This window comes from Acinonyx jubatus, chromosome B2 (genome assembly GCF_027475565.1).
Source record: "Acinonyx jubatus isolate Ajub_Pintada_27869175 chromosome B2, VMU_Ajub_asm_v1.0, whole genome shotgun sequence".
NCBI classification, from domain to species: domain Eukaryota; kingdom Metazoa; phylum Chordata; class Mammalia; order Carnivora; family Felidae; genus Acinonyx; species Acinonyx jubatus.
Window position 1 is genome coordinate 11,883,013 of NC_069385.1, and position 1,119,488 is coordinate 13,002,500.

Genomic DNA, 1,119,488 nt, shown 5'->3' on the forward strand with positions numbered 1-1,119,488 from the left:
GCTTTAATCAGAAAGAGACTATTTTAGTAATATAATTTATAGAACCCTTCTCTCTCCTTGGATGTACACGCTTCCTCTTTCTGTTTACAGACACTCCCCCAAGTTGCAGACATACAATTTATTGATACCTCTTCCCAGATGAATGCTTCCTACCTATCCCCTCCTCTCCCCACACCTGCTCCTTTCCTCCTCTCACTCTTGCTCACTTACTACCAGCTGGACAGGAGCTTGGCTGTGGAGGGGTTGTAGCGCCACCTGAAGGCGGGCACACCAAACTATCTTAACCATTGTCTTCTCAACCTCTGCTTCTTTTCCCCTCCAAAGATTCTTTTTATGCACATATTTTAGCACTTTTTCTAAGCTTTTTCTTAGTCGAAGTTGTGGTCCTTCCCACCCCCAGCTCGGAACCTGGGGAAATTTTAACCACCACAAGAAACAAGACAGGTGTATTCATGGAGCACTTCCTTTTCTTGGAGAGGCTCTGAGTGATTTATATTGACTTTGTATTATTAAATGCTAGATCTTATTGTAGTTTAAATACATTTACTCACTTAAATGAAATTAACTAAGCAAGCAATTCATATAATTCATGTAATCCTCCTCCCAAATTTTACATATGGCTTGATCGTCCATTTGAATTTATTATAAACTTTTGGGGGAAACCACAGGTAAGTATGATAATGTACGAAGGAAAACTAAATCATAATATTATTCTCTCCCCCCCGCGGCCACACACAGAAATGCCTACTGTAGTGACATCATCTGAAATATAAGTGTCTTCTGCCTTACAAATAAATAGGTTAATAGACTCCTTCTTCACATGAGTGAGTCAGCTTTGCTAGTTTGTCCTTTTTTATTCCTCAGATCCAGCACCACAGGATTCAAATCTCTGTGGACAAGTGTTTGTAAATGAATCACAAATGCAGCATATATGTGGAGTCAGCACGCTGAGCAGGCTGGAGCTCAGGTTCTACTCCGGCAATTATGTACAACAAAGGAACTCGTCCTGCCTAAACCAAATACGGCACAGGTACCACACAGCCATGGTCAGCTTTTCCCCATTCACATCAAAACACTAGGCTTGGCCAGCACACTGTATGTTGGCTTGAAAAACTGCTATAAAAGCTCTATGCAAGTAAAATGATACCACATCTTACCAACGCTCCCACGCGGTGCCATTATTTTCTTTTGAAAATATGTGTATACATTTTATCTATAAAATGCTATCCTAAGGGTTACAATTCTGTAAATCTTCCCTTAGGCAAAAGTCTAATCTTTCATGAAATGGCTTTTCCCTAAGCTAAAAAGGAGAGAGGGTCCAAAAATTACTTTCAAAGAGGGACAAAAGTCTCAAGGTGTTTGCATCAATTAACAGGTTTGTTTGAAACTGGATCAACCCTGTAGGCCACCGACCATTATTTACATTTTGTCAGGTTTGGGCGTAGGGCTAGTATATGGCAAAAGGGGGAAAGTCAGGAATACTCCTTGGAATAGAGGAATCTTGTTTAACTACTGAATATTGTGGTAGACCAGAACTATACTTGGCACAAAGTATTTTCAAGGTATTTTCCATACCTGTTTTCTGTAGGGGTAGGAAGGAAGGGAAGTCTCACCTCAAGACATGTCCCCACGATTCTGCTGGCAACAATGGACCTTGAGCTGGAGGAAGAAGTGAAGGAATCTGAGTAGACTGGGGTGCAGGTTCTCCTTTTGGGAAAAAAGACAGCCCTTAGGAGGAGCTTCTTATGGCGATTGCTCTGCTCTAATGCTCTATTTGGAAAAGCCACTGGTAATTTGATGAATATTCAGTTTCGTTCTGGAGACTTTACCCTTCTTGAAATGTGAGAGCTCAGGTTTTCATCTAGTTCTGATAGATTAGATTTCTCCTTTTTTTCCAATTTTTTTTTCTCTAAAATCTATTTCTTGGGAATAACACAGTTGAACTGTGTAGGTTTTCATTGGTGGTCTCCAGCCTTGATGTTCTTGCTGACTCTTTACAAAACATGGCCTTTTCTAAAGATGATTCTACAACATCATATCTCTTTTAACATGGTTAAGCTTTTAAGGAACAATGTATTTCCTTCCAATTAGTCTAAGTTGTATAGCAAGCTTTTTTTTTCTGCTTTCTCTATATAATTGGTTTTCACAGAGTAAAACTTTCTGCTCCCAAAAAGAAAGAGATCGATGCAATTTCTGTTAATTGCTACTTACGCTATCATTTCCCAAGAAAATGCACAGATATGAGGACTAGGACTCTTGATTTCAGACACCCAACCTTGTGTAGTTTGTCTAGGAGATGCCAAGCACAACACCAGGACAGGCCACAGCCCTTCATGGCCCTAGAGTCAACCACAGAGCTGCCTTGGACACCATCGCCTGACTGTTGTGCCACAAATCCCCCCAAAACACCCCCACCAGTCTCCCAAGAAACCAACCTGGATGTCTGCATAGTCTTCCTTTGTGAAGTGTCTTTCCGAGTGTTTTCCCCAACTTTTTTTAACTTTCAATTTTTTCCATCATTTCAAGTGTATGGGAAAAGTTACAAGAATCGTACATGAAACTCCCATATATAACCTTTACCCAGATTCAACCACCCTGTACGCATTGCCCCATTTTCCTTGCCCTTTCTCCCTCCCTTTTTCGCTCTCACTCCCTCTCCATTTGAGATTGGAAATATCAGGATCCCTCCCACCCAGTACTTTAACCTTGGCTTTTTAAAGAAAAGAGATTCTCTTATGTAACATATGTGTAATTGTCAAAATCAAGACATTTAATTCAATACCGATACATTTTCTAACGTGCAGTGCAAATGAATATTTAAATTTATCAATCATCCCAGCAGTGCCTTTTATGGATCCACATAGGTGTGTGTGTGTGTGTGTGTGTGTGTGTGTGTGTGTGTGTGTGTAACATGTTATATAACAAATTTCCAGTCCAGGATCTGAGAAGGGTGCATTGTATTTAGTTACCATGTGTCTAAAGCTTCCTTAATATGAATGGTTCTTCAGCCTCTGTCTTGATGTGAATATTTTGGAGACTACCATCCAGGTATGGTATAGAAAATAACTGAGTTCAGGATTGTCTCATATTTCCTCATTATTAGATTTTGAATATGGCTTTTTTGTTTGTTTGTTATTTTTGTTTGGGGGGGTTGCTTTTTTTTCTTTTTGGTCGGGAATACCTCTGAAGCGTTGTGCCCTTCAGGAGACATGTAACGTCAGTTGGTCCTGCCATTGGTGACAGTGATTTGGATTATTTGGTTAAGTGGTAACAGATAAATCTCTACCCAGTTTCCTTTGGTAAATAACAAATAACTTGTGGGGAAATACCTCAAGACCATGCAAATATCCTCTTCCTCACAGAACCGTCACTTAATCGTTCTAGCAAGAATTAATGTTTCTCTAAATCTATCCTTCCTTTGCTATTTATAAGTTGGCATTCTACCATAAGGCAGACGTTTCCTTTGCCCTATTTGTTTTCGTTTGTGCGTTTATTATTTGCATCAGAATGGACTTGTAAATTGTTTTATTCAGTAGATTATAATCCATTATTGTCATTATTTAATTTATATTCTTATTTTGTTATAGACTGTCCATTCCTTGAGACTCTCCTTAACATTGTAACACAAAAAAAGTTACAGAAACTTCACTTGCTTTCAAACCTGCTGCATCCCTGCAAGGAACCTTTCATCCAAAGAGCCCTGGTACCTTTTAGAAGAAAAGGGTATTTGGAACCAAGACCTCAGCATTAGGTATGCTCATGGCCGTGGGTGACCCATTGTTTCCAGGTTCTCTCATTAGAAAGATTTAGGAATTTGTGAAATTTAGGAAATTTACACACACACACACACACACACACACACACCTACCTATATTTATCTCTTTAAGATCATGGGTTCACACTGATAACTCCAACCCCAAATCAACACAATGGATATGCTCTATATTTTCATATTTACAACTCTGTACCTCAACACTGACAAGCTCATTATTTTAAATATATCCACTCATTTGTTCAAGTCTAGAAAATACACAAAGCAGTTGAAATTGCTAACCCATAATACAAGTGATACAAAAAAGGAAACCTATTAATAATAATAATTCATTTTTAATGTTCTTAAAAAGGTAATATAAAGACAGAGACACAGTGAAATCCCCTACATGCATGTACCTGTGTCAAGAACACAGAAAATATTCATATCCTTATAAAACTAGCTCATGCCCCTTCCCAACCAACCTTTCCACTTGCCTTTTTTCCCCTATGCATTGGTGTCGCTGGTTTGAATTCATATAAATGGCATCCCATAGTCCGTATTTCTTCTGTGTGTGCCTTCTTTGGCTCAGCATGATATTTTCGAGAATCATCTATGTTACCGTATATGTCAATAGTTTGTTCCTTTTTGTTAATAATTACCAGCCCTTTCTATGAATAAAGTAGAAATTCTTCAACCATCCTTCTGTTGCTAGGCTTTGGAGTTTCCACTATGATGAAGAAAAGATCTAAGAACATTCATGTACCAGAATTTTTATGGACAGGTTTTTTTTATTTCTTTTGAGAAAATGTCTACGAGTAGAATTGCTGTGTCATGGTGGACATGTATTTCTCTCTTTTCAGGAAACTATCAAAATATTTTCCAAAATAATTGTACCATTGTACTCTTCTATCGCCAGGGTAGCAAAATTCCAACTCGACATCCTTGCCAACACGTAGTATTTTAATGTTGGCCATTCTAACGAGTTTCTAGTGGTCAGATATCTGGTTGTGGTTTTAATTAGCATTTCTCTTGAAAACTAATAATTTTTATCATGATCTCATATGATTACTGATCATGTCTTAATAGGATTTGTATATCTTTCTCCTTGAAGTGCTTGTTTAAATCTTTTGCCCAACTTTAGTGCTTTGGTCTTTTTTATATTGAGATATTAAAGCTTTTTTTTAAAATTTTCTGTATATGGGTGCTTTTAAAAGATATATGCTTTGCAAATGAAGTTACCATAAAATGTTTAGCTGTGGTCTTGTCTTCATTTTTCTTATAGTGTTTTATGACGAGCAGTTTTTCATTGTGATGAAACCTCATTTATCATTGTTGCTTTTATGGATTTTTTTTCCTGTTCTTCCTATGAATTTATTGTCTGTTCCTGGTTTGCAAACAAATTCTGTAATGTTTTACTTTAGAAACTCCTACATTCTTTTCTTTTAATTTTTTTAAAGTTTACTCATCCTTTGAGAGAGAGACAGAGCATGAGTGGGGGAGTGGAAGAGAGAGACAGAGACACATAATCCGAAGCAGGTTCCCTGATCTGAGCTGTCAGCACAAAGCCCAGTGCGGGACTTGAACCCATGAACTGCAAGTTCATGACCTGAGATGAAGTCAGACGCTTAACTGACTGAGGCACCCAGGTGCCCCTAGAAGCTCTCACATTCTTGAATTTCACCTAGGTAATAATCAAAGCTCATTTATTTGCACATTGTTATCTAGTTTGTCTAGCACCATTTGTTGAAAAGACCATCTTTTCTCTGTTAAATTATCTTTGCACCTTGATCAAAAATTAATTGTTCCTCATGTGCAAAATGTCAATATTCCTCTCTGTCCACTTTTGGACCCTAGTCTGGCCAAGTAATCACTTTGTCTATCCATAAACTACAGTCACACTATCTAGATTACTATAAATTTATAGCAAGTCTTGAGATAAAGTAGTTTAAAGTGTACGACCTTCCTATTCTTTGTCAACACAACTTGACTAGAATCTCAAGCAGGCTCCACACTGTCAGTGCAGAGCCCCATGTGGGGCTTGAACTCAAGAACCACAAGATCATGACCTGAGCTGAAATCAAGAGTCGAACACTTAACCGGCTGAGCCACCCAGGCAACCCTGGCCTGGAATTTTCTATGTGGAAAGGTTTTTAATTATGAATTCAACATTTTAGCAAATATATTTCTATTCAAATTTTCTTTCTGCTCTTTCCTTTTGTCTTTCTGATCAGTCCTGCTATGGGCTTATCATTTTATTTATTTATTTATTTATTTATTTATTTATTTATTTATAAATTTTGTAAATATCTATTTATTATTCAGAGACAGAGACAGAGCGCGAGTGTGGGAGGGGCAAAGATAGAAGGAGACACAGAATCTGAAGCAGGCTCCAGGCTCTGAGCCATCAGCACAGAGCGCAAGATCATGACCTGAGCTGAAGTCAGACTCTTAACCGACTGAGCCACCCAGAATCCCCAATGGGCTTATCGTTTTAAAAAGTCTTTTCCAAGAACCAACTTTTTTGTTGATGTTCTCCATTGTTTGTTTCCTATTTCACTAATTTTTGCTCTTATCTTAATCATATCCTTCCTGTGCTTACTTTGATTTTAATGTGTTCTTTTTCTAGTTTATGAAGTTGATCACTTAGATCACTGACTTTAACATTTTATTCTTTTGGAACATAAACCTTTAAAGCTACCAAGGTCTGCCTAATCATCCCTTTATCTGTATCCCACAAATTGTAACATGCTGTGTTTTAATCATACTTCTGTCCCAAATATTTTCCAAATTCTGTGTGATTTGTTCTTAATCCCATGAATTTCTTTTTAATGTGATTTTGAATTTCCAATTATTTGTGATTTTCCTGGTTTTTTTTTTTTTATTAATTTCTAAGTTAATTGTGGTCTGATCAGATAACACACTTAGTAACATTGCAATCCTGTGAAATTGAGAAATTTTATGGATTATGGTTTGGTATAGCTTGGTGATTTTGTGTTTGGAAAGAATGTGCATCCTGCAGTTTTTTGGGTATAGTTTTTTTCTAAATACGTTAACTATGTTAACTAGTTATAATGCTATTCATGTCTTTTACATCCTTTCAAAATTTTGTTCATGTCTTCTATTATTAACTGAGAGAGGTATATTAAATTATGTAGCTATGATTGTAGATTTGTCTACTCCTACTTTCTTAACTCATTCTTTACTTCATATGTTTTGAAGCTCTGTTGTTGAGTGCATATACATTTTTTAAAATTTTTTTAACGTTTATTCATTTTTGAGAAACAGAGCATGAGCGGAGAAAGGGCAGAGAGAGAGGGAGACACAGAATCCTAAGCAGGCTCCAGGCTCTGAGCTGTCAGCACAGAGCCCAACACAGGGCTTGAATTCATGAACAGCAAGATCATGACCTGAACTGAAGTTGGACGCTCAAGCGACTGAGCCACCCAGGCGCCCCTGAGTGCATATACATTTTAAGATTATTATGTCTCCATGATGAATTGACCCTTGTATCATGACAAAATATTCCTCCTTATTTCTGACATTTATAGGACATTTTTCTATTTTATTATCCCTGCTATGTATGAAATATTTCTATATTTTTGTCATTTAATTTGTCTGATACTAATAAAGTGAGTCCAATATTTTTATGATTTGCGTTATTTTTCAATCCATTTCCTTTCACTTATTTTGATATTAAAGTGTCCCTTTTAAACAATATGCGTTTAGGTTTTGCTTATTTTTATCCAGTATTATTATTCGTGCCTTTATATTGGGGTGTTTACTACATTTACATTTAATATAATCATTGATGCGTTGAAGTATTCCATATTGTTGTTTTTCACTTTTCCCATCTATTCTTGGTTTTTTGGTTTCTCTTTTCTTGCTTTCTTCGCATGATCCCTATATTTTTATTATTACATGTAATCTCCTCTTTGAGCTTCTTAGCTCTACCTTTAGTATAATTTTACATCTACGGTCTTTTACTATAGCTTAATTCTTTATATTTATCTTTCTCTGTGTGATTTCTGTCTCTTTACTAGACTCGGACCAATATTCCTGTTTTCAGATTTATTGATCTTTGTTTGCTGGTGTTCAGTTTGTTGTTCAACCCATCTAGCACAATATTCATTCCATATATCGTATTTCGCAATGCTAAAATTTCCATTTTTATCATCTTTATTTCTTGGTTGGGATTCCTTATTTGTCTACTCGTTCTCTCTCTCTCTCTCTCTCTTTTTGCTTCTTTATATGTGTGTAAAAATTTTAACTTATATGCTAAATACTATTGGTGCCACATGTTTAAATTTCTGTATTCCATTGTCTTTCTTTAAGGAATGTTGTCTTTTCTTCTGGCATGCTTTATTCTGTTGACATTTGTTTTGAACCTTTGATATATTATATCTAGGGCTATCACTGGCCTACTCATCAGGGAGAGCCTTTTTGAGATCTCAACTTCCACTCTGGCTACTTGAAAGCTTGTACCTTCCAGCACTTACTGACAAATGCTATATCTTTTTTTTTCTTTTCAGTTTATAGCCTCCAAGTAGCTATTCTCTACCAAATCTTACCATTCCATACATCGTCAGCTTGGTATTTGGACAACGATTCAAGAGGTCCCATGCAGTTTTCTGGAGTTCTTCTCTATACAACTTCCTTCTCTGTGAGAACCTGCCCCCCCCACAGCTACCTCATCTGCCTTGATACAAATCTCTGTTCTACCCAAAGAGACTATTGCTCTCCATCTGGGCTCAATTCCCAGTGCTAGATTTGCAAAGAGCTGTTAGACAGAAAGCTGAAGTTAATCTTGAGCAACCTTAAGTGTTTCCATTCTTTCGAAACTCACAACGTTGCTTTGCTTAAAAATAATTGTTTTAGATATGTTGACCAGTTTTACAGATTTTTTTAATGGTAGGTAAATAAGTCCTATGCTCATTTTTCTAGTATAGCTGGAACTTGAAATTATTTTCTTTTAAAATGAGTTGGTGTGTGTGTTTTAGATTTTATACTGTCAGATAAAATTTTCACATTATAAAATTTGGGAAAACAAACAGAAAAGCATAAAAAAGAAAATCAACGATCTCTTTAGTGTATGTGTATGTATATATGTTGCATATACTTGTGCAGTATATTAATCTGTTAATATTTTAGTTATACTAATCAATTAATATCAATACACTTCACACTTATGTATAAATAAAATTGGATTCATATAATATCTACTCTTTTTACAACCTTATTTTCCACCGCAACTGTATTATGAACACTTTTCCATGTCATTAAATATTTTTTCACAACGAACAGCATAACATGATTTTAGACTGCTCTGTCCTTCCTAAGATGCAAACACCACCAACGGAATTATAAATGATTCAGTATCTGATAAAACTGAAGTTTTCCTTTCAAAATTACAAGTCATCATTTCAAGTGAATTAATCTATAATCTGCACATACCCCATTTTATTTATTTTCTCTTCTCATCATCCTATAAGCCATGCATTCTAATTGCTTTTAGAAAATTAAGCTAAAAAGCATTGTAATTGGGTAATTTCTGATGCCAGATTGGTAAAGCTGCAGAGGTTTATGGCACACAGTTCAACACATCAAACAGCCTGGTTTGGGTTCATTGCCTAAGTTACCATGGTATCTTCCAAAAATCATAAAAACCTGCAATATAATTGAAGCTTTAAAGGGAGGAAGCTGTCCTCAATTCAGAAGTAATAAAAGGTCAATCTGTTTCATTGCTGCCTGCTTTCAAAATTTTAGAATAGACTGAAAAGTGTTTTCTTTCTCCCTTTCTTTCTCCTCCTCCTCTCTCTTGCACGCACATACACACAGGCTTAGGTGCTAAAATCTCAGCAAATAGGTTTTTACCTAAGTGCACATTTTTCAGTGCTTATAGGAAAGTGTAAATGAAAGAGTTCTGATGCCTCACTGTGCAGAAGCCACCTCTAAACTAATTTCACAGGCAAGACCACAGCTGCTGTTCACCCAAGTTTGAATTGGCTCAATATATCCTGTCTGTTTGGGTGGATGCTATTGACTTGCCTCATTTGTCTGTGCTAACAGGATCTCTTTGGAGAAAGAAACGGAGGGAAGGAGTGAGACGGAGGAAAGGAAGCAAAAGGGAAAGATAATCATTCAAAATTGTGACCAGATCCAGCTGGCAATTCCCCATTGTCTCTGCTGCAATGAGACTTTTTGGCAGCATGGATCTGTATGGGTCTCCTACATTGTAAGGTGCGGAATACCTTAAACAGGACATTCGGCTTTGGTCATGTGGACGCGCCCAGTGCCCCAAACGCTCCATCCCTCTTATCTAGCTAAAAGAATTTCACTCTTATTTGGGAGATTTTCACTCATCCAATTTTAATTCATGGTATTTGGTTCCTCACCACATTCTTTCATATAAGGACTGCATATTTCATCATCTAATTTTACTTTGCAGAAAGAAAATATCAACCCAAATGACTGGAAACATGATGCATCATCCAAGTTTAAGGAAGTCTCCTCTGACTTAGGCGAAAAGAGCCACAGTTTTGCAGTGAAGATTAAACTTGTCAGAGATTACTGTCGGTTCAATCATAAATCAGGTGATGACACTCACAAGGTTGTCAGATCAATAACAGCATGCTAATTCCCATTTTAAACGATGACTTAATCCCAACATTTTACAACATTTTCTATAGGCTCTGATCAAACAAAGCATTATGGATCACTTTTTTTCCCAAACTTTACATACATATTTTGGGTGAAATACTTTTACACATGCCATACCCCTGTATGTTCCCAAAAAGAAATCGAATAATCATCAGACGTGTGACGCTCAGATGTTAGCTACAATAACCTGCTGGTAGGATATAAATGAGATTGATTAAATTCATTCTTACCTAATTTGGGAAAGTCTGTGCATTTCCTAAGGACTCTGACAATTCCCAGAATAGTTAGGATTTTAACGATCACCTCTGTTTGGGTGATTTAGTTGTGTGTGACCACTTTTCCACTCCACACATACGGTGTCACACCCATTTGGAAGTCATCTGTCAATTCATTGCAGTCCTCTCCTGGTTCTCTCCTCGGGGCTCACCTTTCGACATCTTCTCCAGCTACACTCACTGTTTTGTTTTCTGATCTCATCCAGTACATGCCCTTAAATATCCATATGCTGATGTATTAGTGTGCTATGGCTGCCTTAACAAATTACCACAAGCTAAGTAGCTTAAAACATTAGACATTTATGCTCTCACAGTCCCTGAAGCCAGAAGTTCAAAATCAGTATCACTGAGCTGAAATCAAGAAGGTGGCCAAGCTCAGCTCCCTCTGGAGGCAATAGGGGACAACCCAACCCTTGCCTCTTCCAGCTCTGGGGACCAGTGACATTCCTTAGCTTGTGGGTACATCACTCCAGTCTCTGCCTATATGGTGACACCGCCTTCCCTCTTCCGCGTGTGGGAAATCTCCCTCTGCCTCTCTTACAAGAAAATGTGTGATGGCCTTTAGAGGCCACCTAGAAAATCCAAGATAATCCCCCCCCATCTCGAGATTCATAAGAACATCAACAGAGACCCTTTTTTCTTAAGAGGTAATACTCACTGGTTCCAGAGATTAGCACCTGCCATCTTTGGGGGCATTTTTTGCTTACTATGGCTGACAATTCAAAAGCAAGAGTCTATAACCCCGTGTCTTAACACTCAAATTAGAATAAAACTGGAGCCTACCAGGTCCCTCCTGACACCTCTCTGACCTCATCCACCAGCCTCCTGCCAGTGATCTGGGCACTCTGGCTTCTGTGTTCTATTCTCAGGGCTGGGAACTTGCTGGCTCACCTCATTCAGGTCTCTGCTCAAATGTCGCCTCCACTGAGAAGCTGTCTCTACCCCCCTTATCTCCTACCCCATCTCCCTCCCTGTCTCTTTCCCATTCATCCTCTTCTTTTCCCACCCCACATCCTTCTTCATGCAACATCCCTCTCATCTCGAGGGATCTTTATAACACACAAAATACTCAAAAGGGTATGTAGCTTGACCAGGACATTGGAATATGGTTACTAGGCTAATCAACAATCCGATTATCATACAACATTTCATTTAAGTGCACTTATAACACTGAAATACGTATTCATATAATACTTTCATATAAGTGCACTTATAACACTGAAATACGTATTCTAAAAACAAGCCATAGGATCCTCAGAAATCACCTATGTTTTTTTTCCTGGCCTCTCTTAAAAATATCTCTGTGTGGAGAAACACCTGGGTGGCTCAGTTGGTTGAGACTCCGACTCTTGATTACAGCTCAGGTCATGATCCCAGGGTCGTAGGATCGAGTCCTGTGTTGGGCTCCATGCTGAACATGGGATTCTTGGGATTCTCTCTCTCTCTCTCTCTCTCTCTCTTTCTCTGTCTCTCTCTCTCTTTCTATTTGCCCCTTCCCCCATTCACCCCCTAGACACATCTGAAGTTGGCAGAAATAACTGTGTGCCATTAGGTACCTAGCTCACCCTTCGCTGAAGAAAGAGTTCAGCGAAGGGTGAGCTAGGTATCTAGCTAGATTGCCTCCCTGTAATCTTCACCTTATGCGTTTTTTAATAAGATCTTTTAAGTCAGTAGCGATGGGAGTGGTTGTGCATTGGTCACTGATCCTAGTTCCCACAGCACATAAGGCTTGGGAGGCCTTCCCACATAATGGTGCCCTTTCTCTGTGCTTCTTGAACATCCTGAACTCAGGTTTTTGAAGCCTATGATAGATGGCCCTACAACAGCAACTTGCCTCAATCAATCCGGTAGATCGATTACCTGTGTGATGAGAGGGCCTGTGTCTGTTCTCAGACGATTCGAGACCCTGGCAAGTGCCGGTGGCCTATCAGATGCTCAATCAACATATGCAGCCGGAAGGAGGCAAGTGACTCAGCTAGCTGGCTACTCTGAGTGGCCAGGGGATGATCAAAATTGCCCCGCTTTTTTAATATTCTTGTTTTATTGCAGCCCAGATTTGCAGGCACCCGTTGGGTCCCAGTCACAAAGCTTGCCCTGTTTTCTTTCACCAGTTTGCAGTAATGATTCTTAGCTCAGGCTGAGGCAGATACTAAAGAAAGAGAAAAATAAGAGCTGTGATTCTTCGAGTCGCTTAAAAATGATTAAAATCCGATAAAAAGCAGGTTTTGAGGTTTGTAAGCCGTCATAGTGCCTGAGAAGGAAAGATGATTCCGTTGCTTTAAGTAGGTTAACTTCCTCTTGCTGTAAGAGAGAACTAAATAAAAGGTCAGATGAGTTATTTTTATTTATTCTCAAGGTGATTTCATAGTCCTTATCTACCTATCACCCAAAATAGACCCCGGCCATCTCCCTTCAGAGCAAGGCCGAGGAGATCAATGTCACCTGGAGAGGGTGTCCACTGACAGAGCCCTGCACAAAGCAATGAGAAAAGTCAAAGCTCCCGTTGACATGGGGAGTTACCAAGATCTTTTGTCTCTAGGTCAGTGCTGTTTTGGATAATCACATAGCTATCCTTATATGACTCCAAGCAGGGCAAATCTGGGTTTTAAAGAAATGATTGTTGCTTTGACTTTTTAGAGCTATTCATTTCTAACACCCAGAGCAAGACCCTGTAGTTACAAACTTAAGTGAATCAGACAATTGGATAAATATACACACAAAGAACCAGTCCCACCGGGAAACTAAAACGGCTACGTTTTCTAACACTGTAATCTGTAACTTGCATAGCTACAAAAGGAGCAATGGATCCTAAATTATATATATATATATATATTATATATATATATTTTTTTTAAATCACAGTGCATAAAGTCATCTCTTTCACTCAGAAGCCAGTGAGTGGCTGATGTTATTTGTTCCTACGAAAGGAATGGTTTCTGAAATGATTGCTTGGTGACCCGGTGCCCCTCACACTGATTTGCGCGTTACAAGCTCTTTGGTTAAGGGCTTTTGGCCTGTCTGGCTGGTCATATTCACCGTTCCTGCCGCGTGATCAGCGTGAGTTTTGTGTGGAAACCAAGCCACCCTCTGGCTGATTGCTGGGCGCCAGCACCAGAACTGGGAGTTCTGTCGCCTCCCAGTTAATGGCAGCTGTGTCATACTTCCCCAGATTGCCTCCATGTGACCTTGAGGGACTCTGTTCTCTGCTCTGAGCCCAGCCCCAGTGCTCCTGTGGGTGGACTCCCAGAAGAGACCTGGGTTAGCCAGATGCATGCTTTCTCATTTGCTGATTGTTGGGCCCTGTATGCACATTGTGTTCTTTCTTCTCCGCACAGTTTTGGATTGGCAAGTACAGGGAGCTCCTAGTTTCGAAAGAAGCTGTTTCGGGGGTGCCTGAGTGGCTCAGTCAGTTAAGCATCTGACTTTGGCTCAGGTCGTGATCTCCTGGTCGCGGAGTTCGAGCCCCACGTCGGGCTCTGTGCTGAGCTCAGAGCCTGGAGCCTCCTTCAGATTCCGTGTCTCTCTCTCTCTCTGCCCCTCCCCTGCTCACACACTCTCTTGCTTTCTCTCTCAAAAATAAATAAACATTAAAAAAGTTTTAAAAATAATAAAATATAATAAATTTTAAAATAATAAAAAATGAAAAGAACCTATTTCCAAACTAATTAGCAAATCCACTAGAACTTATATGAGTTTTATACATACACACACATGTGTGTATATGTGTATATATATACATATGTGTACTGTATGTGTATATATATACACACACATATATATATATATACACACACATATGTATATACATATGTATATGTATAATTTTTTTTTAGAAAGTGAAAAATGTTGGTTAAGTCCTCTGGTCAGCCTATAGGCCAGGTGGTAGAAACAAAATAAAACATCTGTAATGAAAAAAAACATACTGACCTTGATGAAAACCTTGTATTGCCAGCTACATGTGGTAAATTTTGCGGTCTACACTCTCTAACCCCACGAATGGCAGTCAGATGAGAGGTAGGAGAGCCTGGGCAAAACCTTCAAACCAAGGCCCACGGCCCTGTGATACCTCCAGAAGAAAGTCCAGTAATATTGAGAGAATTCACTATTTCACTGTATCGGTAACTGTGGCAGCAAAGTATAGAAAGAATTGGAGGTCTGAGAAGCCCATCCCCTACCTGGTGACCGGTCAGAAAGCAGGCAGGTGTATTTTGTTCTAGCAAGGTTGTTCACTCCCTAAAGCCTATCGTTAGCATGATGTTTTTCCAACTTTCCTGGGTTATGGGAATTAGTGAAGCCCGTCTTCCTCTGAGATTGACTGAATGGTAATCTCCTATTTATGAGAACTACCAATCAGGGTACAGGTGTTGCTAAAATGCTGACACATAAGGTGAAGATTTGTCTCCTACCTGCTTCCCGCCTCTGCTTTGGGAAAACCACAGAGCAGCACAGCAGACCCTAGCAGGGAGGTGGGGAGGCAAGCAGAGATGGGGCTGGGACAAACTCTATTCCTCCTCCCCAGGGACAGGTGGAAAGTGTCAGAGAGAAGGGACCACTTATCCAGTTCCTTACACAATTAGTAGGTTTAAAATTCAATGCAAGTTACATGGCAATTCACTTTTCTGTGTGTCCCCTCGTTAGGTGGGGGCAGCGATCATCTCTCTGTGTTAATCATCTCGTAAGGAATTCCCAGTTTTTTAATGTTTTATGAGGATTGTCTATTTCTTTTTTTACATTGTCATTTACAGGGCCTTTTACTCTGAATGGCATCATGGCAGTGTTTCCACTAAATTAATTATTAGCACAACCTGACCACAGTCAGCAAACGTTTGTTGAGCACCTACTATACCGGAGCTCTGGACTGAATACAGGTAGGATGCAACAGTGAATAAGAATACAGGTATTAAAGATTTTGTGATTCATTTAGAAGAGACAGTAGAGACCTCTGGAGTTAAGAAGGAAGGTACAGAGAAACATGTGATAAGAGCAAATGAATGGCCTAGGAGTTCAAAGATGGGAAACACTGCTGGGCTGTGGCAGTCAGGGCCACCTATATAATCTTCTGGCCCCTTGTTCCAAGACAGTGACAGTGGCGCACTTAATCAAGGACAGGGCCCTTCTAAGAGAGGAGCTCTGTGTGTCTGCATGGGTCACACACCCATGGAGCTGGCTGCAGGTGACAAAAATCTCGGAGAATTCGAAGACTTTGAACTGGCTTTTGAAAGAAGGATTGGACTAACAGAGAGAGTGAGAGGAAAAGGCTCGGGCAGTACTGCTTGGGAAACTGGAGGGACAGCACAGCATAGGCCCCGGCTGTCCACTGGAATCAGGACCGTCAGTCCTGTGAACAAGGCTGGCCTCAGCCATGATGAGTCGTGATGAGACCAGCTGTGATGACAATTCCACTTTACTTCTTTGACCGTCCTCCCCGAAACCTAAAATCCCAGTCTAATCATGAGAAAAAAAAAAAATCAGACGAATCCAAATTCAGAGACATTGTACAAAACACCTGCCCAGGACTTCTCAAAACTCTCCAGATCACCCCAAAGGGAGGAGAGTCTGAGAAATTGGTTTCCTGTTGAGAATGCACCGTTGGATCTTGTCTTTGTAATCCACTCTAACAATCTCTTTTAGTTATCGTATTTAAGCCATTAAAAAAAATTGAAAATAAACAAAGGGACTACTGATACAGTTGGATTAATATTTATCATACTTGTGGGGTGTCTGGGTGGCTCAGTCGGTTGAGCGTCCAACTTCAGCTCAGGTCACGATCTCACAGTTCGTGAGTTTGAGCCCCGCGTCAGGCTCGCTGCTGTTAGCGCAGACCCTGCTTTGGATCCTCCGTCTCCCTCTCTCTGCCCCTCCCCTGCTCACACACTCTGTCTCTCAAAAATAAATAAAACATTTCACAACATATCTATCATGCTTGTAACTTTTCACTCGTTTGTTCTTTCTTTCTTTTTTCCCTCTCTTCTGCCTTCTCTAGTTTTCAATGAGCATTTTACACGATTCCATTTTTACATCCTCCTAAACTTATTCATTGTACTTTTAAACGTTTTCTTTAGTGAAGTTGTTTCTGCATCTACAAAATAGGGCACTTCCTAGGTTACAGGATTCTTATGAGAATTAGAAATAATGGAGTAAGTCATAGACTGGATTCTTGTTCGTTCCCTTACAGCCGGTGCTTACTCAGCATCGGGAGTGTTCAAGCAGTAAATCTGTATTGGTTCATTTCATCTACAGAAAGCCTGTGGAGACACATGAGAATTCTATATAAATGAAGAAACTGAGGCATAGAGAAATTAGGTAACCTGCCTCAGGTCACAGAGCTGGTAAACGGTGGCATTGGTGGTTGAATCCGGGAAAAGTGGCCCTAGAACCTACACACATCTACATTCTGAAAGGGGGTTCCATTAAAACACAGTGAGGGGGTTAATTAGATTGACAAGTGGTTTGTATTGGGGTGAAGTTAAAGAAATCTAGCATATATTCACATTAGATTAAATTCAAGAAGAATACAGGATAGGGATCTTTTTAGAAATGATGTCCGTTTAAAATTTTTTAAAATCCAGCTGTTTAAAAATCTGTGTATATGGGACTTTTCGCCTGCTGCAACAAAGTGACCTTCAACTGAAAAGCTTATTTTATACGTGTGTCTTCTCTAGTAAGGCCAAGTTGGGATTCAGCCTTCTATGAAACTCTTGTTATATAATCTTATGTGTTTGTTAGAATAAATTATAAATACCGAATTTGTTTAAAATATTCTGAATTTGATAAACTTCTTTCATATAACTCTACCTATTTGACCTGTATGCATAGTTTGAGTACATTCATTAAGGAAAGACATTTTAATTCAATCAGCCGTTTTCCCCAATATGGTAGCAATAAGTCATTTTTAATGACTTTTTTAAATGCTTGACCCATGAGGCTATGCTGCAAAGGGGAAATGTAACTTACATAAGGCTAATGCATAATTCTAGTTTCTAGCTAAATACTTAGAAAGCCAACTACACAAACCCAATTAGTTATACCTCTAATTTCAGTTTTGGCCCATGGCAGCACACTGCTTGCTGCTTCGATAACAGAGTCATAGTTATCTATTCTTTACTTTTACCACATCTATATCGAGGTAACTCTTCATTATCAAAGCGTTCTCTAACGGAATTCAAAGCTCAAGACTGATTTCGAAAACTATCTTAAAGGCAAAACCATGATTTTATTAAATACTCTGGAATGACAACTCTCTGGCTATGCAGCAAATTAGGAAAACTAAAATCCTCTTGCATTTATGTTTTATTTACTCTTTCGCTGCAAATCGTGTTAAAGCAGATGCCTTATCTGATGGCAAGATTTCTATGCGTTTGGATTTCAAGTATGTAAAGACTAAAATAGGTTTCAAAAGCACTCTGAATAATGATTTAAAATCAAAATGCTTTTGTGCTTAATGGAATAATATTCTACTAATAGAGTCTTTTGTTGCTTACTGTTTAGGGAATTCCAAAAGACTTTCCTATATCCAAAACGCTACTGAAGCTCCTTCAATGAGACCTGGGATACAATCTGTTCAGATACCTTCATTATACGAAAGCGTTGTCGCTGTAAAATGTATGGCTCCATCACAACCTAATACAACACAGTGATTTGCAATACGGTGATTACCACTGTGATTTGATTCATTAATTCTCAGTCACAGTTGTTAATCAGCTCATTAAGCAAGTATTGTACAGAAGGCTTCAACCAGGGGAACCTCTTAAAAACCACTAAATATCTTCTTTTGCAGGGGGAGGAAAAAAGAAACAGGTGTAATGCCCCCAGAAGCAGCCTATAAACATGGCAGTTTTTCATCTATGGCAAAGTTTTAAATAATTATAATTTTATACAACTATAAATACTGAGCACTCTGTGCCTTTTCCAAACACGTGTTCATGGTCAGAAAACTCCTCTTCTGTGGCCTTACTTGATTTTGCAACTAGTTTGTTACTAAGAACAGGAAGGAATTCTAGCCATTTCACACTTCACCAGCAGGTTCTTTCATTCTCTTGCTTCCGTAGCAAATAATTCAATCATGCATTTTAGGTATCAGGGGTTAAATTTGAATATAATCTTAGTATTGCTTTAGTTGATTTCCAGCAACTTGTTTTACCTTGAAATACGCAATCTGTAAACGCATGTGAATAACAAAAATTCATAACGTTGCCCAGTCTGCAGAGGCATTTCGAGTGCATGACTTCATTTGATCTGTACAGAACCTGGAAGAATGTTGTCATTAGCCTACAATTAGCCATGAGAAACCTGATGCTCACGTGACTCGCCCCAGTTGAAAAGTTTGTATGTTCACTTTTTATAATCACAAACCCTATGCTTTTGTTTTGTTTTGTTTTGTTTTGTTTTACTGAACCACTAATTTTCTCAGTAACTAACCAGAAGTTGGTTGCCTTCCTAATGGAAATACATCTCATCCATACCCAGAAGAAGGAGGTTTTAAACACAAAGGTGAAAGAGATCTGGTTCGTGTTTCGAGGGATGTGGTATGAAATCAAACTTCAAGAAAAGCTTCAGTGCAGCGTTATTTACTTTTGTAGGCACCGTCCTGTCCCTGCCTTCCCCAAACACTGTAAATCATCTGTCTACGGTCAAGCAAACTGAATGGCTGAGCAGGCTCACTGAATTAGAGCCAATCAAACATGTGCCTGACATTATTCCAGGAGAGCTCCAAAGCCAACATCCTCCACCATTCTAGGTGCAATGGCTCATGAAGCATGACAAGCACTTGAAGTGTTTCCCTTCTGAAATGAGGGCGCAGTTTCTTCTAATTGCTTACCGATGCGTAGGGTCCACGGGTGCTTCATGACGCATTGGGCCACTTCATCTCTTAAGTGGTCTAAGGACGGTCACCGGAGATAAGCTGATGATTTGCATGAAAAAACAGGACATTGATGAATTCCAAGTAAACCTACCTACTTACATAAACCAATCCAAGGAGGCAGTTACTAATTCAATTTAATTTAATTTCGGGGTCTTGGGTATTGATCGAATTGATCAGTATTAATTCAGAATTGTCAGTGGCTGGACCTTTTGTGGATTAGTTCTGCTCTTTGTCAGCCTGCTAATTTCAGTGAATAGTGCCTCAGACATTGCAAATGAGCAAATTAAAGTGTGAATTGGCGATGACATTAATGTGTCATGTTACTTCAATATCTGCTCTGAACAAAGAATATCACATTTACAAACATATTTATACTCCTTTTTTTTTCTAAGAACTTCAGCCTGCTTATACAAGGTACAACATTTTGTGTTAATAAATGGAAATAGGGAAAACACCGTTGGAAAAATCAGCCTCCCAATGTGAATGAGGACTGTTTCAACAACCTTATGAAATCGTACCATGGCCAGCCCTTTCCCCAAATATAACCCTAATGGAACCATAAGGCCCCGACATCTCACCGAGCTCGATTAGTATGCCGTCAAACTTCTAACGGAAGAAAAAAAGCCACTGTTAAAATTTACTAAGTGGTCCCTGAGCCTCTCCTTTCATACTCTTGTATTCCATTGGCTATGCTGTGATGCTTTTAGTGAAAGTTCCATGCTGTCCTCTATCTTAAAGGTATTGTTGCTCTCTTTGACTCTTGATCAAACCGAAAGCTCACATTGCATAGAGTATACTTTGGGAAACCCTGTCTTAGAGGAATAGCCCATCAAGACCCCACTTCTTCTTTTCTTATTGGTCCAGAGAGGCCATTGGCCACCTCATTGCCAATTCTGGCATGCGGATTTCATAGAGCCACTGAGCACATGAAGTACATAGACCTGTGAAAACAGTCAAATTCAGATCAGAAACCTACACATTATTCTCTGCGACCTGGTGAACGGGAAGCAAAGATTAAAGCATGATTTTTCCACTCTGGGGAATCGAAATCGAGGTGGCTCATGAACGTAGAAGTCCGTTGTCCTTCTATGGAAATTCAGCAGGTTTCCCTCATGAATTAGGAAAAGGAAAGGATAAAAAGGGCATGGAGTGGGAAGAATTTTATTTATTTTAGTTTGAATCTCTGTCTCTTGAAGGCAAATCTTATAGCTTCAGTGAAATTAATGGCAAAGATGCTTTGCCTTCTGAGCCTTCTCCTGGCACATTCCAGAAGAGATCTCTTCATCATAAGGAGGCATATTCCAGCTGTTGTCTGTCATATTCAAAAAAAGATGTCATAATTTGACCTATCCAGCTAGTATTATATATTTATATAGTATAATTATATATGTATAACATCTGTTTGAATAATACCATTGAAACTTGCAGGCCTGTTTCATCTGAGCTGATGTTTTTTTTATTATTGTGAACTTTTATAAATTTTCTAGACCAATTGGTCTGCAAAAGACCAGTCTAAGATTCAATGGACAAATGGCACACTGTTGCTGGAGATACTGGCTTTGAACTTTGGAAAGAAACAGCCCAGAAATCTAAGCTTTATGCAGAGAGATTTAGAACAACTCACTCTAAAAATGAGACTAAAAATTCACTCTAAAAATAAGATCAATTATTGGGGCACCTGGGTGGCTCAGTCGGTTAAGCGTCTGACTTCAGCTCAGGTCATGATCTCGCAGTTCATGAGTTCGCGTCCCGCGTCGGGCTCTGTGCTGACAGCTCAGAGCCTGGAGCTGCTTTAGATTCTGTGTGTGTGTGTGTGTGTGTATGTCTCTCTCTGCCCCTCCCTGTTCATACTCTGCCCCTTTCTCTCAAAAACAAATAATAAAAAATTAAAAAAATAAGATCACTTATTGAGATGGAAATTTGGTAGCTTCTACCAAAGGAGAGTTCTCAGAAAGATCATCAGGGTGGAGTGAGTAGAATAAGTAACCAATAAAAATACTGTTAAAATAGGGTTTAATCTAGTTTAATCTAGAATATGGAGGAACCTCAGAATCAGAAACTTCTCTTGTATAACCCATTTTCGAATGGACTCTTTGAGGCTTCAGTGAAACACAGCTCATGGAGGATCATGTAACAATAAATCCCTCAATTTTAGACAAATAAGTAAGTATTGTTTAAACTTATCTAGATTATTTGATCACCTGCTGGGATGGTTATATACTGTGAGGACTTTATCATCTAAAATCAAACCTAAATGAAACTTCCAACTAATCACAATTCCTTGTGCTTCTACTTTTAGGGGGAAAGATAGGTCAATCATAAGAAAACAAGCTGAGATCAAAGTTGTAGTTAAAGACAACGTTCAGATTTCACATTACATTTTTCTAAATCATCAAAAAGGATTTCATTTTATACCAAATTATATGCACTCTCAGTCAACAGAGTATCTTAACATATTTTAAAACATTTCCCACAAGAAAAGAAATACAATGTTATAATAGTGAGGACCCTTTTGGATGTAAGTCGCAGAAAACCCAACCCAGATTGGCTCATGTAATTAAATTCTGCACGGATCAAGAACAGTTGGATTCAGCCCATCAGGACCTACCCTCTGTCTTTGGCTCAGTTCTTAACCATATGGCTTCATCCTCAGACTTTGGGTTGGGACATGAATGGCTGCCAGCGGACCCATGACCAACTCCACCCAGGCCCAAATCCAGAGGAAGGAGTTGGTACTTCTTTTTCAGCAGTCACAAGAGCCCCAGGTTACATCTGATTGGTATTGAATCTCTGTGTCTAGGAGATTATGACCTTCTGATTGGCCAGATCTTGGGCAGCAAAACATGAAATGTCCACTAAAACTGTTAAGTATTCACTGGGCCTGATGATAAAAGAGCTCATGGGCTTGGTTCCTAGGGGTATGTTTATCCCTATGACTTCATATAATATCCCACACGTAGAAGAAAAATGTCTCCTTAACTGTTGAGAATTTAATTTGTTCATAAGTTAATAATTACAGAAATGATAATTCTATTAGGAAAAAAGTGTTTGATCTTCAATTGGTACCAGAATACCCAAACAGAAATGAATGAAAGATGGTGATTTCATGGAATCAGAACACTGTCTCTTGAAGTGTTTTACCTGGAACACTAGGTCCTTGAAATGCTCCGTGAGGAAATGAGGTTGGGAAAGGATGATTCCACATCATTCTTATGTAGATTCCCAAGAATTGTTGCCATATTAAGAACCTCAAGAATCCTGCAGCAATGAAGACTGCTTTCCTTGGCATTCATGTTTCTCAGATTTACATGTCAAAGGATTTGTCTGTCTTAGAATTCATCTTGGGAGGAAGCGGGCTGGATTTTTACAAAGTAGAACCCGAGGGACACCTGGATGGCTCAGTCAGTTAAGCAGCTGACTTCAACTCAGGTCATGATCTCAAGGTCATGATCTCACGGGTCATGGCTCCAGCCCCGCATCAGGCTCTGTGCTGACAGCTCGGAGCCTGGAGCCTGTTTAGGATTCTATTGACTCCTCTCTCTCCCCTCCCCCACTCATGCTCTGTCTCTCTCTCCTCTCTCTCGCTCTCAAAAATAAAAATAAACATTAAAAAATTAAAACAACAATAACAACAACAATAAAACAAAGTAGAACCAGAGATAGGACTGTTGGAGGGTTGGTTTAGGTGCAACACAGGCTGCCATTAAGAAAAATTTTCAAACACTATAAATGTTCAGAAGTAGAAAATTATTTAAATTAATTGTTAAAGTATAGAACATACTAAAACCATAAAAATTATAAACATCTATATTTGCTGGCATGAAATCAGTGGCATATGATATATTTAAAAGAGGCTGTAAAATAAATGCGTATTGTCTCATTGCATTTTCTTCATAAAAAATGGGGAAGTAGATACTTGTATGCAAAAAAAATCTCTAAAGTTGTACCACTAAAAGATAACAAATGGGGGGTTTGTTTATGGTTGACTTAATTTTTTTTTCTTTGAGCCTCTGCATTCTCAGAATGTGTGTGTGTATTTGTGTGTGTGTGTGTGTGTGTGTGTGTGTGTGTGTGTTTGTGTGTATTTCTATGTTCTGGTCATGAGCATGTATTGCTTTTTTTTTTAATATTTTAAGTTATTTTCATTTGTCCAGAAACTTACACCACACACTATTAAGTATTATTATACTACTTTTCAATCCTTTCCCCTTTCTAATGTGAACATTAGCTGATGCACTTTTAACATCATGTAAAATCTCAAACTCATAAGCCTTTATTCTTCTGTCAAAAAATAAAACTACTTCTAGGTGCTACAGAAGTCAAAAAGAAAGGCTGGTAGGCAGAGAACTTCAAAAAATCCTCAGCCGATTCCTATTTCAGCTGCCTCAGTACCAGATTTCAATAGAACACATGAATCAGGACAACTTGACATTAACATCAGTCCAATAGAGATGTCAAAAGGATAGGGTGCAATTAGGAGCAGAAAAATAACAAAGTGATGGAATATCATCAAATCACAGCAGAGAGTGTAATAGGGCTTGACGCCAGCCACCTAATGAAGCTGATTGAACTATTCAATGCTTTTATTTCGGGAATGAAGGGGTGGGGGTGGGGGGATGGACCTTCTTGGGCAGTGGAAAGATAGAATGCCCTCAAAGGAGTTCTCTTCAAACTGCTGAGTGGAACAATACCAATGCATTCTGCTGTCAGCCAGGGCTTGTGCTGTGCACCCCCAGGCCAAGCATGGGGGGGGGCAGGCCGGAAGGTTGGATGTTTACATCCAGATCTGGGAGATAATAGTCAGTTCTTCATTATCTATCACAGTGGAAGGCCCCAGAGACAATAGAAATGTCTCTCCCCTTGTCTCAAATTCTTTTTTCTCTGTTCCTGATGTTCTGTCTGGATAAAGACAGAATTCCCAGGTTGAAAGATAAAGGCAGATACTGGCATGGAAATTGTCTTGCATTCTTTCCAAAGGAGAAAAAAAAAAATAATGAGAAAGCCTTGGTACGGGGTAGATCAACAAAAGTGTATTGGGATCAGTTCTCACCCAGAAGTCTGAGAGTTGTTGGGTGGGCAAGTGATGAAAGCATGCTTTTTCTTTGATATTTTATTACGGAAATTTTCAAACCTATGGTCAAGTTGAGAGAATAATACAATGAGAGTTCACATACCCATCACTTAGAATCAGCAATTGTTTAATTGTTTAATGTTATCACATGTGATTTATTTAGATAGGTATCCAGTGTCTCTATGTTTTTCTGAACCACTTGAAAATGGGTTACAGGCATCATGATATCCCACCTCTAAATTCTTCAGTATGCATCTCAAGAGGAAAACAAAAGCACCTTCTTATCTAAACAATGGCCATTATCATACTTGATGAAATTAACAAACAAGAGAACATTAACATCAGATCATCTTCCCTATACAAATTTCATCGCTTGTGTTATTTTAAAAATATCTTTCACAAGCTGGCCTTTGGAATCAACATCCAATCAAAGTTCTCACACTACATTTAGTGATATCTCTTTAGTCTATTTGGACTCTAAAAAGAAAAGCCTCTGCATTTTTTTAACTTGATGAAATTAACTTTCTTATGCATCCAGACCAGTTGTCTTATTGTTTCTCCCTAATGTTTTAACTTGTTTCTCTCCATTGTGTTTCCTATTAGCTGGCCAAAGGTTTGATTAGATTCAGATTAAATATGTTGTACAGAATACTTCAGACATGAAGCTATGTATACTTCATATCATATCAGAAAACATATAAACCGAACCTTACTGTTGGTGACACTAGTTTGATCACTGCAGTGAGGCATTAAGATCATTTCATTTAAAGTATATTTTTCACTTCATAAATAGCAAGTTATCTGTGGGCCTATAGATAGAGCCTATGCATCTATTATACTCCAATGGAATATTATTCATTGATGACTGGTGCCTGAATCAATTATTTATTAGGAGTTGCAAAGGATGATTTCCTAATTGTATGGTTATTTCTACATTTATTGGATGATGAAATCAAAGAATGTAATAAAATCCAGGATCTCTACAGTGTAGCATGAACAGTGTCCAAACCAGGGTTCCAAATTCATTGATATAGAAAGAAACAGAACATGTAACCCATGCTTAGGAGAAAAGGAAGTCACAGAGGTCAACCCTGAGACCCTGGAATTAACAGATAAGCGCTGTAAAGCAGTTAATACAATTATGCTCAAGAACATATAGAAAAATATACTCATGATAGACAGAAAATATCAGGAGAGAAATAGAAACTATTTTTAAAACCTATGAAAGAGAACCAAAACAAAAAGAGAGAGAGAGAACAAATTTGGAGGAATAACAATTCCCAATTTCAGAACTCGCTACAATCATATGAATAGACATCTAGATAAATGGAACAAAATTGCGAGTCCAGAATTAAATCCCTATTTTTATGGTCAATTGATTTTCAACAAACAAGCCAAGGCAATTGAATGAGTTAAAAACAGTCTTTTCAACAAATCCTGCTGAGACAACTGGATATCTATATGCAAAACAAAAAACAAAAAACAAAACAAAACAAAAAAAAAACCCTACCTCAAAGAATACCCACAAGTTAATTCAATATGTATAATAGACCTAAATATAAGAGCTCAAACTCTTAGAAGAAAAATAGGAGTAAATATTCACAACCTAGAGTTAGGCAAAATTTCTTAGCTATGACACCAAAATGTCAAGCTATAAGAGAAAAAAAAAATTAAGTTAGTCATAATCAAAATGGAAACTTTTGCACTTAAAAAGGTACTACTAAGAAAGAAAAGATAAGCTGCTGTTGGAGAAGGGAGAATATTTGCAAATTATATATCTGATAACAGACTTGTCTCCAGATGATATTAAGAACTTTTGCACCTCAGTGATAAAACGATAAATAAACCAATTTTAAAAATGTGCAAAAGATTGAATAGGTATTTTACCCAAAAAAGACACATGAATGGCCCGTAAGCACATGAAAAGATGCTCAGTATCGCTGGTTATTAGGGAAATGTGAATTGAAACTACAGTGAACCACCATTCTACATCCACAAGAATGGTTATAACACTAATACTTTTAAAATGCTAACAAGTGTTTGGGAGGATATTGAGTAACTGTAACCTTCAAATATTGTGAATGGGAACATAAAATGGTATAATCGCTTTGGAAAATCATTCAACAGTTTCTTAAAATGTTAAAGATAAATCTACCATAGAGTTCAGCAACTCTGCTCCTCAGTACCCACTCAAGAGAAATAAAGACACATGCACTCAAAAAGCGGTGCTCATGAATGACCATAGCATCATTATTCATACTAGCCCCAAAGTGAAAACAACCCAAATGTCCATCAACTTGACAATGGGTAAGTAAAAGGTGGTATATTCATAGGATTCGATTTTATTTAGTAATCAAAGGAAATGAAGTATTGATACACACACACATGAATGAGTCTCAAAAACATTATACTAAGCCAAAGAATCCAGACACAAAGGACCACAGAGTCTATGATTCCATTTAAAAGAAATGTCCAGAATATGAAAATAAATAAAGACAGTTAGTATTACCTGGGAATGGCAGTGGGAACAGGGAGTGACTGCCAATGAGCACCAGGTTTCTTTTTGAGATGATGAAAATATTCTAAAAGTAGCTTATGGTGTGGCTTCTGGGTGGCTCAGTCAGTTAAGCATCTGACTTCGGCTCAGGTCATGAACTCACAGTTCATGGGTTCAAGCCCCGCGTCAGGCTCTGCACTGACAGCTCAGAGCCTGGAGCCTCCTTCGGATTCTTTGTCTCCCTCTCTCTCTGTTCTTCCCCCGCTTGCCCTCTGTCTCTCTCTGTGTCTCTCTCTTCTCTCAAAAAAAAAAAAAAAGATTTAGAATATTAAAAAATAAAATTAGTTTATGGTGACATGCACAATTTCACAAACCTACTAAAAATCGTTACCTTGTATAGTTAAAATGAATGAATGTTATTGTATATAAACTGCGCCTCAGTAAAGTTATTTGAGAAAGGACTAAATGTAAGCTCTAGAACTGAAAATACAATAAAAAAGTGATTAATGGTATGACAAAGAAGCAGCGAGCTTGGAGGCAGACCAATAGGAGCCAGACAATAGACCTGAACAATAAGAAAAGAAAAAGAAAAAAGAGCCTCCGTAGCCTGTGCAATAATATCAACAAGTATACTTGCAGTTCCAGAACTGGAAGAGAGAAAAATGGGGTAAATATTTGGGGAAAAAAAAGACATAATTTTCTAAGTATGACAAGAGACACAAATTTAGATTCGAGAAGCTGAGCGAATCCCAAGCAGATAAGACGCATAAATACCAACAAAGCCATATCACACCCTAGATACATCCTGGTCAAAGTGCTGAAAACCAAATATAAACAGAAAACCTCGAAAACAACCAGACATGAAAGATATTTTATATGTCGGTAAACACTAGGCATGGCCAGTCTTCTCATTAGAACAAAGACCAGACACAGTGAAATGATTTCTTCAAGGTGCTGAGAGAGTGGAAGAGAAACCACAAATCCTAAAATTCTACGCACGGCAAAAACGTCCTTCATTAATAAAGCAATGATAAGGATATTTGTGTGTAAATAGGCCTAAGAGAATTCATCACCAGGAGACCTGCACTAAAAATAATTGTAAAAGGCGGTTGTTCAGGGTAAAGTGAAATGCAGGAAAGATGCATTTTCAGGAAAAATAAAAAGCAATACAAGTGATAAACATTTGAGTAAATATTAAAGACTATTTGTCCTCTAAATACCGTGAAAACACATGAGTTAGTTTAAAAACCATTAAGTTTAACTGTGGCATTTATAATATACATTTACATAATGAATTTGATAAACAGCAAAAAGATGGTGATGGGGATAAGTGAGCTATACAGTTCCAAGGCTCTCACATTTGGCATAAAATAGTGCAATATTGACTCTATAAAACTGTGAAAAGTTAGAAATAGTTATTGTAATCTCTACTGTAATCACTAAAAATAATGCAAGGATGTATAGCTGTTTAAAAAGCTAATAGAAACTTTAAAGTTATAAAAAAACAAAGATCATTTAACCCCAAAGATAGCAAGACAGGAAAAAAGCAAAAACAAAAAGTACATGGGAAATCAAAAACATAGTAAAATGGGGTGCCTGAGTGGCTCAGTTGGTTAAGCGTCCAACTTCAGCTCAAGTCATGATCTCACAGTTCATGGGTTTGAGCCCCATGTCAGGCTCTGTGTTGACAGCTCGGAGCCCGAAGTCTGCATTGGATTCTGTCTCTCTCTCTCTCTCTCTCTCTCTCTCTCTCTCCCCATCCCTCACTCATGCTCTGTCTCTCTGTGTCTCTCAAAAATGAATGAACATTTTAAAAGAAAATTAAAAATAGGGGTGCCTGGGTGGCTCAGTCGGTTGAGCATCTGACTCCAGCTCAGGTCACGATCTCTCAGTGGGTGGGTTCGAGCCCCATTTCAGGCTCTGTGCTGACAGCTCAGAGCCTGGAGCCTGCTTCTGATCCTGTGTCTCCCTCTCTCTCTGTCCCTCCCCTGCTCCTGCTCTGTCTCTCTGTCTCTCTCTCAAAAATAAATAAACATTAAAAAAATTTTTTTAAATAAAAGATTTTTAAAAATAGTAAAATGGTAGCTATAAATCCAAATGTATCAGCCATTATATTAAATGTTAATTGAGGGGCTCCTGGGTGGCTCAGTTGGTTAAGCCTCTGACTCTTGATATCGGCTCAGGTCCTGATCTTGCAGTCTTGGTGCTGAGCATGGAACCTGCTTGAGATTCTCTCTCTCTCCTTCTCTCCCTCGGCCCCTTCCCGGCCCCTGCGTGTGCTCTCTCAAAACAAATAAACAAGTAAACATTTTTTAATGCTAATTGACTAAGCAATCCATTTAAGCAATCCAAAGGTTGACAGAATGGAAAAGCAGTCCTCCACTATCTGCTGTCTAGAACAGACATACTAAATGTAAAGACACAGATAGGCTTAGTAAAAGGGCGGAAACATACACTCTGTAAACAAAGTGGGAGGAGCGTATTAAAATAAAATAAATCAGACTTTAAAACAAAGAGTATTGTGGAAAGTAAAGGAGATATTTTAAAGTGATAAAAGGGCCAATTTTTCAGGAAGATGTAACAATTGTAAGTGTATGTGTCTAATAACAAAAATAAAATGAAAGTGAATTAAAGTGACAGAATTTAAGGGAGAAATAGATGCATCAACAATCATGGATGAAGACCCATCTTCTTAAGCAATTGACAACTGAGCAAAAAATATCAGGAAAGACATAGATGATCTGAAAGTCACTGTCAGTCATGATGACTTAATTGACTTTTTTCCCGAAACTTTTAATTTTATTTGGAAATAAAAAATTTATATATTTAAGGTATACAGCATGATTTCATGTACATATACATAGTGAAATGATTACTACATTCAAACTCATTAACATATCTCCTCACATATCATTATTATTTTTGTCTGTACATGTGATGAGGGCACCGGAAATCGACTTAGCAAATTTCCAGTATTTGATGCAGTAATATATTAACTGTAGCCATCATGCTATGCGTTGGTCCTCTAGACCTGTATAATTGCAACTTTGTGCCCTTTGGCTAACATCTCCCCTCACTTCCGTCTGACAACCACCACTATATTCGCTGCTTCTACGTATTCAACATTGTAAAATTCCACAAAGAACAATACATCCAACCACTTCATACTAAACTTTATAAATGAGTATGCACTTTCACCAAGACAGACCCCATGCTAGGCTATGAAGCTCTGTTACATTTTAAAATCTCTAACCATAAGAGAATTGTGTCAGAAATCAATAACAATGAAACATCTTCAAAGAGATCACATATTTGGAAACTAACACATTTGAAATAACCAACTGTACCCATCAAAACTTGCCTTGAGAGTCTTTAAACCGGCTTACCAATGATCTTAATCTCGTCTTCTACTTACTTGCCAACTAGTTCAACTCAAATGTCACCCTCTGCTGAAGATTTGTCTGACATACCTCCAGCTTTTGGGCCTTATTCTAAAAAAAAAAAAAAAAAAAAATGTGAATTCCTTCATCTGGTATTCTCTCAAATAACTTTATCTCCTTTATGGTACATATCACTCTGTGTCTTATTTACTTATGTATTTTTCCATCCCAGTGGAGGGTGCATTTCTGTATTTTTTTTTTCACGTTTCAGTGCATAGTAGGCCCTTGATAAATGTTTGTTTAAAAGAAAGGTAAGAAGGAACAAAGAAGGAAGGAAGAAGGGAAGATGGGAAAAAAGGGAGGGAGGGAGGAAAGAAAGAAAGAAACATGTTTTATTTCAAATAATTCAGGGCTTTTTAACTATAATCATATAATTCTAAGCCCCAGAAACGAATTTTTTTTTATATTTTTCCTTCCTAATTTAGAAAGTGATTTGAGATATATTTTTAAAAAAATTTAATGTTTATTTATTTTTGAGAGAAACAGAGACAGAATGATAATGGGTTATGAGCAGAGGGAGAGGGAGACACAGAATCCGAAGCAGGCCCCAGGCTCCGAGCTGTCAGCACAGAGCCCGACGCGGGGCTCGAACTCAGGAGCTGTGAGATCATGACCTGGGCGGAAGTTGGACACCCAACTGACTGAGCCACCCAGGCACCCCTGGGATATATTTTTTAATAGTGAAAAACATTCTCCTTGATATGAAAAGGGTAGGACCTAAAGAAAATATAACAGAACCAGCTTTTTAAAATATGTTTTTGCACATGTACCTTATGCATATAGCACCTATATGGTTTCACAGCCAACATTGCAACAAAGTAATTTTCAGGGCATCTGAGTATCGGCTACCCATACCGATTTCCATCATTAGAGGATTAGCCGGAGCATATAACAATTTATTTCTCCAAATCTGGATATAACTTCTTGGAACGCAAAACAAAACAAAACGATTGCAGTCTATCAAGAGTCTGGTGGAGCCCAGGGAAACCTAGAACAAGAGAACTGACTTCACGTTAAATATAATCTCATTGACTTAAATGTTGAGAGGAGCTGGTTTTGCTGAGATTTGATCCTTACAGAGTCTGAACTGGGAGGGCTACGTTCTTCTGAGACATTTGTCCATTACTAATTCTCTGAGTTCTAAAGGCCAGTCTCTGTGTATATGCAGTTATTGCCACAATTCTTTGAAAACAACTTTGTGGGCTTCGTCTAGGAGGAATTACACTTAAATCTCTAATCAAGGTGACAGTGTTATTGATTATTTAATAATTAGATTTTATTTATTTCCATCCTTGAGAGGGCACTTGTAGACTTGGTTGAAAACAGTCGTTTGTGCCCTGAAATCTACTGAAACTTGGTTATCAGTTTTGTTGACAGAAAACCTTTACCCATGTGCGCGCGCGCGCGCGCGCGCCCACACACACACACACACACACACACACACACACACACACACCATTTCTTTCAACAAATGTTTGTGGAGAATACTGAGCCAGGCACAGGTGTTCTAACTCTGAACTCAGACCCTGACTTAGGAAGTGGTAAAAGGGAACAGGGGTAAATAAACATAATGACAACACAATGTGCTAAGGGCTATGATACAGGAACTTCCGAGTATTAACACAGCGAAGAAAAGGTTTCTGAGGAAAATAGCATCTAAATTGCAACCTCTATACAGCAGGAATAATCCATCCAACAGCAATAATTCTCTTGTAAATTCTCTCTTATCCAACCTCCAACATCCCCTGCACCTCTGTCTTTTGGCCAATGACTGTATTTCATAGTCACAGAGAAAAGAGAAATAAATAGCTGTCACCTCTCATCCCCAATTCCATCCATCGACCTGCATCAGCAGCCACAGAGCCCCCCTAAACATGTGCGCTGGAATCTAATCCCTCACACCTTCTCGAGGACCTTCCTCCCTTCCTCTCCTGCAACATCAGCCAAATCACCTATAGCAGGTCAGGTCGTTCTCCGGAACCATCAGTTGTGTCTTAATAGCCATCTTTTAACACACTATCCACCTTGTACCACATCTCCCTTTACACCGTTAGGCACCATCACCCTGTTTTTCTTTTCCTTTCCTAGCAAAGTTCCCCCAAAGGATTAAGTGTCTCACGGCCTCCTCTTCCTTACCTCCCATTCTGCTCTGCATCCATTTTAATTGGCCCTTCGTCTCCACCACAGAAAGGAAGCAGCTCTTAGCAACATCACAGGTAACTGGCATCTCCCCGGAATCACCCCTGCCGGAATTCCCGGAATTCCCGGAATTCTGACCAATTACCACTTCTTTAGGCTTTCCTGACACTCTGTTCCTCCACTTTCCTCCTCCTCCCCAGACACTCCATTTAACTCTCCTTTGTTGGCTCCTTTTCCTGTACCATCTCCCTAAATGTGGGAGTATCCGTGGTGCATCTTTTGCCTCTTGTATGTACAAACCTGCGTTCTGGCTTTGAGTGGTCTCATCAAGTCCTGTGCCTTTAAATGCCATCTATATGATCGTGACGACCGTGTCATAGCCAGACAGCCCCACTGCGTGCTAGACATGTGTATCCAATCTCCTGTTTCTTTTAAACACATTTTATTTACTTATTTATTCTGAGTGAAAGAGAGGGAGAGAGAGAGAGAGAAACAGAGAGGGGAATCCAAGCGGGATCCACACGCTCAGCGCAGAGCCTGATGTGGGGCTCCAACTCACGAAGCCTGAGATCATTACCAGACCCCAAATCAAGAGTCAGGCGCTTAACCGACTGAGCCACCCAGGTGCCCCAACCTCCCGTTTCTTGTGTCCACTTGGGTAGTCGCTGACCCTTGCAACTTGTGAGCAGGTGCCTCCACTGTTATTACTGCCGCACTGGGATGAACATCATTGCACGTGTGTCCTCCGGGCCCTTGTGAGAGCTTCTCTGGGATGTCAGTTCAAGAGCCCGATGGCTGGGTCATGCATTTTGGGTAAATATCATTTAAGTAGCGCCCCTCGTTCTCCTGAATGCCTACGTGGGCACCAGCACCCCATGACAGTGTTTTGTTTTTCATCCCAGTGGTGCCTAGCCACCTAGGCCATACCTCACCTTAATCAAGTCAGAATTTCTGGAGGTGGAACCAAGGTGCAGGTAGTATTTAAAGCTCTCTACGGGGTTCCAACACGCATATAAGTTTGAGAACCACTGCTCTAGTGATACGCCCTCCCCAACACTCAGCTCCTCCCAGCTAATTTTGCCAATATAAGAGGTGTTAAGCGCGGCATCCCTGTAATTTTAATCTGCATGTAATTTGTAGGTACTGTTGTTATTTTCTACATAATCGACCAGTTTTCCCAATAAGAATTATCTTCTAAACAATTTGACCTTTCTCCATTGACTTATGGTCCTATAGATTACCAAGTTCTTTGACACTGGAATCTAGTAAAATCCATTTACTTCACAACTGAACACATAATTCAAAAAAAAAAAAATTAGACCAGTTGTGTCTGTCATAATTGTTAAAATATTGAGCACACATAGCATCTACTTTTTGTGCATATATTGTGTATACACACACACACACATACACACACACATAGTTTTCTGGTGGACATTGTAGCATTATGGTAGACCTTTGATTTTAGAAATGGTAGAGTCCAATATTTGAAAGGTCAGGTTTTGATGTCAGACGGACCTGAATTTGAACTCTGGCTTTGCATTTACCTATTCCGTGACCTTGGGCAAGTGGCTCCGTCTCTGTCTGAACCTCGGCCCCTTGCTGGTAGTATGAAGACACTTTGACCACATACACTTGTTGTGAGGAGTGAATAAGAAAAGGGAGCTAAATCTGGAAACACAGCGCCAGACACATTACCGACGCTCCGCAAAGGTGATGGGTTTTGTCATTGCTATTCTTTGTGATGTCGCACCCACTTGCCACGTTAAGCGTTGCATGACTCTGGAGTTTGGAGTGTTGTTCCTTCAGTTGTTGGAACAGCTTGAACCTCTCCTTTTGAGTGAAAATTAAGGTACGCATATTTTGCAGGTATGTCTGCAACTCATTTTGGCTGACAGCTTGACATTCCATTCAAGTAACAATAAAAGCAGAGTCTCACATTCTTTTTTTTTAATGTTTATTTATTTTGAGAGGGAGAGAGAAAGAGAGAGAGTGCGAGCAGGGGAGGGGCAGGGAGAGAAGGGGGGGAGGAGAGCATTCCAAGCAGGCTCCTTGCTGTCAGCACTGAGCTGGATGCAGGGCTCAGTCTCAGGAACCCTGAGATCATGACCTGAGCCAAAATCAAGAATCAGAGGCTTAAGGAACTGAGCCCCCCAGGTGTCCCAGCATAGTCCTACCTTCTTACAACAGAGTGATAACTTGCACTATGCATGCCTCTGATCTACAAACAGGTTACTTTTGGAAAACAAGAGTGCCAATGCTTGGACCTCATTAGAACATTTGCGCATTATATGGACCTGTTCAACAAACGTCACCAGGTAGCTGGAAGTTCTTGATGGTTGTGAGACACCATCCAAGGCAGTGGTTTTCCAAACCTAGACAACCAACGTGTAGAGTCAACTGCTCCTGTGTGGTCCGGGTCTTCTCATTACCTAAGAAGCCAGAAATCCAATTTTTAAATAGTTTTTCAGAGTTAAATAGTTACATAAACCAAATGAAACTTCTACTGGTCAGTTTAGGCGCATAGACCATTAGTTTTCAACCTCTGCTTTGCTCCCTAGATTTACCCCAACACCACCTGCTTACCAGGAATAATTGCAACCGAGTTGTGTAATTTTAGTTCCTATCACATCTTATCACATCTTAATGTTATGTGCTGGGCTGGGCTCCATGTTTCTCAGTGTTCTAGTCATTTTTTAAATTATTGTACCTCCCACATTGTATTATAGTGTCTATCTTATGAGTTGTCTTCCACTAATCAGAGACTTCTTTAAAGGCGAGGACTGCATCTAAATCTCAACACCTCGTGTGGTGCTTGACACGTTAGGCACTTAAAAAATTCTTGCAGAATGAATGATTGATTAAATCCATAAACGCCCGTGGCGTCCTTTCAGGAACTACTTGAGAAACGTCCCTTTGCAAAACACGTCAACCCCTTCCGCGGAACAGTCATCAAAGAAACTAACAATTGTGTTTCTTCAATATATATTAAGTTCACACAGAAGGTCACATGAAGAAGTCACATAAAAATTCTCATAGGTTTGACTTGCAGAAACAAAATTCTCCTCTTCAGGTGACGTTCAATGCTTTCCCTTTTCTCCAACGCCAATCGCAAAATCTTTTTTTCCTTGGCTGCCAGTAAGCTCAGAGGTATATTTAACACAAGATTGTAATAATTAACTCATTGCCGAAATTAGATCTTTCCTTCTCCTTCTTTTTTCTCCAACATTTTCCGTTTTATTTTAATTGTCCTGTGCTATGCTTGTTAGTTGTGTCACTCAAGTAAAATATTTTATGAAACAGGCAACATAGAAATCATTAGAAAACAATTATGGAGTAAAATATACAGCAATTTGCTTTAGGACAAATACACTCCAGAGGCTTCATCCATTTGGCAATTAGCATCCAGCAGGTTTTAGCACCCATTTGCCACCTGTTCAATAGTCTTAACTTTGTACTCTGGAACACTGCGTGGCATTAGTGTTGCAACGAAGGGCTTGGTTTCTGTTATAACAGTGAGCTGGGTGCTTGGGAATGGGGGGCAGATGAGAAGAGTAGAGTGTGAGGACCCTGCCTTCATGGAGGTTGTCCTCTCATTGAGGAAAATAGGACGTCAACGCATAACAATGAAGAAGGAATCATGGTTGGTATGTTAATTTCTGAGGGCTGCTATAGCACAGCACCACGGACTGGGTGACTTAAAACCATAGAAATGGATTCTCTCTCTTTTCTGGAGGCCAGAAGTCCAAAATGAAGATGCCCATAGAGCCATGCTCTCTCTGAACGTTCTAGGGAAGAATCTATCCGATGCCTTAGCTTCTGGTGTCTCCAGTAATCCTTGCTGTTCTGTGGTGTATGGCCTCACTACTCCAATCTCTGCCTCCAACGGTCATGTGGAGATTTCCCTGTGTCTCTGAGTGCGTCTGCCTATCTCTGTGCCCCTTGTCCTCTTGTTATAAGGACACCGGTCATAAGACGAAGGGCCCTCCTTACTCCAGAGTGACCTCATCTTAACATATATGTATATATAATGATGTCCACAAAGACTCTACTCCAAATAAGGCCACATTCATGGGTGCTGGGGGTGAGAACGTCGACACATCTTTTTTTTTTTTTGAGAGACAGAATTCAACCACATGGTTGCCAAAGAATAGGTGCCAAAAAGTATAGAACAGACAACCGGAAAGAAGAGGAGGGCCAGGCCTTGGTGGAGAGCCCGTCCAACTGGTTTGCACATCAGCGAAGCTGGAGGGCACACCCTACCACTGACAGCTCTGGAAGCTTTGTGTTGTCCGTGTGTCTTTCGTTCACTAAGGCCCTTCCTTCATTGTCCTGCTCACTCACCCGGACTCGTCCTTCGTTACAAACCGGCCCTCCCAGATATCATTCTCATTTCAGCCGTTGGCATTCTTGGTATGCTCCGCATGTTGGGTTTTTATCAGTTTTGTGTGATGAGAAATTCCTAAGTCACTTTCTACAAGATGGCCTTCCTTTACTGTGCTCTTATCTCTTATTGCTATCACGAGCTTGTGTGACAGACTGTGCCAGCCTTAAGTTCACAGGGTTCTCTGAAATAAAGAGAAAATATACACACCTGATTTTCTTGTTGTTGCTGCTAACAGTACATGTGCAAATATAACAGAGACCATCAAATTATACTCCCGGCTCTCAGCTTCCCTGCTCTTTACATGGATTTGAAACAAGACTTGGTCTATCTCCTTTTCCTAATGGAATTTTTTAAAAGTCGTCTTTGCTAGATTTTCTTTAGAGATAAAATGGTCCCTTTCTTTCTATAAGGTCTTATCATAATCATCTCCATTCTCTTGGCTGGTCAGGTAGAAGAACTTTAAAATGTGCTTCATTTCTTCCCATGCCACGTCTGATGAACAACCTAGATTTGGAAATCCTCTCACTTTCCTCCCTCAAATGAAAATAACAAAGCTACAGCGTGATTAAGTGATCGCTACAGCGGGCATTTTCGCTCATTTTACTCACAAGAACCTCGCAGAGTATTTTGCTGGACATAATCACAGCTATCGTCAATTACCATTTTATTGGGTGTTAGTTGCGTGGTGTTTTGCTAGGCAATAATTGAACAAATTATGACGAGTGGCATTTTTTTCATAAAATACCAGTAACGCAGAGTCACAGGTTTATGACCTGAAGTATATTTTGAGACTCACAAAGCAGGAAGGATACTTACCTCAGTAAATGGAAGCCTGTAGTTAGAATGCGCAGGACTCAGTAATTCCGGTTCCTACATTTAAGTCTTCCGTTCCACCTTGAATTGTTAATACATGTGGCCAGGTCCTTGTCCCCTCACCCGTGAATGGTCTTCACAACCGCCTGCAGACCTTCTTTATTCCCGTCAACACTACTCCCCGAGTAGTATTGAAGCAACACCACGTTGTGTGTTTGCAATGATCGATAGTTCACCAGGGTTCGACCTCCCTTATTCACACGGCTCAATGCTGAGGCGTAAGGTGGCTCATCCTGTGGAACGCTGGTCATGAGAACCAAACACCGAGTTCTACCCGGATTTGGGGGATTTAAGCCTAGGACCCGTCCCACTGCTCTGCTTTGATCTCTCCTCGGCTGCCATCCTATTTCGACCCAACTCAGATATCTTCCCAAGGTGCCTACGAGTTCTCATGTCACATCAGATCCTTGGCATTACAGGCCTTCATCATATTTCCTCTCAAAACATTTACATCTGCCACCATGCTTCAGCACTGGAAAGCCCCACCCCTTCACTACTGCCCCCAAACGCTACCCAGATAAGCGCTCTTGTTCCTCACGCTTCCCAATTCCCATCTTGCCATTCTTCCAGGCCTTTCCAAGCCTTAGTCTTCTGCGATACTGTCCATGACAACTGTGGGCCAGACTGACATCTCCTCTCAGAATTTGTGTTCCCTTAGCATTTATGTTTTATGCCAGACTAGTGAGCACTGCTATCTATTTCCTTAGCATTTAAATGTTGGCTATGCCTGTTCATTTTATTCTGCAAACCAGATTATAATACCTTTGCAGTAAGGATCTTATCATAGATTTCTCTTTTGCACATTTAAATACATACTTTGATGACTGATAATTGGTATTTCTTAATATCCTAAACTTCTGGCTCCAAATTGTAAGTGTATACCATATAAGAGCAAAACATTGAACTGCAAACCCATATTCTGGTAATGATTCTAAATTAATATTAACATGCTGCTCTCCAAAATTCTGATTAAGGTAACATTTTGAAAAATATTAAATGTTAGAATGTTTTTGACTCTGTGTTCTAAATGACACTTAAGAAAAAGAAAAATCATAGTACCTTTTAGGATACTTTTTTGACAATTTTACATAGCAGAGAGTTGTTGTCTTCGCCTTTTCTGCCTTATCTGACTGCACATTTCTATAATCAGTAATCTTTACAAGACTATATTTACACTTGGTCCGGAAAACTGTAGGTTCCACACATTTTCTGTGCTCTTCATACCTTGTTTATTGGGCTCTCCCATTTGGGATTGCACCATTCTATTGAGGCAAGAAACTGAGACCTCTATTTGGTTGATGCATTTGAGGAGTCATGAGGAAAATGCTTTTAAGTAGAGTGACCTTAACTAGATGGAAGTTCTTTGGGCACCAAAGGGAAAAAAAAAAAGTTAATTCCTACCCAAAGCTTCATTAAACGGATGCTTTGTAAGAAAGGCTAATAAAAGTATGGTGACCCCATTAGGTTCGGGGGAACTCTATGCCTCAGACAGAACTGTTGGTCCTGCATTATCAGTAAAGCATCTTAGATGCCCAGTTAAATGGGACTCTTTTCTCGGGATCTCACTGATGCTTTAGGGATTTGAGGACATTAGCCAATGGCTGACTAGCTTGATGGGATTTATGCACCAGTGCAGCCACAAAATCAAGTTTCATCCCCTGAATGTGCGGAAGGTCCCTAATAAATTAAAGTTTCCTCCTTCCCCTGCTCCTACAGTCTTGAGGATTTCAGTCTTCAGATAATAACATTTAGAAAACCACACTGTGATGATTCACTTGCAAAGAGACAAAGCCATGGCGGCGTATTGTAATGCGTCTCAGAAAGCTTCCTTTAAAATTCACTTGATCGCTTTTCTTTACTTCCTAGTTGAAGTCTGGTTTGTATAGTGGCACACGTTGATCAATTACTTTGGTGAACGCCCATCCAGCTGTCACAATTTCCTTTTGGAAAGTTCCTTTTGACTTTTCCCGGTTCATTTCACCACCGGACGCTCTACCGGCGTGCCTCCTAGGTACATAAGCACAAGGGGGTTGTGACTTTCAGAAGCATCCCTGGAGGCTGAGATCATTCCTATGTCCCCCTGCAACAACACATGGATGTCGGAATGGTGCAGTGAGCCTATTTACCAAGAAAACCTCCCAACCATGCACTATAAGTTTATTTGCATTTTTGCGATACACATCCCACAGGCTGACTCCCACGTCCATGTAGATCTACCTGACCTCCTTATACTAACAGCTAGATAGATGAGTTTGAGGAAAATACTGCATCTTACTTATATTACCTTGAAGGAAGCTCAACATGTGATGCTTCCATTTCGGAATTATATTTCCAACACCTGTATGACACAGGAACCAATTTTTAATGTCAACGAACCATGCCATGTAAGATTCTAATTTTTAACTTACGCTGGAAGTGTACTCATTTCGTACGTGGTATCATCAAGATGGCCTTTCGTTAAAAAAGCCCAAATACTTACGTGCCTAAGGATTACAAAGTTTAAACATCGAGGTGCACATACACTTAGATATAAAATATCACATATAATGAAGGGCTAATGTGGGCATGATACCGGACTCAACAAAGGGCTTATACAAAGACAAGGCAAGAGGAGCCTTTTTAGAAGACATCTTTATTATGGTTAAAAAGAAAAGGGAGGAGGGAGCTAACCCCATCCCGAGATTCCTGCCGTGTGCAGGAAATCAAAAGAAATAAAATGAACACCATTGAACCACAGCTCCACAAACACTCGTCAGGGTAGGTATCTTCAAATATTTGAAAGACTGTCATGTGAAACAGGAGTTAATTAGATTTACTCTGTTAACTCCACAGGACAGCACAAAGAACAATAAAAAGAAGTTCGAGGGGAGGCTAATTTTGTGCCTCAATACTGGGAACCCTTGAACATTTAGAAGTCTCTATAAATCGGTTGGGCCAGACCACTTTGCCAAGGAGGAAATTCCCCATGTCTAGAAGCATTAAAACAGAGTCAAGATGACCTCTATCCAGAATAATAAAGATGGAATCCTTGTTCTAGTGCAAAGACTTGTTTTGTGTGGCCGCCTAAATTCATTCTGATATCAATATTAAGTGATTTCCTTTACTTGCTTGATGAGAAGGTATAATCTCTTCCAAATCGGCTTGTTTATTTTTCAAATTCTCTGATGGTTAAAAAAGAATTTTATTCTTTTTTCCTGCTGTCTTGTGTATTCCCTCAAATAGGAAAAAAAAAAAGAATTTCAGAAGAGCTCTTCAGTATTTTCTGTAATATGATTACCTCAGGCAGTGTTACAAGTGTAATTAAAATTCTGTTTGCATTCCTTGAAATATAGATAAGCATCTCAGAGCGTGAGCATTCTGAAACATCAGAATCGGGTAGTTATCCAATCGAGGATGGTAACAATCTGAGTTATTCTGGATCCTCGATTTTGAGACTAAGACTAATTCCCGTAATCATTGTTATACTTTAGGCTATAAGGTTACGCATGTTCTAGAACAAGTTTGTGGGCTGGCAGACAAAAAAAAAACAAAAAACAAAAAACAAGCTGAGGAGACCGTGGTAAGGATTTAGCTATTTACTCTGTGTAGATGCTTGTTCTAACAAAGCGATCTGGATTTTATTTTCAAATAAACATTACAAATGTGTGTTCCAAAGCCAGGCAGAGACCCACTTCCATATCAATTGACTAAAACAGAGCTGAGAGCTGTAAAAAAAAAAAAAAAAAAAAAAAAAAATAGAAGCCAATCGCTGACTTCCAAGAGTCAGTAAGAATAATAACTCACATTATCAGAAAGGGCAGTACAAAATTACTCGTGCAAAGAACAAGTAAAGACTTCTTGCTTTTTCCTCTTTGGCTTTCTTGCTACCAATTTAAGATCAAGATCTTAGAAGGAATTACATTCCATCTTAGGTAGAACTGACAGAAACACATTTTCAATTACCAGCAGGTGACAATAGAACAACAATGTCAGTGGTTTTTTAAACAAGGTTATTTCTTGCTTTACAAAGGTGACTATTTATAAATGACGGAACAAGATCTCTAACAAATAATATTACTCTTTTCAAAAAATATAAATGCTATATCTCTGGATCCTGGTCCGTTTAATTGACACTTTTCTGGTTTCGTAGGGGTCCAAAGAGAAAAAAGAAATAGCACTGTAACAGAATTATTTGACCTAAGAAATATTAAGTGCTAAATATAACCCAAGGATGCCTATTATAATAAACATGGTTATTACTCATTTCCATTTAAGGAAAGCAGAACTCATGATTCCATCTTATTGTTGCTATTGTCTTTCAATGAGCATACCTCTTAGGACACATTTAAACACATGCTATAGATGAATGAATCAATCAACACAAGGATGAATGAAACGAACACAAGTCAATGATGTCGGTCCTATGAGTCAGTCTTACCAGCAAACTCTATAGTTTTATTTCTGTGTCATTTACCTGTGTCACCCCAATAATACCAGAGCTAAATTTTAGTGACTCAAAGAAAAAAGGTCACTCTTTCTCAAGTTATCCCACATATTGAACTTGCACTCACATTAGAATTAACTCTTGTTTTCTTTGTAGACTTGGATTTTCGGTCACGTTATTTTTAAGTTAAAAGCAGCTTCACCAGAAAGGGATTTCAAAGAGCTTCACGTTATCCATCTAAAAGATACAAAAATCACTTTCTGCTCTTGAACTTTGCTTGGAATATTTTTCCTAACAGCTCCCAATTGTTTGGAGCATTTTAAGACATGAGTTAATGTTCACATAGTTAACTTACATTATCTCCCATCTCAGTTGAAGGTTTTAACGATGCCAAATTACCTCACCACCTTTTCCCTCCCGTGATTCCATTAACCTTAGGATTTCAAAGCAATCTAATTTTGGATAAATTGCTTTCCTGTGTTTTGGCTGCTAGCTTTTGACAAACGTGTTTTAAGTTTCACTCAAAGGCTAATTTTTTCTTATTTTAACCACAGAATGCTTTACAAATTATGCTAGCAAGATGTCTTTTATTTCTCAAGTTTTAGTTACTCAGAAATTATAATTTTCTAAAGCTAAAAAAAGCTTGAAAACTTGATACTGAGCTAAATATCGTCGAGACTAGATGAAATTGTTAAGAATTTATTATTAGGAAAACTTGTTTTGAGCTCTTTTCTAGCTGTTAATACTCTGTAAATACTGGCACCCTCAAAACCATCTTGTTCATTAGTGAGAATGGCCAAAATTTAGAAGCATTTGTATTTTTTGCTGTGGGAATACAAAGTTAGCTGACTCTCACTCCAGAAGTTCATACACACACACACACGGGTAAGAAAGGAGAATGGTTGGATTCCCTTCCCTTCCCTTTGCTTTCCTTCCCTTCCCTTCCTTTCCCTTCCCTTCCTTTCCTTTCCTTTCCTCTCTTCACTCTCTCTCTTCTTCTACCTTTCTAAATAGCCATTTAAGGTTCTCACAGAAGAAACTATCAATTAAGAAACTTCTATGACAAGCCACGACATTGTATTAGACATTGTGATGGAATAAAAGCAACGAAGCATAGGACATTTGCTTACCATAACCATCCAATGAAGGAAATAGACGTGTCCTCTCCCAACTAAAATAATGTCATGGATCAAATGTGAAGCGTAGTCATAATAACATCATAACAGCTAACTAACCTTGAGCACTTTCTGTTGGACTGACACTGGACAAAGAACCTCACAGAAGCTATCTCATTTGGTCCTCACCACAATGAAAGGGCTACTGCTATTCCCATCTTACAGATGAGAAAACAGAGTCTGAGAGGTCAGATTGTTTGCCCACATACAGTAAATGCTCAGCTATGATTCAAATCTAAGTCTGACTCCAAAGCTCATGTTTCTGTATGTTTTGTAAATGCTGCATTTCAGAATATTCTAACTTTTTTTAACATTTGTTTATTTTTGAGAGACAGAGAGAGACAAAGCATGAGCACAGCAGGGGCCGAGAGAGGGAGACAGAATCTGAAGCAGGCTCCAGGCTCCAAGCTGTCAGCACACAGCCCGACGCGGTTCCTCGAACCCACAAACCGTGAGATCATGACCTGAGCTGAAGTAGGGCGCTTAACCGACTGAGCCACCCAGATGCCCTCAGAATATTCTAAATGCAGGGTTTCAAAGATGGGAGAGATCATTTTCAGGGACAAACTCACAGAGAAACTGGTATTTGTGTTGAGAAATGAAGGGCAAGCTGAATGATGTCAAGCGTGGATCCTGGGGGATCTACGTCAGACAGTGGAAACAGAGAGACGAAAGCATGCGGTTAGGAGCATAAAGATGTTTGGGGACAAAAGCCTCGTCCGGTCTGGCTAGAGTGTGGTAGATTGGAAAAGCTGAATGGGACAAAATGAAAGACACTGGGCAGTTTTTAATACGTAATTTGTGTTCATTTATTAGGAGTTTGTGAAGTTAGAGGTAAGACATGAGAAATAATTTAAAAAAAACTTAGCCCTACATAACTGGAGTTTAGAGAAATCTCAAATTATCATCTGAGGCCAATTATGTTTTTCATGTTCTTTGTTTTTCTCCTCAAGTGAACAGCCATGACTGTAAGGAGAGCTCTCCAAAGTAATTTGTATTTCTTTGGTAAGAGAATATAAAAATTTTAAATGCTCCAACAAGTCAATTAATTCTTCATTGTGTGCTCTTTTAATATTAAAAAAAATTTTAATTATTAAAATTAAAAATAATTAATATTAAAAATATATTTAACATACCCCAAAATATTATACCAGAATGAAGGATGGATTGTTTCTTCATACAATGTCATTATTTATAATTCTCTGGAAAGAATTTGTCCATTTTCACTTAATATCATGCTTTGTTATCTACTTCAAAAGGCCCACATAAATATTAGGGCTATTATAAATAAAAAGAGCATTTTATTCATGGCAAGGCTAAGGCCAATTCTTATTGACTGCATGGACCTCTTGAATATCCAAATCCATTTGGAACTATCTCATTGTTTTGTTTTTGCCTTCACAAAGATAGATTTTTTTTTTTTAAGTGTCAAAGTTGTTATCCTCAGTCCGAACATTGGAAATATCAAGATGGTTTTGTATACATTATTTTCTCTTTGGGTTATTGGTGATTATTTTAAAACGCTTAATTAAACCTTTACCAATTCTGGGAATACATTTGCTCCTAAAATGAAAAAGCCCAATTTGTTTTTTGGACACTCTGCTCCTCTTTTCTCATTTTGAAATACTTAAAAATTATTTTTTTTTGCAAGGACAGAACTTGTTTCCCTACCGCTGAGTCAGGGACAGATTTTAGATCTAAGTCTTTTGATCAGAAAGGAAGAGTTACAGAAGCTCAATCGTGTGTGAAAGCGTCTAACGGAATTCAAATATCGATGGAACTTGCTAGTGCCTGAAGGGCAAAATTTGTATAATTTGCATGGCAAGTGCAGGGTTAATAAACGAAAAGGGAAGAAAACAGAGAAGCAGCTTTCAGAGAAGCATGAAGAGTTTTGCTGAGCCTCTCTGAAATGGGAGTCGATCAAGCAATTAATATAGTTAAAAACACAAAAGCATGCTTGGATCTTAATCTACCTAAGAAAAGCGATCCAACCCAAATACGTAAAATTGATAGACTAAGACGACTTTCCAGTGAGGTGGAAAAGTCTCATAAAAACTCAGAAATGGAATACAAGGAACAAGGTCATTTGGCTCATCCTGTCTGTCAGCACTGAATTATTTCATAGCGATTAAACTCAGTTCAGTTGACCAGGGAGGGAGTTCATTTATACTAATGAATCCACATTGAAACTCTGACTTGAGCAATAAACTCTGTTGTTGTTGTTGCTGTTTTTCCTTCCTATCCCAGTCCCGACTCCCAACCACACCCAAGTAAACATTTTTTATTATAGGAGTGACAGCCTCAATATTAAAGATTGGAAAGACCACTTGGCTTGAAGGATTCTAAAGACTGTTTTCCTTTTTTTATGAGCTACAGTTACTGAAAATAGAACGTGGTGTTGTGTTGTGATTCCAATGAGATAACGCCAGTCTTACTTTTGTCCCTCGTCCTGGGCTGTGCTAGACTGTAAGCTTTGGGAGTCTAGGGACAAGGTCTGCATTAGCTTACCCTTGTATCACCACTGTCCAGCACATTGCTTCTATGGAGTCAGCGCTCAATTAATATTTATTGAAAAGAATTAAAAAAATTGAATGCAGAAGGTGCATCTCTTCTTGCCAAATTGGGTGGGCATGCTATGTAAAGCCAGGGAATAACTGTCTTCCCCGGGGATCACGTTTCCTGAAAAGTTTGAGAGGAAAGTTAAGTAATTTCACGAGGTTAATTAAAGTAGATCTAAATATTAAAACTAATTCGGATTATTTATGGAAAGAATGCAAAATTCCCACGAACTCCTAAGATGAAAACTTGAGACTTCAAAGCAATTTCACCAGGGGTGCTGCTTCCGGCACCGCCCCCAGATCTGTCCCCCCGACCAGGAGAGGACTCCAGGGGGATATATGTGAATCACAGAGTAGAGCAGTAAAGAAGATCCAAGGAAGATGGGTTTATGATCATCGGGACATCATCGGAGAATTCGACAGACATTTCAGAGAGCAGACATTCTTGCTTATATGGGGCCCTGGCACGGCTCACACCTGTACATGGGAGTTTTAAAAGGCCCCAAATTCGGTGATTTGGGAGATTGGATAGCGGGAAGAGACTCCTTTTCCTTCTCCCCTGCTGGGTTCTCCAGTTGGGTCCTGTAAAACCAGACTCACAAAGGACAGATGAATACGAGACAAACAAAAGTTTACTAACACATGTGGCACATGTCACATGGGAGAAACTTCATAGCGACTAACTCACAGGCATGGCTAGAACTTACGATGATACAGTGCTTTAGCAAAGAACAATAAATCTGTAGAGAAGTCACAAGACAAAAGAAAAGGGTCTTAGACTTCCCACGGTGGCACACTGTGGAAAGGTAAATAGATGGGGGAAACTAACCGAGCAAGGTTTGCTACGTACGTCCATTTTGGTGCCAACTGCCTTCCCCCGCCACCCCCGCAAGGCCATTAAAACTACCCCGGGAGGGGAGATTTACATTTTTCAGAAATTTCTCATTTTTCAGAAATTTCTGCTGTTAGATCAGAGAGTCCGGGGAAGGTGTCTTTCTGTATCTATTGATTCTCATTTGCCTCCGGCTCTAGATAATCCTTCTGCCAAAGTGGCATGTTTGGGGATAGCATATTCTGGTCCCCTATAAGAGAGAAGTGACAATGTGGAGAAATCCTAACACTGGGAGCCCAGGGGGAGCAATGTTATGAGAGGTTCAGCTGGGGTTCGAGGCCTCCGATTGTACCTGTTACAAACGAACCCGATGTGGCTGCTTGGGGGACATCAAGGACAAGGCTACACATTCTCACTATGCCGCTATGGGGCGACGGGCCCGTGAGCCTGGCTGGGGAGTGCCCCCCTTTCACAGGCTTTGTCATCTGAGTGCTGGAGTCTTGTGCGTGCCCGAGCACGTGTGTGTTCACAAAAGCAGCGCCACAATCCTGTTAGATGAGGGCCAGCTGAGATAGGAGTGACGCAGTGCGGGTGTGACCCTTCCCTGCTTGGTTACAGGGACAGGCCCGGGGCTGTGCCTCACTTTAGAGGAACCACATGCCCAAGGACCAAGAAATCCAGTTGGTTCCTGACAGCTGGATGTTCATGATGTCTGGGCTCGCCCTGGACAGAGCCAGTTGAACAAGAACGAAGTCACATTTAGGCAGCCATGGAGGGGCCACCAGGACTGAGCGGAAGGCCAGCTGGGAGCCTGCAAGAGACTGTGTAGTATTGTGACTGTGGCAGGATGTAGAGAAGACAGAACCTAGCAACTAGCAATGAGGGGCTTAGAACGGGTCTGAAGTCACTGTCGGATGAGCCCCCCCCACCCCACCCCCCCGCTGCCAGCTGCTCCTGGAGAGGGCAGAGCACTGGCTGGGATGCGTGGGCTCCGCTCCACAAACCGGCAGCACAGCTGGCTTCACAGGACACGCTTCACTGTGGCACAGAGTCGTCACTTAGAAGAGCCCACGTGGTTTAACGCTCTGCTGTCACGGCTCAAGAATTCTTAATAATTTTGCCTTTGGACTGGTGTTTGGTAAGTGAGGTTCAGTGGGACAAACAGCCTAAACGTGAGCAGGGGAGAGGGGGTGCAGGAAGCATGTCTGCTGTTGACAGAGAGCATTCCCAGGATCCCAGGAGCCCAGCAGTCAAGTGGACCCACGATGGGTGAAGCTGAGTGAGACTCCGGATGAGTGCAAAGTCAGCCTGCTGTGTCCGTGACTATGAACAGAGCGGTGCTGCCCGTCGTGAGAACTACTCCTTTCATTTGAAAGCAGCTTGTTTCAATGCCAAAAGAAGGTGATCGTGGTCTCTAAAAAACATGAATGACCAAAGATCTGCACTATATTCTTTCTTACCCGGCTGATTTCGTTTTGTGCAGAATTTCTACTTTCCTGGTGAGAACAAAATACATATGCATGTACGATTTTTGTAATTTTGGTGATTCCACATACTAGTTAAATGCTCTAATGTTTGCATTTAAAACTGGCAACGCACAGCATAAAGATAGAAAGTACACAGTAATTTAAGATTCTAATTTTTCATCACTTAGAAAGACGTTAAATAACAAATAAAAACAACACAATAAGTTGTGTGAAAGATGACGGAAGAAAGGAAAAAGCTGTATATTTTAGTACCCTTAATGGGAATTTTTCTTGTTTTTTTGAATAAGAGACCCCACATTTTCATTTTGCACGGAGTTTTGTAAGATCTGTAGCTGGCCTTGTCTGGAAGAGATAGTAAGAAGAAACCACCTACATATTCCACTCTGGTCTGACAAATGTGATTATATAAAGGTTCTCAAAACAATGAATTCATTAATATGCTTTCTTCTCAACCAAGAAGCACCAGCTTCTGAGAGGAAATATTCATGGCAGATGTGGGAAGAGAGGAGCTAAAGTTCAAGGTCAGCTCATCAAGTTCCCTTTAATGTTCTTGGGCCTTTCCCACAAGATAGATTATATAGTTTCTCTTAAACTCACATATGTTGCTCCAAATACTTTTAGATACTGACATTGTATTTTACTGTTTTAAGTCTATTTATTGATTTTGAGAGAGAGAGAGAGAGAGAGAGAGAGAGAATGTGGGAGGGGCAAAGAGAAGGGAAGAGAGAGAAAATCTCAAGCAGGCTCCATATAGTCAGGGCAGAGCCCTCTACGGAGCTGCAATTCATGAACCATGACACCACGGCCTGAGCCAAAACCAAGAGTCAGAGGCCTAACCATTTGAGCTACCCCAGCAGCCCAAAATATTGGTTTTTTAATTTGAAAATGTTAAGCATTTCAGCGGGGAAGTGCAAAACTCTTAGCTTCTCCTAACTGCATCCATGCTATTCATGGGTAGCTGTCAAAATGCATCACTGGGAAGCCTGGGGCCATGGCAGAGAAGATAAGCACGAGAGCCTCCTGGAGCATTTAGCAGGTAGTCTGGTTCAGGCTTCTCTGTTCAGGAAGCATCTTCAATCTTCTCATCCCTTTCTTGTCCTATGCTGACTCCGAGCAGCACTCTGTACCTTTTGTCAATTTCACCACTTAATTTTTTTCAGTTCCTGGGTTTCTGTATACAGGAACGTTTTTAATGCTCTTAGTCTCTTGTTCTGACATTTCCCCATATATTCACGGTCTTCTGACACCACCTTCAGTGTTTCAGTATCTCTAAGCACAGTTGCCCAAAATTGAGTGAATGCCTCCAAACCAAAGACCAGATTCTGTTTAATTCCTGTTGTAATGGGACATTGATTAGTGAGGACACCATCATCTTGGTAAAATACCTTGTGGGTTTTCTCCCCCAGCTTTTGTTTCCAGTCCACACTGGAACTGATGGACTTACTTTATAGCTATCAGACTTCCATTCTCCTAATGGTTGCAAAGATCAACAGAGACAGATGAGATCTTAAAGCTGTCTTCTTTACTCTTCCTATAGTTGACATTTAAGAAAAATCGTGACGATATCATGCCTCTGTGGTCTCAAGTAGGAGTCAGCAAGCTTTCTGTAAAGGACTGTAAATATTTGGGGCTTCGGTTAGGAATTTTTTTTTTTAATCTCAATTTTAGAGTTTACCTGTGGAATTATTTTTATAAAGAGGTTAAAGAAAAATAATTTATATGAGAAGCCATACTTATTCTTTTTAGTAAAATATATTTCCATTGCTTCCATCTTAGTTGATTAAAAAACATAGAGAAGAATCTGTCCAAGATTTTAATAACACGACAACTGTCTTAGACACATTATATTTCTTCCCTTGTAACATCTTTAAAGTTTTGTGAATGTCTTCAATGTGTTGTGTGTTGAGAAAAATACTATGTTAATATGGAAAAGCACTTTGCTTTTGCCCTGCTTAAAGACCTCAGTCAATATGTTGGGACCTCTACCCTACCTTTAGTTTCTTGAGAATCAGATGGTTGACATCACCAAATGATCAACATCTTGTTGGGATTATCTGTCATCATTTATCATGATGCTTTCAATCCTTAAGATTTTGCCCATATCCGAAACCTTTTGTCCAATGTCACGTACCATGCTGGGCAGTTAAATATTTCTGCAGATTTATGTATATTCTTTATTTCCTTATTGCAAACCTACCCTTCTCTGATGTTTATAAACTTAGACAAATAAACAGTGGAATAATGGCTCCTCATTCCCTGTCTATGTATTAGTTTTCCAAAAATATTTACAATGGGAAATTGATAAGCTTTCTAAATATGTGAATTTATAAGATTGTGGTGACAGCAGATGATGTATCATAATTTTATGTTCTTTTCTTTGAAAGTTGTTGTTTAATATTTGCAAACAGAGGTGACTCTTCTTCAGTACTTACCTGTGGAATTCATTAATTATTTTTTAACATAACCATTGTCTACATATTATTTTTTTTGGCACTTAGAAACTGAAAATAGATCTATTATATGGAATAATACATATTTTTTTAAGATTTGTAGTATTCTACTTTTTGATTAATTTTCCTGTACATTTGAATTGTTATAGGTAATCCATTTCCATTCATATTTTTTGGCTTGTATTGATCTTAGGTATTCTTTGCTTCTTTTACTGTGTATATAAATGTAATAGAGAAAACCCAATAAAAATGATCAACTATTTTGAGAAGCTAAATTTCACTGGCCATTCATTAGGGTAGTTTCAGTTTTTCCCAGCATATAGTTTTTCCAAATCAATATTTAAAAAGCTGTCAATGGGCAGATTAAATTAAATTATTTTCTTTATAATTAATGTTATTGAGCTATGAGGATAGTATATGATCTTTTGGGGGGGAAATGTAATTTTGTGTTTATTCAATTGCTCTATCAGCCAAAGATGTGTTTTTGCTAACTACTAAAGTATTTTCCCTTTTTCAAATTGTTGAAATAGGTTTTATAGATATTAAAAGAGTAAATCCTTCTCTGGTAATTATCATTTTGTAGCCCTTAAAAAGTTATAACAATGTTATTTTATACACTTCCTCAGTAAGTGGCTTAGTTCATTCATTCATTTTTTTGAAATCTTATTAAATACTCATTGTACCTAATTCCAATAGGCAGTAAATAGTGACTAAGCATATAGACTCTGGAATCAAGGTCAAATCCTCTGTCCCTACTCTCTAGGTAGGTGTCCTAGGTAGGTGAGGATAAATTATTCTAGGTGATCATCGTCATCAGTTTGTAGGATTTTGGTGAATGTTGGATGGGAAAATACCTGTAAAATGTGCAGTGCACTCACAGAGCAAGCTTCAGAGCACTAGCCATTATCAGCATCGCTAGATGCCGGATGCAATGCACATTAATTTCTTTTTCATTTCCTCTGAGTAGTATTTCCAGAAATCAGCATTTCTTTCTAAGTTCAACAGCAAAGCTATTACTTAGAGGCCTTAAAATTGCCACTGTTTGGGGAAAAAAATCAATTAGGCAACACGAGTCCATTTCCTATATGACTAGATTGTAGCCAATATTCTGGCTGCATTAAGTGGCATTTGACGTAAGGTCATCTATCCTGCAGCCCCATCCTGGGTTGATGCATTGCTGGCATATTGTCTGGAGGTTTTCCTCAGCTATCTATATCAGTCTGCAACTTTGAAGTCTTGTCCTTTGGAAACAACAACAGAAGCATCTACAAAGCCAAGGCTCTTGGTTTTTGGGGGCAGCCACTTCTACTGTTCACACCCAGCGGATTCAAATATTCAAGCCAATGACTTGAGAACATAGTTCTGCCCCTCGTGAGGATTCAGCCAAAACACCCCAAGCCTGAGAAAACACTTAGAGCATCATTGTGCGCTAATACAACATTTTCGTTGCTATAAAAACGTATTGGTCAAATGAAGCACAGAGACACTTTGTGCAATTATTGTTACATAGATAAGGTTGACTTTTTTCCCAAGCACTAATCATGCCTCATACAAATATAAATCATAAATAATAAATATACATTGTTTATCAATAATGGTTATTATAAATAACCATTTATAAAGGGTTGGTTAAATAATGGTTATAAATATATAAATATGGGTAATAAACAATGGTTAATCCTTTGAAGGAAAAAAGCCTATTTGGAGCTTGGTCAGATGCTATATACGAAAATAAATTTCAGGTTAGTGAGTTAAATGTAAAAAAAAAGAGAAAAAATATATCTTTAAACAATTTTAAGGAATGGACATGCTAGAGAAAGATTATTTTTGATAGATTTTTTTATCTTTGTATAGAGAAAGGCTTTCTAACTCAGAAACAATGGAAAAGATCCAAAGGGAAAATATGACCAAATATGACTACAGTATGCTTTTTAAAAACTTTAATTTGAAAAATTAAAAAAAAAAAATTTTAAGGTGGAGGGGGCGCGCCTGGGTGGCTCAGTCGGTTGAGCGTCTGACTTCTGCTCAGGTGATGATCTCATGGCTCATGAGTTCAACCCCCGCATCAGCCTGTGTGCTGACAGCTCAGAGCCTGGAGCCTGCTTCGGATTCTGTGTGTCCCTCTCTCTCTGACTTCCCCATCTCGCGTTCTGTCTCTCTCTCTCAAAAATAAATGAATGTTAAAAAAAAGGAAAAATTTAAAAATTAGCAGAAAAAAGTATTTGCCTAAAGATGACAGAGAAGGCTTACCATCCTTAATTTATAAAGTATCTTTACAAACCAATATTAAATTACATTATTCTAAATTGTAAATGGATTGTTCTACACCAAAGTTAAAGAATGTTATTATTAGCCAAATTATGGAAAGAGACCAAATGTCCATCAACTGATGAGTGGATAAAGAAGATATGGTTTATATATACAATGGAATACTACTCAATGATGAAAAAGAATGAACTCTTGCCATTTGCAACAACATGGATGGAACTAGAAGGTATTATGCTAAGTGAAATAAGTCAGTTAGAAAAAGATAGATATCATAGTTTTCACTCATATGTGGAATTTGAGAAACTTAACAGAAGACCATGGGGGAAGGGAAGGAAAAATAAGTTGCAGACAGTGAAGGAGGTACACCATAAGAGACTCTCAAATACAGAGAACAAACTGAGTGTTGATGGGGGTGTGGGATGGGGGAGCAGGGAAAATGGGAGATGGGAATTGAGGGGGCACTTGGGATGAACACTGGGTGTTGTATGTAAGTGATGAACCACGGGAATCTACTCCCAAAGCCAAGAAACTATATGTCAGATAACTTGACAATAAACTATTTAAATAAATAAATAAATAAATAAATAAATAAATAAATAAATAATAAATAAATAATAAATTTAAATTAAAAATAATAAAAATTTTAAAAAATAAAATAAAAAATAAAATCCCCCCCCAGAAAAAAAGAATGTTATTTATTTTCAAAATCAGGCTGTTAAAACTCTTTAGAGAACCATCAAACCAAATAAATATGTATAATAAGACATCTTTTAAAAATATGGGATAATATTGGGGCACCTGGCTGGCTTAGTAGGTAGAGTGCGGGACTCTTGATCTTGGGGTCGTGAGTTCGAGCCCTACGTTGGGTGTGGACCCTACTTTAAAAGTCAGGGGGGATAATATTACCACCTGCTTCAATCCAATCACAGGATTTGAAGAAATTATGCATGGAAACGTATAGCACCGAACTAGTAAGAAGGGGATTAAAAGAAAAGTTTTCTGTTTTGTATGACTCTAGAGTATGTATAATTTCAGATTTCTAAACTTCAAGGTCGTCCAGACTAAACCAATTGTCTTCTAACTATAAGCAGCCGATACAGTTTGGGAAAAAAAAAAAAAGTATAAATAAATGTATGAATACATTCTACCTGAGGATTTCACTCAGATCCTCACTAATTGAAACACAAATGATTAAATACCCCAGGAAGCAAGCTGTAGTATTATTACTCAGTCAGTGCACGAAAAGGAAAACAAGGCAAGCCCACCTCCCATCCTCCCATCTGCATAGCCATGATAGAGGCTTCTTGGTTGTCTCAGGCAAGAAGCAGCTGAAAAAGGAATCCCCAAGCTTGACTGAAAGCCTCTCAGGATATCTCCAGTGATCTAAGAGGACATGAGATTTTCAGACAGTTTTTGGAAAATTTTTATTTTGATCCCATTTGTTTTAAGTCGAAACGTGTTTGTCAGTACTGTTAGGGTCTAAGAAGGCAAAAGTCGACAAAGTACGGGAAGCACCACTGGAAGGAGGAATGGAATCGTCGGCTGGCTACTAAAGTGAACCACACTGGTTCTAACACAAATTTTCTTACCTAATGTATTCATTATATTTCTCCGCATTTCCATTTTAATTATACTGAAGAAAAGGCAGCAACCCTTTTGCCACGTGCCGTAATTTATCCTTGCTCTAGCAAGATAAGTAATACTACTCCAACTACATCATAAACAAAATATTTATTAGGAAAGCCTCATTAGCATGCATTTCATTCTGATAATAAGGTTTAGGAATTTAAATTAATATCAGTGTTATTCGAGAACATGGCTATTAACATTTAATAATATTTAGCATTTATATAGTCTTTTGTGTTTCCAAAGTACTTGAGTCATTAATTAATTAAATCTCAAGTTATCATTGTGAGCAGGTTCAGCTCATGGTTTCTTCAGTTATATAATTGTATTCATAAGTATTTTAACTTTTTCCAAGTAGGAGTTCTGACCAACAGTTGTTTTCTCGAAAGTTCTTTCATGCAGAGTGAGATTGCCAGTGTAACCAGGCAGGAATCTCTCCATTGCCATCTGCCAATGATATTCTACTTGTTAATTGGCAGGACCAGAGATGGACCACTGGCGGGAGGGCATGGCTCTCTTTAATCTCTTTACATCTTCTCTACATGTCTTGATTCCTATGGTGCTGCTATAGCTCCCAGCCCCCCACCCTGGCATCATCATACACTGACATGACCCAGTCAAGGGCTTAAAGTGTACTTAAGCATGACCCCATACTTACTAATAATTATCCATCTAAGACGATGTCACAAACATGGCCTTAGGTTCAAAAGGAAATAATCCGAACTAGGAAACATACGCTCCTGAGGAATGGGGGACACCGACTCTACAGTATTCAGTGGCTCCCTGTTACCTATCCGCAGTAAAAATGCCCATTCCTCAGATCTGATATTTAAACCTTCTACAATGTCGTGTTTGAAGCTTCCCACCCTCCACTTCACACATCCCTTCCCAACCACAGAACAGAGTGGCATTTTAGTTGACCTCATCACCATGAGCATGTGAAGGTCCATCTGGACCGGTGTTAACAAAGCAGACTGTAAGGGGTGACCTGGCTGCTCTCAGAAAATTGTGCCCAGAGGGACTTCTTGCTCAGCCTTGGTTCCCTGCTGGAAGCAGAATGGCAATCAAGCTGCTCGGTGTCTAAACCCACACGGGCCATCAGGCTGCCATGTCGTTGGATTCCTGACCCACCTGCTCCCCCTTTTGATCCTTGACTGTGGCTCTGGGTTCTTTATGCAGGGGAATATTCCAGCTTTGCCAAGAGTCTCAAGCCTGGTTCTTTGCTTTGTGTCATGAGTAGGGCAGAAGCCAGTCCCTGGGGGTCCATCCATGAGGGGCGAAAGCAGAGAGCTCCATCACCTTCCTCCAAAGGATAATTTTATCAAGGCTGAGCTGAGAAAAACTCTGGAAGCATTCACACGCGGGTGGAAGAAAGCATACATTTAAAATCAGCAGGGAAAAAGGAAATTATTATCATCCATCAGAGTAGCAAAGAAGACAGGAAAAGAGTCTTAATGCAGTCACCCTGTGGGTCTTAGCCCTGCTTTCTCTTGCTATCTACTGGATTCATAGCTCGGTTTTTTAAATACAACCTGATTCATTGGAGCAGTCAGGATAATGGTCTACATCCTCAGTGGTCCAGAGGTTACCAGGTTGGAATAGCTTTTTATTACAGATCAAAACAAATGTAACAAAATTTGTTCAAGTAATAAAATGTACTCAGCATCAGATGGCCACATAAATCCCAAACATGCTACAAAATTATCCTTGGGGAGTTCATTTTTTAGGTTATAGAGATGGCTCATTTTCCATGGGTCTTCAGTACCCTGCTACTAACTTAAGACTACCCTTGACATCTTCAGTAAATATTTGAGAGAGAGAGAGAGAGAGAAAGAGAGAAGCCAAAACTCACTTTAACCTTAAAATTCTATGTGTGAATGCTGAACGGATACCCTGACACACAGAAGGTGGCCAAATATTCATTTCCAATCTGAACCCTCAGTGTACAAGATTTAATGGCTCCCCATTACCTACATGCAGCATAAATACAAACATCCTCTGTTCTGATGTTTAAATTTTCAACAGTGTGATATTTGACTTCCCAACCCCTAGCTTCACACATTCCCTCCCAACGCTGGCATGTGTTTTAGGCAGGAGTAGTATATTTGACTATCGCATGAATACATTGGCTGACATCCCAATCTCTCAGCTTCACTTTGAGCTGTTTCTATTGCCCAAAATATTTATACATTTTTTTTCAGTTGCTCCCACTACATTGTGAGACCGTTGAGGAGATGAACTAGGTGTTATTCATTTCTTTACTCTTTATGGAGCTTTTTCAACATGGACGACATTCACAAAATGCTTTTTAAAAAAGAATCAGATTGAAAAGAAAATAAGCCAGGTTTTTGGTTTTGTTTGTTTTTCATACTTGCTACTGAGAAATGGCATTGAACTCCACCATATTTTATCTAAAGAGAGATTTATGGCATGAAGATTTTCTTCAGGGTTTTTGTTGTTGTTGTTGTTGTTGTTGTTGTTTTTATATGTGACCCAACAAATATACAGTGTCTTCTGGTCAGAAACAGGATGGATTCTAGTCACAGATTCGCCAAAATTTGGGAAAACTAGCTAGAAAAACAATGTTTTTAATAAAGAACTTGCCTATGTTTAAGAAACTTCCTGAATATGGGGCACCTGGGGTGGCTCAGTTGGTGAAGCGTCTGACTTCGACTCAGGTCATGATCTCACGGTTCATGGGTTTGAGCCCTGCGTGGGGCTCTGTGCTGACAGCTCGGAGTCTGGAGCCTGCTTCAGACTCTGTGTCTCCCTTTCTCTCTGCCACTCCCCTGCTCATGCTTTCTCCCTCTCTCAAAAAGAAGTAAACATTTAAAAAAGTTAAGAAAGAAAAAAGAAACTTCCTGAATAAGAAGCTCTCATAGGTATATGTATATATGTATATATAGAACTATATATATAGAAAAGTGTATATATATATATATATATATATAGTGTGTGTGTGTGTGTGTGTGTGTGTGTGCTTATAGATAAAAGGACCAACCATGTGTGAATAGGAACTTGCACCTTCCAAAATTTCAAACATTAGATTGCAAAACCCTCCACCTATGAGCCAAATGATTACTGTTTCAAGGATTTCACATGTGAGACTCATGTGGTTATTACATCCAACTCAGTCAAAATGTTACATAGTATATATATATACATATATATATGCTATATACACTATATATATAGTATTCAAATATATATCCAAATAAATAAGTATTAATTAAATATATTATATAATATGGGGCACCTGGGTGGCTCGAGTCAGTTAGACGTCTGACTACAGCTCAGGTCATGATCTCATGGTTCACGAGTTCGAGCCCCACATCAGGTTCCGGGCCATGGAACCTTCTTCAGATTCTGTGTCTCCCTGTCTCTCTCTCTGCCCCTCCCCTGCTCTCTCTCTCTCTCTCTCTCTCTCAGAAAATGAATAAAACACTAAAAAAGATTTTTAAGAATAAATAAATAACTATATTATATACTAAAATTGTAAAACATATTACTATATTAATAAATAACACATATAATATATGATCAAATATATTTTATTGGAATTGAAGGTAAATGTTTAGGTTTTTTGGGGGGGGTAAAGTTTATGGGATTTTTTTTCATAAGACTCCGTTAAATTGCACACTTCAAAATTGTATTGCAGGTCTCTGCCTCGTGTAGGACACTGGGCTGGACGCTGAGGTCCCCAGCACAAAACCCGTCTGCGGTGGATTTGAGGCGCTCCCAGTCTCCCAGGAGGCCCAGAAGTGCCAACCACCACCACCATGGTGCGCCCCCTAACGGTGAGCGAGGAGCAATGCATCCTGCTTCAAGAGCTTTAAAGACAGACCGGCAGGGCCAGGCAGGCAGAGAACAGCAGAGCTCCGGGTCGGGGTAAAGGCACAAGAAAGAGAAGTTTACGGCGTTTGGGAGGCTGATGGGTGCTTGTGCCGGGGGAGAGGGCAAACGGAGTGGCAGGGGCGGTCAATTCGAAGCCGGACAAGGTCGCAGTAGAGCGAGCCCTGGGGGGCCTGGAGCAAACTTCGGAGCCTGTGCCTTGGCTAGAGAGGCGGGCAGCCGCACAGCGGCGACAAATGGGTCGCTGCCAGCTCAAGGGCCGCCAGGGGCTTGCCAGAGCTTGGGATAAAAAAAAAAAAAAAAAAAAGCACAGAAATCTGGACTTTGTATGAAATCTACCAATTTTTAATTTTTGAAAACTGATTTAAAAATGTGAATGCTATGTAATAAACAATACATTTGTGGATGAGCAGGTGGCCGGTGTAAGAATCCTATCACACAGGTGAGGAGGCCGAGAAGGTGGCCTGGGGACGGGCTGTCAGAGCAAAAACACGAAGCCACAAATGTGTTTTGCTTTTGGAGGTGATGCTGATTTTCATGCCCTTGATGGTGCTGATGGCTTTACCACCTACATATCCGTCAAAACACACTACCATGCACATTAAATGTTTATTGTTTGCCAAATGCACCTGGAGAAAGTTTTTTTTTTTTTAAGTTACAAAGAGTAAATATGCTTCCCAACATCAAAAAACAAAACAAACAATAAAATTAAAATCATTAAAATAAATGTGTTTCCTACAAAGGCTTTCCAGCATCCCTGGCCTCACGTACCGGGTTCAAGGTTGCTCAGGGCAAGAACACCAGGTGACGAAGCCTTTCTCCAGCAGGAACCACCCCCCCCCCCCCCCCCCACCGGGACTAATTCCGAGAGCAAGTTGAAATGCAAGGAACCGAGGAAATAAAAGACAAGACATGGGCCCTGCCCCTGCCCCTCCGTCTCTGCATGTCGTTAGTCTCTTGTTTCTGAGAAATGAAGAACGAGGAGAATCCACAGGCTAGAGCGAGAAAGACAAAACGCAGGTAGGAGGAATGTGGACGGTTCGCGCAAGAACCTAGTCCAGTCAGATCTGCCTTCTTTCCGCACCCCGGGCTGTTTCTCTGGAACCTTTTTTGGCAACAGGTTCTTCCACATACCTCCTGACACCCTCCTTTTGGACCCAGCGTAAAAAGTGTAAGCCTTGGGGGCCGTAAAGAACCGAGCATCGCTCTCTAGAGCCAAGCAGATTGTTGTTAATCAGCTCACTCTCCAGGCGTCACAAATTCAGCAGCGCTTTGCCCACTTAAGACAGGAAGAGGGTGCAGGGCTAATTTGTGCCAGTGAAAGTTTTCTGATGAGCCTATTTTCTTCTGTTTCATAAGCTTAATTAATTAATTAATTAATTAGCATAGTATCTTTCATGTGATTATATATACTACCTATACGCTCTCTTGATAAATACACCCAAGTAAAAGACAGAAAGCTTACCGCTGATGTCTCCTGTGAGAGGTCTCTTCAGGGACTTATATTACCTCCTCTTTCAAGTGAAGTTCAATTAAATAAGAAATTTTGCATTATCCTATAGACAGTGGGGTCCTTTTTTGTTTCCTTCTATTTTTCTTCTTGAGGGGAAAGGCAACGATAGAAAATAAAAAGTAAGGTTCAGAATTACATTAAAACCTTGTAACTTGTGAGCTGTTATGTTAGTGATGAAATTGTACCTGGTATAAATTCTCAGCACAGTGGATGGAGTTCTGCTCGATGACTCACATTGACATTATTAAGAGCTGTGCCGTTGAATCCCACAGATCACATGACAAATTATCTACACTGGATGTGAAAGCATGGGAAAAGACAGTTAACTGGGGGCGGGGCGGGGGGGGACTAGAGGGTCCAGTGATCGGTGGTGGAACATACCAAAGCTAACCTGCTCAGAAAGTTACCATGGAGTGAGTCCTGGTCGGACAAATTGCACTTATAGATGTAGAACAGATGGGCTGAGAGCACAGGCTGTCAACTCTGGATCTTACACTCCCTCATTTTTTGATCTTGGAAAAGTTTGACCCTGGATCTTACACTCCCTCATTTTTTGATCTTGGAAAAGTTGTTGGTTTCTCTAAGTCACATCCCATGACATAAAGTGAGAACAGCATTTAGTATTTCATAAACACATAGTAAAAGGTAGCTGATGTTATTATAGATTCATAGGAAAGATCTTAAATATCTCGTGCTACCAACTGATTTTACAGAAGAATTTATTGAGACTAGAGATGTAATGCTACTTGCCTAAACTCACGCAGCTAGTTAGACAGCTAGTTAGGGAGCTAGGAATGGAATAGGAAACCATGAACTTTATCCCCTTTGGTTTGTATCTTATTTTATAGTTAGTAACCGTGTGTTCTTTTTCATTACAGCTTTATTGAAGTATAATTGTCATACAACACACTGTAATTATTTAAAGCATACAATTTTATGAACTTTGGAATGTATCCATACCCATGAAACAATCACCATAATCAAAATCGTGAACTTATCCTTTACTCTCCTTCTTCTCGTGTTCCTTCCTTCTCTCGTGTAGTCCATTTCTATCTTCCTTAACTACCTATGGACAACTGATCCATATTCTGTCATCAGAGATTTTTATTTTCTAGAGTTTTACATAAATGGAATCAAACAGTGCATATATAGATAGTACGCAGCCTTTCTTGTCTTGTTTCTTTAAGTCAGAAAAATTATTCGAGATTCATCCATTACATTTATCGAGATTTCATTCAATTTTGTCCCCGAGCAGTATTCCATACCACAGTCTGGTCTTCCATTAACCTGTGGATACACATTTCTGTTGTTCCTGGGTTTTGCCTATTATAAATAAATCTGCTGTGAACATTTGTGTACAAGTCTTTGTGGGACATATGTTGTCATTTCTCTTGGGTGTATATGAGGAGTAGTTTAGCTCTGTCTTATGGTAGGAGGATGTTTAACTGTGTAAGAAACTACCAGACGGTTTTCCTCAGTGCTTGTGCATTCTATATTTCTACCAGGAGCACACGAGACCTCTAGTCTTCACATCTCCGCAGACTTGTGTCATAGCCATTGTATCTATTTTCTACCGCAGTGTAGCAAATTTCCACAAACGTAGCTGCTTAGAATAACACACATTTATTAGCTCACCGTCCTGTAGGTCAGAAGTTCAGGCCCAGTGTGGTGGGATTCTCAGACTCTCACAAGGCTAAATTCAAGACGTCATCCAGCCTGCATTCTGATCTGGAGTTCAAGTCTTCTAAGCTGACATGGTGTGGCCGACTTCAGTTCCAGGAGGTAGGAGCGAGGTCCCCATTTCCTTGCTGGCTGTCAGCCATGAGCTTGCTCCTAACTCCTACGAGCTGCCTACATTCCTTGACATGTGGCTACATTCCATCTTCAAAGCCACCACTGGTGCATGGGATGCCCCTCCAGCATCTGATCTCTCCATACTGACCTCTAGATCCAGACTTAAAGGGCTCATGTGCTTAGGTCAGGCCAAGCCAGATCATCTACCTGTCATGAGGTCCACTGACTTGGGAACTTAATTACATCCACAGAAGTCCTTTTGCCAAAAGTATGATATTTCATCATGTTCATGGATCCCACGCACACACAAGGGAGGAGATTTTAAGAGAGCATTATACACAAGGGTAAGGGGGACTATTGGGGGTCGTCTTAGAATTCTCCCTGCCATCATATTTTTGTTCCTGATGTAGCAATATTTCATGGTGATTTTAATTTGCATTCCTGTAATGACTGATGGGATTAACCATCTTTTCATCTTTTCACTTATAATCTCCTATAGTGAAGTATCTGTTCAAAACTTTACCCAGTTTTTGGTGTTATTTGTCTTAAGTAAAGCTTTTCAATTTTGATAAAGCTAATTTATTCATGTTTTTCCTTCTATAGTTTGTGGGGTTTTTGTGGCATATTTGGGACATCTTTGCCAAAACCAAGGTCATTAAATGTCTGGGTTTTTCTTATACAAGTTTTATAGTTTTAGGCCTAACATTTAGGTCTATGATCAGTTTTCAGTTAATTCTTTGTGTGGTGGTGTAAGGAAAGGGACAGTGTTCGTAATTTGCAAATGGATACCTAATTGTTCTAGCACCACTGATTGAAGAGATAATCCTTTCTCTATTGAGTTGCCTTGGCACTGGTTTTGAAAATTAATTGTCTGTGTACGTATGGGTCTGCATCTGACTATTTTGTGTTCCACTGATCTGTGTGAATATCTTTATACCAATACAACATTGTTTTGATTCCCAGTGGCTTTATAATAAATCTTCAAGTCAGGTAGCCTTAGTTCTTTACTTTGCCCTTTTTTAAACAACTGTTTTGGCTGTTCTAAAAGCTTTGCGTTTGCATGTAAATTTTAGAGTCAGCATGGGAATTTCTGAGGAAAGCCTACTTGGATCTTGATTTAAATTGTGTTGAATCTGTGGATCATTTTGGGTGAAACTGATATCCTAAGACTGACCAATGAATACGCACTATCTATTTATTTTGGTCTTTTATTTTTCACCATGAAATCTTGAGGTTTTGCGTGTTCACGTCTTGCAAATCTTTTGTCAATTTATCCCTAAGTATTTTCTATTTTTGATGGTATTTTTTCTCTAGTGGCAATTTCTGTTTGATTGTGGTTAGGAAATAGAAATTCACCTTATTTCTTACTTTCCAATATGAACACCTTTTATTTCTTTTTCTTGCCTGATTACACTGAACCAACAGTACACTACAGAATAAAAATAGTAAGAACACACATCAGCTAATTCCCAATCTTGTGGGGAAAGCATCCAGGCTTTCACCATTAAGTATAATGTAGCTGTAGATTTTTCTGAGATTCCCTTTACCAAATCAAGGAAATTTCCGTCTCTTTCTTGTTTGCTGAGAGGTTTTTCCTCCTCTTCTTCTTCTTCTTCTTGTTATTATTATTATTATTATTAATCAGTGTTGGATTTTGTCAAATTTTTTATAGCTTTTTTATAGCCATTGTGATCATGTGATTTTTCTTCTTTCAGCTCCTGATATGATGAATTGTATTGTGTTAGCCTGTTAATATGATGAATCACAGATTAAATCAACCTTATATTTCTCCTATAACTTCTACTTGGTCATGATATATTATCTGTTTATATATTGTTGCCATTTATTCATTAAAATCTTATTAAGAAAATACATGTTTATGTTCATATGGGATATAGAGGTCACTGATTTAAATTGTTTCATTTCTAATACAAGCATTTAATGAAGTTCCTTTAAGCACTGAATAACTGCATTTTCCATATTTTTTGTGTTATAGTTCAATTTGCACTCCATTCAAAATACATTCTGATTTCTTTGACTCATGGGTTATTCAGGAGTGCGTTGTTTGTTTTCATATTTGAAGAATTTCCAGAATTTCCAATTTAATTCCACTTTGATCAGAAGATATATTTTTTATAATTCCAATACTTTTCATTCGGGGGGAGTTTTTATGACTCAGAATATGGTGTATCTTGGTAATCATCCTGTGTGCACTTAATAATGCGTATTCTGCCATTGGTGATTATAGAGTTTTGTAAATATCAATTAGGTCAAGTTCTTTGCTAACATTGTTAAAGGTTTCTATATCTTTGGTTTTTCTGTCCACTTGGCTGGTGAAATATTGAGAAAAAGATGTTGAAATCTTTGGCTATAATTGCAGAGTCACCTGTTTCTTTCAATCCTATCAGTTTTGCCTCAGATATTTGGAAGCTATATTAACTAGGTGCATAAACAGGTCCTCTTAAAGAATCAACCCCCTTACCCCCATGAAATGATCTGCTGTATCCTTGGTCGTATTCTTTACTCTCACATTTATTTTGCTTGATATTATTATAGCCACTTCGGTTAATGCTAGTATGGTATATCAATTTTTATCCATTCACTTTTAACCTATTTAATTATAATTAAAATGGGTGTTTTGCAGACATACTTTTTAAAATCCAATCTGATGATCTCTACCTTTTAACTGAGGTGTTTAAAGCTTATATCTTGAATGTGAATATAAATTTGTGTGAGTATTAATCCGCCATCCTGCTATAGTTTCCATTTATCCTATCTATTCTTTGTTCTATTTTTCTCTGCCTTCTTCCAAATGAATTAAGTATTTTTAACAATACCATTTTATCACTGTTAGTAGCTGTTAATTCCATCTAATGCATTTTTCATCTTAGACATTGTTTTTTCAACTCTGAAAGTTCAATTTGGATCTCTATTTATCTTTATATTTCCCCTTCACATGGTTTCCTCCATCTTTCTGAACGTATGGAGTATATTTACAGTTTTAAAAAAAAACCTCTTTGTCTATTAATCCTATCATGTTTTCCACTCCTGCGTCTTTTCAGATGATCGAGTTTTATCCTCATTATAGATTTTTTTTCCTGATTCTTTGCTTATCTCATAATTTCTGAATAGACATTGTGAATTTATTCTGTTGGATACTGAATTCTTTTAAATTTTGTAGAGCTCTGTCTTAGGATGTAGTTCAGGTATGTAGAAACAGACGGGTCCTTCTGAATCTTGCTTTTAAGCTTTGATAGGCAAGATGAGAGCAGTCTTCAAACTAGCGTTCAGCACTAAAACCAGTACCCGTACATTGTGAGGTTTTTCCACTCTGGCTGTTGAGAGCAAGAGCAATTTCCATCTTGGTGTGACTCCTCTCCTTTCTGGTGACTCTTTTCCTGACTTCTAGCAGCTTCCTCACAGCCAGTGCTAACTCCTGCTGAGCTGAAGGTGCCGGCAGATCCCCCCAGCTCTCTGTGCTCTTCTCTCTGGCAGTCTGCCACGATAATTCTAGCCACCTTGTACTCCTCAAATTGTCAACTTGGTCTCCTCAACTCAGAAGATACTGCCGTACTCAGCTCGGGGCCCCCCTTCTCTAGGCCGCAGCCTAGAAACTCACTCTAGGCGGTCAGCTGAGACTTTGCCAAGCGCACCTCACTTGTCTTCCTTGGCTCAACGATGAGCGTCCCGCACTGCCTGCTGTCCAAGGCCTGAAAACCACAGTTGCATATATTTTTCGGGTACTTAAAGTAAATAAGGAGGGGAGGGGTGGGGTTGCCTGGGTGGCTCGGTCAGTTGAGCATCTGACTTCGACTCAGGTCATGACCTCGCAGTTTGTGGGTTTGAGCCCTGCATCAGGCTCTGTGCTGATGGCTCAGAGCCTGGAGCCTGCTTCGGATTCTGTGTCCCCCTCTCTCTGCCCCTCCCCAGCCTCTCCCTCTCTCTCACAAATGAACATTAAATGTATATATATTTGTATATATTACTATATATATATATATAGTAAATAAGGAGGGGAAATCTGGCCCCTCTTCCCCCATCATGGCTGGAAGCAGAAGTTTAAATGTCCCTAACAAGTAATAAAAATGGAAATGAAAACAATAACGCAGAAAACATAAATAATAAAAGGACCTGAAAACTTCGAACCTGGAAATAATCACCCCTAACAATCTCCCTTAGTTTCGTTATAGACACACACAACAAATAAAAGTTCTGTAATTGTCTTGCTTGTCTCCCAAGGCAATAAAAATACGCTCTTATCATCAGTTTTAATGATCACATAGCATTCCGGTGAACAAATGCATTAGGATCTATTAAACACATCCCTGATTGTTGGACAGTTAGGTTTTTCCGACTTACGGACATTTTTAAAAGTGTGCTGCTAAACCCCAGTAACTCAAAACCTGTAGCCCACGGCTTGCTTTTTGCCCAGACCCTGAGCCGGCTTTAAAACTCTAGACATTTTTAGGCTACCATGTTTGTTCTGTGGCTTCACCTCATACATATTTTGCTAGAATCCTTAATAAGGACAAAGGTAAGAAACGCAATTGATTTTGACAGATGATGTGCTGACCAGAGACTGATAAAACAGGAGATTTTTTTTTTCTTCAGCTCAGCATGCACTCCCTTTAGAGAAATTCAGGTTTGTAAAGCTTCATTTGGATGAAAATATACAGGAGGATACCTAGGCTGCCAGTTCCTTGGTTAAGAAACTAAACATGCACAGTACCTCGGTGAGTTAATTCGAGTTGGGGCTAGAGGCAATCTGACATGAATACGGAACTTTTTAATCATGGGCTGTGGCTAGAATAGGCACTGGCGGGAGATTCACACTGCAATTGAGTGGCACTTGGTCTAGCCTGCTGAAATAACTTGATGGTCTAATCCATGTCCCAACAGACAGATATCCCTGAGTTTGGCCTTAATGGTTGTGTTTTATAGAGTCTCAGCAGAGAGCCCTGGATTATGGGATAATGAAAAATGAATAATACAGGTAGAAGTGCCATTGAGTTAGAGTTGAGATATGTTAGTAGACAGTGAGGTGAATTTGTAATAGACTAAGGTAACCTATATTAATATGTTTTACATTTGCAAAGCTTAAAAAGACAAATAGCTTGGTATATCTCCTGCAGCACAAAAAGAAAAGGAGCCTAAGGTTTACACACCAATCAGGAAAAGGAATTTTCTATTTATTGTACTAAAAGATTATACCCTGATGTCTGGACAGTATGAATTGTGAAGAGCTGTTCCATTTTGCAATTGGGATTATATTTCACAAGTCTTAGGAAGATAAACACGTTGAAGTCTATTTTTTCTCAGTCTCAGATTTTTTAGTTCTGAGAAATTATTAATCAGTTTTCCTTTGGATATTTAAAACTTTAATAATAAATAAGGAAGGAAAGGCAAGCTCTTGACAAAGAAAGATAAAATTTTAATGGAGACAACTGTGATTGGTAGAGAAGTGTCAGGCTACTAAAGGATTGTGTTGAGGAAAGTTCTGGAGAAAGGAGAGGCTGTTGAAAGACTCTGAAACGTTTGAGAGAAGGAAACTGGCACAAATTCACACACAAAGGAAGCTGGCCATTTTGGGGGTGAGTACTTAAGAGTGGGCCTTGAAACCTGTCAAGTTCAAAATTTGGACCAGAGGAAGTAAAAATCATTCCAAAATAAAATTAGGAACAAAAGTTCATGTCCCATTTAGAGATATTAGAATTTTTTTTTTTTTTTGGAAAACATTTATCCTTCCATTTTTATGGTTTAGAGTCAAGATCTTTAATAGTAGTGCAGGGTGAGATGTTCATTTACTCTTTCATTTGTCCTGTCGAACTTTTTGAGCACAATTACAAATCTGAAAGTGTACTAACCTGGGGATAGAGTGAGGAGGTATAGCAGAGAAAATACATTTTAAAAAACCACACAGAGCTGGGCACTGAGAAGGGCACTTGTTGGGATGAGCACGGGGCATTGTATGGAAGCGATGAATCACGGGGATCTACCCCCCGAAGCCAAGAGCACACTGTATACAATGTATGTTAGCCAACTGGACAACAAATTATATATAAAAAATAAAACAATAAAAAAAAGAAATCATTGCCTAATCCCCCCCCAAATAAAAATAAAAAGAAATCAAAAGGCACACATAAGCTGTTAATAATTACAAATGGGTTTAAGTTTAAAAAATAGTGAAGATGCCATATCGTAACGCGCTATTTGTTTTCATTGTTTCTCTCGACTATTCCCAAAGAACATAGGACCACCATCAATTTCTCAGACCAAATAGCTCGTTTCCTGCCTGGAATGTTCCTGAATGAGCCGACCCCAAAGGACTATTTGCTTCTCCGTGGACTAAAATTGCAAGACCAAGTTGCATTCAGAGCCGCTGACAAACTAGGCCACGTTTCAGACCTTGAAAATACATTCTGAAGTATTATTAATCCTAATTAATTAATGTTTTCTTCCAAAAGCAAGAGGCCTTACTAAGTTTTAAGTCTCAAATGGTACAGTTAACCAGTTTTCTGATTATCTACCCTTCACTCTCCATACTGACTGATGTTTGGACTATAACCTTGATGTTCATGGTGTGGCCAGGGATTTCCAGCTATTCACTGTGCCTCCATGTTTCTAAGAATTTCTAAGAATTCTATGAGCATAGCTGGTGGTACACTTTCAGGAGTCTAAAATACTTTAAACAAGACTATGAATGGAGCATTTTGCAGGAGAGATGTTTACTTTTAAAATAGAGGTAAGAAGGGAGAAAAAAAGATACGGATTGTGTCCTGGCAAGTAATTCAATAAACAGAATAAACTTTATAAAAATCAAGAACTATGCTATATGTATCTACCCATACGCCACAATGCCTTCCTTCGAAGAGTGCATAGTGCAAGATCTAAATAAATCCTACTTTGCAAAACGACATGTGCCATAATATAAGTCAGGTCCTGTAAAAGCCCAGAATAGAGAAATCACAGGGAAATTGTATTTGAATTGAGGCTTTAAAAAAAAAAAGTGAGTGAGAACTCACCAGCTGAAGAAGACTAGGGCATTCGAATAATAGAGAACAAAAAGTAAAATATGTGGAAATGTGATAGGCGGGCATATTTCGGAAAGCCACGAAAGGAAATTTAGGCATATTTAGGAAAGCGGCCATAGAAAGGTCCTCCCCTGCTCTCACATACATTCAACCTCTCTCTGGTTTTTGTAAAAAATACAGCTGGTGGGATAGTACTTTTTTATGTGCTTATTCGATATTTAGTGAAAGAGACATGTTAAAGATCTCCCAGTGGGGGATTTTGAGTGAGAATTTGTCTATTTCTTCTTTAATTCCGTTAACTTTTTGCCTTATATATTTTGTGGCTTTATTATACTAGCATTGTATATACATCCAGAACATAGGATTGTTATATCTTCTTGGTGAATTCAATTTGTTGTTATTATTCTCCCTTTATCTCTACTAATGACCTTTTCCTTTAAGTCTGTTTTAACATTAATATTGTTGTATTGGCTCTGTTTTGGTCAGTGTTTGCACAGAGTATCTCTCTCTATCTTTTTACTTTCAATGTTTCTGCACTTATATTTAATGTGATTGTTGTTATTATTTACTTAAATCCCCCATCTCACTATTTGCTTTATATTTGTATCAATTGTATACTTGTTTCCTCTTTCTTTTTATTGGGGGGGGGCTGATTTTATTTTAACAATTCCTTTTTTTTTTTTCTTAATTTGTTTTTGAGAGAGACAGACAGAGCACAAGCGGGGAAGGGGCAGAGAGAGAGAGAGGGAGACGTAGATCTGAAGCAGGCTCCAGGCTCTGAGCTGTCTGCACAGAGCCCAATATGGGTCTCAAACTCACAAACCTGAGATCCTGACCTGAACGGAAGTCGGATGTTTAACCAAATGAGCCACCCAGGGGCCCCATTGGGGGGTGGATTTTTAAAAAAATTATTCTGTTTTCCCCCCTATTTGTTTAGTCATTATCTATTCCTTTTTTATTATTTAGGGAGGTAAGCTAGAGATAAAAACATCCTTGAGATATAAAGTTCTAATGTCACTTTGTATTTATGCTACCTTTCCAGACAAAGTGTTCATGGTCTTCCTTTCTAATTTACACATTATTGTTGTTCTGGACATTAATTATGACTGTTATTCAGCCACATATTTACCTTTTTATTTCTTCCCTTATCGTAGAGTTTCTTTTTTTAAAAAAAAGTCTTTTTTAACGTTTATTTATTTTTGAGAAAGCGAGAGAGAGACAGAGCATGAGTGGGGGAGGGGCAGAGAGAGGGGGAGACAGAATCCGAAACAGGCTCCAGGCTCCGAGCTGTCAGTCCCAGAGCCCTATGCTCACGAAACGCAAGATCACGACCTGAGCCAGAGGCTTAACTGGCTGAGGCACCCAGGCGCCCCATAGAGTTTCTATCCGTAATCATTTACCTTCTGCCTAAAAATCACCTGTTGGTAAATACCTCTGTTTTTGCTTACCTAAAACTGCTTACACTTAACTTTCATTCTTCGAGGATATTTTGACTGGTGGTAGCATTTTAGGTCCTTTCCGAAAATATTGTTCTATAGTCTTTTGGCTTTCATTATTTCTGTTGAGAAGTCAGATCTCACTTGCATAATTTTTCCTTTCAAAATAATATGACTTTTCCATCTGCTTTTTAAGAAATTTTTTTGCCCTTAATTGTACTGTGTCTAGAGGTGGTATTTTTTGTATATACCCTACTTGAGATCTGTAAGAATTCTTGACCATATGGCTTGATAACTTATGTTAATTTTGGAAAATTCTCAAATGTTGGTTTTAATCCATTGTCTCTTTTTTTTTCTGGGATCCAGGAAATTTCTACTAGGCTTTCTCATTTATATCTTAGATGTTTATTTATATCTTAGATGTCATTTATATCTTAGATGTTTCTTGCCTCTTCTCTGTGCTTTTGATCCTTCTGTCTCTCCATGTTTCATTCTGGATATTTTGTTTTAACCATCCGCTGATTTACCCATTCTCTCTTCAGCTGTGTCTAAAGCACTTTTAAACCCATTCACTGAGGGGCGATTGGGTGGCTCAGTCTATTAAGCGGTTCTCAAGTCAGAATTCAAGGTTCGTGGGTTTGAGCCCCGCATTGGGCTCTGTGCTGACAGCTCAGAGTCTGGAGCCTGCTTCGGATGCTGTGTCTCCGTCTCTCTCAGCCCCTCCCCCGCTCATGCTGTCTCTCTCTCTCTCTCTCAAAAATAAATAAACATTAAAAAATGTTTTTGAAAGGACTTTACACCCATTCATTGAGATCTTAACTGTGATTATTGTATTTTTCAGTTTTGAAATTTCTATTTTTAATTTCCTGTTCTCTGCCATAATTCTCAATCCTAATTCTCCTTCTTATCTGTTATCTCCTTGAAAATATTGAGGATAGTTATTTACAAGTCTATTTCTGATAACTCCATTATCTGATTTTCATTTAATCTCTGTTCCTTGTCTGTTTCTCTTGGACTTTGTTCATGATGTGTCCTTGATTGTATGCTTATTTTGACTGAATGCTTGAGATGTTATTTAAAAACTGATAGAAATAACATGATGCTTAGGATGATGCTGCATTCCTTCAGAGAAAATTTAGGTCTGTTTCTGGCAAGCGACTTAGCAATTCCAGAACCCTTCATCCAATAAGGGAGTCAGCACCCAGAAGGGCAGTTTACCTGAATGTCTCTTACTCCTGTGAAGCTGTCCTTTTAATTCCCTCCCAAAGACCGAGTAGTTACCAGATATTCTGGGCTTTGATGGTACCTGGACTCTCTTTTGTGTGACCCAAGTTGTGAGACTCGAGCAAAATTCTCCTCCAGTCTCTCATCCTCTCGTTCTCCCAGAATCAGTGGACATCCTTAGGGGAAAAGCTGGGATCGCCTTTCTGGGTTTCCACCTTCTATCAGATCTTGGTCTCATAATGCTTCCTGCTTTGTTAGCTCTTTAGGCAGATTATTTTGGTCTGACTTTTCTAATTCTCCGAAAGAGGTTGATCCAAATTCCCTAACCTCTATTACCGAAAACTGAACGTCCCTCCCCCAGCTTTTGCACTGTAGTCTCTCTAACCTTGAAATGCTAACGGTGAAAAACACTCCCTTGTCTTATGCCTTCTTTTAACCTACTTGATTGCTTACCTTCTCTTCACGGCCAGATTCCTCAAAGGGGTGGCTAGAGCTCTCTGTCCATATCTTTGTTTCCTAAGTACTCTTGAATCCTCTGGACTTTTCCATCCATCGTAGGTCAGAAACTGCTACGTGGCAGCTGGCAGTGACACCCACTTGCTAAATCCAACAGACACCTGTTATCTCCTATCTCAAGCTCTTTCACATGAAAATTCTTGAAACAGCCCAACTAGGAGATCAGTATAGTTCTCGTTTATTTAGTTATTTATTTTGCGTTCGAACTTTCATTCATTTATCCATTTATGTATTTAACAAACATTGACTGAGTTCCTTCTGTGTCTCATTTAGCATGCCCAAGTGCCAGGAGTGAAAGAAGACTAAAACAAGATGCCTGTTCCTGATAGAGGAGGTAAAACGCAAAAACGCAGCCCATGGACGACAACACAATGTAATACATTATGTTTTAATACTCTCCTACGAGTACATTTAATGTGCCGAGGGAAGACACATGAGTGAACAACTAATTATACTAGGGAAAGCATCTGTGAAGACTCCAGAGAAGAGACAGTGATTATCTTTAATGTTAAAAAACAATCTTTCCAGAAAGACATATGTGGCAAAGTGGGTTGGGGCAGAGGAATGGAATAAACAAGGTTAAAACAAACAAACAAACAAACAAACAAACAAAAACACAAAAACAAACGTGTGGAATGCAAGGCATGGTTGGAAAGGAGACAATAGTTTGGTATTAGCGAATTCAAGGTATCTGCTTTCTTACTGAAGTTGAACGTCCTTCTACATGTTTTAAGCATTCTTTGTATTCATTTTATTGTGAATTATCTATTTATGTTCCTACTCATTTTTAGGGGAGCTACTTGTATATTAAGGATTTAATTCTTTGTTTTTGGTATGAAATGCAGTATGTTTCCGAGCTTACTATTTGTCTGTTGACTTTGTTAATATGCAGATTTTCATTATTTTCATGTAGTAATATTTGTTAATATTTTGGAATTTTGTCATATATGGAAAGGCAATTATAGGGTCGCCTGGGTGGCTCGGTCGGTTAAGCATCTGACTTTGGCTCAGGTCATGATCTCTCAGTTCATGGGTTCGAGCCCCACGTCAGGCTCTGTGCTGGTAGCTTGGAGCCTGGAGCCTGCTTCAGCTTCTGTCTCCCTCTCTCTGCCCCTCCCCTGCTTGTGCTCTGTCTCTGTCTCTCAAAAATAAATAAAATGTTAAAAAATTTGAAAAAAAAGAAAAGGAAAAGCAGTTATGGAATTTCTGAGAGTGATTTGTGCTAAGGCAGGCTCAGAGGAGCCACAAGCATTTTTGGTAGTCTTTTAAAGGTTGAAATATTCTGAATTCCCTCCTAGTCCTCTTATGAACCCCCAAGACTTCTGTCATTCTCATCTACAATCAGACATATGGACGAGCTTCCATCAGGATGGTGTTCCAACTTGATCCTCTCCTGGAATACAAGAGCTCTGTTAGAAAGGTCTCAGAATTCAGGTTCCACATACAGCAGGTCCAAACATGTAAACTGATATCCTGTCAGCAAACAGCTTGTCGTTCAAGTGCCATCTGACCTTACCTCAAAGGCAGCCAACTTTCTGCTTGTTATATGACCTTTGGAGCTAAGATAACTGAGTAACTGCATGCTACAAAACACCAGCAACCAAGAGACATGAAATCTATTTGTCCACAGAAGGCGGAGGTGCAGTCTAGGGAGAAGACAATGGGAACAGAATTTAGAAGATTTTATTTCATGTCCCTATGCTGTCATTTGTTACTTGTATGAGTTTATGAAGCTCTTGTACTTTCTGAGCCTATAAAAAAATTGTATAATATGAGAATAATCGTTTGACTCCCAAATGGGTGGTTGTAGGTATTTAAAAAACCAAAACCGAAACCAAAAAAATCTCTTTCCCCTTCCCCACTTCTATGAATAATCATTTGACTCCAAAATGGGTGGTTGTAGGTATTTAAAAAACAAAAACAAAACCCCCCAAAGTTCTCTCCCCTTCCCTACTTCCAACACCCTGTTCACTTCTTTTATAGTTGGCAGACATTTTATGCTCTATATTTTCCCAGGGCGCATCGGTGTATAGTCTCTTGTAAAGAAAAGACGCCATGTTGAAAAAAGAATTGAAAAGATAGTAATGATGGAGATGTACGATTATGGTATACAATGGATGGGAAGGGTTAGGTTGAATGCCTCTAGTGAATCATAATGTATGAAATTTGAGAGATACGAGGAAACAAAGAGACACTGAAATTTTTTAGAATATAATTGAATCTGGGAAGTAGCAAAGTCATATGGGACTTGCTTAACTTAACAAAGTTCAGGATAAAGAAAATAATAATTCTTTGAGTGAAGGAATGGGGCATTGGGCGGAAGAAGAAAGAATCAATCATGAATAAATAAAGAATTAGTCAATCATTATTCTTGAATAATGGAAGAAGAGAAATTACCGATAGGCCCAATCTAAGTGCTGGTTACTCCATAGCAAAACCTTCAGATATTGCTATAACACAGGGAAGCTGGACATTAAGAGCCTTGCTTGTAAAAATTAGGTATTTAGAGGGACAATTTCCTGGACACTAGAGAATTGCTAAGACATGAAATAGTGTATATTGAGATCATGAAACAAGTTATTAAACCAAACAGGAAAATCTTTAATAAAATAAATTTGATAGGAAGTATAGTCCTAAGATGGAAACATTTATTATAACTACTTTTTATTTACTAAATTTTCATATTATAAATATCAACTAATATTCTAAAATGAAAATCATCAATAGTCAAGTAACAATAAGGAAAAAATTATTGTAATGTGAATTTAAATGTTTTAGTGTGCCCTTACTTCTTTTATGGTTCATACATTTATTATTATTTTTTAATGTTTATTTATTTTTGAGAGACAGAGTGTGAGTTGGGGAGGAGCAGAGAGAGAGGGAGACACAGAATCCGAGGCAGGGAGGTAGGCTCCAGGCTCCGAGCTGTCAGCACAGAGCCCGATGCGGGGCTTGAACTCACAAACCGTGAGATCGTGACCTGAGCCAAAGTCAGACATCCAACCGACTGAGCCACCCAGGTGCCCCTTATACATTTATTTTTTAATGAAAAGAATTTTAAAGGAAAAAGTTCTGTAGTAAACAATAGCAAGATGTCTTCGCAATGTTATAAAACCCTTTATTTGTGTAAAAGTGGAATGTTTTTAATGGATATGCTTAAATTTTTTTAGTCTCTGTAGCTACTCCTTCAAAAATATGTTCCTAGAAGTCATTATATTCCTTTGAGCTGTGCTTTGAAATTCATTATGTGCAAATGCTTTCAATCACTGTGATCGGGGTGGGGGGGAGATAGTGGTGGTAATTGTTTGGTGTGCCATATACATTTGCTTTAAATAGTTCAGTATTAATAGATACACTCGGATACCAATGTGATAACATAGATCAAGTGGAAATAGAAAAAAAATGTCATAATGACTTACGTATTACTTTCAACAGGAAAAAAATCTTAAAATATTTGGTTTAGCAGAAAATATACTTAATTCAGGCACTCATTTCATTAAGAAAATATACTTAATTCAGGCACTGTGTCTGGAGATCAGACACAGCAGCTGCATGGACCGATCTTCTTTGCCAACTGGGAGTTTACACCTGATGTAACACCCCACTCGCTGAACACAGTCATGAGCATCCCTCAAATCCCCAAGTCCCCACAGGCGACTTCCCTCCTGGGAGGCCTGAGGAAAGTTTTATTGCTTTCTGGATTATGTCAGATATCATTATCACCGGATATTTCAAAACCTTCTCTTTCCAAGTTAGACCCAGGTAATACCAACTGTCTTCCACAATCACGTGTATTCTGAGTATGCTTTCTTTTTTGGTAAGCGAGGTATCGTCCGTTCTATCTTCCTTTATCCATATATAAAAAGTGAATGGTCATAGTTCCAGTGTGATATAAGACAGTTCTCACTCTAACATTGTAAAACATTACCCCCAAATGAAAATAGATTCATCAACTGTCCAGATTTCTTAAAACAATGACTAAACAGTTACCCTTGAGTAACCCAGTCCTTTTTGAAATACAAAAACCTGTTGTACTTCTCCTGTTAATAGTAATTTACAGTGGGCTCTGAATTTTGATTGCTGCTATAGTCTAGTGTGATAAATAAAAATCTGATTCATGATCCAACATTATGCATAAATAAAAGGTATTCAATTCGGTAATGTGAATCTAATCCAAATTGATTGTGTTCCACACCAGCATGCCGACCACTAAATTATCATTTATCTTTGTCTCTTAATAAACACTTGCAGATTCTGTCGTGCTTTTAAGCCTTTTGAGATTACTGTGTCAACCTCAGTCACCTTCAAATGATGATACTCAGTAAATAATAATATTAATTCATAATGCTAATATTGCATCTCTGCTTTTACTATTCCAGGGAAGCTCTGTCATTCTGTCATGTTGGGTAACAATGCATAAGGCAGAAAGTAACGTAGCCAAATATTCAGGATCCATGAATCCTGTGAATATGTTGCAAGCCTTCTAAAGCAAACCTGAAGGGAGGGCACACCATAAAATAAAATAAAAGGCTGCCAATGTAGCACAATTATTTAACAGTGAATCACCCCAGTAAGTCATAGAAAGACCACAAAAATTACACGAGTTACTAAAAATAGTTTTGGTATAAGCCAGTCACCATATCAGAGTGGCACAAGTAATTCATCAGACATAAAAATGAGAATATGTAACACACTACTCATTTGAAGTAAAAAAAAAATCTAAAAAATTATAAGAATGTTTGTACATGAAGTGGGCTTATAATTGATCACCAAATGTTCCATATTGACTAGATTTTGTTAGCTAATTAATCAGATTAAATTTAAAAACTGAAGCTCAAAGAGAGCCCGGGTGAAAGCAATTTGATGAAATTTTTGAGACTGAAGCATGTTAGTAGAAGTGAAATTTGGGGTGCCTGGGTGGCTCAGTCGGTTGAGTGTCCGGCTTCCGCTCAGGTCATGATCTCGCAGTTTGTGAGTTCCAGCCCCGCCTCGGGCTCTGTGCTGACAGCTCAGAGCCTGGAGCCTGCTTTGGATTCTGTGTTTTCCTCTCTCTCTGCCCCTCCTCTGCTCGCACTCTGTCTCTCTTTCAAAAATAAATAAACATTTAAAAATTTTTTAAAAAAGAAGTGAAATTGAATGATGATGATGTGCTATAAAGCAGAAAGAATAACAATGGAAGAGAAGGAGTGAACGCACAAGGAAGTATGATCTGAAGGTGTTACATCTACTCAGCAGAAAACAGTGCTAGTGTTGTAGTTACTGACCTGAGAGAAATTAACCATGGAGGTAGGTGCCCGTGTTCTTTGATCATCGGTTGTGTCTCTAGCACTGCGCTGCTTCCCAAAGCGGACACACACAAAAGCAGAAGACCTAACCCCGGTGGAGGATCCAGTCAGAGGATCAAGAATGCTAATGAACAGAAAAGAGCAAAAGAAACTTGGCAGTGAACAAGCATTGAATTGTGTGCTGCAAACTACAAATGCTGTAGAGTAGAGAGTAGAGAGTAAAATCGGGTGCATCATAATTCAAAGAGGACTCAGAAATGGAATCCCTGCCTTAGGTAAGGACTAGATTCAGAGAGGTACAGGAGACGGAGATGGGTTAGGCAAGTGACACTTTGTCTCATGGTAACCCTTGTAAAAGATTGAATATTGTTTTTAGGTCATCGAAAACATTCTTGGATCTCTAGGAAAGCAACAGAACTAGGATAAATGGAATCTGCTTTATGAAACATGGTCTGAAGAATAAGAACAATGAGATTAAAATACAAAAATCAGTTACATTTCTAACACTGATAATGAACCATCCAAAAATAATAATTATAAGTACACAATCTCATTTGCAATAGCATCAAAAAAAATAAAATACTAAGAGTAAATTTAGCCACAAAGGTCATAGATCTGTACACTGAAAACTGGAAAACATTGGTGAAAGAATTTCAAGACACGAATGAATGAAGAAGTGTTTCATGTTCAGAGACTGGAAGAGTTAATATTGGACGATTTAAATCATCCATATTACCCAAAGTGATCTACACATTTAATGTAATCCTAATCAAAAGTCCAGTGGTATTTTTCACAGAAATAGAGCAAACAACCCTAAAATTCATTTGGAACCACAGAAGACCCTACATAGCCAAAGCAGTCTTGACAGGAAGAGCAAAGCTGGAGGCATCACATTTCCTGATTTCAAAATATACTGCAAAGCTGTAGTAACCAAAACAGCATGGTACTAGCATAAAAACAGACACATAGACCAATGGACCTGAAATAAACCCATGCATTTATGTTCAAACGATCTTTGAGAAATGTGTCAAAAACACATAACAAGGAAAGGGCATTCTTTTCAATAAATGATATTGGGGAAACCTATTTTCCAGATGCAGAAAAGGAAATTGGATCCGACTTCATTCCACATGCAAAAATCAACTCAAAATGGATGAAAGAGTTTGATAAAAGATATGAAAACACAAAGCTATTGGAAGAAAGCATAGCTTTTTGACACTGGTTTGAGCAATAAACTTTTGGATAGGACTCCAAAAGCACAGGCAATGAAAACAAAACTAGGCAAATGGGACTATGTCAAACTGGAAGGCTTCTGCACAGCAACAGAAACCATGAGCAGAGTGAAGAGAAGTGCAGAATGGGAGGAAATACCTTCCAACCATACATCTGATAAAGGGTCAAGGTAAAACATATTTAAGGGACTCACACAGCTCAATAGCAAGAAAACAAATAACCTGATTTAAAAACGGGCAAAGGATTTGAATAGACATTCCCCCGAAAGACGTACAAACGGCCAAAAATACATGAAAAGATGTTTAACCCCATTAATCATTAGGGAAATGCAAATCCGAACCACAATGAAATATCACCTCATGCCTGTTAGAATGTCTATTATGAAAAAAGAAAGCAGCCTGAGTGGCTCGGTCGGTTGAGCAGCCGACTCTTGGTTTCATGAGCTCACAGTTGGCGAGATCGAGCCCTGCATCAGGCTCCACGCTGTCAATGCAGAATAAAGCCTGCTTGGGATTCTCCCTCCCTCTCTCTGCCCCTCCCCCACTTGCAAGGGTGTGCAGGCACTATCTATAATGCTATCTATAGATAGCACGTGCTATCTCTTTCTCTCAAAACAAATAAATAACCTTTAAAAAATCCTTAAAAAATGATACCAAGTGTTGGTGAGGTTGTGGAGAAAAGGGAATGCTTGTACACTGTTGATGAGAACACAAACTGGGACAGCCATTACAGAAAAGAGCATGGAGGTTCTTTCAAAATTAAAAGTGGAATGATCCAGCAATCCCACTTCTGGGTATATACACCATGGAAATGAAATCAGTTTCTCAAAGAGATTATCTACACTCCTATGTTCATTGCAGCATTGTTCACAGTAGCCCAGATGTGGAAAAACCCAAGTGTCTATTAATAGGCCAATGGATAAAGAAGATGTGGTACAAATGAATATACACTGGAATACCACTCAACCATGACAACGAGGAAATCTCCATGTGTGACAATATGGATGACCCTGAAGGACATTGTGTTAAGTGAAATAAGCCAGACAGAGAAAGACAAATACTGTATGATTTCACTTAATGTGTAGAATCTAAAAAAAAGTTGAACTCATAAAAGTAAAGAATAGAATGGTGGTCAACAAGGGCTGAGGGGATAGGATGAGGACACGTTGGTCAAAGGGTACAAAGTCACAGTTATGTAGGATGAATAAGTCTAGAGATCTCATGCCCAGGCATGATGACTATCGTTAATTATACTGTATTGAATACTAGAAATATGCTGGGAACAGTAGCATAATGGTAACTATGTGATGAGATATGTTAGTTTGACTGTAGTAGTCATTTCACTGTGGAAGTGTATCAAATCATCATGTTGCATAAATAAGTGCCATTTTTATCTAAAATAAATAAATAAGAACAATAAAATTAAAAAGAAGCATCAATGTAAACAGAAAAATGGACCTACGTGAAAAAGTGTTTGAGACTCAGAAAAATAAATTTATGTTTTGGGAGGGCCTTATTCAATAACAAATTCCCCCTTTTCTTATTCCAAAAAGGAGAAAGAAAAAAGTAGTATCTTGAGTATTTATGTGTCATTAGAAAAATGGAGACAGGGCTGTTTTTTCTTTTTATAAACCATACAAGAGACAGAATATTCTGGTGACGAGGGAACTGGCTAAGGGACAAATGATAGAAAACTCATTTGGTCACATCTCAAGTCTTGTTGAACTAAGTTTATAATTCACACAGATTATAACTGGTCCTTTAGCTAGAGTAAGGATACAACTTACCATCCAAACCAAGGCACTTTGGAGCATGGAAGGAGGTACTTAATAATTAGAGTGGGAAAGCAGGCATAAACTGGGCTGTCCCCAGCAAAGTGGAATATAAGGTTGCCCTCTCCATGCTCAACACCAGAGGCGAGGCCCTTGGAAGGGAGGAGGGGGAAAGCGGTACTGGCACAGGTCAGCCAGCTTCTGGGGCTGAGCTGGGCAGCCCAGGTATGGCCTCCACATGTTTCAGCTAGCTTGGGTCACTGTTTAGGCAAACCTTTGGTATAGGGACCAAAACCATCACAAAAATAAAAGATGGAAAGGAGGGATAAATGTGTTAACACTGCAGTAAGTGAGATTAACCCTGAAATCAGGCTTGACATTCGAACAGTGGAAACATCAAAAACAGTCTCCAGTCCCATCAGTGGAAGGGGGTATCTCTGTCTCTATCTGTATCTCTGCTTCTCCATCTCTCTTTTTCCCTGTCTCTATAGATAGATATAGATCTGAGAAATTCTGAACTGGAGTCCAAACCCCAATGCAGGTATATAGGGGAAAGGTGCCCAACCCCAAGGTAGCCATTGGGAAGGCAGAAAGACAAGTTGCCTCAGGGATGAGAGGTCTGGGACCACACACGCACAGAGGATCTTGGCTCAGGGCTTGGAGGCTGCGAATGTCAGAGAAGGGAATGGGAGGCAATTCCTGACGTCATTAACTGAAAGCAAAGATCTAATGTTCTGACAATTCTACTCCTTATAACGGTGATCTGGAACAGTGGCTCATGTTAGAATCATTTGGCAAGCTTTAAAGAAAAATAGGGATAACTGCCCCCACCAAGCCTACTCAAATCAGAAATTCTGAGCAGGAAATCTGGGCACAGCTATTTATTAAAACATCCCAGATGGTCCTCTATTGAAGCTAGAGCGAAAAGATGGCAAAATTAAGGAGAGAAATCACTCTGACAGATTCTGCTCAAGAAAGAAAAGGTAGCTAACGATGAGCGAGGGACATGAGGCCTGTTGGCAAATGGACCAGTCACTCTGCAGTTCATGAGCCAAGAAGAAGAAAGCTGGGTCTTGTCAAACACCTACCCTGGCCTTCTGAAAGTGAGATCCCAAAGAAAGGAGGCTGTGATACCACGAAGACAAAATGGAAGATGACATAAGAGGTCTGGAAACCTCTGTCAAACCCACCAAACAAAGACCACCAGGAACACATCTATAGTCAAACAAAGTTGGGTTTATATAACAACACTATAGGGAACACGGGTGGTGGGGGGCAGTTTCCCGATAAAATCTGGGATTGTGTTAGGTGATTTTAGGGTTTAAGGAAGCAGGAATTTGCTCTGGAAAGTGTACTGTCAGGAAGTGAGATAAATTCTATGATTGGATATTTTAATAATTTTTACCTAGGAGGGAGGAAGAAGAGATGAAGGCTAATGCTCCAGTTGATGAAGAAGTGGTAGACGCCATGTTAGCTAGAAGAGGAGGACACTGGTCTTTTTGTGATTTTCTCAGTGTGCTCAGCCATCTGTGCTCAGCCATGGTTGCAGTGGGTCTTGTTTTGGGCTTGGTCCATTGGGTTCTCTGAGCCCACTCATCTGATTGTGGTGTTAGTGAAACTGTGTAAGTAATGAACATGGCTTAGCAGCTCCAGGTCAGCTACCAGCTGATAGATGTCAGGGATGCTTCTTTCTTGCTCACCTCTTAAAAAGTGGGATTCTGATGGGATGGTCAAGGAGAACATTGAGAGGCACTCAAGTCACGAGGGCATATTTACAATGATTTCTCTGAAAAGCTCAAAGATTAGAGGTCCTCAGGACCTTTTGGTCTAATCTGTGTGTATGATAAGTGAGGGCACTGAGTCTTTGAGGGATGTGGTGACTAGGGTCAGTCCACTGATGCTCTTAGGCCTGGTCATTTCTGATGTAGTCAGTGCTCATTCTATAGTCCACCATTCAAGTCCATAATAGCTGCAGGAAGCCTTGCCCCAAAATGAGCTGAGCTTTTTATAAGGTAAAAAGCATTACAAAGACGTCTTTTAGAGCTGTTTCTAGCAACCAAGCCAATGACTGTCTTCACTGCCGAGGTAGACATTATAATGTTAACAGAGAGAAGGCAGATTGAGTCAGCCCATAATTTGCTTCTTTCATGCCAATATTTTTTTATTCATTCAACATTGGTTGGCTTTCTATTTCATCAAGATTTTTCTTCATCTAAAAAAAGGTAAAATAAATATGCCCACCAGGGGTCGAGCTCCAGATTAAGAGGCCAGAAAGCATAAGGTAAGGAGGATCTGACTGGCATCTGTCACGTGTGGGCAACCTATAGTTGATTCTGCTGGACTGGATGGCCTAATGGTGCTCCCCTGGATCTCACCACTCTATTTTTACCACTCCCAGACTGGAAATGTTCAGTCTGGGAGGAGGAGGTCTTTTCCAGAGAGGGGAAGATCATCTTCAGTCAAGAATATGGGAAGTTAAGGCTACACACCTGACAAATTAAACTGTAAGCTGCCTGCTACTGAAAGAAGTACCAGCTACAATCATGCAACCCTTGAGGGGAACCTTCTGAGGGTTCCTTCTGTGAGAAATGTTCTGAGGGGAAACTTCCAAGGAAACTTATCAAGGGGATAAGTTATCCTTATGAAAGGAGCCTTCACCAGGTAACCTCCTGTGAAGAACCTTCTGTAGGAAACCTTCTGGGAAATCTTTGAGGAGAACCTTCTGGGGAAATCTTTGAGGGGAACCTTTTGGGGAAATCTCTTAAGGTGAGCCTTCTAAGGGAAACTTCTGAGGGAATCCTCTAGGGAAATCTTTTGAGGGAAAACTTCTGTAGGGAAACATCTGAGGGAAACATTTTGGGGAAATTTTTGAGGGGAAACTTCTGAGGTAAACCTTCTGAGGGAACGTCTGATGGGAACCTTTTGTGAAGAACATTCTTTGGGAAACTTTTCAAGGGGAATCTTCTGGGGGAAATCTTTCAGAATCACAGAGAGTGAGATATGGACAGAAGACTGGTGATGAAAGTGAATGATGGACATTTGTAAGGTTTTGTTGCTCAGTAACCAGTCTCCTTTTCTGATGACATCATCCTGAACTTGTGTGTGTGTGTGTGTGTGTGTGTGTGTGTGTGCGCGCGCGCATGTAGGGGGGAAGAAACCATCCCTTCCTACTTTTAATCCATGTGGTTCAGATGAAGCTGCCTTGACTTCTTGCCTCTAGGAGTAGACACTTGACTTAAGCCTAGCCAAGGAGGCCATTCCATCCCACTGGCCAGAGCAATTGTCTCAGAGGTAGACAAGTGGATCTCAGGCATGCCAACAAAACTCAATTCTGGCACATACTTTTGAGTTGTTAGCATAAAACTCCTTTTTTTTTTTTTTTGCACTGGTCTTGAAGCTGGCAGAATATTGACCTGGAAGTGCTGGAGATCACCATGTAGAGTCATCCAGTCTGGGTTTGAAGCCCATGGAGTCCAAGTGTAGCTGAAAGATGGAAGGAATAAATACCAAGTACTTATATACCATATGTCTAGATCCAACCATGTGTGAAACAAATCCCTAAACCAAAAGAATTACCTTTTTGTTTCTGTTTGCATAAGCCAGCTTGAACTACATTTCCAGCTGAAATAAAGCAGCAAAATAAAAAGAACTAAGTAGAAAAGAAGAGATAAAAGTGGAAATTATCAAGGTCGCCCTTGTCATCTACACTCCATAGAAATCTAGCACTCTGTATTTAGGCCAGGGGTGTTAGACAGTTTTTTTTTTTAATTTACTTATGGAGAAAGAAGGAAATATGGAAAGTTAACATTTTCCAAATGTCTACTGAACAGGGATTTTGAAAAACTCATGACAACATGGTTGTGCAAAGATAAAAAGTTTATCTCGTTTGTAATTGCTCCTTTTATGAGCCATCATCTGATGGCTACTGATAAGTAGGGAAACATTTAACTAAGTGCCCAACTCTTCTTGAACTTAGTCCATTAGGTTAATAATATAAGCTGTCCCTTTTTAAGGAAACGGTCTATCATTTGAAAGAGTCCTTACCCTTGTCTCCCTGAGTCCACTCTGACTGTGGAAGGTGTAGAGGGCTTACACACATGCATGGCAGCAGAATAGTGTCGATCCCTCAGGGGAAGTGACTTCTGTCTTCTCTGCATTGATAGTGAAAGTTGAAATATGAAGCCGAGGTGACTTTTGGTTTAGCCACTCTTGGCATGATCTCTCGGTGGCCCCCCTGCTGGCTCAGGACCATCTAGGCTTCCCTGTCACTATTGGAGCATCTGGTGTTGGCTTGTGCCATCTATTCACTCCCAGCTTGAATAGTCTATTCCGGAGCCCTAAGTGACAGTCACTATGTATGCCTCTTTTGTGGCAACCCGCATTGGATGGATTCCCAGGTCGACTTTTCACATGACTTCTGGGTCATGCCTGTGCCCATTCAGAAACAAGGACAGAGTGAGGACACTAAATACAAGGACCTTCACTTGTCTGAGCCCCTAAAAATGCATTGCTAGAAGACAGTCTGCAACTTACTTCCTGCCAGCATCCCAAATGAGTAGAGGAAGAGATTCCTTGCTTATTTTATTTAAACCATCTCCCCTCTAGGCAAAAGCTCCAAGAATGGAAATCAAAAAACATGTACCTGACTGTTGTACTGTTTTTACTTCTTCCCATAAACCCTAGGGCTGGAAAGAAGGCAGGTTTTGTGTTTGTTTAAATGTTGCATATGTCATATTTTCCTTCCAGTTTCAGGTAGTCCCTGATGGCGGACAGGGTCTCTCTTCCTGTACTACAGGAGAATGCTGTGTGCTGAGCTTTCCAAAAGGCTAAGGAAGGAGAAAAAAGAATGTGGGAGAACAAATCGTTTTCTCAAGGCAATAACCTGCCTAGGAAAATGGCTGCCTTCCTGCACAATCTTATTTGGATTGGCTTTTCCCTCTGCCTTTCAGCTGTCACAAATCCCTCTGTCACTTTAGCCAGGTGGAGGCCGAGGTGAGCTAAGGCAAAGGTCTCACACCTGGTACGGTACAAAGGAAAGCACATTCTATGTTGAAAACAATGTATCCATTACATGACAGCGTTCCGTTATTAAGGTGTTTTCACATATGTTATCTTAATTAATTCTGTCTATGCTTGAAGTTTTTGAAAATAATGAACAAAAGCCCTATAGGGCCGATAGGGTTTCTCTTCTGTGAATGAGAAAAAGAGTTTCTGAAAAGATAAGAAATTTGTGCAAAGTCACATTGTAAGCAGCACAGCCAAATTCAAATTTGAGTTTATTTGAACCAAAGTCACATTAATAAAGATTGGGTCTGGGGCACCTGGGTGGCTCAGTCAGTCAAGCATCTGACTTCGGCTCAAGTCATAATCTCACAATTTGTGGGCTCGAGCCCCACATCAGGCTCAGTGCTGACAGCTCAGAGCCTGGAGCCTGTTTCAGATTCTGTGTCTCCCTCTCTCTCTGCCCCTCCCCTGCTCACGCTGTGTCTCTCTCTCAAAAACAAATAAACATTAATGGGGCGCCTGGGTGGCTCAGTCGGTTAAGTGTCCAACTTCGGCTGAGGCCATGATCTCGCAGTCCGTGGGTTCAAGCCCCGCGTCGGGCTCTGTGCTGACAGCTCAGAGCCTGGAACCTGTTTCAGATTCTGTGTCTCCCTCTTTCTCTGCCCCTCCTCTGCTCACGCTCTGTCTGTCTCTCTCTCAAAAACAAATAAACATTAAAAAATTAAAAATAAATAAATAACAAATAAAGATGGTATGTGACTCAAGGCCAGAAAAAAGGGACTGATACATTTAATGACAGAATCAAATTTACAGTTTCCAATAGGAGTACATGTCCAAGATTTGAATCAAGATAAAATGTAACAGACAGAACCGTATAGTGAGAATTTAGATTTAAAAGTAATGGGTGCGCGAATACAATAAAGGAGACCTGAGTTCATAGTGATTCATGTGAAATGGGGTGGACAGTAGTGGTGTTTGTAAGCTACACACTTTATATGGAACATCAGTCTGATATGAGTGCCAAAAAGAAGAAGAAGAAGAAGAAGAAGAAGAAGAAGAAGAAGAAGAAGGAGAAGAAGAAGAAAAGAAAAGACAAGACAAGAGAAAAGAGAAAAGAAAAGGGAAGAAGAGAGGCATTGAAAAAATAAAGAGGCCATGAGAGTGTCTTCCGAATTTTGAAGGCCTGTCCTCAAAGAGGTATTAGAATAAGATCCACAATTGAATATTTCCAGAAGGCAAATGCCACTCAGTAGAAAGAGAAACTTCACGTCAAATATGAAATGGTACTTGAAAAGCAGTGAGATTCTCACACAGAAATAGGCCAGGCAGAGGCTAAAGAAATGCCAGCGTGTGTAAAACACTGAGAAATCACCACAACAAATGCAACCAATCTAGTAGAGAAATGGCACATGGACTGGAGACTCCATTTTACTTCTCCGGATCTGTTCTCCACCTCTCCCCCCCACTGCCCTGGGCCTGTGTGACCACAGCAACACGCTCTCTGCCCCCCTGTTGCTTACTGGGGTGGGGCTGAGGTTGGGTTCTAAGGATGGAAGCACTTGCAGGACCTGAGAGGAGGAAGGAGAAGGAGGGAAGAGAGTTTATCTCCCCCTCCCCCCAACACACACACCTCTTCCCCTCTGGGGCTGCCTCAGGCCTGCCACATCCTCCACACAAGGTCACATTCCTACCCTGAGCGATGCCTCCCTTTGCACCATTAGGCCTGAACGTACAACTAGTAACTCTGTCGCTTGCCGTGGGGCCCTGCCCACACATTTATAATCGCCCTTTTATCAAAATCTCCTCAAATTGCCCAAGATGGGTGCCATCTGTTTCCTTCTGGAACCCTGACTGATTCAGTCAATGACTCAAAGTGGTTCCTCATATTAGAGGAGATCTGCAAGGTCAATAAACACGTGAAAAGATGCTCAACAGCATTATGAATCATGGAAATGACATAGGAGACAGAGGGACTTCATTTTACACCCCTTGGATTGGCAAAAACCAAATAGTAAAAACATTTGGCAAGAATGTAGACAAGCAGGAACTTTCCTAAACTAATGGTGACAGTAGAAGTTGATCCAGCCACTTCAGAAACCAATTTGACATTTTCTAGGAAAGTTGAAAATGTGCATAACTTGTGATCCCACTAGGTACTTGGCGATGTAGACAAGAATGTACATTCTTACAATGTTTATAATGATAATGTTAAAAGAAACCCTTCAGGAAACAACCCAAATGTCCATTAACAAAAGATTGATACATCATGGACTCTGCACAAGATGAAGAACTATCCAGCATTGGAAAAAATAATCAACTAAAGCTACACACGTCAAAATGAAACTGTTGCTCAAAACATACTATTGAACAAGGAAAGCAATTTTCAGAACACCTTCAGCATGATTCATTCGTATGAAGTACAAAGGCATGTAAAAGAAAATGGCAGCTTGTTTAAAGAATACACACATATGTGGCAAACCTACAAAGACACACAAAGGAACGATAGGCAAAAAAAGTAAGATATTATTTACTTCTGGTCATTGGGGGATGATGGAGATGTGTACATGGAGATTGGTAAAGACCATCGCTTAAGCTGGGAGGTGTTTGAGTTATTGTCTTACTCTCTATGCTTCACATACATTTTTAATATTCATCTATATGTATTCACATTTTAACCAAAACGTTGAAGAGAAAGTCAAACAAAAGAGCCCATAATAAAACATTTATGCAAAATAGTTATTAACAGATTATAAGAAAACGGTGACAATGTATTAGTTTTATATGACTGCGTAACAAATTATCACAGCTTAGTGGCTTAAAGCAAGACAAATGTGTTTTCTCACAGTTTCTATGGGTTAGGAGTCCAGGCACATCTTAGCTGGTCCTTTCCCATGAGTCTGTGATCAAAAAGAGGACCCCCGTCACTTCCCTGTTTGAATTGGGTTGTATCTATTAATATCTGCCATTGCTTATTTTCTTCACTGTACCTATCACCGTTTGCCACTATTTATTTGTTAACTTGTTAATTATCTGTGCCTCCTCAACCCACAGACTGAGGATCCCAGAAGGACAGGGCTGTGGCACAGAGCTCTGCTTACCAGCCTCCCTGTCAGTTAGTGAGGGACGCATGGGTAGTTCTGGCCAGTGGAACGTGAGCAAAGGTGGCTTGTGACATTTCTGGATCAAACAGTTGAGAGCCAGGGACCTCCTTTGTCCCTATCTCCTCTGCCTCCATGACTGAGCATGGATCGTTCAGTTTGCATTGTTACAAGTAGAAGGAGGGCCTCTAACCTCACCAGACTTCCACGATCAATAAAGAAACTTGAGTTGTGTGATTGAAAGTTCAGTTTTATTCCACAGTATATCCCATCTTACCCTGGTATTTTTCTTCTTTTCTTCATCATGTGTTTTCGATATTTGGAAGAGTGTCTACGACATTGCAAATCCTCATGAATACTTGTTTAAAGAAAGGAAGGATGAAAAGAATAAAAGGAGGGAGAGCGGGAAGGGAGGTAGGAAGGAAGAAACAAATTATCGTTGAGCAAATTTCACAATCAAGGAGATGCACGCGTTTATATGGTGGCTTCCCATCCTCCGTGTTTGCCTTGATGAACCCCCATGCACACTCCTCCCACAGGCCTAACTACCACTTACTAGCCACGTGACCTTGGGTAGCCACTCATCTTTCTGACTTTCCTAAGCTGTGAAATAGGCAGAAGAACATTAGCCTTCCCTATTTTTGCAAAGTTGTTGTGCCAATAAATGTGTCAGTGCTCTCCAAATGCCTTATAAACTATAAGGTAATATAAGTATGAAGCATTATTGCAGCTCAGTTTTCTTGGGCTTTGCCTTGGGCTGAATCAAGCAGAAAATCTCATGATAACATTGTGACTGAAGACATAAAGGAATAAGAAAAGGTGGAGTGTCACCAGTGGTCACAATGGGTACATTTCTGTAGTGAAATACGTATTTGGCCTAATCGCAATGCATTGGGACTACATCTCACATGCTTATCAATAGTAAAATTATAGGTTACCGTTATTTATGCATGGCTATGATGCGGAAGGAAGCACAGCCTATCTAATAAGAGCTTATATTTTTCTTCACGTCCCTGTGTTGTCATCCCCAAGAAGGTGGGGCGGAGCTGGGAACCACTCAGATGTAAGAGCAGTGGCCTGTGAAAATGGGTTGGCACAGTGCCCAGTCATAGCATCTGATTTCTCTTCATATTATTGGTAATTATTATTACTCTTAAAACAAGTCAATCAATGCACACTCTTGTATATTTACTCTATGTCCAATATTGGCATAGTAACCGAAGGGTTGAAATCTTCCTGAATTCTAAATGACTCATCCTAAGTTTTGATGTAATAAATAAGAGGATAAGTAACCAAAAAGTTTTTTTATATATTAGGTTCACATTTTTAAAAATCTTGCTTCCTGTGTATTTATTCAGCACTCATTGACGAACCAATTAGACAAATCACAGAAATCATGAGTTCGCACACTCTCTTCCTTGCTCCTGAAATAGACTGACTGACTTGAATGGTGTCTTTTGGCCGTGAGGTACATATTCTTCACAAGAAAAGCAAGGCCTTCTTTTCTTATCATTTTCACGCACAAACATATTTTGCATTTCTGAGTCAGTTGACTTTTTTTTTTAAGTAGGCTGTGTGCCCAGTGCAGAGCCCAATGTGAGGCTTGAGCTCACCACCCTGAGATCAAGACCTGCGCTGATATCAAGAGTCAGACGCTTAACGGACTGAGCCACCCAGGCACCCAGAGTCAGCTGACATTTTATAACTATGTCAGTTGGGTTCTTGACCAAGAACAGGAGGACTAGATTTTCTCTTCCAACAAAGTCCTCTTATTTTATCTACCTTAATTATCAAATGTATTCATCATTTTAATGTGAAGTGCTATCCCGTGGTGTATGTGTGTGTGTGTGTGTGTGTGTGTGTTTCCGCTTCTCACATCTGATTTTTAGGATCTGAAATTTTAAGTCATTTTGACTCTGGAACTAAGGATGATGGCCTCAGGTGGTTTCGACATCTAAGGATCCACGATCAACTCTTCTGATTTCTGAGTGGAACCAATAAGAGCAGTAAATTTGAAAAAAAAAAAAAAAGGAATGGACTTCATACTCAAATTACCATATTTAATTTATTTGACGATAAAGCAGAGTCTAAATTTATGGTCCAAACTCAACTTGAGAATTAAGCCACATGAGGAATAAGAACACTGTTGCTAATGATGTGAAAAAACTTCCTTTGCCACTTACTGGTCTAAACCAATACCTAGGCCTGATCTCACAAGTGCTTAGGTAACCTTGAGTTCATGGCTTTTGCTTGCCTGGGGGATGTCTACGTTACTTTAGCATCTCCAATAGCCACAAATAGCTCTTTATCTTTCCTGAATCAAAAGTCACATACTATTTCATAGCTGCCCACCAAGGTCCAGGGTCTTCCTGAAATGGCTTTAGCTTCAGCTCATTTGCAAACTATAGGTAGATGAAAGGTCAGAGTTGAGCTCATTAAGCCTTTCCAAGTTCGGATGAATTCCTCCCAGTTTTCTGGGGTTCCCTTTAATAACTCAGCTCTTATGTGTCCCACAGGAAGTGCCTTCCAGAATCCTATTAGAGCATTTTTACAACATCAAAAAGTTTTTATATACAAGTATAATTTCTATCAAGGGAGAAAAAGCCATCAAGTTTCTTGAAAATTTTATTGAGAGTTCTAGTTATTATAGCAATAATTTTTACACACAATAACCTTTATTAACAGATTTTTGGTTATATTTACAGAGCTATGTTAGTAGTAATAAAAATATATTTTAAAATTTAGATTACAGTTAATGAATCCATTTTTCTGAGCTGAGATAATTTGTCTAGGCAAGTAGATATTTAGTTGTGTCCTATAATTCATCACTTTTTCATCAGCCTCATTATCCCAGAATGAATGCTTACATGGAGGCTCTTCCTGGGCCTACTGGGATGGAGTTGGGGAAGAGAAATGAGCCCTGTGTGTTAAACAAAGTCATACCATCCCCCATCACTTTCAGGAATCTCTTTCAGACCTGAACTGGTGAGTACTGAATAAATGCAGAGGAAACAAAATTTCATGTATATATGAACCTGATCCATAACACACTTCTGAGGAGTCAATGAAAAGCATGTTATGAAAAGCATAGATGCATCCAGTTTCTATAATAACAAAGCTAAATCTACACAACACTAAATGAAGGGCCTCACTGGTGACTTTCTGAACAACCTGGGCAGTCTATATGATCAAATTCGAGTCTCAGGACCCCAGACTGAAATGAGATTTGGCTGTCTACACATCCTAAACTAACCAAATCATTTGCTACACCCTACTTGACTGAGTGCTTTGTAAATGCAACATCCAAGAACAATGATAAAGGGCAAAACATAACGTAGCAGCAAGTACTTAATCTCTGACCCTAACTTCTATCATCTTAAAATTGGGTTAATGCCTACCTTGTAAGATTATTAAACAATATTTTTGTATCATTTTGGTTTGCAGGAAGCACTCATTGGATACTTGCAAAATAAATGACCCCACAGTGCTAGCTCAAAGTACACTGTTGAAGTTCCCAATGGAAACCTGAGTATTTTGGCTCAGCGAAGCCAATGCATTAACTCATTGACACAAACTAGTTTGTTCAAATTAGGTAACGCATTAGATTGGCTAGGCAAGCGCTGACTAGCATGTTCTATCTAAGAAATTTTGAGGTTGCTGAGAAGAGAAATTCGCGATGCGTAGACCTTCAACTGGGATAAATACAGAGAAGGAATATGGAGAAAGAGAAGTTTAAAAAGAACGGAAGGACTGAGCCCAAAACTTCTTCCAGATAACCTAGTCTATTGTGTGAGCCACACAAAACATCCCCTTGATAAGTGTCTTTGTTACAAACATTGTAATCCAAGGGGAAGCACAATTGTCCTGCACACAACTGTAAACCTTGTGGGTTGTATTCTATCATATAGGAAAACTGCCCACACAGTATGTTTCATTCCTTCCAGAGAGTTCATATCTAGGCTATCTTCTTTAAATTGTCTTAAAAATTATTTCAAAATATATTTTATTGTTGGATATACTAGAAACCTCTGGGTTTTTTAGGTACTACACTTACTCCTCAGGATTTAGAACAAGAAAGAAATGACTGCTTATATTTCAGTTCTGCACTTCTCGCCTAGACTAACAAGGAGATGATGGCTGGAAAGTAAGCCTGTGCTAGTCAATTATTTACTAGGAAGCATTTACATCACATCTCAGCTAAAACTTTATGCCGTCCACATAAATCTCTCTAATATTTTGTGATATGTACGATAAAAGATTAGGCCAATTATTTGACACTTATGAAGCTGTTGCTCTTCCCTATTTCCTCAGTTCTTTGGGATGAGATGGGGCAGCTTCTTTACCTCAAGGTTAAGCTTATTGGTAGAACTTAGATAAAAATTGGTGGTGGCGTGCCAAATTACCCACCGTAAGGAGTCATCGTATCGGAGATCTTTCCATTTGCACCATTCAACTTGACTGTCTTTCATCTTATGACACGTTTTGTAAGTTTCATATTTGTATTTGTTTTGTAGTTAAGGAAGAAAAGAAGCTTTAGTAATCTCTACCGTCTGAGACTGCAAGCATCTCCCTAGCCTGCCTTTGATTGTGAGCACAACATGCCCACTTGAGCAGTGAAAACCACACTGAGTACTGGGGAGAGCGTCACCTGCAGTGACTATCAGGAAGTGGCATTTAACCAGAAACAGCCTTTAACCAAACCTTTGCTTTCGCACAGCATCTGGAGATAAGAACGCACGGAGGATAACAGAGCTAATGAGTGTCAACGTCGACAGCAATGAAATAAACTAAAAACCTCATTCTCCCAACAGTGTGGTCTTAGCACAATTGGGCTATATTTTATCCTCCAGAATTTAAAGTTTTGTTTTAAATTCTGCACATCACAGCCATACTAAATATCCCCTTAGACAAGACGCAGTGCTGCTGAGTAAGCCCCCTGCAAATCAGCAATGCTTTTTCATAAGACCAACATCCATAATTTATATCTGCATACAATTAGCCTGTTTACATTTATACATTTTCTGCTTCCTTTTATGTGAAATATTCCACAGGATACTTGGTAATGCATTCAGAATAACCTTTTTAAAATAAAGACTCCAGGACCAAACAGTTTATAAAATCCAATACCTAATAAATACTTTATATGAATAAAAAAGTGGTTTCTTAATCAGAAACAGTATATTTATATTTAAGCTAGGCTTTCTTGCCTCCCAGGCCAATGGCCTGGCACCATATGGATCTTTATTTTTTAATGTACTGAGGGAAAAAAAAATACTACGGCACTTCTTGATGGTTTCATTTACACACAAATATCACATCCTTTCTCTTATCCATCATCAGATCGCGATCAGGATGAGTTTTACAACTTTGGCCAAGTCAATCCCTTACATTAACACGATGAAGAGAGGAAAAGATATCAGTCAGTTATCCCAAAATTTAGTATTCATGGTCCCCAGTTCTGAATTCTTTCAGTATATTTAGCCTGAAAAGTGGATTTCACTATTGGAAAATGTATGCAGCAGAGAGGAAATTTCATAAATTTGTGTACATTTGGCAGCTTATGTGCAGTGGTCTCGATGGCTAGAGATTTGGCCATGTTCATGTCCAGTGGGTGAACTAATAAGCAAGACATTCCAGCAGTAACTTCAATGGTATCTTCCCTTCTTCCCTTTTCATTGGGAACTAGAACAGCATGGACCCGAGAGGAAAGGAGCCACCTGAAGCACAGGCCAGGGTTTGTAGCAGCTCCCATGCCTTTTGGGGGGTAGAGTGAGACCCTACCAGAGTTTTAAAAGCTTTCCTAAGAGTTGAGCTTGCCAGTGGTGAATCTTACCTGAGCCCTGTGATCAGCAAAGGTCAAAGGAATCCCTCTACCCTCTTCTGTTCTGGAAAACAGCTTACTGCAAAGAAGCACCCTTCCCCATATGACTTAGATAAGACTCACAGATGCCTGCTACCTTGTTTTTCTATAAGGAGGCTAGACAGATATTCAGAATTCCCTTTCTTTCCCTCTTAAGTGATTAGCTGAACTGTCCATGGTTCTAATCATTGTAAACAAAATACTAATTGGCCAAATTTTGGATAAATGTCTCTCCTCCCAAGTGCCTGAACTTTAGTCCGACTTCAGCCTGATCCAGCAGCACACCCCTTCCAAGAAAATGCTGGCCTCAGAGTAAAACAATCTCGAATCAGTCTATCCTGTCATGCCATCCCATCACTCAGGCCACTTGCCCACACACTCAGTTCTTTCTAGCTGTGTCTATTCTTCTCTATAAAAGAAAACCTTTTTGCCCAACTCATGAGACACTTGCAGACATTGGGGCACATTAGCTTGTGGCATTCACCCTGTTACAATAGCCCCCTCTCCCTATTGCAAAGTCACTTTCCTTTTCTTTCAACAATCCTTTTTTAAAAAAATAATAATTCATTTTTGAAAAGGGAAGTGTGAGTGCGGGGACAGAGGATCTGAAGTGGGACTTTGTGCTGACAATAGTGAGCCCTATGCAGGGCTCAAACTCACGAACTGGGAGAAAAGGACCTGAGCTGAAGTTGGATGCTCAACTGACTGAGCCACCCAGGTGCCCCACAAGAATCCTTTTCAATAAAAGTCTCTCCTTACCAAGTTCATATTTGTGGGAGTGTTTTGTCTGTCTGTCTGTCTGTTTGGTTGGTTGTTTGACAAGCTCCTACCTACAAGAATACTAAACTGGGTAGGAATCTGAAGAGAAATACTGTTTTTGTGAAAGGGATATCCTTGGGTGTCAAATGGATGCATTTACACATATTTAGAGCTTCTTTACAAATAGATGGGAACTCTCAGAACCAAGCGTTGGTGTTAACTTCTTGATGGATTGACTTTGTCAGTCCTTGCCTTTCTCAAACCTCAGCTATAGTGGCTGGTGCCCTTTACCTACAGGTCAGGACTTGCTGGTCCCTGAGCCACCTAGAATTGAGCAGGAGACAGACTGATACTCTCAACTCCTCCGCATGAAATACAAAATTAGTCTTGCCAGATGGAATTAGGCTCAGCATTATAGGGCTGGTGTAGGGCCGACCTTGAATTTCTTCTTGATGCCTGTGTGTCTCCTCCTCCAATTCATAGTCTGGCCCTAGACTTTGTCATATTGATCCAGGTCAAAATACAGGTTCAAAGATTGATGTCTTGTTACTAGGTCAGCCTTCGTCTTGCAGCAGCCTAGCTAGGCTCTGGCCCTGAAGTCACATAACCATCACCTGAGCAATTTTGAGCATCTTGTGCTGCCAGCAGTATAGCATTGGTGTCTGTTCCTGTCCACATCAAGCCTGAGCTCCGTAAGTGCCTTTGGACAATCCATTGACTTCTGATGGCCAGCTCCAGAACCAGGCAAGTTTTTCCCCAGACCCCTGTGCTTCTTAGTTCTGACTTTTTCAGTCACCCTTAAATCATGCTGCAGCATGATTTAAGAACTTCCAGACAAATCGTACAGACTGCACATTGCTTACCAACACCATCCTATGACATCAGACCTGTTCAGCTGCTAGAAGCTTGCCATTCTATGTCCAAATTAAAAAAATGAAGGGGCGCCTGGGTGGCTCAGTCGGTTGAGCGTCTGACATCGGCTCAGGTCATGATCTCGCGGTTTGTGAGTTCAAGCCCCGCGTCAGGCTCTGTGCTCACAGCTCAGAGCCTGGAGCCTGCCTCAGATTCTGTGTCTCCCCCTTTCTCTCCTCCTCCCCTGCTCATGTCCTGTCTCTCAATAATAAATAAACATTAAACATTTTAAAAATATATATTTTAAAAATTTTTAAAAATGAGGTTTTATAGAGATATTGCACAAAAGCCTTTGTTGACCATGGCTATTGACAAAACTAAGGAGAGAAAAGGGGGCTCTCTACTAACAGAATACTAAGAGTATGTAAGTGAGTTTTGAGAACTTGCCATCATGAAAATATACATACGTGCAACATAGAAATCAAAGAAGTCATTGGAAGTCTAACTGGAAATATCTCCTAGTATCTTCATTAATTAACTCATTTACTTATTCATCCAAATAATTACTCTTCAGGGCTTCGCAGAGGCCAGGCACTGTGCTAATACTTGGAATCCAACGAGACTTGGATCAAACAGAGGAGACCAGGTACTTGCCCTTGTAGAGTTTGAACAGAAAACATTTAAAGTGGGTTTTAAACATGAATCAACACATAGAAATTTGATATTCACAGAGATCCTAAGGTGAGTTGTACCTGTCCGTGCAAGGAATAATACTTAACACCATAATGGGATGAAGGGTGTAATTAGTAGGCAGACTTCCATCTGGTAACAGCTCTTGAGGGCTTTTCTTCGTCACTAAACCCACGCATCTATGCATTTTCTTCTTTTAACCTGAAATCCGGAACTCTCTTCTTTGTAACTTGAGGAAAGGGGAATTGATGGCAACACTCACTATTAGGAAAACGAATGAGTGGGCATGCCTGAAACGTCAGTGAAGACACACAGTGTTGGTTTCAGAGGAAAATACATGTCAGTAGGAAGGTACTTTAAATTCTTTGACACGTATTCGAGAGGGTTCCGTCTGGATGTTGGAAACCTCATTTTGAGAATGTCAATGAGGTATAAAATTCTGCATAAATAAATATAGTTACCATCGATGACATTTTCCACTGGGAAGAATAAGTTACAAGGAGAGGGTTTCACTTCTTTTTCAGAATGAAAACTGTGTACATCAAGGAATCAAAAAGGGTCTGTTGGGCTCCCCGGAAGACAAGGCTACCGTCATCCTTGTTTGTTTGTTGTTTGTTTGTTTACACATACTCTGACTCTTCTAGGGAGCATTTAAGGCAGCTGCTTCTCATTTCATCGCCTTCCACATACACATACTTTATTTGTTTTACAATCCGTAATTAAAATTATTATCTTCCAGACTATAGCGTATGATTGTGCAGCCATTTTTAGTTCTGTTTTTTGAATTCATCAAAACTTAGACTAAGTATGTGTGTATGTGATTCTTTATTCATAGGCACAGCAACTGTACACGGGGAAGCCACTCTGCGAGAGCAGAACTGAAAATCTGCAGAGATTCGAGGAGCCCAAAACAGAAAAGAAATGCATATTTGAAGAGAAAACTAGAAGCAAAATTTACTTGAAACTCCAAAATACCGCCCCAAACCTAAAATGATCCAAATGTACCAGATGTGATGTGAGCATCGATATTGACGCGTCCTGATATTGTCAGGATGCCCCTGCGGCAAAGAGGTCATTGGATGTTGGAGTGAAAGGGTATCTAGACCATCCTCCGCGACACTGCAAATAAAGGTTGGCGCACTATTTTAGGAGGTACACAGATTCATCAGATATTCCCGTGGATCAGAGATTAAGAGAAGACGACCTTGTGTGCCTTCTGAACAGACAAGTAAGATGAAAACTGATTTGATGGATATCACCCATCCGTTTTAAAATAGCTCTGAAAATGGCCCTACTTTTCCCCTGGAAAGAAATACAATTCCACATCCCTCACTGGGAGAAGAAGCATTTCATAGTAGCTATGACTCGGAAACCGTATATTCCCAGATACAGGTCAGTAGGTAGGTAGATAACCTCTTTATATATATATATATATATATATATATATATATATATATATATATGTGTGTGTGTGTGTGTGTGTGTGTGTGTGTGTGTGTATATGTGTGTGTGTATATATATATATATATATATATATATATATATATATATTCTGATCATCACCTTCACAGCAACCTACTTACAGGGTAGAATTATTTTGCTCATAATCTGTTTTCAGTTTAAAGTCTTTTGCTCTACAAGAATATAAACTCGTCATGAACAGGGAATTTTTCTCGTATTTACTACCATGTTTAGAAGACAGTCTGGCATAGGGGACACATTTTAATGAACACTTCTGGAATGAACAAGAGGATGGCATTGATTGTTTCCGAGTAAACGAGTGAGATGATATCTTGTTTGGCGTTTAGCTGTCTTCCCGCTTTCTCTGTGCTTTTTATTTTCCAGCAAGGTGTATTATTTCTTTTGAAAATAAGAAGAAAGGGACGTGAGGGTGATCCGGCCGTGACATCTATCACCCCATTGATTGCCAGTGTTGACTCAGCTGATCTGGCAGGCTAGGCAGGTGTCCCCTCCCGCCTCACGCGGTCCATGCGCGAAGCTGCACACGCCTGCTCGGATTAGGAGGACGACCTTCCCCGTTACAGGAGGACCTTTCTTGCATCACGGGTATTCAAGTGGCTGCTGTCCCCTGCTAGAATCTCCAAACAAGCTTTCAAGGCCCGTTTGTAGAAGAGCATAGAGAAGTCCGGCCTCCAAGACTCCACACACGTGCAAATGAGGTGCTACATGTGGCGGGCTGACTTTCTTTCTTTCTTTCCTTCAATAAATAAATAAATAAATAAATAAGAAAAAAATATGTATATATATTTTTAAAGTTTATTTATTTTTGAGACAGAGAGAGACAGAGCATGAACAGGGGAGGGTCAGAGAGAGAGGGAGACACAGAATCCGAAACAGGCTCCAGGCTCTGAGCTGTCGGCGCGGAGCCCCACGCGGGGCTCGAACTCACGGACCGCGAGATCACGACCTGAGCCGAAGTCGGATGTTTAACCCACTGAGCCTCCCAGGCGCCCCAAGAAAAAATATATTTTTGATAAAAGTTCAGATCACTTGGAATTCTAGATGTGTGGCACCTTGAAAGGAATAGTCCGCTCTCAACACCCCCCTTCCCTGGGGCCAGGAAAAACAAAAAAACAAAAAACAAAAAACTAACACACGCACATAACAAAAACTCCCTCCCCGTGGATAAACTTGAAAAGTTACTTGCTTTTTTTTTTTTTTTGGTGTCCTTTTTCTTTCACGGGTCTTTAATGGATTCCTAGTGGAAGAATCACAGAAGTGGAAGGACTGGTGAATAAGCAGCAAATTTGGTCCTTGTAGTTTTATTTATGGTTTTTTTTTTTTTTTTAATTCTAGAGAGGGAGAGAAAGAGCCAGTGGGGGAGGGGCAGAGAGAAAGCATGAGAGAGAGAGGGAGAGAGACAGTATCTCAGGGAGGCTCCACACTCAGCTTGGAGCCCATCACAAGACTCAATACCGTGACCATGAGATCATGACTTGCGCCCAAATCAAGAGTTGGAGTCTCAAGCAACTGAGCCACCCAAGCACACCTTACTTTTCCTTTAATTTTTTTAAATGTTTATTTATTTTCGAGAGAGGAGGAAAGACAGAGACGGAGCATGAGTGGGGGAGGGACAGAGAGAGAAGGAGACACAGAATCTGATGCAGGATTCAGACTCTGAGCTGTCAGCACAGAGCCCCGGTGCGGGGCTCAAACTCACAGACCGCAAGATCATGACCCAAGCTGCAGTCGGCCACCCAACCCACTGAGCCACCCAGGCACCTCCACCTTATTTTTATAACACAAATCTATTCACAGCGCTATTAGAGAACATATTTTTTAAAATATTGTAAGTTTGGGGGGAAAGCTCATGAGAATATGAGTAAAAATGTTAATAGTAGTTAAATGCAGATGACTTCTCCCTTCTTCCCCTCTCCCACTACTTGCCAGGATTTTCTTCCAGGTTTTCTATAGTTTAAAAATAGGACTTTTTAAATAGGAAAAACTATAAAAATCAAATTTTAAACATCAATTAAAAGTTACAGTTATAAAATAAGATTTTAACTTGAAAATTTTAGAAAACATCTTAAAAACACACAGAAATAATGGGAAGTAGTGAAAATGCCATAATCCTGATTCAACAGGAAATGTGAAATAAAGAGTTCAATGGGTCAACAAAAAAGAAAGGTGAAGTAGAAGGTGTTGACCACAAATGTTAACGGGAGGCTAACAAATGCATTCACATCTCATGGGAGAGGATTGCAAGGTGTTCAAAAAGCCCTGAAAAGGAATTTCTGGAGGTCTTGATGGTGGCTTTCTGCCTGCTGTGAAATACACTTTACATTTATTTTGGGGACCTCAGTGGTTAAAATGCTTGCTTCTAGAGCTTGGGAAATTGTGAGAAATTTATTCTTCCCCAATATTATGGAAGAGTAAGACCTCCAACATGATACGCCATCAAAATCAAAGTGATTCGAATAGAGGGGTAGATTCTTCATAGAGTCTATGCTTCAAACCAGCCTGATCAGAAACTGCACCTGAGAAATCAAATACAGTATTGTGAATACCACTGTGTCAATTATATATATTTTAGATCTTGTGGAGTAAATCCGAGATACTTAACTTCAGGGCTGTAGAAAGAGTGAAGCCGTTGACATTAACTAACCTAATGATATACAAATATTATGACCCTACCTTTGCTTGATGTTGGCTCGTTCCCTTTCTAGGATGCCATGAGAGTTTGGGGAAGATGTGTTCTATTAACTGTTAGCATGCCGTGATGCCTACGCTGGACCCTTGCTTTTGCCCTTAGAAGATGGAATGCATGATACCTGGAAGTCAGATGGCAGCAATCTGCACCCACACACCTACGACTCAGGCAGAAGAGCAGCACTTTCCCCAGGAAGCAGAGTTTCTAGAACAAACGGCTCCCAGAACTAGTGCTCCAACAGCCATCCTGACCAAGCAAAAGAGCGTTTCATCCTCTTTTGATGTTTCCTTTCTAAGCAGGAAAAGCCACCAGCCTAATGTTTCTGACCAGTCCACGCTTGCCTCCTCCCCATCTCCAAGAAAGGAGCAAGAAGCAAGGAGAATGTAGGGCAAACTTCTCACGAAAACCAAGGGAACAGGAAGGAGCAGGTCTCCCAAACACCTAGCAAAAACATTTCACTCCATATTGTCATGCGGTGGTATGCATTTTGCCCAAGGGGGAAAAAAAGATTCACTTAGTACACATAAAAGATCATTTATTATTGAAACAAATTCTGGGATGACCAGAGCCAGTGTTTTTTCCAACCTAGTGTGTATTATATTTTATGCATAATCACAGCTGAATTGCTTCCTCTGCCCAAATCCATGTGTCTAATTCTTTTTTATTACCACCATATCTAACTCTTTGCTCTATTATGGACTCCATGTTAATGGCTGAATTCCGAAGGCAAATAGCACTTTGTGAATATGTTAAGACTACAGGAACCTGCTGTTGCCTATTCAGTAAATCAAAAACTCTCTGCCTAAGCAAACCTCGGCTTCTCAGCATCACATTGTTTTTGTCACGCAGAGACTAAGCCCAAATGGCCAGAGCCATTTCGAGTAAGTAGATATTGAAAGCGTTGATATTGAAATAGTTGACATTTTAAGATATTTAATAATGAAACAGTAGATACTTTTGATATTTAGCATAAAAATAGTAGATATTACAAGATGTTGAACATTACGGCCATAATCTTATCCCTCTTTATACGCTCTCCAATTTAGCCTATTGACCTGAAAATTGTATGCGCTCCTTATGTATTTATTAAATTCACTTATAGCAATGTTAAGAAAATTTGATGTGACATGTTTTATGAAAGTATTAGGTCAATATTGTAATACTGGACTGTAGTACAATCTACTCTTTTAAAATCACATTTGCTGATATTTCATCTTAATAATAAAAAAGTAATACCTGCTCAATTTGTCAGAATAGGAAACCTGCATTAAAGGGTTATTTTCCAAAAAGGCAAGATCGTAGCTTTCACACAGATATAAAGTGAATACTTGTCAGATAGTTCATGTAATCTATTAATTAAATGGGAGAACCAGGGAAGATGTTACAACCAGTTCAAAGGAGAAGTTAAAGAAGCACAAATTTATATGAAATAAAGGAATGTTGCAATGAATTTACAAATGGGCACCAAACTGGTTTTGCCAACAGAATTAAAGAATGACAATTCAAGATCCACTGGACAGAAGCATTAATGTGCATGTCTGAAGACAATACATTTGGGGGGTGCCTGACTGGCTCAGTCAGTTAAGCATCTGACTCCTGATTATAGCTCAGGTCATGGTCCCAGGGTCATGGAATCAAGCCCTGCCTCAGGCTCTGTGCTGAGTGTGGACCCTGGTTAAGATTCTCTCTCTCTCTCTCTCTCTCTCTCTCTCTCTCTCTCTCTCTCTTTCTCTCTCTCTCAGCCTCTTCTTGAACCACGGGCACGTGTGCACATGCCCATGTGCTTTCTCTCTCAAACAAAAAGAACAAAAAGTTATCTAAAAAAACAACAACACATTTTTTGCATTGCTCTCCGTTACCTACAATTTGCAGAGCCCTAAAATAACTCAAAGGCAACGAAAGGCTAAAATCAGATATCATGGAAAATAGTGCTCTAGACCATGCAGAGTTGTCCACTGGAGATACCTCGTAATCTTTTTTGTTTATTTCATTTCCTCAGAATAAAGATTAGAAAGAAAGAAGACAAGGGAGAGAGGAAAGAAGGGATGAAGAAAGAGAGAAAAGAAGGAAAGAAAGAGAAAGAACCCTTCTGACATCTGCTACCCACATTACACTACTGATAACATTTCAGCACATTTTGCTTCCCAGAAATAGATCTTAATAGAGTTGGACAGCATAACACTGTGTACTGTTCTGTGGACTCCTTTTTTCATTTAAAAAAGATACATAAGAAGAGTGAACACTTTCTCATCTCCGACCCTCTGGCACAATACGATGTTTACGTAACAGGGATGTTCCGCGGTTTGCTTAACTAACCTGCTGTTGTTGGGTATTTTTTGTAAGTTTTCCTATTGCAGCTAACCACACAAGAAAAAATCTCTGGCCAAATGTCTCTGCACACATCCCTGATACTTTTCTTGGGAATTCCTAGAAGTGGAGTTTCTGGGTCAGAAGCTAGGTGCCTTTTGATATATTTTGACAGATGTTGCTAAATCGCTCTACAGACGTGGTGTCCCAATTCACAAATCCTGCCAGCTGTGTGCAGTTATGCCCGTTTCGCCATAGCCTAGTCGACACAGAGCATTATCGTTCTTTCTAAGCTTTGCCAATTCAGTGGGCTACAGCTCGTGTTTCTTCGTTGTTTTAAATCTGCGTTTTGAAAACCGTTGAGGTTAAAGTTTTGTATTGGCTCAAATACACATTGCGTGAAACTTGGTGGGGATATGGGTGAAAGAAATACAAGATAAAATGATTTCTCCCCTCTCCTTGTCTTTAGTTCGGAAGAGCTGGGGACTGTTGACAACCAGAGGAACAGATATTCTCATTTTGAAAAGAAAGGACCAGACTTAAAAGCGGAACACAGAAATTTGTCTTCAAGAAACTTTTAAGACAAAATATCAAGCATACTCAGAGTGTATCCAGGAAAATAATTTCCGAATCGTGGAGCTGAAAAAAGTAGCATCAGCATTTAATTGGGGGGAGAGGTGCATTTGGTTAATAATGGAGCTTTAACACTTCTTATTGAATTCTGATTTAGTGAGATAAAAAGCATCTGTGAACTGAATTATACATAAAGGGAACAGTTTGTAGATTATTCTTGCCTGTGTCTACTTGTGTATGCTGTATAATTTAGGCCTTAATATATTTGGAGTCCTTTTTCTTTTATTGTTCAGAAGCTGAATGAATACCTTCCTCCCAAGTAACATTTGTTCGATTTTATTTATATGTGAAAACTGAAATACGGGAGGTTAGGTTCCAGTTTTGTGTCCGTAAGAAATAACACGTGAATATTTTTTCAGATCTGTTTCTAATACTCCACACAGTTCCAGCAAGATGAAGGAGAGTGATATAAAAGTATATTATTTTATCATCAGAGTCAAAATCTCTAAAATGGATCCAAAGGGAACATAGGCATGGACTGAAGGAAACTGACTTTATTTCCATGACTTCGCCTGCCTCTTGTGTTTTCCTTCCACTTGGCTGAGTCAAGGTCAGGATTAGGGTCAAGGCCACAGTCTCATCCGGTCCCTGGGTAACCAGTGAAAGGTGAAGTCATCGTGGAGGGGACGAGCAGGGAAGATACCATGTCATCCCAAGACTCAAACTGCCACCAGGAATTCCTTCCACTGATTCCTAAATTGGTGACCTTGGGCAACTCATTTAACGTATCAGAGCCACCATTTCCTTCTCTGTAACATGGAGTTCATAACTACCATTTAAAGATGGCTGCGATCAGGGACATACAAGTCTTTAGCAAATCGATACACTAATGAAAGTTAATCGTTATGAGACATCTGTCTGGCCCCTGTACATCAGTCAGAAGTGGAGCACGTCCTCATTTAGTTTGTTGGAAACACAGAAATTTCCCTGTTCAAATGAAGGAGAATGCAGACGTAAATGTATTCTCAACTTGAGAGGAAGAAGTGTTTCTATTTAAGAATTGATCTAAATACAGGTTCTTAAACCGATGTCAAAAGAAGATTTTATGTTTGTTTCAAAGGGCAGTACTAAAGTCTTGTGCTAGAAATGAATTCCTGAGGAAAAGAAAAGAAATATGTCAATAGGCTCTTATTTGGAGGGGGCTGAAATCCCTCACACTACACTATTATCATTAATTTTATGTTAATAGGGTTTGTTAACTTAAGTTTCTACTATTACATGCGCTTTGTGGGTTTTTGAGTTGAGGGATTAGCTCTGGCCTATGGCCCCTAATTGGATATTGTCTAATTATTAATATTCATTTTTCCAGAGAGATTTGCTTCACAGAATTAAAAAAGTTGATGAGTCGACAGTAACTACCATTCCCCTCTGATTTATAAGCATGAAAGAATATGTAATTCAAACATGACCCTCATAAACAACCCCAGTATCATTATTATAAAACAAAGCTCAAGGCTCTGGTTCCAATTCTTACTTTTTAGAATATTGAGTAAAATAGGAATTACTGACTCAGTAAATCTCATGAATTCTTTTGGCAAATATATGGCTTACATTGGATTCAGCTGTCTATCAATAGATCCATGTTAAAATTCTTCTATATTAAAATTTGAGTGGGAAGAGAAGTAGCTGTTTTTCTTCTCTTAATGGAGGAGGCAATTCTATTGAAGAAAAATTATCCCTTCATACCCAAAATTATAAATGGGCTATCTTCAGTGAAGAAGAAATACTCCCTTAAAAAAAAAGGCCAGCTAGCTCTATAGAAATGCATAGCCTTTTGTCAGAACTGATTAAAAAAAAAAAAAAAGAAGATTGAAGAAAAAAATTGGTAGTTTGGGAAAAAACCTTCAGAGTAGACAGGAGAGGAGAAATGAGATAAGGAAAATCAACCAGGAGAAAACCAAAATAGTCAGGATGAATTATGGACAAATATTAGTGAGAATTTTATCCATGGAAAGGCAAATGTACACGTCTCTATACATCTATATTTCTCATTGTCCGTGATCAAGTATAGTAAAAAAAAAAAAATAGAAAAGAAGATGTCTCTCTTGATAGAAATACTGTGCCTGGTTTTTATTTTCACATGGTTTAAGTCAAGGTCTGTGAATTTCTGAGATCAGTCACTTAAGAGAAGAAGATCGTTTCATAAATTCTAGCTGATAAAATGAAAAGAAGACAGGTCTTTACAACTTTTTTGCAGTTGGTTTTAAAATGATTTTTAAATGACTTTTTGAAAAGCTGGAAAAATCTAATCATGAGGGGAAAGTCCATTTATATGCTCTTCATGGAGAAACTATTGATGAGGCTTTCCATTAACATACATGTTTTAAAAAAATCACCTTTCCCCATGAGTTGTTTTAATCTCTATGAGCCTTCGTTTCTCTCTGGGAAGACTCACAGTTGTCACGTCCAGAGATATTTGCAGGAGTTCCTCAAATGCGTGCCAAGAGCTCCCTGTGATCTGTGAGAGACCAGGAACAAGTGACAAGGAGACCGGGTCTGGGATTACGACTTTCCTATAACAGAGGGACTGAAATTCTCCCAAATATCTCAGAGAGTTATTAACAGTCTCTTCACAATATGTCCATCAACCGTATGCTAACACATTTCCACACTTAACATAAAGAGACTGGAATCTATGTGCCTCAGGGGACCCCATACGCGTATGTGAATCTGTAACTCAGACTTTCTTAACTTCTTGATTTGAATCTGGACCCTTTTGGAAACTGAAAAATGGAAGCCTAAGAAATTAAAAATCACCCTAGTAAAGACTTTCATCCTCGAAATTCTAAATTTGAATTTATACAGTTGGAGCTGAATCTTCTTTGCCATGAGAGGAAACGCGCCCCTCTGCGCACCTCATGGATGCTTGGGGAGGTAGGCTCAACCAGAGTCAAATTTGTGGGCCTGGGGCTTAGTTCCTGTGTGCTCCCAGCCCCAGCTCTGTCACAGGTTATGAGACAGAGAGAACGAGAGAGAGAGAGAGAGAGAGAGAGGTGAATTTCCTTCCTACCTGATGGGAACACCTATAAATGGATTTATATCAACCCAAAGTTTGGATTTACCGAAAACAATTTTCTATTTCATGACTCCATTTGGCCTGACAGTAGATAAGAACCAGCTCTTGCTAAAAGAGTTAGCCTATTAGGTTATGAATAATGAATCTTAAGTCACTGGAACTGGAACTTCTTGTTCTTAGGTGTGTGAAGACCAATATAGACTAACTGTGGCAAATGAGATTCCCTTCATCTCTCGGTGATAAGCCAGTTTTTCTCACTTAGGCTGACCCCACTGATGTCATGGAATGACCTGATATGATCATCATGTACTCTACGAATATCACTTCAAAAATAATGAACGAAGCATTAACATGACAGACAGCAGTGTCTTCTTTTTAATATTAAACTTTTTTTAAAAAGCATATGAATCTAATAATAGAAGAAAATACGATGTGCGTATTGTCTCCGGTGGCTTGTTTTGAAACTGTGCAGCAATCTGAAATTGTAAACACAAATGTCAACTAAAAAAATATTTCTGTTTTGCTTTCTAAAATTTCAGATAACACATCCCTAATTTAATTTTTTTGAAAACCAAATGCCCATTACGCCTGTAACTAATGCTTTTGATTAATAAGGCACTGTCACGCCTACAAGCTAAATTTTTCTGTAAATGTCTTGAGATCGTCAAAAAGCCAAATATCAGAAAAGATTATTTGACTTTTCAGAGAATTATCGCAAAAGACTTTGCCCAGATTCAGAGATATTAGATTAGCAGAGTCCATTTATCCCCATTGATTTCATTGGTGTATGTTTACTTCTCACTCATCTACTCAAAAGGCTGGTCCGTGGAGTTAACATTTTGAATCCATGGCTATCTTCCATAGCCTCTTCCTTATCACGAATGCCTCTCCTGTAGCAGTGGATCTTTCCAGCTGCTTTTAAACAGCATCCTTTGACCCAAGCAGGCTGCCAACACGTTCCCATGGTGTAGTGAGAAAGATCCTGCACTTCTGCCTGTCACCTATTTAGTGCAAAGCTGAGGAGCCAAGTGATTCAGAGCAAAACTCTGGAAGCCGTGTGCAATCTCCTCGATGGCACAATAGGGTAATAAGAGAACCCATCTCCAAGTATTGTTTTGAGGAGTAAGTAAGTTAACGTAATCAAAGCTGTAGAACAGTATTTTCTGTCTGGCAAACAGAAAATACTTTGTTAAGTATTCACGGTTATCATTGTTTTCTGGTGGCAAAGGACCTATATTCCAGATTGTATTTGCTTAGAAAGTTCACATAATGCTTAACAGTAAGAACTCAGCGGGGGCGCCTGGGTGGGTTAAGCTTCTGACTTCCCCTCAAGTCATGATCTCCGGGTTTGAGAGTTCAAGCCCCATGTGGGGCTCTGTGCTGACCGCTCAGAGCCTGGAGCCTGCTTTGGATTCTGTGTCTCCCTCTCTATCTGTTCCTCCCCCGCTCTCACTCCGTGTGTGTGTGTGTGTGTGTGTGTGTCTCAAAAATGAATAAAGATTTTAAAAAATGTAAAGAAAAAAAACAATAAGAACCCCACAGCTCTGCTGATCCAAATTCTACTTCCTCCCTTGTGAGCTGTGTGACCTTGGGGAGGTTACTTGAACTCTCTGAGGAAGTGCCTCCGTTTCCCCTTGTGTCAAACGACACCAACGACAGTATTTCAGAGTTGCTGTGAAGATTAAATAAATTATTACATTTAAACGGTGCCCAAGGCATGTAAGAAAAGCTGAGTAAGTGTTGCCTGTGACATCAGAAAAATTAACATTAGTACTACCCTCATTTTTAATTTTTAGCAATTTTTCATCTCTCACTCGAACCCTTATTTTCTTGGGCAGCCTTCACTGACCGGCTCAGCTCTTCTTAGCTTCTAGCTCCCCTCACAATGGTTCTAATTTGATATCTCTGTCTGTAACACTTTGATAAACATGTTTCTCAGGAAGCTTCATGAAGGTAGGGTGTGGGGCCTAGTCTTGGCTCACCATTTTTTCCCGAACTGTGAGCCTCTGGCAGACGGTCAGTCGTCAATACATCTCAGTGAATGAACGCTATAAAAGTCTCCACTTCCAGCCATCAATCTTGGTCACTCAGACCCGGAGCTTGTAACAGAAACGGAGTGTTGCCAACCAGGGCATGGGGGTTATGGTGTCGGAATTTGCCCTGGGCTTGAAGGGCGCACGGCCTTCGTTTTCCTCGCGTGGCTTGTCCTTGTACACGACAGGCCCCGAACTAGCCACACCTCACGGTCTTCTGTGCCCACCGAGGTGAGACTGTCCTCTCTTTCAAAATCCACACCACGGCCACATGCGGTCTGGCTTCATTTCCACTCCTGACTCTAATCCCAGAACCCCCTGCGGCCACATCACTTCCCCGCGTGCCACAGGTCACCCCAGGGGCCACCTTACCCTTTCTGTCTACGCAGCTGTGTGAGCTCTTACATCGCCAGTGTGCCGCCCTATTTTGAGGATCTCACTGCAGCCAGCAGGGGAAGATCAGCAGATTAGAAAATCCAGCTTAATTGAAATTGTGAACCTTGTCAAATTCAAATAACAGAGCAAGGCAGAAATGCTAGCCTCTTTCCACCCAGCAAAATAAGCCGAGGTTAAGTAATTAAGCTAAAAGGTTTTTATTTATTTATTTATTTTTTTATAAAACCACAATAGAGAGGAAGGGAAAGAAAATATTTATTGAAATATTGCTCAGCAGAGGAGCGCGGAGAACAGGCACCTCATTTTCATGAGCATCCAATGTGCAGTAGGCATAAAATCATACAGTTAAATTACAGAATACCAACACTTTAAATCATGCATACATACATACAAACAAGATGTTTAAAAAATAAATGTAACCTTATTTCAAATCGTCAGTGCTTCCCTCCAGAATAAATTTAACAATTTAGTCCTTAAAACCTTGGTAGAGTTTCTATAAAAGTATAAGCAATTTTAGTCTCAATTTCAGATACTAAATATATAAGCTATATTTAACACGCCTACAAAGCTCTTCATCAACTTACGACGGGGTTGTATCCCTATAAACCCATCCCAAGTGGACAACATCCTAAGTGGAAAATGCATTGAATACACACACCTCGCCTCCCAAACATCACGGCTTAACCAGATCCACCTTAAACGTGTTCAGAACACTGACATTAGCCTGCATTTGGGCAAAATCATCTCACACAGAGCCCATTGTGCAATAAAGCATTGACTATCTCATGTAACTTATTGAATACTGTACTGAAAGTGACAAACCGACGCAGAATGGCTGTCAGTCACTTACCCCCGTGGTCGCCGGCTGACAGGGAGCTGCCTCTGCCCAGCGTCACAAGAAAGGATCGTATACCACATCATAAAGCCAGCCCGGGACAAGATCTAAATTCCAAATTCCAAGTACAGTTTCTACTGAATGCATATCACTTACACACCATCATAAAGTCAAAAGATCATAAGTGGAACCATCGTAAGTCGGGACCAACTGTATTTTAAACGTTACACCACTTCTTACTCTCACAAATCAAATAAATGTGACGTTACAACTCAAAACAAGCTATTTTAAGCCTATTGGCTATGCTCGTGTTGCTTGGCCAGATTTAACATCTCTGCTATCACTATTTTATAAAACTGAGTTTCATTTTATTTTCCAGTATTTAAAGTTTATTTATTTATTATGAGAGACAGAGAGAACGTAAGTGGGGAAGGAGCAGAAAGGGAGGGAGAGAGAGAAGCCCAGGCAGGCCCTGTGCTGCCGGTGCAGAGACTTTCACCGGGCTTGAACTCACCAACCGTGAGAGCGTGACCGGACCTGAAATCAGGAGTCGGATGCTCAACTGACTGAGCCCCCAGGCACCCCTATTTTATAAAACTAAGCTTAAAACAATATCCAGTCAATTTGAAATATCAGCAATAACCTGGCCAATCGAGCACACAAACTTGCTTTTGCTTGACAATTCCAAGGTATTGTTATAGAAGGTCCTTTTTTGCCCCCACAAATGTTTCCTCTTGCTTCTTTCTAAGACATGATTTCCCGTTATCCATCACTCTAAGCAATGGATGATAATCCAGTTTAACATATCAGGAGAAGGTAGCTGCGATGAGAACTGTTTGATGAATAACAGTTAAAGATAAAGTTCAAACCCATTACAATTCTTCCTCTTAACAATAATTAATTGAAATAGTTCACACAGACCCGGACATAGAAGAGGAAGTGAATGTTGGATATGTATTAAAAACATAGACTATTGACTCAGGAGACCGTAATGGCCCTTTCATTATCTTCAGGAGTTATTGTATGAAAACACTTTTGCAAAGTTTTTTAAATGAGTAGTATTGACCTGATAGACCACAATAGTTCCAAAGAGGGCATTAGTATCCATCTTCAAGCAAGTATTTATATTGTTTAAAACCATTATTGGCATTTGTGCAAAAATCTCTTTCAACTCCAGCACAGAGACTGCCTGAGAAAGTGGTCGAGTAATATCCATTTAGAAAAAAAAAAAAAAAAAAAAAGTCAAACTCACTCTTGCTTATCTTTTCAAAGCAATGAAACTATATACTCTAATAGATTTATTTCTCATTAAATTATATTGGATGCTTTGTTTCCTTTGATTTAAATCTTTTCTAATGTAATCAAATGCCAAAAATAATGTAGAGTAGGCTTTTTTGGTAAGAAAATTAAATTGCTCTGCACATTAACTTGTTGAGTGGTTAGATTTGGTCTTTGTGGTAGCAGATTACATCTGCCATCAATTACTTAGAGCTAGAGGAGATTGAAAGTTATTTTTAATATCAGCTCTGGCCATTGCTATGCGGGCGAAACCATACCTGCCTCATGGTTTTCCAGTTACACGTCCACTCTCCTGAAGGAACAGCGCGACTCAGAAATCCACTGCTGGGTTCCTACTGTGTCGTGTAAATGGAGACTGTGTGTCCTCCTGGTATTTGACAAGTATGGAATGCTGGTGGCCTGAAAAATAAAGTGCTGATAGCGACATGATATCCCTGTCACTCAAACATAGTCTGATCTAAGGATCTATTATGTGCTCACTAGACCCTCAGATTCAGGTTTATGTCTTTATTAGCTTGGATTCTTTGACTGCAAGCATTAGAAACGAACTCCGGGGAATGAGCGGGAAACGAGAAGGGGAAAAGAGAAGTCAGTGGAAGAATAAGAAGGTACTTACAGAGAGGCCAAAACAGAAGGCAGAAAGAGCAGGTTTCCAACAACCAGGAATCAGGAGACACCAGAAGGTTTCAGAGACAGGACATACTCAAAGACTGTCCCCCCTTTCCTCTCTGCCACCAACACTGGAACGAAGGGACCAGTTCTTACCAATTTTGAGTCAGGACGTTCCTCTTCTCAAAGCTTATCACTCCAGGAGAGAATGTCCAACTGGCTATCTGTAGGTTCTATGTCAACATGTTGCATACTCTAGGATGGTGAAAAGGAAGATCCCCCGTGGAGCCCTTAGGCTTCTATAGTGGTACAGAGACTCTGATTTACCATCCAGCCAAGGTTCCAAACAGAGGAGGGATGTCAATGTCCCAGGAGGAGATCAGGGGGCTCTTAAAAAGGGGGAATGGATATGAGTCAGCGAGAAATGTCCACATATGAAAGATACTCATAGTAGCTAGTAGCTAGAAATGTCCACACACAATAGACAGTATCTATTATCCACATATAGTAGATACTCAATAAATATTTTCTGAATGAATGAACTGGGGAAAGAATGAACGGATGAACAGTTGTAGAGGAGACATAACAACCCTTATTTCCTTCTATTGCGGTCAAACACAAATCAGATAATGACAATCACAGTCACAACGGTAAGCACAGAGGCAATTCCAATACCTTTTCGGCAAAGCAAATTTATGTGAACCCTGTCTTCTAAGTTTCTTTCGTTATGAAATCAGAGAAAATTGTCAGCTTATAATATTGATCCCTGGATGTGTTAAAAATGAAACAGACTTATAATAGTAATATGTTTAAAAGAAGGCCTATAACTTTTGTTGAAAATGTTAATATCACTCGCAATATTAGGAACTATGTTTTCCCATCACATTCACATAAAGGGAGCTAATCTTTTTTCTTTCTTTTTTTAATAATGATAGTAAAATGAAACCTGGCATTTATTGGTCTTGCTGTTATTAAATTTTTTCTTATGAAAAAGCACAGCTTTAAAAATCTTTACATTTTCTCATTGCCAAAAGGTCTTAAGTCCTTTCCTCATCTTGATGGTGATACCCGAGTTTAAGAGTATAGATGATCCAGTGCCTACATTTTATAAGGCACTGACAATGCTCAAATCACTGCCCAACAAGTAAGGTGTGGTGGAAATATTTAGAATGTACAGTATCAGGCAGAAAATTTGCATCTTAATAAGTGAGGTACTTATGGCCAATTAATGTTTTTAAGTTTATTTATTGTTGAGAAAGAGAGAGAGCAGGGGAGGGACAGAGAGACGAAGAGAGAGAGAATCCCAAGTGCAGAACCCAACATGGGGCTTGAACCCATGGAACTGTGAGATCATGACCTGAGCTGAAATCAAGAGTCGGACACTTAACCGACTGAGCCACCCAGGCGCTGTGCCAGTTTATTTTAATAGAATTTCTGCTGTTCTAGGCTCCTGTCAGTGTTTCCCTTGTTGACTTTTATGGGATGGGAATTGGTCAAGCGAATGCTGTGACAAGACAGGTAAAAGCAACAGTCAAACTCTCTGGACTCAAGGAGTCTGTGCATAAGACCATCCTCATTGATTTCCTCCTGTTCAGTCATTCATTTGGTAGTACCTTGTTGGCACAGATGTGAGGACTGTAAAACTTCACTGCTGGGTACTCAACGAGGTGCTACTAATTCTCTTCAATGCTAGAACCTAAATTAACGTGACTTGCTGGTGGGAGCAGCATGTCATTTTTTTTGGCATTTTCTTTATATACCGAGTTAAATCAGCAGTTGAGCGACAGTGTTAGGTGTTGTGGGGGCTAAGGGAGTGGACAGGGTAAGATCCTTCATGTGAAAGAGATTAAAGCTCATTTATGGGACAAGCTGGGAAGCACAGAGTTATCTAGATTATCTCATTCTGTACATCTTTTGATTCTATCTGTATGCAAACGAGTATGTGGGAAATAATAGAGGCGAAATACGGGATCCGCCAAGCAAAGGTCTTCATCGTTTGGCAAGTATAGGGAGAACTCCATTTGCGATAAATGGTCATCGTGTTTACTCTACACCCATACCTACAGAGGTCTCGATGGTGAACTTGAAAACAATAGTTTAAAATCCTCTGGTAGAGGACCTGATTTCTATTTTCTTCTAAATCAACAAGCTTTTCAAAACTAGAAAAAAAATGTCATTTTGGAGAAATTTTACTGAGCTTTCTGAGCTATATGCAAAAACAAAAACAAAACAAAATCTGACACATCTCCCTGGGTTTTAAAAGGTAATAGCAGCTTTTTGCTCAGCCAAACTGTTATAAGTCCTTATTGCTAGAAGTCTCTTTCATGCTGAATAAGTACATGCATTTTCACAGATTTTCAGGTTGCTTTCAATAAAAGTGTTTGAGAATTGAAAAATAGAGCTTCTTAGTTGTAGTTCGGAATTAATTGTTCACACTAGGCCTGGGTTAATTTGCATACATTTCTTTTTATTGGGGGCCAGGGTAGTTATTGTTCATTTCCAAAAAATAGTATTTCCTCATCACGTAAAATACGAAAACAGGTTCAATCAGAAACTTCGGTCTTTAGAATAATCACAATCTTCATTGATTCATTTCCCCCAAACCAAGAAAAACAGCTCAGTGTTTTCTGTCAATGCAGCAAAGTGTGGATTTTGATAGGATATAGAGGAAACAGTTCTGTTTCAAGACGATCTCATTAAAAGCCACCTGCTGCCTTAATAATGATGGCGTAATTAAACTGCTATCCCCAAATTTGGTGTTGCTGAGACATTATGGACAGAAAGAGAAAGCTGATTGAAACCTATCTAATTTGGGACTATGGTAGCAATTTGTAGAAAGGGTGTCCTGAATGAGTTTGATGAACGCAATAGGAAAATACCAAAGGTGCATTTCATCTGGAAAAGAAATGAATGTGGTTGTCCAGCCCATGGACCCCCGCCCTGGCCCCTGACATCACCCACCAAACAGAGCTCTATTGGCCCTGCTTCAGCCTCCCTTTGGATGAGGAAGTTTACCTTACTTTCTTTTTTTAATGAAATCTCCTAATAAATTTCTAGAAAGGATTTTTCTTAGAAGAACTGAATTGGCTGTGTCCCAAGATAATCATTTCAATAACAAAGCTGTGGAGTCGTGGAACGGGAATAAATTAGGAATTAAATAGGGGAATCGTAGGAGAACTTGTCCCAGATGAACAATTGCGTGAAAACTTCAATGGAGCCGACATTTCCTCTGTGTGAAAGTGACAGACCTGATAAATGACGCAAAAACAATAATCAACAGATTGACAAATCAACTAATGAGATATTTATTAAGCGCAAGGCACTGTTTTAAGTGCTGTGAGTGTGCAGAGATTACTTTTTCCAACTCTGAAAGTCCTCCTGCCTTCCCAGGTGACACCCTCAGGCCTATGCAGGATTCAACGCCTGTCACCGGGACCTCTCTGACTTCCTTGGCCCAGCTAACTCCATCCCCTGTGCCAGCCAGCCACGCAGCCCTCTCATTTATTGCTCACTTTGCTTCTTCTGTTTCTGTCCATCAACATGATGAAGTAGCTCCCACAAACACAAAAACCGACCAACCGACCAAGCCCTCAGTGGGCCTCCAGGGCTCTCCCTCCCCCTCTCCTCCTCACCGTCCCTTCCCCCTCCTTCTCCTTCTTCATCCCTTCGTTTCGTCAAGGAGAACATGGCTTCTATTCTTACTTCACTGGACCACTGTGACAAATTCCCTTACTGCCCTTTATTTTTTAATGTTTATTTATTTGTTTTTGAGAGAGAGAGAGTGGGGAGGGGGCAGAGAGTAAAAGAGAGAGAGAATCCCAAGCAGGCTCCACACTGCCAGTGCAGAGCCCGACTCAGGGCTCCATGAGATCATGTGAGATCAGGTGAGATCATGACCTGAGCAGAAATCGAGAGTCAGATGCTTAATCAACTGAACCACCCAGGTGCCTCCCACTACTGTCCTTCGAATTGGCCACTAACATAGCCTTTGTGTTATGAACCCTGATAACACATGTTAACTATTCCTTTTGCCTCTGAGACATCCCTCTGCCCGCTCATCTTTGGCATTTCCTCTTCCCAGCATTGTCTTTCATCTTGTCTTCTCCCTACTCACACACCCTCATCACATGACTTTGATTTTTGCCTGTATAAGATGATGACCCCTCAGTACCTACCCCGGACATGCTACCTCCCAGAGCTTCTGATGCCTGCATCACTTCTTGGACCCCAATATTTGGCTGTCCTGCCAGATCCAGTCTCGTGGTTCAACCCACACTCTTTCCCCTCTCTTGTCATCATCCCCTAATAACCTTGTCTCCCCCGAAACCAAAACTATGGCATCATCTTAATCTCACCGTTCTCTCTACCTCACATTCAACTCTAAAGTTAATTAACTAATCTCCAACTGTAACTAATGTACCTTTTAAATATATCTCAAATTATAATCCCCTTCTCCCTCCACCCCCCCCCCCCCCGCACATTTTAGTTATCGGTTTAAATGTTGAAGTTGTACAAACTCAGAGTTGGGCTTTATTTCGTGCGATACTCTCTTCCTGGAGAATCTTACCCCAGTCTACAACTGTAAATTTATACATGACTTGGAGATAGCCAAATTTATTTCCTCATCCCCCTCCTCTCTTTAATATTTCAAGGTCGACTTTCTGAACTGACCACCTGACTCTACATGTGGAAGTTTTACGAGCATTTCCAGTACAACTTGTTCAAGCTCAGTTTAACACAGCTATGGCTAAGACTGCCAGTCGTTCTACAGTGCCCCACATCTCCTTCTGCTCGCCCACAATAATAACCCCCTAGAACCATAGCTGGCTAGTTGACCAGCAGAATTAACACCACATTTCTCACCCGTTCCCACAGTCATGCATAGTCATGTGCCTAACTCGGGTCCAATGGGACCATGTTAGTCAGGGTTCGTCATGAAACAGGTGTGTGTGTGTGTGTGTGTGTGTGTGTGTGGATAGATAGATGATAAATCAGTAAGAAGATAGATGATAGATAGATAGATAGATAGATGAAAGAGAGATTGATTTTAAGGAATTAGTTGACGTGATTGTAGAGACCGATAACTAAAATCTGACAGGTTCAAAACCCTAGGAAGAAATGAAAAGTAGTCTGTAGGCAGAATTTCCTCATCCTCGGGGGACATTAGTCTTTTTAAAATTAAGGCCTTCAATTGATTGGATGGGGTCCATCCACATCATGGAATGTGATCTGCTTTGCTGAAAGTCTACTGACTTACATGTTCATCTAATCTAAAAAAATACCTTCCTAGAAACATGTAGATGAGTGTTTGGCTAAACATCTGTGTATTATGCCCTAGTGAAGTCGACATAAAATTAACTATCACAGGGATATAAGCAGAAGTTGTATGTACAACTTCTAGCAAGTGTACTAAAAGGGAAGGATGCTCTTTTCTTTCCCTCACTTTTTCCTTCCTGCTGACCAGAGGCTGGATGTTTATATCACAGTCCCAGCATCCAAGTAGTCCGTGAGGTGACCCTGGGAACAAAAGCCACACATATGATATAACAAGATAGAAAAAACTGTGGATTCCTTACCCTGTGGAGGGCCACACCAGCCCACATCAGCCTGCAAATGATTTGAATGTGAGGGATAAACAAACTTATTTCTTGCTAAACTACACTAGCGGGGGGTTTTCTGTTATTCCCAGCCAAAACCAATCCTAGTTTGTAACTTCTCTGACCTACTTCTCCTCTGGTGTTTTTCTTTGGACGGATAAAAACATCAACATCTACCCAGGCTGTAGGAGCAAGAAAATATGGACATCCGTGGAACCAGTCTGTTCCTCATCATCCCCCTCACATCCAGCCAGCCGCCGAATTCCACCGCTGCTGTCACCCCATTCGAAGCCACCATTGACTCATTACATTGATAAAATAACTTTCTTCTCACTCTCCCAACAATTCCTCTGCCTCCCTCTCCATTCTGCATGTGTAACCAGGGTTCTCTTTTCAAAACGTAAACGGGACTGTGTCACGTTCTTGCTCGAAAGTCCTCAATGGCTTCTTGAGAATTCTAAATCCTTCCAAATCCTTGACCAACAGAGCTCTGTGTGACCTCCCTCCACCCAGCTGTCTAATTTCATCCCACAATTTTGCTCATTTACTAAATTCCAGTAAAGCACAGCCCAGAGGTCCCCTCCTCCCCACCTTCTTCCACTTGGTGCATGCTGTGGCCTCTGAGTCACCTCCCTTCCTCTTCCTCTGGACAATGCCAGTGAATTCTTCAAGACTCGATTCAAGTTGTCCTCTCCAGACACTCCATCCATTTTGGAAAAAGGGACCCTACATTGTGCTCCCACAGAAGTCCACATGTAATCCTGTCATTATGATATTGTATTAATAATGACAGCTAATATTCGTCAAGGGTTTATTATGTGTTAGGCACTATTCTAAGTACTTTACATATGTTTACTCATTTAAGGAAATATCATTCTCAGTTTCAAGAAAAGGAAATGGAGGCCTGAAGAGTTTAAGTTACTCGCCCAGAGCCACATAGGCAGCCCGACCCCAGAGCCCATCCTGTTAATGGTCAAGCTGCACAAAACACATCGCTGCATGCATATTGGCTCTCTATGATTACGTGGCTCTACTCTTCACGCTCTCCCTCTGTATTACTATAAACTCCTTTTGAGCAGACATCACGTCTAATATATCTTTCTATTTCTAACACCTATGGAACAGTGCTAGGTCATAGTATGTGTTTAATAAACATTTCTCGAACTAAATGGAAAACCAAGTCTCTAGGCTCAAGCAAAGAGCAAGATATGCATTTATGAAAGATGAAAAAGTTATTACGTGTTTAATTCTCAGTACAGCTTTTCCTTTTCTCCTTTATGACAGTCTCATGCATATGTTAACAAAATATGGTCCAAACCTCATCCCAGTGAGGCAGATGCCAAATGACTAGCCTTTGGTATTCCTGGAAGCTGCATTTTGTTTGATAATCTACAGTCATTTTTCAGGTAACTGATGTTGAGTGGGAATGTTTTGGGGCAGAGGTGGTCTTGGCCATTTCAATCACTGTCAGAAGGGAAATTCAGGGCAACTAACAGATATATATCCCTTGTCTTCTGCTGCTGCTGTGAAAATTGATCTTTGAAATGCTTTGACTCCAGGTGAAAGTAGCTGTATGTCATAAAAGCAGCCCAGCAAAGATCTTTGCGCCCAGTGTAAGTGACAATTTTCGATGGTCCGGTAGAAAGAAAACGTATCCTTATTTTATGATCTTTAGCCATTGGACTAGAAAGCAAGCTGGAGAGAGTTGTATTTACACTATGATCACTCACTCATCTGGATTACTTCTTTATCTCACACGTATGTATATGATTTCATGAAGCATCAATTCATGCATTTTCTCCCCTTTAGGACTTTAAGAAGCTCCATCGGAATAGGGATGATGCTCAGGGAAGACCCTGGCACGCTGTAGGTACTTAGACCACACCTGAACAGAGATGGATGAGTCAGGTTACTCAGGACCAGCCTGAAGAGCTGGCTGAGGGGTTCCATTTTTTGTTTTAGATAATGAACAGTTTTCTCAATGACTGGGATTATATTGGTGGAAAACATTGAAATTAGCAGTATTGATAGCAAGTCTGAAGCTTAGGGTAAACTTCACGTGTCTACATTCTAGAGATCATTCTAAACTGAATCTGCAAATACATAAAGTGGAATTTGGTGAGCACCTATCCCAGGTAAGGCTTTGTGCCAAGCTTCAGGTACGAACAAAGAATAATACTTTGTCCTCGTGAGTCAAGAAAGGCAACCAAATTTAGGAGGGATACCAAAAAATCCCCTATAATCATGATAAGTAAGTGTTTAATGCAATATTTTTAAAAAAAGAAATTAATGTTAAAATCAATTATTAACAAAATATCAACATTTTAAATAAAGAGAAGATCAGTTACAGGTTTGTATCAAGCCATAGTGGGGCCTGCAGCAAAAATAAAAATCAGTAGTGGATATTTTGGTTTTTTTTTTCTTTAATTTTTTAATGTTTCTTTATTTTTGAAAGACAGAGAGACAGAGAAAGAGAGACAGAGTGCGAACAGGGGAGGGGCAGAAAGAGAGAGGGAGACTCAGAATCTGAAGCAGGCTCCAGGCTCTGAGCTGCCAGCACAGAGCCCAACACGAGGCTCGAACTCATGAGCCGGGAGATCATGACGAGAGCCAAAGTCAGATGATTAACCAACTGAGCCACCCAGGCTCCCCCTTGTGTTTATTTTAAAGTGTTGATGTCTTTGGGCACCTGGGTGGCTCAGTCACTTGTTTCCGACTCTTGATTTCAGCTCAGGTCATGATCTCACAGTCATGAGATTTAGCCCTGCCTCAAACTCCCTCACTGGACATGGAACCTGCTTAAGATTCCCTCTCTCTCTCTCTCTCTCTCTCTCTCAAAAATAAAATAAAATAAAATAAAATAAAATAAAATAAAATAATAAAATAAAAGTTAATGTTTCGTTCATGATGGATTTTTTGCATTATTTTTTAAAAAATATTGCATTAACATATATATTTTTTTTTATTACAGAGGGATTTTGATGCCTTGTAGATGTTGTGCCCGAGGACATTGCCTCCCTTGCCTCACCCCAGGCCTGGACCAGCCCATGAGACTTTCAGAGCGAAGTTTGGGAATGCAACAAATGCAGACAGTGAATGAAATAAAATTAAATATTCTTCTGGGGAGACACTACAGGTGCTGAGTGCCTGGCCCATCAGGACTCAAGGAGCCGATAACTCTGGGGACTGTTAGAGGGTGAGTAGGGGTTAGTCCAGTGTATACATGGGATGCCAGTGTGGCAGATGGGCGAGAATGAGCAAAGCATGAGAAGTTGAGTGAAACCTTGTGGTGTGCCCAAGGAAACACAGGGACAGTGGTATGGACAGAAAGGAGCTTGTGCAACAGGGCAGCAAGGATGGAGGGGGCTGGAAGGAAGGGCAAGGCCAGCTCCCAGATGCCTAGCTTACCACACTGAGGTGCTCAGACCATCCTTGCTCCTCGTCTCATGCTGCCTCCGTGCTCTCACTGCCTCTTAGTGTCTTAGGGTCCCACATGCTGGACCACAAAGCCATAACCCAACAGGTTCTGCGGTCGACATTCAGAGACAACCAGTTCACCTGACAGAATTTCATCCTAAGGGATCCAATGTTCAGGCTGGCTACACTAGTGAGGATATTTTCTCTGTAGATTTCTAAAAACAGTGCTTTAACTCAGAACTGTGATTCCAGAAGTGGTAAATTTTCTTAATGTAGCAAACCTGAGGACAGATGGGGACTCAGCGTATTGACCATAAGAGACTGCCGAGACAGCATATGCAAAGGGCCTGTGGCTGCATCCAGTACTCTAGAGACAAGGACACCTCAGGATCAATTCTTTTAAATTGCCATGTGTTGAATGAAGAGTATATTGTCAGCATGATGCCAAGTTTAAGAGGAGAATAGAAAGGACATATAAAGTATGGGATCTCCTCTTCATTTTGTGATATGTTAGACACAGTAAAGGGATGAGACAGTTTAAGTGACAATGTTACTGATATGGATAACGAGGACTATAGTATTTTAGGACAGTTAGAAAATAATGTCAGTGATGATACACAATTTATGTTTCTAAAATTCAGAGCTGATCATCCAAAGCCTTTCTTAAGTAGTCCCCGACCCTCCCTTACTAAACCTCATTTCTTAAAATACCCTATAATGCAGGCTTGCCTCAACCCCTCAGGTTTCTACACACTCTCCAGTCCCCACCTGAATCATCCCTGATCCCCACTGGATCACCCATGACTTGGTTCCTGCTTTTCCTTCTGCCCGGAGAGCCCTTCTCCATACTCCTCCAGGGGGATTTCACTCAGCTTCCACACCCATGGTCACGAGCCCTTCTCTGGGAAGCTTTTCGATCACCTCTCCTTCAATGTAGCCAAACTGTGCTTGAGAATATTATTTTAGTATGATTTTTTTTTCTCTCAGGAACATAGCACTCAATGCATGCTATTACCATTTGTTATCTGTATGACTCCGGATTTCTTGCACTTTTCATTCACTGAATGCCTAGGACAGCAGTGGACTTAATAAAAAGTTGTTTGGCTAAAGTAATCTTTGGAGTTTAACAAAGGAAACTAAAAATGATCAACGTGACACTCATTCAAAAGGGTGAGAAGGGGTTAAATGAGTTGGAATGCTTTCATCCAGAGGAGAGAAGGCTAACCAATTTACTAATAACTGTTTCCAGAATGTTGAATGGAAAATCATGATCGGTTTGAAATTTCTCACAAAAACAGCAAATTCTTCATAAATAATGTCACTCAAAGGCCCGAGATGGTTTCATGGAAAATATGTTGATAGATATCTTAAAAGTTTATTTTCAACCATCCACCAAAATCATAAGAAAGCTCACAGTGGAAAAAGAAATTGTTAGAAATGTTATGGTCTGAACATCAGTCAGGAAACAAAGAAAACAAAGCCAAAGAAAGAGTTAACAGAATTTAGAAACCACCCTTTCGGTCTTGTCTTTACTTCCTTCTCCCAAACGTCACGAGCCAAGGGCAAAACGCAAGTCTCTACTTGAAATTTTCAGTCATTTGTCACTGTTTCAAATATTAGATTCTTTAAAACACCGATGTATTTTTTTTTTGGCCATGAAAATGGATGTGTAAGTGCAGAAAGACCATGCATATGATTAGCATAATAATGGGAAACACGCACAAAGCTTTGGCCCCTCTTGACCTCTCTGACCTTCAGCACTTCAGCTGGAGTTAGAAATGGCTCTGGGTTTTTCGACTTAGTATGCAAAGGTGGGCGGAGGTGGCATCATTTCTTAAAATCATCGCCCTCAGAGAGTGACAAGGTGTAAATTTCCAAAATGTTTGAAATTTCCATCCACTCGTTCTGATGTGTTGCAATGCGGAGAGAGCCAAGCTCTAGTTAAGGATTTATCTCAGGCTCCGAAGCCCCAGGCCAATGAAAGCCGAACGCGCTGTGAAGGTGAACCGCACAGTCTCCAAAGCTAAAGAGCCATCCACATCAATTTGCAGCCAGCTAAGTGGCTTCAGCGGTGGGAGAGCTATTTACACTCCCTTCCCGGCCAAGAATTATGGTTCTGTAACCAGGAAGAAAGCGAGGGGAATTGAAGGGGCTGCTCAGAAATATAATGGTCATTTATGGCTAAAGTATCTCCATAACAGTGGGCCCCTAGCTTTCATCTGCAGCATACTTGAGGAATTTGCAATGAAACACGTACACACACAAAACACAGTCCCCCCCGCCCCAGAGACTTTCTGTGACATGCCCATCCGTATTGTGAAAAAACAAAACTCAACTGAGTACATTTTAAAGATCTTATTGGCTGTATTCAACGACTCATGAGTTGGGCAGCATCCCATCCAGCAGATAGAAAGGAGCTCCCAGGAGCTGTACAAAGTGGGAGCCTTTTGTAGGCAGGAGGGGAGGGGGCAGGAACTAGCAAAGTGCAGATCGTTTCAGGCAAGGTCACCTTTCTTCGGCACAGGTAGGGATCTATCAGGCAGATTACCTCACTGGTGTTGACCGGGAAATTCCAGACTGACTGAGATTCCATGTGTGAGAGAGGCTGACCCTGCAAGTATCTTCGGCATTAAGGCTCGGTTTGGTGACGTGGGCTTAGCACAAGTGACTCCATTTTGGGACTGTTGTCTCATTTTTAATAATGCTAAGGCGTGAGATGGCGCCTGCCTTGCTTATCCAATGGGGCCAAGCCAAGAGAACCTCCTGAATTTTTTCCTCGCCCCACAGATGCTGATCGAGAGGTCCCAACCCACCAATGCTGACTGAACTCCTTATCATCTAATAAGCAAAACAAATGAAGAAGGAGACGATCAGGAGAGACATAATTAGACAACATTTATCATGCAATTCGTAAAAGTACTGTATTTTGTAGCAATGTAAATTACAATATTGCATTATCAAGATAATAATTTGTTTTGTGACAAGAAATCACATCATTATGTGTTGCATCTGTATTATTTTTTAAATTGGGCTTTTTAATTACACAGATAAATTATGTATGTGAGAATCCCACTTTGGAAATTTTATACAAAGATGTCATCTAAGATCCCATTAAATGTTGGAATCTATTCCTCTCACGTGTAAATGCTCCTTAGTTATAAGAGTTAACTCTTTCCTAGGCAACCAGAAAGCCCCTTGTGCAGTCCCACGGACCCGAATCCATTTCATCCAGGGACAACCCGATCCTGCAGTTCTGGCCCAGGCAGCCATTCAAACTGGGAAAGGGCTCGGTATTAAGGCCATCCCCTGGCTTCATTTTGCACACCATGGACAAAAGCTGCCTTTTGCTCCCAGTTAAGATTGCCTAAAGGCTGACAGATGTCACAGAGCTCAAAAAAACAAAACAAACAAAAACAACAACAACCAAATGCAATATGAAGTAAAGGTTACCTTGTATAAATGGTCCTTGTAGCCTCATGCAATATTTGGGAACCTATCACACCCAGGTTTAAGTCCTGGCAAGGTAAATCACCTCCCTGGGTCTCAGTTTCTTCACCTGCAATGGAAAGACAATAGTCATCCAGGTAAAGAGTAGGGATTACATGAAACAATGTATGTGAAGGACCAGTGCAGGGCCTGGTCCATAATTAGTGCTTGTGACATGGAAACAGCTATTCACATCATTCTCTTTCCAAAGCAATGATTTGAGACTAAGTTCAATCAGAAGCTATTCCTCGGGTTTCTTTGATTTCCAAGTGGCCCCGATCAGCATCATATCATTGCTTGATGCTATTTATCAACAAAGAAGGAAATGGATATGGCCCCCTTTTCTTAAGTCAAGCAAACGAAACAGGTAATTTGGGAAATGTGTAAGCCTGGTGGCCAGGAAGTCATCCAGAGCCATTCTAGTTGCAGGCAAAGGTGATGCCAACTCGGTCCCCATCTACCACCTAGCATCTATCTGCCTCTACAGCTGGGGTGTCAGTGCCCTGCCATCAGCAAGGAATGGAACAAAGAAAAGATATCTCTGGGAAAATGACTCAAGAGGAGAGACTATGCCTGAAAAGAGAGGTCCAATTTCTCACGTGGTTCCTGGCCAACCCTACCCTTGAAGTCGAACTTTTCACAATGTATGGCCCACTCTACGGAATCCTGGAGAACTAGGAAAATCATTTTCTCTCCATCATGTCTTCTTTTAGTAATCGTAATCTCCCCCAAATTAGTAAAGTTAGGTACAATTGCATTGCCAGGAACGGGGAGGAAAAGGAAAATAGCACTGAGGAAACAACAATAAGCAAAGAAAGTACACATTTGCAGAAACCAAGAGTTGCTTTGGGCCCATGTATGTGTGTATCAGAGAGGAACATAGGTCACAAGAACTGACATTCAAACAAAAGTGTAATTACATGAAGAAGTGGCTAGAAGGTGAGGGGCAGAAGGTACAAAAATCCCCAGGTTTGATTCTGAAACAAGAACTGGCACCGGAAGTAGTGATTTTGAATGAAGAGTGAGCAGAGAGTGACGATCTTGGTTTTGCTTCTCATGCTGGAAGTTCATTACTATGGAAGACGGTAGATGGTGCCATCTTTAACGAGCAGGATTGTTCTGAGTCGCGAGCCAGAGTTAAAATGGAGCTCATGCACCTGGAGAAAAGGCTTGAAGTGGAGGGTCAGATTTCGCTACAGAATTACAAAGAGGAAAGAAAAATCCGCTGAGTGAAGTGAGAAAATAGAGCTGATCGTGTTATGCCTGAGGAGACTCCCCCGTTCCAGAAGAATCGTTAAGCTAAGAAGTAACTTTGCAATTAAGCTAATTTGCTGTGAGAGGCTCCAGGAGAAGACATCAAACAAAATCTGTGTCAGTAAAAATTATCAGAGAAAGACTGGAGTCAATAGTCCTGCTACAGTTTTGTCAACTTCTGTGGTCTGACATGTTTCTGACGTCTCTCCCTCCCCACCTCTGCTGAAGTGCTCCAGCTCATGGCTCACTGCCACCTCTTTTTGCGCTCCCCGTGCTTGAAGAATGGTTTTTGTATTTGCAAACGGTTGAGAAAAACTCAAAACGAGAATGCTGCTCTGTGACTCATGAAAATTATATGACATTGCAAATGTCAGTGTCCATGAATTTGTTTTATTGGAACCCAGCCACACCCATTTACCACCGTGATTGCTTTTGCATCACAACAACAGAATCAAGTAATGGTGACAGAGACCATGTGGCCCACAAAGCCTAGAGTACTTCCTATCTGGCCCTTTACAGAAACTTGGGCAACCCCCGACCTAGAAAAAAGCACAGGATTCAGAATCAGGAGCATCAGATCACATTCCCAGCTCCACGCCTACCCTCTGTTGTCAGATCTTGGGCCAACCAAATTCTCTGTGCCTCGGTGTCTTTGTGTGCACACGAGTGTGATAATACATACCCACTTTGCAGGCTTGCTGTGTCTCTCACACATAAGACCTGCAGCCCAGGCGCTGGTCCACAGTGGTCCTCACCAAGGCATTCAGCACTTTTTCCTTTCACCCTTTTTCTCCAGGTGATTTTCTTCTTCACGCTCATAAAACTACATATCCCTTGAACTTCGATCGTGGTGCTACCCTCTGGGATTGCTCCTTACAGGTCCCCGCCATTTCTCTCCATTGTACCTCTCTAAAACGTAGACGTAGAAATCATCTGCCCCAGAGAAGAGGTACATCTTCATTTTAGTACACTTTTCTTAGTTCCGGTTGGAATTTTCCCCACTGCTTCCAGGATGTGTCCGCCTGGATGTCTGCTATAGACTGAACGTATCCTCAACCCCACTCTTATGTTAAGGATTAATGCCCAATGTAGTGGTATTCGCGGGTAGGGCCCTTGGGAAATGTGGAGCCTTCGTGAACTGGATTAGTGCCCTGATAAACAAGACCCCAGAGAGCTTTCTGGCTCCTTCTGCCATATGAGTACACAGCGAGAAGATGGCTACCTATGAAAAAGGAAGCGGGCCCCCACCAGACACCAAATCACCAAATCTGCTGATGTCTTGATCTTGGACTTCCAGCCTCCGGAACTGTGAGAGATCAATGTGCTTTTCATAAGGCACCCAGTCCAGGATATCTTGTTGTAGCAGCCCAGAATGGACTAAGGCAATGTCCTGTGGCCATCCCAACTTCACCTTCTACCAAAGCAAATAAACATATTCTCCAAAACTAAATAAACATAAAAAGTCAACATTTTGTCCTACCGAGGCATTGCTTTTTTGTCACAAAATTCTTACAGTCATTTGGATTCTAGAATCTGGAAGATACATGTCTCTCCTCTTTCCTTTGTTCTATTGCATGTCTGCCCTTGTCCTTCCAGCTCTGCTTCTCTGAATTCACCAATAGACTCATGACATGCTGGTCCCTGCAGTCCATGACCCCAACCTTAGATGCATGTGGCAAAAGCAGGGCTGACACCACATCACTCTCCTACTTGAAACACCTTGAAACATTCTAGAGCTCTCTATTGTGTCTCAGATTAAGTACAAATCCCTTAGCCAGGTGCCAAAGGTCACCAATTTCACCCGGATCTACTTTTTCAAACACACCTCCTACTCTCCTTCATAACCATACTCCAGCCAAACTTGACCATTCACTTTTCCAGGACGTGCCGTTCCCTTCTGCCACTGCCTTTTCCCCACATAAGCTATCCCATCCACGTAGAATGCCCTTTATTCCAAAGTGGCTCAAACTTACCTGTCCTTTAAAATTCTGATCAAACATCACCACTTCACTGAAATTTCCCTGATGAGTTGGAGTCACAAGTAACCTTTCCCTCCTCTGACTTTCCCATGGTTATTGATCTTCTCTTCTCTTATGACATTTATTATCTTTTTTCTTGGATTATAATCTTGTGTCTGCACGTTTTATGTACAGAAAGGGGCAATCTTTACTATAAGTCAGAGTGGCTTCAATCTCATTCCTGATACTCCCTGGCTGTGTGACCCCAGGCAAGTTATTTAACATCCTCAGCTGATTTCCTTACCCATGAAATGGGGATAGTTGAGCCTCGCACATAGACAGTAGGGGGATTAAACGAGACCATGTATACAAGGCACTTGCCACAGAATCTGCCATATGGCTGTTTTTATATTTTACCTTTTTCATTGTTTTTGTATTCGGCCCCACTTAAAATGTAATATGTCTCTACCTCACTGAGTGAAGAATCAAGGAGTCGAGGGCAGGCCTGTGTTTTATATTCATGGTGGAATCTTCCCTGAAAATGCCCTTAAAGTAGATACTCAAAAAGCATTTGTGCTAATCAACTGAAATAATACTGAGGCTACAATCAAATACAAAATAGTGTTTGTACAAACTCTGCAGCATAGGTTAAAAAATAAAATTGAATAGCTGTAGACTGCAACATTGAAAATCACTCAGGAGTCTTGCGTGCATAAAGGTAAGGATATTAATTCTTTCTGATTTCATGAGCTCGCTAATTAACAAAGGAAGTTACTAGACAGTAAATTAACGAAATACAATATGACCTTGGCAAAAAATTGACTATTAAATTGATCAAAATAATCCTTCCTTGGTCAGACTTAGGCAAGAGCCACAAGTAGATTGTTGAGTTTCAAATGATCACATGGCACTTGAAAGATCTGTAAATGTCTTGGATCCAATGGGGAGTTTTGACAGACACAGTCGGGCACAAAGTGCCTCATTCCTCAGCCGGAAGGGTTTTCTCACACAATGCTGGGGTCACGTCTCGTGTGTTTCCTTTGGTTTAGTCTCCTACCTGCCAGAGAATGTGAGATTGATTGTATAACTTGACCCAGACTTATTAAGAAGCGTTGATTTTTAATTAAAAAGACAGAGAATTATTTATTTACTTAGGGTGGCATAAAAGCCTCACATCCAACACTAGCCTAAGGGGCTGTCTAAAGACTCATGCATTGGTCAGTCAAAGAGCAAAAACTGGAATCCCGAGTTCTAAGTATACATTCATCTGTGCGATTGTACCTTTCTTGTAGTTGACCTTGTAAGTGAAACCTTCACACATCCAAGTTAGAATGTTCTGATATTTGGGTTTACAGTGACTCTCCCATGGTTCAGGTTTTTAACTACTTGCCAGCTAGTATCCTGCCAACAGTTCACTGTTGATCAGGAAAGACTAAGGTGCCTGAAGGGAATGGCATTATTATCTGTGGAAAAATCCAATATGGACGTAAACTTCCAAAGCAATCTACGGTTGCTTAAACTGTTAAGCCTCAAATGATCTTTTAATGTCTAAGGGGTAAAAGTAAATGTCTTTCAGCTTAGAAAAGGAGAGGTAAGGGTACTGTATTTTGGAACTAGCAAGAGCTGAGTCAGGCCACCTGGATGGTAGGTCCAACTCAGATGGATGAAACGGATGACGGCAGGTAAATTCCTCAGTCCTGTGGAGACACCTTAGATCATGTGAGAGAAAAGGTCATTATTTTCAGGGATATTCAAAAGCTAAAGTGCACCTGATCAAGGAAAAGAGAAAACACAATAACTGGTTTTTTAAAACTAGTTTCAGGTATAGAATTCAGTGATTCAACACTTACATACAACACCCAACGCTTATCACAAGTATACTCCTTAATCCCCATCACCTATTTAACCCGTACCCCCACCAACCTCGCCTCTGGTAACCATCAGTTTGTTCTCTATCCTTGTTTTGCCTCTCTTTCCCTCCCCTGTGGTTGTTTGTTTTGTCTCTTAAATTTTACATAAAGTGAAGTCATATGGGATCTTTCTCTGACTGACTTGTTTCACTTAGCATAATACTCTCTAGCTCCATCCATGTCATTGCAAATGTCAAGATTTCACTCTTTTTTATGGCTGAGTAATATTCCATTGTATATCTATACCACATTTATCAGTCGATGGACACTGGGCTTTTTCCATAACTTGGCTATTATTGATACTGCTGCTATAAACATCAAGGTGCATGTATACTTTTGAATTAGTATTTGTGTATCCTTTAGGTAAATACCTAATAGTGAAATTCCTGGATTCTAGTATAACAACAGCATTGTCCACGGATCAAAGCAAACAACCCTAAAATTTGTGTGGAGCCACAAAAGACCCAGAATAGCCAAGTCAATTTTGAAGAAGAAAAGCAAAGCTGGAGGCATCACAATTCTGGACTTCACACTATATCACAAAGCTGTAGTGATCAAGACAGTGTGGTACAGGCACAAAAACAGACACAAAGATCAATAGGACAGAATCGAAAACCCAGAAATGAATCCACAACTACATGGTTCATTAATCTTTGACAAAGCAGGAAGGAATATCCAATGGGAGAAAGAGAGTCTCTTCAGCAAATAGTGTTGGGAAAGTGGACAGCAATAGGCAAAATAATGAGGACGGACCACTTTCTCACACCATACACAAAAATAAATTCAAAATGGATGAAAGACCTAAATGTGAGACAGGAAACCCTTAAACATCAGCTACACCAACTTCATACTAGGTATGCCTCCTGAGGGAAGGAAAACAAAAGCAAAAATAAACTATTGAGACCTCATCAAAATAAAAAGCTTCCATACAGTGAAGGAAACAATCAACAAAACTAAAATGCAACCTACAGAATGGGAGAAGATATTTTCTTTTTTTTTTTTTAACGTTTATTTATTTTTGAGACAGAGAGAGACAGAGCATGAACGGGGGAGGGGCAGAGAGAGAGGGAGACACAGAATCGGAAACAGGCTCCAGGCTCTGAGCCATCAGCCCAGAGCCCGACGCAGGGCTCGAACTCACAGACTGGGAGATCGTGACCTGAGCTGAAGTTGGACGCTTAACCGACTGCGCCACCCAGGCGCCCCGGGAGAAGATATTTTCAAATGACATAGCTGATAAGGGAGTGGTGTCCAAAATCTATAAAGAACTAATAAAATTCAACACCCCAAAAAAACAAATAATCCAGCTTAAAAAAACTGGCAGAAAACATGAATAGACATGTTTCCAAAGAAGACATCCAGATGGCCAACAGACACGTGAAAAGATGCTCAAATTTGCTCATCATCGGGGAAATACGAGTCAAAACTACAATGAGATATCACCGCATACATGTCAGAATAACTGATTTTTTAAATTAAGCTTTTATTTTAATTCCAGTATAGTTCACGTACAGTGTGGTATTAGTTTCAAGTGTACAATACAGTAAGTCAATAATTCCACATATCACCTGGTGCTCATCACGACAGGTGTGCTCCTAAACCCCAACATCTATTTCCCCATCCCCCCACCCACCTCCCCTCTGGTAACCATCAGTTTGTTCCCTATAGTTAAGAGTCTGTTTCTTGAATTCTTTCTCTCTCTTTCTCTCTCTCCTTTGTTCATTTGTTTTGTTTCTTAAATACGAATAACTGATTTCTAGGGCGCCTTGGTGGCTCAGTTTGTTAAATGTCCAACTCTGGATTTTTGGCCCAGGTTCATGGGATAGAGCCCTGTGCCAGGCTCCTTGGGATTCTCTTGTTCCCTCTTTCTCTGCCCCTCCCACATGCAGGTTCACACTTTCTCTCTCCCTCTCTCTCTCTTTCTCTCTTTCTGTCTCTCAAAATAAATAAACTTTAAAAAAATGACTGATTTTTTTGCATCTTTGAGGAGGTTTCAGTCATTCCCTATACGCAGGACCATGCCAACTTTAGAGGAGATAAAGGCCTAAGAAATGTGCTATAATAATAGCAAGTGAGGTTATTAAACACTCACTAAGCCTGGCTCCGTGCTAAGCGTTTTGCATATAATGATCATTTAATCCTCAGCTTACAATGTAGCCCCATTTTACAGATGAAGAAACAGGGGTTCAGAAGAGCTATTTCCCCAACGTCACAGAGCTTCCTACATGGCAAAGCATAGATTTAAATCTAGATAAAATGACCATAATGTTACCTTGTTTTCCATGAATATGCCACATTTATTAAACACTAGGTTTGTATTTAATTATGAAATACAAAGGAACTCAGACAAAGCTGTCCATGTCCTAAGATTTTACTGGGTGAAAGGTGACTAATGAGAACACTGTTTCTAGCTGAAGCTCTTTCCTGAGTAATAGAAACCCCAGTGTGGGGAATTGTTTTGTTTTAATGTTTATTTATTTATTTTGAGAAAGAGAGCGAGTGAGCAGGGGGGAGACAGAGAGAGAAGATGACCGAGAATCTCAAGTAGGCTCCACACTGTGTGTGCAGGGCCCCATACAAGGCACAAACTCACGAACAGGGAGATCATGACCTGATCCAAGGTCAAGAGTCAGATGCTTAACTGACTGAGCCACCCAGACGCCCTCCCCACTCCAGTGTAGGGGATTGTTACAAATTTGGGGACAACACATATTTTGGAGATTCAGCTGGGTTTTGTATAACTGGAAATAGGATCATTTATTCAGCTGTATCAAAATATAAAATAACAGCACTCTTAAAATCACATTCAGCCCAAAGGGAAAAAGAGAAAGCAAGTTAGTGAGCAGTCTAAATTGAATTTAAGCTCGGTATTGTGCTGCTTACCACACTCTGAAAGTCATCACGCACAGGACTTTCATCTTAAGCATGCATCCTTGTGTCTAAAAATACTTGCTGATGATTCTTAGAACTGTTAGAGATGCCTCTTGAAAAAAGACTGAGGATGCTTATTAAGAATTCACGCGTCTTAATCAATGCTTACTCCATCAATAAATGAGACTCCTGTTCATCAGAAATGGCCTTATGAGGATATAGGTTCTATCCTTTTTCCTGTTAGAGGCTCTGAACATATGAACACTTGCTTCTTCAGTGTTTAAAAAGCAGACAAGCAAACGTTTTACATGAGGCTCAAGCGATGTCTCTTTCCACATTCTATGCAGATAACAATACCTTCATAATTAACGTACTATTATTACTATTTAATTGTCTGTTTCATCGTTTAATGAATAGCATCTAGTTAATTATGGTGATGGGGAGAGACAAAGGACAGTTTTCTAATGGCGGATGCAAAGCGCTAGTTTCTACAGTGTGGGCTGCAAATTGCTTTATTTATACTTCTGAACGTCAGAACCTAGATTCACACATCCTTGTCAAATTATGAATCTCTTTCAACATGGTTAGAAAATGTGTTTAACAATTTTTTTTTAATTTTGCATATTTAAATAATATCACATTTGTGTCTTGATGGATAAGGTGGCTGTTCTGGAGTCATTCGTCAGACAGTTCTGAGAGTCAAAGGACCGCTGAATCTTTTTTTAACCACTTTCCAACAAGGGAAGTTTCCAGGTACATGAGGTCGAGGACTCACAAATACACTGAAAGGCCAAGGCAGGCAGGTCTAGCACTGATACAACGCACTCTGCCTGGCTACCTGTACTGAGGCTTAAACCTCAGTGCTGCTTTCCAGCCCCTAAATAGGACGTGAGATTCTCCGTCACCTTGGCCACGGGCATCATAGTTAAACTCATGGGGTTTCACATCTGCAGGTCCCGTATCGAACGACACCTCACATTTGTACGACCCCTTGCAATTTTCAAAAGCATATTTGCACCTCTCAGTTTATTTGAATGTTACAGCACAGGAAGCATGCAGCAGAAATATTACATACATATTACAAATGAGGAAATACAGCCATAGAGGTTGAGGGGCCTGTCTTGATCTTGTGGCCAATGTATGGTACCGATGAATTACATAAAGGAGTTATCAACAGGATATTAACAATTGACATTAATGTTTGCGCAAAGCAACAAAACAAGGAACAAAGAGGTCCCTGATCTTAGGGAATGCTTCCTTCATGAGCCTAATCATCATAGTGCAAAGAGGTGTTGAGAGAGACACCGTGTAGTGATAACATAAAACTTTACTGAAATTCGCAAACATCTCAATGCAAAATTGCTCTCTGATGGAGACTCAGCCCAAAATAAATACACTCAAACTACATTTGTTTGTTTTTTCATTTTTTTAATGTTTATTCATTTTTGAGAGAGACAGACCGTGAGTGGGGGGAGGGGCAGAGAGAGAGGGAGACACAGAATCCGAAGCAGGCTCCAGGCCCCGAGCTGTCAGCACAGAGCCCGACACAGGTCTTGAACCCATGAACCGTGAGATCATGACCTGAACTGAAGTCGGAGGCTCAACTGAGTTGCCCAGGTGCCCCGCTTACTACATTACTACATTTGTTATGTAACTTAGCGTTTGTTTTCAGGGATGCAAGGCTACTTCTGGCTAGGAGATGAGAAGACTAGTGACATTTCTAAAAGCTACTTAGAGACAGAGCATTAACTCTATTATTCAGGGGGGATAGAAATCCTATAGGATAAAATTATGTTTCTCAATGTTCGTTTCCCCCAACAATACACTAGCATGTCATACATATCCCCAAGCCTCCCACCCTCTCTCTCTCTCTCTCAAGACTGCACCACCGCTAACCCTTAACTTTTACTGTTCCCACACCCAGACTGAAACTAATACCAAGCCATACTCCCCACGTGTCACACAATCTCCTGCATGAGCAAATGCCAGTTGGCAACAAATTCAGCCCTCTAACAGGTGCTTATTAAGCTGGATTTTCTTTAATGAGAGAACCTTGCACACTGTCACTGTCACTGATGCGGATTTCTTCACTTGGCATCAATCTCAAAAAGAAAATACGTGAAAGTTTTGGTCCCTTATATTGATCTCCACAGGTTTTTCATCTGACAATTTCTTTGGACTGATACATACTTGTACTTAATATTGATTTTAATATGTTTTTTTGCTGCTAAAAAGTTTGGTATTGTGTTTTTATGTGCAGTGGTATTGAACTAGAGGTTTCGTATTGATTGCGTTCCATTCCTGCCAAATATTGTCTGCAGAAAGTATGTTTCTATCAATGTTTGTTCCCTCTGCACTGACCCCATCCTGTTAAACAGTAAGAATTCAGAGATGGTTTTTCAGAAATCCCTAAGACGGAAACTGGGTTGCACGGCTTTCTTTAGAGATCTGAGAATTAAAATGTGATTTTGATGACTTATTGGCCAACCATGACACTACATGAAAACCAATTTTAGTGGCATTATTACCAATTTTCTTACACTGTGCAATTTATTGCATTCTGCAAACAACTTAGGCAAATAAAATGAGTTAACAGCACAGTAAAGATACATTAGGCTATGGAAATGTCGGGCGTTATTTAATATTTCTGTTCAATGACACTATTATGTGTCTACAATATATAGTTCCTAAAAATTTATATTTCTAGTTATGCCATACCTGTAACACAGTCATATCACCCATTTTCAAATGCATTCATATCTGTTGCCCAAAGCATAAGAATATTGACTCTATCAACTCGAGATTTAGAAGTAGAGGTGAAAGTTATCTGCCTCCAATTATTGTTAACTGTTCAACTTTATTTTCTTTCCATGACTATCTGGAAGCTTTAGTAACAAGCTTGGGGATAAGTGGTCTTCAATACACAGCAGTCTATATGGATACTCCGGGAATCACCAAAACAAGTAAACTCAGACAACAGGCAGATATTCAGGTGTCGAGCAAGCAATCAGAGGAGATCCAAACTCCTAGCAAAAAAGGGAAAGCAAAGAAGACAGGTGACATTGGGGAGAATCGGCAACAGGTCCCTGCACAGATAAGACGCAAGCTAGAAAAAATTAGGGCTTCCAAGCCATCTGTGGGTTAAGTCAGGGACACAGGCATGAGAAAAAAGGAAAGAAAGAAATACTTAAGTTGCTAAAATTCAGAGACAAAGCAATACATACAAAGGACGGGGTACAAAGGTGTTCTTTACGCCAGTGGATTACGGATGAGAGCTCTGTATATGTTCACACTTAGGGCCAGGATTAATCCTTGGATGTGGCAAAGTATAATGCATGTAGTTGGGAGTGAAATGATACCAGCAGTAGAAAATCAAGTTATTAGCATTACAGGTTGGTACCTGGCTTTATGAAGGCTCTTCCTCTTTTCCTTTAACGATTTTCTACTAGAAGAGAAGCATTAGTTCACGTGTGTGATCCCAAGGAACAAAGTCAAGAGTGATGAAAGCCAGACATTTGAAATAGAAGACATTTAAGCTGCTTTTAGTTTAAAAAAATTTTTTTTTCAACGTTTATTTATTTTTGGGACAGAGAGAGACAGAGCATGAACGGGGGAGGGGCAGAGAAAGAGGGAGACACAGAATCGGAAACAGGCTCCAGGCTCTGAGCCATCAGCCCAGAGCCTGATGCGGGGCTCGAACTCACGGACCGCGAGATCGTGACCTGGCTGAAGTCGGACGCTTAACTGACTGCGCCACCCAGGCGCCCCTAGTTTAAATTTCATAAATATTTGTTACTGAAATACTTGCTGCCCCAAAAGAGTGTTGTTTTCAAAAGGATGAAGTTGAAGATACAGTAGATGAGGGTCAGAAGAGTAGGATTTGGAATCAGGAAAGAGGCAGAGGCAGCCTACGGAAAGATAGACCAAGTGAGTAGGCCAAACGTAATAAGAGCTATGTGACGTAAGGTAAGTGTAGATGTGTGTTCACAGCATGATCCAAGATTGGGCAGAGATGGACCACCAATCAAACAACAAATTTTCCCTAAATGCTTACTTTATCTAGCATATTGTAAAGATGATAAAGCATATAGAACTATAAAGACATGGTCCCTCACTATAGAACCTTAGAGTTTGATTATAAAGAAAGGAGATTCCCCACAAGTGTATGCATAGAGAAAAGTAGCCCTAAATATCTTGTTAGATGTTTTTCTACAAAATCCTAACGTTATCTTCTCTTAGGGTGCCGATTAATGTTGGGAGTGGAAAGAACGCATTAAAGAAGATAAAGATGGGGAATTTCTGGATGGCATCACAACCACTGCATAAAAAATATTTGAAATCTCAATGCTTTTTGCGAATTATTTGGGGCAGGCCTAGCTAGGGTTTTGATAAAGCTCCAAAAGTCTCCTCCTCCAATCTTCTTTACTGCCAATTTGGTTTCCTGACCTCTAGAATGTGTTGACCAACCTGAACTGGTTAAAGAGATGAAAAAGATCTAGAGTCTAAAGGTAGTTTAGGATGGCCAAGGGCTGCTGCTGCCCAGGGACCTTACACAAACAAATAACAAAGCTTCTAGGGAGGATCGCTCTCTCCAGCCAACCCTCAACTAATTCCCATGAATAATGTTCTAATGAAAACAGTTTATTATTAAAAAACCACAACACACATGAAAAACAAAGGTACTTAACCAAGAGTTAGGAGAAACAACCCAAGAGCAGAATTAAACCTGAGGAGACATCAAATATTAGAATTATGAGACATAAAACATAAAATGCAAAAATCGTATGTTTTAAGAAATATAATACAGAATTTAAAACAGGACAAGAGACTATAAACTTAACCTATGAGATGTGAAAAATAACCAAAAATTTTTTTAAACTGAAAAAAAGAAATACAAGTGAAAATAATATAATAAAGCAGAAATATTATAATACAAATGAAAATACAACATAAAAGTAAGGGACCATAATGAAATGTATAATCTATGTTATATGAATATAAAAATTGAAATTAAAAATCCACTCATTGTTAAACTATGCTAGACCCTGCTGAAGAGATCATTAGTGAACGTCAAGATAGATCTGAAGGAATTAACCAAGATATTGAGGCACAGACAACCAAGATGGAAATGCACACATAGCAAAATCGTGGGGGGCATCTGTCTATCAAAATGACACGGACAAGAATTTCTTACCAGTTTTATTTATGATAGACAAACCCTGGAAAAAAAAACAAATACCCATTAACATTAGAAATGGTGAAGTATGCGATACTCATACAGGTAAAAAATGCTAAGTCTGTGATATATACAATAAGGATTAATATCACCACATTGTTTGGGACCAAAGAAACCAGACACAAAAGAGAATGCATTGCATTATTCCATAAGAAAGTAAAGAAAGCAAAACGAATCCCCAACAGTAGAGGTCAGTATAACGGGTTATCTAAGGGTGGGGTGTTACTGCCTGGGGTGAGAGAGGAGAGGCCTTCTGAGTGCCTGAAATGTTTCATACCTTGATCTGGGTGTAATCACAGGTGTATAAACGTAGAAGTTCTTCTAAATGCATGCCTAAGATCAGTGCATTTTATTCACTATTTATATACCTAAAACACTCAAAAACGTTATGTTTAGAAAAGACAAAGGCAAATGAGCTAAGTATATTACATCAGAGGACAGAAAAAAAGCAGAGGGAGAAAAGAAAAGTAGACAAAAGAATATTAAAAATAAATCAAAGCAAAAATTACAGGAAAATACAATAGAGGAGAGAGAATCAAAGGTTTTTTTAAAAGATGTTTCTTGTAGAAGATGGATAAAATCAACAGAGTCCTGGCAAGTTTGAACAAGAAAAAGAAGGATGGGATAAATCAATGTTAGGAATGAAAAATAGAGGGGCACCTGGGTGGCTCAGTCAGCTCAGGTCATGATCTCACAGTTTGTGGGTTCGAGCCCCGCGTCGGGCTCTGTGCTGGAAATTCAGAGCCTGGAGCCCGCTTTGGATTCCGTGTCTTCCCCTCTCTCTGCCCCTGCCCTGCTTGCGTGTGTTCTCTCCCTCTCTTTCCCTCTCTCTCTCTCTCTCTCTCAAAAATGAATAAATAAATAAACATTTTTTAAAAAAGGAATGAAGAATGAGATATAACCAGAAATAGGTCAGGTATTTAAAAGATAATAATAATAATAGTGCTAATTAGTAACATGTATTGAATATCTGATGAACGTCAGGCTTGCTCTAAGTGCTTTATATATTTATCACTTCATCTAATCTTTGTGGCAACTCCTTGAGGTAGGGATTTTATTACACCCATCTTCTAGTATATATAGATTTATGCCAGTACTTTTTAAAACAGAGACAAAATTAGTATAATTTTAGAAAACCATAAGTAGCAAAACTGTCTCTAGAAAGTTAAATAACCAATGAGTTGAGTAATTAGTTAAAATTCATTTATCATACAACTAAGAAACAAGTCATTCCAATTTTAAGTGAACTCTTCCATATAATAGACAAAAATAGAAAACTCCCCCAATATGTTTTATTTTTTTTTCAACGTTTATTTATTTTTGGGACAGAGAGAGACAGAGCATGAACGGGGGAGGGGCAGAGAGAGAGGGAGACACAGAATCGGAAACAGGCTCCAGGCTCTGAGCCATCAGCCCAGAGCCCGACGCGGGGCTCGAACTCCCGGACCGTGAGATCGTGACCTGGCTGAAGTCGGACGCTTAACCAACTGCGCCACCCAGGCGCCCCTCCCCCAATATGTTTTAAATTAGTAAATCCAGAACCAAACATACAGTGTGAGAAAGAAAACCTAAAGTCTAAATTCGTTCATAAATATAGGTACAAAGATTCTAAACAAAACCCAGGTAAGCTAAATCTACTAACGTATGAAAAGATAATTCAGCATACCCAAACTGACTTTATATCAGGAATGCGGGTTGGATTACCATGAGCAAATCCATTGATTAATGTAACACATCACATTAACAGGTAGAAGGTGAAAAAAAAATAATCAAATAAATGCAGGAAATGCATATTACTTATGGGACTAATATTTCTAAAACCAAAGATAGATATTATCCTCACTTTATCAACAACTAAATCAATAATAATTAAAATAGCCAATTTTATTAACCACTTATTTTGTGCTACTTAATTTGCAACTATTATTTGTTTCCTCATGACAATCCTAAAAGCTATGCACTATTATGATGGGTATTTTACAGCCCCATTTAATTTTGTACTCGACTTTCACAAGCTTGAGTTTGAAACAATATTGTTCTTGTACCTTCCCACCCTGGCAACAACGGAGAATAATTTGAATCGATTAAAGTAGTTTGCTTCAGTTTTACGTTATAGAGTCACCAACAGTAAGGTTTTCTTCACTGGTGATAGATCCCATTTAAAACTGTTTCTAATTATGAAGAAAGTGAACATATATGTTTGTCATGTATGTGTGTGTCTTACACTTAAAAGATGGAGGTCTTTTGCTATTTTGGTTATACTTTAAGTATTTCTGCACAGCAGGCTGCTGATTTCTTTTTACAAAACAAAAAAGGAGACCCTTGAGTTATGCACAAATGCATGTATGAATTTCATCTCCCTGCACTTGTATCCTCCTATTATAATCTTTCAGTCCATAAAGTGAATGCTTTCAAATGCAGAATATAAAAGTATGTCACATAGATTATTACTTCAACAATGATATATTAATATGAATTACAAGGGATAAGTAATAAAACTAACATCCATAAAGCTTAGAGGATATAAGATCTTGAGGAATTTACCTAGGTTTGAAATTTAAGACTTTATTTTGAAGCAAAACCATAAGGACATTTCGTATCCATAAAAAGTAATACGAACCAAGAAACAATGACGATGCTGTATTTTTAGAAGCACAACTTAAATAGGTATTTCTGTGTTTGATAATGTCCCCATGTCATAGAGACACCTTGACATTTTAAAAAATTCTTTCAAGTGTTCTAGGGCTCACTTTTTTTTTTTTATAAAAGCTAAACTGAAACCTTTCTGAAATAGTTTCCTTTGTGTGTGCACGTGTGTGCGTGTGTGTGTGCATGCACATATATTTTCCAAAGTGGTGACTAATCTTAATGCATCTACTGTACTTTCTGTGCCTAGTGAATGCTTTTATGCTTTCCTTGCTCTTGGGATGTTACCAAGCTTTCAAAATCTCACTCAGGTGATGTGAAGAATTAAAAAAAAAAAAGTTATATATATCCTTTCATGTCTGTCCTCGTAATGTGCAACACAGAACATCACTTAGGATTTAAGGCCCCATAAAATAGAAAGCTTGCTTAACCCCTTGACTGCTCGGCGCATGCGACCTGCACCGCCCTGTGAGATTGGAATTTTATGGAAGTTGAAAGCTGAGGTGTTTGAAGGCCCCGTAGCATATATTCATTCCGTTACGGTCACCCGGCCGAAAGCACAGATTTTCTTCACTCTATTTTCTGTCTTTGAAACTGTTCGTGGAAATTCCAATTTTGAAAGTCAGAATGCCTGTGAAGAGATAAAACAAGTCAGTAAATTAGTAACAAGAAATACAAAGCATATATTTTGTTTCACGGAACAAAAATAAAAGGGGATATATTTCCAAAGAAGTCAGAAATGTCAGAAACGGCATCATAGATCTTCCTGAAACTGTCATGAGCAGAGTATAACATTTAGAACTTTAAAAAGAACGGAAATCAGTATTATTGCATGCACAGTATTGTATAAGTCTAGCAAGGCATCCTTTGCTAGGAAAGGACCCAGATAGGGATACACCAGGAATGTCAGCACTTTGGGACCATGTGGGATGTTCTAAGACGGAAGGGGCTTACAACATTGGCTGACTGTTTAGGGGGAATCCTACGGGAGCACAAAGCTGGGCATATGACCAAATCCTAAAGCTGGGACTTCCAGAACTGCCCCTCGAAATGCTTTGGCCTCCTCTCCGAACTAAAATTTGATTATACAAGGGTCTTCACATGAATTTGTCTTATTATTATTTAATATAGTATTTCAATTTAGAAAGTCGTGACTCGACTCTACACAAACCGTAGTGCTAAGTGGTCTTGGTTTTCTGTTGTTTGTTTGTTTGTTTGTTGTGATAAATAAGAAACAGTCATTACCCCAAAGGAATCGGGACATTCTGATCAGAGGGATATGAAAATTACTGAAGCAGTTATCAGGCAAGCAAAACTCAAACATAAAATGTAGTTATAGTTGCATTTGGATTATGCCCATTTATAGTTTCTGAAACACTCTGACATATATCATTTTATTTGTGCCTCACAACAACCCTGCCCAGTAGATTCCACATCTGGGAAAACTGAAGCTCAGAGAGGTTGAGAGATCTTTCCAAGGTCACACTGTTTGTAAGCCAAAGAGCTGGGAGTAAATACCATTAATCTTTTTTCTTTTTTTTTTTTTAATGTTTATTTATTTTTCAGAGAGAGGGAGAGAACAAGGGAGGGGAAGAGAGAGAGAGAGAGAGAGAGAGAGAGAGAATCTCAAGCAATCAGCATAGAATCTGACACGGGGCTCAACCCCACGAACCGTGAGATCATGACCTGAGCTGAAGTTGGATGTTTGACCGACTGAGCCACCCAGGTGCCCCCTAAATACCCTTCTTATTTCAAGTCCAGTTTCCATCCCATCCACTGAGTAGTCAACATGTACTCATTATATATTTGACACTCTACTCTCCCTGCAGCAAAGCCATGGAATGGTCAAGAGAGAAAGGGGGAGAGAGTGAGAGAAGGCAGGGAGAAAACAGTGAGGAGGGCGGGGGGATAGGTGAGTAAAGACATGAGCGTAGGACAGGAAATGAGTTTCTCCCCATTATGCCCCATCCACCAAAGTCCCTAGGGCCCTCCAGTTCTGTCAGATTTCTTACTCTATTTAATTTCATGTTCATTTCTTCCTTGAAAAATGCTTCCCCGTTCCCCAGGATTTCAAAATTTCTAGGTGAAGCATTCTTTGTCTGAAGCTATTGTTTGTCTTAGACTAGCTGGAGGGGTGGGGGGTGGATGAGTTGTCCATCTTATCACTATCTTTTTAAACACAAACAAATTCTTTTTATCCTCCAGAGCTTATGCACTACCCCGGAATCAAGTTGCTAAGGGGAAACATATACATTCCTCTAGGCATTTAAGAATCCATGTCCTTATTTTGAAATTATAAAGCCTCATAGTCTAAATTTCAGTGTTTTTAAAGGAAATAATCAAGGGTTAAAAGGTTTTCATAGTCACAGTTTGTTTATAAGATCAGAAGTTTTGATCACATAAAGTAATTGAGGGTGATGCAAATTGAGTAATTTACTTTTATAAGCCTTTTATTTAATAAATCCATGACTAAAATTAGAAACTGCACAATACAAAATTAATTCTTGCAACTTTTTAAGATACTAATAAATAAACCACTGAAACTTTAATTCTTTAACAATTTAATGAAGGGAATACACATGCCCCAATTTTTATTAAGTAGGCAACAACGTGCTGTGAAAATTGGAATCCATATTATAGAAAGTGAATTAAATTCTGAGTCATGGATTCTCTTTCTGGAAAGTTTTTTATTTTAGGATGCCATGTAGCCCATGTAGGACGCCATTTCCAAGGGATGCCTTTGGGTTAGGTGTGTGTTGCCATGACCTGAGGTTTGAAAGTCGTCTTTACGAATGACGTGTCACTGCCTGGAAAGCGTTTTCAGCTTATCTTGTAGAACAGAAGAGAAGGGAAATTTCCTCAGATCCTGGATCACCTTTTAATAAGAAGTAGCTAACTTCTGATTGGAATCAATATCTCCACCAGAGAGCTCAAGAAGAGTTTAATTAGCCTTCGCGGTTTCGCTTCATGACTTAAAAGAACAGATCTTTTGAAAGTCACACGTGTCTCTCAGTTTGCACCTGGATCAGCATTTACTGACTTCTAGATCAGCACTCATCAACGCCACTTCCTATGCCATGCTGCAGTCAGTGCTCCTGAGAAGCCAATACTATTGGGAGAGCAGTGCAGGACTCTGGAGGACAGGCACATTCCCACAGAAGGTAGAGCATATACAACCAGAAGCCTCTTTCAATGGTGTGCTCCCATAGATTGTCTTGCTTTGGCTACGGCTTACTATCTTTGGCAAATAGTCAACGCACATGCTCTTAAACGTGATAGCCGAGGTAAAACATATGGAGGCAAAGCCTTCTTCATTTGTCCTTTGCAAACAGAGCAGTAGAATTTCCCTCCCCAGATTTTGCTTTTGCTTTTGCTCAGCCAATATGGATAGCAAGTCATTGTTGGAACATCATGGACATTGTTCCACTAGATTGAAAATTGACCTGAAAATGTACTTGAGATAATAATTTGCTGTCCCTCGTATGCAACACATGGAAAGGTTCACAACTAAAATTGCGTTTTTCAGTTTTTTTCAGGAAATGTATCTGGACCTATCACAAATTCTCGACCAAGTGTGAACAATGGCGTTGCCAGACCAAGAATGGATGTGTTCCTAAATGAGCAAATACATTTCTCAGAGCAAACTTGTCAACCAATAATAAGGGGGGGGGGGGAGGATAAGAAGCTCCCTGATGTGATTCTATAAATTGACCTGAAAATAAAACCATACAAATCAGAGGCACTTTATAAGAGAAAGTTAAGTTCTAATTACTATTATTTTTAATTTGCATAGTGAATTAAAAGAAATCTACCATTCTTTTTTTTTTTTAATTTTTTTTTAACGTTTATTTACTTTTGAGACAGAGAGAGACAGAGCATGAATGGGGGAGGGTCAGAGAGAGAGAGGGAGACACAGAATCCGAAACAGGCTCCAGGCTCTGAGCTATCAGCACAGAGCCGGACGCGGGGCTCAAACTCACAGACCGCGAGATCATGACCTGAACCCAAGTCGGACACTTAACGGACTGAGCCACCCAGGCGCCCCCCCCCTTTTTAATTTTTTTTTTTAACATTTTATTTATTTTTGAGACAGAGAGAGACAGAGCATGATTGGGGGAGGGTCAGAGAGAGAGGGAGACACAGAATCTGAAACAGGCTCCAGGCTCTGAGCTGTCAGCACAGAGCCCGACGTGGGGCTCGAACTCACGGACCGTTGAGATCATGACCTGAGCCGAAGTCGGATGCCTAGCCGACTGAGCCACCCAGGCTCCCCAGAAGTCTACCATTCTTAAGATTCTGCCAATGGAACCAATATCCTAAAGGTTCTGACCACACACCCAAAACAGACAAACACAAAAGAAAACGGTAAAAGTATCTGAGTGTTCATCCAGCAGATTTATTAAGAATAAAAATAACAATCTGAATACATGACTGCACTTTTCATCTTGCCATATGTTTGACACCCTGTACTCGAACCCTTTGTTTCTGGCTTTATTTCATGTGCTTCATGCTCCTTTTCAAGGCACACAAGTTTATTTTCTGGATCAAGGACTGGCAGAAGAGAATATACATGTACTTTCGCCTTTTAATGTTTGACTGATGATTAACGTTCTTGCGCTGAGACAATGTTACAAACCAGAGAAGTTTAAGCGCACCGGGTACAAATGCAGTTCTGCTGAGGTTGTGGCAGAGCAATACGGAACAAAGATCACCAGATCAGCCACACGCTGCATTCTAAGTGATTGTATTATGCTGTTCCAGAATATGTTATTGTGCTCTTAGGCTGTTAATAGTCGGCTACCGTTTCAGTGACAAAAAACAGCATGAAGGAAAAAAGAAAGCAGCTAATTAAAATGTCAATACCACTCTCTTTATGAATTTGTTACATATAATATAGTGGAGTACAGCCCACATATCAGACTCCACGTCCCAGGTATTTTGTCAATAGCTTTTGGAAAGCACAAGAAAGAATGCGGCATTGCAATGGTGATTCATTTCTGACTTGATTTACCCAATATTTTCATTGGCTTGATGAGATTCCCAAATCAAAACTGTCCAGAGAGAGTAATGGTATGCCTATTGCCCTACAGCCTTCAAATTGGGATTGTTGGATATCAAAAGGTATTGGCAAGTCCCTGCTGTTCTATATGGCTCGTATTCCCACTCTGCTCCTTCGAGGTGTCTAATTACCAGCTACACTTGTATCTCATTGCCTTTAGCTCCTCAATCAAGGATTTGTGCTGAAGGAACCCTGCTGTTGGTGCTAGAGTTAAAAAAAAAATCATGAAACTCGTATTCATGTAATCAGCCTATAAACACGAGCCCTTCATCACCAAGGGAGAAAGGATGATCATCCACGCACACTGCCAAGACTATCCTTATGTGGCTTCCTCTTATTATGTCTGATCTTGGCAGTTCTCTCATCAGGACAGACATACGGCAGAGAGGAGAGGAAAGAAAAAAATGGAAGTTCTTCAGGGTCAGGTGCATTTTCTACCAAGTCTGCAAAGACAGGCCGATATCCCTGCTGTCAAGGACATTTTCAGTCTGTAAAAATATAAACTAGACCCAAAAAGAGTGACCCTATAGACTTAAAGCCCTAAAGAAATTTTAATACAAGCAGAATTATATCAGTTGAATATTTAATTGGTTATTTGGGCCACTGCATTTTTAAAATAAGGGGGAGAGATTCATTCATTCAACAATTGTCAGTAGGGTCCAATATGCCTGGCAATTTCTTAGACACTGGAGGGCAAAGAGCAAGCAGGGCATGATCTGTGCATCCAGAAGTTTACAGAAGAGATAAATGAGAAACAATCCATTGAGAAACACATGGGAAGAGTACAGCTGCTCTGGGATACATATCTAGAGAGACACAAATCAAGAGAATCCTAGTAGGACTGACATCTAACCTGTGTCCTGAAATGGTGAGTAAAACTTAGAAAGACAGGAGAAGAAGAACTTCTGGAATGGTGGAGTAAGGAACTCTGAAAATCCAGCCCTCCATTAAATCAACAGGAACACTCGTAAAAGTGGCCAAAACTCACTTTTTCACAACTTTGGAAATCAACCAAAAACTTGCAACAACCTGAAGAACACTATACAGGTAAAGCAGCTGGCTCTTGGTGAGAGTAACAGGTGTTGTGGTGTTTTAACTGGGCATGCCCACACCCCTGTCCCCCAGCTCTGGGGCAGCCTTGAAAAACAACAGCCTCACAACCACTATGGCTGTGGTAACCTAGCAGCCACGGGGTAGGACAGAGTGGGTTCACAGCTTGGAGGCACTTTGCATAAACGTTTGTAGAAAATAATCTTCAGCAACTGTTTAACATCACAGCTGTCCGAGCCAGTGGGTCCAGTTGGAGCTAACAAGAAGCTGACCAAAACATTTAAGAGAAAAAGCCAGGCACCCAAAAAACAAAGAATCTGGTGAAGACATGGGCAAAAGACACGGGCGGACACTTCTCCAAAGAAGACACCCAGATGGCCAACCGACACATGAAGAAATGCTCCACATCATTCATCAGCAGGCAAATACAAGTCAAAACCACAATGAGATACCACCTTACACCTGTCAGAATGGCTAACGTTAATAACTCAGGCAACAACAGATGTTGGCGAGGATGCAGAGAAAGAAGATCTCTTTTGTGTTGTTGGTGGCAATGCAAGCTGGTGCAGCCACTCTGGAAAACTCAAAAAAACTAAAAATAGGACTACCCTACGATCCAGCAATTGCACTACTAGGCATTTATCCAAGGGATACAGGTGTGCTGTTTCAAAGGGGCACATGCAGCCCCATGTTTATAACAGCACTATCAACAATAGCCAAAGTACGGAAAGAGCCCAAATGTCCATCGATGGATGAATGGATAAAGAAGATGTGGTAGATAGATGATAGATAGATAGATAGATATAGAACGGAGTATTACTCAGCAATCAAAAAGAATGAAATCTTGCCATGCGCACCTACGTGGATGGAACTGGAGGGTATTATGCTAAGCGAAATTAGTCAGAGAAAGACAAAAATCAGATGACTTCACTCATATGAGGACTTTAAGAGACAAAACAGATGAGCATAAGGGAAGGAAGCAAAAATAATATAAAAACAGGGAGGGGCACAACACATGAAAGACTCTTTTTTTTTTTTTTTATTTTTATTTTTTTATTTATTTTTTAATTAAAAAAAATTTTTTTTCAACGTTTATTTATTTTTGGGACAGAGAGAGACACAGCATGAATGGGGGAGGGGCAGAGAGAGAGGGAGACACAGAATCGGAAACAGGCTCCAGGCTCTGAGCCATCAGCCCAGAGCCCGACGCGGGGCTCGAACCCACGGACCACGAGATCGTGACCTGGCTGAAGTCGGACGCTTAACCGACTGCGCCACCCAGGCGCCCCAAGACTCTTAAATACAGAGAATAAACAGAGTGCTGCTGGGGGGGTGTTGGGAGGGGAGATGGGCTAAATGCGTAAGGGGCATTAAGGAATCTACTCCTGAAATCATTGTTGCACTACAAGCTAACTAACTCGGATGTAAATTAAAAAAATAAATAAATAAATTGGTTAGAAAAATAATGGCAACAAGTTGACACACACGCACAGAGAAAAAAAAAGAAAGAAAAGAAAAAAACAAGAACAAAATGGTCACAGGGGGCTTTTCAAACCACTAACATATTCCGAAAAATCTAGAAAACCAGGCATATATGCACCACTGTACATGGAGCCGGGAAATACCTCAGGATGTCCTGATGTCTCATCTCTAACTGACCATCCGGTCCTGCGAAAGCTAAGGGGAAGGTGTCAGCTACCTACAGGAGCATCGAAGGTGTGCCCCAACAAGCACGGAGATGCCCTCTGCCGAGCCAGGAGATTTGCAGGTTCTGTTCATTAGCTGACCACCAGGCTAAGAAAGCAGAGACAGCAGTGGCTGCCAATAACCAAGAATTCAGATTATAAAGAATTAGTCCAGGGAAGTCACTGAACAAGCAAACTAAACCAACTAAGCAAGCAAACAAAAGACCCCATGGAACGAAGGACAGAGAGAAAGCAGATTTTCAGACTTGCCAGATTACGTTATTTAAAATATCCTATTTTCAACAGAAAAATTACGAGTTGTGCAAAGACACAGGAACTTATGACACATAAACTGGGGGTAGAGGGAGGAAGTCAATAAAAAATGCTCCCGAGGAAGTCCAGATTTGGGGCTTAGTAAACAAAGACTTTAAATCAGCTGTTCAAAGTATGATTAAAGAACAAAAGTAATCCATGTGAAAAAACAATTGAAGGAAAGCATAAAAATTCTGTCTCACCAAATAGAGGATATCATTAAACAGATAGAAAGTATGAAAATAACCAAATTAAACTTCTGGAGTTGAAGATTATAGTAACTGAAAAAGTTCATTAAAGATGTTCACAGATTTGAAGTGGCAAAAGAAAAAAGTAGCCAACTTGACTACATTTCAATTGAAATTATACAGCTGGAAGAACATAAAGGAAAAAGAATGAAGAAAAATGAAAAGAGCCTCAGAAAGTTGTGAGACAATATCAAATACGCCAACCCATTTATAATGGGAATCCCATAAGGAGAGGTAAAAGAAAAGACTATTTGAGGCTCACCTGGGTGGCTCAGTCAGTTAAGCGTCTGACTTCGGCTCAGGTTATGATCTCACAGTTCATGAGTTCGAGCCCTGCGTGGGGCTCTGTGCTGACAGCTCAGAGCCTGGAGCCTGCTTCAGATTCTGTGTCTCCCTCTCTCTCTCTGCCTCCTTCCCCGCTCATACTCTGTCTCTCTCTCTCTTAAAAATAAATAAACATTAAAAAATATTTAATAAAAAATTTTAAAAAAGAAAAGAATATTTGAAGAAAGAACAACCAATAACTCCCCACATTTGGGAAACATTAGTCTGGCCATTTAAAAATCTCAATATATTTTAAGTAGGAAAAACTCAAAGGCATCCATACTCTATATCTCATAGTCAAGTTGTCACAAGACAAGAATCTTGAAAGCAGCAAGTAAACAAAAATCCTTTACATACAAAAGACTTCTCATCAGAATAATGGTGGCCAGAAGGCAGTGGGGATGAAAAATCCAAAGTGCTGACTGTTAACCATTTCAAAAAATGAAGGAGAAATTTACAACTTCCCGAGCAAACAAAAACTAAGAGAACGCATCACTGGCTGACCTGCACCACGGGAAATACTAAACAGAATGCTTCAAGCTAAAATGAATGAACCAACAAAAAACAAAACACTAGAATCTACACAAAGAAATGGAAATCACCAAAAGGTAACTACATAGATGATTATAAAGACAGTAAACATGTCTTTTTGTTTGTAACTCTTTTCATCTACCTAATTCAAAAGACAATTAATTGGATAAAGCAATAATCTATACAGTGTGTTAATGGGTACACAATGTACAAAGATGTAATTTGTATGAAAATAACACAAAGAAGTGGGGAAGGAACAGAAATATATGGCAACAAACTTTCCGTATGCTATGGAAACGGAGCTTCTGTGTATCCAAATTAAATTGTTTTAAAATAAGAGGTTAATTTTGACCTCTTGAATAACAACTTAGAAAACCACTCCAGACAATATAGCGAAAGACAGTATAGTGTGAAAACATGACATTAAAATGATACACGGGAAAATATCTGATTAACACAAAGAAAGTAAGAATAAATGCCTGTCTGTATATTTTCCCATCACACTGGAATGACATTAGAAATAAATACCAAAGTGAATTTTGGGAAATACACAAATAGATGGGAGGTAACCAACACGGCTATCTCTGAGGAGATCACTGAAAACCCAGAAGGTTGATGACTCGAGAGCAGAGGACTGTCCCCAAGCTTTGAAACCTCATGGAGTTTGCCCAGCTGCATTTCTAAATTGCTGGAGACTGGTGACTTCCCTTTTCCTTCCGTTCTCTTCTTTATTGAACCACAATGTCTATAATTATTATCCCTTATCCCATGCCTGTCCCAGCATTGTATTTTCGAAGCAGACAAATTTTATTCTTGGGTTCCACGGGTCCATAGATGGAGAGGAATTGTGTGCAGAGCGGATTTCACCCACGTCTCAGCTACACTGAACTTAGAGGATTTAGATTTAGACATTTTTAAACGGATGACACTTAGATGAGATTTTGGACTTGGGTTGATTATTTTATAATGGGTTGAGATTTTCAGGAACTCTGGGGTGGCATAAACGTATTTTGCATTTGGTATAGATGTGAATCTTTGGAGTAGTGTGAATGGGGAGACTGTTGGGCAAAATGATGACCCCAGAGAGTTTTCCATGACCTAATCCCCACAACCTGTGAAAAGGCACTTTGCAAATGTGATTCAGGATGCAGTATATGCTATATTTGCATTTCTTACTAAGCTGAGTTTCTGTATATTCAGTGGGGATAGTGTACGTATGCCACCTTATAGGACTTGGAGAGTAGTTTTGCTAATAATTGCAAATAAATTGAGGTCCCTAGTTGTTACGTATTGACTCATTTTTTAAAACAAATTTCTACAATTTATTTGAGGCTGAATTCTTTTTTTTTTTATCTTTTTTTAATGTTTATTTATTTTTGAGACAGAGAGAGACAGAGCATGAACGGAGGAGGGACAGAGAGAGAGGGAGACACAGAATTGGAAGCAGGCTCCAGGCTCTGAGCCATCAGCCCAGAGCCCAACGCGGGGCTCGAACTCACGGACCGTGAGCTTGTGACCTGAGCTGAAGTCGGACGCTTAGCCGACTGAGCCACCCAGGCGCCCCATTTGAGGCTGAATTCTTGATCAGAAGCACAGCTAACAATAAACTGTTAGGTCTGAGGAAAGCTGGAGGATTACCCTTTTGGCGAACAAAGTATTCTACACAGAGTCAATCGTCAGAGGACTGTGGCTGAAAATTACAGTCATTTTTTAGTACTGCTGCCTGTGACTTTAAGAAATGGAAAGGTTTCTATCATATCTTTTTTAAAGTAGATAAACAGATGTCTGTTGTTAGAAGGGTTATTCCTTGGTCCCCAGCAAGATAGAACTCTGGGTTGTGTAAATGAAATGAGCACTGCTTAAGTATAAAGTCAAGAGAAGAGCTCTAGCAATCATGAATGGGATGTATGTCTTCAAAATTTCCCTTTCTCAAGCCATACTATCAAGAACTCTAAAGGGTCTGGGATTTTATCCTATTTCCAAGCTAAAAAGTCTCGTGAATGCTAGCAAGAAGACAAAAATCTCCTGGGTCACAAGCAAATGACTGTATTTTTCACAGCAAATGGTAGTAGCCAGCGGGTCAGCCTTTGTATCAGTTCCTACCGCCTAATTCCCAGAAGGTGATGTGAAAAAGTCAGGTGGATGCCTGCACACACCATGGGCTGTGTTACAGGAGAACCCGGGATTGCATGACGGAAAAACCCAAATATTTTCTTTCCATTTTTTAAATGTTTATTTTCGAGACACACAGAGAGAGAGAGAGCACAAGCGCTGGAGGGGCAGAGAGAGAGGGAGACACAGAATCCGAAGCAGCCTCCAGGCTCCGAGCTGTCAACACAGCCGGACATGGGGCTCGAAGTCACGAAACGAGAGATCATGACCTGAGCGGAAGTCGGATGCTTAACCGACTGAGCCACCCAAGCACAACCGCCCTCCCAAGTATTTTCTGATGGACACTAAGCATGCTTGCACTTGATTGCGAGAGAAATACTCTATCTTCCAAGGCTGTAAACAGATCTGCCTGGCTCTCGACAGAGACACTGGCTGTATCTTCTGAGACTGTTCACTGCACAAACATCTTTGAAAAGGCCGCCGAGAACAGAAGTAGCCACTGCCTCCTCACACGCCGCTCTCATGGCATGCCGGCCACGAGACACCCACGGAGAATGATTTCCCAACACTGAGTAAGCGGAATTTTGTCTCTGAATTTACATTTATTGTTTTCACCTATCAAGTATAGAAGTTTCCTGTAAAGTCTATCATTGTGTGGTTTATACTTACTTATAAAATAGTTGTAGCTCTGGTAAGTTCTGGCCTTCTCTGAGCCCCGCTTCAAACAGACCGTCATCGGCCTGGGTATCATTGGGGCGGCAATGTGGGTGGTCGCTGTGGCCAAAGGTGGCTCCTTCAGGGTCTACTTTAAATGTTCCCTCATATGGACATAAGGGTTAACTCTCAATTAAAATACTGTTTTATTCCCTCAGTTAGAACTTCAAGAGACTGCCATCTTCTCTGTGTCTCTGAGGTGGTCATACCGCATTATGAAGTTTTTACAAACGTATCTGTGTATGTCCGTCCTCCTTTGATGAAGACATCTTCCCCAGACGTGGGTAGTCAGGAAATGATGAGGTTCCCAGTGGATTAGCTTCCTGTGGCCTGCTGTAGCAAATTCCCACAGAACCGGCGACTTAAAACAACAAAAACGTATTCTCTCACTGTTCTCATTGTTGGGAGGAAGAAGTCCCAGCTCGTTTTCTCTGGACTGAAAACACGGTGTTGGCAGAGTCTTGTTCTCTCGGGCATCTCTAGGGGGAATCCCTTCTTGCCTCACCCAGCTTCTTGTGGCCACTGGCCTTCCTTAGGTGATCACCACATCGTCATGCTGGGTCTTTCATCACTGAAGCTTAATAGAACCCCACCTAATACATCAGTTTAAAAGAACCCTCAATTTCTTATTCTATACATACTTAGTGGTTCTCAAGTTTGAATCGAGCAATTGCATAATCACATATACCTCGATAGCAGAGTTGTCAATCAAAGACACGCGATTATGTCCGGGAATGGATTCCAACAATTAATGAATCAATTAATTGGAAAAGAAAAGATGTATAATTATTTTTACACATAGTAACTTTTGACATGATATAAAATTAAAAAACATTTTTTTTCAATGTTTATTTATTTTTGAGAGACAAAGAGAGACAGAGTGTGAGCAGGAAAGGGGCAAGGAGAGAGGGAGACGCAGAATCCAAAGGAGACACAGAATCGAAAGCAGGCTGCAGGCTCTGAGCTGTCAGCACAGACCCCGATGTGGGGCTCAACCCCATGAACCATGAGATCATGACCTGAGCCGAAGTTGGACTCTTAACCGACTGGGCCACTCAGGCGTCCCAGCATGATACAAGATTTTAATGACCATGCCCCAACCTGAAATCCTAGTGGACAAAGAACTTCAGGAAATACATCAGCAAGATATTTTAATGGCTAAACTACACGTCAACATCAGTAGGAATAGTTGTGCAGTGGTTCTCGGAATTTTTTGACCATGAAAATCACTGAGGCAACAGAGTTTGTTAAAATACAGATTCCTGGGGCACCTGGGTGGCTCAGTCGGTTAAGCAGGTGACTTAGACTCAGGACATGATCTCCCGGTTCGTGAGTTCCAGTCCTGCATCAGGCTGTCGGCTGTCAGCACAGAGCCCACTTCAGATCCTTTGTCCTCCTCTCTCTTTGCCCCTCCCCTGCTGTCTCTCTCAAAAGGAAATAAACATTAAAAAAAAAAAGTTTTAAAATACAGATCCCTAGGCCTCCCAGTAGATATTTGAATCCAGCAGGTAGGGTCAATACCTATGAAGCTGTATTTTAAAGGGCCTCCCTTGGTAATTCCGAAGCAGTGGGTCTGACCATGGTTTGAAAATCGGCAATGAAGGGAGCGTGGATCCTAAGTGAGACTTCCCATTCGCTGGAGATGATCCATTCCGGAGCAAGTGCTCAGGCTGTCACAAGACCGGGATTGCCTGAGTTGGGATAATTTACAAAGCAAGCTCTTTCTACAGTGCTACGAGACCCTCGCTACAACTTGACTGCATTTCACATATAGTGGGAGCACAAGAAAAGCAAGAAGACCTCATTCTTGTATTCATCAGTCCTTCAGTATCACTTCATATTGTCGGTAGTTTGGACCCTTGAAGCTATTAAGCAAGGTTAGATTCCCAGAGAAATTGAACAAAGCTACTCTCCGATGGTAGGGCTGGTTAGGTCAGAGCTTTATATAGCTCTGCTTAAGGACACAAGAGCCCCGGTAGCTAGTGAGAAAACTCTGACTACTTTGAGAAAGTTCCAGCTTCACCGGCTATGAACATCATTAAAAGCCGCTCAAGCTTCTGATCGGGATTAACTACAATAAAACCGTGAGGTGCCTGGGGGATGGGGGGGTCAGCATTTCCCTCTCTGGGTTTACTCCAGCCCTATCCTGTGCTCGCATGGAGCTGGGAGTAGGCGATACCGTTTGTGGGGGGAGGGGTTGAGCTGTCCTTCAGATGACCTTAGGGTCACACTGCTTTGCCACTCTACCTCTGGGCCACACCAGTAAACAGAGCTCTCTCTTGTTGAAAATCCTTCAGTTATCTTTCCACTGAAATTGAAGTCTAAACTCTGTCGGCAAGGCAGGAAAAATGCCATGGGATCTGGTCCCTATTAACCTTACTAATCAAGCTTTTCTCCCACCATTACCCCTCCTAGCCCCCATCTAGAGCTCACAGATGCAATCTTCCTAACACGATACTAAAGTCTTTGGGAGCTTGGCCAACATCAACTTACCTTACAAACCAAGTCTCCCTTATCTCTCTGCGGGCTGAGCACACTGTGCACTAAACATCTTCAGGAAGTGTCAGTCACTTCCTATGCAATGTGAACGGTGCTCCCTGAAGGTGGGCAGGGTGGCCCCTGGCCGCTCTTGCACCCTGACGTAGGAATCTCTCCTCAGGGGTCTCCAGCTCATTGTTCGTTACTTTCTCCCTCCACTCATCACACTGTATTGTCGTCTTCACCTTACCGGTCCATCTTCCCTCTCAACTGTGAGCCCCTAGAGTTCAAGTACTGCATGCATGATGGTACCAGAGAGTAAGTATTCATAGACATTTGATGGATGGGTGGACGAATGGACGGGAAGACGCGTGCATGAAGCAATCAATCAATCACCAGGCTTTTACACAAGGACTTCTTGTCTGCTGAGCACTGAGCCCTCAGGACCCCTGAAATTAGTCAAAATGTAGTACAAGGGAGCAATGATAAACCTGAAGGCTTATATCATCATGTACTATCAAGGCCCTGTAAACTGAGCTGTCTTCATCGGCAAGAAGAGTGGGGAAGCTGTCACCGGCCTCCATTCCTGCCAATAATTGGCAGAGTTGAGTTTCCAGCGATTGGCAAGGTCGAGAAGTGGATAAAGAAGCCTACTGTGTCCTTCAAGAGTCTGGCAGAAAGAGCGTGACAACCTCAAGTTCAAGAAAGAGCTAGTCTGGTGGTTAAGTCTTGTCTTCGTGGTGGCATTGATACCTAGGTCTGTCAGGCATATCACACTCGGCTCTGTCACAGGTGCCTTGAAGCTGCTCAGTGGGAATCCCTAAGCAGGGTCTAAACCCTTTGTCTTTGGACTCACAGCGTCTGGGACCTAGATGGCTGTCAAGATGGCTCAGCAATCCTGAGCTGCTACTTGGCTAGTACCTAGCACATTATCAGTGCTTTGCTAAAGGCAGGATGAAAGCTTCCCCTACGAGAATGCCCTGAAGGAAGCGCCCTAGAAAGAGGCCCACTTTCCAAATAAAGGCTTGCAAATTGCCCTGCACAATTCCACCTTCTATGCCTTCTTTGGAAAGGTAGTAAGGTAGAGACAGCCTCTTCTTCGCCTCCGAGAACCTGTTACTGAAAAATGCTGTAAGAGAATTTAGTTCCAAAAAAATTACGCCATCTTTCCGACCCTCTCTTTCTTCTACTTGACTTTCAAACATGAGCTGGAATGTGCTCTGAAGTATACTATGTGAGAATCTACGGCTTGAAAACAGCATAGAAATGCATAGTTCAAAGAAAAAGGAGCTAATTAATAAGCTGCCTTCTTTTCACTTTCTCTGCCTTTTCTTCCCACTGAGCAGCTCTAAATACTTGATGTGGAGTTGGGTTTTTAGTTTTATTTTTTTTAAATTACAGCCTATGCATCATGCAGACCTCTCCCTGAGATATATTGGCCTGGCACATAAACAGCTTGTGTGCTCCAAGGGCAGTATATATTTTATTCTGGATGGAGCCCATGATAAGAAACTGAATTTAGAAAGCATTTTGTAGGAAACGAAAGTCAGCTACTGAATAAAATACAAAGAAAGGGCTTTAAAATGTGTTCTTATTCATTAGAATTTAATGCCTCAAAAGTTATTTTATGTCTAAAGTGAGAAAGACAAGAGTAAAAGAATAGGCTGCATGAAACGAAATCCCCTAAAGACATTTATATTTTTCTTCCAGAATAAAGTAAATTCTAAGAGATAAATAATTTCACATGAAGTAAGTGCACTGCATGTTCAAAGAATAAACACAACGTGTTCCGTTCTGGCTCCTTCCAACCCACAGCAGTGTGTGTTTAGCCTCCTCTTAGACATATAGCCCCGCAAAGTTTTATGTTGGGAAGGAAAATTGAACTTTAACTGATTGGAATTGCTGCTTTATTATACACTTTACCCTGTGGTCCCCTAACAAAGAATACATAGCTACATAAATGTCTAAGTAAATGTTACCTGCCCAGACTTGAGCTCCAGAGATCAGTTTTCCACTTTGCCCAGCATCCTGGGTCCAGGGTGAATTAATACATGAAGGTTAAGAGGAGGTGAATCAATAGAGTATAATCCATTATGAAAATATCTGCATGCTTCTTGTTTGTAAGGAAAAGGTGAGGAAGAGAAGGGGATACTCTCAACCAGGAAGTCTAGCACCTTGTTACTAAAACTAAGTCCGTGGAAGAACGACATAGGGCAGCACCTGAGAGATCGTTAGAAATGCGGGACCTCAGGTCCTACCTCTGATTCGGAGCAACTGATTCAAAATTCGGATTTAACAAGAGCCCCGGAGGAAGCTTGGACACATTAGAATCTGAGAAGCACTGATCTAGGATTCCGTGTCTTCCCTGCAGGAGCTCAGAGACTCATTGGGATGGCAAGGGGCAGGATATGTAAGGATCAAGGTAGAGCCTGATGCAAAACTGTATGTACACAACCTTGAATGGGTGGTAGAGACTACACGTTTTTGAGATTCAGAGGAAAGAGCGATCACAGTCAAGGACAAGGTGTCGCCAACGCCTACAGAGGTGAGCCTTCCTGTGGAAGCTTAAAACGGGGAACATTTGGCAGGCCAGAGGTAAATAGGAGAGAACATTCCCAGAGAAAAGAGAGCTGCCTTTATGTGCAGTGTGCAACAGTAGCAAAGGCACAGAAGGGAGCAGTGAGCCCTGTCTGGGGAGCTGTGAGTTTGATATAAAGAAGGCATGCCCTCATCCGTTACCATTTCAGGGTGCCTATAATGCTTTGTTTTTAATTTTCTTTTTTTTTTAAATGTTTATTCAGTTTTTGAGAGACAGAGAGAGACAGAGCGTGAGTGGGGGAGGGGCAGAGAGACAGAGGGAGACACAGAATCCGAAGCAATTTCCAGACTGTGGGCTGTCAGCACAAAGCCCAACATGGGGCTCGAACTCACAAACCACAAGATCATGACCTGAGCCGAGGTCAGACGCTTAACCGACTGGGCCACCCGGGCGCCCCTATAATGTTTTTAATGTCTGAGCCTCCACCGAGCTTTTCCTCAATACACGTAGACTCTTGTAAAGGACTAATGAGTTAGAGACTGAATAGCACTCCCCCAAAACTCATGTTGATGCTCTAAACCCCAGGGTGACCATATGGAGCCACGGGGCCCTGAAAGAGGTAATTAAGGCTAAATGGGGACAGAAGGGTGGGGACCTACTCCAATACGACTGGTCTGTTTACAAGTAGAGGGAGAGACAACAGGGACGTGTGTGCACAGAGAAGACACCATGTGAGCACACAGTGAGGAAGCAGCCATCTGCAAACCAAGCAGAGAGGACTCAAGAAACCACCCAGCCGTGCCAACACCTTGACCTGGAACGTCCAGCCTCTGGAATCATGAGATGATACATTTCTGTTCTTTAAGCAGGTAGTATTCGGTTATGGTAGGCGTACCCAACTAATACAGTGAACTAAAGGTTGGAAGGCAAGGTTGCTGCATAAATAAAGTTTGAACTCGAGCCTTTAGTTCACAACTAATATTTTGAGAGAATAACCTAAGCAGGATGGACTGAGATTAGATTGGAAATAGGCAATGGGAAAACAAAAAAAAAAAAAACTACCATCTAGTATTTAGGCATCACTAAACCAGAAAGGTAGGAAAGGAATAAAGGCAGTGATGCAGAAAAAGAAAGCTTAGAATTACTCGATTTTAGAGAAAAATGGGATGTTACCTTAGATACCACTTAGGTCAACCTCTTCATTTCACTGGTGGAGAAACTGTGGTCCAGGAAGATAAATAGCAAGACAGACGCCAGGGGCTTGTGACTTGTGAAGCTACGCAGGGCCCCGTTCTTAAAAGTCCCCCCACATTTGGTTTAATGCTCTGCTGTTGCCACCTTAAAATTCTTTCTTTCTTTATTATTTTTGAGAGAGCGAGAGAGAGCAGAGCGTGAGCAGGGGAAACACAGTATCTGAAGCAGGCTCCAGGCTCCAAGCCATCAGCACAGAGCCCGATGCAGGGCTCGAACTCATGAACTGCGAGACCATGACCTGAGCTGAAGGCAGAGGCCTAACTGACGGAGCCACCCCAGACGCCCCAGCCACCTTTAAAATTCTTAAGAACTTTGGAACAAGGGGCCCTGCATTTTCATTCTGCACTGGATCCCAGCAATTACCTCGCTGTTTCTGATTACTGGTCTGGTCGCAGTCATAGGCAAAGTCTTCGTTATTAGAACTCTACCCAGAGAGGCAGACATCTAGTCCATTTTTTGTGTCTTCTCCTGTGGCTTCAGAGGCTGCTTGACCAAAGGGAAGAAGTGGCAGGGAGGAACCAGAAATAACTACCACATTAAGCCTGAGAGGCTGAGGGAATTATCAGCAACAATATCACAAATACGTTCACCCGGAGAGACTCATTTGGAAGGAAGGGTCATAAATTCTGTGGAGGGTTTGGGGGGTTGTCTTGTTTGATTTTATTTTGCTCTGCCTTGGGTTTTGTTTGCTTGTTTGTTTTGGTTTGTTTGCTTTCTGTTTGTTTTTATTTTTATTTTGCTTTTTGGACTGAAAACAGGCCCTCCAGGTAATATAACTCAACATAAAGAAGCAAATTCAGGACGAAGGTCAGGGGATATTATAAAAGTATATATAATAATTTATAATTCATACCCAGAATGGTTGGTGAATTCCTTAAAAAAACGAAAACCTGGAAATGTGGGAAATCGTTAAGGTAAAGAATTTAAAAGAAGAGGGAGAAAAGGCCAAGGTGCTAGAATTAAGAAATTCATAGTGTAAGTGGCCACCTATAGGGCTCCGACTAGGAAGAGGAAAAAGAAAATACACAGACTAAGAGGAAAATCGATGTAAAGCAACGTGGAATTCAAAGGTGAAGAATAAGAAGGAGTAGTCAGTAGTTGCCAATGGCAAAGAAAAAAAGGAATGAGAAAAATATCAGAATTAGGCAATTAGGCAGTTGGCAATTGGAGGTTGTTGGTAAACTTGGCTGCATATTCAATATTATCAGAAAATTTTTAAAAAGGGAAACCTGGATGGCTCAGTCGGTTAAGCAATGGACTCTTGACTTCGGCTCAGGTCATGATCTCAAAGTTCATGACACTGAGCCCCACCACAGGCTCTGTGCTGTGTGGGGCCTTCTTGGGGTTCTCTCTCTCTCTCTCTCTCTCTCTCTCTCTCTCTCTTTCCTTTTCTCTCTCTCTCTCTCCACCCCTCACCCTCGCCCTCTCTAAATAAATAAATACATAAACAGTAACAAAAGAAAGCTTTGAAAAACAGAAAGTTTAGACTAAATTGTATTGACTTGTATTTGCTTAAAGTCGGAATCTGATGGTTCAGAAAAAGCTAAGACAGCTTATTTGGATTGGAATAATCAGAAGAGTCAAGTGAATTTTTTTTCTAGATGGGGGCCAGTGTATATGGGAAGGAAGAGAAGAAATGGGCAGTGACAAAAGAGAGTAAAACCACTGGGGAGGAAATGCGCTTGCCAGGGCATGAGAGCGCAGAAGAGAGGGAACGCCGGTCCCAGAGTCACAGCACGGAAAGTAGAAATATTTGTTCTTTCCCTGTGAAAAAAATAGAGAAAGGAGCAAAGGGCAGATGTATAAAAGGAGTCATTTTGAAGGACAACGGAGAAGTTTATGGCTCAAAGTCTTCATCTGAGCAAAACAGAAATGAAAGGCACTGGCTGAAGTGTTTGGTTGTAATCTACAATCGAATAGTTTTCTACAAATATCGAGGGCTGGATGGGCAGTCTATCAGAGACAAGTTATGAAAATGGAATTCTTAATCACCCCGCATAAACCCCTTTCCTAGAAACAATGTTATGCTGCATACTTGCCAGGGGAGCGTAAACAAACTGCTTATTCAGCAGTATGAAATATAGCATCTTCTGAATATTTCATGGCAAGGCTTCAGGTATAAAATTTCAGGAGTTGAAATCTGTAGAGTAATAAGACACTGAAAAAAAAAAAAGAAAAGAAAAGAAAATTATCAGCAAAAAATATTGTAGAGAGAGGCCAAAACTACTGAACTGACCAAATTATGGAAAGAGAAGAGAATCGTTTATTATGAGCCCTTGGAGTCAGAGGCTCCCAGGGTTGACGCACGTGTGCACACGGGGTCTCTCTCTCTCTCTCTCTCTCTCTCACACACACACCCCTTGACATTTCTACTTCTACATAATGTATCTAATACAGTGTATTTGTTTTAAGGAACACAGATAATCTAGTGTAATTTAAGTCAAGCACTTACCATTCTCATTGGATACTATGAGTTAAATATATCCTATTAGAGATGGACTTTAGGTAAAGAAGTTAGAAGTGTTTTCTTAAGAATTTCTGGTTCGTTTATTTACCATCTACAGTACTCTTTGATGTGGAAAAAAAAAAAAATCATCTGCCTGACAACTTTCTCTAACCTCAACCTAAAATAGCTAAAATTTCATGATGTCACGGTATCTCAGAGCATCAAACCCAGAGGAAAACCTGTCATCAGAATCTGAGAGGAATGTCCAATGGCAGCAAGGTCAACGGGGCTGGATTAGGAAAATCATTCAGTGACCTACCTTCACCACAAGAAAGGAAGCAGACCACAAAGGAAGAACAAAATACAGTCTGTCCCCTGTGCTGTGCTGTTGATGATTCAAATCCCCATGGCTGGGTTTGTGTGTTAGTCACGTGCTGTCCTCTAGGGGGAGCTGTAAGTTGTCTCAGTTCTCACCCACACCCCCCCACCGGGTTCTGGCTCTACAACTGCCCACTTCACCTCCAAGAAAGGTAGGTGTGCTGGTGTCACTAGGATTTCAGACAAACAAGGTGGGAGGCCCCGGGGCTTTTTAACGGAAGCAATGTAGAGTTTGAACCTGCTTGCCTAAGCAGATCTTTGAGTTCTTTCTCTTCTTGCTAAATCGGTTCACACATTTTCTCTCCTCTCTCCCAAGCTTCTAATATATTAAGGATCTTCTGGAAAGTTCCTGGGTGGAAGTTCAAGGGAGAGAGGGCAAGGAGCAGGGTGTTTAATTTGGTTTCTACTTGTAGTGCTTTACCACAAGGCAAGATATACACCTCAGCGATACGCTTAATATTTCTAAGAAAGCTGTGAAATTCACTCCTCACTTCCCACACAGCCTTTCCGTGAATCCTCTAAATTCCTATTAGGTTTAATTATTTAAATGTAATATACTATAGATTTGATCATTAATTTTGAAAGCACATAAACTGAAGCTCTTAAACGAATAATAATACATGTTCATGAGATTATAAAAAAACATATATAAGCGAATTTTTAGGACATACGTTTTCTCATTTGAAAAGAATATCACATGAAACTCTATACCTTAACTGTCTTGTTCTTTCTTTTTCTGATATTAAACCTGACAAAGATATTATTTGGCGCTAGTCAAAGAGATTGGGTAGAAAGAGAATGTCACTGCCTCTACAGCCGCAAACTCAGGAAATTGTGGGAAGTAATGGTATGGTTGAGCAAAACAGTACAATGCATTTCTAATGCTGTATCAAATTCTTTATCTTCCTCTCTCCTTCTTTCCAATTAAAAAAAAAAAGAAGAAGAGGGAAGAAGTTGCTCAACTTAAGATAGAGGTCTGTAGAAAATATGATCTTCTACAATATAGGCAGATGGAACATGAATAAAGATATTTTATTTCGTTTAAACATGGAAGTTCATTAGTATATATTTGACTGTGTTCTCAATCAACGCTATCACAAATGAGGCTCAGGAATGTCATTCCAACTGCATAATTAAAAAAAAATATTCTGGTATTGTGGCTAGACATCTTCCACAGATTAACCCCACTCCTAAGGATCTAGCAAGGCTGGAGGTGGTCTCGGGGGAATACAGGGAAGTTTAAAGACCATGGACATGAATTCCAGGCAGAGCTGGGTTTGAGGTTCAGTTGTGCCACTTACAAGCTGTGTGATGTTGGAGAAGTGAAATATCTTCCCCAATCTTCTCATGCATCTGATCCTTCTGATATGTTGAATGAAGGTAATATCAGTGTTTTTCTCATCGTATGAGTGTGAAAATTAAATAGAACAATGAATGCGCAGCCAGTACCTGGCACAGAGTGGGTTCTTGGTTAGTGTGGACCATGACCTGTTGACCCCTCTTTAGAAGCATTCATGATACAGACTCATTCAGAAATCTCAGGGCAGACAGTAGCCATACTTACCAGGACGTCCATGGCACTGAATATTTGTGCAGTTTTCACGAAACTATTATTATTCCTGGCCAAATACTCCATCATGATCCACAAGTATCAATAAAAAGGGCACCCCTAAATCAACTGTATAAGGCCGCCTCATAGGCTTTGGTACTTTTACTGAGACCTCCTTCCCACCCAAACGTAAACATCTATATCCTTCGGCTACTCCCAGTAAGCTGGTAAGTGGGGGTGATGGAGAGGAGTTAATGATGAGTTACTGTTTCTTGAGATACATAGACCCCAAAATATATGGATTGGCTAAGTGGCAGGGGAATATGGAACCAGAAAGAGCCCTGTGAGAAGAATATGCAGGATGGTGGCTTTCACATGGATTTATTCAGCTCAGGAGAGTCTAGAGAAATGCTGAGCTGTGGAAGGACACAACTGAGGCACGGGAACAAAACACCGTCAAGAGAGAAAAGATCATGATGAAAAGGAGGATGAACGGAGACATTTCAGCGAAACTAATGTGGGGGAACCACACAGTCAACGCCCAAACTCAATGTCATAAGATGCAGAGCTGTGTTATTACAAGGGGGTCAAGATGCACAATCCAAATCGATTCTGCTCTTGGGTACTATTCAGTACTCCCTGAAGAGGGCTATCCACTCCGCTTAGACATCGACAGGGACAATTCTGGATCCTGTAGCTGGCTGATTGCCAAGACGGTGGCAGCAATTCCAGGAACCTCCTGGGCGGGTGATCTGTCCAATCCAGCAAAATGAAGCTGAGATAATCCTGAAAACAGAGAACCATCTCTCTTCCTCCGTGCTGCCCAGGCAGCCTCAAATTTTTCTGTTCGGCTTGCTTTCCTGTCATCCCAAGAAGGTAAGAACTTCTATTCCTGCCTGAAAATTTGGCTATACGGAGGGAAAGTCAGCTGTTAGACAAAAATTAGCATTTCATGGAGCAAATTGCTGTGGGGTCTATAGCGTTTATATTCAAATTAGAAATAGTAAATAGGAAGAACAATCTACAGAAAACTGAATTCATGACATCGAATACGTTCTAAAACTCCCAGATTTGAAATGGAGGAAAAGAACAAAGAGATAGGACCAAGGAGAGAAAAATTATCAGACAAAATGGCATAGGTTCAAAAGTAAGTTCGACCTATAGTTGTTCCTGAGGAATACAAAACAGAACTGAAGAGAAAGTCAAAGATATATCTCACATAATTATTTTATTAACCCAATAAACAATTAGCATACGGATTGAAAGCATTTGCCATACTTAAGACAGAACCAAAGAATCCCAGTCTAGAAGGCAGACTGGAAAAACTTTTTTGTTAAAAGGATGAGGTGGAAACATATCCTACTGATATTCAGCCAACAAGTGAAATTTAGAAAGGCTATATGTTATGCATGGATTATCTAAAATTAGGCATTTTTCAACCATTTCTACATTACTATATATTTTTTTAAGTTTACTTATTCTTAGAGAGAAAGAGAGAGCCTGCGAGCAAGAGTGAGTGCGGTGCAGAGAGAGAGAGGGAGAGAGAGAGAGTCCCAAGCAGGCTCTACACTGTCAGCACACAGCCCGATTCAGGGCTTGAACTCATGAACTGCAAGATCATGACCTGAACCGAAATCAAGAGTCAGATGCTTAACCAACTGAGCCACCCAGGCGCCCCTACAATACTATATTTTAGAAAAAAAATGGAAGAATTCTAGAATTTTGAAAGAAAAATGTGAAAATTCAAGAATGTTGTGCCCAGTCAAGGTTTTTTTGTTTTGTGTGTGTGTTCATATGTGAAAGCAATAGAAATTCATTTCAGATATGCATGGCTCATAAAACATGCCATTCATTTATCCCTCTAAAAAAATACTTAAAAATGTTTTCCATCTGACCAATATTCAATGTACAACAGAGGGAAAGTTGTGCTATATAAAGACTGTTGGAAAGAAGTTGGTAACCAGTTAAATATAGGTTGATGTCTAGGAAATTGTAGCAAATTAGGTTATAAAATTGAATTCACACGACAATAATTATACTTGAGGATAAATGACTTAGTAAAAATATACATTTGTAAAGCTGGGTTTATATATGAAGTAAAAAATGCAAAAATTTGAGAGATGGAATCTATAGGAGCTTCTGAACGTGTGCAAAATTCCTATGCAGGAAAGGGACTCCAAAGACATCCATTTATTCCCGAATTTTGTAGAGAAAAATATTAGGAAGTAAATAAAGTAAGAAGGTAATTCCCAGTAGAATTAAAAACTGAAAAGGGTAAAAGCATAAAAATAAAAGGCCATACATCAAAATATAGAAAACAAAGCTAACATTAGGAGGCATAAAAAACAGAAAGCGGAACACAAAATGACAGATGACTTAAAATACGAGTGTTGATATGATAAATGATTTAAGCTCCCCATTAAGTAGCAAAGACTTCGATTAGGCTATAAAACAGAATCCAACAATATTTTCTATATGAGGGAAACTCTAAAAGTAGGAAAACACATCAGATTAAAACTACGATTGTGTAAATATTTGTAAGAGAAATGCAAATATGAGATAAGAGGGCTCGACATTTTTGTTTTCATACTAAATGAAATTCAAAGTTTAAAAAATGACAGGTGTGTAAAAGATAATCTCATATTGACAAATATGAAATATATAATGAAGATATGATACTAAATATATAGGTACCGTATACCATTTAATCAAGCTATTTGTTTTTTGGGTTTTTTTTAAGATTTTATTTTTAGGTAATCTCTACACCCAGTGCCGGAACTCACAACCCTGAGATCAAGAGTCACGTGCATTACTGACTGAGCCAGTCAGGCTCTCCTCATCAAGCTATTTGAATCAAATTTTTAGAAATATAGATTATACAAATATAATTTAAGTTCACTGATTATATAATAAAATATTAAATTATTTTTAATACTCACAAATATAAATTACATAATGCACCACAGAGGAGCAGAGAGAAACTACATAAAGTTCTGAAACAATACAATGAATTCAAAGATTACCTTTCCTCTTGAAAAATATCTTTATATACTATAGACACATATAGATAGATTAGATAGACAAAATAGATGATAGATTTTTAAAAGCCACCAATCTGGGGATATCCACAGTTCACAGCTTATTTTCTAGTTAGAACATAGTATAGTTAGCCACATTTAATAAATAAAGTTATTTTATTTTATTTATTTATTTATTTAGAAAGAGCGCGTACACAAGCTAGGGAGAGAGGGAGAGGGAAAGGGAAACAGAGAATCTTAAGCAGCCCGCACCACACTCAGTGTGGAGCCTGACACAAATCTTGGTTCCACAGCCCCGGGACCACTACCTGGGCCAAAATCAAGAATCAAATGCTCAACTGACTAAGCCATCCAGGTGCCCCTAAATGAAATGATTTTTTTTAAAAAAAAGAGATCATAAGGGCTCCCGAGTGGCTCAGTTGGTTAAGTGTCCAACTTCAGCTCAGGTCATGATCGCGCAGTTCGTGTGTTCGAGCCCCATGTCGGGCTCTGTGCTGACAGTTCAGAGCCTGGAGCCTGCTTCAGATTCTGTGTCTCCCTCTCTCTCTCTGCCCCTCCCTCACTTGTGTTCTCTCTCTGTCTCTCTCTCTCTCTGTCTCTGTCTCTGTCTCTGTCTCAAAGATGAAAGATGAATAAACATTAAAAAATTTTTTTAAAGGGATCATAAAAAAAGAGTGATCATCTTCAAATGACTTTAGATCAAACTAACACAAATATATACTTCTCAGAATCTTAACATGGTAAAAAATACTATTTTAACCAACAGCCAACATTATATGTAATGGTGGGAAGTCTAGACACATTCCCACTAAAATGAGAAGAAAGACAAAGACGTATTCTAGCATTATGCTTATGTCTCATGTCTGTAGACAACGCAATTGCACATAGCATAGAAATAAGAGATATCCCACCAGAAAAAGTACATAAATCTAGAATATAAAGCGTATATCAATTATTTATTTTATACATGTAAATATATATATTTGGCTTAGAAAATATGCAAGAATCAAATGAAAACATATAACCAACATAAAATGAAAGCCGGGCAGCAGAGAACAAAATAAATATGCTTAAAAAATCAATAATTGTCCTATATGTTAGCATGTTAACACGTTAGAAAATGTAATGTTGAAATAGAGCCCATTTGTTACAGTAAATAAACAGTAAGCATATACTGCAATGAGGTGTGTCCACATTACTGATAGACATAAGAAAATGTACAAATAAATGGGGAAATGATCCGTATCCTTTTATTGGATTGCTGAATGTTTTAAATCCATTCAAATATACTCGTAGAAATTATGCACTTCTAATTAACATCTTCATGGCATATTGCGGGACGGTCTGTAGTCCCAATGTTCCCCTAAAAAATTTGAATGTCAGGAAGAACTGAAGAAAGAAAGAAAAACAGGGAATAATAAGGTGGAGTGTGCCTCAACATGTATTAAAAAGTATATAATATAAAGACGTGATAATCAAAACAGGATAAGAATAGACAGAGTAATGTATTGATGCTTGAACAAACAACTGGAAATGATAATACAACCCAGAAAGACCATATCAATAAATTATTCTGGAACAACTGATTAACTGAAAATCACAGTACATGAACTCAGCCAAAATAAACCTCAGAATGTTTATTTGTACTAAAAACCTAGAAGACATTATAGGAACGCAGCTATCTGATCTTGCTCAAAAGAAAAGAGGATAGATAACACAGAAAAATCAGTAGATTTTGCTATGGACAATTTAAAACTTTTGTATCTCAAAACATAACTCCAAGAGTCTGTTTCCGGAAGGAACTCTTTTGGCTTGTCTGCTTTGGAGTTTTGCATAAATGGAATGACGCACGCATCATACGCTCCCCCATGCGAGGCCTCTTGCGTTCAGCGTTCTATCTGTGACATCATCCGTGGTGCCGTGGCCGGTTGCAGTCACTAAAGCTTATTGCTGTGTCATATCCCCTGGTGACTGGAAGGAGGTACAGGGGGAGCATCCGGAGAGCTGATAATGAACTGTCTGTCTACCCAGTGCTGACAGAGATGTGTTCGGTTTGTAGAATTATAACCTGCTGCACACTTACAACTTGCTCCCTTTCTTGTGTATATAGTATTCTTCAATAAAAAGATACAAAAAGGAATCTTTAAAGATGACTCTTTGAAACAAGTTGAGCTGTGATAAAGTAAACAACTGGAAGTCAGAAATGAATAAGAAAAATTCCCTCAGAACCCAGAGATGCCCTAAGGAATCTGCCAATTCCTGGTGGCCTAGAGCCGGGGTTTTAAAAGGTCGCATTAGCAAGGGGGAAAAGAATAAGCCTGGGGCCAGAGTACGGAGTGAGGTCTGGATCAGAAACTATATAAATCCAGCACCCTGAAAAGTGATCTACCTTCAGTGGATGAAGTAGGAAAAAAACCAGTCCTGCAAGTAAGCTTGCCGATTTCACCCTTAGCTCAGGATAAAGGCAAAGAGAGGGACACTGTCTCCTAAGAATTCCGAACTATGAGCTGTGTTTAAGACTAGAATTCACACAACTTGGGGCCAGAAAAATCCAAATCAAAAAACTGATTTTAGAGTACTCTCAAAGCACTGGACGGAGCAAATGTAAATAAATCATTTCTAGTGCAACACTTGTTAGAATTTAGTGTTCAGAAAATTCTACAGGTAAGGTCCCAAAGACCATAATCTCACCACAAGAAGGTGAATAAATGACAAAACAAGTCACCATGATTAAAAATCTGCAGAAAAGCATCCTACAGGAGCCACACAGATAAAAGATACTGGAATTATCAGAAACATAACACAAGTAGATTAACATGTCTAAACAAATAAAAAAGAGACTTGACAGACAGTTAAGGAAGAAGGGGCTTGATCAAACTTGACCAGGAAGATATTATAAAGAAACAAATAGAACATTCGGTCATAAAATTATTACTGAAATCAGAAAACCAACGAATGAAGTAAATAGCACATTAGACTCAGCTGATGAAAGAATTGATGAGCTGGAAGAGGGAGAAATATCTAGAATGCGCCACAGAGTCAAAGTGTCAGAAAACATAAAAGAAAGAGCTTAGGGACTATGGAGAGATTAAGGAAGTCAAAAACCTTTGTTCTTTCCCAGAGGGAAAAATAATAAAAATTCAAAATTCAACAATGCATGTGGTCAAGAATATTCTGGCATGGGTCAAAGACGTCTGTGAAATTCAGAAATAAAATGAGTAACAGAAAAGCCACCCCTAGAAATATTTTCATGAAAACCACAGAACTCCAAACACAAAGGGGAAAATATTAAACCATTACTCACGCCAAGACAATTCAAATTACAATTACCTTGAGATACTATTTCTTACCATCAGGTTAGCAAAACTCAAATGTTTGAAGAAGCATTCTGTTGGGGAAGCTGTGGAGAGACAGACCTTCTCATATGTTGCTGGTAAGATGCAAAATAATGTAAACCCTCTGGAGGGAATTTGGCCATACCAGAGAAAATTATAAATGCACGTTCTTTCATCTAGCCATGCAACGGTAAGAGACAGTCCTCAAAGATATACTTGCAAAATATTAAAAGGTTTTACACAAAGCTATTCATTAAAAAAATTAATTTACAGGGGTGCTGGGTGACTCAGTTGTGTGCATGTCCAACTCCTGATTTTGGCTCAGGCCATGAGCCCAGGATTGTGAGATCAAGCCCTTGGTAGGTCTCCGTGCTGAGTGTGGAGCCTGCTTGAGATTCTCTCTCTTCCTTTTTCTCCCTCTGTCTCTTTCCCTTGCTTGCATGCTCTCTCTCTCTAAAAATAACTTAAAAAATTAATAGACAACAAAGAATTCAAATACCCATCCATAGGAGACTAGTTAAATAAATTATGATACACACACACAGTGGGATGTTGTATAGCTGCTTAAAAGAAAAAGGAACATCTCCATGTGCTCCTATAGAATGGTCTCCAGGTTTTGTTAAGAAAAAAGAGCAAGGTGTGGAAAAGTGAGTATAGTATGTTATCATTTAGCTAAGCATATGAGGAATTTTTAAAAATAGAAAGATAAACTGAAAGGTGTATATGCGGACCGAAGAAGGACATAGATTTCTCCAAATATTCCTTGTTTTGGAGATTGCACTTGGACCCATGTATATGTCTTAAACAATTATAAAATCATAATTACATTTAAAAGTAATTCCAAAAAATTGAAAATGTGATGTGTAGATAGCATGATCACCTACGAAAAAGTCCCCAAATAGCCTAGATAATGGAATTAACAAGAAACTTTGGTAAAGAGATTTATAGTGGCAACAAAATAAAATAAGCCACCTAGGAATAAACCTGACCAAGCGATGCATAAAATAAGGAACTTAAACAAAAATGAGTGGAGATTAAATAAATACATTGTTCGCTGATAGAAAGAGTCACAGTCCATTTTTCCTGAATTGACTTAAAAGCTCAGCAATTCAAATAAAATTCCTAGAGGTTCGGGTGTTTTGCTTTTTGTTTTTTGGGTTTTTTTTTTAATCTGACAGGATGTTTTATAAATCATCTTTACTTTCAAAGGTAAAAAAGGCAAGAAAATGCAAGATGTCCTACCAAATAGCGAGACTGGTTAACCATGTGGAATTGGAGGAAGTGTGGACAAATCGACAGAAGAATCAGAACACAGTGCCCAGAAGTAGATGTTAAATATATACATATAGAAATCCAAAATATGCTGGACAATATGGCAGAAATTTCAATCGTCAGAGAGGCTACTCAGTCAATTGTGTTGGTGTAAACGTTCATCACGTGGAAATTTTTTAAATGGATCCCTTCTTCAAACCACACCCAAAAATAAGTTCTAGGTGGGCTAAAGACTTAACTGTGAAGACCAAAAGTATAATATTTTCAGAAGATGATATAGGAAGAAAATAGTGACACTCCTGGAACAAAGAAGATTTTTAAGCCAAACACAACCGGCATGAACCATAACTGTACCAAGCAAAGACAGAGAGATTCAGCTATATTAAAATTAAGATTTTCTGTTCAGAAAGGCACGTAAAGACAAAAAAGACACATAGAAAAAGTAAAAAGCCTTAAACGGAAGAAGATATTTACAAAACATTAAAAAAATAGTTATTATTCAGAGTCTATAAAAATCTTATATGAATCAATGAGAAAATACATACACTAGAAAGATATTCAAAGGACATGATTACAGAAGAGGAAACATGAATATCCAACGTATACAGACTGAAATCCCAATAAAATACCATTTCAAAGCCATTACCTGGGCAAATATTAAATAGGTGAACGATAACGATGTAGATGTAGCAAAAATATAGAACAACTTAAATTCTTATACATTGCTGGAAGGGATCTAAATTGGTACAATTCACTTGAAAAGCACTTTGGTGTTATTGAATAAAGCTGTACATGAACATATATACGAAAGCCCCAGCAAACCCATGTTTTGTTACATCTCTAGAAAAATGCTTGGTGTATACACCAGATGAAAAACGCAGGGATGGCATGTGTTGACAGCACTGTTTATAAGAACATAACAATGTAAATATTCCAAATGTGCATCAATGAAATTATAAAAAGCAGTGGAAATAAATGAACCTCAGCCTCATGTATCAGCATGGATGAATCTTAAAAAAAAAAAAAGATCATGTAAACTAAATTAATAATGAGCCATAGTACATACAGTATTATCTCATGCGTATAAATCACAAATGCAAGCAAAATTAAATAACATGATGCTTAGCATGTAAATATTTTTAAGTTATAAAAAAGCAAGGAAACAATTTATATAAATTTCAAGTTAATAGCTACCTGTGGGGTCAGGAGGAGGGGAAAGTGATAAGGAACCATAAACAGGGCCTTAAAGTACTGGTCACTTTTGATTTTTTAAGATTGAGTTTGGGAATCATGGGTGTTCATTGCATTATTTTTCGTTAAGCTGCATATATATATATATATATACACACACACACACACACACACACACACACATACATATCTATATATGTATGTACTGTTTTAAAGTATAATATACATAACAAAACCATTTGTAATGTATATAACAAATTGTCAATATCTTCATCATCTTGAACCATGCAAGTCATTAAGAAAAATTCTAAATTACCATTAGAAAAAGGTGAAAATAATTAATCTATACTACTCTTCTAAAATGCAAATTAAAACAAATAACCAGGTAGCATTTTTCATCTGTGAAATTGAAGTTTTCTTTGGTTTTGTTAATGACACTGCCTATGGTTGTTAAGGGGATTGTGTAATACTTTCTCTCACTATTCATGAGAAAACAAATTGGTACAAACTTTCCAAAAATAATATATTTCTATGGTTATATTCACTTACTTCTAGATTATATTCATATATTCAAGAGTGTTTATTATTATTCATACGGCATTATTTATGACATTTCTAAGAGTAAAATATTGGAAACCACGTAAAACTCCAGAATATATAAGGAAGATTAAATAAATTATGATACAGCAATATGTTGGAATAACAAATAACACATAAAAGTCATGACTTTGCAGAATAAAGAGGAAATTCTAATGATACATTAAATTAGAAAAGTCAGATACCAATGAGCTTTACAATATACAGTTAAAAAACTAATTCCCCAAGAGTTAAATGTGTTTGTTTATATTTAATATATATAGGAAAACTTGCGAAAGGAAATAGCTGTCATAAAATATTAACGGTAGTTCTCTCTGAGTGGTTGGATCTTGAACAATTTTATTATCATTCATTTAAAATGTCTGTAATTTCTTTTTCTACAAGAGCAGGTATTACTTTTATAATCGGAAAAAGTTACTTTACTGAGTTTAAAGGTTGATGAGTGATTCCGACGTGCAAAGGGCTTTGAAATATGTGGTGAGGGACACGAATGTGTTTCCGACTGTCTCAGGCAGCCCACAGGCTGAGTTTAAGGATGAGGCTGGCTGAGAACTCACACAGGTCCAGGCTAAATACACCTCCTGCCACAAGAGAGTCATGGGTGGACAAATTGGGAAGAAAGAAAGCTCACATCTGGCCGAGGAGGCTGAAGAAAGGGTTAGGGAGACCCGCTTTGTAGACATTTAGGCATGTACCATTTACAGCTGGAAAAACACGCTGCGGTGTGTATGAGCATGCCTGCCTGTGTGCATGCGTGTGTGTTTCTATTCCAACAAGGAATGAGGTTTCTTGGAAAAAGTAAATAAGTATACCGAAGACTGCCCCTTCCAGTATCCCGGGGCCTCCCTTCATCCATCTAGAGTACTTAATTTCAAATGAATCCTTCAATCGGAATTCTGTATTTTTTTCAAATGGGTAGCCAAATGAACCATTTTTTCTTGACAATCCTAAGCGTCCAACTCCTACAGAAAGAGACATTGCTATTTAAAGTTTAAAATATTATATGCCGTATCTTTGCAGATTAACTGTAAAAATCACATGTTAATTAAACGTACTAGTCAGTCCTGGTGGCTCTGAGGAATCTAACATATTTTTACAATCTGTATTATAGGGGAAAACCAACTCCGACGTGACAAATACCTTTAGGTGAAACATAGAATCAGCCGCTTGTAACTGAGGAAGGAGAAGCCATGCTTATTTTTATGAATACAGTGGAATAATAAATTAATGGAAGACCGCTCCATGGTTAGGTCAGTGACAACATGCGTCAGTATATTGCTTATCTGCTATTAGGTTGGTCCACAGGCAACCGTATACATTTTTCGACCTGCTGTGTTAAACACAGCGCACTAGATGGGACAGGAGTTGGGGGTTAGATGTTTCAGGTCTAGGGGTGCAGAATGTCAGTTCCTCAGAGGAGGACTTCTGAGCAAGAGATTCATTAAGGAAATGCTCCCGGAAAAACAACAACAGTGACAGGGTAGAGGATATAGGGCACAGAGTAAAAAGGGACATCCCAGGCAGTCTCTGCACAGGATGAATGCTGCTGATCCCTCAGAGGAGCTCTGGAATGTGAAGATTTATTTATCCCGACATGAGGGGAGGGTGCCGTCAGTCTCCCTCCAAAGGCTTTAACTCCCTGGTAGTTCTGACCTTCCCTTTCAGGGCAGAGCTGTTACAGCAGCCCCAGACTATTGGGAGAAAAAGAGCATTCATTCACAAGGAGCCGTTAGAAGCCAAAGGCCACTGGTGAAGGGATCTAGGTGGAGGCCCACGAAGGTCCACTCCAGAAAGCACTTTCTCCAGAAAGGGGAGAGGAGAGGGAAAGACCCAGAGGCACCCTCTTCCTCAGAAGGATTCCAGTGAGTGGTGGCAGCCAGTGAAAGGGAAGGCAGCAGGTAAGCCTGGAAGGATCCCCAGCATGGGCAGAAGACCAAGATTCTGCTTCTGGCCCCTTAGTTCCTGTTAGGTTGGTTGCAAAGCAAGGAGCAGAAGGATGCCTCCCAGAGAATTTGGAACAGTTTCCAGGCAAGTTAGCAAAATAAATCGATGGCATGCTAGCTTTTCTTTGTCCCTTTGTTTTCAGTAAAATCTTGCTCTTCGTGATTTTGGATCTAAAATCGTCTAGGGGCACCTGGGTGGCTCAGTCAGTTTAAGCATCCGACTTCAGCTGGGTTCATAATCTCACAGTTCATGGGTTTGAGGCCCACATCAGGCTCTGTGCTGACAGCTCAGAGCCTGAAGCCTACTCTGGTCTCTCTCTCTCTTCCCCTCCCCTGCTTGTGTTCTCTCTCTCTCTCTCTCAAAAAAGTAAACATTTAAAAAAAATTTTAATAAAATAAAATCATCTAAATATGCTAAATGTATAACTATTAAACTCATGTAAAAATATTTGTATGTACATTTAAATATGAGATAGGATGACACTTCTCAAATTAAGATAACTTACGTTTAGTGTAACCAGGTATATTTGAAAATCAATGTTTAAGTATATTGTATATATAATGCATACACTATTAAAATTCATGAGGTGTTTATGGTCCCAAGTGCTAGGTATTACAAAAATGTAAAGAATATTGTACACAAACATTTTCAATTATAAAGTTTTGCAGTTATGAAAATAACTGATACTTGCAGATCTGAATGATGAACACATGAATAGCACCATGCAAAAGACCTTTCTCATTTAATCCTCAATACAGTCCTGAAGGTAGTTATTAACATAAGGAAACTGAAGTGCAGGACACTCAAATAAAGTGCCTAAGGTTGGATAGCTAACATGGGCCTACATCAGAACGTAAATCAAAATCGCCAGACCCTCCAACCTGGGCTTCCTAGCTCATGTCATACTGTGCCATTTTTAGAAATTACTTTTAAATATGTATTCATCTCCTAGCAGCTTTATTAATAGTTCATAGCCTAAACCATGGAAGGCAAAGATCAGAGCAAGCTCTCGGAAGCTATAACTCTCATGTCCTATACTACGTTAAGAGTGAGTACTTCCTTCTACACCATCCTTCATCCTTGACCATCTGCCTCAACATTCTTCACTAGACCAGTCATCCACATCAGACACAGGCCTACTCCGCTGTAGTCATCAACTGCTGGGATATGCCTCACATCATCGCGTGATAAGACTGTCAATTATTTGCTCATTGCCCATTTGTCTAGAATTTACAAGAACTGAAGTGGAGGTCTCATGACTTCTGCTACGCACTATGGCTCTAACTCTGCTGAAGATTCGCATGCTGACTCTAGATAAAAGACAAATGTGTCGTTCTCCACCTTCAAATTTGAGGGCAGGGGAGAGGATGAAGAAGCAAATTCAGACAATTATTGGTTACTAACCACCTCTTCTCTGTCAATAAATATTTACTAGCAGTTTTGCCTCTGTTAGCTCATTTCATTCATCAAAATAATCCAGTGGATTAAGTCCGTTACCTTCATTGTACAGATAAGGAAGTTTGCAACAAAGATGTGAACCTAACACTGCCCAGTGCCAATGTTAATCGTCTTCCCTCTAGAGTGTAGCTTCGACTTTAAGTTTAGAGTTGGAATGGTTTTCATTTGTCTATTTCCTCCATTTCCTCTCTTCTTTGGTAAATATTAAGCGTCATTGGTAAATGATGCCAGCACCAAAGTCAGAATAATTTAAGAACAATATTGAATTCTGAAGACTTAAAAAAAAATCAGGAAAAATAGGTATGTATGATCATCTCAAAGAAATAGAATGAATCACCAAACTTGTAAAAACTTAATTTAACAAAATTACATATATTAACATATTAAAAAATGTATCAGTCAAAGGGGAGGTATCTGCATTGCAAGTCTAGAAAAGAAATGCTTTTTAGGATTCAGGTATCCTGAATCCTATCCAGGAAGGGGAGTGCTTGACCGAAACAAACATCTAGCCTCATCCCAGCACCACCGGCAATAATATTCCTGTTGTGGAAAAGAATGTTAACCTGCTTTAACCTTGTGCTATTAAACATTTGAATTGTCTAATCCCTTGGCTTGATTTGTGGTTCGCTAAGCAAAATTTAATTATACTTTGGCTTCTTAGGTAGATGTATCTACACAAAAAAGAATGTGCTGGACATGCCAATGCCAGGATTTTAATTTCCATGATAGGTATATTTCAAGTCCACAAACTTTGGCATTCCCATTTAACTATCAGTCCTATAAGATTTATTACTGTGGGTCTTATTTTGAAAGGCAGACCCCTCTCAAGGGGTTGAGAAGATCAGGTTTCTAAACCTTACGGGATGAAGATGAGGCCAGAGCCTGAGATTCAATTCACCAAGATTGTCCCTTGAAATAGTCTTCTGGTAAACTAGAGGCTTACAATGATGGTTAATTTTATCTGTCAACTTAGCTAGGCTATGATGCCCAGATGTTTGGTCAAATACCAGTCGACACATGGCTAGAAAGGTATTTCTTAGAGGCGGTTAACATTTAAGTCAGTAGACTTTGAGTAAAGCAGATTATCTTTGATGAGATAGTGAGTGGGTGGGCTTCATCTGACCGGTTGAAGTCTTTAAGAGCAAAGACCAAGGTTTTCTGAAGAAGGAAGAATTTGGCTTCGAGACTGCAATATCAACTCTTACCCAACATTCCAGCCTGCAAGCTCCCGTACATATTTCAGACTTACCAGCTCCTATCATTGCATAAGCCAATTCCTTAAACTGATACTCTCTAATACATATCTGTATGTATACATTATATATAATACAAAATGTTATAAATATTATATATACATACATAATATGTATATATATGTATATAATACACATATTATATATTATATATATTGGATATCACTATATAAGATGCAGATATAGATATAAAAATTGGTTCTGTTTCTCTGGAGAAACCCAACTGTCACCCTCAATCTCCCAATGTGGCCCTCTACCATTTCCACTGAAAATGTCTACACAAGTTTATTTTTCTCTCAGCTGTTCCACTGAATCATAGAATTTAAGACAAGCACACACTTTCAGCCCCAGCAGACAGTGGCTTTCTTGGGTTAAGCGTGAGTATCATCCACGTCTCTGGACTCTCCATCTGGTGCCCTTGTAATGATTTTCTTGTTAATCAGTTATTTCCAGCCATATATTTTTGTTGTTCTTCAAACCATTAATTCTTAGGCCTAAATAAACAATGGTTTTAATATTAACTTCCCGTTTGGGGTTTTGCTGTCCCCAGCCTTCTGTCTGTAGATTTGAATGTGAAATCTAATGTCAACCTTAGGCACATACGCCCTGCTGGGGTGTTTTTACTCAGTAGTGCACCTTGCCTTTAAAAAAATGCAGGTGGCATTTTAAATTTTTTCTTAGCTGCCTTTAGGATGTTTCAGGAAGGAATCTGCTGCCAAACCCCCAGGTATGATCTTCAATAACTCTCCATTCAGGGTGGCATCTTTATAAAAGTCCATTAATTTTTACGTTTTCAGGGAGTGGGGTTGCTAGCTAATCTGTTAATTGGACTGGATAAAAAGAAAAAAAATGTAAAAGCCTTTAAAAGTAGTACTTTGTGAAGTATTCTGGTAGGGTCAGGATTTTCTCCAAGGTCTGTTGACATATCAATAGTTAGTTGCACCTTTTTCATTTGGCTATGATCTTTTCCAGCTGTCTATATTAAACCAAATCAAATGACGTTTCACCTTCCTACATGTTTACTGCTATGATTATGAGGTTGCTACATCTGTGTGGAGTCCGCCTGTGCAGACCCTTCAACCTAACTTGTGATTCCAAACTGGATTTTGAAATAATTTAATTGATGATCTTTCTTTGAAAGAGAGTAGAAGAGAGAAACAGAAGCAGGATCTCGCACTTCCTTCCCAACCCCATGTCTTAATCCCAAATGTTTATTTCAGAAAACAAAAACATCCGACAAGCCGCGTCCGTAACCTGGGCATCACTTGGCTTTGTTTACTTTCAGTGGCTCTGAGCAAGTGACATTGAACTTCTCCCCCTACTGGCATCAGATATTCATATCAGCAAAAGTAGCTGTAGCTTGGGATCTGATAGTATTTATAAGGAAATTCAGCACTGTTAATTTATTCATTCATTCACTCATCAGGCTTTTGGTGATGATACCAGGCACTCTAATGATCTCTCCAGTGATGTCAATGGCATTCTGTCTGCAAGATATAAAGAACTGAAGTTAAAATGTAGACCACCCTGTCAGTCATTGGCAAACATTTTCATGTGGATGAAGATGAAATTTCTAAAGAAGCAAAGGAAATTTGGAATAAGCTTGTTGTCAAGCATTCATTAATAAAGACTGCATTATGTTTTCTCTTTGCTATAGAAAAATAAAGTCTCCTGGTTGTGGTCAGTGATGTCTGACCCAAATTCAATTCTCAATGGACAATAGACATTTCATTGAAAACTACCACCCTGTGTTAAGTGGACATTTATGAGTTATTAATCATGCGTTCAATTGCTTTGGTATAACATTTACCACGTATTGCCACATAGAAAGTATAACATAACTGTATTGTGCTCCCCCCTCCGCAAAGATTTTTACAATCAAAATTTCATTCTGACATATAGCAGAGGCCCCATTCATATCAGAGGGGATAAAAGGTTGATAACATGCAGTCCCAGAAGCTATCTCTGAGATAGTCTCTGACATAAGACGGTACTTAAAACCACACAATTCCCTTGTCACTTTCCTAGATTTAGCTGGGGCTGCTCCTATAGTTCACTTGTGTTTACAGGAGAATTAACCTGAATTCACAATTTCCTGGATGTCTCCCACACTGGAGCAAACTTGAGAGTTTTAGAGGTCAAGGCTTACCAATACAATCGGGGCTCATTAGAGCTGTATGAAAAATGTTGGCTTGCACAAGAATCCTCACTCAGGTGTAATTCTAATCTGTATGTTTAACAGCTGGTGAATCCAGACTGTGTGAGCCTCTTTTTCCCAATACAGGGAAAATCAGCTTCTTGCCATGCAAATGTAGGGTGTTGGTAGTATTACAGGGGGATAGAGACAGGATCCTTCACCAAGAAAACCCGAAGAGTTTCACACGACAAAAACATTCCTGGAGATGTTGCCGTAAGTGATTCCTCTGCTCCCTGTAAGGTATAAACAGCTGGGGGACAACCTCATCCCGTTGGGTAATCCCAGCCAAATTTTAGGAAGATGTGCTGGTCAAGAAGGGTAGAGTAAGAAATCTTATTCTATACATTAATAAGCCAAATTAAAACAGAACATTATTTGGAAAATAAAAACAAATACTACGTCTCTTCAAAAAAAAAAAGAATCTCTGGGCCAGCACTTAGTAAAATAACACCACATCTCAAAGTCAAATGGTGTTGTTGAAATTACTTAATATATATTGACCCGGCCACAGTGTCTTCAATGCTGTGTAGATAAAAGAGTGGCATCCTTACCAATCTTCTATTAAAAACTCAATTTCTGTATTCATTGCTACAAGAAGTCCCACACCCCTCCACTTTGTTTCTGGGCATTAGAAAGGGAATAAAATACCAATATATACGCCATTTCAAGTCATATATATGTCATTTTCAATTCTCATTTTGTTTGGAACAAATGGATGAATACCAATGGGACATCTTTTTCTCTTCTATCTCTTGTACATTATAGGATGCCTAAGAGCCTTATTCTGAGTATAAATTGATAGAATTTTCCCCTATATCTTCCAAAGTCTTTTAATTCCGTCTCTAAGAAGATCATATTCTCATAGATGAGAAAGGAATACGCCATCATTTACATTATTTATCTGGAAATAACTTAACTGTGGAATTTCTGATGAGATCATCACAATATATTTGCTTATGACTGCACAGGGTTATATAAAAAAATAATGATACGATGTAATCTTTCAATCGAATACCATTACAAAAACCCCCTCCAAAGACTCTTGGAGATAACCCCTTTCCAGATTTGTAGGATATTCTTTTGTGATAAGGGAGTTAATGAAAAAGGTAGAGAATTTTAGCTCACTAATATTTATCTCAGCGGTACAAATCTTAATGACTCGTAGTCCCAGCAAACCTTTAAGTGTAAGTCCTCAAAACAATGATTCAAATGAGGCCAGGTGCCGAGTTTTCACACTGCTTGCACATAAATTGCTGTCACTGGGACAATAAGAAAGGTCCCTGGGGCAGGACAATCTTACTATGCCCTTGGAGATCTCTAGAATGTTAACAAGATCACTATTGTCCTCTTTCAATGAATGTTCTGGTCTTTTGTGTGTAGGGGCCAGAAAATCCCATGACATTTTGTGAAGGTTGCCGAATGTGTGTGTGTGTGTGTGTGTGTGTGTGTGTGTTCGTTCACTGCTGACTTTATTTAGACAGGTGACTACGGTTATCTGCAGTCGCTATTGACATATATCAAAATTTAGGAGAAGGATATCATGAAGAATGAATTTCACTGTATGTAAATTTAAAGTAAATTAAATTTAGAAACTGAGAGAATCGATCTAACATTTGAATATACATAGTCATCCCCTTTCAAAGCATCTTCTGAAGTCTGTTCCTTGTTGCCTTTCTATACCACCTTCTCTCAATCAGTGTCTGTTTATTGAACTGTTACTGGGTGATGACACTGCTTCTGCCATTCTCTTCCTTTGCCTCCTTGCTCTGCATAACTGCTTATTCATTATGTTTTTGCTTAAGATATCTTCCTCAGCCCATTGCTTGCTTTAGACTTTGATGCTTACCTTCTCAATCATTGGGTCTTGTTCGCATTACAGAGTTCCTGAAACGCTTCTTTAGAGGAAAAAAGAAATCTATATCACAAACATTACGGTGGCATTAGCTAAAGGAAGGGAAATTGAAATTATGTAGACCTTTCATTACAGAGGAGGAAACTGAATTTCTCTGAAATTTTGCTTTTTGTCTAACATTTGTGGTTGAATTTTTGCAAGATCAGCAATGAGTTCGTCCCAATTCTCTATCTCATTCTGCCTGTTGCCTGATGTGGAACAACAAGAATGCAGCATAAAAGTATTGATATCTAAAGCTTTTATAAACACTGGAACTTCCTCTACTGATTATGGTCTTTGAGCCTCAAGGGGCATTAGGAATCTATTTCATGCATTACCTACATTAGGCATGATGTGGGTTTACATACTGTAGGAAAGACGGATTTGGGGCCCTCAGGGAACTGGCAATCTAAAGGGAATACTAGGTAACCTGGCAAATATTTCCCTTAATATTCATAAAGTAGGTTTCTAAAGGACTCTCTAACAGAATATTAAAACCTTGATATGAGCATTTTTCAGAAGAAAGGCTGATATGAATGTGTATGGGAAAAGGTGTGTGTGTGTGTGTGTGTGTGAATGAGTTTAAATTGTTGGTTATCAAAGTTTCCTTCATTTCATAGTCAATTGTGCTGGAGTTACTTGCACACACTTTCAGTGTCATAATTTTGTAGGTATGCTCTAGTGGAATAATTTTGCATCACAAAGAATATCAATAAACCCTGAGTTGACAATGCAAAACATAGGGATTTTACTTTAAATTGGAAGAAAGAGTCATGAAAGCAAATTTGTAAAATTCCTTTAAACTACAGCAGCTCAGGTGGTTTATGCATCTGAGAGACAATGAAATGTGTTATGTCAAGAATGTCGAAATTCTGTCCTCTCTTCCCAAAACCCTACCACCAAACTGCCTTACTTTCTGTAGGAGTTTAGTATTTTAGTATGGAACTTGGATTTTGATTTGACATCTAAGCCCCTATGTATGGTACACATAAAAGTTGATCTCTAAGGACCTTAGAAAATGGGAGCCATTGCAATTGCATGATAAATGTCAGCGTTACTCCACCTGCGATGGGTTGGTCACTATGTTCCTCATTTGAGCCATTGCTAGTGCTCTAAACACTCAAGCCAGCAAGGTTTTCAGATGAAGTGACAAATACCTCCTCCCCTTCTGAACATGTGTGACTTCTACCCGGTCTCTAATTAGGTGCTGGTAGTCTGGAGTCAAATATATGTTGGCCAGCATATCTTATCTTCCCTCCCCTGATTTAGACACTGCAACAGCTCAGTAGCCACTTTACTTGAGAAGGTTTTGTAACTGAACTATTATGAGTTCACTGCTTGGTGAATTATAGATAGAAGCTACACCAGGTGGAGATGTCACGCCAAGGAAACTTCATTTGCAGCAAATAAGGAGATTCCAGGGCATATCAAAGCAGTGATTTCTGGAGTAAGGGTGAACTGGTTCCTTTTATTTAGGGTAAGGATGAATATTTAGAAAGGGGAGCCTTGTCATTGTATGTAGGGAGAGGCTGGCATAAAGTCACTCATGCACCTTAAGGAAACAAGCTTATACATACATTGTCTGTTATGTAAATGAGGCTTCCGCTCCTCCTTGAGCAGAGATTTTAGCATTACAATGAGGTAAAGATAACTGTCAGTCACTCCGTGGTCCATCTGCAAGGATGTGAGTTGAGGGTTGAGCTCAAACTGGTCTGGGTGGTTGGTCTGGGCCAGCTGGAGCTCTGCATCTGGAAGGTCATTATCTCTTGAAGGGTAGTTTTGGTTTCCATCACGGGGTGTCATGCCTGGGAAAACATAAGCTAGAAAGAAATGTTTAAGAAAATGTTGGACAAAGGCCAGTGGGCACAATGCAGGTGGGCTTTAAAGGTCAGATCTTGAGATCTACCTGGTGACAGCTTGATCTACTCACTCTGCATTTCCTCCCACACTGGCATGCTTTTCTCTTCTCTTTCCCTCAGTTGATAGTTAAATATGGGAATTTACTAACAGATATGTCCAGGAACAACAACAGTAATAAAATATTTACAAATAAATAAAACAAAAGATGAACAAGACTTTCATGGTGAAAGTTGTGAAAGTCACAATAGAAAACGTAAGTAAAAAGATGTGGGAAGAATCAATAATGTAAAATTTTTCCAGATTAATCTATACATTAGATGAATGCCAATCAAAACTCTAAAAATGTCTTTCATGAAAATTGATACACTGATCCTAAAATTTATATGAAAGAATAAAAAGCAAAGAACATCCAGGACAATTTTCAAGAACAAAAAGAGAACATGTTCTATACTCTGTATCAAGACCTACCATAAAGCCATAGTCATTGGAACAGGAGAAATTAGTGCAAGGATAAACAAATATTCCATTGGTACAGAAAATACCGGGCAGTAACCAATCTATATATAAATGAGATGTTTATGGCATTATAAAGCAATGGAGAAAGTACCAATTATCCAATAATTGTCAGAGACAATTGATTGTTCATACAGAAAAGGACAAAATTTAATCTCTACCTCACACCATACACAGAAATTTATTTCGGAAGAATTAAGATCTAAGAATGCATTGTGTTTTTAGTAAGTACGTACTTTATTAACAAATGCTTCTCCTAGAAAGCAAAGCTATCAAACATTTACCATAACTTTATGGTATTACGGTAGGAAATGATTTCTTTTTTTTTTTTTAATTTTTTTTTTAACGTTTATTTATTTTTGAGACAGAGAGACAGAGCATGAACAGGGGAGGGCCAGAGAGAGAGGGAGACACAGAATCCGAAGCGGGCTCCAGGCTCTGAGCTGTCAGCACAGAGCCCGACGCAGGGCTTGAACTCACGGACCGTGAGATCATGACCTGAGCCGAAGTCGGACGCCCAACCGACTCAGCCACCCAGGCGCCCCAGGAAATGATTTCTTAAGGAAGACATAAAAGTATATCTAATGAAGACCGATGTGTTAAATAGGACTTCACTGAAATTAAAATCTTGAATTTGTAAATGATAACCAGTGAAAAGGAAAGTCTTTTAGGAGAAAAAGTATTTGTAACCAGTATTACTTGTGCACCATTTGAATATAGAAGGTAAAAGAACATGGTATCCATTTTCCCAATTCTAGCCTCATTGGAACAAAAAGGAAGTTGAATCGGATGATCTCTATTAATCTAACTTATTTGCTAACTGACTGTAGGAGTAAGTCACGACAACCTTCATGAAGCCGAAAAAATATTTGATAAAACTTAACACTTGCTTATGACATATAAGAATTAAACCCACACTTGGAAATGAAGTCTAAAGAAGGGGAAAAAACTGTAAGTATTGTTAAAATGATAGAAAAGACTCCGGCAGGAGTAGAAATTTGTGCTCTAACCAGCAATAAATGAGATATCTGCTCCTTATAGACTCAGTAGTAGAATTTATTATCAGACTTCGATATTTAAATTGCTCTAAAAGGGGAAAAAACCCTTTAGTGTAGTTTGATTCATATTTCCTTATTAAGGTTAAGATTGACATCTTGTCATATGTTGACAAACCTTCTTTGTAAACTGCTCCTATATATATGTTTTTCTATTGATTCGTGAGAGCTTTCTATGTATGACCTTTGTTATATAAGTTGAAAATAGATTTTCCCTGTTAGTCATTTGTCTTTTGACTTTACTTATATTCTTTCTTTAGCTATAAAAGCTATATGTCTTTTCTTTATATGGAAGTTTATCAATCTTTTCTGTTATAGCTTCTGAATTTTGAGTTATGGTTGGGATTTTCTCACCCCATTTTCAAGAAACTATTCCATGTTTTCTTCTGGAATTTTCATAATTTATTTTTCATATTTAGTTATTGAATTGATTTTAAAATTATCCTGATGAAAAGTCTGAAGCATGGATTCAATTTCATGTTTCCCCCCAGATGATCACTCAGTGGTCACAAGTCTTTATGTTGAAAAATCTGTGCACCCACTGGTCTGTGATGTCATTCTGTGTGACTTCCTACATTCTCTATGTATTTGGTGTCTATGTCTAGATGTGTATTCTTCTTTCTGTTGTATATTTTTTAATTACAGAGGCATTGTAATGCATTTTTTATGCTTTTGGACAGCTACTCAGGTCTAGAATCAAATGTTCCTATGGAAAAATCTGAAACCAGAGTGATACTTTCCCGTATAATCTGATTGCATAGATGTTTCTTTTCTCTTCCTTATGGATCAACAACTTTAGCTGTATCTCAGTATTGACAATTCTGGTGTTCTTTTCTTTGGCATGGGTATGTCTGGCAGGTAGGTAGTGGATAGATAGATGATAGATAGATAGATAGATAGATAGAATATATAACTTTTTTGAAAATCTGTTTGAATTATATTTTTAAATATTTGCTTCACTCTATCATTCTTTCTTTTCTTTTTCAGACTCCAATTATATATATGTTGCACCTCCTTTGCTTTATATTATATTTAGAATTTTTTCCCCAATCTTTTTTTAAATTTCTATTTTATTTTGGAGGCTTTAGCTACGTAGGTATCTCTCTGTACTTACCTACAATGTGTGCTTTCTTTAGGCTTCCTTACTATTTCCTGTCTGTATCTCCAGGGATTATTTTTATCCTACTGTTTTGTTTTTTTTTCCCTGAAGTTCTGCCAGATCACGTTTCAATTCTTTCTATTTTTTCACCATCTTTTCTTTCAGTTATTGTGTTTCTTCTTGGTGGTGTTTTTTTTTTTCAGTCCTTTTGTAAGGTTTTTGTTTTTGTTTTTGTTTTTGTTTCTTAGATAGTAAAATCTCACTATTTTAATCTGGCCCATGGCGATACTTTCTAGTGAGTGTTCCTTGGTGATAAGTTGCGTTGGCCTTTTCCACCTGCTTCCCTACAGTGCCTGTGGATCAGTGCTGTGACTACTCCTTTTTAGAAACCTTGGCCCAGCTTTATGCCAGTATGTTCTTAGACCTGCCATCTTGTTATATGGTGAACTTCCTTCCCCCGTGCACCTTCTGCTCCATCTCTGTGTGACTCTTTCCAGGTTGTGCTGCTTTTGTTCAATGCAAATGATATTGGCTTAGGGTGTTAGAGCCAGGCTTCTTCTCACTTACAGGAAATACATTTTTTGTGACTGGTGCTTTTCGGTCTTTTGAGGTCTGCCACCATTATAGGATCTCACATTTTACTTCTTCCAATGTGATTTTAGAAGCACTTCAACTTCCGGTGATTTCTGTCCTAATTTTGGTTACTTTTGGCAATCCTTGTGCATTTCAATATATTTTAGAATAATATAAAATAATAAGATACAACATAATACTATTCTACCTCTTAGCTTTAGTGGAGGTGAAATTTACAGAAGCGTGTATTATAATAATAATAATAATAATTATTATTATTATTATTATTTCTTGGCTTTTGTATAATACCCACGACAGAAATTGGCATGTCAAGCTCTCCTACCCACACAGGAGTTTAATCAGGACTCTGGTGTGAAACTACATGGTTTGAAGCCAAGTTCTGCCATTTATTAGCTATGTGATCTTCAGCAAGTTACTAATTCTCTCTTTGCATTAGTATCTTCCTTTGTAAAGTGGTGACAATTGTACTCTGAGCCTCATTAAGGCAGCATATACTTGCCTACACCATGACTTTGGCCTTAGCCATTTGATTTGCTTTGGTAAGTAAGAACTTGGGGAGCTGACAGAAGCAGAGACTTAGAATATGATGATACATACCAACTTCCTCTGTTTGGCCTCTGCTGCTTCTATGGAAACACCCACCAGGTAGTCAATATTCTTTCCAACTGAGCTGCAAGGCAAAGCATACCCAAACCAGACTGAGAGCATGACGTTTCCCTAGCTGACTTGCAGACCAACAGTCTGCGGCAGAGTCCCCCAGCCAACTGAGGGGAAGGAAGGAAAACATGAACTTCTCCTATTTTAGCTTCCTAGGCACAAAAATCACATGTGGCATATCAGGACTTGACGTATATATAATTTAGCATACCCCTCCCATTGTTAAATTTTATGTGTTTTATGATAAAATGTAAAGATCTATAATCCATTAAAAGAATGTTCATGTTTCAAGAGTCAGATTCATGATGGATTTGGAATAATCTAGCAACTATTGTCAGTTAGGTCTGATTTGTATTTAGCGATAAGATTCATCCACTTTCATAATTCTTTCGGAAACTGAAAAATGCATTATAATGAAAAAGTCAAAGGAAATCCTCTAAGATAAAATGTGAAAGCGGAGGATAAAATCACCCCCCCCAAATTATCTTTGCATTCTTCTTTCATCTTATAATTACCACACACACACGCACACATACAAAGGGAGGTGGATAATATTTGTAACGCAATTGATAATATGAAGCAATGAATATCTTACTTAGAACTGCCTGCTGACCACTGTTTGCCCGACTGCTTCTGCAACTCAGTCTTTGGGAGATTAGGAAAGGATACAGAGAAAACATTTGTATCCTACAGCGACTTAGTAGATCTAGTCAAGTGAATAAAAATGTCATATAAAAGTATAGATTTCGTTCAATAAACTGTCAAATTTTATGAGTTGCACTGTTTTAAAAATGGTTGCTTTTTTTTCCTTAAGGAAATAATAAAGTAGATTTTGAATCCGAATTTTTGGAGTTGTAACAACACTGATCTTCAGTGTCCTGTACTCCTGTGTCTGTAAAAGATAGACAAAGTTTCACACATACACAGCGCAGCAAAGCCCCTTGAGACCCACACGGGCGTCGTTAATTATCTGTGTCATCAGCTTGGAATAAAAGAGAACAACAACCTGTCTGACAAAGAATTAAAATAGGAAAGCAGGCTCCTATTTTAGAAAGATCCCTGCAGTATGAATATAGACTACCTATGCTGCATCTTATTTTGAAAGAGCAGTGATCAGTCATAATTCTTAGTCTTTACAAAGCAGAGTCGCCTTGTAGCATTTTTATTTCATGTAGTGAAAAGCTTAGAAGTGCCAGCTGAGTTAAGATCAGATCCTGCCTTCACACAGCAACACAAGACTCCATTGGCATCCGATAGAAGTCTCACGTTTGGAACAATGGTGGATTCAAGACAATGTGGAGAGCAGAATGCACTTCCTATAAAAAGCACGCAACCTCTTACTCTGCCAGTATTCAGGGCTACACTAAAGGTTATGTTTGCTGCTGCTCTCTGTTGTCCTTAACCACTGACATTTTAAAAAGTCTAAATGCACTGTGCCTTGGGACTCCTTTGTGAAGGGGGCTTTATACGTGTAAATGGCTGTTGGTACAACCTCTATTTGACTTCTCACTATCACCTCCAGTTCCAAGTGGAACAAGTTCTGCTGCCTTTGCAGAGTCCTTAGCAGCCCTCGCATTTCCTTGGGGAGTCTATATTCCAGCTGGCAAAACCATCATTGTAATTTGTCAAAGTAAGGATTGTGCCACAAAAGCACGTGTTCTAAAGAAACAGGGAGCATTGTCTGCCTGCCCTCTGTAGCATAAGCACATTCAACAGCCTCCAATAAATGAATGATCAGCTGGACACAGATAATGATTTGGGGGTAAATATGAGCTTAGGCTGTTGTATAGCAGGAGGATCCATTAGAACTGAAAATGGATGGGGCTTTTGCTAATGCAAGAGACGCCTTCCATGAAGTATCATTCATGCAGACGCGAGAGAACTGTCTTAACTCCGGATGGGAATAGGCACTGATAAAGCAAGGGTCAAGGAACTTGATCTGCATCACTAATTTGAACCTTTTCTTTGTAATAGCCACCATAAAAGAGCAACCAAAGAACAGTAACCCAACATGCTGAAGTAAACTCTGCTCTGTGCTTTCCCATGCACTTGATACAATCCAGAAAGATGATCTGTTTCCAAAGAGATAGGATGTGATCTCTTTTTGGGGTTGAATATTTTCGATGAATACCCCAGGAGACAATAGCTGAGGAAGTTCCAGATAACAGCCCTCTGCCACTAACGTCACAGTGCTGTCAACTCTGGTGACAGATGAATCCAGATGTTAGTCCTGGCTCTGTTACTTATAGGCTCTCTGGGCCTTGGGCAAGCTCTGTATCCTTTCAAAGTCTACATTCTCTCATCTGTAAAATGCTCTCTGCCTCATATGACTGTAACGTACATCGATATTTAGCACTTAAACATTTAGCACTTAGTATGCTTCCGATAAATGTCAGCGATTATTACATGTATTGACATCCCTGGAAAGAATTGGAGGTTATTTGTAATGAAACACAAATATACAATAAAAAGAAAAGAATAAATATCTTATAAGGCAGAGGAAGAAAGAATTATACCGGCAAAATCGTAAAAAGTTGGTATCTGCCAGCAAGGGCAAAGCAAAGTGGGTTAAGTTATTCGGTCCCCTGTCCCTCTCTAAGGCAAGATGCGTGTCTCAGCCACTCTTGACCATTGTCTCTCCTACTCCAGCACAGCAATTGCAACCTCATGGTGCCTCGCTGTTAACACCTCTCGATATCAAAAGACCCATTGATCACCCAGGATCAAAATGGCAACACCAAAATGTAATTTTGCTTTTTCTTAGAAAGTTTGAAAGTTGTAAAGTTGTAAAGTTGTATTTACCCCATACACTTTGGGGTAAATAAAAAGATGTCAATCCTTTTCTTTACATGCATAGCCTGACGAAGAAAAGCAGGAACGCTTTCAGAAAAATTTCAACGTAATTTTCATAGCAGGCCTGACATTCTAACTCTAGAGCATTCTTAGCAACTTCCCTAGCTGTGGAATCTACAGCTCTGTTTCTGGCTTGTTCTTGCCTTCTAGCCACCAAATCGGGACCTACAAGTTCTGAGTTTAAGATTGTGTAACTATCCCCCGAGACAACAAGTAGGTTTACTCTCTCTGTGTAGGAAGGACTTTTCTCTGTATGTGCTGAATAGGTGTGAGGGGTTGATAGATGCCTAATGGATTCCAGGAGTTAACCTTACTGCCAGAATCCTGCTAAGTGACGACTTTCTATATTGCACGTAACACCATCCACAGTGAACAGAAATTCCGGTCCCTGAAAAGTTATTTATACAGTTCCATACAAAGATGATACATTAAATTCAGAGGATAGCAGATCAAAAGATTTCATCATAAGAAAATCATGTCGGAGCATGTTCAGGAAGCATAACACAGACCACAACAAATTATTAAGTTCTAAGTCTAGAAACAATATATTTATTTCCTCTCTCTCTCTCTCTCTCTCTTTCATTGGTCTGTTCAGGCTGCATGATAAAATATCATACAATGGGTGGTTTGAACAACAGAAATTTATTTTCTCCCAGTTCTAGAAGCTGAATAGTCTAAGATTAAGGTACCAGCCTATTTGGTTACCGGTGACAACCTTCTTCCTGGCTTGCAGAGGGCCGCCTTCTTGCTGTGTCCTCACATGGAGAAGGGTGGGGACAGGGAAATAGGTGACAGAGAAAAAGAAAGAGACAAAGAGAAAGAGAAAGAGAGAGACATCTCAGTCTGGTGTCTCTTCTTGTAAGTATACTAATACCATTGGATCAGGGCCCTGCCCTTATGACCACATTTAATCAGCTCCTTGTAGACACTATCTCCAAACACAGTCACATGGGAGATTAGGGCTTCAGTATATGAATTTGTTGGAGGGAAGACAGGATTCGGTCCATAGTACTCCCCTGACACGAAACAGAAAACTAACCAATAGTCATTGGGTCTGACCTCCTTAAACTCCCTTACTGAAAGGCATTTCTATGGAATCAAACTTAAAACATCTTCAGCAAACAAGATCATGAGCATTCCAAGCAGAAAAAAACTCCTGACTTTTCTGTTTGAAGGGACAGCACATTCACGGGGTGAATGTTGCTCTTCCCAAAGTTGGTGCAAAATAGTTCTGCCCTACACTAAATGGAAATAAAGACCTCCCCCCCCCCCCCCCCCAATGACGGCAGTTGAAAGCAGTAACAAAGCAGATTTACTCTGGCAAAATAAAAGCTCCACAGCACCAACCACATTTTTATAATAGAACATTTAACTCACCACATTAGAAGAATCCCAAGAGAGGGGCTAATTTCTAAGAAAAATAAAAAAAATTTTTTTAAATGAAACATTTCCCCTCCTCACAATTCCCCCTTTGCCAGCTTAATGGTTTAATAAATGCATATTTATAGAAATCATTGAACCCCCTTCAAAAATTGTGGACAGTACATTTCTTCCTCATTGGGATTTTCCCTCAAGTGTTCTGTATTCATTTTCAGCGTTGCTCTTTTTTATACAAATGCCAGGGGAGGACTTTTACACGGAGACTCTGCCTAAAATTTGCCATCTTGAAAGTTAAAACTGCCACCCTTGGTGATTAATCGAATTTGCTCTAAATGGGATTAATTCGGGTGTATGTATGAAAAAAATTGTGAGGGTGCACATCCCTCTTCCTGTCTGTCCCCAGGTCTTTTTTTTTTCTCCCCCCTTGCTGATTTGAAAATGAAGCTGAACTCTAATTTTGTGTGGCAGAGACTGGATCCCTCCTTTGATAAACATCTAAAATGCTAATGAATGTGGGCTGCAGTTCTAAAGGAGCCAGCAAACGAATTTGACAAGGATCTGGAGGGTAAAAAAACGAACTTTCTGACTTAAAAGAACTCTTTTTTGTTCACATTTGGTATTGTTTCCTGGAGAAGAAATTTTGCTCCGCAGAAAAACAGAAAAAAAATTCTGCTACATCAAAATGCGGAAGCATGAAAAACTGATGAGCTTTCAGATTGTCCTCTTTTGCATGCAAATCATATCAGAAGTTCTCATTAGCATAAATGCATGAGCAACTCTAAATGCTTTTAATTTCCAATCTCAGCCAGCAGAGGAGTAATTTGTCACTGTCAGGGTGAAAATCTAAAAAGAAAAAAAAAAGAGAGAGAGAAGGACTCCATGCTAAATTGGAATCATATAAATTTTTGATTTGCTAATTGAAGCTACAGTTCAATCAGCTGCCTTGAAGGTGTAAATAATTCAATGTACAGTCAGAAATAAAAGCATAATGTGCTTCTACTGAAGGTATATTAGTATTCAGTGAGGTAGGACATACCTGACCATGTCTTTTTCACAGATACCCCCTTTAGTCAAATTATAAGTCGTCTGAAAGCAACTGCGCTCGTACAAACCAATAAAAACACCTCTCATATAGCCCAAGCATTGCAAGGAAAAGACATTAGGACCAAGGAAACGGAACTCAGCAATCTTTTAACTGTGAGTATCCCAGCAGGTTACAGACAAGGCTTCATGGACCACTCTCCATCCCTAGTTCCCTAATGCCATCATAAAGAGAAAAGAGAGAAAGTTCCCAATGAAAATCTTATCCTTTTTCCTGCTAACTTTCCATCTTTCCTTTTCTTTAATCAACTGCTTTAAATGTCACATCCAAAATGTATTTACTGCAAAAATATCTCATTAGTGCTGGCAAGCTAGGGATATTTGAAAAGCTACTCTCTGAGTCTTATGTTTATCTTGTAGTTCTGTAATATTAATAGCCTTACCTTGAAATGTTTTCATTTGATCATCCAAAAGTTAGTTGATAAATATTTTAGGAAATACAGCTTAATTTAAAGTCAAATGGAATAAATATGACTAAAGTTCCAACTTATTGGAACTGTATTTTATCTAGTAATCTGTATTTTATTTAGTCATAATCTTAACACGGGAAGATCAAGGAAATATGCTATAACCATGCTCAGGCAGATTCATTACAAAAAGTGAACCTGATGCTAAAATAAAAATGCCAGAGCCCTGTGAGAATTGCAAGTAGAAATTAACTTCAGACTAATCACCCTGATGAGAAATTACAGAGGGTGCATGTGGCGACATTCAAGTAAATTAATTCCAACTATTTTTCAGTTTTAGGATACAGATATCAGCCTTAATTAATGTACACCCTCAAAGATCTATAACAAATACCACAGCTATTGGCAAACTGACCTGTATATCCTGACAAGTATACCTGGAGAGAAAAAGATACAAAACTAAGTGAAGTCAGCAATTAACATATAGCATTAAAAAAAGAGACAAAAGACAATCTTCGCCTGACCCCATTTATCACCGGACCTCATGGTAGACTCTGCCCCCAATCCTGTCTCTAAAAGCTTGTTTTTCCACAATCTTTCCAAACCACCATTCTAGGCTTGTTGGGGAGTTCCGGAGAGAGCAACTCAATATGGCATAATGCAAATATCAGAAGTCTTACGTAATATGTGCTATGGGCTGTTTAGTGTTTTTATGTATCCCTCTCCTGATTCCTTGTGGTTGCTTCTAGAGAGACAGAATAAGGGGAACAGAAGCATTTGGTCTTTAGCTTTTGAATTTTAAGATTCAAGAAGCTGAGTGTCAATGTCTTTAGCTCGTTACATTATAAAACTTATGTCAGAATCAATAAACTTAAATGAATACATCATCAATTAAAGTCAGAGTTTTTCTGTCCCCAGACCAGATAAAATGACCAGAGCTTAGAAAGGAAGAGATGACCATAAGGAAAGCAAAACGAGAGACAAAACCTGAAGATGTAAATGGACAACGGCTGGACCAGAGATAAAAGTAAACCTTGATCTGCAACCTGCAGCTTCCTGCTCAGGAGATGAACCCCTTATCTACAATAAACTCCCCAAGAAGCAAGCCTGATCCAAGCCAGATTTCCAGAGAGCCATATTGCTATCCTTGGGAACAATCCAGGAAGCTAAACAAAAATGTCTATAATGTTGGCCCCAAATGTCTAGGACTTCATAAATATCTGACAGCTTCTCTCATTTTTTGTAAATGTTTATTTATTTTTGAGAGAGAGAGAGAGAGAGAAAAGATAGAGTAAGAGTGGGGGAGGGGCAGAGAGAGAGGGAGACACAGAATCTGAAGCAGGCTCCAGGCTCTGAGCTGTCAGCACAAAGCCCCATTCGGGGCTCAAATTCACTAAGTGGGAGATCATGACCTGAGCTGAAGGCAGATGTTTAACCAATTGAGCCACCCAGGCGCCCCAAGCTTCTCTCATTTTTGTCCCCACTTCCAGCTTATGACCAACCAGAGAAAGGCAAATATGTACCCCTAACGTACCTAATGGGTGCCGACTTCTAGTTAGCCACGTACAGCTTCCCATGCCAACAGCCTCCATTAGAGCCTACCCAAAGCCTTCCACCCCTTCTACCTGCCTTGGAGTCTTGCCAAACGTAAGTGGTGGTGGCTGACTTTCCTGGATGCAAGCTCTGAATAAATAGCCTTTGTTGGTCTCATTTGCCTGGTCCCCATTTATCTCCACACAAAGGAGCCAGGGTGCCCAAGGGGTGCGGCCGAATTTCTAGGTCAGTTCATGGGATCCCAGACCGTGGAAGACCTCTGCCTTTTCTCTTCCTGTGGGTTCCCGGAAGTAGGAAGCTGTATAGACAGTCTGCCCAGGATGGAGTGGGAGGAGAACGGAATAACTTCAACAACAGGCGTTTATTCGGCACATTCTACATGCCAGTGAAGGAGCCTCTAAAGAGCTGGGCAATTTCTATGGGGCGCCTGGGTGGTTCAGTCGGTTGGATGTCTGAATTTGGCTCAGGTCATGATCTCGCGGTCCGTGAGTTCGAGCCCCGCATCGGGCTCTGTGCTGACAGCTCAGAGCCTGAACCCTGTTTCGGATTCTGTGTCTCCCTCTCTCTCTGACCCTCCCCCATTCATGCTCTGTCTCTCTCTGTCTCAAAAATAAATAAACGTTAAAAAAATTAAAAAAAAAAAAAAAGAGCTGGGCAATTTCTATCCTGGCCCTCAGGGGAGCTCACCCAGCAGCTCCTGAAATGCCCAGCCAACAGGGCTCATCCAAAAAACAAGCAACCCTTCCGTCCAGGAACTGGCTGAACTCACAGCTGACCTCTGTTTGCTCTGTAAAAATCCTGCCCCCCTTCCCAAGGCAGAGCATTCCTTCAGCGTCTCCTTTTGACGTAGCATTTGGAATAAAGGCTCAACCCTTCACAGTACTCTACTTGATTTGCTTCCGCACTGGCCTAAGTGCTTTACATGTTTTATTTAATCTCATTTTCATAACAACTCTCCAGGTAGGTGCCATCGCTATTCCCATTTTATCAAGGGGGGAAACTCTGGCATGAGAAATTTACTTGGCAATTTCCAGGACGCATGGTATGCAGAGAAGTATGTTGAATATGTAAATATGATGCAGGGTGTTCTTAACCTCGTGACTGTTGACATTTTGGCTGGATAACTCTTTGTGTTGACAGAGGGCCAAAAACAAGAAAGGCTCCGTATTTCCTTTCTACACCCTTTTAAAAAGTTTAGTTTGGTTTCACTTTTTTAAAACAAGCATTTTTTGGTTTTGTCCTTTGAAGAGCATCAGGGAGGAAAATTTCAAGAGAAAAGAAAGATCACCTTCGTTTTCTCACCAGCCACCTCACATTACTGGTTTATATTGAGCTCATGATTAATTAAACTCTACAAGCCTTCTTTTACATAAATCGTTTTGTCTCCTTCAACCTGTACTCGTAACATCGATTTCTTTTTTCCCCAACAAAATTCAGAGCTTTACATTTAATCTGTGATAAATTTCACATTCTTTCTTTTGGTCTTTCGTTACAAAGTGGCAATTGTTTAATTTTGATTCTTCCATCCAACTTACAAGCTATGTCTCCTACGTATTTATCATCTGTAACTTTGGTCACTGCGTTTCAATGCCAAAGTAATGCTGCTGGGGACAGAACCAGGAGGCCTGCTTAACTTCATGAAAAACCTCCTGCCTGGAAGTGGTTATGCATTCATAAACATTATTCTAAATTGTTCCACCAGCCCACTATCTCTGCACCTAAACATAACATTCCTGGAACCACTTTCATTCACCATGGTTTCTCAAAGACTGCCCAGAGTGGGAATATGGCCACACAGACAGACCCCCTTCAGGAGCCCTTGAGGTTTTGGCCCTTGAGCATGCATTTTCCTACTTCCCCAACCCTACTCTTCGTTTTTCCACCTGTTAAAACCTCCTCATTTTTCAGGACTCTGAGAAGTCTGTATCCTAAGCCCCCCACACCCTGGCTTCTTCGCAGCAAGTTATGTTCCCACTAACACGGTACATGGAATACTAGATGTACAAAGTTGTCCATTGAATTTCATTTATTTCCACTAAAGGATGAAGGCCTTGAATGCAAGAACTGAGAATAACCATTTCTCCCTTGTTTGGCCTAGGGTGTGGCCAGTGTTAGGTTTACAGTTAATATTTAATGAATGAGGGGCGCCTGGGTGGCTCAGTCTGTTAAGCATCTGACTTTTGGTTTTGGCTCAGGTCATGATCTCATGGTTCATGAGTTCGAGCCCCATGTCAGGGTCCGTGCTGATAGCATGGAAACTGCTTGGGATTCTCTCTCCCCGTCTCTCTCTGCCCTTTCCCTGCTCATTAACTCTCTCTCTCTCTCTCTCTCCCCTCCCCCCCAAAAATAAATAAACTCTAAAAAAACACATTAAAAAATATTTGATGAATGAACATGTAGATAAAACCATTTTAAAGCAGGTGCTTTATGGCTTCTTCAATTTCTTATACTTTGATTTCTTTCAAAATATTTGCTCTAAAATATCTTTCCCTTTGGAACACAATTTTCCTTGCCGGAGAAGCCTTAGCAGAATTGAAACTGAAGAGCCGTGCTTCCTTCTGTCATCTGTTAGCATCGTACCATCTGCTCCAAGCAGAGGGCCTCTCTGTTTCTTTCTTGCTCCAAACATAGCTTTAAAGGGTCTTTTTGTTGTCTTTGGCATTTTTTGCAAACCTCAGCTTATTCTGGGCATCACCCTCAAGAAATCGTTTTTCTAAGTCTGCACCATTCATTATTCAGGTTCAATGCCTTTCCATCTTGTGGGTGTCCTTTTTCCAACATAGCTCATCAGATGGCTCCTGGACAGTCATGGTCACATGAAAAGTCATGTAGACAATCCCTTGTCCTTTTTCAACAGGATCCTTTGTGATTGTGTTGTTACGATTTCATTTATAGAAAAGCAGAGTTTTCTTTTCTCTTATATGATCTTTGGCCATAAAGTAATATCCATATTTCTAACCAATATTTAAAATTGATTTCCAACAACCTGTGACCAATGTTGTTCTTGGCTATCACCAATTTTTTCTCCCAATGTTTATACCATTTCTAACTTGGTTTTTTCCTTTTTGTCCAATTTTAGAATTGTCTGTAAAGCCAAGAAGACATAAGTCATGATCCTACTTTGACTACATAAAAGGTATCTACCTGAGCATTTTTTTTTACTGAGTGCCTCAGTTTCTTCATCTGTAAAAGAGATAAAAATTGTACCTACTTAAGTGTCGATTTCTCTCATACAACTAGCTTCTCTTACATAACAGGTGTTTATAACGGGAGTTCTCAACTAGGGCAGTTTTGTTCCACAAGGGACATTTCGCTCCGTCTGGAGACATTTTTGATTTTCACAACTGGGGGGAGTTGCTACTGACATCTAGTGGATAGAGGCCAGGAATGCGGCGAAACATCCCATAACAGAATCATCAGGCCAAAATGTCAATGGTGCCAAGGTTGAGAACCTCTGGAGATGAAACCCTATGAAAACAAGAGTCGTGTTGACCATAATCGCTATTGTATCCCTGGCACCTAGCACAGTGTCTGGCACGTTGTGGGTGTGCAGTAAATGTGAAATGAATATCAGTGCTAGACAAAGGTCTGCAGCTGTCTGATTTCACATCTCGGGAGGGCAGTTACAAATGGCTTTTAAAAAGCAATAATGAGTCATACATTCATCAACCACCATTCGGTATCCTGTGCATAGAAAGGTCTGCCCAAAACCTGAAAGAAGAGAAGCAACTAGGTAACTTCAAACATACTTACCCAGGGTGTGCTGTTGCAATAGCTCTTGCACTGGTTGGGGAGTGGGAGGGTAGGGTGGAAGAGGCTCTGATTTGCAGTGTCATCCACGTTCTCTAGTGTAAACACTCCCATCATGGATGTTTTCAAGTTACCAATGTGATAGCACTGAACTGGTAGTTGGGGAAAGTTGCCCACAATGAGCTCATGTGAGCAATTTCAAGTCAGTTCCGGTATCCACTGTATTTATCCTGAGCTTTCCCTCTGTCCTCTTGTGAGTATTGTACCCACCTTTACACTGTGATTCGCATCCTACCTTCAGGGGCCTTCGCCACACCCTTGGGTCCTCTGTAAGTCTGAGATTAATGGAACCAAAATAACTATGGCTGACCCACAGGTTTTTGTGGGCACAAGAATTCCATGATGTTTTCCACCTTGAGTTAAAAGAAAGCTACGCATTTGCTCTGGGCCCTTTGACATTCTGATGGCAAAATTCCAAATGTCTTTCCACCAACAAAAACATCTTTAAACCATTCTTTAAAGCTATGTTAAACCCGCAAATGTCAACCATTAAAAGTACAAGTATACTCATGTACTAAATAATAAGTAAGTCCCTTAAAAGGACCAACATGGTTTATAAAGCTCCTCCACTTTCTCTCTGTGGTGACGAGTTCAAGCCCACACCATGAATTCGATTTAGGGGGTCAGTGGATGGAAATTCAGGGGAAATATGAAGTCTGTGCCTTGATGAATCACACAGATAAACATCTCCTTGTCTCCTTGTCTGTGTGTAGAGACACGCACTATGCCTCATCAAATAAAACCTTGATTATTCAACAGCAGGAGAACTTAAACAATTTTTTGTTAAAGTAAAGATTATTTTACTCAAATGTCCCTAAATTTCTAAAAGCTTTTAAGTTGTAGAGCTAAAAAAATTTTCAGGAACTATCAAGTTTATCTCCTAGATTTTATAAATGTATATGTACTTTTCACTAGTGCTTCTCGGAAAATAGAATTTAATCAACACAACATGGACATCGTGGCTTTGGCCATTTAAATTTAGTGAAATTAACAACAGATCCTTCTCTTCATCGCTTGGGGTAAGGAGTGACCGTAGAGAGATTTTCATGAGATTTGGAAGTCAGAAGACAAGCACAGCCATTATTCTGAAGGGTGCTGGTCTGCATTTTACCCACATTGTCACTGGCCTTCTGCCTCACCTCAATGGCAAAATCCTGCGGTCATGCCACAGGTCCCTGGACTTTTGCTCTATTGCCTCCTTTAGGTTATCTGGTCTGGGGCCAGATATGTGTGCTGCTTTGGGACAAAGAGGGCTCTTTGTCATCAAGGTTGGATGTGATAAGGAGCACAGGTTCTGGTTTGTCCCCATGGGTTCCAAAGTTTCCTTGAAGGTTTCGACTTGCCCTCTCTCACTCCCACTTTATGTCTAGATTTGCTTCCTGCCTACTGTCCCTGCGAATCTACAGCCAACTCAGGTTCTCCACAATAGCATCTTCCATATTCTTTTCCAACATTCCCTATTCTACGTAACGCATAATGGTCTGTCTTCCTGATTGAGAACTAACCTATGCAATAGATTTACATGATTATTAGTTCATAGGTATTCTCTCCCTCTAACACATAGCAGTAGGTATCCTACCCATATCCCTTCACCTTACGCCAACGATAACTTGCACACTGCTCTTGTGTACTATGGTTCCATGCATCTGTTTACCAGAATGGTTTCTTTGGCCACAGGAGTATGCTTGGATCACAAATGGGGGAAGGCAGAAGCGTTTGGAAGTTAACACCACAGGAGTAACTCTCAAACAAATAGAGTTGGAATTTGATAGATAGTTCCCCAGCTTCCTCGCCTGCCACAGGATAATTCTGAGGTGTGTTCCTCAGTTTTTATAAAAGTCCCATTGGACTTACACTCCAACTTCCCCCTGTGGTAATGTGCTCATTGTCCATTCCTGCCTCCCTTCACTCCAACACAGCACTGTTGGGATCACCTTCCAAACTATCCACTCGACTCCCACATCTTTCCTTCGAGGTCTGCTTTTGTTGAAACCCAAACTAATACAACATCTAAGTGTCTTTATATTCTGCTTTAAAAGGGGGAACATTCCCTTGTGAAGTGAAAAAGTGAAACAGCCATCTTACAGTATCGCACAGTCATCATTTTATTACAGCTCCTTGTAGAGAATGTAAGGCACAGTTCCCAACATTTTCCAAAGAAGAGCTAGTTCGTTTTTGTCCCAGGGCTCATAGATTACATATTTCCCTCTTATGCAAACCATGAATGTATTGACCATGAAGGTATTGACACCACACCTTCTTCCAGGTGTGGAATGATCAAGTTACAACCATTGGCTGTATGTCAGGGCTTGACAAGGTGGTGAAAATCACTTGGACAACGAGGAAGTGGATGTCCAGATCCCACTTTCCCCACAACACAATGTTTTTATAAATACATTTACAGGCTTTTCCTACCTTTTTTTCCTAAAAAAAAAAAAAAAAATCCACTAAGTACCATGGAAATTTGTTGAATTTCCAAGTAGCTGAGGTATTGCTCCACATATATAACAGAATTCAGAATTATTTTAGCTAGTTCTTCCAAATATAAAATATTACCAGGAAAACTATCACCATGTAGAAGTCAGTGATACAGACTAGGTTTGAAAGGAATACTTAACAAAGATAGATGTTGAAATGATTTTCTTATGTACTCCTATTTTCTTCCTGGTTTCTCTTTTTGAGCCAGTGACAATCCTAACAATTTTGTTAAACCAATAAAGGAAAGAAGCCAAGTGGTAGCTGATGATCCAGAAAATACATGGGATGGGGCTGCTGGCCCAGCACCAACGAATCATCTGTTTCAGTGGGTACATAACATCCTGGCCCAAAAAAAGAAAAGACTTTACAGCCAACATTCAACTATAGATAAAAGATGGAAGTCACCATTTAATCACCTGCCACATTTCCCAGATAATTTCTATGGAAGTAGAAGGCAGGTGTTTTTGCAATCACATCCCAGCAGAGTCAAAAACAAATTTGGATTGGAAAGTAGAAACTGGCACGAACTATCAATATGCTTCTCGCTCCGTTAAAAAAAAAAAAAAAGAGATTGCAAAAGTTTGTTTGTTTGTTTGTTTGTTTGTTTCCCAAGAGAGATTCTAACACTACATAAGCAAAGTCCCCTGTGGGTGAATTATCTGGCAGAAAAGTTCAGAAAAGATAAGTTTTCATTATTGAAGCAATATATGTCACATTAGTCATCCACAAAAATTGAGCAAACATGGGTTTAAATTAACGGCCAAGAGTCACTCAAATATACTTAGATGAAATGAACTGATACTTGTTTCTTTAGATAACTAAAACAGATGTTTCACACTCCTCTGACTTCTTCTGAACAACGCATGTGACAATTATATCCTTTCCTTCTATGAAATCCACCTATACTTTCTAAGCACAACAGGAATAGTATAAATGTTATAATGAGTCTGCGCTTAAGTGTATCACTGGGAAATCATTTGAGTGGAGAAAAAGAGAACGGTGTATAATAAGAGAAGTTCAGTTTTATTGTATTAGATTGTGTCGTATTAGGACTATTCAGATTCTCTGTTTTGCAAAAGATTTAGAATCTTAATTCGCCAGCCTGTTATAATCATGCACATCGAAATTATTTTACTTAATTTACAGAGCGAAATTTGTTTTGCAAAACAAAAAAGAGAACGTCCAATACAACTGGAATGCCCTGTACATAGAAGAATTATTTGAGGGATGTCCCTTGTAATTGCACCAGTTTTAATTTATAGTATCCATTTATTATTTCCACTGTTTTGCTTTCTGAGAAAAGTTTTATGCTCTGCAGAATTTCAGTGCAGTGAGGCAGGTCTGATATTATTTTCTGTTGCTACTATGTTACAGCCAATCTTTTGTATTTATGTTAAACTATTGTTTCAGATGAATCTTAGTTTTCTTCAATACTGTGGCTCACTCTTGCAGAAGTATATGCAATTTTTTTTATTTTGTGAGCAATAGAAGGGAAAATGATGCATTATGCTACTCTTGCAAAAAAAAAAATCATTAGCTCTTGCCAAAAGCGAAGCAGTTGATCTCTTGCCATGCTACTGTGTATGATTACTAATTTTCTATCAAGCACTGTCCTATGACAAACAAAATGATCCTTCGATGATGCCAAAAGGCAGACAATGCTTTGATAACTCAGCAAGACTACCTCTAACTGCTTCCCAAAAGGGTCTTTTCAAGGAAACCACATCTATGGCTTTCTCAGAAATGCCAAGGATATAAGCATACCTCAGGCAGATTTCATTGTAACATTAATTAAATGATCCTCTCAATCACTAATTAATTATAGAATCATAGAATGATAGGGTTGAAAGGGACCTTGAGAGATCAACGGAGTCAGCATACCCATCCTCTATAGGGACCGTGTGTAAACTATTCCAGACCCAGGGAAACTATCATTTTTTTTCAAATCTTAGCAAGGAGATGGTAGACACAATCTCCTTTCACCATCTAGTCCAAGGATGAATGCACATGTCATGAGAAAATCCTTCTAATAGACACTTTAGTTGCCTGAGCACACACCTGGAGCCCATCCCCTAGGCCAGTCAGTATTTTTTTGCTTCCCTGGGGACTCCAGGCTAATTATGCCCCCTGCTTGTCACTTATGAGGAGCACTTTCTTTTTCTAACTTTCCAGCTGTCACTGGTTAGTCTAAATTCTCTTCAAGTTTTCCAGGGTGTTCTTCATTTCTGGAACTTGTGTTTGGAAAATGTGAAGATCTGATCACCGCAGGATGGAAGAATAAAACCCTCTCTAGGCCCCACTCTGCAGCCAGAGAAATTCATTTGAATGGCCCATTCTGCTTACCAGGAACAGTGGAGGAGAGTAGCTTTACATGCCAGCTCTATTTCAAAAGAAGAGAAGAGAGAAACAATGGGGCAGGAAACAAGTTTTAACTTAGCCAAACAACTCCCAAGGTGCGTGAATGTTCTAAATTGATATATTTAAGAAACTTTAAAAAATCCCCCCAAAAAGAAACTTCAAAGAAAATTATGCCTGTCTACATCATAGAAGGTTTGAACAACCGTATCAACCACATTCACCTAATTGACACTTACAGAACACTATTTCTAGATTGAAATACTAAAGCTGAGGTTTTCAGCACAGAAAGGAATTAAATTAGAAATCAATAATAATAAAATACCCAGGAAAATCTCCAGATATTCAGAAAACAAAAATCATACTCCATTTGCTTAAATTTTCTTTAAGTAATCTCTACACCCAGCATGGGGCTTGAACTCACACCCCCCCCCCCCACCCCCGACATCAAGAATCGCAGGCTCTACTGACTGGGCCAGCCAGGTGCCCTGCGGAAATCATGCTCCTAAATAATTCACGGATTAATAAGGAAATCACGAAATCCAAACATACGTTGAACTGAATAACAAAGATACAGCAGACCAAAATATGGGGGATAGAACAAAGATGGGGATAGTAATATTGAGAAGGAAATATATCGCTGTAAATGTTCATATTTGAAAAGCAAAAAGACCCAAATCAATGACCTAAGATTCTAACAAAGCAGTTTAGAAAAAAATAACGGGAACAAAAGACAAAATATGTAGGGGCGCCCGGATGGCTCAATCGGTTAAGCGTCCTACTCTAGACGTTAGCTCAGGTCATGAGCTCGGGGTTGGCGAATGTGAGCCCTGCTGTGTCACATCATCAGCATCAGTGACATCTCAGAGCCTGCTTGGGATCCTCTGTCTCCCTCTCTCTCTGCCCCTCCCCGCTTGCAATTGTTTTCTCTCTCTCTCTCAAAAAAATAAAAATAAAAAACATTTTTTAAGCAGACAAAATAAGTAGAAAGGATAAAATAATGAAGATGATATTAAAGGCAGCACAACAGAAAATGGGCAAAGGAAGGGAAACAAAACTAATTTCTGAAAAAAATTAACAAAATTAACAAACTCAGATTGATCAAGAGAAAGAAAACAAATCGCTAATATCAGGAATAAAAAAATGAGTTATCAATTCAGATCTTGCAGATATTGAAAAGAATTTTTCATTTTTTTTAAGTATATTTATTCATTTCAAGACGGACAGAAAAGCAAGTAGGGGAGGGGCAGAGAGAGAAGGAGAGGGAGAGAATCCCAAGCAGGTTCTGCACTGTCAGCACAGAGCCGGATGAGGGGCTTGAACCTATGAAACACAAGACCAGGACCTGAGCTGAAACCAAGAGTCAGACACTTAACTGACCGAGCCACCCAGGTGCCCTTAAAAAGAATTATTTAAATGTCAATAAATTTGACAACTTAGATGAAATGGACAATGGCTTGGAAAATACAAGTATGTATAAAATGACATTTATAATATGACATTTATAAAAATCACAAAAAACAAAACAGAAAACCTGAATATCCCGATATCAATTAAAGTAACTGAATTCATTATAAAAATTTCAACGACGAAAAAAATAGACAAAAATAATTTTACTGGTGAATCCTATCAAACATTGAGGAAGAAAAATAAGACCCATCTTATATGTTTTCAAAACACAAAAGGAAGAAACACTGACAAACTCATTTTCTGGGGCTATTAACCTAAAATATTACGGGCCAGTATCTCTCATGAACATAGACACAAAAATCCCCTGCAAAATATAAGCAAATAGAAACCAATAATATATCAAAAATATAATACATTATTACAAGTAGGTTTATCCAGGAATTCAAGGCTGGTTGAATATTTTTTAAAATGTAACCTACTCTACTAAATAACAAAGGGGAAAATTCATATTATCAGTCCAGTAGATGCAGGAAAAACAACCAACAGAATTCAACACAGTTAAAATTTTTAGCAAACTGGGAATAGAAAGGTACACTGTCAATCTGATTAAAAAAAAAAATAGACACAGCTAATATCATACTTAATGGCAAAAATATTGAACATTTCCCCTAAAATCACTAATAAAGCACAGACAATCATTTTTACCACTTCTATTAAATATCATAATTGAGGTTTAAGTCATTGCAGTTAGGCAAAAAACAAATATAAGTCATACCAATCAGAAAGGAAGAAGTAAATCTGTTCCTATTTTCAAAAATCCCAAGGGATCTACAAAACACTTACAAACCTAAGTGGAAAGATATAACATGTTCATGGATTAGAAAACTCAATATCACTAAGCTATCTGTGATAGCTAAAATCATCTATGAATTTAATACAATATCAATCAACCCTGTATTTTTCTAGAAATTGTCAAGCTAATTTTAAAATGCATGTGGAAATAAAAGAACATAGAATAGCCTAGGAAATTATTTAAAGGAAGAACACAATTGGAGGACTTACTCAATATGATAAAAAAAGCTTTCTTATAAAGCTGCAATAATCAAGACAGTTTGGAATTAGCAAACAGATAAATGTAGACATAATAAAATACAACTAAGGGCATAAGTACATCCACGTATATACTGTCAATTAATTTGTGGTAAAACCAAGGCAATTCAATGAAGCAAGGAGTCTTTTTATTAAATGTTGTCGGAACAGCTGGATAATCCATTTTTTTAAAAATGAGCATTGAACTTTACTTTCCACAATGCATAAAAACCCACTGAAAATGGATCATAGACTCAAATGTAAAACCTAATAATATGAAACTTCTACAAAAACCATGGAAGAAGGTCTTTGTGACCTTGGAATATGTGAAGATTTGTTGGGTCACAAATTCCACAATCCATAAAAATTTTTGAAAATTTTGACCTCATCAAAATGAAAAATCTTTAGATCTTCAAATGACTGATACTATCAAGCAAACAAAAGGGCAAGCCACAGTTTTGGAGAAAATACTTAGAAAATGCACCTGAGACAAAAGACTTCTGTTTAGAACACTGCATAAAAAATGCTCGCGTTCAATAGTAAATCAAACAGTTTAACCCAGTTTGGGGAAAAAAAAAAAAAGCAAAAGATTTGAAGACACTTTCTCAAAAGACAATAGAAGAGGGGCCAAGAAAAACATGAAAAGATATTTAAAATCATCGGTCACATGGGGAAATTTGAATTAAAATCAAAACGTGATATTGCCAAAATCTGGGAAGCCTGAAGACACAAAGCAAAGGCGGGCCTGGGGAGCCACTGGAACTGGCATAATTTAAATATGTGAAGTTCATTGCAGGTAAATTATCCTTTGATTAAATTGGGAAACACCTGTAAGCTAGCCGGTCCTGGACAAGTAATGATCCGGTGTAACCAAGATTAACAAAAATATATATTAAAGAGCCTGAGGAACACAACCAAAACAAATCATTGTAAACAGGAGGTATTCTGACGTTGCTCAGCTACACAGACAAAATAAAGCCGCGGGGCTGAAACGCTCACATCAGTGGTTTTACTGTTTGGGCTCAGTGTTCATACAGAAGGTCCATGCTGTTTATATTTCGGATGGGAACACTACAAACTGTGACTCGTTCTGCTGTCGGGATCCTCAGTGTGACAGTAGTGGAACCACAGGGCTCGACATCATTCTCTGGCAGGAAACAGATCTGCGACAAAAACGACACTTCTATTTATTGTACAGATGTTAACTTCATTAAACTGGAAACATTCTCCTCCCTCTATGCATTGTGTGAGCAATACTTCAGCCCTAATAAATGACCTATCTGACACGCAATCAGACAATTAAGTGGATTAAAAACCTGTAATAAAATAAAAATTATAGTGGTGGATGCCGGTTCCCTTTGGGTGGTTTTGTTTTTTTTTTTTTTTTTTTAGGAATTTTTAATTTTTTCTTTTTGCCTCACTGATACAGAATTGTTTATATAAACAAAATACACGCATACAAAAATATTTTAACCCGTATTAATGAAGACAAAGGGCCTCCTGAGAAAACAGTGGCCAAGGATCAAGCAACTTAAAATTTGTTTTAATTTGTATTCTCTGGAAAAGACAGAAAAAAGATTTTCTCATTTCCATATCAGTGAAGATTCAGTATTCACTGGTCAGACAAACAAATTACTTTATATTGATATGCTAATTAGGTCTTTAGTGCATATTACTCACACCTAGTGTGATATATAAATCTTATGAATGAAGAGGACAGAAAAAGCTTAAAGGTTGAGAATAAACATAACAAAACTATTGTGACCGTGAGCTTGACGTAGTAGAATGCATCTTGGGCATCTCAAGCTATCAGCTGGCTGCTTTCCTACCTCTAATGTCATCTACCAATAATCACCATGGACCTCCCAGAATAGGCTCTGAGATGCTTTCAGCTGACTTTGTGATTTGAGTAGACAGCGTGTTATAGGGATGGTGAGAACGGCATAAAAGCAACAGACTTGCTACACCGTGACAGCAGGTGCAATTTGCGAGCCTAAGCTGGTGGCACAGGTATGTAGAAAACAAAATATGAAAAAGCCTACACCCTCCAAACTGGAGAATCTTCGCACAGATATAAGACTAACACCAAAGTTCACAGAAGAAAAAACACTTGGTCCTATTAACTGAGCCAAACCCCCAGCCCTAAACAGCCTGAGAAGATCAATCTTAAAATCCAGCTTTAGCATTGAAATGATTCAGAGCCAAGAATAAGGCAACTTAGAGAAAATGCATTCTTCCAAAGTGCTGGATATCTGGAATTCCTTTAGCTGGAGCATTGTTTTTATTCCGCAGTTAGAATTTCAATGCGTGGTTCAGAGACTCCTAATTATCTCCTGATATCTGGCTTTCCTTGTCTTCTACTATAATAGAGTCCCTGGTTTTAAGTGGGGAGCCTCCCTTATAGTTAGGCGTGTCCATTGGACTAACTTCTGGGATAGATGTGAAATGCGTGTAACTTACAGGAAGCTCCCAGAAGACAGAAGTATATTCTTCTCTTCCCCTGTCTTCTGTCCCTCTGGCCGGAATGCACATGTGGACGGCTGGACATGAAACAGCTGTGTTACACAGAACATGCCCTTGGGAATGGCCACGCACAGCAGCAGAACGAGAAAAAAGGAAACTGGGTGCCTGAGGCTTTCATGGAGCAAAGCCACTGAAGCACCCCCACATGCCTATGTCTAGTCTTTACAGCAAAAGACACATTGGGGTGTCTGGGTGGCTCAGTCGGTCAAGCAGCTCTTGATTTTGGCTCAGGTCATGATCTCATAGTTATGATGTTGGGCTCTGCACTGGGTGTGGTCTGCTTAAGATTCTCTCTCTCTCTCTCTCTGTCTCTCGATAAACTCCTATCTTGTTTAAGATTGTTCAAATCTTCCTTTATTTGGGGGATTGCTCTTATTTGCAGCGAAATCTAATCCTAAATCTGAAAAAAACAAAAACAAAAAACCCACAAGCACAAAGTACTCGAATGAGTTAAGAGACCGTCAGGAATAAGTGTCAGAAAATAACACTTGATACTTTTACTCTTTGGGCTGGAAGAGGGCAGGAGAAAGAAGGACTCTAATAAAAATTGGGAATGACAAGAAGAGAAAAGGAAGAATAGAAAAGGAAAGGTAAAAATTCTCAAGACAAGTTTCTGGGCTCTTAAGTTACGTTCAGACAAGGAGTAGCTATGAACCAGTGTCTGGTTATGCCCCTTCCGTCTCTCCTAAGGGTGCTTTAAACATCTCTCTCATGAGGTTGTATGCATTGAATTTACACCAATGACAACCACAGGTAAAAATGACCGTGGGCTATCGTAAATTCTCATAAATACATTTGTATATGTTATAGAAGTGACATCAGAATTAAATGTATAGATTCTGTAGTCATTCTGGCTTGGTTTGAATCACGGCTCTATCATGCACATCTGTGTGATTTGGGGCAAGGTACTTACCCTCTCTGATCCTTGGTCGCCTCATTGTAAGTGAGGTTAATAACAGTACCAGCTATTAACTAAAAAAGACAAACTTACCTATAAAGCCCTCTAGAAATGTCTAGTATAAAGTGTTTAAAAATGTCTCAACATCATTTGCTGATAATAATATTGAATTACCAGTACATTTCTCAGCTTCCAGGGAACAATTAAGCTCCTAGAATACAATTTTTCCCTCAATCAAATGTAACTCTCCTCCTTTCCACCCTACCTCCATCCCAGCCACAGCCACGTGGATACAAAGGACCCAGCAAAAGACTCAAGGCCCTCTGGATTGGGGAAGCCATAAGATGGGAACGATCTGAATAAAGAAGCAATCTGGGTGTCTGGAAAACCATGGGGAAGGCTATCTACCAAAGTCACTGCACTCTGTGTGAGCAAGAAACTTTTCATTGTGTTTATGCACTGAGATTTGGAGGCTTGTTTCTTATATCATATGACTTTACCTGCTTTAACTCATTGCATTAGTTTTCTGGGGCTGCTATAACAAAGCATCTGAGTGGCTTTACAATTTTCTTACAGTGCTGGGGGCTGGAAGTCCAAGGTCAAGGCACTAGCAGGGCCTTGTTCCCTCTGAAGGCTCTAGGGAAGGATCTGTTCAGACACATCTCCCAGCTTCTGGTAGTTCTTGGCTTGTGGCAGGATCATTTCAATCTTCACCTAACTCCTAGCCCCACAGCGCCATATGAAGACTGTTTGTCTGTATCCAAAGTTTCCCCTTTTATAACGACACCGATCATATCGGGGTAGAGGCCACTCTCATGACCTCATTTTGACTTGATTACCTCTGTCAACACCCTATCTCCAAATGCGGTCATGTTCTGAGATAGTAGGGGTTAGGACGCCAACCTTTCTTTTCTGGGGGACACAATTTCACCCATAAAACTAATACAAATAGCTGATTTCCTAATTCTACAAATCAGCAAAAAAGAGATACCAGAAATGAAACCTATCATATTCTTCCCTGGTTATTGTTATACTAGAGAAAATCTTAAACTGGTTGCCCACCTACCAAAGTCACTATTTGGCAGTGATTTACTCTGCACATTGATATATAGCCATAGCTTTCTCTTCAGTCTACAGATATATATAATGCTATAAGCCTCTCGGTGGTGTGGACCAGCCATTTACTGGTCATTCCAGTCTCAAAGAATTATAATAAGGCTCTAAGAAATACTTCAGGAAGAAGTTTTATAGCAATAATTAGTATGTCTTTCATATCTGTTATAGAAAAATGTTATACAGCTAGCAATTTCTATATAAAAATAGTATCAAATGTGCACAATCCTAATGAAATTATTTCCTGTCACAAGAATAAAAGTAAAGAAAAGAATGGATAAAATATGACTCAATATAAGCGCTCAAACTCAAGGAGGCCACAATGTTAAGTGGTATTGGGTAACTCTTATACCCATGTCAGGTGTCATATCCAATATACATTGTAAGGAAATGGGGAAAAAGGAGTTTCTGGAGAATAAGCACATATATTCGTTTACTCATTCTCTCTTGCTTTCACCAATAACTTTAGAGCCAACTTTCTTCTCCAGGAGATTATCTTTCCTGCAATCTGTTCAGAGTCTCATGATAGTTTATGGCTCAAATGTCCATATTTGAAATATTTAACACTCCCCAGAAAGCTTTATTTTGTCTTTATCTTAACCTATAATGAAAATCAAAATAGCCCAAATAACTGCTTTACCTACCCGCAAACCAAAGAAGAGGCTGACAGCCAACTTATTCCTGTAATTCACTTTAGGAAAGACCAAGTGAAGAAAATTCAGGCCTTAGGCAGGCGATTGCATGGACCCATCACATTTTAAGTCTAATAACTTTTTCAGAAGCACAATAAAAGAGGAGCGAACCATTTTTATTTGAATAAACTCTACTTCCACAAAACATGGTATTACCAAACTACATCAAAGGCTATTCACAAAATACCCCAAGGATGGTTCTAACTTGAGGTTGTGAGAAAGACTTGAATCAGTGGTTCAGAAAGAAAGGCAAAAAGAATTTTATTTACAATGGAAAACATGTTGAAAGAAGAAAAGGGGAAAGAAAGCAATCACCACCACCACCCCCCCCCCTTGTTTCTGGAAAAGAGGTTAGAGAACCCAGGGCGCCACACGGATTAGAATTTGCTGAATTTACATGTTGAGATAAAAGGCACAACACTTTCTAAAATCCTCTGCTTTTCCACAGATTTCTTGAGTGTAAAATAACTTGTAATATGTTAAGGCAACAACTAGTGTCTCTCTTGATCAAAGATCTGGTTTGGTTACCATAATAGTCACTTTGAAGTGGGTTAGAAGACTGGAGAGGACAGTGGGATGGAGGGATGTCACTTGCATAGAGTGTGCAAGTGTGCACACTCTACATAGAGGGCTGTGTGCATAGGCATAGAGTGGGCCAAATGGAATGAGAGGAAATCTGAAAAATGCTACCAGCTGTGGGGAATCTCCCCTTCTGAGCACAGTGACTCGTGATGTCACCTAGTGTGCCTTACATTTTAGGTCCCAGAATTTAGGAGAGAAGAAATTAGCGTGAGAATGAACACTGGAGGGTCCTAATATAAATAACAAGAGGTTCAAGAAAATATCAGCTGAAACTATTTCAAGGTCATCACTTCCGGGCAAGAGCGGAAAACATTTTAGAAGCTGAACCAATGCGGAGAGAAAAATGAGAATTGTTCATGTTTTTTGCGTGCATTTCTTATACACAAATAAGGTTTTGAAAAAGCAGTTTTAGTACATAAACCTGCTTTTATTTATGAGAGGTGTCTTTAGCTTCTCTCCGTATACTGCCTCCTCCCCTGGTACACATAGCCGTCTTCATCTTCTCTATCCTAAAAATATCTTCCCTCTTCAACGAGATTCCCTTGGTTCATCACACGGGCTTTTGCTTTGTCCATCGCCATTTCCAAATGAGACGGCCACACTTGCTTGATCCACGCCTAATTCTTCCTTCATCCTTTGCGATCAAACCTTTGCTAAGACTCTAATCTTGGCAGCCTCAAAGATAACCGCCCTTCCCATCAGCCGTCTCTCAGGACACCCTCGCCTCGACTTTAGAGCATTTTACACAGTCACTCTACTCCTCTTACCTTCTTCCCCTTGCCTTTGGTTTCAGAAATTCCTGGTTCTCTCAGTAGGTCTCCGATTATACTTTCTCACCCACTCCTACTGACACATCTTTATTTGATTCTTTCAACACAGACATTTCTTTCTGCCTTTTATACTTACCTTCTTGCAGTCCCTTCCAGATGACGACAAGCTTTCCCAGATCTGTACCTCTGCCTTCTAGAATTCAAATTCCTCATTATCAGCTGCTGGCTGCACGCCTGTCTCCATGTAAATATTCTACCAACCCTCAAAGTTATGAAAGCATCCATACCTCAGTGAACACAGGCTTTGCCAATACTTCTGTTTAATCTTGTAGTTCCATGGTTGATTTCTTTTCCCCAACCAGTAGAGAGGCCAGCTTTTGTTCGCCGGTAGTTTCCTAGACAGACACCACCTTTACACGCTCAGCTACTTTCGACAATTTGCTTTGTTCATTCATTTATTCAGCAGATAACAGTGTTTATCATGCACAGGTGTTCCCAGCATTGAGTTACAATGTTAAAAATACCAGGTATGGTCTTTTCCATGATCTCTTTGTGATTGTTTGATTAAACGTCTGGAAAGAGTTTAAAAACAAATGAAAGTTTATAACTGTGATGCATACAATAGAGGTTATGCTATGTGATGCCATTAAAATAATCAGGATATTCATCTCATCCAGAAAGTCAAGGAAGGTACCCCTGAGAGAGGATGACTTTTAGGAAAAGCAGATCACCAGGTAGAGGCTGAAGGAAGGTGGAATCCAGGTAGGCTGGCTGGCTTCTCACATTCCCAGAGACCTTAACCATGACTCAGGGAATAATTGGTCCTTTGACAGTAACATTTAAGGTAAAAAGATTAGAACCTTCCTTCATTTTTAATTGCAAGTCTCTGAAAGCTTAAAACCGGTAGGCTATTTTGACGATCAGTGTTATGTGTCAACTTGGCTGGGCCGTGCCCCACTCAGATATTTGGTCAAACATGATTCTGGGTATTTCTAGAATGGTATTTGGGATGAGACTAACATTGAAATCAGTGGGCTCAGTAAAACAGATTGCCTTCCCTGACATGGGTGCGCCTCACTTAAATAAAGGGCTGAATATAACAAAAAAGGCTGACCCTCCCCAAGTCAGAGAATTCTTCATGTCAGCCATCAAACTTTTAGGTTCGAACTGAAACATGAGCTCTTACTGAGTCTCGAGCCAGCTGGGCCTTTGGACTGGAGCCTACATCATTGTCCTCCTGGCCTGCCAACTTGCCGGCTCACCCTGCAGATCGTGGAACTTTCTCGCCTCCGTAATCATGGAAGCCAATTCCATATATATACAGATAGTCCTGGTTGTATGAAGAGCCCTGACTCCTACAGCCACAAAGGTTTCTAATGAAATTTTCCAATGCAATTTCTCATTCTGTTTCTATGTTAACCCACTGTGTATAGAAGGCGAAAAGTCAATTACTGTACCAGTTCACACTGAGTGCACTTTCAGGAAACCTTATGTTTTTGTTTGGGAAAACATCTTGATGAATCTCCAGAGGTAGATAGGGAGACCCTATAGGAAAAGAGCTAGGCAACAAGCCATTGTAGGGAAACTACTTCACATGAAAAGAGGTTATTTTTGCTTCTGGGAAGGAATGGGAGGGCAGAAGTAGAGAAAGGAAGAGGAAGAGACAAGAATCAATGCGGAGGGAAGGGAGGCTGTGTGCACTGCAAGAAAAGAAGAGACTAAGAAGAAAACTCTGGTATGGGAACTGGAGAGATTTTAAGAATCAGATGCCCAGGGTTCAGTACTAAGTACTCAGGAATTCATGGCTAACTCCAGGGTGTTCTCTTCTCTTCCCAACAGAGCCCCATTTTGTTCTCATATCCAGTAGCCCTGCATTCCATGGGCCACTCCGAGGCTCATGCAGGAAATGTTGATCAGTCTAAGCCAGTCATTATAATTATGTTTCTTGTTCCTGACTAATTTAGGCATCGACAGGTGCCAAAGCCATGGCCCCTGAAAACGTAGTGCTCTTAAAAAAAAAAAAAGCTGGGGCGCCTGGGTGGCCCAGTTGGTTAAGCTCTAACTTGGGCTCAGGTCATGATCTCATGGCTTGGGGTTCGAGCCCTACACCGGGCTCTGTACTGACAGCTTGGAGCCCGGAGCCTGCTTCGGATTCTGTGTCTCCGTCTCTCTCTGCCCCTCCCCTGCTCACTCTCTGTCTCTCCCTCTCTCTAAAAAGTAAATCAACATAGAAAGAAAGAAAGAAAGAAAGAAAGAAAGAAAGAAAGAAAGAGAAAAAGAAAAAAAAGAAGCTGAATGCAGGACTTTCCCCTTCTTGCCTCAATATAGTCTGGACTTTGACAGCCGTAAACTTGAAAAATTCACCCATCCTAGAAATACTCTACCAAGGACTTTGTTACGTGAGAGAAGAATTTCTTTGTTTTTCACTTTCATTCAGGTTTCCCGTTATTTGCAGCCAAAGACAACATAACTGAATCAGGTACCTGAAGAAAGATATGTGTAAGAACTGGTGAAAATACACTTGCTTAATATATTCTACACTGAAAATTTTATGATTCCTAAAACAATTTTTTTCAAGCAATTTTCTCATGTTATCTATCAGGACATAATTTGTTAATCTATTTAAGTATCCATGAAATAACAAAAGTGTAAGATACTTATCACTACGTATAAGTAAAAAACGTATACTACGTTTTTTAATGTCCCTAAAAAAGTAAGTAACAAATGGTATAAAAAGCATTTTACATTGGCAACCTTATAATATTCTGTGTATTGCTAGCTAAGAAAACCTGTATAAGGACATGAAGTTTGTCTTAACCTATTTTACTTCTAAAATTGAGTAAGAATTCCCAAAATTCCCAAAGTACTCTGATTCCATCATTCTGTACCTCTAAATACTACTTCTCATTTTATTAGGAGCCGAGTATTATTCACATTCTATTATTAGTAATATATATTTTCAAGTTTTATTGAGTCTTATAAAGTTATAATTAGAAAAATAATAACATCACTGGGTTTTAGTTCCAGAGCTAAATAATCTGTTTATACTATTTCATGTCAACCTCATACCTTCCAATTTTTCAGATAAGACCCCAAGGTTGAGATTTAGAGTATCCACTTCCATATTCTAATAGTATAACCTACGTCTATCTGTGTAAAGAGTTAGGCGTTATTAAAATAGCTAATACATTAAAGTTTTAAAAACCTCAAAATACCAATGTAACTAGAATTTTCTCCCAAATTGTCTCGGAAGGGACTGGAGGCTGGGCACATTATTTTCATTTATTTTGGAAAAATAATAATTTAAAAGATACACATACAACCTGGTCTTTGTAAACCTCTGTTACTAACATTGATATGTTTGTAAAATAAACATAGAACAAAGGTGTTTTAAAGCATATTTAATAACACAATTCAGTTAGAAAAATACTACTGAACTAAGAGGTAAGTTTATTGTGTTAATAGTATTAAATAGCTCTATCATCTCTACATCAGAAAATTCCGTGATGTTCAAATTTGGTTTTGTTCTGAAGAACTTCACTAGGTATTTGGTTCACCATTCATTCAGAAGTTTTTCAACATTTTCTTTGAAATTTCTGGAGACTTAACCATAAGTCTCAAACAACAAGAGTACACTTACACAGAATAAAAAAAAGAAAAAGAAAAAGAAAAAACTCTCAGCCATGGTATGAATTCTTAAGAAGACATATTACTGAGCTGTTTCAATGAATGCCACACCTATTGTCTTCCATTGAGATTTTCCTCCATCAAATTAATGATAACAAACTTGAACTCTGTTGGAACACATTTATTGCAAAGTCTGGGGCTCTTACATAGATGGGTCCTGAACCATTTGTGTTGATGAAGTATGAACATTTCATATGCAAGAATTGTTTTTCTGCAGTAGCAAAACCCGTTCTATTCATCTAATTAAAAACAGTTTTTGGGGCGCCTGGGTGGCGCAGTCGGTTAAGCGTGCGACTTCAGCCAGGTCACGATCTCGCGGTCCGTGAGTTCAAGCCCCGCGTCAGGCTCTGGGCTGATGGCTCAGAGCCTGGAGCCTGTTTCCGATTCTGTGTCTCCCTCTCTCTCTGCCCCTCCCCCGTTCATGCTCTGTCTCTCTCTGTCCCAAAAATAAATAAACGTTGAAAAAAAATAAATAAAAACAGTTTTTTATGGTAAATGCATAAAATTCAAAGTTAAAATTAAGGAGTCCCCAATTCTTAGTTTCAAGATTTTTAATAAAAGGAGCAATACAATCTTAACAGAAATAGAAAAATGTGACATAAGTATAGACCTATCCAAAAAAAAAGCAATGAAATGGTTTGATAGAAGTTGCATTCAGTATGTGCATGCTGGTTATTAGAGATCACTATTTTCTTGCTAGGTTCTCATATTTAATCTCTTTACTTACTTTTAATGTAAAGTCTTGCCTATATATAACTGCCAACCAAAAAATTACAAGAAACTATAACCAAATTAACAAAAATAAACTTGAAAATAGAGAGAACATAGAGATAAAAACTGACTGATGATGTCAACGCAAATGATCAGATAACTAGAAAAGTAAACCCCACATTTTGGAATAATGTCTGGGATCACATACTTTTATCTCTTCTTCCTCACAGAAACTCAATAAAATGGCAGCAAAGGGCATAAAAAAGGTATAAAACTACAAGAACCAAGCGAACAAGAAAAGGCAGAACAGTAAATAAAACAACCATTGGAAGATGTAAAGCAGGTGACTCAGTAAAATCTAGGAATCTATAACCTAGAAGCTTACAGAATAAAATATCAATGGGAAATGGACCAGGATATCTGGTATAATATTATTATATTAATAATAAAAATATTAGGGTGTAGAAGAACCAGGAATTGTAAAAGGTAAAGATGATGCCTGTTTATGAAAACAAGGGCATTCATGAAAAGTGTATATGTGGAATAGTTAGACCCCCAAGTGTCCCCTTATCCTAAAAACCAAGTATGGCCCCTGCTCTCCACATGCACATAGGAACAGAGGAAACTAAAATTGAATCTGATGTAGAAATAAATATGAGGGAACCAGATGCCTGTATACCAGGCACAGTAAAAAGAAACAAACAAAGAAAAGGAAACAAACAAAAAAACAGCAATGAGGAGTGGACAGCAAAATAGGAGGACTAAGTAAAATTCTAAACATGAGGTAGTATAAATGTAATCCTTGTCTCCCATACTGCTCCAGGAAATAATAAGAAAGAGCACTTGGAAATGAAAATATATCGAAAATCAGTTTGATAATAAGAGAAAAAAGTAAAGCTTTGAAAATCTACCATAAAGACATGTGTAGACAATAGGATAGAATAGCTAACTACTGGAGGATTAGACCAAAGAGTAAGAAATTTGGTTGGTAGAAATTCTAAAAGTAAACAGTAGAGTAAATGCAAGGGAAGAAATTGTTAAAGGAAAAAATACCAGAAAGTTTCACAGGACCACACAATTAAAAGAAACAACTGCCCAATATCAAGAAAACTAAGAGGCCCACACTAAAGACACTTAATAAGATTTTATAACATTGAAGGGAAAAGCAAATATCCTAAAATTTTCCAGAGAGTGAAACAAAGACCCAGTGAATCAAGAATTTTAAATATGCACAAAAATGTTTATAACATCTTTACTCAGAAAAGTGGAGAAACTAGAAATAGTCTAAATGCCCATTTTGTCCATGGGCATTATTAATTCTGGCAAATAAAAAAATCGAGTGAATGCTACATGCAACATAGATGGATCTTAGAGGCATAATGTTGAGCATAGTATGCCAAATACAGAAAACTGTATACTATATGATTTCATTCATATGATATACAAACAGGCAAAGTCAAAATAGCAGTTGAGTTTAGGGGTCAAGAATGATTTACTAATAAAAACACAGGGAACTTTCTGGGGCTGAGGCTAGAAATGTTCTGTGTATACTTGATCTTTGTAGGTGGCTCCTGCTATATGTAAAAACCCATCAAGTTCTACATTTAAGTGTACTGGATATAGAATATACCTCAATAAGCTTTGCTTTTAAAATAACAAAAAAAAAAAATAAGAATTCCCTTGAACTTCTTGACAGCATCACTGAAAACAAGAAGATGAACTAATGTATTCAAAATCCTGAGGGAAAGCAAGTTGCAAGTTAGAATTCTATACCCATCAAAACTATCAATATAAAATAGGGAAAGCCTCAAAGAGTACTTCCTATGTATCCTCACTTAGAAAAATTCAGGAGGATGTGCATCACAAAAATAAAGTAATGAACCAAAGAAGAGAAAGACTCAGGATCCAAGAAACAGGATCAATGTAGGAGAGTGTTAAAGGATTTCTCAAAATGAAAGAAAAATAAAGTGATAAGATGATACCTATGTTGCAGGTCCAGGCTATGCTACAGTCCTGGTTGGAGCAGAAGGATAAGAGAAGTAGCCAGAGAAAGGAAATTGAAGAAGTAATTTTTTTGATGTGTTGATCATGGAGCATTGGAGAATAATGGGCAGTAGGTAAACAGAAAACTAAGCAAAAAAATAAAATCATGTCAATGAGGCAATCCACATAATCTCCTTCCCTCCTGAGAAGAACCTAAGAAGAAAAAGAGGAAAATATCATACTATACAACTGGATTAGGAGTGAAAAACATTGAAATAGTCATAATATAAATATTGAACAGTGTTTAAAAAGAAGATATAACTACATTGGCAAGGTAAGCAATGTAATAAGTATGAGAGTTAAATCCTCATCTACCCATTGGTAGTAACTAAATTAATGAGTAAAGATGGCAGTTTAGTTATACTATTTTGAAATATTAACATAAAAGACATAAAAATTGAAAGAAGTTGCCTTAGGGAACATGCTTTAAAATTGTGTAAAAAAAAACCTATTGCTTTTGGTTATTGGTATTGTTCGATGTTTAAAACATGTTAATATTATAATCAGGACATAAAAATACAAGATGGAAAGTTTAAAACCAATTTTTTTGAAAGAGAGAGTTTTGGTAGAACGTTTTATGAGTGAGTCATATATAACTTACTTGGGACAAAACTTTCTTTATTTTTTTTTAATTTGAAGTCTTTCAAACACAGTTAGCTTTCTAATTCACCCTGATAACAAAACTTCGAAAGGAAAATTTCACTTATTAATAGATACACATGTGAAATAAAAATATTAACAAATCAAATCTAGAACCGTATAGTAATAATGTACTAGAACTAGAAAGGATTTATTCCAAGATGATTCAACACCAGTATTTAATGCTGTTTATTGCATTTTAAAACTGTAAAAGAAAAGCTAGTATAATTAGTATGCGAAGACAATGTGTCAGATTAAATTTAGTCATTTTTGTTTTCTCAATAAAAAACAAGTAAACTAAATGTTGAGGAATATTTTCTAAACACAAGAAAATATATTTCCCAGGAGCGCTTGGGTGGCTTAGTTGGTTAAGCAACTGACACTTCATCTCAACTCACGTCATGACCTCATGGTTTCGTGAGTTGGAGCCCTGTGGGATTCTCTCCCTCTCTCTGCCCGCCTCTCTCAAAATAAATAAATATACATTAAAACATTTTTTTCCAGAAACTAATAGCAAATGTATTAAAATAAGTACATTACTGTGAAATGAGAAATGAGAACAGGGATACCCATTAACCGACATTATTATTTAACATTGACGTCCTGGTGCTAGCTAATTCAGTAAGATGAAGAAACAAAATCCCTGTAAACATAGCTAGAGGACAGAAATCATCCTTATTTGCAGGTATGATTGTATCTAGAAAATCTACACGACTCAACGTCTATTAATATTGATGATACAGTTAATAAGGGGGCAGCGGGAGACAGGTCTTCACAGGTCTCGTGTTTCTGCCTGTCTTGCAAACTGAGGCACTGACAGCTTTCGTTCTAGGCTATCTTTTCAAGGATGGGTGACTAGCAAACAGCTTTGGAAGACAGAGATGGTATCTCTCTCCGAAACAGAAAGCAGGTTGGCTTACTGTCCAGTAAAATCAAAATAACATCTTTCTCCAGAGCAAAGGTCAGGCAGGTTTGTTTGCTGCTCATTATAAAAGCTCAAGCTTGCTCAGCTGTGATGCAAACCCACTGTGTGCAGCATCCCTCCTGGCCACTCCAGGTCTTCCCTGCACGAGGGGAGGAAGGTTGAACAGCTGCGAATAGGAAGTTCATACTCTTTGCTGTGCTGTGAATAATAAGTCCTTCACCTCTGATCCAGGAGCTAAAGCTGGAGAGACAATTAGTGTCCTCAGCGGTGGAGATATCTGAAAGAAACAGAGACCACCCATGTCCAGGAGACGAGTCATTAAAACCTCCGGCAAGGTATTTCTTTCTCCCTCCTTTTGAAGGTGTTTCAGTGAGCCTCAAATAGACTGCCTTGTCTGCCCAGCAGTGTGTGAAAACAGATAAAGCAAAGGTCTGGCAGGGACACTCCAACTAAAAAAGGAGCAAGTAGCAAGAATCACCAAACAATTTATAAAAAACCAGCTCCATTACAAGAAAATGAAAACGTACGGCCAAGAAAACATTTCGTAAGGCAAACAGAACAAGCCTTTAGAACGGATATACCGAAGAGCCTCATATTTGCGAGACTATTTCTTAAAGCTCAAGTAAATTGAATGAAAGTTAAAATTCAATTGCGAAGAGATAAAGTTCATTTGGGCTAAGTAGTTAAATGATCAGTTGAAAAGAAAAGTACTGAGCTGGAAGACTGGGACAACAGATTGTTTCAGAATGTCAAATGAAAGGATTAAGAGATTAAAATTATACAGTGAGATGGTTTGTGCATTTGAGCCCCGTGTCAGGCTCTGTACTGACAACACAGAGCCTGGAGCCTGCTTCACATTCTGTGTCTCCCTCTCTCTCTGCCCCTCCCCCACCCATGCTCTGTCTCTCTCTGTCTCTCAAAAAATAAATTTTTTAATAAAATAAATAACAAAAAAATAAAATTATAAAGTGAGAGGCAAGAGACATGGAAAATGGCCCAGAAGGCTTAAATACATAACTTATAGGATTTCTGAAAGGCAAGGATAGAAAGAAAGGAGAGTAAATATTCTAAGAAATGGTGAAGAAAATTCCCAGTATTGAAGTAAAAAATAAATCCTCAGATCAAAACAATTCATCTGATCTTGAGTAGAATTTAAGCACACACACACACACGCATGCACATTCCCCTAGACACATCACCATCGAATTTCAGGTTATTACAAATGAAGAGAAAATCAAAATGTTTTAAGAAAAACAAAAAGTTTTTTAAATCAGACTGACAATGTCGTCTCATCAGCAATGTAGGAAAATAGTAAAACATCTTCAGACTCTGAGGGAAAAATAACTTAGGAACTAGAAATCTACGTCAGACGAGGTATTAATCGTATGTGAAGATAGAATTAAATATAAAAAGTTATGACATAGCACAAAACAAAAATTGTTCAATAAAGCCCAAATCTGGATGAAAGATATGGTTTTTAGCATAGGTTTCTTCTTTGATCTCCCCAAACCACCATGAAAACAGAGCAAAACCAAAGATGCCCAAGGCTAGGTGGCAAGTTACCCCACAGAGCCCCCAAATTCAAGTGATAAAGATAAAACACTAAAAGCCACAAGACCACAAATTTGTGTTAAAGGAAGCAGTGGGGAGGTAACTGGCCTTCTCGCAGGCCTCCAAAGCTGAGAGACACTCCCTGTAAAGTTCCACGTGGCAACCTGAGAACAGCTGTGGAAACTAGGTAATCGGTAGGTCCAGGTCACAGGTACAAGCAAGGGACCATTCTGCAACAGGTCTAATGATGTCAGGACCATTTGGACCTTAAAACTAGCAAATCAGAGCTCCATTCCAAGACAAAGCCTTCTGTTGAAGAGAAATGGCTGGGAGCGATATCCAAATTGAACAGCACAAAGATAATAGAAACAAAAGAAAGTGAAAGTCCACATAAAGGTTGGGGAGGCAAGCAGTGAAAGCAGATCCCAGAAAGTGTGAGCTTTTTTTTCCCCCATCACCATTTTTAGAAGACAACAGATTTTCAGAGCTGCAAAACTAAAACAAACAAAAACCAGACAAATGAAAAAATGAACCCTACCCTGACTTACTTCTCCATTTCCCTTCTATAAAGAAAAGAATACTTATGTTATGTAATAAGCAAGGAACAGAAAAGAATCAGTCACATGCCAAAGGAAGTTACTATAAGCAAAAAAAAAAAAAAAAAAAAAAAAGGAAAGCACACAGGGTAACATCTTTATAAGCAATATAAACATGTCAGAAAGGCAAGCCCTACAGATAAAACCATAACCTCATATTTTAACACAACCTACATCATAAACTATGAAAGAATATTACAGATCCAAGTTCCGAAAATCTCAGCAATAAGACATTTTAGAACAATAGGGTTTCAAAGAGGTGACATAATTCATGAAAGAATTTTTTTTAATTTCAAGTTAGTATATCCAAAGTGAAGAATAAACTAGAAAGAACATAAGAGCTAGTGAACATAGCAGATAATGTCTTAAGAGAAAATAGATGGAAAGAAAGAAATTCTATGATGAAAGAAACAAATAGGAGTTAAAAGAAATGAATAGATTTGGACTATGGGTAAAGAAAAACTAGCACACATATAATAAGAATCCCCAGAGACTAAAACTCACACTAAAATGAATTCAAGAAAAGTTTCCTGAATACAATATGACTCGAAATGATACATTAAAGAGCCACCATATGTCTTTGAAGACTGGACTAGAATGGCCAATATCAAGATATGTTCCAATGAAACTATTATATTAAACAAACAAAAACAAAAACAAAACCCAAAAAACAAAAGCAGCCTTCGGGGCATCTTGGCAAAAAGCCGCATCAGTTACATGAAAAGATGTCAGACTTTTGATGACATCTATCTGTAGAACTAAGGCTAAATAATGTTTATGAAGAATATAGTTTAGTGCAGACTGGCTCTACTTCTTTTAATATAGCTATTATTTATTTCTGATTTTAAAAACAGGTACTTGAAAGTATCATTACAAATTTATGAAAGATTTATTTTTTTTTAATTTTCTAGCTTTTTTTCACTGAAAAGGCCTGGAAATAATCACCAACTCAGTAGCAAAGAACATCCCTAACACCAAAACAGATCTCTATAATTATTTCTCGATAAAAACTAAACAAAAACAAAACCCAGGGTTCTCTGGACAAAAGGCTGATTCCAGGTCGGGGGCAGGAAATGTACAAGATAAGTGATTCTCGTCATACTGGAAAGAAGAAAGTTATCAAAGGCCACAAGGGTCACGTCAAGAGGATTTAGACTTCAACCTGCATGAGCTCGCTCCGGCTAAAGAGAGGACAATTAGAGCATCGATAATGACAATAACTACAATCCACTGAAACACAGATAGGTTTAAATCTATAGACTTACAATGATATTTTTAGACACATTGTTCATATTCACAAACTCATTACTTGGAAAACTGCCAAATAAAGAAAACACATCAAATGTATATCTTGCTTTTCCTATGTGACCTAACCTAAGGACAGTTACATGGGATCACCACTCATTATCAGCGGCTGGTAACATCACATAAAGACAAGAGCCAGTGCTCATGGGAGAACACGCTGATCTGAAGTAGGCTTGCCAAAACTGAAAAAGGAAGAAACCAAAAAGGGGAGGAGGGGGAGAAAACCAGCTTCCGTCTGTTCAAGCTCCTAGATCTCGCTACTATTTACAAGACATAAAAGGGACAGAGAAATGGTAAATGCGAAAGTAATCAGCAAAATCCAAAATGTGAGAAACCGTATAGGACAAATCATGGTAGGCTGTGTAATGGACAAATTGCAGAGGAAGGGAGGGAAGGAAAGAATCTGTAGATTAAATAGGATTTAAGAAACATGTCAAGCAATTGCAGTGATGGATTTATTTGGATTCTAATTCAAACTGAGTGTATGTGTGTGTGCATGTGTGTGTGAAGTGATCTAAAATATATGAACGCTGTTAATATTTGCTAGCAATGAATTCTTCTTACCACCATTTAGATAGTGATAGTATGGCGGCTATTTATTTTTTAATGTAACTACTGTTTAGAAATATAAACTAAAATATTTACATTAAATATTTATATTTGAAATGATAGGATGTCTAGAATTTGCTTAAAATAACCTGGGGAGTATGGCAAGGGGACCTGGGTAGGCATACGAATTAAACAAGACAGTCCATTTGATAATTGTTGAAGCTGAATAATGGATACATTGGATTTATTAACTGTTCACTCTACATTTATATATGTTTGAAATTTTTTCCCAATTAAAAAAATTATATAAAACTGCTTTTGGAAAAACTAGTAAGCACAATGAAGATCTTTTTTTTTTTTCAAAAGCACAAAGAAAACAATTTAAGAGTGAAAAACAGAAATAGATAAGGAATACTTTGAAAACTATAAAGACAAATGTATATTAATAAATTTGTAAACAATTTAACCAGTTCTTCAAAAATGGCTCAAGAATTAAATCTTGGGTAGACCATTTCTATTGAAAAAATTAAAGCCATAGATAAATACATAACCCCTAGAGCTATTAGGCATGGATATGGTAGAATTCTAACAAATTTTCAAGAATCAGAAATTCCCCGTCTCATACAACCTCTCTTAAAGCGAAGACACATACAATTTCCCAAATCAATAGCTTTCTTACCATAAATGTGCTGCATCATAAAACATTAAAACTCCAATTAAATCAAAGACAAGACTAAAGTGCCCAGCCATTGCTACTGTTTAGCTGTATATTGAAGTTTTTGCAAGTAAAAAAACCCTAAGGCATAACTGAAAAAAAAAAAAAAAAGAACAAATGTCACGATTTGACAATGATATGAAAATCCTATCAAGTCAACTTGTTAAACAATTAGAATAAAAACATTCAGAAATATAGGGGCGCCTGCGTGGCTCAGTTGGTTAGGCGACTGACTTTGGCTCAGGTCATGATCTCGCAGTTTGTGAGTTCAAGCCCCGCCTCGACTCTGTGCTGACAGCTAGGAGCCTGGAGCCTGCTTCAGATTCTGTGTCTCCCCCTCTCTCTACCCCTCCCCTGCTCATGCTCTGTGTCTCTCTGTCTCTCAATAATAAGTAAACGTTAAAAAAAAATTTAAAAAGCATGCAGAAATATAGGCAACTGAAAATCCACATGGCAAAATACACATCTCCTTCTCACAAAGGGGTAAAATTGGAGAGGTGGGGAGGTGGGGTGGAGGGGGGGAGGTGGGGGGAGGGGGGAGGTGGGGGGGAGGGGGGAGGAGGGGGGAGGTGGGGGGAGGGGGGAGGTGGGGGGGAGGGGGGAGGTGGGGGGAGGGGGAGGGGAGGGGAGGGGAGGGGGGTGGAATAGCTACTTTCGACACTTCCTATTGATTGAATATTGTTCACTGAGTATGTGTTTTTTACTACTACAAAAAAAACCTGAATTTTTAATTTAAAAAGAAGGGACTCAGTGATGTCAAAAATGAAAACTAAGAAGTCCAGAGCAGAAGAAGCAAAAAAAAAAAAAAAGAAGTATGTGACCTTGATTGTAAGATCAGCGATATATATTTATGGTATATGCTTTCACGCAGTTTTGAAAATCAGAGCTAAATAATTGATACTGCGTCAGCTGTGCCCATATACGTTTGATAATGAGCTTTCCCCTTTGTTCTCCATATATAATAATTTTCAAACTTCCGCCAAAGTGTCCAGACACCAGGCGTCCCCGAGAGACTAAGAGTAAGATTTTTTCTAAGATTTTGCCACAATAAAAAATATCTTGGAATCTTATGTTTCATCTTAAAATTCACTCACATTTTGTACTGTGAAAATTATATCTATTTTAGTATAAACTTAATTACCTAAACTACTTAAAATTTCCCCAAAGAAAATGGGGGTGAAAGGAATACTGAGAAGACTTGTCACACTAAATTTGTAGAGCTGAACCTCATTTATAAAACAACATATCGTGTTTCCTTCCACTCTCCCATTTCTAATCTCCTCTCTCTAAATGTTTTTTAAATTGGTGTTAAATAAATGTTTGTTGGGTTTAATTTAGCGCAATTTCTTTTCCTTGCTTTTAGTGCTCCCAACAGCCTGATTATCCTAGCCTGTAAGAAACTGGGAAGGTATATTTAGTCTGATTTTTCACGTCTTTTGGGGTTACTCCCCCGCTAGAAAAGGCCTCGTTGATAGCTAGTTAAATGGTAAGCCAAGGCTAGAATCTGGATCTTCTAACTTCCAACCTAGTGCTCTTTATACTGAATTGCCTCCAAAATCATTTTATTTTTTTTTTAATTTTTTTTTTCAACGTTTATTTTATTTTTGGGACAGAGAGAGACAGAGCATGAACGGGGGAGGGGCAGAGAGAGAGGGAGACACAGAATCAGAAACAGGCTCCAGGCTCTGAGCCATCAGCCCAGAGCCTGACGCGGGGCTCGAACTCACAGACCACGAGATCGTGACCTGGCTGAAGTCGGACGCTTAACCTACTGCGCCACCCAGGCGCCCCAACCTCCAAAATCATTTTAAAAGGGTCAAAGCATGACATGGAAGAAAAGAGTAATTTCTTTGACCACCTCTGGATAATTTGAGCAAAGAGAATTATCAGAGGGGTCCTAAGACTTCACAGAATGGACAGGAAGGCCGAGGATCCAAGCTGGAAAATCAGAAAGTGAAGGAAGCCCCTGGGTGTTGGAGGTGAGAACTCCAGCTGCATCTCAGGGCACCAACAGAGTGACGGGTCTTGGCCTGCATCACCAGGTGTGCCAGCTACCTTTGGTCAGCACACCCCACAGAGGGAGGCAACACAGCTAGCCTAGAGGTGAGACATGTCTATGTGCCTAGCAATGGCCAATGCACCTGACTCAGGGTCCCAACCAGCAGAATCCCACAGGGAAGAGGGCAATTTCCCACAAGGAAATAAAAGTGCTGATAACAAGATAGAGAACAAAAAATGCCGTGAAGAAAAAAAAAATTTCACCCTACTCACCCCATCTACCTCACAGAATCACTGTGATAAGAGAATTAGGTAACGTATGTAAAAATGCTTTGTAAACTATGACAACCTCCACAGGCATTATGATTGTTACTTCTTCCTCAAGGTAACATTTCAACAACTCTATTTAATATCTTGTCTCTCAAGGTGAAATTTTCAGGCAGGCTAATGAAAGAAATGTTTTTCCATGAAGAGACAAATTCCATGGGACCTTTCTCAGATCGTACTACGTAAATATTTTACCTAACGGTCGTATTACTACTGAGGTAGTCTCTCAAGCCACCACCTAAAGTGTCGTTGCCCAAACAGTGGAGTACAGGTGAGACTTCTATCATGATAAGGTTTTATCATGAACTAAGGTTTAGTTCAGAAGTCTTTCTAAATAGCATTGAAAGTCTACTTGCATTAGAAAACCAAATTTTCTCTATAACAAAGTGTATTAAGGCAAAGCTTGGATTAGTCATCCACAGAGCACCATAAGTTCCAGGACGGTGCCTGGAAGGGTCCAGCCTGAAATGAGTTCAAGTTTCCCCTACAGAAAGGAAAGAATAAAACAACCCTTGTTTGTCTGTGACATGTGTATTGGCATTCTATTGTCGCTATAACAAGTTATCACAAATTGAGCAGCTGAAAACAACACCCATTTATTATCTCATAGTTCTGTACTCAGACATTCAGTTTGCTGTCTACTCCTGATTTCATAAGATCAAATCAAGGTGTCAGCTGGCCGGGCTCTTATTAGGATACTCTGGAAAGAATCCGCTTCCACACTGATCCAGACGGTAGGCAGAATCCAGTTTCTTGGGCTGTAGGACTGAAGTTCCCAGGCTATCAGCAGGGAGTCACTCTTAACTTCTAGAGGTCTCTGTAGCACATTTCCCTGTACTTCTCAGAAGCAGAAACAGCAAGCAGAATCCTCCTCATGCTTCGAATCCTCCTGGTTTTCTTTTCTGCTTTGTCTCTCCAGCTTTATCTCCCTTCTGCCTTCCTTTTCCACTTTTAAAGTTTCATATGATTACATTGGGTCCATCTGAAGAATCCAGGATCCTCTATCTTAAGGTCATCAAGTTAATGACCTTAATTCCACCTGCAGAGGGCCTTCATAACATCACCTGTTTAATGTTTGACTGAGTAGCCAGAGAAAGGAATCTTGGGGGAACATCTTCAGAATTCTACACAATGTGTCTTCAGGAGTGACCAGAAAATTTTCAAAAATTAGAACGATAAAAGCCAATAAATTTCTACAAAGCATCATGAGTAACTCAGGGTGATTATTTTATGAATCATAATCAGAAGTGGCAAAAAATGGTTTATAATTTTCAAAGATCGTCATGAGACCAGTGTCACAAATTAAAGTCCTCAGCTGTATCAAAAATTGGTGTGACCAGTGATGAAAAGTTCCAAATATTTCTTTATATTTCTAATACATAAGATACTCCTTAAAGATGTGGAATGGAAATGTTCAAACATAACTCTACCTATTTCTCAGATACTACCTTCTATCTAAATTTGCTTTTCATCAGGTTTTATGAAATGTAGTTTCTAAGAGTTTTAGTATATTCAAAATCTTTGTAACATGAGTTCAATTACATCTGCATTCGAGGCCGAAACAATAATTGGCACATAGGACAGAATCCAGACTCCTCACTTTTCCCATGTGGAATCCCCAATACAGTTGCAAACACACAGATTAATCACTAAATCAGCAAATATTTACTGTAGACCCATGGAGAAGCACTCTCATTTCTAAGCGCTTAGGATCACACAGTGTATAGAAATAGAGAAATTGTTTCTGCCCTAAAGGATTTTAGAAGGCAGGAAAATATATGATCGATAGGAATAGTGTGTTCAAATAAATAACATAATTTTAAAATCGGTTAAGAAGAGCATTGGGGTGTCAGGGAATATTGCTGTAGGTTGCAAAAGAAAGATGTTTAATAGGAGAAAGTTTCTTTGAGTAGGTAAGTCCATAAATGATTCTGAAACAGATGAATTCTAGCACTGCTAATCTGAGGCTGTCTTTGGTACATTGGGGACTTGCTAAGAAGAGAAGGAGAACCAGGGAGATGTAGACAGTCATACCTGATTTACAACACTATGAGAGCTGGTCTGGAGAAGAAGCCTTGATGGAAAACTTTTGAGGCTCTTATTAGAAGACTGTAGTTGATTCAGAAGACAGTAGGACTCTCTGACAGAGTTGGGAAAAACAGGGAGATGTAATCAAGGCAGCAGGCTTGAAATAGGGATTTATCGTACAGTGCAAAATAGCTCCAAAATCTGGACTCTGAAAGCAAGCAAGGACGGAAATAGAATAATCCAGTAATAGTTTATCAGCGGTCAAGGGATTTGCTATGGTGACAGTGGCAAATGATTTGATGGTTTTGAGTGGAAACAGTGAAAGCAAATGGGCTTAAAAAGGTGGAGATGGAATTTGAATGCAATGCTAGCAAAGATGTCTTGATTGCCATGTGGTTCCAGGGGTGTTTATTCTGTAAGATGTTCAACAACTTTTAGTAACTCTGAGATGAGTTCCATTTGTTTATTGAACAAGTCGGACATATAAAGGGCTTTAGCATTGCATTCCTCTTATGTACGATCCGTATTTTCATGTTTAAAAAAAACCCTCTTTCCATGTATAATTCACACCTTTCATATCTAACCCACAGAGAATCAGACAGGTCTTCTCAAAGTAAGGGACTGAGACTAAAGCATGGACAAAATTATTGCTTCTTAGAGGAAGGGCATAATCAGATCTGTGTTTTAGAATAATCCTCCAGGCTGAAGAGTGGACAGAAATGAGGAAACCAGGATTGACAGCTGGCCGACCTACTAAGTAGAATTAAGAAAAATGTTGGTGACTTCAATGACCGTGGCAGCGTGAGAATGGGGAGAGGGGCTTGAACTGAGATATGTTCAGGGGAGAGAGTACAATAAATAGAACTTGATGACTGGCGGGAAATTCAGGACTACTGAGGAAGCAGGAGCAATCAAGAATAAGCCTCGGTCTTCTCGATTTTATGATGAAAGTCTGTTTTGTTGGAGGAGAAGTTTGGGGGAGAAAAGAGTTTGAGAAATTTGAATTTGAGATGCCTCTAAGACATGCAGGTGATACTGTCTTAATTGGATATATGGCGGCCAGTTGGCAGGAACTCCAGAGAGAGGCCCAGAGTCTTGAGTATAGAGTCCATGACTGATGCCAACAGAATGGATGCAGTCACACAGGAGGCCATGATGGGCAAGAAGATATGGGAACTCAAAGGGCTAGTACTTAAATATGCCTGCTGTGTTCTGGACAAGAAGAGCAACAGGATGGATAATGGTTCTCTCAGAACAAGACTCACTGGCTTCCTCAGATGACTTTCCCAGGGTTTCCCAGTAAGTGGGATTAGTAAATGCATTCATTCAACACCTGCTTTCGTTCCAGACACCATACAAGGCCCTAAGGGATATGCTCAGGACCCCTAAAAAGAAGAGGAACCTCCAGAGTGTTGCCCTCGAGTTCCATTTTTGAAGCTGGAGGTTAATCACACAGTCAATCCTAAATCAAAAGCTCTGTTTGGGACAGATATCCTTCCAGATCATTCCGAATAATAAAGCACCTCTACTGTAGACAAAAATTTGTAATGTACTTCAAGGTATGTTTTGCAGCTAATTTATGAGGAGATGGTATTTTTAAAAATTAACTGTTCTGTAGTGGATTCTTTGCAGCTGATGGGATCTACTGGCAAAATCTTGTCCTACAAATGTCTGGGCCACTTTGGCTCTTTTATGTCCGATAGCACTGAGTTTTGGAGTTTCAGTCAAATATTGAACCAGGAATTATTTTTTAGAACATTTGAGCATAGGCACCCCTAGAGTCTGCCTAGAAGCAATTGGCTTATCACTATTATTGAGGGAAAATATGAGTTAATCTCTTCATAATTAAATGTCAATTTTATGACCCACATATTTAATATGACTAGCATTATGGATATTGTTTCCCTCATAGTAACATCTCAAATATGTACACTGTCTTTATAGAACATGTACACATATAAAAGTTTTTTTAATCCTCATAGTGACATATTAATTTATACCTCTACTTTGCAGATGAGAAAATTGAGACTCTCGAACGCTGGTTGCCAAGGCCACACAGCTAGTGTAAGGCACAGTGGGAGCCTGACTTTTGATATTTAGATCTCAAATCAATTATTTTTCCAACCAAATAAATATTTTAGGTAACCAACATATGGCATTCAATAATTTCACTTTCCACAGTAACCATAGTATTTTAATTTGGGGTATAGATCTTTCCCTCGCCTTTTATGTGTTCCTAATCCTTCTTCCTGGCCTTCTTATTAATCTTTTATGTGGTTTAATTATGTTTGCTTTTAACCACTTTTTGGAAAAGGTGGGGTATCATAAATAAATTAATAAATAGACACACAAATAGATTTTAAATCTGAGGCTTGCCGATTCCCCTGACAATAACGCAATTTAAATCATATTGAGGTGACAAACAAAGAAAGCAAAAAAAATGTAGATGGGAACCATCTTTTCATGTATTTTCAATAAGACGCTCGTTAATTTCCGCTAATGAGGACAATTCCCCGATCAAAATTAATCTTAATCAAGAAAACAGTCCCTACCGCTCCTGCTTATAACCCCAAGCCCTGAGGATCCATTCAATTCCTCTCGCTATTCAGAAGCACTTAGTGCAACTATTTGGAGGGTCTAGTGAATCTGTAATTTCAAAAGAGAAGAAGAGAAAGTATGAAAGCAGAGTCAAGATCACAGTACCAACATCCATCCTCCACCCACCCGTGAAACAGATTATTTATCTACTTGTCCAGAATCCTCTTCCTACCTATGCCGTATGCCTTGTTCTATGTCTTTTCCTGTTTCACTTACTTTCACTTTCTAAAATGCTGCCACTTACAGATGATTAGTGTTAGTTAATACCTCTTTATTATAAATGTAAATGTTTCTGGGATTTATTCATTCAATGAATATTGATTGAAATCTACTACATGCCAGGTGCTATGCTAATAACTGGCAATATAGTCCCCTCCCACCCCCCCAAAAAAACCACCCAGACACATTTGGGGATGATGGTATGTGAGCAGCCATTCACAATTAGTAAAAATTATTGAAACTGATTTGCTTTCACTTTGCTGGCATTCACATGAAATTATTTTCCCCAAAGAAAAAGACTCCTGTAGGTGTGGATGAAGAGGAAAATCGGTGGTTTGGGAACGTGATTTTCTACCCTGATGAGAAGTGGGTAGTTATCAATTTCCTGCTTCTTCGCTCCAAATCACCCTGCACTACCCTGCACTGTGGTCATGGGATAGACTCTATAAACATTACTCCTTCAGAGCGAGCATGATGTTAAGCTTTGTGAGTAGATGCCACTGGAGGGATATTGAAGACCAGGATCCCTGTTAATTCTGTGCACTGTGTTTACTATTATTATTGTTGTTGTTCTCACAGCGTTGTGGGTATGTGTGAGCCAGACGGTGCTGGCTCTGCCCCAGAGCTCACGGTCGCTCGGTGGCCTCACAACCTTGGCCTCGCTCCAATTACCTCAGCTCATGATCTTGCGGTTCCCGAGTTCGAGCCCCGTGTCGGGCTCTGTGCTGACAGCTCAGAGCCCGGAGCCTGCTGTGGATTCTGTGTCTCCCTCTTTTCTGTCCCTCCTCGGCTTGTACTCTCTCTCTTTCTCTCTCTCAAAAGTAGATAAGCATGTAAAAATTCTTTTTTTAATTTTAAGTTTCTCTCTACACCTTTGTCGTTACCTTCCTATTGTAACTTCATAATATTTTGTATTGAATTTTCACTCTTTAAATTACTGTTGTTGGTTTCTGTCTCCTGGCTGGACCCAGACTGATACAAAGGGCTTTTGAGACAAGACCCTAGGAGAATGGCCAGTGGTAAAAGAAGAAAATAAAAATGCCAGCAAAAACCTTCACCAATGGCAACACTTTGCATCGAGCTAAGTAAGCTCAACCCCAGGAAATGAGAAGGGACCTCAATGACTGTCTTCCTTCTCCCCACCTACACTGCATTCTCCCAACTGGTCCCTGGACTGCAGGATCCCAAACTAGAGATCAGCTTTGGAAACTAACCTTATTTTTGTCTCACATTAACGATGCAAAACCTGTTTTTAGTTCCATACAATCAACGTATAAATAAATTCTTAGGAAGGGAAAAGACATTAAAGCGTGTATATTCCCTGGGGTGCCTGGGTGGCTCAGTCAGTTGAGCGTTCGACTCTTGATTTCGGCTCAAATCATGATCCCAGGGTAGTGGGATCGAGCCCTGAATCAGGCTCCATGATGGGCAAGGATCCGGCTTAAGATTCTCTCTCCCTTTCTCCCTGCCCCTTCCCCTGCTCTGACCATCCCCCCACCCCGTCTAAAAAAAAAAAAAAAAAAAAGTGGGCATTTCTGTTACCATGATCACATTTTGAAAATCAAATATACATATTAAATCCCTAAAAATCAAAGCAAAAGAAAATCGATAAGACAGTATCGGCCGGTAGAAAGAACATGAGTTTTTGCAGCAGGCCAAAAGTTTTGAACCCTAATTCCACTGTTTACCAGCATTTCCAGAAATTCCCACATTGACGCCCTGGGAATCTCAGTTCCCTCAACTGTAAAATGGGAAGAATAACATCCCCCTTATGAGTTTGCCATGGCAATGATATATTATCATGTATGTAAAGTGCATCACACACAGCAGGTGCTCCTCAATAAGCATTATTTGCCTTATCCCTTTATCTTTCTTTTGTTGATGAAATTTGTTGTGTTCAGTCTGAGAGAGGACATCTCTTTCCCCCAGGAAATACTGAAACACAGCAGCTGCTTGAGACAGTATTTCCACCTTTGCGAGTCTGCCCTGTGAGATTCCCTCTCAAGGAGCAGCAAGTTAAAAAGAGAGAAGCTTCTTTGATATGGCCTCTTCACTCCCAGCCTGAGCCAGCTGAGATTGTGGATCCTGGTTCCCTAAGCATCTAAAAAGCTTGTATCAAGGAGGGCCCTCTTCCCACACAGGGTTTTAGGCCTGACATTATTTCAATGTTCCAATCGCAGCATTCTACATGTGCAATTGTTCTGAGTTTAATGAAATGCTCGTTGCATATGGGATTATGTAATTTATGTAAGTGATAAAGAAGTTCTGGGCTTTCCGACAGGAAATCTGTCTAAAGCAGAGCTCATTCTTCTTTGAGGGTGGAAAGGAAGGCTGGGAGGAGTTATAGTGAAATGGCGATAAAAAATACGTCAGAAAAGTTAGTCAAGTAATGCTCTGAGACCTGGCTCACAGCCCAATTAGGATGGAACAAAGATATATATACAATCTAGTTAAGCTAAAGAATCTTTAATTAAGCTAGTGGAAAGCCAAGGGTTTTAAAGTTCAAAGGATATGTAGACTTCTGTCAAATTCCTTTCAGAGAAGGGGACAAAAGAACCTTCTGGAGCTCCTAGAGAGTGACAGACTTAAATAAAGTTCTGAAGGAAAACTTCATACAACGGAAGCAAGAAAAGAAAAAAAGAAAGAGAAAGAAAAAAAGAAAAAAAATAGGATTCTGTATAATATTCTTCTGTGTTTGCACATTGACTTATTTTTTGTGCTGAAGGAAGCCGCATTGAGTATTTCTTCTTGAAAAGTGCACACAGATATCACTTCATAGTAGTGCTGTTTAGGTTTGAGAAGCTATGAATCATTACATTTCTGAATGGCAATAGTCGATTATTTGATTGGAACTCTTTCAGGAGCCCTGCATCCCTTAGGACTCCCAAGTGCCGAGACCATTCTGATGCTGCTGAAGCTCCTCCTGGTGCCAATTCACAGACTCAAATCTGATTTAGCAGGGCCTCATGCCGCGCTTAGGAGTTTTTACTCTTTTATCGCACATAAATAATAACAATCATGTGATAAACACCTCTTGCATCTAGTTGGTCACCAAGTTCTAGAACTGCTGCCCTCTCTCCATCCCTGGGTCCAAGCCTTCTGACTCCCCAGCCACTGACACATTTCAGATTCTCATCTTCCAGCTCCCCAGCTATTTCAAAAGGCTGCTATAGAACTTCCTTGCCTCCAGTCCCCTTAATCTATTTACGTCATCCTGAGCTTGTATTCCACCAATGGCCATCCCTCGCCTAAAGGATTAAGCCAAGACTCTCCAACATGTGTCTGAAGCCCTTCCCGCATGGCTCTGTCAGTCTTTCCATTATCACCTCCTCCTGGTTTTATCTCCTCAAACTCACTGGCTTGTGCTTCCTGGCTATACCCAGGCTCCTCACTGCCTAGGATAACCACATAAGCTGGCTTCAAGGCAAGCAAGCAATTAGCACTGTGTCAAATTGATATTAATCTGGAGAAAAGATTGAAAGTTTTGTGGAGTAAGAGCTCATCCTAATAACCGTCTAGCCGTTACGCAGACATTCTCCTAGGAAGCCACTTAGTGACCATCTGTTGTTACATGAGCATCACCCTTGGGAGTCCCTCTCCTCCACTCCAATCAGCTTTCATAGCGTTTCTTACAACCACAATCAGTGTTCTCCCTGGGAGGAGCTCTAATAAATACAATCTCACCATCTTTTAATTGTCAAGTGATGTTTTAGCACCCCATATAGAGTGGCACCCTCGAAAGCTACCCATCTGATCAACCCCCTTATGTGCAATGACAAATCTCCACCCATCCTTCAAGATTCAATTAACACATCACCTCTGTGAAGATTTCCCTACCTAACCCCCAACTCCTGCAGAATTAATTAAACAGACACTTTAAATGCATCTACGATCACCAACGTCTTACGATTTCTGTCTGAAGTGCTTTTCAAATACTATCTCACTTTTTCCTTACAACAACCACTCTACAAGCTATGTGCTATATTTTGTGCCTCATTTATAGGGTAAATGGTAGGCAAATGGTACCATTATAGGTAAATGGTTGAGCTGAGATTCAAAGCCCAGCAGACTGGCTCTGGAGTCCTTGTTCTTAGCCTGTGTGCTTAGCTGTATGCTTACTTATTTTTCTACTCCACTGGCAATGCCTCTTGTGATGATCTCTACTATAGCGGGAATCTAATCATACATTAAGTATTTGTTTACATGCTGGTTTTTCCTCTAGAATTTGAGGTCCCGAAAAGTATGGGCTCTTACCCATATGCCTATCGCTAAGAACTCGTTTAGACTTAGTAAATGTTAGGCACTCTCTAAATATTTGTTAAATCACTAATTAATCAATCAGTTGTCGTAAGTAAAGCCTGTGTTTGGATCTCTGTTAAGAATCCCAGAAAAGATACCCTACATATTCTAAAAGACTTGCAGTTCACGTGGGGTAATTGAGATGAACAGAGAAGTATTTGGTCACTTATATCTTCAAAATCAATGCAAATGGCTAAATTATACTTGCTAATGATAAATTCAATTACCAAGTTGCATGTGTAATAATAGGACATTTTCAAAAGCAACTTTTATAATGTAGCCTAAAAGCATATTAGTAAAAAATATTTTTGGTGTCATCAATATGATGAAAAAAATTAAGATGATTTTCTGATAATCGCTTCTAAGAGAATTACTGTAATGCAAGGATAATTAAGGCCAACCAGGGAGATAAAAACCTTCAGATTCAAGACGTGAAGAAATGTCAGAGGGTGTGAAACAATTGTTCTAATTTTTTCTCATTTGTAAATTCATTTTATGCCTCCAAGTGCAATATAAATTATTTACCAAAATTAGCTGTAATCACTTACGGGGACAAGTGCAAGCAGGTTCACACATAAACCTGTATAGTTGCTTTATTTGCATGTAAACTGTGCTAATGTCTAATTAGAAAGGTAACTATAGAAGTAAACAATGCTTAATGTTGTGAAAAATCTCTACTCGCCCCTTCCTCTGATTTAAGGAAAAGATAACGAGAAAATAGCCAGCGGCGCAAGGTTAAAAACATATTCTTATTTGAAAACATCTTCAGAAACTGTATTTCAAGATAGAATCACATATGACTTTTATCCAGTTTCTAATTCTCTGCATCAATTATCATTCAGGTTTATGAAATGTGCTAGAAACCTTATTTTAGCCTTGAACACACACTCTGAAAAGTATGGCCACAGGCAAAACACTGTATCTTATGAGTTTGAGATCTTCTCTTTTCCTCCACCTGAGCTGCCGGTCCCGTGTCTCCCCTTTGACATTAGGCACGGTCTCAGACCTTACGCGATGCTCTTGGACAAGGACAAGGACAACTTGTGAGCCATCCGATAAGGTACCATGAAAACTGCCTGAAATTAACCAGCTGAGCACTCCACTCAGTTATTTGCTCATTTATCTTTCCTGATCTATCTGCTTCCGAAGGAGCCTTCCCCCTTTTTCCAAGCCAGGACAGGTAGGAACGGTACCCAGTCTGGAATACATATCCATATGCATCCCTTATTTAATTGTTAGTGCATCTTTTATGTGAACATAAATGCAAGAGACTTGGAATCGTGGAGCATTGTCCATATGGCGTTGGAGGCAGATCTATGATGAGACGATGCTTTCTGAAATCAAACTGGTATCTGATTGCATTACTCCATGGCCACATCTACAAATGCCCCTGGGAAACAAGCTCCAGGTACTGTGGTCAAACCTTGGAAATCTCCTATTGTAATAAAAGCAACTCCTTTGCCTGTCTCTCAGGGCAGTGCCCTCCAAGAAGGGAGTCAGAAGAGATGGCATTGGAGAGACTGTTAGCACACCCAATGCACTTCTGCAGATGAGAAATTGAAGGTGTCTGATGTATTCTTGGCAAAGCCTAATTTCTAATCTCAGATGCAAATAGAGAAACCTAACCCTTATCCCACATTATATATGCTTCCCATGCACCAGAACTTGATAAAGCTTGTGTTCAACGAGACAATTAAAATAACTGTTGTTATTTTTCGTGTTTGCCCTTGGATGTCCATTTTCCGAGGTCATCATGTCCGTGTGTGTATGCACATACACACACACACACACACACACACACACACACGTACCTAGAACATATATAAATGCATACTTAATTTTGATGATCCTTTTGGTTGTTAAGCCCTTCCTGGTGACTATCATTCTCAGGATAACCTCAAGTTCAGCAAGCCACAGCCATACAAGGATAGTAGACCCTGCATGCAGCCAGTGTTAAAACCTAAGTCAATTTATAAGCACCGCCATGCCTGTGTCTTAACGTTGCCTGTAGCTGTAAGCTAGACTGCATTTCAATCAGTTCGAGTTCAGCTGTCTGTTTTATTACACCCAGGCCAGTAACACTTTGGGGATTTTTAGTCCCTTCAATGACAAATGTATATTCAACCACTGCTGTGAGCAGCAGCCCTCAATGCAGGTCACCAAAGGACAACAAACTGAGTAGGTATGTCAGAGAAATGTTCAGAAAAATATCTCCATAGGCATCTGCAATTGCCTTACCTTCAATCTTTTCAATCTTCCAGAAGCATGTAAAGTTGTTTTATTTCTAAGCCTTATACCCCAAAAAAAAAAATCCTGCCTCTTTTAAAAAGGAGTATCTAGATTGCCGAAGACATTTCTAGTAAAACTTTATACAAATTTAACTCATTCAGATGACAGACAGAGACAAGATTTTTATGCTACCTAATGCGGTGGTTGGTTGGGTGTGATGTTTTTCAATACAAATCAAGGAAGTCTATTCACAGATGCCACTCCGAGATTCTCCTTTCACAAAGCTGAAATAAGTGTCCTTAAATGGTACAATGCATCAGCGATGCTTAGTGAGACACTGAGAGAAATTCACCTCCATTGTGTTGTCACTTAGCCAACACAATTGAGAGAAAAACACCTTCCAGGGAGAGAAGTGTCAGATGTGCTGATTCAGAAAAGCCATTGACATGGCCCTCATACATTTTTACCTCGATGCCTGTGCCCATTGTGAAGGCCAGAACTGCACGGGTACACCCGAGTTATCTTTGTGAAGTTCTTTTATTATATAAAGGAGCCGGAAATTTTCACCAAGTCTCATCAATCAACTGAAACTTTCTTTCTGCTGACCCTAGATCCGGCTCCATCTGTTATAAAATTCCAATTAATTTGTGCACGATGCAAATTTTATTTAACTGGAAGAAACTCTGTGAAATTTTAATTGTTGGGCTTTGCTTGTGGTCTTCGCACCACAAAATCCCACCTCCAATTACATCTTTTGAGAGAGTTTAGCACAGCGATGACTTTTGACTTACTTACCTCGGTCCTTCTGCGGGTAACACCAGGAGCTAATCACTTGACAGCTGACGTCAGGACATCGGAGAATAAATGTTTTTTTTATGTCGGAAGGCTTTTTTTTTTTTTTTTTTTTGACTAGTCTGTGACAGGCATACTTTTTCCTGTTCTATGTTATCTCTGGGACCTAAGAAATAAAGCAGGGTATTTTCCACATAAGGTTTACCTTTAGGACCACTTGGCAAAAGCCACGTAACCAGATTTGTCTTAATCAAATCCAGATAAGGATCAGCCTCCGCAGAGTACAATCCAAGATGGTTTGACTTTCAGATATAAAATCCACGATGGACAGTAAGATCATAGCCAAATCGATACTCTTTAATATCACATTTGTTCCCAGCAATAAACATTAAAAGGAGGCATTGAGTGTTAATTTGTCGGAGCCCAAAATGAGTGTGTACATATCTGGAAGTGTTATAAATATGTATACTCTATGCATTATCTGGTATTTCTCTTGCTTGTTGCTTTTGCCCGAGCTTGGCAACACTTCAAACAATTAGGGAAAGAAAAAAAAATCTCTTTAGGGAATATCCTTCAATACTATTTTGTTTGAGGCACATGCAATTCACGTGACATGGCTTCCCTTCTTTTTAAAAAAAAAACTTTTTTAACGTTTATTTATCTTTGAGACAGAGAGAGACAGAGCATGAACGGGGGAGGGTCAGAGAGAGGGAGACACAGAATCTGAAGCAGGCTCCAGGCTCTGAGCTGTCAGCACAGATCCTGACGCGGGGCTCGAACTCACGGACCATGAGATCGTGAGTCATTCGCTCAACCGACTGAGCCACCCAGGTGCCCTTGGCTTCCCTTCTTCAAACCTCTGCAGGACACAGTGCTCAAAGCTGCAGAGATAGATCTCTATGTTTGTGTATCGCCCTATCATTTAAAATATCCTTCTGTCTTGTGAATTGTTCATTGTTTTTTTTAAAGAACGCTGTGCACCTACTGCCTTAAATGCATGGTTGAAACCCCTGGAAACTCTTTACCATCATTCCATTTTGTGGTGGGAACCCCCCCAAAACATGTGCATCCTCATAAATAACGCATGCAGTGCCTAAATTAGACTTTTTATGTCATCACCCCTTATTCTTGTCCTGTCCCCCCAAAACTACCACCTTATTCCTGAGAAAATTCCTCTCTCTCTCAGCTCTCTCTCGTCACGGAAAAAATTATCTAATAAATTCATTTGTTCCATATGTTAGTTATTACTCTGTCACAACCGTCAAGGACGTTTGCCCGGTTCATGCAGTTTTTCGAGAAATGTCACTATAGCGTCCATTCTGCCAGGGATCTTGCTGCTCATCGAAAACACAGCCCTGAGCAAGATTCACGAAGTTGGTCTTCTACCGAAGCTATTCCTACACACATCTCGTCATTCCAAATACTCTCTGGTTTTGCTTTTCGTCTTCTCTTTCTTTTCTCTTGATCTTCCTTGCCAAGGTTTTTTCTATGTTGTTAGTCTTTTAAAAGGAACAGTTTTTAGTTCCATCAATGCTATCTATTTGCCTTTTTTCCCTTTTATTAATTGCAAATGTCATACTTTTTTTTTCCTTCTGCTTTCTCTGCACGTGCCCTGCTGTTCCTTTATCGGACTTTTTGGGTTTCCTGCTTGGCCCTTTAATATTCAGTCTTTCTAAGAGTCCTATTTGGAACTTGTACATTTCCTTCTGAGAGCTGATTGACTTGTATTCCACAAGTTTTGATATGTGGCATTTCCATTAATTTTTTAGTGTTTTTTTGGGAGGGGTGTTGTTTGTTTGTTTATTTTAGTTATTTAGAAGGGCACGTTTTACTATCTAGCCTTTTTGAGTTCCAACTTGATCAGAGAATATGGCCCACATGATACTGATTCTTTAGTATTGGATGATGCTGTCATGTGGTCCGATGAGTGATGGTTTTACACGTTTCATGTATGTTTGGGGGTATATTCTGTAACCGTAAGATGCCTAAGGTTCTACACACATCCGTTACATGTAGCTTGTCCATTCGTTCTGTTTCAAGTTCTATGGCCTTATTAAGTTTTTGCCTCACGCATTAAAACACCTCTGATGCATTCATTCCAGTATGATTATGGATATGTCCCTCTGGAACTTCTGACAATTTTACATCATAAAATTGGAGGCTGTGTGGCCAGCTACGTACAATTGCAGGATCGTTATATATTTTGTACAAGAATTTCCCTCTTACCGTTCTGGAACACTCATCATTATTCCTGATAAAGTTTTTGCCTTAAAGTCTGTATTGTTCTGATATTAACCTAGTCACTCTACCTTTATTCTTCTTAGTGTTTCCCTGCATGTATTTTCTAATTTCCTTTCACTCTCATTCTTTGTAGTGACATCTTAAATATGCTGCTTGTAAGCAGCATATCTGTGACTTTTTGAGAGAATCTCTATGTTCTAACTGGCACGTTTTGTCTGTGTACACTTACTGAAGACTGCTGATACAGTAAGGGATACGGGTGGCTAAGGAACATAGATTTTATAGAACAATGTAGAAGTAGCAGAATGAAGGGGGGGAATAGGAGGACAACGGGGGGAAAGGTGAAGAGGTAAAATAAGTTTGCTGACTGCCTCCTATGGTCCACTCAGAGGACCTAGAAGGATGGTTGCCCCAGCAGTAATGAGTTTCCTTTAATATAAGGATTCTCATCTTGAATATAATTCATGACTAAGAGAAACAAGGACCCTTGAGGAAATGGCTGAGCGCAAGCCAGAGTAAAGAAGGTACAATGTGAGCCTAGAATATCTTGTTCTTCCAAAAAGCAAAAGCATTTTCAAGATTAATGGGGTCTGTCAGAAGGACACAGGAGCCAACTTGAAGGGGCTGTTCAGTGGCCAGAATTATGTCAATTGGAGCATCAAAAAGAATAATGACTGTGGTTGATTGAAGCACTTAGCATCTATGAAAATCCATGTATCTAAAATAACTCTAAAAAAAGAGAAAAGAAAAAAAACCATTTGTTACCCATTGAGATCCCTCTTCAAGCAGCTCCTTGTTTTCAAAAGTGTTAAATAAAGGGAAGAAGTTAAGCATTACTCTGCCTTTCAAGCAAGAACTTTAGGATAACCAAATAGTCTCAGGTGAGGAAGCGAAAAACACTCTTTGGTAGAAGAATGCCAGATAATATATTTAGAAGAAATGATGGAATTAGGAATTCATCCCTTTACAACTTTAATTTATTCAAAACAAGATTATCGATTGTTGTTAACATTAAGTCAATGTTTGGCGGGAAATAGAACGTTTGTTTTTTTGTTTTGTTTTGTTTTTTGATACCAAAGGAACATGAGACAGTCACAAAGAAAAACATCAGATTCTATAAGGGAAAAGTAAAAAACAACTCTAAAGGACTTTTTGTAACAAGTAAGCAGAATGAGTATCAAGAGATATTAAGGAATCATTACCATGTGAGATAATGTTATTTGGATATATAGAGAAATGTTACCACTTTTTAAGAAGTATAAAAAATAATAAAATGATGACTGTATAAATGAAATGCAAGATATCCATCATGTCTTAAATTTCTGTCATATCAGTCTGTTTTGCTACAAGAGTAACTTACAGTTCTTTAGGGAAAAAAAATGATTACTTTATGCAAATATATACACACACATCTGTTTCTTTTCTATTATTAGTTCTTAATGTTTTAATATTCACAATAAAATGTATTAAATAAATAAACATAACAAAGTCTAAAGTTAGTTTATCTACACTCTCACTCTAGCAGAAGATTTACACTAATCGTAGCCCTTGGATCTTACATGCTACTGTTGCTCTGTATTTTTAGTTAAACTCTGTTTATACCCTACTAAATCAATTACCATCATCATCATCATTGGTTTCCCACATGTTTACATTTTGCGGGTTTATCACCGCTTCTTGTATCCCACACAAGAGGGAGCATGCAATTCTTTCCATACTTCGTCCTTTGGTAATTCTTTCAATTTTGTTCCATGAGTGGTAGATTTTCCCGATCTTTTTTTGTCCAAAAATGTCTTTATCTAACCCTCATTCCTAAATCATAATTGAGCTGGGTATAGAACTATAGTTGAAGATTATTTCTCAAACCTCTTTGAAATCTTAGTACTTTGTTTTCTGCTTGCTTTTGTTGTGATTGGAAAGTGTGCAGACAACTTAGTTGCTGTTAATTTGGAAGTATTCTCTTTTGGTGTTATTGTTTTTCTAGATCTGAAACTTCCTTTATTCTGCCATGGATTCATTGTGCTCCTTGAATCTAAAAAAGTCTGGTAACTCTTTCATGTGGTACCGTTGAGTATTACCTTTCCCCTAGTCTCACTAGTCTGTTTTTCTGCATCTGCTATTTCATGCGTTGAAATTTGTCATTCTGATCTCCATATCTCTTAACTGCTCCTCATATTTCCATCTTTTTATCTCTTTGCACTGAACATTGCACCGTTCCTTCAAATATATCTTTTACTTCGCTAAGTCTATGTCCAGCTATTTAACCTGTCTACTAGACTTTTTACTTAAAGTAAAAAGATTGTGTTTTTAATTTCGTGAAAATGTATTAGTTCCCTTTTCTAAAAGGACTATCCTTTATACCCACCAAATATATTTGCTTTATATTTCATATTATATGTTACAACCTTATTATCTCAAGTTTTTGATGTTTAACATTCTTGTTTACTTTATACGCTGGTTTTCTCCCATCGGGGACTGTTGGATCTTGAGTTTTGAAATACTGGATTGTGCGCTCATTATTTGGCAGATGGGGCCTCCGTCAGTAAAACTTCTTATGGTCTGGGTTATAAAAGTATTTCTAGTGATTTTTTTTTTTCTTCCTGCGAGGAGCCTCAGGGCTATCACTAGCCCAGAACCATTTCATGTTAATTTCTCAATTTAAGAATTCCCAGGTAATTCTGAAGATGTAAGTTCAGTCCCCAAATTAAGGTAGGACTATGTCTGTATTTATCAATTCTCAGAATCCAGGCTGAGACACACAATCGTCATTGTCATCTTTCCCAACTGGTGTGCAGAAACTCCCCAAGATGCCCGTTCAGTGCACATGTAGCCCTTTGAGGGTCTTGGCTTACACGCTTACCACAGTGGTTTTCATTTCACTGTTCCTTTTTGTCTCCCATACCATATGGTCCCATTGCAGTTCAGCTCTACATTTCACATAATTTGTATATTTCATCCCATATTCCTAGTTGTTAGTTGCAAGCAAGCTTTCGGATCGCCTGGTTTACCGTATTGCCACAAACGGAAGCACCGATTCTTTTTTTCTTTTAAACCTTACGTGATATCACTGTTCCTCATCACCTTTCACCACTTTTACTCAAATTCCAGCAGAAGAAAAAATGAATTTATTCATACTAACATTTGAGTCTTCTTTCATGAATGTCTCTCAGGATAAGTTATGTTCCTCTGAAATTCCTGTGTGCAAACCTTCAAAATCTCCTACTGTTATTTCATTGACCTACATTTGGCCAATAAATTTATTCCTGAAGAAAGCAATTAGGCAAGGGGAGCACTGTCTTTCATTTGATATGTTCCTGGCTTTCATATGTTCATCTTTATTATTGTCAACTTTAATCTCTTTGATATTGCTGTCTTTTCTATTCCTTGGGAATTGTACTTGATTCGTCTCCTGTTTGTCAGAGAGCTTCTCCTGTACCTATATGCTCTCTTATTCTTACCTATCCCACTGAAAGTTAGACCTTCTGGTTTCTTTTTGAGTCAATGATCCAGGAAGCTCTTTTCCTCTCCTGATCCCTCTCATGTACCTAAATGACCTTGTCTCTTCCTAATCTGTTCGTAATGGACTTACTGCCTCAGACTCAATATTTTTGACTTTTTACAGGACCCATTGCACTTTTTGTTCATCACCATATGTTTAAAATCCTGCTATTTCTTTCTACAGAATAGTAGCAACCATTCTAGGGTACCAATAAATTGTCTTTTGGAGACATAGTCTTTGGATGCTTAAGGTCCCGAGGTCCCCACTCTCTTCTCTCTTCAATCTCTGCCTCATGTGTGTACCAATGTGTATGATTACAACTTTCTAGATTAAATTTCCAGAATTCTGAATTCAAGATTTCCCATTAATTACAACTTCTTCCTTTCCTTCTTTTTCCCTTCCCTTCAAATTCAGGCTTATAGAATACCTTAACACGATGGTTATTTTGATGTTGCCAAATAAAAAAAACTTTTTTATTGGAAGATGCCACCAATATCAATCATTAGCACCATTCCAGAGCTAAATGGAAAGGAATAACTATGATCATCTCTTCTTCCCTATACCCTATCATAATTGCATATCCCCGTCCTCCTTATCCCTGCCATATGTATAAAATTATTTTTATTATCTTTATTTTATCAGATAAGCATTGTCTAGAATAAAAGCAATCTCCATATCCTTAGTTGTATCAAGGGAGCATTTCTGAGAGCCTTAATAAAAGGAGATTCAGAAGACAAATCAATTAATAAGTATAAATTATAATTAATATTTGTCCAGCACCATGCTACCTAGGGTAGAATTCCTACCCTAAAGGATCCTACAATTCTTATAATGAAAGGAATATGGCATGAGAGACAGGACAATGAATTACTGCAGGTGTGTGTGTGCACATGCGTGCGTGTGTGTGTGTATTTAAACAAATAGTACCATGAATGGCAATCAGAAACATTTTCAGAAATTTAAAATAAGGTGCATAAGACGAACACCATATGATTTCACCCATATGTGGAATTTAAGAAATGAAACAGATTAACATGGGGGGAAAAGAGAGATGCAAACCATAAAACAGACTTTTAACTATAGACAGCAAACTGAGGGTTACTGGAGGGGAGGTGGGGGGGGAAGGGCTAGACAGGCGATGGGTATTAAGGAGGGCACTTGCTGTGATGAGCGCTGGGTGTCATATGTAAGTGATGAATTGCTAAATTCTATGCCTGCAACTAATATCACACTATATGTTAACTAACTGGAACTTAAATTAAAACTTGAAACTAAAAAAAAAAAAAATGTATAAAAATACATTTTATTTTGATTCAAGAATCCTGAAAACTTTCTAAATACCTTCTTGTATCTCCTTTGCCAGGACACTTCAGAGAGGTAACAAAGGACATTGGGTAAATGTTGTAATGGTTTGTTGTTGTGGAAATGAAGCAGAACAGGGGCCAATGTTCATTCTGTGCAATCTCATTGTTACTGAATTCAGGTAGCTGCCCACTCTATATCAGTCATTCGAGGTTAAAAGATGATTTACTTTTTCTAAAATTGATTTTTGACAGGTGAGTATTCTGTGAGGCCCTGTGACTCCAATTCATCCTCCCACATTCAAAAGATGTATTTGAAAGGCTATTGTGAACATGGCCTCAACCTCACAGCTTGTTAATGAGCGCGCAGTCTGAGCCTGAACATGTCCCGTCATCCAGAATCCACAAGATGGCAGTAGCGGTCACTTTTTGTTTTCCTCTCTAAGAAGTTAATTTTATGACTCACTTATCTGGGGTTTTTTTTTAAGAAAAGAAAAAGATATCTCTTCTTCTGAGATATTCTTTAATATGATTAATAACAATCAATTTGATATCTCTGAAAATGCTTCAAATAATGGAAAAGTGCCTGCTTACATCTTATTCTTTGGGTCAGTGTTTATAAAGTTGATCGCCTCATTCCTCAAATTTCTCTATCTCAAACTTCTACTTTCAGATGCTGATACTGTGCAGTGAAGTACAGCAGTCACTAGTAGCCATGTGTGCAATTGAAATTTAAGTTAATTAAAGTTAACTAAAATTTAAAATCCAGCTCTTCAATTGCACCTGCCGTATTCTACGGGTTCAATAGTCGCATGAGGCTAGTGGCGGCCATATTGCGCAAGGCAGATAGAAAGCATTGCCGTCGCCACAGAAAGTTCTACTCGATTGCTCTGCCTGAGGGATAATGGCTCAAAGATATGAATGTACTTCCAGAAATTGATATATACAAATTGTATCCCTTGTCAGTGCCTTTCTCTGTGAGGCTGACATTCTGAAATGGAAATAAAGGGGAATCGAAAATTGGGATTAAAATGCAGACTTTCACACTCATTTGTGTACGATGTGAACTGGGAATATTACTGCATCCTCTAAAATAGTCCTCTAAAAGTAGAGTGTATAATTTTGGACATCTTCAGAGCAGCCATTAGCATCCTCTTTTCTTTTCTTTTCTTTTCTTTCTTTTCTTTTCTTTTTTTTAACTCTACTTACATCATTGAAGCCCAGTGTGGTCATGGCTTTCAGAAATACAAAAACAAAAGTAGTTGAACTGGAAAGGAACCTGGAGATCATCTGGTCCAGCCTCCTTGTGTGATTTAACAGGACACAGGACCAAAGAATGAGACAAGCTGTATAACGGGCAGTCCCCTAGTGCAGGAAACCTGAAACAAATTTGATTCTGGGTGATCTTGGTTGAACTTTTCTTTACCTAACTTGCATTACAAGGAAAACGAAGGATTGGGAAAGGTCATATCCAAGTTTGCTTTCAGTTCTAAATTTCCCTTTTGTAACACATTTAGTATTAAGAATTAAAGGGGTTTCAAAGTCACAGGATAAAGACAGAACATCTACCTTGAGTATTAATTTTATTCAAAGAATTGAGGAGAAAGGGTTTAATAGTTTGGCTGGCAAGTGATTTAAAAATTATCTTTTTATCTTTAAAAAATGCAGATACTATGGGAGAGATAAAACATGAAGCTACAAAAGAATGTGATGCCTGGAGTGGGCTATTTGAGATACACTCCCAAATCCCTGAAGGATTCTCATTCATTCTTTCTGCCTTTAAGGACAGTTTTTATGTATTTGAGAGAAGCTTCCATAGGCAACTGCACATGAGTGAAAGCCTTCCAATGTGACAAGTTTGGAGACCTGATCATGAGTTGATAAGGTCTGTTAAGTCCAGAAATGTCATTGGTGAAATCTGTGCTAGGGTTAAAGTTAGTTCACAATAAAATACAAATTAAAAGTGTAATGCTTAATAGTGGCGATGATGGTAATTATATCAGAAAACTGAACTAAGAAATATAATGAAGTTTTATAAAAGTGTATAATCTGAGATCCCTAAAGGACGAAGTAAAAAGTAAATAGAATGAGTGGTACCCTTCTCATTTTATAATAAATGAAGGAAATATTATATAAGCAAAGAAGGCAAACCGATCCAAATTTAGAAAAATCAGAGGGATAGAATGCAAGGTTTTGTTTGTTTGTTTGTTTTAATCAGGAACATTAGGCTTATATAACAAACATTGCATTCAATAGCAATTTAACGAATGATGGAAAAGTACTCTTCATAAAGTCATTTCTTAGGTTGACCTTGGATCAAGATGAAAAACATGTTGCTGTTCCGGAAATTTGTCAAACCGCTTTTACAGAAGGCTGAACACCAATATTTTCTAGTTGTGTAGCATTTAAGTGACCTAACTTGATACAAGGTAGATCTTAGAGAATATGGACAAATGAATGTCTTCAGCGATCACTTCTTTTCTCAGTAGTACATGCTTTATTTTCTTATCTTGCAAAGCAAAAGAACGCCAATTCCATACGAAAGCTATATTATACTAAAAGAAGGGAGTTCAGACATATCCTTAAATATCAGTTGTTTAAAGCAGAAGCGACATAAAAGAAGCATCTACAGAGATGATGTGTATCCCTCAAAAGAAACAACCAACAAATATTATTTATCCACGAGACTGTTGTAAACTAAGAGTGGAAATACCTTGTTAATTCTTGTCTTAGATATTCAATTGGTAATGGCGATTACATACCAATCAGTGGATGACTTTTCTCTGGATATTTTTTATTGCAGTAAAAGAAAACATAACAGTAAACTTCCCATCTTAACCATTTTAAGTGTTGAGTTCAGAAATGTGAAGTATATTCTCATTGTGCAACAAATTTCTAGAGCTTTTTCATCTCGCAAAACTAAAATGTTATACGCAACAAACACTAATTCTCCTCCCTCCCTTCAACCCTTGACAGCCACCTTTCTACTTTCTGTTTCTATGACCTCGACTACTTTAGATATTTCATATGAGTGGAATCACTTGTCCTTCTGTGACTGGCTTGCTTCACTTAGCATAATGTCCTCAAGCTTCACCCATGTTGTAGTTTATGACAGGATTTCCTGCTTCTTTGAGATTGAATAATATTCCACCATATGTATATACCACATTTTCTTTATCCATTCACCCATCGATGGACATTTGAGCTGCTTCAACCTCTTGGCTATTGTGAGTAATGCCGTAATAAACGTGAGTCTGCAAATGCCTCTTTCAAATCCTGCTTTGAGTTACTTTGAATATATACTCAGAAGTAAGAGTGCTAGGTCATATGGTAATTTTTAATTTACCTAGTTTAAAATTTTTGAGGATCCTCCCTTCTGTTTTCCGCAATGGCTCCACCATTTTACGTTCCCACCAACAGTGCACAAGGGCTTAAAATTCTTCACCTCTTCATCCACACTGGACATTTTCTTTTGATAATAGCCATCCTAATAGACAATGATCACTTACATGTTGCCTCATTGAATTCAACTGTGACAGCCAGGCTTTTAACAGGAATCTTTATAGCAAGCAATTCAAGATGGAGGGTTGCTTGGATGACCTGAGTCACAGAATTGTAAGGGTTGCAACATCCTTACATCTTTATATTTAATTAATGAGAAATGTAATAATAGCAAGGGGTCCAATAGCAGTGCCCACAGTATGCAGCTGTAGTCTTCGCTGATGCAGTATAGTTCTATCAAAAGAAGACAGTTTTGTTTCCCAATCTTGCTCCTGCCGATATCAAATTGTGAATCATGGGAAAATACTTAACCGCTCCGAGCTCATTTTCCACATTTGTGAATCAGGAATAACAATATCTACTGCACTGCACATTATTGGCATGAGGATTAAATGAAAGGATGTACATAAAGTGTCTGGCACATAATAGGCTATCAACAAATGTTAGCTTCTTTTCCCTTAATCCCCAAATTTATTTCTCATGCAACTTAATATATGGAGAGATCAAGACCTGAATTTTTAACAGAAGTCTGATGGGAAGTTCCAGGAGACCTTCAGAAACTACCCTAATTTTTAGGATTTTCTACAGTAATTTGCACCAAACGTTCAAACTGAATTACCCTACGTGAAGAGAAGTCTACTACTCAAAATAAATTCAAGTAATGGTTTTTCCTAAACCATAAGCTAAATCATGTCACACCTCCACTCAAACCCTCCCATGGCTTCCTACTAAAAGCTGTTAAGCCATAGATGGCAGTTATTTCTGGCCATTCTGATCACTGCTGTAGACCCAGTACATAGAATAATGCCAAACAGATAGCAGGTCCTGAATAACTATTTACTGAATAAATACATAAATGAGCTGAGGACTAAATGAAGTTGTCAAATTGAAGGAATTTCCATATGGTCCCCCCGAGTTCTGTCCAAATGTCCTATTTATTTTTCGAGGCCTTTCTTCACTTCCAACCAGGGTCCTTGAAATGGGGTCCGGAGACCAGTCACTCCCTAGTAATGGAAGTTGTCATTCGCCCTCTGACGTTTGGCTCTACAATGAGTACAGGTGGCTCTTCCGATGCTGTAAACTCCGTTTCTCTTCTCCCCTGGAAAAGAGACCTCACTCCAGCTCATCCTTCACGGCAGTGTAAAAACTCAGAGCATTAGCATTAGAGGCTGAGTGAGTCTAAGACACAGTGAGTATTTTCAAACCCATCTAACGCACCCTTCTCACAGATGGAGGCACACAAGGGTCATCAATCATATTTGGCTCTTTCTATATAAATAAGGTTACCCTGAGACTTATCTTCATGGTTTCACTTAACTGTGTTGAGCTGTAGTTATGCGTTTGAGCAAACATTTCTCTCTTTGGATGACATATCATTGTAAGAACAATGGCCTATTGGTAAACACTTTTCCTAAGGCAGGTAATCTAGCAATAAAATTTTATTAGAGCCACTTCTAATCTTGCATCCAGGTTCCTAAAATTACTGTGTCAATTACAGTGTGCCTCAAACATAATGTTTAACCAGACCTGTACTTGGAACTAGAAAACTGGATTTTCACATACTCAATGGCAGTGTGTGTGGGTGTGTGTGTGGGGGGGGGGGAGGGTGTATGGTAGACAGAGACAGGGAGAGAGACAGAGTGCTTAGAACTGGTTTACCAAATAGTCAACTAAGAATTTAGAAATAGATTCTCATTGGTTTGCATTCAGATATTTTCAACATGGTCTGACTGATACTCTAATCAGTGTGACCAAGAAGTCCTGAACTCAACTAAATGTATGTGGTTGGGTGATATGCCCTCAAAGACCCAGAAAGAAAAAATATATATGTAAGGACAGAAAACAGGTTACTAGATTGAAGTATCAATGAGTGAAATTTGGAAAAATAGACTTAATGCCTTAGAATATTGTTTTCAAAATTAAAGTGTGTACATATCACCTGAGAATCCTGTTTAAAATGCAAGCTTTTTTTCATGAGGCCTGGACTGCGATCAAGATTCTGCATTTTTAACAAGTCCAAGGGGATGCTGAAGCTGCTGGTCCACAGTCCACACTGAGAAACAGCATTTTCAAACATGCTAACCAAAAGCCTAGTTCCTCAAATTGATAAAGAAGCCATCCACACAATGTAAGTAAATGCCAAAAGTGATTTTAGAAGGCTCTTGAATCATTGTTAGTTCATTGATGGGATCATGATCACATTATGGGAAGGGATCATTATTTTATTAGTGTGCTGTAACTCAAGTTCTCTTCATCCCACGGTGTGAATCATTGATGCGTACCCTGTGGTTGTTGCCGTGAGTCTTTACTGCTTGAATTCAAGAGCTACAGGATGAGTCTTGTCTTAAACACTTCCCACATTTGTAAGAAAATGAAACAGAATCATATGTGGCAACACTGTATCAAACTCAGTGATCGGAATGATTGACATAAATAGGGAGAAGCCCAGATCCAATAAAAGCTCTGTTAAAAGTTCATCTATAGGGGCTCCTGGGTGGCTCAGTCAGTTGCACGTCCGCCTTCGACTCAGGTCATGATCTTCCACTCATGGGTTTGAGTCCTGCGTCAGGCTCTGGGCCAACAGCTCAAACCTGCTTCGGATTCTGTGTCTCCCTCTGTCTCTGACCCTCCCTAGTTTATGCTCTGTCTCTCTCTGTCTCAAAAATATCTCAAAAATAAAATAAAACATTAAATTTTTTTTTTAAAATGTTCATCTGTGGACAAGGTTTCTTTACTCAAGGTTTCTTTACTTAGCCTTGAACTTTAGGAAAAGCTCTAAAGAGTGACGGGGCACGTAGAAAGACCTGGAGATGCTCTGCATCACTTGGAGGACAGCAGCTTGCTGCTTACTTGTCTCCTCAGTCTCTGTAGTCCCCCTGCCTCCTCCTAGCACCAGTGCCAAGAAACCATGCTGGGCCATTGTAAGCATCCACATCTCTCTCCAGGGAACATTCGGCGTCAGAGGCTAGGCATTAACAACATGGAACAAAAGAAAGGAGACGTTATATGAAAGAGCCAGAGTGGAAATACCAAATAAGACCATTCAGTATGTGAATAAAATTCATTTACTTTTGAACCTTCCCTACAGAGTTCTCTGGGATACCCTGTTGTGCTGCATCCAGAAACAAAGCAAAGTCAGAGAGTCATTTTCCTAACTGAACAGAAATAGAAGTTGGAGTAGTTGGGAGTATATTCAGAAATAGCAGATTCATCCACCTACAGCAGAGAGAAGACTCACAGACCTTTGAATTTGGCAGTTTCATGGTCTGACTCACTTGTTTAAATAACAAAACATAATTTATGTGCCTCATAATGTCAGAGCTCTAGACAAAATGATTTTGGCTATGACACATCAAATTGAATACTAAGGAGAAAAAATGACTTATTCTTTACTCAACAGGTGTCAAGGTCAGTGTGACTTGCCTGAATATTGAAGCATACGTTTGGCAGGCAAGATGGGCACATTATGATGGGTTGAGCCATATCGGTATTAGAGTAAAATAGGTGTGAGATTGCGAGCCTAAGGGATGTAGCTATGGAAGAAAGTATAAAGAAAGGAAGACAGAGAACCAATGACTTAACCATGGAGAAATTTTACACTTAGAGACAGGCAGAGAGAGAAGAGCCATGAAAGATCTATTAAAGGAGTCACAGCTGAATGTGTTGGCCAATGACAAGGGAATGGCTCAGGACAGGGATGGAGGTATCCAACGTCATTAAACGTGGGACAAAGTTCAAGAAGTATGAGTGCTGACAAAAGTCACTGGATTTCGCCTGTAGCTGATCATTGTTTTACCTTGGGTATAGCATAGCCAATGAAGACGAGATTAGAAGGTGTTAAAGCCAACGAAGATGAGGTTAGAAAGTGTTAAGTTTACAGGAGAAAGTAAATGGAAACAGAGGAGTTTCACCTTGTATGAAAAAAGATTAAAAACAGCAGGATGGAGAGAAGACACTTACATCGACATAACATGGGGGATCCATGCCTGGGCGTCAGTGTCCTACCCAGAGTAGATGTTGGCAGTGTCTTTTCTGAGAAGGGTAAGTGGAACTGAAGCTCTACAATAGTGCGCTTGTTCTGAAACGGTTGGGGAGGTAACATGAGCAGAACACAAAGACTTCGGAGAAAAACATAAGCACGTGTAAAGTTGGCACATTTTAGCACTACACTGATCTCAAAATTCACTTTTTAAAAAACCACTGCCCATCTCTTTGATGACTTTAAGTTCCTCATGTCCGTCCTGAGAATCCCTAGGGAAGCAAATTTTGCCACTCCAAGATAGGTCTCTTTGGCATATTGATCATTCTGCACTGGTCATTTTTAGGAAAGTGCAGACACAGGAGAAGCCCTGAAAACTGAGCGGAAGTCATCTTTTTGTAAGAGACATTTACATGTATGAGGGAAATCTCTATTTGTAAGGTTGTCTGCCTCAGTACCAGGAAGAGGGTGATGACTCTAAATCTCTAGAACCTGGTATCAGTGGAGAAGGCCTAAACTTAAATCCGCATGAACTGTGCTGACCACATTTTTCCTGGTAACCTCCCATAACTTGTCCCATTCCCCAACATCTTATTTTTCCTTTAGCTAGAGATGGTGTTTAAGGTGATGGCTTCACCTGTTTTGAGGAGTTATCCAGGATCTTCCATGGATACAGGAAGTAGACATGTTATTAAACTTGTGTGATTTTCTCCTGTCAGTCTACCTCATGTCAATTTAATTCTTAGACCAGCTAGAAGAACTTGAATGGGTATGGTAAGTTTTTTTCCTCCCCAACACTAGTGGACAAAGAGCTGAGGGTCAGAATCCAAGTGAATAGGTCAAGGTGGTTTGGGCTGGCTGATCACTCAAAGCAAAACAACAAGGAAAATGTGCAGCCAGAAAGGAAGACAATAAGAGGGAAGTTTACAGGCTTCGTAAGTAGCAAGGAGAATCTATGGCTGAAGTGGAGTTTCACCAGAGCTAGGAAGTTACTCCTAGGGCCCGTGTCAATTTTTGCTGCAAAAAAACACATTAAAAATTCCTGGTTTCAGGCAATATCCATTGAGTATATAGGCCCATTGGGCAGTCATTTCTGATGATCTGAACCAGGCTCAGTCGATCTTGGCTGAGCTCCCTCATGTGTCTGTGGCCAGCTGATGTGTTCTCTGAGGGTTGGCTGTTTCTTGGATGGCCTCACCTCAGAAGACTCATCTCTCCTCCAGACAGGTTATCTTACCTGTCCAGATAGTCTTATCTCTCCAGCAGGTTAAGCTGGGTATGTTCTTATGGTGAGATACCAAAAAAGAAGATATGCAAGCAATTTTTTAAGTCTTTGCTCACATCTAGATGACTGCTTCCCATTGGTCAAGGCAAGTCACATGGTTAAGCCCAGAGCCAGTATGGGAGGGTCCAACCAAAAAAAATGGCGCAAATTGAAACCACTAATGCAATCAGCATACCACAATAAGGAGCCCAAATCAGGGCATTGGTAGTTTGCAGCTAAGTGACAAGAACACATTAAGTGCATATACCTTCTGATAAAGAAAAACCTGTGGACAAACACATAGAAAGGAAATATTGAGCCTGTAAATACTTGCTCAAAAGTAATTAAAGAAATAAAGACCATTTAAATCCTGGCTGCACGTTTCTACCTACTAAGGTTTAAGAATTCAGTGTGGGAGCTTCAGGCTAGATATAAAGAAAATCTTGCTGACAATGAGAGTTGTTAAACACTGAAATGGATTACCAAAGGAAACTGTAATTTCCTTTCCTTTTATATACTTAAAATCAGCTAGGTAAAACTAGCTACCTAGTTATCTGGTATGTGTTCTTGGACAGAAGCAGAAAAATGAACTAATTGACCTTTTAGAGTTCCTCCAGATCTATTATTGTCATGCCGAACCCATTCACATGGTGGAAAAAATAGTAACAGCTTGCCTTTTATTCCTACACTTAACACACATTTATTACAGCCCTCTCTGTGCTTGGCACTCTGCTTGGTGCTAGGAAGGTAATACCCACTCTTGAAGGAGATCACAGTCTTTGGCCAAAAGGGGGAACAAAAATGTTCCATCTACATAAGTGTTAACATATAGGGGCGATAGAAGATGCTATTTAAAACAGTGAATGTCTTCAAAGGACAAAGCCTACTGTGAAAGGGAAGATCCGTTGCCCTGGGTCTCTGCCTATCTTTTGAGCTGCCCAAGAGAACAGAAGAATCTTTTGTTCAACTGCGTCAATTGATGGGCTTGAGAGAAACATAGAAACTTAGAGCAGAGTTATAGGTTAGGGGCCAGAGAGAGCAGAGTTCTCTGCATAATTAACTGACAATGTGTTATTCTCTAGAAAACCTGGGTGAAAATGGGGGTGGAATAGAGACGGAAAAATGAAGGCAAGAGGCCAGACACCGCATAGCCAGTGAGAAATCCCTTGTTCTGTGCTAGCTAAAAAATGTCTAAGAATCTGACAATCTAGCTTTAAAAAATCTAACAAGAGAGACTTCTGTCCGAATAAACTAGCTGGTATAGACTCATCTTGCCCTGTTCCCGCCCCCCCCCCCCCCTGCTAAGTACAATATTAATCCCAACAATAATGCAGGAGAAAGTCAAAGAGAACTCTTGAGAAGTGGTAAGAGGGAGGCAAGTTGATTAAGGAGCCAGGCTAGAGAAACGATATAATGTTGGGACCTTCTTACAAACTACCGAAGGCCTAATGGAATAAGGCAATTCAGGCCTGGCGTTTCCCAGACCCCAAAACTAACAACAGAACATGACCCGGGTAGTCATAATAACAATGGGATCTAACGGGAGTTCTGTCCACAGAACTACCACAGGGGGTGGCTCTGAAGTCCAGGTGAGAATAAGCCACCAGGGGAAACTCTCCTTCTCTGTGGATCCTGAGACTCTCCCCTTCTACACAAAGACACGACCTTGTGGGGACCTTGAACACCTACAAGGAGGACTTTGCCACAACAAGCACCTGCACAGGGAGGGCTCTCTGTCCCCATGGCCAGAGACTCCGTTCCCTCACCTAGAGGATTACATGAGGTGACAGCCCGTGTCATTTTTCCCAACTCTTCAAGCAGCACCAGAAGGGAACGGTTGGAGACCAGCAGTCTACCTTAAAAAAAAATGGTTAAAGGAAGTTCTTCAAATATAAATAAAGTGAAAAAAGCTCATCTCCATGCCAGGAAGAAGGAAGAAAAAAATAGTAAGGAAAGCAATACAACAGACAGTCCTTTTCCTCATGAGTCTTTGAAAATACATGCTATGATAGAAATAAAATTATAATGCCATCTAATACTTAAGACAATGATATTTAAAAGTTAGAGAGGCAAAGGGAAGTGGAAGTGAGGTTTCCACATTTAACTTGAAGTCATGAAATGTTGACACCAGTAGTCTGTGATAAAGCGTATATGATACTGTTAACACCCAGAGCAACCACTAGGAAATATACACTGTGATACTCTCAAATATGCTATAAATATATCAAGGAAGAGTCCTTAAAAAATGTTCAACCAACCCGCAGAAAAGCAATGAAAGAAAAAACGAAGAACGGGAAACAGAAGAAATAAGCATAAAATAATATTACAATGTTAGATTTAAGCTCCAACAAATCGCTAATTACTTTAAGGGTTAAATGGTTTAAATATGCCAACTGGAAGGGAGAAATCGACAGAGTTTAAAAAACAAAAATAAATAATCCAACTACATACTGTTTACAGGAAGTTTACTTCAAATTCAATGGCATAGGTAGGTTAAAAGAGAAAGGATGAAAGCAGAGATACATTATTTTCTTTATAAAAAAGCATTCGGGGTGCCTGGGTGGCTCAGTCGGTTGAGCGGCCGACTTCGGCTCAGGTCACGATCTCGCGGTCCGTGAGTTCGAGCCCCGCGTCGGGCTCTGGGCTGACCGCTCGGAGCCTGGAGCCTGCTTCGGATGCTGTCTGTCTCCCTCTCTCTCTGCCCCTCCTTCACTCATGCTCTGTCTCTCTCTGTCTCAGAAATAAACAAACATTTAAAAAAAAAAAAAAGCATTCACATACATACATAGGCCTGTATATATATTAAAATGTTCTAGAAGGTTACAATAAATTGCTAACAGTAGTTACTTCTGAGGAGGGCAACTGGGGATCTGGTATGAGAATATTTTTCATAGTATACCCTTCCATGCTATTTTAAAAAATTGACACATGCACTAATTAGTTTAAGTTTATATAAAAATAAGTTGAGGAAAATAATTTTGGTTCTAAAAGGTCAGGACTACCTAAAAGACAATTTCACATTATTTACTGTAATAATATGATGATGAACCCTCTCATCAAGGCAAACTACCAATCATTAGTAAAAGCCCTACTGTATGCGACCAATCTACGTTAATGTTGCTCTAGAACAGAGTAGGGATCAAGGAGAAGGATTTGTGTTCTTCTCTCTTGGTGTCAACACCAGGATTGCCACGTGGGAACAGCCATGAGGTAAAGAATGAAGAACAATAGCTCAGCAGAGGCAAAAATAGGGGCCAAGTTGACCAAAACACATGTCCCACTCACTCTCCTGCCTCCACCCAGTAGAGAGTCACAGAAATCTGGATGCAGTCATTGGAACTCTACACAGCCCGTGTGGCTGTTCAAGCTCATTTCATTCGCATCTCAAAGAACAGAGTTCCCTAACTGCCCACTAGATGACAGCAGCGTGACCTTGGCCTACGCCACTCATGTGACAGGATTAAATGGCTTGACCAAAAATTACATATCCAGAGTTCTCAAAATTTTCAATGATGATGCCTGCTGACAAGAGTTATTATTTTAATTATTTAAGTATTATTTCTAAGTTGTAACAAAGAGTTCTATTTCTGACATACAAATTACTTAAAGTACCTACAGCATGTTTGAAACACAGCGGCCACCCGTTTCAAATCCAGAAAGGGAATGCCCCACGAAATGAACCCCTGATGACAAATTTTGTTCCTTTTCTCATGACAGTAGCAGTGGGTGAGACAGATGACTCAGAGCTTTCATACATTACAATGTTCCCCATTAGCTATTTATAGGGAAATCTTTTAAAAATGTATATGCTTAAAAGTTTAAAGTGTGCTACTCAGGACGGTACATTGACAAATGGATATGCTGGAGGTTACTTAATTCTCCCACCCGAACTTAATTTTATTGCCAAAAGAAACAGAATATGTAGAATGTTTCAAGTTCCTGATCAAAACTCTAGAATTAAAACACAAAAACAAAAACAAAAACCTAGATAAAATATAATAGTGTCCAAAATCCTTAAATAAAAGGACAGGAATTTTTTCCCCCTGGAAATAGTACCAGTACAAGAAAATAAATTTGTAAGGGTGATTCAGATGTAGCACAGGAGTGCTCTTTGGAGAGAGAGGAAGAATATTTACATTAAATGGAAGGAACGATAAGAAAAATTCCAAAAGAAAAGTCTTATGGACCCAGGTGGCTCTCTTTGTCACCTGGTCTCTTTCTGTCTGGTGGCCTGAGCAGTGGCACAACAGTGAAGGGCTATCATAGTACAATTCCTTCTGTATCATTATGAAGTGAAGTTCATTTGATTCCTATGGATAAGTAAGGTACATTAGTCAGCACATGGAAACGGAGAGGGGTTTTCTACGCAGTCAAATGAACTGTTAATGACCAAATCATTATTTTATCCTCGACCAAGTACCTTTAGCCTATACATGTCTAACGAGAAGAAAAAGCGGACCAGATCTTGCACTGCCAGTCGCCAGAATCCTTAAGCTTCTTAGGATTGACTCCGTTTTCTTGGAGCCAAGAATACCATCTTCCACTCGGCCTCCAACCAGGAAAGCCCAAACTCATCGCCTGATGCTGCAACTTATTTTGAGTGATGGCCCTCTCCTTATTCCATGCTTAAATTCTTGTACCAAAGTAGAGACAGGAGGCAGTTGGGAATATTTCTACTCTTGTAGATCATATCATTTAAACCTAGAAAACCAAAGTGCCCCAAACCGGTGCATGAAAAATATATACAAGTATTTGAAGATCCAAATTTCTTTTTTTTAAGTCAATGTATTATTACCTTTTCTGCTTCTACTGTAGTACTAGAGACATCTGGGGAACCCCAATCTAAGAGAGTTCAGAAGAGCGGAACGTAGTAAGATCGCCTTTATTCAGCGGTTATGAGAAAAGTCTAAAGATCTGTCCCAAAAATTTTTGTATGTACAAAACCGAACTCAGCTGACTTCCCAGAATATTTTCCCTATCTTCAAAGAATTTGTCACTGGGTAGTGTAACCAGCACAACACATTGTTCAGGGATACAAATGATTACAAGGAGAAGAACAGAGGAAAAGAAGAGTAAGAAACACGAATCACCACTGGAGAAAGGTAGCAATGGGTTACATGGAATCTTCGGCCTGGGGATGTCCTACCCTCTAAGACTGGCTGTGCACTGTAAAATCCTGTTTGAAGCCATGGCCTATACTCTGGAGAACCAGTCCTACGAAAACGAATAGTGGATTAACAGCAAGGTAAGATAAACTCTGTCATGTTAGCTGACACTGAATGTGTGACCCTGTCACTCAGTTTTTTATGTCTTAATTTCCTCATCTGTTTTTTTTTTTTCAATTTTATTTTAATTTCCTCATCTATTCAATGAAGCCCTTGGACTGGAATTACTTCTAAGTTCTACATCACAAGAAACAAGTTTTTTAGGTATTAAATGCAAAAAGATTTTAAGTATACATTTTGGAAGAAGTAACACATTGCCTAAATGTTGCTTTCTTTGAAAATGTTTTTGATATTTTGCAAAAATCACCTTTATGAAAGATAAGACACTTAGGATTTCTTTTTTGAAAAGATTCTTGTGTTATTAAAGTTGGAAAGGCAGGTGTGACTTTTCTGCGTAATGACTATCTCTAAGAAATTTTTTTTTAATTATCTAGTTTTCAAACATGCCGGTAGTAGTTTATCTTAAAAATATCTCGAGATGTGCTATCTGAAGACAGAATACCCACGAAGATCTTTCTTTCAACTGTAAGGCGATACAAAATATAAACATCGCCATCGTTATTAGCGTTAGTGTTAGAAAATTCCACACATGCTGCCATTGTGTTCTTAGGCCTATGGCTTACTCCTTTTCATTTTTAGTGATAATAAAATCTAGATGTGAAATCGTAGGCAAGTTTCTAAGACGAACAATTCGTGGGAATGGTCTTCCTCCCTAGCTTTTAGAATATTTGGGAAACCCAGATCTGATTTATGATTCTCCCACAGTTTTATTCAAATACTAGTACTGATTTTAACTGAAGAAGCTATCTAGTGTCACTCATGTAGCTCTGGATGAATGAGTTTTAATTTGACCCTCAAGAGTCAATCTAGCCAAATAATAACAATGAAAATGCATGAGAACAGCAATTTCAACCTGGCTATTTCACAGACAAGCTTATTTTATGCATCAATAGCAAATAAATCAAGAAATTGGATGGACTTGCTGAATGTCTTTCACTGCTCTAAGTAAATCCATCTAGCTAGCGTAACAAGCAGTTCTGAAGATTGGAGTGTAAGCAGAGAAGAAATATTGATTGATTGCTTTATTTAGAGGAGAACAGTAACACCACCTATGCAAGGAATTTAGCATATAGAGCTCGGCACTATCATCTTGTTGCTATGAACTTAACCGCAAGATAGATTGATTAGACACTGGTGTGGGGAGTCTGGTCCCATAACTTAAAGCCATCTCTGGTAGCAAAACAGCTCCTACTAAATGCATTAGCTTTTGGAACATGTAAGTGACCGCCGGCTGGCACATTCGATTTCCAGAATGCCACACTACAGGGTAGCTGAGCATCTGTGGGAATGTCAAAATTCACGTGCCGGAGCGCGCTGTTTCCCATCGACCTTGTAGACGGTTTAAGGAGGAAGAATGCCCTACATCAAAGACCTAACTTCCACACGTATGCTCCATTTTGGAGGCATAGACATTGTTATGTATGCATCACAAGGCACCCTCGAGAGAAACCTCTCTTCCCCTGCCGGCAACCCTTGTTGTTTTTGTAATTATTATTTCACAAATAGGAATAACACAGATAAACCGGGCCCGCAGTCTGAGCCCTGACAGACACCCTACCGAGATGGAAAGAACGCTAAAGAATTAATAGGAAGCACCTGCTTCGGCAACATACCTGCCCTGGTGGCAAACGGACGTGTTTGCTGCGTGATCTGCAGCCTTGTAAGGACAGCACCACGCCTGAAAACGCTGGGGAAAATATGTACCAAGCTCATGAATTTCTAGGTTAACCTGCAAGATTATCCAGATCACCCCCCCCCCCCATTTCCCACCTGATGTTTCTCTGGGATTTACTGTTACATATTTTGAAGGCTTGCCTGACCAGCTTCCAGCCAGTACTCCCCTCATGCTCCAACACGCATGCTGCGTGCCCGGGATTTTAGGGTACCCCTGATGCTCTGCCACCGTCACCCACATGCGTGGAGTTGATATCAACACTCACTCCTCAGGGAAACCCAACTATGGGGCCAAGAAACTTGAAGAGGAGACCATTTAAAAAGTCAAACACCTGGCTATTTGATGCTGAAAAATCAAATTGCCCTTAGTAATATAGTAATTCCCGGGGCACCTGGGTGGCTCAGTCAGTTAAGCCTCCGACTTCGGCTCAGATCATGAGCCGTTCATGGGTTCGAGCCCCGGTTAGTGGGTTCGAGGCCCCGTTTGTGGGTTCGAGTCTCCGCATCGGGTTCTGTGCCGACAACTCAGAGCCTGGCGCCTGCTTCAGATTCTGTGTTTTCCTCTGTCTCTGCCCCTCCCCGCTCACACTTTCTCTCTCTCTGTCTCTCTCAAAAATAAACATTAAAAAATATTTTTAAAAACGTAGTAACTCTTGACATTCAGGGAGAGCTAAATCCCAACATTTGTGTCTCCACAAATCAACATAACAGCACTGCAGCTTTTAAATTCTTCAACGTGATGAAATGGGTTTTCTGTGAAAAAATCAATTCAAATGGCATCCTCAATCCCTCCAAAGAGAGTTATCTTGAATATGAAAACCAGTGGAGAAAAGCAAAGCAGTATGCAGATTTAGGGTGGTCAGCTAGACTCCCTCCGTCGTTAGGTCACCTGCCCCGCAGGTGTAACAATACATGCGACTTCCAGCTGCTTTTTTAAGGAAAATGACAAAAAATTGCTACGGATCTGAGGCCTGGAGGAGAGTCCCTTGGAAATGTGACTACTCACACTTCTTTTGCCACTGCATCCAAACTTTTGGGTGTTTTTAGCAGAAGGAAGTTATGTATTGTCACAAATAACTTGATAAAAATCGGTTGTAATGTGATTCAGCAGTTGAACCATTCGTTATATTTGATGCAAAACTCAAGGGAACATGTTCAAGTATGTGTGTATTGCAACCAAATCATAGTAGTTTTATCATTTTTGAAGAAGAATGTGATCATAATTCTTTTTAAGGGCTCACAGATTAGAAGACTCGGTGTTGTTAAAATGCTCACACTACCCAAAGCCATCTGCAAATTCAATGCAACCCCTAGCAAAATTCCAAAAAACATTTTTCAAAAAAAAAAATTCTAAAATTCATATGGAACAACAAAAAAAGAAATAGCCTTGAAGAGCAAAGCAATCCTGAGAAAGAGGAACAAACCTAGAGGCATCACCATCTTAAACCACACACAAAAATTAACTCAAAATATATTAAAGACTTAAATGTACTTGAAGCTATAAAACTAGAAGAAAGCATAGGCAATCAGCTCCTCAGTGTCAGTGTTGGCAATGATTTTTTTAATCTGACACCAAAAGCAAGAGCAACAAAAGCAAAAATAAACAGGTGGGACTACATCAAACTAGAAAGATTTTGCCCAGCGGAGGAGACCGTCAACAAAATGAGAAAGTAACCTACTGAAGGGAAGAAAATATTTGCAAATCATCTATCTGATGAGGGGCGAATGTCCAAAATACGTAAAGAATTCAAAAAACTTACTAGTGAAACCAACCAACCAACCAACCAACAATCCAATTTTTAAAAAGGATAGATCTGAATAGACATTCTTCCAAAGACAACATACAGAGGACCAGCAAGTACATGAAAAAATGCTCATCATTACCCATCAGAGAAATGCAAATCAGAACCACCACAGGACATCACTCGACATCTGTTAGAATGGCTACTATAAAAAAGACAAGAAATAACAAGTGTTGGCAAGGATGTGGATAAAAGGGAACCCTTGTACACTGTTGGTGAGAACGGAAATGGGTATTGACACTATGCATAAAGTATAAAGGTTCCTCAAAGAATTAAAAATAGAACTACCATATGATAGCTATTCCACTTTTGAGCATTTATCTGAAAAAAACAAAAACACTAACTGAAAAGATACATTCACCTCTGTTTTCATTGCAGCACTATTTACAATAGCCAAAAAATGGAAACAACCTAAGCGCCATTGAAGAATAAATGGATGAATAAATTGTGGTGTATACACACACACACACACACACACACCACAGAGACACACATACACACAACAGAATATTATTCAGCAATTAAAAAGAATGAAATTTTGCCATTTGCAACAACATTGACGGACCTCAAGGGTATAATGCTAAGTGAAATAAGTCAGACAGAGAAGTACAAATACTATATGATCTCTCTTATATGTGGACTCTAAGAAAAACCAAGCTCATAGATACCAAGAACGGATTGGTGGTTGCCAGAGGTTGGCGGGGGGAGGGAGGGGCGGGTAGGAGGAAGATCTGGGTGAAGGGAGTATAGATTTGTTAAATAGAAACAAAAACATAAAGTCTTGGTTTACAAATATCTGATCCAATATCCTTCCGAGACTCTCCTGTGACTTGCTATTTGTCTACTTTTACTCTGCAGTGACAGTGCTACAGCAAATCCATCCCTGCACGCCTTCTTTAAACACCACGGTTCTTCCACTGGAGGCTTGCAGAAATAAGTGATACATTCTCCTTCTGAATTTCACAGCTTTCACTTGGTCGCAGTGATATCAAAGCAGAGGAGGATGACTTTTATGGATATTGTGTAGCTATCTGGGGCATCTCTGCTCTGTGAGAATATGTCCCTCCTTCATGCTCTTGCTCTATCCTGGCACATAGCCCCCCAGGGTTGATATCATCTGACTACCATGAGAATGGAGAATAAGCTCCACAAAAGTAGGAGTTTTCTATTATTCATCTCGGTGTCCCCAACCTCAAGCAATAGTGCATGTCACGTAGAAGTTCATACATGTGTTGACTAGTTACACTGAATAGTGACCAGGCATTTGGCCATGTTCACTTTCTATTTCCAATGACTAATAGTCTCCCACATTTTTTCTCATTTTTTCTCATTTGGTCAGAAGCATAACCAACCCCTTGGCCGCAGCTCATAAGACTCCTTGGTTCTCCGGTGACGGAAGAGAAAGCCTAAATGGAAGATTTTTAGCAGGGAAGCTGGTATAGCTCTACACACAATGCCTAAGGGCAATCTGAGTGTATCTCTATGAGATGTTGAAATGAGAATAGCCTCGTATATCACCTGGTATAAACAGAAAAATGAACACAGTTACTCTCATTTCTTACAGTACCATATGAAAACAAATTGAATAAATACCCTTGATGCCCAAATCACTAGGTTTCATACTTGAAACGATTGAGTGAAAAGAGAGAGTCTCAGAAAAAGTTTTTCTAAAATGGGCCTGCTTAAGCAGCTTGCTTCCTCAAGCAAAACTACAAATTTTGATTTATGAAGTGCAAGTCGTTGTGAAGGCAACTTTGAAAAAGCTCCTTATACTCTTGGAAGAAGGAATTAGATTATGCCAGTTGGTTATTCTTCCAGAGAAAATGCTATCTCCAACCTGTTGAGCTTGTACTGTCCTGTAGGAAACTGCATACTCCCATCAGGGAGAATCTCCTCACTAAGTGAAAAGGAAGGAAAATTCAATTCTCTTGAGACTTCCTTCTTCTGGCCTCAGAGAAGAGACTTCTAGAAGTCTGCGTGAAGCTGGTGCAGCTCTCTACTTCTCCCTGTGGTCTTGGTGGTGTTGGCTTTTGACTCTGAAGGAACAAGGTGTCCCATGGCCAGTCATTTCATCCAGGGTTTCTGTCCTCTAATGAAGATGAGGACAAACCCTTTTGTCTGTTCTAGATTTCTCTAGCAGTGATTTTCCTGTCCCTATCCTATTTGGATTGACCATTCTCTTTCTTCACAAAACATGCCATAGATTCATTTCTAAGGCCAAGGAGAAGAGTAATCTGTTTATATGAAATGGTGACTTTGATAATTCAACAGTTTTACCCATTTTAAAACCCACTCTACTTTATGAACTTTCCAGTCCCAATAAAGGACTAAGTGAGCACTTTTTGCTTTTTAACTTCATTGTGTAAATGGGAAAGAAAATGGTTTTAAAGTCTTCTCTACAGTTGGCAGGAACATAAAAATAAAATCCCTTCAAGATACTAAAATGAAGAATAAATTAATGAGATTTCAGAAAACCTTTTTCAAGTTCCTTAAACAACTCTAGCTAAGAAAAATACAGATTCAACTTTCTAGTCTGAAAATTCTTTCATGAGAAATAATTAAGGTTTGGAGAATGAAGTTTAAGAAAGGAAGAGGAAGTCATTCTTCCACTGTGGAGACTAATTTCTAAGGGGACATCATTCATTCATTCATGTACAAAATGGCACTAAAAATTTATATGGACAACTTGTATAGCTACATAATAAAGAAAGCATCATCAAAGTTTCCACTCATGAGGGATTAACTACTATGGGAATTGCCACTTGCTATACATAACTGGAAAAAAAAAACAGAAAAAATATAGAAAAAAAATGTTTCCAGACAGTGAAACACAGGAGATGAATGTCAGGGGTTCTTCAGAGAAGGGGGAAATTGAAGTAAATCCTACAATTACCCCAGTTTACCACCTGCAGACAGTTTCTAGGACCCATCAGCAAGACAGAAAACAAAGAGAGGTAGGAGTTTCTGAGTTGAAGAAACAGAGTTTATAGTTGGGAGAAGCCAGAGTGTCTCACATTTGCAGGACAGGGTAGTGGACAAGAGGGAGCTACTCAGAAACAGCTCCGTGACCTGCAGATGTATCCACTCAAATTGTTGCCTGAACGTTTATGTGTACCTGTGTAAGGTTAAACTCCTGAATGCCTGGGAAAGAACCAGAAAGCCATAGGATGAAAAACTGAGAAAAGGCAGGGAAAGCAGGAGGAAAAAAAAAAAAAGATGAGACAAATAGATAACAATTCGCAAAATGGTAGATGTAACCTAAAACATATGGATAATTGTGTTGAATAGAAGTAGTCTAAAGACTAATTAAGAAACCAATTGTCAGATTTAATAAAAATGCAAAACCCAGAAATATGCTGTCTCCAGGAAGGCAATTTTAAATATAAAGACTTAGGTAGATTAAAGGTAAAAGAATGAGAAAAGAGATATCATGAAAAACAATCAGAAGAAAGCCAGACTGACTGTATTTACACCAGGAAAACTAGACGTCAGAACAATGAATATTACCAGGAATTAAGAGGGACATTGCATCATGATAATGTACTTGTGTATGTACAAGGTGTATGTACTTGGTAACAGACTTTCAAAATATATGAAGCAAATATTGATGGAACTGAAGAGAGATATAGATAAATCCAAAATTACTGTCAGATATGTCAATAATATTTTCTCAGTAATTGAAAAAATAAGTAGAGAGAAAAATCACTAAAATATTGAAGGCCTGAAGAACAACATGATCGATCAACTTGACCAAATTGACATTTATAGAACACTCCACCCCAAAACAGAAGAATATGTATTCTTTTCAACAGTATATGGAGCATTCACCAAGACCATATATCATGTCTCAATAAATTGAAATAGACTGAAATCTTACAAAGTATGTTCTTTTATCACAGTAGGATTAAACTAAAAATCTTAAATTTATATATATATATATATATTCCAGAAAATCCCTATTTGAAAATTTAATAACATACTCTAAATAAGCCATAGGTCAAAAAAATCCAAAGGAAATGAGAAAATATTTTAAACTAAATGAAAATGAAAATATAACATATCAATATTTGTGGGATGCGGCCAAAATAGTGCCTAGAGGGAAATTTATAGCTTTAAATACTTACAATAAGAAAGGAAAACATGGGGCACCTGGACGGCTCAGTCAGTTGAGCATCTGACTCTTGATTTTGGCACAAGTCATGATCCCAGGGTCATGGGATCCAGCCTGGTATCGAGCTCCTCACTGAGCATGAAGCCTGCTTGAGATTCTCCCTCTCTTTCTCTCTCTTTCCCTCTGCCCACCCCCATCTCTAAAAGAAAAAAGAAAAAGAAAGGAAAATAGTCTAAAAATAATTATCTAAGAAATTAAACCCAAAGTTAGCAGAAAGAAGGAAATAATAAGAAAAGGGACTACAAAATAGAAATTGGATAAATAATAGAGAAAAATCAAGGTCACCAAAAACTGGTTATCTGAAAAAAAGGAAGATATAAATTACCAATATCAGGAATAAAAGAAGCAAAATCACTACTGATTCCATGCACACTAAAAGAATGATAAGAAAATATTACAAACATATTTATATCGTTTAATTTGACAGGTTAGATAAAATGGAAAAATTCCATGAAAGACAAAAAAATACAAAACAAAAAAAGTCCACTCAAAAAGAAATAAGCTTAAGGATCTATATCTACTGAAGAAACTGAATTCGTGGTTAAAAAAATCATCCCATAAAGAAAATCCCAAGCTTCCATGGTCCTATTGGTAGGACCAAATATGTAAGGTGAAAAAAACATCAAAGCTTCCAGAAAATAGAAGAGAAAAACCAGAATTATTCTGATTCTGAAATAAGACAAAAAGTATTATAAGAAAACTACAGTTGAAGATCTTTTATAAACATGAAGGCAAAAGCCTTAACAAAATATTAGCAAATTACACTCAGCCATATATAAAAAGACAATGCATCATGACCAAGTGGGATTCATCTCAGGAATGCAACATTCAAAAATCAGTATATTTCACCATATTAGGAGGCAAAAAGAAAATCATCATAATTATTGCAACAGATGTAGAAAAAGTATCTGAAAAATTTCAATACCTACTCATAATAAAAACTCAGTGAACTACCAAAAGAAAGAAACTTCCTCAACTTGATAAAAGACATATACCAAAAAAAAATCTACAACTACTACCATAATCAATAGTGAAAAATGAAATAATTTACTCTTAAGATTGAGAATAAGACAAAGATACCTTCCCTTACCACTCCTGCTCAACATTATACTGGATTCCTCGTTGGTCCAATAAGGCAAGTAAAAGGAAATAAAATGCATACAGATAGGAAAAGGAAAAAAATAAAATTGTTTTTATTTTCTGACAACATGATCATCAATTTAGAAAATTCTAAGGAACCTAAGAAAGCTAAGAAATGGTCTTAGCAAGGTTACAAGAGGAAAAATCTGTATGAAAACACCAATTGTATTCCTTTGTATGAACAAGAGACTATTGAAAATTGATTTTTCAAAAGAAAGAAACACTACCACTGTAATACCATTAAAATCTAAACATTCGAGGATAAATTTAACATAATTTATATAAGACCTATACACTGAAAACTACAAAACGTTGCTGAGAGAAATTAAAGAAAACTCAGATTACGGAAGAGGTACATCAAGTGAGTGGATTGAAAGAAAGACTTAATATTACCAAAGCAGAGCCATGGGTTCAACACAGTAAAAATCAAGATCCACAGAGGCTTTTCGACAGAAATTGACAAGCTGCTTCTACAATGTATATGGAATTGCAAAATCTTTAGAAGAGTCAAACCAATTTTTAAAAAGAATAACAAACTTAGAAAACTTACTGATTCCAAAAGTTGTTGTGACAGTGAGGTGTGGGTAAAAGGATAGACGTATAGCACAGTTGAACTAGAGAGTCCAGAAATAGACCATATATATAGCCAATTGTTTTTCAACATTAATGCCAGGGTAATTCAATAAGGAAATGACATACTTTTCAACAAATAGTGCTACAACTGGATATCCATATGCCAAAAAAAAAAAAAAATCTTTTACTTCACACCACAGACAAAAAATGACTCAACGTGAATGATAATCCCATATGAACTTCTGCACTAAAGCACAGAAGGAAATCTGTGACCCTGGGCTAGGCAAAGATTTCTTAAGACACAAAAAATACAAACCACAAGAAATATGTAAATTGGACTTCACGATGTTTAACAAACAAACATTGCTCATCAAAAGACACTGTTAAGAAAATTAAAAGATAAACTATGGACTTGGAGTAAATATTTCCAAAACATATATCTGATGAAGGACTTCTACCCAAGGCCTCCAAAGAACTCAGAATTCATACTAAGTGAAACAACTCAAAAAAGGCTGGGGAAAGCATGTGGGCACTTCTTAAAAATGTATATATACCAATGGCATGTAAGTGCATAAATGGGTGTTCAATATCAAATACTATGACACCCGCTCAATTGGCTAGAATTAAAAAGAGGAACTCTACAAAGTATGGATGGAGATAGGGATTAACTGACCTTTCATACATCGCTTCACTGTATAAATAAAATAAAAAAAATGGGGCGCCTGTGTGGCTCAGTCCATTAAGCATCTGACTCTTGACTTCAGCTCAGGTCAGGATCCCAGGGTCGTGGGATTGAGCCCCACATGGGGCTCCACACTAGGCATTGAGCCTGCTTAAGATTCTCTCTCTCACACTCAAAAAAAAAAAAAAAAAAAAAAGAAAAAAGAAAAGAAGAAAGAAACAAATTGCCATGACCGCTTCACAGGAAAGTTCGGCAGCTTCTTACAACACTAAAAGTGCATTTACCATGCTACCCAGAAATCCCACTCCTACATATTTTCTTAAGAGAACTGAAAATATGCCATGTTAAAACTTATAACAGTTTTATTCCTAATAGCCCCAAACTGAAAACAAACCAAATGTGCCTCAGGTAGTGAATGAATAAACAAATGGCATAGCCCTACAAGGGAACACTACTCAGTCATAAAAGGAAATGCACTCCTGATAGACTCAAAGCATAGATGATTCTCAAATGAATTTTATAAATGAAAGAAGCCAGACACAAAGAACTACATACTATATGACAAAGACAAAACTATGATAGTGGAAAGATCAGTAGTCGCCAGGGGCCAGGCAAAGGAACGGAAAACTAAATGCAAAGGGTCACAGGAGAATTTTTAAAACACTTTAAACTTTAAAACACTGATAAAAACACTTTCTATTTTGATTGTGGTGATGCTTACTTAGCTGCATCCATTTGTCAAAACTATGCATTAAAATTGGTTAATTTACATGTAAAATTATACATCTATTAAGATTATCTTTTAAAAAGATTAGAAGTAAATATATAAAAAGAAACCATCATCATTTATTAGAAATCCTGCATTGAAAGAAATCGCTCTGGCTTCCGATCATTCAGCGTCCTGATGTGTGTTGTATCTTCTAATGAGCAAGGAGAAATCAAGCTACTTAAAACTGAAGTTGACTATGTGGAGAGATCATCAAACGGTATGCATGAATTTATACTAAAATTAGTGAAATTTGTAGTAACTGGTAGTTTTTTAATATATATTTTAGAGTACAAAGAAGACACATGGATTCTTATCTTCATTGTGACTTATTAAGTAGTTTGAGGTATCTACACAAATGTCGTTATTTACTACTTTCGGGACCTCGTTTGAATTATAGCTCCGTTTAGAGCATTCTGATTGTTATAACAATAAGTCATTGCTCCTTACATACAATCATAATAAAAAAGCATCAGGATAATATCATGTTTACCCTTTTGCAGTTTCACTCCTAGACTCTTTTGTCAAAATTTGAAAAACAAATTCATCGATGGGAATAGATTTTCCCTGCTTGGCTTTCAAATTCATTGCAATCAATCCTGTAACATTAGGCACATTTCCTCATCAATATGAAAATTAAACTTCAGGGACTGACCTTATAAATAGATCAGAGAAAGCAGAAGGACATTGAGAATAAGCTAACGACATTTCCAGATAATCAAGCCCAATAAAAATGTTGTGTTTAAATGTGCAATGTGCAGAATAAATCAAATTCTAAGGTGCATCCTAAGACTTTAAATACCCTGTGCTGAATAAGAAAAGAGCAACCTGATAAGCCCTGATCACCTTAAACTGGCAGCATCTTGAATGCCCTCTGCTGAAGGGGTAAGTGTTGAACACACACACACACACACACACACACACACACACACACACTCACACACCATGAATTCATTATCAAATCAAGTACAATAATATTGAATTAAACAAAAGCCAGTTTCAGGACTTCTCAGAGCCTTTAATATGCTAATCTGCACTGTGAATCACGTTGGAGAAAGATACAGGCTCCCCAAATGATTTGGCCATAAATCATTTTATTAAGGAGGAGCTACTGAAATTTGTGTTTGAAAAACAAACTTGGGGAAAGCTGTCTTAAAGTGGTATTTATTTTCCCAGAGGAATCCTTTCTTAAATATGTGAGCCTAGATAGTTCCCTAAACCACATCTCACTTAATCTTTTGATAGGTATGTTGCTTCATTTGTTCTGCTTAGTAAATGCCAGAAATAATTAGTTTGTTGCTTGTTTTTAAATAATCTCTTGGAAAGTGTTTTTTTTGTGTAAGTGTGTATATTTCTGCATTTATTTTCAATAAGTAAATAATTATGAAGTGAATGTATATAATTTTGATCATTATAAATGGCTGTAACTTATTTTCCAAACCTAGGCAAAGCTAGACTGGTTTATATCAGATAGGCATGCCCACTTATCTCCAAAGGGACACTTTTAAAACAAGAAGCAGTTGTTAGAAAGCAATTCTCCATGGGTCTCTTACATTTTTGCATGCCTTATGGCCAGCAAAGTGCTTGCAGCAGCTTTTTTGTCAGGACCGCCTTTGAATGACATTTGTAAACAGCCTCAAAAGATACAGAGCCTCCCTCTGGAGCACAGGGCTCCAGACAAAGGTTGTACAGGTTTGTTAGCAGCTCCCTTTAAGCCCCCTTGAAAGAATAGTTCCTGAGCTACCTTTAAAAGTTCAGGGCTTCTCGGAGCGCTAAGGTGGCTCAGTCGATTGAGTGTCCAACTCTTGGTTTCCGTTCAGCTCATGATTTCACGGTTTCGTGAGTTCGAGCCCTGTATCGGGTTCTGTGTTGGCAGCACAGAGCCTGCTTGGGATGCTCTCCCTCTCCCTCTCTCTTTGCTCCTCCCCCACTCACGCTGTCTGTGTCTCTCTCAAAATAAATACATAGACTTTTAAAAAAGAATAAAACAAAACAAAAGTTCAGGGTTTCTCAGCCATGAGACAAACCCACTCATCCGCATCATACCCATGGGTCTCAGGGTACAAAGGAAATATCATAAGCATAAAGTTCATGCTTCTCGCTGTGCCATGAGTAATAACATCCTCTGTCTCTGACCCAGGAGTCTCATATCTTCTGCAAGCATCCATAAAACTGTAACAGGCTAACTTATTAGCTTGCAAATAGGATAAGATCTCAGACTTTTCATAGTTCTTGGCAGCTGTAACATTTACAGTGAGGTGACACCTTCAGATAAATATCTTCCCATGTAATAGCAGGAAAGGTTTGAAGGTGTCAGTGGAGGATTGAATGACACAAATGGAGAAGGGAGAAGGGAGGCTTAGTCTTTTTGAAGGGACCAAATTCATAGCATTGGTTTCTAGGGACTGTCAATGTAAGATACAATGACAAAGAAAGAATATGATAGAGGCAGAATTTCAGAACACAGTGATTTTGTTTTCCTGGTCCATACCCTCCACACAGTTTATGGAGTTCACAAACAGAAAGGGTTGGCAGGGAGCCAGAATCAGGGAGCGTTGGGACAAGTATATTTTATAAGTCTGCAAAAAAACAAACAAAAAAACAAACAAACAAACAAACAAAAAATACACACACACACACACACACACACACACACACACACACACACACTGTGACCATACAATGTCAATACCTTTCTAATCCTTTCTCCTATTTTTAAATTGCAAGCATGCAGTATATATTCTGATCATGCCAGGACATATAGATAGATACAGATACAGATGTAGATATAGATATAGATGTAGATGTATCTATATATAGATACATCTATATCTATCTATCTATCTATCTATCTATATATCTATATACAGGGTGTCCCTGTATCGTGTGTTCATTTTGTTCTTTTAGGACAAAAAAAAAAACATACCAAGATTTTGGATTATGAAACTCCTTGTCTTGTACTCAGTACTATAATAGGCAGAATAATAACCCCTTATACATGCCATGCCTTAATCCCCAGAACCTATATAAAAGCCGTAATTCATGGCAAGAGACTTGCTAATATACTCAAGGTTTCAAACTTAAAAAAAAATTTTAATGTTTATTTTTGAGAGAGAAAGAACGTGAGCAGGGGAGGGGTGGCGGGGGGGGGGGGGGGAGGGGTGGGTAGGCACAGAGGATCCAAAGCAGGCTTTGTGCTGACAGCAGCTATCCTGATGTGGGGCTTGAACTCACTCACGAACCGTGAGTTCATGCCCTGAGCCAAAGTCGGATGCTTAACCAGCTGAGCCACCCAGGCACCCCAAGGTTTCAAACTGTTAAACGGGGAGTTTATTCTGGATTATTTGGGGGGAACCTATCTAATTGCACCAGCCCCTAAAAGCAGAGAACTTTTTTAACTAGAGGCAGGAAAGATGCCACAGAGGAGAAGCGAAGGAGGTTTGAAGCACGGAAGGGATTCCATTCATTGTTGCTGGGAAGGCACCGCATGGAACACTCAAGAAACAATGCGGGCAGGCAGCCTCTAGGAGCGAAGGCTGGCTAGGAGTAAAGACTTTGCCGAAAGTCAGCAAGAAAATAGAGACCTCAGTCCCACAACCACATGGAGCTGAATTTAGCCATGAGTGAAACAAGTTCAGAAGTGGACTCATCCCCAGAGTCTCCAGAAAAGAGTACAACCCTGCCATCATGCTGATTTCTGCTTTATAGTACTCGAAGCAGAGGACCCAGCTACACTAAGCTGCACTGGGACTTCTGACCCACAGAACTGTTCGCTAATAAATGTGTGTTGTTTTAAGTGCTAGATTTGTGGGAACTTGTTATGGCAGCAGTAGAAACGAATACAAATACCAAATACAAGAACTCCCTCTACAACCGCTGATACACAATTTGTATGAGGCTTTCATATTTGAGGGTTTAAGCAGTGATGACCCGATAAGCAAACCCATAGAGATGTTGCCAGTTTTTAATTCCAGTGTCATTTATTTGCCTACAGACATTTGTATAGTAAATGAAATAACTTGATGAATAATTGAAACTTTGCTATTTGATACCTTTTCAATTATTCAATAACAAAGGAGAATAAGAGTATCACTGCCAGAGAGTTTAAATAAATATTTCTCTCCTGAATTTATTTAGCTCTTACACTGTGACCATACAATGTCAAGGCTACTGCACTGGTAGTGAAGATCGGAAACTTCATTTGAATTACTCTCGTCGGCATTGAACATGAGGTCATTGTAGGTTAGGGGAGCACATAAGTTAGTATTTGCATCTTGTCCAGCAAATGACCTTATCCTTCTAAAAGGATCCTGTGGGGGTGCCTGGATGGCTTAGTCGTTTGAGAACCCGACTTCAGCTCAGGTCATGATCTTGCATTTGTGGGTTTGAGCCCCGCATCAGGCTCTGTGTGACAGCTCAGAACCTGGACCCTGCTTTGGATTCTGTGTCTCCCTCTCTCTCTGCCCCTCCCCTGCTTGCACTCTATCTCTCTCTGTCTCTCAAAAAATAAAATAAAACATTAAAAAAATTTTAATAATAAAATAAAATACAAGGATCCTGTTACTTTGAGCTAAGGAAGCTAACTTTACCTTGAGAATAAAATTCTTTGACAATCTAAACAGCCACAAGATTGGAGTATTGTAATCTGCACTGTGGAGAGATGATAATATAACTGATCATTAGTTAACTCACAGCAAGATTATCTTTATTAACATACTACAAGAATAATACTAAAGAACTGCAAAGAGAGGAGGGGTGTCTCTGGGGTGCAGTGGATGATTTGGAAAGATCACATGTATTTATTTGGTAACTGAGTGAATACTCCAGAGGAGGGAATGAATTTCTGGATCATTAACAAGGTCTTAGCTTTTCACATGGCTTATCCCCAGGCTTTGATTCAATATTAAGGTAGAGTGGCTAATAGCAACAAATACCAATTCTCTCCTTCTTAAGGTAAATATTTCCGAGGCAAGGAGATTCAGCCCACTTTCAGTCGTTTGATATCAACAACCACCAAGCTAGAATAGGGAAAGTGCTGGTACCTCCCTAGAGAACATCCTGCGAAAGCAGAACTCGCTAGCGAGAATTGCACCCCTGCAATGAAATCCAGTAAAGGAATATCAGAGAAATTTAGAGGGAAATTTCCATATTGAGTCAATTATTTCTAAAATTTCACGTGGACATCAGTAAAGGGCAAACTCAAAGGGGAGCTTACGGACCGAAGTCATGTAATCCTTCCTCTTCTCAACAACACCGACACCATCTCAGGCAGATAAAAACTTTTCCTGTTTGAAAAAGCCCTCCAGAAAGAGGAATTTCACAGTGTCCTATGACAACCCATATATCAATATGGCATTTTCAGAATTTTTATTTTCATATATAACTCCTCTGTTGAAGTCTGCTGCTTCTTGAAAAGTCATGCAATAAATATTTATTAAGTATCTATCATGGTCTCATTCTCTCTTTCCTTTATTTTCACAACTTTATTGAACTATAATTCGTATACCAAAAATTCACCCATTTCAAGTGTTTTTAAAGTGGTTTTAGTATATTCGGGGTTGTATAACCATCACCCATAATCTGCTTATATATAACCATCACCCCTAATCATCGCTCCAGAAAGAAACGCATTAACTGTCATTCCATCATTCTTCCCTCCCCCTAGCCCCGGGCAACAATCAATCTGCTTTCTGTATCTATACATTTGTTTATTTTGGATATTTGATAAACATATGAAATCCCACAAGATGTGGCCTTTTATCATTTTTTTTCACTTAGCCTAATGTATCAAGGTTCATCTGTGTTGTGGTACGTATCGGTACCACATTTCATTTTTATAGCTGCATCACATTCTATTATATAAATATGCTACCTTTTATTTACCATTTATCGAATCGATGGGCATTTGGGGTAATTTCCTTTTTTGATCATTATGAATAATACAGCTATAATCGTTCATGTACAAGTTTTGTTAGACATATGTTTTCATTCCTCTTAGGTATATACTAGGAGTGAAATAATAGACCATACAGTATGGTTAACATGTTGAGGACTACCACACTGTTTTCTAAAGTGGTTGCATGATGTGACATTCCCACCAGCAATGTCCTACACATTTTTATCACACCTGCTCTTATCTTTTTTTTTTTATTATAGCTATGTTGGTCAAAAGGAAATGGTATCTCATGGTGGGTTTAATTGGCATTTTTGAAGTTAATAATTACGTTGATCATCTCTTCATGTGCTAATTAGCCATGATATATCTTCTTTGGAGAACTGTCTATACCTTCTGCTATTCTGAGTTCCTTGAGATTCCATATGGGTTTTGGGATCACCTTGTCAACATCTAGAAAATAAAAAGTGGTTTTTGATAGATTTTTGATAGAGATTACATTGGATCGATAGATCAATTTGGAGAGTATTGACATTTTAACAATATTAAGTCTTCCAATCCATGAATATGGGATATCTTTCTTCATTCATTTAGATCTTCTTCAATTTCTTTCAGCAGTGTTTTGTGGTCTTCAGTGCACAACTTTTGCACTTTTTCTGTTAATTTGCCTTACTTTAATTTCTCTAATCATTTTTAAGTTATTTATTATTTCGTGTAATAGCCTTTTAAATCATCAGTCCTGTAAATTAACTGCCACTATGCCAACTAGCCAGGTAGTTTGAAGTGTTATATATAAAAGCTCTTTAGGGACAAGAATTTTCTTTTCTATTGACTTTCAGTCTCTCTCTCTCACAGTATGCAAAGTAAAAGGTACTCTACAGGAAGCTAATTTGTAAGTGCTGAATGAATAATTTTTACTGAAGGTTAATTTATTATAAATTGCAGGAACTGAGTGACTGTGAACATGGAAATTAAGATAATATGCCAAGAGATATGGGGGAAAGTCACCCCACAAATGGCTGTGGAAGACGTAAAATCTGCAGTCCCTGACTTACAAATGACCTTTGGCTGTATAGCCAGTTCTTTAGTGTATAAATCTCTTTTTCCCTTCCGGCAACATGCATATCCATGACAGTCAGGGGCTTAGTCACAAGAAGGCCCTTCAGTCAACAACAGTGAGCAGCATTTTCGTTTTCAGATAGCAAATATTGTAGACACTGTGGCTATCAGTTCTCTGTTACAATTACTCAACTCTGCCATTATATATGGCACAAAAGCAGCCATAAACAATATATAAGTAAATGAGTGTGCCTGTATTCCAATAAAACTTTATCTATGAAAACAGGCAACGGAGCCGATTTGGGCCACAGAATGTAGTTAGTCAACCTGGTCTCTTCAGGATGTGCCTATAACACCCTACGGTCCTTATTGACCTGTAGAACTAAATGCCACGTGCAGGGGTGGTGTTTCAGGAAAGAAAAAAAAAAAAAAAAACTGTTTCATTCTTACAACACAGAGTATTAGAAGCACCTGTCCACCAGGCATCCAGCAGACCAAGAGGAAGACACACTGCCAACCCTATACATTTGGTGATGACCAGCTCCTGAGAGGGGAGCAGGTTCATGCGACCAGAGAAAGAGGAGCCACGTGTTTTCAAGCCCAGATTAGTCTGCGAGGGCGGTCATCGCAAAGTGCCACAGACTGCGGGCTGAAACAACAGAAATTTGTTTTCTCACAATTTTGGAAGTTCAAGATCAAGGTGATCAAGATCAGGGTGATCAAGGTGATCAAAGCGGTGTCTGTTTCTTCTGAGGCATCTCTCCTTGGCTCGTAGATGACCGTTTTCTCCCCAGGACTTTACATCGTTTTCCCTCTGGGCGTGTCTGTCTCACAATTTCCTCTTCTTAGAATGACACTAGTCGTATTGGGTTAGGGCCCATGCTAATGACTTCATGCTGATGTAATCATCACATTTTCAAAGACCCTATCCCCAAATACAGTCACATTCTGAGATACTTGGGGTTAGCACTTCAATATGTGAATTTGGAGCTGGCACAATTCAGCCTATAATAGCCTTCTCTTAGAGACCACTCAGAAATGCTGAAATCTAAAGCCCATTCCTAAGTTCCCCTTTTATTTTTGTTTCACCTGTCCCTGGACCTATACATCCCATGTCCCTTTCCATGGCCACCACCAGCTGTGTAGAATCGTGATTTCCTCCTACTCTACTCTGCCAAGGTACAGATACACCCTGCCAGCTTCCCTCTGATTTCTCTAGCCCATAAAGCACACTTAAGGCCATCTGAAGATTTTTAAAGGTTTAAAGTAGCAGGTAATAAATGCCCTTTCCCTCTTCCATAACTTAAATCTTGTTAGGATAGATACAGTCATACCAAGAGAGGTCATTCTATATATAATGAACCAAAGAAAGAGTTGCCTATTTTACTGCTAATGACAGTAATACACATTAACGTAGAACATTACCACCGAAGTATATATGTAGCATCACTATTGATCCTGTCAACCTAAAAATTAAAAGCAACGGTGAGAGATAAACAAGCATTTCTTTGGGATTAAAGAATTGTAATTCTTGGGGTACCTGGGTGGCTCAGTCGGTTAAGCATCAGACTCTAGGTTTCAGCTCAGGTCGTGACCTCATGGTTTTGTGAGTTCCACCCATTTCGGGCTCTGCTCTGACGGTACAGAGCCCACTTGGGATTCTCTATCTCTTTCTGCCCCTCCCCTACTCATGCTGTCTCTGTTTCTCTCAAAATAAATAAATAAACTTTAAAAAAAAAAGAATTGTAATTCAGGGAACACAGACTCAGGTCGAAACCCAGATAGTGTCTTACTTGTAGGTAAAAGCAAGGAGTTTTATGAGGAAAGGGTGGGGACAATCACCTGAGTTGAAGAAAAGGAAAAAAGTTCTCTATGGGTGTTAACAAGTTAAGCTACTCATTTACACATTGATTGGCTGCTGATTTTATCTTCAGAAAGTCCACAACTATCAGACTATGATCAGAATGTCTGTTCTCCTGCTGACTTCTCAAGCAGTGGCTTAAAAAGTTGCCACTTGGCCCAGTCCGAAGAACTTAAAAAGTTGCCACTTTGGCCCAGTTCAAAGGAGGGCAGGGCAGGGCAGGGCAGGTTTTCTGCAGTGGCCCCTCCGCCATTTTAAAATGGCTCCATCCATGTCAGTTTTTCATAATCCCCATGGTAGCCGTGAGGAACTAGTAAATCGGACCTCCCCAGTATACCAATGTGAAAGCTAAGCTTTAGAGAATTTCAGTGATTTTGCCCTAGGATATGCGGCTAGGTTACACAACCGGAAAGATGCAGGGCTCTGACTCCGATTTGGGGTTATTGGGTCCTGATGTTGCCCACAGAGTGTAAACTGCAGCCTCCTTATTTTAAATGACAGTGAGGGTGTGGCATTGCTAATTGGGATAAAGGAAGTGAGGGTGGAGGGTAGACTCACTGAAGATTCAGTCCTTGGAGAAGGGAGAGAAGGTAAGTAAGGTAAGTAGGCTGAAATGTTCAGGAAGCACCAAACCTCAATCATGAGAGGGACCAGTGTTGTTCTCCTCCCTCCACATCTGCTAGGTTGATGGTCACCAGACAAAAGTCTGACATACTAGCTTAGAACAAAAGGTGGGGGAGAAGATATATAGAGCTGCCTGGGCTCCCCAGAACCATTCCCTGAGAGGAAAGATGACAGAAGACTAGCCCAAGAGGTAGCTGTCTGCATGACTGCAGGAGAGCAGGCTAGGAGAGCTATTTCAGACATGCCCAGCTAATGTTTCTTTTTTAAAAAAAATTTTAAGTTTATTTATTAATTTAGAGAGAGAGAGAGAGCACGAGCAGGGGAGGGGCAGAGAAAGGAGGAGAAAGAATCCCAAGCCGGCTCTGCACCGTCAGCTCCAGGCTTGACCTGGTGCTCGAACCCCCAAACCATGAGATCATGAACCTGAGCCGAAGCCAAGAGGCCATCGCTTAACCGACTGAGCCACCCAGGTGCTCCCCGGCTGATGTTTCTTAACGTGCAGCCTTCACAGGCACATGTTAAGCACAAGTCAGCCTGGGTCTGCCTGTAGCCTGTTTACAGAAGAAATGGTCTGTGGGGGACAAGACCTAAGGAGAAATCCTCACATCTGAATACCTTATGTCAAAAAGAAATTGTACAATCCTTCCCTCCCTATCTTTCAGAAAAGGCTTTTTTTTTTTTTCCTAAAGGGCACGATGCTTAAATCGTTCCAACCAAGACTGTGCAGAGCTCTTCAAAGGGGCTTCTATGGCTGCCCTTGGGAGATAGTGCCAAAACACATTAGATTGTGAAGCTCTAATTTGAAAAAATGTTTCTAATTCAGGTCCTACAGTTTCCTTTAGTAAATTTCATGGTATTATTTCTCGTTATACTTCCTCTTGGCACTATATATAATCCTACCCTTCTTTTTACCCTTCAGATGGCAGTCAAGAGTTATTGTGTCTCTCCAATTCATCACTTAGCTAAGACATATAAAGCATATTGAGTTATTTTAGCCACCTTCTTCAGGCTTAAGCCCTTAATATGATCTCTTTATCGTCCCCAGCACTCTGCTGGCAAAAGATCTCAAAAATGTGGAGGAATTTTAAAGATCACCTCAGTCCAGCCACGTAATTAATATCTAAACCCTGTTCCAGCAGACCAATAAAAAGAACCCCGAATAGCTATTCAGCCTGCAGGTAACTCAGAATCTTATGAGTCAATCTTTTCTTTATTTGCACAACGGAAGGAAATCTATTTTCTTGGGGTTTGTCATTGCTGTTACTTTTGTTCTAGTGGCAAAAAAAAAAAAAAAAAATCTGTGGCTTCCAACTGTTGTTCTGGGTTCTCAGAGCAAAACAGATATTTAGTTTTCACATATGGAGCTGAGCAAATAGTGAAAATCACCTTCAAGTCCACTGAAGTCTCCAAGCCTCTAGCTATAGTCAGGGAGTTAGGGTATACATTAAGTTGAATTATGAATCAAGCAATTTGTTTCCCTACCTGCTCGTCAGCTTGACCAGAGAACACAAAGAAAGCATCGAAGTGCTATTTCCTGAATTTCCATCCCACCCATGTCTTTTTCTGTCTCTGCCTTGCTTCTTCCTCCCGAAGAGCCCTGACTTTACACATTTCCCCAATATTCACCTATATTTCCCCTAAGATCCCACTAGGGGATTGGTGAAAACTCTAACATGTGAATTCAGACCAAAAGTGAACTGGGCAGAGGACTTAGCCTTTTCTGGCCACATCATTACATGTTCCAGAGACCATCGAGATATAACGTGACTAAGTACATGATGTTGCAAACATCAGATGACCTAGCAGTCTGAAAGGAGTAAGACCTTAAGATCTGGAAAGTGCTTTTGATCCTTTTAAAGTAAACTTTCTTTGTCTAGCCTAGGGCCCAGTGCTGGAGATTAATAGTAATATGTCTCGGATTCTAGAGCAAACCTACATTTCAATGTTGAAAGAATCACTTATGCAATTTGTTTTGGGAGATGACTCAACACTTCTGGCACAAGCTGCAAATCAGCTCAGCTGAACTGCATTTGCATCTGGGAAGTAAGAAGCTTACCATAAGCGTTCTCCTGTGATTACTCATATATGCAAGGGAAGAAAATTCTTTACCGTCATTTCTAGAAATCCCTTCATTCTATGGATGGAGAGGCCCGTTAGCTCAGCTGTCTATCAGGGCAGAACTCCTAAACCCTTCCTGACTGATGAGAAGTTAGAGGTCTCCCAGCAAGGAAATGCCACTGTATCCTGTGGTTATTTTCGCCAATGTGGCCGAAGACATTATTTAACATATCATTATTGAATAAATATTATTGAAAAATAAGGCACATCCCCCCGCCCTTCTCACCCTGATTCCAAACCCCCTGAGTCTCCCCGCCTTTTTCTGTTCTTCCAGGAATGACACTTTCACTCTCCAGGAACTGTCAAGCCAGCACCGATCTGCTTAAAGAACTCCAGTGGTCACATGTGCTTCCAGAATGAAAGCCCAACTCTAAACTGGGAATCCAGGTTCTTCATGAGCCACCTGACTCCTCCTTTTCTGGGCTGACCGCCCACATTTCTTCCATAAACCCTCTGAGCAAGGCAAAGCTACGCATTGTACCCGCCTCTGCAAACACACAGAAACCTTTTCATACCAGCGTTGACGTCCGCTGGGTCCACTACTGTTTCCAAATGAATAGGTCCTACCTTCCTTCAGAGCCTAACACAGGCGCCACTGTGGAGATTTCTTTGAAACTGCTCATCACCCCTGTTTCTAAACTCTCTGGGAACTGGTGTGATTGCTCTCTTGTGGCAGTTGTAGTCTAACACGTACTGTGTTCTCATCTTCCTCCCCGCCCCTCGGAATGTCCTATGCCAGAGCCTAGTACCGTGTTCGACTCCCGCGCCCCTCAGTGTTTATCAGATGGCATCAAACCTAGGCCAGGAACAAGTTTACTCGTCAACTCACATGCCACTGAAAAGGAAACCAAGAGAGAACGGATATATACATCGCATCCATGGATATATACATCGCATCCATACACGTTCATTTTAGGCCCAAGGCCAGCGTTTTAGAATACTGACCTTGGGCACTTGATCCAAGGCATGTGGGTGATTATCACCAGGTCTTTTGTTATGTACGTCTGTTGCTGTTAGAAGAAAATGAAAAAAAAAAAAAAAAAAAAAAAAAAAAAAAGCTCCTGAGTTGCTCTCATCAAGCTCAGATCCTGATGAACCATCCTGGAGGCTGCTTTGCATTTCATTCACTGCTGGCTCCTTGACAGCTTTTATTCCGCTGCAATGCCTCTTGCTTGCATTCCTCCTAACATACCTGGGTCTTTCCCTTAAAGCCTTTGGAGTTGTTGCAGAATCTCATTTTGTCTTGTCATCTTGAGAAAAATGGGACGATTCAATTTCCTACCAACGTACCTGGGTAATCCCCCTTTGCCGCTAATTCTGAAAAGGACCGGAGAGCGCAAAGAAAACATCCAAGTGCTATTTCCTGAAATAATTTTGTTCTCCCCAGTGCCTTCTCAAAAGTGACAGCAGAAGCAGAAGAAACAAGGTGTGGCTTCCAGAAGCTAATGACAGTGCCGCCATCCAGGAGGCAATAATTGAGTTTTAATGTCCTGAGCCATTGCTGGTCATAAATCCTCTATATGTAAAACTCAAGCCTCTGCTAGGCAAGATTGATGGTTAGCAGTGTATATAATATTTATTAAACCTCTTTTTATGTTGCTTGGCAATCTGTGCACCATCAAACAAGTCGAAATAATTGACATTTAGCACATCAACCTGCTTTTGACTGAGAAGCATGACATTCATGTAGATAGTAAACATTTGGCAATTGCTGTAAATGTCTCCAAATTTAACGTCATGACCTTTTCTCAGGTAAATGTTTTTGGATAAAATGTAAATAATGATTCACTGTATGTCAAATACCACAGTATGTCAAATACTGTGCAATGTCAAGTTTACTGTCTTGCTACCCTCCAGAGGTTCATAGATTGGTTGACCTGTTGCATCTTTCAGTGAGTTTTATATTAAGACTCACTATTATTTATTATAATCCCTCGGCTTTCCAAACTTCGCCCCCCCGACACACATGATATTTCTGACTAAGAAGAAGTGTGGTTTGGGTTTCATTGTTCAATTAAATGAAACTTGGCATTTAAAAAAAATCCATACTCCAGCATGGAAATGTGAATTCTATTTACAGGAAGGACGCATAGATGCCTCAACATCCCTAGAAGAGGTGGCTTCGAACCATCCAGTGGAGAGTGAGACTAAAGAATTCAAGGGGCCCACCCTTTCACCTTCCAACATCTCTGGGTTCTGCCACCACATAACAAATGCCAATGTTATCAAAGCACAATATAACTGTGTCTCGTTGAGCTGATCTGTAAAAATTCCTCCTCATTGATCAATGTGAAAAAGGATCACTCTGATTAATAATCCAGAAGGTCCTTCCAAGTGCACCACTGCATTTAAATGGTTTCCCCAAGAGGAGCTAGACATCTCCAATGATGTTCAGTCTCCACATGCCAAGTGCAGACGGAATTCTTCATGCACCCACCAGCTCCTTGACGTTCACCATGTACTCTAGGCAGAGCATTTTGCAACTGTCGAAGTGGTTCCATTAGAGTATTTTAATATGACAGTAGAAAAAGATATGCATTGATGTGCTAAGAATAAAACTATGTCGATGTACATTTTTTCTGATGTTGACCGATTAGACATAAAGCTTATCTGCTGGGGGAAGCTTTATATTATATGTGTACCTTCTCTTTTTTTTCCCATCATGCCAAGTCACAGTCAGAGCTATCGGGAACTTAGAGACCATTTCTTCCAACACCGTCATTTGGTGCATAGATAACGCAAATGTTCCCAGGATTTGTCTGTAGTCCCAGGATTTCTCTATGACTTGTCCAAAGCTGTATTCTTCAGTGACAGAGTGAAATTGAGACCCAAGTTCTCCTGCCTCCTAGGGGGTTTGTGATCCTCCCTCACACCGCTGAATTCATTCTCCAGTTCATTTAAAATTAAATTACCAGTGTCGTTGCATACAAAAGTTTGAAAACAATCATCTGACTCTCATGAAGTTGCCACTACAGGCAAATCCAAACACTGTGTACATATGTGAATATCGCTTGGAAGAGTGGTGGATTGTGGTTAAAAATAACGACGACGACAATGATGATATCCAACCTGTTTATGACACGTACTACCTTCCAGACACATTTCTAAGCCCTTTACCTATACGAACACCTTTAATCCTCATGGCAGTATGATTATACAGGCGCTGTTATTATCCCCACTTTACAAATGAAAAAACAAAAATGAAGCACGGAGAAATAAAGAAACTTGCTGTTAAATAAAATGTTCATCAAGTTAATGAGTCATTGCAGCTATTAAAAAGAATGAGCTTTCCATGTATATTCATGCTATAAGGCTTCCAGACAATATTTTTAAGTGAAAAATATTCATTTATCTGTGTTCGTGTATGCGCATATGCATTGCTGTTGTTTGTTTTGTTTTAATCGTTTGTCAAAATATACTTTCCACAATCCTGATCCTAAACTACCAAATCAGGATATCTCTACATAAGGTCTACACTACGGATTACAAATAGATGATTGATATGAGCACTCTTGGTTAAGATTGCCTGCTTCCTGCTATTGAACTCAGCAGAGAGGCAGAGTTCTAATTAGCGGGTTAGAACAAGTTATGTTAAGTTGTGAAATCCAAAAACCTTAAGTCCTCAAGACATTTATATTTTTATAAAGGAACAAATATACCCCACCTCCTGAGCTGGCAAAATACACACGAGCAGGAGCCTGGAGCCTTTGCTAACAGTAAGCGTCCATGAAATCTCTCCTATCACCAATAGGCCCGAAAAACAGCATTCAGAATTTTAATTGTTAATCCTTGATTTAGACCATTGAACTGCAATGCCCTTTAAGGCTAAACCAAATTTTAAATTGAATTCACTTGAAGGAGTTCATTGGTGACCTTTGAGAAATCAATTGGATAGTATCCCAGGAAAATAGATGATCTAACTTCCCTATGAACTGATGACCTTAAGAGACATGAGCTGTCCCTACCAAATATGGGAGAGCACTTTTCACAGTTAGATTTTGATGACAGCCTGTTACGTCCTGATGGGAAACTTTGAGTCCCCACAAAAAGAAAGAGCAAAGGGATGGACAGCTCTGAATTTGGTAGTTGGCAGAAATACTGAGCAATTTTCTTAAGTACTTATTTTCGCCTTACCCACTCATTGTTTTGACTACTTGAATAAAAATTAAAGTCACTTTCGGGGCACTTGGGTGGCTCAGTCGTTAAGTGTCCGATTTCAGCTCAGGTCATGATCTTGTGGTCTGTGAGTTTGGGCCCCACATGGGGCTCTCTGCTGACAGCTCAGAGCCTGGAGCCTGCTTTGGATGCTGTGTCTGCCTCTCTCCCTGCCTGTCCCCTGCTTGCATTCTCTCTCTGTTTCTCAAAAATAAGCATTAAAAAAATGTAAAAAAGTTAAAGTCACTTTTATATGTTTTTATTTTAATTCCAGTGAGTTAACATACACTGTAATATCAGTTTCAGATGTACAATATAGTGATTCAACACTCCCTATACATCACCCGGTGCTTATCTCATCACAAGTGCACTCCTTAATATCCATCACTTATTCACCCATGCTCCCTCTCCCCTCCCCTCTGGGAACCATCAGTTTGCTTCCTATAAAGTACTTTCTGTATTGAAACCTTTATTGTATTTTTTAAAAATATTTATGTATTTATTACTTATTTATTTTGAGAGAGAGGAAGAGTGCCCATATGTGTTAGCAGGAGAGGGGCAGAGAGAGAGGGAGAGAGAGAATCTTAAGCAGGCTCCGTGCTGCCAGTGCAAAGCCCGACGCGGGGCTCGATCTCGAGGTCACAGATTGTGAGATCATGACCTGAGCCAAAATCAAGAGTCAGATGCTTAACCGACTGAGCCACCCAGACACCCAAAATCTTTATTTTAAAAGCAATACATTTTCTTTTCTAAAAAAGATGAAAGTCATTTGTACATAGGCAAACACTAGAGGTAGTCATGGAAATGAAATTGTCCGATGTAGATACAAAACATAGTAGCTATCACCATGAATTGTCATACCTATCCAGTGAATACACCTCCCATGAGTGGCCCTAGCCTGACCCTGTGTTCTTTCTGTCAGGGGCCCAGGATCCCTGAATATCCAGATTCAAGAGTTGCTTTCTAGTGACTGAACCTTATTTCCATTCTATTTCTCACCAATGGCGATGGACTTCTCTAAATGCTATACAACTTATTGCTGAAAATCCCCATCTTTAGAGACCCCTGATCTCCCAAGCAGCCCTAGACCCCTGGGAGCCCAAATCAGGCTCCGGTGTTTTAGTCCGAGACAGAGGCGGGACTTCCAAATACCTCTGTGACTGACTGCAACCGTTGGTTCCTAATTTTTGCGACATTTATTCATTTAATATATTTACCAATAAGTTTAGACAGAACAATGAGTTGACTCTTGCTGATCTGTGAGATCAGCAGAATCTAGGAGGTAAACTGAGAACTTGTCCGGAAGATAATGACAGAGGTGTTAAGATGTCCCCCACTCCCTTGGCTTTCAAAAAAGTGTTTGTCAGTCACCCTCTGACTCAGTAAGCAACGACCCGGGTCCCAACTCTTATCTGCCTAGGCGGCAGAGTTAAACACTGCTTCTCAGGACAGCCTTATATAAATAAGTTATGGACAATATATTGCCAGCTTCCACCACCTAATAACATCATGTATTTTTTATGTATTGTTGGGATTGGTGAGTTGGAGGCATATCCATTGAGATGGATAATGGTTGTCCTCTTTTATTTTATGCACTTAAGCCTTCTTATTGAGAACTGCATTAATCTTGTGTTTTATAATGGTGGATGCCAAAGAGGTGTCTCTCCCTCTCTGTTAAAAAATTTTTTTGCTTTTGTTTCTAAAGTACTTGCTACTTCTGTTTATCCCCTGCTTAGACATTTTTATTAGTATAATTGTTTTTTGAAGCATAAAGCAAAAGCTGGAACCTACAGAGACCAAACTCCTGTGGAGCAGATTTATGATCCAATACGAAAAACTCCTGTACTTTGAAATGCAGTCCCCAAAGTCAAGAAGGATTTGATGTCAGAGCATTTTTAAATCATTTCCTAGAGGAGATCTAATGCAAGCGCCTGGAGATTGCAAGGTTCCAACAAATGGAGTTAAATTTCCGATTAATTTGCATTGATATCAAGGAGTATTAGATGATTTCACCATCATTAGTTTCAAATTGTTATACAGATTAAATAGCTATTTTACTCTAAATGCAAACACAGTGGCAAAACACAGAGCTCTGATTTAATTGGTTTAAATAGATTGTAATTTTGAGTATTTCTAGTATGACAGATTTTCCCAACCTGTCTCAGGCGATGCTGCAAATGTGAGAGAGCAAACACCAGTCAGTATAAACACACCGTTACACTGTAGGAGAGAGAGCCGGAGCAGACATGGGGAACTTGGCAACTGCAAGTCTGCCCTGACTTTCTGACCAATGTCCCAGCTTACAGGACATCGGCAGTACAAGGGACCCTTAAAAGATGCTGGAGACTGGCGCCTTTATTTTGTAGCAGACAGACCTGAGTAGGTAACTGCATTACCACACAGCTGTTTAGAGGAAGAGGTTGGGTAAGAATACAGGGCTCTGTCTCCTACAATGTTCTTTCCACCAGACCATACTAGATCTACATGACCTTAGAAAACCAAGGCAGTTGTGTGTGCATGACCTTCTCTGCCATCCCCGAATGACGATCTGAAGGATCCCATGATCACTACCAGGGAATCTCATGTTAATATTGTTTCAAAATGAAACTAAGTGATAAGCGAATTGTTTTTGTCCGTCACCATGCAAAACCATACTAAACACTTTTTTCTATTTTTGTTCTTTTCATTTTTATTGATGGTGCATGGAACTTATTTTTACTGTTTCTCTAACCTTGAAACCCTCTTTTTTTTTTTTTGAAGTTTTTGTTTTAATTCCAGTTAGTTAACATACAGTGTTATGTTAGTGTCACAATATACAGTGTTACATCAGTGTACAATATAGTGATTCAACAATTCGACCCATCAATCGGTATTCATCATCTATTTAAGCCATTCCCCCCACCCCAGTAACCATCAGTTTGTTCTCTGTCATTAAAAGTCTGTTTCTTGGTCACTCTCTCTCTCTCTCTCTCTCCCTTTGCTCATTTGTTTTGTTTCTTAAATGCCACATGTGAGTGAGATCATACGGTATTTCTTTCTTGAAACCATCTTTAAGAAGTTGATGCTTTCTGCTCTTTGTCTATCACTTTGGCCTAGGGTGGAGTCATTGTGAATACTATTTTAAGACTTGAAAAAGGAATATCTGTATCATTCTGATAAGGCTATGAAGAGCTGTCACATCTCTACCATCAATTACGTAGCCAAAAACATGGCTATGTTGTCATGCTAAGCCTAAGAATGTAATTAAGATCATCAGAATAAGGGTCTGAGAGGACAAATCTAATGTTTATAAGCTGCCATGGTATGGCAATTCCTCAAAAATTAAAAATAGAGCTACCATAGGATCCATCAATTCTGCTTCTGAGTATTTACCTAAAGGAAACAGAATCGCTATTTCAAATAGATATCTGCACCTTCATGTCCCCTGTAGCATTACTTACAATAGTCAAGACACAGAAATAAACTAAGTGTCCACCAATGGATAAATGGATAAATAAAATATGATATATATATATATAATTACATACTTTATATTATAGATTTGTGTAAATATATTAATAAATAAAATATACATGTAATCATATATTGTATATGTAATATATCATAAAATAAATAAATAAATACATGAAATATTATTCAGATGTAAGAAAAAGAAAATCCTGCCATTTGTGGCGACATGGATGCACTTTGAGGGCGTTATGCTAAGGGAAATAAGTCAGACAGAGAAAAACCAATCACCGCATGATCTCACTTACACACAGAATCTTATAAAAACTGAACTCAGAGACACAGAGACCAGATTGGTGGTTGCCAGAGGCAGGGGTTGGGAGTGGGCAAAATGAGAGAAGGTGGTCAAAAGGTACAAACTCCCAGTCGTAGCATAATTAATTCCTGGGGCCATAACGTACAGCATGATCGCTACAGTTAACTAGACTGTATTGTATATTTGGAAGTTGTTAAGAGAGTAGAAGGTAAAAGTTCTTATCACAAGAAAAATTCGTAACTGTGACATCACGGATGTTAATTTAACTTATTGCAGTGATCATTTCACAATATGTACATCTATCACATCATCAGGTTATACACTTAAAACTAATACAATGTTGCATGTCAATTATCTCAATTTTTAAACATTGAAATGTGTATGTTTTGCAATAGCCAAAATGTACTGAGCACTTACTGTGTGCCATCCCCTTGCCAGTGTCTTATATATCTTTTTCCATTTGATTTCTAGAATAAAAACTGTAAGGTGAATAGCATTAATGTTCCTGTGCTCCGCTGAAGAAAAAGAAGTTTGGAGAGAACTTGGTCAAGATCATACTGCTGGCCAAAGACAGAATGAGATTCTGATCTTTGCAATCTGATTCCAGAAGCTTGTCTATTGACCACTGTGATCTAACTGCTATGGCATCCTTCCTGTCCTAGATTCTGTTGCGGGTAATTGACAACCCAAACTTGGTCAAAATAGCGTCCTGGGCAAATCTGACTCCAAAAATAGAATAATCAGAAAACAACAACATGGTTTCATTGAAGGGGTCCAAAGGCAATTCACTAGAGCAGATTTAGGACCTTTCCATCCTCAACTGTGCAGATAACAACTTCACAAGATTTGAAAGCTCTTTTTTCCAGTAGCCTCAATCAATTGCTTTTGATTCCTTATGCAAATGAACTTACAGATATGTAAATGCCAACTCACAGCAGAAACACAAACCTGATAAATCTGTAATGAATGCAACCCTTATTAACAGTCTATGGTTCCAATGAGAAATCTTGTAATTTACAGCAGTGACATAGTATTCTATTTCCTGTAAACAGCTACTGTAGTGATCCCAAGTTTGTAGCCTGTCACATGGGTGACAGCACAAGTACATATATAGCTGTTTGTTTTAATAAGTCAGATACATTGATGAGTATACTCTAGCAATAACATTACGAGATATATTTGTGAATGTGCAGGAACATTTACTTAATGGAACAAATTAAAACATTAAATAAGAAGTAAATATGATAGACAATGAAATGCAGCATACAAATAAAATGTTTTTGTGTGTTTTATAATATTTGCCTGGTTACCTCTACATTTATCCATTTGTGCCATGTTTTTGGTTAATTTCAGGGTGACAGATGTCACCACAATCACATCCCATGTGAAGAAAACCAATCGTATCAATGTAGTTATAAATGGAATGGTAAGCCTACAACCAGTCAGCATACGTAAGCACATGTAGAAATACCTTGGAGTCCTATTTCTGAAATATCGCTACCAAATACCAAAGAATGACTAAATTATCTGATGTCACTGCTTTGAGTAAGCTGTCCATTATTTTACTTCCAAGTCTAAAATATTGATAATGAGATGATTCATAGAGAGTGATGACAGTAATCTTTTACCTTTGTTATATTGTGAAAGGTCACTTGGTTTTATGGACTTTTATAGTCACTTCTTTCAAGTAATTGTGTACTATATATCAGTGAAATCAGATGTATAATGTCAGAAGAGAAAAAGATGCTCCAGCCTAATTTTACTCTCCATTTTCCAGGTTGAAGGTCACAGTGATGTGTTTACACAGTAACTTAGTCTGTTCAAAGAAATATATCTTGGATAACTCCAGGACAACAGAAAACGATGTCATGAATCTTGAGTTAGTGATCCTCAAGCTTTCCCCATGACACCATGGGCTTTGTTCTGTCTTCTTGCTCTGTAGTTGTCTGTTTACTGGTCTCTCCCCTACCCTAACTCATAAGCTCCTTGAGACGGTTGATTGTAACTTCTTCCTCACTGAATCTTCACATTCCTCTTTGGATCCCCAGTGCTGGGACACAATAGACATGTGATATGCATTTGTTGAATTGATAAAGGAGGGATAAAAGGAGAGAAAAAAGGAAGGAAGGAAGCAAGGAAGGAAGGAAGGTAGAAAGAAAAAGCGGAGAGAAGGAGGGAAAGGAGACAGGATGTAAAGGAATGGGAAGGGCAAAGGAAGGAAAGAAAGGAGGGAGGTAGGGAAGAGAGAGGAAGAAATTCTGTTCCATCCCCTTCATAAACTGAGAGACCCCACCCTTGAAGTCCTAGCAATGGCATAAATGTGAAGGAAATAGGAATTTCCAGATGAAGATATTCAGGCAGATACTAATGATGCCAAAAAAAAGCATCAACCCAGTGTTCTGCTGCTTGTAATTTAGAGAAAATTCCTCTGGTTACAATGTACTTGGAGTTCCATTCAATTAGGTTAATCAAGCATGAGATCATACTGATCATTGTTTTTTAATAATAATTTTAAAACACTTCAGTAGTGTTTATTAAGTGTCCGGTAAGGGTCCGATATGATGTTAGCCACTGAAAGAAAAGCAAAAGAAGTTGTGCAATCATCTATTCATTCAGCATTTATTGAGTATTTAGTAATTTGCCAGATGTGCTAACACTTTCTCTGCCCTTGAGATAATTACATTGTTCCTGGGAAGCCAGAGCCTGTAAAATAGAACACTATGAGATCACTGAGATAAATATAAGCATCTAATAACAAAGGTAGTATTAGCCAACATTTAGGAAGTACTTGCTATGTGTCAGCATGCTAAGCTCTGTACACGCACTATTTTATTTATTTCTCACTGTGTTATATACCCATTGTCATCGAAATCCACATTTTGCGGCTGAGAGAGCTCAGCTCGAAGCAGTTAAATAATTTGCCAAAGTCGTCAGCTACTTGATTGTCTTTCTGGCTCCAAAGTTCATGTACTTAAACATCATACACTACAACCTCTGATCAGCTGCCTAAAGTTTGGGTTGTAGATAATATATTCTAGTGAATAGATACTCTGTTTGGCTAATGTTATTGTTCTTAAAAAAGTTTCATGGAAGAGGGGCGCCTGGGTGGCTCAGTCAGCGAAGCGTCTGACTTTAGCTCAGGTCCTGATCTCACGGTTTGTGCGTTCAAGCTCCATATCGGTCGGGCTCTGTGCTGACAGCTCAGAGCCTGGAGCCTGCTTTGGATTCTGGGTCTCCCTCTCTCTCTATCCCTCCCGACTAGTGTGCTCTGTCTCTCTCTGTCTCTCAAAAATAAATAAATGCTGGGGGTGGGGGTGGGTGATGGGTATTGAGAAGGGCACCTGTTGGGATGAGCACTGGGTGTTGTATGGAAACCAAGTTGACAATAAATTTCATTAAATAAATAAACAAATAAATGTAAAAAAATTTTTTTAATTAAAAAAAGTTTCATGGAAGAGATAAAACTTAAGATACAAGTCTTGAAGTGTCGACAGGATGTATGTTATTTGAATAAATAGAAGGAAAATGTGATGATATAAAGGGGAAGGCAGAGGATGGTAAGTTCAAACACGTGAGTGCAAGTTTATGCAAAATGATGAGATCTGTCAAGAAGCAGATAATTTAATTTTTTTTAATGTTGACTTCTTTTTGAGACAGAGACACAGCGTGAACAGGGGAGGGGCAGGGAGAGAGGGAGACACAGAATCTGAAACAGGATCCAGGCTCTGAGCTGTCAGCAGAGAGCCCGGCACGGGGCTCTACCCCACGAACTGTGAGATCATGACCTGAGCCGAAGTCAGATGTTTAACCGACTGAACCACCCAGGCTCCCTCACCACTCACTTAATGATACCAAATTCTGCTCCCTTTTGAATCCGTTTTCTGATTCGATTCATTGGTAGATTAATTTTAAAAATAAAGAAGCCCCTCCCATGTGCCAGGAAGTATTCTAGATATGTAACAACAACAGAACAAAACAAAACAAAACGACAATAGGCTATATTTTTAGGTCCTTTTTGGTGAAGTGAAAGAGAGAGATCTCTCCACTCCCACCCCTGTATCCCCATTCAGCCAAAGGCTGAATTTTCTCCGGCCAGCAGTTTTCAACCCAGGCTTCTTAGTAGAACCGCTTCAGGAAACTTTAAGAGATAATGACGCCCAGGCCAAATGCGAAAATTTGTACCCAACTGATTTTGAAATACCGCTGACATCTATATGGTTTTAAAGCTTCAAAAGTGAGGGGCACCTGGGTGGTTCAGTCAGCTAAGTGTCTGACTCTTGATCGCAGGGTCTTAAGTTTAAGCCCTGCACTGGGCTCCACACTGGGCTTGGAGCCTACTTGAAAAAAATATATTAAAGCTTCAAAAGTAGTTTGAATTTGCAGCCCAGATTGAGGAGTATTGTCATAGGTGACAGGGAAGGGAGCAAGTACAAAGCCTCCCTGCTGGCTCGTCGAAGAAATTCGTAGATCCCTGTTGCACGGCAGGGACTATCAGTAAAAATAACTAACATGTTGTGTGCATGGATGGTGCACTATACCCAGGAACTGATGGACACAGCCTGATGTACCTTTACTATCACCCTATAAGTATTCATCATCCCGTTTACGTGGCTGTGGAAACTGAGGGTCAGGAAGGTTGGTAGTTCAGCCAAAGTCAGCCAGCTGGTAGCAGCAGAGCCGGGAGTCACAGGAGCCCGAGCTGTGTGCCTCAATCCGCTGCCGGTCGTGTTCAAATTACCAATCGCCCCACCAAAGTGCCAAGGCTGGCAATGCAGAACAACCAAATCATTAATGCCCGCAGGTACACAGACCAAGGGAAAAAGCCAGAAGTGGACATTTAGGACTAACGCAAAATGAACTCTATTATAGGTTCTACTAGAATATTCAGGAATGTCATGTTGTCAGTTTCCAAAGTTATCCTTACATCAGTTACTTGGCTGACTATGTACGGCGCAAATTTAATTAGCAGATCCAGCACAATCCAGATAAACCGCTAGACAGATAATTAATTCTGCTTAAACCTAACACTGAACCTGAATGGCATTTCTATTCTACAGTCCTAAGTGACCCAAAACTGAATGGATACAATGACATAAACTTAAATAATGATTTAGCAGAGCAATTACCAAACATTTAAATTTTTTCCCCAAATTATCTGCATGATAAAGAGTACTAACTCTGCACAAAAGTGAAAATTTGTAAATTACTCAAGACAGGTGAGCAGAAGAGCATCACCAGCTGCCTTAAATTGTAACTCATTGGAACTAAAATTCATTTCAGTGCACACACAAATAAATCATGCCTGTCCTCAAGGAGCAGACATAAATATGTTCGTGTGTGTGTGGACGAAGCATGTTCCTTAACATGGAAGAGCTTAGATCAATCACAGCGTCTGCAGTTGCACTGGCAGCCACAGCGTTACCGGATCTAAATAAACAATGGATACTTTTTTAATTTACAAGTGACAGAATGAAGAATATTGTAGAGTTTCCCCAGCAGACTGTAACAATATTAAGGTAAATCAAATTTTGCACCTCATTTATTTAACAACGTTGTTTTTCACTTGCTATAGGGTTTTTTAGCCTCTCAGAATACAAGGCTGCACAAATTTCCCAGAACTTATTTTTGAAAAGAAAAAAAAAAAAAACTGTTAGCTCTCGAACACTTAATTATAATTGGCTACGCTTCTTTTCTTTTATTAAGTGATAATTTATGAAAGACTACTTCAAGATCGTCTAAAATGCCTGCCTTTGGAAAGACTGAAGCAAGGGAATATGTAATCACTATGTAATGTAATCAGAATATTTAATTAACATGTAATCATAAAAGAAGAAAATAGTCTCATAGCATGTGTGCCCCAAAGTCAACAACAGGACTGTATTTAAAAGGCTATATATGCTTTTAGAAATATTTTTAATGGAGACACCATGTTTTTTTAATAAAATGTTTGCTCAATAATTCTTCTATTTCAAACAGAAAATAAAGTGCTTGACCTGGAACAGTATTGAAAGGTGACTGCCTCTGGTTCTTAAATCAGTTCACACACCCTTCCACAGTCCCCAGCAGCCACAGAGCTCTGATCACTGTTCATTTCAAATGCTTGCTCCACCCCATAAATTTCTTCTTTCTCTTGAGTCCTGGGTTACTCTTCGGGACTATCCTCCAAAACAAGTCTTTGTTATTTTTAGTTTCTGGTCATCTGTTTTCCTACTTAAAGATCTATCAGAACATAAAGAAATGTAATCACAGAAAATCACTGAGGAAAGAGGAGGCCACATAATTTTATATACCAAATCAGTGGCAAAATGCAGGTCAAGAGATGAATTTGATTAAGAATCATAAAGGCAGGGGTGTCCGGGTGGCTCAGTCGGTTCAACATCCGACTCTTGATTTCGGCTCGAGTCATGATCTCACGGTTCATTGAGATCGAGTCCTCCAGTGGACTCTATGCTAATGGTGAGGAGCCTGCTTGGGATTCTCTCCCTCTCCCTCTCTCTCTCTAGCCCTCCCCTGCTTGTGTGCTCTCTCTCTCTCTCTCTCTCTCAAAATAAATAAACTTTTAAAAAAAGAATCATGAGGGTAATACTCAGAATCATAACAACAAAGGTAGCTCAAAATGAAGTGTGTTTTGTACATTCTCCTATCCCTGGACACCAAGGGGACTTAAAGCGTATTACTTTTTTTGAAAAGCTGCAATAAATGTCTTGCATATGTCTCCTCAGATACATGTGTGCAAGTTTCTCTAAAGCGGGTACCTAGCAGACTTGCTGGGTGGCAGGGTGTGCAAATATTGGGGACAGCCATTACCAAATGGCTTTCCAAGGTTGTTATAACAATGAACACACCCACCCACGGTTTGGGACAGTTCCTTTCCCCTTATCCTTGCCAACTCCGTAGAGTCTGGCATTTTAATACTTGCCAATCAAGCCAGTATAAAAGGATACTTTGTTTCTTCAGTTTGTGTATCTCTAATTATTAATAAAGTTAAATTTCCTTTTACATGTGTATTGGCCAATTTGATTTCCTTTTCACATCCTCACTGAAACTCATTGTCCAGTTTCATTTGCCTAGTTTTCTGGTGGTTTTTTTTTAACAAGAATTTTCTTATATCTTCCTTATATTAAAGATACTAATTCTATATCAGTTATATATGTTAAAATTTTTTTCTTAATGTTTACATTTCTTTAAGTACATATTTCATGCATTATCACATCAATTAGAACTTTAATTTCGATGTAGTCACACGTATAAATCTTCTTTAGAGTTGTATTTTTTGTACCTTGCTGAAGATGTCCTTTTCTTTCCCAGATGATAAATTTATCTCCTGTATTTTCTTCTAATGGTTTCAAAATTTTGTTTTTCACCTTTAAGCACTTAATCCACACAGAAGTGATGTGTGTGTGATGTGAGATAAGGGAACCGATTATATTTTTCCTGTCTTGAAAGCCATGTTATCTTCTTATCATGTATTAAATAGCCCATCTCCTGCCCATTTGCAGAAGGTACCTCTCATATAAGTTTTCATACAAGACGAATATGCTTCTAGACATTATATTCTGTACCGTTCAACAATTGTTCTTATTCTTAACCCCTTCTTTTTATATTGCTTTATATTATATCATAGGTTTTAAATTGAGCTTTATATTGTCTTGTTACCTGATAGAGTAATTGTCTTATCTTTGTTTGCACCTGTTTCTTCTGTTTATTTTGTTTTTAGGATTGTCTTAAATATTTGGGGGGAACTATTTTCCATTTTAATTTTTGAACATCACTCAAATTCTAAAAACTTAGTGACAGGATTTTAATTGCAAGTGCATTGCACTTAAAAACTAATTTGGAAGGACAATGGCATCTTCATCATTGTGAATCGTCCCATTCATGAAAATGGATATGTTTTTTTATTATGCCAAGACTCCTTCAATGTTCTTCAACAAAGGTTTGTAATCTTCTCCATACCTTCTGTTAAATTCTTTTGTTAAATTTGCTCCTGGCTACCTTACAAATGATTTTGCCATTGTGGATGGGATTTTCTAATTGATTATATCTTAGAAACTGGAAATATATTAATTTGCATTTGTTAATCTTATATATATAAACGTTCCTGAAATCTTTTCGTAGCTATAATGTTTTGTCAGTTGATTCTCCCAGAGTATGTTTGTACATGATCATTTGTTGTCTGCCTTTTTCTTTGCAATTTCTCTATAAATTGTAATTCTATTTCTTATCTTGGTAGCTGGGTTCATGAGAACAAGGTTGCATGATTATAATGAACACCTGTGCCTTATAAAGTATATTAATGGAAATGCTTTAAAATTGTAACTTCAAGTATGAGATCAATATACTTTTTGTTAGATGCCCTGCTTTAGCTTGAAAACCCCTTCTACTCCTAGTTTAATAAGAGTTTTATCATAAGTGAATATTTAATTTTATAGAATGATTTTTCTCCAATCACTGAAATGATTATATGGATTTTGATCTGAATTTGTTAATGTAGTGAGTAATATTTAGAGATTTCCAGATCTTTAAAAAAGATACTTGAATTTCTTAAATAAACACTAGTTGGTCCTAACAAAATATTCTGTACAATCTTATATTCAATTTGCTAGTATTTTGCTTATGAATTTTACATCATGTTTCAAAACAAACGTCTATAATTTTCTTTTCTTTTACTTCCCTTATCTAATTTGATTGCCAATCTTATACTAGAATGGGGTTGTTTTTATAAGATAGAGATCTCTTTTAAAGTTTCCATAAAACTTTCTTCTAGGGGCATCTGGGTGACTCAGTCGGTTAAGCATCCGACGTTGGCTCAGGTCATGATCTCACGGCTCACAAGTTTGAGCCCCGTGTCGGGCTCTGGGCTGACAGCTCGGAGCCTGGAGCCTGCTTCAGATTCTGTGTCTCCCTCTCTCTCTTTGCCCTTCCCCTGCTCACACTCTGACTCTCTCTCTCTCTCTCTCAAAAATAAAAATAAATACACATTTTAAAAAAAAATTTTTTTTAACTGTCTTCTAAAACTTCTTGGGCCTATTGTCTCATCATTGTTTGGGGAAAGGAGAAGGTAGGATTTTGACTATTCATTTTATGAATCATTACTGTTCTACTCAGGTCTTTTATTTTCCTTGAGTATATTGCACTAATTTATATTTTCTTGGAAATCATATATTTTATCTATTTTTTCAAAATTCTACATTTGTTCATAATAACTCTGATGTTTTAAAAAAATCTCCATTTTGTTTGGTTAGTGGCTTCAGTTTTATCTTTGTCATTTTCTTATACTTACCTTTTATCATTTCATCCTATTAGTGATCATCATCCCTTTATTACTTCTTTGTCTAGAACTCTTTACTGTGTTACAGATCAGAGAGGATAATATTATGAACCCCCTATGTCCCTGTCTCAGACTCAAAGATAATGCAACTCTTGGCCAATCTTTATTCATTTGTTGCCCCATTCCATCTTCTCTTACCCCTTGATTATTTTGAAACAAACCTCAGATATTATATCATTGCATCCATATATATTTCAGTATGTATCTCTAACAGTAAGGACTCTTTAAAAATATAACCACAGTAGCATGGTCATACCTAAAGATTAAAATGTATGTAATTAATGCCACCAGATCCACTCAGTGTTCAATTTTCCTTACTGGCTCATAAGTTTTATAATTTTATTTTTCTGTCAGATTTTTATTAAGGTCCATATACTGCAAATGGTTAGTGTCTCTTAACTCTCTTTAGATGTATAGATTTCCTCCAACTTTTGCATTGGTGTGTGAAGAAACCAAGTAGGTTATCCTACAGAGCATCTCTTAGTCTGGAATTTGCTAAATACAACCAGATATGAGTTTAAATAGTCCTCCTTTTATAGCCCATATTTCCTGAAAATTGGTGGTTATGTACAGAAATCTAACCAAATAAAAGCTTAGTATTTGGTTTGGTAAGTACTTCATAATGTTATGTACCATAAAGAGATTTGTAATGTCTGGTTGAATTTCTTTTTTCTTTCTCTCTCTCTCACTTTTTTTTTTTTTAGTGTTACCAGCTAATGGCAAAATTTGCCTATATCCATTCTTAGTTGGAATTAGCGTTAGAGTTACAGTCAGGGTGCAAAACGATAATTTAAAAATGTTATTATTTCCTTTGGAACCATAAACTTTCAGAAAACTTTTCTGAAAAAGAGGAATTTTTCTTCATCAATTGTTTGGTTCCCTTCGGTACAATTTAAACAGAAATATAAAATTAAAATGTGAAACTGTTTGGGCGCCTGAGTGTCTCAGTCGGTTAAGCATCCAACTCTTGGTTTTGGCTCAGGTCATGATCTCAGTTTGTGGGATCGAGCCCCACGTTGGGCTCTGTACTGGCAGTGTGGGGCCTGCTTGGGATTCTCTGTTTGCCTCTCTCTCTCTGCCCTCCCACCCTCACTCATGCTATCTCTGTCTCTCTCAAAATAAATAAACTTAAAAAAAATTTTTTAATGTAAAAATGTTTGATTTTTTCCCTCTATTTATCACTTTTCAAATGAATGAACTGGTGTTCCAACAGCTTCCAGAGGTGATCAAAAGGTGCTTCTTTTTAAATATCTTTTATGAAGTCATGCATTTAAACATATATTTTCTATTTTTATTGATCCTCAAATTGTCTCATCTCCGGCCAGTGGGAATTTTCAATTTGGCTCTTACGTCTTCCTGACATGTCACCGGGAGTCTTTGAATAGATAGTTCCTTTGATTTCTAGGCTCTCATAAGTTTCCTGCTCCAGGACCTGGATTCAGCACTTCTCATGGATTTGTGGTTTCTCTTAATTGGTAAATGGTATTTAGAAACCACAACCTGAGCCAACAGATGCTCATTGTCCATTGTCATGTCATTGTTCTTTTTTCCTCCTCTTAAGCCTTTTTAATTAACAAATGAGAAGATAACCTTTTAGATAAATACATAGCTTGACTTTATACAAATGCCTCTGGTTCAACTCTATAATTATAGAGTTTCTTCTTAGCCCCATTGGTCTCACTCCGGTGTCAGTTTTTCCTCACCATTGAAAGCCTTGGTTTTCAATGACGTCAATATAAATATTCATTTTCTTTATCCTTCATTACACACCACAGTCTCAGAATGATATTACCACTAAATGTGTATTTTAGTTATTTTTGTCTTTATGGTATACACCTCCAAATGTAGTCCAGTTATCTTCTAAAAATAACTTGGAACAATCCCTCTTTGCATAGCTATTGTCCTTTCATCTTAATAATTCAGACCGAGCCCCCAGGTGCACCAGGAGTGTTTAGAAATAGTGTCCTGGGGGACCTGGGTGGCTCAGTCGGTGAAGCATTCAGCTCTTGATTTCTGCTCAGGTCATGACTTCACAGTTCGTGAGTTGGAACTCTGAGTTGGGCTCCACAGTCAGCATGGGACCTGCTTGGGAGTCTCTCTCTCTCCCTCTCTCTCTGTTCCTCCCCCACTTGTGCTCTCTCTCTCAAGACAAATAAATAAACTTAAAAAAAAGAAGAAGAAGAAGTGATGGAATCCCCTGCATCTAGCAAGGCCACCGCCTTGACCAGAAGTCTCAAAAATTAAAGTCATACAGATACATATTCACACAATCCATAAAATCCAGATGAAGTTTGGAAGCTTTCTTCATCCAGATGTTTTGATATTTGCAAACAGCTGAATCACTGACTGAATTTTTTACCTGGACACTTGAGTTCATGCAGATAAACATTCAGTTTAATTTCTGGTGTTTATTTCAAAAGGTTTTTAAACGTTTAATGTATGTCCTGTAACATTTTGACCTTAAGCGTGATACTTAAGCACTGAGGCACTCAATGAGGATGCTCTATTGCATTCTAGATCATGTGACTTGAACCGAGGTGTAAATGCACTGAAGAAAACCTAATAGATCCTACAGGTTTCAAAGCTTTTTCTCTGGGTGTACATTAAGTGGTTTTTAGGGACGCTATCTTTTCCAGTTCATTATTTAGTCAAATGTCTGATGGGGTCTTCACAGCTCCTCAGATGCATCATTTTCCTTTATGTTATCAGGTTCCTCAAACTTAACACCCATCTCATCCTAAAAGTTCTATTTCTTAAAGGAGAAAGAGTCATATGTTTCAGCACTTCCTTTTTCTATGTCTTAAACACATCTTAACACAATTTTAAAAAGATATTTGAAAATTAAATTTATCAGGGTACCTGGGTGGCTCAGTAGGTTAACATCCAACTTTTGGTTTTGGCTCAGGTCATGATCTCACGGTTCATGGGTTTGAACCCCGCATCAGGTTTGGTGCGGACAGCATGAAACCTGCTTGGAATTCTCTCTCTTCCTCTCTCCCCATCCCTCCCCTGTCCATTCTCTCTCTCTCTCTCTCTCTCTCTCTGTCTCTCTCTCTCTCAAAATAAATAAGTAAACTTAAAAAATGATAGGAAAAAAAAAACCTCTCTAAAAAAATTAAATTTATCCCTTGGCAATTTGATTTGTAGGCTAAGGAGAGCAAAGTTTTACAAATGGAATACTTTTAAATAAATCATAATTAATTAACTATGCCAATATATCAAATAAATTTGGATACATAGTTAGATGGCTAATTACAGTTCAGGAAGGTTAGAAATTGTAATACTATTTTTTAGATTGGTTAATATAATATTATAATTGGGGTTGCTTTGATCATGGGGAATGTTGGAGACAATAATTTTCCAAGCTTGGCTGATTTTGAAATCATATGGTTATGAGTATTAGCAGCTTAATATAAAATGTGGTGCTGTCCACAGAGTTAAAAGAAATTATTTTTGTCATAATAAACTATATTAATTTAATTAGTTGTATGTTATATTTTTCATTTGAAAATGAAAGCAGAATGTTAGTTGATAGATCTGGTTTCTAAAAGCGACAGAAATCTTAGATATTTTAAGTCCATAGGAAAACATTTCTGCTTCCTTAGGTTTTATTATTTCATATGTCCTAGAATTTGTAGATAACCATTAATTCCTGTATTCCTTCAGTAAGTGTTCATATGGGTCTTGGCAATGTGCTAAGGGCTTCCCTCCTTGGTTTAACTTTCAAGCACACTCTTCTGGGCCATTGCAACAGCCTGCTACCTTACCTTCTGGTCTCCAGGCTCATCCATCCTCCACCCAGACACCAGGGTCATCTTCCGCTATAGCAATCTGGGGCCCATACCCCTCTGGTTCATGCTTTGACATGGTTTGTCATCCCCTACGGTGGCAGTTCTAGGCTAACAGTCTATGAGTCACTTCCAGCCAATGGATGTGTTTCTTGGCTTCATACTGTGATGTAAGTCCTGTTTTTTGTTTTTAATTTTTTTTATGTTTATTTATTTTTGAGAGAGAGGGAGAGACAGAGTGTGAGCAGGGGAGGGGCAGAGAGAGAGGGAGACACAGAATCCTAAGCAGGCTCCAGGCTCTGAGCTGTCAGCAAAGAGCCCGACGTGGGACTCGAACTCACCAACCGCCAGATCATGACCTGAGCCGAAGTCGGACCCTCAGCCGACTGAGCCACCCAGGCTCCCCCTGTTTTTGTTTTCATTTAAACTTGTTTCCAAATTTTAAAATAAGGAGATTTCAGGGGCATCTGGGTGGCTCAGTTGGTTGAACATCCGACTTCGGCTCAGGTCTTGATCTCATGGATCGTGAGTTCCAGCCCCACGTCAGGCTCTGTGCTGACAGCTCGGAGTCTGGAGCCTGCTTCGGATTCTGTGTCTCCCTCTCTCTCTGGTCTTCCCCGCTCGTGGTCTGTCTCTGTCTCTCAAAAATAAACATTAATTTTTTTTTTAATTTATAAAATAATGAGATTTCATATAAAATTCTAAAAACCTAACTATTCTTCAAAAAAAAAAAAAATCTGATAATGTTGGCCCACACTGCTTCTGGAGCTAAGCAGAGGCACCTGGGGCCCCGGGCTCACTGACATCAGCTCCCTGCGATCTGAGTCAGTGATCTCTGAATGCGCACTCAGATCCAAATCTATTATTCTTCCTACAAGGCAGGAGTAGGTTGTATTGTGGCCCCCAAAGGATATGTCCACCTGGAATGTCGAAATGAGACTTTTATTTGGAATAAGTGTCTTTGCAGGTGCAATACGGTAAGTAATACAATAAAGGTAAATGATCTCAGGATGAGGTCATTCTGGATGAGGACGGGCCTTGAATATGATGACCAGTGTTCTTATAAGACACAGAAAAGGAGAAGATACAGGGACACCCAGGGGAAAGAAGACCACACGAAGGCGGAGACAGAGGTTGGGATTATCCAGCCCCACGCCGAGGACCATGAAGGGTCCCCACAACCACCAGCAGCCACGGGAGAGGCACAGAAGGGATCCCCCCTCAGAGCTTCCAGAGGAAATCAATCCTGCACAGGTTTGGACTTCGAACTTCTGATCTCCAGAGCTGTGAGACAACACATTTCTGTGATTTGAAGCTGCCAACGTTGTAGTACTTTGTGAAGGCCGTCCTAAGAAATTAATAAGGGCCTTCAGGGATCTGGCCTACACCCTCACTCCCCTCTCCGGCCCATTCTGTCTTCTTTACCTCTGTGTGCATGCACACTGCCCTCATCCATGTGGCTTTGAGATTGTGTTTGACACCTGCCTCCCTCCATGCCTGCCTTGGAAGACTCTTACATCTCTTTCTGCCTGGTTGAATTCCAATTTGTTGTTCGAGGCTCATAACACAGGACAAACTCCTTATAGAACTCCTCCCCCGCATCCCCCTAACGGAGCAGATCGCTGCCTCCTGCTGGCGATAGGGCACCTTGCCGTACAGCTCTTCCTTCTGCCGCTTACCACACAAGCTGAAATTATTCCAGGATAAGAAACCTTCCAGAGGAGCTTGTATTTGAACTCACCATTGACGGGGGTTAAGGTCATGAGGGATGTGCTGGTTAATTTCATGCGCTAACTTGACTAAGCTGTGGCGCCCAGTTGTGTGGTCACAAACCAGTTGGATGTTACTGTGAAGGCATTTTTTTTAATGTATTTAATATATTTTTTTTAACTTCCAGAGAGAGAATGTGAGAGTAGAGGAGAGGAGCAGAGGGAGAGAGAGAGAGAGAGAAAGAGAGAGAATCTCAAGCGGGCTTCATGCTCAGCGTGGAGCCCGATGCGGGGTTCGATCCCATGACCCTGGGATCATGACTGAGCCAAAATCAAAAGTCAGATGCTCAACCGACTGAGCCACCCAGGTGCCCCAAAATGTATTTAATATTTAAACTAGTGGGGCACCTGGGTGTCTCGGTTGGTTAAGCATGTGACTTTGGCTCAGGTTATGAACTCACGGTTCATAACTCACGGTTCTCGAGTTCAAGCCCCACTTTGGGGTCTCTGCTGTCAGCACAGAGCCTGCTTCAGATCTCTGTTCCCCTTTTTCTCTCTGCCTCTCCCCCACTTGCGCTTTCTCTCTCTCTCTTTCTGTCTCAAAAATAAACATCAAAAAAATAATTTAATATTTAAACCAGTAGACTTTGAGTAGAGCATACCACTCTCCATCATGTAGGTAGAGCTCATTCAGTCAGTTGAAGGCACTAAGAGCAAAGCCAGAGGGTCCTCACCACAGAAGGAATTCTCCCCAAGACGTCAGTGTAGAAACCCTACTTGAGTTTTGAGCCTGCTGCCCTGTGTAACTTGGACTCAAGACTAACATCAGCTCTCGCCTGATTTTCCAGCCTGCCCGCCTACTCAACACATTTCAAACTTGCTGGCCCCCACAGTCACATGAGAGAGCTGCTTAAAATAAATAAACGTGTGCGAGTATGTGTCCCTGACTCATGGGTGTGCCCCTGACTGATTCAAGGCAGAAAGGAGAGGGAAGAGCATTCCAGAAAGCCGGGACAAAATACAGATGTGCTTCTGAGTTCGCACATGCCCGAAACATGCAAGGAGACAAAGCCGACGTGGGGGCTCCAGGGCCACCGGAGTCATTTCAGACACAGACACAGTCAGAACACGAGACCTACCTACACAAGGGGGAGAGGCGGAAGATGAGGAAGATGCCAAGGCACCACAGGGCGTTTTGCAGTCATCCGACAAAACCATCTGAACCCGGTAGGAGTTTGGCCACGCGGTGTTGAGAAAGGCCAAATTGCACGCTGTACCACCTTCGTCACCTTGACAACACACCATCTTTCTTATGCCAATAATAGCACATCAAGAAACACCTAATACTAATTATAAGCCGAATAGTATATGGCTAAGGCAGCTCCGCCTAAGGAAATGGGGGGTGGGGGGTGGGGGGTGGTATCTGAAAGGGGTTTGTGCCACTAACCCAGAGTGAGACAAGGAGGGAAAATTGAAGTTATGGACACAAGGGGTAAAGTCCGAAGGACAGATGGGTTTTATTCACAACCGGTATCAATCAGTCAAATAATGTGCACCCATGATTTGGGATCCATTTGGATCCATTGGATCCAGTCACCTCGTGGAAGGGACTTTGAGCTGAAAACTAGAAGAGTGGCAGTCAGAGACTATAGCTGTTGTAGCTGGTATTTGCAGCCTCAAATAACACCTCCACTGGCTGGGAGGGTGGGTGGAGAGGCATGTGGGACTCAAACCAGCCTCAAAAGCAACAAGAGATGGATGTACTGATCTTCAGCTGGCTTACAGGAGGTCACCGTGCTTGACGAGCCCTCTAAGGTAGATTCTGCCGTTATTTGGCTTTCTCTCCATGGCCAAAAGAACTCCTAAAATATTGCAATGGGAAAACTACATCTTAGCTTTAAATGATCCACAAGGCATCTTCGAGACAATTATCCTATCAAATGGCATTCTTCCACTGGGAAAACTACTTTGTAAGTATCGACTTTTAAACTTCGACATCAAAGGTACTCTCTTCCAAACGTTATGCTGTCAGTGGGGTAGGGCAGACTAGCACCAGACGACTGATCCTGTCTTTACATGTGCCAGAAACAGCTTAATGGCGCCCATCTTCCTGAATAACATTTTTTTCTTTATCGGTTCAAGTTAATCAGCCAGGCAATCATCAAATGCCCCCAGCTCTGAAGACCAATCAAAACAGAAGCATTCACACACATAGGGGAAGTTGTCATCGGTGGTGTGGGAAATTCCTCTGTGCATCTGTCTTAAAAGCAACATGGTCTTGGGCGCTTGGGTGGCTCAGGCGGTTAAGCATCCGACTCTTGGTTTCGGCTCAGGTCATGATCTCATGGTTCGTGGGTTTGAGCCCCGCATCGGGCTTCATGCTGATGATGCAGAGCCTGCTTGGGATCTTCTCTTTCCCTTTCTCTGCCCCTCCCCTGCTCGTACTCACTCGCTCGCCCTCTTTCTCTCTCTCTCTCTCTTTCTCTCTCTCTCTCTCTCTCCCTCTCTCTCAAAATAAATAAACTTAAAAGAAAAAAGGCAACATGGGACAGACATAATGGGCTTGCAGCTCAGCTGTGAGATGTACTAAGTAGGAGATCTTAGCATAGTTGCTGAGTCTCTGCCTCACCACACCCTCCTCCTCCGTGAAATGCATCTTATCAGACCTTCCACAGAGGTCTCTGTGTGGATTATGTATCACAAAGCATGAAATGCCTGGCACCCGGGAGGCCCTCTGGAAATATCCATTCCCTACGCTTCTAGAGAGTGATTAAACCCTCCTTGATAGCACTTCCGGGCTCCAGCCTCTAGCATTGAGCATCCTAAGGAGAGAGCTTAGGAGATGGGTTTTGGCAATTCCTTTATCCCATAAACGACAAAGATGGAAAGAGAGGCGTAGTAGAGATGTAACAAAACAGCCAGTGGCCTGGGATATCCCAGGCTCCAGACCTGTCTCTCTGTTAACCAGCGATATGCCTTTAGACTAGTCCTTAACCTCCCCATCTCTGTTTGCTCCTTCGTAAAATGAGAATATCGCTCGAAATTATCCCTAAGATTTCCCTTGGTCCCCAAGTATTATGATTCTAACAAACTTTGATTCACCGTATGGGGCTCTGCAAACCATCTCTGAAAAAGATCACTCAGTCTCTCTGTGTGTGCGTGTCCAGTGTGTTGGACGATGGTTACCATCATGACGGTGGACGCGTTTGTCCCAGTTTGTCAGTTTCTTGTTTGTTGCTTATTGAATGCTCAAGAGAAACCTCGTTATGGTACGAAGCAAACCTACCTCCTTTCTTTCATTTCCTATTTTTTTTAAATTTTGTGTTTAGTTGAGCTTCCTAATGGTCCTTTATCAACACGATGAGTCTTCAAAGTTGCAATAATGCAACTATTGACAGTTAGGCAGAATGATAACAAATTGCCAATGAGAAATGAACAGCAAACCATTTCATCCCAGCAGAGAGACACCACCGAAACTGTTGAATGACATTGGCAAAAGTGCAATGCTTTCCCCAGCCTCCAGTTCATATCTGATGGTTTTATTTTTTTAAAAATACCAAACCTTTATTTGATCCTCCTGTTCTTTTCTGAACTCTGATCAAATAGTCCCGCAGTTTGGCACACTACCTTCTAAGGTACTAGGAGCTGAAAAGTAAACTTTCCAGCTTGTCTAAATGGATCGTGGAAACAGAATATTTCAGTAGGTGTTCATTCGCTTCCTTATCTGCTCCCAGAAAATTCATGGCTGTTACAAGAAATATTTATTTATAGGAAGCTTGTTTTATGTTACTTTGCCCCCCACCCCGTCTATTAAATCAAATGGATGTAATTCATCGCGTGACTCCCCAGAACCCACCCCTACAGCACGCCAGGGATCAGTGAGCACGCAGCTTGAGAGAGCAGCAGGGAGATGGTTTAGAACTGCTCTCCTCATCACAAATATGTGGCTTCAATATTTAGTTGTTGTGGCAGAAAAACGGCAACAAATACATGAACTGTAAACCATCTGCCTTGAAATATGTTCAAATATGAATGTTCATCTTGAAAAATTAAATCTATGGAATTCTGGCATCCACTTTGACTTTTGAGAGAGGAACAGCTTGAATATGCAAAGAACGGATTTCTAGACTAGCCTTCTTAAACTTTAAATTTTCGTGAACTCCGAAGTTAAATGATTCACTGCCTAGACAGGAAAACTGCCTTCTCGCTTTTCAACTTTAAGGGAAAATCCTGACTGCTTGAAAATCCGGGGACTGTATCTGTAGAGGGATTTGTACAGAATTCTCTTATGTGTTAAAAAACGGAGGAATGAATGTGCTTCCGTGTTTATTTAACATCTACTAAGTTCCAATATATGGTAGACACAATATAAAACGTGTAAAACGCATGATAACTCTGGCTTTCACCAGATTCCTAAAACACAAAGTTTAAACCGGCAAAACTGGACATTTTGTTGCCACTTAGTCTGGGGTAAGAAACGAAATATTCATTCTGCTGTCTTTTGAACCGTTATCCAAAGGTGACGCAGGAGACTTATTAAACTCATCTTTTAGGAGACACAGAAACTTAAACTTGTTTGCTTCCCTCTCATCTTCACACCATGTAAGTTCGAACTTGATCCACCTTTAGAGAGAATTCTGTCTAGACTAAATCCTCATCTAGGTCTTTGTGCTTCAGTGGGTCCCAGGTGTGCAGTCCCAACCACTCGAGGATGCGCTCACATTTCATGGTTCTTTGCGTATTGTACGTGCACCTGCAGCCTCCCTACTACATTGGAAGCTTCTCAATAATGGAATCCAGACCTCTTCTGCCCACTGCGTCCAGCACCAAGTGATACATGCGCTGGTTTCAGTAACTATTCATTTGAAATTATGAAAGTTGTGTATAAATTAAGGCTCAGTCGGTTGAGCTTCCGACTTCAGCTCAGGTCATGATCTCACGGTCCATGAGTTCGAGCCCCAGGTCGGGCTCTGTGCTGACAGCTCAGAGCCTGGAGCCTGCTTCAGATTCTGTGTCTCCCTCTCTCTCTGACCCTCCCCCGTTCATGCTCTGTCTCTGTCTCAAAAATAAATTAAAAAAAATTTTTTTTTAATTTTTTTAAAAATGAAAGAATTATGCCATCAGTAGGGGAAGAAACCTCGAACTGGATAAGGTTAACTACATTTGTGACCCGGCATCATTTTAAATTGATGTTAAGAGCGCACAATGTTTCCTGAAATAAAAATATGATATATTTAATGCAGCAAAAGGTAGGGTATTGATGATACATTTAATTAAAATTCATTTTATGATCAGATATATTTATTGTTTATTTTTTAATGTTAATTTTCTTTTGTGAGGGAGGGGCAGAGAGAGAGGGAGACAGAGGTTAAAGTGAGCTCTCCACTTTCAGCGGGGCTCAAACCCACAAACTGTGAGATCATGACTTGAGCCGAAGTCAGACACTTAACCAACTGAGCCACCCAGGCTCCCCAATATCAGATATATTTTAATGTATGGGCTTGGTTTTTCTTTTATTCTGCTTTCCCTTTAAAAAATGGAATTTATATAACATGTAATTTGTCTAATATAATTACATAATTATCACAACAAATGCTCCTCAAAATAACCATGTAAGGATTTGAGATGATATGTGTTTATGTCTTATTTTTTTATTTTTTTCATCTTTTTAAATTAATACTTACATGTTTACATTGCTTTGGGGAAAAGGCAAAAATATGTTTAGCACTTAGAAGAGGAAAATTTGGCAATGCTATTTTTATACTGTCAAGTACTCTGCTATATCTACCGGGAGCTTAGATTTTAGTAGGCAAAAAAGTAGCAAAAGTTACGATCATCAGTCTTGCCCTGGAAGATCAAAGTGTTTCTTTGTTGGGTTAACTGTTCAACTAAGAAACCAATAAGGACCAAAATATAGTAGAGCAAACCCTGTCCTGGAATGTCATCTAGACAGAGTGGAATTTGTGTTCAGACACACAAGCGATTAACCTACCTTTATAAATATATTTGTCCTGTTTCCCTCCTACTTTTACCATTAAAAATAGTTTGTTATCGGTGATCTTCACAAAGGAAAAAACCCACATCATCTTTTGTGATAAACTGGAAAAGCCAGTGAGCATGTTCATTTAATTAGAAAGACTGTAATCTGCTTTGGAAACAAACAATGCAAATTTCATTTTGTTTGTTTTGAGGAAATTCTCAGATGAAATGGGCACTTCTGATTAGCAATGAAAACAACTAGGTGAAACTAATTCTGAGCATTTATATCATTTTAGTGGATTTTTTACAATTTTCTGTCTCTTTATATGCAATCCCATTAACGTGGCCCTGATTCTAGGGAAATGATTCAGATAGCCTTGATTTAAATTGTAATCTGTACTTCACTGAAGTAAAAACGGAGGCAGTTTGGGGATGATAGGCATCCCCAAACTTTCCCCAGGTAAACTTAAACTAATGAGAGGAACCACATCTTATGTATCCAAACATAAAGCTTCCAAGAAGGAGCCCAGAGGCTGAATGGAATTGGATGTAGGCGTGTGGTATGAGATAGCTTGAGTCTTATGAGATCTGATTCCAATATTGTAAACCAACCAGTGGTATCATCCGATTATTCTTAAATGTGAAAATAGAAAGGTTGAAATGAAAAGATACGTACATCCATTGCACAAAAGTGTTGAGCTCTGAATGAATTTGAATATAATTTGAGGTTCACATATTTTTCATATGAGTAAACTAAATATCAGTGCAAGTTCTACAAAAATAAAATGTCTGAAGAAAAACGCTGAAGTAAAGTCATGAGTTATACTCTTATAATGCAACCATGAACCATTTTTGTGGGCTCTAAATGAATAATAGCTATACACTTGAACACAACGTGCCTTTACATATTCAAATGAGGAATAAAACACATAGCATTTTAGAAATAAGGAAGGAGCATGACAAGATGTGTTTTTAAACCTAAGCCTTTACATTTTATTTTTACTGTAGCATTAGCGATAGTCTAAGCAATTAACAAAAAAAAAAAATGAGACTACGCATTATTATTCAACAATACATGCCTCTCATTTGTAACGCTGTGTGAAGAGTACAGAAGGCTGGAAAGTTCCAGCCTTCGTCACACTTAGTGAATCTAAAATAGACGAGATAGTATAAAATTCTAGATGTATTCTCTCTGAATTAATTTTTATAACCCAACTGAATAAGGCCTCTAAGATATGTAAATCCTAAACACTTCAGAAATAACAAATCATTTCATCATGGAAGATTATTGGCTTAAAGAAATGAACTTGAAGACTTTACATCTTTATACTGCTCACTATTAAACAGGCTCCTGAAAATTTTTTCACTCAGTGCACTCTAACCTCAGGTTAATGCTGCCAAAATACCTGTGTTTTTATCCATTTCTAGAGGGGGAAATTCCTCAAGAATGAGGTCTTTTTCTAAAGAGCAGCAACGTTGCTAGATTTTTACTGGTAAATCTAACACTTCTCCTAAACAAGGCAACATCTCCCATGAGTGTGAGTGTGTGTGTTTGTGAGTGTGGGTGTCTAAGTGTTGGTTAGGGGAAGTGGGGGTGAGGATCAGCTCTATGAGGTAGATATGATCATGAGCCTGAGCAAACAAACAGAGAAACAGGCTCAAAAGACGTACCGTAGTCAGGGCTGGATGACAAATAGAAAATGCAACCATTCGTCAAAACGCTTAACCTGCAATACCAAGTTCAAGATGTCTAGAAATACAGGTGTTTGAAAATGTACGTGGGATTTGTTCCAATCTAGTATGGTAAGCTGGCAGACATGGAGACACCTGCCTTGAAATAAGACTTTCATCTTATACATTGCTTCTATATCTTGGCTATTGTAAATAATGTTGCAGTAATCATAGGGGTGCATATATCCTTTTGAATTAGTGTTTTCATTTCCTTGGGGTAAATGCCCAGCAGTAGAATTACTGGATCGTATGGGTCATTTTGATTTTCTAGAACTCATTATCATTATGTTGAAATAGACAACATACATAATCACATATAATAACTTGTTATTTGTAATTAATAAATTAAACTAATTCCTAGAACTTAAATGTGCCCAATTCATAGGGATGAATTTAATATCTGTATTTAAGTATGCTTGATGACCATATATTAGTATTTAATATATATTAGTATTTAATTTTTAAAAAGCACCGTATAAGGGAATGGCTAATAATAAAGTTGCTCAAGTCAGAGAGAACCAAATTCAAGTCCCAATGGTTCCTACTGCAAGAAACTTCACTGGGCCAGTTTCCACATTTGTGTAATGGAGCTTTTAATAAGTACCCCATAGAGTTCATGTATGATTTAATTGGGCAATACTGGGATAGTTCTTAACTTAGTGCCTGGGTTATTTATTTAGGATTTACGGGGAGGAGGAGGAAGACGGGGAGGAGGAGGAGGACGGGGAGGAGGAGGAGAAGGAGGAAAAGGAGGAGGAGGAGGAGGAGGAGGAGGGGGAGGAGGAGGACTTAGGTCAATGAATACCAAACTATTGTTTCCAACAGGCCTATTTTTTTTTTAATTCTTGTGGCACCCCTAAACAGATTAACCACAGAAAGACACAGAATCTTAGGCAATTGTCTCCTCCTATGTTCATCTTAATTGTCTGAAATTTTTTAATGAAATACTTGGGCCAGGACTAACCAGAAAATTGCTTCCATTGGAACAACTTTGTCTACCAAAGTAGTCATAGTTATTGTATTTAACTATGTATTTACCACAAAACCGTGGTATGGCCAGGTTCATGCACAGCCCCACCTGGAATCACTATGTATAAAAGGACGTTCTCATCTATCTCATGGGTGGGCCCAGGGGGATTTATTCCATCAGCCCCACAAATGTCATCCAGTTCACTCTTCACAATCACACCCAAAGATCTTTTCTCTTTTCTTCTCCATCTTCTGAAAAACTCTTTAATTTGTATTTGTTTCCCACCATTCTCTATCTTCTATAAATGAATTCTTTTTCAGGGGACGGGGGGAAGATGCAAAGTAGGGAAAACAAAATAAAGTTCAAGTGAAGTGTTTTGCTGTATCCAACCCTTGGCAATGAGGTTATTTCTCAAATTTACATAAACTCATTATCGTATTGGCTGCAATCATGTAGAAAATGAATGGGGTATAAAGTACATGAGGATAATTTCATAAAACGAGCTTTCTTTTCTTATGAAATCTTTGAGGAAGAGAATCATTAGACAGAGACTTGCCTTGTATTCACCCAGGTCAGGAGGCATGTCAGCCTGATGATGTGCCTTTGGCAAGAAGTCCTTAATTAGAAATTCCTCGAGAGCAGCTCCCACTAGGTGCTTCCTAAGACAAAAAGACAAAATAGTCTACCAGGGAAGCCCTTACTCGGGATACAACATCCAGGCTCAGGTGAATGAAAGAAATAATTTGCTGACAGCAAAAGAGCAAAGCTGTCGTGATGGCGTTCTGGATTTTGAATGAAAGTCTCTCCATCCTATTAGGAGTAAGTATCATTTTTGTTATTCAAGTTAAAATATATATATTAACTAGTCTTTGATTTTTAAGATAATTGTATAGGAATGCTAAATAGCTTGAAGTATTACTTTGGTAAAAGACTAAACCTTGTTAGAAAACATTCAGTAGATATATTTAATTTACCCTTACAGAATCATGTAAAGTTGTTTTTCGATTGAGTTCATTTTTAATTATTTTTGAAGTCAAGTAGTTAGTTTTTGCATAATGTATGAACCGTTTCTTAAATCAAATGAAGTCTTTGAATTAGACTATGAAATTGGAATTTTTCTGGAGTATTTTCTGAGTTGTTTTTAAAGATTTCCTCCTTTCGCCATCATTGACTTAAAACATTAGAGCAATGTTGATTAGGAAGGCTTTGTAATTTTCATTAAATGCCTTAAATATACCCATATGTGTTTAGAATTTTTTTTATAAAGTTAACAATTTATTACTATTGTAATCAACTGTTAAAACGAATATATGGGAAATAAGTATAGAGTAAGTCTGATTAATATTGAGAAGCTCTTCATTTCACCCTTTAAAAGAAGAACCCCAAGTGATTTTGAACGGAAGAAAAGATTGAAGATAGTATTGATTGGTCTCTTTTCATTCAACACTAGCTCTCGTGGCTGGGAGTGAATTTATATCTGTTTATCGACACATTCTCTTGGTATGAAGAGGAAGAGTCTTTCCTTTACACACGAGTTATTCTGGGTGTAAGTAGAGCTGGGGACTACACATTATCGTTTCGGAAAACATTCCATCTTCCCCAGCGTCCTTACTCTCACTGCATCTCTCTTGTGTCTTTCTATGTGGACAGTCAACACTGGCCTGGGCGCGAGCATCTGCAGTGTGCCTCAATTTTAACTGCATGCTAATTCTCTTACCGATCAGTCGAAACCTTATTTCATTCATGAGAGGGACAAGTACTGTAAGTACTAAACTACTTAAAATAATTCCAGTTGTTGTGATTTACCGGTGTAAGTGCCATGAAAGACAAAGACGTACTTTACTGTGAAAGTCCTGATAATTCACGTGGGGACTGAAGTTTGTTTCTTCGTAAGAGAGGACCCAATGACAAAAACCAAAGCTCAGAAGTCTGTACATTTGATGTGACTTTCGTTCTTGCCATTCACTCCCTGCTTGACATTGGAGTCTTTGCTCAGCCTTTCTCCGATACATTTGCTCTGTCAGAAAAAGATGGCTGATAAAATTGACCTGTCTCACTAAGATGGATGTATTATAACAGTTTGAACTACCACCATTTCTAATTGAAAGGAACCAAATGAGCAGTGGAGTCAAATGCCACTAAGGACACATCTCTCTGAGCTCTCGGCCCAGGAATACACAATCATAGTACACAGAATTTCGTAGGTAGGTTTAATGGGACTTAAATCTAGTACTTAAATCATAGTACACAGAATTTCGTATGTAGATTTAATAATTTCCTAATGATATTAGCTTCACTGTTTTGGATACTGTGTTTCCTGCTAAACAGTGTAATGCGCTGTACAGAAAAATGAGAATTTCAATAACTCTGACTAGATGAAATGATTATACAATCATCATCATAATTTTATGAATATTTAGATATAGATGAACGTAATGCCTTTCTTTGTGTCATAAGGAATACTTTATAGACTACTTAAACCACATCTATGAGGATGTTGGTTTCCATCTTCGTTTTGTAAACTAGTGGCCGCATGCATATTAGCAGGTTTATTCTAGAATTTTGACTTATAGCCAGGGAACTATACTTACTTACTCACTTTACTGAGTTGAAATTTCAGCAAAGCCAGTAATAACCATCTGGTTTGTCCCTTGGGCTGATTAATGGCCGCTACCTTCTGTACCCCATAGCCCCACCTTCAGGAATTTAGAGGCAGAGCCTGAGTCCTGCTCTCTTACCACTCAGGATGCTGTCATCGCTATGATTTTTCCTTAAAATGAGACTTTTACTTTATGTCCCTCTAGTGCTGCAGAGGACCGTGGAGGAGGCAATTAGACAAAAACCTCAAATTCCACAAACTGGTCGCCTATGGGATAGCCATTAACGCAAGTAAGTGTTTCTTATTCTTCTTTGCCCAGTGGATGTTACCAAACCCAATGCTTAACTTGATAGCTTTGTTTTAATTTCCCCCTCCGCCAAAGGCTCACCCTTAAATAAATCTTTGCATTCCATTTGACCAATAAAACTTACATAAAAGGATTTTTTGATTTCTAATTTATACTCACACAATTTTCCCTACCAAGCCTTCGATTTGGCAAGGAAAAGTTTATGAAACTTCATTTTCATTTGTAAAGAATTAAGCTTGTCGATAATACAACAATAAGTACCTGCTTGCAAAATGAATACTGTGCTATTCAATATAATCCACACTGGAAAGAAAACTGACCTGTACTCAAAAACTCATTCACAGTCATAGCAAAATGACTGTCAAATGGTATCATAGGCAGTAAAAGCAAAGAGAAAAGCAAGATCAAGTGAATCAGGTTCTGAATAGCATCGAGCTAGTGGATATAAAGGGACCTTGAAAAGATATGAAGCTTCACAGCATATAAAGTGTTATTGTTATTGCTTGAATAAGAAAACAAGAGAATTCAAGAGAAAGGCAATACAAATTAGCATCCAAGGCCAGGGTTAAACCCTGGTGAGGAAGAAAAGAAGCCGAGCGATAACCGACTCGTTTGTGGTTTTGTTGGACGACAAACACACTGAAATAAAAGGCTATCTGCACAATTAAGAGTTATGGTTCAGGACTGTTTCTCTCAAACTAATTTAACTATAAAATGTTTTCCTCATTTGTTTTCATCCTCTCATGCATAAAAAATAGCAGAGTAAAAAGAACACTCAACACAAACGTGGATTTAATTAAGCAACAAGACATGACAGACAGTGCCCGAGTGCCAATTAACACAACTTCGGGTGTGCGGAGAAGTTGTGGGGAGATCTCCCCATCGATTGTCTTTGGTGCCAGATTAAACCAACCCGGGAAACATCTGCGAAAGGTCTTTGTGGTTTGTTAAGAAATAAGGGTAAAAAGACACTGTGTCCTAGAGAGAAACCAGGCAAGGGAAGGAGAGCAAAAAAACAAGTTAATGCGTCTTTATGTCCCAAGGCTACCATAGGGCTGAGTCCAGAGAGGGGTCAAAAACCCCCGACAAATGAGTTGATGCATTAAGGAATGAAGACTCAGGGAAGCAGATTTCAGCTCAGACATGGAAGTCTTTTCCGGACCTTCCAAATCATCTAAAATTAGAATGAGCGTCCCTGAGAATACAGAGTTCCCTGTCATGGGTGGTGTCAGAGTGGAGTCCAGATTGCTCCTTGCAAGGCTCTTCAGAGAAAGAATTCAAGGAATCTCAAGGCTTCCTTTAAAATTGGGAAGGCTTCCTTTAAAATATTCCTAAGAATATTGGGGTGGTGCCTGGGTGGCTCAGTCAGTTAAGCACTTGAGTCTTGATTTCAGCTCAGGTCATGATCTTATGCTTTGTGAGTTCAAGCCCCGCATCAGGCTGTGTGCTGACAGCGTAGAGCCTGCTTGGGATTCTCTCTTTCCCTCTCCCTTTGCTCCTCCCCTGCTTGCTCTCTCTCTTTCTCAAAATAAATGAATAAACTTAAATATATACATATAATCTTAAGAATATTTAATCCCTGCATTAAAAGAGGAGATAAAACACAGTAAAATGGCGGGAAGAATATTATCACTACGCAATAGGTTTAAGGCAGAACTGGACTCTAAGAGAAAGAGAGAAGGAACCACAAAACCTACAGCATCAAAACACATCAGAAAAGGAAGCAAAAAATAAAAGAAAATATGTTATGCAATAGTTCTCGCCTTAAACCTTTGGGTATGTATATTTCTTTCCATGTAATCAGGTATCAGTAGAATAGATGCATCAGTGATGTATGTCGAATATCTCCCGTGTTCAAGATACACTAAGAGAAGCTGTAACCTGAAACGAGTGTAGTCAGTACTGTTTTCAGAATGGAGTATAATTTATTGTTTTTAATTTTTTAATGTTTATTTATTTGTGGGAGAGACAGAGTGTGAGCAGGGGAGGGGCAGAGAGAGAGAGGGAGACACAGAATGTGAAGCAGGCTCCAGGCTCCGAGCTGTCAGCCCAGAGCCCGATGCGGGGCGCGAACTCACAAACCGTGAGATCATGACCTGAGCCGCGGTCAGACGCTTAACCGACTGAGCCACCCAGGGGCCCCAAGAATGGAGTGTAATTTAGCAGGGGCAGCAGTTGACTGGAATCAGATGACCACATTATTTCATACCCCTGCTGCTGACTGGTCCTGTGATCTAAGTTTTTGTGTGCCTTTTCCTCGCTGGAATTAAAAGAACAATAACACAATCGATCCATCAGGAGATGTGCAGACTGGTTGCCAGGTAGGCCCTCTTGGAAACCTACCCACTACAAGGTCATTCACTGGCCACTCTTGCACAGAGAGTCAAACCCAAGGGTAGGATGGTCTGCATGCTCCCTTCAGTGAGCACTGCCTCCTCCTCCTCTCTCCTTTCTCTCCACACCCCCCTCGCTTCTTCCCATTGGCAATACACAGCCACTGGGTCCCTGAGTGGTGGGTGCCTTTGTCCCTGTTAAATGCTCTTCCTTTCCTCCCTCAATGGCGAAGACGTTGCCATATCCGGGCCTCCTCGCCCGGCCTGCCTCCCTCTGGGCCACCTTTCCTGCAGACCTCAGTGATGCCTCCCTGCCACCTAGGAACATTTCTCAGACTCCGACGGCCTGGGGGGCTGAGATGTGTCTTCTGCGTCTCGGCTTTCCCGGCCCCTGGCACGTAATAGGTCCCCACCAAGTTGGGTCAGACCCGAGGATGAGTTGGAGTCGGCCAGCAGGCAAAAGGGAGGAGGGGGATTTGTGAGAAAGGTACAAGCCGCGACAGTGCAGAGGCTCAAGGACCCAGCAGCAGCTGGGGTGGAGGAAGCACAGCGTGTGGGCAGGGAAGAGATTCAAAATGATGCCAGTGGGCTCGTCCCAGATAAATTCACATTCTGCCGCAACCAGAAGAATCGGGACTCTCTTTCTCCCTCCTTCCCTCACAAATCCGTGGAGAGAAGGAAGTATCCCCTCGGGCCCTCTTCTGCTTGAACCCCCACTGCCTTGCGGGGCTCCCCAGCCTCCCGGGACTCCTCCCCGGCAGGGTCAGACTGCTTCTGAGAGCCAAGGGCTCGTCCCCCACCGCCATGGCAACCAGCAGCGCGGGGCTGTCTCCATCCCCCGCAAAGGCAGGAGGGTGGGGAGAAAGCTCTCTGCTTCTCCCAAACCCTGACATAGCAATTATTACATTTCACACTAAGAAATGCGGCTGGCAACTGCGCTTTTAGAAGGAAAAAAAAAAAAACATGCTAAGCCCTGGTTTCGTAGATATCCCTGTGCTTTTCACATTTTGTCCTTCTGCTGTATTCACTTGGGAACAGCTGAAAATGTCCCCGTGCTTATTTTATTAGCATCGCCCGTTATGCTGCTTTTCAAATAGCCGACTGGCTTAATAGAGGTGTGTAACCTTGGAAGAAGTGCATCCACATCGAAGTTTGCATGCCAGCCCCTAATTTCTCACCCGTTCTTCTGTAAGCTGAACTGCAGGCTTTAACTGGTCAAATCATTAAAGGATGTAATTAGAGGCTGGTGGAAGGAGGCTGGGGAGGAGGAGGGGAGAGGCAAACTATCTATAATCAAGGGCATCACGGAAAACGCGGTGACAGGAACCCTTCTTTTGGCTTCCTGCCTTCCCGCTCGCCTGCCTATGATAAGAGCTGCAGGAGCAATTCTACAACCGCTAATAAATCATTTGCAGGGACCTGTAACCCCAGTGGTATAAAAATCCCAGTATCACAGCCTCTTCGTTCTTATTAACGTGGATCTTTTTGGACTCTGCGGTCCACAGCAGACCTTGGAGATCCTTCCAGCTGAACAGTAGTACTGTGAGCCTGAGCTTCCTTCAAAGGGGGGGTGTAAATACTGACCCAGGCGGCATACATCCAGTAGGCGCCAGGGGTGTGCAATTACCCACGGACGGCTCCTGATGAGCTGCTAAAATTAGTTTACAAACCTCAATAAACATAAGAGGTGCCAGAGGGAGAGGGGGACAGAGGATCCGTAGTGGGCTCCACCCTGACAGCAGAAAGCCCGACGCGGGGCTCGAACTCACGAACTGTGAGATCGTGACCTGCGCTGAAGTCGGAAGCTTAACTGACTGAGCCACCCAGGTGCCCCCTGTCTAACATGATTTAAATGAGGAGCATGCACGGGGTGCCGGAACCTATGTAGTCCTGCAGAAATCAGTCCACAAGCTTGAAAGTTTGGGGGGCCAAGGCTCTGGCTGGTAAAGCACAGCCAGGATTTGTCCCTGGGTCCTTATTTCCGAAGGCTGCTTAATTAGGAGGTGACTAACTCCAAAATGACTGTTATCACTGACAGGCAGGCAGAAAGGTAGCAAGAACTGACCGCCCTTCCAAGATTCTCCCTCAATTATGCTTCCTTTGATCTCCCAAAAAATGAAAAGAAGGAAAGAAAGAAGGAAAAGAAACTTTCTCAGGGCAACTGGCTCTAATTGTAGCCTTTATGATTTTTTTTTGTTGTTGTTCATTCTTCAATGAAAGCTCCTTATTTGAACTCAGAAGTCCACACACCAATTAAATGTGCATTTTGTGGCTTGTCCAAGACCACTGCTCTCTTCTAACTGTAGAAGTACTTTGGTGAGAAAATAGGATTGTGGAAAGACCCGGTGACAGCATCTGTTAGCCTGGCCTTTGGGCGGATTCTGGAAATGTGTATCTTAGGCTCTCCCATGAGCTCAGCAGAAAGTCCTCAGAGGGGCCAGGGCGAGCGCACCTGCATAACTGATGGTATCGAATGTGCCACAAAACTTAAAGAGCCCCTTTAAGCCAGTGTTGATTTTGAAAAATTATTAAAACATGCGTTTCGTGTTTGCATGGCTTTCACGTTGGACTACAGATCCCTTTGGGATGATAAATGGTCCCAGTCAACTTCAAAGGAGACGCGGGAGCCAGAGAGCTGGCGGGAAGCCGAGATATTGCCTGGTTTCAATCAATGCACCCATTTTACAGATAAGACAGCAGGCTGAAATAAATGAAGTAACTGAGAGGCAGCCTTCTCGTGTCCTTCTGGCTGTAGCAAATCTAGTTTGAGTAGCCAATCTAGTAACATGACAGGATTCTGATGAGTAAGAGAGGGGAAAATCGAACCATATCACTATTTGATCACATACTGGAAGCAACCAGCAGATGACATGACTACCCACATTAAAATAACTGAGGTGTGTAAAGGGAAGACTAGAAAATAGAACGTACAATGTCTGGAAAAAAAACACAGCAAAGTCAGTATCTCCTGGGTTACCTACCCAGCCCCAGCAGCCATGGAGTTGGTAAGTGGGATACCTTAAGTTCCCAGCCAAGATCACAATAAAATTAGGGTCAGACCTAAGAGGAAATAAAACGTTTGGACAAACCAAGTGGCACAGGTAGTTTTCCCTCTGAGAATTCCTGGGATAAATAAAATAAGATATTCTACTTTTTATCTTCTACGTGTAAAAAGAAAACGAAATGGAGGTAGTTAGAGCAAAGGAGCATTTAAGACATGAATTTTAAAGTACATGAAAACAAACAAAAAAAAAGCTAGAAAGAGTAGTTTTCAACATATTCCCTCAGGAGCTACCTCTTAAAAAGCATCTTGAGTCTTCTCATACTATTTCATTAGTTTCTTCAGCTCTGTTATGGGAGACCTGGCAATAAGAGTAAATAACTAGTTCAATATCTTTGCTTATTCAATAAGTGTACTTAAATTTAGTTTAACAGTGTCAAATTCTCATGTGGAAATCAATCTAATAGAAAATAGGTTGTGATCAACAACTTCTTACCCAGGAGAAGGATGTTATAGAATGCAGAATATCAAAGACACAGAAGCTATCCTGTGTGTCCCTTCTGACTGTCACATGCGGGTTATGGAATTGTAAGTGTTGTCACTTAATTTGGCTTGAAGCTCAGTATCTACTTGTGTAAAGTGGGGACAGCTCCTCTCTGGTGTGCTTTAGTCCACGGAAGAGAACTGAGGACAGCCAGGGGCAGAGGGTAAAGGGCAGAGAGGTAAAGGAGATTTTCCACCCACCTGCAAGAACTCCAAAGGTTGTGATTATTCTTATGAGCTAATTCACTCTAGATTAAAGACACCAAGTGAACCATTCAAAGAGCTTTAGCTAAGCCTGCAGGAGAAATTAGTTTTCAGTGAACAATAAAGTATAACAATTATGAATCGGTGAAAAGAAACAATATAACTTAAAGGTCAAAGATTGAGCTCTGGGGCACCTGGGTGGCTCAGTTGGTTGAGCATCTGACTCTTGATTTTGGCTCAGGTCATGATCCCAGGGTTGTGGGATCGAGCCCCGAGTCAGGCTCCACACTGAGTGTGCAGCCTCCTTACGATACTCCCTCTCTCCCTGTGCCCCTCTCCCTGCTCGCGGGCTCTGTTTAAAAAAAAAAAAAGGGGGGCGCTTGGGTGGCTCAGTCGGTTAAGCATCCGACTTCGGCTCAGGTCATGATCTCACGGCTCGTGAGTTCGAGCCCCGCGTGGGGCTCTGTGCTGACAGCTCAGAGCTTGGAGCCTGTTTCCGATTCTGTGTCTCCCTCTCTCTCTCTGACCCTCCCCTGTTCATGCTGTCTCTCCCTGTCTCAAAAATAAATCAACGTCAAAAAAATATATATAAAAAAAGAAAAAAATTTTAATGGGCCCCCGATTCAGGCAAACAGGGTTTTATCCCACCTTTGCCGTTAATGGTCTACAACTGCCTGAACTTCTTGAATACTGGTCTGTAAAAGGGCAATAAAACTGATACCTGGGGATTAAATGAGGTAATACGCATAAGCATTTATAATGGTGTTTGAAGTATATTAAGTATTCAATGTCTGCTAGCCATGAGAAGTATTACCTATTGCTTTTTTTAAACTTTAAGATAATTGCCAGAAAACAGCAATTAGGAATACTGCTGAACATGTTTGTGTTCAATTTAGCAACTAGTTTCCATTTCATCTTGAGCATATTGGAAGAGATGGTCACTAGACAAACTTTCTAGCTTCGTGGATGCTGAGACTAAACAAGGCAGCTCCTTCACAGACACATCACATATAGTGACAAATGGAACACAAGGGAAAAACACAATGCCTTTTGGGTGCCACTCTCACAAAACCCATAAGGAGAGAGTCAACATCATTGACTCAGAAATACGATCATGTGCTTTGCCTTCTTAGATGAACTTCAGCCAAAAGCATGTTCAAATTGAGTTCTGACGTGAAGGCTGCAGGAAAATGTTCACAAAACAGGTATTAGCACTACCCCATCTGCATCGGCAGACAACCTCCTGACCCTTTCTCTCTTTCTAGCTCATTATCACTCCGCAAATCCTTATTAAGTACATACTGGTGGTAAGCAACGTGCCCAGTGTTGATGTTTCGAGATGAATAAGCCTTGAGGCGTCAGGTCCGTGGGGCAACGTAGATGTAAATAAATATTCATAACAATAATTCCTGGGAAATGTTATAGTCAAGGTATCATTGGTGCCTGTGGACCTGACGAGCAATTTCATAGAAAACAACTTTTGGGTTGGGTCTTAAAGCATGAATACAACTTTGCAGCCCAGAAATGGCTCTGATTGAAGGAATTCAGGGGGCAGGGAGAAAAGCTAAATATCTGTTGGTATTTCTAAATAAATCTGCTGCTACAACCACAGAGACCAACATGCTACCAATATTCTCCGAAGTTTCTGCTGTTCCTTTCTCCTTCACTCCCCCACACCTCAACCCACCATGGGTAGTCATGAAAGATTCCAGAATTTGCATACAATGTGTGGAGACTATATAATATATTAGCCAATTCTACTTTGCATGGTGGACGGGGGTTCAGGGGGGCAAGGTAGCAACTGGGAAGCTATCTACACCCTGGGTAATGAATTCTCATTTTACACTTGAATCTGATCCCAGTGGCTGGTATCAGCAGGTCACCCAGTAGGGCTTCCATTTGTAGGGAAAGCATCAGGAGATCCTCGTCTGGATGTTGTGACTGCTAGCTTCCCCCCAGATTTCACAAGACAGGGAAGAGTGGCATTGAGCACAGTCTCCTCGGGCTAAATGATGCTGTGTTCCCAAGCTTGTTCTCTTCATTTAAAATTTAAACATCACAAATTCTCAGAATTAGAAAACCGAGTTTTCTTCTGAAGAGTACACAGAGAGGATTAGTTCTATAAATACCAGTTTATTTTGATCCTCTAGGAATAACACATGCAAATATATTGTGTATATGCGTATGTGTAGGAGTACATATACATATATGCTAAAATGTATAAAGGAAGAATAGAAATATAATGTCTGAAAGCGAACAAAAACTCTTCCCTGGAATCTATCATAGATGCACACATGTCCATGTATATGATATACAGTATCCTAGGATAATGCTCTGTGATTTCTTGGAAACTATATTACATAAGATATAAAATATGGAATACGTATGTGTGTATATATATATATCTCACAGGATATGTTCTATACAAAATATGGAATTATATATACAATGGAACATATAGGTAATTATGTTGTGATATCCTAATACCTATTCTACTTGCAGAATGAGCACGTTTATAATTAAATTATGGTGACTTAAGATTGACCTCATTTCTTCCTATCATTAAAATGGATGTGGTGAATCATACCATATCTTTAGAAGTAGCCAATCCACTCCATTCAAGACACGGTGAAAGATGCACAAATAAATCACTCTTTGGAGATTACAAACACCAGAACAGAGAAACTTGACCGTAGAGACATTGTGTCGTTGAGTAACCACAAAGGAAGAAATCCAGATGGCGCATGTCTGACGTCCTCTCCTCTACCGTAGCCATCCACATCGTGGCACATTTGTGCAACCTGGAGCACTATCGCTGGAGCCAGTCCACGGAAGCGGAGGGACTTCTGGCCGCACTTGCCAAGCTTGGCAAAACCCCAAATGAGAGTTACCTCAACCCCATCCGGACCTTCCACACAGTGAGTCCTTGCAGGCTCCCGGGTTTCTCATCTGAAACACCCTTCCTTTCCCAATCCCTTGATCAGAAGCACTGTGTTTCAAAAGCTTTAATCAAAGAGCTGGAGAGAAGTTTCTGCCAAAGGTATTTTGAGGGGCACGTCGGTGGCTCAGTTGTTTGAACGACTGACTCTTGATTTCAGTTCAGGTCATGATCCCAAGGCTGTGAGGTCGAGCCCTGCATGGGGCTCCACGCTGAACGTGCAGCCTGCTTAAGATTGTCTCTCTCTGTCCCTCTGCCCCTTCCCCCACTTGCATGTGCTTTCTCTCTCTCTCTCTCTCTCAAATTAAAAAAAAAAAAAAAAAAGATATTCTTGAGGTGCCGGGGTGGCTCAGTCGGTTAAGCGTCCGACTGCAGCTCAGGTCATAATCCCCCAGTTCGTGAGTTCCAGCCCACGTCAGGCTCTGTGCTGACAGCTCAGAGCCTGGAGTCTGCTTGGGATTCTGTGTCTCCCTCTCTCTCTGCGCCGCCCCTGCTCACGCTCCGTCTCTGTCTCTTGAAAATAAATAATTTTTTAAAGGTATTTTTTCCGTAAATGTTGCTAAGAGTTTATAAGCAGGAAGAAAAACTGATGCCCCTTAATTAATGTATATCAAAACATAATAAATAAACCCAAATAGGAAATGCAGCCACTTATTAGAACCCTGACATTTTACATTTTAAAGCAGCTCACGATTACGTATTTTGCTGTTGTTGATGGTAGCATCATAAAGAATGTGAAGTGCCATCTAAATCCAGGGATTATAAATTGGATGTCTTCATTTTCAACTTGCAAATTGCTTTTGGATCTCTTCTCGTGTGTCATATTTTGGCACACATGTGCCTGGCTGGTCTGCCAAACCAGATACTGGGCAAAGCAGCTAATTTCGTAATCAGACCTGCATGGCTAGTAACATCATTAATGCTAATTACCTGTGTGCCCAGAGTGGCAGCACATGTGAGAAACAAAAAGAAAATGAAAAACGTAACTGCAGAGACCCACCTATCGAGATTAAGACAATCCTCTCCCTTCCATCTGCCACCTACCCCTTTCTTCCCGGTTGACCAAAATAGTTGAGCACGTACTGCCCTGTTGGAATATGTATCCAACGTGGTGACCAGGCTAACGAATCAGTATTGCCCAAGAAGACCCCTAATACAATGTACTCCTGCAACGGAAAACCCTCTGTTACCATCTGAGCCATCTCTTTAATGACCATTTTGCCCAGGGAACCTTATTTGAAGAAGCGAAATTCCAATTTTGGGGGGAATTCTTCCATGGCACGTCCCTAATTATCCTGAGATGATTTCCAATATCAGGCCATTGATTAAGTAGAGCTACATTTTCCTGGCTGACAACAATTAGAAGCACAAGCTTCAAAGTTATAAGTTAAAACCAACGATGGCCATAAGCCCGTGGGAAGGCTTTCGGGGTCACTCATTGGAGCCCCAGTATTTATCTTGGCACTTACCGGGGTTAACTCTTTTCCCCCGCCAAGGCTCTGAAAAGCTCATTGTTACAGACAACCAAGAATAAGCCTTAATATTTTGAAAAGGCTATACAGTGAATACTACTTATTATGAATGCTTTTAAAGCAATTTAACAAGATAATCAAGTTACTCCAATACAGTCATCTCAAAATTTTAGAAGCAGTATACTATGTAAGTGCTCCTTAAGTTCAAGTAATACCTTAAGGTGAATAATACCTACCTTGGAGTATTTGGAAAAAGATCCATAATACAAATTGGTACGTTTGGAGAAAGTATCAATAACACAAAGTGTATGTTATAGAATATTTCTAAACAGATGCAACGGGGCTATTTGAAAAGATACACGGCAAACCAAACCAGTCTATAAAAATATGTTGCAAGAAAAAGGAAGTGGGGGTTTGCTTTAAAAAGCAAAGAAGAGTGATTTAAAATTAGCACGTCCTATGATATAAACGGATTTCTAAAATGCCTGAGTACTGGGTGGCTCAGTCGGTTAGGCGTTTAACTTCGGCTCAGGTCAGGATCTCACGGTTTGTGGGTTCGAGCCCCACATCAGGCTCTGTGCTGACAGCTCTGAGCCTGGAGCCTGCTTCGGATTCTGTGTGTGTGTGTGTGTGTGTGTGTGTGTGTGTCTCTGCCCCCTCCCCCACTCACACGCTATCTCTCCTTCAAAAATAATAAACATTATTTTTATATATAAATAATTATATATATAAATATATAAATAATAAATACATATATATAAATAAACATTAAAAATTTTTTAAAAATTAAACGCTTGAGTACACTTGAAAAAATAACATATCTTTTCAACGTTTTAGACATACCCTTTCAATTTTATTTCAACTATTTGCTCCATGAAGTAAAAAGAAACAAGGAGAAGTCCCTATCCAAATTACCTTGAGATCTCACAGCAGCCCAAATTAATGAGATTTTACTGACAAAAGATACAGTGTGAGTTTATTGAGCTCATGGTCAGCTCAACGATGGTAACACAACATCTGAATCCCAATGACTTGGCAAGAATATGGAAAAGTCACAGCAAATACAAAGTGCTCTGTGATTCATAGTCTAAAAGGCTAGGTAACCGTCCTCTGCACTCACAGGTCAGAACTCTGGCCTTTTGACCGTGTCTCCCAGAGCAGAATAGCTGTATATTTATTGATCACCTAGGATTTACAAAGCCTTATTCCAAGCCTCCCTGAGGTGGCATGAAAGAAATGCAAGTCATGGCCCTTCCAATTAAAAAGCAAGAGCAAGGAATAACTACCAGGGGAACAGAATGTGCAGCTGCTTTATTAGGAGCGCCCCTGAGGGATCTCTCAAAAAAAAAAGTGTTTATTAATGTTAACATGCAATTAAGCATGGCAATCCACACTTTTATTTTAAAAATCAAAAACTTGACACTTGGATTTATTTGCCAATGTTTTATCTTAAAATGCAGTATTACATATTGTCTTCATTTCAATTCACCGTAATAACTTTGACCTGAAAGTTGATTTATACAGATGGAAAAAATGTAAATGATTAAATGGCATTTGATGAAATTTGAGCAAAGCGAACGTGTGCCATCAAATGGAACAAAAGAAAAGAACGGGGAAGCTCCCTTCTTGAGTCATAGGGAGACCCTTTTTGAGGCTAATATGCCCCTGATTCGAATGTTCTGATTTACTCCCTGCTTAGACTCTCGAGTATTGACCCTAACATAGAAAATAGAACCAAGATATCAATGTCCCGGTGCTTGTCTCTCTTAGAACACCATCACCGTGTTGCTGACGACAACTGCTGGTGTCACTGGCCTGATCATCTCTCTGGCTTTCATCTTGATCATGACCTCTTCCACCGAGTTCATCAGACAGGTCTCCTATGAGTTGTTCTGGTACACACACCATGTGTTCATCATCTTCTTTATCAGTCTGGCTATCCATGGGGCAGGGTAAGTCCATACTGTGCTCAAAGTGTAAGATTTTATCTCTGTGAACCTCAAAAACCATCTTAGAAAGGCCTTTGGATAGGGAATCATAAATGGCAGCGACTAAAGGAACATTCACCAAGGCGAGTGCCTTCTTTTGGTAACTGGAAAGAAGCAAAATTAGATGGTGAAGTATGTTTATTTTTCTTGCTAACTCTGTTGCGGAGACTTGACATGTTTATAAGATGCAGAAATTTTACTGAATGCTGGAAAACAGTAGACCTGTTTCGCTCAGAACAAATTTCTGTGATCCAAATTGCATGCGATTAGTCAAGATATCTATTTTGGACACCCAGATTCCACTTCTGCTTAACCAGAACCACCCACTAGGAAGCCCTGTGTTGGGGAGGGAACGGTGTGTGAGATGACGGCCAGACCCAGGCTCTGCCCCTAGTCATCAGGGTGGCCACGTGCAAGTCCCTTGTATTCTCTGGACCACAGGGTACCTGAGTGGCTCAGTCGGTTAAGTGTCCAACTCTTGATCTCCACTCAAGTCATGATCTCATGGTTCATGGGATGGAGCCCCGCATCAGGCTGTCCACTGTCAGTACAGAGCCTGCTTGGGACTCTCTGTTCCCCTCTCTTTCTGCCCCTTCCCCGCTAGTTCTCTCTCTTTCTCTTTCTCAAAATTAAAAAACGTTTTTTAAAACTTCATTGGACCTCAGTTTTGCCATGTGACTTCTAGGATTCCTTCTCACCCAAACATCCCATACAATGGGATTCAACACCTGTCTGAAACTATTACTCTCCTCCTCAGGAAGCTAGAGCAGACCGTGAAGGACGACACCCTCAAATACAATGTTTTTAGTTCCTTGAATAGTCTTAAAATGGCTCTAGATAAACCCACCAATGAATGTCTATTAGCTAGTTTCTTCCAACATTAATTATTCCATACACTGAGGCCTTTTTTTTTTTCCATTTCACAATTTTCAAAACACATCTGTGGGCACGATCCATTTGACCCCAACAACAGTCCTGTCCAATAAAGACGGTGATGTTACCCCCCACTTCATAAGGACGAAGCAGGTTCAGAGGGTTAAGTGATTCCCTCAAGGTCCCAGGACAAACAAATGCCAGGGTCAGACGTGGGGCACCAGGTTTCAGACAACCAAACCTTTTCTGGTCACAAGCCCCGCAGAAGAGCCCTTCACTTCCTCACGTTAAACAGCCCTCCACACCTGCAGGAATGTGGCCGAGGAGGTCGCAAACGCCCTGCGTGGCGTTCCATGAGCTCTTCCTCTGCTTCCCACACCAGCAGATGCCCTCCCCTATACAACTTTTCCTCCCATCACTGCAGCTGCTGAAGCACGCCCCCCAGGGATGTCTTTTACCTGGAAAACCCGTCCATCTCTCTGTTCATCCTTAGAATCCTAGTCGTCAATGTTCACATTTACGTGCTGTCTGGCTAATGGCTTTCTAGTCTTTAAAATTTCAGCAGTTGCCTCTTCTGCACATGTGATCCCTCACCCTGACTTTCTGTGTTTTGGGGAGCAGGATGGATGGTCCCAAAGGGCTCCCCCCTCAACGACTGTCGGTCCCTCTCTTTCTCTATGGATTCTCCTCCTGAGGCTGGGGCAGTAACCCCGAAGCACATTTGAGAGGCTCTTCATAATCCACATGTGTCTAGAATTCCTCGTCCCCCAAATTACACACACAGCCCCCTGATCCTGCCTCCCTGCCTTCACGCAAGAGGATTTCAATGGGTGGTGTTGCGTTGGAGATATTTTTTAATATCCAAATAACATTTCATAAGATGAAATATTTTAGTCATTTTAACTTAGTTGAAAGGCTTATTTTGGGATAAGGGTCTCATTTAATCCTCTCAGCTTGAAGTATTCTACAGCTACTGTTTACAGCGAAAAGTAATTTGCAAATTCTATACAAAATGCCAAGTAAAGGAGGATTATTGGAATGTGTTAAAGCCCACTAATCTTTCTATTATGGGATAGCATAGATGAAGACATAAAAAAATATTTAATTTTTAAAAAGATACTGCATCTGTGAAATGTTCTGAGGTTTCTTTAGGTAATCTAGGCAATGTTACCTAGAGCTTGAGAATGATGGTGTTAAAATTTACAGAATCTTTTCCTCAGGTCCCATTTATTATTCACCCTTCCTGTGTCTGGGCATCCTGTGATCACGGGAGATTCACAGATGTTGTGCTCTCCTAGCTCAAAGGGAGGTGATCAAGTTTGGATGACTTTCATGAAGCAGACTGGGCCAAAGGCCAAAACATCAGTTCCCTAGGCTGACGTGTAAGGTCCCTAAGGCCATTGCCTCTCTCTCCTCCTGTACCCAACGGTGCAAAAGGGGACATGTTACTTCACATGTTACTGCCCATGACGTGAGCCTGTATGATGCTAGAGTTTCTCAGCACCCTGTTCTTCAAAAATAAGTCAATGTATTTTCTTCATAAACACCTAGGAATTGAACAACCTCCAGATTACATGACCTCAATTCTTAGACTTTGTGGCCCGGTGCACCAATGGGGGTACCGAAGCGGCTTGTCAAAGGTCAGTCAGTACTACGTTTGGGGTGAACGTAGCGTAGTAGGATTACAGGACTCTTGATCCAGTGCTCCATTCACGAAGGCAGGCTTCCTTTTCTCTCTCAAATTCATCAAGGTAGTTCTGAAGACATACTTCACACTGACCTATTTTGACCCTGTCACACACTACGCCTGCTCGTGGTCACTGGGGAAAAGACATCATCATTCAGGACACTTCTTGCAACTTCACTTGAAAACTTCTAGGTGCGCAGACACAAACCAAAAAGGGTAGAAGTTAGATAAATCTGCAAAAGACCCAAATAGTACAAAGTTAGCCAATTAGGCCGAATCAGCAATCAGGACGCGATGTAACCTAATTAAATTCAACAGTCTACAAAAGGGTGTGTTCAAACAATTTCCCTTCATTATGAATTCTCTAATATAGACACTTTCAATTTAACACAGGATACCGCAGAGGGGCACTTCTTTTCTGGGATCTTCAAAGTTACTTGAAGCTTCTTAAATTCCTATTTTTAAAGATGCTGAGAGAAATGAATGACAGCCCAAGTTTCAAGACAGTTGAAGTGTTATTTCAGAGCCCACTGCAGAGCATATATCTGTGGTATCACAAGACTGCACAAAATCAATTTGAAATATTCAGGTTTTGTTTTGTTTTGTTTTGTTTTAATGGCAAGTCGGATTGTTCGAGGCCAAACTCCCGAGAGTCAACTGCTCCACAATGTCACCTTCTGCAAAGACCACTACGCTCAGTGGCAGACCGCTGCCCAGTGCCCCACGCCCCAATTTTCTGGCAAGGAGCCTTCGGTAAGAATGAACCCAAGAGCTTTTAAAAATAGCTGTCGCCACAGTTAAAATAACTAGGGCTTTGTGTGCTTGAGAAAAGAACAGCCCATGTCACCACTAGACAAAGCCAGCTCTTTATTAAGTGTGCTAATGGAGAAATCTAGTTATAGGTCATTTTAAAAAGAGGTTTACTGCCAAAAGGGTTCTGTCCATTTCGAAATGTGCTCTTGCGCTCCCACGTCCATGGGGGTGTCTGGTATGGCAGAACGAGCAGCACCGCAGACATGAACGACCTTCTCTCCGGCTTGCCATCCTCTCTGCTCCACAAACTCAGCCCCCTGCCCCCCTGCGGAACTGCCCTTTCCATTCTGGGAATCACTAGCCACACTCCTCCAATGAACATCAAGCAACAACCACGTGAGAAGGATGCCCTCCTTATTAAAGCTTACCTTCTTGCTTCCTGCAGCTTTGGGGATCAAAAAAAACTTGGGGTACTAAATGCATTGACTGCCTATTCTAATTAAGCTCCCATAGCTGAAATAATGATGTTAGGCAAAAAAGAGAAGGATGCCCTCTTTATTAAGCTTACCTTCTTGCTTCCTACAGCTTTGGGGATCAAAAACACTTGGGGTACTAAATGCATTGACTGCCTATTCTAATTAAGCTACATAACTGAAATAATGATGCTAGGCAAAAAGAGACCTAATTCATTAGAGTCGATCATCATGTCCACAAGATCTCAAAAGGAAGATTTCCTGGGCATGCTGCAATGCCTTTGTGGCATAGGTACGTAGAAATAATGATTCTATTTGGTCTCCTTGGGTTTCTTAGAACAAGGCAAACCTTGGGGCACCTGGGTGATGCATGAGAGCAAATAAATGAGGCCAGGAGATTAAAACAAGAAGGAAACAGGGTCCCCAAATAGGGATAATAGTATATAAATGGTGGAGATTCAGGAAATTAAGTCATCAACTTATGACGACTCTAATGATTGACTTTTTCTAAACTCTTCAAATGCATTAAATGAAGCCCTGGATTTTAAAAGTGAAAACTGCTGCGAGGAATGTTTAAAACCGAGAGAAACAACATAGATGTGCCCGTTAGACTGTGGTTCTTTTAATGGTCAGTATAGATTGTCTCTGTCTTAAACTCAACTATCAGTAGCCACTACCCAGCCTGCATAGTAATGAGGAACAGGAATGCCTCTCTAAAATCTTCCAGCTACAGCGTCTCCATAAAAAAAAAAAAAAAAATCAATACTCTCCCACACCTCATGAATACAGACCAGAGCCTGCTCCAGCAGTGTGCACTGACATTAATTACTATTAAAAGGGGGGAATCTTACCCATCTGTCTGTTAACTCTCCCCTGCCACACCGCCTGGCACACCCAAACTCATGTTGTCACTCTTTCTCATTATTTTTAATGGATCCTGGTTCAAAGCATGTGTGGGCTGTGCAATTACTGCTTGGCTGAAGGTGCAGTATTCTCTCTGACGTCTCATAGACACTGAGTCCGGGAGGCATCCCAAGGACGAGGAAGGGTTCCGGCGTTTCACTGCACCGCATCTACCCATCGCTTCCTCTTGGCCCCTCCTAACTGCATTTTCACGGTACTTTTATCAATGGAACATTTATCAATTCACCTTTGGCGGGGCACCGCTGTCCGGGTTAGGACGCAGAATGCTTTGCACACCGCCCCGTGGGCACCAAACTGATCAAGGGAACCAATTACCCCTGTGGTCCCCTTCTGTCTCCAAGGCTCCAGACTCTAGAACTGCTCGTGCAATCTATTCTCCAAAGAAGCCTGGTCGTTCTCAGTCGGAGAAGCACCTTATTTTATTTACCTACGACATCGACAAGTGACAGCAACAACAGCAATACTAATAAGGCTAACGCTGGTTTAAATTATTAGGGAATGATGTCAACCGTACAGGAGGAAGCTTTACCTGAGGTAGAGTCAATTCAGCAAAACGTTTTCTAAAAGGCTGTTACATTCGTGCCGCTGCACGGTATGGAAGCTTCCGAGACGTGGTTCCTGCCCCTGGAAATCTTATTGTCTAGACAAAGAGGCCATTTTTAAACACACACATAAAATAAAATCAGAGCCAGCATGTTCTTATTTTCTTGGAGGAATGAAAAACCAGGAGGGAAAGTGGAAGAAACAAGTTTCATTACTGCAGCTTTTAAATCAATGTAGCTTTATTTCTATCATAAAATATTCACTGTAGCATGACTTTCTGAGTATTTTTGGAAAAGAAAAAGTAAAGCAAAGAAGCCACGGAGTATGTTAGCATCAAAGAAACTTAGATACCTAATAGCCCCACCCCTTAATTTAGCAGACGGAGGGCTAGCGGCCCAAGATTTAGCTTCTGACCTATGGTCACAAAGGCCATCCCCAGGAAAGCCACATCAAGAAGCCAGAGCTTCAACTCTGTGGCCGTGAACTTGCATCCCTACACACTTCAACATTCATTCTGAAACTCCAGCCTTCTCCCACCCCTCATTTTGTCTGCTGTCTGCTGCTATCTATGTGCACATACCCCTGACGCTGTATTTATCTCTGTGAATAAAGCTAAAACATTTAAGAGCCTGGAGGAAACCCAGCCAATAATTTTCTCCACCTGTCTCATTTTACAAAACAAAAGATTTGAACACAAAAGGCCCAAGGCTCGGGGCGCCTGGGTGGCTCAGTCGGTTAAGTGTCCATCTTTGGCTCAGGTCACGATCTCACAGTTCGTGAGTTCGAGCCCCACGTCAGTCTCTGCACTGACAGCTCAGAGCCTGGAGTCTGCCTCAGATTCTGCGTCTCCCTCTCTCTCTGCCCCTTCCCTGCTCACGCTCTGTCTCTCTCTCTCTCAAAAAATAAATCAACATTTTTGTAAAAGGCCCAGGATTTGCCGCAAGGCATAGGGGAAGAACGGTCCCCCAAGACCCAAAGCCAGGGCTTCTAAGACCTAGTCCAAGTTCTACCTCACACGCGCCCCTCCTGCTCTGGGGCATGGCCTCCTTCTGTCTTTACTAATTCTTGTCTATCCAGGTTACTGCTGTAGGTAACCTACTGTTCACCTCTGGCCACCCCCATCCCTCACTCCTTAACTTCTAGGGGCTCCAGGAGCACCATCACCATGTAACCAAACTGGGCTTTTTCCTCCCGGAACATTTTATATACTAGAGTAGAGATAGAGCCAAGGATTAATAGCTTACATTCTCCTTCCTGACTAACTGTACGAGGAAAAACAATCCACTCCATTTTATCAACATGGAAAAATCAGAGCCCGAGACTGATGTGACAGCACCAAAATGAAGTGTGTGATGCTTAAAACATCCCAAAGTGGGCATGCAAGATTATTTGTGAAAATACATAGAGACTATGTGAGTGGTTTTGCAAATCTCTCTCTAAGCTTACACAGAAAGAATTGCATTCTTGCTATTATTTCTGTAACTATCCACACCAATTCTCAAAACGCTTTCTGGTTCTCTCAAGCAGGAGAGACCTAAGGACTCACTCCTTTGGTCCAACCCCATCCTTCTTGTCTACCCCCTTGCTATCTTCTCCCTTACTCTGTGCATCATATTGCCTCACCCACAGCATAGGTGGACAAAAGGTTTTGTTCCCTCTGCTATTCTGAACACGTTGCTGAACCCCACTGAGGCAGAAAAGGATAAGTGGGTCAAATTGCTTTGTGTTGCCTGCATAAATTGAGCCTTTATCAGGCAAACAAGAGGCTCCCGGGGAAAAAGCAAGGAGGGTTGATGTAGGTGAGAAGAGCTGCCATGCAAACAGACCCAGCAGTAAACAAAAGAGAAATAGAAACCCAAGAAAGATAACAGAAGCAAAAATAACACTGAAGGGCTTGTGACCTGTCAACGCAACAGAGCAGGATAACGGGTAAGAGAGTAATGATCAACAAAGACGGCGAGTCAGCCAGAGAGGGTCTAGCGAACCTGAGTTCAAAAGAGTGAGACATCCTTCCCACTCCCAAGGCCGTGTGCTAGGAGGAAGGTGGCGGTACATTTAGAATCCCAAGCAGGGAATTTAGGGGAATTAGGAAAGACTTGAGTTCCAGTCCTGGCTCCCCAGGATCCAGTTCTATCTCCGCAGGCAATTCTACCCATTCCCACAACCTCGGGGTTTTTTCTTCTTTAGATGAAGAATTGGACTAGACTTCAAAGAACTCTTGACACCCTCAAATTCAATGAAGACTGAGCCTCTAACGTTTGGTAAAACAAGGGTCAGTACCAACGCCAGCATTAGACAGAAAGAGGCATGATTACACGGCAAGTACACAGGCCAGGCGGTCAGACCCCTCTGGGGTCAGGTTTTTCTGGTGCACCTAATTGTCTTTGCGACCCCGGAAAATCTGTTTGATCTTGCCGGACCTCAGTTTGCTCTTGTGTCAAACACAGAGAATAACCATATGCCTCGTGGGGTTGTTTGGTCCCCGACCTAGTATAAGTCTTCCGCCATTTTAAGTTACGTCCCTTCCAAGGGAGGAGGACGCCGTACGTTATACACACCCACTGGTACAAGACTAGCCTGCTGGCAAACCGATCGTTAATAATGCACATGATTCTCATAAGAGGTTGACATAGGATGGGATTTATTAAGAATTAAAATGTTCACTGTCTCAACTGCCAAGAAGATGGTGGTGGATTGTGTTCTGATTCTGTAAATCTCGATTTAAAGTTCTGAGACACTCCTTTTATGTTTTATTCCTGATAACACTGGATATGCATGCCTGTGTGGGTGTGTGTGGATAGGGTTGTGGATTTGGGGGCTCCTTCAGGCAGACCCCCACGTTGTGATGCACTGCTGGCCCCCCAAAATGACTGCTCAAAATGCTTTTATTTAATTTCCCATGTCCTTTGTTGGCTCACGAATATCGCTTTGTAAGCCTTTGACTTTGGCTGAGTTGGGAGCATTTATGACCCTATCATATGTAACGTAAACATCAATCTGCTTTCCTATTTCTTTGCAAATTCAATTATTTCTAATTACATAAAGGCATCATTGATCAAGTAAGCATAAAAACCAATACAGAAGAGTTTAATCTCTTAAATAAGCTTGTACACTTCAAAGAATAATTGAATGTTATAGTATTTAATACGAGGAGATATCTTTATCATTGATAACTGGCCCAAAGTTAAAGGAAAATGTCTGAATCCCATCATGTTATGTATTGATTTCGTTCAAATTGAAAATATCTGGATTCTATTTTCATTTCCTTTTCTTCTCTCTCTCTCTCTCTCTGCTACTCTCTGCAGGCTTGGAAATGGGTTTTAGGCCCTGTGGTCTTATATACGTGTGAAAGAATAATTAGGTTCTGGCGGTTTCGACAAGAAGTTGTCATTACCAAGGTATGCATGTAGCTTTATGTCTGAATAAAAGCCTGAGTGTAGATGGAAATTTTTTATTAGCCCAAGGTTTTAATTTGCCATTTTTATTGCAGAACTATCTGTAATTTAGAGGCCCATCTTCTGTTCTAATAATTGCTCGTATCCTGCGCATCTTTTAGTGTGACTAATTTTACTGAGGACAGGGATCAGGGCTCCAGACTGGTACACAGAATTCTGATAAAGGTTTACGGTGCAGCATAGAAGTCATCTCTTTTTCTCTTTCTTTCCGTTTCTCACTAGGGGACTTGTTTCAGGGGGTGGGAGGGGTGAGGACGGGCAGGAGGACTAAGCTTTACATTGGCCATGGTAACTTCCAGTACAATCACTTCCTTCAGCACACGAAGTCGGGGATTTTGCAAGCACACAAATAATAGAACTACATTTTCAAGGGCACACACTCCCACTTGGGGCTACTGGCGGAAGATCGGGGAACAATCACCCTCAGGTTCAGAGTGGAAGTATAACACGGAGCCCCACCTAGTGAGTGAGGGCTCTGGGATTTTTTGCAAATTTGCACCCCTCTGCACAGCTCTCCAAGTTTTACCATGTGCTGGAGGAAGATGTGAGTACCTAGACTAGGTACCTGTCTAGGAGACTGAAAAGTACCAAGTACCCTGCCCCCGGTGTTTTAAACCTCCAAGAAGAAATGCTGTGCTCACCAAACCTATATTGCTAATACAATATTAACAGAGTACTCTATCTCCTTAACTGTCTTCATGAAAACAGATGCATAGAAATTGCTTCATATTTCTGTTTTAAGCTCTTTCCATGTTGCTGCTTTTAAGTTAAGCACCAAAGGATATCAGGCTACGTCAAAAGCCAGACAGTAAAACTTCTGGAAATCCACTAGAGCCGTTACTAGGGAGACAATTTAACAGCAGAATCAGAACAAATATCTGTAGGGAGATGGGAAACAGAACTAATGATTAAAATGCTGTGAGATTCTCTTCCGAATGGAAAAATCCTGTCACAGGATCTAGACGTTTGATTTTGTTCCCACCACCTCCTGCCACAAAAGAGGCCATGGGGGCCTAGAGAGATTGTTTGTTTGTTTGTTTGTTTGTTTTTTCAGAAAACGATGGAAATCGAGGAAGGGAAATTAGTTCTTTCCTTCCGGTAAGCACCAAGTTGCAAAGCTCTTTTTTGTTGTTGTTTAAGTTTATTTATTTATTCTGAGAGAGAAAGAGAGAGAGAGGTAGAGAGATTGAGAATCCCAAACAGGCTCCAATCTGTCAGCACAGAACCCAATGTGGGGCTCAATCTCACAAACCATGAGATCATGACCTGAGCCAAAACCAAGAGTCAGACGCTTCACCAACTGAGCCACCCAGGTGCCCTGCAAGGCTCTTAAAAAAGTGATTAAGAGGGGCGCCTGGGTGGCTCAGTAGGTTAAGCATTGGACTCTTGGTTTTGGATGGGGTCATGATTTCATGGTTTGTGAGTTCAAGCCCCACGTCGGGATTGTCACTGACAGTGAGGGGCCTGCTTGGGATTCTCTCTCTGCCTCTCTCTCACAGAATAAATAAATAAACTTAAAAAAAAAAAAAAAGCAGTAAGAGGAGTCCACCTAAAACTCAGAGCCTAAGCAGGACATTGGAAAAGACCCAACTAAAACAAAACAAAACATTTCACAGTGAATTTGAAGATTGGTTTCCACCTAGAATGAAAAAACTCACAGGGTTGGGGCGCCTGGGTGGCTCAGTCAATTAAGAGTCCGACTTCGGCTCAGGTCATGATCTCATGGTTGACCAGTTTGAGCCCTGTGTCAGGTTCTATGCGGACAGCTCGGAGCCTGGAGCCTGCTTCGGATTCTGTGTCTCCCGCTCTCTCTGCCCCTCCCCCACTCATGCCCTGTCTCCCTACATCTCAAAAATAAACATCAAAAACATTTTTTTGAAAAGAAAGAAAAAATCACAGGGTTAGTGAACCAGAGATTGAGAAAATGTACAAATTGTTGAAAACAGTAACAAACTCAGACCTACATTTTAAAAACATGGAGATAATTCTGTATTTTAAGAATTCTGTAAGTATTTTAAGAATGCATAATTAAGTGCAATGGCTGATAGGCTAGCTTCTATTCTCTTGGTCCTGCTCAGCTGTGCTACCCAGAGCTTGGCCATTTGAGACCTAAAGTCACAGGCCAGACACCACATGGCACTGGGGTGCAGCTACCCACATCTCCCACAGCACCCCGAAGGAGACGATCGTCACGCTTGTTAGAGTTGCCCAGCCAGATATGAAAGGGATGGCCACGATCCTTGGAAGCTGACGGCAAATGGTATATGTACATTATACCTCAAAAGAGCTGATTTCAAAATTTAAAAACGTCTGATGGAGCAAAAGCCAGTCTCTTCTTCTTTAACCTGAGGGGGTAAGAAAAAACAAATGATTCTCTTGCTCTGATTTAGGTGGTGAGCCACCCATCTGGAGTTCTAGAACTTCACATGAAAAAGCGAAACTTTAAAATGGCGCCAGGGCAATACGTCTTGATACAGTGCCCGTCCATATCGTGGCTGGAATGGCACCCCTTCACCCTCACGTCGGCCCCTCAGGAGAACTTCTTCAGTGTGCACATCCGGGTAGCAGGAGACTGGACGGAAGCTCTGTGTAAGGCCTTTGGTGCAGGAGGACAGGCCCGGAAAGAGTCCTGGAGCTTGCCAAGGTCAGAGCCCGTTTCTTTTTTACACACAAGTTAGAATTGTAGAACAAATAAGGCATTTTAGTGCATCGACGTGCTTACCAAACCCAGCAATATCTTTATTCTAGAAGGGCAAGTTTTAACCCATTTTTTAACTTTGGGAACCTATATAAAAAGTATAATTTAGTAGATTTCCAGTAGAGGCAAGTACATTTCTTTAAAAAAAAAAAAAAAAAAAAAACGTTCAACAAAGGCAGGCAGCGATCCAGGAAGAAGGAGCATTTTGCTTCCTCAGCTCCAAAACCACCCTTGGCTAATTATATGCAGCCTGTGATGAGTAAGAAAGCCCTGTGAACTTTTCTGCTCTTACAGTCGGAGGTCTTTAAATTATATTTGCCATTTTGGTCTTCATAAGGAGGACACTTCAAGGTCAAAATGAATCCGGTGGGCCCCATCCACTGGAGAAGGTGCTAAACAATTACAGATGGAAGTTCATAGAAGGACAAAGTGATCTGAGAGTCAAGAAAGGTAGTTGTGCCCCTCCATTCAGTCAGTCCTGCGTGTGTGTATACAACAAGTGTCAATTAACCTCCACTGTGTGTCAGAAATACGGAGATGCCCAGGCGCTGCCTCCATTTTCTAGGACCCCGTGGGGGCGAATGGAATCAATATCAACCTGCACGCAGAGGAGCTCGTTGTGCTGCAAGGGAGATGCACGGGGGGCAGGGTCTGAGAAGAGTAAAGAACACCAGTAGCATGTGGACTCATCTCCTAGGGTTGTGGTAACAAAGGAACACAAACCGGGTGGCCTAAAACAACAGAAACGTATTCTCTCCCAGTTCTCGGGGCTCCGGGGCTGAATCTAAGTGACAGCAGGGCGGAGCTCCTTCTGAAACCCTTCGGGAAGAATCTTCCCTTGCCTCCTCCCGGCCTCTGGGGGTTTGCCAGCAATGCACGGTATTCCTTGGCTCGCAGCCTCCAGCAGTTCAGCCTCTGCCTTTGTCGTCACACGGTGTTCTTCCCTCCGTGACTGTGTCTCCGTGGCCTCTTCTTATAAATCCTGGTCATATCGGATGAAGGGCCCACCCTCCTCCTGTATGACCTCATCTTAACTTGATTAATTACATCTGCAACAACCCTGTTTCCAAATAAGGTCACGTTCTAAGGCACCGAGGTTAGAACTTCAACATATCAGCTGGGAGACACAATTCAACCCACAATGACAGCCTATTCAGACAGGCCTGGGCACCAGACCGAAGTCCCACCGTAAATTACCAGGCCTTGGCCTCCGTTAGCAAACAATGGCTTAAAGTCGATTCCCACTCTTACAGCTGGATTACCCAATAAGCAGGCAAAACCCACGTTCAAGGCCCCCGAAAAACACGGACACACACAAAAAATGTGGAGAAAAACGGTTGGAAGAATTTGACATTTCAAAAGACGCATCAAAAGATTCCCTCTTCTCAGGGCGCCTGGGTAGTTCAATAGGTCAAGTGTCTGACTTCAGCTCAGGCCGTCATCTCATGGCTTGTGAGTTCGAGCCCGGCGTCGGGCTCTGTGCCGACAGCTCGGAGCCTGGAGCGTGCTTCGGATTCTGTGTCTCCCCCTCTCTCTGCCCCTCCCCTGCTCTCTCTCTCTCTCTGTCTCAAAGATAAATAAACATTAAAGAAATTTTTAAAATTAAAAAAAAGAAAAAAAAGAGAAAGAGAGATTCCTGCCTCCGCCATCCTTGAATGGTGTCAGGAACTACCAGGCAGTAGCCACCGACGTAAGAAACTAGGTGGCGAATGCTGTCAGGACGCACTTAGGATTGGACTTTCGGAGGGCAGGGCATTGTCTGTCCCTGCCTATATGTCCGGTGCCTGGCACAGTGTCTGATATGTATTGGGTACATAGTAAATATGTAATGAAGAAATTAACGAATACCTGGACCCAATAGGGATGCTTCAGCTCATTTATTTTAACAAATATTTACAGGTGGCAAACTAGGCACTTGAATAAACATAAGGCTCAGGACCTATTTAGCCAATCGTCCCTCTTCCCCCCTCCCCATGAGACACTGAACTGTAACCGTGTAGCACTGGGCTTGGTCACATTCACTAGGTAGGAAGAGTCACATGCCTTCATTTTAAAGCCTGGAACTGAAGAATGGTGTGATAACAAACCAAGTACGGTAAAACCTCGGTCTGCGAGCACAATTCGTTCCGGGACATGCTTATAATCCAAAGCACGGGTATATCAAAGCGAATTTCCCCATAAGAAATGATGGAAACCCAACCCAATTATTTGGGTTCCACAACCCAAAAATATTCATGTAAAAATGATTCCGATACTGTAATATAATACGAAATAACAAAGAAAACACACAATATTAAAAAAAATAATAAACAGATTAACCTGTACGTACCTTTGAAAACCTCCGTGGCTGGTGTGAGGGAGACAAGAGAGAGGAGGGTGGTTGTGTAGGACGACTTTCACTATCACTAACAGAATCACTGCTATCTGTTGGCTCAATGGGATCTTTTTCTTTTCACGCAACTTTAACAAAGAACCTATCCAATGACCTACAATGAAGCAAAGTGTTCCTAAGCTTACTCAGGCATGGAAAAGCAAAGGACTGTCCACAGGGACTCCGAAGTGACAAAAAATACCCCAGTGCCAGTTGTGGGCACTGTCCAATGTTCTGAAACATCAAGGACTTCTGCCAAACACCACAGCCTGAGACCGAGCACCTGAGCATGGGAGACGATCACCCAAAATCATTGTGAAGAGAGAGAGAGACACACACAAGACCTATTAGCTCAGTTGTGATCATGTGACATGCAGCGTCACATACTGCTCATACTGCAAGACATCACTAGTTTATCAAACTAGAAATGTTTGCGTGTCTTGTGGAACACTCACCCAACGAGTTACTCGCCATCCAAGGCTTGACTGTATAAGCATCATCTCTGGAGACAAATCAGCTGACAGTACCTAACTACTACTCCATTTAAGACCTTCTCTTTTTTAATCATGGAAAGGAAGCAATGTAGCAGAATTCTAAGATTCAGAATGCAGTGCAAAGGCCTAAAATCGGGAGTAAAACTAGACACACAGAACGTCCCTGCCCTCCTTTTGGCGTTGCCCAGATCAGTGCTTTCATCCTGTCTCTAGCCTGGTCTCTGCTGTCAGTGTATACAGTTGCCTGGTCTATCAACCAACCTTCCCTTTCGCCCACCAGCTGGCATTTCAGCCAATACCCCAACAAGAACTCAGTCACGTTTCTCGGTAGTCAATATGCCTTCTATCTGTGGAGTGCATCGTCAGCTCAAGGCCCAACATGATATGTCCTCTCCCCCACTCCCCCCCCAGGTCTCCCTGGGCTTCTCTGCCCCACCTCCTGCCTCCCCCCCCCCCCCCACCACCACCTTGCACTCAGCCGTTCTTCCAGGCTTCCTTCTTGTTTTTCTCTTCTGATCACCTTTACCACTTCTATCCCCTCCATCTGGAGCACTCTTCCCCAGATCTCTGCTTGGCTGCTCCCTTACTTCCCCAGGCATTTATTCAAATGTCTCCTAGTGAGGTGTTTCCTTCCTGCCCCGTCTGAGACAATGACCCCCAACTGAAGCTCAATAACCACTTTGTCCCGTGCCCTGCTTCATTCTTCTGCATGGTACTTAACACCACCTGACACACGAAATATCTGCTCCTTTATCTGTTTACCAGGTATCTTCCCACACTAGAATGGAAGTTCCATAAGAAAAGGGACATTATCCATTTGGCTCACTTTGTTGCGTTCAGTGCCTAGAATAGGCCCTAACTCTTAGTTGGTACTCAGTGAATATTTATTGAAGGACTGAAAACGAGTTGTTGGAAACAGTGCAGTTTCCTTCATTTGTTAAACTCACTGATCTCTGCCTCTATACACGTGTAGGCGTATTTGTCTAACTCTTCAATATATGAAGAATCAGAATTTTACTGGATTTCCTTGTTCCATTTTATCTATTAACGTTATTTTGTCTTTGAATTGAATCAAACACATGGGAGGGAGAAGTATAATTTTTCACTGCTTTGGACCCAGAAAGGATTTTTTTAAGTTTGTTTATGTATTTATTTTGAGAGAGAGGGAGAGAGAGAGAGAGAGAGAGAGAGAGAGACTGAGAATGAAAGTGGGGAACTGATAGAGAGAGAGAGGTAAAGAGAGAGGATCCCAAGCAGGCTCTGCACTGTCAGCATGGAGCCCACTTGGGGCCGGAACCCATGAACTGTGAGATCATGACCTGATCATTACATTAAAAAAAATTTTTTTTAATGTTTATTTATTTTTGAGAGAGAGAGAGGCAGAGCATGAGTGGGGGAGAAGCAGAGAGAGAGGGAGACACAGGATCTGAAGCAGGCTCCAGGCTCCGAGCTGTCAGCACAGAGGCCGACATGGGGCTCGAACCCACAAACCGTGAGATCATGACCTGAGCCAAAGTCAGACGCTTAACCGACTGAGCAACCCAGGCATCCCCAGAAAGGATTTAAACCAGCCCGAGGAATCTGTGAGGCCCAGGCAAGAAGCAAACCTAGACAGAGAGCTGGGAAACTTCTTTATTCTGTGCCCAGGAAAAGGGAAGAGAATGGGAGCTATTTTAAAGCACTTTGCCTTCTGAGGTAAAACGGAGGAATTTCTCAGAGTTGATGCTAGAGATTTCAGTGACTAACCTGCTTTCTAGAGCCAAGGATTTCAGTTCTGACAGCCTGGGTTCAAAGCCCAGTTTTGCATGTGCTCTTAGAGAGTACATGTCACTGTGTGCCTCAGTTTGCCCATCTGTAAAATAAAGATGATAATCGTAGTACCTAAGAGTTTGTTTAGGTTTAAAGGTGACAGTCCTTTAAAAGCCCTTAACATGACGCATAGTGGAAAAAAAAAAAAAAGCTGGCTATTATTATTAGCAAACTATGAAAGGTCACCGACCGCAGAGATGTCCGTGACAGCAATGACCACAGGGAGAACGTGTCTATGAGCAAAGGCCATGGGTTCAGAGAGTCGAGGGTGGAGGTCGATGAGGCGGGTGTGTGTGCCGCGGACCAGAGCAACAAGGAACCGCACGGTGTGGATGCCGGAAAGGGTCGTTTTCCAAGCGGCATCCTTAAACTCTGGATCCAGATCGAAGAGGAAGTAGCTGGGTGAACTCGATGAACAAGAATTTGGGCAAAGAGAGTCGATTCAGGATTGCGAGAGGTCTCCAGAAATGGAGACGTTTTGGTCCAGAAAAGAACAATCAGGGCGTCACGATAGCTACCATCAACCATTGAAAGACCTGAGACAAGAAAGGGAAGAGAGCTGGTGTGCGTTTCTCGGGAGTGTGGTCAGAAGACAGAGGTCGGTGACACGTGCGAAAAACCGTCTATTGCTTTGAACTGCCCCCCTCCGCCCCCCGCAAGTTAACAGCAGAATGCGATCAGCTGTCGGGGTGGTGGAAGGAAGGATGACTATATTATCTATATTATCAGGGCAGTTGGACTAAATATTTTCTCCTGCCTCTTCCAGCTTAGATGCACAATTCTGATTCTGAGGAAATTTATCTATTGTGTATTTCTGTGGATTGTGTGACACAATTCTTCTTTGGGTTTAATTGTTATCTTTTCAAATCAGTGTCAGAGAAGTCCCAAATACAACTAATTATAAAAACAATTAACGGTAAGACATTTTAATCCTTGGACAGTTTCATTTTTTCTCTCTCAATTCCCCTTACCTAATTATTTATAAAATAATCTACAGTGGGCTGAGATACTAACCCTTTCTGGTTAATGACCTTTTATTTTTATTCTTCCATTTCCATAAATCAATATGTAATAAAGCCTTATTAATTAAGATTAACTTGAAGAGAGTTAATTTGAATTATTAGGAGGTCTGGCATATGGAATATTTAAAAATAAAACCCAATTGAACTTTCATGAACACAAAGTAAGCCCAAATGGGCCAACCTCGGGTGCCTTCTACAGACACCCCTTAGGGAATGGTTATGAATAACTTAGAAGCCTTTTAATTAGCATATCTCTGTTCATATGTAAATGTGTGCTTTTGGAATAGTTGAGGTTATTTAATACATTCTGCTGACTGAAATATTTTAAACATTCCCTTTACAATTTATTCAACAAATTGTTACTGAACAGCTCCATGCCACAGAGCATGCCAGGCGTTGGGACGCAGTGGTGAGCAAGGACAGACCCGGCCCCTCCCTCCGGGGAACTTGTTGTCTCGTGATCAAGAGAGACACAAATCAAATCACGTGCACACACCCCAAAAACTGTAAAACTACAACAGTGATGCAGACTACAGGGGAGGGGTACATGGGGCTATAAAGTATATAAGAGGGGATTTGGCCTTAGTGCAAAGGATCCACGAAGCTCCCCCAGGGAAATGATGATTGAGGGAGGACCTAATGAAAGGGTAACTATGAACCAAGACAGGGAGAGGGGAGGAATCGGGACCGAGGATTCCTAGTGATTACTTGGATTATCACATGCAAAGGCCCTGTGGCAGAAGGGGGGTACTGTGTATTTTGGGGAAGGAAAGAAAAGCCAGGTGGAGAACTGGTGTTGAGAAATGGAGTCGAATCCGGGGGCCAGTCTCTTCCAGACCATGTTAAAGACAATCGTATTTATTCAATAAACATGCTTCATCCTTACCAAGAAAAACTTGCTAAGCAAAGACAAAACGTCAGTGCCGTTCCCGGCCTGATGATCACAGATTTGGAGCTCACGTAATCTGAAACAAGTTTTAGAAGTTCCACATACCTGCCAAATGATCTCAAAATCATACTTATTCCAAATGAATGGCTTCTATTAGATGAAAATGATATGAACGCACTAAGATGTGGGACTGAATAAGTAAAAACAGAGAAGACGCATGTTAGCAAAAGGACACATAAGCCTTCTAAACCACCTTCTGCTTTATTCCTTTGATGGTGGAAGAAAGGAGAGGAGGGAAGGGGAGGGAAGGGGAGGGGAGGCAAGGAGAAGAGACGGCCTCTTCTACCAGGGCCAAAACAAGCTTCTAGAAATTGTAAGAAGAGCCGGCCACGGGGAAGAGGAGTGGGCTCAAGCCAGAAAAGTCAGGCTTTGTCCTACCATGAATGCACCTGGGCTGGCCTGTCTGGTCGTCCCCCCGCGAGTCCAGGCCCCCAGTTCCTCATGTTAAGTCTAGGCTCTCCAGACAGGGCATTCTCAAGCTCAGAGCCAACCCCCCTGCACCCAGTTACAAACATCTTGCAAAGAGCCGGGCTTGAGGGTGGCTTTGTTTTCGAGAGCGTCGCGTCTGAACGTCACCAAGGCCACATTCTGTGATTGCAGGCTGGCGGTGGACGGGCCGTTTGGAACCGCACTGACGGACGTGTTTCACTACCCAGTGAGCGTGTGCGTTGCTGCAGGAATAGGGGTAACTCCCTTCGCCTCTCTCCTGAAATCCATATGGTACAGATGTGAGTCGCACACCCAGCTGAAGCTGAGCAAGGTATGGAAAAAATCATTAGTTCACACTTAACGTGGATTAAGAGGTTCCACATCCTTCTATCTATCATCTGCCAATTCCTGGGGAGGATTTTAATTAACTATGAGGGATAAATTCAAGGATCCTTAACTATACTTATGTTCTTAAAAATCTCCATTCGGTATTACATTTATGAGAAGGGTTATGTCTAATCTTGTTAAAGATGACAAGACATAAATTTTATTGCTTCGTTGCCATTACAGGACATGTAATTGCTCATGTCAGTAAAATATGGACGGGCTGCAAATGGCTTTGTGACTGGGCGACAGTTAGTGATATTAACAGGAGGCCTTTCCCTCAGTCTCTTTGGCCTGATACTCTGGTTGCAGGATGCAATTCAACATCTTCCTTTCGTGCACTCGTAGCCTTAACAAGAATGCCACGGTTGGAACTCACTGGCCTGCTTACTTGATATCGCCAAGCTCAGAATCTCTTTTGTCATGTCTGATGTGTTCTCTGACTAGACACCTCCATGGTTACCTTCCTTCCTTTGTCCTGCCCAGAGACTGTCCGTACTTTAACCCTCCGAGGCCCAGCCGTAGACACCAGAACAGCAGGAGAAAGGGAGCCATGTTGACGCCGAGGGGTGTCAATTCAGGAGGACTCGGGATATTAGGCGAGCCCGGTTCCGGTCCTGATTCTGTCACTTCTCGGGTTCACACTTTGGCTACACTTTCCCACCTGTCAAAGGAACTCACTTAATTCGATTAGCATGTCTGTCTAACATAGTTGGATATGAACATTAGTCTTATGATATGGCCCACAAAAGAGAACTCTGTGGTCATAAGAACTTAAAGTACTACAAATCTCATTCTAGGAGATTCACATCATTTCTTGCCCTATTAAATAAGTTCTATAGAAAAGAACCTCATTCGGTTTTGTTTCACCCACTTTTGTCAAGCTTAGTTAGCCATGGAAACCTTCTCCACCTAGCATTTATTAAGCAAGAGCATTCTTCAAAGTACTGGGGCAGTATGAGACTAGAAGAGCTCTAAAGTTGGGGCTTTCCCAACTAAGAAATAAGAATAAAACTAGCTATCATTTCGTGAGTTTCCAATGACAGGTGCTTGACATACACTTTCTCATTTGATGGTTATAACCTTCCCAACAACTTTATAAAGTAGAGAGAATACCAAGCTTGTTTTCCAGATAAGGAAGCTGAAGGTTAGAGAAACCAAAGTGTGTTCCCTAAAAATACATGGGTAGTAAAAGGCAGAATCAGGATTCAGATTAGATCCATCTGGCTCTTTCCATGACATCACCAACGTATGGTAGATATGACTGCCACCATTGTGTTATAGGCAGACTGTGGGACTCCTGGCCAGAGAATCCGCCCCAGCCTCACTCCACCCTCACTAAATGCATCACCTTGAGTGACTCAAGTCACCTCTCTGACTGGGTTTCCTGATCTGCGAAATGGAGAAATAAGGGCCCATATCCAACGGGGAGTTTTAATACCAAAGAAGACAAAGAAATAATGTAATGTGTGAACAATGTAACGTAAATGTGTACAGAATGATATAAAAGTTCATTATCACTGCCGAAGATGTGGCTCGATTACCACTTCTACTAGTAGCTTAGACCCATCAAGCCTTGACTACCTGGCAGATGGGAAGTTAGGCGTTTTACACATACTATCTCACATCATCTTTTGAAGGAGCTTATCATTTTTATTCCCATTTACAGATGAGAAAAATCGAAGCTGGTCACAAAGCTAATAGGAACGATAGCTTGTATTATCAAATTGTCATCATTGCCCTTTCAGATAAGTGACATCCTCAGTTTAGTCCTGAGGAACCCAAAGCACCGAGAGCTGGGAAATAGTAGAAGGAGAGTCCGAATCCAGACTCTTCTTTTGCTAAAGCCCATCGCCTCTCCTCTCTGCCACAGTAATTTCCAACAAAGTGTCTTAGTCTGTTGGGGCTCCTATCCCACGATACCAACAGAAACGTATTTCTCACAGTTCCGGCTGCTGGGAAGTTCAAGGTCAACGGACTGGCTGACGCGGTGTCTGATGAGAGCCTGCTTTCTGGTTTACAGATGGCAGTCTTCTAGCCTATAGCTTCCCTGGCAGAAGGGGGTGAGGGAGCTTTTTGTAGTCCTTTCTTCCTTTTTCATCAGCGAGAGTCCGATTTGTTGTCTCGCAGTTCTCGACTCAGGAAAAAAATAGACACAGAAGTCTAGAAGTCTGGAGTCTTTTTCATAAGGGCACTGGTCTCACTGCTGAGGGTTCCTCCTGGATAAACACATCACCTCCAAAATACCCAACTTCCCAATATTATCGCTTTCGGGGATTAGGTTTCAAAATATGAATTTGGGGGGGACGCAGACAGTCAGTCTACGGTACAAAACCAGTAAAACAGCTACTGTTCTATTTATCTGGGCCTCACAACAATGCTTTGTTATGGTTTATGAGGATATCTCAATCCCCTAAGCTTTCTCTTTCCTCTTGCTGTCTCCCAAGTAAAACTCATCCATACAGGCAGCTTCTTCCTTCATGGTTTTCCCAACACTAAAGGTCATGTTATATTTCACATGAAGATGGTGATGGTGGGCCTGACTTTCGTTGACTGATTCGCTCAGTGAGTAACTATTCAGCACCTACTACGTGCCAGGCCCTTGGATACAGACGTGACATGCCTCTCACTTTCCTCACACCAGACATAGAGCACCCCACCCTTCCCTCAGCATTCATTAGCCTTATGCTTTTATGTCATGTTCACAAAGGATCTCATTTCCCCTGATTCTGAGCTCCTTGAGTGCGGCTTCTTTGGATATGCATAATGAGATACACACACACACACACACACACACACGCTATAATTTTTTAATAAATCACCTAGTGAATAAATGTCTCCATGCCAAAACGAATGAACAAATGGCTTCCAAGCCATTTTTGATAAAATCCTAGTTTACGAAGATTAAGTCATGTTTATTTAACCAAAAAAGCTATCTGTTAATGTTATAATTCAAATAATATGTTTCAATTATTTTACTACAAAAGGAAAAATGTTTATAAGAACCCACAAAATCCTGACACCACCTCCTCCTTCACTATTTCATTGTTATTTCTGGGCTCTGTGTTTGGGGTTTCTCAAGGCTGTTTCAGCGGGAGGGTTAAGCAGTTACCACAAAGCTATAAAACAGGGACATTGATCTCCATCCAAAAAAAAACCCCAAAAAAAACCAAAACAAAAAAAAAAAAAAACAGAAGCCAAAGGATTGGAAATAAAAAAAGATGTTTTTATAACTTACAGAAACTGGGGGCAATATTGGGGCAATAGTCCACCAAAAATAAAGGTCAGAATAATGGTATATGGCAGAAGAAAGCTAAAAGCATAGAATCACAAAATAACTTGAGAGGTCTTAACTTCCCAGCTTTGCATGACCATGAAAGGTCAGAGTCTGTACTTAGACTGGGAAATGAGGAAATGATTTGTCTGAAGTCCCCCAGCTGGTTAACCGCTGAATCAGGGTCGGACCGTGTGTTTCCAATTTCCACATCAAGGCTCTTTTATGCAAGAGGTGAGATTTCATGCTATTGAAAGTTTAGGCTGCAAATTATGCTTAAGATTCACCTTGTTAGAGTCTACATGTAGCAGAAGAAGTTTAAAGAAGTTTTTCTGTTTTAAAGCCACTCTGTGCTTGTTTGAGTACAACTATCATTAGGCTTATGTAACTAATATTTGTCAGGACCGCCTACATGTTTTTGGAATATAAATACCCTTTCCATGAAACTGTCAGCATCTATATAATTTTTAAGTGCAGGGGAGCACAGCAGTACATATTTATCTAACAAGCGTCCTCACAAGTACAGCTCTGGACTAGAGTTTTCAGATTGTTCTCTTCTGTAGTAAGGAAAGGGGAAAATGCAGCCTAGGGGTTCTGAGCTGGAATTTTAAGCCTAGATGGTTAACTGCAGTGAGATGCAATTTCCTCCTCCCTGTATAAAAGACCGGTTGGCATAAAGGCATACATTTTTACATACAAGCCTGACGTTGCAAGCCTACAATACTAACAAAACCGAAAGTTTTGTTGGTTGTTAACCATTGCGAACTGTTAGCTCTTCACCCTTCTCCTCTGCCACGTTATTCTAGAACACTTCTAAGTTAAATGCAGGAGAATAGCCAATAGGACGCCTGCTGTTTCTTTAGGATCGTGTGTAGCGTTTTCTATTTGAAGCCGGGGTTTTAAATTTTCTTTCTAACTATCTTTTATTTTTAAAGATGGTGGGGAGGAGGGGGAGAAGTGGTTGGGAGGAAATTTCCCAAGAAGGCGAAGTAACAGCAAGTTAGAATGATGGCTTGCCAGGGGGGAAGGCTGTAATATGTGAAAAGAGGTGTTTTCAACACAGGAGTAGGAGTCAAACTTCACTTGGTGGAAGGCAGATGCGCACAGGACACATCTTCGGGATGAGGGGAGGAGGTGTGGGTGGTTGAGGAGTCCCTGATACAACTTGAAGGAAGCTGAGTGCTGGGCGTGTAAATACCCCCTGGCAACGAATGTCCTCCAACGCCTGCCTAACGGGATGATTAATTCCACATCGCACTCGATTTGTGAAGAGAGCTTTTGAAAAAAATTAGGACAGGTTGCTTGTGCAAACTGTCAAAATGATGAATGAAATAGGTGTGTACAAATGGGGAAGGGGGGATTGCGGGCATCAATATATTGGCTTATACATTTTAGTTCCCCTAATGTCACGGCCGTGTAGACAGGGCTGAGAGAACGGCCAACTGGAAGATTTGGTTCATTTTCTTAACTGCATATGTAATCTTCAGACTATAATAAGATAGATTACCAAAAAACTGAGATAATCTCATTTCTTCATAAATTGTCTTCCTTCATCGCCTCAATAATACATAACCATGATAATGGGTATTTATAGTGTGTCGCATGCAAGATGGCCTTGGGTTCTTAACCTAATATAATAAACAGATAATTCAAATAAAAAGACAGCATGGGCCAGTGGGAACAAGGCAAGGCGGCCAAGAAAGGCAAAAATCCATACTCTACTTAAATATATTAATAAAACAAAGGAGGGCCTGCTCTCTTTTCTAATGAATGAAAAATGCACTTAATTTAATCTGTTTAGTTTGAGAAATTATTTGCTTTCCCTTTTCCTCATACTGGAGCTCTGGCCACTCCTGGAATTGATCACCTCTGCTAACCACTCACAGTGCTGTAATAAATTGAACTGGGACACACGAGGCCACGTTTACCTCTCCAGAAAACACCCGTGCCCCCCCATCGTTCCCTAGACAGCCTCAAAAGACTTCAGTCCCCTATCAGGACTCACCCTTGCCCTGTGGGATAGTGACTAGTATTAATAGTTTTGATATTGTGGTTTATTAACCACACAAGCCATACGAGAGTATAAGGTCCTTGTAAAATATTCAAATAAAATAGTCAAAAATCTCCCTCCGTTGGCCTTCCTCCCCAAAGTAACCACCACCACCACTTTGTTCTCTAAGGGGTTCACCATTAAACATGGGGGTGTGTCTCATTCCCTTGCTTCTCCATGCATCTGCGCACGCACACCCACCCATGTGCATATCACGGTGTTATTTTATTCGTACGTAAACAGAGATGTGGGTAGGGAGAGACAGAGAGATGTGCACTTTGTTTTGTTGTTTTTTCCCTTTATATAACATGGCTCAGCGTGCCTTCAGCGTCAATACCTAGTGATTGACTATCATTTTTTTTTCAATATCTGAAGTTTATTGTCAAATTGGTTTCCATACAACACCCAGTGCTCATCCCAAAAGGTGCCCTCCTCAATACCCATCACCCACCCTCCCCGCCCTCCCACCCCCCATCAACCCTCAGTTTGTTCTCAGTTTTTAAGAGTCTCTTACGCTTTGGCTCTCTTCCACTCTAACCTCTTTTTTTTTTTTCCTTCCCCTCCCCCATGGGTTTCTGTTAAGTTTCTCAGGATCCACATAAGAGTGAAAACATGTGGTATCTGTCTTTCTCTGTATGGCTTATTTCACTTAGCATCACACTCTCCAGTTCCGTCCACGTTGCTACAAAGGGCCATATTTCATTCTTTCTCATTGCCACATAGTATTCCATTGTGTATATAAACCACAATTTCTTTATCCATTCATCAGTTGATGGACATTTAGGCTCTTTCCATAATTTGGCTGTTGTTGAGAGTGCTGCTATAAACATTGGGGTACAAGTGCCCCTATGCATCAGTACTCCTGTATCCCTTGGGTAAATTCCTAGCAGTGCTATTGGTGGGTCATAGGGTAGGTCTATTTTTAATTTTTTGAGGAACCTCCACACTGTTTTCCAGAGCGGCTGCACCAATTTGCATTCCCACCAACGGTGCAAGAGGGTTCCTGTTTCTGCACATCCTCTCCAGCATCTATAGTCTCCTGATTTGTTCATTTTGGCCACTCTGACTGGCGTGAGGTGATATCTGAGTGTGGTTTTCATTTGTATTTCCTTGATGAGGAGCGACGTTGAGCATCTTTTCATGTGCCTGTTGGCCATCTCGATGTCTTCTTTAGAGAAGTGTCTATTCATATTTTCTGCCCATTTCTTCACTGGGTTATTTGTTTTTCGGGTGTGGAGTTTGGTGAGCTCTTTGTAGATTTTGGATACTAGCCCTTTGTCCGATATTTGACTGTCATTTTATTTAGTGCCTTTGGAGCATCCCAAAGTATGGATAGCTCACAATTTATATAATGACCTTATTATTAATGAACACTTTGGCTGTCCAACAAGTCATATGAACTATAACGGGAACAAATGGAGGCACAAACAAGGAGAGTCCTCACTCACGGGGCAAAGCAGTAGCATAGCCATGAGATAATTAACGTTAAATATCTTTTAAAGAAAAAGTCTTGGAGACTAAAAATGGTTGACAAAGACTGGCCTCCGTCTTATAATGGTTAATCAGAAAAATTATTCTGTAATTATATTTCCTTAAAACGGAACATGGAAGCCACATTAAGGAAGTTTCTCAGTAAGAACAAATATTGCTTCAAAATTTGTTTGCGATTATATTCATCCAGAGGACCTTCACGACAACAACAACAACAAAATAAAAGCCGGGACAATAATAGCTACCACTTTTTGAGGATAACTAACATTTATTTATGTTTTCTAATCAGCCACAGTCTTTATCTCTTTGGAGAGAAAAACTCTCTTTTTGGAAAATGGTACTGATTCCCTCAGTGGCAAGTCTCTGTCACCCTAGTTGTTTAGAGTTTCTGACAGTCCTGTATTTTGTTTTTGTTTTTTTTTTTTTATTTTTTTTAATGTTTATTTATTTTTGATTCAGAGAGAGACAGAGCATGAATGGGGAAGGAGCAGAGAGAGAGGGAGACACAGAATGTGAAGCAGGCTCCAGGCTCTGAGCTGTCAGCACAGAGCCCGATGCGGGGCTCGAACTCACGGACCGTGAGATCATGACCTGAGCTGAAGTCGGACGCTCAACTGACGGAGCCACCCAGGCGCCCCGACGGTCCTGTATTTTGTACCGCCTGGGTACCTGAGCATATAGTTCAGGCTGCTATAACAGAAATACCATAGACTGGGTGGCTTAAACAGCAGATGTTTATTTTTTTCACAGTTCTTGAGGCTGGAAGTCCGAGATGAGGAAGCCCACATGATTGGGTTCTGAGGAGGCCTCTTTGGCTTACAGATGCCCACCTTCTGGCTGTGTCCTCACATGACAGAGACAGAGAGAGCTCTGGTCTCTTCCTCTTCTAAGAAGGACACCAATCCCATCATTGGAGGTCCCATTCTCATGACCTCACCGAAATCTAACCTCCTCTCAAAGGCCCCACCTCCAAATACCATCACATTGGGTTTCAACCTATACTTTTGGAGACAACACAAACATCCAGTTCATAACAGTGGGGAACAGAGGGCGCTGTCCGGAAGGAGGCGAGGTCACAGTGTAACCCACTGGCCTTCTCCTGGGTGGAGGCCGTGGTCAAGGTCAAGGTCAACGCTGGCATTCCGTAAAATGCCTCCTGTGGGCTTTGCACACGCAGAGCCTAGAATGCACTTGGCCGGTGAAGGGGTTCCTCTTTTTGGACCACATCCTACAATCAATGCTGATATTCACAAACTGGCGCTGGAGATAAAGCGTGGTTTCACCTCTTCTCAGTGATCACCGCCTCTATAATTCACAAGTGACCCATGGGAACACAGACCCCCCAAGTAAAGCCAATGATTCCCTTTGCTCTCTCTAATATAGACATGTGGTATGCATTCTGGAAGCTCCTCCAAACAACAGAGAAGAGAACAGGGGTCGCAACTGACAGGTCTGAGCACTTAATGCACATGTTACACACTGTGCTTCCATGACCACAGGCACTCTCACCCTCACCATAATCCCGTAGGTTGTTGTTCTAGAGGGTGGTGGGCTTTCTGCCATTTTATGTACTCGGTCATCCAGGCTCACAGTAAATAACCTGCCCCCAGTTACCCACCATGGGGATGGTGAAGCCAGGAGTCTAGAACAGGTTAGAGGACTCACAGGCTCACAGTGTCCAACTACTCTGCCTCACCACATCATCAAACTCTGTCCTCAGGTACAATCTCCTTCTTTGAAGAGGAAATAAATAAAAAATTGTTGGCCCCGTTCCATCCTCGGGGGATCGATGTGGGGTCTGAAGAAATAGAGGTTGTACCTGTGGAGGTATCCTCTGCCTGTGTTCAGAGATGACTCTCCAGGCCGTGAGATAGGAGCCTCTCACGGCGGGGGGGGGGGGGGGGGGGGGGGTGGGCACCAGTGGACCCCCCTGGGAAAGTCGATGGGTAGCTTTTCTTATTTCTTTTTCTGAGATTGCTTCTCCAAAAGCGGCGCAGATCCATTTCCTTCTGACCCCAGAGTACCTTGACCTGGTCCAGTGCAATTCTGCAGAATTCGAAGAGGAGCCCAGTTTCAGAGAGCGTGGGTGGTGCTCGAAAGAGAATACAGCTCTGTGTGTCGCTCAGACCCAGGCCCTCCGAGGTGGGGGTGGCTGAGTCTGGTACGGTGGTTCGTGCCAGGAATGATGTGACATGAAGGCTTGTGACAGGCCACGTGCACACAGAGCGCTCTAAACCCATTGTGGGCTGCCGGAGTAGCCTCGCGAAACGTCTGCGGATCCATTATATCTCTAGAAATGTGTGCGACGAGTCCTGTAAAAGCAATAACTTTGTTACTGTGAAAGTCCTGAACTTTCATCTCTCTCCTGAGGATGACTTTCTACTTAACAAAACTTTTTAAAGTCGCCTTAAGTATTTGGGGCCCCGATACCAGCTACAGAATTCTGGAAACCACGCTTTAGACTGGTAACTGATTTGGGGTGGTTTTTTTTTTTTTTTTTTTTTTTTTTTGGAGACTGAGGAGGGGTGAGTGTGGGAAAGATCACAGAGGTGTAGCCTGTAGTTTGGGATATTTGTTCTACCAGCGACCGGGTCCTTCCTACTGGACGAAATGCAGAAGTCGAACTATCCTGTCCCTTCACAGTGAGTATCCCTCACCGTTAGAAGGATGAAAGAGAGTCAAAGTAAATAGCCTCTTTCTCCGTTCAAAGTCTCTTCTCTTCTTTTTCTGCCTGAAGCACTTCTGAGACTGAATTCAGCTTTCCTTCATTGCCTCTTGCACCAAAGCTGCCCTGTGTCACCTGTAAGTCAATTACAGAGGGAAAAACACACAAAGCCATTAGAAGGAAGTAAAAAGTATAAAAGGCCCGGCAAGCCCTAAGAACACTGACACACTGCTAAGCCACAAGAAAGCAAGAACAGGCATGATTTCTATTTGAAAGGATGAGGGTCAGAGTGTGCAGGAAGCTCAGATGTGGGCATTTTTCAAGTAAGGATGATTGAGACTGGATTTGAAATTGACAGGTTTTCAAAAAAGTAAACAGGGTATTTTTCCTACATGAAGGCATGCTAAGCACGTTCCTTAAGGAGTGGAAATAATAGAAAATAAATCAACGATGTTTGTTTTAACCTGAATGCCACCATGAATGGTCCTGGGCAAAACAACCTACTGAGAGCAGGAAGCAAGGGGAGGTGCGTAAGCAAGAACGGTATTAAATTCAATCAATAGGTTTTCTGTTCTGCCACGACCAAAGCAAGGAAAGAGGAAGGCTAAGGTTTTCAAAGAATAATTTACTTTTTCTAGGTTTATTTATTTATTTTGAGAGTGAGTGCTCCTAAGTGTGGGAGGGGCTGGGACAGAGGGAGAGAGAGAGAGAGAGAGAGAGAGAGAGAGAATCCCAAGGAGACTTCACACTGTCAGCCCAGAGCCCAACGCAGGGCTCAATCTCAGGTTCGTGAGACTGTGACCTGAGCCAAAATCAAAAGGCGGACCCTTAACCGACTGAGCCACCCGACTGCCCCTCAAAGAATAATTCAGATTAGGCACTACACAAAGTGAAAAGAAAGAGGATAGCAGTATTCATCACCAACCCAGGATGTCAAATCAGCCTCCCTTGCTTCATGATCCGTCCTCAGACCTGCTAGACACTCCCCCGTGCTTTCCCCTCTCGCGCAAAGTCAAGGTGGCCCCAAGCCCCATATCTGTGCTTCCCGGCCTCCCCCTCAGACCTCATCTCTTGCTGCCTCCCCTCCTTCACAACTCCAGCCACACCAGCCCCCTGGCTCTTCCCCAGAGGTCCCAGTCCTTGCTCCCTCCATCAGTACCGTGATTCCCCTGCCTCCTTTACGTCTTTGCTCAAATGTCCCCTTCCCTTGACCATCTGATGTAGTATCGCAGCCCTTTCCAGCCCACCTTGTGTTTCTCCATAGTACTTACCACCCTCTGATGTATTCCGTGTTGTGCTTTATTGTCTTCTTCTGCATCTAAACGCAAACTCTAGGAGAATGGCAAATTTTTGCTCTTTTGTTTGCTCTTAAAGTGCCAGAGCCGAGAAGAGTCTCGACATAGAGATGTAGGACACATTTGTTGAGTCAACAAGTGAGTGAATGAACACAATCGCTGTACTTGTGTGTTGGGGGCGGTGGGGGGGGGTGGTTCTTGGGGCACTCACCGGAAGGAACCATGGCTCAGATTTACGACTGCAAAGAAACAGGCACTCCGTCGGGGGGTTACCGCACTTAGAGATTATTATCGGAGCTGTAGTGGTACCGTCTGACAAATATTGGGCTCTAATTCTTTTTTTTTTAAATTTTTTTTTAACGTTTATTTATTTTTGAGACAGAGAGAGACAGAGCATGAACGGGGGAGGGTCAGAGAGAGGGAGACACAGAATCTGAAACAGGCTCCAGGCTCTGAGCGGTCAGCACAGAGCCCGACGCGGGGCTCAAACTCACGGACCATGAGATCATGACCTGAGCTGAAGTCGGCCGCTTAACCAACTGAGCCACCCAGGCGCCCCTGGGCTCTAATTCTTAAGAGAAAAGGTCTTATCCTCTAGCTTTTTTGCTCTTACTGACTTCATATTAGAAATTCCTGAACAAACCTGGGAAACATGGGCAAGATGTTTAGCCTTGAAATACATTCTGTGATCTTTTTTGTTTCCTCGTGAACTTGATCTGTTCATTAAATCTCATCTATAAGTTTCATCATGTTTGTGAGCTTGCAGGCTGGCTGGTGGAGAGAGGAGGCAGGGAACACCACCTATCAGAGGAGATGTTTGCTGATGGAGGTCAAGGCCAGCCCCCTGGTAGATCTCGTTAAGTAACAGAGATGTCTCTTTGGTGGGGAGTGCAGGAAAACAGTAATGAGTAGCAAGGAACAGGGCTGTGAGAAAAATCAGGAGAATTAGCAGATCTTTCTCCTGTGGTTTCTTCCAGGCACAATTATCTAAAACTCAAAGCACAAAAACTAAGCCTTTATTTCAGCAAACCCATAATACTCCTTGCCACATGCCATTTGCTAAACACAGAGAGTTTAAAAAAAAATGTTCCTAGACATAATTTCATTATAGTAGTTGACACACAAACTATTACCACCACCCACTAGATTTCTTGGACACTGATATGTCTGGCTGAGGGGAAACTGCTGGCCCGTGTGGCTTCCTTCTGCAATTACCATAATCTCCACCCTCCGGAGGTCATGATGCGGAAGTGGATTAGCGCACAAGCCTTTGGCGTCTCTGGAGAAGAGAGTTCAAATCCCGAGCTTAGGTCATGAGTAAAGATGAAGGGGGTTGGTCTAACGGTTTATTCCCCTTGGGGAGCCGTGAAAGGCCCAGCTAGTTATGATTATTAACCTCACTGAAAAGAAGCACAGCCAGGAATGTGGTGAATTGGTCCTCATCCAGTGAAACTGGCAACAGCCCACAGACTCCTGACTCTGAATTCACTCTGGACTTTTTCAAACACAATGTGAATTTTTTCAAAAGAAATCACAGTGTGACTGTTCCCTGGCAGAGAGAAGCATGTCATTTTGCAGAAGTGCCCATTTGAGCTCAAATAATTTAATGGAGATAAAGCAGTCTGTGATTATCAGCACATTATGAAGAGCGGGACAGATCCACTCTCTTGTCTTCTCTCTTGACAGGTGTATTTCTACTGGATTTGCCGGGATCCAAGGGCTTTTGAATGGTTTGCTGATCTCTTACTCTCGCTGGAAACACTCATGAATGAGCGAGGGAAAGCTCACTTTCTGAGTTATCATATATTTCTTACCAACTGGGATGAAAATCAGGTATTGATAAGACTCTTAAAATGATCAATATTACATACGTCATTTAAAAATAGAGCAAAGGGAAGAGAAACCATGTCAATAATGAGCTGTATGGTTATCTGGTGGCATGAAAGACTTATTTGTCTGTTCTTAAAAAGGAAAGAAGGATAAAATAAAACCAGATTAGAAGAGTTATTCAAATCATAGCAATGGAAAAATCTACAGTTAACTTGCTGAAGAATAGACAAGCAGATTAGAAAAGAGGTTAGTTAATGGAAGATAATCCCAAGCGTGGAAATCCAAGAAAAATTATGTCACCAAAAGTTGCATTTGTCATTTCAGGGACATCAAAGCGCATATTATTGGTTAACTGTATTGTCTTGTTCAGCTCCTGATTGGGTCTAATTCTATGCTTTCAGCTATTCAGAGTTAAATAGAAAAAACTCGCAAGTGTTTACATTCAACCTTTTGTATTGTAAAGTATGTGAATGTCTACAGAAAATCATCATTATGAATACATGATTTATCTAGAGACTTCTTTTTCTTAAGGCATTCTTAGAAATCGTGTGCACATATGTTTATTCACCTAAGATCAAGGTGGTCTTCTGTTGTGGCAGGTGTTTGGAAGCATATTGTGTTAATGCAATATTAAGGTGGAGCTTCCCAAAAATAGTGTATATCAAAATATCACACTAGGGTAGTATTTCAGTGTTGGTAATATTGAATGATAACTACTAAGTTCTAAATTTTTTTAACTCCTCAAATATGGAAGCTAACAATGAAGTGATCCCTAGGTTTATGAAACTTTATGTTCTAATCAGCACTTCCATAGCTGCTTGGATTGATATTTACTTTAAGGAAAGTATGTTTGAGCCAAGATTTGCATTAATCACTAAATTTACAAATGAATGTGCTCCTGAGGGTGGGTGTTGGGTGCTCCTGCCCTCTGCCTCCCAGTCTGTCTCCCTCCCTCTCCCTCCTTCTCTCTCTCTCTCTCTCTCTCTCTGTCTCTCTCTGTCACACACACACTGACACACACACATGCAGACCCCACAAGAGATCAGTGAAATTTGACTCTGAAATTCCAGTAAGACCAAGCTTGAAATTCAGTAGCTAAATGAGTTTTTAGGGTCTTATTTGCAGGAGGCCTTAAATATTTATTCCTCTGGGATAGTTTGAAAGACAGGTTCCTTGAGAACTAGGCCTAAAACATCTTAATAAATTAAATAGTGTTAATTTTGTTTTCCAAACAAACATTTTCCTTATTCAAGTGGGATTTTTGACTAATGATCCATTTGATGAAGTACAGACACAGCCTTTGTTTTTTACTTTCAAGTACCGTGCTTGCTTTCAGCTTCTAAAGTGAATTGATTTCAAGTGTCCATCCAGGAATTTCCAGTCATTTGGGAGTCTTGAGACTGAGGTTCTGTTTGATTTTTGTGACGGTACAACTCTGCCCCGTCCTATCTCTGCCTCCTCTAAAAGTGTGCTGTAAGATACACTTTTTTTCTGAATACAAGTAAATTAAAATAGACGTGTTCCTAAATTTTTGTCGTGACATGTTGAAACTCTTTAGATGCTCAAATTCCAGGAAAAAATAATTGGTGCATTCTGTCAGCGAGGAATCAAAAGGCTGTTTTAGAAGTAGCCAATTGTTAAGCTGAATTCAACAACCTCAAAGTGGCAGAATGACAAGAACAGAAGGGACAGATGGAAAAGGTATTATGAAGGGCAAATCAACAGGGTTTGGGAGATTAATTGAATGTCAGGCTGAGAAATATGGAACAAATATAATTCCAAATGTTTGAACATCACTGATTGGTAGTTCCACAGTACCACTAACCTAAGTAGAAAAGGGCCCTTTTTTCTACTAAATAATGCCCAAGCTTCTTAGCAGCTGCTTGAAGGCCCTTCCTGACCTGATGGCAAAGGACTTGTTCCATTCCATTCCCATCATGCTCCTCTGGGCTCCTCTGGCATGGGAGCCACTGAACAATGGCTCATATTTGCATGCCTACAGGTTTTCCCTCTCTGTTCCCTCTCCCTGGCAATCACTTCATGTCTTCTGTCCTCCCCACTGCCTACTGAGTGGCATGGTTCTTTAAAGCCCCATTCCATGTATGGCCATCCCCAGTCGTCTTGGTCAAAGTGACTCGGGGCTTCAGCAGGGTAATTTGTTTACTTCTCCAGAGCACTTTGTTTCTGTCTCTAGTTAAACAGGATTGTGGTCTGACTTATGTCGTTGTAGTTGTGCACTTGGGCTTGCCCTTCCTTTGATGACTAGTTCCTCACAGAGCATAGACCTTCTCTATTTCTTTTTGTACCGCCCACTCATTCCTGCTTATAGCAATCGTGCAACAATTGTATGTGGAAGTAAATTGAAGTCACAAAATATCTGAAGATTCATTTTTGGCTACGATGATCAGTTTGAAGGGACACAAAAAATTCTACATAAAAATATGCTTGGGGAGTTCAAGTCCCAGGACACTACCCAGGCAGGAAGATGAGGGCATGGGGGAGAAAGTTTGGAGTGATCTTTATAGACTATGCTAATTGGGACCATGAAAATGAAAGTTCTTTGGAGAGAAGTGCCCCAGAAGTGACTATGGACTGGGAAGGCAGCTGTATTGTGAGGCAGGAGAATGTCATAGGAAAACAAATGTAACATTTCATCTTTGAATAAAAAGAAGAGTCGGAGAGAAGTAGAAGAAACAGGATTATACAATGCATATAGGATCAAGGAGATGTTCAGCCATGTGGTTGGTGGAGAAGCCAAGGAGCGCAGCCCTGGGTTGGTGTTTAGATGTGGCACCTGGTCAAAGGTAAATTGGTTGCCTCTGCCTTCTTATTTGCTCACAGCCGAAACCAACTCACTATCTGGCTCCAGTCAATCCTACTGTTAAGCAAGAGGGCTGTGGGGGGTGCAATGCTGCCACTCTAATCCGGAGGCTGACACCGCTCCCTCTGACCTGGAGTTCCAGTTCTGATAACAGGGCTTCTGTGAGTTTTTGAGGCTCAATCCCCAACTACCACCTCAGTTCTCACTCCTGAGCTCTTCCCTAATACTTCATGCTTCACTCCTCCTCTTAATAAACCTGCCCCAGAAGAGGATCCCACCATCCTCTCATTGTTGCTCCCTCTCCTGGCGTGGCTATTCCCAAACTCGATTCCAATGGGATCCCGGCCACCTGGAGTCAGACTTGCCTGATGGCAACCTCCTGCAGCCCGGGTTTCTGCGATTCTACCCTTGTGGGCCATCCACCTACTGGCCCATTGGGGTGCCTCCATTGTTTTCTGCTCACCCACCCTATCTCGGGCTGCTTTCCTAGCCTGATGAGGCCAGCCTGGGAGGCCAGGTGTGCAGCAGGAACCTGGGGTAAGAGTTGAGCCTAGCACTTGTTAGCCAAACTGGTGGGGAGAAATCCTCAATAGACGGTCCTGTGCCCCAGCCTCTTATTTATCGACCACTACTTACCCGATGCCTGGGTGCATCTAATTTGAAGATAAACGGTTGGGCACAGAGCTCCAACCAATGCACTTGCTGTGCTTGGCCATCATGGTCCGTCTGCCAGACTCAGCACCCTCCCAGCATTGAGCCTGGATGGCACACTTCAAACTATCTCAACCCAGTAGGCGAATCTGATTGTCAGATCCAGCTTCTTCCTGGACATTTCCCATCATTTTAATCTGGAAGGGCCATTCTCAAATCCTGAGGTTTAATAAGTAAGTGAATGGGGACAGGGGTAGAGATTAATTTTTGAGAAGTTTGGCAGAAAAAAGGAAGTAGCTTAACGCTTGCTTTCCTTTACCCATATTTACTGTATCGCTGTCAGCCTTGCAAAGAAAAATCTTTCCAGGCTCACGTTATTGCACATTGACCATGGCAAAGGCCCTGTGTTTCAGTAGCACCCAAGGCAGAATACAAAGATAAATGAGATGTGATGCCTATCCCAAAATGCAAAAGCAGTGATTTCTGATAATAATGATAAGCATTTCTAGCCCCATGAAGAAATTTTTCGAGTATTACATCTGCAAAGGAACATAATTACCTGATCTTTCAGTAGCACGTTTCCATGGGGTTTTTTTGTTTGTTTTTTTGGTTTTGTTTGTTTGTTTGTTTCGGTAAGTGTCACCTGATAGCATAATTTTTCTTTTAGGCTGTTCACATAGCTTTACATTGGGATGCAAATACTGATGTGATCACGGGGTTAAAGCAGAAAACGTTCTATGGAAGACCTGACTGGAACCACGAGTTCCGGCAGATGGCCTACACCCATCCCAGGTAAGGCGCTCTCTTTCCTCTGCCTGTGGGAGCCTCGCAGGAGGTTGCTGCTCAAGTGGAAAAGTCTAGGGCACAGGCTGCTTCAGGCGCAGTAGTGGGCACCTTGGGCCCACTTGTTTAGAGATAAACATCATCCTGAGAAATGGTGGTCATAGGGTCATAGGGTCATAGGGTTTTCCAGGCACCACGGACCTCTGCTTGACTGGCTTACAACATTTAAATATTAGCAATTGCGCTGAAATTTTTCCCACATAAACTCAATTAAAGATGGTATTTCTTAAACTACCTACGTCTCGAAGAAATGTCCAGTGAACACGGTTGATCTCAACTTGCCCAACTGGAGAATTCACGTATGTCCAACTGTAAAATGTATCTCATATGTTTAGCAAAGCAGACAAAAAATGTTATGAGACCAAGCAGAGATTTCCTATGGCAGTGAAAGACTCGGGATCTGGAGCCTGAGATCTTGGGTGTAAATCCTGGCTCTGCCATTGTCACCTACTTAGTTGGACGGGTTATTTATCCTACCACGGTCTTAGTCTCCTGTGTAAATTGCAACTACTAACAGTGCTTACCTCCCAGGCTTCCGTGAGGGTTAAGTGTGTGAAGACATATAAAGCATCTAAAGGAGTGAATTCAGCAGTGTTAGCGGCTGTCATCATCATCATCATTATTATATACATATATATAATATATATATTATATTATATATTATATTATATATGTTAATATATAATATATTATATATAATATATATTATATAATATATTATATTATATATGTTAATATATAATATATTATATATAATATATATTATATAATATATTGATATATTAATTAATATTAATATTAATTAATATTATAATAGTAAGAATTATAATTATGATAATATAAATATAATTATAAATATAATAATTATACTATAATTAATATTAATTATTAATATATTATATTAATATATTATGTATTAATTGTAATATATATAATATATAATATAATATATATTATATATATAATATAATATATATTATAATAAATAATATATTATATTATATTATCATTACGTAATAAACTTCAATGTAGAGAAGGACGAGCATTTGCTCTGGGGCCACAAGATGGTAGTGAAGTCTCTGTTTTCTGATTCTAGAAGTTACTGGCTCTATGACCTTAGTAAACCATGGACAATACCATGTAGTCACAGTGTTTTTTTCAGAATTTAAAAAATGTATAGCTTGGCAAAATGCAAAGCACTAATGCAAATCGTTATCATTGTTATTCTATGTCCCGTAAGTTGGTTTTTGTTTTGAATCCCCATCATCTATGGCTCTTGAAAGTCAGTATGTCTTCTAACTGTCTTTGTTTAAAGAGTAGTTTCCACATTTGAGGAAAGACCAAGGAAGTGAGAGAGTATGCCATGTAGCTAACTGGGAAAGAGCAGAAGGAGAGCATGTGCCAAGACCCTGAGGCAGCAGACACTGTTCCTGGCATGATCCATGAGGCTAGTAAGGGTGGAATAGAGTAGGTAAGAAGAAGAGTAGCAGAAGGCATATAGGAGAGGTAACTGGGGGACTTTTACAGACCATTGTGAGGCTTTGGATTTTATTCTGAGAAGAGAAGTCACTTAAAGGTTTCAACAGAAGAGTGACATGATCTGTCTTATGTTTAATGAGATCACTTCTGGCTATTGTGAGAGAATAGATTATAAGTGCCCTCGGGCAGAAGAGGAGAGTCCCGGGAGGAGGTAAACAGAGGTAGTGGCTTGGATTAGGACAGAGCAGGTGCTGAGAGGCAGTTGGATGCTGGTATTTTGTGAAGGTAGAGCTGACATGGCTTGTTGATGGATTCGATGGGAGACTGGCATGACCCGAGCTGGAATGGAGTTACCCTTACCCATTCGGGGATGACTAAGAAAAGCAACTTTGAAAGCAAAGGGTATCAAGAGTTCCTTTTTGTGCCATGTTAATTTGAGATCCCTATTGTACATCCAAGTGGAGATTTCAAGTAAGCAGGTGAATATGAGTCAGGAGTCAGAGGAATTCAGGCTGGAGATACGCACGTGGAGATGTCAGATGTGAACTGTGTTAGAGCCATGAAACTGGACGAGATGGACAAAGAAGCAAATTCAGAAGGACCAGAGTTCAAGGAACCGCCATATTTGGAGGAGAGGACAATATTTTCTCTGTGTGCACGTCAGAGAGTTTAATATAAATTACTCTTAGCCATCAGATTAATCATGTCATTTACATCTTCTACACCCTGACCTTCCTTCTGTCCACTTTATCAGTACTGAACCATGAAGAGTAAATTAAAATCCACTGGCGTCTCTCTGACTAACTCCTTGTTTCCATCTCTCCTTGCAGTTGTGGTCTTCTGTCATCAGGGTCATTGCCTCATGAAACCTTCTCTAATTCCCTAGAAGGTTTTCTGCCCTTTGGAATACTCTTCTGGTGAATATTATTCATCTTTTGGTCAGTTTGGTTGCTCTTTCTTGTACTCTCTTTGTGCCAGAGCTGTTCCATTTTCTTTTTTTTTATTAATTGTCACTGAATTTGTGAGACTTCCCCCAGACCAGCTGTTTGAAGAAGGTATGATAAGGAGGGGTGTGTGGAAGGGGTGACCATGTCCAAGGTTCATAACCCATCCAGTTCAAACTCTGAGACCCCCAGCCAACCCTCTATACCCTGTGCCATGGCAGCCTGCCCTATAACCCCAGGCCCAAACCAAGAGCAGTCACTGCAGAGGCTCTGGACTCCTACCACACCACGCCTGCATCAGCCCAGGAAGGAGGCAGTGGGAACCTTCTCCTGACCTTGAATCGTGCTGAGAGTAAAAGGTTTCCAACAAGAAAGGCAAGGAAAAGCTTAACCTTTAACTTCAGGGCTAAGGGAGAGAGGGAGGTGACCAACTGTGCAATCACTTCTACCCTCAGGCTTGGCCTCAGCTAACCAGTAAGAACTGGACAAGGCCACAGCAAGTGGTCTTGGGACTCTCCAGGCACCACTCCTGAAACCCACCAGCTCCATTTTATTACTTGCCTTGACTTTTGGCCTGACACTTGGCCTACAATCCAGTTCCAGTGCCCCATCCTCGCTAAATGTGGTACTTTGAACCCATCCCAGCTTCTGGAGCTTCAGAATCTGATTCCTTTGAGCTGCTTACTCAGTGCCCAGTCCCCTCTCCTAGACCCCCAGCCTCCTCTGAGACCTGAAAATCACCACTTTTCATCTCATACCCACTGGGTGCTTGTCCAGAGGCAAAGATTGGATCATTTTATCTGTGGGTTTTTAAAAAGATTATAAGTAGAAAACTAACAAAATGTTACAAGAGCATATGTTACAATCATGACCAGATTTTTTTGGTTGGTATTTTCTCCTTTTGGAGAAAAACATCTATTCATTTGATAAATGTTCTACACTTTGTTTTCAATTATAGGATGAATGTTCCTACTTGCAGGCTTTTGACACAGACACATATATCTTTGCTTTGAGTTCTTATAGATAAGACCACTCCTTGTTATGATTGGCCCTTATTGACTTGTTACGTTGTATTTCTTTATTTTTGTTATACCTGAAGTTTGCGGCCCAGTGGGGAAGGCCTTTCAAACCAAACCATTTAACTATCTCCCTTCCCTCAGAAAGGTGTGAGCCAGAAACAGCACCAGGAGACCAAGAGCAGAACTGAATTTGCACAAACTCTGCCCAAACAATTATGGCGGGCAGTGCTAGGAAGTGAGTCTGTCCAAGTGTCAGAGAGTGAGGAGTAGAAAACAATATGGAGGCAGGAGAACCACGTACTTGGCACTTCTCTCGTTGCCCTTGGGAGGAGAGTGCTCGTTCCTTTTCAGAAGCTGTAATCAAAGTTTAGTGTGTAAATGTACTTAAAGCCCAGTTGAACTTTTCAGCACATGAGCTATGTAAACTCTTCCTGATGGTTGACTTCATCTCCCCCAGAGTAAAAGAGGCCACCTAAGGCCTTGTCACTGAATCAAGCCTCTACAGCATACTTCCCAGCCCCAAATTTTAAAAATAGTGTATTTGTAAGAGCCTTAGACACTAGAACACAACTTGTTATATCGCTTCAACTGTCAATGTAATTAACATCAGACACACGTAGGCAAAGATCAATGATCATTTTTTCCCTGGAATGCCAGCTCCTCGGTCCAAGTCACCGGTAAAGAGCTTAGCACCCTCCTTCCAAAAGGCTTTTAAAATGACCTCCTTAAAATAATTTTGCTTTCTGCTGTGTAAAAGAAGATTTATGTTTAATGAAGCTTTTAATGAAGAAATCTCAGAAAGAGAATGCCAATAAAATCTAATTTTTAAACAAGAAAATCTAATTTTGAGAAGTATTTCAATATCCTGGCCTTTGTCCAGATATAAATGAAACACACAATCCAATTATTGTTCCGCACAAAGGACAAAGTAACATTAATTTTCTTCAGGATGGTTATTAAAGAGATAAACAGTATGTTTTTCCTCGATTATGTCAAGGATATGTTTGTTCCCAAGCCTCGTTGGCTACCCTTACAAGACAGGCTTTTCCTGTCATTAGCTCATATCTTTTGGCAAAGATGGGTCAGGAAGAATTGGTGGATTTGTTAGTGGCCTCAGAAAAGGTTCTTTGTTCTTGAGGGCCTTTGAAGTAGGCTCTCAACCATTTCTATTCATCAGCACGAAGCCAAGGATTCTTAGGGCTTACTCTTTTAAAAACATTTACCTGTTCACTCAAAGCTGGAGTTCATTCTGGTTCTAAGAAGAAGGAGTTAAATCAAAAGAAGAAAGGGAAGAGGGGCAAAATATTTTTTTACAGAACGTGAAAAACAGCACCAAAAATACAGCTTGGAGGGAAGCAGATCAAAGAGAACAGTGCAAGCTCCAAAGGAACCAGAAAATTGCAAAAATAACAGTAATAGAGAAACAAATTGATGGGCACCAAAATGAATACCAATAAGGAAGAGGCAGGAAAAAATTAAAAAGACATCAAAGACCGAAAGTAGAAAATGCAAAAGTGCATTCTATTGTTTTTTACCTGCAATGAATTTTTGTAATTTTGTCAGCTGTATTACAGAACACAAGCATAGTTTCAGAAGAAGAGCAGCAACTAATACCTGGATATATAGAAAGGAGACCTTTGATTGATGTGCCCAAACTCATAGGCATGTGACACTTGTGTCCACTGCTTAAGCTGGACAAGCACAGAAAAGCACTTCAACCACAAACCAGTGAAAACCATTCTCCCAACTAAAATAGGGTTTGTTAATTAAGCATGTGCATTGAGGGGCACCTGGGTGGCTCAGTCAGTTAAGCGACCGACTTCAGCTCAGGTCACGATCTCACAGTCCGTGAGTTCGAGCCCCGCGTCGGGCTCTGTGCTGACAGCTCAGAACCTGGAGCCTGCTTCGGATTCTGTGTCTCCCTCTCTCTCTCTGCCTTTCCCCTGCTCATGCTCTGTCTCTCTCTGTCTCAAAAATAAGTAAAATGCATCAAAATTTTTCTTTAAAAACACACGCATTGATAGTCATGTCTTAGTAATCTATAGAAATGTGTCTCTTTCACAAAAATGGAAGCTGTATGTCAATTTTTGTAAACATTCTCAATATGTTCCCAAGCTTTAACAAATATTCAGAAAATCAGGGAATCGTTTCCAAGAAGGTACAGAGAATGAAAATAAATATATCTTTGCCGCATCTAGCTACTTTTTTGATAAACACACATTGTGCGCATACTAAACCGTCTGGGTTTCTGGACCACTCGTTTTTTTAATTAATTGGGTAAAATGATTTTCCATAAGACTTCACTCTTTGCTCTTCCATTTCACATCGTATTTATCGTTTGCCAGTTTTGGCTTATCCGTGGATAACTCCCCGTGCCATGGAGATGTAGAACTTTATGTAATTAATCATCATAAAAACTTTGGAGATTCGGCCATTTCTTCGTAACTTGAGTAGAAGTGTTTCTCTTATCTGGAAGGAATAAATAAAGAGTAAAAGAGCACTACCATTTGTTAGAACTGTTCAATCCAACCCCACGATAAATAAAGAAAGGTGCCGACTTACCATGTGATTGGGAGATTCTAATCCATATTGCACAAATGTATTTTAGACCACCCATTGTTTTCAGAACTGTAAAAATACCTTTAGACTAAATTGAGTAAATGTGTCCATCTGGAACCACATTTGCTTGTGTGCACACTCTCCAATTCTCATTTGTACATGCATATGTGCAAAATGTTTTTAAATGATATTTTTAAGAAATTAACATTCTGATTATAGCATACAGGGCCCTCTATCTAATAGGATATTCTAAACATTCATTGTATGACTAAAATGTTCAGAACACCCAAAGGAAGAGGCTTCAGTGGAAATCCCACTCATGATAAATTATAGCTTGATGAGAAGAGTAAAGCCACCATTAACTTATGACTGGGATGTTGTTAGCATATTTCAGTCGTACCTTCCCACCAGAGGACATCCAGCCATATAGTCAAGTGAAGATTCAGTGGAAATCACTGGCTTTACTCTATTTGCGGTAGTAAAGATTAGGGAGGGGGGTGAGCGCAAGTGGGTCTGTCATTCTGCAAAGTGTCTTTGATGACGTTGCCTCGAAAATCATTAGATGTGACGAATATATTAGGATATTTCTGGATGAAGGTATATATACTGTAGTGTTTTATCTGGAAGGGTTGGCAGAAAAATGGCTCCACCCTTCCCTGGAATCCAATGCTATGAGATGACTACTTTTATCTTTTATTTCACTTTCTACTTGACCATGGCCATCCTCAAGGGCAGCAACTTGATCTGTGCTCCGCAGAGCTGAGCACAGGAGCCAGCATCAGCAAGAGAAGGGACGAAGAGAAGGTTGTGGAAGCTGGGACCGAATTCCTAGCTCTTTCCAAAGAAAACGGAGCTGGTGGGAACAGCAAGTCAGTTCTCAGCAGTGAGCAAGCACCGGTAGGGACCTTGGTAGCTCCTGATGAACCACCGAGTAATTAGGATGCGGAGAAAAGTAACAGAGCAGGCTGCTACACATCAACCGGGAGATGGGTTTTCAAAAAAGCTGGCCAACACAATTATCATCTGTGGTTGTGAAAAGAAGGTGTTGTAGGAAATATAACTATACAATGAATCATTTGGAGGAATTTCTAGTGAAAAACACTCACGAGGAAAGATTAACCAGAAGTCGTGTCCATTGTCTGACACCAAGTTTGTAGCCTTCCTTGTCTTCTTCCTAAGCCTCCATAAATCCACGGGAAGCTTCTGTTTATCGATTTTATTTGCAGAATGCACTCAGGGTATAAAGTAGTTTGATTTTTTTAAATGGGGTTTAGGGTCTGCCCCTACAGGGTTATAACTTACCAAGCATAAAAGCCAACACATAAAAACAAACATACAATTTAAAGAGAGGAGGGCTCAAGGCAGCAGAACCTGGGAAGCCAGCAAGACGGTGGGATTACTCCCAGGCACACCCACTCTCCCATTTATCTGCTGAGCAGAAATCTCCTGGTGGGTGACATTTTGGATGCCTTTCATGCATGGCGTCGCTGAACTGTTTTTGAAAAATGCATCAACCCCACAGAAAAGAGCACGATAGTTATTTAGCAAATAAGAGGGGGACAGAAGGATTTTCTTTACTGTTTATCAGAGCTAAAAATAATACTGCTAATGGTAACCATCCTTGCAGCTCGTGTAAAATTTGTCCTTTTCGCATCAAAGTCAGCAGCCCAGACTGATCGATGCCGCTAATGTTGTCCTGGATCCAACCCCTCATTCATGTGCAAGTTCCACAGCTTCCAGGCTGTAAACTGGAGAATAATGCCTTGTGTTTTTATACTTCTTTTACGGAGAATCTCTCTCCTTTTTTTTTTTTTTTAATTCTAAGCAATAGTGGGTAATTAAACTTTATAGAAGAATTTTTTCTTTACCAACCCCATTAGGGTTCTGTTGCACTTGTCCATTGCCTCATAAAAGAAAAAACAAACAAGCAAACAAAAATACTGCCACATCTGTGCCTGAACCACTTTGGGCGGCTTCTCGGCTCTGATTCACACAGTGTGCATTCGTGACCAGAAATCTCCATACTTGAAACCACAAAATGCCGAGGAGGGTAAGCACGGCAAGCGCAAGACTGTCATGTGTGGGGACAGTGACGCACAGAGTGTTAGTGAAGGGCTGGCCGTTCTGCCTCAGCAGAAGGCAGATAATGAGTGGCCTTTGTGAGACTTTTTGGCGACGGCATAACCGTGACGGCTCCATGAATACAGAAGAGTGTGTACTTAGCTGTGCAGAGTAATAGCTATAACTTCAAAAGAGGCAGTATTGCTGTGAACTGCTGGGGACACCAGTGGTACACCTGGCCACTGGCAATCAGAATCCTTTGAAATGGAGTCTTAAAGGCAGAGCATCAAAGGGTGTCCTCAGGACCTGCAAACAGTCACTGTGGCTGCTAACGAAAGGGCAATGTTAGCCTGTTGGGAATGGGCCAGTGGGCAATCTCTTTGGTGACGCCTCCATGGACAGAAAAATATCACCACCCATAACAGAGCCTTTGAACCTAGATGCAAGGATACCTCTGGGCATCAGACACACAGCCAAGCTGTGACTCCTCGCCGGAAAGAGTTTTGCCTGACCCATCTATCGTTCAAAATGTGTCACTCCAGAATTCAAACAACCCAGGGCTGGAGTGCCGATCCAGGAAGACTGTCATCATCGTTGGGATAACAGTCCACATCACCTCTTCTGTTCAGCTCTGCGGAGCCAACCCAGACACCCGTAATGACGACGGTCACGGCGTAAGCTGTTACTGAAGTTCACCTTGTGCCAAGCACGGGGTGGAAGGCTGGATCTGCCATGTCTTGTCTGATCCCCTCCGAGGTTCTAGGAGCTACGTATCATAATGCACCCCATTTCACAGATCAGGAAATGGGCTTTGAGGAGATAGTTAATGTGCCCAAGTCCCCTCAGCCGCAAAGTGGTGGAACCAAGAGCATTCTTAACCAGTGCCTTCAATTCCCACAAATACTGTAAAGTTGCTTCATTAAGTCATAAACTCGTATTTCTCAGTGGAAAATATTTTCTAAAAAGGCACTTTCTTAAATGTAGCCATGGGAATAATGCCTTCAAAAATACTACTTAGATATTTTAAACATATTGTCATTTACAAATGAGTCCACTTGATAAGTTCCTTTGAAGCTAGAGTTTGAAATGTAATTGAACCATCAATTTCTACCATGGTTATTATGGTCCTGGAATGCATAATTAAAATGTGGATTGGTCACATGGCAGAGAAGCATGTTAACATGCAAGCTAAGGAGAACAAGGCTATAGGCAAGCTTCCCAACAAAAGGCAGCTATGAAGAAGGAGAGGTATTCACTGGGCTGGACCTAGAGCCCCAGGAATTTCTCCAAGCCAGTGTTTCTCAAAGTGTGGCTCATGGGAACATGTGCTTCGGGATTATCTGGGGGCTTTGCTCAAAATGCATTCCTTGGATTCAAACCTGGGAATCTGTGTTTTAACAATCTGCCTAGGTGATTTTATGCAAAGTACGAGAACTTTTGCTTTAGACTCAAGTAACTAATTCAACTTGTGCCAGAGACTGGAAAAATGCTACAAGGTGTAGAACATTGGAAGACAAAGGAAAACATGGCCCATAAGTCCCTAGAGAGACTGTCTGCACCTGACTTTCAGAGACAACTTGAATCCTTGCACCGGTGGGTTGTTTGTCTACAAGCAAAGCTGGCAGTCATGGTTCCAAGGGATTTGAACAACCCCGGGACGGCCACTATATGCAAAATACCTCTTCAACACAGTTTTCTGAAATGCCATGACTAGAGATGACAACTTTTGGGTGACTCCATTTTCAACAATGTCTCTTCTTCCTTTCTGATTCTTCTCTTTGGCCTTCTTTGAAAACCAAAGGCATCCCGACAGCAGAAATAAACTAAGTTGCTATCACTTTAGCAAAAATCTTATTATCTATAAAAAGGCAGGGCTGAACAAGATATTCATAATAACTAACACTTCTAAAACCTTTTTGAATGCATTATCCCATCTTGTTCTTAAGAAAACATGTGATGTAGCCATTAGCCTCTTTGTTTTACGCATGCAGAGACTGGAATCCAGGGTCTTACCCAAGACCATGCAGGTGATAATCAACAGAGCTCAATACTCAACAAATGTGTATTTCCTACTATATGCCAAGCAGTATTCCAGGCTCTGGGATGACAGTGATGAGTGAAGCAGAGCAGGCCCCTCACATTCCAGCCACCGATCCAGGAGGAGGTCAATCAGGGTCACCTGACCAGAAATCCAAGAGACAGCACCTCTGTTATTGACACCCTCTCCCCAGTCAGCAGGGCCCTGCTCATCAAAGCCTCTTGGTTCCAGCCTGTGTGACTTAGGGTCTAACAAGATTCTGGAAACTGTGGGGAAGCATGGTACCAAGAGTAGGAAAGAGATCTAAGGAAAAGGAAGTGAGCGGAGAAAAGGAAAGTCACAACCCCAACCACTTCCCTAATTGTGTGAGTCCATCGTAGTTTCTGGCCAGCCTTGCCTCCGCATAACACACTCTTTCCTTGTTTTACCCTACTGCAGCAGCAACATTGGCGTGTTCTTCTGTGGACCCAAGGCTCTCTCCAAGACACTTCAAAGGATGTGCCGCTTGTATTCCTCAGCCGACCCCAGGGGGGTCCATTTTTATTACCACAAAGAAAGCTTCTAGACTTCGGAGAAAAAATTCCGTGTATTACATACATGGCTACAATCACATAGGTCAGCGCTCAGGAAATGTTTCCTGTAAAGGGCTATATAGTAATTATTTTAGATTCTACAGACCATATGATCTCAGTAACAACTACTCTACTCTGCCATTCGAATGCATCAAAATAGCCACAAACAGTACGTCAAGGTACGGGCATGGCTGTGTTCCAATAAAACTTTATTTATGGGCATTGAAGTAGAATTTTATGTAAGTCCCTTTTGTCATGGAACCTTCTTTTGATTTGTTTCTAATGATTTAAAAATGTAAAAGTCATTCTTAGCTCATGGGCTGTCCCCAAATCAGATGATGTTCCAGGTTTGGCCGGCAGGTGGTAAGTTTGCTGACCCCTGATAGACATCATTGTTCTCAAACTTGTTTTCATGTTCAGCAGTGCATCCAATATGGAGACTGATATGGCTGCCTGGCTCAGAGTCTCCTTTAGAAGTTGTTTCATATTTCTGTCACCCTGATGGCAGAGACATCTGCCTTGTATCCAAACGTGATCTTTTCTGCTTAATCTTAAGCTTCTTTGTGCTTTCTTTTCTTCCTCTGTAGACCTGAGAAATCACCAATGGGGGTTACCTTTCACGAAAACCCTTTATATCTTGAAAGTGATAAAATCATCTCTTGCCTATCCCTTTTCTAGTCCAAACAATACTAAATTCTTAACCTTTCAGCCTAGGATATATATTCTAGTCCTTCAATCATTCTTGGTGCTCTTCTTCAAATCTGTTTCCATTCCTTCACATCCTTTTAAAATGTGTTGCCTAAAATGAGACATAATATTCTAATAGATACATGACTAGTATTGGGGGGAAAAGTGATTTTTTTAGATCTCATGTGCCATGCTCTTCAATACAACTAAATTCTATATTTGCCTCTCTTTCCTTCCTTCCATATTTCTTTCTGATTCTCTTTTAATGCGGACTTTTTTTTTTTCTTTCTCTTTTTTCTTTTTTCTTTGTAAGTAAGCTCCACACCCAACCTGGGGCTTGAACTCACAACCCTGAGATCAAGAGTCACATGCTCTACCAACTGAGCCAGTCAGGGGCCCCTACTGTCACATTTTGATCTATGATCATCTTGACACTTAAGCCCCAACTCAACTTCTGCCCCACAAATATACTGGGAATTTCTTCTTAATTGTATACTCCCACTGAGGCAATGTATTTTTACCACACAGCTATTTTCCCCCCAAAATGTTCCCAAAGTATTCCCCACATCTTACAGTTTTCTCTAGTAGTATTGATTAATCTTTTAGAATTTTTCTAATATTTCAAGATTGTTTTGAAGTTCAGCCCCAGATAATAATACTAGTATTTAGCTTCATGATATCCACAAATTTAATTAGCAAAAGCTCAAATCTTTTGTTTAGGTTTTCAACCAAATTATTGAATCCAAAGAACTCCACCATGAATTCTTGCAACTACCTGATAATATGAGTTCCCAGTTGGGAAGAGGTTAATGATAACTAGCCATTGAGAATTGTACACAACATCATACTCTCTTAGTTTATAACTAACAGGTCATACACAACAGAACAAAAACATTTCTTGAAGTTAAAATTACATTTTACAAATGCTTCTTATCTTTGTAGACCGTCATTCTGCCAAAAAAGAGGATTAAATTGGTCTGACACGATTTGTTTTTACAAAGTTAAGCAACCAGTTAAGCTCTTTCAGAGATTTCTAAATTATAAATTGATCATTTCTTTAACTTTATCCTCAGATACTGACTTTGATTCTATGATTTCTAGGGCCTATTTTAATATACACTTCAGGAAAAAAGGTGGATATATTTCCTGATGTCTCAAAAATTATTTCTACTGCCTCTGAATTGGAATTTCTTAGTATCTTTAAGTATCAGTTGATAGATACCACTCAAACTCTACTAATTTTAATATGTGCAGCATTTCCGTGTGTTTATTTCTCCATTAAGTTTGATTCAGTCTTTACAACAAGAACTTTCTGCAATGTATATATCTAATCTTTAGCAGGAAAATTAAATGTATTAAAAGATTTTTCTTGGTTGCATTCAATTATTAGTTTTCTTTCCCTGTCTATTTGAAAATTAAATGCACTCTTTAGTCTTTGAATTTTGTCTAATAAATTAAAATGTACTTGTTCTTAAAAACAGACCTCTTAAAAAAAACAGATTTCAATCTCTCTACATTTCTCTCAATTATGTTGTAAACCTAAAATTGTTCTTAAAAAAAATAAAGTCTTGGTTTAAAAAAAAAAAACTGATTTTCCTGCATCTTTAAAACAAAATCTCTGTTCTTTGCATCCTCCTTTTAGTTTTGACCTTTATGCTATTTCCCTACATACTGTGTAGAATCTGACATATCCTCATAGAAAAAAAATCTATAAAAAATCAGATTTCTTTAATGTAGCAATAACCAATAGAAATTTTAGGTTTTGTTTTAAAGAGAAAATAATCTATTCAAAATAGAAACAAAAATGTTGCAAACTTATAAATTTATTTAATATATATGGTGCAAGATGATTTGATAAATGACCAAACATTTATAGAGAGACATTTTCAAATAGATAGAAACAGCACATTTCTAAATGGGAATATCAATATTTTGATGCTAAAAATATCAATTGGTTCCAAATTAATAGGTTACGCAAAAATGCAAATCAAAATTTAACTCCTCTTTACAATTTTTTGAAATGCTAGATATTCTAAGGTCCATTTGGAAGAATATATGAGAAAGACAGAAGCAAAAATACGTGAAAAAGAGAAAGAAAGGAAGAGAAGGAGAGGAGAGCGAAAGGAAGGGAAGAGAAAGGAAAAGAAAAGGGGTATCATCGTGAAAGAGAAGACCCTAATATAACCAAAGGGAAAATGCTAAATTACCTACAAATGAACAATTAATCTGACAGCTGCCTTTTCCAAAGCATCAATAGAGACCAAGATAGCGAAGTAATACCTTCCAAGTGCTGAAGGAACATGACCATCATTTGAGAATTTTGTACTGAGTGAAATGATTACTCAAAAGTGAAGGCAAAATACAGATATTTTCAAACAAAAGAAAACTGAAAATTGATCTCCCTCACTGAAATGACCACAGAAAGATATATTTAAGGAAGGAGAAAATTCAATTAATGGGATACAAGAAGCAGTGATGAGCAAAGAAATTGAAAAACATGTTATCAAAAGCTCTAAGCATCGACTGTAAAAGAAAATTATTATTTCAGGAGGAACGTCTTTAAAAGTAAAGTGGAAATGCTAGACAACAATAGTATGGACGATGGGACCATAACACTGGAATCAAGGTATTCCAAGGTCCGAATACGTTCAGGAGGATAAAAGAAATATTGATTCAATGTAGCCTTTGTAATTTTCTATAAATAACTTAAAAGGGATAACTTGAAACGGATTCCCTACTCACCACCATTCCTTTTAACCTAACTTTCTCCATTCTTGAGTTTTTGTTGAGCCTCAAGTACTAATTTTTTGGATCATCAAGCAACTTGTTTTAAGAAGGACTCATGAGTGTTGTATTCCCTGATTTAATTCATATTTGAGAATGCAGTCTGTTGCTTTTTCACTCAACTGATAGTTGGCTAGATGTAGTGTTCTTGGACCATATTGCCTCCCCCCCAGAATTTTCTAGATATTACTCTAATATTTGCTGTCATTGAATATTGTGGTAGTGATGTACGAGGTCAAATTTATTCTTTCCCCTTTATAAATAAGTCACCTTCTTAATGTTTTTTTTTCAATGAAAAGGATAAATATGAATATTCAAATGAAGTGGGATAAGCAATGATTATAAATAACCTCACATCTGCTCAGGACAGATTAGGCTACCACACTGGTTACCAAAAAAATAACCCTGTAAATGTTCTTAGTTTTTTGGATTTTGGCATTTCAGCTTAGGGAGAGATTATGGACTTGGAATTCAGCTTCCTGTAATGTCTCTTTTATTCCTCACTGCTTACAATTTTTTAATTAGTTCTATAAGGATGTTGCTTGTAACCCCAACTTATTACCTTAGATCTGCAATCTCCCTTTTGATCTCATTCTGTTGTTTCATAATTTTTTCTTTCTTCTCTGCCTTATTAACTTAATATTCTCATTAATTTCAGTGCTACGTGAAGCATTATTGAGGAATTACCTGAGTTATAATTTCTACTGGATTGGGTTTGTTTTTGCTAATTCTACATGGTTATTTCCCCTTATTTCCTATAGTATTTCTGCACAGTTTCTATGCATCCAATGTATATATTTTATTACCTTGCTCATGTTAGTTAACTCTGCCCAGACATTGTAATGATTCTTCCATATCATGAATACTTTTGGAGGGTTTTTCTCAGTGCCTTCTCTAAGACCATGTTTTCTCTCTCTCTCTCTTTCTTTCTCTCTCTGTCTCTTTCTTTTTTACTCTAAAACCTTTATTGAGATATAATTCACACACCATAAAATTAATCCATTTAAAGTACACTATTCAAAGTTTTTTGTATAATTATAACTTGTGAAATACTACCACAATTAATTTTAGGGCATTTTTACATTTCAAAAAAGGGAACCCATATCAACCAACAGTCATTCCCTATTTTCCTCCAACCTGCTCCCAGCCCTAGGCAACCATTAAGGTGCTTTCTGTGTCTACAGATTTGTCTATTCTGAACATCTAAATGGATTCCATTTCATGTGAAAGGAACCATGTAATATGTGGTCTTTTGCGGCTAGCTTCTTTCACTTAGCATGTTTTCAAGATTCAACCACATTGTGGCGTATATCAGGATTTTGTTTCTTTATTTTTGCCAAATAATATTCCATTATGTACAACACTGGGTTGTTTCCACGTGGGGGGGGGGGGGGAAGGGGCATTGTAAATAATGCTGCTATGAACGTTCAAGTACAAGTTTTTGTGTGGATCATGTTTTCTCTTTTAAACTTTGGCTTTAGCCTGGATGTTTCATGTTTTATCCACTTTTTGTGGTCTGAGAAAGCAGCAGCTGGGAAGCAGCAGTATGCCAGAGAGGAGGGAGTCTCGGCTTGGGTGGTGGTATACAGACTAACTTCGATTTTCTGGGCTCCGTTTTAGCTTGTGAGATTATTGACTGTCCTGTATCTTGCTTCGCTCTCACTAACGGGGGCAAGGGAAGGAGGATAGAATACATCTCCGTAAGGAGATACTCCCAGGCTTCAGACTCTATCTCCCAATTAAGTGTGAAGCTTGGTTCCTTCTCTTCCAACAAGAAATGTCAGCGCTGCTGATTTCTTTCCCGATTCATTCATAACTTCCCATCAGAAGAAGAAAAAAAGTGAACACTCTCTCTCTTCGCTTCTTTCCAAGACCGAGAGTATTTAGTGAAATGTTTCAGGAATTTTTTGACTCGTGATGGGACTCCAGATTAGTAGGCTGAGATAGAAGCCCAGTCATACTGCTGGTCTCCATTCTGCTCCAGAATCTTCCATTCTTTTCCTCTTGTAGACAAGTTTTGAAAATGTATTAGATTAGGTTTGTCCTTTATCTGGTCTGTTCACCAATGTGTGTGTGTTTGTTGCATTATCAATCAACTCTCCACAGTCGAGTGTCCACAACTTTCTCTCTTTAACACAATCCGATAAGACCCGTTATCTCCACAACCGTAACTATCTTCAAGGTCCACCATAACCTCCAGGATGTGAAATCCAACTGTTTTTTGTTTTGTTTTGTTTTCGGCTGCAACCGGAGAAGTTGACCACTTCTCCCTTCTTGCAACATTTTCTTCTTTTGACTTGGGTGACACAACAGTCTCTGTTTTCTCCCCAGCTTCTTCTGTCCAACTTTAAAATGTTGGAGTGTCCCAGGAGTTGGCCATAGTCCTTCTTCTCTTTTTCCGTCTACCTTATTCCCTTGAGTAATATCACACATTCCTATGGCTTCAAACACCATCTGCTTGCTGATGAGTCCCAAAGCTAAAATTCCATCGTAGACTTGTCTAAATTCCAGTCTGATATATCCAACTGCCTACACCACCGCTGGAAGTAAAACAGGCATTAAATTTTCCATATCCAAAACCAGGCACTTTATTTTTCTCCTCATAACCCTGCTCTTTCTGCATCCGACTTCAACTTAGGTCATGATCTCAGTTTGTGGGTTCAAGCACCACACTGGGCTCTGTGCTGACAGCTCAGAGCCTGGAGCCTCCTTCGGATTCTGTGTCTCCCTCTCTCTGCCCCTCCCCTGCTCGCGCTCTCTCTCTCTCTCTCTCTCTCAAAAATAAATAAACATTAAAAAAATTTAAGGCAATTACAAGTTAATGCCACCATTTAGGTATGTTCCAACATAGGCAATCTGTCCACATTTATAGGCAAAGCTGGTCCATGCTACTAGCACAAATAAAGCCTTGCTTATCCAGTTAGCTAGTGTTTCCCTTCTCTAAGAAGTGGCTGGCATCCTAGTTTTTATCTACGTAAGTTGACTTGTTACCAAATAATCTAAAGGGTGTTCTTAGACCTCGACCAGACTTATCATGCTAGACTTTGTTCTCTTCTTTTTTTTTTTCAGTTCTTACATTGTTCTGCCTATCAATTTTCATAAGAATTTCTGCAGCCTTCTAAGTTACTCTCTCCCAGTTCTTCCTGTCAGACTGAACAGAAGAAAAGCTGCCTTAACAATTCTTTGCCAATTCCAAGTGCCTTCAAATTATTATAAAAATTTCTGATTGATCTTAAAGGAAACAGCTCAATAATGATCCAGTCTCAATATATTGACTCAGTTAAGTAATCCCCTAAGAAAAGACCATCACTATTACCTTAGTTATATGGTAATTTTGTGCCACACCATCCAAATTTCCAGCCAACTTACCTCAAAATCCAAATGTACTTTTTTAAAAAGTGTTTATTTATTTTTGAGAGAGATCAAGAGACCAAGTATGAGTGGGGGAGGGGCAGAGAGGAGAGGGAGACACAGACTCCAAAGGAGGCTCCAGGCTCTGAGCCGTCAGCACAGCGCCCCACGTGGGGCTCAAACCCACCAGCTGTGAGATCATGAACTTAGCCGAAGTCGGACGCTTAACCGACTGAGCCACCCAGGCGCCCCAAAATCCAAATGTACTTTTGAAAAATGTTTAGAAGTGAAAGAACAGCACCAAACAATATAAGGTGCCAGTAAACAATTCTAACAAAATGCATGAAAACTTCACAAAGAAAATATAAAACTCTATCAACCATATCTACCCTGAGCTAACATGAACACTGGTTGTTACTCCTTCACTCCCCGCTACCCCACCCACCCCCGGGGGGCTGTGGGATGGAGACCTGTCAACCATTTCTGCCCTGCACTAAACAAACATCTAGCAGAGGCTTGGGGGGAAGGGGGAAAGGGGGTGCGCGTTACAGAAAGTAAGGAAATCTAAATATGAAGTCCTGGGCCAATTCTCCAGAGGCCAATGTGTTAAACCAACCCAAATCAACACGGCAAAGGATCGGAGATTTGAACTCTGGTGAGGACTACCACCCAGGTTGCAGATTGGCCTCCGGGGAGCACGCAAGTGGAGCATACCAGAATAGCAATGCAAGGCTTTGAAAACTAAATGGATACTGGAACCACAAGCCACAAAAGTGGGCCAGGATGTATGTTCTGAACCTAAACCTGCTAACTGCCAGCTAAAATTAAAGCTCTAAATAAGAACCAGAGTGTCATAACATTATATTTAAAATGTATAGGATACAATCCAAAAATTTTGTCATACAAAGAACTAGGAAAATCTCAACTCAAATGAGAAAAGAAAATCAACAGACGCCAACACCAAGATGACACGAATGTCGGAATTATCCAACAAGACTTTTAAAGCAGCTATTGTAAAAACGTTCCAACAGGCGACTGCAATCACTCGTGAAGCAAATGGAAAAATAGATAGTCTCAAGCAAAGAAGATATACAAAGAACCGAATGCAAGTTTTGAACTTAGAAACATAATCACTGAAAGAAAAAACTCACCAGATGGGCCCATGGGAGGTAGACTGATGCCCCAAAGATGTCTACATCCTAATCCCTGGTACTTGTGTATATGTGAAGTTGTCTGGCAATGGGGAATTAAGGTTCCAGAGGAAATTATGGTTGCTTTGAGATGGTTCCCCCAAGATGGGAAGATTATCCTAGATGATCTGGGTGGACCCAACGTTATCTCAAGGGTCTTTAAAGGTGGAAGAGGGAGGCAGCGGAGTCAGTCAGAGTCAAAGAAGATGTGATGGCCAAAGTGGAAGCTGGAATGATGCGATTGACGGTTTTGAAGATGGAAAGGGCTAGAAGCCAAGGAATGCAAGCAGCTTCTGGGAGCTGGGGGAGGCAAGGAAACCACGTCCGCTGGAGCCTTCAGAAAACAACACAGCCCCCAAGCACCTTGAGTTTAGCCTAGTGAGATGTATAGTGGAGTTTGACCCCCCCCCAAAAAATAATAATAATAAGATGATAAATTTGTGCTGTCTCAGACTTTGGGATGATTTACTATAGTAGCAATAGATCATACAGATGGAAAGGAACAATACCATCAATGCATCAGTGCCTTTCAAAACAATCTATAAATTCAAAGTAATTTCAGTCAGAATCCTGAAAAGGTTTTTCGTGAGATCTGGCAGGCTAATTTTTTAAATGTGTCCTAGAAGAATATAGGGATAAGAATAACCCAGACACAACTAAAGAACAAAAATGGTCAAACTTTTTCTGTAAAGGTCCAGATAATACATATTTTGGGCTTTGTTGGCCACAGATGGCCTCTGTCATGTCTCCCGCTTTGATTTTGTTTATTATTCAGTCCTTTACCAATGTGAAAACCGTTCTTAGCTCAAGGAGTCTATAAAAATGGAGCACCAGCTGGGTTTGGCCCATGGGCCATAGTTTGCAGATCCCAGAATTAGAACAGCATGAATAAGCCTCATAATCATATTGAGAAAAAAAGTTGTAGAAAAATATACACAGAGTAGAACCACTCAAGATTGAAAATGCAAAATAATGCTATTCATACAAACACACACATAATCACATACATGGAAGTAAACACAAATGCACAAAAATTAAAGTACAAGTTCCAAATTCAGAACCATTGCTACTTCTCTTTTTTAATGTTTGTTTATTTATCTTGAAAGAGAGATTGAGAGAGAGGTAGCGCATGTGAGCGGGGGGAGGGACAGAGAAGGAGGGAGAGAGAGAATCCCAAGCAGGCTCTGCACCGTCAGCTCAGAGACTGACACAGGGCTCCAACTCACCAACCATGAGATCACGAACTGAGTTGAAATCAAGAGTCGGGCGCTTAGCCCACTGAGCCACTCAGGCACCCCACAATGGCTATTTCTGATGAGAAAAGAGAATGGGAACACGCACGGGGCTCTCATAGTCTCGGTAATATTTATTTCTTAAACTGCACTTTTTAATTTGCATTACTTAAGGTGTAATTTTGTATGCACATGATACATTTCATAATATGCAAGCATTCTGGGTAGATTTTTGCTCTGCTAGACTACGAATGATTCCTCAAGTCACTGTGGCTCAAATGGAGTTTCCTCCCAGAATGGACTGTCCCAAGTTCGTCCTCGCCGAGTGCATCTTATAAATTGCAGGTGAGATTTTGGACACTTGGCTTTCTGGGACTGAGGAAGATGTGTCCAGCTCTTCATTGTGTCTGTGGCAAGAAAACCTGACTTATCTGTCAGTGACAGAGGTCTAGAAATTTCCCAGAAGTCTGTAGTTAAAGAGCCCCAGGATCTCCACACGTCAACACACACGTCCCTCAACACACACGTCCATTTGTCTCAACCACTGAGGGATTGGGGGTTTTAGGATTATACCAAGATACACCAGTCCACAAAGATGGTCTTTTCTAGTGCTCAGTATCTTTGGCCCCAGATGCACTATCTGGACTTCTAGGAACCTCTGCTCCACTTCTATTCATTTATTTTCTTTGAACTTTGGAGTGAGGGTCAAAGTGTGGTGGAAACACAGGATAGACAGAAAATACGAGAAGAGGTCTGGCGCGAACATTCCAAACTATGGCAGAGTGAGGGCTGGAAGGCAGACCCAGCCCAGGTGCAAAAGCAACTGGGCAGGGATGACACAGCGTGATGCCCGAAGAAGAGCTGTGGGTCAGGCAACAGTGGGCATTAAGATGTGCAAGAAGAGATAGGCACATCCCGCGAAGGAAGTCGACCAGGCTAGCAAAAACCCCAAGTGGGGGTGGCGAGCACCTGCGTGGCTCAGTCAGTTAAGCATCTGACTTAGGCTTGGGTTGTGATATCACGTGGTTCGTGAGCTCGAGCCCCCCGTTGGGCTCCACACTGACAGCACAGAGCCTGCTTTGGATTCTCTGTCTCCCTCTCTCTGTGCCCTTCCCCCACTCAAAATAAATAAATAAACATTTAAAAACAAAAACAGGGGCACCTGGGTGGCTCAATCGGTTAAGCGTCCGGCTTCCGCTCAGGTCTTGATCTCACAGCTTGGGGTTTCCAGCCCCGTGTTGATCTCTGTGCGGACAGCTCAAAGCCTGGAGCTGCTTCAGATTGTCTCCCCCCTCTCTCTGACCCTCCCCTGCTGGCGCTCTGTCTCTCTCTCCCTCTCTTAAAAATAAATAAACGTTAAAAAAAATTAAAAACAAAACAGCAACAACAAAATCCCAACAACAACAAAATCCCAAGTGGGTAGCATATTGGATTGAAGAGAGCAAGTCTCAGCACCAGGAAGCGAATCAGGGTGCTGGTTACACAGCTGGATGTCAGAAGCAGCCATCCATGGACTCACTTGAGGTCTGCAGGGTGGCGAGACCCAAACCGGGGCTCAGTTCTTAGAAGCAGAGCACGCAGGAGGCATCACGGGGCTCTGGGGTCTGGGAAGCTGGCATATTAAATTCCGTGGGATGAGACAATGGAGCTGTTTAAATCCTGCCCATCTGTTGTTTGAATCGGTCCAGGAACCAGGGCAGAGCTAAGCCTTGTGGTGAATGGGAAGACTGGCCCAGCTCCTGTGATCTGGGGAAGGTCATGGAAAGAGAAAGGAGAGGGCTATGGCTCTTCTGCTTCCGCTCGTCTATTTTTCTTCCTGCCCCTCTCCCTCCTGTCCCCACCCTGGCATTAATTAATTATTTGTACTAACATCTGCAGCACAGTTTTCAGATTCACTGCTGGTACAAAGAAAGCAACGCAAAATAAAGTTATGTTGCTGTATTTTTTAAACGGTGCATCTTTGTTTGAAAATTGCTTAAGTTTTGAAACGTCTCCCTATCCGGCATGATTAATGTGATACATAGAGCAAAGCAGCAGAGTGAGTGGAGAATTAGCCAGCGCGGGTTCACCCTAGAGGCATTTATCTTTGCTTTTTTTTTTTTTCCATCCCCCTGGTGCCTGCGCTGAGCCTGAGGGTAAGCTGACACTTTTTTTTTTTCTTTTTTAACAAATTAAGCTTCATTTTCTTTTTTGCGTGTGTGTTAAGAACCTTGAAGGGAATGAGCAATGTCTCCGGCCTCCAATACCAGCTGCCATGGCAGGAAAGAAAGAGGTGACAATTTCCTGCAGATTCAGAATGATTGTTTTAATGGGGCTGTGGCCGAGGTAACAGGCGCAAAGAGAGTGTGCGGCCAGGAACAAGCAGGCTCTCCTTCCCGAGCCTCGCGCTACATGATGTAACATTTAGCTTCTGGCTTAAGGTGCATCTCTCCTCTGCTTTGATTTATCCTCACTCTGGCAAATCACAGAGATATGTTACAGGAGATGCATTTAGAGCTGTTGTTATAGCTCATTGAGGAGCAAGGCTGTTATTCCCATCAGAGAAAAATCTCACGTGTAGCAGGGTGAGTGACCTAGAATAAAAGGAAAGAAAGAAAAAGAGAGAGAGAGAGAGAACAGCAATGTAGATGTTATGCTGGGATGAAATTGTATTCACCTTGATTGAAAACTCTTTTATTATGAACATAATTTAGATCAGAATGGTAAATAGAACTCGTGGGCACCTTGCCTGGCCGGTTGCTGCTGAGTAGTACGCAGCCGCTCCCATAATGTAAGTGCATATGTGATGACTGTGTTATTGTGTTTATATATGAAAGCATTATGCTCCATCAAAGGAAATGAAAAATATCTTCAAGGGTTTGCTCAGTCAGCTTCTTTAGCAGAAAATGCTTGGAGGTGTGGAATAGCAACAGTGGCCAAAATACAGAGTATCAAAGAACTGTGCAGGCTTATGTGGAAGTTATATATCTATCCAAGAGTGAAATGCTGACCGGACCCTGGCATCCTCAGAATAGCTCCTGGATGGGCCTTGATTGTGATTCACCTTGAGCACAAAGTATGCCCAGAGCCACTGGGTTGGGTGCGACGTTGCCTAAGACAGTGGTGCTGTTTGCAAGGAGCTCACAGTCCACCTGAACAGGCAAAACAGATACACATAGAGACACCATTAGAAATGCAAGGGTGGGGGGCACCTGAGTGGCTCGGTTGGTTAAGCAGCCGACTTCAGCTCAGGTCGTGGTCTCGCCGTTTGTGAGTTCAAGCCCTGTGTCGGGCTCTGTACTGACAGCTGAGTCTGGAGCCTGCTTCGGTTCAGTGTTTCCCTCTCTCTCTGTTCCTCCCCCTCTCGCACTCTGTCTCTCTCTATCTCTCTCAAAAATAAATATTTTTTAAAAATTAAAAAAAAAATGCAAGTGGGGGGATTTCAAATGAGGTGCTAAAATGATCCAATTCACGGGCACCTGGCTGGCTCAGTCAGTTCAGCATCTGATTCTTAATTTGTGGCTCAGGTCACGATCTCATGGCTTGTGGGTTCGAGCCCCTCATCAGGCTGTCTGCTGACCATGCAGAGTCTGCTTAGGATTCTCTCTCTCCCTCTCTCTCTCTGCCCTTCCTCTGCTCTCTCTCTCTCTCTCTCTCTCTCTCTCAAAATAAATAAATAAAGTTTAAAAAATATGATCCAAATTCAAAGGCAAATATCCCAGGAATCCAGCCTCTGTCTCATCACAATGTGTGTGATCATATACATATATTTATAGATATACATATTTATTTACATTTCTGCGTGTCAAAGCCACACTATGGACCACAGATCTGAAAGACAGTGGAGGCATTTGTCTTCCCATCACACCCACAGCAGTGTAGATGAGCATCTGGACATTTTTACCATGTCGAGTTGTGCTTGACTACCTACCACACAGGGCAGCCTGATGCCTGACACCGAGGACGGTGCAGAGGAAATCAAAGGAGATAACCAGCTCTGAGCTCCACGCTGTGCTGGAACAATGGGAAATGTTTCGCCTGGTGTGCATCTGATTCGTTGCAGTTCAACAAGAGCAGGGACCTTTGTCTTATAATCAACATTGTATTCCTCTCACCTAGGGGTGAGCTGGGCAAATAGAGCATGCTCGGTAAATATTTGTTGAATGAACAAATGAATCAATGAAGCCATGTGGCAAATTGGTGCTGTATCATTACCCCACCTTACTAATGAGGAAGCTCAGATTCAGAAATCAAACCATTTCTACCTGATCAAGTAAGAAATATACATTGTAACTCATATTCAAGACTAATTAGGTCTGACTCCAAAAGACCAGCTTCTTTCCACATAAACATTGTTTCTAAAAGGCAAAATGCCCAAGCACGACCTCAAGGGGCTTACCATCAAATAGAAAAGCAACACTCAGCATGTAAATGACGACGACAAACAACCTGAGGAAGTGTATGATTTAGAGAAAAGAGAATGGGCATGGTCAGGGCTTGGGCATAGGATTTTCCTGAGCCCTCCTCACACACACTAAGCCCCAGCATCCTGGTCTCTGGCAGCAACTACCGACCCATGCACATACACATCTACGTTGTGAAGGGGAGGGTACCGTATTTTCCGCACCAAAATAACTTAAGAGTCAGAATGGTCAACAAATACAAAATTTAAATTCATGACACCAGTTTACCAAAAAAAAATTGTTTTCTAAATTCTGCCCTTGTAAATTTCTATCTGATGAACTGGGAATACCCAGAATAGTTCTCTGTCATTTTCTGTTTTTCTCACACCAGCTCGCTATGAGAATCTGTATCACTTGTAAAAGGCCAGCCTGACATGGGTTAAAGGTACCGCTGACAGGTGGCAGGATGAGGGCGTGCTCAAGCACATAGAATCTGAGGTCAGATGCTATAGCCAGATGCAAGGAAAAATATGCAAATTAACCACGTTTGAGAGGCTTAGATGATCTAATGCAACAAAGGGGAGATCAGGCTATTACACTCCCTTAACCAGTCATCAATTTTGGTATCATTAAGTGAGATAACTTGAAATTAGTGGCTGCCAATGCAACGCAGGATGAAATAGGCAGCAAGGCAGGTGAAGGATTCTTGACAAATGTCTAACCTCAATCCAATCAGGACTTTAGGGACTGGAGATAAAGGAATAGGCTAAATGACACCACAAGGAACAACTAGATAAATACAGAAGAAGGACATTAAAAAGGACAACAGTCCTGGTCCTTTCAGCAAGCCAATGTCAAGGTTTAGGAAAAACAAAACACATAAAAAGCAATGCTGGACTATAAAAAAAATGGAAGGGAAGACTTTTCTAGATCAACAGATGTTTAAGACACATAATGCGTGTGACAACTGATGGGCATTGAGGAGGGCACCTGCTGGGATGAGAACTGGGTGTTGTGCGTAAGCGATGAACCACGGGAATCTACCCGAAAAAAACCAAAAGCACACTTTACACACTGTATGTTAGCCAACTGGACAATAAATTATATTAAATAAATAAATAAATAAATAATAAATGTGACAATTGGATTCTGGTTTAAATAAATGAACTATAAAAGACAATTACAGGGGAAAACCGGGGAAATCTGAGTACAGAGTTTTAGGTGATTTGGGGGAATTATTGTTCATTTCATCAAGGATGATGTTCTCGTTATGTAAAAAATGTCCTTATTTTTCGAAGTGCATATTGAAACAGTTAGGAGTATAATGTCATGATATTTGTAACTTAGTTTAAGTACTTACAACTGCCCCGATAAAGACACAGATACAGAAAAATATGAATAATTACTAAATGTGGAAGAGAGGGTTATGGATAGCTCTTATTCACGCTCTGGTTTTCAGTATGTAAATTTTCGTCATAAGACAATTTTAAATGATGATATAATGCCTGTAAATTATTTAACCAAATTCCCGGCACACAACACGCGCCTATTAGCATTGGCTTATCTCATGATTATTGTTTTTATTATTTCTGGGCCATCACTGCTGCTACTGACACCTGTCAACCTTCCCGCAGAGGCCACCACCATCCAGGGGCCAGAGCATTACCACACTGTGAGTGCTGTCTCCAGTCCCTGCCTAAGCTGCTAAAGCCAGTGTAACTGGGGCATTGAGGAGGGCACCTGTTGGGATGAGCCCTGGGTGTTGTATGGAAACCAATTTGACAAGAAATTTCATATTAAAAAACATAAAGCTTTTGGCCACTCATTTTTTTAATATTTATTTATTTATTTTATTTGCTAATTGCATGTTGATTTTTGGTCAATTAACTATTTTCACTGAAATGTTTCCATCAGTGACATTTTATGTATTTAATTATTTTTAATTATTACTTTAATTTCATTATTTAAATGTTTATTTAATTATTTAATTTTTTAGATGTTTATTACTTATTTTTGAGGGAGGGGTGGTAGGGGCAGAGAGAGAGGGAGACACAGAATCCCAAGCAGGCTCCAGGCTCCGAGCTGTCAGCACAGAGTCCGACGCGGGTCTGGAACTCACGAACTGCGAGACCACGACCTGAGCCGAAGTCGGACGCTTCACCGACTGAGCCACCCAGGCCCCCCTTTCGGTCACGCTTAATGCAGCCTCTTTCCTGGGAGCTAGACCAGAGGAGAGCCTATGTGGCCGGCATTTGTGCCTGACTCAGAAACAGAGCTCTGAATACAGTGATGACTGAGCTGTGCTATAGTGGGGAGAGGGACCGGGGAGGGAAGGCTCCTGACCTTGGCTTCACCTCCCCCACGAAGGGAAAACAGAGAGAGGACACTCTAATCCTCACTCACTCTTCTCTGAGGCGGGGGATTGCTTTACCTTATTGGCAAATTTGGGAGCGAGCACTAGACATGGACAGAACAGCCCCTGCCTGTGCAGAGCATGTTATCCGGTGTGCCCTCCACTTGCCTAAGCCATGCTCTCCAGTATCATAAAAAATTGGCCTTTTTTCCTTAATCTCTTTATTCCATTATCTCATTTGGCTGAGAACTTAGATGGAAGAAAAAGATAGTTTGTGTCCGCCTCCTTGAACCCCAACGACCTGGACTAAAGTTGTGAGCCTCTGATTTTTCTATTGAGATAAATTCTTTCCTGGGTCCTACATATAACTAGGTCTATGTTCAGCCCTGGGGTCATGCAGAAAGGCCCAGAAATTCCTGAATGTTAGGAAAACACAGCCGATTTGGGGTATCTGTTCTATGCTTTTAATTTAGCTCAATATACTAGATATTACTAGATAACAGAATTAATTTGGCAAAAGGTTTTCTATGAGTCTTATATTTCAGAAATGTTCAAGTTGGAAAACGTTCTGAATGCGGCTAAGTGAAGTAATTTTCTCTATGGTTTGGGGAAATGCTAAAGTCAGTCTTGGAGTTGAAATGTCCATGGCATGTTCAAGCCCTCCCAGTGACCATCTTGGCCTCGTCTTGCCCAGTAATTTCAACCATCGGGAGATGAATTTCTAGGAGGATACGTCAGCAAATTCACAAGGCAAAACAACAGATACCGTGGACTTTTATGGCAGCACAAAACAGCTGCACGTAAGGCAAATAAAAGCAATTATTTGTAAATGTTTTTCAATTGGGGTAAAATGTGTATAACCACATTTACCTTCTCAACTATGTTTAAGGGCACAGTTCAGGGGTGTTAAGCACAGTGACATTATTATGTGCCCATCACCACATCCACGTCCAGAACTTTCTCTTGCAAACCTGAAACTCTGTACCCATTAAACAATAACCACCGCCCTTTCTCCTCACCCCAAGCACCTGGCGGTACAGTATTTGTCTTTTTGTGATTAAAGACAATTATTTTTAAGTGATTTCTTTCATATCCTTTGCCGGTTGCCGAAAGTGCGCCCTGTGGCGCCTGGGTGGTTCAGTCGGTTGAGCGTCCAACTTCGGCTGGTGTCATGATCTCGCGGTTCGTGAGTTCGAGCCCCGCGTCGGGCTCTGTGCTGACAGCTCGGAGCCTGGAGCCTGCTTTGGATTCTGTGTCTCCCTCTCTCTCTCTGCCCCTCCCCAGCTTGTACTCTGTCTCTCCCTCTCTCAAAAATGAATAAACATTAAAAAAAATGTTTTAAAAGAAAAAAGAAAGTGTGCCTTACCGTGAGCCTTTTTGCCTGATTAACCTAGCAACTGCGTCAGCACATAAGCCAGGCTGTTTATCATTCAGAAGACTACATCTTTCCGCTGGACTTCTGAATCTAGCCGTCACCATGTCAAATAAACCCCCTGTGCCTAGCCTGTTTGCTTTGTCTGAAGTTCCATTCATAAGGTCAGAACACTCTCAGGTTGGTCTGGTGCAAAAAGTTCCCTCTGTACCAACCTCCGGAGGTCTCCCACACGCGGGGTCAGCCTGGGCCATGGGCCGCAGATGCCAAAAAGAGGGCCTGAAGCCAGACTCAGCCAAAACTAGCAGTCAGAAAACTAAAGGCAAGGCCGTCAAAAAAAAGATAAATGTCATCACAGACGAAGAAGTCAAAACTAAAGTAAGTTCCACTGTGCATTTTCTTTAAAAAAAAAAAAATTTTTTTTTTTAATGTTTATTCATATTAGAGAGATAGAGAGAGCACGAGCAGGGGAGGGGCCGAGAGAGAGGAAGACACAGAAACCGAAGCAGCCTGCAGGCTCTGAGCCGTCAGCATAGAGCCCGACGCGGGGCTCAAACTCACAGACCGCAAGATCATGGACCTGAGCCAAAGTCGGAAGTTAACCGACTGAGCCACCCGGGCGCCCCTCCACTGTGCGTTTTCAACAGAGCCACTGGAGGACAGTAACTCGCTACACGGGGCAGATCCTGACCTCTACCAGCAAAATGTGTCCAGTGTATGAAGCATACGAGGAGAATACTTCATATTCTCCATTTTTATTGTTTAATATTAATAAACTATTTAAATATTTCTTAACTCAATTATCTCATTCCTACCCACAGAGATACCAAATCCAAAATCTGAATGGAGTCTTGCTTAAGTGTTATATTATTTCTTCTACATAAACACCTTACTTTATCATTTAAAAAAAAAAAAAACACTTTGGTCTGAAGACCCAGAAGAAAGAGATAACTTTTGTCTTGAATAGTCGTTAACTCTTTTGGAAAGTGACTTGGGGAAAAAGAAGTCAAAACTAGTTTTAACTTTAGTCCTAAAACAGCATCCACTGAATATCATGCAGCCATCATTAGAAACGATATGCAGGAGCAGTGATGTATTTCTCAAACTGAAACTTGTGTATGTAAAACTGTACAATTAATTCCGGAACCTGGCACTTATTTTCTCATTTAGGAAGGGTTTGCCCTTCTAAGCCTCAGATCCTTCAGGTACATAGTCAAGCCAGTATTTTTCAAAGTTCTTTGAGGTCCTGACATGGTCATTTCTATCATCAATGAAAAAGAAAACAAAACTTACATTAAAGAGTTAAGCAATTAAAACGTAAGAGTTCATTTCACATGAAAGTGTCATAGCCCTGGAAATCACATCTCCCTGCGCCAGTCATCAAGCCACTTGGGTGCATCATTGTTCCTAATGTGCGGTCCACTACAGAGCCTCAGAATGTTGAAGATAGAGTCTTAGAGACCAACTGCGGTCAAAGTCTTTGTGTTTTGGTTGAGGCAACTTAGGTCCAGACCGGTTCAACTCACTTAATCAAGGTTTGTATCACTGGAAGCAATATTCAAATCTCTTGAACTTATTTCTATGCTTTTTTTCATCACACCAAATAAAAATATCTAAATAGTGAGAAAAGAAATTGATCTTTATCTGGAAGCCAACCCTTACGAGATTTCCAGAGTCATCTTGCTGTGACTAAACTTCCCCAAGATGAGGGATGGTGCTGAACGGAGAGGGGCTAGGTTCATGACTAATAGATAGTGTTGGCCACGATCCATGTACTGAACTGCCTGTCATAACACCTTTGTAAAACAGGCCTGCTAACGTGGGGGAGGATAAATGTTTAACAATCACAGGGACTGAGTTGGAATCATGCCTGGGTTTAATTTAAGTCCTAAGGCAAGAAGCTTCAGTTCAAGTTCCTGAAGGAATGTGCATTCTTTGAAGAAATGTGAAGACAAGCAGATTTCCAGACTCTGAAAATATAGACAAGTGAATGGTATAGGAAGAGATGCATAGATTCACCAAGAACCGGGGTATCTTCTAGGTAAATAGCGTCTATACAGAAAAAAAGGAGTCAACTGTCTGAGGTAAAATAGTTGAGGATATTTTTCAAGTTTCAGAAAGTTTAAAATTAAGAAATCTTGAGGGAAATGGATGAAAATGCAATATCTGAGTTATCCAAGATTCAAGTCGAGCAATCAGGGAGGAAGAGGAGAACGTCTCTGAGAAAAATGAAAAGAATAAAATACGGATGCCCTAACTAAGAACTAATGAATGCGAGAAGTGGCGAAAGACCAATCCAGTATGCAAAGCTGCTTCAAACAAACATTAAAGACTTACCAGACCAAATGGCCAGATGGGAGTACTTGGCAACAAATGAGGGCTATGATATAATTAGCACGTAAGGGGCCAGATAGCCTCTTGCTGCCAAACAAAAACTCTGTACGGGAAGGATACGGTGTAGGCACACAGGAGGGGACGTAGCTTCGTATTTTAGGACATCTTAAAGCAAGTTGCAGAACTTTATGGGAAGAGGAAATAAAATAGAATCACTGTGGGTAGGAATGCCATACTTAAGTATCTAGATCAGAGGTTTGGCAGATTACAGCCTACAGGCCAAATCCAGCCCACAGCCTGCAAGCAAAATGAGGTTTAAGAAGAAAAGATAATATTTCAAAAGACATCATATTAAAAATAAATGTGCCCAAGTAGAAAAATACAAGAAGTGTCATACATAGCAGAAGAGATGCAAATAAAAAAAAATATTTTTTAAGCGAAAGGAGAATTGGGGATATTTCTGACGAACCGACCCCAGTATTGAAATCTTTGTTGGAAACGTGGGAGGCAGAAAGACAGCAAGAGAATCAATGAGACCAATTGATTGATGATCACAATATAAAAAGACCATGCCGGTCTGAAAAGGAGATAACAGAATGAATCAGTTTATAAAGGAAGGCATTAGTGACATTCCTGCTCCTAAATTAACTTTTGAAGCATATCGGTCACAGATACAAAATCAAATAGCAATAAACAAACTAGATGTTCTTGGCCGAATCAATAATGCATTTTGTCATAATTTTCTATCCCAAACTGGAGTAATCACTCGAAGTAAATGTGCTCTACCCAAGAGTTTAGAAGAAACTCAAGGGTGAAATTTTGGATCCATTGAAACTGTGTAGACAGATCAATTTAATAGAGGGCCGCCAGAGTGTCAATGTGACAGGCATTCATGAATAAGGACCAAAGGATATGATTCCTTGTGCATTTAAGAACAAGATAATCTATAGTAAGAAAGGCAAGGTAGCTTCTGAAAGGGAGATTATACTCCTCCCATATTTTTAAGGAAGTATATGGGAAAGACAATCCAATGCATGTCCTCTATTTAAATACTTACTAAGACTGGGATAAGATTCCATGAAAAGCTATGCATATTTAATAACATTTCTTATTACAAAAGCCATATATATTCTTTGTAGAAAATGTGGAAAATACAGAGAACCAAAATGAATAAAATTAAAATCATCTATAACCCAGCTAAACAGAGATGTCCACTGTTAATATTTTGCCATATATTATTTGGGACCTAATGTGGAATTTAATTAACTATTTTATCTTCGGAGAGAACGAATACCAGCTCCAAAAAAAAAAAAAAAAAAAAAAAGGAGAGAGGCGCAAGGATAAATATTTTTTAAATTGTTTCAACTCACAAATGGAGGCTAAGATGTAACAAGAGACTGTTTACAATAAAATCTTCAGGTTTGCCCATGACGCTAACTTCTTTTTAATAATGAAATATTATGCCATTTATGCAGAGGAAACTGTGAAAATTTCACAAGACTACATATGGGAGCAGAAAACTGGCAGATGAAATTCCTTATGGGCAAGTGTGAGAGACTTTGGGAGACTGTAAGACCAATTATCATGGAAAACGATGGATTCCAAAGTTTCAGTCACCGTCTAGAATATAAAGTATGCTGTCATTGCACAGTCTACCTTAAAGACAATGTACTCATCTGACAAAAGGATTAAAATTGAGGCAGAAACCTATATTCTACTCTCTAAAATAATTGTACATCCACAGCTAGAATGTTCTGTGTGTGAACACGGGCCAAAATAATTCAAAGAAATGATCAAAGAGGTCAAAGAAGTGAAGACACTAGCCTATGCGAATCAATGTTAGTACTTGCCATTCTCAATTCTGCAAAATCTAACTCACAGCTGAAATCTAAATGAGATAAAGTCTATAAAATAGTGATAATTCTAGATTAGGTGATCGTCTTTCACCTAGGGTGCATGGACTTTAGATGATCTATAAACTCCTTAAAATGGCATGCACATTTGCATGTGTATATGCATGTACATATGTATGTACCTATTTACATATATTTGTATATAAATATATATAAATTTTTATATATACATGTATATATATATGTATATATGTAAAAATGTCCTCCGTTGAGTGGGTACATAGTTATCAACAGATTCTTACCAGGGTTCATAACTCAAAATCTCAAGATCTAGTGGTCTAGATGGTAGGCATATAGATCTGGTCACTAACTCCTGGGAGCAGATCTTGAGGCTTAAAAGAGAAAGGTTAAGAACAAATTAAGTTGTATTTACCCCACGAAAAACAAACATGTACAAGTCATTTCCCTGAGAAATGCCGTAGAATAAGAAGACATTGGATTCATGAGAATGTCTGAGGGAGATGATTGAAATAGATCTCTAAGCTTCTAATATTGGGGCTCCATGAGGGCAACGACTGAGGTCTGTTTTGTTCACCGCTCCATCTCTAGAGTTTAGAACAGCACCTGGCATATCGTAGGCCCTCGATGATACTTGTGGCTCACCCAAGAGCTAGACTGATCTTGGCGGTACTATCAGAGGCAATGGCCGTATGAATCTGTCCCCGGTGGCACTTCTGTTATTTCCAGGGTGAGGCTGTTTCCCTCATTCTCTTCCTCCCCCAGCCACATCTCATTTCTTGCTTGAGGATCTACCACTATGAGAGCCCCTGGATCGTGGGAGAGAACATGGCACCATATCAGCAAAGAACTATGCTAATTTGGCCTTGAAAGAAAACAGGGGGAAAAAAAACAAAAACTAGAAATGAGATATCAAAGCAATAAAAGTTTATAAGAGTTTATGAACATAAAACGTGTGTAAATGGAACACTGTCAAGCAGATTAATTAGTTAACATTTGGAAAGTGCATTGAAGATGAAAATTGCCAAATAAGGGTTTTGTACATTGAATCAATTTCTCACTGTTACAACCGGATGACATAAGAAACCAGTCTACTAACATCTGAGAAAAATATTCTGCCCAATTTAGGCTATGGAGGGTCTTTGGCCTTTGGGAAGCTGAGCCCAGCATAACCTTTCTCTCGGATTTTGAATAACACGTGTTTCCCAACTACGATGGGGTTAGAGCTTTGGAGCCCCAGTGCCCTGTAGCTCTCTGCTTTTGTCTGCCAATTCCTCTGTCTCTCTCCAGACTGCTGGAGGCCTCGTAAGGCCAACTGAAGACTTTGTAAATAGCCATGTCAGATGCTTTCTTCCAACTTGAATTTAGATTTTGTGAAAATAGGAGTTTAGTCAATATTCCCTGGACGGATGGCATGCTATTCTCGAACAATATGGAAAGAAACCCAGCATGACAAGAGCCGGAGCTCAGTACCAAGAGCTGCCTCTAGCTTGTGCAGTCGGAACAGATACTCTCCCTGAAAGCGGGAGTCAATGAAGGGAGAATCTTGATTCAGAAATCATCTGGGCTAGGAAGCCAATGGCACGTGAAGCCAAAGTCTTTCAGTATGAATTGTCTTTGGAAAAAGAAAAACAAAAACAATAACAAGAAACTACCTGTTTGATATAGTTTTACCTGTCCATCTATATAACATTTTTATTGTGATCAACCTTTGTTTTGATTTATTTAAGTTTTAAGATCCCTCCTACATCCAAAACAAATTGAGACAGCTTAGAGATTAAAATGAAGTGCAAAACACGAAAGCGTTTAGGGATAAAATAGGATAGATGATGTATGTATTCCTATGCTGGAATTCATAAGACACAGCAAACCCTAGTAGAAAAAGTATTGGAACTGATGTTAAAAAAGTCTGGGCTCCAGCCATAACTCAGTCTCTACTGAACTGTGTGGTCTTATGTAATCTTTATCCCACTGGCAAAACAAAGTCTCTGGAAATTTTTCAACATGATTTTTTTAAATGTTTAAAAAATAGAATGGTGGCATTAGTATGTCAGGCCAAATGGTGCAGGTGAGCTTGTAGAGAGAACCGTTAAGAGGCTAAAGCATAACCCAGGCACAGGGGGTTAACAGTACAAATGGAAAGAAAAGGAAGAAAAAAAAAACGCTGTTTAAGGAAAGCATGACAGAACTTGGGAATTGACCAGATACCAGAATGAGCAACATGGAAGCATGACGTGGCTGAAAGCATGACGTCACCGTGAATAGAAACGGAAACGGGAAAAAATGTCTCTGGAAGAGGAAGTGAGGTCAGGACTGAGGAGGGCAGACTCGGCGTGTGGAGTCTACAATGACTGAAAACCATCCGAGTGAAATGTCACATGGTCTTGTCTGGAGATCAAAGCTCTGAAGTCATTAGCGTTTCAGTGAAGGAGCAGCTAAGAACATTCATGAAGCGGAAGGGGAAGGGGAGGCCTGAGGGCTGGTTAGCCAGGCCCAGAGAGCCAAAAATAGGCCCTGAGACCAGGTGACTCAGGACCAAGCATTTGCCTCCGTCGTTAACGAGTTCTAATATTTGCTCTTCTCAGTTGTGCCTAATCCCATTCAAGAGTTCGCAAAAAGGAAGCTTGCGAGGGAGGATGAGCAGAGACAGAAGAAGCTAGAAGCGGAGTTGCTGGCAGGTGTACTGTTGGCTGTGATGCATTTTTTTCAGCATTCATTCTTTTTTTTTTATTGAACAGACCCACTTAGTTGTTTGTCCTTTTCTGAATGCATATTGACTCCAGACATCCTGGGATTTCCGGAACTACTTAGGTAAGATCAGCGTGTCTTCAATCTGTGTTTTACTTAGATTGCCCCAAACCTGCCCCTGTCCATTCCAAGCTTCCGTGCTTCAAAGGATCCTTTTCTGTGCTGGGCTCACTGTCAACCTTCTCCAGAAAACTTGGGCAAGTTAGTCACAAGTTTGTTAAGATCTCTTTCCTACCATTAATCAAGGGCATTTGCACGGATCCTGTATCCAACCGCATGAGTCCTCCATGATTCCTTCTCATATATAATAATACTCAGCTTTGTTAATCCTCAGAGGCGGGCAAATAGTTCCAGAGTTTTCCTTTGTATGATATTTACTACTGGCCACATAATAAATTACAGACCAATGTATTAAATTACCAAAATACTCATCAAAAAATTTTTCTATTTCCCTCTTTGTCCTTCCCCTCCTAATCTCATCATCAAAGACACCGTAGTTAGTAAAATAGAGGGAAATATAATTTGTTAGAATAATTAGCTTCTATGAAATGTAAATTAGATATCTCCTCAGTACAATGCACATATATAGTATAATATTTATTACAGTTATATGATAATATATATTACATATAATTACTATTATACTTACATTATTATTAATATATTGTAATGGAGTATTTACCATCATAATATGTGTTGTAATAGATATACGTCTTAGTAATTGGAAAACTTGATGTCACTCAGATTTTTTAAATAAGTTCTAGATGAGATTATCAATGTAGTTTATGCTAACATTTGCTAAGCCAGCTTTCCTAATGATACTCGTGTAAGACACAAGTACAACAATAATAAGGCCTGACAAAGGAAGAAATGGTGTGTATGATATAAGAGGAAGAGGAACAAACTGCCTACCATTACTATCAAGGATAGAAATTGGACGTGACTTTGGCTTTCTTGGAGAGCTGCCCCTATCCCTGATGGTCTATGAGTAAGATTCTTCCAGTTCCTCCCCTCCCTGGCTCTCAGCTGTTCCTGAACTAATGTCAGTCTCAAATGGAAGCAAGTTAAGCTCTTAGGGACAGCTGGGGTACAGAGCAGCCACAGCAAAATAGTTTTCATTGCACTGACTCAGCCCTTCTCTTACCTTTTCCATCATTCCTGTGTCTTTCCCTTTAAATGGTCATGGTAGCAGGGGCACCTGGGTGGCTCGGTGGGTTAAGCTTCCGACTCTTGATCTCGGCTTACTTAGGTCATGATATCACGGTTCGTGAATTCGACAGCGCAGAGCCTGCTTGGAATTCTCTCTCTTCTCTCTGCCCTTACCCAGCTCGTTCTCTCTCTCTCTCTCTCTCTCTCTCAAAATAAATAAACTTAAAAATTTTTTAAATGGTCATGGTAGTAAGCCAAAACAATATAACTTTTGTGTTAAAGAAGTTGTTAGATTCTCTGCTCTTGAAGCATAGAAAATACAACAATTTACAAATTTTTCTCTGTCAACAAAACAAAAATGAAATTCTGTTGGTTTAGTTAATGTAGCGGTGACGTTTACTCTTGTTTTTTTCCCAGTAAGAACATTGATTCCATAAAAAGACAACTCTATCTTATCATGAATATGACTAAAATTAATATATTATCTGCAATAAATTTTAAACTTGAATTAACAATGACATTATTTGCTATCCCCGATTTTAGAAAAACTTTCTAGAGAGGATTTGGATGAGTTGAGCCTCCTTCAAAGCCAGCTGGTGAGCAGGGACCATGGCAGCAAACGAGGGTCAGCCCCCGGTGGAGTTCGATTGTACACTTTTATTATCACTTAGATAAGTGAACTGAGAACATGCTAATTAAATTTGGAGGGAATGCTCCACAACTTTAAGATCTTGTCTAAAATTAATAAGGATCACAAGCTGGAGACGTGAAGACAGACATACACAGAATGAAATTGGACGGGGATTCATGAGAGATTGTCATCATCTAAGAGGAAGAGGAACAAACTGCCTACCATTACTATCAAGAAAGCATTTCCTGACTATTCGCCAAGCCAGGGGAGATAGAACTATGGTGGAAGAGGTTTAAAAGTAGGAAAAGAGCTGACTGTCAGAGAGGAATTTAACACCCTACGTTAAAAGCAAAACAAGAGAGACACAAACAGTTATGAAATAGGCACATTTTGTAAGTATAACAGACCTGAAATAGTCAATAAAAGCAGAAATTGTGGGGGTTGGGGGTTCCTCGGCCCTTCTGTCTACTCGAGCATTGCACACAACACCTGCGATGTCGCCTGTTAGTCACTATCTACAGAGTGGCACGGCTATCTTCCTCCTTGGCCCTGTATCTGTTCTGTCTTTCCAAGTGTACCTATCTGACTCAACACAGGCACTCAGTAAACGTTTGTCGAATGGAAAAGTAAATCAGCGTTCTGTTTTGCCTTGAGAAGCACTTGGGTAAAAGTCAGGACTCCTGACTTCTAACCTTGCCTCAAGCGCTCTGGGCATTTGGATCTGGAGTAAGTTGTGATGAGGAGTCTCTTACCTTTTGAACACAAAAGAGTACATCTATTACTTCTCCCCCACGTCGGACTCATGCTGGGAAAATTTTGGACTGCCAAATCCCCTTCATTAGGTGACAGGTTTTTCTTTTTCCCTTGAGACAACCAGTGTTAACGCACTAAGTTGATATGATTATTGCCGAGAGCTGAAAATTACATTTTTATAGCCTGTACAACTTTTGACTGGTAAATATTCCCCTTTTTAAAACTGAAAATAGATCATTGCTACCCTTGCATTACCACTGTCAGAGACCAAGCCCCCAAGTCGAAAGCAAGTCTTGATCCTATCTATGGGTCCTTCTTGCTCCAACAATCTGGAACTCGGTATAATTTTGGGTTACACCCTAGAGAAGAAAAGGCTGGTCCTTGATAGCAGTCGACATTCGAACATACATGATTATGGATGATTTGTGAAACGTAGGGAAAGTGAAAACAGGGAAAGAAAATATGAAAGGAATCATCGACTTAAATAGAAGCCAGAAGAATGTACATTGGTTTAAAAAAAAAAACAAAAAATTCCTCACAACAGGCATTTCCATGCACAACACAGAATTACCAGAGATGCTGGTGAATCCCATGGTCCTCCCTCACCAGCCAAAGAGAGTCAGGAATCCATTTCACAGTATGTGAGACCCAGTGCAACACCCCCCGCCCCACAAACGTATGAAGTACAGATGGAGAACTATGTTATTTATTAACCATGGTCTCAGAGAATGGGGGGCGGGGCGGGGTAAGGGAGAGGAGAAAAGCAGAGCAAGAAACACTGCCTTCCCAGGAGACAGAACGGAAGGAATAGAGAGATTCCCATCTAGAATCTAGGGTGGGAAGCCTGGACCCCCTCTATGCCATCGGCAGGCCCCATATAGCCACTATCGGACTCAGGAGACACCCTCCTCCTGGCTCTCCTTCACCTACCCCATGCTTCCAATGGAGATGGTCATCTTGCCTCATTCAGGTTACTGGGCGTAATATCAGGTTTAGGTACTTTGACAAGTTGAGAAAGTTATGAAACTGTAGAGTCATTTTGAACATTTTTAAGAAACAGGTAAGCAGGGAGGTGGGGGGGATGGGGGAAACGGGGGATGGGGATTAAGGAGTGCACTTGTCATGATGGGCACCAGGTGACATACGGAATTGTGGGATCACTGTATCGTCCCCCTGGCACTAATATACTGTGTTGCCTAACTGGAATTAAAATACAAGCTTAGAAGAAAAGAGATCAAAGCCTGAAGCCCAAGAACAGCAAAGAAAAGATGCCACATTAAACAAACAAGCAAACAAACTGAAAAAGGACATGTGTCCTCTCCTGGTAGACCACATAAAAATCAAGTCGTCAAATAAAGATAAAAACAGTATGGAAAAAACACAAGTCTTCTGCTTCACATAAAGCATGCATACCTTTTCTTGTACTTTGTATATTTCCAATAGTGTCTTATAAACAATAAAGATGTCACTTTTTCTGTCACAAAGAAAAGGACAAGCAGCTGTGTGCACCTGGGCTGAGAGAGCACTATTGCCTAGAGGTTGAGGCGTGGGCTCCTGGCTACCTTTTCAGCCTCCGACGCTCTGATCACAGGGCTAGGGAGGGCAGGTTCTCAAACCCAGTGCCTCCTGGGTTGTGCTTAGGAGGTCGACCCAGAAGGTGTGCCCTTTGCTGACAATAGCTTAAAAAAATTTCCAAATCTTTCTTCCCTTAAGTAAGAATAAAGGAACTAGAAAAAGGAAGAAGGAAATCACAAAAGGAAAAACAATAAGGGTATATTGGGGAATGTGAAACATGAGGGAAGGAAATAAGAAGAGGAGAGAGGAAAAGATCAGAGAGAAAAGAAGGACTTATTGAGAAGAAGAATAAAGAGAGAAGCTGAGACCGGATACAGGCCAACTTGAAAAGAAAAGGTAGAATGTGTAAAAACACCACCTTCGCTGAGCACAGGAATAAAAGCAATGCCAAATAAAAGGCAAAAGGAAAAAAGCACTAAAATGAAAGAGCTATCAGAAAAAGAAAAATGTCATGTAGAGATAAAAGAGACCAAAAATTGGGGTAAAAAACTCCTCCGAGCATTTTTATTTAGTTATCTAAGGAAGAATATAAATTCGGGAGGATAGGGGAACTAAGAACGGCAAACAGTTGTGTAAGAACTTAAATGATACCAAAGAACAAGGAAGAAAGGAGACAATGATTTGGGCAAAGGAAAAACTCTTACATAAGAAATCTTCAGCTGCTAAATTAGGTTAAAAGCCTTGTTGTCAACATCGTCATCAATAAAAAGAGTTTATTGAACTCGCTTTGAACCTGGCAGACACAGGTAGTGAGAACAGAGAGCCCCCTTGGAGAGGAACCAGGACAAATCAGAAAACAAAGTAGTTACCCTGGAGTAAAAGCTCCAGGGCACACAAATCAGTCTTTTATCTGCCACCTGACACAGACAAAGCCTTCTAAAAATATTTGTGAAATGAATGAATGAATGAATGGATGGATGTATGAATGAATGAACGAACGAACCTATGAATAAATCTATGGGGCTTCAGAAGCCTCCTGTATACCTGTGGCTCCCCACCGCATGTGGATACTCCTTTACCTCCTCTTGTTCTGCCAGCAAAAATGACAAAATCCCTCTGATCCAAGGTCACCCCAGCCCCATTTTCCACGAGCAGGGGAGAAGGAAATGGTGAGAATTTTCAACTTTTCACAGCATTTATGAAATGCCTCCTTTTATCCCTGGCAAGCTGAGCAAGCCAACATAATTGTCATTAATTCAAGGCAACACTGAGATGTCTAGTAGTCATTTTATCGACTCCAGAAAAGGAGAGCAATACAGGTGAGAATGGCCAAGTAGAAAGGCCCCCTGACACCTGATTGAGGGAGATTTTGTAACTGCTATGGATGGAGTCAAGGCAGCTTCATTCAGAATATCTTTGAGAAAGTGATATGTTGGTTGGGTTTTAAAATTGGAAAATATAGGGCTTGAGGATCTTAAACTAGGGAATGGGATACACTCAAGCGCACACACACAGAAACACACACACACACACAATGATACTACACTTCACGCAGTCAAAATCAACAGTGAGAATTCTAGTGTTATTTAAATGGCCCTGAACAAAGACTGGAACACTCTCTCCAGCTACTTTGATTGTTTTTATAATAGACTCTCCATCCTCCCTGCCTAAGCCTATTACTAAATTTAAGGCTTTTTTTTTTCCTTAAAGGAGTATCCCTTTCTAAGGCAAATCCTGTGATAAAACTAAGGAGACACTAGGCAATAATTTAAAATAATTAAATGTATGTCAATCTCAGGCTTGAAAGTATACAACTACAAAGGACAGTTTCAGGATAGAGTTTATATTACAGAAAGTGATCTTAAGACCTGGGGAATTTCTCATCAGTTCCCTGAGAGCCAGAGAAGCAAGACTAAGAAATATAGCCAGGCTTCAGAAGAGCAAATCAGAGTTAGACAAATACGTGTTCAGGTTAGCCCAGAGATTTTCAAGTTGCATATTAAGGATGGCACATTTAAATAAATGCATTTAAAATCATAGCATAGAGTAAGCCATGTTTCATTTTAAATTGTCAAGAAATCCATTAGAAACTGCATGGACTTGTCCTTTTAAAACATATAATATTTAACTGGGAGGCTTATTTTAAATAGTATTTTGAAGAGTCACACACATTAATGGAATTATCGAAGGTCGCTGGGTGCATTAAGTTTATTCTGTATTTGAGGTTAACTGGACTTTCTTTCATGTCTGCTTTCTTCAGATCTGAAGTAACCCAGGTGTTCAGAGAGCTACTGGGATATTATTACTGCCTTCAACTCTAAAACATCAAAATATTAACATCCGTTTCTAAAGTGAATGCAATTATTTAATTTATATAATATGACTCATTATTTTCTTAGCTTGTGACACTAGAAATGGGTGTTATTTTTCTCCTCAATCAAGCAAAGTTTAAACTCAGACTCATGTATAAATCAGGGTCACAGAATCAGAAATTAAGATGGTTTACACAAGAAGAGAGTAATAGAATTTTCTTGGAATTAGAAGGAAACTTGGCACTCATCGTCATCACTTAATAAATGCATGTCGACCTGAAAATTTTACCAATAATGAAGAAACTGAATCTCAAAAGAAAGTGCCAATTCTATGTGAATCCACCCTATTCACTGATTATTTTTAGTAATTTCTATTAAAATGGTCGAACTTTTTTTTTTGTAGTACAAGACAAAGTGGAACTAAGCAATGACATAGCCATGTGTCAGAATAAATTTTTGCTGTTGAATTCATTGCCAGAAGTCACTTTTTAGTGGTCACGGGAAGCCTTTTAATGAGACCTAGGAGAGAAAAAAAGATCAGATGACCATAATAAATGATAGTGCAAATGGAATGCAGTTAGGCTGAAATGGACCAGAAACATTGATCCACTGACCTACCTGAAAGGTAAACGTCCCCTGGAACAAAGAGGATCTCTTCTTATCAACTTTCATTTATTTTTTAAATTTTTTAAATGTTTACTTATTTCTGAGAGAGAGAAACAGACAGAGCACAAGCGGGAGAGGGGGTGAGAGAGGGAGGCAGACAGACTCCGAAGCAGGCTCCAGGCTCTGAGCTGTGAGTGCAGAGTCCAATGTGGGGCCGGAACCCACAAACTGTGAGATCATGACCTGAGCGAAAGTCGGGCGCTTAACTGACTGAGCCACCCAGGTGCCTGGGTCAACTTTTAAAAGCTCCTGATGGCACCATTTAAGGCCACATAAAAAAGTATTTGCCAAAGGAACCCTCGTGTACTAGAAGACCATAAGTGAAGAGCTAATTCTCAGAAGAGATATTGGTCATATTGGATCACCGCGGGAGCAAGTGAAGAATGCAACACAATCTCAGAGTGCTTTCCTTGCTGAAATTTACGCATTCGTTCGTTCATTCAGCTGATGTTACACATATTTACAGCGACTCCAGTGAATTTGTTAGGCAATACTCATGCCTCCGTGAGCATTCTTTTTTTTTTTTTTTTATTGAAACAGAAATAAGTAAGGTGGAACATTCACCCCACACTATTTTTATTTATTTGATTTTTTTTTTTTTTTTTTTTTTTGGCCTGGGTGGCCACGTCTGATTCCTGCTTGGGTAGTGATTGGAACAGAATGACAGATGTGGGAGCATGATTCAAAACTCAACCAGGGCAACTCTTCCAAAAAATAATTGAAGACTGTGTTCAAGCCTTGCATATACATAGACACCTGCTATATTTGCATAGCCCAAGCTTGCAGGAAGCTTTAATCAATCATTTTCTGTGTGGAATTATCCAACCAGAAAACCATTACTTATTTCACCAGAAAAAAAAAATGTGTTTTTCCTTGCTGCTAGCTTAGTTAGCATCTCGTCTCCCACTCACCTCCCTCCACCAGCTAACAAGGTTTATACCAAAATATATGGATGGATCAATGTCCCAGTTTATAAACAGTCTTGGCTTTATGTTTAAATCCCCAAAAAGGCATATTCTGTCACTTCCTTTGCCAATATGCATAAAACTTCTATCTTCCCTCACAGACCTCCTCATTTGTATTTATTGAGTGTTCCTTAACATGCCAGGTGCTAGGAAACTAATAAACAAAAGAAGGAGACAAATATTGATTAAATAATCATAAAAAGTATGTAATTACAGATCATGATGACTGTAGAGCATGCTCCAAGAAAGGAAAAAACAGAGGAATCTGATAGAGTTGTAGGACCAGAGAGGTCGTGGGTTAAGAAAGAAGCAGTAGTTGAGCTGAGATTTGAGTAACTAGACATGAACCCAGCAGAAGTTGGGAGGGAGGGATCAAGCAGCAGGCGGGGGAGAGAAAGATGCGGGCAAGGAAAAACATCATCTGCAAAGGCCCTGGGGCAGGAAGGAGGCTGCTCACTGAAGACCTGAAAGGCTTAATAGAATGCAACATAGAAAAAAGTTGTGGAAAAGTAGAAAAGTTGAATGAGATAAAGCTGGAGAGAACTGGGCCCAGAGCATGTGAAGCTTTGCAGACCTCACAAGGAGTTTGATCTTCAAGAGCAGTTAGAAGTCATCCAAAGGTTGTCAGAATCATATTTTTAAAAGCTTCTCCTGAGTGCAGGGTAGGAAACATACTTCAGTGAGGAGGCCTTCCAGTCGACCTGAATTAGATGGCTGTGGTGCCTGCTGTAGAGATACATGTGAGTTAGAAAGGAGCATACTCATTCTAGGGACACACAGGACTTGGCTTGGTTAAATAAACATATGAATGTTAATAGTGAATCGGCCCTCAAAACAATTTGCACTCATTCTTCCCACTTACCATACCAGCTGAATTTTAGAAAAATTCTCCATACAGATGGTAACGTTAAAAAAGAGAAAGGATAAAGCTCCATCCAATAGTAGTGTTTTACAAAACAAGGCACGTGAACCCTTACATGGGACTTAGTTCATGTTATAGATGAGCAGTCTTTAAGTCAGTTATTTTTTTCCCTTTCGAATATTTTTGCGAGGGACTCTTCCAGTTTTCTGATTTATTCTCTATATTTGTTAATATGTAAACGTTCATAGCTTCCCATTTGGAGCCAGATCACTATTTTTTAAAGTGTGCTCCCAAAAACTAGCTCTTATGGATTTGGTAGATGCTACTTACAACACTACTTTTTAGTAAAGAAACAATAATAAGCAATATTTAACAAGCTTCCTCACTGAAGGGCTTTTCAGAGCCCTTACTATGCTAATATGCATTATGAACTTCCAAGAGAGAAGTATGTAGGACATCCCAACTCATGTGTCCAAGGAATGCTTTCCCCTAAATCATCTCAGGAGACTGACATCCTATAAGATCCTTTGGATCACAGAGCCATATACATATTGGCTTAGCTCCTTGAACAGGATTTTACATACAACAGGTCTTTATAATTTGTTGAATGAATGAATGAACACACGGATTAAGAGTTGCTCTAAGACTAAGTCTCTTAGATGACAGAGGGCCATCATTGGAAAGACAGCCACTCACTACTCAGCTCCAACCAGCTCATTGACACGAAATATTCCAATTTTTTTGAGAAGCCAGAAATCTACACTTTTACATGAAATTTCATTACTTTTTAAATATTTTAAATAACTGCAGGTCAAACGGGACATCGAGACTACCAGTTTTCAACTTCAGGGGCGTTCTGAAACAGATTATTCTCCCCACGTAAAACAAAATTACAGCGAACAGCCGGAAGAGTTTGCTCCAGCGGAATAGCTAAGAACCCTCCTGTGCAATCCATAAAAGCTGTCCTCCCTTTTAAGGAACTCACACTGTCCATTTGAGGAAAATTAACTCCTTTGTGGCCTGGAGGCATCTTCAGAAGCCTGACAATAGGTATCTTCGCAAATAATACTGTCAGACTTTGAAAGAAATAATTATTTCATTAAGAGAAGCACATGTTCTCCCTATTTAGAAAAGATCAGGTCATTCAGGAATAAAGAGCAATAGAAAAGCAACCCCACTTGGGAAAGTGCATTATTACACCAGAGGCAACACTTAGATACAGAACACAATCAGACCAGAGTTTCATTACAGATGGGATTCTTTGTTTGCTAAAGAGAAGAAATGCCATTGCTTAAAAGAAAGTCCGCTCTCAGTTATTTATGTTGTGATTCATCATCTTATTGGTTACCCGGCTCCCCCGTTCTTCCTCTCTTGTTTAGAGTAATTGTCCTTTTCAACATAAAAAGGTACAGGAAAAAGTGCACCTATAGGTTTATATTTCTTAAATTGAATGAAAACTGTTACACACACACACACACACACACACACACACACGCTCCATACACACAGGGTTAGTTAGGTATTCTCTGTTCTGGTTTTTGTCTCATTTGTGCTATTGCAATAATGACTGGTTTATTGCTTCTCCTTTGCTTAAAATTCTGCTTGTATACCTTTTTCTTTGTTTTATCATTTAGAAGTCTAGCACAAAGAGTGGGGAAAAATGAGAGTGGTAGCATGTTTCTACTTTGTAAAAATCAATTGTATTTTTAAATGAAGTGTTAACTTGAAAAAAAATGAGATTTTTTTTTTTTACTGCTAAGGGAACCGTATATAGATATAATAACACCTCTCTAATCTGGAGATAACTTGTTTCATGACCTCAACAATCTGAAACATATCTAAGAAAATGGAATTGAACTAATAGGTCTGTGAAAGCCAAAACAGATCATAACAACTTCATGTCGTCAAGGAAGTTCTTCTTTAAATCATTTTAAAACACTTCCATAAGCATAATCTCATTTGGTCCTCTTAACAGCATTGTAAGAAAGAAAGGGTTGGCAATATTATCCCCATTTTCCAGATGAGAAATGTAGGGTTACCATATAAGATTTCATCCAAATCAGGACAATAGTTGGGGCCCTATTAACTATAACGCCAGGACAGCAAATGTTAAATGGGTTGATCCCAAGCAAACGAGAACGTATCATCACTTTAGAAATATGATGGCTCAAAGCCATGCCCTTACATAAGGAAGCCCTTCAGGCCTTCTGTCAGAGCTTATCTGCTCCTTGTAATAAAGAGCTGATGTTCCAGTATGAGGCAAGATGCTACCAGTAGGTGACAGGAGAGGGGCACAGAGTCAGCCTAAAAGGACAGGGTTGAACCTGGGAGTCTCACACAGACGAATTAGACCAATGGTCCGAATCACAAGATTAGGGCATTTAATGAATTTGTGGCTAATGTCTGATTCAAATATCAAATCAGTGCTAAGCACTCATGCAGCGCCTAGACTTTGGATTCAGGCGATGGAAGAGTCTTGGTCTCAGGGCTTTGTCCCCAGTATTTCCAGGGAGTAGCTGGGCTACTCGGGGAGTAGTTGGGATTGGTCGGGAGGGGAGCTACCCAGGGAGGAGTTGGGATTGGTCAGGAGGGGTAAGAAATGATGAAGGAGAAAAGGACAGCAAAAGCTAAGAAGGTAAGTCTGGGAGAAGAGAGCTGAATTTAAAGCAGTCCCCAGTTCGAACAGAGGACAGAGCTAAAAGGAGTAGCCGGGAAAAGTTGGGGATCTTAGACCAGGCACACGTGTCAGGCTTCTAGGGCAATAGCGACTCCTGGGGAGTTCACATGGCGAGGGACGTGAGGACCACATATCAGATTTAAGGCTTCTGAGCTCTAAATCAATTTTTTTTTTTTTAATGACAAACATGATTCTTCTTTTTCACAAAGGCCAAATTATATGCTGTTTAAAACGGTGTGGCCAAAAATCACAGACCTTAGAAAGATCATTTGTCCAATTAATCATGTTAACTAACATGGAAAGACCTGGGTGCTTTAAGAGGAAGCCCCCGACCTTCTCAGAAGCCTCAATTATCCAGAAGGAAGCATTCAAAAAGTGTCTGAGAGTGCAAATTTCATTGCAACTAAGTTTTATTTTGCTTTAAAAGATTAAGAGCCTTCCAAATTTTTTTTTCCTAAAAAAAGGGGGGCGCCTGGGTGGCTCAGTGGGTTAAGCGTCCAACTTTGGCTCAGGTCATGATCTCACAATCTGTGGGTTCGAGCCCCAAGTCAGGCTCTGTGCGAACAGCTCGGAGCCTGCAGCCTGTTTCGGATTCTGTGTCGCCCTCGCTCTCTGCCCCTCCCCCACTCCTGCTCTCTGCCCCTCCCCCACTCCTGCTCTCCTGCTCTCTCTCTCTCAAAAACGAATAAACATTAAAAAAAAAAAAAGATCAAGAGCCCGCCAAAATTAGCACATATATCCCTAAACACTTCTTAGTCCCCACCTCCCACTCCTCACCAGTGAGTTGTGATGTTCAGGGAGCTTACTGGCATGCTCTAAATCTCCTATTTTCCTCTGGAAATGAGGGGATTCGATATTTAAGATCAGGGGTCAGTACACTAGAACCCATGAGACAAACCCGGCCTGACATCTGTTTTTGTAAATACACGTTTATTGGAACAGGCACCCTGCCCATGACTGCTCTCCATCTGCGATGGCAGAGGTAGGAGCCGCGGCAGCGACTGTAGGGCCCCCAAAGACTGCAACATTTATCATGCGGCAGACTATTTACTACTCTGCAGAAAAAGTTTGCCCTTATGTGACTTCATTATTCTTTTAAAAAATATTTATTTTCGCGAGAGAGAGAGAGAGAGAGAGGACACACAGGAGCGGGGGCGGGGCAGAGGGAGGGGGACAGAGGCTCCGAAGCCGGCCCTGTGCTAACACACCATGATTTAATTATTCTTGATTTTATAAGTGTGAACAGGTATACAAGTACCGAAGTCTGTATATATGCAGTAGAAAACCTGCTCCCATTATGAATGATTTCCCTTCCTCAGAGCTTAGACCTCAACCCTTTCTTCTCTCTCTCTCTGCCTCTCTCTAGTAGTTTTCCCACTGATCACAGCATTCACCCTTTACCTCCCTTGACAGCCTTTTTCTGGTGCTTACTGTCTCCTTCTCTCTCTCTCTCTCTTCTTCGTGTCCATCTTCCAGAAACATTTGTCCATAATTAGCCCCGTATAACTAATGATGCTTTGAACTGATACAGTATTTTTCTTTAAAAAACAAAACAAAACAAAACAGAGGCCTCGGGTGCCAGTCAGTTAAGGGACCGACTTCAGCTCAGGTCATGATCTTGCGGTTGGTGGGTTTGAGTCCCGCGTCGGGCTCTGGGTTGACAGCTCAGAGCCTGGAGCCTGCTTCGGATTCTGTGTCCCCCTCTCTCTCTGCTCCTCCCCCCTTCATACTCTGTCTCTCTGTCTCTTTCAAAAATAAACAAACATTTAAAACAAACAAACAAACAAAGGCTACATGGCACCTGGGTGGCTCAAGTCCATCCAGCCTGGGACTTGGGCTCAGATCATGACCAGGGTTCATGGGTTTGAGCCCCACACCCCGCCCTGCACTGGCAGCGGGGAGCCTGCTTGGGATGCTCAGTCTCCCTCTCTCTCTCTGCTCCTCCCCCCCCCCCACTCACTTTCTCTCTCAAAATACGTCAATAAACTTAAAAAAAACAAAGGCCTTCGAACGTGGTGTGACATGGCAGCCAAGACAAAGTAACTTTTTAAAAAATAAAACAAAGACAGCATCGAGGTTGTCTCCCTTCCTGCAGAAATGACCACTGAGCCCCCGAAGCCTCAGCCGCACAGGCATGAACCCCGAGCTTGGCTTCAACTGGGCTGTGTCCCTGCTGTGCTCTGCTCCTCACGCTCTCAACCTTCCATTTCAAGGGGAGGTTTCGCCTTCATCTGCGCCCTGCCTTCCCAGACCGTGCCCCTGCCCTTCCCCTCACTGCTTCCTCCATTTCGTGTGCACATCTTCATGGTCTTTGGGTCGTAACAGAAACATTTGGGCTCAATATCATCTTCGCTCCACGAAAATCTCTCCCACGGTCTTCTCTGTTCTCCTACATCATCTTAAATCACATCGGAAGCTTCCCTTATCCACCTCTACCGTAAATATGCTTACCATTGAGCATTCAATGGCTACCATTTGTCTCCCTTGACTATCCCAATATGGAATACTCATCGGGCAGCCAGTTATTTGTATTTTGGAAATCGGCATGGGGCTTCCTTTCCCAGTGTGCTGCTATTAAGAGGACTAAAGCAAACCACTGACACAAACCATGATGCGGCTTTTTCTCTGCAGTGAATCTGAGAACAAGCAATCCAGTTCAACTGATCCAAAGCACTGGACACCCCGTAATTATAGTTACACCTGCGGTGGTGTGGTCCTGGTGAAGAGGGGAGTTCACTGAGAAAGCACGTGTATAATGTACTTTGAGCATCACTCTGTAAACTGCATTATCCACACTGACAATGAACATTCCGTACTAACTGAAAAGCAACTAGGACTGAGGCAAGAACATTTTTATCCTACAGTGCCTCTAGTACATGTAGGTTTAATAACTAAAAACAAAAAGCTAACATTTGTGACCACTCAATGTAGGACAGTCCCCCTGCATGTTAAGTACTTTAGAGAATTATCTCTTGTAACCCTGCCCAGGACCACTGCCAACAGTGGTTTAGGTCGTAGACTGCACAAAAGTAGCATATCTACGGAGAATGTCATATCACAGCCATGTTACGGTTTTGAGATTTTTTTAGAAATTTTTATTGCAAGTTCAAATTTAGCTTCAAAGATGAGCAAGTTACATATTTATTAATACAGTTTTGTGGCAGGTGACTGTAAAATGTCTTTTTCAACAGGATTGATATATATCCTTTTCTATTTGGACTTACAAAGGAAGAATATGTTTGATCATTAAAATAATTTGATGATCTAACAACATTAGAATAACTTCTGTTTCTAAATAAGAAGTTGCTTTCTTACTGAAATACTGATTGTTTTCTTAAAATTAAAAAAAAAACTCTGTCAGTGCCAATATACTACAATTCATATATTCTGCCAATTTGTTTTCTGTACTGAGTGGGATCACAGAGTTCCCATTTTAAATATACAGGAACTTTCTTTATGAATCAAATAACTAGGTAATAACTAATATTAATTTAGCATTAATAATATACAAAGTGAGTATTAAATTGACAAATTAGAGGTTACTATGTAACAAGCTGCTAATTACATTAGAGCACTTGTTTATTTGTTGCTATGGAAATTTCATAATTAACTGCTATTAAAATTTTTGGCTTGTTATGTATCTATTATTTTTAAATTTGATTTTCTAATTATTGTGATTAAAAATTCAAATTGGCTATTATGTTTAATAATTTGATTTGAATTATTTATTCAAAACGATTTTGTTTGTATAACTGTAATTAATTAAAAATATATCATATGTTAACTTCAAAAAAAGATTTTCCACTTGAGAATGGGAGTGTTTCTCTAACTCATTCAGAGGTGTTTTATGAGCTCGCAACAGCCCTGATTCTTCCACCAACCGTGACGGAGGAGATACTATTATAAGTCTTCCTTCACAGGTGAGGAGAAAACAGCTCTAAAATGTTAAATAATTTGCCTGACGCCACAGAGCTGACAAGTCATGGGGATAAGAGTCAAGCCCTAACAGTTTGAGCCCGAGTCTTCCTGCCTCACTGCTGAACAGCACGGTGGGCAGCTTTACAGGTCTCCCTCCCAAAAGGGACGTCCCTTGTGTTCCTGCCTGACTGGACATTTCTGCTACTCATGTCACTACAGAGCCGACCACAAAGGTGAAGTGCATTTCTTCCAGGAGATCACAGTAAGGACAGTGGAAGCTGCTCACAATTAGCAAGCTGGAAGGGCAGTTCAATACTAGATTTCCAAAAACGTGTGTGTGTTATGGCAATAGAGTATATTTTGATGGGAAACAGAGCTAGATTCAAATTCTGTGTCCACCTAAGAACTTGCCCCAAATGCTTGGTCCCCTCACAAGTCTCCAGCCATTCATTTGTCCAAGCCAGAAACGTGGGAATCACCTGGACACCGGCCTTTTCCTCACCACCCCATCTGTTCACACTCATCACCAAAACCGGTGCCCTTGGCTTTCCAAATGCTCTCACAACCCGGTGTGTTTCCTGTCATCTCTGCCATGGCCGCCCTGGTCTGACTGTCATCTCCACTGAAACTATTGCTACACCCCGTCTGTCAGTGACCCTTTGCACACTGACTCCTCTCTACGTTATTCTCCCTGCTGTATGCAGAGTGACTCTTCATCTGATGGAGGCATGCATTTACTTAAAATCCTTGAGTATCTATTGCTCCTAAACACCAACTTCTACCCTAGCCTCCAGGGTCCTAAGAGATCAGGCCCTACCTCCCTCTCCAGGTGTCTTCCCGCCTTGACTCATCTCTCCCCCCTCTTCTGCACAGCGAGAACTGCATTCAGATTCTCAGACCCTCTCACCCACCCTTTTACATTAGGGCCTTTGCATTCACTGTTCACTCGGGCCCATTATTTTTCAAGACTCGGCCTAAACATCAGGGCCTTCGGGTACACCTTCCTTGACCTTGGCCTTTCCTCCATATCTGTCCCCACCTCACTGGCCTGTGGACAGATCAGGTCACCCTGTGCGAGCTTCTCCTATACTGCACCTTTCATTTTTCCTTCATGGGCTTTCTCACAGGTGGCGATTCCATTTGATACATAGTTATTATTTGATGAATGTCTGTCTGCCCCGTGGATACTAAGCTCAAAATAGGAAGTGACCACATCTGTTTTGCTCACCATTTGGGATCTCTGTGCTTAGCACAAAGCATAGGTCACCAAATTCCTTTTAAGTGGCTGAAAGAGGGGCGCCTGGGTGGCGCAGTCGGTTAAGCGTCCGACTTCAGCCAGGTCACAATCTCGCGGTCCGGGAGTTCGAGCCCCGTGTCGGGCTCTGGGCTGATGGCTCGGAGCCTGGAGCCTGTTTCCGATTCTGTGTCTCCCTCTCTCTCTGCCCCTCCCCTGTTCATGCTCTGTCTCTCTCTGTCCCAAAAATAAATAAACGTTGAAAAAAAAAATTAAAAAAAATAAATAAATGGCTGAAAGAACTATGTGGCTTTGAGCAAATTACTTAAACATTCTAAGTCCTTCTTTCCTCAACTGTAAAAAAGGGTAATAACAAGGGCTGCCTCAAAGGTCATTGGGAGGCTCAGCCACGACCAGCATTGTAAAGCACTAAGCAGAGCCTTAATCAACACAAGGTGGCTATTCATGCTATTATTTCCTTCAATAGCTGCGTGCTGTAAGAATTAGCACCTATTTTCCAATTGTTTATATTCCCATAAAACAGGAAGACATCCCACAAAATAATAAAAACACTACAGAATATGAGCTTCTAATACTAGCCAATAGAAGGCTAGCCTCAGGCAAAAATGTGAAGTAGCCAACATTCGGGACACCTTACTTCCATCTCCTCTCCCCCGGGGTCTCCAGGAGCCCTACTGCTGGACAGCCAACACCTCCTCAGCATGGTCCTTCACAGGGACACCTGCTCCTTCCGCCTTCAGCATCTTCCAGGAGGGGGTTGTGCTGGTATTGCTGCTAGAAAATAAAAGTTTCTGAACACAGCAGTCATTTGAGAATCAGGGTTTTTTTTTTTTCTTTATACATTCCTGCCCACATCAACAACAATAAGTACTCAATTAAGGTAGAAAGAAAGAAAGAAACAAAGAAAGAAGACAAGAAGGAAGGAAGGAAGGAAGGAAGGAAGGAAGGAAGGAAGGGAAAGAAAGAAAAGAAAGAAAGGAAGAAAGGAAGAAAGAAAACAAAAAGAAGAAAAGGGAATGAAGTTTCAAAGAAAACCATGGATAGGTAGAAAAGACAATAGCAAGAGGAACCAGGCTTTGGGGCTAGGTGGGGGGTGGGGTGGGGTGGGCAGTGTACAGGTCCAGTACAAGGTTCTGTTCAGAGGATTTTCAAAAGCCAGATCAAAGGAAATGGAACCTCAGAAGGGGCGGCTTTGGTCTGTTTACCCTTTAGCTACTTCATAATTTCCCACAATCCCCACCCCTGGGTCTGCTTTGACCCGAGATCTTTAAATGATGGGGGTGCAGGGAATCACCCAACTGCTATCTGATTCTTCATCCACCAAATACAGCTAATGACACTGACCTTCCTCAAAGAGCTATTGTGTGGGATAATTAATAATTGCAGGATCCTTTGAGAGTATAAAGTGCGCCATAAATGCTAAGCATTATTTCCATACCCTCTCTGCTGGCTCTTCTAAAGTACATTCTGGTCTCGGTGCCTTTGATCCACTGTTATCACCTGAAATAGAGCAAACAATGCCTTTGTCTCATGAAGCAAATGCATAATGAATGCTATTCATTGTTAAAGGTTACTTAGCAATATAAGTTTTTTTTTTCTCTTTTGAATGGGGACATCCTCCTGCGGGAGGATTATGTAAGCTAATAGGTAACGTATCAAAGGAATGGGGAGAAAAGCAGCAGCCATGGCAACCGGAACCATGAGGCCCACACTTTGGCCTTCAGGAGGAACCTGCACCCACCTTCCGAGGGAGGATGAGGAGTAACTGGGAGAAAACTAGCAGGGCGGGCGAGCAGAGCAATCGGCAGGGGAAAATGGTAGGCTGTGGCCAACCCCTCTTCCTGCCACGGGCTCTCTGCTCGCTGTACGAGACGTGATTTGCAATGTGTGCGAGGGCAAAGGTTACACGCCAGAGTCCGGTTCTCCAGCATTACCCTCTCCCCAAGACCTTGGGCTTTCCTCTTCATGTTCACTGGTGCTTCAACGGGGGAGATTAGGTTTTTCTTTCGAATATAACCTTTCCTAGGCATAGAGGTGGGCAGCGCTGTGATCAGAAAGCCTCTATCCTCCCTGCGTTCCTACTGATGCTCGTTCATCTCCACAGAAACGGACCTCGACTCAAAGCCCCGCGGACACCAGTCTAGATCATTAACGCTGGGAGCGATCATTCCCAAATCCTAAAGGTAAGCTAGATAGCCTGGCAGAGACCGTGGTCTCCGATAAAATGCGAAGAAGCTCAGAACTTGTGGCTTGGCTCATTTTCTTTAATACTAAACTACTGGAACAGGATTAGAATTCCCTTATGTGTTTCCTTTAGATTTAGGCAAAAGAAATCACAAATGTCTGTTGACTTGGTTTACTTTTTGTAGGGGCAGGCTTTTTACACTCCAGCGGTTTTAAGGTATTTGGTTACTCTGCAAGTTAAATCTTTAAATGGTAGAGTTAACTTTTCAATCATGTTTCTCAAAAACCATATAAATTTACAATGTACTCCTCTCCCTATATTCCTTTAAATAATACCCAAAACACAACTCTCATATACCCCTCTATGTTTTACTGCCTGGACTATAGAGATTTTATGTCTCCTATTTGGCATTGCTATTTATTGTCATTCCACCATAATTCTGGGTTTTTGCTGACCTGATTTTATTTCAGTATCCTTTTGAAAATCTTTGTTCACTACACTTGGTTAATTCAAACTTTGGCCCTACTGGTAAAAGCTAGAAAATCCTTTCTTAACATGGAACGAGATCGCCACCCAGTGGCCAGGCTGGGCTTCCTTCTGTGCCTGCTTCCAGATCATCTCCGCCAACATTTTTATTTCGTTGGATTATGTACAGCAGAGGTATCCTTAAAGAATAGCTAACCCAGGCCCTTCATCTTTCACTTGACAAAACCTCAGGTCAAAAAGGCTAACCTATTTGGCCAAGGCCACAGCGTCACGGTAAGACCCATGCCTCACGACACACAGCCCTTAATTTTTCCAGTGACAGTACCGCAGAGACAGAAGTGGACTTTAGGGTCAACCGATCCAAGCCTTCTATCATATAGATGAGGAAACTGAGGCACAGAGAAAGGAAATGGCTTCTCAAGGTTCATAAAGTTGACTGAGTTTTGGATAAGAACCAAATGTTTTCTTTTTCTCCCTTGAGCCATTGTAATTCCAGTCTTAAATAGGTGACCATAGTACCTGAGAATAAAGTGGTCAAGGTTTTCCTTCCTCACAATGAAAAGAGTATACACCACAGGATCCCTTAGAAAGGCAATATTCATGGGGTGCCTGGGTGGCTCAGTCGGTTGAGCGTCCGACTTCAGCTCAGTCATGATCTTGCAGTTTGTGAGTTCAAGCCCCACATCGGGCTCTGTGCTGACAGGCTGTTTTGGATCCTCTGTCCCCTTCTCTCTGCCCCTCCCCCACTTGCACTCTCCCAAAAACAAATATTAAAAAATAAATAAGTAAAATTTAAAAAATAAAAAAAATTACAAAAAGGTAATGTTCATTCTCACGAATGAATGGTTTCTTTTTGGTATATACAAAAATGTTTCACTACTTTTCTTGACACCTAGAAGGGGGTGAAGGGAATTGGAAATTCGAAATGTGCTCCCTTGGGGTTTAAAGAAAATACTTAACTCTAGCTCAAAATGTCTTGATTCTATAATTTAATCGCAGGGATTAGAGAACTTTTGTTGGCAAGTCGGGATGATGCCACACTGTCTTTCAACCTCTTCTCTAACTTCACTCATCATGATGAAATAAGAATGCTTCATAGCACTGAAGATTCCTTATCACTCTAAATAACTGTGAGTCCCCAAATTCTCAGGTGGGCTAGGATTCACACGGTGAAGCAGGTGCCGCACATTCTTGCCCTATCTCCCCAGGTCCTCCGGACTTCACCTGCAGCTGCGCAGGTGGGCAGACTGTGAGCTCCCCACCTTCCCCTCCCCCCCCCCCCCCCCCCCGCCCCACCGCTGTCTTCCGTTCTGAGAGCTTCTGGAGCCTCCCCAGCTTCCAGTGGGGAATCTCGGGTGTTGGGCTTTACAAACTTTTTCAAAGAGTCTCTGGTGGGATTGAGCCTTAGTTGTTGTAGAGCCCTACCATTCATTAAACCACTTTTTAACCACATTCGTTGGTTTGTCTCCCTTTCCTATCACATGTTTCCAATTTCCTCACTTGTGATTCCTGGACTCACCTGTCAGATAAATGACCTGCCTGCATCCCAAGTCCTTGCCTTAGAATCTGACTTTGGGGAGGTAGGAACTATGATGCCCATATTGTAAAGCAGCTCTTGTACTGCCTTCGTGGCATGACGAGTCCTCTGATGACGGTGTCCCTGGAGGTCATTTAATCTGGCCTTACCCCTACACACTGCAGGTGGACCATTCGGGAAGCTGTCAGGCTTTTCACCTGAACAAGACTCCTTCAAGGCCCCTGAAGCACCCTGGAAATGTATTCACGTGGTTGTATGTCTTTGTAAAATTTGCAAAAGTGAGACATTTTCACTGCAGTTAAGACCGTTGTCCCTTGCTAGGTGGTATTCTGGTGGCGGACGGTCCCTTGAAATATCTGGCAAAAGGGAAAACTGAGTTAGAAGTACACATTTTAACCGAAATGTGGAATAATATTTTAGAACGTTTCAGTAAAACAAACGCAGTATTCTAGACAGCTGATTTGTGTGAATTTGGAACGTGTTTTCTGTATCTTTAAATCTAAGGAATTAAAGAATTGAGAGATAACTTAGATTAGAAAAAGTAATGGGTAAAACACAAAAGAAATAGTGATGAATAGAGCAATAAAATCAGTAGAAAGTATTCCTATATCAAAAGTGAACTGCAACAAAAAACTCCATCATATCAAATGCAGTAAGTTATTAAGAGGAATAAATAAATTGAGTAGAAATAATGAATAGGCTCCTGGATTGTTTGATAATCCAATTAATAAAGAGGAGAGAATCATATAAATACACTGGAAAAAATTAAATATCTTGATTATTTAACACCAACTGCTGACATCAATGAATATAATATAAACTTACTTCACTACAATGAGGGCATCTATGACAAGTTGGTTAATGAGTGTCATTAATTCAAACTGTTTAAAATTAGACACTGCACAAAAAAACTTGACATTTGCAAAAAATAGGTTTTCCAACTTTGACAACAATCCCGACAATTTATATGACATTGCCAATAATAAGTTATAAAGCTGCAAGAAATGTTTCTAAACTGTCAAAAACAAAAACAAAAATGAAATTTTAATCAATCATGGTAGAGGAAAAACTCAATTATCTTTCTATTCTTTCTATGGAACATATTCCCCAAGCCTTATCATATGAAGAGGCAACCAAAGAGTTTGCTTCCAGAAATGTAGGGGAAAAATTATTAAAGAAGTATGAAAGTAGTGGGGCGCCTGGGTGGCTCAGTCAGTTGAGCGTCCGACTCGGCTCAGGTCATGGTCTCACGATTCGTGGGTTTGAGCCCCGCATCAGGCTCTGTGCTGACATCTTGCTCAGAGCCTGGAGCCTGCTTCAGATTCTGGTCTCCTTCTCTCTCTGCCCCTCCCCTGCTCATGCTTTGTCTCACTCTGTTTCTCAAAAATAAATAAATGTAAGAAGTATGAAAGTAGTTAATTATAACAATTATTTGGTCACTTTGGTGGATGTTGTGATGTTTGTGTTCTTTGTCATTAAATATTTGTCACGTCTTAGGGTTTCTTTCCTTATTCCAGATAACTACTGCTTTCATATCTAATTGTGGATTTATAAGTCTGTATTCTTTCTCTTAAAGAGAGCCTTCCAAATTGTAGAAGCTTCCGAGCCCGTCTCTTCCCAAGTCTTCCCCGAACAGTGAAGGTATCCAACAGATACATCCAACAGAAAAGAAGCAAAATGCTCTGTTCTGCTTGTATTCCAGAAATGGGTATGTACCATAAGACCCCCCCCCCAAAAGGCAATTCATATGAGAGAGTGAGAAAACAGTCTTTGATCTTCTGATATGGCATAAATCAGTATATTTTATAATAACTGGACGGTATGTGCGTTTATTCAAGAAAAAAAGAAACTACCCATCTATTGCATTTGCTGGTGATCTGTCTGCTAGCACTTCAAAATTTAAAAAAACAAACAAAATAAATGTGTCATATGAATCACAGGTAGTCATCGCAGGAAGAATGGCAGAGATCTTGGCAGATCATAATCCATCGCTGAGTGTTAAAAATTAGTATAATATATTGTAACAATCGGTTTTTTAGAAAAGAGAGTGCATCACACATAGTTAGGTTAAGTGTTTTATGAAAATTGTGCATGTGGATGTGTGTACAGGGTCACAAAATAAGTGGCATTTTTACTGTGAGTCACAGCCTGAAAAGTTTGAAAAATACATATGAAGAATATGAAGCAGCTGCAGACTGAAGTTCAAGAGAAAAAGAATAAGAGGGCTAGTTTCCAGAATGCAGTTTGGCAATTTGTAGCAGATTATTTATAAATTCACTGGAATTTGGGAGGCATTTTTCCTAAGGAAATAATAGTTTGTCACTATTGGATGTCTAGCTAAAACCACAAACTCTATTTATTTAACTCACAATATAGGTAATGTATAAATTATAACATGATATATGGTACAATGGGATATGATATGATTAATACAATGATGTGATGTAACATAATGAACATAATATAATGTAAATTAACTGTGCTAGTTATGATAGCCCTAAGCCAGCTCTTCCATTTTTCTCCCCATAGTCTCGCCCATTCACATGACTCCTGAGCAAACTGTTTTTTGTGTTTGTTTATTTAAAGTAGGTTTCACACCCAGCATAAAGCCCAATGCAGGGCTTGAACTCACAACCTTGAGATCAAGACCTGAGCTGAGATCAAGAGTTGGGCACTTAACCAACTGAGCCACCCAGGTGCCCCCTGAGCAAGCTGTTTCAAAGTCTAAAGTTACAGGATTTCAGTCATGACATCATGCATATGCATTTCACAACACAAGTTAACATTTTATAATGATAATTTAATATTTTATGTTTTGTATTGCCACCTGATTTGGTATAACTGTTACCTGAACCTCTCTGCCAGTTACAACCCCTTACCCTTCCTTGCCTTCCCCTCCCCAGAAGGAAAAAGAGAAGTACTGAATGGGCTAAAATTATGACAGTTTTTAAACTGGGTGGTAGTAAGATCAAATAACACATTTTTTTCTAAAGTATAACATTTGTAATCCTATCCTTAAGATAATTCTCTGTCGTTAAAATTGTCAGCGTCTCTGAATAATGAAAAAAAGAATAAAGAGTTAATATTCAACCGCCAAGCTCAATAAAAATCTGCAGCAGGGAAAGTCATCTTTCATGAAAGCCACAGAATAATAAATGGGCAGGTAATCCTCTGAGCTCACTTTGTCATATGTTACAACAATAAAGGAACAATATTCTAATGGTTATTTGATTTCAATACCATAAGAGTATTAACAATTCAATGTTGATTGTATATAGCTAGGTTTATATCTATCCGCTAGATAAGTGTGTTCAGACAGGAAGAGAAAGGGGAAAAGCATGAACATTTATGAAATATTTTCAATGTGTTGGCACTATATTTGGTCTCTCATATGCATTATCTTATGAGATATAGTGATATAGTATTTTGTGATATTTTAATATTGCAAAATTTTTGTAATATGTTACCTATTACTATTCGCACACTATGGTTAAAGAAACTATGTTAGTTTCCTCGGCTGCTGTAGCAAATTACCACAAACCTGTTGGCTCGAAACAACGTAAATTTATCTCACAGTTCCATACTTCAGAGGGCGAAGCGTGTCTCACTGGACTACCACCAAGAGGTCGGCAGATCTGTGTTGTTCTCTGTGGTTCCTATGGAAGGATTCATTTCCTTGTCATTCCATTTTCCAGAGACGACACTTTGAAGGTTGCATCCTCTGAGCTCTTCACCCCCTTCCTTCATCTTCAAAGTCAGCCACTTTGGGCCATTTTCTTTTCATGCTGCAGTTTCTGCGGGTCTCTCTTGCAATTCCGTCTTCCAATTTTAGGGACCCTGGTGAGTATATCGCGCTCACCCAGATAATCCAGGATAATCTATCTTAAAATCAGCCAGTTGGCAAGCTAAATTTCATCTGCAACCTTAATTCCCCTTGGCTGTGTAACCTAACATATTCAGATTCCAGAAAATTGGATGTGGAAATCGGGAGTTGTTATTTTGCCCACCACAGAAACTGAGTTTCGAAAAGCTGAAATACTTTGCCCAAGGTCACAGAGGCAGAAGGAGAGTGGAGCTTGGATTCTGACTCAAATTTGCCTGACTTCAGCGCCCTTGCTGCTCTATTCAGCACCTTGCTGAACAGTTTATATGTCCAAAATGAAAGAAAAAAAAATCTCCACCGTTTGGGTCTGTTCAAGAGATGTATCTTGAGCACCTGTTGTGTGCCAGGCACTGTGCTAATGCAAAATACATAAAGATGAATGAAGTACATTGTTCCTTTTGTAGAACTGAGAGTCTGACAAAGGAAATCCTACACTGTATTATTATAATGCAGTATATTATGCTGCATGCTATGCTGAGATATGATACGTAGGACAAGAAGTTTGGATTTTTTACTCTAAGTGGGGAATAAGGACTAGGAAAAAAATTTAGGCTAAAGACAGGACATGAGAAGATTTGGAAATCCTGGAGAAAGAGAGACTGTTTGGAGAGGATGATGTGATCATTTCAGTATAGGTGCTCTCAGGAAGGAATGCCAGGCATTCTACAAAAAGTCTACCCAAACTTTTTAAGGTTTGAGAACAGTTTGAATTTTTGGAGTCTCACATTCCTATAGAGAAAAATATAGTCTTCTCTAATCAGAAAGGAGTCCTTTTCATTCATTTATTTAGCAAATATTTATTTATTAATTTAGAGAGAAAGAAAGAGATGATGAGCGGTAGAGGGAGGTAGAATCTTAAGCAGGCTGCACGCCAACCACAGAGCCCAACATGAGGCCCTATCCCGTGACCCTGACATCATGACCTGAGCCAAAATCAAGAGTTGAACGCTCAGCCGAGTCACCCAGGTGCCCCAATTTAGCAAATATTTATTAAATAGTTAACTGTGTTTCAGGCTTTATGCTAGGTGAATAATCAGTTGACGTTAGTGAACAAATAGATACTGACCTATTGTCCTGGTTCCCACATTCTAGTAAGGTAGACAGGCAAAAAAGAAAAAAGAAAAAGAAAGAAAGAAAACCAACAACAAAAAGTGTAGCTGTATGGAAGGAGACAAGGACGCCACAGGAAACAAGGACTGAGGCAGAATCATACAGGAGGCAGTCCCTTGGGTAAAACCAGGACTGATTGGGATTTACCCTGAGTGCCCCATTTTTGTTAAAATGTCACAATAGGGTATAGCCACACCTGTTGTACCCTATTTTAGTAGATGTTTCTAGGTTCCCTAAGTACCTCCCCTTGGTACTAGAGCCACGCCGGATTCTCCCACGGAACTCCCTGGCAGTCCTCACCAACCGGCAACCAAAGAATTGTGCTTGGACTGAGAGGAGCCTCCAGGATCCTGCTCCAGGTCCAAGACTTCGTCCATCCTTTCTGATTGTTAGGCGCTGTCTGCCACCTCTTGGTAGGTGTATTAACTGACACATAGAGAGGAGAGGAACTGTTGCTTGCTCTGGGTTTGTTCTACCAAAATGGACGCCTTTGAGGAAATGTGTTGATACGACAGTTATTTAGACTATCTTAGGGGTACCTGGGTGGCTCAGTTCATTAAGGGTCTGCCTCTTGATTTCAGCTCAGGTCATGATCTCAGGGTAGGGAGATCGAGCTCCAAGTTGGGCTCTGCACTGAGCGTGGAGCCTGGTTAAGATTCTCTTTGTCCTTTCCCTACGCATGTGCATATGTGCATGCACGTGTGCTCGCGCTCGCCCTCAAAAAAAAAAAAAAGAATCTCCCAGAAATAAAATGTTAGAGGAAACAATGTAAAAGCAAACTTTATGGAAAAGTAATCAAAGGTCAAATTAGCTTTCTTTCCTGTTAGTATTTGACAAGAAGAGTTCTAGCTGAGGAGGCACCCTTAATGACGACACATGGAAAAAGAGAAGGCAACCAAAAAGTAGAAGGTAGAGAAAACTACACAAGCAGAAGAGAGCAGGCAGATAAAACCAAGCACAGGATTTGAGCACATCCTGACTGAGGTATCAGAGAGATCTCCTGGCGGCACATAAAGCAGCCAGCTGTAAATGCAGGTTTGGAGCTGGAAATACGTTTGAGAAGCATCAGTACAAAAGTGGCACACCATCCATGAAAATTAATGAGATTGTCTAGGAAGAAGCCGGAGAGAGAGAAAAAAAGATCTCGCACTGAGCCCTGAGAAATGATATACTTGAGAGTTTGGGTAGAAGAGAAGGCGGCTCCTGAGGCTTTAGTAGAAGTTGAGAGAACAGAGTGCTCCAAAGAGGGATCAACTGCCAGCCATTTCAGGAGTCAACACAGCTGAGAGTGGAGGTGTGTGGATGTGACAGTCACATGGTCTGCGCTCGAGCTTCTTCTTTCTCAGGGAAGAGCTACATGAACTTGGACACTCAACTTCTCTGTGCTCCGGTTTCCTCATTAGTAAAAGGGGACAATATGTTTAGAAAGTTAATATGGGCACGGCACCTAGAATTTGGCAGGCTACGTAGTAAGTGTTGCTAAATCGAACTACCGTTGTTCCACATTAAGTAAGGTGAGAATAGGTAAGTGTCCTTTGGATTTGGAAACACGGGGATCCTTGGGACTCTTGATGTTAGTCACATTAGAGGCAAGGATGGAGTGGGCTCAAGTGTGGACGGGAAATGAGGAACAATGGGGCTTCCTTCTTCAAGATGAGGCTAAAGTGGGAGGGGCTAACAGTGATTTTCCCTCCTCCTTTCTCCTGAGCATCCACTGTGATATCTGAAGCAGGAGTGACCCATCTAGACCCTCATCTCAGGTGAGGGGGGTGGGGAAGTTGCCCACCTAGACTTCTGACCAGGATGTCTGCCTGGTCCCAATTCCCAAACTGGAGAACATCATCAACCGGAATGATGACTAAGAAAGCTTGTTCTAGGTCACTTCACCCAATAGCTGAAATTCTCTAGGGGAAAGACAGTTCAAATTGGAAATGCAGAGAATAGTGAGGAAAGTATTAATTTGGGATGATTTGGGGGAGGGGAAGTCTAGTAGGGTAGAGGAATGTGGTTAAGTCCAACAGCACTCTGAAGACACCAGGCTCCATGTGGCCCAAAAGGGAAATGAAAAGATGCCAAAAGCCCGCTCTGGCTCTCCTGATCAAGGTTGAGCAAGACCCCCCAGCCTTCTTCCTCTTGTCTTCACCTGCTCCTTCTCAGTTGGAAGAATAGGCAGCCAGTGGCTGTGAACGAATTCCAACTTACTAACTGGTACAGAAAAAGGCAGATCACAGGCCAAAGTGCACCCGGGGCCTCTGCCTACATCATTTGGTTTCCAGGGCTTGAGGTGGTGATGGTCAAGGAGGGAGGACCTGGAGCAGAGAAAGAAGGAACAGGTGTGGTCTTATTTACTAGTCCACTCATCGTCCTTTTGCTGCAGAGGGACGGAGCTGTCACCAAGATGTCCAAGGAGGCCCATGAGCTGTCACCAAGATGTCCAAGGAGGCCCATAACTGGTTGAACCCAGAGCAACTCCCTTCCCAGAGCAGTTGGGTCCTGCATCAGTTTTTAAATGCACGGAAAAGCCTTAGAGGCAAATGTATTCATGTTCACAGTGTTATTTATTCTTAACCTTTTTTTTTTTTTTTTGCAATTAAATGTTGAGGTTTAGGCTAAAAACTATTAATATAATGAAGGCTAATTCTTTTTACAATGCCTTTAGCATGTGCTGATTTTTTTTCTTCACTCACAAAAAGGTTTTGCTTTATTGTGCAGGGGGAAAAAAAAAAAAACAAAACCTACCCACAGCTGAGTCACCCTGAGTCAAAAGTGTTGTCTATCCTCATCACCTTATTAGGAAACTTGACAATAATTCACAGATCTTTGGGGATAATCAGCAGGCTTTCCAATACTGCCCGGAATAGTGGTAAACACTGTATTTTTAAAAATAGCGTAACTGTTACATGGTTCCCTCAGGCAATTAGCCGGTGTTGCTTGCCCTACAATGCCCTGCTTCTATCCCCAGAGAATAAGCATTTGGTCTGTTCAGAATTATCATGTATTTCCTTCTTTCCTCTACGTAGGTCACTAGATTCCTTTGTGAACAGTGGGCACCAAACAACCGTTAAAAAAAAAAAAAACCTATGCACAAAATGCAGCCGTTAATATTTCTCAAGAGCACTGAGTTGTATTGAGTCATATTATGTGAAATTATAAAATACAATCAGAAAAGGGCACTTCACATGCCATCACAGTCATTTTGTAAAGTTCAGTTTGGTAATTCCGAGCCGCATTTAATTTTCTCTGAAAATTCCCACATGGCAGAAAGATATTGCTCTTTGTGGCTTTCAAGTCTATTTCAGAGAACTGTAAAACCACCACCTTTTGGAATTAGCACTTTTCCTATAAATAGACACTACATCACTTATACCAAATAAAGTCACATAGGCGTTTTCATTAGTATGAATGCTAAAATAATAAGTGGTTTTCCTACATAACCATTCTGGGATTTATGAAAATTAGAATTCTGCATTTTAGTTCGGTCTGAATTGTTTGTAGTTCTTCATCTTCACTGATAGGGGGGGCTAGTAATTTCTGTATTAATTATAATATTTTAGCATGTTAAAATCTATATCTAGATGAAACAGATACTTCAAAGCTTCAAAACTGATGAAACTTCATACTTCTCTTTTAAGGGATAAAACCGTTTGCATTAATATGTGAAATATACTACTAAAACACCCCCTGCTGATTTCATAGGCTTTGCAGGGAGTTATGCATAATTTTCTGAAAATTAAAGGACTGAGGATCAGTATTTATGAGATCTCAAGAACTATTAAAAACTTGGAAGATTCTCCTAAAATGGAATTTTAAAAATTCAGCTCAACAATTATTTAACACACGCCAGAGGTAAAACAGCAGAGTAAACTCAGAAGATCAGAGTTTGAGATTCAGCCTCATGCTTACCCACACCATAATGGTGCTCATCTAGTATCTTTGCAAACCGACAACACAGAATTGAAATGAGAATTAAGTGCAATAACTTGGGAAAGTGCCTTGTAAAATAATAGGATGTAACTTCAGAAATGCTGACTGCTGAAGGTAGCATGCTTAGGACAAGAATTCTCCTATTTAGATGTGAGGATAAATTCTCAGGAATCCACAAATTCTCCATGTAAATGTGTTTTCACTCCTTTTAATTTTGTTTGTGTTTTTATGTTGGTGTTAATCTTTTTTTAAAAAGTTCATGGAGCGCATTCTAGATCGTCGAATACCCTCCTTGCAACTGCCATGCAATATACATATTCAAGATAGTATTGGTGCCAAGTAATTCAGCTTCATTTGTTTCCAAGCTAATGAAAACAGATACAAGCGGACTTGAATTTCTAGCTTCCGTTTTCCTTTTCCTCCAAGAGAAAGGCAAGGCACGTGGGCAACAATTCTGAGCAAAGATTTGGTGGTAATGTACATCCAGAAAACTGATGAGAAAATCATTACATGGCACACCATAACCTTAGTAAGCCGAACTTTTAAGAGGACAAAATCTTGCCAGTCTGCATTAAGAGCAGTGATTTAACACCCTGATTTAACATCATTTGTACTGATGTTGTAGCTTTGCATATATTTATTGTAATTGTTTTAGTTAAATAACCATATGAAAACTGTAAACCTAAGCTTATACTCAGATTCATATTCCATTTATTTAAATAACATTATAGGGGCGCCTGGGTGGCTTAGTCGGTTAAGCGTCTGACTTCAGCTCAGGTCATGATCTCACAGTCCGTGAGTTCGAGCCCCACGCTGGGCTCTACTGACAGTTTGGCTATGCTGACACCCAGAGCCTGCTTCGGATTCTGTGTCTCCCTCTCTCTCTGCCCCTCCTCAGCTCATGCTCTGTCTCTCTCTGTCTCAAAAGTAAATAAACATTAAAAAAAATTTTTTTAAATAACATTATAAAATTAACATACATTAGTTAACTTAAAAATAATTTAATATTTGAGGGGTGTGGCCCATGAAATCAGAACTCAGAAAAGAAAACACTCTAGTTAAATCTTCTTTCTACACTTTGCTGTGTGATCCTGGGTAAGTCAAATGACTCCTTAACAGTAAAATAAGGACAATAATTTCATTCACATAGGAACACTCTGAGGAGTAAATGAAACAATTAATGTAACCGTGAACGAATGTCTTCCCAGGTATGGTATGTTGTGGAAAATAAACACACTGAATCAAGAGTTTAGGCTTTCAAACTACATTTCTATGCTGCCTTGGGCAAACTGCCTTACCTCTTTGAGAGTCACCTCCAATTTTCTAAAGCTAGGAGGTATGTCAGATTATCTCACAGTTCTTTTTAATATTGCTGTTAACAGAAGGTAGTTGTTTGGGTTTTCTATTGAGATTTCAATGGAAATTCCGTTCATTTGATTTCACTCATATCTCCCCAGTTATTTGGTTTTCCATTAGCTTGATTTTCAGCTTACTTCTCTGAAAACTTAAAAAGAAAATGTTATGATTTACTGTGGTCAATGCAGCAGTTTGCAAAACCACGGTCAGAAAAGCTAAATTCTCTGATCTAGCAGAGAGATTTCAGTCTTTCTTTGCTTTGTTGTTTTTTCTGTTATAATAGAAAGACAAAACTCAGATTTGAGTCTGTACTTAGATGTAACCATTCAAGGCAAGTCAAATGATCTCTCTACCTTGACTACACTGTTTAAAAAGCAGGCTCTGGACACAGACTTGTGGATTCAAATCCTGATTCCACTACTTATTAGCTATGCAGCCTAGGAAAAAAAATTGCTGAACCTCTCTAAGCCTTTATCTTTTGTAACAATTAATGGGATAATAGTTGTAAAGCACCCAGCTGTGAAGCGTGGTATTTTTGGAAAACCTCAGGGAATGTTAGCTATTATTAGTATTGTCACGTTTATTTCCCTTCCTTTTCATCCTTACCTTTCCGGTTATGCAAGAGACTGCAAAACTTGGAGCATGGAGGGGTAATAAGAAAGCTCTGGGAAAGTGAACAAGGAGTGGCAACTGGTAGTCGATGCAAAGGCAGAGGACTAGAAAGAACCGCCACCATACATGTCCAGAAACTTAGACTGGATCTGGGTTCCACAATTTTCTAGCTTTGTGAATATCAATTAATTCATATCACCTAAGTTTTTGTTTCCTCCTCTCTGACCTGAGACTAGTAATGTAAGACTGTTAGCGAAAGGCTCAAAAACCGATATTCAATATACATGACTTCCTAAACTCTCAACAAGGCGGCTTTTCTCCTTGACAGAATATGTTTAGAAGGGTCAGAAGAATTGGATTCTATTTCTAGCCTTCTCACTTTTGTACTGTGTTCAAAACCTTTAACCTTCTGGGTCGCCTTCATCTGCTACATCATTACAGTAGTAACGACCACCATGGATTGCGGGCTTACCGTATGCCATGCATTGCACTATGTTCTGAATCTGCACACAGGACAACTTTCTCATTTAGTGCTTGCAATTTTAAGGCAGATATATCCATTTCACAGATGAAAAAACTAAGGCTGAGAGATGTTAGAAACCTGCCATCCGGCACCTGCAGTGCTAAGGTTCTAAAATCACCCACCATAAAAGAGAATTGTTAGCCACCAATAGCTTTGCCTCCAATCACTGGCTTTCCCACAATTACCCACAGAGGGGAAAGTAGGCACGTCTACCCTCCGGAATTCACCACGGCGTGTGCGGGGCTCCACCCATCCTCAGATCCGCGCCTGCGCTTTCCAGTCCAGGCCCCGCCTCGCCCCGCCTCCGCGGGCCGCTCTGGCCACCTCCCACCCGGGAGAGGCCCCGCCCGCCGAGGGAAAAGCAGCGCACACCCAGCCTGCACCGCGCTTAGCTAGACGCGGAGCAGGAGCTCTGGGTGCACCCGGATTTCCTGTCTGCCCTCTTCGCTTCCGGCGAGGCACCTCCGACCAATGAGGTGGGCTGGGAGGCGGGCCTTTACGCTCCCAGACTCCCGCCACCTCCCGCTCCCCTCCCCGACGATTTAAGAACAGCGTGAAAAAACTAGCCAAGTGGCTTGGGTGGTTTCGCGGGGCCTTATGGCTGCTTCTGGGACGCTGAGCACTTTCCGCCTTCCGCCGTTGCCCACGATTCGAGAAATCATTAAGTTGTTCAGGCTGCAAGCGGTGAAGCAGCTATCCCAGAATTTTCTCCTGGACTTGAGGCTGACAGGTGGCTGTCTTCTCAGTGCTCCCCGGCTGTCTTCCCCGCATCCCTGGGGACACGGGCCGGGGGTCTGCGCGCGGATCCTGCTGGCGGGTATCTGGGGTCAGGCAGTGTGCAGCGGGCCTTAGGTCAGGGCCTTCTACCGCTCTGTGCTAAAGAACTCCGGAGCCCCGCCCAGGAGACGCGTGGAATGCGTTGTTTGCTAGCGGAATGGCGTGTTCGGGGGTTTGCCGTGGGCCAGGGGAAGCAGGTGGTACAGACGCCGAGCAAACCCTGGGGGAGGCAGGGGTCGCGTGTCGTGTTAGGCGGTTGTGGAAATGCGAGTCTTGGTGCATTAACACTAGGTTTGATTTTCATGCAGTCCGAGGTTAGAATTTCAATTAGTGCGGGGAGTTCTTCGAGAACACGTCGGAAAGTGGGTCGCTCATGGGATTACTTACTTAAACGCTTACTTGTTGAATGCAAAACCCGCGGGGCGCAAATATTCAGTAAAATACACGTCAAACAGACGACTTTGTGCTAGTGCTGGAGGTGCAGTTTGGGAGTGAACAAGGCAACGTCTTTCCGCAAGGGGCTTACGTTTTTTAGTAGGTTTACATTGTTCCCGTCCCTGATTTTAAGTCGCTTTCTGTGAGGTAAAATTCACGTGCCATCGAATGAACTAGTTTGAAGTGCAGAGTCTGGTGACAAACGTATGCATGCGTTTAACCACCGCTCCTGTGTCTTAGTGATACTTCTAGAAGGTGAGGTTGCAAGACTAACCTGTCTTACAAATGTGTCCACTAATTCACTGTTGCAGTAGAGTATTTGAGATACTGATACTCCATTTGGCCCCCTTTAGGAGCTAAAAAGATCAACGAATCATACCCAAGAAGTTCATTTTCAATTAAAGGAAGTGGAGTTTACAAAGCACAATAATGGGATGTGGAGTCTTTATTCTGCCAGTAGAAACTAAGCTTCAGGTTCTCCTATGTTAATTGGAGGAGGGCCCCTCCTTCCAGAGCGTTAAAGGGTTATCTGCTTCTAAAATTCTTTAGTCCTAGAAATGACCAGAGCCAGCATTGCCAGTTGTTAGTCGCATATGATAGACATAAAGCACCGTTCTCAAGGCTGAAAATAGAGATCTTTGTATGTATGTTTTTAAATGTTTGAGAGAGCATGAGCAGGGAAGAGGGAGAGAGAGAATCCCAAGCAGGCTCCGTGCTCAGCCCTGAGCCAGACTCAGGGCTCCCCATCCCACGACTATGAGATCATGACCTGAGCCAAAATCAAGGGTACGAAACTTAACCAACCAACCCACCCAGGTGCCCTGATCTTATATTTTTAATATAAAAAAAATTTCTTCATTTATAATATCTCATGTGAGGCTTTGTTCTCCCCGGGGATAAATTCTGGAATCTAGGTACTATTCCCTCTTCTCTGGGAACCAGAGTAAGAGATTAAAGTACCTGTCTGCGGTGGGAAGCTCTGGTGAGAGCACATGCTTGGTGAACTGACAGTGCCTCTTTGATACTCATTTGTATTTGAATGTGGCTGAAAAGTTTGAGGGCAGAGCCCCTGACCTGCCTACAATCTTAGTTCTCCATTAAAAAAAAAAAAATGAGAATAGGGGCACCTGGGTGGCTCAGTCAGTTAAGCGTCCGACTTCAGCTCAGGTCACGATCTCGCGGTCCGGGAGTTCCAGCCGCGCGTCGGGGTCTGGACTGATGGCTCGGAGCCTGGAGCCTGCTTCCGACTCTGTGTCTCCCTCTCTCTCTGCCCCTCCCCCGTTCATGCTCTGTCTCTGTCTCAAAAATAAGTAAAAAACATTAAAAAAATTTTTTAAAAAATGAGAATATTGAATTCATTACGCCTTTTCCTTCTGAAAGGGATAATAATCATCCCTATACCCTCTGAAGGGCATTGGTCTGTAATGGAGGAAGGATTGCTTTAGAATTTACACCTGAGCTGGAGTCCCTTCTCTCCCATTTGCTTTCTAAATGACCTTGCCCAAATGAAACAAATGAAAAGTTAAATTGGGATAGTAGTTCTTAATGTGTTGGAAGGATTGTTGAGACGCGTGGGAGAAAGCTTGTAAACCACCTAAAACAAATGGTTGGCGACGTGTATTAATTCCCTCCCAGCCAGCCAGAAGGCAAACTATTTTTGGATGGTTGAAAGACTATTACTGCGTTGAAGCCTACAAAAATGGTACTACACAATCCCAGCCAACACTGCAGAGAAGTGCTGGTGTGTTTTCAGTGGCTAAGTTGTTTTCAGTGGCTAAGTTCCCACTATCCCAGGAGCCTCACTTACTTGGATTTTATTATCTCCGTCAGTAAGACCAGCCCATTGTATGTTATTCCAGAAGTGATGATCGATTGCCACAATCCTTTTCATGATTTCTTAACGTCTGCTTGCTTAAAGAGGCTGATTGATTCAAAACATTAACTTTTCCATATCAATTTGCATATTTGCACAGTTTAAAAAGCTTCCAGGTATAAGTTTAGCTTTTTCCAGAAAAGTGACCAAGAATCTGTAAATTTCTGCTAATCCTAGGATCTAAGAACTTGTTGCTATGGCCATGTTGACCAGCTATATGTCTATAGGTAAAAAGGAGACTCTCATTACTTTTTGCTTTTGAATTTATAACTGGGAGCAGTAGAAATTCTGAATGTGAAACTGGTCTTATTCAGATATTCAGGACCTGGCAAGTGTAGAGAGATGGTTTAGCTGGTCAGTTGTTAGGAATTGATTGGTTTGGCAGAGGAATGGATAGAAAATACAGTGTTAACTACATTTAAGTTAGGAAGTTTTGTCATGATAATCCCGTTTTTCCTAAGGGACTGATACAATTCAGCTATAATGTGGTAGAATATTGGATGGCCACTACATGTTTATTGGTTTAGGCTAAGAGTTAAATAACTAGACAAATATGGTGTCAAGGATTAGTTAAGTCATGGTTGATAAGAATTTGTGGAGATTATTTTTTTATTAACTTCTATACATTGAAATTTGTCCAGATAATTAAAACTTTTTTTTTTTTCTCTCCTAGATAAAATTGTAAGGAAAGCTGGCGATCTGACAAATGCTTATGTTTATGAAGTGGGCCCTGGGCCAGGGGGAATCACAAGATCCATTCTCAATGCCAATGTTACTGAACTCCTGGTGGTTGAAAAGGATAGTCGATTTATTCCTGGATTACAGGTGAGAGACTTAAAATGCCTTTTCTAGGAGGTAAAAACCCAATTTAAATCTTCAGTCCATGATTCTTTAACCTCAGGATATCCAAAGATTGTGTAGGTTGCTCCTCAAACTGCAGATCTCCAGATCCTTTTCCAGAGATTCTGATTCTGTGCTCTGGAGAAGTCTAGGAATTGCATTTCTAACAAGCATCCCCACATGGTCTGTTGACCACTATTTGAATAAACCTGCTTTATATATTAATGTTAACCTAGTTTTGTGTGATCTGTTTTTTTAATCTAATAGCCATGTATGTTCTGGCCCATTCCTTCAAAACTAAGGAAAATAATTAATGCCAATAATGACCCCGCTATTGGCATGACTTCTGAGAACTTCATTTAGATTCAGAAAATCCTTTCTGTAAGCAAAAGATGGAGAAAACCGAGGTTTCTTTTAAGAGAGACTAATTGTCAAGCTTAGGCATTTGTTAAGAATTTCTTAGGCGAAGAAGTGAAGTTGTACCACTGTACACGTAGATTTAAGATGAGGCTTGAATGAAATGAGACAATAAGTGCTGTTATATGAGAAATATTTGAAGGAGCTGGGCGTGTTTCCAAGGAGAGGATCTTTGAGTGAGGGGATTCAGAGCTGCCTGTGAAAGGTGGCAGTGAAGAAGATCGCTTATTTTGATTTCTAGAAAAAAACAATCCTACAAATAGGTAAGAATTGAGGGAGGCAGATGTGGATTTAAAATAAGGTGGGACTTACATTTTTTTAAGTGGTAGCAAACAGTGGAACCCATTGTATCAGGGATATTGTAAAGGGAATTCTTCACAGGGGGCACTTAATGGCTTAAGGAACTTTGATTCCTCTGTAATTCTAAAAGTTTAGAAGAGCCCTTAGCCTTTGGCTTAGATAAGCAGCAATTTATTGAGTGTAACCGAAAAATAAAGTTATCTGCGTTATTACTATCATACAAGAGACAAGTTGGTTTACAATTGGTACGTCCTAATGCTTGTGTATGCAACAATTGAAAAATGTTTAATTTCTGCCAGAATAGTTTGAGGAAATTTGTTTGAAAATCTAGGTCTTTGTGTGCATGCAATGGGTTTGTTTTGTTTTTTTTAAAGGAGTTTTTATTTATCAGATTTTATTTGGCTACATCTAGTTTTTGCTTTAAAAAGTTATATAAAATTTAGTTTTATCTAATTTTTACAGTATTGACAGAATTGGTTTTAGATTTATAACTTTATTTTGGGATTGCCATATGGTGCATATTCCTTGATCAAATATGGAATTTAATACTGATTTTTTGCTTTGAATTACTTTCTTTCAAGAACTGTCTGCATCTCAGAAGTGAAAGTGGGAATATTTTATTTTCAGTGAGATCATGAGATAATAATAAGAAGCTGAAGCACACTATGTCATTCCCTTCAGGTTTTTTCTTTTTTCTTTTTAAGTTTTATTTATTTATTTTGACAGAGAGAGAGAGAGAGAGAGAGAGAGGAGAGAGAGAAAGCATGAGCAGGAGAGGGGCAGAGAGAGGGAGAGAGAGAATCCCAAGCAGGGTCTCGGCTGTCAGTGTGGAGCCTGACGTGGGGCTTGAACTCACAAACTGAGCTCATGACCTGAGCTGAAATGAAGAGTCGGTAGCCACCCAGGCGCCCCTCAAATTTTTTCATCTAGCCCTTTCTGGACATAAGAATACTCTTCTGACTTTATTGCCCTTGAAGAGACTTCCTAACCCTCAGTCTTCCCATCTGTTATGTGCAATTCTTTCTCATAAGGCAAGGGGGTGAATCAAATTTCTGTTCATCCCCACCTTAATTTACATACTGTCCTCTCTGATCCCAACAAAAGATGTGTGAAGAGGGGCTGTTTAAAAGACAACTACACCCTTCTCTTTTCAAATGCCTGCCCCAGCCCCTGCACTCCTAACCCCTGCCTTGTTTTATTTATCTTGTTGGATTGATCATCATCGGATACATTTTCTGTATGTTCTTATTTATTGTCTACCTCCCCCCCCCCCGCCTGGAATGTACTGCAAAGAGCATAGAGATTTTTGTGTGTTCTCTTCTGTGCTGTATCTCTACCACGTGCAACAGTGCCTGGAGTATAGCAGGTGTTCAGTAATATCTTAAATGGGAAAATAAAAGGTTGACTTTATGTGTCTATCTAATCAGCCAACTAAATGTGTCATTTTTTAAATTTTTTATTTATTTTGAGAGAGAGGGCGCGCGTGCGTGTGCCCATGAACGGGGGAGGGGCAGAGAGAATCTGAAGCAGGCGCTGCACTGTCAGCACAGAGCCGGACCCAGGGCTCATCTCACGACGGTGAGATCATTTAATCGCGAGAATGAATAATTGTGTGGCGTTGGTTATTTAAAAAGTTTTGTGACCTTTTTTTCTGAATACAAAGATTTGTTTCAAGGTAAATTACTCTGCAAGAAACGTGTATTTGTCTTCTTACATGTTTCTGTAGAAGAAGCAAAATTAATTCTTAGTGTCTTATATGCAGGAAAAGAATTTGCCTTAAAAAGAAATGTTGGGTACTAAAATATCACATAGATTTCTTTTTCCTGTAAAGAAGGTTTTAATATGTAAAACCACTTTCATTTAGAGGTACTAAATTAATCATGAAAATGAATAAAGGCAGAAGGTGTGATCTATTTAAAGGATTCCATTTTAGTGGTTTCTGAGCTAATAGAATTACTTTTTAAAGAAATTGTAATAATTTATAAAATGTCTTCTAGCTGAAAGTATGTCATTTGTGTCTTGATCCAATTCTTATAATATCGTGAGGCATCTTAGGATCTTACTAAATACAGTAGTATGTTACTAACACAGTACTAACATACAGGTTTCACCGTCAGCATGTTGTAAGGTAAAAAAACATGTCTGATATGTGAAAGTACTATATTATAGCTTTGTGTTTAAAGAACACAGACTGCAGCATCAGATTGTCTGGGTTTGACTTCAGGCTCTACCATTTACTGGGTGTATGACTTTGGGCAGGTAACTATGTCTCAGGGCCTCAGTTTGCTTGTAGGATAGTAATGAGGATTAAATGAATGCCTCATACTTAGTTAACCATGCAATATATTTTTCGATATAAGTAATCAATTAAATTATTATCCCTGTGCCTTGGGCATTTCTATTAATTAAAGATTGGTCATGAGACTGCTAATCTGGAAAGAGAGGAGAAAGGTTATTCCTTTGGATCACTGGAAAATAAATCCCTAGTGCTGTGGGAATGTTGGAGCTTTGTCCCACCTCCTTGAACCAGCATTGGACATTCAGGGTTTCTTTCTCTTAATATTGTAGCATTCTCTTGTGATTGTGCATTTGGGGTGGGGGGGGGTGAGGTCTTTATTATTTTTTAGTTATTTATTGTTACATTTCTGTGGCTGAGCCGATTGTCTCTGCTTTGGAGGGGAGTGAGATTTTTTTAATACCTCAAAGAACTTGAAATCTTCCCCCATTTCTGAATTGGAGATAACGTCACAAAGAACATGTTCTCCTTGAAGTAAATAATCTGGGTTCTTCATTTTTTGTTTTAAGGATTTTGTATATTAATAACAATATGGAGGGTTTACTGCACTAAATACTTTGTTTTACAGCTTTATTGAGTTATTAATGTTCAGTAAACTGCACATGTTGTTACAAGTGTACAGATTACTGAGTTTTGACAAATACATAATCTCATGAAACCATTACCACAATCAAGAAAATGAACACTCATCACCTTCAAGATTCCTCATTTTCCTTTATAACCCAGCCCTCCCTCTTCCCTTTCCCTATCTTAGGGCAACCACTGATCTGCTTTGTCAATATAAGGAATTTCCATTTTTCAGAATGTTATATAAATGAAATCATACAGTATGTGTTTTGTTTTTTTTTTTGTCTGATGTCTTTTACTGAGCATAAGTATTTTGAGATTAATCCATGTTGCAGTATTTATCAATAGTGTAATTTTTTTTTATTGCTGACTAGTTAGTACTTCTCTGTATGGCTATACCAAATTTATAAATCCATTCACCAGTTGGTGGACTTGGAGTTGTTTTTATTTTTTGGCAATTACGTATAAAGCAATCATCAGCATTCACATGCAAGTCTTTGTGTGAGTACATACTTTGATTTCTCTTGAGTAAAGAGCTGGAGGTGCGATGTCTGAGCCTCATGGCAGGTGTATGTTGAACTTCTTGTGAAACTACCAAACTGTTTTACAAAGTGGCTGTACCATGTATCATTCCCACCAGCTGTGCGTGAGCGTTCCCGTGGCTTCACATGCTTCTCACACTTGGTGTGGTCAGTCTTTTTAATTGTAATCATCCAAGCGAGTGTATAACAGTATCTTACAGTGTCTTAACGTAGCTTTTATTTGCATTTTCCTAATCAGTAATTTTGGGCATATTTTTGTGTGTTTATTTGCCATCTGTATATCTTTTTGGGGAATCGTGCAAATATTTTGAGCATTTTTTGTTTTGTCTTCATATTATTGCATTGTAAGAGGTCTTTATATAGTTTAGATACAAGTTCTTTGTCGGCTACGTGTTTTGTAATGCTTTCTCCTCAGCTGTGACTTACCTTTTCATTTTCTTAGACATTTAACAGTGTCTTTCAAAGAGTAAAATTTAGTTTTAATAAAGTAAAGTTCATCAGTTGTTTTTCCTTTTGAACTTGATGCTTTTTGCATCTTATGTTAAAGATAATGGCCAAAACAAGAACTAAGAATCTCCATGTTTTCTTTCAGATGTTTTAAAGTTTTAGATTTTGCACATAGGCTTATGATACATTTTGGGTTACCTTTTGTATGTAGTGTGAGGTGGGAGTAGAAGTTCATTTTTTTGCATCGTTCGTTGAAAATTGTATCTTTTTCTTACTGAATTGGCTTGTTAATATTGTCGAGACTCAGCTGGTCTTATGTACACTGGTCTGTTCCTGGACTTCCAGCTCTTTTCTCTTGTTCTAGATCTCTCTTTTCATTGATACCAACCTGTATTGATTACTGTAGTTCTATTGTAAGACTCGAGAGCAGGTAATTTGAGTCTTCCAACCTTGCCTTTTCCAAAATTGTTCTTGCTATTCTGCGTTCTTTGCATTTCCATATAGTTTTAACATTAAATCATAAATTCCCTCTTTTTTTGTTTTGTTTTGTTTTGTTTTAAGCCTGATTAAAACTCTAGATCACTTTTAGGAGAACTGGCATCTTAATGATCTAGGCTTCTAATCTTGAAACATGGTATATTTTCCCATTTATTTAGATTTTTCTTTAATTTCTGTCAGCAGTATTTTACAGTTCTACGTATTCAAGTCTTACACATCTTTTGTCAAATTTATCCCTAACTATGTCCTGTTTTTTGATGCTATTATACTTGGTATTGGTTTTTAATTTCAATTTCCATTTGTCTGTTGCTACTATGTAGAAATATCATTTGTTTTGGGAGTGGGCTCTGTATCCTGCAGCCTTGCTGTGCTCACTTATTAGTGGCTGTTTTGTAGATTTCTTAGGATTTTCTGCATGTATTATCATTTCATCTATAATAAAAACCATTTTACCTCCTCCACTTCAGTCTGTTTGCTTCTGTTTCTTTTTGTCTTGGCTAGAATCTCCAGTACGGTTAAACATCCTTGCCCATTCCTGATCTGAGGGAAAGCATTCAGACTTCCACCAGTAAGTAGGATGTCAGTTGTAGGGTTTTCCTAGATCTCCTTTTTCAGCCTGAGGAAGGTCCTTTCTGTTCTAGCTACCTGAGAGGTTGTGGTGTTGGTTTGTTTTTTTAATATATATATTTTTTTAAATAATGTATTGGCAAAAATACTTTTTTTGAGTTTATTGAGATAATCATATGGCTTTTTTTGTTTTTAGTTTGTTAATATAGTAAATTATATTGATCTTTTTTTTTTTTTCTAATGGTAAGCCAACCATCCATTGAATCTGTGGTGATAAAGTCTCTCTCATTCCGGATATTGGTATTTTGTCTCCCTACATATTGGTCAACTTTATTGATCTTCTGAAAAAACAACAACAAAAAAAGCTTTTGATGTTGATTTTTCTGTCTTGTGTTCTGTTTTCTATTTCACTGATTTCTGCTCTGAAATCTTTATGTTCTTCCTTCTGTTTCCTTGAGGTTTAATTTGTTCTTTCTATATTTTTTTAAGGTGGAAGCTGAGGTTTTCTCTTTGAAGCCTTTCTTATTTTCTTACAGATGTTAAGTGCTATAATTTTCCTCTCAATACAACCTGAGTAGAATCCTACAAATTTTGAGGTGTTGTGTTTTCATTTTCATTTGTTCAAAATACTGATTTACTTAAAAAAAATTTTTTTTAGAGATTTTATACCTAAAGAAAGATTTCTAAAAGAAGTTGAGAATTTCCATATAAACCTTCAATTCCAGTTTCCCTTTCAATTTCTTAATTTGACCTTCTTAGAGTATTTAGAAGTGTATCGTTTAGCTTGTTTTTCAGATCTCTTTCTGTTACTGATTTTTCACTTAATTCCATTGTGATAAGAAAACTCACTTTGCATGACTTAAAATCATTTTAAATTAATTTATACTTGTTGAATGGTGTAACACATGATCTATCTTGGTAAATGTTCCTTATGCAGAATATGCCTTCTGCTGTAAAGGATATACACTCTTCTATTGGATGCTGTGGAAATTTCAGTAAAGTCAAGTTGGAGTTATTAAAGCCTTTTGTATTCTTAGTGATTTCCTGCTTGTTCTGTTGTTAAGAGAGGGGTATTGAAATCTCTTAAGCGCAGATCTGTTGGTCTGTCCTTGCGGTTCTCTCAGTTTTGCTCTCATCTATTTTGAAACACTGTTATTAGGTGCGTAAACATTTAGGATCGTTAGGTCTTCATGACAGATTGGCTCCTTTATCATTATGAAATGATCATCATGACCCTTGGTGATATTCTTTCCTCTAAAATCTACTTTGATAATAACATAACCATGCCAGCTTTCTTTTGATTAATGTCAGTTTCACCCTTTCCTGTATGTCTTCATATTTAAAGTCGATTTCTTATCGACAGCATATAATGGGGTCTTGCTTTTTTTCTCGCCAATCTGACCACGTCCGTTTGTGTACTAGTTTTCTATTGTTGCTGTAACAATTTCCCACAAACACAACAGCTTAAAATGACACACACTTATTCTGTTACAGTTCTGGGGATAAGAAGTCTGAAATGAAGGTCAGTAGGGCCGTGTTCCTTTTCTGGAGGCTTCAGGGAAGAATTGTTTTTTTGCCTTTTCCAGCTTCTGGAGGCCACCTGCATTCATTAGCTCATGGACCTCTCACTTCTACATCTATCATTGACTTTGATCCTTCTGACTCACTCTTTTAAAGGCTTTTGTGATTGATTATTTGGGGTCCACCCAGATGATCTAGGATAATATCCCCATTCTGAGATCTGTAATCACATCTGCAAAGTCCTTTTACCATATAAAGTAACATAGTCACAGGGATTAGGATGTGGGCATTTTGTGGGGCCAGTACTGCAATTTTTATCTATAACTCTTTGTTTTGTTATTTTTAGTAGTTTATTGAAGGTATATAGTATACATCTTTAACATATCCCAGTTCACCTTCAAGTAACAAAATACCACTTCATGTATAGCATACAAATCTTAGAATAATGTGTTTCTCCCTGTGAGGCCTCTGTACTGTTGGCGTCCTATGTTTTGCTTCTCCATGCTGTAAACTTCACAGTAGAATGTTATTTTTGTTCTAACAGTCAATGCTATATTAAAGAGGTTTCAATACAGTAGACTTCTGTACAATGTGGGGGTTAGGGGCACTGACCTCTGCACAGTTGAAAATCCACGTATTACTTTGTACTCCCCAGAAATTTAACTAAAGCCTACTATTAACCAGAAGCCTTACCAATAACATAAACAATCACTTAACACATTCTTTGTATGTTACATGTGTTATGTGCTGTTTATGACAGTAAAATAATCTAGAGAGAAGAAAATCCTATCATATTCCTATTATCCTAATCATATTAAGAAAATCATAAGAGAAAATACATTTATAGTACTGTAAGAAATCCGCATATACATGGACCAGTGCAGTTCAGACCCTGTTGTTAAAGGGTCAACTATAATAAGAAAAATTGTTACATATTTACCCATATGGTTACTGTTCTGAGTGCTCCTCATCCGTATGTCCACCTAGTATTGTTTTCTGTCTACCTGAAAGACTTTCTTCAGCATTTTTTGTAAGTTTTGTGGAACTTTCAGTGTTTGTATGTCTGAAGAAGTATTTTATTTTGCCTTTGTTGTTGAAAAACATACTGGCAGTTGTTTTCTTTTAGTACTCTAAAAACGTGGCTCCACGGTCTTCTCACTTGCATTGTTTCTGACCAGAAATCTGTTGTCATTCTTATCTTTGCTCCTCTGCCTTTTTTCCCTGGTTGCTTTTAAGATTTCTCACTGGTTTTGAACAGTTTCATCACGGTGCACCTTCGTGTCCTTTTCTTCGTGTTTCTTTTGTGTGAGAGTCCTTGAGATTCTTGGATCTGCAGGATTTCCTGCTTTCCTGCTGTCCAGTGTCTGAAAACTGTAGTTTCGTCTATTTTTTATCTGTTTAAGCCAGAAGAGACTATCTGGTCTTCTGTTCTCCATCTTAGCCAGAATAAGAAGCTCTAGGATTCTTCTTAATCATTGTGTGTTTATTTTGTGGAACGTTGGAGATAGGAAGTCATGATTATTGTTAGTATTGCCTCTGGGTTTTATAATAGGTAAACAGTGATTGTTTCTACCTGATAGGTAGGATGGAAAGTTCACAGAATTGAGAAACAAATTGGCTGATGTCAGATCTCAGATAAGGCACTCAGTAGCTTTCGATCTTGAGCTTGCTGTTGTGAACCTGTTCTAGCTTCAGCTTTCTCATCTGCAGCATGAGGATAATAGTTATTGTTTGTGATCATTACAAGGATGGTAAGAAATTTATGTAAAGAGATGGGCATATAGAGCCTAGCATATTGCCAGTAGCCAGTAAATGGTTGCTATTATAATTATTCCCCTTCTCTGTCATCTTATAAAGGGATCTGTAGTTCAGTCATCCTGGCAAAAGGAGCTGTTTTTCATCAGAGACCGTAAAATTTTAAATTCTTTCATCTCTAGCAAATTTTACAAAAGGGAAGATGGCCTGACTTTCTGTCATGGCATGATTACATACTTCACACATGTAATTTATCTTTAAGATATGGCTACAGCCATAGTTAATCAAAACTCAACAAATAAGTAAAAGGTGGCTTACAACCAAAGTGACTTCCTAGTCCACTACAAACTAGAAGTAGATCAATGCTAGAAGGAGACCCACTGACAATAGCAAGAAGTGACAGTTATTACTGTGGCAGAAAAGCTATAAAAAGCAAACATAAAACTGAAAAAAAGCGCAGTAGTAAGGGATCAGAACCACTGACGCCATTACTCTACAGGCAACAATGACCCCTAGTCAAGAAAAGGGTGAAATTGGGTTCATTGTTCTTGGCTTAAGGAAGAGAATTTTGTGATATTGTATAGCAAGATTTCCCTCTGTAACTTTTTCTGTTTATTTTTCACAAATTTTTTTTTTATTGAAGTATAATTAACACAGTGTTGTGCTAGTTTCAAGTGTACAGTACAATGATCAACAGTTCGTTATGTTTCTCCACGCTCCTCAAGATAAGTATACTCTTAATCCTCCTTGTCTGTTTCACCCATTCCCCCACCCAACTCCCCTCTGGCAACCGCTAGTTATTTCTCTGTATTCAAGAATTTTTCTATTTGCCTCTTTTCTATTTGTTTTGTTTCTTAAATTCCAGAAATGAGGGAAATCATATGGTATTTGTTTTTCTTTGACTTATTTTACTTAACATTCTATCATCTGGGTCCATCTATGTTGCTGCAGATGGCAAGATTTCATTCTTTTTGTTGCCTCAATAATACTCAGTCGTATATATATACACCACATCTTCTTTATCCATTCATCTGTCCGTGGACACGGGTTGCTTTCATATCTTGGCTATCGTAAATAATGCTGCAGAAAACATAGGGGCGCATATGTCTTTTCAAAATACTGTTTTAGTTTTTGGGGGGTGAATACCCAGTAGTGGAATTACTGGTCATATAGAAATTGTATTTTTAAGTTTTTGAGAAACCTCCATACTGTCTTCCACAGTGGCTATGCCAATTTGCATTCCCACCAACAGTGCACAAGGATTCCCTTTTTCTCCACCATGCCATCATTTGTTATTTCTTGTGGTTTTTATTTTAGCCATTCTGATGGGTATAAAGTGATATCTCATTGTGGTTTTGATTTGCATTTCTCTGATTAGTGACGTTGAGCATCTTTTTATGTGTCTGTTGGCCATCTGTATCTTGTCTTTGGAAAAAGACATTTTTCCATTTTTCAATAGAATTATTTGTTTTTTGTGTGTTGAGTTGTAGAAGTTCTTTATATATTTTGGATATTAACCCCATATCAGATCTATCATTTGCAAATATCTTCTCCCATTCAGTAGGTTGCCTTTGTGTTTTGTTGATGGTTTCTTTCACTGTGAGAAAACTTTTTATTTTGGTTAGTCCCAGTAGTTTAATTTTGCTTTGGCTTCCCTTGCCTGAGGAGATGTATCTGGAAATTTTTTTTTTTTAATGGCCAATGTCAAAAAAATTATTGCCTGTGTTTTCTTCTAGTAGTTTTGTGATTTCAGGTCTCACATTTAGGTCTTTAATCCATTTTATTTTTGTGTATGGTGTAAGAAAGTGGTCAAGTTTTATTCTTTTGCATGTAGCTGTCCAGTTTTCCCAGCACATTTGTTGAGGAGACCATGTTTTTTTCCCACTGTATCCCTGCCCCTTTGTCAAAGGTTAATTGACCTTTCAAACTTGGTTTCATTTCTGGGCTCTCAGTTCTGTCCATTGATCCATGTGTCTTGTTTTTTTTTTTTGTTTTTTTTGTTTTTTTTTGTTTGTTTTTTTTTTTTGCCAGTACTGTACTGTTTTGGTTATTGTAGCTTTTCAGTATATCTTGATATCTGTGGTTGTGATACCTCTAGGTTTGTTCTTTTTCAAGATTGCTTTGGCTATTTGGGGTCTTTTTGGTTCCATACAAATTTTAGGGTAATATGTACTAGTTCTGTGAAAATGTTCGTATTTTGATAGGGGTGCGTTGAATCTGTAGGTTGCTTTAAGTAGTGTGAACATTTTAACCATGTTGTCTCTTCCAATGCAGGAGTATGGAATATCTTTCCATTTGTGTCATCTTTAATGTTTTTCATCGGGGTTTCATAGTTTTTGGAGTATGGGTCTTTTGTTTCTTTGGTTAAGTTTATTCCTAGGAATTTTGGTATTTTTGGTACAGTTGTAAATGGGATTGTTTCCTTAACTTTTCTTTCTGCTACTTCATTATTATTCATCAGAAAATCATTCACCATGATCAAGTGGGATTTATTCTAGGAATGCAAGAGTAGTCCAATATTTATAAATCAATCAATGTGATACATCACATTAATAGAAAGAATAAAAACCATATGATCATTTCAATAGATGCAGAAAAAGCATTTGACAAAGTACAACGTCCATTCATGATAAAAACTCAACACCGTAGATTTAGAGGGAACATATCTCAACATCATAAAGGCCATATTATGAAAAATCCATAGCTAATGCTGTACTAAATTGTGAAAAACTGACAGCTTTTCCTCTGAGATCTGGAACAAGACAAGGATGTCCATTGTCCCCATTTTTATTCAACATAATGCTGGAAATCTTAGCCATAGCAATCAGACAAGAAAAAGATAGGCTACTGTAGAAGTTTCTCTCTAAGAAATGTTAACGCTGAAAGGAGTAAGCACTGTTTGAATATAAAGTTTATTAAATCTCTAAATCCTTGATGAGACTGAGTACATGAGTTTCTGCCATGCATGTTTTGGTCCTGTTTAAAAAATAAAACGAGGAGACTCTTTGAAGTCATGCTGTCATCTTCTTCCTTAAAAAAAAAAAATATCTATTGTAACATTATCTTAAATTCCTTTTGAATAATAGCATTAGTCTTCTCTGTGTGTTCTACAGAAGAATAAAAATTGTTTTTCACCTATCATTCTGTATTATAGATTCCTTCATTCTCATATAGTTTTCCTAACAGTTTGCCTAGCACTTATTTCAACAGTGTTTGGGTTCCTACTATGTAACAGGTCAGGAAGAAGGTAATATCACCAGGCTGTGTAATTAATGCTTTAGCTCACTCTACAATGCTGGCTGCCAGGAGTCCCTCACCCACCATGAGAGGTGGCATAAAACATACCAAATGGCCATTCAATATAGTTCTTTGTTCTCAAGGAATTTCTAGTTGTGCATAAGTTCCAAAAGTCGCATAAATTATTTTCTCATCAGGGGCACCTAGGTGGCTCAGTTGGTTAAGTGTCCGACTTCAGCTCAGGTCATAATCTTCTGGTTCTTGAGTTCGAGCCCCGCATCGGTGTCTCTTCTGTCGGGACCGAGCCCACTTTGGATCCTCTGTCCCACTCTCTCTGCCCCTCCCCTGAATGTGTGCTCTCTCTGTCTCTCTGTCTCTCTCAAAGTAAATATAAATAAACTTAAAAAAAAATTTCCTCATCAAATGAGATCACCAACAAATTACCTAGGTGGACCTTAGGTGCTTGCCCCCTGCAGAAAAGCTATCTCTAAAACCTTGACTTAGAGAGATTTTTTTAAGTGACCATATGAAGAATACTCCTGCATTTGTTTCCTCATTTTTGTTAAAGGCATTCTCTATTATTTTGTTCCATATACCCCTCACAAAACTTAATGCTAGGAAGAAAAAAAAACAAACATTTTCTCTCCTGGAGACTTAGTATAATTATTTCCAGTAGAGAGTAAAAATTCTATAATTCAGTGTATAAATTGTCAGAGCTAACACCTGTAGGATTTATATACCTGCTTCTTTCATTGTTTGGTTTTCTGTTTCTTCTTTTACAGCCTTATCTAATGAATGCCTTTTACTCTAAGCTGACTTAAATCTCATTTTGGAAGGATATAGCATTAAAAACTAAAATAAAAATGATGGAACAACTTATGAGTGTCTGTAAAAATACTCATTTGACTATAATCGGGTGCCTGCATTTGTAGTCAGCTGTGCTTTGAGCACATTATGAGCTAACACCGTCAGGGTTTTAAAGTGTAAAGCAGGGTGCTCTTCTGGCTGTACTAGTGATCTTTCCCACCTCTCCACCATCCCCCAAATACTGTCATGGTAATGAAAACATCATTCTCTATTAGTGGTTGGTAAGAAAATGTGTGTCATTGCTGAATATCATTTGGTGTTTAAGTGGCTATTGTCTGTAATCATTCATACTATCATTTCAGTTTGTATGGAGTTTTTCCCCCCCATAATTGCTTTAAGGCTTTCACAGAAAGCTATGGTCACCAGTATTCATTTCTTCCTCAGTGGGGAGTCTGAAAGGGGAAGATCAAGCTACAGAGTAGTCTTGGGAGGATTTGCTTTGTCATTGGCTGAGACTTAAGTCTGAAGGGCAATCCTAAAGAAATAGGCTAGCAATACAACTTGAAACCTAGGAAAGGAAGGTTAACGTGTGTTACACCAGTTTTCTGGTATGCAGCTGAGTGTGTATCAGTTAAATGTTAAAAAAATAACATTTCAAACGTGGTTATCAGAGCATGTATATTAATGCCAAAGATCTAAGTTTACATGGTTTTGTTTTTAGTCTTAATTACTAATTACTTTATTACTTTCTATATATACGATCATGAAGCATAAGCTTTTAGTTCTTCTGCTTTGTTTTTGGTATGCAAATTTGTTTTAATTATGTGAAGCAGAATTATAGAAAACAACTAATATTCTTCATTAATGGTAAATGCGGTCATTAAATGCATAGTTTTTATGCAATAAGAGCCTGTCCCAAAGAGAGTTACCTCCTTTTTTATTCATAGTATGTTGGAGTTACTATGTTTTCCATGATTTATAGTCTGGAACTCATCAGATTAAGTTTTAGCAAATTTGGTAATTTAAAATAATCTATAAGTACAATAGTATTGGAGATACACAATTTTTTTTTTTTTGCTAAACTACCATGACTAAATATACCAGACTAGATAGATGATTCCCAAACTGAAATGTTTAGCTTCTTACCAGTTTAAGCATTTCAGCGCTGTATTTTTGAAGTGTTACTTGTATAATTCTACCCGATTTATCAGTGAAATAATTTTTCGCAAGTTTCTTGACTTTACAAATTTTGGGAATCCCAAATCTCAGGCTGGGGGGAGAAGTTTTCCCGTTTTATAGTTGATCATTCGCTTATTCACTTATCAAAAAATGTGAAGCACCTCCTATGCACTTTGTAGCTGCAGGGGACATTAAGATAGACGGGAAACAGGTGCTACCCTTAAGGAGCATATGTTATCACAGGGAGAAGAAACCTCTCTATACACAATTACGAAATAGTAGCTCATAATGCCGTAAAGAAGCATGTGCAAGGCACGGCATTTACCCAAAGGCAGGAGTGATCTACGAAGTAGGTGCCTTGGTCCGGGGTCTCTTCTCTGGCTTCTCTGGTGTTTCTTTCATCCTTCCTACCAGTGGCCAGAATTAGGCAAGAAGGAGGTTAGGAGAGAGAATCAGCAGCACCAAGGGGTGCTCAGGGCAAAAGTTCCCTAACTTGGAGCCGAGGGTGTCTGAGCCTCTTGAGGTGATACCTGATGTGGAAAGAAGGTCACCTCTTCCTTTAAAATCTCCTTTAGAAGGGATGTTAGTGATACATGTACTCGCTCCTGCTCTTAAACTTCCTAAGCTTCAGGGGACTGCATCTGGGTGGTGGTTGTTGTTTTTTAAACCATGAGGAATCAAGTTTTAGGTTGGGTGCGGGGGATATGTGTGTGTGTGTGTGTGTGTGTGGAGAGAGAGAAAGAGAGAATGAGACAGAGAGTGTGTGTTTCACTATTCTCCAAAGTATGAACTCATTTTATTGATCTTTTTGTAAACTAGATGCTTTCCGATGCAGCACCTGGAAAACTGAGAATTGTCCATGGTGATGTGTTGACATATAAGATAGAAAGGGCTTTTCCAGAAAGTCTTAAAAGACGGTGGGAAGATGGTAAGTGATTTGGGGTTGGTTTTCTTATTTTCTTTTATAATTATTTATAGTACAAATATTTAATGCTATTATACATTACAAACATTACACATTTATATTAAATATTATAAAAACAGAATTGAATACGTAGTGTGCATTATAATTTTTTCTGCTTTTCTACTCTTTTCCAAAATGATAAATCTAATTACTTTTTCTTCAATTTTATTTGTCTTCTATTTTTCAAATGTTTAGGGTTCTCCTCAAATAAGCTATTTTTATGACACCATGTAATGATGGGATAAACTAGGAAGTGTTCCTTTTTCCAAATGGTGAAAAAAAGAAGTGTTTTAGTAAACGAAGCCACACCCAGTTACCAGCGTCTCGCATCCCGTGGCCAGCCAAGGGTCTTCATTTTTTAGACAGTCAGGTCCCCGCTGTGTACCAACTCTTTGGAATCCGGAGATAGATGGGGTGTGTTACTTGCCTAGAAAGCCCTTGAGAACACGTACTACTGGCGTGACCGCTTCCGTGTGTGTGGCCGCAGCACCAGAGAGGTGGCCGCTGCCTGCCTCTGCCTTCCGGCTCTCCTCTCAGCACACTGCCTTCAGGTCTCCGGTCCGGCCCCAGTCACACCAGAGTCAAGTGACCTCCTGATTTCCTCTCTCAAACCTTATCTGACGGAGTTCTCAGGCATTCATTTGAGTGTTACCTGCTCTTCCGGATGTTTTCTCTGCTCGTGTCTTCCCTGACACCAGGTCCTTCCGTTTTCCCTTTTACATTGTATGACTTTCTCTAGCTGTTCCTTGCTGGTGGTTCTTTTTCCAGCTACCTCTTAGATGTTGTTCCTGAGATCTTTCTTCTTGAGCACCTGCTCTTGTGCTCCAGATTTGCTGGAATTGCTCTGCTCCTGTGGTTACACTTACCACCTGTGTGCTGCAGACACTTCCATCTGTCTATGCAGCCTGTACCCCCTTCCTGGGCATCTGATCCTCTGACAGCTTCACCTGGGTGCCCCATAGGCACTTTGACCTCCTCACATCCGGATCAAATTACCTTTTCCCTCAAATCCGGTCTCTTTCACAGTTTTCCTAAGCCGGGAAACCCGAGGACTTTGAACACTAATTAAGGTAGAATGTTTTTCTTAATAATTCAAAGCTGACGATGAGGAAACATTGCTTTTGAAGAATAAATGGACTGAAAAATAGGTAGCCGTGTCGTTTCATGTATTTTTGTTTGACGCTGTTAGTACCCAGTTTGACTTTTATTCTTAACCAAAATACTATTCAGAATACTTTGATGAAATCGTTACAAGTTGTTTTTTCCTCCTGCTAACCAGATCCTCCAAATGTACATATTATTGGAAATCTGCCTTTTAGCGTATCAACTCCACTGATTATCAAGTGGCTTGAAAATGTTTCTTGTAAGGATGGACCTTTTGTTTATGGCAGAACCCAGATGACACTGACTTTCCAAAAGGAAGTGGCAGAGGTAAGTTCTGACGTGTTTTTGGTTTTTTTTTTTTTGTTTTTTGGGTTTTTTTTGGCTCTTCGAATTCTGAAACAAAGTAATACTGCATTTTTGTGACAGACTGTGTTTTCTAAGTTAATGCTCCGTTACACATACACACCAACACCAGCTCAACCAACAGTTAAGCATGTCATGATGATGACAGGTGTGACTGCTGTGAGCTCTCCGTGGAGAACACGGGTGCTGTGCTGCCAGCCAGGAAGGCCGTGTCGTACATACAAGGACACAGTAGGGCCATAGAACAGTGAGAGACGTGATCTGTGGGCTGCTGCTGATACAATAATACATAGGGATTGGCCTGTGATCGGTTAAAGTTGATACATTGAACTTCATGAGATGGTGAAGAATGCGGTAATCAGTCGGTTTGGAGAAAGGGAAGGAGGTTGGTGTCTGATTATGCAGTACATAGACTTTCACTTAATCCCCTACTTCTGCTGGGCCTGCTATGCCTGCATTCCCATGGCAGGAGTGTTCCCAGGTCACTCTCTAGAAAATAATCCTATGGGGTAATAAGCAAGGGCAGGTTTTGTGCTGCAGAGGTTTAATGAGGGGATCTGCAGACTATAAGTGTTTTGTTTTTTTTTTAATTTTTTATTATGACTTACAAATACAGAAGAGTATATGATGGATTTGTATGGCTTAATAAAAAGAACACCTGAATCTCCCCCACTCAACTCAATAGTTAAACTCCCAACATCGTTGACACCCTCTTGTATGCCTCATTCTGATTGTATCTCTGGTTTTCCACCTGCCACCAAAGTAATCAGTACCATGAATTTGGAACTTATTATTCCCTGTTTAGTTTGTCACGTAGATTCTTATCTGTATAATTAATATACTTTAGTTTTCTCCATTTTTGAACTTACGCAAATGGATTCATGCACTATGTACTTCTTTTCTCCTCATTCACTTATGCTGCTCATAGCTATAGTTTATTTGTGTAGTTATACACTACCCACTCTTTGACTAAGTCATAATTTATCTGCCCATTCCCCTGTTTTGGAATCCTGTTCCAGTGTTTTTACGAATAAAGCTGTCATGGAGATTCTTCTATTTATGTCAGCTGGAGCACATAAGCAAGCTTTCCCTAGAGAATATATCCAGAAGTGGCCATGCTGGATCTTAAGTTCCCCCAATCTTCACTTTGGCTAAATAATGCTAATTTGCTTTCTGAAGTCATCATGCCTGTTTATATTCCCACCAACAGTGTATGTGAGTTCATTTTGCGTCATATCCTTGCCAGTACTTGATATTGCCAGACTTGTACTTTTTGTTAATCAGAGCTGAATGGTGTGTTTTGTGGTTTTATTTTGTCTTTTGCTAAATTTTTAATCAAATTGAGTGCCAGGGTCACCTGGGTGTCTCAGTCGGTTAAGCGTCCAACTCTTGATATTGGCTCAGGTCATGATCTCATGGTCAAGATCAAGCTGTGTGCTCAGCGCAGAGCCTGCTTGGGGTTCTCTCTCTCTCCCTCTCCTGCTGTCCCTCCCTCACTTTTGCACATGCGTTGTCTCTCTGTCTCTCTCTCTCTCTCCCTCCCCCTCTCCCTCCCTCTCTCTCTCCCTCCCCCTCTCCCTCCCTCTCTCCCTCCCCCTGCCTCTCTCTCTGTCTCTCTCTCTCTCTCTCTCTCTCAGAATGAACTTTTTTAAAAAACTAAGCACCATTTTGCATGTTTATGGACCTTTGAGATAGCGTCTTTTTTGTGAAGTACTTGCCCTTTGCTTATTTTTCTGTTGGATTGGATTGCTTGGTCTTATTCTCCTATATTTGGAGGAGTTCGAACATGGTCGAAATTCTTCACTAACCTCTACCAACACCTCTGACATAATGACAAAGCCTCTATCGCACTGGTCTGATTAGAGACCCCAAGAAGAACGATTGTATGAATCTAGGAGACAGAAGGCCCAGTGTTATAGAAGACAGAGCGTGGAATCCTCAGAAGAACATTCAGTTCACCTCAGAGTAGCACAAAGAATTTGATAAGACACCTATCATGTTTGCATATACTGAAAGAATAGGTAAGTTGGGGAGAGTGTGGGGTTGAATTAGTGATAAATAGAAAATCAAATACAGGAAGGATTGAAGCAAACAAAATATATCACTGTTAGAAAGACAAGTAAAAACGTTATTGGAAATATATAATTATTTATTCTGGAAACTGAAGGAAAAAAGAGGGACCTGTATAAAAAAAATCACAGAACTTTACTGAGAGTCTCAGAAAATCACTGAGCTAAATCAAGAGAAATAGAACCCTGGAAGAAAAAAAAAAATGAGTATTATAAAGCTGCTTCATTTTTCCAAATTATGTTTTTTCAGTAACATCTTGAAATGTAGTGAGTGAAGTCCCAGGGATCATCTTGAGTGGACCTGCAAGAATGGAAAAGAAATTTTGAAAAAAAGAAGAGTGATGAGAGAAGCCTTGCCTATCAAATGTTAAAATGTGTTGTAAACTCTAATAACCGAAGCACTGTGACTCATTATGAGACGGAGTGATGGCTACATTAGAAGGCGCAGAATCAGGGGCGCCTGGGTGGCTCAGTTGGTTGAATGTCTGACTTCGGCTCAGGTCATGATCTCGCTGTCTGTGGGTTCAAGCCCCACATTGGGCTCTGTGCTGATAGCTCAGAGCCTGGAGCCTGCTTCCAGTTCTGTGTCTGTCTCTCTCTCAAAGGTAAACAAACATTAAGGAAATTAAAAAAAAAAAAAAAAAAAAGCCAGAATCAGACAACTTCATATTTGATAACGATTGTATCCTGTGTCAGCAAAGGAAAAAAAAAAAGATTAGTGAATGGTTGGATATTGAAGCAATTTAATAATTCACCGTACGTAATAAAAAAAATAATTCACACATAAAAATTCCAGTTCCTGGAGCCCACCGGCCACCCTGCTGCCACTGTCCCTGTGGCGCCTTAACAAAGGCACCGTCTCAAAGCACGAGCAGTCCTAAAGGTGCCTGGAGAAGTGGGGGGTATGGACACACTGACCAGGGTATTGACAGCCTTCTATGAAGAACCGGAGAAACCTAATAGTGCTGTGCGTTTATAATACATTTTTTTTAACGTTTATTTATTTTTGAGACAGAGACAGGGCATGAACAGGGGAGGGGCAGAGAGCGAGGGAGACACAGAATCTGAAACAGGCTCCAGGCTCTGAGCGGTCCGCACAGAGCCCGATGCGGGGCTCGAACTCACGGACCGTGAGATCATGACCTGAGCCGAAGTTGGATGCTTAACCGATCAAGCCACCCAGGCGCCCCGTGCTGTGCGTTTTTAAAGCATCACTTAGGAGCTGCTGCCCCTAGAAGATCCAGAAATAGAGCTGCCTCACCTAGAATCGACAGAAATGAAAGAGAAATATGAAGCTATTGTAGAAGAAAATAAAGAACAAAAACAAAGCTTGCTCTGTATGTACCACCTCAGAAGTGTGCTGAATAGGGTTCTTCTCAGTTGAAAAGACACTGAAAAAATGGTGTTGTCTGACTTGAATGGTTTGTATAGTATGTAATATTTTGCAGAACAGCTTCCGTAGAACTCTTGATACGTTGAATTCACCTGTATCACACTTTAACTGTCACAAACACATATACTTCAACACCAACAATATAAAAAAAAAGTTTCCAGTTACTGTATCTTCAGATTCACTACTCTGTTGTGCAGTGGCTACTCTGTTGTTAATTTTAGTCAGTTTTCATTTTGGATATTGTAGTTTTACTTCTAGAAGTTCCATTTGGGTCTTGTATTTTCCCTTACTTCATTATGTTCATGCTTTCCTTGGCATCTTTACATATGTATAATATTTATAATGGCTGTTGTAAGACCTTTGCTTATTAATTTCACTACCTCTGTCATTTCTGTATCATTTTACCATTTGCTTTTTTTCCCCTCCCTCTTTCTATGGGTCCTACTTTTCTGCTTCTTTGCAAGCCTGGTAATTTTTATTATTTTTAATATTTATTTAATTTTGAGAGAGAGCACACAAGCAGAAGAGGAGCAGAGAGAGCGAGGGACATGCAGATTTCAAAGCAGGCTTCAGGCTCTGAGCTGTCAGCACTGAGCCCGATGTAGGGCTCAAACTCTCGAACCCATGAGATCGTGACGTGAGCTGAAGTCGGATGCTTAACCGACTGAGCCACCCAGTCCCCCCACAAGCCTGGTAATTTTTGGCGAGATGCTAGATATTGTGAGGTTTTGTTTTGTTTTGTTTTGTTTAATCTTGTGGAGGGCTGGATTTTGTTGTATTGGCCTGAGTGGTGGGTTTTGTTCTGACACAAAGATGAGTCACGTGCATATTGGTTTGGAGCTTGCTTTTAAGCTTGCTTATGACAGGTCTATAGCAGCCTTTAATCTGAGGCTAATTAAAGTCACACTATTAAGTCCCAGCCTTTCTGAGGAATCCACCTAGTACCCCGTGTATTTCAAGGGCTCTTTACTTGGCTGTTGGGTGTACAGACTATCTCTAGCCCTGTGTGACCTCCTTTTGTCCCACTTTCTGATGCCACTTTCTCCAGCCTCCCAACCTCATGCACTTCTAGATCGATGCTCTGTCAGAGACTTGAAGGGATCCCTTTGCATATCTCAGGAGCACCCTCCCCTTTCCTGTCTCCCATGCCCCCTGTCTGTCTCTGTCTCTCTCTCTCTCTCTCTCTCTGTGTGTGTGTGTGTGTGTGTGTGTGTGTTTACGTATCCAGTAGCGTGCATCATAAGTTCTGTCTGCCTTGGCCTCCCAGAGCCTGGCATCTGTCTCCTCTCGTCAGACAGACCACTGGGCTCTGTTTCTACTCCTGCTTGTGCTGCTGCCTGAGTATGGCTTCCAGGCTGTTAGCTGCTCAGTTGTAAGGCTCACCTCTCACCTTCTTTCTCCGGTGTCTGTGCTCATAGTTCTGTAATGCTGTTGTTTAGTTTATGCAAAGTGTCGTTTCATACATTTTATTCAGCTTCATCCTTGTTTTTTTGTAGACAACTTTTTAATATCAGAATTCCCCTGAGAGAATTATATACATATGTGAGAATTACACACACACACACACACACACACACACACACAACACATATATATATAAAATGTAGTCACATTAGTTCTGTTCTTTAGATGCCTTCCTCTGCATTTACACATGTGTAAGAATTCTATTCCTTAGATCTCTCCCTCTCTCTTTACCTATGTTCCACTTGAGAATAGTGGTTCTCTGTGGAGACGATTTTGCCCCCAGCCCCCCATTCAGGGACATTTGGCAGTATCTGGAGACATTTTTTTTTTGTAGTGCGTGACTTACTCAAATGTGGTACGTTTACACTGTTGGGCAACCACTGCCTCTGTCTAGTTCCATAAAATATTTAATGCATACCTTTTGAAAGCTATATGAAAGCAAAGATTACTTGAGTGATTCAGAAGAAATTTCTGTCATTTAACTCACTAGGCAATTTATTGAGTTTTACAGTTGTAAATTTTTAATTATATGAATATTTTTCACTTTGCTTTTAATTTGCCTAAATGCTACTGATAATAATATCGGCTCTTATGGAATGTCTGCTATGGAATGGATGCCACTTTAGGTGCATTTTCTTATGTAAGCCTCAAAGCAAGCTAATGAAATAGTATTTTTTAATTGACATTGACACACAAAGTTAGTTTCGGGTGTACAACATAGGGATTCAGCAACTGTGCACGTTGTGCTGTGTTTGCCCCGAGAGTAGCTGCCATCTGTCAGCACACAAGGTATTACACCACTGACTGTATTCCCTGTGCTGAACCTTTCATCCTTGCGACTTACTAACTTTTGATAGGAAAGGATACTGAAGCCCCGAGATTTTAATTAGCTTCTTCAAGACCACACAGCTACCAAGTAGCAGAGCTGGGACTTAGGCCAAGCTAGTCCGGCTCCCAAAACTTGATCTTCTAATCACAACAGAATAATATTCACGTGGACACAGATTCAGTATCTATGACATGTATAAATTATGAGGAAAGTTAAGCTGAACAAGCAGAATTCTGGGTACATGTAAACTCAAAATTAAATGCTTAAAAACAAGTGATGAGAAGCAGCTAACAAAACACCAGAAATCTTCACAGAAGTATTCAAAATTAAGGAATTTAAAACTGAATTAAGGAGCTTTTGCTGGAAGTTTTTCATATAATTTCAGAGACTTTTATTTAATTATTGACCTGTCAGAATCTTAAAATCATGATTTATAACTATTACCTTCTTTCTCTTCCATCACTGATTACTCCCTCTTTACTGGATTACTACGATCAAAAAGGAAACCTGCTCTAATGTCATCCATTTTACAAAACAAAACAACTCTGTCTCTCTCTGTCTCAGAAATAAGTAAACATTAAAAAAATTTTTTTTTTAAAAAAAGGTGCCTGGATGGCTCAGTCAGTTGAGCGACTGACTTCGGCTCAGGTCATGGTTTGTGAGTTCAAGCCCCGGGTCAGGCTGTGTGCTGACAGCTCAGAGCCTGGAGCCTGCTTCAAATTCTGTGTCTCCCTCTCTCTCTTTGCCTTCCCCTGCTCACACTCTGACTCTCTCTGTCTCAGAAATAAATAAACATGAAAAAAAAATTTTTTTAAACAAAACAAAATGGGAGCCTGGGTGGCTTAGTGGGTTCAGCATCCAGCTCTTGAGTTCAGCTCAGATCATGATCTCCTGGTTTGTGGAATCGAGCCCCACGTCAGGCTCTGCAGGGTCTGCATCGGATTCTCTCCCTCCGTCTTTCTCACCGTCCTTCCCCTGCGTGTGCCTTCCAGAGCTGGCTCTTGCATGCTAGCGTGCTCTCGCGCGCGCTCTCTCTCTCTCTCTCTCTCTCTCTCTCTCTCTCTCTCTCTCCTCTCTCACAAATAAATAAACTTTAAAAGACAAAACAATCTCCCTTGACCCCACCTCATGCCTTCTGGCTATCTGTAACAACCTACGAACATTGTAGTCTATTTAACTTGATGGTTGCTTAAGTTCGAACCCATTCTAGAAGCATTACAATTTTATCCTTCCTGCCCATGTTTTATGTATTTGATGTCCTATTTTATGTCTTTTTATGTTGTGTATTCCTAATTATCATAGGTATGGTTGATTTGACTACTTTTGTCTGAACCTTCGTACTAGCTTTTATGAGGGGTTGATTTACTACCTTTAATGTATAATACTGTTACCAGTGAAATTTTTTCTTTTGTGATTTTCATCCAGTTATGGCATTTTCTGTTTTGCTTAAAGAAATCCCTTAAATGTTTCTTGCAAGGGCTGGTTTAGTGGTGATGAACTTCTTTAACTTTTGTTTGTCTGGGAAACTATCTCACCTTTAATTCTGAATGATAATATTTCTTGCTGGGTAGAGTGTTCTTGGTTGTAGGTTTTTTTCTTTCAGCAGTTTGAATAGATCATGTGTTCTAGCCTTCAGATTTTCTGAAAAATCAGCTCTTATAGATATTTCCTTTTATATAACCAGTTGCTTTTCTCTTGCTGCTTTTAAGACTCCTTCTTTGTCTTTAATTTTTGAGATTTTAATGATTATCTGTCTCCATATGGACCTCTTTGGGTTCATCTTGTTTAGGGTATCTCTGCTTCCTGGACGTAGATCTGTGTTTTCTTTTCCTTGTTAGGTAGCTTTTCCATTATTTCCTAAAATTAAGTTTTCTGGTCCTTTCTCTCTTCTTTCTGTGTGACTCCTTATAAGATGGGTGTTGTGTGCCCAGTGTTGTCCCAGAGGTCCCTTAACCCATCCTGATTTTTTTCATTCTTTTTTTCTTTTTGCCATTCAACCTGAATGATTTCTACTGCCCTATCCTCCAGATCACTGATCTGTTCTTTTGCATCCCCTGATTTGCTGTTGACTCCCTCTGTGTGTTTTCCCTTGCAGTTATTGTATTCTCCAGCTGTAACTGGCTCTTTTTTTATATTTTTTATCTCTTTATTTAAATCCTTGCTGAGTTGATCCACTCCCTCTGAGTTTGGTGAACATCTTTATAACCATCACTTTGAACTCTTTATTAGGTAGATTGCTTATCTCTTTTTGTTTAGTTCTTTTTCAGGCTTTGTCCTGTTTTGTTTGGAACCTTTTCTACTGTCTGCTCATGTTGTCTAACCCTGTATTTGTTTCTATATACTAGGTAGGTCAGCTGGGATTCCTGTTCTTGAAGGAAGTGGCCTTATGTGGAAGGTGTGCCGTGGGTCACCAGAACCATGTGCTTCAGGGGTGTCCCCTGTTGGCTGTATGCACCCCTCTGTTCGCACTGGACTGTGATTGCAACAGGTACACTGGGGGACAGAGATGCCCCACCCACTTCCCCGGCAAGAGTTGATTTTTGGGGCAACAGTCTCCACGAGGCTCTCTGCCAGGTGTACAGGGTAGGAGTCCAGGAGCACCTGCCAGGAAGGCGGGTTCAGCAATGCAGGTCTTCAGGGGAACACCGGGGCAGGGCAAGCGGTGCCAGAAAGGTATATGGAGAGTGTCAGACTAGTGCCCGCCAGCATCGGATGCATAGGCTGAGAGGGTAAGAAGAATAGTGCCTGCCAGCATGTCCACTCTTGGATAAAGTTCTTACACAACCCTGCCCCTTTGGCCTGCTCCCTAAAATCAGGCAATTGTATTTTCTGCACATGTGGCCACTTTTCAAGCAGCTGCCTCTTTGCGGAGTCTCGGAGCAAGTGAGGCTATGTGTAGTCCCGTTAAGCGCAGAATCTCCATTTCTGCTAGCCTTCCAATTCTCCCAAAGCAAAGCCCAGCTGATTTTCAGAAACAGAAGTTATGGGAACTTAACTTCCTGGTGCAGATCCCCAGGGTGGGGGGTGCCTGGTGTGGGGCTGTAACCCCTCACTTCCCAGGGAGGACGTTTGCACCTGGGATATATCTTCTCTCACTCTTGGGTTTGGTTCCTGACCTGACCATGTCTTTGTCCCTCTTTCCCTTTTTGAGGCTTTGTCTTTATATTTACAGCTACCTCCGCTGCTCTCCCAGTCGTCAGGTCATTCTCAGGGAGAGTTGCTCTGTACGCGGCTGAAGCTGTGCTATGTTCACGGGAGTGAGCTCAGGATCCTCCTGCTTTGCTGTATTCCTCACTTCTGCCCGTCTGGAGATATTTTTGGTTGTCGCAACTGGGGGTGCTTTTGGTGTCTAGTGGGTAGAGGTTAGGGAAGCCGGTAGACATCCTTCAGTGCGCAAGATAGCCCCAACAACAGAGAATCGCTCCACATTTGCCAGCCGAAAACGTCAGCAATGCCGAGGATAGGAACCTTTGCTTTAGGGTATTTAGCCATAAAATCTTTTTCTCAGCCATCTTAGAATTTTCCATCCCCAAAACTTGGGCCCTTTTGTGTTTGTTAGGAACTGTAAGGCATCACTACTTTCCTAAGGCCCATGTCATTCCCGGCTTATGATTCTAACTCTCTTCTGTGTGTTTGAGTTGAGCATATATTAATAGTTTTCTTGTTTTCTCAGCCTTTTGATTTGTTCTTGGACTTTTATTTTCTCAGATGACATGATTATTATGGTATTTCTGTTCTTGAATAACACAATAGAGATGCAAAACACTATGTACTCTAATTCTTTTGGGGGAAAATGCAAAGGAACAGAGGCTTAAGAGGTGGAGGAATATTTTCAGTGACTCAGAATGTCAGTTGTGATTATTAATAACAGTGTTGCTTTAACTTCAGCATATGCAATTATTTTTCTTTAACCAGAAAAAAAATGTTGATTTTAGTTAAATTTTAGTACGGGTATCAAGAAGAGTTTACATTGAGTCTATAATTTATGGAATGCTCCAGAAGCATGGTTAACACTGGTCCTCTGACCAATTTTCACATTTTGCGAGTGAAAGTCTAAACAGGACAATATATGGCGAGCAATATTTTCTCATATACCCTCTGTTTGCTCTTGACAGTGTCATATTTGTGATTTTATATTCCACAGATAGCGCTCGTTAGGCATTCACTTTGCTTGGCTTTGTTGAGTTGTAGAGCAGAAGCAACTGAGCACAGTCCTCTTCTCTCCAGGTCTGCAGGGTCTAAAGCTAAGAATTCAGCTCGCACACATTAAAGAACATATAGACAGTATAAAGTTCCAGCTCATAAAATAGAATCAGACTGTGTAGCAGTAAATGAGACCTTAACAAATCTCATCTAACCTCATTTCATAGATGATGAAACTGAGGCTCAACATAAGTTAAGGTCTGGCAGAAGGTCACGGAGCTAGTTACAGGGAAAGCTGAACTTGAACCCAGGTCGTGTGTTTTCTGCTGCAGTCATGATGTTTAAGTTCTCCGTGTGACCGGACCTGTGGTCTCTCCTTTCTGGGTCCAGGATCAGCTTGTTGCTCTCCTCCCATCTTCAGGGGCCCCTGCTGCTTAATGGTCCATCCCTAGCAGGGAGGGAGGGAGTTACCTTGCCAGGAAGTATGTCGTTTTCAGTGTCCCTGATATTTGGCTGTGTAGCTTCCCAAGAATAAGCCTAATTTTTCTACTTAAAATGATTTTAGATGAATGAGGAAGAAAATAACACTGTCTTTGTGAAATCTTTGACCCCTGGTTTTTCTTAAACTGCCTCAGAAGGCTTTTAAAATCTCCAGGGTTAGAGGTTTCCTTTTACTGAAAAATTAACTGGTTTGGTTTCCCGGCCTTTTGTTGTTAAAATCTCTACCTTGTAACGGAGTTTGAACTCTAATAGCTTTACATATAACGTATCATAGAAATATTAAGTCCTGTTTGGATGACTGATTTTGACCATGTAACTCTTGTGCTAGTTTGTTGTTATTGTTGTTGTTTTTTTTGGGGGGGGGGGGTTAAAAATGTTTTTTTAATGTTTATTTAATTTTTAGAGACCGAGCAGGAGTGGGGGAGGGGCAGAGAGAGAGGGAGATAGAGAATCTGAAGCAGGCTCCAGACTCTGAACTGTCAGCACAGAACCCGATGCGGGGCTCAAACCCACAAACTGCGAGATCATGACCTGAACAGAAGTCAGCTGCTTAAACAGCTGAGCCACACAGGTGCCCCTCTTGTGCTAGTTTTTAACGAAATTTTTGCAGAGCTTTCTGTTCTGTGGCTTGAATTTTTCGGTAATGAATGTGCTGCTTTCTTCTGAATTCAGGTGTATTATCCACAGTTTTCATCTCCACAGCCTAGGTGTATTTGCTGCAAAGTTTGGATGGGTCAAGTTGAGGGGTCAGGCTTTACTGGCAGGAGTGGAGGCCTGCCTAGCACCCTGAGTGAAATATACTTAAGCATGCCTTCACGTCCAATTCGTTTACCCTCTGTGCCTCACTGGTTTGCTCGTTGGTTAAAGTGATTTTTAAAATTTTGTTGAATTCATCAGTGAGAACACCTTTGAGGTATAAGGTAAAATATGGAAAACAATCCAGCATAAATACTAATTTTCATATGCAGACTTTTTTTTTTAATCATTCATTTTTGAGAGAGAGAGAGTTGGGGGGAGGGGTTGAGAGGGGTACAAAAGGATCCGAAGCGGGCTCTGCGCTGACAGCAGAGAGCCCTGTGTGGGGCTCGATCTCATAAACTGTGAGGTCATGACCTGAGGTGAAGTCAGACTCTCAACTGACTGAGCCAACCAGGCACCCCTGGTTTGTTTGTTTGTTTGTTTATTTATTTATTTATTAACGTTTTTTTGTTTTGTTTTTTTTTTTGAGACAGGGAGAGACAGAGCATGAACAGGGGAGGGTCAGAGAGAGGGAGACACAGAATCTGAAACAGGCTCCAGGCTCTGAGCTGTCAGCACAGAGCCCGACGCGGGGCTCGAACTCACGGACCCTGAGATCATGACCTGAGCTGAAGTCGGCCGCTTAACCGACTGAGCCACCCAGGCGCCCCTATTTTTTTTTTCTTTTGGGATTAAGTTCACGCTAGATTTTAGTTTTACACAACTGCTTTGAATTGTGCCGGTTGCACAGTGCACTTTGAAGTTTTTACTTTCATGGTAATGGTACATTTAAGCTCCAAAAGAAATTCGTGAGGAACTAGAAATATTTTTGACCCTTTGATCCATAAGTTTATTCTTTAAATATGGGCTTCTGGTGTTTGTCTTTTTTTTTTTTTTTTTTTTTTTTTGCTTGAATATCTGCATTTCTTGGTTTTACAGTTTACTAAGGAACAATTTGCTTTGTCATTTATATTGTAGCAGCCTATCACTTATCCTGAACTGGGCCTCCCAGTCACTTCAACTGTCTAAATATAGACCAGAGCCAGGTAATTTAAAAAGAGGAATGAGGTGGAGGGATGGCTTCTGAGTAACAAAACAGATGCTACGAAATCTATTACTTTCCCCACAGGAAATTTTCTGAGCATCTCAGATAATTTTTTTTTTAACGTTCGTTTATTTTCCTGAGTGAGACAGAGCACAAGCAGGGGAGGGGCAGAGAGCAGAGAGAGGGAGACACAGCATCTGAAGCAGGTTCCCGGGTGACAGCACAGAGCTTGAGGTGGGCCTCGAACCCACGAACTGTGAGATCATGATTTGAACCAAAGTCGGATGCTTAACCGACTGAGCCACCCAGGTGCCCTGAGCATCTCAGTTTTAAAACCTCCGTAAGGCAAAGCTCTTGCGAGCCAAATTATGTGGTTTTCGTGTCCAGACAGGTCAGAAGTAGCAAATAATAGGGAATTTTAGGGATGTGCACATGACGGTGAAGCAGGAAGACAAAATGCAGTGCGGTAAACACTCATTCATTTAGTGGTGTGGCACACGGCCGACGTACTCAACTCCATGATTAATCCAGCAGCCATTGGCGTTTGTAAGGCTGACCCTGTATCACTTAGAAGAGGCTCAGAGTATCCAGTAAACTCTAAGAACATAGAGAAGCAGGATACATTTTTTAAAAGTCAGTGTGCCTCATTTTTTTTCATACTTCACTCAGTTATGTCTAATCTTAACATATTGCCATATTTTTATGTCTTTTTTTTTTAAGAAATAAAATGTTACAGATATGCTTAAAACCCTCTTCTGCCCCCTTTCTTTCTCTCCTGTGAGTTGTACTCAAAATTGATACTCATCATTCCCATGCATGTGTTTTGCAGATACATATATATTCACACACAGGAAACAGGGGTAATGTTTTGAAGTTTTTATATACATGGAGTCATACTCCACATGTTTTCTGCCACTTCATTATTTTCTGCTCTATTTTGGGATCTGTGCTGGTAACACCTTCTTACTCATTTTAACTGTTACTTAGTGTTCCATTGTTAAAATTACCACAGTTTGCTTATTCATTCCTGTTGACGGGCCTTTATGTTTTTCTCGCCATTTTTGACGCTATGCATGTATGATGTGGTAGGGAACATTCTTCCACAGTATTTCCTTGTGGAAGTATATGTACTGTCCTCTAGGACACGTCCTGAAGGTAGACCTAAGGGTCATGAGGGTGTACTCAGCTTCGGCGCTCCTGTGTATTTTGCCAAATTGTAATGCAGAGTGCTTGTATCTGTTCTCCCTAGCGGTAGGTGGGGGTTCCTCTGGCTCCATATATTCACCACTTCCAGGTTCTGCCAGGCTCTTTTTGTTGTTGTTGTTGAAATTTTGTTCATTTCGTGGATAGGAAAGCTTATCTCATTATAGCTGAAATGTGTATGTCCTTAATTTGTAATGTGGTTGAGCATAGTTCATGGTTATGGTTCATTTGGGTGCTCTTAGTGTATTTCTCAGCATATTTTCGATTGTTTATCTTTCGGTTACTGATGTGTAGGAGTTCTCCTGTGTTTTGAACACTAATCCTTTGTCAAAGGAGTTTCAAATACCTTCTCTCTGTGACTTATGTTTATAGTGTTTTTTTTATTATGGAAGTTTTAAATTTTAATAGAATAAAGGATCAGTCTCTTACGGCTTTTGCTTTTGCATCTTCAAGAAATTTTTGCCTAGCATGGAGTAATAAATACTTATAAAAATTTTAAAGTTTTTGCTCTTTATTTTTTGTTAATGCACTTGGAATTTATTTTGGGTTATGGTACGAGATGGGGAGTTACTCTTTTCTCCTGTAGATATACCTACTTCTACCAATATCACAGATTGAGTGGTCCATCCTTCTTCTATTAGTGGTTGCTGCCTTACATCTGTCACACAGCAAACATCCACATGTGCTTGGGTCTGTTTCCAAGGCCGTTGTTCTGTTGGTCTGTGCCTAGAGCAATGCCATACTTGGCCTTAATTTTGATGTCTGGTGCGGTGAGTCTGCCCCAGCCTGCCCCACGTTGATGTTCTTCAGGAGCTTTCTGGCTACCCTGGGCCCTTTGTCTTTCCATATAAAATTTTAGGGAATTTAATGTAAATTTCCTTCCAAACATCATTTGAGATTTTGCTTGAAATTGCATTGCAATTATGAGTTAATTTAGATATACCTGGTTTTGGGGCGCCTGGGTGGCTCAGTCGGTTAAGCGTCCGACTTCGGCTCAGGTCATGATCTCGCGGTTACTGAGTTCAAGCCCCGCGTTGGGCTCTGTGCTGACAGCTCAGAGCCTGGAGCCTGCTTCGGATTCTGTGTCTCCCTCTCTCTCTGCCCTTCCCCTGCTCATTCTCTGTCTCAAAAATAAATAAAACATTAAAAAAAAAAATTTAGATACACCTGGTTTTAAAATTGTTTAGGTTCTTAAAAGATGAAATTCCTGGTTTTTGCAAAAACAAAAGAACACTTTCCAAGAGTTCTGAATATTCAAAGTTTTATTAGATTAAAAGATTTTTTTTAATGTTTGAGAGCGAAAGAGACAGAGTGTAAATGGGGGAGGGGCACAGAGACCCGGAGACACAGAATCTGAAGCAGACTCCGGGCTCTGAGCTGTCAGCACTGAGCCTGACATAGGGCTTACACTCCTAGACCGTGGGATCATGACCTGAGCCGAAGTCGGCAGCTTAACCGACTGGGCCACCCAGGCGACCCTAAGTTTTATTAGATTTAAATAAAGAAAAGCACACTGTTGAAAATGTTCCTTCATATATTTTGGTAATTCATAAAATTAAATAAGTCTTTTTAGTTCTTAATTATGCTTACTAATTTCTTCATTCAGCAAATATAGACTGATATTTGTTTCATGTAGGACCTTCTTCTACATAATGTAACAGTGGTTTGAAAATCCCCAGCATCCAGTGATAGGGAAGTTTTCTTACTGGATTTTTGAGTGCATTATATAGGATGTAATTCACATTTCCTAGGTTTGCTTCTGCTGATATTGGAGGAAAATGTTCCCCATGCTGCCTGTGTATCATGTGTCAGATAGCCTACAGTTTTAAAATTTATCTCAACACTCCATCTAGTGTCCATAGATAATAAGATGTTGGCTGCATTCCGTCTAATCAGACTGGATTAATTATTTGCTAAAAATTCCTTTTTGTCCCATAGAGACTTACAGCCAGTACAGGAAGCAAACAGCGCAGTCGCCTTTCTGTTATGGCCCAGTACCTCTGCAACGTTCAGCACATCTTGACCATTCCGGGTCGGGCTTTTGTCCCTAAACCAGAGGTGAGTTTCTGTTTATTTGTAAATCTTTGTTCATCTGAGAATGTGTCATAGGAAATTATCTCTAGGATCTGATCTTCACTTCCATGCAAACTGTACTGTTTATCTCTCCTGAATAAGAAAAATCACACTGTGTGAATAGTTCTTGTCCTAATTTTCTCCCTTTTACAGTGACCAGATGTCAAGGTTTACCCATGCTGCCCTGGTGGTGGTGGTATTATCACCTCATACTCTTAAAAGTATTCTAGGATGGAAGATAAGTTGTATGGTCACCTCATCTTCAGAAAAAAGAAATCAGTATTCGTTTTGTGATTTCTGCATAGATTTCTAAATTCAAGTTACCTCAAACATTTTTTATCATGAATTTTTTTCCACCTTTTTTTTATTTGAAGTGCAATTAACATACAGTGTTATGTCAGTTTCAGTTGTACAACATATTGATCCAACAATCTTCTACATTCCTCAGTGCTCACACAGTAAATAAAAATATATTTATTTTGAGAGAGAGATCGTGTGTGTGTGTGTGTGTGTGTGTGTGAGAGAGAGAGAGAGACAGAGACAGAGAGCGTGCACATGCGAGCGGGAGAGGGACAGAGAGAGAGGGAGAAAGAGAATCCCAAGCAGGTTCCACACTGTCAGCCTGACACGGGGCTCGATCCCACAAACTGTGAGATCACAGCCTGAGCTGAAATCAAGAATTGGATTCTCAATCGACTGAGACACCCAGGTGCTCAATGACTTATTTATTTTATAACTGGAAGTTGTATTTATTTTACCCATCTTCTCACCCCCCTTCCCTCTGGCAACCACCAGTTTGTTCTCTGTGGTTAAGTCTGGTTTTAGGTTTGTTTGTTTCTTTGTGTCTTATTTGTTCGTTTGTTTTGTTCTTTAGATTCCATATGTAATTGAAATCATGGTATTTGTCTTTCCCTGACATATTTCACTTAGCATATACACTCTAGGTCCATCCATGTTATTACAAAAGGCAAGATCTCATTCTTATTTTATGGCTGAGTAATATTCCTTGTGTGTGCGTGTGTGTGTGTGTATGTATACATGCATGCATATGTACCACATCTTCTTTATCCATTCATCTATAAATGGACACTTGGATTACTGCCATATCTTGGTTGTTGTAAATAATAACTGCTATAAATAGGGGTGTATATATCTTTTCAAATTAGTGTTCTTGTGTTTTTTTGGGTAAACACTAGTAGTCATATTACTGGATCATATGGTATTTCTATTTTTAAGTCTTTGAAAAATGTCCAAATTGTTTTCCACGGTAGTTGCACCAATTTACATTTCTCCCAACAGGGCACAAGGGTTCCTTATTCTCCACAATCTCACCCACATTTGTTATTTCGTGTCTTTTTGATTCTAGCCATTCTGACAGATACAAGGTGATGTCTCATTGTGGTTTTGATTTGCATTTTCTTGATGATTAGGGATGTTGAGCCTCTTTTCATGTGTCTGTTGGCCATCTGGATGTCGTCTTTGGAAAAAATGTTTACTCAAGTCCTCTGTGCATTTTTTTTTAATTGAATTCTTTGGTGTTGAGTTGCGTAAGTTCTTTGTATAACTTGGATACTAACCCTTTATCAGATCTGTCATTTGCGAATATCTTCTCCCATTTAATAGGTTGCTTTTTGTTTTGTTGATGGTTTCCTTTGCTGTGCAAAAGCTTTTCATTTTGGTGTAGTCCTGATAGTTTATTTTTGCTTTTGTTTCCCTTGCCTCTGGAGTCATATGTAGAAAAATATGGCTGTGTCAGAGAGATTATTGCCTATGTTATCTTCTAGGGGTTTTATGGTTTTGGTCTCACATTTAGGTTTTTAGTTTATTTTAAGTTTATTTTTGTGTATGGTGTAATGCACATACACAGTATGTTTTTATAGTTCTCTATTCCTTTCTTCTTCTCTTGCTCTCTTCCCTTGTGGTTTGATGGCTTGCTTTAGTGTTATGCTTGAATTTCTTTATCTTTATTTGTTGTATATCTGTTACAGGTTTTTGATTTGTGGTTACCATTAGGTTCATGTATATCTTAATGTGAATAGAAGTCTGTATGAAGTTATGGTTGCTTAAGTTTGAACATATTCTAAAAGCACTAAATTTTTACTTACCCTGTCCATGTCTTATGTATGTGATATCATATTTTACATCTTTTTACGTTGTAAAATGTGAAATCCCTTGGCTGAGTTTGGTACATATAATTGATTTTACTACTTTTGTTATTTAAACCTCCATACTTTCTTAAATGATTAATCTACATTTATTAGAAGTTTGCTTTTATCTGTGAAGTTTTTTTTCCTTTCATAACTTCTTCTAGTTATGGCCTTTCCTTTCCCCTCAAGTCCCTTTAACACTTCCTATAAGGATATTTTAGTGGCGATGATCTCTTTTAATGTTTGTTTGGGGAAACTCCTCATCTCATCTTCAATTCTGAATAAAAATCCTGCTGGATAGTATTCCTGCTTGCAGGTTTTTTCCTTTCAGCACTTTGAATGTATCTGCCAAAGCCTTATGGGATTTCCCTTGTATGTAACTGTGTTTTCTCATGCTACTTTTAAAATTCTCTCTTTATTGTTACTTTTTTTACGCCTTGGTGTGGACATCCTTGGGTTAATCTTGTTAGGGGTTTTCTGTGCTTTCCGGATCCAGATGTCTCTTTCCTTTTCTGGGTTAGGGAAGGTGTTTCAGCTGTTATTTCTTCAAATAAGAGTTCTGCCTTTTTATATTTTCTCCTCCTAGGATCCCTACGATGCAGTTGTTAATACAGTTGATGATGTCTCTGAGTTCCTTAACGTACTCTCATTTTTTATTCTTTTTTTGTTTTGCTGCTCAGCTTAATTGCTTTCCATTGCGCCGTCTTCTGGATCACTGATCCATTCTTCTGCCTCCCCTGATCTGCTGTTGTTCCCTCTAGTGTGTTTTTTTAATTCTACTTATTGAGTTCCCCATCTCTGGTTCTGTGTTACATTTTCTCTGTGTTGAAGTTCTTAGCTTATCCATTCTTTTTTCAAGTCCAGTATCTTTATGACCATTCCTTTTATTTTTTTATCAGGCATTTTGCTTATCTTCGCTCATTTAGCTCTGTTGCTGTGATTTTTGTCCTGTTCTTTCATTTGGGACACACTCCTGACTCTTTGTTTCTGTCTAACTTTGTTTCTGTGTATTAGGGAAGTCGGCTACATCTCCCGGCCTCGAAAGTAGTGGCCTTGCATAGAAGAGGTCATGTGGTGCCCTGTAGCACAGTGCGCCCTGGGCACCAGAAGCAGGTGCTCCAGGGGCGTCTCCTATGCGGACGGCATGCACCGTGCCGTCGTGGCCGAGCCACGTTTGTCTTCAGCCCAGTCACCTGCAGTGACCCACTTTCGTGTGCTGTGGGTGTGCTGGACGGGGTTTGGTCCTTGTGCTGTTGAGGTGCCCGTCTGAGGACTACCTGGGCTTGTAGGTGGGTAAAGTCAGTGATCAGACTAGGTGTTTGCAGTCAGCCTCTGCCGCAGCTGCGGGCCCACTGAATGGCAAGGCTCTGTCCCTGCGTAGCCAGCGAAAAGGCTCAGCTACTGCAGCTGGACGCCGTGCTGCGTGGGCTTTCCTCTCCCTCTCCCCGGGGCAGGTGGCACTTTTGGAGTGGCCCCGAGCCCTGCCAGGGCTGCTTGCAGTGTGTGGCAGGGCAGGAGCTGCTTTGGAGGGATGCCTGCCACGGCAGGCAGGTTAGATGGGGCCAGTCCACAGGAGCACACGAGGGGACGGGGTACAGCACTAGCTAGACAGGTGGGGAGCATTAGTGCTGGTTCCCGCAAAAGTCTGGCTAGCTAGGCCAAGAGCAGGGATGAGAAGTGGTGTTTGCCAGCGCTTTGTTCTCGGGGGGGGGTCTTCTGAAGACCCCTGCCCCTCTAGTGCACGTTTGAGATTCGTAAGTAAATCTCCTGCACATATTCCGTGGGCACTTCTCAAGCTCCTGGTGTTGTGCTGTGCTTGGGTGGAGCTGTTTAATATGTTGGCTCTTTAAGGGTGGGGACTCAGTTTCCTATGTCCTCTTGCTCTCCTGGAGTTAATCCCACTGATTTTTAAGGTACCCAGAGTTAAGCCCCGCTGATTTTAAAAGCTCCCTAAGTTAAGTGTCGCTAGTTTTCAAGGCCAGATGCAGTGGGTGCTTGTGTTCCCGGTGCTGGGGTATCTGGTGTCCGGTGTGATCTCCCTTCTCCCTGCTCTCTCCTGTGGTCAGTGTCACTCGGGGTTTGGTTCCCAACCACAGCTCTGTTCCTCCTCCCCTTTCCAGTGTTGCCTCTGCTGTGATTAGCTGCAAGATCCGTTCTGCTATCGTCAGGTCCTATTTAGGGTTAGTCACACAGATGTACCTGTTATCTGTTGTGTCCATGGAGGAGGTGAGCCAGGGGTGGTCTTCCTCCACCGCCCTCTTCAGTCCTCCTCTTTGCACGTTTTTAAGAGATCCTGTTTTGGCAGTGTTACTTGTGATTAATCATCTGTGGGAAATAGTTGGATATTAAACAAGACTGTTACTATTACATGCTAATTACAGAAACAGAGTTTCTCTGCCAAAAATAAAAATCAATAAAGTGGTGTCTGTTTTAGCAGAACTACTACTGGATGAGTTACTATAGGATATATATTATAAAAACTCATCTGTTTCTTTGTCGGATGTGTATTGAGTGGAAAGGCCAGGCTAGGCTGGGGCGGGGGTGGAGGGGGGCGGTTGGTGATGCCTGAAAGATGAAAGGGATAGGAGCACCATCAGACATGGAGTCTGCATCAGGGAGTTCACAGCTGGTGAGGAACAGATTTCTTCTTGCTTGCCGAAACTCTCAAGAATAAAGTTGTATAAAGTCTCATTTGAGATTCATTAAGGAAAGTAGACAGCATGAAAAAAATTGTATCATATGGTTTTTTGGATCGAGATGATCTATTTAGAATGGGGCCCCAACCAGTAGTGTTAGCCCTCCTTGTCCATGTTGAAGCGTGGTCTGAGAAGTCTCCGTAGTCTCTGCTCCCACCATCCACTTCCTCTGCCATGTTGTCTACCACAGTTGACTGAGCTTTGGCGTGACTGTAGGAATTCAGTCCTTCTTCCCTCCTATAATAGTTTTCAGCTTTTTCTAAGTCAGGCTCAGAAAACTCATTTTCAGTACCACCTCCCTTTAGCATCTCAAGTTTTCAGACACTGTAAATGGTTTCTTCCAAAATAATAGATCCTGTCAGATCCCAGACAGGACCCAATGACTGGAGATGTCTTATAGGTCATCATCAGGTTTAATTTATTTGTGCTTTCAGGTATTTTCTATCCTAGAACAGATGGCCATTGTAATGAAGAGAACCAGTTGACCATATAGCTTTCTTTCTTCTCATAATGCACATATGAGCATATATAACATTTTGAATAGTGTAGGACTCCAATGTATCAGAAACAAAGATCTTTACTTTTAGGCTTTTTACTTAGGGTTCTGACCACAGTCCAGAATCTTGAAGCTATTTAAATTTTACCAAGTGTTTCTTAAGGTGGATTTTAGAATCTTTTTAATGGAAAGTTTTTCTTTGTTTTAGTTACTTAGTTGAGGGCATTTTTAGAGGTTGTTATCAACCTTATCCTTGATTTTGCGGTAAGATACACATGCAGTTAGTTAATGTTCTTTCCTCAAGGATTAAGGCCTCATGAAAATATTTATTATTTGAAAAAAAACTAGCTATGTTTTTGGTTCACTTTATTGAGGAATGTTTGCTTTTTAACAAATTAAACATATTCATAGCAGTTTTCTTGAGATCTTTTCATCATGTTATAAATATTACATGCAAGGAATTTATTTGTAATCTAGGAAAACAGTTATCAAAGAGGAGAGAGACTGTATTATGATAAAGGAAAATAGTAAATCAAATGATTAAATTTTAGTTCTAAGAGAATTCTCTGCTGCTCTGAAGTAGTTGTACTATTTAGCAGATTGGGAATATTCTGAGGAAAGCCAGAAAATATTTGACTGATGGATGGTTGCATTGAACAAATTTAAAAAAATTTTTATTTTCTTAAGAAAGGAGAAGAATCTTCTAGAGAAGATAAAATAATGGCACAAGCCTAACCCTATGGCTAAACCTTTCTGAATACAAGAGGAGAAAGTCATAAACACAAATAACTCATAACACAAGTGAAAAAAAGTGCTAAAATAGAGGTACAGGCAGGTTCACTGGGGAGTCCAGAGAGAGGGGTTAATTCTCTATAGATGCTCAAAGAAGTTTCTTAAAAGTCAGTACTTCTTCTCAACCAACCCTGAGAATTAGATATGAGAATTTCTTTTGTGATATTTCAAGAACGTATTTATACCACCTTAGAATTTTTCTGGAGAATCTGTAATCCCTCCTGGTTATTGGTCTTTAGACAAACCAACTTAATCAAGGCAAGGCTTTTACTTCCGTGAACTAGAATAATCCTGTTCAGAATAGTTGACCTAAATTCTTGTCAAACTCATTATTTTTATTAACCTCTCTAGGTCCCAAAATTTGAACCCAAAATTCTTTTCTATCTACAGAAAATGCAACTTCCTAGGTTAGATTCATAAAATTTGTCAAATTGACTTACTCTAGTGTTTCTTAAACTTCTGGAGTTTTTAGTGAATAGAGTTAAGTCAGAATTTTTAAAATTTTGTATTTTCATTTCACTATTGAGTTCATAAAATTATTTTACCAATTACAAGACAAAATGTTTTACAGTGCAGATTCACAATTGAAAAATGCTTCCATGAGCAAATAAAGCTTATTTAAGTTTTTCAAGCTGACATTTTTAAACCCTGAAGAATCCACGTATTTCTGGAGTTCTACAGTAATTTTTTGAGCCGATCTGCACATTAATCAAATTTGAGAAATACTAAGCTATTAGCTAGACCCTCAAAATTCTGTGTCATTTTTTTTTCTTTTTAAAATTGTGGTCATGGGGCTTCTAATCTAACCTACTCCCAACAGAATGGATAGGCTTTGGGTCTAAACCACTATGCTATCCTCAAACCTAGTAGGTAGGTCGCTTAGATATAAAATGAGAATTGCAATGGGCTCGTTTCATTAATATGATAGAGGCAGCATACTCTGGCGGAATAAATAGAAGTATTTTTTTTATATGTTTTATTTTTATTTTTATTTTTGAAAGAGAGCAAGTGCAAGCAGGGTGGGAGCGGAGAGAGAGAGAGGGAGACAGAGGGTCTGAAGCGGGCTCTGCGCAAAAGCCGGATGCTGGGCTCAAACTCATGCACTGCAGGATCACGACCTGAGTTGAAGTCAGACAATGCTTAACCGACTGAGCCACCCAGGTGCCCCTAGAGGTATTTTAAAGGAAACTAGATGTACTGGAATTCCAGTGTCCCTAATTACAAGAACTCGGTCAGGTTAATAGGCTGAATTTTAATATATCCCAAATTGGGGCAGTAATGTCACCCTTGAAGGATTGTTTTGAGAAGTAATGTGAAGTAATGCATTTGGAGGCAGTCAGTGGAAGGTCACTGTTATTATGATTATAAACTATTTACGATATATCCTGATACAGATTTTAATTTTTAAGACTTTCATATAGTTTATATCTAATTTTGCCCTATTAGGAGTACTGCATGTGGAGCAAGTTAACCCTGTATGGGACAGATCTAAAGCATATTGTCAATACAATTTTAGACGAATTAACGATGATATACCCGTGACATTATAAAGAAAAGGTCACGACTTGAGGCATCCATGCCTGACCTTTGAGGACCACATTTTAGAAGCTTTCAGCCATCCTTGCTGACAGCTATTGAGGCCTTGACTTCTTTGTGAAGTAATCTTGATCTTCGTAAAATGGGTGGATTCACATAAGAAAGCCATTTTTTCAAGCCTTTGTGTGTTTTGAAATCAGATAGTGAGGATGTTATTTCTGTTGAATATTGCCCTATATTTGAGAACCCTGTGGACATATTTTTCTACTTAACTAATATTCTTCTGTGTTAGGTCTGATTGTCTGGAATTAGGGACTGAGATGAGAATTTTTATGAAAGTGCCATTTTGAGTGTTCTCAGAAGGGTGAGGGAAGCAGGATAAAGCAAGGGGGGCACAAAAGCTAAGCAGGAATATTGTGCCTGGAGACCAGCGTCAGTCTGGTCCCACTGGGTCAGAGGGTAGTGGGGAGAGGGGGAGCAATGGGGCACAAACTGTCCCACAGACTCAGTCGAGGGAATGGCATGTTCTACACGTGTGTGGTCAGTCTTTGGCTCACGGCCACCTCCTAGGAGCAGTGGTGCCCTAGTCTACCAAGGGAGGCAATTCCGCACGTGTGAGCTGGTAGCGCCCTGCACTCACAGCAGCTGGGGACGGACGCACAGCCCAGTGGGGGCTTAGGCGGCACCCCCGGCAGCCTCTCTAGCCTCTGTAGGCACCTGCCCGAGACCGCCATCAGACGCCTCATGTGGCCTTCTGTGCCTTGGTTGCTCCAAGTTCTAAACTAAGTTTCATACGTAATTCCTTTAGTAGCCTTCAAACAGCATTATTTAATAGCATCCTCTCTCTCTTCTTTGTAACTTTATTTTATCATTGTTTTTGTTCTTATTATGCCGGCAGTTTTATCGTAAGTAGCCTCAAATTCTTTTTGAGAGTGAGTCTAAAATAAAAATAAACGTGTAAACTAAAATCCAGTTTTATAATTAAAGTACAAGAGTCCTTCTTAAAAATCAAGTTAGTGTTGGATAGAAACAAGATATTTATTATTACAATTTACCTTCATACAAGTTATGTTTTTATAACTACTCAAGAATAAAATAAATAAGAAGTATTATAAGCCCAATGAAGGAAGAAACAAAATTGCATTTTTGCAGGTGACCCATTCGTGTATGTATAAAGTGCAGTGAAGTGAATTAAAAAATTATCAGAGGTAATGAAGAGATTGCAACAGGTTCACGGGATTATAGGCTATGATACAAATCTCAAAAGTCAGTACAGTGAATTTATGCTAAAGCCTTGTAGCTAAAAATATAGTCGTAAAAGATGTAATGAGAAAACATTGAATCCAGAATTGGATCTGTCTGTACCCCAGCCTGCTCCTGCCCATTTGTAGGTAGTGTCCTGATGACCCTTTCACCTGCCCATGTCGTTGCCCAGATTACTCGCTGATTTCTTCAGTCATAACACACACACATACACACACACACACACACACACACACACACACACATATACATACATACATATACACATATATCTGCTCTGTAGGTAAAATAAGTAGGACATTCTGGGGCTTTCTGGTGTTTTCTTTTGGTTTGGTAACTTTATTATTTTCTTTAAAATGAATGTTTAAATAGAATTCAAATACATTAGATCAGGGTTTTTCAGCCTCCTCACAATTGACATTTTTGGCTAGAAAATTCTTTGTTGCCCAGGCATTGTAGGGTATTTCATAGCATTTCTGGCCTCTGCCCACTGGGTCCCAGTACCCCTACCCCAGCTGTGATGACCAAAGCCGGCCCCCGGCGCTGCCCTGTGTCCTCTGCAGGCTCCACCCACCCCCCTTTGGAAAATGCTGGTGTAGACCAAGAAAGTCCCGAGCGTGCTTACCGCCCCCGCCCCTTCAAATGCTGTGTGCACATCCTGTCATTGAATCCTTACAGCCCCTGTGTGCGTAGGTGCCGTTCTATCCTCATTTTCACAGGAGGGGACCGAGACCTAGATTCAGTAACACGCGCCGTGCAGCCTTGTGCCCTGCGTAAGCCGGCAGGCACCTGGTCTGACTCCAGGGCCAGTTCCCTCCGGTTGAATCCCATCTCTCCGCTTACCAGCTGCCTGCTGTTAGGCTGGTGAGGTACTGTACTTTCCCCTGGTTCAGTTCCCCTCTGTGCTAGGAATAGTGCCTGCCTCCTAGAGTCCTCCTGAGGTTTAAACCAGTCCATGTACGTCCCGGAAGGACTGACACGTCCTCATAAGCGCTGTTGGCAAGTTAGGAGGCTACAAAGGTAAAAACGGTACCTTGTCTCAGAGTCTAGTCGGAGATGCAATAACTTGTTTGAATAGACCGTATTCCCAGAGAGTACAGGGCTGGAAGCAGCGACCCTCGGGGAGTCAGGAGTGGGGTCACAAAGGAGGTCCTGCGTGAACCCCCAAGGAGGAGTCGGAGCGTGGGCGGGCAAGGAAGGGGTGAGTGTGGGAGGTTTCCGGGTGGAGGAATGCAGCAAGGGTGCGGCCTGGGGGGACGGAGGGACTCCGAGCCATTTCATCATTGCTGTGTCCAGTCTGGATAGAATTAGGCCATTATTTGTAGGAAATGGCTGCTTTTCTGGAGTTCAGAACATCCCTGTGCCTATTTAAGAAGAAAATATTCTAGAGCAAAATAAAAATTATTTTTTGAAGTATGTATAGACTTTTATAGAACACATACGGTGAACTTTTAGCATAGGACTATCAGGTACAGAAACTGCATATAAAGCCAGTCCCAGTAAGCAAAAGGAGAGAGATACAGGTGCCAAACCAATCTGGTCACATTAATTTGCATAAAAATACTTTTTACCAGTTATTTTTAGTATACATGTGTTTAGAAAATATTTTGACCCTCCAAAAGAAATCCATACTTTAAGCTTCTGTTTAAATATGTCTTTTCCTAATTCCCAGATGAAATGATACCTTTCCATTTTAGCCATCCTATTAATGGCCAATGATACTGTTGCAGAAAAGAGTGAGTAAACTAGGTATAAAACATGTTAGTCTCTACTTCTGTAGGCACAAATGAAAAATATGTAGTCACATAAAAGATATTCTTCACACTTCCTGAGTTACTGATGTGCAAAGAAATGATCCTTTTTCCCCCTTTACCATTTTATAGTGAGCATAATTTAGACTAAGCCTAAATTACATGAATTATTAGAAACAATAGTGGGCCTTGTCCCCTTTGTGCATTAGAAAATCCAGTTTTTATTTTCTTGTTAAGATATTTGGATTACATATCACAAATTAACTTACATCTTTAAAGTATTCTTTATACTTTAATTTTTGTTCTGTTTACTACTGGAAGCAGCTCATTTATAAGAGAACAATAATGTTTTTGTTAACGTGAATCAAACTTGAGAAAAAAACGACAACTTAAAGTAACTTCGATCATCCAGATACTCATCAGTGAGAGGGAAGGGGAAGACTCTGGGTTGTAGGATAAATGAACAGAATCTGGAGCATCCTCTTGCTAGCAGCAGAAGACGGCACTTCTTAAGCATTCTAAATAAAGCAAACTGTTATTATTGTCACTTACTTTGTACTTAATGCCTTCCAATCCTGGAGATTTCAGTTCGCGCTTGATTTGGTTTTGCTTTGCTGTGGTAGCATTTACCAGTTTCTTTTCCTTAGTTCTGCCTGCCTAATCTTTGAATAGCCTATCGTTGGCTCTTGGACACGTACGTAGATATTTTCTAAAATGAAAAAGGAAGCAGGGAGGTCACGGTAGGTGGGAAGCTGGGGAGGCTGGTTTGGGCAACACTTAAGAGAGATGGACATCTCTTCTTTCCCTCATGGTCAAAGAGCAGGCTTGAAAACAGAAGCAAGTCCCTGTGGTTACCAACAGCCAGCAAAAGCAGATGATACCCTGGATTAACACAGAGAAAGCCGCTTTTTGATACTTGGCAGTTTAGTTCTTCTATAAAATCCAACTAAATAACAATTCAGAAGATGTGTCAACAGTTTATCTTAAAAGGAAAAAAACCCCATCAATTGTCTTATAAAACAGAACCTTTTTCAGTTATAAACCACTGGATAAAACACGAAAAAAGGAATGGAAGAAGAATCTTAAAACGGATCTAATTGCACACAATAGTTTGTTGGCATTTTAAATGACCTCATTTATAGTTTTCCTCTAAAACGAAAAGACGAAAGCCACAGCAGGCACCTAAACATTCCATACGCGTGACACGGTCATTTACACGTAATCTTTGAGGTTGTACGCGGAGCTGCCCTCTGGCTGCATGGCGGAGGTATGCCGCTGCTTGGCTGCAAAGAGCCAAGCTTCCGGAGCCTTTTTCATACAGGAAGTGCAGAAAATCATGCCGGAGACGAACAACAGCGCGGCCGAAATGAATCCGAGGTAGACGGCTCCTCCGGGCTCATGTTTGTTGCTTTCTGGAACTGTCAGGTCCAGGAAGTTTGCTATGATCTCCTTTGTGTACCACACGGTTGGGATTAAACCAGAGACCCCTGCAGCCATGAAGCAGACTCCTCCGGCAAAAGAAGCGTGGCTCTTTGTGTCTCCGTCCCCTCCTAAGCGAGTGCATTTCATCCCCACTGTGGAAGTGCAGATCCCCAACACGGACAGGACACAGGCCAGGACCATGGTGGCCCGTGCGGCCTGCACGTGGATGGGGAGGGACAGAATGGAGTACTTGAGGGTGCAGCTGAACATCCCGGTGCTGTACCACGTGCAGTCCATCCACAGCCCCTGCAGCTGCACGACAGCCGTGATGATGTTGGAGCCCGAATCCATGTTCACCTTCCAGTTGGGCAGCAGAGTGGCCGTGAGCACTCCAGACACCCCAGATAGAGCCAGGACGAAAGCCAGGAGCTGGAGACCCGCGGACGCCATGACGTTACCTTATCTTGGTCCCCCGTTACCTGCTGCTTGATTATGATGGCCCCTGGTCAAAACCGTAATGCTGTCTGTGCGGCAGAGAACCACGTAACAAAGGCTAGGGAAGGAAGACAAACCGGGATTAAAAGAAAGGATAACGCAAAGGCTTACGTTTCCACGTACGGTGGGAGCAGGAACACATTTGAATGGGCCTCGCAGTAGATGAGGACACTCCAGCCCAAGAGAAAAGCTCACGCCAGGCCCTCAGAGACTACCAGTCATTCTCCTGAGTGCGGATGGGTGGTTCTTGAAAAGTGGCCACTTTGTTCTTTTTAGAATTTAAACTGTGCTGAAGTCTATGATGATGCCTTCTTGGGAGATTTTGACATACCGAATTCCAGTTGTAGGATCTGATAAAGAATTTTAATAGCTTACAGGTTTTTTTAAGCCCTATGATTTCTAATTAAAATACTTAATAGGTAATAAGGGAGAAATGAATAGTTTAAGCCCACCTCTTAAAAATGACTTCTAGGGGCACCTGGGTGGTTCAGTCGGTTAAGCGTCTAACTTCAGCTCAGGTCATGATCTCACCATTTGTGGGTTCAAGCCCCATCTCGGGCTCTGTGCTAACAGCTCAGAGCCTGGAGCCTGCTTCCGATTCTGTGTCTCCCTCTCTCTTTGCCCCTCTCCTGCTCACACTCTGTTTCTCTCTCAAAAATAAAAACATTTTTAAAAATTAAAAAATGACTTATAAATCTTAGAAGAGTTTTAAGTATTCAAAAAATGATTTTATTTAAAAAATATTCATTAAGCCCTTACCATGTGCCAGACACATAACCCAAGTAAACTGTTTAAGGAGGAAAGGAAATTCGTGGAAAGAAGTTAAAGCCACAGGCATGATTATCCCTAATTTTCTGTTAATAAACTTTTACAAAATCCTTATCTAGGTTAGCACTCGTTTCACTGCAGGTGCAAGACGCTCAGTGCAGGAACAATTAGGCCACTGTCTTTTGCTTGTGAGAATGTGAGATCCTTTCTAGCTGGGACCAGAATCCTTCCCTGACCCAGATGAAATAGTCTGCCGTAAAACCGGTTGTTCTGACGGATTCGGTAGTGACCTTGAATCTTGAAGTACATGCCAGAAATAACCACATCCTTTGTTGTATGTGAAAGAATACCAAAAATAATTTAACATTTTCTTAAGAAGAGAGTAAAGACAGCACCGAATTTGTGGCTTGGCTGTGCTTTACCCTGGCAGTAATTACTGCCTTCTTTGAGGGAAGTCTAATGGTTTCTGAAATACAGTAATAACTTTTTTTGTGTTTCTGAATCAGTTTTTGAATGACGTATTAGAGTGGCTCTGTCACGATTCATATATTTTACAAAAGGCAGTGTGGGGCTCTGAATCCAAAATACTGGGCTCAAATCTTCGCTTTCCAGAACCTCTCTCTGCTTTAGTATTTTCTTCTGGAAAATAGGATTATAGTATGTATATCGAAGAGTTAAATGAATTTTAAGGGCTTAGAGAACAATATCCAACACCTAGAAAGTACTCCATACATTATAATCAACACTGTGATTCGCATGCTGTTTTCTGTCACGTGACAGTTGCTGTTTAATAACATTTGAAATATTTTTTCTTTTCTCTCTTCCTTCATCGAACTGATTTATCTTTGTAGAATCTTAGAGCTGAACCAAACCATAGATATAACTCTGTGCGTCATCATTTTTCCCGATTGGGAAGGACACTGAGGTGGTAAACCCCCCGAGGCCACGCAGGTCTCAGCAACAGTGTCCGGGTGTTCCCGCCTCCCCCACCATCACCCCAGTACTCAAGTGTGAGATGCTCTCCGTGTGCTTCCGGGGAAGCACAGAAAACGCTACGTCTGCAGGCAGAGAACGCCATTAACTGTCAATTTTATCCACTCCCTGTCCCACCAAGGGGAAAAAAAAAAACAAAAAAACCACAAGACATTAATGGGGCAAATAGCTTAGCCTCAGAGACTCACCCAAGGAGGTTGATGCCTGGCTTTTGTAAAATAGCTGAAGTAATTCTAATCCGTGCCTATATCAGAAGTACAAACTTAACATAGTTACAGCATTGGTTCTCTGAGAAGTTAAATCCTGGGCTGTCTAACTTTGCTGCTTATATTTTTGTTCATAGCTTTAAAATATGACAAACTTGGGAAAGGGTTTCCCTGAAACTTTAAATCCTTAAGCATCAGACTTACAGACACATCAGAGTACTTCGGCTTTTGGCATAGCCGTATGGTTCACTTCTGTTTTCCAAACCTCTTTTCATACCTGACACTAAAATAGCACAGAATAAAGTTTCTAGGAAAAAAAAAAAAAATGAAGCACATGTTTATAGTTTCATAATAGCTGTTTTCAGGTTTGGGTTTTAACATTTCAGATTCCAGGCAGTTCCCTAAATTACTGCCTTCCCAGACCTTTGTCAGCTTATGGTTTCTTCGGCATCGAGATGGCTGTTAACATTTTCTAAGAGCATCTCATTTCCCTCTTTATTTTTACTTTGGTTGAGTAACCTTCATGTGTTGATCAATCTATGCTCAGCTTCCCAATTATAACCTTTTTCTTCCCATTCACCAATACATTTTATAAATTTCAGTGTAATTCAGGCTTGCAGACAGCTTGTTCATCTTAATTAACACGTACTGGCAGTGATAAATTACAGACAGCCAGAATCAGTGTAAACAATATGACATTGCATTCAGCTAGCATAGTGCCTGCTCACTGTTGAATATCGGATCTTAAATGCTTTCTTCTGCACAGAGAACTTCTGCAGAAAAAATTTGTTCTCCACAATGAAGGTCACTATTTCTGTTCCTTTTGTAAAAACATACTGGCATCTTAGCTATATTGCTATGAATTTTCTTTTCCTCTCCAGCCACAAGTATGATACAGTTTGTGGCCTGTTCTTTCACATTGCTATCTCGTAAGTAAGTACGGAATAAAAGCATACTTTGTTTCCGTGGTGGTGGTGGTGGTGGAATACAGGGAAATCCAGCAGAAGCAGCAGAGGGATTGCATGTAAAAACTTAGTTCTAAATACACAGGTCTCTCAGGGCTCCAGAATACACTGCTTGCAGAACAGAGCCTGTGAGTGTTAACTTCATGGACTTACTTGCCAACAGAAAGTCTGGAGTGGATTTCATTAAAACGTAAAGTCAGTTTTCCAGACAAGATCTGTTTATAACAAAACTATTACTTTAAAAACAGACCGACAACTTTACAGTTCGAACTAAATACTTAAAGGTCTCTACTTCTATTTCTGAGCGTTGTAGAAGCCTCTCATTTTCCATACCTTTTGTCAGGAGCCTTCAGTGTCTTAACCCCCTTCTGTCAGTTGTCTTCAAACGAAGCTGCTCGAGGCGGAGAAGCCACACTTGAGGCTCCCGTCCAGCCTGTGAGTATTAGGGACAGAGCTCCACCAAGTTAACTCGCACATAAAGACCAACATGGGAATCTGAGGTAGAGACTGCTGATGGTGCTAGAAGATAAATACCAGGTTCTCCATCTCATTTTTTGAGCTGTGGGAGAATTAAGAAAGGAGAGGCGGGGAAGGGAGGGAGTTGTTGTTACAACAGGATTTGTCGAAACCTGAAAGCTGAAAATGCTTTTGTGTCACTGTACAGAGGAGGAATTCTTCGCGTGCTCACAAAAAGGCTTTCTTTTCCTTTAATATTAGGTTGCAGTCCACAGTTATAATTTATTTTTGAATTTTTATCTGTGTTGGAAGATACAGTTTGTTATGTCCCCAGTTAAAGGATATGATCTGAAATATTTTTAACCAGACTGTGCTTTGCAAATGATTAGTCAAGACGATCGTTTTATGCTGGTGCTTGTGACTCGTCTGAAATCAAGAGTCACAAAATTGGTAGCCTTCAAAAAGATGTCCAAAAGACTCTTTTCAAAATCTGTATCTTTTCAATAAAAGATAAAGGAACCCTATTGACTCGACTCTGACCAGTAAATCTACAAGTATTTTGTGGGTCAGGGAGGGGGCGTGTCCTGAATTTTCTTTTGTTATTCCTTCCACTGAGAAAGATTTCTGGAGTATAACTTAAATTAGAGCTTTTAGAAAATGTGAAGAAATTACACCAAAATGATGTGGAGCATATTAAATGAAATAGTGAAATCAAATATTAAGGTCCTGATACCTTGAATACAGACACGTTTCATGTCTATCGACTCTGAGTTCACATTTTACTTTCCTTCACTAATTCTAATTCTACAAGCTATAAATTCAGAACCACTTTATAAAGAAGGTATTTTGATAATAGACTTTTTTATTTCCCAGATATTGTAGCTATATTAGATGATAGCCATTTCTTTAAAAACTGTAAATAATAAAATGCACGTTTTGATTATCTGGATTTTTCTTGATTTTTTGTTTTTTGTTTCGTTTTCATCTTTTCTGAGTCTGGCATTTAGCAAGGTATTTTTCTTCTTTTAGGAATCTGATGCCTGTGGATTTTTTAGCCATAGTATTGTAATTTTAATATGTAAACTTCTTTTCTTCTGTTTCATGGAAATACTTAAACAGTTCTTTGCGTAAATACTGGGTGAGGAAGAGTTGAATTTCAGGCACTAACAGAACCAGCATTGTTATTTCTGCTGTATCGGAAGAAACCCACCAGATCCCTTTAGCACCTCGCCTTGTTTGCTTTTTGCCACGGTCGACAGTATGGACTGACCTGTGCTGAGGCTGACCGATGGCAGGTAGAGGGGCCAGCCAGCTCCCAGCTCCGGCCTCCAGGATAAGGACGCCTTCTTTCCATTTTCAGAACGTCTCTGATTACTCTTCTGCCTTGGTGGGACCCCTTCTCCTATAAAATCTTAACTGCCTCTCCTAGAAAAACTTCTGAAGTGCAAATGACTTTCACAAATTACAGACCTTTAATCAAGGTGTAGGGTTCCTTGTACAAAAAGAGATGGAAACATAGAAGTTTATAGAGAAATATAACGCATTGACCTCCTCTGCTTCCACTGTGGACATGTAAGAGAAGTAACCTTTTAAGCCCAGAAGGTTTTGAAGATAAATCTTATCTTTACCTTAGCTCATGCCTCTTCGCTGGCCCTCTCCCCTGAACACCCGGCTATATATCCAAGCGCCGGTGTGACATCACTTACACACATTTCAGACCTACCGGAGGCAAGGACCGGTCTTCCCCACCCCTGTTCTCCTCAGTTTCCCCACGTCCGTTGATGCCAAATTCACCCTGGCACCTGGCACGTCCCAGGTCTTAAAGGCGTCCAGGATTCCATGCCCAACATCCACTTAATTAACACATCATCTTATTTCTAAACTTCACAATAGGTCAAGAATCCCCCCACCTCTGAGCCCCTCTACTTCTAACTCTCTGGCGTAAGAACCTCACACAGCAAGGATTTCTGTGTGTCCCCCGTCACTGCCGAGTCTCCTGTGCCAGGAGTAGTAAGGGCACAGGTAAGTATTTGTTGAATGAATTCAGAAACTAGTTTTGAGTAGATAAACAAACTATACCTTTGTATGGTTAAAAGTATAATTGTATCCTTTCTAAATGAGACTGCAGTTTTAAGTCATTTTGTTCCTCTTCGGTTTTGTCATTTGGGCCTAATACTAATACCTAGTGTTCATAAAACCGTTCCCTGTGTTGCCAGATACTGCCTGAGGCACTGTGCTGCTTGCTTCTCAAGACAACCCTGTGAGGTCGTAGGAGTCCTCATTTTGCAGACGAGAAAACTGAGCCCCAGAGAAGTGAAGTAACTTGACTAAGGTTGTAAAATGAGCACATAGCAGGAATGGGACGCGGGCCCAGGGTGCTGTGATTTTCGAAGCGTTTCGTACACCCCCAGCACTTCCCTGCCTCCACTTAGAGAAGAATGTGTTTGTAAATCTCATTAGAATGAGTCTTTTCTTTCTGTGGTAATCTGGATAACGGCGCAAAAAAACAAAAACAAAAAACCGACATCTCCATGGCTTTACAGAAAAACACTTCTCATTCGTGCAGAGTCCATGACTGAGTAACTGTCCAGTGACTCAGCAGTCCATCTATTTTCTTTAAAATGTTTTCAGGTAGGTATTTTTAAGAAGAAATTGCATATGATTTCCTTAGTGTGTTTTTCTTCGTAATGATCATTTGAAACTCAGACAAGCTTTTCTCTTTTCTCTGAAAGACCAAATAATTGAGTATTTTAGAAATAACAACAATACATACTTTTGTATGAGGTTCAGCAGACCTGTGTTTCTCACCCCTGCCCACACAGGGCCATCACGTAGCTTTAAAAAAAAGCCCGAGGCCCAGGCCCCACGGCTCTTATTTCATTGGTCTGGGATGGTGCCCACTCACGGCATGTATAAAATGCTGCCCACTTAATTCCAGTGAAAAGTCGAGGTTCTGATTTTAAAAACAGTATCTTCTCTTATTTGCTTTCTGTTCAGCTTTGAAAATAATGAAAGTGCAGCATAAGAAAAAGTGGTTACCTATTCCCGTCCCACAGATTTAAAGTGATTGACTTAATCTTAAAATAATGTTTTCTTCAGACCCAGTCTTAGGAAATTAATAGTATCAGCTATGAGCAGGATTAATTCATCATTTTCCTCCATCTTTATGGTCATTTTAGTTTTAAAATAATGCTTCAGGCTAGCCTGAAGACTTTAACTTTGAAGATTGGTAGCTTACAGATTAGTGGGTTGTAGTAAGGACTTTGTTTAAAAGGAAGATTTATTTTCATGGTTTCTGTGTGTTCTCAAATGTCCATTGAAGCCAGCCTAATTCTTTTGATTTTTATAGCAAATCAGGTGTATGTTTCTGCATAGAGTACTACCCTCCCCCCCACGTTTAGCCACATGTGTTATGTTCTAAGACCCCCAGTGGATGCCTAAAACTGCACAGAGTACCAGACCCAATATATACCATGTGTTTTTCCTGTGTGTACATACCTAAAGGTTAATTTGTTAGGTGCAGTAAGAGATTAACAACAGCAACTAATGACAAAGTAGAACACTTATAACGATATACTGTAAGAGAAGGTGTGTGTGGTCTCAATATCTTACTGTACCGTAAGATGTCATCATCATGACGACGATGTGAGCTGACGAAATGCCTGCGTGGTGACACAAAGGGAGGTGAGTGATGGAGGCACTGTGACATAGTGGTAGGTTACTGCGGACCCTCTGGCACTGTAGCAGGAGGAGGGTCCTCTGCCTCCGGACTGAGGTTGGCTGGGGGCGGCCGAAAGCACAGAGAGCAAACCATGGGGCGGGGGAGGGGGGGAAGCTATGTAAGTTACACTTACATTTGTTTATTAGCTGTTAGCTAATTTTTACGCTTTGTTTCTCCCTTTCATGTCTTCAGAGGAGGGATCCTGAGGACTCGTTTTCTGTTTTCCTCACATGATTTTAGAATATTAAGACTATCTTTGGATTTTGTGGTGACATTTGCAGATGGATGTAATTTGTTCAGTCTAATAAGCAGTGTAAACATGTATTTGTTACATCTTCTTTGCACATTATTTTGAAGAGCAGGACGGGTTTCTTTAAAACCTCCTCATTTACCGGCCGTATCCAAGATTGTGGGCTGAATGGCCTTCTGTAGGCCTGACCCTCGGCACCGACTGCTTCTCTTGCCTTGTTCCTCTTTGCCTTTCTTCCCTGTGTCTGTCTGTCTGTCTGTCTCTCTCTCTCTCTCCCCCTCCCCCCCGTTCCTGCCCAGCAAGGTGTCCTGCATCCCAGCCCACACTCTGGCGCCCTGAGTCCACGAGGACTTTGTGATCTTGCCAGATTATAAAGCTTGCATCAGTTTGAATCATTTATTTATTTATTTTTATCTCTGGTGATAGGTATATAGGGAAGACTCTGAGACCCCAGAGCTCTGTGAGTTAAACTAGCAAGATAAGCAGGTAAAGGGTGAGATCTAGCAGCTGTAGAATCTGCCTTTCAAAGGACAGAATATCTCTGGGGCACCTGGGTGGCTCAGTCGGTCAGGTGTCCGACTTCGGCTCAAGTCATGATCTCGCGGTTACGAGATCAGGCTCCGTGCTGACAGCTCAGGGCCTGGAGCCTGCTTGGGATTCTGTGTCTCCCTCTCTCTGCCCCTCCCCTGCTTGTGCTCGCACTCTCTCTCTCTCTCTCAAACATTAAAAAAAAATTTTTTAAAGACAGAATGTCTTTCAAGTCAGAAACCAGAAAAGCCAGACAACATGAGGATATTTAAAGGAACAACACGTCAGCACAAGGAATGCGGCGGTCTGGGTGCTCGTAGCACATGGACCGGGAGAGTCCGGCCCCACCTGTGCCAGTGAGAGGTCAGGCCCTCAGGGCAGACACCAGTGACCATGGCGGCCACCAGTCCGTATATGCTTGCTCCCATCCGTGTCACTCCGCGGTCTTCTGATAGTAACGGGGCCTGCATTTAGGGGTAGTTTTTGTCGTTTTATACGCACATAGGGGAAGGTAGTGACAAGGTAACTCGAAGATAGCCCCTAGTCTCTTTGGCAGCGTGGCTCCTTGTGAGTTAATATATTTGCATCTGTGTTCATTTATGAGTCTTTTAATATTTTCGAGAGCAGCAGTCCTCATTGAGTGTCTCATGAGTCCACCTGGATTGACATTGTCCCTGAAGAACAGATCGCACTGGGGCGCTGCGAAAGCAGAGGCTGGGCCCTCGTGATGGCCCCTGTGCTACCAGCCTGCGGCCCCAGAGAGCAGGGCCCCTCCAGATGCTGTTTCACAAACCCCAAAGTCATGGTTGGTGGGAAAGCTCATGGTTTTAGGGGTTTTCCCCATGATCGTCCAGGAACTCCAAGTTAAATGTAACAGAAAATCTCAATCCAGTGTTTGTTCTTGTCCCTCTTGTGCTTTGTTTAGAATTAAGCATTCGCCTCCCTGAAACGGGTTCCCTATTTTGGGACCAAGAGACTCATCTTGCTCTTCTTGTTCCGACTAGGCACAATCTACATACATACAGTCACTGACATGCATACATTTACATGCATAATTTACACTGTAAAGCACTCTCTCCATTTGCTCCCCCCACGTGGGTGTGTCTTTCTTACCCTTAATTCCTCATCATACTCCCAGCTCACTGTCCTTCGAGCTCATACTCTTGAGAGGAAGTACTGTGACTGCTTTGTGATTCCAAGGAGGAAGAGAAAAAACAACATTCAAAAATATAAAGGAGGAAAAAAAGGTGGGGTGGAACTTCTAGAGAAATTAATACTGTTATAGAAAATACAAATCATAAACTCAAAAAATGTGTGTGTTTATTTTTTGAGAGAGAGAGACAGAGCGCAAGCGGGGAAGGAGCAGAGAGAGAGGGAGACACAGGATCCAAAGCAGGTGCCAGGCTCCGAGCTGTCAGCACAGAGCCCGACGCGGGTCTGGAACGCACTAACTGTGACATCATGACCTGAGCCACTTAACCGACTGAGCCACCCAGGTGCCCCACAAATTATGAACTTTAAAGAAAGATTTGTAGGTATAACAGTGTGTCAGCCTACGTCAAGTACGTTGGATTCAGAACACCTGGAATGCTGTTAAAGTGTTTGTATTTTAAGGTTTTAAAACTGAAATTCTGTCCTTAAGTTGGCCTTGGGACCAAGATTACAGGCAGAATAAACCAATTATAGGAAATTTGATAGACATTTGTATCTATAAGTGTTTTTCTACAAAATGTGTAATTCTAGTATCCTAGGCATTAACGACTTGCCGCTCTGTCACCCTTGTCTGAGGAAGTTGTGACTGGAGGCTGTCGTTAGCTCAGTGCAGGGACCTGAAGAGTCAGACACTGGTGGGTGTAGGATCCAGCCAGACCCTTCCCACTCCCAGCTATGCTAATCTGAGACAGTACCACCTTGACCTTTGAACCCTTCTCTTACTGCTCTTGAAGGCTTCTCAGCGATTCCCTGTAGCCCTTTTTCTCTCGCCCTTCTGTTCTCTCCCAGGTATGGTTACACTTCAGCCAATTATAAATTGTTACTTCCTAAACATTTTCCCTTTCCACTGGGTTGCCCCTGAATGGTCTCGAATGCCATCGGAAGTGTGGAGGACCCTTTCTTAGGGAATGGCTCCTGTTGTTTTCTGTGCCTTTTCCCGGGGTAGTTAGGTAGCTCTCCGCCCTGTTAGGATTCCCCGGCAAGAGCTGGGCGGCCCATTCTTCGGCATTCTCTGTTCTGTTGATTCAGGATCTGAGTTGGCAACGTCTGCGATTGGAGATTTACTGGCTTCTTATCCCAGGTCTCCCGCAGTGTCATAACCAGTCACACCCTAGACACGCTGGTCTGGAAAATGGAACTTCAGCCTGCAGCCTCGTGCAGCCCCGGCTGCTGACGTTGAGAAGCATCGTCTCAGCTTGGTACAGCATTGATGTTCGAGTGGATTTGAGAGGCAGATATTTTAGATTCATTACAAATCCTTTCATTTGAAATTTTCTTAGGTCATTTTGGTATCCTGATAGACTGAGTTTGGAAAGCTGCTGGCAACAATAAAATAGAATTGTTAAGGGCATCCAGTGCCTACATACTGGTTGCTTTTTTGCAATGAAGCCCTTTAATAGAGTTAAAATTCAAGGAAGGAAAAATAATGGTTGCAATTTTTAAATAAGCATTCAAATATAAGTAAAAAGCATTTTTGTATCTGTTACCCTAGTTACCAAGCAGCTTTCCTGTAGTTCTAGAGACAATGGGCTCCATCATTCACAGTAATTCCGAAAAGTGCTTTTGGGGGTGGGGGTGGAAAAGAGGGCGATACAGGAGGTCTTGCAGGGAAGCAGGACACGTTACTGGAAGGGCCATTTTCTCAGGGTCCTCCACTGGATAGGAACTGTATTTGATTGTGAGTAGGTATTTTCTTTTAGCTGGGATATACCGTTAGCCATCTCAACTATCAGAACTACATTCGATCTTTAGAAGTCCGCTACAGTTAGGGTGCTGCTGTATCTGTACAGGGCTTAAGACTTTATGGAAAACTAACGTAAGACATTTTCTATATTTGCAAACACCAACTGTATCTCAAAGCAATAAAATTGGGCAAAAAGAAAACCAAATTTTTTTTTTAACATTTATTTAGACAGAGACAGAGTGTGAGCGGAGAAGGAACCAGAGAGAGAGAGACACAGAATCCGAAGCAGGATCCAGGCTCTGCGCTGTCAGCACAGAGCCCGATGCAGGGCCCAAACCCACAAACTGTGAGATCGTGATCTGGGCCCAAGTCGGATGCTTAACCGACTGAGCCACCCAGGTGCCCCCAAAAGGCGGCACCAAATTTTAAAATCCAAAGAAGCTGGAGGTGGCAGTTTCTGTACTGGAAGGGAACTGCATCTACCCCTGTATTGGTGCCTTTATTCTTTATTGTATTTGAACATGACAGAGTTTTGATAACGGCCTGGGCTTAGCTAGGGCTTAGATTGTACCCCATTTGCTAAAAGCTGAGCTTCCCTGGAGACGGGCAGGCTGCTGGCTCATAGCTGGGGGCTGTGAAGAGCTCCGTCAGGACAGACTGTCACATGGACAAACTGGCCTAAAAGGGCTGGAAGGGTGGAGTCCTGGAGGCCGGCAGACAGAGAGGGGCGGATGCCAGTGGGCTCAGTGGGGGCAAGTGGTATGGAGAAGTATAGAGTGATGGGGCGAGGCCTAGAACCTTCCTGGACAGCTGGGTTCACTTCTCCGTTCCAGATAAATAGGACGAAAGGTGGGGATGGATCTTTCAGAGTTTGTGAGCAGAGGCTTTGACCTTTAAAGTCATTATAGTGTTTCGGCTTCTTCCGCTGTCCTCCGCTCAGATTCTTTTTCCTGCCACAGACACACATCTTTCCCTCCCTGATGACTGACGTGCTCCTGTCCACCCTGAAGCCACCCCCCCCCCCCAGTCTTTATCCTCTCCAGTGCCCTCTCCAACACCCCTGGGCCCTGTTCGTTGGTGTTTTTGTGCAGGTCTACAGAAGTCCTGGCCTTTTAACCAAGCCTTTGTTTTCTACAGTACTTGTTGCTGAACTTGGAGAAACTGATGAAGCGACACATAGAACACAATATGAAAAACTTAAAATTTAATGAGAACACTTAACATTACAGATAGTCCCTCCCTGAAGCGGAATAACTGTCGGTCCACGCACGCCTTCTCTGTTCCCGTCCACGCGGTCTCGCGTCGTATGCGAGTACTTCCCCTCCACCCTGAAAACACTCCATCCTCACAGACTGCAGGCCAATTTTGCGGAGTTTTGTAGCCACAAGGATGTTTAGAAGCAAGGCCTCCCAGGAGAACACGATAACCCCTGTGGAATTTTAAAAAATATAGAATGAATTCCTTTTGAAAAGCAGTGGTACCACCCCCCCTCCATAAATTGCTAGACTTTAAGCCTCTGAGAGTCTGTGTGATGTTCTAAGTAGCAAATTGAACAACTCCTCAGAGACGAAGGCTTTTGTAGATTATGAACACACTTTCCACTTGTCAGGCCATGGTCTCTGTCGGGCATTTTTGTGTGTGGCAACTGCTCTGACTCCACTTCCGTCTTCGTCTTTGCTTTCAATACTATTGTTCCTTTGTTATTCTGAATATATACTTGTGAATGACCATGAGCCCAGTTCTAGACTAAGACAGGGTATATTATAGACCAACACAGTGGCATTTTGGTGGTTTCCTTTTCCTATTTAACCCTGCCTGGACCTCCCAGGACATTTAAAGTTGCTCCCGAAAGTGATGTGCACATGACGACCGTGAATTCAGTACAGCTGATTAATCAGTGTCTGTACCCAAAATAAGTGGTGTCCTGATTCCCTTTCTGGGGAGTTTAGCACTAAGTGGTCCCTGGGGGGCCATCTGCCTTCTCTTCTCTGTTTCGAAGCCCAGCCTCATAGATCTGCTGCTGCAGCTTGTTTTTTCTCATTCCAGAGCTAAATAAAACCCTCTAAAGCTGTTATCTGCCTACTGGCTTTAATGATTATTTGGATTGATCTGAAAAGGCCATTGTAAAACTCCATTTTGAGATCAAGTGATCCTCAAGCACAGGTCTACAGGATGTGCTTACAGAGCAGACGCAACCGTGATCGCTCTGAGCTCAGTGCCAAGCGCAGCAACTCACCTGCCTACCGTGGACGAAGGCGAAGCCCTTGTAAAGGTTTACGAAGACTACGCCGTCAACCACCCATCCGCCTGTGTTTTACTAAGATGAGTTGTTTTAGTCACGTGATTCCCGTGCCACGGAGTGACGTACCTTTGCTCACGACGCAGGTGGACGTGGGCGTGGTGCACTTCACGCCCCTGACGCGGCCCAGGATAGAGCAGCCATTCAAGCTGGTGGAGAGAGTCGTGCAGAATGCATTTCAGTTCCGAAGGAAATACTGCTATCGAGGCCTGGGGTAAGAATGCCTTCTTCCTTTCAGCCGCGTGCTTTCTAAAATCCTAATACTTTCAAAGATTAAGAACTTCGTTTTTAGGATTCTTCAAGCTGTCTGAATGGTCCTCTTAAGGTGAGCAAAGCTTGACTGCCACGAGGAAACAGCAAAACTGTGACTGAACCCTGGGGCCACGGACACATGGCTCCAGCATCAGTACAGCCTGAAACAGCCACAGGTCGGTAATGACCTGCCTTGCGGGGGCCAGGAGTCCTCCGTCAGGGTCGACCGTGCCAGCTGGCTTTTACGCTCAACACTTCTGACCTGTATGCGTGACGTCGACCAGCCGGCGTCCTACAGGTCAGGTCTGACACTGACGTGGAGCCGCATACACCCCCCAGGTTAAGGGTTCAGGGCCACAAGACCACCCCCGCTTCAGATGCTTGTCGTAAGTCCCAGGTGGCCACTTGTATTTTTTTTTTTAACGTTTATTTTTGAGAGATCGAGTGTGAGCAGTGGAGGAACGGAGAGAAAGGGAAACACAGAATCCGAAGCAGGCTCCAGGCTCCGAGCTGTCAGCACGGAGCCCGACGCGGGGCTTGAACTGACAAGCCTCGAGATCATGACCTGAGCAGAAGTCGGACGCTCAACCGACCGAGCCACCCAGGCGCCCCCGCCCCCTTGTATTTCTGACCCACAGGCTATGAATTGGGGATTTCTGGGATTTGTGTGACCACCCCCTACCCCTGCCGTTTCAGGTTCAGTAATTTGCTGGAATGGCTCACAGAACTCAGGAAAACCCTTTCACTTATCAGCTGGTACAGTCACTGGCCACTAGTGATGGAGCTTGGTCTCCAGCCCCTCTCCTCAACCTGGGGGGCCAGGGGGCCCGGAGGGGGTGGGGGAGGTGAGACTGAAAGTTCCAACCTTCTGATCGGGCTTGTTTCCTTTGGCACCTGTCCCCATCCTGAAGCTATCGGGGGACCCGCCAGGAGCCCCCCAGTAGCATAAACTCAGGTATGGTTGAAAAGGAGTTTTATTAGTAATCACAAATATGCTATCACCCCATCCGGAAATTTAAAGGTTTTAAAAGCTCTGTGTCAGAAACGTGGAATGAAGACCGAATGTATTCTCGCACTACTGGGGTTTTCTAAGTGCTTTCTTTCCATCAAGTTGCTATATGACACAATGAGAACTAGAAGGTAAGTTAACACTGGAGCAGCCGGAATGGCGTCACCAAGTATTTAATGGGGAGCCCCTCTGTTCCGCCGTGCTCACTGCTCTGCACATGCATGTGGCCACTGTCCGCAAACGCAGCCTGAACGTGGCGGCTTACAGTCCACGTGCTCCCAAAGGCCCTGACGTGAGCACAGTGGTATTCTGTGTCTGGTGGCAGCCAAGAAAATGTTTAATTCGGCCCAAGTAAGGCAGGTAGGTGTGTGTGTGTGTTTAAAAACTGGGCCTGGCCTGGTAGGCATGCATCTCCCATTTTCTAAAATCCCCCTCATTTGAAAAGCTCCACTTCTTTTTCTGGTTTTGTGAAGTGTCCCCTTAGCACATATTTCAGGTATGGCTGGCCAGCTGCATCCTGAAACTGTCCCCGAAAACTCACTCCTGAGGATTTGAGCGGACTGATGTTCAATCCTGGGCTTGCCGTTTGTGAACTCCAATTAGGCCAGGATTTTTACATCACTGTACAGGTCCTGCCTCTCGAGCGGAGACCGAAGGAACGGAGCTGGCCCAGTGTTGGCTGCGATGAAGGCCGCGGGCCCCTGCTGGGATGCTTCCCCTTCACACAGGCTGTGACTGGGACAGTTTTATGTGATGGCCCGGATTCGTGGAGGGGAAAAAAAAAAATCACAAAAAGCACATTTTACTTTTGGAAATCCCGAAATTGGCCTGAGTCCAGAGCTGGCCCTTGTGTTTCCAAGCTAAGTGACGGGCCCCTTCATTTCATATACACAGTCCCCTATGCGGATAGGAACCCCAAATAGCGTGACCCACTTGGACCTCTTGGTGTCCCTTAGTCATATACACCCACAAATTGGTCCCGAGTGATCAAACCCCTCCTTGATATGAAACTGAAACCCCCGAGATCACAGCTTGCCCGGACACTGTAGGAAACGTGGAGTTCTTCACTCCAGGACCATGAGCCTATAAGGAAAACTCCCATCTCAGCCGGCCATGACCTCTGAGCTCCGTAGAGCCTCCAACTGTTGAGAGAAAAAAAAAAATCCAGGGGTAGCTTTCCAACATTTCAGTCAGTTTTGTCATTCATTTTAAAACAGTGGTCTGGCTTGGTTAGATGAAGTTTAAAATACATACTTCAATTTTAAAGATGCCTGAAGGTAAATCTAAAAGAATGATCTGTTTGCATTTTCACGTCACCGGTTTTCTGACTTTGCATAGTAAGGTCAAGGTCATTTTCTGGGGGGTGTAGAGTTCCCAAGGCTAAGTTCAAATTATAGAGGAGAAATTAGACAAGTTTCATATTAAGATATGTGGCAAATTTTTTAAAAATGAGGCAAATCAAACATTAAGAATGGAACTGAGCAGATGTCACCTTAAACGATACTTGTACTGATGGAGCTGTGGAAAATACCTTCCCACGGGGATGTATGGCACAGGTCACATTAGCTCTGCCTTCAGTGTCCCTCGTACCTGTTGCCTGGTGGCAAGACCGAGACCCCTCCCCACCGGCTCAGAGCCCTGCAGCCAAGCCAGCCGGCTGTCTCTTCCAGCCCCTCTGGTGGTCAGTTGTCAAAACGATGTAGAGTAGGAGGCATCATGACTTACAGAGTTCCCCAAGTCAGTCTGATTATTTTCTCTTCTCAGGATGTTATTCCCTGAAGTTCAGCGCGTGGAAAGCACTGAGAAACTGTTACAGTTGGCGGACGTGGACCCTACCCTTCGACCCAGCCAGCTCTCTGTCTCCCATTTTAAGAGCCTCTGTGATGTGTACCGGAAAATGTGTGATGAAGACCCACACCTCTTTACTTATAATTTCAGAGAAGAACTCAAGCAAAATAAAAGCAAAAATCAGGAAAGAGAGAACGACAAGGAGAGATCCCGACGATAGCTGCCGCTTCGGTGGCAAGCAGCTTTGCGGATGTTGGTTTTCCCAAAGTTGAGCTGCTCAGAGGTACACTCTTTGGTCCACTTTGGAAGGACAATAAAAATACGATGACCAGGTGTGACTTACTTCCCTTTTACTGTACAACTCGGTAGAGAAAATAATCAACATACAGTACAAGCTTTCTTTTAATATATATACTGCATAGATAGGACATGTTCGGTATAAACAGCATCTATTACAACCTTACAAAAATGAAGTATCTGCACATTGTGCCCCATACCCACATTAAAATAAATATGCTTTAAATAAAGCAAAAACTAACAGCTCAAAGAAAATGCCCAGAGGATTGGGGAGCGGGGGGGAATGACCTTTTAAAAATTATTAATCACAACTCCATCTTTTTCCACATAAATTAAAATAGACTGCAATTTTAAGGATCCTAAGTCATTTTTGATACCTGCTCAAAAGGGATATAAACTAAGTAATTTACAGATTCTGATCAGTTTAATCTAGTTTTCTGATCTACAATAAATTAAAATAACTTAAATCTTTACAACTATTTCGTGGGAAAACGTATGCTGCACAAAACCCAATAACGAATAGTTTTTCTGCAATTTCCACTTTACCACCAGTTTAAAGGTAAAACAAGCCATTTAACCCACGTCGGATGGAAATCCTACTATGACTTTCCGTGGCTCCCTGTTTCGTAAAAACACTCCTCGTTGACCACCGATGTTAAACTCTGGACACTGAATTCTCGCTGCAGAACAGAACTGAGATCGAGGTTGGCATGTTCAGACTGACTGTCGAGGGACTGGTGACGGATCTGTGCCTTGAGCAAAGTTCCCCTGTCCCGTTTGGTGCTGTTGGCTTTTCGTTTAATGGCGCAGAAGTGCCCGCGGACCAGCTTGGGCTGCTCGCCTCTGGGCCGCCGGTCGGCCAGGTTCGCGTCCACGTCGTCCGAGATTCTCAGTCTCTGGAACTGAATTTCAATGTCTTTGGTAGGGCTGCCCTGCTTCAGGGTCTGATGGTAGTCATCCTCCTCATCGCTCAGAATGTCGCTCTCTTTGATGAGGCTGGGGGACAAGTCAGCCGGGCCTGCAGGTGGGGGTTGTGGGGAGTCCTGCGAGCTCCCAGCCGGGGGACAGCCGCTGCTCTGCGTGCTGCTGCTCAGGCTCCCCTCGTCCGAGTCCAGGGAGCTGCCCTTGCTGGGCTCGCCGGGCCACTCGCAGCTCGAGGAGTTCCTGAGGACTTTTAAGGACCTGGAGGAAGCTGCAATGAGAAAATCACGCTTCCCTTCAATGATCGAGAAACAGACTCCACAATGCGTAATTTCGGCATTGCTCGTTTAAGCACTAACATCTTAATCCCTTTAGATTTTACCATCTCACTTCTGTTAGCAACTATCCTGGGACTTGGGTAAAAAAAAAAAATAGATACTGCCAATTTTTTACATAGGTTTTTTGAAATTTTATGCTGGAAGGTTTGCCATTTTTATTCTTAATGACCATTTTTTAAAATAACTTTTTTAAATGATTATTATTTTTGAGAGAACAGGAGAGAGGGAGGGGCAGAGACAGAGACAGAGGGAGACACGGAATCCGAAGCAGGCTCCAGCTCCGAGCTGTCAGCGCAGAGCCCAATGCGGGGCCCGAACCCACGAACCGTGAGCTCATGGCCTGAGCCGAAGTCGGATGGTTAACCGACTGAGCCACCCAGGTGCCGTGAGGGTTTGGCATTTTTAGATGACCAGTTACCGGAGCTCAGTTGTTTAGCCAGAACAACAAGCTATAAACTGTGACAAGGGCTAGGATTCTCAGTCTGCCAATGGATACATGAAAAAGTTAATAAAACCTATGTTCCTTTCTTCCACTAAAGTGCTTTGTAATTTGATAACCAAGATTCTACCACATTTCTGTGCCTATTGTCTCCCCTTATTTCCCTTGCTGCTCAATTAAAAGTAGAAAAACGCCCTTTATCACTCATGACAACGGTCTCTGTTGGCATTTCTAGCCAACTTTCAGAGATTTAATATGAATAATCATTTGTGTGTGTTTAACTCCTCACTCTTGGGTTGCAGGGAAAAGGGGAGCTCCCAGCTGTGAGGTTTCTATAGACAATAAGTGCGTTTTTGATGGATATAGCTTATTTTGGCAATGGAGGGAAACAAAAAGAAAGTATGCAGTAAATTTGAAGAGGTCAAATTGTGACCAAAATAAAGACAAGTATTTTAAAAGACTACACACAAGATCAAGGATGCTAACAAAATAGTTAATGAAGAAAGGTGAAAACACTGAAATCTTACAAAGCAAGCAGAAAGCTGAAGAAAAGCATGACTTGGAATGTTTACTTGCTGACTCACGGATAAGAATGAGCAGAAGATCTCGGTTCATCAAGCAATGACTTTCTAGATGCCCTGAGCCGTTCTGAGCACCGGGATGATGGTGGTGACGAAAGCACACCTCCCCGCCCCCCCCCCCCCCCATCTCGGTGGAAGAAACAGGTGAGATGGTGATCTGAGCTGTGTCAGCTGGAGGTAAGATGAGGCCTTGGGCTTGGCAGTGGTTACAGTTTACTACAAGGTCTGGGAGCAGGAGGCAGTTGAGGTGTCTTAAAAGGAAACCAACTGCCACCACCTTCTCGCACCGCTCTGTGGACTCGGGTGTCTGCTTCAGAGCTTACGGAGCTCCCCCGGGGACTGTACAACTCGAGGAGGACTTAACTGCCGTGTTGCAAGAACATACATCCTTGCAGAGAAGCTCAGACTGTTTTCCTGAATAAACACAAGGCCGGCAAAGTTCTCACCTAACTTGGCCGAAACAGGAACTCGGTTCTTAAGAGGTACCAGGCGATCCTTGCACGTTTTCTCCAGGGGTAAGTCACACTTTATGTGACGCCTGAAGTTTTCCCTCAGAATAGATCGAATGACCTTGACAATGCTGGTTTTGCTCTCACTGTCACTGGTGAAAAGAGAAGAGAAAACAGCAGTAACGTCCAGTGTCATGCTCCAACCCCACGTGCCCTGTCCTTCGGTGTCATCTGATCTCAGGACAGACCGGCAGCGAGTTACCCAGCCTGTGGGCTCTGTGGTCTCCTCACTTAGACTCTTTTTAGAGTGAAAAGTGATGGTTCTTGAAGTGCCTTGGAGCACTAAAATTTGGATGTATATTTAATCAACGTGTTCTATTACAGGCACAGTTGCTGTGTCGGGGGAGGCTGGGTGTGAACCTGAAGTCATCAAAATTCAGGAGGGCACTAAAATTAAACTCCCTTTTTTGAGAGAGTGTAATTCGGCCTTATTCCCATCGGCTGTATTTTTTGGAAGTCAGTAGTACCTGCAGCACAGCTGAAAGATGGTTTCTGGCCGTCCTTCTATTTCTGACTTCGTATGGATCAGTTCCCATATGGAATTATTTTCTGTCCCTGTGGAAGAGGAGACAAGGGTCTGCAACTCTGCCAAAGATGTAAAGTTGACAAAGACTCAAGTCAAATATTCCCTGTCCCGAGTCTCCTCATTTTCTTCCGTGGCTCATTCTATGTTGGACTTTCACAAATGGTTTTCAAAAGTTAAGTACTTTTTAGTTACTTTTTATGTTTCCTGGTAAAGTTTTCCATCCATCTGAACGTGCTTTCTCCCTAGCCCTGGATTTCACCTCTCTGGGCAACAGATTAAACGGATCCTGTTTTTCAACCCCCTTCCATTCACTGTATTCCTTGGAAGGAACCGCGTGAGGGCTGTGCTCAGGTACTTGGGGTAAAAGAGGCCAGCCCAAAGTCAGTTGTTCTAGGAAAGGTAAGCAGTTCACACAAAAAGTAAACAGGGACCCAGGACATCGCCACGTGCCTCAGCCTCTCGGTCCTTTCTGTCACCAGAGGCATTGTCACCAGAACATGGTTAGTCTCACAGGATCTCTGAACATTCTCTAAGGTTGGAGATTTTTTTTTTCTAATATCACATATAATACTGCTTAATCTTAAGGAATTTTCTGGGATCTCAAAATATTTTTAATTTAAATTTGTAGACCTTTCTTTCTTTAACAAATTTCAGGGTATCAAGGATATTAGGCAGAAAAGTGGAAAACCACTGAGTGAAGATAAGGAAACGACGAAGAGACATATTTGGCAAAGAAAAGCCATCCGTTGGCATTTACTTTCCGCAAAAGTGTGTTAAAAAAAAAAAAATTCAGAACAACCTCTCTTGTCCTCGTTTCCCTTGCCTATAAAATAAAACCCAAAAATTATCCCCGAAGTTCTCTCCTAGTTTTTCACTCCACGATGCAAACAAGTCTCTTTAAAATGCCTTTTCCTGGCATCCTATTGCACAAACCAATTACCTGCTGTGTTCCCCAGTCTGACTTGAAGCGCGGATATGGGGATCAACCAGCGAAATTTAAATGGATCCAAGTCGGCAGAGCCATGTGCAGGCCGGGAATTCGAGGGCTGGAATATAAAAGCCGCCCCCCCCCAAGAAAGGTGTTAGGACATGCTCTCACCCAGAGAGGAGGTGTGCAGGGAGTGGACTTTAAGGTCTCCCCGTGGGCAGGGCTGCTGCGGCTGTGTGAGTGTTCAGGGTGCAGAACCAGATCGGGTTGGGTGTGCTCCCAGTTCTCAAAGAGCTCACGGAGTGCTCGGGGAGAGGGCAGAGCCGTAGTTAGGGGGACAGAGACTTCTAGACAAGCAAGAATGACAACCAAGCCTTCTGTGTCCTCACTGCCTCTGAACGGTCATGACTCTGATGGCTTATTAGCTGATTCAGCTAAGCTGTTGGGTTTGTTTTGAGCCAAGGTAAAAGTGATCTGAAAACAACCAAAGTTACGCGGTCTGTCATGTGTATGGAACAAACATGGGCCGTTTTCAGGGATGTGAAAGCTGATTTTCTACATAAGCCCAGCACAGGTTATTTGCCTCTATCTTCTTTTAAAACAGATGTCATTTGTGGGGAGAACAAGAAGTCACCCTGAGTATCTGAGTGGGTTAGTCACCCCAGGAATAAGTCACATTAGTCAAGCGAGGCCGTGGCACTGAGCAGGCTTCTCAGCTCAATGCTGCTAGGAACAGGGAGCCCTGGAAAGGTGGCTGTGATCACAATTACTTCTCGTCTTACCAGTTTCTTCTTCAGTTTGCAGTGTTCTTTATAAACCAGTATGACAGCTCTCTTAAAGACTACGGAAAGGAAAAGAAAAAGAAAAGTCTTTCATTGTTTTATACAGATTTTGTCCCAAGGCTGAACTAAGTAAGGCTGAATGGTTTTTTGTTTTTTTTTTTAATCTGGACATTTATGGGAAATATCCAAATTAAAAAAAAAATTTAATGTTTATTATTGAGAGACAGAGACAGGGTACTTGTGCGGTAGGGGCAGAGAGAGAGGGAGACACAGAATCCCAAGCAGGCTCCAGGCTCCAAGCTGTCAGCACAGAGCCCGAAGTGGAGCTTGAACTCATGAACCGTGAGATCATGATGTGAGCCAAAGTTGGACACTTAACCGACTGAGCCACCCAGGTGCCCCGAAGCTGAATGTTTTAAAAGAACAAAGCTCTTCAAACTTATGAAGCTCTAAGACCCCATTATGCCGGCACAGGAGTGAATAAATGATACTTCCCTCTGGTCATATTTGAATTACGCAGGTACACCCACTCACCTAAAAAGCAATTATCTGGGGGCGCCTGGGTGGCTCAGTAGGTTAAGTGTCCGACTCTTGATTTCGTGCTGTCAGCACAGAGCCTGCTTGGGATTCTCTCTCTTCCCGCCCCCCCCCACCCCACCCTCTGCCGCTCACATGGGTGCACTCTCAAACATTTAAAAAATAAGAATGGTTATCTGAAGTAGATCTTGGCAATTTTTAAAAAATTCTTGTTTTATTTCACTGAACTCTGAGGACATGGTGTTCATGTCGGTGAGAACACAGGGTCTATACTGGGTCTCAGTGAGAATTAAGACATTTTGAAAAGCAGCAAACAATTAAGATAACAGGTTTCAAAATAGCCTCAAGAGATCTGTTCCTGTAACATTTGGCCAGAACCACTAAGGCAAGCAGAAGGGAGAACAAGATAATGAGTATGCACAAGTGACAGCATTTTACATAGTTGGAGGCTGGCTCTGTGAAGTCAAAAGCCCTTATGACAGTGATTCTAACTCTCGGAAACCCGGAGTTAGCCGGCCTGGTGGCTTTAGGAAGTTCTTCATCACCACCAGCCTTTTGTAAGTTTATGCGCTTTCGAATGGCATACTAACCAAACACTGTGAGCTCGAGGTCCTTTCTGGTTTTTCCTAGAGACAGAAATGGATTCAACCAGGAGACTGCAGAGTGCATCAGAAGTTCCCCCATGGAAAGTTCTGTCACCTGTTTCGTAAAAACGAGAGACAAAGACATGGAGACCGCGGGGGGTAGACCATCTCCCGTTGGGAGTGTGAATCACATATGTGTGTCACCGTATACCGGTGACTGCCAAAATGCAAGCACCCTCGATCTATTACGGCCCCTGGAAACATGGGGCCTTCAAATAGCGTTAAGTTTTGAAAATACGAGCGACGCATCAAACTGTCTGAAAAAGAAGCTAACTGGGAAGGCATTTTGTTCAGTGCACACGTCGTATGTGGGTGAGACACGCCTCGTGACCTACTCCACGGTGCCAATTCCCTGACGGTTCAAGGCTCTCCTACGTTGTCCTCACTAATATTTACCTGGGGCTCTAGTGCACTCACCAGCCCCGAGCCACAAACTGCTCTGGGCCTGCAAATCAAAAGGCACCAGCGCTGAAACTAATAAAAAAACTCAACTCCAGTTGTTTTCTGTCCTTGCCTTTTTCTAGTGAAACTATGTTCCCTCTGACATGTAGCCTTTAAAAGCTCAAGATCCTGATTTAGTAATCAGCCAGAAAAGAGAGCGAGAGAGAGATGGTGTCACTCTAGGGACAACTAGTTCTGTAAGTAAGGAGGTGGCCACCGATGTCAGATGCGAAGGAAGAAAAGCGGAAAAGCCCTAGGTTCTCCCCACAGGCTGGCCCCCACCCGTGTACTCATCCGGTCTCTGCCAGCTTGCACCCTCCATAGATGCACCGGCCTCTGGACTTAGTCTTGCCTCCTGCCCCAAGGAAAGGGAGGAGGAGGGAGGGACGAGCTAAATGAGATTTAGTTTTTTCTGTACAGTGTTAAGGTGACATAAGGTTACATTCTCAAACCGGTGTCATGAATTTTATGTCACATTTACACTTAAATGGTGTGGCTTATTGTAAGCACTTAGATCAAAAAAACTTTAGGCCCACCCTCCTCCAGGAGACCCTGAACAGGGCGGCCTGCTCTGGACGGTGCCAACGGATTCAGTGAACAAACGCATCACGCTTCTCAGGATCCGGAAGTCCCACTGACCTCCTTCTCTGTTCCACTCTGCTCCGCCACGAGCTGGTCAAACACGGTTCCATAATCCTCATAGACCTTCTGCATCTCATTGATGTGGCTTGCTACTTTTTCCATCGCTTTCAGTGCCTCTGAAAAGTAGGAAATCGTCATTTTATTAATTTTAAGGCCTACCAACAGTGGTAAGTTCAAGATTCCGGCCAGGACTCGAGGCTTTCCTTACTAACAGAAGCATTCCTCAGGTAGGGCTCAAACAGCCCACTGCCATCTAGTCATTACAACGAAGAACCACAGACTGGCCTTCCACTCCGGTTTTCTTCGGAATGAGGCAACACAAAGTATCGCTCATAATAAACGCGAACGCTGATTGGGCACTTTCCACTTAGCAGGTGCTCTGATGGGTGGTTTATGTGAATCATCTCCTTTAATCCCCACTTGGTCACTGTAGGAACTGCAGTCGCCATGTGTGAAACGGGGCCGGGAAGAGGGGCCCCGCGGGCTGGCGGCTGGCAGCCGCCGCATTCACGAGCGCTGCCTCTGTGTCCTCACCTGTTAGGTGGTAGTGCTCCTCGCTCTCGTGGTCCGTCAGCGACACGAGCTCCCTGAGCAGCAGAGGGTACTTGAGCACCCTCTGAACTGGCTTGATGAGGTAGGACTCGAGGGTGGAGGAATGCTGTTTGGTGGGATTCCGGGCGTCCAGAAAAGCCTTGAAGGCTTGATCAGTTTTAGCTACAAGCAGGTGGGGAAAAGACCCTTAGAAGAGCACAGCAGCGTGAACGAAACCCGACTTCATTTCGTTTCTAATGCAGTCCCAGATCGTCTATTCAACAGCCCTCCCAATGGCGTTCTTTACAAAAACCCAAATGCTTCAGTGGGCCCGGCACCCAGCCGTCAACACGGATTCGGCATCACAGCTCTGGGGCCAATCCCACCGGCAAAGGGAGCTTACATAGGCCAGAGAGGAACACCAAGTCGAAATGCAGGAATGTCTGACTTTCGAGGCATAGTCACATGCAAACCCGTGAGAGAGATTGTTCTAGGTGCCTAAAAAGTGAGTTTCAACCAATTCACAAAGCCGTGAAAACGTATCATCCTATATCCTGTTCTACAGAAGAATCCCATAGCAAAATAAACCAGTATTCCACCCCACCACCACCATTCTAGCACAGATTGTTACTTATTCTGTAATACTTAGGGGTTATCTTTTTTTTTTAAGTTTATTTATTTTGAGCGAGAGAGCACAAGTGGGGGGCTCCTGGTGGGGGGGGGTGGGAGAAGAGGGAGAGAGGGAGAGAGAGAATCCCAGGCAGGCTCCACACTGTCAACGCAGAAGCCTGACGTGGGGCTTGAACTCACGAACCGTGAGATCATGACCTGAGCCGAATCAAGAGTCGTACGCTTAGCTGACCGAGCCACCAGGTACCCCTATCTTTCTTTTAAAATAAATTGATAAGCACTGCTGCCTTCACCTCCACAGCTCTGAGCAGTCCAATCCTTCCACCACATGGCACCTCTGTGGGCAGTGAACATTCCCTGTGTTCAGAGTCTGACGTCACGAAGAGCACACACGGGAACCCAACTCCACTTAGTTTCGAGAGAGCCAACAGATGCACAAGTGGCTGCTTTGGATTCCACCTGCTGACCCTGGGTGACCAGCTGTTTGGAATTCAGCCGATTTGAATGAAATTACACCCTCACCTGGGGTTCTGTTCCAAAGGCAAAACCTACAACTTCTAGGAGGTGCGGTACCATTTTGAATGTGACTACCCAAGTGGATGGCGAGACGATCCTTCAGAACCGAGCAAAGCATTGGTGATGCGCTAACATTACTGCGTATTGGCCTTCAAGAAGAAGGCGTTTCTGGGAGGAAACACCGATGGAGTCAGGTCTCTGTTTAAACAAGTACAAGACGCAGATTTGGGCTGGAGCTCGTTAACTCCCGGCACTTCTAGACTCCGTTTCTTAAACCTGAGCCTGGTCTTCCACGAAACTGGAAAGATCCAGATGTAAACCAAATGGCAGGGGTGCATCCGTGGAGCCGGCTAATGCTCAGAGTGTTGGAATAAACCTCCACATGCCTTCCATGATACCGCAGAGTCTGTTCCCTGGTCTGGAGAAAGAAACACTGAACAACAACCGTGAGATCCTTTCTGACAATGCCATTTAGAAGCCTATGACAGACAGGAGGGGGCTTAGAACTAAGCTTGGCGGCTACTGCCGTGTTGATGCAACTAAGAAACGTTCAAATACAGAAGAGTTCTGTCCCAGAAGAGAGCCCTGACTCACTGGCTTCTAGAATGGTAGCGAATTATAACGGGAGTGAACCGCATGAGGCCACTTGTATTTCTAAAGAAGGCATTCAAGTCCTGGGGGGGGTGGGGGCAGGGGGGAGTCATTTTGATCCTAGGAATTGAAGACATGGTAACAGTTGAGGTTTCAGCAGGTTCGGGTCTTATCCCCTAGTTCACACCGGAGAAGTCAGGCAGCCTGGTAACCTGGTCTGGAGACGGTTCTGATGAACGTAAACAGGACTGCACACATTTTCATAAGATGCCTGTACTGTCCGAGCCTCAGACACTCCCATATTTGTTTGATGTTCTCCATACAAACCGAATCGTCGCTGCTCACAACCTCAAGTCCTGTGCCGGCATCACTGATTTTTCCTCCTCTGATCTTTGCCACCAGAAATGTATGAGAGTTCCAAAGACTGGGACAGAGAAGCATCTTCAGAGAGAGACCGATTTGAGAACTGTCCTCTCATACGTGAAGATATGTGTGTAACTGAGAGAAGCCTCAGCAACAGAGCCACCTCAGGGAAAGCAGCATTCCTGGTCTGGGTATTACCGGACCGGATCGAACAGCAGGTTAACGGGACAGTGATGGTAACTGTGCCGCAACATTCCCCACAATACGCGTGCACCTAAAGGAGGTCACGGCTGTCATCAGATCTCTGAATACACTTCCCAAGCTGGGCTGACGGGCTGGCCCGTCACCGAAAGCCCAGGTGGCTCAGGGCACGGGCCGTGTGCCTAAACCTGACCCGCTGCCGGGCAGGAATCCGCACTCAGGCATCTCTCTCAGTTCCACAGAGTGATGTCTGATGGCAGCACGAAAGGGAAGAGTGAGGGGGTCGACCACGCAGGTCTACACAGACAAAAGAAAATGAGAATCTTCAGTTAAAGCCACTAGAATAAAGTGAGATGATAAAAATGTGGAGAGAGGCACCTGGATGGCTCAGTTGGTTAAGCGTCCGACTCTTAATTTCAGCTCAGGTCATGAACTCATGGGTTGTGGGATCGAGCCCCACAAATCAAGCTCTGTGCTGACAGCACGGAGCCTGCTTGGGATTCATTCTCTCCCTCCCTCCCTCCCTCTCTCTCTCCCGCCCCACCAGCTTGCTCTCTTTCTCTCTCTCAAAATAAATTAACATTAAAAAAAAACTTTTTAAGTGGAAAGATGAAAGGTAATTCAGTGAGAGGGTGTGGGCTGTTAAATGTTAGTTTTTTCCTGGTTCCACAAAAAAGGCTTTAAGTTTAGTTAACACTTCTTATGAGTGCAGTGATTCCTTGGGCATGAGAAGGTTAACAAGGAAGAAACAAAACAGCATAGTGTTTTCTGTCCCCATCCAGGGGCTCATGGTTCTGAGTTTTTAGATCAAGGCATTTGGTAGAAAAGAATCCAGAAGTAACTGAACAGCAAAGTGACACATGGGAAAGAAATTTCTCTGCTCTTAGGACATATGTTCACTGTTGCCAATAAACTGAAATAAACCGAAAAGTTTCCCTTTAGTATCTCTCAATTTCAAGGTCAAGAACGGAGCAGGATCCGTCAAAACTGCATTTATCCCTACTTATTACATGCAAATTTACTGTTAACAATTAAAAAAAAAAAAAGCACAGATATAAAGGTAAGAGCAACTTACCTCGCTCTAGAACCTTCTGTACTTTGATATGATTAGCACAGAACCCGCTGTACAGTTTAAAATGGTCCGCGTAATAAAGGAAAGAGCCTCCAAGGGAAAACAGTAGTTTCTAGAAGGGGAAGAAAAGTCACATTGGTCATGGTTTACTCAACGTCTGCTGGCCCTGGCATGGCCTCTGACTACTTCAGCGCATCCGTGCCATCTTTCAGACACCAGAGCACTAATGCCTCAGAAAATCACCAAATGAAATAAGCCCAAGACTGTGCCATTTTCACGGCAGACGGAGAACAGTCTGGTATTTCCCTCACAGATCTTTAGTTTGATTGAAAGCTTTCTGGCAGCCGAGCCTACTGACACTACAGGCAAAGGGCAAGAAAGAAAGTTCTACAAAAATACACCTGACAAAATGGGATACAAATGACCTGAGAGGATAACTAATCAAGCCAACTGTGCCTTACTCGGGACAAATGCTCTCTCGTCTGGGTACCGCCCTGCCCCCTTTCTACCGTCTGCCTCCTTTCCTTCCCCAGAGGGGCTCCTTCCGGGTCCCGGATGCTCACACTGGAGACGGGCTCCACAGAAGAGAGGGCTCCCTCAGTACCACCGACCCGTGTCACAGGACCCATGTCCCCGGGTCACAGGACCTTGTGAAAATGAAGGATGAGACTCAGGGCCAGCGCTCCCGCTTCGCAAGCAAACCCCCCTACGTATCCTTCAGCGGACTTGAGTGAAGAGCGTGGGCACGGTCAGCCACCAGGCCGACTCCACAAAACCTGGGCCACCCAGACTTCTGCTTAAGGGGCCACTCAAGTAAAAATGTAGCCTCTCACCAGCTGCCACAGGAAAACAGTGCAACGAAAGCCCTGAACTTACCTTGTCAGCAGTCAGGGACACTTTCTTTTCCAAGGGCGGACGCCGCACTCTACCCACCCAGTTCTGCTTTAAACCTAAGTCAAAACCACTTACTCTAAACTGTGAGGGAGTTTCAAGGGTGTTAAAGTCAGAGGCGGCTGAAATCCCATCCTCCAGAGTCTCCAGAAACACCTTCTGAAAGTCCAGCATCTCTGGCAAGCTGCCGAACAGTGACTCCATCTACATGAAGGCCGGGATTGAACAGAGGGCATCAGCGGTGGGGGTGGAGAGGGGCCGCCCCAACAAATCCCCAGTCCTTCGGGGAGCAGCAGACAGAAGTAAATCCTTGAACGAAGGCAGCATATTCCCTCTGGGACACCGTCTGTACACAGGGGTTTACAGCTCCAGCTCCGGCAGTTCCAAACTAACTTTTTAAACGGATGGAACCTTTGCAGGATTCAAACTGGTAAACAACGGAGGTCAGTAGCAAAGAACCCATTACGGAGATTGAACACGAACAAGTCATGGATTAAGGGGTGACTTTGGGCCACACTTCCTACAAAAAGGGCGTGACTGTCCTGCATTTACAAACTCTTGCCACTGGGCCTCACGTGGCAGAGGCCACATAAACGGCTTTGGAGGAGGCCACGCTTGGTCCCTCTGACGATGCTTAAGTCCCGTGTGTTCTCTGGGGAATCAGGAGATACAACCTCCGGGGAGGTCCACTAAAGGGCAAACAGAGACTAACCTGTGCATTAGTGGACAGCGGGGGGATGGGGTGGCGGGAGACCGATTACCTCGTCTTGGGTGAGAAAGGTCTCATTCTGAAGTGGCTCCAAATATAATTCAAAGAGGCAGCTCAGATCCTGAAACGTGGAAGAAAAGAGTCTTTATCACTCATGTCTCCAAAATACCCAAGAGTTTCCAGCAACCCTGACCACAGCTCCAGACTCCCACTGGGAATGATGGAATCGTGTCTTGTTGCGATTCGTGACCCTAAAAGTGGTTACTATCAGGGGCGCCCGGGCGGCTCCATCGGTTAAGTGTCTGACTACGGCGCAGGTCATGATCTCATGGGTCATGATCTCATGATCTCTGACAGCTCAGAGCCTGGAGCCTGCTTCGGATTCTGTGTGTGTGTGTGTGTGTGTGTGTGTGTGTGTGTGTGTGTGAGAGAGAGAGACTCTTTGCCCCTCCCCCACTCATGTTCTCTCAAAAATAAACATTAAAAAAATTAAGTAACTAAATAAATAAAACTGGTTACTCTCATTTCTGCCCTAATTCACACGGGCTAATCCCGCAGTACACGCAGCAGCTGGGTCACCTACTCTGCTTAGACAGTTTGGTGACAGAGCCCCTCCTTCTGTGGACCGGTGCAAGGGGGCATCCGCCTCCCCTCGGAGAAGGGGAGCTCTGGCGAGGCACTTCTGTCAGGCATGAGCACCCCTGCCGGCTCCCCTGGCTTCCTCCTCTCTACCGGGGAGCATGGTGACAGCCCCACCACGGAGCTGAGAAGGACAGGGCAAGACCTGGGAAGCTCTTCAACTCTGGGGTTGACGCATTAGCAGAATTTCGAACTCCCGTATTCAAATGCAAGAAAAATGTCCACGGATCAGCGGCCTATAATCTAGGCCATATTTGAGCCCCCAGTACACCGGGCCCCAGTAGTACGGAACAGTGGGAGTTGATGGCATTTATACAACTCCCAAAATGGTTTATTTGCGATAATTTGAAGCCAAGACCAGGATATAATTTTGTAATAGGAAAGATTTTTTTTTCTTGTTTCGCTTATTCTGAAGAATTTTGAGTACGAAAACATTAAGTAACCGACTACAAAGTCCGTTACTTTGCTCTCTCATTTTACAATGGAGAAATCGAGACCCAGAGAGCTTTCTGTAAGAGCCCGAAGCCTCCAGAACCTTATGGCATAGATTCTGGGAGCAAGTAGACAGGCCTGGGAGGCCTTTTACTATTTCGCAACGAACAGCTCCCTGGCCTTTCCTCCCTCACCATCCTCCCCGGCGACTGCTTCCGAGCAGGGAGGTGTGCTGAGTTACTGAACCGTATCTCGAGGGAACACACAAAGGCTGAAAATTCCAAGTTGCACGCATGCAGGGATCAAGGTTAGACGAACAAGTAAAATCCCGTGTTAAATGTCAGCCACGAAAAGAAACCACAAAATAAAAACGGTGTGTGTGCGAATCACAAGAGGCACCGGGTGCTGGTTATTTTGTGAGAGACAGTGACAGGCTGCCCTCTTCCCTCGTGCGGCCGGTGCTGCTCGGCGGGACTTACACGCCTCGAGCAGGCAGGCGCGGAGCCGCGGGGCCGGACAGCTGCAGCCCTAAGGGAACAAAGTGCAGGTTTCTTGCAGAGAGAAGGGTCCTTCCTGTCTAGCTCACCCACAACGTCCACCTTTATACCCTACCAGCATCTCAGGGAAACCAGCCTCCCGTGCGGCCTCACAGTAAAACAGAACATCAGCGACAACAGGAAGGGGACTTCAAGGAATTCTGCCCTGGAATCTCGGTGGAAAGCTCATGGCCACCCTCAAGAGGCCGCAGGGTCTCTTGAAGCCTCAAACTACAGCGCACAAAGCTGCTTGGGAGAGGCCATCACGGTCACAGGAAGATCCAGAAATCTAGTCTGAGCTCCCCAACGTTCACATCATCCGCAGGACAACACGTAACAGGACGTGAAATTAAACTGTCAACTCCATAGCTTTCTTTTCTTCTCTACGGGACCAAAAAGAAGGGGCTCTGGGTAGTTTTCCTGGGCTACCTGTGTATGAGGCCTTCAGTAAAGCCCAGATAAAATGACAGGGACACTAATGAAAGGGGAAGCTCAGGCCCGTCTCGCGGAGAAATAAGGTGACAGCTGTGTTTGTGTGTGCACGCACCTGTGCAGGGACAAGGGCACGCCCGTCTGAGACCCGGGAGGACGGAGGTGGAGGGGACGGCCCCAGGCCAGGCCGCTGCACCGAGGCAAAGCCAGGCGGGATCCTCTGCCCACTGCCCTGTGCCCTGCTGCTTCCAGAACTGGCCAACGAAGTGAGCTTACGGTACTACCCGAGCCTCAGCAAATACTTAAAGCAAAAGAACTCTGTCTTCCCTTCCCAGGCTCCAGTGCTCTTCGTAAAATATGTCTCTCAAACTATAGGGGTGCCCGGGGGGCTCGGCCGGTTAAGCGTCCGACTCGGGATTTTGGCTCAGGTGGTGATCTCACAGTTTGTAAGTTCAAGTCCCGCACGGGGCCCCATACCCACAGTGTGGAGCCTGCTTGGGATTCTCATTCTCTTCCTCCCTCCCTCCCTCTCTCTCAAAATAAATAAATAAAACTTTTTAAAAATGTGTCTCGAACTACTTACTGGGGGCTTCAGAGATAAATAAGTGAATGCTTTGGGTGCCGAAGATTCTCAGCAACCACCCATCCGCACGGGCGTGGGAGCGGCCACGTGTAGGCCAGCTGCTCCAGCGTGGGACTCTGTCCCGCACAGTGACCTCCACCAGGCAGGTCTGGGGGCCGCAGCAACAGTCTCCTGGGAGCAAGCTGTTCCCCAGTCCCTCCTCCCCTAAGTGCTCTCCGGCCCCCTCCGACTCCACCAGGAGACTCCCTTCCCACAGACTGCAGACGATGAGCTAGAACATGTTTCCATAGTGAAAGCTACCGTGGCAACCAAGGGAGCCGAGGAGCCGATCCTTCCGGGCCCTCCCAGCTCCTGCACCCTCGCCCCCTCCCCAGCGGCAATTCACCACTTCGAGGGGCAGGGGGCTCCGTCAGGAGTGCTGGGCTTCGGGGCGCATGCCACCCGGGGGCCCCCGCCCACATACCGCTGGCCGCCGCGGGGCCACAGAGCCGGCAAGAACGTGCATAGTCGCCTGTTACCTTCACGTAGGACTTCTCCGTGTCCATCAGCTCCTGGATGACTTTCCGGAGGCGATCCGCGTCGGAGAGGTGGCGAGCCAGCGGCCTTGGAGGTGGCTCCCGGGTCCCCCTCGGCCCTTCCATGCCGGTGGTGTGCGAGTCTTTGAAACTCCTACACAGCGCAGCGATCTGTTCGGCGCTCTGGAAGGCGGAAAGACGGGGAAGGTGACATTCGGGGCGCGCTCCGTTTTGGCAGCTTCCCGGCCAGGACGCAGGAGGTGCTCGTCCCTGCCCAGCGCCCTCTCAGGGACCTCGGGGTGGGGGGGGCGACAACCTAGCACAGCCGGGTTCATTCATCTCGGACCGCTCTGGCTACCGTTTAAGGTAACGGGAGTGAAAACAGGGTATCTACGCGGGATGCGTTTCTGTTGTCAGAAGAGAACAGATGGCTCTTTCGTACCGAAACTAGAAAACACGGCACAGGTTGACCCTCGCTAACGGAGTCGAGGTGGCTCTCAGACCAAGACCGCGGCTTTCTCGGAGCCTGCTGGGGAGCCCCCCGGAAGCGGCGGCCCGACGGCCTCGGGAACGGCGTGACTGTGTGAATTTCGGGGCGACCTGGCCACAGGGGCTCGCGGCCCTGCCCCCCGTCCAGTCCCCAGCCCCGCGGGCTCGCGCCAACAGAACACGAGTGAGCGGTTAGAGCGGCTGCACCTGCCAGGCCGGGCCAGGTGGGGAGGCAGGGACGTCCCCTACCCTGCAGGGGGCGGGGGCAGAGCCCCACGGAGGGTGCAGACAGGAGCAGGTGACCGGGCCACCCCGGCAAGTGCCGGAGAAGAGGGCTGAGCAGGCTTCCTGGGAGGCTTCGGGATAGTGGGGGCAGTCACACACCGAGGGGACGAGAGGAGTGGGAACGTCTGGGGACCGAGAGCCTGCAGCGGGAGCTGCTACTCGGATTCCAGCACAGCGATGACAAAGGTTCTCGAGGAGGGCCCCCTCGCCCTGCCTGACGTCGTGGCTTCAAGGTTCAAACGGGTCTCCTCCTGTATGTCTCCACGGTGCCTGGAGCATCACCAGCCTACACTCGGCGTCCTCTAACTTGCCTCTCCCTCCACCCCACCCCCGCACAGGCTCCAGCCCACTTAGCACCTGCCGGAGAGTAAGCCGGCCAAGGGCAGGGCCCGTGCCCGTCGCTGCCCCGAGTGCCCAGCAAGCCTTCAGCTCCCCCCCACCGCACGGCAGTGTTACCGAGTGACAAAGCAGTGGTCCTGGTATGCGTGACGAGCATCCACCCGTCGCTGGCAACTTGCCGTCCCTCCCGCAAACTCCCCCTCCTTCGGCATAAACGCCTTCATCCCCGATCCGTCCCTCCGGCCGTGGTCAAAAGCCGAGCTTGTCACGACCATCTCTTAATGTGGAATTCATCCTCTCGGGGACGCTCAGAACATGAACAACTCACACAAGCGTGTATCACTCAACCGCAGTGGCCCAACGCACACCTGTTAAAAAAGCTGGCGCCTGACGACCTGAAGTGCCTCGGAGGAAAAGCAGGGCACTGCCGCCCTCCCTGGTCCCCCTCCCGGCTCTACCCACAACACTGACCTTCCGGTTCATCTTCCAAGCTCAGCGGGTGTCACCCGAGGGCCTGCTCTGCCTCCAAAAGGAAGACAGGTCCTGCCCGCGGCAATCACATTAGAAACCCCAAAGCGCAGCCAAGGGCAGAGTGAAAACCAGCCCAAGCTTGTGCGGAGCAAACGAAAGGGGGAAGACGCGGCAAAGCAACGGGAATCCCTCTGCTGTATGCGAGGCTTCAGGGAAGAAATGGGTTGTCCCACGGTCCTGGCAGGAACACACGCGCGCCAAGGAAGAGCCAAGAATGAGCCGGAAGCGCAGTGAGGAATGAGCAGGTAACGTAAAGACCCCAGCTCAGGGGAGTGACCGCGAGCCTCCTCGCCACCCAGATGTCTGCGAGGAGGGCCCCCCAGTCTGCTGGGCCCTTTAAACAGAATCATTTCTCTTTTATTTTCACGTAAATCTTGGTGCCAAAGTTCAACCAACCACACAGCCGGTACTGGGCTTCCAAAGAGCCCATGGTGAGTTCGAGCCCCGCACTCGTGCTGACAGCTCAGAGCCTGGAGCCTGCTTCAGATTCTGTCTCCCTCTCTCTCTGCCTCCTCCCCGGCTCATGCTCACGTGCTCTCTCTGTCTCTCCCTCTCAAATATAAACATTTAAAAAATTGCATCTTGAGGGGCGCCTGGTGGCTCAGTCAGTTAAACAGCCAACTTCGGCTCAGGTCATGATCTCACAGTTCATGAGTTCGAGCCCCGCGTCACGCTCTGTGCTCAGAGCTCAGCCTGGAGCCTGCCTGCTTCTGACTCTGTGTCTCCCTCTCTCTCTGCCCCTACCCTGCTCATGCTCTGTCTCAAAAATAAATAAACATTAAAAGAAATGCATCTTGATTTGTCAAAACGTCTCATTTCATGTTTAAAACAACCAAATCTTATGATTCATTGCTGAAGAGATTCCAGCACTGTTCAGCCATGCCCTAAAAGCCAAATGACAGATAGTAAAAGCCAAATAGAACACTGTAGCCAAAAGGCGGCTTTTCTCTCTTCCGGGATGTGAGCATCATTAAGGAGCCCTAGGAAGTACAAGGAAACCACTCCAAGCTGTGTGCACCCCCTTTCCAGGGCACCTCAACCCTGGCCACGCATGAGCTTCGTTTCGGGAGCTTTAAGAAACACCCATGGCTAGATCAACTGGTTCACAATTCACACGTGAAGCCCCTTGTAGGAGTATTGTCTTGATTTTTTTTTTAAATGTTAATGTTTGTTTATTTTTGAGAAAGAGAGCACGAGTGAGGGAGAGGCAGAGAGAGAGGGAGACACAGAATCTGAAAAGCTCCAGGCTCTGAGCTGTCAGCAGAGAGCCTGACGCGGGGCTCGAACCCATGAACCGGGAGACCGTGGCCTGAGCCGAAGTCGGCCACTTAACCGACTGAGCCACCCAGGCGCCGGAGTATTTTCTAAAAGCTTCCCAAGTGTGGCTAACATGTGAGCCGCGTGAGAACTACTGGTCTGCCTATCAGAATCGCGAGCAATCTCCAACTGGGCTTCCTGGGGGCAGTGCTGCCTTCAGCCTGACACGCTGTCCCAGGGTCTGGAGTGAAGGACAGCCATATAAAAAATGTATAGACTGAGCTCCTGAGACCGAGGAAGTAGCCAGAATCACACCCATGACCCTGGTATTCCGTCCGGGTCAGGCCCTCGACGAACTGAGCTAAACAACCCCAGATGATAATGATACGGAGACTCCCAAAACTCACTCATTTGAAATCTCTGCTACTGCTATTTGCGCCGCAAGCCCAGACAATGTCATTTTGCAATTCTGACAAGTCACAGCTTCCAGGGCTATGGAGTCTATATTAAGTTCACATACACCGCATAAAATCTGACAAAACGCACCATAAGTTAATGGCAGCTGGTGAGCTTACAGCTTCACGTTGCTGGGATGTCAGAATCACACCTAACGATGCAGTGTTAAAATAACGAGGTTTTAAAAATAAAGTATCCTTGCCATTTCCGAAAATCAGAATCCGCTTTAAGAACGCTTCTGGGAAGATGAACTTGGAAAAGTGAGTGTTAGTGGAGATCCTGAGAGCAAAAATGAACATCTTAAGGTACCATCAACGAAATGCTGGAGCGCTTACAAAGTCCCCTTCCTCACGCACAGCACTTTCACCACCGTCTCAGGCTGGGGGGTGGGGGTGGGGGTGTGGGGACGGGGCGGGGGGGATCACTCGGGCTCAGGAGGCAGGAAGTGGAACAGAAAGAAGATGGACACGGTGTGTTTACGTTGTATCTGGTTACGTTTCCGTGCCTCTATTCGTAGGGACAGGCATCGGCATTGAACGGTTAAAGGTAGAATTTGGAGTGTATCTGGTGAGCAAGTTCTAGGAACGGGGACGACTTTGGATGGGCTGTTTTCACACCCAAAATGGTGACAGTGGCGAAAAGCACAGGCAACATTCAGAGGCCCAGGGTTCTTTCCTGGCTCCGCCCCCAGTCCTCGGCACAGTCCCGGCAGCGCTCATTTCTGAGCAACTTCCCTAGTTCCCTAACCCATCTGGTAACCCAATCTGAGGATTGCCATCTGGGTCACGGAGTAAAGGGCACTCACATTTGCTGAGCACCTGCTATTCGCCAGGTAGACCCGGGCGGGGGGTGTTCTCCAGAATCTGCTGGCATTTAATCCTCTCCGTGACAGACACTGTATAAACGAGGGGCCCGGAGGTGTGGGCGAGACCCTGACGGCGCAGGGCCACCCCATCTAGCTCTGCAGGGTGCCCACCCCTCCCGGGGATCTGGCAGAGCAGGAGGCAAAGCAGATGTGCCCCTCTGCCCCTGCCCATGTGGTCACGGCGTCCTGGCCCCGACAGCATCCAAACACACTCCTGGTGTGCTTGGGATGCGGCCACCGGCCCCTGGGGGCCACCTCTGCTCGGAGAAGCAGCGTCGTTTCCACACACACGACAGCCACATCTTTTAGAAGGCTTCTCTGTACCACCGTCCCAACTCTACCCTGGGAACGCTGCTTTAAAAACGACAGGCGTTCACCAGGCAGGGCTGTGGGTGCGTGAAGATCCCGTAGCCCGACAGCGCGTGCCCGTGCAGGGTCACGAACACCCCGCCTTCGGAGGCACAGCTCAGAGTAGGATTTTCCAGTTTGCAGGATCCGCGCTGAGAAACTTGGGTTTGGTGTGGACCTCCTTTTTGAAAGGAGAACACGAAATAAGTATTCTCTCTGTGAATTCCTTTCAAAACTTAAATGGAGTTTTCCCTGAAACTATGCTGTATGGAAAAGCAGGGATGCTGACCAGAACGAAATTTTTTTCGGGACCTGAGCTTACACTAAGGCTGATCCCTGCTTGAAAACGATTTGATCTTATTTATAGATGAAGACCATCTCACGGAGGACTCTGGCATGAAGCGCCTAAGCGTTCTGGGGAGACACACACACACATCCCCAACAAGCAGAAAACGAACTTGACTGTGGTAATTATTTCACAATGTTTATGTATAGCAAATCATCAAGCTGTATGCTTTGAAGATACAGTTTTCTCAATTATATCTCAATAAAATTGGGGGACAAAAGAGATCTGAACAGTTTTGGGGTTTCGTTTTGTTAGGTTTGGGTCTGCTGTTTTAAATGTATGGATAAGAGACCCTTTGCTTCCCTATACTAGGGCTGCAATGGGTCGTTCTTCCGGGAGCCCCATTCTCTCAGGAGCGGCCGCAGAACAAGGGGGATCACGCCCCACGCCCCAGATGCTCCCCGGAGCGCCTCCTTCTCAAAGCGGTTCTGCGATGACCCTTCCAACCCGGACACAGCGCAGTACTTTTTCGGCAGAAAGGTGTCAGGCCGGCTTCCTCCCGGCTTTGGATGAATAAAATCTGATCCCCTGGGCGTGACACTTTGATGTTTACTTTGCTCTTATCTGGAGACGTGGCTCCCTGAGGCTTTTCAATTTCACCCTAGGATTTGGATCTTAAAAGGAAAAAAATCACAGTGGGATAAGCACATCGCAGCGTCCAGAACTGTTTGGGAACGATGAGGGCGATTTCGCAGCTACTCCATGAGCAATCAGGAGGCCTGCACGCGGCAGGGGCCAAGCTTGGCCTGGGCTCTCCTGGCTCCATCCACGGCCAAGACCCCTCACGCAGGGACTACCAGGACCGCAGACTGGTTCGTCACAGGCACCTAGTTGTACTACTCGGGCCGCCAAATACTTTCAGCCTAAGAAAAAGGGCTGAAAAGTGCTGTATAATTTGGAGTAATATTTCACAGGGAAATATTAAAGGCAAGTGGCCACATTTGCAGCGTGCACTTTCCATCCCGGTTAAGGAGCATAAGGACAGTACCTTGGGGGGAAGATCTGTAACGGACTTAGCGGCACGCAGACCTCAAAGGAAAGATCCCTCGTGCTGCCTAACTGGTCCTGTGACGACACGTGGTGGGTCTGGCAGATCCCTAGCTGCCACCGCGTCCCCTGCCTGCACCGCACAGAACAGCAGAGACCCAGCCATCGCTGTGGACCGGATCTGGTCTGGATGACGGGCACAGGGTTTCGATATGCCAGCATACTAAGCAGAAGAATTAGGTTCCTGCTACTGCTATTGCCCTTCAAAAAGAACGTTGGAAAAAATAAAAAGACAAGCTTCAGACTCTGGGCAAATGGCCAGTTATCAAGGGTAGCCTCTCCCTGGGAAAGTGTGGTCAGCATGGTGTGTGTTCTCATGCTGTGCACGGAAAACCTCCCGCTCGTCCTTCTGGAAGCTTCACCGGGTCTGCACGACTCAGTGATCCGAGTGCAACTATGGTGTCGGCTGTGACATCCTAGCTAATTAGTTGTCAGGAAAGTTCCCCTTAGTTTAAAACAAAACAAAACAAAAAGGAATAGCTAAAAATTGTACAAAGGACTTCTTCTCAATTTACTCTGCACTTCGTTAAGGTCCCTAACTTACAGAAAGATCTAATAACACCCCCAAATGGTCTCGGCAACAGGAATCCAGAAGCAAAGGGATAAATGGCTTCCCTGGAAGGCGAACTGGCTGAGACGGGCTTCACCCCACAGGGAGCAAGGGTGAACCCAAGGCCCGCAGGAGCAGCCGCAGACACCCTCCAGCGCCCCCTCACTGCCAGGTCAGACTATGGGGTGGGAGCTAAGATGCATTCAAGGTGATCAAATTTCCATATGGGGGGCCTCTCTTCTTAGTGATACAATCCTTAAACAGAAAACTCTAGGGGCACCTGGGTGGCTCAGTCCGTTAAGCATCCGACTTCTGACTTCGGCTCAGGTCATGACCTCACGGGTCGTGAGTTCGAGTCCCGTGACAGGCTCTGTGCAGACAGCTCAGAGCCTGGGGCCTGTTTCAGGTTCTGTGTCTCCCTCTCTCTCTGCCCCTCTGTCGCTCATGCGCGTGTGCTCTCACTCACACTTTCTCTCTGATGTTAAAAAAAAAAAAAAAAAAACCTCTAGAAAAAAACAGCCTGAGGTTTTTAGATTTATCAAAATGGTACAAAAAGGATGAGGAATCATTCACAGTTTTCTAGACCACAGGGTTCTCTTTCCAAAGGCAGAAGGAATGTAAACTGTAAAATTCAACATGAGCTTATGTCACAGGAGAGCCCTTACCTTACACGGAAAGGTAAAGATGAACCTAATAAACGAGGGCACAGAAATGCACCGAGGTAGCACACAACGATCACCAGTGACGGGACAGACGAGTGCCTGCTGACTGCAGGTGGCCACGATTTAGTGCAAAGGGCGGAAAGCAGGCCTGCATTTTGGAAAGTAGCTCCTCATGGAGATTACTACGAACATACGTGCATAGATTTTCTAAAAATGGAATGATATATATCACAAATGCAGTGTTAACCAAGATATTTTTATCCTTTGGCTCATTTCAATTTTCCCTTTTACAGTGGTTTAATTTTTTAAGTATTTTTAATGAATGGACTCCTTTCCTGTCACTTTAAAAAACTGATCTGCGGTTGCAAAGGCTCGAAGGGTTCTGTTTCTATGGACACGGTGATGAACGGAAGACACAATCACTCCACTCACAGTGCCCCAAGGCTGGCTGGGCGCGCTCTGAGCGAGCAATGCGCGATGACTGGTGCCCAAAGAGTAGGTCCTGCGGAGACAGAACAGAGACCTGCCCAGGTCAGAGCGAACCCTGACCCCACGCGCTCATGGACAAACAAGTTCTCTGAACTACACCAAGTTTGGGGCCAGAGGGAGCGAGGAGCGTGCCAGCAACTGCAGGCCAGTACAGCGTGGCCAGACGGTCACGGCCAGGCAGGGGGCTGGACCTCAGGGGCGGGCAGGGTGACCTGCCGTGACACAGTGGCAATCCCTGCCACCTTACAGGGGATGGCAAGGTAGCGGTCGTGGTGGCACTGAAGACTGGGGAGCATGCACCCCTGCGGGGCAGCCCATCACCCCCGTGCCCCTTTGCATCACCGTGCTGTACGGGCAAACCTCAGACCAAGGGCCTCAGAGCACGCGCTGGACCAAGATTTCCAGAACAGTTACTCTGCCCAAGACTGGAGGCTTAAGCACACAGGCTCTGGAGATGCAACCCCGGCCAGGGCGGCTCCCAGCTGTGTGGCCGTGACTGATCCCCCCAGACTCAGGGTACTTACCTGGAAAGCAGGGATCATGTGTCATAGGGTCCTGGTGACCAGTCAATGAGGTAAAGCGTAAGAATACTTAGCACAGTACGAGGGATCGATAAAGGCCAGGGCTCAATAAAAGTGAACATCTGCACAGGGAGTTGAACTGGCCAAGTTTTGCTATTGTCAGGAGTACAGAAGAATACACGTCCTCTGAATATCCTGAAGGAAGGGCCACAAAAACCACACTTCACGACGGCAGCACTGTCTTGTGGAGCCTCCGCCAGATACGCTCTGCTCTAGGTGCTGAGGGTGCAGCCCTGACCCCCCAACGTGAAAACCTGGACCTTCCCAGGGAGGAGGAGGAGGAGGAGGAGGAGGAGGAGTCGGAGTCGGAGGAAGGGCAGAGAGAGGTGTGAGGATCACGGAGGAGGAAAGAGGGAGGCAAGGGACACACAGTATTTCCCACCTACAGAACGGCTCCGGGAAACCAAACAGGGCCACACAGACGGCCCGGCAGGGCCTGCAGTTTCCACAGCTGGTGGAGGAGAAGCCAAGTTTGTGCAAACATCCCAGGACGGGTGGCGGCACATCTGTGTGACACGTGCGTGCACCAAGAGTAGAAACCCAGTGCGGGCGGCACTCGTGAGGGCAGAGCCCGCGGAGAGACTGGGGCTCCCAGGCAGTGGCTTCCAGGGGACAGAAGCCTGACCCAGAGACACTGCTGCCTTCTGCTCTGTTTCCTCATAACGGGAACGAGCACGATGTGCGGTCTCTGCCAAGGACGTCTCAAGGGCTAGGGCAGCACCCCTACACCACCGGGCACCCGCTTCACATAAACTCCAAGGCGTGTCAATATCACCCATAAGCAGTTTACACAGAACGGCTCATCCGATCTAATATATCCTGTGCTGGGCACTGCGTTTTCGCTTTCCCATTTTTCACCCAGAAAGCAAGCTATGGCTTATGTCCGATGTACGGTTAAACCTGCTCATCAAGACAGATGCATGTGGGCCAGGACTTCTTGACTTCTGAATGCAAAAATACGGAGCCGGTGGGGGCGCCTGGGTGGCTCAGTCAGTTGGGTGTCTGACTTCGGCTCATGTCATGATCTCGCGGTTCGTTGAGTTCGAGCCCCACATCGGGCTCTGTGCTGACAGCTCAGAGCCTGGAGCCTGCTTCAGATTCTGTGTCTCTCTCTCTCTCTCTCTACCCCATGCCTCCTCACATTCTGTCTCTGTCTCTCTCTCAAAAATAAACGTTAAAAAAAATTTTTTAATTAAAAAGTTTTAATTAAATTTAATTAAAATTTAATTTTTTTTTATTTTATTTAAAAAATAAAAGAGACTTCAATGACCCCATTCCAAACAGACAGGTGAAGGAAGGGTGGATGGATCATCAGAACAAAGATCCACTGCTGTAGATCAAGTTTTATTAGCACTCAGCCACGTTCATTCACCTGTCCATCATCTATGGCTGCTTCTACCCTGAAATGCCTCAAATATTTACTATCTGACCCTTCACCGGGACAGTTTGCCAACGCCTGATATAGAGAGATGCACCCAGATCAAAAAATTCTTCTGAAATCAGCCTTAACTGAAACTCAACATACCTTATAAAACTATTCTGAAAAATTTTAGTGAGTCAAGTATAAATTTAAAAAATGACTTCGATGTTATTTTTGAACAGACTACGTGGCATCTTAATTCACATGCAACATAAACCCTCTTACATCCTATGCTTTCAACTGTGTTCCAAAACACAACAAAACACCTGCATGGTCGCCTGGCTCAGGTGCAGAAATCTGAAAAAGGACTCAAATTCTATTACTGGTTTTTGCTTTATTTTGTGTTGCTTTTCGATGGCTGAGATGTTTTCCTGTTTGCCTTTCCTGTGACTTGGGGCATTTAGACCTGAATTTAAATTCTTTCTGTGACTGTATCATTTAATATTATTTCTAAATATGTTTATCTGGTTAAAGAAGTCTCTAAACCAATGCCTTTCAGCGAATTTTTTTTTTTTTTTGAAAATACATACTTAACAAGGACTTGTTTCCTACCAATACTGCCCTCACCCACATTCCCACCCAGAAGTACTGATTTCTGGCTCAGTTCCACTTCTAGTCTCTTCCTTCAGTATTCTGTCACAGCCTACTTTCATTCTGGCAATCACATAAATTAGTTTAAACCTGTGTATTTATCCTAACTCTTCCTTCAGCGGTTAAGGTCTTCACCGAACATTCTAGTCGGTTTCTGTGTTTCCTGCCTGTTTTCCCAAACACAACATTTCCATTCGAGAGCTAGGTCTCTGACTTTATTCTCGGCAACTGATAATATATTATTGAATTAGTTTTTGCAGGAAAGGTCTTTAAGTGTTACATATTCTGAGGATTTCCCGAGTAGAGATTTTTTTTCTCTATTACTGGATTTGAAGGAAAAAAAAAATGCATCAGTATAAACGCCAATTGTAATCACAGTCTTGACCAACTAAAGCTTTGATAAATTCGTCAGCTGCCAATTTTCCAGGCAAGTCAAGTCTACATGATAAATGAAAGAGGACAATGCAGCTGAATCCTGAGAGAGGGACATCGCACACATTCGGGGTTGACGGTTTAGGCTGGTGTCTGGCTTTGCCGGGGACAGTTCTTGCCCAGCAACCTAAGACCAGACTGTCCCCCAGCTGAGGCCTCTCCCCTCTTCTGGGGTTCCCTAAAAAAGTTATTTTCTTTCCGGTGGCCATCTACGTGGGTTCCTGGTTGCCTAACCTAGAAGAAGAAGTAGGGTAGCACCTGGTTCCTAGCTGCCGACCAGGCCCTCAGCTGTGCGAGCGGTTCTAAGGGGCTCAGAAAACTGTAACGTGGTTGCACCCACTCCGGCACATTCCTTGAGCACCTTAGCTTCCGGACCGCCTTCGGGTTGCATCCCTAAGTTGTATCATCTGGTTGGCTTGCTCTATCTTCTTTTGGACCATTAGCCTCGGGTCTGCCTACTTTCAGAGTCCCGTGTCCACAAGGGTGTGGGGGGGTGGGGGGAGGGGTTGCAGGGGGCTTCACGGCAACACAGACGAACAGAGACGACGGTAAGTAGTCCCCCTAACGCTCTTTTACTTAGCACCCCTTGCAGTTCACAAAACTACTTCTCACGCATGGCTCCTCGTTAATTTCGCCTCCTCGAAACTATCACCGAAGATTATAGTCTTGTTCTTTTTAACAAATGAGGATATAGGGATTCGTGGGGGAGGCAACTTCCCGAAAGCCCACCCACCAGCAAGTGAGGGAGGCTGCAGCACGCGGGTCCCAGGGCCGCTCCACTTCCTGCCTGGGCCAGCAATAGCAAATGAGGACACGAACATCAACCTTCTATCCCACCTTAGCACAGCAACAGATGAAATCCTTCTCGTGAATCTCATCTCTGAGATACCCTGCTCTCCACATGTAAACTGCAAATATACTGTCTGGGATAGCCTTGGCCATGGGGACAGAGTCCACGACAGGCGACAGCAATAACACTCAGCCACTGAGTGAAGGGCGCACCAAACAGCCAGCGTGCTTGCTGCTGCCCTGGAACATTCTCTCTCTTTCCGGGACAGGCAGAAGGGAGTATGTGCACTGGCTTGGCAGAACGAAGGGGGCTACTGCCTGTGGGAATTTGATACAGACAAATTGTGAATTCTTAAAAAGCTTTCTGGTGCACTAAAACTTCACCAACTACGATCTCTTACTGCACGGCAAACCAGGCAGCTGCCTGGACCGAGCGGCGTCGCCTGACCCCCACCATAGCTTCAGGAGGAAAGCAACCAGCTCTTGTCACACGCTCCAGCGGCTGGTGCCTTTGTGACCCTTTAACAGCGACACTGACCTCTACCGACTGTTTCAGCAGGTTGCATGGGTCAAGGATGACCCTTAGTCACTTATGAAGAATGGTGTGGGGGGTAGGGAGGGAGGGTCCAGTCATCATGACTAACCTGAAACCCACCACATAAATCCCTTTTGTGCTTACGAAGGCCTGGATTTTCAGTTCTAATACTTGGCTGAAAATAATACTTGGAATCTGGTTTCTAAAACAAGTGTAGCTTTTGGAAGAAAAATCGTAAAAATATAAAAGGTAAATTACCTGTTAATACGCTGATCACCTTTCTCAGGCATGGATATTGCCAAATGCTACGTGCCCTGAGCACAGACACAACCCACTTGCCACCCGCCCCCCTTTTTTTTTTTGCTAGATGTAATAAGCAGTCTTATAATCAAGTCTGTCACATTACTCTGGATTGTATCTTATTGACAGGGCCTCAAATGAATCATCTCATATGGAACACTGTCTGCCTCATGCACATTTATCTGAGACCTTACCATCAACCAATCTCTAAAATCGAACACCGAATAAATAATAGAAATGAGGTAATAAAATTCAAACTAGAACAATTATTTTTGATAAACAGTTTGGCAAATTTTAATTTTTTTTAATGTTTATTTATCTCTGAGAGAGAGAGAGAGAGAGAGAGAGAGAGAGAGAGAGAGGGAGGGAGGGAGGGAATGTGTGCAAGCCAGAGTGTGAGCAGGGGAGGGACAGAGAGAGGGAGACACAGAATCCAAAGCAGGCTCCAGGCTCCGAGCTGTCAGCACAGAGCCGGACACGGGGCTTGAACCCACAAACTGCAAGATCGTGACCTGAGCCCAACCAACTGAGCCACCAGGTGCCCTGACAGTTCTGCAATTTGATCAAACTTCTAGAAAATGCAAGTCAATCAATCCTAAGTAACCAGAGCCCTGTCCCCCTGGGCGAGACGCCAAGCTGATGGCCTAAGGAAACGTACACGGACAGGCGGGAGCCCAAGCAAAACCAGAAGATGCCAGAGATAACGTGACCGTGACAGAATATAAATTGAAACCTTTTTTTTTTTTTAAAGCCTCAGACATAGAAAATTGATTTTAAATCTCACCTGAGATCACTGGTTTGATAATCATCTCTCCATTTTGGAAACTAATCCATAAAATCATGTGTTCAAGATCTCGCCAGGCAACTCAGAGGTGAGCGTGGACAGCCTGTCCCACCCTGGAGCCTGGAACAGCAGGCTGATGCCAGTCTTCTCATCTGACCATCCCTTGTGTCAGAGCAGAATGAACCGTGAAGGTACTGGATTCTAGAAAATCTCAAACCCAACTCGAGGTAGCAAGGCGGCAGGAATCGAGTGACACCACGCTTGTGGTTTCCGAGCGGTTGGCGCTGGAACCCCCAGCCGCTGCAAATGCCAGGCCAGGACCTTCTAAGCTACTGCACATCTAAGAGCTTCCTCATCTGACATCTGTGTTCTGAAAACACAAGAGAACTTAGATGGCAGCAAAAAAAAAAAAAATCAGTATGAAGGAAGGTGAGTCATGGAGGAGGAGGGATGCAGTCATTGGAGGCTGAATAAACAAAAAAGGGAGAAGGAGGCGTGACAACAAACAAAAGAATGGAGAGGACAAAAGACAGGTCGGGGGCGCCTTGAAAACCACACCTTCGGTTTTCTCCTGTCTCCCACATTAGTGACGAATATATTTTTTGTTGCCTGGTCCTTCGTGTTATTATCAAGAATAGGAGACTGATCTGCGAAATGAATAATCCAAGCTCTCCTCTAGGCAGTTAGAGGCCGGTATTTGAGGGGGTGAAGTGTTCCCAGCAGGGTCCCCCAAAACCTCTCCCCCCTCAGCGCCTCGCCCCTACCACAGTGGGACTAAATCATCTCTGAGCTGACACTACAGAGGAAATTGCAAAATGACTCACAACTTCTCAGAACTTTTCCAACAAGCAAAAGCAGCTACCGTGTGGGGCTGGGACATTATCAAAAGGTGAGAATCTGCTGTGAGTAACAAAGGCGCGAAAAGAAAGCACAGAGACTCAGACACATTTGCGTTCGTGCAGCACAAGCGAGGTCCTCACCGGACTACAGCGTCTCACACACAAGAAACATAACGAAGGCATAACAGGACGTCTCAGGCCTCTCACCAATGACTGACATGTGGGAATGCCTTTCTGGAGGAGATCCCAACAAATGATTAAACAAGTAGGTGACGTTATGCCACCCCCCATTCTTGGTAAATACTGAAGGTAAGACAGGTGAGCCTCGGGGTGCCCCAAGAATGGGCAGCCAAAATTAGGTAACTGTGGCTCTTATTCCTTCCAAAGACAAGGAAAGCGGTGAGCAGCATGCCTTCGCAGGCTGGCTGACGTGATGGGGTCAAGGTGAAGTTCCTTCGGTGCCCTTGGGGAAACCACGGGATCCTCTGCTGTCTGATCATGCCCTGAACTAGGCATGTAACCACCCCTCTGTTCTCACAAACAGCTGTTGATTTTTTACTAAAGCGAGTTCCACAAAATGTTGGGGTGGGGGTCAAGATCTAAATTTATGCCTCCCCCCACACACAAAAAAATCACATTTTTTCACTAATTACAAAAAAACGAACTCCTGAAATGTTAGAACACCAGCACATAATGTTGCGATTGGTATTCACCACTGTAGGGATGTCTAACCAGCACATTCAATACCCTCCTTGGTCTCAGCCTCACAGTTTTTGCCACCTGGGGTGGGGTTGTTATTATGTAATGTTCCTCAAGGTCTCTCAGCACAGAGATAACGAGGCATTAATATTGCCAAGCCTACCTCACCAACCAGACCTGAAGATAAAGAGAGAGTTCAAAATGCCACTTGACTAAAGAAACACAGTGCTTTTCATTCTGTAACTACCTGATAATTAAGTCTGTAATGTTAATGATGTTGAGTCAAGACAGAAGCTAGATTACTCAGAGGCTCACCAAAGTCAGAATCATGAACCTAGAGCCCACAGAGTCCTAAGGGGGGAAATCTGTGGACGAGAGTCGTAAGATGGGCGAACTCCCCAGAAGCGCACACGGGTGGCTTCTCAAGGACATGAGTGATTTCCTGAGGGTCCATCACTTTTGTCAGCTGCTCAATGATCCGCCCCAAGTAATTTTTCTCTACCAGGTTAAGAGAGGAAAAACGTAGAGTGGACGTGGGAATAAAGCCCCTAACCATCCTCAACGTTACTTTCCGTTACTTTAAACCTCCAGACATCTTACAGGTTTTAACTTGAGTAACTGCGAAAAGGACAATATAATTAACCAGTGTTAATTCTAACTGGGTTCTTCCAGAATCCAGTTTTCTTTTAAGCATCTCTCTGTGTTGATGAGGAGAAAAGGCTGTATCAAGCAAAAGACTGCTTCAGATCAGGTGCGGAGGCAGAAAGACAGACAGAGCCAGGATGGGCCTCCACAGCCGGGAGACCTACCCGCCAGTGCACAGATGTAAGAAGTCTGATGACCTCTCCAAGGAAAAAGGATTGCCACGTGAGACTTGGGGCCAGTCCCACGTGCTCTTCTTCTGAGACCAGCCAAGTCCAGAGGGCCTCCCCTGAGAACATGCAGGAGTCTGCAAATGGCATTGACTGAAAGTAGGGTTTGGCCTGAGACTCTCTGCTCAGACTCCCTGCTTTCTTCTCCTCCAAAATGGGGGATAAAGGGCGCCTGGGTGGCTCAGCAGTCAAGCGTCTGATTCTCGATTTTGGCTCAGGTCATGATCTCACAGTTCGTGAGTTTGAGCCCTGCATCAGGGTCTGTGCTGACAATGTGGAGCCTGCTGGGGATTCTCTCTCTCCCTCTCTCTCTCTGCCCCTACCCTGCGTGCTTGCTCACTCTCTCTCTCAAAACAAATAAACAAACTTAAAAAGGGGGGAGATTATTCTGAAATTATTCTGTCTCCAATCCAGGAAGCCTAGAAAGAAAAGAAAGAGAAACGGACGGCTGAACACCATGGAGGCAGAGGATGAAGGCAAAGGAACGGGACAGCCTGTCCTCCGTGACCATATCCAAGAGCGTATGACCCGCTCTGCAACCACCATGGGCCACAGGGAACCTGCCACCCACCGCAGTCCTGGCAGGCCAGGCCCAAGGGGAGGTTCCCAGGAGCACGGCTGCGGGTCCCTTTCCGCCACCCAAGATACAGGGAGCAGGCTGGCTGCTCTTTGGACACGGGCCTTTGCTTGCCTCGGAAAGGTCGAACACACCCTCTTACGGTCTCCTCTCGGAGAGGATGGGGGCAAACTCCCAGCCCCCGCTGTTTAAGGAGAGGAAGGGCAGGGAGAGGTCTGCACCAGAAACCAACGTGGCGAGCCAGGGTCATGTCTGGAGCACGCAAGCCCACGAGGGGGCCTGCGGCTCTGGGGAGTCTCGAGGCACCTTCCTGTGAGTCACGGACCCGGCAGCGTGAGGAAGGGGTGTAATTATCGCTTCAACACTGGGGCTGCTTCCGCCGCCAGTTCATTCCAGAGCCACTTCTACCCGACCAGCCCACCCGCCCGCGGGCTGATTCTCACTGCGGCGTGGGCATGGCCTCCGAGCAACTTCCTCCTTCTTCCTTCCTCCCTGTGCGACTCCCAGGGTGACTCCCCGGGACAACGCTTTCTTGCTCCCATAAGACCGGGACGAAAGGTGAAGTCTGGAGGAGAATGAGGAAGCAGGGGCCAGAGAGAGGCAGGAAGGAAAGGGCTGGGGGTGGGAGGTGGTAAACAGGAAGAGGAAGGAAGGAAGAGTCTGGAAGTGAAACCAGTCACATTAACGAGAAGGGAAGGGGAAGACAGGGACTAAACAGCCTCACTGGAGTCAGGTGCCGTTGTGCCCACAGCACAGATGCCGGGACAGAAGAGCAAGAGGGGCGTGGCCAGCCCCAGGCCAACCTCCAGAGAGAGCTAACATCCTACAGCCTGCTTCCAGACCAGCTTCCTGGGTTCCACACGGCCTGCTGCCTGAACGAACGTACTCTAGGCCAACACAGGGCACGCAAGTATGGCTCCCTGTGGCCCCCACACCCCGGCCAAGCCTCACCCGACAGGCAGCCTCGGCCCCTGAGCTTCCAGAGTCTCCCCGGCAAAGGCCCAGACAGCCGAGGGCTCATTGGACGCCACCATGTTGTCGGCTCCAGTGAGCCCACCGCTCTGCCAATGGCAACGGCCACCTTCCCACTTCCCAGTTTGCTGGCTGGTGCCCAGCGACACACTGGCCCAGCACAAACCCCTTTAGGACCCACCCACCGCCTCCCCCGGCCATGATGGCAGCGTGGCAGCTTGTGGCAGAGAGTGGAGAGAAGTCAACACCAGCAAGATTTCTCCCCACTGCCTACTTGTTGACCCCACTGTTTGTCCTGTGACCCCCTGGACGAGCTCTCCCGGCCCAACTGCCTGCCATGAAGCCACTGGGTCAGAGGGTTCACTTCTGGTTCTCGATGCCACCCCACTTCCGGCTGCCGGCCTCCCACTGTCAGCCTCCCTGCACCCTGAGCTGGGACTGGATTTTCTTTCTTTCTTCCTCTCCCTCTCTCCCTCTCGCCCCTCTCTCTCGCATCCAACACTGAGGGTGACATCTCTAACGGCTGAATAGGGCACATAAGTGATCCCTGGCAACAAAGACGACAGGGCTCTTGTGTGTTTCATGCGGCAGGGATGTCCCTTCCCACCACACCCAGGGAAAGAGTTGGCATCTTCATGACGTATCAGCCCTAATGATCAGAACAGACCAAGAGCAGGGTGCTAATACCCTGGAGCTAGAAAGACAGTCAACAAAAAAAAAGCCAATGGGCGCTAGAGAGATCAAATGGCCTTTTAGACTCCCAAGAAAACTAAGCATAGTTGCTTCCAACAAATCCACCAAGTTGCCACCAAGTCCCCACCAAACGGATGTATGGTGTCAGAAACGCAGAACAGTGTGTTTGAAAGCTGGGCAGAAAACTCAGCTCAACTTGACCCTTTTTAGCCTGTACCCTTGGCACCTCTCTATGCCCTGAAGAGACACCTCTCCTCCAAAAGGGCCAAGTGTGTAAGACCTCCTGGACGGGCCGTGCCTCGGGCTTTACTTAGCCTCGCGGTATTCACGGCCCACTCCCGCTGAAGAGAAAGGCAGACCTAACATATACTATTTTGTTTAATCATTTGAAGCCTAGCACTCTGAGTAAGAAACACCAGCTCAGAGGTGGGCGGGCTTCGTCTTTGTGCAAGTGACAGACAGCTAAGAGGACCCAGCTGCCAAGCCCTTGGTTTCCAATTCTTTTCTATCTCCTAGCACAGCTCAACGGGATGTGACCACCCGACACTCGCTTCGGAAAGTCCGGGTAGCAGCTGAGATGGGCAAGAGGCGTGTTAGGCGCACAGAATGAGAGAGCATTCCGAACCCCGTACGTGCCTGAGACGCGGCAGGAAGGACCCCTTAGCCTAACAATCTCTCACACGTGTGCCTGTGATGGTGCAGAATCCACTCAACAACACAGGGCTGGTGGCATTGTTATTTTTGCCCACCAGTGAGGACACAGAGGCAGAGAACGGTTGGGTCCCTTGCCCCGGGTCATGCAGGGGCACGGCCTGGTGGACCGGAATGTAGAGTCAGGTTTCCAACCATCGGGTCTGGCACCACTGCCTGCCTGGATTTATTCTCTGTGCAAGATGATCGTCTCCCCACTGGAGACCGTCAGACCCCAAGTCATTTTCGGGCACGATGGGCTTGCTTGGCAGATGCTATCGTTCTGTTCGTTCACACGGGGATTATGTCAGGTAACGTGCATTTAGAAAGAGGTACGTTTAGTTCTTTAAAAAAGGTGATGATCATCCTAATCCACTGAATAGCCACCATGTAGAAAGACCACAACTTATAAATAAATTATACTTTAATTTCACTTTTTAACTAAAACATCTCTTGAAATAATGCAAGAGACTCAAAGGAAAGTAAGAAAGATGTACAACTTGAGAGTGCTAGAAAACAAATCATGTGTTGTCCAATAACCTTTTCCGTTAGCCTCTCAGACAGGCAAGCTCCGAAAAGGAATTCATGCAAAAAACTCAAAAGGTTAAGCTAAGTGGGTGAGCAGGCCTTAAATATTAAATGCAAATTATGTTCCTGCTGCGTTGTGAAACCTAACCATTAGTGCATGTCCCTTTTTTCCCACCTTGCACAAATAAAAGGACACAATAGACCTTGAGCATTATTAAATTGCAAAGAGGACAACACAGTCGTCACGCTGTGTATCTGCAGATTCCCAAATGCTCTCTGTTCTATCAACACAACGCCTACAAACTGCAAAAATAATCACTTCCAAAGCTGCACTAGGTGATTACATAAAATTCTTCTAAAAGGCTGGGGAAAAAAATATATATTTAATCAGGAATAACTAAAGTCAAAACTCCGCTTACCTCACAGAAAATGGTTTCAGTTTTGTGGATTTTCTTTTACAGCGTGAAGTCCAATATGAGCAGTGTGCTTTGCTCCAAGGAAATCTCACAAAGCATAAAATTATTTACCATCCTTAAATTATTCCTGTCTCTTGTCAGGCGGATTTTACAGAGCAAATATGTGGAATTTCCAGGCTTTCTGACATGTTTCAAAAGGACAAAACTACTTCGGATATCCACTGAAAAACCCTTGCCACATAGGAACGAGAAGGGAAAAGTCGACGATGCCACGGAAACCCTAGAACCCTAAAGAAATTTCCGCATCGTTAGCTGTAAAGAGTGTTACAAGATTACAGTCAGGATCCCTTCTGGAAAGAAAGGCATGTGTGCTCATCCGCTTACCAATCTATAGACATGTTAGAGTAAAATCAACTTTCAAGACAGAGAAAAAGGAAAGCATGCAAGCGAGCCCACGCTTGGATCAGAATCCACCCCCTGAGATCAAAGCCCTCGCTTACTTACACGCTGTGCATCGGAAGGTAAAGTTCAAAGAAACCTGCTCCCTCTGGGAGAAGCGATTGCATCTAAGGTCTGCCTGCCGTTGGGAAATGAGGAAGAGGCACGTTCTCTCCCTCTGCTCTCTCCCTCCCAAACTGCTGTTCCAAGTCACATTCGCAAGGACGTCCTAGCGCCACCAAGCTCTTCCTCCGAGGCAGCGCTGCTGGCTGGGGAAGCTCACCCCCCTCCTTCTAGATTCCCACCCCGTGCCCAGCCGGCCGGCTCTGGGCAGACGCCGGGTTAGGGCACACTCAGAGCCCCCGGAGCCGCAAAGTACCACAGTTTCAGAGTCAGCTCAGAGAGAGGGAAACGGAACACAGGCAGTATTTCCGCAGGGACTGCTTAACACACCTCAAGCTCCCAGAACAACCCAGAAACTCTCTCAACCCCCTCACCCAAAGAGAAACTGTTTATTCCTTTCAAAATCCAAACTATTACAATAGTGCAGGCTAATTGCTAACAATGCTAGGGGGGAAAAAAGGAGCCCCCACACGGGAGAGGTTGACAAGGGCACACAAAGAGCTGTGACAGTAATAGGCACCCTTGAAGAGAAAGAAGGCAATCAATTATGAACCATTTGTAGAAATTGTGGGGCTGTCAAAAGCCCCACTTACAGCTGTGCTTCATCAAGCCAGGCTGCACTTGCTTTTCAAGGGAAATTATTCCTTATTTCAAGGTCTAGAATAGTATTAGTAAAATATCCCAAACAACTCGGGTTCAACCAGGGTCTAATCTGAAAAGAAGTTAATGACCCCTGAGAAGACTCGAGGGGCCAGAGCGGGAAGCCAGGGAGACAGAGGCTGGTCTCCTCTCTGGAGAGCGACCACCTCCCGTGGGCACCGTGGGACAGGCCTGGGCCACGCCCAAAAGATCCACACCCAATATGTGGACACACATCACAGAACTCTAAAACCACCACTGGAAAACAGAAAAAGACTGCTTTCAGACATAACCTGATGTTCCCAGGGGGCTGAAAATATGAATACAGAAGACGGTGTCTTTTAGTTCTCAAATTCCAAACTTTCTTTTCACTAATACACATCACAATGGTTACTTTTGATGGTCACCCGAGGGACAAAGAACGTGTGAACTAAGGAACTGCCAGGCATTTCACTAGGACTGTTGAGAAATGTACTGAAATCCATCGTTACAGACCGGTAGAGGGGCTTCAGATCTGACAAAGGAAAGATGATGGTTACTCCAGGCTTGAAAGCCATGGACAGCAAGGCTCCCCACGATCATGTTCTTTCGATATCGTTTTCTTCTGTGTTCTTCGCTTTCTCCTTTAGCCACGTTAGCAATGACAACCAAGCTCAGATAGCTCCAGTTTCAAGCTGAACCACAGCTTTCCTCCTTTTCCTAAAATTTCTACCTAACGTGCCGATGTTCGTTTGGTAAACGCTCTGTTTAGCTGTGACCGGCGTTGTTAACTGACAGAGTTGGGAATAGCCTCCACGTGGGTAACTTTTGCGTATTTATGTTATGGAATCTTAAAATAAAATTCGAAGAAAGAACTTAATTTCCTTCTTAAGAACTTGAATATGGAACTCAAGTAGACTGCAACAGAGAGGAAATCATGATCCCTGGTGGTGTTAAGTGATTTCCCCCAAGCTGCCACACTGTGCCAGCACCCCTCAGGCACACTTACCCTAAATAGACAGCCTAGCTTCTAAAGTGTTTCAAAAATATTTGGGTTTTGTGTGTGTGTGTGTGTGTGTGTGTGTCTGTTTGTTTATTTACAAATTTTAGCCAAAGCAATCGAAACACTTCCAATTGGTGCTCTGGGGGGCATTACTTAAAAAAAAAAAACTTAGCTATAATTTCGGGTTCCCAAAAGTAAATAACTCACTAGAGACAGAACAGAGACCTAAGACTAAAAATGTGGACAATTTCAGGCTAGTAGAAGAAACTGCATCCTGGGGGCACAGCCAGACCAGAACAGGCACCTGAGTGTTTTTTGGGAGGAATCGGAAAGAAGAGAGACTTTAAAAGAGGTGAATCAGGAATGGGGGCCCAGTGCAAGGAGGGTGAGAGGAAGAAGAGGTGGGAGGTGAGAGCCCATCACCTGAAGCGGGCAGGCTCCAACCTGATCCCCTTTTCCACAGTGACCATCACCAAAGGGTGTGCCACATGGCCGCTCCCCAAAGGGACTGGCCCTAGCAGTATTAGTCTAACTGAGCAGACCGTACTTAAGTTTTATTTTAATACTTGTCATAGCTTATATAGCTCCATTCTTATTTCACATGTAAGACAAAAGCAAGAATTTGAAAAGAGGGTTATGTCAAAATCAACTAAAACTGGACTACGTATTAAAATAGATCATGTCAATTAGACCATTTCTGAAAGGAGGTCTATGAACAATTGAAAACGTAGGAGGGGCGCCTGGGTGGCTCGGCCGGTTAAGCATCCGACTCTTGATTTCTACTCAGGTCATGATCCCAGGGTTGTGAGACTGAGCCTCAGCAAACAGCCTACTTAAGGTTCTGTCTCTCCCTCTTCCTCTGCTCCTCCCCTGTGCACATGTGCTCGCTCTCTCTCTCTCTCTCTCTCTCTCTCTCTCTCTCACACACACACACACACACACACACACAAATGTAGGAAAGGCATAGAATATAACAAGTGTCAGCGAGGATATAGAGAAATTAGAACCCTCATACATGGTGCCCGTCAGTGTTACGGAAAATGGTGCAGCCCTGAAGAACACAGGTGGGCTGCTCCTCAAAAGGCTAAACAGAATGACCAGGTGACCTAGCAATTCCACTCCTAGATGTATATCCAGAAGAACTGAAAACAAGGATTCAGACAGATATTTGTATACCAATCTTCACTGCAGCATTATTCATAAGAGTCAAACAGTGGAAACAAGCCACATGTTTACCAACAGATGAACAAATACACAAAATGCAGCATTTACGACAATGGAATATAATTCAGCCTTCAAAAGAAGTGAAATTCTGACACCTGTTACAACATGATGAACTTGAAAACATGCGAAGTGAAATAAACCAGACACAAAAGGACAAATAATGTATGGTCACACTTATACGAGGGACTTAGAACAGGCAAATGATGCAGGAAATGAAATAGAGGCAATGTGGGGTCAGGGGTGGAGGTGGGGGGTGTGGAAGCTGTGAATGGGAGTTATGGTCTAATGGGTGCAGAGTTTCTGTTTGGCCTGATGCAAAAGTTCTGAAATGGGTAATGGTAATGGCTGCCCCATATTGTGACCTTATGTAAGTAACACCACTGCAGTGTGCACTTAAAAATGGTTAAAATAAGGGTATCTGGGTGGCCCAGTTGGTTAAGCATCCATCCAACTTCAGCTCAGGTCATGATCTCATAGTTGATCAGTTCAAGCCCCACATCGGGCTCCATGCTGACAGCTCAGAGCCTGGAGCCTGCTTGAGATTCTGTGTCTCCCTCTCTCTCTGCCCCTCTCCCATTCACTCTCTCTCTCTCTCTCTCTCAAAAATAAACATTAAAAATGGTTAAAATACAAAAGTTTATGCTTATATATATATATTTTACCACAACAAAGTGACAACATTACAAAAATAATTCATCTTTGGCCAAAAAAAAAAAAAAGTAGGAAAGAAATGAGACTCATTAAACATGACTTTCAGAAAGCCTGAGCTTAGGTTTCCTTTGACGGTCTGTCCTAACGTACTTCACTTCGACTAAATAAGGAAACTATTTCCCTTAAGGCAAAAACAGATGTTTGTTTCAGGTGGTGGACCTGGGGATCGGATAACCCTATGTTGTTTCCCCACCTCAGGTGGAGGTGGGAATTCACCCTTGTCGGCCGGGTCCCTCTTTTAAGATTTGGGACAGCATCTTACCCCGAACGTCTGCCCCGTTTTCTCCCCGTGGGGAACCTGGGCCAGGGCACCATCAGTCTGACTCCTTTTCAGGCCAGTTGTGACGTCAGGGACGTTGCTGAAATCTGCATAGAAAGTGACAAAACACACATAAAAGTGAGTTGGCCCTTTGCAGAGAATAATAACGGCTGGTGTAAGGGTTCAGATAAACAAAGAGATGAAAGGAAAAAGCAACCAACAGCCTAGCGGGCAGCGCACAGCCGTGAGCCTTAACGACACAAGCTGGTCTTCTGAAACGGACCTGGGCTGTCACTAACGAAGCAGCAACATCTCCTGCCACTTTCAGTCAAAGGTGACCAATGACCAATCAAAACAGTGACTTAGGGGCACCTGGGTGACCTTGTCAGTTGAGCGTCCGACTTCGGTTCAGGTCATGATCCTGCCGTTCGTGAGTTCGAGCCGTGCATCGGGCTCAATGCTGTCAGCACAGAGCCTGCTTCGGATCCTGTCCTGCTCTCTCTGCCCCTCCCCAATATGCTCTCTCAAAAATAAAGAGACATTAAAAAAAAAAACAAAACAGTGACTTAAACGCCTTGTCACTCTGCCTATTTCTGTGTAAACAGTACTTCACTAAGCCCTGACCTTGAGTAATTTATTTGGACCAAAAATCAAACACCAGTGATCATTGTTGGTACTTCCCTATTTTTGGCAAAGTGAGGGCAAAATCACCAGGATTATCTTGGGAAACCAATGATCCAGTATCACAGACTCTTATTACACCCCAAAACTTGCTCATTTGAAAGCTTAATTCTTCTTTTTCTGACATCAATTTTATCCTGAATTGAAAGTCCCATAAGGAATAGTAAAACTTTGTCAACTTGCAGAGTAATGATTAGGAAGTAATATCAAAGGTAAGGAGAGCTTGCACTTTTCCAACCTACAGCCATACACACCTGCCAAGCCCAATTCTTTCCAATGGCTCTCAAATTAACAAATTTAAGAAGGACAGAGAGACTAGTCTTTGTCAAAATAGAACACAGGTTTCCATTCTAACTCTTGTATTTGGTAGATTGTCCCCTCAAACAGGTGAAGCCAGATGGTTTCTGATCCCAGCTACAACAAGATGTCACTGATCTTAAACCTGTCTGAGGTGATCTAGCCTGACCAGGCATAGATAGATGTTGACAAAGAAACCATCCGGCATGATGGGAGCCAGGACACTCGTCTCTAGGAGATCTTTAGAAGCTATGGGAGCCCTAGAAAATTGGTGAAACTCATGCATAGGAATGCTGGTCCATGATCCATGCTGATATAACCAGCCAGTACACAGGCACTTGCTTCTAAGACAAGAGGAGACCTAAAGAAAACATCTGAACGGTCTACAGAATTCTGGAGCTCTAATTTCTTCTTCCTTTTACCTCTTCCAAAATTCCAACCCTACCCAGAAAAGCAGCAGACAGTTCAAGTCACACTTATTTTTGGAGTCAGTTAGCCTGGAGAAGGCAGTGCTGATCACAGATGCAGGAGACATCCCTGGGAAAATTTCAGGCAGCAGTGACAGGTGGGGATGCTCGGGTTTGCTTCTTCCAGGCCCCTAACACCAAACCGCAGAGGCAGTCCAGGCACCAGCAGGCGGACTGCATGGGAAGATTGGTCCCCGAGCCAAAAGGAGCCCAAAGTTCCTCCCTCACTGCCTCGTTATGCTGCTGTGTGCACCGGTGTTTAAGGGAGACCAACCGACAAGAACCACAAAAAACAGCCAGTGTTCCTGGCGTACTTGGCACAAACGCACCTTTTCATCCATCCGTTCAACATTCCCTTTTTGAGCACTTCCTGTTTCCCAGGCACTGTGCTAGGTGCTAGGGATACAAAAATGAAGGAGATGCGATCACTATGCTTAAGGTGAGCTTCCAGCCCTGGAGGAGGTGATGCGTTACACATGATATGAGAAAAGTCCACACGGTGGGGACAGTCAGGAAGTTAATTCTGCAAAAGACCCTGAAAGATTTAATAGCAAAGGAAACTCTGCGTAAGCAGAGTCTTTAAATCTTGGAGGTATCTATTTGTCCTTAAGGCTGATCATGACCAGTGAGCAGTGGGGAGAGAGGGTTCCAGAAGCAGGAGGCAGCTGAGTAAAGGCAAATCACAGGAAGAGCCCAGCACCGTGTGGAAATGTGCTGAGCGTGACTGCAGTGGAGAAGGGGGGAGGGTGCCCTGTGACAGAGGGGTTGACAGAGGGCAAGCCTTTGGGAGAAAAACAGTCAGAAAGTCACAGCCACACTACAGGTACGAGGTAGAAAGACCCAAATGAACTCAGTATTTGATAGAGGAAGAGCAAAGAAAAGAAGCAGACACAGAAATCTGAGCAGGTAGACCCCACGGGTGTCCTCTTTGCTGCCTGTCTCATATAAGGAGATCTGGAAAGGAGATAGCACAGGACCTGGTTTTATGCCTCAGGTGACAGGATGGATGGGCAACAGGAAGGGTCGGAGTAGAACTCACGAGCTCAGCTGTGGCAGTTCTGAGTCTGAGATGCATGTGGGCCGTCCAGTGGGAGACGGTCAGGAGTCCGGCCGTCCAGGAAAGTCCACATGGGAATGTGGGTCTGGAGTCGTCAGGTTGTAGCCGGCAGTGAAGCTACGGGCAGAGCGAGGCATGAAGGAGACCAAGGAGAGAACCCCAGTAAGGCCAATCAGAGCATGTGGGGGAAAAGAGGCCCTCAGAGGACACACCTCTCTTCATTCAGAAATAACAGAGGAGCATAAGGAGACTAAGAAGGAGCAATGTGACAGAAGCCATACGGTGTAATAGCACCTTAGCGAGGCAAGAGGATCAGGTCGCCATTACTGCTGCCTTTACCTCGTAAATAAGGAGTGTCAGCATCTCCAAAGAGTTGTATCAAGGACAAGAATGAGGACAAAATCAAGACGTTTATTCATGACGAAGAGGTCTACAGCACCTGCTACGTAGCAGGTATGTCCTAAGTGCTGGGGATACAAAGATGAAGGAGACCTCGAGTCCCCCGAAAATCTCAGACGTGGCACGGGCATAAGGAGCCTGGAGGAGCCAGACGGATGCTGGGGAAAATGACACGGCTGGTGTCAAAAGTGAGTGTCAAGTGAATTCTGAGTCATCTGTTCAACATATTCACAAAACTTCAGAACTGAAACGCTGAACGCTCCTGAAGCTTTGCCCCTCTCACAAAGGCAAAACGGTTACCTGGGAACAGAACACCGGCTACCCTTTCTGAGGTCAAAACTCCGCCCACCTCAGGAAACAAGGCTTTGCTGTGCATCGGTGAGGCTCCCTTATCACCCTTGGTCCCCTTTAACCTCAGAGAGCCATTGGGTACATCTTAGATCCTCCGTGAGGCACGAGCACAGACAGACTGGATCTCGGGAACCAACTCCCACTGAGGCTGGCCCCAGGGATCTGAGCGGTGGAAGCAGTTCTGGACGGCTCCTGAGTAAGACAGGAAGCCTCAGAGCTGTTACACCACCCAAATTTCACAGAGGCGGGATGGTATCCGGGCAGAAATCGAGTCTCTGCCGTGACCGACTCCTGTCCCTACCCACCGGCAACGCACCGATGCTGTCCTGGACACAAGGCATAGGGGAAACCAAGCTGGAGGGTCCACAGGTTCGGACCCCAGCTCGGGGAGCCTCAAGTTTCACCAAGACCTGTATCCCCATAAAAACTAGTGTGCCCTTGGTGTTCGAGAGGAGAAATGAGAACAAAGTAAGCCTTGGGAGAAGAGCAGACCGGGCTCTTCAAAAAAGAAAAAACAAAAAAAGTGCAGGCCAGTAAAATGCGAATGCTTACTTACAAAGCTGTTTTAAACAGGCGCCGCACTGACATCCTGTCCTAGGTGCCAAGTGCCTACGTGTAGCCCACTTATAGTCCGCCCACGTCCTGAGCACCAGCTGCCAAAGTGAGTAAATATATCCTTCCCGTCCCAAGCGGAAAACTGGCCTCTCACCTTGGGACAGCCTCCTGGTGTGGCTGTACTCGCCAGGACACGTGTTAGGGCACTTTTCCCCTAAAACAGTAGGCACGTGCCTCCCGCACCACTCATGCTCAGCACACTCCAATTCGGAAGTTCAGACCTGCTCCGGAAATCTCGGGCGGCCAAGATGATTACAAATGATGGAAAATAGCAAAATCACAAATTCAAGTCAAGATCTCTATTTGTATCTGGTAAACACACCCTATCTCTCTCATCTTATTCGTCGTGGAAATGAACGATTTGGGGTGAGGGCAGGCCACGTGACACATCTAACATGCAACACGACAGACAGGGCCTTCGACGCGGCGGGTGCGTGACAGAGCTGCCACCAGCCGGGCCATACGTTTGGACCTGCTCGTTCCATTTAGGTCCTCCCTCATCGGATGGCTGCTGAGCTCTGCACACCCCCTGGGTACCCGGTACTACGTCAAGTGCCGTGCGTGAGACCAGCCTCAGACATCTCCCTCCTCCAAAAACAAACATATCTCAAGAGTGACGACACACGAGGCAGGCTCTCCTGGAAGGTGACCGACCGTCCCCACCCTCCCATTCCCTATGGCCAACCAAGGAAACGTAAGGGTCCAGGTGGGAGACATCTAATAACCCAGTGTCTTCCTGTCCTGTGTGGCAGCAGAGACCCCCAAGGGTCTGGGAATCCCAAGCCCTTTACAAGTACAGAGCCAAAACTGTGTTCAAGTATCATCCTGGGGATCAACTCAAAAACAGAAACGTCAGGACACGCTAATGTTAAAGTTGCCTTGCCCACACAGCTGGCAGTGTGAATTCAAATCCAACGTAGCCCAGCTAATAGGCAGGAGGGCGGGCTTTGCCGTTTATTTCCCCCATGGCCACAGGAAGCTCCAGGCCATATGGGTGCTGATGCGGCAGGCACGTGGAGTGGGAAGTCTGTGGGCCTGGATGCCACTGGGAAGCCTGGGAAGGGCTCGGGCTCATGGCGGTGTCCCCGCCGGTCTCCCGTCTGCCGCTACCGCTCAGGAACTCTCCCTGTGCTTGCTCAGCAGGCAGCCTGGACGTCTGGTTCACCGAGCTGGGCCGTCTCATAAACCTGGTCTTGCTGGCTGCCTGCTCCTCCTTACTCAACCAGGCAGAGCAAGGGAAGAGACAGGAAGTTGTTCCCAGTCCCAGGACAGCCACCCAGGTGGCAGAGCCACCAGGCAGCTTCTGGCTGCGAGGAGGGCGGGCGAGGCACACTGCCCACAGTAGCCAGGAGTGGCCTCCAGAGGACGGACAACTGGCCCCTGGGAAAGAATGATCCAGAACCCCCCATGGCAAAGGCTGGGAATGCCACTTGCGTTCTTAGAAAGAGCCACTGTTTGAGACACTGAGCTAAAACCGCAAGATGATCGCAAACCCCGAGGCTCCAAACAAGAAACCAGAATGTTTTCACCTGTGAGCTACAATCAGACCTTTTGGATAAACTGATGGTGGTAGTCCTACCATCAGGGAACATGCTTCTGGTTTGTGGGCTAAGAATTCGTTAGAAGTACACTAAAAGAGGAGGCAACGAGAATGGAAACCATTTTTAAACGATGCTTTCTCGTGCTTTGAAGCACGCACTGTGGTGCAGCTTCTCAGTTATCACCACATCCAAAGCCCCTCTTTCAATACTATCCTGAAATAACAACGTTCATACATAATATAAACTACCTCAACAGGCAGTTTCACAAAAAGCAATAGCATGCCCTAATGGTAACACAAGGAGGAAAAAAAAAAATGGAAAGGAATTTGCCATTTTCAAAAATGTGTGTTTCCATATGAAAATGCTTGGTTGCAACCACTCTGGAAGCCTGTCCAGCATCCGCACTGCAAAGAATCACAGTGAGTATCTCCGCTTCATCACAGCCCCAAGCCAGTGCAGTGCACCTTGGTGGACTCGAATGCATAAGAGGTGCTGCCATCAGTGATCGGACTTTCCAAATCGATCAAAGCTTTTGGCCAAGCTCTGACCAAATAAAGGACAAACTTCCCTTGGTTTACTGGTCTGCTGCATTTCTAGAAATTTCCAAGTAGCCTACAGATGTGGGGAAATAAATACTCTGCGTTCATTTGTAAAATGAAGCCAGTTCTTGGCTCAGCTAATTACACAAGTATTTCACCTACACGAATATCCCGGGGAAAAATTCTGCAGTGTGAGAAATTCACTCGAACATGCAGGACATCCAGCAACCACGTCCCCCGACCACTAAATGCTATGTTCCTTCCATTCATTAGGAAAACCAAAACGAATCCCTAAACTTCCAAAATGTCACTGATGGGCAGTGCGCCCGCCCCTGCCGAGAACCATCTCTGCTTCTCCCTGTTGCCAGGTCTATAACCTCATCTCTGTGAAGGTCCGTGACATCAGAGGAGGCAAAATGCACCACAGGCACGCAGCTGAGAGCAGGTGCAATGGTAATATTAGCTCCCTTGCTTCCTGAAGAAAAATGAAATATGCTTAATAAGGCAATTAAAAAGACAGTACCGTGTTCAGATAAATAATGTGGCATATTTAACTGGGACTCTCATCTTAAGCTCAAAAATGTTTCAGTTGATGAATCATTAACCCGTAGCCACCCCCCACCCCGAGGTGGAAACAATAGAAAGATAATATTCTATGAAGATGACTGAAAAAAAATCTAGAAAATAATATCAAAGAATTTACAAGTAAATAATAAATGGTTTTATTACGTTTGTAACTACATTATTCCCAGTAGCATTACAGTTGTACATCTTTGACTTTTAATAATTTTACACCCACTTACATTCAGAGAACATAGTTTGTGGGATTTATGTTCTTAATCTACTCAATCTATTCAATTTCTGTTTAATTTCTCAGAATTTCTACCACGTAAGTCCACAAATGAACAGCTTGTAGAAAATCTATAAATTTTAGACCTGAAGAGAATCTTAGAAATTATCCAACTGAATACCTTATGGATCTTGTGTTTTCTCCAAGCTTCACCCACTGTTGTAAAATTCTGCGTTAGTGCCCACAACACACAGTTTCTCACAGAGCCAGGAGCACACTGGACACTGAGTTTCTTTGCACAGAAAAGCTTAAAATCTCTCAACTTTTAAGGTTGAATGTGCAGACCTTGTATGGCATTATTTTTAATTAACTCAGACTTCCCTATTTTACGCATGCTTTTACTTAAAATGCAGTGATTCGTGACACTTTTCATTAATGGCGTGTGCTGTACTCCGTCATCTAGGCAAATACGACTCATCATCGGTCAGTGAAACAGAATGAAAATACAACCACTTAACTGAAAGAGACGGACTCTTTATTCAGCGAGAGAAAACAACTCTGAGTTGACTGCATTCCAAGGCCAGTCAAGGCCTCCTGCACCATTAACAAAGACATCACCAGCGACACTATGTACTTCTGACACAGACAAAAATTGATCAACTTTTCTGAAGATATCTGGGACTCTACATTTCATTATTGTTACTATTCCTGTGTCAAGAAAAAAATCAAAGCATCTGTCTGAATGTCACTGTTAAGCTGGCAAAGAAGTAAATTCTATCACAGCACAAATACCATGCCAAAAAATGTATATTTCATAAATCTTCCAAATCCATTTCCCTTGAGGTCACATTCCAATTGGTGATGTTCCTGACAATGCAAGGTCTCTGGTGATCGACAGAGAGAAGTAAATACTGGCAGGAAATGTTTCTTAATAGGAGGCTGCCCTGATTCGAGTCAATTATCTTATTATAACTACCCCCAACACCTGAAAGAACCTTTAAAGGAACAGGAAAGTGGCAGCTGTTTTCAGGGCAGGAACGGGTTGCAGGCCACCACCAGGCCAAATAATGGAGAAGAGCCTTCTGAGAAGGGGCAAGAAGGGAAGCAGGTATACCCACATGCTCATTTTCTAGGCAGGCTATGGTTGTGACAGAGGCATGCACGCAACCCAAGGAAAGAAGGCAAAGGGCCTCGCATCGCACCTTAGCAGGGTCCCTAATGAAAACCAGTCAATGGTAAGAGGGATCTCCAGCTAAGGTTTCAGTTCTACAAGAAACTGGTACCCGCCAGAGCTAGGAAGACCCCCAGATGCCACACTTAATCACACCACAAATACACACCACTGTATTTCAGACACTTAAGAATTTGAATAAAGTAGAATTTAAGTTCAAAACCCTTCCAAACTACTTAGGTGTACTGAAGGCCCCTGAAAGGAAACTTCTAACAAGAGTATGCTCACGATTCTATTAGGGGATGTGCTACAGGAGAAAGGAAACCTGAGGAACACCTTCCAGGAAGGGCTACTGCCTGGTGGGACTGTGAGAGGGCAAAACAGAGTACCACTCAGCCATAAAGGGGAACCCATGACTGCCTCATGCTACAACATGGACGAACCTAGAAAACGTCATGCTAAATGAAAGCAGTCAGGTACAACAGGCCACACGGCATACGACTCCACTTACGTGAAGTAGCCGAAACAGGCACATCCACAGAAAGAAAATAGATTAGTGGCTGTCAGGGGCTGGGGGGAGGGGCGGTGGGGGTGACTGCTGATGGGTCCATGGTTTCTTCTGGAGATGACAAAAATATTCTGGAATTAGTGGCGATGGCTGCGCAACTCCATGAATATACTGAAAACTACTGATGTGTACACTTTAAATATGAATTTTTTGTACGTAAAGACTTATTTTTTTTTTTTAAAAAGAAGGTAAGACTGTTAATGTGGATTTTACAGGAGAGAAATTAGAGTTCAAGTCCACTGTGTGAGTGCCAAGGAACTACACAAAATATACAGTCACTTTACTGAAAGGGTCACGAAAATCAGTGTGAATTACTAAAAAAGACATTAAGAATGATGACAGTGAAACTATTACTGAACAAGTGACCTTCCCCTAAAGTGAGAAAGCACCAAACACAAGGCAGTCTGCTCCAAATCGCCATCCCAGCCTTCAGATAAGAATGCAGATATGGAGGGTCATTATCAATTCGGTTAACACCTGGATTTGTTTTACTGCAGCACATGTTATCACTAGGTGTCAGTCTCCGTAGGTATGTTAATAGACAAATATTTAAAAGGAGGGGTGCCTGGGTGGCTCAGGTCATGATCTCACGGTTTGTGAGTTCAAGTCCTGTGTCGGGCTCTGTGCTGACAGCTTGGAGCCTGGAGCCTGCTTCAGATTCTGTGTCTCCCTCTCTCTCAGCCCCTCCCCCACTCATACTATTTCTCAAAAATGAACAAACGTTAAAAAAAACTTAAGGAAAAAAAGGAGTTAAAAGCCTTTCCCCTACCTAGACAGAGAAACACGAAGATACACTTCTCTCCCTACCACTGATCATGACCTTGTCCAAGTTACCAGCAGTTTAATGTGTCTCTGTGCCTTGATTTACCCAGCTGTGAAAGTAAAATGGTAATAACACATCTCTGCTCCATCAGGGTGATGTAAGGGGTAATTAATGCTTTTAAACTTCTTTGGGATCTTTAGATTCAAGTCAGCCTATCATTACGAACCCTTAACAAACACCTTCTCTGTGGCAGTCAAAACCTGATGCTATTTAAAGAGGTGATGAGGTTTGTTGCGAAACCAAAATGGAATGCTTGATCAATTACTTTGCTTTTTTCACTTCGCAAGCTTTTGTCAGAAATGCACATTCCCGTGTCATTTCAATTGGTGCTTTATGCCTATTAAATAACTGAGTTTCTGAGAAAAACAAAACAAAACAAAACACTAAATTGTTTTGTCCGATCCTTCATTTTAAGAGTTGAGGAAACTGGAGTTACAGTAACCCACCCAAGGTCAAGCCCAAGGTTGGAGCTACAATCCAGATCCCCTCACTGCAGATCCAATCTTGCAGACGTGTTACTACCCCCGTATTCATCTTGAAACACATCTCACTATCCACATGGACCTACAGTGGTGACACAGACTGTTCCCTCTTAGTTGTGGTTTGGGTTTATCTGCCAAAAGAATCGTATGTCAAGGGTACCAATCAGCCCCTGGAAGTTACAGAGCAGCACAGACCAGGGTGGAAGCCATTCTTCTGAGATAAGCAGTCAAACTCATTGCAGCTGGGGCATATGGTTCAGCGAACAGCATCATGGGCCATCCCAGAGCCCCTCAGACATGTGTGCAGATGAGCAGAGACTTGAACTCTGAGAAAGTCCCAGCACGCCTCCCTTGCAGTCAAATTTGTAAGGAGGAAAACTGGGAGGCTTCGAGGAATGCTCCAGGATTCTTTTTATCCCCCAGAACCCACTCTCAGGAACACCTCCTTTACTTCACATTAAGAGACTCCTATGAACCTTACTTTCACTTAATAGATATTTGAGGGACACACCTGCTGTTCCCAAGAATCGTGCTGGCTTCCATGTCTTAATCTTGGTATTCGTCAAGGTCTCTGTTTCTCAAGGGATTTTCAAGCTAGTAAGATAAATTACATTAGGTACACAGTGATACTGCAAGGCAGTAAGTCATAACTGCCATATCAGAAATACCAAGTTCAAAAGAGGAAGAGTCCGCAATCCCCCAAGGTGACGTGTGGGCAGCCCCCTACTTCTCACAGAATACAATCCCAAAAGCGTGAAGACTGAGTTTGTGGGTTCTGTGAAGACTTGTATTCCCAGAGATCTTAACAAATTATAACATGTCTGTTCATAGTCACCCGCCACATACCTTAATCTTCTGCTTCCCCAGTGAACACATACTGCAGTGCCTACTGGAGATTAAAGGACATCTGTGTGGCACTACGGGCTCCCTGGCTGGGGCACACCTGATGACTGGCATTTCTGGGGCACAGGTATTAAGCTTATGAAACCTAGGCTTCTTATCAGCATTTTTCAGCCTTTTCCCCCTCGTTTCTATAACATCTGAATGACACAATTCAACAGACATTCAAATAACATTGCTAACACTACTATGCAAAAAGTGCTTCCACTTCACAGAAGTGTGACAGGGTCATTTACCAACTGAAACACTAAAGTCAGAATTAAATTCCCCGATGACAATCTAGGAGTAATTAGCGTTGGGAAGGTAAATGTAAAAAAGCTGAGAACAGCCATGTTTAGAAGCTTCTCAGTGCTTCCCTGGAAATTCCAGATTCTATAGGAAGCCCGTTGAGAGACTTGGGAGGAAGGAACATTCTGCACACTGTTCTACGTGGTCCCGCGTCTGCCCGCTCTCCAGGGGCGGCTGGTCAGGCCTCCGCACAAAGGACACAAAATAATTCTTCTAACAATTTCTCGTGTTTTTTTCCAAGTAACTTTTCCCAGAGCTACTCACAAGTCATAAAATTGGATAATGTGAACTTGGTCACATTTTCTCTTAACGTGTTAAAAGATGTCATGGGAATGAACAATTTATAAACAGATAATCAGAGCTGAGAACCGTAGGATCAGAAATAAATTTATAAGATGTAACCAGTCACAACCCAACTGGGTCAGAGGAAAATAATTTGCTGCACTATTTCAAACTTCATCATTTTCTCTTATAAAGGAACATGTTTTTGCCCCTATACTATGCCTGAAAACCTTTAAAGTAGGCAAGATGTCATTCAAATCTCCTCCCCCCTTCCCCTTATGTTGCTAGTTTTGATGAATTTTGTGGGATTTTATATATGACCTTTCAGTAGAAGTCATTTTAAAGCCATTTTGGAAGCAGGTGGAATATTCACTATAAACATAGAGGCTTAACACAAGGTGTTGCAAAGTCAAGTCCTGGTCTTCCCCCAAAACCACTCTATCGACAGCTTCCCCATCTTGGGTGACGGCGACTCCTCGCTAACAGTCGCTCAAGGTCAAACCTGGGAGTCACCCTTGCTTCCTCTCCTTCCTGGACACCCACACCCAATCTCTGAGCAAGTTCTGTTGTCTGTACCTCCACTGCCGCCACTGTGAGCAAAGGCTCCATCATGTCCCACCTGGATCGCTACAAAAGCCTCAACCCACCCTTGGCCTCGGACAGCCTGTTCTCAATAGTCAGTGATCCTTTTAAAATCCTGGTCAGATGATGTCACGTGTCTGCTCAAAACATGGACAGCCCCTCCTATTCTTCAGACTCTGAACTGGGCAAGTCCTCCCTGATCCTGCCTCACATGTCCTCTTGGGCCTCACCTCCCCAGTCCCCTTTCTCTTACCCAGGGACGCAGGGCTATTTGCCTTCAACATGCCACTTACATCCCCATCCTGGGGCACCTGTGGTTGTTCCTCCACCTGGAAAGCTTTGCTTCCAGATGCCCCCAAGGCTCCATCCTCACCTCCAAGCCTGTTCCAATGCCTCCGTCTCACCGACAACGACTGGTGCCCTATTTACAACTGCAACCTGCCCCCATCTCTACTCCTGGTCCCGCCTCCCCTGATCTATTTGTTTTCCATCACACTTATCACCTGTTCGTACACGATATGATCTACTTACGTTTACTGCTTATATCCATTTCCACACACTGAAATATAAGCTCCGTGTGCTCAAGGAGTTTTTACCTGTTGTGTTCACTGCCGTATCTCCAGCACTTCTAAAACAGCGCCTTGGGGCGCCTGGGTGGCACAGTCGGTTAAGCATCCGACTTCAGCCAGGTCACGATCTCACGGTCCGTGAGTTCGAGCCCTGCGTCGGGCTCTGGGCTGATGGCTCGGAGCCTGGAGCCTGTTTCCGATTCTGTGTCTCCCTCTCTCTCTGCCCCTCCCCCGTTCATGCTCTGTCTCTCTCTGTCCCAAAAATAAATAAAAACGTTGAAAAAAACATTTAAAAAAATAAATAAATAAATAAAACAGCACCTGACACAGAACAGGCAGCCACCAAATTTATTTGTTCAATGAATAAATTAAAGCAAAGCTAAAAAAAGAGACCCCAGGTTTCTCCACTTGGCCTCGGACACTCTCATGAGTAAGGAGTACTCACCATGGTGGGGGTGTAGAAAACGGCAAGTCTCATATCATGGACAACTTTTGTGTTTGAATTCAGGATCAAAATTAAAATCAAGCATCATGGTTCATTTGCCAACTTCATGGAAAAATGTTTTTTCAAAGTCAAATTCTTTCCGCCACAAACTCGGCCTCCTGAACAAAGCCATGATTCCCTTCTTAGCTACGAGGTGTATTTTCTGCACTTGAAGCCACATTTTAAGATATAATGTTAAGTATTAGCATCTTGTTGAAAAATCAGTATTGGAAATGCAAGACCTTCGAGGGTTTTGTTTTGTTTTATTTTGTTTGTTTTATTTTTGAGAGAGAGAAAGACAGAACACGAGCAGGGGAGGGGCAGAAAAAGAGGGAGACACAGAATCCCAAGCAGGCTCCAGGCCCTGAGCTGTCAGCACAGAGCCTGATGCGGGGCTCGAACTCTGAACCGTGAAATCATGACCTGAGCCGAAGTCGGACACTTAACCGACCGAGCCACCCAGGAGCCCCATTTTTTAAAAATTTTTTAAAGCTTAAAGTCCTGTCATTCCTATATCCTTGATTCATTCATTCCTATGATTGAGCAAAATATTTATTGAGTGGCTCCTCTTACGTGTCTGGTGACTTACTAGTGATAAAATACAAAAGACCCTGTGCTGAGGAAGGACAATGACCCCTGCCAACCTAAGTGGAGGGAAGCCCGGGGACTGTCTCGCCACCACAGTGCCCCCCACTCCTCAACCCCATCCCGGCCTGGCCCACACCTGTATCATTTCTCAGCTGGACCATCAGCAGCTTCAGTGCACCTGCGCTCCCCTCCCCCTGGCTCCTCGTCACCAGGCCTTCCCTGCCTGACACACAAGACCCTTTGTGACCTGGCCTTCACCAGTCTTATCTTCTCCACCTCCCCGTTCATACGTTACTGTCCCAAAACCGTGAATGACTCCCGCATCTGCCACAGCCAGACCCTGACCCCCACCCTCTGCCACTTCTCTGTACCCAGAATGCACTGCTTTCTTCAGGTTTAACACAAGTGAGACCCTCCCTCAGAAGTGGCCCTGAGAACCTAGAACATGAGTTATCGCTGCCCCTTATGTACACTAACAGCCCTTCTCAGAGTGTAGTCTGTAGACTCCTAGGAGTCACTGAGACCCTTGCAAATGGTCTGCAAGTTCAAGATGATTTTCATAAAAATGCCGTCATTTGCCTTTTTCTGAGGACATCTGCAATGGCGGCACAAGACAGTCGTGGGTGGACCTTCTAGTGGCACAGCACGCGTCAGAGCAGCGGCAACAACCGTACTGGTCACCCCTGACACCGTTACACCACGCTTACATCAGGGAACGCGCCAGCGTCCATTAAGAATGTTCTGGGGTGCCTGGATGGCTAAGTCAGTTAAATGTTCGGCTCCTGGTTTCAGTTCAGGTCATGATCTCACAGTTCGTGCCCCTCCCCTGCTTGCACTCTCTCTCTGCCTCAAACATAAATACACAAACAAAAAAGGTCCTCAATGAAGCAGAAAAAAAATGGCTGATTTTCCTAAAACTCAACACTTGGGAGCACGTTTGGGAAGTATCCATATGGCTCTCTGCCATGGCTGTTGCAAGAAAATGCACTCACACCACTGGGCTGCAAGCTGAACTAGTTGCGTTTTTTGTTTGTTTTCTATAAAACTATGTTTACTCAAAAAAAATAACTGACAAAATATTTTCTTTAAAATGAACAAAGTGAGGGCACCTGAGTGGCTAAGTCAGTTGGAGTGTCCAACTCCTGATTTTGGCTCAGGTCATAATCTCACAGTTGTGAGATGGAGCCCCATGTGGAGTTCCACAATGAGCATGGAGTCTACTTAAGAGCTCCTCTCTCTCTCCCTCTCTCTTTCTCTCTCTCTCTCCCCCCCACCCTGCCCCGCCTTTCCCCCACCTGCACACAAGTGCTCTCTCAATAAGTAAATAAATAAAATGAGGAGCACCTGGGTGGCTCAGTCGGTTAAGCATCTGACTTTGGCTCAGGTCATGATCTCACAATTTGTGGGTTCGAGCCCGTGCCGGGCTCTATTCTGACAGCTCAGAGCCTGGAGCCTGCTTTGGATTCCCTCTCTCTCTCTCTCTCTCTCTCTCTCTCTCTCTCTCTCTCTCTCTCTGCCCATCCCACACTCACACCCTGTGTCTCTTAAAAATGAATAAACATTAAAAAAATTGTTTTAAATAAATAAAATGAAAAAAAAAGAGTCTATCACTTCCAAGAAAAAACATGACTATTATAGATAGAACTCCAACTTTCTAGCAAAACTTCAAATCTGGGAAAACTTGTGTTTACCACTGTGACCTTGATAGCTTTCCAATACATCAAGGCTTTTCCACAGGAAACTGGTGGTGATATTAATGTGATTTTAATGTTGTACAGTGAAATGTCCATATTTGAAAGACCTAAATAACCTAGCAACCTAATATTTTCCAAGTAGCTACTGCATGTTACAAAATCACATGGTTAAAAGATCCATTCAAAGTGTAAAGCCAATGGATTTTAATAGGAGCAAGTAGAAAAGTCCACCATTTATGTTTCAGACCCCACATTGCAACTCACTTTGAAGGAATTACCACTTGTTGAGTTTTGGTGTAATATTAAAGAAGGATATCCACAATTATCTGAAAGATTATTAAAATACCTCTTTTGCAACTATGTATCTGTGTGGGACTGAATTTTCTTCATATCGCTTTCATGAAAACACTGCAATAGGCTGAAACACAGAAGCTGACCTAAAAGCCAGCTGTCTTCTAGTAGGACACCCATTGAAGAGACTGCAAAAATGTAAAACAAAACTATTCTTCTGATCTTTTTTTTTCTTTTTTGGTTTGGAGGCCAGTTCACTAAAAATATGCTCATCATGTTAATGTGAACTAGATTCATTATTCTTACTTTAAAATAAATTTTAATAACTATTTTTTAAATGTCTAACATAATAAACATTGATAGGTAAAATCTGCATAACAATAGCTCTTTGGGGTCCTTGACAATTTTCTAGAGTTGAGGACCTGGAGACCAACAAGTTTAGGAGCTGCAGGACTACAGCTATTACTATGGCGGATTGTGATTGTGGTCTGTCGGCACATCCGCTCCTCCCCCACTGTCATCCGCTCCTCCCCCACTGTAGCAGCCTCAGTAGGACTGTGGTTCTTTATTTTTGTACCTGTTCCATCAAACACAGTGCTTGACACTTTAACTCAAATTTATTATCTTACAGTTCTGGTGGTCAGAAGACTAAAATGGGCAGCTGGGCTGCATTCCATCTGGAGGCTCTAAGGGAGAATCTGTTCCCATGCCTCTGCTAATTCGAGAAGCTGCATGCATTGCTTGGCTCCCAGGCCCACATCACTCTAATCTGCTTATGTCCTCACATCTCCAATTCTGACTCTCCAGTCTCTCTCTTTCACTGGGCCCGTGCGTATAATCCAGGATAATGTCCCCATCTCATGATCCTTAATTTAATCACATCTTTGAAGTTTCTTTTGCCATGTAACTTCTTTTGCTATATTCACATAGCCACGTACGAAGATAATGTAATAAAACAGAGCAGAAAAATACCCCACCATATCCCCCAACGTTTAAGCGTCTCCAGACCAGAATGAGAAAGAAACTAAGACCAACGGTTACCTCTGGGAGACAAAATGGGTGACTAAGGACAGAGTGGGAGAAATTCATCTATGTTATTTAGTTAACAAACACTTATGTGGCCTTCACTATGTGCCAGGCACAGTCTAGTTCTTTCCAAAAATTAGCTCATGAATCCCATAAAGATCCTAGACTGTATTACAGTTGCAAAAACTAAGCACAGACCAACTAAGTGGCTTGTCCAACCAAGATCACACAGCTGGTAAGGGGGCAACCCTGGAACCAAGACTGAACCCAGGTCGTCTGCCTGGTGTCCACGCTCTTAACCACTTCCCTACACAGCTCGGACTGTGTAACCCTTCATACTGCTGGAATTTCGTACAAGGCACGTGTATTACCAATCCGAACAATTAGACATACAGTCACAATATAGCTGTCTCCAAAAGTGAAAACTAAAAAGGAGATATCCCTACATGGTCCTTCCAGATGGTCTCAATTCCTGCACAAGGAAGAAGAAGGTCAGGAACACAATTCATCTTTAAACACAACGCAAAGCGCAAACACGGAAATGCAGACAGGCATCGTCTAGCCGTCAGTAGTCATCGTATCCACAGGAACAGTCAGATCTTTTTCTTCTTTTACGTAACACGCTATAGCGTTTCCTCTTTCCAACACCACCTAACGGCCTCCCAGAAGTACTACTGCATAGCACCCCGGCTCACTGCACATGCACAGGAGACTATATTTGATCCAGTCATCCCAAACTCTCAAATGCCTATTAAAAGTGACACATCCCACAGAAATTTCATACAGTGTTCTTCAGAGAAATTCTGTCAATTTTTACCTGAGAAAGGAATTTGTATTTAAGGTCAGCAGAGATGACCCAGGACTGGTTTTTAACTCACAATGCTGGCAAACTTCACTTGCCAGCTTCTCCCTCAGTCCCGAGACGGCCTCATCCTCATGCTGCAGGGCATCTCCTAACCAGCACCCTCCCTACCACAAGCCAGCAGAGCATGGCTCCTCCCTCCACTCCCCTAACTACACCTGTGAGGACCATACCATGCCTGGCCACGGCTTCATGTACTGAGGCACACCGTGGTTCCATAGGACACCTATGGTAATTCATTTATTCATTCTTTCCCTCTCTCCCCCCAAAAGACATTCATCTGAGTATTTATTTTGCAAGGGGCTTGTGGTCGTTAAAAACAATACTTTAAGACCCAAAGGAATGAAACCATAGTCATGGAATAATAAAGCAGATATGCAAGGGGCAGAGTATCTACCCAGAAACGTTTCAAGCTGTGCATTAGTGGTCATAAAGTGACCAGACAAATCCTCTGCATTTTATACAAGGCAGGGGTAATTAATGCAATAGTCACCAGGTTTTTCAGACACAGGCCATGACATGCTATAAATTCCTGAAATTTAGGGTTTTCTACAATCCCCAAAAGACTTTCCAATTTTATTTCGTGCTCACACACTGGCGAGGTGACCTCTACATGCGGTCTGGGTCCCAGGTTGCATGCTGTACGTGAAATGTCCCCCGGACCCCACACCACACACCTCCCAACTGGTAACTGTCCATCGGCAGTGCTCAAAGCAAATGCTAAGCTTTCTCCAATTTTGCATGCCTCTGTTTTGGACTCTTTGCTCAAAAGAAACAAAAACATCAGTGAGAATTCTACTTGAGCTGAACTCCTAACTCTTTATTGAAAATTTTTTCTTTATTTTTTTTTAATTTTTTTTTTTTAACGTTTATTTTTATTTTCGGGGCAGAGAGAGACAGAGCATGAACGGGGGAGGGGCAGAGAGAGGGAGACACAGAATCGGAAGCAGGCTCCAGGCTCTGAGCCATCGGCCCAGAGCCCGACACGGGGCTTGAACTCACAGACCGTGAGATCGTGACCTGAGCTGAAGTCGGACGCTTAACCGACTGAGCCACCCAGGCGCCCCGAAAATTTTCTTTTCTTAAACAGTGAATTATTATTCACAAGTGTTTTACTTTTCCCACTCAACTATAAGCTTCTTGAGGATAGAAAATAATGACTAATTCATCTTTATGTACCTGCAACATTTAGCAGAGCGTTGTCTAGTTGTTAAATAAACAAGTGAATGGAGGACGAAGAAAGAGAAAAAGGGGACCATATTCCCTACAACACTGTTTTATACAAGAATTAGTATCTAGGGACCACAGTTCCCTCCTCTGCTCAGAAATCCACATGCTCACTTCCACTGATGAAACGGAAAACGACCTTTGGCACCATTATAAGGAACAAAGATTTCTGACACCAAAGTTCTCTGTGTCCTGGTAAAAGTGGTATATTTCTCACTCATTTTTTTAAACCAAGTTTTAATGCACCAGACACCTTTAGGGACTCATATGCTTTTACATCTGGGGATCTGGGGTGTCAGCCAGTCAGACTCAGTAACAGCAGTTTCACGCACAAGCAGAGCACTCCCTGGGCTAAGCGCCGTTCGTCATCCTATACCAGGCTATGGAAGCCCAAGCGCCCTCATCCTCATAAACAGGAAATCAGTGAGTTTGCCACATGAGAGCTGGCTCTGGAATTCCTCCGCTGGTGGAAAGCTGTAGAAGGGGCACGCTCAGTCCCAGGAGCAATTCCTTCCAAAGAGCAAATTTGCATCTAAGTGGCTTCTGGTAGTGTGACCTACACAACTCATACATCAATTTTAGAAAGAGACTGATTCAAAGCTGGTGAGGAATTAAAAAAAAAGAACCTTAGGCTTCAACTACCTTCATCATTGGGTAAGCACTGCTGGGCTGATATTGTCAAAGCGGGAGCGGGAACACAGGTCTCTATTTGGCTCCTGTCAAATATACCTGGACCTTCACAGCACAGTGCTAATCGCGGTTTATGGACAGAGACTACGTTAATGCCACAACAAGCTTGGTGTTGACAGAAAGACTTTCTTCAGGAACTCTATGCCCAAGGAGACTCTCTTAAAAGCTGTTGGAATTTCTCAAAAGATGGTATACCCCAGAAAAGGATTTTCCATATAAACCACAAAAATGGCATTAACAGGAACCTGGTGTGATGAGGGCTCGCACACCCAACTCACTCAATGGCGGCCTTGTTGGCTCAAAACTAACACCAGCCTCTTTGGGGGATTCCGGTGGCAAAATTAACCTCTCTGTAATAAGTCTTTACAGAGGACTTTTCTGCTCAAAGTCAAACACAGCCTATATATACATTTCCTCTCTTTCCACTGTGGGTAAGCCGAACAGAAATTCAAACCCTTAAAAGCAGGGATCAAATGGTCATCCATTCTAAGGAAACCAAGGAACTTAATACTGAATGCTCATCAATTCTCGACGCGTTCCTATCTACTCCACTCTTCACGGAGGATCACAGGAAGATCACAGCCAAGCCAGTGACCCTGCGAAGTTCTTCGCTTCTCGGTGTACTCAGCTGGCTGAACGGGCCAGTGTCTCCTGAGAGTGGGCTGCGGAACACTCGAGCTAACAAGTCGGCTTGCCGCATCCTGAGCCACCTAGGACAGTGGTGGTGGTTTGGGGAGTATAACCCTCACTGAGAGAACACCACACAAACACAGCAGCTATCATTTGCTGAGAACTTCACACAGATTATCTCATTTCATCCCCAAACCCTTGGCACACAAGGGTTCAAGAAAAGGTAGGTCCTACCTCTCAGGTAGAGACCTGCCTCCTTTAGAGTAATGGCCCCAGGGCAGCGTGAATGAGCCCACTTAACAAGGAAGTTCATGCTACCCCAGCCTTCTGAAGGAAGCTGACAGCCAGACCCAGGAATGTGCATTTCAAGTTCATCAGGTTGAGCCTTAAGCATCACAAAGCCTGGGAACCATTTTCCTCAACATCATACATACCAGTGAGTCCTAAATACCAGTAGGATGCTTCTTTTCTAGAAAAGCAAAGATGCTGAACAGCGAGCTACAATCACTGCCCCTGGTTCCTCAGGATCTGCTACTGTGGCCTGCACTTTTCTTCAGTCAGGTACGTAAAGAATAAAGGGTTTTGTTTTGTTTGCTCTAACCTGATCAAGAGACTAAAGCTAAAAAAGATAAATTTCTGGATACCTAACCAAACCAAAAGTAGACCAAAAGCCCTAAACTCAATGTGGCTTGTCCCCAGGGCCTCACACATTTTGAACACCCAACATGGGGTCAGTAAACATTCCTCACGGAGAGTCAAGATAGGACCAAAACAACAGCTCAACAACTTCTTCTATCTTCTGATATTCTTACGTTTCTAAACAACAACAACAAAGACAGGTCTTCCCTTCCAGAGCACCAGCTGGGTTTTGGGGTGGTTTTTTTTTTTTTTTTTGGATTTTTTGTTTGTTTGTTTCTTTCAATTAACAGGTAGAGGAAAACAAAATGGGAAAATCTTCCTTCTTTTCAAGTATTGGGCTGCCTTCGGGTAATGCCAAGGGAACATGAAACTGGGGGAAAGGCAGACTCTGAGATGCCCACTCCTAACTATAACTCAAAATTGTATGAAAAATTGCTTATCAAAGTCATTTAAGTTGTTTCCTTTGTGTAATTTTTAATTTCTTTTTTAGCAAGCAAATGGGACTACCTTTTTCTAATTCGATGGCCAAAGGACAACAGGGTAATTTTATTTATTTTTTTTTTTAATTTTTTTTTTAACGTTTATTTATTTTTGAGACAGGGAGAGACAGAGCATGAATGGGGGAGGGGCAGAGAGAGAGGGAGACACAGAATCGGAAGCAGGCTCCAGGCTCTGAGCCATCAGCCCAGAGCCCGATGCGGGGCTCGAACTCACAGACCGCGAGATTGTGACCTGAGCTGAAGTCGGACACTTAACCGACTGAGCCACCCAGGCGCCCCTAGGGTAATTTTAAATAAAACATGAAGCTACATAGGAGAGGGAAGAGGAGACTCCATGTTTGGAATTCCTGCCACGTAAGGAGCCGGGCTGGACACACACAGATGTGGACTCCCTCACGGTGACCCATTCGGCTGAGGGGTGAAAGCTCGTCTTCCAGATGATAAATCAAGGTTCAATGTCTTCAGTACGGGCTCCCCCGGAAGCAGAGTCCAAGCCAAGGGCAGGGGTTTACAAGTTCATTTGGAAGGTGATCCCAAGAGGCCCAAGTGAGGGCACAGGGAAGGTGAGACCAAAGGGGAGAAATCCCATAAAAGGTGTGCAAATGAGGTTGCTACATGCAAGTGGGGCTCAATTCCTCAGGGACCACCTGAGGAACTGGTCCGCACCTCAGGACCGTCCCCACGGTGGGTAAGGAAGCCAGCACGTCTGGCTACCCACCTGCGCCCACGGTCGCACAACCGGCAAGCGCAGCCAGGACTTGAATCCAGGTCTGACTCAGAGGCTGCGTGCCTGCCACCACGCCATCCCACCTCCCACTTCACAAACGCAGGCTCCCGAGTATAACCGTGATACGGTGCACAAATGAGGGACTCAGTCTTTTCCTCTTCCAATTCCCCACCCCGCACTACCCCTTAGTTTCTTTTTCCCCATCCTTAAACACACACAGATTTCCTTTTGAGATGCTCACTCACAGACATCTTCTTTCTTTATAAGCTACACAACTACTTCAAAAAAGTAAATAGGGGCGCCTGGGTGGCTCAGTCGGTGAAGCGTCCAACTCTTGGCTTCAGCTCAGATCATCTCTCGGTTTCGTGAGTTCCAGCCCCACACAGGGCTCTGCCCTGGCAGCACGGAGCCTGCTTGGGATTCTCTCTCTCCCTCTCTTTCTGCCCCTCCCCACTCACACTGACTCTCTCAAAATAGATAGACTTAAAAAAAAAGAAGAAAATGAAGAAAGCAAATAAATTTGCCAAATGTTTGGGGAAGCAGCCCATTATGGCTGTTCTGTTTCCAACATAAACACGTTATTGTGGAACAGTAAGGGACAGAGACAGCAAAACCCCAGGCACAGGGTGGTGACAGGATCCTGGGGAGAATGATTCAGCCCCACTGGGCACACGGTCTCCCAGGAAACCAGGGAGGGGTCAGGGGGCTCTCCCCGGATGGCAGGAGAGCACCGTCTTGGGACGGACGAGCAGATGGACGTACTGTGGCTGTGGAGGGACCTGGAAGAAGACCAGCTGTGGAAAAGCATGACCAGTCTGACCAGCTGAGCCACGTGTATACACAGGCATCGGTATCCCTTAGGGAAGTTAGAAAGGCTTCGAGCATTAGAATGGCTCCCTGGGATAAATAATACAACAGCTTCCTGACCTAGGACCTCTTTGTACTGTTTCTGCACAAAACAAACAAATGGGGTAATAAATGAGTTTAGCTGACCTGCTTGATCGTTACTATTTAAAAAAAAAAAAAGGTAAATTTGCCACTTTCGCTGCTTTCTACAGAAATTTATTCTTACAGTACCAAAAGTGCTACAGACTCTGCAATGATTTCTTATTATGATAAAATACATAGAGATATAACAGGCAGTGAACGTATCCCTTAAGAATAATGAATCCAATGAACGGACATAGGCATGTGTTATACGGAACACTCAGGCCTGTAACAGAGCCCAGGGTCACTGAGTGATGGCCCTAATATAACCAAGTAATTAATTAGTTCCATCATGATTTCTGCTTTATGACACCCGTTTTTGTATGCCAAGAGTCAATTTAATGGCATTTTAAATTGGAGTACAGTCCCAAGAGAGGAGGAGAAAGCACTCTACACCTTATTGAATCACAAATCTTACATCTGATTTTTTTAGTTCCAAAAATGACCTAATAAACTTGCTTTATAATTAAATCTGAACAACTCCTCTTTTTGTGTTTTTCATTCATTTCTGGTAATCATGCAGAGATGTCAGTCGGAAATCTGTTATCACCGCAATTAAGAATGAAAACTCCCTTGTGTGCACATAACAATAAAGACCCTATGCTCAGTCTTGTGTGGGGGCTTGACCAGCTTCCCCCAGGAATACAAAGGGAAACTACAGGTTTTCAGTATTAGCTGGAGCCTCTGACTTCCTTGCCTGCAACACATGAAGTACGCATGAATAATAAGCTCAGAAATCCACACCTTCAGATTAATTCCTCATATGGAAATTTTACCTTTAGAAAAATAAGCTGGCATACAGCTTTTCATTTTTAAGCGTTGGCAAAATTTTAAAATTTATGGCCTACATTAAAAGTTTGCAGTTTAGGGGCACCTGGGTGGCTCAGTCAGTTAAGCGTCTGACTTCCACTTAGGTCACGATCTCGCTGTTCGTGGGTTCGAGCCCCGCATCAGGCTATGTGCCGACAGCTCGGATTCTGTGCTTCAGATTCTGTGTCTCCCTCTCTCTCTGCCCTTCCCCTGCTCAGGCTCGCTCTCTCTCTCTCTCTCAAAAGTAAACATTAAAAAAAAAATTTAACCTTTAAAAAAAAAAGTTTGCAGTTTACTGAGAAAACAGTACTTAACAAAAGAGACAGAGAATTAAATCGTATCAACTCTTCTAAGAACCTAAGAGATTGCTGCAGAATGTTTTTGCCTTAGAGTCGACTGAATAGAAAATCAACTTTGGCATTTATGTTGGCTTTTGTTTATCTGCAATCACAGAGCAATTACAATACAAAACACTGTGGGTGATTTTTAAAGAGTCTGCGATTTTAAAGAATATTATTTTGTGCAGAAATTTATTTTCTTTTTCATGAAAGTGTTCCAATTTCTACAATGCATGGAATTTTTATTAAATCTACTTGGTTGGCATCTGTGCCCCCCTAACAAGTGACAAAACACTCTTCGAACAGCCTAAATAACCTAAGTTTGCAAGCAAAATTACAGCTTCAAAATATCAACTGTTGATAGCAGCAATGAAGAAGGGAGAGGAACAGAGCCTTACCATTGGTTGTATTCTTTTTAAAGTTATTCAGGAATTCCTCCAGAAGCTGGGACTGGTTTGGAGGGGGCAGCAGACTCTTCTGGTCCTTTGAGAACAAGTCGCTGTCTGACCGGGAAGAACACAAGTTTCCTTTTGTGTCTGGCGGCCGGGCGATGAGAGTGAGCCCCACGCTCTTCTCAGAAAACAGGGTCTCCATCTGCTTAAGGTCCAGATCAGACACAGCTTCCCCATTTAAGGTCATGATTTCGTTGCCCTTTCTCAACCCTGAGAACAAGCAAGAGGAAACAGAGGGAGAAAAAAAAGAGATGACTGGAAGAGATATTTTAACGTGAAGGAGGAGGACGGCTACGAGCTCAAGCCATGTGTCCGTAGGGACCGTTCCGCTGAGGTCTTCAAACAAAGTGCTGAAGAGTACAGCATGTGGATGCTACTGATAACAGATTTCAGCCCACTCAAGACTGGGGTTGGAAGGAACGGTTTTGTGGGGGCGCCTGGGTGGCTCAGTCAGTTAAGCGTCACCTCGGCTCCGGTCATGATCTCGTGATTGGTGAGTTCGAGCCCCGCATTGGGCTCTGCAATGACAGCACGGAGCCTGCTTGGGATTCTCTCTCTCTTCCCCTCTCTCTGCCCCTCCACCCTCCCTTCTCAAAAATAAACAAACATTAAAAAAAAAAAAAAAGGAGGAGGAGGAACAGTTTGGGGTTTTCTGGGGGCAGGGGTTAAGTAAGCTTTACACCGAATGTGGCGTTTGAACTCACAACCCCAAGATGAAGAGTTGCATGCTCTACCGAACGAGCCAGCCAGGAAAGCTCTTTGTTCCTCTACCTGATGTTAAATGCCCTGTGGAATAACACTTGTTTTCTTCCACTTTCTTTCCCCAACTGTCTGTACACATGCATGTGTCTGTGTGTGTGCGTGTGTGTGCATGTGTGTGTGTGTGTGTATATACATATATATGTTGTCTCTGTATGTGTACGTAGTCTCTTTCAAAACACACCCCCCACACACAAATACTCTATGCACATACATATGCATATGCATTTTCTTTTTAATTTTTAAAAATGTTTTATTCACTTTTGAATGTGACAGTGTGAGCGGAGGAGGGGCAGAGAGAGGGGGGAACAGAAGATCTGAAGTGGGCTCTGCGCTGACAGCAGCGAGCCTGATGCAGGGCTCGAACTCACAAACCATGAGATCGTGACCTGAGTCAATGCTGGACGCTCAACCGACTAAGTCACCCAGGTGCCCTACGCATATGCTTTTTCAATTAAACTATTAAGTTTACTTTATTTTTAATTCTAGAACAAACCATTTTCTGACAGAACTGTAAGAAGAAAATTTCCCTAGGCAGACTGCATTCCATAGTTTTGAATTAAGAGAGAACAGAGACACCGCGTGCCATGCGGACCTTCTCCATATGCCAAGCCGTCAGGGAGAACGTCACTTATAAATATTCGGCTGAGATGCTGATGCTCGTCCACCTGCGCTGTCACTGCAAACCCTAGGAGTGAAAAGAAGAGAAAAAAACAAGTCTAAATTCAGCACACTAATTAATTTCTCCAACTCAATCAGCAGTATTCCCCCGGACATCTATTCTCACAAGTACACAGTGTCAAGAAAGTCAAATCACAAGTAATTTGAAAACACACATTATCTAGCAGGGGCAGGAAAAGGGGAACGTGTCAGATCTAAAGGTTTAATATGAGCGCACAACCCTATTCAAAAGCGGAGACAATCTACCCACGTGTAGAGCAGCATTATCTGCAATAGCTGAAAGGTGAAAACAAGCCAACCATCTCCCACCAGATGAACGGAAAACAAAACGCAGTGTAGACATACAGAGGAATTATTCACTCATAAGAAGGAAAGAGATTCCAATGCATGCTGTAACAGGGCCACACCTGGAGGACATTATGTTCTGTGAAATAAGCTGGTCACAAAAGAACAAATACTGTAGGTTTCCACTTAATATAATGTACTCAGGGCAAATTCATACAGACAGAAAGCAGAATGGTGGGGGGCAGGGGCCGGGGGAGGAGGAATGGGCAGTGATTGTTTAATAGGTACAGAGTTCCAGTTTTGCAAGATGAAAATAGCTCTGAACATGGACAATGTTAATGGCTGCACAACAACGTGAATGTATTTAATGTCACTGAACGGTCATTTTTAACCGTGCTTAATGGTTACAGTGGTAAACTCTGTTATGTGTATTTCACTACATTTTCAAAAAAATTTTCTAGACGTTGAAACCAGAGGATATTCTTACTGAAATAAATAAAATTCGAATACAAAATGTTTGTTAACAAACAACTCTATATGGGGTTAGGCATGTTAGGTAGGTAAAAAACCACTTGGATGGATACCATACTTGCCCTAAATGTGACCACATGCAAAAACCCAGGTGAGACAGCTCCTCCTCAGAACGCACTTGGAGAGTACCCTTCTCTGGGACTCCACAGTTAGGAGCACTCGTTTCCCTGACTAGGTCCCAGAATAAGGTGAGCTCTTTGCCAACAAAAAGAATGACGTTTCCCTGTTTCCTCTGTGCCTCAGGCAGAGCCTTGCAGATGGTGGTCACGAAAGGGGATCTTTGTAAGTATCTTCAGTTATTCAAAACACAAAGAAGATTCACAAATACCCACCACGGAAAGTAGAGTGGAGGCCACAAGAACACAGACAAAATGCTAAGAAGGCTTCAGAGGGAAAACCAATACAGCATTGGTCAAACAGACTATGTAAATTAAGAAACAAAGAGCATGTCCATTTTATCAATTAAAAGAAAAAAAAACAACAAAGAACAAATCACAAGAAAACATTAACATATTACAATGACTGGAATTTGATCAGGTGGATTCATTTCAAGGGGAAAAATTACATCAACGTATCCAACAAGAAATAGTCTTTTATGGAGATGTGTACTGATCACGTCTAATTATTGAGTGCCCATGGTAAAAGACAGAACAAAATATTGAAATGAACATTTAGACAAGAGCACAGTCCATGAGGAGCTCAAAGCCAAGTTTAAATACATACATATGGAAATGCAAGGATCAAATATTACAAAGTGACTTGGGTAACACTGACTATTAATTTTTAAATTGAAGGTAAAGCAATTAGATAAGCCTTCTTTACGAAAGTTAGAGCTTCATGGGGTGTCTGGGTGGTTCAGTTGGTTAAGCGTCCGACTTTGATTTCGGCTCATGTCATGATCTCATGGTTTTTGGGTTCGAGCCCCACATCAGGCTCTGTGCTATGCTGTCAGTACAGAGCCTGCTTGGGACTCTCTCTCTCTCTCTCTCTCTCTCTCTCTCTCTCTCCGCCCCTCCCCCACTCTCTTCCCTCTCTCTCTCTCTCTCTCTCTCTCTCTCAAACATTAAAAAAAAAAAAAAGTTAAGACCTCCAGTTAGTTCTTGGAAGGCATGGTGGATTTACACAGAAAAGAGGAAATGGGGCAGGGGAACCGTGAGGGGCAGCATTCCAGGCAGGTAAAAAGTTGAGACCAAAGACATGGGGGGTGAATCAGAAGTTACCCAGCCTAGAACAGCACCTCGCACGCAGGAGATTCGTTGTTACTCTTAATCACCATCACTTCAAACTCATCATTCCTTTTAATTACTTTGGCATTTTTCCCCAGTGTTAATGCCTCTCTTTTTAGCCCAATATAAATAAACAGAGATGAAAGGAGAGAAAGGAAGTTCAGAAACCACGGTCATAGTTTACACTAAAACGTAAACATAAATTTTAAAAAATGAGGTCCAAGATCCCGGGGCAAACTAAGCAAGAATGGACAGGGGTTCCCTGACAGGGGGTCCTAGGCTCACCGAAGTCAGACACACTGCCGGTCTTCGTGAGCTGCACGTCATAAACGCTTAGGGGAAAGATTTCTATTTCATCATAAACCTACAAAAGGAAAACAACAAAATCAGAAAATTTAATGTCACGGTGTCTTGGAAACTTACTTCGATGATTTTCAAACTAGATGTCAAATTCAAACGAAGACCCGCCCCCGCCGCCCCCCCCCCCCCACCCAACCACATACTTCTAAAATCAAGAGGCCATGGATGGGGCTCAAAGTTCCCTTTCTAAATGCACACCACTTGCCTGCTCTTGCATACATTCGTATGGCGCAGGGACACAGTCCTCGACGTTTTCGTCTACTAATCTTCGAAGCTGCAGGCCATAGTGGCTGGGTTCCAGCTGCCGCATCTGTGAAGAAAATGACAGCTACTCAGATTCTGCGTGTTCTTTCTAAACTCATCATGGTTCATTCAAAATCAAAGTGGAAATCCCTGAAGGAGATACTGTATGTGGCTTGTGGAGTTTAAACCCATATATAAGAGTTCAAATTTAAATGTGCAAAAAAAGAAAGGCGGCACAGATCATTATTTTTAAGAATGTTTTGTCTAAAGGGGCACCTGGGTGGCTCAGTCAGTTAAGGGTCTAACTTTGGCTCAGGTACGATCTCACGGTTCATGGGTTCGAACCCCTTGTCGGGACCTGTGCTGACAGCTCAGAGCCTGGACCTGGTTCGGATTCTGTGTCTTCCTCTCTCTCTGCCCCTCCCCCACTCACACTCTGTCTCTTTCTCTCTCAAAAATAAACAAACCGTAAAAAAAAAATTTTTTTTAATAAAGGGGTTTTCTCTAAATGACACTGCTTGTCACTAAAGGCATGAGATGTACTTTTAAGAAGTTATGGTAGTATACACCTGATAGAGCTTACCATCTCAGCAAATACTACCCTTTTATACACTGGTTTCACCTAGCTTGAAGTTGTTTCTCATTACTAATTTGCGAAATGTGAACAGTCACAGAATTAGGATTGCGTACTCCAAAATTTTTTCAAAAGGAAAAGGGTATATGCACGCCCTCATTTGTTCGTTCAGGAGTTGATCCCAGGCCTATGTAACTGGATCTAATTGACCCACTACTGCTTCTGGCATCCCCTAGCATTTAGAAGACTATGAACCTCATAACTGACATTGTGGGTATAAAGCAATATCGTGGGCTGTCTGAATAAAAACCTTACATGACAGAGCGAAAGGAAATTTTCATAAGAATGCAAGCTACATATATAAATGGTATCCTAAGGCTGAAGTCAAAGCAAGAAAATTAAAAGATAAATAAATTAAAGATCATCCACACCTACTGTGTACCTGGTAAAGAGTTACCAAAGTCTACATGTTTTTTCTCACCATGTATTTGATGGCATTTTTTTCTCTGAAAAGTTAAAAATAGCTCAGCTCTGCTACGCCACCTGGTGGATTAAAAACATCTGCTCTGACGTGGAGTCTTATCTCAGAAGGTTTTTTAAGACTTGGCATAAATGTTCTTTTCGGAAGGAAAACCCAGTTTGAATAATGAGTGAAACATCATCTCATGACAATCTCCAGGCCGCAACTGTGAATGGCGTATCAAGTTACTTGTTCAGTCTGGAGAAACTCGGTAAAACTGTTTAGGATTAAATCAAACTACTTCCAAGTTTATGCCACTTTCTTCCAGAGCAGTGTCTCTAAGGAATTTCAATAACAACAGTCTTCAAAATTATTCTAGATGTTAAAAATTATTCTAATACGTCTCCATTTAATTCTAAAGGCATATACAAATTTCAGTAAAACAGCTCAGGTTCTCTTCACGAAGGCAAGGGGCCATAACCTAACAACTCATTCTGCTAAAAGACGGAAGAGGAGAATGCGAATTAAGTTAATAAACAGGACTATTAATAAGCATGTTGATTAACAGATGTTAATCTTTCGGCATAGGAGGGCAACGTTAACGATTATTTCTACAGAGATGCAGTTCTGCAGCCAAACCCATTACCTTGCACGCCAAAGTCAAAATATCTTCTACTCTATGTTCTGGCTTGATCGTTACAGTAACTCCTTGATTATCCTGAAAATGGACATACGTCTGGACTTCCCATGTGTTGTCTCGGGGAACACCATCAGCTGTCGAACCGTATATATGCAGCAGTTCATCAACCTGTTTTCAGACACCACAAGGAAATATAGACAGCTGTGATAAACAAAGGACGGACACTACTAAAAAATGTCCCTCGGATTCATGGTGTATTTTATAGAAAGCCCTGCCACAGTTCTTGCATGTCTGGCTTCTCCTAAACCTCTGGGACAGACAAGCCCGCTGTCTCTTCAATCACTGGACCCACAAAAACTGAAGCCCGGGAAGGCTGACTGGAAGACCATGGATTCCTCATCCGGTGTCCTAGCCACGTGCCATCTGCCACTCAGCCCAAGTTAGAACACGACACTGTGGCTACAAGCGTGCTTGGCATCCACGCTCGCGGGTCTGGAACTGCCTGTTGACAAGGGCCCTGTGAAATCTGCATTCCTGACCCAGTGAATTTCAACACGGTCTTGTTTATGGCCACTGATGCCTGCCCACAATTTAACCTGAACTGCACTTAATCCAAGCATGTTTCTCTTCTCTCTTATTTCTACTTGCTTTTTTCAAATCAGTCTCTAATCCTGGAGACATTTTTTTTTCTTTCTTTCACTTATTTCACATGTAGACACTTAAAAAGCATCATCTCCAAACATACCACCTTTAAAAGGAAGCTTTTCCCCAAGATATTTACTTCCCTAGACCCCATTATCATGGTAATTTGATAACCTCATGCTAACATGATTTATAAACAAAAACGGTTAACATTTATTAAGCAACTCGGAAATGTTGTCCTCTGGTTAGGTTCTTACACTAGCCTGGTAGAAAAGACTTGGGGATTAGAAATAAAAAAACCTGATGTTCAAGTTACACACTCTACCGTTTAATTAATAGTAGGACAGGACATTCACGTACTGAGCCTTGTCTCCTATTCTGTAAAAGGGGATATTAATAATATAATTACTTAAGTTCATTAATACACATTTTGCAAGCAAAAAATATAGATGTGAAAGTACCTGATGCACTAGAAAATGTTACATATAGATTCAATACAATCACATTATTATATCCTACCTATCATACATTAAAGTTATCATCAATGGATGACTTTACTTTGAATGTCATGCATTAAAAAAAAAAAAAAACCCTCAGAGCAAAAATTCCTCCAACGCAGGATTAAAAAAGTAGAATAGGTACGTTAAAGATTTCAAAAGAACAGGTTTAAGAAAAGCAAAGGAAGAATCAAGTTGTCTGTGTTGCCTTTTGGAAAATGTGGTATTCTTCTTTACAGTGATGTTTCTAGATCTGTCATTTTCTGGGAAGATGATCATAGCCCAGAATGAGTATCCACCTCACATGCCAAACCAAAAGAGAAAAAGAGAGGAACAGATAGATGCCTGCAGCCAAGGAGCAGGAAACCAGCACGGACCCGCTTTCCCCTGAAGGATCCTATCTCATACAGATGGCTTGTCCTTCTCTGATTCAACCTCCGGATACTTTGTCTCTGGGGAGTGATTTCAGCCAGGTGCATCAGCAATGAGCAGGTACCGCCTTAAAGGTACAGACCTCACCTCTCAAACCACGCTTGCTCGGAAGCAAAGTAAAAGCCCAGCAGAGGTCACTGTGGAGTAAGAAACCACACAAGAAGCCAGGCCAAGAGGAAGGAAGTCCAGTACTCCTGCAAAGCAATTTAATCCTGCACTTTGAGAGCAGAACAAGAAAAATGTAACTGAAGATCGACAGGTGGGGGGGGGGGGGGGAGGCACACGAGAAATGCAAACTCACAACTTTCCTGCCCTCCTGTCCCCATCCTTCACTGTCCATCACAGAGCACCTGCCTTACACGGGGCCAGATGGAATAAGCTTTTTGGTTTTTTTAAGTAGGCTCCACACACAACATGAGGCTTGAACTCACGCCTCTGAGATCGAGGGTCACGTGATGCTCTACTGAATGAGCCAGCCAGGCGCCCCTGGATGGAATCAGCTTTTCACATGCTATCAGTTCGCTCACTACTAACACCCCTCTATGCATTGTCCTGACCCTCTGTGGAACAGCTGAGGAAAACGAGGCTCAGCAAAGTCTAGAAACTTGCCCAAGCCCAAGCTCACACGGTGAGCTGGGATGGTTGGTACTATGGGGGTCTGAAACCTGGAAACCTGGCTGCAGTCTGTGCTCACGACCACTGCACTACAGAAATATCAACCTGGCAGTTACCTCCCCACGAAATGGACACACAACCTTTCTGGATTCTTTTCTGTTATTCCACCCCCACACACTACTGTTCTAACTGGACAAAATGGCTCACCTGACACTCCCAGCACCCTCTTGCCTCCAGAACCTTATTCATTTTCATTTCCTTTGCCTGCTTTATCTTCCCATAGCTTCAGGGCTGAACCCCATACATCCCTCAGCCTTATTTCAACTGCTACCCCCTCCACCACTAATGAAGTCTCTCCTGCTCCCTTCCCTCGCACCCCTAATTCTACTCAATTAAAGGAGTCTACTGTCAGGGCTCCTGGGTGGCTCGGTTGGTTAAATGCCCAACTCTTGATATGGTTCAGGTCATGATCTCATGATTCACGAGTTCAAGCCCCACACTGGGCTCTCTGATGACAGTGTAGAGCCTGCCTGAGATTCATTCTCTCTCTCTCTCTCTCCGCCCCCCCCCAAAATAAATAAATAAACTTTAAAACTAAATAAATAGGGGCACCTCGGTGGCTCAGTCAGTTAAGCATCTGACTTTGGTCCAGGTCATGATCTCACAGTTCATGGGTTCGAGCCCCATATCGAGGTCTGTGCTGGCAGCTCAGAGCCTGGAGCCTGTGCTTACCTCTCTCTCAGCCCCTCCTCTGCTTGTATTCTCTGTCTCTCAAAAATAAATAAATGTTAAAATTAACTAATTCATTAATTAATTTTTAAAAATGAGTCTACGGTCTCTATATCCCTGTTGTAGCAGTCAGCTATGCCCAGCTAACCGGACAGTCATTTTCAGGCCACTCTCACATCCCCAAGCAGAGAGCAGAGGCTGTCTTTCCAACTCTGAGTCTCCCTTGACCCTTGACACAGTACATTCTGCATCCACCACTTATCCAGCACATGGGTACGGAATTGGATGCAACTAGAAATTCACAGTCATACATAGGCTTGAAAGGTGAAAGCTGCCCTATTTATACAGTGTCAAGATTTATACACTCAATCTTCCCAAGTTTCAAGAAAAGAAATAGGAGATTATTGAAGGGGAAGAAGTCCTGGACCAGAGAAAGGCTGCAGGTAAAGGCCAAAGTGGAAGGAAGGACAGACTATTCACATTCTATTCAATTAAACAAGGCTTTGTGCCTACAGCTGCTCCATGGAATCCTTTCCCGAGTCTCACCACTGACCTAAGATTGAGTAAATTATGGAAGAGATGATGCCTATCAAAGCCAAGGCTCTGGAAGATTCCTAGCCTCTCAGGAGATCCTGCACTGAAAATTCAAATGCAATTTTGTCCTGTGCATAACACACAACCTCAAACATGCAGTTAAAGAAAGGTAAAAATCTGGTTATTCCAAAGAAATATCAGGAATATGGAGCTGATTAGTGAATTAGAATGAGAAAAAAAGAAAAGGCTAGGTGTTTACAGACCTCCTACGTTGTCGTGAGCTTTGCCCACTTGGAGTGAAAACTAAACTGATTCCCTCAAGGGTCAGTGCTATCCATCCATGCTGAGAATATATATACATGGCTTTACTTTCAATAAGCCAGATAAAATATTCTCCCGTATTCTTTTTCCTAAGACGAACAGAGAATCTTGAAAGCAAGCAAACAAACTAAGCCATCTGGAAAGCTCTGTTGCCAGACTATCCTTTGCAGAGGCACTGTGCATCTTTGAACCACTCATCCAGAAGCCCATGGTCAGCTTCTCCACCAAGGCTGTGCACCCGCAACCTGCCTCCTCCCCCAGCTCTCCCCACAATCCTCCCCACTAAAAACTAGTTCCCAATTAGCCCGCTCAAGGTTTCCCGTTCCTGGAGAAGATGAACATAGCAAAATTATAACAGACAATCAATCCGGTCAAATCCCAGCGTTGGGGTAGGCTGCTTATCTAATGTCTCTGGGCTTCCGTTTCTTCACATTTAAAGGGGGGCTAAAACCTTCCAGCTTCATGGGGAGGTCAGGAGATTGGTGTGAGGAATGGCGTTTGAAGGCACATAAACTATAAAGGGCTGGTACAATGCAAGGGCACTGTTCTGAAATTCAGTCGGGACTGCAGAATCACATCCTAGTAGCCTTAACCACCAAAATTCGACAATGGCCGCTGTCAAGAACTGCCTGAGAACCATCCTTTGTTTCAAAACCCTGGGGAGCTACCGGGGCCCAGACCACCGTGTGGTCAGCTCTGGCCATCCACGAGATGATGGGATCATCATCACTGAACCACAGGCATGGCCACTACAGACCCACTAGCTAAGGTCTGCCTTCCTTGGAGGCGACTTCTACAGAAGCGTTTATTATTACTATTCCATTAATGGTCCTGAAAGCACATGTCAAATTACTTATGCTCAGTGTGCCTCAAGGAGAGAAAATTGAAACTCCGCATGTTCTCACAGCAGATGCTTTTGGATCAAATGGCTTGTAATTACTACTTGGATCACTGAAGGGAAGTGAGTAGCAAAATCACAATCTGGCTGTCACAAATGGGCCCTCTACCACAGTTGCTGATAAAAGGAAAGTCTATTAGCAAGTGAGATGAGGAGAAAACACAAAAGGAGTTACATGCTCTTGGTTTTCTTAATAACAGTAAAATGTCATGGAGGAGAAAAGTGTTTATCTCCTTCTTGGGCCGATGCCCAAACATCAGTTGATCTGAAAGGCAAACAAAGACCTATCTATCTGTACACGTATGTAGGTTGTGGAGGGTTCCACACTCCTAACTCTATTTCAACAGACTACTAGGTTATGTTCAGGAGTAAGTGGGTTTCATTCACATTTTCCATTTAAGAAACCAACATTACTAACGTTGGAGCTAATGACTCATGTGACAGTACTTCATTCACTCGCAGCCACAGAAAGTTGGGATGCCCCAAGCCAATTTTCCAAGACAGACAGCCAAGGCCTCCGGGCTCCACTATTTCTGCAGTGAAGCTGCTGGGGTAGCTGTGGGCCAGAGCCCCAGTAGGGGATTTGTTGTCACTATCTCCATAACAAACACCTCCCTTCGAACACTGCTTGCGACTCATTATTGCTCATCAGAAAGTACTCTATGAAAAGCTTTCATTTTGGGCTCGCCAAAATGTCCTTTCAAAAATGCTCAAATAAGACTGGCTTTACTCCAAACTTAACAGATTTTGAATCAGGATGACTCAGTGTTGGGACTGTTACAGGATGCACCAATTAGACAGGAATATTTAAAAATGCCTGTGACCCCTCCCTACCAAGGCTCAGGAGAGGCTGCCTTTCTGTGCCGCTCACGGACATGATACACTGACTATATGCAAATAGATGTGCAACTTGTAAATACTCTCCAAGAATGATTAGCAGAGGAAAACTAGTGAAATATTATTCAACTAGCTATAGGCAGAATTTTAAGTCCCAGAGACACAAAACACAAATATCTCTAATTCCACCGGCAACTCAATTTAAACCTAATTATCTGAGTACTGTCGCACAGAAATGATAAATACACCATTAAAGTAGCCGTAGAAGTCAAAAGAATTTTTTCAGTGTCCCTATGCCAGAGGCAAATTTTAGTGAAAATAGGAATAAATGTTTAAGCTCATATGCTTTAAAAAAACAGACTGAATATTTGCCTCTCATCCAGGATAGCACTGGTGAGACCTAGCAATTAAATCGCAAGAAGATCATTTGGTAATTTGAGCCCAATTTAAATAAGCACTAAGCTTAATTCTGACCATCAATAGCTTTTTTAGCAAAATTTCTTGTTTTTTTTTAATGTTTATTTATTTTTGAAAGACAGAGACAGAGCATGAGTGGGGGAGGGGCAGACAAAGAGAGAGAGAGACAGAATCCGAAGCAGGCTCCAGGCTCTGAGCTGTCAGCACAGAGCCCCATACAGGGTCCAAACCCATGAACCGTGAGATCATGACCTGAGCCAACCGGATGTTTAAGAACTAACCCCTCCCCCAGGCTCCCCAGCAAAATTTATTTTCAAAGTCTGACATAAGTTCCGTTAATAAAAAATGCTTTGGTGATATAATTTCTTAACTTCTAAAGAACTTTAAATTGTTATTTAATGAGGGAAGAGATACAACCTTAATATTATGGTTTTTGTATTGCAGATCAAACACTTCTCAACTATTATTAAAGGACTACATCTAATACAGACAAAAGGCAGGGGCACCTAGGTGGCTCAGTCGGTTGAGCGTCCAAATATTGATTTTGGCTCAGGTCATGATCCCGGGGTTTTGGGAATGAACCCCTCACTAGGCTCCGCACTGTGCATAGAGCCTGCTGTGGATTCATATTCTCTCTCTCTCTCTCTCTCTCTCTCTCTCTCCCTCTGCCTCTTTCCTCAACTCGCACTCTCTAATAATAAAAATAAAAAATTCTCTAATAGAGGAAAGGAAAATTCATTAAGCGATACTATATCCTTAGCAGGGTGCTACAGACAAAGAATATCTATATAACCATTAAATATAAACTATACAGAGCAAGGGTCCCTATTACTAGCCTCCCCAGGAGACATGGCTGGGTCGTATCACTAAGGGTTAAAGGTAGTAAGAAACAAGGAGACACAGGTGTCTCCCGCTTTTCCACAGTTCACAATGTGCTACTTTGCTTTCATGCAAGACCTACATGTGTACCTGTTACAGCTAACTGAAAGAAATCTATAGATTTTCACTTTGATGAAATCAGGTGAAAAGCAAAAATGTGTTCAGTGTCTGTTTTGCAAGAAGCCATTATAGAGACAGGACGCACACCCCACAAGCAAGAGCGGCACCACCAGCCTCCTTCCCTGGGAGCTACACTCAGCACCTGAGCATTGAACGGTCTCGTGTCTGGGAGCATCTGAGCTCTGAGCTCTACCTCCGTTTATTTTGCGCATCCTTTAGCAAGATGTGCCCAAAGGTATCTGAAAAGCCTAAGAGGTTATTTTTGAGGTCTGGGAATGCTCAAAATTTTTTCCATATAAATTAATCGTGTCTGCCTCTTTGCTTTAGGACACTTCCACTTTCAAAAGGTTTCACAGGAATCCCCTACTTTCAATCAGTGGGGAAACCTGTAATGGCGATACAATTTTTTTTAATCAAGTGAAAAAAAAGGATGGTGACTCCTTCTGGATTTTGAAATAGGCTGTACATGGGTATAGAAGTAAAGGGACAGGGAATGGAAGTTGTTTACTGACGCTTGTTTATAGAAGTCTGACGTTTTGATGACGCGATTTATAAAAAGGAAGATTTGGATTTGGCATCCTTGTGGCCCCACGGCTGGTCAGATCTAGCGAAAGGAGAGCACTGGGAACAGAGAGAAACAACCCAGCGACACGGCCCCTGGCACCGGCCATTCCCTCTCACACCACCCCCTCTTGCAGCCCCTGACCTCTGAGAATGGGAGGTCAAGGGGAAAGGGGTTTTGGGCGGACATTTTCTGTCCCATTTGAGGACACCTCAGGCAGAGCAGCCCGCTGGGAGCAGGGTCAACAATAACAACAGCATACTCAACAGCCCTGGGGCCCACAGTGGGAACCGAACTCACACGAAGGCAGAAGAGGGAGTTGTCTGTGTTGTATAATTGAGAATCACCAGAAAGCACCTCTCTTACCCCTCCCCTCAGGACCCATCAACAGTGTAACACTCAACCATTTCTCGGTTTTGTCTAGTCGAATTGTCAATTGACTGAATGATCCCAATTAAGTGATTGAAATAACACTTCCTACTTCTGCAAAAGCGTATTAAAATTGTCCAAGCCTGTTAAAATCAGGTTTCAGCCTCAACAAATAGTTTAGAGGTTCACTGGACATAAAACCCAACATGAAATGATCTGGTGAAGATGACAGAGCAATCATTCCGTAACACAAAACACAGCTTTAAGGGGAAGGTATGAATTTGAAAACAAAAACAAAAACAAAAACAAAAAAAAAAAAAACAAAGAAAAAACATACACTCACCCAGACAACCTTTACCCTACTCCACGATTCCATTCAGAAACGGTTCTGAGCAACCGTTCAGTCGAGCCATTCTGGAGACTAGAAATGACCCTTTGCTCTCCACTGAGGGCACCTGGTGAGCCACAGCATGGAAGTACTATCTGTGAAGATCTCTGACAACCGTGAGGGGCAAATGCGATTTTGGATTCACTACACTCTCAAACAAGGTAAGTATTGCTGAGCAATCAGGATGCATAAGTGAAAGTCGCTATTTTGATTTTAGTCTAGCCATGCCATTTTCAAGAGAGGTTCTCCATGAATTTAGAGATCTTCAAAATTACTTGGCACTCTGAGAATATTTCTTATTTACCCACTAGAGACCATCTGAATACTAAATTTATTTTCAACAGATTCACATAAAGATTCTGGACCAGCACTGCCCGCTAACCTTAGCATTTGCATCATCAATGTAAAACAAGATGGCTGCCCCCTACAGGCACATTTCCCTCACGGGAGTTACAGAGTTTTGAGATGGCAGAATTCCAGAAAATCCTTAACTGCTACTTGGTTCAAATATCTGATGGACAGGAAAAGGCCGGAGGGGGGGGGGGGGCGGGGGGGAGACAAATGAAATGGCGCTGCAACGTTCATTTGGCAGCTACCCCTTTTCAGTATTTAAAATTTTAAGTTCCATAATATTTACAGGATTTTCACATCAGAATTTATACTAAGTGTTAACTGTGCTACATTTAAAGTTTTAACTTTAACGTTGTCTTTTTTTTCTTTTTACTTCCCATACGGTTATATATTTCACTTTTCTATAATGTCATATATTATTCAAGTAATCCTGAATCTTCTTGATGTTGTTTTTAACCAAGCAGTACACATTTCTGAAGATGTGAAACAGAGCTCAAAGCTGAGATCACAAAACCACCATGATCAAGCTTGTAACTATGTTCCGAATGTGCACAGAAAAAAAACTGTGAAGAAATACAGCTAAATATTAAAAGTGGTTGTGTTTGGAGGTGGGTGGCTCAGTTGGTTGAACACCTATCCAACTGTTGATTTCAGCTCAGGTCACGATCCCAGGATCATGAGATAAAGCCCTGCATAGATAGGGCTCTGTGCTGAGCATGGAGCCTGTTTGAGATTTTCTCTCTCTCTCTCAAATCAAAAAAAATTAAAAGAGATAAATAAAAGGGGTTGTATTTCGGTAGAGGAACAAGGAACAATTTATTTTCTAATTTTTGTCTTCTAGATTTTGTAGTAAAATAATAAACATTAAAGGACTGGCCATTTAAATGGATACCTACAGCACATCTATTTCATTCAGTTATATAAATAAAAACATCATAATTTCATACCTTTTTGAAATAAACATATTCAGGAGATGGGCTAAGTGGGTGCCCTAAGAAGGGCACTTGTGACGAGCACTGGGTGTTATATGTAAGTGAGGAATCACTGAATCGTACTCCTAAAACCAGTACTGACTGCACTGTATGTTAACTAAAATTTAAATATTAAAATAAATTTTAAAAAGTAAATAAGTAAATAAATAAAACATGTTTAAATGCTTTTTTCTCAAGAAATCTTACATTAAGAACATTTACTGCGTATGATGGAGTAAAGACCATATTATGCTCATAAATAGTTAGTTACATGTCAACATTTAAGAAAAATAAGCAAGTTATCAAGCTATTTATCATCATTACATAGAATGGACTGTCTTGGGGAGCCTGGGTGGCTCAGTCGGTTGAGCGTCCGACTTCAGCTCAGGTCATGATCTCACAGTTCATGGGTTTGAGCCCCATGTCAGGCTCTGTGCTGACAGCTCAGAGCTAAGGACCCTTGGCTCTGTGTCTCCTTCTCTCTCTGCCCCTCCCCTACTCACACTGTCTCTCTCTCTTAAAAATGAATAAACGTTAAAAAAAAAAACAAACCAGAATTGACTGTCTTGACTAAAGCCAAAATTTGACTCAAATAACATTATTTAAACTTCACAGAAGTTCAATTCAAAAATTAAGCCCAGCATTAACCAATGGTCTACTGTTGAACTACCATCGATAACAAAGAAATATTTTTCCCTTGATAACCAACACAAGAGAACTCTGCAATTAAAGAACAAGTCGAACCACAAACTTTAAATGTGACACTCTTTCCATCATACAGGAGTATATAAAGATTGTATGGGAGTATGTAAAACAGAGGCCATGTGACAGAAGGTTCATGTGTCTCCGCCCCCTTAGGTCAACCTAACCACCCCCAACCCCCTCCTCCTTTATTGTTTCAGGGCTGTGAACAGGTCAAAGGAGTGGGTTCTATGGGTTATTTATGCAATTCGCAAAACTAGGATACACAATCAAATATCCATAGAACATTATAAAGATGTTACCGGAAGCATATTCAGAATAACAACATGCTAAAAGTAAAAACAAAACTTTGTCAGCCTTAATCACATTGTTCCTTCTCATTGAAATGATCAGAATATCACAGGACGACTCATCTTTTCAATAGTCTTGGAAAAAATAATAATCCTAAAAACACATCAACCTGCAATATAAAATCCATCATCTTATACCATATTAACGTCATTAGGAAATGTTTCAGACAGGAATATTCAAAATGTTCTAAAAATCTTCACTGTACATGGGCCCCATTTCAGCAAGAGGGGCTCAGATTATTTTTAAAATATTAGAACAGGTGCCCTGCTTGGTCAATAAGCAGGCTGCAATAGCCCAATGCTGCAGACCTCTGGATCCAGGTAGGTCAAGGCCAGCCCTGGCCTGCGGGCGCTGTGCGAACAAGCGTGAGGAAGTGACCTCACCTCTGCAGGTCTCTGGCTACTTATCTATAAAATGGGATGACAGGGGCGCCTGGGTGGCGCAGTCGGTTAAGCGTGCGACTTCAGCCAGGTCACGATCTCGCGGTCCGTGAGTTCGAGCCCCGCGTCAGGCTCTGGGCTGATGGCTCAGAGCCTGGAGCCTGTTTCCGATTCTGTGTCTCCCTCTCTCTCTGCCCCTCCCCCGTTCATGCTCTGTCCCTCTCTATCCCAAAAATAAATAAACGTTGAAAAAAAAATTAAAAAAATAAAATAAAATGGGATGACAAAATGCCTACTTTGTATCATAAAGATGAAGTGAGAAAAGTGGCACAATCGATAGAATTTGGTTGCCGTTAGTCTATTATTAATTTCACGTGTTTGTTTCAATGGAAACTCTTATGCGGGGGAAAAAAATTCTAAAGGCAATGAAGAGTGTGAATCCTTTTCTGATTAGTGTTATTCTTGTGTTCCTGGCGCAGCAGGTGTGAGCAAGGCGAGAATACCTTTACAGAAGCGCCAAAAAGAGGTCGAGCCACTTGCGTGCTGTCATTTGGAAAAAGCCCGTGCTAACGGCTGCATTCCTTTGAGCCAACTTTTATCTCATTCCTAACGGATGGTGAACATTTATGATGTGCTGACTATCAAGGATTTTCCACTAAGTCTGCTGTCCCTCCCGTACCGAGGAACTCGCCTGAGTTACGGAAGGTCTTTTCTCCTTCCCTTTTCTTGCCAGCGTGTCCAGTCCTTTTAACGAAGAAAATATGCCCTTCTTGTTTCTTGCTCGCTGGGTCAGGGAGAGTGTTCTCTTCCGGAGAGCAGAGTCATCTCGAGAACATACCTAATTGAAAACACAGTTTAAAAAATCTTAAAATGTCATTATTTGGGGGACAGGACTCACCGTTGCCTGAACAGGAATAAACCTTGCTCGTTTAGCCTGTGTCCTGACCAGCACCGAAAGCTACCGCATGCCTCACATACCAGAAACGCATGCGCCCTTCAGATGCCTCTTATCTGGACAACACGAACCTAGTTACCGCTTCCAGATCTCTCCAGGGTGGGCAGCAGGTGGGCAAAATGATCTGCAGACCCCCAGGCGAGAGCCAGTACTCGCCACAGAAGCCAGCCACCCAGAGGCCATTTCAGAAAACCCAGAGAGGCTCCGCGAAGCGCAAACAAAATACGCTTCACTTAGTCCTTGAATTCTTCACACCCCTGTTGCTGTTCTTCAGGGTTTTCTACCTTCCTGACGGTACGAAGCCTACCAGACAGAAAGGCAGATGGAGATGCGAATATTTAATCACGGTCTACGAGTGGCTGGCTTCCTCGAAGAAACAGCGGAGAAGCCAGGGCTCTTGATAGCAGGATGCCTCCCGCCCTCCAGGCCCTCAGTGTCCGGCCCCGGGTGGCCCCTGGTCAGTTACTGGGTCAAGTCATAGGACAGCTGAACTGCAACCAGCTGGGAAAAGGTGAGCATCCACAAGTCTCCCCGAAAGCCACTGAAACAGCCTTTTCCGGGAGCTTACCAGAGCATGGAAAGAAGAAACGGACAAGATGCCCAACCTGCCAAGGGCCAGCTTGGAGGGGCGGCTGGCGGCAGCAAGGAGGCTCTTGGGGTTGGGCAGCTCCCCGCCTTGGAGGCTGGCCAGGTAGCAGCGCGTCCTGAACAGGTCCATGTGCAACTTTTCCAGATTCTGCTCCCACTGCTGGATCTGTTTTGGAAAGAATGGGGGTAACTTAAATTAAAATGAGAAGTTTTCGTGGATCCAAGTGAAAATAGGATGCCTTTCACAAACCGCCAAGGAAAAATTTGTTTCAGCAGGTGCCACACGGTTGAAATCAGCCTTCCCTGCTCACCCCATCTCAAGCCCTCCTGCCTAAACACGCCAGGTCTGACGGCGCTGTACCTCATCAGGAGGGCAAGAACAAAACAAAACCGGGGGTCCCAATACAAAACCACACATGCCGAGACAGCAAGACCCTTGTTGAACTCTGGCACCCTGACCCACGGCAACTTACGGCAGGAGGCACACCTGTAAGCTAGTTACTTCACTTTAATTTCCCTGCACATTTACAGCCTATGATCTTCAACCAGATTAATGGAATTGCACACAGACAGAGGCTGGATAATGGACACAGTGACTTTACACTGTTGTGCATTCTGAATAAACGACTCAACATAATAACAAACAAACGGGGGATGGGGGGCTCCTGGGTGACTCAGTCGGTTAAGCGTTGGACTTCGGCTCAAGTCGTGATCTCACTGTTCCCGAGTTCAAGCCCTGCATCAGGCTCTGTGCTGACAGCTCAGCCTGGAGCCTGCTTCGGATTCTGTGTCTCCCTCGCTCTCTGTCTCTCACACTCTGTCTCTCTCTCAAAAATAATAAAATAAACATTAAAAAAAAAAAAAAAAGAAAGCCAATGGACTTCAGGGATAAAGACAAAGAGAGCTTTTACTCCTATTTTAAATGTATAGAGAATAATCACCATCTATACATATAAGCAGCACCTGGGTGGCTCAGTTGGTTAAGCGTATGACTTCAGCTCAGGTCATTATCTCACGGTTTGTGAGTTTAATCCCCGTGTCGGGTTCTGTGCTGACAGCTCAGAGCCTGGAGCCTGTTTCGGATTCTGTGTCTCCCTCTCTCTCTGCCCCTCCCTGGCTCATGCTCACACTCTGTCTCTGTCAAAAATAAATAAACTTAAAAAAATTGTTTTTAAATATACATCTGAATAAATTAAAACACATCTAATTATTTACACAACTGAAATTTCTATGTGCTTCTTCAAAATTGAACTTATGAATTGGTAAAGAAACATATTCAAATTCGGGGGGGGGGCACTCCCCCTTCTTCCAAGGATCAGAACACATTTTGTTTGCGTATCACCTTTGAAAAAGGCTCTAGTCGCTCACCAACACCAGACTCAGCGGCAGAGCAGAAAGCTGGCCTTCCAACGGTGGCCAGAGCCATCGCCACATCCAGGAGAAGGTCTACAGCAAAGGCTTGTCATTAAGATTCACATGTCACTTCATTTGCAACAGCTGCCTCTCTAGTTTGGCCATGTTAGGCATCCAAGCAGATTTTAACTATTCACAGCAAACTTTCCTTTAAGGCCAATCCTTAATACCAGGTAAATGGTATTTTGCAAGATCTCCAACACTGAACACTATGCTCACTGCAGTCTCTCCGGAGAGAAAAGCAGTTACAAAGTCTGGCTTTTCTCCAGACTCCCTCCAAGTCCTCTGGATGGGTACCTCTGGAAGGTCACCGTATACCTTCTCTACATGAAAGAAACACAATGAGGGGCGCCTGAGCGGCTCAGTTGGTTAAGCGTCCGACTTCGGCTCAGGTCATGATCTCACCATTTGTGAGCTGGAGCCCCCCGTCAGGCTCTGTGCTGTCAGCTTGGAGCCTGGAGCCTGCTTCGGATTCTGTCTCCCTCTATCTGCCCTTCCCCCACTCATGCTCTTTCTCTCTCAAAAATAAAATAACCATTAAAAAAATTGTTTTAAAAAAGAAAGAAACACAATGGCTACAAGATTTAAAATAATTTGTTGATTCATCATGGTGTGTCAGCAAAACAACAAAGTCCCAGAGTATTCTGAAATTCTCAATCTCCATAGTGAATTTAACCTGTTTAAGCTTCTGCACATACTTGTTAGCGATGCGATAGCCTCCTGGGGTCAGCCTTTTATGAAAACCAGAATGATGTGTTGGCTTTTAAAAATGAACACGTCCAGGCCATATACCTGAAGAGTCTATTCATTAAGCGTGAAGCCCATTTCAAACTCCAACAATCCTGGTTCATAGCCTTAGTGAGGACCACAGCTCTAGACTAACAGGACAGTCCAAATTGAAACTGCAAATCTCTTCTTGAGCTTGCCACATGAGCGCATTCTAAATTCCAGAAGTAACAAAAAGGTATTATGCAACCATGAGCTACCAGCTACCAGAAGCTGTGAGGCACAGTGAAAACTATACTCCCAGTTCTGCCTCTCAAATATCTTCTCTAGCGGATTCCCGAAAATCCACAGTTACAGATGCATTCTTTTGTCTTCTAATAACATGTAGATGTTTCCAATTGGGTAGTCTATTAAAGCATATCCCTCATTTATACCTCCATGTGAAACCATTTATGAGGTCATCTCTAGAGGCTCTGTTGGGGGTGGAAGCATCAGAGGAAAGAAAACCAATGGGGCACTGGATACTCCAAGAAAAAGAAGCCCATGCCATCCACAGTGGATTAGCAAGACAAAAATAAGAAGTAAAATAAAATCTGGGTCTAGGTCAATCGTGAGAGATTAGGGAAGACGAAACTCCTATTTTCACTGAATTCTGCAGTTTGCCAACATTTGTTTTTGTTTTTAATGTATTTATGTGACTCCACACCAAAACGCTACTGGAAAGTGAAGACCACACCGGCTCAGTGATACCCAGGCAGTCTTAAAATCTTGTCAGAAACACTGTGATCAGTGTCAGCCTAGACGTTTCCACCCAAAATGCAGTTAAATTCATGAGAAGAAAATGGATTCAGAGGCTTACGTCGTTGGGAGACCCAGACAGCATGAAGATGGTCCCTAACATATGTGATGATGCTTCAAGAGAACTACTATCTCAGTCAATACTCTACATTGTAGAGGTCGTTTTAAAATTGAATTTCATAAAAAATGGAAATGAGAAGGGACTTGATGACTTCTCCATTTCAACAATGTTTCCCACGTTCATCCTGACTCAGCCTTTGAAATGGTTCATTCTGTGTCTGTCAACTTGACTGGGCCATGGGGTGTCCACAGTTATGGTCAAACGTTACCCTGGGTGTTTCCATGAGGGTGTTTTTGGGTGAGATTAACATTTAAATGGGTAGGCTGAGTAAAGCAGATGGCCTCCCCAATATGAGTGGGCCTCGTCCAATCAGGTGAAGGCTTGAATAAAGAACAGAAAGGCTGACCCTTCCCCAAGTAAGGGAGAATCCCTCCTGCCTGGTGACCTTCAAATTGGGATACTGGCTTCTTTCCTGCCTTTGGACTTGAACCATCAGCTCATCCTGGGTCTTGAGTCTGCCAACCTTCGAATGGGAAGGCCACCATCAGCCCACCAGGGTCTCCAGCTTGCCGATGCTGCAGATCATGGGACTTGCGTGCCTCCACAGTCACATGATCACGTTCGTTATAATAAATCTCTTTATACATATTCTTTCATACATCCCACTGGCTGTGTTCCTCTGGAGAACCCTGGCTGATACAGCCTTCAGCTCCATAGATTCCTGTAGCGGAGTCAGTCATCATTAGTCACATCTATTCCATATCTAAAGACAACATTTCTCTTGTTTGGAAGGCTGTGGTTCTTTTAAATGAGGATTTGTGGCTGGATAAGAAACAATGAAATATTCCATTTTTCTTTCCACGGACTCACCCAAGTTGTAGGAAAGGAATTGGGAGAATACCAGGTAAAAGTATCAGGAGGGCATGGATTCACATGCTCGGGTTACTTGGAGGGAAGGGGGAAGTAGATAGGCTGATCCACGAGTCCAAAACAGACCCTGTGACACTGAGAAAGTCCGCCGACTTAGGCATTGAGCTTGCAATTACCACACCCTCGTTTCTCAGCGGAGGAAACTGAAGCCCCAGAGGGAGGTGACTTGACCAGGGCCCCGTAATGAGCTAGCCCTTCCAGACCCGCAAAGGACCAGAGAAGATCCTGAGGTGAGCAGCATGTGTGGAGAAGCTACCATCAAGCACTTGCAAAGCAGCCCCTGAATCACAGGCCCTCCCACTCATAAGGCAGATGTCTGCGTGCCATTCAACACCCACTGTGGCAACTCTCCTGTAAATTTTCACCCAACTGTCGCCTTTATTTCTCCCCCAAATCCCCAGGCATTCCATGTGGAAGGGAGACTATCTACCCTCTCACTTGGGTGCCCCATTCGTACTGAACACTTTGCCTTCAGTCTCCTTCCAGGTTTGATGTGCAAGTTCAGCCCAAGTTTTAAGTGACGTTAACTAAAAAGATAAACACACTTTACAGTTACCCCTCAAAGATGAGACAAAGGAGGAGATAAAGATACGTTTTTTATAAGGCAGAGAAACAGAAGACAGTTTTGTAGCTATTGCAATGCTACCCTGGTAAATTTTAATCACCATCATCATTAACACAGTAATGTTATCTGACATCACATTTATTAGGGAATTTCTGGAGACTTTTTTTCTAACATTATCAAAAACTAAAATGCCCAAAATCAACTCCCTTAATCGTGGCTGTGTTTCCCTTTTCTAAATTCCTTAAACACTGATCATTGTCCCTAGACATTTCTTTATCTTTTAAAATAAATATCAGGACATGAAAATAAAAACTCAAATTCTATGCAGATTGAGCTTTTATTTCTTCTAACATCCTGCACAAAACAGAAAAATGGCATGAAGAAAACTCACTCTAAGGAATTAACTTCCACTGCAAAAGAAAAAATCACAAAGAACAACATTAAGGAAGAAAACCCCCACTTAAGCACTGTCACAAAAGCAGTACAAAAGTTTCCTCCTTAATATTGCTAATATAGCTATATTTATTTAATGAGCTCAGAAAGATTATGGTCTGCTGTAGAAAGTGGGAGGGGAGGAGAGGAAGCCTCATGCTAAAAATAACAGATGAATAAGTGATACATAAAAACGATGACAAACACATTCCTGCCACACCCAATACCCCTAGAAAAATATTTTCTACCATTCAGTCATTTGATCACAGCAGTTGGTCATTTGTCCATTACAAGGTCTGTCCTCAAAGATCATTAGTCTTTCCTTCTTGGTAGAGCAAGTTGAAATATTTTCCAAGCACTACAACCTAACCTTCTCAGGAGAATCCTGCCAGCGACAGAGACTGCACTGGAGTTAACTAGTGGGTGGAACACCCAGCTAAGGCTTAGAGAATCTGTTTTGTTTTGTTTTCCTTTGAGAGAGAATTCACACGTCATAAAATTCACTCCAATTTATAATGGATACACTTCCTATCAAACCGAGCCAAAAAATTCAACTTATGGAAATCATTTAAAATCTAATTTCAATTTTCTATAAAACCACGGATCACATGATTAATCAGCAAGCAAAACACAATCTGATTCACAAAAGTCTTATCGGGAGGCAACAGAGCCCAGTGGCTAGTAGTTGGGAGTAGTTTGTAGTCAAATCCCAGCTCCACCACTCACTGGCTGTGTGATGTTAGAAAACTGACTTAACCTCTCTCAGGGTGTGTTCACTCATCCATCCAACAGGTGATATGTACAACTTTACCTCATGGAGTTACGGTGAAATCATACATGATCGTGGCCTGAGGTAAGAGCCCTGGTAAATAAACTCATGGGCCCTGAGGACCGGGAGTGAGGCCAAAGAGAGGATATGTTAGCTGGGAATGAAAAAGGGAAGGCCTGAGGGAAGGAAGGCCAGAGCTGGCGTCAAGGAGCGGGGGCGGGGCCCACACAAAGAAGAGCCCAGTGTACCACAGTGAAGAGGACAGAAGACACAGGTACACTCACACACCACCTGGCGCTTTGTTCGAAGGATACAGAGATGGAAAAGTTACAGATCCTTCAGGAGCTCATCTTTCAGACTAAGAGCAACCTCATGCACAAGGCGATAATTATAAAATAATGTGATGAGAGCAATAAGAGACCCCGAAATTATGGCAGATAAAAGAGGTCCCTGCTGGAGTGAATGGGAAGGAAGTCAAGGGAAGCCTCCTGATAAAAGTAATCCCTACACCCTTCATCACAGATGAGAAGGGGTGAGCCCAATGACAGGGGGCGGGGCAGGGGACAGGGCGTGTCTGTACATAGATGTGTGGCCCATATGGGTCTTCTCTGCCTGAGGGGGGGTGGGGAAAGGGAGGGGTGGAACCTACAGGAAGTCTGGCACTGCTAGGAGAGGTTATCAGGGGCTTCATCTTATAAGGAGTAGAAGCCAGGAAGGATTTTTAAACCTGGCAATCACATGATCAGATCTGCTTTACAGATGCAAACACTCTGGCCTGGTATAGAAGAGGCATCTGAGGAAGGGCAAAAGTGACGGCCTCTGCCGCGGTACAGGGAAGGAAGAAGACATTCCTACCTGCCCCTCCAGCTCTCACCTGCACACCGTGTGCCTGAAAACTCAAATTGCCGCGGTGTCCCGGGTGGTTGCAAAGCACTCTGCCTCTGTTCCTGCTGACTCTTGGCCTGGCATTCCCTTCTCCATTCCTCTCCTGATTAACTAACTCCTCACTCTTCAAGAAGCAATGCAGGCACCCCTCCTCCAGGAAGTCTTCCATGACTACACAGGAGGCTAACCTTCCCATTTGTCTTCCACAACAGTCTGGAATATCATTTGCCCTGGATTCATTAAATTATGTTGAAATTATATGCTTAACTGTCTGGCACCCTGCCAGGCTGAGAGCCCCTGAGGGCAAAGACAGCATCTTCCTTGAATCCCCGGGCTGTGCACATTTGCCTGGCCCAGGTACGCACTTAATATTCACTGAACTCAAGTGAAAGCCCAGAACCTCCATAATCTGGCCTTATCTCCTCAAATCCCTTTCGCCAATACCTCGCTCACCAATGTTTTATTCCCCAAATGGCTTCCCACAAGCACACACCCATATCATATTTTCCTCAAGGCCTTGCTTACTTTGCCCCCGCCCCCACCAACTCAGTTTCCAACTGCCTAGATTCAATCCGTCCTCTTTACCATTTCGGAACTTTGAGTAAATATTTAAAAGAAGTCCCCGTTTCACAAAGCCCAGAGCAGACAGGAGCCCGGCGACCAGCCTGCAGCCCCCACCACATCTCCCGCCCTATTCTGACATTCTGACTGCCTTCCCCCTACTGCACCCCCCCCCCCCATGCCCGGGGCCTCATTAACCAGGGGAAGTGAGGAACACACGGAGGGCATCAGGATGCAGGGAAGCCACCTGGGGGGAAGCCAAGATCCACGAAGGGTGGTGAGGTTTTGTCCCTGTCTGTTTGTTTAAAATAATAAATGGAAAGGAAAATAAAGTACCAACTGGACTTAATTTATAACTCTTCCTCCCTCAGAACTTCAAAAGGCATCCAACGTGTAGACGGCTGCACGGGCCGCTCCACATTGGATAGGCTCGAATGAAAGCTGCATCATCCCGCCCCACACAATCTCAGAAAGGCCCTGGGACCAGCCCACGTGATGGTCTCTTTCAAGCAGAGCACGTTACCACCCAGCACTATGAAGATCAGCCGTTATTATCGTAATCGCGTCGTTTTATCTTTCTAGTTGGATAGCGTGTACACAGTGATCTCCACCCAAGCACATCAAAGAAAATCCGTTTCCGGAGACTTTACTGTGCATGATGTAACGTACCCCGTAAATTCTGCTATTATTAGGCTATAAATGACCATATCTGAGGTTCTGGGGGGGTCTCTGGGGGAAAGCGCTACATAGATAAAATATTTTCTTTGACGTAAAATAAAACATAGTGGCGTGGAGATTTTTAAGCGGTAAGTAGACAAAGCACTACTGCTCTTTTAAAGAAGCTTTTAAAAGGGAGTTTAGAGAAAAGTATACAGTTATGGGGTATTTGGGAGGTCGTGTTCTTATTGGTCTGGATTTGAAAACATCTTTGCCTTCGTAGCTTCACGTAACATTCTCTAGTCAAAGACCATCTCATAAAACTAATCCTAAACATGTGCTTGTTAGCTGCCTTGACTTTTCATATTCTTTGCGTCTGCAAGTAAAGACCTAAGAGCTCTCTTTACAACCATCTGGCAAACGAGCTAAGGACAGTGAGCGTAGCAAATATAATTCGTGGTACCCACCGCAAAGACCTCTGGGAAAACAGGACTCAAGTACAACCTTAAAAACTGCCGATATGGTGAGGAGAGTATTTTCAGGTGGAATTTCTAAAGATCAATCCCAACTGTTTACCAAAAATTCACAAGTGCAACAGGAGAAGGGAACTGTGTATACGGCGGGGGGGGGGGGGGGGGGGGGGGGGCGGTGAGGGTAGGACAAACCGAAATGAAAAAATTAGTAGGATCAGGACAGTGTGCTTCAAATAACTAATGTAATGATTCTGATAAAGAATGCATAATGTGCCACAAGTAAGAATTAAAAGAGCTTCTCTTCAGCCAACCAAACCATCAAAGACCCTTGGGTCTGTATAGGGTTTTATGTGAATGTAACTCCCCTCCCAGGGATATCATAAATTAATCATTGGTCAGCTATAAAAGACACTTAATGAAACTGCATTAGGGCATAAAATTACATTTACTGAGAATGTGTATTTTTTTTTTTTAAAGTTTGCTTGGATTTCCTAGGGCCACTAGAAAAGGAAAAGGGAAGGAAAAGGGGGGCAGTCCAAGAGCCTCTGAATGTTGCCCAATTTCCCTTCTCGCCATCGACCCAAACATTTGACATTACATAAGGACCTAAAGACTCCAAGGTGGACATCCCTTTATAGGACTAAAGTATGGCTTCAAAGGTAAATTTTAGAGAGCCAACAGAAGTTAAAACCACATTTTCCCCCATATAATCAGCCCGAGACTGTTTTATCGGGGCGCCCCAAACACTCTGAGACACCTGAATCCAGGAGTTCCACCTCTGAGGACAGACAGACACCTGTGGCTCCTGGATCCTGGAAATTCAGGACCACACGTGAGATGTGGCACAGGAAAAACCGGAAGAACCATTGCTCCTTCTTCGAAAGCTTTGTGATTTGTCAGGTAACCCTGACCAAGGCTCACATCCCTACACGCCACAGAGACTGAAAGCTGGGAGATCGGGACCTGCCTCTGCATCTGAACTCTTCCCAGACTGAGCAGAGGAGGCTGCTGCTCAATCCGAAGCAGGCAGAGGGCAGAGAACACGGGGTGAGCTCCTGGGGGTCCTACTTCCTCCTGTGGCTGTGTTCCTGCCAAGCTCCCGAACACCTGCCACCTCTCTCCATTCTCTGCTGGCAGCTTCAACTTTTTTTTCACTTCCTTGTTAACTGGTAGTCTGTAGTTTGCTGGCAGGTCCTCTTTAGATAAATGGCGTATTCCGTTTGAGGAAGAGTTCAGGAGTATCGGATATGCTGAGACACTACAGAATGATAGAAATTCTGTACTCCGAAATCCATTTTCCATATAGATCGTTAAGCTTCTATGGTGTCACCTTGCATCAGGCCCTGGTAACTGCACATCCAGTGCTGTCCCACCAACTAACAGACTTCCCTATGTCATCTGTCCTCCAAATCTGATTAATCTTCTAAAGATACGACGTTCAGCCTGCACTTAGGAAGACGGAGATGCTATAACTTTCATGGACACGTGTCTAAGCGCTCAGGGTGCATGCACAAAGGAAAACATATTAAAAAGCTGCTTCTCCTCCTACAAAATGCAAACAGCATAGAAACTAGCTGTTTAATTATGATACGAATGTGGAACTAGACCGGAGAAACCATCGTCCTTTAGCATCTTATCTGTTGGCAACATACATGTTTTTTTTGGGGGGGGGGATCCACGGACACGGCAATAGCTGTATGACGCCAAACCAAACTTTCTGAAGCTACCCTCTGTGTCAGAATCCTATCTAATTGTCTAGTGGTTTCATTATAGAAACCTTGGTCTGAAAGTGACAACATACGAGACGATCGGCGAGGCACGAAGAAGCCGTTCAAGATTATGAAAGAAGATCTGGCCACAAAACGTTCCGCTGTATGTATAACCACCACCAAATGTTGTAAAGTCTACCGACATCACCGATGTCACAAAAGTGCTGCCACTGAGTACTTGAAATGAGAAGCCACAGAAACTATCTCCCCCGGAGGTGTAAGAAACATCACCACCATCAGTTTGCATTCGAACTCAGATTTTCGCTGAGTGACATGAGCAATGAGAGAAAACGCGTAAATAAATACTACCTGGTTTTCGATGGCTTTCCTGTTCTTTGGGTCGCTCACCACGGACAGCTGTAACTCTGCCATCTTTCTCATTTTGCTGTCCATGTCTATCTTCTGAACAAGGTTTTTGGTCTGGTTCTTCAGCAGGCGAACTGTGTCCTCTTTTCCGTGTTTCTTTGCAAAAAGGGATGCGCAAGCTGAATGTATGGCAGTGACCCAGTTTTCCAGATCTGTCTGGCTAGTGGCCTAAACACGGGGGGGAGGGGGGGGGTGAAAAAAAAAAAACCTATTTGGAATTGTTTTACCACAAAGCGTTCTCCAAAGCAGGAGGCTGGGCTTTGATGTGTAAAACCCAAGAAGTACCTTCACTTCATAAAAATGGTTTAATTTCAAAAACAGACCCAACCACTCAGCTCAGATTTGCAGACTTCCTGGACTCGGGAGGGTCTGAGAGAATGCCCAGAGCACAGCAGAAATAATCGTGCAGCCCCAGATCCGACAGGAAGACTAACCACAAACAAGCTGTAGGCCAAGAGCAGAGGAGTAATCACACCAGGGCACATCCACTCAGCTCAGGGTCCTTACACTATGCTGTTCTCTAAATGGGAATTTATCTTCATAATTTTAATACAGTGAGAAAACATGAGAGCTTAAAAGGTTAAAGTCTGAAACATGGACATGAAATTTCATCTACAGTATGAACTCTGTTATGAAATCTATAAAAGAATATTGGGGGGATGCGCACAACATTAAAATAGTTGTCCTGGAGCACGGGAAGTATACAGAATGGTTCTTCTTTCTCTGCTCTTCAGTTAACTTTAGACACAATGACTACATGCAATTTCCATGTAAGAAAAATATCTTAGAAATAAAACAAGTCTGGATAAAGCAGCATGGGCAAAGATTAGGATTCTAAGCAGGCCGAAAAGCCCTTTCCATTCCCTTGATGTCCAGAAATAACCACACAGATTCAAGCTATGGATGGATCCCCCAATTAGCTCAGGGATCATACAACAGGACCTACTGGGCAAATTTCTTAGGACTACAGATATTTTGTCTGAATCACAAAATACTCATTTCACACTTGCCCCTAAGATCTCTGTGTGAGTTTAATCCAATGTTCTTACCCTCCCTACAGTTCAGATTAACAGCAATTCGTTACTTGGCCTTAAAGCATTGTAGAAAGTCTCAGTAACCTGTGTTAAGAGAAGGAAAATCCAACTTCAGGCCCTGAATCTTTTAAGGCGGGGATAGCAATAAGGCCAGAAGCCCTATGAGTTTACCCGGTACCAGCCACAGGAAATCCTTTGCAGGGAATTCTAGATTGCCCAAGTCAGCTGAGAGAACACTATGTTGTTCTGCAGGGCTCCGGAACCAGCATCATCAAGACACCTGAACCTAGGACCCAGCAGGTCCTTCCGTGAACCTTTCTGACCAGATACAATCTGCAGCCCCAATTGGGTCTTCAGGCAGGACTGGTTAGACTGGGGAGCACTTGAGAAGCACATTTCTCTTCCTTCACTTCTACCTCTTTTGAGTTAATTGGTAATAACAACAGCACTCGGGGTGAGGATTCCTTTAGCACTTAACACACGCAATTCTTCATCTTCAAAGCAATCCTCTAAGCCACTGTCCCCCTACTGGTTGTGGGCTCCGAAGCTCAAAGCAGTTCAGTAAGCACTCTGTCTACGGTGACCCGACCCACAGCAGCAGGAGCTCCCACCGAAGCCTGACACCAATACTGATGGCTCAGCATCACCACACTCTTCAACTTCGCACTTGCTAGGAAACTGCTAAGAGCTGTAACAGCAGAGACCTTGCATCTTAACATCCCAAGCCCACTTCCACTGGAAAATGAGACTTCCCAGCATTTGTCTCTAAGGTTTTCCTGAAAAGCTGCTTCTTTTACTCCTGCTGGGATTCTTGGTAAAAGTCTAAAGCCATATTCTGTAGGCCTCTCTGAAAAGCCTCCACTCTGGGAATTTCAGACCTTGCACCATTAGATCACGAGCTACTCCAGGATGGGGAATCACGATTTTTCTCTCTTCAGAGCCTCACGATCCTCCTGTGGGCCCCAGCTCAGCACCCGCAGGGCATCCCGAGGCAGGCCTGCTCTAGGAATTACTGGATGTGCCCCGGCCCCGTATCACCGGACAGTGAGCAGAGGCCAAGCTCTAGCTTGCTTAAGCCCCAACCCAAAGCCTAACTGCGCTTTTCCTCTACTTCACTGCTGAGCTGTGCCTCTTCATTCTGCTCCTTTCTATCCTCATAGTACACAAGCCCTCGTCTCAAACCCCCACTGAGAAAGCTCGGCAGTACCTGGAAAAGGTAGACATCTCCAAAGGAGTTGCTGAGGCAGAACACGTTCTCCTTCTTGGGATGCTCTGGGACGGACTGCACTATGCTGTCTTCCGCAAACAGGGCACACCGAGGGGCGCTACTCTGGTCCGTGCAATTCTTCCCATACGTCTCGTAGAATAGCAGCGTGCATCCTAGGAGAGAGAAGCAAAAGAACATCTGTGCCACTGTCCTGACGATCCAGGAAAGCATGGAGAAGCTAGGGGATACATCTAAAAGAGAAAAGAAAATGGGAAGAGACAACCACGTAATACAAAAGGAAACCGTGGCATCCAAAGTATGCCTTGTTGTACTAGCAGAACTCAAGTGAAAACGACATGTTTTTGTAAACATGGTATCAGTGATAACAATACCAAGCACTTATTACTGCTTACTCTGTGTCAGAAATTCTTCTAAGTTCTTCACTGGCTCATTTAGTCCCTACAGCAGCCCCAACAGGTAGGTGTGGTTATTAACCCCATTTTACAGATGAGAAACCTGGAAGATTATACCATCATGGAGGTCCCACAGCGGGACTTCCCAGGAACTGGCCCCAGAGCTCCTTTTCTTTTTTAAATTTATTTATTTTTGAGAGAAAGTGAGAGAGCAGGGGAAGAGCAGAGAGAGAGAAGGAGAGAGAGAATCCAAAGCACATGGCAGAGCCTGATGTGGGGCTCAGACTCGTGAACTGCAAGATCATGGCCTGAGCCAAAATCAAGAGTCATGAGCTTAACCCACTCAGCCACCCACTGAGCACTCGCTCTTAACCACGCCACTGAGTTATTAGATCTGAATGCAGGAAGCCACAGAAAACCCATGTGCATTAACCAAGGGAGCTTCTACGCTTAAAATCTGCGGTAACAAGAAACCGAGCCTACCTGGAGAACTTTGCCATTTATGAGAAAAGTACCCAGTTAATTCTCCAAATGCCACGTAAAATAACTTAATATTAGTATATTCTTTTATGTCACAGTAAGAGGAAATAACAGTACACATTTCACTAGTTTAGAGTAAGAGGGGAAAATGAAACTAAATATCCCTCGACTTTAAAACATTACTCCAAAAATGCCTGCAAGTACACAGCTTTCCATTAAGAAGCCAGTGAAGTATTATAGGTAGAAGTTGTTAAGGATCTACTCTGATAATTAGATAGGAGTGCCTTATAGTTATCAGACGCAGTCTTCAAGCAAATTCTAACATGCTCACAAGTATGTTCTCTTGTTCAAAAATCTTCATCCAGAAAAACACTTCCGAGCACTTCTCATGTGCCGAGCCCTGCCACCCAAATACGGCTGATGAGGTCACCATCCCTCTGCTTTGCAAAAACCTCTTCCACTGATACTAAAGAAGCACCAGCCTGCTCTCACCCACGCTGCGAACGAATGCGGTCCACGGCATGCCTGTCTTACTCTCTGAGTTAGGAGTCCTCATTCACACAAGTGTAAATGTTTTAAAACGCTATTTCATGCTAGCCAGCCTCACTTCTTCCTTCAAAACCCAATCTGAATCTGGACAAACAAGTTCAGATCATGGGATCCAGTGCAGCACAGAAGCCAAGAGAAAAAGAGGCCGGCAGGGCTCTGCCCCCAGCAACAACATCACCGGGACACCACTTTCTCCCTCCGTGGTACTTAATGATCTCAAGAAGCATGAGCAATCTTTCTCCCTGCAAACAAAAGGCACCCACACTAAGGCTGAGAGAGGCTCTTGGAAGAAGGAAAAACATGAGCAGGTATCCAGCCAGAGCCGCTTCTGCAGGGCTGAGCCAGTCTCCTTTGCCGGCCACGGATGCAGTGAGAAACGATGCCCCCAAACGTTTCCATCAGGAAACGCCTGAGGGCCGCTGTGATGCCATGACCTGGGGATCTGAGGACCAGGGTCAAGGTGACAGATCCACGCCAGCTCTGCCCAGTCCAAATTCTTTCCGACAGGTTAACATTTACTTCCCAGTTTCCTTATCACTGTACTCCCAGCAGCCGTGGTTTGAATCATTACATCTAGAGGAAACGAACACGATTTCGGGCAGGTGCCAAGCTGCCGCCAAGCCTCACACCCTATCGACAACAGACCGCAGCTCTACCGTGACAGTGTGAAACCAAAAGAGCCCCAGGCCGGGATGTAAAGCGACAGGCACAAATTGTGTTGCCATCAAATTTAAAGAACAGCAAATCGGCCGTAAACCTGTTACCTCAAAGTTCTCTTCATCTGTGGCTCGAACACTGGGGAGGTAAGTTGGATGGAAAGGGGCCCATCCGAGTCAGTGCCGCCTCCTGCCCCCGCCGCCCCCACACTGCATTTCGGCCATCAGCCCTGCCCTGTCCCCGCCAGGAGCCGGAGTTGGCCTGGAAGTCTGACAGCGGAAGTTCTTCTCACCACGGTAGGAGAAGGAGAAAACGAACTGGAACAGCAGTGGGGGGACAAGAACAGGTGAGGTACTGCTAGAAATATCACCAGCGGACAAAAGAATCAGTCGCCTTCCCTCAAAGCCACCTTTTCTTTGACGCCCTCTCAACCCACACGCATCACATCATCCTCATCTGCCCTATCACATGGCAGAACCACCAGAAATCCCAAATTACTCCGTGAACCCCTCTCCCGATGCCGTGCGTTCTGAGGGATTAACTCTTCAACCTTGCCAGCTGCCCTACCCAGAAGTCCCCTGTGAGCCACGTGAAAAGCCACTCATTGGAGAAGACACAGAGAGAGCAGAATTACCTCTGTTAAAGATTTATTACATCCTCCAAGCCCTAGAAAACGTTTCTACCTTTAGCATACTTTATATTCAACACAGGTACACAGCCAGTGTGCTCCTAGCTGCTCTGCCCAGAACACTGTCTCCAATTTATTTACACAAACACTTCGAAGATAATTTTAAAATTCTGCTTAAATGTGCAAGTGTGTATACATACATACACACACGTGTGTGTGTGTGTTTAACAAGAATTAAACCAAATAGTTAAGTCTCAACATTACAACTTGGATTCTAAGCCAAGAAAGTTGAACTCAACCCATTGAATTCCCAGAGGAAAGAGGTGTAGACAGCCACATGGAAAAGGTTATGCTGGGAAAAAAAAACATCTTTATCGCATGCCTTTCCTTGGCTGCAAAGGAAAGGAAGGAATGTGTACTTGATAACATTTACACTCACAAAGCACCCTTTATCCGTGGGTCCTGAGGTGTTTTATGAGCAACCTCGACACAGCAGTGCGCAGGCAGGAGTGTCAATCCTGGAAATGTCGAACAACTCAGGACCACGCCTGCCGCGGAAGTCCCTGGGGTAGCCTCCACGATGGAAAACAAGAACCCAGACGGGAGCTCTTCCAACAGTGAGTGATACCTGCCTGAATCTCTCCCAGGAAACCTCCGACAATCTGGCTTTGCACAAGCGTCTGCAGGAGCAGGGAACTCGGGAAGATGGTGTCCCTTCCACTTGCTCATGACTCTGGTCACGGTTGTATTTTTTTTTTTTTTTTTTTTACACTAATTCAGAATCTGCTTGCCTTCCATCTATTCGTGCCATCCCAACCTCTGGAGAACCAGAACAAATTCAGTGTCTCTTCTATAGGACTGCTGCTCTCCGCCACGCCAGTCCTTATTTTCTGCAAGCTCAATGATCCTGGATCCTTACACCATCCCCCATATAGCATGGCTCTAAATCCCTCTGGTGTTCACCGACGGCCTCATTTCTTACAGCAGGTTATGGACACACAAACACACACCGTCACCAGCTCCCCACCACAGCCCCACTGGGTGTACCCTGGGCGATTTTCAGAGCCATTAAGACAGGCAGGGAACAACTTCCCAAAGCATCGATTTTATTTATTTTCTAATGTTTAAGTTTGAGACAGAAAGAGCCTGAGCAGGAGTTGGAGAGGGGCAGAGACAGGGGAAGACACAGAATCCGACGCAGGCTCCAGGCTCTGAGCTGTCAGCACAGAGCCCGATGCGGGGCTCGAACCCACAAACTGCCACATCATGACCTGAGCCAAAGTCGGCTACTTAACCAACTGAGCCACCCAGGTGCCTCCAAAACCATCAGTTTTAACAAACAGGTTTTACATTGAAAAATAAACATAAGTAAATACAATAAATAAATAAATACAATAACTAAAAAATAGATACATGTCACATTATGGAGTGGAGTGCAACTCTTTCAAACATCATGCAGGAAGGAGGCAGCTTCAGACTGTGATTCATAAACAATTTCATAGGCTCACTCCCCCAGAGGGGACATTTTCGCTCCCCTCTCCAGTCAAAAACACCTCCGGTGGACCCTATTCAAGAACCCTCATCTTGTTTGCTAACAGGTCTCCTGCACTATCTTGCCCCCAAGGACAGAAATGGCAGGTCCCCCCAGGGCAGAGGAAGGAGAGACTGATGTGGTTGTAGAACATGGGACATCTCTAGAGTGGGAGAGAGCCAAAGCATAAGAGACTCTTAAAAACTGAGAACAAACTGAGGGTTGATGGGGGTGGGAGGGAGGAGAGGGTGGGTGATGGGTATTGAGGAGGGCATCTTCTGGAATGAGCACTGGGTGTTGTATGGAAACCAATTTGACAATAAATTTCATATATTAAAAAAAACAAAAAAAAGAACATGGGACATCTCTAATGATGAAGCCAAAGATCACATTTACTCTTTTAAACCACATTTACTTTTATCTTGACTTCATCACATTGGAAACCATTCAATGAACGGCCTCCAGACCAAACCCCCAAGTCTCCTTCACTTGTAATACCCTGGAGCCACATCTCCCTATCCTGTTCTTGGGTGGTTACATGATTATGAACCCTCTGAGCATAACCTATCCCTTCGAACTGTATCTTGCTAGATTCATCCCCTTATCCCAACTTTCCAAATCTTGTTCATCATCCTGTATAAGAACCCGTCTCCCCAGTATGCCCAAGCCAGCTAAGCTCTTGGCCTTCCTCAGCCACCACGTATCACAAGGATCTAAATCCACAGCCGGAAAAGAGGACCGCGGTCTGTGCTGGGCGCTGGGTCGCGGATTTTACAAACCTTCCAGTTTGCTAAGGGAAGATGTCACTTAAGGACAAGATACCTTCCAAAGTGCATCCTACCCAGAGAGGCTTATGGGTAATTAGGAAATGGCACCAGCTCCCCAAGGCTGGGGTGGGGGCGTCTTATGATATTTACATAGTGAGTGAAGAAAGGTAGAAAGAGGCACTGTGGAGGGTTCCAGGCCTTTCACACATATCCTCTGCAGACACGATTCCTAGTTCCACTTTCTCCCAGGATAGGGAAGGATGTCACCAGATAAGGATAAGATAGGGAAGGGCGTCGCCAGGCTTGGCTTTGAATGCCACACTCAGTTCCTCAGACAGAGTCACAAGACGGTTGTGCAGAAATGCCAGCGGCTGTGAGGCTGCTCCTCCTGTTCGCATCTGTGTAAATCATCTTTACATCTGTGTAAATCCACACTGTATCGACTTAGAGCCTCGCTCTTCCTCAGGACATTTAGATAGCTTCAAATCTATACGCCCATAATGAGCAAGGCAATTACAATTTTTAAGTGGCAATGCCTGCAAGAAATTTTCCTCATCTTAACAAATTCTTACTCCCATTTCCTTCACATTAAAAAGAAGACATTTGTTTGTGATAACAATTAGACTTTCTTAGTTTATAAAGGGTAGAGCACACAAATCAAATAATCCAGAGGAAATTCTTCATCATACAAGCTGAGGAGGATACTTCTCTGGAGTTCTGAACATGTGCAGTTCCGAATATGGTTACTTATTTGCAATATTTTTACACCCAGAGGTAGGAAAGGTATTAAACAATGGTACAGAAATACCTATAAAGTAATAAGCTATAACCATTAAATTCAATCATTATGTATCGGAATGAATAACATATGTGAGTATTACATAATCCGTATCATCTAGGTTTGAGAAAGTATTTGTAGCAAAGCATGCTGGGAATTCTGCATCAAATCCCTTCACATTGATGCAAACTAACCCTGGACTGAACGGCACTTCCTAGGAGAGAGGGCAGCTGGGCAAAATGATCCCAGCGGCCCTCGAGTCAACAATGCGCTTACCTTTCAGCGTCACCCAGTATTGTTTCCACTTCCTCCGAGCCACCAGTTCTAGCTTCCTTTCCTTCTGCAAAGTGACCAGGGGTTTGAAGAACAGCCATCCTGCTTTCCGGACCACTCCTTGCTCCTTCTCAAAGAGCAGATCAAGTTGCTCCAAAGAGCTGAGTGACCCGCTGCTGGAGTCGGCGGTTTCCGTGGATGTTTCTGGGTTCTCTGTGTTGGTTCTGCTCATTTCCAACTCCCGCATGAAATTCTCATAAATGTTCTGTTGGAGGGGATCGCTGCCAATTGCATGAGTGGATTCGCTTCTCTGGGACAGGATCTGAGCTGAGCCCCCTGACCACAGCGAAGCAGACACCGGGAAGGGCCCCTGCACATCTGCATTCAGTCCATCTGAGCGGCTGTCAAAGTAGTCACTGCCTTCCTTGGACCTCGGCTCCTGCGAGCAATGCAGACGAACACCCATCAGAGGTTACATACATCCACAGTATCCCTTCCCAAACACTGCAAACGTGTCTTACTGTCGGTTGCTAATGCTGCTGCCTCCAAGCAACATTCTTTTAACAAAAATGCACCTTCAATCATCAAGTCACCAAACCAGAAGGAACTGTAGAAACAGTGTTGCCCAACTCAATCTACAGCCAATAGAGTCAATGCTTCAAGATATAAACAAAAAATCACTGACTATCCTAAGTCTAATCTATGCTGAGCATCAAGAAGTTAACTAGCATATTTAAAACACATCAGCGAAGATTTCTAGGCTGACATTTCTTCTGTGAATCAGTGTCTTCCTGGAAAGAATTCATGCTCTTGGCAGTCTGCCTTCCTCCTGGATCCCTTTAAAGCTAAGTAGAAAATCACTAGTTCCAGGGTCATAGGGTGGGGTAGGGAATAGGCATGCAGTGTTTTTAGGTGTTGTTATGCAAACTTCTCTTCCTCTGCCAGAAACACAGCCCCCAGCCTCTCACCGCCTCTACCCAAATCAAGACTGGAGGATCCCAGCACCTTATTTGCAACTTCAGGTAGTAAAAACCACACACCTGGAATTCCTGATCTACAAAGGGTATTTGCTACTAACTTGTTTTTCATAAATAGCATTTTTTAGTTAATTTGGGAATTTCTTTTTTGAAAAGAATATATTTCTTGAAAGGAATATATTCCTTACGCACATCCTTTTATTCGAACATCTATTTTGTTCTAGGCATTGGGGATACCAAAGACACGATTCTTAACTTTAATGTTTATGACAACATAAAATCAGACATAGGCAGCTGTAAGTAAAATTAATATTTATTTATGTAGTAACAACTGCCCCCTATTAGACTAAGTGCACCCAACACTGAAGCGGCCATGCACAGAGCTGAAAACATGAATGTTTCCTCATTTAGATGAGAAGTTATTTAATAAAAAGAACTTTCATACAGGCCATTCACTGGTAAACATCAGTAACTACATTTTTCAGCAGAAAGTGATCTTAATCTAAGATGCTAACATTTCCAAACTTAGAGCTTAGATTAAGGTAAGTCTGCAGAGGGATGCTAACCACACCATCTAATCAGCTACTAGTGGGCTTGCAATCGTTTCCTTATCCATTTCAATAAAAATGAAGGCAAACTCAATGAAGGACCATCGACAAAGGCCTTATCGTGAGTATTCCACTGTGTGGAGGCGTTTTCTTTTCAGAGATTCCATCCAGATATCAAGTAGCAAACACTTGCTATCTTTTGTAGGAAAATCAACCGAAGAGTGCTTCCAATACACCCAGGGGCTAGAAACAACGGAGCCCCAAGCACAGCGATTACTAACAAAAATATTATTTTCCACTTGTGTTTACACTGTGTCCCACAGTCATATTTATTTATACACAGATGCTTATGTAACGACAAATAAGCCAGCTGCAGCAGTGAGTCACTTAGAAACTTTCAAAATAGTACTCAGATTTTTTTTTAATTGTCACTTTGTTGCTCTTCAAAACACTCCTAACAGGTGAAGAAATACTGCTCATTTTAGTTAGTATTAACATCATTTCAGCTATGAATAGGACTCTGACTCACAGACCCCAAACACTGGGATACCTCTGATGCCCAGCAAGAGCTATAATGGGATGTTTGAAAATAAGCCGAAATCTGCCAGGGAAAGACACTCAGGTGCCAAACTTAAATGTGACCTATAAACATTCTTGACTGTGGTTTCTCACAAGAGAGTCTTCAAGTTGTAATGCTGACTTTTAAATGTGCCACCACAGCAAAGCAGGACAAATTTCCCCCCATAAAAAATAGGAAAATATTGTATTTTAGCATTTATAACCGATTCTTAGACATAAACATGAACCTTTCCAGTTTCTAATAAATGTCCAAAGCTTTCTATCTAGAATCCCAATAGGCAGTGACTAATTTTCAGGCTGATAAGAAGGAATGAATGAATGAATGTCCATCCCTAAAGGGGCTCACAGCTAGATTTCCTGATCACTGGGCTATGGGTGTGAAACTAAGGAGCCATGTTACACATGTACACAAAGCAGTCTGATTTCCATCTCCCCACAATCAGATAATCCTAAACAATGGATAATGGAACTTCATGACCAGAGCACTGCAGCAAAGAGTGCAAAGCTACTCCAGAGATGTCAGTCACTCCTCGGTGCTAAGGGAAAACTCTTGTATCGTCATTCCTCAATCTTCTAGGAAAATGTGCCCAATTCACACCTTGCCCTTCTTCACAGGCCTTTGTTCTTCATCACACAGGGACCATTAGTTCTTTGTGACTATGCAAGCCCTCAAAGAGCAGTGAGCTCCAAAATCAGGAGGGCCCGGAACCAGCGTGTCTGCATCCTGAATCTTCTCCACTACAAACTCTGCAGTACTTGTCGATGCACCCACCAAATACGCCTGGCCCTCCCCTAGGGCACGTGGCAAGGTGATCTTTCTCTTTCTCTTCCTTTCCATCTTTCTCTTCCTCCCTCAGAGTTAGGTATGGCCACGAGACTTGCTTTGGCCAATAAATGTGAACAGAAGTAAAAAGTGGAAGCTTTAGGGGCGCCTGGGTGGCTCAGTCAGTTAGGCGTCAGACTTCAGCTCAGGTCATGATCTCACAGCTCGTGAGTTCAAGCCCCGTGTCAGGCTCTGTGGTGACAGTTCCAAAGCCTGAAGCCTGCTTCAAATTCTGTGTCTCCCTCTCTCTCTGCCTCTCCCCTGCTCATACTCTCTCTCTCTCTCAAAAATAAACATTAAAAAAAATTATTTTTTTAAGTGGGAGCTTTAAAAGCCAACACATGGTTTTCTTTCTCTTTCTGCTACCATGGCTTGTGGTGTTCCAGATGGAACTACTCTGCAGACCTGGGGTGCCAGAAAGGAACAATGCAGAACAGAGTGACAACACAGGAAAGAAACTTTGCTTGTGTTAAATCTCAGAGACGTGAGAGCATTCTGTTACCTCATCATAACCTAGACCCAGCCTGACTGACAGAACTGAAAATTCATCCAGGACAGGAACAAGGACTCTCAGTACAGCTCCAGGAACACGAAGAGCGTATTGGCATCAAACACATACTTCTTTCCAGCATGTGTTCTCCTCCCTCCCTCCCTCCCTCCCTCTCTCTCTCTCTCTCATTAGTATGATATTCTTTTTCAGTTGTATATGTTCTTTTACCAATTTACCTTATTTTAGGGTCTAACTCACCAGACTGGTTGAAAGCCCTATAAAAAAGGGGGGGGGGCTGCTGCTCCTTTTATATCTCTTTTTGAAAAGTCAAAACAAGTATGTCTCTCCATCACGGTAAGGGTTTCTGGACCTTAGTCCTGCTGGCAGACAGAAGTTCGCTCGCATGTGAGCGAGAGATATGCATTTGTTGGGTGCTGTGTTGTAACATACAGTCGGAAACTTTACTCCCATGCACAGACTACATTTTTAAGGATCTATACCTGATCTTTGTCATAAATTGTGAACAAAAAACAAAGGGGGGGGGGGAAGGCCAATGGGAGTGGCCTACTTGCCAGAAACACTCATCTTGCTCACCTTCATAGATCAAAAGTGGGAACGCAAGCATAACTAACAAGCTACGTTCAAAGGACACTTTTTAAAACTCCAAAGTAGTTTATTTTAATATTCAGTAAGCCCAAAGTAATATTATTTTTAATATTTATTTAATATATTTAATATTCAGTAAGCCCAAAGTTACTAGTGGCTATCAACAATATCTTGGCCATGTGGCAAAGTGGAAAAAGCTCACCTACAAGGCTTAGCAGAAATGGTTTCGGCCCTGGCTTCTCCAACAATTAGCCTAGTGTCTTCAGGGAGGACCTTCAAATTCCTTGAACCTTACTGTCTTCATTTTTAAAATGAGGGGGAAGTCCTTTCTAGCTTTCAAATTTGAATTTTTTGATTATATAACCATCATGTTCTTTTTCTTTTTTTTTTAATGTTCATTTATTTTTGAGAGAGACAGAGAGAGAGAGAGAGAGAGAGAGAGAGATAGTGCAAGTGGGGGAGGGGCAGAGAGAGGGGGGAGAGAGGGAAAGGGAGAAAAGGAGAAGGGGGAAGGGGGGAGGGGGAGGGGGAGAGAGGGGGAGGAGGGAGAGGAGGGAGAGGAGGGAGAGGGAGAGGGAGAGGGAGAGGGAGAGGGAGAGGGGAGAGGGAGAGGGAGGAGGGAAGGAGAGGAGGGAGAGGAAGGAGAGGAGGGAGAGGGAGGGAGAGGAGGGAGAGGAGGGAGAGGGAGAGGAAGGAGAGGGAGGAGGGAGAGGAGGGAGAGGAGAGGAGAGGAGGGAGAGGAGGGAGAGGAGGGAGAGGAGGGAGAGGAGGGAGAGGAGGGAGAGGAGGGAGAGGAGGGAGAGGGAGAGGGGAGAGGGAGAGGGAGAGGGAGAGGGAGAGGGAGAGGGAGGGAGAGGAGGGAGAGGAGGGAGAGGAGGGAGAGGGAGAGGGAGAGGAAGGAGAGGGAGAGGGAGAGGAAGGAGAGGGAGAGGAAGGAGAGGGAGAGGGAGAGGAGGGAGAGGAGGGAGAGGAGGGAGAGGAGGGAGAGGAGGGAGAGGGAGAGGAGGGAGAGGAGGAGAGGAGGGAGAGGAGGGAGAGGAGGGAGAGGAGGGAGAGGGAGAGGGAGAGGGAGAGGGAGAGGGAGAGGGAGAGGAGAGGGAGAGGGAGAGGAAGGAGAGGGAGAGGGAGAGGAAGGAGAGGGAGAGGGAGAGGAAGGAGAGGGAGAGGAGAGGAAGGAGAGGGAGAGGGAGAGGAAGGAGAGGGAGAGGGAGAGGAAGGAGAGGGAGAGGGAGAGGAGGGAGGGAGAGGGAGAGGAGGGAGAGGGAGAGGAGAGGAGGGAGAGGAGGGAGAGGAGGGAGAGGAGGGGAGGAGGGAGAGGGAGAGGGAGAGGGAGAGGGAGAGGGAGAGGGAGAGGGAGAGGGAGAGGAGGGAGAGGAGGGAGAGGGAGAGGAGGGAGAGGAGGGAGAGGAGGGAGAGGAGGGAGAGGAGAGGAGGGAGAGGAGGGAGAGGGAGAGGGAGAGGAGAGGGAGAGGGAGAGGAAGGAGAGGGAGAGGGAGAGGAAGGAGAGGGAGAGGGAGGAGAGGGAGAGGGAGAGGGAGAGGGAGAGGGAGAGGGAGAGGGAGAGGGAGAGGGAGAGGGAGAGGGAGAGGGAGAGGGAGAGGGAGAGGGAGAGGGAGAGGGAGAGGGAGAGGGAGAGGGAGAGGGAGAGGAGAGGGAGAGGGAGAGGGAGAGGGAGAGGGAGAGGGAGAGGGAGAGGGAGAGGGAGAGGAGAGGGAGAGGGAGAGGAGGGAGAGGGAGAGGAGGGAGAGGAGGGAGAGGGAGAGGAGGGAGAGGGAGAGGAAGGAGAGGGAGAGGGAGAGGAAGGAGAGGGAGAGGAAGGAGAGGGAGAGGAAGGAGAGGGAGAGGGAGAGGAGGGAGAGGAGGGAGAGGAGGGAGAGGAGGGAGAGGAGGGAGAGGGAGAGGGAGAGGGAGAGGGAGAGGGAGAGGGAGAGGGAGAGGGAGAGGGGAGGGAGAGGGAGAGGGAGAGGAGGGAGAGGGAGAGGAGGGAGAGGAGGGAGAGGGAGAGGGAGAGGAGGGAGAGGGAGAGGGAGAGGAAGGAGAGGGAGAGGAAGGAGAGGGAGAGGGAGAGGGAGAGGAAGGAGAGGGAGAGGGAGAGGAGGGAGAGGAGGGAGAGGAGGGAGAGGAGGGAGAGGAGGGAGAGGGAGAGAATATCCCAAGTAGGCTCCATGCTGTCAGAGCAGATCCAGACACAAGAGCTTGATCTCAAGAACCATGACACCATGACCTGAGTCAAAATCAAGAGTCAGAGGCTCAGCCAACAGAGCCACCCAGGTGCCCCGTAACCAGTCTGTTCTTAACTCCACAGGCTTACAAACCATTCAGAGTTAAGTCTCTGGATGATACAGACTTGAAGGAGGGCATCGCCCACGGGTGCAACGGGCAGTGACGGTGTGACAGGGGCAGAACGTGGCCAATACGCAGGGGCTGCTGGTCTGCTACTGAGCTACCCTGAACCTGAATGAGGCTCAGTAGAGGCGTGTGTAAGCCAGACCACAAACGTAGACAGATGAGAAACACACCCTATGCAAACAAGAGATGTGGAATAACTGGCTCAAGGCCAGGATCAATTAGGGGTCACAATGAATGCCGACTGAACAGAAGTCAGCAACAGAACACCTGAATCAAAAAGGGACAAAGGTTCTCAGTGTGGGATTACAGCCCCAGAGAAAGCAGAGGACTATTTCGAAACCCCATTAGGCTCAACTGCCATCAGCTCTTTGGGAACCAGGAGCAGAGAGAAAAGGTCAAATCTCCACTCGGCGAGGCTTAGCATAAAGTGAATAAGGAGTCAGCAAATGACTACATTTGGGGATATGAAGAGTTCCATAGCAGGAGGGTGATCTGTTCTTTATCTCTGGGTAAAGGGGGAGCCGAGGACAACAAATCACAGCACGGAAGGGGTGGTGATATGCTTCACGCGTGAGAAGGGAGTAACTAGCGGGAAGTTTTATGGATCTGAAACCATCTACTCAGGGAAGTTCTATTATTTTTCACCCCTGAAGCTCTATAAAATTTTGCAATTAGACACTGATCCAAGATGGATGAAATGCAGTTTTACTAGAGACAAATTGCCCAAATTCTCTTCAACAATGTGACTTACACTGGGCGAGTTTTAAAAAAAAAGGGGGGGGGGAGAACTTTCTCCCTTCTACAAGAAACAAACAAAACAGAAAAGTCAAGAGCAAAAGAACTGAAAACCTAGCAGTTGCCACTAGAACCTAAATAGGCAACCTATTATACTTTCCTTCCTGGTGACTAAGCCACTCTGTTTTCCCATGACAACTTTATACATCATTATTACATGTAAGTATTATCATCATCGCAATGCTTATTTTGTCAGGCATTATCATATTTTTGCTATTACACATTCTTGGGTACATGATGTTTTCAAAACTGTTTGCTATCCCCATTAGAAAGTGGTGAGATTATACAAATAGCTCATCAACTTTTTTTTTTTTTAATGTACCAACTTAAGTCTAGAAATTTTAATTTCCCCAAAGTAATGTCAAGTTCAGGAAGGCTACTCATCCCCAAATAACAACATTCTATCTCTCCTTTTTGTTTAGACTTCGAGAGTGAACTCTAGCAAGATTCCCAGATGACTAATTCACTGGGGAATTCTCTGCAAAGCTATAATTTGTTTTTTCATTTTTTTTAAAAGACAGCAAGTGTGCACATGAGCAGGGGAGAGGGGTAAAGAGAGAATCTCAAGCGGGTTCCATGCTGAGGATGAGCCTGACACGGAGCTCAGTCCCACCGCCCCCAGATCATGACCTGAGCGGAAATCAAGAGTCGGATGCTCAAATGACTGAGTCACCCAGGCGCCCCACCCCCCCCACCCCCACGCTGTAGTTTCTAAGGACAGTTTGGCCACATCTCGGGGTGACGCCCGTGGAGTTCACACCAGAGCCCAGGAGGTAAGGTTGCACAGAATCAGAGCCTGAAGTTCTGGGTGAGGGGTAACAAGTGCCCTTCTGAAGCAAAAGAGAAACACCACCACCACCCACTGCCGCAAACAACAAGAGGAGCCCAGGCTGAGGCTAAACTCTGCACTTTCCTGAGCCTCCGGCCAGCAAACAGCCCCGTTTGACAGACAGGGGGCCTGCGGGAACCTTCCCTTCCGCGCCAGGGGCGGCTCACCTGGAGCTTCCGCTTCTTTCTGGAGAGGCTTCCGGTCCAGTCGCTGATGCGGCGCATGCGGGCTTTGAGCGTGTCCTTCTTGGAGGCGTCCTCCGCCGCGGCCTTGGACTTGCGGCAGGGGAGGGTGAAGGACGCGTACGGCCCCGGGTCCCTGCGCTCCACCCGGGACGGCACGTCCATGTCCGAGGCGAAGGACACGCGGTGGCTGAGGCCGGCGCGCGCGCCCACGAACTCGCCGGAGAGCCGGAGGCCCGCGGCCGCGGGGCTGGCGTCCGGGGAGAGGTCGCGCAGCGAGGACAGGGAAGAGCTCTGGTTGAAGGGCTTCGGGGCCCTGGGCGGGAGGTCGGCGCCCAGGGGGGGGGCGGGCGTGCCGGGCGCCGGCAGGGAGCCCTCGGCCTCGCTGGCCTCGCTGGCCTCGCCCACGGGGCCCCAGGGGGAGTCGTACCAGGACGACTCGGAGCTCAGGGAGCTGCCCTTGCTGGAGCGCGGCTGCGAGTCCGGGGGCGAGTCGGGCCCGGGGCCCGGGCTGGGCGAGTAGCGCAGCAGCCGCACCGGGCCGCCCGCGTCCCCCGGGGCCCCCTCGGCCTCCTGGCCGCCGCCGTTGTGGAACTCGACCCGCAGGCAGCCGTCCAGCTTCCCCAGCGTCTTGATGAGCACCCTGGGGCTCTTGCGGTCCTCGCCCGGCGGAGGCGGCGGCGTCGCCGCCACGCTCTCGTTGCCCCCGTAGCAGCTGAGAAGGTGCCCATTGCAGTCCCTCGAGGCCACGCGCTCCTCCGCCCGCTGGTGCGCCACGTAGTGGAAGCCGTTCTCCGGGGAGAGGAAGTCGTTGCCCGAGGCGCTGGTCCGGTGCTTGGCGTACGCGCTGCCTTTGGGGGCCTTGCACGTGGCTCCGCCGGCCCTCGAGCCATAAGGCTGATTACTCTTGCAGTGAGACAGGCAGCTCCGGGCCAGGGACCGGGACTTGTAGCCCGCGCCGCCGCTGCCGGGCCCCCACCCGTGCAGTGACTTGTCGTCTTTCGCGTGAAGGCCGCGTATTTTCAGTGAGCAAGGCTTTTGCTTAGCACCAGTGACAGCGTTGCCGTGATTCTTGGATCCTTGAAGGGTGTACTGACTCTCCGAGTTCCCCATGTTAACCTAAATGAAGAAGAGCGGCTTCAGTGAGAAACAGGACCATTATGACAGAATTTTCTTTTAAAAAAAAAAAAAGCCCCACACGTTACAGAGTGACTAAGCGACGTTTCTGCTGTGTCTCCTACAACTCAGAAAAGCAGGGACACAAGTTGCTTACCGAACTGGTCTTCTACATGCCATGCAGGTTATCAGCCAAGTGGATAATACTGCATGCCCACGTGCTAGTTAACTTTAAAACAGGTAATTGGTTGTATGATGTTAATTCGGAAGCTGAACGGGCACAAAGATAAGCTTAAGGCGGAGACCCCCCCTTGAGGCTCGGTGTTGGGAGGTTCTGAATAAAGGATTCTTGAAGGGGAAAATGAGGGAAAAGCACCTGTCACTCCAGTACACTGATTTGTCAGTGATTAGAGAGATTTTCATTCCATACAAAGTACCAGGAGAGCTAACGCCAGTTAGCTAGTATAAGAGATTACTGCTCAAAACTGCCAAGTTTGTAAGAACAGGAGTCCAGGTACCACACTCTGTTGGAGCTTGGGTCTATCACACAGAGTAGGAACGACAAAAGGAGTCCCCAAAGAGGAGGCTGAGATGAAGAATGGGGGCGGCAGGGGGAGGGGGAGAGAATAAAAGCTCTCATTTGGGGCAGAAAGACATTTTCATAAAGCTAATCTCTAGTGCTTCTCAAGCCTTTACGGGTCCTCACTTTAGAACATGATGAGAAAAAATAGTTTGAAGCTGACTTATCGGAAACCGTGCGACTCTTTTTAAAGCCCCACTTTTCTCAATGAGTCTGTTAAGCCAAACAGGCGAGTTGAAATCAGATCTCAATCTTCCCCCTTGGCGTTTCATTCTATCTAGTAGATCACTATTTGAGGCAAGCTGGGGGTCATGTTCTCAGGTCCCTTTCAAAATGAATTTAGTAGGTTTTTAATTGTAATGTTTTTCCGCCTAAGAATGTACAGCCACAAAACAAAAGTCAAATGAATTGACTTTTCTTTGGTGGGAGCTAAGCATACACATATCAAAACAAAAATGACCAGATCAAACAACTGAAGTCACTCCTTACCTTAATCACAGTCTTGCAACTTGAGGTGAACCACAACTCATCTGAGCCGGCTGTACCTGAAGTCTAGTCTGTGCTCTGAGGGAGATTAATAGTCAGAAGGCTTCACGGGGTCCTGGGAACAAGGCAGCATGGTTAACAAGTATGGGAAGGGAGTCCATGAAATGATCCTGAAAAACAGAAATACAAGGGAACCGTTGAGCATTTTACACCAAGCTTCCAAAAAGGTACAAACAAAGGTTTCATATAAATTCTACCAAGAAACAACCAGTGTCCAGAATCACTGTCAAAATAACAGATGAAATGTCTATAAACCGCTTGATTCATCAGAGGTGCTGGAAGATGTAAAGGAAGCTAGAACTGCCCACCCACTCTTGTAAAGGCCATTAATTCAACACACAGTCTGCAGTCCAATGTGCGCCTTTGTTTCAGGGGCGGGCAGGTGAAGGCTCTAGCATGAGTCACGGCTCATCTGTCACCACCGTCAGGAAAACAACTTGCAGCTTCTGCACACGGACAGGACTTCAGGAGCATCATCCTGATATGAAAACAGTTCATTGTTCTCGATTTGACTCAGCGGTGAAAACAAAACCCACAACGCGGAATCACAGTAAAATAGTCCTTGGCCGCAACAACTTGTGTTACGGAGGTTGACCCCACGAAGGAGATTCAGAGTTGTTCCGCAGCATATGTTTGGGCCTCTCCGCACAAGAAGTAGGGGCACGAGGCCCAACTTGGAGGGAAGGGGCAGGCTGGATGAGCTGCCATCTGGCAGTGCTCGCTCCCAGGACACAAAGCCTGAGTTTTCTCTGCAGACATAGACAGCAGAGCAGTGACGGTTTAATGGTGACTTCTTTCCCTTTCAAAAACGGAAATTATTTGTAATTGTGTTACGATACACATAGCAGAAAACTTACCGTCTTAACCACCATAAAGAGTACAGTTAGTGGTGCCAAGTACATTCACACTGTTACGCATACAATCTCCAGAACTCTTCATGTCCTGAAACTAAAGCTCTGTGCCCAGTAAGCAACAATTCCCCACCTCCCTCTCCCGAGCCCCGGCACCTACCATTCTATTTCCTGTCTCCATGAATTTGATACCCTAGGTATCTCACGCAGGTACACTCACACGGCATCTGTCTTTTTGTGACGGGCTTATTTCACTTAGCATAATGACTTTAGGGTTCATCCGTGTTACAGCGTGTGTCAGAATTTCCTCCCTTTTTAAGGCCAAGTAATATTCTCTCATACGTATGGGCCACATTTCGTTTTGTCTCCTTATCCGTCAGTGGACGCATCGATTGCTTTCCACCTGGTGGCCACTGTGAACCATGCAGCTATAAACGTGGGGGGGGACAAACATCTCTCTCAGACCCTGCTTTCCCACAAGTGAAGCTGCTGGTTCATATGGTAATTCTATGTTTTATTTTTTGAGGAACCACCATCCCATTTTCCACAGTGGCTCCACCATTTTACATCCCCACCAACTGCATACAGGATTCCAATTTCTCTACGCTTTGACCAGCACTTGTTATTTCTCTGGCGTTTTGATAGTGGCCATCGACAGGTACAAGATGAGACCATATCTGGTTTCACTGTGCCTTGTCTCCAATGATTAGTGATGCTGACCATCCTTTTATTGGCACACAGCTTGTGTAACTCCTTCGGAGAGTTCAATAGTGACTTTTAAAATTAATGAAGCACTGGCCCTGGCCCCAAGTTTCTCCAATAAGACCAGAGACCCAAGTCTTCCTGAGGCCATACACACACATAGATTTTAAAATTGGGGGACAGGGGGATGCCAGAAAGATTTTTCACTTTGGGACTGGCAGGAGGATCCAAGAGCTCGTTTCAGGCCACCGGCTCAGTAATGTGGCCCCAAATGGCACCTGCTATGCTACCGACCACTTATCTTTTTAGTGGGCGGCTCTCACAAATATCTGAAAGAGGGAATAACCCACTGGTCGGGATGCCACTGAAACGTGGCCCCCGTGACCGCTGTGAGTCCGGAGCTAGATCACAAGAACCCCACCTTTTAAAAGCTCACAATAGGAGGTGTCAGTATTTCTTCAGCTCCATCTTTTTTAAACGTAGGGAACTACAAGTGGCCAGCGTTGCCCCTGGCTGTCACCACTGGGACCTCTCCCACGAGCTGACTGCAGGGAGACTCTGTGCTTGTTTATTTTCCTCAAGACCAAGGCCCGGGGATGACCCCAAAGGTGAAAGGCTCCAGGGTCCCTCACCCACAGCCGGCCCAGCTTTGTCAGGCCCTTCTGATCTGAAGGTCACATGCCTGAAGACAGGCACACACAGCCCTGGTGTCAAGCTCTCCAACATAATTGACACAAAACTGCCATTGAGAGGCTCCCTCTGTCAGCTGCTCAAGACACACAAAGGCCAGGCTTCAAAGTCGCAGAATGGCCCCGGGATGGAAGCTTAGTCCCCAGCAACAGGTTACAACCTACATTCATCTTCCTGCTTTTGAAATTAAGCAGTTTCATTTTTATATCATGTTCTATTTGAAACACAGAGCCCTGGATCCTGTCCTTTACAAAAACGCTGTCCACCCAAGGCCTGCAACTTTGGGGCCCATACAGCATTCAAGAAGCGTTTGTTGAACTAAGTGAAAGCAACCTCACATACCAGAAGGCTGACTTGAGCACAAAGAGCAGGAATCATTCCCAACTGGGTCTGACCACAGGACTCACATAGACGCCCACGAGGAAACGTTGCAGTAATTAACACAGCACTGCCCAGAAAAAAGCAGAAGAGGGAGCAAAGAGGTGGAGAACAGTGTGCATTGTTACGTATGGTAATGCCTACCAGCTGTTCAACATCTTCAGCCAATCCTGGCAAAAGAAAACCAGCCTCAAACTGGAACGAGAAGAATAATGCAGTATTTATGAGGAATTTATTGACAGGAAGGGTAATCTCTGAGGGAAACGATTACCCCTGAGGAGTTTGGCAAACTGAACAGATACTTACTGGGCATGCTTCAGCTGTGGCTTTTGTCTGGAAAAAGGAGAATAAATAGGTCAAACGTTCAACACCCCTGACTCCTTTACTGAGGGCATTTTACGGTATTCAAGTTAAATACTTTTTCATTGTCGTTGATAGAAAGGGGGCTGAAAATACTCAAACAACAAATTTCCTGTGAACTTTTTTTTAAAAAAGAGACTAGTTCAAAGCTCCCAATATCTTTAAACAGAAAAAAATACATAGTAGTTATACTAATCTGCAATATGTATTAGAAATACTAACATGGAGTAACATGTATTAGGTATGCTAACCTACGATTTATGTCATTAGGTATGCTAATGTGCATTGGGGCCCACAGCTGACTGATGGAGAATTTAAGGGAAGTCATGTAGCAAATATTGTGTGCTGTATAAACAAGTTTTTAATAATTCTCTTATTTATTGCAAAATAAAATATTGCAATTTTTTTAAAAAATGGACAATCTCATGAACCTAAAAAACAACCACCTTGTCTTTTGCTCTCTGCATTCCCCAACCATATAAACCTGCTATGTTGCTTGTTGCTTTTTAAAAGCTGAAATCACAAATAAGAATGGATATTTTTGGTTCAACTTGTGATCAATTACCACCCCAGAAATGCCCAGCAATGTGAAGAAATTCACAAATACATCACTACAATACCAACAGCCACGGTGCCCTACCGAATTCCACAGCAAAACATCTTTCGGGGGAAATTCAAGATTTACCTTTTCTTTATTTGCCTTGAGCTTGGGCTTGAACTGATGTGTCAGATTCCCAAAGTCTCCATTTCCACGTAGTGTAGAGTTTACAGCAGAGGAAAGACTGCTTTGTCTCTGGCCTGAGCCAGCTGCTCAGAAGGAGCAACTAAAGAGGGTAAGAGCCAACCCCCCCCCCCCCGGGGGCCGGATGGTTCTGTGGGGAGGACCGGGGCTGAATGGGGACAGCAAGCAGAACAGAGGCGTGGGGACCCTGCACAAAAGCAGATTTACGGCTGGGCGAGGCAGTGAGGGAAGCTGACGTTCTACCACCATGAGACTCCAACAAGGCTTCTCACATAATTCCAGAGAGATTTTCATACTGGAATAGGAGCCTCATCCTTGTCCAAGGGCAACATTCCAGATGGTGATAAGAACTAGGAAAAAAGATAAGAATAGGACTAACCATCATTAACCATAACAATATCTACTTGGTTTCCTTCATTGGGGGGAAGGGGGAGAGGAATTCAATCATTAAAAAGACAAACCTCAGCATCCGACTCTGGTTTGTGTCAGAGAACCTGGGTTTAAGGCCTGTTTCCGTCTCTTAAATAGCACAAGTCTTTGGGCAAATTACTTATACTTTGAGTCTCATTTTCTCCACTTACAACTTGAGGATAAAAATATCTGACCTACCTATCTCACGGAGTGAGAACTGGGTGTGGAAATGTATGTGAAACCACCTAAAAAACTGAGAAATACAATACAAATATATAGCCCTCAGGGCGCCTGGGTGGCACAGTCGGTTAAGCGTCCGACTTCAGCCAGGTCACGATCTCGCGGTCTGTGAGTTCGAGCCCCGCGTCAGGCTCTGGGCTGATGGCTCAGAGCCTGGAGCCTGTTTCCGATTCTGTGTCTCCCTCTCTCTCTGCCCCTCCCCCGTTCATGCTCTGTCTCTCTCTGTCCCAAAAATAAATAAATGTTGAAAAAAAACATTAAAGAATACCTTAATATTAAAAAAAAACAAAACAAAACAAATATATAGCCCTATTATTAATTGTGGGTTAGAAGTCTAAATTTGTGTACTATGACATCAGATCTTATGACAGTCTGTTGTTTCAGTTTTAATTATGTTAATTATTACATATATATGTAATATATGTCATATATACATATATATATATATATATATAAATTTGGAATCTTCCAAATTCTGTTAGCCCTTTCCTGATTTTTATCAATTCCCCAAATTATAACAGCATATAAAACTACCTAATTTGTCAGAGGTCTGTCAAATGTCAACAGAAACAATGACAGCCATATACTTATGTTATTGGACAGTCATGATAGAAAATCGTGCTCATTGAACAACTAGTATTACCTGAAAGCAGTCACTCTCAACACCACGTGAATTTTGGCACTGAGGGGACATGTGATAATATCTGGAGACATTTCCAATCAAACCAACTAGAGTCCTAGCACCTGGTAAGTAAAATTCAGGGATCCTGCTAAACTTCCTACAATCCACAGGATGATCCCCACGACAAATAATTACCTGTCCCAATACGTATGTCAGGTTGAGGCTGAGAACCTGTGCCCTCAAGGTTTACTGCCTGTCTTACTAAAACTACTAAGATACAAGACGATACCTAAAAATCTGAAACATGCATTCATCTCTCTAGGATCCAAACTTACTAAATAAACGCTGTAGATAATTGCCCCAAAACCTGCTTCTCTCATTCCGCATCAGCAAACTACACTCAGAACTTGAGAACTGAAGGCCATGACTCAAAGGAGCTCATTGCTAACCACAAGACTTGAACCCAATTTGTAAAGGAGGCAGGCAAAAGGAACATCTGGTCTCCCTGGGAATGGTGCTCTGGAAGAGTAATCCTTACAAATAAAGTGGGCAGAAAGCAAGCTGCTGCTAAGGTCTCAAAAGCTGATCATCCATTGTGGAGCCCCATGGGTTCTATTTCAATTCGGTAGGACCCCTTCAACCGCCTATTAACAGATGAATGGATAAACCAGTGTGCACCTCCGAGGATGAGCATGGCTGGTACAGGGGTGGGGGTGTGGATAATCAATTCCACGGAAACAACAGCCTGGCCTTTGCACAGTTCATCACCTAAGGAAGCCAATTTATCACAAGGAGGGTCTAGGCACTCACACCTGTTTTGTAACAAGTTCTAATATCTGCAGCATTGCTTTAGAAATGTCTGTTCAACTATGAGTCATGACATTCATTTAATGACTCAATTACCAGTATTTTTAAAAGAACAGAATAGAAACAGAGTGGAGATGATAAAATAGGACAGAAAATGGAAGAGTGCATCCCAGTAAGGGTTAAAACTGTCTTATGAAACTAACTTCCCATGTGTCTCCACGTGTCTGCCTGTATACTGAGTTGTGAAGTACAATCATAGCTTCTTCGTGACCAAAAATAAAAAAAAAAACAAAAACAGTGTTGAAAACAATGACTTATAAAACCACAGCTTCCATCAGAATGGCACATCCCATTTTAACGAGACCCAAGGACAAACCAAGTCGAGAGAGTCTCAAAACACTTGCTCAATCACTACCCAGGCGAACACCTGAGCTAAAGACAGGAAGACCGAGATGAGGAATAGCCTCTGTCAACAATTCTGGGCCCCACAAGTTGCGCACGTGGTCCTCACCTACTTCCTTCTACAGCTTAAGAGAAACTTCCACTGCATGTGCAAAGTCTTCCTAGGAAGGTTAAAAATTACTTCCCCACCCCCCAAAAACAGTTAACTGAAGACCTGAGTCTTGAAGAATGAGTGGGATTCTGTTAGATGAAGACAGAAAAGAAGGGCCTTCCAAGGAGAAGAAAACCACATGTTTCTAAGACACGGCCACTCTGTGGCCACAAGCTGAGTCCCTAAGCTACTGAATAAGGAAGTGAACTAAGTGGAGAAAGACCCCAGCTTGTACGGGGAAAGGTGTCAAGGCAGCAGGGCCTGATCACAGGTGTCAGGGACAAAGTTCAGAGAGATGGGAGCTGGGAGCGGAGGGGAGGCTGGGGAGATGTTGACTGTCGTTAGCCCATCACCCCTCCCCATCCCCCAACTGTCCCAGAAGCACCGCAGTGTGAGCCATCTCCTAGGGACACTTGAGGAAACTGTCTGGAGAAGGAGCCCACAGGTCACAGCCCAAAGACAGCATGGGGACAGCACTGGCACAGGAGGTAAATGTTATTAGTGTTGGCAGAAACTCGGGAGCTGAAGTGACAAAGAGTTCTACTCATGGCTCATCAGGAGTTTGGAGACTCTCCTGCAGATCCCACCCCCTCCTGGGCACTATGAGGGAGACAAAAGAGACGTATGGTCTGATCCCATCCCCAAAAGGGTTTACCAGCTTGTGCGGGGAGGGGCTAATTACCAATGTGAACCATGTATAGAATCAATAAGCGAGTGTATGACAACTTTAACAGCATGGAGTTTATGGGGGGGGGGGGACCACCATTCCCACAAATATTACTGGTATGTTGTTGGAATGTCGGGGAGTTGAGAGGCCCAGCTCCATCTGAGCCATCACAGAAACTGAAAATATTTCGGGGGCGGGGGGGGGCGGTGGCAGGGGGAAGGGGAATTAATCACCTCTTCAAGCAAAATTACAGAATAGTTTAGAATAATCCTGGTGAATATAAAGTTGTTTTATTTTTCTTTTAGAAATTATCAAACTGCCTTTCGTATACTTTTATCCATGTTCTTTCGTGTGTGGGTGTGTGTTTAATATATCAAATGTTCAGTCCCAACCTTCTTTTTCTCCAAAGTCTGCTTCAAATCTCATCCAAAGTTTGGCCAACATCCTTGTCCCCTACAGACCGTGAGCAGTGCGTTTGTTGACTGCCAAAGATTCACCGGGTTCAAAATGTGCTAGCCTGACTTTTAAGTAACCTCTCACCTTCAACTTTGATGAACATGAACGCTTCCACAAAAAAGGGAAGTTCAGGCATGGTTCAGTACTTCCCAAGCTTCGTACTCAAACAGAAGACCTTGTACAGGAACCCGGGCTGTAACCACATGGCTTCTCACTGACTCGGAGACCTGCACGGACGGCATGTGCCTCAGTAAATCAGAAGCAGGCATCAGGCTCCTGAACCTCAATCACATTCTGTGACCAAAATATACCACGGTAATTGTACTGAGTGATTCTTGGCAAAATATTTCTTCATTATACACTGTTCCGTTTAAGTTACAAAACGAACAGGCTTCAGCCACACATTTTTTCCCTCATTTAAGTAGGTGTTTTCCTCGCCCTCATAAATGTGTAACTCCTACTTCCACTCAGCTTGCTGCCTGATTTGAGAGCTCATTTCTCTAAGGCTTGAGGCTACAATAGAAGTTGTTCTGGGGCCCGCAATTAACCAATTATTGCTGAACTTTTCCTTAAATTCTATGATTATTCACAACAAACCTAGTAAGATTTTAGCTGGCAAATTTACGGAAACCTTCAGGAAAAAAATATGAATAGCGTTAGTAGGTATAAATTTTATAATTTATACGAATTTACAATTTTTTTGTTATCTAAAGTAGATGGGCACACAGAGGGAGAGGGAGGGCCTAATGTGCCCTGAGCCGCTGTGTGCCAAGGCTGACTGGGGCACAAGAACCCCCAGAGCTTGCAGGATCATCCCTGTCTTACAGCTTCCAGGGATTAAACAATTTCACCAAGATCACTAAGGGGCCAAAGGCAGGAGTCCAACCTGGATTTTTTTTTTCACCATCTTTTTTTTTTTTTTTTTAGCATTACATCAAAATTATTTTAAATGTCTCTTTTCAATGTGAAATTATCCTTTTTTTTTTTTTAAAGTACAACTTCACGTTCAGACTTTTCTTCTAGAAAAATAGCTGTGATCCGTGTACCTTTCATAAAGAAAGCACTGGAAAAGTCTTTCTCTGAAGGTATCCTTTTTCCAGGCAGGAAAGGCTTGCACAGTTGGGAATGAAGACAGGAGAAGGAAATGAAAAACTCAACTTTTAAGTTAACTAAGGAGCTGTAAGGTTAGAGTGTAATCATTCTATTCCACTTTACAAAGAACATCACGCAAAGGAAAAATCTGTTTTCTTGGTGGCGTAAACGTCATAATCATTAGCCTAAATATCCACTGGAATTCAGAATATACGTCCCCAAGGCTGTGGGGATGGGACATATTGACCAAGACCAGGAGGTGGGGGGTGGAGGGAAGGGCAATCCAGAAACAGAACAACCAAATAGCATCTTCCTGAAACTGCAACTTCATCTAATGCTAAGTAATTTAATAATTGCTTTAATAAAGACATAGATCATGAAGTAAAATATAAAATTTACATTTCTAAGGTAAAATACAGAAGTCCAACAGTCTTTAGCATTTGCATTAAGTAGCTGTAGCTACTACATCCGGCATCCTAGGGAAGATACACTTTCACTGATTAAGCCAGTACGTGTTTACTGAGTAAATATTCTGTTGGACACGGTTACAGGCCTTGAGGATACAACAATAGAACCCCGTCCCCCCCAAAAAATTCCTGCTTTCACGGAGCTTTAATTATAGGGGGGAGGGATGAACAACAAACAAGGAAAGCAAATTGTTATAAGGTGACAAGTATTTTAGCCAAAAAAAAAAAGAAGAAGGGCGTGGTAGGCTGTGTGGGGGAGGGGTGCTGTAATTTTAGAAAGGGGAGAAGAGGAAGGCCTCACCGAGTGGTGACATTTACCCAGACTAGCAGAAGACAGACGACATGGCTTCTGGGAAAAAGGCACTCGAGGCAGAGGAGAGAAAGTGCAAATGCCCCGAGAGGTGGAACAGGCAGGCCAGTGTGGCTGGTACAGAAGGGGTCAAAGAAGGGACAAGGAGCCAGACTGCAGCCCAAAGGGACATTTTAAGGCCACTGGCTTTCGCGTTGAGATTGAAAGTCATGATTAGAGGGTGGTGACTCCAGAAGGCTCATCACGGGCCACATTTCAAGAGGACCACTGTGGCTGCCCTGTGTTGGGCTGTCTGCAGCCAAGTGGAGGCTGGGGGTGGGGGGCGATCAGGCTGCTAGAGGGATCCGGGGGACAGAGGACGCGTGCTGGACTTGGGGGCAGTGACGAGGAATGGCCTGAGTCTGGATACAGTTGGAAGAAGGGCCAAAAGGATTCCCACATGGATGGGCATGAGAGGCAACAGGTCAAGAAGGCCGCAGTGACTTTCATTCTGGAAGAATGGAGAAGGCACAGTAGAAGAGGTTTAGGAGAAGACAAAATACTGGGTTTGAGATGTCTGTTGGACGTTAAAGTGGCAATATCGAGTTGACAGCTGGGGGGAGAAGCTGGCATTCAGGGGAAAGGTGGGCTTGAGGTACAAGTGTGCTACTCATCCTTATGAAGATGGTATTTAAACATAAAATGGATGAGCTCTCCAAGGAAGTAAACAAAAGGAAGAGAAGAGGCCCTGGGCACTCCCAAATGAGGAGGTCAAGCAAATAAGGAGAAGCACACAAAAGAAACAGAAGGAGTAGCCAGTGAATCACATTAAGAGGAAACCAAGAAAACATGTTGCCCTTAAAGCCAATCAAAAAAATGTATTTCGGGGGCACCTGGGTGGCTCAGTTGGTTCAGCGTCTCACTCCGGGTCAGGTCATGATCTCCCAGTTCCCAAGTACAAGCCCTGCACTGGGCTCTGTGCTGACAGCATGCAGCCTGTTTGGATCCTCTGCCCCCCCTCTCCCTCTCCCCCCCACCCACGTCCCTCCCCCCGCTCAAAAATAAACACTTAAAAAAAAGTCTATTTCAGGGAGGAGACTGTGAAGTTGCCGAAGGTTTCCGACAGCCCAAATAATGAGGATCGATAGATAAAAGAGCACTGAACTTAGCAACATGGAAGTTTATCCATGAACTTGACCTGAGCGGAGAGGAGCAGGGGCGCCGATAGCTGGGTTGGAGTGAGTTTGAGGATGAGGTCAATGAACCTGAAGATGGCAAACAGAAACTGCTTGCTCTGGTTTGACTATAAAGGGCAACAGAGGAACAAACAGTAGCTAGAAGGATAGAGGAATCCCCAAACGGGTGGTGGTCCCTGGGGTATGTCCATCTGTCTGTCTGTCTTCAGGAGAAATTGCAGCATTGAATGGGAACTGTGCTGTGTGACAGAGAGAGGGGCAAATGCTCAAATGTTGTCCTTAAGTAGCCAAAGCAGAACTCTCATGCACAAGAGGAGGACTTGGCCCAAGAGCAACCACCCTGGACTATTAGAGAAACTGGAGAAAAACCCTTCGAGAACAATATATGGTTATACAGCAGGGCATTAACTCCAGCACAGAACTCTTTGGGAGACTACTTATCACTGTGTCTTATAATTTCCACTTTTCCCCTATAAGTCATGTTGTGTGTGTGTGGCGGAGGTGGGGGGGAATAAAAGTAAGTGAAGGTCTCTGCTAGGTACCACTTATTTCTAGGGTGTTCTGTTGTGGTTTTGTATGTACCTTGTCTGGCTGTTTTTGATTCATCTGTGATCATCCTATCAATTTTCAATGGAATACATAGGCGTGTTACACATACCTATACATGTGTAAGCGCATGTGTATCCCGTGACTTTACGTACACTTTTCGTGAAGCTCTCTACTCCTTATTAACCTTTACTACCATGTGTTTTCCTGGTTTATGATTGTCTGTGTATAGTGCTTCCTTTCACTGGTCACTCCGCCTTCCAGGAATGGCTACAGACGACATGAAAATACTTTCATTCTCTCCACCCAGAATTCCTTTTTATTGGCTTTCATCATACGAACTTTCAGCTTTTGTCGTTCCCAACCCATAGACTCTGCAACTCTTGAGCCCGTCCGCACATCTCCATTTTAGAAGCCCTGCCCTAACAATTCTGCCACCATAGAGATGTGTCATGGTCAAGTACAAAAACAGGATAAGGATTATTTTCACTTTCCAGGGTTGTCCTAAAGATAGCCAGGATTTTTAAACCTTTATTTAAGTCTTAGGAACGCCCTGGACCAACTTCTTCCTGGCGTTATCTGTAGCACCTACCACATCCCTTTCCTACAGTGAAATGACAACTCAGTCTATCACTGTTATAAGTGTTTATTTTTCCAAAAGCGCCTTGCATTACCTTGGCACTTAAGTAAAACCCATCTGCTGTTTTTCTTTTCCCTTCCATGCCTCCCTCTCGTAAGTTACAGAACTAACAAATCCTAGACAGTCTCCTATCGGGATAGGATGGCGGGGGGCAGGGTGGGGGAAACCGCTTCACCTAAGGCTAAACCAGGAAGATTGCCAGATGAAGTCTTATCAGAGCTGTCTTGTCAGCAGAGGTTAGGGCAGCACACGTACACCTAAAATTCTCTCTGGCAATAAGTCAGTGCGAATGATGACCACCAAATGAGTATACGACTTTGAATTTCACCAAGATACAAGAAAGACAAGTCTTTGTCTGGTCTCCGACTAGAGCTTTGACAAGTAGGTAAGCAAATGAAAGAAAGGATGGAAGGAGGGAGGGTAACAGATGCGTGTAAGAGGTGTGTGTGTAAGCAAATATACATACACCTACAAACATATGTATACACATATACGCCTCTATCATTTACAAAGATAGGACGGCATATACCAAAGTATTTCCAATGAAAGAAACAGGTGGTATAAGGAAAGGACCAACAGGATACGTGGCATCGCATCCCAGCTCAGCAATTAACCATCGCAGTGACCTTGGACAAGCCACGTCAGTTCCGTGGTTTCCCAGCTTTCCCATTTGAAAATCCTCTAAGGTCCCTTCTCAACCTGACAACACTCTGAGCTATAAATAGCTGACAGTAGTATACGATATATTCCTGGGATACTGACATTACAGCTCTTACCATTTGTAAGCCTGTTTTAGATAGGGCTGAGTAATAAAGACACTCACCCTGCCATTATCAGAATTCAAACGATCACAAACGCGATGTTTAGCACTTGTGTGCGTCAACAGTCTGAAAGTCAGGATTGTTGCATTACTCCTACATTTCCCTGCTTTAAAATTTTGTTGCTATTACTTTTCAAATCCACACCTTTTTTTTTTTTTTTTTGGATCCCTCCTAATAAAGGCATCTTTATCTTGGCCCTTACCTTAAGGTACGACACTTAATGTCAAATAAAAAATGCAGGTTAACGCTTCAATTTTTTTCTTTTAATGTCCAAAGAGATCTTATTCTGAATGAGCCATGAACACCATTGTTTTTAAGTCTCACAGTAGAGTTGAGGGGTCTCACTCACCCAGTTTATCATCTCCACACAAATGAATCTTTCAAAGTGGGCCAAACCCAGAGGTGCACACAGGCATGGAAAAGCGTCCCACCCGAAACGGAAGGAGCCCATGCTTCTCCTTCTCAGCCTTCCCTCCCGCCGTTCCTCCCACATCCTTCTGACATCTGTGGTAAAAAGTGGTTATAGCAACCCTGCACTGACTTTAAATCTCTGTAAGAGGGAATGTGTCTCTTCTCAAACACACTTAGAGACCACCAAGACAGAAATATCTACTTTACTTAGGGGTTAAATGAGGGACCGCTTGGGAAGGATCGTCTCTTGGCAAGGGACCTAGCCCTTATCTTCCGCTTCTAGGCATCCCTGAGCAGGCCCGGCCTGAGGAGAGGGCTTTGCAGCTCACTCCCTCTGCACTGAGACACTGAAGGAAGACCGTTATCTGCTTGCATTCAAAACCCTATTTACTGTCTGGCTAGTTTGGATCGGAGGCATGGGGAGGGGGGGGCTCCAGGAGACTTCAGTTTCTGTCTACAAGCTCCGGTGAAAATCAAAGCAGTTGACAAATGTTCATCTGACTAGAGGAGAAGACGGTGCTCTGTCCCGGTTCTAAATGTTTGCCGGCTCTGCCAGAGCAGCACTTGCCGGATCCAAAGGAAAAGTAAGAAATGTTACCAATGTTTCTATGAACTCGAACCTACCTGAACTGTACTCGCCACGGCCCCATCCCTAAAAGACATTTCAGCCAGGGAACTAAAGGAATGGACGACGAACGATATATCCACAGGGAAGAAACACACTGAAGACGCACACTGCCTATCCTAAAATAACTCATAGCCCCGGTATATTGAAAGTAAGCAAAAACTCTGGAATCCCTAAGTGTGACAGAGGGCCACGGTGAAATACTTCAACGTGTTAAGAAAAACCCCAGCGGCTGTTCAGCAATACCCTTACTTTCCAGAAATTCTATAAATAATCTTCCAAGTTACAATGACTTCAAAAAAGCTTCCTATTTCTGTCTCTCCACCTACCAATTTTCTGAGAATTACATGCTTGGCCAAATTAACGTAAAGCTGAGAAAGTACTATGCCAAGCCAGGGTTCCTCAATCCCCGCTGATAAGCTCGGGATTCAGACAGACACTTAATGAATGGACAGCTTCTGAGGGATTGGAACACGGATCAATCATCCCACCTGAACTAGGTACCGTCCCCCCACCCCCCCCCAACACACACACGCACATGGATTGCACAGGATTTCATTCCTTTTTTCAGAAAGTTCAAGACAAAAGGACAAACATCAATAAACAGTGAACATCAAATTACAAGTTTGAAAAGAAACTCTTAAACCAAGTAGCTCACTCGGCTCAAAACTAAGGCCTGATGAAGTTATATAATAACCAGAAAACTACAAAATACAATCCCTGAGACAGTTTCATTTCCCTTTGTGCCCTAAAAGAATTAACTGGTAAAAAAAAAAAAGATAATAGTCATTAATGCTTTTACCATAACCACACTGAGAAATGATACTTTTTTGAAATATCATGAAAAATAAATCCATACAATATATACTATTAGCTTTTGGAGAATTAATTAGTAAAATGGGATAGGCAACTATCATAAACCCCCAGTAGGCGTCAGAAAGCACATACATACTCAAATTTGAGAGTAATACAGTCTTAGAGCAGCCTAAGTACAAAATAACGTCAAACAAAGAAAAAGGGTCAGCGCACAATGAAATATTCCCAAAAGGACTGCTTCAAGAAACATTTGTATCTCACATATAAAAGTAAGTCTCAACTCCAGAAGAGGGGGGGAAATAAACATTTATAACCTTACCTTTGCCAAAACTCTGGATGTAGCCAGGGTTTCTCAGGCTCTTTCAATTAGTAGAAAAAGTTTCACAAAGTCAGGGTTGATGCACAAATCCACAAACTCTCTCTGCGTTCTGCCCATGGCAAGGCAGGAAACAGCGTTGAACACTTCAAAATGCTCGGCCGTTAAGAGCTAAAAACGGATCCTGTGCAATGCTGGATGTATTTTTGTCTGCGAGCTACACACCCTCATCATGTTCAATTTTTTCCATTGGTGGAGGAGTATGATGCAGACTTAACCAGAAAGTGGTTTTCCACGGGCCGCCTGAAGTGATTAGCCGGGACAGCCAGCCATCACGCCGGGGAGCCGCCAGGCTCACCCATGACTGGGCTGCTGTTGGACCCACATTCCAGAATTACCACCAAAGTTCCATAGGAGCGCGGCCCGGGAGTGCGCTGAATAAAGGTTTACTCACTTGAAGGGAGGCTCGCTGCTTTTTTAAGCCTTTCCGCAGTGAGAATACACACCTACCGTCCTTGTGTTTACAGCGGTAGGAAACATTCTATCTCCCAAGCCACAGCTGGAATGTTACGGTCATAAAAGCCCTGCTTCAAGAGCAGCCCTTCAGAATAATTTTGCAATTTGCAAAATATCAGGTATACACTGTGTGTCAGAGTTATTTCATTAAAAAAAAATTTTTTTTTTAATGTTTATTTATTTTTGAGACAGAGAGAGACAGGGCATGAACGGGGGTGGGGCAGAGAGAGGGAGACACAGAGTCTGAAACAGGCTCCAGGCTCTGAGCTGTCAGCACAGAGCCCGACGCAGGGCTCGAACTCACGGACCGTGAGATCATGACCTGAGCCGAAGCCGGATGGTCAGCCGACTGAGACACCCAGGCGCCCCCAGAGTTATTTCATTTTTAAGGTAGCTGAGCTCCAGTGCCCTGCCCTGGAAGTACTCCTTATCCCAAAAGGTCACTATTTGATGAAAGATAAGCAATAACCTGACTTTCAAAAAAAGCGACATACCAGACGTTCACGTGTCTTCAAGTCTTGCTATATCTTTTGATGAAAAAAAGATACGGTTTATACTTCGGTTTAAAGTATACCCAAAAGGTAGACCAACATTTTCAGAGATTATTTTACGTTCATTATTGGCAAAGGCGTGCTGAAAGGGAGAACAGGATTACATCCGGGTACTTTCAAATTTTTGAAATTACATTCTATAGAAAACAGTTTAAGCCAAAGTTTTCAAGCTCTCCTGGACAAACATGTGACAAACAGCTTTTTGAGGTAATATTTTCATTATTTTTAAACTGTGAATGGGGCGCCTGGGTGGCTCAGTTGGTTAAGTGTCTGACTTCGGCTCAGGTCATGATCTTGTGGTCCGTGACTTCGAGCCCCGCATCAGGCTGTGTGCTAACAGCTCAGAGCCTGGAGCCTGCCTCAGATTCTGTGTCTCCCTCTCTCTGCCCCTCCCTACCTGCGCCCCGCCCCATCTCTCAAAATAAATAAATGTTAAAAAAATAAATAAATAAAATGTGAATGGATCAGTGGGGCACCTGGGTGGCTCAGTCAGTTAACAGTCCAGCTCTTGATTTGGGCTCAGGTCATGATCTCACGGGCTGTGAGTTCGAGCCCTGCATCAGGCTCTGTGCTGACAGCTGAGCCCCAGCTTGGGATTCTGTCTCCCTCTTTCTCTGCCCCTCCCCCACTTGTGCTCCCTTACGCTCTCTCTCAAACGAAATAAAAATAAAGTTTAAAATGTGAATGGATCTATGTATGAAACCGACAAGATTCTTGCTTCACATTCAAGACCAGATTGTACTACAGACATACAAGCTTTTAATTCCCTATCTTGCGTGAAAAACAAATTACATATGTGTACACACATCTACATGTAAGACAATTGTGTGTCTACATGGACACACAATTTTTTTCCCATACAGGTTCCATGTAGTTAATACATGCTTGAGGGGCGCCTGGGTGGCTCAGTCGGTTGAGCGTCTGACTTCGGCTCAGGTCATGATCTCACGGCTCGTGAGTTCGAGCCCCGCGTCGGGCTCTGTGCTGACAGCTCAGAGCCTGGAGCCTGCTTCTGCTTCTGTGTCTCCCTCTCTCTCTGCCCCTCACCCACTCGCATTCTGTCTCTGTCAAAAATAAATAACCATTAAAAAAAAAATACATGCTTGAAGGTACACTTTCTAATCTTAATTAGCAAATAATAAGAACCATTATATAAGGTCACCTGTCCAATAGTTACAAAAACCAGTCTAACCGCCACAAAACTCTACTAGTGAACACAGAACCAAAGACTGTTTAGTGCGGGCATGGCACACCTGAAAGCCACCTGTGCCCAATCCCCTCACTTTACGGACAAGAAATAGAGGCCTTGAGTGACTTTCCAAGGTCCCAGAGCTGGCCAGCAGCAGGCAGCAGAGCCAGGACATGCCAGTCGAGTAACCACAACCTCCAGGACCGAAGTCAGAAAAGTCACCACGGAAGCCAAGTCACATAACAGAAAACATGGGAATTCCCAAAATGTTAAGTTGACGTGTGTGTGCGTGCATGCGCACGTGCTGAAAAATAGCCTGGGTCGGGCCCCTGGCTGGCTAAGTCGGTAAAGCATGCAACTCTGAATCCCAGGATCGTGAGTTCGAGCCCCATGCTGGGCATGGAGCCCACTTAAAAAAAAAAAAAAAACCGTCCTGGGTAAACCCAGAAGAAGAAAGAATGCAAGTCACGGAGCAGCATTGTTTCTGTTGCTAAAATAAAAGGAAAATGAAGTATCATAGGCTAGCGTAAAAGAAACAGTCTCTCGAGAGGGAAGAAGGAAGTGTAAGAAGACGTGCTTCTCAATGTGAGAAATGTATCAGAAAGACAACCAACTGTGTGGAAACACTTGCATGCCTGTATTGCAAGACCTGCCTGTAGATTTTAAGCCAATTCTGACCTTTTCGAACACGTTATACGCAGGTCTGTTTATGCCAGAATCGCCTGCAGGAATGAATGATCTGCAACATTCCCCAGACATTTCCCATGGATTTGCATTGTCTGGCTCCCTTTTTTAATCACCAGGTAACTTTAGTTCTACGGATGTACAACGTCACTTGGGGGTTAAAGAGTTTAAACTTTGCCCAACTACAATAAAATACTCTCAACTTAGTACTCCGCCCTAAAATGATGAAAGCCAGCACATCTCCAAATCATAAAAGCAGACTTTACCTTTCTAATGCTTCGGCCTGAGACAACAACACAACGGGACCTATGTGTTAACAAGCATCTAAGGTTAAATTCCTTGGCAAAGAGCTCCAAGAATTACGTATATCACTACTTAAGGAGGTATTCTGTCCTCGAACATACAACGCAAAAGGACACATAGGAAAGTAATATAGCAAAATGTTAACAATTACAGAATTCAAGCGGTGGTAATATTCACTCTACAATTCTTTCAACTTTCTATATGTTTGCAAATTCTCCTAATAAAAAGTTGGGGGGAAATGACAGATGGACACACACAAAGTCAAATTCACACAAACAGAAAAGTGGCTGCCGGGGGGTGGGGGGTAGGGTGGGGAGGAGGAGGGGTTGGTAAAAACTGTTGTTACAGATGAGTAATCTCTGAGGATCCAACGTGAAACGTGGTGGCCACAGTTGCTAACACTATACCGTGTAACTGAAATTTGCTGATAGAGTAGAACTTAAATGTTCTCTCTCTGACACACACACAGGATAAACAGTGAAGTGACAGGTGTTCTTTTTTTTAATTTTTTTTCTCGTGTGTGTGTGGTTTTATTTATTCTTCGAGAGGGCAATAGCAAGCAGGGGAGGGGCAGAGAGAAAAGGAGACAGAAACCCAAGCAGTCTCTGTGCTGTCAGCGTGGAGCCCCACGTGGGGCTCTGACTCACAAGCCGTGAGACTGAGTCGGATGTTCAACCGACTGAGCCACCCAGGGCTCCCATTTTTTGAGAGAGAGAGAGCAAGCAGGGGAGGGGCGGCATATGGTCTTCGTTAACTGGACGGGGAGATTCCTTTCCCCAGTGCACGCATACATCACACCAAATCACCACAGTGTACACTAACTACCCTTCCATTTTATATGTCAACTACACCTCCAAAAGGTGACATTTTTAAGGCTATCACATCTTTGGGGCGCCTGGGTGGTTCAGGTGGTTAAGTGTCCGACTCCGGCTCAGGTCATGATCTCGCGGTTCGTGGGTTTGAAGCCCGCGTCGGGCTCTGTGCTGACAGATCAGTCTGAAGCCTGCTCCGGATTCTGTGTCTCCCTCTCTCTCTCTGCCCCTCCCCTGCTTGCACTCTCTCTCAAAAATAAACATTGTTTTAATTTTTTAAAAAAAGTACTCTTTATTAAGTGAAAATAAAGAGCAAAATCAAATTTTAACTTTTTTTAGAGTAAACTGGAGGTGCCCACAAAACCAACAGTCAATTTTAAGCTAATTCAAAATGTAATAGTAGCATGCTATGTATTGCTTTAAAGCCACAGCAAACCTAAAGTTCATAATACAAGCTTTTTCTAAGTGGTTCAAAGGGACCAAATACACAAGACACATTTTAATGCAGTCAACTCTCATGAAAATAAGGAATAAATATTTATAAAGTCCAAGTGGTACCTTATATTACATAATAAGCAAGTCTCAAGAACTTAACCAAATGACCAGTTAATTACTTTTGGGAGATGTGAGCAAATGTGAAATAACAGAAAAACTAAGATTTAAAACAAATTCTTCATAAATTTTTCCTTTACATGGACTTTTTTCTATAAGTCATTATATCCACATTAAATACACTTTGATAACTGACAATTATTGATAATGTATAAACTCCTAAAGTTTAAAATTAAATGGAATGCTTTATAGTAAGAGGCATGATTTTTATATAAACGATAAAAATCTGTACAAAAAAATGCTACCAGGGTGCCTGGGTAGCTCTGTAATTAAGCATCTGACTTCAGCTCAGGTCATGATTTCATGGTTCGTGGGTTCAAGCCCCACATTGGGCTCTGAGCTAACAGCTCAGAGCCTGGAGCCTACTTCAGTTCAGATTCTGTGTCTCTTTCTCTCTCTGCCCCTCCCCACCCTGTGTTTTCTCTCCATGCCCCACCCCCCCGCCTCAAAAATAAATAAATAAACATGTTTTAAAAATCATGCTACCAAAAATAAAACCATACTCATTCATGAGCTTCCGCGAAGGTAACCTAAGAATTTTCAGCAGGAACAAACCATTTAGAAAACACACTGACAAATACTACACACTAGACACATCTGTTTATAACATTTTTGAAGGGTTCTATTGGAACATTTAAGAAAGTGTAAGGAATCTGCCCAGAATTCGATGTAGTCAATTAAAAAGTGTTCTATTCAGCCTCCCACACCATGGGCACAGTACTCCCTTTTTATGGACTGAAGTGAAATCGTTCACGCTGAAAGGTTCCTAATCAGTTTAATTCAGAGAGTAATTGGATCTGAGTTTTCTAAGAGACCACAGAGGTCATCCAGCAGGTCCTATCTTCCTTCTAATTTGAGAACCTCCTACGGTATCCTGACAGATGGGCCACCCTCTTCCACCCAAATACACCGAGTGATGGCAAGTCCCAGCTCCATTAGGGAGCACATTCCACTGTTGAAACACCAACTGATGGATGACAACTCCTTCCAGGGACTTGAAACCAGTCATCCTCAAAATTCCACTAATTAAGTTAGTCTTTCTGTCCTTATCAACACACACCCTACACCGCTCTCCCTCCCGACCGCCCTTACAAACAATAGAAGTCCAATGTCATGACTCTTCCCCTGTTCTCTCTATTTTAGTTTATCTGCCAGAAGCACCCTTGTAAAATAGAATGGACCAACAAAACCAGATTGCGTCTTTCACTAAAAATCAAATCCACACACACAGAAGAGAGTCCTAGGATTTCAGTCTGTGCCTCAGTGGGCTACGAGGGCAGTGCCCTTGGTAACCACTCCCCCCCCAGAGTCAACGAGGTTACAGGCCCTCATCTGTTTGGTGCCACAAAGTCTGGGAAGCGTTGGGGGAGGGACCCACTAGGGAAGGCAGAATGGAACCTCGTTCCACAGCCCACACACATGTGCAAATTACACACTGCTCCCATTTCACCCAACCAGGAGTCCTGACGACCGATCGTGGGGAAGACGAGCAAGTTTGCTGCTGAAAAAAGATGAAATGGCCTAAAATAGAAGCCAAAGAGTTCTGTTTGAACACAGAGGGGAAATCTTACTGCCCCGCTCAGGAATCACACACACACCTTCAGCGCCATTTAAAATGCATGCAATGATGGAGGCCAGAGGGCTATACTCCTAAGAAACAGAAGCCGTCTGTTTGCAAATTAGGTTTCTACGAGTATTCTTCAGCGCACACACAAAACATGTTCTGTTCTACCTTTCTCAAAACATGAGACTCTACAGAAACGTCTTTAGGTTTTCCACCACTAATACAGAGGGAGATAGAACTTTTCCAGCTTTCTCCTAATTCTACTAGAAGAAAAACAACTTAAGTAAAGGAAAACTGGTAACTGGCATTGCGGTATCGGGGAGACTGCGCGGTGGGGTCACTACCGTAGCAAACGGGCCCACGCGTGCCCCTCCAACCGGGCAGCAGCCACCTCCCTAGCTGTCCATTGCCACCTGGGATGCACACCGCCATGCTGCCCGGTGAAACCGCGTTTTAAAGGAACACTGAACATGTTGCTTTTAGCTAAAATTTTCACTTTCTCCAGGTAGGCAACTGGGGCACCTGGTGGCTCAGTCAGTGGGGCGTTTGGCTCTTGATTTCAGTTTAGGTCGTGATCTTACAGTTTGTGAAATCGAGCCCAGCATCGAGGCTCTGCTCTGACACCACGGAGGTTGCCTGGGATTCTCCCTCCCTCTCTCTGCCCCTCCCCTGCGCTCGCTCGCTCTCTCTCCCCCAAAATTAATAGGTAAACATTTGAAATAATAGTAATAAAAAATAAAGGTAGGCAACTAACCTAAATATCCTTAAGACCCTTGTCAGGGACGCACTTTGCAGGCCCAGCAAAGCTCACCCACAGCCCAGAAGCAGCCAGAAGCCCACCAGTTTGCAAGCTCTGATTCATATGATAAACACAAACAGGAAGATTTTAAATCCTGAAAGATGTTTTAAAAGAAAGCAATCAGCAGTCCCAACTCTCTGACTTCAGAAAGCTAAATCCTGGGTCTCCAGGGACGTATGGCTCCATACAACCAACCGGCCCAGATGACCAGATGTACACGCAGGATTCTGGACGGGGCCATTTATACCGAAGAGGCGTTGGAACGGGACATACAGGCCATGGCAGCCCCCTTCCTGGGGAGCGAGGAATCCTTTCTCCAGGAATCTTGATCTGCAGTCCAGCAGCCTCTGGACCCGTATCTGCCCTGGGAAGTTCACTACTGCACAGGCCGCCCCGCCCATTTTCCCCCAGCTCCTAAGTTTCCTTCTACTCACTGGCCCTAGTGTCTCACTGCCCCTGCTCGCTGCACACATGACTCACTCTCAAGGGCAATATTATGCTCCCCACTAAACAATATTTTCGGGGCGCCTGGGTCAGTCGGTTGAGCAGCCAACTTTGGCTCAAGTCATGATCTCACGGTTCATGGATTCAAGCCCTGCCTCAGTCTCTGTGCTGACAGAACCTGCTTTGGATTCTGTGTCTCTCTCTCTCTCTGCCCCTCCCTAGCTCACGCCCTGTCTCTGTTTCCCTCTCTCCCAAAAATTAATAAACATTAAAAAATTAAAAAACTAAAAATAAAAAATAAACTTAATATTTTCTATGCTAAATATTCTGTTCCCTTCATCATCATGAATAGGACACTGTTTTTTTTTTTTTTGTAAAGTTTACTTATTTATTTTGAGAGAGAGAGCATGCAAGCAGGAGAGAGGAGAGAGAATCCCAAGCAGACTCTGTGCTGTGAGTGCAGAGCCCGATGCCAGGATCCAGGTCATAAACCATGAGATCATGACCTGAGCTGAAATCAAGAGTCAGATGCTTAACCGACTGAGCCACCCAGGTGCCCCAGGACACTATTTCTAAACACTCCTGGTGCACCTGGGTGGCTCAGTCGGTTAAGCATCCAACTCTTGGTTTGGGCCACGCATTGGGCTCTGCATTGACAATGTGGAGCCTACTTGGGATTCTCTCTCTCCCCATCTCTCTGCTGCTCCTTTGTTCACATACGCACGCGCGCACACACACACACACACACACACACACTCTAAATTAATTAATTAATGTAAAAAATAAACAAATAGGGGTGTCTGGATGGCACCGGCTCAGGTCATGATCTCGCGGCTTGTGGGTTTGAGCCCCACACCGGGCTCTGTGCTGACAGCTCAGAGCCTGGAGCCTGCTTTGGATTCTATGTCTGCCTCTCTCTCTGCCCCTCCCCACGCCCACACTCTGTCTCTCTCTCTCTCTCTCTCTCTGTCTCTCTCTCTCAAAAATAAATAAACATTAAATTTTTTTCTAAATAAACAAAATAAACACTCCTAACCATTCCTAACCATGATCACTGTGGTCCATTTAGTAACATCCTTCTTAGATCTAAGGTGTAAAAAGAAGAAAGTAGGAAATGAAAAGTCACGAAGCCCTGTACCCAAATGTTACATGTATTTTCATATTTAATTCCCATAGCAATCTTTTTTGATTTGTATTATCAGCACTACTTTGCACATGGAGAAACTGAAGTTAGGCACAGTCGAGTCATTTGCTGAGGGTCATGAAACAAGCACAGCTAGAGAACTCAAACCAAGTCAGTCTGGCACCAAAGACACAACAATATTGTAGCCATGTGGAAAATGGCATATTTGTGACTTATCGCTATGATAACTAAAGTTATTAATAATTGTAATTAAGCCTTTTCTTTCTGTTGACTCAGGGATGTCAACATGTGAAGCAAATGCTCAAAGTCCTGTCTCCACTTTATGAGCAGAATCCAAATACATTATTTTCAAATCCAGTTGATGTATCTAATATATAAAATCCTGAGTATACACTAAATAGCAGAAATTTTTTTTAAGTTTTTTACATTTTATTTATTTTTGGTAGAGAGAGACAGAGCACGAGTGGGGGAGGGGCAGAGAGAGAAGGAGACACAGAATCCGAAGCAGGCTCCAGGCTCCGAGCTGTCAGCACAGAGCCCGACGTGGGGCTCAAACTCATGGACCACGAGATCATGACCTGAGCTGAAGTCTGACACTTAACTGACTGAGCCACTCAGCCACCCCTAAAATAGCAGGAATCTATATAACACATACATTAACATCCTTAATCACAATCACACGAGGAAAATGCTCTTATTACCCCCATTTTACAGAAGAAGAAACTGAGGCACCAAACTTAAATAACCTGCCCAAGGTCACTGAGCCAGCAAATGTCAGAGACAGGATTCAAAAAACTCAGCAGGCAGTCTGTCTCCAAAAAAAAAAAAAAAAAATCTAAACCTCAGGCTTTTCAAGAAGGTGTATTTCAGTCCTGGCATCTGCACTTCAGTAAAGCATAAATGAAACAGTCTCAAAGGCTAATCAGATATTCCTTTTAAATATTCTAACGTAGGAGCACCAAGGTGGTTCAGTTGATTATGTGTCCGACTCTTGATTTTGGCTCAGGTCATGATCTCACAGTTTATGAGTTCAAGCCCTGCATCAGGCTCTGCGCTAACAGCATGGAGCCTGCTTGGGATTCTCTCTCTCCCTCTCTCTGCCTCTCTCCTCCCCCAAATAAGTAGGTAAGTAAGCAAATAAATAAATAAATACATACATAAATACATGAATATTCTAATATAGAAAATATAAAGGTCAGTTAACACAAAAGTTACCAAACATCATCTAAATTCCTAACTTTAAAGCACCAGTTTTTAAAATTTACTTATTTTGAGAGAGTGTACACAAGCAGGAGAGGGACAAAGAGAGGGGGAGAGAGAATCCCAAGCAGGCTCCTCACTGCCAGCACAGAGCCCGATGCAGGGCTCAATCCCACAGACCGCGAGATCAAGACCTGAGCAGAAATCAAGAGTTGTACACGTAACCAATTGAGCCACCCAGATGCCCCCAAATTCCTAACTTTAATAAGTGCTCTAATTGCAAATAAACTCAAAACACTACAAAACTTCCTTTTTATGCAGAAGATGATGTTAAACCTGGCAATTCTGTGAGAGAATAATTCACATTTAAAAACAGCTCCTGGGGAGCCTAGGTGGCTCAGCTGCTTAAGCATCTGACTCTGGATTTCGGTTGTGAGTTCGAGCCCCGCATCGGGCTCCATGCTGACAGCACAGAGTCTGCTTGGGATTCCCTCTCTCTCTTCCCCTTCCCTGCTCACGCGTGCACACATACACTCTCTGCCTTAAAATAAACTTTAAAATAAAAATAGCTACCAAGTAGACAAAGTGGATCTTCAAAATCTCCTCCAGTGCCAACAACTTTCTCATTGTATGACACTGAGTGACTTACACAGTGAGCCGCACTTCACGGCTGAGCTCATCATATAATTCAGGCAGAAAGCGTCTTCTGTGCACTAGACACGGTCTGAGCCGTGGAGCTACATGGCGAGCAAGACCGACAAGGGTTCTGACCTCATGGAGCTTCCGCTCCGGTGACAAGAAGGCTCAACAGCAAGCAGGTAAATACACGGTGACAAGAAGGCTCAACAGCAAGCAGGTAAATACACGAGACAGAAAACTATCACGCACGACAAGCACTTTGCAGGGAAATAAAATAGGTGACCACTTTAGATTGGGTGGACAGAGACGATCTCTCAGAGGCAACACCTTGAGGTGAGATCCAAACGGTGTGAAGCGGCACCGGAAGGATGGGACCAGCTGCCTCTGACAGAGCTGGTGCTCGTGTCTGTGAATTTCAGCCAAGTTAAGCATGAACCGTAGACCCTGCCAGCGTGTCCGGGGAAGGACCGGCAGCCACTCCAAACACTGCTCTGGGAACTGTTCAGTTTTCTGCTTTAGTACTTATGCTGAAACACCAAGACATCGACCAGTAAAACACCCCAGGCAGAATGGAAGAGCCTTAGCACAACGGGAACCTCCCCTCCCCTCAGTGGCTTCATGTCCAACTTTCCTGAGCTCACCTGATCTTGCGACTCCAGCTACGAATTGTATACTCCAGATCTGTTCTCCAGCAGGCTAGCCCGTTTCGTTGGGAGTTCAAGTGGGTGCTGTATCTATCTGACACGTAAAGAGACGGAACTGAACACCTGCCAGGCTGCAACTTTGCCTCCTAAGTTCCCAGAGAGGATGGGGATACGGAATCCCAGAGAGAGAGACAGGATCATCCAGTGCATCAAATTAAAGTGTGTTTATAATAAGCCGCTCAGACTGAATGCACCACTGCCCACAGGAAATCCAATTTCCAACCGGAACGTGACGAATCCACTTTGGCTCTCCCCACCCAGGTCCACACACAAAGAGCACTCAACAGAGCTCCACGGGAAACAGACCCACAAGTGACATACATGAACACCTTCGAGGTGCACAAGTGCCTTGAACTTACCACTGGAAGGAGGGTGAACGACACTTAGTGTTAATCATTCATTCATCCAGAATGAGCTGGCTGAAGAGGTTCCTTTGTAATTCAAGCACAGAGCCCTGGCAAGGGAAACAAAAAGAGGTGATGAGAAACAATTTATTATAATTTGTAATTGGGCTTGCTATAAAAAGGGAGCAACTAGAAAAAAAAAACCAAAAACAACTCAAAAGTGAAGTGGTAAACGATAAAGCAGATAGGAGGGTCCTCCCACAACCTGATTGGAGAAGCAGATTTGCTAGAACTCCACATGGCCAAGCCATTTTAGAGATAGATAGATAGATGGAGAGAGGGGAGAAAGAGCAGACAGAAGAAGAAAAATAGACAGATGGACAGACAGATGTATGACCAGATAGCCAGATAAAGCCTACTGTGATCAAACCACAACTCCAGGGCTGGGGGCAGAATAGTAAAAGAGAAAGGTCTCTGCTCTCACTGAACTTCATTCAAGTAGAAGAAAGCATCCAAAACAAATGAACAAACACAGAATATATCTAGAGTGATATGTACAATGCAGACATCTAAACAGGATGAAGTAGCTAATTTAAATTGGGAAGGTCAGGAAATGGCTCTCTGAGAAGGCAACTGGGCTGCAATCTCAGTGCTATTTCAAGGTGAGGGAAACAGTCTGCCAGGCAGAGGGACCAGTCAAGACCTTAATAAGAACCAGCGGGTCAGAGACAGTCATCACGGGCTGTGGGGCAGAATCCAAATGCAAGTGGGTTGAATCAAAGAATGAGAGTTGAGTTACTTATGAAGCAGGTGGTTTCTGGGTCCTCTCTTATTGTGGAGAATATTACCTTCTTCTTCTGTTGTTTGATGCGCTGCCCAATGATATATTAAAATTCATGGCCCTATTAGTCAACATACCAGAAAGTACTTCTCTTTTCATTTTTTTAAAATGTTAAACAGATTGCTTTCAGAGAGTGAGACTTGTCTTCTTACAAGATATTTCACCTCAGCTATGGTCGTAAAATACTACATTATGCTAATAATTGTGTACTGTGAGTTACAGCCTTCATAAAGAATGCAGGCTTTGGAGCCAAAAGATTGGGGTTCACTCCCCACCCCCAGCTTCCCCATTACCACCTGAGCAAGCCTAGCCTGGTTATTTCAATTGCCTGAGCCTCTGGTTTCTTCAACCATAAAGTGGAAATCTTATCTGCTTTGCAGGGTTATTCTAAGTATTTAATGGGATCATGCACATAAAATACTCAATTAAGGGGCTGAAACATGAAATGCTCAATTGAAGTGACAATAAAGAACTTCCACTGTAAACAGTTGCTACTGGGAACGGTGCAATTATCACAACGATTCAAGCTATAGAAACACACCTCTATAACTGGACACAGGAGAGATAACAATTTTCATTTATAGGTTCTTTGAATATCTTATGGGTGGACCTCTAAAAACCAGCCCAAACTCTTGCCCTTTACAGGTGAGAATTTAAAGGTAAGAGGTAGGCTGACGTGCCCAAACTAACCTAACTGGTTCCGAGAAAATTTATAGAAATCTGATATATTCGGTCAAGAATGCCTGTCTCGTAAGGTAAATCCTATATAAACATAACTTTTTTCATTTTCATTTAAGTAATGTCTACGCTCATCATGGGGCTCAAAGTCATGTGATCAGCAGTCACATGCTCTACCGACAGAGCCAGCCAAGCATCCCAAATTCTTAATTCACTGTGGAATTAACCCAGTATGGACAAGAAAATATCTTTAAATGGTAAGAATGAAAAACTGAACAAGCTTCAGCGGACTCCATCTAAATAGATTAGACTGACAATTTTTTAAAGCCAAGAACTGTCATATTTTACTAGATGGTTATTTACTAACCAAGAAACTATAAAATATAAGATCTGCCACATTTACATTTTCCCAATGATAATAAGATACTGAGCCTCCAGCACCGATTATGCAAGGAAGCTTTCCATACATTTATTCTGAATACTTTGTCATTTCATGACTGTGGGTTTTTATTCCCCACGCCTTTGCACTTACTGTGCCCCGTTAGGAAGGCTTTCCTGGAAAACTCCTAATTATCCCTCAAGACCCTAAGTGTCTCCTCTGCTGTGAAGCCTTCCCCAACCTCCTACCTTCCTCCCCGAGACATGAGGCACTATCACTCCCTCGTTTACCTCACCACTCCATCTAATTGAGGCAACGGCACTGCAGTGATCTTTCACTCGTCTGCCTCCTTTACCAGATTCTGATTGCTTTCAAAGGGAAGGGCTCATCTTTCCTGATGTCTAGCATAGTGCCTTACACATGGGTGCCCGAGAGACGTATGACCGATAGGTCGAGGGATGCATCACACTATTAATACAACACGATTTAATTTTTAAGCCAGCCTGCATTTCCGTCACATCACCATGACCTAAATTACATACAAAAGGGTGAGTAGCAGCTTAACCACTCTGATGGTGAACGGCATGCGTCAGCCTGGCTGGGTCATCGTGCACAGCCCTGTAGTCAAACACCAGTCTAGACATTGCCATAAAAGTACTGTTTTAGACGTGATTAGCATGAAATCAGTAGACTCTCAGCAAAGCGGATTACCCTCCTTAATGCGGTGGGCCTCATCCTATCAGCTGATGGTCTATCGAGCAAAGCCTGAAGTTTCCTCCAGAAGCAATTCTGCCTCCAGACTGCAACAGAGAAACCCTCCTGCAACCCATTTTCAACAAGTGGATGTTTTGTTAATAGTGTAGATGGGTTCGGGTGCCTGGCTGGTGTAGTCAGAAGAGCAGGTGACTCCGCCTTGAGGTTGTGAGTTTGAGCCCCACAGTGGGTACAGAGATTACTTAAATAAAAACTTAAAAAAAAAAAATAGCATAGATGGTTTTTAGCTGCTAACTTTGGATGCCATGTTTAGGATGGGGCAGGTACTGCGAGAGCTCATGACTGCAGGTCTAACAGGGCCCTCTGTGTATTTAAGTCTATGAGATTCAAGGCAGCGCTAGGTAACCTACGTCTACAATAAAACTCTAGCAATTTCGCGTTTTCGGTTATACAAAGAGTGTGTTGTATCTGTTAACAGCACACAGGTACCACGTGTGGACAGAGTCATCAATCAACAGATTTCACCCATGCTCTTTTTGGCATGAACCCCAGCCAGTCCTGGAGCCCCCGAGCCGCCCGCCTGCTTGCCCGCCTGCTTGCCGCCCTGACATCATTTTAATTCAACGCGAGTAGATTTTGCATTCTTCTCCCTTGAGTTGTGTGAGGAAAAGCCGTTCGGGTTTCCAGTGCTGAAGATTCTACCCCCACACCTTCCCTAAGAGCTGAGAGTAACTGGACCCTTGGCCACATCCTCGTTAAAAATAAAGGAAGGCGACACCTGAAGAATGCTACCACGTTAACCAACCTACGAACTTACAGTCAAGCCCTGGGCTGAGTCACAGTGCCCGGGGTTCATAAAACTTTTGCTGTTTCAACCAGAAACTGCTAAAGAAGACAAAGTTACTACCGCTTAACCTGTGCCCTTAAAACGGGCTCCCCTCTCCAACGACGTAAAAACAACGCAGCTGTCACTGAGAAATTTCTAAAACCCACCCCTTCGTCAAACGAAATCCCCTTTGAAACCACCATCTCCCTAAACAAAACCAAAAAAAAATGTTTTAACATTTCTGCGTTTAGCCTTGCTATCGGCTAGGCAGCTTATCAATTCAGAGACTCAATGTCTGTGGTAAAACAGGACAGTGGGAAGGTTTCCGGGAGAGAAAAAGGGGCTGGGAACAAGATATGCAAGTCTATTAACCCGTCACAGGAGCCAGGTCTGTGCCATCTGCCTGCCTGCCCCCCTCCCCGGACCTCCGCTCACAGGTAGACTGTTGTCTCAGTCTCTCTGCCCACAGAGATTTCAGAGACATGACGAACAAACCACTGTGTGGCTCTCACTCTGGGGCAGTAGGTGAGACCGGACGTTGTAAGCCTTCATTCCATGACAACTCCCCCCACCTCCCGGCCATGCTGACATTAGCCTACTGTTCCTGCACAAAGAACTAATGGAATCAGATGCTGCTCTTAACAGAAAGAGACAGTACAGTCGCCCAGCAGACTAGAGAATGTTCGAGAATCCATCATTTCTGACAAAGGGAGGACTAATTAAAATGAAAAAAGAAGTTTCAGGCTATCCTCCCCAAATGACAGACTTCTACACACACACAGCATACGTTTACTGCTTATTATGAACCAAGTTACGAAAAGGTCCTGGGTTATTTATAAAACGGCTCATGTGAAACACCAAAAAAAACAAAAAACAAAAAAAATCAATGGACAGCTGGAAGGACAGGGTGTGCCCACTTGGGCCACTGTATCTCCCAGACTGGTTTCTGTTTACAATAATCCTTCCCGAGGATTCCCAAAAAGCTTATGTGTCCGGGGGAAAAATTTAACGATGCAAAAGTTGACTCAAGTGCCTGACATGCGGGGCATTTATTAAGTTGGTTATTTCAGTTCAAGGAGTGTTTGTTGATCATCTACCGTGTTCCAGGAACTATGCTAAGCATTGGGAATATCATGTTGACTGGGAGCCTCACATTCTTGCAAAGCCTATAACCAAGTAAGTCAGAAGCCACAAAACACTGTGGGGACAGCATGGTCCAGAGGGGTAAGGTAGTAGGGAAGCACACAGGAGTGGTCCTGTGTCCAGCCCTCAAGACAGATCCAAATCCGGGGCGCCTGGGTGGCTCAGTCGGTTAAGCGTCTGACTTTGGCTCAGGTCACGATCTCAGAGTTTGTAGGTTCGAACCCCATGTCGGGCTCTGTGCTGACAGCTGGGAGCCTGGAGCCTGCTTCGGATTCTGCGTCTCCCTCTCTGCCGCTCCCCTGCTAATGCTCTGTCTCTCTCAAGAAATAAACATTTAAAAAAGGACAGATCCAAATTCAGTAATATATGCCCACATCATAAAAATGACCTATATTCAGTGTCCCTGGTACGGCGACATGGGATCTTTTCTCCACTAGGATTCCACGGATGTTTTAAAACATGTGTATGTATTCTTTGACGCTCTCGCTACAGGGCGGGGCGAGGCGACCAGTCTAAGCCCGCTCCCCTTGAATCCACTTCAACCCACTAAGAATACAGCAGAGTTGACACTACAGGATTTCCAAGGGCAGGTCAGAAGAGGCCATCAATTTCCATCTGGTTTTCCTGGAGCCCTTGACCTGAAGCCCTGGCAGAGCATGTATCTGGCATCGTATTTGGGTTCCTTGATCCCTATATTTACCTGACACTTATCACCATATTTTCCGACACATGCAAAGACACTGAGGATCCTATTCCGACCCTTTACCAAGACTAAAGAAACTGATTTAAGTGTTGGTGTCTTAAATAACCACTGAATGACGATGAGGGAAAATGAGTGAAGGAAGAAGGAAGGAATGAGAAAACGGTAGTGTAAGTGATTTCGACATTCAGTGGCAGGTGATTCAAGAACGCTTGGGTTTAAATAACCCGTGCAAAGATTTGTTCCCACATGCTCTAATACTACAGACTGCCACACAGGCTCCTGTAGACATTTAGGTCCCACTGTAGATGACTAAAATATTTCATCTTCCTGGGGCGCCTGGGTGTCCCAGTCAGCTAAGCATCTGAGCCTTGATTTCAGCTCAGGTCATGATCTCATGGTTCCTGAGTTGGAGCCTCCCGGCGGGCTCCCCACAATGCTGACAGAGCTGAGGCTGCTTGGGATGTTCTCTCTCTCTCTCTCAAAATAAATTAAATAAATGAAATATTTCATCCGCCTAAACTTCCCAAAGATGCCCGGATACAGAGCACAAGCTAATGTCTCAATGGACAAAGAAACATCTTCTTACGGGCCCCCTCCCTGTAGACCTCCAGGAAACAATGAGTTCAAAATCACGAGCTTGGCCGAGAAAGCCTGTGCTGTAGAACCCACCAGCAGAGCATCAGCTTTGCCCCAAGCAAGGCTCATCCCAAGACTGCTTTAACTGTTACATCTCACAGATTCGTCCCAAGGCTGGGGGTATTGGACAGGGCATGAAACACTACTTCAGACGCTATTTTTATAGTGACATAACACACAGCATTTAATGTCACCAACCACACTTGACACTTGAAGAGGCCATGTTGTTTTTACCTAAGTTTCTGTTCAAAGTCAAACGCGTAGGAAGGCGAACACCTGTTGCCACGCACCTTGCCCTCAAAGTGGGTACTTTCACTTCTGAAATTAAAGAATGTGTAGGTTTTATAGCAGATTCTCCTTGAGACACCCCTCCTAGACGTGCTAATGTCCTCCCACTGACAGACAACGCAAGTGGGATAAAAAGGTACCAGCTCCCAGAGGAGCAAGGCTCTTGTGGGCCCTGTGGCAATGGTATGGAAACCAGAGATAAGGTTGGGAACAATGCCAACAAATACAAACCTGACGGCCACAGCACAGCTCATGGTGTCTTTCCAGAAGGTGAGAGAAACGCTTGCCAGGGCACCGTTTTGGTTTTGGATTCATCAGCTACTTGCACAGAAAAGAGCCTATGTTGGCATGCCGGTGGTCCAAGAGCTATTGCTGCTTCATCCTAGGTTATGGGGCAAATCAAAACGACCCAAGGAGCAAACCGACACCAGGAACTTTTTAAACAAAGCAAATCCTAGAATCCATAGAAACTCAACCTCCAGGTTCACGCCAGACACATCTGAAACCTCCAGCTGTGTACTGACTGCCATAGTCCATTTTACATTTAGGAACATTTAGGTCCCTATTGACAGCAAGGTGCTGTGCCGGGCACTGTGAATGCATGATGTGCGAATGAATCGGGCACAGCACCACTTATCAAAGGGCCTAGGGCTAGAAGAAAAGACAATAAAGACATTATAAAGTATATAAAGACGCAAGACAAACCAGCCATCTGGGAGGAGAGAAGACGGTGCTGCGAAAAAGAATGCCGGAACCTTCCCCTGGTTTTCAAAACACAAAGAAAACAAAAAAAACACCACAAAAAAAAAAAAAATCCATTACATCCACCCAAAGCAGACATTTTCAGCAGCAAAGCCACCAACATCATCAACCCCCCAACCAGAGGGGGATGCAGTTTGGATACAGCTTAAAAGGAGAAGAAAACAAAACACAACTACAAGAGAACATCAACCTCTACAATGAAACAAACCACAGAACTTTTTAAAAAGGGTTGGAGGATGCCAGGAATCTATTTCCAGAGATAAAAGGTGAATACTACAGCCGCAGACAAGAGCAGGTTGGGATCAAGAAAGATGGTCCGGGGTGACTCCCTCCAGAACCGGGCTGGGAGTTTGGACCAGGACAACGCAAGGCCAGGCCGGGCAGAACAGGGCAGCCTTGCTGGTGGACCTGGCCTTGAGGAATCGTCCGACACGTACGTGAGGAAGCAGGGAGGCCCTGCATTCTCGTGAGAAGAGGAAGACAGCACAGATGAAGGAGAGACCAGGACCTGAGGCCCGGACGGCATGGACAAGCATCGAGTGGAGCGTGAGACAGTGCAGGGGGAAGTGAGTGCAGAGAAGCAGATCAGGACACCCCGCGACAGACACCCCTCAAGTCCGAGCTGTCACTTGGGCTTCAGTCGTAAGACGACGACTTGGGAGAGAAGTCACAGGCCAGCGGCCAGTCAGCCCCTCCAGCTGACACCAGACCAGCACCATCCACCTGTCCTGAATGAGCATTAACATCAAGGGGCTCATACAATGAAAATAAACCGGAAATCCCAGAGTATGTTTGCAAAATAGAAAAGAGCTCAGTCCCAAGAACGCCGGAGTACGGGGCGACGAGTTCGGAACAAAGCCCGGACCTGCCCGTCGGGTCATACACCCACCTCTCTAAACCTGACTTCCCTCCACGTGAAATGGAAAGGATTGCACCCACCTTTCCCGACTGTCGTGAAAACAAAATGAGAAAACATCTTTAAATTACCTGACACAGGGCCTGGGCCAAGTTCAGAAAGGTTAAACAATGTTAGTTCTCTCTTCTTGTCCTGGTTTCTGTAAAGCAGAAATAAATGCAGGCTTTCTTCCACAGGGAACAGCCCTAATAAAAACTCGGAATTATTTTTAACTAGCGCAAGGCTAGCAAGATGACTCAGTAATGCCAAGGCCAGGCCTGAATGTCCGTTACTAACAAACACCGTAAAACATTTTTCAAAAAATATTTCTCTAGGAACTGCGTGTGAGTAGGTAGCTAAGTTATAAGTTGAAAAGAAAATGTAAATTGAGACACTTGCACAGTTAGACCCAAAAACCGTTGTGTTTCCTGATCTATCGTAATATTCTGATACTGTTTCCATAGTCTAAAATAATAGTAGTTAAATTAATTAGGGCATTGAGTCCCTTCCCAATCACAGACAAGCAAGGGAGCCTTCTGATGGGGCAGGTTATCAACCACAGGGCTATTTCTGAGTTTAGTCTTAAGATTAAGCCTATGCGATTGTGGTTTTTCTTTTTTAACTTTTTTTTTTTTTTTTTTAAGAAATCTCTACACCCAACGCGGGGCTCAAACCCACGATCCCGAGATCAAGAGTCACATGGTCCAGCTACCGAGCCAGCCAGGCGCCCCAGGATTGCTATTCTTTAAAAACAAATGATCTATCATGAAGAAAGGGACTCAGCATGCTTTCGGAGTTTGTAGAATTAACCGCCACCTGTGCTCGGAGCCCCATGTACTAAGGGAATCGTTAAGAAATCAGCATAGGTTATGGCAAATGTATTAAATGTGAACTCTGTGTTCACAAAACACTCTGTGTTTTTCAAAATTAAAAAAGAGTTTGGGGGAATTTCAAATACCCAGTAGTTGGACGTGACTGAAGGCGTTGCCACGTTATGTCTTCTGGACTTTGCTCTCCCTGCGGCAGTCCATTTGGCATTCAACCTCCACCCTCTCTCGGGCCCGAATCAGAGTCCGCACCAACTAGCCTCCAATTACTTACTACATCTAACCTCTCTGTCCATCCCTAAACAACCGTAACCACAGAACTTCCCTACGCTGACAGTATTTCAGACCTTTCATTGTAATTACTTCAGCATGGAATTAGCAGCATATTTCCCAATGGTATTTTATTGCCTATTTCATGAGGATGAAAAACGAAAACTTCAGTGGGAAAGTGGCTGCAAATGGAGAGGAGGTGGGGAAGGACGGCAACAAACGCAGGTCAGGGCCCAGAGCGAAGGCGCCACCTCCTTCGGCCTCTTAAGCCCCCGCGGGAACTTGACACCCCACGCCTCATACCTCCAACCAGCCACTATTAATAACTCCTGCACCCCACTGTCCTTGCCCGGAGCTGCTCTGAGATCCAATTCTCTCTCACCGTTCCACCAGCCTCCCCTCCACCCTCGAACCCGCCCCCCCCAAGGCCCTGGTCATGAGGTGAACACTGGGGACCCCATCCCCAGCTCTACAGGCAACTTTCAGAGAATCTACTAGTTTGAATAGTACTGGGATTTGCTCTCAAGTCAGAAGTACATCAATCACAGTTTAGGAACTAGTCACATCTTTGTCCCTTAGGAAGAACTTAATAAACATATAAGAAAAAGGCTTGTTGATAATAATTTGAAAAGCTATTATTTGCCAAAAAAAACATTGTCTTCAAAAGAGAGAACATTAATAAAGTTATCCCTACATTAATATGTAATATGTTTAGGGGTGCCTGGGTGGCTCAGTCAGTTGAGCGTCCGACTTCAGCTCAGGTCGTGATCTCACCACTTGTGGGTTCGAGCTCCACGTCAGGCTTTGGGTTGACAGCTCAGAGCCTGGACCCTGCTTCAGATGCTGTGTCTCCTTCTCTCTCTCTCTCTGCCCCTCCCCTGCTCGCACTCTCTCTCTCTCTCAAAAAACGAATAAACGCTAAAAAAATTAATAAAAACATAAACCAATAAGCTTTAAAAAAGCTTAACACGTGTAAACCTTATGCAGATATTTTAAAGTCACAGCACACTACACTCTTGCGAAAGACGAACATGCGAAGTAAATTACCTCTGATATGGACGGGAGCTCATGACGGAGTCTGTTGTTAGTAAATGTCTCTGGTTGGAATCCCTGTACCCACATCAACAAATGAACAATAATAACAGCTGTTGATCCAGCATGGATTAGGAGGATTTATGTAGGACCTGGTATAATAAAGGCATCATCAGTGTGGGATCGTACGTGCTGTGGGCGTTCTCCCGCACCCCAAATCCAGCATCTTGGTTCTAGGGTAGATCAGGTCTCTTTCTCCACCCAGATTCACACTGCATTCTCCACCTCCCAGACTCAAAGGGATTTTGTGGGGATTACTGATGTCTGAAAGATCTTTCATCTTTGGGGATGAAAGGGGCTAATGAGTATTTGTTGGGAAGCACTCCCACTCTGCCCTACGGGAAGTCTCAGCATTCTCTGCTAAGGAAGGGTGTCTGCTGCAGGCCGGAAAACGCTACGTTTGAAGAGGGAAGGCGGACAGACTTTTCATTAAGGGGACGCGGGGTAGCTCGCTGCTCCCCAGAGACCAGAGAGGCCCTTCAGTTCGAATTCTGCCTCAGCTGCCACAGTGGGTGCGACCTTGAGCCTCACCTTCTGGCTCTGTAAATCCAGGTTAAGCACACAGAGCCCCTCTGAGGAGCAGGGCTTACAATCAGAGGAAATCAACTGAAGTGAAAATATATGTACATATGATTGCACTTCTACAAGCTCGGGCTTGGCTATAGTCTCAGGCCGTTCTATCACAGCGCTTGGTCCGTAAGAAACCAGGACAGGACCAGGGACGACTACAAATGGATAATAATGCCATCTCCTACGGGGTTTTCGTACGGTCCTCTAACTTACAAACTTTAGCAGATTTTAGGCATGATAAATACCTACTTAGAAGTGGTATCTAAAAGAAGACCGATTTGGGGCGCCTGGGTGGCTCAGTCGGTTAAGTGTCCGACTCTTGGCTTCGGCTCAGGCCGTGGGGTGGAGTCCTGCATCCGGCTCTGTGTGCTAACAGCGTGCAGCTTGCTTGAGATCCTCTCTCCCTCCCTCCCTCTCTCAAAATAAACAAATGAACTTGAAAAGAATAAAAAAACAAAAGAAAACTGATTTAGGCCCTAGTAAGAAACAAGGATTTTAATTCTCATGATAGACCATTGTGTCTCTAGGAACATTTTTCATCTGTCACAAAATCTAAGTAAGAAATGCTGCCTACAGAAAGGCTTCCAAGTGTGTTCTCTATTCGATTCCTTCACTTCCCCACCCCTATCAATTCCCGCCTCCCTCCCACCCCCCCCCCCCCACACCTCCACCCATCCCCACCATGTTCCTCGGCCCGAGCTTGGTCTGCCTCTTTCTGCCTTCAACATTCTCCTTCTGGGCGGCCTCGTGGCTCTCTCACCACTGCTCAGGACAGCCACGGCCCCGGCTCCAGGGTAAATGGCTCTTCCAGACCTACCGGATGGGCCACCTCAAAATCAAGAAGACCCAAACTAGGGGCACCTGGGTGGCTCAGTTGGTTGAGCACTGACTTTGGCTCGGGTCACCATCTCATGGTTCATGAGTTCAAGCCCTGTGTCCGGCTCTCTCTGTCAGCACAGAGCCTGCTTCAGATCCTCTGGTCCCCTCCTCTCTCTGCCCCTCTCCCTCTCTCTCACAAAAATAAGTTTTAAAAACATATAAAAAATAAAATTAAAGAAACATGAAAAGGAGACTCAAACTAAAATTATTATGCCCAACCCGATCCTGCCCCCCAAGACCAGTTCTAGGTTCCCGAACCGGGATCCCGGGCCCCCATCCGGCCAGTCTCGCAAGACAGAAGCCCATCAATTATCCCAGGGTGGCCGCTGTCTGCTCTCCAAATCCAGCTCTCAGTATATCTTCTGGCTCCTCCCTCAGTGTCTCCCTCACAGGTGCCTCCCTGCCCTTCGGCAGCCTGCACCGGCTGACCTTGGCCCTGCCTCTACTGTTACCTGCTGTCCTTCTTCCGGTCCTTCCTCTGTCCACAAATCTCTCCTCCACACACGAGTCAGAGGAAAATTCTAAAGCACGAGTGTGCTCCTACCATGTTCTGGTCCGAAACCTTCGAGGACGATCACAAGCTCCCGATGATTACAAGTCCCAAACTTCTTTTCGTGGCATAGAAAACTCCACTGACCCTTCCAGCCCCTGTCCTTCCAGCCCCCAGGGGAGCCCCCTGCAGCCCACAGCATATTGTGTACCGAACTGCCTCTGTCTCCCCTCCCGACTAAAACGCCCCTTCCCTCGGCTTTAACAGCAAATCACTCTTCATCCTCAAGACAAACTTCCGTGGTTCTTCTGAGACATCTTCCCTAACATCACATACGAGGGATAACACACCTCCACTTTCAGATGTATCACTGCTCCGTAGTCAAATCTCTGCCAGAGCCCTTACTACCCTGCGCAGAAACTCTTGTTCACACGTCCACCTGTTTTTCGAGGGCACAGACTCTGTTCTGTGAGTCTTTCTCCAACATTCCGAACAGGGGGCCTGGACAAGTCTGTTTGAGCAATGAGTGCCCAATACACGAATGACAGACAGATACATGTTCTGGAATACGGCAGTTTAAGCGAATGAACCCACCTGAAAATGCTGCTTCCACTTTCTTCCTGTCCTCCAGAAAACCAAAGTTCTTTCAGGTACAAGAGTCTATACATTTCGATGAAGCCTGCGTAGGGACATGCCCCAAAGCTGTCTATGATGTGCAAACACACTTTCAGAAACTCCTTCTGGGCGCCTGGGTAGCTCAGTCGGTTAAGCGTCCGACTTCGGCTCAGGTCACCATCTCACCGGTCAGAGTTCAAGCCCCACGTCGGGCTCTGCGCTGACAGCTCAGAGCCTGGAGCCTGCTTCAGATTCTGTCTCCTGTTCTCTGCCCCTCCCCCGCTCGCACTCTGTCTCTCTCTCTCAAAAAGAATAAATAAACGTTAGAAAATAATAAAAAAAAATTTTTTTAATGTTTCTTATGCGTTCAAAGCCCGAGCTGAGCCACAGGCTTGGCAGTAAAGACATGCTTAAATAAAGGCGCTTTCTTGGGACCCACCCCAGGGCATTCATTGTCCTGCCATAAATTTTCCTTTAAAAGACTAAGAATTAATTTACCTCATGTTTTTAAGCAACTTTACCCTAGGTTATTTATCATTTCCCCATTTAACTCATCATGAAGAAATTCCTGAGAAACGGCCTTAAAGATAGGAAGGATATGCTTGCCAGAAATATTTCTTAATGAAACGGACCACATAGTGTAGGATTTTTTTTTTTTAAAGAACCAAATTACCCAAACTTCAGCTTTAAAAAGACACAGCTGTCCAGAGAGCACACTGCAGTTGGTACATCGGATGGCAAAATCCGGCGCCCTTGAAAAACAAAGATATTTCTTCAACATCCCATGACTTCAATCGTCTTAATCGCGGGAAACTACATAAGGACTCAAAACTGTGGACGAAGCGAATCATCTGCACTTGTTTGCATTTTTCTTATATGTTTCATATATATTATAGACACATGTATCTTATTTATTCTAGCGGCTGTACACGAGTGCTACAACGTAGGCTTTCTCTTCTCTACTGAAATTACCACCTACGACCACACAGGCCATCAACTTCTTTCATGCTCCTGCAGTGTAATTCCTGCAGAAGTCTATTTCTTCTTTCCTTTCAGTGTCTAACAAAACAGGTGTGGATAACTACACTTTACCAAGATTATATGCAAACACACGCTGCTTTCTAGACTTTCCCAAGTTTCCCCAAAGGTGTGTTATTTCCTTCCAGTGACTGGAGCTCTAGACATTCTCGGGCTGAACTTGATCAAACAATGGGAAATCAGGCTCTCATGTTTACTAACCGCTGCGGGTGGCTCTAAAGGATTATAAGACACCAGGAGGGTTCTTCTCACTCACAGAATTTCCTGAAGAAGCAAACAGAACCAGAATAGGGCAGCCTGCAGTTTAGAAGTCTGGGGGGGGGGGGGGGGAGGGAGGAGGGGGGGAGAGAGGAAGGGGGTAGGGGGGGAGAGAGAGAGAGAGAGAGAGAGAGAGAGAGAGAGAGAGAAAGTGCTCTCTGAGGGAAGGGCAGTCCTGGATTTAAATCTGCCTCCACCTGTCTTAGTCGGGGCTGAGACGACCAACCTCACGGGGCTGTGGTGATTAGATGGTTAAGGTGTGTTAAGCACCCGGCACAGATCTTTCTCCTCCCAGCTCCAGGCTGCCTACCTGCCACTTCTACCTGATGGTCTGAGGGCAATGGAAAGACAACCCTCCCTCACCCCCAGTCCACCTCCAAGGCTGCTGACTGTTCCTCCTCAGTATCTGGCCCGGGGCACACCCAGCTCTCTCCATTTCTCGGGCTGCCACCCAGCCAACATCACCATCACTCTCCTAGACTAATGCAACAGCATCTCAACTGTTTCCCCAAAGCCCCTTTTAAGACCCCCTTTGGAGCCGGGTCCCTGGATGGTTCAGTCAGTTAAGCATCCGACCTCGGCTCAGGTCACGATCTCACAGCTCAGGAGTTCAAGCCCCGCACTGGGCTCTGTGCTGACAGCTCAGACCTGGAGCCTGCTTCGGATTCTGTGTCTCCCTCTCTCTCTCTCTGCCCCTCCCCAGCTCGTGCTCACTAGCTCTCTCTCAAAAATAAACATTCAAGAAAAATAAAATAAAGTAAAACCCCTTTGGAATCTTACCAATACTCTTGAACACCATCTTAATATGATATACAAAGTCTTGCATGGTCAACTCTTACCCACACCTCTGGCCTCCCCTCTGCATTCTTCTCCTCCCTCCTCACACTACAGCCACATCCTCTTCTGCCAGGGGACTTCTGCATATGCTACACCTTTGCTGGAAGTGGAAAATTCTTCTTTCTCCCTGACCCCATTCCAGCCTAATTATTACCTTTCCTCATCCTCAAAGCTAGGTTGGGTCCACTCCTCATAGAATCAAGTGCTTCTTCCTTCAAAGAACTCTTCATGGTTGAGAGAAGCATATTTTTACTATGTGACTAATCAACATATTTCTCTTTCTCTTCACTCTAAACTCAAAGCATGGCAAGGAACAAACGAATTTTACCATTATCTTAGGTTGGGTGTTCCTGAAACAGAGCCTAAGGTGAGGACTTGGGTACAGATGGTTCATTTGGGAGGTGATCCCAGGAGGAAGGAAAGAGAGAGAGTAGGGAGAGTGAAACAGGAGAGAAGGAAAACCAGTCCAAGAGCATAGAAGGGAAAACCAGCCCAAGGGCACGTTATCAAGGGCATTACTGTGGGCAACAGGGCATCAGTCCCACCAGGAGATGCCACCTGGAACCGTCCCCTGGGGGAAGGAGGCAGAAGCGTGTGTCCCCTGGTTTCTGTCCCCTCCTAGTTTCAGGCCATGCCCAGGGGAGTTCACTCTCCCATCTCGACCTGTGCTTGCACACCACACAGCCCCCACGGCACCGGAACGAGGGCAGACAGCAGGTACAAGGCTGTCACCACAAGGCACTTCCAACACCACACTGACTGTCCCTCAAAGAGGTGTCTGAAAATGGAAGCGAGTCATGATGATGTGGCTCAGAGACTGGGCAGCTGCTACTCTGTATGTCCCTGTGCCCGGCACAGTGCCTGATGTACCACAGAACCCCACAAATGGTGGTAGTGGGGGGGGGGGAGGGGTTCTCAACATTGTTCTTTTTTCACACTAATAAAACTTCTAATAACACTGGTAGAATTTATTTCTTTTTTTAATTGGGCAAAGAAAGTTAATTCCAGGGGTACCTGGCTGGCTCAGTCAGAGGAGCCTATGTCTCTGGATCTCAGGGTTGTGAGTCTGAGCTCCACATTGGGTGTAGAGATTACATACATACATACATACATACATACATACATACATACATACATAAAAAAACAGATAATTCCACTATGATGTCCCGGAAGGTCTCTCCACAAAGGAGCACTGGAAATCGCAACTGCAGGAGAGGGATTCTGATAACAAAAAGAACATAAATTTTTACACTGTTACAATGAGACAATGAGAAGAGTAACTACGTCTGTAGCGTGCCCTTTGTGTATGTAGCTATACTTAACAACTTGAGCACCATCCCCGAGCATTATTTTTGCCTCCAGAGCATAAATAAAGATACTTGCGGGATACTGGAAGGTGAAGATTACATTTATGTCCAAAATAATTGAACACCCTGAGGTGAAAACAGCCTCGTGGCATTCTCTAAATGATACAGAGTAGACATACAGCCCCCTTCCTAATCCTAAAGGATCAGTAAATTCCATGAGGTTATGGATGACCACCAGAAACTACTGAAGTGTTGCAAAATGGGGCGCTTACATGCAAAGCTCCGTTCTGCCAAACGCTTCAACTTAAGGATTTTATCTGCTTAAGATTCACCAATCAAACAAAAATTCAGGGAATGTTTCTTGGGCACAAAGACACTGCTAAGGTTATGTGGAGAAAACCAGTAAACGGATTCAGTTCCGGTCATGAAAAGATGACCTAGTACCTGTAGGACAGGAAGATGGACCTAGATACAAATAAAAATGGCAGAGTAAAATAAAGCAAAATGTTACTTAAAACCCAAACTAACTGCCACGACTTCTGTCTCCTCAAGAGGAAGCATGATTCAGATCTGTGGAGAGATCAAGCTAGAGACTAATGGAGGGAAGAGAAAGGAAAGACAGAAATGGCAGGCTCTCACATTTTCCATACATGTCAAAGGTGGACAGAGTCCTATGCCTTGGGCAGTTGTTAATGGAGAGGGGGTCTCCAAGAAGGGGAGGAAGCCAGCCAGGAAACACCTGCCAAATTGTTGGGTTTGTTTTTTTTCCTCCCCTGCCAAGTCTTAACATAAAGAGAGGTCAAGCTAGGGGTGCCTGGGTGGCTCAGTCGGTTAAGCGTCTGACTTCAGCTCATGTCATGATCTCACAGTTCGTGAGTTTGAGCCCCACATCGGGCTCTCTGCTGACAGCTCAGAGCCTGGAGCCTGTTTCAGATTCTGTGTCTCCCTCTCTGTGCCTCCCCGTCTTGCTCTCTCTCTCTCTCTCAAAAATAAGCAAACATGTAAAAAAGAGAGACAGAGGTCAAGTTGCATGACAAGAGACTAGAAACTCCAGGCACCTGTGGCAGTGAAATCCCAGCAGTGGGATGGCCAGAGGTCTTTCAGAACTGAGGGGCGTAACCTTCAATATCAAGATGTCACGTTGCTGCGTGTAACCGAGGTAAAAACGAACGTCCTCTGTGCTGAGTCTAGAGCGGGTTCCCCACAACCCAACTGGGTCTCCAGGGCCCTAACACGGCCCTACGGTGCTGTGGCCGCATGCAAGAGATCTGCAGGGCCCTTCTGATAACCCCCCGCATCCAGCAGGGTTGGGACGATTGTAAATAGAAAGGCTTATAAAGAACTCATCAAAAAGGTTTTGTGTCGATGTAACAGACATCAGGAATGCAGCAACAACAACAACAAATTTCACCAAATATCCTTAAGTTTATTGTTAAAACCTGTGCTTGTTTCCCATTTCTGAAATCAAAGTCTAGTACAAAGGATAAAAACTGGACAGAAGAGAAAAACAAAGAAAGGTGGGGCCAGACAGGAAGACAGGCTGGAAGTCTGCTGCAGACCCCGAAGCCCGCCCTCTGCAGGCTTTCCTCGATGCTCCTTCTCGAGGTCTCACCCCCACACACAGCCCGCTCCACGGGAAGGAGCTGTGCACCGGCAGAACCCTGCATTTCTGCCCACTCGCCAGGCCTTCCAGGTCTCCCGGGAGACGTGATGTCAGCAAGAGACCACAACTATCGATCAAATGTGAGGTTAACGATGTGAGAATCGGACAGAAAGGCTCGGGCTTAGAAACGACGCGAGGCGTCTTCGCGGCAGGGCTGGGGACCGGGGACCAGGTGGAGAGGGAGGGCAAGAGTGGCAGCGCGGTGGGGAGCGGCTCAGGACCGCTCTGCGTGGCTCCTGGCTCTGGGATCCCTTCACAGTGCGGCCCCGCCTTCCAACGTGGAGCGCTGCCCAGCCTCCAGACCAGCATGGAGACTTCCAGCGATGCGCCAAATTCCTGGTCTCCAAATCAACAGTACTGGGTCGGTCCCCAACCAGGGTAGGTATTCACACACAGCGGCAGCATGAGCGGCCGCCAACCCGGCTGAGCACCTGTCCCTGCCCAGATGTGGAACCAACGTTACCATGCCAGGTAAGACATTATGTATGTCATCATTGTCCTTCAAATATAAATTCACGCTTGAAAGCATAAAAAGGAAGCTATGCTTTTGTAATAAAAATAAAAGGTTATTTTAATTGAAAAATAAGGTCACACAGGGAAAAGAAGAAAGGAAACGCAGTGATTTCTACAGGCTTGTCTCCAGAATTCGCATTGCTGGAATGTAAGCAAAACTAGAAGGAAATGGTGTCACAGTGGGGTGCCTGGGCGGCCCAGTCGGTTGGGCGGTTGGGCGTCTGACTTCCGCTCAGGTCATGACCTCGCAGTCTGAGTTCAAGCCCCGAGTCGGGCTCTGTGCTGGCCACTCGGAGCCTGGAGCGTGCTTCGGATTCTGTGTCTCCCTCTCTCTCTGTCCCTCCCCAACTCCCACTCTGTCTGTCTCTCTCTTGAAAGTAAATAAACATTCAAAAAAATTAAAAAAAAATGCTTTAATAGTGTGTATATATGAACAAAATTAACTTTGCTAATATCCTACTCTGGAGAGAACGGGAGAGGAGAGGGGAGGGAGGGAAAAGGGGGGAGGATGAGATGAGACATTTATCTTCTCTACAGTAGTACCTAGACCTCGGGATAAATAGGCACCCAAAAGGAAGGCGGTCTTGTTTATTTTCCATATGCCTGCACACAAGTTATTAATCACATGGCCATGCAGCGTAATTATGTAACCCAGTTTTAACGTTCAAACCCTGTCAAGCCTCCACCTGGAATTACTCAAAAGCATTTTGCCCCCATTGAGAAACAAAGAAACAAAGTCTCCGCCAAGGTAATAAAATTCCAGAGCGAGACACTCTCCTGCAACGCCGGCCAGTTCTCATACTATATTTGGCTCTGGGCCAAACCGAAAGTTCTGAGGAGGTCAAATATTCAAATTCCAGCCCCAAATAGAGTCACAATTCACAATTAAGGCGTGGACAAGCCAGATATATAAACTTATCAGGGTTTTATGCTTTCAGCAGTGTTAATGAGACCATCCACTTTTCTACGAGCTGTGTGGTGTTCACATCCCAGCGAAGCAAAAGCTGGACTACAGGGTTCAGGTTCAGGTTCGGTCCTTAAAAGTGAGGTACTGAATTTCACATGAATTTATTCGAACACTCACCAGTAACATCCATACTCCCACACTGGGAAAGGAACTCATCTGGGTAATTATCAAATCAGCACACAGTGAAAGACGCTTGAAAGGAATTTACAGGTAAGTTGGCAGACTCCAGACATTCATAGGCATCAAGGAAAAACTATCCATTTTCAAAGGTAGATTATAGTCTTCTGCATGAGGCATATACTAGTCTCTCGCCTTCCTAAGCTCTGTTTCTTCTGTCTTCTATGGGATTCCAGACAAGTAATTTGCCCCATGGATTCGTCCATTCTTGCTACATAATTTCTGCTTTCTGCTATTACTTTTATCTAATGCTTCAACCACCTTGAAGTCACATATACATTGTTTTTTTATTCAGTTATAAGATTCATGCAGTAAAGTGCGCAAATCTTAACTGCATAGTTCCAGAACTTCTTACATATGTACACACTTCATGCGACTCTCACCCAGGTCCAGATACACTGCAGGAAATGTACACATGATTGTTCCTGTCCATACATACATGCATACACCCACCCACCCTCCATCCCTGGAATCCCAGTAAAGCTGTGGTATCAGCAAACAGGAAAGAGATCGACCACAGTATGATCAACTGCCAAAACACCGCCTTTTAGTTGCTGGTGGAAAAAAATAAAGTATCATTTACAATTTGATGCAGAGACCTTGTTACTGCATTTCTAAGTCATGAGTCATTACCCCTTTTATTAAATCATGTTGCCCTGCCACTAAATCTGAACCCGTTATTTTCTTAAAAAAAAAAAAAAGTTACAAGTCACAGACGGGAAGAAAATATTTGCAAATCACATAGCCAATAAAGAACTTGTATCCAAAATATATATTTAAAATTATCAAAACTCAACAGCAGGAGCAATAAGAAAATAATCCAGTTTTTAAAATGGACAAAAGGTCCTAGGGCACCCGGGTGGTTCAGTTGGTTAAGTGTCCTACTTTGGCTCAGGTCATGATCTCACAGTTCATGGGTTCAAGCCCCACGTCTGGATCTGTGCTGACAGCTCAGAGCCTGGAGCCTGCTTCAGATTCTGTGTCTCCCTCTCTCTGTCTCTCTGACCCTCCCCTGCTCATGCTCTGTCTCTGTCTCTCAAAAATAATAAAGATTAAAAATGATAAGATGCAGACTACAAAAAAGGCAATGCAACTTTATCATTAAGTGGATGACGTAACTTCGCTGCAATGGGTGGGGGAAAGAAGCTAACCTAAAATAACTCTGGAATTCAGAACTCTGATACTATTAACTAATGATAGAAAAAATTATATAAAAAGTGTGCTGTTGGTAAATCTGTTGCTCTTAGGAGTATCAGTTGGCAATTCTGAAACTACTTTACATATATCCTAGAATATATATGTAACAGATACAAAAATATAGATTACGTGTATAGAATCTGCTATCTCAGTATAAACTCGTATTTATTTTTAATATATATACAGATACAGAAATATAGACCTATATAGTCAGAGATACCAGCATGAACCCATGTTTATTTTAATACAGAGAGAATTACAGATGCGTGTATACATGGGTCAGTATATATACAAATATTTCCCAGTTCTCTTCATTGAACCCACAAGCAGGTGCAACACTCTGGGAGCAATGAGCACACCCAGCACCCAGATCTTGGTTTCTAAATACCATTTCAACTAAAAGGCACCAAGGCTTTTTGGAGAAATGGCTAACTCCACAGCTAGCGTAGGGATAAACCAAAGAGGAACGAGGCACCTCCTACAGTTCCAGAATGCCAAAAGGACACAGGAGCCAAACCGAAAGAATTTTCAATCACCAAATTTGGAACACTTTGAACGTAATAATGATAGGACTGGGTCATAACCCATAGAATAAAGTAAATGATTGTGAGTCCACACTGTGATAAATAAACGAAGAAACAAGTAAATAGAAGAAACAAGCCTTCCTGACAAGCGAACCGCAAGTATTAAATGTAGAGAGAATGAGGGACATAGAAAATCATCATTAGAATAGCAGTCATATTCTCAGGCTGGATAATTACCAAAAAGCAGTGGGCTTAACCACAGAGAAACACGCTGTCGGCAAGGTCACAAAATACAAAGTACAAAATGTGCTCAACACTGTGGTTTTCAGACAGGACTACAAATCACTTGATACCCTTCCCTCCAGAAGGGAGAACCAAAGTCCCTCCCATAGAGTGTGGACTGGGCTTCATGACCTGCTTCTAATGAAGTATAGACAGGTGAAAAATAATAACTGTATGATGGAGAACCCTGGCTGACAGCACTTTAAGCGACTTCTCATGGTTAACGTCACTAACCATACATCATGTCGAGATCATGAGCCTCTAATATAGCACAAAGAGAGGGACGCATCACCTTTATGATGTTCTGTCCAAAACGGATAACTTCAATCTAATATGAGAAAACATCACGCAAATACAAGCAGAGGGACGTACTACAAAACTCCAAATCACTACTCACCAAAAATGTCAAGGTCGTAAAATTAAGACATGAACACAGAATAGAAAATACTGGAGACAGGACAACTCAACACAATGTACAACCACGAAACAGACCTTGGGACAGAAAACATACATTGGTGGAAAAACTGAGGAGGCCCAAACAAGTCTGTAGTTAACAGTATCAAACCAATTTTAGCTTCCTAGCACTGATCCCTAAAATATCTTCTCCTTCGCCACACTGCCCAGCCAGTTCCTAACAACCTTTCAAAACACAGGCCAAATGCCTGCTCTTCCAGGAAGTCTTCCTTGACTACACAGTCTCTGATTTGTTGGACACCACTCCTCTGTGCTTCTATCAAAACACAAGACACTCAATATTTTGCTGTATTTTCCTGGCCAGCATCTTACAGGGGCTTGAGGAAGACAGGAAAATTGGTGATTATGATCATGAGTTTTGGACGCCTGCCTCATCTCAGTTCAACCCCCCAGATCCACAGCTTTCCATGTGATCTTGAGCAATCTTTCAGACCCTCAATTTTGCTCAGTGGTAACAGACTCAAGACAGTTACTCAAGGATCTAATCAAGCAATGGACGATGATTAACTCCACTTGCATATAGCATGTGTTCAGTCATGGTGGTGAATGTTACTAATCATTTATCATCATTGTCAAGGGCTGAGTTTCTTTTTTTTTTTTTTTATAATTTTATTTATTTTTGAGACAGATAATGAGCAGGGCAGGGGCAGAGAGAGAGGGAGACACAGAATCCAAAGCAGGCTCCAGGCTCTGAGCTGTCAGCCCAGAGCCCGACGCGGGGCTCGAACTCACGGACCGCGAGATCATGACCTGAGCCGAAGTCGGACGCTCAACCGACTGAGCCACCCAGGCGCCCCAAGGGCTGAGTTTCTAATGATTGGTGTAGTGCCTGACAGGTGATAAGGACTCAGCCAATGTTTGCTGAACGGATGAATGACTAACATGAACACTGACAAACATGTATCCAGTTATCTACTTCACATGATTAGCAGCCTTTACCCTCAAGGGTTTTAGGGCTGGAATCGCGTCTCTGGCCGCACATTACAATCACCTGGGGAATTCTAACACTATCCTAATGCCCAAGTGCCACCCTCAGAAATTCTAATTGGTCTGAGGTGCAGCAGGTTGAGCCACTAATCTACTCGGAAGAAAAGGAAATACACATGTAACAACCTCCCAGTAACAACAAGCCCCCAGAGCACCCAGTTCTTGGTTTCTAAGACAACGAAACAAAGGCTCCTTGAACACATAGCTGATTCTAGGGCTGGGGCAGGAAAAACCACCATGATGGGGTAGATCAAAGGGATGCAAGGGCCAAATGAAAGAGCTCCCGGGGGCACCTGGGTGGCTCAGTCAGTTAAGCATCTGACTCTTGATTGTTCGGCTCAGGTCATGAGCTCACATGTTCGTGGGTTCAGGCTCCGCCTCAGGCTCTGCTCTGTTAGTGGGATTCTCTTGCTCTGCCCTCCCCTGCTCGTGCATGCATGTGTACACACACCCTCTCTCCTCTCTCAAAATAAACTTTTTTTCTATATCCCAATACATAGCACTTATTGTAAGTATTTGATATTTTACAGTGACTTTATTATATAGTTTATGGTCAAGTTAGCTAATATGCAAGAATGTCAAGAAGCTCCTGGCTTCGGGAGTAGATTCCCAGGATTCATCGCTCATGTACAACACCCAGTGCTCATCCCAACAAGCGCCCTCCTCAATGCCCATCACCCGTTTTCCCCGCCACCCCGCCTTTCCACCCCCATCAACCCTCGGTTTGTTCTCTGTACTTAAGAGTCTCTTATGGTCTCTCAAAATAAACTTTAAAAACTAAGAGCACCCAGTGACTCACACCGTATTGGATTACAAACTGAAGTATAAAATAAATACCCACAAATCCATACTGGTATCAATAAATGACTGAATCGGTAAGTGTTGAGAGAACAGACAAACCTCCGACACAGAACTTTACTTTATGTAGATCCTCTGACCTCAAGGAGGGACAGCCTATTTTCCATTCTTCAAGTGAGGGCTGCACACAGGACTTTCTTCCAAAGAGTACGGTATGAAAAGAGAGAGAAAAAGAGTAGCTCTCCAGTAAAACAATCTGGAAAACACTACCTCAAGCCAGGTAATCAAGGTTAATATCGACAGTGATAGGTCTTGATAGTACGTAGCCTTGATGTCCTGTGATAACAGCCCTTCACGTCTGTGATCTTCCTCCTAAAGACACAGTAGCCCAATCTAATCAGAAAATTGAGGGACATTCTGCAAGATATCTGACTGGTACTCCTCACACGGTCAAGGTCATCGCAAACAAGAAAGTGTGGAAAACCGTCACAGCGAACGGGAGACTGATGTAATGACTTAAAGTAAATATGGAGTCCTGGGACAGAAAAGGAACATTAAGGGAAAAACAAACAAAATCTGAATAGAGTGAGGGCTTTAGTTAATAATAATGTGCAATATTGGTTCATTGTAACAGATGTACAGTCATAATGTAAGATGTTAACAACAGGGAAACTGGGTGTGGGTTATACAAGAGCTCTCTACGCTATCTTTATAACAATTCTGTCAATCTAAAACTGTTCCGATAAAAAGTTTACTGAAAGGAAAAGAAAGCTGGCCAAGAGATAAATGGGCGGCATCATTACACTGTCATTGGTCAGAGGACAAAGAAATTGCTCAAGAGTCACGGAAAACTTCAGTAAGGAACAGGACTCAGATATAGGAAGTGGCAAGTGTGGGCAAAAAATCAGAATCTCCAGGACCCAAGAAAGGAACAAGGAGATCCATTAGAACCAATAAGACAAGAGCACAGAACATGCAGGGGAATAAAAAATAAAAACGTAGTTTGCACAATTTGTGGAATAAAAAACACTGGAAGAAAAAGGTTCATTTTGACTGATTTTTCAGTCCATGGGTGCTCATTTCTTCACCAAACACTTCTCTAACGTGTTCATTAACACCCCCAAATTTTCCCTTTCCCTAAACATCTTTTCAAATTCTGTATGTGTATTAAAGGAGAGTGGGCAAAAAAAAAAAAAATCTCATGTATAAAATCAAAAGCCGTTTCAGATTTCATCAAATGGAGCCCAAACTTAAGTCAATATTTTACTAATTTTGTTTTCATCTCTGAAGACATAACATAATGCTAAAATACATAAATTCAATCTTATAGTACACCTTGCTTCCTAAAACTGATTGCTCAGAAACATTATGGGTAATCAGAACGTCCTTGTTAGTTTTCTTTGGAAAACTCTGGCTCAGAAATCAGTAATATTTCTAACACAGGACAGGGTCTTGGGATCTCTAAGCTGCTGTCAAAGTAGGATACTTCAATTTCAGCATGTGTCACCAAAGAATAAGCCAATGCTTACAAAATATCCACAGCCCAAAAAGGCACATTTCTTACTCTAATGAAATGTGTTCTGGAACGGTCAGTGGTGGAGACGAACCTCTTTTAACACAAGACACACCCCAAAAATGACTCCCCAGGTGAAGGAAATAGCCCCATCATGGTAATCCCACAGCCAATAATCCTGTTCTAGGGCTGCCTGCCACAAGATGTTCTCATCCACATCACACAGAAAACTACAAAAAAATGACACTCAAAATTACCTCCTCAATATACCCACAGACCACAGCAATTAAAGCAACGCTTTTCATTATAGACTTTGAGAGGTACACTCCTGCCTTCCCTGACACAAATGCTCTGTGGTCTTCTGAAGCTTTCTGAAATGGCACTTGGTAACATACACCATCCTAAGCACCTCGCTGACTAATACCTCAGCAGATCCTTTTTATCGCGATTCCAACCACACTTTAAAAACTTTGTTCTTAGACACCCCTTTTATACCTAGGAATACTTATGGTATGCCACTACCAAATAATTTCCCAATTCCTTTTTCCACCCTCTCCAAATTTCTATTTCTGAGCCTGTCTCTAAGCATTATTTAGCATGAGCTGACAGTAATAGATTTTTTTTTTAAGTTTATTAAATATTTTTGAGAGAAAGAGAGATCATGACCCAAGCTGAAGCTGGACGCTTAACCTAATAAGCCACCCAGGCACTCCCTAAGTTTATTTATTTAGAGAGACAGCAGGGGAGCGGCAGAGACAGAGGGAGAGAATCCCAAGCGAGGCTCAACCCCATGAACCGTGGGATCACGACCTGAGCCGAAATCAAGAGTTGGATGCTTAACCAACTGAATCACCCAGGAGCCTCCTAATAGGGCAAAACATGGGGTGCCTGGGTGACTCAGTGAGTGAAGAGTCTGACTCTCCATGTCGGCTCAGGTCATGATCTCACAGTTCGTGCGATAGAGACCCATGTCGGGTTCCACGCTGACAGTGCGGAGCCTGCTTGGGATTCTCTCGCTCTCCCTCTCTCCCTTCTCTCTGCGTCTCCCCTGCTCATGTGCTTGCTCACTCGCTCGCTCTCTCTCTCTCTCTCTCAAAATAAATAAACTTTAAAAAAAAAAGGAAAAAGGATTTAGGGAGGCAGTATTTTCAAAATATTGTGACACATTTCTTCGATTTAAAGTCAGAAAGTGATCAGTACCTTTATCCTCCTGCAAACACATAGACTGAAAACACTTTCACTCCAGTATCTTCATTCCAACCTTTAACGTTGTTCCTCTATTATTATAGACGTACCTTGCTTTAATCCTCCCAAAAAGCAATTTTTTTCAAACTAATGCTTGTAAAAATGAGTACTTGTTCCCCAGTGTTTGCTCACCAGGGTGTCTTACATTCCATTTCTTTTGAATCCCAATTAAATTTAATCCAATTTAGGTTTGTGTGTGGTAAGCCTACTCTTTCTCTGTGAATCAAAGATGTCTGGCACTCACTCTCGAGTGACAATTTTAATGGAGTATAGATATCTATGTGGAACTTGAAAGTATTGTTCCACTAACTTCTGTCCTCACTTACTGCTAAGGAGAAGCCTACTGTCCAGAACTGTCCAGTCTTTGTAGTTAAATCTGGTTTTTCTACCGGATTCTCTTCAGAGATTTCTTTTCAATTCTGGAGTTCTACAGTTTCACAGAACTTTCTGTAGATTTGCTCGTGTATTTCCTGCCCATGTTGCAATGTGATTCTCCCAAAATTAGAATGTGCCCTTCATCCGTTCTGAAAACATTATCTGCTATTATCTTTTTGAGTATCCGCTCTTTCCCATTTTATCCTCGTCTTCTAGACTCTTATTAGACATTTTGGACCATCTCATTCTAGCTGAAAGTCTTTCAATCGCTGGAAGGTTTCCAATCTCTTTGTCGCTCTATGCTACATTTTGAGGAATTATTTTAGATCTCTCTTCACACTCACGAGATGTCTCTTCAGCTTTGACTAGTCTATTAATGGTCTACTGAGTTTGTAATGGGGGTAAGTGCATTGTATTGCTACAAGTTCCATTTGGTTCCTTTTCAAATATTTCTGTTCTCGCTTCATAGTGTACTATTATTTTTATTCTTAACGATTAGTTCTAACATATTATTTTATAATTCCTACCATTTTAGTATCTTCAATTCTTAGAGCACAGACATTCCTCATTATTGTGTTTTCTGTCTCTTCAGAGTGGGTTCTTTCTTCATGTTTGCAATTTATGACCATGAACTCATCTTCAGGATACTTTTCTCTGCATCTCATGTTATTTCTGCTATTTGTACCTGAGATTTCACCTAAGGCCAGCCTTTAATTTATTACCTTCCTACTATCCACAGCTGATGAAAAGAGAGAAACTGGTGGATGTGAATACTATCTACATTCATTACTCAGCTTCTAATTCTTTTTTGTCCCTTGAATGTTAAGTCTTGGTTGAGGAAGTCAAAAGGAATAAGCAAAAAAAAAAAAAAAACCAGAATATCATTGGGAAAGGCCAACTGTAATTCACCCACGAGGCCTCCTTGGGCCCCATCACCTTAGTGAATTCCCCACACACCAGAGTATGACTGTAGCTTAGAAGGTGAGAACATCAAATGTCACCAGTATACAGAAAGTGGAAGTGCCTCCCACCAAAAGAAGCACACAATCGAGCTCAGAGACCACAGGCTTTTAACAAATGATGAAAAATGTGGCTTTCCAGCCCACCAGGGTATCTGCTGCAGCGGGACTGGCACAGCAGATAAACACGGGGTGATAAATCACCATCAGGAGGGTATTTGCCAAACTTGGACACAAAAGAAGGGGGGTTAGCTGGATAAAAAGAAATGTTAATGCTATCAGGCTAAAGACCTGGTATATCCAACCTCCCCAACCCTTCCTGGCCAATGAAACATAAATGTTTAAAGTTCACTGCATGGATTACTAGTGCTAGGTTACATACTCAGATCTTACGGACCTTTCTGTCTCTACCAAGGACGTCTCTGCTCGGATCCACCGTAAGCTGTTTTACAGTTTAACTTTAAAAAAAAAAAAACCATTTATTTAATGTCAGCACAGAGCCTGATGTGGGGCTCGAACCCACACACTGTGAGATCATGACCTGAGTCGAAGTTGGACACTCAACCAACTGAGCCACCCAGGCGCCCCTACAGTTTCACCGTCAAAGAGAAATGAATTCTCCTTGTTTCTAAGTCACTGAGAAAGATGATCATCAATTTTTTGCATAAATATTGCCAACCTTGTTAGCATTCCACTAATGATAAAATATATAGTGTTTTTGTAGTAACTATTTTGAAATAGTTTCAAGTCTACATACAAGTTCTTATAATTTCAAGAACTCTCTCATGCCTCTCATCCAGATATCCAGATTCTCCAATTATCACCAATTTACGATAGTTGCGTCTTTCTCGCTCTCTCCTTCTCTCCCTCCCTTCCCCCACTTTTTGCTCTCTCATTATATACAGGCTTTAGAGTAATATCTTGATGACTCTATGATATTCTTGTCATCTGAACTTCCTAAGTGTAAATATTATTTCCTTAATGTTTCAGTACTTCGGATGCCCGACGTCATGATAACAACCATTTTTCTTCTATTATTCCGTTAAAGGTATAGAAGGTCGAGACGGATCTGCAATCGGGGGATATATTCTGGCATTTGCATTTAGAAATACATGTCTATAACTCGTTTATGTACACACTCAACATACATTAATGATTCAACAAATATTAATAACACCGTTCTGCTAGATAGAAATTTATAGCAGTCAATAAAACAAAAACGATCCCAGCACTTAGGGAACTTACACAGTATTTCCTAAGATTTACTTCTATCATCGAATTCATGGCTAATCAGATCATGGAGAGGAGCGATTTTCCTCTGTTGCCTTTCACACTGTCAATTTCGTCATCCTTAAAAACTTCAGTGTTTATTAAGTATCTCCTGATTAGGAGAGCATTAAAATATTTAAAAGTTCCAGGGCAGCTGGGTGGCTCAGTCAGTTAAGAGTCCGCCTTCGGCTCAGGTCATGATCTCACAGCTCGTGGGTTCAAGCCCCATGTCGGACTCTGTGCTGACAGCTCAGACCCTGGAGCCTGCTTCAGATTCTGTGTCTTCCTCTCTCTCTGCCCCTCCCTCTGCTTGCACTCTCTCTCTCTCTCAAAAATAAATAAATATTAATTTTCTTAAATATTTAAAAGTTCTGGGGCACCTGGGTGACTCAGTTGGTTAAGCATCCAACTTCAGCTTAGGTCATGGTCTCGTGGTTCATGGGATCAAGCCTCGCTTCGGGCTCTGTGCCGACAGCTCAGAGCCTGGAGCCTGCTTCGGATTCTGTGTGTGTGTCTCTCTCTCTCTGTCCTCCCCTGCTCCCACTCAGCCTCTCTCTCTCTCTTTCTCTCTTTCAAAAGTAAATAAACATTAAAAAAAAATTTTAATATTTACAAGTTCTGCCTATGACCAATCAATAGATCAAGTAACATACATCATTTCAAATGGCATATTAATGTAAAATACTATCTTACCAGCTGAAACATCAATCGATCACTGGTATTATTTTCATGGTACAAGTAAAATAATACAAGCAAATCACAACAGACAGATTTAAATCATATACCTCATTTTTGGGGGGCATCTTAGTCTGTATAGGAGCACTGAATAATTACACATTGTTCTCCCTTGCCCCTTCTCCCCTATTCCCCCCTCTCCTCCCCCCCACACAAACCACGGGTAACAAGTTAAAAAGTAAATCTACATTCCATGGTGGCCAATGCTAAATGAGCTGGGAGAGTGACCTCTTTAAATAGAATAGCATGGGGGAAATTGCCAGCTCATTTTAAATCTGTTAAGGTCTAAAGAGGTAAGATTTCAGAAATCATTTGACAGGAAAGACTCATAGCTGAAAAGAGGGCATTTCAGGCCAAAAACATCTTGCCAGTAGACTTACAGGAAACACAATGGTTTTAGTAGAAAGAATGCATGTTCTCGGACCAGGCGGACCTGGGTCTCAATTTTGGCTTACTCATTATTAATAGTGCATTTTTGCCCTTGGGCGAGATTCTTTCCTTCTCTAAGGAAAACAAATGATCCTTTCCTTCTCTAAGGAAAACAAATGTGGAGAAGAAAACCTAACTTGAATTGGAAAACGGATTCGAAATGACAAACGAGCACATAGCGTGTGCTCCGTCACTGGCCACGGATTGGGGAGTCTATGTGGGAACTACTTCTGGGGATGCAGCCTCTCTACGAAGCTCTCTCTTTCCACCATGTACCTGCAGCTTTGGGGGTGGGGGGGGAGAGGAGGGGAGTGTGCTCATCCGTCCAGTCTTTGCCTTTGGCATCTGGAATCTCCAGTCTTCTTATTCTCGACCAGAGAGACCACGTGCTTTGGAGAAAGCTTAAGTGGTCGGTTGAGAACGTGTTATAGCTAGAACTACTCCATTTTTACCCAAATAAAACACTCTCAACAGTGTGACTTCTCTTATCATGACATATTTTTAAAACATTTTCCCCTATAGCTATGACATTCCTTCTCTACCCAACCAGATTTTTTGTTCACTTAAAGAGAAACATTTTAATGAAAGTCTCTTGCTTGCCCTGAAGTCAACTATCCCAATTTCCTTTCCAACCAACCATTTATACCAATTTTTTTTAATTAATGCTTTTTACAGACTGCTATTATTTCAAATTAGAACTGTTCTGATAAGTGAACCAATTATAAAACCGGAGGTTAGAACAGCTGCTAAAACGTACACTCAGAACAAGATTAGCTGCTGCTAATGCAACAGACGTTCCAAGAGTCCACAGCAAGGAGAGTGGGGCAAAGCTTCCAGCCACAGCCAAATCCAACAACCGTCACGGCACTAATGGCCCATCGCTAATGAGCAAGCTCGGCAAGTGGGGAGGCAAGGCTTCAGAAGACACAGGAACTACGCAGAACCGTACCATTCCATTACCCGATTTTTTTAAAGACGCCGCCGAATCCAGGTGTGAGACGAACCAGCTACAGCAGCAGCGCTGTGCGAAGACCGCCCCATGCCAGGCCCCCTCCCACCCACCGCTGGGTCCTCCGGGCCAGAAGACAGCAGCCCTGTCCTGGCGGCAACCCGGGCCGAGAAGCTCTGGCGGTCAAGGGCGGCACAGGGCCTTGACCCGAGCTCGCAGGTGTGTCTGGCCGCCAGGTCAGGATGGTGACGCATCCCCTAGCTTTGCGTTCAAACAGGGAGCCGAGGTCCCTCTCCATAAGCAAGCTGAGGATTTTGAGGTGTTTCTGTTCAAGCGTGCCAGGTTGATGCGTCTGTTGCGCCATTTACGGTGCTAGAAAAACATCCTGCGGCGTTTCGGCCAAACTCTCCCACGGTCTGTGCACCTTCCCTAAGACACCAGGGCCTGTGGACTCGCCCCTGCCAGCGCCAGCTCCCTCGCCCTCGTGCCCCCCACGCCAGAGGCCGGCTGCTGACTCCTTCACCCAGGATGGCCTGCTCTCACCTCGCCCCTTTCCTCCCTCCTCGCCCTTCACAGACACAGCCACGCTGTTCCAGGCAGCCTCGTGTGTCTCCTCTGCCCTTTCCTTCTCCATGCACGGTCTGCTCCAAATCTCTCACTGCAAAGCACAGCAGTTAAGTCATGAATCGGAAATCTGTGATTACCCTGGCTCAGTCACCCACTGCTGGGGCGAGCCGGTCACCTGCACGACCGGAGCACTGACCAAGCGGGCACGTCCTGGCACCAGGCACCGGTCCGTCACCCTGGGCCTTGCCGGAACAGCAGCGGGAAGACGCTGACGGAAGATGGCCCACACGCATCTCTACTCTGCCTGAGTGGGGACGGTGCCTTCTCTCATGCTCTCCAAACTCTGCTTCTGATCTCAGGAGGTCTGTGGACAGACAGACGGAAGAAGGGGACAACAAGGGCCAGACAGTGGGGCCCGGGGACTTCTCCTCCTCCCCGGGCTCTGGAGCGGGGTGTGAAGGCCCGTGGGTGCTGGACAGCCTGGCTGCTGCTCCTGGATGAACCTGGGACAAGGAGCTGACGGGGACAAGCATCACCTGGGGAAGGTGGCCGGGACAAAGGGGCAGAGGTGAAGACGCCGGCACCAGGCCCAGGCCGGGTCTGAAACTTGGAGCCTGCCTCTGCTCCCTCTCCCCCTTCCCTGCCCACACAGGCACAGCTTCACCAGGCTGCGTGGTAAACACCTCCACAGACGCACCCGCAGCCACCTGCCCTTCCCCCGGCCACCACCCCCCTCGCCCTGCATCTCCTGCGAGAACGGGCCGTGTGACCATCACCATCGAAGTGGCAGAGGCAGGCCTCTGGGGCAGTGGCTGCCAGCAGAAGGGAGCCCAGCCTGCAGGGGCATCGACGGGCCACTCAGGGAACAACAGGGAGCAGACACCCTGCACTCAGATCCTCTGACAGCCTTCCAGCTCCACGCAGCAGGCAGAGCCAAAGCCACCTCTGTCCAGGCTGGCGCTGGCAGGACAGGAACAACAATTCTCTTAAAGCAAGCCAGCCAGCCAGCCAGCCAAACACACAGCGGTGCTGGAAACAGGGAAAGCAGCCAGCCCGCTTCCTCCAGAGGGGAGCACTACCCTCCGGGGAGTCCTGGGGAGGAGGCAAAGATGAGAGGCAGCAGTGGGCACCGCCTGGGACGGAGGGAACAGAGAACCCAATACAGAGGGGCTGAGCCCAACATGCTCCTCCCCAACCATCCCCCTCCCCTTTTCCTTCCCACAAGAAAATAGGGTGTGAGGGCTGGGAGCCACAGCAGAGGGTTGAACCCACTGATTAAAACCGAGAAAAGGGGCACTATGTCTGGAGGAAATCCCAGCGTGCGTGTGGGAGAGGAATCAAAGGCAGCTTGGAACCTCCGCATAGGAAAAGGCAGCCCCCCTCCACCCAGGGTAAAGATGCACTTAGGGGCACCACCCTCCTCTCTCTGACAATTATGGAGGGAAGCAGGGTCTGCCTGCGACTTAGAGAGGCCGCTCTCTACACCTGCAGAGAAGATCAAAGCCAACCTTCTCGGCTTATCAATGGAGTTCACTCATGGAAACCCAGCAGCAAGGGAGGATCACAAGTTATCTGAGGAAAACACAGAACATGAAAGAAAGGGCTATAATGAAGAAACAGAACTGGCCCCAGAAGAAGCATAATTCACAGGACAGGAGAAAACGTGTTAATAACTCTAGTATCTTAAGACAGATCTGAAATAGTAGTGTGTCCATAAAGCAAGACCAGGCTGCTGTGAAAAAGAAGCAATCAGAAAGAGAGAGCTCTCAACAGGAGACAAAGAAATAAATCTTAAATGATCGCTTAAAAGAAACCTCAATGGACCTGAGAAATAACATGAACCACGCTAAGCACCAAGGCTGTGAACTGGAAGAAAATACTGAGAAACATCACGGAACCGAAAGTTCAGAAGGGTAATATATCCAGAGGTCCAACGGCCATCCAACTGGAGTCTCAGAAGCAGCTATAATGGGAAGGAGGGAGTAAACAAATAAGTGAGTGAGTAAGAGCATGAAGGGAGGAAGGGAGTCTCCCCCAGCTGACCAAACACACGAGCAGTAAGCTGAAAGGGCCAACCAGCCTGCAGGAGGTGAATGAGGGACACCCAGTTACGTGAACATCACACCAGAGAGGGCTCTGCAACAGGCCCCTCAGAAACCAAAGATGAGGTGAGCCTGTCCCCAGACTCCATTGGCAGGATTTGGAATGAGAGCAAGAGGAAGAGACCAAGGGGTGTCAGAAGATCGTGGGTCAAGTCCCGGCTTGTAACTAGCTAGCTGACTGACCGGCAAGAGGTCGCTGGCCTTCAGACTCCCTGAACGTGGAGGGGGTGTTACGCACCTCCTTCCTCTACCCCCCTCGTCGTTCCTGCCCCCTGCACGGCAGACTCTCCCCGGAGAGTCATCTTAAATTCCCCCAGATGACTTGTGTATCCAGTGCTGAAAACCACTGGACAAGATGGACTCTAAAAGCCCTCTGGCTCTGTGGAAGGCAGCAGAGGGCTCTGTGGAAGGCAGCAGAGGGCACCCAGTGGTCAGCAGAACCTGGGTGTAAATCCACTTGTGGCCTCTTCCCATCCGCGTGATTCTGAATAAGTCTCTCATCTTGCTGGAATCCGGCCTTGCTCACGTGTATGATGGAGAGCATAATGCCCTCCCCCATAACGTGATAAGGTGGAAAGAAAATCTTGCAAGGAGGGGCACCTAGCTGGCTCAGATGCTACAGCACGTAACTCTTGATCTCAGGGTCGCGAGTTCAAGCCCCATGTTGGGCGTGGAGCCTACTTTAAAAAACTCGTGCAAGGAAAAGAACGTGGATACAGCAAGTGACACCTAGCAGGTGATCACAAAATGGAGTTATAACAACTCTGTAATTCAGGTAACTAAGGAACAAGTGAGCTACAAAGGTCAGTGACATCCTTAAGTTCCCTGCTGTGAAACAGGTTAACCAATGGGATCCTGCCTGCATGTGCAAACCTGCTAAGGAGGCAGCAGCTAAGGAGGCAGCAGGGAAGGGATGAGTTGGGGGGTCACAAGTGCCAAGTGGGCCATGGAGGGATGGACTCCCGAAACAGGATGGTGCAGGAGCCCACAGGAAAAGCTGTCCTCCCCCAGATGAACAAACCCTGTCGATAAAAAATAGGGGGGGGTGGGGGGTGGGGGGGAGTAGAATAAAGCTGTAACACTGGCTTCTAGCCAATCTGCCAACAGATTCCAATACAAAACTGTTTCAACTGAGACTATTTGTTAATTTATTCGAAAGCAAGTTGGTGACAGCACACCATTTGTTTTCCTCTCCTGCCACAAATAAGGTCCAAACTGACCTAATTAGAATTATCGTGACCCCAGCAATATGGATACCTCAGATGAAGAAGGAACGTATGGAAAACTTCATTTTTTTTAATTTTTTTTTAGAAAGACAGAGAGCACGTGAGCAGCGAAGAATGGCGGAGGGAGAGAGAATCCTAAGCAGGCTCTATGCTCAGTGTGGAGCCTGACACAGGGCTGGATGCCACGACCCTGGGATCATGACCTGAGCTGAAATCAAGAGTCAGAGGCTCAACCGACTGAGCCACCCAGGCGCCCCTATTCTTTTTCCAAAAAGCCTTTCTTCCTCCACTGATCAGAAACTCAGAACAATACAAAATTCCTCCCTGTTTTACTCATGTTCAGTATCGTTTTTTTCCACCACACCCTCTTTTCTTTGGAGCACCGATCAAGCCAAAAATAATTTGGCTAAATCCCATCCAATGGAAATAGCTTCGACACTTAAAAGAACAGATTTTGAACTCCTTTTGATCTCATCTTTCCAGAGTCTAAAATAAGCAGAGGTGGCCTCAATTCACCATAAACATAAACAAGTTTTATAAAGGTTCCCCAAAAACCTCTGGGGAAAAAAAAAAAAAAAAGAAACTGAATGTTTGTCAATCATTTTCTGTTATTCAAGTGGCCCGAAACCATACAAAATCCCTACTTGAGTGATAATAGCATTTAATTGGTTTAGAGACCTTGTCTTTCACCTTTAATTTAGGATCCAAATTCTAGTTTTGCCCACGACGAAGTGAAAATGAGTTTGGCAGATACAGCCCAGTGCCCAGTTGGCATCTGAACAATAGACAATCTGGACCCTGAAATCTACATCTTAAAAGTAGGGGATTTGGCCGAGTTGAAAAGTCTGAACAGCAGCTGCCTGGACCCTATTGGGCATTGCAAGTACCGTGCTCTGTCCTCATAATGAATTGTGCTACAAAAAAGCGTGTGGTCTAATTCTTTGCTTTTTGCTCCATTTTCATGATATGGAGTAAACAGATATTATTTTCATTTCTGAAAGCTCCATTTTTCATGCAAAAAAAAAAAAAAAAGAATTTATGTGATTACTGGAGGCAAAACAAAGCAACAAGAAAACCAGAAATCCGCTATTGCTTACTTTACATGTGTCACGCCTCATTAAATGTCTTCCTGTCTGACATTCTCCAAGTTGCTCCCAATGAGTCCATCTGGTCACTAAGCGATGCAATCAGTGACAAAGGCTCCCTAACGGCTCCATCAAAGGCCTGAGTGACACTGAGGAATTCTCAAAGGTAATGAGATTATTCTAATCTCTGATTGATGAAGTATTTTTCTAAGTAAGGAAACAGATATGAAGACTAATGGTGGGGGAGGGGATGAGAAAGTAATTACCAGACAAAGAAGAGAAGATTGTGCATCATCTTTGACACAGGAATACCTCAAGGTCATAATTATCATGGAAATTTCATACAATTTCTCAGAAAATGCCTCTAAAATTTTATACTGCGACACTCTGGGCGAGAAATTCAAAATTAATTGGTTTGGGTCGTAAGTCACTTCGTAATACTAAATTACAGTACAGATTATTGCCAAATTGCAGTTTGGAAAAATGGTTAAATTAAACGTGGACTAGAGTGAATTTAAACTGCATAAACCATCTTCTATCCTCAGGGGCTTCCCGGCTGTTTGTTAGTCTTCTGAATGGAACACATTTTTCCAGATATTTTTGCTTCTGAGAATAAAACTCAGAGGAAGTAAGTAGTTTGCTATACACAGTTCCTGCTTTATTCTACCTCACCTTTTGGAATAGAGACAAGATACATTAAACTAACAAACCTTAAGCTTCAGGGGTCCTTCAGGGCCCTGGGAAGGGCCCCAAAATGTGTCCACAACATGCACTCTATTAGAAGAAAAGAAGTTTTTGTTTTCTTTTTAAGAGAACCCCAAATTCAATGCGCTTGAGGTCCAATAAAATCTGGATTCCCCTGGCCCCACACTCCATTTCTCATATCCTTTACCTCATTATCCAACAGCTTCTGAAAATGTCAGGGGAGGCAAAGAAAGCAACAGAATTCTCAAGATGCCACCACGGCCATCAGGATTTTGTCTTCAAGACACGGCCCAGGCAAGACTTCAAGTAATTTCTTACTACTCAGGATGGGGGAAGAGCAGAAAAAAAGGGGGTGAGGGAGGCACCTGATTATTGCTGAAGAGGATAGAAACAATTCTGGCCATCAAAACTTTTTTGAAGGACTGACCAAAACAGTACTCTTAAGTTGAAAACTCAGTGTATGTTAATTTAATTCCCCAAGGTAAAAAGCATGTACAGGGGGAAATAGCTCTCTTAAAAAACGGTATTTATTTTTAATTATGGTAAAATATATGTAAATACATTGCCATTTTAGCCATTATTAAGTGCCCAGTCCAGTGACATTAAGAACGTCCACACCACTGTGCAGCCATCAACACCTTCCGTCCCCAGAACAATTTCATCTCACAAAACTAAAACTCCATGCCTGCTAAACACTAACTCTCCATTCCTCCTCCTCCCAGATCCTAGCAATTACCATTCTACTTTCTGTCTCTATGAATTTGACTACTGTAACCACCTCATGTAAGCGGTGTAAGAGAGATCATACATTGTTCTGTGATGGGTTATTTCATTTAGCGTAGGGTCTTCAAGTTTCCTCCATGTTGCAGCAAGTGTCAGAATTTCTTTTTTTTTTTTTTTAATTTTTTTTTTTAATGTTTATTTATTTTTGAGACAGAGAGAGACAGAGCATGAATGGGGGAGGGGCAGAGAGAGAGGGAGACACAGAATCGGAAGCAGGCTCCAGGCTCTCAGCCATCAGCCCAGAGCCTGACGCGGGGCTCGAACTCACCAACCGTGAGATCGTGACCTGAGCTGAAGTCAGATGCTCAACCGACTGAGCCACCCAGGCGCCCCTAGAATTTCCTTTTTAAGGCTGAGTAATATTCCACTGTCTGTATATACCACATTTGGTATTATACAAATGTCCATTCATCTGTCTGTGGACAGTTGGGTTGCTTCCACATTTTGGCCACTGTGATTAATGCTGTTTTGAATATGCTACAAACACTTGTTTGAATCTCTGCTTTCAATTCTTTGGGGTAAATACCCAGAAGTGGAATTATTGGATTCGATGGTTATTCTATTCTTCATTTTTTTGAGAAACCGCCATATTGTTTTCCATAGCGACTGCTTCATTTTACATTCCAACCAACAGTGCAGAAGGGTTCCAATTTCTCCACATCTTTGCCAACAATTTATGGGTTTTTGTTTTGGGGTGACTAGCCATCCGGATAAGGGTGAAGCGGTACTTCACTGTGGTTTGACGTGATTAGTGATACTGAGCATTTTCTTACATGCTTATTGGCCATTTCTACATTTTCTAGTTTTTCGCCGAGGGGCACATCATTTCTTGCTCAGTGTCACGGATGCCCCGTGACTGCCAGTCCATTCCAGCTTGCTGAATCCACTTACAGTAGATACACTGCAAGTTAGGGGCAAACATCCAGGAGTGGGCAAGCAGGAACTGACCTTGCTTATAAACGGTAACTGGGTTTGATTTTATTCTTCAAGAAGAGGTCTTTGTTTCTCTAATTGCAACAAGAGCTAACGAGCACTGGGATTTCATTGGGTTCCATGCGTGGTACTCCATGTTTTTTACGTACATGGTCCCATTTAAGTCTCACCATAAGACTATGGACACAAATCAGTACACTGTTTAAGGATGAGAAAACCTGGGGGTTTATATAGCTAAAGTACTCTGCTGCAAATCACAGAGAGAGAGAGCTGAGGAAATGGAATCCAAACCAGCCCTGTAGAATTTAGGGAGCGACAGTTCCCGGCCACTACATGCTGCTATCCTAGTGCATCCAATACATGAACACAAAGCCCAGGAACAGGACTGCTAAGCAAACAGCAACACTTTAGGGTAAAAAGTAGAACCCAAAGGCCTTTTAGGACCATCTGTTATGGACTGAATGTTAGTACCCCACCCTCTTCGTATGGTGAGATCTTAACCCCTAATGTGATGATGCTAGGCGTTGATGTTTGGGCAGGTGAAGAGTTTGTAAAGGTGGAACCCTCGTGGATGGGATTGGCACTCTTATAAAAGAGGCCCCACAGAGCCCCCTTTCCCTCCTGCCAGGGGAGAGCACAGCGAGAAGACTGCTATAATCCAGGACAGGCTCTCCCGGAAGCTGCTGGTGCTTTGATCTTAGAATTCTCAGCCTTCAGAACTATGAGAAATGTTTGTGCCATGCTTAAACAAAGAATTTAACACAATTATAAATTATACAGTTTAACAATTGTGACAAAAAAATGTACAGTACTTTTGTTATAACAGCCTGAACAGACTAAGACACAAATTGGGACTGAGAAGCGGGGAGGCTGCTGTCACAAACACCTAACCATATGGAAGTGGTTTTGGAAGTGGGTAACAGGTAGAGGCTGGAAGAGTTTAAAGGTACATACAAGAAAGATCCCACACGACCATTAAGGATGATTCTGGTGAGGACTCAGAAAAGAACTATATAGAAAGTGGTGTGGTCCAAATGTTTGTGTCTCCCCAAAAATTCATACCATGAAGCCCTAATCTGCCAAGTGATGGTAGTAGTAAGTGGGACTTTTGCAAGGTGATTAGGTCACAAGAATGGAGCCCTCATGCATCAGATTAGTGCCCTTATAGAAGACAGCACGGAGAGCTTGCTAAGCCCTCCCACCAAGCGAAGATACAAGAACTTAGCCACATGGAAAAGGGCCCTCCCCCGACTACTGCTGGCATCCTAATCTTGGTGTCCAGCCTCCAGAAGTATGAGAAATACATTTCTGTGGTTTATCAGCTACTTAGTCTATGGCATTTTGTTACAACCAATCTGAAAGGAACACGACAGAAAGCTTCCGTTTTCTTAGAGAATGCTTAAGTAACCATGAACACAGTGCAGAGATATGGATGGTCGAGTCATTCTGATGAGGTCTCAGATGGAAACAAGGTTATTGAAAACCAGGGGAAAGGCAACCCTTGCTATGGAGAGTCAAACAATTTGGGTGCCTTGCATTGGTGTTCCCATGTTTTCTGGAAGGTTTTCTTGGAAGTGATGAAATTGGAATATGCTGAATAACTTCTAACAAAATGTTGAAGATACAGGTTGGATCATCCTGATTGCTTCTAGTAAAATTTGAGGAGGGGGGGAAAAAAGGACTTAAATGTGGGATTTTGAAGCAAAAAAAGAACCAGAGCTTGAAGAACTGGAAAATTCTCAGCCTATCCATATTGCATAGAATGAGAACACTGAGAGGGTGGCCAAGTGACCCACATTAAGGAGACTAACAGGATAGACCATTTCTATAGAATAGACCATTTCAATTTCTTCAAAAGAGAGATGACTTCACAGACAATTCTGAAATTATCAGAAACTCTAACAATTCAGAAATTATCAGGGCTTCCAGGCAGGTCCTCCCCTAGGGAACTCCAAGAGTGACAGCAGCCTGTGGCACTGGGCCACAGTCTATGCTGGGCCCAGATTCCCGACCTACAGAAGGTGTGGGAGAGTAACTGTTAAAGCTTTAAGCCTCCAAGTGCTGGGGTAATTTATTACCCAACAACATGTAACTAATATAGTTACCCTTTTAAAGATTATCTTAACACTGATGAAGATACAATGCTTACACTTCTTCCAGTTTCTAAGTTTCCATTGTAGACTAAAATATTCTTTAATACGTGGAACTGAATTTATGTTGTTATGAATGTTGTAAAAAACTGAACTGAACGTAATAAAATTGGATTCAAATTTTAAAAAAACAAGAGGCAGAAAGAAGAGATTGGGATACACGCAGAGACACCAGGGCTGTGCCTGTATGGAAGATGAATGTGGGAGGAGGCAGCAAGGAGGTGACCGTCCTCAAGTCAAGCAGAGAGGCCTCACGTGAAACCAAACCTTCTGGCATCTCGATCTTGGATTTCCAACCTCCAGAACTGAGAGCAAGTAAACTTATGTTGTTAAAGCCAGCAACAACAACAAAATAGGATTCTATTAAAGGGCAAATTTTAAGACACAAAAGGAGATAATATCAATGAGATCATTATCAATGAGATGATATTATTGAAAAAATATCTGATAATCTACCAAGATGGAAGCAACGTGTTCAGGCATCCCGGCAAAGATCCCCACAACACATCCCGCCCAGATCTCCTGAAGATGGCAACCAAGGTAGGATCTCAGGCCCACGGCCCCACACCCAGTTCACAGGGGGAAGAGGAATGGAGGTCATGGGAGTTGGAGTTGGAACTGGCCATCCACTCCTGGAACCAGTACCCTCATGGCAGAGAGGCGCGTGCTGATGTCCTGTCCTGAGGCAGGGCTCTGGCCATGCAGATGGCGAGAGGCTGGTGGCCTTTCTCCCCCTTCCTACGGGGGTCAGGGTGCTGTTTGGTGCAGGAGCACCATGGCGGTCAGCCCAAACCCCTGCCCTGCCCCACACCCCGCCACCCCTGGCCTGACTGTTTCCCCACTTCCGTCTTTTACCTCTAGCATCCCTTTCTAAATCTAGTTTCTCAGAAAGCTTCCTAACTCTCAAATAATGCAAAACCTCCCCACTCCCACAGTTCCCCCAACGTCTCAACCAGCATCACTCATCGAGAGAGACAGCACTGAAAACTAGAACAAGCAAAACACAAACAAGGGAATTCTGCCCAACTGCCCAAAGTCACACAGAGACGAGGAGGTCTGGAAGCAGGAGAAGGCAGAGCAGATGTGAGCTTGATACACAGGTAGAAATTCCACCGGAAGTGTGACCGCTCACTCTGGTACAGGACATCACACCCAATTTACAAAGCCCTTCATACACATGACCTCCCGCGTCTTCGCAACAATCCTCAATTTGTGGTCCCACAACCACTAAGTAGTAGAGCTGGGATGTCAACTCATGCCTTTGGTCTGAAAAAATTTAGCAGAGCACTTCTGAAAGATCTCTAATTTATACCAGAATGTCTATATAATCCATGTCTTCCTATTGAATGAATGGCAGTGGAAAGTCCCGGTATCTTTCATCATATTCAGGAAACTACTTAATAACAAAAGAATTATAATTGAAGGAAGGTCAACTCCAAACTCTGACTATGGCTACCGTAAGCACTACCCCATCTGTCCAGGAGATGGATAAAAAAATCTCAGCAAACCATACCCTGCAGTATTCCGGAGCCCTCTCCAACAGGAAGTCACAATGTAGCCTAAATCCCTCTGCCTCAACTTAAGTCCATCTCCTTCTAACCTCTGCTCTATAGACCATATAACTTTTCACCCACTATTCACAACACTTGCTCCTCATTTTAAAAAGTCTAACTTAGGGGTGCCTGGGTGGCTTGGTCAGATGAGCGTCCGACTTCAGCTCAGGTCATGATCTCGCAGCTCGTGAGTTCGAGCCCTGTGTCAGGCTCTGTGCTGACAGCTCAGAGCCTGGAGCTTGTTTCAGATTCTGTGTCTCCCTCTCTCTCTGTCCCAACCCACTCGCATTCTGTCTCTGTCTCTCTCAAAAATAAACAAACATTTAAAAAAAAATTTTTTTTTTTAAAGTCTAACTTTAATTTTTTTCGGGGCACCTGGGTGGCTCAGCCAGTTGAGCATCTGACTCGTGATTTCAGCTCAGGTCATGATCACAGGGTTGTGGGATCAAGGCCCTCATTGGGCTCTGCACTCAGCGTGGAGCCTGCTTGAGATTCTCTCTGTCTTTTTCTCTCTCTGCCCCTCCCTGCTCAAGATCTCTCTCACTCTCTCTCTCAAAAAAAAAAAAAAAAAAGGTTTTAGCTTTTTTTTTTTCCACGTTTATATATTTTGAGAGAGAGACAGAGAGAGAGACAGCATGAGCAGAGGCAAGGCAGGGCAGAGCGAGAGGGAGAGAGAATCCCAAGCAGGCTCCACACAGTCAGCACAGAGACTAACACGGGCTTGATCTCATGAACTGTGAGATCATGACCTGAGCCCAAACCAAGAGCCAGACACTTAACCAACTAAGCCATCCAGGCATCTCCCATGTTTAGTTTTTTAATCATAAACATAGTGGTTTTTTCACACTCGCTTCTTAAGTCAGCATCGTCTTACTCAACATCTTCAATGCTTTGTTGAACAGACAGAAAAAAGCAAAGGAAACACGCAGTGTTCGCTCAGCAATTTCTCTGCATTTTGCATCCCACCTCTGCTGGCCACAAAGGAAGACCAGTTAAGGGGAAGTGGAAACACGGCCTTCTCTCTAAGCCGTCTCCTCGAATGCATGTGGCATCAAGAACAAAGTGTCAGTCTCTTTAACCCCCCACTTCCCATCGCAGGGAAAAGAGAGGGAGGGTGGGGCTGGCAAAACCCAGTCCACACAAAACCAGCTGGCAGATGGTGGGTCAGAGGGCACGAGGGAGCTGAAATGCCTCTCACAACAGGTGGGTAATCTGCAGGATGACGAGGGCAAGAAGGCTTAATCAACCTTGGAGCAGTTAGAGACTTCCCTTAAATTTACTAGGATCCTTACTACACGGGTATGTTTCCGTTGGGAAAATTCACCAAGCTCCCAGCATGACTTGTGCTCTTTATACTTCTGTAAAGAGATTTTTTTTTTAATACTTAGCAAATCTCAAAGGAGAAAATTCTTCAAATCAAGCTCTACTTTCTCCCATGACAGGAGAAAAAGACAGCCTCTTTACTTCTTAACGGTGAAAATGGAGAAACAAAGCATTCCATATGGTCGGCTAGATAGTACAAAAACAGGATAGAGAACAAAGATCCAGCCAGCCATAGCTTCAGATAAGGATTCAGAACAGCAATGGATACAGAAAACAGTAAGGACTCAGCCAGAAACTCTGAGGAACACAGTGAAAATTATTCACGCTGACCAACAGCATCAGGGGAAAAATCATTTAGCTGTGGGTAATGGGAGTGAGCTATTCAGGACAATAGAGATTTTAAAGTCTTAGTCATTGGAGAGATAACTGCAGAACTATCAGACTAAGGAGGAAAAAATGGTAATTTCTAGTTTACTTAGGACCCAACATATGCCAGGTATGGTGACAAGCAATTCATTCATTTAAGGCACACAACTAAATTTGAGGGAGTATTTTACTGCCCCTATTTTACAGAAGAGAAAGTGGAGGCTCATTAAACGTATTAAAGGGCATACATGCATAAATAATTCATGGAGAAAAGATTTGAATCAGGTCTAACTCCTTCCAGTATGTTACCCTGGATTATCATGAAGCCTGGAAGAAAGTTCCAAACAACAGAAAAACCGTGAAGTAACAATTAGGTGAAGAGGAACTGAGAGAGTTCTAGAGAGAGAGGCTTGCCTAAAAAAAGGAGGCAAATCTCTCAAAATAAAGCCCTGAACTTAACAACTACTAATTTTAGATTTCTGACCTCTAAGAATTTTAGAGCTAATAGGGACATTGAGATCAACTCACTTCTCATGGAAAAAAAGAAGAGTAAATAACATATTTCAACATATCTCCCCCTCCCCCACCTCTCTTTTTCATTCAACATTGGCCAACAAATATTTGCTGAGTGCCTACTATGTGCTAGGGCATCTTTAAAATTCTAATCGTCTCCTTGAACTTTCCACCAAAAAGACCTAAATGATGCACATTGTATACACAGTTACTCTTTCTTCATCCTGCCCAGATTTACCAAAAGATGGATCAACTATTGTTAGTGAAGCATCGAATGGAAGTTCCAAATCCTAGGAAAAGTAAAATTTCTAAATTTAAAGATGTTTAATTCTAAAAATTCTAGAACTTTTCATACTGGGATGCCTGACTGGCTACAGCGTGCAATTTCTTAATCTCAGGGTCAGGAGTTGGAGCCCCACATTGGGTGTACTATAATATATATACTATATACTAACTATATATTATATATAACATATATAATATAGAGTCTTGCCTAAGAAGGAAAAAATATATATTATATATATATATGTTATATTAACATATATTATATATTAGTATTATATATTATATATATCTTATACATACGTGTGTGTGTATATATATGTATATATATATGTATAAGTGTGTGTGTGTGTGTGTATATATATATGTATATATACATGTATATATGTATATACATATACCATCATAACCTTCCAGGAGGCTTTTACTTCAGTTAAGCAAGGACTGTGTGTATGACTCTGTCCCATAATCACGGTCCACTGATGGTCATTTGTATTCAAAAGATTCATAGTGTTTTAACATATGATTCTGATAAGAATAAGAATTTCCAGACTTTTCTAGAGGCCTCCTTTGGGACTAAACCAGGTTTAGTTTTCTTAATGGAGGAAAAAAGAGGCTAAATACAATTCCAAATCGCTTAGACCTTACAGTTCCAGTGATGATGGCCATCTCTTTCTCTATGTCTCTTTCTCTCCCTCTCTCTCTCTCCTACACACACACACACACACACACACAACAGGGTAACTGCAAAACTCCAAAATTATTCTGAGTCTGATTTATTTAAACACAGGAAAACAAGGTTTAATGCCAAAAATAAAAAGTTAGAAAATTAAATTACCATTTACATACCCATCCAGCAAATGAGAAATTAGTACCTACCATGATTAAACAAAATAATAGGCTCATTTCCTCCAAACCAGATCTCTACCTTTTTCTCTTCAGCTATGAAAGTTTCTCTGACCCCTTCAAGTTTCACTGAATTAAAATTTTATATTTCCCTAAATTTACTTAACATAGAGGCACCCCGCTGGCTTAGCTGGTAGAACATCTAACTCTTGATCTCAGGGTCATGAGTTTGAGGCCCATGTTGGGTGTACAGATTACTTTAAAAAATAAGTAAATAGGGGCACCTGGGTGGCTCAGTCAGTTAAGTGCCCAATTCTTGATTTCGGCCCACATCATGATCTCACAGTTGTGAAATCAAGCCCTATGTCCGGCTCCATGCTGAGCACAGAACCTGCTTGAGATTCTCTCTCTCTCTCCCTCTCTGCTAGTCTCATCATGTGCATTCTCTCTCTTTCTCTCAAAATAACATTTTTAATAAATAAATAAATAAGACACAATTTTTTAAAAATATTTAAGATGGACTTTTATTTTGCTTATTTTCAGTAAGGATCCTCTAAACATTAAAAATATTTATAATTAGGGGCATCTGGGTGGCTCAGTCAGTTAAGCACCCAACTTCAGCTCAGTTCAAGATCTCAGGCTTCATGAGTTTGAGCCCTACCTCAGGTTCTGCCCTGACAGTGTGGAGCCTCCTTGGATCCTCTGTCTCCATCTCTCTATGCCCCTCCCCTGTTCGTGCCCTCTCTCTCTCTCTCTCTCTCTCAAAAATAAACATTAAAAATTAATAAAAATAAAATAAATAAAAATACTTACAATTAGCTAATAAAAATGTTCTAAACTTTGTTCTAAACTTAAAATCTTCACATAAAAGAGTATCTATAAAAAACATTTACAACTAACATTATATTTAAAATGGTGAAGACCGAATATTTCCTACCTAAGACCAGGAGCAAACGAACATTGTCTTGGAGGTACTAGCCAATGCAATAAGGCAGGAAAAATCGGTTAACTAACCTAGCCAGGATTCAAACATGGGACACACAGACTGTCATATGCTTTGAGCCAAAAGCTCCATGAAGAAGCAACTGGTAAAAGCTTCTTTCATTTTTTTTGATTCACTCAGTTGCAAGAATACAGCAAACATCCAAATGAAAATGTCCAATTGGAAGCTAACAACTCTGGACTCACAAAAGAGGTTCCAACTAGAGGTGTATTAACTGGGCAGAAATGGGCATGTATGAATGGTAGTTGAAGGCAGGGGCAAACACAGCATTATCTTAAGAGGATAAAGAGGACCCAGGATGGTCCCCTAAAGAGAACATCATCTCCTGACAGTGGGAAGAGAACCTAAAGGGCAATAGGAAACGAATGATGAGCAAAGAAAGAAGAAAGCCAAGAGAAAGGGGCTAGGCTAGAAGCCAATGGCAGCAGATGCTTCAAGGAAAAGAGACAAGAGTGTTCAAGGAAACAGAGCTGCTCTAAGAAAGATGCACATGAGAACTATCTCTTGGGCAAAATTTCTTTTTCTGAGTGTAATTCATATCTGGCATATTTCTCTTTTAAATAAGAAACGAAGCTGGGTTGCCTGGGTGGCTCAGTCAGTTGAGCACCCAACTTCGGCTCACGTCATGATCTCGTGGTTCGTGGCTTCGAGCCCTGCATCAGTCTCTGTGTTGACAGCTCAGAGCCTGGAGCCTGCTTCAGATTATGTGTCTCTCTCTGCCCCTCCCCTGCTCGCACTTGGTCTCTCTCTCTCAAAAATAAACAAACATTAAAAAAAAATTAAATAAGAAGCTAAGTCTTTCTAAAACTTCTTTGTTATTTTTAAACATAAAACACTTGCTTTGTTTCTACTCTGGATTTCAGAACCAAAGGGCTATACCAATTATAAGATTAGGGAATATCATAAAATAGATATTTTTAAACCAAAGATATTATAGGCCATAAATAATATTGCTCAAAAGCATAAGATTAAATTTAATCTTTTTCATTGCTGCCTGGGAGAAAGAAGCCAGCTGCCCTCCAGGAATCAAGAGTATAAAACTTAGCCATGGCTCCTAAAAGACCACAGAAGTGGCCCAGTGGTAACAACACAAAACTTGGTCTCTCAGGGCTACTTTCCAAAAGGGCTGAGGCAAGGATGCAGAGGTTCCAAGGTCATCATTATGGCAATAAATATGCAAGTACACAAAATGGGACCCAGCTGTATTAACCTATTTCCAACATCCAGAAAGAAAACCATAAGACCTGAGAACAATGAAAATCAAAACCAGTTTGACCAGACATGTTTAATGTACAATACAGCAGTCACATATGGAAGGCACCATTATGGCCAACAAAGATAGAAAACGCAAATGAGCTATGGTCCTGGAATCTCAAACCATAATAAGTTAACACATAGCTGTTGTCTGTATATAGACAGAAAATATCAGACCAAAATTATTTTAGTCTATATACAGCAAAAATATAAAACAAACAAACAAACAAACAAAAAAAAAACAAGTCTCCTGGGTCTCTACTCCTCCCCATTTGACAGACAGCTGCATCTTCTGGGGCAGTGCCAGCCATGTCCCCAAGACACGATGGTGAAGGTTGGAGTAAATGGATTTGGCCATATTTGGCATCTGGTCACCAGGGCTGCTTTTAACTCTGGCAAAGTAGATACTGTAACTGTCAGAGACCCCTTCATTGACCTCTGTTATAGGGTCTACATGTTCCAATATGATTCCATCCACAGAAAATTCAATGGTATAGTCAAGGCTGAGAATGGGGAAACTTGTCATCAATGGAAAGGCCATCTTCATCTCCCAGGAACAAGATCCCACCATCATCAAAAGGGGTGATGCCAGTGCTGTGTTGTGGAGTCCATGGAGGTCTTTGCCACCAGGGAGAAGGCTAGGGCTCACTTGAAGAGTAGGGTCAAGAGGATCATCATCTCCACTCCTTCTGCTAATGCCCAATGTTTGTGATGGGCGTGAACCATGAGAACTATGGTAACTTCCTCAACATTGTCGGTAATCCTTCCTGTACCACCAACTGCTTGGCCCCTCCGGCCAAGGTCACCTATGACAACCTTGGCATTGTGGATGGACTCACAGCCACAGTCCACACCATCAACTGCCACCCAGAAGACCGTGGACAGCCCCTCTGGGAAGCTGTGACATGATGGCCAAGGAGCTGCCCAGAACATCATCCCTGCTCCTACTGGCAGTGACAAGGCTATAGGCAAGGTCACCCCCAAGCCGAATGGGAAGCTCACTGGCATGGCCTTCCATGTCCCCACCCCCAAAAGGTCAGACATGGATCTGACCTACTGCCTAGACAAAGGTGCAAAATATGATGGCATTAAGAAGGTGGTGAAGCTGGCATAGGAGGGCCCCCTTAAGGACATCCTGGGCTACACTGAGGACCACGTTGTCTCCTGCAACTTTAACAGTGACACCCACTCTTCCACCTTCAATGCTGGGGCTGGTATTGCCCTCAATGACCACTTTATCAAGTTCATTTCCTGCTGTAACAGTGAATTTGGCTATAGCAACCACGTGGTGGACCTTATGGTCCACACTGCCTCTAAGAGCCGCCTGGACCACTAGCCCCAGCGACGGCAAGAGGGAGAGAGAGGCCCTCAGCTACTGAGGAGTCTTGTCCCCCTTCCCCCAACACACTGAGAATCTCCCAATCTTCACACAGTTCCCATCCCAAACCCCCTGAAGAAGGAGAGGGGATTGGGGAGCCCTACCTTGTCATGTACCATCAATAAAGTACACTGTACCAAAAAAAAAAAAAAAAAAATGTCGCCTGCATCCTCAAGAGGCACAGAGTACAAAAGAACAGGATGAAGAAAACAAACCCTAATTGCCCTCAGAGAATTTTCCCTGAATTATTTTGGAGATGCCTCAATTCTCTATTTAACTTTGTCTCTGTGTGGACAGGGATTTAATGATTAATACCACACAGGACACAGATTCCTAGCAGCATCTGTATTTTTCAAATGTAAACCCACTGAGTGGTCCACTCCATGCACCGCATGGTGAGTGGGTGGCAGGGAAAGGGTCACCACTCATCTTTCTAAGCTGTAATTGTTGTTCACAGAACGACAGGTTCACACAGGCTGAAGACATGTGCGTGTACAAGAAGAAAACACACAGAAACAGTAAAGAAACCATTCTAGCAAAATGGCTTATCCTCTTCAACCTAAACAATTTCCCTTCTCGCACTGGTGCAAACTTTCCAACAAATGTGCAAAATTAAGCATTTTCTTTTCTATATACAATGAAGTATATTTGGTATTTTGAGAGGCTCGTCTATCTCCTCTGGTATTTATGGGAACAGTGAATTTTCTACCTCAATGAATCGCCCCTGGGTTCACTCTAGACACCTTCCAAATATGAATTTAAGCAACTTTTCATAGATCCCTCAAATTCAAGATACAACATGATATTCAGTCCTAGGAGTTTTCTTTATTCTCGATTCTACCCGTAAGTGAGAAAAGTGAGTAAGATCATTGAAATGAGTAATGCTATGGAGGGTTTTTTTTTTTAATTTTTTTAAGTTTATTTTGAGAGAGTGCAAGTGGGGGAGGGACAGAGAGAGAGAGAGAGAGGGAGACAGAGAATCCCAAGCAGGCTCCGTGCTATCAGCACAGCCCAATGCAGGGCTTGAACTCACAAAACCATGAGACGTCATCTGAGCCAAAACCAGGAGTCAGACGTTTAGCCGACTGAGCCACCCAGGAGCTCCAGTAATATTATGTTTTAATCATTAAGTCAATGACCCAGAAATCTGATACATTTAGTTCCTTTTATTTGAATACAGGATTGGCAGTCTGTTCAGTTTTACATGAAAGTCACAATACCTAGATGAACCGCCTTTTCTTATAATCTGAGAAAACTAAAAAAAGAGGAAAAAAAAAACAAAAAAACCTGGAGGGTTGCCTGGCTGGCTCAGTCAGTGATCTCAGGATTATAAATTCAAGCTCCACATTGGCTGTAGAGATTACTTAAAATAATCTTTATGGAAAAAAAAAAAAAAAACTGGGGCACCTGGGTGGCTCAGTCAGTTAAGTGTCTGACTTCAGCTCAGGTCATGATCTCACGGTTCGTGAGTTCGAGCCCCGCCATTGGGCTCTGTGCTGACAGCTGGGAGCCGGGAGCCTGGAGCCTGCTTCAGACTCTGCGTCTCCCTCTCTCTTGTTCCTCCCCTGCTTGTGCTCTCTCTCAAAAATAAATAAAGATTTAAAAAAATTTAAAAAAAAAGCTGGGGACAAACTATAAAATAGGAAAAAATTATTTACGATATCAGCAACAGGGGCACCTGGCTGGCTCAGTCGGTAAACCATGCAACCCTTGATCCTGGGGTCGTGAGTTCAAGCCCCACATTGGGCACAGAGCCTACTTAAAAAAATATCAGCAATAGTGACTCAATCACTTACAAAGGCTCGCTTGGATTTGACTAGACTAACTCTGATACCTAACACATACAGATGCATATATATATTTAGCCTTACAAAAACAAAATAACAGGACAATTAAGTCACACTTTTAATCAGCTAATTTAATTAGCAAGGAGAAGTATTTATGAAAGTGCACATTCACACTGGGATTTTCGGCACACTGGTCAGAGTTAAATATGTTAGAAGGTATCCTGTGAATACCAAGTGGGTGGCATTTCATGAAAATTCTCATCCACGTGTAACAAAAAACATAACAATGGTCAGGGAGGACAAAGACCCTCATGGGAGCTCATTTTACCAAATCCACGAACGCATTCTCAAATTTACAATTTTATGGCTATTAGGGCGTCATTACCGTGCGAGAAACTTTCTTACCTGTTATTCCTCAGGTGTTCTAGCAAGAGACAGTAAAGATCTTAATCTAAACACAGTCAGCTCCCTAAAATGAGAGGCTTAATCTCATTATCTGGAACCACAGATGCTTCCTTGTCGAGCCATAAGCTCAGGGCAGGGCACTTACCAAAAGTTATTAATAGCGAACAACAGAATCCGAAATCTAATGTCCCCCCTTATAGGAAAATAGCTTTCTTCCAAGATTTACTGCACAGAAGTGAGGGAAATTAGCAAAAACAGTCTTCCACAAGCACACAAGGGGTGGTGAGCATTCCCCCGCAGTGGGACCAAACACCTGAGCAGACAGCCCCTCAGCAGTGGGGTGAACAGGACCAGGAGGCTTGCGATCTGGAAGCGGAATAAAAGCAGAGACCGGCAGCTAACTCCTCCTCGCAGCCAGCCGTGGTCGGATCCTCAGCTGGTGCTGCTTCTCAACCTTAATCCCTCCAGGTCACAGTAACAAAACGTAAGCAGCCATCACAAGACTTCCAAAACCAAGTTTACCACAAGAAGGAAGTTCGGTTTTAACGCTGACACCCTAAGCCACTTCCCTTGTTTTCCAGGAAAAAGGCCCTAAGATTCATCACAACTTGGCTGTGAGATATCTGAGGAATGAAGTGTTTTCCTTTTTACAAGAAATAAGGATATTCAAGGGTGGTCTTGTACCAGGGGCTCATCCTCTTTCCTTGGGGATTCCAGCCAATCTCCCTACCTCACCTCTCATGTTTGATCATCCCTCCAGCTGCCAGCTGTCACGCTTTCAGAAAGTTATCATGAAGTAGAGTGCCTGGGTGGCTCAGTCTGTTGAACATCCAACTCTTGGTTTCTGCTCAGGTCATGATCCCAAGGTCATGGGATCAAGCCCTGTGTCAGGCTCCACAAGGGGTGGGAAGACTGCTTAAGGTTCTCTCTCTCTCCCTCTCTCTCTTCCTCCCCCTCTCCTCCTCTCCCCCTCGCTCACATTCTCTAAAATAAAATAAAAAGGGGGTGCTTGGGTGGCTCGGTCAGTTAAGCATCCAACTTCAGCTCAGGTCATGATCTCACGGTTTGTGGGTTCGATCCCCGCATCAGGCTCTGTGCTGACAGCTAGGAGCCTGGAGCCTGCTTCGGATTCTGGGTCTCCCTCTCTCTGTCCCTCCCCCACTTACAACCTGTCTGTCTGTCTCTCTCTCTCAAAATAAACAAACATTAAAAAAAAGTTTAAGAAATAATAAAAAGAAAATAAAAGGAAAGTTATGAGAAAGTAATATGGAAACCATTTCAAGCCTACCTGTTTCTATGGGTGACAAACTACGAAACTTACAAAGAACAGCAAATCCCTATTTCACAAAGTTTCTGAGTACACAGAAAAAGCTGGAAAGCTTACCATTTCAGGAATCCTAATGCAATAATCAAGAAATGAGGGGGCCGCTGGGGTGGCTGAGTCAGTCGTCAGCACAGAGCCTGCTTCAATTCCTGTCTCCCTCACTCTCTGCCCCTCCCCTGTTCTGTCTCTGTCAAAAATAAATTAAAAAAAAAAAAAAAAAAAAACAAGAAATGAGGAATGAATATTGTTCCTCCTTTAATGGACAGAATATCAACTTAGAAAATCAAAGACAGTCAACTGAAAATCTGCTGGAATTATTAACCAAGTTCAGTAAGGGGACCATATAATGAATATACAAAGTGAGTAGGCTTCTACACATTAGTGATAAAACCACTTAAAAACTGAGTGAAAAATCCTTTAACACCTGCAAAAATTACTAAAAAAAAAAAAAAAAAAAAAAACCTAGGAAGAGAGTAACAATGTATATTTATATTTAAAAACTATAAAACTTTTAATGAAAGGCATAAAAAGACCTAAAAAAAAAAAACCCCACTGAAATATTCTACGTTCCTTGATAGGAAGATTCAAATCAACAGGTCAGTTCTCCTTAAATTAGCACACATTCACTGCAATCCCAAATTGATTTTTAGAACAATGTGATAGGCTGCTTCTAAAGTGGATCTAGGGGTGCTTGGGTGGCCCAGTTGGTTGAGCATCCGACTTCGGCTCAGGTCATGATCTCGCGGTCCGTGAGTTCGAGCCCCGCGTCGGGCTCTGTGCTGGCAGCTCAGAGCCTGGAGCCTGTTTCAGATTCTGTGTGTGTCTCTCTCTCTGCCCCTTCCCCGCTCATGTTCTGTCTCTCTCTCTCTGTCAAAAATAAACATGAAATAAATAAATAAGTAAATAAATAAATAAATAAATAAATAAAGTGGATCTAGAAGAATAACTTTGTAGAGTAGCCAAGAGGAAGTATTCTGAGAAAAATATACATATACATCAACAAGGGAGTATCTGCCCCATCCAATGCAAAATATCCTGTAAAGTTATGGTAATTTTGAATATTTCTGTTTAGTAGCAAACCATCAGAGTCCAGAAAGAGATACAAGTTACACGGAAATTTAGAATATGATAAACGTGGCATTCCCAGTAAGTAGAGGAAAGATCAGCACGGTAACAACTGGTGTCTCATCAAGTTTCTCTCTTCCCAGCCCACTGCTCTGTCGTACGCTTTCACGGTGTGCGAAACCAGGGGCTCCAGTCTCTCCTAAATCACACAGGCTGCCAAAGCCAAGGAGTGTGTGTGAGTTTCTATAGCTTCTCACCAAGTCCCTAACAAAGGGTGAGCCCACATTTGGACAAAGCCAAAATCAGAGTCAGATTATTTCAACTTTGAAGTTCTCATGGGAGAGCCGAGACACCACCTCTCTACTCACAGAGGCTGGCACCAGGGCCACAGGGCCACACAGGCTGTCATGTGAGTCACAGATGAGTCAGCCCCTCTGAGTCTGCCAGGCCCTGCTTGACTACGTCCACCTCTAGCGTGCAGCCTCTTTGTTACAAAAACATTTCCACTCCCCACTGAGTGTTCTGCAATGGTCTATTCCCTTCAGAACGCGACGAGTGACCACAGTGAGTTTGGCAAAGAAAAGTAATTGCTTACCATGAAAACATGCTACCCCCACGGTGACGGGGGATGGGGGGGCGGGGAGTGAGGAACTCTGAATTCCCATTGCAAAAGGATGATTCTTAATGGGAACCTTGGGAAGAACGTGGGGAAAGCACGTCAGAAATGATGCCAAGATCATTTGTATTTGCTGAGGAGTAAACAAAGATTGTTATCATGTGAAATTCTGAATCTGTCCCTAAGGGGAATACTGGTTAGCATTTCATGATGTGACAGCTTTCCCGGGTCTTAAATATTCCTCTCATTAGAAGTCCTTTTTTATCCAGTATCTAACCAAAGCCATGCAGCACTTTCAGAAGACAAAGGAAAATGTCTGGATGGAAGCTGTTTTGTGTTTCCACAGAGAAACCAACCTGTCATTATTAGGCCTCCAGCAGGGTTACACGGCACCTCTGAGAAGGCAGAATGGTTAAAGAAGCCTACTGCATTTCTGAGACAGGACTACGAACAAATGTACAGAGACCAATTAACGTTCAGGGTTCTGAGGTCTCAGAATCGCCAGAAGAGGCTTGCATCCAGCCACTCAATACCAAAAGATCTAAGTACTTTTCAGAAGGTTCCTTTTCCTTCCCTTCTGTTCTTTGGCAATGGGGGGAGCAGTGAGAGGAGGGGAGGAAAAGTGCTCACAGCGTTCGTGTATGTGGATTGAAAATACATTTTTTAGGGGCACCCGGGTGGCTCAGTCAGTTGGGCATTTCACTCTTGGGTTTCGGCTCAGGTCATGATCTCACGGTTCATGGGTTCGAGCCCTGCACTGGGCTCCAGGCTACTGGCGTGGAGCCTGCTTGGGATTGACTGATTGACTGATTGATTGATTCATTCATTCATTCTCTCTCTCTCTCTCTCTCTCTCTCAAAAATAAATAAAATATTAAAAAATATTTTAAAAAATATTACGGGGGAGCCTGGGTGGCTCAGTCGGTTAAGCGTCTGACTTCGGCTCAGGTCATGATCTCACGGTTGGTGAGTTTGAGCCCCGTGTCGGGCTCTGTGCTGACAGCTCGGAGCCTGGAGCCTGCTTTGGATTCTGGGTCTCCCTCTCTCTCTCTCTTCCCCCTCCACCCCCACTTGTGCTCTCTCTCTCAAAATAAACAAACACTAAAAAATATATATTATGATGGGTAGGAGTACACATTAAATAAACTCCTTAAAAAAAAAAAAACAGGTTCTGTGGGATACTAGATAACTAAAATGACATTTAACAAAGTACAAGAGGAGTGTCTGCACACTTCCTTCTTCCAGATAGGTCTCTTAATCCACGTATGACAAGTGCTGACACATATGAATGACTACCATCCTATTTCTGAAACATGTGCAGTCTCCACTCTGCCCCTGCAGGACACAAAAGCAAAAAGAAAGTCAGGGCCATTTGCTTGGTAAAATGAAATCCCATCTTGGCTCTCCTATGAGTTCACTTACTTTTTATAGCCTGGCTTTCAAACACAGTAATTGCTTTCTTTTTTTAAAGAGGTGGATTCACACCACATTTGAGTGTCCCTATATATAGGTTTCAGTCTACCGTAATAGCAAACGCACAGGATCCACCCTTGAAGACCTAAATAGAACAATTTAGGAAGAGGACCTTCTTTTCCTATAAAGCAAAACTATGAAAATAATCAAAGATAACTTGCCCAACTGCCACCAGAAGACAATTCCTAAGCCCAGTTTTCATGACACTCTCAGAAAAAAATGCACAACTTCTTCCAGGAAATTTGTGGTCTGCAAATTCTGTAAGATTTTTAAAATTACGTCATGTTTCATTTCTGTTAGCTCTTCTAATCTCTGGTTCAAATATTGGTGCTTAAACCTTACAGTTAGAAAAGCAGTTATTCTAGACGGCTTAGAATTCTCAGAAAGCATGGGAATGCAAGCTGGTGCAGCCACTCTGGAAAACAGTATGGAGGTTCCTCGAAAAACTAAAAATAGAACTATCCTACAGCCCAGCAATTGCCCTACGAGGCATTTATCCATGGGATACAGGTGTGCTGTTTCGAAGGGACACATGCACCCCCACATTTATAGCAACACTGTCGACAATAGCCAAAGTAGGGAAACAGCCCAAATGTCCATCGATGGATGAATGGATAAAGAAGTGGTATATATATACAATGGAGTATTACTCGGCAATCCAAAAGAATGAAATCTTGCCATTTGCAACTACGTGGATGGAACTGGAGGGTATTACGCTAAGTGAAGTCACTCAGAGAAAGACAAAGATCACATGACTTCACTCATATGAGGACTTTCAAGAGATAAAACAAATGAACATAAGGGAAGGGAAACAATAATATAAAAACAGGGAGGGGGACAAAACAGAAGAGACTCATAAATATGGAGAACAAACTGAGGGTTACAGGAGGGGTTGTGGGAAGGGGGATGGGCTAAATGGGAAAGGGGCACTAAGGAATCTATTCCTGATATCGTTGCTGCACTATATGCTAACTAATTTGGATGTAAATTTTAAGAAATAAAAAATAAAATTAAAAAAAAAAGAATTCTCAGAAAGCAAATGTAGAATCCACTTTTGTTCCTCGATTACTTAACCTCCTACTGAGGCGGCGGGAAGTTCTCTTCCAGAACCAGGAAGCTGTAGGTAACAGCATGGGGCAGCCCAGCGATCGAGGGCTTTGGAATCAGACCAGGTCAAGACCCAAATCAGACCAGGTCAAAACCCAGCTCTTAGGGCTTAGCTCCTCATTTCTCTGAGCCCACATCCTTCTCTGCAGATCGGGAGGGGACCCGTTCTGGAGCGCTCAGAGTTAAAGAACATGCTGATGAGGTGCCTGGCAGAGCCCCTGGCACCAGCGGGCTCCTACAAGGTCAACGAGGTGATGGTGCCACTGATGATGAAGCAAGTTGCAGAATACTTTCTTCCACGTCTTCGTTTCTCAGAGGAGGAAAAGCAAGGGCCAGAGAGACACCACGTACAAACCAACAATCCACAGCTCAGCGAGTGGTTCAGGGAGCAGGTAAGCGAGGCTGCTCCTATGATCAGGACTTTGAAACATGAGGAACAAAACCACAAACCCACTCATTGTGCGCCAGGGGCTCTGCTACATCTCATTACTGCTGAGTGTACACAGAAATAAGAACCTTCCCCAGCAGAGAAGCCTCCAAGGGATGATGGGTAACTTCTGCTACAGGCAATTTCCGGTATCTCTTCATCTCTGCTCGGCCACCTAAGACCATTTCGCATGAGCAGCCGGGTTCAGGAGGGGACGTCACCCCACACCTCACAGCTGCGAGAGCAGCAGAGAACGCGCAGATGTGCTACGGCTCTAACCTGCACTGGAGACCGTTCACAGAACACGCAGAAGCAGCTCAACACGACAGGGAAAGCTGTCTCTTGGCTAATAACATGTAAATTTCCTGAAGAACTCATTTGCTTCAAATCATAAAGGCCCCCTCACACCAAGCCCCCCCCCCCCCCAACAATCTGCATCTTGGCAGTTTGGCACCTCGGATTTCACTTCAGGCTGAGATGTGGCTTAAAGAGTCAGGTGCCAGATCCAGGAAGCACTGATAGCTGAGATGCACACACCCCCTTTCCCCCAACCCGGCTCAGATTTTCCTCCAAATTCGACTTCCTGAAGTGGCTGGAAGTAAGTCCAAGTCAAATTTAGACACCTGGAACAAAGAGGAAAGGATTGCAGATTTCAAGATGAAGTAAAATCATTGGCCAGGAAACTGAAAAAAGAAAAAAAAAAAAATAGAACAGAACCGGGTTCCTCCTTCTTTCCCAATGCCCTAGTTTGAAAAACCACTTTTCGACACAGAAGCCAGAAACGAGGAAACTTAAGACGGACACGAAAACGAATCCACTTCATACACATCCCGGCCCAAACCAAACCCGGAACACGACACAAGTAAGCCCGGTAATAATGCTTTACTAAAAACCATCATCAGCTCTAACATTCTGCAACAGGAGCCTGTATTTAAGCGGTAACCACACTCTAACTTCAGCAAGCTTTAACTTCTCATAACTCAAGGGACTTGACAAGGACAGACGCTGGACGGCTCCCGCAACGCCCCGAGCCACGTTCCCCCCCACCCCGAGCCGGGAGCTGTGCGAACACAGCTCAGGCGTCCTGGTTGTTTAAGAACCATTTGCTAAGAACCTGGTTGTTTAAAATCTATCACATTGTCGGTGTAATACATCAGCAATGACGTAAAGCAGCTCTTCAAGAACCAGATAGGCACACGGTCCACACAGCAAGCCGGACACGGTTTCATCACCTTTCCATGCGGCAAGCCTTCTACAACTGCTGCTCGAGAGCTCACCGTACCCATACCTTTCCCCTTCGTCTCAGCTTCTCAAATGATTTGGTGGAAAAGTCCCAAGGTTTGAGAGCTACGTGAAGACCAGTGAGGTCGTTTTCCTAAGCTCCTCTAAACTGGTAATACAATAGGGGAGGGAAGTAAAAGCGGGAGTTCTCCAGCATGATTCTGTAGGCTCTACTAGCTGGTCATTCAACTGACAGCTAGACGGCACTGAGCAGCTTTGGGGGAAGCAGCAGCCAGAGATGGGGTGGTGGGGAGGGTTGGCGGGGGGGGACAGGTCTTTATCTGAACCACCTTTATCAACTCCTACACCTCACGCAGTACCGGTGTGTGTTGTGTTTTGAGCAAGGGAATAAATGAGTGACCAGATTGCATCATTCACGCAACAATGAGAGCGGAGATACTTGAATTGCAGTCCTGTCTGTGACCCAGACAAGTTATACAACAAGATACATGGTCAAGTCACTTAACCTAGCAGGAACCTAGCAGGAACTGTTTCATTATTTATATGAGGTTAATTGAATGGGTGATATCAAAGAATACTTCTTAGATCCCATGAGTTTGTATTATCTCACGTCTGGTTCAGGGAGTCGGGGTGGTTCAGTCAGTTAAGCATCAGACGCTTGATTTCGGCTCAGGTCATGATCTCATGGTTCGTGGGTTTGAGCCCCTTGTCAGGCTTTTTGCTCGGATAGCGGTGAGCCTACTTGGGATTCTCTCTCTCCCTCGTTCTCTGCCTCATGCACGAACGCTCTCTCTCTCAAAAATAAACATTAAAAAAAAACACTAAATATTAAAAAAAAATAGTGTGGTTACACAGCCACCTCACACCTATTAGGATAGCTACTATTTAAAAAAAAATCAAGTGTTGGTCAGTCTGTAGAGAAATTGGAAGCCTTGTGCACTGTTGGTGTAAGAGTAAAATGGTAGTCATTGTGGAAAACAATACGGCAATTCCTCAAAAAATTAAAAATAGAACTACCGTATGATGCAGCAATTTCCCTTCTGAGTATACACCCAAAAGAACTAAAACAGTATCTCGAAGATGTATATACACTCATGCTCAGAGCAGCATTATCACAAGAGCCAAAAGGTAGAAAAATCCAGGTGTCCATGTATGGATGAATGGATGAACAAGATCTGGTAGGTCCATACACTAGAATGTCATCCAGCCCTAAAAAGGAAGAAAATTCTGCCCCATGCTACATACAGCACAGAGGAATCTTGAGGCCATTATGCTACGTGAAAGGAACAAGTCACAAAAGGACAAAAACTGTATGACTCCACTTATATGAGGTGTCTAGACCCACGAGACTCGGAGACAGAAAGTAGAAAGGTGGATGCTAGGGGCTGGGAGGGGAAGAGAAATGGGGAGTCAACGTCTAATGGGTACAGAGATTCAGTTTAAAATGAAATGTGTTCAGGGGCGCCGGGGTGGGTCAGTTAAGCATCCGACTTCGGCTCAGGTCATGATCTCACAGTTTGTGAGTTCGAGCCCCATGTCAGGCTCTGTGCTCACAGCTCAGAGCCTGGGGCCTGCTGTGGATTCTGTGTCTCCCTCTCTCTCTGCCCTTCCCCCACTCAAGCTCTCTCTCCGTCTCAAAAGTACACTTTTCTTTTAAATTTAAAAACAAAATACAGTGAGTTCTGGAGAGGGATGGTGGTGATGGTTGCACAACGTGAATGTGCTTATTAGTGTCACCGAACTTTACGCTCAATAATGACTAAAATGGGAAGTTTTGTTACGTGTATTTTACCACCATTAAAATTTTTTAAGTTAAAAAAAAAAAGATGATGCTTATGGCACACAAATTATACCTCAAAACACCTGATTTTAAAACAAAAATATTTTCGGGGCACCTGGGTGGCTCAGTTGGTTGAACATCTGACTCTTGAACTCAGCTCAGGTCTTGACCTCAGAGGTGTGAGGTCAAGCCCCACGCTGGGCTCATGCTGGTCATGGAGCTTCCTTTTAAAAAATTAACCAATTAATTTTCAGAAGTTCCCCTGAGAGTCACCCTTTCATTCCTCAAATCAGCAAACGTTCCATCCCCCACTGGTCCACAGCTGATTTCCACAGGCTTTAGGAGCTCCTCTGTCAGGAACAGGGGACCCCCTTTTCACTCCCACCCCTGAGAAGTATCAAAGGAACAGGGGAACGCAGGTCAGGCTGCACAGCCGGGGCGCGGGAAAGCCGGCGTGGAGAAGCCACCTGACTCCCAAGCCACGCTCCCCCACCTTGCTGCCTCTCCTGATCGGCCCCTCTTGCCCTGCAAATGAGGAAGCAGAGGCTAAGAAAGATCCAATAACTTCCCAAAGATCCACAACCGGCCAGGAGGCTCATGGGCAAGAAGTCAGGTCAACCAGTCCCGAGTTCTTTCCCGTGCACCACACAAAAGCGTATTTGGGGAGAAACGGTAGCCCTGGGGTCCCACTGGAATCTCCGCAGCAACCCACCCCTACAGCGTTCAACCCTCCCCCGTGAACAAAGTCATTTCCTCATTCATTTCTTCATTTAACTTCGCGTAGGTAATTTTAAATTTCATTTATTTCATGTTACCATTCACCCAATGAATCATTTGTAAGAACTTAATTTTTCTCTCAAAATGTCCTCTGGGGGGCGCCTGGGTGGCTCAGTGGGTTAAGCGGCCAACTTCGGCCAGGTCATGGTCTCACGGTTCGTGAGTTCAAGCCCCACGTCGGGCTCTGTGCTCACGGCTCAGAGCCTGGAGCCTGCTTTAGATTCTGTGTCTCCCCCTCCCTCTGCCCCTCCCCCACTCACGGTCGGTCTCTCTCACTCTCAAAAATAAACAAACATAAAAATTTTTTTTTTTTTAAATGTCCTCTGGACACATGTTTTCCCTTACGGCTACCATTCATGATTCAATCAGCAGGTAGTTATTAATTGCCTACTAATATGGATGCTCTAACATGTGTTTCTTCAAGAACTCCAGCAGAGAGGAGGGAACCATTAATCACTCATTAACTCCTAAACAGTGGCATGGGGCACCAGGGTAGCTCAGTCAGTTGACCGTCCTTGATTTCTCGGCTCAGATCATAATCCCAGAGTCATGGGAGCGAGCCCTAAGCTGGGCTCCGCACTGAGCACAGAGCCTGCTGAAGATTCTCTCTCTCCCAGCCAAAGCATAAGAGACTCTTAAAAAATGAGAACAAACTGAGGGCTGATGGGGGGTGGGAGGGAGGGGAGGGTGGGTGATGGGCACTGAAGAGGGGCATCTTTTGGGATGAGCACTGGGTGTTGTATGGAAACCAATGTGACAATAACTTTCATATATTTAAAAAAAAAAAAAAAAGATTCTCTCCCCCTCTCTGTCCCTTCCCTTCACATGCGTGCTCTCTCTCCAAAATTAAATAAGTTAAATAAATTAAGAAATGAGCAGCGGCAAACACGGTTGCTCTTTAGAATCACCGCAAAGCTACCAAAGACACAGTCAGAACATTACCAAGGGCCAAGATACATGGCACCACCAGTAAGTTTTCCAGCAGGCGAGAGGAGAAAGAGTTCCATGTAAGTGTCTCAACATTCCAAACAAACCTTCCCAGTTCTAAAAGGGGGAAAGCGGCAAGGAGTGAACATTTACTGAGCACAGCACTAAGGCTCATCCTCAAGGAAGTGTCAGTATCTCAATTACAAACACTAAGGTGGGAAGAATCAAATAACCGGCCTGAGGTCACAAAGCAAAAGATGATCTTTCTAGATTCAAGGCCAGGCCAGTCCAATTTCAAATATCCTACTTGCCCTACGATTCAGTGATGTCTAAGAAATAAAACACACAAGTAGTATTACAATATCACAGATTTGGATTTAAAATTTTTTTTTAATATTTATTTTTGAGAGAGAGAGAGAGACAGACAGACAGACAGACAGAGCACAGTAGGGGAGGAGCAGAGAGAGAGGGAGACGCAGAATCTGAAGCAGGCTCCAGGCTCTGAGCTGTCAGCACAGAGCCCGATGCGGAGTTCAAACTCACGAGCCATGAGATCATGACCTGAGCCAAAGTCTGACACTTAACCAACTGAGCCACCCAGGAGCCCCCAGATTTGGATTTTAAAGTGCATTTGGTTAAGACCAGTGGGAACGCAAATTTATTATTTATACATTCAAAAACTTTTGAGCTTCTCTTAAGGACAGAACCCAGTACCAGGCATGTTGCCAGAAGTTAAGACAAAACTACACGTATTTTATCAGTCCTGCTCTCAAGAAGATTACAATCTAGTAAAGGCGATGCCAATCTTAGATTCTAGCAAGGGAGATAAGAAATGGATGCAAGCAGATTTCAAATAAAAATACCAAACAGAGACCTGGGACATTCCCAGTGTGAGCTAAGAATAAGTGATAAGAGACAAGACACACAGTGTCACAGGCAGAAGAGAGACCACTGTTGCTCCTGAAACATGGATAAGATACGGCTAAGTGGCCAGAAAGTGGAAAGGCATCCAGCAGGGAGAAACTATGCCAAAGAAGGCCTAGAACAGTGCTACCTAATTGACATAAAATGGGAGCCACGTAATTTACACTTTCTAGGAACCATAATTCAAAAGGTAAAAAGAGGGGGCACCTGGCTGGCTCATTCAGCAGAGCATGCTACTCTGGATCTCGGGGTTGTGAGTTCTAGTCCCTTGTCAGGCGTAGATTACTTGAAAATAAAATCTTTCAAAAAAAATAAAGTAAAAAATAAATCAAATGAAACCGGTGAGGTTAATTTTAATATTCTTTCACCCAATGTATCCAAATTATTCTCATTTTAACGTGTAAACACTTATTGGTGAGGTAGTTCACATCTCTCTGCCCATGCTGTTTTCAAAACCCAGTGTGTGCTTTGCACTTACGGCACACCTTCGTGGCACTGGCCACATTTCAAGCGCTCAGCAGGCACGTGAGGCTAGTGGCTACGGATATGGACACACAGACCTAGAGGCAAATCAAGGAAGAGGGGGGCGAGGGGGTGTGGTTGTTGTTGAGGGGCAGCGACTCAGCCAATTAAGCCAAAGCAATGACTTCATGAGAAATCCTAAAGAGCAAGCTTAAATTTAAGCTGAATTTGGACAAAAGGATGCCAGTAATGTCCTAGGGCAGATAACATGAAGCATCAAACAGTGACACAGCTGCTGCTCTGCCCCCAAGACCCCAGACCCCCGGGGACTGCAACTCCCTGGATTCCGTCCCATCGGCCCATCCATCGCCCTCAAAGGGTCCTGGCCCCCCCCTCTGTCCCTTTCTGAGGGGTCCTCTGTCTCGTCTCGCTCTATAGGTTGGACACTATTTATTCGCAGCCCTCTCCACAATGATGTCATTACCAACCTGAAGCCTCTTGGTCCCTCAATTTTCACGAACAAGCCGTATTCGCCCCTGCTGGAAGTAAGTTCTGAGTTCCCACCTTTCCAGCCCCGGTCCTGGACTAGCCAGTCCCCCCCCCCCCCGCAGTATGCCTTCGACGGTCACTGAATTGTGGCAGGTGGGTACCAGCACCCCCAGCTTGAACTTCAATCTCTGCGGCTGCCTACTTTTCCCTCCCGTGTTCCCAATTCTCCACCATCCCCCACAGAGGCTCTTCCTAACTTGTCGCAGCCACCCCAGCACCTCAGGGGACCCCGACATTCAGCCTATATAATCCTGCCCCCCATATTATTTAAGAGCCCATTCCCTCAACTTCTGTCCTCCAAACCTCACAATCCTTCTGTCTCTTCACTGGCCCACCTGCCCCCCTCCGAAGACAGGAGGTTCTCACCTCCCAGGCCACCCGCCTGGGCAACCACCGAGATGAGCCACGTGTCCAGCCCACCCCCCGGGGGCGTCTGCAATCCAGCGTCTCCACCTCCAACGCGCCCATTTCCTTCCATGCTTCCAGACCTGCCTTTTAACCCTGCACCGAGTCAGCCTTGCCTCTGTCCTGCCCCCTCAAATCACCTCTTTCTCTCTTTTGCCGCCTGAGGTATTCCCCCCAAATCTCTACTTTCTGCTCCTTTTTTTTTTTACTTACCTTCCAACTATCTCTATTCCTGACCGTGACAGATGGGGTTTCCATTCCCAAGGGCTCCTGGAATGGTTTCCAGTGATTTCTAAACTCTAAATGCGATGGCCTCTGTGCAGTGGTTTGCACCCAACACAGGAAAGTCATGAGGGAAAACAAGTAAAATACCAGTGACCCTACATCTCCACACCCTGAGACCCCCGCCCCCGCCCCCCCCCCCCCGGTTGGACCCTTCCGCCATCTGTCTGTACAGGTACACACGCACAAGTCCTTTTCCACCGCTTCATCTGAGACGTTCTGTAGGCAGTTTGCGTGTTTTTTTTTTAATCTCCCACCCACCTCCTCCCATAGTGCCAACCTCTCTCCTCCCAAGCAGTATTAACATACATACGAGATTGCCTTTTACGATCTTCCAGTCCACAAAAAACGAGATCATATTATACATGGTTCTCTGCCTCTTCGTTTCTCGTGGGAATCCGTCCAAGCCGGGCGGTACAGAGACCCCAGGCACGGACGGGCCGCATTTTAGCCAACCATCCCCCTGCTGAGAAAGCATCCACTCACTTTCCAGTCCTTTGCCACTACAAACAATGCTGCAATAAATATTCTTGTACAAACAAATTACATACAGCTGCTTTTATTTCTATGGGATAAAGTCCCAGGAGAGGAACTGCTGGGTCAAAGGCCACGTGCATTTTAAATGTTAATGGACTCTGCCAGAACTCCTTCCGCAGCGGCTGTTCCCACCAGCCACGCTGGAAGACTGCCTCTTCCCAGCACTCCTGCCAGCAGGAGACATGGTCACTCTCGACAAGTTGGCCAGTCTGACAATCTGATGAACGCGGTTGAAAAACTCCCCCTCGCCTCCCACCCAGCTCCACGGCATTCGGGAGACTCACCCCCGCCCCTGGCAGCCCTTTCGGAGCCACCTCCTTGGTCTCCCGGTCTTACTTTACCTCCAAAAATTAAGTAGAAAACAAGGTTGTGTCCCGTGCCATTCCCCTCCCTTCACATGCTCTTCTTTGACCAGACCATTCCTTCACAGGGTTTCTAGTCACCATTTCTAGGGCTGAATCCAAATGTGCATCTCCAAGCCAAGACCTCGCTCTTGAGCTCCAGACTTCTAACTGCTCATGAGACATTTCTCACAGAGGCTGCCGACACCGCAGACCTCAGTAGGCCCAAACCCCAATCCTCCGTAGGCTCGCTCCAAATCTAGACCTCCCCCCACACCACTGTAGTGCTGTCTGCAGGACGGGCACCCAGGCTTGAACCGCCAGGCTCCTATGTCATTCCTCCCTACGCTCTGCCCACATCCGGGCAGTCCTCCACCGGGCGCAAGGCCCTCCCGGATCTCCAGGACTCCTGCAACAACCCGCCCCACACCCCCAGCTCCAGCATGCACCCCGACCCTGTCAGTGAGACCCTGCAACACCTCCCAGGCGCAGGTGAACCTGAGCCCAAACTCGCGCACCACACCTTCATGGCCTTCCAAGCTCTGTTCCCATCTCCTTCCCGGCCTTTCGATGGACAACTCCCTCAGACTCCAAACTCAACAGAAGCGTGTCTGGTTGCTGCAGCCACGAGGAGATTCTCTTCTGACAGGAGAAAAAACCGTGACAAGGAACAGAGAAGGTAAACAGATACTTACTGGAATTTCCTCCGCCACTCTGGCCCTGCCAAGCAAATGTCTCTCTCTTTCTTAGCTTTAAAGAGGAAAGGTATTAGATAAAAGAAACTGGATAAGTAAATGAATCACAGAAAGTAAGCTGACAAGAAACTACAGGAAGGCGTATGTGTGTACTCGAAAGTGACCCAACACTGAGGACGGAAGGACAGAAAAACCACCCTGCTCCAAAGCATCCTTCCTGCGTGTACACAAACAGCAGAGAAGAGTTTCACCGTCACATCTGCCTCCTGATAGAGTTTCATGAATCAGATATTCATAACCGGCTGGCATTCAAATTCAAGCAGGAGGGCCCGGTCACGTTATAATAGAAAAAAAAAAAAAATCGGTAGCTTGAACTGAACAAAGCTTACTAAACTAAATACGACTTGAAGAGACAAATTGGCATGATAATTCATCTCTAAACTAGTCATTTAGAAAAGAGTGAAAATGACTTAATAAACATTTACTTGATGCCTGAGTTCAACTTTGTCCTGAGTAATTGAGGAAGGAAGGGCAATAAAGAAGAGATAAGCTCAGGGGCCTTAAAGAGTATATGCACCAGCTAGAGAGAAGAAACCTAGGAAGGGAGATAAGGGATGAAAAAGTAGAGATTCTCAAGGGCAAAAAGTCAATGCAAATGGAAAATGAATACGAACAGCAGGAGTTCAGTCAAAATAGATTTTCTGAACTCTGGTATGTGGAAAAGACCCCATTTTTTTTTTTGTCAAAGCAAACAGAAAAGCGATCTGTTCCACCTAAGTTTTTACACCCACCTAACGGTTTCTTAAATGTTTCCTAGCCTAGCAGCAACGATTAGAATCCAAGTTCCGGCCACACTTCACACTTTGGAAAGACCGTGAGCGGTGCTCCACCAACGAGGGTTCCAGCGTCTTCCGATGGGAACTGTCACCAATCCATCACCCACTCTTGTGGCGGGATGCGGCGTCACAGATAATTTAAACAGCTGTCAGAGCTGAGCAGCTCTTCAGAATTCCATCTGGCTTGTAAAACACACACACACGCTCTGCACCCCGCCCCCTCTCAAGAAAGAACTGGGAGGAAGGATGTGAAGTCAGACACACCGGGATCCAGTCCCAGCTGTATGCCTCACAATATCCTCAGCTACGATATGGATTTTCAAAGTCCTTTTCACGTAGTAGGGGGGAGCATTCATTTCCAAAGCCGTGTGAAAGTACCTAGCACAGTGCCTGACGCAGAAAAGAGATTGAGTCACTAACCATGACTTTCCCCTCTTCCTGGAGCTCCCTCAACTGTTCACAGCACACCATTCCCAAGGTGCCGTTCCTTAAAGCAAAATTCCAAAGCAACAGGGACAAAATTCTACGCCAAGTATGGGGAACTGATAGAATATCAAATGAACGTGGGGATTCGTAGAATATCGAACACGTAACAGAGAGGAATTTCATACTATGTTTCCAGATTACCTACAGCACACGCCCCTTCCATGGCACATGTGATCTAAACCAGCTGCTGGCCCCAAACCCCAGCTGTGCTTCAGGTGCCACGGGAGCCTTCTTACTATGCCTGAGAAAGTCTGGGGCCTCCAGCCCCCCAAGGGGTAAGGAGTAAGGAAAGAGGGAGCAAACTGAGAAGCCATGGTGTGATGCCCACACTTACCAGGGAGGCAAGTAATTTCTCTCGCCTCTGTCTTCTGAAGGGAGTCTGGAACGACTCTAGGGTCTCTCCTGGTATTTTAGGATGCAAATAGTTCAGGGGCTCCAAATTCTGCAGCATAAGATTTTAAGGTGAGGTGGGTGGGTGTGGGTATATATGAAGTATTTCTGTAGTAGCATCACAAACCGGCCTATGCTTAATTCTATAAAATATCATCCTACATTATAGAATTAGGACGTGAAGGGGTTTAGTTGGTGGGTTTGTTTTTGCTTCTAACAACCGCACCCACCCACTCAGCACAGAGGTAGGAAAAAAATATCAGTTTTTGTAAAACTACATTCAATCAAAGGCTCAAAAGGTGGGGCGCCTGGGTGGCTCAGTCGGCTAACTGTCCGACCCTTGATTTCAGCTCAGGTCATGATCTCACAGTTCATGAGTTCAAGCCCTGTATTGGGGTCTGCATTGACTGGGCAGAGCCTGCTTAGGATTCTCTCTCTCTCTCTCTCTCTCTCTCTGCCCCTCCTGTGCTCTCTCTCTCTCCAAATAAAATGAACTTTAAAAAAAACAAATGCTCAAAAGGAGGATAAATCCAAATATGTAAGGATTATCTTTCTCTTCCTACTCTGTGAGCTCCTTTTGTCTTAGTAAACTCTCGTAGCAAAAAAAATAAATAAATAACAACAAAAAAAAAAAAGGGATGAGAAATGTGAAGAGAGATACGGCGTAAGATGGAACAGAACAATTGAGGGAGGGGGTAGAGGGAATCAGGGCTTGGACATAAAAGGTTTGTAATAAACTGGCCAGGACAGAAGATGCTCTCTTTGAATTTGAGCTCTACTCAAACATTACATGTTATTTATTAACCACTCCTTTTTTTCTTTCTATAAAGAAATTCAGCACAGTATCAGCTTTGATATATTTATAAGACTTCTCTTGGAGAAAGGCCAGAGCCTACATTTGGCTTTAAAAAGAAGGTTTTTCCTGCATGGAAGCTATCTCAGAAAGCCAAAGCACACCGTCCAGGAAAGCTGAGCCTCTTGTTAACATTTCCGAAGCAGACAGTAGCTGTGCACCATTTGGTGCCCACCAGAATCCCTCCAGAAGCATCAAAAGGCTGCCAGCTACTCTACACATTTACAAGAACAATCCTGAAAAAGTGTGTGTTTGCACACGAATTCCATTTTTACTGGTGTGCCCGTCAAAAGTTTATTGTCTCCCTAGGGAGAGTTCACTGGTTGCAGCGACTTGGCCAAATATCAAAATAGCTGTAATTAAATGGATTGCTGAGAGGCAGATAAGGTATAAAAACTGAGGACGATCCCAAAGGAACCAAAATTATGCTTCGTCCGTGTTTAAATCACACACTAGTCATGAGGTCACTGTCAGACACACTCTAGGAGAAAAACAGATCAATACGACTGAAGGCAGCAGTGTGTGCACAGAGGCAAGCCATTTCACGGTTCAGTATGGAGACTGGCTGAAGCAACTGTGTCGTTCGAAATATTTCATACCCAATTATCTTAATATGATAAGAAGAATCTGAGAAGCCAGCTCATTTGAATGATAAGTTGAGACACTCAGCCGACAGCAGCATACGGTGAAGTCCAAGGGAGAGGGCTTCTAACTCAAATGATCAAGCACAGACGCAAGAGTTAACTGTCCCAAAGTTTCCTAACTAAGGTCAATTCCAGAACAATGTCCCGACCCCTTAAGATGAAAATTATGTCTTGCAAATTGAGCGGCTACCTCACATATCTAGGGAATATTTTTTTTTTTTTTTTTACATCACTCCACGTTATGGAGTGCTCACCCAACATGAATAAGGCCTGAAAGGAACTGCTCTTAAGTTTGTTTGTTTGTTTTACCTACTTCCCAGGCTTAAGAAAACGAGCAGCCTACTGATTTACGGATACATACGTAACAGTAGCTCCCAGGTCCCCCCAGCCCCTCACCTCTAGGGAAACCAACCCAAACAAAACTGATAACCCGTGATTCAAAGGGTAGGTCCATAATGTTTTAAAGGATCTGTTGCGATTACACAAGTGTAAAACTTTAAAGATGGTCATGGGAATCCCACATGGCACAGGTCACTACAAACTACAGGCATCCTTACCTCGTCAGTCACTTAGCACGAACATTAGTGACTGGGTGAAGTGCAGACGGTAGGTAAGGTGGCCCTGGCGTCCACAGAGCTAAGACCAGGCAAACATGAGTGTCTCTTACCTTCCAGGAGCCTCAGGTACTACGCCCATGACAGGAGCGCCGTGGACTCCTAGGGACCTCAGCAAGGCCCTCTGTCCCCACGAGCCCATCACTACCTGCCCACTGGCTGGCGCCTAAAATTCATCCTCAGGGCAGCAGTCCCGTCTTTGCTTCAGCCCTGCCAACCTTCTCCAGAAAATATGCTGCTGCTTTCTATCCCCTGTCCCCCCATTTTAAAAGTCATTCTTGAAGGAAAGGCACGAAAGTGTTAAGGAAGGCCTGACACAGACATACCCATAGAAACGCACCTAAAGTAATTAAGAAGAACCCTATCCCCAGACAGAGAACCTCTGCTCTAAGGCTCTGACGTGTTCTGTGAATCCTTCAGAGACATTCCATGGTATCTATCGGTCTATATCATTCATCCATATACATACACAGCTATATGTATATATACCTCTATGTGTATGTATACATATATCCCGTAGTAATTATACATCCAGACATAACCCTGTATATATATATACACACACATATATACACATATATATCCCCATATATAACCCTTTATATAAATATACCCATATATATCTGTTTACATGCAGATATATATATATGACACATTTTGCCTTATAACTTAATATACCTGTATGTGATGGTTATTTTTAGTTGTCAACTTAGAGGGTGTTTTGGGATGAGATTAGCATTTAAATCAATGAACTCTGAGTAAAACAGGTTGCCCTTCATAATATGAAGGGAGGAAAACTTCCAAATTCGTTCCATGAGGCCAGCATTACCCTGATACTAAAACCAGATAAATATGCCACGAAGAAAGAACTACAGGCCAGTACCTCTGGTGAACACAGACACAAAAATGCTCAACAAATACTAGCAAAACGAATGCAACAATATATTTTTAAAAATCCTTCACCACAATCAAGTGGGATTTGTCCCTGGGTTGCCCGGGTAGTTCAATACTGGCAAATCAATCATGTCACACAACGATCACATCAATAAGAGACATGATAAGAGACATTTGCTCATTTCAGTAGATGCAGGAAAAGCATTTGACAAAGTACAACAGTCATTCATGATAAAAACCCTCAAAAAAGCAGGTTTAGAGGGAGAGGGAATGTACCTCAACATAATAAAGGCCATATATGAAAAACCCACAGCAAACATTACCCTCAATGGCGAAAAATTGAGAGCTTTCCCCTAAGGACAGGAACAAGAAAACGATGTCCACTCTCACCACTGTTGTTCAACATAGTACTGGAAGTCCTAGCCACAAGCAATCAGACAACACAAAGAAATAAAAGGCATCCAAATAGGTAAGGAAGAAGTAAAACTTTCTCTATTTCCAGATGATACAATACTCTATATAAAAAAACCCTAAAGACCCCACCAAAGCACTGCTAAAAGTGACAAATGAATTCAGTTAAGTCGCAGCATACAAAAATCAAGGTAAAGAAATCTGTTGCATTTTTATACACCAATAATGAAGCAGCAGGAAGAGAAATTAAGAAAACAATCCCATTTACAACTGCACCAAAAATAATAAGATACCTAGGAATAAACTAACCAAAGTCATGAAAGATCTGAAAACTATAGAACACTCATGAAAGAAATTGAAGACAAAAGAAATGGAAAGAGATTCCATGCTCATGGATTGGAACAAATATCGCTAAAATGTCTATACTACCCAAAGCAACTGATACATTCAATGCAATCCCTATCAAAATACCAACAGCACTGTTCACAAAGCTAGAAAAAACAACTCTAAAATATGTATGGCACCACAAAAGACACTGAAGAGCCAAAGCAATCTTGAAAACTAAAAACAAAGCTGGAAGCATCACAATTCCAGACTTCCAAGTTTTATTACAAAGCTGCAGTCATCAAGACGGTATGGTACTGGCACAAAAATAGACACACAGATCAATAAAATAAAAAACCCAGAAATAAACCCATGGTCATACAGTCAATTAACCTTTGGCGAGGTATTAAAGAACATCCAATAGAAAAATAAACATCTCTGCAACAAATGGTGTTGGGAAAACTGGACAGCAACATGCAGAAGAATGAACCTGGAACACTTTCTTACACCATACACAAAAATAAATTCAAAACGGATAAAAGACCTAAACGTGAGACGGGAAGCCATGAAAATCCTAGAAAAGAGCACATCCAGTAATTTGACATTGGCCAGAGCAACTTTTTTCTAGATAGGTCCTCTGGGGCAAGGGAAACACAAGCAAAAATAAACTACTGGGACTACATCAAAATAAAAACTTCTGCAAGGCAAAGGAAACAATCAACAAAACTAAAAGGCAACCTATGGGATGGGAGAAGGTATTTGCAAATGATGTCTTCAATGGGGTTAGTATCCAAGATATATAAAGAACTTACACAACTCAGCACCCAAAATAATACAATTTAAAAACCGGCAGAAGACATGTACAGGCATTTCTCCAAAGACATACAGACATGTAAAGATGCTCATCCTCACTTATCAGGGAAATGCAAATAAAAACCATAATGAAGTAACACCTCACATCTGTCAGTGGCTAAAATCAACAGCACAAGAAACAACAGGTGTTGGTGAGGATGTAGAGAAAAAGGAGCCCTCACGCACTGTGGGTGGGAATGCCAACTGGTGCAGCCACATAGAAAACGGTATGGAGTTTCCTCAAAAAGTTAAAAATAGAACTACCCTATAATCCAGCAATGGCACTACTGGGTATCTGCCCAAAGAACACAAAAACACTCATCCAAAAAGGTATGCGCACCCCTATGTTTATAGCAGCATTATTTACAATAGCTAAAACACGGAAGCAGCCCAGGTGTCCAACGATTGAAGAACGGATAACAAAAACATAGTAAAGACGTACAATCGTATATTATTATTCAGCCATTAAAAAATGAAATCTTGCCATTTGTGATGACATGGATAGAGCTGGAAAATACAAGAGAAATAAGTCAGAGGAAAACAAGTGCAATATGATTGCACGCTTATGTAGAATTTAAGAAAGAAAACAAATGAGCAAAGGCGGAGGTGGGGCAGGGAGGGAGAGACAAACCAAGAAACAGACTCATAACTTACAGATCACAAACTGATGGTTACCAGAGGGGAAGTGTGTGGGGGAATGGGCGGAATAGGTGATCGGGATTAAGGAGTGCACTTGTGAGGAGCACCGGCTGATTAAACTAAAAACTTTAAAAAAAAAAAAAAAATGTTTAAGAAGACCTGCCTGACCAAGACTTTATCTGCACCATCAGCTCTCCTGGGGCTCCAGGCTGTCTGTCCACAGTGCAGATTTTGGATTTACCTGCCTCCATGATCACGTGAGCCACTTCCTTATAATAAAACTTTTTTTGAGTGGATATACATACATATATATCCTAATATACCCTATAGAACCCTAAAATACTATATATGATACACACAATGCATACATATGTGCACATACACACACGTATATAAATACTGATATACAGAGAACTGAAAGTTTCAAGAAATAGTTATCCTTACCACATTGCAATATATTTGGATACCGTCTATTCCACATTATGCTTTGTTATTACACCTCATGGATGTCTCAGTATGGGTACCACTCAAAAGAAAAAAAAAAGTCAGAAAGCTGCTGGAATCAAAAAAAAAAAATATATATATATATCCTTAGAATTAAAAGGACCAAAAAAATTAAAGAAAACAACCTGACCCACTAAACTGACATCACTACCCGTGACTGATAGTTTGGGGGGGGGGGGGATACTGTTTTATTCAAAAGGTTGCCTACTGTATACAGTGTTCTGTACCTGAATATCCTAACATAGCACAGAAATCGTTCCATATTTATGGATACTTATTTTGTTTCTACGTAGACCTTTTATTATAGGGACAGTGAGATAAGGAAAAAAGCAGAATGAAAATGAAGGTTTCCGAAAGCCCAAAGCAGAGTACCAAAGTCAAGTTTAAACTCATTCACAATTTAATCCTAGGCTGATTTAGGGTTTCCATACAGTGGACAACAAAAGGAACCAAGAATAGGAGGCAGACATCTTCTCTGGACATCGGTGACTTATGAGAGCTTTCATTCTTTTTACTGAAACATTAGTACTGCTGCTCTCCCTCCCAACTATTTTCCAGCAAAGATTCCAGTAAAGATTAGGAAATTCAATTTCAGGCTTGACCATCAGACTTACAAGAACAGGTTAAATTCTATGAATTCAATTACACATACTGGCTAAAAAGAAAGGCAGCAAGGCACATCCCTGTTGTCCAAATCGGCCCCTCCCCCTTCCCCTCCCTGTTTCCTGTCTTACTCATTTCTCCATTTCTTTTTTTAATGTTTTTATGTTTATTCATTTTTGAGAGACAGAGAGAGACACAGCATGAGTGGGGAAGGAGCAGAGAGAGAGGGAGACACAGAATCCGAAGCAGGCTCCAGGCTCTGAGCTGTCAGCACAGAGCCCGATGCAGGGCTCGAACCCACGAACTGCAAGATCATGATGACCTGAACCAAAGTCTGATGCTCAACCGACTGAGCCACCTAGGTGCCCTTCATCTCTCCATTTCTACTTGAAATGAGCTGTAAAGCTTCTGTTACCATGGAAGTCTCAAACCCATTTATTTCCTAACTATTCATGTATCCCAAACACAGTTTCTTATTCTAAAAAGCACAGATCAGATTCTTTCAACTTTATAAGTAGCAGTGCAACAGAGTCAAGAGCATACACATTCAGACAGAAAGGTGTCAATGCTTAAGGGCCTTAGAAAATCTCTTCCGCCAGATTCAAGACTACATTCAGTCCTCTGGAGGGGCCCCGGGGACTTTCCCCACTCCCAGCCCAGGGGAGTAAGACAAAAGGACACTTGAATCCTTTTGTCCTCTACCCTGGCTGTAATTCACACAATTCCAGTGTATCTCTTTTGTTTGTTGGAATTTCACAAAAGATGTAGTTTGGAACATAAGATTCCTCTAATTTTGAAGGTGTGAAAACCACCAATATTGTACCTTTCACAAACAGGCAAACAAACCTGGAGAGGCTGAATGGTGTCCATAGATCTCCAACCTTATCCAGTGCCGACCAGAACTGGACCTCCAGAACAGGAGTGCCCCAAATGTGGTGTGGGGTCAATGGAAGCAGCATCTCGTGGAAACTTGTTAGAAATGAAAATTCTCCGGCCAATCCCAGCTCCTAATCAGAACGAGTAAGCGTGGGAGGGTGGGGCCCAGAAATTGTGCTCTCCAGGTGATTCTGATGCCTGGAAGTTTGAGGATCTCCATTCTGGAGCGAAACCCATTGTTCTTTCCGTCATTCTCTTCCTCCTCCTATTCTAATCCCACATCTCTACTGAATCACACAAGAAACAACTGCCCCAAAATACTGATCCTAACTACAGATTCACCCACTGAAAAAAGAAAGACCAACGTTGTGATAAGGTCTTCAAATGCGGCTATGATGCAGTCAATATTTTTTTTTTCTTTTTTCACAATAAGAACATCCACAGCCAAGAGGGTCAGATACAAGTTAAAGTCTTCAAGGAGTAATTCAAGGGGGTAGGATTTACTAATATTTCAGAGATTAAACCTCAAAAGGGCTGAGAAATGCTAAAAAATTTATTTTTGGAAAACCAGTCACGGTACCCTAGATGATCTGTAATCAATATATTGGATCTTAGAACACACCAAAAAGAGACAGATAAAACACAGGAAGATTTTAAAACTATGAGACAGCTCCTTCTAAAAAAAAAACCTAGATGGGTCTATATAGACTTCACAGACCCATTATATCCAATATCTGAAACCTCATTTCCAGATTCTCAAAAATAAGTAGAAACACAACCATTTCTCACCCCCAGCCTGAGGTGACTAATTCCACCAGGCCTCATGGTGTGTGAGGTTTGAGGCATAAATCCATCACCTACACAGGTGAATTTGCTGACCTTCTGCAAAATAAACATACAAGAGGCACTACACAGACTAACTGTTGTAAGCCGCACCTCAATTTCAGGCGATTTTCACAAATTTCAAGAATGCCAAATGACAAATTACAACATGAAGCTTGAACATCTAAAATTAAGAGCCACGGTGAGACTCATACTACTCAAACCCCTACTTATCTTTTCCTTGATGAAATAAAATCTTCCAAACTAGGTCCTATGAAGCACTTGGTAGATGAACTTTCATCCTGAAAAGGAAATACAGCATCTACCAAAGCGGAGAGGCTTCAGGGAGGGGTGAAAAGAGGTGGAAGGCTTTAGCCAACTTCCGGAACTCATGTGAAGAGTGTAAGCGGCTCCCAAAGAATATGAACATTTCCAGGGCCTCCGCTCATTAATTCGCTTCAGATTAATTAGTATAAAGGGATGCACTGCAATAACGAAGATTTGACAGGCAAAGCCCTCCCCGTCTCCTGGCCACGTTCCTCCATCCCCACCCCGCACAAACTCCCACCGTTTGCATATACCTGCAAAAACCCATGAGATACCTCAAGAGCAAAGACACAAAACTTGAAAGCCAGGCTCCAGACCACAATTTAAGGGTGGTTTCTGTTTGGAGAGTAAGCTTCCTTTCCTTGGACTACAATTCACTGCCATTGCAAGGCTATAGGTAACTGTTCTTAACCGAGAGTCCCCTTCTGGAAGCGTGGCCCGCCGCCTTCCCACGGAAAACCAGTCCCTGCCCCCTCCCCCAAACCGCCATCTTTACAGACCCGTTATATCCAGACTAATGGAGCAGGATGGTCATCAAAACCAAAATGTATTGTGAATGACACAGACAACTGCTTTGTCATGATCTTGTTTATAATCAGCCCACGTTGATAGACTTTTAAGATACAGTTGTTGCTTTTTAAAACCATCCACAAAAACGTCATGGCTATTTATAAACATGGAGGCAAGACAAAGCCATGTTTCTCCTTACACAAAATAAAGGGGTGAACGAGATGCCTCCCCAGATTCCTTTCGGCTCCAATAATGTATCCAGGGTCCTCACATCCCCCGCTCACAAACTGCTAGGAAAAAGTCCCTTTATCTCCGTGCAGATGATACAATCTGCCTTAACCAACACAATAAGCCCCGGCTGTAGGCCATTCTCTCTCTGTAAAGTCGCGCATTCCTTTGAGGAAGCGCTGAGGTACACAAATGAAGAAATTGTTGTTGCCTCTGCTAATTCCAAGAAGTCATAGGTTTGGGTCCACTCCCACAGAAAAGCTGAAACATTTCCTGGTTCTTCGATGGAGTACTCCCAGCAGGTCCTGTTAACGGGTAAGCAAAGAGAAGCAGAAAGAATCCTGGGATCTAAGCCTCGCTCTGCCTGCACTAACTTCTGAGAATAGAGGATTAAAGCAGGTCATTTAACTTCCCCCAAACATCAAGTTTCTCTTCTGACAAATGGGTTGAATTACAAGACTTCAAAAGGTTATTCTGTTCTAAAAGGCTTACTGATACGTGACAAACGATGAAAGCGTTATACAGCGGTTGGTGATCTGAGACGTTCCTAATATGTGTCTGTGAATATAAATCTTCATGTCTGTATCACTATCATTTTTCAAAGTTGGTCCTGCCTGCTGCACCCAGAGATATAAATGTACTGAAATTCTTCAAGAATCTCTGACGCATTCTATAAATGTTTGAAGATTTTCCTTTAGACAACACGGAAATGACAGGAGGTGTCACTTCACGTTGACGATAAAATGGGTACGAGCCCATCCATTTGCAGAACTACCCGTTTATTGATTTGTGGAAAATTCCAAGTGTTGGCTGCCAACTGTGTAGACACGTTCAAGTTTTACTCAATTTTCTAACTAATGAGATTTATCAAGCCACCAAAATTCAGTTTCTGTGACAGACAGCTTTTCAGAAAATGCCATACTGCAATGACATTCTCTTCTCAACACATACACGGGCTCCAGCAACGTCAGCCATCCTTCTGGACCCAATTTCCTCGCACATTGAGACTAATGGCCAAGGCGGAACTTATTACAGTCGGACATGGTGACATCCCCCTACGCTTAGACAGGTCATTTGAAAATCTCGGTTACGTGGAAACCTGAAATAGAACTGGCAAAATGATGCTTGTTAGGGTTTCTTGGGAAATGACCTTTATGGAAGAGACAGAAATGCTTTTTCGTTAACAGTCATTACAAAATAGGTGTTCTTAAATACGCTGAAATTTTCTCTACTGGTGTTCACTTTTTTAATGTTGATTTTTGAGAGAGACACAGAGAGAGCGAGCGCGTGGTAGGGGGGAAGGGGTGGGGAGCAGAGAGAGAGGGAGACACAGAACCTGAATCAGGCTCCAGGCTCTGAGCTGTCAGCACAGAGCCCGGCGCGGGTCTTGAACCCACGAACCATGAGATCATGACCTGAGCCCAAGTCAGATGCTTAACCAACTAAGCCACCAGGTGCCCCTGGTGTTCACTTTTAATAGGCTTATAACTAATATGTTTAACAAATCTTTTCTTTAAACGTTTCTTGAAAAAAAAAATGGTGCCTGTCAAACAGCACATCACAGGTCCGTCAGAAATATGGAAAAAACTGCTGGATTTATAGGTGGGTAACCTCCAAGTCTCTTGTCCCTCTCTGGCAAATTAATAGTTAGGTCTCCCAATCCTGGCCAAGCCACTTCAGGCCAGCACCACGCAGGGAAAGACACATAAAGGGTGCCAGGATCCCACCCCGCACACCCCCACCTGTTCTCCAGGTTGGGTGTCCTTCAAGGGCAATGGTCAGTCACCCAAAGGGTAGAGTTTCTCAAACTACAAATAGCCACCAGCAACACCTGATGTGCGTGGTAAAGTGCCCCCTGGGTCTCCAGAATCACCAGGTCAAAGTAAGTTCCAGGAACCTGCACTTGAATCTGCAGTTAAAGTTAACCTGAACTCCCAAACGGATAGGCAAATTCGAGTTTGAGAACTGCCATTTCTGGCTTCAGTTTCTCCACGTGTAAGAGAAGGTAAAAAGACCTGACCGTTACCTAAATCCTCTCCTGACTGGTCTTCACAAGCCATCCCATTAAGACTCAGCAATGCCAGGGGTGCCTGGGTGGCCGAGTGGGTTAAGCACTAAACTCCTGATATCGGCTCAAGTTGTGGTCTCCACGGTGGTGAGGTTGAGCCCCAAAATGGCGCTGAGCATGGAGCCTGCTTAGGAGGCTCTCTCGCTCTCTCACTCTCTCTCTGTCCCTCCCCTCTCCACACGCACTCACTCTCTCTCAAAAATAAACAAACATCAAGAAGACTCGGTAATGGCATCACTTTATATGGACATTTTCATAGCATCTCCACCTGGGAACCGATGTGGCTACTTTGTTCTACACACACCTACACCAGCCCACCCTGCACTCTAGAACTCCACTGAGGCACTGATCTTATCTGTTTCTTCCCCAGCCCTTCTAGTTCAATACTGAATTCCCCCACACCCAGTTCCAGAGGCCTTGAAATTCATGTTATCCACAGCCCCCAAGATCACAGATAATGATTTCCTTGCTGTATCTAATCATTCATTTTGGATTTACCAGGACTCAACACGCTCCCCAGCCCTGCCCTCCTTACTAGTGTTGGCTGATGGCTACTGGCCCTCCAGAAATGAATGCTCAAACACCGGGGAGCATAATAGCAAAGAACAAATAGGCTACTTTTAAATTCTCGTAACGTTTTTTTCCTTCTGTTTTCTTACACTCAACACTGAATACAAGCATTGAGTTTTATAGCTGAAAGGATCCCTAAGTCATTTAGTCCACTGTGACTCCCCCCGGCCACCAAAGTCGCAAATTCAGAAATGGAAACTCAGAGAGGTGGTCACGTTTCGCTTAAGATCACACACTTATTTTTGGCAAAACTACCCAAAACCGAGGCTCTTAAATTATCCAAAACCCAAGCTCCAGTCTTTTTTCAATATGGTATGCTGACTGCCGGATTATTACCTCTGACTGGACACATACCAAGAACAATTCCGTCAAACACATACAAGTATCTTTAAATAGTTCATTCTTTGTTGCCCATTAGAAGGAAGAAAAAGGCACTGATGAAAGAGGCATATGGGTCCCAAAACATTACAAACAACAAGCATGGAATGATAGCTTTTAAATAGTTAAGAAGGGGGGGCACCTGGGTGTCTCTGTCAGTTAAGTGTCCAACTTCAGCTCGGCTCATGATTTCACAGTTCATGGGTTCGAGCCCCGCGTCGGGCTCTGTGCGGACAGCTGAGAGCCTGGAGCCTGCTTCGGATTTGGTGCCTCCCACTCTCTCTGCCCCGCCCCTGCTGGCAGTCTGTCTGTCTCTCTCTCTCTCTCTCTCAAAAATGAACATTAAAAAAAAAAAAGTTAATAAGGAACCCAACTGAGACAGGGAAGGACACAGACACACATTCAACCTCTATGTGGGTAATGCCACCAATTAGCAGATGGACCCTCTGAGTGCAGAGGACAGAGTATACTTTTCCAGAAAAAGTAAGGAGATGGGAAAGTGTCAGAAAGAGGACATTTGAGATGACCTGGGAGGGTTCAGTGTTCTCCAGATAAAACAACACAATTCCGACGCGGGAGAAAATGAAAAGAAGCGAGCTGCTGGCAGGCGTTGGATGTGTATGTAACAAACAGATCCACCCATGGATGTGTATGTAACAAATGGATCCAATCAGAGGCGTTTCTGATTTCAAGTCTTATGTACAACAAAGTTATCTGCCCACAATGTAACGTGGGGCATTTCTCAACAAGAAGTTCTGCAGACAGCTGTGAAGGGAGAGTTGTTATAGAAAACTACGGTTTCGGAGCGATTATGTTTTTCCAGAAGCAAAGTTCAAAATGAAACAGTTAAATGGGAAAACATTTCGGTTTTTGATTTGGCAAACGTTCATCAAGGTTTCACGTCTTCATACAGTAAGTATTAATCCCAGACGTTTCAAATGCCACCCACACAAACGATAACTTAATTCATCTGAATGTACTCCAGATGTGTTCTTCCTTGGTCTCTGCTCCTGTGTACAAATCCCCTCTTCTGAAAGTACAAAAATATCCATTTTAAACCAGTGTTATGGTTATCTAGAGTGGTACGGGTAAATACAAGTACTATCATATGAATCACCACCCTAGTATGAGGCCTGAAGAGGGAAATTAACGAGGAGAATTTGATGCCTCACCTACCAGAAGACATGGGGAACCATTTGAAAGCAATTTTTATTTCCTTCCTGAGAATTCTAACGCCCTCCTACGTGTAGGTGAATTGCCAAATGAGTAGAAGGTATATTCCAGACCAAAATCTAGATCCATCAATACCCCATGCGATGACATTGCTACTACCCCACACTTAGGAAAGATGGGGAAACATGTATTTTTAGCATTTTATTACTGGTAAAATCCAGTGTTTATTTTCAATGTTTGTTTATTTTTGAGAGAGAGGGAGCCAGCAGGGGAGGGGCAGAGAGAGAAAGGGAGACACAGAATCCAAAGCAGGCTCCAGCCTCCAAGCTGTCAGCACGGAGCCCGAGCCCTGTGCGGGACTGGAACCCATGAATCGTGCGATCACGACCTGAGTCGTGACGGAAGTCAGATGCTTAACCAACCAGGTGCCACGATAACGTCTATTTAAAACAGCCAAATACTTGGCCAAGGGTCACTCAACTTTACAATCATGATATTACCTTCAAAAAACAATTTCAAAGAACACTTCACTCCCTCTATCAACCAGCATTTAAGAGTGTCCACGAAATACCATGCTGAACCTGGAAGGGGTACAGAAAGAAAATAAGCAAAGCGCTCCCTACACAATGGTGAACATATCACAATTTGGATGCAATGACCAGCACAGACCACATGTACTGGAAACCCAAGAGAGGCTGACACGCAGGAGGCAGGCTCCGCAGGGTCTCAAGGGGTGACCGCAACAAGGCGTTTGCCAAACCGAGAAAAACCATCATAGGGGACGGCACGCAAAGGAGATGGAAAACCGAAGGAGTGGGCCCTGTACTTTACCACACCACACCACGGCTCCAGCCTGCTGAACATCCTCATTTCACAGAATTTGAGACCACCACATCACCCATCCAAGGAGGGAGGAATGAACACTTCTGGAACTCCTGTACTGTGGCAGGCAAGGTTCTGAGCACATTATGTAAATTAATTCATTAATTTCTCAATTCTCAAAACGATCTTCCATAAGGAAGGCACTGCGGTCGCCCTCCTTTTAGAGATGAAAATCCTGAGGCATAGGAACCTCTTTACTAGACAAAAATAAATAAGGAAAAACACCGTGAAACGGATGGTTTCAAGAGGAGAGGTGGATGGGAGGGAGGGAGAAATAGGGGAAGGGAATTAAGAGGACACTTACCATGATGAGCACTGAGTAATGCACAGAATTGTTGAACCTCATAATGTACACCCTGAAACTAACAACACTGTGTGTTCGCTATACCAGAAATTAAAAAAAAAAAAAATTTAAACCACTTTGAATTTTAAAATAATATTGTATTAAAACCCATCAGTATGCTTCAAAGGCAATGAGAATCCTTACCTTTTACCAGTTTTAGGGAAAATTTGCCAGCTTAGCTACTATGCCATTTCCCAAACTCCTAATGACAGGAGAACCTTCAAAATTTCAGTTTTGCATCCTGTCTGCAATGCAAAGGAATCAGTAATGGCAACTGCTGAAGAACTGTGTCCAAGAGACCCAGTCAGAAAACTAAGCAAGAATTTAAAAAGAAACCTTGTAACCCAACACCATGAAAAACACAAGGAAAGCTGAGGTCCAGATTCTGTTACTCAATCTAGAAACCTCATAAATGGAAACAAAGCAGACCCACTTCCAGCTGGATGGAATGCCTGGAGAGGATCGGGCTGGATCCCAGGGCGGACCGGAATCCAAGTCGGGAAAGGCTCCATACACGCCCCTGGCGGGGAACCTTCTCAGGGCACCAGCCTGCATCTACTGGCCCTAATCTGTGGAGGGCTTCGCATGTGGGAACTTCTTGTTCGTTCTTAAAATTGTGAGCTCGGTCATAAAAATAAAAGCTTCCAAATGAGCTCGGTTGTCATTAAAATCCTCGATTCACTTACAGCTACAGACATGCCAACAGCTGGCAGGATGAAAGAGGAACACGGAAGCAGGCAGACCTGGGTCAGATCTCAGCTGTGGGACTTCGTTACTATGTGAACTTGGGTGAGGGGCCCCCACAGGTCTCCGACCTTGCTCCCTGTTGCTGAGATCCCGAACATCCTTAACTGGACACAATCCTCCCTCCCTCCCAGGCCCATTCCACCGCCCGTTTCAGGAAACCTTCTCCTCCAGGGTCCCCAGCCCTCCAAGCCAGTGCCTTTGCATCAACTGCTCTATCACAACTGCTCTCTTTCCACCAGCCTGGCCTTGCTAAATCCACTCACCACAAGCCTAAGAGGGGCTCGGTCTAAAATGCAAATCTCCTCTGCCCAAAAAGTGATTTGCACTTTTTTTTTTTTTTTAGTTTTATTAATGTTTATTTATTTTTTGAGAGAGAGAGAGAGGAGACAGAGTGTGAGCGGGGAGGGGCAGACAGAGAGAGAGAAAGAGAGAGAGAGACACAGAATCTGAAGCAGGCTCCAGGCTCCGAGCTGTCAGCACAGAGCCCGACACGGGGCTTGGACTCACGAACTGTGAGATCCTGACCTGAGCCAAAGTCTGATGCTTAACTGACTGAGCCACCCGGGCACCCCTCAAAAAGTGATTTGCTCTTATGTCACAATGTCACTTGCCTTTCTTCTCTACTTGAAGTTCTCTTACTTCAAAGACTTAAGGCACTTAGTACAACTTAGGGGCTCACTAAATGCCTGTTCAGGGCTGAGGGACCGTTGTTCAGGCTTCAGTTTCTTCTGCATTCCACTAAAAACCTCCACGCTCTTTTCAGAGGAATAAATGGGACCATTCCCTGGAGCCTAGCACAGGGTCTGAGAGGCACTTCCTGCCACAGATTCTGACTTTCATCTGGGTGCTACTCACTTTTCCAAAGTGTGCAAAGTACTATCCCACACGGGAGCTCACTGGACCCCTCTGATGACTCTGAGACCGACGAGGTTACATGAAGAAGCTGAGGCCAGTGACGTTTCAGGCCTGCACAATCAAGGCTCGTTTGTGGAAAGACCTACCGATTCCAAATCCTGAGTGTTCTATGATGCCTTTTCGTCAGGAGTTCTGGCACGGTTTATATTTATAGAAAGCAATTCCTACCCATCTCTTCCATGAAGTTTATCCAGCAAAAGGTGTTATTTTACTGCACCTCTGAAACACAAACACATAGGCCAAATTCCACTACAATGGACTCCAAGGACTTTGGTTTGTGCTACGTCAAACAATTGCTTTAAGCAAACTGTCAGCTGGCTCGTTCACGCACTCCTTCGTTCAGCAATTATTTACCACATGCCCATGTGACACCAGGCACTGTGGTGCTGAGAACTTCCCCTTCCCTGAGAAATTAGAATTATACTATACAAGTTTTCCAACGGAAGCCAATGGTGGAAGATCCAGAATGCGGGCACCCGGATAGGTACCTGAATGAAGAGCAGTGAACTAAAAGCCAGAAAATCTGAGAGCTCATCCCGGCTATGCTCCTACATAAGCTGCGAGACCTTAGACAAGTCCCTGGTCCTAGGTTTCCTGACCCACAAAAATGGGAAAATTGGTCCTAAACGTTAACTTTCAAGTCATTTTGTGCTATGAATTCTAGAGATTCCAGGATTCCACACACCGGCAAGTTCTTCTGACGCTGACAAGTGAGATTTTATACCGCAATTTTATAAACTTTTGTGATTTTTAGAATGTCTTCAGTTCCTGTGTGAGATGGCACTTCCGTTCAATTTATCATCACACGTTTATGTAAGCAAAGCTCTTTTGGCCTTACTCTCAAGATTTTTGCACCCTTCTCCCAGCAAATGATTAGACGTATAAACCTTAGTGCCTTGAAGAGTAGCTAAGGAGGCCCACTACATGTTGGCACACATCTCTGATGCCCACCTATAAATTCATACTCCCAGATTCTTCCCTGTAATCAAGTAGAAGACATCTAAGAATCACCCTGAACAGCCAGACATAAGATACAGCAAACTGAAGCACATTCCTATATGCTGACTTACATGAGAAATTTCCCCAAACCCTTTCCTGCTTCACAACTTTCTAGACTTCTATAGAAGCGACCCTTTCTTTTCTCACTCATGCAAGGAACCTTAACTGAGCTCCTGCTCTGTCAGTGTCTGTGATGGGCGCTGAATACAGTAGTGGGGACAGGCTGCAGGGTCATCACTAGCCCACACTGTGTTTCGGGTGAATTACAAAGGGTGCCCCGTTCCAGTGGAGATGAGTGGTGAACCAGGGGTTTGGGAAGTGGAGTGCAAAATTTCAGCCTCTAACTGCCCGCTGGACAGGATAGCCTTGCGCAGTGAACAACTTGCACAACTGTACAAGGTAGCATCGCTAGATGTGTTTGAAAACAAAAGTCATGTTCTAGTAGAGGCACTGCCTACAACAAGAGGAAGAGCTTAAATGCCTAGAGATAATGGGGAAGAAAAGGCTCCTGGAGAAGCTATTTGACTGACACGTGAAGGATGTGTGCGTAAACAGCAGATGGAAATCGGAATAAGAGCGTAAGCGGAATGCTCATGCATTCCAGATAGAGGTCTAGAAATGACAACTTGGAATTAGTGTGATGTGTCTGGCAGTGTGTAGTGCATGTGTATAAGGAGGCGAGGGAGGGGAGACGCAGGGAACGGCTCCCAGACAAGACTGAAAAGGCAGGCAGGAGCCAGATTATGAAACACCTTATTTGGTATGACAGGTTAAGGTGTGAAGACCTGATTCTGAGATCACTTATGGGCCTGTTTTGCCACTAAAAATAAACTCTTCTCCAACCGTACCTTGCCGTATTTTTCACATTTACCAAACACAAAAATCTCTGATACCCCAAAGCGACAAGTCTTATCCTATTAGCCAAATCCGATAGAAATCTGCTTTTAGAACGGCACCCGTTTTGTTTCATATTTCCTTTTCAGCACAGAAAAAGCTTAACGTCAGCAAACATCTTTAAGTGTACAAATTCTAACAGTTACGCTCAAAGCGTAAGCCCAGTGATCGACACTTTTCATTCAGAGCCTAGGTCTGAAATATTTACAGCATATGGTCTGCACCTGTAAGAAACCTGTAAGACTTGTAAACTTCTAGAGACACCCCAGCTGAAGCCACTGGAGAAGGACTTGAAGGTGGCCAGGTGCTTTCCATCAAAACAATTATGACAGCAGCACTTGAGAAACAGGAGGTAGAACGAGTGAGTAACACAGAAGACAACCGCCAGCCCTTCACCACGTAGAAATAAACGTCTTACCACGACCCGAGGCTGCCTGGAAGGTTTCAAGGGTCACCAGGCAGCCTCTTAGAGGGCCACCACAGGGACAACGCAGAAAAACACCCTCCTGAATGGAACTGTCTCCCGGACCAAGCAGTCTCCTCTCCCCCCTCCCCCCAACTAAATAAAGTTACCCATTTTGCGATTTTAGGAAGAAGGGGCACGGAAACCCATCGCTATTAAGTTTCGCCGTTCCTTCCAGATAAACCACCCAGTGCAATCTTACTCCATACCTTTACGGGGGCTGCCGGCAGCCAACTGTGGCAAGAAAGGGCTCTTTTCTTCCTTAACTGGTTTTGGTAAATATGATCCATTTGGGACACAACGTGTCGGCTTTCCCAGAAACTTGGCACCTCGCCCCCCCCCCCCCCCCCCGCCTCAGGCTCAGGGCCCGTCGGGGACGGTCGGCGGGGCAGCCGCCGCGGGACTTGTCCCCACCCCACCCCCGTCCCTGTCCTCCCCGAAGGGCCGGGGCTCCCACCGCCCGCGGAGCCCGCGCGCCTCCGAAAGTTGAGGCGCCGCGGGACCGGGAGCGGCTCCCCCCGGCCCCTCCCCGCCTCCGCTCCCGGCCCCCGCGACGGCTCGGCGACACGCCGACACGCGAGGCCCGGGCACCTCGTGGAAGGCAGTTCTGGCAAGTGTCGCCGCCGCCGGGCCCGGCCGCGCGGGGACAGTGGGAGCGCTCGGGGCGCCGCCGCCGTCCGCGCCCCGCCCCCCCGCGCCCCCCGGCTCCCTCCCGGGGAAGGAGGCGGCGGGCGCCGGGAGACAAAGCGGAGCGCCGCGGGGGACGGCGGACCGCCGGGCGCCGCGCGGGGAGGGGGACCGGTGCGCGCCCGCCGCCCCTTACCTTGGCTCCGGCGCCGGGCCCCGCTCGCCCGCCGGCCACACGGCCGTGCCCGCCCCGCCCGCCGCCGCCCCAGTGCGGGGCCCCGCGGGGACGCCGGCGGCGCCGGGGACCAGAAGTGGCTGGGGTCACTCGGTCCTCCTCGGCGGCCGCGGCCGGCCCTCGCCCTGCGAGCAGCGCCAGTGGAGGCGAGAGCGGCCGCACCTCCTCCCCGGACCGCTCGGCCCGCCTCCCTCCTTCCCTCCGCACCCGCCCGCCGCCCAGCCGCCCCCCTCCCCGCTCCTCCCCGCCCCTCCGCGGCCCCGTTCCTCCCCCACCCCGGCCCCGGCCGTCGCCCCCCGCGCTTCCTTTGGGACGCGCCAACTAACGCAGACCCACAACTCGCGAGCTGTGCGTGGGCGCCTACCCTGCGCCGGGCGCCCTGCTTGCCATCGAGGCGTGAGGAAGCTGCGGCTTCTTCCCCGGAGAGCCGGGGCGCAGCAGACGGCGCCTGGGGTGCCACCCAGGACAGGAGCCGAATCCCTGGTCGTCGTGCGTCAGGCAAGAAGGAGATGGAGGTGTGCCGCCTGGAGACCCGAGGGCGCAGGAGCATTCGGACTTCGGAGTTGGAGAAGCCGCGCGGGGTTTCTGAGAGAAACCGGAGTTATCCCCAGGGCGGGGATGATGGGGACCAAGACGACGCCCACGAGGCGGCAATGATCCTGCGATCGCGGTCCTGGGTCCTTGCGTTTACAGAGGATCCCCCTGCAGAGGACAGGGAAGGGAAGGGAGATGCAATCCAAGCGTGGATCCTCCGAGAAGCAGGCGCCGAACCAGGACGGACGGACGAGCCTTGGAAGGACTTCTTAGGGCAAATGGCTGTGAGATGACGTGGGAAAAGGAGCGAGCCCGGCATTACCCACACCTGATCCCCGGGAAGGAGCGAGGGAAGCCATCACCCTGGCCTCCCTGCCGCCTAAGCAGGATCCTCATGAGTCCTCTACTCCCAGTTCCCCTTGGGAGCCACCTGCCTAGTGTCCATGGCTATCAGTCATCGGCTGGGAAGTGTGGCCTTGGGCACGGACCCAGGGATGAATTTCAGAACATAAAAGCCAGGGCCTTTGGTGAATTAAGCTCCAAGAGAGCTGGAGGAAGAGCCTCACAGCTGCCCACAATCTCAGAGACAAATGGAATCCACTCTCGCACGCACACCTACAGTTTTTAAATGAAGCCCCAAGGGTTTGCTGTGATCTGGAGGGCCTGGCTGTCCACCTTGCACGGATACAGGCTCTGCTCACAACTGACCCCTCCCCACCTGCATAGGCGCTCCCCTGCCCCATGCGCACATGGCCCTGGGGGGGTGGGGAGAGACCTCCTCACTCCACTCACCCTTCAATACTCAATCCAAGCATCACCTCGTCTGAAGAGCTTTTCCCACTCAGCAGTTGACTTATTGCTGCCACAGACCCAGCACACTGCGGTGTGTTTTTGTTTTTCTGTTTTCCCCCCTTCTTGTATTGCAATTTTTCACAATGTTTTATAAAATTTATTTTGTTTCCCTGATTATACAAGTAATATGTTCATTGCACAAACTTGGAAAAATACATACAGCCCAAATGTCTCCAAGCTCCCCAGCCTTCTAGGGGCAGCCTCCCTTGATAGCCAAGTAATCAGAGTCTGAGCCCCCATTCCCTGTGTATCAGTCTGGGTCCAGTCAGGAGAGAGAAACCACACAGCAATTAAACAGTTTAGGGGCGCCTGAGTGGCTCGGTCAGTTACGCCTCCGACTTTGACTCAAGTCATGATCTTGCAGTTTGTGGGTTCACGCCCTGCATTGGGCTCTGTGCGGACAGCTCTGAGCCTGGAGCCCGCTTCGGATTCTGTCTCTGCCTCTGTCTCTCTCTCTGCCCCTCCTCTACTTGTATGCTCCCTCTCTCCCTCTCAAAAATAAATAAATAAACTTAAAAAAAAAACGAACAGTGAAAGTTTAATACAAAGAATCGTTACCTACAGGATTTGGAGCCGTGAGGATTGGCCAGTAAGAAGTAAAGAGAACTCAACAGAAAACAGGTATAGCACATACGAGGATCTAGGAACAGCCACTAGTCCTAGGACTGAGAGCCCCAAAGGATGAGCCTCCTGCTCCCCAAGACTGAGACTCAATCCTGTTGGGGAGGGCTTGGCCATGGCTCACTGACCGGCAGGGAAGTCACCATGGTATCATGCCGGTAGAACTTTCTGGAAATCCACCCTCTGAAATTTGCTGGTAATCTACCCCCGAGGTTGTGAGGAGAGCTGCTCACGGGCGTCTCATGGAAGCACTTCACTGCAAAGTCACTCACAGAGCAAGGTGCCGGGAGAAGCCACGACTGGCAGCACTGCAGGGCCCTGGTGCCAGAAAGCTGGCCCCAAATGCAGGAGCCGGCCAGGCAAGGGCATGACAACCAGCAGGCAGAACTCTGTCCTCCTGCAGTATCCCCCCCACCCCATACACACACCCTGTACGGACACTTAACAGGCCAGCCAGCAAGGAAAGTATGTCACAGGCCCAGATCCATTTTTGCAGAAAAGGCAAAAAGGAGGAGTTTGGAACTGACAAGCAATGAGCTGGTAGCCAGGACCCCAGGACCCCAGACAACCTTGAAAAGTCCAGGCGGGGGGGGCACCCGGGTAGCCCAGTTGGTTAAGCATCAGACTTGGGCTCAGGTCAGGATCTCACAATTCCTAAGTTCGAGGTTCACAGCAGGCTCTCTGCTGTTAGCACAGAGCCTGCTTCAGATGCTCTCTCTCTCCCTCTCTCGCTCTCTGCCCTTCCCCTGCTAGCGCACTCTCTCTCTCTCTCTCTCAAAAATAAATAAACGTTAAAAAAAAAAGTCTAGGCATAGTCATTCCCCTCCCAAAATACACCTGCACATTTACTTGAACATGGTCACGTCTGCGAATCTTGTGCCCTTGGCTGGCCATTGTGTTCCTGATCGCCATGCCCTCTGTCTCAGCTTGCCCTCCTCCAGCTTTGCCCCATGTGGAGGCAGGGACACCTCCTGTCCTGGTTCCTCACAGCACAGCTAGGACCAAGTTGTCAAGACTCAACAAAATTTAGCAGAAGCCTTGGGGAAACACAAGGGGATTACAGAACAGAAAAGAAAAAAGCGAAAGCCTAATCATGGTCCCCCCAAATGTGAAACCGTCCCGAGGGCTCCCTACACTGTCTCTCTCTCCTTAGCCCAAGCCCCGCGCAGGGAACCAGCATGTGTTCCCCACCCCCCCACCAGAGTCCAGGCTGCAGTGCCGTGAGGCCCAAGCGAGAGAGAGACAAGTTTCTCTTCCCCTCCAATCCTAGTCCCGCTCCATTCAATACAGAATAATCTGCAGAGATACAGCTCTGTGTAAAGATGAACATTCACCTAATGTTAGGATGAGAAACTTAGTCTCCCCAATGCCTGAACTCATTTATCAATCCACTCACGGAGCACCTACTCAGCACGTGGCACTGTACTGGGCAGTAAAGACCTAATCTGAGCAACGGTTACCATCTGAGGGAGGTGGATAGTAAATAAATCATTTTGCAAGTAGTTCTTTTTTCTGTCTCTGCTAAAGAACACAGAGCATCTAACAATGAGGGTTAACACAGTCCTAAAGAATTAGAGAGGGACCCCCCTGGAGAAAGCAACGTTTTGCTGAGCTCTGAAGGATGACTGAAGCGGAACATTCCAGAAAAGGGGAATGGTGAATTTGAGGCTCTGAGGTGGGAAAGAGCTGAGGCCATTTGAAGAAAGGGTTTAAGGACAGAGCTACAGGAGATGAGGCCAACGGGGCACATCAGAGCCACTCATGCATGCTCGCGTAGGCATGCGAAGAATTTTGGATTTTATCCTTCCAACAATGAGAAGACCCACTGGAGTGTTTTAAGCACTGGTCTAGCTGGGGGTGGAGAACAGACTGGAGAGAAGAGCAGACACTGGGCCTGGAGATAGAGACTGAGCAGTAACAGGCGTGTAGAAATGAAGCATAGGCCGGGGTGTGGCTGGAGTGCCCTGGGGCAAAGACTGTGGATAGAAGGGCCAGAACTCTCTCAAGGTGAACTTGGGTGAGCAAAAAGAATGGGGAAGGAAGAGCCAGCAAGCTGGGGGACAATCAGGAAGTTATGTTGGATCCTCTTCATTAGCAAGATCGGCGTCCCTGTGGAATGACCAAAGGCCCCGTGAAAGCAAATTGATTCCAAAAATTGAATTCAAAATTCCATGCTTGGCAAAGACAAGAACAGCTTGAAGGTTTTTAAAAAAGGCAACCTTACTTTCCTCCCCATCCACTCACTTCATAGCCCTCGAAAGTAATCAGCCAATCTCCTATTATTTTCTAAAAAGTTGAAAATAATATTAGTTGTAACCCCGCTCCCTAGAGATACCCATTTTGTTATATTCTCTTCCAGAATCTTTACTTAAAATACCCAAAGCTAAACGCCGCAGTTCATCTTTTTATCTGCATTTTCTGGCACATAAAAGGTGCGAGCCATGTTTGCAGAACTGAATTTTGTTTCCAAAATCTTCCCCAGTGCGGTGCAGTATTTCTGATAGAAGGACACTGAGCTGATGGTCATACCTCCCGAGTTCTACAACAAGTTTTCTTAAAACACCTGTCTCACTTGGGGAAGTTTTTTTTTTTCAAGTTATGGCTTTTTGCTCCTTTTTCTCTTTCCCAGCACCTAAGAGAGTCTTCCTGCCATGTAAATAAAGTCTCTGCTGCAGCCTGGGCCCTGCTGGCACAGAAACCACCACATACACACACACACACACACACACACACACACACAACCACTCAAGAATGACCATGTTTTGGGGCACCTGGGTGGCTCAGTTGGTTAAGCGTCCGACTTCGGCTCAGGCCATGGTCTCCCAGTTCGTGGGTTTGAGCCCCACGTCGGGCTGTGTGCTGATGGCTCAGAGCCTGCTTCGGATTCTGTGCCTCCCTCTCTCTGCCCCTTTCCTGCTCATGCTCTGTCTCTCTGTATCTCTCAGAAAATGAATAAACATTAAAAAAATTTTTTTTTAATTAAAAAAATGACTGTGTTTAATACGTATCTCCACAGAGCTCAAAAGCAGTATTACAACCTGTTCGTGGGCAGGAATGAGGATTCCAGCAACAGTTACTTCCACTAAGTGCTTTTCTATACTTCATACCCTTAACGTTAACAGGCTACTCGCCGTCTCCCTCCCAGCACCCCAGGATCCAGTAGAGAGGCGAACACCACCACGGTGACTCCAGTCCAGCTGCCTCTCCAGCATAGGCAGGCAACTCTGCCAGTGTGCCAGGCTAATTTTGGAACAGTCAAGATTTCTAGAGGATAGCCTTTTCGAGGAAGGCCACATCTGTCCTTTCTGAAGATCACTTGGTCACATACAAATGGGTCTTTCCTCTGCCTGCTTAGGAACTTGCACAATTTACTTCACTACATTTTTCAAACTTCTGAAAGAAAGTAGCAGGATTGATTATAATTCTAAAAAGCTGTGTTTAACCCAAAACTCTAGATCCACCCTCTAGATCGATTGTCTTAAAACCATTTGCACAGGGATGCCTAGGTGGCTCAGCTGGTTGAGCGTCTGACTCTTGGTTTCTGCTTAGGTCATGATCTCATGATTCGGGAGTTCAAGCCCCATGTCAGGCTCTGTGCTGACAGTGTGGAGCCTGCTTGGAATTCTCTCTCTCTCCCTCTCTCTCTCTCTCTGCCCCTCCCTGCTTGCACTCTCTCTCTCTCTCAAAATAAAAAAAATAAAAGTTAGTTTTTTTTAATGTGTATGTATATGGTGTGTAGTTGAGAGGTAGAGTTGGGGGGGTCTGTCTGTGCACCTGCACGTGAGGGTGATGGATCTTCCTTCTCTGGATTCATTTGACCAGTTTCCCTTCCCACTGACAAGTTCAAAGGGTCTAACTTTTTTTTTTTATAAATCTCCCCCCCTTTTTTTAAAATTCTAGTGTACTTAACAGTATAATATTAGTTTCAGATATACAATATAGTGATTCAACAATTCCATACATCGCTCAGTGCTCATCATGATAAGTTTACTCTTAATCCCCTTCACCTATTTCACCCATCCCCCACCCACCTCCTCTGTGGTAACCATGAGAGTGTTCTCTATAGGTAAGAGTCTGGGTTGTCTCTTTTTTTCTGTGTTTTGTGTCTTAAATTCCACATATAAGTGAAATCACATGGTATTTGTTTTTCTCTGACTTATTTCACTCAGCGTTATACCCTCTAGCTCCATCCATGTTGTTGCAAATGGCAAGATCTCATCCTTTTTTAGGGGTAATATTCCCTTGTATATCTATACCACAACTGCTTTATCCATTCATCAATTGATGGACACTTGGGCTGTGCCCATAATTTGGCTATTGTAGATAATGCTGCTATAAACAGCGAGGTGCATGTATCCCTCTGAATTAGTGTTTTTGTATTCTTTGGGTAAATACCTAGAAGTGTAATTGCTGGATTGTAGGGTAGTTCCACTTTTTTTACTGTTTCTTTATTTTGAGAGAGAGAGAAAGCAGGGGGGTGGGCAGACAGAAAGGGAGAAGGAGAATTCCAAGCAGGCTCCATGTGGTCAAGTACAGAGCCTGAAGTGGGGCTTGATCCCCTAAGTGGTGAAATCATGACCTGAGCCAAAATCAAGAACTGGATGCTCAACGAAATCAGCTCCCCAGGCACCCCAGGACAGTTCTATTTTTAACTTTTTGAGGAACCTCCATACTGTTTTCCAGAGTGCCTGCACTAGTTTTCATTCCCATGAACAATACACAAGGGTTCTTTCTCCCACCTCTTGGCCAAAATTTGTTGTTTCTTGTGTTTTTTACTTTAGCCATTCTGACAGGTGGGAGGTGATATCTCATTGTGGTTTTGATTTGCATTTCTCTGATGATGAGTGATGTAGAGCATCTTTTCGTGTGTCTGTTGGCCATCTGGATGTCTTCTTTGGAGACATTCTGTTCATGTCTTCTGCCTATTTTTTAATTGGATTATTCATTTTTGGGGTGTTAAGTTGTATAAATTCTTTATATATTTTGGATACTAACCTTTTACTGATAAAAGGTTACTGATACGTTATTTGCAAATATCTTCCCCCATTTAGTAGGTTGCCTTTTAGTTTTGTTGATTGTTTCCTTTGCTGTGCAGAAACTTTTTATTTTGATGTCGTCCCAATGGTTTATTTTTGCTTTTGTCTTCCTTGCCTCAGGAGACATATATAGAAAAAGTTGCTATAGCCAATGCCAAAGACATTACTGTCTTTGCTCCCTTCCAGGATTTTTATGGTTTCAGGTCTCACATGTATGTCCTTAATCCATTTTGAATTTTTTTTTTTTTTTGGTATGGCATAAGAAAGTGGTCCAGTCTCCTTCTTTTGCATATAGCTGTCCAGTTTTCCCAAAACCATTTGTTGAAAAAACTCTTTTTCCCACTGTACATTCTTTCCTGCTTTGTCAAAGATAAACTGACCATATATTCATAGGTTTATTCCTGGGCTTTCTATGCTGTTCCATTGATCTACGTGCCTATTTTTGTGCCAGTACCATACTATTTTGATTAGTACAGCTTTGTATTATATCTTGAAATCTGGGATTGTGATATTTTTAGTTTTGTTCTTCTTTTTAAGGTTGTTTTGGCTATTTAGGGTCTTTTGTGGCCCCATACAAATTTTAGGATTGTTAGTGCTAGTTCTGTTAAAATTGCTGTTAGTATTTTGGTTGGAATTGCTACAGATTGCTACGGGTAATGTGAAAATTTTAACATTTGCCCTTCTAATCCATGAGCATGGGATATCTTTCCATTTGTTTGTGTCATCTTCACTTTCTTTCATTGGTGTTCTATAGTTTTCAGAGTACAGGTCTTTCACCTCTTTGGTTAAGTTTATTCCTAGGTATTTTATTATTTTTGGTATAATTTCAAATGGGATTATTTTCTTAATTTCCCTTTCTGCCATTTCATTATTAGTGTATTGAAATGAGATGGATTTATGTACATTGATTTTGTATACTGCAACCTTCCTGAATTAATTTACCAGTTCTAGTAATTTTTTGGTGGAGTCTTTAGGGTTTTCTATATATAGTATCATATCATCTGCAAACAGTAAAAGTTTAACTTCTTCCTCACCAATTTGGATGCCTTTTATTTCTTTGTGTTGTCTGATAGCTGAGGCTAGGACTTCCCATAGTACGATGAATACAAGTGGTAAGAGTGGACATCCCTGTCTTTTCCTGAACTTAGGGGAAAGCTCTCAATTTTTCACCATGGAGGATGATTTTAGCTGTGAGTTTTTCAAGTATGGCCTTTATTATGTTGAGGTTTGTTCCCTCTAAACCTACTTTGTTGACAGTTTTCATCATGAATGGAGACTGTACTTTGTCAAATGCTTTTTCTGCATCTACTAAAATGATCATATAGTTCTTATCTTTTTTCTTATTGATGTGATGTATGACACTGATTGATTTGCCAATATTGAACCACCCCAGCAACCTAGGAACAAATCCCACCTGATCATGGTGAATGATTCTTTAAATGTATTGTTAGATATTGGCCTGTAGTTCTCTTTTTTTATAGTGTATGTATCTGGTTTTGGTATCAGGATAATACCTGCCTCATAGAATAAATTTGGAAGTCTCCTTCCTCTTCCATTTTTTGGAATGATTTGAAAGAATAGGTATTAAGTCTTGTTTTAAAGTTTGGTTGAGGGGCACCTGGGTAGTTTAGTCAGTTAAGCATCCAACTTCGGCTTAAGTCATGATCTCGTGGTTCATGAGTTCAAGCCCCGTGTCAGGTTCTGCTTTGGATTTCTGTGTCTCCCTCTCTCTCTGCCACTCCCCTACTTGTGCACACGCTCTCTTGCTTCTCTCTCTCTCTCTCTCCTTCTCCCTCTCTGTCTCTCTCCCTCTCTTTCTCCCTAAAATAAATGTTAAAAAATTAAAAAACAATAATAAATAAATAAATAAATAAATAAATAAATAAATAAATATTTAGTAGAATTCACCTGGGAAGCCATCCAGTCCTGGACTTTTGTTGGTTGGGATTTTTTATTATTATTATTATTACTGATTCAATTTCTTTGCTGGTAATTGGTCGATTCAAATTTTCTATTTCTTCCTGAATCAGTTTTGGGACGTTATATATTTCTAGGAATTTATCCATTTCTTCTAGGTTGTTCAATTTGTTGGCATATAAGTTTTTCATAATATTCTCTTACAATTCTTGTTTTTCTGTGGTGTTGGTTGTTATTTTTCCTCTTTCATTTCTGATTTTGTTTGAGTCTTCTGTCTGTCTGTCTCTCTCTTTGATGAGTCTGGCTAAAAGTTTATCAATTCTAGGGGCACCTGGGTGGCTCAGTCAGTTGGGCAGCCGACTACAGCTCAGGTCATGATCTCATGGTCTGTGAGTTCGAGCCCCGCATCAGGGTCTGTGCTGACAGCTCAGAGCCTGGAGCCTGCTGCCGATTCTGTGTCTCCCTCTCTCTCTGCCCCTTCCCTGCTTGCTCTCTCTCTCTCTCTCTCTCTCAAAAATAATTTTAAAAAAAATTTTTAAGTTTATCAATTCTGTTGATCTTTTCAGAGAATCAGCTCATGGTTTCATTGATCTATTCCATTGTGTTTTTAGTGTCTATTTCATTTATTTCTGCTCTAGTCTTTATTATTTCCTTCCTTCTACTGGTGTTAGGTTTTGTTTGTTCTTTTTTGCAGCTCCTTAGGTGTCAGGTTAGGTTGTTTGAGATTTTTTTCTTGCTTCTTGAGGTAGACCTATATTGTTATGAAATTCCCTCTTAGGATAGCTTTTGCTTCACCCCAAAGACTTTTGGACCACTGTGTCTTCATTTTCATTTGTCTCCATGTATTTTTAATTTCCTCTTTCATTTCTTGGCTGACACATTCACTGTTTACTAGCATGTGATTTAACCTCCATGTATTTGTGTTCTTTTCAAATATTTTCTTGTGTTTGCTTTCTAGTTTCATAGTGGTCAGCAAAGATGCATGGTATGACTTCAATTTTTTTTTTTTTTTAATTTGCTGAGACATGTTTTGTGGCCTAATATGTGGTACGTTCTGGAGAATTTTCCATGTGCACTTGAAAAGAATATGTATTCTTCTGTTTTAGCATGGAATGTTCTGAACATATCTGTTATATCCATCTGGTCCAATGTGTCATTCAAAGCTACTGGTTCGTTGATTTTCTGTTTGGATGATCTGTCCATGGATGTAAGAGGGGTGTCAATGTCCCCTACTAGTATTATATTACTATCTATTAGTTCCTTTATGTTTGTTGTTAGCTGCTTTATGGATTTGGGTGCTCCCATCCCATATTTATAATTGTTATATCTTCTTATTGGCTTGTTCCCTTTATGACTATACAGTGTCCTTCCTTGCCACTTGTTATAGTCTATTTTAAAGTCTATTTTGTCTGATATAAGATGCTACCCCTGCTTTCTTTTCACTTCCATTTGCATGATAAGTGCTCTTCCATCCTTCGCCTTCACTTTGCAGGTGTCGTTAGGTCTAAAACGAGTCTCTTGTAGGCAGCAGATAGATGAGCCTTGCTTCCTTTTTTTTTTTTTTAAATCCACTCTGTCACCCTATGTCTTTTGATTGAAGCATTTAGTCCGTTTACAAGTTTACATTTAATTACAAGTAATTATTGATAAGTATGTACCTGTTGCCATTTTGTCACCTGTTTTACGGTTGTTTTTGCGGTTCTTCTCTGTTTTTCTCTTGCTGTCTTTTCTCATGGTTCACTGGCTTCCTTTAGTGATATAGTTGGATTACTTTCTCTTTATTTTTGGCACATCTATTACTGGTTTTTGATTAGTGGCTACCATTAGCTTTGTATATAACATCATATGCATATAGTAGTTGATAGCCACTTAAATTTGAACCCATTCTAGGGGCACCTGGGTGGCTCAGTCGGCTAAGCGTCCGACTTCAGCTCAGGTCGCGATCTCGCGGTCCGTGGGTTCGAGCCCCGCGTCGGGCTCTGGGCTGATGGCTCAGAGCCTGGAGCCTGCTTCCGATTCTGTGTCTCCCTTTCTCTCTGCTCCTGCCCCGTTCATGCTCTGTCTCTCTCTGCCTCAAAAATAAATAAAACGTAAAAAAAAAAAATTAAAAAAATTTGAACCCATTCTTCACTCCTCTCCCCACTACATCTTAGGTATATGGTGTCATAATTTATATCCTTTTATTTCATTAATCCCCTAATTGATTTTTATAGGTATGCTTATTTTTACTGCTTCTGTGCTTCCTACTTTTCTTATTCCTACTTATGGTCTTTCCTTTCTACTCAAGGAGTCCTCTGTAACCTTTCTTGTAAGGACTGGGTAAAATTCCTTTAACTTTGTTTGTCTGGAAAACCCTTTATCTCTCCTTCTATTCTGAATGATAGCCTCACTGGATACAGTATTCTTGGCTGCAGATTACAGCACTTTGAATATATCATGCCACTCCCTTCTGGCCTGCAAAGTTTCTGCTGAAAAATCAACTAAAAGCCTTGTGGGGTTTCCCTTGCATGTTACTATTTTCTTTTCTCTTGCTGCTTTGAAAATTCTCTCCTTATCACTACTTTTTGCCATTTTAAGTACTCTGTGTCTTGGTGTGGACCTCCTTGGGTTGATTTTGTTGGGGCTCTCTGTGCCTCCTACATCTGGATTTCTGTTTCCTCCCCCATATTCAGGAAGTTTTCAGCTCTTTTTTCTTCAAATAAATTTTCTGCCCCCCCTTTCTCTCTCTTCTCTTCCCATGATTTCTATAATGCAAATGTTATTACACTTGATGGTGCCACTGAGTTCCCTAAGTCTATTTCCATTGTTTATTGTTATGTTTCTCTCTACTGTTCAGTTTGATTAATTTCCCTTACTCTGCCCTCTGGGTCACTAATTCATTCGTCTACTTCCTCTAGCCTGCTATTTATTCCATCCAGTGTATTTTTAATTTCAGTTACTGAGTTCTTCATTTTCTAATTGGTTCTTAAAAAAAAAAGTCTCCACACGCAGCATGGAGCCCAACTCAGGGCTCAAACTCATGACTCTGATATCAAGACCCAAGCTGAGATCAAGAGTTGGACACCTAAACAACTGAACCACCCAGGTACCCCTCTGATTGGTTCTTTTTTATGTTTTCCAACTCTTTGTTGAGGGTCTCACTGAGGTTCCCCACTCTTTTCTCAGGCCCAGAGAGTTTCTTTATGACCATTACTTGAAATTCTCTATCAGGCATATTACTTATCTCCATTTCATTTAGGTCTCTTGCTGTTATTTTGTCCTGCTCTTTCATTTGGGACATATTCCTCTGTCTCCTCATTTTGTCTAACTGTCTTTGTTTATCTCTCCATATTAGGAAAGTCAGCTATGTCTCCTGCTCTTAAAAGTAGTGACCTTGTGAGAAAGCAGTCCTGTAATGCCCTATGGTGCCATGTCCCTGTTCACCCAAACCTGGTGCTTCCAGAGTATCTCCTATATGTGGTGTGTGTGCCCTGCTTTTATGCCTAAGCTGTTTTGCCCTTAGTAAGTCATCTGCAATGGCTCTCTTTGCCTGCTGTGGGCAGGATTTGGTCCCTGCAGTTGTCAGTGGCCCAGGCTGGAGCTGTCTTGGGTTTGAGTTGAGTCAGACCAGACGTTTGCCAGAGATGCAGTAGCACCGAACTGCAGGGCACTTTCTACGTGCTGCCCCAAGGAGCTTTTGTTGGTGGGCGGGGCCTGCAATCAGACCAGATGTCTACTCCCAACCCACTGCTCAGGCCCGGGTGGGACTGATGTATGTGGTTATCTTTTCCTCTTCCTGGGGTAGGAGTCACTGTGGAGTGGTGCTGGCCCTGGTCAGGGCTGCCCGCCCAATGCCAGGCTTGTGGTGCTACCTTGGATGGGCTCCAGCCAAGCGTGTATTGGAGGGGGCAGGTCTGTAGGAGAGCGCAGTGGCAGGGCTTGTGGTGCCAGCAAGGTCTTCTGTTCCCGGAGAAGACTCTCAACGATCCCTGCCCCTGTAGCACATGCTCTGAGATCAGTAAACAAATCTCCCTCTCTTATACCTAAGGTGTTTTTCAAACCACTGTTTCTAAGCTCTGTCTCCACGAGCTGTTTGCTGTGCTGCCTCTTTAAGTTAATTATTTTCTGAATCAAAACTTCAGACTTTCAGCTCCACTGCTTGAATATAGTACCTATTATAATGCTATATACCTTAAAGATGTCTGGTCAATTCTTGCCACAAGGTGGTTATACAGCCAGCATTTATTTTCACTGGAGCCTTCAGCATAGGAAATGTGTTTGCTAAGCCCATAAAATTTCCGTGAAATGCAAAACTTACAAAATATGAGCACGCCTTTCCTCTCAGGTTTCCCTTTATGGCCCTAAGTTCCACTTTCTCAATTCCCTCATCCCATTAAACTTGCTCTTGGACTTCATCATAGCCTCTCTGGGTGGACTCTCCCTGAATTCCTTTTACTTCCTCCCAACCCCGTTCGTTATGTTCAGACATTTCCACTCTCTCTTCAACAGCACAGTCTTCCTAACCTTCTGTTATGTACGTGCTGTGGCGGCTATTTATTGAAAGCATCGGCGTTTGGGGTTTGGATGCCACAGTTCTAAGTGGACCAGAAGAAAGGAAAAATAGATATACTTCTGCTTGCTGACAACAACTTACTCCACATTTGAAGTTGAGGGTTGATGTGGAGTCTTCTGATATACGCATAGGATCTTTAGAAGGGAAGTGATTTTTTAAAATTAAACTACCTAGAGAATGGTCTTGGCCAGGATATTAGCGTAGCAGCTTTCTCCTAGTAAGAAGAGCCATGAGATCTGTTTAGGTATACTGGTGTGTAGTTGAACAGGCACACATGAACTATTTTGTACCTCCTCCAAAAGTTATAATTTGGTGATGATACACAACTTTGGTTCAGTGTTTCAAAACTGGGATACTAAGTGAGCTAAAACCTGACCTTGAAATGAGATTTATATGCTTGTCAATTTTTTTTTAGTCCAATATGTCTCGAAAGAAAGAAAAAGTCTCAGGGTATCCTATAACTATTATAGTAAACATTCATCAAATATGTCATTTATAACATCTTTTTATGCATATGAGGAATATTTGCATGTCAATACATATAGACTTACCTGATTCTCTAACGGCCTTATCCTATTGCATTTTTAAAAAAAGAATTTGCAAACTTTAGTGAGAGAATAGATAAATAGTGTCATGCAGAAAAAAAAATCTGCTTTTTAAACTTTGTGTCTAACATGTAATGTAAATACTTGTTGAATTAACAGATACAGAATGAATGAATCTTTATTGTCTTAAGTTAAAGCAATAATACCTTGACCTTGTAGCTACTCTTTCTTTTTTTAACCCGAACTTTCTAACTATAAACTTTAAATAAAGCCACAAGCTTTAAAATCCCAGCTTCAGGCTTTTAAACCAGATACAGGTTTCTGTAAGACTATTTATAACCTTTCTATAAGAGATTAGATTTGTATCCTTACACTATGAACAACAGGTTTCCACTGAAAAATAAAAAATCATTTTGACATTAAAATTTTCTCTTCTAGATTATTATACAATTACCATCAACATCTGTGGTCCCCAAAGGCATGAGATGGATGAAATCTTTCTGCCCTCAATTCTTCTCCGCTATTGGATCGAATTTTTAAAATGGTGATAGTTTACCATTTCTTTCCAAAAAGGAAAGAGAGAAAGAAAACATAGCTGCTGTCTATTCTTTAAGCCTCTGGAATAGTTTCCTTCCTTCCTTCCCCCCACCTTCTATCCCCCTTCTCCCAAGAAGGTATGGGGAGCTACGTTTGCATATTTTTATGACTTCATGTCATGGGAATGAGAACCTCGGCAAACACGCTTTCCCTTGTGTAATTCCCTAATAAAAACAGGCAGCCTGTTTTAAACAAGCAGCCCTGAGAACCGGAGACGAAGCAAGAGCCCAGCCCGGGAGGCTGCTCTGCTTTTTTCCTCTCACCTCACCGCCTGCCTTTCTCCATCATCTGCAGACACGTACCCTTGCCAGCAAGGCCACAAGCGAATCTATAAAGCCCTTCCGGTTCCTTTTGACTAGGCGGACCCGACGGGTCCCAGGTTTCAGAGAATGTCTTTGGAAAAGCACCGTTTTCGACAACAAGAGGATATTAGTCGTGTGCCTGGAGGCCTAACTCGACCTGACCTGTGACGGAGAAATGCACCCACCTCGGGGACTGTTAGGAGCCGGCAGGGCTCCGGTTGCTGCCCGCTCACGCAGAAACCGGAGGGCATCCCGGGTTTACCCACTGGAGGAGGAAGTGGCTGAGAAATCCAGCTTCTTGTCCCAGGGATGCGGTACTAGAAATGAGCCGTCCGGAGACACGGCCTCTGCTGGGTCACCGGCACCATCCTGGCGGCGAGCTGAGCAGCGGGGTGATGACCACAGAGGGGGGACCATTAGCCCAAACGCTACCAGCTCCGCCAAGAGTAAACGAGCGAGCAGGCGGTGTGTCCGAGGGCCACCCGAGCGGTCCACGGCCCCCGGGACCACCATCCCCGTCTCTTCCCCCCAGAAAAGGTACATTTTGCTCCCATTTCCTTCCAGCCCAACACAGCTGCAGCAGTGCGAGGGCTGACTCGTGGAGGAAGACAGAAAACGAAGTCCAAGAGAACGAGTCCTTGCCACCTAACTCCCACCCCACCGAGGGCCGGCCCGTGCACACCCACCTTGCCCGTCCCCGCCTCCCCTGGTTTTCCTCCCCGCCTTGTGCTTCGGTCAGAGCACCCCTGTTTCCCACGCCGCTGGGAGCCGCCCTGCACCTTTCCTGACCTCCACTCCCACAGCCACTGGGTCCCCAGACGCGCACCCCAAGTTCCTGGCAACCCTCTGACGCTTCGGGACCGGCGAAGTGGCCTGGTCTGTGAACACCTCCCAGGGTCTGTCTGGGGGGGACCAACTCTGTACTTCTGCTGCACCATGACTATTCATTCCCTAACTGCAGAGTGGACCCGAGGGTGGGAGCACATCCTCATCTGTGAAATGGGACGACAATGTGACCCATCTCACTAGGGGGTTACAAAATGCAAATGAAATAACTTATCTGAGGCACAGAGCTCAGGGCTTGGCACAGAATAAACATTCGATTTGTGTTAGGTTATCACCAGCCTGTGAATTTCCTCCCCCCAGGTTAGTATACAGGGAGGGTGTTGCTGTTCCTGGACCAGGACTCAGAACATCATAGCCCCTTCAGGGCTGCTCCCCACACGAGTGGGCAGTTTCCTCCGCGGAGCTGTGTCCCTCTCCTGCTGGGCACGTACGTTTTGCAAAGCCCTGCTCAGTGATGGGGCTCAGTGCTTTGCCCCCCACGGGGCAGGAGTCTCTTCCGTCTTCCCCTCTGTCACATTAGCTTCCTCCATTCGTTAACAAGAACGAGGTTCTGAAAAATCGCCTTTTCCCCTTTTCGCCTTTCATCTGGGAGCTGCTCACGGATAACTCTCGCAGCCTCGTGTTCACCTTTATCTGAGGGAGGAGATAAGGAATATTGATAGAGCTCTTTAGAGATGGCACCTGTCACCTAGCCCTCCCTGCTTTCCAGAAGCCACATGGGTGGCAGAGGCTCCCCTTTATTAAAATTCCATGGCCTCTCCTTTCTTAGCCATACCATGCTGCATCATCCCAGATGTGATTACACTAGGAAATGTCTATAAGGCACCAACCATCATACATTTTCAAGGAAAGTGAATATCATTGACATACCTGTGTGTGTGCACATGCATGTGTGTGTGTGTGTGTGTTCATTCATGCTCACAGCTTGGTGTAACACCTAACAGGCCCTACTGGAGACAGAATGTCTGGTTTAAATCCTGGCTTTAGTTCTTACACTAGTTCTGTGACCTTAGGAAATGACTTATCCCTCCAAACCTCAGTTTCCTCATGTGTAAATGGGGATAATGATAGCATGTACCAGATGGAATCCTATGGGGACTAAATGAGCTCATATCTGTAAAGCACACAGTAAGCACCATTTAAGTGTTATACAAGCTAAAAGCAATGACAGAATCCTCTTATCCTGATGCTTTCTTTTCAACATATTTTCAAACATGAAAAATATGTACTATGTGGCACAGTGTGGGCTGTGTCCAATGTAGAAGGTCTTCACTGCTCTTTGATGGACGGATATCTGAATTCACATTAACAACACAGCCCTTCATCACTCTGTGGAACATAGATGACTTCAGCACAAAACCCGCATTGCATAAAGAAACTCAACTATATGTTACTCTAGGGGGAGAAAATTCGCAGACTGGTGATACACCTAACGTTCATTGAGCATTCACTCTACGCCAAGCGCTGAGCTCAATGCTTTAAACAATTTATTTCATTTGCAGCTTGTAACTGCTAATTGCAATAGGCAATATTATTGTCCCATTTCACAGATAAGGAGTAACCTGGGTCACTATAAGGATAAGCAACCTGCCCGTGGTCATAGACCTACTCACCAGCTGACCCAGAGTAGGTGGGGCTGATCACCAATTGTATGGGGGAAAGCTGGACTCTTCATTTTATTAACGAACTCCTTTCCATTTTGGAAATACGGTTCCAGATTTCCAAGGTAATTATCATCATTACCACATGGATGTTTATTGAATATTGGCTGAGCATTGTAATGACCGAGCCCTACCCTAGGCTGTGGCCTTCCGTGTTCCTTCCCCAATATCTCCTCTAGGTCCTGGGATAGAAGTGACACCATACACAACCCTGGCTGCTGCTAAGGGCTTAAGCTATGAACTTTCTCAAGGGACATCTGTGCTTTAATTGAAACACTGACGATGCCTTTGAGAAACCAAGGAATGATCATACACGATGCAATCTCAGACATTCCTATAAGCAACGAGGACAACTTAATTGAGGAGGACTCTCCCGAGCCCTTCCGTCGCTCCGACAGATCTTCCCTGAGAGTCCACATTTATATGAGAAAATATCACAACTGCACTGAGTCATTTAGATACTTCCCTTCCTGGTGGGACCTTGGCCTGAGTTCTTCCTTGCTGCAAAGTACACATGGTTGTAAACTGTACCTATTTCCTCAGTCGGTGTCAGCTCTGACTCAAGCCGGTTTAGACCAGCTTAGCGAAACAAGAGCCAGAAAAGCAAAGCCCCGGACCCTTGCCATATTGATACAGTTAAGGCAGTTGATAACAGGGTAGATAGAAACTCAGGAATTCCTATGCGGGGAGAGGCAGATCTGAACACTGTGGACACAGGGCCGCCTGGATCACCCTTGTAAGGAAAATAGAGGCTCAAATCCTGAGTTTAATATAAAATGTGAGGACCAATACAGAAACCCAATGGTCTTTCCTTTCCCACTATTGAACTCAGGTCGGTTCACCAGCCCACCCATTTCCAGTCAGTAGTTGCGTGAGTTTGTCAGGCTGCTGTAACAAGCGACCACAAACTGGGTGGCTTTAGACAACAGAAGGGTGTTCTCTTCCAGTTCTGGAGACGGGAAGTCTGAAATCAAGGTGTCAGCAGAGGCACCATCCCTGGGGAGGCTGTAGGGGAGAACCTGTCCCATGCCTTCCTCTGCCCTTCTGGTCGCTGCCTCCAACTGTGTTCCTTGGGTGGCAGACACCTCGCTGTGATCTCTGCCTCTCCCTTCCCATGGTGTTCTCCCTCTGGGTCTCTCTTTTCTTCTTCTTCTTTTCTCAGTTTTTTTTACGTTTTATTTATTTTTGGGAGCCAGAGACACGGAGCACAAACTGGAGAGGGGTGGAGAGAGAGGGAGACACAGAACCTGAAGCAGGCTCCAGGCTCCGAGCCATCAGCACAGAGCCCGACGTGGGGCTCGAACCCACGAACCGTGACATCGTGACCTGAGCTGAAGTCAGGCACTTAACCAACTGAGCCACCAAGGCACCCCCCTGACACTGCTGACCCCAGCGACACTGCTCTGGGATCTCCAAACCTTCTCTAGGTTATTTTATCCCCGTCCCCAGGGACAAGGGCACAACCCAGCACAGCCACCAGCTAAACTCTCTGACCCTCTCTGTACCCCAACTCCCCCTCCCCTGTGCCCGAGCCCAGCACAAGTGTTTTTCCCCAGTCTCAGAGTAATAGGTGGTGGGGGTGGGGTTGGGGGCACTGCCCTTAGGATATCACACATGCTCCTCTGTTCTACAGTTTTCCTTTGAAGTGCCCCAAATGAACAACCTGGTTCTTAACTTTATGCTTCTAGAGATGGAAGAAGAGATTCTACTAGACCAACCCTTCTGAAGTGAAAAACTAGCAGTAAATCCAGATAAACTATTAAGCACACACAGTCATGTTTGGAGCCATTAAAGAACTTCCCAGTCACTGAGGTCTAGGACCAAAATCTCTGAAAAAACGGAATTTTGGAGACAGGAGCTCAATTTTAGGCTTCCCTTGCTCCTGTAGGCATTTGCCAATCGCTAAGCTGCCAAGGCAGCCAGACGGAAGGTATCTGCAAGAATTGGGACCCATAAAAGTCTGGCATCCAGAAGACATATAGAACTCAGACAAATCAATTAATAAAAAAAAATAAATCAGCCATTGCAATTAAAAAATGGGCAAAAGATTGGAACAGTTACTACACAAAAGGAGATACCCAAATAGCTCATAAACATGCAAAAAGATGCTATCCTTCAGTCATCAGGAAACTAAAAACTGAGACAACAAAGAAACCCCACAACATACCATCCAAATGGCTAAAACGAAAAAAGGCGATAATCTCAAGTGTCGGCAAAGATGTGTATAAGTCTCATACACTGCTGGTGGGAGTATAAATTCATACAATCACCTTGGAAAAGCTTTTAAGAAAATGGCTACAAAAATGAAGCAGATGTAGAATCTCTGACCCCATAATTCTGCCCCCTGGCATACATCGACAGAAATGCACTTAACTGTGCTCAGTGTAGGGATAAGAATGTTTCTAGCATCATTACTTGCATGTAATAGTCCAAAAAACACACAACCCACATGTCCCTCAACAGTAGAATGGATCAAGTGTGATATATTCCTATTATGGAATACTATATAGCATGGTAAATGAATCAACTTTTGTATGAAACTTACAACATAATGTTGAGAGAAAAAAAGCCAGACATACATTAATTCGTACCAGGTAGTTCCAGTTCTAGAAAGTTAAAAACAGGTGAAACTAATCTGTGGTGTAGGTGGCAGGACAGTGGTCACCTCTGGGGACTGTGGAGGGAAGGGAGGTGTTCTAGAAGGGTCCTATTTGTCGAGCAGGACTGGAGCTACACAGGGGTGTTCATTTGGGCAAATCCACAAAGCTGCATGTTACAATCAGTGCATTTTTCTGTATAATATGTAATTTCAATAGAAATGTTAGTAAGACAAACATTTATCACACAGACTCTTGACACTGGAAGATGCTGAAAGTCTTGACACTGTAGTTTTTAGCGCACGTGGTCTTTGTGTAAAATAGGATATAAACATCAAGACTGGAATTGCTTTTTGGATCTCATCACTAGACCTGTTCAGATCTGCCTGTTGGCAAGGCCTGTTCGTGGTCCTCACCTCCAAATGGAAGGTCTTGAGGTGAAATTCATAGACCACTTCATCTTCGTGAGCTTACCTCCAGATTTTGCCCGTTTTAATTTGGTATGAATTTTCTTTCATTCCTGCCAGAGTCAATCAACCAAGGACTCGTTCTACCCTGAAAAGCAAACTTGCTGTCACAGTGTTCTTCTCTCCAGCATGGAGGACACAAAGACACCAAGCTCTTTGTCAGGATCCCTCTGAATCCCTGAGACCAAGGTCCACTGCTCCCAGATCTGACCTCTCCAGCCACCCTGACCTTTCCTTATTTCCCTTTGTGCTACTCTGTTACCACGGAAAACTTCCCTGGTGTCCCTAAAAGGTGCCCAGCTGCCTTTTAACACTGTACCCTGTCTTGGTGACAGGGACCGTAGGTCCTAAGAGGCAGGACCGTGCCTTACACTCCTATTTATTTATTTATTTATTTATTTATTTATTTATTTATTATATGAAATTTATTGTCAAATTGGTTTCCATACAACACCCAGTGCTCATCCCAACAGGTGCCCTTCTTAATACCCATCACCCACCCTCTCCTCCCTCCCACCTACCATCAACCCTCAGTTTGTTCTCAGTTTTTAAGAGTCTCTTATGTTTTGGCTCCCTCCCTCGCTAACCTTTTTTTTTTTCTTCCCCTCGCCCATGGTCTTCCGTCAAGTTTCTCAGGATCCACATAAGAGTGAAAACGTATGGTATCTGTCTTTCTCTGTATGACTTAGTTCACTTAGCATCACACTCTCCAGTTCATCCACATTGCTACAAATGGCCAGATTTCATTCTTTCTCATTGCCACGTAGTATTCCATTGTGTATATAAACCACAATTTCTTTATCCGTGCGTCAGTTGATGGACATTTAGGCTCTTTCCACAATTTGGTTATTGCTGAAAGTGCCGCTATAAACGTTGGGGTAAAAGTACCCCTCTGCATCAGCACTCCTGTATCCCTTGGGTAAATTCCTAGCAGTGCTATTGCTGGGTCATAGGGTAGATCCAGTTTTAATTTTTTGAGGAACCTCCACACTGTCTTCCAGAGTGGCTGCACCACACTCCTTTGTAAATGCCACAGCCTTGGCATGGTCTCTTGAGCAAAGCTGTTGCTCAGAAGTATTTGCTATCAGATGGATAATAACACTTTTTTCCATGCTGGCCTCCTGAGGGGCGAAGTTCAGGAAGGAAGAATAGGAACATCCTGAGCTTAGTCTAATCCCTTTAATACACAAATCTGCCACACTCACGTGACTCAAGGATTCATTATACAAACCTGTCTGCGTGTCACACGTGGAGAAGTGGCAGAATGGGTGATGTTTTGGCAAAGCCGCAGTCCCGAAGCAGAAGGGGCACCGGGAGAAGGGCCTTGGGCTTCCAGAGCTCCTGCAACGGTGGGCTGAGAACAGACACGCAGAATTCCTCCCTGATGAGGAAAGACCCTGGGTCAATTCTTGGTTCTACCCACGAGTCTCATTATTAATGACAGATGGTATTCATCGGTTGCCATAGCGTGCCAGGCATCATGCTATCTTTCTTTTTAAGTTTATTTATTTACGGGCACCTGGGTGGCTCAGTCGGTTGAGCGTCCAACTCGGCTCGGGTCACGATCTCACCGTCTGTGTGTTTGAGCCCCACATTGGGCTCTGTGCTGACAGCTCAGAGCCTGGAGCCTATTTCAGACTCTGTGCCTCCCTCTCTCTCTGCCTCTCTCTCTCTCTGAAAAATAAACATTAAAAATACATTAAGTTTATTTATTTTTGAGAGAGGGAGAGAGAGAATCCCAAGCAGGCTCCGCGCTGTCAGCACAGAGCCTGACTCGGGGCTGAAACCCACGAACCCATGAAATCAAGACCTGAGCCGAAATGAAGAGTCAGACGCTTAACCGAGCGAGCCGCTCAGGCGCCCCCGGCATCATGCTACCTTATTTAATCTTCAAATCAACACAAGGAGGTAGAAATTGTTACTTTGCTAAAGCTGAAACGGGAGAAATAAGTTGTCTGGGTTTTCATGGCTAGTAGAAGCAGGAAAGCCAGGATTCAAATCCAAGTTCCCTGTCCTCCAAAGCAAGGGCTGAGGAAAACACGAACACAGAGAACTAGTCAGTTGTGAAAGCAGCCTAGGATGTGACACGAGGTGCATATAAACAACTGTCTTACCAGACAGATTCTAAGTGCCACAGGAAGAGAACCTGCAAATGCAAGGATCGTTTGTGGCTGTGGGAGGCTCCGTCAGGGGTCCTAAGGTGGGCAGGGAAATGTCATCTCCATGTTATGATATGATGAAAGACTGAATTCTCAAAGTGGTGGCCTTTCCTATAATCAGCTGGTGGGGCTGAGCCGAGCGCACATTTTCAGAATTCCTCCTTGAAGAGGAGGGATCTTGGATGTAGACATCCGTGGAATAGAATTGAAAAGCTAGAGCTGTGCCTCTAGGATGTCCCCTCCTGGCCACACCTCCACCGGCTCTCTCAGCACCATGTGCAAGACCCTGAAAAGACCGTGGTGGGGGCGGGGGGGGGGGGTGCTGTAATAGGACGTGCCTGCTCTCCAAATGCCTCTCAGACCTTGGTATGTTCATGGCTTTTTATTGCAATAGAGACACCAGCTTATCTGTTTGCAATAGAAGCAAATTGAGAAAGACTGGTTTCATAAATGTTTGTGGGGTATGTTAGTATCTGGAGAAAATAGTAACTTTCTTTTGAAGCAAATAAATGACTTCACTGTCACTGTCTTATGTTTGCTGTGATACAGCATTTGTGGAAGTTGCTACAAGTTACCGCCCAAAACTTCAGTGTTTACATTCAGCCTTTTGTATTTATATTTAGGCACTGTGGTTTACTTCCTTCGGCATACACCCCAGCACAGCTCTAGTTTGGGGCCCCGCATTTTAGAGCACGGGCTACAGATTCAGGGCCTCCTAAAGTCCCAAAATGGGGTAAATGGGGAAGGCGTGAGAAAGATTCCGAGTCAAGCCATGTTTTCCACTTATCGTGCAGAGCACTTTTTCTTGGAGATCTTCTAAGTTTCCAGTTCTTTCACTGAGGCTTTATTTGAAAGGCTGGCCCACAGGTTCCCAACTTGTGGGCTGAAACATTCTTCTACGGGAACATCGTCACAAAAATGGTGTGATATTAAGAGGCAGAAGCCATTTGTCTCCTATTTGCTCAAATAGTGTATATGTATTTATTCCTTCTTCATCAGCTAAGAAGCATGTACTCTGTGCCTGCCAGGCACAGCCCAAGCCCCTGAAAATATGAAGACGTGGCTCCCACCTTAGAGGAAGTTCCGGACCATGGTGAGTTAGCCTTATCCCACTTGAGGACATTTGGGGGCCAAGGAAGAGGGGGCAGCCAAACCTACTACTTAGCATGTCATCCTACAAGAGGAGAGTGAACAAGCCCAGCCTGGGGGATCGGAGTCACCTGTCCATCGTCAGCCTGGTGGCTTTCTGACGGCCACAGTCTTAGCTCAATGCCCAAAGTGACACATCTCTATCTGAAGGCCTGTTTGAGTTGCCATCCGAAAGGACATGGGCATACTTTGTAAAACGTCAAAGCCTTCCGTCAGAGCCTGGATCAAAGGGAAAATACAAAACTGTGTTGCATTTCAGAGCTCAATCCTGCAATACAGTCTCCAAGGCAATGTGGTCTTCGTGTTTTCGTATTTCATGCAGTTTTATCTTCTGGGTACTCCCACAAATATGTAGACATAATTTAAATGAGAGGGACAAATGTGGCTATCGATTCGGTGGCTGTGAAAGATGGTGACAAGGAAATTAGACATCAGGAGTAGAAAATAGTCCAGATAAAGGGGATGAACAAACAGCCTGCATAGCTTCTCTGCTTGTGCCCCTAAGGAAAAGCGGGAGCATGGCATGGGAGGCCATAAAAGTGCTGCTCAAAATAAATACACGGGGTCTATATGGGAAAGCTTCCCTCGCTTGTCCTCAGAGTCAACCATTAACTAAAGTAGATGTTTGTGTCATCGAGGTGAGGCAACACTGCAGACATTAAGATCACGAGCTTTGGAGCGTTGTCTGCGTGGCTCAGTCAGTTATGCGTTCGACTCTTGATTTCAGCTCAGGTCATGATCTCATGACCCACATCAGGGTCTCGAGCCCCACATCAGGCTTCTCGCTGAGTGTGAGCCTGCTTGGGATTCTCTCTCCCTCTTCCTCTCCCCCAAATAAATAAACATTAAAAAAAAAAAAAAGATGATGCACTTTGGAGCAAATGGAGCTGACAGGAATGTTACTTCCATTACTTTCTAGCTGTTTGACTTAAGACAAATTCCTACAATTTCCTCTGGCTTCCTCAGTTTCCTCATGTGTAACATGGGGACCATCTGGGGGACCAATGTGGGTGTTCAGTGCATTGGCCTGCCTGTGACTGGTGTATACATACATATGTATATAATATATATAATTATATATGTTATATATATAATATATATAATTATATATTTAAATATATATATTTATGTATATGTATATAAATATGTATACATAAATATAATATATACATAAAATATATATTATATATAAATATATAATACATACATAAAATATGTATTATATATAAATATATAATACATACATGAAATATATATTATACATAAATAGAATATATACATAAAATATATATTATATAAATATATAATATATACATAAAATATATATTATCTATAAATAGAATATATACATAAAATATATATTATCTATAAATAGAATATATACATAAAATATATATTATATATAAATATAGAATATATACATAAAATATATATTATATATAAATATAGAATATATACATAAAATATATATTATATATAAATATAGAATATACATAATATATATTCTATATAATATAGAATATATAATAATATATATAAATATAGAACATATACATAAAATATATATTATATAAATAGAATATATACATAAAATATATATTATGTATAAATAGAATATATACATAAAATATATATTATATATATACATATAAAATGTTAAACATTAGTATTTAAATATCAGAATTTCCAAAAATGTAATTGGTATTATATGTAATTTGTTTTTTGGAGGAGGTGACTTTTCAGTGTAAAAATGTAAAAAGCTGGCCCAAGCCAGCTTTTAAAAACTGCACTTCCCGGGGCCGCCTGTTGGAGGTGCTGCGTGTATCCAGGGAAGTGCGAAGTGTTCATAAAAAGCAGATGCAGCCAGGCCTTCAATACCGGTCCCCTTCCCACACGACACATGTTTTTACACTTTCTCCAGCAGTGAGTGTAGTTTTAGTGTTTGGAAAAAGCTTCCTCAATTATATGAAATTAGCCATTTAGCACGTAGTAAGAATGCACCAGGAAAGAGCATTCAGGATTTCCATTTCACAAGACATTTCGGGAGAGGGCTGAAATCCGAGACGGGAAGGCTGTGTCATAAGGAGCGTGGAGGTGCCCCATCAGCAGAGGCCCTCCTGCTGTGTGCACCGTGGGTCCAGGCCTGGGAGCCGAGGGCCCTGTCGCATTCCAGCAGGGGCGTTCCTTCCCCACAGACACTGCGGGTTGCCTCGTGAAGCGAGTGTTAGTTCACATTTCTGCCAGCTTCTGGGGAAAATGCTTCTAGCTGCCCCAGGACAGGACACTCACCCCCTCCACCACCTCATAGTTGCATGTGGGGGTCAGCTCACCATTGAACTCGTACTGCAGAACTCTGGGTCTTACTTTACACACAAACAAGGAAGTAGAAACGATTTTTTCCTGAGTTGTTTTAACTTCGTAACCATGACAGAGGCGGCTCTCGTGACGGGGAGATGTGCGTGGGAGCGCAGAGGAATCTTTTTAAACTGAGGAAGACGAAGGGCACAGAATGTCTGTCTCCCAGCTGAGGGTGGGAGGAAGCCTTCTAACGCTCATTCATGGGCCCTTCCTACAAAACAGGGGCAAGGTCTGTACATGTTTTTTTCTGTGGGGGGAAGAAAAAGTTTGCATAATTTACATGGTGACTCACCTGTAAACCTTAATTAAAAATCTGTTCAGGGGCACCTGGGTGGCTCAGTCGGTTAAGCATCGGTCTTCCGCTCAGGTCATGATCTCACGGTTCATGAGTTCGAGCCCGGAGTCGGGCTCTGTGCTGACAGTGTGGAGATTGTTTGGGATTCTCTGTCTCCCTCTCTCTCTCTGTCCCTTCCCTGCTTACACTCTCTCTCTCTCTCAAAATAAATAAAAATAAAACTTAAAAAAAATCTGTTCAAATTGTGTGAAATTTACAATAGTTGAGTAAAACGACTTCATGGTAGAGTTCTCTGCTGAATATAAAATTGATCATAAATTGAAGATAAATCCAAATCCTTTCCCCCACTTCTAAATCCAAGATACACAGAGAAGCTCATAAATTCAGGTAACCCCTTAGTTTAAAACATGTAAGTCATATCAACCGAGCAAGAATTTTGAAACACGCTAACCCTTTCATGAGTTTTTGTCATTAAAAACATTCCAATATAATTAGGAGGAAATTAACTTGAAATATCATTTTTTATTTTTTTTTAAGTTTATTTTATTTATTTGGAGAGAGAGAAAAAGAGGGAGAGTGGGGGAGGGGCAGAGAGCAAGGGAGAGAGAGAGAGAATCCCAAGCAGGCTCTGCACTATCAGGTTAGAGCCCCATGTAGGGCTCAAACTCATGAACTGTGAGATCATGATCCCATCCAAAATCGGACGCTTAACCAACTGAGCCACTCAGAAGCCCCTGAAATATGATTTTTTTTCTTTTAATGTTCATTTATATTTGAGAGAGAGACAGAGAGAGAGAGAGAGAGAGAGAGAGTGTGTGTGTGTGTGTGTGTGTGTGTGTGTGTGTGTGAGAGTGGGGGAGGGGCAGAGAGACGGAGACAGAATCCAAAGCAGGCTCCAGGCTCCAGGCTCCAGCACAGAGCCCGACGCAGGGCTCGAACCTAAGAGCAGCGAAATCATGACCTGAGTCGAAATCGGTCACCCAATCAACTGAGCCACCCAGGTGCCACTCTACCGCAAAATATTATTTCTAAAGGAGGTCTTATAGTCAAAATAGGTGAAGGGGATTAAAAGGTACAAACTTTCAGGGCACCTGCTGGCTCAGTCAGTGGAGCATGGGACTCTTGATCTCGGGGTCATGAGTTAGAGGCCCCCTTTGGGTGTACTGTCAGCCTCTAAAAGTTATTTAGAAAAGCAGGAAATGAATCCATATAGACTTACTATCTGGAATATAGTAGGTGTTATAAAATAAACATAAGCATCTCTGTGGCAAGAAAGTCAAAAACTTTAAAAATTCTGCCTGCCTTACTTTGTTCCCAGGGAATGTGATTATATGCGTGCTGGGAAGGGCTAAAACATATGATACAGCTGTGGGTTTTGTCCGTTCACTCATGTGGATGACAGTGATATGTGACTGGGTAGGATTTGTCTTTCAAAAATTTAGGTTTGCAATTTAAGAAACTAGTCTTTTTTTTTTTCGTCTTAATGTTTTTAAAAATATTTTCTATATCATTCTTTCAGGAAGAAGAGCCTAGAATTGAAAATGGACTACTTTGGCTAAACTGTACCAATTTTAGTAGGGGGAAGGTCATATGAAGTCAAAATGTTTGTGCACTTTCACATCCTTAACACGTGGCCCTGTCCTAGAACATACCAGACCCTCCTAAGTGTTCAGTAAATGAATTAATACAAGAACGAATCACTTAAAACGATGAACTCAGTCACTAACAGAACAAAGAACATTATTCCATAGAAAGAAAAAGACGAGAGGAAATAATTAGAATTAAGTCTGAAGGCATAATTTCCCTAAGACATGTTTCTGTTGTGCTAATCATCTATCTTCTTCCTCTCTGCCTTAATCTCCTGGAGGCCAATGTTCACGTAGAATGTAGGAAGGTCACGTGGACAGGAAGGGATAAAAGTTTTGGCCACCACTGCATGTACCTGCTTAGTGTGCTCATGTTAACAAAAAAGGTGCCTAAAGATCATTAGGTCTAAGCCCTCACTCTGCAAATGAAGAAAGTGAGAAATCAGAAGACGTGACAAAGGTCCTTGGCCCAACAAGCTGAACATAAGCAATATCATATCATGATTTATTGCTTTGGGCGGGGGATGGAAACTTATCATAGACCTGTCTGATATCAGCTCCCCACCCCAAACACTGGATTGGGTTTGTTGGTTTGACCAATTGACTGATTGCTTTTGCACTGGTTTTAATGAGAAAAGCTGGAAAATAATACTCTTAAATTTTACTCTGAACAAAAATGACTGGGGGAGTCCTTGCTGAAAATGCATATGTCTGATCCCAACTCCCGAGATTCTCATTCTGTTGGACCTGCAGGGAGGCTTAAAAAAATGGGAATTTTTACAAACACATGCAGTTGACTTAGATCCAAAACTGTGTGTCAGGCCACTGTCCCAAAGTGCCTTCTCTCAGCCAACAACTAAAGCAACACGGTGGGAATCTCCACCAACTGATTTACAGAGCTATTGAAATGATGTATGATGTGTGGGAGTAACGTGTGTATCATGCTTTGAAGAATACTGCTATATCATCACCATTAGAGAGATATATTCAATTATATGTAATTATATGCTGGTGACGAGTGCGGCATTCAAAACTGGCAGAATCCCCGACAGGCTCCTTGGTGGTAGCTCAGAGCCTGATGCGGGGCTTGATCTCGCGAAACATGAGATTATAACCTGAGCCAAAATCAAGACTCGGACACGTGACCGACTGAGCCACCCAGATACCCCCCAAAACCATTTATTTTTTCTTAAGTATTTGACACTTTGTGAAAGTCAAGCTCACGTAACATGATGGAGAGACCAAGAGGCACCACAAAGACTTCAGAAGATCCGTGAGGAAAGGAGCCAAGCCAGCCTAGTTCTTACCATGCCGTCCCTCGCACCCCACATTTGCTCTACACATAGTAGGTGCTCGATAAATATATGTTTATAGGGACGCCTGCGGGGGTCAGTCACTTAAGTGTCCGACCCTTGGTTTCGGCTCGGGTCATGATCTTAAAGTTTCGAGAGTTCGAGCCCCGCATCTGCCTCTGCCCTGGCAGCATGGAGCCGGCTTGGGATTCTCTCTCTCTCTCTCTCTCTCTCTCTCTCTCTCTCTCTGCCCCTCTCCTGTTAGCGCTGTCTCTGTCTCTCTCAAAATAAATAAATAAATTTTAGGATCTATATAGATGTTTATGAATTAATCCAACACAAAGGAGTATGAAATAGTATGAACACTTGGATAAAACTTCTGTATATGCAAATACCACATACTTGAAATAAAATTAATTGATCCTCTTTTAGAAAACTGACTGCTGTTTTTAAGAAGGAGTAAATGGCACATCTGGGAGGAGATGGAAGGCGAGAAATCCAGTGCTTGAGGGGAAATTTAACCTTTCTTCCCAGGATCAGTCTGTGTTCCTGATTCCCTAAACTTTTCCATTACTCTAAGCCACAAGCTTCTGCGAGGCTCAGTGTATTTTAATTAAATCCCAGTGATGAACACAGACTTGCCAGACTTCAAGCCGGTTTTGTGCTTCAAAGCGGGAGTTAGAGAAAACAGTGAGGAGGGGAGAACATTCGCCCATTGTTAGAAGTTCGCCATCACCCTCACGCAAAACAGAATCACGGAACAACGGGGTTAAGAATTCTCCTGAGTGCACCTAATGGCACTTCACGATAATCCTCACCCCCGCCTGCCAGGATTGGGGTGCTGTTCGTGATTTGCCTGTTTTGTGTTCACAAAGTAAAGCTCCGTCTGGGTGACTCAGGCTATGAAAATGCTTCGCTTGGCAGCCAGCGTGGGTATTCCCCACTCAGGCCTCAGCACCAGCCCGGGAGAAAGAAGGAGGCCAGCACAGCCAGCCACCCCCCACCCCCGGTGCTGTCTGTAATGGTCCCAGTGGCCTGTGCCAACAGCAACAGTGGAAGGTGGAGGCTGGACCAGAAAGTGTGACCTGAGCTAAACTCTTCTCAGAGGAGCAGCGTTTTAAAACTGGGTGGGCTTGACTGCGAGACTGTCTCTCCTTTTCCTTCTTTCTCTTTCTTTTCTTGTCTTTCCTTCCTTTCTCCCTTCCTCCCTTTTTTTCCTTTATTCCTTCCTTCCTCTTCTTTCTTTCTTTCTTTCTTTCTTTCTTTCTTTCTTTCTTTCTTTCTTTCTTTCTTATTCTTTCTTTCTTTTTCTTTCTTTCTTTCTTTCTTTCTTGTCCTTTCTTTTTCTTTCTTTCTCTCTGTCTTCCTCCCTCCCTCCTTCCTCCCTCACTCCCACCCTCCCTTCCTTCCTTCCTTTCATTCTTTTTCCATTCTTTTCTTTTTCCTTTGATCCCTCCCCTCTCCCAGCCCCCTTCTCTCTGTGGGTCCTGTCTTTCTCTCTGGGTTTCTCATGAAAAGAAAAGGATCAAAAGTCTCAAAGAAATATTCTGTGAACAGCTGTCGTGAACAGCACTGGCCCTTCCCCAAACCTGTCACTCTCACCAAATCAGCCCTCTGCTGTCAACGTGAGAGACCCAGGTGGCTACGATGAAAACGTATGAAGAAACACAGAGGAAATTCAGTAACTGATCCTTATAGGAGAGTGGCACGTACACTCTAATCTGCAAAATATCCCCTGCTGGGAGCCTGCACGGTCTGTGCAAGTCATGTGCGACACCCCAGTGCCACTGCATGATACCCAAAGGGGTTGGCAGGATACTCTTGGCTCGGGACATTGAACCGTATTATACCTGAAATACACACTGCGAGATGATTTTTGGACTCCGAACACGATTATGACATTCACCCACTCTGCCAAGTTCATCAGGCAAATAAGGAAAGAAAATAGGTAGTTTAAATATTAACCAGTTCAGTTTTTTTGGACAATCACCTCCTAAAACAGACCCAGAAACTAATTTTCAGCCTGTACACATTCACCTCACAAAGCAGGGTGGGTTTCAGCTAACAGATCTCGGAGGCCATCCATCCCAGCACTGACAGTCCCCGGGCACGCATTGGAAACTGGATGGCTACGTTGCCAGCCAGAGGGCCATAAAGTGAAAGTCCAGGAGGTAAGCTGATACCTTCATTTTAGTCCAGGTCAGCATATGCCGATGAGTTTTAAAGGGGGAATTCAAGAAGATTTGGAGATAGCTCCAGGCTTGCTTTTCAATGTTTCAAAGTCATTTTCCTCCTTGAGTGGCCATCATCTCAAATCATCCTCAGTGTCCCGGTGCTGCCATCTGTGAACAGGTGCACTGATTTGTGATAGGTAAATGCCAAGTGCTTAGCCCAGAAAATTGTCATCTGAATGATTTACGTGCGCGTCTTGAGCCCCATCAGGCACTAAAGAGACGGATGCTGTGCTAATACATCTCACATTTGTCAACATTAATTTAAGGCACTCCGAGTTGGCAGCCAAAAGCATACTTCTCAACAAGCAGCCAACTTTTCTTCTATTAAATCTTTAGGAGAATACATTACCAACTTCTGGGAAACACCATTTGCAAGAAGCTGAGCTGGAGTAACTTGAGGAATGCAGTAGTGTTAAGTTGCCTGCCCCAAACACGTTCAGTCCACGGTACACATGTGACCAGCAAGTCAGATGGTGTCCTTGCCTCCAAGGCCTCCAAGATTGTCTCTGCCCAAGAACACCCACTGAGAAGGCTCAGGCTGCCCTGCGGATTTGCCATTCTGGAAGGAGGACCAAGAAGCACTGCAGTGACAGAGGACAGGTTCAGAGTCTGTGTTCAGAGAAGAGGAGGACATGAGATGGAGAAGAAACTCCGGGACCATGAGCTCTGGGAGCTCATGATCCAGCTGAAAAATAAGATGGCACCCATGAAAGTATGAGGAACACTGTTGAGCAGCAAATGTACCAAGAGACGAGACAGAGCTTTGGGGAGGGAGGGAGAACATTTTGGAGGGAGCAGGCAAGGTTGTGCAGAAACAAGCTAGAGGCCCAGGACCTGCAGAGGAGGAGAAAGGGGCCCACGCGAGCCATCAGGAAGAACAATAGCTTGAAGCAAAAGTCATGGTGGGACATGTGGTGCCGTGAAGGTCAAGCTGGAAGTTGGCCTGTCCTCTGGGCAACCCAGAGCACCAAAGTTTTCAGAGGAAGGGAGAAGAAACCAGTGTTTTATATAGGTTAATGCAGAGGCTGTATCAGAAGGCAGAGCAGAAACCGTCCGTGGTTTCGAATGACCAGTGCGTACTTCCAGGTATGCTTAAGGTGACCCACAAAGATGGTGGGAAGAAAATATTGGAATTTTTATGTGTATTTACTTTTAAAGTGCCCATATTTTTTAGCGTATATTTTACATATTTTAAATAGTTTAATAGAAAATGTGTGTGTTACCAACAAGACACGCGTCCCTACCAAATTCACATGCTGAGGCTCTAACCCCTAATGTAACTGTATTTGAAGATAGAGCCTTCCGGAGGTAACTAAGGCTAAACAAGCTCATAAGGGTCGGGCCGTATTTAAATAGGACTAGCATCCTAATAAAAAGAGGAAGAGGCACCAGATCTTTCTCTCCTGTCTCCCTCTGCACCCCCAGCCCCCACCCCGACTCCTATGCATGCATGGAGAAGAGTCCCTGTGAGGACACAGTGAGAAGGTAGCGGTCTATAAGCCAGGAAGAGAGCTCTGGCCAGAAATCAACCCTCATGGCTCTTTGATCTTAGACTTCTGGCCTCGAAAACTGTGCAAAAATAAATTTCTGTTCGTTAAGCCACCTAGTCTGTGGCAATATCAGAAGACTAATACAGTGTATAATACATATGCAACCTAAAACCAGAAGTGTGAATTATATCTCAATCATTAAAAAAAAAAAAAAAACACTTTTAAAATCTGAGGTCGATATATGAACATGTTTTGTTAATGTGCACGATCAAAAGAGTTTGGGGGAAACGCCCTAGGTTTGGGGCCTGAGTTGAGGTGGCCGTGAATGTTAAGAGCTACTTCAGAAGGAAAACAAAAACTCAGTGAGCCCCTGGGTGTAGAAAATGAAAAGAAGTGAAGTATGGATATAACCTCGCAGCTGTTCAGTCTGGGAGACAGGGAGAGCTACCCCATCCCTGTCAGAGACGGGAAGGCAAGACTTGATCCCACGAGGAGGGTCAGAGATGCGCCAGGACCACAAAGGCTGGTGGGATTCCTTGTGAAATGCCCTCAGAAGGAGGGAGAGAAATCGTCAGAGGGGCGAAAGGAAAATGGGAATTTCAGGGCCACAGAGGTCAAAGAAAGAAAGGCTTTCGAGGAGGCGGATAGTTCTGGCAATAGCATCAGGGAGGTCAGGTGGAATGGCCTGAGAAGTGCCTTTTGGAATTGTCGGAAGTCATTGAAGACTTTTATATAGTGAATTCATTGGAGGAGAGAGTAGACCCTGGATGGTAGGGGTTTAAGGAGGGACAAATGCAGAGGAAATTAAGGCAGCAGGTAGTGTTTGGATTTCAACTAGGAAAGTGTCAGTGCCAGAGTCAGAACCGTGGGGTAAGAGTTGGGGGGAGCCTCTAACGTGCAAGCTTTTCCCTTCACCTTGGACCCCAGAGGAATTCCCTATGACTAGTTAAACAGGGTTAAATGGTTAACAGGCCTGGGAAGTAGGACAGGGGATGGGGTGGAGACACAACAATAAAGTGTTCGATCCTGTCCCAGAAGCTTCCAGAACCTTCCAGACAGCTCTGGTTCTGTGTTTCAGTTTATGCGTGTGACAGGCTATAAAGCAGCTCCAATTTTGTAAAGCCAGAAGGGATACACAGTTCTCAGATCTACACACTGATTAGAAGTCTGGAAATTTCTCCCCAATTCCACATGTTATTTGATAGTTTAATGTCGAAACAAAGATCTGACGTAAGTGGTGGGACTAAACCGTGAGAAGAGGTTGGAGTTCATTTGGGCATCAGTACCAGGGTCTCATCCACAAGCAGTCGGACACCCAGGAGACCGTCCATCTCAGTATTCTGGCTTTGCCTGGGTGGAAAAGTGTTTACTAGCCACACTTCACAGGTGTGCAAATAATTTCAAAGTCGCACTTGAGAACTAATTGATGCTTATAAAAGTCTTTAAGATCCACAGATGAAAGTCGCTGTGTAAGTATAGAGTATTATCAGCTCATGAGGGAGCACCCTGAACAAATCAGAATCTTGCAGAAAATAAACTATACCCTGGGAATCAATTTGGTAATTTTGGAAGCCACATTAAACATTTTGGGTGAAAAGCAATAATCACTAATAACGTTTCAGTAGCCAATCTTTCCACCTCTAGAATTACCTTCCTAGTTCACATCCGTGGACATGGGTGGACCTCATATGGAACACGGACATCTGTCTGGGAGAATCACTGATTCCCAGGGCTACAGGGATCCCTTAGCCCAGCCTCCCCTTTGCTCATTAAATCCCCTCTGTGATCCCCATTCCCACTTTCTTCTGTCTAAAGATAGTTTAAAAGTCCTTTTAACCACCCTTTGCATCTTTGCAAGCCCAGGCTCATTTTAGGCTTCTGCTGTTCTAAACATCTTCTCATGTCCATCACTGCTTACTCACTCTTCTCTTTCTGTATTTTTGCACATCCTTTTAAAATCAAATCCCACCGCTGAGGCCCCAGACTGTCTGCAATAATGACTGAAAACTATTCGTGCAAATGTGTATACACCCACCCAGTGGTTTTTGGCACAGTGACTTGCCCAAACTTGACAAATGAAAGCTGACATGCCATAGGGTTGTGTGGCTCATAGGTTTCCTCAGAGAGTGGCGCAACTGGCCACTGAGTGTTAGGGGATGAGGGTCCTATTTAGATCCGTGAGCTCTGATATCACAGTATCAGTACCTGGCTTCGGCCACTGCTGAACCACTGGTACCAGAGCTCTACTGGTTTGAACAAACTAATGATGGGGCTCAGGGCTGGCTCCCCGTCCTGGGCTTAGCTCTCTCTTGTCCAGATGGTCTAACGGACTTGCCGATGTCTTTGGTTCTAAAAGGAAGGGGCAGAGTGTGGAAGGCTCGGAATAACCTCTGGAAAAAGAGATCCCAGTAGCATCTACATGAGGGATACCTCAGGCTGGAGCTCTGCCAGGGAGAGAAGACAGTGACAGAAGGAAAGCCAGGAGCCATGAGGAATAAGGTCTCATGGAAATCTGTTTTGGCTAAGAGGAAGGGTGAAAGGGTACAGTGCAAAGACAAAAGAGAGAAACATTCAGAGATTACCTCTAGACAGTCTCTTCCCATCCTTGGACTCTCTGTGCACACATCCGGTGCATGTTTGAAGAGAGCCTTTTATAAAGCCTTCAGGATGTATGTGCATGTTTGGGGGCAGAGGGTTGCAGGCAGGTATGTATATGTGTGCTTGTATGTGTGCAGGAACGTGTGTGTGTTTGTAAGGTAGGGCTGCCCATAGGACAGGGTGGGGTGGCACTTGTCTGTTTATTCTCCACTGGCTCAGATGTTCAGGTGAGGGGAAAAGTAGAGGTGGGGCTGGGGCAGGATGCAAAGACAGGGATCCTCCCCGAGGTGCACACTCTTGAAATCTCATTCAGGGTTCAAAGAGGGAGCAAAACGTGTGTGTGCCCTGTAATTTGACACACATGAAAATATATGCCCAACTGTTTACCTTCTAGAATTTTACAGTGCAACTTAGGAGGCTGAGCCTAATAATGCAGCAACAGAACATCGAATGTTTAAACTACAGTCTCTCAGGCATGGGAAGATGGTTTATCTTGGATCCATGGGCAGCCATTAATGCAATGAGGAAGTAATAGAAGGAGGAGCCATCCAAAACAAAAGTTTCAAGGTCACGGAGAATTCTTCTTCTCATCCAAACACAACAGAGTCTCATGAATGCCAGACCATGAGTGTAGGCTGGGAAATTCCACAGAAATGAATTCTCTTGATGTGAGATCTTCTTACCGGAGCTTCAGGTCAGAGTTTTCACCCCAGATTTATCTGTGAGGGTCACACAGGAAGCAGCTGAGGGGTGCTCTTAAAATTAGAGCGTTTCACAAAAAGAGTGCAGAATTGACTATCAGTCTCACCTTCCCTGAAATCCATCCTTTTTTATGCATTTGACAAAAGAGCTAATCTCTGAGAAGACCATTTTCATTTTAGCCCAGTATTTGATGTTGACATTCATATAAAAATTCAATAGAGGATTTACCAATAGCAATACGTTTTAAAAGAGCTCTTTCAAAAATAGAAATTCAGGCAGAGTGTAGCCCTCCCCCACCCCCCGAATAGTGAGAAGAAAGCACACCCTTCCAATCTACCTCAAAAATCAACCTATTTCGGGGTAAAGTACTTACACTTTTCTATTAAAAAGTGTTGAATAGTCTGGTTTCCCAAGAATCGTTTGGATCTGTTGCTAACAAAATGGCTCATGAAACTGATCCATTTACGGGTGCCTGGATGTCTCAGTCGGTTGATTGGCTGACTCTTGATTTTGGTTCAGTTCATGACCTCACGGTCGTGGGATGGAGCCCCGCATCGGGCTCCATGCTGGATGTGCAGCCTGCTTAAGATTCTCTTCCTCTATTTCTGCCCCTCTCCTTGGCTTGTGTGTGTGCACACATGCACTCTCTCTCTCTCTTTCCCCGCCTCTCTCAAATAAATAAATAAATAAATAGATAAATAAATACAAATAAAAAAGAAACATCAATATGTTTCAAGTTGAAAGAAAGTGACTATCTAGGTTATAGCATAGGATGCATCTATACTGAGAACTCTTTTCTCCGGGTCCTCCTGGCACTTACTCTCCTTTGGACAATGCACCTATGTTATAATTAGAATTTTTGTGCCTGGCAACACTCTCTACCTCCAACCTCCCACCTCACTGTGAAGGTCTTGGAGGAGGGGGCCTACCTCCTTCATCCTTTGATCCCACTGGGAACCTAGGAGAGTGCCTGGAAGAAAGCAGGTAGTCCACCAACGTCTGGAGAAGGTTCTAGAAATACGTTCGATGTGGTAGGTTGGGATCAGGTTACGTGGCGCTTTGGAATCCAGGCAGAAGGATCTGGACTTGGCTCTTGATGAGTCAGAAGGAGCCACTTAAGGTTTCTGAGCAGATAGGAAAATTGTAGTCAGTCCTGCAGTGGGGCACCAGAGCGGGAGTCTTGAGCAGAAGCTGTTGCCAGAGGTGACAAACATGGACAATAGATGCAAATCTAAACTGTTGTGAGAGAGGAGCACCGCTTGGTGACACTTTCAAGGGGCTGAAGGACACGAACTTGTCAATGATGGCTGTAGTTACAAGACCAGAGGGCTGTAAGAGGTCTCTCCTGACAGACCCTGGGTGCGGGTGTGGGGGAAACCAAGTTGGTTGGTCACACTGAAACTGAAGAGACCCCCCCCACCCAGCTGAAATGGCCAGAGAGCAATTTTAACTCAAAAGAGGAGTCAGGGCTAGAGTTTCAAATCTGGAAATCACCCTTGTAGTGACTTCTCTGAGGAGAAATATATCACTAGAAGAACAGGAGAGAGTGACTGGGCAGGCCCCCAACCCAGCTGCTGGGGGCAGTAGAGAGGGTCCAGGCAAGGGAGAGGGTCCTGCCCAGGAGCCAAGGAAAGCAGGCAAGGCTGTTCGGGTGAGCGGAGGAAGAGCTTCCTGAAGAAGCAGGGGTGAGGGGTGGGGTAGGGGGACATCGACAGCAACAGCCTTGGATGAAAGGAAAAGGAGAATGAGGCATGAGGAGAGACATGGCATTTTTTTTTTTTTAAAGGAGGTCATTCATGGTGGGTTCAACACCAGCAGAGTAGTGGGAGCAGACGTCTTCACACGTCACGGATATTGTGAAGGTGCAGGGGTGGGAGGTGTTTTGTTTCTTTTTTAATTTTTTTTTTTAATGTTTATTTATTTTTGAGACAGCGAGAGACAGAGCATGAACAGGGGAGGGGCAGAGAGCGAGGGAGACACAGGATCGGAAGCAGGCTCCAGGCTCCGAGCCATCAGCCCAGAGCCCGACGCGGGGCTCGAACTCACGGACCGTGAGATTGTGACCTGAGCTGAAGTCGGACGCTTAACCGACTGAGCCACCCAGGCACCCCGGGGGTGCTTTTATCTGGACATTTGTGTCCCCCCCACCACCAATTCATATGTTGAAATCCCACCCTCAAGGGGCATCCGGGTGGCTCAGTTGGTTAAGTGTCTAACTTCAGCTCAGATCATGATCTTGTGGTTCTTGAGGTCAAGCCCCACATTGGCATCTGTGCTGACAGCTCGGAGCCTGGAGCCTGTTTCGGATTCTGTGTCTCCCTCTCTCTCTGCCTCTCCCCCACTTGTGAGCACTCTCTCTCTCTCTCTCAAAAATAAATAAAAACATTTAAAAAAAAGAAACAAAGAAAGAAATCCTACCCTGGAGGCATTAGGAAGGAAGGCTACTATGAGGCAATTGGGTCATAAGGGTGGAGCCCCCAGGACTAGGGTTAGTGCCCTTACAAGGGAGGCCCTGGAGAGCTAGGAGGCAACTATGTAGGGAACGCTGAGAAGGCAACAGTGTGAGGAAGTGTGCTCTCACCAGACATGGAATCCGTGGTGCCATGAGCTTGGACTTTAGAACTGTGAGAAATAAAAGTGTGTTGTTTACAAGCCTTTGAGTTTTTGGCATTTTTGTTACAGCAGCCCAAACGATGACAGGCTTTAAAGGAACCTCAAATAGGCTTAAGAGACTTTTAAGAGGCTCATACACTTAGAAGCATCTGGAATCAAAGCAGCGGTGATGGCTTCCCAGGCTTCCCAGGCTGGTGATTCAGCTATGAAATGAGGAATAAGTGAAGAAACCCCTAAGATTTCATAAAATATATTTCTTTTTAAAATGATTATTTTTAAAATTTTATTTTAGAGAGAGAGAGAGAGCACGAGCCGGGAGAGAGAGAGAAAGAAATAGGGAGAGAGAATCTCAAGCAGGCTCCATGCTCAGTGAGGAGCCCAACGCGGGGTCAATCCCACGACCCTCGGATCATGACCTGAGCCAAAATCAAGAGTCAGGCGCTCAACCGACTGAGCCACCCAGGCGCCCCTATTTTCATTCAGCTTCCTTCAGCCAAATGTTCTAAAATTCCCAGAAAATATGCATTGCCTACAAATCATTGCTGCAATTTGCATGGCGCTCGTCTTCAAGGGGAAAATGCGCTGTCTCGCGGAACTTAGTCTTTAGCGTGGTGGACACTAACAACGGACAACGCTTCCGTAGCTCTCACCAGGTCCTGCCACGGTCTCGAGTACTTCATATGCGCTGTTGCATCTAACACACCCACAAAGCCTGCAGTGTAGGAGTTTTTATGGCCCCCATTTGATAGAGAAGAGAAGTAGGGCAAGAGATGGAGTCTAACACAGTCAGTAGATGACAAAACCGGGTTTAGACCCTGGGGAGTGAGGCTCCGGGCACCGTGCCCTTCATTGCTGCACCATGCTGCCTCGACAGTGAGGGAGCCCTTGAAAGGCGCCCGTCTAGCAGGAGGAAGAGAAAAGGAAAAGCGTAATCTGGATGTGACGGGGTGAGTACAGGGCGGAGGTGTGTGCAGCAGCCGGGTACGGTGGGTCCCAGAAAGGCTGCCCCGAGGGGCTGACCCATGAGGGAGTCTTGCAAGGCAGGCAGGGGAAGAAGGGGCTAGAGATCACACCAGATAAAGAACAAGAGCCAAGGGTGAGGACGGGGTGTTCGAGACGAGGCTGGGAAGGGGATTGGGTCACGGAGCCCTTGAACGCCAGGCTCAAAGGCTGGGTTTAATCCTGCAGGAGATGGGAGCCATGCAGGGGCATTCTCAGGGGAAGGACGCGGCTGGACAAGCACCTTATCTTACAGGGAAGGAAGAGTAGGACACGGAGGTCAACACAATGGGCAAGACGAGCTAAGAGAAGACCACTGCCTGACATGAGCTTCTTGTTCCCTCCCCACAAGCATCCACGGCACAGCCCCCGAATTGTATGGAAGCTGAAGGCGTGTTCCTTTGAAAACAACAAAGGTAAGGGAGTCCCTTTTGACATTGGGTGGGGGGCGGGGGAGGGGGGAGCTTAGCTTTCAAGGTGAACCACTTATTATCTGATTTTCTTCTCCATCAGAACCTCCGTAGAGGGCAATGCCTAGAAAGAGCACATGCGAAGCTTCTGTATTATGGAGCTGGTGGCAGAGAACCGCCCTGATAACCTCTCCACACCGAGCATTTTATTTTTCCTAGATGTCTGAAAAATTCGTGAATTTAATGCCAAGGCAGTTACAGGGGTCCGACGCAGGTCAGGCGGTCCCAATCACCCCTCTAACTTCAGGACCGCCTGCTCGTTAAGAACTTGTAAAGAAGCACAGGTACCAGGTGGTAGGAGATGGAATTCACTTACTGGCCTTCATAAATTCAATCCAGACAGCTGAAGGCGAAAGACTTCGTATTCCGCTAGACTTTGAAACTCCGTTATCCTCTGAGCCATTCTGACCTAGAAGAAAGCAGCAAGTGGGTTGGTTAAATTACCCAGATGCGAATGATCAGTTCACACCGCATTAAACAAAAAGCTCACATTTCATGGACAAGTACAATTCGAAACAAACGACGGCGCTGATTCATGCAAGAGCTTGGTGTCGGAGGCTTAATTTATACAGATAACAACCTGCCTCTTTGGCTCTCAGCTCAGTAAGACACCAGTTAGTGCTGCTACATGAGAGCAGCAAGAAAACTGTTAACAGACAGAAGAGGTTTCAGGCATCGTATTTGATTCAGACTTTGCCACTGAGATGTGTGTTTTCATCGGAATGTTATCTCCTCGATGGTTAATACATTCCAGCAAATGTAACATGAAGGACTCCCAAGTTCATGGTTGAGGTCACAGAATTTTGAGGATGTGTGAGATTCTCCTTTCTGCGGATGAAGAAATGGTATCTCCTGAGCCCACCACCAGTTTCTGGTGGAATCAAAAGTCACCACCTTTCTGTGACATCAGACTTAATTTAGGTGCTGTGGCTCTGAAATGTTGAGCCCTCATGGAGACTTTCAATTCACAAAACACTCTACAGTTCATGTTAAGTTTAAACTTACTATATAATCTTTTAAAACGTGGAAGTCATTTTCATTTCAGAAGTTCTAATGAGCTCATGTCTCTACTTTTCATGGAGAAATGAGTCCCAGGCCAGGGTATGACCAAAAGGACTCTCCCCTAAGACCTTCCCGTACTTTTAGACTGTTCTGGAAGAGCAATTTGGCCCTGACTCTATGGCAACTCAGAAAATTATAAAGCCCTTGGGCTGACTGAGACCTTAGGCTAATGGAGTTCAAACCCTCATTACACTTAAAAAACAAAATAAAAGAAAAACCAAAAACTGCAGTGCAATCAGATGGTGAATTGGAGGGAGAGCTAGTCTAGAAGACCACAAAGAAACGTATGTTCATTGAGCATCTGTTGGTGCAAAGCCCTGTGTTCTCGCCCTAAATACATGATCTCACTCAGTTCTTACAAATGCCCTGCAAGGTAGATAAGCATGGGCAGAAACACTCAGGCTGAGTTCTTCCCTCAACAAGTATTTACCTGAGCATCTGCTAGTGAAGGGCACCAAAATATGCAAAGTATACAAGAAGAAATAGACACTTTTTGTTTCCTGCGCCCAGTGAGGTCACAGTGTCTCAGAAATGGGGGAAAGGGAGTCAGATGCATTAATTAACACAGTGTTGTTCAAACCCCAGCTCATGACTCCTTAGACAACCATGAAAATTAATTTAGCGAATCTTGATGAGCATTAAAAATAAATGAATAAACAAATAAATAGAACAGAACGGAAAATATCAGCATGCATGAAGCGAAGGTGAGGAAACTCACATGGATAGATGTCTGCAGACCTGTATCAATCACACACATGTCTTTGTGTACTGGTTTGCGATGTCTAATATATTTTCTTTCATGGGTCGTGGTGAAAAAAAGCATGAAAGCTCTCAAGTTATCGAACAAAGTGACAAGTTCACACGAAATGGTGAGGGCAGAGGAGAGTCAGCGAGTTGTCTGCTGCAGATTAGCACCTGTCCCCAGAAGGAGCTGGGGACAATCTTGGTTTCTCTCCAAGCAGAAGTCTTATAAGGGTGGGATTCCCCAACTTAATAATGCTCAGCACTAGGACAAGCTTGGCAAGGACTGGTATGAAGTTTCAGGGACCAGAGAGGAAAACTAAGCAGGGGTCCCTTCTCCCACAATGTGGGGAAGAGGGTGGGCACCTCTGAAGTGGAGAGAAGGCACAATGATACTAGTTTTGTGTTTGCATGATGATGAAGCCAGGCTTGGGAAGAGGGAATTAAACCTCAAGAACGTGGAACCCACATCAAGCCCTGATTGCGAGACGTGTGGGAGCTTCTGGAAGGTCCACAAGCGCCAGCTAGATCTGGAATGAATTCCCACCATCCCACTGTCCAGAGAGGACAGGAGAGCCTCTAGAATCTGTGAGCTCAGGAGATCGGAATCCAGAGGAGGGGGTCCTTGTAGGTGACCTTACTCTCAAGGTCAGTGCCCCCTTTGGGATGGCAGGTTACCTCTGTTATCAGGATATGACAGTTATTAAATTTTTTCTTCTTTTAATAAAGCTTCCTTCAGACATAGTCTAAATACCACATTTATAATTTGAGGACTCGTGGCAATACGCTACAGGGCCACGTGGAGATATCTTCTCCACTTCATGCGTGAGGATTCAGGGCAAGAGAAATAAAGATCTTCTGCAGAAAAAGGTGAGTCTTTCATGTTGCAAGCCTCTCTGGTGGGGGTGATGGGGTGTGGGTAGGTGACCACGCAGCAAGACGTAGCTCAGGGGGGCAAACCCATTACGTTATTCTGGTGACTTGGTTATTGCGTATTTATCTTTTTAACAGGCGATGATATGAGATGATGTCGAGCTTAATTATCATGTCTGCTATTTAACCCACATTTTTTCCTTGTACAGACATGATAATAACGACAAGAACTCGGTCCTATACAAAATAAACAGCCCCCCCCCCAATATACAGACAATTAACAACTTAAATGTTTTTGTTTTCTCTTTCTCCACCCACCATGTGTGACAGCACCTTACAAAACACAGAGTCTTCCATAAGCTCCCCTTTGCGTGATGGCTAAGGAAAGAATACTAGCATATGTTGAGAGCAGGAGAAATAACCAGAGTATGAATGTTTTTAATGTTTACTTATTTATTTTAAGAGAGAGTAAGAGCGGGAGAGGGGCCGAGAGAGAGGGAGAGAGAGAGTCCCAAGCAGGCTTTACGTTCAGCGCAGAACCCCATGAGGAGCTCGATCTCAAGACCATGAGATCATGACCTGAGCGGGTAGCAAGAGTCGGACAGTTAACCAACTGAGCCACCCAGGTGCCCCTAGGGTATGAGTTTTTATTCCATTAAGAAAAAGATAGTTCTCCCTCTCCCTCTCTGCCCCTCCCCCACTCACACTCTGTCTCTGTCTCTCTCAAAAATACGTAAACATTAAAAAAAAATTTTTTTTAAAAGAGGGGGGCACCTGGGTGGCTCAGTCAGTTAAGCATTCAACTTCGGCTCAAGTCATGATCTCATGGCTCATGAGTTTGAGCCCCACGTCAGGCTCTGTGCTGACAGCTCAGAGCCCCGGAGCCTGCTTTGGGTTCTGTGCCTCCCTCTCTTTCTCTGCCCCTCCCGCACTCATGCTCTGTTTCTCTCTCTCACTCAAAAAGAAACACTAAAAACTTAAAAAACGTTCAATAGTTCATGTAAAAGTGCTTCATGAACTATATGGTATTCTGCAAGGATTGACCATTTTTTAATCATCATCCATGCTAATAAATTATTATCAAGTAAAAAATTAAAAGTATTAGTGGCCACAAGTCAACACAATTGTATTCGATGCTTCCTGAGTATGTTGTTTTTCACAAATCTTTAATTGTAAACCAAGGTCTCGGATTTTGCTAACATTTTCAAGGGTCAACGTTAATAATAAGGCCGAATGTTTAAGAAATAATTGTTCTTCACGACAGAAGTACAGATTGGCTTTGATTAGTAAACATTATCTTCACCGTACAGATAGAGAAACAGAGTGAATTATCTGCCAACAGAGCCCTTGCATTTTCACTTCTAACCTTGCTCCTAATCTGTATGTTTTTTAAGTATTTTTTTAATGTTTATTCACCTTTTGAGAGACAGAGACAGAGCGTGAGCAGGGGAGGGGCAGAGAGAGACGGAGACAAAGAATCCGAAGCAGCTCCAGGCTCTGAGCTATCAGCACAAGAGCTGCATGGGGGACTCGAACCCACGAACCCCAAGATCATGACCTGAGCCGAAGTTGGACGCTCAACCGACTGAGCCAACCAGGCACCCCACCTTGCTACTGATCTTGTTTGTTAGTTTGCTGTTTCACACAGAGCCATAAGCTGGTTTCTAGTCTTTGTCCAGAACATAGATGATTGTACGTAATATAATGATTATATATAATAATCACATATATCACAGGGGCGCCCAAGTGGCCCAGTCGGTTAAGTGTCCAACTTCAACTCAGGTCACGATCTCACGGTTTGTGAGTTCCATCCCTGCTTCAGGCTCTGTGCTGAAACCTTGGAGCCTGGAGCCTGCTTCAGATTCTGTCTCCTCTCTTGGCCCCACCCCATTCATGCTCAGTGTGTGTGTGTGTGTGTGTGTGTGTGTGTGTGTGTGTCTCCCTCAAAAATAAAATACACATTAAAAAAAAGTCTTTTAATTGGGAACTAACAATACAATGATCAATTGCTTGTTATTTTCAGGTCTAGTAGGACAAAGAGAACAAAAATGAAAGCCCATGTTCCTGTTAGGTTTTAATCAAGCTCAGAGCAGCTCAGAATTTCCTCTCCTGATCGGAATAGTCCAGATAGACCCCAGGCAAATTCTACTCAAAAACCAGGGCCAGGAGTCCTGTTTACAGCAGAATTACCGGGGTCTGGGCTCCCAGCCAGCATGGCCAAGGCCTCAGCCTCTGCCCTACCTCCTGGCCTGGCCCCATGGAGGAGAAAAGAAAGCACACAGCAGGGGACACAAACCGTGGTCACACGATTCGGTTCTCTGGAGTCTAACTTTGCTCCTGTTTCTGTAGCTGAATAAAATACTCTGCCCTTTTCCGTTTATTTGCACGGAGGGCTGTTTAACATAGGGGCACAAAGGGTGGGGGGCGGGGAGCCACAACCATGTGGGCTGGAATGATTTCCAATCACAACAAACACGCCCAAAGAGGGAGGAAGATGGTAAGTGATAGATTTCCTTTCTAAAATTCTTTAAAATAAATGCATGGCCCTGGCGGAGGCAGCCTGACATATTTCCACTAGATGAATAACTGTGGAGAAACACAAAGCTTTGCACACTACCTGCACTGTGCCCGGGGCCCCATTCCAGACCCCAGTTTGGCAACTGGGTCCCAAGGGCCCGAGTATCCGGAGACAGTCTACAATGCGAAGTGGCCCAGGGCGGGTTGGAACTTAACAAGGCTCCTTTCTCTTCCCTTGGCCCTTGGCCGTTTGACATCCAGCAACATGCTCCTCTCTGACACATTCTGCAAAGCCTTCTGCATCCTCCAGCGAGGTCTCGGGCCACAGAGAAATGCTGCGATGGTTTAGAAACGCAAGCCACAACAGGCCACAGCTGAGAGCGAGCCAAACCTACATTCTGGTCCATAGTCACATTTTGAAACTATTTCCCCTGAAGCATGTGAGCAAAATCCACACCAACTTTAAAGCCACATCTGATTGTTATGAAGGAACAGAAGGGATTGTATTTCCTTCGTCCGCTTCTGTGAATTCATCCCTTCTAATGGCGAGGTCCACGTGTCATCCCACATTGCCTGCTTTGAACAAGATGCAGAAACACTGAGCACAGTGGCACAGAACAGTTATACGCCGCGAAGCCTTAAAACATAACCACCAACAAAAAACTGACTTTTCCCGTGGCTGTCAGAACGGAGTATAAGAGCATAATCTCTCGAGTCCTTTAAAGGGAGAAAAATGTCTCTCATTTTCAACATGAAAAAATACCATCACCATCCCACCCACCACACATCGGACACTAATGACCTGGCCACAGGAGGGCTCCCATCCAATGATTAAACTTTGCAATTCCATCAAATTCCCATCCTAGTCAGGTTATTTATGTGTTCTTTAAAGCCAACAGTCTAGGAATATGTTGTGCTGAAACATAAGGGGGATATACAATAGCTTTACAGGGTGACCTATTGCTATTATTACTGTTGCCCCCTAGATTTCTGCAGTGCACAACCTGTGAGACCACACGTAGCAGCCCTGATTATACTTACAACATCCGAATATACTCTTTACTTGTATATTTGCATATTTTGTACATTATAAAAGTAATATTTATGTTACATACTCTACATAAATCTGTTCTATCACATATCCATGTAAATCCTATTGGTTAGTCAACTCTTATTCACTAAGTTTTGTTATTCTAAACCAACATCAAGAAGCTAATTATGTTTAGTGCCTAAGTGTTAGATTCTTTCTCTTTTTAATCTTTGAGTAGAAATCTATTTGAAAGTCAAGCTTAGTTTCATTTGAGTCAACTGTGATCACTGATTTTCCCTCCTTCCCATTCCATTGGTCACGAAAACTGGAGCTGGATTCTAATTCTACCTTGTAAATCTCTCTCAGGTCACTACTCACTCAAGCCTTCTGATATCTTCTCCACACCATTACGGTAGTTTTCTAACTGCCCTTCCAACTTCCAGCCTCTCACAAATGAGACAGTCTGTCACATTATAGTGAGAACTACTTCCTCAAACACAGATGTTTAGATCACTCCTCTGTTTTAGTACACTTTATGGCTCTATATTCCCCAAGAGATGAAGTCCAAACAAATCTCTGTAGTATATGACTAGGGTACAGTCTAATCAGCTCATTAGTCTGGGTTAAAATGACTTCCAATACCAACCAACATTCATTCATGCATTCATCCAATGAAAATCTTTTGGGTATTCTTAAAACACAGTGGGATGGAGGTGTTGTCTAATGCTATGGCAGTAGTCATTTTGTACTATATTAACGTAGCAAATCAATACACCTTAAACTTACACATGTTGTGTGTCAACTCGATCTCAATAAAGTTGGAAAAAATAAAGTTACAAATAAAGATGCCTTAAACAACACACACATGCCCACAGGGGAACTCAGAAGGACTGAGAGCAGCAGTAAGACCCATTCCCAGTCCTTGAGGTGTAAATACTTTGGCGGGAGATGCCAACATGGAAATTATAATTGACCACGGTGAGCACAATTTTGCCCCAATCTGCTGTACCAACCTCGTACCCAGTGAACTCTCTCTCATCCATGTTTCCCGTATTCTAACCATGCTGAATTTTTTTTTTTTTTTTTTTTTTTTTTTGCTATTGAGAAATGTGCCAGGTTCTCTGATACCTACACGTCTTAATCTCTTTACTGTTTACTCTTCTTTATTTGGAACGCCTTCCTGGAATCTCTGCCCTATGACTCTATTCACCCTTCCAGACTGCGTGCAGTATCCCCACCTCTGTAAGGTCTCCCTCCATACTCCTAGGCATAATTATTTGCTTCCGCGCTAGGGCTGCCTATCGTTGATTTATCCCCCTCCCGTAACAAAGTCTTACATGGTGCTACATTCGTTTGTTTGCGTGTCTGTGCTCTCTGCTACGCTGAGGGCAGCCCCTCTGTTTCAAGGAGCTGTGACTTTGCAAGCCCCTCTCCTACCACCCAGCACTTGACACAGAGGGCGGATGTTCTGCCAGGGAAAACCGGGCCCCCGGGGCCAGGGGCTGAAGCAGTCACCCCTCCTGTGCTGCCCCAGCCCCTGCTTCACTCGCGTAAGCCTGTTTCCTCCCCAGCGTGGGGGCAAGATGCTCTGCGTGAGGCTGAGGCCGCCGCAGGTCCCAGAGGGCTGGAGGCTGGGGAGAAGCACGGGGAGAGGGTGGCCGCACTAGTAACAAAGTTGGCTCACTGGGCCACCCTGCACAGCCCAAGCTCCTCTGCGGCTAACTCCAGTCTCTTCCTTCTCTTGCGTTCCGTTCAGTAAACCAAGAATCTGGGTTCCTTGCATGTGGCTTCTGGAAGTGGTTTCCTTTGCCTGAAACCAACATGTTAAGGCTCCTGGGATAAATATGACAGAAGACACGAGGACCTGTACCTGAAGTTGAGTACAAATGACTTCCTTCCTTCCTTCCTAAATGTAGAGAAACGAACTTGCCTGACGGTAGGTGTCATTTTTCTCTCTCTAAATATGGTATTCCGCAGTCCGTTAAAAAAATCCATTTCAACTAAGTGAAATTAATGGGTCATTCATTTAGGCTTGATTTGTCCACAAAAGAGGGGAAGATGTGGAAGCTGTCCTCAAGAAGTTTCATAACGGCGTGGTGACATTTAGTTCATTGGTCGTTCTGCCATTTCCCCCCGACCAAGATATTTCAATCCATGGACATTTATTTTGGAGGGGAACATAACTCCCTCTAGGCTAAAATTGGTGACTTCCCCAAGAAAAATTCTCGGGCCAGAGCCCAAGCAATAGAAAGACTAGAATGTGTGTGTCTGTAGGGTAGGGCATGTACATGAGTATTTTCACAAATACTCATAAAGAGAGGCGGGTGAACATGGAGGGAGACGTTCGCCATTCAGATCAGCCGAGGGGCAGGGGTGGACGTTGCCTGCCTCGGCCAAAGGTAGCAGCAGTGGGGGCTGTGGCTTCCTCCCCAATGACTGGGATTCCCCCAGCTCGTCGCCCTGTGACTGTGAAAGTTCCCAGCTTGCTCTGCTTCCTTTCCCCAGAAAGGGAGGTGAAGAACCCTACCTGCCTGATCTAGCCCTCTGCCTGCTTCTTTTGCCCTTGACTTCCCAGTACCAGTACCCAGTATCACTGGCGAAGGCACAGGCCATGAGCCTGCCCCTTCTTTGAAAGGAGCTGCTGTGGGGGCGCCTGGGTGGCTCAGTCGGTTAAGCGTCCAACTTCAGCTCAGGTCATGATCTCACGGTTCGTGGGTTCGAGCCCCACGTCGGGCTCTGTGCTGACAGCTTAGAGCCTGGAGCCTGCTTCAGATTCTGTGTCTCCCTCTCTCTCTGTTCCTCCCCCGCTCATGCTCTGTCTCTCTCTCTCCTTCAAAAATAAATAAAAACATTAAAAAAGAAAGAAAGAAAGAAAGAAAGAAAGAAAGAAAGAAAGAAAGAAAGAAAGAAAGAAAGAAAGAAAGAAAGGAGCTGCTGTGATCCTAAGACAGGCTTCAGAGACCCGGGTCATTCTACCCCTCAACACACGGGCTCTAGCTCTGCTCCCTCAGGGGCTCAAAGCAGGGCCCCCAGGGGCTCAGTTTAAAGGGCCTGTGATGTGGGCCAGGTTTTGTGTCCTGAAACCTCCAGGTAAACCTCAGGGAAGTGAGCTCAGCAAGCCAGCAGCCACCCTCATCTCCCGAAAGAGAAAGCTGGGATTGAGAGTGGCTTCCCCAAAAGACGTCCAGTAAGTGAAAGCCATAATAGTAAGTTATAGAGAAAACCAAAGACACGCGGTGAAGTTTGAGAAAAGCACATTCCAGAGCAGCGGTTTCCTCTCGGCCCGGCCCAGGCCGATCTGAGGCAAAACCGGCCTTCCGTTTCGTTTCTTTTCCCGAGTGAACTACACAGCATCATTATGCAGTTTGAATTCATCTTAATTCGTTATGTAAAATGAACTCCAGAGAAACAAGGAGCACAGACGAATAAAGTCCGGTTGGGAGGAAAAGGTTTCAAATCTACCGATCTGCTGCATGTAAAACCCACAGCCTTGCAAAAAAACCAAAGGCAGTGTTTGCCCAGAGAGCAATTTCGTCTTGCAGAGACAACCCTGTAGCTGGGCAGGAAGCCTGTGAGGAACAAGTTGCAAGCATCAGCATAAATTTCAACTTCAAAAGGAGAATAATCCCCGTTCCTGTACATGCTCCCCTTCCAGATAAACAACTGGGTGCCCAGATTGAAGATGAGTCATGCCCATCCCCCCTGCCCCCCAGCCCCCCAAAACACACATTCCTCTCCTGTCCTCCGCAGGCATTTGCATACATCCTCACCTAAACCAGGGCCACTTATAAAAGGGCTTGTGTTTAACTTTATTCTATTTAATTCCAGTGCTTTCTTCCAGCTACCCAATCTGTACATAATTAAAATCACATGGCAGCAAACGTTGACTGGTAAGAAAAGTTTTACCATATGTATACAATTGACTAGCTGTAGAATTTGGCGCGTCTGCAGTGATCCCATTAAGAGGGGCGGGCCCGGCTTACTTTGGAGTATACATTATATGCTTTGGATCAGTTCTGTTTTTCACTTCTCCTAATGCTGTCCATGATGCTTAACCCTTTGTCAACAGCCCCCCGGCTGGTGTTCTCGCGCCTCCACAGTGAGGATCACTGCCCCCTCCCAAACTATGTGCCTCATGGAGGAAGGCTCCTTTGAAAATTTTCCATGTTCAGAACCAAAATTAGCTTTCTCCGTCTTGACAGACAAAAGCTGAGCAGATACCATCAAAGCCTCCAGGATCAAGAGGAACGGAACAGAGAAATTGCAGATGGAATCGTGCCTCCAAATCCTGAAGGCGCTCTCCTCGAAACTTGATAATTCGAGGACAAAAAGAGGAAGTGCTGTATGACTGTAGATAATAAAAACGTAAAACTTACATCCCAAGGGGTAGCAGATATGATACACAAGGATTCAAGGAGGAGTTGGCAAAGGTCAGGCTGACAGATCCACCTTTGAGGAACATTCCTGACATTCTGAGACTGACACAAAAGAGGGAAAACATATCTTTCCACCTTATCACACTCCCGACGCCATCCACCTTCCCAGCCCAACAAAACAGCCTGGAGGCCTTTGTCAGAGGAAGAATTCTAGGTTGGGTGGGCCTCCATTTGACTTCCTAAGTCACTCTACTCAGACTTGATATAATGTAGAGCTAATAGAGCTATAAAGTTGCAATTTTGCTTTAAGACATTCTCCAATAGAGATTTCAGAATGAGTTGAAGTCTCCTTTAACACTGTGACATGAAGAGACACATGGTCTTAATCTGTGGGTTTAAAATTGCTTTAGAATTGCATCAATGAGACATATCCTCAAAAGAAGAATCGGGTCACTAACCCTCGAAAGTGAAAGGATGAGAGTCACGTAGAATAGGGGATCACAGGTTGGTGACCATGTGGGGGTGCGGGGAGAGCACAGGGCATGGTGTGGAACCTCGGGAATCCTTTCCCTCTCCCCACGCCTTGCCTTACGTATGTCTTCCTCCCGCTACGGATCCTGCCTGAAAAAATGAAGCCTATACTACGGGGACCACTCCCGCTGTGAGAACCCGACCAGATGGAATGGAAGTCCGCAAACCTGAGTGACCTCTCCCTGGGAGACATTTTCATGAGACACGATAATGGGCTGGCTAGTTATTAATGATGGAATGAGCTTCTAGTCACGTGCCAGGATCTTTTGACTGTCGTGACTGTTTTTGCTATAAGGGATCCATGTTCGAAGTCCAGGGGGTGGACCGTGATATTGTGATTTGTAAGTGTTAGAAAAGAAGACCACAGGGAGAGGCGCCTGGGTGGCTCAGCATGATCTCACGGTTTGGGAGTTCGAGCCCCACTTTGGGGGCTGTCAGCACAGTGTGGAGCCTGCCTGGGAATCTCTGTCTCTCTCTCTCAAATAAATAAACTTTAAAAGGAAGGAAGGAAGGAAGGAAGGAAGGAAGGAAGGAAGGAAGGAAGGAAGGAAGGAAGGAAGGAAGGAAGGAAGAAAGGGAGGGAGGGAGGGAGGGAGGGAGGGAGGGAGGGAGGAAACCAGAGGCTAACATGGTGTCACTTAAGTCACGTCCACAAAACTGGGGCTTCCTGTCTGGCTCAATTGCAGTTTCAGCCTCCCCTAGAAATGTAGAATGAACTGGACAGTCAGGAATTTTCTGGTCCATACCAGTGAGGTAATCTGTCACATGGGCCCTCTTTATCCCTCAAAGGAAGATGAGGTCATCTGCACTATAAGACGCCCCCTGCTCTCCCCACTAAGGGAAGGTGACCTTGCCTAAAACAACCTTTTCTTTTGCTAATAATTTCTTTGCCCCACCCTCCTTCCCATAAAAAAAGCTTCCATTTTAAACAGCTCCTAGGAGGTCTTCTCTAGTTGCTAGATGAAATGCTGCCTAATTCGTAAATCATTTAATAAACCCAATTCAATCTTCAAATTAAAAAAAAAAAAAAAAGCAATGTAGGATAAAACTACTTTCTAGCTGAATGCTTTACAACAAATCAGTTGTTAAACTTCTTTTAAAAAGGGCGCCTGGGCAGCTCAGTCGGTTGAGAGGCTGACCCTTGATTTCGGTGGGGGTCATGATCCCAGGGTTGTGGGATCGAGACCTGAGCCTGGCTCTGTGCTAAGCCTGGAGCCTGCTTTGGATTCTCTCTCTCCCTCTCTCCCCATCCCTTCCTCCTGCTTGTACTCTCTTTCTCTCTCTCAAAATAAATTGAAATAAACTTAAAAAAAAAAAACTTCTTTAAAAAGGGGCTTTCATCTGGGGCTAAAAGAAAAAAAGAAAAGAAAAAAAAGGAGCTTTGGGAAACAGCAGGTATTAGTTTGTCCTGGAGGCAGGAGTCAGCTGCTCTGAGGGTAAAGCAAAGGCAGGGGGACCCAGCAACCCCAGGAAAGGGAGTCAGAGAAAGAAATGTCCTTAATTCTTTCATCAAGTCAAGTTCCCAAACCAGATCTCAAATCCTGGTTCTCAGCACGGAATACCAAGCTATATACCCTGAAGATTAGAAAAATGATCCTGAAGAATTCATCCCTTAAAACAGGAAGGTATTGAGAGGTGTTTAAAGACAGTCCTGGAGACAAAAATTTCAAATGTGCAGTTTGGGCACATGATAAATAACGGAAAACCTGATAGTTGACCAGTCAAGCGAAAGAGCAAATAGAAAAAAGAAAAGTAGGGGGTGGGGGGGGGGGGCTCCCGGGTGACTCATCAGTAAGCGTCCAACTCTTGAGTTCAGTTCAGGTCATGATCTCACAGTGATGAGATCGAGCCCCAAGTTGGGCTCCAACTGGGCGTGGAGCCTGCTTACATTCTCTCTCCCTCTGTTATGCTGAGTGAAATAAGTCAGGCAGAGAAAAACAGATATCATGTGTTTTCACTCCTATGTGGAACTTGAGAAACTTACCAGAAGACCATGGGGGAAGGGAGGGGAAAAAATAGCTTCAAAGAGAGAGAGAGGCAAACCATAAGAGACTCTTGAATACAGAGAACAACTGAGGGTTGACGGGGAGCATGGGGGAGAGGGGAAAGTGGGTGATGGGCATCGAGGAGGGCACCTGTTGGGATGAGCACTGGGGGTTGTATGGAAGCAGTGAATCATGGGAATTTACTCCTGGAGTCAAGAGCATCTTGTATATACTGTATGTTAGCTAACTTCACAATAAATTATATCAAAAAAAAAAAAATTCTCTCTCTCCCTCCCTCTTCCTCTGACCCTCCCCTCCTTGCATGTACATTCTCTCTTGAAAGAAAAATGAAAAGGGGGAAGATGTTACAGTGGGAATAATAGCCTGAACTTAGGGAAAGGAAAAACAGGTAATGAGAAGGCATAACTAGGTGCAGAGAAGGGCTCCAGATTGTAGCAAAGATTGGTAACTATCTGACATCTATGCTGCGGCCACCAAGCCCCTTGTCTGCGTGCTCCTCTCACCTGTAGCGTGTCCCCCTCCCACACCTTCCAGAGGCAGAGAGGAAAGGACTAAACTTCTCAGTCTAGAGAGGAGGATACTGAGGCTCAGAAGAGACCCAAGGTCACAAAATTAGTAAGTGACCTCTCTGACTTGAGTTCTGTACTATCTTTCCAATAAAGTGCCATGATTCTTGACTCATTAAACAATTTGAAGGAAAAAGATAAAAAAGAAAAGAAAAAAGAGGCTTTTCACCCATTTTCTACTTTCTTACGTCGATTAACAGAAAAATAAATGGGCTCCAAATGTCTGTTTCTTCTTTGGACGACGTAATTAAATCATTAGAAGAGAAATAACTCGTTTAGGTGATCAGATTATTTCTGAAATGATACCATAATTTTCCCCCTCTTCATTATCTAGGTGTTACGAAAAGTTTGGGGGAAACAGTAGGGCCTTTCAGGAGGCTAGAGTGAAAAGTCCTTCTGTTATGTTCTACTTCTCTCACTCAAGGCAAAATGGGAAAATGCCATATTCCACCTGGGGGACCAGCAAGGATTTAAGGGGCACACAAAGGCTTTCTTTGGCATCAGGTAGCGTTACGAACCTATCTGAGGAAACCAGATGGAAAGAACAATAGATGTCAAATGTGTACAAAAGAAACAAATACTGCATTTATCACAATCTTGATTCTAAAACTAAAGAATTAGCTTGGGCACCCGAGTGTCTCAGGGCAAGGTAGGTTGAATGATGCCATAGATTAGCCTGAGTACTTAGTCTTATCTCTTTTCCATGAATTCGTCTCTAATGTTTTTCTTACTTTCTCTTGTTCTGGGTGAAATTTTATGTAATGTGTGTTAGTGGTCTACAGATAAAAGCCCACTGTGACTCGCTCCCTGTTTGTTCAATACATTTTAAGACTTCTTGGGGCGCCTGGATGGCTCAGTCGGTTAAGCGTCCGACTTCAGCCCGGGTCACGATCTCGCGGTCTGTGAGTTCGAGCCCCGCGTCGGGCTCTGGGCTGATGGCTCAGAGCCTGGAGCCTGCTTCTGATTCTGTCTCCCTCTCTCTCTGCCCCTCCCCCGTTCATGCTCTGTCTCTCTCTGTCTCAAAAATAAATAAACGTTAAAAAAAAAAAAGACTTCTTCCCCTTGCCTGACAAAATATAATACTTTTTTCAATGTCTTATTTATTTTTTGAGAGAGAGCAATTGAAGCGGGGGAGGGACAGAGAGACTGGGGGACAGAGGATCCGAAGCAGGCTCCGCACTGACAGCAGTGAGCCCGACGTGGGGCTTGAAATCACAAACCGTGAGATCATGGCCTGAAGTCAGACACTCAACTGACTGAGCCACCCAGGTGCCCCTCTAATATTTTAATCTTGGATAGTTTCTCCCAAATCACCAAATAAGCACAATTTCTTTAATCGGCTTCTTGGTTCAATGTAAACTTGTACGTCCTTATTTCCATCTATTTTGTAGAGCTGAATAATAGGAGATCTTCTACTTTCCAGCTCCTCATAAGTTAGAACGTAAGGGAATAAGGCTTAAATTGAACGAAGAAAACATTAACTCAGAAATAAGAATTACTTCCAGGCCAGTCCCGAGGGTCCAGTCTCCATAACCGCATGCACCTGAACTGATACAGAAGCGTAAGATGCTGTAACCTAAATAACTACTCTGTACTATCCTGATGGAGTATCCACAATTTTTTGAATCCATAATTTCTGCAGGCTGGGAAAACTGTTCAGCTGATCACTACAGGAAATTGAAAAATTCTCCTCTCAGGAGATGGCTAAGCTGATAATTGGTAAGTGATGGGGGAGAAAGGGGACTGCCTAAAGCTGGGAGCAGAAGGCCACTCTTTGTGTGCAATAATCCCATTAAGCAGCTCTTCCAAAAACAGTCTGGTCTGGAAGTGAGTGGCTGTAAGACAATGGGTCTGTGATTTCAAGTGCCACTTAACTACACAGGTAAAAATCCAGTCTAAACTCAAGGGCTCATCAGCATAATCAAACACTGAACATGGAGGGTCCTCCAAGGACCCCCACTTCCCTGACAGCCTGCGTTCTAGTCGTTACAAAATCCTCCTTGGAGAAAGGGACCTTGCCTTATTTGGGCAGAAGCAATTTACTCTGTTCACTAGAAACTCATCCTGTCTAGACTACGGGGTGGATCTCAAGTGTGGGAATGAAGAGGAAATCCTCTGCAATAAGTGAATTTAGGTTCACTCTCACAGCAATGATAATCAATCTCAAGACATCCTTTGTGTAACAGATGATGCTGAGACAGCTGCTTCTTCATTAGTCAAGAAAATTAAATAGAAACCTATCATGAGTCGAGCATCCATTGGCTGACACAAATGGAAATGCTTTTTTGTCCAGCTGTTCTATCAGTTACTGACAGAAAGATGTTGCAATCCCCAATTACAATTGTGGGTTTATCACTCTCTTAAATTCTGTCAATGTTTTCTTCGTGTATTTTAAGCTCTATTACTAGGTATATACAGATTTATGATTCTGATATGTTCCTGGAAAATTGTCCCTTTTCTCTCTGGTAAATGTATCATTTTGAAGTCTATTACCTATTATTAATATGGGCACTCCAGTTTTCTAAAGCACACTGTTCATAGGGCATATTTACTCCCTCTTTTTACCTTCAACCTACCTGTATTTATATTTAAAGACAGCGCATCATTGGCTCTTTCTTTTATCCCAGTATAACAATCTCTGCTTTTAAATTGGAGTATTTAGTCCATTTACATTTAATGTTAATTATTGATGTGGTTGGATTTAAATCTGCAACTCTGGTTTGTTTTCTATTTATCCCAACTGTTTGTTTTGTTTTTTTTAATTCCTCTGTTCCTCCTGTCATACCTTTTACTGGAATAATTAAATATATGTACTTTTAGAATTGCATTCTCATTTCCCTTCTGCCTTTTTAGCTGTGTCTCTGCATTTTCTTCAGAACAGCTAACATGATTTTTGTAAAGGTTAAAAACAAACGCCCTGCCTTGGGACACCAAATCAATCCATTAAATTATGTATTTGGATACTGAGCAGAACTGAGAATCCTGCCTCCCACCTCCCTTCTGTGTCCTCCCCAAAGTACTTAACAATAGAGAAGAGAAATTCTCCCTGCCTTCCTTTGAGCCGGTCTAGTACTGTGATTCTACATACTACAAGAATTATACAAGCTTTTTCTTCAAGTTTTCTTTACAGTAATTTTTATAGACTCTAAGTCCCTGAATCTTCATGGCCTCCATCCAAAGAATTCAAATTCCTGCACTTCTAGTTTGTTTCCTCATGCCTCTTCCACGAACTTCCTATAGGATGGCAATCCACTCTCTGAAAAAACAATATTTTTTTATTGAGGTATAATTGACATACACTATTCTGTTTCATGTGTATAACATAATGATTCGATATTTATATACACTGTGAACTGATCTCCACAATAAGTCTACTTACCATCTGTCACCATACAAAGTTAATACAGTATTACTGACTGTATTCCCCATTTGTACATTACGCCCTCGTGACTTCTTTATTTTATAATTGGAAGCTTATACCTCTTGATCCTTTTCACCCCCTTTGGCGCCCCTCAATCCACCACTCTGTTCCCTGTGCCTCAGTCTGAAAATACGTTTAAAACCAAGTTCCAGGCCTGAGAGAACCAAATAAATCTAAGGCTTGCAAGGAGCTCCCTCTTGAGGTAGTTTTATCAACATGCTGAAAACTGTGTCTTCGAAAGGACTTGGTTGTGGCAGCTTTCAGAACTAATAAAATGAATCCAGAAGATACACTGGCTAAATTATCGATGCAAATACCTCCTTATCCAACTCCAATAATTCCAACGCCTAAGAGACGGGATAACCTCTAGCAGAAAGATAAACACAGTGCCTCACGAAATGCATTCCCTAGATATAAAACAGAAAGCTGGAAACACACTAAAAACCCCAAAGATAAATGTGATTCCCTAACTGGTGCCCTTGTTAGTTTTAGATATTGTTCCTTATCGAGAAGAAAAGGAAGCTTTCTCCAAGAAAGAAGTGGTGGGTGTGGATTTGGGTGTGTCGAATGCTGGAGCTTCTGAGTCAGAGGGACCAGGGTTTGGATAGGGACTCTGCTACTTTGAAGCAAAATGACTTTGGGGAAGTTTTTAAGTCCCCTTAAGCCATCTGTAAAATGGGGGAGATAGGAATTTACTCCAGAGGGAGTAAAGAGTACTATGTCTGGGACGGGCCCACAGTACAGAGCCTAATGCACAGGAAGTGGGTGCGAATGCCACGTGATCCTGCTACTACCTACATTCACAAGACTCTCAGATGAGGGACAGGACACCATGTTTTGAAAAAGAAAAAAAATCACCAGGACGCTTCTTACATCCCTGATGACTGCACGTTTTCTACTTTAGCTAAGATTTTTTTCCCTACATTTTTCACCATCATTTGGGACACACACCATTTGCTAAATGAAAACATTAGCGACCACAAGCTTCTTTAAGATGCTGTGGCCTACGATGCTTGAACAAACTCACTCTGGGGGAAGGGGCCGTTAAATCACGGGTATCGTGCTGGATCTCCAGGGTAAGCTGTGGGGACGCTGGCTTCCTGACGGGACCGACACTGGATATGCGGAAGGAACATTCTCTATCTGGGATTCGTGCTGTTGCTCTAAATCACCTCTGACCTCAGCCTGGCATGGAGAGGTGACGTCTACTCTACTATAAACGCAGCCACCAGTGGGATATCGCTGGGAACTTCTTCGTCGGCTGCAAGTGCCCTCTTGGTGTGTGTGTGCTTGTTGACTTTTAGGTCTCCACCTCTGCCCACGCGTTCGAACAGCAAACAAAGCTGGGGAACTGGCAGGGAAGTCTGCACGATCTGAACGGTCTAGGAGACACAAGAAGGAAAAAGAGGCAGGGAGGTAATGACCTCGGTTTCCCACAGATGAAACAGTGGGAGCTGGGCGAACACCCAGGCAGGAGAGTGGACACAATGATACAATGGTGAGGGTGGAGGAAGACGGACGGGAAAAGCAAGAGTGAGGAGTGTCTGGAAGGCACAGGAGGACAGTGTGGAGACCGCTCTGCAAGCTGCTGGGGCCCTTCTGCAGGAGGCCCCATGGCCAGAGAGGGCTCGGGGCACCACTCGCCTGTGCAAACCGGGACACGGGGGCACATGGAGCCTTTCTGCCGGAACATTCTCCTAGAGCCCACATTCGTTTAGAGACAGAGAGGAGGGGTGACTGGTGGCTCAGTCGGTTAAGTGTCCGACTCTTGGTTTCGGCTCAGGTCACGATCTTCCGGTTCATGGGATTGAGCCCTGCGTCGGGCTCTGTGCTGACAGCACAGAGCCTGCTTGGGATTCTCTCTCTCCCTCGCTTTCTGCCCCTCCCGCCTCTCAAAATAAATAAATAAACTCAAAAAATAAAGACAGAGAGGAGCTGCAGAGTTAAGTGCTTTGATACAGCTATACCATGACTAGTCTATTAAAACAAACCTATAGTTCAGACTAGAATGCAAAGGTCGCACACGTTTTATCATCACACAGGAAGGAGTCTTGTGATAAGACATTTCAGTGCTTGTGACCGACCACTGTTGTGTCCTCAGCCACCGGAGGACGGGAGGGTGCATGGATGGGAACCAGTGAGACGTGCTGTCCTAAGGACATCAGGAGAATGCCCCCCACCCCGTATGGTTTTGGGAAACTTCTCTCAGGCTCACCCTGTTGGCCATTCAAAGTGCCTCTGACACACAAGTCTTTATTTGGGGAACAGGTGTGTGCAGAGGATATGCAGAACCTTCAGGAAGATTCCAGATATTGCCCCATGCAGGGGATCATGACTCTCCTGATGCCCCTCGCTGTGGCAAGCCACTTACCCTCCTGCCTAGCCTGGAACCCAGGCTTTAAAGGTGAGAGAATTCAGGGCAGGGAACCAGGTAGGGTGGGCCAGCGGACCCAGGGACAGGATGGACTTTCTTGGTAAGGACGAGCCGCGAGAAGGGACAACCTGTGTCCTTTCCTGCCTTCCTCTTGGGGCCTAGGAAGGCCTGGGAAGGTCCCAAATGTGAAACAAAAGCCATGCATCATATTTCCCAGTGGCTTCACCCTGACATCTTTTCAGATCTTGATAGGCCTTAGATGAAAAACTTAAAAGGGGAGAGTGATAAGCGGGAAGCTTTTAAAATCAGGAACACATTACTTACAGCTTGCAACACTGGCCTCTGTGGCTGTGATATCTCAGCCAGCATGAGCCACTTTCATTAGGATTGCTAGTGAACCTTGTGGAAATATGTGTGGTCTCATAAGAAGGGCTGATGGTGTGCATATGCAGGTGTGTGTGTGTGTGTGTGTGTGTGTGTGTGTTAAAAGGGGTAAATAGTCTGTAGTTAAAAAGCACCCACAGGGAAAACTCAAGTTCTGTTGTTTAAAAACAGTATTTTAAAATCAGTAATCACAGCTCACATCCCATGACATGGGTAAATGTGATTATCTCCATTTCTCTGGTGAGAAGACAGGTGCGACCAGTGACTAACCCTGGTTCCTGATGATGAAGGTGACTCCAGGGAACTTATTCAGGTCAGATACCTGTTTAAAGTCAGTGGAAATCTACTTTGAGAGTAAAGATTTCAAGTGAAGTTCCACTTTCCAATTAGAAGTTTTAAAAAGCAAATATTTTATTAACTTTTTAAAATTGTATTTATTTATCTTGAGGGAGAGGGAGAGAGAATCCCAAGTAGGCTCTGTACCATCAGCGTGGAGCCCCATGTGGGGCTTGAACTCATGGAACTGTGAGCTCATGACCTGAGCCTGTCAAAACCAAGAGTCGGACGCTTAACCGACTCCGCCACCCAGGGGCCCCTGAAAAGCAAGTGTTTTAAACTGAGTGTATATTTTGGTAGAGAAGGAATTGGGGATTGAAGAAAAATGTCTGGGCCCCAGCTCTCATTTGCTTGTTACCTCAATGGCGTGTCCTCAGCACGTTGTGTCTGAGTGGCCCGGCTGACCCGGGCAATGCAGACGGGTTGGGGTGGAGGGGAGAGGGAGGGGCCAGACAGAACAGCGAACAGAACAGCAGAAGCCTCCAGGAGCGGGCGGACTCCTCTCCTCCGGGGGACAGAGAACAGACAGTGCAGGGTGAAGGCAACCGCTTGCTGGCTTGCTGATGCCAGCAGTCACGGGCCTGAGGGCATCAGGACCCAGGCTGGGCACTGTGTTCAAGTGCTGCCGGAGCCGTTGTGGTCAAGACTCAGAGATCTAGAAGCTTCTAGCCCATGCCTTGAGCCTGGAGGACACGCGAACCTTCCAGGGCTGACCAACCACCGTCTATGTCTCTCACCTGCAGGTTTTCAAGGATGGAAACCCACTCCATCCTTACAGAGATTTCTGGCTTTCCCTTGGTGACCCTGAGAGTGACCTGCAGGCCCCACTCCCGTCCTCTCCTGTTGTGTCGGTTCTCTCCTGGCTTTTACAAGACATCTGGCCAGTTCCTAGTGAAACAACAGCTCCCATTTGCTGAGTCATCGAGATGGCTCCAGCAGTATGCCAATGGCTTTATCTAACAGACTCATTTACTCCTTTACAAGAACTCCCATCTCTGCTCTTCGCCCCCCCCCCCGCCTCCCCACCACCCCTGACCCGTGCACCTGCCTGCCAGTGTTCCTCATTCTCTCTTCCGCGGGCTCTTCACGACCCCGTACAACCACCACAGGGCCCATTTGCTCTGGCGACTACTTTCTCCGTCTAGGAAACGTCTGTCCCGTCAGAAATCCCTGAGTGGTCGTTGACTGCCCCTCCCACCTTCTCATACCCCCACCCCAGTCCTGCTAAGGCTCTCTTCGAGAACATACACCCTCTTCTCTCATTTCTACTTCTCTCAACTTTCTGTAGCTCCCCCGACCAGGAGGGAGAGCTTCTGCTTCCACGCACTCACCCACGGTCCCCTCTTTTCTCTGCATGGTGCTCGGCGGCAGACGTGATGTAATTAGAATGATAACATTCTCCTACTTCACACTGGGCGGGAGCCACCCATCACACCTACAAGCAACACAGGCTTCAGTCTCAGCTGGAATGTCTCTAGGGAGAGTTTTTCCCTGGCCACACTTTCTACTCTCTCTCACCACCGCCACCCTCAAATTCTCTTCTTCAGACTCTTGCTCTCATGGTTACATCTATTACAACTGAAAGTACGTCAGCCATTTCTTCGTGGCTTTCTCAGAACACACAGGGCATGCAGGTGGCTCACGCATCAGAACGTATGTCCTGTGTGGGAAGGTGCTTGTATGCCCGCGCTGCAGAAAGTATCGGTTGAAGGTTGAATAACAGACCCATCTGGTACTCGGACTTTCTTCCTGCCCCTTCATTCCACCCCACCTACCCCGCTCAGGCTCTCAGCTTTTCAGCTCTCTTGGTTTTAGTGGCACATTCCCACCAGTAGAATAAGACCACACATCCCACTGGGGACTTCAGTTCCTGGTTCCTTCCTCCAAGAACTGTAGCATCTAAAGCCTGAGGTGGAATTCATGGGCCACGTTTCTGTCCAGCCAAATCACCTTCAAGACGCAAGGCAAGCGATCAGCCATCTTGAAGCTGGAGGCCCCAGAATGATAAAGGGCTTCCAATGATTCATTGGGTTTGAACATTTTTTTTTAAACCCACATCACATTCATGATTTCCTTCACCAGGCTGCCAAAATATATGGCACATCAGAAAGGAGAGGGGAGTTAATCCTGGCTGGGCACTTGCCCCAAAACATGAACTTGCCCTGCTCCCTTTCACCCAGCTCCCAGCCTAGTCTGGCTCTGGGCAGGGGACCTAATACCTTCATGTGTTTACCTGTCCTTCTCTTAGTCTCTGTCTGGGTGACGCTGGTAGGTGGGTAGGAGGGTAGGTAGGTTAGACAGACATTGGGTTCAGCTTCATCCCCACCACTTAAACTATCCATGATGTTGGGCGAGTTTCCCTATCTTTCTAAATCCCATCACACAGATGAGAAAGAACACTTGTAGATCTGTTGTGAAGATTGCAAAAATGTATTTAAAGTGCCTGCTGTGGTATCCTGCATCTAGAGAGTACCCCCACAAGTGAGGCTTATTCCTTGTGTGTGTGTCACTAGCTGGGTGTGTGTGAGGGGCAGAGGGGGAGGGGTACGTCCTTTCGTAGGAAAAGCCCCAATAGTGGTGACCTCCAACCTTGAGTCTACTTCTGCAAGAGGCTGGTCTCTATTGAGTCCTTTTACCCTCAGTGGTCCCACAACCTCTTCTGGCTGGCAATGCGCTCTGTTTTCTCCCTCGGGGTGGTGGTAGGAGAATGATTTCAAAGTCACCAACCAGCCGGCATTTGGCCCAAGCAATTTTCATTCTGGTTTTGTGGGAACGTTATATAACCTTGTTAAGGCCATATAGATTTTTACCAGGGTCTTGAGAAGGATCAGCGTTCTCACGGAGTCAGGGTCCCTGGGAACTGGATGAGCACACCTCATCCCTCATTCCCTCTCCAGAGGTCACGGGAAAAATAGGGAAAAGGAAATGAACAAAGCCAGGTTTGATTAGGGTGACCTCTCTGGAGCAGTTTGGCTCCTTAAAAATAATAGCATTAAATTGACGTGTGTATTTGTGCTCTGGAAATAGCACCCATCTTCCTCACACAGGTGTGTTGGTTATTTCGAGGGAAAGCATGCAGGAGAGGCAGAGAGAGAGAGAGAGAGAGAGAGACAATCCCAAGCATGCTCCGCAATGTCAGTGCGGAGCCCGACACGGGGCTCAATCCCACGAACCAAGAGATCATGACCTGAGCTGAAATCAAGAGCCAAATGCGTAACTGCCTGAGCCACCCAGGCCCCCCCAAGATGGTGGAACTTCTCAGTTAAAGTTGTCAGGAGGCCGACACGTGGCCTGTGAATGAAGGCAAGGTTGCAGTCCAGCGGCTGCTTACGTGGCTGACCCCGATGACGCCGACAGCTACGACGGACCGCCATTTATACCCCCTCTCCCCCCACTTCCAGATCTCCCAACACCTCTGCATACCAGGATGGCTAGACGCAAAAAGCAAATGTGCAACGAAAGCCAGCATTTTTTCTTGACATTGACTGAAAGCAAGGTTTTCAACCTTCTCAAAGGATTAGAAATAGCCGTGTTCTTCCTCAGTCCCCAACACGCTATCAGGCTTTGTTGAGTGAAAGAGGAGGGACTCTGGCTGTCCTGGGTCAGAGTCGTGGCTGCTCAGGTGCAGGATGTGGACGCTCCCGTCCTAAGTGACGTGTGGAAAATGGAAGCATGCTGCGGGAATGATGGTGAGATAGAGAGAGATGCTGCCTTCGCTCAGCATTTTGTATAAACATCCTGGTCACTGGTTTATAGATGAGCAGTGGTTCTCTCCCCCTGCGTCAGAGCCTCATCACAGTCTTGGTGACATACAGCTGTGGTCAACCTGGCTTGGATGCAAAGATCACGAGGGCCTTGTGGCTGGTGAGATACTAAGATATTCAGACACTGGCTTGAAGCAGCCACTCTGATTCTCTCAAGGCTGTCCTCAAGAGGCGGTCGGACCCGGCGTGTCGGGCAGTCAGGTCCCCCTCCCACCCCGGGGTCCTTGTACCACTAGGCAACATCGGTCTCCTTATGGCTGATGCCCGAGTTGGGCTCCGGGGCTTTTAATGTTTATTCATTTTTGAGAGAGAGAGAGAGAGCAGGGGAGGGGCAGAGAGAAAGAGAGGGAGACACAGAATCCGAAGCAGGCTCCAGGCTCTGAGCTGGCAGCACAGAGCCTGATGTGGGGCTCAGACCCACGAACTGTGAGATCCTGACCTGAGCTCAAGTTGGACGCTTACCTGACTGAGCCACCCAGACACCCCGGGGCTTTTAAAATCCTAACAATAAGGTACCCTGAGCTCGCACTCCACCCTTAATCTAAAGTCTCAAAAAGTTGCTTGTATGAAAGGGGAAATTTTAAATCCCTCAAAGGGGAGATTCATGTCGATGGTTCTGCCTCAAAGATTCCCAATCAGGCCAGTGGCCAGGGCGGAGGGACTGAAGGCTGTCACTCACCCCCAACCTGTGCCACACTATGTATTTTTGTGAAATATGCCAGACCCTCCATGCGGGGCACATTTTACTATTGAAACCCAGAGCTACTGTTAAAAAAAAAATTATCCTTGATCATTTTAATGCTACTCTAATTATTACAAAAATGGGATTTGAAAGCAGCAATGAAGAATTTAGCGAAACAAATTTGATAGAAAGAAATTCATTTCCTGAGATTTTGCTACAATATTTTCCTCTCCTGGAAAACTTGCTTCACTGGAGCCCTTTCCAGGTGAATTTCCGTCAGTGATTCATGTCTCCATCTGATCGATAGGTATTTAGCCCTCACTGGGGAGGGCATACAAGGATGGGGCTCCTAGTCTGACCTTGTGAGCACTTCAGGCTGTGCCGGGAAAGAGGCCCCAGACCGCCGGGGGGGAATGAGCAACGCTGGGCCACAGACACCACCAGGACCGTGCACCCTCTGGGCACTGTCCCTGCTACACCATCACTGCTGCACAATCCTGGCCACACTCGCTGGACGCCTTGTTTATCGGAGGCGCTGTGCCGATGGCTTCATATGCACCCACCTTCCTGATCTCCAATTTAGCCGTGTGAAAATGGGCTCAAGAAGGTTAAATCACGGGGCGCCTGGGTGGCTCAGTCGGTTAAGCATCTGACTTCGGCTCAGAGCACGATCTCAGGGTTCATGAGTTCGCGCCCCACTTCGGGCTCCAAGCTGATGGCGCAGAGCCTGTGTGAGATTCTGTCTCTCTCCCTCTTTCTCTCTCTCTCTCTCTCTCTCTCTCTGCCCCTCGCTCACTTGCACCCTCTGTGAAAAATTAAACTAAAAAAGAAGAAGAAGAAGCCTAAACCACATGTTTGCATCCCAGAGCTGGTCAGCGGTGGAGACGGAACAGAGCCCATCGGATGACTTGGAAGTCAGGACTCCAACCCACTTACAGACACACACACACAGGAGAGTCACAGCCCACCCGAAAGCGCACGCCAGTCACGATGAGGCCGCTCTGTCCAGCTCAGCCGAGCCTCCTGGCAAAGCAAAACTCTAAGCGATGCATTTAAGACGTCCCTGGGGCCCCGGGAAAGAAAACCCACACCCCGTAAACCATGGAAACTCACACGATGGTGTCACGCAACATGGGACTCAAAACCACAACCTGGAGATCAAGAGTCACATGCTCCACTGACTGAACCAGCCAGGCACCTCTCTCCTTTTTCTTTTTTTTTTTTCCTAATAGAGAGTGTGCACACGTGTGTGTGCAAGCGAGGGGGGTCGGGGGGAGGGGAGGCAGAGAGGGAGAGAATCTTAAGCAGGCTCCACACTCTGCACAGAGCCCTTCTGATCTCTAATCGAGCCGATGTCACCTCGTCATCCGGGAGGTCTTCCCGGCCCTCCATGCACAAAGTACTGGCCGTGGCCTCCCCTGCCCCTTTCCCATTCCTCCCTTACCCTTCTCCCTTCTCTCTGTAGCACCTGTACCCACCCAGCGGATCACATCAACGCGCCTCTTCCCGCTAGATTAGAAGCCCTGCGAAATCAGGGACTTGGCTTTGTACACCGTTACGTTTCGGGTACCAGACGGGGCCTGCCCTATATGACATACGATCTTGTAACTGAATCGGTAACATTTGTGGAACTCTTGAAATGAACAAAATGCCGCCCTCCAGGTGGGCGGCGGAGACAGAGGTAGAGGGCTCAGGCCATGAGTCCTACTACCCCCTGCGCGCACACTGCCCCCTCGCCTGGGGCTCCGAGCTGCTCCCTGCTACGTGGCTCCCCACCTCCCTGCCTTTGCTCTGGCGTTTCCTGCCCTCGAAATCCCAGACCACCCCTCTCCGTGGTCAAAGCGCAGCTTGAACGGCAGCTCTTCGCGATTCTGGTTCCATCGCTCTCCCCCACCTTCGAGATCCTGACTCTTCTCCCCCCAGAGAGCCCTTTCTGGTTCCTCTAATAAACCGTGACCTCGTCTTCCCTTGTAGGAGTGTTACGATGGCCCTCCCGACCATCTCTGGGGCAGGGCCTCTGCGCCTCCTTACCTAACCAAGTCACTTTTAAGTCTTCTCTTTTTTCTAGAAATAGCCAAGTTGTCAATTTGGGCTACGACTGAACAATATTTCTGTGAGCGGTTAGAGTCCAGACGGCAAGTCAAAAGCCGAACGGGCACTCCGAGGCTCCTGGCGTTTACTTGAGCAACAGAGACCCTGACCTGCCAGGTGACATGAGTCATGGGCATATTTGGGACTAAACACCAGGCACTCTGTCACTAAACCAATATTCCCATGATCTCAGTACGCGCTGCCTGACAGGTAGGAGACCTGAAAACAATACGCTGTCCTCAAGATCTGAAGAGAAACAAAACAAAACAAAAAAACACCCGGCAAAGTCGAAATTAGTGTTTAATAAAATGCAAACAAAACATCTCGTCGCCTTTTTTTTGGTTAGAATATGGCAGCCACAATCTAATCTGTCTGATAGGATATGAGCCGAGAGCCTTCAGAATAAAACTACGGGCTTCCAAAGTCTCGAAACAGCCACGAGGGCAGGAGCACACAGTGTGGCTGGAGTTCTGAAAGCCAGGGGTTGTATGGAAAGGAAGGCTGGAGAGCTCACCACAGGCCTGTGTGGGTCCAGCTCAGGGCTCTGGGCTTCATTCTCAAGAGCAATGGGAACAGGGGTGTGGGTGTCTCCGTGCGTGATGTGTATTTGCACAATGAGATTTTGCACGTTCTGGAAGGTTCCTTTGAGGTCTGGAAAGGAAACTGGAGGAGGCCTGCGAGGAAGGTATTGTAATAATTCAGGGGAGAGGGGACGGTCATTTGGATTCGCAAACACAATGAAAATAAGGAGGAGAGCACAGATTTAAGGATCTTTTGGTCTTTCCTAAGTACATTCCTTGGGCCTGAGCTTGGACCCTTATACGGAATTCTGTTTCACAGTCGACAGTGTCCTCGCACTGTTCAAGCGATACTCCAGAATATTTCATGTTCCCCTCGGGGCTGGAATGAAAACACTGGCAGACCCCAAGGACAAAAGAGAAAATTCCATTAGGACATAATTCAGGCTTGGGATTATAGTATGCAGTGGCTTGGATGGCGGCCCCCAATATACGTTCACGTCCTAACCTCTGAAACCGGTGAACGTGACCTTATTTTGGAAAAAGGCTCTTTGCAGATGTGCTTGCAGATTTCTAGACAGAATCACCCGGATTATCTGGGTGGGCGCAAAATCTAATGACAAGTGTCCTTATGGGAGAAACAAGGAAAAGGGACACAGAGAAGAGGGGTGGCGGGGGAGGACGGTGGCAGCCCTGGGAAACTGGCACATGGAACAAGACAAGGACAGGATGCTCCGGGAGGTGCCCCAAACTCCCTTCCTCATCTGCGCTTATCCCTCACATACCAGAGGCCCCCCAGCATGAGGCTGGGCACCCGCGACCTGAGATCTGCTGTTCCCCTGTGCCAGGCTCCACATGACCCTCTTCCTACCCATGGAGAGCTCGCTCTGTGGCCCTTTGAAGCAAAGGGGTTAGGGGAGGGAGCGCAGGGCCTTTGAATGGAAGAAGGGAACAGATCCTGTCTTGGGAAGAATTTGAGAGAAGGGAAGAAGGGGATTGGAGAGGTCAAGAGCACCCACAAAGTCCTAGATAAGCTTGAAGGAGATGCTTTCCAGGATCTGTGAAAAGGAATGTCCTTAACCTGTCCATCTCCCCAGTACCTTCTCCACCATCTCACCATGCTTCTAAAATCTGGGCATGAGGGATGGCCCCTCAATATTATCCTTGTTCTTGCTGGCTGGGGTGGGATGGTCTGTATTGGGGCTGCTGAGCGTGTTGTACAAGTTGCATACTGCACAAATGCACCTGTGAGGGGGTGAGCAGGAGCTGAACTCCAGCTGTGCCCCTCTTGCCATGCTGTGTGCCTTAGGAGCACAGAGGCTCCCTTCTGCAATATGCAGAGAGGCACAGGGTGTGCCAGCAGCAGCCCCTCCCTCTCTGGAGTCAGCCTGACCTTGGTCCCCAGCACCAGACCCTCAATGGTCTCCTGTTGGTCTCCTGCAAGAGTAGCACCAAATTCTCTGCCCTCATGATGAAACTCTGTCCCCCAGAACAGTCTGTATCTCCTGCCTCCTTCCTCCCACGTCCTTTCCTGCCAAAGTCAGCCTCTTGTGCCCAACGCTGCCAGAGCAGCTGGGACAGTTTCTGATGGAGGAAACGCCCCAGTCCTGTCAAAATACTGTTTCCCCTATTTCCCGGGTGCGGAAATTCCTCACACCCTTGGCACAAGAAAGCTGTGATATTGTGCCAGGTCAATAGGCATGTAAAGCAACCAAATGCATATCAAAGACATTTTCTAGGCTTGCCACATGGGGTGGGGGTGGGGGGCTCGGCCAGAGCAGTTTTCCTAGAAAGTGTATTCTTAGCCATTTCGGAAAAACGCAGACTAGTCAGTCACCTTTACTCTATAAATGTCTGTACTTGTTAGAATCATTTATAATAAAAATGTGTTCTTTCTTTACTCGGGTCATTAAAAAACAAACCAAGAAAAGTTTGAGGTCCTACGACCCAGCAGCCGATGTGAAAGGAAAACAAAAGGCAGTCATTCAAGATCTCGTATTTTCATCTGAGACTTAGGACTTGAACGGTCAGGCGTGATTCCCTCCTTCCGAACAACACGAACTGTAATTTAAAGTCACACGATTTCACAGTGCAGAATGCCTTCAACCCAACAGGTGGGGTCTGTAAGACACGGAAGCTGCTTTCAAGCCTTCTGTCCTTTCTTCCTCAAAACTAGCCCACTAAGCAGGCACAGCTGTCCCTGTCTTACAGCTGGGAAACTAAGGCTTAAGGAGGTGAAGGTTGAAGGCCAGCGTGCAGCGGAGCTGAGATGCTCACCCCAGGTACGTTAGTTGACTCTGTAGCCTGAGCAGCTCAGCACTAGACCGTACCCTCTACTGGGGAGAGCGGGGGTCCCTCCAAGCCTTTCCCATAAAGTGCTCTCCATGCATCCCGCAAAGCCCTGCCCCTTGCAGCTCAGCCACAAGGGAGCCTTGTGTGGTAACGTTTTCTCTTTCATTGTTAAGGGGCTCTGTTTGGTCAATGAGCCCACGTGAAAGCTAAATTACATAAAAGAAAACACAAACCATCCTTCTTCCTTTAGGTCTTTGCCTAATGCTCTAGACGATATTTGTGTGTCTCCACCCTCCCACCACCCCCCCCACCCCACGATTCATAAATTCAAAATCTCATCCCCAGTGTGATGCTATTTGGAAGCTTTTGGGAGGTGGTTAGCGTGTGAGGGCAGAGCCCTCACGAACGAGGTTAGCACCTTTATAAAAAGGGACTCCAGAGTGCTACCTGCCTGTCCCTTCCCCCCAGGGAGGAGGACGCAGGGGGAAGATGGTCCTTACCAGACCCCAAATCGGCCAGAGCCTTGATCTTGGATTTCCCAGACTCCAGAGCTGGGAGAAAGACATGTCTGTGGTTTATTAGCCTCCCAGTTGATGGCGTTCTGTTATGGCAGCCTGAACTAAGACGCCTACGTTCCACAACGAGTGGCCTGAATTCTTTTAGACCTGCCCACATTCCTATTAGGAACCTGAGCCAGACTGATTCTTCCCTGCAGGTTAAAACGATGTAAATTTTCAGCAGCTACAGCAGTCTACCTCATTCCCAGCGCCTTCAGGGCACATGGAGTCCTCCGCTCAAGGGAAATGGGACCTGTGTCCTGCGTCCCGTCAGCACTGTCTGACTTGGGCTGGGATCCAGACTGGATTAGTTGAACCTGGGCTTAAACAGCCCCGACCCACCCTTGCTGCCTGAGACATGCAATGAAGCTGGGGGCCAGGGGCCGCAGCACGGAGTGGCCGCCCGAGCTCTATTCCGTTGTGCTCCTCACCGCCCTGCCCGGGGTGGGGTGGGGGGGCTTTCAAGCTTCCTTCCTCTGAGTTTCCTTAATAAAATTGGTTCTTAAGTATTGGAGGATTACCAAGCTCTTTGCAAATCTGATGCAAAGCCATGGCCCTTGCCAAAGAAACATTCCAATACGCCTAAGATCTTGCATAAAGTTCAGCATGTGCACAGCTAGGAACCCCTGGGGTTCAGGTGCCATTCAGCTCTGACGCTCCACCTTTCCAGGGTTCTGTCATGAGGGAAGGCACACCGTTAACCTCCGCTCTCCTCCCCCACGGAAGACATTTCCCCAGGGTCACAATAGGCAGAATGAGATAGACTTTCTCTCCTCCCCCAAGGTGCCTGCATGCAGGAATCACCTTCATTCCCAAAGGCATCGTGTTTGTGTTTTGTTTGTTTTGAGACAGGGAGTACAAGCAGGTGAGGGGCAGAGGGAGAGGAGAGGGAGACTCTTAAGCAGGGGCTCCTTCTCACAACCTTGGGATCATGACCTGAGCCGAAATCAAGAGTCAGACACTCAACGGAGCCACACAGGCACCCCAGTTCTTTTTTTAAATGAAGTTAATTTTCACTTATTTCAGATGAATGCACGGCAATAAATAACAACTAGAGAAGAGAGACTCATTAGACTAAAAATACAATCAGGTGTCAGACGCTAATGGGCAATGACCTAGAATAGGTAAGGAGTGGGGAGCGAGCGACAGCCCCACCTCTGTCCTTACAGATGTGCCTGGGGCCGTGGCCAGGAGCCATCAGCAAAAGTGCCATCAACTCACAGAGTCAGGCTGGCCTTTCAAAAGTGTCAACTTCCCAGATTTCCTCAGATTGATCTGCCAGGCAAATCCTGTTCCCAAAGCCCCGGGCAGACTCACCCCATCCTGGGAAAACAGATGGACACAAAAGCCTTATCTCTGAGTATAAGGTTGTATCATTCTTTCCAACAGGCTAGCAATTGATGAACAATTCAGTTGTCGGGAGGGGAGAGCCTCCCGTGTGGCAGTGAGCCTGGCTGCCACCCCACTCTTTGTCACTTTCATTAAGCTGACGTCACTTGATCACCCGCAGTGTGTGTCCCAGTCTTGGGAATGATTAAACTTGATTCTACCCTGGGGATAAATAATGCCAGCCACCATTTCCTGTGCCAAGTGCATTCCATGCGCTGTCATGAATCAGTTAATGTACACGGTATTTTCACGACGCGGACCAGAAAGCTGTGGGCGTGATTATCTCTACTCTACAGATGAGGAAACCAGGGCTCATGGAGGTTAAAAAACTCACCCCCCTCACACAACGAACAGGAGGCAGAGCTAGGATTCAGGCATAGGCTTACCAAATCCTTCTTTCCTTTCCTCCAGCCCAGTAGCTCCCAGACTCAGTCTGCACATTAGGATCCTTCCACTTCGTCCCCCAGGGATCTTTTAAAACTGCCAACGCCCAGGACATACCCAGAAATTACAATCTTTAGGGAAGGGACACGGGCATCGGTATTGTTTTGAAGCTAGCCACGTGATTCCAATGTGCAAGCCAACTGGGGAACCAATGCGAAGGGTTTGGAAGCATCTTCAGCTGCAAACACTTCCCAAATAACCCAAGTGCAAATCAGGAGAAAGGAATGAAAAGGAAGCAAATTAAAGAATGAGCTAAGAGTGGCTGAAGAGACGTGCGTGAATACAGGAATCTGTTTTCTCCACGGGTAAAGGAAGAAACTTGATGAGAAGTAACTTCCCTGACGCAAGAGTAGACAACTCAAATGGGTGGGGTTCTGGTTTCTAGCAACTTGGTGTTTTTTTTTTTTTAATGTTTACTTATTTGAAAGAGAGAGAATGAGCAGGGAGGGTCGGGGGGGGGGGCGGTTTGCGGTACAGAGGATTAAAGCGGGCTCCCAATGCGGGGCTCAAATCACGAACCATGAGATCATGACCAGAGCCGAAGTCAGACGTTTAACCAACTGAGCCCCCCAGGCTCCCCAGCAACTCAGTTTTACGGGATGAGCTGAAATACACTGAGCATATCTCTCCTATTAAGTGGGGTTTCTCTCTGCTCCACTCTTGGGGGGAGAATGACTGTTTAGTTGGTGTCTATTTATACTAGAAGCTGCTTTTTTGTGCACCAGGGTCTGTGGCTGGCACTGCCCACACTCTCCAGACCAGTACCGTGAGCCTTCTGATGGCCCTTCTGTAAGAGCAAAGCCTGGAAGGGTTATATCCAGAAGAGCATTTGTTTTAGTGCATTTATGCAACATATTCAAATTCCTTAAACACTGAAGTTTGTTGAAGAAGCCTCAGTCCTCTACTATGCTAAGAAGAAGAGTTTATTGGGATGTTATCTTGTGGAACCTTAATCTGAAATGTTTGATGGTCAAGTATACTGAGGAATTACTGCTTTTAGTTGGACCGTAAGTAGAATTTTGGCCACATGGAGCATGACTGCCATGTCTTGGCTGAAGTCCAAGAAAGGGTAATTAGCAAATGATTTAGTGGTGGTCATACACTTGCTTTAGTTCATACTTTGCTTTATTTTAAGTAACATGTATTGCCTGCAAGGGCCTAGTGTTCGTCACTGAATGGAAATGCTAGATTTTCCAAAGCTTATCACAAGTCTTATATTCCAGTTGGGTAAATTCCTGTACTTAGATCTGATGGATCTTTCTGCTTCCGATAAAAGATCTGAGCCAACGATGAATGAAATCCACAACTTACTGGTTTTCTATTGGTTTTGTTTCCCTCTTTTGTACTTAATGGTAATATATCTAACCGCGATATAACTAGACCAAAAACATGAAGTCAACCCTACTTCTATGCATCTGTTTACTGGGACAGGGATCTACAGAAACCAACCTTGTCGTTTGTGTGCTGCGAAGATGGACCCAGGAGATTCACACTCACTTCAGAGAAAATGTGGGCCAAGAAGAACTTTCTAGGTATTTCTCCCCACTCTCTCATTATCATGTATCCTTGAGTTTCAGTAAGTGTAGTGTATTTTTTTTTTTTTTTTTGAGAGAGAGTCCATGAGGGTGAATGGGGGAGGGGCAGAGAAACAGGGAGAGAGAATCTTAAGCAGACTCCACGCCTAGCAGAGTCCAACCCGGGGCTCCATCCCATAACCCTGGGATCATGACCTGAGCCGAAATCAAGAGTCAGATGCTTAACCAACTGAGCCAGCCAGGTGCCCCAAGTGTAGTTTTTCTAAAAAAAAATTAAAGAGCTCTTCTAAGAAACTCTGAATTCTAGTGTTTTGATAGTAGAAATGGCATCTGGTGTTTCTATTTATAATTTTCCCAAGACTCTAAAACCAAAGTCATTGTGCTTGAGAGTAGTTTTTGTTTCCATCCACTTATATTTGGAACTTGTCACATCTCATGTTGAATTTAATGCAACTTTCTTGGGTGGTGGTACTTGCTTCCTCGCTAATGTTTAGGGATCTAGAAGAAAAGAGGGGGTCCTGTTTGGAACCTGTGAGGAGGAAGGCCCACTGAGAACATATTTGTGAAATCTGGCCCCAAGGAATGTTGCTGCTAGGACACTGGAATTGGGTAAGTCCTTGGAAATACTATACCTTTGAACAGGAGTGTTTGACTAACGTACGTGAATAGAATCCTAAGATTCTGAAAACCAAATGAACAATAAACTTGTTACTGACTAGAAAACAGCAAAAAAATAAAAATAAAAAATAAAAACAAAAAAGGCCAAAAAACAGAAGCTGTTTTCCACACTGGAATGTTGAGCTAATAACCTAGTCATTTTTAGGGAAACATGTGGCCTCTACCTGCCTATGTGAGCCTCCTTTGCATTCGTATCCTAATATGTGACACACCCGTCGCTCCTTTTGAATATGCAGATCCTGATGATAAGCACAGACATCACTTTAATTCATCACCCCACCTCTGATCTCAACACAGCAGCTGGCATTTAGTAAGTCCTACATCGGTATGTGTTGGGTGAATGAAGGAATATTGGTATTTGAAGACAGAAGTACAACATTCTGATAAAAAATCCAGAAGCTGGGAAAGAGATGTGGCCTCAGTTGTGACCGGGCCTCCCAGGCAGAGATGCGGGCCTCGACCTGGGGGCTGGTGATCACTTTCTGGGCGGGAAGCTCCCCAGCTCTTATCACAGAACCCCCGGCTGGCCTGTCCTTCCCCGTGGTCTCCCCAGCTGACCACGTCTTTGGAAGTTCTGCTTCTCTGTGACCTGAGTGCATTCTGGCCACTGTGCTATGGCCTCCAGGCCCACGAAGTGCGTGCATGTACATGTGCTTCCATCTACACAGGCAAAACAAAACTCTTAGAACATGGACATTTCTGGCAAAAATGACTCCCTTTCCTTCATTAGCTTTTTTCCTTTGTCCGTTAGTAATAAAAGAATGGGAATAATGTAATGAGAGTGAGTGAGGTGCCAATGGATGTCTGTTAGCTGGGGCTCTTCACTGAGCTTGCGTGACATGGTGGGGATGGGGAGTGGTGCTTTTAAATATTAATGCAACTCTTCACGAAGGGTCCTTTAAGATCATATAAAACAAGAATTTGGCTCAGTCTTCATAAGAAATTTTTTAAAAATCCTCCGAATAGGAATTCCTTCCATTCAATAGGCATCTTCCCCTCACCCACGATCGCCCAGGCAAAATTTATAAAAGGTGCATTCAAGTTCCTTCCCAACTGTGCATACTGACAGTCTTAGCCATCTGAAAGCCACATTTATTTCTAGAAATATGGATCCTTCGGTGGATTTTAAAATTGGTATTAATATTGTACATAGTATGTTCTTAGAAAATATATTTGAGCACAGTGTTGGAACTTGTAGATTATATATGTGTGTGTATATATATATATATATATATATATATATATATATATTCCTTTTATTTCCTTATTGCCCATGGGTAAAGTCTTTTTCTATGAGATTTTTAAAAATGCTTTGGGGGCTCCTGGGTGGCTCAGTCAGTTAGGCATCTGACTTTGGCTCAGGTCACGATCTCATGGCTGGAGCCCCAGTTGAGCTCTCTGCTGACAGCTCAGAGCCTGGATGGAGCCTGCTTCAGATTCTGTGTCTCCCTCTCTCTGCCCCTCCCCTGCTCATGCTCTCTCTCTCTCTCTCAAAAATTAATAAACATTAAAAATTTTTTTAAATGCTTTGAAAAAGATGTGTAGCTGAGAAGAAATGAGAGAAGTAAACATAAGGTTTCTCATAGATACTAAAAGGTACAGTAAGTACCTATGAGACAATAAATAAGACCAAGTCTAAACACTTCAGTAGGCTCCCCTCCTGGTAATCTTTAAGCAACCCCCTGAAAGCCCTGCTATAAAAACGATGTGATTTGATGACAGCCACAATAGTGTGGAATATTCCCCAATTTTAAAAATTGGATCAAGAAATAGCGGATTTAGGAAAATTACTAATAATGAATGGAAAGAGGCCTTCTAAAGCATCACGCTCACCCACTTTCTTAACTGCTTGTATTCTTAAATCATTTAAAACAAATTGCTTTTGATAAAAGTAATCATCTACGTGCAATTTCTGTGCAGAGACCATTCTGAAGCAGATGTTACGGGTTTTTTTCTCCCCTCTCTGAAGAATTTATTAACCACAAAGGAACTGCTTGAAACCATCTTATTTGAATGAGATCTCGGTATTAGAATTCAAGGAAGAGGCCAGCGTTTACTTAGAAACCAAACAACTCACGTCAACGATTCTTTCTGATTGTGTAAATACCAAATAGCTTCAGTCTGTCAAAGTCACCTGATAGTATTTTAAAATCTAGCTCAAAAAAAAAAAATTTTTTTTTTAAAGCTTTGCTGCATGCAGAAGGAAGGGAAGGAGGGTGGAGTGTTAAATATTCACGCTGCTTCACAAAGAGAACTTGTCCAGATGCTCAGGCAGAGGGTGGTGGAGGCTTTGGAAAAGGGAATTCATCCAGGGAACAAAAGCATGAACGTCTGCCCTTGTTAGGGTGCCTCTTGGGAGTTTAAAAAGATTGCCCTGATAGTACACCTCCAGCTAAGTGCTAAGACTGCGCATGAACTTGGTTCTGAAGGAATGATCCTTATTTCTTAAGTTTGTTTGCTATCCTACTCTTTCTCCTCCCACCCCATCCTCAGAAAGGAACCCCAGAACCTTCTATTTATTTGTCTTTTTTCTCTACATTAAGAGTGCCAAAATCCCTTTGCTTATATATGCACTAGAATGTCCACACGAATCCCCGAATCCAGGCTGTTCCCTTTGTGGGGAGCAGGTGGGGTGGGGGCAGGGAGCCAGATATGTGGCGTATCTATCTGCCAGTTGCACCTTTGGCCACAGAAGAATGGAAGGAAAGGGATCTTTGCTTATTTCCATACCAAATTTAGTGCCAAGCAAGGTCTAAGCTTTCTGAATAGGCTCACGTGTTTGGATTTCTTTGGAGTTTAAAAATTTCTTACTAGAATATTGTGGAATACACAAAAATATACTCTAAAACACTGGGCAGGGAGTCAACCAAAATAGACGCGATCTAAAAGCCTATAGCTGTGGCTAAATTACCCACAGCCTTCTTCAATTTTCTACTTATTTACTGGAAAATATAATCAAAATATAATTCTATTGTAATCAATGTAACAGAAAATATAGTACAGTCAGAAACTGAAGAAAGCAAACACGTAATATTCCTGGGGAGGAATAATCTCTAAGCCGTGTCACAGAATGCATCATCAAAGAGAGCCTTGGCCCTCGTAAATAGCCCAGCCTTTCCAAAAAAGAACAAAGAGTGGTTGTGCAAATCTAGAAATCGACAGCAGTTCGGTGTAAGAAACTGTGAAAGACCCAAACCACGTATGCACCTCTCTGTCTAGACACAGGGTGCTGCTACAAAGGGCTTGGCTGCCCTTTGCCCTTGCTTCTCCTTTGTAGAAGCCAAGGGCTTTGGTTCCTACAAAGAGGAACCACGAAAGATGCGCTGAGCCAGCTACAAGACAAAGTAAACGACTAACAACCAAAATCAGTTTCAATTTTTATTATGAACGTCCAAAGTAGACAGCATACTGTGAAAGTGTTAGGTTCTCACTGATTAAGTTTCAAGAGACCACAGACTACTGTATTCCAAGCACTTTAATTTGTGACAGAGCCAAAACAAACAAAAGAATGATAAAAATATTCTTTTCGGTGCAAAGAGTGCTCTTATTTGAGTTGCTGTTGCTGTTGTTGTTTTTTTCCCTGCAGGTATTGTGAACACTGATCATTTCCAAAACGCAAATCCTGGTCTGGTACTTGCAGCAAACTTTGATAAGCTCTGCCTGAATAAGAAGCTAATAAGAAATGTACTTATAAAGTATGTTTACAACACAATGTAATATGCCCATTCATTGTCATTTCCTTCTTCTCCCACTAGGCTTCTCTTCTACCACCTGGGTACCTGCTGTTTGTAATAACGGGTCACTGAAGGCTGGAATGAAATACCCAGAAGACTATATTGAACCCCGGATTTCCTCCAAGCTGCATTGTTCTTTCAACGAAAGCTTAAGACTTTCAACGTTTGAGACTGTCCGAGGAGACGACTAATAAGGGATTAAAGTCACCAGTCAAGAACTACAGTCTATGCGTGTCGTGTTCAAGAAAAAAGCCATGGTTTGCTAAAGCTATGGTTCTAATAATCTGTAGTTCCAACACAATACGACTTTTTCCCCCCGGCAGGGTTTCCTTGCAATCTGCCCTCTCCATCACTGGTTCTGGATCACGCTACAGCTGGAGTTGGTTGCCATTTATATATTCCAATCAATTCTGGTCCTGTGGAAGGTGCATATCTCTTACAGATGCAATATTGTTCATCTGAGTGCATCCTCAAAAAGAACAATTATGAACTGGAAACTCATAGAGTTTGTGTTTAAAATTTATAAAATTAAACCTGTTCCAACAGGTAATACAGGGAGGCATGCTTGCAACCCGTGGATTCAATCAGAAACAATGTCTGAGAGCACAGAGCCTTCTCAATAGGTAACGGCGGCTTCCTTTTAACGCTTCCTTAAACAAGATCCGATGTGATGCACATTAGAACTTTGAAGCACGTCTCATTTATTTCTACAAGGCCTGGGACACGGGAAGGTGCCAGAACGTCATTCATCATCTTGCCTGTTGACAAAAGGAACAATAACTGGTCATCACTGGTCAATGGAATAACTTTTCCTAGTTTTTTTTTTTTTTTTTCCAAGATAATTCCTAAAGAAGAGATGATGTCAATACAACAGCAAATGTTTCAATGTTTGATGAATTTCTGTGCTTTATAACGCCATGTCTTCTTCCAGGAGGGCAGGAAGAATGAGAGTATGCAGTGTTCATCTCTCTCCTCGTGCTGGAATTGTTCAGCAGAGCCCCCTGTCCTGGAAGTGAGCATACCCAGGCTTCAGACGCGATTCCACCAGTAACTATGTCACCTAACCTTGCCGGGCCTTCCTTCCTTCACATATACACAAGAAGACCTCAGTGGGCGAGTTCTAAAAAGAAGGCCAATCCAACCACATTATTGGGTTCACGCGGCCCTGCCTCCATAGCTCCATACAGACCACAACCAGGTATAACCTTTTCAGTCTGTGGCAACGGCTAGGCTTAAAAGAAGTCTCAAACTGTTAGTGTATGAAGTCAATTAAAACCGTGAGCGATAATGTGATTAAGCTAAGTGGGTATAAACTTCTGAAAGCACCCATTTCCCCATCTTTTGCTGTCTTAAGATCTAAGAAGTGTCTTTGGTGGGGGGGTATCTGCTGGTTTTCTTAAATTAAGAAATAACTGTGTAAAAGCTGAAAACCACATTAAAAAGGATAGCACAGACGCCTGCTGTAAGAACATACTACATAGCCATAAAATTCAACTGGGTGGATGTGTTTAATTAGCTATAACTGGTAACTTTACCAAGGTACACGTTGCAGAGGTGGGATCCACACACAGGAAGTCTGACCCTAAAACTGATGCTTTCAATCACTATGCCAAATTACTTCACCATAGTTTGTTAAAATGAGAATGAACTGGGGCTGAAAAGTTTAATGGAACTCTCATAGACGCCCTAGGTACAACCAGGAATTAGGTTAAATATTTGGAAACTTCAGGCAATTAGTTCCCATTAGTAACAAAATGATACATTTCAGTAATTGACAAACTATATTTAGTAATTACGATTTGATCTTTATGCCTCTGTGGTTGGTAAAACTTAGACGATGCCAAAACAACCATTTATTTATGTTATATTTATTTTTGAAGGCATCCTGGTTGTTACGTGTGCTAAGAAAAATGCAGAATAATTGTTTCATCTTTCTACTGTGTGTTTGGCAGAAGGGGAGACACAACTTTGTGAAATGTGTGAACGATCCACACAAAACAAAATAGGCACCAAGGTATCTATTGCTTCAGATTATTCTAAGTATTTTGCTAGTGCATTCATCCTTCAAATGCTGACTTAAAAGCTACTCGAGAGAAAACGACAATGAAAATACGCTCATTTTGACTATCAGTAGCTACAGCACTAGAGGGACAGAGCCATTTCCTTAAATGTGGATAAGATTTGCCAGGTTGTAACAGGATAGGCTTGTCACAGAGCAAATCAGCAACTGTGTGGTAAAAGGCACTGAGACCACACCGGGGAATAAAACGAAAAAGACACATATTTACTCAAATTGTAGGGCGGGGACATACAAGAATGATCTATTTAACACATGCACGTACACACCAACACAGGCTCAATTTCTGTGTCTTTTGTTGCCAAGAAAGAGAAGTAAAGATTTCTGTCTTATCAAAAACATTTTAAAGAAGCAAAGAGGAAGAAAATTTATTATGGGATTCTGGCAAAAATTTCTATGCTGGTGGATTTCAGGGATGTGTATATCCTAAGTCCCTGACGGAGTCGCTTCAGAGCACGTAAAATGATCCATCACCGAAGAGGGTGGATAGCAAAAAGTAAACATCAAGTACTCATGCAAACAACAATTCAGAGGTGGAGATAATGGTCACAAGGCCTGTATTTGGAGACTGCTGCAGTTATCAAAGTGCCTTCACATTTATGAACCTTCTGGTTCTTATAAAGGGGGACCCAGCCTACACGTGAAGCAGCTGAGATTTGAGAGCTTAGGCAGCTTGTCCAGCGTCACGTGGGAACGAGAGTGGCCGAGCCACTGAGTGGGAATGAAAACCGGGTCCTGATTCCCTGGCCAGTGCTCGATCTTTTCGACGAGCTGTCTCTGGCTAGCAACACTGCGTTATCGATGAATTCGTTATTTATTATTATTATTCATCTCTTCTGCCTAGTTTTGTTGCTACCATGACCCCTCCCATATTAAGTGCCTTATGAAGAAGCCCTAACCTTGCAAAGCAGATAGAACCGTCTCCGCCATGTAACAGAGCTTGGACTGGGGTTTGGACAAATGCCTTGCCCAGGGTCACGTGGCAAAGAGCGGAGCTGGAAATCAAAGCCACGGCAGCGGTAAGAGCTCCTGCTCTTTGCATTCACTGTGTGTGCCGTCTTGGCGTCTTCTGGGTTCTGGACCACTAAGCCCAAGTGTGCAGACGTGCTGTGCAGCCCCATCTTTAGCAACATAAGCCGCTTCCTTCATCTAAAGCCTCGTCACAAAAAAAGACACCCAGCTGCTCTACAGGTCTGCCCCAGAGCAGACACTCCGCATGGGTGGCTTATCCCAAACTCCTTAAAGAGCCAGCGCACTCCTTGTTAGCAGCTGCCAATGTGCGTCACTGTCCCCCATAATAATGGCTATAATTTCACAGAAAAGAGTAGGAGGCCAAAACGCCCACTTGTCAATGAGAATATGGCACAGAAGATGACTTTTTATTTTAATTAAAAAAAAAAATTTTTTTTTAACGTTTATTTATTTTTGAGACAGAGAGAGACAGAGCATGAACAGGGGAGGGGCAGAGAGAGAGGGAGACATAGAGTCGGAAGCAGGCTCCAGGCTCTGAGCCATCAGCCCAGAGCCCGACGCGGGGCTCGAACTCACGGACTGTGAGATCGTGACCTGAGCTGAAATCAGACGCTTAAGCCACTGAGCCACCCAGGCACCCCTAATTTTTTAATGTTTATTTACTTTTGAGAGAGAGAGTGAGCATGAGCAGGGGAGGAGCAGAGACAGAGGGAGACACAGAATCCGAAGCAGGCTCCAAGCTCCGAGCTGTCAGCACAGAGCCCGACGTGGGGCTCGAACGCATAGACTATGAGATCGTGACCTGAGCCAAAGTTGGACATTTAACTGACTGAGCCACCCAGGCGACTGATTTTTTTTTTTTTTTAAATAAATAAACTGAGACACAGCAGTGCCTGGAGATGAGAGTTAGTTAATAGTCGACGGCAACCGTAAAAGTTCTAGAACCAGTTTTCTGCAGGTCAAGTTGCCACTGATGATGTTCTTTGCTGCAACATAATTTTGAAATGCAGTTATTCTTTTATAAAGCTGGTATAATAAAGGCAAATGGACTTAGAGGTGTCCCTATACAGATGTAACTCACTTGGGTCTGCTGGTTCTGGGTAATTTACACACGTGGCTCTCTCCATCTGTGCAAACAGCCCTGCAAATCAGTTTCATGCATCCCACGCTGCAAACCAGAGAAATAAGGTTCAAGGAGGTTACCTGACCTCTTTTTCTTTTTTTTTAATTTTTTTTTTTTCAACGTTTACTTATTTTGGGGACAGAGAGAGACAGAGCATGAACGGGGGAGGGGCAGAGAGAGAGGGAGACACAGAATCGGAAACAGGCTCCAGGCTCCGAGCCATCAGCCCAGAGCCCGACGCGGGGCTCGAACTCACGGACCGCGAGATCGTGACCTGGCTGAAGTCGGACGCTTAACCGACTGCGCCACCCAGGCGCCCCGTACCTGACCTCTTCAATGAACTAATGAAACTATCTGGCCAAGACAACGCGGCTCCAGGGCGGCAGAAACAGACCTCAGGCTAAGTGTGCCTGACCCCAAGTATTTTATGCCTTTCCTTTCACAACCTGCTGCACCCCAGGTATCTGAAGTGCCAGACATGCCAACGGCCACTCCACATTGTGACCCACGTGCAGGACTGCTGAGGAAGGGCCGGTGGTCACCAGGACAGCAGGGGAAGCACACCTGCTTCCCAAACAGCTATATCCTTTCTTATTTGCAAAAACCCTGTTCTAGAAACAGGAGCCAGGCTTCCAGGTCAATTATAGGTGTCACAGAAGAGAGAAGGAGGAGGGACCAGGCAGAGTATCCCATAGAGAGCCCACGACAGGCGAGGCAGCTGCATGGAGAAATAGAAATCAACCTAACTTTAATTCCATGGTAAAGGCTTCATGGTCCATTTCACATTTTACTCCCTTAAAATAATTGTGTTCTGATTTCCAAATCAGCAGGCTGGAAATGGCCTAAAGCCTGAAGAATCATTTCTAAATGACAGTTGAGAAGGAGAATCTACAGAGAGGCTCTGACCCCTTTTTAATTAATCTCCTTCATTTCTTCCCCGGCAGAATTGCCAGTGATCAGCAAAGTGACCGATCAGAATTCACTGCCTTCCTCTCCCCTGTTCGCTTACACAAGGAGGAGGTGTGAGATTATGAAGCCAGCCACAGAACACCTGCCCAGAGTGTGATCTGTTCTGGCACGAATGCATTGGATTCATCACCAGTGGGCTAACTAAGGAGGTGATGGAGCGGTACCAAGAAAACTAGGTCCTTGCAAACAGACTTTCAGATCCAGGCCTCAGCCAGCCTGCCCTGCCTCGTTGAAAGGCAAGTGCCAGAGTTATTCAGGGATGCCAGACCCCAATCTGCCTCGTCCAGCTGATCCTTCTGGTCAGCCCATATGGGAGCAGGATGCCTGGCACAGATCGGAAAGCATCAGTGTGTGCAGACATGTTCTAACATCATTTGCTAATGTTTCATTGTTCTGTAGTTAAAAACCTACTTAAAATGTGTGGAGCAACGTCCCACGTCCCATTAGATTAGAACAGTATGAAGTCTAGTCTTTCCAAGTACGGAGTGTAAGAATAATTAAAATAACATAAAGGCAATTATGCCCTATTGGGGAAGTTTATTTCCACGATGGGGGATACCCAGGGCTCCTTTATTAAACTGAGATCACATCATGTCCACACATGTATTGTGCATACAATCTTTGTGCATAGTTAATTCCAACACAACAGAAAGAACCACCATATTAGTGCTAAAACAGAACTTAGGAATTGCAGGGCACAAAATTCTCATCCTAAACATTAACAAACCGAAGCTCAGAGGTCTCCCATTTGTCTAAGGGTACACAAAGATTGGGAGTCTAGAAGACACTCTGATCTCTTGTCCTCTAAAATGCTGTATGTCCTATGATGTCCCACACTCATTTCATTCAAATATCTCAGATAGAATATCCTGGAAAATTATGCCATTTGGCATGAATGATCAAAAAGTCCGAATGCACGCACTTTTGAATGATCCAAATATAACAGACTTCTGGACCATCACAGACAGAGCTGTTTCCACTGGTGGTGAAGTCCACTCTCATGTGAGCTGGTGGGATGGAGACACGGGGTGTGGCAGACCCTTCTAGCAAAGCTCATTTATGGAGAAGCAGTTCAGTACATTGTTTAAGGTACACTCTGGAACCCACCCATCAGGCTTGCATCTCTGATTCTGCTTCTTATGGGGGGGGGGGGAGCAATTCTTGGGTTACTGTGAGTTTGCACACGTGTACAACAGGGATTAATCCCAGCACCAAGGCTAACTGTGGGGGTTTAGGGAGGGGCCGTGTGGAAAGTGTCTGTCACAGAGGAGGCAGGAGGGATATGGATTCTTTCTTGGCCACCCATGTTCTCAGGGAGCCCTGGCAACACAGAGGAGAACAGAGATGCTCCATCCATCGTTAGGTCACAGGAGTAACTCTGTGAATCCTTCTCAAGCGGCTAAGGCCCCGTCACCGGCCTCCCATGGTCCACATCCCTGGGAGAGCTCGGCTCCCATCATCATCTTCTCTCTCCTGTCCTTGCCTCTGAGCTTCTCTGTGACCGACTGAAAAAGTGAACGAAAGACCCAGAGCCCCTCATCTTCCTTGTGGATCAGGGCGTTAGTAATCCCACAGGCCACACACTCTGGTCATTATGGAGTCAGGGTTCCTCTCTTCTTCACCCTCACCCAACCATGAAACCACCCCCCTCCTCCCTCTTTACTTCTCAGCAGTCTCTCTCTCTCTCTCTCTCTCGGGGCCATTCCTGTTTGCAGGAGAGAATCACCCCAGGTAACTAGGAATCAGGGCACTTATATACTTTTTTTTTTTTTAATTTCAAAGCCTATGCCTATGTTGAGATAAAAGGAAAACAAAGCATCCGTGTTAACATTTCACAGATGCCCTGGTAAGTCTGCACTTTGACACCCTGATGCCTTGCACTTGGGTGGGGGGAGGAGATGAAAAAGAACAAAGAGAAAGAGGAAAAGAGCAAGTTATCAAAGGCACCATTCTAGAGCCTCAAGACTGACCAGAGCGTAGGCTCCATGCAAGCCAAGCCGAGATTTGGCTTTGCTGTTGTGTCAGGGCCCCTCCCTGAAGCACAGGGCTTCTCAATGGCTCCTCAGGGAAGGGCAGAAGGAATGAAAGGGAATTCAACTGAATGCCATCCTGCAAGTCTGATGGTCTACTGGCTACCCTTCAATCATCTAGACCTTCTGTAATAAAAAACAGCCCCGTGACATTCTTTCCTTTGGCAGTGAAATCACCTCAACCACACGGAGACCCCCAGGCTAGAGGCTGATGCTAAATGCTGATGACTTTTCCATGGGAGCTTGCTTTAGGCCAGCTCTCCTTCTAGCTTAAAGGTTAAAAGGTTCAACTTTGGGTTTCCAAGAACAGAGACTGTCACGTGACGGTCACATGATGCACTACCCTCGTTTTTTCAATGTGGCCCATTCAAATGGTCAGTAGTGGGATGTATTCTTCCTCTCTCCCAGGCTGGAGCAAAACCTATTAATATTCATTTAGTAAAGTTGAACCCATCAGGTAACAGCTTTTAAAAAATAATTTTAAAAGTTAACCTTAAAAGAATTTTAATATTTTTTAGAGGCATGCCACTTTCACGCATAAAGTATGCTCTAGAAACACAGGGCAGTAAGTAAATTTCATTTTTAGAGTACTGGGAAAAAACTGGCGTTTAAAGAAATCCTATTGGTTAACCTTCTTCATAAGGCAAAGAAACCTTTTTGAAAAGTGAACAATCATCCTTTTTTTTCTTTTTTAATTTCAATTTTCATATATCCAGTTTGCTTAAAGCAAATTCAATCTGGTGTCCTCAGCTGTCGTCACAACTGAACTGGAGAGATTATATGGCCACCAAGTTGAACAGATGCTTTTTTCTTTTTTCTTTTTTTTTTTAATAGCTGCAGAAACTAATTTGCAAACTGAATTCGCGGTGAAGAATTGACATGACTGTAGTCAAAGGAATGACAAGCCACTCGCTTTTCTTGGCTGCCATTAAATAGCCCCAGGAACAGTGACCACTGGAGTTCTCAGGACAGGATTATCCACGCACAGCCCTGTGGGACAGTGAGCCCTGAAGGAGCAAGGCCCCAGGGTTGGAGGGAAGGGACAGGTGGCCGGAAGTACCTCCGGGGACCCAGCCTGCCTCATCCACGGCACCCACCCCGCCATGGAGGACTCCACTGTGTCCGTATCAGCTCTTGACTTTATCTTAATCTGTATATGCTTTATCTGTTTATCTAGAAGAAGTATTTAAAATCAGGAATTTGCTGCTTAAAAGAACCACGAGAAGGTTAAGTGAGTGAAATGAAAAGAAAAGAGAGAGAGAGAGAGAGACTGTTAATCTCCTTGCCCGCTTGGGCAGAACTAGTGAATGGGCTCACGCGGTCTGGTTAGTTATCGGAACTGCGTGAATTTGCCTTCATTTCCGTCTGTCTCAAGGGCACGTAAAGTAACCAAGATGGTGCTAGGGCTCCACATCCACAGAACGAGCACCCTGCAGTGGTGGCAAATGCAACAGCCAAGGTCATCTTCACACCTACACCGTAGCGCGGACAGGACTTGGCCCCACTACTCCACGGTCAACAGCCATCAGCCTGGCTTTAACCGAGGCCCCCTCGGTGCACCGAGTAGTAACTCTGAGGTCAGGGAGAAACAATATACTTGAACTGCATGTCTTTTTATTTTTTGGAGCAGAATAATAGTTTTCAAGCAGGCACAGCGTCTTATTTAATAAGCTCACAGAGAACTCCAAACATGACCCAAGTTAATGAGCCACTGATAGATACTCTTTTTCTACAAACAGCACAATGTCAGGGAATATCTGTTCTGGGCAAATATGAAAGCAGAAAATCGAACAGGATGTGGCTTTTTAAAAAAATATGGGCGGCTTTCTACGACCATATTCTCAGAAGCCTTGACCAGGATTTGGGATAAGAAAAACTCTTCATCTGCAGTGTTTGAGAGCTGATATGTACAGCCTCTGTACCCCACACAGAATTCCCTCACATGCTCACGAGGTGACGTGGCACAGAACATTCCAGGACACATCCCACGTCCCACCCGCATTCCATCCAGCTGCCCAGAGTGGGAAGACCTTAGACACTAGTGAGCGACACTTCTCAGATGTTACCAGACCCCCGGATTACAAATCCCATTACAGTATGTCATTTCCCCCCTAAAACAGGTAGGCAACAATGAGTAGAAAAAGGCTGGCTGGAGACCCCGATGGTGGCGGTCAACGGGGCCAACTCACCAGCAAAGTGACACATCCTTGCTCACTCGCCTTGCAGGGAAGGTTATTCACATCTGTGCCTTAGCAAAATGATAGATTGTTACATGCCACGAGTCAGCTTAGAATAGCTCCAAGCATCCATATCAGAGTCAGGAGTGCTATGGGACTCTAGCATGAGTTTACAGGTAGTTGCCTAGTTCCGAGCTGTAAGAGTCCACTGTGTCAGACGCACGAGTGCCGAACCGCTTGGCTAGAAGCCGGTTTGCCCGGTTCCTTACAGGACCCCACGGCCTCTGGGATACAGTGTGGAAGCCACTGATCTAACATATACAACCTTTGTTTGGAAAGACTTGTTCTACAATGATCTTAAGCAGTATCAGTGAATCTGATGAACTCATGACCCCAAGGTCAAGAGCTGAACGCTCTACAGACTGGGCCAGCCAGGCGCCCCTCCACTGTCCCTTTGTATCTTCAAAAGAAACTGCTACTTACTTTTCCAACCACCTGCCACTTAACACGGTCAAAAGCCTGTGTCCTCCCTGGCCTCTGGCGATTTCAAAGAAGCTTTTCCTGCCTCTTGGGACAACCTTGCGCTTAACTATTTATCCTTTTCCTTAAGTGACTGCTTGAGCTTATTAGCAAGCCTTTGCAAATCCTGGCAAGGGGACCGCAGAGGGATTGCAAACTTATCACTGCAGTACGAAGTGGGGGGAATGAGGGCCTGACTTCCGCTCCTGACCTTCAAGCAGCCGTCATTAACCTCACTTCACAGAGGGGGACACCAGCTCCTAGAGGCTAAGTCACCCTCTCAGCTCGTACCGTTCTTGCAAGGCAGGGCCTACATTTGAACCCGAAGTCTGTCCTCTTTTTGGTGATGTCTCCGTAACAGAGGACTGCATTGTATCCCCCAACAAGGGCTCCAGCTTGGTGCAGGCCGGGTGATAGGAAGCTTCTGCAAGGCTCCAAGATAAACCCGGTCTGACAAAGGGCTCTTCTGCATCGAGAACCCACTGTTGGGTTTAAGCTGCCAGCAAAAAGCATGCGAGCAAATCATCTCCAGAGAATCGAGTTGCCAAAAATGTTGTCAAAATGTCTGGCTTTCTTTCCCTCTGGAATTATGACAAGTCACACATCTTTTCACATTCTATAGCTCACTCTTTGGAACATCTCCCAGGATGCTTTAATAGAGTGCCACGCTGTAGAAACTGTCCAACGTTAACACAGTCGTGGCTGGACTTACACTAACATGCCACAAGGCCACAAGCGGACAGGGCACGGAGTCATGCCGCAGGGAAGGAGGCAACGCACGACTGGTAGTTCTAAGTTAAAGTAGGAGGACCCGGGTGACAGTGAGACGGGCATTCAATGTCACTCTTTTGTTTGCATTATATTAACTCGTCAGGGATGTTGAAAGTGTTGAAAACAGATACTTGATTACCAGCAAAGGAGCCGAATAAATTCTATGTCTACTCATTTATTTCTTATTTACTAAAAAGAAATGAAACTCAAGCTACAATTTAGAAGTGGTAGTATGTTAGGGTTTGTCTTTAGAAAAAAACCTGGGTGGCTCAGTTGGTTGGGCGTCCGGCTGTTGATTTCAACTCAGGTCATGATCTCATGGTTCATGAGTTTGAGCTCCACCTGGGGTCCTCACTGGCAGCGTGGAGCTGGCTTGGGATTCTCTCTCTCCCTCTCTCTCTCTGCCCCTCCCCAACTCTCTTTCTCAAAAATAAACATTTTACAAAATGTATATCAATCCTCAATTATATCTCAAAGTAATAATTTAAAGATTACCTCAGTGGAGTGGCACCTGGCTGACTCAGTCAGCAGAGCACACGACTTGATCTCAGGGTCGTGAGTTTGAGCCCTATGTTGAGCGTAGAGATTACTTAAAAACATTTATTAAAAAAAAAATCTCAGTGGATATACGATATATTCTTTATTTTCGGTTTATTCCAAATATACCCAAATATATCTTTTATATTTCTTAAACTGCCTGGGCAATTTTTTTTTTTTTTTTTTTTTTTTTTTTTTACAGTTAAGTAACCAAACATTTGGTGGTGGATATAAAATAAAAAAAGATATTCTGGTGTCACCTCGCTTTATTGCTCTTCAGAGATACTGTGTTCTGTACACATTGAAGGTTTGTGACAACCCTGTGTCAAGCAAGTCTATTAGTGCAAATTTTCCAAAAGCATTTGCTCACTTCCTGTGTTTGTGTCATACTCTGACACTTCTCACAATATCTCACATTTTTTATTATTATATTTGTTATTGTGACCTATGATCAGTGATTATGACTTGCTGAAAGCTCAGATGATGGTTAGCATTTTTCAGCAATAAAGTATTTTTATTTTATTTATTTTAGAGAGAGGATGTGTGCATGCGAACAGGGGAGGGGGCAGAGGGGGAGAGAGAGAACCTCAAGCAGGCTCCATGCTCAGTGCAGGGCCCAAAGCAAGGCTCGATCCCATGAACCTGGAATCATGACCTGAGTCAAAATCAAGAGTTGGCCACTCGACCGACTGAGCCACCCAGGTGCCCCAGCAATGGAGTATTTTTAAATGAAGTACACACTGTTTTCAAAAAAGCATAATGCTATTTTGCACACTTTATACACTACAGTGTAGTATAAACATAACTTTTATATGCACTGGGAAACAAAAACTTACTTTGACTCACTTTATTGTGATATGTGCTTTATTGTGATGGCCAAACCCATAATATCGCTGAGATACGCCTGTACTCATTTCTCGCTTACATAGTCCTTTGTGTTCTCAAAAAGCTTTTAACTACAACTACTTAAATGGCCCTCGGCATCAAGATGGGGTTACATGGATTCCAATTTTGTTTTGTTACACGTACAAATGAAACTGCCAACCAACTATTCATGATATCCGTGCTGGGGGTGTGTTTCTAGTAGTGAGGTAAGTAAGCCCTTTACTCTGCTGTCTCTGTCTCTTTAGACAGGTCCTCTTGGGTCCGAGATACTTTTTCTCTTGCAAAGAAAGCAACGCATCTCTTAAGTGAATAAAACCCACAACGCTCATCTTTTACCACTAAATTCTAGCCACTCGTCCTCAATCTCAGGGTCAGTCGGCAGTTAGCTAAGAGGAGCGTCCCAAGTAATTTCTTGGGTTTAGTTCCAATGATCAAGTGCCAATCTGCAAATTATTTCTTTTAAATAAGAAGTTGAAAGGATTCAAGGTTATCCCTGTCACAGTCACTAACATTTATGTTCCGTGTTTTCTTGAGTGGGAGAAAGGGAGGATGAGTTAAGGGGGTTTCTTGTGTAAACAGCGTTCATCGCATCCATTTCAGTTGAACAAAGGTTCTGAGTGCACCGTGGCTCTAACTGGTGGGGCCACAGACTGAGGGCAAGGCTGACACTAGAGCTGATTTCTTTTAGGAAAACTGTAAAGAACACGAAACATCCTAAACTCTGGCAAATCAATACGCATCAGGGAACCAGGGGACAGGGTTGCCAAATATAGCAAATGAAAACACTGAAGAAATAACTTGTAGTATAAGTATGTCCCAAATATTGCGTGGGACATGATTACACTAAAATTCACTTGTTACGTATCTGAAATTTAATTGAGTTGGGTGTTCTGCATTTTATTCAGCACCCTACCAGGGCGTCAACTGTGTGGGTACCTCAGGGACACTGAGCCAACATAACAGGTTGTGTTCATTTCCACAGCAACATGGTTAATCTAGAACTGAAGATGTTTTTCAGGATGTGTATCCTTACCTACTTATTCCTGACTATAAGAATGCTCCCTTTGCAAGTTCCCTCCTTTCTCTCCAGCGGGTAACTACTGTGAGCTTAACCACATGCCTGAGATGTTCCAGGAGCTGGGGACAAAGAAGTGGTAAAGCACTGCCTCTGTTCTGGGGCAGTTCACATGCCGGCAGAAAGAGAATTAAAGCAAGTGGACAGAAGTGTGCTATAAATGCAAGCGGAGTAGGTGAAAGACGGTCCCAGAGGCTGAGGGTGGGCACTGCTTTAGACAAGGTGCTCTTCAAAGCTTTGTCTAAATTCAGACAGACGGAATGTGCGGGAATCTGAGGAGTGTGGAAATGTGACAGGGTATGCGTGTATGTGACAGAGAGAGAGGGAGAGAGAGACTGAGATTGAGAGAAAGGAGATGAGAATAAGAGGGGAAATGGTCACCCGACATTCTCAAAGCAAAGCACGGATAGGAGCCACTCAGTGCCAACAACAAGGAGCTTTCAGGCGAACCCTGTACCACAGGAAACCAGCGTCCTCAGTAAGGAAGCGGCCACCTCCTTTAAGAACACAGACCATCTCCAGGAAATCAACCGTAACGCCGTTTACACACTGTGTTTAGAAAGGACACCTGCGACCAGGAAAACAGCTCCCTCGTGTCCTACCAGCGTGTCCACGAGGAGTCGGGAGGAATGTGTGCGTGACCACCACCTGGACCAACATTCCCCGCTCAGAGCAACTAGCGGACTGGATTGTGGTCTCCACACGGGAAATAAAGCCCCCATGGCTCCTGAACCCTTCTTCTTTTCAAAAGGACAAGGGCAAATATCTGATCTTTGGTTGTGGTCACGGCAGCACTGACCGGAGCCAGGAACCTTGCCATCATTTAACAGTTATAGTTAATGACACTGTGCCTTTGACTTAGCACCCAAAGTTCTGAGGAAGGACTTCCTTTTAGATCCACAACAATAAATACTTTTTTTAAGATATAAAGGTATATCAAAATATCTATCCTTAACAATCTACCTATCTGAAAGAAAAGCTTTGTTGTTGTTGTGTTTTAAGAATTAAGTAAAAATCCACAGCTCACTTTGACGTGTAGGAATGTGTGCTGCTCTCTGGCATCCAGAAGGGTTGATATGCAAATTAGATTCTGCAGTTTCATTTCACCTGCTTCTACCTTTCATTTCAACCAGGTTCGACCCTGAAGGGTAATGATCAAATCAGGGAATGAACCAGGTTGAAACTGATGCCTTTTTTCTACAAGATAACCCAAACTTTTTAGTTTTTTTAAAAAAAAATTTTTTAATGTTTAGTTTTTGAGAGAGAGACAGAGTGTGAGCAGGGGAGGGGCAGAGAGACAGAGAGGGAGACACAGAATCCGAAGCAAGCTCCAGGCTCTGAGCTGTCAGCACAGAGCCCGACGCGGGTGCTCGAACCCACGAACCGTGAGATCATGACTTGAGCTGAAGTCGGGCACTTAACCGACTGAGCCACCCAGGTGCTCCTACTAAACTTTTTAATCTTGAATCACACACCCAAAAAAAGGAGACCATCTCAAATAGCCACATCTTCTATAGCAACAATTCAGAATTTGCACGTGATGCTTTGAGCAACCACAACCACACAGAAATATAGAATACCGAGTCAGAACCACAGAATCTCAAGTCCAAAGGGGCTTACATGTCTCAGACCAATGCCCACTTGGATCCCTGGGTTGTCTCTCACCCCTGAAAGTGGCCTTTGTCCAGGGAGCCTCCCTAGGGGCTGGGCCTCTCCTGAGGCTGCCATTTCTTCTGGGACACCTTTGAGGGCTAAGAAGCCTGAATCCATGCCCTCTGGTGTCACAAAGGATAAGTCCAATCTTTCTGTCGCACTTCACTTATTCTAAGCCAGTGGTCATAAAACCCTTCAAATATTCTCTAACGTGAGTATATGAATCCTCATCTGCCTTATACAGACTCCCCCAAATCTGGATCATTCTCCTAGGGACACATTTAAAACATGTCCCTTAAGGTATGGAAACTGGAAATGAATTTGAACCTTCAGATGGAGTGTGATCTGTGTGGAGCCGGCCAGTATGGTCAAGGATGACCACCCATCTCAGTGAGAACCAGATTCTGCTGCTGTAGACACCTGAGCCTTCTTCTTGGTGTCTGACAGCCATGTGAGTCTGACTCTGTCTCTTCCTCACAGGTTACTTTTTTTTTTCTTTAAGTTTTATTTATCTGTCTTTTTAGTAATCTCTACGCCCAACATGGGGCTCCAACTCACGACCTCGAGATCAAGACAGGCACGCTCCACCGACTAAGCCTGCGCCCCCCTCACGGGTTACTATTAAGCAGCATCACTTTATCTCACACTTGCAACAAGTTTTCTGGACCCAGGGACAGAACTCACGCAACATTTTAGTTTTCTTTTCCACCTTCATATAACCCGTAGGTTTAATCAGCATGCAGGCTATCCATTTCCTCATTCAAATCAGTAGTAGGGAAATGGAAGAAGGCAAAGCTGAGGTTAGACATCTGTGTCCCATTTCCACCTCTTTAGATCCGCAAGAGCACTCAGAATGTAGACATCGCTGCCACAGCACTGAAACCTCCTCTTGGAGACTTGTCCATGTTGGCCCCGCGTGCCAGCCTGTGACTCCTTGTTCCCGGCTGTCCTCGTCCCTTGCCCCCCTCATTTCATCTTGGTGCTTCTTCTTTATCCATTTGAGTTTGCTTTCCTCCCTGTGACCGAGGCTGTGGCTTTGCCTCTGCTTCACACTGTCAGGCAACGGCAGGTAGAGAGGGTTGGCCCCCCCCGACCCCGTGCTCTACTATGCGATCGGGGACCACCCTTACGGTCCCGCCTATAGGGCTGACACTGGTGCACTAGCCAGCATTTGGGGGGGGGGGGGGGACGAGCCAGTCGGCTGCACTGCCATCCAGGCCTGATTTCTCCATCCTTTCCCTAAACAGATCTTTAGCAACTTTCTTAGAGACCTTCCTCGCATCCTGACACAGAGCATCTACAACATTTTTCATGGATCAATCAAATCACCCTATTTAAAAGCCGCAATCTTACTTCTGGCAGGAATTCTTCTCAGTGAACCTATGCCAGTTCTTTGGGACACAGAATCCCTTTTTAATAGCTGACAAACCTTTTAATTAACTCTTTTTAGCATCACACTAGGAATGATGACAAGTCCACTGGCCTGTAGTTCTAGGAAACTACCTTCTTCTTTCCTTGAAAATCAAAACATCCGCCTAGCAAATTCCAAGCACAGGAATCCTTTCTTGCTTCCCACAATTTCTGGATTTTGCAGCAATTTTGAGGTCAACCTATAAATTCTGGTTCGCAGCGATGTAATTTTTCAAGGCTGGGCCGCTGTGAGAATAACGGGGGTCTTCTCGTTGTCGTCTGACCTTCCTTAGATTTTTCCCTCTTATGTCGAGTGTTTGCTCTGTCTGTTAATGTAACGCCCCCTGCCCCCGCACCATGCCGTGGGGCTCTCCCTTCCTCACTGCTTTCACCCTGAGCAACATGTAGAAGACGTTGGTGCTGTCTTCAGCATTTTACATAAGCCGCATCTCAAACCGACCTGTAGCCTCCTGGCTTCCTAGACCGTTGCCCTACTTTTCCTGGCCACCTTGGGCCATGCATCTTTCCCCAGAACTGTCGTTTGCACAAAGACCTTGTTTCCCCTTCATCGGGACTAGGTGTCACTTTGCGTATCATAGCCGGATTACATTATTGAGTTCATTAGCCCTCCCGTGTCCGCTTCCCTTTTTGAAACCCTACCCCTTGAATTTATCTCTGAGCCCTTTGAAATCTGTCTCCCCAAAACTGTCAGAGTTCAAGCAATAGGCCAGCCACACGTGCTCGATGCCAGTATTACGCACGGCCACATACTTAGGGTAACAGCTACCCGCTCGCTTTACGCGGTGCCTTTACCATAGATTCCCATCAGCGCCCAGGACAAACAGGCATCATTATCCCCATTTTTGTGGAGAGATACAGAGAGATTAAGCCTGTGGCCCAAAGCAACCTGGTGAGCAAGTGGCAAAATAGGAAAAGCACAGCTCTGGGTGACACCAGGGCTCAGGTGTTTCCTCCAACCTACATGGTCTTATACTCTCTAAAAAGTTTTTCTTTTCCTTTTTTTTTGTTTAAGAGGATGATTTAACTACTGCTTTTCCAATGTTTATAGCTACTATTGCATTCTTTTTTTCCAACTGCATTTTTAATTTTTATTTTTAGTTTATTAAGTGTTTACTTAGAGAGAGGGAGAGAGAGAGCTTGAGTGGGCGAAGGGACAGAGAGGGAGGGAGAGAATCCCAAGCAGGCTTCACACCGTCAGCGTGGAGCCTGACACAGGGCTCGATCTCATGAACCATGAGATCATGACCTGAGCCGAAATCAAGAGCTGGACACTTAACCGACTGAGCCACCCAGGCACCCCTGCATTTTTTATTGTGATCTCTCTCTATATATATATTTTTTGAGGTACAGTTGACATAAGATTATGTTAGTTTCAGTGAAATAGTAGTGAAAACCTTATTTTTGCAAAGTTTTACTCTATATACTCATAGATTCTATATGGCAAATAAAAATCTTCTTTATTTTTAGGAATAAAAAATATGCCTTGGGGCACCTGAGTGGCTCAGTCGGTTTCACATCCAACTCTTGATTTCAGCTCAGGCTGTGATCCCAGGGTTGTGGGATCAAGCCCCGTGCTGGGCTCCATGCCGAGTGGGGAGCCTGCTTGGGATTCTCTCTCCCTCTGCCCCTCTCGCCCACTTGCATACTCTCTCTCTCTAAAAAACAAACCAAAAAAAATGCCCAAATTTAGGACTAGGTGATTTTATTGTTTCCATACTTATCTCTATCTTATATTTTTTCCTACAGTATGCATTACTTGCATGACTTTTAAAATAGAAATAATAATAAAAATAGAATCCGCATGTTCTGAGACACAATTTTATCTGTACAATGGGACAGATACTCTTTACTATTTAGCAAAAGTTAAAAAAAAATTCCAAAAGGGAAGTTTTGCAAAGTTAAGGGGCTTCACGACTGGCATTTTTATTATAAAAACAGGAGAAAGATACATTTGTTTATTTTTTTAAAGAGGCACCTGGTCAGCTGGATTGGGCGGGGGGTGTGGCAGGTCTGTATTAACTCAGGGCTCCGCTGTCTCCGCCACCGGGGAGTAAAAGCTAATGTCTCCCCCTGCGCTCCCATTTTGAGTTGACTGGAGCAGTGTCCAGGAGTGGAGTCTAACTAAAGGCCTTCTGTTTTCCTCCCCCACCTTATCTCACTTCTACCTGGGAGCAAATATGATTCACGTAGATGGGCACAGAGTGGGCCCGCTCCCATAGGCCTTAGTAAATTCGTTAACTAACGAATGTGATAATTGGGGAGTTCTCCTACATATTTCACCAACATCTATAGATTATTATGTGCATTGTACGAATCTCAAGTGCCGAAATTAGAAGCATGGTCTTAAAGGAACCTGGGCATTTCTTAGGCATGCTAAGGAACCTGTCCAAGGTTACACGGTTAATTAATGACTAAAGAAGTCGAGGACTAAAATTTAAACTCTATTTTTTAAAAAAACTTAATGTAAATTGTTTTTTAGATAAACTCCTGAGTTAATTTAAATAGCTAAATTCTAATCCGAGCAAATCTCAGTTTGGAAATCAGACGTCTACGGTATATAGTACAAAGAGGAACACTTTTTCTCAGTTGAACAGTTATGTAGATTTATATGCATATTTCATAGTTTTAAAAAATTACAAAGATCAATGGTTTGGTAGCTGGCTGAAATAATTCCATATTTTAAAAATCTGTAGGAGGCATCTGTTAGCAGTTTTGAGTTTCTACCGCAGACTAACAATTTGGTGATAGCAAGCTGTCTTCCAATTAATGTTCCAGAAAACATTTTATTTCAAGATTTTCAGGTCCAGAGCCAAGATTTCCTGGGATTCAGTTATATGAAGCATCGTAGTTTTTGCCTTTTATAAATTTTTCATATCTAGGGTTAATAAGCAATGCGTCTTGAAGAAATGTCTCGACTTCCTAAAAAAGTTTAACCGAGACCTGCCTTTAATCTTTCCTACCCTAGCGGATAAAGTCGAAAAAACATTTAGAATCGCCATCACATTATATTTGTATCATTCCTTTCTCAAAATTATACAATTTCCCGTGAGTGCATGTGTGTGTGTGTGTGTGTGTGTGTGTGTGTTCCCTTAGCAGACTCTACAAGCGTTCACCCTCCCAACGAGGTTCACTTGGTTTTCTGAGGCTCGTTTCCCCACACCCCCACAGGGTTCATTGTGTAAAATCACACCCTCTACCATCTTCAAAACGCAGGAGACTAACCTTCCTTATGAAGCCTTTCGGACGACTTCCTCTTAGCCGCCAGACCTGGATCCACGGAGTCACATGCAACACACTGGGTACATATTTGGTTTCCATGCTTTCCTGCCTTCTGTTACTATTACGCTCGGAGCTTCTAAATGGAGGACGGCACTTAATTTCTCTAGCACCCAACACAGTGCCTGGCCACTCAATTATCTGTCGGGTGAACAAATAAAACAAGACCTAAAGCCAAACTGATTACCAATATGCGCTCATTCTTAATAGTTACAACTTTTCCTTTTTCTGTACTATTTCAAATAATAATGCAGAAAATGTGAAAATCTATACTAATGCTTTTTTTTGTTTTCATTTGAAAACTGAAAAAAAAATAGTAGACAAAGTCTCATGTTCTGGCATTTACTGTCTGTCTTGTCCTATAGCTCCTGGTTTATAAACTGTCAGCTCTACGAGCCTATAAACTTTATGGATATGGGACTAGTATCTTATCCAATCCCCTATCAAGTATAAAACCACCATAGTGTTAGGCACAGGCAGCGGAAAATTATCTGGGGGAAATGCCTAGGAGGGAGGCCAGCATGTGCTTACTCTCCTCAGATGGGAAAGAGAGAACAGAAGCAAATAAAGAGAATGTGTGTATATGCAAAAGGCTGTTATCACTAGAATTAGCACAAGTACAAGCAGAGAAGTAAGGAGGAAATTGGGCACATAGTGTGCACGTCAACCTCTTGGAAAGAAAAAACCAGGAAGTTTCCGTACATGCTGATCCAGGCAGGCCCCACACAGACCACCAGGGACAGCACAGAAGCTGTAGGGGAGAATGGGTGGGGAGACATTGTAGGTAACTGGTCACTTGGCCTCCAGGACAGCCAACAGTCAGATGTTTTATAGCTCTGACAGTGTTAAACTTCTACTGTGTGAAGCCAAATGTATATGTATACATACATATATGTGCAGTTAAAAACTATAAATCTTGGGGCGCCTGGGTGGCGCAGTCGGTTGAGCGTCCGACTTCAGCTCAGGTCACGATCTCGCGGTCCGCGAGTTCGAGCCCCGCGTCGGGCTCTGGGCGGACGGCTCGGAGCCTGGAGCCTGCTTCCGATTCTGTGTCTCCCTCTCTCTCTGCCCCTCCCCCATTCATGCTCTGTCTCTGCCTCTCAAAAATAAAATAAACATTAAAAAATATTTTTTAGGGGCGCCTGGGTGGCGCAGTCGGTTGAGCGTCCGACTTCAGCCAGGTCACGATCTCGCGGTCCGTGAGTTCGAGCCCCGCGTCAGGCTCTGGGCGGATGGCTCGGAGCCTGGAGCGTGCTTCCGATTCTGTGTCTCCCTCTCTCTCTGCCCCTCCCCCGTTCATGCTCTGTCTCTCTCTGTCCCAAAAATAAATAAAAACGTTGGAAAAAAAAAAACAAAACGAACCTGAGAACATAGGTAAAAAGTGTTAAGGCTATTACAAAAATAGCTCAATAACCATTTAGGAACCTCAGGATGTCAACAATGCTTTACAATCTGCACACATTTCCCAGTATATGAAAACCAATGTAGGCAGGTGCTGTTATTTCCATTTTAGAGCAGAGGACACTGGAACCCAGTGGGATCACAGAGGGTGGGGGTTGGCGGGCCACAGATCCCACAGCTCAGACGGAAGCACCACAGCCCGAAGGCCAGCACTCCCCACCAAGAACTTCCAGGGTTTTTTCCACAGCACTACAGATTGCTGAAGGACCTGTTGCGGTGCGTAACGATAAAATGGCACTAAGAGGGGCGCCTGGGTGGCTCGGTCGGTTAAACATCCGACTTCGGCTCAGGTCATGATGTCACGGCTCGTGAGTTCGAGCCCCGCGTCGGGCTCTGGGCGGACGGCTCGGAGCCTGGAGCCTGCTTCCGATTCTGTGGCTCCCTCTCTCTCTGCCCCTCCCCTGCTCATGCTCTGTCTCTGTCTCAAAAATAAATAAAAACGTTAAAAAAAAATTTAAAAAAAACGCTACAAATCTTTTTGTTGTTGTGTAACACCATCCACGCCAGCACAGAATGGGCACTAGGTCAATTTCGTTTTGTTGAACTTCAGGCTGGGATGTGTATGTTGCCACCGTGGTAGAACTAGTGTCTACTGTAGTGCCTAAAAAATGTGGCAGGTAGGCACTATTTGCTGAATGAACGGTTTCTCACTAAGCCCTTAAGACTTAGAATACGCCGGGATAGAGTGCCCGGGGTGGCTCCTCTGTAAGCATCTGGCTCTTGACTTCGGATCAGGTCGCAATCTCATGCTCCTGAGATCAAGCCCCGCGTCGGGCTCTGGGCTGAGCACGGAGCCTGCTTGGGATTCTCTTTCTCCCTCTCTCTCTCTGCCCTTTCCCTACCCTCTTTCTCTCTCTCTCTCAAAATAAATGAATGAATGAATGAATAAAATGAAATAAATACCTAAAACCTTGGTGATAATGGTCTCATTACAGGTGACATTGCGAATGGAACATTTATAGAGCATACGCTAGGACTGTCTCTAGAACAAGGTCTCTGCACATTTTTTATCCTCACATTTGGGGAAGACAGGTGTTAAGGCAGTTTCATGAATGAGAAGTGGGCTCAGGTGTGATAATGGTGTAAGGTAGGTATCAGAGGTCAGATCTGAACCCCAGTCTTCCAACGCTCTTTCCACTGTACCCCAGCTGCCAGTGAAAAGTCCAGACCCTGGGTGTGACGTGTTACAGAAGAATGCCACTTCCCACCTTTGGTTGTTAGGAAACTCCGTGAAAATTATACATTACCTGCTTGCCCCAAACCAGAGCGATCAGAGCTAAAAAGTATAATTTGGAAAGCAGGCATAGAGAATACTAAGAATTCCCGCAGACAACTCACCACCTCCTTCCCTCCCAAGTGACTATTCCCCTCCAGAAGAATACAAAGAGAAGACTTTCAGCTGACATTAGACAAATTGTAGCCTATGCTCCACTCATCCTTCAAGCCCCTACCATCCAGGCTTTATTGTAGTGTGTGCTTACACTCTACCAGTGAGCCTTCCCGACGGCCACCCCATCTACCTATGCACTCTCGGCCAGATCCCACATCCCCTGGAGTCCTAGGAGTTACTGAGCCTGTCTCCCAACCTCACCCACCATCACCTGCCCTTTGTTCTGCCCTCTCATTATCTCCAACCTTGCTCCCTGTTCCTCTGGGCCCTGTCTGTGCATTCCACAAGGAAGGTGCAATATCAGAAGGAAGGAAGGAAGGAAGGAAGGAAGGAAGGAAGGAAAAGAAAGAAAGAAAGAAAGAAAGAAAGAAAGAAAGAAAGAAAGAAAAGAAATGAAGAAAGGAAGGAAGGAAGAAAAAGAAAGAAAGAAAGAAAGAAAGAAAGAAAGAAAGAAAGAAAGAGAAAGAAAGAGAGAGAAGGAAAGAGAAAGAAAGAAAGAAAAAGGAAGGAAAGAGAAAGAAAGAAAGAAAAAGGAAGGAAAGAGAAAGAAAGAAAGAAGTGAAGGAAGGAAGGAAGAAAAAGAAAGAAAGAAAGAGAAGGAAGGAAAGAGAAAGAAAAAGAAAGCAAAGAAAGAAAAGAAAGAAAGAAAGAAAGAAAGAAAGAAAGAAAGAAGTGAAGGAAGGAAGGAAGGAAGGAAAAGAAAGAAAGAAAGAAAGAAAGAAAGAAAGAAAGAAAGAAAAGAAATGAAGAAAGGAAGGAAGGAAGAAAAGGAAAGAAAGAAAGAAAGAAAGAAAGAAAGAAAGAAAGAAAGAAAGAAAAGGAAAGAAAGAGAAAGAGAAAGAAAGAGAGAGAAGGAAAGAGAAAGAAAGAAAGAAAAAGGAAGGAAAGAGAAAGAAAGAAAGAAAGAAGTGAAGGAAGGAAGGAAGAAAAAGAAAGAAAGAAAGAGAAGGGAGGAAAGAGAAAGAAAAAGAAAGCAAAGAAAGGAAAGAAAGAAAGAAAGAAAGAAAGAAAGAAAGAAAGAAGTGAAGGAAGGAAGGAAGGAAGGAAGGAAAAGAAAGAAAGAAAGAAAGAAAGAAAGAAAGAAAGAAAGAAAGAAAGAAAGAAAAGGAAAGAAAGAGAAAGAGAAAGAAAGAGAGAGAAGGAAAGAGAAAGAAAGAAAGAAAAAGGAAGGAAAGAGAAAGAAAGAAAGAAAGAAAGAAAGAAAGAAAGAAAGAAAGAAAGAATGAAGGAAGGAAGGAAGGAGGGAAGGAAGGAAGGGAGAGAGAAAGAAAGAAAAGAGAAAATTTCCCACCCAAACACAAACCTGTACAATCCTACCACTCTTCCTTTCCACAGTCAAGTGGTGCTTCCAGTAAAGGAAGCAGTACATTTACTTAGTGCTCCCTTACACTTTGTAAATACAGCCACTGCTAAGTTTTAATGTATGTGTAAATATTCAACCTAATTGAGCACTTAGCACGATATGGGATGAATATTTTTAGCTAAGTATAATAAAGAGTGGTAATTTTAAATAAAGTTTCCTTGGGGAGTATAAGGAATGTTCAGGGCTTTCCAAAAAAGTGTCTTTCATAAACTGCTTACTGCCAAGTGTTCTCCCTGCTAAGGGGACGCTGGTCAGCTGTGCTGGAGAGTAATGGGGATCCTAAGAGCTGACTTTGGAAACAAGTCAGAACACGACCCACATCCATTTCCCATTTAGATCCCTGAAGAACCATCAAATCCGATATATATAAGATGCCTTCTGCTTGCTCCTCAGATAGGAAAACATACAACAGAATCAAACAAACTATAAGGCTGACATAAAACGAAAAATGAAATGTCTACCCAAAGAATTATAGTCTAGAGCAGTGTAAGACCTAAGGGGGGAAAAAGTGATTGTTTCCTCATAGGGTTACTGAAGGTCAGAAGTGAACTTTTAGGGAAAATTAAAGTTTGCTATGGTATTCTTTCATCTTTCAAAGTAAAAACTAAGCTCCTTTCCTTTAACAGGTAATGTGGAATGTACCTGTCCCTGTCATCCACTGATCTCTCTCGAATATTCCATGGCTTTTCCTTATGGGCCAGAACCCTCATGCCCAAGGGCATCAGAGAGTGATTCTCTACCTCCTGTCCTCCCTCAAATCAGGGCCAGCTTGTGGCTTGACAATGAGGTGGGGATTGGGGCAGACACACTGTGAACAGGGAGAAAAAGTGGCTCCTGAAACGTTATTTAAAGAGATCTAAATCTATAGCATGTAGGAGCCTTTGAAAAAAAAAATCTGAATAAAATAATAGTCATGAGTACTCAAGTACATACAAGGCACCGTGCTAAAACTACACATACATGATTTCACGCAATCCCCAAATGGCTCTCTGAGGAAGGTACTGTTCGTGGAATCCCTGTTCTACATGAGGGAATCTGGGCATAGACAATTCAGGTGCCTTCCCTGCCATCTCAACGCTGTTCTGTGGGAGACACTGGATTTCAAGGAGATCAACCTCAAAGGCTCATGTGCTTTTAACAGGACCTAATACCTCCTGTTTTACAGGACGCCATCTTTGCACTTAGTTTCAAGTAAAACAGAGTTGTGGCTACTGTTTTCATTCAACAAAAATAAACTTTCTTAATTTCACCGGGAGAACTTCAAAGTGTTTTCAAATGGAAAACACAACTAAGCAGTGCACATCCAGAAAGCCATTTGGTGTTGAGAGGAAGAATGATGGGACTCAATGTTCTACACATGCAAGAAAAAGTCAAGGCCATAGCCAACATCCCTCTTATACCTAAAATTAAAAAACTGGTCCCTTGAAAATCAACCAGAAAAAAAAAAAAAGAAAGAAAGAAATAGAGGCTTCAGAGTTAAATATGGATTTGTGGTTGTGTGAACTAACTTGGAAAGAAAACAGACGACTCCTTGTCTACAATAAACATTAAATCTCAGTTGTCTACAATGTTGAGAAATGGGATCTTCCACATAAGATAATTTTGTTGGGACTACAAATCTGCACGCGGAATGTAAGCCCAGTTCAGCGGCATATTTGGACACGGCAAAATGCAAGGCCTCTGGCTGGGTTTTGCTCTTCGTTAAGAGACTTCTATTGTTGCTCACAATGTGATGCTACCACCAGTTACTGCCTGCTGCTGTCTCCCGCCCACACTAGATGCCAGCCTCGTTGCCGGACTGTCTCGCTCAGGACAGCTCATCAGCTTCATCTCCGTACTAACCTCGCACTAGAAAACCAGATGGCTAAGAATCTTAGAGCGGTGTCTGGTATCAACCTGAATCCATTCTACGGTCCATACGTGGGTTTCATAAGAGACTTGTCCGCGTTCATGTAGACCAGGAGTAAGCTGGACCCTCGTCCTTGTCCTTCAAACCGCCTTTGAACGCATACGTTCTCTCCATTAACTCCCAGATGGCTTGATGCCCCCTACAATAAGACCCTGGGCCTGCTTGCTTGACCACATCCATCTTGACTAGCTGCCCTGGCCATGGCCTGGCCTGCCCAAAGCTGTCGTGCTTGGCTTAGCCCTCCCGATCCTGTGTGTTCCTCCAAAACAGGCCTTGTCACAACTGCTCTGGCTGCTCAGGAGCCTCCGGTACCCACTTCCTGGTTTTTACCGGCTGTGTTTCAGAACAATGGGAGATCATGGATAAGTAATTCTAAATCAGTAAGGATTTCTTTTTTAAAAATTTTTTAATGTTCATTTATTTTGTAGGGAAAGAGAAAGACAGAGCGTGAGCAGGGGAGGGACAGAGAGAGAGGGAGACACAGAATCGGAAGCAGGCTCCAGGCTCTGAGCTGTCAGCCCCGAGCCTGATGCAGGGCTCGAACCTAGGAACCGTGAGATCGTGACCTGAGCCCAATTCGGACACTCAATCGACTGAGCCACCCAGGTGCCCCAGTCAGGATTTCTTATAAGCACTGGACGATTTGAGTGGTTTAGGAACTAAATGACCAGTTTGTTTAGTTCTCAGGTGTATCACAACAGACATTCTGATGTCTCTCGACAGGAAGTGCTACAATACTAGCACGGCAGGTATCAGCCACTCCAGATGCATAACCGATTTAGTGGGGCACAAGCTCTTACAGGTGGTTCCTCACACAGAAACACTACCCTGAGTTTACGATCCCATAAAGTAGCAACGTTAGACTATGAGATTAGAGACTATGAGAACATGTTCAGAGTCTGCACATATTCACGCAGTCTGAACATACGCCAACATCTTTGGTTTACTAAGTAAAGTTTTATAGTGACCTGTTCATGTGGGTTGGACGGAGCCAGACTGGATAATTCCTGCCGGCTCTTTGAGGACACGGCCAGGTCTCTCACATTCACTGCTGTATCACCACTGCTCCCCGTGGCACCCGGCATATGGTAGGCACTCAACAAAAATCTGAGATAAATGTCTAACTCAAGGCTAAAAGTCATTCCAGGGCTTCAGCTCTGTGCCACCAATCTTCCTCAAACACATCAGCAAGTTGCTATTTCTGCCTTCCCCTTCACAGCTGGTAGATTAACCTGCCAAATTCTGACAACTTCCATTCTCCCTTCTAAGTCACTCAAACTCCGTGTGTTGTTGTATGACTTGTGACTATTACATTACATGCATCTGATTTCACAGTTAAAAGTATGAGGACCATATAATTTCTTGTCCATGGAAGGACATTTCAAGATCGAAAAGAAGCACTATTAATAATCACACTGAGACAAGAGACATAAACTAGGGATCTCTGGGGCAAACGGGGACATACGGTTATGCTCATTTTAAGTAGGGTGATAAAGAATCTCAGCTTAGCCAAAGTGAATTCTGACTACGCATCCTGGACCGAAAACAGAGAAGACTGGTGCAATTTCGAGGACAAGTTAAATGGGTCGAGGGCACAGGGGTGGCTTGTTCTATTTCAGATTATCCCACCAGAGGCACAAATGTTAAAGGTAGCAAGACTGGCAGTTCTAAGGGTACTACTACAAGATGGCTTAAAAATAAAACAGGGGCACCTAGGTGGCTCAGCTGGTTAGGCAGTCAACTGTTGATTTCGGCTCAGGTAATGATCTCATGGTTCGTGAGATTGAGCCCCATGCTGAGCTCCACACTGACAGTGCAGAGCCTGCTTGGGATTCTCTCTCTCTCTCTCTCTCTCTCTCTCTCTCTCTCTGCCTCTCCCCTGCTCATGTGCTCTCTCTTTCTTACTGTCTCTCAAAATAAATATTAAAAAAAAAAAACAATTTGCATTGGTTGGAAGCATAGTTTTTAGAGAATTAAATTACAAGATTCCCTCTTCCCCCAGTATAACTTTATACTTTTCTCAGTAACCAGGAAAGATTCCTAGGCCAGACCCTTTTAGCCAAAAAGTTCCCTGTATAGTACCCTCATTGGAGTTAAATTAACAGGAAGATTAAAAAGTCAGGAGAAGGAGACTCAACATTGTTAGCTACTATATAAAACTTGGAGTAGCAACACATTTTCCAAAATGTTTCTCTTTTCATACTCAGTGGGTCTATTCTTTCAGTCAGTCACAGTGGCTCTACAGGCAGGACTCTTACCTGAGGGAATAAATTCTAGCAAAACCTCAAGTTTTCATTTACTTTTTTTTTCCTCACTGATTTCAATTATAAAAGTGGGATTTCTCCTACTGGAAAACTATAGTGAAACAAGCAGAATATAAGGGATGACTTTGCTGGATAATTTGTATCTAGTATTTATTTGGATGAACAAAGTTCTATTGTTATGCCACTGGGCACAGGAGGGAACTTACAGTATGTGCCCCAGAACAGAGATGTTAACTGCTACAGTATTCAATAATAACACCTCAAGGGAAGTTTGAATACAGAGCCAATGCTATTTTATAACTCCTGCTTATAAGAGCAAATTTTTGGGGCGCCTGGGTGGCTCAGTCAGTTGAACATCCGACTTCGGCTTGGGACATCATTTCACAGTTCGTGAGTTCGAGCCCCGTGTCGGGCTCTGTGCTGACAGCTCAGAACCTGGAGCCTGCTTCAGATTCTGTGTCTCCCTCTCTCTCTGCCCCTTCCCCGCTCATGCTCTGTCTCTCAAAAATGAATAAATGTTAAAAAAAAATTAAGAGCAAATTTTTAATGATAGGAAGTCCTGACTTCTGGGGACAATATTTATCATTATATCATATAAAAGTACCTAGAGAGTCTGTCATACTTGTTTTCCATGTATGAAGAGGTAGGTGTGTTTATGTGCTTTTTGAGAAAAAGCCTTTTATAAATGATTTTATTAATATTTCTAAACTGTTATTTTTGTTGTTCATTGAAATATTTTAGAACCTCAAATTTTCTGTTCCCACATTCCTTAACAATAAGGAGAGCATGTAAAATGAAATGAAGCAAAGATCTTTTTATTTCTCTGTTAAATATAATAAATATGAACACACTCCAACCAGGACATTTAATTTTCATCCAACAAATACTTACTGAGAACTAGGCATGGTCTGGCACATTGCTAAGCACCAGAGATAAAAAGTTGCATGCTAGTGATATCTTAAAATTGGCTCAAGGGCATCGATAGCCAGATGTATGATCGTTACTGACATAAGCATGAGAAGGAATTTCCACACGTGCCCTACTACCATTAATCTGCAAACTCTGTCTCCTGATCATTTCAGTCTTGAATGATTTATTATTACTTAATTCTACGTAAGAACCCACATATAAATGGGTTCTGCAAAACTGATATCAAATATCTATCTTAGCCAGGTCTCAAAAGTTAGCGAATTCAAATGTACAGCTGTAAATGGTTAACGGTATCAGTTTATACTGCAGGATGGATTGTGCTGAATTGATTGTATTGAGTTTGAGTATCTCCTATGCTCCTTAGTCCAAAATGTTATTGAAAGATACTTAAAACTGGGACTGTTTCGTCGTTGTTCATTCACTGTATTCCTTACTTAAAAGATACTGAATGCAAAACGCCTTCAGCTTCAAATTGTAAAAAGATGTGGCTTTCTCATATATTTAAATTGGCTACTAAAATCCAAATGCAACTTTGAAAGCAGTTTCCCAAATGTCACATGCACCTGTCAAATACAGCTTACAAAAATGAGAAAGATGACAAAGACAAGCTTTTGCAGGACATGGCACACACATAAGCTCTCAGAAGCTTTCAAGTGGGTGAAGAGATAAATTGGGGAGAAGAGGGCACACACAGAGGAAGCTGGGTGGGTGCGTGTGAATTTTAAATTCCTATAACTAAAATCTCCCTGCAAAGTCAATTAGGCCAAAATGTGATCTTTAATTACTAGAGAACCAGAACATTGTCTAGACTAGCAGAACTCACTGGGTAGGTACTAATCTTATAATTGAATAGAACATGCCATTGCTTTAAGTCTGTCAAACTTCAATCGATGATCTGGAATAAAAATAGATCCTACATTTCATAGTCAACCAACTGTCATCTTTCTAAAATCTCTGCAGCTAAGAACACAGCAGAAGTGAAATCAGATGGAGAAGGTGGTGGTGATAGAGCTGAAAGAAAATAAAAATAACTTCCCACATAATTTGGTTGATAAAATATTTTTCAACAATGGATTCCATTCTTTCTCGATGTAGCTCATTTTAAAAGCTGTGTGTGTATGGGGCGCCTGGGTGGCTCAGTCAGTTAGGTGTCCGACTTTGGCTCAGGTCACGATCTCGCGGTCCGTGAGTTCGAGCCCCGCGTCAGGCTCTGTGCTGACTGCTCAGAGCCTGGAGCCTGTTTCACATTCTGTGTCTCCCTCTCTCTCTGACCCTCCCCCATTCATGCTCTGCTCTCTCTGTCTCAAAAATAAATAGACCTTAAAAAAAAAAAATTTTAAAAGCTGTGTGTGGCGAATAGATCAGTGCTGGGCACAGAGCAGCTTCTGTAGGCCCCTGTACGTCTTTCTCCAACTTGTCACATGGAAGGCGGACATGAGCTCATTCATCCCATGCTGAAAATCTACAGATGTGAGGAGGGGACCTAAAGATTTCTGAAGGGATCACAGCGCACTATTTTAATTAGGAAGATAAAACATTATTTTAGGCAAACAAAGTGAACAAAAGCTAAATCTGAAAAGAATGACCGAGCTTGGCATCTGAACACGCAGCCCAGGGTTCTGAAGAGAGGTTCACATCACAGAGAAGGAAGGAAGCTCTCAGCAATTCTCTGTCACCGAGTTGGCTACAAGTCACCTACATCCAAAACATGCAGAGTGGATGTTAGGAACACAGGATTTATCATCACACACCCTGGAGTGAAAGCCCACCTTTTATCCAAATTAGCTGTGTAACTTGGGCTAGAGTGTGTGTTTCATCTGTGAAGTGAAATAATTTTGCCTATTCTCACAGGTAAGTAATTTGCGTAAAGGGTCTAGTATAGCAGGTGGTCAATACAGAATAATCATTACTATTATTCTATAATTACAGTGATGGCCACACAATGCTCAATAATGCCAACACTCCCCAATTCTGAGGATGAGGAGGAAGGAGACAGGAGAGCGAGGCATCATTTCCAGGTTACCTACAGTAGTTCATGGAGACCAGGCCACTGGTGAAACCCCTACACATTCTAGGACATCAAGCCATCAGCCAATGTCTTGGCTCTACTGTGATTCTAGGTTTCTCATTAATTACAGATGCAACGTAAAATACAGGATGCCCAGTTGAGTTTGAATTTCAGATATACTTATCCTAAAAAATCACTGTTTATCTGAAATTCGAATTCAACCAGATGTCTGATATTTTTATTTGTAGAAGCTGGTAACTCCAATTCTACTGCCTCTTTTCTCTTTACCTAGTTCACTTAAAGGCAGCCTGAGGAAATTCTGTTTTATCCTTAATTCCCAGAGACTGAGAATGTGGTTTCTAGAAGTGCAACAAACAGCACTATTCACTTACAAAAGTTTTTTTTAAGCTTCTCCAAACTTCCGAGGAATTTTTACCATGATGTCACCTGATACTCATTCTAAACAGCTGCTGGTCTGTGCACTCCCACTTTACAGATGAGGCAACCAAGGCAGAGAGATAGGTGGTCATCACCCAGCAACTGCAGTTAACCTGTTCTTACTATAATCCTTTGCATATAATCAGATTCCATATTATCTTCCCTCTACCAAGAGGATATGAAAAAGTTTTAATTTGACAACCTAAGGGTCCATCGATAAGTGAATGGATAAAGAAGATGTGGTATATACATGTGATGGAATATTACTTAGCCACAGGAAAAACAAGAAATCTGGGGCACTGGCTGGCTCAGTTGGTAGAGCATGTGACTCTTGATCTCAGGGTCATGAGTTGGAGCCCCATGGTAGGCATGGAGCCTACTTAGAAAAAAAAAGAAAAGAAATCTTACCATTTGCAACAACATGGATGGACCTAGAGGGTCTTGTGCTAAGTGAAGTAAGTCAGAGAAAAATAAATACCATATGATTTCATTTATATGTGGAATCTAATAAACAAAACAAAACAAAATGGAAACAGACTTAATGACACAGGAAACAAATTGTTGGTTATCAGAGGGGGCAGGGTTAGGGGGCGGGCAAAACAGGTTGAAGGGGATTAAGAAGTATAAATTCCAGTTATAAAATAAATCATAGTATTCAAAATCTATAAACTCAACACCCAAAAAACAAATAACCCAGTTAAGAAATGGGCAGAAGACATGAATAAACACTTTTCCAAAGAAGACGTCCAGATGGCCAGTGGACAAATGAAAAGATGCTCAACATCATTCATCATCAGGGAAATACAAATCAAAACCATGATGAGAAACCACTTTCACACCTGTCAGGATAGCTAACATTAACAACATAAGAGACAACAAGTATTGGTGGCGATGCGGAGAGAGGGGAACCTGCTTGCACTGTTGGTGAGAATGCAAACTGGTGCAGCCACTCTGGAGAACAGTATGGAGGCTCCTCAAGAAAGTAAAATTAGACCTATCCTACTACCCAGCAAATGCACTATTAGTTATTTACCCAAAGGATACAAAACTCAAATTCGAAGGGGTGTGTGCACCCCAATGTTTATAGCAGCATTATCAACAATAGGCAAACTAGGGAGAGAGCCCATAGAGAACTGATGAATGGACAAAGAAGATGTGGTGGGTGTGGGTGTGTGTGTGTGTGTGTGTGTGTGTGTGTGTGTGTGTGTGTGTGTGTGTATTAAATGGAGTATTACTCATCCATCAAAAAGGATGAAATCTTGCCACCTGCAATGGTGTGGATGCCATTTGCAATGTGATGTATTATGCTAAGTGAAAAAAGTCAGTCAAAGACAAATACTATATGATTTCAGTCATATGTGGAATTTAAGAAACAAAACAGATGAACATATGGGAAGGGGTAGGGAAGAGAAGAGAGGGAAACAAACCACAAGAGGCTCTTAATGACAGAGAACGAACTATGGGTTGATGGAGGTAGGTGGATGGGGGATGGGCTAGATGGGTGATGGGTACTAAGGAGGGCACTTGTGATGAGCACTGGGTGTTGTATGTAGGTGATGCATCACTGAATTCTCCTCCTGAAACCAGTATTGCAATGTATGTTAACTAAAATTTAAATGAAAAAAAGGAAAGAAAAAAATAAGATAAGTAAATCACGGGGATGTACTGGACAGCACAAGGAATGTAGTCAATAGCATAATAACTGTATGGTGACAGATGGTAACTACACTTACTGTGGGGATCATTTCATAATCTTGAAGATAGATAATCACTATGTACACCTGAAACTAACAGGATATTGTATGTCAATTATACTGCAATTTAAAAAGTTTTATTGTGTATTACGGAACAAAGCACATTAAACATAGCTTTTCAAATTCCCCTCTCCTCCCCAGTTTGACATATTGGAGTTCTTATTCATGGATCATCTAATCTGTCAAGTGCCTTCCTGCTCTAATTTTTCTTGATCGATGACCCATAAACGTTGCTAAGTCCCAAGGCCAATTTTTTCAAGACTCTCAGACAGAATTTGTACCTCCAGACAGCCTCACAGCCTGCTATTCCTCCTATTTCATCGTGCAAGACAGATTCAACCACGCTAAAGGAGCATGCAGTCCCATGGAGCTGGTCAGAGGCATCACAGCGGCTTGTCACCTGCAGCACCTGAGCATGAAGCATCACACTCCAGGTTGTGTGTGGCTGCTGGAGAGCTGGTTCGGCGCATTATTACTCCCCAGTCACCCACGTCACTAGAGCCAGTTCTCTGAAGGCCCCTGTGGCTTCCCTCTGCACAAAGCACCTTCTATTTCCTCCACAGACTTGTCTCTACCTCTGTCTTTTCAGACAGACTGAGAATGCATGAACTGTGAGCCGTAATAAACACTTACTGCTACGGCTCCAGTCTTGGCTGCAGCATTATTTCTTGAATGGTTGCCTTGTTCCTCTATACTTTCCTACATGTTTACGTACAATAATAAACAAGATGGCAGAAGAGGGAAAGGGGGTGGGGGATGGGCAGAATGGGTGAAGACAAGAGAGCATAAGGAATACAATATTATAATAGCCATGTAATGGGGGGAGGGCGGTGCAGATGGTAGCTAAACTTGTGGTGAATGTAGCATAATGTAGAAACTTGTCAAATCACTAAATTACACACCTGAAACTAATGTAACATTGTGTGTCAGCTATACTCAAATAAATAAATAAATAAGATTGCAGAGACTGTAGCTTTCATTGGCTTTATAGCTAGTACATTACCATATACTGCACGTATCTTGTAAAATGTGTGCTTTTCTGAGAGTCAAGTCCTGCTAAAAAGAGAGACTTTAAAGACACCTTGCCATTCCATTTCTCTCTGTATTTTGGGGACACTTTATCTTAACAGTGAATATTAACAACAAGTACAACCTGGTACTCCTGATGTCTGTAGTCCAAACACCCTTCTTTCTAGAATCAAGATAATAATGAAAATAATAATAGCTACCATGTGCTAGTCTTATTCTAAATGTCATGTTGCACAATTAAGTTCTAAGTCCTCTTAAACAGAGGAACTGAATAACTTGCCTGATGTCACATGACTAGGGACTTGCCCAATGTCAGAAGAAGAAACAGAGCAACGAAGTAACTTGCCCAATGTCACAGTTATGTTCTTCACCTATACATTATCCTAATGCCCTAATTTATTTTATTATTATTAAGTCTATTTATTTATTTTGAGAGAGAGTGAGCAAATCCCAAGCAGGCTCTGCACTGTCAGCATGGAGCCTGATGTGGGGCTTGAACTTATAAACCTTGAGATCATGATTTGAGCTGAAATCAAGAGTTGGAGGCTTACCTGACTGAGACATCCAGGCACCACCCCCCCCCCCCCCCGCCATGCCCTAACTTAAAATAAAACTCTCTAATGTTTATTTATTTGAGAGAGAGCGAGCAAACAAGAGACGGGCTGAGAGAGAGGGAGACACAGAATCTGAAGCAGGCTCCAGGCTCTGAGCTGTCAGCACAGACCCCGACACGGGGCTCAAACCCAAGAACTGTGAAATCATGAGCTGGGTGAAGTCAGACGCTTAACTGACTGAGCCTCCCAGATACCCCTAAAACAAAACTCTTTAGCTAAAGTTTTACATGAAATATATACATCTGGGCAGAAGGGAGAGGGTATAATGAAAAAAAAAATACTGAAAAATGATCTAACTAGTATCCCTGGCTTTTTCCTAAACATCCATCACAGGATTATTGACATGTCCTGATTACAATGTCACTCTGAGAAACTAAAATCAGTTAGGAAACTGATGTTTTAACTCCAACAGTCTTATTAAACTTGTAAAATACATAGAAAACACTGAAAATTAATGGTAATTGTATCACATAAAAACAAAACCCTGGAACTGAAACTTAAGAAAAAGATTGTAATATAGTCCAGCAAACGTTTCCTCTGTCTCCCAGCCATTGGGCCATCTGGATAAACTGAATTACTTCAACGTTCTGAATTCACCACTCATAACAGATGCTAATATAACTGGGAGAAATGTACAGAAAGAAGGCCTGCCTCCTTCTCTGATGCTGACTTACAGAACAGCTAAAGTACAGTTACATAGAAGAAATAGCCAGCATCATACTGTACTATGTGATGTTCTATAGAGCAGGCTATTTTGTGTGTGTGTGTGTGTGTGTGTGTGTGTGTGTGTGTGTGTACAGGAAAGGGATGTTCACGTACATGACTAGTTTAAAACTGTGGGTGGGAGGTTAGAGTGGGAGAGAACCAAAGCATAAGAGACTCTTAAAAACTGAGAACAAACTGAGGGTTGATGGGGGGTGGGAGGGAGGGGAGGGTGGGTGATGGGTATTGAGGAGGGCACCTGTTGGGATGAGCACTGGGTGTTGTATGGAAATCAATTTGACAATAAATTTCATATACTGAAAAAAAAATAAAAAATAATAAATAAAATAAAACTGTGGGTGGGATATAGGGGTATTAATAAGGCGTATTCTTTCAGGAAATAGCTGAGTAAACATTGTATTTAACACACTTCGCCTAATAAGTACATGCCTCTTAATGCAGAAGACATTCTAGTTAATGGCCTTTTGTCTATTTTAGGGAATCTCTCCAACCCTCCACCCCTAAAAAATGCCAAATGTTTATGAGACAACCCATTTGGGTAATAATCCCTCCTCCAAGTTCATGTATCTGTAATAAATTGGGGCAAGCTGGAACCAAATGTCTTAATATAATTGACTTATCTCACCTACCAAGAGGCAATGACTATGTGGGTAATTGCTTAGGGGCACAGATCTTAAAAGTATATAATGAAAATGAAATTTTAAAATATTTACTGGTCTTACATTTCAAGACCAAGGTCATACCTATAAAAATGTGTCTATACATTGATGTGCCAAATGCTGTTTTCTCTCATTCAGAATTGGTATGTGGGTAATACATTTTTATTTATAGAATTTGAAAGATAATAGATATTTTATATAAATGGCCGGGTTTTAATTTTGTTATTGTTTAAAATTTTTTAAGTGGGTTGAATGCAAATGCCTTATAAATTACCTAATAAATTTCTGATATGAAATGTTGTAACAAATTTAAATGTTACAGAGAAATTCTGTTAAGAAAAAAAAAACTCATGTCTTGTGATTTTCACTGAAACTAGGGCATTTATTTAAATGTAAAAAAAGTGTCAATATGAGTAATTAAAAACAGCAACAGAAATATGATTATATATTCCACAGGAAAAATTCCAGAGCAAAATATTAGATCAAAAGAAGGAAACTCACTGAATTAACATGAGAACAACTTTAAAGAAAAAAAATGAAGAAAGCTCAGATCATTAAAAGTGATATACCTAGCTGGTTTCTTGATACAGATGTCATTAATTGAAGGCTAGAGAAAACACAGAATACACTATTTTGATCCTCAGAGAGCCGTCAGGAACAGAACAGTCTAGGACTTCAGCTACCATATCCCAGCATGGGTTCTATAAAAAGGAGTGTGTGTAACAATAGTAGCTTGAGTTTTTATTACATTCTAGGTACTATTCTAAGTACTTTCACATCTAGTAACTTAATTACTGCATACTGCAGATGCTATCAGCAACCCGATTTTACAGATGAGGAAACTGAGGTACAGAGGAGATAACTGTAAGCCAACCTCAGAACCTGGAAGTGGCAGAACCAGGACTCAAATCCAGGCAATCTCCCTCCAGGATCCGTGTTGTTAGCACTGCAGTCTACACTGAGCAGCGAGGACTAGGAAGCTAGCACTGGAGGACTGTGTAAAGGCATCAAGGGCAATATTCTCTTTCTGTAAATTAAGGCTCAATCACAGTGGTCTGTAGAAGTGTTCCTTGCCTCCCAACTGCTTGCTTCTTTCACAACGTTCCTTATCACCTTTACAATCACCTGAAAACTAACTTGGATCACATTGACAAGGATAGTTTAAAGCTTACAAATTTGCTTCGACTCTCTGGTCAGGGCGCCATTACAGTTTTACAACAAACAAATATATTTGTTTAGTTCTTGAACACCCCTCTGTTATTACTAGTAGATACATCTATAGCAGTAACGTCATAAAGCAATATTCTCCTATGAAATTTTTTGTTGACGCACTCAGAGAATGAAACACTATGAAAGGTGGACACCATGATGCAAACGGATAAGCAGTTTCAACAAGTCAAACTCCATACTATTAACTAGCAGAGGACTGTACTGAAAAGAATTCCTTTGGGACTATTTTGGATTAGCAACTTAAATGTTAGAATAATAGCTGCTGAATCTAATGAATATTAAAGTTCCTTCAAACACTGAGAGGCTATGATTTTTTGTGTGTGAAAACAAAATTTCTGGTGCTTTAGCTGATGCACCTAAGTATACTATGGGAAGATGTGCCATGACACTACTAAACATTAGGATATGTTCCCACTACGTGGAAAAATAGCAAGTGACTATTTCTTAGATGATGACGGGCAGGCCACTTTGTTAAGGTGGCGAAAGAATTCCCAGAAATACCAATGATGAATACTAGTTCTAGGACAGATAACCAGCTCACCATCAGGAAACACTGGGTTTCCTTTCATAGGCGCACAGCGACCTCTACTGGTATAAATGTAGAACCCCCAAGTGCAATTTTCTCCGTAAGTGAATTTTCAGAGGAATGAAGAATATCTAAAATATGGATTATATAAAATAAGATAAAAACAGAGATGGAGGCAAACCATAAGAAACTATTAGATACAGAGAACTGAGGGTTGCTGGAAAGGAGGTGGGGGGGGATGGGCTAAATGGGTGATGGGCATTAAGGACGGCACTTGTTGGGATGAGCACTGGCTCTTATATGTAAGTGATGAATCACTAAATTCTACTCCTGAAACCAAAAGTACACTATATGTTAACTAATTTGAATTTAAGTGAAAAAAATCTATTCTTTTGGAACCTTTAAAAAATCTTTTTTTTTTTTTCTTTAATTTTTTGTTTCAACGTTTATTTATTTTTGGGACAGAGAGAGACAGAGCATGAACGGGGGAGGGGCAGAGAGAGGGGGAGACACAGAATCGGAAACAGGCCCCAGGCTCTGAGCCATCAGCCCAGAGCCTGACGTGGGGCTCGAACTCACGGACCGCGAGATCGTGACCTGGCTGAAGTCGGACGCTTAACCGACTGCGCCACCCAGGCGCCCCTAAAAAATCTTTTTTAATGTTTATTTTATTTTTGAGAGGCAGAGACAGGGAGTGAGTGGGGGAAGGGCAGAGAAGGAGGGGGACACAGAATCTGAAGCAGCCTCCAGGCTGAGCTGTCAGCACAGAGCCGACATGGGGCTTGAACCTACGAACTGAGCAGAGGTGGGACGGTTGACCGACTGAGCCACCCAGGTGCCCCACCTTTAAAAAATCTTTAACTGAAAAAAATTCCTTCCTCTACTAGTATTAAATATTCCAATTAAAATAGTCCACATATATAATATCATAGGATGGAAAGAACTTTAACAAAAAGAATGAAAAGAACTGGAAGGACTTTCATTTAAAAAATTAATCCTGCTGGTAACAGCAAGAATAAAGTATCATGGTATCAAAGCTGTTCTGAAAATAAAAAAAAAAAATCTTTTTGGAAATACTTCTAATATATATGCACGAAAGATTACCAAAGGTACCAATTGTAAAACAATAATTATATATTTAAAATTCTCAAATGCTTTGAAACTTTCGGTTGTCAAATAGTATATGGCCCATTTTCTCATGAATATTTTGCTTTCTCGTTTTCAAAATAAGACGTAAAGCTGTGGTTGTTTTCCTTTTAAGTCTCAAAGGTTATCAGAAATAAAATTAATTGTAGATAGGTTTATTAAGTTTATTAAATTTTCAATGGGTGAATTTTACCTACATGTGAAAAAATGTCAAATAATACTTGACCTCAAAGACAGCCCTCACATTATATATAATGCTTTATTACATAACAGACATGCACCTACAAGTATGACTGAAATAATGTACATGAGTTCAAAGGAAAGCATGAGTTTTAAAAAGCTAACAGGAATATTTCTGATTCTTGTAGGCTGAAATAATTTCTTTGAAATTTCATTTCCATAACTTTCCACTGCAGAAAATGAAGAAAGAGCTCAAAATGATACTTTCGTTTTTTAAAAAAAAAAAAAATTTAATGTTTATTTTTCTTGAGAGAGAGAGAGACAGAGAGAAAGAGTGTGAGCGGGAGAGGGGCAGAGAAGGGGAGACACAGACTCCAAAGCAGGCTTCGGGCTTTGAGCTCTGAGCACAGAGCCCAACATGGGGCTCGAACCCACGAACGGTGAGATCATGACCTGAGCCGAAGTCGGACGCTCAACCGACTGAGCCACCCAGGCACCCCTTGAAATGATACTTTTAACTGATGAATAATCAAGCCAAATTTTATTCCAACTGTGGGGAAATAAAGCCTCTCTCATCTTGCTCATATTCTTTCTTTTTCAACAAGCATAAGAAAAACAGCTGAGGATTAGTGAGTTAGCTGGGTTTTGCACAGAATATACACACAGATTAAATGTAGAGTTCAAGAAATATTTTACTGCTTAAGTAAGAGTAATGGATTAGAAAAAATGAAGACATTTCTATTTAACTTTGAAAAACTAGAATTTAAAGTTTCTATATTTCCTTTTCGCCATTTCCATTTATTAATTTATCAGTCAATATTCGTGGCACTACGTGTAAGCACCGCCAGGAATAAACAGGTAAATAAGGCACTATCCTCACTTCTGAGGAATTAACAGCTAATATGGAAAATCGGATTGCTATTCAAATAATTAAACACTTGCTTTATTATTTTTTTAATGATTTTTTTTTTTTAATTTATGTTGAGAGAGAGAATCCCAAGCAGGATCCACACTGTCAGCGCAAGCCTGATGTGGGGCTTGATTCCCCGACCCTGGGATCAGGACCTGAGCCAAAATCAAGAGTCAGATGCTTAACCAACAAAGCCACCCAGGCGCTCCAAGAATAAATTTTAAGTAACTTATCTTTAATATGCAGATTTTCACTAAAAAGCTATCTAAGATTTCTTCACAACTCCCTATCCTCACCCCCCACAGCAACACCTGTAGCCACTTTTTGGACCAAGGCCTATCTATACTAACCCTTGTTAAAGCAATTTACCACCACATAACCCTCCTCCTATTCAACCAATCATATCAACAAAATATGCCCCAGAATCACATGCCGAAGGTACACACAACTTTTAGCAAGAAAAGACAAAGTGAAAACCCATCAAGTCTATCACAGTCCTGCCTGAATGCTTCATACTCTCTCCTCTCAGCCTGCAGGAGGAGGCTTCACTCACATCAGGATAACCTGACATTACAAAAGCAATTTTCTGAAAAACAGCTCTCATTCCCTGAAAGAATGAATGGCTTTTAAAATTATAAAGATTAAATCAAGAAATTCTAGGTAAATACTGAAACCTCTAAAATAACATGTCCAAAAAAGCAATAACATCTGCCAAGACTGAGTATGAGAGAGAGAAACAGGAAACAAACGAAATATGCCTCAGTAGATTAGTTAACTAAATTATGGTTAACTAAACACTGCAATATTATGCAAGCATGAAAAACAATGATATGATTATATGCACTGGAAATCTCTAGAAGGGTCCATGGGAAAACAGTGGTTGCCTCTGCAGAAGAAGAACAAGCTGGCTGGCTAATTTTGAATTCTTTACTTTTACAACCTTTGGTGTTTGTTGAATTTTTCATGATGAACACGTATTATTTAAAAGGAGAAAAATAATCATGAAATAAATATCTTGAATGACAACAAACAAACAAACAAACAGCTGCTCTATGAGGAGCAGTAAGAAAACAGGGGAATTACTAAGTCAGTGTGAAAGTTTTTCACAACAAAAAAATAAACAGGGGCACCTGGCTGGCTCAGTGGGTAGAGTGAGCAACCCTTGATCTCGGGGTTATGAGTTTGAGTCCCACGTTGGGCGTGATTACTTAAAAATAAAGTCTTTAAAAAAAATAAGTAAGTACCTTTGGAGTACCTATTTCTTTTTCTTCTTTTTTGGCCAAATGCGTATTTTGATAAACTCATTTGTCAAAATAAACTAAATCAATTTTAAAAAATAAACAATGACTGAACTGGGTTAAGTGCCAGTACTCCTAAAAGGAAATAAACCTTCACACAAGAGTTCTACAGTGTGGGAGTGTTACGTTTTTATAAAATATTTTCTATCTCCCACAGTTTTCCTCACAAATCGTCCTGTTTGCTTTGCTCCAAATGTTAACACTCCAAGAATTAACTCTGAGCAACACTCTGTTCTCCTTCCCCTGTGGAAGCTTCTGTTACACACATCTCAAAAGCATAAACAAAGTGATAACACAGGATGAACGATTTGTACAAGTCCTCAAGACTCTCGGATAACGAATTCTGTGCTCAGGACAGAATGTTACACGGGGACTAAGAACACGGTAAAAACAGTTTTGAAAACAACCTCAACTCAAAAACACCAACACTGCTTTTAAAAGTGGATTAAGGTTTGGGGCTCAGTTGCTTAAGTGTCCAACTTCAGCTCAGGTCATGATCTCACAGTTCGTGAGTTTGAGCCCCACGTTGGGTTCTGTGCTGACAGCTCGGAGCCGGGAGCCTGCTGTGAGTTCTGTCTGTCTCTGCTCCTCCCCCACTCTCATTCTGTGTCTCTCTCTCAAAAATGAATAAACATTAAAAATAATTTTTTTAAGTGAATCAAGTTTTAAGGATCCACAATGCGGTAACTGGCATTCTGGCAGATGCTTTTTTTTCCCCGTAATCTCTGCACCCAATGTGGGGCCTGAACTCATGACCCCGAGTCAAGATTCGTATGCTCTACCAACTGAGTCAGCCAGGTGCCCTTACTTTTCTTTTTTACTTTTTAAAAGAATTATAGGGGCGCCTGGGTGGCGCAGTCGGTTAAGCGTCCGACTTCAGCCAGGTCACGATCTCGCGGTCCGTGAGTTCGAGCCCTGCGTCGGGCTCTGGGCTGATGGCTCGGAGCCTGGAGCCTGTTTCCGATTCTGTGTCTCCCTCTCTCTCTGCCCCTCCCCCGTTCATGCTCTGTCTCTCTCTGTCCCAAAAATAAATAAAAAACGTTGAAAAAAAATTAAAAAAAAATTATAGAAAAAAAAAAACACCCAAACAGTAAAAGCAACTATATGATCTGAGATTCCACAGTATAAAATTTCAATTTAGTAACTAGTATAGGTAGAGATCAACTGGAACAGAGCAATGGGGGAGAAAACAAAGGCAGGGTGGAGTTGTGGCTGAAAACTACTTAATGCTCACTTGTCTGAAGGGTGAAGACAGAGGGTGAAGGAGGTCAGAGGTGGAAGCTGAGGAATTCAATTTGCACTTGCGAACTGATCGTTTATTAGTCATGCATTGCAGTTAGGGGTAGATTTTGCTCTGTATAAAAATGTGTGTCCTAGAAAGTGACAGTGCATGGGGTGGGATGGTTAACTTTAAATATCTGAAAGGTGCGAGGGATAGATGAATTTTAAAATGGACAGAGGAAGGCAGAAAAGACAGCAAGGAAAAAGTAAACACTTATTTCACAATTTCACCTGAGGCTGACAACGTATTTTCAGATTCAGTCTGTGTTCCCAAAGCACCTGTGTGTGTGTGTGTACTCCTTATAAATTATATAGAAATCTACACATGTAAAGAAACCAGAAACAAGCCTTTCACTGAGTCCCGACTGACCTTAGAAAATATTTAATCTTATCAGCAGTGAGAATAATTTTACAATGCAGATGTTTTTGTGGCTGTTAATTATTATGAAGTCCATTCACTTGTCCATTTTCAAAGATGTATCATTAGGAAAACGAAACAGTAACATTCCGCATCTTCATCAAATGATTAGTAAAGCTGATGATGAAATGAGGACTCTACCCCTCATGACTATCCATCAGAATTCAAATCCTGCACCTATGAAATCATCTAGCAATGGCAAAATCCTATTGGAGATTGCCAAATGAGATGAATGTTAATAACTCTCTCCAAACTAAGTCCTTCAAAATTACATTTTTTGAAAAACTTTAAAGGAAAAATTACAGTATATCCCAAAGGGGATACATCTAGAACTACATAAGTAGTAAAATGAATTGACAATCCTGAAGGCATGAGGATTGTCCTTTGAAAGAGTTACAAATGTTTTATATGCAGCTAAAAGCTTTCACATTACTAAGTCCAAATTTAAATGGTGACATCTTTTTGGAGTTTCACAGCAGAGACTGCAGATCCTCTATTTTAATAACTAAAAGCACAGTGCAACGTTGTAGTAGATGTGAAATGATCTTTGGAGAACTATCTAGAAAAACTGAGTATTACTTTTTGCTATGGCTAATGGCTTTTTTACTCTGTAGTAATGCTGTGTTATGAGCATTTTATTTTTGACAATTATCAAAATTTAAAAATCTTTCTTTCTACTTGGAAACTTACTAATTAGGCTTTTTATGGAGAGACTCTAACACCCACCTTGATGGAATCTAGTTAGCTACTTAATTCCTCATTTAAATAAACAACTAAGTTGCAAACCAAAAGGCTCTACAGTCCACATCAAACTAACTATACTATATAGTTATATGAATAATGAATCTGTATTATGATGGAGTCTTAAAAACATGACTACAAAATTCTTTTCCTTTAAAAAAAAAACATGTGTTTCGGGGTGCCTGGGTGGCTTAGTCGGTAAGCCCCTGACTCTTGATTCTGGTTCGTGAGATGGAAAGGCCCCAAGATAGGCTCTGCACTGACAGTGTGGAGCGTGCTTGGGATTCTCTGTCTCCCTCACTCTCTGTCCCTCCCTTGCTCACTCTCTCTCTCAAGAATAAATAAACTTAATTAAAAAAAAAAACAAACTATGTTTTTAGGTCAATAGAAAACAATCCAAATTAAAAACTACATATACAGAAAAAAAAAAGGGTAAAATCAGAAAAAATCTGTCTTGTTAAGTGCTTTTCTTAGGAAAGAAGACAGAATGCACATTTGCGTCTTAGGTAGAGAACTAATCCACCCAAAATGCAAAGTGCATTATTGCTGCTTATAAGTATCTTCTAAAACAAATACAACTCTCGGGTTTTATAGGTTGGTTAGAAGATGGATAAACAAATTGCTTCCTTCCTATTGTGGCTCTTCTCATATTACAAACAAGAGGTTCTAGTTTCAGTTATGATTATCAGCATGGGCACATTAGACAGGGATATTTCAGTTTCAATGTTAACCAGGAAACGAGAATGAAAAGTAGCACGCTGTGTCTTACAGTCATGGGGAATAAATATTTCTGGGTTCCATTCCTTACCCCACCTATCAGGAATATAAAGAAATCCGTTTATCTGTTAAGTATTTAATTTGCTTATCAGTCAAGTAACAAAATGGTAATATTAACCAAAGGTCAATAAAGCTAAAGGGGAGCCAGGTGCAATAATAAAAAGGGAAACTCCAAGATCAAGTGTTTCTACCCAGCAAGAAGTAAATTATACATAACAATATCCCTCTCATCGCCCCAAAACAGGCTACTTTCACTTACGTGTCCAGCTTCTGAGTGTTCTAGAATTCCTATTTCAACTTTTTTTTTTTAAAGCTTAGTTGCTAGAATTTAAAAATACCGTTCAATGATCATTATAACACACTCTAAGGACAAGCCTAATAATTACAGGAATTTGAAAGGAGCAGTCGAACAGCAAAACAGGAATCCTTCAACTCCAGACACTGGTAATGTTGACATTATTACAAAAATGGAATTTGGGGCGCCTGCCTGGGTGGCTCAATCAGTTAAGCATCTGACTAGGGCTGAGGTCATGATTTCATGGTTCGTGATCTGGCTCTGCGCTTCACAGCCCGATTCATATTCTCTGTCCCCATCGCTCTCAGCCCCTCCCCCACTCATGCTTTCTCTCCCTCAAAAATAAACATTGACAAAAAAAGACATTTGATTTAATGAGATTTGACAGATTAAACACAACACAGGATGGGCTGCTTATGCAATATTAATGCCTTAAGGGGGGAACTGTTGACTTTACTAGGCATCAAGAAGTCGATCGCACTGTAAGAAAAAGGGCCACACTGGGCCCCAAAACATCAGATTACGTAACGTACGTTTGGCTTCCACCTGAGAATAAGATGCCATCTATAAGATGGTCTTCTGGGAAACATCCCACTAGGAAAAGACCTAATATGCAGAAAATGGCATCTAAGAAGACCACTTGCTAGAATAATTTCATAGAAAATTACAAATGCCTCAATCAGTGGTTCTCAAACTTTAGTATGGGTAATAAGTGACCCGATTTCTGGTTAAAGATGCACGTTTCCTCACCTCACAAAGCTTTGCTCAGTCTTGGGAAGGGCTCAGTCTGCATTGTAAACAAACCTTTTGGGTATTCTAATTCAGGCTACCCTTGGCCCACACTTTGAGAAACACTTAATCTCACAAAGTGAGATACCCTTATAGGTGGTCCGTCCCGTAGCATGATTCCACGGGGCGGGGGTGCGCCCTTTCCATAAGGTTGGATTCCCTGCCATTTCATCATTAACCCCTAATGAGAATCTGACAAGAATAGCTTTGTTTACAAAAATCACTTATTAAAGTGAGTTTGAAAAGAAAAAAGATTATATCTAAAATCACTAACTGAAGGAATAACAGCTAATTGTCTAGCATCTATTATGAGGATGGGGGCACTAAAGAGAGACATGAGAAGAAAAAGTGGAAAAAAAAAAAGGCAAAAGGAAGGTAACAACTTACTTAGAACAATTCTGCCTAGGACCAGTCTTACGTGTCACAGAAAAGCGTATGCTACCCACAAGGGTACTCTGAGCAACCCCATTAGTCTCTCCACTCACACTCTCCTATCCTACATAAAACCACCAGATTAATCTCTCCTGGAACACCAAATCATCAAATTACTGGCTCCCTCACGGCCTGACGAAATGTGAACTTCTCAGCTCCTGATGCTTAAGAGTCTGTGTAATCCAGTGTCAAACTAACCAATCAAACCACATGTCACCTTATTCCTAACGTGACCTTGCCAGCTCCAGCCAGCTGGGTCTTATCATGGTTGACTCGTAGGCTTATACCTTTAACCAAGTTGGGTCAATATTCCTGCCTGGAATACCTCTCACTCCTTCTTCATCTTAAGGCAGTCCTTCAAGGACTATCCTAAATATCATTTCCACCATAAGTGCAGTCACCACTTTGATGATCTGTAGCATTTCATTCACATCTTCACCAAATACTGACGCAGTGGACCACACTCTTCCTTGTGTTTTACTACACCGTTCTTTATCGTATTCCACACCCTCCCTCCCCTCAATGACTTTCCAAGTTCCTTGAAGGCAATAACACTGAGAAAATTTCTTGCTATCTCCATCCCAACCTAGACTCACACTCAAACCAAATGCTAGTCCTGTTGAAGTAGCTTGGTAACAGCTACCACAATTTATGTTATTTATTAACAAATTCTACCCCAATGAAGACCTGTAAGTCAACTTATCAAACAAATATCTGAGTAAACATTTTACTTTTAATTTTTTTAATGTTTATTTATTTTTGAGAGAGAGAGAGACAGAGAGAGAGAGAGAGAGAGAGAAAGAGAGAGTGCAAGTCGGGGAGGGGGAGAGAGAGGGAGACACAGAATCGGAAGCAGGCTCCAGGCTTTGAGCTGTCAGCACAGAGCCTGACGCAGGCTCAAACCCACGAACTGTGAAATCATGACCTGAGCTGAAGTAGAATGTTTAACCAACTGAGCCACCCAGGCATCAGAGTAAACATTTTGCATTAATGCATTAAGTGCTATTACCAGGCACTAGGGCTACAACTTAGTAAATTGTCTTTGTCCACAACTATTTCTCATGTTAAGTCCTTGAAACTATCGGGTTTTTTTTTCTGCTCCCAGCATTCATGAAGCTCTACAGTACCTCTTTATTATAGATTCGGAAACTTAGAGCTTTCTATTTGTGTGAGTTACTGACAACTGATACGGGAGCTGAAGTGAGAAGCTAACACCGCCCCCCCACACCAAAATCACTGAATCTTTTATTATGCTAACATTTTGAGATAAATTTAAGGTATGGAATTTATTTCCTGTGTGCCCTATTCAGCACCTGGTATATATAAACATGAAATGTTAGCTGTTAATGATTTCAAAGCTCCAAACTGAATATATATATATAATCTGCTATCTTTAAGGATTTGTATCTGTGATTATCTTCTTCTGAATTAATGAAAACAGACAAGACTAGAGCATGGCACATGGAGACTAATTCAGGATAAACAACTCTCCTTAGACTTCATGTTTGTTTAATTATTATATTTTAAATTGTGGTAAAATATACTGACATAAAACTTACCATTTTAATGGTACTTATGTTTATATTAAGAGAACTGTTGAAATGATACTGGAATACTGACTAAAACATGGAATCCTTTCCTACAAAAATACCGCTACAGTTAACATCTGCATTTGGAAAAACAGCTTTTTTATATCATAAGCACTGCCAGTGATAACAAAAATAATTAAAATAAGCTATCAGTGCTTAAACCACTTATAAGTATTTCAGGCAGTGAAATAAAATAATATTACACTACCTGGATTTTCGGCATTGTTTTCTTAAAATTCACAAATGGTTCCTAACAGCAGTAGCAGCTAATCTTTACGGAGGGCTAATTATGTGGTAGGTTTATACGCATTGCTGGTTTTTGTTTTCTTACTGAGGAACAACTCACATAGCACAACTTTCACCTTTCTCAAGTGTATGATTCAGCAGTTTGAAGCATTTTCACAGAGCCGCACAAGCAACACCACTATCTAATTTCAGAACATTTCATCACTCGAAAAGAAACCGTGTACCGGTTAGCAGTCACCCTCCATTTCCCCCTTCCCCTCAGCCCCGGGCAAGCACTAATCTACTTTCTGTCTCTACTGATTTGCCTCCTCTGGATACTTTATATAAATAAATCATACGATATGTGGTCTTCTGTGTCTGGCTTCTTTCCCTTAGCATAACGTTTTCCAGGCTGACCATATTGTAACATGTATTAGTACCTCACGGTACTTCTTTAAAAGTAATCTCTGCGCTCAACGTGGGGCTTAAACTTACAACCCTGAGATCAAGCGTTCCCTGCTCTGCTGGTTGAGCCAGCCAGGCGCCCCAGTAGCTGTGTTACTTTTTAAGACCCCAAAGCAAATACTTGAGTTAGCTGTAATGATTGGCCATTTATATTTAAAAAAACCCTGAGCCTAACAGATGAAATAAGTGCCCTCTCTGAGTCACTTTGATCAAATTTGTTTATTGCATTCCTATGAAGACGCACAAACTATAAATGCTAGGTGAATTATAGGCACACATTATATGAAGGAAAGATTAAAAAAAAATACTGCTACCTAGGTCCATCACCGTAAGTGAAAGTCATGATCTAAGTTTTTTCTTGTGTGAAAATATAGCCAATGATCTCTACGGTGCTTTCAAACTCTAAATACAAGTTGTTTTTAAAAACTTGAGAGGATTATTCCCTGTCTATTCAACTCTGATCTGATCCCCAATCTTTAAGAATAATTACTATCCTATAGAGAATATGGCTTCAAATCATAAGCATGCAGTAAAAATTAGACAGGACATCTGATTTCTTTTTATTGCAAGAAGCCAGAAAATAAAGAATGTCATTTTAAGGGCTACAGAATCTTTTAAAAAAAACATTTCAAAGATGGCTAAAAATGTTTTAACTTTCCTGAATTTTATTTCAAAACTCAAGATGTTTTAGCAAAACTCTTCAGTTGAGAATTAAAGTACGAAATTCATAATTTATAAGAATCAAAACTGTTCAAGCATTTTAACTTTTTTTTTTTAGTAAGCTCTGTGCCCAATGTGAGGCTTGAACTCATGACCCCGAGATCAAGAGTCCCTTGTTCTGCTGACTGAGCCAACCAGGCGCCCCACATTTTAACTCTTGAATGAAAAATAACCGAAGTTAACGGGCCTTTTTTTTTTAACATATATATATATATAAATTTTTAAATTATGGCCATTTATCATAAAACGGCTAAGGTAAACACCCCACTTCCTGGGTCCTACACTGTCAGTAATCGCTGCTCTACATAGCGCTATGAAGTAGAACTGTTTGGAAGTGTTCCACAACTATGTCATCCAGTTTGGTAGCCACAAGCCACATGTAGCTACTGAGCCTTCAAGTGTAGGTGGTGTGACGAGAAAATGAATTTAAGTAAACTCTTCTGCCCAACATGGGGCTTGAACTCACGACCTGAGATGAAGAGTCACATGCTCTTCTGACTGAGCCAGTCAGGCACCCCGCGAATTTTTAATTTTTAACAGTTAAATAGCCACATGAGCCCAGGGACTTTCTTACAGGACACTGCGGATGTTAATTGATGAGAGGCAATATCCTGTAAAAGAGCCACACCACTCACGTTCCGGAAACTTAAAAAAAAAAAAAAATGGAAAGATAACTTGGGTTATATTGACATTGAGAGGGGAGTAGTAAGAGAAAATAAACTTCCAAAGGCATCTAGATTTTGACCTCCACGATTCTAGAAAGCCTCCCTCAAATCCACGCGCGAGGGCTATGAATATAAAAAGAAAAGAAAAAAGGAAGTAAGGCAGAAGGCACAAAGCTAGAAGGAAGGATTCTCTACAGTGACACAGTAACTGCCACGGAGCAAACGGTTATTAAGCCATCGGTTTATTTTGGGTACTGCACAAAGCACTGGACGTGTATTTGCATTTAATGCTCAAAACAAGCCTTCCAGAAAGATATATTTACCTTTGTTTTACAGATAAGGATATTGAGACTTAGGGAGTTCATTTGCTGAAATACAAATGCAACTTGTAACCAAAATCTAACAAGTAGTGTCCACTGCATCCTGTATATCCTTCTGTTCCAGCGCTTACCACATTATACCGGACTACAGTTTACTGGAGGTCTCCCATTTGGAAGGCAAGCTCCTCGAAGGCAAGGGCTGTGTTCTGTCTGTCCCCTGCTATCTTTCCCATCACCTACTACCACCACCGATTTTATCTATCAAAGTACTAAATATACACATTCTTCAGTAAGTATTTGCTGAATTTTCTGTGAATTTGTTTCTCCATTATTCCGATGATAAACCCATGTGGTAACACGCTTTCTCCAACTTTCACCCCTCGAGCATTTAGAGTTTTAGCATTTAAAATATTTAAACTTCTTTGGGGCACCCGGCTGGTTCTGTTCGTAAAGGCCTGAGACTCTCGATCTCGGGGCTGTGAATTTAAGCCCTATGTTGGGCACAGAGATTACTTAAAAAATAAAAAATGTAAATAAATAAATACACTTCTTTAAACTGTTTCAAAGAATTTGACAAGAGACTTGGAACTTTAAATGTCTGATCAAAACATTTAACTTTGAGCTGTCATTTTTTTTCACACCCATTAACCAAAAAAATCAGATTTCTTGTATCTTTGGAAATTATGTTATAGAAATTTTAATAGTACAGTTGAAACCCTACATATTTAATACACAAAAGTTGTGCCATATAACAGCACTCACCATTATATGCTCATCTTAAAAGCACAGCTGGGTTATACTTCTATGGTAACTTTTCAATAACAAAGCCTTGACAGTTTCCAATTTCTACACCTCATTTTTCAATGACTTTTAAACCTTTCAAATATTTTATTAAATTATATCCACTCCATATGGGCACAATGCCAGTATCTCCTGGTAAAGTGGGACCTCTGCCTCCAAATCAGAAAGGACTAAAAGAAGTCTATGCATTTATCTCCTTAATCCAACTTCACAGTGCCTATAACGAGATTTAACGAAATTCCATTTTCAGACAGAATGAGAAATACACTTAAAGCTCTTGTTACAAACATTATCAGAGGTGGTGTCAAAACTTACATCGACCAAGAAGAAGCACTTCTAGTTAAAAAATGATCTCCCTTCCTTGTCAGAAATAAGTATCCCGCAGGGCTTCTGCTAACTGCTGTTTTATGAGAAATATAATTATGAAAGTACGTATTCTAATCTTCACAAACATCAAAAATATTGCGTGTATTCCAACTGAACATATTGAAAACCCACATTTGTTAGGGGAAAGAGAAATGAACTAGAGCCCTGTTTCTCAAATTTTATCATTCCTACAAATCACCAGAGGAGCTTTTAAAAATGCAGATCCTAGGGTGCCTGGGTGGCTCAGATGGTTGAGTGTTGACTCTTGATTATGGCTCAGGTCATGAGCCGTGGGTCGTGGGACTGAGCCCTGCATCAGGTGCCACGTTGAGCGTAAAACCTGCTTAAGATTCTCTCTTTCTCCCTCTGTCCCTCTCCCCGACTCATACTCTAAATTTAAAAAAAAAAAAAAAAAGAAATGCAGATCCTGATTCAGTACATCTGAGATGGAGCCTGAGACTCTGAGTTTCTAACAAGCTTCCAAGTGTGAACTTGTTTGTAGTCTAAAGGCTTTATGCTGCGAAGAACAAATTTTTCCAGATCTCTGATTTTTTTTTTTTGGCTCTTCTAATTTCTTTTAATAATTATTCTTTCAAAAAATTAAAAATTCTTTAAAAAAATTTTTAATGTTTATTTATTTTTGAGAGAGAGTGCGAGCGAGGGAGGGAGACACAGATTCTGAAGCAGGCTCCAAGCTCTGAGCTGTCAGCACAGAGCCCAACATGGGGCTTGAACCTACAAATCGTGAGATCATGACCTGACCCGAAGTCAGACGTTTAACCGACTGAGCCACCCAGGCACCCCAAATTATAAATTCTTTCAAGAAATTTTTACTAAATGTGTATTGATTCAGACACTTCACCAGGAGCACAAATAAGATCTGATCTCAGCCTCTGAAGAGCAGACATGTCAACAATTGCACCATAACCACAAAGTTCTAATAATAAAGGTATGCAGCATGAATGGCTACTTTTCCAGGGGAAAGGAGAAAAGGCTAAAGATGCCACTCTTGCCCTCAGTCCTGAAGATAAACAGGAGTCTGCACAGTAGAGAAGGGGAGGATCCTACTGCAGGCACAAGAAACTTCAAGACAAGCAGTCAAACACTCTGGAGGAGCTGCAAATTATATCAAATCGATGAAACACAATGTTTATGGTAGAGACCAGATAAGGACACCAGGGAAAGGTAAACAGATCATGGAGTCCAGCATGGCCGTGATGAGTTTAGAAAGAACAATTTCAGTGGATTGGTGAGGTCAAAAGCAGACTACAGTGCACAGAAGAGGAGAAGGAACAAGAAATGGAAACAAATGAAACACCCTTTCCAAAGATCTTCCTGTAAAGAAATATGGAGGCCAGAAACCAGAAAAGAAGAAAAGGTCAAGGGCACACTTACTTTGTGTGAGAGACTTAAGCACATTAATAGGAAAACTTGGGGCAAGTGAAGAGGGAAAAGTTAAAAATACAGGAGGGAGGCAAGGAGTGACACGTGCTCCTAAGACTACAGTAAGGTTTCTTAACCCCAGCACTTTTGCATTTGGAGAGAGTATTCTTTGTCATAGGGGGTGTTCTATGCATTGCAGGATATTTAACAGCATCCTTGCTCCTAATACTCACTGGACACCAATAGCATTCCCAACCTTATCCCAAATATGACAACCAAAAATGTCTCCAGACATTGCTAAATGTCACCTGGGGAAAAGAGAGCAGCAAAATCTTCCTGGTTGAGCAAATGGTCCAGTGGCAGAGATCAGGTAATTTTAAGTAAGCTTAGAGATACTGGGTGAAACAAGTGGTTCCCATCCATCAGCTGTACCACTAGAAAAGAGGAAGGTCCTCCATTACGGGGAAATAAGCATGTTTTGTGTTGAGTGGAAAAGTTTTGGAATCATTCTGCAGAGAATGGCAGAGGCATGTAACTAGGGAAAGCAATCTGTCTAAGAAATACTTTCTATTCTCTCAGGCTTCAAAAGTAGTGTGACTTCCCTTTATGAGCTCTCCAGAAAATAGTACACAAAAGGAACCTGAGCTTGAGGATTACACTGAAGGATCTTTAATAAAATATCTTAACAATTTAAGGAAATGAATAACCGTAAAAAGTATTCTCTTAAAAGAACCATCTTCTTTTTGGCTAGAACAAAAACTTACAGGTAAAAAATGATCTTTTTTCTGCCAAATATGCAATTTCTAAAAAAGATTTTATTTTTAAGTAATCACCCAACGTGGGGCTCAAACCCACAACCCCAAGATCAAGAGTCGCATGTTCTACCTACCGAGCCAGCCAGGTGCCCCCTGAATATGTGATTTTACCATAATTTTGTAAAGTCTTCAATAGGAAAGTTTCTGTATTTTATTTGTCCCAAATCCTACCCATTACAATCAACACTTTTCTTTAAGACACGAAAGTAGAATAACCTAGTATTTTAAATTAGTCATCACATTTGAAAAACTGTCATATTAACTTTCATATGCTGCTGGGTATTAGTCCACATTAAATTTATGCTCAGTGTAGAGAAAAAATTAATACCTGGGCCCCAAAAGCTTCACTGCTCTACACTATCAAAAGTGACTAGTTCAGGGGCACCTGGGTGGCTCAGTCACTTAAGCGTCCAACTTCGGCTCAGGTCATGAACTAATGGCTTGTGGTTCGAGCCCTGCATCGGGCTCCGTGCTGACAGCTTGGAGCCTAGAGCCTGCTTCAGATTCTGTATCTCCCTCTCTCTCTGCCTTTCCCCTGCTCATGCTCTGTCTGTCTCTCTCTCTCAAAAATACATAAACATTAAAAAAGTTTTTTTTAAAGTGACTAGTTCAGAAGACATTTTAACTAGCCATTTTAGATATTTTATCCTCCAAATAGAGTCTTTACAACTTGAAAATCTGATTTATGTTTTAATAACATATTTCTATTTATAATTTCCTGAAAATATCAAAAGGTTACTTGTTTAAGCAGTTGCCCTCATACAAAGGAAAAGAGACCTCATGTGCAATATTTGTCAAAATTACCAAGAAAAGTGATCTGCAAAGAAATGTGCCTCATTTAAAAATCTCCTTAAAAACATCCTTTAAAAAACAAGGAAACTTGCCCCAGAAACTTTTTTCTTTTTCCTGGATCCATAAATTTACTGAAGCACCTTCATGTGTAGCTAATGGAACTGGATTTGCATTAAGCAGCTATGTTCCTCAAGAACCAAACACATCTCACACCAAAATATGTTAAAATAAAAGTCCCAGATATAATAGGCAACAATTCTCATCCGCACTAACTAAACCGCAAAACAGGAACATGTTCAAGAGTATGAGAGCAACCACTAGAGAGAAACCAGTATTGGTTATAATCTCACTCTGATTAGCTTCACTCGCTAAACAGAATTCCTTTAGGCTTTGCAACCATCTGAAGTTAATATTAATACTGAGTAAGTGCTTTGGATATGTTATCCATTCTCTTCTTCTTTTTTTTTTTTTTTTAATTTTTTTTTTCAACGTTTATTTATTTGTGGGACAGAGAGAGACAGAGCATGAACGGGGAAGGGGCAGAGAGAGAGGGAGACACAGAATCGGAAACAGGCTCCAGGCTCTGAGCCATCAGCCCAGAGCCTGACGCGGGGCCCGAACTCACGGACCGCGAGATCGTGACCTGGCTGAAGTCGGACACTTAACCGACTGCGCCACCCAGGCGCCCCTCCATTCTCTTCTAAAGAAAGAAAATTCAAGTTGGATTCACTTTCAGGTCTGCTGTATAGACTGATCAAAGGACGAAAAATTAAGCTGAAATTCCATATTTTAAAGACCACTGTGAACATCATTCAAGTGTATCTCTGATTGCAATTTGATCTGTACACTTAAGGCCTGTGATGTGATGATCTCTGATAGTGGGCATATTAAGAAAATCCCATGCACTTTATCCAAAACCTAACTACAAAATGATACCTAGGATTACAACCAAGCAAAAGAATTTACCTAAGGTAAACATGTTCATACAGCAATCAGGGTTATGTCTAAGGTTGTTAGGTTATGTCTCCATTCCTCCCAAAAGGAACAGAAATTGCATGTGCTTTGGAAACATGCAAAAAAGCATAAGAATTAAGAAAGGGAATATAAGTATAGTTAAAGGACAGTCTAGACATAATATAATTCAATTATAGTTTAGCAAATCTAAGGATTTCAATTATCTGGCTCAAGTCTTAAGCTACTCATAGAAAAACAAGTCTATGTATGGTTACACATTAAAAATCAAATTACTTCGAAGCCAACATTAGACAAATCAGATTTTACTAGACACGTCAATCAATTCAAAGTACAGAGTTCAGTCAAGTTCCAAAGTGGACAAATTTCTGAAACTTTTATTTTTCTTGATATAAACAAAATGGATCCAATTTTTGAGGGTGCTCAACATCAAAGTCAGTAAGGCCATATGCATTGATTTCCACGATCACCCATAATCTTAAAATATTTTATACTAACAACTTGGACTATATAATCATGAAAGCTTAATGTTACACTTCACCTTTTCATTTCAAAAAGAAATCTAGGTTATTTAGGTGCTAAACAATTCCTGCTCTTTTCTTAAATAATCTTAGCATTGGCCTCTCACTCGTTTTACTTTCTCTGGGAAATAATGCAAATATATTAATCCTAATTCCATCCTCTGGGTTCTTTTCAATTCTGTTTCCTTCTCAAACCTCCTCCTCTAATCTAATTCAATAAAAATAATTGTCCCCTTAACTTTTTTAAAAAAATAAAAATTTATTTTAATATCTGAAACAAAAATTAACTGGGTTCAAAAGTCATGCCTTAGCATGTTTCCAGTAACTGGAAGCCATTTACTGACAAGGTTAAAGCCAACCTAAAACAAATGGCAAAAGATGTAATTATTCCATTTAACATCTTCATTAAGGATTCTTTGCCCTAAAATAAGGTAAAAATAAGCTAAAATAAGGCCAAAATATAACCAGGGCATTAGGACACCCATGAAATTAAAAGTTAATAAAAGTAAAAAAGTTAGTAAGTAACTTTATATTCCTAGCTTTGTTTGAAAAATACTTGGAAGAATTCAAAACAAAACACTTAATTCACTAACTTATGCAAGATTAGACTGCATCTCAAGGCCAGTGAAGGCAAAGACAGGATATTATCGTTACAGTGTTAATGTCAAGTAACATCATGTAATGTCACCTTAAGAAGCAAAAACCTGTACCCTGGACCTTGAGAGGATGACACCAGAATAACTGCTTTAAAAAGGCATACAATTAACCCCTTAACTTTTGGTAACTTCCTTCAGGACCAGGAAGAAGTTTCAGATCTAAAGCTAACAACGGACTCGCAGCGACTGTTGGAGCAGCAATGTGGAAAATCTGGGACTCAGCAGGAAGGAGTCTGTCCGTAGGAAGGAGCTTAATGGTATCTGTCATAGTTGTGGGAGTAAAAGTTTATGTGTCTATCCATCGGGGGGAAGGAAATGTTGGTACGCCTTCTATATTTTTTACTCTGGCTCTAGATAAAAAACAAACAAACCCAAATGCTGTAGCATAAAAAGATAACAAATTCCATTACTCATCAATTACAATGTTAACTTTCCTCAGGCTCCGGGTTCTTTCTACTGTGCAAGTTACAGTTAAAAATAACGTGAGTCCCTCACCTATGGCTTCAAAGATTTTTTTAAATTGTAGACGAAAGCTGGAAGATCAGAAAGATATGGGAAAGCCAGAAGCAAGAGTGCTAGCTAGGCTTCAGAGGTTCTGTTACAGAAGTAAATTCCAGATTACGTTATGCTTATTAGCAAGCATAAGGGTATATGAATAATTACGGTGGCACAAAGGCATTGGGAATGCCATGAATAGGCCATGAGTGCTCATTTACTAGAGGGCTCAAGGGCGTGTATCTGGCTGTCTGAGCAGGAGCACCCGAGGGGTTTTCTTTCCTGGGCTAAATTCCAAAACCAGAGAAATGTCTGGGTTTTTTGTTTTTTAATCATCATCCCAAGAGGTCTACTGCTTGGCATTTCAAATATGTACTTGTGATACATGATGAGCCAAACATGCCATCTTTATTCCTATGAATCAATCCTAGGTACACCGGCTCAATACAATGAAGTGCTCTGCTTTGAATTTATCAGTTTGATAAAAAGGAGTTTAGAATAGTGGTTCATCAATTAGGACATCCAAGAATATGTCCATACAGGAAAAGAGAAAAGAGAAAAAGAAAAGGGCTCTGAGCTTGAACAGAAAGCATCTGGTCAAAGGCTGACAGGGCCACTCCCCCACCCCTGTCGCAGTCACTCTCACCGCCGCACCCCTCTGGCTCCTCTCTCAAGTCCTGTTCAGCCTCAGCTGACTTTTGGCAGCTTTGGACTCAGCTGGTCCAAGAAAAAAGCTGAAGCAAATCCACAAAGTGACCCATAGTACTGATGGCATTAAGAGCACCGGATAGTAAATGAGTATTATTAGGCTATCATCAATTAGAAGATGAGTAACTAAAAAATGATTTAAAGCTAGTACTTTAGCCAGCTGTCAGAAATATTACTGCTTTATGTCTTTAAAATTGTATTTAAGTAATCTCTATACTCAACATGGGGCCTGAACTCATGACCCTGAAATCAAGAGTCATGTGCTCTTCTGACTGAGCCAGCCAGGTGCCCCAATATTACTGCTTTAAAGACTATATATAAAGGTGGCTCTTGCTCACCTTCATTCTCTGAGAATATATTTAGTACTGAGTACCCATTTAGTATTAATTTCTGGTTATTGGAGCACTTAAAGAAGACTGAGCTGGCCCGGATAAGACAATAAGAATTTAAAGATCTAATTCCTAAAGCAGTACAAGTTTGGTAAGCAGATGTGAGACTCAAATCTGAGAAAGACAAGACACTGATTTTAAGTTGTCTGATTCCTGAGAGAACAGTCAAGTGCCATTACAAAAAGATCAAAAGAAAATTTACGTTTGCTGAAGATTCTTTGAGGAGAAGGTATCTGATATATGCATGTGTATATGAGTGTGCACACACATATTTCCAACTATGAGTTGTATTTGATCAGAAACTATTTGAAATGTTAAATTAAAAAGGTAAACAGCCAAGACAGAAACAAAAGTAAAGTCAGACTACTCACTGAACAAGAGCAAAAATATTTACCAAGAAAAATCAACCTGGCTTAACTACTTCCTGTCAGAATAAGTGCTCTATGTAAGGTGTGCCTGAGTAGATAATTTGAGGACAAACACAACATTAAAGGCCAAACCCAACAAAAGGCCTTGCTCTGTAATCACTTTCTTTTCCCATCAGACAAAAAGACACTTACAGCTACAAAAAAGAGTGGAGAGCTGTCCAAATTGCTAAGAACAAAGGGAAAATTAGCAAGTATTCCTTTGGAAAAACTGAGACAATTACACCTCAAAGGACTTAATGACTAATCACAAAGTGTCAGCCTCCTTTAATTCTCTGAACCTAGATACACCATTGTTTTCAAGACCTGGTCACACCATTTCCATACTCTTAAAATCCTTTCCATCTGATGTTTAGTGGCTTAGAAAGAATCAGGGCCATACCCTTGTCTATAACCCTTAGATAGCTAGAGGCTAATGAGATCTAAAGGCTAGTGCCTTTATCCCTATAGTTTCTCAGGTGAACCCTCCCATCAAAATTTTCTCTTCATCCTTGAGTATTTCCACATTCCCTAGCTTTACTATTGGTTAAATACAATTGTTTTTGCAGTGAGGGAAGCCATTTTTTCACCCTTTGAAAACCAATAGTAATTTAGAAATCAACCTTAGTCTGCCACTGATTAAAATGTGAACTACTGATTTCTACATGCCCAGAATATAGAAGTTGTATTACAGAGAAAACTTGAAATACACAGCTTAAAACAAAATAAAGGCTTTGAATTGTGAATTTGGCGGCAGGTATACTACGTATTTCGACTCTTCCACATAAAGACTAAAGCTACAGCTGTATCTTTAGTCCAACAAATAAACTTAAAATGACCAAGGTGGCAAAGAAAGGTAAGAGCTTTAACATGTTAAGGGATTGCCCCATTCCAAAATTAGCTTTCTGTATCAAGGTAACAATTAAATTTTACATTATCCCGGAAAGAGTCTAGCTGTTATTTTTGTAAAGCTATGATTTAAAAATCACTGCTTCACATTTGAAAGTACAGATAACTAGTTACTGTTGCATTTTGTGATTGCTAATGGAGTCAAGAATCCTATGTATCTTCTTAAACTGGCTACTATGAGTGACTAGAGATTTCAGAATTGGCAGTAGTTAAGTAACTTTACTCCTCTCCTCCAACAGATAATCTCTTGGATCTCAAATTTTATTTGACACTTATTTTGGGATTAAATGTTTTTCAAACTCTTAGTATCAAATAAGGAGATCTGGAAAATCATTTTTCTAACTGTGGTTTCCCATTCAATGGACTGAGTCAGACACAATTTAAGGAAGTATTTAGTTTATTTCAGTGCTTAACAATATTTTTAGCATGAATATATTCATAGGAGTGTAAATCGTTTCTTCATTTCTAATTAGCCTTTCTCAAGTCTCATGAAAAATGTATACTCTTAAAACTCAAATTCCTGCTTTATTGAATAAAAAAATGAGGAATGCTCTATTTTTAACCACTGAATTACTACTATCTGGACATATTTAAGCAATTAACAAAAGGAAGGAGACTTTTTAAAAATTTTATTTTAGAGAGAGAGCACGAACTGGGGGGAGGGATGGGGCGGGGGGGGGGGGGGGTGGGTAGAATCCCAAGCAGGCTCCGTGTTCAGTGTAGAGGCTGATACAGGGCTCGATCCCATGACTCTGGGATCATGACGTGAGCCAAAATCAAGAGTCAGACACTCAACCAACTGAGCCACCCAGGTGCCCCAGGAAGGAAGCTTTTTAACTGTTCTTCCTGTTATTAGACCACAGCCACCTCTTCATGACAGGCAAGCCACTTGGGCCAACAGGATGCTTGCCACTAGCCTAAAGCACCAGACAAATAAACTCGAGGAGTTGAAGCTTTGGAGGTTAAAAAAAAAAAGTCTCAAAAGACCTATAAAGCTCCAAGAACCACACAAAACTCCCCTATCCTCTCTTTCCTCATTTTGAATATTCAAATCTGTACAAATAATCCCTTAATTATTTGCAGCCAATACAACACTACTTTGCATGTCCCGAAGTCTCTACTGGCCATTATCCACAATTACAATAGTGAACACCTACGTAATATGACATGCCAGGCAATGTTTTAAGTGCTTTGGTGTTCTTCAAACAAAAACAAGAAGAACTGTTCAAATTTCTATGAAGTCACAGGGGCCTTTGTTAAGACACCTATTTAGTAAAGACCTATATATTCATGTAACTTTGATTTCAGTTGATACAAAGTTCTTTTTACTTGATCAAATACAAATTGTGCTAATTCTACCAAAAGAAATAGAGAAATGTATTAAGGTTGTAACACTAAATAAAAATAGCAAATAAATTGGTTATTTATTTGGCAAATAATAAAACTAATTTCTAATAAACCACTGAAATGGCAAAGTGATAGTCCTATCACTTAAGGTAAATTTTTAATGAGTAGACAAAAAAGAAAATGCTAAACTATTTAAAACAAACAGAAGTGAAACGGAAAGACACATAGCAATTTCCAGGGTAGCTATATTTAATAAAGTTTTTAAAAAACCTCCACTTTTTAAAGTCAATTTTTTTAATGCAAGAATAATTTGCACTAAAAAGATTCTTTGCTATATAATACTAATAGTACAGCATTTTCTTTCCAAATTCTTTTAATTCAATTATTACTAAAGAAATTAACTTTTATACTATGGGCATTACAAATTCATCTAAAAAGCTAGGCAGTGCTACTACGTTTTAACGGCTTGCAATTCTTGTACTAGAGATTTGACTGTTGTAATACCCAAAGTAACTTAAAAATAGAATTCAATAAAGATGTGTTTTGTCACTCTAAAATGTGACTACCTTTCCCACTGTGTGTGTTTTAAGTTTTTCAAGGTCTGTTTACTTAGATCTTAAATAGTTACAGAATTCAGTCCTAGGCTGTTATGACTTGTGTCCTCCAAAAATATATGTTGAAGTCCTAACTCCCAGTACCTCAGAATGTGACCTTATTTGGAAATAGGGTCATTGTAGATGTAATTAGCTAAGATGAGGCCATACTGGGGTAGAGTGGGCTCCTAATCCAATAGAACTGATGTCCTTATAAGAGGAGAATTTAGACACACACACACACACACACACACACACACACACACACGGAGATGATGTGAAGACACGAGATGGAAGACGGCCCATCATCTGACAACAGAGGCAGAGACTGAAGTGCATCTCCAAGTCAAGAACACCAGGGACTGCTTAGAACTGCCAGAAGTTAAGAAGCGGAAAGGAAGGGTTCTCCTCCAGAGCCTTCAGAGAGAGACACGGCTCTGCCAGCACCTTGATTTCAGACTTCTCACCTCTGGAACTGTGAGGGACTAAGTTTCTGTTGTTCTAAGACCCCCGATGTTTGGCAATGTTGTTATAGCAGGAAACTAATTACACAGATCATGAATTAAAATCTACCTTTCCAAAACAGCATCTTTTGAAGTAAAGCATAGCTTCAGAGTCAGCAAAACCTGGCATCAAACACCTGTGCAAATTAAATCCGTTTAACCCTGAACTTGAATTTGCTTCTTCATTTGTAAAAAAGAGGTAACAATCCTACCAAACAGTGTATTTCTGAAGATAAATTATGTACAATGTTCACAACACAGAGGTCAAAAATGTTAAGCCTCTCCGTACCCAAGCCCTTCTCTCCCTGCAGTGAGAATGCATTTTAACTTGTGGTCATTTGGCTTAGAATTCATAAAGTAGTATGATAAAAACAAAGGGCTATAGTTAAAATATTATTAAGTAAATTTTTAAAAATGTCCTAACGTAAGCCCTGATAGTTTAACTACTTAGCAATCTCTAAATCCTTATCCTGGGTATGACCACACTATATAAGATGTGATGCTTTTCAGAACTTGCGGAGATGGTAAATGCTACCCTCTCCTATTTAAAACGTCCAAACTAATTTCAGTCATCACAGAAAGATCAATTCTGAAACAGTTTTATCCTTTATACTTTCAAAGGTTAATTTTACTCATCACAAGTCTTCTGATTTACTAACATTCTTATTAATATGCAAACTGACCCAAGTTCAGTAATAAACACAAGACTCCTGTTACTAAAAACTCATTGTTCAAATGCAGAACTTTTTATTTCATGTAATAATCATAAGTAAAATAATAATTACCTTTGACAAGATTAGTAGAAATAGAAATCTCACAAATATAATAAGCATGCTCCCCTGACATGCAAATTAGCCAGTAATATGGCCACAATGTTTAAAGTCATCTGTCCAAAGACTGGGGAAAAGGTGATCAAAGGCCAGCACCAGGACATGCTATGAATTAAAACTTAAATGAATCTAAGTTTCGTGATTTGAACAGAAGACTTGAAGAGAAAGAAAACCTAGAATCAGATTATATATTTGAGAAAAGTAAAATGACTGCAAATTATCCGCTGCTATCAAAGACAACAGAGCTGGGCTCTAAAACTGCCTGATTTCAAGTGGTGAATAAAGACCAATACTGAATGCTTACTATGTGTAAAGACAACCTGACATATTTCACTTAATTCAAGCCATGGAATATTCTTAATATAGGAGCTTTATACACAAGAAAACGGATTACTAAGTTTTGTCAATACATAGAGTGTATAAATGCCGAATTTTGACAGGAGCACCTACAGCCACAATCTAAAATATAAACTTGCAAGCAACCATTGGCTCCGCTTTACATATATTTAAACATTTTAAAAGATAAATAAGTTTTGATATTTTATTTGTGGGAAAGTTGCAGTAAAAAAAAAAAAATCTTACTTAATATCAGTGCAATACAAACTTGCCTCCAAAATAGCATGTTATTGGGGCACCTGGGTGGCTCAATCGGTTAAGCATCTGACTTTGGCTCAGGTCATGAACTTGTGGTTCATGAGTTTGGGCCCTGAGTAGGGCTCTGTCCTGACAGCTCAGAGCTTGGAGCCTGCTTCGGATTCTGTGTCTCCCTCTGTCTCCGCCCCTCCCCTTCTCATGCTCTGTCTCTGTCTCTCTCAAAAATAAATAAAACATTAAAAAAAAAAAAAAAACCCTCAAAATACCATCTTAAGAAAGTTAACCATATCATATCATAGCATAACCTTAAGAAAAACCCAAACCCTGAAAACAGAATCTAAGAAAATGCAGCTGGAGTGATTATTTAGCTATAGGAAAAGGAGAGAGTCCCACAGGTACTTGTAATAAGGAAAATACAAATTCAGTTTAGTGTTTAAATGAAGCCTTATCCTATAAGGAGAAGACTGGCTGTTCAAGTTTATGTCTGCCTGCACAAATTTATTTGCCTTTTATCTTTTTATTGTGGGTTTTTTTTTTTTTTGCCTTTTAAAGAGAAGAGGAGCTAACACTTGGTGAGCCTCTGCCATGTATGTCTCGAACCTTAGCAGGTGCTACACACTAACTTTTCAAAATGATAGACCTGGGTTTCAACCTTTCCTCAAATATTTACAAGTTGTGTGACCCTGGGAAACAAATCTGTGACAGGCTTGTTAGCAAAATACAAGATTGTCATGAGTCTTATACAGGTAATAAAATTATCCCAGTTCTTGTCACATAGTACACGTCTGTTAAGTACTAGCTAACATCACCAATGACCATTTTAAAAATGTAACCGTGCAGATTAGTTATTAAGAAATGATGCTTGGAGATACAGTAACTTGTCTAAAAGACGTATATATCTAGCAAATGTTAAAAATAGTTTTGAAAACCTAATGGCATGGAAATCTGTGGTCTCTTAAAAAGTTCCAATGTTGTTAGTCTTTCCTTTTGTTCCTCTGGTTTCCTCAAGTGGTCTTTTACAGAGGAGAAAATTTATTTCATATACTCAAGGTGTTTAAACACTAGAAATGACCCTAGAAACCGCTAAGCCAAGGGGCAGCAAACTGCTTTCAATACAATTATATCCAACTGATAGTCCTTGCTTGGAATAAAGGATCAAAAAGGAGGCTGGAGTGCTATGATGACGTTTTTTACATTTTTTTTTAATGCTTATTTATTTTTGAGAGAGAGGGAGAGAGACAGAGGGAGAAAGGGGGAGACACAGAATCCGAAGCAGGCTCCAGGCTCTGAACTGTCAAGCACAGAGCCCGACGCAGGGCTCAAACTTATGAACTGCAAGGTCATGAGCTGAGCAGAAGTCAGACACTTAACCAACTAAGCCACCCAGGTGCCCCGAGAAGGATTGGAGAATTCTGAGAAAGGCAGAAAAGTACGACAAAATAGTGATAGCTCCCATGGAGTGTGGAGAGGGCCAAACAACACAGGTCAACCAAGTGCAACATATCTGCCATTGCTATGCCAGAGTAACACGCTCATTAAACTCCTCTGCTTCTCATTAATTCAGGGCTCAAAGTCACAAGTTCTAAGTTTACTCTCTACCATCTAGTGAGCTCTGTGCATAAGAGCTCCCTCCTCCACTTCCTTCACTATAGGTCATCCTGTGGTAGGGTCCCCTCCCTAAAAAATGAAAAAACAAAACCCAAAAAACAAAAACCCTCAAGGCAACCTGGCTACACAGGAACATAACCTCGCTCAGGACCTTGTAACATGAGACCACTTAATCAGACTGCATGTTTGTGTGTTACCATATATGGAAAACAAAGAAGTCAAAAATGCATAAAAGACTATGCCACAGGCGTTCGGGGCTCAGTTCTTAGGGTACGAACACAACTGAGCCATGCTGGCATGAATAAAGTTGCTTCCTGGAAACAAAAGCCTTGGTGTCATGACTTTCTGTGTGAGAATCCTGCTACAATCCTACTATCCGATGCACCTACCACTTCTATGATGTAAACTTAGTCCATTAGCACAATTCTACCCCTTGATCTACTATTATAGTTTACAAGTTACTTAGATTATTTGTTCTATAGCATGATTAGATCAGGGCAGAGTAATTCTAAGTGTACATATAGAATGAAAAGAGAACCCCAAAACAGGAGAGAATTAAGTAGAGGGGAAGAAAAATGTCTCAGCAAAGCTCATGCAAAATAAATCACCGATCTGTGTTAGTTTCTGACATGCAACCACATCTAAGTAGTCCTACTAGAAATATTACTAGTCCTTGATAAATCTGACACTCACAATCTTGTCCCAAAGGGTCCCTTTCCATAATCAAAGCATTTAAATCAAGTAAATTTTTCTTTGAGGTATCCTATAACTAAGTCTCAATTGAGTCAAAAATACTTCCTATAAAACCATGTCAAGATGTTTCCTTCCATGCCTTTCTTCCCTTAATTCATCTTTTAGATTAATTATTAATGCTTTAATGAGTTTAGAACTGTGATGACTTCTCTATTTTTTATTCATACTCCAATGCCAACTGCCACAGTATATACTTTATTGAAACATTAAAAATAATTTTTGTATTACCAAAGTATTTTACTTAAAATTTTTTTTGAAGAATCTCAAGTGCATGGCATATTAAGTATTTACATGTTTTAATCTATTTGAAGTGGTAGTTTGTGGGGTTCTAAAAAGCATACATATACACCCAGGGAAGAGTGTGTGTGTGTGTGTGTGTGTGTGTGTGTGTATAAAAATATGTATCTTCCTAGGGGATTCTGTATTTGTAAGTCTGTGGTGACATCCCCCCACCTCCTATTTCCACAGGTGATTCTGTTGTATATTTCTTGTCTGAGAACCACAGAGTATTTCAAATTGTTTTCAATATGTACATCCCTATTTAAAGTATACACTCCCCTAAAGAAAACAATCTGGGCCATTAATTTTGAATTCTAATTCCAGAAAGTTTTGCTAAACCAAGGTGTCTTGTATTTAAATCTCCCATTAAAAAGTAGTAACCTTTATTTCTTTTGAAGTGGAAAATTAAAATTTTAGTGCTTAAAAAACTTAAGTTATAGTTTAAAAGATGTTTTATATAAAACCACAGCATCCTCAATTAAGGAAACATTTATAATTCTCTGCCACACTGCAGTATTTATTATATTTACAAATATTTAGTTTTTAATTTTGCCTATCTTAAAAATGAATATAAAGATACTTGCTTCTCCTCTTCTACATTATGTAAAACATTTAAAGAGAAAAATTTTAATGTTTCCTTTCTCTGAAAGTTAAAAGCCCTTAAAACATTTTATTAATATAGCACCCCATAAAGTAATAATAAAGGCACATAAGGTATAACAAAATTATTTTTAATTGGATATTAAAATTTACTTTTTCTTTAAAGTTGTGCCCATTTGAAATATATACAATGACAAAAAAACATCAAAATTGTTCTTTAAATCATTCAATGAATAAGGGATTATATATATATCTATATAAAGTTCATAATGAATACCGCATTTCTTTGATTCTAAGACACCATTAGATTTGACATTTCCGAAATAGGATGGGTCTTGTAATCCCTGGCATGTCATGCTGGAAACAGTTTTTATTCCTGAACGATGCTTCTTACAATGAATGGCACCTTAGATCTGATGAACAATGGTGTTTATAAAAAAAATACTTTTTCAAACTGAAAGAGGTAAGTTTTTCTTTTTGAGTGTAATAAAACCGACCCACCCCAAAACAACCTTAAACGTGTGGCTCCATAAACTATAATCTTTTATATGAGTGAAAATGGCCAATACATTTAATGAGACCACTAAATTATCAGGACAAAAGAAACTCTGGTAAGAATGTAATAGCTTAAATAATGAACAAATGTTATCAATTAAATATTATATAAAGTCATTTCCAGAGTTTTAAACAAATAATTTTATACTATTCCACCTTCCAATGCTAAACATTTCCCATCCTACATACTGAAATAAATTTAGCATTCCACCTACAATGTGCTGCAGATGACTGCTGTGCTGTAAAACAAGTTTCTAACTGCAATATAAATGATCAGAGTGCACTGTATGTATTTATGCTATAAACAGAAGCCAATGATTAATGAAATGTTTAAAGGCAAAAAAAAACATTTAGAAAGCATCTACTAAAACTGTAGTCTATTATACTGAGAGTCATATTGTTCTCTAACACATCACAAATCAAGACACTATTGATTTGGTGGCTCATGTAGATACTGCCTGCAGCACTTCGAACAACTGTACTCAAGTGGTCAGGTCACTCCTTGCTATTTCTACTGGCTAGTATTCTAGTGACAGCACTGGGATCAAACGCATCAAAAACACGATAGGTTCTACGTCAAACTTAATCAAGACAATTTCTCTCCATCATTCAAAAAACTAGTGAACGTAAATATAAACTTGGGAAATTCAGTATAAGGATGAGTAATATCCTTCACTTAAATACTATACTACAAAATAAGGACAAAGTGAGAACAAGTAGACATAAATTTTTCTCAACTATTTTAAGAGTGTCACACACTCCCAAGATAGGTTTCTAGATACACTACTGACAACTGATTAGGTTAACTGTCACCACCAGAATCTTCAAACCAGTGCGATGCTTCTACATATTTTGTTTTCAAGTTTACACATGAAGGCCCAGCAGTGATTAAAAACTTGGGATCAAAAGTCACTGAAAAGTCTACATTTTTTATTGCTACTTAATCCAAGTGAATATCACTTAATTTTAATAATGGTAAATACAACTAAAGTAGTTTGAAATCCCAGTCAATATAATTTCCTTAAGGACAAGGCTAATCATTCCCGAACGTTAATACTTTGCACCACTGTCACAGTTTTTCCTGTTACCCTAAGGAAAAGATCTGAAACCAACTCAAATTACTGGACTATATTGAATTACCTTAAAAATAAACACCAAATTTCCACGTTTACCCACTTTTTCACATAACGAAAGTAATAATGTACTATTTCTGTTCAGAACCTTTAAGAAGAAATGACTTGATTTTTGGCCAGGAACCAACCTTAAAGCTCTTACAGCTGTTTAGATTATCAAGAGGTAAGCCAAAACAATCCCATTTTAAATTTACATTTAAATCCAACTTTACAGGGCTGGTGTGTTCTATCCTTATTTTAGGCAGGCTTGACAAATGTAGCTTAAGAATTTTAGAGAAATAGAGCAAATGATGAGTGGCTGGGAATGCATAGGAAACAAAAGGACTATTCATAGGACCAAATAAAAGCCTTCATTAGGAATGAAAAAAAAAAAACACCAATGGTTTTTAATATATGTATATATATATATATATATATGTAAAACCCAAAGGAGAAACAAATAGCAAATAAATGAAAATTAAAAGCAAAAATAAATAAATAAATAGGAAACCAATCCCCAATTTTTCTGCTACTCAGTTTACCTTGGAGGCTAATCTGAACAGTGTTACCCACAGCCTACAGAACACACGATGGACACTTTGTTCCTAAAATATAATGTTTTTAAATCAATCAACACCTCTATATATTCTGTGCAATTAAGAAATTCACCTCAGGCAAGTGACCGATAAGTACTTTAGTACTAGCAGTATCTATGCAGAATAGCAAATATAATGTGAAACAAAGCAATGCAAGCATTTAAGTGAATTCTGGCTCCATGCTAACTCTGGCTTCATGCCTAACTATGTTAAAAAAGAACTGCCAAACTGTCAATGCATTTCTTTACAATATTTCTTATTTTACCTTCATAAAGGCTAAGAGTTTTGACTATGAGCATTGTCAATTAGCCAAATTTCTCTAATTTTCTATCCGATTTTAAAGAATATTTTATAATCTAAACTATCAACTATTTTTCTCTGTATGTACATGAAGACACATACAGAGAAACAGAAAAATCTACATAGGATTTACACAATAAATATATACAGATATTACATACATACTAATGAGACTGCATGATTTTTATATCAAAGTACATGTTTTTCCACCACACAGTTCTTCATTGTTATCAAGAGTAGTAAAAAAACTTCTGCAACAACTAAGCACATGCTGCTAATGATCCAACGTTTTAAGAATTTGTAGATTAAAAAAATACAATTCCTAGAACACTGTTATCAAACAAATAAGTTTTATTGGCATCTAAAAACAAAATTCACCCAACATTGAAACGTACTTTAATATTTATGTTGTTTTCTTTTTTTTTTTTTTTTTTTTTTTTTTTTTCTTTTTCTTTTTTACTCACTGCAGTATGAGGAACAAATCACAAACACTTACTTTGGAGAAACAGAGACCATAGTGTAGATTTTACAAAATCACTTTTTAAAATCTCTGTATTGTGCTCCTCAAATATCTAGAGCCAGTCTTTGCATAAAATATCACAGCTTTGTCTATTACTTTAAAATTCTGCAGCAGCCTAAAGATATGGATAAGATATACCACCACTTGCTATTTTGAAATATATCTATTACCATATCCAACCTAATGGTAGTATCTAAAAAAATTCTTTCTTCCATAGGAAGTCTCTGACAAGCTGTTATTCATTTCCTTGAAGTTAAAAGAATCTGGGGGCAACATTTATATTTTATCAGAAAAATAAAAAATGTTTACCTACCATGTTCATATTAAGAACAATGTCTATACAAGTCAGTTGTACAATTATTTTAAGAGAAAGGTGAACATGAACATCAGATTAACTTAATTCTGGCAGACAAAAGTGAACAACTATGGTCCAGTCAGCCATTAATCTATTACAGAGAGATGACAACTTTACAAAAGGTATCTTTTACCTACTGAGTGATGATTATGTCCCCTCAGTTTCTGTGCTTTCTACCACTGGTTCACTTTCTATATCAGCAACTGTGTCACTCTTCTCCTTGTTTATTTCACTTGAAGATGTCAGTTTTTCATAAAGTTCAGGATCATTCTGTACTGGTAAAGGCGGTGGTTGGGCATGTCTCTCAGTATTTTCACCGTTAACCTGAGGCACGTTATCACCTTTTCGTTGAGAAGTGGCCCCTTCAAAAAAATCAAAAACCCGAGCATGAGGAGGGGGGACCCAGGTGTTTTGAATTCTATCTCGTCCAAGACGGTTTCCATTAATTTCTCTGCAGAAATCAAAATCTCTGTCATCCCTATCCCTTTGCCTCTCCCAGGGTCTTCTGCGGTCATCAAAATCTCTGTGAACTTCTTGTCCAAATCCTCTGTTCCAAGGACCACTTCTAGGATCAAATCGATAACTTCCAGACCGAAATCGACCTCTTTCTTCATGTAAGCCTTTTGGACCACCATAGACAGGCAGAACCCGATGTTCTCTCTCATCAAAATCTCTGTGCCCCCAGGGCTTCTCTGGATTAAAGCCAAAGTGGTCTCTTCGACCAAGATGATCTATGCCTGGCCTCACAAGATTCTCTCTAATATCGACAGGAGGTCTTCCAAAATGATCCCTACCATCTAACGGAGGCCTTCCAGGACCTTCTCTTGGATCTATAGGCCGTCCAACCACATCCCTAACATCCACCGGGGGAGGTCTACTAATGCTTTCCCTGGCTTCCATGGGAGGAAACCGGTAATCTCTATCTCCTTCCTGTTGAATGTTATCATTCCCGAGTGGTATCCTTTTCTCTGGATTAGTAACATTGTCTACACTTTGTCTTCCAGGAACCAGAAAAGGTCTTTCTGGCTGACTAAAAATATCTCCTGGAGGAAACGGACCACGGGGTGGTGGATGAAGAGCTGAATCAAGTACCGACGGGGGAGGGATTCCCCGCTGGGGTGGGATTCCAGGCTGTATTAAAGGGAATCTTGGTCCAGGTGTCTGTGGTATTAGTCCCGGACGAATGTCTAACATTGGCATTGCAGGCATCCTTTGACCAGGGAGATTTAAAGGGGGTAAGTTTTGAGGCCCGGCTGGTGGCTGTGTTCCCAAAAGTCCAGCAGTGTTTGGAACATTTGGCGGCTGTACTCCTATTAGTCCCGAATTATTAGGAATATTTGGGGGTAGCACTCCCAAAAGTCCAGAACTACTTGACACAGTTGGTGGCTGTAGTCCCAAAATTCCAGAGTTATTTAGAATATTTGGTGGCTGGGGTCCAATAATCCCAGCACTACTGGAAACATTAGATGGCCGGACTCCAATCATTTCAGAATTACTCGACACATTTGGTCTTTGGACTCCCAAAATTCCAGAATTGCTTGTCACATTTGGTGGCTGTCCTCCTAAAAGTGCAGAGCTACTGGAAATATCATTTGGAATCACTAAAACAGAAAAAGGAAAAATAACACACATAAAAATCATTCATGTAAAAGGAAACTATATTTATAGTTACTAATGCTTTAATTTCCCAGTAGTTAGTCTAGAGTTAGCTGCTTATATCCCCCAACAATCAAGATGCACTAGATACTAAACTAAACTTAAAGCTAAAATTACTATGCATAGTGAAATTTAAATATTAAGACATAAGTGGGGTGTTACCTAAGATCTTTACATAAAACATTTAAAGGTGGGTTTTGTTTTTTTTTTAATGTTTGTTTATTTTTGAGAGACAGAGAGAGAGAGCATGAGTGGGAGAGGGGCAGAGAGAGAAAGGGAGACACAGAACCTGAAGCAGGCTCCAGGCTCTGAGCTGTCAGCACAGAGACCGACGTGGGGCTCGAACTCATGAGCAGTGAGATCTTGACCTGAGCAGAAGTCAGACGCTCAACCAACTGAGCCACCCAGGCGCCCCAAAACATTTAAAGTTTAAAAAAAATGTCAGGTATTGTAGTAATTCTCCACCTTTAACAAAAGTCTTTCTAAAGCACAAACAAATTTTAATATACTAACAGTGCTGCCATAAAAGGACTGGCTACTTTGAAATATCGTATTTCTCTTTTAGACCTGGCTGAAAAATACCGGAAGAAGTAAGTTATTTATACCTAATCTCTGCTTGTTCTAATCTTTCTCTAAGGATACATATTCTGTGAAACTGTATTTTGATAACAGCACATTGATGCAGTCCCAATAGGCCAAAAAAAAAAGGAAGGGAAAGGTCTTAAACGTGCCAAAATCTACACTATCCCGAACAGAATGCCAACTTTTTCTAACAGAAATTTTAGGAGATAGTGATCTCTTTTGAAACATTGCAACACTTCAATACTGGTGCACTGAACTGGGTACAAATGTGCAACGCATCTCAGAATTAAACACCAATGTAGAGGAGTAGTGCTTATGATTTAATTTGTATTTCTGGGGAATCTGTTTGTTTTACCTGATCTGGTGTTTTCAGCAGAAGGAATCTGGTGGTCTATAAGATGAGGTACTTTTTCTTCAGGCTCTGCTTGTTTAGTTGGAGGATTAAAAACATTTCCAGCTGGCAGAGCAGAAGTAGCAAGATTGCTGGCAACAGAACCACCCGGTAAAACAAGACTACCAAATCCAACATCTTTCACGGTTTCTGGAGTCATGGATAATGGCGGCTGCACTAAAGCTGTTTAAAGAGCGAGAAAATATATTTCAGATTTAATTAGGCAAGCAAATCATGTGTTAAGTTAAAATATTAACTATGACCAACACTGCCCTTGCCAAAGTTTTCAATGACTTCCTCTCCTCTCTCCCCAGTTTGGTAAAACTACTCAGTTACTGTGACATACTGAATGCTCTTCTGGTCCCTCTATTTTATTTATAATGAAAACTAACTTCTCACAGCTTGTCTGTTTCATTTTATGGCATCTCTTTATTACCTAGCACATTATATAATAATTGATGCTCAAAATGACAAATCAGTCATCATGAAGAGGCTAAGTTACATTTAGAAAGTTTTACTTTATTTTAATCAGGGAAAACAATTTTTGGAAATATTTTAAAGTGTTTAGTAAAATATGGACCAGTACTTTAGAAGTAATACAAAAAAAATCATAATTTCCAAGAATGTCAGTACATGAATTTCTGAATATACAGAAATGATTCATGCAGAATGACAAATACACACAACAATATGAATCTGCTCAAACCCCCTGAAATTATAATGTACTAATGCCCTTACATTCTCTACTTTTATCAAATGAGGTTAGAAACCCATCATATAAGTGGTAATGTGGACTACAAATAAAAAGGTATGAACATTCCATGTTTTAAAAATTTTTTTCCAAAAAAATTTTTTAATGTTTATTTTTATTTTGAGAGAGAGAGAGACACTAAGGGCATATGGGGAGGGGGGGGAGAGAGAGAGAAACAGACAGAAGGAGACACAGAATCAGAAGCAGGCTTCAGGCTCTGGGCTATTAGCACAGAGCCCGACGGCGGGGGGGGGGGGGGGGGGGGGCGGGCGGGACTCGAACCCATGAACCATGAGATCATGACCTGAGCTGGAGTTGGACACTCAACCGACTTAGCCACCCCAGAGCCCCCATGAACATACCATTTTATTTTCATTTTTTAAAATTTTTTTTTAACGTTTATTTATTTTTGAGACTGAGAGAGACAGAGCATGAATGGGGGAGGGTCAGAATGAGAGGGAGACACAGAATCTGAAACAGGCTCCAGGCTCTGAGCCATCAGCACAGAGCCTGACGCGGGGCTTGAACTCACGAACCGCGAGATCATGACCTGAGCTGAAGTCGGACGCTGAACCGACTGAGCCACCCAGGCGCCCCAACATTCCATTTTAAAGAATGAGTAGAAAACTCTGTTAAGTGTATATGTCATTTATATCTTTAAAAAAACCAGAACTAGAGGAATATAAAGTCACGACTAAGCCATCAGAATTTTTAGTCCAATTTATGTCACAACACCATTACATCATTTATTTGGGAATTTTAAGAACTGTTTTATCCTCACATTTTGACTCTAGCTTATCTGGACAAACTGCTAGCACATAAGAGAGCTATAAAATAGCAACAAAATCACCTACAATCATGTGTAGGAATTATGAGAATTAAACAGTACAGTATGAACAATGAGGACAGTACCTGGCACATGGCTATATTTCTCCTTCTCCATTAAACTGATCCCAGATTTTCTAAAATGAATAAGCTAAGGAAATGACTGGGGGAGGTAAGCTCTAGGATGAGTCTCTGAATGCTGAATTCAAAAACGGCTTCTAAATACTTGTCTAATCTTTTGAAAAAATAAACAATGCTTCCTAATTAACCAACAATAAAAAAGAAGGATCCTAATCCTGTTTGAACACTAAAGGAGAGAAAAGAAGTTATAAATATAAGGGAAGTGGGTTACAGGTAAGTTCTCTATCATATAAACTCCCTTTACAATAAAATCCTTTGAACCAGTAATGGGCCAGAAAGCTAAGAAGTTCTCCAAAACTCATGTAGTCGTCTCAAAAGGATAAAAAGGCAACATGAAAGGTCTCTTACTCACTAAAGATAAAACAAATTGAACTTCAAAATGAAAAATGAGTGCAACTGCTCTAAAGTAAAAGTCTATTAATCCACAAACATTACAGAAACTGAAGGAGAAAGAAGTGAAAGGGAAAGGTACAGAAAGAGAAGAAGTAAGAGAAAGCCTCTTCTCCCCGCTTCAGTCACTGGGTATCACTAGAAATGCCCACAGAACTAAACTTGTGCTGAAAAATGGCACTTAGGGGCAAGAACTTAGCATCTACCACAGTTCTCCCATACAACTGTACCTCAAGATAAGTAACTACTACCAGCTGGTACGAGAAAGATTTCTTTAGTAAAAAATTCTAGGTAAGAAATGTAGAAAACTTACAAACTTCAAAAGATTACCACTTTGCAAACAATGGAAAATAGATTAGAAAGCAATAATAATCAGTGGATGAAAAGATCAGATGAATATTGGAAGGGATTTTAATGATCAGGTTCCATTTTCTGAATGCTCTGATCCATCTTAAAATCATTGGAAGTGGGATAAGAAGAAACTGAATGGCAAAAAAACAAAAACAAAAAAAGAAATTGCATGGCTCCTGATGTGATATAATATCAAGTCTATATAACACTCCACCAGGTAAATATTGTTGCTAAAAATGTTGGAGCAGATCCTTGGCAAACCTTTGGTGCTAAAAAACTTCCTATGTACAGAAAAATCCAGAAGATGCAGGAACAAATTCAATACCACAAAGAAGGAAAAGTCAAATCCACTGTTTGGGATCTTGCATAGAGAAGTGAAGTGTTTCTTCAGCAAATCAAGATTAAAAAAGAAAGGAAAGTCTAAGCAGGACTCCTCTAGATTGAGATATTTAATACACAAAACAAAAATCACACAAATGTGATCTGGGGCCTCTTCTCTGAATTTCAACTAAAACAAACCAGTTCTAAGTGACATTTTGAGACAACAGAGCAAATCTGAATATGGAATGACTATCATATAATAATGTTAGTTTTTTGGAAATCATTTAGCAAAAAAAAAGTATTTTTCTAAAAACTTTCATAATAGGGGTGGCCTGGGTGACTCAGTTGGTTGGCTAAATGTCCAACTCTTGGTTTCAGCTCAGCTGATAATCTCAGCCCACATGGGGCTCTGTGCTGACAGTGTGGAGCCTGCTTGGGATTCTCTTTCTGCCTTTCTCTTTGCCCCCCATCTGCTTGTGCACACTCTTTCTCTCTCTCTGGAAGTAAATAAATGAACGTTTCAAAAACTATGCTTTATTAAAATAAATAAAAAATTAAAACTTTCATAAAAAAATTTATAATTCACAAGAATGAGAACCAACAGGTTAACACTACCATGAATAAAGAAAAGTCTCAAAGTAGGAAACTCACATGTTGGTACTACTGGTGGAATAGCAGGTGGCGGTACAACAGGTGGTGGAACTGGAGGTGGCATGAAACCTACAAGGGAAAAAAGGACCAGAAATAAAAGAAGACTTACTTCTTTTAACTCAAAGATTTCAACAGCTATACATGAAATTCTACATTCTTAAAACAGCTTTCCACTACTATGACCTTTCATTTGTGAATATATTTTCCATTTAAAAAATCACTTTTATAAACACTGTCTTATATTTGATCCTTAATAAGCTAGGAACAGAAATTCTTATCACTATCACTTCCTATTTATTTGCTCATTTGTGGAAGTCCTATGGCACTCTCTATGATGCTGTACAATCAAAATTAACAGAAGCCAGACAACCTGTTTTGTATTTTAGAATAACTGCATGGGAAATTAAATACTGTATTTCCTTTTTTTTTTTTTTTTTTAATTTTTAACGTTTATTTATTTTTGAGACAAGAGAGAGACAGAGCATGAACGGGGGAAGGTCAGAGAGAGGGAGCAGAGAATCTGAAACAGGCTCCAGGCTCTGAGCTGTCAGCACAGAGCCCGATGCGGGGCTCGAACTCATGGACCGCGAAATCATGACCTGAGCCGAAGTCGGCCGCTTAACCGACTGAGCCACCCAGGTGCCCCTAAATATTGTATTTCAAGCTGCTGATAATACTATATGCAATAATGTTATTTGTAAAAAATGTGCTGCTGCATTTCTTTGCTATATATGCTGTTTATCTGCTAGATCAAATTATTCTAATAACCTTGGATGTTACTATATTATGCTTTGAGCATTGAAATAAATCTTCAACTTAAATATTGACTTTTAATAAATTTAAATGTCAAATGATCAAACAATAAATCTGTTTCCTTGCATTGTTAAAATATAGAACTACCAGCGGCACCTGGGTGGCTCAGTTGGTTAAGCGTCCAGCTTCGGCTCAGGTCATGATCTCGCCATTTGTGAGTTTGAGCCCCATGTCGGACTGTGTTCTGACATGACAGCTCAGAGCCTGAGGCCTATTGTCTTCTCTCTCTGCCCCTCCCCTGCTTGCACTCTGTCTCTCTCTCTCAAAAATAAATAAACATTCCAAAACATTTTTTAAAAAATACAGAGCTATCATTAAATTCAATTAAAAAAACAGTGGCTAAAGGGGTGCCTGGGTTAGCTAGTGTCTGACTCTTGTTTTCAGTTCAGGTGATCTGATTCATGGCTCAGGAGATTAAGCTCCATATCAGGCCCTGAGCTGACAGCGCAGAGCCCGCTTGAGATTCCCAACCTCTCTCTCTCTGTGCCCCTCCCCTGCTCTTGAGCATGCTCTCTCAAATTCAATAAACATTAAAAGAAAAGGTGGCTAAAAATACTGTGACTATCAACAAATAAATGCTAGACAATGATACTACAAAGTCTATGTGATGATATGAGTTAATCATTGAAAATTATCTTCTGAAAAAAAAAATTTTTTTAAACAAATTTTTTAATGTTTATTTTTGACAGAGACAGAGCACAAGAGGGGGAGGGACAGAGAGAGAGGGAGACACAGAATCTGAAGCAGGCTCCAGGCTCTGAGCTGTCAGGACAGAGCCCAATGCAAGGGCTCGAACCCACAAACTGTAAGATCATGACCTGAGCCGAAGTTGGATGCTTAACCAAATGAGCCACCCAGCTGCCCCTGAAAAAAAGTTTTAATTCAGATTTCAAAGACAGAAAATAACTGGCAAGAGTAATCTTCCAATCTTTAAAATATAAAAAGATAAAATACTTATAAAACCCGCATTAATTTCAAATAATGTATTTAATTATAATGTGAAAATTTTATGTTACATAGCAAATAAATTACAACCATTCTCAGCCAATGAATTTATTTTTGGCCTTGTTGACAGTTTTAGGAATTCTGTACAATGGCTAAGAACTTAAATTATAGAAATCAAAGTACTTCTTTTCTTACAATATGCAAATCCATGAAGTTCAAAGAAAGATAAAAACAGCTTTTTGAAAAATAATATATATCATTTAATCCTTTGTGCTTTCCTCTCATTCTTCTAACCTCCCATGGGCTAATACTAAAAACTCTATCTCTAAGCTATACAAGCTATTATTTATATTTAATTGACGAGTCTCAAGTAATCTATAGTTTCTAAACTAGAAATGTTGATTCAACAAACTTTTATCAAAGATTAGGTCAAAAAAAGTATTACAAATTCAATTAGCATTTTAAGATACATTATCATTTCTAATGTCAAAATGAAAACCTAATGATTTTTAGGAATAACCATCTATATACATTAATACATACTTCCTGATGTATGAGTGGTAACTATAGACAATTCTGATACAAAAAATTCAACATAAACTTTAAGTTATTTTAAGAGTACTTCAATGCTTTTAAAGGATTCCATTTTTTTCTCATCTGTGCTTCTTAAAGTGTGGTCCTCCAACCACGTGCATCACCTGGAACTTGTTAGAAATGCAAGTGTCTTGCCCCACCTCAGACTTGGGGAAGCAAAAGGAGGCCAGGCCCAGGACTCTACTTTAACATGCTCTCTGAGGGACCCCTACGTATGCTAAGGCTTGAGAACTGATGCTCTATATAGCATTTTAACATGGAAAAATAACAATTTAAATGATATTCTAAGGAGAGTACACAGAAGATGAAAAGTCCTTACCAGGAGGTGGTTGTGAAGGGTTAAAACTCGCTCGCAGAAAAGGAGGTGGAGGGATTGGACTGAATCCAGGAGGAGGAACCGGCATGGAGACCGGAAATGCTGGTGGAACTAAACTAACTGTAGGCACAGCTGGCGCCACTGGAATCTTTTGTGAATAGAAAATAAAAAGCCCATAAATTATTCTATCCATCTGCAATGAATACATCTTCGAACAACTAGAAGTAACTTATTTCTATTTCTTTCTAAGGAGGTAACAAAAACCACTGTATTAAGTCGTCTTGTTATTTTCCTTTTTGCACACTTGTAAGTGACCCTAACTTAAAGTAACAGCAAGGCAGTATTGTCAACAGATAGTATACATAGAGGCTGAAATCTATTTTACATTCAAGTGATGTACAGAAATGGGCACCGACCTGAAGAGCGAATATCGTGATCAGTTTTCAGCTGCCATCCCCCACTAAGTTTATAATACCTACATATGGTAAGCAACCTAACCATTAGGAAACCTGTCAGTAACAGTTTCAAAATGGCTTGAATTTCTCTTAATTTTCTACTCCTATCATAAATATTTTATACTCATCCTAGGTACAATAATTCGCAAATATTTACTTGTACCATGGGTGTACCCCTTTCCTAAATTTCACATTTCTCAGTGGTCTATTCAACATCTCAACTTCGTTGTCTGAAAGACTCCAAACTTCACATGCACAAAACTGAACTCATTGTCCTGCCCCTTCTCAGATAATGATAATTTCATCTTTCCAATTTTGCAAACCAAAAACCTTGCCTCTTCTCTTTCTCACAACTCCAATCTAATCATGCCATGAAGTCCCACTCAACACACCATCACTATACCCCGATTATCTGAGCACTTCTGATTCCCTGCACTACCAACAGTCCATGAGTCACCATCTGCTCTCATCTCAATTGCTCCAACGGTCTCTTCACTGGTCTCCCTGCTTTTACTAATGCCCACTAGTCTATTCTCAGAATAATAGCCAGTACAATCCTTTAAAACCAGATCTTTTAAAACCTTTAAAGCCAGATGAAGTCACTCCTTTCTTCAAAATTCTGCAACAGCACCCCATCTCAGAGCGAAAACCAAAGTCCTATCAGAGATCACACTCCTGCTAAGCTGCCCCTCATTCACTTCACTCTAGCCTACTTACTATTCTTGGAAAGCACCAAGCACACTCCTGGCCTAGAGCCTTTCACTGGCTGTTCCTTTTGCCTGGAATGCTCTTCCTCAGGTAGCCACATGGTTAATTCCCTCAGCAACTGTTGCCACATTCTCAATTAAATCTACTCTGACCACTTAAAATGATAAGCACCTGTACCTGGACAGGTACAATCCTTATACTCTCTCCCTTTTCCTTCTATAATATCTCACAAACCCACTCATCTTGCATTTTCTGTCTCTCCTACTGAAAACCAAAGCTGCATAAAGGCAGGGACTTGTGTGCTTTTTCCCCACTGATGTATCCTTATCCTGGGTGCCTAGAACAGTGAATGTCATAGAAGCAGGCAACAGCATGTCATAAATGAACATTTAAATATATAGGCCACCATTTCTAAAAATAATTTCTTTTCCAAAAACTGTTGGGACTAAACTGCTATTTATTTTATTTTGGACAATTTCTTCCAAGTTTTATAAAGTAAATGCATGAGTAAAAACAGAAATGTAAGACAACACATTAATAATAACAGAAACATCCAGCACTAACCTGTAACATAGCAACAGGTGGAGGAAAAACCTCTGCCTGGGTTGTGACCACTGTCTCCTTTTCAACTGGAGTTGGGCTCTGAGTTGTCTGGACCGTCTCTTTAACAGGTTCTGAGCTTTTCACAGTTTCCCACTCTAAACAAAATATTTGAAATTGATTCCTCTGTGTAGGTGCAAAATTTTCATTTTATTTCTGTGTATACATTTACTTCATCTCTAAGTCCTCCATGTACCTTGGCACATCTTTAAGATGTGTCCACAACTATAAGGGCCAACCTAGGTTTTCCCAGATAAATCTGATGAGAACACCAAGGAATCCAAAGCAGTATGACACACGACAGAAACGAAAGACACTAAAATATTTAGTCTAGAGAGACCACTTAGAAAGGACATAATAGATACAGACCTCAAAGACTATCTGATATAAGAGGAACCAATCTTATTCTATATTGTGTCACAAGATACAAGGGGAGACCAACAAGGAAGGTATTATTAACCCAATAAAGAAAAATCTTTCAGGGGTGCCTGGGTGGCTCAGCTGGTTAAACATCTGACTTCGGCACAGGTCATGATCTCGCGGTTCATGGGTTTGAGCCCCGCGTCGGGCTCTGTGCCGACAGCTCAGAGCCTGGAGTCTGCTTTGGATTCTGTCTCTCCCTCTCTCTCTCTCTACCCCTCCCCTGCTCATGCTCTGTCTTTCAAAAATAAATAAATGTTAAAAAAAAATTAAGGAAAATCTTTCTAAAAATATAGTTGCGCAAAAATAAAGCAAAGAAGCTCTCGTCATTCCTCCAGTGCTTCTCCATCTCCTTCAGAATAAAGATCAAAGTCATTATGATGACTAATAAGACTTTATATGACTGCGTCTCTCTGTACACCTCTCCGACTTCACCTCCTACTCATTTGTCACTAACTTTGCTCAAACCATGCTGGTGTCTTATAATTTTTGAAGAGACTTTGCACTTACTGTTCCTTCTGTATAGAATGCATTCTCTCCAGAGAGCTCCACATCTTACTCCTTCAAACATCACTCTCTCCATTAGATCTTCCTCAACTATGTAAAACTGCATTGCTCCACACCAATACTGTTTATATATCCCTCCCTGTTCCCTGCTTTTTCTTCTTAGAACTTATCAACATAGAAATACTATATAGTTTACCTATTTTATTGTATGTTTCTTTTCACTAGAACATGGGTTGGCAAACTTTCCCTACAGTATTTTAGACTTTGTGGACCATACATTCTCTGTTGCAACTACTCAGCTGCTGTTGAAAAAAAAAGTCATATAAAGGAAGTAAATGTAAGTGAGTGCAGCTGTATTTCAATAAACTTTTACAGAATAGCTGGCCAGCAGGATTTGACCTATGGCCTACAGGCTGTCATCCCCTGTACTACAATGTGCATGCAATCAGAGGAAGGATTTTTGTCTGTCTCACTACTATAATCTCAGTTCCTAAAATCACGGTTGGCACACAATAGAAACTAAAATATTTACTGAATGAATGAATGTTTTGGAGGAATATCCATCAAGAAAAAAAAAAAAAGACTGACAAGAAAAAAAAAAGCGCTTAGAAAATATGTGCATTGGCCTGAAAATGAAAATACCCTGAAAATTAGCTTATTTTGGTAAAAGAGCTAAGACGTGAAGAAATAAAAGCTACATATACCACATTTCAATTACTTTCTCAAGTATCCATTTTAAGATTTCTTACTGGTTACAAATGCTAATCATTTTGTGGATTTATAACTGGTATTTTTAAAAATAAAAACACAAATTGGAAAAAAAAATAGGCGAGATGATCATTTAGTTATAAGCATTCTAGAAGTACATACATCAGAACTACAGCTCTTTAAACATTCTATTTCTGTCATTCTCAACATGGATACTAATCAAAATAATCTAGGAAGTTTTTCAAAGAAAGATCTTAAGTCCCCAGTTCTTATTTAAATGCAAGGAATTGAAATATTTAGTTTCTAAAAGAGCAAATTTAAAAGACATACAAGAAAAATACTACATTTATAGATTTCTAAAACACAATACTCAGACACTTATGAAATAAGACCTATTAAGCATATACATTGGAAAAGGCAGTGTTTCCATTGTCTTTTCCTTCTGGGGAGGGCAGTATCCAGGAAATACACAGTTCCCTTATGATCCAAACTCTAATCAATTACAACCTTTTAAGCACACTTTTTGTTAAACAATAAAACTACCCTTAATGTTCTTACCAGTATTTACAGTTTCCTGGTCAATCATGCCTCCTTCTGCAAAACCTTCCAAGTCATCCACTTTAACTTTTTCCCATGGTATGTATGTAACTCCAAGATCCACATCCCAAAATTGTTTATATTCTGTTTTTACACCTTTGTTTAAAGCCCAAGCAATCTATCAGGAATGAAGAGAAAAAAAGAAAGCTCAGGTATACTGTAAAGACAAGGTAAAATGTTCAAAACTGTATGTAAACTATGTGAATAAAATTAGTTGGAGAGCAAAGCCTCACTGGATGCTAGAAAAATAATAGTAGCCAAAGTTTTTCCATGTATGTCCTGTTTTTTTGTTTGTTTTTAAAATAAAGCCTACACTAGAAAGCAATGGTATTTCTAACGTGGGATTTATTCCACTTCTTACTAACACTTTAAAAAATCACATTTCCAGGGGCGCCTAGGTGGCTTGGTCGGTTAAGCGTCCGACTTCGGCTCAGGTCATGATCTCACAGTCCATGAGTTCGAGCCCCGCGTCGGGCTCTGTGCTGACAGCTCGGAGCCTGGAGCCTGTTTCGGACTCTGTGTCTCCCTCTCTCTGACCCTCCCCTGTTCATGCTCTGTCTCTCTCTGTCTCAAAAATAAATAAACGTTAAAAAAAAATTTTTTTTTCAATAAAAAAAAATAAAATAAATAAAATAAAAATCACATTTCCAGAAACAATCAAATCTACTTTTCACCATAAAAATGTCAACCTACATTAGCAATAATCAGAATAGTTAGAATAATTTAAATAAAATCTTGGTAGTCCAGGAAAGGAGACAATTTAGTTTACATAAAGAAACTCACTGCCATGAAATGACAAAGCATGGGCATAATAACCCTGAAAGTAGATATCTTAAAGTTTTTAACTCAGTTGCAGAACCTGATGGAATAAATTATCTCCAAGTAGCAGAAATAAAATGTTAGTCACAGAAAAATACACAATTAACAGTTTAAAGGCAGAGGGAAACAAAACATGTAAGTCCTTCACAGTGGCCTTTGATGTATAACACAAGATGTGAAAAAGGAGAAAGTAATAATATGATTAAGAAGTATGATTAGGAAGCACTGGGAGGGAGAAGTGAATAAAAGATAAACTTGTTGGGGCGCCTGGCTGGCTCAGTCGGTGGTGTGTGTAACTCTTGATGTTAGGGTTGTAGGCTTGAGTCCCATGTTGGGTGTGGAGATTACTTTAGATGTGGAGAGTATTTAAAAATAAAATAAAATGAAGGAAGGAAGGAAGGAAGGAAGGAAGGAAGGAAGGAAGGAAGGCAGGCAGGCAGGCAGCCTGCCTTATAAAAAATGAAAAAGTTCTGGGGCGCCTGGGTAGCTCAGTCAGTTGGGCGTCCGACTTCGGCTCGGGTCATGATCTCACGGTCCGTGAGTTCGAGCCCCGCGTTGGGCTCTGTGCTGACAGCTCAGAGCCTGGAGCCTGTTTCAGATTCTGTGTCTCCCTCTCTCTGACCCTCCCCCATTCATGCTCTGTCTCTGTCTCAAAAATAAATAAACGTTAAAAAATAAAATAAAAAATAAAAAAGAAAAAAAGAAAAAATTCTGCTCATAAAATGGTGCCCTGGGTGACTAAGAGAACTACAAGTGTGATTTCAAAGAATCACTGGACTAAAAGTTTTAGTCATTGTTTTACCTATATCCAATTTGATAACCCAACAACACTGAAATAATAAAGTTTCCTAGAGGTTTTCCCGTAACATCAAAAAATGAAGATGGATCAAATATATAATTCTAATATACATTCTAATAATTCAATAAAACAAGAGCATGGGTCCCTCCTCTCCAATCTTACCTTAATGACCTTGGACCCAATTTTATATGATCCAGAACTAAGTTTCTGAAGAGCCCGGAAAGCATCTTGTCGGTGAACCATGCAGACATACGCACAGCCCCTGGGAGGAATCATCTATTAAGAAAAATTTTTTCTTTAGATAAGGTGTAAGTAAGGCAATTCATTCTGGCATTATTTTATGGTTTTAATGAAACAAATCATTACTAATACTGAATGGTTTTCCCTTCTCTTCCTATGGCTGTTTACTGGTACAATCCATGTACAACTAATTACTTAGTTTAAAAAAAATTCAAAACTTATTTGGGTTGCACTCTAAGCCATAACATAAGCAAAATCTTGATTATCACATGTCAATTAAAGTTTTTCTAATGCACAATAAAGAAAAAAGATATGGATACACCACCAGGTAAAAAGAAAATAATATTGTATGGCCAACATATTTGAAAGCACAGAATTTATGTATAGTACTTCAATTTTTCCACGTGTTACACCTAGTAATGTGAGAAAGATTTTTGTTTAGGGAAGTATCTTGTCCTTAATATAAAATCTATAATCTACAACAAATGATAAAACTAAAGTTTTTCAATTGTATAAAACTTCATTTTGTCCAACTGCTTCTGGATAAAGGCTTTACCAGAATAAGAAAATAGCCTTAAGTGTTTACACTTTCAATCAGAGTTCACTTCAAGCTACTTTCCAAACTTCAATCCCAAACTTCTCAAAAGAGAAGTCTATCTAACCCCTTACAAATTTCTTCATCTTTTACAATATAGATCCAACACTTTTATCAATGCACTGAAAAATTTTCTTCAACTTCACTAAGTGATATGATAAATCTAACAGACTTTCTACTCAGTTCTCAAACTCTCTCAAAACCAAGTGAAAGGTTTATAAATTTTTCACCAAATTTTCAAATCCTGGATTTTATCACTAGCCATTCAATATATTCCAGTTCACAAAATAACTCGGTGCCTACTGTTTATAAGCAGTATGCTCTGTAAAGGTAATACAGGGGCGCCTTGGGTGGCTCAGCAGGTTAAGCATCCAAGTTTTGCTCAGGTCATAATTTCTCAGTTCGTGGGTTTGAGTCCCATGTTGGGCTCTCTGTTGACAGCTCAGAGCCTGGAGCCTGCTTTGGATTCTGTGTCTCCATTTCTTTCTGACCCTCCCCCACTCGCACGCGAGCTCGCTCGCGCTCTCTCTCTCTCTCTCTCTCTCTCTTCAAAAATAAATAAAAATGTTAAAAAAAAAAAAAAGGCAATAAAGAAGAGGGGAAGAGACAAGGCAAACTAATGCCCAAATGAGTGTGGAACAAGAAAGACTACAAATGTCGCAAGTATTATGACAATCCAAATGCTACTTCGATTCACGATCTATTCAGAGCAATGATTCCTGACTCTGCATTAGAATCACCTGTTTAAGTTGGGACACCGTGATAAGAACCTAAGACACTGATCCTGCACATCCCTATTTTTTCAAATGTCAATACATTTCTGATATCTCGGCTAAGAGAAAATCAGACACAAAATCAGAGGCTATATGATCAAGGAAGGGCTATGACAGTCATGTTTTGACAGGTGAAATTTAAAAAGACAAAAGATTAAGAAATGCCTATAACATTCTCATGGTGTAGAAAGAGGAATATGAAACTCCTAAGTTGAAACATCAATCAATCATCTATTTATTGTCTGTGCAACTCAGGCGAATCACTTAGATTCCTCACTGGTAAAATAACAACATGGGAATTACTTAACCAGCTTCTTGTGAGATTCCAAACAGATCATATATAGTCGAAAGTAGTATATGAAATGGTCAATTCATATGAAGAGTGCTGTTACTAATGTGGAAAAGTCAAATTTGGCCATTTAAAAAATGTTGGGATCTAAGACTAGAAAGGAAAATCAGCCAATTTCCCGGTAAATAATGATAAAAGGTTCAAACAGACATAAAAGTAGAACAGTGAATAAAATCAGAAGGCTAATGAATCAGAAAGCTCCTTAAACAAGCAAATAAATATAAAACATTCCATTACTTAGTTTTAGCCCCAGGGAAACACAACAGACCTCTAGGAAGAAGCAAATACTCAAAGAAGGGAGACTGGGTGGGGCCAAAGCACTGCAAGAATCGAGTTGAGGAGTGAGTTACGGTCAAGTTACTGGAGATGCAGTGGCCACACAGATTTTCTTGCCTCAGAGGGAGATGGGGAAAGGGGAGTGGACTGGCAAAAGATTGGGTCCCCAAGTCCAACTGTGTCTCCAGTACTAGCTATGTGCTCATGTGCAGGTGATTACAATTCTGGGACTCAGGTTTCCTCATTTTCATTATTTAAAAAAAGAAAAGAAAAGGAATTAAACTAGGTCACACATAGGGCTCCTGCTAACCCAAACATCTGATGACTTTAGGAACCAAGTGCTATACTGCTATAAAACCCCTAAGAATATTTTGTTAGAATTCCACTACGTAGGCAAAATTAATTGAGGTAAACAAAGCAGCAGAAATAAACACGAAATGATTAAAGTCAAATAATCTTTGTAAAGATGTGCAATATTAAAAAGGACACTACTGGGCTAATTACGAACCAAAGTGAGTCTTTGTATGCGTGAAAATCCTCTATATAAACTATTGTATAAGAAGTGATACTTACATTAATGGATTCAATTTGTCCAAACTCTTCAAACAGATTGGTTAAATCTTGCTGGGTTGCCTTCTTATCCACCTGACCAACCCATAAAGTAGTACTACATACTGTCAAGACATAAAAGAGACAAACGTTCTAAATCACACAGACACAGTTACTTCTTGCAAGCAGCTGAGGAAAAAGCACTAAGAACAATAATTTAAGATGGATATTTAAAACTTAAGTGACATTTTTATCTGCTACACTTAAAATGAACTAAAATCCCAGGTATCCATTCACATCTATTATGAATCAACCTCTTGTGTGTTACCTGTTCTCAAGCTTGGCTGTACACTTTAATCACCTGTGGATACCTGGGTCTCACTCTAAAAGATGAAGGGCTATGGGGCATGACAGATGGGTATTGGGAGTTTTAAAATTCTGTAGGTAATTCTAATGTGCAACAAAGTCACAAAAACACTTCACTGCAATCCTAGCTGTGTACCTTTAATCTTTCTCTGCTGGAATGATTAAGTGGATGTTTCTTTCTAATCAACAGCTGAATTTGAAGATGGCACCTTATCCTTAAGGAAATAATTTGCATGGAGATATAAAAGGGAATAGGCTGAATTAGAACCTGTTATCATGAAAAACTTAAAAGATACTTTATGGGAAACCACTTCCCTTTAAGAAACAAAGCTACACATGAGACATCTTACCTACTTTAAGCTGTACGGTTCACGCGTCCATGAACATTTTCTTTTCCTGAAGACACTTACTTGTAAAACGTTAACAACAGCTCATGTGTTTGTGGAGTTTCAATAAATTTAGATTAAACCAATGTCATTTTTAAACACGAAGTTTCCAGCTTTTTGATGCTTTTTTTATCTATTACAGGGCAGGCCTACAGCAGGTTTTACTCTATAGCTAATTTCAGTGCCGCCCTAAGATGTGACCATTGCAAGATCTCTACTTACGAAGGTTTTCAACCAGGTCTCTTTATTACAGTTTATTCGAACTCAAACGTTCTCCAGACCAGTGTTAGCTTTAGGAATCGTTCAGCTAACGGACTCCCTGGTAGCATTCTTTCCCTCACATACTCTCACCCTATACACACATAATATTCAACAAAAGTCTCCAGGAGCAATATGTTAGTTTTATTCTATTTCTGTAACAAAATATCACAAGCTTAGTAGCTTAAAACACAAAAATGTATTCTCTTACAGTTCTGGCAGTCTAAAATGCGTCAACAAGCCTGCATTCTTTCTGAAGACTCTAGGGAAGAATTTGCTAGCTTCTACAAGCTGTCTGCATTCCTTGGCTCAATGACTCCAACTTCCATCGTCAAAGCCAACAGTTGAGCATTTATTTACCTATCTTCATCTTTCTCCTTCCCTCTTCACATCACCTTTTCTGACTCTCTTATTTCCTTCCTAAAAGGACCCCTGGATTACACAGAAGCGTCCTTCTGGATAACCTGAGTTAATCTTCTTACCCCAAGATCCTGATTAATCAGATCTGCAAAGTCCCTTTTACCACGTGGATCTGGATCTGGATGTGAGTATCTTTGGAGGACCATTTTTCAACCCACCACAAACCCTCAGGAAATTTCTGGACCTCTTTCACTGAAGAGTTCCCACCTCTTCATTATTCTGTCTACCACATCACGGCTGCTTTAACTTAATCTCCCTGACATATTTTCCATGTTTCCTCTGTTTCAAGGTAGTCTCTCTACAAATTTTTCCCACAACTTTTTTTTTTTTAAATCCAAAAAGCAATAATCAATCTCCCTCATCCCAGGAGGAGAGGACATAGATTCCTAGAACATTACTGCTTGTTGATGTTTCATACCCACTGAACTAGTCACAAATGCGCTTGTGTTCTAAGAATCAATGGTAGGGAAATACTATCTTAAGTGTTTAAAATGTGCTGGGCCACATGAAATTGAGATTGCTTCAGGGTAAGGAGAGTTTTCAGGTAAAAAAAATGAGGGACATATTTTTCACTGTATTTTCTTTCCTTTTTTTTTTTTTTTTTTTTTTTTATGTTTATTTTTGAGAGACAGAGAAAGAGAGAGCAGGGGAGGGGCAGAGAGAGGGAGACACAGAATCCGAAGCAGGCTCTAGGCTCTGAGCTGTCAACACAGAACCCGACGCGGGGCTCGAACTGTCAAACTGTGAGATCATGACCTGAGCTGGAGTCGGACCCTTAACCGACTGAGCCACCCAGGTGCCCCTACTTTTCACTGTATTTTCTTATGTACTTTCTGAATCTTCTTACTGTGTTTTACCCATAAAAACAAACAAACAAACAAAAAACCCCCCACCATAATAGAAAATAAACTCCATGGTCACTAACTATGTAAATGGTAGCAGCTGTAATATGACAGGTAAAGTGAGGAACTAAATGAAAGAGACTGAATGTAAAAGCCCTATCCTAAAACTGGTGATTCTGAATGTCCTAACAGTAATCACAGGAGGAGGCACAACAGAGATTTTATGGTCACACCTTTGATGGTATTTATCAGACAGCACTAAAATGTTTGAATTTGGTTTCTCACCCTGAAGTGACAAACAGAAACTTTTAGAGTTAGGAATATCGACATGATTAAATTAATACCTACTTTTGTAATCACGTAAGATTCTGGCAAGATCAGCTTGCTCAAACTGCCAGAACTTAATAAGATGGATGCTGCCTTTAATTATAAGCCTAGATTTCCAGGATGCTCCGGGATAAGTTATACCAATTATTTACCTCATGGCAAAGAATTTATTTGGAAACCTCGAGAAACCAGACAACCAGATCAGTGTTCAGCTGATTCTCTGATGTTAAGAGAATGATAATTTATTCCATTTCATGTACTTTGCCCCTCTGCAGTCTGTTTGTTCACCTTAGAAATCATAACTCACTAGCAATCTTCAGGAAGAATCTGGCACTAATTACTACTCACATGCCCACCAAGTGAACTCTCCCACAAACTCTCACAATCACCAAATTTGTTATAATTATACATTACAGATTAATACATAAAGGAGAGAAAGTTTGTACAATGGGAATCTCTCCCTCAGAGCTGATCCAGTAAGTTTATAATTAGCATTAAAATTTACATGATTCTTTCAATAATTACTCCCCAAACCTGGTGGTCATACTTGGTTACAACACTATGAATAGAAATCACAGTGTCCAAGTAATAGACAGTAGGCCGAATCCACTTTATATACCATTAAAGTTCTAAATTTTCTAACTTGCGTTAAAAAAAAAAAAAAAATGAATTCTCAGTGATATGTTTCAGTAGAACCTGCTATTCCTTTTCTTTCCTACTCTCTCATGTTACAAAAACCAAGAATAAAATTATTCATTTACCAAACAACTCTCTGGTTTCTTAGTCTAAAAATACAGTTAACTTTAGCAGTTGATTATTTTCTTAATATTTGTTGAAACCAAAGCTTTGTAAAAGCATGTCACTTACCACTTAATGTTTTAGATCTAATTGGAGGTAATCCCTTCTTCTGTCGTTCTTTCTCCCTTTCTCTTGCTCTCCTTTCACTTGAGTATGAACGTGATGATTTCCTCTTTCTTTCTCTTGAGCGTGAGCGTGATCGCTTTCTGTGTTTACGCTTTCGAGAACCAGATCGCGACCGAGACCTTCGTTTCCTTGGCGATCTACCAAAAAAAAAAATCTTATTTTACTTCTAATGACAGTATTATTCTTCTATCAAATTTCTCACTTCTAGGTAAGAACAAAATACACACACACACAAGGATGTCTTATATTTAGCTACCTCTTAAAAAATGTTTAAGTATAGTGAAGTAAACAGGCATTTTCTCAAATCTATGTACTGCTCAGGCCCACACTAGTAATAGATGTTTGTTTGCAATGATTCTTACTGAGATCGGGAAGAAAAGAATGAGACTCCACTAAGGGCCTTACTTTCCTTAGTCTCTTCCAACTCATTTTTCAAACAAAAGTTAAGAATAGGGATAAAAGTCTGAAGAAATAAAAAGATTCCTTAGGTGAGTAAGATGTTACACTTTTAAAATGAGAGAAGGGAGGGGCGCCTGGGTGGCGCAGTTGGTTGAGCGTCCGACTTCAGCCGGGTCACGATCTCGCGGTCCGTGAGTTTGAGCCCCGCGTCGGGCTCTGGGCTGATGGCTCAGAGCCTGGAGCCTGTTTCCGATTCTGTGTCTCCCTCTCTCTCTGCCCCTCCCCCGTTCATGCTCTCTCTGTCTCTCTCTGTCCCAAAAATAAACATTGAAAAAAAAATTTAAAAAATAAATAAATAAAATAAAATAAAATGAGAAGAGAGAATGTTTCCAACAGACCATTAGCTATTAAAGAATTCTGCTTTTAAGTTTTACACTTCTCAAATTTCAAGGTGCTTGACTTTAGAATATAAGGTGATACTGAACCACTGTTTCTTTTTTTCCTATCAACCATAGCCACTGCACTGCTTCAAAATGCTTAATAAGGAGATATTATTAAAACAAAGTATCTGCTAAGATTTCAGCTCTAACACTGTCATTGCTTTAGCAAGATTATTCAATGACTGAGATGGGTCTAGAGAAGGGTGAACTGACAGGTTCTCGTTTATAAGAGGTAAATACAAATAACTTCTTGAAACATATAAGAAATGACTGAAAAAGTTGTCAGATACTGCCCCTCTTCCAGCATATACTGTTCAGATTCTCAGGGGTATTAATGTGCAAAAAATAGGGTATATTATATTGGAAACTAATGACTTTAAGTTTTAAGACAATATGCAGTAAAAACAATGTATATGTACATGAGAATTAACAGGTTAAGGACTCTTCAACTCAAATCTGAATAAGCATGTACATTAATGAGTCTCAGCTATGTTGAAAAGCCCACAAAAGAAACTCACAAAGAAAAATTATATATTTTACAATTTGATACTATGTTTAATGTTTACAAAGATAATTCTTATAGCTTTATTTTTATGATCATTTTTGGTATTATTGTAAGATGAAACAAAATATAAGGATTATAATGGAATTTCTAATACTGTTCCTCTATAGTTTGATTTAACAGTTTTCAGAGGCAATAATATCCTAAGCTGGGTGTCATCATAATATTACTAACTAAAATCAGGTATAATCCAAAATCCCATTCTTATGATATGGCTGCAATTAATGTATATTATTCAAATAAATGGCAACAGATATATCTGATTAAAAAGAGAAAAAAGTATTTTTCTGTTTTTGATATTCTAATTACTCCTTCTGAGAGAATATAAGATGTCACTCTAAGAAATACATTTCCTTTACTATTGATACAAGGAAATAGAGCCAACTTTTAAAAGTTCACACACAGCTATTCTTAAGTATTATTGTAGAACCTTGAACGAGATCGTGAATGTGTTCTTGATCTTGAGCGAACAGCCACTTTTTTTGCTTCTTGTTCGAAGATCTCCTCTTCCACTCCATCTTGCCCTTCATCTATATCCATGTCCTTGAAAGTCAAAAGAAGGGCAAACAAAATGCCTGATTGAAATTTCAGTATATATTGACAATTCTGCCTTACAAAATATTCACCATAGTAGCATCAATGCCTAATAGTAAAATGGTTAGTGTGGAGCTTAAGTGTGAGGAAAAAATACTTAGGACAGTACCATTATTTTACATAAAAATATTTTACATACAATAAAAATTATTACATTTTATATTTTTCTCTAATTAATTAAAAAAATTTTTGACCCAGAGAAATGTTTACTTTTTACCTGTTGCTGAATATCTATAGAATCATCCAAATTTGCTTCAGGTTCGAGGAAATGCTGTTGACTGCTCCCTTGTGATGGTGATGCTGAATGTTCTGATCCAAATGTTCCTTCCTGACTATCCTGAGGGGTTGCCTATTGAGAATGGATACAAACACACAAACATTAGGAAAGTATGCATATTATTACAAAAGAATTTAGACATGCAAATATCACAAGTTTTAAAAAGGAGCCCAACACATATAGAAATCCCATGTTAATCAACCTAAAATTACAGTTTTGTAGAAATCCAAGTTTACATAAGAGCATGGGACATCTCCATAAATGAGTGAAAAGAATATATTAGAATGGAATGGTAAGAGCAAGTAGGTCTTCAAATTTTTAAACTGTGGAAAAATATAAACATTATACTTTCAAAAATAAAGGGATTATATCATGAATGATATATAATGCCACTAAGTTAAATGAATCCAGAATTTCAATGGCAATTAGCATTTTTATAAAATGCTATAAATTAAAATGCTGTAATACTTTTAATATTAAAATATTGTATATTAAGGAACAAAGTCATATATTACATGTATAAAGGAAAAGCAAAGCTCAAATACCATTATCAAATTAACTGATCTTGTAAAACAGTTCCTAACTTGGGCCTTCCTCAACCTCCATCTCTAGAAATTTGCAAAATAATATTAAGAATTACTCTGATATATAAAACATTTCTGAAACTAATAAAAGTTAGGCAATGAAGACTAATTAAAGGAACACTTTATAATTTGAACACTTCTTACCCCCCTTTTTTTTGCTGGGACTAGATTTACAGCAACATGATATAGCGACACTGCTTATGTGATATTTATTAGTATGAACGTGATTCAGCAATTACATATACTATGGTGTTAACCAAATATGAGGAAACTAATTATGAAAACGTCTCCCTACATAAACTTTCCTAAAACATCTTCACAGGTGTTGAAGATCAGTAAAAACAGTTCCTGGCAGTACACAAGCTGGGAGTTACTGTAATAATTAACAGAGAAGAGCAACTCAAAAAGTCTGTTCCCTTGCTACAGACTCTGTGATTGTGAACAAGTTACTTGAATTGTGAACTTCAGTCCCATCTATAAGAGGAATACCAGCATAGTGACTACATTATAAATTTCAAAGTTGCTCACAGACTAGATCTTAACCATTCCTACCACAAAAAGAAATGACAGTTTTATGACATTATAGAGGTGTCAGCTAATTGGGATACATAAATCTATCAAATCATGATGTTGTAGACCTTAAACTTACATAGTTATATGTCAATTATATCTTAATTTTTTTATGTTTATTTATTTTTGAGAGAAAGAGAGACAGAGCATGAGCAGGGGAGGAGCAGAGAGAGAGAGGGAGACACAGAATCCAAAGCAGGCTCCAGGTTGAGCTGTGAGCACACAGCCTGATGCAGGGCTTAAACCCACGAAACACGAGATCTTGACCTGAGCTGAATTGAAGTCAGATGCTTAACTGAGTGAGCCAACCAGGCACACCCTGAGTAACGGTTAAGGGGGAAAAAAAAAAAAAATCTTACTCTAATGACATTTAATCTGAAAGAAAAAAAAAAAACATAAAAATTAAGAGCCAAAAAGAGCATTTAAAGAACCGTTCCAAGTCTCTTATTTTACGAAGAACAGGTTCTATAAGAATAACTAACATTTTCAAGATTGAGAAATAAAGCTGAAGTTGGAATTAGAAGACTTCTGTGAAACACCTACCACATACCACAGTACTGGCCAAAATGTCAGTAAGCAAGCATATTCTTCCAGAACAAATCAAACAAAAACCTTTTAAGCACAGTCCTGGCTTAGGTCTTTACAACAGTATACTAACAATAGAATTTTTAACACAGCAAGGAATAATCAATTCCATCCTGAGTCTTATATTTGGTCCTGATTCAGTACGCATATTTTCTTCACATCAGATTTTTCTTACTTCTCCATTTATCTTAAGCTTTGTATCCACCCACCCTTGTTTTTCACCCTATTTTTCTATTTAATGCTTAATTCTTGGTATAACCACCAAGATCCACCACAAGTAATTTTAGTTTCTGAGTTGCTTTTTTGAGTTTTACCCATTTGGAAAGACTGTGATTTCATGACCTTTATTCTTTCTTAAAGGTCTTATGAAGAATGAAGAGAAAATTTACATTAAAAATTCAACTAAAATTCATCCTATTATCTTGCAATTAGCAGCATTAAGTCCACTAGATCCTTTTTTATATCTAAGATATATTTTGGGATCTTAGAGGTCTTATATTCCTATATATATTGAAACATTTTGCTATTTCATCATCCTAAGAATTATTCTCATTCATCAATTGTTCCCAATTATTTCAAGAAAGACTAAAATAGGGGCACCTAGGTGGCTCAGTCAGTTAAGTATCTGACTCTTGATTTCGGCTCAACTCATGATCTCACGGTCATGAGATCAACCATGCAGGGCATGGATCCTGCTGAAGATTCTCTCTGCCCTTCGTCCACTCGTGCTCTCTCTCACTCTCTCTCTCTCTCTCTCAAAAAAAAAAAAAAAAAAAAAAAGACTAAAATAATACACAAAAGCAAAAGCAAATTAACTGTCTAGAAGGGTAATTCAACAGTGCAATAAAATCATCATCATCCAGTTTTACTGCGTTACTAAAAACACTGTATATTTCAAGGTATAAATAAAAATGGAGACACTATGTCTGTAGTCTGCTTTTAAGCTCTCCTTGGAACACGGCTGAATATTTAGATTTTTCCATTTCTGTACATAATGGCAAAGAGAAGAAAAGTGATAGAGGAACATAGTTCATAATTATTACACAAAATAAAGATGAATACAAAGAAAGAGCAGCATTCTAGACTCCAATGATGATGGTGAAATTTAGTATCTAAGTGAAATAGGAGACTATGAGTTTTCAGACGACCACATCCTAAACGTACTTCTCAAACTCCAAAACTAATGGCAGAAAAATTGTCTCTAAGAACAAAACTAGGGTCTTTTCATCTACTTAGTCACATAACTAGAAGAACTTTATCTTGCACCATTGTGCAACAAGCACCCTGGACTGTCCTATTTTGCTAAAAGACCGTGTGACATTTTTTAGGTGTATTTATCTTGAGAGAGACAGAGCAGGGGAGGGGTGAAGAGAGAGAGAGGGAGGGACAGAATTCCAAGCAGGCTCCTTGATGTCAGTGCAGAACCTGCAGTGGGGCTCAATCCCACAAACCTGAGATCATGACCTCAGCAGAAATCAAGAGTAGGATGCTTAACCTAGTCACCCAGGTGCCCCAAGAACATGGGACATTTGAATTTAATTGGTAGCATTTCAATTACATATATTAAAATTGCTCATGAAGTTTTCTTCCCTATCTCTTTTAGCCTCACTTCTGTAAATTATCTGTAAGATGATGCCAAGTATATTTAAAAAGGATCCATTGGACCCAGGTGGCAAATGACTGTTTTTCTGATATACTGGTATACATCTTTAGTATACGTCCTGGTATACAACTCTACTTTCTTCAATGATGTCCTCATGTAAAGCATCAATACTAAAAAAATAGAAGAGGATTAATGGCAGCTAGTAGAGACTTTTTTCGAGGTTGGATTAACACTCATTAAAATGTCACATTTTGAGGGATGCCTGGATGGCTCCATGGGTTAAGCGTCCAACTGCTGATTTCGACTCAAGTTACGATCTCATGGTTTGTGGAATCGAGCCCCGTGTTGATCAGCTGTCAGTGTGGAACGTGCTTGGGATTCTCTCCTTTCTGTCTGTTCCTCCCCTCACTTTTGCAGACACTCTCTCTCTAGATAAACATTAAAAATAAATAAAAATAAAAACCTAAGTGTCACATTTTAATCAGTTATAGATCCCCATTCCTCCACTTTTTTCTGTATCAGTGACAGGAAAGACTTCAAAGGCTTTACTGAAATCCCCATATGCTATGCTATAATCCTACAACCTCAGGACCATGAAATGCAATTTATGTGAGCCAAGACATCAACTCAAGGCTCTTAATACTATCACCCATCTTAGGTTTCATCATGTTCAATTTACTTTGTCCATATATTCTCCTATATAAAAAATTACTGAATCAAAGTAAGTTACATAATGACAGCTCTTCATTAAGTTGTTGAATCTTCCATAACTGTTTTATTCCTAACATTCTTCTAAAAGCCCTTTTTGTTAGTCATACTATTTTCATTGTCAGCATTTCATTTTGAGCTATAGCTGTCCTGACATCTTTTGAATATCCTGATAAAACAATTACCAATATCATGATCTACAACTTACTCAAGACAACAGCAATCATTCCCTTTCTGACATGACTATCACTCCCTTCACAATTCGGTCACTCCCTGGAAGGGCTCTGTTTTCAGTGGTTTTCTCTTGTTAGGGACACGAGATCTCAACCTGCATGCAGGTGTGGTCAGGGCTGCAATGAATGGGGTGGCACCAGCAATCCTATTCTTTTCTCTGAGACATAAAAACTTTTAGGCCGCCATAATGAGCTCACTGGTGAACAAAATGCTTCCTTTTTCTGCTCATGTCACCCTATCTTAAACACACTAAGGCAACTGGTTTGCCAATTACACACTTTATTAAATTGAATGGTTACTCTGTTGATACACTTTCTGATTCTAAATTTGCCATAGGTTTTGAACATTATCCACCTGATGTATTAGAAAAGTTGCTTTTATTCCACTACTCCCTTTCTTTAACACTCATTTTTGAACAGAAGCTTTTAAGAACATCTACTTCTTTCAAAAGGATCTTATTACTGGGATGCCTGGGTGGCTCAGTTGGTTGAGTGTTGGACTTCGGGCTCAGGTCATGTTCTTGTGGTTTTTGAGTTCGAGCCCTGCATCAGGCTCTGTACTGACAGCTCAGAGCCTGGAGCCTGCTTTGGATTCTGTGTCTCCCTCTCTCTGCCCCTCCCCTGTTCACGCTCTCTCCCCCCAAAATAAACAAACATTAAAAAAAAATTTAAAAAAAGGATATTACTGTATCCTTTAAAACTGTGGAGGAAAACAAATAAATAAAATTGTGGAGATAATGTATAGGATAATTAACTAAGAGACCAGAGTTCTGTTTTTCTTTAGTTGGTGAGATTCTTCAGACAGAATAGCCCTCTCTCAAGTTTCTAGTAATTTTCACTTCAATAATTTGGGTGCTAATTTTAAAAGTACTACCTTCATTTTACTGCTTCTGTTAAACCTTCTAAAATGAAACTAGATCTAAGACAGTCAAAACTGTCACATTTATAGCTGGACAAATCTCTTGTTTGGATAAACTTTTCCTTCACTATTATCCCGTCTCTTTGACAGCTCTGTGATTTTTTATTGTATCAATGACAACCTGTTTTTTTCCATTGATTTACAACTTGTGCTTTTCTTTAAACAACATCCAAATGTTCTGCATTGTACTCTACCTTTAAGTCTCTGAATGCTCAGGCAGACCTATCTGCCTGACAGAAAATACTGCAGAATTCCATTCTCATAACTCCAGGTGTAAGTTCCAACCTAGCAAATACCATTAATGTCCATTTTATGTTTACTGTTTGCATGAAAAAGACAAGTTCAGATCCCAGCAGTGTCTCAAATGTTTGCCATACCTTTAATCTAAAATAACTCTTCCATTTGGGGCACCTGGTGGTTTAGTCAGTTAAGCATCCAACTTCGGCTCAGGTCATGATCTCACAGTTCACGGGTTCGAGCCCTGCGTTGAGCACTGTGCTGACACCTCAGAGCCTGGAGCCTGCTTCAGAGTCTGTGTCTTCCTCTCTCTGCCCCTCCCCTGCTCGTGCTTAGTCTCCCTCTCAAAAATATATAAACCTTAACAAAAAAAATTTTTTTAAGTAACTCTTCTGTCTTCTTTATTTCTACTGTCCTTCACTTGCACCTCTACCATCACAGGAACTAGAATTCTTCCCTATGTTCATACAGATGTATGTGCTCCATTAGAGAAGAGACTACTTGAGGCCAGATGCTTTTTTGTTCATCTCGTATATATCATTTGTCTAACAATGTATCACTCGTATTTTAAAAATGTTTATACTATTATTTTAGTGCCAAAAAGTTTTAATTTTTTTTTAATGTTTGTTTATTTCTGAGACAGAGACAGAGCATGAGTGGGGGAGGGGCAGAGAGAGAGGGAGGCACAGAATCTGAAGCAGGCTCCAGGCTCCAGGCTCCAAGCTGTCAGCACAGAGCCCAACGCTGGGCTCGAACTCACAAACCGTGAGATCATGACCTGAGCCGAAGTTGGTCATTCAACCGACTGAGCTACCCAGGCGCCCCCAAAACGTTTTAGATACTAGGAAAAAGTGTGATTGGGTGGCCAGGGGGGGATTTGAAAACAGTCTTATTTAAACAGTTTATATCTGTATTTCTCATATAGAGCAAAAATAGGCTTTGTAATGGATTAACCCTGCCTTTGCCACTTTATCGATTCTAAGATATGATTCTTCTTCATATATTATCCCTGTAATTTATAGGATTCTTGCAACTCCATGGGATGTTGTACTTTTGAAGTGATTAAAAATTCTTAGCCATACATAAAATAATGATGCATCTTAGGACTAATGATATATGATATCAGCTGTATATTTTTGCAATGGATGTTTCATTTCACTAAGGTACAACTTTCTGTAATGTACAATGGGCATCAAAAATCTATCTCACAGCATTAAATGTTATCATGCCTCACAAACCTCCTGCCACACGATAATAGCCTAATTAAAAATAGCAATCTATTTTGCCATCATCACCATCAACAGAAGCAAAATCATCATGACCTTGTTTGATTAGGAATTGAGCGGAGAGGAAAGCACGTGAAGTTTCAAGTTGTAATACGAGAACACCACCTCGAGTGTACCGAGCACATGCATATATCCAGAACACATTCTGGTAACAAAAAATATAAAGGTTCTGAAAAGGCTGATCTTGTAATAAAGTTGAAGAAAAACCACCATCCTTGAGAAACAACATTTTACAGAACACAGGCAGCAATAACTCTAAAGACCACAAGATGGAGTTATAAACCTTTTGAGGCTGTTGCTGTTCCAGGAGCTGCTGTCTGAGATGTTCAAGGTTTTGCTGCTGTAGTTGTTCTGCTATCTGATGAAAAATTGAATTGTTCACAGATTCTGAAACATGAGAACTAGAAGAAAAAAATAAATGGAAATACATTTTAAAACCCAGTAAAGATAATATGAAAATAAGTGAATATTCAACTCCCCCAATGCCAATTAAATGAAACATACTCTACTACAATGTTTACTTTTGAAATATTAAGAGAAAATGGAATACCTCAGAACATTATTATGTTAAAATAGAAAGATCCTCTCCAATAGTCTTTCAATAGATGGATAACATGTTAGAGATACTCTGATGGAAGATCTATTATTATGGTCTCAAGCTATTAAATGCATATAAATTAGTATTTTTTACATTAGAGCATTTTAAGAAAATCTCAATGAAAACACATAAAAACAGTTAAATGTATTTAAACATTGTCACTTTAACTCCTTCTCTAACTATAAGATAGCGGGAGAAATGGTCTATCAATCAGTACATGTGAAATCTACAATTGTAATTGACCATAAACTTTATAAAACTAATCTGCTTTCTTTAGAAAAGCATTCAAATTATTAGGTATGTTAACAGAAACAGTATTTAGGTAAGAGGAAATAATAATTTAACTATACTCTGGGAAATTCACACCTGGAATACACCTGGAATTCTGGGTGCCACAAGGTAAGACATGAACAAAAAAGAGGGCATCCCAAAAGGGGCAATCAGGATGGTGAGAAGTCTTGAAACAGTTGAAAAAAAGTGTACTTCATCTGGAGCAAATAAACCTAAGGGGAAGAATGATACCTAACTTCAAATATTGAAAGGCTATGTCTCAAAAGATAATGGAGCAAATTTGTTTCCTTGCTTCAGAATGCCAAACGGATCAGTGTGTGTTAAGTAAATCATACAAGACTCAGTAACAAGAAATTATTTAACTTCTCATCATATAAGGCATAAAAATGAAACATTACAAAACACCTTATCAGAACCATTAAAGGAGATTCTTACATTGTTCAGGACACTGATCTAACATGATCTTAAATATTTCTCCTCTAACTTTATAATTCACAATCTAAAACATTAGTTTTTAATTTTCCAAGTAGAATATCTTTACCAAAAGGATATATTTGTATTTTTATGTATATAAATGTTTTTTAAAAGTGTTATCCCAATATATAAAATTAATAACCTCTGCTTAAAACAAGATTCCCAGAGGTGTTCTCCCCATTCATCACCCCTCCTCCAAACCCCCAACTTCTACACCCCCACTCTCCAACATCCTCTTCCCCACTGGTCTTTTCTCAAACCCACAAGAACCTAGGGCTGCACAGAACTGTTTGAGAAAAATAAAAAACACTAATCTAAATAAAAATATACAATCCATATCTTTAAAAAAAACCGAAGTCCCTACAGTCCTAATCCTTACTCCTGCTTAGTCAGAAACACATCCAGAATCTGGCAGACTTCCTAGAAGTAGTCATTGACATTAGAAGCAAGCTTCTTTCCTATTATTTAAAATATTCTTACAACTGAATTAAATAACATAAAGCCTAATACAGACAGAAAATATCACAACTAGATTTATCAACATCTATCAATTTCCCTGTAAAGAATTTTGATATATCCCAAATATTTGCAAAGATCTGAGAGTCCAAATAATAGAGGGGAGGCAACAAGACAAAACCCCACCATCTTTCTGTAGTGTGAGTGCTCAACAACCTGAAATTATATCCCAACTTATTCACAGTACACTTGGTGGTTCAGGAGGCAATGTCCCATCCAATGTTTATCGCAGTAATGGGAAAAGTTTATAGTTATAAAGAAAGAATTCTTACAGTTGAGAAGCTGAAATTTCCTTTTTGGGTTCTTCACTATGCTCAGAATCTTCCCCAAAATCAAACCTATCCATCAACTTCTAAGTGGTGGGGAGGCGGGGGGAGGAAAAAAAGAAGAGAAAGACAAATTAAAAAGTGCTTCACATGAAAGTATGTTACTAATGCTATTCTGAATGTCAGTAACATCCCATTAATTTACCTGTACCATTTAATACAAAAATGTTTTATATAATCTTATGTTATGCTATAACAAAGCATTTAACTGAGTGGATCTTTATTTTAAAGTATTCTGACATACACTGCCTTATGTAACAAAACAAATCACAACACACGGAATAAATACTGATGCTTTATAAAAGACTGGGATTAAAATATTTAAGTGGCTTCCCAATGAGAATAAAGCTTGATTGAAAAACATCTGCAACTATAATCAATGGATCTATTCCTAGTACATTTCTCTTCTTAGGATGCTCTACTATCTTTTACATGACCGATTTAAAGGTTTTTTTATGTGGTTTAGCTATTTATTTTCAGACTAAGGTGCTAGCTAAAAAAGTCTAATAACAAAACAAATCAACATTTGTTTTCCTTAAAAAATACAGCAGCAGAAGCACAAATAATATGGGTAATACTTCCAAGATATCTTAATAGTCCCATAATTAACAAGACTATTGAGGCTAACACAATAAATTACACATGAATGATTTTCAACTTTAAAACCACTATTCTTTATAGTCAGGCCTCAATTTATCATAATATTACAGCATATTGACAACTTGTAGAGAAGTGCTCCTTTGAATTTCCACATTTTGAACAATTATAATTTTAGCAAGTTAAAATTTTACAACATAGAACATGAAAATTAGCGTATTTGTAACATCCATAAAAGAAATTCAAAAATTCAGAAAATTATCATTTGCCTCAACGGTGAAAAAACAATTTTACCAACTAGTTAACTTCAGTTAAAAGAGAATATTCTAAATGTTTTAAGTGGAGTTCTTTCGGAAGCCTAAACTTTTTGTAAAATTCATAATGTCTTATACAGTCCAATGCATATTATAATAGTTCTATAATAAAACGTAGTCTACAGACTTAGAATCCACACGATAGCATATACAATTGAACACTTCATACAGAACAGATCCGATAATGTAATCTCTACCTTGTTGAAAGACACCCCCTGTTCTAAGGGGTTCAGGGTGTTGGCCGCTGCAGCTGCCGCCGTCAGCTGGGCCGTGAGAGCTTGCAACTGCACAACCAGCCCAGCATCCAGGGCCTGCAGGATAGAAGGCTGAGGCTTCTGCTGCTGGAGTTGTAAAGTTTGTATCAACTGCTGAAGCTGGAAGGGAAAAAAGGAAAAGTCATTACAAACACATGCTGAGTTTTATTTGTAAGAATACCCACCTAAAACTTTCAGTCAATAAAATTCTACATCCTACAGTCTTTGGAAAAAGAAAAATTTATATGAACTCAAAACAACAATTAAAAAAAAAAAGATTTTAAAAAAATCCTTAATAGGTCTTCTGTGCTTCTGGGAAGTCTTGAACTTTAAGCCTAATAAAGTGGTCATATCATAACAGGTAAAGAACCTGTCATACACAAACTGATTTTTTTTTTCATTAAGCTTTTCATTCCTTCTTCAATAAACTCCTTCATCTCTGTAAAAGAACAAGTGACAATTGCTTCTGCTATCTTTCAGATTTCTCATCAGATAACACATCTCCTGAAAGCAGAAAAAGTAAGAAATCTGTCCCCTGGAGCAGTCTCGAAGTAAGGAAATTAAAGGTGAATAGTGCCAACAACTATTGAAAGCAAATCCCTGTTCCCCCTATTCACTCATCCTTTGAAAAAGCAGAAACAACAGTTAAGATCCTGAAGATATTTCATAGTTAGATAAACCCTACGTACATCTTACAAGTAATTAATACTTTCCTAATCAAGAACTAAACCTGGGTTAAATCTGAGAATTATCACTTCAAAATAGAAACAATGAATGTGTACTGTTTAAGTGAAGATCAATTTACAGTGGGAGAAGGTACAAAAGCCTTCCAAGATGAAAGTAAGTAATTTCAGGCCTATCTAAAAACAGCAACATAAGAAACATCTAGAGTCATCTGGCTATCAAATAAACAACTACTACAAGCTAGTAATGGGAGAGCAAAGAAAGTAATACAAAAATATATGACAGCTGAGTTACTGCTCCAGAACACACAGGATGGAGGGAGGGGGGGGGAAGGAGGATGAAAGGTAGGAAGAGGAGGAAGGGTGGGGCGGGGGCAGGGAGGGGGGGAGTGAAGGGGGTTAATATCATATTTTCTGGTTTACACATCTCTTTTGACATCCCCATTTTTCCACACAGCACTGTTACTGTTTCAGTCAGGTTCAAAGCACCGCAGCAGCATCCTACTTTTCCCTCTACTCAGACTTCATATTCTACCGATTACTGTGTCTTCTTAACTTTCTTTGTACTGTTTCATCTGGGAATTCTTTGTACTATTTCTTCTGGAAAAATCACTTCTCCTGACAAAATTATTTATTTTAATAGGTGTCTTTTAAATGAGAACATTTTCTTTATGAATTATTTTCAAAACATCCTTATCACAAAATAAAATTAATAATTTGATAATTTTATCTAATACCCAATTCAGTTTCCCAATTCGTTTTTACACGTTTAAAACTCTAGAATAGTCCCTTTTTTCTGAGACTGTCCTTTTAGAGTCTACTACTCTATTTTCACATATTCATTACTTCCTTTCCTTTATCATTGTTACCACTACTTGCTATCTCTAGGGTTCTTTCCCCCCTCATCCATTAAAGTACCGTTCAGATCATGTGACTTCAACATAAAAACCTGTGGCGATTCCACACTGCTAAGCCCTTTCTTTTTCAGCCCACCATTTCTGTCTTTTGAAACCCATGTCCCACATTTAGGTCTACCATTTCAGATTTGTCATCGTTAACTTCTATACACAGGCCATCTTATCCTCCAGACATCTCAACTCTAAAAGATCTTTTGTGTACCCAGCATTGTTGTGCTCTATACACTCACTACTCACTCATTCTACAAAAATGTACTGACCATCTGCTACCTAAATACTAGAGATACATGAGTGAACAAAACAACAAAAAACTCCTCGTCCTTCTGTATGTATGTCCTTCATACATTCCAGTGGGAAGAGACAGAGAATGAACAAAATAAGTAAATTATATAATGTAATACAAGATAGATTATATAATGTAATAGAAAAGGGGCGCCTGGGTGGCTCAGTCAGTTAGGCATCCGGCTCTTGATTTCAGTTCAGGTCATGATCTCATGGTTTGTGGGATCGAGTCTTGTACTGCTCTCTGCACTGACAGTGTGGAGCCTGCCTGGGATTCTTTCTTTCCATGCCCACCCCCTGCTTGCACACACGCTCTCTCTCAAAATAAGTTAAAATAAACTTTAAAAAAAAAAAAGAAAGAAAGAAAGAAGGCAGGCAGGTGATAGGAAAAAGAAGTATGGGGGTGCAAGAATGTGCCGTTAAGAATGTGCAGTTTTAAATCACTTTTTAAAGGACTTAGTGAGGCGACATTTAAACAAAAACTTACAGGTGGCTGAAATCTCATGAATATCTGGAAAAAGAGTTTGGGGGATTTTATTGCACAGATCATAATAAATTTGGTTTTTAAAGGACAGGTTAAAAAAAAAAAAAGGAGATGCTAAGAATGAGCTATCTTCAAATCCTACCATGACTAGTTCCATTTCAAAGTCTCATTTCAAATGCCACTCCTCAAAAACACCTTCTCTTGGCTACCCTCCCTAGTTCTGACCCCTTCTCCGAAACCTAGTCCCTCTAAAAATTCACTCTGTTTTAACTTATGTGTCACTATCTAAATAAAGTTTTATGCTTAAGAAAGACATCTTTCCCAAGACAGAAGACCTCCCTGTCTTGTCAGCGGAGTAACAATAGCATCTAATAATGTTTGGCAAAAACTAGGTGCTAAATCAATATTTTAGCGTAAAATGCATTTTTTATAGAACAGCACATATAACGATGTTTTACTAAATTTAAAACAAAGGCAAGCTACCGAGTACTAGTGTGATCTCATTTTTACAAAATAAGAAAACACATATATAGGTGGGTACATTATGAAAATGAGCTCTAAATCACTGTTCATGTAACAAAAAAAATGCTCACCTGTTGGCCTTGAGGACTTTGTAAGATCTGAGCTACAGCGGCAAGTGTATCTGTATTTGTTATCTGAGATACCCATGGATCGGGCAGACCCTGGACAACATTGGCTGGAGTAACAGGTGTCACAGGCGTTCCTTTTAAAAAAGACATACCACCCAAACAAATATGTAAAGTAAATAAATAAGACTTGGAAAGGTAGAGAGATTTGCTTTGTCACTTTTATAAAATATATACAAACTTAAATAAATGTTTTTATTTTATTGTATAATTACAGAATTAGGTAGGTTGAAAAAAAATACCAAAAGGATCTGTCCATACTTGTCCTCATTAACTAAGCTACTACTTTAAAGGAGCCTACAATGCTTAGAAGTCATTAAAAATCTTACTACAGAAGAAGATTCAATGACAGGAGGAAATATTCAAAATATAATTTTAAAAAATATAAAACAGTATGTATAATATGAAGCTATTTTTGTTTAAAATGGATGTATATGAGGACACCTTGGTGGCTCAGTTAAAATGTCCAACTCCTGGTTTCGGCTCAGGTCACGATCTCATAGACCATATTGGGCTCTGTGCTGACAGCACAGAGCCTGCTTGAGATTCTCTCTCTCCCTCTCTCTTTGCTGCTCCCCTGGTTGCTCTCTCTAAGTAAATAAACTTAAAAAACAAAAAACAAAAAAGGATGTATAGGTGTATAGACACAGACAACCAAATGTTAATACTTAAATTATTATAAATTTTAAATGTCATTTAAATATACTTCAAAAAACAGGATTTTCAGATTATTATGAAAGTATTCTTGGCTCCATTAAATAATTTTTTCAGGGTTCCTTATAAATATTAAGTTCCCCTACTAAACTGTGAATATTGAGGTGATTTACATGCAAGTTTAAAAGACTACAGGCAGCCTAAACCAGGAAAAAAACCTAAGTGACAAACCAATTTCCCAACATTCATTATATTTGTTACTAGGGATTTAAAACATTTTTAGAAAAGAATTACACACAAATATAAAATCTGAGTTTATTTTTCCTTCAAATTACATTTCCTTTCAGTTATCTAATGCTAGATAAATTCTCCTGCACTGTCAAACAGTTACTTTACGTATGAATAATCACCTGAAAAACAGGAGTAGAATATTCGGAGAACAAATCTCTAAGGAAGGAACATACCTGGGGTGTTGCTCATAGCAGCAGTAGTACTGGCCAAAACAGGTGTGACAACCGGGGGAGGAATCCCTGCTGCCATATCCAGAAGAGGCTGAATAATCTCACTCTTAAACACATTATTTTTCTGCCATAAGTTTAATACTCTCACTATTTTACTCTAGAGGTAAAAAGAAAAATGACATTTTAATTTTTTGCTTTCAGAGCCTTAGCACAGTCATTTCAGAGACTATTTGAGCAGCGAATGGGAAGGACGGGTTAAAATACTTCTATAGTCCTTTCTACCTCTGAAATCATGTTTCTGTAATTTTGCATTTGCTTAACACACTTGGAAAAAAAGGTTCATCTGGATAGATATACAAGGCAAATGAAAGCCACATTTAGCGAAAGGCAAGAATGGCAACTAGGTTCCAGCTTCTATGTGAGGTCTGAGGAGATCGCTGGTTAGGGCTGGCTGGAGACTGCATTCAGGCTGCTGACGTGATCAGGATTCATCTCAGCACCAAAGCGGTATTTACAGGTCATTTTAACTTTATTTTTTAAAAAAATAACAAACTTCAGGACAAAGTCCTTATCTTACATGACTTTTTAAAAATTTAATAGTGCAATCAACCTATCAGAAGAGATTACTAAATTTCCAAATTAGCATCCAAAATAAGTAAAATTCTAACATCTTTGGACACACATAAACTTTTTTATTCTCTGTCAGGTTCCAAAGCCTTCTTTTTATGTGGTATGGAATATTTATTCACTCAGACTGGCAGGCAGCAGTGTGGTTTCTGGCACTGGTGAAACTCCACCATAAGAAAATAAATGCAGTTATTTTCTATCAACTGCTTGGCAGACCCATGTTTCATAGACACTTAATAGGTGCATATCAGCTAAGGTCAAATATCAAAACACTGAATTAGTTTTGTGTGCAAATAAATAAGCTTTTAGTGTATTTCCAAAAGCTTATTATAGCCAGTTTAACACCAACCAACTGCTTCAATAAGTTAAAAATTAGCAAAATCATCTACATCTCTCCACTTTCAGAAGATTCTAAGAATCTCAGAACATGGATAGTTTAATAACTAAATATTCAAATTCAAAATTACTTAAAGGGTAACAAAATCATAAATTAAGATAATCCAGAGTCTCATTAAGACCAAAAGGTAATGTAATGACTTAAAAAAAAAAAAAAAAAGCATACCTTATCATCCCCAGGGCAACGATATAAATTCTGGAAAGTACTAATGATGTTATTACTAAATCTGGGTGCAAACACATCCTTTTCTTGACCAAACTGATGTCGAGATTGTCGTACAATAGAGTCAATAACATAAAGTCCAGGTACCTTGTATTCTGGTTTACACTGATAGAAAAAAGAAGAGTAGGAAGGGAAGGAATAATGAGAAGGAAGGTAACCTTCATTATAAATCCTATACAAGTACAGAAACAATGCTTATGTAGACATAATGAACATTCAGACACTGACTATTCCACACCATCTGTCTCTAGAATAGCATCTTAAACAATCTACTTTGGCTACTCCAGACACCCAGTTCAACTGCCAATCACCTAAGTTCTGTAATAGTACTACATAACTAGCTTGGATGACAAATACAAGAATAAATAAGGCACTGTTATAAGAAAATTTTTTTTCTTTAATGATTTTGAAAAGCCACAAGGAAGGAAGCAGCAAATTTAGGAAAGAGCTCTAGAAAAAAGCATGGCCAACATGTACTAAACTTCATCTGAAATGTGTAACAAAGGGGTTTCTGTACTAAGGAAGGAACAAATAACAAGACGAACTATAACAGTGTATATACACCGACCCTAAAGTCTCAAAAGTTTTCTCAACTACCACACCTGTAAGAAAGATAAGAAACTACCATTGTGATTACAAGAATCTATCCTATAAAAATATTTTTTAGCTACTCCACTGATAAATATTTCTCAACATTCTTCTCCACCACCCAAATTGAGGAATATAATATAAGCCCCCTACTTTCTTGCCAGAAGCTTTTCTAGCCTATCTGGTCAGGTGAGCACAATGAAGAATCCTTTTACTATTAAGCTTACTGCTCCCGGTTTGTCCCTATATCCAGAAGCATAAGAAAACCTGCTTCTCAAGCATATGTTACTTAACATGGAATCATGGCTGCAAGGTTCAACTTTCGGGTGTAATTAGGTAAGTATTTCACCTAAAGTAACTTCCTGGCAATCATATATGGCACTAAAGTACAATTACATTCTTGAAAAATCCTTGGAAACTCAAGTACCTCAATCCACCCCCAACACACACGCACGCACGCACACACACACACATTTCTAATGGCATTATCAATGGAGACAATGAGTAATTCCATTCTGCAAAAAGACAAGATGATGCTTCATTTGTTCCTTCAAATACTCTTTTTTTTTTTAAGTTTATTGATTTTGAGAGAGACAGTGTGAGTAGGGGAGGGGCAAGAGGGGGGGAGGGAGAGAGGGAGAGGGAGAGGGAGAGGGAGAGAGAGAGAGAGAGAGAGAGAGAGAATATCCCAAGCAGGCTCCACACCATCAGTGCACAGCCCAAGAGCTGGACGCTTAACCAACTGAGCCACCCAGGCACCTCCTTTCAAATACTCTTCAAGAACATTATCCTTAAAGTCTTATTTACTCAAGAAAATGAGGAGTCCTTTAGCACCAATTCACAGTATCTATTGCAACATTCTGACTGTTAAGAACTTGAAATATTTCATAGAAGGGCAATAATGTTGGTGTTTGGATACTGAAGTTTTAAGTGAACCTACCTAAAGGTTGAAAGTTAAGGTTTTTGAAAGTCTGAAATAGTTTTCCCTCAAGTTCCAAAAACATTGAGCATTATTTGTCCTTCAGCTCATGTATCTGGCCAAGGCTATTTTCCTGATTACTACACATTCAAAGAAACAGAAACCTAACCAAGCAAAAAATGTATCTTAGTAAAGAGAAGAAAAATTTTAAATTTAATGAAAAGCAGGATATTCATTTTGTTAAAATGTATCTATTCCCTAATGCCACAAATATAGATAAGTGATTAATAATTATTTATTAAATATTTTATTGGCATTTTAATTTTCCTAAAGACAAAATAATCTGAAATATTTCATATAAATAACTACCCTGAGAGTACGACTGAACAGAATTTAGAAGTTGCTCATAAGAACTTCAGAAATTAATACTGAATGCTAAGTAATGAATGTACTAAATTTTTAAGAAATGCATCTTTTTCTTTGATTTGTACAAAAACTCAGATTACAAACTCACAACACAGAAGAATCATGAGTGCATAAGATAATAAATGGACCTTTATGGCCTACTGTGAAGATTCCAAAGGTTCAAAAATATATTAGCAGTTTAGTAATAAGCTGTAAGGCCTAAGGGAAAAAACATTTCTTCATCCACAGGATCTTTAGATACACTATACATTAAAATGTTGTGGGACAGATTTTCCTTATAGATTAGGTACTATTAGTCACATAAAATGACAAAAAAAAAAAAATTCTTAAGTATGACCTCATGCTTTAAAATAACTTAATAATTGGTAAACGTAGCTAAGTCCACAACTAGAAACCTAAGGAAAAATTAAAAACAAAAATGTGAAATGTTTTTTCAATTTTCTCTTCAAGTTCTATCAGTACTAAAAATGCAGTAATTCTTAAGGCTTTCCACTGGTATGAGAAATTTTTACTCTTTAAATAATAAGCATAAACTTATGTCATATTGAGTTTTCAGTTATAACATCTTCAAACTACATTCTAGTAATTTCTAATTTTTTGTGCTTCAGAAATAGCCCTTTTTAAAGGGAGAGAAAGGCAGTAACACAGGGAGAATGCATCTTTGAACATATTTTGTGATTTTCATTCTAATGTTATCTAAGCTATTATGTGAATACCATCAAAGTCAGGGTTTTTTGACAAAAATACTCTCTAGGTTACTTGGACCACATACTTTGCAATATATGAACTATTACATAATCTAATGATTCATTAGACTGAGACTGCAATCAAGATGGCAGAGCAGCATGGAGACTCTCAGCTGGTCTCCTCCCTGAAACGCAGCTAGATCAGTACTATATAACACATAGCATTTATATACCAATTCTATTATTAGAATTTGTGCTGCCATTTTCAGCTATTAAAAGTTAACATTAGGAGCACTTGTGTGGCTCAGTCAGTTAAGTGTCCAAATTCAGCTCAGGTCATGATCTCAGTCTGTGAGTTCGAGCCCCATGTTGGGCTCTGTGCTGACAGATCAGAGCCTGGAGCCTGCTTCAGATTCTGTGTCTCCCTCTCTCTCTGCCTCTACCCTGCTTATGTTCTGTCTCTATCTCAAAAATAAATAAAACATTAAAAAAAAAATCAAAAAGTTAACATTCAAGGAAACAAAGCTAGAATGGTAAAACCAGGAGCACATGGCTGTACTTGCAAAGCACTGAAGGATGCTGACAAAAGCATGTAGTAAAGGGCTGTTCCCAGGACACGGCCATACCTGACACTACATGAGTTCTCAAAGTGAATACCAGAGAAAAATCCTCTCCTGTTTCTGGCAGAAGGGGGAGAAAAGGAACCATTTTGAGATAGCCAGCAGCATTCTGTTCTTAAGAAGGTATGCACTCAGGAGAATCTATTTAACCAGAGCCTCAATGACCCAGAGGAAGAATACCCAACTCCAGTCTACTATAGCCATCCTGTCCTGCCTAAGAAGGACTAAGAAAAACTAAGAAGCATGTGTTAAGTCCATGATCCAGAGATACAGGCTCTATAAAAAACCTACAACTAACATCATACTCACTGGTGATAAACTAAAAGTTTTCCCACTAAGACCAAGTATGGATGACAACAAGGTATGGATGCCCCTCTCACCAATGCTTTTCAATATCATATTGGAAGTCCTAGCTAATGCAATAAGACAATAAAAGGAAATAAAAGCTACAAAGACTGGGAAGGAAGGTTCAACAAATACTAAACATATATAATTGAGCCTACAAGATCTTTACTGCTATGAACCAATCTACATATTACTTAAGGAAACAACATTTAATTACATAACTTAAATTGGAAACACAAAATAAGTGTAAAGAATAAGTGGTATCTTCTTTTAGATGGTAAACACACTACTTTTCTGTCATTTTTGAGACTTCTGATGATTCAAGTTTTCCCAAAGTGTGCAACCTCAGAAGTTCCAAGAAGTCTGAACTAGAATTTAGAATCATGATAATAGGAATACTAGCTGGGGTTGAAAAAAAAGCAAAGAATTCTTTTCTGCAGAGATAAAAGAAGTAAAATCTAGTCCAAACGAAATTAAAAATGTTATGACTGAGATGCAGTATCAAATAGACACCACAACAGTAAGGATGGATGAAGCAGAGCAGCAAAGCAGTGATCTAGAAGATAAAATTATGGAGAATAATGAAGCAGAAGAAGAGGGAAACAAAGACAAAAGAGCATGATACAAGACTTAGAGAACTCAGTGACTTTTTAAAAAGGAATAGTATCTGAACCACAGGAGTCCCAGAGATGAAGAGAGAGAAAAAAGGGCAGAAGGTTTATGTGAGCAAATTATAGCAGAAAACTTTCCTAGTCTGGGAAAGGACACAGACATCAAAATCCAAGAAGCACAGAGAAATCCCATCAGATTCAACAAAAACCGACCATCACCAAGGCATATCATAGTCAAATTCACAAAATACACAGACAAGGAAAGAATTGTGAAAGCAGCAAGGGAAAAAAAAAGTCCTTAACATTTAAGGGAAGGCAAATCAGGTTCGCAGCAGACCTATCCACATACACTTGGCAGACCAAAAGGAGCAGCAGGATATATTCAATGTGCTGAATCAGAAAGAATTCTTAATCCAGCAAGGCTGTCATTCAAAATAGAAGAGATAAGGAGTTTCCCAGACAGACAAAAACTACAGAGTTCATGACAACTGAATCAGGCCTACAAGAAATCTTTTTTTTTTTAATTTTTTAACATTTATTTATTTTTGAGAAAGACAGAGAGACAGAGTGCAAGCTGGGGAGGGGCAGAGAGAGGGAGACACAGAATCTGAAGCAAGCTCCAGGCTCTGAGCTGTCAGCACAGAGCCCAATGCAGGGCTCGAACTCACAAACCCTGAGATCATGACCTGAACTGAAGTTGGATGCTTAACTGACTGAACCAGCCAGGCGCCTCAGGTTGTAAGAAATTTTAAGGATTCTTTGAGTGGAGAAAAGACAAACAGAATAAAAAAGACCAAAAGCAACAAAGACTAGAAAGGACCAGAGAACAACACCAAGTCTACAAGGCAACAAAATTCAACTAAAGTCATATCTTTCAGTACTCACTCTTAATGTCAATGGACTAAACACTCCAATCAAAAGACAAAGGGTATCAAAATGAATAAGAAAACAAGACCCATCTATATACTACTTACAAGAGACCCATTTAATACCTAAAGATACCCACATATTGAAATTAAGGGATCTATCATGCTAATGGTCATCAAAAGAAAGCTGGAGTAACTATACTTATATCAGATGAACTAGAGTTTAAAATAAAGACTGTAACAAGAGATGAAGAGAGCATTATATCATAATTAAGGGGTCTATCCACCAAGAAGACCTAACAATTGTAAACATTTATGCCCCCAATGTGAAAGAACCCAAATACATAAATCAATTATCAAAAACATAAAGAAACTCACTGACAATAATACCATAGTAGTAGGAGACTTCAATACCCCACTTATAGCAATGGACAGATCATCTAAGCAGAAAATCAACAAGTAAACAATGGCTTTGAAGCACACACTGGACCAGATGGACTCAACAGATATATTCAGAACATTTCATGCTAAAGAAGAATACACATTTTTCTTGAGTGCACATGGAACATTCTCCAGAACAGATCACATACTGGGACACAAATCAGCCCTCAACAAGTACAAAAAGATGGAGATCATACACTGCATATTTTCAGACCACAACGCTATGAAACTCGAAATCAACCACAAGAAAAAATTTGGAAACACCATGAATACTTCAAGATTAAAGAACACCATAGTGAAGAATGAATGGTTTAATCAAGAAATTAAACAGGAAATTATTAATTTTTTTTCTCTTAACGTTTATTTATTTTTGAGACAGAGAGAGACAAAGCATAAACTGGGGAGGGTTAGAGAGAGAGGGAGACACAGAATCTGAAACAGGCTCCAGGATCCGAGCTGTCAGCACAGAGCCTGACGCGGGGCTCGAACTCACGGACCGTGAGATCATGACCTGAGCTGAAGTCGGACGCTCAACCAACTGAGCCACCCGGGCGCCCCAAGGAAATTTAGAAATATACAGAAGCCAATGAAAATGAAAACACAACAGCCCAAAACCTCTGGAAGGCAGCAAAGGCAGTCATAAGAGGCAAGTATATAGCAATCCAGACCTTCCTAAAGAAGAAAGGTCTCAAATACACAACCTAAACCCACACCTAAAAGAGCTGGAAAAAGAACAGCAAATAAAGCCCAAAACCAGCAGAAGAAAGAAAATAATAGATTAGGGCAGAAATCAATGATACTGAAATTAAAATAACAGTAGAACAGATCAATGAAACCAGGAGCTGGTTCTTTGAAAGAATTAACAAAATTGATAAACCCCTACCCAGACTTATCAAAAAGAAAAAAAGAACCCAAATAAAAACCATGAATGAAAGAAGAGAGATCACAACCAACATCGCAGAAATACAAACAATACGACAATATTAAGAGCAATTATATGCCAACAAATTGTGTAATCTGGAAGAAACTGACAAAGTTCTAGAAACATATAAAACTACCAAAACTGAAACAGGAAGAAACAGAAAATTTGAACATACCCATAACCCGTAAAGAAATTGAATCAGTAATCAAAAGCCTCCCAACAAACAAGAGTCCAGGGCTGGATAGCTTTCCAGGGGAATTCTACCAAACATTTAAAGAAGAGTTAGCACCTATTCTTTTGAAGCTGTCCCAAAAAACAGAAATGGAAGGAAAACTTCCAAACTCATTTTACGAGACCAGCATTACCTTGATTCCAAAACCAGACAAAGACCGCACTAAAATGGAGAACCACAGACCAATATCCCTGATGAACACAGAAGCAAAAATTCTCAATAAGATACAAGCAAACCGAATCCAACAATACATTAAAGAATTACTCATCGCAATCAAGTAGGATTTATTCCTAGGATAGAGGGCTGGTTCAATATGCACAAATCAAACAATGTGATACATCACACTAATCAAAGAAAGAATAAGAACCACGTGATCCTCTCAATAGATGCAGAGAAAGCACTTGACAAAATACAGCAACCTTTCTTGATTAAAACCCTCAAGAAAGTAGGGATAGAAGGAGCATACCTCAAGATCATAAATGACATATATGAAAGACCTATCGCTAAGAACATCCTCAATGGGGAAAAACTGAGAGTGTTCCTTCCTCCTAAGGTCAGGAACATGACAAGGATGTCCACTCTCACCACTGTTATTCAACATAGTGTTGGAAGTCCTAGCCTCAGCAATCAGAAAACACAAAGAAATAGAAGGTATCCAAATCGACAAGAAGGAAATCAAACTTCTACTCTTCACAGACGACATGATACTCTATGTGGAAAACACAAAAGACTCTACCAAAAAATTGCTAGAACTGATACATGAGTTCAGCAAAGTCTCAGGATATAAAATCAATGTACAGAAATCGGTTGCATTTCTATACACCAATAATGAAGCAGAAAAAAAATCAAGGGATCGATCCCATTGACAATGACACCAAAAACCATAAAATATCTACACATAAACCTAACCAAGAGGTGAAAAATCTATACACTGAAAATTATAGAAAAGCTTATGAAAGAAATTGAAGAGGACAACAACAACAACAACAAGAAGGAAAAATATTCCATGCTTACAAACTGGAAGAAAAAATACTGTTAAAATGTCGACACTACCCGATGCAGTCTACATATTCAATGCAATCTCTATCAAAATAACACCAGCATTCTTCACAGAGCTAGAATAAATAATCCGAAAATTTGTATGGAACCAGAAAAGACCCTGAATAGCCAAAGCAATCCTGAAAAAGAAAACCAAAGCTGGAGGCATCACAATTCTGGACTTCAAGCTGTATTACAAAGCTGTAATCATCAAGACAGTATGGTACTGGCACAAAAACAGACACATAGATCAATGGAACATAATAGAGAACCCAGAAATGGACCCACAAACATATGGCCAACTAATCTTTGACAAAGCAGGAAAGAGTATCCAATGGAAAAAAAGACAGTCTCTTCAGTAAATGGTACTGGGAAAACTGGGCAGCAACATCCGGAAGAATGAACCTGGAACACTTTCTTATACCATACACAAAAATAAACTCAAAATGGATGAAAGACCTAAACGTAAGACGGGAAGCCATCAAAATCCTAGAGGAGAAAACTGGCAACAACATCCTTTTAACACTGGCCACAGCAACTTCTTACTTGACATATCTTCAGAGGCAAGGGAAAGTAAAAATGAACTATTGGGACTTCAAGATAAAATGCTTCTACACAGCGAAGGAAACAATCAGCAAAACTAAAAGGCATCTGACCAAATGGAAGAAAATATCTGCCAATGATTTATCAGATAAAGGGTTAGTGCACTAAAGAATACATAATACAGGATTCCATTTATGCAAAAGTAAAACACAGGTTAAACAGCATTAAGAATTAAGACTTATAGAGTAATACTGTAAGGCCAAACAAGGACATGACTAACATAAAATTCAGACTATGTTCACTTAAAGGGATATGATCAAGAAGAGACATTTGGGGACTTTAGTCAAAGCTCTATTTCTTGAACTGAGTGGTAGTTACACAGGTAACTTTAAAAAATTTAGCTTTACATGTTTTCTGCACTTTTCTGTAAACGTGTTAAAATATGTCATATTAAAAAAGAAACATTTATATAAACATCCTCAAGTTCTTAAATAAAAAACAATAGGCAAAACATTAACAAGGACTGATAAGCTCGAGATATATTTGAAATGTACACATAAGGTGTATGGGAAAAAGAATGGATCTAAAATATCCTGGGGCAAAGGAATTTTAGTAACAAGTACACAAGGAAAGTGAGAATCTAAAAATTTGTTTTCAAACACTCTCTGGCCAAGTGCCCAAATCTTTGTGTAACCTACACCTGAGGCCAGAGGCCAGAGTAAACTTTCAAGTAGTATTTCTAGCCTGTGGAATACCATCATATATTGTTGATTTATCTTTTCATTTATTACTATCTCTCATTAATCTATAAATCCTTCACAGCTAAAACCTAGACTCACAGGTAACACATTATCAAACCATTGCCAGACTTCTCCTTTCCTTGTACTGTCTATGGTGGGTGAAGGGACAGTACAGAGAAGCTAATATGTGGTGTTCTGGAGTTGGAGGATACCCAAAATTACAAGTTTAATATCATTAATTCATACTTCAAATTTTTCTTAGATCTCTCATTTGACTATATACATTGACAAATGGACCTTCTCACAAATTTGTTAAAATAGTACTTCTGACTATAAGCAATACTCTAATTCAGTGGTTTTACAAACTGGGTTCCAAAGAACAAAGTATCTATGCAATGGCCTCAAGGGCTATGGGGCCGAAAACAAAACTAGTGAAGTGGGCTTCTGGTTCCCTACCACAACCACTACTGCTACATTTTTACTTAAGTTTTATGTGTCTCCCACCCCCAATACTAAACTTCAAGTAAGAATAGGAAGGAGGGGCACCTGGGGTGGCTCAGTTGGTTAAGCAACCGACTTCAGCTCAGATCTCGCAGTTCATGGGTTTGAGCCCCATGTTGGGCTCTGTGCAGACAGCTCAGAGCCTGGAGCCTGCTTCAGATTCTGTGTCTCCCTCTATCTCTCTGCCCCTCCCCGTCTCACGCTCTCTCGCTCTCACTCTCTCTCTTTCACTCAAAAATAAACATTAAAAAAATTTATTTTAAATGAACAGGATGAAAAAAAGTTTTCCTCTAGTATTAAAAAATTATATGCAATCTGGAACCTCATCAAAACTAAAAAATCTTTGTTCTGTTCTGCAAAACACCTGCGTGTTAAGAGAATGGAAAGACCAGTTACCAACTAGTAAAAAAAATATTTACAAACCATAATACTGACAAAGGACTTACATCTAGAATATTAAGAACTCTGAAAACCCTATGGTAAAAAAACATCCAATTAGAAAATGGGCAAAAGACACAAAAAGATATTTCACTGAAAATGCCAAGTAATAAGCATGTGAAAGTATGTTCAATGTCATCAGCCACTAGCTAAATGCAAATGAAACCACAGTGAGACATTACTATACACTTATCAGAATAGCTAAAATAAAAAAAAATCGTGGTAACACCAAATGACGGCAAGAATGTGGAAACTGGATGGATCATACATTGTTGGTGGGACTACAAAATGGTACAGCCATTCTAGAAAACAGAAGCAATTTCTTATAAAATGAAACATGCACTTACTTTCCCAGAGAAATGAAAACTTACATTCACACAAAAATCCATAGACAAATGTTCCTAGCAGCTTTATTAATAACAGCCCCCCCAAATGGAAACGACTCAGATGATGGGGTAGACACACTGGGGTACATGCATAGTACCATGGAATGTTATTCAAAATGAAAAGAAGGGGGAAAAAATGAAAAAGAAGGAACCATTAGACATAAGCTCTATTTGGATGGATCTTAATAAAATTATAATGAGCAAAACAAGCCAATTTCAAAGGGTACATTTACATAACATTCTTGAAATGGCAAAATTAGAGAGAGAGAACAGATTAATGACCCCCAGGAGTTAGGAGTTAGGGGTGGCTACTGGTGTAGCTACCCTGGAAAACAGTACAGAGGTTCCTCAAAAAGCTAAAAATAGAACTACCCTACCAACTCGGCTATTACTAGGTATTTGCCCAAAGGATACAAAATACTGATTTGAAGGGGTACGTGCACTCTGATGTTTATAGCAGCATTATTAACAATAGCCAAATTATGGAAAGAGCCCAGATGTCCATCAACTGATGAAAGGATAAAGAAATGTGGTGTGTGTACACACACACACACACACACACACACACACAGAGAGAGAGAGAGAGAGAGAGAGAGAGAGAGAGAGAGAGAGAGAGAGAGAGAGAAATATTACTCAGCCATCAAAAAGAATGAGATCTTGCCATCTGCAACAACATGGATGGAGCTAGAGTATATTATGCTAACTGAAATAAGTCAGAGAAAGACAAATACCATATGATTTCACTCATATGTGGAATTTAAGAAACAAAACAGATGAACACATGGGGGGTAGAAAATAGAGACAGGGAAACAAACCATAAGATACTCTTAACGACACAGAACAAACCAAGGGTTGCTAGACGGGAGGTGGGCTGGGGATAGGCTAAATGGGTGATGGGTATTAAGGCCTGGGCACTTGTGATAAACACCAGGTTTTACATGTAAATGATAAATCAATAAATTCTACTATTACACTATATGTTAACTAACAAGAATTTAAATAAAAGTTAAAAAAAAAAAAAAAAGATCCCTAGCTAAATCCTACGCACAAAAAGGTTTAAGATGCACTGCTTTATACATCTGGAATGTCTTTGTAAGTTCATCTATTTATCGATTTTTAGTAATCCTGACACCCAATGTGGGGCTCAAACTCATGACTCCAAGATCAAGAGTTGCATGCTCTTCTACCAACTGAGCCAGCCAGGTGCCCCGACATTTGAAAATGTTTTAAAAAAAACTTTTAAAAGCTTTAGAACAGGGGTATTTTCCAAATCACCAACGTTTTTATTTTATACTGTGATTTGCCTAAAACACATGGCACACTTATTATTTTATTTTACCTTGTGTCTTAGCCTCACTTCACTAGTTCTTCGTCTCAAAATATGTTTTACTAATACCGTTAAGTATTGAGAAACCAAGACATTAGATAAAAGCTGAATCACATAAAGGTTAATTGATTTACTCAAGGTTACCTACCTAGTTTAGTGACACAGTCACCTCACTTTGATTCACATATCCTTCTCTCTGTCAACTATTTTTAAGAAACACTGCTACCTTGCTGAATCCTTAATGCCATATACCACTGATTCTCAAACTGGTTGTGGTTATATCTAGGCACATGGACATGGGCAGAGCACAAAACCTAAATTCAATTAAAGTACAAACATAATACCATTTTTAAAATTTTAAGCACTATGTACTCCTGTCCCAAACTGTGGCATGAATAGGGCACTGATCACCAAGACTGCTTATAAAAAGCACTACTACATGTGTGTAAGACAGCTGTTTTCAACTTCATCTCCCTCTGCTTACCCTGGAAAATGGAATTTCAAGTCTACATAATAAGATGTTGAGATGTATAATGTCCTAATGGATGAGACAAAATGAATTAGCGAAGAGAAGTAGCCGGTAGGCAATGTCTTCTCCACACCTTATCTAAAAGTCTTGCTATCTAGGCATTCTGCTTAAAATGACCAGCAAGAATTTCCTGAAAAGCTATAAAAAGCAACAAATTTAGAATGCTATTTAAAATCAATCATATGCACACCATTTTTTTCAAGTGACAGATGCTCACTATGGCACTGCAAATTGACAATAACATCTACCCGAATAAAAGCTATTGTTTTTAGAATTATACAAAAAGCACTACCATTTTATTTATTAATTAGAAAATAAGTGAAATCACTTTTAATAGCCCATCAAAACAATTTAAACTTGAGTATCTGATTTAAAAGAGTAGAGCACAAGGCATTAATCTAGAATTATAGTATATTTAGTGTATATATGGAAAATTATATACTTACTTTCTGAATGAATTTCTCAACACTCTGTACCACGTGTTTATAGAACTGAAAGAAAAAACAAGAAGTGTACTTTTAAAATCTGTTCAATTAGATTCAAATTTTCCTGTTACACATAGGTTTAACATAGTTTCAAAGGTTTATCTAAACAATTTTTAATCATGAATTTTGAGACAAACATGTCACTCCCATTCATAAGCATGTAACTATGACATCTAATTAGTAAAGAATTCTTGACATACATACGTACATACATACATACATACATGCATGCATGGTCAGTACATGTGACCCTTGAACACAGGTTTGAACTGTGTGGGTCCACTTACACGCTGATTTTTCTCAATAAATATAGTACTGTAAGTGTATTTTATGATTTTCTTAATAATATCCTATTTTCTCTAGCTTACTCAATTGTAAGAATATAGTATATAGTACATATACTGTATTTAATCAACTAATTATGTTACCAGTTAGGCTTCAGGTCAACAGTAACCTATCAGTAGTTAAGCTTTGAGGGAGTCCAATGTTATACATGGATTCTCGACTGTGTGGGGGGATCAGCACCCCACCCCCCATGATGTTGAATTGACAATTTATGTATCCAAAGTGTGTTAAGAGATACAAAAGAATTCAATCACGGTCCTTATAAAACCATACTTTCCCAAGTGGTTATGTTGACAGCAAAGTACTGGTAATAAGCACACAGGCAAAGGTATATTCTTACTTTCATGGAAGGGAAAGACCTCCTACAGTATCTTTAAATTAGGGTAATACTAGAAAAATCAAATAATGAATAGTATTAATAAATGAATGCAAGGGAGTTGTTTTCAACTTCATTATCTCCTTCTGCTTCTCCTGGAAAATGGAACAACAAGTATATGTAATAAGATACAGAGATGTATTAAGTTCTCATGGATCAGCCAAAACAAATCAAAGGAAGTGAAGTAAACACACAGATTAAAAACGAGTAATGGGCTACTATCAATTATAAGAAAATAGATGTAAGTTTTAGAAACAATTCGCCTAAAAAGGAATAAAACAAAAATTATAGATTTAACAAAAGGTATCTACAATTTGTGTGTAATATATTTTAGTTTATGGCAATTGCATATTAGCATATTTGTTTAAAGAATTTCAATTGTGCTTCTATTTATACTTTCATCTCAGGAATTACATTTTTAAGGGCCATCCTCCTAGACTGGAGAGACACAAGAACATTCCTCTGAACTGCATCATGAAGTCCAATATTGATAAAATAAAAAATAAAGGAAAACCTCATTACTAACAGTCATCAAATCAAAATATCCAAATTTAAGTTTGGCTAAAATTTTCATACTATAAAGGAATAGTTTACTCACAAGTTTAAGTTGCTTAAGCAAAAAAAAGGAAAACAACTACTTAAAAGTTAGTTAAGCACTACTTAAGCATTTAAAATTAACATACAAAATATTAATTGCATACTGAATCATTGTTATTAAATAATAATTCTTCTGGAAAACATCTTGACAATGCTTCCTGCTTCTAGCCATTTTACTACATGTAATTCTGAGTAGAACTGCTTACTAAATTTTAATTCAAAGTTTATCAATTCACATAGGCCTTCTTCCCTAATAGGTTCATCTGTGAGATTTTTCTGACAGTGTGCAATGTTAACTGCCCATCAAAATAATCATGCCTCTGAACACTGATTAAAAAAGAAAAACAATGACTTACCTCAGTATGAACCACAGTATCATTTAAATCTGATTTAAAAGGCAGTTCAAATCTCAATTTACGTTATGTACTAAATGCAGTTTAAAATAATACAGTACTGCAAAACAACTGGTCTGAACTCTTAAAAAATGTCAATGACATAAAAAACAAAACAAAAAAAGCTGGGTCAGGCTGAGTGACAGGACAAATAAATGTAATGCACGATCTTACTGGATCCTGAAATTTCTTGCATGTGATCAGTGCACTACATAATTACTTAGGAAATGTCTTTGTTCTTAGGAGAGTCAAAATCAAATATTTAGGGATTTAAGTGTTATTATGAATGAAATCTGAAACTCAATTCAGCCAAAAAATGTGTTTGTGTGTGCAGAAACAAACCAAATGTAGCAAAATATTAACAATTGGCAAATCTAAGAGAAGACTCTGCATTGCTCATTATATTTTGCAACATCGATGTTGAATTTTCAAAATTAAAAAATTTAAAGCAATAACAATAAATCAAAATAGTATAGTATATCAATATTTAGGTTCTTGATTAAGAGAAACGTGGATTCAAATCTAGCTGTATTTATGCTGACTATTGCAAATTAATTTCTCTTAGGTCCTTCCTACACCTGAAAAATAGAAATAATGTTGACGCCAATACTTACAGAGTATTTTAATTAAAAAGTATTCTCAGAGGGAAGGGGGTGGAGGGATGGGCAAAACAGGTGAAGGGAAGTGGGAGACAGGCTTCCAGTTGGGGCATAAATAGGTTATCAAAAGGTACAGCATTGGAAATATAATTAATGATACTGCAATAGCAACGTATGGTGACAGATGACAGTTACTCGTGTTGAGCACAGGACAAGGAATAGAGATACTGTATCACAAAGCTGTAAACCTGAAATGAGTACATTATGCGCCAACTATACTTTATTGAAAACAATTTTTAAAAAGTATTCTTGCTCAACTTACATAAAATACATCAATTATTTTCACAGAATAAAAATGGTAATAATATACATGTTTGTCCACTCTCCAGATCATGATCATAAAAATCAGATCACAATGTAAAATAGGATAAAGAAAGTCCAAGAAACTAAATATTCTATACTAAGCCTATCAGATATCCTGAAAAATCACTTTTTTGGAAAAATTCTCTTGGCTAAGTGCTTACTGGTCACTGTCCTTATCACTTATCACCTCTTTGATTTTCCACATATAAACAAGGATTTTAACTATAATGATGTAAGAAATTAACTGTACATCTGAAAACTAAGCTTTGGCCATCAGAACACTGAAAAATCAACTATGTCAATTTTTTCCTAGTGGCAATTCTCTCTGTAAATAGGAATTTGTTAAATCTAATAGATAATGCGGTTATTCAAAGACAACTTATTCAAATAACTGGTGCTTCTGGTTATGGCTGATGTTCTTATTTATAGTAGGAAAACATATCACCAAATATCCACAGGTTGAACCCTACTTAATTAAAAATAAGCACTCATTCATTCTCAATTTTAACAGCTTACTAAAGCAGGGAGTCTTAACTTTGGGGACAAGAACCTCTTAGAAAGAGGTGTCTGGTTGAACTTCAAAAGGTCCTTAAGGCCAAGAAATTCTATGCAAAATTTTGTGCATCTGTATATTTCTCTACAGAAAGTCCAACCTTTCTCTGAGATTTTCAGAATATCCATGAGTCAACACAGATTGGCTCAAAACCACTGTATCAGAGCAATGGCGAAATGCCTGTGGCCTCTACCCCCAGTTCAAATGTCCTATAAACAATAAGGCTCAATTATTTTTCATAATGTCTCATTTTCAAATATATAGAATTAAAAAAAACATTAATTTTTATTTAGAAACCTTTTACCAAGATTCTGTAAAGTCAGTGTGACAAACAACAGCATAAACACATTCTCCACAATGTGGCCCTATCTTAAATCTTGCTTATGAAAAGTAAAGAAAAATGATAGCTTCAAGTTCATGGAAGAACATTTATCAAAATGTTAAATGTTTAGCTCTAGGTAGGCGAGCTAGCAGGTGATAACCAGATTTTCATTTTTGTGTTTTTCCCCAAGAACACTTATTAACTCTGTAAAGAGGAAGAAAATACACAGTTGACCCTGAAACAACATGAGAGTTATAGGAGCAACCAACTGATTGCACAGTCAAAAATCTGCACAGAACTGTGACTCCCTCAAAATTAAGTACTACTGACCAGAAGCCTTACCAATAACAAAATGTTAACACATATTTTCTGTATGTATCATATACCATATTCTTACAACAAAGTAACCTGGAGAAAAGGATATGTAATTAGGAAACTCCTAAGGAAGAAAAAAAAAATCCACAGTACCTGCACTGTACCTATGAACAAAAAAAAAATTCACATGTAAGAGGACTGTGCAGTTCAAATCTGTGATGTTCAATGGTCAACTATATAATCTTTAACAATTATTCCTCCTCTAAAATATTAGTATAGTATTTTCTTCTGAAAACTCAAGTGTAAAATTTACTACTCACCTTAATAGCTTTGATGGCAGCCTTAGTAATTTGGGTCATTTTGGCTTTAGAAATGGGTGGTTTATAGTCATTCAGGGAATACAACTGACAAAAAAGAAAAAAAAAGAACAAATTTTAAATACAGCAAAACTAATGGTCTCTAAGCAATTACAGAAAATTACCAAACATTTCCATTTTTATAATCTCAATACAATCAAAGTGCTGGTTTCTTTTAAAAATCAAGTTCAACAACATTAGCCATCAGAGAAATGCAAACCAAAACCACAATGAGGGGGGCACCTGGGTGGCTCAGTCAGTTAAGCATCTGACTCTTGAGTTCAGCTCAGGTCATGATCTCAGGCACGGTTTGTGGGATCAAGCTCTGTGTGGGGCTTTGTACACAACAGGACAGAGCCTGCTTGGGATTCTCTCTCCCTCTCCCTCTGCCCCTCCCCTGCTCCAGCTTGCTGTCTCTCTCTCTCTCAAAATAAAAGAAACATTAAAAAACAAAACCAAAAACCCACAATGAGTTACCACTTCACATTTACTTGATTATAATCAAAAAGACAGATAATAAAAAGAGTGAGCAAGGATGTGCAGAAACTGGAAAGCTTATACAATGCTAGTGGGAATGTAAAATGGGGCAGCAGCTTTGGAAAATGGCTTGGTGGTTCCTCAAAAAGTGAAACACAGCAATACATAATAGGACACAGCATTTCCACTCCCAGGTATATACCCAAAAGAACTGAAAATAATGTTCACATAAAAACTGTACACAAATGGTCATTACAACATTACTCGTAAAAAAGTGATGTAAAAAAGTGGAAAACCACCCAATGTCCATCAACTAATGAATGCACATAATATGTTAAAACCATTCAGAATATTAGCCATCAAAAAAGGAATGATACATGCTACAAAATAGATGAACCTTGAAAACATTATACTCAGTTAAAAAAACTATATTAAAAAGACCAAGATTCCATTTATATGATATGTTCAGAAAAATCATATCTACTGGTGACTGCCTACAACTGGGGGAATTTGGAAGAAATGATATGTTACTACTAATGTGTACAACATTTCTTTTGGGTAGTAATAAAAATATTCTAAAATTGATTGTGGTAATGTTGTACAGTCATACTAAATGCCACTGAATTATACACTTCAAATTGGTTAACTGTATGGTATATAAATTATATCTCAAAACTTTTTAGAAATCAAAGGATTTAAGGTTTAGCAGTAATCCCCCATGCCAAAAAAAAAATTTTGTTTTGAAATTTCTCATATAAGCAAAGGATGATAAAACTGCTTAGAGAGAAAATCAGTTAAAGGTGGGAAAATCAGGGGGCACCTGAGCGGCACAGTAGGCTAAGCGTCCGACTTTGGCTCAGATCATGACCTCATAGTTTGTGATTTCGAATCCTGCATCAGGCTCTGAACTGATGATGCAGAGCCTGCCTGGGATTCTCCCTCCCTCTCCCGCAACTGCTCTCGCTCTGTCTCATAATAAATAAATAGTTTTTTTTAAAAAAAAGGTGGGAAAAATCGGGCAGTGAACAAATAACTAAGCTTAAATGAATACTGATTAAAATTTACATTGTACTCAGTGATGCTAAGATTTTAACTATAATGCTACAAGATTATTAATTTCAAGTCTGAAAACTAAGCTTTGGACATTTGAATACGGCCAAAATAAATCTGAACAGACTTTAAAAGTAACTTAAACAGAATGTTAGTCAACTGGCAATTTAGGGAGTCCTCTACAGGTTTTGCTTCATCTATCAATGAATTCTACTGATGTTTACCCAGTTTCCCCCATATTTGTCTCCTCTTCCTACTCCTACCACCATCACAACCACAGCTCAAATCATTTTCATCTCTCACACAGACAACACCTCTAAATGGATGTGCATGCCTATCTTTTCAAAAACTAATCTGATCAGTTGACTAATACCCCTTAAAAGGTCAATGACTTCCAATGCTTTGAATAAACACATGGTTCCATTCCTGTCTACCTTTCCAGTCTCATTTCGCCCCATGCTCCCATCCTGAGCCCTTTGCTCTAGGCACAATGGTCTTTTTTTTTCAGTTTCCTGCCACAGAGCCTTTAAAACGGACCCATTCCCTCTATTTGGAATACTCCTCACCATGGCCTCCTTGCCGGTTAATGTGCAGTCATACATCTTAGTTTAAGCAACACCCAATGAGGAATCAGCCAGATCAATAATTCCCCTTTTGTGCTCTTACTGTACGTCATTCAGCTCTGAAGCACTCATCATAGCACTCTGACATTTATTTGTTGACCATTTAACTAATACTTGATTTTTAAAAGAACTGTCACAAATGACAGTAACACCAAGGACAAAGAATGTAAGTTCCTTTCATACAGTTTATGTTAATATGACATTAATGGTACAAGAGCTGTTCAAGCTGAAATCAATTGTGAGGCATACAAATATCCTTCCGCTGAAGTACCCACCTGTTGATGACACTGCCACCCATTAGGGTCAAGATCCCATCAGATGATATAAGAAACTACCTCTGTCAAATTTACAGGAAATTTTTTAAAATATTTATTTATTTTTGAGAGAGAGAGAGAGAGAGAGAGAGAGAGAGAGAGAGCACGAGTGAGCACAGTAGGGGAGGAGCAGAGAGAGAGGGGAAGACAGAGAATCTGAAGCAGGCTCCAGGCTCCAAGCAGTCAATGCTGAGCCCGACGCAGGGCTGGAACTCATGAACCGTGAGACCATGACCTGAGATGAAGTCAGTCGTTTAACCGACTGAGCTGCCCAGGTGCCCCTCACAGGGAATTTTAATATATTTCTGTCTTCAATTCTTACCCGTATGCCAGTCTATTCACCAGGTACAAAATAACATCAACACATTCTACAGTGCTTACACCAAGCTGTATATAAAAAGTAAAGGTCAATTTCCCAGAATTTCTCATAGGCTCTGGCTGCTGCCTGTCTGAGACCCACTCTCGCCTTCTCCTACAAGAGAGTAAGCTCAAAAATAGAAACTGTGTCTTTTTTGTTTAGATTTTTTCCTTTTCTCCAAACTGTACCTTCAGTATCTTCAAAAAATAAATATTTGTAAAGAATAAATTAAAATGAATACACATAAGACACAACATTGTACAAGCTTTGCACAGAAAGACCTGGATAGAAATTCCAACTATGTCACCTTATTACAAGTTGCTAAAGCTCTGAAGTTTCATTTTCTCATTCACAAAGTAGAAACTCGTTTCACAGAAACATCACATATAATAAAGCTTTTAGAACATATTAAAGTTATTCAACAAGGCTAGCCACTATTAAAATTAAAATCCTTCTCTCTGGTAGGTGTTCTCCATCTAAATGAACAATATGAAGGGATCCATCAAACATCTATTCACTCCAATACTTGCAAGTCCATTCTAAAATAACTTCTATTACTAGGGAGATGAAAACGCATCAGGTTCTATGCGTTGACTATAGATTGCATGTAGCAAAGGTGACTATACGTTGCGTGTAGCAAAGCCCCCAAGTCTCAATCAAGTATTCGTCCATATCACAGCACACCAAAGCTTCGTTTTTTTCTCTTTGTATGTGTTGAGGGCTGGAGGGTGAGTTAGGGGACATGCAATTTAGACCTATAAAACATTTTTAAAAGGCATCTTTCACCAGACATCTCCTCCCCCTTTTTAAATGCAGCTACTGCGAAATTTAAGGCAGTACTCAGAGAAATACTGATAATAAAGTACTTTTCCAAGGCTCACTTAATATATACACTTCCAACTAACCATTATTCTGGATTCTCTAAAATCTCATTTCTTTATTAAATCTGATCATCAGAATATGGACACAGATCATTTCATTTAATTCCCCACCAAATGCCTTCACTAAACTGTAAGTACACTGTGTTTTACCAATCTGTTAAAGAAATTATCTTTAATCCCCCCAAAAAATCCCTTATGCAAGAATTCCCAAAGTATTTTCTCCTTGAATACAGAAACAGGATAATGATTCAGCTACTTTTCATGTGCTTACTTTTTTAATCAAAAAAAAAAAAAAATTAGTGTTTCTCCCATCCTGTGGCTTGGCTTCTAAGTGAGCCTGCTGATGTTTCTTTTACTTGTCTGAACATAAATCTCAAATGTCTATTGACATCTACTTCTGTGCTATATTTAACTATCAGTTTTACTGGATCTAAAAATAAAATGTATTTTCATGGGTGTCTAATTTTGATAAGCTGCTTCAAAGTTCCTTTGAAGTAGGTGGAGTATAAATTTATACATTTAATGAACTAATGTGAACTAAGCACATGACTTCAGAGACAGCCTGTCATTATCCACTTTTCCTTCTATTCAACTTCTATCTCAATTTAAGTGTTCTATATATTTCACTGTTGTCAATTCTCTCAACATCAAACTCAATCCTCTAGGACCTGCATTAAAGACTATTTGTTGAGAATTGTACGATTATCACTACAACATTCAGTATTTTACAAACAGAAAATAGTGATGAAATACACTATCAGACCATTCAAAGCTTTTAAAAAACTTCTATAAATAATCCAATGTATATCGAGAGTATATTTAATCTTTAAATCTACAGGATATGACATAATGCATGATAGACAGTAATAAACCTGTAATACCCAACTGATAACTTAATTCTGCTACAATATTGCCATTAGGAAGTGCCAAGCTTCATTTCAATCCTCATTCTAATCAGAAATACCAATCCCTCACCAAAAATTGGGAATGTTATTCTCCCTGTATTCTCAAAATGTGATCTGGTTTTATACTGGAAAATGTTGGAGAAGAATGCAAGTTTACTCTGGGACTTTTTTTTTCCATTTGCCTGATGATTCCCACCACTATGCTTGGGTAAGAAGATCGGGGCTGCATGCACTCTAAGCTTGGGCTCTCTAGATATCCAGTTTTCTCATGTATATGTTTTAATCCTACACATCAATTTTTTGGGGTCTGGCTGGCTCCCTGCTATAGTGTTTTCTAACGTCTAAAGTGGTTGCTGATTCCTGTTAGTTTGTTCCATCAAATTATTCCCTTTGTCAAGACTATTTTAACTTTTCTAGGGCTACTGATACCTGCTGTGTCTGAAAACCAAGGTTCTTCCCCTCAAATGCTATGTTCTAATGTTATTTAATCTCATGTGACAATCCTTTATTTATACAAACTCTCCGTATCTGTCTGACCTCTGACTGAAATGAAGTCCCAGTCTTGACCTGTCCTTTCCTTTGGCTACTAAAGACTTATTTACACAAAGACATTAAACAATAGCCTGGGTTTCAGTCTAATTAATTCCTTCCTTATGTTTCACTCCCTTCAGGAACTTGTAGGCACATCAAATGTATTTTTTAGATATGAAAACAACAACTAATCAAATCAGTTTCTAATGACTTTAATCAAGTTTTGAGAAATTTTTTACCTACACTGAGACATGTGAGTTGCTGCTGGCTGCTTTATTTAGAATAAAGATCTTTAAAGTTGCTAGCTGTCAACTACTGATTAGGCCAAGGAATAGTCACCACAGTAAGTATTTTACATTCTAAGACTACATGGTCTCTTATCACACTACTCAGCTCTACCCCTGTTGCAAGAAAGCAACCGAGGACCAATTCACACATGAATGGGCAGGGTATGTTCCAAGAGAAGTTACCTACAAAAGCAGGCCAACTCTGAACTTGGGCAATGTTTCTCAATCCTAGAACTGTGCACTTTTTTTTCCTTTTAGATAAACACTGCAATCTCATGTCTCTGGAAAGCATATTCATGTCCTCCTTGATCCACCCTCTTCCACACGCTGAGTGTGACTCATCACCCAAAACTTAACAAAATGTTGTACTTCATGCTGTTATTTTAAGGGAACTCACTTCAAAAACTTCAGTGCCTTTCCCAATTTGAGCATAGGTATTACATGAATTCTATCATTACCTTGGAAGAGCCCAAAAAAGAATTTAACTGACCACCCAGGAGAACAATCAAATTTAGGTAAAATCTTGCTCATTTACAGGTTAATTGTTAAACCTTCAAGGGTGTGGCTCCATGATCAACGGAATTAACCCACTATGTAAACCTAAAATAACTAAAACAGTGATCAATCCAATCCATCTTTCCCAACAATGGTCCTTTACTGCCTTGATAGTACTAGTTAGAATCCCTCAAATCTCCAAAATCAGAAAATCAGAAATTGTGGGACAAACACAATCCTGATACTTTAAATTCAAGACAGCAAGCTGACTACAGACATTTTTCTCCTCTTCCTCCTATTAGGGGGACAATAAAGGAATACAATTTTAAACAGGTAAAAAAAAACAAAACCTCACAATGAAAACAGAATAGGAAGGGGGGTTATAATCAGCAAACAAGATGTCACAAATTTACAAAAACTGGAAATATTATTAAGGGGATTAGTAACTGAGGACATAAAGAGGAAACCACAAGCCACAGTACACACAGAAGATACACCCAGAGGAAAACAATTTGTCCTGCCTAATTCCAGAGTCTCACCACGCAAAATTGAGGTATTAAAGACAGCAAGAGCAACACAATTGAACTAATACCTCATCTATTCTGCAAAAAGTCAATAACATCTAAAATCGACTATTCAAGAAACAGTATTACAAAAATACTGCTTAGATACATGAACGTAATCAGCAAAGGAACTAAAGTATTAAGAACTAAAACATTTTTCTCTTTAGAGGATCCAGCGTAAGGTGAGAAGGATGAGCTTCAAATAAAATTTCTTTTGTCCTTAAAAAAATTACATGCCTATGTTACTTTGAAAAATATAATAATCATATTTTAGTGCAATCTTGTTTTAACTATACTTGCCACAATGGCCCTCCACGGTATCTCTCCCCTCAAAATTCTTATGTTGAATCCCCAACCACTAATGTGACTGTATTTGAAAATAGAGCCTACACGGTGGTAAAGTGACATGAGATTGTAAGAGTGTAAAGTTACAAGAGATCATAAGACTGACTCAACAGGACTAGTGTCATTAGAAGAGACACCAAAGATCTAGCTCTCTCACATGGCCGTGTGAGGGGGCCACATGACTACTAGGACCTGAGGTAGCTGGTAGGAACTGAGAGCAACCCCCCAGCCCATAGCTAGCAAACTAACCAGACCTCAACCCTATAACAGCAAGGAACTGTATTCAGTCAGCAACCTAAATGAAGTTGGAAGAGAAACCCATGTCTTGAATGAGAGCATCCAGCCTAGATGACACCTTGATTTCTGCCTGGTGAGCCCATCAGCAAAGGCAGCAAACTAGTGCTTGGGTCATGACCCATGGAATTTGTAAAATAAATCTGTGGTCCTTTAAGCCACAAGCTAAATTTGTGGCAATGTGTTACACAGCAACAGAAAACTTACACAGTTAAAAAAGCTGTAAATGATTTTTCTTCATTATATCTTGTGTATAGATTTTTTTAACTTTCGCAAAATATTTTTGTGAAAGTTATTTTTATAATTCAAAGTCAAAATTAAAATGAAAAAAAATTTCCTAAATAACTTGAAACATAAAAAAATAGAAATTCAGTGTTTTGCATATAGGAATAAAAAAGTAAGTAAGAGACTTGTTTCACTGATAGTCACTTTAAAGAGATTATTCTCCAACTGTAATACCTGAGAACGAATACTTTACTACAAGGTTTACTTCAACTATATCCAAAATTTGTCACTCCCTAATATACAAGTTCTCCTCTCCTATATAGCAGGATCTTCCAAATTATTTTTTGATTTGAGATAAATATTAGATACAATGAAATATTAGATACAATAAGCATGTACTGAAGTAACATAAAATCAGTTGCACTTGACATAGCAGAATGTGACCAGAAAGTAACAACAGAATTAACAGTAGCAGATTCAACACTAAGAAAACGCAACATTAAAAGCATGTTCTAGAAGAATAATGCGACCAACAGTGACTTTATACTCAGATTTTTATTTTTTTTATTTTTTTACATTTATTCATTTTTGAGAGAGAGAGAGAAACAGCACAAGCGAGGGAGGGGTAGAGAGAGGGGGAGACACAGAATCGGAAGCAGGCTCCAGGCTCTGAGCTGTCAGCACAGAGCCTGACGCGGGGCTCAAACTCATGGACCGCGAGATTCTGACCTGACCTGAAGTCTGACGCTTAACTGACTGAGCCACCCAGGCGCCCCAGATTTTTTTTTAATGTTTTTTATTTTTGTGAGAGGATGTGAGCAGGGGAGTGGCAGACAGAGAGGGGGACACAGAATCTGAAGCAGGCTCCAGGTTCTGAGCTGTCAGCACAGAGGCCGATGCAGGGCTCAAACTCACAGACCGCAAATTCTGAGCCACCCAGCTTGACCAACTGAGCCACCCAGTTGCCCGTACCTCAGATTTTTTAAAGTAAATTTCTTTGTAACAAATGTTTGAATGAAAACTATACATAAGCTTGGGTTATTTCCATTGAAGTAGAAATATTCTTGAACAATCAGAACTTTTTAGAGCAAAAGATATGTTACAGATGTTCTGCCAGGCGCCCCAGATCAAGCTTTTAACAAAGGCACAGCTCCTGATTTTAAACTAATAATGTGCCCATATAAAAATTTCCAATGTTTTGAGGTGACTGGATGGCTCCATCGGTTAAGCATCCGACTTCAGCTTAGGTCATGATCTCACGGTTTGTGAGTTCAAGCCTCGAGTTGGGCTCTGTGCTGATAGCTCCGAACCTGGAGCCTGCTTCGGATTCTGTGTCTCCCTCTCTCTCTCTGTTCCTCCCTCACTTGCTTTCTCTCTGTCAAAAATAAGTATTTTTAAAAACTTTTTAAAAATTTCCAATGTTTCAAGTGCATCTTTGAAATAAATAAACCATATGTAATTGAAACATCACAGCACATAAAATCTAAAATGTTATAAATCTAAAAATCAATGAGCAAAATTAAGAAATAATCTTTTCCTTTAAAATATAACCTTAAAGGCTTTTAGGCTTTAAAACCTTTTCTGTGATTATATTTTAGTACAGAAAAATTGGAAAATATTTTAAAAAGCCCAAAGATGACAGAAAATGCAAATTCTCTATAATCCAACAATTCATTACTCAATCCAAAAATACTCATTAGTGCCAGGCACTATGGATCCAACAGAAGAGACTGACAACATTTCTGTCCTCATAGAACAGACAGCATGCTTCTGGAGACAGGTAATATTCTAACAAACAGTTTGCAAAGTATAATTAAGTATACAATGAAAGTAATTATTATTTAGTGAAGGGTATGCAAAACTATGCCTTTGTCAGGATCTCAAATCCAGAACCCCTTTGAAAAAAAAAAAAAGTGGGGCACTTGGGTGACTCAGTAGGTTGAGCATCTGACTTTTGATTTTGGCTCAGGTCATGATCGTAGGGTCCTGGGATCGAGTCCTGAATCACTCTCTGCACTGAGCATGGAGCCTACTTAAGATTCCCTCTTTCTCTCGCTGTCCTCTCTCTCTCCCTTCTCTCACCCCATCTGCCCCTCTCCCCAGCTCACGTATGCTCTCTTCTAAAATAAAAAACAGAAAATATAGAAGTATAAAATATTATCAGGAAAAATGATGCCTATTTTCTTAAAATTATAAATGTGAAGTACGCAAACATCTGTCTAGTAAGATCAAACCTACACACTACGCTTTTGGTGAGGCGGTGGGTGGCTTAGTCAGTTGAGAGTCCAACTCAGCAGCTCGCTACTGTTAGCCTGTCAGTGCAGAGCCTGCTTAAGATCCTCTGTCACCCTTTCTCTGCCCCTTTCTCATATGCACTCTATCAAAAATAAATATTTTTTAAAAAGCCAGAATTTGATATGCATAAGTGCTAACATAATTATCATGACAAACATAAGTGTTTACATGCTTTGTAACTAATTATGCTTTCCTATGGGCTAAAGTATTTTCACATAAATAATTAACCTTGTATATTACCAAGGAGAACATTCTATTTCTCAACCATGGCAGGGGTCTAAGACTAATATTACAGTTTTGAACACTCTTATAAAAAGGAAGCCATTTATTTTAGAATCTAACTTACAGTTTAAAACTGTGTTAGTGGGGCGCCTGGGGGGGCAGTCAGTTAAGCATCTGACTTCGGCCCAGGTCATGATCTCAGAGCTCGTGAGTTCAAACCCCGCATCAGGCTCTGTGCTGACAGCTCAGGGCCTGAAGCCTGCTTCAGATTCTGTGTCTCCCTCTCACTCTGCCCCTCCCCTGCTCATGCGCTCTCTCTCTCTGAAAAATAAATACACTAAAAAATTTTTTTTAATAAATAAAACTGTGTTAGTAACAAAGAAAAACTATAATCAACTCTCCCCCAAAAACTACTACTTAAAAAACTAAATTTAGACAACAAAAATGTATTTGCGTAGTCCCTTAATTCAATACAAAAATTTACATATCCTTTCCAAATTCTTGGGATAAAGTGGATAAAACAATACTCTTGGGGTGCCTGAGTGACTCTTGATTTTAGTTCAGGTCATGATCTCACATTTGTGATATTGAGCCCGGAGTCAGGCTCCATGCACAATGTGGGCTTATTCTCTCTCTCTCTCCCTCTGCCCCTCCCCTGCTCGCACTCACGCTCCCTCGCTCGCTCGCGCGCGCGCGCACTCTCTCTCTCTCTCTCTCAAAACAACGACAAAAACCTCTTAAAGTGGTATACCAGAGTTGCAGTGAGCCAAGATGTAGCAAGCCAATACAGCCTCTCTCCCCCACTGAGTACAACTAAAAATGCCAGACTAAACACACAAAGGCAACCTGAGGCTACCTGAGGACTGAGAAGTAAAAACAACAGGAAGCTGACCAGAAACTGGAGTAGAATAACCAGTGATGGCAGGGGAAGGGACTGAGGTAAATTTCATATTGCTTTATGTTGTAAATAATTGTATTATCTACAGGCTTCGATCCCCGAGAGTAGGCAGAATCACTGCAGCCAATGCTAGAGGCAGAAACACTAGAGGAAACCCCTCGTGTCCAGCCAGAACACTAGGTAAAAGGCCTCTTCCAAGCTGCTGAGCTGGGCATCAGGAGCAATCTTCTTTTCTTCCCCCCTCCCATTTCCCCCTGGGCCCTGCGATGGGTTGGAGAGAAGCAACTGTTGCCAGCACCTAAAAACCCCCCAAAGAATAGCAACTTCCAGATAGAGGAACTAGGAAAAGGGGCCTTTCTTATCCAAAAAGTATGGTGAGGAATCCCCATTTTTTTCTCTCACCACTTCATCTCTGAAGGCTCAACACGGAGAGAAACCTGATTTTTTGGCCAGAGAACAGAGAAAAGGATGCCCTGGGATCTAGAGAGAGTATGGGAATTTCACAGAGATCTGAGGAGGATCCTCTAATTCTGTGCAGGAACTTAAAAGTCTTGGGCTCATTCTGGAATTGTGTTTGCGTGAAACAGGCCCAAAACAAACCCAGCAAAGGCTCTGAGAACAAAAATCTGTATAAATCACTAACTCCTAAGTGGCACATGCTTTGAGTACACCTAAACAGCAAAACGCAAAATGCTTGTAAGATGGAACTGACGTTAAAACCACTACAAAAAGGGAAGACAGAAATTGCATCCTGAACCTAACCAAGCTGAATGCCTGCTAAAGAAAACAAATCAACACTCTTAAGATGATTTTAATAAAGTCCTACAATATAATACTGAAAATGCCCAGTATACAAGCCAAACTTCCTGGACATACAAACACACACACACACGCACACACACACACACGCACACACACACCAGGAAAACGCTCAAGTGAAAGGATAATCAACAGATGCCAACCACAGGAAGATGCTGATGTTGGAATTATCAAACTTTAAAGAAATTATAATCATCTCCAATAAGGCAAAGGAGCAAATTCTTGAAATAAATGCAAAAACAGAAGTTTTCATCAAGGAAAGAAAAACTACAAAAAAGAACCAACTGAAAATTTGAAAATTTTAGAACTGAAAACTAATGTCTGGAAGGAAAAGGTAGTATGGTGCTAAATACAAGAGCTACAAAATGTTTATGAGTGACTTCATATATTTTAAGAAGCAAAAAGTCACAACCATGGAATTTTTACATTTTTTTAAATGTGTATTTTTTTTGAGAGAGCAAGCTCTCTTAATTATTTATGTGAAAATACTTTAGCCCATAGGAAAGCATAAAGTGCACAAAAGTGGGGCAGGGGAAGAGGGGGGCGGGGGAGGGCAGAGGATCCAAAGAGGGCTCTGTGCTGACAGCAGACAGCCTTATGTGGGGCTCGAACTCACAAACCGCGAGATCATGACCTGAGCCAAAGTCAGACACTTAACCAACTGAGCCACCCAGGCGCCCCCACATCAACATTTTATATAACAGTTAAAAAATGTTCAAGAATAAAAATTTAGTAAGGTATTCTAAGAGACATTAAGTTAACATACATACATTATTAACACAGAAATATGGAAACACCTAATATATTACATGACAAATATAAAATATCTGTAATAAGTAGTTTTATAAATGTAAGAATTAAATGTAAAGATAAGAAAAACATTCAGAAATATATGTGTTATAACAACTGAATATAATTTATTAGGCACACATAATTTTCTTACAATTAAACAAAAGTCCTACCACACATTCCTTTTTCTATTTCATGCATTTTTTCTTTTACTTTTTTTTCAAACCATAATTTAATCAACTAGATGAAAACTTTTTCATGGTAATTCTAGCCCAATTAAAATAAAACAGAATAAAATAGAAAATAATGAAGTACACACTGACTAATCTTGGGTGAGACTTGTGTCCTGTTATATTTACATTGTGACTATTGGCTCATGACACATATTAAATTTCTTCTTTTTTTTTAATTTGAGAGCAAGAGAGAGAGTGAGTGAGCACGAGCAGGAGAGAGGAGCAGAGGGAGAATATCTTAAGCAGGCTCCATGCTCAGTGTGGAGCCTGACATTGGGCTTGATCCCACGACCCTGGGATCATGACCTGAGCTGAAATCACGAGTTGGACACTCAACCAACTGAGCCACCCAGGTGCCCCCACAAATTATATTTCTTATTGTGGGTTGTAAAAATTTTTTGAGACACTGTTCTAGCTAGCTTACAGTCATAAGTAGAAGGTAATACTAAAATTAATTATAAGGAAAGTAAAACATGATTAAATTCTCTCTGGATAATTCTTGCCAAAGGCTGAGTCTAAAGTGCAATCTCTTTTATTTTTTTAAAGACAGTTAGCAAATACCTAGAAATGTAAAAGACATAGTGATACAAAACTCAGACTTCTTCCTAGTTGTAATCAGTAAAATGGGAAAAGGGAGTTAACTTTCATATCTTAAATCACACTGTGCCACTAGTGATGTATATATCCTCCTGCAACTGTTATACACCCTGCTTATTACCTTCACAGCAATCTTATCACAAGGGTAAATTTATTTGGTCATAATTTGTTCTCTGTTTAGTCTGTCTGTCTCTATCTACCTACCTACCTGGCTATCCATCTTTCCATTCATCCACCCACTTTGGAAAGCACTGACCTCACATAGTATAAACCTTCAATAAACAGGAACCAATATCAGTATTCTTTATTTCATATCCTCCACAATATCTAAAATAGTTCCTTGAACATATCAGGTATCCACATATATGCAGATTCAACTTTGATCAAGCAGCTTACTGGGTTCCAACGGTAATCAAGTAACCAAATCAACAAATCAGCAAAAATTTATCAGGCTTCTTCATATTTAAATTCACTCAAATGAAACAGATCTATTTTGCTCAAAGAAGTGGAATATGAAAACCACGGGTAAAGATATACATTTATTTTTCCCCCCTGAACTTCAATCTTTCCAGCCTTGGGCACCTGGGTGGCTCAAGTTTGTTAAGCATCCACTCTTGGTTTTGGCTCAGGTCATGATCTCATGGTTTGTTGAGTTTAAGCCCCATGTCAGGCTCTGCGCTGACAGTGTGGAGCTTGCTTCAGATTCTCTGTCTCCCTCTCTCTCTGCCCCTCCCCTGCTTGCTGGCTCTCTCTCTCAAAAATAAACATTAAAAAAAAAAAAAAATCTTTGCAGCCTTTTATTTATAATTCTATGCCAATATTCATGAAAATAAGAAATTATTTCAAAGCAGAAGAATGCTTCACTCTGAAATAATCCCCAATATCATTTACAATATTGTATAATAATCATTCTTCTACACAATTTTCAAATTGACTTTCAGAGTTAATCATCACCACTCAATATTCTTACTCAGATCAATAAAGTCTTATTATCAAGGTGTTATCAACTAAAAACAAAGAACTGAGAAATACCAAGCCAAATTCAACCAATTAATAGGTCAAAGCCAAACAATGATTTAAATATAATTAAACCAACAGTCACTGACTAGATCTGCAGATATGCACAATATTAAGCCCTTAAGAAACAAACAAACAAAAAAAACACACACAAAAAACGACAACAAAAACCTTGAAGAACTTCACCTCAAATATGTAACAATCTACTGACATAGAAGGGGAGGTCAGTGACATACCATTACTATGACATAGCAGATTCTTAGCATTCTGAAATTCACCATGGTCAGCTAATTATCCCTAATGTCTTTAAAATGTAATCACGGGTAATTCTGTGAAGACACTAATTTGAGGTGTGTATATTAAAAAATTGATGTATGGGAAAACAATTTACTTAACTATTAGTGGCTGAGGATCTTTGTTTCTCTTCTCTCAAATTCTCATTTGCATTTAACAGAGGAATAATATACTAAAGTGGTATTTAAGATTTGGGGGACCCATGAGAAACTGAAGATTTTGCCTCACGAAAACAAAACACATGGCATAATTTAGTGCCAGGATAAAAAATGCTACATTCAAACAAATGAAATGTATATGCATTTGCTAACAGAGGAAAGGGTTAGTAAAGAAAACGGAAGTGAAATGCGCTGACTGGAAAAAGAGAGCATTTCTGTTAACGGCTGGGATTCTGCTTCCACACTATTTACATTCATAACACACTCATCAATAAATCTCTCTTTACAAATAGCAATTTTCAAAAAGGATTGCAGAAGAGGGCTATTTCCTAACGGGAATGCATTAGAATATCAATAGAATGCTGTGCTTTCCTACTGGAGAATCAAGAGTACCAAAACAATAAGACACATAGATAAGAATATATAATGCATACCTTCATTTATTACTATAATGTTCCCATTTCATAGTGTTGTGTATATACGATATATATGATAAGCACACTTCTACATTTACTTATAAATATCTTATTCATTTCTAAAATATAGTCTTATAAAAAGCCTGAAACCCATAGCTAAGAAGTCTGCACAGTTAACGCAAAGGTAATATGAAATGTTTTTAAAAGTATAAAGCGATTCAAGCAAAACAGTTGTCTGAAAAGATTAATGTAGTAAAAATTAATCTAATAATATAAAAAGACTTAGTTCTACAGTATGAACTAGAGAGAACAGAGAATAGTAAATTAAAAGCCAACTCAAAACTAACTATAACAAACCAAGGGGGGGACATAATGAGGACCTGGACTAAAGTATCAACATTTTATTTTTATTATTTAATACTAAGAATAAAAAGGAAGGATGCAGAACACATTTTTAAAAATAACTCATTGGATTTTATGACTGAGAAGATATAAATTAAAGAGGCACCTAGGAAAATTCCAAGTTCTCAAGTCTGGGTATTTGGGAGTATGATTTTACTACTGACATAAAGAGGAAGTCTAGGTTCAGGCTAGAGCATCCAGGGAGGATGGAAGACTAGACTGTAGGAAAAGCAAATAAAAGCCATGTTTTGAAAACCTGCATCAGAGCTATTCCATCACTTTGTAAGACAGGAATCTGAAATAGCTAACAGCTTTGTTCTTGAAACATCTCTTAATCGTACGCAGTTACCTGGGCAAGAGGGTCAGAACCCTGTCATGAGACAGGTGGAAAAGAAAAACCCAGTCACAATATTTTCTCTAACAATGAATAAGATGTGGCAATCAGGGGAAAGTGAAACATAGCAGATGGGTGATGTCAGTCACAAGACAACATAACACAGAATATTAGTATTCCCATCAGACCTCAGAGATGTGGCATATTAGAATGTGAAAAGGGGGTCCTGTATCTATGCCGATGGGAAAGTAGACTAAGTTGAACACACAGACAAAAATAATGTGAGGCAAAAAGCAACAACAATCACAGCTGATAACACTGTATCTCTGAGTGACCAGAACAAAGATAAGGCATAGAGTCGCAGATTTTCCTTTGGCCAGTGTTTGGTACAGGCTCATTTCCAAATATGTATAGTCTTTCCAGTTCCTAAGGGCAAGAATTAAAATATTCTTTTATATAAAATGAGAAGAAAAAAAGAGAAAGTCTAAAAGAAGTTTGTGGAAGGAATACAAGTTTGGATTCAAGTGATAACAATATAATTTCATGTGCACATGGATACAAAATACCTAAAAAACATGAGACTGAATCCCAGAAGAGAAAAGCAAAAATACAAGTCATTCCTGAAGAGATAACAGTTAAAGAAATAAAGAATAAATACCAAAGACTAAGTATCAGAGAGAAAAAGAACAAGAGCCTACCAGGCCTTCAGGTGAAATGATTCCAGAAATATGAGCAACAAATATACAGAATTAAAACAAGGGACAGGCAGTACCATGATAAAGAAGAAAGATAGTCATAATTACTTTTCATATACCTTGTCAATTATTAAGTACTATCATAAATGCTGTATCACTTTTATCTTCAGAATGACACATTAATATTGTTCTCATTTTATAGCTGGATAAATTTAGGGTAAGTAACCTAACTCAATTCAAATTGGTAGTAAGCTACAGAACCATGTCCCAAACCCAGTTCTTCTGCCTACCCAGACGCTCGGTTTCCAAAAACCAAACAAAAAAGCCCAGCAGCTAGCAACCAACTAAACATACACAAGTGAGTCACTGAGTAAAATGGTAGATGCTTGTGGAGACGTGCCATTGAATAGCATCAACCTAACTAATAACCAAGAAGACTTTGATCAAAAGACAACAGATTATGAAGCTTATGCATCTACTGACCAAATAACAGCTAAACAAATTTCATTTAAATATGAATTTTAAGCAATCGTCAAATAAGGTTTAACAATCTTCCAACCTTTAACAAGGAAGCTCACTCTCTAAAGGATTTAGTCAGGGGCACCTGGGTGGCTCAGCTGGTTAAGCATCCAACTCTTGATTTTGGTTCAGGTCACAATTTCATGGTTCATGAATTCAAGCCCCTCACTGGGCTCTGCACTGACATCACAGAGCCTCCTTGGGATTCTCTCTCTCCCCCTCTCTCGGCCCCTCCTCTGCTCATGTGCGTGCTCTATCTCAAAATAAATAAATATTAAAAATAAATGTGCAGTTGATATATACAAAATGTGATCTCATTATATTAATTAGCATTGAAAAGTAGTAGTATCATTGGGTGCCCAGGCGGCTCAGTTGATTGAGTGTCCAACTTCAGCTCACGTCATGATCTCACAGTTCATGGGTTCAGGCCCCGCGTCGGGCTCTGTGCTGACAGCTCAGAGCCTGGAACCTGCTTCAGATTTTGTGTCTCCCTCTCTCTCTGCCCCTCCCCTGCTTGCACTGTCTCTCTCAAAAATAAAATAAAACATTAAAAAAATAGTATTATTATTAAGATAGACTAACTCCCTCTTTCTCACAAAAGCTAAGAAACATAGTATTTTGGGTTTGAGGGATATTATAAATGTAACATGGTAATTCCAAATGAAAAATTCCAAATATTGAAAGATCTCATTCCCTGCACACTATCCACCTACTGCTTTCTTAAGAAATGACCACTGTTAAAAGACTGGTAGATTGCCTTCCAGAATTTTCTATACACACCTACGTAAGTGTGTATATACGTATCTGTGTAAAATAAATACTTCATACGTTCTAGTGCAAAATTATACTCCTAATAACTTTAAAATAGATTTTCTTGGGGTCGTCTCAGTGGCTCAATCAGTTAAGCATCCAACTTCAGCTCAGGTCATGATCTCACAGTTCGTGAGACGGAACCCTGCATGGGCCTCTGCACTGACAGTGTGGAGCCTGGAGCCTGCTTCCAATTGTGTCTCCCTTTCTCTCTGCCCCTCCCTTGCTCACACACACACTCTCTCCCTCTCTCTCTCTGTCTGAAATAATCACTTAAAAAAAAACTTTAAAAACATAGTATTAGAACTTGTATTTATTTAATGTTTATTTTTGAGAGAGAGCAAGCCAGGGAGGGGCAGAGAGAGAATCCCAAGCAGGTTCTGTGCGGTCAGCATGGAGCCCAACACAGGGCTCAATCCCTCGACCATGGGATCATGACCTGAGCCAAAAACAAGAGTCGGACGCTTAACCGAGCGAGCTAACCAGGTGTCCCTAGAACTTGTATTAACTTCGCAAATACTGAAAAATTAATTTTACTATTTTACTTAAACGAGCTTTTCTAAACATTCTAAAACAAGCCAATATTTTAAATATTTAAACAAATTCTTAGAGGTGGTCGAGGAAGGCATCATTATCTTTATTTTTGAAATAAGTAAACTGAAGCCAAGAAAAATTAATTAGAAAACGTGTTCATCAGGGTTAATATTAAAGAAATCCTAAAGGTTATCTTGTGTAACCCCATTTTATAAATGATACAACAACTATCTCTTCCCTTGTCAACTACAATCACATCCTACTGTGACAGTAACCACATTGACCCTGCAGCCTTGCTTTAAAATACCTAAACCAGAAGCCTTGTAAAAACAGCAGTCCCAGAAAATCTAAAGGTAGTTACAAAGTAGCCACCACTATTAAAATGTGAACATTAGGAAGATGCTAAGGATAAAGGCTTACAGAGTAATTGTACTCCTTTCCCACAAAGAAGGTGTAAGATATGTGAGCTTTGACCCAATGGCTTTTTCACTTTTCTGGAGAGGGTTGAATTGCTAGAAAACTGCTGGCTAGAGGGGTGTTACTGTGTGGTACTTCTTTGCCAAGGTATGCATATTTTCCTATGGCACCTTATCTTATGGGCAGGAGAGCAGCAGTATAACATAATAGTTCATTCCTTATCCTGACCCAGGGGCAGCATGAAATGATAATAATCAACTAAGAATACCCTATTTCCACTCCTCCTCTACATCCAACACACACACACATTAAGTACTACCAAAATCCCACTAAACAAATACACACTGAAAAAATAAGAATGCTAAAATGAGTCACAAGAGCAGAAATTCTAATTTGGTTGCTGACTATGTGCCTTTGATACCAAGTAAGTTTCATTGTCTCTCGGTCTTGATTATTCATCCATAAAATGAGTTTGTTAAGTGATACACATCTTTGTTTGTTTGTTAAGTGATATACATCTTTCAGGTCTAAAATCTGTAATTTCTGGAAATCAAGTTTAAGCACGGAAGTAAACAAGAAACCCAATCATAGAACCACACATTTCAGTTATGCCGAAAGCTACAAATGTGTCACATGACTGTAATGGTCTCTGACTACCCTAAAGTCAAAGGAAACAGAAATGATTCCCCATGGGAGAAACCAAAATCCATAAATATAAACACACATACACATATATAAAAGTAACTCTTTAGTTTTAATTTTCCCTGAGATCCAAACAATCCAACTTTCTTTAATTTCAGTTCCCTATGTCTTTTGTGAAACATTGAAATCAAATGATATGAATTTTATATCCTTTAATTTTAGAAGTACTAGTAATAACTAAATGGCCAAAAAAAAAAAAAACATGAGAAAGAATAATTCATTTTTAAATCCTCTTCAAAACAGATCCCCACAAACCATATTAGCTGAAATTTCTCAGATAAATAACGGGTTCTATTTCTAATGATATAGTCTTTACCTTTACAATTTCACATTCACAATTGGTTATTATAGACATAGTTAAATAAGGTAAAGAATTATGTGGCTAACAGGAGCTAATAAAATGCTGAATGATATGAGTAAGCTTAATGTTAAGAAATTCTAATAAAAACCTTAAAGAAAATTAAATCAATCTTACTCACAGATCTCTCCATATACAACTTATATTTTAATTGCACAGAAGAACAGCAATTGCATTATAAGCAGAGTTTAAAATCAAGCATCTCCTATGCATACAGAGTTGCTTTTAAATGTCCTCATATTCACAAATACAATATAACAGAATGGATCGAAGTCTTATCTTAAAAAAAATACATTAAAAAACTGAAGAACATAAAGCTTCCACAAGATTTTGCCTTAAGCCTGCTTCTCTTTTCTGTATCATCTCCCTAGAAAACTCTCAAAATTACTACTGTAGTCAGCAAAATAGTAAAAGTAACTTTTGGTGGTTGAGATATGGGTAGTATTTCAGTCCTTCCATAGTAAAGATCTTTCTTTTATTCCAGGTTATTAAAAACGATCTCCCTTCAACCCAACCCACCAAATTATCTTTCTCAAGTTTTTAGCTCCTCCTGATCTGCCCCTCTTAGTGATTGATACCATATCCCTTTATTTACTTTGTCACTTAGCTAAAGCCCTGGCACCACCCTTGTCCTCATATCTAGCTCCTTATTATTATGAAATTTCTCTTGCATTCATCCCTTTTTCTTCTCCCTATTATCACTCTAGTTGAGCCCCTCATCTTCTCTATACTAATTTAGCCTCCCTTCTAATCTCATCCCTCCATTGTCCTGCCCTGTTTCAAAGATACTACTCATTTTTCTGAAACACAATTTCAAAACCCTTCAGAATCTCCAATCCTCTTTGATTAAAAATGAGGTCTTACATACAGTGTACAAAGGCCCTTCCTCAGAACATCCCTGGCCCATTTTCCATCATCTACCCAACCCCATCCCCTACCTAAAGCTTCTATTTTCTTGAAAATCATCTTTTATCCTTTGCATCACATAACATCTCCTCTCTCATTCTGTATACATCATGACATACACGATAAAGAGCTTACACACAGTTTACACATGCTGTATCACTATTTTCTGTAACATAATATTCATTACACTACCTACTACTCTTTGTAGTAATCCATTCCCGTTCCCACCCCTATTGGAATATGAATTGAGAAACAGAACACAGGTATCTAAGTTAAGGCTGATAACCACTCTGCAGAATACAATGCCTGATAGCCGGCACATATGCATAAAAAATAAAGCTCAAACAACCAGCAACTACTTCTTGCGGCATTCTTTCCAACCACTAGGTCCTATTACATGAAAACCTTCATCAGCTATAATTACATTGTAGCAACTGGAAAATTCTAAGTAAAATAGAATGAAAAAATGGTCTAACGATCTTGAAGGACTTGTAAATAAAGAAGTTCTCACAGAATTATCGCGAATCATTAATTATTACAGCTCTAAGGTGCCTAAGGCATCTTAATCCTTTGATTATGCAATGAATTAAAAAATGGGAAATTCTGTACAAGGAATGATGTGGTATCTCTGGCCAACTCCTTTAAAATGTCAATACCCTTCAGCTAAGTTGGTTACAAACCTTGTTCTTATAATTGCCACAGAGGCAGAGACAGGCCTTTAAAAAAGGTTTTGAGTTCTCCTGACAGAAATAGAAACAAGAATTTGGAAAATTTTGCTCAATAAGAGTAATTACCATAATATTTTTCTTGGTGTAAAAAATTCAAGGTGTTAATAATCCTTACAAAAGCAGTTACTCTACCTCAATAAAGTTTTTAAAAAGGGCACTTACTGATTAATTAAATGCTTGTAGAAAAACTACTCAAAGGTAAAAGTCCTTTTACAACAAACTTACAACACTGTAAAAACTCACTGTGATGAGTTTTATTCAGTATTTAGCCAGGGACTAGATAGGTAACCTGCACATAGCTCTGGAGCTTTTATTAGATAAATAAATACACTATCAGGACATGTTCTCCCTATTTCAAGAAAACTACATTTAGCAACTTCAGACAATATTTTAAAACAATTTTTTTTAATGTTTATTTTTTTTTAAGAGACAGACAGAGTGTGAGTGGGGAAGGGGCAGAGAGAGAGAGGAAGATACAGAATCCAAAGCAGGCTCCCTCCAGGCTCTGAGCTGTCAGCACAGAACCTGATGCGGGGCTCGAACCCACCAGCTGTGAGAACATAACCTGAGCCAAAGTCGGACACTTAACCAACTGAGCCACCTGCACGCCCCGGACAGTATTTTAAGAATCATTCCATTATCATTCATTCGTTAAAGCCTTAAAGACTAATGTATCTGAATCATATTTTTTAAAGATTCTATAACAGGGGTGGCTGGGCGGCTCAGTAGATTGAGCATCCGATTTCAGCTCAGGTCATGATCTCACATTCATGGGTTCGAGCCCCAAGTTGGGCTCTGCCCCTGACAGCTCAGGGCCTGGAGCCAGCTTCTCCCCCGCCCCCGTCTCTCTGCCCCTCCCCCGCACACATTCTCTCTCCCTCTCTCTCAAAAATAAACATTAAAAAAAAATTTTTTTTTAATTAAGATTCTACAACACATATATATTTATCACTAAATTAAGTCTGGGTTCTTTGTCCCAATTAATGAGGCTTAGCTTGTCATCTTCTAGTGAGTTAGTATAGCTATAACCTGAAAGCATCAGGACTAAGGATCATTTTCAAATAACACTTCACACACACACAAAAGTAGTATTAGTAGATGGGAAGCAATGAGCCAAGCTTTTCAAAGTGCCCCTTTTGCTGCATTTTTAATCCAGTTTTCAAGAAAATGCTCACTATGCAATTAATATGAAAATAATTTTTTTATTTTTGTAAGTATTTCTTTTTAAGTTTATTTACTTTGGGGGAGAAAGACAGAGACAGCATGAGCAGGGGAGGGGCGGGGAGAGAGGGAGAGAGAAAATCCAACAGGCTCTGTGCTGGCAGCCGAGAGCTCAAACTCACCAACCATGAGATCATGACCTAAGCTGAAACCAAGAGTCAGACACTTAACTGGCTGAGCCACCCCAGGCACCCCTGAAAACAATTTTTAATAGATAAATGTCACTAAATGAAAAAAACAAAAAACATGAATTTTATAAAACCGTGAAAACATCCACACACAAAACTGAATGTAAACTAGACGAGGGCAGGTTTTTTTTTTTTTTTTGGCGGGGGGGGGGTAGGGTTGTGTTTTGTTGTGGAGTCTATTTTGTACACTATTAAATCTCTAGAGCCTAGAATAGCATCTGCACTTGGTGTAAGTGCTCAAAAATTTTAAATAAATTATTTTCAGTAAGGCAGCTTTTTAAGTTGTTTGTTCCTATTGCTGATGTCCAAATAAGCCTATTATAAAGCAACAAGGAATATATCTTCCTGCTCAATTACAATTATTATAAGTAGCATACTATTAATCAAGTGCTCAGGTTTCAAAGTTTCCAGTAGGAGCCAGCAAGGTTATGGCCTATGGCCTATTTTTGTAGGCCCTCAAGCCAAGAACATTTTCATATTTTAAAAGAATTGTGAAAGACCAACAAGAATATGTGAAAGAGGGGCACCTGATGGCTCAGTCGGTAAATCCAACTTTGGCTTGGATCATGATTTCACAGTTCATGGGTTGGAGCCCCATATCAGGCTCTGTGCTGACAGCTCAGAGCTAGGAACCTGCTTCGGATTCTGTGTCTCCTCTCTCTGCCCCTCCCCTGCTCCCCTCTCTCTCTCTCTCTCTCTCTCTCTCATAAATAAATATCAAAAAAAATTGTTTTAAAGAATATGTAAAAGACGGGCACCTGGGTGGCTCAGTCAGTTAAGCGTCTGATTGGATTTCGACTCAGGTCATGGTCTCATGGGTTCATGAGTTCAGCTCCCATGTCAGGCTTTGCACTGACAGCATGGAGCCTGCTTGGGGATTCTCTTCCTTTCCCTCTCTCTCTACCCCTCCCCCACACTCACTCTATCTCAAAATAAGTTAAAAAAAAAAAAGGTCTGTGAAAGAGACCTTAAGTGGCTAACAAAACCTAAAAATATTTACTATTTGGTCCTCTAGAGAAAGAGTTTACTGGTCCTTGTGGATGGAGATTCCATTCACAAGAGAATGAAAGTTTTTTGAATACACACTTCTTTCACCTATGAATCTACAATATTAGAAACACATCTTTCACCTAAAACCTTCTCTACATCTAAACTTCTGAATTCTGGCTTTTTGATTTGAAAAATGTTAAGAAACATTTTTAAACCACAACATAAATGGTTACGAATGCTCAAGCTAATAAAAAGGGAAGAATAAAGTTAATTTATGTTTAATGTCTTCCACACTAAAGGAATAAAATACCAAAAATGGACAAAGGAAGAAAAAAAACCAAAATGGAATACAAAAAAACCCAATCTAATTATACTTCAAATGAATAGCAGAACCACATTAAGGGGAAAAAATTAACCAAGCCATGTTTAAACATAGCATTTTGACTATATACCCTGAGGTTAAAAAAAAAAAAAAAAAAAAAAAGAGAACTATAAACAAATATTAAATGCTAATTAATACGTTTGTTTTCAGAGACATATGGTTTGGCAATTCTGAAACTACTTTCTGTGTGTTTTAGGTTTGATCAAATATGTAAATACACTGTGGGTAACAGAAACTAGTTTTCTTGCTGTCAGAGAAAGTAATTACAGAATTGGAAAGGCGAAAAACTAGAATGAACCCTACAGTTGTTGGACTGGAACTGGAGGTTATCAGGGTGAATCCATGGCTTTTTAGATAGGCAGACAGTTAAAAACCAAAAATTCATGTGTATATATGTTTATGTACATACGTATACATGTATACATATATACATATATGCAGTATTGTTGTATATTATATATATATCTATAAAATATATATAATTTCTAGATCAATCCACTAATAAATATCCATGAGAAGAAACTAGAATTCCTTGGAGGAATGGCAGATTCCAAGGCTGGGGTGGGAATATCTTACTATGTAAGAAAGAGAATTCTCAAAACATAACGACCACACATCAAAAGGACACAAAAGACAGCTTGAAATAGCTCTGACTCGTCAAAATTGAGACACTCTCCATCAAAAAACCCCAATGATTAAAAAAAAAAAAAAATCCACGAGTTCATACTGATATGCATACATATACATAAACACATTAAGTGGGAAGAAGGAAAAGCTCTTACAGAATGCTAATAATAAAGAAATGATAGACTTAGAAAATACCTTTTGGCATTAGTACTGATTCAAGGCAAGAATTAAACAGATGCTTAAACAAATGGGTTAAAGTCTGATAAGCAACAAGGTATGTGCTTAGTTTCAAAATACCTCCCCATAAGATACTTGTTACAAAGGGATAAATAGTATCTTCACAACAGAGAAACCTTGTGGGGGGGGGGGGGGTAGTTAACATTCCTATTAATGGGATAAATAGACACCATGTGCTTTCTGAGAACACAATTATCATTTCTGCAGAATGCGAAAAATGTGTAAGCTTAACCTAATCATTAAGCAACAGAAGAAAACTCAAACTGAGAAAATTCTAAAAATAACTGGGCTATTATCATTAAATACAATCAAAGGTCATAAAAGACAAAGAGTTATAACCAACTGTTTCAGGGGAAAGGATACTGAAGAGACAAGATGAATGAATTCAAGGTGTGGAGTAGCATTTACTCTTTCCGTTATTAAGGACATTACTGATATAATTAATAAAATCTGATCAAGATCTGCAAACAACTGCATTATATCAAGGTTAATTTCCTGATGTTGATTCCTATACTATGGCTATGTAAAAGAATGTCACTGCTTGTAGAAAACAGCCACTTAAAAGTAAAATGAATTGCGTTTCCTATCAAAATGCCAGAAAAAGTTTGTGTGTTTTCATGTGCATGTGAAGAGGGAGTGAACAAAAAAGCAAAAATGGTTCATTAACATAATTAGGTAGAGAAATCAAGATGAAGTGTACATAAAATCCTTCATTCTTGTAACTTTTCTGTAAATCTGAAGTTGTCAAAATAAAGTTCAAAAGTAGGAAAAGGCTAATTTATACTTGGACATTATGATAGTAAAAAGGAATTGTGAAAAACTGAGTGACAGTTCTTTACACAAGGGTAAGAAAATATCTCAAGCAAAGGCTGAGACCTGGGTCTGTCTCTTCCAGTTTCAGCTCTAATACTTACAAAGTCACATTTTGTTGGTAAAACCACAATGGTGGCCTCAGTTTTCTAGTTGGTAAAAGGAGAGTAGCACCTATCCTTTTCTCAAAAGCTTATCCTAAACTTCCACTGAAACTTGATGGTTGGGGTCAAGAGGGTCAGAGCACAACACTATATACTGTAAAGTGGCTCACTTTTAACAATGGTAAACAAAAACTATTTAAAAAAGACCTAAGCCACACATCTTTCATCACAGCAAACAGCTGTTGCAGAAAGTAGGTATCTGCTATATATTTTGGTTTGTAAAAATTTTCACTTACTCAACATTCTTTTTACCCATATACTTCAAATATTTCAATAAACTCAAACACCCCAATCTATTTATTTTTTTACCATAAAACTTTACAGTGTAAAAATCTTACTAAATTTTAAAAAGCCATGAACTAGGATTTGGTCAACTTATTTTTTTAAGTAAAATATAACTGACGTAGAACACTATTAGTTTCAGATGTACCAGTAAACCTTTTAGGTACTGTGACCCAGTATAAAAAGATCTTTATATCATTTCCCAAATTCTATATACCAAGACATAAGATACACAATCCAACGTGTTTCATCTTTCACTGACAAGCTCCTCAAATTAGCCCTAAGGAATCCAATCAAATTCAAAGAATAAGCGTTTATAAGAAAGAGGACCCGATTTTTTCATGTACTTAAGCAAAAGTTTGCTTTAAAAATATACTTATTAACTTATTCTCCAAATTCACAAAGGTTTCGTCACCACTTAAGACAAGTTTTTAATCATTTGCATGTGGAGACAAATACTTCAGTGACAAACGGAAACATTCCTACAGCTGTTATGCAATAGTTACGATTTCAAAATAAAAACTGATTTCTATAGATACATGATACAAAATTTGGTATAAAATAAAACTTAATGTAGCTCATCTTGTTTTCCCACTATTGAAACATAAGACCATATTCTTGTTGAAATAAGTCTACTTGCTCATCTCTACTTTGAGTAACAGATGAGCATTCTAGACTCTTTAAGGCAAAATCTGAGAGGAGCAAGCAGAAGTGAGAAGGGCTGCGGCCAGCCGGTCCCCAAAGCGCAGAGCCCCGGCGTCCGGCCTGCCAGCTCAGCCTCACCAGCTCTGTACCACCTCACTCAGGCACATAGAGCTGATCGAGGCGGGGAAGGATTACAAGAACATCAGCTCCAAAAAGGGTACGCTTCCTGCTTGTCTTGTTTACCACTGTGTCCCAGCAGATAGAAAAGTGCCTGGTACATGGGTAAGCACTTTATTGGCTAAATGAGAGATTAAAATCCTAGGTCTTTCAAATCAACCTACATAAATTATATTAAGTTGTGGAATTATTTTAAAACCAAATTTGGCACACATTAACTTCATAGCCATAATTGTGTTTAAGACACGTTAACAAATACTCTCTATTCTCCATTCTGACCAAATGTGGTAAGGTCAAAGTTACCGAGACACTTCCCGACCTATAATAAACAACAGAATGCATTTACATATCCTTCCCTGAGTTTAAAATATGGTGTGTAAGAAATTCTTGTAAAACCAGATTAGGAGACCAAATGCATAAAATTAAAAACCAAAGCACAAATGCATCGTTTATCATCAAACTTGAGATAGAATTAACTTACATAAGAAATTACAGGCTACAGAAAAACTTCTTTTCAGCATTTATTTCTCATATCAGTAGCTCTACCAAAATCTGCTCCTTCATAATTAGAAAACCAAAAATTTGATGTAGTCTTTTTGTTTCTCCAACCCTGCAGTATATCTGTCAATGATCTATCATCTTATAGTTTGAAGAACTTCCTCAAAATATAAGATGTATTTTATTTCCAACCATCAAATTAACAGGTTTGCAATTTATTCACATTAAATAGGTAATGTTATATTCCTTTTGCATTACAGTAAAGTTATGTGGAGCAGAATGTAAGTAAATGCAGCAAGAGTATATATGATTTATGGTCACTATTAAGCACAATAACTTTTTTTTCCGCTTAACCTATTTTTTGTGAAGAAATTCAACTATTCCCTAGATGTTCTCTTTAAGATTACTAATATATTCGAAGTGACAAAATTTATTCCACTTCCCAAGTATGGCCCATATAATCAAGACATCATTTCACTTCCAATTTAAACCTAGTATTTTCCAAAGGGCCTGCCTTATGTGCGTTATAATCATCTTACTATGCTTCTTGTGTCCATGCTGCTGGAAAAAGCAGTCTGTACAAGCAGGAGTAGAGGCACAATCCTGAGAGAGAGGAGTAGAGAAAGATGTTGAGAAAACAAAACCAGATAAAATGAGCTCATTCGAGTTCAGGAGCTCAGCCAGTGTTCAAGGTCAAGGTTGATTACATTTTCTCATACCATTTTGAGTTAGAAGTTGTCCAATAACAGCAAAACTGGCCCTAGAAAGAGATATCTGAAATTCCATGTGCAACTAGTAATATCATCACTAATTCTAAGCCAACTATACTTCTAAAAAAAGAAGCAAGTGATCATAAAATATGACTATTTAGGAATCTGGGGAATACAGATGTCCCCTAAATGTCAACCAAAGTTACTATAACAAACTCAGTGCTAGCCTAAATAAAATGATAGAGCTATTTCAATCTTGCCAAAAAAATGCTTAGATTTAATCTTGAACAATTAAGACTATAACACTCCCAAGCATGTTCTCAAAAATCATTATTATCAATCTCCGTTATCCTTGTTTTCTAAATTTTTAAAATAATATAAGGAAAAACCCACAACTTTTATCATATATTGCTTTAAACTGAAAAACAGTAAAGCAAAAAAAGGTTTGGAAATAGCATAATCAAAAAATGAAGTTTAATCTAACTAGAACCTTCAAATGGAATAGTCCCCTCCCAATGATCTCTCCTTAGTAAACTGAACATTACAAACAGATCGGAGTTTCAATTAAAAAATTTCTACCCCCACATTAATTTTATATTTAATCAAAGAATCTTCTAACAGGAAACCTAAATATCTCAAATCAATCATTTTCTTTACATAGGAGAAAACCAAATGTCCAGAAATGTTAACTACCTTGATCCAGGTCATTCAGTACATAGTATACCACTCATTCATTCATTCATTCAAGAAGTATTTATTTGACACACACTATGTATTAAGGTACTGTGCTATGTACTGAGGATATGAAGCAATGAAAATATATGGTCACTGTCCTCATGAAACTTATCGTCTGGTAGGAAAAACTATTATTATATTACTTATAGTAATCACTAAGAGTGAAAGTACAGTTTTTTAAGATCATGTAATGGGAATTAAATCAGTGATTCTCAACCAAGGTCTATTTTGTTCCCCAAGGGGCATTTGATAATGTGTAGACATTTCTGGTTGTCACAATAGTGGCACCTTGTGGGTAGAGGCCAGGATCACTGCCAAACTTCATATAACGCACAGAACAGCTCCTCACAACAAGTAATTATCCAGCCCAAAACATCAATAGTACTGAGGGTGAAAAACCCTAATCTAAACCACTGGAGCAGGGAGGCGTTAGTGAAGGGTTCCTCCCTTTATAACACTAAGTATGCCTACCTTTAAGAGAGTTTCCCAGCGTGGAAACAAAAAAGATGGCTTGATTGATACAATTAACCAAAGTACTCACTAGAAAGTTAAAACAGGAAAGGAAAGGAAATAGGAGACAGATTCCCTGGTAGGTGAAAATGAAACAAAAACGCAATGTCTTCTGGTTGCTTCACATAAAATTCCTTTCCTGAACCACAGACAAAAGAAAAATACACAAATAAAAACAAAATTCACACGTTTTTATTTATTACTCCCTCTACCTTTTCCACTGTTCACCATCCCATGTCTACTACTAGATACTGGTGGGAAGATTATAAAATGTCCTATAGTTGGACAAATGAACACTATGGAAACAAAACTGGAAATGAAGTAAAACAAAGATGGGACTTCACTTCCGATGCGAAAGACAAGACACAGAAGAGGAAAATGTCCTAGGTGTTAACCTGACTCTGAAAAGTCTACATCTGCTACTCTTGACTAACTGAAGGATCCTAAGGACAAAACACACCAAGAATTCAGGGATCCTAAAGATGATAAAAGGTACTAGAACCATTTCAGAATTTATGAACCAAGGCAAATCCAAAATTTAAATTGTGGTAATTTACTGGACACATCTCAAATCTACATATCTGGTTCTTTATTATCCCACTCAGCCTTTTCTGAGCAGCAAGAGAAATGGATCATGATAGAAAAAACAACTATAGTAATTCAACAAGCTATACAAAGAATCTAGGGGGAAAAACTGATCACTAACTGGTATTTGATTATGTTAAAGTATTAATGTTAACTTCTTGAAGCATAATAAGTCCTTAAAAATTTAAAGAATCCAACACACAAGTAAAATTCATTTCCTCTAGTTACTTTGTCTAAGTATAGCCAGTGCATAACAGATTCTTATATTTTCCATGTATTACTTTAAGAGTTCCTTGATCATGGGGGTGCCTGGGTGGCTCAGTCCTTTAAGCATCCGACTTCAGCTCAGGTCATGATCTCACGGCTGGTGGGTTCGAGCCCTGCATCAGGCTCTGTGCTGACAGCTCAGAGCCTGGAGCCTGCTTTGGATTCTGTGTCTCCCTCTCGCTCTCTGCCCCTTCCCCACTCACACTCTGTCTCTCCGTCTCTTAAAAAAATAAACATTAAAATAAATTTAAAAAATTAATTAAAAAAAGAGTTCCTTTATCATGAAAGTGCCCTCTCCGATTAAGTTATGATTTTCTGAGGAAAGAGTTATGCATTGCTAGTCTTTTCCATCTTTTCAAAAACAAAGTAATAACCCTACCACAATGACCGCCATTCAGTGCTTAGGGACAGCTCACATAAAACTGCTGCATTCCAGTAATCAGCTGTGGTCCTAAAATAGTTAATAGAATTTAAGCAGACCAATGAGTCCCCTTTCACTGAAGTGAGAACTCTAAACCACCATAACAAGGGTATGACACCATCTCGGAGCAGCTACAACTACAATACTTGTAATGATAATAATTCTCTCAGTTAACTGCCCAGGTCAAGCACTGACTCTTAGGGAATCTTATATTCCAATGTGGACAAACTTTCTTTCATCATTTCAGAACTGACATTACTGCTCCTGGGATTAACTCATCACAATGATGACGCTTATCTGTAAATTACGGCTTTCCCACAAAACTAGCACAGTGGGCACTTAAATATCAGTTCTTAGACCTCAATCTCATTGAACTCAAGATAACTAAGGAATTTACCACATAAAGGATCTTCTGACAGTGATTTTGAACACAGGGAAGGAGAGGGCACAGACTCCCTTTGACAGATTATGGTGGGTAGGGGTGGGGGCAGCAGCACCTGTTGACCATGATTCAGAAACACAATGCATAAGGCATTAATTTTCAGACTGAAACTCATCCACGGTTTGTAAATTAAAAATCTGTATTCTTAACTTGGGTTGCCTGGCTGGCTCAATCGATAGAGCATGTGACTCTAGATCTCAGGGTTGTGATTTCAAGCCCCACGTTGGGTGTAGAAATTACTTAAAAATAAAATCTTTAAAAAAAAAATCAATATTCTTAACTTTCAAATCTCTGGTACTGTATGTCCCTATTTTCAAGCCAATGCTGGAAGGGGGTCAATATTAAAAAACCTGAGAACTGGGGTGCCTGGGTGGCTCAGTCAGTTGAGGGTCCAACTGCTGGTTTCAGCTCAGGCCGTATCTCACAGTTTGTGAAATCGAGCTCCTCACGTTGGGCTCTGTGCCGACGGCATGGAGCCTGCTTGGGATTCTCTCTTCCTCTCTCTCTGCTCCTCTCCAGCTCTCCCACACGTGCTCTCTCTCTCTCTCTCTCAAAATAAATAAACTTAAAAAAATAATAATAACCTGAGAATTAGCAAGCCATAAAACCTAAAAATTTCATATTTTAAATCAGGCTTTAAAAGTCAAATTCACTATAAGTAAACATTCTAAAACATCCTTTTCTCCTAATACTATAACTCAAGATTCTTTTTTTATTTTTACCCTTTACGATACATGATTTAATGGAAAATATTCATTACTGAACTATTTCCCATGACTATATGCTTACTTGTAACAAAATTACTACAACAGCAAGCATTACATTCACAGAAACTATATTCAAAATCAGAAAAAAAGATTATGTATTTTGTGTTTAAAACAAAAAGTATATTCCTCTGAATCTTTTTTGACAGTACTTCCCTCCCCCAACACTCTACGACTCCATATTGCTATTTTTAAGCTAACTCCACATTCAAACATGGTGAAGTTTGCAGATTAGTAAATAAAAGTTGAAAGATTTTCTAACTTCTTTGAAATCCGTAGGGAGAAAGGGGAGCGCGCTACACACACTAAAATGGAACTACTACTGCCAATTTCAAATTCCTGTAAAGATTAGATGAGAAAACAGGTTAAATATACAGCTAGCCATGTAACTATCCGGCCCCCTATCCTTAATGGCAATACTCAATTGAAAAACTGATACACCATTTCTATTCCACTGTGCTCTATTGTGACAACCATAGTGTAGTTAACACCTTTTCTCTAACTATCACATGAGGGATCCTATTCAAAATTTTGTGGGGAGGGGGGGTGCTGGGAGTGAGGGAAGATATATATTAGGAAACCCCTAGACAAACAGAAGAAACACCTATCAAAAAGGGGTGGGGTAGGAGCACCTGGCTGGCTCAGTCAGAAAGGCATGTGACTCTTGATCTCCGAGCTGGGAGTTCTAGCCCCACGTTGGATGCAGAGATTACTAAAAAATAAACTTAAAGAAAAAAAAAAAGTGTGGGTGGGGGGTAAGTCAAATCACTGCACTGGAAATAAGAGAAAGGCTTTTTTTTTAAAAATATATAATTCTTAAAACTTTAACCTTTCATAGTGCTGTAACACAGTATGTAGCAAATAAAAAGGCTACATAGAGCTGTTTTCTTTCCCGCACAGCTGAGAAACTATTAGCAATAAATTGGAACATACAGTACCAATATTTTTTCTTTTAGATTTTAAGCACTACGTAGTATTGCTGAAAGAACCAAATTTTGTAGTTATTAGCTGTAAATTCATAAATAAAATGGAAAAAAAGATTCCCCAGTCTACCGCTGTTTATTAAATGGTTAAAAAAGAGAAAGAAAATCCAATACCAAAAAAGAAAATCCTTTATAAAAAAAAAAAGGTTTTCATCTGTGTCATTGCTGTGTACTGTAATATGGAGAGCCCAACTCACAAGAATGTTATCTAACTTTTATTTAGCCTCTTTGCTAAGCTTCCCAAATGCCAATTCTTAAAAAAAAAGAAAAGAAGAAATAAAAGAAAAAAAAATGTAAGACAGTTTTAAAAAAAGCATTATCCTCTTCATATTATTCACAGTAACATGTCTGGTATTTTAAAAGGTGAATATTTAAGATTTTGTTAATGACACTATTGAATAGAGTACCAGCACTTCCGCATCAGAAGTTCATAAAATTCATGCGACTTTAGTTAACATCACATTAAAATTCTTTCCAAGACAGATAAGGATAATTCTGGCTATGTAGATAGGTGTTTAATGTTTGCATTAAGATCTTTTTACGTCGGAGTTTGAAAAAAAATAACGTACTTTATTAAAACCTGTCTCCTTTCAGACTAGTGAATTCAATTAGTGAAACCTGGACACCTGCTTTAAAATCTAGTGTTAGATTTGACATTATGAATGAGCCCGTGGGAAATGCTTCCCCAACATCTTCCCTCTCCTGAAGCACAGACCTCTGCCTACCATTTGTGTCTTTATGCCCTCATGATGAGAGGAGGGACAAGTAACAATCCTGCGTCCCCATCAACCATTCTCTTAGCCTAAGTCCCTAGCTGGCAGGTTACCTAGCCAACAGTATCTCAAATATAAACAGTACGTACAACGTGACCATAGATCATCACCCCTGTTAGGTTCCCTTCCTGTACTACCCTCATCGGTGCCTGCCTCATTAAGGACCCCGGGGAAGTCTGGGCAGTGATGTCCGGCGTGCAGTTAAAATCCCGCAAGCCCACGAAAGAGGTGGGCGGGCCAGGCCTCGGCGGAACTGACCCCGAGAGACCAGCCAGGAGCCTCCGGGGGAGGGCCCAACGGGGCCTTCCCTCCAACCCCTAAGCCACTCAATAGGGCGCTGGAGACACCGGAACCTCCCTCCGCCCCGGGGCGGCCCTCCCCCAGCCCTCCCCTCGGACTCGGGGGAGGGGCGCGGGGCAGAGAAACACCCCTCCCCCTCCTCCCCGACACAGCTAGGCCGCCACTCGCCCCACCCTGGGAAATCCTGCAGGCCCGCACCCACCCGGCTCACGCGGGCCTCGTCCCGGTGGGAGGTATGGGTAGGAGGGGAAGCTAGACTGCAATACCAACCTCGCTATTGAAGGTTTTCACAGCCTCCATGTTGTCGGTGCGGAGGCCCCGAGCCCGGCGGCGGAAGAGGCGGCGGCCACTGCACTGGGTGGGAAGAGCGAGACGCGGGCGGCGGCACCGCCGCGAGGAGGGGCGCCGGCGGGAGACCCGGCCGCTGCGACCCTGGGGCCGAAGCGGAAGGGCAAGCACTGGCAGGGAAAGACTCCCTCAGGGGCAGCGAGGCTCCGGCATGGCCGCTAGGGCGGGCGGAGCGCCGGTCTGGGGAACACAGGCGCTGCCGGGGCGGGTCGGCAGCGGGCGGGGGAGGGGCTGGGCCGCGGCGCCTTCTCTTCTCAGCCCCGCTCGGTCTCGGTCCTCCGCCCTCTAGCCCCGTCCCCTACACTCCCCACCCCCTCCTTCTTCTTCCTTCGTCAGACTCCTGTTTCACCTCCCCGCCGCTCGGGCCGCAGGAACCAGCAGCGCACAGCGAAGACGGAGGAGGAAGCGCTGGCAGCAGCGGCTGCGGCATCCAATATGGCGGACGCGAGTCGGGCCGCGCAGCTCGGAGATCCGCGGCGCCGGCCAGCGCGCCCCCTGGTGACTGGACCGCGCGGGCCCGAGCGGCCGCGCGGAAACCAACGAGCCAGCTCGGGCCAGAGCGTCGCCGCCCGGAGGTCCCGCTCCGCTCGGCCCGGGGCGGCCAGCTCCTCGCCCCCTCCTCGCGCCTTGCAGACGCGGGAGCGAGCGCTGCGGCCGCGTGGGGCGCCGCGGCCCGCCTTTGGAGGGCCCTGCAAAGCGTTTCTCTCAGAAATGCCAAAGTGTCCCCGTAACACGACAAGTTTGGGAAATAATGTCCACGTTTCGGTTGTTTGCATGTGGATTGGCCCCTTTACGTGAGATGCTGGGTTCACGTGCCTTTGAGAACTTCACTGGACAGTGGCCTAAAGGTTAACAGCCAAGAGAAAAGTTCCTAGTCATTCATTTATTTAGTAACGATGAGTCCATGCATTTTAATAGCGTCTCGAGGAAATGTGAGAAACAAAAGCCTCGGATCCGGATGGGGGCAGGGGGACGAGGGAAGCACGCACACAGCCAGCAAGCAGCTCAGAGCAGGAAATGCACGCTGCATAAAATCCAGGGGGACTGGTGCACAGACAATGAGAGCATTTGTCTGTGCGGCGGGAAGCGGGTCCCAGATGCACGAGATTTGTATAGGTGAAAGGGAACTCATTTTTAATGGCAAATGAATTATTTTAAAGGAATTTTGCCCTTGGTTGTTTGGAGTTGACACGGTGAATACAATATTCGTGATGAAAAGGGAGATGCTGCTAGCAAAATGCCTGCTCTCACTTTGTGCAATGTAAAATAACCAATACCAAGTTAAAAGCAAAATTTATTGAAATTAAAAGTTAGGGGGTGTACCACCGAACCCCAAACGCCGCAGTCCTCTTGCTGAGTCTTTTTTCAGCAGTCACCTCCCAAGTTCACTCAAAGGAAAGGGAGGAAAATGGCAGGATTTTATGCAGGGGGATTGTTGGTCTCAAGGTACTTTGGTAAGAGCTGAGCCCAGAGCCTATGAAACGGAGAGACATGCCCTTCTTGATTTCCTAGGGTCTAGGTCTACTCATTAACAACTTTAACATGGGGGCTGGCTCCTTAAAAGGTAAAAAGGGCAACTTTTTCATCAGTAAGAGCTTATATTTCTACCTTCAAAACCTCAAATGTGGTCACAAAGTGCTCCATGTCCTTTGGCCTCCAATCCTCATAGGCCTAGCGCTTATGATCTCTTGGCCAACAATTGTTATAGCCTCCTAACTGGTCCCCTGCTTGTCGTCCTAAAATTCATTCTCCAAACTAGCCAGAAGGACTTTTTTTTTTTTTTAACACAACTCAGATGAGGTCACTTCCTTGCTTAAATCCCTTTAGAATTTTCCTATTGCTCTTCAGATATTGTCATAACCTTTTACCAGGGCCTGAAGGCCCTGCCTCCCAGGGCTCATGCTACTCTGCCTTTCTATCTCCACTCTGTCCACCCTGGCCTCCTTTCTGTTCCTGGGCAACACTAAGCATTTTCCTACCTAGAACACTTGTATATGTCCCTTCCCTCTGGGATGCTGATGCCGGGATTCTTTTCATAGTTGACTCATCCTGTCTTAGAGGTGAGGTCTCTCCTAATCAGTCCATCTAAAGTAAATGTAGTGTGCTAAATTTGCATAATTACCCTACTCAGTTCTATTCAGACCAGATTCTAAAGCTCAACATTCACTGCTTTGGCCTGTTGGGGATTATTTATTCAGTCATTCATTAATGAATGTTGACTGAATTACTTAGGCCTGAGAGAGTAAAATGCAATACAAGCTAAAGAATAAAGCCAGTTGTTAATATGTTACATGGCTTGATTTTATAAAGCTTCCACGCCGGAAAGACAGCAAAGGGCATACTTTGATCAAGAGAAGGAAAAGAAGAGGGAAAAAGTAGAGGACAGCCTGAGCACTGAGATGAGAAGGAAGTAAAGCAAGAGGAGAAGTAGAGAAAGATCAGAGGAGTTACAGGGAGTCTGGAGGCCCAGTGCAACAACTAAGTACAATGTTTTGCACAACCATGCATACCTCTACAATGTGAACATGGCAATACCCATATCTATAGTGTATGTACGTGTGTGTATTAGTTAGGGTTCCAATTCCCAGTATGACAAAACAAACCAATCTAAGTTAACTTCAGCATACAAGAATTCACTATTAGGATGTGGGTAGGCTTTGTCCTTGATTCCAAAGTCAGGAATGCAGATGGGCCTACGAAACCAGAATACAGAAACCCTAAACAGCACCCTAATCTCTGCTTACCTGCTTTCATTTTCTTTCTGTTACTTTATCCAAATCTGTTTTACTAGTGAGATAGGACTTATGTTCCTGGCTTTATAGTTCTAAACACCTAGAGGACTTGACTGAACACTTCACTTTCCCGCTTTCAAATTCCAAGGGAAGGAGATGGAATTTAATCGACCCAACTTGGATTAGGTGACCATCACCAAAAAACTTGAGGCCATTAATTCATATTTTGAAGAAGAATGATAGGGGAAATAGTAGGCAGAAGTATTCCTGCCCCTGGAAGAGATATGCCCATTATAAATGATGAAACTCACGTTTTAGAGTTGGTGACATTCTCTTCTGAATGGGGTATCATGGGCCTGTCCCCTCGGATTTAGTCATTTCTGGGAATAACTCATAGGCTCTAATTCAGCCAAAAGGTCAGAGTCTAGAGCAGCACTCACCACAGAACTTTCTGGGATCATGGAAATGTTCTACATCTGTGTCACCCAAGTCAGTAGCACTAGCCCCATGTGACTATTATGTACTGGAAATGTGGCTCGTGCAACTGAGGGAAAGAATTTTCATTTTTATTTCACTCTAACTGATTCAAGTTTAAATGTGTGCTAGTGACGACCAGATTGGAAAGCAGAGGTCTAGCTAGAGAGGACTTGCTCCCGTGGATAGGGCACTTCCTAGGTACAAGGGAGTAGTTGTGAGATGACACGAAGCAAAAATCAACTTAATTATCAGCTATCAGAAGTCACAATATGTGTATATAAGGGTTTTTTTTAATGTTTATTTTTGAGAGAGACAGAGCGTGAGTGGGGGAGGGGCAGAGAGAGGGAGACACAGAATCCAAAGCAGGCTCCAGGCTCTGAGCTGTCAGCACATAGCCTGACGTGGGGCTCGAACTTGGGAATGGTGAGATCATGACCTAGGACGAAGTCAGATGCTTAACCAACTGAGCCACCCAGGTGCTCCGGTATATGAGTTTTTGTTTTTGTTTTTGTTTTTGTTTTTGTTTTTAACTGGGACAAAAACCTGGAGCATTGTTTAAACCAAAACTCATTCCCATCCAATGGGGGGAGGGGGGAGATGAAAACTTGAGGATCCTTAGAAAACATTCTGGAATGGCTTGGGAAATAAGGGTATAGAAAACAAATGGGATATTATACAGTCAATAGAAATGATTAGACTTGGGGAATGGCATGGTGGTTCCTCAAAAATTAAACATAGAATTACCATATGATCCACCAAGTCCACTAATGGGTAAATGCCCGAAAGAATGGAAAGAAGGGACTTGAACAGATATTTTTATACCCTTGTTCATAGCAGCACTATTCACAATAACTAAAAGGTGGCAACAGCCCAAGCATCCATTGATTGATGAATGGATAAGTAAAATGTGGTATATTCACATATAATGGAGTATTATTTAACTTGAAAATGGGAGGGATTTCTGACACCACAACATGCATGAACCTTGAAGACATTATGCAGAGTGATGTAAATAAGACACAATGAGACAAATATTATATGATTCCACTCATATAAGGTACCTAGAATAGTCAGGTTCATGGAGACTGAGTAGATCATGGTTGCCAGGGGAAGGCAGGAATGGGGAGTATAGAGTTCATCTGGGGATGATGAAAAAGTTCTGGAGATGGATGGTGATGATGGTTGCACAACAATGTGAATGTACCTAGTGCTACAGAAATGTACATTTTAAAATACTTAAAATGATAAATTTTATGTCAGGTATATTTAACCACAGTAATTTTTTAAATGGTTAGAATAAGAAATATGGGAAATGCATTTGATAGACTACTAAGTACACAGGAGTAAGATAAACTGTTAATGTATTTTAGCTCTAAAAATACATATGCAAAAAGTGAAAAACTATATTTGAAAAGTATTTTAGTGTGCCGGGATTGTGAGGTGTTTTTTTTTAAGATTTTATTTTTAAGTAATCTCTACACCCAGTGTGGGGTTCCAACTCAACCCCAAGATCAAGAGTCACATGCTCTACCAACTGAGCCAGCCAGGCACCCCTTTACAATAATTCAATCTTTTTGTATCTCATTTTTTTTAATGGGCACGCTGTAATTCACCAAACTTGATACTGAAACCCAGTGGTATAAGAGGGTGTAAGATACTGAAGATACAAAGTAAACATTTTGCTTTCACCAGCTTAAATTAAGTAGCAATTTTGAGTTTGGTAGGTGTGTTCCATTGTGTGTTAAAGGGTGGCTCTTCAAATGGCTGAAGGTAAAACAGAACATATCATCATCAATAGCAGTAGTAGTCAAAGATCAAGGAAAACTACATTTCCAGGCTCCATAGTGTAACTATCGATTTAAACTGAACGTTGGCCCTTCCAACGAATAAACCAGCAGATTCACGTCTTTGCCTTCACAATGAATCTTTCCTTACTTCTAACACACACACTCCTGATCCAAATTATTTGCTTGGCCTACAAACACAACCTTCACTTGTTGCCCCCAGACTTTCCGAGGGAACACTACTGCAAGTTGCCTGTGAGAAGGGGGTATTTTGCCCAGCTTAGAGTTTTATGCCACTGCTGTGAAATGAAAGAGCCTGTGATGACTACACAAATTTATGTTCATTTCACATCATTGAGGAAAGGACAAAATCATTTTGCTGTTATAGAGAATGCACAAGAAGGCGGGGGGGGGGGGGGGAGAGAGAGAGAGAGAGAGAGAGAGAGAGAGAGAGAGAGAGAGAGAGTGAGTCTTTGGCAGGCTCCAATCTCAGTGTAGAGCCTAATGCAGGGCTCGATCTCATGACCATGAGATCATGACCTGAGCTGAAATCAAGAGTCATATGCTTAACCAACTGAGCCACGCAGGTGTCCCTACTATATCACTTTTAAGTGACTAGAATTCCCCTATTATACAAGACAAAGTTTTTCCTATCAAGATGCCTGGGAAACAAATAATCTGAAGGTTACTTTGAATCAGTAAATGCCAAAAAGGAACTTTAGTGACTAGAACTTCTATATCCTTCTCCATCCACAACATATACCCAAGCTTTAGTGTTCCTTTTTCCTAGACTGTACTGAATAAACATGCAAACATCTCTAGTATCTCTTTTGTTTTTACGCTGACATCTCTTGGCTAAATTTTTTTTTTAAGTTTATTTATTTATTTTGAAAGAGACAGACACAGCATGAGCAGGGGAGGGGCAGAGAAAGAGGGAGAGAGAAAGAATCCCAAGCAGGCTCCACACTGTCAGCACAGAGCCCAATGTAGGTCTTGAACTCATGAAACCATGAGATCATGACCTGAGCCGAAACTGAGAGTCAGAAGCTTAACCAACTAAGTCACTCAGGCACCCCTTTTGGCTAAATTTAATGCCTATAGTAAGACTAGCAGAATCACGGTCTTCTGAAGACCTAACTCTATCCATTCTATATTAATTTTATAGATTTTAATACAAATGTGAAGGTTCTCAAGGCGTTTTTTTTTTAATCAGTTTTGAATGATGCTATGGGCTGAATTGTGTCTCTCAAAAGACATATGTTGAAGTCCAAATGCACAAGTACTTCAGAATGGGACCGAATTTGGAGATAGGGTACTTCCCCTGCCAGCTTGCATTCATTTATTTACTTATATACCTATCTATCTGTTTTAAAATAAGCTCCATGCTAGGGGTGCCTGGGTGGCTCAGTAGGTTAAGTGTCTGATTCTTGACTTCAGCTCAGGTCATGATCTCCTGGTTCGTGAGTTCAAGCCCCACATTAGGCTCTGTGTTGATAGTGTGGAGCCTGTCCCTTCCCTCTCCCTCTCTCTCTGCCTCTCTCCTGCTTGCTCTGTCTCTCTCCTGCTTACTCTCTATCTCTCTCTCTCAAAATAAATGAAAACAAACTTAAAAAAACAAACAAAAAATAATAAAATTGGCTCCATGCCCAATATGAGGCTTGAACTCACAACCCCAAGATTAAGAGTCGCATGCAGAGCCAGCCAGGTGCCCCTCCCCCTGCCAACTTTTTGGAGATATGACTGAACAATAAAAATTGTATGTATTTAAGGTATACAATATGATATTTAGATATATGTATACATTGTGAAATGATTAGCACAATAAAACTAATTAACATATCCATTACCTTACATAGTTACCACGTGTGTGTGTGTGTGTGTGTGTGTGTGTGTGTGTGTGTGTGGTAAGAACACTTGAGATTTACTCTCTTACCAAATTTCTTTTTTTTTTCAGTTTATTTATTTAATTATCTATCTATTCATCTATCTATTTAAGTAAACCCTACATCCAACATGGAACTCAAACTCATGACCCAGACCAAGAGTCACATGCTCTTCTGACTGAGCCCGCCAGGAACCCCTGTTAGCAAATTTCAAATATACCTTATATTATTATTAACTGTAGTCATCATGCTGTACATAAGGCTTCTAGAACTTATTCATCTTATAATTGAAAGTTTGTACCCTTTGATCAATACTTACCCCCTTGCTCCCCAATCTCTGGAAACCACCATTCCCTCTGTTACTATGAATTCAACTTTATTCTATTATTTTTAAAGTTTTATTAATTTAAGTAATTGCTACACCCTACATGAGGCTCAAACTCACACCCCCAAGATCAAGAGTTGCACGTTCCTCCAACTGAGTCAGCCAAGCATTCCTGCTATGAGCTCAACTTTCTTTTAGATTCCACCTGTAAGGGAGATGATGCCATATTTGTCTTTGTATGTCTGGCTTATTTCACTTAGCATAATGTCCTCTAGGTTCATCCATGTGGTCACAAAGGGCAAGATTTCCTTCTTTCTCATGGCTGAATAAAATTTCATATACATATATACATATATATGTATATACCACGTCTTCCTTATCCATTTTCTGTCAACAGACACTCAGTTTGTTTCCATATCTTGGCCACTCTGAATAATGCTGCAATGAACACAGAAGTGTAGATATTTCTTCTAGACAGTGATTTTATGTCCTTAGAACATATACACAGAAGTAGAATTCCTGCATCATATGGTAGTTCCTTCTTAGTTTTCTGAGGAATCTCCATACTATTTTCCATAGTGGCTACACCAGTTTACATTCCCACCAACAAGGCACCAGGGTTCCCTTTTCTCCACATCCTCACCAACACTTTTTATGTTTTGTCTTTTTGGTAATAGTCGATCTTACCAGTGTGAGGTGGTATCTCACTGAGGTTTGATTTGTATTTCCTTCATGACTAGTGACACTGAGCATCTTCTGAGTCTTCTTTGGGAAAATGTCTATTGAGTCCTCTGGCCATTTTTTAATCATATTATTTGCTTTTTTGACATTTAGTTGTGTAAGTTCTTTACATATTTTTGATATTCACCTTTAATCAGATGAATGATTTGCAAGTATCTTCTCCCATTCAATAGGTTGCCTTTTTGTTTTGTGGATTTCCTTCACCATGCAAAAACTTTTTAGTTTGAGGTAATCCTACTTGTTTATTTTAGCTTTTGTTGCCCTTGCTTGAGGATACTGGTGCAAAGAATATATTGCTAAGACCAATGTCTGTTTTCTTCTAGGAGTTTTATGGTTTCAGGTCTTGCCTTCAAGTCTTTAATCCATTTTGAATTTAAATGGAATTTGGGGTGTTTGGATGGCTCAATGGGTTAAGTTTCCCACTCTTGATCTCAGCTCAGGTCTTGATCTCAGGGCTGTGAGTTCAAGCCCCATGTTGGGCTCCACATTGGGCATGAAGGCTACTTTAAATAGATAGGTAGGTAGATAGATAGATAGATATAGAATCTAATCAGGGAGGGCTTCCTAGAGGCAGAACACATTGGTGCATAGTTTAGGATCTCCAGGCTTAGCTCCTTAGTCCTTTAGCCCCTTAATTTCCTTCAGACAGTTGACAATTTAAAATGATGAATTTCAGGGGTGCCTGGGTGGCTCAGTTGGTTAAGCGTCCCAACTTTGGCTCAGGTCATGATCTCACGGTTCGTTGGTTTGAGCCCCACGTCAGGCTCTGGACTGGAGCCTGGAGTCTGCTTCAGATTCTGTGTCTTCCTCTCTCTCTGCCCCTCCCCTGCTCATGCTCTGTCTCTCTCTACCTCAAAAATAAATAAAACATTAAAAATTTTAAAAATAAAAAAAATAAATATGATGAATTTCATTGTCAAAATAAAATGATGAATTTTATCAGAATGGCAGATCAGATTCCCTATACACTTTTGTTGCATAACAACTAGTAATGATGGTTAAAATGCTTAAATTTTCTTTTCAAGTGCATCGCTGAAATGATATAAAGTAATTGGCATAAAATAAGCAGTTCTCAGATGCCAAGAAATAAGATAGTATTTAAATGCCAGTCCCTGATGTTACTAAGCTTTGATTTTGATCTCTATTCAAAATATGTACACAGGACTTGAGATGACCACATTATGGAGTCTTATAAGACAACCTTGAATAATGCTTAAATGTCAAGGGCAACATCATCAGTGAAGTGGTTGAAGATGTAAAGGGAGGGAAAAAACACAAACACAAACTTATCCAAAGATGAGGGTGGGGAGGGACAGGCAGGGGCAGCAGGAAAATTTGCCTGGATCAACACTGGAGCAGAGGAAAGACAGGGAAAATTTTCCCGGAGAATTTACAGCCTTCGTGCATGTTTTTGGTTCCATTCATAATACCTGGGTGATGTATAAAACTTCAAGCAAATTATTTCATGTTGGTACTAGGTCGACATTCCTCCAGGCAACTGAGAAAATAACTGCAAATTCTTTCTGGAGGAAAGCAACTTCAACCTACCCTACAAAGAAATCTGGCAAGTGAAGATCTGTTGAAAATAAAATTATAATTGAACAAATAAACAAAACAGAAAAACAAAGCATCAGGAGTAACAGGAACAGAAATGTAAGACAGTGGAATCAGACCAACATGAAGTTTAGATGATGGTGTCGACAGACTTGGAATGCAAACTTTTTCATAGGTTTCCTGGAATATGATGGATTAGGTGATTCAGACCAGTCCTGTTACTGTAAATTACAAATGCTATCTACAACTAAAAAATACAAGCTTTGAAAGTACTGAAAACAAGGCAAAACCTAAATAAAGTGAGAACCAGAGAGGACGGTGAAATTGTTTTTGTCTTGAGGGCATTTTCCAGTCCAGACAAACTTAAACTTGGGGTTTTGATAGCCTCCTGAGGTAAAAGGGACAGAAGTCAAAGCCTAGGGCCACTCGGGTTGGGAAGTCTAACTGCAGGCTGTCTTCACATTAAGCTGGACCCCAAAGGGTTTTAATCCAGGATTCGGGGGAAATAGAAGTCAACTCACTTCTCTTCCTCATCCAGGGGACTATGAGAAAACTTTCCTTGTCTAATGGAGCAAGAAGAGAGGGAAATACTAAAAAGCACCGGCCTTTATTTGGAGTTGTACTTCAAGAGTACATTCCCTGAAGCCCTCAGTGTAGTTCACAGTGTTTCTGGGCTAACAGTGCCCCTAGACAGCTAGAAGTAAATACGAGTTCTCTCTGGAAGATTGCTCCTCCATCTAGGGCTTTAAGGAAGCCCTACAAGTATATTCCCAAGATTAATGAAAGTGTTAGTTTTCTGTAGCTGCTGGGACAGATTACCACAAACTCAGTGGCTGAAAACCACACAAACTTACTATCTTACAGTTCTGAGTGTCAGGAGTCAATAGCGGGTCTCACTGGGCTAAAATCAGGTGTCAGCAGGGCTGCATTTCCTCTGGCTGGAGACTCTACAGGCAGCATCCAGCTCCTTGTCCATCCCCGGCCCCTAGATGCTGCCCCATTCATTGGCTGCTGGCTCCTTCTTCCATCTCCAAAGCCGGCAAGGGCAATTCCAGTCTTTCCCATCAAGTCTCTGTCATTGCTTGCCTTACACACCTTCCCTTCCATTTCCTGCCTCCTTCCTTCACTGCTGAGGACCCCACGGATCATGCTGGGTCCTGCTTACTACAAGATAATCTCCCTCGATCAAGACCCTTCATTTAACTCTAGCTGCAAAGTCCCTCCTGCCATGAAAGGTAATATATCCATGTAGATTAGGATGCGGACATCTTTGAGAGGGGACATTATTTGGCCTCCCAAAATAAGGATCACACAGTCAAAAATAATTAAAGTCACAAGGAAACAGTATATCATTAATGAGAGTCTGCAGGAAGGGCAAATAAAACCTATATACATCATGAACAAGCTGGGTTCGTCTCAGGAATGTAGACTTACTTTAACATTAAATAATTCATTAATATAGGGATGCCTGGGTGCTCAGTGGGTTGAGCATCCGACTTTGGCTCAGGTCACGATTTCATGTTCTGTGAGTTGAAGCCCCACCTCTGGCTCTCCGCTCTGAGTGCAGAGCCCGCTTCAGATCCTCTCTCTCCCTCTCTCTCTACCCCTCCCTTGCTTGTTCCCCCCCAAAATAAATTAATTAATTAAAAAAATTTATTAACATAATCCACATATTAAGTGATTAAAAGAGAAAAAGTATATTATTTCACTAAATACAAAAAACACATCTGATGCGATTTAGTATAATTTTTAAAATTAAAAGCACTATTAATTTCCAGTGGCTGCTGTAACAATTTACCAAAAATTTGGTGGCTTAAACCAACAGAAACTTATTCTCTTACAGTTCTGAAATCTAGAAGTAAAAAAATCAAGGTTTTGACAGGGCCAAGATCATCTCAGAGGCACTAAGGGAGAATCTGTTCCTGGCCTTTCCCAGCTTCTGCCATGTTCCTTGACCTGCAGCTACATCTCTCCAGTCTCTGTCTGTCTTCACCTGGCCGTCCCCTCTATGTCTGTCTGTGTAAAACCTCCCTCTGCCTTCCTCATATAAGGAACCATGTAATTATATTTAGAGCCCACCCTGCATAGAGTAGACTCCTCTCAAGGTTCTTCATTTAATACTATCTTCCGCCAGGGGGGGGTCTGGCGGTTAAGAGTCTGACTTCAGCTCAGGTCATGATCTCCCAGTTCGTGGGCTCGAGCCCCACATCCGGCTCTGTGCTGACAGCTCATAGCCTGGAGCCTGCTGTGGATTCTGTGTCTCCCTCTCTCCGCCCCTCCCCCACTCACCCTCTGTCTGTGTCTCTCTGTCAAAAATAAACATTAAAAAATTAAAAAAAAATAACATCTTTTTCCATACAAGTGAGTTTTCATTCTTGGATTGTATAAGGTAATATGTACAGGTTCCAGGGATTAGGAAGAAAACATAACTTTGGGAGGGGGCTCTTTTTTCAGTTTACCATAAAAACAATCCACAAACTAATTATAGAGACAACTTTCTTAACTTGTATTTCAATCAGGCTTTGAAAAATAGATGTTAAATAGACTTATTGGGTGATCATTTCACAAGTATACGGTATATGAATACAGAATCATTATGTTGTATACCTGGAACTAATATAATGTTATATGTCAATTATATCGCAATATATAAATAAGAAATAAAAAAAAGAGGGGCGCCTGAGTGGCTCAGTCAGTTAAGCCTCTGACTTGGGCTCTGGTCACGATCTCACATCCGTGGATTCCAGCCCCCTATCAGGCTCTGTGCTGACAGCTCAGAGCCTGAAGCCTGCTTCGGATTCTGTGTCTCCCTCTTTCTCTGCCTCTCCCCCACTCACACTCTGTCTTTCTCTCTCTCTCAAAAAGAAATAAAACATAAAAAAATTAAAAAAAAGAAATAATAAACAGCCACAGCAAATATCAAATGTTGCTTTTAAAATCAAGAATAGGGGCGCCTGGGTGGCTCAGTAGGTTGAGCGTCTGACTTCGGCTCAGGTCATGATCTCACGTTTCATGAGTTCAAGTCCCACATCAGACTCTGTGCTGACAGCTCAGAACCTGGAGCCTGCTTCGGATTCTGTGTCACCCCCTCTTTCTGCCCCTCCCCTGCTTGTGCTCTCTCTCTCTGTCTCTCAAAAAATGAAGAAATGTTAAAAAAAATTTTTTTTAAATAAAGAATAAAAAGAGATGCCCATTATTACCACTTCGAGTCTATATTATCTTGGAAGCTCAAAGCAAAGTAGCAAAAGAAAGAAAAAAAATTCTAAGAATTGAAAAGAAAAATGCAAAAAATATTATATTGACATAATTATCTATATAGAAAGCTTAAAAAACCTCCAGATATAAATTATGGAATTAATAACAGTTCAAGACATTTACATTTCTGTATTCTCTCATATGGAATTTATATTAGAAAATGTAATCAATTATAAAAATAGATACCATGTTAAATAGCAACCAAGACAGTAGAGGGTGTTGTTCTTCCTGTTACAGTGGAATACTGGTAGCACCCTTTACCTTTCACATCGACAACCAGAAAATGTGCAAATTGTACACAACAACTGCTTTCAGACATCGGACAATAGACCCAGAAGGATATAAAAATATTCTCCCAATGAGACCTCTACTTTTTGCCTGGAGGCTCTTTCATGACCACAGTTCAGGGAGGGGAAATGCCAACAAAGCATGGAAATCTTGCTGAGTTGAAGAGACAGAGATCAGATTCTGGAAAGATGGCACAATTCACAGAACAGAGTCCTATAGAGAAACAAGTAAGCTATGTGGAGAAAGGACTCCAGAAATTGGCAGAGAGGTCATCTTAAGTTTTGGCTAAAAACAGAACAGCACATGCACAGGGGACAACAACACAAAGCCAGGCAACGAAAAGCACTTGGGAGCTGAGAGCTAAACAAGACCCAGAACTAGGAGGCATTTGAATTCTCATCAGCCAGAGTGGAGAACCTTGTGATTCCCTGGAAAGTGCTACATGTATGTACGTAGGCACGCACGCATGCACACACACTGATGTGTATGTCAAAACGACACAAGAACCAACTGAAAGAGTTCCTAGTGACCAAAGCAGAAACAATGTGAAGCAAATAAAGCAGTATTGAATTAAAATCAAACAAGAATGATGAGCACATCCGTGGAATGAAGACTCAATATGGTTAAGATGGCAGTTGTTCTCAAAGTGAGTTAAAGGTTCAGTGCAATTTAAAAGAAAAGTAGATTCCCCTAGGAATCTACAGGCTGATTCCACATTTTCTATGAAAATGAAAAGGATGTAGAGTGCCTAAAACAATTTTAAACAAAACTGGGAGGGTTTATGCTGCCTAATCTAAAAAAGTATTATAAGGCTACAGCCTCAGGACAATGTAGGAATGGAGCATAGAAAAACTCATATATCAAAAAAGGAGAATAGAAAATCCATCAATCCCTCCCTCCATCCATCCATATTTCCACACAGATATAGGTTATTAATTTTCAACAAAGGAGTCAAAGTAATTCATAGTCCTTTCTTTTTTTTTAATTTTTTAACGTTTATTTATTTATTTATTTATTTATTTATTTTTTAAACTTTTTTTTTCAACGTTTATTTATTTTTGGGACAGAGAGAGACAGAGCATGAACGGGGGAGGGGCAGAGAGAGAGGGAGACACAGAATCGGAAACAGGCTCCAGGCTCTGAGCCATCAGCCCAGAGCCTAACGCGGGGCTTGAACTCACGGACCGCGAGATCGTGACCTGGCTGAAGTCGGGCGCTTAACCGACTGTGCCACCCAGGCGCCCCATAACGTTTATTTATTTTTGACAGACAGAGAGACAGAGCAGGGGAGGGGAAGACAGAGAGGGAGACAGACTCCAAAGCAGGCACCAGGCTCCGCGCTGTCAGCACAGAGCCCGACACGGGGCTCAGACTCACAAAGCGCAAGATCATGACCTGAGCCGAAGCTGGACGCTTAACCGACTGAGCCACCCAGATGCCCCCATAGTCTTTTCAATAAATAGTAATAGAGAAAAAGGCAATCTGTACAGAAAAATAAGAATATGCTTCAATCCTTGCAGCACACTCTAGAGGAAGATTAAGAAGAGGAGAAACAGTACATGGAGGGCAGATGGGTTGGTGGGGAAGTTACGGGGCTCACAGCCATGGCTATTTCTGGTTAATTTTCCAGTTTCATTGTTTCCTGACTCCCTTTTCACAATTTCAGTTCCTGGAATACAGTAATCTATGGTTTGATGCTAGACATTGCCATTCTATTTCATTTTACTGGGATGCTGTCTACACAGTTGCATCTCATCTTTATTTGAGCAACTATTCATTTTTCCTTTATTTTCCTTTTGATTCACTGGTAAGTACATACAATATTTATAATATATGAAAGACATAAAAATTAAAAAAAAATTTTAACGTTTTTATATATTTTTTTATTTTTGAGACAGAGAGAGACAGAGCATGAATGGGAGAGGGTCAGAGAGAGAGGGAGACACAGAATCGGAAACAGGCTCCAGGCTCGGAGCTGTCAGCCCAGAGCCCAATGCGGGGCTCGAACTCACGGACCGCGAGATCGTGACCTCAGCCGAAGTTGGACACTTAACCGACTGAGCCACCCAGGCGCCCCCATAAAAATTTAAAAGTGAACACCTATGTAACCCACTCTGAAAGAGATTCCTAAGACCAAGCGACTCATTTCGGTATTAGCTAGGAGTACTCACAGACTCAGTCCAGTAATGCTTGTGGTATGATTCATTACAGTGAAAGGATACAAAGCAATATCGCCAAAAGGAAAAGGCACAAGGAAATCAGGTGCAAGCTTCCAAGAGTCCTGTCCCAGGGGAGTCACATGAGATGTGTTTCATTCTCCCAGCAGTGAGTTGTGACAACATGTGTTGTTGCCTATCATGAAATGTTGCCTATCAGGAAAGCATATTAGATGCTCAGTGCCCAGGGTTTTTACTGGGGGCTGGACATATAGGCTCCAAGACATCTGAAAAAATAGCAGGTGTTTGGTATAAATTACACCGTTTGTCATTAGGCACAGCGAAACATGCTTATCGGCCAATGGTGGGAACTCTCCCAAGATGAAATCTAAGCTCCCAGACACTAGCCAAGGTCTAAACTTGCAAGCAGGTCTTTCTAAGGAGAATAAGTCTCAGACGTGCTGTTAATATATTCTACCCCCCACTTCCTGTCTATCCCCATCCCAAATCCCGTCACCCTTCATCCCAAACACTTCCCCCTCGTTCACTAAGTAACGACCACATTAGATGTGCATTTATTATCCTCTTGCTTTTTCTGTAGATTTATTAAATATGTATCTATTGCTATACAATTTGTTTTTGGTTTTGCAATGTTTTCAGCTTCATATAAGTGCAATAATACACTTTTCAGGTTCTCAATATAATGCTGATGAGATTCATCCATGTTGACACCTGTGTATCTAGTGTGTGATGTGTGTATACACACATACTTTGTTTAAACTTTATTATATGAATGTAGGTATTGTGTGTATAAATATACATACACACATTTGTTGAAGATAGAATACAATCTTCAACTTGATAAAGCATTATTTCAAAATTTGCTTATGGATACATTATTTATATTAATGGAAACTCAAATTCCATTAATAAAGTAACGGACGATTAAACTATAACACAAAAGATAGTTTAAAGATAATACTTTACTCAGTCGAATGTTGTATTTTATCTTCAACAAACAGGAATAGGAAGGGATGAACATGAATGTGGATAAACTTGTCTGTTCATGTGTCTAGTCCATAGTTTTTAGTTACCATAGGTTTATATTGTTTCAATATCTGATAATGTTAGTTCCCCTAATTAATAGTCTTACTTTTTCAAATTTCTGGACAATTCTAACTCATCTAAATTTCCTTTTTGGAATTTAGAAACGTACCACATAGTGGTAACTAACAAAATTACTTCTAGGGACTCTCATTAAATTTACATATTGCTTTGAATTTGACTTTATTTTTTCCCAGGTGGGAAACTTGTCCCAAATTCATTCACTGAAATGTTTATATTTTCCCCAATGACATGAGAAACAACCTTTCTTGTACATTAAGTTCCCACATATAGTCTCTGTTTTGTTAATTAATATGCCTGTCTGATACTGTTTTAATACTTTAGGCTTTTATAATATATTTTATTCTAGGGTACGATTGGTTCTACCTTATCGCTCTTTTATTTCAGAGATTTCCTGTCTATTATTTCTTTTGCCATATGAAACTTTAGAATCCACTTGCTTACTCTTGTACATATCCCTAGATATTTTTATTGGGATCCTCCTAATTTATAGATAAATTATGGATAACTGACATCTTTTTGAGGTTGAGTCGTCTATGGAGAGAGAAATAATAATCAAAATAAACAAACTAAATATATGATATGTTATTTGATGATAACTGCTAAATAAAACAGGGAAAGAGGCTGGAAGGTGGGGGTGGAGGTTACTATTTTGAACAGGAGACACTCACTGGTATTTTAGTGTAGACCCCAACAAGGTGAAGGAGGGAGTCATGCTCCAGGCAGAGGGAGTGGCAAGTTCAAAGGCCCCCAAGCGTTGACCTTTGCGAGGGGCACAAATAGCTCATCCACAGTAACAGGAGAACATGAACACGCAGACCTGCCGGCCGAGATGCACTTTGATGGGTAGATGGGTGGCTGGCTGGTATGGACAGGCTCCTGTTTTCTTAGGGAAATAGGAAGCTGCGTAGAGCGAGGATTTGGAAGGCAGTGTAAGAGGAGAACGGGATGATGGCACTAAGGGCAGAGAGCATTAAGGGCCTATTCAAGAACAGTGCCTGGGAATTCAAAGTGAGAACCAGCAGCATGTTTGTGCATGTTGCTCTAGCCATATTGAGCCGTGCGGGGAGAGGCACACAGGACTTCCTTGGGTTGTGATTTAACCAAGCAGGAGCCACAGAGAAAGAGAAGGAAAGAAAGAGAAAGACGAGCCAATTGAGGAGGATACATTTTAGGGATGATGATGGTAACTGTGAACTTTTAGCTGGAAACGGAGAGAAACGTGCACAGCAGGGGGGCTGGCTGCACCCCTCGCTTCTGTAAAACATGCATGAGTCACTTAACTCTGTTAAGTATGGAATATTTGTCTATGTCTTGAGCATATCAAAAGAAATAAAGGCAGAGCATTAACCAAAAAAATTAACACTTAGCAAAAAAGAGAAACATTTACCATTTCTCATTAAATGTGTCCCTGGGTCTCTTAAATCAGAATACCAGAATTATTTGGTAAAATTTAGTGTAAAACTAGCTTTTCAGAGATTATCCTTCAAACCGTAAATCAGCAAAGAAACCACTTAATTCTTTTAACTGATTAAAAGAAACTAACTACTAGTATTCTTACAAACCTGAACAGTTTTAGGTCTCCAGAAATTATCATGTAGCCAAGAATGCAGCCGTGGTTAAAGACTCTCTTATTAAACTTCAACATCAATCATAACAGGAATGGAAGGAATCATTGAAATTCACAGAAAATGGGGAAAGTTTAGCTAACAGTTAAGATAATTGTTCTCTCAGAAGCCCAAGCCTCTTCAATTTTGGTTATCCCAGAATAACAAATCTGATTAATCACCATTTTCTATTCTCTTTTTTCCATTGCCGAGGCTGTGAGAAGTCAAATGGGAGGCTACAGGACATATTGTAGGCCTTACTGAAATCAAAGCCACAATTTATAGAGCACTGATCAGTTCTCTGGAAATAGCTGAGTTGACTTTTTTCATTTATAACTTAATGAAGCATCAAACCTGTATTTCCTTCCTCCTCACTCGTATTTCATAAAATCTCGAAGTTGAAAAGAATATGAGCATATGCCAATGCTTAATGCCTATGTGAATTTTTTGATGATTTTCTTTTTTTTAAATGTTTATTTATTTTTGAGAAAGAGAGGGAGAGAGACACAGCACAAACGGGGGAGGGGCAGAGAGAGGGAGACACAGAATCCACAGCAGGCTCCAGGCTCCGAGCTGTCAGCACAGAGCCCGACGCGGGGCTTGAACTCACGAACTGTGAGATCATGTCCTGAGCTGAAGTTGGACACTTAACCAACTGAGCCATCCAGGCACCCCTCCACTTATTTTTTTTTTTTATTTATTTTGAGAGAGATAGAGCATGAGCAGAGGAGGGACAGAGAGAGAAGGAGAGAGAGAGAGAGAGAGAGAAGGAGAGAGAGAGAATCCCAAACAGGCTCCATGCTGTCAGCTCAGAGCCTGATGTGGGGCTTGATCCCATGAGCCAGGAGATCATGACCTGAGCCAAAATCAAGAGGTGGTCACTTAATCAACTGAGTCACCCAGGCGCCCCTCTCCACTTCTTTTAGTTATTCTTCCTGTGATCATTTCATCAGCCAAAACACTGTCTTCAGATCTGCTTCAAAGGTTTTGGGATCAAGACCACCCTTGGGCTCTGCACTGTGTATGCAGCCTGCTTGGGATTCTCTCTCTCTCTCTCTCTCTCTCTCTCTCTCTCTCTGTCACTCTGTCTCTCTCTCTCTGTCTCTCTGTCTCTCTCTCTCTCTGTCTCTCTGCTCCTCTCCCCTCAAAATAAATAAATAAACATTTTTTAAAAAAGGATAAGTTTGCTCCCAAATAATGGCTCCCCAAACTGAATACAATACCACGAATAAGGACTGCCTGCTGCAGAGAGAACCAAACCTATTAATGGCCCTATGCTACTTCTATCTGTATGACTTAAAATTCCATTTGCTATTTTTAGCATCTATATCACATCACGTTTGCTGCTTGTAAGCTATACTCCTGTGTGGTTAGTTTCTTGGACAAAGTCCTGCATGTTATACTTGCCTATATTAAACTTTGTTCTTTTAGATTAAATCCATCATTCCAACCTACCGCCTTTTAAAAAATTCTGTTTCTATCAAATCTCTTAGCCTTCTACTTTTACCTCATTTGAAGATTTCATCAGCATACTCTCAATGTCATTATATCAATTGCTATAAAAACAGTCTGGTTACTAAGGTCTCTGCTCTTCACCGGTAAAGCCCTCTCCCAGCTTGAAACAGACAGCACTCTTTCAATCTTTTCAGATTATTCCATTGAATACAAATCCACCCACATCACATCATCTTGTCTACAAAAGCATCATGCAATGCTGATACATTCCTGGGTAGCTGTGCTCAAGATGCAGCTCAACTATAGCCTGGGGGGGAGGGGCGGGTAGCAGTGTAGTTGGGAGACCACAGAACCACAGGCTTAAAAGACTACAGTGCAAAGTGGGACGGAAAATGCAGAAGAATTGTTCCAATCGACTCCTTACTTCCCTACCTCACCCACCAGAGAGGCTGCATCACAAAAAAGAAAAATCCGATTCCTAAGGAAGGTATTTGAAGACATCAGTTTTCCAAGGGGAGTCCTGAGTTTGGCTCCTTGGTGGCTGATGATGAAATAAAGCGTGCTCAACATGTCTCTTTCACATACAATGGCTTCCCATTTAGGGAAACACGCTTATTATTCTTATGCAGCAGAAGGAGAAACCTATAGCAAGTGCATGAAATAGCCCACCACATCTTTTATCCTTAAATATAAAGAAACTATCAAGGATCAACAGATATATAAGAAAAAGAAAAGCAAAAGGAAAGAGCTAGACCAAGATACACCAGCCCCCACCAGCCAAATCCCAGAGGAAACAGATAACTCATGAAACAGGAGAGAGCTTGAAATAAGACTAATTAGTTTCAAGAAAATATTATATATATATAAAACAGAATAAAATACTTTGAAAAAGAAATGGTATAAGAAAGGGCTATCAGCAACAAAAAAAAATATGAATGCCACAATGAGAATATTTCAATAGAAATGGAGGATGACGGTGGGAGAAAAACCCACAATACCCCTCAAACTTAAATGTACGTAAGAATCACCTGGGGATTTCATTAAAATGCAAAGACTAATTCAGTAGTTTTGAGGTGAGACCTGAAGTTCTACATTTATTTAAGTTTATTTATTTTGAGAGAGACAGAGAGAGAGAGCAGGGGAGGGGCAGAGACAGAGGGAGACACAGAATCTGAAGCAGACTCCAGGCTCTGAGCTGTCAGCACAGAATCCGACACAGGGGCCGAACTCACGAACCGTAAGATCATGACCTGAGCTGAAGTCAGAAGGTTAACCGACTGAGCCACCCAGGTTCCCCTCTAATTCAGTAGTTCTGAGGTGAGGCCTGAAGTTCTACATTTTATTTTTAAGTTTACTTATTTATTTTGAGAGAGAGGCAGAGAGAGAATCCCAAGCAGGCTCTACATTGTCAGGGCAGAGCCCAACGTGGGGCTCAAATTCATGATCTGTGAGATCCTGGCCTGAGCTGAAATCAAGAACCGAGGCTTAACAGACTGAGCCACTCGGGCACCCCTGAATTTCTACTTTTCTGATGAGCTCCCAGGTGAGGCCAGCACTGCTGGGCTATGCACACACTTTGAATAGAAAAACCATACATAGAGAAGAAAAAAGTCAGTCCAAAATTATAAAACAGAAAATAGGCGAGAAAGACAATCAAGGAAAGCCAACATCTGCAAACTAATTGGAGTCTCAATAGGAGAAAATATTGCCAAATAAATAATAGAAGAAAACTTCTAGAATTGGAAAGGGATTATTCAAGTTTCCAGATTAAAAGGGCTCACAAGGTGCTGCATAGAATGACTTTTAAATATATATATATATATATATATATATATATATATATATATTTATTTATTTATTTTGGTGGGGGGGGGGTGGAGACCACAAGCAGAGGAGGGGCAGAGAAAGGAGGACAGAGGATCTGAGGTAGGCTCTGTGCTGACAGGCTGACATCAGTGAGCCTGATGTGGGGCTTGAACTCACAAGCAAGGAGATTGTGACCTGAGCCAAAGTCAGACACTCAAGGTGCCCCTAGAATGAGCCATCCAGGCGCCCCTAGAATGACTTTAAAAAGACCTAGCTAGGCATATTCACGCATAATTTCAGAACATTATAATAAAAGTAAAGCTCATAAAAACCTTCAGAGAATAATAATTAGGAAAACTACAAAAGAACTTGGAAGAGGCAAGTATAAAACTTGCCTTAGATGCATTGGATGCCAGCCGACAATGTCTGAAATTCTGAACATAAAAACGTAGGACTTGAATTTTTTTAGACCCAGGTGTTCTTGATCATTCAAGTTAGGGCAGAATAATGATACAACCAAGATGTGGTAGATACTGAAGGTTGGTTGGTCCATTTCTATTCCCAACCTCCTTCCCCCCTGCCTGCCTCTCCAACGAAGGCTGGTGAACCCCAATACCTGTTTACAAGCTTTGTACAGCAACTGTACATGGTGGCCATGAGACACAGGTCTGGAGAGCAAGAGGTAGGCAAAAGCCTGCTGAGGGCGTTTTGGGGAATTTTGTTCAGGTTCTGTGTCTGCTTCAGAAAATTTGTTATTGATTACACAGCTATCTATGTGAATTTATTAATCATGTTACTTACAGCATCTGTAACTTCACTTGTTCTTAGTATGCTTTATCAATAAATTTTGGTGACCATCCTTTAAAATTTCCAGCTACATCTGTCTATCTATCTCCTGGAATTCTACTAGTTGCTGCTCTCTCTCTCTTTAAGGCATTATAAACTGTATCTTGATTATTTTGTTAGTCTTAATGCTCCATTTTCCTTTAGAGCTGAAGGTAATAAATGTTACCAGTGTGGCCGAGCAGATGACTATGTAACTAGAGGGCAAGGAACTAGACTTCTCTCTAAGGAAAATTAAAGCCCTGAAAGGCAAATAAATCTTCCTTCCTCCTACTTTTGGTCATGTAATAAAGGTGTTCATTGCTCAAAAAATTGTATTTTGCCATATTAAAATTAGTCTCCTGGCGTTTATTTTGTTTTATTATTCCACATGTATCTGTACCCATCCCTTTATCTGCAAACTTTTTGCATATTTTTATCTTACAGGCAGTTTGTTGTATTTTGCTTTCTTATCCAGTTTTAGGATTCTTTTGCTTTCTGTTTTTAATTTATTTACATTAGTTAAATGTAATAACATTTTAGAATTTTATACCATCTCATTTCATATTTCCTACTTATTTCTCTTTTCTGTTTTTTATTGAATAGATCCAGATTTTGAGAGGGGGTGTCAGACTGAAAGATATTTATGATATTCTAATTTTTTTAGGTGGTTGCCACTAAATTATTAAGATCATTACTTGGTTATTTTTCTCTGTCAATTTCTTTTCTTTTCAAGGGTTTTTAATTAATTAATTAATGTTAATGTTTCTTTATTTTTGAAGGAGAGAGATACAGAGCATGAGCAGGGGGGGGCAGAGAGAGAGAGAGGGAGACGCAGAATCCAGAGCAGGCTCCAGGCTCTGAGTTGTCAGCACAGAGCCTGATGCAGGGCTCGAACTCACAAACCACGAGATCGTGACCCAGTCTAAAGTTGGACACTTAACCGACTGAGCCACCCAGGCGCCCCAAGGGGGGTTTTATTTTGAATTCGAGTAACTGCAGATAGGAAGCCAGATTGGGGGTGAGGGCAGGCTGGGAAAAATAATGGCTGCCTCCTTACTGGCAGAACAGGGAGAGAAGGTGGTCCCTACAGCCTCCCCAGTCAACACAGGAGTGCCGTTGCTCACTCTGCTGCAGCATGCTAGGGGCAGGGCCCCACCTTCCTTGGGATTGGGGTGGTCCCTACCCCCACCTGCTTTGCCCCAAGCCCCTTCCCCTAAGAGCATCTTGGAGGAGGGAAATGTGGGCAGAATAGGAGGAGGTGATGAGGTTGAACATTGGGCACTGGTCACAGCAGCAATGATGGATGTCAAAGAATGGAAACATTGAACAAAAACAACACAACTGTCCAGAAGTAGTTTGTGAACAGAGGAAAGACAGAACCAGAACCTTGCAGGGTGGGGAGGTGCAGAAGGGTGGCGGAGGGCAAGGCTACCTCCTTGTTATTAGCGGGGAGAGGAAAGGGGAACTTGAGGCCTAAGGTGAAAGTGGCTGGGTTGGGCAGTGGTTCCAGCCCAGCTCAGGTGGCTGCCACAGAGAACCTGGGCTTCCTGGATCTCAGCTGGATATAAGGTGTTGCATTTCCACCACTGCAATCGATTCCACGGTGGAAGTGAGGTGGGCCGGAGCCCATTTAGAGAGGGTGGTGGGCTGCAGCCCCTCCTGCCTCCCTTCCCGTGTCCCAGAAGGGGCTGTCCGACCTAGAACAAGGACTAGGAAAGGAAGAAAAGTGAGCGTGGGTCACATCTGGCGAGGCACAGGTTGGTTGGGGCATTTGGGGGCCCCATTGACCACACCTGCTGCTGCTGCCAGTGCCTTGGAGGGGGGGCAGATCAGGATGAGATGGGGCTTGGGCCCCTTTTAAGGCCAGGGGAGCTCTCCCAGGCCCCTTATGGGAAACCAGAGGAAAAAGTGGAGAAGCAGAAGGGACCTCCTCAGCCCCAAACCCAGAGCCCAGTCACCTTGTGTTCCCACCGCAGAGTGTGGGACGCAGCAGGAGCAGGGAGCGGCAGGTAGGAAGTCAGCTTTGCCCGGGAGGGCAAGTGTATGGGTGAGAAGGATCGCTGGAAACCGAGACCAAAGGAAACTCGCTCCCCACTCGGGGAGCCTCGAGGCCCTGCAGGCGGGCGGCTCGTGTGCGGTGGAGGGTGTTGGTGAGGGCGCAGGTGGGGGGCGGGGACGCGCGGGCTTGGGGGAAGTGGCAAGTGGGAGCGGAGCCGAGCCGGCCAGTCCCAGAAGGAAACTGCGCCTCGGTGAAGGAGCTGGGAGCGCAGCGTTCACTGCTCCTCCCCCTCCTCCTCCGAGGACACTGCCAGATGCCCTCTTCTTCCTCTTAATCCGGTTTTTTTTTGGTCTGCCTCCTTGGTTTCCTCTCTGGAGTTGTGGGAGTTTTCCAGTCTCGGCAGTGCCCTTGCTTTTGCTCCCCTTCGGTCCGCCCGAGGTCTCTAGGTGCTGGCACCTGGCTGGGTCCCCGACTCCCTACCAGCGCCGTCTGGGGACTTACCCGAGGCCGTTTGCGCAGCCCGCCCCGCCCCCCCTTCTCCGTGCTTGGAGGTCAAGGGCTGGCTGGAGTCACAGCTCAGCTCGCTTACCTTCCCTCCGCTCCGGAGCAGGTGGAGGAGCGATGGGCCTGCGGGGCGCGCCCCGGGCTGCCGGACGCGCGGTGCTGGGCGCTGAGCACGCGCCGCCTCCACCGCCGCGGAAGGTGCAAACCGCCTGGCCTCCTTGGGGCCGCACCCGCGCCCGAAATAGCTCGGGGCTCCCACTTAGAGGACTTTTCAATTCCTTGAGCTTATAAGCATCTCTGTCTTCTAGCATACTTGATCTCTCTTTTATCATCCCATTTCTTCCCAGGACAGGCCACCCCCCTGCCCTCACTATGATATTTACAATTTATGTTCTGGATGAACTTTTTTGTTCCTTTAGTTTCTCTTTAAAAAAAAAAAAAAAATTAGGTGTTTATTCACTTGTGGGGGTGGGGGCTAAATGGGGGGAGGGACAGAGAGAGAGAGGGAGTCACAGAATCCCAAGCAGGCTCCAGGCTCTGAGCTGTCAGCACAGCGCCCAACGTGGGGCTTGACCTCACAGACCGCGAGATCATGACCTGAGCCCAAGTCGGACGCTTGGTCGACTGAGCCACCCAGGCGCCCCTGTTCCTTTCTCTTTCATACCATAGAACATATCGCTAAGTCGCGTCCATGTATCTTATGTTATTCTTATTTTTTTTTTTTCTGATTGAAATATTTCTTCCAAGATTGCTCTCAGAGAGATTTGTGTGACAAAGTTCTTGAGGCCTTCTAGATCCTTCTATATCCAAGGCAGTTTAGTTGAATACAAAATTCTACTTTTGAAGTTCATCTCTTTTGATACTTTTGAAAATATTTGACCATCGTCTTTTCTATATCCAATGTTGTTTTTGAGAAGTTTCCTATTCATCTGCTGCTTGTTCTTTTGTGGATATTTTGCTCTCTTTCTGTGTACTTTTATTTATTTTTTTAAAAATTTTTTAACGTGTATTCATTTTTGAGAGACAGAGAGAGACAGAGCATGAGCGGGGAAGGGGCAGAGAGAAAGGGAGACACAGAATCCGAAGCAGGCTCCAGGCTCTGAGCTGCCAGCACAGAGCCCCGGCGCGGGGCTCGAACTCACGAACCGCAAGATCATGACCTGAGCCGAAGTTGGTCCCTCAACCGACTTGAGCCACCCAGGCACCCCAATTTCTGTGTGCTTTTAGAATTTTCTCTCTTTGATGTTTACAGTAAACGTGTTATTCTGTTTGACAGTTTAGAACCCTTCCGATCTTAGATTTTTCAGCCTTTATCAATTCTGGAAAATTTCTCAGTCATTAAATCTTTACAATTAAAGAATTATAATTCCTCCTTCTAGATCTCCTATTACATGAATGTTGACAGTTTTACTTGATAACATTTAAAACTTTTTTCTAACTTTTATTTCTAACTGATGTCTTCTGAATGACTTCTTGTCTTCTGGATAGGGTACCAAAGCTCAGGCCTTTCTGGTTTTAGAACTGACAGTGAAACTCTTCACTCAGCAAAACACCATGGTTGGTCACTCTGCTTCCAGATAAGATGAGCTGCACCCATTTTTGTGACTTAATGATGCATATTGAGTTCCTGATTTAAACTGCTGCTTTTCATGGCCTGCATATCTATTTGGGTCTTGTTTGCTACTGTTCTTACTTTGTGGTGCTAAAATCCTTTGCTCTTTCTTTGAGAGAGGCTTATTTTGAAACAGCAATCTATATATTGCATGAATTCTACTATAAGGGGTAATTTTTTTTAATGTTTATTTACTTTGAGAGAGAGAGAGAGAGAGAGCAGGAGACGAGCAGAGAGAGAAGGAGAAATAGAATACCCAAGTAGCCTCCTCACTGTCAGCACAGAGCCCGGTGTGGGGCTTGATCTCATGAACCCTGAGATCATGACCTGAGTCGAAATTAAAAGTTGGACGCTTAACCAACTGAGCCATCCAGGTGCCCCTGAGTGGTAATGTTTTCTTAAATTGCTTTCGTGTCTTCCTCCCCAATGTCTGATGTAGTCCTGAGGACTACAGTCCTGGGACTGTGGTCCAGAGTAATGAACAGAAGCCTAAGTTCTGCTTCCTAACCTTCTGGGTTAGTTTAAGGTATAGGCACGTGTGTGTGTGTGTGTGTGTGTGTGTGTGTGTGTGCACGCACGCCTACATGTAGGTGTACGTGTGTGACTATATCTCAGGACGAAGAGCCCCTGATGTCATAGTCTATACCTGACTACTCCCTCTTGCCCCCTCCCCGCCTCTCCCTGACCAAGGCAAGAATGTCCTAAGGAACTCTCCTTATATCTCTGCCCTGACACTGCTCACTGCTCTTTTCAGGAGTATTTCTCACCTGGATCATAACCCCATACACCATGGATGTGTGGGAGTGCTAGCTTAGGGTAGGGAGGAAATAGGAGAGAAGCTCAAAGGCCACAGGGTGGCCGCTACTGGCTTTGAACTTCTCCCCTCAAATGGCTGCCACTGTACTGTCATCCAACCGACCTGGCCACTGCAATGTTTCCATTCCTTCCTTGCCTTGTAGAGTGAGGATGTGGGCAAGAAAGTTCTAGGACAATGTAGTGGAGAGAACAGAGCGCAAGTCAAATTCTCCCCCAGGTATTCTCTGAGCAGCTCCCCAGCCTATTTCTGCCAAAAACTGCTGTTGCCTCTCAAACTGTATCATGACTGCTTCCTGCCTCCCCAAGGGTTTCTCCACAGTTTTACTGTAGTTTTTCAGACCAATGCGATTCTTTCCTCCTTCCAAGGCATCTTCTGGGTTGGGCTTGGGAAAATGAAGGAGTTTGCCATTTTTTTTCTGGCTCTGGAAGGTTGGCCTATACAATGAGAGTCTCTTTATGGTCCAGTACAGAAGATTTTAAGATATTTCAAAGACAGTTATAATTTTCTGTTATGGAGTACTTGCACCTTTAAATTCATCTGTAGGCCTTTTTCAGGTCTCCTTGTTACTTATCCCCTTGTTTATTTTTCACCTATCACATATCAGGGAGGAAGGCAGTTAAATTCTCCCAACATTACTGGGGCACCTGGGTGGCTCAATCGGTTAAGTGTCTGACTTCAATTCAGGTCATGATCTCGCGGTTCATTAGTTTGAGCCCCATGTCAGGCTCTGTTGCTGACAGCTCAGAGACTGGAGTCTGCTTCAGGGATTCTCTCTCTCCCGCTCACTCTCACTCTCTCTCTCTCTCTCTCTCAAAAATGAACATTAAAAAAATTCTCCCAACATTATTGCGTGTGCTAGTCTTTTCAGTATTTCAAACCATTTTGTTGTGCAGATAGGTAGACACTATGCCTTTTGGTTCAATGCTTCTTAGTAAAACTTCATGAGAGTTATAATTTGTTGTGAAATATACATTTGCTGGTACAAAATTTCTTATTTTTTCTTCAAGTCTGTATTTCATGGTATATTAAATTAATAATATAATTTAATAATGTGCCAATTTAGAGAAGAATTCTCACTTTTGGATGACCCTGTTTTGAGAGTACCTTGTTTGATGCTAATGTAGTAGTAAAAACTTTATCTCTTCATTTGACAAAGTTTTTTTCCAATATCCTTTGACTTTTAATAATTTTATGTCATTTCATCTTTTTAAATGTTTATTTATTTGAGAGAGAGAGAGAGAGAGAGTGTGTGTGTGAGTGGGGAAGGGACAGAGAGAGAGAGAGAGAGAGAGAGAGAGAGAGAGAATCTGAAGCAGGCTCCACGCTGTTAATGCTGAGTCCAACGTGGGGCTTGATCTCACCAGCTGTGAGATCATGACCCGAGCCAAAATCAAGAGTCAGATGCTTGACCGGCTGAGCCACCCAGGAGCCCCTGTCATTTCATCTTATGTGTTGACTGATAAATAGTATATAGTTAGAAGACAGCTTATGGCCTAACATAACTTTTTTTTTTTAACATGGGAATTTTACCCAGATAAACTTATTAAAATAAAAGATTTACTATACTGTCCCTTTGTCATTCTGTTCTGTTTCCTGTAACATTGCTCTGTATCTCTGCTGTATCTTCTCCAATGTTTAGGGAGGCAGTTGGATAGAGCTTGAATACTATTAAGCTTCTGCTGTGGAATCAGGTAGATCTGGCTTTCAATTCCCGTTCTACAAATCATTTACTCTGTTGACTTTATGTGTGTCACATACTCTAAGCTGTAACTTCTTCACTGGCAAAAATGGGGTAACAATAGTTCCTGCTTCCTAAAGCAATTATGGAGTCTTAAAAAAGTTGATGCATGTCAAGAACTTTGAATAGTGCCTTGCAAACAGTTCATGGTCAATTTTTAAGCTGTTATTATTGAAATATTACTGTATTACGTTTTGAAATTTACTCATGTTGACCATTAACTTTTTCAAAAGCAGTCTTTTGTCTAGACTTTTTGTAATAGCATCAACAGTGACACAAAATCTTTACTTCCCCTCATTTCTGGCAAGTTCTTTTAGTATAAGTTGTTCTATCTCCTCTCCTGTCCCTCCTTCCTCCTTTTTTTGATTTTTCTAACATAATCTTAAATTAATTCAGATGCATTTCAAGTTAATTTTAATATTATCTAATCTTATTTTGAGAGGAATCTTTAACATTTGCTTTGTTTTACAATGAATTTAAAGCTTGTATTTTCATGTATTTTAAGTTGTTTCAATTCTCACCACTCATTACTGAACTCTTAAATCGGCTTCATCTGGGCATGAAGCAAAAAAACAAAAACAAAAAATAAAAAACACACTTTAAGCCTTACTGAAATATGAGGGCAGATGTGGCTATAGGCTACGAACAGAGGGATTTGGTATAGCTTTGTGTGTCTCATGTGCATTCTCTTTGACCCCAGGTAATGAGAAGCAAAATTAGGAGCTTCCCCTTACCTGCCCTGGGCTACTTTTATACCCTTACCATAGAAGAGGAGAGCTCACTGGCTACAGTGCTGATTTTATTTGTGATCTCTGGCAAAGGATTCCAAGTAATTTCAATTATAGATGCTATAGTTTCCTTTTTAAATTATTTTTCTTGTAGAGAGAGAGTGCACATAAGTAGGGGAGAATAGCAGAGGGGCAGAGGGAGAGAGAGAGAGAGAGAGAGAGAGAGAGAGAGAATCTTAAGCAGATTCCAAGTTCAGTGCAGAGGCCAGTATGGGGCTCGATCCCAGGACCCTGGGATCATGATCTGAGCTGAAAAGCTGAACGTTCAACCAATTGAGCCACCCAGGCGCCCCATGGATGCCATAATTTCTGACCCACCATACCTGAAATCTCAGGGGCAAAGTTCTTGAGGCCCGTCGTAGGGTTCATGTAATGATCTGCATGGTCCTAGCATTGAAAAACTACTGATGTGCCATATGTGCCCCCACTGCATTTACTTAAAAATACCCCCTAAGCTATAAAATAGATATTAGAAAATCCAACACAAATTTGGCATTTCTCATAGTTACTTTCATGTTTTAAGAACATAAAGATTTCAAAACCAAGTCTCATGTTTTGATGGCCCTGTTTTCAGAGCAGGCTCAATGCATGCTTAGTTAGCCTATTGGGTTATTTAGCACAGGTCACATTTCCCCCTCAAAATCCAAAGGGCTAGAGTGGCAAAAAAATCAAATGCCTACGGGACAGGAGGTAACATGAAATGACTGAAGCCATTATGTGTAAGATCATAAAGATGTTGGGGGCTGTGGCAACCATAAGAAGACACCCTTTCTAAGAGGGTCAGGGGCTATTTGGGCCCAGTCAATTGTTGCCAACAACTAATATAGACTAATTAATACTGATTTTGTAATAGAAGCTCAAAATGCAAATTTTACATGAATGCTTCCCGCATTAATTCCGACAACTACGTAGAAACTGTGTGGTAGTTACACATTTTATTTATTTGTAGTATACTTTGTGGGTCAATAAGACATCAAGCTAAATGTAGGCTGATGGGCACCATTTTGTGCCCTCTTATATAGCTTTCATGTCTTCTGACACATAGCAATGAAGACAAGAATAAATTTCCGGGGCGCCTGGGTGGTTCAGTTGGTTAAGTGTCCAATTCCTGGTTTCAGCTCAGGTCATGATCTCACGGTTTCGTGAGTTTGAGCCCCTCATCAAGCCCTGTGTCAAGCCCTGCATCTGGCTCTGCATTGCCAGCATGGAGTTTACTTGGGATTCTATCTCTCCCTCTCTCTGCCCCTCCCCTGCTCATGCTGTCTGTCTCTCTCAAAATAAATGATAAACTATATATTTATATATAATATAATAAATAATAAACTATATACATATACACACATATGTATGTATATATATATACGTATACGTGTGTGTGTGTGTATATATATATGTATATATATATGAATAAATTTCCCATCAGTTGGGAATGGGGTTTGTGAAAAGAGATTTCAGTTGATTTAAAGAAGATGGAAAATTTTGCTAATTTCTTACAGGTTGGAATGTGTGATACAATAACTCATAACACAACTAATGGTTTGGAATCTGACTGTGCCTCTTACTAGGAGTTCAAAAGTTCTGCAGTGAAATATATGACATGTACCAATCATTACCCCAGAGACCAAGCCTCCAGTCAGAATGTAATTAAGCATACTTCTAAATTTAAATCCTTTTCAGGGGTGCCTGGGTGGCTCAGTCAGTTAAGTGTCTGACTTTGGCTCAGGTCATGATCTCATGGTTTGTGAGTTCAAGCCCCGTGATGGGCTTTGAGCTGACAGCTCAGAGCCTGAAGCCTGCTTCAGATTCTGTGTCTCCCTCTGCTCCTCCCCTTCTTGTGCTCTCTCAAAAATAAATACACATTAACAAAATAAATTTAAATCTTTTTTAGTAATCATCATTATGTATACCAGTTGATTCCTCTCTGTTCTGATAAGTGCATTACCATTAAACCACTTTCCTTAACTATTCTCTATATTTCAAGATCTGGATACCAATCAATATGGCTTTAATTTTTTTTTTTCCCTCTCAGTCTTTTAAGTATATTTTGGATGGAACAAAATTGTTTTTCATCTCACTTACAGAGTAGTTTTCTAACAACTACATAGAACATTTTAATTGCAAATGCAGTGACTCCAAATAGCTAGGCAAATTAGCATAAATACAGAACTGAAAGCTGTTAGGAGAGTCCTAAATTAAGTCAGGCTACAAGAAGAAATTTTAGTGAACAAAAAAAATTAAGCACAGACAACTCACAGACTCAGTGCTGTGGTACTTAACGCTGTGCATTCTTCCCACTTAGCACAGGGCATGCACATAATTTGGGTGTTCAATGTATACTTGTTAAATGAACGAATGAATAAGTAGGCTATGTCTCCTGGCTTTCACCACACATTTACCCTAAATGCCTCTGCAGGATTGCTATTGCTAAAAAGCTGATTTCATCATGTGAATCTTCAGCTCAAAAATACCTTTGCATTGTCTACAAAGCAAAAATTTTCCTGGCCCAAATAAAATCTTGCTTTACTTTTAATTCTTGCTCCTTCTAAAATAACTCTTCCTGCCCCAGCCAAGCCCATCGTTTAGCACACTTCTTAAAATACACACATACAGCCTTCGTCCACCGCTGAAACCTAATTACACCTCTCTGTCCTGGTAAGGTTAGCCCGTTGCTCATTTCCCTAGTGAAATACTCCTTGGGCACACCACCTTAGTTTGCTTTTACTTTTGTCTTAGTAATAATCAACACCTGGCCCCTGTGAATGCAGATTCCTTGGCTCCTCCCCACATCTAATTAACAAATTCTAGAGGAGGAGGCTGGGGATCTCCTCCAGGGGTACTTTTGATAGAAAAGTATAGGAGACTGCCACATTGCAGCCCTTTTTGGTCATGTAGTCATTGGTAGCCTTTTACTGTTACCTGTTGCCTCTGTATTTCTCCTCGGTAAAATAGTGTGCTCCTGATGTGCAGGGACGATGTTTATATTTATTGTATTCACTATTCCATGCCTAATGTGATGCTGGGAGTATGTGATTGACAAATTCCATCTATATAAATGGATCATCTGATAAAAATTTTGCCTAGGCAAACTTTTTACAAAATGTGATTTGGAACATTGGTCCCTAATAGAAGTATTTGTGAAGAACAAACATTTCTAGTTGAAAATGTTCCTTTCTGTTTGGTTGAGAAAGGAATAGAAAAAAACTATTACACATCTTCAATGTTAAAAGTGAAAAGGGGGCATATGGGATTGTTTAGAAGTAAACTCTGGGTAAGTGCTTGCTCATCAAAGATTCTATATTTAAGCACTGATGTTGGAATGAATTCACAAATAGACAATATTCCATGAATATTTAAGTAAGCCAGAAATGTGAAGTGAAAGAGTGAGGCCCACGAAATTGGAACCAAACATCTTCAACTCCATGATCAATTCTGATTTTTTTAAAAATAAGTTAGTCTTTGAGACGCTGATTTGATACTAATGTGTGTTCTTCAGTTTGAGCTCTAAAATGAGTAATTCATTTTATTTCAAAAGTCTTTACTGTTGGGTGTCTTTTAGTGAATTTGTTAACCTTCAAAATCCATACATTCCTTGTATAAGATCATGAGAAAAGAGAGGTTACTTCTGGTTTCTTAAAGTGTGAAAGGTGTATTTTCCAACTTGAAACTCCTATTTTTCTAACTCAAAATTGGATAAATGAGGTTTTCTGTTCAAATCCTCTCCATTCCATCGATCAAATTGAAATGCTAAAATACACGGCTATTTAGAGGTTTACAGGAACATATCCATGACTGTCTGATAAAGGATGGGTGTATGAGAAGTTAGTTTTAGCTTTAACATATGTTCTCAGGGAATGAGAAAATGCCATTTCGAGAGGGAGAAAACCTGACCTGACCAAAGTAATTTGTTAGAAGAAGTTAAGAGACCATCTTAAGGGAGTTTGGCTTAAAAGGAAATGCCAGTTTGTGTACTATTTTCAAAGTATTTTTGTACATTTGATAACTTTCTTTATGCTTTTGTGACAGTAATGGTCCATGTAACACTGATTTGCATTTGCTGTATGTGGTGCCAACTTAGAATTCTTCTCTCGTTACGCTTCATGCTCCGGAAATATCAAAACACTTGTCAGTCTCCGAGTGTACCATGCTCTCTGAACACTTTGTGTTTCTCAAATGCTGTTTGGGATGCCTTTCCCAGATCACACACTGCAGACTCCTAACCTTCTAAGTGTGGACTGAAACATCATTGCTTCCACGACAATCCCCCTGTCTCGAGACAAATTTAGAAGCTCCTTCCTCCTCGGTCCCATGGAGTCTCCTGGGGCCCGTGTATCTATTACCTTGCCATTTCACCATGAGGCTGTAAGCAATTTCAGGTCCAGAATGTGAGGCCTGTTTATTTGTTTTGTTTTGTCTCATTCTTTTTGATGCCTGGAGCAGTTGTCTTTTGCCTTATAGTAAGAAGTTGCCAATAAATATATTGCAAATGAGTAGAAACTAGACAATCAATAGTGACCAATAAATCCTCTAGTAACTGAGGGCCTCTATTACATTTTTCATATTAAAAAAAAACCCTCTTAAATCTTTTAAAACTGATTTTTCCTGGGTGTGTCCTCATGATAAGATTGAAAACCAGTGAGGCCACATTGAAGGAGTGGTGGGACAATTTGTCTTCTTTGTAATGCTGATTTTCTGAGCAGTTCCCCAGTGTCTTTGTGGGTCCCCTCCTTAAGGCAGTACTCTCCTTTCATTTTTAAATATTCTCTACGAAAAATCAGAAAAAGTTCAGATACTAATCATTTGTGCTTTGTTACATGATAGTACATAATTTACTAAGTCCCAATAGGTTACCTTAATTATGTGTAAATAATGTAGTCTAATTCATTTATTTGGGGAACAAAGTTCCTTTTTAATATTCAAGTTAATTTTGAGACTGCTGGTTCAAAGTGGTGAATTCAGGGGCGCCTGGGTGGCTCAGTCGGTTGAGCGTCCGACTTCGTCTCAGGTCAGGATCTCATTGTTCGGTTCATGAGTTCGAACCCCATGTTGGGCTCTGTGCTGACAGCTGCTCAGTTGCCTACTTCAGAATCTGTGTCTCCCTCTCTCTCTGCCCCTCCCCCACTCGTGCTCTGTCTCTCTCTGTCTCTCTCTCTCTCTCTCTCTCTTAAAAAGTAAACATTAAAAAAATTAAAAAAAAATTCAAAGTGGTGAATTGAGCTCATGCTTTTTTACCTTTCCCTCTAGAATCCCTATCAAAACTTACAATAATGAAAAGAAAGAGTGCCTGGGTGGCTCAGTTGGTAGAGCATGTGACTCTTGATCTCAGGGTCATTAGTTCAAACCCACATTGGGCATAAAGCCTACTTTAAAAATACATAAATAAATTAATTAAATAATAAAAAATTTAAAGACCAATAATAAAAAATATATACATAGTCATCACAACATAGAAAAGAAATACGGGTAAGAATTTTAACTTGTTTGGAAAAGATGAAAAACAGAGGAAACAACCAATAAAACAGACTAGGTGACCTATTACTTAGAAACTATGTGTAACAGATGCTGCTAAAGAAAGAGCCCTCTGCTGTGCAGTATTTCGGGGATACTCAAAATTTGTAGAAACCAGGCACAGTGGAGGACACTAAAAACACAGAAATTAATGAGAGGATAATGGAGGGCCTTTTTTCTTCTAAATGCATTAAATGAAGTGGACAAAATCTGGAGAATTCGAATGAAGTCTGGGCAAAACCATGGCAGCTTTGGCATTCTGGCATATGGGGGGCTACTCTCTGTAAGTGCATTTTTGGTTTTTTTTTTTGGAGAGAGTGCAAGTGGGGGAGGGGCAGAGAGCCAGGGGGACAGAGGATCTGAGGTGAGTGCTGTGCTGACAACAACGCTTTCGATGTGGGGCTTAAACTCATGAACTGTGAGATCATGACCTGAGCTGAAGTTGGACGCTCAACTGACTGAGCCCCCCAGGCGCCCTGCCCTGTACATGCCTTCTAAAGCAATGCCTGCTAGTTGAGAAACTCGTCCACAGATACAGAGCTTCCAATCTGCTGTTCTGATTCTTTAGTCATAAATACGACAGTAAAACCTTCCTTTGTGAGCACAATTCGTTCTGGAAACATGCTTGTAATCCAAAGCAAACTTGTATATCAACGCAAATTTCCCCTAAGAAAGAATGGAAACTCAGATGATTCATTCCACAACCCCAAATTATTCATATAAAAATGATTACAATACTGTAATATAATACAAAATAATAAATAAAATATAAAACATAAAGAAAAATAAATTAACCCTCACTTACCTCTGAAAACCTTCCTGGCTGGTGTGAGGGAGACAAGAGAGAGGAGGGTCGTTGTGTAGGACAACTTCCATGATCACTAGCAGAATCATTGTTATCTATTGGCCCAAAGGGATCTTTTTCTTTTTGTGCAGCTTTGACAAGGAACCTGTCCAATGACATTTGCTTGCCTCCTTTCGAGGATTTCTTGGAAATGTGACATTGCGTTGTCGTTAAATAGATTCATCGCTCACACTGCTACAGCCTTATTCAGGTGGTGCTTTTCTACAAAATTTTGCACTATTTCTCACATTTTACACATCTCCCTAATCTCATTTGAAGTGAGGGATTCCTCCACCTTTTTCTCCTCCTCCTCTGCAGACGTGATGCAGATGTAGACTTCTTTTAAAATCTTGCAATTTCAGCCACTCGCATGCCTCGTTCGTACTTCTCCATGATTTCCTTCTTAACTTGCACTGTAATCATCTCCTTACCGCCTTTCTTTTCAACGTTTTTCTGTATGGGGGCCATCATATACACTCACACGGATGTTGACTACAGTACAGTATTAATAAGCTTTCGTCATATACTGTATTTAATGTAACTGGCAATAAGGCAGCAGAGGAAAGGGTCTGTATCTGCAGGCAGCCTGACATAGAAGGAAGCAAAGCACTCCTAGCTGACTCTGGTATGGAAAAGCAAAGGACTGTCCATAGGGACTTTGAAGTGATAAAAAATACCCTAGTGCCAGTTGTGGGCACCTTCCAATGTTCTGAACCATCGCTGATTTCTGCCAAACACCACAGCCTGAGACCGAGCACCCGAGCATGGGAGACGATCACCCACAATCCCACAGGGAGAGAGAGAGAGAGAGAGAGAGAGAGAGAGAAACCATTGGCTCAGTTGTGATCATGTGACATTCGGCATCACTTACTACTCGTGTTGCAAGACATTGCTCATTTATCAAGTTAAAATTTATCAGAAATGTTTGCTCCTCTTGGGGCACACTTGCAGGACAAGTTATTCGCAAACCAAGGTTTTACTGTATGATGAAAAGATCATGAAATTAATGAGGAGGAACAAAATAGCAAGCAGGAAAACTGACCTGAGAGTAAACAGATGATTCAGGCAACAGAAGAGAACATAATTTTGTTTTTCACTAAATAGTAGCCTCTTCCAAACTCTTTGTTTGGAACACAGGAGAAGGAGACTCTGCAAAGGGAATGCTCAGAGAAGGAGAAAGAGATTTTCCCTACCAAAATGTTATGGAATATCTGGGGTGGGGCGGGGGGGGGGGTGGAAGCTGAAGAGAGATCTCAGGAAGTTGAGCCAAAGGAGATGGAAAAATAAAGCTGGAATCAGAGAGTATCATTTCAGGGGGTCAACGACAGGTGAGTCATTTGTCATTATGCGGTTGTGCAGGTCACAACTTACAAGAGCCAAACGAGACAGATCTGGGGAGAGAAAAGAGAAATAACAGAGGAGAGGAAAGGAGAATTTTCCAGAGCTGCAAGATGCGCATCTTTAGATGTGAATACCAGAAACTTGAGGCTAAAGTAAGATTATTTTCATTTCCATTTTCAGCCAACGTGTTTTGCCTCCCAAATGTAAAAGCCTGAACATACATATGAGGGTGTGAAGAAACATGAACTACAAGACACGGTTGTGGACGTGTAAACTGGAATAATTACTTTGAAGAACATTTTGTCAGTACTAGTAAATGGGTGCCTGGGTGGCTCAGTTGGTTGAGCATCCGACTTGGGCTCAGATCATGATCTCATGGTTCGTGGGTTCGAGCCCCACGTTGGGCTCTGTGCTGACAGCTCAGAGCCTGGAGCCTGCCTTGAATTCCGTGTCTCCCTCCCTCTCTCTCTGCCCTTCCCCCTGCATGTTCTTTCTCTTTCTCTCTCTCAAAAATAAATAAATTTAAAGAAAAATATCTAGTAAAACTGAAGCACACAGACTATGACTCAGTAATTCCACTTATGGATATAGTCTCTGAAGAAACTAAAACCTTTTCTTAAGGAAACATAAATAAGATTATACCTTGCAACAGTGTTTATAATAGAAAAACAGATTATTGTATAATAGTTAAAACTATTATGTATCAACTTGGGTAACTCTCAACACCATTATGTTGAGGGAAAAAAAAAGAAAAAGCAGGCTACAAAGTGATATATTCAGAAGATACTATTTTAGCATATTTAACAATCTAAATGATACTATATATATTTTTGATAATGAAAATAGAAAAAAAAAATTCCAGAGATGAAAAAAAAAAAGCAAAGAAACAATCCAGGTTATCCAGAAAGAACATGAATCAGACTGGCATAGGCTTTTAACAGCAATATTGAGCATTACAAAATATAGGGTGATACATTAAGAATTCTGAAGCTGTATGATTTTATGGCTTTATGGAGTTTTATTGAAGTAGAATTTACATATCATAAAACTCACCCATATTAAGTGAAAATGCCAATGATTTTTAGTAAACCTATAAAGTTGTGAAGCTATGCCCAAAATCCAGTTCTAGAACATTTCCATCACTTCAAAAAGATTTCCCCAAATCACAGTCGAGTCTCAGTCACACTCCAGCTCCACGTAAGCACTAATCAGCTTCTCTCCCCATAGATTTGCCTTTTCTATACATTTTATATAAATAGAATCATACAATGTATAATCTTTTGCATCCGGTTTCTTTCTCTTAGCTTAATGCCTTTGAAGGTTACCCATATTGTAGCAAGTATCAGAAACAAGTTTCTGTTTATACTTAACTTTTAAAGAAACTTCCAAACTGTTTTCCAAAGTTTCTGTATCATTTAACATTTTCACCAGCTATGTAGAAAGGTTTCGGCTTTTCCACATCCTCACCAACACTTGTTATTGTGTCTTTTTTATTAGAGTCAAGTAAAGTAGCATTTCATTGTGGTTTTAATTGTATTTCCGTAATGACTAATGAGGTTGAGTATTTTCACTTATTTATTAACCATTCATATAGCTTCTTTGATAAAATGCTTAACAAAATGATTGGCCCATTTTAAAAATTGGGTTGTCTTTTTATTATTGAGTTGTAAGTGTCTTTTATATATTATGGACACTACTCCCTTAGCAGATACATGAGCTAAAACGAGTTAAAATAAATAAATGAGCTACTATATATATTTTTTCTCAACAGATTTTTTTTTTAAAGTTCATTTATTTATTTCGAGAGAGAGGATGAGTCGGGGAAAGGGACAGAGAGACAGGGAGAGAGAGAATCCCAAGCAGGCTCTGCACTGTCAGCATAGAACCCCATGTGGGGCTCGATCTCAAAAACTGTGAAATCATGACCTGAGTTGAAATAGTCAGACATGTAACCTACTGAGCCACCCAGGCACCCCTTGCTATTATATTTAAGAACTCTGCAAAACCAAGTCATGAAGGTTTTTTCCTATGTATTCTTCCAGAGTTTTATAGTTGTAGCTCTTATATGTAACTGTTTGATCTACTTAGGGTTAATTTTTATGTATGCTGTGAGATAAGAATCTAAATTTATCTTTTAGGACCTGGCAATTGTTCAAGCTAAGGTTCAAGCTAATTGTTCAAGCTAATGATAATTGTTCAATCATTTGCTAAGAAGACTGTATTGTGCGTTACATTGTGCTTCCTGATCCCTGCCCACCCAACTCATATGTTGCCATCTTAACCCCCAGTACCTCAGAATGTGGCTGTATTCAATGGTCATCGAAGATGTCATTAGTTAAGATGAGGTCATCCTGAAATAGGGTGAACCCTTGACCCACTGCAATTGGTGTCCTTATAACAAGAGGAAATTTGGACGCAGGCACGCACACAAGGAGACACCATGTAAAGATGAAGAAAAGGATTGGAGTGATGCTTCTACAAGCCAAAGAACCCAAAGATTGTCCTTAAATCCCCAGAAGCTAAGCAAGAGGCATGAGACAATTCCTCCCTCATGGCCTCAGAAGGAGCTGACCCTGATGACGTCTTGATTTTAGACTTCCAGCCTCTAGAACTGTGAGAAAAGGAGTATCTGTTGGTGAAGCCACCCACTCTGTGATATTTTGTTACAGTGGCCCTAGCAAATGGATGCAGACTGGCGATCCGATTTTTAACCTAAAATTCTAATCTTAGCCCAAACTTAATCAAGGGAGAAGGTTGAATGAGAGTTTTGTTTGTTTGTTTGTTTTGACATTCAAAGACTCAGAAAGTTTATGTGCAGTACACCATTTCTTAGGAAGTTACTTTAGGGTATACTGTGGTAGGGGCGCCTAGGTGGCTCAGTTGGTTAAGTGTCCGACTTCGCTCAGGTCATGATCTCACAGTTCGTGAGTTCGAGCCCCGCATCAGGCTCTGTGCTGACAGCTCAGAGCCTGGAGCCTGCTTCGGATTCTGTGTCTCGCTCTCTCTCTGCTCCTCCTCCACTCACACTCTGTCTCTCTCTCAAAAATAAATAAACATTAAAAAAAAAATAAAGATAGGGTATACTGTAGTAAAATGAGGAAGAAACTAAGAAGAAGAAGAAATGTGATCTAGAAAGTGTGGAGCTAGAAGAGAAAGAAAAGAAGACCCAGCCGTGTAGCGGGTCCATAGAGCGGTTGATCTGGATGATAGCAGGAGTATGGAGGGCCTCAGGAGGAATCCCAGAGATTTGTTTGTGCTTTCATTGCTGGGAACATGCGGCTTTATTTATTTACTTATTTTATTTATTTATTTTGAGAGAGAGAGAGAGAGAGAGAACACAAGCAGGGGTGGGACAGAGAGAGAGGGAGAAAATTTCAAGAAGCCTCCCTGTTGTCACAATACAGAGCTAGAACTCATGAACCATGAGAATATGACCTGAGCCAAAATCAAGGGTTGGATGCTTAACCCACTAAGCCACCCAGGCACCCCAGAAAAATGGAGCTTTACACTAAAGATGTCAATAAACCCACAGGAAACTTGTATTCATTTTCTAGGGCTGTTGTAATAACAAAGTACCAGAGACTGAGTGGTTTAAGTAAAAAAAATTTTTTTCTTACAGTTCTGGAGGTTTGAAGCCTAAAATCAAGGCATCAGCTGAGTTGATTTCTTTTGAAAGCCCCTCTTTAGCTTGTAGATGGTCTTGTGTGTGTGTCTGTGTCCCAGTCTCTTCTTCTTATAGGGACATTGGTCATATAGGACTAGAACCCACCCATATTACCTCATTTTACCTTAATTAGCTCTCTAAAGGCCTTATTTTCAAATCGTCACATTCTTTTTTTTTTAATTGTTTTTAATGTTTATTTTTGAGACAGAGACAGACAGAGCATGAACAGGGGAGGGTCAGAGAGAGACGGAGACCCTGAAGCAGGCTCCAGGCTCTGAGCTGTCAGCACAGAGCCCGACGCGGGGCTCGAACTCACGAACCGTGAGATCATGACCTGAGCCAAAGCCAGACGCTCAACCAACTGAGCCACCCAGGCACCCCTCAAATAGTCACATTCTTAAGTAGGGAGTAGGATGGGAGTAGGGGACACAATTCAACCCATAACCAAATTGAAGAAAACAGTACAGATCCAGTGGTCTAGTTTTTCAGCCATCTTTCTTTTCCTTTTTTTAAAGCCTATTTATTTTTGAGGTGGTGGGGGGGAAGGAAGGGGAGAGAGACAGGGAGAGAGACTCTCAAGCGGACTCCAAGCTGTCAGCACAGAGCCTGACATGGGGCTCAGACTCACAAACTGTGAGATCATTGCCTGAGTTGACACCAAGAGTCAGACGCTTAACCAAATGAGCCACCCAGGCACCCCTCAGTTGTCTCTCTTCCCAGCAGGAAACACTGAAATTTTCCCTCCTCCTCCAAGTATGGCAGTGATTGTTTACATGGTGGGGATGACAGGTGGCAGGCAAGTTTCTCCCGGATTTCTTTCCCAGAGGGACTCCACCTCACAAGAGCGGGTTCGGGCTTCCCATGTTCCAATTAATTGTGAATACAGATCTTTCAGTTTACTCCTACAAGTCTGTTGATATTCCCTGTGGTGTAGTATTGGCATCAATGGAACTCAGTTGGGAGATTAAATCAGTTGATTTCAGCATCAAGGCAACAACAGGAAGTGTGAGCCCCATGTGGGATGGGATATGTGTGCCGTCTCTAGAGGAACAGCCTCTTCCCACATCACCCAACTTTTGCAACATGAGTATGCTGGCCCACTGGTGTATGTCTGTTTTCAGTGGAAAGTTGGAAATCTGGACTTTTATGTAGGGTTTTCCCAATTCTAAATGTGATCAGCACATTCAAATTCAAAACACCGCAGAACTGATGCCTTCTGAGCCAAACTAAACATTTCTACAGGTGGAATTTGACTAGTGCGTAGTCTTGGCACAGACTCCACCTAGCCCTCGCCTAAACACCTTGTACCTATTTCATCATTGCCAGTTCTGTTCTACAAAGTCCATTCAAGCACGAGGCCACTGCTTTATTGAAGCACAATGGGAGGGCAGGTTTGGCCAAGGTCACAACACTAGTTAAGGTCACAAAGCTAATTGGTAGGAAAGTTGGCCTAGAAGGTAGGTCTTCTGACTCCTTGGTCACTGCTTTTGCCAACACATTCTATTATTTTCTGGTTGACTTCGGGTAGATTGACCTAGAGTTATTCCCTAACCTTTTCTTTCTCCTTTAATCATTCAATTTGTATCAGCATCTGGCCTTTTTGTGAGTTTAGATTCCTCTGAGACTGCGTACAATCAGTCTACCGGACAGTCTTACATGGCCCTGAAATGAAAACTTCTTGATTTTCAACCTGATAAATCACAGAGATTTCATGAAACTTCTGGTCTCTTTGACAACCTCATTCTCAATGATAACTGGTGGGAAAATTATAGTGATTGATTAAGAACTGGTTATTCAAGGCGCCTGGTGGCTCAGTCAGTTGAACGTCTGACTTCGGCTCAGGCTATGATCTCACGGTTTGTGAGTTTGAACCCCACCATCTGGCTCTCTGTTATCACTGCAGAGTCCACTTTGGATCCTCTGTGCCCCCCCTCTCTCTGTCCCTACCCTGCTCACTTTCACACTCAAAAATAAATAAACATTAATTTTTTTTTTAAATAAAAGAAAGAACTGACTATTCAAAATGTTATTTTATTATCAGGCTATTAAAATGTGATTACTTAAAAAGAAAATTTCTTTTTTTTATTAAAAATGTTTATTTGTTTCTGAGAGAGAGAGAGAGCTCAAGAGTGAGCAGGGGAGGAGCAGAGAGAGAGAGGGGGGTCCCAAGGATACAAAGTGGGCTCTGTGCTGATAGCAGAGGATATAATATGGGGCTGGAACTCACAAACCATGAGATTGTGACCTGAGGCAAAGTCGGATGCTCAACCTACTGAGCCACCTAGACACCCCCAAAAAGAAAATTTCTTGGTTAGAATCTAATTGAGAAAAAGAAATTCACATGAATGCATCATACTTCCTTTTTGAAACATAAAACATTTTGTTTAAGTAAAACTTCAGCTCTGGCCATGAGAAGAAAATAAAGCTATTTCAGATGACACCTAGAAATTTACAGATTGTTATAAATATACAACTTGCATTTATTAAGTGTAATGTGTGCTGGGGTGCCTGGGTGGCTCAGTTGGTCAGGCGACCGACTTTGGCTCAGATCATGATCTCTTGGTTCGTGGTTTTGAGCCCCATGTTGTGCTCTGTGCTGATAGCTCAGAGCCTGGAACCTCTTTGGATTCTGTCTCTCTCTCTCTCAAAAATAAATATACATTAAAAAAAATTTTTAAGTGTAATGTGTGCTTAATATTATATAAACAAATTCTCTTTTTTTCTAATTTTTTAAAATGTTTATTTTTGAGAGAGAGAGACACAGAGCACAAGCAGGGGAGGGGCAGAGAGAGAGAGGAAGGCACAGAATCTGAAGCAGGCTCCAGGCTTTGAGCTGCTATCACAGAGCCTGATGCAGGGCTCGAACCCATGAGATCATGACCTGAGCCGAAGTCGGACGCTTAACCGACTGAGCCACCCTGGAGCCCCAGTATATAAGCAAATTCGCAAATTCTTAATGACTTATATTCTTCTGTAAAAGACTAGGTAAAATACAATTTTGTCTCATTTTGATGCAAGACATTAAATTATAGTAATTCAAAATATTTTCAGTAAGACATGCCCCATGAATATCTTTGGTCAACAGTTTTGGAAAATTGATCTTAAAGTTGTATGCACTGTATCAGGTTGCTCATTTAGCAAGAAGTTCTAGGGTCATTTTAACTTAACCTTTGCATGTACCCTCACCTTTACAGCCCTTAGTTTGTCAGGGCTATGACTATTTGAACCTCATCTATAAGCTCATAGCACTATCTTTAGGACTAATGCCATCCCTAAGCAGGATATATTAAAGCGTATTAGACAATCTGTCTAGAATTCAGCAGAACCTTCCTTATCTTGCTAATAGTCCAGCTTTGACCTTATCTCCAGTTCTAATATTTAGGCATTTATCTTTTCTCTCATATGTATTTTTTTTCTATAACACATAGTATGATATAGTAGACATTCATGAAAAAAAGTGCTCAATTATCTCAAACTGAACACAATTACCACCACCTGGGTAAGAAATAGAACATTAACAATGCCTCAGAAGCCCTGTGTTCCCTGCCCCATCTGCTACCCTCTTCCCAAAGTTGACACTAGTCTGCCTTCTAATGCCTGGTTTGGAACTAGAATCTTATGGTATGTATTCGTTCATGACTGGCTTCTTAACGCTCTACATTGTGTTTATGAGATCCAAGAAAGTTACATATAGCAGGAATTCATTCTTTTTCATTGCATAGAATGCCATTGTACAAATGTATTGTGATTTATTTTGCTTTTCTACTAATGTTGCACGTTTCATCCTAGATTTTTGCTCTTGTGAGTAATGCTGTTCTGGACATTCTTGTACATATCTTTTAGAGTACAGATGCATGCATTTCTGTTGAGTATATATGTAGAAGTCAAGCTGTGGGGTCATAGACTATTTGTATATGCTCAATGTTAGTAGGTGATGCCAACATTTTCCAACTTGCACCCACTTACACTCACAGTGTAGGCGATTTCTCATTTGTTCTTAGCCTCACCAAAGATGTGTCTTTTATATTTTATTTCTTGGGAATGTTGTGCTCTCTCATTGCCATTATAATTTGTATTGCCCCAGTGATCGATGAATTTGGGTCCCTTTTCAAATGTGTGTTGGCAATTAAATTATTCTCTTATAAAGTGTTGATTCAAGTCTCTCGTCCACTATGTGGCAATGAGAAAGAATGAAATATGGCCCTTTGTAGCAACGTGGACAGAACTGGAGAGTGTGATGCTAAGTGAAATAAACAATACAGAGAAAGACAGATACCATATGTGTTCACTCTTATGTGGATCCTGAGAAACTTAACAGGAACCCGTGGGGGAGGGGAAGGAAAAAAAAAAAAAAGAGAGGTTAGAGTGAGAGAGAGCCAAAGCATAAGAGACTCTTAAAAACTGAGAACAAACTGAGGGCTGATGGGGGGTGGGAGGGAGGGGAGGGTGGGTGATGGGTATTGAAGAGGGCATCTTTTGGGATGAGCACTGGGTGTTGTATGGAAACCAATTTGACAATAAATTTCATATATTTAAAAAGAAAGAAAGAAAGAAAAAGTCTCTCGTCCATTTTTCTATTAAATTCTCTGTTTTTACTAATTTGTAGGAGTTCTATATATATAACGGATAGAAATATTGAGTCAATTATATTGGTTGCAAATATCCTTTCCTACTTTTTGGTTTGCCTTTTCATGGCAAATGAAAACACCATCCTAATGGCGTTTTGTTGAAAAGCAGAAAGTTAATGAAGCTTAATTTTTCTGTCACTTTCTTTATTGAGACTGCTTTTCATTTCCTTTTAAAGAAAGATTTTCCTATCCCAAGGTTTGAATTTTTTCCTATGCTATCTTCTAGAAGCTTTACTGCTTTATTTGTCCTAGTTAGAACTATAATCAATCTGGAATTAATTTTTGTGATGTGAGGTATGGACAAGTTATATATATTTTTTCTGTATGGCTATCTAAGTGACCTAGCAGCATTTATTGGAAAGATTGAGCTTTCCCCGTTGCTGCCTCTGTGTGTGTGTGTGTGCATGTGTGTGTGTGTGTGTGTGTGTGTGTGTGTTTAAAGACTACTATTGTATGTGCAAATGTTTTCTTGAAAGATGCTCTGCGACTTGATCATTATAACCGACCATAAGTAGCCGCAAACACATTTGAAGTTGTATTTTTAAATTACAATGAGTTATATTTCATAACCTGAGGAAAAAAAGCTGAGAATAAAAGGAGGCAGATAGGGTTAAAGAAGCCAGAAATGGGAGGAGAAGGAAACACATATAAGAGACTCCAGCAATGAGGAATTGAGTCAGAGCCCTCACAACTCTGTTCTAAGAAAATTAAAAAGGAGAATATATGGTCTACATGAAAGCCTAGGTCATGGTGGCAGGAAGAATTTTATAAGTTTGAACTCACCCATATCTCAAGAGTGGTGGGGTGTGTGGCAGTAATTTAAGTGCAGTTTAAATGTGAGACTGAACGAAGAATCCATAGGTTTCTAGAAGAGACTGGATGGAGGCTTCCCCTAGTTGTGAATTACTGAAGGAAGTGAGTTTAACAATACGTAATGAGATGGGAATGCAAGCTGGTGCAGCCACTCTGGAAAACAGTATGGAGGTTCCTCAAAAAACTAAAAATAGAACTACCCTACGACACAGCAATTGCACTACTAGGCATTTATCCATGGGATACAGGTGTGCTGTTTCGAAGGGCACCCCCCTATAAACATGCACCCCCATGTTTATAGCAGCACTATCAACATAACCAAAGTATGGAAAGAGCCCAAATGTCCATCGATGGATGAATGGGTAAAGAAGATGTGGTATATATATACAATGGAGTATTACTAGGCAATCAAAAAGAATGAAATCTTGCCATTTGCAACTACGTGGATGGAACTGGAGGGTATCATGCTAAGTGAAATTAGTCAGTCAGACCAATTAGTCAGTCAGAGAAAGACAAAAATCAGATGATGTCACTCATATGAGGACTTTAAGAGACAAAACAGATGAACATAAGGGAAGGAAGCAAAAATAATATAAAAACAGGGAGGGGGACGAAACATAAGAGACTCTTAAATATGGAGAACAAACTAGGTAGGGTTCCTGGAGGGGTAGTGGGAGGGGGGATGGGCTAAATGGGTAAAGGGCACTAAGGAATCTACTCCTGAAATCATTGTTGCACCATTTGCTAACTAATTTGGATGTAAATTAAAAAGAATAAAAAATAAGACAAGTTAATAAAAAAAACAATACACAATGAGGGTGGTTTAGGTTTGAACAAAATGATTCATTGTTGAGTAATTGTACTATGCTCTCTCTTACCTCCTGTGCAATTCCTCCCGTAAGAACTAAGGAGAAATTGTTACTATCAGAGACTTAAAGATTCCAGAAGCTTACACTTGGGAAGAAAACAGAAAGACACTGAAGAGGGAGAGTACCAAGAGCTTCCCTTGATGCTTTTCACTTTCAAAAAGGGAAGTTTCAGTTTCTGCCTGTGGCTGGTGATCACGTAGAGACAAGGAAGAAGTTGGTGAAATAGGAATGGGTCAGGGAGGTGGTACTGGGCTCAGAGTTGAGGGTGAGAGAGCTCTGGCTTTTATTTCATCGCAGACAACAGCCGTTATCAAGTGAAAGACCTATTTCAGTTTATTAGGAGTAATCTTTTACTCAGTGCATTTACAGCCATCTGATTTACTCATGAAGATTATTTGGTGGCGTATATGTGACTGGCTATTACTGGAGATTTAAGGTGGGGGGGGGGAGAAAAAACTATGGCTTTTGATGTTCCTACTGAAAAGGTGTTTCCAGGCTCATAATAAATGGTACTTGACTTGAGATGCTCTAAAATATCCTCAGTGTTAAGCCAGGGAAACTGCAGTGTAAGCATAAAGTACTAAACACATGATCTCAGGCTGCTCAGGCTCCGAGTTAATAGTTGAACCATTTTGTATGTGAGTTTTTGGAATGATGAGCCACTTGAGACCTTGTATCATGTATGTAATCTGATCTCTGGAGTATCCAGTACAGTGGTCTGAGTATATGGGACTTAATAAAGGCTTTTTGATTGATTGCAACTAAAATCTTCAGCAAAATTCTGTAATGTTCACTGAAGCCGAGCTATACTGAACTGAACATAGTCGGATGAAAGAACACTAAAAAATAACAAAGTGCTGGAAAATGTTGTCTCCTCTGTGGTTACAATAATCATCGCAAAGCAGACCCACAAAGAAGAGGACCTAATAACAGCTCCTCATTTCAACAGTCCAAATCTGTCTGTTTTCAGTTTGTACAACTCCCAGAGCCTAGCCCTTTTTGAAGTAATGTAAAAATCCCCCTACGATCCCACATAGCTCTAAAAACCTCTAAATTCTAGAGAGAAAAATGCTGCTTACTTTTTCAGCTCCTGAAATCCACATCCTTTATCTTTCCGTCATCTTCGATGGTTCAGCATTATCCTGTCAAACCAGTTTCTGTGTTACTGGCCACCGTGCCTCTTGGTGAAGTACTTCAGCGTCTTGGGAGCACTGCCAATCCTGTTGTAAGGAGCAGGAAATGACGAGAAAATTGTTTTTCGAGACTGGACAGTATCATTAATATGTCGAAGATATTTTCTCAGTCCTTCCAAAGGAGGGTTTACCCTCTGCTTATACTTGTTGATATTCTATCACTATGAATTCTGGGTCTCCATGAAAAACTTTGCTGCTGACCAGTGTTTTTCTACCATCCCTTATCCCCCAAATGTCGTTGATGTACTCGGGTGAGCTGTCTACTCTGGGGTACATGCATGTAATTCTGGGAAACAGTTATACCTAAAACCATCTTTAGATCTTAGGAAGTGCTTTGAAGATTTGCTTTGATTTTATGACCTGTTGGATCTTCTCACATCAGTTCAGTACAACAAATATAATTGAGTTCTCCCATATGTGTGACATTAACCCAAATGCTGAGGATACAAAGATGAGTATTTCCTTTGTCCAAGGGGTAAACATCTGATGCAATGGCCCTCAACTCTAGAGCATTCACCTCACTTGGGGAGCCTTAAAACTTATTAATACATGGGAAGCCACATCCAGAATCTTCTAAAATAGGTCTTGGGTGGGTCCTGGGCATCAAAATTTTAAAAAAAACTCCCCAGGTGATCTTAACATACAGTACAGAACAACCAATCTAATAGGTGAGTTAATAAAAGTTAACATTTATTAAGGACAGCTTTATGCGAGGCATTATTCTGTTCTCATATTTTATGTTATTTAGTTATTCTAATAACCCAGTAAGATAAACGTATTGCTACCTCCATTTTTTAAAGAGAATGGCTCCATTGATTTATTATTATTATTTGTAATATTTGTTTATTTTTGAGAGAGAGAGAGACAGAGCGTGAGCATGGCAGGGGCCGAGGGAGAGGGAGACACAGAATCTGAAGCAGGTTCCAGGCTCAGAGCTGTCAGCACAGAGCCCGACGCAGGGCTCGAACCCACAGACCACAAGATCATGACCTGAGCTGAAGTTGGATGCTTAACCGACTGAGCCACCCAGGTGCCCCTATTTATTATTTTTTTTAGGTAAGCTTTATATCCAACATGGGGCTTGAACTCACAACCTGAAGATTAAGAGTCACATGCTTTAGGCTGAGCCAGCCAGGCACCCCTAGTTACCTCCATTTTATGGATAAGGAAATGATTCAGGGTAAAGCTTAATGACATATCTAAGGCCACACAGTTAGTTTGTGGGAGAATGAAAAATGAATGCCACGATCTGCTCTGGAGCCTGTGTTTCTGCATGTACTGCCTCGAGTTACCTGCCTGACAGTGATTTAACTTGATAAGCTTTTTAGTGGTGCCAGTTTATAAAATGTACTGAGAGAAGAGAGCTCAGAGTTGTTGATTCTGACCATGATTGAGGAGGCTGGAGAATATTTTACAGTGAAGGAGCTATCTGAACTTAACCTTAAATGATGAATAGGATTTATAGGCAGAGAAGACAGTTGAAACAGAAGAGACGTTCTCTGCAAAGGGATTCAAAATTTATGCATGGAATAGCCCAGAAATATGTTCTGTCTTTTGAGTTGGGTTCTGCAGTCACCTTAAACCCTTGTCTTTGAATGATCTATCCTCAGTATCCCAGCCTACCTAAAAAGTATGCTTTTCCTCAGTGCTTTTAACACTCATTTTATATTTCAAGATATAAAGATCTATTTTAATATATTTAAACATCTTGAACCAAAATGAATAAGAGTACAAGTAGAAGCACTTGTGCGTTGTGTTGGTCAGGTCACTGAAGCGCATGACTTTTGTTCTCAATATGCTTCTCAACACTCTCTACAGTGTTGATAAAGTGGGGTATGTTCTACCATAGCTAAAATAGCACTTTCCTAACTGGAACTATAAGTTATAATTATTTCAGCTGAGTCATAATGATAAAAATGTTTATTTTTATTTATATTTATAAAAGTATTTATAAATACTTTATAATACAATATATATACTTTACATACCTATATATATACAATATGTAATATATAGTGTTACTATATAATACTTTATAAATACAAAAATGTTAATGTTTATTTCCATACTCATCCTTATTAGATAGCCTTTTGCTCTTGGAATGTTGTATTTATGAAATGGGTGATAAATGGAACTGGATGATATACACCAGATTCTGAGGCTGAGAGACCTCCATGAATGTTTCGTATAGGCTGCATCTGTCTGTGAAGTGATAGATTAATACTGCTTTCCTGATAAATCAATCAAAGTCCCAGAGGTAAGGCATGGGTAGGCCTGCCCTAGGCATGCTGACAGCATAAAAACTAGAATTCTGAAGTAACTAAATCATGCAGCAATAAATTCCTAAGGTAATACAGTGTATCCTTGCGGGGGCTGATGTGGCCTCCAAGGCCTAACGTGGTATAAATGACCATGAACTTGTGTTCTGGGTTCTTCTGACATAGCCAAGTCCTCACTGAAGGCTGTATTGATCAACTCTATTACCACTAAACTTGGTGTTATGGACTGAATTGTGTCTGCCTTCCCCTGCCCCAATTCACGTGTGGAAGCCTTAACCCCCAGTGTGACGGGTATTCAGAGATAGGGCTTTTGGGAGATAATTAGGTTTAGCTGAGTTCATGAGTGTGGGGCCCTTTTGATGGGATTATTCCCCTTGAAAGAAGAGACACCAGAGAGCTTGTTTTCTTTCTCTCCGCCATGTGAGAAAACATTGAGAAGGTGGTTGTCTGCAAGCTAGGTAGAGAGTCCTTACCAGGGAGCTAATGAGCCTGCACCTTGAACTTGGATTCCCAGCTACAAGAACTGTGAGAAATGAATTCTGTGGTTCATTTTTATTTTTATCTATCTATCTATCCATCTATCTATCTATCTATCTATCCATCTATCTATCATGTTTATTTATTACTGAGAGAGAGACAGAGCACAAACCGAGGTGGGGCAGAGATAGAGACACAGAATCAGAAGCAGGCTCCAGGCTCTGAGCTGTCAGCATGGAATCCAAGGCAGGGCTCAAATTCATGAAATGTGAGATCATGACCTGAACTGAAGTATGATACTTAACCAACTGAGCCACCCAGGCATCCCTGAATTCTGTGGTTTAAAAAGCCCCCCAGTCTGGGCGCCTCAGTGGCTCAGTCAGTTAAGTGTCTGACTTTGGCTCAGGTCATGATCTTATGGTTCATGAGTTCGATCCCCACATCAGGCTCTGTGCTAACAGTGTGACGCCTGCTTAGGATTCTCTCTCTCCCTCTCTCTCCGCCCCTCCCCCACTCTCCTTCGCGTGCACTCTCTCTCTCTAAAAATAAATAAATAAACTTTAAAATAAATAATTAATACCCCTCAGTCTTTGGGATTTGGTTATGGCAGCTCGAGCTCCAGCAGGCTAAGACCCTTGAGAGCACCTTGATGAGGAACAATGGAAGCATGGAAAGCTGTGTGCACTCATTTGTATCCCTAATCCTAGGTGTGGCATGTTTTTTGGTAAGAGCTGTTGAGAAGACAACTTTGAACCCAGTCTGAGTTGTCATTCCTGTCAATTAACCCTCTTGTTTTTCCCTCAGTTACCTTGTTATGTCAAGCAAGATATCTTATTTTGTTTTCTTTTCCTAGAAGATAAGTGAATTGTGTATGAATATTAGGTAGACTGTCTTGACAACCAAATAGCTTTATATTTTAAATTTTATTAAAATAACAAACTTAGCATAACCTGCCTTGACAGAATGAGACGCTTATTTTCATAAAGTGTAACTGTTTAGCTAAGAATCAACTTCAGGATCCACGGGTTTCTAGTGACATCTGCTGGACACATGAATGGCAGCCATCATTTGTTGCCCAATTCTGCCTTCCTGTGCAGTAAGACCAACCAGACTCCAGAGTTAGGACAGTGACCTCTAGCGAACAAGCCTTAGAAAGTTTCTTTTTATTTGAATTTGTAAAAGCTCAGAATGCCATTTAGACAGTTTACAATTACAGGAAAGAAAGGTAAGAGTGTAAGTATTGAGTACACTCAAACTCATTGATGATGTTGAATTCTTTTCCCTGTGAAGAGAAATCTTCTATATGTAATAGAATTATATTTGGATGACTATAGCCTGTTTTATGGATTTTCCATTTTGCTCTCATGTATCATTTTATACCAAAAAGCTATCTAGTATAGTAGCTTAGAGCATAGGCTCTGGAATCAGAGCCAGGATTAAAACACAAGTTTTGCCAATTACTAAATTTTTGTCTTGAGCAGGTTACTTAACTTTCCCATGCCTCAGTTTCCTTGGCTTGAAATGGAGATAATTGTACCTACATCATAGAGTAGTATAATGCAAAGTATCAAGTATACAAAGTGTCATACCTGATACAAAGTAAAACATGAAATTAGCTGCTTTTATTAAAGAGGATAAATAAAATCCTTGTAATTTCAATCATTCTTGGATCAGTCTCTTGGCCTTCTTTTTGTTGGTAGTAAGCTGCAGACAAATGACTCATCCCAAGGATAGGGGAGGCATTCAACAGAAGGGAAGATACAAATTTGTGCCCATGGCCTCATAAAATCTGGATGGAGAATCCATGGAGACAAAGATATTCTAGTGGTATGAATGTGGGTGGTTGTGGCTACTGTAGGAAGTGCAATTTTTGCGAGCTGATTTATAGTCACAAGGATGGCATTGGATTATCTCCATAGGGTGGGGGCCGGGGCGGAGTAGGAAGCTCAATGATAAAATGGCATGGAGCCATTGGGTACTAGAGAGGGCTGGAGAGGCCTTCAGGTCTGCTGAGCTTGGTCCTTGGATTGGACGTGTGCTCTGCAGGTCCTCAGATGAGCCGTCGGCAAGAATTATACACAGGGTATGCACAAAGAACAAGATCTCAGGCAAGCCAGTGTTGGAGAGGAAGGCACAGATACAGAAGCTGGGCACAGAACTTGACGAACGCTTGCAGAGTTAACATTTCTGCAAAACTTCTGGAGCTGCAGTTAGGGCTTCGGTAGAGCAAGCGGTGGTGGAGAGTCAATTGCCTCAGTTCTCTGATGGGAATACATTTCCCAGCCAGGGAAGTCAAATCAGAGTTGGGATTTTGTGGAGGGATTTTTAAATTCCTTTTTACTTTTAATTTTTTAATCAGAGTAATACAGGCAAAAATTTAAAGACTAAAATAGTGGGGCACCTGGGTGGCTCAGTCTGTTGAACATCTGACTCTTGGTTTCAGCTCAAGTCATGATCTCCTGGTTCGTGGGTTCATGCCCTGTGTAGGGCTCCGCGCTGACAGTGTGGAGTCTGCTTGGGATTCTCACGCTCTCTCTCTATCAAAATAAATAAAATTTAAAAAAGCTTAAGAAAACAAATAAAAACTAGTCTATGCTTAGACTAATAAAAACTATAGTCCTTCTGATGTTGTTCTAAAGATAACCAGTTTTAAGCCTTTTTGCTTTTTTTACTCCCTTGGTTACCTTCACAGGTCTGAACAATGTACTAAACTCACTATTCATAAATATATCTATTTAAGAAAATACTTACTGACTTTCTGCTCTGATCCATGAGCTTTCAGTTCACCATTTTAGTGTCTTGCTAGTGGGTGTAGACTGGCAGTCTGTATTTGGCCTCCACACTGTTCGAAAAAAAAAGTTTGAACCAAAATGTAAAGGATCAAATATAATTATAACACAAAAATATAGATTTTCCTGCTTCCCTTAAAAAAAATGGTCAAATATTCAAAACTGGGTTTGCATTCTTTTACGAAACAGTTGGCGTGAGTTGAGTCATGACTGCCCGTCACTCCGATTTCCAGCTTCCCCCAGATTCTAGCACTCGTATGGGTCTTTAGTACCGAGGCTGGATATGTATTGCCATTTAACATCACTGTCCCTGTTTTTCTTCTGATAGCAGTAAGCTATTTCTTCAACCCCATATGGGAAAATTAAAAACTGACCACGCAGGCCAAATAATCTTTCTTATCTCAGCCCTGTTTTACTCATTTACTTTAGGTGTCTGCCTCTACATGCACATGTATTTGGGACTGTTGACTGCTCTATCCTTACAGTGTTAAATAAACAATACGCTAGAAACAGTATATGAAAATGGGATGTGTCTTGTCTTCATTTTGACCAAACTTCTAATAGGATATATATACCATGACAGATATGAAGCAAATTCCCAAATGCAGAACTATAAAGGAAGTAGTCAAGAACCAGTTTATTGACTCTTGAGCTTTTCTTTACCTGCTACACTTCAAGAATATGTTGCAGTGTAGATGGAGAGAGCGCTTTATCTGAGAAAGATTTTTTTGGAGAAGATTCTGTTGGGAGCCTCATCCGCATATCCCAGCAACGGGGGTTGGGGCAGAGATCACCTATTTCACTGCCTCAAAGCGAGCATGAGGGGGCTTTACGTGGACCAAATGAGATGTCCAATATGTGCCCCTGTGATTTGGGATACAAAGCAGACTGGGGTCTAATTCGCATTGGAGGAAATCTGGAGGACAAAAAAGGTGATACTGTTGGCCACTGAGCAGCTTAGATGGTAGAATGCAAGGAAGCTGCTATTGCAAGTGGGGAATAACTGAACCCCTGTTCAGTGGCCAGTCCAAAGGGGTGTGAATATTTCCAATGGACAGAATGGGGACCACACAGAAAAGTGTGGGATGTTCTGGAGCCATATGAAGTCCTGCATAAGGATGGTGTGATGCAGGCAGCATCCTTTTCAGTGAATGGCTGGAGAACCAAGTGGTGGGGGGGAGAGGCCAACTGAAAGGGATGCATCACCCCTGTCACAGGTACTTCGGCCAGAGTGACCCAGTAGGTAAGCCTCTGCCAGCGCTCATGGCAGAAAGAGACAATTTTAGACATCTGGGACAGTCTTTAAACCTAACTTACAGTGTTAGCGATTTAAGTAAGCAATCCCCCTGCCCCCGTTTCCCTCCTCTCTGTGCTCCAACCCCGGAGAGGTGAGAAGCACTAGCTTGGAGAAGAAAAGCAGCCGGAGAAAGACCACACATCCCTTTCCTTCTGCAACACTCAGCCCATGACGAGACTAACAAGTGGAGAGAAGAAGATCTGAGGTTCAGTCAATTGAAATTTTTGATTATTTTGAGGGCTGGATTTTATCTCATTTTTAAAGTTTATTTATTTATTTTGAGGGGGGGAGGGGCAGAAGAAAGGGAGAGAGAGAATCCTAAGCAGGCTCCAAGCTATCAGCACAGAGCCTAAACTGTGAGATTGTGACCCGAGCCGACATCAAGAGTTGCATGCTTAACCAACTGAGCCACCTAGGTGCCTTGAGGCCTGGATTTTAGATTTCTGACTTAAGATTCTGCAGTTTGAAGTAACAGAGGTACATCTATTACCTGGCAGTTAGCAGAAAATCATGGGATCTGGCCAAGAAGATTAATAATATCTTCTGATTATGTTCTTAATGTTGGTGGAATTTTATCCAGGGGAACGGAGAGGGGAGCATCCCTGGCTGCATCTGTGAGGATCAATGGAAAAGTAAAATAAAGCTGTATTTTGGTCATGTCCCATGAGTTGTGCTGGTTAGAATATTGATACTTGTATCTTTATTTCTAGAACCATCACAGACCACTTCACAAGATAGGGCTGTTAGTACCTTTATTCTTCTCTTCAATAAGCTTCTCACTCTCTCAACTGCTGCCATCTGCATTTAACTCCTGAAATGTCAATGTTAAAAACATAACTTCTAAAGCCATTACTATGTCTTCAATGCTTCATCATGCTTTAATACATAGATTTCTGATTTCAGTTAGAAGGATATAGCTTGTAGCATACCAATGCTCCCATCAAGAAAACCTGAAAAAGCTCAGTGCCAAAAACATGTTTGAAGGCATCTGAGGCAATATGGACTTGAGGTACCAGTATATTGAAGAGAAAGACATGTTACTGAAAAGGAACCTCCCATTCTGCCTGAAGTTTGATACCTCGGGGCACTTGCCAGTTCTGGGCATGGGGACCGAGACTGAGAAGTTGGGTAGAAGGTGAAGGCTAAGAAGAATCAGAACCGGTCAAAAGTCAGCAATCTTGCAAGGCTGAGGCAGTCAACGCTGGAGTGTGGGGGCTGTCAAGACAGCCAAGACTTGAGGGGACAAAATCTTGGAAAGAAAAAGGGAGTACAGAGAATTTAACCCAACACTTGGCTAGTTTTCTCCTTGAGGCATTTGCTGATTCTTTTTTTAAATGTTTATTTGTTTATGTTGAGAGAGAGCACAGGGGAGGGGCAGAGAGAGAGAGGGAGAGAGAGAATCCCAAGCAGGCTCCACACCATCAGTGTAGAGCCTGACTTGGGGCCCGATCCCACGAACCACGAGACCACGACCTGAGCCAAAATCAAGACTCAGATGCTCAACAGACTGAGCCGCCCAGGCACCCCTCATTTACTGATTCTTAAGCTGAAAAGAGAAATTGAGCAGAAAGTGGTTGAAAAGCCAGGTGGGAGTCTTTGGTAGCCTCACAGTGCCAGATAAGAAGATAAAAATTGAAGCCATGGAGGAAGTGCTCTAGTAAACGCCCCAGGTTTTGTTTGGAGAGCTAAAGTCTAGGAGTGCGTACAACTAAGAGAAAAGTCAGACCGTGAAGAGACTGTAGGGCAGCTTCAAATCTAAATGCACTATGTATTGGGGTTTCCTGCACCCACATCTGTCACCTGCCAGAGAATAGGGTGAATCCTCTCTGACAGAAGATAACATCACCCAGAGCCTCTGTGATTTTTCATATATAATGCCTACTATTTGATGAAAAGTTACTACTTGTTTCAAGAAACAGGATTAAGAGAGAGGATAGACCTGCAAATGACTCAAATGTCAGTTACCAGACACAGACTCTAAACAGATTATGTAAATTTTCCCTGTCTTCATGAACTAATTTTGGTAAGGCTTATTTTGCTGGAATTTCATCCATTTTTATCAAAATTCTCAACATCATGGGCATGGGGCTATTAATAATATCTTCTGATTATGTTCTTAACGTTGGTGGAATCTGTAGTTACGTCTTCCTTACATTCTTTGTATTGGTCATTTGTGCCTTCTTTTTATTCCCCCTTAACAGTTTTCCCAAGTGTTTCTCACTTTTCTTAATCTTTCCAAAACACAACCTTTTGTTTCTCTTGATTCTTTATTATATATTACTTATTAGCCTTTTGTCTTTATTATTAACTTTCTTTTACTTTTTGTAGATTTTTTGGTTCTTTTTCTAGTTTCTTGAGATAGATGTTCAGCTCATTGCCTTTCAACTTAATTTCTGTCTTCTTTATTTCTTTCTTTATTTTTTATTTTAGAGACAGAGAGAGAGAGAGCACGAGCAGGGGAGAGGGGCAGAGAGAGAGAGAGAGAGAGAGAGAATCTTCAGCAGGCTCCCGACATAGGGCTTTGCCTGATTCATGGCCTGAGCTGAAATTAAGTCAGATGTTCAACCGACTGAACCATCCAGGCACCCCCTCCACCTAATTCCTTTCTGATATAATAAAGACTATAAGTGTTGCTTTAAATGCTAAACATTTTTGATACATATTTTGATATGTTTTTATTATCACACAGTTACAAATACTTTCTAATTTCCTTTTTGATTTCTTTTTTGAGTCATAGGTTATTCGGAAGCATATTTGTTACTTTTCAATAGATGGTTAACTTTTACATGTGGCTTGTTATTAACTTTCATCTTAATGTCATTTCGGTCAGAGAACATAGTCTGTACGACTTCAGCCTTCTGGAATACAAACTTGCTTTAGGGCTAGATTTTTGACCCTCCTTTTTTTCTGGTAAATATTTTATATGTGCTACGTGATTTGTTGCTTAGACCCCCACATACTTGCCGTACTACCAGGTTTAGTAGGCTTCATTGATAGGCTTTGCTGTGGTGCTCTCTTCAGCAGCACATCTACTAAAATTGGAACAATATAAAGAAACTCAGCATGGCCCCTGCACATGCTAACGTGTGAAGCATTCCATATTAAAACAAACAAACAAAGAAAACAAAGATGGCCTTTCCTATGAAGAACTTGCAAGTCTGGGAAGTGTTGTGTGATCCCTTTGTGACATTGCTTTCTTGTCAGTGCAGCATGGTGGCCTGACTCCATAGTCTACAAACACCCTTTAATAATCTCTGCTGTATTATTCTAATTTTTCATGACCCTACATGTACTCGTATGGTTAAAAAAAGATTAAAAAATTAATAAATCCACTAATGTTCATAGAAGCACCGTTCACAGTAGCCCAAATTTCCTTCTTCTTATAAGACACCAGTCATCCAGCATGGCCTCATTTTAAATTGATTATATCTGCAAAGACCCTATTTCTAAATAAGGTCACCTACTTCTAACTAAGGTACTTTGGGTTAGGACTTCAACATCTTTTTGGGGGAGGGGGGGATGTAATTCAATCCATAACAGGGACAGGGATATTCTATGTTCACATACGGGAGTCCAAACAAAGGGCAAAATTCCCTCCAAAATGCAGAGCAAGCAGTAAATGCCCTCATAGCCTCTCACACAAATGGCCTGTGATTTAAGGTCCACCCTCAAACTCTTATCCCAGACTAACAACAATCAAATTATTTTTGCCTAGCCTTTGCTTCTACCTCCCTTCCATATAAATGGACGGTCAGTGGCCATTTAACTCCCTTCGGATTGTCTTCCAATTTCCACACTACTCTCTTTTATTCTCTCTTCAGCATCTTTATTAGTTTGGCTCTTCACATGATGTGTAGAAGGTTATCAATAAAGCAATACATTAAAATTGTTACTGAAACCCTAACATTTTCCTTTAAACTATCCTGAGTAGAAATAATCCTGGGTGGGTAGTATAATTTTCACAGAATTGGGAAAACACCTTTCTATCTTTGATTACTTCCTTCACTTTCTCCCATTTCCTTGATACCTGAAATTGATTTGAGAGGTAATAAATCTTATTTTGCAGTTAGAGAAAAGGTTAGTGCCCTTGGGAGGAGTAGCACATTGTTTGAGTTTATTCTGTGTGTAAGTGATGGATAGGACATCCTGTCCCAAGAATGGAGTTGATGGAGTGAGGAGCAAATACCACCAGCTGGAACTCTAAAATGAGAAGAAAAGGTCATGCAAAATACAGCATTCTTTCTTGATAAAAACCCTCAAGAAAGTAGGGATAGAAGGATCATACCTCGAGATCATAAAAGCCATATATGAATGACCCAACGCTAATATCATCCTCAATGGGGAAAAACTGACAGCTCTCCCCCTAAGGTCAGGAACAAGATAGGGATGTCCACTCTCGCCACTGTTATCCAACATAGTATTGGAAGTCTTAGCCTCTGCAATCAGACAACACAAAGAAATAAAAGGCATCCAAATCGGCCAGGAGGAGGTCAAACTTTCACTCTTTGCAGATGACGTGATACTCTGTATGGAAAACCCAGGATTCCACCTGGGTGCTAGAATTGATTCATGAATTCAGCAAAGTTGCAGGATATAAAATCAATGCACAGAAATTGGTTGCATTCCTATACACCAACAATGGTTGCATTCCTATACACCAATAATGGTTGCATTCCTATACACCAACAGTTGCACAAAAAAACATAAAATACCTAGGAATAAATGTAACCAAAGAGGTGAAAAATCTATATGCTGAAAACTATAGAAAGCTTATGGAAGAAATTGAAGAAGACACAAAAAAATGGAAAAAGGTTCCATGCTCCTGGATAGGAAGAACAAATATGGTTAAAATGTCAATACTACCCAAAGCAATCTACATATTCAATGCAATCCTTATCAAAATAACACCAGAATTCTTCACAGAGCTAGAACAAATAATCCTAAATTTTTATGGAACTAGAAGACACCCCGAATAGCCAAAGCAATCTTGAAAAAGAAAACTAAAGCAGGAGGAATCACAATCGCAGACTTCAAGCTATACCACAAAGCTGTAACCATCAAGACAGTATGGTACTGGCACAAGAACAGACACTCAGATCAACGGAACAGAATAGAGAACCCAGAAATGGACCCACAAACGTATGGCCAACTAATCTTTGCCAAAGCAGGAAAGAATATCCAATGGAATACAGACGTCTCTTCAGCAAGTGGTGCTGGGAAAACTGGACAGCGACATGCAGAAGAATGAACCTGGACCACTTTCTTACACCAGACACAAAAATAAACTCAAAATGAATGAAAGGCCTAAATGTAAGACAGGAAGCCATCAAAATCCTCAAGGAGAAAGCAGGCAAAAACCTCTTTGATCTTGGCTGCGGCAACTTCTTACTCAACACGTCTCCAGAGGCAAGGGAAACAAAAGCAAAAATGAACTACTGGGACCTCATCAAAATAAAAAACTTCTGAACAGCAAAGGAAACAATCAGCAAAACTAAAAGGCAACTGACAAGATGGGAGAAGATATTGCAAATAACATCAGATAAAGGGTTAGTATCCAAAATCTATAAAGAACTTCTCAAACTCAACACCCAAAAAACAAATAATCCAGTGAAGAAATGTGCAAGAGAATGTCCAGTGAATGGACACTTCTCCAAAGAAGACATCCAGATAGCCAACCAACACATGAAGGAATGCTCCACATCATTCATCATCAGGCAAATACAAATCAAAACCACAATGAGATACCACCTGACACCTGTCAGAATGGCTAACATTAACAACTCAGGCAACAACAGATGTTGGTGAGGATGCAGAGAAAGCGGATCTCTTTTGCATTGTTGGTGGCAATGCAAGCTGGTGCAGCCACTCTGGAAAACAGTATGGAGGTTCCTCAAAAAAACCTAAAAATAGAACTACCCTATGACCCAGCAATTGCACTACTAGGCATTTATCCATGGGATATAGGTGTGCTGTTTTGAAGGGACACATGCAGCCCCATGTTTATAGCAGCACTATCAACAATAGCCAAAGTATGGAAAGAGCCCAAATGTCCATCGATGGATGAATGGATAAAGAAGATGTGGCATATATATACAACGGAGTATTACTTGACAATCAAAAAGAATGAAATCTTACCATTTGCAACTATGTGGATGGAACTGGAGGGTATTATGCTAAGTGAAATTAGTCAGTCAGAGAAAGACAAAAATCATATGACCTCACTCATATAAGGACTTTAAGAGACAAAACAGATGAACATAAGGGAAGGGAAACAAAAATAATAAAAAACCAGGGAGGGAGACAAAACAGAAGAGACTCATAAATATAGAGAACAAACTGAGAGTTACTGGAGGGGTAGTGGGAGGGGGGATGGGCTAAATGGGTAAAGGGTACAAAATATAAAATTTCCCTATTAAAAGATTTATCCTTCCCCATTATTATTCACTCACTTAAAATTCTTCACACTGTGAAAGGAATTCAAATCCACTTCTAAAGATATGCACAATTTAGCAAGATGAACTAAAAATAAGTACAAACAATGAGGCAAATGAAAAATGTAGGCAGAAAAATAAGGCAGGGCTGGGGATGGCCACCCACAATGTCCAGGCCATGTCCATGTGTGATGCACACACCACCTGCTTCTATCTACTTGACAGACAGAGGTCCCAAGTGTTCTGATAGCTAATGTGAAAAAGAAGTATGTGCCCACCAGTAAGCTTTGTGGTGAACTAGAATCTCAGAGGATGGGACTCAACGTGTTTTTAAAAATAGTTTTCATGTTGTTCTGATGTGTGTTCTTCACGCCTCAAATTCTTGGGGCGCTTGGGTGGCTTAGTCAGTTCAGCATCTGACTTCAGCTCAGATCATGACCTCGTGTTTTGTGGGTTTGAGACCCACATTGGGCTCTGTGCTGACAGCTCAGAGCCTGGAGCCTGCTTCGGATTCTGTGTCTCCTTCTTTCTCTGCCTCTCCCCTGCTCGCACTCTGTCTCTGTCTCTGTCTCTGTCTCTGTCTCTCTCTCTCAAAAATAAACATTAAAAACAAACAAACAAACAAACTCAAGTTCTTAAAGGTTTATGATTTCTCTTCCTCTTACTCATCAGTGTCTTGTCTTTCAGTCATTCCCACATTGGTGTAGAGACATCATAAAGTACATTCTAGATAAAGTACAGGAAAAGCATTTTGAGTAGAATAAAATGTTGTAGGAAATTGCTTTCTTCAAGAGCCATTAGGTGATTAAAGTAATATAAAGGGAAATTTTTTTTGAGAATACAGGATACAATAATATTATTTCCCCTACATCTAAGAGTTAAATAATTTAAAATTAAAACGTTTAATATACATAATAGAGGCGTCCATGAATTTTAATGGTGAAGTAATGAAATAATTCTTTAATATCACAAAGTAATTTATTAATTATTTAGGACAAATCTCAGTGAAGTTATTCTGACTTGCATGATTTAGGTATGCTAATTTGGTGACTTGAATTTCATAATTGCTTAAGGAAGCCTGCTGTTTCCTTCCCAAGACTATATGCATTTGCTGGTGCTCTCAAAATATAACATTTTTAAAGAAAATGAGATAAGACACGTGTATTCTTCCTCTCTGTGTGGTGTCTGTGCATACAATTTCTGAGTGTTCCTGAATGTGAGGTGTGCATTGATTTTCATGCATTGATTCACACGAATAGGAATGCATTTTGAAATTATAGCAAATGTTTTTGGCTGCTGTCTCTGATGTTACTGTAACTGAAATAGTTCAAAAGCACAAAAGGTGATGTCAGGCATTTATGTAAAATTTACTAGTGCTGTTTATAAAGGTACCTTGTGTATTATTGCTTTGTTCATGCACTTTATAGGAAATCCTGTCATCCTGTCATTTCCTTCCATAGTTCAGCTCTTTGTCCCTTTGTCCCCCCATTTCAGCTTAATGTCCCTTAAGCCACATGGTGGGAAGGGGGTGTGGACCTCGGTTAAGTCTCACTGGCTCTTCTAAACGATAGCTTCACTCAATCATATGTATGAAAGATGTGGGCCGAATTTCACATCTATTATTTTGCTATGTCCAAAATGTAAGGCATCATCCATAGACAATCTCCTAAAGAAAAGATTTTATACACTGAGTCACAAATGTCTCCACCCACCCATTGTTAGTCTGATTTTTCCCTAGTTACCAAATCTAATTTTATCCCTTATGTGATAATGGCCATTTATGCAGAGATTTTCTGAATAGATCTTGAAAAACGGCCTCCCTTAAGAAATTTTTAAAAAGCTTCTACTCGTCATCAGAGTTCTATATGTCCCCACTTCCTGTCAGCAACCTGTAGAGGTGGTCATACTTCAGACTTGGCTATCTCACGGATCTGTTCCAACATGCAAGATCTGGAGCTCTTAAGTCCTCTCTTTGATCACCGCTTCATTTATAAAACCCAAGTGGTAGGAGGCAGGACTGGAAAGACTGTGCTGTGGAATCAAATATACCCCAAAATCTGGAGACTTCAAGGCAACAAAAATTTTAGGTCTCACTTGTGGGCCTACTCTGATGCTGGTGACACAGCTCTCTTCCAAGTGGCGAGTCAAGGGCACATATATTCTATACAAATGAGTGGCTTCAGTGTGTTTCACATCCACTCTTTGGTAAACAATTCTGCATTTTCTCGGAGAAAAGGACAACAGGAGAGGAAGAAGAAAATCCAAATGTTTCTGGGTAATTATTTGAAACCACAGCTGGCAGCCTTTCAAGAGGTTGGGAATGGCTCACTCCAGAGAAGGTCTATTCCTTGAAGCTTCTTAAAAATAAACAACCCTGAGGAATTAGCTTACATTGATTTTATTTATGTCAGGCTTAGAGCTGTGTTAATGATGGTCACTTAAACATGAATTGGCACATGGATTCATCTTGCCGGATAATAAACTACATAGCAGTGAAGAGTTTTATGGTCCAAAGCTCTTTCAAACCTCAGTTCCCATCCTCACAACAACCCTGTAAAGTAAGTGGCAGGCTCGTTTTAATCTCTGTTTTACAGATAAGGAAGCTGAGGCTCAGAGAGGTAAGTGAGTTATATAAAGTTAACAGTTTCTAAGTGGGAGCATTGGGATTAGGGTTGACCTCTTTAGCTTCTACAGCTTGATCTTTTTCCTTACATTCATCTCACTACGTGGATTCACTGCTAGAGCAGAGATAGAACTTGGGAAAAGGTGCATATTCTTTTGTCATCATACACAGGCAACCAGAGGAATGGAGGGCATACAGCCTGACTTTTTTTTTTTTTTTTTTTAATCAGAATTAGGCCCCCAGGCTTGGGATGGAGGGGAGCAGATGATTCATCCTGTCTTTGTCATTCATGTTCAGGTAGGTATGCATTCCGACCCTGTGTCCCCACTTGCAAAATTATGTCATTTCTCTTACATCTCTTTAATCTAATAGAGAATTATGGGGTTTTTTTTGTATGATATTGACACTTCCTACCTGTGAACGTGGTTTGCCTTTGTTTTCAATCTTTCTTTTAATCTCTTATAGTGTTTTAAGAGTTTCTTCATGTAGGTCTTGTGTATTTCATCATTAATTCCTAAGTATTTTATTTTTGTTTGTTATTTTAATGGGACTATTTATTCCATGATAGCTTCTGAAGGGTTGTTGTTTGTATGTATCAATTCTATTGATTTCTGCATATTAATTTTTGTATCTAGTCAACCTATTGCTTTCTCTTATTTTAAATAGCTTTATAGTTGATTCACTCAGGTTTTATGGGTCAAGAATTATATAATCTTCAAATAATGATAATTTTAAAGGGCTTACTATGTTTTCCTCTTGTGTAATTGGACCGTTTAGTACCTCCAGTACTGTGTTAAATAATTATTGTGGTAAAGGACACCCTTGTCCTTTTCCTGTTTTTAATGGAAATGTTTTTAGTGTTTTTTCTATTAGGGTAAATCTTGGCTTTGGAGTTGAGCTAGAAATAGTATTACGTTAGAGAAGCATTCATATAGTCACATTCATTTCCTATTTTATTATAGTTATGTGTTTTGACCAGATGGCACATGTCAGTACATGAACTCCTAAGATCACTTTGATGAGACATTGGATCTGGTCTGTGTAATGGAATACAGATTAAAAAAAAAAAAAATGAGGCGCAAGATCATGACCTGAACCAAAGTCGGACGTTCAACTGACTGAGCCACCCAGACGACCCAATGGAATACAGATTTTTAAAAAAATCTAGAGCTGCTCTATTATGGTAGCTAGTAACAACATGAGGCTTTGAACATTTAATATGGCTGGTTATGAACTGAGAAGTACTCTAAGTATAAAACATACATTGGACTCTGAAGACTTAGTATGAAAAAAATCATGTGAAAGATCTCAATATTTTTATATTGATTGTATGTTGAAATACTAATACATTAGAAATCTGCATTAAGTAAATTATGAAAATCAATTATACCTTTTTTCTTTTAACTTATTTAAATATGGGTGCTAGAAAATTTAAAATTACATGTGGGGTTTCATTTGTGGCCTGCATTATATCTTATGTATATCTGCAGTACTTTAAAAAAAATGTTTGTTTATTGATTTTGAGAGAGAGAGAGCTGGCGTGCAAGCCATGCACAGGAGTGGGGGAGGGGCAGAGAGAGAGGAAGAGAGAGAATCCTAAGTCGGGTTCGATCCCACAAACTGTGAGATCATGATTTGAGCCAAATTCAAGTTGGACACTTAACTGACTGAGCCACCCAGGCGCCCCTGCAGTATTATATATATTAGCTGGTGCCTTACTAGGGTTATCCACTGACTGTTCCCTATATACATTCAGGAAGAAAAGGCTGCTATGAGCAGAACGTTTTTGTCCTTCGGTCTTGGATGTGTCTTCTTATGGTCACCTCTGTAACACTGTCGTTACACAACAGTGTATAATTAGGTACCTTTAGATACTCTGCTAGAGCTTAGCAAAACCTGCCTCTCCTCTAGGTGTGTAGTCCTCTGGGGAGGGGTTGGGCTAATTTGCATAAAGAGTTCAGAGACTCCCCACCCACCTAACCTGTTCTCTAAAATTTAAAATTAAGAGGAGATTGTGGATGAACCAGTGTCCAGGTGGGGCAAGAAGGTGACTGAAATAAAATTTTTTCGAGGAAAGTTGTGGTCTGCTTGGTGATCCATTCTTAGTGGAGAATCTGGGGGTTCAAAGAGAAAAATTTCATGTTTAGCACAGAGTGCTGATAGTGGTAAGTCCTCTAGGCTCACCTGCTTTGGTTGCAGTGATTCTGTCTTGGGATGTAGTGTCTGAGTGTGGGAGTTACTGTTACAAATAAAATGAGGTGTTGGCATTCAGTGCCAGGCACAACTCAGCCTGTGTAGGTACCTGGGCCAGCGCAGGTGTTCAGGAGCAGTGGGCAAGTTCATGAAACCTGACACATACCCTTCATGTCCCCTTCAGAGAAGCCATATTTGCATCAAAGTCAGTCAGATCTGATACATACTTACTTAAGATATTGAAGTGTAGCTGAAAAATAGGTATCAGCCCTTCCTAAATGCAGCAGAAAAATAGCTGTAAAAATTGCCAAAGCCATTTTAAGAAAAGGTGGTTTTCTAATCCTTTCCCATAGGATCATTATCACTAGCAGCAATGGCAGAAGCTGTAACTGTACATGTGGCTGTCAGGGAGGGGAGCTGGAGGAGTAATTTATTCTCTAAAGCATCAGCAGTTCTGATTCTAGATATAATTTAAAATTAGGCAAAAAGACAGTTTTGTTTTGAGGCCCTCTCACCTTCCCTTCTTAGTCCTGGGTATGTTCCCCTTCTAGCCAACATTGCCTTTCTTCTCTTCTCCCTAGAAAATTTGTTCATTCATTTAGTCTCTTATCCAACAGACATCTATAGAGCACCTTCTATGCCATGCATCAGGAATACAAAAATGAATAAGATATAGTCCTTGCTGTCCAGGATAGTCTAGCAAAATGAACATTGTGAGAATAAGCGGGGAAGATCACAACAGAGAAATCTTTGCCAAAGGCATTGCATACTTGAGTGGTTGTAGCACCAATCTTCTGTATTACAGCTGAAGGTGGTAATTAATTTTCCTACAGAGACATTCAATTGCCAGATCATAAGAGCTTAGGACAGCTTTATAGTCTCTACACCACTAGATTTTCAAAAGGAAGTAAGGAAATAATGTACTGAGTTCCTATTATCTCACCGCTTTCATATACACTATCGCCATTTAACAGATGTGGAAATAGGGCTTCACAAAACAAGTGACTTGCTTAAGGTCCATAGCATGCAGAAGAGCTGAGATATGAGCTCAGGTCTGCCTGACATACAAGTGCAAGCTCTATTTTCTCACACTGTCTACACAGGAGAAATTCTCTAATTATAGAGCCTCAGATTCCCTAACAAGCAAGGAGTCGGTATTTTTGGGTAGGGAGCTCTCCAACATCCATTTTGTCATCTAAGCAGGTCAATGCATTTAAGGCTGGCCCTGGGTGGTTGACAGCTGAACTACATGTCCTTCTCTGCTGGGAAAGCAAACCAGGGGATCAGCAGGCAGAGCGGATAGGCTCAGAGGGTCTGATGGACTTTGTAATTCCATGGGAGCTGCAAAGAGCAAGTTAGATCCAATGCCTTTCATCCCGGCTGTCTGCCCAATCCTTAAACTGCTGATCTCAGATCCCACACCTATCAGATCTTCCAAAGCTTTTTCAGGGCAGTGGACATGCATTGTATTAATTTTGTAACCCTCTTCCCCCTTTTTTTTTTTTTTTGAGAGAGAGAGAGAGAATGCACACAGGAGCCCGGCGGAGAGAGAGAATCTTAAGCAGACCCCACACTCGGCATGGACCCAATGTGGGCTCAATCCCAGGACCCTGGGATCACGACCTGGGCAAAATCAAGAGTCAGACGCTCAACCAAGGAGCCATCCAGGCTTCCCTGTACCTCCTTCTGTGCTTAACCCAACTGTATTTGTGTAATAGGTACACAATAGGTTAACTGGTGGCTTTGTTTTGACAAGATGAATTATTCTAATAGCAAAATTTTAAACTTCTTCAAGAAACTTTTGGTAAACTCTGTACATGGTAATCTTCCAGAATGTGGCTTGGCTGTATTAAAGAGTTGAAAATTGGTATTTCATGACTAAGACAGGTTTTCTCATGAACTCCACCCTGAATGCACTCTTGACTCCCAACAGGAAATTCTGTTGTGATCACAGAGAAACACATGACTCACGGGAAAGCCTGCCTTGATCTCTCCGCTGCTGCTGCCTCCGTGTGTTTTGAGATGCTTGAACATTTAGGGGAGTTTCCAGTCTTGTTTTGATTCCTCTTTCCTGAATCTCCCTCCTATCCAGGCTCTCCTCCCTGAAAATGTCACGTTTTCCACGTAAAAACCAAACCGAAAAAATGATAACAGGACAACCCATCACAGAACCGTAAATTCTTCACTAGTCCACAGTGATCCTTGCATCTGTGTGTACGCGTTCAATTCAGGTTTTACTCTTAAAGTGAGACCACATTAAACATGCTTAGCCTACGCCTTCAAACTGGAGTCACTGCAGAGTGCATGGCCCGGCCTCCTAGCCCACCGCATCCCCACGGCTCCAGTGCTCGGAGCATGAAGGTGCCACCCAGTCAGTCACGTCCAAGGCCGTTTATGCACATGCAGGTGTGCACCACCGGCCGCGAGCTGTCGGCCCACAGCTTCATTCAGGAGCCCCGAAGCCCAAGTCGCCCCACTGTGGCACAATGGTGTCACCGTCCGTTTTGGGGTCCAATATGTCCTTCCAAGTCAGCTACTCCGTGGGCCCAAGGGCGACCTTGGCCCCGGAGGACTGCAGCACGGCGCCAGGCACGCAGCAGCTCAGGGTGTGGTGGGTCACTGCGCACGCGCAGCGCTCACAGTGCGTGATGCGTCCCTTGGGGCCCAGAGCCCTGGAGCAGAGAGGCGCTTGCGCATCCCGGCTGACATGCGCAGTGGGTGGATCGCTGTACGCGACGGCTTCTCCAGGTTGGGGGCTTCGGCCTCCGGAGTCAGTGATGGGATCCAGGGGCTGGGCAGCGCCTTGTCGTTGTCCTTGCTTGCAGGCCCTGCAGTGGTCCTGGGTCGCGTATCCTTGGGGCCGTTCCCTGAGGTGGTCTTGGGCGAGAAGGGGTGGAGGGACCGGCTCTTGATGGCTGCCTCCTTCTCCAGGAAGCCCCCATCTGGTTCTGTGCCGCTCATCCTGCTGCGCATGCCTGGGCACCCCTGCTGCTTCTCATCTGCCTTCGTCTGCAGGGCCAGTTCCTTCTGGCCCGAAGTGTATCCAGGATTGCCTCACGCTCATTCAGGTAGACATCTGTGGAAAGAGGCAGCAGCAGTCGGAGTCCTTGACGTCATCCCTGGCTCCGTGGAACGTTCTGGGTGGTGTAGCTTGAGACCCCGCTGTGTCTTCTCACGGTAGGCATAGACCTCCCGCCTCGCAATTCTTGCCGTCGTGTGTCATCCTCAGAAACGACTCCGTGTTTTTTCGTTGCTTCTTCACCTATGCTCCAATACAGTGTTTATTTGAAAACCAACACGCATGCACACTTTCCCTTCATTTCCTTCGACAAATTGAAGCTCAAGGCTGTCAACATAAATTTCCGACGTTACCTTTGGTAGGCAGACATCAAACATTATTTTCCAGCCCCTTATAGAAAAAAAAAAGTTTTTGCAGAAAGTTATTGGGGTCGTTCTTTTCGTTTTCACCAGTAATTGGTGCAGAATTTTATTTCAGCCCTGGTTCCTGGCCAAGGTCTTTGGTCCTCAGTTTACGGGCTGTGAAAGCAGTGGTTTGCAAAACGTGATTCAAGTGTGCTTTTCCCAAAATACTGCTCTCCCTTTTTATCTGTTCGAAAACCTGTACTACAGAATTTCTTTTCTGTTTAGTGATGTAGGGGACAGAAAGTCACCATGGGAGGCAGTATAGGCCCTTCATTTCTGCACACACACAGTTGACTGGCAAGCTGGTTAATACGGAAAGCCATATCCTAAGATGTAAAAGTAATGGATGGCAGTGGAAGAAACAACAAACTTCAGGTGACTGCAGGTGCCTGAAATTGAATGCAAGAAAAGGAAAGCGCCTAGAGGAGGAGGGAAATGTATGAGGTGGAGAGGAAGAAGCTTACAAGTTTGCTTTGGCTTGGCTTCTGCTAATTGTGTGGCATAAACTTGAGTCTCTGGTTCTGTAAATGAAGATGAGAAAAATTAGGGGAAATAGAAACTAGAAACCATAGAGCAGTGTCAAAACTAATTTATCTAAAACTGTTAAGAGGTGACAGCAAATCATAAATATCCATAAACAGATTATCCTTCCACTGATGGAACTCAGCTGTTGAATTGTTTTTAGATGTCACGACTCTTAAGAACTGACAAGCTCCAGAGAGGCAACGCCACTATTATTCTCATTTTATAGGTGAGGAAATAGAGGCTGACAGAAGTTAGCTGCTTGCATAGTCGTTCGGCTCGTTGGTGACAGAGGTGTGACTTGAACACAGAGATTCTAAGTTGAATACTCACACACTCAACCACCTGCTTCCTCTGCCCGAGAGAGGCCTTTGGGAATAGTTGGGAGTAGATCTCTTCTTTTGTATTCTACTGGGGTGAAAATATCATAGTCGCTTAGGAGGAAAATAGAACAGTATGGGAATATGTTTGGACACCGATCCCTTGTGAAATATAGATGGGTTGGGGAAAGGTGGGAATTGATTATATCAGATTAATTCTCCTTTCACTTCAAGTGAAATTAAGGAAAAATTGGAAGAATAACTGATTCTGCCAATGTTACCAGCTGTCACCTTGAGAGGTTAGGTCTCAAGGTGGAATATTCCAAGATAGGTGGAAGAGAACAGTTTTCTGCTTTTTGCCCTCTGACCAGAATAACATGGCACCTCAAAAGGAGCAAAGACTCCTTTTTGAAATTTAAAAGACTCCTTTCAAAACTATAGGAATAGGTAGGACCAACTTATCTTGAGGGAATTTATTAATAGAGAACTTCCTATAGTTTTTATGTTAAGGCTGGATTTCTTGTGATATACAAAAGCTTATTAACCAAAACTTTGAGTTATGACTTACTGGGTTTTGAATTTAATTTCTGTTACTCCTTAGGATGTCATTTGGGGCAGCCCAGATCATGCTCTGGTAGCAAACAGCCCTCAACGAAGATTTTTTTCTTAGTCATGGTTTGTGTCCTAGCAGGTTGGCAGAGGGGCTTTGCTGGTAGGGGTCATTCAGGTATTCAGGCTGACTGGGAAACCTGGTCACTATGCTAAAGGAAGAAAAGGGAGGACCCTGGAAGGTCTCACTTATACCATCCAATGCTCCAGAAAGGAAGTGACATTGCTTATAATCCACTGGCTGGATTAGTTCATATTCCCCCCTTACTAGGAAGTGTAGTCCTATCTTGTGCCCAGAAGGCAGAGAACTAGAAGTATTTGGTGGGTAGCACTAATAGCCATCCAAATTCATATGTAAATAGGTGAGACCCTGGTAAATAAAATCCTGTAAATCAAATCTTTTTCCTAGTAGTGTTGATGATATAATTATTTAAAGAATGAAATATTCCCAAATGCCTATTCATAGTTATAGTCACTAAATGAGAAATATGATTTAAGGTTGAGAGAAAAAAACAGAATTTTAACATAGTCATTATTATATTGGTCATGAACGTAGAAATAAGGAAGCTCTTCTTTCGGACCAGGAAGTATAGTAGTAAATCAAGTATTTTTTGTTTGTTTACTTTTTTAAAAGTTTATTTATTTTGAGAGAGAGAGAGAGAGAGAGCGTGCGCATCGGGGGGGGGGGGGTGGGTGGGCAGAAAGAAAGAAGGAGAGAGAGAATCCCAAGCAGGTTCTGCACTGTCAGCACAGAGCACGATGTATGATGTGAGCTGAAACCAAGAGTGGGATGCTTAACCGACTGAGCTACCCAGGCACCCCTATTTGTCTGTTTTGAGTAGAAGATGCAATATATTAGAGAAATTCTAGAATAGTGATAGCAATTAGATTTTATCTTCTGTAACAATTATAATTTTTGTAAAATAGTGGACTCTAAACTTCTTTGATTTCTTCTATTGGTGAAACATACAATTTATTTGCTTTCATCTCCCATATATATATTTATTTGGTTATCAATTACTGTAATAATTTATTGCCTATACTAGAAAATGTTTACAAAGATAGAAATTAAATCTGGAGGGGCACCTGGGTGGCTCAGTCGGTTAAGCATCCGACTTCAGCTCAGGTCATGATCTCACAGTTTGTGGGTTCAGGTCCTGCATCAGGCTCTGCTGACAGCTCAGAGCCTGGAGACTGCTCCTGATTCTGTGTCTCCCTCTCTCTCTGCCTCTCTCTCAAAAACAAATAAACATTAAATTTTTTTTTTCAAAATAAAAAAATTAAATCTAGAAATAAGTAGTCATTTCCTTCCTTCCCCACAAAGAATTGTCTTATCTGTCCCTTTTGGAGACATATGTCCTTGAGCACTTGTTGAACTGGATATTCAGGCTAGGCCAAGGCTCAGTTCTTAGTAGCAGTGTCTGCCAAGCAAAGAGAGAAGGATGTTATATGTTCCAGATAGTTGAAGTCTTTGACTGGAATTGGCAACGGTTGGATACTCTACATCAATTTTTGCTTCTTTTCTGTTGCCATAAGACATCCTACCCCAGGTCTCCATTTTTAGATCATGGAAAGTTACACCCTCACAGGTCTTTCAGTGATTCAAATAAGTCCTTCCGAAGCTGAACTAAGTGGATAATTGAACAGAGGAAACTACAGTGCATCTGAAAGTTCACAATTGCAAGGAGTTAGACAATGGTTAGCAAACTGGATCCAGAAACTATACATAACATCATGGGAAGATTTTATATATGTTTCTTTAGTATGAAAGATGCCTGAACTTTTTGTAGTATATGAACTTTGACTCTCCTATAAGACTTTTTGTTTTTTTTCAAAACTAATTATGAATGTAGTGCTCACAAATTTGAAGGGCAGGAATTACTAGCTTTAGAAATACTATGTGCCAGACATATTTTTAAAAATATCTTGTTTTGAATGATAGATGATATCTTCCAGGAAAGGACTGGAGAACTTTCTGTGCCCATGGCTGGAACTACCCATGTTTTATCTATTTTAGCACAGAAAATAATTTTAATTTGTAATTTTTTTTATTTTAGAGCATGAGTCGGGGAGAAGAAGAAGAGAGAGAGAGAGAGAGAGAGAGAGAGAGAGAGAGAGAGAGAGAGAGAATCTTAAGCAGGCTCCCTGCTCAGCATGAAGCCTGATGTGGGGCTCCATCCCACTGGGATCGTGACCTGAGCCCAAATCAAGAATTAGGCACTCAACCGACTGAACCACCCAGGCGCCCCAGCACAGATAATGATTTTAGAAGCGCTGAGTTTTTAGGAAACTTGAGAGGTTGAGGAAGAATACCTTATGCCTATTGAACTCAAGTAAAAGTACCAGATATTCTGGTATTTAGATGTTAATGCATTATAACAGGCCAGGAATTATATTCAAAATACAAAATAAGCATGACATCTTTCCTAAGTAAGGATTGGTATTACAATGGGAATGTCTGTTTATGTTTAAATTGATTTGTTTGGATAGGGGATTTTAATATACTACACAAAATTTATTGTCGGTTCTTTCAAACCTGGCAGTGGTTTGTAGGAGTATGATAATTATCAAGATCAGAAACTTCCAGGAAGTCATGGGAACGGATTCTGTGTGGCTATGTGTAGTTGTTTCAGAGTTTTAAGGCAGTGGAAGGAAGTAAAGGTTGTGACATTTCAAAGATATCTACAAGGCTACAAACATTAATGAAGATTTTTTTTATTTCATAGATAAAAATAATTATAAAATAATGTAAATTTAATGTGTGTGTATATAACAGCTCAACCTTTACAAAAAGATTGTATGGGAGATATGATGTATATACACAATTTAGTACTTGTTCCACTGAACTTGAAGCTTCTAACTCTTAACAAGATTCTTTATCAAGTACTTTGGAAAGACTTAAAAACATTTTTTTCATATATCAAAAATGCTTTATTGGTGATTGACATTTCTTCTTTCCAACAGATAGTGCTCCCTTAGCTGCCAGCTGTTCTGTGGCAAACCCTCCAGATAAGTCCCTTTCTTGATACCAACTACTGGTTCTCGTACATCTGTCCCACGCACCAGTTGGGTATCATAATACCGTAAAGTCTCCTGAAAACTTCATAATAAATGTGTTTGATTTTTTTTTGATAGTTTTCCTTTCCTTCCTTCCTATTAGCTTATTAAAAGCCAGATGTAAAATGGATGCATAAGTTACTTCTGGCTTCCTAATATTCATTGTTTGACTTGGCCATCAACGTATTGAAGGAAGATAATTCATCAAAACAGCCAGATTGTGTTGACCTAAAATAAAATACCAAAGGGATTTTGAATAACTCTCCCATGTACATCTCTAAATATTTAAAAAGGAAAAGATAGCTTTATTGTGTGAGACCCTTTCAGAAGCAGAGGTCATCTGGCGATCTAAGTCTCTTTTAACTATTTGACTCCTTGACACCATGATTTTTGAGTTAGGCCTATTAAAGTTGTTAGATACAACATATAAATACAGATCTAGCTAACACAGAAGTCATTTGCATCTTTTTGGCCAGTTTTCTGTTCAGTACTGCCACATTTAATGTAATGGCTTGATAATTAAAGGTAAGTGTAACAATTGAGCTATATCAAATACTTAGGAAAACATCTTTATAAAGCAGTTTTAATTTAATCTCTCATTACTTTATTAAAACTTTTTATTTTGAAAAATTTCAAATGTACATGAAAGTAGAAGAAATAGTATAATGACACCGCATTATCCATCATCCAGCTTCAGCAATTATCAATATATTGTCATACATTTTTTAATCTGTAAATCCCCATTTGATTCTATGTTGTTGTTGGTTTTTTTTTATGGTTTTATTGAGGTATAACTTTTACATGCCATTAAAGTCACATTATAAGTGAATGCACACTTCTACTAATTTGTTATTTAGTGATTTGAAATTAATTTATAGAATTATGAAGCTATCACCACAGTCTAGTTTTAGAATATTTCCATCATCCCAACAAGTTTCCCTGTGCCTATTTGCATTCAGTCCTTACTCTCACACTCAACTCCAGGTAACCACTAATCTGCAAAATCTATAGATTTCTACTTTCTGGACGTTTCATATAAATGGAATCATACAGTGTGTAATCTTTTGCATGTCTCTTAGAGTGTTTTGATATAACGTTCATCAGTGCAGTCACATGTACTAGTGGTTCATTCCTTTTTATTGCTGAATTGTATTTCATCGTATGGATATGTTTCAATTTTCATTACCATTCATCAGTTGATCAACAATAGGATTGTTTCTACTTTTGGGCTTTTATGTTATGTATAATGTTGTTAAGAACATTCATGTAATATGTGTGAATTGTGGGAATATGTGTTTTGATCTCTCTTGGGTAGGTACCTTATTTGTGGAATTGCTGGGTTGTTTACTATTTACCTCTTTAAGAAACTCCCAAGCTGTTGCCCAAATGGCTGTACCATTTTATATTCTCAGCAGCAGTATGAGGGCTCCTGATCTCCACATCCTCACCAACACTTGGTTTTACCTGTCTTTTTTATGAAAGCCATTGTAATGGGTGCATAGTGGTGTCTCATTGTCCTTTCTAATTATCTCTTAAATGTTAAGTTTATTGAATGAGATTAGTTCTTCCTCTGCCCCAGATGACTTTTCCAGTTGCTCTTAAGTATTGCAGAGAATCTTGATTTTGTCAAAATGTCCTAACTGATATAAAGGTGAGGCACCTACCCCCCATCTTCAGCTAAAGCCTAAGTTGAGGTGTTGGGTGGGGGCAAGGTGGAAGGGGAAGCTGGTAGTTGGTTTTCTTCTTTTGCCTTCTTACTCTTCTTTTAGCTTTTCCCCGTGTTTTGCTCTGAAGGAACAAAGCTAGGGGAAAGATGGGGAACAGAAAAGTCTATTCTGGTAGTGTAGTGAGGTGACCAAACATTTTCTGGGCCTGCAGGTGTTTAACGCTGACTTTTTCATTGACTTTTGAGTGAGTACTTGATATTCCTACCTCTCCTGCTCCCTCACATGCAGCAAATACATTTTCAAACTGACTGGTTGCTTATTCCCTAAGCAGCTAGAGCTTGAATATAGCTTCTGGTTCTCTTTGCTGAGGTCTTTTTGCCCCTATAGTTTGTCCTTTTGGTTAGGACCTAAATAACCCTTATGAGGGAGGCCCACATCTGGTCCTTAGGCAACATTAACTCATCTCTGCCGCCATGACTTTTGCAGCTTCCGAGAGCCTAACACAGCCATCATTCCTTTGGCCCCTTTGATGAATCCCTTCTCTGTCACGTGAGATTTCCCAGCTTAGAACCAGAGAACCAACAGTTCACTGTCACCCCAAACTGAGAGATTCCACTGGACCCCTCTTAGTAGGCTTGAAGAGAGGGATGGGCACCTCCAATGCCTCCACATGTCAGGGGGGACACGGAACACTGACATCTAAAATCTTCCAGTCTGCTTTCTTCCTATCCTTTTATGTCCACAGACAGGTGAGGGGTTCAAGAGTTATGTGCCTGTTTGTTTGTGAAATCCTTTGAAGATTCGCATTTTGTTTGATACTCCACTTTGGATATTGATTATATCTTGAGATAGCTCTGTGTGATAGGTCTGGACCAGAGTTGGAGGTCTCTGTAGTGTATGTGTGTGTGTGTGTGTGTGTGTGTGTGTGTGTGTGTTCCCCTACTGAGAAAAAAAAATTTTTTTTTCAGTTAGAGTGACTGAAGGCACAATAATTGTGTTTTACAACTCTAAGAAGGCAGAAGAGTAAAGCAGCAGGTTCATGATGTTTAGTTCTATTTATTTAGGTACCTTCCTTAACCTCTTAGGGTCTATTTTATCCTTTGTAAAATTGAGGCAATACTACATATCTTTTTGGAGATTGTGAAGAATAAAAGAAATGGTGTATGAAAATAAATTAGCTCAGTGCCTAGCCTATAGTGCATGCTTCTTTATAACTGTATAACCAAGTTATGAAACATTATTTGTATTTGTTTCTTAGAGCTGCACACTACTACAAACTGACTAGCTTAAACAAAAGGTATTTATTTCCTTAAATTTCTGGAGGTTGGAAGTCCAATAACAAGGTATCAGCAGGATTGGTTTCTCTCCCTGACTTATAGATGGCTGTCTTCTCCCTCTGTCTTCACAGGGTTTTGCCTCTGTGTGTGCTTGTGTCCTAATCTTCTTTCCTTATAAGCAGTCATATTAGATTAGGGTCCACTTTAATGACCTCATAAAACTGAAAACTTAATGACCTTTTTTAAAGGATCTATCTCATTCCAAGGTTGAGGTTAGGACTTAAACATATGAATTTTGGAAGGACATAATTCAGCTCATAACAATGATTAAAAAAGAAGAAAAAGGAGCACCTGGGTGGCTTAGTCTGTTGAGTGTCTGATTCTTGATATTGGCTTAGGTAGTGATCTCGTGGTCATGCAGTTTAGCACCGCATTAGGCTCCCGTACTGGGCATAGAGCCTGCTTGGGATTTTCTCTCTCCCTTTCTCTCTGCCCCCCTCTCCTCAAAATAAATAAGTGAACATTAAACAACAAGGAAGATTAACAAAATTGTTATTTATTGATGATGTGATTGTTTACATAACAGATAACAAGGCTCTATAGTTTAAACTATCAGAATTAATAAATGAATTTATTAAGTTGCTAGATATAAGGTCAATATACAAAAATCATTTATGTTTCTATAAAATAGTAGAAAGCCATTAGAGAATAAAAATGGAAAATATGACTTACATTAGCATCAAAACCACCAAATGCCTAGTAACAAGTCTAATAAGTGATGTATAAGACCTTCTCACCAAAAAACCCCACAAAATATTATTTAGAAAGTTGAAAGAAATAAAAGAAGACCAATCTATACCATGTGAATGGATTGGAGGACTTAATACTGTAGAAATACCAATTTTCTCGAATAGATATATAGATCAAATGAAAAACCAATAAAAATTCAACTACAGGTTGAGTTTTGTGAACATTATGTTGATCTTAAGATTTATGTGAAAATTCAAAGGGTAAAAAATCCTCAGATTTGATGATTGTTTAGGAGGACTCCCAGGACTCCAGACATAGTCATACTCATAGATATGATTTATCACAGTGAAGTGATACAAAGCAAAATCAGCCAAGAGAAAAGACACGTGAGGTGAAGTCTGGATGAAATCAAGTGCAAACCTCCAAAAGTCTTCTCCCGGTGGAGACACATTTAATTTCCCCAGCAAGTTATGACAATACATGTGAAATATTGTCTATTAGGGAAGCTCTTTAGAGACTCAGTACCCAGAGTTTTTATTGGGGGCTTCATATTTTGCAAAGTACACACCCAGGTTCCAAACTCTAGAAGGAAAACAAGTGTTCAGCATAATCTGTACTGTTTGTATAAACAGTTTAGGCACAGTGAGACACTCCTATCAGTTCTGGGAATGGTAGGAACCTTCTCCAGATCTAAATTCCTGCATTCCATCCAGGGGCTGTCCTTATGTGCAAGCCTATCAAAGGATAACATTCTCAGACCTGCTCTGTTAACTCTTTTCTGAACGAATGCAAAAGTACATAAATATAGTAATAGAATAGGAAAAAAGTCCAGAAGTAGACCTACACATCTGTAGTTAACCTGATACATGACAAAGATGTCATTACAATATAGTGAGGAAAAGATGGCATTTTTAATAAATGATGCTGAATCATTGGGTTACCTATCTAGAGTAGACCTTTTCACCTACTTTACACAATATCCAAATATCCATTCCAGATGGGTCAAATAATAAAACGTATAGAAGGTGACTTGAGGAATGTCTTCATGACCTTGTAAGCAAGGTGTCTCAAAAAGTTCACAAAAAGCACTAACCATAAAGGAAAAGATAGATACATTGGATATGATTAAAATTGGAAACTTTGCTTTATCAAGATAGCCCCGAGTGAAATAAGCCATGGGCTGGGAGAATACGTGGTAAATATCATTATCTACAAAGCACTTGAATCCAGAATACGAAAGGAAATCCACCCGCCCTCCACCCCAGACAATGTAATTTTAAAAGTGTGCAAAAGACCTAGGCAGACAGGCACTTCATGAAAAAGAATATCCACTTGACCAATAAACATACAAAAATGGGATCATGTGATTTTCCTATTATAGCCATAACAAATTACCATAAACTTAGTGAGCTATGACTGGCTCCTTGGAAGACTCAATAGAAATGCGTACCAGTACTCGAGACATACTAGAATTCACACAGTAGCACTTTCTATAATAGCTCCAAGCTGGAAACTATGTAAATTTCCAAGGGCAATAAAATGAATAAATTGTGTCATATTCATGCAATGGAATACTGAACAGCAGTAAGAATGAAGAAACTACCACTATTACTACATGTAACTACATGGATGAAACTCCTTGATGTAACTGGAGCAAAAGGATCGAGGCACACAAAAGTACATACTGTGTGGTTCTGCTTACATAAAGCTCAAAGATAGACAAAATCAGTGTATGATTTTAGAAGTCAGAATAGTGGAGGGTGCCTGGCTGCCTTGGTCAGTGGAGCATGCAACTCTTGATCTTGGGGTTGTGAGTTCGAGCCCCACATTGGGTGTGGAGATTACTTAATAAAATCTTTAAAAAAAGTCAGACTAGTGGTTCCTTTGGGGATGATAATGAATAGGAGGGGGCAATGGGAAGTTTGTCAGTGTTGGTGGTGCTCTTTCCTTTTCCTGATTTGGGTCTGGCTACACAGAGGTATTCCTTCTAAACTAATTCGTCAAGTTCTTTACTCAACAATTTGTGCACTTTCCTACATGTCTGCTAAACTTAGTAAAAAAAAAAAAAGTTACAAAATAAGTAAGTAAATGTGCATGAAGTCTTTTTCAGACATCTTTGAAAGATTATCTTGTAAACTTTTCCCCTTCCCACCCTACCCTGAAGCCTTTTACCTGAAAACATTTGTTTCCTTTTCAGGATCCTCACACTTTCCAGCCAAAGGCTGGGTCTGATTTTAAGTTAGCAGAGTAGCTGGAAAGTTGAGACTATCCTTTCAGGAAATGGGTCCTTAATTGTGTGAATGTGTTTCACAGATTACAAAAACAGGCTTGGTGGGAATTTCAGCTTCAGCATTTCAGCCATTGCCAGTTGCACTTGATACAGAGACTAGTGGCTCGTCATTTCAGGTAGTGACAGTGAGATTAAGATGCGTTTGGAAGTTCAGGCACCAGGGATATCGGTTAGTAGTACACCAATTTCTATGTTTTGTCTTTTCAATGAGGCACATATTAGTGGGTTTCAACCCCGTGTGTGATTGAGGATCTCCTCTAAGTTTAAGATTTCATACAGACCTTTAAAGTTCCTTTTATCTCACTGAACTTATTTGTTTGCTTGTGCATTTATTTATAAACTTGCTTTAAGAAAACCTGTAGTGAAAGATACAGAAGAAATGGAAGGCCAAATTCTTTTCCTTTGGAATTATGGAATTTGGATCAGTGAACCATGTATCCAGAATGTTTGAGGGGAGAGCATATTTCTGAATTGCTTTGTTTGCATAAAAGAAAACTTCCACTCAAGTTCCTTAGAGGAGAGTTTCTGCTCTTTTCTCATCCACTTCTACTTGGTGACTTATCTGCTTGATGAGATTAGTTGAGAGCACTGAGCACTCTGTGGCTTGGTTCCCTATCTTTCTTAGAGCATTAGGTTCTGAAGCTATAGGCCTTTATCTGTCATCAAGTGAAGTACTTCTTGGAGAGGGTGCTGTCTCTGCAGTGAGGTGGGCTTGTGTATAAGTTGAACTCATGCTCATAGGTAATGGAAGGTCGATTGTAGCTACAGATTTAAGTCGCCGTCTTCAGTATGCCTTTACCATTAATAAATATTTTATTTTGATTTCTATGTGTCTTTCTTGATTGGGCTCATTCCACTTTGGTTTCAGATGGCCACATATCTTAGTCTGTTCAGATCACAGACTGGATGGCTTATAAACAACAAGAATTTGTTTCTCAGAGTCTGGAGGCCGGGAAATCCAAGGTCAAGTTTTCGGTAGATTTAGTGTCTGGTAAGGGCTGTATTTTCACATGGGGGAAAGGATTTCTAGGATTTCTAGGATTTCTGTTATTCATGAAGGTTCTGCCTTCATGACCTAATTACCTCCCAAAGTTCCCACCTCTACATATTGTCGCATTGGGCACTAGGATTTGACATGGATTGTGGAGGACACATTCAGTCTGTAGCACCACACAATGCCCAGGAGTATGCCACTCTTCCCACAAGGCTTAGAAAACAGTATGTCTTGTACAGTTGAGCAGATTAAACTGTTAAAAAGAACAGAAAGCTTTGCTAAGTTTTCAGGAGAAAAAAAAAGAAAAGCAAGAAATATACAAAGAAAAATAAGAGAGTTAAATGTTGAAAATGACATGAATGCTGAAATCAGGAATTTTGGTACCTCTAGTCCCTTTCCTTGAGTTTGGCTCACTGGTACTCCTGCTGCCCAGCAGGTCAACAAGGAAAATGACATTCTTGTTTTTCTGACTATATAGTAAAACTCATGTAAAAAACTCTAGCAACAGAATGGCGTAAAGAAGAATCACCTAAAATCTCACTAATTGGGTACCTACAGAATGTTTTGGGAGCCATTCTTCAGAGAAGGGGCGTGAGGGCACCTTCTGGAGTCCTGGAATGGCCATATTTTTTTATGTGGTTGGTAGTCACATGGGTGTATACAAAGTAAAAATTCATCAGGCTGTACAAGATTTGTGCATTCTACTGTATGTGTATTATATATCAATTTAAAAATTTCGAGGGGTACCTGGGTGGCTCAGTCAGTTAAGGGTCTGACTCTTGATTTTAGCTCAGGTCATGATCTCACAGTTTGTGAGTTTGAGCCCCATATTGGGTTCTGTGCCGACAGCGCAGAGCCTGCTTGGGATTCTCTCTCTCTCTCTCTCTCTCTCTCTCTCTCTCTCTCCCTCTCCCTCTCCCTCTCCCTCTCCCTCTCCCCCTCCCCTGCTCATTCTCTCTCTCTCTTTCTCTCACAAATAAATATTTAAAAAAATAATAACAAGTATTCCAGATATTTCTCTCTTTCTAATTTTACAGAAACAGAATTGTATTATCCATGCTGTTTTGATAAGTCTTTCCTCAGGGAACACATTATTATGAACCCTTTCCACAGTAGTACACTTACCTATACATCTTTGTCCTAGGGAATGTTTCATGGCAAGTTTTAGAATCTTATGAAAGCTGGTTTAAGAGAAAAGAAATTTTAGGGATAGAACATAATAGGCATTCTCACAGCATCCCAGACTAATTATGCTTCTTCTGATTTTTTTCAGGTAGGCTTCACACCCAGCACAGAGCCCAATGCAGGGCTCAGACTCATGACCCTGAGATCAAGACCTGAGCTGAGGCCAAGAGTTGGACGCTTAACCAACTGAGCCACCCAGGTGCCCCTATATTTCTTATTTTTTAACTTCTTGATTATTTTTAAGTCAGTCTTCTGAGCCTTCTCTAATTTATCTTTCTATAAAATTGGCGATCTTGGAATTTCATCATAGTCTTAGAGAGTAGTTTCATGGTTTCCATCAGACAGTTTTCTCACGTAAAAGGCCACTTTCTGAGGTCTAGATGACCTATGAAGTTCCCTGTGTGAGTATTCTGGACTACCCAATAGAGCTATGTCTGCAAAGCAGGAAAATAAGTATCAGAGAAGGTAATCTGCATCTTCTCAATAAATCAAAATTGTTGGTTTAGTTATGTGGGAAAATGGGCAGAAATAACTTCTGTTACTATCTTACAAGTTCATTCAGTGGACATTTGTTGATTGAGAAGCTGATGTGTGTGACGTTGTATTGGTTGCTGGGGATACAACAGTGAATATGGCATATATATTGGACCTCAGTGAACACAGTCCAGTGGAAGGTGGAGCATTGAGTGCCCTGTTGAAGCAAGTTTCCAGGATGGATGTTTCCCGATTCTGTGATTGTGCAAGGGGGAGGGCTGTACTAGGGCAGTCTCACTGGGGACAGTGATGGCCAAAAATGAGGGATTTGTATTGTTAGAGTAAAAAAAAAAGAAGCAGAGGTGTAAAAACCTGAAGAAGCATTTGGAGATTGGGAGAAGGTGAAGCAAGCCAGTAGAAGACATTGAAGCCAAATTATGAAGTCAGAAATTTGGGGCCTCATTTATAAAAAGAGGGATAGAAGGTGACAGGTGAATTAAGAAAGAGAAGAAAGAAGATAAATAGAAGCACAGGTAACTGCTGGCATTTGAAGTGAGTACATTGGGCAAAATGGCCAGGGGAAGAAAAGAGTGAACAGACAGTCAAGATCAAAACAAAACAAAACAAAAACATGTACAAGAAAGGTGATATAACTCTGGAACCCACAAGAACCCATGATTAGGTCTAACTTTATCATAGCAACAGACTGAGGTTTTGTTTTAAGTACCAGATTTATTGAAAAGATGATGAAAGTTTTAATTGCCTAATACTGGGTGCATAACAAGGTTAGTGATCTTTTCCAGAGAACGTATATCTTTTGGTATTTTCTGAGGTTCCCACTCCTGTCTACTTAGGTTAAATACTGAATAGAAACAACCACTACAAGAGTCTTTTCATTAAGAGGATATAAATGCTTCTGAAGATGGAGTAAAAACCCAACATAAAATGCAACAAAATATTGCCAGTTGGCGGTTGGTGGGTGGTCTGGTTTCTTAATTGTTCTAGAATAAGCCTCTTACTGTCAAACTGGAAAAATGTGAAAACCAAACAAAAATTGTGTCCAAGATAGGATACTTAATACAATCATTAAGAATGAGAAAGGACATTTGAAGAAGTAAAACACAAGTTAATTAATTACTCTTTGGTGAATGTTCATGTTTAATATAATGGCTTATGGACTCACCTCTACTAACCCCTAACCTGACATCTAAGCCAAATATTTAGCATGAAAGAAATGCTAATCAGCTCTGTTGAATTTGATCCCAGTGGAAATTTCATTTCTATTGTTTCTTAGAATAAGTGCATTTATGTTGGCTTCCATTGTTTGAGGAAATGCTTTGATTCCTCTGTACTTTCCAGCCAAAGGCACAGGGAAGACTTCCAGAGTAGGAAGCAAGCTGTGTGTGTGTGTCTGTGACAGACTTGGGCAGTTTTTAAGAATTTTCAGTTCAGAACTGTGGGAAAATGGGAGAAACTTTCTGATGAAAAAAGGTAAAACCCAGAAGTTTGCCACTCTAATCTGCTGAAATTTTAATTCTGTAACTTTCAGTGTTCGTGTATAAAATTCATGCATTTTGGGGCGCCTGGGTGGCTCAGTTGGTTAAGCGTCCAGCTTCGGCTCAGGTCATGATCTCACAGTCCGTGAGTTCGAGCCCCGTGTCAGGCTCTGTGCTGACAGCACAGAGCCTGGAGCCTGCTTCAGATTCTGTGTCTCCCTCTCTCTCTGCCCCTCCCCTGCTCATGCTCTGCCTCTCTCTGTCTCCAAAATAAATTTAAAAAAAAAAAAAAGAAAAAAATTAAAAAAAAATAAAATTCATGCATTTTAATTAAATTTCCTGTTTACAATAGGTTATGAGAGAGAGAGAGAGAGAGAGAGAGAGAGAGAACTAGAAAGTTCCCATTGCTCTCCTATTGCTGTGGAAGTAAACTTGATATTATAAATATGGACATTTCCTTATATTTGCTTTGTAATGAATTTGTTATCATCATATATATATATATATATATATATATATATATATATATATATATATCAGTTGGCCATATCCAGTGCTTTAGGTGTATAAGGATGATATCATGCTCATTGGATAAACACTTGATGAAAACAAAGGAAAAGTGTACATTCTATACCTGGGAATGTACTGGCAAGATCACTGAAAGTTGGTGTCCTTGCCTATCATTAAAGTGCCTGAAAGATCCATGGTCATGAAATGTGAATGGTAAGAACCCCATTTTCAAATAGAAGGAGGAGGAGGAAGAAGAAGAGGAGGAGAAAGCAGCAGTAGCAGCAGAAGGGAAAAAGTGGGGTGTGGAGAGAGAAGGAGGAAGAAAGAGAAAGAAGGAGAGAAAGAAAAAAAGAAAGAAAGTGGGGGAAAGAAAGAAAAGCAAAATTGCTTCCTACTAATCAAATTCCTGGCACAGGCAGGCTGGACCCCACACCTTTGTGCTCTTGCCTCTGCCTGGAAGACTGAGTCTCCAGGCCGGCTCACAAGTGTTTCTGTTCTGTCTCCAGTTCCTCTGTATGTCAGTTGCATTTATGATTAGGGCCAAGCGTTCGAATACATGGTTCTTTAATGGATCATATCTGCTAGCTTTCTCTCTAAAAGACTGTATCTTCACAATGGCAGAAACCCTGTGCCACAGTGCCTGGCAGTGCTATGTAAACAATAAGTACTCACTTGATCCCACAACTTCTGAAAAGTTACACTTTCCTTGTGTTCCCCACCCACCCAGTTCCCCTTGCTAGAGGCAACCATTACTAATTTCTTGAATGCCTTTCCAGAGATAATCTTTGATAGTCAGGTGATTACATGTGTGGTTCCCTTGCCCCCATTTTTACCCAAATGATATTCTGCATTTTGCTTTTCTTAACCTGAAAATATATCTTAATTTTTGCTGCTCATGAGAACATAAGGAGCTTCCTAATCCTTTCTTTAGAAAGGTCTTTAGCATTCTATTCCACTGTATAGAGTATAATAATTTTTTTTAAGTTTATTTTTGAGAGGGAGAGAGAGAGACAGAGACAGAGCATGAGCAGGGGAGGGACAGAGAGAGGGAGAGACACAGAATCTGAAGTAGGCTCCAGGCTCTGTGCTGACAGCTCAGAGCCGGATACGAGGCTCAAACACAAACTGTGAGATCGTAACCTCAGCCGAAGTTTGATGCTTAATCTACTGAGCCATGTAGGTGCCCTAAGTGTCATAATTTTTTAGATCAGCCAACTTTTAAGCTACTCTTGTTATTTTGCTACTTCAAATTTTACCGTAGTTAATGAATAACCTTAAGACTATATTATTTTACAGAGGTGTGAGTTTGTATGTAGGATGTGTGTGTGTGTGCGTGCGTGTGTGTGTGTGTGTGTGTGTGTGTATAATTGGCTAGGTTAAAGATATGCAAATTGTAAATGTTAGTAGTTATTACCAAACTCGCTTTGTAGAGGTATTGATGACATTCCCGTCAATGACGTATGAGAATGTACAAGTATGTCCTGTCATTGAATGTTTCATCTGTACAAATCTGACCTTTGAAGAAAAGTATCTCAGTAAAATTTGAACTAGCATTTCCTTTATTTCAAGTGGAGTAGAATATCCTTTCATATGTTTAAAAGGTATTTGTATTTCCCTTTCTGTGATCTGTCTGGTAATATCCTTTACCCATTTTTGGGGTACCTTTTTTTCTTATTGATTCTAGGAAATTTTGGTATGTGAGGGAAATAAGCCCTTTGTCAGTGTTAAGAATTGCAAGTATTTTCCATTTTAGTATTGCTTTTATGTAGCTGAGTTTAGCAGTTTTTTATTTCATGGTTTCTGTATTTTGAGTCATTTTTAAAAATACTTTCTTTACTGTGAAGTTTTTTTTAAGGCTTTCTTTGTTTCTTCTCTTTGTTTACCTTTACGTCTTTGATCCATCTGGAATTTATTTTGCTATAATTTATGAGATTCTTTAATTTAAATTTGTTATAGTATTAGATGATTGTTCTGCATTGTCATAAAGTTAGTTACCCTGTAAGTGATGTGTATAGAGCCAACAATGGCTGTTAAGAGGAACAAAGCTTTTATCTAGTAACAGAAATAAATCAGGTTGCCTAAAAAGTTCATTAAACATTTAATGCACTACCTAGTAGATTGTTAACTGTATAAATATTGTTTTACATGGTATTAGTTCTCCATTATATCATTAAAATAAATCTTAATATTACCACTTGAAATATTTATTTTGCATAATTTGAAGGTGAACTTAATTACACCTCTTAAAAACAAATACTAGTTTTTGCAAAAGTCTCCATGTTTAATGTACTGCGTAAAGTAATTCTTATTGATGTATTTCAGGATTTTTTTTTGACATGAAAGAGGTCATTTTGGTCATTTTGTAAGTTCAGACCATACAGAAACTTCTGCCAATTTTGCTTTCACCAGCATGAGAGCTCTGGATGGATGCCACAGAGGAAAGGTACAGATTTCAGGGCCAAAGGCAGAAGGAAAATTAATTTTGTCTATGACTTTGGCAACTTTTATTGAACCTAATTAAGGAACTTGAAGAAAACAGATAATTCAACTGAGTAAGACATTTTGGATTTATGTTTACTTAGGCGTGAACTTGACGTTAACTAGGTTTTGGTTGAAGTGCAGGGCAAGACTGCAGTGGAGTTTGCACCATGACTTTTCTTCCGAAGTTCAGCTTAACTGTAGAAGGTTATTTTAGAGATGATCTCTATCCCATGTTAGAGTCTTCTCATTTTTCTGATTAAGAAATCAAGGATCAGTAAGATCTGATAACATGTCTACACACTCAATATCACTAGTGAACATCTTTAAAACAAAGAGTGGTTGACCCTTGAACAACATGGGCTTGAAGTGTACAAGTCCACTTACCTGGGGTTTCACAGTACTGTGAGTGTATTTTCTCTTTACTTATGACTTTCTCTGATAACATTTTTTTTCCTCTGGCTTGCTTTATGGTAGGAATACATTATATAATAGATATACCATGCAAAATATGTGTTAATCGACTGTTTTTGTTTTTAACAATGCTTCTGGTCAACAGTAGGCTCTTAGTAGTTAAGTTTTGGGGGAGTTAAAAGTTATATGTGAATTTTCAACTGAGCAGGGGGTTGGCACCCTTAACTCCCTCCCATGTTGTTCAAGGGTCCAACTGCATTTAGTGATTTGTAGAAGTACGTAAAAATACAGAAAGTAAGGAGAGAAAATAAAACTTGTTTAATCCATCATTCTTCCTAACAGAAGGTAAAAAGTGTTCCTTATAAAGAAAATATTTGAAACAAGTTTTCAAATATCAGAAAAGTTTAGAGGGCAGCCTTGAATGCTCAACTAAGTCATTTTAGAACAAACAAGGATGATTTTACTAGGTGAAGAGTAAGTTCATGGAACATATTTCCTCAGAAAGTTCTCCCTGTTAAACTACAAAGAGATTGAATTTATGGATGATTGTAATTATTGAGGAAAAACTAGTTTTTCTGAGTACATTTTTGACCTTTTGAGTTTAACTTCATGGAACATGATCGTGGCTTTCCAGAATACATTCCTGTCAGGGACAGGATAATAGGCTGGTTTAACTCAGTATGGAGTTTTCTTAATGAAAGTCAGTTTAAATAGAAATAACATTATGTCTCTCCCAGTCACCAAAAACTTCCTTTCAGAGTATTTATCCTTACAAATAAAAAACAAGTATTAGGAACAGTCAGAGATGAATTAGATTCTTTTGCCCTAACTGCCCATGTTATTAGAAAAACAATAAAGTCAGTTGCACATTTTGCCTATTGGAAAGCTGTCAAGAAGCAAATTCAGGAAAATTTACATTTGTGGAATTATAAAAGAAATGATATTTTGAGAGTCAGAGTCCTATGGTGAAAACTAAAACCAGTGGAAATATTTAAATGCAGAAAGGCTTTATGTTTAGAATTAGCCACAAATTCTTATCATTCATATGGTTGTATGAAGAAAGAAAACAGGAAACTTCTCAAAAAGTCATTGACTTCTAGGCTTTAAATCAAAATGGCCTTTAGAGCTAACTGTGGGATTGAAAAACAAATCAAATGAAGATTGTTGTGCCACTGATTTCATGACTTGAGCTTTCTTTATCATTTGTTTATTAAATGGAGAGTGATGACATTTCAGGAAATTGAGGATAGATGTGTACAAAATATGAGAAATGAAATACGAGAGCAGAATTGGTCTTTGAGATGTGTTCTTAGTTTTATTTTCTTGTTCTTATCTGAGCCAACTCCTGTGGCGTGTGTCCCTTAAAATTCACAATATGGGGGCACCTCGGTGGTTCATTTGGTTAAGCATCAGTCTCTTGATTTTGGCTCAGGTCATGATCTCACGGTTGTGAGATTGAGCCCTGTATTGGGCTCTGCTCTGGACTTGGAGCCTGTTTAAGATTCTCTTCCTCTCCTTCTGCCTCTGTCCTGCTCACGCATTCTTTCTCTCTCTCTCTCTCTCTCTCAAAAAAAAAAAAAAAAAAAAAAAAAAAGAATAGAACAGAATAGGATAAAATAAAATAAGAGAGTTGAATTGAATAAAATAAAATAATTCACTTTTTGAATTTTATCAAGCCAGATTTTTTTTTCTGAAGCAAAAATACTAGACATTTATATACTTTAGATGCTTAGTTATATACTTTTATCAAAGAAGACATTAGAGTTTCCTTTAAAATTTAGTTCTTATGATTTGAAATCCACGTGAATAGAATAGGGCTCTATTTCTAAGGAGTTTAAAATTTCCATTTTCCCTGCTTTTGTTTCCACCCCTGCTATCAAAGTACATCACTCTTGTATATACTGTAGTGGTTATTAGATACTGGTTACATAAATCCAAGAAGTAATTTGGGAACAGCACAGTTTCTTTTTCTCTATATTTGGGAGCAAAATAATAAGTTGTAGTCACTATTCCTTAGAGTTGATCATTGTCAACATTGACAATAGGGTCTTCTCTGTACCACTATTGGAGTATAAACTGAGATGGACCACATTTTCGGGGCAGGGTGCTAAGGGGAGATACAAAGATGAGTTGGGCCACAACTATTTTTGTATATCCATTAGAAAGAAAGATGACCTCAGCTTGGCTAGCTTACCCCTGCCTTACTAAAATGGATATTGCCCCCGCCCCTTGTACTCCACTGCTAAGGATATAGAGGAGAATAAAATTATCCAAAGTTATTTTGTTTTGGTCTGCTTTGGTTTTCCTTCTTTTGTGTTTAATAAAACTCTGAGTTCATGCTTGAGTATATGATTTCTTGAAAATCATGTAGATATTAAGAAGTAGGATGAAGTAAGGACATTTTTATCTCCACTGATCTGAGGACTGACATTAGACAAGCTATCTTTTATTAGAGTTTTCTTGACATAATTTAAAGAGAGCAAAAGGAAAAATATAACGCTTGACTTTAATTTGTCTTCCCATAAATTATAACAAAATACTGAGTTTTTCCTAGGCTGAAACAAACATTCTGAATATAGCCGAATGTAGGAAATTATACCCTGAGAATAATTAGGATATTTCTTTCCAGGTTTTGACGTTACACTTATTTTACTTCTTTCTTGTCTCTCTTTGTAGTCTTTGAAGTGGTATTTGTAAATTTTTCTTTGCCAGTGTTTGATCTCTCTTCCCATGTTAGAGAATTGGCCATACATGAGTTTTGGAAGCCATAAAGGTCATATATATGCTTTTCTTGGAGGTTGGGATATAGACCATTAGCTCAGAAACTCGGAGGCTCCTACCTAGACTTTGAAGGGCAGATAGCGTGGAGGGGCCAGGTTGCTTGGGTTTGAACGCTAGTCCCTCACATAGCAGCTCTGTAACCTGAGGCATGGTGCTCCATCTCTGTGAGCCTCAGTATTTTCACCTGTAAAGTGGGACAATTACTCTCTTTAGGGTGTAATCCTGAGAATTAAATGAGACAAAGTCAACTTGCTTAGAACGGGGCTTCACAGGTAGTGAGTTCATGGTAGATGTGAGCAAGGGGCCAGTGGTGCAATGAAATGGTGATTTCAGATTCATCTGGCAGGGGCTGTGCCTTGTACTTGCAGGCTGGCGGTGCCTTTATGGTCAAGTGGTTCCTCTTACGTGATCCTGGTTGTGGATTCCTTTGATTTTTTCTAGTTTCCAATCTTAGTCCTCCAGCCTTCAAATCAATTTTATGAGCCACTAAATAATTGTCCAGAAAATTCTTTTTCAGCTTTAACTTTGTAAGAGTTCATACCTAGATGGATGTAGTCGGTGACAGTCAAGTGACTGCGTGACTGTTGTGTTAGACTGTTTTAGTTTGGTTTCCTTTATATGGGCCTTTTCTTGATAAAGAGGAAGTTAACATAACTACAAAGACCTTACCTTGCACTTTGTTTGAATCAAGCATAGAACCTTGCAGGTACTGGGCCCAGGACCAGCAGGTGCCACCGTGGCTAGCACATGGGCCAGTGGAAAATAGAAAGGCATGTTGAAGAAAAGAATCAGTAGATGGAGTATTCAATAGATATTATTGACTCAGAGTTCTGACACTGTTGAGCTGTGCTGTGAACCCTTTAACAGGCTTCTGGTTTAAGTGAAATAGAAATTCTTGTATATTATTTTTTGTTTTTTAGTTTTAGTTGGTATTCTGTAATTGTGGCCAAATACATCCTAACATTAAGATTAAATGTTTTTTCCCGTAGACACTACCTTTTTTTGTTATTGTTATCCATCTACTGCCAAAGAAGTACTTCTTGCCACTTTTTTTGGAAAGTGATTTACTAAGTGTGCTGTACAGAGTCCTGCTGGAAACAAATATTACTTTGGAAAGATTTTGTATGGTTCATCAAAACCAGCACTGTTTGCTTCTTTAATTCTGGAGAATCTCTCTTGTAGAATATCAGAACAGATGGGATATGAGTAGACGAGATACAAGATGGAGGCAAATGCTTTTATTTCAAAATGCAACTTTTTATAAGGCTTTTGCATTAAGTTTGGTAAAGTTTGCATTAATTTGCTATTAAGGGATAATAAGGTTATTCGGATTATACATGTTCAGAAAATGAAAAACAAATGAAATTATTAATTTTGTTTAGTTTTGAACTTCCCCAATGGCCTGTCTTTACAGAGGTATTTTATAAAACAGCCTGAGTCAACATAGAACAAAGAACTTGAGCATGCACAGCAGATCCTTGGAAAGAGTTCTGTCAGAGCTTTCATCTGACCGCCAACCTGAAACGCTGATCAGCAGCCAGAAAATCTCCCCACGTTGTCTCCCTTCAAGAGGTGTTACATTGCAGTGTAGTCAGGATGAAAAAAAAAAAGTCAGATTTTAATAATATCCAGTCTTAGATGTCATCAGCAAGAAGACATTTCCTGGAAAGAACTATGTTATTACAGTATTATTATTTGTAATGATTTGCTTGATATGATCAACAAAGAAAAAGTAAATGATCCAAATGGGACTTCTGGCAGGGAACTGCATTCTCATTAAAAGAAGTATGAGTGGGCCAAACACATTTGAGTAAACACTGAAGATGAACTTGATTTAGAAAGGAGGAGCTGTCTGTGTAGACCACAAGAATTTTTAAGGCCAAGGACTTCCGGTTTAACCACTGAGGGAGAATAGAACCAGACTGACCTTTGCCAAACCTCTTGGCAGCCTTAGGCAGGGTTTATATTTAAGGAAAAGTTAGAAGTCAAAATAACATAGTTTACATGACGTCACATGCTTTGTCATTGCCATCTTTTAGATATGTAGACAATGGCATAATCTTCGGAGCTCTGGCATTTCAGAAAAATGCCAGGAAGAGTGGGAGTGGTAGAGAAGACTTCAGATTCACTGCTACAGCGTCATCAGCTTGAAAGATAATAAGTCAGAGGCGACCAGCTGTGAAAATATTGCCGCCTGGGTTCTTCAGTGAGAATATGCAATACAGGAATATTAACAATGACATTGATGGTTTAGTTATGACAGAGACTAGAGACAATTCAACCAAACATTCATTTCTACATTTTGGACAGTTGCCTTTTAAAAATATATAAGATGGAAGCACAAGTAAGATTTAAGTTAGGTAAATGATGTCCGGAGATGGTCTCCTGATAGATCCCTGCCAATTCCTGCTGTAATATACGCCAATCTTAGTTTCTAAAAATCTTTGTGTAAATGTAATATTTCCAAGTCCCAGATGTTCAGTGATCTCATTCGAGTTAACGTTTGATCCAGATCTTAATGGAAGACATTAAACAATTTAGAGTTACTTGTAAGAGGGTATGAGCAATATTATTACTAAATAACTATGAAAGTACTGAAATATAACTCAACTGTTAATTGCTCTGAAAAGTTATTTTTTTAAGTTTGTTTTTTTGAGAGTGAGAGCGAGAGCAAGCGCACACAAGTGGGGGGGGGGCAGTGCAGAGAGAAGGAGAGATAGAATCTGATCTGCACCGCCCAACACAGGGCGCGAGCCCATGAACCACAAGGTTGTGACCTGAGCCAATATCAAGTGTAGGACGCTCAACCCACTGAACTACCCAGGCGTCCAGTAAGTTGTTTTTAGTGGGTAAAAATAAGATATATTTTTTTCCAATCCTAATTTTAAAAATAAGGATAAATTTTGCTGCTGCTTACCTCCCAGGTGTTATACTAGGAAATGAATCAGACTTGAATGATAATTATTATCTGCAAAAAAGCAGTAGGTTCACTCAGGGGCTTGCTCCACTGACTAAACTTTATGCAAAAATGCTTCCAAATCATTTGAGAAGATAGATTGAAAAGTCACATTCTTGCATAGGGAATATGGTACGGTTTGCAAATTAGACCCATGAGCTGGTGGAGTAGAGAGAGTGTGCTATGCAAAGAAACTTAGAACCACTTTTTCAGTTTCTTTTAAGTTTATGATGGATGGATCATAGTGGATTACCAGAAGGCAGGCTTCCCTACACTTCTGTGTAAAGTTCTTTCTAGGACAGTCCAAGACGCTAAGAAAATTAGACTGTTTTACAGATGTAAACCTTCTTCCTCTCTCTTATTTCCCACTCCCAGTTCATGTTCCTTTCATCCCCTGAATTCCAGGTGGATGCCAAATTTGAGTATCTTTCCCATCCCTTAGAGCAAAACACTCTGCACCTGGTCCCATTTTAAACAATATTTTGCACTTAGTCCAGATTCTTTGACTAATATTTGTTGAATTGGAATATAAATGACAAAGGGGATCTAGGCCTTTGAGGCCTACTGACCCGTTTCATTTATTAATGCTATTTACAGAGTATTTTGGCTCTGGTCCTATTAGAGGACGGTAGACCAGCCGGCCCAGGTGAGGGTAATTATGGTTGCAGTCCAAACCCTGAGCTACCAGAAACCCAGAGGGCAACGTGGAAAGACAAGTTCGGGAGTTCATCCCTCTTGGGTGGGTGGTTCACTTTTGACGGGAACAGTGTACTCTTTCCACAGATGGGAAAATAGTTCTGAATTTCAGAATTCACTTGGGTAGTTTTTAACACCTGCATTAGGAACTCGAAACTGTCCACATTCTTCTGTGTTTTATTCACCTCGTATAAACCATGGTCTTCCCTGGGGGGCTTTCCCATTCTCACTTCTGAACACAAAGCTCAGGTGTCCCCTTTGTCACGCTGCATCCTGGGAAGGCTTCCCTTTTCAGGATTAGGACTCACCTGGAAGAGGACAGCTACATGTCCTCTTGGAAACTTGTTACCATATGTCATTGATTCTTAGGCACACATTTTTTTTCATATCAGTATCTCTGAAACAGATGCTTGTTTCAATCTGCTGGCATCTTATATTCAATAAAATACAGTGTAACAGCCAACACTTTCTGGTGACAGCATTAACACCATGTCTTTGGAAGTTCCTAAAATTACACTGGGATCTATAGTTACGGTGCTTGAAAATGCCTCTCAAGGGCTATCTGTGTCCTTTATATTCAGAGCCCTGAGAATCATTATATGGCTTTCCATCCTCTTAAGGTTCTCTGACTTAAATTAGAAGAGTATAGCGGTTGAATCAGTAAAGGGCTGTTTTTTGTTTTGTTTTTTTTTGTTTTTAAATAAGGCTAGCTTCTCATTCTTTGCCTGTTGTAGCCACCACACAAAATAATTACAGCTAATACTGTACTAATTTAGTGTTGACTATGTAGCAGGCACTCTTCTAAGAACTGCAGATGTGTTAATTACTTAATCTACATAACAACTGTATGAGGAAGGTACAGTTACTCTCTTTATTTGGCAGATGATGGCGTTGAAGCCCAGAGAGGTGAAATAACTGGCCTTAATATTAAGTATTGGAACAAGGATTTCAATCCCAGCAGCTTGACTCCAGGGTCCACACTCTTATCATTCATCACTGCCACAAAAAGATGTATGGTAACGTGATTGACAAGCACAGGCTACAGGGAGTCAATCTTCAAGCTAATGCCACTGAGGGACTACTGCTGAGAGCCTTGTTATTATATGATTAAATTTATATCCTGACATCTGAACTTCAGGGTTATAAGAAAAGTTCAACCGATTTTAGTGTCCCACTGAAAAACACTATGCTGACACCCAGAGTTGGACACCTGGGCCAGGAGGTGGAAGACCAGAATATAGCAAGCACCTTCATGTTTCCTTGTTTTATGTTTGAGTGTTCTTGTCAGTTATCACACACCTGTAATTGCCTTAATGATCCAGCCCTACTATTCAGTTTTCCTCAAACTTGTCTGAAAATAGGTGCTGGCTGTTTTGGAAGGTTCAAATCCAACCTCAAAGGGCAAAGATTTTTCCCCACTGAAAATTTTCAAAAGAATATCTTGTAGTCTGTGGAGGTAATTCTAAAAGAAGCTCTCCTGAATTGTTCAAACAACAGCAACCTCACGGGAAAAAGTATATATTCTCTTGGACTGAACATTTAAATGTAGACATGCTCTTCAGATGTTCAAGTCATGGATAACTATTTTAAATGTTCATTTATTTTTGAGAGAGAGAGCATAAGCTGGGGAGCGGCAGAAAGAGAGGGGGACAGAGGATCTGAAGCATGCTCTGTCTGCACTGACAGCAGTGAGCCCAACGTGGGGCTCGAACTCACGACCATGAGAGCATCACCTGAGCAGAAATTGGATGCTTAACCAACTGAGCCACCCAGGCACCTCCACTGAATAACTATTTTAAAATATAATTTGTTTTATGATTGGAGCTCATAGAGTACTTAAAATAGGATTGACCTCTTCGTATATTGTAGAATGATTAAACTACATTTCTATTATTTGCTTGATTTCTTCACACAAAGTGATGTAATACAGTTTCCTTTTGGTTTTTAGCATTATGACTCTGAGTCCATAGTTGGTAAGGATATTATTTGTTTTTACATCTTAAAATTCTATTTACATGTACTTATTCTGGATTAAGATCATGCTATAAAATAGATTCTCCTGAAAGAAGGAAAATTCCAACTTACCCTGTGAATTACAAATAGATTCTATTTGAATAATTGGCCAGTTTGCCATTTTTTTTCTCTCTAGTTGCTTCTATTAATCTGTTTATCCGCTAAGATTTAGAAAAGCTCAGTTAAGACATTAATACATTTTTATGTGTATTTTTATTATTTTCTATAGCTGTTAGCCCTGCCTTCCAGTTACATTCAGAGGTAAAGGATTCTTTTGGGACCCACAGGCTCCACCCTTTCCTCTGGGCTACAGGACAGGATAATAGTGTCAGGATCACATTGGAATTTGCAGTGACTGGTTGAACATTGGCATGTGGCCCAAACTCCCTTTTCCATTCCCCAAAACTGTATAGTTACCCCTATATGTTAAGTGGGTAGTCTAGGATCCAAAAAATCACATAAAAGCCTCAAGAACATTTTTACAAACATTCATTTGTCAGTTTCATTCTTGAATTCATTCATTCATTCATTCATTCATTCTTTCCAGTCAAGTAAATTTTGGCAAAAAATTCTTCAGTTGTTAAGTGTGTCTTAAACACCTACCATGTATGCCATACATAATAATTGCATTTTATCCTGATTTCTATGCTTCCAAGCAGTAGATCTTGCTGTCAACCTGGACAGAATTTTGGATTTCATCATACCTGAATATGGGGAGTGGCGAGCTGGCTGTTTCTTTATAATAATTTGTTAAGTTTTTTAAAAAATGTAGGTCTCAGTTGACTATAAACTATATGAAATTTATATGAAATCATTATATAAATTGTATGAATTATATAAATGTATATGTCAACTATAAATGTATTTATAATTATATAAATATTCCTCATTAGCATCTCCCAAAGCACTCCCTGAAATGAGAGTGATTTATTTATCTAGTACAAGTAATTTATTGAGAGAGAAACTTGTAAGGAAGTGAGGAAATGGCAAAAAAAAAAAAAGCAAAGACATGGCTTTTGATGAAGTGCCCATGGATAGCTCTGGATTGTGAATGGTACTCCAGGGTAATCTCACCTTGAAGCAAGTGGAGTATGTTTTTTTTAGCTCAGCCAGTGGCTGTGCCTTACCCAGTGGGCAGTGGCGGGAGGCACTTAACCCCCTAGAGAGTTCTTGGTAAGGACAGTTCTCCAGAGAAGGGTGCAGCTTTGAGCCAGCACTTACTCACGGGGGGCACCTGCCTGGTAAGGGGACAGGACAAGGCACCAACACTGTCTACTACAGCCTCCAAAGAAGCTGTATAGGGAACGATCAGTAGTTAATCTCAAAAAGAAACAAACAAAAAAAAACCCCAAAAAACACTTTGATTTGGTCACCTTTTGAGATGTGGAATTATTTTTCACTCTGATCAATTGACTATTGATCAAAGAAAGTGAATCTGTACAGAGTTACATCTATAAATCAAAAGAAAATGGGGAACTGAATAGTCTTACCATCAGACTTTTGAGAACTTGAAGTTTATTGCTAATTTAGTAAATCTAAGATTAAATTGTCCCCTATTTTCTAAACTGTTTTTGTTTTTTGGAAAGTGAAGGCTAGTTGGGAATGAAAATAACAACAACCGGCACTCATTTTGTTAAAAACTGAAAGGCATGCATTAAAAAAAGAATTATTTTCTTCATTTTATAAGATGTAGAAACAACTACATGCTGATTGGTACAGTTCAAAACATTAGAGGTATTTAAAGAACGAAGCAATCGTTTCATCTCTGCCCATTTCTGAACCCAGCCTTCTAAGGTTTCCACTGTTAAAGGTTTACTCTCATTCCATTCTTTTAACTGTGTGAACGTAAACACACAAAACACACACCATACTTAGGGCTCCCTTTTCTGTTTTATAATAAAAGGGAGTACTTTTTATAAAAAATAGGCCTATGCCATACTCTGGCCCTGGTTCAGTGAGCAGCCTTTGTGCTTAGCTCTGCTTTGGAATGATAAAAAGTTGAATCCCATGCATAGGGACCCAGAGGTAAGGGTTAAAGGATATAATAACTGGTCAAGAAGGAAATGTGGCCTTTGGACAGGGTAAGAGGGCGAAAATAGCTGCATTGGGAGGTTGATGCCCTTGACCGTAAGGTCAGGCTTTAGAGTTTTGAACTCTTCAAGAATATTTTGAAGCATTTTGGCAGAGAGCTAGTTTTTAATTTTTATGTTTTGGACTAGATCGTTGGAAAGCTATCTGTTGTTTTTTCTTATGACTGTATGCAGAGGCAGCATAAATGTTTCCCTTCTTAAAAACCAGCTGGTGTTTTACTTCAGTAGACATTACCCCGGATCCCAGAATGAAGGAACTGTTCAGAACTGAAAGGGGGCCATCCAGATTCAGCCTACCCTCTCCAGGCCATCCTGCATAGGGGACTTGTCCTCACCCACACAGCAGGCTGTGGTAGGTGTTGATTTTCTCCATGGCTGGTCCAAACGTCTGACACCCCACTAAGTTCCACTTATGTTTAGCCCCGTTTTACTGATGAGGATATAAATTGCCCAAGGTCAGAGGGGTAGAGCCTGCATAGGTTTAGCTCCAAATGCCACATATTTTCTGTTGATTCACACTGACACAATCCTGTGCCCATTTAGTGGGAATTGTCTCTATCCAGCATGAAAAAACTCTCATCAGATAGCGTGGCTGAGAGAAGAATAAGGTGAGTAAATATTGAAGTGGAAATGGCGAAAAGGGGGTAGCATCACAAGTCCAAGTGACTGGGATTCTGTGGCAGCTGTGTGGGTTTAGACAAGTCACGTCACCTATTTAGCCTCAGTCTCTCCCGTCTGTTAATTAAGGCTGTGATCAATGGAAATAGAAGTTCAGGTACTAATATTTTCTGATTCTTGTCAGGAAAATGTGGAAGGAAGACCACATGAACTTGGTGTTGAAGGAAGAAGCGAAAGAATGGGGGAAGTCAATTAAGCTTAGAGATTAGTTCGAACAAGCTGTAATCTTAGGGACAGTAATACACCTGATACGTTCACTCATAAAGCAGGGTACAGTGCTTGGACAGCAGGTAGGAGAAATGCCAAGGTAGGAAGTACTTGGAGATCCATGGTTATCCCACTCATTGTTCTGGATCACATGTCATTTTTTCTCCAGTTAAAAGCTTCCTTATTACCCACTCTGAGAAGGTGAACTGGAAATTTAATAATTCTTAAACTATGATGACATATTTGAGAATACATGCTAAATGCTACAGAGAAGCCTTTTCTTATTGACAAGAGATCAAATGTGGACTAGGAACTTGGGAAGCTCTTGCATGTGAGCTGGGTTATGAGGTTCAAGCCTCTCTCTCCTATTATCTTTGCTGGGTGTTCAGTTCTATTCAAGCAACAATTATGAAGGGTTGATTATACGCATGACATTATGGATAAAAGCAGCCCACAGCCTCATGAGTCATAGCGTAAACGGCATGAAACTCCTAGAGAAATACTATGAACATGAATGGGGCTTTGGGAAGTGAGCGATTAAACCAGGCCAGAGGGACGGGGGAAGACTTCCTATAGGATGGGATGATTGAGCTATACCTTGAAAGAAAGGAAGAGGAGGGAGGGAAAAGCAAACCAGATGAGAGGAACAGCACAAGGAAAGGCACAGAAGAATGATGTGCTCAAGCTGATCAGGGAAGAGAAGACCCATGGGCATGGCAGGAGCAGTCCATGCAGAGTTGGAGAACAAAACTGGACGTGAGTGAAGTAAGGTCTTACGACAGCTCTGCATGTTCTGAGAAAAAAGCGAGGTTTAAAAACGTTAATTACTATATCATCTCCTGAGACTTAGTGTGGGATTCTGGGAATGTGTCTGGGTTTGTTGGAACAGTTACAGGTCAGAAAAAATGTAATGAAGTGGCTGATTGAAATCAAATGGCAAACTGAACACATCTATTGAAGTGAATGGGGTGAAAACAGAAGGGTTCATAAAGACTTTGGAATGAAATTATATTTAAAAAAATGAGTTCAGGTTCAGTCAGAATCATCAGCAATTGATTCAGTAGTTCAGGAAATAAAAAGTTGACTTTTGCCTTGTTCTGTGTTGAAATCTTGTTAATTAGACTTAACACTAATTAAATGGACATGCCCTACTTAAAGGCAGTTAAATGGTGGGTGTTTCTTAGAGTGAAGCTGATGTAGTGCTATTGTTCTTGGACTGGCAGGGTTGAAGCTTGTCCCCTTAGGAAAATAATTTCAATAAATATTTAAAAGGTGATTCATTGTTTAAGAGTAGACATTTGCATTTTTATGTTTATCTGAGGGCTCAGAATATTTAATTAACTAGACTCAGTTCACTTAGTCAATGCCTATTCATTCACACAGCATTTATACTGAGTGCTTAGTAGGTACTGTTGGTGGGAGGAAGAGATTCATACAGTGTCCAGAGTTAGAATGTCCTGAGTCTGCTCAAGAATCTCAATAGGAAGGTAAGGAAAATAAAGGGACACTTTTAAAAATTTTAGTTGAAGTATAGTTGACACAAAAATATTAGTTTCAAGTATACAGTATGGTCACTCAACATTTATATACATTACAAAATAACAAGATAAGGGTAGTTATCATCCGTCACCATACAAAGTTATTACAGTATCCTTGACTATATTCCCTAGGCTGTACTTTTCATCCCATGACTTATAACTGGAAGTTTGTACCTCTTAATACAAAGTTAAGGGACACTGTTAAATATTATGTGAGCACATAGAAATTTTATTTTATGAACCACATATATAAATGTGAGAGGGATTGGGGGAAAGAATCACCATCCACCTAGTGTTCCAAGATACCAATCTGATTCATTCTTAGGTTTCCCTCTCCTTCATTTGTTCTCAAACCACTGCGCTTAACCCCATTACCAACTCAATCTGTCACCAAGATCTACTTGGTCTTACCTCTGAAATATAATCTGTGTTTTTTTCTTTCCTGTTGTCTCTTGCCTTGGTTCTGTTGCCTAGGTCGGTGGATCTGAAGGTATGCTCTTGAGATCCCTGGGGTAACCCTTTCAGGGGATCTGTGAGATCAGAATATTTTCATTGTAAGAGTGAAACATTTTCTTCATTCACTCTCATTCTTTAGGGAGTAGAAAGTGGCTGGGCGGCTGGGTGGCTGGGTTGGTTAAGCATCTGACTCTTGATTTCAGCTCAGGTCCTGAGATCTATGGAGCCCTGAGTCCAGTGCTGGTTGTGGAGCCTGCTTGGGATTCTTTCTCTCCTCTTCCTCTGTCCCTCCCCTGCTCACACACAGGTGCACGTGCACACCTGTGCTCTCTCAAAAAATAAAAAATAAAAATTTTGTTAAAAAAGGAGTATAGGGTGGCATTTTTCAGAAGCTACAGAAACCAGAAACATCTCTGATGGCTAATGGAATATGTGCTTATGCAATCTTGTGTTTTAGAATTCCTCAATATTAGGGGCGCCTGGGTGGCTCAGTTGATTAAGCATCCTACTTTGGCTCAGGTCATGATCTCATGGTTCGTGAGTTCAAGCCCCACATCTGGCTCTGTGCAGACAGCTGAGAGCCTGGAGCCTACTTTGGATTCTGTGTTTCCCTCTTTCTCTCTGCCCTCCCCCAGTCACGCTATGTCTCTCTCTCTCTCTCTCTCTCTCTCTCTCTCTCTCTCTCTCTTTCAAAAATAAGTAATTAGAATTCAATTTTAATTTGTAACACAGTAAAAATAGATAAATATAACCCATGTAAATGAAAGCTCCTTGATGTTGTCAGTAATTTTTAAGAGGGTAAAGGGGTCTTGAGACCAATAATGTGAGAATCACTGGCCCAGATGAATACCATGCCTGAGGGTCTTCCTCTCATGCTTCTCTAGTCTCATCCCTTACTTTGAACATCTCAGTCTGTCCTCCATGCAGCCAATAGGGTCACCTTTCTGAAACATAGGGCTTGTACTTGCCTTGAACTTAGAAACTTCCAAAGATTTCACATTTTAAAAAATAGAATGACACCATAGACTAGCAGTAAAGGCTGTCACAATCTGGCCTAAACCTTCCTTTCCAATTCTGTCTCCCACCATATACCATATCAGCTGCACCCTAGCCATCCAGCACTAAAGGTGGCCAAAGACAACAACTCAGTGAGAATGCTTTTTTAATACCTTCTCAAAAAAAATGAACTATTCCCTCGTTCATTCTATTCACCATAGCCAAGATGTGGAAGCAGCATAAATGTCCATTGACAGATGAATGGATAAAGAAAATTTGTTAATAAATACAATGGTATATTATTCATCCTTAAGAAAAATTCTGCAATATGTGACCACATGGATGAACTTTTGAAAAATATTTATTTTTTAAAGATTTTATTGTTAAGTGATCTCTACACTCAATGTGAGGCTTGAACATACAACCCCGAGATCAAGAGTCACATGCTCTGCTGACTGAGCCAGCTAGGTGTCCCAACATGGGTGAACTTTGAGGACATTATGTGAAACGAAATAAGCCAATCACAGAAAGACAAATACTTCATGATTCCACTTATGTGAGTTATCTAAAATCAAATTTATAGAATTGAAAAGTGGAATGGCACTTGCCAGAAACTAGAGGGAGAAGGAAATGGGCATAAAGCTTCAGTTAAACAAGAGGAATATGTTCTAGAGATCTGCTCTACAGCTTTGGACCTATAGTCAACAATATTGTACTGTACACTTAAAAATTTTTTTAAGAGGGTAGATTTCATGTTAACCGTTCTTACCACAACAAAATAAAATGATAAAATCTTAAACTGGTGCCAAATAAAAAAAGACCTGCTCCAGAATCTGTGTTCCTAAAGTATAGTGTTCACATCTTTGTCATTTATCACAGTCTGACTTGTGTAGAGACTGGGTAGATCTGTCCTCACAGATACTGAGTATGTTTTCATTTCTTTTCTTTTTTTTTTTAGTACATTTTCTTAAAAGCACATTGTTTAATAAATGAAGGGACAAATCCTTGCAATAACTAGGTTCTATTATCTGCATATGAAAGCATTTTGAGGTAGGCACAGACTTAGTGATAAGATTACTAAGACTGATTTTTAAACCTATTTACCTTATGAGACATATAAGGACATTAATCTCGTTATTTATAAACCTTCTTTGTTTAAAATAGCATTACTCAGTGTGATTACTCACTTTGTTTATCAAACCAGGTTCTAGATGGCTTTGATCTTTTTTTCAATCATATATTCATCCTCAAAGTATTAAGATTTGCCACCACTGAGGTTATTAAAAGACATTGTGTCATACGACTCTGGATTTAATTACAGTTCTGTTCGATTCCATTCAGTTCAGTAGGCAGTGAGTTAGCAGCTCTGTAGGTAGCTGCGGATATGGAGATGAGATGTACGAGGTCCCTGCCTTTGAGAAGCTCACAGGCTAATATGGAAAACAAAGATAAGCACATAAACACAGCTCATCATGGGGCGCCTGGGTGGCGCAGTCGGTTAAGCGTCCGACTTCAGCCAGGTCACGATCTCGCAGTCCGTGAGTTCGAGCCCCGCGTCGGGCTCTGGGCTGATGGCTCAGAGCCTGGAGCCTGCTTCCGATTCTGTGTCTCCCTCTCTCTCTGCCCCTCCCCCGTTCATGCTCTGTCTCTCTCTGTCCCAAAAATAAATTAAAAAACGTTGAAAAAAAAATTAAAAAAAAAACACACAGCTCATCATAAGGGCAATAGTAAGGAAAAGAGGTAGGTTCCCCAAAAAAGATCAATTCTCTCTTGGGTTGATAGTGATGTGACAGTAAGGAAGAGATTTTCAGAGACTGTATCCCTCAGGCCAGGGTCTTAAGGAGGAATCAGAACTTTTTCAGTGGATGGGTGAAGGGGAGAAGATTTAGGAAGGAGGACACGTGTCTCAAGGGAAGTGGTTTAGATGAAACTGTTAGAGGGGAATGAATAGTAATGAGTATTGAGAGCTTGGCAGGGCCTAGATCATGAAGGTCTCATTTTTCATGTTTGGACTTGATTCTGTGAGGGCTAATGGATTCCAAGTGAGGAATTCTAAAACCATTTGGAGGAATAACAGCAGGATTGCATTAAGTATGTGCCTGCCAAGGGTACTACTTTAGAGGGCCCATGATCATATGAGTGTTTAAGTTTTGGTATATTTATTTTGAAAAATCAGCTATAGCATTTTAGATCTCATTTCATATAATATATGTTTTTTAAAAAGGGTCATTTCTTACCCTAAAGCTTTCTTCATTTATTTTGCAAATATTTGTTGAGGTCTTACCATGTACCACTCTTCTCTGAACTTGGGAAACATCAGTGAACAAAACAAAGACGCCTGTCCTCATGCATTGTGTATTCTAGTTTTCTTAATCCCCTATTATTAACACCTTACATTATTAGTATGGTGCATTTGTTACAATTAATGAACCAATATCAATACTATTATTATTTACTTAAGTTCTTACTTTTTTCAGATCTCATTAGTTTTTACCTAATGTCTTTTTTCCTGTTCCAGGATTCTACCCAAGATGCCTCATTAAATTTAGTGGCCATCTCTTAGGCTCTCCTTGGCTGGACAGTTTTTCAGACTGTCCTAGTTTTAGAGAGTTTTGAAGAGTACTAGTGAGGTATTTTCTAGAATGCCCTTCAGTTGTGATTCACTTTGTTTTTCTCATGACTAGATTGGGGCCTAGTTCTTCAGAAGGAAGACCACAAATGTGAAGTACCATTCTTACGACATCATGTTGTTGGTACACACTGCCATCATGACTTATCACTGTTGGTGTTGACCTTGGTCATCTTGCTGAGGTAGTATTTGTCAGTTTCTCCACAGTGAAGTTATCCTAGTTCTTCCACCTTTTCACAGTCCTCTTTGGAAAGGAAGTCACTATGAGCAGCCCATAGTTTCAAGGAGTAGGGAGTTATGCTTCACCTCCTTGAGGGTGGAATATCTATGTAAATTACTTGGAATTCATCTGCACAGGACATTTGTCTCTTCTCATTTATTTATCATCAGTGATTTTTTTGAATTACCATGAATCATGTACTCAGTAAACAGATACTTACTGAAGGCCAACAGACACTACATGCAAGGCATTAATAACACATTTTTACTGAATGCTATTTATTTTGATTTTCTCAGAAACAACTGCTTAAAAATGGAGGAATCTGGTTTCCTGCTTTGCTTTTGACATTACCTTGCAAGGAGGCTTCATGCAAGTAATGTCACATCCAAGCCTCAGGGTCTCCTTTTGGAAAAGTAGATGGTTGAAAGTGATTAAATCTAACATTTTTTTCCAGGTTTAAAATCAGAGGATTATATAATATACTCGTAGAAATAGGCTTCAGATGGTCTACAAAAGGGAATTATTAATATTTGCAGTGGGCTGACCCAACTCAAAATGAATTCTGTGTATAAAATATTCCTTGTCATTTGCCTCAGGGAATGTATCTTTTGTCGGTGTATTATTTTCTTATGACTCAGAGCTAAAATATATATACACGATAAAAATACCCAATGGGTGAAATTAACCTTGTTAGTAATATATTTTATGACGAAGAAGAAAATGCCAGACCATTAGCAAATTTATGGATTTATGGTTTCTAACCACTACCTATGGAAAAAGTAACATGGAGTAAAAACGAAGCAAAGGAGTTTGGAATTTATTCTAATCCCAGACTGAGGTGGTACAGTCAAGGAAAGGCTCATGTGGTCTCTTCCTCACTATTATCTCTGTTGGAAATAAGAAATACAAGAAAAAGTGAGAAAAGCGGGTGAAACCTGAGGATAAAAACCATTGTTTAGATTTGAAAAAAATATATAAATATAAACATTCATTACTTGCTTCTTACAAAGCTCCTCTTTGGCCTAAAGGAAGGAGGCCCTAGGAGGAGGTCTCAGTGTAGAGTGCCAGTTGGCTCTTGGCTTCATTTTAGGGAAAAGAAGTAACTTTTTTCTACTCTGGGCCTTTGCAAAGTTAATCAGGCTTTTCTGGGCAGCTGTAGCCTCTCTTTTCACTGACGAATGTCTTTTAATGCATTTCTTGCAAATGCTATTATGGATGTTCTTTGTAGTGTTTTCTGGGAAGATTTGTTCTTGTAAATTCAGCAGTTGTCAAGGTAAATCATAGTTTAGCATAATTTAAAAACCAGAGGATCCCAGGCCAGGCCTTGCCTCACGTCCCTTCCTATTGTCAGTTACCCACTCCAGGCTACAGTTCCTTCTGCTGGAACACAAGGAACATTTTGCCTGCCTGTTCCCAAATGACTTCAATGGCCTCTGGAGGTCTCTTCCAAGTCCGTATTTCCTGGGACGGCAGGTCAAAAGCTGTTAAGGTCAACACAGTTTCAGGTTTGCATGGTGCCTAGGACGTGCAAAGTGCTATACTAAGCATTACCGAGGAGAGGTAAGTAAATTAGAATCCCCAGGAACTTAACAAGTTGGTTAAGTGTAATTCAAAGCAGCAGCTGGAGGATTCTGGCTCCTCCCTGGCATATTCACTGGAATACTAGGCTGCGCTCCTCTACCAGGAAGTGGAAGGGGAGGAGGTGGGGAGCAGAGAGGAGGGGCTCCGGTAAGGAGGGCTGAGTGCCGCATATTTTTCCATTTGGCAATAGTTGTTGGGCTGCAGAAAGGTGAATCCAACCCCTTAAGGCCAGCATAGGCCTTTTACAGCTTTGTTTTTCTGTCCTGTGGCCTCCAGACTCAGAACCAGCAGCTGCAGGAGGAAGACTGAAGATAAGGGGCTGCCACCATCAGACCAGGGAAAGTCCCTGGCATGCATGTCTGTGACATGAGCATCAACGTGTCTCAGACAGAGACAGTAAAATGGGTGGAGCCTCAGCACGGACCTGTGAAGAAGAGGCCTTCTGTGCTGATGAGGAATAAATTGCCTCATGAATTTGGGTAGGAGGGGTGGCTATGAATGACTGAAAGAGACAAGCTGTGAGCTCAGGCACCTGTGAGGTGGGGCACCTGGTCTGTAGAGGTAGACTAAGAGAGGGAAGGGGTAGTCATTAGGCTCAGGGCTAGGTGATTTATATGACATCTAATTTATTTGATCTGCATGAGATTGGTGTTAATATTCCTGTTGTATTGATGAAGATACAGGAGATTCTGAGGCCTTAAATAATTTACCTTAGTTTCCAGTGGTAATGACAAAGCCAGGATATAAAGCTGGACCTGTCCAAATTCATAACCCACGCTTTTTCAGTTGCCTACATTGCCTTCTGTGATGACCTACTCTGTATTATTTGAGTGATGCTTAAACAGCCCTCTCAGTCCTGGAAGCAGAAGGCCAGTGGGGGAGTGTCTTCCATCTGTCTACTTGATGTGTAGTAGCAATTTTATTATTAGACATACATTTTTTTTTTTAAGGTTAATAAGAATGATCTCTCTTCAGCCTGTCCCCTTTTAAAATGCAAAGGCTCCTAAAGGAATACCATGTCAGTATGGTCACTCACTTCAGTGAATGTCAACCCATTTCCTCCTACCCCTGCCCTTAACTAGTGTCAAGAGCTATGATGATTTGGGGTGCCTGGGTGGCTCAGTCAGTTAAGCATCCAATTCTTGGTTTTGGCTCAGATCATGATCTCACAGTGTGTGAGTTCAAGCCCCCTGTCGGGCTCTGCACTGACAGTGCAGAGCCTGCTGGGGATTCTCTCTCTGCCTCTCTCTCTGCCCCTCCTTCACTCACCTTTGTCTCTCAAAATAAAGAAATAAAGTAAAAAAAAAAACAAAACTGTGATCATTTGAGGTTTAACTCTCCCTTCAAGTTAATGTTAGCCTGGTATAGTTTTGTGGATAATGGCAGAAGACATGAAACTCCAGGATCAGAAACAAAGGACCATATTACTCATGGCACAGTAAACAGCATGGGCATCAGGATGTTTGTGCCCATTCCTTTGTCTCCCAAGTCCCACAGGGAGCAATGTGGAGGGTCCAGGTGGATCCTGCATAGGCAGTGGGTTTGAGTCAGAGCTGGAGAATACTGAGCTTGAGGAGCCCACCACTTTATAGCAAGCAGGAAGCAAGATCACTCTTTTATATGGAGGGAGACAGGACCTCACCCTGAAGGTGGCTCACTGAGAATATGACTCTGAGAATGATCTGAATAAAGAGAGTGCCTTGCATTCTTGGCACTCTCAGGAGTGTGAGAACCCCTCCAAGCACCATCTCTCCTAATAAGCAACCCCTTGGTCCTATACTATCTTAACTTTTGGCAAATTTTCACCTAAGTATGCCACTATATTGTCTATTCTGATTAATCTAACAGATGCTAGAGCCAAATTCATTAGTTTTGTTTCATATAGTATTTCATTAAGGTTATGGGGAACAAGACTGTGATACTTGCAGTATTCACCTCAACCATCTCCCCAGGACTCAGTCAACTGCAAATAAGTCCTAGGGGGAATCAGTGGATGTTTTTTTTTCCCCCATATAGCCAGGATATAGTCTAAGACCACTCTGTTATCCATTACAAGGGAGTTTAGACCAACCTACTGAATAGTTACAGATGGCAATAGATGGGCCAAGAAGTAAGTCATATTCCCTGCAAAGGGGTATCCTGTGTTGCCAGGCCCAGTGGGATAGTTGATGACCAGCCGTGTCCACATGATCCTTTCTGTTTTTAAAGCCCATGGATGGGAAGGATAAATCCAGCAATGTGTTAGATGCTGCAGATGCTGCTGCTTGACTCAGATGGGCCATATGGTTGTTTTATTAGGCTATAGTGTTGGATATAGGGCACTAAGAGAGCATTAATCATTCCTCCCCTCCATGTATACCCCCATGATTTAACAAAACCTATGTAATGGTGACCTAAATCACCAAAGGCACGTTTGTATGAGAGAGTACACCATAGGATATCCTTCCACTGGGAATAAGGTTCTGAGGTATTCCCTACCTGGACTGTTACTTTCCCTCCATGGCCACAAAATCAGTGCTTTCCACGTCTGTGGCTATAATGGCACATCCCCCTACCCCAGTCATTCCCTAATTGAACCCAAACTTTTTGTCTTGAAAAATTAGGTACAAGTGGAACAAGAGCATTTTTTATAAATTTGCAGAGACCAATTATGTTCTCTTCCCAGCCTGTGTGGGAACTCAATGTACCCAACCAGGTGGTCATTGTCTTCATGATCTAAGACCATCATAATTCAATAAGAGAATTCAGGTAGGTGAATCAGATTTAGGTTTGGATATGGTAGGTCCCCTTTTGGTGGGATTGCCACTCAGAGGATATACCAAACAGGCTGGCCTGAGGTTGCTATTAGGGGTGAAAGACATGTCATGCTCAGAAATGGTTAGGGTGGAATGTCGGATTTTCACAATACGTATATTGTGAAAGGTATATATTACCTTTCTGTCTTTCTTTTCAAATTTTTATTTAAGTTCTACTTAGTTTATATATGGTGTAATGTTTTCAGGAGTAGAATTTAGTGATTCATCACTTACATGTAACATCCAGTGCTCAACACAGGTGCCCTCCTGTATACCCATCACCCATTTAGCCCATCCTCCACCCACTTCCCTCCATCAACCCTCTATCTCTATCATAAAGAATCTCTTCTGGTTTGTCTCCCTCTCTTTTCCCCCTCTTTCCATATACTCATCTGTTTTGTTTCTTAAGTTCCACATGTGAGTGAAATCAGATGGTGTTTGTCTTTCTCTGCCTGATTTTTTTTCACTTAGCGTAATAGATTCTAGGTCCACCCACGTTGTTGCATAGGGCAAGGTTTCATTCCTTTTGATGGCTGAGTAATATTCCATTGTACGTATATGTGTGTGTATGTATATGTGTGTGTGTGTGTGTGTGTATGTATATACATATGATTGTGTGTGTGTATATATATATACATATGTATACACACACACACACACACACATCATATCCTTTTTATCCATTCATCAGTCAGTGGACATGTGGGCTTTTTCCATAGTTTGGCTACTGTTGATAATGTTGTTATAAACATTGAGGTATGGGTACCCCTTTGAATCTGTATTTTTGTATTCTTTGGGTAAACACCTAGTAGTGTAATTGCTGGATAGTAGGGTAGTTCTATTTTTAACTTTCTGAGGAACCTCCATATTGTTTTCCAGAGTGGCTGCACCAGTTTGCATTCCCACCAACAGTACAAGAAGGTTCCTCTTTCTCTGCATCCTCACCAACACTTGTTGTTTCTTGTGTTATTAATTTTAGCCATTCTGACAGGTGTGAGGTGGTTGCTCATCATGTGTAACCCCTTGCTTTTTGATCACTACCCAGGACAAATCCTTTTTGGGGATTACTGCATTTAATGGCCAAACTACCTTCCTTACTTGTGGACCAGGAAGTATTAAAGAGCATTTTTTTGAGTCAGAATCTTTTTGAAATGATTTTTGAGGAGGCTAGTCCAGTGCTTAACAATCTCTGAGACCTGTGGGTTGGAGGGAGCATGGCATATCCATCAAATATCTTGACCTATTGGCCCTTGTTGGGTGGTCTTTACAACAAAAGGTTGTATGGATCCAGAAAGCAGAAAAAAATGACACAGTTTAATTTCCAGAGTCATAAGGATGTGATCAAAGTTGACTGATTAGACTAGAACAGCAACACTGTACTCTGAAAAAGTGTCAGCCGTGGTGAGGTTCAGTAGTATCCCTTGGAGGAGGTCCAGGTCTGACATAGTCAATTTACCAGGAGCAGAAGGGGTTAATAATTCCCATTAGTATGGCTTCTTTTACCAGAAGACAAATGGACTGACTTTGGCAGGAGTTGAAGTCACAGTGTTAGCTTCTGCATCATTTTTTGTTGCATGCCTAGCCTATGATGGTGGATGCATTGCCATATCCAGTGCAGTGATGGATCTAAGTGGCAATCTGAATGGTGCAGTCTTGATCAGCAACTTGATTCTAGTTAGTCTTATCAGAAAATGGGCCCCTATGGAAACTACATGACTTGTTTCCACAGTTCACCCCACAAAGAAGGGTGTCTTTAATCTGTCTGCTGTAGTCTTCCAGTGGCAGACCAGATAGCTAAGCCATTGGCAAGAACCAAGAGTCAATAAAAATATAGCACATTTCATTAAATGGATTGTTGGCTAGAGCTGTGAGGACTGCCTTGAGTTCTGCCCACTGAATGAAGCAACCTCATCTATTTTCAGTTCTGCATACCTGACACTGGGTTTGAATAGCCATAACAGCCCAGTAGATACTATTGGGTTTCAGCTTAGACAAACCATCATTGAACCAGGCCTAGGTATTTAAGAGAACCTCTGTAAATTGAGGTATCCTTTGAGCCAGTGAGTTTTACTTCAAATGGCAGAGTGGAGGGATGAAATTTTCCTTAAAGTGTTGCTGCCACTTTGTCACATAAACCCAAGATGCCACTAAAGCCAGGGCAGCTCTGTTCTTGAATATACCATTTCTACTTCATAAGTAAGGCTTGTTGGGCCCTTCCCATTGTGTTATTCATTGAATCTGAGTTGACTCAACTCCAATTGGGAATATCATAAGACCTATAATTTCACCCAAGAGATTAGTAGGAGGTTAATAGCTACTCTTTAATTTAAATTAATTGACTTAAGTTTTTAAGTTTGACTCTAGTTGACATATAATACTACATTAGTTACAGGTGTACAACATAGTGATTCAACTTCTCTATGTATTATGGTATGCCTCATCACAAGTGTAGCTACCGTCTGTTACCAAAGAGTGCTATTGCAATATCATTGACTGTATTCCCTATTCTATACCTTTTATTCTTGTGACTTAGAAATTCCATAACTGGAAGCCTGTATCTCTCACTCGCCTTCATCCATTTTGCCCTAACCCCTCTTCTCTCTGGCAACCATCAGTTTGTTCTCTGAATTTATAGATCTCATTCTCCTTTTTTTTTTGTTTGCTTATTCATTGTGGTTTTTTTATATTCCACAAATGAGTGAAATCATATGGTATTTGCTTTCTCAGTCTGACTCATTTCACTTAGCATAATACCTTCTAGGTCCACCCATGCTGTCACAGATGGCAAGATCTCATCCTTTTTTATGGCTGCATAGCATTCCAGTGGTGTGTGTGCGGGCATCTGTGTACATACCGCATCTTCCTTATCCATTCATCTATTGATGGACACTTGGGCTGCTTCCATATCTTGGCTATTCTAAATAATGCTGCAATAAACATAGGGGTGTATATATCTTTTCAAATTAGTGTTTTCATTTTCTTTGGGTAAATACCCAGTAGTAGAATCACTGGATCACATGGTAATTCTATTTTTAATTTTTGGTGGAGCCTCCATACTGTTTTCCACAGTGGCTGCTCCAATTTGCATTCTCACCAATAGTGCACAAGGACTCCTTTTTCTCCACATTCTCACCAACACTTGTTATGTCTTATCTTTTTTTATTTTAACCATTCTGATAGGTATAAAGTTATGGTTCATTGTGGTTTTGATTTGCGTTTTCCTGATGATTAGTGATGTTGAGCATCTTTTCATGTGTCTGTTGGCTATCTGTATGCCTTCTTTGGAAAAAGGTCTATTCAGGTCGTCTGCCCAGTTTTTATCAAATTTTTTTTTTCTTTTTTGGTGTTGAGTCAATAAGTTATTTATGCATTTTGGATATTAACCAATTATTGGATGAATGATTTCTAAATACCTTCTTCCATTCAGTAGGTTGCCTTTTTGTTTTGGTGATGTTTTCCTTTCCTGTGAAAAAGCTTTTTTTTTTTTTTAAATATTTATTTATTTTTGGGAGAGTGCTAGCAGAGGAGGGGCAGAGAGACTGGGTCAGAGGATCTGAAGTGGGCTCTGCACTGACAGGCTGACAGCAGAGAGCCTGAGGTAGGGCTCGAACTCAAGGACCACAAGATCATGACCTGAGCAGAAGTCTGACACTCAACCAACTGAGCCACCCAGGTGCCCCAAAAAAGCTTTTTTTTTTTTTTTTAATTTTGATAGAGTCCCAGTAGTTTATTTTTGCTTTTTCTCCCCCTTGCCTTAGGAATCACATCTAGAAAAATGTAGCTATGACCAATGTCAGAGAAATTACTGCCTGTGTTCTTTTCTAGTATTTTTATGGTTTCAGGTCTCACATTTAGACCTTCAGTTCATTTTGAGTTTATTTTTGTGTATAGTGTTAGAAAGTGGTTCAGTTTCATTCTACATGTAGCTGTCCAGTTTTCCCAGCACCATTTGCTGAAGAAGCTGTCTTTTCCCATTGTATATTCTTGCCTCCTTTGTCATAGGTTAATTGATGATATAAGCGTGGGTTTATTTTGGGCTCTTTGTTCTGTTCTGTTCATCTGTGTCTCTTTTTTATCGCAGTATCATACTGTTTTGATTACTATAGCTTTTTAGTGTATTCTTAAAATCTGGAATTGTGATACCTGCAGCTTTGTTCTTCTTTCTCAAGATTGCTTTGGGTATTCAGGATCTTTTGTGATTTCATACATTTTAGCATTATTTGTTCTAGTTCTATGGAAATGCTGTTATTTTGATGAGAATTGTATTGAGTTTATAGATTTCTTTGAATAGTATGGACATTTTAGCAATAGTGATTATTCGCATTCATGAGCATGGAGTATCTTTCCATTTGTTGGTGTCATCTTCAGTTTCTTTTATCAATGTTTCATAGTTTTCAGATGCTTTATTTTTAAAAGAAGTGTACCAGACTGCCTAGTACAGGTGGTGATGTGGCACTGGGAAATGGCACGAGTAAGCCCTAACTTCCCCCTTGTAGGATTTTATAGTGCTTCTACTGGACTACCCAAGCTACTTTGTTGTGGTGGTGGGGGTGGGGTGGTGAGGATGATGTTCCATTAGCACCTCTCCAGGTGTCACAGACCCTGAATAGGGGAAACACTCTGATACTTCAGGAGTAGGGGAATGCAAATATGTAACACATCAGCTCCATATACATTCAGATGTGGAAGCCACAATAATACATCAAATCAACCCAGAGGCCCTCACCCACAAAATCACTTTAGTTTCACTTTCCTAGTGTCCAAAATCCATTAGTTGAAATCAGGCACTGTTTCCCCCTTGTAAGAATGTGGACAGAGTCCAATGTGTGTGTGTTAGGAGCTAGAGCAACAGCAGCCAGGAGAGCACTGCTATCCCTCTAGGAATTCAAGGATTTAAGAATGGAGGAGAGGTCAGCCTGTGGGCAAAGTGGGGTGGCTTTTTTCTCCCATGACTGCTTGCTCTGGCATCAGTGCCTAAGCTCTGGTGCTACTTCCTCCCTCAAGTCCCTCGTGCCATTGGATGGGTATCTGAGCCCACAGTCCCTGCGTTTTCTGGGCCTGTGCATGTCGCCACGGTCTTGGTACCTTTGACTACCACTGCACCCAGTACTCCATCCTTGTCGCTGGCCAGGTTGGGCTGAACCTGAGCCTGGCCGGCTTTGCTCTACTTGGCAAGGCTACGCATCCACTTCTGTTTTGGAGCAGCTGCTTGCTCCTGGCTCAGAGAGAGCACACTTCTGATGTTTTTGGTTCACCCAAAAGTATATGATGAATGGCAAGGTCCTCATTGCTAGCATCATTTTTTTACAGTTTGGGGGATTCCTTGACTCAGCAGCCACACCCGCATTGCTTCTCAGCCCCAGATTTGCTGCCCCATAGTCATGAGACTATCTCTTCCTCTGTCTGCTTGGAGAAGAGTGAGTGAACAACCACCACGGGGGCATTTGGGCAACTTGTTTCAATCTTGCTTCTCACCACTTAGCCTCATTAGCATGTAGGATATTTGGGGACCCTTACTCCCCACTTGCTTTGGGAACAGTTACTGACTACTCTGCAGAGTCTCCTGATACCCCAAATCCAGTCCACAGGGGCCTTGCTTGTCCTCTATCTTCCAGCACGTCATGTGTCTGTTAGCATCCCATCCTCCTCACCGCCCAGCTGGGAGTGGGGCAGTGGGTCAACGCAGAGTATTGATGGGGAAACTGAAGAGAAGAAAGCAACTCAGGAAGGTCAGGTACTTTGGAGGGGGTATAGCTGTCAGCCCTGATTTGAGCTGCACAAAGACACTGATGTAAGGGCAGAGAATTGGCACACTGCATGGGGAAGTGAGACTCAGGAGTAGTCATGTATTATAAAATTTTGTCCAAGCACAATTCTCTTTCATCCGTCCCTGATAAAACTGGCCTTTTCCCTGTCTGAGTCTGCCCTAAGTTAATTATCCTATTCGTTCTTTCAGTGTGCTAATAACAGATGACTTTTGGCAAACACAGCCATGGTCAAAGAACCATTTGGGGATGATTTTTTGAATCATTTATTTAACAAACAATACCAACATCCTACTAAATACTAGGTACTATGGCAGACACTGGGGATACAATGGTGAACAAGAGGTGGACCCAGCCCTCAAAGAGCTCATAGTCAATGAGGAGAGATACTGATATAGACGCAGAGTTGACTTGGGCTATCACAGGCTCCACCTATACCCAATCTGTACTCTTGGAAAATAGCCAGAGACAGACCAACCCCTGGGAAGGGGATGGGATGGTGATCGAATTGGAGCATCAGGCAAATAGTCACGCTGGAAAGTCATGTAATATGTAGATGGAGATGTATGACACAGCGTTGACAACGAGCTTAAAAATGCAGTTCCTTACAATGAAATGTGTAAGAGTCACCATTATTTCTCTTCTTATTCAGGAAGTCCAGGAAGTCAAAGGAAGTGTTTACTGTTTGAATGGAAAAACAGGGAGGTATCTTCAACCACAGTCCAAAGGAGAAGCAATTATAGAAGTTCTGTGCTCATGAAATAAAAACATTCCACAACTATGTCGTTTCTCTTCCACACAGAAATTATGTTTAAAAACTGCTGTAAATGTTGGTAATGCTGCTTTGATGAACTCGAATTCCTCACAGTGAGGCTAATGAGGTATTGATGAAAAATAAACACTATCTAAGCTGCCAGCAAAGGGGGGGTGACAGAATTCCTCTGGTTGGCAGTGGACACATGTTTGCAGACGCAGATTGGTCATGGAGGAGATGGTATATTTGATCCAGAATAAGAACTTCCGAAAGAAGTCAGGAAGTGATCCGGATGAAATGCAGTCATTTACCTTGTCCTTTGCCCGACTACACTGGTCTACTTGTTGGTCCTTATATATTCTCCCATGAGGAGGCTGCAAATACGCTGTTCCTGCTGCTCGTGGTGCCTTTGGATCCATTCGTGGTTCTGGCTGCTAAATGACTTTTAAGTTAATGTTATTTTTTAAGCTTATTTATTTTTGAGAGAGAGAGAGAGAGAGAGAGGGAGAGAGGCAGAACGTGTGCAAGTAGCGTAAGGGCAGAGCGAGAGGGAGAGAGAGAATCCTAAGCAGGTTCCATGTTGTCAGCACAGAGCCTGACGTGGGGCTGGATCCCATGAACTGTGAGTTAAGCAGTTGGAATGAAGCAGTTGAGCTGAAGTCAAGAGTTGGACTTTGAACCTACCGAGCCGCCCAGGCACCCCATTAATCTTTCAATATTTAATGGAATTTTTATCTCCTCAGTGAAGCCATGCCCCAATACTCCAGGCAACACACTCATGAGTCAAATACAACTAGATTAAAATCCTGGTTCTGCTACTTGCTGGCTGTGTGACTTGGAACAAATACTTAAATTCCTCAAGTTTCCTTTTTAAAACTGGGAAAACAGACAGAACACCTATTTCATAGGGCTGTTGTAAGAATTAGTGTGACACCCTCTGGAAAGCACATCATTCCTGTCCGGTGCAATCACAGTGCCTCCTTGACTTCTCTGTGTTAGCATAGACCTCACTCCACAGTGATTTTGATGGTCTCTTTTCCCGAACTGAAGGCGGTATCCTTGAAGATAAGGAATGTGTCTCTTGTTATCTTTGAATTTTCTGCAATACCTAGAAAAATACTTTCGGAGTAGAGGCTCAATAAATGTTTAATGAATGAAGAAAGAAGAAAGGAATGGTTTGCTAAATGAGCAATTAGCCGATATCCCCGAATTTGATAGTCTTTAAATTGTTGGTCTTCAGGGAAGTAAGTATTAAACTCTTGCCTTTAGGAGCCACATTGTGGTGTGTGCATGTGTGTGTGTACACGTGTGTTATGTGTACATAAGTGCAGTGCACACACGTGTGCTGAAGATTGCATCTTTAGAAGATGGGGTTAAAGGCTGTTGTCTGTGTCACGGTATAAGCTGGACGGACAGTGACCTTTTTACCAGTGATACAGATGTAATGAGAGACACATGTGTTTTTGTGGTCAGGCTGTGGGTGCTTGGGGTGGGGGTGGTTTTCAATCTGATTCTTATGGCATGTGTTTGTTATTAGGAGAGGTGTTTGGTTCTCACAAATATTGGGGGAGTGAGCTATGACAAGGAGCCCAGCGTTTCCATGCCTAAAATTTGATTGCCTTGCATATCAAACAGCAGTACTTTAGACTCTCGGTGTCTGCAGTGGATTGGCGACTGGTAGTCTTTTATTTCATTGTTTACAGCACGAGATTAGCTGGAGCATTTAGTCTAAGATGATTCAGTGGTCATTTCATATTCATTTCTGTTTAATGAGGTACCCTCATCCTTCCCATATTCACTTGGCAATGAATAAATTATATCATGAGACTTTAATTCCTTTAGCCTATGAGAGGGAAAGCCCATGTTTTCCAACACCTAGAGAGTGTCTGGCACATTGGCAAGCAAGCATCCATTTACCAATTCATTCATTCCCATTAATTCAACAAATATGGAGTCTACTGTGTGTCAGTTACTTTTTAAGGTACTAAGCATATAACTGTAAACAAAGCAGCTAATTTTTGAGTTAAATATATCATTACTGAGAACGTACAAGGTTCCAGGTGTTATGCTATACTCTAGAGATATACCAAGAGAAATTAAGAGTTACGGCTGCACAGAGAATTCATGAATAAAGGAATATACCCCCAGGGGGAGGGAATGTGAGTTCTGTAGAATAGGGTGTTCTAGTTCCTTGAGTGTTAGTATTTAAGAATCGTTGCTCAGCCTTGTATGGTTGCTTTAAGTCTCCACTTTTATCCCAAAGTCATGCCCTAGGCACCACATAAAAGAGTTTCTGTAGAATTTTCCAGCTGTTTACAACTTTAATTTTGAAACAGTTAACTTGAACTATTCTACACATTGCATTCTTTTGTACCTTTGGTTTTCCATTTGTTAGATACACCATGAATCTTGGACTTGGTGTTCAAACCCTAGGCTCTTCTGGACCACAATCAGAGTTTTTCTTTCAACTACGCTTGTCCAGACTGCCCCTATTCAGCCAGACCTAAGATTGGGGATGCCCCAGCTGATAGCCATTTTATGGGGCCATCCCAAATCCAACAGTAGGATTTGAACAAACCCAATTTATTTCAAGTCTTGTTTTTAAAAATCTTTCTCCAGTGTATGTATCTATTTCAGCTTTATGTATTTGCGGTGTATTGAATTGAGTCTTTCTTTAATACTTAAGGGTCTTGTATTGCTTTGCAGTTTATCAGCAAGATGCTACTACGTATCAGAGCTCCAAGGAGGCTAAATAGAATGAGAAAGTTGACTTTTTAGGAGATCAGCAATATCTTGCAATATATAACAGACACCAAATTAGTGATATGGGTAGTAAGCACATCAGAATTCAGAGCTGTGAGAAAGTTCACTGCCCAATGGGGAGGAATTTGAGCTGGGCCTTGAAGAAGAGTTGGGATTTCAGTGGGAAGCCAGGAGGGGCAGAGCAGGCAGGGGCAGGGTTGATGGCATGAACAAAGACGGAGGGGTGAGAGCTGCCCTCGTCTGGATAACATCAAAGAGCTTCAGCTGTATTGATATGGCAGAAACCTCCATTGCTTTCAGGTGGTCATTGTGTTACAGTAAAATTTGAGTTCCCAGATAAGCATGACTGGCAGCTTTCTGAAGACCTAAGTTGAAAAGCGGGAAGAGAAATAATGGTTTTTGGAGGCAGTTTGTTTAACTATATAAAGCTTGAATCAGTTTTTACACTGCTAAGGAGAGGTATGCCCTTCATTAGAGATTGGACATTTTATGTTCAGCTTCTCTTCCAGGAAAAAGAATTCTCTTTGATTGCTTTACTCAGGTCCTTAGGGACCTTCTCTGGAGAATTAGTCTTTGTGGATAATTTCACTCGCTGCCCAGTCAGATTAAGACCTTCCACTGCACATAATGACATTTTCCCTGGACTGTTGCTTCTGTGAACACCATTGTGACAGCTTATGTTTAAAAGGTGAATTTATGTAAACTGTGTGTCTGATGGGATTTTGAAGTTTGGTGTGAAATGTGTTCAGTACAGCTGTGACTCGCAGGGTTTTGATTCTCTACAGTTTTGCAGTGATGAATTTATTATATTAGCCAAACGATTTCCAGTTTTATGCCTGTGGAAGTGTGAAGTCTGGTGGTGGGTACCTGCTTTCTGATCTGCAAGGAAGGTGCAGATCACTACTGAGGTGGGGGTTTGTTAAGGGTGTTCAGACGAGAGTAGCCGACATAAACCTCAGTTACAGATGTTGAGAAGCCAAGGATGTATCCAGAAGGAAAAATTTTTTCTCCCGTGTATGGAGCCAATGGGATTTCTGTAACCTTAAACACACTGTAAGACAAACTGCCAGGAGAGGCAGTTGGTCGCATGGATATCAGAAGGCTTTGACCCTATCCCGGTTGGCTGGGGCATGGGGGTGACTCAGTCTCTTTGGTTTTTCAGGTCTGAACGGGGCTAATGATCTCCCAAGTTCTGAACAGAGGAAGGCCCCACGACGTAGATGATCTGGCTTTGAGGGCAGGCGGTGGCCTGGCTTGACTTTTGAGTAGGTAAAGAAGATGTAAGGTCTGGGACAAGAACGGAGACAGAGGCCCTCCGCCTGCACTCCCCGTCTCTTTCCACTCTGGCTCTGTCCTTCACTGTCAGGGCCTCACACATAAGTGCAGACCCCCCAGCCCACATGTTCCAATTACACGTGTGCTTGCCACAAAGAGTCACCCATCGGCCACCCTCCGGTCCTGAGTGTGTGCAGTGTTTTCTCCCTTGGGAAAAAACTTATATTGGCCCCGGAAGCGGGCTCAGGGTCATTTGGTCAGGTAATTCTGGATCCTGGATGCCCAGAACATAGTCTAGAAAGGGTGGGTGGTATGCACCCAGAATGGGGACATCAGGTGAAGTTGAGTGGTCCCCTGGTCACCTCACGTGAAGAGGAGAGGTGTGGCCAGAGAAGGGCCAGAACAGGACCCTCTAAAGCAGGGGCACCTGCTCCTGGGCCTGTGGGCAATACTATTTGTGGAATGCAGCACGGAATTATTACTGTGAAAGAATGGGCTCATCGAATTTAGTGTTGCTATTTTGAGTTGCTCCAAGGGAGGCAGGCAGATCTCGGAATTATGAGGTATCAAGCTCTCTTGAAATCATGTTTCTAAGCCCAAAAAGATTTCCGTCTGTCGGATGGCCGCAATTGGTCTGGGCCAGGTCCACTGACATACATTTGCGTACGTGAACAGGTTTTTGGCAGCTCTTCCCGACACCCACCACTTCCCCTTCCCCGCCTCACCTGCCTGCACCTCTTTGGGGAATTCCCTTATTTATGGGCCCTGCCTCTTGTTTTCCTAGCCTCCTGCAGCTAGGGAATATAACCTAGGTTGGGTCAGCCAAGTAGACACAACTGCCAGAGTGCTGTGACACAGTGGGAGACGGTGGCCAGGTCCCAGGAGTGTTGAGATATGGAATTCTTCAGTCTTTGGAGATGCGTGGAGGGACTGGGGTAGTCAAAGCTCCTGGACTTGTCTCCCCAGGCCTCCAGCATCCTCCTTTACCTCAGTGTACTGTAAAACCATAATTTTCTGGGGCGCCTGGGTGGCTCAGTCGGTTGAGCGTCCGACTTGGGGGCTCGGGTCGTGATCTCACAGTTCGTGAGTTTGAGCCCCATGTCGGGCTCTGTGCTGACAGCTCAGAGCCTGGAGCCTGCTTCGGATACTTTTTCTCCCTCTCTGTCTCTCTCTGCCCCTCCCCTGCTCATGTTCTGTCTCTCTGTGTCTCTCTCTTTCAAAAATAAATAAACATTAAAAAAAATTTAAAAACCCATGATTTTCTGTAGTGCTGTGGCATGCCAAAGGCTGGGAAACACAGGATTAGGAAACGGAACTGGGAGCTGGTGACAGTCACAGAGACTTCAGAAGGGTTTTTCTCTGGCGTAATGGTCGTGGCCACAAGACGGCACGTCACCGGCCGCCCTGGGCTATTTTCTCCTCAGACCATTTCTGTGACATAGTTCTTTATTCCTTCGGTTCATGTTTTTGATCTTTAATGACTTTATTTTCTATTTAAGTCAGTCAGAGCTCTAGAATAGCTATACAGCAATAGCCACTGTAACAGCTATAGTGAGTAGTGCTATGGGAAGGGAATCTGGTTTTTCTTTTCTTTCTACTCCAGGGCGAGTCTGAACCACCCCTCACCCCTTTGTTGGACAAAGATATTCCTGAAAAAGTTACACTGTAAAAGTGAGAGCTTGAAGGGGCTTTGAAGATTCTTCGTTATACCATAAGAAGCCTAATTGAAATGACTCGAAGACTCACGTAGTTACTTAATGGAAGAATCTAAGACATTCAGAACTGTGCTTTTCCTGAAGTCTCCCATCATTAAAAACAAAAGGTCGGTTAGGTTGGTTGTTTTTTGTTGTTGTTGTTGTTGTTTTCTTTTTTTGTTTTTTTGTTTTTTTAGCCTAGAGCAAATGCAATCCAAACCAAGAATAAACTTTGAGCATTTTTTTTCCCAAAGCCAAAGTTACCAGTTTGTTAGATAAAGTATTGGAAGTTGCTCAATAACTTCCTTGACACCTTTGTGGAAACAGAAGGCATTCCACTTGGGTGAAATATGATTTATTTCTATTATCTGAGTGTGTATTTCCTTTAGCAATGCCATCTCTCACTTTCTAATAAAAACTTGGACCGTTTCAGTGTCTCGCTGTTCCTGGCATTCACTTTTCCATAGGAAAGAATGCTTTTAATGGCTTTAAGCTAAAGCAAATGCTTCTTTTCCGTACGCTTGTTAAGCAAGCCAAATATGTTCTTTGCTGTCTTGGAATTTTCTTGTATTTTATTTATTTATTTTTTAATGTGAAAAGTGTGCCAGACAACTAAGCAGATTGCTGTGTACATTTCACATGGATTAGCAAGAAACCTTAGATCTTCAGGAGGTTTAAATTAAGCAATTAAAAAAGTATTTGAGAATAATCACTTTTTGAAAGTTTTATTTCTTTGTTTCTTTTGTTTTTTTTAAGCCAAATGAAAGATGCCTGGGGATGGGAGTTGGGGAGCAAGAGGGGCTGACTGGAGGACATACCAGGGGTAGGAATTTGGGGGATCATGGGTATGTTCATTATCGTGATGGAAGCAAATGTACGTCAAAAGTAATTAAGTTGTACACTTCAGCATATGCAGTTCGTTCTGTGTCAGTCATACGTCAACATAGTCATTTCTTACAATTAAAAAAATGAAAAAAAGTTCAAAATCCTCTGAAAAAGACTCTGAGTGGGGGAAGGAGGGAGAGCCAAGAGATCAGAAACTGCGGAACATGCTGTTCAGTGGCCGAAGAGGACCAGGGAAGCATTGTTCGGAACACACTGCCCACTCGGACCAGATGCACTATCCTCAGGAATGGTGCTTCTGATGGCCCCTCCCAGTTCTGCTTTCCTGAAACCCTTTGCCCTTGGTTTCCTGAGTTCCTTGACCATCTTCACTTGAGGTTGTAGATGGACATTCCTTATGTTTTCAAACATTAAGTATTTATTTAACAGAGGAGTGTAGCAAGCATTTATGTTTATTAAATGTAATTCTGGATTTTTTTCTGAAGGTTCCTGGAACATATAAATTATAGCTCAAACTCTTACCTCTCATTTTTGAGATGCTGCTCAAATTGTTGTATTTCACAGGAATTTGCTGGAGTTCCATCAGACCAGCTGCTCATGTGGAATAAATGGAAGAGGCTCAGAAGCACACGTTGAATTCCTGCTGAAGCTGGTTAGAGGTAGGGGGACCATATAATTTATTATCTAAACATAGACATTCTTTATGTTTTATTTATTTATTTTTGAGAGAGAGAGAGAGAGAGAGAGAGAGAGAGAGAGAGAGAGAGAGAATGAATCCCAAGCAGGCTTTGTGCTGTGAGCGCAATCTGACTCAGGGCTCAAAGACCAACTGTGAGATCATGACCTGAACCGAAATCAAGAGTCAGATGCTCAACCAACTGAGCCACCCAGGTGCCCCCAAACAGAGACATTTTTGAGAGTGAAAAGAACCACTATTGGTATTTAGGTTGACAGTACAGACATAAGCTGGGATTGTGCCTGGTAAAGCAGGACATCTGGTCACCCTCTTTATAAGACTCCTTGACCTTTATTTTTAATGTTTTTTTAAATATTTCTTTATTTTGGGGGTGCTTGGTGGCTCAGTTGGTTAAGCATCAGAAGTTGACTCAGGTTATGATCTTGCAGTTTGTGGGTTTGAGTCCTGCGTCAGGCTCTGTGCTGATGGCTCAGAGCCTGGAGCCTGCTTCAGATTCTGTGTCTCCCTCTTTCTCTATCCCTCCCCCACTTGTGCTTTGCTCTTTCTCTCAAAAATAAACAAACATTAAAAAAATTGTTTTTAATTAAAAAAAAGATTTTTTTTTATTTTAAAGTAATCTCTATGCCCAGTGTGGGGCTTGAACTCACAACCCTGAGATCAAGAGTCACATGCTCCACTGACTGAGCCAACCAGGTGCCCCAGACTCCTTGACCTTTATAAAAGTAGAAATCAGGGGCACCTGAGTGGCTCAGTTGGTTGAATATCTGACTCTTGCTTTAGGCTCAGGTCATGATTTCAGGGTCATGGGATTTAGCTCCATGTCGGGCTCAGCGCTGAGCATGAAGTCTGCTTGGGATTCTCTCTCTTCCCTCTGCCCCTTTCCTCTGCTTGTGCTCTTTTCCTGTCTCAAAAAAAAAAAAAAAAAGTAGAAATCAGTGAGCCCAGTTCACCCTTTCTGTTTGCTAGGGAGCATAAGCAACATTCACACGGACAAAGGGGCTGAAGGAGAGTTTGCCCACTGGACTTGCCTCCTTGGAGCTGAGGAGGGAACTGGGGGTGGGGATTACTTACAAGGATTCTGAGGACGCAGTTCGGTCACTGGTGACTATGACCAGTTGATCCTTATGAGCACTTATGGCAACACATGCAGCCCCTCATATTTGAAGAAAACATTGGTTAAGACAAATAGGACTTTTCTTCAGTTCAGCCTCCTAAGTCTGTCAGGATCTTTGCAGCTCAGAAAGCAACAGTTAAGTGGTCTCTTTTGATTACTTGTTTTGTTTTTTTAAAAAAAATTACAACATTTTTTATAGTTTGCACTTCCTTTTTCTGCACTCTTAAAGAGTTGCCACTAGACCTAAGTAGCTCAAATTTGAAGATGAAAGAGTAGACCTCCGTGTCACAGACATGAGAATTAGCGAAAGGTTCTCAATATGAAAATATCTTTAATATCCTGCCTGGGTATTAAAGTGACAGGATGTTTCTTGGATAAGCTCTCATGAGTCCACAATGATTAGTTTTTATTACATCATATTGAACAGCTTTTCCTAACACAGCAGCCTTTTCCCAACGCAGTGGTGTGTAAGGCTCTATGTGATTTTAGTCTTGCTTATCTCACTAGCCTCATCTCTCAATCCTTGCTTAACTCACACTTTATGTTTTAGAATATTAAACTCCCTGTGGTACTCCCAGAACCCCACACAGAAGACTTTAAAGACTTTAAGAAGAGTTCTTTATCCCCAAGTCCTTTTTACGGCTGTGTTCTCTGTAGAGAATGTTTCCTTCTACCTCACTCCTGCTCTTCTTTCCCCACTCAGTGGTCACTGCTTCCAGAAAGCCCTCCCTAACTCCTTTCCTTTCTCCTCTCCAGGCTGCGTTAGGATTCCTTTTCTTTGCCTCCTTAATACGTTTCCAACTCTCTGTAGTATGTGGTATGTTATTTTATGATTACAAGTTTACATATTTGTGTCTTATGTGGAACAAGCACTTAGAAAACCAAACCTAATGAATAATACTTTCTCTTTCTCCCCTTCTCTCTAATGGCTAGCACAGTTGACACAGTGAAGGTGTTTCCAAGGCCTAATGAAATTGTACATGAACCTGAGAAAACAACCGGCTGAAACATTTCCAAGAAAGACAGGTGTGCAAACTATTCCTGCTGAGAGTAGGTGCAGTGCTGTTTACATTACTGCTCTTGGCTGAGCTGAGCTTTCCCATTTCCTCAGAGTAAATATGTGTACGTATTAGATAGAGACAGATGCATAGGATTTGAGTGCGGTGGTGCTATCATCAGATCGGAATAATAACAGGCTTTGTTGACCCCACAATACTGGATCTATTTTTAACTCTCAGTTTATTTTATGTCAGCTTTAGTTTTCTTGGAACTGAGAAATACCACATATTTAACTGCACATTTTTAAGGAAAATAGTGGTAATATAATGAATAGGAAATGTTACTTCCTAACTCCCATTAATGAGTGTGCCAGGTCATTTTTTCCGATGTCCTTTTTAACTGAGCAGACATTGAACAATTCGGGACAGCATCTTTAGTCCTGAAGTAACTCACTGCAGTTAGCAAGAGTCTGAAAAGACTGAGGGAGAAAATGATTAGAAAAGTTTAAATATATTTTGTTTTTAATCTTTCTGAAATCTTGATGATTATTATTTGTTCATATGGTAAATTTAAAGACATTCTAAAAGCTGAGAATCAGAACTTGAACTTTGTAGAATCCGTTCCCCAAATTGACATCATTGAAAAGTTAGCAAAAAGCGGGCAGGCTACCCTTCAAATTTCTGAATGTAGGAGAGAATGTTGTTAAGCAGTCTGATTTATTTATTAAATGCATGAGTATAATTATTTTTAACTACATAGATAAATCAGTGGAATTTGAGAGGGCTAGAACATTGAGACCCAAATTCCAGTGAATTATTCAAACCACAAATGAGTAACTGGACAAAGAAGGTAGCTCTGAATGGATCAAAGTAAAGCAGAGTCAGGTTTTGCCAAAGCTCAGTAAAAGCCCAAAGCTTAGGATGTACCAGTTTGGTGTGCAAAAAGGAGGAAGCATTGGGCTTCTGCAAGATCTTTTCTTAGCTAAGCAAGGGTGAGGCACATGGACCTTCTGATTATACATGTATTGGGCAGGTTAATTACAGTGCCTGCTACCATGAATTTTTGTTTTGTTTTTGTTTTTTAATAGCAGAAACCACCCTGGTCACTGCCTAGTGAAGTAGTATGTGACTCTAAGTATGCAGGGGTCAGCTCTGATGGGATCAACATTGAGCACCCAACCCAAGGCCAGATGGGAAGGACTTTGCCCTATAGGAGGATAATTAGCTAAGCCAACCAGACTGGTTCCCTTCAAAATTATTTCTAGGGAATGCAGAGTAAATTCACAAAAGGATAGAGTAGACACACAGATTAAAGCAATGGTTCTTTCTTTGAAAGACCCTATGAGCTATGAGAGAGGTAGAGAGGAGAGTTGCCTCAAGATGTGCCTCGTATTCTCACAGCTTTTAAGATCTGGCACTCACATATCTCTGTGTGTTCCCATTTTTCTTAACATGGCCTGTTAAATCTCTGTTTCTGATAATCAAGGGTCTAATGACCACACTCAAGGGATAAAAGATAGCTGCATAAAATCTTATAGCCAATGAAGAGAGAGCAGTTGCTTTAACATTTTAACAGGACTTTAAGACTTTAACAAGAGAAGTGGAGGGAAAAAAAAGACAAGCTGCAACATGCCAACTCCTTAACAGCTCCAAACAAATGCCAGAGACTCCTCCCAGCCAATCCTTGATGGCTCCATGAGACAATGATCATGTTATGACCAACTGAAATCACTGAAGAGCCTGTGCCTAAGATAAAGACCTAGAAGTTCTAGTAATTATTTGATTCTGGTACATTGTTAAGACGTCAACATTTGGCCAGAATTTAGGAAATCCTTTCCCTGTGGTATACATGTGGTCAAAAAGCTTTTGGTTTTTTGGAACTGTTATTTAAAATTTCAAGTACTGTATCTGGGCATAAATTAGAGGCGTTAAAGATTTAGCTAATGTTGACAGGTTCAGGCAGATAATAAATATATATTCCACTTAAGGTATTATTTTCTGGAGGATAGTAAATATGTATTTGCGAAGCCTTTTTTATGGAATGAACAGAGAAATATTTAATCTTTGCTTTGCCTTATAGTGGTGGTGGTGGTGGTGGTTGAGGATTACAATGAGAGTACAGATAATTATGAAGAAGAAGGTAATTTCTCTTTTAAGTAGAGAACCAATTTGGCTCTCTTCACTAGAGCCGTTGCCTAATCAGTCAGACCAAGAGCCAGAAAGGCAAGGGAATGGATATTTTATTAAGGGTGTCAGAGATGTGTACTAATCTACAAATGCCCTTAGTAATAGGCTTTTGGATTTCACATAACTTAGAGAAGTATAGCATTATAAAAAGAGATCAAAAAGATCACAGAAAACTAATTGTGCACAGATTTGTAAATCAAATAGTAAGGTCACGCACTTCAATTACATTGGCAAAGTCAATTACATATAATTGCAATTCTAGCTCATATGCTTGCATAATTCAAATTTTATGAAAGCTTTACTACATGGAGCAAGTTTCAGCACATGGAAATACTTCCAAAGTAAATCTCTAATCATATCATACAATAAAAGTTTTTAAATTGCTTTTACATTTAAAAAAAAATTTTTTTAACGTTAATTTATTTTTGAGGCAGAGAGAGACAGAGCATGAACGGGGGAGGGTCAGAGAGAGAGGGAGACACAGAATCTGAAACAGGCTCCAGGCTCTGAGCTGTCAGCACAGAGTCCGATGTGGGGCTCGAACTCACCAACCGCGAGATCATGACCTGAGCCGAAGTCGGACGCTTAACCGACTGAGCCACCCAGGTGCCCTGCTTTTACATTTTTGATGCAACTTCATCCACCTCCAAATTAGAAAACATGTTCAACCATTCTTATAATCCACAAATTTGGTAAATTTCCCTGAGACCAACCAGAGATGATATACCGTTTAATCACCAATAAGTTATGGGTAAGATGAAACACATGCTTGGTTTTTCTAACTTATTTTTTAAAGTTTTTATTTAGATTACTCTCAGTATACAGTATATTAGTTTCAGTTGTACAATATAGTGATTCTACACTTCCATACAACACCCTGTGCTCATCACAGCAAGTGCACTCCTTAATACCCATTACCTATTTAACCCATACCCCCCGCCCACTTCCCTTCTGATAACCATCAGTTTGTTTTCTATAGTTAAGAGTCTGTTTCTTGGCTTGCCTCACTCTCTGTTTTTTCCCCCTTAACTTGTTTGGTTTATTAAATTCCACATTTAAGTGAAATCATATGGTATTTGTCTTTTTCTGACTATTTTGCTTAGCATGATACTCTCTGGCTCCATCCATGTGATCACAAATGGCAAGATTTTATTCTTTTTTATGGCTGAGTAGCATCCCATGGCATGCATATATATACCATTTCTTTATCCATTCATCAATCGATAGACACTGGGACTGTTTCCTTAATTTGGCTGTTGTAGATAATGCTGCTATAAACATCAGGGTGCAAGTATCACTTTGAATTAGTATTTTTGTATTCTTTGGGTAAATACCTAGAAATGTGATTGCTGGATCATAGGGTAGTTCTATTTTTAATGTTCTGAGGAACCTCCATACTGTTTTCCACAGTGGCTGCACCAGTTTGCATTCCCACCAACAGTTCAAGAGGGTTCCCCTTTCGCTACATCTTCACCAACACCTGTAGTTTCTTGTGTTGCTGATTTTAGCCATTCTGACAGGTGTGCGGTGATGTCTCATTGTAGTTTTTGATTTGTATTTTCCTGATGGTAAGTGCTATTGGGGATCTTTTCATGTGTGTGTTGGCCATCTGGATGTCTTCTTTGGAAAAATGTTTGTTCATGTATTCTGACCATTTTTAATTGGACTATTCATTTTTTGGGTGTTGACTTTTATAAGTTCTTTATATATTTTGGGTACTAACCCTTTAGCAGATATGTCATTTGCAAATGTCTTCTTCCATTCCCTAGGTTGCCTTTTAGTTTTGTTGATTGTTTCCTTTGCTGTGCAGAAGCTTTTTATTTTGATGTAGTCCCAATAGTTTTCTATTTTGTTTCCCTTGCCTCAGGAGACATATCTAGGAGGAAGTTGTTATGGCTGATGTTAGAGAAGTTACTGCCTATATTCTCTTCTGGTATTTTTATGGTTTCACATCTCACATTTATGTCTTTAAATTTTTTTTTTAACAGTTATTTATTTTTGAGACAGAGAGAGACAGAGCATGAACAGGGGAGGGGCAGAGAGAGAGGGAGACACAGAATCTGAAACAGGCTCCAGGCTCTGAGCTGTCAGCACAGAGCCTGATGTGGGGCTCGAACTCACGGACTGTGAGATCATGACCTGAGCCGAAGTCGGATGCTTAACCGACCAAGCCACCCAGGCGCCCCTCACATTTATGTCTTTAATCCATTTTGGATTTACTTTTGTGTATGGCATAAGAAAGTGGTCCAGTTTCAGGGTGCCTGGGTGGCTTAGTCAGTTAAGTGTCCAACTCTTGATTTCAGCTCAGATCATAATTTCACAGTTTGTGAGATTGAGCCCCATGTGAGTTCTGTGTTGACAGTGTGGGGCCTGCTGGTGATTTTCTCTCTCCCTCTCTCTCTTGCCCCTCCCCTGCTCACACTTGTTCTTGCTCTCTCTCTCTCTCTCTCTCTCAAAAATAAACATTAAAAAAAAAAAAAGTGGTCCAGTTTCATTCTTTTGCATGTTGCTGTCGAGTTTTCCCAACAGTGTTTGTTGAAGAGACATTCTTTTTCCCGTTGGATATTCTTTCCTGCTTTGTCGAAGATTAGTTGACCATGTAGCTGTGGGCTCATTTCTGAGTTTTCTATTCTGTTCCATTGATCTATGTGTCTGTTTTTGTACCAGTACCATACTGTCTTGATAACTAAAGCATTGTAATATAACTTGAGGTCTGAAATTGTGATGCCTCCGTCTTTGCTTTTCTTTTTCAAGGTTCCTTTGGCAATTTGGAGTGTATAGAAATGCAACAAATTTCTGTACATTGATTTTGTATCCTGTGACTTTCCTGAATTCGTATGTCAGTTTTAACAGGTTTTTTTTTTTTTTTTTTTGGTTTTTTGGGGTTTTTTGGTGGAGTCTTTCAGGCTTCCTATATGAAATATCATGTCGTTTGCAAATAGTACAAGTTTTACTTCTTCCTTGCTAATTTGGATGCCTTTTATTTCTTTTTGTTGTCTGGTTGCTATGATTAGATTTCCAGTACTATGTAGAATAAAAGTGGTAAGTGGACATCCCTGTCTTGTTCCTGACTATAGAGGAAAAGCTTTCAGACTTTCCCCATTTAGGATGATATTAGCTGTGGATTCGTTTTTCTAACTTAATTCCTAAAAACCTATGTGCTCACTACATTTTTTAAAGGTCTTCTTACATATATGATGAAAACATATAAATGAGTCTCAGGATCCAGATATAAGTTACAACATACAAAATATCTTATATATTTTTTCTGTCTTATATATATTGTTTTAATTTCAGAGAGCGGGGGAGAGGTAAGAGGGGGAGAGAGAATCCTAAGCAGGCTCCATATTCGGCAGGGAGCCCGACACGGGGGTCGATCCCACAACCCTGGGAGTATGACTTGAGCTGAAATCAAGAATCCGAGACTCAACTGACTGAGCACCCAGGCACCCCACAAAATATCTTATATTTTTAATTAAAAAAATTCTTACTTTCTTATATATAACCTGTGTTCCTTTTGGTCAGGCTTGAAGTTCGAATCCCTTTAGACTTGGCCCTGCTAAATCTGGGATCCCATGGACCTTAGTCGTCACAGACTCTGTTCTGGGTGGGTTCACCACTCACTACTTGTGTGCCTCGGACAGCAATCTGTGTCAGTCTGGTGCTCAGTTCCTTATCTATAAATTGAGGGGTTGCATACATACATTAGTGGTTTTCAGATTATTCTCTATGAAGTCTTGGTGTGACTGTGGCTACTCTTGGGGACCACTGGGTAGGGTAGGGGCAGTGGGCACATGCTGCTGGGGGTCTGGGCTCCCACACCACCTGCCCCAATGGAGAGTATTCTTTGTGTCTACTAGATTTACTGGGCTTGTGTGTGCACTTTCGTTTGATGAAAGAGCTGTAAGGCCAAAAGTAACGATAAATATTTTTTAAAAAAGATTTGCAAACCCTTAAACTGGATAAAAATTAAGGTTACTGTTTTGTTCAAGAATTAAAGTATTCTACTACAAGCACCTGAGTGGGCCTGGCATGAAATGGCTGTCAGTTAAATACCTGTTGAATTAATGAACAGAGTTCGTGGCCTGAAGGGATTTATAACCAAATGAAAAATCTTCATCTTACAAAATACTGTAGTTAAAACAATGCTTCTTTTATCCCATTGCCATTGTTTCTTAATCTTTGAATTTTATTAGCAGCAAAAGAGGTCTATTCTCCATCCTCAAAGGTGCCCACATTAAAATCATCCCATTTAGATGAAAACAGATAATAAATTGCAGGCCACAGGATTGTTAGTAATTTCCTTATTAATTTGTGTAGCACCTGTAACAGAGGTAGGCTAGAAATACTGACTTTACTCTACAAACATGGGAAATTTTTGGTGGGATTAATGAAAATCTTTCCTTACAGACGGAAATCTCTTCCAGTGGTGTTTGTATGTTCGCAGGAGTATAAATGAATATATCATAGTATGTTTTCTAAAGGCCTTCAGGAAAGCTCTCGAATGAGTTGATGTCAGAACAAGAGTAGAAAACCAGGGCTTGAACAGTGTTGCAGTTCATGGAAGGCGGGGGCTCCTCAGTGGGTGATTGTTCCCTTGTTTACTCTGTGTACGTCTGTGGAATCCAGTTATTCAGAATAGGACATTCAGAACCTAACCCACCCCAAGTTTCATGGTAGTTCATAGCAACACCTATTGCACCTACCTAGAATGCCCTTCCCACTTTCTTCACTGATGTCTGTCTTACTTAACCTTCACGAGCATTGCCTACTCCTGGTTCACTTCCCAAGTCCACCATTTTTATTTAGATACTCCTTTTCCATCTCCCAAATCCTACACATATTTCTAATTTAACATGCATCTAGTAGCTGTAACCATCTATTTACTTTTCTTTCTCACTGGCCATGGTAAAATCTCCTTTAGGGTAGGGATCATATCTTTTTTTTTTAATGTTTATTTATTTTTGAGAGAGGGAGAGAGACGGAGCGTGAGTGGGGGAGGGACAGAGAGAGAGGGAGACACAGAATCAGAAGCAGGCTCCAGGCTCCCAGCTGTCAGTGCAGAGCCTGATGTGGGGCTCGAACTCATAGACTGTGAGATCGTGGCCTGAGCCGAAGTCGGACGCTCAACCGACGGAGCCACCCAGGCGCCCCTAGGGATCATATCTTAACTTGAGTTTGTGTTTTCAGTGCTTAACAAAGTGCCTGGCATGTCATAATTGCCCAGTGAATGATTTTTTTCCCTGAAAAGTGATTGATTTTGAGAATATTGTTCAGAGGTCGCTATATCAATCAGAGTCCAAACTGAAAAGCAGAGACCACTCTGGATGTTTCACATAGAACAGATTTTGTACAGGAAGTTGGTTTCACATGTATTGGAAGGGTGGAAGAATGAAGAGGAAGTGTTGGAAGAAAACAAGGAATAAGAGGTGATGGTCACAGATCAGAAATTGGAAATATCCCTGGGGTAATCTCCATGATCTGGAGACAACACCTGCTGTTTCACCGTTGCTTCTGGATGTACCGGAGAGGTCTTCTCTACCAGGCTGCCACCATTAGAGAAGCGGTCACTTCCTGTGCTGCCCAAGTAGCTTCCGTCTTCCCGATGCTTCAGCAACTGCCTAAAACTGCCAGTACCTGCCACTAAAACAAAAGGCTTCTCTCTCCGCTTCAGATTAGTGCTTGTTTCTGACAGACCTAATGAGAGAGCTGGTGAGAGGGGCACCTGGGTGGCTCAGCTGGTTGGGTATCCAGCTTTTGATTTTGGCTCAGGTCATGATCCCAGGGTTGTGGGATTGAGCCCCACCTCGGGCTCTGCACTGGGCGTGGAGTTTGCTTGGAATCCTCTCTCTCTGCCCCACCACCCATCCCCACTCTCACTCTCTGTAAAACAAATAAACATACAATCAACAAAAATGCTGACAAGAGTTTGCAGGTTGTGGGCTGCAGACCTCCAGCCTCAGTGGTACAGGGAGCTGGGCACAGAGCAGAGAGACAACACTCGCTGAGACTTCTAGGAACTCTCAGTGTTGGAATCCATAGGGCTAAATATATTGGAGCCTTTTAGCAAAACAGTACTGCTTGATTAAAAAGCATGAATGTGAATATGTCAGACACAGTTTACCTTCTGCCTAAAGACATGCTAATCAGATGTCCCCCCCCCGCCCCCACCACAAAAATGGGGGATACAAGGCAACTTTAAGAAGCTCATCAGAACTAATATTCAAAAGTTTCTCAGTCGACTAGAACTAGGATACACAAGTTAATGAGATGCAATCTAACAGGAATAAGTAAATGCAAAGTTTTCGTCTGCACTAAAAAAACTCCAAGTGTTTCACTCATTTTACGTATGGGAGACTTACGAACTATAAATGTGATAGGAGCCATATGAAGAGGTTTCTAAAATAATTAGCTACAACTGCTGGCTACATTAACAAGAATATGGCTTCCATATCTAGGAGGGTAATGACACCAGTACTCTATTTTGTTTAGATCCCATTGGTGGTATTACTAATTCCTTTTTAACTGTGACTTTTCTACCCACAAAATACAAATTAATAGAAATGTACCTTAGAATATCATTTGGGCAGGTGGAAGAAATTGTAGCCTGTACCTATGAGACAGTCCATTTCACTGCTGCTTTTCTACCAGACTGTTGGTGAAGACCAGAGGGTCATCAGCACGTTCTCGTTTTTGCTCCAGACCAGTGACTCTACTCTAGTATGCCCTGTGCCACTTTTTGTAACCACTTTGTAATACGTCTCTGTCATGCGGTGAAATTTCTTAGTAGTTTACACAGATAATTTCACACAATTCTGTTTGATACCTTATAAATAATATATAAGAAAAATAAAAAGCAATTCAATATAGGGACTCAGTTGCTATAAAAGAAGACACAAGTGGTTAGATGTTTGCTTCTTGTTATAATGAATACATTCAGATTTATAAATAAAAACAATATTCAGCTGAATGTTTCCCATACTTTGTCTTTATATTTGATATTTTGAATTAAGGGCTAAATAAATGTATTTGTTTTATGGCCCAGAATATCATTTATCTTTGAATGTTCTATGCTGGTGTGGAGTGTTCTATAAACGGTAGTCAACTCTGTTTATAGTGTTGTTCAAATCTTCTGTTTTCTTACTGACTTCCTGCTTATTTGTCCTATCAATTACTGAGAAAGTAGTGTGGAAATCTCAAATTATTTTACTTCTTTTAGTTCTATCAGTTTTCATGTATTATGCTGTTTTGTTACTAGGAGCATCAGCATTTAAGATTCCATGTCATCTTGATGAATTGGCATCTTTGTCACTCAGAAACGTGCCCTTTGTATTCCTGGGAATATTTTTTGTTCTGAAGTTTACTTTGCTGATATTAATATATCCCCTTCAACTTTTTTTGGTTAATGTTTTCATGGTGTATCTTTTTCCATCCTTTTAATTCATATGTTTCCGTATATTTATTTTTTATTTTTATTTTTATTTTTTTTTAATATATGAAATTTATTGTCAAATTGGTTTCCATACAACACCCAGTGCTCATCCCAAAAGGTGCCCTCTTCAGTGCCCATCACCTACCCTCCCCTCCCTCCCACCCCCCATCAACCCTCAGTTTGTTCTCAGTTTTTAAGAGTCTCTTATGCTTTGGCTCTCTCCTACTCTAACCTCTTTTTTTTTTTCCTTCTCTTCCCCCATGGGTTTCTGTTAAGTTTCTCAGGATCCACATAAGAGTGAAAACATATGGTATCTGTCTTTCTCTGTATTGCTTATTTCACTTAGCATCACACTCTCCAGTTCCATCCACGTTGCTACAAAAGGCCATATTTCATTCTTTCTCACTGCCACATAGTATTCCATTGTGTATATAAACCACAATTTCTTTATCCATTCATCAGTTGATGGACATTTAGGCTCTTTCCACAATTTGGCTATTGTTGAGATTGCTGCTATAAACATTGGGGTACAAGTGCCCCTATGCATCAGTACTCCTGTATCCCTTGGGTAAATTCCTAGCAGTGCTGGGTCATAGGGTAGGTCTACTTTTAATTTTTTGAGGAACCTCCACACTGTTTTCCGGAGCGGCTGCACCAGTTTGCATTCCCACCAACAGTGCAAGAGGGTTCCGGTTTCTCCACATCCTCTCCAGCATCTATAGTCTCCTGATTTGTTCATTTTGGCCACTCTGACAGGCATGAGGTGATATCTGAGTGTGGTTTTGATTTGTATTTCCCTGATGAGGAGCGACGTTGAGCATCTTTTCATGTGCCTGTTGGCCACCTGGATGTCTTCTTTAGAGAAATGTCTATTCATGTTTTCTGCCCATTTCTTCACTGGGTTATTTGTTTTTCGGGTGTGGTGGTGAGCTCTTTATAGATTTTGGATACTAGCCCTTTGTCCGATACGTCATTTGCAAATACCTTTTCCCATTCCGTTGGTTGCCTTTTAGTTTTGTTGATTGTTTCCTTTGCTGTGCAGAAACTTTTTATCTTCATGAGGTCCCAATAGTTCATTTTTGCTTTTAATTCCCTTGCCTTTGGGGATGTGTCAAGTAAGAAATTGCTGCGGCTGAGGTCAGAGAGGTCTTTTCCTGCTTTCTCCTCTAGGGTTTTGATGGTTTCCTGTCTCACATTCAGGTCCTTTATCCATTTTGAGTTTATTTTGTGAATGGTGTGAGAAAGTGGTCTAGTTTCAACCTTCTGCATGTTGCTGTCCAGTTCTCCCAGCACCATTTGTTAAAGAGACTCTCTTTTTTCCATTGGATATTCTTTCCTGCTTTGTCAAAGATTAGTTGGCCATACTTTTGTGGGTCTAGTTCTGGGGCTTCTATTCTATTCCATTGGTCTATGTGTCTGTTTTTGTGCCAATACCATGCTGTCTTGATGATGACAGCTTTGTAGTAGAGGCTAAAGTCTGGGATTGTGATGCCTCCTGCTTTGGTCTTCTTCTTCAAAATTACTTTGGCTATTCGGGGCCTTTTGTGGTTCCATATGAATTTTAGGATTGCTTGTTCTAGCTTCGAGAAGAATGCTGGTGCAATTTTGATTGGGATTGCATTGAATGTGTAGATAGCTTTGGGTAGTATTGACATTTTAACAATATTTATTCTTCCAACCCATGAGCATGGAATGTTTTTCCATTTCTTTATATCTTTTTCAATTTCCTTCATAACTTTCCATAGTTTTCAGCATACAGATCTTGTACATCTTTGGTTAGATTTATTCCTAGGTATTTTATGCTTCTTGGTGCAATTGTGAATGGGATCAGTTTCTTTATTTGTCTTTCTGTTGCTTCATTATTAGTGTATAAGAATGCAACTGATTTCTGTACATTGATTTTGTATCCTGCAACTTTGCTGAATTCATGTATCAGTTCTAGCAGACTTTTGGTGGAATTTATCGGATATTCCATGTATATCATGTCATCTGCAAAAAGTGAAAGCTTGACTTCATCTTTGCCGATTTTGATGCCTTTGATTTCCTTTTGTTGTCAGATTGCTGATGCTAGAACTTCCAACACTATGTTAAACAACAGCAGTGAGAGTGGACATCCTTGTCGTGTTCCTGATCTCAGGGGAAAGCTCTCAGTTTTTCCCCATTGAGGATGATATTAGCTGTGGGCTTTTCATAAATGGCTTTTATGATGTTTAAGTATGTTCCTTCTATCCCAACTTTCTCCAGGGTTTTTATTAAGAAAGGATGCTGAATTTTGTCAAATGCTTTTTCTGCATCGATTGACAGGATCATATGGTTCTTCTCTTTTCTTTTATTAATGTGATGTATCACGTTGATTGATTTGCGAATGTTGAACCAGCCCTGTATCCCAGGAATGAATCCCACTTGATCATGGTGAATAATTCTTTTTATAAGCTGTTGAATTTGATTTGCTAGTATCTTATTGAGAATTTTTGCATCCATATTCCTCAGGGATATTGGCCTGTAGTTCTCTTTTTTTACTGGGTCTCTGGTTTAGGAATCAAAGTAATACTGGCTTCATAGAATGAGTCTGGTAGTTTTCCTTCCCTTTCTATTTTTTTGTTTCCTTATATTTAAAGTGCTTTTGTCATAAACAGCTCTGTAGTTCAGTCTTGTTTTTTTGGTTTTTTTTAACCTGACAATCTCTGTCTTTTAATTGGAATGTTTAGGCTATTTGCATTTAATGTAAATATTGATATGGTTGGGATTAAATCTACCACCTTGTTATTTATTTTCTATTTGTCCAGTTTGATTTTTGTTCCCCTTTTCTCTTGCTTCCTGCTTTCTTTTGGATTTTTTTTCTGAGTCCATATTATTTTTTGTTTTTTTTTTAATATGAAATTTATTGTCAAATTGGTTTCCATACAACACCCAGTGCTCATCCCAACAGGTGCCCTTCTCAATGCCCATCACCCACTTTCCCCTCCCTCCCACCCACCATCAACCTTCAGTTTATTCTCAGTTTTTAAGAGTCTCTTATGGCTTAATCAGTTATTGTATTTTATTATTTTATTTTTTCCTCACTGTTGGCTGATCAGTGATACGTTTTATCTTATTTCTTAATTTTTTGATACGTTTTATTTTTTTAGTGGTTGCACCAAGGTTTACAGTCTACCTTCAAATAACATTATACTATTGCACATAGAATCTAAGTACCTTATGATGGAGTGTCTCCATTTTCTTCCTCCTGTCTTTTGCATTACTGTTCTGTACACAGTGTTGTCATACACTGTGCTATTTTTGTTATATATGCCCCATGATACATATTGTTATTGTGGTTTAAAATAGTCATTCTTATTTATTTATTTATTTATTTATTTATTTATTTATTTATTTAAGTTTATCTTTTTTTATTTTGAGAGAGAGAGCACAGTGGGGTAGGGGCAGAGAGAGGAGAGATAGAAAATCCCAAGTAAGCTCTGTACCATCAGCATAGAGCCTGATGCGGGGCTTGAACTCACAAACTGTGAGATCGTGACCTGAGCCAAAATCAAGAGTCAGATGCTTAACCTACTGAGCCACTCAGCTCCCTAGTCATTTATATTTTAAGAAGATTTGAAATGAGGAAAAGGAAAGTTTTTTTAATATGTTACCAGGCATTGAAACGAGGTTTCCATACTCTTCATTCCTTTGTGTAGGTCCAGATTTTCATTTGATATTATTTTCCTTATGTCTTAAAGACTTCCCTTCATGTTGCTTGTAGTACAGTCTTCTGGTGATGAATCCTTTCAACTTCGGTATGCCCGAATAAGACTTACTTTGCTCTCGTTTTTTGATGGCTATTTTCTCTGGGTATAAAATTCTTGATAGAAAGTTTTATCTTCAGTACTTAAGGTGTTACTCCATTGCTTTCTGACCTGCAAAGTTTCTGATAAGAAGTCTGCTATAATTTTTGTCTTTGTTCCTCTGTATGTAATGTGTCCCACCATTTGTCCTCCAGAATTTTTAATATTTTCTGTTTATCACTGATTTTATGATGTCTCCTAGTTTGGTTTCTTTATGTTTATTCTACTTTGAAATCCTGGAGAATCCTAAATTTGAGAGTTTACAGATTTCATCAAATTTTGACAATTCCAGCCACTATTTCTTTACATAGTTTCTCTATTTCTCCCTCTCATTCTATCTGGTACTATTGTTATTATCTTTAGACCACTTGATGTTGTTCCATAGGTCACTGATACTCTGTATTTTTTCCAGTTTTTCTTTTCTTTGTGCTTCATTTTAGAAAGATACTGTTGCTTCAAGTTTACATATCTTTGTTTCTGCATTGTCTGTCTGCTGTCAATCCCATCTAATGTCTTTTTTCCATGTAAGTAATCTTATTTATCGTCAGTATTTAGTCAAGAGTTTCAAGAGAACTCTTTCGCAGATCTTGGAATCTCTCTCTCTATCTCTCTGTGCTGCTTCCTCCTTGCCCGTCCTCTGCCTCACAAACTCTAGCTACCCTGGCCTCCTTAACCCTGATCTTACCCCATTAAGACACCTTGGCTCCAGGCTGTGGCTTGGAAACGCCCTCCAGGCAGTAAGCTCAGCATCTAAAGCCGTAACCTTATTTGATCTCTCCTTTTAGGGATCACAGTCTGACTAGTCTGCCAGTTGTCCAAGTCTGAAAACAGTTGTTTCATATAGTTTGTTCGGTTTTCACTTTGTGCATAGTAGGAGGATAATTATTGTAGCCAGTAATTCTTCATGAATGGAAGTGAAAGTCTAAATAAGTACATTTGCATGTTAATTTAGCATCACTGCGAATACAGCAGTTACAAAAGCAAACTGATATAGGCGGTCTCTTACTGATGCCTCCAATACTAGAAGCGTTTTTTGATGGTGATTTTCTTCAGTGGTCATTTACTTTTGGTATATTTCCAAACACAAGCCTCAGTCTTCCCTCAAGTTACATGATACTTGTATTCCTAGAGAATCCCATATATATTAAAATGGAGAAAAATACTTTGTGTTTACCTGTAAAATGGATTTAGGTTCTGGGCTCAGATAATATAAGCAGGTTTTCCCTTTACGGAAAAGTCACATAGGATATGAGATCACAATCCCTTGTGTTGACCTGTGGTGTGGCATCTTGACCCTTATCGGAAACCATTGCGCACATAACTGGTACTTTTCACATATTTTACTTCACATATTTTATCTGTTGTATGCATAACCTTGTAGTAATTTTGAAACCTACATGCTATTAGAAAAGCAATTAATAAGTTATATCTTAGCTGTAGCTCCTGTTATCAGGGAGAGGGGAAGATACTTAATGTTGTTTTACCAAGATAATCATGGTACTTTACAATGAGAGAATCTATTTTTAGTTCTCCTTCCAAAGAAATGACTCTTTCTCTAAAATGCAGTGCAAAATGCCCCCCCCCCCCGCCACATCATTGCCATTCATTCATTAATTCATTCAACAAATAGTTATTGAGCTTCCAATACGTGCCAGGCATTGGGACTGTATTAGCGATCCAAACAGATGAGAATGCCTGCCCTCCAGGAGCTTACATGTTTATTAAGGTTCATGATGGAGAGACGGTCGCTACCAAAGGAAATGCTTCACATTTCTCTCAAATTGTAACGACCGTTTCTGCATCACACATTTCCGTTAACTAGTACAACAAGTTACAAGAATAGTAGAGTTTACAAAATGGGAGCCAAAGCCTCCAACGAAAGTTTTGGTTAAGACTTCATACATGAAAGTTGAAGACCAGACCCTCAGGCAAAGTTTGGATGATTTGCTTCAATTCTATGAATAGGTTCAAAGAGATCTCCAAATTATACTGCTCAACCCACACCTTATGCTTTACTGAGAGAGAGGAAGAGGCCTTCTCTCTCACTGAAGTCATTTGCCAGGATCACCTTAGCTTTCAAGAAATTACTGGGTTGGCTGAGATCTCACTTACAGAACACACTTCCTTAGATCTGGCAACTTGAGTTCTGGATCGATGACCACTTGGCTTGTTTGGACTGATTCTCTGGGCTACTTGCTCTCTGATGGGGCCTCAGCCAGAGTCATGGGTAAAACACATGTTTTCCACTGCCCCCAGTCAGCTGTAATACCAGTGTGGGATCACACTGAGAAGTGAGAGATCTAAAACTATGGAATGTGCAGGCACAAAGATAAAACTTGGTGTCAGGTGCTCCAGGATAAAATCCCTGACTCGGGATCTATTTCATGTGGGTCCTGGGTTGAACCAGTTAATGTTTTTCTGTGGATCAGTGACCCCAACTCTAAAACAAGGGCAATAATAACCTTCCTGGGGGTTGGTATAAGGATTGTAATGAAAATGTGTATATCAGAATGATTTGAAAGCCACACAGTACTATGTACGCATATGCATTGCTGTTATGATGCGTGAGTCTAATGTGATTAAGTTTGGTGCCCAAGATACAGTGATGTAGTTGCACACAGTACCCAGCTTCCCTTCATTAGTATGGGAGCTTCTGCCTGGGGCTGACTTCCTGCGGGTTCGGGAAGGTCCCTGTGTAGCTGTCTCAAACTGCCCATCCTCAAGTAGACCCAGGCACAGCTGTGAGTTACTTACCTTTTAGGGTGGTGCCTGTCCTGGGGCTAAGAGGGCATGCTTGCTCCTGTGATCTCTGCAACCTAGTAAAGCATGATTATGGTTCTGCTTGCTGTGTGGGAGTCAGTGATGCGATTACAGCCTCCCTGACAGATGGCAGGCATGTGTTCCTGCACTAACGAGAATTTCTTGCTGGATCATCAAAATGCGTTTCCCATTTGGGGATAGGACCTTGTAGAACCTTTATTCCTAGGCTTCAGACTTCTGCATCTGTTTCATTGTCAGTCTGACCTCTCTTTAAAGGAGATCTGGAAAGACACTTTTCCAGGAAATCATCCACATGCTGTTGACTTTTACTTTCTGCTGAATCCCCTTCTCATTACCCCAACAGTTACTTACAAATACTAAATACTGGTCTTTGTACTAATTGGCCTAAACTGGTTTATCAGATCTCTTGATAGGTTCCTTTTAGTTTGTTTACTGAGCTTCAATTCCACGTGTACTGTTTTAATACTTTTTGTAGCTTAGACAAAAACATACAAATCACAGGGTTTCCAGCATATGATCAATATAATAATAGTAATCCATTTTCCAGACTCTGTTATGAATCAAGTGCTTTGTGTATGTGATCTGATTTAATCCCCAGATTGCTCCAGAGTAGGTATTATTATTCTCCTTTCATATGTGAGGAAATAATAGCTTGTTTAAAGCCACACAGTTAGTAATCATTAGAGCTGGAATTGGAACGTGGGTGAATTTAAATCCATGTCTGTGTTCTTTCCACCAAACCACCCTGGGTCTTGAATCTTGGGTTAGTCGTTGGCATGATGTTGGAAGTCCGTACTATCTGTGAGCTTTGGGTTAGTTAGGTTCTCGTTAGCTTTTCCATGCAGGGGTGGAGGATAGGGTACAGGTGGTTCCAATTTTTACAAATTGAAATGTTTCTAGGAAGCATGTTGTGAAGCAGATTGTCATGAAGCACCCTAAGCATCCAGAGCTATGTTGAGATTATTAATGGTGAGAAATAAAGCATAGCACAATAGACAGTGTCATGTGGGAGATGGACCCTGCCAGTCTTTCTTACAGTAGCCGGGGCAATCATTTGAAAACACAAATCCAATTATGTGGATGTATACGTTTGTGTTCATCTGTGTGTTTGTTTTTTAAGTTAATGGTAGTCTCTCCCAGTCGACACTTAGCTTGACACAGCAGGGAGCATCTCTCTCATTTTGCCCTGGATGCCTTGCTTAACGCAGCACCCGTCTGCGGTCCTTTAAACATCAGGGTTGTTCCTGATTCCAGACCTTTGTGCCGACTGTTCCCTCTGCCTGAAAAGCCATTCCCCAGAATGCCTGCATGCCCCTGTGTCACTTCATGCAAGATTCGGTCAAACGGTCCCTCATCCGAGAGCCCTCCCTTACCACCCTTTCTAAATAACACTCCCTGCTCCTACCCTGGGTCCATCACCTCCCAGTCCTTTGCTTTTTTTAATTTAAATAAAAAATTTTGAGGGGGCACCTGGGTGGCTCAGTCAGTTGAGCATCTGACTCTTGATTTCAGCTCAGGTCATGATCTCACAGTTTTATGAGTTCGGGCCCCCCGTCAGGCTCTGCACTGACAGCGTGGAGCCTGCTTGAGATTCTCCCTTTCTCTCTGCCCCTCTCCTGCCCTCACTATCTTTCTCAAAAATAAATAAGAAATAAATAAACTTAAAAATTTTTTTTCCTAGCACAAATCACTGACTGGCATTATACTATTACTTATAAAAATAGTCTGTCTTCCTCTCCTGCATTATAAGTTTATTGAGGGCAAGGACTTTGTTTCATTTACTGTTGCATCCCCAGGCCTTAAAACAGTGCCTGGAAAATAGTAGGTGCTGAGTAAATATGTGATGATCTAATCAGTTGCTAAATAATTCAGTAAAGAGTTATTGAATTAATGAACAATTCTCAGAGCGTGCCCCTCAATCCCTGTCTGTAGCGGGTGCCTGTAGTGCCCTGTGTTACATTCCCTCGGTCCACCTCGGCCTGAAGCTGTGCACAATTTCTGTGTGTGTCACTGCTGGTTCGCTTCATGTGAGGACAGTCTCCTGCTGTGCTGCAACAGGCTTTCTCAGAAGTTGTTTGGAAAGTTGCCCCACAGCCTGGAAATGCCGGGGAGTTATAATCCCCAGGGGCAAGCTCCAACCACTGGAGGAAGGCAGTCTGCATGAATGCTCTGGGTGGCCTCCTTCAGAGGGATGATTCTGTACCTTCCACAGAGTTCGTCTTCAGCAGGCCTGTGTCCCCACTGATAAGTAGCTTGTAAACCCTTTTCATGATGCTCCTGTCCCTCCCCTCACTGTGCCTGCTCCTTTGCTCTCTGGCTTCCTCTTACTCCATCCGCCTTCAAGTCCTTGCACCCGGGAAACCCGACTGCCCTTTTCAACACTGTATCAATGATCCAGATGTGAATATCAATGGAATTATTTGTCAGATTCACATGAAAATACTAATAATATTTTATGTTCATATTGGGTTTTATAGTTGCAAGTGCTTTCACCCAGGTTGAATAACAGGTTGCCTAGTAGAATCATGTTCCAAATAAAATATTGAAAGTATCTTGAAAAATGATTTAAATTCAAGACATAAAATCAAATAGGAACAACTATAAAAGACAAGCCTTAGTTTGAAAAGAAATCCCACATATACACATATATAGAAGGGAAAGAAATAACCCATCCCTCACTGTGGTGCTTTTCTTCAGTAAGCAGCTTTGATATTCCAATTCTAGGTGGCAGTTCCTGAATGCTAAGTGGCCCTTGCTTGGTTCTTTACACATCACTTGGTTGCAGCTGTCTAGACAGCCTCATTGTGGCCAGCACACTTTGCATGGCATCAGTTTTACAAAAGGAGGCTTAGAACCAGGCTGTCTGTCAGTGCTCAGCGTCCAGCTGTCTAGAGGAAAATCAAGCCCAAATTTGTAGCATATGCCTATTTCTGTGGTGTAAATACTCTCACCGTAGTGGATTTCAGGCTCCCAGTGTGCGGGCACTGAATGTGGAGCTGGAGAGAGAGGCACAGCCATGACTCTGGAGCAGGTTGGGGCCAGCCACAGCTCTCTACAGCAAGTGGCACCCTTCTCCAAGTAGAGAGGGGTACTGTATTTTCTCATCAAGTGCTGCTCCGGGGAGTTGGGTGGGCAATAACACTGGGAAATTTCAGTCAACCCATTCAATTAAAAGCTAGCAACATATAGAGATGGAAAAAAAAAACCATCTACTGCGTGTTGGTCTATATTTGGGGAGGTTTGCCTTCTGGTTTTGAGCTTTGTAGTTTTATGGATTTTCCCCCTAAAATCCTGGGTCTCTGTGAGATACTATAGATTACAAATAGAGGATTTCACTTGGTAGTCTGATAGAGGAAGGCCAGATCTACTCAAGCAAAACAGAAGAGGCTCTCATTGTACTCCTCACATAGGAGTTCCATGGAAAAGAGATGTCAGTGGGAAGTTAACACTCTGATTAATTAGAATTTCCCAATGTGCTCATCCCTCAAAGGACCTGAATTCATTTCAACAAGAGCCCCCAGTGTTACAGTATCACCGAAATACCGAAAGGTCTGTCCTAGCAACAGGCTCGCCTCTTGCTGCTCACAGACACTTTCCTTGGAAACTCAGGGGGCATTTCCACTTGGACCACACCTCTGTATGTTCCGTGCTTGTGAGCACAAGTGTTCCCTTGAGGATATGGCTGTGGCTGTCACAGGACCCATGTGCATGGGCCTGTCCCTGCTGGGGAATTATCTTTGTGCACCCAGGCATGCCAAGCCCAGTAGTAAACCACCTCTCAGTGATGAAAGCTCCAAAGACAGATGTTTCCTACTGAACACAGCGTGCCACAGAAAGTTCCACGAGTAATGTAAATAAGCAGATTTTGAAACAGTATTCAGTTTTTGAAAGGTTTCTCTCAAATAATCACATCTCATTATTAAAATCAGAACATAAAAAGACAACTGTTGCAGTTAATGTTCTAATTTAGAAGTTGCCCCCACTTATTCCAGGTTGAGAATGAGAGCTTATATAAAACAACAAAAGTGGCCAATTGAAAGACCACCCATATATTGAATCAGTGATTAAAAGGAGCCTTAGGAAGAAGCCTATGAATATTCTTAATTATTATCAGGTCTCTAGGACTTTGTGTACTTCCACTGAATTTGACAATGAACAAGAAGCTGATTGTTTGAGATACAGAGCTCTCTTGACAAAGCTAATGTTGATTCCCTCCCACTTTTAATAAATCACTTTTCTTCACGTTTGAAACCATAACTCTTCTCTAACACCCTGTTTGATTTTTTCCTGAAAAATAATCCCCTAATACAAACCCCATTAATAAATACAAGAACAATAACTCTTAAGACACACTGAGTACTTGCCTTCTATGATGTTATTTATTTAATGTATACACACAACACACACACAGAGCCAAGATGGATATTATTACCTGCAGACTCCTGTTTATGGTGAGGAAAGTGAAGCTTGGAGACGGTAAGTGACCTGCTCACGGGCATCTGGGTAATAAGTGGAAATGAAGTAGATGGGGCTCGAATTCATGCACTTATTTCTTTACTGCAAGAAGTCTTCCTAAGAGGGTAAGAGGAACTCTCTCTGCTCAAAAGCACTGTGTGGGAGATCCCTTGTCCACTTCTGACATTTTTATCCTGGCGAAGATTGCGCCTTTGAATCAAAGGTACCAATAGTGGTGGAGGGCCAGCAGGGTAAAAGTGATGGGAAGCTGAGTTGTTAAGAGAGAGAGGGAGAGCTAAGGTTTGTGTGCAGACAGTTCTACTTGTTATTAAGATTTCACTACATTGATCTTGTCACCTTCTTCTGATCTCCCTCCTCCATCCCAAGTTAAGCTATGGCATCGGCTGCTGGGCTCTCCCAGGAGAGCATGGTCCTTTAACTCAAGGGGCCACCGGGGCTCCCCCTGAGGCTCTGACCATCTGGAGTAGGACTGCCTCACACAGGACTCCAGCAGCAGATACAGAATATACCAATGCCATTATTTCTTCCATTTCCTAAAGAATGTTTTCAAGGGACGAGTTGGCGCAATTACATAAGTCCAGCATTGTTGAAGGCATCACGGTTTAGTCATCAAAAGCCAAACGGACGTTAAATGTAATAGCTACTTGACTATGATTGTATTTGATAAAGCAAATCTATTCTGTGTTTCTGCAAAATTTAAGTTCAGTTCTCTAGTGCCTGGTTTTAAACTGTGTAGTCATGTCTCCCAGGCCTGGGTAAGCCTTCCCCTGGTACCCTGCCCAGCATGCCAGTTGTTGACTCAAGAAACCTTTTCTCACATGACTGAGGTACCCAAACTCTCCACAAGCGAGAAGCACCTCATCTCCTCAACACGCCCCTGAAGGTGCTGCATGGGTAGTGTCAGGCAGTTCAGAACCGGGTAAGAAAAATTACTTTCTGTAGTGTTGGCTGTAAGCGGACTTGCTTGTTGTGGCCATGGTCAAATTATGTCCAAAGATTTGCAAGTGCTTTTTTGTGGACTCTGAAGCAACCTGCATACAGGGAACCACTTCAGCACATCTGAAACTGAGTGAGTCACTGTTGATGGGTATTGAATGTAGAAACCAGCCATCGAGAGAGTTTCCCTCGTGGACACTATGCAAGTATGTCTCTTATCTTAAAATTGTTAGAACTGGAGGAGAGAATTTCCTTCGTTGGCCATGTTCCACTTCTTATTTCTTCTTTTTTTTTTTTCTCCTACATACGTCTGTCCACTTAAAATGATAATTCAGACTTCCAGTACTTTGGAGTTGACAGACCACATTCACATGCATTATCTTATTGTTCCTCGACCTCATTCTGTGAGTCAGGCTGGCACAACTATACTCATTTAATAAGTGAGGAAACTAAAGGTCAGAGATCTTGTGACCACATCAAGTTCACATGATGTAGTCAATGTGCCACCAGCGGGAAGCCGGTCATGGGCGTCCATCTTAGCTTGCTTTCCACTTGACTCGGGGCCAAGTGGTCTGTTTAGTGCTGGGCTTGGGGGTTATTGTTTTGTTTCTGGGGTAGTGAGGTTTTGACCCACAAAGTAAGAACGTAGTGTCAGCCAGTCATAAAAACGCAAACTAAAAAATAAATACCACTTTCCATGATGATAGGAGAGCAAATGTTCCATGCTGCACAATATAATACTGTGTCCAACCTCATTTGGCACCTAAATGGAAACATATTTTTAACTGATGGTATCATCATTCTCATGACATTTAACTGGCCAGGTCTGGAGTAATGCATTGGGACAACTCCAGATGTTATTCTTCTAGTGGGTCATTTCCCCTCATTGTATCCACAAAGCGGTTACTGAAACACAAAGCTATCCCTGTAGATTTCTGGTACCTGATTGAAATTTTCCTGGACGCTCTTCTACTTCCTGGCAGCAATTTAATTGACGGAGAAATAAGAACTGAATATGCCTTCTGGTTTTGACATGTCCTCAAGTTACAAGATGCTTTCCCCCGATAGCTAACAGCTGGCATATACAGCAAGATCTGAAAATATCATTCAGTAAAGTTTGTTCGAAAGTGTTCACCACAAAATGCTATTTTGACAGCCGTTTAAGATTTTGACACCTAAAACAAACCTACTCCAGCACCCTACGTTTTATATTGTTACATTGATAGATGGTACGAATTTGCCTCTCCTGATTTCATTCATTGTGAGTTCACATTTTCAAACTGAAATATTTATCTGGTATTACAGTCACAAAAGTGTACAGAAATGGTTAGTCATGTTTTTCTTGGGAGTTTTGATGAATTATAGAAGAGATGTTGAATTATAATTCTTTTTTGCTGATTCATTAAGGTGACCACTCATCTGTGTTTCAACTTGGTATATATAGTTTCACTCCTTGGTATATATAGGTTAAGAATTTCAGCTCCATGGACAGTTCTTTGAAAAATATAATAGCTTTACTGACATATAGCTTAAGATTCATACAGTTCACCTATTTAAAGTGTAAAATTCAGTGGCGTTTAGTAAGTTCACAGAACTGTGCAAAAATAAACATCATCAGTTTTAGAACATTTCATCACCCCCCGAAGAAACCACACACCCATTCGTAGCCCGCAGGCAGTTTTTTGTATATGATGATTATAGCCCTGGAAATTCTGCCTAAATCCAGTAGATTAATACATGTGTTTGTGTCTGGGGGAAAAAAAACCCATAAAACTCAAAGACAAACATAAGAAGAGGGGAGATACCCGCAGATGATTCTAAACGACTGTGGGAACTGAACAGTGAACAGGTGAGTTGTAACTGACTTCGATTAGGGAACATTGAAAGCTAGGTGTCTGCTGTGGGTGGGAGTCAGTCAGCAACGAGCTAACTCGTACTGAAGAACCTTAAAAGGCTCTCAAGTTGGAGTCACCCGAAGAGCCTGAAAGCAGAGGTATTGAATGGGTGGGCTGCAGAGTAGACTCTAATTTGGGGGGAGTTCGTTGAAAATCTTTAAAGGAGGAGGTGATGTTTCAATTTGAGTCCGATGGCAGGAAAAAAAACCACTGTCCTTGCTCAGAAACAACTAGACAGGAAGGGCGCCTGGGTGGCTCAGTCGGTTGAGCATCCGACTTCGGCTCAGGTCATGATCTCGTGGCTCGTGAGTTCGAGCCCCGCATCGGGCTCTGTGCTGACAGCTCAGAGCTTGGAGCCTGCTTCGGATTCTGGGTTTCCCTCTCTCTCTGCTCCTCCCCTGTTCATGCTGTCTCTCTTTCTCTCTCTCCTTCAAAAATGAATAAAAGCATTTAAAAAATTTGTTTTTAATTAAAAAAAAAAAAAGCAGTTAGGCAGGAGAAATCCCCTCTTCTTCAGGAAAGAACCAGCAATTTTGTTCTGTGCAGGTCTTAAACTGATTGGTTGAGGCCCACCCACATTAGGGGGAATAATATGCTTTACTTAGTCTACCATTTAAGTGTCAATAGCATCTGAAAAAACACCCTCACGGAAACATACAGAATAACGTTTGACCAGATATCTGTGCATGCCATGACTCAGTCACGTTGACTTACAGAACTGACATTATAGTCACCCTATGAAGATGACTTCTTTGCATTAACCCTGCCTTTAAATGTGGGGAATACATTTTACTTTTCAGTCCTTTATAGAATTGTTACATAGTAGTAAGATACAGAAAGCATTTTAATCAGAGCCATAATTATAGCTTTTTTTTTTACTTTGATTTGCTAACCTTATACATGGTTAGAATATTGCAGAGTATTTTTTGCTGACGTGAAACACAGACAAACAGGAAAACTTTCTCCTTCCCAGAAAATAAATAGTGATAATTGTAGAAACAGTTGCCAATTTAAACTCTAGAAGAAATTGCATAAGGATACCCATCTCTCTCCTCTCAGAAGAGCACTTTTGGTGTAGTGCCAGGCCTAGGGATAGAATGGGTTTCCCAGAGTGTTCCGGCTGTAGCTGAAGAATTCAGGAGTGTGAGATACTCAGTTACCAAAACACTAAGCCTGTAGACAAAAGCCTATGCTTTGGAATTTCTCCCTGAACCATCTGACTTTTCCCCCCCACAGTAGCAAAACAAAGTTCACCTTGGGATGGATATTCTAGCTCTTCGGGATTACACATTAATCCATACAACCCAATTGCCTTGCAACAGCTTAGTTCTCTTAATTGTGCTGAGGCATCTGAGGAATTTGACAGTGCTGGTGGTAAGGTTGGCGTCTGTTTATACCAACAACATACATCATTAAGAAGCTTAACTTAGCAAAAGCCTAATGTTTTAGAAATGTCAGGGTAAAAATGAAATCATATCACCAAGCGTATCTTAACCCAGGTAGAAAGTTGTAACTTTTTATAATGAGTAAGAGAGTCATTCCCCTTGGGCTAGGGCATGGTTAAGTTGAACATAGAAATGACATCATCCTGAGTGTGTTTGGGCATTTGATCGCATGTGCAATCCTTCGTAATGGAGAGAGTTATTCTATGTCGCTCACCATAAGAAGGAAAAGACATCAGGTTTAAATTGAATTAAATGCATTTTCAAAGTCTTACAGCTGTGTTTAAATTGAATTAAATGCGTTTTCAAAGTCTTACAACTGTGGCTACTAGAATTGAACTCGAAGAAGTCATGGTCTGTATCTGAACTCGTTTGGGGAAGATTGGAGGTTGCCCACATTTCCCCATCCTTTACCTCCACATGATACTCTTGATAGTACAAAATATGGGGATTCCACGACACAGAGGGATGCTGAAACCCAGAAACGCGAAGTCTCTGAGATAGCATGGTGACACAGTGTTAGCGGAGGAGGTTAGGCATATATAAGTGGCTGTCAGAGTGAAAATGTTGAGCCTCCGTGGGTCACAAATGAAATGCAGTCTCGTGTTTTCTGATCATGCATTTTGCTTAGGAAGGGAAAGGCATGGGTTATGGAAAGAAACTTGAAGATGAGGCAGAACCCCAAATGTAATCCTGGCTCACTATTAAGCGGTTCTATGACTTTAGACATAAAATGGAAGCATTTTGGAAGTTGTAAAACATACACAAGTTTGCAAGTTTTAAAAATAAATTGTATTCTCTTTAGGGAGATATAGGATGTAGGAAAATAAGTGGTGTTGGCAACAGAGAGTTCAGGATCTGAATCTTGGCTCTGTGATTGAATTTCTGAATTGTCCAGGCAAGTTTCTTATCTCCTAGGGATTTCATTGCCTCACTCTTAATAATAACAGCTATCTCACAGAGTCAGTTGTGAATTTATGGCACGGTATTTGTAGTGCAACTAGATCATTGCCTAAAACGTGGGAGGAGGTACTCAGTAAATAGTAAGAATTATTATTATCTGTAAAATGCGCAGGTTGGCTAACATGAATCTCTGGGGTCTTGTATAACTTAGAAAACTTCTAAGTAATCTTATCAGCAACTCCTCTGCCCCCTAGTAATGTCTTTCTTCAGACTTTGCAAGAACATCAACCTTTTCCTCACTACTTTGGAAACTTTCCAATCTCCATGAATTGGCACCACATTTTACCACGCTGTCCAAGCAAATATAATGTCCTTCTTCTGTTTGATTGCCATCCCTCAAATCCATTTCCTTCTCCCTTTATCCACCACCATGAACCATTTAGACAGTTATCATCTCTTGTGTGAATTATTGCAGTTAGTTGCCTTTTAACTGGCTTCCTGCCTTCCAGATTTGTACTTCATCAGTGGCTACATGGACTCCAAGTGTGTTTATCCCCTCAGCCCTCATGGCAGCTGGGCAGGATCTGGGGCCACTTCTTTCTGTTCCACTGTTGTGCTTTATAGTATTACCATTTTCTATAGATGTCATGGATGAAAAATCTGGGAGACACTGGTGTCTAATTCACTGTCTACATGGCAGCCAAATTGATCTTTGAAGGAAAACATGTAATTATGTTTCTAACAGTCAGTGACTCTTCATATTGCCCTTAGAATCGATCAAAACCCCTTAGCCTGCCAGATAAAGTTCACTTCGTCAGCTTTAATTTGTATCAGGTTGCCAGGTTATGTTGAGAAAGTACTATCCAAATTCTTTTAATTCCTTTTTTAGCATACCAACAAGTTAGCTTGGAGAAGTGAGCTGAGAGATTCTCTCACAGTATCCAGGAGAAACTCCTGCCCCCAGTTATAGATGGAGTCAGAAAGGAAGAGGACAGGATGGGGGAAGGGAAAGAAAAGGCCACCCATTTTCTGGCCCTAGGGATGGTGGGAAGAAAAGGGAGACAGAGTGTGTGAAAGGGTAGGGGGGTGTGGAGAGCCAAACGTCAGGCCAAGGCTCTGAGAGGGTAAGGGTCCATTAAATCGGTGGGTTATACCAAGAGTATAACCTAGCCCCAGTCTTGCTAGTTTGTGGCTTCAGAAAAACATGGCGGTGTGGATACTTTCTGAGGTTCAGCCTCAGTTCCTGGGCAGGAATGAAGCTAATGCTGAGGTATGGCAAGGTAACCTGGCCAGGGCTAGATGTAGCCCAGAGCACTCAGCTCAGGGAAGGTAGCTGGTAGGAGACCAGGTGAGGTGGAATTAGCCACAGAGGCCTTCTGGTCCAGACCAAGCCAAGAGGACCCCATCACTTATTCCACCGACACCTAGGATGACAAGGAACTCTGGAATCATGCTCTGAACCCCAGTATCTCCCCCCCAACCTCAAAGACACATCTGTCTCACACCTTGGTTCCTATATACCTGGACAGCTTGTCAAGAAAGAAGCAGAAGAGGGGGAGGCTTCTTGAGAGACTAGACCCTTTTCCCCAAGAAAGATGTGGCCTTCCCTAAATAGTCTTTAGATTATTGGATCGGATTATGCTTTTAATTTGCTTTTCTATTTACCAGACTTAGGAAAAAGACAAACTAAAGACTACATTTTTCCTCACCTCTCAATTGGAGTGTGTGAAACGTTTTGCACACTTGCTATATGTGCAAGGTTCAAAGAGGAGTGGTGGTATAAGGTGGAACACAAAATTCTCAGTCCCTCTTTCCCATGCCCCCCATTTTTTCCTGTTTCTAATGGTTTACAAAGTCAGTGGAGAATAGAAGGCAATGTTTTGAGGTTCTAATTTGGGCAGTCGATTGAGGCTGCTGGTAACACACGTGAGACTGCAGTAGATTTGGAGTTAGGAGGGCAGGATTGCGAACTGGACTTGGTTTAATTATGCATTATCAATGTCAAGGTATATTTTGGAAATTGCAGACATCTGCTTAAGCAAGGGATTGGGATGGTGGGTATGGACTGGGAAGTCTTCAATTTGTGAGTGATAAGAGAAGCTATTGGAATGGATGAGATCTCTCTGGAACGCAGCAGAAAGAACATATATTGCTGGTGGAGGAAAAGACCAATGCAGGAGACTGAGAAAGAACACTTGTTAGTAAAATGGCCAACTGGGAAAAGCAAGACATTGTTTTGAAAGGCAAAAGAAGAAAGAGTTTCAAGAAAGACACTGTGATAATCTGGGTCAGATGACTTAATTATTGATTCATTCAACAACTATTAAGTGCGTATATAACAAATGCATATAGCAAATATTACATAACACATTGCATAGCCCAGTACAGGGGGTAGGCTCTGGGGGTGCAAACATGAAAAGACAAGAGCTGCCAGGTATTTGGGTGGAGCATGAGCTGGGAGGAAGGACAGGGGTGCTGCATTTCATTTCATTTCATTTCAATTTTTTTTTTAGCTTTTACTGGGATAAAATTGATAAATGGCAGCTAAAATTGTAACATATTTGAAGTGTACAAACGATGAGTTGATGTATACACATTGTGACTCCCCACGTTCAGTCACTTAACAGAGCACATCCGTCACCTCGCATATTTACTTTTTTTATGGTGAGAACGTTTAAATTCCATTCTCTTAGCAAACTTTGATTATACAGCACAGTGTTATTAACTCTGGGATGCTTCTTTTTAGACGTAGAAGGGGAATGTATAAATGAAAAGATGATCTGTGATGCTGGCAAATTACATAACCTCTCTGAGACATTCTTGTGAAACAGAGAATCACCCTTGGGATTAGATGGGCTCATGCTGCTAAAGGATGAAGGCACCTGCAGGGATACCTTCCCAGTGGTCGTTACTGTCTTGGTGAAGTAGGAGAGAAAATTCTCAGAGAGCAAGGTCCTGGGGGTGGCTGCTGGCACAAGGGCGGAAGGAGAGAGATAACATTTTGAAAGCTGCTGCTGAGGAGGCTGAGGGGGGTCGGGAACTATGACTTCTAAGGTCCTCCTTAACTCTGTGGTTCAATGATATTTTTTCCCCCTGAAGTATTTTTTTAAGCCAACGGTTTCATCCAAAACTGAAGTCTCTTTGTACAGAGCCCAAGAACAACAGAAGTCAGTGCAAATATAAGACTTGACAGGAAAACAGTACCCAAGGGAACTTTCCCCGGGATGGGGAGGAGGCTTTCTTTAGTGGGTTGTCCTTCCCTGAAATCCCCCAGACTGACCTGAGTCTGGTCCAACCTGAACATTCTGAATTGACCTTACCTTGGAAAGCGATGCCATTAGGGAGGTGGGGGTGGGGGCAATGGTGCCTATGCCAGTCTATTTCCAGGTCCAATCCACATGTGGGGCATGGGATTTGGTTGCATCCAGTAAGAGGAGTGAGGGATAGGCATGATACACAATATTTTGATACACAATTTATATGCACAAGGTCCAATTAGGGAATATTTCAATGGATTTAAATACTCAGTTCATTCTCTGTCTTTTTTTTTTTTTTTTTCCTATTTAAAAAACATATTTCAAGGGATGCCTGGTTGGCTTAGTCGGCTAAGTGTCTGACTCTTGATTTAGGCTCAGGTCATGATCTTTTGGTTGTAGGATCAAGCCCCACATTGGGCTCTGCGCTGGGCATGGAGCTTGCTTCGGATTCTTTCTCTGCCCCCCCCCCCCCCCGGCGCTTGTGTGCATGTGAGCTCGCGCTCTCTCTCTCTGCCTCTCTCTGTCTCAAAATAAATAAAAACAAATTTAAAAACCATATTTTGAAAGTATATAATATTCCTACATTAAAAAATTACTTGTTTTCTATTTTCTTTATAGCTAGTTTTCTTTGCTTAACTAATCTCTATGTAATGTCACCATTAAAATATTGTGCTTTTTTTTCTTAATGCCCACCATCTTTGGATGAAGTCACTAAGTGAACTAAACTTCTTTTGTACTTCTTTTTTTTTTTCTATAAGAAAATAAAATGTAGAAGTAGTTTCATGTGACTATTAACAAAAGAAGTTAATTTAATCCTTAGTGATATTGATTTCACAGTTTTTCTTCTCTATAAATTGCTGGAGCTTGTTGTAATGAAACAACTTGGGAAATTTCCTGAAGTACTGTTATTTCCCCCTCTTCCTTTTTCTCATACTTTCAAATTTAATTTAGGAGCTCAAAACATCTGTATTTCTGTGTCTAATTGTTAAGGTTCATATCCTTCAAAAAGCATCCTTACACAGAAATTAAAAACTCAGAATGAATTTTATGACTTTAGACTCATGTCAAAGTTAGGAGACAATGTCTTGCTGATGGGTGGAAAGATCTTCGTAATGCAGCTCTCTTTGGCCTTTTCTTAGAAAGTGAACTTTTTCTGTTAAATAAAGATTATTTGGAGAATCATTAAGGGAGGAAAAGACACTGTAAGGGATTTATTAATGACGCTTTCTTCTTGATATGAAGTCTAAGAAATACATCAACACTCCAGACGTCGATGTTCTGTACAGCGTCCTGGTTTAAAATACGATCAGAGGTTGATGTAATTATGGTCTCGGACCAGATAACCCTCTCCCTGGTGCTGGGACTCTTGGCAGTCCAGGTGGGTTCACTTTCTGGACTGTTCCATTTCAGTTTAAATGAAGTTGCAAGCTGTTTTGCGTAGGTCTATAATGGCACCTGTGTATTGAATGCCATGTCTGTGAACATACGATACCACATGAGCAAACTGAAAAGTAATTATCTTGCCAATTGCCAGAGTCTTAACCTATATTCTAACACTATTTACTTCAAGCATTTAAAAAAATGTTCTCGCTATTTTTGAACTATGGTCAAATCCAGAAAGTAAACTATGCGAATATTAATTCAGACTGAACTTCTATGCATACTAAATCCCCATTCTTGGGAAAGTTAAAATATCGAGTGTTGTTGGTCAGTCCTTTTCTTTTGATTACTTTTATGATTCCTTCTTTAAATTCTGCTTTGATGACCACAACCAAATCACAGTTTGGCATTTGAACAACAGTAGCACATTAGCTATTTTAAAGAATACAGACCTAGGATGGAGGAAAAGTGAAGTCAAAGCGTTGGGAATTTGGATTTTCTGATCAGTCACCAGGGAATGTATTTTTTCCATCTGGCATGGTGACAACGAGAAAAATTATTTAGAAGTCACGGTCAGAGGGGCAGCTGGCTGGCTCAGTCAGTGGAGTATGGAACTCTCGATCTTGGGTTGTGAAATTGAGCTCCATATTGGATGTAGAGATTACTTTAAAAAAATTTTTTTAAGTCATGGTCAGAGAATCATGAAATTTCTGAGCTAGAGAGAATCTTAAATTCTAATTCAATTTTATGTAAACAACTATCTTATTTTTATAGAAATGCAAGCATAAGAGAGAAGGTAGGTGATTTATCTGAAGGTACGTAGCTGCTAGAGGCAACTAGAACTGAATTCCCTAGCGTCCAAATTCAATACTCTTTTTACTGTATAACAAAATATGAAAGTTGAAGTGTAGAGAATATAGGGAATTGGGGCAGGATTTTGAAAACAATGGTCACCGAGTTCTCTTTCCTGAACCAGCTTTGTTTGGAACCTATAACTCAACTAGATGTAGCTAACCCAAGTAGCGTCAAGGGGAAAAGGAGTTGAGATTTGTCTGGATGTGTTTCACACCTTTGAAGTCTGCAAGAGATTTGGAATCCAATTCTCATTTTGACACTAACAGTTTTAGGCTCAGATGCCTCAATTGTGAAATAAATGGCTTGGCCTGAATCAGTGGTTAGGAAGAGAATCGCCTGGAGGACTCGTTAAAACTAATTGTTTGGGCTCAACCCCCAAGTTTCTGGTTCAATAGATTCACGTGGGGCTTGCGAATTTGCCTTTCCAGTAAATCTGCAGTTTGACCGAGGACCACGTTTTGAGAACTCGCGGTCTAGAGATCACCTTAAAGGTTTTTTTTACCACACAAAAGATTCTTAACTTTCTTAACCTTAGCAAACTGAAAGTTAACACTTTGTACTTTAATGGCTTTTGGAAGGGATGGAACAAGGAGGTGTTGTATTAATAAAACCAAGTGCTGTGAGCTCTTCAAATGAAAGCACAAGTTATTTTTCAGAACGATTTTAAGATGGTATGTTGAAAGTCGCAAATGTTGTTGGAACAAGAACGTGAGATATTCTGACAAAAAGAAAATGTGGAAGGACTTTGCGACACCAAGTGCGTTACAGGCCTCTCAGCAGTCCCTTTCCATGGAAGCCGGTCTCAAAACAAACCATATTTATTTAAATTGGAGTCAGTGGGAGTTCCTAATGAGAAAAATAGTTACGGATCAAAGCACTAAGTGAAAAACCGTGAAACAAGAGTTTTATAAAACTACTGCCAAAAGAATTCTTCAGGTAAGAACTTTTCAGTTACATCTTACTAATGTTCTTTCATAGTTTAAAGTGGCATGAGGCCAAGATTTTAATCTCACTTTACTTCTTTCTTTTAAAAAAAAAAAAAAAAGTTTGTTTATTTTGAGAGAGCGAGAGAGTGGTGGAGAGGCAGAGAGAAAGAGAGATCCCAAGCAGGTTCCACACTGTCAGCACAGGGCCCTACTCAGAGCTTGAACTAAAGAACCGTGAGATCACACCGACTGAGCCACCCAGGCGCCCCCGCTTTATTCCTTTCTTAATCTTTAACACAAATATGCTCGGTTGTGTTACTGAGTTAAAGGCAGTTCTTTAGTCATACCAAAAATGGGCAAGTCCAAATGTATAGTCAATTCCTCATTCCTATTATAGATCCACAGTGGTGGCCAGAGCAGTCTTCAGGAATGTGCATTAGCTGAGGTGGCTGTGCTGGGGTGTTAGCTCTTACACTTATGTTCTGTACTGTAGGTAACCCAGTTGCGAAATGGATGCACCACTTACATGTTACACACTGTTTATTTATTTTAGGCCCTGTTGTCAAATATGCCTACGAGTTGGAAAATGTGCTTTAAAAAGTAAAAATTGCACTTAAGATGGAAAAATGTAGGGCCAATATAAAAAAATTTATTATTTTACATTAATTTAAAAGTGACTCCAAATCTGATTTAAGTCAGTTAAGAAGAGTAACTTTTTTTTTTTTTTTTTCTGGTAAAGCTCTAATGCACTGGTGATCTACTTTTGCCTTAATGAGAGGTCACCCTTGTCAAATGTAAATTTGTAGAAAATAAAGAAACACATACCTCTCAGTTGGCTGTCTCTTAACAGTTAGTGTTTTCCCTGTTTTTTTTTTTTTTTCCCACCATGGGCCCAGCAGGGAGGAAGATGTGTGTCTTGCAATGAAAAGTAGCCCGACTGATCATTGAAAGACCATCTGGGAAACTTCTCCGAATAGCTGGAGGGTATCCTGGACACTGAGGGCCTGGACAGCCACTGTCCCCACGGAGCCACAGAGGAGTTCTCCTGCGGACATCAAGATTAATTGGGGCTCTTTTTTTCTTAATCTGGTTGATTTGTGACATCATCCAATAGTGTTTTAGAAGTTAATTATGTCTGGGGTTCCTGGGTGGCTCAGTCGCTTAAGCGTCCGGCTCAGCTCGGGTCTGATCTCAACGTTC

The 1,119,488-nt window shown here is 41.4% G+C and overlaps 6 protein-coding genes, 4 long non-coding RNA genes, 2 other non-coding genes and 3 pseudogenes across 33 annotated transcripts; 10 read left to right on the forward strand and 5 right to left on the reverse strand.

Moving 5' to 3' along the window:
* The first annotated feature begins 28,952 nt into the window (after positions 1-28,952).
* TRNAW-CCA (transfer RNA tryptophan (anticodon CCA)) lies at positions 28,953-29,037 on the forward strand. The gene has a single exon. It is a non-coding gene; the product is annotated as a tRNA-Trp (tRNA).
* A 30,586-nt stretch (positions 29,038-59,623) lies between these two features.
* On the forward strand, positions 59,624-72,714 carry LOC113598457 (uncharacterized). The gene is made up of 3 exons (XR_003419086.2): positions 59,624-59,798; positions 66,546-66,667; positions 72,415-72,714. It is a non-coding gene; the product is annotated as an uncharacterized LOC113598457 (long non-coding RNA).
* Positions 72,715-182,685: 109,971 nt separating this feature from the next.
* LOC128315798 (uncharacterized) lies at positions 182,686-193,180 on the reverse strand. The gene is made up of 3 exons (XR_008298872.1): positions 193,157-193,180; positions 191,231-191,264; positions 182,686-183,042 (listed from the first exon to the last, which is right to left on the reverse strand). It is a non-coding gene; the product is annotated as an uncharacterized LOC128315798 (long non-coding RNA).
* Positions 193,181-314,718: 121,538 nt separating this feature from the next.
* Positions 314,719-376,797, forward strand: NOX3 (NADPH oxidase 3). Its single transcript, XM_015084929.3, has 13 exons — positions 314,719-314,904; positions 315,536-315,631; positions 315,736-315,846; positions 316,890-316,974; positions 325,845-325,990; positions 329,253-329,434; positions 332,654-332,783; positions 338,029-338,121; positions 340,569-340,822; positions 348,122-348,281; positions 360,796-360,942; positions 365,079-365,203; positions 375,793-376,797. Exons 1-13 carry the CDS (start codon positions 314,860-314,862, stop codon positions 375,917-375,919), a joined length of 1,701 nt encoding a protein of 566 aa, XP_014940415.1. The 5' UTR covers positions 314,719-314,859; the 3' UTR covers positions 375,920-376,797.
* Positions 376,798-433,041: 56,244 nt separating this feature from the next.
* On the forward strand, positions 433,042-497,558 carry TFB1M (transcription factor B1, mitochondrial). Of its 2 annotated transcripts, none has more exons than XM_015084933.3 (7): positions 433,042-433,279; positions 436,308-436,459; positions 451,427-451,535; positions 452,851-453,002; positions 468,362-468,481; positions 494,263-494,390; positions 497,202-497,558. In XM_015084933.3, exons 1-7 carry the CDS (start codon positions 433,147-433,149, stop codon positions 497,443-497,445), a joined length of 1,038 nt encoding a protein of 345 aa, XP_014940419.1. In that variant the 5' UTR covers positions 433,042-433,146; the 3' UTR covers positions 497,446-497,558. The 2 variants fall into 2 exon arrangements, with proteins under 2 accessions (XP_014940419.1, XP_053078037.1); XM_053222062.1 differs by lacking the exon at positions 433,042-433,279 and adding an exon at positions 433,375-433,523.
* On the reverse strand, positions 477,145-485,490 carry CLDN20 (claudin 20). 3 transcript variants are annotated; one of them, XR_008298255.1, is made up of 3 exons: positions 484,360-485,487; positions 479,730-481,152; positions 477,152-478,790 (listed from the first exon to the last, which is right to left on the reverse strand). XR_008298255.1 is itself a non-coding variant. In XM_027056582.2 (2 exons), exon 2 carries the CDS (start codon positions 481,047-481,049, stop codon positions 480,390-480,392), a length of 660 nt encoding a protein of 219 aa, XP_026912383.1. In that variant the 5' UTR covers positions 481,050-481,444; positions 484,360-485,490; the 3' UTR covers positions 477,145-480,389. The 3 variants fall into 3 exon arrangements, 2 of the variants coding, with proteins under 2 accessions (XP_026912383.1, XP_014940420.2); XM_027056582.2 differs by having other exon boundaries at positions 477,145-481,444; positions 484,360-485,490; XM_015084934.3 differs by having other exon boundaries at positions 477,146-481,152.
* On the reverse strand, positions 490,317-495,177 carry LOC113598615 (uncharacterized). The gene is made up of 2 exons (XR_003419238.2): positions 494,246-495,177; positions 490,317-493,306 (listed from the first exon to the last, which is right to left on the reverse strand). It is a non-coding gene; the product is annotated as an uncharacterized LOC113598615 (long non-coding RNA).
* Positions 497,559-497,609: 51 nt separating the features above from the next.
* TIAM2 (TIAM Rac1 associated GEF 2) lies at positions 497,610-744,502 on the reverse strand. 12 transcript variants are annotated; one of them, XM_027056574.2, is made up of 29 exons: positions 687,948-688,076; positions 635,214-635,308; positions 612,662-613,068; positions 611,581-611,686; positions 608,939-609,105; positions 606,739-607,872; positions 598,579-599,014; positions 592,500-592,672; positions 590,202-590,426; positions 579,834-580,019; positions 578,990-579,148; positions 567,322-567,483; positions 565,604-565,708; positions 565,324-565,402; positions 562,911-563,003; positions 561,503-561,766; positions 537,213-537,316; positions 513,455-513,634; positions 510,367-510,435; positions 509,684-509,809; positions 508,718-508,826; positions 505,345-505,524; positions 504,808-504,926; positions 503,674-503,782; positions 502,547-502,605; positions 501,777-501,882; positions 500,778-500,865; positions 500,248-500,402; positions 497,610-498,714 (listed from the first exon to the last, which is right to left on the reverse strand). In XM_027056574.2, exons 6-29 carry the CDS (start codon positions 607,864-607,866, stop codon positions 498,122-498,124), a joined length of 5,007 nt encoding a protein of 1,668 aa, XP_026912375.2. In that variant the 5' UTR covers positions 607,867-607,872; positions 608,939-609,105; positions 611,581-611,686; positions 612,662-613,068; positions 635,214-635,308; positions 687,948-688,076; the 3' UTR covers positions 497,610-498,121. The 12 variants fall into 12 exon arrangements, with proteins under 12 accessions (XP_026912375.2, XP_053078023.1, XP_053078025.1 ...); XM_053222048.1 differs by lacking the exons at positions 611,581-611,686; positions 612,662-613,068; positions 687,948-688,076 and adding an exon at positions 744,361-744,502; XM_053222050.1 differs by lacking the exons at positions 611,581-611,686; positions 612,662-613,068; positions 687,948-688,076 and adding an exon at positions 722,967-723,100.
* Positions 683,319-684,329, forward strand: LOC128315754 (glyceraldehyde-3-phosphate dehydrogenase-like; annotated as a pseudogene).
* A 9,501-nt stretch (positions 744,503-754,003) lies between the features above and the next one.
* Positions 754,004-763,317, forward strand: LOC128315469 (uncharacterized). Its single transcript, XR_008298256.1, has 3 exons — positions 754,004-754,139; positions 762,861-763,020; positions 763,118-763,317. It is a non-coding gene; the product is annotated as an uncharacterized LOC128315469 (long non-coding RNA).
* Positions 758,758-961,017, reverse strand: SCAF8 (SR-related CTD associated factor 8). Of its 8 annotated transcripts, XR_008298254.1 has the most exons (23): positions 960,495-960,629; positions 925,987-926,070; positions 921,766-921,810; positions 909,105-909,266; positions 907,919-908,072; positions 906,747-906,877; positions 903,731-903,907; positions 902,569-902,648; positions 900,701-900,818; positions 893,633-893,764; positions 893,252-893,364; positions 891,364-891,557; positions 887,922-888,022; positions 885,278-885,391; positions 883,459-883,615; positions 881,230-881,363; positions 879,506-879,650; positions 876,835-876,903; positions 873,369-873,587; positions 870,909-872,376; positions 820,417-820,611; positions 763,391-763,483; positions 758,758-759,009 (listed from the first exon to the last, which is right to left on the reverse strand). XR_008298254.1 is itself a non-coding variant. In XM_053222058.1 (21 exons), exons 1-20 carry the CDS (start codon positions 960,522-960,524, stop codon positions 870,923-870,925), a joined length of 3,813 nt encoding a protein of 1,270 aa, XP_053078033.1. In that variant the 5' UTR covers positions 960,525-960,629; the 3' UTR covers positions 800,607-801,733; positions 870,909-870,922. The 8 variants fall into 8 exon arrangements, 5 of the variants coding, with proteins under 5 accessions (XP_053078033.1, XP_026912382.1, XP_026912381.1 ...); XR_003419236.2 differs by lacking the exon at positions 820,417-820,611; XR_008298253.1 differs by lacking the exons at positions 758,758-759,009; positions 763,391-763,483 and adding an exon at positions 800,607-801,733.
* LOC128315468 (single-stranded DNA-binding protein, mitochondrial-like) lies at positions 941,754-942,411 on the forward strand (annotated as a pseudogene).
* A 37,038-nt stretch (positions 961,018-998,055) lies between the features above and the next one.
* On the forward strand, positions 998,056-998,140 carry TRNAP-UGG (transfer RNA proline (anticodon UGG)). Its single transcript has one exon. It is a non-coding gene; the product is annotated as a tRNA-Pro (tRNA).
* Positions 998,141-1,016,740: 18,600 nt separating this feature from the next.
* LOC128315755 (uncharacterized) lies at positions 1,016,741-1,034,989 on the forward strand. Its single transcript, XM_053223337.1, has 3 exons — positions 1,016,741-1,016,877; positions 1,029,396-1,030,166; positions 1,034,828-1,034,989. The coding sequence occupies exons 1-3, from the start codon at positions 1,016,741-1,016,743 to the stop codon at positions 1,034,829-1,034,831; spliced, it is 912 nt and encodes a 303-aa protein (XP_053079312.1). The 3' UTR covers positions 1,034,832-1,034,989.
* Positions 1,018,751-1,018,848, forward strand: LOC113598970 (uncharacterized; annotated as a pseudogene).
* Positions 1,034,990-1,119,488: the final 84,499 nt, after the last annotated feature.

What these genes read in the sequence shown, in the direction of transcription:
- NOX3 (XM_015084929.3), top strand. Translation starts at nt 314,860, where the DNA reads ATGGCGTTCTGGATTTTGAATGAAAGTCTCTCCATCCTATTAGGA. An exon ending in CTGGCTATCCATGGGGCAGG is followed by an intron (nt 329,435 to 332,653) that starts GTAAGTCCATAC and finishes TTTAATGGCAAG; the next exon opens with TCGGATTGTTCGAGGCCAAA. An exon ending in AAGAAGTTGTCATTACCAAG is followed by an intron (nt 338,122 to 340,568) that starts GTATGCATGTAG and finishes GCTCTGATTTAG; the next exon opens with GTGGTGAGCCACCCATCTGG.
- TFB1M (XM_015084933.3), top strand. Translation starts at nt 433,147, where the DNA reads ATGGCTGCTTCTGGGACGCTGAGCACTTTCCGCCTTCCGCCGTTGCCC. An exon ending in CCTGGACTTGAGGCTGACAG is followed by an intron (nt 433,280 to 436,307) that starts GTGGCTGTCTTC and finishes TTTCTCTCCTAG; the next exon opens with ATAAAATTGTAAGGAAAGCT. An exon ending in TAAAAGACGGTGGGAAGATG is followed by an intron (nt 451,536 to 452,850) that starts GTAAGTGATTTG and finishes CCTGCTAACCAG; the next exon opens with ATCCTCCAAATGTACATATT.
- CLDN20 (XM_027056582.2), bottom strand. Translation starts at nt 481,049, where the DNA reads ATGGCGTCCGCGGGTCTCCAGCTCCTGGCTTTCGTCCTGGCTCTATCT.
- TIAM2 (XM_053222048.1), bottom strand. Translation starts at nt 607,866, where the DNA reads ATGGGGAACTCGGAGAGTCAGTACACCCTTCAAGGATCCAAGAATCAC. An exon ending in GGAAAGCCATCGAAAACCAG is followed by an intron (nt 580,020 to 590,201) that starts GTAGTATTTATT and finishes TTTCCAAAACAG; the next exon opens with ATCCAGCAGTGGGAGCAGAA. An exon ending in AAACTCCCTCACAGTTTAGA is followed by an intron (nt 508,827 to 509,683) that starts GTAAGTGGTTTT and finishes TTCCCCTTCTAG; the next exon opens with AAACTACTGTTTTCCCTTGG.
- SCAF8 (XM_027056581.2), bottom strand. Translation starts at nt 961,002, where the DNA reads ATGCCGCAGCCGCTGCTGCCAGCGCTTCCTCCTCCGTCTTCGCTGTGC. An exon ending in AGGGGGTGTCTTTCAACAAG is followed by an intron (nt 902,649 to 903,730) that starts GTAGAGATTACA and finishes CCCACCACTTAG; the next exon opens with AAGTTGATGGATAGGTTTGA. An exon ending in CTATAGATATTCAGCAACAG is followed by an intron (nt 893,365 to 893,632) that starts GTAAAAAGTAAA and finishes TTGACTTTCAAG; the next exon opens with GACATGGATATAGATGAAGG.
- LOC128315755 (XM_053223337.1), top strand. Translation starts at nt 1,016,741, where the DNA reads ATGGACTTGAGGTACCAGTATATTGAAGAGAAAGACATGTTACTGAAA. An exon ending in ACTGAGAAGTTGGGTAGAAG is followed by an intron (nt 1,016,878 to 1,029,395) that starts GTGAAGGCTAAG and finishes ATGCACATGCAG; the next exon opens with GTGTGCACCACCGGCCGCGA.